The 850,338-nt window shown below is 42.1% G+C and overlaps 2 protein-coding genes, 1 non-coding gene and 1 pseudogene across 12 annotated transcripts; 2 read left to right on the top strand and 2 right to left on the bottom strand.

The window, feature by feature from the left end:
• Positions 1-60,390: 60,390 nt before the first annotated feature.
• Positions 60,391-823,692, bottom strand: SMYD3 (SET and MYND domain containing 3). Of its 8 annotated transcripts, none has more exon segments than NM_001265933.1 (12): positions 60,391-60,713; positions 81,428-81,536; positions 166,822-166,996; positions 172,390-172,477; positions 225,899-226,009; positions 238,314-238,416; positions 240,329-240,396; positions 640,561-640,697; positions 643,032-643,089; positions 648,997-649,104; positions 669,329-669,392; positions 823,452-823,692. In NM_001265933.1, coding segments are annotated over 12 exon segments (1,287 nt in total). In that variant the 5' UTR covers positions 823,616-823,692; the 3' UTR covers positions 60,391-60,611.
• On the top strand, positions 476,919-481,500 carry LOC144340155 (uncharacterized). Of its 2 annotated transcripts, none has more exons than XR_013415909.1 (2): positions 476,919-477,509; positions 481,298-481,500. XR_013415909.1 is itself a non-coding variant. In XM_077998029.1 (2 exons), exons 1-2 carry the CDS (start codon positions 478,753-478,755, stop codon positions 481,389-481,391), a joined length of 333 nt encoding a protein of 110 aa, XP_077854155.1. In that variant the 5' UTR covers positions 476,981-478,752; the 3' UTR covers positions 481,392-481,500. The 2 variants fall into 2 exon arrangements, 1 of the variants encoding a protein (XP_077854155.1); XM_077998029.1 differs by having other exon boundaries at positions 476,981-478,991.
• Positions 496,394-501,287, top strand: LOC106995256 (mitochondrial intermembrane space import and assembly protein 40 pseudogene; annotated as a pseudogene). Its single transcript, XR_013415908.1, has one exon. The product of XR_013415908.1 is annotated as a mitochondrial intermembrane space import and assembly protein 40 pseudogene (transcript).
• LOC114674879 (U6 spliceosomal RNA) lies at positions 506,906-507,012 on the bottom strand. Its single transcript, XR_003725964.1, has one exon. It is a non-coding gene; the product is annotated as a U6 spliceosomal RNA (small nuclear RNA).
• Positions 823,693-850,338: the final 26,646 nt, after the last annotated feature.

Here is an 850,338-nt window from a genome sequence, read left to right as displayed (position 1 = left end):
ACCTGGGTCCTCCCTGCTCCTGGGAGGTGGGCTGTGTGTTCTGTAGACAGTTTGCCCCCCTCAAGTCCTCACACACATATGGTTCCTTGACCCACAAATCCACAGTTTGCCTGGCCCTCAAAATTCGTATTCATTTTTATTCCAAAGACTTGAAGGAAAGCTGGAACCAGTTCACCAGAGCTGTATTTTCTAGTGTTGTGAATTGACTAAAGTAGGATTTACCCCAGCTGAGAGACCTCCTCAGGCTTAGTTCAGAGACTTCACCTGTATTGGATTAGAACAAGGGTTCTTGAGACGGTACATCTTGTCTGTTGTCCAGAGTCCAAGGATTTCAGCTCTCCTACATCCCAAAGCCTCTACGCCAAGAAGGGACGGGCTTGTCCTCTCAGTCTTTGCCCCTCTACCCAAAGGCAGAGCTTCCCTCCATAACTCCCACAACCCTGGATATCAGTCTTTGCCCCTACCCAAAGGCAGAGCTTCCCCTCCATAACTCCCACAACCCTGGAGAGGCAGAACATAGCTGAAGAGATGGATGTCCAGGTTTTGGCTCCCAATAACTCAGGACTTCAAATTTAGGTGTTCCTCCCTGTAACAATTCCCTTAGGAATTACACCCATTTTAGTGATTGATAGAATCCCCAGGTCCAGAGTGGTCAAGGGATTCGCCTGATCAAAGCTGTGGTGCTGATAGAACAGCCTGGAAGCCAGGAGTCCCTGCAGCCTTCACATCAAGGACAGTGCTTAGGCATTTGCAGAGTACGCTTCCCTTTTGCCCTCAAATGCAGCACATCTTCATGAGCCTGTTTCCAACTAGGCTGCCTTTATTAACCAACAACTCAGCCCCAGCCACTCCCCAAGGGGGGAAAAAAACGCTACATTTCTGGCTCAGTGTACCTCTGGACGCTGCAGCCCACACAGCTGGCTGAACTCGGTAAATGGGAACCAAAGTCTTGTGAGCTTCACATGATCTGCTCCTTTGTTATCAGAACAGGGTTCAGGTGGCCCTGTTGGCGGAAGCCAGCTCCTGGGTCACGAGTCTGGCTTTGCACCTTTCCTAAGAGTCTGCTTCTGTACAAACAGGAGACATGCCCACATCTGCCAGCTGAACAGGCTCAACTGCAGGGAGAGGCTGCTCTGGCATGGCTCAGTCTCCCTTCTATGCATCTCCCAAGTCTGATAAGTTTGTTGCCCTGGGAAGCAGGACCTCCCTAAGCTCCTGCGCCTTGACCCCATTCTGCAGGACAGTCGCGTGCTCTGGGCTCACCTCTGGCCCTCACAGCACTTGTGTAAGTGAGTTTGCTTAACAGTAATATCTTTGGAAGCGTCTGGACCCAAAGGGAAGCCAATCCTTCGAGTTTTCCGTCGGGCAATCTCTTTTGGTGGCTGGTTTTAAACGTGTAGTTCATGAAAAGTCTTTAATTGGAGATTTTCAAAGGTGAATATTCTGTTTTTGTTGGAAACAAACTCATCTGATGGGTCATCGGTGAGCTTGGTTTTCGCTGCTGCCACGTCCTCCCCTGAGGTTCCTTCCATGCTGTGCCTCCTTCCTTTAGCCAGTGACAGAGCCTGGTGCCCTTGCTGGACTGAAACCGATGGACTCCTTCCGAGGCGTGTGGCACTCGGCTTGCCTCCTGCCTGAATTTATCCATTTGTAGCAACTTTATGCTATAACAGAAGCTTGAATAAAACCAAGAGTTCTCTTACCAAGTCAGACTGGCTTCCCAAGATGCCCATCACAGGACACCTCGCAGGATCCCGCAGGCCGCGGTGAAGGAGAATGTTTTATGTTGATGTTGATGTTGTCTATTCTCTCTCTCTTCTGCTTTTTTTTTTTTTTGACCTAAATAAGCTGCAAACATGTTAATTTACCAATATTGATAAACCAGGTGAAGAAATCGGGCATTTTACATTATGATGTGCTTGTTCCTGTCTCTGCCTATAAACGGACGATGATGATGAAGGAGGGAGTTCTGGCTGACCGTTCTGAAGCAGTCCCGGGCACGGAGTGACCAGACGTGAGATAGTTCCAGGTCGCCTCTCGGTTTTGGTGACACAGAACCCGAGGAGGCACGGGGAAAATGTCAAAATGTCAAAGAACCTATTTCTATTTCATTACCCACAAACGAAAGGACTAGAAAAAAATATTTGAAATTCACATTTAGATGCATAGGTCTTAATTCCTTGTCTAAAACCTGTCCTCCTCACCCCCTGCTCCAAATATAGGAGGCGGAAGCATTAGCAGCAGAGCAAAACTAAGATCTGAAAACAGGCAATGGTGCTATTGTTTCCCTGGGAGTCCCTCCGTGTCGCACTGCAGGATGGTGCTGCCTGCTGCGAGGGCGTGAGCGTTTGCTTCATCACGGGCTTTCAGTTCCCACCCGCGAGTGCAAACTTTGATCTTATTGTCCTTGAATTCCCCTCTGCATCATGGGGAAGCTGTGTCTTTCATCTCTTCCGGGTTGGAAATCAGAGCACTCTCCTGTTGTTTATTCGCCAGTTGCCGTTCTTAACATGGGGGAGCATTAGGATGCAAATGCAGAGACGTGTCCGTCTTGACGAAGGTGGGAATCCCTGAGCCGGAGAAGGGGCTCCCGCATGAGAAGCTGCGATAAAAAGCCAGGCATCGCAGCGTGGGGAATTCGGCAGGCAGGAATCTGGTCTGGTTTGTCATAAATTAGCCTTAAACTTGAAGTCTACTATATTCTTAGAAGACGGCAGTGGCTTCAGTCCAGCCGCATCTACCATCCAGAGTGGAGGTTCAAAAAGTCTTATACGCACCTAGAAGTCTCACGCTTGCTGCTCAGATTTCTGACAAAATCTCAGAGTTCTGTTTGTATTGACAAAAAATGCAGTTGTGCTCACTTGGGTGTGTATCTCATGTCCTTGTAAACCAGCCACCTTCTCTGGATCGAAGGCAAGGCTGGCAAGTCTGCGGATTTGTTCAGTGCAAACACAGCCGCCTATATCATTGGCCACTGCTGATTATATTGAGTGTTTCTAGGTTTTTTAGGTTTCTTATTCCAAAAAGGCTTTTAGACTGTAAAATGACTAAAGATGAGTTAATTTCCAGACTGAAAACGAAGGAGTCCTGCCTTTACTCATTGTTCTTTCCTGCTAGACTAGTAACCCGTTCTTGGAGCACACACAGAGTCCCTCGCTTCTAAAGACAATACGTCTTAAACCCTGCAACCTTGCCAGTGAGAAAGAGGTTGAAAGTCCTGTTGGCTATTAGCTGAGGCTAAGCCGTCTGCTGCCGCCGTCCCTGGGGCCTCCATGCTGCCACCGGGGTGTGTGGCCCAGCTGTGCCCCCACTGGAGGACACTCGTCAGTGCCACCACATGGGAGTCTGGGCGGGGAGGAAAGGCACACAGCCCACTTTTCTCTGCACCAAATGAAACCAAGCTGGGTGTTCAGTGCCACTGATGCAAGTAAATGGGTCTCAGATTTTGGGGGGGCTGGGGGGCAGGCGGTAGACACAGTGTTTCTTTGGATTCTAATATCTCTTTTTCCACCTCCAGAAAGTATCTGTCAACATTGGTGGGTAACAGTTCATAAAGTGCATCGCTTAGCAATCTTCCTGACAAAATGACACGTTTTAAAATTACAGGCTGTTCATTATTTCCATCACAATGCAAGCATAATTCTAATCCAGGAGAAGCTATTGTCATTTAAGCTCATCTTCTGAGAAAAATGTTTTTCTGAAAATTCCTAGAAACTAATTTATCCCTCTCTAAACAAACACATTCTGCTTTTGGGTGGCCGGAAGCTGCAGCAACGTCCTAACACTGGACACAGTGGGGCTTGGGGCAGTATCCAGCCTTCATTGCACACAATTCTTATTCTCTAAACACAGCTGCTCCCAAGGTCCACACGTGTGGAGGCGAGTACTGAAGCACCACACTCACACATCTATTCCATGCATACATAGAAATTACCTTCAAAGAAGCTTCCTTCTTTCATTCCCTATCCTGCTAACAGCCCACACTGTCATAGTTGATTTATGAAGAAGTTAAAATTTATTTGTGAACTCAAGATGTTGTTTTACAGCGTTGCGTGTGTTCTCTCATTTACGTATGCGTCGCGGTTGGAAATGTTATCCACGTGCCGTGCATCGAGGTGGAGGTTTGCTGGATCTGTCTGTGGCTATTTTTTTTCCATGTTTTTCTCACTCAAGCAAAGTCTGTTAGTGGAGACATGCGCTGGGAGATGGGGGGAGGACAGATAAATCAAGAGGATAGGGATTAGGATCCAATCCTCAATGCACAGGGCTTAGTTCAAAATCTAAGCTGTTTGTGTAGTAAGTAGCCAAATGGGAAAGACCCCTTCATTTTGAATTTGATGAGAATGGGCTTGGAAATCCACGTCCACCGGCTTGCATGGAAGAGGATCCAGCCTCTTCCCACTCGTTCAACATTAAATTTCTGAGGAAAGTTCTGACATTTTTAGTTCCCTACATTCCCTAAGACTCCCATCCAGCCCCTGGTGCTACCGAGGGGAGTTTGGGAAAGCAGCCAAGAGTTCCTTAGCTTGGATATGTATAGTACCTGTTTTTCTTTTGGTTTTTTGTTTTTCCTCTGGAAAAACCAAAGCACTTTAGTGAGTCTTACAACCTTAAGGCATTTTGTCCCCTCACTGGATCCCCAAGAGGCAGGGAGGGGCTGGGTCAGTAATCTAATTTGAGAGGTAGCTAAACCTAGGAGCAAAGGCCTTGAGCTAGGAGCAAGGACACTGGGCCGCCAGCTTGGTTGTGTTACTAGCTATGCAACCTTGGGCGAGCCTCTTCACTTTGCTGGGCCTCAGGTTCCCGAGTGGAAGACCAGGGGTGAGAACAGCTGCCCTTCTGGGAGAGCATAAAGAGAAAGTGGTATAAGTGATGGGAAGTGCTTCGAAGACTTTAAAGCTCTGTGTAGGAGCTGGGGGTAATCATTTACCGATGAAGAAACTGAAGTCTAGTCATTGATTGGCCCGAGTTCACAGAGTGGTTTTATAGCAAAACGGGGACTTGAGTCCAGCTTGTTGGATTCTTCCCATTAGATCATATTGCACCAGGCATACGTGGACATGAACAGATATCATTCCTCTAAGGTGTGTGTACATACATGGATGTGTGTGTACAGGAGATACCTGATGTGGTGAAAAGGCCATAGGACAGCAAACCTGAGTTCTCATCCAGCTTTGCCAGTCATCCTGTCCGGGATATACTTCCTAACTCCTCTGGAACTCAGTTTTCTAACCTGTAAAAGGAAGACATTGTGCTGGATGACCTTTGTGGTTCCTTCAAGCTCTGGATCTCGAATTCCATGATTAGTAATGTATGTATGTATATATAAATATGCTTATCTGTAGAAACGGGCCCGTTTGAAACGTGGAGGCGAGGCCTGCCCAGGTGCATTTATCGTGCCAGAAACAGCGAATTCCTAAATAAGTTCATAAAATCTTATTTTACAATTCAATGGTAGTGCTTAATGTTATTGTCTGAAATCCACTGTTTAACCGGATGGAAGACTGGTGCCATTTAAAACATTATTAGTTCACAAGTGTGTGCTGTTAAAATTCTTTAATAAAACTCATTTGTTATAGTCAGAAATTCAACTCTTCTGTACTTGGGCAGGTCCCAGCAGCCCCTTGGCAGGCTGGTTTTGTGCATGGGCCTTTGCAAGCTATATAAACGTTAGGTGTTGGCTTGATTATGATAAATATGAGCAGGCTCCCTGGAGAACAGTCCAGAAAAAAGAGTTATAGTTCTCACAAACTGGTGACATGAGTCCATTAAGCTGTGTGGCATTTTCCAGTGTAAAGACATTGTTTGCTGGCTACAATCTCTGACTTTCTGTGGCATATGAGGTGTAAAATGTTGTCAAAAAAGAATCTGGTGTTAAAATCAAACTATGGTGGCATTAAATGTTCACTTCTATTCTACCCAGAGTCGTGAATTCCTCTATCCAGTTTCTCCTTCTGTACCTCGGGGGAAAGCAATTCAAGAGTTAGGTGCTCCTCACTGCAGCACCACCTTGGCCCAAGTCTAGCCCCCAGGCCTCTCAGGACCTCATGGGATGAGGCCTGTCTAGTCGCCCTGTGGAGCTGGCCCCCAACAAGTTCAGCAGCTCAGCCAGGAGTGAGTGGAGGTGTCAGCTAAGTCCCAGAGTCCCTGGACTTGTGCTGCACGCCTGAGGGTCGGACGCTGGGAAAAGCGTGGAGAAGCTTGTGTTGACCATGGGATATTTTGTGTTGGCCTCCCTCAGTCCAGTGTTTCTGGAGCTCACATAAAATAAGGGAATTTGCAGTCATTGTAGATTGCTTGGGCCTGGATGCATGGGCCGCTGCTACACTGGTGCTTGGTCTCAGTTGTAACTGGGCACATTCAGGCAAGAAAGTAAAAACAGATCAGAACTAGAAAAAGGTCTCCTAGGGTAGCCCCTTCCCTTGAGGACAGTCTCCCTCCACTGCAGACATTTCCCTCCGAACAGCAATGAGGGACTTTCCCAGATGCTGGTGCCACATTCATCCAATCAACTGAGTGCTCCACAGCCCCAAGAGATAGGGCAGGGTGGCCACTCAGAGCAAGTACGTTTCACTCCTGGCGAGATCCCTCTCTGAGTCCTTGCCTCCTCCTGTGCCACGCTTGCCTGGACACACCCATCTCCCAGGCTCCCTGCTTTTCTTCTCCCCAGATCCTAGACAAGACCTTCTTGGGCTCCCTTTGGGTCGACCGAGCAGAAGCCGCGAGGATTTTCTAAACACATAATAGCTTCAGCTAGAAGAGCAGGTGGAGGCGCTGCCAAACTGATCATCCCCTTGGAGAAGAGAACGGAAAGGCAGCATCTGTTACAGAATTGTTTCTAATGCCCTCATTCCTCCCAGTTGAAGACTCTCTCAGTGCTCTGCTGGCCTGTCACAGCCTATAATACATCTTGTCCCCAGTTCACATCAGAGCCTCTCATCTCTGGGAAGGATGTGCGTTGTGTGGTCATCAGAAGTAACTTCTCATTAGGGAAAAAACTATCCAAATATACAATTCTTAGGTATATCTGTCTCTCAAACCATTAAACTATCCAAATTGTTCTTTCTTTTATTCTTTCCATACTTTTTGATCCTGTTTCTGTCTCAGGGAGGACAGTGGCCATTCTGCCTACCTTGGCACCATGGTGCACTTGGTCAGACACCCCTGAGACTAGAAGGTCATAGAAAAACAAAACAAGGCAATGTCATTGTCCAGCAATGGCAGATCAGGCTATCCCTGCACCGGGCTGGAGAAAATGCCTCCGCATCGATGCAGAACCTTTGCAGTGTCCGACGCTCCCACTTATTTTTCCAGCCGAAGGTGGTGTTTCTGGAAACCCCTTATAAATCTATAGGGCACTTGGAGTGTAAATGCATTGACCCGACAGTGGCTGCAGGGCTCCTAACACCCAGGAATGTTTCTTGTTCTATAACCCCAGCAGCTAGAACAGAACCTGGAACATAGTGGGTGCTCAACCAATATTAGCTGAATGAATGAATCGATCAATCACATTTGGGAGAAGAGACAACAACAAAAACCTGGGCAGGGGTCTGCAACATTTCAGACTCCCTGACAAGAGGACCAAAGGTCTGCATTTGCAAACACCTGCTGGGATTAATCCCTAATTCCCAGTGGAGAAGGAGCACAAGGCCAGACCCATGCCCTGGGCCTATTACACACAACCGTGACCGCCACAGCCATGGCTCAGCCTTGGTTTTCAGGCCTCCTAAAGCACGTTTCTAAGAGATGAAAAAGAGTCATGTTCGAGCTCGTGGATTCCTTCTCAACATGTACAAAACAATCGCTGAACAAACCTCACTGAACAGCACTCGCACTGCCCCAGACACTGTGCTGGCTGCAGTGAATGAAACCGTTTCCAGGCTTCCAGGACTCCGTGAGGTTGGGGAGCCGGGGCGGCACACAGAAACGCTGCTGCAAACACACAAACGTGCTCCCCTCCATGCAGGGCGAACCCTCCTCAGGGGCCCCTTTTCCTAGAATTTGGGCCCTTAGCGAGGCCTCGCCTCCAGAAGAGTCCCCGTAAGAAGGAGGCTGAGAGGGCAGTAAGTCAGGGAGGGAACGGGGACAGCCAGTGTTGCTTGCAAGTCACTTTATTTCTCCTGTGGAAGTCCAGCCCTTCCTCACTCCCCTACACCCCCGAGGCTTCCAGCTTCTTCCCGCAGCAGGCTGTTCCACACGTGCATTTGCCAAGAGCTCAGGAAGGGCGCACTGTGAGCATCCAGCCAGCTGAGGAGGCTGAGGAGGAGGGGACTGTCCCCTGGGCAGCCACCCCGCTGCTACCTGAGGAAGCTACTTTGGGGTCCACCTGCATGCAGGATAAGCAGCATGTCCTTTGTTTTTCATTTTAAAATTATTACATTGCCCCCGCTCAGCCCATCCTCTGTGCTCTCCGCTCTCCAGCAGGTTCTGGGGTGCAGATGTATATTACACACCTTTCGTGTGCTCAGAAGAAAAACTCAGAATAAAGGCCTTTATAGACCACAAAGATCTACAAACCCGCAAAGTCCCTGAAGGCCCAGTGGGAGAAAGTCTGCTGCTTTTTAAACTGCACTTTGAAAATATGGGAATTGAAAATAAAAAATCACCTTCATCTCACTCCAGAGAGAACCACTATTATTTAATAGACACACACATACGCACACAGACACACACACACACACACACACAGGTGCATGCGCTTTTACAAATTTTGGATTATCCTGGATATGGTCCTTTTGGAACCCTTTTCCTCTTTAATAATCCTACCATGTATATTTATTTCCCCAATTGGCACATGTGCTCTGACAACATGACTTTTAACGTCTGCAGAATACTCCATCACGCAGACCGACCGACGCTCGTCTACGCACGGCTACTGTTCCCTGCTCTTGAACCAGTAAGACTGCTTCACTTTTTCACGATTATCAGTTACACTGTTGAACATAAATCAACACATATTGAATATAAATCTTTTTTTTTTTTAACCTCTCTGACAAGTCCGTAGGGATAAATTCCTGGAAGTAAAATAGCTATAACAAGAGGAATAAAAGATTACAAGGCATTTTACACACATGGAGAGTGGCTGTGCTTTAAACTGACCAATCTCAATGATGATTAGAAGCCTGCCTGATGGCCCCAGATAGAGTCATCTCTTCCTCTCTTAACTTTTATTTCATTGATTCACTTATTTATTCATTCTACAAATATACATTAAGAAGCTCTGGCTGGGCGCGGTGGCTCATGCCTGTAATCCCAGCACTTTGGGAGGCCGAGGCGGGGATCACTTGAGGTCAGGAGTTCTAGACCAGCCTGGCCAACATGGTGAAACCCCGTCTCTACAAAAAATACAAAAATTAGCTAGGTGTGATGGAGCATGCCTGTAATCCCATCCACTTGGGAGGCTGAGGCACAAGAATTGCTTGAACCCAGGAGGTGGATGTTGCACTGAGCCCAGATTGCACCATTACACTCCAGCCTGGGCAACAGAGCAAGACTTCGTCTCAAAAAAAAAAAAAAATTCTCCAACATGGGACAGTGTTCCTGTTGTAAGATGCACCAGGTTCTTAGTATATCCTTCATCATATTTTAATGTAGGATATGTTTATCTGTCCTTAAATATTAGGCACCAGGACTGGGCGCAGTGGCTCACACCTGTAATCCCAGCACTTTGGGAGGCCGAGGCAGGTGGATCATGAGGTCAGGAGATTGAGACCATCCTGGCTAACACGGTGAAACCCCGTCTCTACTAAAAATACAAAAAATTAACCCAGTGTGGTGGCGGGCGCCTGTAGTCCCAGCTACTCGGGAGGCTGAGGCAGGAGAATGGCGTGAACCTGGGAGGCAGAGCTTGCAGTGAGCCAAGATCGCGCCACTGCACTCCAGCCTGGGTGACAGAGCGAGACACTGTCTTTAAAAAAAAAAAAATATATATATATATATATATACACACACACACACACACACACATCTGTATATACACACATCTATATATATACACACATCTGTATACACACACATCTGTATAAATATATATTAGGCATCAGGAGGGTAGGAGCTCTTTTTATGGCTCTCTGTGGTTAACACAATGCTGGGCACAAAATCAAGTTAAGATTCAGGTTTCGACGGCCAAAGCTATCAAAGGGAGTGGCATTTTACACATAGGATAGATATCCCATATGCTGGAAACACTTTTCTGGAGATTCTCACATGCATCTCAGCCCTTGCTGAGAACTCTTAGCTGAGGGGTCATGAAACCTGGGTGCTTGTTTGAAACTGCAACTTGTAGTTGACTTTGAGGGAGTCTCAGTGCATCTCCGGGCTCCAAATCCTCATCTGTGTAAGAGAAGTGAAGCCCAGTCTGTCTTGCCTAGTTTCCCCTGGGCTTGTTCTGAGGATGAAAGAAGATGCTGTGTGTAGAACCAGGTCATAATCCGGTAAGTGCTCAACAGACATAAGGTGCTGGGATAACATACACTTGTTCTGATAATTAGAACAAGAGTCCTCAGGCAGCCTTTACTTCTTTCCTAGACTGTGCCTGCTGTACAGTTTCTTCATTCAGCACCTGCCTCATTCTCTCATGTTACTTTTTTTGGAGACAGGGACTTGCTCTGTTGCCCAGACTGGAGTGCAGTGGCACAATTATAGCTCACTGTAGTCTCAGACTCCTGGGCTCAAGCAATCCTCCTGCCTCAGCCTCCCAAGTAGCTGGGACTACAGGCATGAACCACCACACCTTGTTTTGTTTTTTTTTTTTGAGACGGAGTCTCGCTCTGTCGCCCAGGTTGGAGTGCAGTGGCCGGATCTCAGCTCACTGCAAGCTCCGCCTCCCGGGTTCTCCCCATTCTCCTGCCTCATCCTCCCGAGTAGCTGGGACTACAGGTGCCCACCACGGCCCGGCTAATTTTTTGTATTTTTAGTAGAGCTGGGTTTCAGTGTGTTAGCCAGGATGGTCTCGTTCTCCTAACCTCGTGATCCGCCCGCCTCGGCCTCCCAAAGTGCTGGAATTATAGGCATGAGCCACCGTGCCCGGCCTTTTGTTGTTGTTGTTGTTGTTAGACGGAGTCTTACTTTGCCACCCAGGCTGGAGTGCAGTGGCACAATCTCAGCTCACTGTAGCCTCTGCCTCCTGGATTCAAGAGATTCTTGTGCCTCAGCCTCCTGAGTAGCTGGGATTTCAGGCAACCACCACCATGCCCAGCTAATTTTTATATTTTTTGTAGAGATGGGGTTTCACAATGTTGGCCAGACTGGTCTTAAACTCCTGACCTCAGGTGATCCACCCACCTCCCAAAGTGCTGGGATACAGGTGTGAGCCACCATGCCTGGCCCCATTCTTTTAAAAATATCAGTGACTTCCATCTATTAGAAGTAGGTGGGGCTATACATCACACTATCCCTAAATCTTACTTTCATGTGGTTTAATAATTAATTCCCAATAAGTCTCAGCGGAGGGTTCTGCAATACGTATAAAACTATGGCAAGATGGCCGATTAGGAGCAGCTCCGGTCTGTAGCTCCCAGCGAGATCGACACAGAAGGTGGGTGATTTCTGCATTTCCGACAGAGGTACCCAGGTCATCACATTGGGACTGGTTGGACAGTGGGTGCAGCCCACGGAGGGCAACCAAAATCAGGGTGCGGCGTCACCTAACCTGGGAAGTGCAAGGGGTCAGGGAATTCTCTCCCCTAGCCAAAGGAAGCCATGAGGGGCTGTGCTGTGAGGAATGGTGCACTCTGGCCCAGACACTGCACTTCTCCCATAGTCTTTGCAACCTACAGACCAGGAGATTCCCTCCGGTACCTAGGCCAGCAGGGCCCTGGGTTTCAAGCACAAAACTGGGCGGCCATTTGGGCAGACACCGAGCTAGCTGCAGGAGTATTTTTTCCAGACCCCAGTGGCACCCGAAATGCTAGCAGGACAGAACTGTTCACTCCCCCAAAAAGGGGGCTGAAGTCAGGGAGCCCAGTGGTCCAGCTCAGCGGATCCCACCCCCACGGAGCCCAGCAAGCTCAGATCCACTGGCTTGAAATTCTCGCTGCCAGCACAGCAGTCTGAACTCGACCTGGGATGCTCGAGCTTGGTTGGAGAGGGAGTCCACCATTACTGAGGCTTGAGTAAGCAGTTTTCCCCTCGCAGTGTAAACAAAGCCGCCAGGAAGTTCAAACTGGGCAGAGCCCACCACAGCTCAGCAAGGCCGCTGTAGCCAGAATGCCTGTCCAGATTCCTCCTCTCTGGGCAGGGCATCTCTGAAAGAAAGGCAGCAGCCCCAGTCAGGGGCTGTTCCCCCAGCTCCCTGGAACAGAGCACCTGAGGAAGGGGCAGCTGTGGGAGCAGCTTCAGCAGACTTAAACATGTCTGCCTGACAGCCCTCCCAGCATGGGGTTCGAGCTCTGCTAAGGGTAGAACTATCTCCTCAAGTGGGTCCCTGACCCCTGTGCCTCCTGACTGGGAGACACCTCCTGGTAGGGGCCGTCAGACACCTCATACAGGAGAGCTCCAGCTGGCATCTGGCAGGTGCCCCTCTGGGACGAAGCTTCCAGAGGAAGGAACAGGCAGCAATCTTTGCTGTTCTGCAGCCTCCGCTGGTGATACCCAGGCAAACAGGGTCTGGAGTGGACTCCAGCAAACTCTAGCAGACCTGCAGCAGACGGGCCTGTTAGAAGGAAAACTAACAATCAGAAAGGGATAGCATCAACATCAACAAAAAGGACTTCCACACAAAATCCCCATCTGAAGGTCACCAACATCAAAAACCAAAGGTAGATAAATCAATGAATATGGGGAGAAACCAGTGCAAAAACGCTGAAAATTCCAAAAACCAGAACGCCTCTTCTTTTCCAAAGGATCACAACTCCTTGCGGCGAGGGAACAAAACTGGACAGAGAATGAGTTTGATAAATAGATAGAAGTAGGCTTCAGAGGGGAGTAATAACAAACTCCACTGAGTTAAAGGAGCATGTTCTAACCCAATGCAAGGAAACTAAGAACCTTGAAAAAAGGCTAGACGAATTGCTAACTTAAATAACCAATTTACAGAAGAACATAAATGACCTGATGGAGCTTGAAAAACACAGCACGAGAACTTCGTGAAGGATAAACAAGTATCAACAGCTGAATCAATCAAGCAGAGGAAAGGATATCAGAGATTGAAGATCAACTTAATGAAATAAAGTGAGAAGACAAGATTAGAGAAAAAAGAATGAAAAGGAATGAAGAAAGCCTCCAAAAAATATGGGACGATGTGGAAAGATCAAACCTATGTTTGATTAGTGTACCTGAGTGACGGGGAGAATGGTGGAACCAAGTTGGAAAACACTCTTCAGGATATTATCCAGGAGAACTTCCTCAGTCTAGCAAGACAGGTCAACATTGCATTCAGAAAATACAGAGAACACCACAAAGCTACTCCTTGAGAAGAGCAACCCCAAGACACATAATCGTCAGATTGACCAAGGTCAAAATGAAGGAAAAAATGTTAAGTGCAGCCAGGGACTAAGGTCGGGTTACCCACAAAGGGAAGCCCATCAGACTAACAGTGGATCTCTCTGCAGAAACCCTACAAGCCACAAGAGAGTGGGGCCAACATTCAACATTCTTAAAGAAAAGAATTTTCAACCCAGAATTTCATATCCAGCCAAACTAAACTTCATAAGCGAAGGAGAAATAAAATCCTTTACAGACAAGCAAATGCTGAGAGATTTTGTAACCACCAGGCCTGCCTTACAAAAGCTCCTCAAGGAAGCACTAAATATGGAAAGGAACAACTGCTACCAGCCACTGCAAAAACATGCCAAATTGTAAAGACCACCGACACTATGAAGAAATTGTATCAACTAATGGGCAAAATAACGACCTAGCATCATAATGACAGAATCAAATTCACACATAACAATATTAACCTTAAATGTAAATGGGCTAAATTCCCCAATTAAAAGACACAGACTGGCAAATTGGATAAAGAGTCAAGACCCCTCAGTGTGCTGTATTCAGGACACCCATCTCATGTGCAAAGACACACATAGTCTCAAAATAAAGGGATATTTACCAAGCAAAAGGAAAGCAAACAAAAACAAAAACAAAAAAACAGACTTTAAACCAACAAAGCTTAAAAGAGACAAAGAAGGGCATTACATAATGGTAAAGGGATCAATGCAACAAGAAGTGCTAACTATCCTAAATACATATGCACCCAATCCAGGAACACCCAGATTCATCAAGTAAGTTGTTAGAGACCTACAAAGAGACTTAGACTCCACACAGTAATTGTGGGAGACTTTAACACCTCACTATCAACATCACACAGATCAAAGAGACAGAAAATTAGCAAGGATATTCAGGACTTGAACTCAGCTCTGGACCAAGTGGACCTAATAGATATCTACAGAACTCTCCACCCCAAATCAACATAATATACATTCTTCTCAGCACGACATCACACCTATTCTAAAACTGACCACATAATTGGAAGTACAACACTCCTCAGAAAATGCAAAAGAATAGAAATCATAACAGTCTCTCAGACCACAGTGCAACCAAATTAGAACTCAGGATTAAGAAACTCACTCAAAACTTCACAACTACATGGAAGCTGAACAACCTGCTCCTGAATGACTACCGGGTAAGTAACAAAATTAACGCAGAAATAAAGATGTTCTTTGAAACCAATGAGAAAAAAGACACAATGTACAAGAATCTCTGGGGCACATTTAAAGCAGTGTGTAGAGGGAAATGTATAGCACTAAATGCCCACAAGAGAAAGTAGGAAGGATCTAAAATTGACACCCTAACATCACAGTTAAAAGAGCTAGAGAAGCAAGAGCAAATATATTCAAAAGCTACCAGAAGACACGAAATAACTAAGATCAGAGCAGAAGTGAAAGAGATAGAGAAACAAAAAACCCTTCAAAAAATCATTGAATCCAGGAGCAGGTTTTTTGAAAAGATTATCAAAATAGACCACTAGCCAGGCTAATAAAAGAAGAAAAGAGAGAAGAATCAAATAGACGCAATAAAAAATGATAAAGGGGACATCACCACCGACCCCACAGAAATACAAACTACTATCAGAGAATACTATAAACACCTCTACGCAAATAAACTAGAAAATCTAGAAGAAATGGATAAACTCCTGGACACATACACCCTCCCAAGTCTTAACCAGGAAGAAGTCAAATCCCTGAATAGACCAATAACAAATTCTGAAATTAAGGCAGTAATTAATAGCCTATCAACCAAAAATATCCAGGACCAGATGGATTCACAGCTGAATTCTACCAGAGGTACAAAGAGGAGCTGGTACCATTCCTTCTGAAACTATTTCAAGCAATAGAAAAAGAGGGAATCCTCCCTAACTCATTTTATGAAGCCAGCACCATCCTGATACCAAAACCTGACACAGACACAACAACAACAAAAAAGAAAATTTCAGGCAAATATCCCTGATGAGTATTGATGCAAAAATCCTCAATAAAATACTGGCAAACCGAATCCAGCAGCACATCAAAAAGCTTGTTCACCACAATCAAGTTGGCTTCATCCCTGGGATGCAAGGCTGGTTCAACATACACAAATCAATAAACGTAATCTAGCATATAAACAAAACCAAAGACAAAAGCCACATGATTATCTCAATAGATGCAGAAAAGGCCTTCAAGATAATTCAACACCCCTTCATGCTAAAAATTCTTGATAAACTAGGTATTGATGGAACATATCTCAAAATAATAAGAACTATTTATGACAAACCAGGAGCCAATATCAAACTGAATGGGCAAAAACTGGAAGCATTCTCTTTGAATGCCAGCACAAGACAAGGATGCCCTCTCCCACCACTCCTATTCAACATAGTGTTGGAAGTTCTGGCCAGGGCAATCAGGCAAGAGAAAGAAATAAAGGGTATCCAAATAGGAAAAGAGGAAGTCAAATTGTCTCTGTTTGCAGATGACATGATTCTATATTTAGAAAACCCCATTGTCTCAGCCCAAAATCTCCCAAGCTGATAAGCAACTTTAGCAAAGTCTCAGGATACAAAATCAATGTCAAAAATCACAAGCATCCCTACACACCAACAACAGACAAGCAGAGAGCCACATCATGAGTGAACTCCCATTCACAATTGCTACAAAGAGAATAAAATACCTAGGAATACAACATCCAAGGGATGTGAAGGACCTCTTCAAGGAGAACTACAAAACACTGCTCAAGGAAATAAGAGAGGATACAAATAAATGGAAAAACATTCCATGCTCATGGATAGGAAGAACCAATATCGTGAAAATGGCCATACTGCCCAAAGTAATTTATAGATTCAATGCTATCCCCATGAAGCTACCATTGACTTCCTTCACAGAATTGGGAAAAACTACTTTAAATTTCATATGGAACCAAAAAAGAGCCCACATAGCCAAGACAATCCTAAGCAAAAAGAACAAAGCTGGAGGCATCGTGCTACCTGACTTCAAACTATACTACAAGTCTACAATAATGAACACAGCATGGTTCTGGTACCAAAACAGATATATAAACCAATGGAACACAATAGAGGCCTCAGAAATAATACCACACATCTACAACTATCTGATCTTTGACAAACCTGACAAAAACAAGCAATGGGGAAAGGATTCCCTATTTAATAAATGGTGTTGGGAAAACTGGGTCGCCATATGCAGAAAACTGAAACTGGACCCCTTCCCTACACCTTATACAAAAATTAACTCAAGATGAATTAAAGACTTAAACGTAAGACCTAAAACCATAAAACCCCCAGAAAACCTAGGCAATACTGTTCAGGACATAGGCATGGGCAAGGACTTCATGTCTAAAACACCAAAACCAATGGCAACAAAAGCCAAAATTGACAAATGGAATCTAATTAAACTAAAGAGCTTCTGCACAGCAAAAGAAACTATCATCAGAGTGAACATGCAACCTACAGAACGAGAGAAAAATTTTGCAATCTATCCACCTGACAAAGGGTTAGTATCAAGAATCTACAAAGAACTTAAACAAAATTACAGAAAAACAAACAACCCTATCAAAAAGTAGGCAAAGGATATGAACAGACACTTCTCAAAAGAAGACATTTATGTGGCCAAGAAACATATGATAAAAAGCTCATCATCACTGGTCATGAGAGAAATGGAAATCAAAACCACAATGAGATACCATCTCACACCAGTTAGAATGGCGATCATTAAAAAGTCTGGAAACAACAGATGCTGGAGAGGATGTGGAGAAATAGGAATGCTTTTACACTGTTGGTGGGAGTGTAAATTAGTTCAACCATTGTGGAAGATACTGTCGTGATTCCTCAAGGATCTAGAACCAGAAATACCATTTGATCCAGCAATCCCATTACTGGGTGTATAGCCAAAGGATTATAAATCATTCTACTATAAAGACATATACATATGTATGTTTATTGTGGCATTGTTCACAATAACAAAGACTTGGAACCAACCCAAATACCCATCAATGATAGACTGGATAAAGAAAATATGGCACATATACACCATGGAATACTATGCAGCCATAAAAAAGGATGAGTTCATGTCCTTTGCAGGGACATGAATGAAGCTGGAAACCATCATTCTCAGCAAACTAACACAGGAACAGAAAACCAAACACCGCATGTTCTCACTCATAAGTGGGAGTTGAACAATGAGAACACAAGGACACAGGGAGGGCAACATCACACACCAGGGTCTGTCAGGGAGTGGGGGACTAGAGGAGGGAAAGCATTAGGAGAAATATCTAATGTAGATGATGGGTTGATGGGTGCAGTAAACCACCATGACATGTGTATACCTATGTAACAAACCTGCACATTCTGCACATGTGCGCCAGAACTTAAAATATAATAAAAAATAAAAATAAAAAAATGAGGAGAGTTGATTTCAAATTGGTCTCAAAGAAAGGCAAGAAAGATGGTGACACGCAAATTAGCTTTGGTCATTTTAAATGGTATACGTGTATCAAAACACCACATTGTACCCCATAAATGTAAAACAATTGATTCCTCAGTTAAACTTATATTAATTAAAAAGATAGTGTGGTGTAAGCATGAGGATCAACATACAGAAATAGACTATAGACTCTCATCTTTAAGGCCCATTGATTTTTGGCAAGGATGCCGAGACAATTACATGGGGAAAGAAGAGTCTTTTTAAAACATGGTGCTGGGACAATTGACTATCCACATGCAAAAGAAGTCTGGACCCAAACATCATTCCATATACAAAAATTAACCCAAAGTTCATCATAAGCCTAAATGTAAGATTTACAGAAGGTAGTATAAATATTCATTTTCATGACATTAGGCAATGGTTTCTTAAATACGACGCCAAAGTGCAAGTGAGGAAGCCAAACCTAAACATTGAGCTTCATCAAAATTTACAAAATTTATATCAGAAGATGCTATTCAAAGAGGGGAAGACAATCTGCAGACTGGGAAAATATTGGCAAATCATATATCTGATAAAGTACCAGTATCCAGAATACCGAAGGAACCCTTACAGATCCACACAGACAGAATTAGATTAGCAGTAGGAAGCTGTTTTGGCGACTGGGAGGTAGGAATGGTCCATGCCTGCTAATGGGCCAGGGTTAGTTTTGGGGATGGTGGAGATTTTTAAAATTAGATTGTCATGTTGTTTACACAACTCTGTGAATACATTTACAACTACTGAAGTGTTCATGTCAACTAGTTAATTATTAAGCAATCTAAAATTATGGTGGAAAGGGTTTGATCAGCAGGTCTGGTTTCCTCAAACCCAGCATACTCCTGAGAAAAAGGTTCTCTGCATGACTGACTTTTGCTTGATTGACGGTCCTTGAATACTCTGCTTGATGAGAAAGTTTGTCCATTCCTGAGTCTGTGGGCGACTCTGTACCAACTTGATGAGAAAATGTATGTTAATAATATGATTTATGGTGAACACCCTCCCCGCCCAAAATAAAAAAACAACTTTGTAAGCAAAGGAGCTCGAAGTGGTCCCACAGACAGTTCCCGTGTGCTGGGTGGAGGCCCCCTCTCCATCATCAGGCACTCACAGGAGCATCTGCATGAAGGGCTCTCCGAGACCAGCTCTGGTGGCAGGAGGAGCCAGGCCTGCAGCGTGCAGAGGGGACGCCTGGCCGAATGGAGCTCTAGACCTAGAACCTGGTTCCAAAAGGGACAGGTCCCTGGCATGCTGGATTCTTATACCCACCCATGAAAGGATGGTGGGCTTGTAAGATTTTTGAAGTCAACCACATATCCTTAACTCCACTTCTTTTACCAAAAAACTCCATTTCTAAATGGCCTATATGTTCATTCCTGAGCCTCCTGGTTAGATTTAGGTAATGATATTTAAAATGCTTACTACAGGGACCTCTGGAGTATCAATTCCTGAAAAGAGGCCCTCAGACGCTAACTAACCACTCCTGGATTGTGGATTCCAGATTATTACTGCAGAAGCTGACACACACACACACGCGCGCGCACACACACACACACAGACACACACACACGGTTTATACCAAGTCCTTTACTTTAAAATAAATTACTACTCAAATAATAGACCAGTATTCGGTATTCATTCTACAGCCACCACACCGGGGAGAGGCACCAGGCCCCATCAGCACACAGCTGTTCCTCATGCCCTGTGCGTCGGTGGGGGGTGGAAAAACCACAGAGGCCATTGCTCAGACCCTCTCCTGCAGCCACCATGTGGGTGTGGACCCAATTTGTCCATTTTCCACGCCAAAATGAAGCAGATAATAATACAGTTTTTGCCTAACACCGTGTCTCTGAGAAATTATGAATTATGGATTTAGGCAGCATTGTGCACTCACACATGCGTATCTGTCGGAAGTCAAGGCAGCCCTACCCTGGAGGGAAATGCGGCTCTCTGGAGAGGAACATGCGCATTGCACGCATGCCCAGCCTAGCCCTTCCGAGGCTGCTGAGGTGGGTGTCTCACAGGGCTTAGCTGTAGATGTTCCTGGGGTGAGCGAAGGTGAGGAGGGAGTGGGAGACATGATGAGAGCTCATGCCCCTGCTAGGAACCACTGCCCTACATCCAAACCAGCCACAAAAGGGGAGCACAGGCAGCCGGGTTACTGGAGCAGGTACACAGCTGTAACGAGCAAGGTGTTCCTAAAGGCGGGCTCAGAATTCTCTGGAATGCCCCCCTGCTCCTGACACCAAGGTTAACCAGCTCCTCTGGGAGTGCGGACCCAGCCGGGGAGAACCGTGGCCAGAGTGGTTTCAATGACGGGCTAAGGAGAAGTCGCCAGCCTAGAGGAGCTGCTGATTTATTTTTTACGTGTATTTTTTTGAGAGTGGGTGTTTTAATTCTAGAGGAAAAAGGAAAAGAATATCTAGCTGTAGAAGCTAGACCTGCCTTGAGTGGGTAGTAGGCAAGCTGAGGTCTGGGTTTCTAAGTGGTCGAGAGGAGGCGGGAGGCCAGCAGGGGTCAGACGCTGAGAGGAGACAGATTTAACCCTCATCACAATTTTGCTCAAGCCCTGGGGTTCCTGCCCTACAAGTTTCCTTTTCAGAAGCCTGAAAACATAAACCAGGTTTACCAACATCCTCAATTCCCACCGGCCCCTTCTCTCCTGTGGATGTGTTTGGGAAGACAGGCATAGAGAATATTGCCATTCATCTCCTCCTGCTCCTTTCCTTCTCCCGCTTCATTAGCATCGCATGAATGACAGGTGTGCTGCCAAAGCCGGAATAAGCAGTTTAGACGGTGAGTGCAGCAGCAGCTCAGAGAAGGGAGCGGCTGAAAAACCTCAGAGCTCGTGCACCACCTCTTGAGGCCAGTCAGCCTTGCCCCGTCTCCAGGTAGCTGTGCTCCTCAACCACGACAAATGACTAAGAAGTTTTCTGCTCAGGGGAGTCCTGGGGGAAGGAAGGTGCTCTTTCCCTGCAGGTGCATTTGACACCACTCAGGTGCGGGAGGCACCTCCCAGCAGCCTCCAGAAGTAGCCTCCAGAGCCTGGGTCAGTGATAGCCCATCTAGTATTCAAGCATGATTCAGCCGCCCTCCCTACTCCCGTGTAAATCTGTGGATGTGCACGGAATCCAGCTTCCTCTTTCTACACAACACACATCCTTTTGGCTGTTTCTCTGGAGGACCCTAACACAGGCCACCGCCCCTCCATCGCTGCGGGCTTCCTTTTTCTCCAGTAAGCACTCCCTTTGGAAGAGTCCAATAAGAACAAAGGAGAAAACCTCATTAGGCCCCTCCACATCAACACTGACTGCGTGAACCCTAATTACTGCACCTGAATTATTCTTTTCTAGTTGCAAAGAAGGAAATCTCTAAGGTCTTTATTAAAACCGACAAAACTTCTAAAGAATGGTGAAATGAGAAGGCTGGAGTCTTTTTTGCATTGGCAGGAGCATAAATAAGTCCTGAAGGCATCTGAACTCAACCAGGTCAGCCCAGCCCAGCCCAGCCCAGCTACCCCAACATCCGCCTTGCCAGGGAAGAGGAAGAGAATAGTAACTCAGGTTTACAGAGACTGTATTGTTGCCTTTGATCTTCAGCACCACCCCACTGAGGTAAGCATTAGCTCATACCTTTGGACAAGGGCAAGTCAGAATGTGAGAGGGAAAGTGAGACAGGCATTTGTAAAAAAACAGGGAGGAGGACTTGGTTGTTGTTTCATCCGTGTATTCATTGCACAAATATTTACTGGCTACCACAATGTGTCAGGTGTTGTGCTGGAAGTGGGGAGACAACAGCAAATGAGACAGACAAGGTCCAAACCCTTACCTTATAGAGCGTATAGTCCAGCAAACATTTCTTGAAGGCCTGCACCTAGCAAGGCACTGCTGGCAAAGCCCAAGTGTACAGCAATCCAGCTTAAAGGAAGGTGATCCAACTTTGAAAGCTGCCCCTTCTGTGAGCGCCCTCAACCCCTCAAGCTTATTCTGCCTCACTCGTGATTGCTCTCCCTTCCATGGTCTATTGTATCGTCTTTCTCTCCCTATTGGCCTGAGAGCTCTTCCAGGGCAGGACCACTCTCCACCCAGCCCAACACAATGTCTGGCACCTGGTTCTTCAGGCACATTGATCCAAGGATGACCTGCAATGAGCCAAGCATGGTATCGGCAGCTCAGGCGACAGAGAGGGAAGAAACCCAGGCCCCTTCCTCCAGGGATGTGGAATCCAGTTGGGGGAGAAAGATAAAGAAAGAAGCAATGACTTTGATGTGATACGTTTCCTGGGGAATGACTAAGTGCCAAGCTGTGCAGAAGAAGAAATGCTGGCTGGGACTGGTGACTCACACTTGTAATCCCAGCACTTTGGGAAGCCAAGGTGGGAGGACTAATTGAGGCCAGGAGTTTGAGATCAGCCTGAGCAACAGAGCAAGACTCCATCTCTACAAAAAATGTTAAAAATTAGCCAGGTGTGGTGGCGCACAACTGTAGTCCCAGCAACTTGGGAGGCTGATGTGGGAGGATGCATGAGCCCAGGAGTTCCTGGCTGCAGACTGCACCACTGCCCTCCAGCCCGGGCGACACAGTGAGACCTTGTCTCAAAAAAATAAAAATAAAAAAGCAAAAACGGAGAGAGGAGAGAGGAGGGAGAAGGAGGAGGAGGGAGGAGGAAGGGGAGGTCGAGGAAGGAGGAGGAGGAACATAGCTGTAACGGGAAAACAGGGAGGAAAATGGAGGACGGAAGACATGCTCAGATACATCTTCATGGCTAGACGGTAAGTTCCGACTGGGCAGAGACAATGTCTATTTCCTTAGTACCTAGCAAAGGGTCTTGCATTGGGTAGACATTCAATATATTTTCAGTGGGGAATCAATTCCCATAATGGGGAATCTTAAGTCCTTAAAGAAAACCAGAATAGCAAAGAACCAAATAATGTTTAATGTTTTATATTGATTAGAAATGCATACTCCACATATAGCAAGTACAGACTCCCAGAGTGAAATCCCAGAGAATGGTTTTTACACTTATTTGCAATATGATCAGTCAATGCTCCTGAAACCTAATATGAATCCAATAACCATTTAATGTTAGATGTATGGAGAAGCTACTTAAATCCTAGGGTCATGTTGCTTGTCATTTGAGAGAACACCATTTTCTTGTCTAACTCTTATTTTTATTCACAGTCGTGATCATACATGTATGTGCGGCCACACGAACACCAACATCAATATCTGGTTTTTGGAGTAGATTCTCAAAAGGTAGGAAACCTACCTGCCTTAAGAGCATCTTACAAAACTCAGCACATTACCACGCACAGATGCATTCAAATCATGAAATCTCTCAGAACGAAAAGTATTCTATGGGTGATGCTGTTCCCCCCCCCCGCCCACCAGGTTTTGCTTATTAATGACCCAGCCAGGCTTTCTCACACTGTCTTGTGCTAGAGGCATTGACTCCTCACATCTGAAAAGTAAAATGCCTAGAAATGCCTAAAGGAGAAATAAAACAATCAAAGTGGTCGATGCTTAGAAAAAAAAGTCGTCCAATTCCCTCACAGTGGGTCACGCTTCTTAACTCAGCCACAAGGAAATCCCAGTTCATGCAAAAATAATTCTGTCTTCATTATTCCACAATCCGGTGGGTGTCTATGATAATTTGAGTACTCCTTTCTTGAAAAGAGAAGATCAGCACATGTGTCTTTAATAATACATTCCTCTTGGTCTTGCTGAAATGCTACATTAGTAACTGCATTTGATTGCGCTGGAACCTGGCTCAGGCCCCCTACTGATGCTCTTACAGGCCATTATTAATGCGTACCCCTTCAGGGGCTGTAATTTGGGACTCAATTTGCCATAAAATTGTCCTAAGTGTCACCTTAGTAATCGGAGATCACATGACCCATGAAACACATTGAAATGAAAGATGGCACCTCTTGGAAATGAACGTCAAATTTTCCCCCATAGTAAAAAGGCACTAGCCATTGTATCTGAAGTGGATTTCACTGTGCCTTGAGGTGGGGAGGGGTTACAATGTTCCCTATGCACATTCCGTGAGCGGGGCCTACCAGGCCTCGTAGCCTTCACCTATCACATATCCCGAAGACTCAACACACAGACTCTGGTAATTCAGCCATCCCTCAGGTGGATTTTGATGGTGCTTATCTTTTTAACCAAAAATCCATATGTGGTCTAGCAGGAGTTTTATCCTAATTCCAGATACAAAAAGGAGGTTAGATGTCAAGTCTGGCAAAACAAAAGGTAGTTTGATTCATCATTACGGAAATGCCAATCAAAACCACAATGAGACACCATTTTACACCTATCAGGATGGCTATTTCCAAAAATGCAGAAAATTGCAACGGTTGCCAAGAATGTGGAGAAACTGGAAGCCGTGCCCGTTGCTAGTGGGAATGTAAAATGGGGCAGCTGGCATAGAAAACAGTGTGGTGGCTCCTCAAAAAAGCAAACACAGGATCACTATTAACAGGTGATCCAGCAATTCCACCCCTGAGTACACAATCCAAAGAATTGAAGGCAGGGACTTGGATGGATGCCTGTGTATCAGTGTTCATAGCAACATTATTCATCATAGCCAAATGACAGTAAAAATGATCTACATGTCTACTGGCAGATGAATGGATAAACAAAAGCGGATATAAGACATACGACAGAGTGGTACTGAGTCTTAGAAAGGAATGAAATTCTGACACATGCTGCACGTTTGCACATGGATGAACCCTGAAGACATGATGCTCAGTGAAATCAACCAGACAGAGAGAGACAAACAATGTGTGATTCCAGTTATACCAGATGCGTAGAGGAGTCAAATTCACAGAGACAGAAAGTGGAGCGGGGGTTGCCACAGCGGGGTGGGGGTCATTGTTTAACGGTATATAGCCTCAGTTTGGGAAGAGGAAAACATCGGAAAAATGGATGGTGGTGACGGCTGGAGAACAATGCGAATGTACCTAATGCCACCGAGCTTTCCATTTTAAAATGGTTAGAATGGTAAAGCAAACATTATGTACCTTTTACAACAAAATATTAGAATTTCACATGTAAATGGATGAAAGCCAAAGTGAATGCAATGTGGGAATACCCTGGACAACTCCAGGCATTTGGACGGCCACCTTGAAACTGTGCTGTGGATAAGGTAGGTCAAGACCAGGAAGCCTAGGGGAGAAGGTGGCAGGGATATTGAGCTGGAGAGAAGGGGAACTGTCTGCCTCTTCCTCTTTCCTTCAGAAAAGCCTGCAGTGGCAACTTGTTCACCTCCAGCCTCACTGCTCGGACTGCAGAGGACGCTGGCACTAGCACCTCTGTCTATCTCATGGGCTCTGTTGGAAACTGCAGTCAAATCAACTACCTTGCAGCCTTACTCTACAGTCGTTATTTTTGTTGTTCCTTCTGTTCCTGGTGAGTCTTGATTCTGAATTCAGTCTAGCAGAATGAGAGGGCCTGCACAGCGGCCCTGCTATAAGTTACCTTCACTCACAAAATGCAGGCATCTCCACCCTAGTTACAACACACGGGTAGCAACACGTCTTCAAATGTTCTAAAGCAGAGAAAAGAGCCGATGGAACCTATAAGCTAGAGCACCTGCAGTACTCTTAGATGATTCTACCATTTTTAAAAAAAAATCTCATGATTTATCTGGTCATCTAGAGGGGCCAAAGTGTGATTATGATGCTCTTATGAACTTCAGAGTACTCCTAGAGGCCACTTTTAATGAAGTACAATCCTCCTGACTGGAGATTAAGTCAATATCCTTTATCGCACTGTTGAAAGCACTGAATATTTTGGTATCGATTCTCACTACTCTGTCTATTTCAAAAGAGGCTGAAGAAGCCGAAAAGCTGAGCAGCACTTCTCAGTTTCAAGAAACTAGGAGGCAAAAACTGGAGTCTAGGGCTCAACAATGAGTGCCTAATAATTCCCTCTACTTGGAGGCTGAGATCTGAAAGAACTCTGCCCTAGGAGTAAGGGTGATGGAAGTTGACTAAAACTCAGCACAAATTATCTCAATTCTTGAAGTGGAATTCTTGAAGTGATCAAGATTGCTAGGCTGAGGGAGGGGTGGAGCAGACTAGAAGGCTCCACTGATCGTCCCCTCAGCAGGAATGCCAAATTCAACAACTATCCACATAAAGAAAGCATCTTTATGAAACCAACAATCAGGTGAGCACTCACGGTCCTAGTTTTAACTGTGTATCACTGAAAGAGGCCCCGAAGAAGGTCTCAAGAAGACTCCTGAATTACCAGTGCCGCCCTTCCTCCATCGCCCAACAGTGGCCATGTGGCACAGAGTAAGAACCTGCACACTCAGGAGAGAGAACACAGAGATTAGGAGACTTCACACTGAACTCAGTACCGCCCTGTCACAGTAGAAAGCAAAACCAGACTGAACTCAACTGATGACCACCCAGGGAGGGAGCATTCAGATGAGTCTGGAGGGGAACTGCCATCCGGGGTGGGAACTTGAGTTCCAGCAAGCCTCGCCACCACGGGCTAAAGTGCTCTGGGGCCATAAATAAATCTGAAAAGCAGTCTATGCCACAAGGACTGTAACTCTTAGGCAAGTCCTAGTGCTGAGCTGGGCTCGGAGCCAGTGGGCTTGGGGAGCATGCGACCTACTGAGACACCAGCCAATGCAGCTAAGGGAGTGTTTGCGCCAGTCCTTCCCCAGCCCCAGGCAGCACAGCTCTTGGCTCCAAAAGAGATCCCTCCATTCTGCTTGAGGAGAGGAGAGGGAAGAGTAAAGAGAACTTTGTCTTGCCTCTTGGGTACCAGCTCAGCCAAAGTTGGATAGGGCACTGGTCAGAGTTGTCAAGTCCCCATTTCAGGCCCTTCCTCCTGGATGACATTTCCAGACACACCCAGGGCCAGAAGGGAACCCACTGCTTTGAAAGGAAGGACCCAGTGCTGTCAGGATCCATCACCTGCTGGCTAAAGAGCTCCTGGGTCCTGAATAACCAACAGCGATATCCAGGTAATATCCAGGTGGTGGTAGCCATGGGCTGCCTGTGGAAAGGGGAGGAGAGAGTTGGAAGAGCTGTGACTCGTGGTTTGAGTGCCAGCTTAGCTGCAGTAGAAGAGACCACCAGGTATATTTCTAAGGTTTTTGGTTCCAGTACCTGGCTCCAGGACAGCACCTCTGGACCTGCCCAGGGCCTAGGGGAACCCAACGCCCTGAAGAGAACGACACAAGCCTGGCTGGCTTCACCATCTGCTTACTGTAGAGCCCCAGGGCCTTGACCAAATATAGGCCATAGTCAGGTAGTGGTTATAGCAGGCCTTGGGTGAAACTCACTACTGTGCTGGCTTCAGGTCTGACCAGTGCAGCCCCAGTGATAGCAGTCAGAGGGGAGCTTGTGTCACTTTACACCCAGCTCCAAGCAGCTCAGTACAGAGACAGAGAGAGAGACTATGTTTGTTTGGGGGAAAGGAAGGGAGGAAAACAAGAATCTTTGCCTGGTATCCAGAGAATTCTTGCAGATCTTATCCAAGACCACCAAGGCAGTACCTCTATGAGTCTGCAAGAACCACAGTGTTACTGGCCTTGGGGTGCCTTGTAATACAAACATGACTTAGATAACACACCCAAGTCCTTTCAAATACCTCAAAAGCCTTCCCCAGAAGAACAGGCACAAAAAGCCCGGATTGCAAAGACTGTGACAAGTACCGAACACGTCAATGCCCAGACACCAAAGAACATCCACAAGCATCAAAACCATTCAGGAAAACGAGGCCTCGCCAAATGAACTAAATCGGCCATCGGGGAACGATCCTGGAGAAACAGAGATGTGTGACCTTTCAGAGAATTCAAAACAGCCATTTTGAGGAAACTCTGAGAAATTCAAGATAACACAGAGATGGAATTCAGAATTCTATCACATAAACTGAACAAAGAGATTGAAATAATTAAAAAGAATCAAGCGGAAATTCTGGAGCTGAAATTGCAAATGACATACTGAAGGATGCATCCGTTATTGGCCTTAAAGAGGAGGTAGAGAAGGAGATAGGGATAGAAGGTTTATTCAAAGGGGAACAGAGAGCGCCTCAAACCCAGAAGAAGATATCAATATCTAAGTACAAGACGGCTACAGAACACCATGCAGATTTAACCCAAAGCAGTCTACCTCAAAGCATTTAAAAAATCAAACTCCCAAAGGTCAACAATATAGAAAAGATCCTAAAAGCAGCAAAATAAAAGAAACAAATAACACATTGGAGTTTCAATATAGCTAGTAGCCGACTTCTCAGTGGAGACCTGATAGTCCAAAAGAGCATATTTAAAGTGCTGAAGGAAAAAAACTTTTACCCTAGAATAGTGTATGTATCGAAAATATCCTTCATACATGAAGGAAGAATACATTCCCAGATAAACAAAGGCTGAGGGATTTCAACAAAGACTAGACCTGTCCTACAAGGAATGTTAAAGGAAGTATTTCAATCAGAAAGAAAGGGATTTTAATGAGCAATAAGAAATCATCTGAAAATACAAAACTCACTGGTAATAGTAAGTACACAGAAAAACACAGGATATTAAACATTGTAACTGTGGTGTGTAAACTACTCTTACCTTGAGTAGAAAGACTAAAAGATGAACTAATTAAAAAAACCCAAAACTACAACTATTCAAGACATAGACAATAAAACAATATATACATTTAAAAAGTTAAAAATATATAAATTTAATATATAAATTTAAAAAGTTAAAAAACAGGGGATGAAATTAAAGTATAGCTAACCTAACCATTATTAGGTTTTTTGCTTCTTTGTTTATGTGAGCAGTCTTAAAATAATGGGTAATAGATATTATTTGTAAGCCTAATGGTAACCTCAAATCAAAAAGCATACAATGGATATGCAAAAAATAAAAAGCAAGAAATTAAATCCTACCACCAGAGAAAATCACCTTCACTAAAATAAAGACAGGAAGGAAGGAAATAAGAAAGAGAAGATCACAAAATAACCATTGCATTGGGACTGCCTGGGTGGTCCATGCCCCCAGGAGAGTGAGGAAAGGCAGGGTGGGGCGACAGCTCACCTGTGAGTGGTGTGGAACCAGGTGAGCCTCACCCAAGCCAAGAAAGGCGGTGAGTGATCATATGACCCCACCCAGGAAACCATGCTTTTCCCATGGATCTTTGCAACCCGCAGATCAGGAGATCCCCTCATGTGCCCATCAAGGCCTTGGTGCCTAAGCACAGAGCGGTGTGAACTCTTGCAGCTGCTTGGCCATGCACAAAGACCAAGGAGTTTCTTGCATACTCCACCCCGGGAATTCCAGTGAGACAGGAGATCTTCCATGCATTCCCCTAGGAAGGGGGCTAAAGCCAGGACACTAAGCAGCTTCATCCTGCAGGCCCCACTCCCACGGCACCTCATGAGTTGAGACCCACTGACTTGGAATTCTAGCCAGCCCATGACAGCAGACTGGAGCTTGCTGGAGGCGACCCAGTTCCCAGGTGGAGGGGCAGCTGCCATCTACGTGGCTTAAGTCAGCCACTTTGGCCACCAGCTCCAGGAGTCTGTGAGGTCCAGACCAAAAGGAACTGGGCGCCATGACCCACAGTGAGCTGCTGCGGGAGATCGTGGCCGGGCTGCTGCTTTGAGTGGGACCTTGATCCACCCCTCCTCACTGGGGAGCTCCCTGTGGGAGTTTCAGAAACTCCAGCCAAGGTTTTATGGACAGAACTCTTATCTCTCCCTGGGATGGAGCCACTGTAGGGAGGGGTGGCCACCGTATCTGTGGTTCAGCCTGCTGGCTCTGGAAAGTCCAGGTGATCTGGAAAAGAGGGGTTCCTCCCAGCGCAGCACACCTGCTCTGCCACGGGGCAGCCAGACTGCTTCTTTAAGTGGCTCCATGATCCCATTCCTCCTGACGGGGTGAGACCTCCCGATAGGGGTCTCCAGACACCTCCTAGAGGAGCATTCAGGCCAGCATCAGGTCGGGGCCCCTGGGATGGAGCTCCCAGAGGAAGGAGCAGGCTGTCATATTTGCTGTTTTGCAGACTTCACTGGTGATATCTCTAGGTGCAGGAGGGTCCAAGACAACTAGGGTCTAGAGAGGACCTCCAGCAAACCACAGTAGCCCTACAAAAAGGGGCCCGTTAAAAGAAAAACAAAGAGAAAGCAAGAAAAACAACAACAACACAGACCCCATAAAAACCCCATTCAAAGGTCATTAAACTCAAAGATCAAAGGTAGGTAAGTCCACAAAGATGAGTCATAATCAACACAAAGATGTTAAAAACTCAAAAGCCACAGTGTTTCTTCTCCTTCAAATGATGGCAGCATCTGTCCCACAAGGACACAGAACTGGGCTGAGATTGAGATGGATAAATTGACAGAAGTCGGCTTCATAAGGTAGGTAATAATGAACTCTGAGCCAAAGGAGTATGTTCTAACCCAATGCAAAAAAGAGAAGAATGATGACAAAACATGACAGGAGCTGATAACCAGAATAACCAGTTTAGAGGAGAACATAAATGACCTGATGGAGCTGAAAAACACAGCACAAGAACTTCACAATGCAATCACAAGTATCAACAGCCAAACAGACCATGCAGGGGGAAGAATCTCAGAGCTTGAAAACTATCTTGCTGAATTAAGATAAACAAACAAGAATAGAGAAAAAAAAAAAAAAAAAAAAAGAAGGAACAAACAAAACCTCTGAGAAATAAGGGATTATGTAAAAAGACTGAACCTATGACTAATTGGGTACCTGAAAGAGATGAGGAAAATGAAACCAAGTTGCAAAACATACTTCAGGATATCATCCAGGAGAACTTCCCCATCCTAGCAAGACAGGCCAACATTCAAATTCAGTAAATGCAGAGAACCCCAGTAAGATACTCCATGAGAAAATCAACCCTAAGACACATAATCATCAGATTCTCCAAGGCCGAAATGAAAGACAAAATGTTAAGGGCAGCCAGAGAGAAAGGCCAGGTCACCTACAAATGGAAGCCCATCAGACTAATAGCAGACCTCTTAGTGGAAACCCCACAAGCCATAGGAGATTTGGGGCCAATATTCAACATTCTTAAAGAATTTCCAACCCAGAATTTCATAACTGGCCAAACTAAGCTTCATAACCAACGGAGAAATAAGATCCTTTCCAGATAAGCAAATGCTGAGAGAATTCATCACCACCAGGGTGCCCTGCAAGAGTTCCTGAAGAAAGCACTAAATATGGAAAGAAAGACCATTATCAGCCACTACAAAAATACACTAAAGTACACAGACCAGTGACACTATGAAGCAGATACATACACAAGTCTGCCAAATAACCAACTAGCATCATGATGACAGGATCAAATTCACACATAACAGTATTAACCTTAAATGTAAATGGGCTAAATGTCCCGATTTAAAAGACACAGAATGGCAAGCTGGATAAAGAGTCAAGACCCATTGGTGTGCTGTATTCAAGAGACCCATCTCATGTGCAAAGACACACACAGGCTCAAAATAAAGGGATGGAGGAAATTTTACCAAGCAAATGAAAAGCAGGAAAAAGCAGGAATTGCAATTCTAGTTCTGGCAAAACAGACTTCAAACCAACAAAAAATCAAAAAGGACAAGGCTGGGCATAGTGGCTCACGTCTGTAATCCCAGCAGTTTGGGAGGCTGATGCCAGTGGGTCACTTGAGATCAGGAGTTTGAGACCAGCCTGGACAACATGGCAAACGCCCATCTGTACTAAAAATACAAAAATTAGCTGGGCGTGGCAGTGCACACCTGTAATCCCAGCTACTTGGGGGGCTAAGGCACAAGAATCACTTGAACCCGGGAGGTGGAGGTTGCAGTGAGATGAGATTGCACCACTGCCCTCCAGCCCGGGTGACAAAGACTCTGACACAAAAAAACAAAAACAAAACAAAACAAACAAACAAAAAAAGGAAGTAGGGTATTACATTATGCTAAAGGGCTCAATTCACCAAGAAGAGCTAACTATCCTAAATACATACACACACACACACACACACACACACACACACACATATATATATGGTGCATATGTATATATATCTATATACAGATATATATATAGAGATAGATAGATAGATAGATAGATAGATAGATAGATAGATAGATATGCACCTAATACAAGGGCACCCAAATTCATAAAGCCAGTTCTTAGAGATCTCCCAAGAGACTTAGACTTCCACACAATAATAGTGGGAGACTTTAACACCCCACTGTCAATATTAGACAGATCAATGAGACAGAAAATTAACAAAGCTATTCAGGACCTGAACTCAGCTCTGGATCAAGTGGACCTGATAGATATCTACAGAACTCTCCACCCAAAAACAACAGAATATACATTCTTCTCATTGCCATGTGGCTCTTAGTCTAAAATCAATCACACAATTGGAAGTAAAACACTCCTTGGCAAATGCAAAATAAATGAAATCATAACAAACGGTCTCTCAGACCACAGGACAATCAAATTAGAACTCAAGATTAAGAAACTCACTCACAACCACACAAATACATGGAAATTGAACAACTTCCTCTTGAATGGCCCCTGGGTAAACAATGAAATTAAGGCAGAAATCAAGAAGTTCTTTGAAACTAATGAGAACAAAGAGACAACACACCAGAATATCTGAGATGCAGCTAAAGCAGTGCTAAGAGGGAAATTTATGGCACTAAATGCCCTCAAAAAGCTAGAAAGATTTCAAATACACAACCTAACATCACAACTAAAAGAACTTGAGAGCCAAGAGCAAACAAACCCCAAAGCAGGCATAAGACAAGAAATAACAAAGATCAGAGGGGAACTGAAGGATATAGGGACACACACACACACACAAAAATCAATGAATCTGAGTTGGTTTTTTGAAAAACTAAAATAGACCACTAGCTAGACTAATAAAGAAGAAAACAGAAATGAAGCAAATAGATACAGTCAGAAATTATAAGGGGGATATCACCACTGACCCCACAGAAATAAAAACAACCATCAGAGAATACTATAAATACCTCTATACACATAAACTAGAAAATCTAGAAGAAATGGATAAATTCCTGGACACATATACCCTCCGAAGACTGAACCAGAAAGAAATTGAATCCCTGAATAGACCAACAGTGAGTTCTCAAATTGAGGCAGTAATAAATAGCCTACCAACCAAAAATAGCCCAGGACCATATAGATTTACAGCTAAATTCTACCAGAGGTACAAAGAGGAGCTGGTACCATTTCTACTGAAGCTATTCCAAACAACTGAAAAGGAGGGACTCCTCCCTAACTCATTTTATGAGGCCAGCATCACCCTACTACCAAAACCTGGCAGAGGTACAACAAAAAAAAGAAAATTTCGGCCGGGTGCAGCGGCTCATGCCTGTAATCCCAGCACTTTGGGAGACTGAGGCAGGCGGATCACAAGGTCAGGAGATCGAGACCATCCTGGCTAACTCGGTGAAACCCTGTCTCTACTAAAAATACAAAAAATTAGCCGGGCGTGGTGGCGGGCGCCTGTAGTCCCAGCTACTCAGGAGGCTGAGGCAGGAGAATGGCGTGAATCCAGGAGGCGGAGCTTGCAGTTAGCTGAGATGGCGCCACTGCACTCCAACCTGGGAGACAAAGTGAGACTCCATTTCAAAAAAAAAAAAAAAAAAAAAGAAAATTTCAGGCTGGGCATGGTGGCTCATGCCTGTAATCCCAGCACTTTTGGGAGGCCGGGGTGGGTGGATCACCTGAGGTCAAGAGCTCGAGATCAGCCTGGCCAACATAGTGAAATCCCATCTCTACTAAAAATACAGAAAATTAGCTGGGCGTGGAGGCAGGTGCCTGTAATCCCAGCTGCTGGGTAGGCTGAGGCAAGAGAATCACTTGAACCCACGAGGCAGAGGTTGAAGTGAGCTGAGATTGTGCCATTGTACTCCAGCCTGGGCAACAAGAGTGAAAATGTCTCAAAAAAAAAAAAAAAAAAAAAGTAAAGAAAAGAAAAGAAAAAAGAAAACTTCAGGCCAATATCCCTGATGAACATCAATACAAAAATCCTCAATAAAATACTGGCAAACCAAATCCAGCAGCACATCAAAAAGTTTATCCATCACAATCAAGTAGGTTTCATCTCTGGAATGCAAGGTTGATTCAACACACACAAATCAATAAATGTAATTCATCACACAAACAGAACTAAAAACAAAAACCACATGATTATCTCAATAGATGCAGACAAGGCCTTTGATAAAAGTAAACATCCCTTTGTGTTAAAAACTCTCAATAAACTAAGTATTGAAGGAACATACTTCAAAATAGTAAGAGCCATATATGACAAAACCACAGCCAATGTCATGCTGAATGGGAAAAAGCTGGAAGCATTCTCCTTGAAAACTGGCACAAGACAAGGATGCCCTCTCTCACTACTCCTATTCAACATAGTATTGGAAGTTCTGGCCAGGGCAATCAGACAAGAGAAAAAAAAAAAAAAGGTACTCAAGTAGGAAGAGAGGAAGTCAAATAGTCTTTGTTTGCAGATGGCATGATCCTATATCTAGAAAACCCCATTGTCTCAGCCTAAAAGCTTCTCAAGTTGATAAGCAACTTCAGCAAATTCTCAGGATACAAAATCAATGTGCTTAAATTACTAGCACTCCTATACACCAACAACAGGCATGCAGAGAGCCAAATCATGAATGAACTTCCATTCACAATTGCTACAAAAAGAATAAGATGCCCAGTAATACAGTTAACAAGGGGGAGTGAAGGACCTCTTTAAGGAGAACTACAAACCACTGCTCAGGGAAATCAGAAACTACACAAATGGAAAAACATTCCATGCTCATGGATAGGAAGAACTGATATCGTGAAAATGGCCATACTGCCCAAAGTAATTTACAGGTTCAAGGCTATTCCCATTAAACTACCATTGACATTCTTCATAGAATTAGAAAACTATGTTAACATTCATATGGAACTAAAAATGAGCCTGTATAGCCAAGACAATCCTAAGCAAAAAGAACAAAGCTAGAGGCATCACACTACCCAACTTCAAACTATACTACAAGGCTACAATCATCAAAACAGCATGGTACTAGTACAAAAACAGACACATAGACCAATGAAACAGAATAGAGAATTCAGAAATAAGACTATATACCTACAACCATCTGATCTTTGATAAACCTGATAAAAATTAACTCAAGATGTATTGAAGACCTAAATGTAAAACCCCAAACAATAAAAATCCTAGAAGAATATCTAGGCAATATCATTCAGGAGATAGGCACAGGTAAAGATTTCATGACAAAAACACCAAAAGCAATTGCAACAAAAGCAAAAATTGACAAATGGGATCTAATTAAACTAAAGAGCTTCTGCACAGGGAAAGAAACTATCATCAGAGTGAATGGACAACTTACAGAATGGGAGAAAATTTTTGCAATCTAGCCATCTGACAAAGATCTACAAGGAACTTAAGAGTCTAAAAGGTCTTAAACAAGTCTTAAGAGTCTACAAGGAACTTAAAAAATTTACAAGAAAAAACCAAACAACCCCATTAAAAAGTGGGCAAAGGGTATGAACAGACACTTCTCAAAAGAAGATATTCATGCAGCCAACAAATATATGAAAAAAAGCTCAGCATCAGTGATCATCAGAGAAATGCAAATCAAAACAACAATAACATACCATTTCATGTCAGTCAGAATGGCAAGTATTAAAAAGTCAAGACACAACAGATGCTGGTAAGCATGTGAAGAAAAAGGAACAGTTTTACACTGTTGGTGGCAATGTAAATTAGTTTAACCATTGTGGAAAACAGTGTGGCAACTCCTCAGAGATCTAGAAGAAGAAATACCATTTCACCCAGCAATCCCATTACTGGGTATATGTCCAAAGCAATAGAAACCATTCTATCATAAAGATATATACACACATATGTTCACTGCAGCACTGTTCACAATAGTAAAGACATGGAATCAACCCAAATGCCCATCAATGACAGAACAGACAAAGAAAATATGGTACATATGTGCCATGGATAAAAAAGAATGAGATCATGTCCTTTGCAGGGCCATGGGTGGAGCTGGAAGCCATTATCCCTCAGCAAACTAACACAGGAATAGAAAAGCAAACATTGCATATTCTTACTTATAAGTGGGAGCTGAACAAAGAGAACACATGGACACATGGTGGGGGAGAACAACACACACTGGAACCTGTTGGGGGGCATGGGGGAGGGAGAGCATCAGGAAGAATAGCTAATGAATGCTGAGCTTAATACCTAGGTGATGGGTTGATCTGTGCAGCAAACCACCATGGCACACGTTTACCTATGTAACAAACCTGCACATACTGCACATGTACCTCAGAACTTAAGTTAAAAATCAACTTAAAAGTTGATTTTAAAAAAAAGGCAGAATGGCTGAATAGATTTACAAAAAGACCCAATGTCCTGTTGCCTACCAGAAACACACTTCACCGATAAAGACACATACAGACTGAAAATACAGGGATGGATAAAGATATTCTGAGCCAATGGAAAACAAAAAGGGGCATGAGTAGCTATACTTACGTCAGACAAAACAGATTTCAAGTCAAAAACTATAAAGAGAAATAAAGAAGGTCACTATATAATGATTAAAGGATCAATTTGGCAAGAGAATGATTGTAAATATGACATGCACCCAACATTGGGTAACACAGATATATAGAGCAAATATCACTACAGCTACAGGGAGAGAGATAGACCCTAATACAATAATAGATGGAGACTTCAATACCCCACTTTCAGCATTGGACAGATCTTCCTGACAGAAAATCAACAAAGAAATATCAGACTTAATCTGCACTATAGACCAAATGAACCTCATAGATATTTGAAGACTATTTCATCCAATGGCTGCAGGACACACATTCTTTTTCTCAGCACATGGATCATTCTTAAAGACAGACCATATGTTAGGTCACCAAGCCAGTCTTAAAACATTCAAAAAAGCTGAAATAATATGAAGTATCTTCTTTGACCACAATAGAATAAACTAGAAATCAATAATAAGAGGAATTTTGGAAACTACACAAACACATGAAAATAAAACGATATGGTCCTGAATGATCAGTAGGTCAATGAAGAAACTAAGAAGGAAATTGAAAAATTTCTTGAAACAAATGAAAATGGAAACACAACATACTAAAACCTATGGAATACAGTGAAAGCAGTACTAAGAGGGAAATTTATAGCTGTAAGTGCTTATGTCAAAAAGGAAGAAAAACTTCAAATAAACAACATAACAATGTATCTTCAATAACTTGAAAAGCAAGAGCAAACTAAAGCCAAAATTAGTAGGAAAAAAAAAGAAAGATTAGAGCAAAAATAAATGAAACTGAAATAAAGAAAATACAAAAGATCAGTGAAACAAAAAGCTGGGTTATTTGAAAAGATAAACAAAATGACAAACCTTTAGCCAGATTAAAGCAAAAAAGAAGACCCAAATAAATAAAATCAGACATGAAAATAGAGACATTACAACCAATACCACAGAAATTCAAAGGATAATTGGTGGCTACTATAAGCAACTATATGCAAATAAATTGGAAAATCTAGAAGAAATGAATGAATTCCTAGCCACATACAACCTACCAAGATTGAACTATGAAGAAATCTAAAACCTGAACAGACCAATAACAAGTAATGACATTGAAGCTGTAATAAAAAGTCTCCTGCAAAGAAAAGCCCAGGATCTAATGGCTGAATTGCTCAATTTTACCAAACATTTCAAGAACTAATATCAATCTTACTCAAGCTGATCTAAAAAAGCGGAGGAGAGAATACTTCCAAATTCATTCTACAAGGCCAATATTATCCTCATACTGAAACCAGACAAAGACACATCAAAAAAAGAAAACTACAGGCCAATATCACTGATGAATATTGATGTAAAAATTCTCAGCAAAATACTATCAAACCAAATTCAACAATACATTAAAAAGATCATTCATCATTAACAAGTGAGATTTATTCCCGGGATGCAAGGCTGGTTCAACACATGCAAATCAATCAATGTGATTCATCATATCAACAGAATGAAGCACCAAAACCATATGATTATTTCAATTGATAATCTGATAAAATTATCAATTGAAAAAGCATCTGATAAAATTCAATATCCCTTCATGATAAAAACCCTAAAAAATGGCTATAGAAGAAACATACCTTGACATAGTAAAAGCCATAAATGACAGACCCACAGCGAGTATCCTAACAAATGAGGAAAAACTGAAAGCCTTTCGTCTAAGATCTGGAACAAGACAAGGATGCCCACTTTCACCAGTGTTATTCAACATAGTACTGGAAGTCCTAGCTAGAGCAATCAGACAAGAGAAAGAAATAAAGGGCATCCAAATTGTAAAGGAAGAGGTCAATTTATCCTTGTTTGCAGATGACATGATCTTATTATATTTGGAAAAACCTAAAGACTCCACCAAAAAAACATTAGAACTGATAAATTCAGGAAAGTTTCAGGATACAAAATCAACATACAAAAATTAGTAGCATTTCTATATGCCAACAGTGAACAATCTGAAAAAGAAATCAAGAAAAAATTCCATTGACAAGAGCCATACACAAAATTAAATACCTAGAAATTAACTTAACTAAGGAAGTTAAAGATCTCCGCAATGAAATCTATAAAACGATGATGCAAGAAATTGAAGAGGAAACAAAAAGAGTGGAAAGATATTCCATATTCATGGATTGGAATAATCAATATTGTGAAAATGCCCATACTACTCAAGACAATCTGCAGATTTAATGCAATCCCTATCAAAATACCAATGACATTCTTCACAGAAATAGAAGAAACAACACTAAAATTTACAAGGAACTACAGAAGACCTAGAATTGCCAAAGTGATCCTAAGCAAAAAGAACAAAACTGGAGGAATCACATTCACCTGACTTCGAATTATACTACAGAGCTACAGTAACCAAACAGCACAGCACTGGCATAAAAACAGATACACAGAACAGTAGACAAGAATAGAAAAAATAGAAATAAATCCATACATTTGTAGTGAACTCATTTTGACAAAGGTGCCAAGAGCACATATTGGGGAAAGGACCATCTCTTCAATAAATAGTGCTGAGAAAACTGGATATCCATATGCAGAACAATGAAACTAGACCTCTTTCTCTTGCCATTTACAAAAATCAAATCAAAATGGATTAAACACTTAAACCTCAGACCTCAACCTATGAACTTCTACAAGAAAACATTGGGGAAACTCTCCAGGACATTGGACTGGACAAAGATTTCTTGAGGAACACTCTACCAGCATAGGCAACCAAAGCAAAACCGGACAAATGGGATGGCATCAAGTTAAAAGCTTTTGCACAGCAAAAGAAAAAATCAACTAAGCGAAGAGACAATGGGAGAAAATATTTGCAAACGATCCATCTGACAAAGGAATAATAACCAGAATATATAAGAAGCTCAAACAACTCTATAGGAAAAAAATTTAATAATCCAAGTAAAAAATGGGGAAAAAGATCTGAACAGACATTTCTCAAAGGAAGACATACAAATGGCAAATAGGTAAATGAAAAGGCACTCAACATTACTGATCTTCAGAGAAATGCAAATCAAAACCACAATGAGCTATCATTTTACCCCAGTTAAAACGGCTTTTATCCAAAAGACAGACAATAATAAATGCTGACAAGGATGTGGAGAAAAGGGTATTCTCATACAGTTGGTGGAAATATAAATTAATATAACCACTATGGAGAATAGTTTGAAGGTTCCTCAAGAAACTAAAAGTAGAGCTACCACATGATCCACCAATCCCTCTGCTGGGTATATATAGCCCCCCAAAATGAAATCACTCTCTTGAAGAGATATATACACTCCCATGGTGATTGCAGCACTATTCACAATAGCCAAGCTTTGGAAGCAACCTAAGTGCCATCAACAGACAAATGGATAAAGAAAATGTGTTAAATATATATACACAATGGGGTACTATTCAGCCATAAAAAAGAATGAGATCCTGTCATTTGCAACAACACAGATGGAGCTGGAGGTCATTATGTTAAGTGCAATAGGCACAGAAAGACAAACTGCCTGTTCTCACTTATTTGTAGGAGCTAAAATTTAAAACAATTGAACTGATAGAGAATAAAATGATGGTTTCCAAGGACCAAGAAGGGCAGTTGGGCAGTGGTAGCAGGCAAGTAGAGATAGCTAATGGGTACAGAAAAAGAGAGAATAAGACCTAGTATTTGCTAGCACAACAGTGTGATTATAGTAAAAAAGAATTTAATTTTATATTTTAAAATAACTAAAAGAATATACTTGAATCGTTTGTAATACAAGGAGAAATGCTTGAGGTGACAGACACCCCCATTTAACCGGATATGATTATTATGTATTGCATGCCTGTATCAAAATATCTCATGTAACCCATAATTATATATACCTACTATGTACCCACAAATTTAAACATAAAATTTTGTTTAAAGCATTGCTACTTTGACTAGACCCATACCAGAAACAAATATAAATCTTATCTGGAAGATGATAACATTTTTCTGTCTTAATTATCTCAGTGATTTTTTATATACAATGTTTAATGCTCAATTAAAACATAATCAAATATACAAAGAGACAAAAATAATATGAAGAAAACTTAAATGAAACACAATGTATGCTTGACAGTTACACAGAGGCCTAGATAATGAAATTACTAAATAGAGACTTTAAAATGGATATGCTTAATATATTCAAAAAGAAGAAAGACAAAATTGAGAATTTTCACAGAAACTAGGCTGTTTAAAAAACAAAAATAATTTCCATAAATGAAAAATAAAATAGCTGAAATTAAGAACTAAATGGTTAGGCCTAACAGCAGCTTAGACTCAGCTGAAGATAACACTAATAAACTAGAAGAAAATTCAGAAGAAAATATCTAGAATGAAGTTTTAAAGTCAAAAGAAAGAAAAAATAGAAGAGGGTAAGAGACAAGGGGGCAGAGAAAGAAAGTCTAATATACATGGAATTGGAATCTTTGAAGAAGCAAGAGAAGGGGGTCAGAAGCATTATTTGAATAAATATTTGCTAAGAATTTTCCATTACAGATGAAATAAATGAAACCACCACTATTCAAGGACCCCTACAAACTCTAAGTAAAATAAATGAAAAGAAGTCTCAAATTAAACATCACAATAAAACTGCTGAAAGAGGAGAAAACAGATTACTATGTAGGGTAACAAAACAGATTACTATCAAAGGAGCAACAAGGCCAGGTGCTGGGGTTCAGGCCTGTAATCCCAGCACTTTGGAAGGCAAAGGCGGGTAGATAGCTTGAGTTGAGGAGTTCAAGACCAGACTGGGCAACATGTGAAATTCTGTCTCTACAAAAAAAAAAAAATATTAGCTGGGTATGGTGGCACATGCCTGTGGTCCCAGCTACTGGGGAGGCTGAGGCACAAGAATCACTTGAGCCCGGGAGGCAGAGGTTGCAGAGAGCTGAGATTGCACCACTGAACTCCAGCCTGGGTGACAGAGTGAGACCCCGTTTCACACACACGTACAAAAAAAAAAAAAAAGAAAAAGAAAAAGAAAAAAGCAAAGAAAAAAAGAGGCAATAAAAGAATACCAATTGACTACTCAACCAAAACTATGAAAGTCAAAAAACAAAGGTTATGAGACTAGATTTTTTTTTAAAAAAGCCACGCTATGCTGTTTACAAGAGACATATCTGAATGATAAAAATATCAAAAGTTTAAAAGTAAAAGACTGGAAAATATAACTTTAACTTGACTAGAGATTGACAAACTGCTTGTCAAAGTGGTTGTATAAATTTTACTTCCTTGTATAGGAGATCTTGTTACTCTACATTCTGTTCAACATTTGCACTGTCAGATTTTTTTAACTTCCAGTTTGATGAATGTATAGTAATATCTTATTGTGGTTTAGATTTGCATTTCTCTGATTACTAATGTAGTTGAACACATGCTCATGTTTTTTTGACCATTTGGATTTCCTCTTTTGCCTGTTTAAATTTTCTGCCATTTGATATATTTACCTTTTTTCATCAAAGTGTAGTTTATTAAACACTCTAAATACTGGTCTTTTGTACCTTGATGGCTTGTATTTACATTTTTTAAAGTGTGTTTTTTTCACTATCCTGTCTTCTATGAGAGAATCACATACTGGTCACTGATTCCAAGTCCAAACAATAGCTATGAGAGCACAAAACATCCTGGGCTGGTCTCCAAGTTTGTGTTGTAATTGAAACTTAATTAGACCATACCATATTCTGTCAGCCTGGTTACTTCTGCATGATGGGGTGTGCGCATCCATACATATGCATATATATATGACCAGTGAATTCCATGGACTTGGTGGTTCTGGCAGAAACAATGTGGGGATAGAAGACTAATCTCCACACACACACACACACACACACACACAGGAATAGATATATTCTAATCTAGTAGAACAAATAATTTATCCTTTCAGAATGAAAACCATCCAACATAATTCACCTCAACCTGTTTCCAGATGGCAGCCTGGTTCCACTAGGGAATGGTGGACTTTTGGGGTTGGTCTCTGCTGTTGGCAAACTGGGTATTCTGCAGCGACAGCAGGTATATCACCCTTGGTAGGAGGAATCCACCTTATCAAATCCACAAATGGTCTCCATTCCTGTCTCCATGGTTACCTTATATATGACTTTATGGTGCTTATACATCATTACTATATATCATGTATATTAGATAGGAGTCTGTATGTATGTGTAACTTATATAAGTATATGGTACCTATATACTTTTTATATAAGTACATGCCTGGGAGGCTGCCATTCCCAAAATAAATAATCTTGTCCACCTGATGATTGAGAGACACCTCTATATCTTTTACAGGAAAAATAAATGGGACACAGATATCTGCATATTTTGTCCATTTCAAGAGGCACACCCACATATCTCTTTCCTGTAACTCTTTGTTGCCAATCTTATAATATTTCTTTCTGGAGATGTTTTTTGAGACAGGGTCTTGCTCTGTCACCCAGGCTGGAGTGCAGTGGCGTGATCTCAGTTGACTGCAACCTCTGCCTCCTGGGTTGAAGTAATTCTCCTGCCTCAGCCTCCCAAGTAGCTGGGACTACAGGCACACACCACCATGCTCAGCTAATGTTTGTATTTTTAGTAGAGATGGAGTATGTCCATGTTAGCCGGGCTGGTCTCAAACAATCTTATAATATTTATGAAGTATCTGAACATATGGTCTAATCATTAGCCACTCCCATGTGTTAGTATGGATCTGTACCTCGAGTTTTTTATCCAGATGAGGCAGAAAACCAGATGTACATCTTGACCTTCTGCCCATTGGGAGGATTTACTTTTATGGTCTTTCAGTAACACTCTTGATAGTATAATACAACATTGGTCCACTTCTTGCTGAGGACAGCATATCATAAAGGACAATCTGTAAATGAGCCCATTATTTTTCTTTCTCTGTCAACTTATCATAAAGAATTTTCTATGAGGGCAAAAGTGTAAATTAAAGGAGAGACAGCAGTGCAGCAAGAACGAGTCACCTTCTCATGCAACTTACTCATGCCTTCATGACTGATTCAAACCTGATCTCTATATATACCATTTCCATTTGGTGATGGATTGTTCATATTCCAAATGTTGGGTCTTGATGAATCAGTTAATACCCACTCATGTTAGACAACTCTGTTGCAAACCAGGTGCTATTTCTCAAAAGAATTATCTGCAGAAGAGGGAGTGCCTTTGCTCCCAAATTCTAGGGATCTTCCTATTGATAAATGCCACTCAGTAAATGGGTCAGAGTAGCATAGTCAAATGGGGTCTCCAACACCGAAAAATCCAAAGTCCACAAGTGCTATGTCACTTTCTAATTGGTATATTCCAAAGGTGCAATAACTCATCTTTCACTTTGAAGGGAATAACCTTAAATTCTCTACAGTATTGTAATTTAGAAACTTTACTTCTGTGATGGGATTTTGGCATATATGGTCTTAGTAGATTGGTGAAGGAATTTACCATTTACTGTTCACCAGGCCAATTCAGCATAATGTCATCGATGCAGTGAACCAAAGTAACGTTCTGTGGGATGACAGAATGATTTAGATCTGGGAAGACTAGATTTTGGGAACACTGACATAGTCTGAAGGCAAAATTGTGAAGGTGTACTGCTGGTCCTACCATGTAAAAGCAAAGTGCTTCTTTTCATCCTTGCAAATTGATAAAGAAAAAAATAATTGAAGTCAAACTCTGATTTCCACTTTGCCTATACTAATTATAATGACTGTTCCCACCTTGTCTTTGGAGGTTAAGTTTGTCTCTCTGAGATCTTATCATTCTCAGCGAAACTAAAGAGCCCATTTCAAGACTGGCATCTCTCACCATCCTTCCTGGGTTCTGAGCCACCACAGAGTTTTTCAAGGATGAAATGCTCCTCTCATTAAAGCATTTTTTTTTTTCTTTTTTTGAGATGGAGTCTCGCTCTATACCCCAGGCTGGAGTGCAGTGGCACGACCTCAGCTCACTGCAACCTATGCCTCCTGGGTCCCAGTTCAAGCAATTCTCCTGCCTCAGTCTCCCGAGTAGCTGGGATTACAGGCATGCGCCACCATGCCCAGCTAATTTTTGTATTTTTAGTAGAGACAAAGTTTCACCATGTTGACCAGGCTGGTCTTGAACTCCTGACCTCGTGATCCACCTGCCTTGGTCTCCCAAAGTGCTGGGATTACAGGAGTGAGTCATCACACCCACCCACTAAAGTATTTTTTAATGCATTAGTAAATGGAGTGTCCTCTGGGGTATATGATTGAGTGCTACCTTGGAGTTGGGGTGGTTGTGGGGATTTGATAGCCATGATAAAACATTCCAACATTTTAATATCTTTAACTCTTTGTGTTGCCTCCTCTTCAACACACCAGGAAGTTGTGACATCTCAATCTCATTTAATGAGACAAGTTAGTCTAGGTTTCAGTCAAGCAAGCAAGCAAATTGTTAAGAGTCAGTCTTAGCTGTCAGGCTACAACATTAAACCCACAATCTTTATTGATAAATTCAGTCTGATCCAGAATTATATTATATCTTCCTGGCTCTAATATCTTTAGACTTATTTCTTACACATATTCCCCAGGATAGACAAGCTATCTCTTCCTGAAGTAGTCTTCACGTGGTATGAGAAATATGACTGTAGTTATTCATCTGGAGGCAATGAAGGGTGGTAGAGGTGGGTCTTGAGAAGAATAAGGGTATCCCTTGTGAAGTTAATTGCTTCTGGTGACATTACTACAGAATCTTCAGTCAAGGGAAAGAAAGCAAGTGTCTTCAGATAGGGGAGGTGGAACTGCTTTCTTTTGTAAGGAAGGCTTGAGGGTATCTGGGAATTCAAGGTGGTCAGTTTGTCCAATTTCACACAAATATTCCTCTTTTAAACTTGTTCTTTCCCTATCAATACCATATCGTTTATGTTAGAGACTTGATGGGGCTCTGGATTCAACTTTCATGGAATTCTAGCCACAACTACAAGAAATAATCCTTTTAGGGCTACTTTAGAAGTTTTCTGCTTCCTGATTGTTTTTTGAGCAGAGAACACTAAGTGTCTAGAACACTAAGTTTATAATGTTTTTCCTTTGATCTCTCCAGCATGCTCACAAACAGTGATTCCACTCCACAGTCTTTAAGTCATCCTGACTATAGTGCCAGTGAAATGCACTGCAACTTCTTTTCCTAAAACCTTTCTTCAGTAGGTACTTTATCCCAGGCGGGCAAAGGGGATAATAAGTATTCATGATGCCACTGCTCTCCATAGATTAACAGTAACTATTTTCACCAGCAATTAGGTCTTCACTACATTCAGGCTCAAAGAAGTCAACAACAGATCCCATAATCACGAGTCTGTTTCCTGGGACCCCCACTCAAGCTATCAGCTATGTATGCTGAAGTACATTTTGGAAAAAAGAGGGACTTGATACTGGAAACGACTTATAAAAGTGTTTGGAAGGTGGTAGTCCAAAATTTAGTAAGAGCAGAAAGCGGGTACCATGCCTAAGCATGGAGGAACAAAATGTAGAAAGTAGTAATCGCCAGATCCCAGGAGCCTCTGCACAGCTTGGAATGCTAGTTGTCCATTTTCTTTCTTTTCCATTTCTTCTTGTAACACCAACCTTGTATCTGTGATTACTTTCCTTCCGCAAGATGTACAGACATTCTTAGCATTTTTTTTCCCAGTGTAGGTCTGTTAGTATTCAGCCTTCTCAGGTTTTGTTTTAAAATGTCTTCATTACAACCTCATTCTTGAAAGATACTATTTCAGAGTATACTATTCTATGGTAGAAGTTTTTTTTTTTTAATTTTTAATTTTGAAATAATTTCAGACATGAAAAACAGTTGCAAAAATAGTACAAAGATTTCCCATATGCCCTTCACCCAGTTTCTCCAAATGTGAACATCTTATATAATGATCAAAACCAAGACATTAACACTGATATGCAATACCATTAGCTAAACTACATATTTAGGTGAATTTTACCAATTGGCTCAGGATCCAATCTATAAATTCTCATGGCATATAGAGCTCATGTCTCCTTAGTCTTCTCCAGCACAGAGCAGTTCATCAGTCATTATTTTCTTTCACCAACTGAAAACACCATTCCATTGTTTCTGACACCCAGGGAGGCGAATGAGAAATCATCTGTGAATCTAACCGGCATTCTTTTGAAGGTAATCTGGTCTTTTACTCTGGTTGCTTTTTCTTCAGTTTTCTGTAAATTCACAATTGTATTTCTGTTATAGAATTTTTTTTTATCATGCTTAGGGGACACTGGACCTTAGAATCTATGAACTGGTGCTTTTATAAGTTTGGGGAAATTTTCAACAATGATATTCTCAAACCTGACCTCTGCATATTCTTATTTTTCTATCCTTATGGGTCTTACTTAGATCAAACGTATGGCAGACCTTATTACTATATCTTCCCTAGTACTTGTTTATGACATTTTTCATATTTTTCTCTCTCTGTGCTGCTTGATGGATAATCCCCTCTATCTGGAGTCTACTATTTTCCCTTCTCCTATGACTAATCTGCTGCCAAGGATATCCACTGCACTTTTTATTTCTATTATTGTATTTTTCATGTCTAGAATCTGTATGAGTCTTTTTCTAAGGTCACTTTTATTATTATTCTCTGTAGTTCAAAAAGCCTGTCATTTATTTAGTGAACTTAATTTTTTAACATACACATATATTATTTCCAGTTTTTGAAATGTGAGTAAGTTTGTTTCCATTGTCTGTTGCTTTCTTTGTACTCACTCATATTTTTTTTGTTCTTAAGTTTCTAATTATCATTGACCCATCATTTGCTGGTCTGGAAAAACAACTTGTGGGCTTTTCCAGAACCCAAGGTTAGGTATATTCTTCTCCGGTGAGGCTTTTCATTTGTTTCTTCCAGAGATGTGAAAACTTAACTAGTTGAGAAGCACCTTAAATCAGTTCAGAGACTGAGCTTCCTTGGTCATCCCAGGCTTTGCCTGTCTAGATTGCAAATTTACATTAGGTTTGGTCTTTAGGCATTAGTGTTATCGGGTCTTTTTTGGATCTCTCCTTTTATTAATAACTTATTGTACTTTTCAGCACCAAGATTTCCCTGAGCCATTTCTCCATACAGTGGGCGTTGAGTCATTTTGGGTCCCAGTTCAATATGGACAGGATCTCGTTTAAGTCTGACTACCTTATGGAGCTCATGAGTCTTAACTTCTGACCCTTTTTCCTCTAAAGTTTCTTAAGTTCAAGTACGTGGCACTGACAAATGCCTTTAGTGGACAAGCAGCTTTGGTGCTCTGCCATTGCATAGTTCACTAATCCCTCCGTTACAAGCTTTCATCCAAATATAAGCCTGAAATTTCTCTACTGGCTTTTAATCTCTCCAGTGTTTTACACGTTATTTTGTATTTGTCAGCATTTTTTGTCATTTTTGATGGAGAGTTGTACTAAAAAACTCAGCATTCTATAATCCGAATCCACAGAGTCTCCAATCAGTTTTATGGAATCTTACCGTAAATTATGAACAGAGAGCCAATGGTCACCAGATATCTGAGGAAAAAATATATTTATATATATATACACAAGAGATGAAGCCCAATGCAAACAAAATAGTGGCAATTTGATAGAAACAAGCTATGCAGTGAGGAAAAAAAAAAATCAACCTTTACTCCACTATCATTAGTATCCTTAGAGAAAATATTGAATCCATAAAACAAGAACAAGATGGTAATCTTTTTTAAAATTGAAAGATAAAATCTCTTGAAAGTTAAAAATAATGCTAGTGAAGGTGAAAAAGTCCTATAAAAAGTTGAAAGGTAAAATGGAGGGAATCCTTCATAAAGTAAAGGAAAAATACAAACAGAAGAGACAAGAAAATTAGAGAACTAAAATCATCAAGTACCTTCGTAAGAGATTATCCAGGGGAAGCAAAATTTGGGAGACTTACAGTCTTTATTCTACATTTACTTTCAAAATGCCAGGTTGGCATTTATCTTTACAATCCTAGGGTTGTAAATAATTTTCTCTTAGAATTTTAAAGGTTTTTATCCATTATATTCTAAATTTCATGACTGTTTTTGAGAAATCTGATAGCCTTCTCCTTGATCTTTTGTAAGGAACTCCCCTTCATTTCCTCTGTGGAAACTTGCAAGACTTTTTTTGTTTACTGTGTTCTGAAACTTCGTGATTATGTGTCTTCATGTGGATTTCATTTTATTCATGGTACTGGACAATCAAGGTCCATTTCAATTTGAAAAAATTACATCCTTTAGTTCTGTGATTTTTGTCTTGCAATTATCTTTATTTCCTTTCCTCCATTTCTCTATTCTCTTTGAAACTCCTATTATTCATAGGATGCTAACAATAGTAGAGTTATATTTTGCTTTGTGAAGATTGTAAGAAAGCATGCTCATGTTTGAGTTCTGAATGGAGGGAAAATAGTAGATATAATCTACTAATTTTTTATTCTTGCATTTAAATTTGTACTAGCATGTGCTGGAAGGATAGAAAGGCAAGAAAGATTAACATATATTCATCCCAGGCTGCTGAGAAAACGAGTCACACAATAGGAGGAAATGAAAAACTCTTGACATGTTTCTCAACCCACGTGACATTTTATACACATGGACACAAAACCAAGCACACTGAAAATAAATTCACAATCAAAATTACAAAGTATGCAAGGAAGCTGTCTACTACAAGCGAAATACAACAAACACGATAAGCAAGAAGATTACAACACTCCCAAACTTTTTCACAGAAGAAAATTAAAAAGAATTTAAAGTATACAACTATATGTAAGGAAAAAACCATAAGACCTTATGAAAAGTCAAAAAGAATGTTTAGAAACAAAAATTATAGAGTTGAAGTGAAAGGTTCAGTGAATAGGACAAAAGCAAGTTCAACATACGAAAATCTCACTAGTAAAGTGGAAAACAGAGCTGAAGAAATTAACCATAATGAAAGATAGAGAGGTAGAGATGAAAATTTGAAACACGAAATGACAATATTTAAAATTGAGTTAATGAATTCTAGAATGAGAGAACAGAAAAAAAGTGAGGCAAGGCATATATTTGAAGAGATGATTTTTGAGAAATGTCTAGAATTGATGAAAGACTTGAAGCTTCCAATTCAGAAAAATAAAACAAACCCAGAGGAGGTTGTAGTATTGCTCACAATATAGCTTTGGAGCAAGAAACTAAGTTCACAGCAGAAATGTGGCCACAGAATGCACTGGTCCTACTGGTATTCCTTCATCCAGAGGCAGCTGACCTGAAAGAATCGTGGAATGATAGGACCCACTTATGTCATTAGCTGAGATTTGCTTATGCTTTGAATCATCAAGTGACATACAAAGCTGTTTCTCTTACAGGTAAAATACATGTTCTAGGAACCAGGAGGGGGAAGGGGTTGAGAGTGGCCTCTCACAGCTACAAATGTATTTGAAGAATTTTTGTTTCCTTTCCCGGTAACCTTTGGGTCTGTTGGTTTAAATGTCTTCGTTCTAAGAGAGGAATGACTCCTCCAAGGAATACAACAATGGTTCCGTTACTATGGAAGTTGAGACTGTCACTTAACTGACACTAGCCACTTTGGGCTCTTCCAGCTTCGGAATCAACAGATAAACAAATTACTGTTCCGGCTGGGTTGATTTTTCCTGCTATTGAATTGCTGCTCTGCAATGGGATGAAGGAGAATCATGCCCGAACCCAGGGGTTCTCAAAAGTACATCTTAGTAATTGTATTAACTAGTTCAATGGAAAATGGAAGCAATCCAAAAAGGTGAGGACATTAAGGACACAGACAGTTCAGTAAAGAAAACTGAATCGCTTCTCCAGGTAAAAAACCTTAACCAAGCAAGGGGCTGGCTGAAGACTAAAAGGTCAAAGAATTGGTAGAAGAATTTTAAAATGTCAACTCAACTCATGAATATTTAAAAATCAAGGATCGTATGAGGAAAGTTGGTGATGGTTAACTTCACAACTGGATTTTTGTTTATCACACTTTTTTTTGAGACAGGGTCTGGCTCTGTGGCCCAAGTTGGAGTACAGTGGCATGATCTTGGCTCACTGCAACCTCTGCCTCCTGGGCTCAAGTGATCCTCCTGCCTCAGACTCCTGAGTAGCTGAGACTACAGGTGTGTGCCACCACACTTGGCTAATTTTTGTCTATTTTGTAGAGACAGAGTTTTCCCATGCTACCCAAGCTGGTCTTGAACTCCTGTGCTAAAGTGATCCTCCCAACGTGGCCTCCCAAAGGGCTGGGATTACAGGCATGAGGCACCATGCCTGGCCTAGAGTAGAGTTCTTAATGTTTTTGAAAATGCTATTCAAAGGAACTCAGGGCAAAAAATGAAAGCAAAGTCAAAAAATAAATGACAAACTGGGAGCCTAAATACCACAGATAAGGGAAATCTCCCTAATATACAAGAACTAAAGATCGAGGGGGGAAAAAAGAGCAAAAAACCCGAGAGAAAAATAGACAAAAGACATGTAAATATTGTTCACAAAAATACAGACACAAGGAAAAGAAACTGTCAACAGCGTAAACAGACAACCTACAGAATGGGAGAAAATACTGGCAAACTATGCATCTGAAAAGGTCTACTATCCAGCATCAGTAAGGAACTTAAAGTTATAAGAAAAAGAACGCCAGTAAAAAGTGGACAAAGGACATGAATAAACACTTTTCTAAAGAAGACATACATGTGGCCAATCATAGGAAAAAAACCCTCAACATCACTAATCATTAGAGAAATAGAAATCAAAACCACAATGAAATACATCTCTTACTTGTTAGAATGGCTATTACTAAAAAGTAAAAAAATAACAGATCCTGGAGAAATTGTAGAGAAAAAGGAATACTTATACACTGTTGGTGGGAATGTAAATTAGTTCAACCATTGTGGAAGACAGCATGGTGATTCCTCAAAGACTTAAAAACAGAAATACGATTTGACCCAGCAAATGTACCCAGTATATACTCAAAGGAATATAAATTGTTCTACCATAAAGACACAGGCACGCACATGTTGACCGCAGCACTATTCACAATAGCGAGGACATGGAATCAACCTAACTGCCTATCAGTAGTAGACTGGATAAAGAAAATATGGTACATCTACAACATGGAATACTATGCAGCCATAAAAAAGAATGGGATCATATCCTTTGCAGCAACATGGATGGAGCTGGGGGCTATTATCTTTAGCAAACTCATGCAGGAACAGAAAACCAAATACCATATGTTCTCACTTATAAGTGGGAGCTAAATGATGAGAACACACAGACACATAGAGGGGAAAAACACACATTCGGACTTCTCAGAGGGCGGAGGGTGGGAGGAGGGAGAGGATCAGGATAAATAACTAATGGGTATTAGGCTTACTATTAATACCTAAGTGATGACATAATCTGTACAACAATCCCCCATGACGCAAATTTACCTATATAACAAACCTGCACAAGTACCCCTGAACTTAAAAATTAAATTTTATACAGATAGACAGACAGACACACAGACACACACTCAGCAAAGTATGGTAGCTCATGCCTGTAATCCTAGCACTTTGGGAGGTTGAGGTAGGAGGATAGCTTGAGGCCAGGAGTTCAAGACCAGCCTGGTCAACAGAGGGAGACCCTCCCATCTCTATTTAAAAAATAAAAAAGATTAAAAAGAAAAAGACACTCAACTTCACTAACTATAAAGTGCAAATTAAAATTACACTGAGGGGCCAGACACAGTGGCTCACACTTGTAATCCCAGAACTTTGAGAGTCCAAAGTAGGAGGATTGCTTGAGGCAAGGAGTCTGAGACCAACCTGGGCAACACAGTGAGACACTATTTCTACCAAGAAAAAAAAAAATTAGCTGGGCATGGTCGCATGCACCTGTAGTCCCAGCTACTCAGGAGGCTGAGGTAGGAGGATAATTTGAGCCCAGGAGTTTGAGGCTGCAGTGAGTTATGATCACACCACTGCACTCCATCCTGGGTGACAGAGCGAGACCCTGTCTCCAAAAACAAACAAACAAAAAACCCCCAATAGTGGGCCAGGCATGGTGGCTCATGCCTGTAATCCAAGCACTTTGGGAGGCTGAGGGCAGGTGGATCACTTGAGATCACTAGTTCGAGACCAGCCTGGCCAACATGGTAAAACCCTGTCTCTACTAAAAATACAAAAAAAAAAAAAAAAAAAAGGAAAATTAGCCAGGTGTGGTGGCCCATGCCTGAAATCCCAGCTACTTGGGAGGCTGAGGTACTGGAATTGCTTGAGCCCCGGAGGTGGAGGTTGCAATGAGCTGAGATCATAGCGCTGCACTCCAGCCTGGGTGACAGAGCAAGACTGTCTCAACAAACAAACAAAATCAAAAAACTACCTTGAGATCCCATTTCTTACCCATTAGCTTAGCAAAAAATTCAGAAGCTGGACAACTCAATCTGTCAGTAAGGCTGAGAATAAACAGGCATGGTCACACGACTCCTCAGGAGGTGAATTTGACAATACCCTATGAAATGACATACGCATTTACCCTTTGACTCAGCAACTCTACTTGTAGCAAATTATCCTGAAGATGCATTTCCAGCAATGTGAAAAGACAGATGGCCGATATTATTCCTTATGGCATTATTTAAGATAACAAAATATATATCACACCTTTGTATTGACAGATATATGCCAATATAAATCAATAATGGGAAAACCCTAAAACTGAATTCAAAAAGAAACAAACTTAGATATTAAATTGAATATGTAATCATGCAGAAAGTAACAATTCAAGTAACTTTTAAACGTAGTATTCTGATTATAAAAGTTTTTGTCTAAGGAAAAAAACACTGGAAAGGAATCTCGAATTTCACTCAGGCTTGTGTTGGTCATGGTTGTAGTATAATAATTTCAAAACTATTTTGTATGTATAAGGGAAGCACAAATATAGAAGGAGAAAGACGAGGAACCACCCCAGGTATTGGATTTTCATTGGTGGATTCATGATCTTAAAAAGGCCCAGGTTACGAGCAACCAGACTAGGGTTTCTAAATACCACTCCTTACCAAAAGAAATGAGATCAGTGAGGAGGTCTTTGCAGTGGCTGAGAAATGAGGTGCTGGGGCCTGCTCAGGGGCTGGGAAACAAGGCTGAAATCCAAAAGAGCACTTTGGGGGATGAACAGATAGAACGTTTCCCTCAGGAAAGAAGAGAGAATCAGTAACTGAGTGTCTGTGATGAAGAGTGGAAGGGCCACGATGGCACTGAGCTACATATGAAAGGCAGAGAACTGGTTTTTAACATGTTTTGAATCAATTTTGAATATGTTGACTTTGAGCCAATAGCTTTCAGATGTCAGATGTTTACGAACCTCCAAAAGTGAAGGAGGTGTCCCAATTTGGGGGTGGTGTTTCTGGTCCTTCTCCTCAACCAGTTTGATCTCTTACTTCAGGGACAGAGAGCGCTCCAGCGGCTTCCTGGTGCTTCTGCCAACGATTGCCTGTCATGGGGGTTACACGATGCCCCACAGACAACGCCCAGAATCTTCTCCCTGCAGGATCCCAGTGGGCTACTCTTGAGTGAGCGAACATCAATTCCCGCTTGGGGCAGAAAAGCATTTTCAAGACCTCACTCAGGGACGGGCCCCCATGCACGGAATTTCTCTTTCATCCCTGCAGCGAAGCCTGACTTGGGGCCTCTGTGGTTTGTGGCGTCTGGCTTCATCGGGCTCTGGCTGCCTCCCTGCCTGTCCAGCGCTCCTGCTCGGCTACAGCATGTCCTCAGCATCCATTCCGAGCAGGCTTCCCGGGCAGCCTTCCTCCCCCGCACTCCTGGCATTCATGTGGCATGGCTATAAATTATGCCCAGCGTGTTCATTTTTAGTTTAAATGGGTTCTCATCCCAGAGGAGCAACTAATGGCATCAAGTTACTGATGTGAAAAAGGCCTGCCGCTACAATGACTATGGATTAATGAAACAGCAGTCGTGGAGGCTGGGGTGGCCATAAATTGTCAGCCACTGGTGACATGAATTTTAAATTATGTTCTCCATCCCTTGCCCCCTTCTCCAAAATTATTTTGCTGCAAAGTTGTTTGGTAAATGTTTACCTTTGCTTAGATGTTTGCTTTCTATTAAAAGTTGCTGCAGACAGGGCCCCTAGCTCTTAGAAAACTGGAAGTGGAATGAGAGGGATTTAAAAGCCTATCATGCTTTCTCTAGGAGGCGTGAAGGCAAATCTCTTAATCCAGGATCATCACTGACTGATAAATTTCATTCAGAAAATTTGGCAAATACAAGGTTCTTTCAGTGAACGCTGCTCATCTGGCATGTAAGTTACTATTCCTACCTTCTGTTATGACTTTTTTCCTAATCAGTTTACAATGAGGAACCAGTACAATTCCCACCAGTGTTTTTGAAAGGTAGCAAGTCTATTTCTCATTTGATGAAGGGCCCCAGGGCATCTACTCATGGGCCATAGGGAGTCTCAGAATCTGACCCTAAAAGCAAATTGTTCATATGTACAGTTGGTCATCTGTATCTGCAGGTCCCGCATCTGTGGATTCAACTAATATCGGATTGAAAATATTCAGAAAAAAACTGCATTTGTATGGAACAGGTACAAACTTTTTTCTTGTCATTATTCCTTAAATACGGTATAGCAACTATTTACACGGCATTTACTTTTAGTAAGTATTACAAGCAATCTACAGATGGTTTAAAATACGCGAGGATGTGCAAGGGTTATATGCAAATACTAAGCCATTTTATATCGGGGACTTGAGCACCCGTGGATTTTGGTACCCAGGATGTCCTGCAGCCTATCCCCCATGGATACCAAGGGAAAATTATGTTTTTCTAGAAGGAAGGTCTGCAGATTCATCAAGTTCACTAAATGTTCTGTAACACCAAAAAAAAAAGTGAGGCTGACAATGGTGGAATGCACTGACGGCTCCAGTTTCTTCCCCTCCAAGTGTCCATGCCCTTGCAATGGTGCTCTGCAGCTCCTCTTGAAGAGCTTGTATCCATCCCTTGGTTCTTGGTTCTGGGGTGGCCTTGAGATTGGCTGTGGTCCACGGGATACTAGCAAATGTGATACAAGCAGAGTTGAAAAAGTGTTTGTACACTGGGGCTTGCCTACTTACAGTGCCCAGAACTGCACAGCCACTTGAACAGGGCTGGGCGAACTGATGAGCTACATGGTCCACTCACCTCCGCTTCCCAGCAGACCTACCTTCTAGCAACCACATACGGTGAGTGAGCCCACCAAGACCAGCATGCCTAGGCCAAACCAGAAGGACTGTCCGGTTCAAATTGCTGACTTACAATAACCTAAAAAAAGGTTATTTTAAGCCACTAAGTTCTGGGGTCTTTTCTTATGCAGTAAAGCTAACTGACTTGCTAGGTTGGGGAAGTTGTCCTGGATAATATCCTGAAGAGTGTTGTCCGACTTGGTTCCATTCTCCCTGTCACTTTCAGGCACACCAATCAAACGTAGATGTGGTCTTTTCACATAGTCCCATATTTCTTGGAGGCTTTGTTCATTTCTTTTCATCATTCTTTTTTCTCTAATTTTGTCTTCTTACTTTATTTCATTAAGTTGATCTTCAATCTCTGATATCCTTTCTTCTGCTTAATCGATTTGGCTACTGATACTTGTGTATGCTTCATGAAGTTCTCATGAGTGTTTTTCAGCTCTGTCAGATCATTTGTTTTCCTCTAAACTGGTTATTCTAGTTAGCAATTCATCTAACCATTTTTCAATGTTTGTAGCTTCCTTGCATTGGGTTAGACATGCTCCTTTAGCTTGAAGGAGTTTGTTATTACCCACCTTCTGAAGCCTACTTCTGTCAATTTGTCAAACTCATTCTCCACCCAGTTTAGTTCCCTCGCTGGCAAGGAGTTGTGATCCTTTGGAGAAGAAGAGGCGTTCTGGTTTTTGGAATTTTCAGCCTTTTTTTTTTTTTTTTGCTGGTTTCTCCCCATCTTTGTGGATTTATCTACCTTTGGTCTCTAATGTTGGTGACCTTTGGCTGGGGTCTCTGAGGGGATGTCCTTTTTGTTGATGTTGACGGTATTCCTTTCTGTTTGCTTGTTTTCCTTCTAACAGGCCCCTCTGCTGCAGGTCTGCTGGAGTTTGCTGGAGGTCCACCCCAGACCCTATTTGCCTGGGTATCACCAGCAGAGGCTGCAGAATAGCAAAGATTGCTGCCTGTTCCTTCCTCTGGAAGGTTCATCCCAGAAGGGCACCTGCCAGATGCCACCAAGAGTTCTCCTGTATGAGGTGTCTGTCAGCCCCTACTGGGAGGTGTCTCCCAGTCAGGATACACAGGGGTCAGGGGCCCACTTGAGGAGGTAGTCTGACCCTTATCAGAGCTCAAATAGACAAAAATTTGAAGCATTCCCTTTGAAAACCGGCACAAGACAAGGATGCCCTCTCAGACCACTCCTACTCAACATAGTATTGGAAGTTCTGGCCAGGGCAATTGGGCAAGGGAGAGAAATAAAGCATATTCAAATAGGAAGAGAGGAAGTCAAATTGTCTGTTTGCAGATGACATGATTTTATATTTAGAAAACCCCATCATCTCAGCTCAAAATCTCCTTAAGCTGATAAGCATCTTCAGCAAAGTCTCAGGATATAAAATCAATGAGCAAAAATCACAAGCATTCCTATACACAAACAGAGAGCCAAATCATGAGTGAACTCCCATTCACAATTGCTACAAAGAGAATAAAATACCTAGGAATACAACTTCCAAGGGATGTGAAGGACCTCTTCAAGGAGAACTACAAACCACTGCTCAAGGAAATAAGAGAGGACACACACAAATGGAAAAACATTCCATGCTCATGGATAGGAAGAATCAATATCGTGAAAATGGCCATACTGCCCAAAGTAATCTATAGATTCAGTGCTATCCCCATCAAGCTACCATCAACTTTCTTCACAGAATTGGAAAAAAGTACTTTAAATAGCCCACACAGCCAAGACAATCCTAAGCAGAAAGAACAAAGCTGGAGGCATCACGCTACCTGACTTCAAACTATACTATAAGGCTACAGTAACCAAAACAGCATGATACTGGTACCAAAACAGACATACAGACCAACAGAACAGAACAGAGGCCTCAGAAATAACACCACACATCTATAACCATTGTTTTGACAAATCTGGCAAAAACAAGCAATGGGGAAAGGAATACCTATTTAATAAACTGTGTTGGGAAAACTGGCTAGCCATATGCAGAAAACTGAAACTGGACCCCTCCCTTAAACCTTATATAAAAATTAATTCAAGTTGGATTAAAGACTTAAACATAAGACCTAAAATCATAAAAATCCTAGCAGAAAACATAGGCAATACCATTAAGGACATAAGCACGGGCAAAGACTTCATGACTAAAACACCAAAAGCAATGGCAACAAAAGCCAAAATTGACACGTGGAATCTAATTAAACTACAGAGCTTCAGCACAGCAAAAGAAGCTATCATCAGAGTGAACAGGCAACCTACAGAATGAGAGAAAATTTTTGCAATCTATCCATCTGACACAAGGCTAATATCCAGAATCTACAAAGAACTTAAATTTACAAGAAAAAAACAAACAACCCCATCAAAAAGTGGGTGAAGTTTATGAACAGACACTTCTCAAAAGACGACATTTATGTGGCCAACAAACATATGAAAAATTGCTCATCCTCACTGGTCATTAGAGAAATGGAAATCAAAACCACGATGAGATACCATCTCACACCAGTTAGAATAGCCATCATTAAAAAGTCAGGAAACAACAGATGTTGGAGAGGATGTGGAGAAATAGGAATGCTTTTACACTGTTGGTGGGAGTGTAAATTAGTTCAACCATTGTGGAAGACAGTGTGGCAATTCCTCAAGGATCTAGAACCAGAAATACCATTGGGCCCAGCCATCCCATTACTGGGTATATACGCAAAGTATTATAAATCATGCTACTATGAAGACACATGCACACATATGTTTATTGAGGCACTATTCACAATAGCAAAGACTTGGAACCAATCCAAATGTCCATACATAATAGACTGGATTAAGAAAATGTGGCACATACATACCATGGAATACTATGCAGCTATAAAAAAGAATGAGTTCATGTTCTTTGCAGGGATATGGATGAAGCTGGAAACTGTCATTCTCAGCAAACTAACACAGGAACACAAAACCCAACACCACATGTTCTCATTCATAAGTGGGAGTTGAACAACGAGAACACACAGACACAGGGAAGGGAACATCACACAATGGGGCCTGTCGAGGGGGTGGGGGACTAGGGGAAGAATAGCATTACGAGAAATACCTAATGTAGATGACGGGTTGATGGGTGCAGCAAACCACCATGGCATGTGTATACCTATGTAACAAACCTGCACGTTCTGCACACATACCCCAGAACTTAAAGTATAATAATAATAAACCTCGAATGAGAGAGAGAGAAAAAAAAAGCTAACTGATACAAGTACCAGACCAGACAGTGTCCATTTTGAAGATGGGGATGTGTCTTATTCAGTCTTTGTATCTCCTTTCCCTAAAAACACTGTAATCATTCAATATGTATATGTGGAACTGGGTAGAAATGGCCCCTTGAAAAGGCTGCAATTAAACCCCTTTTTCTCAAGGCTACTCAGTCAATCAGGAGGGATTCCAGTGCACCCAGGATTCCACTTCCACATTTTTATAAAATGGGCTTCAAAATACCTACCTTGTCACGCTCTTGTGGTTGTTAAAGATACTGTGTGCTTTGCAGATGTCCCTGACACACAATAGATGGCAGCTCCAGCAGAAACCAGCTTATGGAAAGGCTTTAGAACTCATCAGCATGCAGGAGATTGTGCATTTTTTTTTATATCAAACTGGTCACGATGTGTTCAGCCTAAGAGGACTCCAGTTTCAAGTCTTCAGCTTTCTCTGTTGCAGAAGTAAGGTTGGTTCCTTCACGCTCCACCAGACATCCATGTGCCGTTCTAACAGTGCCTGGTCAGAGGACTCGCGGCGCCCTCCAGGAAAGATGGGGAGGGCTCCTGAGCGGGACTCAGGAATGTGGGTTTTGCTGCTCTGGATTCTGCCACCACCCATTTCCTTGCGTGTGAAATAAAGTGTGGATGACTGCATGCTCTGTAAGAATCCTTTCAGCTCTAGGAATCCAAGGGCTTCAGTTACCGCCAGAGTGTCACCTAAGCGTGAGGGGCTGCACTGCTCACAGGATCACTGAGCCATAAGAGAATTTACATGTCTAGGAGTGGAGAAAAAAAGGTTTTCTGTATTTGTCTAAAGCAGAAAGTCAGAAAAACAGGCCAAAGAATTAGGAAATAATAAAGAGGGAAAAGAAAGCAAGCAAGTCTGATTTGAGCTGGGATGCGAGAACCTTGCTTGCTGCAGGATAATGGAGCTTTATGCTCTGAAAACCACACTCACATGCTCACATGCTGAACCACACATTTGGGTAATTACAGACAAAATTTCAAGGAAAAAAAAGACATACACAAGGAGTTATAAAATGCTGTTGAGGAAGGTTTACACAAAGAGCTGTGAGACATTCGAAAAACTGGTTTTTGGCATTAAGACTTCCTATCCTTTTCTAATAATATCTAAAATGGCTTCCTCCTTTGTGTTGGAGATGCATTTGGAAGTAAATAACAAACACAAACATCATTTATCACAAAGAGCAAAAGACATCTCAAAATTCTGCTTCTTGCCAAAATGGACATGAAATTTTTGCTGGGAAGCAAATGTGAAAATAGTGACTTTTATCTAATTATCCCTACATGTATCCAAAAAGAAAGTTATAACTTATTTTGTCATGCTTGTAATAGGATTTTCTGTCTTGAATGTTGGTATTTTAAACATTAAAATCGCCAATGAGTAAGCAAATAAGACAATTACCAGATGGCATCCTCAACCAAATGTTTTGAATTTATTATAATCGTGCTTCACTACAACTAATGATTCTTGTGGTTTGCAAACAATGTCTGCCTTTATTTACCTACACAAACACAGAAGAGAATTTCCAATAGGAGAGGTTTACACAGCAAACAAAGTATAGAGTGTGTGACCTCAATAAGGCATTCAACGAAGACACACGCCATCCTTCCCTCTGACTGGGTTCCCTTAGGATGCCCTGATGTTGGCGTCGCATTCTTCTAAAAGTAGAATCAAATCTTCAATCAGGCTGTGTTCTCTGCCATGTGTCACTCTCATAATATCAAAAGCCTAAAGAGAAAGGACGGAAGACAGATTAGACCCCAAAATAGGTGAGCTCAGGCCATTCCCCACCTTTACCCCATGATGCCAGGGGCCTGGTGAATCCCATAGGTTTACAGGGTGAACAGTCTTTAATGGGCCCACAGCACTGTGGTTCTCCCAGCTAGAAAGTCACATGACAAGGGTGATTTCTGAATGTGGTGTTTGGAAAGTAGACTATTTGAGTCATGCTTGGGCCCAGTGACCATCGATCTTCAAAGACTGTCAGTGCACAGGTTTGGTGGGTAGTTACAAGGGTAAGAAGAGTTACCAAAACGATTGAGTCATATGGAAGACCATGCTGCTACCATCTGAAAATTTTTCTTTACTGCATACTCCATTCATTTCTCATCTATATGCACCGGGATTATTATATACATGTATTCTTGCATTTTTTTCATATTATACTATAGCACTGGCATTTTGACAGTCCTCTCCTTCACTCCCCATATTTAGTCCATTACTACATCTTGTCAACTCTATCTCCAAAATATTGCTGAAATCTGTGTGGGCCTAAAACTACTTCAATAATAGAGTACAATAGAAGTAAAGTGACTGACTTGTGAGACTAGGTCAAAAAGGCCTCTGTGTTGTTCACTGGTCAGTATGTTTGCTCCCAGAGCCAAGAGACTCCATGCTGTAAGGAAGCCCAAGCCACACAGAGGGAGGCCGTGTACAGGCACTCTGGCTGGCAGTCTTCGCCGAGCTCATCTTTCAAGGCATTCTAGACAAGGCACCAGACATGTACACAAATAAACCTTCAGACGATTCCAGCACCCAGCTGAAGACTGCCAGATCTGTCTTCCCAGATGGAACACCAGACGTTGTAGAAAAGAAGAAAGCCATTCTTATGCTGTATGCAAATTCCTGACCCACAGAATTTGTGCGATAATTTTGCTGTTGTTCACTCCATTAAGTTTTGGGATGGTTATGGAACAACAAACAACCAGAGTATCCTCAAAAATACTTTTGAAGGACAGGGTTCCAAAATGGCCGAATAGGAATAGCTCCAGTCTACAGCTCCCCGAGTGAGCAACACAGAAGACGGGTGATTTCTGCATTTCCAACTGAGGTACCAGACTCATCTCACTGGGGCTTGTCGGACAGTGGGTGCAGCCCACTGAGCATGAGCCAAAGCAGGACGAGGCATCGCCTCACCTGGAAAGTGCAAAGGGTCAGGGAATTCCCTTTCCTAGCCAAGGGAAGCTGTGACAGACGGCATCTGGAAAATTGGGTCACTCCCACCCTAATACTGTGCTTTTCCAACAGTCTTAGCAAATGGCACACCAGGAGATTATATCCCGCACCTGGCTTGGAGGGTCCCATGCCCACGGACCCTCACTCATTGCTAGCACAGCAGTCTGATAGAACTGCAAGGCAGCAGCGAGACTGGGGGATGGGCGCTTGCCATTGCTGAGGCTTGAGTAGGTAAACAAAGTGGCTGGGAAGCTTGAACTGGGTGGAGCCCACCACAGCTCAAGGAGGCCTGCCTGCCTCTGTAGACTCCACCTCTGGGGGCAGGGCATAGACAAACAAAAGGCAGCAGAAACCTCTGCAGACTTAAATGTCCCTGTCTGACAGCTTTGAAGAGAGTAGTGGTTCTCCCAGCATGGAGTTTGAGATCTGAGAACGGACGGACTACTTCCTCAAGTGGGAACCTGACCCCTGAGGAGCCTAACTGGGAGGCACTCCCCAGTAGGGGCAGACTGACACCTCACACGGCCGGGTACCCCTCTGAGACAAAGCTTCCAGAGGAATGATCAGGCAGCAAAATTTGCTGTTCAGCAATATTTGCTGTTCTGCAGCTTCCGTTGCTGATACCCAGGCAAACAGGCTCTGAAGTGGACCTTCAGCAAACTCCAACAGACCTGCAACTGACAGTCCTGACTGTTAGAAGGAAAACTAACAAACAGAAAGGACATCCACACCAAAACCCCATCTGTACCTTACCATCATCAAAGACCAAAGGTAGATAAAACCAAAAAGATAGGGAAAAAAAAAAGCAGAAAAGCTGAAAATTCTAAAATCAGACCACCTCTCCCCCTCCAAAGGAACACAGCTCCTCGCCAGCAATGGAACAAAGCTGGATGGAGAATGACTGTGACGAGCTGAGAGAAGGTTTCAGATGATCACACTTCTCCAAGCTAAAGGAGGAAGTTCGAATCCATCACAAAGAAGCTAAAAACCTTGAAAAAAGATTTGATAAATGGCTAACCAGAATAACCAGTGTAGAGAAGTCCTTAAATTACCTCATGGAGCTGAAAACTATGGCACAAGAGAACAACGTAATGAATGCACAAACTTCAAAGGCCAATTCGATCAACTGGAAGAAAGGGTATCAGTAACTGAAAATCAAATGAATGAAATGAAGCAAGAAGAGAAGTTTAAAGAAAAAAGAGTAAAAAGAAAAGAACAAAGCCTCCAAGAAATATGGGACTATGTGAAAAGACCAAATCTATGTCTGATTGGTGTACCTGAAAGTGACAGGGAGAATGGAACCAAGTTGGAAAACACTCTGCAGCATATTATCCAGGAGAACTTCACCAACCTAGCAAGACAGGCCAACATTCAAATTCAGGAAACAGAGAGAGCCCCACAAAGCTACTCCTTGAGAAGAGCAACTCCAAGACACATAATTGTCAGATTACCAAAGTTGAAATGAAGGAAAAAATGTTAAGGGGACCAGACAGAAAGGCTGGGTTACTCACAAAGGGAAGCCCATCAGACTAACAGTGGATCTCTCGGCAGAAACTCTATAAGCCAGAAGAAAGTGGGGGCCATTATTCAATATTCTTAAGGGAAAGAAGTTTCAACTCAGAATTTCAAATCCAGCCAAACTAAGTTTCGTAAGTGAAGGAGAAATAAAATCCTTTACAGACAAGCAAATGCTGACAGATTTTGTCACCACCAGGCCTGCCCTACAAGAGACCCTGAAGGAAGCACTAAACATGGAAAGGATCAACCGGTACCAGCCACTGAAAAACATGCCAAAACATAAAGACCATCAACGCTAGGAATAAACCACATCAACTAACGAGCAAAATAACCAGCTAACATCATAATGACAGAATCAAATTCACACATAACAATATTAACCTTAAATGTAAGTGGACTAAATGCTCCAACTGAAAGACACAGACTGGCAAATTGGATAAAGAGTCAAGTCCCATCAGTTTGCTGTATTCAGGAGACCCATCTCACACGCAGAGACACACAAAGGCTCAAAATAAAGGGATGAAAAAGATCTACCAAGCAAATGGAAAACAAAAAAAGGCAGGGGTTGCAATCCTAGTCTCTGATAAAACAGACTTTAAACCAACAAACATCAAAAGAGACAAAGAAGGCCGTTACATAATGGTAAAGAGATCAATTTAACAAGAAGAGCTAATTATACTAAATATATATGCACCCAATACAGGAGCACCCAGATTCATAAAGCAAGTCCTTAGAGATCTACAAAGAGACTTAGACTCTCACACAATAGTAATGGGAGACTTTAACACCCCACTGTCAACATTAGACAGATCAACGAGACAGAAAGTTAACAAGGATATCCAGGAATTGAACTCAGCTCTGCACCAAGTGAACCTAATAGACATCTACAGAACTCTCTACCCCAAATCAACAGAATATACATTCTTCTCAGCACCATATCACACTTATTCCAAAATTGACCACATAGTTGGAAGTAAAGCACTCCTCAGCAAATGTACAAGAACAGAAATTATAACAAACTGTCTCTCAGACCACAGTGCAATCAAACTAGAACTCAGGATTAAGAAACTCACTCAAAACCGCTCAACTACATGGAAACTGAACAACCTGCTTCTGAATGACTACTGGGTACATAACGAAATGAAGGCAGAAATAAAGATGTTCTTTGAAACCAATGAGAACAAAGACACAACATACCAGAATCTCTGGGACACATTTAAAGCAGTCTGTAGGGGGAAAAGTATAGCACTAAATGCCCACAAGAAAAAGCAGGAAAGATCTAAAATTGACACCCTAATGTCACAATTAAAAGAACTGGAGAAGCAAGAGCAAACACATTCAAAATCTAGCAGAAGGCAAGAAATAACTAAGATCAGAGCAGAACTGAATGAGATAGAGATACAAAAAAAACCCTTCAAAAAATCAGTGAATCCAGGAACTGGTTTTTTGAAAAGATCAACAAAACTGACAGACCGCTAGCAAGACTAATAAAGAAGAAAAGAGAGAAGAATCAAATAGACACAACAAAAAAATGTGTAAAGGGGATATCACCACCAATCCCACAGAAATATAAACTAGAATCAGAGAATACTATAAATACCTCTATGCAAATAAACTAGAAAATCTAGAAGAAATGGGTAAATTCCTGGACACATACACCCTCCCAAGACTAAACCAGGAAGAAGCTGAATCCCTGAATAGACCAATAACAGGCTCCAAATTGAGGCAATAATTAATAGCACACCAGCCAAAAAAAGTCCAGGACCAGACAAATTCACAGCTGAATTCTACCAGGGGTACAAGGTGGAGCTGGTACCATTCCTTCTGAAACTACTCCAAACAATAGCAAAAGAGGGAATCCTCCCTAACTCATTTTTTGAGGCCAGCATCATCCTGATACCAAAGCCTGGCAGAGACACAACAAAAAAAGGGAATTTTAAACCAATATCCCTGATGAACATCGATGCAAAAATCCTCAATAAAATACTGGCAAACTGAATTCAGCAGCACATCAAAAAGCTTATCCACCATGATCAAGTGGGCTTCATCTCTGGGATGCAAGGCTGGTTCAACATATGCAAATCAATAAACGTAATCCAGCATATAAACAGAACCAAAAACAAAAGCCACATGATTATCTCAATAGATGCAGAAAAGGCCTTTGACAAAATTCAACAGCCCTTCAGGCTAAAAACTCTCAATAAATTAGGTGTTGATGGAACATATCTCAAAATAATAAGAGCTATTTATGACAAACCCACAGCCAGTATTATAGTAAATGGACAAAAACTGGAAGCATTCCCTTTGAAAACTGGCACAAGACAGGGATGCCCTCTCTCACCACTCCTATTCAACATAGTGTTGGAAGTTCTGGCTAGGGCAATCAGGCAGGAGAAAGAAATCAAGGGTATTCACTTAGGAAAAGAGGAAGTCGAACTGTCCTTGTTTGCAGATGACATGATTGTATATTTAGAAAACCCCATTGTCTCAGCCCAAAATCTCCTTAAGCTGATAAGCAACTTCAGCAAAGTCTCAGGATACAAAATTAATGTGCAAAAATCACAAGCATTCTTATACACCAGTAACAGACAAACAGAGAGCCAAATCATGAATGAACTTCCATTCACAATTGCTTCAAAGAGAATAAAATACCTAGAAATACAACTTAAAAGGGATGTGAAGGACCTCTTCAAGAACTACAAACCACTACTCAATGAAATAAAAGAGGACACAAACAAATGGAAGAACATACCATGCTCATGGATAGGAAGAATCAACATTGTGAAAATGGCCATGCTGCCCAAGGTAATTTATACATTCAATGCTATTCCCATCAAGCTACCAATGAGTTTCTTCACAGAATTGGAAAAAACCATTTTAAAGTTCATATGGAACCAAAAAAGAGCCCACATTGCCAAGACAATCCTAAGCCAAAAGAATAAAGCTGGAGGCATCACGCTACCTGACTTCAAACTATACTACAAGGCTACAGTAACAAAAACAGCATGGTACTGGTACCAAAACAGAGATATAGACCAATGGAACAGAACAGAGCCGTCAGAAATAATACCACACATCTACAACCATCTGATCTCTGACAAACCTGACAAAAACAAGCAATGGGGAAAGGATTCCCTATTTAATAAATGGTGCTGGAAAACTGGGTAGCCATATGTAGAAGGCTGAAACTGGATTCCTTTCTTACACCTTATACAAAAATTAATTCAAGATAGATTAAAGACTTAAATGTTAGATGTAAAACCATAAAAACCCCAGAAGAAAACCTAGGCAATACCATTCAGGACATAGGCATGGGCAAGGACTTCATGTCTAAAACCCCAAAAGCAATGGCAGCAAAAGCCAAAATTGACAAATGGCATCTAATTAAACTAAAGAGCTTCTGCACAGCAAAAGAAACTACCATCAGAGTGAACAGGCAACCTACAGAATGGGAGAAAATTTTTGCAATCTACTCATCTGACAAAGGGCTAATATCCAGAACCTACAAACAACTCAAACAAATTTACAAGAAAAAATCAAACAACCCCATCAAAAAGTGGGCAAAGGATATGAACAGACACTTCTCAAAACTTCTTTATGCAGCCAACAGACACATGAAAAAATGCTCATCATCACTAGCCATCAGAGAAATGCAAATCAAAACCACCATGAGATACCATCTCACACCAGTTAGAATGGCAATCATTAAAAAGTCAGGAAACAAAAGGTGCTGGAGAGGATGTGGACAAACAGGAACACTTTTACACTGTTGGTGGGACTGTAAACTAGTTCAACCATTTTGGAAGACAGTGTGGTGATTCCTCAAGGATCTAGAACTAGAAATACCATTAGACCCAGCCATCCCATTACTGGGTATATACCCAAAGGATTATAAATCATGCTGCTATAAAGACACATGCACACGTATGTTTATTGCGGCACTATTCACAATAGCAAAGACTTGGAACCAACCCAAATATCCATTAATGATAGACTGCATTAAGAAAATGTGGCATATATACACCATGGAATACTATGCAGCCATAAAAAAGGATGAGTTCATGTCCTTTGCAGGGACATGGATGCAGCTGGAAACCATCATTCTCAGCAAACTATCGCAAGGACCGAAAACCAAACACCACATGTTCTCACTCATAGGTGGGAATTGAACAATGAGAACACTTGGACACAGGAAGGGGAACATCACACACCAGGGCCTATTGTGGGGAGAGGGGAGGTGGGAGGGATAGCATTAGGAGATATACCTAATGTAAATGACAAGTTGATGGGTGCAGCACACCAACATGGCACATGTATACATATGTAACAAACCTGCACGTTGTGCACATGTACCCTAGAACTTAAAGTGTAATAAAAAAAAAAGAAAAAAAATTTTTTGTAATAAGTAAGAGATAAGCAATATGATCCTGCCCTGCCCAAATGGAGGGCGGGGTGGACTTGGGAGAAGGAAGGGACAACAGAACCACGGCATTTGATGTAAACGTGCCCAGGAAACTTGTAAAGATATGACGCTGGTGGCTGTTAATGCACCCAAAGTACCTGCAAGTGGCACTGAGGCTCTCAGCCTTAGCTACCCAGTAGGATCAGCCAGGGAGCTTCAAAAGAGACACCCAGGCCCAGACCCTCCACATCGACAGCTGAAGCCCGCTCTCCAGGAAGGAGGCCTGGGCCCCAGGAGATTCCAACATGTCCTCAAAGTTGAAACCAACTGATACAGCAAACTCTCAACAAGTAACAGCAACTACTCATTATTCAATGTTAATTTATAGCCAGCATAATTACCATTTTAATGGTTGTATATAATGAATTCCATCATGTTTATAGACCATTATTTACTAAGCTGCTTCTGGAAATTTAGATCACTTTCAATTGTTTATTATGATATGATGCAGATCTGCCAGAATATATTCTTTGCCTTTCTTGGGTATTTGCTGAAGAGCAATTCGTAGGAGGTGGAATTCTTGAGCATGAACATCTTGAAAACCACAGAGATTTTAGACCTTGGTGGTGATGTAGTGAGACACCTGCATTTTACTATTAGGCATGCAGTAAAACTTTCAATTCCATATTGGAAAAAAGCTGAAGCTTCAAGAAACAAAGCATTTCAGGTGGAGGGTACTTTCAACCTCTGTTTCTGGCTGTTTTCACCTCTTTAATCTTCCCTTTAGGCTCAAAAGAAAACAGGCAGAGAGAGGGGGGCTAGATTTCCTGCAGAGAGAGAGAAAAAAGAGAGAGAGAGAGAAAGAAAGAGAAAGATGCTGGCGGTGGGAATTCACTTCCTACCCACGCGAGCAAGTCTGCTGGGTGGGTGCACAGCATCTGCCAGCAAATCCCCAGGCAGAGGGCTGTCCGGGAGTGCAGGGGAGGAGTTGGGACCAGCCCCCACCTTGCAAGCAGCCCAGCTCTAGGAGATTCCTCTGGGCAGAAGATTAAAAACAAATGTTTGATGCTATTCATGGAGCACATGCCTCATGTTTTATTCTCTTTTCTCCACACTGCCCTGGATCCTCCGCTGCTCTGGACATCTTAAGGTCTGAGGCAGAGACCTGTGTGACAGCACAATTGCGGAAAAAGAAGGTTTCTCCGATCAGAGAGGCTTCATGGGAAATTCTCTTTCTTGAAAGCACTCTTAGATGTCCTCTTCCCTTTTACTCAACAGAGAGCCAAAATGCTTGTGATCTGGCAAAGGAAGGTGAATGAGGCAGAATCACTGCCCAGAAAGATCTTTGCAGAGAGGGACATAACTCTCCATGCTGAAAAAGGCCAGGCCTAACCTGCTCAGCCTCACCTCCCTCCCTGCCCTCACAGACGCCCTCGGCTGGGTGAGGGCCTGGCCTTGTTGCTCAGAACTTCCAGACCAGCCTCTTTTTTGCCCCCTCCTGGTTACATTCCCCAGGTTGCCCATCTGAAGAATGATCTGTGCTTCTCTCTGACTTGACTCAGAGGCTGAATGACAAAGCCATCTTCTTACCACTTCGACAACGTAAGTTCATCGGCACGCTTCTGAACGCACTACAGACCCCAGTCTTCCTTCCTCGCTCTTTTCTTCCAGTTCCAGCGGTGAGTTTCACTTTCTCCTCTTTTGCAGCTTTAAGAATAAGGTCTACTCCTCAAGGGCCGAAGTTAACTGCCACTGATCCAGTATATTCCTGTTCATGGAAGGGGCAGACCTGCCCATCCCACAGTAGGGTAACTACTTCCAGTTCCTCAGTCATTCTGGAATTAGAGCCACAGCCAGGAAGTGGGAGTTGCCTGGCCTTCCCCCAGCTTCACATCCACTCGTCCCAGTCTGTTTCCTTGAGGAAAGATCAGAACGATCATCCAGTCCATAACAACACCCTCTTGTTATGGAAGGAAGTGCTTCCTGAGGTCACCTGACCCGAGAGTTAGGAGGAGGATGACCTCTGGGCTCTCAGGACTCAACCCAGTGTGTCCATTCCGTGACCACACAGGGGAGCCTCCCACTGTGAGCAGACTGCAGTGACCAGGGAGAGGCGCAAAGGCTGTCCTGGACACGGCTGCTGAGACACCCTGAGGGGACACAGGTGCCTTCCTCGTCAAGATGCTGCCGGTCGTGTTCTGCGTTCTCTTACTTAAAGGTGAATGCATCACCAGTAGCAAAGGGGAGCAGGGGCAACCCTGGGGAATGTGTGTGTAGTCTGAGATACTACGTTTAGAGGATCTTGTCCATACAGTGGCTAGAAACAGAGTGGGAATGGGTATGGGTAGGGGCAGAGAACTAGTCTGAAGCGACTGAAAACAAAAACAAAAACAAACTACTGAATATAGATTTAATTAACAAGCAAACATTGTACTTTGAGTGATGGGCAGATGTAGATGAGAAAGGGAGGGAAAAAAAGAGAAGAAAGAAGTAGGATTCAGTAATGAGCAAAATATGTTAGTGGCTGTGTGTGCGGGTGTGTGCGTGGATGAATGGCGTGACACGGGTCAGCAGGAAGCTGCAATTCAGACCTGGCGATGAGGACATCTGGTCCTTGTCTTGAACATCACCTGGGCCTATGGGTGAGCTGGGGCAGACAGTTCTCAGTGATGTAAGAAGAGGGCCCTGTGTGGCCCTAGGCATAGCCCTTCAGCACTGGGTGAGCTGGGGCAGACAGTCCTCAACCATGTACGAAGAGGGCCCTGTGTGGCCCGAGGCACAGCCCTTCAGCACAGCAGGAAGATGAGGAGGGCTTCCCCTCACATTACCATACCCCCAAAAAGTTACAATAAATTTCTGACAAACCAGAGCAATTGTTGCTAGTAGCTGTGTGTGTGTCTCCCTTCTCCTACTGCTCCCATCTGTCACACATGCGCATGTCAGAGAGGACAATTTTGGTTTAATTTCCTGCAGCAGCATATAAAACAGATTAAGGAAATATAAAATTGGAGCAGGCTGGTGTTGGGAAAAGCTTATCTCTTTCCATTAAATTTTATTTTTTTAATGGTAGCATTTAAAAAGAGCCTGCACATAATCTTCCACAGAGCACTCACTTGAAGCCTCCAAGGAGGGTGCCTGCTGCACCCACATCCAGACTCTAAATGTCACACGAGAAGAGCAGCATAGATTGTCTGCCACATGACAGGCATACAGTTAACTCAGTAATAGAGAGTCCCCAGACTTGATTTCAATTTCATCACATCTGCTTTTCTTTAAGTAATTTTAGAATTGTGGTCATATATTAAATAAAATGAATATCAAATCATAACATTGGAAACAATATACCTTTCCTATTAATTTTAATATGAATATATTAAGCTTATCAAGGATCTCAAACAGTTTCTACCGTGAGCTTGAGGAATCCAGTAAGTGACTTCCCAAGTATGATTTAAATATGGATATAAAATCAGAGAAAGAAATGTATGCATGATAAGAACCCCTAGAATCAAATCACAACAGGAAAAAATACAGCAGATTTCCTTATTCTGCCCATCTCAGAATGAAAGAAAAGCAGAGATGGCCAGATGCGGTGGCTCGCGCCTGTAATCCCAGCACTTTGGGAGGCCAAGACGGGCGGATCACGAGGTCAGGAGACTGAGACCATCCTGGTTAACACGGTGAAACCCTGTCTCTACTAAAAAAAAATACAAAAAACTAGCCAGGCGAGGTGACGGGCACCTGTAGTCCCAGCTACTTGGGAGGCTGAGGCTGGAGAATGGCATAAACCCGGGAGGTGGAGCTTGCAGTGAGCTGAGATCCGGCCACTGTACGCCAGCCTGGGCAACAGAGCGAGACTTCGTTTCAAAAAATAAAATAAAATAATAAAAATAATAATAATAAAAAGAAAAGCAGAGGGTGGGGCACAGGGAGGAGGAAGCTGGTCTGGGGCATTCAAAGGAGGAAATGCAAGAAGCAAGAGGTACAACACGTTAAGCAGCTCTGGAGGCACAAAAAGCCCTTTGCAAGGACAGCAGAGAATCCCAAAGACTTTGATGACCCACCTCAGCTCAGCAGCACCCCTGGAGACCCCACTCTACTCTACACCTTGGATAACCCTCCAAGTGTACATTCTGCTGGAGAAATCTGTCCTCTTGGGAGGCAGAATTTCCTTAGAGATAACATCTACCCATTCATTCACTCAATACTGTCTGAGCAGCTGTAATGAATAAAACGTGGCCCTTGCCCTGGGAGAAGCTCTGGCATAGTCAGAGGGACAGAAAGTAAATACCAGATCATTACAGTGGAACAGTGTGTGTTCAAGAGAGATGCAAAGTGCTGGGGCACCCAGAGGAGGGAGGAACCAGGTGGCCCACGGGACCCTCAGGAGGGGTTACAGATGTGGTGAGTTCAGGTCTGTGCTTTCCAGTGGTAGTAACCATTCAGAAGAAGCACTGCTGTTGTGCCACTGTTCAATCAATCAATCAATCAATCTTTATTAAGCCCTGAGAGACCCTGAAGAAGTTATGTTTCCTCAGCTAAATAAGACTGGACAAGATAAATTCTAAGAGCAACCCAAGTCCCAATGTGTTGTACAATGTGCTGTGCCAGACACAGAGCTAGAAGGTGTGGATTTGGTTTTGTTTACAAATATTGCTACTGATTTCTAATTTAATTCCATTGTGGTCAGATAATTTACTATGTATTAACTTGAATGTTTTTATGTTTATTGAGAATCTGTTTTATGGCATGAAAATGGTCTCTTTTTGTACTATAGTTACTTTAAAAATGTGCATTGTTATTGTTGGGTAAAGTGTTTTCTAAATGTCAGATCCCGCTGGTTGATGGTGTTACGGAATTATTTTGTATCCTTGCTGAATTTCTGTCTAGTCGTTCTACCAACTATTGACAGAGGAGGTTTGATGTTCCCAGCTGTGCTTATCTGTCCATTTCTCCTTTCAGTTCTATCAGTTTTTGTTTCTCATGTTTTGTAACTGTGTTATTTGGTGCATACATATTTAGTACTGCTATGTCTTTTGGTAGACTGGCCTTTTTTCCATTATACAATGTCCCTCTGTCTCTCATAACATTTTCTTTGCTCTGAAGTCTACTTTACTTAATATTGACATAGCTACTCCAGGTTTCTTGTGATTCTGTTTTTATAATATATTTTTTCCATCCTTTTGCTTTCAACCTATTTGTATAATTCTATTTAAAAAGAATTCTTACAGACAACATATGCTTGGGTCATGTGTTAAAAATCTTTTCTACTAATCTCTGTCTTTTAATTGGTGTATTTAGGCAATTTACACCTTTTACATAGACCACTTACATAATTTACAATGTTATTAATATAGTAGGGCTTAAATCTGCCATTTAATTTTTTGTTTTTCATTTGCCCTCTTTTTGTTTGTTTCTTTTTCCTGCATTCCTGTGGGTTAAACTTTTTTTAGAATTTCATTGCTTTTGAGTGTATTACTTTATATAGTTTTGTGGTTACTCCAGGTCTTATTATTTACATATATTATATATATATATACACACACACTATATATACACATAACTTGTATATAATATACCTACGTATGTATATATGTATATATACACATATATATGTATATACCTTATCATAGTTTACTAGTGTCATTTTACCAGTTGAACTCAAGTGTACAAACCTTACTTTCCTTTACATTTTACCCTCCCCCACTCCCCCATTTGGAATACAATTGCCCTAAATATTTCTACTACATACATTTAGAATCATATCAGATAGTGTATAATTTTTGCTTCAACTATCAAACAATCTAGAAAACTCAAAGGGAGAAGGAAAGATCATTTTACTTACCCACATTTTTGCTGACCATGTTCTTTCTTCTTTCCTGACGTTCCAAGAGCCTTCTTTTATCATTTTCTTTCTGTTTAGAGAATTTCTTTAGCCATTCTTTTACAGTAAGTCTGCTAGTGATAAGTTCTTTTAGTTTTCCTTCATCTGAAAATGTCTTGATTTCTTCTTCATTCCTGAAGGGTATTTTTGCTGGACAAGATAAATTCTAAGGGCAACCCAAGTTTTGGGTTATCAGCTCTTTTCTTTCAGTAGTTGAAAAAAATATGCTACCTTCATCTGGTTTCTGTGGTTTCTGATGAGAAAAATCACTGTCATTCAAATTGTTTTTCCTGTACAGGTAAGTTGTCATTTTTCTTTTGCTGCTTTTAGGACTTATTTTGTGTGTGTGTGTGTGTGTTTAGTTTTCAGAAGTTTGAGTATGATCCACAGTCTTGGTGTGAACTGCTTTTGGTTTATACTGTTTGGGGTTCACTTAGCTTCTTGAATCTACAGGTTTATGTCTCCTGCCAAATTTGGAGAGTTTTCCACTATTAATTCTTTTCTTAAAAAACAATGTAGCAAAGTACACAAAACACTAATAGTTATCATTTTAACTATTTTTAACTCTTGAGTAGCATTAAGTACATTCACATTATTGTGTAACCATTACTACTATCCATAACTTTTGCATCATGCTGTACCAAAACTGTGTACCCATTAAACAATAACTTCCCATCCCCTCCTCCCTTCGAACTCTGGTAACCACTGTTCTACTTCGGTCTCTAGGTATTTGACTGTTCTAGGTACCTCATATAAGTGGAATAATATGATATTTGTTCTTCTCTGTCAGGCTTATTTCACTTTGCATAATGCCTTCAAGGTTCATTTATGTGTAGCATGTGTCATAATTTTATTCCTTAAGGTTGAGTAATATTCCATTGTATGTATATATCCCATTCTATGGGTTGCTTTTTATTCTGTTGATGGTATCCTTTGATGCCCAAAAGTTTTTAATTTTACCAGTTTGGTGAAGTCCAATTTGTTTATATTTTCTTTTGTAGACTGTACCTTTGGTGCCATATCCAAGAAATCATTACTATGTCCAATGTCATGAGGCTTTTTCCTTAATGTGTTCTTCTAAGAGTCTAGTAGAAGCTTTTGATCTTACGTTTAGGTCTTTGATCCTTTATATGGTGTTAGGTAAGGGCCTAACTTTACTCTTTTGCATGTGGATATACAGTTTCCCCAACACTATTTGTTTTACTTTATATGGTGTTAGGTAAGGGCCTAACTTTACTCTTTTGCATGTGGATATACAGTTTCCCCAACACTATTTGTTGAAGACACTGTACTTTTTCCATTGAGTGGTCTTGGCATCCATGTTGAAAATCACTTGACCATATATGCGAGGGTTTATTTCTGGGCTCTCTATTTTATTCCATTGATCTATATGTCCATCTACGCCAGTATCACTCTGTTTTGACTACTGTAGCTTTCTCATAAATTTTAAAATCAAGAACGGTGAGTTCTCCATGTTTGTTCTTCTTTTTCAAGACTGCTTTTGGCTATTTGGAATTCCTTGAGGTTCCATATATATTTCAAGATGTATTTTTCTATTTCTTCCCCAAAAAAGCCATTGGGATTTTGATAGAGATTGCATTGAATCTGAAGATCATTTTGGGTAATATTGACATCTTAATAATACTAAGTCTTCCAACCTATGAACATGAGATGTAATTCTCCTTATTTATGCCTTCTTCATGGAGAATAATTGAGTATGTTACTCAGTTTTGTGTTATTGCAAATGGCATTATTCTCTTAATTTTGTTTTCGAATTGTTGATTTTTCATGTTTAGAAATATAACTGATTTTTGTGAGCCAAGATTGCACCACTGCACTCCAGCCTGGGTGACAGAGCGAGATTCTGTCTCAAAAAAAAAAAAAAAAAAAGAAAAGAAATACAACTGATTTTTGTGTGTTGATTTGTATCCTGCTACCTTGCTTAATTCACTTATTAGTTGTAACATTTTTGGGGGTGTGTGTGTAATCTATAGAGCTTTCTCCATATGAGATCATATTATCTGTATATAGAGATAATTTTATTTCATCCTTTCCAATTTGGATGCCTCCACCGTTATTTCTTCAAGAACTTTTTCCACCTCACCCTCTTTTACTTCTCTTTCTGGGACTTCAATGTTAGATCTTTTTGTTATTGATCCTCTGAGGCACCGTTCAATTTTACTTTTTCTTCAGTATTTTTTTCTGTTTTTCAGGTTGGGCAGTTTCAATTGTCTTATCTTCACATTCACCAATTCATTCCTCTGTTTCCTCCATTCTGTTGTGGAGCTCCCTTCTGTTTATTTTGATTATTATATTTATCAGCTCTTAAATTTCCATTTGTGTCTTCTTTATGGCTTCTACCTAACTGAGGTTTTCTACTTTTTCCATTTATTTTGAGGGTGTTTGTAATTCCTTGATGAAGCATTTTTATCACGGCTGCTTTAAAATCTGTCAGATTATTCTAACATCTCTGTTATCTTGGAATTGGCGTCTACTAATTGCTTTGATTTTCATTAAGATTGAGGTCTTCCTGGTTCTTGTCACAGTGAGTGATTTTTAACCGAAGCACAGATGTTTTGAGTATTCCGTTATGAGACTCTGAATTTTACCTCAACCTGCTTTAGTGGCTTTCTCTGACATCGCTCCAGCAAGAGAATGAGGTGATGACACCCTATTACTGCCAGGTGGAGGTACAAGTTCATGTTCCCCATCTGACTCCTTGTTGCTACTGAACTTATACTTCCTGGTAGGTAAATTTCTGCTTATTGCCCATAATACGGCTTAATCACTGTGTTTGCATTTTAGCCGTTATTTTCTTTTCTCTTTTTTGGTTCAAAAACACACTCTTGGAACTATTATTCTCCATTTGGAGGTCAGTAGGAACCATTCATAAATATCAGAGCTAGGGGCTTCCAAACAACTCTTTGAAGGTGTTAGTGACAACTATGGAACATCGTCTCTGTGTGCCTTCTTATTCTACCTCTTTCCCTCCCACCTCCCCACACGGTAAAGTATGATGTTAAGTATTTAGAGGAGGGCTTTTTAACCTAGACACCACGGACACTTAGTCCATGGAAGGGCTTCAGGGAGCCTCTGAAGCCGCCATCCACACCAAATATACAAAAGGTTGTGTATATTTAACCTTTCTCTGGTTAGTCAGTGGCCCTCATCAGATTCCTAAATAGGGATACGACCAAAGAGGTTAAGAATCACTGTAGCAGATTAAGGCATGGGACCAACAGAAGTGCATGCTCTAAATCAGCCATTGCTGGGGCTGGAAATCAGGGTGGCTGATGCAAGAATAAAAGAAGCAATCTCTAGGACTTGCGGCCTTGTGCTCTCTATTTAGATGCAAAAAAAGCTAAAAAAAATGCTCAAGATATAAAATACTTCAATAAAATTAAAAGAGAAGGGAAAAATTATGATACAAAAAGTTTAAATACAGATTTAAAAAAAATGGATACTGAGGGGAAAGAAGTCTAAGTTTTGGAGCCAGACTTGCTACAAAGCAACTCCACTAGGGCCGGGGTGCGGGAGCCTGCAGCATGCAGCGTTCACAGGAAAAAACCAGCTCTGATTAACAAGACAGCCCACATGGGCTGTCCTTGAGGTCCAAGAAGTCAAATTAGTAGTAAACAAAAGCCTTCTAAGAAATAAATGGAAAGAAATAAAAGTAGATTAGAGACAGGAGAGGGCAGGAGGGAAGCACTGGGAAGGGACCCCGGGACTGTCCCGTGGCAGCAATCAGAAGAATTTCAGCTGAGCCCAGTGGAAACGGAAGATGAAACCAAATCAGAGCTGGGCTAAGTGGATTCCTTTCCTGGAGGAGGCTGGAGCCTAACTGAATCTGTAATAAATCTCTGTGTCTGAAGCTCCTCTGATTTCTGTTCAAACTCAGTCTTCAAAAACCTTATTCAAGTGATTTCATTCCATTATTTCCAGGGTTTCTAAGACAAGAAAGAGCATCCCAGGGGTGCCTGTCTGAAGATGACATCAGTTTCAAAAGGCAAAGAGTATAGCCTCCCTTTTCCCTCTCCAGGTTACCCGAGTCCTGAGAAAGCTCAGGAAAGAAAGACTTTCTGCAGGAAGACACTGACCTGCTTCTAGACTCCCAGGTCATGTGAGTTTTCCTAGGGATGGATACATTCAGGCCATCCCTCCGCTAGCAAATGCTCAGCAAAGGTCATGAGAAGATCTGGTCCATTAACCATAAACAGCTAAACAGCAGGGTTGGGGGAGGCTTTTAAAGTCTTCCATCCATTACCAAAATCCATTCATTCAAGCATGTCTTTAACAGAGCTCGCTGTATTGGGGGCTTGTGTGTCTACGTTAGGTGGCACCAGAAGACACAAAAGGAATGTAAGGTCCCTTGAGGAATTCCCACTCACCTTGGGGAGCAGGCATAGAACATAACTGTTCACCAGAGGAACCACCGTGTACCCCAAACTACAAACACAAGTACTGAACAGACCCGCTAGTGGGAGAGTGATCAGAACAAGCGTTCCTGTAACAATACCCATCTTTAATCGTTTCAAAATGCTAGAGATTGGCCAGCACACTCTTGCGCATTGCCTCGTTTACTCCTCAAAACAACTCTGTGGGATAGCTATCAGCCTCCTTTTACAAATGAAATTATATTCAGAGATTAATGCAAATGGTAGGACTGGAACCTGGACGTACTGACTCTAAATCCTTGCACTCTTTCTACGACTCTGCCAGGAGTGCATGTTTGCTCCTTGGTTGATCATCAGACCTCGGCAAGAGACCCAATGACTTTTGTAGAGACACATAGCAAGTTTGGGTAAGGCCACCATTTAACCCCAGGCCTCATGACAGATAATCTGACGCTGCTCCCAGAATACCTTTCAACTGGCATCTATCGGGGTGCATGCCTGAGCTTTACCTTGGTACCAAGAGCAGGAAAAGCTAACATGATTACCAAGAGAAGCTTCTGAAAGAGGCGATGCAACCTCATCAGAAGAGTACGAGGGCAGCAGAACAGACCTGGGCATGAGGGATGGAAAGGGCAGTAAGAGGGTCATCAGAAGGGCTGGTGATGGTCAGTACCATCAGCCCAGGCCACATTATCCTGAAAACCCACAGCGAGATGTCTGTCTGGGTTGGTTCAGGCTTGTCCTCATAGCTGGGGGTTTTCGATGTCTCCTTCAAGAGTTCTGTACGCAATGGCAATGAACAAAGCTTCACGGAAAGAAAAGCAGCAATCTAAATCTTCTCTGATTTCTCTCCCTTATTTTCCCCAAGTTGGCAACAGGAGTTCGGCTAGAGCTTAAGGGATTTCTACACACTGATCTTACTAGACAGCCTCATCTATTTAACTGGACCAGTCTAGAGGGAAAGAACAGAGCCTTGGTTTCTGGCCTGGATTTAATGACTTGTACATGTTTATTTCCTCCATTAAATTGTACACTCCATACTGATTTTTTTTGTTTTTGTTTTTTTTTTTTTGAGACGGAGTCTCACACTGTCGCCCAGGCTGGAGTGCAATGGTGCAATCTCGGCTCACTGTAACCTCTGCCTCCTGGGTTCAAGTGATTCTCCCACCTCAGCCTCCGGAGCAGCTGGGATTTCAGGCACCCGTTATCATGCTTGGCTAGTTTTTGTATTTTTGTAGAGATGGGGTTTCATCATGTTGGCCAGACTGGTCTTGAACTCCTGACCTCAGGTGATCTGCCTGCCTCGGCCTCCCAAAGTGCTGGGATTATAGATGTGAGCCACTGCACCCAGCCTGGGTCTTATCCAAAGTAGCGGAAGTATTTGATCACCGTGTTGAATTAAATTGAACAAATGCACCTGGCTTTGCCTCGTGTGACTTTCGGGGAGCTCTTGCATGTCTCCCAACCTGAGCGCCTTCATTTTCAAATAGGAAGGAATTCCTGTTTGTCCCGCTGACCTCATACAGCTGTCACCTGTCATGAGGACTAAGTATGATCACGTATCATGTATGTACGAGCAGTATTCATAGTTTCTAGTCCCATAAAAACACAAAGGTCTAGTTTGATCACTTACAAACATTTGCTTGCAGGTGGCCCTGTGTTGAGTATATCATACATTAGGAAATTTCCTGTACATCATTTTTCTGTCAAGACTTTCACACAGTAAGCCCTTAATAAGGATCTTCTGTACCTCGCTGATTCGACTGGCTAAGTACCCCCAAGACCAGAAAAGGAAAGTTCTTCCTGAGGCTGCAACAGACAGTGTGCTGTTCTTCCCCCCGCCTGGGCAAACATGCCAGACATGATAAAAAGAACAGGAAGAGCTGAGTGCCTTCAGGAAATCCGAGTGTTACTCCTGTTGGCCACATGCTGACTTTATTTAAAGATCAAATAAAGGCACTCTGGTTAGCATTCAGCAAAAATGAGCACGGGGGAATCTTATTTTTAAGAATCCCTCAGGCATTTGTCATTTCTCTCAGGTCCATGTGGGCAGCTGCCAATGTTATGGGATCAGCCGGCCCCTGGACACGCCCTGAGCAACCCTGATGCCCAATCCTTGCACCGCCACTCTTCCGCACACAAGGGCATGGCGGCCCAGAGGGTCCTGTTAAAGTGTCAAGTGCTTCCTATGATACCCACACGCCAGGTCTCCATATGACCCACCGGTGCCTGGCTAGGTGGGCATGTGAGCTCTCCTTTGGAAGGGTCACGGACTGGAGGAGAGGAAGTTCTGCTGAGGTGGGAAAGCCAGACAGCAGAGAGCCCTGGGCTCCTCTGGGCAGAGGAGACTCCCTAAGCAGGTGAAACTAACCATTGTGTTTTAACAAGGTATTCCAACCCTAAACCAGTTCTCCCGTTTAGTTTCTTGACACTTACTACTAGAACCATATTCACTGACCTCCTTCCCTTCCTCCTTCCTCCTTCCCCCAATAATGAATACTTCCTAAGTTCCAGATCCCTTGCATGGCACTGAGCTGGTTACCAAGACAACCACGAAGCCCTCACGCTCTCCTGGGGGCAGGGGTAGGGGTGGCCATCAGGTATGCCTACTGCGATGTGAAAAGGGCTCTCCTGGCAAGGTGGGCAGAGAGCTGCAGGGGTAGGACGGCAAAGTAACACTGGAGTTAGGCCTTAAAGGATTACAGAGTTCTGTCAAGCCCAGGGGGTTGTGATGGGGAGGGCGTTTAAGGCAGAGGAAATAGCTGTGTGAAGATGGAGGAGTGAGAAGTTCAGGGTCACGCTGGGTCCTGGTGAGCAGCAGTGAGCACTGGGTGGGTGGAAAGGGAGACAGGAAGGGCGGGGAGAAGAGGCTGCAAAGCTGAACTGCCACAAAGATGGTCAAGGGCTTGCCGTGCAAGGGATATAGACTGTTCTGTGGGCAATGGGGAGGAGGCACAAACGAGTTGACCTTGTGGAGAGGGCACAGGAGCAGTGGTGTTCTGAGGCTGGTTTGCACCAGGGTGCAAGAGTAATTGTTAAGATTATTTTTACAAGAAGGTTGATTTCACATTTAAAATCAGCCATGGTTGGCATGCCTGCATCACAGAAATAGGCAAATGTCACAAAGCAGGTTTTTTTCCAGAGTGGTTGTTAAACATTTACCAGCACACATTGGGCATGCGTGTGTATGCATGCCCACATATGTAGAGCTGCTAACCAATAACAAAAGGGTTCAGCAACAGCAGAAAAAAAGGATGCCAGGCAGAACTACGTGAGATCTTGGCACACTCACCAGTCTGAGATTCTTCATTGCTTGGGGAAACATGCCTTGATGTAGCTGCAGTTTGCCAACTTTCATCACTTGAACCCCTCTGACGGGATGGCTTCCTGGGAAAAAAATCCTGGAAGAAACCACACAGCAAACAGTGTCAGCAGCTCTCACCTTTGCAGTCAGCATTTCATCAGGAGACTATGAAAGTAGGAGCAAACACCAGCTGTGAATGTCAATGAGGAAATTAGTTTTGCAATCCAGGAGAATGCAGTACTGAGGGGAATTAACACACAATCCACAATCGGTCTCCAGCTCCTCCACGTTTTGTGTTAGGGAAAAAAAATGATAGGACTAGAAGGTCCCCCTTATAAACACTAGAGAAGAGAAACAAAATTTGGAGCTCTGCGTTGATGTTTGGGAGGGATGCGCCGGGGAGTACAGGTGCTAATCTTCTCCTCCACGCTCCTCCATGAAGCGCTAGCACTAGCAGAGCCCTGGAACAGAAGATTGCCTCTCAATACATATTTGTTGAATAAATAAAGTTTTCATGATCCCCCAACTAGATACTACCACATCCCCCTTTTAACCGCAAAGCCCTTTGATTGAATCTCAGCTGTGGAGTCCATCATGGAACACCTTTCTTATAAGCACGTTTGTATTTATTTATCATCTCACTGGATTATAATGCTTTTTATCCAGGCACCCCATCTGCGTTCTCCATGACGTCTGACATGCAGGAGGAACTCCATCCATGCTGGACCCCTTTCACATAGAACAGAATAGAATACGGTGTTGTCGTGGACCAAAGAAAGGACTGCACACACCTCCAGCTACCGGGTGTTTCAGACCCTGTGATGAGCTGTATTACTTCAATTCAACAAGAATTTACCACCTTGAATTTAACCAAATATGAGCAGTTTGGCCTGTTCTGGCACCAATACTCCCTACCCCTACTCTTAGAGAATACTGAGCCCCTGCTGTATACGCACAATTGTCTCTGGGGGAAATGCCTACACACACACACACACACACACACACACACACACACACACACACAACCACAGTTTAAATGAGCTTTTCAGGCCAGGTGTGATGGCTCCCACCTGTAATCCCAGCACTTTGGAGGCTGAGGCAGGAGGATTGCTTGAGCTTAGGAGTTTGAGACTAGCCTGGGTAACATGGCAAAACCCTGTCTCTATAAAAAATACAAAAATGAGCCAGGTGTAGTGGAGCAAGCCTGTAGTCCCAGCTACCTAGGACGCTGAGGTGGGAGGATCACTCGAGCCCAGGAGGCTGAGGCTGCAGTTTCACACCACTGCACTCCACCCTGGGTGACAGAGTGAGACCCTGTCTCAAAAAAAGAAGTTTTTTCCTTAAGGCTGAATCATCCCATTAGACACAAGACACACATTCCTGCAGGAGTTAAAACAAGGTTACATGATGGAGCATGAGTCAGTGCCCAAGCAAGGCATAACTTAATGTACACTAGATGCTCAAGTTTGTTGAACTGAACTGAGAAAATGATACAAGTATTGTGAAGACAAAGAGGTGACTGACGGCTGGACCGGGGAAGGCTTCCTGGAGCAGGAAAACTGGACTTACACTGGCTCCCAAGGATTTGGAGAGGCTTGGCTGGGTAGGAGAAGGGAAGTGTATCCCAACCGTCAGAGAGAACGAGCAAGGGCTCACTCTAAATGCGGCTTCTCCAGGGACAGAGGTGCCTGCCCACAGACATCAATAAGATAATCCTAGAATCCATCAGTTATACAGGGCTTGCCATGTGCCAGGCACTGTTCCAACTGCTTTTCATCCATGAACCCAGAGAACCCCATCTAAGCTCCATGATGTAATAGTGATGAGGCAGATTTACCAGGAGAGACAGGTATGTTCTCTGACAAGTGCACACATATCTGCAAACCATTCCCTCTCGCTGAATCTTAACTCTTCCCCCACGAAATGTGATATGGAAACATTTGTTTTCATTCATGCTCTTAAAAAAGTAGAAAGCAGTACCTGGGAGGAAAGTATTTAAACCGACAGAAGATTGGGCATGCCTCTTAAAAAGCTGAAAAGGGCCTAGGCACAGTGGCTCACACCTGCAGTCCCAGCACTTTGGGAGGCCGAGGCGGGCAGATCACGAGGTCAGGAGTTTGAGACCAGCCTGGTCAATATGGTGAAACCCCGCGTCTACTAAAAATACAAAAATTAGCTGGGCATGGTGGCACGCGCCTGTAATCCCAGCTACTCGGGAGGCTGAGGCAGAACTGCTTGAACCTGGGAGGTGGAGGTGGAGGTTGCAGTGAGCTGAGATCGCGGCACTGCACTCCAGCCTGGGCAACAAGAGCAAGACTCCATCTTAAAAAAAAAAAAAAAAAAGCTGAAAAGGGAGCAGAAGGGGGAACAACAAAGGAGACACCTGGGTCCTGGATTTTTCTTCATCACGTTACCTCTCACCCCTTACAAAATGAACATCATTATCTATTTGTGTAGAAATAACTTCAAGATTCCCAGACAAAGGGTGTAAGTGCAGGACGCCATTATCAGAGGGTAAGTGCCCTGGTCACTTTCCTTGAAAAGCACACCTGGATTTGGGGGGTTATATTATTGCTATGAATGTGGCATCATTAAATTTAAAGGTCAAAAAGTGATTTTACACTAATAATCACTCACAAAGCGGATGTCTGTCATGTCAGTTAGAAGAAGCAAAGAAAATTTCAGTTCTACAACAGCAGAGAAAGCGGTGCGTCATTACGCCATGACAGGTACCTGCCCCGGTCACTCGGATATTTCAAAATGAAGTAGAGCTTACTAAGGAGAGCATGAGGAAGCGCTTGTAACGGGGGACTTCCAAATAAATATTTACAGGGCAGTCTCACAGCTCTGTGGGGCTGCCGATTGCGGGCCTGGTTTTGTTTCTGGAGGCCTCCCAGCTGCAATACAGAATAAAACTCGTGATTTCTTGCTGGAGTATAGCTCCAAGGAGAACTGGTCAAGCTCACTCCTGCTGGGAGATTCTCCAAGGGTGTGGCCTTCCATCCACTTTATGGTGTAGAGCAGGGATGGGGAGAGAAGAGGGCCTGGAGGTAGTAGTCTTGACAGGACAAAAAGACAGTCATCTTTTTGATAGGACTGTCAAAAATAAAGACCAGGATTACAGTCCAAAATGAAGCAGCAATCAGGTGTGTCCAAGGACTGTGAGGACTAAAGCAGGAGTCGGAGTGAGAAGGTGAGGGGAAGGTGCACCTATGAGATGCTGGATTCCGGGTCCGGCCCCGTAAGCTATCTGCAGAAGTCCAAAGTGAGTCCCTGCCCTTGGTTAGCATGTAGTTTGCAGGTGAAGCAAATGAAATCATGATACAGAAAGGCGTGTGACAGCCACCTGACCAGGGCACAGACAATGTGTGCTCTGGGAGCAGCCGGGACCACAGTGATCAGTGGAGTGGCAGAGTCTCAGCGGGTTTCCACTGGAGATGATGATGGGATCCTGGGACAAGGGAAGAGATGGATGCTTGCTCTGGTGATGGGATGGGAGGCTGAATGCCAAGGGGCAGTGAGCATGCTGGTCCGGCCAGCAGAGGAGGGGAGTGGGAAAGGAGGTGCACTGGAAGCCAGGCTGTGCAGAGGCACACGCGCAAAGCTAGAACTCTGGACTTCCCTTGCCAGCAGTGAGGCACTACCAAAGCGGGCTGAGGATATTTCATCAGAATAGAAAACCAAGAACATTGGAAAACAGACCCTAGAGGAAAAAGACTTGAGGTAGGATGGTGGCAATATCAACAGAAAAGAAGGACTTGGTAAAAGAAAGGTTATGTGGGTGATTTAACAGAATCTGGGGATCCAAGGGGGTGCAGTGGAGTCTGAGCTGACTCCGTGATTCAGAAATAGAAACACCTCCACAAAAACATACAAGCAAAGCATATAACGAAATCATTCAACAAGGCAGTTTGTTTGGGTGTTATAAATTTTCCTTTCATAGGTATAATGCTAGCAATCACATGTTCCAGAATGCTTGGCCTAGATTGGAAAAAAATGTTTTAGGTGTTTCTATGGTGAATAAGTGCATAAGAAGAAATGGGTTTAAACACGCAGAGAAAAGAAGGAAATGTGCACACCAGCTTTAACTCAGACCCATAAGCACCAAGATCTTACTGATATATTTCATAGGGAGGCTGAAGGTCAGGGAACTGGGATCTGAAGTCAAAAGGTCATGGAGAAGAAATATCTCAGAGATCCTGCCAGGCTGAGGTTGCTGATCTCTATTGGTTCTATGTGACGCAATTACCAATCGCATTATTCAGATAGCAGCTCTGGCATTTACAGGGTAGGAAAACGCCTTTGTTATTCAGGGCTACTGCTTTGGTTTGAATGTGTTCCCTCCAAAATGCAGATGCTGAAACTCAATGGCCACTGTGGCAGTGTTTGGAGGTTGGGCCTTTAAGAGGTGATTAGGTCACCAAGGCTCCTCCCCTTGCGAATGGGATCAAAGCCCTTATAAAACAGGTTTCACGCAGGGTTCAGCTTGTTTGCTTTCCACCGTGCAAGGACAGTGTCCTCCCCTCCAGAGGACGTAGCAACAAGACATCACCTTTGAAATGGAGAGCAGTCCTCACCAGACAACCTGCTGGCTTGGATTTTATGGCTTGAACTTCCCAACCTCCAGAACTGTGAGAAAAAAAAAAAAATTCTGTTCTTTGTGAATTACTGTCTATGGTATTTTGGTATAGCAGCACAAAGTTAAGACAATTATTTTTAAAAAACGGATCCAAAACATATTACTGAACCTGAAAGGAGAACTTAATCTGCCTGTTTAGATTGTATTTTAGAGCCGCTAAATAGCTCCAGTTGTATGAATTTTAGCTGATAAATGTGGAATGAGGATGGAATTAGAAAAATCATTTTGCAACTCCTGGAGAATTATTTGGCCAAGGGGAGAAAATATCACTTGATGAAACCATTAGATAAAAGGATAGTAAAGAATTGTATAGTGGATGGATTAATTTGTTACCACCTGAATCCACTGATCAATCTTAGCATCACCAAAGTAGGATAACTAGACGCTGAGTGCCATCGGATGCAGAAGGAATTATTTTTGACTACCTATCAACTATCCTTGTGAAACAAAACAAAACCCCACACACTCAAGCTGAATCTAATCAAGCCTGCAAAGTTAAATCCCATTTCATGCGGAAAAACAAGGGACAGAGGAACAAGTAAAGCAGTCAGCTGAATCTGGGGTATGGGAAATTCTACAAGCCTGGACCCAGGATCTTCAACAAGTCAATCATAGCAAAAGAAAAAGATGGTAGCAGAAAAATACTATAGATTAAAAGAGATGTAGGAGATGTAACAATCACATACGAGGTGCAGACCTCGTGTATCCATACTCAGCCAAGACAACTGTAAAAAGGTATTTCTGAGATAATCCAGGAAATCTGAGCGTGAAACGGCATTGTGGATGGAAGAAAAAATGTCCACAATTTTTAGGAATACAAAACTGAGGTGCACATGAATTAAATGACCTAAAACCTAATATCTGAGATTTCACTTAAATCTAGTCACTCCTCTGTATGCACAAGATGTTAGTTCCAGGATCCCCACAAATACCAAAGTCTGTGGATGTTTAAGTCTGTTACGGTCAGCCCATGGTATCCCCAGGTTATAAATCCCCGGGTTATAAATCCCCAGGTTCAGCATCTGCAGGTTCAACCAACTGCAGATCAAAAGCACCGTTGGCCCAGCATATCCACATGTTCTGCATCCAGTTCAATCAAGCACAGATCACTCAATGCAGAAGGCATGAATTTGGAGGGCCAACTGTATCTTCAGCAGATTTTCAGCTTCCAGCAATGGTGGCGTAGCTTATTTCAGACCAAGCAGCTTATCTGCTACTGAAAACAGGAAAACATGGACCAAAAAGTATTTTTAAGAATCTGTTTGAAGGTATCAAGGAGGCACTAAGGCAGCAAGACCTTGAAAAGTCAGGATCCCGGAAAGAATGGAAGGGGAACCTTGTATTCATTGGTGCTTTTCCCTTTGATGATCTTCTAGTAGACACAGGCTCACCAGCTGAGCAATGTTTTTGGCAGTCTCACAGAAAAGGAGACACAGAAACTGGAATTCAGGGATCAACAATGATAACAAGGAGCTCTAGTAAACATCCCTGGCTTTCGATTCTGACCACCAAAGGACTACAATCTATCTAGGCATAGTACAGTAACTTAGAAATAAAGCAGCCACTACAAAGAATGAATCACTTCAAATCCTGATTGGATTAAGGCATGATCTCTTTCTCTCCTGATTCCCAGAAGCAAAAGTAAACATCTCTGAAGGAGACAACTTCATCCCCAGCCTCAACTTACCTCACATTTTCTGTATAATGCTCTGCATTTGGTAACATTATAACCCGGCATACGAAAAGACAAGAACCCTCTGAAAACCAAGAGAAACAACACAGACAGTGAGACAGACCTGCAGGTACTGAAACAGTAAGGTTCTCATACACGGACTTTAACTCATAAATGTGTTTCAGAACTTAAATAATAGGTAAGAATTTTAGCAGAAAACCAGAAATTATGTAAAAAATAACCAGTGGAAGTTTTAGAACTGAAAAATAGAAAACTAAAATTAAGAATTTAACCGCTTAGCATTAGATTAGTCAGAGCTGAGGAAAGAATTAGTGAACTTCAAGGTAGGTCAAATGAGTATCTCCATGAAAAGACACAGAGACAATGGAATGGAAATAAACAGGGGCACAGGTCTCTTATGTGTCAACCGGAATCTCAAATGAGAGAAAGGAGAGAATGGGGCAGAAGCGATAGATAGATAGATAGCTGTAATGGTGGAACGTTTTCAAAACTAAAGACAGCAAGTCACAGATTCAAAAATGCTAAGAACTGCACAAAGACTAAAATAATTCAACAAAGGGAAAAAGAAGAAGGATGATGGATAAGGTAAGTGTGGCAAAATCTTGATAAGAATTACTGAAGCTGGATGATAGACATAAGAAAGGTCATATTACTCTATTTTTGTGAACAGTTGAAAATTTTCATAATCGGGGCACTGGATTTTACTTTTTCACTTTTAGAAATGATGGACTTTGGTAGATAGCCTCAAGTTTCAAAAGATTTGGAATTTTACTAAATTTTGAGCCTTCTGTAGAAATAAAATGATACATTCAATGAACAGTATACAACAGCCTTCCAATGTTGTTTCAAGACATTAGACATAGACCTGATAGCTAGAAAAATAGCAGAGGGAGCAACAGCCCACATTCAACATTAAAAGGCTTTGTTTTAGGTCTTAAAGTAAACGTAGAAACTCAGTGTTATGTCAGGAGTAAATGGGCAAAGAGGCAAGAGAGGCACATGGAGTCAGTCATCTGATGTTCCTCAGGCTCTGTTTAATTTAAAGCAGCAGTTTTATGGAAGTTATTTATGCCTTTGTGGTAGGATAACTTTATTTGTAATATGATACATTTTTGTTGCGGCCGGGGGGGTGGGGGGGAAGGTCCTAACATGAGGAAACAAAACCAAAGTGGGGGGAGGGGAAAGATGAGCCCTACTGTCAAGAAACCACCTCAGAACAAGGAGAACTATTTCTTACCATGACCTTAATTAACCCAGGCTGTTACTCTGGAGAGGTGCTGTTTCCCAAGTGGGTGATGATTCATTGCTTCTCCATCACCTCTACTGCTGTGCTCTGCTGGTGACAGGAGATCAGGGCCATGAATTCTTGTTTCCAAAAGAAAAAGAACTTGGGTTCCAGCCCAGACGGAACCCTTGGCTCTTATTTGGTCCATGATATGTGCTATTGGCTCCACCTCATTAAGAAAGATGGATCTGCACTCCCCCATCTCTACGTGAGTAACTGAAAGAAAATTCGCAGTGTCACACAGAATTGGACAATGTCACAGTGAGATTTTGTCTCACTGCAATGAAATTTTTATTGCATTTCTTTTACTCCATAAACTGAGATACATTCTACTTCTCTTAAAAACTTTCACCAAATAGGTCCTTCACTCAAAAGGTGGGGTTTAGGTCAGGCGCCATGGCTCACACCCTTAATCCCAGTGCTTTGGGAGGCCAAGGAGAGAAGACTGCTCCAGGCCAGGAGTTCAAGGGCAGCCTGGGTAACACAGTGAGATGCCATCTCTACAAAAGGAAAAAAAAATTTAATTAGTCAGCCATGCATGGTGTTGCATAGCTGTAGTCCCAGCTACTTGGGAGGCTGAAGTGGGAGGATCACTTGAGCTCAGGAGTTTGAGGCTGTAGTGAGCCATGACAGTGCTGCTACACTTCAGCCTGAGTGACAGACAAGACTATCTCTAAAAATAAATACATAATTTTTTAGAAGTAGGGTTTTCTTACTCTCATTATTTTGACAATTAAGAGTTACTTGCACATGATCCATTATTAGAATCTTTAATCAGATAATAAGAATAAAAGAGACTTTCAATTATCTGAAATGTCCATGTTATTCACACTTAGGAGCACAGAGGGTAGGAAAGCAGTAGATAAATTAGAATGAAGGAGATAACAAGATGTGGGCTGAAGACAGGGCTCTTCCAATTAGCTGAGTGACTATTCACAATTAATGTGATAAGTGATTGGAGAGCATCTGGAAATGTATACAATTCCATACAAACACAAACTAGTATTAAGTTTCCAGTGCTAGTAAATGTATGGTAATTAGTGGAATGCACTGTTACACCCACATGGAGATTACACGCTGGGGGAGGGGGGAATCACTAAAATAAAAAGCATGATAGCATCAAAATGGTTATTTTCCACAGCCAAAAACAAACAGACAAACAAAAAACCACTTGAACTACTTCTACATTTGCCTGTTTCTTTTAAAATACAAGTGGCATGGGCAGCAACACAGAGGAAAGCCTGGAGTAGTTGAGATGATTCTGGATGAGCGTCCTCATTAAGGGAAAGACCTCGGTTCTTATGTTGAGATGATACTGGATGAGCGTCCTCATTAAGGGAAAGATTTATGTTGCAGATAGGGCTAAGCATCCAATAATGAACCAAACTTGGGTTTTGGTCTTTCCTTCTAGAAAACACACTGAGAAACTACTGCCTATATTTGTAACTTTTATATTAAGCGTGTTCAATTATTTTCATTTCATTCTGGACTTAAAAGTTTCCTCACTCCCTTGCTCACAAGCAGGCTGGCTGGCAGAAGGGAAACCTCAGGGGCTGTGTGGCTGGCCCTCAGTGTGGCACAGGGGTGAGGACTGGCCAGCATCTTCCAGGCGGGCAGGACGGTCCTCCACTTCATGTAAACAGTTTCCTCTTGAAGACTCATAATAGTGATAATGGTGTCCTTTTGCCTGTCTCATATAAGACAGCACTATTTTTTTAGGGTATGAAACATTTGATGACATCTTGAAGGATTTCAGAAAGACTGGCTACCACGACTGAAGTATAAAATAACCATAATTTAGTTTAATACATCCTTGAGAAAAAAATGGTAATGAGATTTTCCCTACAGAAACTGCATTTATCCTGTAGTCTATCCTTATTATGTGGGCAATAAAAGATAAGGTTCTGAATGTATACACTAAAGCCCTCAAAAGATGGTCATATCATTGAGGTCATGCCTCAAGAAGAAACTTACAGCAGAAATTTTACAATTTTCATAAAAGTTTAAATTTATTTGAATGTTGTAGTTCGAGTTTATAAAAGCTGGTTTACATTCTACTCCTAGAAATGCAGCAGGCATGGTAGCTATACCGATTCAATGGAAACATACTGAAAACAATGTAAAATGCTTGATGAAATATTCTAAAAAGCAGTAAGATGCTGGCAAAATAGTAAGGCACTGTCAGGCCAAAATGTGAGTGAAGAAGGACTCCTGACAAGTAAGCAGAATGGCCCAACTGCTGGTCTGCCTGGAGCCTCTGTCCTGCCCTGCTCTGCGGGGCTTGGGGGACCAAAGAGCAAGTCCACTGTCTCCCCAGCAGGATGGGGTCTAGCAGGAAATCCTTCCTTTCGGCCAACTTATTTGGAATGGTGAGTAAGACATGACTGCAGATAACAGAAGGAAACAGATTATATTCAAAAGAGTCACAGAGAGCTGACAGGCGGCTGCAAGAGTGGAAGCTGAAAGCCGGTGGAACGACATCTGCCATGTGCCGGAGGAAAACAAACTCCTCCACTAGAATTCTGCATCCCAAAAGACATCTTTCAAGAATAAGGTTGAAGAGCTGAAGGGTGCAGGCTTCTGATGATGATGAAAATGTTCTAAAATTGACTGTAGTCATGGTTGCACATATATTTAAATATATTGAAAACCACTGAAGTATACACTTTAAACGGAGAAATTGTAAGCTGTATAAATTGTCTCTCAATCTCTTAAAAAGGATAAAGACGAAATAAAAATATCTTTAGACAAAGAAAAATTGAAAATGTGTCACCAGATCTTCACAAAAGGAATTTCTAACATTCTAGGTAGAAGGAAAGTTATCCCAGATGGATGGTGTAAGATACAAGAAAAAACGGACAAAGAGAATGCTTAATATGGGCAAATCTATGAATACTGACAAAATAATTTTTGTGGGTTAACAATATGGTAAAAAATTAAAATACACAATAATCGTAGCATATACATCAGTTGGAAAAACGGTAAAAAATTAAAATACACAATAATCGTACCATATACATCAGTTGGAGAAACAGATTCAAGCGTTCTAAAGCCTCTCCACATCCATAAAGCGCCTGAGAAAGTAACATACTTTCTTTACAATTCTTTAACAGTTCATCTGTGACTTACATATCCTTCACAGTATATGATTTATTTAATAATTTTAAACATCTGAAAAACTGATTTAATGTTCTAATTTCTTAGTATAAAGCCACTTTGCCGAGAGCAGTCAGGTTAACAGGTAATCTAGGGATTTAATGATCTCAGAGATTGAGTGTTAAATCAATAAGAAAGTAACACTGTGGTTCAAAAATACCTACCTACCCTTCCCTTGCTTGGAAAGAAAAGATGAGAGTTACAAAAATTAAACATGAATAAAAATCTGCACAATTTACTTTAAAATAGAAGATGAAATATAGTTTGGCATCAGTGAGCTCACCAAGCAGTATGTATCTGTATCTACAATGTTGTTTAACACTATCCTTACGCATTGTTGCTGACATATATAAATACAAACTTGTAACCAGTGTTACTGGAACTCTTACTGAAATCAATCACTACAGATGCCAAGTACTCAGAGCCCACAGACCTTGAAGACGTCACGGGATGGGTTTTCCCAGCACAGGTGTTGGGAGGTTCTGGGAAGCAGAGATGTTCTCCTCTTTGAAGATTTTCGAAGAAAAAATACAGCCTGTTGTGGCAGAGTAGCTAGCACTGCTGAGAGGCAGAATCATGAGAAAGTGAGGCGATAGCAGAGGTTGGTAAACTTCACCTCAAAGCCAAATCCCAGGAGCAACATGCTTTTGTAAATAAGGTTTTGTGAGGACACAGCCGTGTCCATTCATTTATATGCTGTCCACGGTTGCTTTCAAGCCACAAGAGCACAATTAAGTAGGTGGATGTATGGCTTGCAAAGCTGGAAATCTTTACTACCTGGCTCTTCACAGAATAGTTGCTGACGCTTGCTCTACAACAAAGGAGCTACTAAAAATAAGAGGCGAGGAAGAGGATCCCTTACAAAAATTATCCTGTAAAGGACAACCATGGGTATGTCTTGGAAGTGGGGCTGCCTAGTTGTCTGTGTCACTAGCAACAATAATGGTAATTATAGTAACAGCAGTTCACGCAGTTAGTGCCTTTGCTTCATGTCAGGCACTGTCCTAAGGACTTTTAGTTCAATTTATTCTTAAAAAAAAAAAAAAAAATCTTATTCAAGCAGACACTGGTAATGATGGTATAAAGTAATTAGTGATTCTTGTCCATAGAAAATGAGTACAAGACTAGTCAAAATTGCCAAAGGCAACCACTTCAGGGCATCAGAAATTGATCTAAGGTAGACAAAAAATTGAGAAGTGTTTGTTTTTTTAAAATAGCTATATTTTAGGGTAAGAAAATCAGGATTCTATGGTCTTCTTGCCTGAGGCTATTTCCATCTACCATTCACCCCCAAGTCAGCCTTAGAAGGAATGAGACCAGCTCTCCACATCACCTGGGTAACTGGGAAATTGCATGTACACAAGGGGGACCCAAAAGAACCTCGTCAAAAGTAAAAACCAGGGGAGATTTGAGGACCTTGGATGTATCTTCTCACGCACAAGTGACCAGCGGAGTGGAAGCCTTATAGGCTCAAGGTATTTCCTAGAGGTCCTCTGTGTCTTCTGCATAGCTTCGTGGTCTGCCCATATCACAAAAAAGAAGAAGAGTAAAACACTAAGCAAAGACAACACTGATGAGCTCCACTGCGCACTCCACACTCTGCAGCTGAAGTCCAAGCAAGTTACAAAACCATACACCACAAAATGCCCACCAACAACTCTCAGAACAAAACAGAATGCAGAGTTATAACACGTTATTTCAAATGTTCACTTCCCAACTCAAAACCAGGAGATATACTGTCTCTACACCCTGCCCCCGCCCCGCAAAAAAATAAAGACAGAGGGCAGGATAATGATACAAAGTGTCAAAAGAAAGTATCAGCCAAGATATCTGTACCCAGAGAAACTGCCATTTAAAAATGAAGATGAATGTAGTAAAGATGAGTCTTCCTAAATTAACTTAGTGAAAGTGTAATAAAAATCCAAGCTTGATATTTGTAGATATAGACAAACTGGTTCCAAAATTTCTATGGAAACACAAAGGAATCAGAATAGTCTGAGCAGTTCTTAAAAAGAATAAAACTGAAAGGCTCACACAATCCAATTTTAAGACTTACTAGAAAGCCACAGCACTCAAGACGGTGTGGCGTTGGCAAAGAGATAGACACGAAATGAATGGAACACAATAGAAATTCAAGAAATTGATTCACACAAATGTAGCCAATTATTATTTCTTCTTTTTTTTACAGCATAAGAACAACTCAATGGAGTAACCATGGCATTTTTAACCATCCTCAACAACACCTGTTATCTACCTTTTCTATTATATCCATCCCAGTGGGTGTGCAGTGCTCTCTCACTGTGGTTTTGATTTGCATTTCCCTCATGGTTAATCATGCTGAGCATCTTTTCATGTGTTTATCAGCCATTTGGATATCTTCTTTGGAAAATGTATAGTCCAGTCTAGGAAGGAAAACGAACTTCAACCTGAACTTCATAACTTGTATCAAGGTCAACTATGAGGCCATGAACTCAAATAGATCATTGATCTAAATACAAACTTGTAAAAATGTTAGAAGACATAGGAGAAAATCTTCATGACCTTGAGTTAGGCAAGAGTTCTTATATATGACACCAAAAACACGATTCATAAAAGAAAAAAAATGGAAAAATTAGATTTCATCAAAATTAAAAGCATTTACTCTGTAAAAGATACATTTAAAAGATGGAGGCCTGGCTTGGTGGCTCACACCTGTAATCCCAGCACTTTGGGAGGCCGAGGCGGGTGGATCACCTGAGGTCAGGAGTTCGAGACCAGTCTGGCCAACATGGTGAAACCTCGTCTCTACTAAAAACACAAAAATTAGCTGAGCATGGTGGCGGCGCCTGTAATCCCAGCTACTCAGAGGCTGAGGCAGGAGAATCACTTGAATCTGGGAGGCGGAGGTTATAGTGAGACAAGATTGTGCCACTGCACTCCAGACTGGGCGACAGAGTGAGACTATGCCTCGAAAAAAATTAATTAATTAAACTTTTTTAAAAAGAAACTATGTCTGATACCTATGTGTTCAGAGCTTTCTTTGCTCAGGCACCCTCTTCCTCTCACAGCCTCTGAAGGCCAGGTAAAAAGGCTAGTTCTTTACCCCCCCTCTAAACCAATTATGTGTCACTCCTTCTAGATTGTGGAAGTATATATGCATTTCCTTTACTTAATTATAGAACCAAATCCCTACTTAGAGGTCAAACCACTGTAGTTCCTTTAATCTTGTTCCCAGAGGAGACCCTGCAGCCATGAATAATCTTATTTCGTACTTATCAACTTGTAAGATTTTGACAGTTTTTGGTAATGCACAAACAGCCATAAATACTGCTCAAGCAGTATTTCTCCAAGGGAGGAAGAAAGGGAAAAAGATGAGGGAAGAGTAAACATTCATGAGAAGAAAGATTTCTCCCCTTTGGGAATCTGTTTATTTTGCCATCGTCAAAGTGAGTCAGGAATTCAAACACCTGACAGCACAGAAGTGGCAAAACCATTTGGGTTTGACTTGATGGTCCTGAGAAACTGCTGGCCATGCTTTTCAAATTCTACAAATATAATTAGTGGCTTGTTTGCTATTTTGGCAATTTAAAGCAGGGGGTAGGACTGCCTGTGACAAAATCAGTAATTGAATGATTAAACTAGATGCTCATAGTCAAAGTGGCATCTGGCAATGCACCTCTAATACAACATTCCCATTTTTAAAATACCTATTGAGATATAAAAACAGATTTAAATATAAAAAAATTAAATTCAACTTAAAACACTTTAAAACTAGGGCCAATGCCTGAGTCTAGAAAGAGACCACCTAATGCCAGAGTCTAAGAGGTCTTCTGAGCTACAATTTTGCTGAGGTCCATGCACAGTGAAATGCTATGAGGGTAAGACGGCCTGCTTGGAAAGAGTGACAAGGACCCTTCACACTGTCTGGATCATGGATCGGAAATCAAGTCTGCACCAAGCGAGAATCTGCACAACTGTCTGTGCACCATGTGGGGCTGGCTTCCACAGCCGACAGACTCACTCACTGCGGTCCCTCTCTCCTCAGCCAATTCAGACCTTTATTCCACAGACAGACTTTAACTCCTGGGAAAAAGCAGGGTAGAGAGTGGAGAGACTCACTCACTGTGGTCCCTCTCTCCTCAGCCAATTCAGACCTTTATTCCACAGACAGACTTTAACTCCTGGGAAAAAGCAGGGTAGAGAGTGGAGAGACTCACTCACTGTGGTCCCTCTCTCCTCAGCCAATTCAGACCTTTATTCCACAGACAGACTTTAACTCCTGGGAAAAAGCAGGGTAGAGAGTGGAGAGACTCACTCACTGTGGTCCCTCTCTCCTCAGCCAATTCAGACCTTTATTCCATAGACAGACTTTAACTCCTGGGAAAAAGCACGGTAGAGAGCAGAGAGAAGTGGTGGGAATGGCGTCACACTGAATACTGGCCTCAGCAGATCTCATACATAATGTGATAAGAGAAGGCTGAGATACGAGGAGCCTTGACAGAAGTACATTCTATAGTGTTTAGTTTTCAATGTACTTTGTTTCATGTGCCAGAAAAGCAAGATAAGAGAAGATGCCATTTCAGTCAACCAGTTCCCAATAGATAAAAACACCCTGGATTGTGAGAACGGGCTATAGGCTGAGCATCTCCATCTGCTGTCCAGTTACAGATCTGATGAGGGAATCCAAAGAGCACTGAGTCAAGGGCAACGTGTGTACTATTTCCACCAGCAAACATTAATACTGAATGTTTTCACACTAAAATGGGGGAAAAGGCAAGGATGTCTGCCATCCATACTCATATTCAATGTAATACTAGAAGTACTGGCCAGTGTCATAAGGCAAGAAAAAAAATAACAGGATATAGAACAGAAAGGAAAAAATAAGCTGCCCCTATTTACAGGTAACATGATTGCCTACGTAGAAAATCCCAAGGAATTTTCAAAAACATTTTTAGATCTAATAAGTGAATTAAGTAAAGCAGCAGGACAAACTCAACACACGAAAATTAATCATGCATCTACAGACTAGCAAGATATACATGAAAACCAAAATAAACACAGTAATACAAAATTACTTAGGTATGAATTTAAAATTGAATACTTAGGTACACATCTAAAAATACCATGGACAGTATCTGTATACTAAAAGTACAAAACACAGATGAAAGATCTAAATAAATAAAGAGCTATACTGTGTTCGTGCACTGGAAGACCCAACATAGTGAAGTTGTCGATTCTCTCCAAATTGATATATAGGCCAATTTCTATCAAAACTCCAGCAAGAGTTTTTGTAGATATAGACAAGAGTATTGTAAAATTAGCACGCAAAGGGAAAGGAACTAGAGAAGCTAACACAATTTTGGAAAAGGAGTAAAATTGGAGATTCATGTGATCTGATTTCAAGTGTTTCTACAGAAGTACACTACTCAAGACCAGAAGTAGCAAGCACTAGTTCCCTTGCTAATTCTGGGATGTTCACTTACCACACTGCTCCCCTGTTCCCAGTTTTCCACTGTACTTTGGAAAAGCTAGTTTGGAAGCATTGCAGGAGAGGTATCTAAGCATCTGTGTATGTCAAATGGTTGTTCTCGTCATCTACTGCTATGTAAGAAACCACCCCAAAATGGAGTGGTATAAAATAATAACCATTTTCTTTTTTTTTTTTTTTTTTTTTGAGATGGAGTCTCGCTCTGTCGCCCAGGCTGGAGTGCAGTGGCCGGATCTCGGCTCACTGCAAGCTCCGCCTCCCGGGTCTACGCCATTCTCCTGCCTCAGCCTCCCGAGTAGCTGGGACTACAGGCGCCCGCCACCTCACCCGGCTAGTTTTTTGTATTTTTTAGTAGAGACGGGGTTTCACTGTATTAGCCAGGCTGGTCTCGATCTCCTGACCTTGTGATCCGCCCGTCTCGGCCTCCCAAAGTGCTGGGATTACAGGCTTGAGCCACCACGCCCAGCCGACCATTTTCTTAAGGTCACATATTCTGTGGGTCAGAAACTCAGAAAGGGTACAGCAGGGATATCTCCCATCTGTTCTATTATATCTGGGCCTCAGTTAGGATGACTTAAATAGCCAAGGGTGTCTCAAAACAGCAGCAGCTCGAAGATCTATTTCCAAGATGACTTCTTCATTTTCACCTCTGGCCCCTGAGCTCAAGTGACCAAAAAATGAACTCGAGTAGGGACTATCGACAAGAGTACTTAAGTGGCCTCTCCTTTTAGGTTCTCAAAACATGGCAGCTTGGTTCTAAGAGGGAATGTCACAAGAAGGACCTTTCTGGAAAGCCGAGTTTTGCCAAGGACCAAGGCAGAAGCTGCAAGGGTTCATCTACCTTAGCCTTGGAAGTCACACTGATTCATTTCTGCTGCATTCTAGCAGTTACAAGAGCATCACTTAGGGAAAACGAGATTCAAGGGGAGAGAATTTAGACTGAATTTTTTTTTTTTTTTTTGAGATGGAGTCTCACTCTTGTTGCCCAGGCTGGAGTATAGTGGCACAATTTTGGCTCACTGCAACCTCCACCTCCTGGGTTCAAGGGATCCTCTGGCCTCAGTTTCCTGAGTAGCTGGGATTACAGGCATGCACCATTGTGCCTGGCTAATTGTTTTGGGTTCTTAGTAAGGATGGAGTTTCACCATGTTGGCCAGGCTGACCTCAAGGTTGGATCAGGTGGATCGTTTGAGGCTCGAACTCCTGACCTCAAGTGATCCATCCTCCTCGGCCTCCCAAAGTGCTGGAATTACAGGCATGATCCATCACGCCAGGCCAGACTCAATGTTTGATGGGGAAACGATAATCTTACGTTACAGAGAGTGTGGAAGTGGAAGAAGAGATATTGTAGCGGACATCTTTTGAAAATACAAATTGTCACAATGGTTACAGTAAAAAAATACAGAAGCATTTAAAAAAAATCCTCCACTAAAGTAATTTCCACTTTATCCAGGTATTATGTTATAACCTCAGAGCACCTCTAAGTCCTTTCAATCAACAGACTAAGTTTTTATCACTCACATGGAAGGTTCTATTATACTTGCAGACGCAATACTGTGCCTTTCACATGCTCCCTAACTAACAAAGTAGTATTAGTTTACACTCACTTCCCTGCTCCCACCTTTTGGGTGGGTGATTCCTCACCATGAGGATCCCTTTGCCCAACCGCTCCCCATCCCCTTGGTGTTTTCTTTCAAAGACAGGGCACCCCTCCCCCAGAGAGACAGCAAGCAAGTGAGAGAGACAGAGAGCGAGCGAGCGAGAGAGCGAGCGAGAGAGCGAGCCAGAGAGCGAGCCAGGGAGCGAGACAGAGGGAGTGAGAGAGAGAGAGAGCAAGGGAGCGGGGGGGGGGAGGGAGTGAGAGACAGAGTGAGGGAGTGAGAGAGTGTGAGAGCGAGAGAGAGCGAGAGAGAAAGAGAGTGAGGGAAAGAGACAGTGAGAAAGTGAGAGTGAGAAAGTGAGGGAGAGAGCAAGAGAGCGAGACAGCGAGAGCAAGAGAGAGAGTGAGAGCAAGAGAGACAGCGAGAGAGAGAAAGCAAGAGAGAGAAAGTGAGAGCGAGTGAGAGAGACAGCGAGAAAGAGAGCGAGAGTGAGAGAGCAAGTGAGAGCGAGTGAGAGACAGGCAGACAAGGTCTTGCTCTGCCACCAGCTGCAGTGCAGTGCTGTGACTATAGCTCGCTGTAACCTCAAAGTCCTTGGCTCAAGAGATCCTCCTGCCTCATCCTCCCAAGTAGCTAGGACTACAGGCGTATGCCACCATGCCTGGCTAATTTTATTATTTTTATTTTTTGTAGAAATGGGGTCTCGCTATATTGGCCAGGCTGGCCTCAAATTCCTGGCCTCAAGCAATCCTCCCATCTTGGGATTCCAAAGTACTGAGATTACAGGTATGAGCCATGATGCCCAGCCAGAATTTTCTAAAAGAGCCTTTTAGGATGCCGCTATACCACAGTTATATTTATTTTAACTTGTAGAAGTTTTTTTTTTTTTTTTTAAATCACTATTGGAGACACTAGATACTACATCTATTACCTAAAAACTTACCATGATAACTAGTTGAGAACAAAGCTTTGTAAGAATAAGCACTGAGCTGAGTTGGCATGTGGACAGGGGGATGGTGGCAACAGAATATTAAGAAGAGAAAGAAGGCTACAGAAACCTGGGTATGATATCAAAACAACAAAGATTATACCACCTAATAACTGTAAGTACAGTAAGTATGACACCTTTATACACCACAAGCCAAATTCACATCCACTGCTTCATTAATTAAAGCTGTACAGTGTATTATTATGTTGCTAACGCAATGTAGAACCCAAGGTTCCAAGAGGCTCGGTGATTTGGCCAAGGCTGCACAGCCACGGAAGGGCTGAGACCAGAACTCAGCCTGTGCTTCCTGAACCCAGGCTCTCTCCAGTCCACGTCGCTGCCTCCCTGAACCTCACCTAATGGTCGTGGACATGTTAACTTCTTATCATACAACTGAAATATTTCCAATCAATGCAAGAGCCCTAACACACTCTGAGACCACTGAGTATGAACATGCCAGCAGCCCAGCATCACCCACCCCACAGCGCCCACCAGGTTCCACCTAATGGTCATGTACATGTTAACTTATCATACAACTGAAATATTTCCAATCAATGCAAGAGCCCTGACATACTCTGAGACCACTGAGTATGAACATGCCAGCAGCCCAGCATCACCCACCCCACAGCGCCCACCAGGTTCACACGTGAAGCCAAATTCATCCCTTCAAACAAACAAACAAACAAACAAAGTGTTAGAAAAATGTGAAACCAGTGAATCTGCCAGCATGGTTGTTTCACATAGAAAACCTGGAATCCAACATCCAAATAAACAGCAGAATACTGTTGCTACCAGCTGTGATTCCATTTAAGACACCATTTGTGGAAAATATTTATTACAGTCTTCCATTTTCTCAGCACAAAATCAAAGAAAACTGAGAAATGTGAAATGACGTTGTCTTCAAAACTCCGGTCATAGAGTAACTCAGCTCTCGTGGCTATTCTCCGAAGACGCTATTGATGTTCTACCAGGTCGATGGAGTAATCTAATTCGCCAGCAGGAAAAAATGCTGGCAAACAGAATTGTGTTCATTAGAGCAGTATCTTTACAACGCCTTCTTCCCCTTTCATTACTTTTCAAGATCACACATCGTGCCACAGGGCCGACCCACAACCTTGCTATGCCCTGGATATTTCAGTATTTTTTACAGTTGGAAGCAGATTTTTAATGCTTTTGCAAATTACAGCTCTTTTTGCTAAAATGGGCTCGTTTACGCGGCTGGGGAAAGGCGGTCTCTCTGCCTCCCTCTCTCTGAAGGCGTATGAGGCAGCTCTTCACACGCAGCTCCCATTACTTCAGGCTCATGAGTTCCTGCGGGGGCAGAGTCTCTTCCACAATCAGTTCATCAGACCAGGTGCTGGACCAGTTCACATCAACGTTGTGAAGTAAGCATCATTCGTCTTCACTCCCTTTCCATTCCTCTTAGTTCCTGACAATTTTTCTCTTTCCCTTGGGCTGAAGGACTCACCAACGGCCTTCTTAGTGTGGCCTCACAAACGCTGCCTTCGCCACAGCAGCTTCCCCCAGAAGTTCCCTCTTTACCCAGTCAAACTTCCAAGCCTCCTTTGGAAAATCTGATCTCATCGGGGTGTTAAAAAAAAAAACCACCTTATTAGATGAAATTACAGGTGTTAATGATTAATAATTTCATAGATGAGTTTAGATTTTGAGGGAGAAATTTTTACTAACTGAAAACAATTTTTAATGGGTAAAATTTGAGACAACACAACTACGTGCTGCATTTTCATCTGTGGGAAGGAAAAAGATTTTGGGGCACAAGCGACTCCCAGATTCTTCAAAAGCAAACCACAGAGAGTGGAGATTCATGTGTGTGGCAGAGGTCCAAGCACACTGTGGGGAGTCGACTTTCCAACTGGGCAATGTACTGGCCACGCACTCAACCTCGCTGCTGAGTGTCCTTTAAATCATTAGTCCTGTGAAGCAAATGCAAGATGCATGGATGGGCTTGAACCACCTGACCAGACTGGCACAGGGAACAGGGCGAGGAGAACGGTGAGCACAGGGAACAGGGCGAGGAGATCGGTGGGCAGACTAGCACAGGGAACAGGGCGACGAGAACGGTGACCAGACTGGCACAGGGAGCAGGGCGAGGAGAACGGTGACCAGACTGGCACAGGGAGCAGGGCGAGGAGAACGGTGAGCACAGGGAGCAGGGCGAGGAGAATGGTGAGCACAGGGAGCAGGGCAAGGAGAACGGTGAGCACAGGGAGCAGGGCGAGGAGAATGGTGGGCACAGGGAACAGGGAGAGGAGAACAGTGTGCAGGGCACCTATGAAGCACTGCTTCTACTTTCTGAGCTGCTGGAATAGACCACAAGCTTTGTGGTCTGCATTCCTCTACTTCTACTCAGCATTCACATGACTCGGCAGGCCAGATGTTATTCCTGCCTCATGCCTACTAGGTTAAAGGAGGGGGGATGCTTTACTTCCAACTACTGAAATGAATCACAGATTGTTTAGAGCCAGAAGGAAGCAGAGATCACCTACTTCAACCCTGTTACCTTAAAGATGATGAAATAGCCTAAAACACCAAAAGCAATGGCAACAAAAGCCAAAATTGACAAATGGGACCTAATTAAACTAAAGAGCTTCTGCACAACAAAAGAAACTACCATCAGAGTGAACAGGCAACCTACAGAATGGAACCTACAGATTGCAGAAAATTTTTGCAATCTACTCATCTGACAAAGGGCTAATATCCAGAACCTACAAAGAACTCAAACTAATTTACAAGAAAAAAACAACCCCATCAAAAAGTGGGCAAAAGATATGAACAGACACTTCTCAAAAGAAGTTACAGACACATGAAAAAATGCTCATCCTCACTGGCCATCAGAGAAATGCAAATCAGAACCACAATGAGATACCATCTCACACCAGTTAGAATGGCGATCATTAAAAAGTCAGGAAACCACAGGTGCTGGAGAGGATGTGGAGAAATAGGAACACTTTTACACTGTTGGTGAGACTGTAAACTAGTTCAACCATTGTGGAAGACAGTGTGCCTATTCCTCAAGGATCTAGAACTAGAAATACCATTTGACCCAGCCATCCCATTACTGGGGATATACCCAAAGGATTATAAATCATGCTGCTATAAAGACACATGCACACATATGTTTATTGCGGCACTGTTCATAATAGCAAAGACTTGGAACCAACCCGAATGCCCATCAATGATAGACTACATTAAGAAAATGTGGCACATATACACCATGGAATACCATGCAGCCATAAAAAAGGATGAGTTCATGTCCTTTGTAGGGACATGGATACAGCTGGAAACCATCATTCTCAGCAAACTATCGCAAGAACAGAAAACCAAACACCGCATGTTCTCACTCATAGGTGGGAACTGAACAATAAGATCACTTGGACACAGGAAGGGGAACATCACACACTGGGGCCTGTTGTGGGGTGGGGGGAGGGATAGCATTAGGAGATACACCTAATGTAAATGACGAGTTAATGGGTGCAGCACACCAACATGGCACAAGTATACATATGTAACAAACCTGCACGTTGTGCACATGCACCCTAGAACTTAAAGTATAATAATAAATAAATAAATAGCCTAGAAAAGTTGCCGTAGGCCCATTAAGGCCATGCAGCAAGCTTTAAGCCCCTCAGATCTATCAACTTTGGTACATAAAAGGTGCTTAATAAGTGTTTGCTAACCTAGTGGCCGGATTCCTGACATCTGCTTCCTGGTTTCATGCTCCTTTCACTGTAACTCCCTCCCACACCCACCATCCCCACTCCCACATTCTTCGTTCCAGTCTCTGGTGGAAAATAATCACAGACCATGCCAGAGTCCAGCATAAGACCCCAAAGTGAGTTAGGGGACAGTCCACTTAGTTATTTATGACTCTAATTACATGCCAAGCAGTGTATCTTTTGTTCCTACCACAGGCTTCAGAAACTGGGCCAATTCTTTCTTCCTTCCAGGAGGAGGTATGGACCTAGGGGACTGAGGAGGTGGCTGTCAGGGAAGCATTCCTGAAGTTTCTCTATCACAGAGTGTCCTTTAAAGGTGATGTCAAGAACTCCTCTTGAAATACAGCACCAGGAGCTTTGGGAGTCCGGGATGCTTGCGGATGACGCCCCTTAATGAAATGTAGGCATGACAAGGTGTACCGTAGCACTAGATTCAGACCATGACAATGTGCCATCTTCAGGGACCTGAATTGCTATTATGATGTAAGTCCTTTCAGAGATATTTGTATAGGCAGCTCCCTAATGAGGCAAAGGTCTCCACCACCCCTCACGTATACATGTAAAATTGTTGCACAGAGGAACAGAGGCCTTTCTAACCAAACTAGCAGGGGCAGGAATGGCACCAGAACCCAGTATATTTTTGCACAGACTCAGGATTTTTAACAATCTGCAATATTGCAAGCTATAAGCAAGGAAAGATTCTAATAAAAAAATATAGACCAAGAAGCAAGCCATAGTCAATATTTGATGATAGAATTCAATGAATGATTGGGGTAATACAAACAGGGACGACCACAAATTCTTGATGTTGGCCTGAGCGTATCGTTTTTATTTATATTTAAGTACAATTGTGTGGTCTGCATTCTGGAAATTTCTTTGAAAGTAAATATTGGTGTCAGACAAATGAAGTCCAAAGAGAATTTTATAAGCCCTATATTTTACCTATTTCCACTATTTTCCAATTCGACTCAACGCAAATAGCTGACTTATTTCACTGCTCCCACATTGTTGGCACAAAGATGGTCTATGGGTTAATGGATTTCCCTGCCCAGGGTTTGTACTTTCTAGCCGGCAATTTTAACTCCTTACATACTATTGATTAAAGAAAAATCCCATCTCTGGTGGTGTATCCACCTTTGGAAAAGTGACACTAGAAATCATTGACCAGTTTATCCACGTATTTGTTCATTCATTCATTCACGCATTCACATTCCACATTCCACATTTACTGAGCACCCACTATGTGCCAGGCACTGCAGGGATACGCTGGGAAATCAGGGAGACCACAGTTCCTGTCCTCATGGATCTTACATCACTGTGGAAGGGCCAGACACTGGAAAGTATTAACAAGTCTGGTGAGTACTGGGCAGGCTTCAAAAGGGATCTATAGTAGTCAGAGCTACTCTAAACTACAGAGTCAGGAAAAACTTAGAAGAGACATTCTGTTTGGGGGCTGGTAGATGAGTCAAAATTAGACTGATGAAGAAATAGTAGGTGCAAAAATCCCTGAGGCACAAAAAAACTATACTGAGAATTCAATCAACTGATGGAAAGTCAAGAGTGTCCCAAGTATAGAAGGAGAGTTGCAGTGAAGAATGAATGAATGAATGAATGATCTACCCTATTTACCAGATTAGCGGAATCAATCCTGGTGATGAATGGGGCAACATGAGCAGGGCCCACTCTTACCTACCCACTGGGGCACTAGGGCCAAGTGAGGGGAGAGCCCCCAGAGTCAGGGTCAGCAAAGCTTTTCAAGGGCAGCGTCTGCATCTTGAGGGCAATTGTATTTTATACACTTGGCTCCAAACCAGGCACACAGTTAGCACCTAAAAAATGTGGATGCTTTTAGAAAAGACAGAGTCACAAGCACACAATTAGAGAAAGCCTCTTTTGGTCAGAGGGAGAGCCTCATTTCTGAAGGAGGAATTTTTGCCACAGATAAGCCACCATGGGGGATGAGCATACTCTTTGATTCTTTGGCTCAATCACTTACATGGACACTGCTAATTTTGCGAAAGATGACTGAACATCTTTACGGGTCAGTCCATATTTGAGACCTAGCTGTAAAGCCAAATTTGAATCCAAGACTGGATGACTCTGTTCCATCTACTCATCAGACTCATTCATTTCCACTATAAAATGATCTTTTTCTGCTTAATTTACTCTGCATTCCTTAGCAAACTGTACTTTTCAGTTGCAAAATATCACATCTACCTCAAAGCCCAGGGAGAATAAAGGTAGGTGATACAAACGACCTTTTTTTTTGTGATTGTGGATATGAATTTGTTCTCTCTCCTAAGAAACGACGCGCAGGAACTGGGGAGAAAGGAGGCGGCCATTAGTGAAGCTCCCCACCCAGGCTGCATGTCTTCAATAAGCCGCACCATGAAAAAGCTACGTCCCTCCCAGACAAGCAGTTCTTCCCCGGTATCTAAGGGCTCAGTGATTTTGTCAAGCTGGCCACTCTCTTCTTCATCCACAGGGGACACCTTTACTAAACTACTCTGGGCATCTTGTGGGGAATAAAATCAGTGGGGAAAAACAGAGCCTGTTATGTCACCTTGGAAAAGACATCTGGTAGGTAGGAGATGCTTTCCAAATTCCTCTCGGGCACGAAAGTACTACTTACGACACTTATTAATGTCACGGATCAGTTTATCCTGCTAACGCCATGAGGATAAATAGCAAAACAGCACATGGAAACGGCAGAAGTCCCAAACTCAGGGCATGGTGACAATGTGTCTCTGTCAGTAATCGAGGTTTACGTGCTCACTGTCTGTGTTGTCCTTGAACAGAGCTGTGGAGCAGGGATGGCCAGACAGATGATCATTTTCTGTAGGTAACAAGTTTATCTGTCTCTTAGGAAAGGAATGGGGGGAGAGGACGGGTGAGAGAGAGGGAGCCTGTGCATGCTCATGCGTACATCGGCGGGTATTTGTTCTGTAGAAATTCAATTTGTTCAACAAAAATTCTGGTCTCTTTAGCTTTCAGCCAGATTGCTGCTGATACCCAGGGGTCACATGTGTTTAGAAGCCACTGCAAACCGCCTCCTCTTGCCTTCTCCGATTTCTGTCTCTAGAATTATCGCTGCCTTTTTCTCCGAGCTACTCCCTTCCCCATTATCAGCTCTCCTCTTATGCTTTCTGGTAGTTCTCACTGTCAGGCCAGGGACAGACCATCTGATTAGACTGTTTTAAACATTCTAATTTTAAACATCTGTGTGTGTGCGCGCGCGTGCACGTAAGCGGTATATGTATTCCCAAAAGGTTGTTCGATCAAATTTGATTATGTCCTCTTTCTGGGCTTACTCTCAAATATATATGAAAGAGTGCTGACTGTGTACCCAGGGAGTTTACAACTGAGCTGACTCATTCATTCATTCATTCATTCATTCATTCATTCATTCATTCTCTTCAAGGAGTATTTACTGAGAACCCACTATCAGCCTCTTCAAGGACTATTTATTGAGAACCCACTATCAGCCAAGCACTCTTCCAGGTGCTAGATACTGCTTGAGATGAGTGTTACCTCAATTAATCCTCACAGCAAGGTAAACATTATTACTCCCAACTTACAGATGACAAAATTGCATCTCACAGAACTTAAATATAATAATGGGCCTAAGCCACATTACTAGTACACTGCAAAACTGGTCTGTATCTAACGTGTGATCTTTTTAAGATGCTCTCAACTGCTAGCAGACAGGGATTCTCTTTGTAATCAGATTTTGTAAATTACCATGCCTAATTCTTCATGCCACAGTAGACTCCAAAGACAGACTTATTAATGATGACAGACTATGAGCAAGATCCTGATCACTTTGAGAACAAGCCAAAAAAAAAAAGAGTTTTATTCCTCAACTTCTCAGTGAGCATGGAATTTTGACATTCTATTTGTTTATCCACTTTGGAGGTGCCAGGATAATGGGGAACGTTGTCTATCAACATATCTGTAAGCCAGGACTTCATTAATATTTGGTACATTGAACAGGTAAAATTGTCTATCGCTAACATACAGCTTCTTTACAAACAGTAGCTCTAATAAGAGGTAAGGGTGCAGGCATGATCTGCAGGGTTTGGGTGGAGGTAGGGAGAGGGTATGAGGGAAGAAGTCGAAGTTCAAAGACAATGAAGTCTTCTCGGGATTTCATGCTGGCTCAGCGGGGTCATCTCAGTGGCTGCTGCCATCCAGTACCATAATGATGACAAAACATGCTCTCCTAAGTTATAAAACACTGTGCTGAAAGTAAGAATTTCTGATAAAGCCTTGAGTTTCAGAAGAGTTGGCTCCTGTCCCTTACTGCATTTCTAGTTAGAAATATCTTCCATTTAGGCCAGGCACGGTGGCTCATGCCTGTAATCCCAGCACTTTGGGGGGCCGAGGAGGGCGGCTCACAAAGTCAGGAGATCAAGACCATCCTGGCTAACACGGTGAAACCCCGTCTCCACTAAAAATACAAAAAATGAGCCGGGCGTGGTGGTGGGCACCTGTAGTCCCAGCTACTCGGGAGGCCAAGGCAGGAGAATCGCTTGAACCCAGGAGGCGGAGGTTGCAGTGAGCTGAGATTGTGCCATTGTACTCCAACCTGGGCTAGACTCTGTCTCAAAAAAAAAAAAAAAAAAAAAAAAAGAAAAGAAATATCTTCCATTTGAAGTCTCACTTGCATGTTTTCCCCAGTGGCAGACGGTGCAACACTAATGTGACCATGCTTTCCAGAGCATGGCGGGGCAGGAATGAAAACAGTTGTAGGCACTTCCTCCCTACTGCCAAGGCTCCAGCTCCAGCTTGCTTCCTCCCTCAAATCTCCACCCTGTCACTCTGTAATGACTGCCGCCCAGAGGTCCACATCTCATTTTGCCCATGGGCAGCACATACTACAGTTTACCATCGCTTTCTTCAAAACAGGCCCTTCTTGGTCTCTCAATCTCTGTCCTCCCTTGCTCTGCCCAGTGCCCCCAACCTCTCACCTCTGTGCTGCCGGGTACCCGCCACACCTCTCAAACCCTGCCCTCCCATCCATATAGCTATCTTCTGCAGGGACTGCCCATCTAGCTTAGGCTCATATGCAACCCCTGACCATGGCCCACAGCCCCACATGACCTGGTTCATGCTTTCTTCTCTTTTATAAAGAGTTTTATCTCCACGAATGCTTTATCTGCCCTAAAGTTGACATTGTTTGATAATGATAGTTAACCCAGCTTTCCTCTGATTAATGTAGTCTTGATATATCTATTTCCATCCCATTATTTTTAACGCCTTGGTGCAGTTTTCTTCTTAAGCAGCATGCAACTGGGCTAAACAAAACAAAACAAACAAAAAAACCCCAAAAACCGAAAAGCTGTCTCTTAATATTTAAATTTAATCTTAATCATTTACATGTATGGTGATATATGTGGATTCATACTCTCCTTATCATTTTTACCTAGTATTTTAGTTTCATCTTTCGGTCTCAACACGGGGAAAGTCGTTACTTTCACATTCATTAGTAAATTCTATTTTCTGACATTTCAGCAGTTTGTATACTCAACACTGTTCTACATATTCTACAACTTCTGTCTGGGTTTACTTTTCTTGTTGTAATACACACTCTTAAAAAAGTATTTTAACAAGATTCTTTGTACCTCAAAAAAATGAAAATCTTTATTTCATTTTCACTTTTGAGAGAGAGTTTACAGACAGAATTCTTGACAATTCTTTGCTTCGGCACACTGAAGGCATTCCACGTGACCTGAGGCCACTGGCTGTTGAGATGTTCTCTCAGTCAAATTGAAATCAGGCTGTAAGATTCTCTGCCAGCGATGTTCTGAAGATTCGCCAGCGTGTGCATATTTACATTTCTTTATGTTGATACTACTCAGTACTTGGGGGTATGCTTTGAATTTGAGGGTTCATGCCTTTTAAAAACTCTGTCAAATTGAAAACTTGCTGGTCATTTGTTCTATTCTTTCTTAAATAATTTATTAAAAGCTTATTGGAGAGTCTCAAAATATCCCTCCTGCCTCAGCTGCTTTTGCATAATTTTTTTTTTTTATGTCTTTTTCCTCTGAACTGCATTCTGGGTAAATTCCTCACTACCATTTCTTAACCCAATATATCTTTGTGGCTTTTTTATTTCAATGACTAAGTTTTCATTTCTGAGATTTCTGGTTGGTTCTGCTCCTATTCTCCTATTCTTGTTTCATGTATGTTTGTCCCCAATCCCAGTGGATATTATCCATTGTTTTTTCTCTGTAAGGATTTGGAATATATTGAAAACTTTTATTCTATAATTTTATTTCCATATGGAGTGAATTTCTCTTCTGATTGTGAATCTCACTGGTTCTCTTTTTGATGCTGTATTTTTTATGTGTTTTGGAATTTAGGTGTGCATGTTCATTTCAGTGGCAGGTTCTCTCCATCTGTCTCTGTCCCTGTCTCCATTTGCACCTACCCCCACAAGTGTCTAGGCCCTCATTCTGAACATAATCTTAAATGCTAGCTGAAAGATCCTATCCCCAGTGATAGGGATATTGCAAATCCAGTCACTGAGCCAGCAGGTGGCTTGGCTCAGGCCCTGGTCAGGATCCTGTCTGGGGTCTTCTACCTCCATAGACTCATAAGCTTCATGTCAACCATCACTCCAGGCATAGGTCAGCAGTTACTTTTATCAGCTTCCTGTCGTAGTGAGGATGTCCTCTCTCATTTATAAACAGTCCTGGTTTTAAGTAGTGAGCCTGACTCTACTTCCCATTTCACAGAGTACATGTCTAGTCCCTGGTTACATTGCAGGAGCCAAATCCCCAGCCATTTTGCCTGCTTTATCCGAGAGCCAGGTAGCCAGTGGCTTCAGCTCCATCACTGCTTTGCATTTCTCTTCTTTTTCAGATTCACTTGCTTTGAGCCTAGCTATATCTTTTTAATTTCCTGTTGTCATATTTTGTCTCTTGTGGTTTAAAGCATGATCTAACCATGCCAGCTCACCAAGAAGTTCCCTGACTTCCTCCATAACCTCATCTCATGCCTCGGGTCCATGCACTCCAGTCACCTCCTTTGCTATCTCTTCAGTTCTCTGGTCAATCGAGATTTCCCGCACCTCAGGACCAGACACATGCCTGAAGAGAAAGAGCCAAGCACTGAACCCTCTTATCCCCCTCTCTCCTTAAATACTATTCTCAGCCTTTTAATTTCAGCTTAAAATATAGTCTCAGAAGGCACTTTTCTGATCGCTCTATCTTAGTAACCCTATCTCCTAATTGTTTAATTGGATCCAGTTAATTGTCTTCAGAGCAAAGTTGCAAACAGTCATAAGATCACCCAAACCACAGCTTACAGGCCACACTTCTTTTTGGTAAAATTTACCTACACCACTGACACTGACAGTGGTGCTATCTACAAATATAAAGGTCAAGAACATGGACAGGTATGGCCCAATGTGAAAGACCGCAGACTTCTTGGGCTAGGAAGTCTGATTTTCTTTTCAAGACTCAGATGATGAAATTACCTGGAACTTACTTAAGGTATATGTCCAATAATCAAATAGTCTTGTTTCAATATTTTATCAAAAATAAAATATAATAAAACCTTATTGGGATGAATTGGGATGATGAAACATCCAAATTAATGGAGATTTGAAATTCTAGATTTTTAAAAATAAAATGGAGACTGATTTCTTGTAAACCTGTACAATAGCACAGAGTAATGGCTTATAAGACACTGCCAAATAGAGACCCTGCCAGGACCTACTTTAATGAACAGTAAAGAACGGTCTATGATTAACTATCTTTTTTGGGGGATAGCATGCTGTAAAGGCAGTATGAATGGGCTAGCATTTCCCCCATAATTTCCTGCATATTTATCATTTTCATAGGAAACAATTTTTTTTCCATCTACAGATGCTGGAAATGTGAATAACAGAATAACAGCTCTCTTTCTACACTACTATAAATTCAAAATCAGTGAGGCCAGATCAATGAAATTTGATATGCACAAAACTCTTGCATATTTTGACGGGAGTGTGGAAGAGGGCAGAATGTCGTCAAGACTCCACTCCACAGACATAGTCTCTGTATCTGCAGTTAGCTCTTTGACTACAGCTAGATCACTGCTCCATTCTATTATCTCCAAACATGCTGCAACTACCTGTTGAAGCTGGGGAGGCTCCACATTTTTTTCTCTTTCTCCCACTGGCTCTGCAGAAGGCATCACTATTCCAATTAGTCTGTCAAAAACGAAAGGCCATGACTTAAGGTGCAAAACACCTATGAAATAATGATGAATTTGGAAGAACAGGAGGAGACGTATCTGTACGGGCTAGTGTACTCAAGAATTAGGCGACAGAGGAAATTGCTTCTTTGGTAGTATAAGTACAAAGTTTTCAAAAACAGTTACTACAAGGCACTTTCTATTCAAGTACCAAATTGTGAGATACAGAATATGAGGGGATTTGGTGAATGTTTTCCTTTGAACAAGGCTTTACTTCTGGTCCACATAGGAAATGGCCAACTCTAAAGAGGTTTCAGGGCAAACGCCCCCTACTGGCCAGTTTTCAAAGCTATGCCAAGACATTTCCTCTCAATTGCTTCCGGGTTCCAAAAACAGCTGGATCAAGACACCGGCGAGGCTCACCGCTCGTGGTCTGCTTCCCGTGTGTTCGAGGGAATTTTATTTTCAAAAGCTACAAAGCTTTTCACAATATGGGTTTAAGGATGCTCAGTACATGGGCATTTTGGGTTGAGGTACAGAAACCAGATAAAGCCTTGTTCATTTGCTCATTCGGCATCAAAGTGCAGCGTGTCCCAATGTAAATGAATCACAGTCTAGAAAGTAGAAACATTCCTTTTTTATAAAAAAAAAAAAAAAAAAAAAATGCAACTCTTGGCTGTTACTGGCTCTTTCAAATTCCAGGAAACCACAGAGGATTCTGCTGTGCGCTGCTGCAGGCCAGCTCACTCCTATCCAGCCCCTTAGCCTGGCCTGTGACATCACCCAGTAGTGCCTGTGTTGAACTTGTCTGCAGTCCCTGAGACCCCTCTCTGCCCTCAACCGAGGAAGCAATTTCCAGTGGGAGCCAGAGCGGCCTCAGCCCTTGGGGAAGGGCAGACTGAGAAGCCTTCTGAGTGAAGAATCTTGACCTTTCAACACACGCATGCATGCGCGCGCGCGCGCGCGCACACACACACACACACACACACACACACACACACACACACACACCCCTTGAGCCTTCCCCATGCTTAAGAGCCACCCAGCTTCTTAATCTGCCCACCCCAGAGCCAGGAAGAAAGAGGGAAATTTTAAGACCCTTGGACCCCGTTCTTTCTGATGCCCAGATGTGTTTTCTCGGGCTGGGCTTGTACTGGACGTGGCTGGACAGGAGGTGGGCAGCTACCCCTACGCTACCACTGTCATCTTTTCCTGTGCCTCCTGTTGCTCCCTTATTAGATGACCACTCAAAGCTTAATTCCTCTCTTATGTTGTTTGAATATCTTCAGATCACCCTTCCGGCCTTCACTACCTGTTTTCTTCTTCCTCCCACTTTCTCTCATTCTTTTTCCGCTAGAACACCATCAGCCCCTCAGCCCAGCCTTGCTCAGGCCCCCAAGACCATGCCTTAGTGTTCCCAGCAGGCCCTGCTTCCAACTGGACTCACTGCAGCCTGATGATGTCCTTGTTACTTTTTCACAAGGCAAATATCCATCCAACAGGTACTCTTCTCTTTTCACCCCTGTCTGCATCCTCGATACTCTTCACAGAACAAGCCCCAGCTCTCTCCATAGCAGAGAACCTGCCTACTCCTCTGAGAGACGATAAATGTTCCCAAGGAGGAATCAGATCTATAGATGACAGCTCCTTATTCCTATTAGGTGCAGAGAGGTTGAAGGGAGAGGGCTGGGCATCCAGCCTGCCCTGGTCCTGCTACACAGCTGTGCAAGGAGCACAGCGACAAAAGCCACGTCACAGAGAGAGAGGGGCAGAGGGGAGGAGTTGCAGCAGCTCAGCAGGAAGATCTGCCAAGTCCCACCATGTCTGATGCACTCAGTTCTCTAAGTTCTGATTCCTACACTCAGTCCTGCTCTCAACTGTGTAGGACCCCAAAAACTGGGTTCTCTAAAGGGTCTGAAAACAGCCAATCCACCACAATCACCAGCAAGTGCTGTTCTAGTCCCTCCTGCCTACCTCCTACTCTAAGAGTCCCTCTCCTCTCCTTTCCAATTAAATGAACACTAAATGGACTCGATTGCGTGAAGTCTGAGATATTATGACAAGAGGTAAACTTAGTTACTCTGAATCAAACTAAATGATGAGTGAGTTTATGCAAACAAACATTTTTATGTTTTATTATAAAGTATAACGAATGTTAACCATTGAGTAAACTGGGCACAGCACATTGTTCTCTTTGTATTTTGGCTGCTGACGCTGGTAGAGGTGGCATCTGTCTGCCCTGGATTAACTTCTCTGTGGTATCTGCTAATGAACCAGTGAGGCAGAGAAGCTTCCTACAGGATCTCCCGATCTGGGCAGCACCTACCCCCTGCCCGCCTCATGCCGCAGCGCTGGAATTCACACCAATGTGCAAGCAGTCGGCATCACCTTGCAGCCACCCCAAGGTGGCATCTGCACTTAATAACAAACACCCTGCAAAAACCGCTGTGCAGCCGTGGGCCTAAAGGTACATGCCCACTTCATCGGCCTCATTCTGGGCCACTTGTCCCATCCCGCTTCCTTCACCTCCCCATGCCTGTAACCACCCTAGCTGTTGTGCAGGTTCTTGAGTGTGGCACTCTCCCACCTGCTACAGGGTCAGGGCGAGCTCTTCTCTGAGGCTGGCCAGCCCCTCCACTAGTTCACTTTACTTTCGGAACTGGGCTCCCTTCCCATCACCACCTGTTTCTACCTAAGAGCAGGCCTTTCCATTGGAAGCTCTTCCAACAGTGTATCTTACCTTCCTAGCTCTTCATGCAGTTCATAACTATACACTGTATTTTGGTAATGATGTCATTATTGTCTCTCACACTAGAGTGTCAGCTGTCTAGTGATAGGGCTTATATATGCTGTTTTTTATTTTTAAAATAATGCTATATCTAATAGTGCTTGGCACACAGGAGGTACTCAATACATATTTAAATATCTGTGACATTAATGAGTGAATGGTAGTAAGGACACAGACCCAGAGACCTCAAGCAGAAAAAAGAACACGGCCCTATCATGCAGATGTCGCTATGTAAACAAGCCATTAACTTCTCTAGGTCAAACTGGTGGAGAGAAATGATATCTGTGGATAACAAATGATGAAAACTTTGTTCTTAAAGACTGTTTTGTACAAATGCACAAGAAAAGACTAAGATTTCTTTTTTCTAAAGCAAGTAGTGGACATCCCAACACCATCCGTGGGAAAATGAGAGGCATCCGTCACAGGGCCCCAGGAACTTGGGGAAGGATTCGGGCTGGCTGATAGTGACTCTTTTCTTGGCCAGTGTGGCTAAAGGGTAATACCACCTTCCCAATGAGAAAGAAACAGAAACTCCTAGCAGGGCATACTCCTGGTTAGCTGGACATGATTGTGTAGAATGAATTTTATGCAGTTTTCATTAAAGAATGTGGGGTGTAGTAATTCTCTACAAATGCTTTGTTCATTACATAAAATCCTGGGTTGAAAAAGCCCTCTAGATATTATGCAGGGATGCCAGAACTGACTGGGTCTTCTCTGACTTTTAAAGTCAAGTTTCTGGTGGACAAGCCAAATAAACAGCCCCACTTAAGAGAATTCGATCCTGAAGAAGTTTATTTTTGTCTGGGTGTGCTACATATTATACTAGAGCCAATTACAAATGTTTAAAATAGCTAAACTTTTAAAAATGTGTTTGATGCTTTTATATGTAAAGTGTTTTCAAAAACAATAATAGTGTCAATAAACAGAGTATCGGATTTGACAAGGTGGATTGCTAAGTGGTTGCAAACTGTTCCCACAAGACGCTGATGAGTGCATCCCTCTCGCCTGGAGGGCATGGAATCAGGCCATCATTTCTAGCCAGGGTAACTAAATTTACTTCTTGTCATAAATATCTCAGACTTCAGGCATTCAAGTCCAAGTCCATGATTTAGATGAAGATATTTAAGACATGTTTATCAAACCTGCAGCTGCTACGAAGCTCAGAGGAAGGGATAAGAGCCTTATAATCTTGGCCATGGTAGTTAATCCAGCAGACTCTCCATTTCCTCATCTATAAAGTGTAATAATGATTTCGATTTCATAGGGTTATTGTGAAGAATTAATGAGCCAAAGGTATATAAAGTGAACCAGTATAGTTCGTTAACTTCTTTTACACAAAGAAGAGCAGAATCAGGATTTGAAAAAAAATCACAAAAACTCAAGTTGGAAAAATGGGCTAAAGCTAATAATTCTATCAATAAAAAAGGGAAGTTCAGCATGTAGCTTTAAAACAAAACAAAACAAAACTCTACGGAAAGATCTACAAAAACAATGACACATGAATAAAACAAGTTGTTAAAAAAAAAAAAAAAACACCAAAACACCAAAAAAAAAAAAACCAAAAAAAAAAAACTTTGAGTAATGTCACCAAATCATGTTCTTCCAAAATATAATAATGCCATTTGCAGAATCTTAAGACTTGTTATATATAATCAATCAGTCCTATTGATTAAAGGAAGGTTGCATGTTTTACAACTTTAGTACAGAGATTCCTGCTGAACTCACTTCAGGAATGTGTAAACAACATTGTTCCCAATGTATGCCACTGTGTTCTAGTTTATAATTACTTATTTAAAATAATTTGAGTTGCTCTCAGAGGAGACCTGCATTTAAGCAAAAAAATTACTGAACACCCACAGAATGGGGAGATTTGACTTGGCAGTGTTCCTGGCACGGAGTTCTAGAAGTTTTCAGTGGCCACAAGCTCAGCAGAAGACAATCGCTAGGAAGCCATTGAAGTCTTCACCTCAACTAGCACTAGTCCTAGGGCCAGAGAGCCAAACGCTGATCTCCCCTTCTCCCCGAGTCATAAGGCTACTCTTCTTCCTTTACTACAAAATTATGAAACTAGCTACTTGATATTAAGGTCACAACTATTTTTATTTACTTAATCTCTTGAAAAATGATTGGTTGTTTAAAAAGATACATTTTGCATCGCATACCTCCCCAAAGCAGGAGTACTGCAGTACTAAAGATGGAATCAACTATGCTTCAGCTACCCCTGCTTAGTGGCTTCAGGCTATAGCCTAGGGCCTGGCTTTGGGCTCCAAAGCTTTCTGGCTAACAAGGTGGTTCCAGTTTCCAGTGTTCCCTCATGGTGCCTGTTCGTGGCCTAAAATTCTGTGATTTCTTTTAAAACAACAAAAGTCAAGTATGAAGAGAGTCAGGGATGAATCTGCCGGAAGGCCAGCATTGCTCTTCAAGATAATGGAATAAAAGGAAGACAGAACCAGACTGGGAACCTTGGGCCTTGTCTTAAGCTCTTATCTTGGGCAAATCTCTTAAGTCATTGAGACTTGATATTCTCATCTGTAAACTGAGGAGCTGCTGGTTAGATCACTTTAAAGTCTTCTCTAGTCCTGAAATTCTATCATCTGTCAACTCCCTTAGCACACAGGCAACACTGGCCTTTATGAATTTGTGGACACCGCCTGCCTCTCAAAACTGCCAGAAATGAGTTAAAAAGCACCAATGTTCAGGACTCACAGGGCGGGCAGAGAAGCTCGACAGTTTCTAAAAGCATTTCCTCTCTTTCTTCATTATCTGATTCACAGGACCTAATTTAATGGTGAGATTCCGGAATGGTGTGCCGAAACCTCTGACTGTGACATGAAAGATGGTCATCTTGCACCTGGGATTCAGTTATGAATGGCTTGCCAGATGCGCAAGCACTCTGTCATTTGCCTCCAGCTGTTTATTCATCGTATTGGGGCACAGGAGAGGTGCTAGGAGCAAACCAACAACAAAATAAAAATATTAATTTATGCAAAGCTTTCTAGACACAACTGCTGTTGCTGAGAAACAATGACCACTACAAACCTGGTGTTTCAGGTTGAACCGTATGAACTGGCCAATTTCACAGGTCAAAAATGGTTGACTACCAACAGTTTCATATGGTTAAATACACACAAAGCGCCCCCCAGTGGCTGGGGAAAGTGGTACTCTGTAGGTCTTTCTCGGAGCACAACGATGGTCGTAAGAAGAAGGACGACAGCTCAAATGCAAAGCCTGGCCACGTGGAAGCTAAAAAGTTCTTATATAACAAAAGGACATGATAGAAATGCCTTCTAGAAGTACTAGAATTAGGTGGGAATTCTTAAGGAAAGGAAAATTATTTTTTCTAGAGTTAACAAAGGCTGGAAGGAAAATGACAAACACACAAACCTATCAGCTTAAGAAAATTTCTAAAATTTGATGTGCCTTATTTTGAAGCCAACAGAAGAGGGAACAGAGAGATGGAGAGAAACAATGTCCCACTGGATCCTTTGAGCACTGGATCTAACCATGCTTGAGGCCAGATATCCCTGGACTTTCCAATTACGTAAGTCAGTATCTTTTTTTTTTTTTTTTTTTGAGATGGAGTATCATTCTGTCGCCAGGCTGGAGTGCAGTGGCACAATCTCAGCTCACTGCAACCTCCGCCTCCCGGGTTCAAGTGATTCTCCTGCCTCAGCCTCCCAAGTAGCTGGGACTACAGGTGCCTGCCACCACGCTCGGCTAATTTTTGTATTTTTAGTAGAGACGGGGTTTCACCATATTGGCCAGGCTGGTCTTGAACTCCTGTCCTTGTGATCTGCCCATCTCGGCCTCCCAAAGTGCTGGGATTACAGGCGTGAGCCACCGTGCTCGGCTAAGTCAGTATCTTTCTTATTAAAGCACATACTCATGCATACACACACAATAGCCCCCACTGCTGTGGTCTGAATGTCCCCCCAAATTAATGTGTTAAAACTTAATTCCCACTGTGGTGATAAGAGTGGGGCCTTTGGGAACTGATGAAGCCGTGAGGGCTCCACTCTTATAAATGAATTAGTACCTTATAAAAGAGCTCGAGGGAACTAACTTAGGCCCCTTTTCTGCCCTTCTGCCTTCTGCCATGTGAGGACACAGAGTTCATCCCCTCTGGAGGCCACAGCAACAAGGAACCGTCCTGTAGTTGGAGCGAGCAGCCCTCAGGAGGTGCCGAACCTGCCAGTGCCTCGATCTTGGTATCTCAGCCTCCACAGCTGTGATGAGTAAATTTCTGCTGTTTATAAATGACCCAGTCTGTGGTATTTTGTTGTGGCAGCACAAAGATACCCACCGCATACACAAAAGCTTATGATGCTGGACCAAAGCATCTCAAAATGTTGAACTGAATCACAACAAGCGAGACCCATTTCATATCGAAAATTCCAAAAAGCTTTGGCTTCTAGTCTGATTCACAAATACATGGGGGGTCAAGGCCCAACCAGTTAAAACCCTGCACAGATAAATTGTAAGAGCCTGGCTAAAAGAAAAAAGAATTTTCTGGTAAGTTAGAATGGAAAAAAAAAAAAAAGTTTCTCACATGTGTAGATTTAACCAGTATGTTACTAATGCAGAGAAGGGAAGAATCAGGCTATTTTATAATCAAATGTTGAGAATGTAAGAGACAGGCAGGTTCATTATGTCCTCATCAGAAGCAAGAAGCTGGACGTCAGGTACACTGTGAAAAACTGCACAAGCCAAGACTCAAGACTGGATTAAAATTATCAAATTGTTATTAGATGAAAATTACTAGAATATCATCATCTTATCCTAACCATAGAGTATTAGAACAGTACTCAGTGTTTCTCATCAGTTTTGTCTATGTTCTGAGCTGGTTAAACATTTGCTGATGTGCAATTTGTGAAGTCACAGCCATCTGTTCATTTGTGTTCTTAAGTCTTCCTGCATAAATTCTGCTCTTTTACCTGTTTTGGGCAAATAAAAGTTTATTTTAATTTACCGCCAAAATCTGTGGCACAGGCAAGGGGTAAGTTGAAACCAAAAACTATTTTGCTTTTTTACCATCTATTAGTCATCCTTTGAAAATCAATATTCAATGCTCACCCCATTTGTGGCTCCAGGCAATCAAAAGAAAATTGTGTACGGTCCCCATTCGGATGATGATGCATTGTGCCATTATCCTGTGAGCTAATACGAGATTCGGTATCTGCTGTCTTATCTGACAAATAAGCCTTCAGAATCCAGACTTGGGCACATTATTTGAAGAATCTGCAGCTTTAATATAATTTATATTCCCAAGTTCCTTCTACTGCGTCAGTATATGCAGCATATGACTTGAGATAGGAGGATAAAGAAACTAGAATGATTCTCTTCTTTCCTACCCCATCATCTGATCAATTCCAGACATTCCTTTCATCCCTGTGGCCATCTGTTACACGCTGTGTGCCTACTATGTGCCAGAGAACACGTTAGCTGCCGGGAAGACGGTTATGAAGGAGACAGGGTCTTTCTGGTTGTTCAACTTTTTTTGCCACTCATAAGGAAGATAAAAGAAAGAGAAAGAAGAGAAAGAATTCCAGTCTGGAGAGCTGTTAGGAAATATTCTAAAATTACTCCAAAGTGGGGATGCAGAATTAAAATATACCAGGAGAAAAAAAGAAAAACGCTGGTGTTCTATTTCATGATTAATAACAAAAACAGTAACAGCTTGTATTTGTTGAAGGCTTATTTTGTGCCATCCATATTGCTAGGATTTGTCTTATTTAATCCTTATTACAATCCTGTGAGGTAGATACTACAAATCAATCCATTTTAGAAATGGGAAAACTGAGGTTCAGGGAAGTTAAATTCCACGTCTACAGTAAAAGATCTCACAGCGATGGAGATGCCGCAGAAAGCTACCTGCCTGCGACACACGAACCCTTCCTTGCTACGCCGTATTGCAGGAACTTGGGCCTGAACTGACACTTGCCAACTTGGGATATGTGTTATTTCTGAAGATGAACTTTCAAAATGGGTTAAAAGAGGGGGGGAAAGGGGGAGACATATCTTCCTAAAAGTTAGAAATGAACAGAGAAATGAGTCAGGATTGAGGACAGGGTTGAAGGTGCTTTCTGTGGCCAGTCAAGAGTGGGGTGTGGTCAGCCTGCTGCTGCTCACACCTCCTCCCACGCAGCGCCCACGTGCTGCGTGATGCAACTGGGAGGCTTGCTGGAAAATGGCAAGTCCTGCTCAGGCAGACTGCAGTGGGCAGCCCTGACCTCCACTCCCGGCCGAACCGACCAGGACCACTCTCCTTACACAGAGGCCACGCTGCTGACCAGGTCTCTCTGGGGCCACCAGCCTCAGATCAGCAAAGGTCTTACAAAAGTGAAGAAACTGCTTATGATTATAGCTCTGCAATGCAAACGCGTTTTTACCAACAAAGAAAAAAAAAGTTGGAGAACAAGAAAAAGAGGAAAAAAAAAACATCTGGCCAAGGCCAGAAAGGGTCCACCCAAGTCAGCCTCCGAACTTCTGGGCCCAATGTTGACACCTTGTTCACTGGTGACAACTCAGGAATGTACCCCAAATTGCACAATGCTACTTGAGGGAAGCAGGCCTGGCAGCAGAGAAGTAATTACTGGCACACATTAGTGAGAGCAATCACAGCCAACTCGAAACCGCACTCAAAAACGGCCTTGCATTCATGGACTGGTAGTTATTTCCTGGTTTCTAAGAAACCAAATAAAATTAAAACTCACCATTAATAACAAAACAATACTTTACAATCCCCCTTCCCTTTCAGAGACCCATCAGTGACTGCACCTGATCAAAGCTGAATTATTAAATGTCTATAGATTAATCCTGTAACTCTCAAGAGCCCAGAGTTTGTAATTTCCCTGGAAAAAAAAAAAAAAAAAAAAAAAAAAAAAAACAGATGCACTCTACACCGTGAAAAATTTAATTGCACTTTAATTACCAGTGAAGCTGAATAGCATGAGATATGGGTGCCTTTAATTTTTAATAGTCATTATGATTCCAAGAGAATTTTGAAATAATTGAATCTCTTGGGAGTATTCTCCTCTTCTGCCAAAATCAAAATGAGAACAGAAAAAAACGTACAGGGTGATTCAAATTCTTCCAGATCATAACCCAGGACGGCCCCAGCAATAATAAACTGGCCGTTCCCAGGCAGCTGCAATGCACATTTTCATGATATGCTAATGCAGAAATGGGTTTCCTGCAGTTGAGTTCTGGTACATTAAGCAGATAAACGCTCTTGGCTGGGGTGTCACTTTTTTAAAATCAGATCTAAAGATGGCATACTTGTTTCTTTGTCTCTCAGAGCCTGGCATCAATATGGGCATGTATACCCCCACCTACGAAACACACACATGCACCTGGGCACCCGTACACACATACTCTTCCACACGCTGCCATGCTGCTTCAAAACATCCTTTCGAAAGGAAAAAGGGAAGAGGGTGACACAATCACATAAAGCTCCAACAAAAATGGAAATCAGCAGGTCTGAGAATTCGAAAGGAGGCAAGACACAGAAAACATCCTAGTGTGGGCACGATTGTGCCTGACCAGGACAAAAAGGGGACCATGAAAAGAGGATCCAGGCCAGGCCAGCACAGAGGCTGTTCCCAGGGCCACACTGCTCAGGGACAATTCCCTAGTGAGACGGAACTGCAGACTGTAGCCTTCACTTTCACTTCATCTGAGAACCAGCTGAGTCAGGCAGGAGCTGGCCTCTTGAGAGCTGGTGCAGGAGGGAGCCGCTGGACTAGGTGAAGCTGGCCATGTCCCTTTCTCAAGCGCATGCTGGCCTTCTCAACTTGCTGAGGCTCTTGTGGTTTGTCTCTTGTGCAGTGTCTCCATTGAGGCTGCAGTGTGCCTCAGCCTCTTCTTGGGGATGCTGTCCCACCCCAGGACAGTACTTTTTATTTGGAAAGAAATTAGGTTGTGATTTTTTTTTTTTTTACATTTTTCTTTTGAGACAGAGTCTCATTTTGTTGCCCAGGCTGGAATGCAATGGCACGATCTCAGCTCACTGCACTCCTGGGTTCAAGCGATTCTCATGCCTCAGCCTCCCGAACAGCTGGGATTACAGGCGCGTACCACCACACCTGGCTATGTTTGTATTTTCAGTACAGATGGGGTTTCACTGTGTTGGCCAGGCTGGTCTTGAACTCCTGACCTCCGCCAGCCTCGGCCTCCCAAAGTGTTGGGATTACAGGCGTGAGCCACTGCGCCTGGCCGGTTGTGATTTTAAGAAGTCAGCCCGGGCTCAAAAGGCTTTTCATGAGGTCTCCAAATAACTCAGGGCTCTGTACTGCCTCTGGCTCCTGCTGCTCACTACTATCAAACACAAAGCAAGTATGGGCCTTGTTATTAGCGATCATTTGGTAAATCAATTACAATTTCATCTGTCAGGCAAATAAGAGAAGAAAAAACCTGCAGAACCATCTGCCGCTTTTCTCTTCTCCAACTGTGCACCCATTTCCTTTCTCCAACCCTCGGTCGGAAACCTGCACTGACAGACAGTGCTCCACCGGGATTTCGGGGATTAGCCTGTCTCTCTCTCAGGACCAGTAGCACCCGCCTCTTTTGGGACCCACAGGGGAAGCAGCAGAAGTGCTTTCTTCCCAGCCCAGTGAGTTCACACGGAGGAAGGAGTAGAGTTCTTCTAACTTTGTGAACCAAAGAGGTGCCCCTCCCTGAGCACCCTGCTGCTGTTCCTGGGGATGGCAGTCTTAGTCACACACAGAAAAATACTCAGGGGAGAGAGAACGAGGAGAGCAACATCAGGAAGCCACTGTTTAGATTCCCAAGCAAAGACTGAAAGCTTGGCGTGGTTAGGAGGCAAGATGCAGACAACATCCTAGTGCGGCCACGATTGTGCCTGACCAGGACAAAAAAGGGACAATGAAAAGAGGATCCAGGCCGCACAGAGGCTGTTCCCAGGGCCACACTGCTCAGGGACAATTCCCTAGTGAGACGGAACTGCAGACTGGTGGCGGAAGATTCTCTGTATTATCCTTGACAACTTCTTGTTGTAAAGATTTGGAATTAGCTGTACTGAGTCTTCATCACAGATGACAGGTTCTCTGTCATTGTCATTTTCACAAAGTCCCAGGATAAGGAGACCCTGCAGGTAGCTGAAATGCGGGTGCCCAATTTACCACTGGAGCCAAGATTCTGGTTTCAGAGGGGACAAGCAAGGTAAGTAACACTCGCTGGGTACTATCCATTTCACCACCAGAAACCAATTTCACCAAGTCTAACAGTTCTTCCTGCTGCCTGGCAGGAGGCGGCCTTGTCTCTTTCCACAATACTCTGGGAGTCCACCACAAGTAGGCAGAGCCTTCGAGTTAGAGCAGCTCTTTGGTACAGACGTCGCCTCTCTTGCTAGGTGAGGCCTCTCACCCAACTGGCTGGGAAAGGCAGTCACAGAACTCAGAACTGAGAGCCTGCAGCTCATCCTGGAGCTCCTCACGTATGAGATGGGCTCGCTGTACAGCAATTTGCACTGGTGACCCCTCCCCTGGGGATGGTCCCCATGACTCTGGTGCCCTGAGGCAAGGCACCTGTTTCAGAATCCCCCACTAACCCTCCTTACTCCCTTCCCAGAACTCTAAGCATCCTTGTACAGATGGCATTGGTACTGGCAAGACTGTGATCTGTGAGTAGTCAGGAAGCCAGTCGACAGCACCTACTCTGTTATTCACCCAAAGCTTCTGTCTCCACTGCAGCCACTGAGTTGAAGGCTGGTGGGGGCAGGGTTGGGGGAGTGATTCAAGAACGGATCATCCCTCTGAACTGTGCTATGGACCTGAGCAGCAGTTTCAGGTGTGAAGAGCCTGGAAAAGGGAAAGCCTCTTAGAGCTTATGTGTCTAGCCTGGGTAAGTCCCAAGACCTGCATCAGAATTCTGTAATTTGAATGAGAGAACTGAGCTGAGAACTGCGGAGAAACACACACTTTTCAAAGCATTTCTCAACAGCAAATTGAAATATGGGAACGATGCTGCAAAGAGATGAGGCTGCCAAAGCCACGTGGCCTAGGAGACGGAGGGAGTGCAGTCGCCACATTGAGGCTGACTGAAAACATAAATAACTAGGGAAGATTTTTTCAGTAGCTAGTGAGGTTATCAGATTCTCTGGCCAAAATCCCCAGTGCCATTACACTTCTGATATGATTTTCTCACCTCTCTCCAGGCTCACTGGCGCATCTTCCAATTCAACATGGCTTCTTGCCTCTGGAAGGAGAGCTAGTCCCTCCTGGAATTTGTAAGTGTGAAGGCTGCGTTTCAGCTGTCACGTCTGGCATATCACTGATGCCTACTCCTGTGGCCTTTCCAGTTTCCCAGTGTGATGCAAATGAACACTGTGCGGCAGGTAAACAGAGCGCTGAAGTGCAAAGTACAGCTCTTATTTATAGATCAAACACCTGCCATCAATTTAAACAGTAGTTATCTCTAACTTGAAAGTTTAGCTAGATACTGAATGCCCCCTTGAAGCAAATAATTTTGAAGCAGTTCAGGTATACAGATGTGTTTAGAGCCTACTTAAGAATGCTATAATTATCATCAAAAAGACAGATTCCATTAAGTATCTGTTATGCTTTCTGTATCTGTACTCCCAGACAGATTTGAAATGTTGAAAGTCTTGGGTTTCTTAGCACTATACTTTTAACGTTATTTCTTTAAAGTACTGGGCTCATATCTTCTGAATTTGGAAAAACATCTGATCAGAAGCTTTTAGAACAGTTAATGATATAATGTGGCCGTTCTTGTCATTTTGCCTTTACAACCACAGACCTATTTCCAGCCTCTCTCTACCAGACACATAAAAATTTCATATTTGGAGAAAGCTATTCTCCTAAACACAGATCAGTGAAGAGTGAACACATCCCTAATCACAAACGGCCAATAACCACTATTTCTTGAAAGTTAAAAATCAGGTGATGTGCTCTACAGGCGCTCTGTGGATACTGTTCCATTAATACTTTTGATGAACTCTTGAAAGTTGTCTTCATTTTACAGATGATGTAAACTGAGGCTCTGAAAGGCTAAGTATGCTGCCTGAAATCACCCACCTATAAATGGAAGAGTTTACATTTGAACATGGGTCTGTGTCCACTCCAAAGCCCGTTCTTCCTACTGCATACAACACACTAGCTCAGTAGATGCTCCTCCTCCTTTGCTTAGATTGTTTCAGAACTGATTTTCCATTTTCAGGGATATAGGATGTCATTCTGGAAGGAGGTGATAATTATTTTCGGTGGCTTGAGATTGGCTTGATCTCTGGGATACGAGTCCCCTGGCCACATCGGCCAGTCACATGTGTGGGCAACTCACTTTACCTCGGTGGACCTTTTTTCTCATCCAGAAAATCATAAGGATGGATTGGAGGACTGAAGTCCAACAGTTGAAACTGTTAACTAGTTAAAACTGTTAACTAAGGATGGATTGGAGGACTCAAGTCCAAAGGTTAAAACTGTTCCTTTTAATTATACAATTCTGAGTGTACGAACTGCTTCACCTTCGCATTGAGGACAAGCTTGTGCTCAGGAGGGCCTGTATTATTTCAGATCCATGAATGTGCTGGCTCTCTTCGTGCTGGGGCTGCCCCCGGGGCTTGTAAACCTTCCCCCCACTACCAGGTACCACCAGCACTATCTGCTGGCCGCACAGAGGAATGAGTGGACACGGTCCGGAAGACACTGATCCTGGGCGTGCTCAACCACCACCGTCCTCTCAGCTTCCTCCACCGTGACCAACGCCACAACTGCTGCCCAACGCAACCCTAAGAGAGGGAGGGGTATTTCCTGGGAACACACACCTGGATGCAGGTCTAGGAAACCATCCCCTGGTCAGAGTAGCCCAAGAGAGAACAGGCCCGTGCCCAGTGCCTTGGTATGAATGAGAAACTCTTCCTTCTGGACAACAGTTCCAAAAAAAAAAAAAAAAGAGAGAGAGAAACTCACTCAGCAGCAGGCACTGAGAAGAAGGGGGCACTGGCTCACTCAGACTGGGCTGGGAGGGAAGGCTGCATCATTTATCAGGATATAGTCCTGAATACCTCTTTTTCTTCTTTGGAAAAATACAGACTACTGTGGGTGAGTGAATCTCATCCAGTGGGCAAGTCAGCGTTTGGTTTGAGCAAAGAACGGAGGGGTAGTTGAGGTGAGGAGGAGAGGAAGCCGCGGAGGTGTGGTCATGAGACAGCTTTTTTTGTTGTTGTTGTTGAGATGGAGTCTCGCTCTGTCACCCAGGCTGGAGTGTAGTGGCATGATCTCAGCTCACTGTAACCTCCGCCACCCGGGTTCAAGTGATTCTCCTGCCTCAGCCTCCCGAGTAGCTGGGACTACAGGCGCCCGCCACCATGTTCAGCTAATTTTTATATTTTTAGGAGAGACAAGGTTTCACTATGTTGGCCAGGCTGGTCTCAAACTCCTGACCTTATGATTCACCCGCCTGGGCCTCTCCAAGTGCTGGGATTACAGGCGTGAGCCACCGTGCCCGACCAAGACAATTCTTTCATTTGAAAATGTTCTCTTAGATAAAACGTGTAAGGGTCAACATGCAACACACAGGCAAACCTCCTTCCCCCAGGTGCAAGCCCAGTAGCTGGCCTGAAGATAAGAGTTAAATGAATCCGGTCCCCTGAAAGGAAGGTTGTCTACGCTACAGAATCAGGCAAGAAAGGAAGCCATTCCCTCGCCTAAGGGCATTGGGAAAGGTACATGAATAGTAATTATCTGAAAAGAGATAACCAACAAGGAGTTAGAAGGGCAAGCCCCTATCTCACTAATCTACTTGACCTTTACAGCAAAAGGCTAAAGACTAGGTGGGCAACAGCGCTGCCTGTCAACGGGTTTACTGTGATTTCACAAAGCTCCACAGAAGGCCTCCAAATGAAGACTGGCAGGCTGGGAAAGTCTCTGAAACCATGAAGAAAATGGACTAGTGGAGGAGCCGCCCTCAAGAGAAAGGCAAGATGTAGAGTTCAGATGGCATCAGGATATTAAGCACCCAAACTGCTCTGTCTTTTAGGTGAATTCATGGAACCTTATCTGTACACAGATGAATCACTGGCATGAAATCAGCTAAAATATTCACTGTAGTTGCCTTTAGGTGATTGTAGATTTCTTCATTGTTTGGCCTTTTCCGTGTATTTTTAAATGACAGCAAAATTTTATAATAAAGTTTTTATAATAAAGTTCTTTTTATAATAAAGAAAAATAAACAGAAGGCAAATTGCTATCCTCACGAATGTGGGAGCTACAAAAGGGATCCTCAGTGAAAGTGAGTGCCCTTCCTGTCTAGCCTGGGAGGAAAACATGACTATTAAATTAACTACTAAATATGATGGGAGCTGCAGTTCTGAGGACAAGGACCTGCATTTCTGGTATACTCCTGTTTTGAAGGTAAACAATTTAATAATTTCAGTGTATAGCTACCTCCAATTATCCAAACCACTGTCTTCATAGGAATATAAGAAAATTAAGGTAGATACCTGAAGCAGCACCAGGAATCAGGACAGATAGAGCTCAGCTTTTTAAAAGAAGATTCTTTCCTGGTCTTATTTAACTGGGGGCAAAAAAAAAAAAAAAAAAAAAAAAAAGCTATTTTTACACCACACACTTGTTTTAAAGTCTTGCCCTTCTAGTACTGACTACACACGGCCCCAGGGACCTGTGAAATGGATGCTACTGCAAGATTTTCTTTAAACAACATCTTGATCTTCTGTGCCGTGTGACTGGCATTGCAGAGAAGCTGCTCTTTCGAAAGGATTCAAGGTCACTTAAGCTTGAGCCGACTCTAAGAGCTCCGATGAGGAATCCACTTTAACATCTTCTACTAGACAGAATTTTGGAATTCCCAGCAGACACATTTCCCTTGGCTTCCAGATCCTCTGAAATGACTTTATCCCTTATCCTACACCACACGCATGTGTGTGTGCACACACACACACACACACTCTCTATCTTCACTGAAGGCTGCCAAGACATCTTCCTCACAAAACACACAAAACAAAGACAGCAGTCCATTGGCGCTCGAGATAAATGAAGGGTAAACTAAGCTCACAGACATCATGAGGTTAGGTGACATCAGAAAGCCAGAGCAGGACAGCGGTCTTGATCCATATGCTAAGTCTTTAGGTACAACCTCCAAGGAAAATGACTTTCAGTCAAGCCAGGCAACTATTGCTACCAACAATAAAACAGAAGATGCTTTTATACTCATGACCCCAGCATTGTTTCTCACAGCTACAAGAGGCCAAACATCCCAACCAGAAAAAACACCAACACAGGAAACAACTGTTAACAAATGGGACATGAATGATAGTGGCAGAGCCAAGAAGAGCTGGTGGGTAACTAACGTGGAGGATTCCTGGCCTCTCGTTCAAGGGCACACACATAGACATGACCCTGCCATGCTCTCCTTCCACCTCAATCTCCATGGTCACCTAGTCCAAGCTGTATGCTCTAATTTTTCTCAAAGTGGAGCTTATGGGTAACCTCCATCAGAATAGCTGGGGAGCTAACTACACACGAATCCCAGACCAACCAAGGGGATTTTTAGAGACATGGGGCCTAGGGATCTGTATTTCTAGTCCCCAAGTGACTCTGATGCATATTAAGACTTGAGCATCACAGGTCAAGAAGTACACAGATCCCAGTTATCAACGGCAGCCAGAGAGGTGGTGCGAGAAGCAGCCCTGTCCCTGTAGCACCTCTGTGTGTCCTGCTCAGAAGCATGAAAACATCATTCTCAGATAAGAACAGAGACAAAGGATATGTCTTTAACACTTTACAGTCTACAAAGTTTCCACAGCCACTGTCTCACTGAATCAACCCCTACGAGACACAGGTGAAAATCCCTATTTTTACACACTGAGAAATTATGGGCCTTCAGTGTTCCTTCACAGCCTGCTGCTAAGAAGCAGAGATCAGGCCTTGCACCTGGGTCTTGTGATCCCAAAGCCCATGATCCTTCCGATTCATCAAAGTTCCCCTCCAAGTGCCCACTGGGACTGCCTCGCAACACTCACCTTCTCTAGGTGAGCAGGTAAGTCGCGGCACGTCATTCCTTCAAAAGAACAGCGCACCTCTGTGAGAGAACACGGTATCTCAAGGATATTTTGGTCAAAGCCCTGGGGTGTGGGGCAGAAGTTAATGTATTCAATGAAGCTTATACAGAAAAGCATAATAAAGAAAGAAATTCTTTCCTGTAGTCAGCCTTCCTAAATATCCCAAGAAATCAAGACTTTTCTCCCAACGGATTACAACTGAGCATCTACTCAGAAGAGAAAATCAAGTGCGTTTCAGTTCAGACGGCAGCGGCAAACTCCCCACAGAGAGTACTCCTGGGGTGACTGCGGGGTGGACAGCACCCTTACTGTATCAATCAGGCCAAGGAGTGGGGCTCGCACGACCGTTTGCTAGAATGGAGCTCGGCTCTCAAACAGGATTCTCAGACACGTTTCAGAATAGCAAGACTGGAACAATGCGCTGCTCAGCTAAGCAACTGCAAAAGCCAGGTACAACCCATCTGCTCTGAGAGGTCCTCTTCATCTATGTAAAAATAACAAAAGCCACCACCAGCATGCCGCCAGCTGCTGCCTCCGTACAAGCTGCTCAGCTGTTTTACCACTGATACCATCTGGTGGTGTCCTCTGCACAGTGCTCACTTCCTCCACTGAGGATGACGCTTCACTCACCATTCTCTGCAGCGACCCCACCGACCTCCCATCCCGCGACTCTAGTGGGGCCCTTTCACTCGGCCCACGTTGTACTTGGCTCTCTCCATAGTTTCTCTACACTCTGTGATCAAAAGACATTTTTACACGTGTTATAAGCCTCTTTTAAAAAAATCTTCCTACAAAAGACTCTCTTCAAATCTCTACTAGAACAGGGCTGCATCCAAGTGACTCCTTAATAAATAGAATTGGATCATGGTAAGAAGACATGTCTCCTGCTCATGTTCTTGTCAGTTCAGAATGGGTGAGGCAAAGTGCTCAGACACTGTGCGAGCAAAGGGATTTTCAGTCTCTGCCTCCCTAATTATGACATTCTTTTTCTGCCATCCCACAGGCACAAGGGCCCTGATGGGGGAGTGCTCAGTTCTTTGGTGTGAAATATAGTGTGATAGAGGCCACTGGCTTCAGAGGAATAGAGTTGGACAAAAAAGTACAAAAGGAATGCAACCAGTAAAAGGAATGGCATTTAGGGAACCTGATTCATCTGTTCTACCTTGTTCAGGATGATTGCAAAATCCATTTCTCCTTCTCTGTCCCTGCTTCTCTGCCCTTCCCCTAAGCTTTCTTGCTCTCTCTCACAGGTGCGTGCTCGCTCTCGCTCTCTCTCTCTCTCTCTCTCTCTCTCTCTCTCTCTTTCTTAGGCTCTAGGCATCTGTCCCTGGAGAAGCACACCTTGGGAAGGCGATGAAACGAAAGAAGAGCACATCCTCCTTTAAACTCCAAACATCTAAAGTCAGTGCCGCACACTACTGCGATTTCCTGGGCCAACTGCTTTGTTCAGGCAAAGCTCCCATTCGTGTCAACAGTCTCAGCAGGATTTATCAAATTCAGCCATATGGACAATATTCACAGATACTCATTCAAGAAGCTCTCACAGTTCCAACTTCCACCTTGTTGACTCTCTCTCATCTGTTTTTCCCCCAAGTCGTTCAAATTCAGTTGTTGGGCAACCTTTCAGGGAAGCCTTTAAGATAGAGATTTCTCTTCTCTCATTGGGCAGAAGAGAGGACAGGCAAAATAGTGAGATTGCCAAATGAGGAAAGAAATTTGGAAGCACCTCTCTGATTTAGTACCCAACTGATCCAGGATAAAACTGCACTATACCAAAAGCTCTGGCAGGGCACCAGGTACTATGGGGTGGGCAAAGTTCCCAGGTTTTACTTCCAGAGCTGACTGCACCAGGGAGAGCCACGTGCTCCCGAAGGCACCGCATGCAGGGCATGGCATGGCTAGAATGACAGCAGACGTCAGCTCTGGACTCTTAAGGACCCAAAGGTCCAGGGTCACATTTGTTGTTTCATACCAGCTTCCTCCCCTACTCACGACTAGAGAGTTGTGGCTTCTGCCCCCTTCAATCACAGCCACTTGGGGGGTCTGAAAGCACGAGGGCCATGCCATCTAGCAATCTTCCCCAAAGTAGGGAAATGGCGGTACCCTGCACAAGCTTGGCATAGAGGTGTTCCCTCAAAATTATCTTTGCACAGAGTTGGAGGATGACCAAAATATAGGTTGCCATTTAGGCAAATGACATGAAAGAAGAGATGCTTCGTAGCTACGTATCTTTTCCATACTGGGTCCCCCTAAAGGTTAGCTGTACACATGAATGGATCGATGACTGGATGAAAGGACACATGAAAGGAAGGCACTGTTTCTCAACCAAGCCAAGCACTAAGTAATCTTTGAAAATGAAAACTCAGGCCGGGCAGGGTGGCTCACGCCTTTAATCCCAGCACTTTGGGAGGCCGAGGCAGGCGGATCACTTGAGGTCCGGAGTTCGAGACCAGCCTGACCAACATGGAGAAACCCCATCTCTACTAAAAATATAAAAATTAGCCAAGTGTGGTGGTGCATGCCTATAATCCCAGCTACTCGGGCAGCTGAGGCAGGAGGATTGCTTGAACCCAGGAGATGGAGGGTACAGTGCGCCTAGATCACACCATTGCACTCTAGCCTGGGCAACAAGAGCAAAACGCCGTCTCCAAAAAAAAAAAAAAGAAAAATATTAGCCGGGTGTGGTGGCATGTGCCTGCAATCCCAGCTACTCAGGAGGCTGAGGCAGGAAAATTGCTTGAACCCGAGAGGCAGAGGTTGCAGTCAGCCGAGATCAGCCTGGGCAACAGAGCAAGACTCCATCTCAAAAAAAAAAAAAGGAAAATGTAAACTCGTCTTTAATTCAGCTTCACTCGCAGAAGAGCTTTAATACAATGACAGCCACCACTGCCACCTGTTGAGCACTCACACTGTGCTAACTGAGCCTCTCACACAGTTTTCACAGACCCCTTGAGGGTTATTACTGTGATGTGCAGATGAGAAAGTTGAGGCCCAGGGAGATGAAACAGCACGTTCAAGGCCACGCTGCTTCAAAGTGCAGCAATCTGGACCTCTGACCTTCCCCAGCTCCCTCTGACTCTACGGCCTGCTGTCAGTCATTAATCTTTACTGCCTTCCAGTGAGCCTTAGAGATGATCAACATAACAGAGAGCGACACTGAGGCCCAGACACATGAGGTGACACCCGTGGCTGCACTGCCCATTAGCTACAGAGCTGGGGTGAAGCCCTGAACTCATGATGCCTGGCCCAGGGCTCTCTGCTCCATCCCTCTTGCCTCGGGCCCACGTGACCTCTCCCCCATTCCAAATCCCATGGCTTCCTCAGGACCCAGCTCAAAGCTCTCTTCTTCTAGACAGTAAAACCCTCCCAAACACGTTCCTGGTATTTCGCTCCTCCTCTGCTCTGCTGGCTGAATTCAGTTGGACACACGTTCTCATAGCAGCGTCATGTCCCACTCTGTGATCTTCCAAGGAGGGAAGTATGTTCCCCTTCCCATCCCGCCACCTAAGAGTGTCCTGGAATGTGGCAGGGTGCCTGATAAATGCTTTTTGAAGGTCTATGCCATCAATTTATGCAATCTAAGAGCTGGGTGGGGCCTGCCTTATCACTGTTATTTTCCAGGTGAGAAACTGAGACCCAGAGATGTGAGGTCACTCATCTGGTTACAGAGCTAATTAATGAGGAGCTGAGTCCAGAACCCAGTCTTCTAATCGGTCCTCTCCTGCTGCTGAGCCCATCTAACTAGGATTCTTTATCGTTTTGCAGCATCAGAGTTGTGCCCTAAAGCCTGAAGTGGGCAGACACAAAGAAAGAAAGGTTAAATTCTACATTTAGTAATTGTAAGGAGATATGAAAGTACTACCTTTTTATTTCCACAGGGAAAAAAAGATGAAAAGGAATACCGAACAGAAAGAAAGGAATACAAAGCAGTGCAGATTCCTAGTCTTTATCCACATATTAAATGGAGACTCTGTCCTTCTCCCTCTGTCCCCTCCCACCTCAATATTGCTTGCTCCTCAAGAAGGGCCAGGGAAAATGCAATTCTCTCCAGAGTGAAGTGTGGAAGACTGGAGAGGTGCATTAACATTTTATAACCTCAAAATTCTTCAATACATTAACATTATTAAAGGATTTCTGGTTCTTCGACATCTTGAAAATGAAATGACACCTTCTAGAAAATACAGATTCACCTCCATTTGCAGGTTTGCTGTATTGTTACAACCATCTACATATCTCTTTCCAATCAAAACAAAGGAAGTCACATACCTCTGAAACATTTTATAGTTCAAAAAACACGTGAACACATTATTTTTTTGATGATAGGTCATGATGTGCTTATTTTTTGACATTTTAAAAGTTTTCTTGTATGTTTAATAGACAAATAATAATTGCACAAATTTATAGGGTGTAGTATAACGTTTGGGTCCATGTGTCCATTTTTATCACAGTAAGATGTAAATCTTTAGAGAAAACCCGATGCAGACAGAAGAGGTATCTCACACATATTAGGACGTGGATGTTGGCTTTTCTGATTTATTTATTTATTTATTTGTTTGAGACAGGGTCTCGTGTCGCCCAGGCTGGAGTGCAGTGGCTCAATCTCGGCTCACTGCAACCTCCCTTCCCGGGTTCAAGCAATTCTTGTGCCTCAGCCTCCCAAGTAAGTGGGATTACAGGCATGTGCCCCCATGCCCAGCTAATCTTTGTATTTTTAGTAGAGACAGGGTTTCACCATATTGGCCAGGCTGGTCTTGAACTCCTGACCTCAGGTGATCTGCCTGCCTCGGCCTCCCAAAGTGCTGGGGTTAGAGGCGTGAGCCACCGCCCCGGCCAGTTTTTCTGATTCTACTCACTAGCTCACACTTACCCAAGAGTTAGTTGTCCTCTTCACCTTCTTAGCCTGTTTTTTTTTTTTTTTTTTAACCTCTGCACTACCCTCCAGAAGGAAGACACTTTTTTTTTTTTTTTTTAAGATAGGTCCACAGATTTTAACATGAGATAGTATGAAAAGTTTACTTATATGGTTTCAGAACACATTATAACTAACCTGTAAGAAGCTAACTTAATCCTGGGGATTAAATAATGGAAGTATTGAATATTTAATCAATCAGCAAGTGTTTATTGGGAGCCTACTATATGCTGGGCACTATTCTAGGCCCTAGGGATATAAGATTAAACACAGCAGGGGGAGTTTCCATTCTCCTGAGGTTTACACCACACTAGGGCCCTTTCACAGATGAGACAACAGGCACAGAGGCAGAGCATAGTTAGGAAAGGTCATGAGAACAGGGACAGTTAACATTTGTAAAGCACCTAGTGTGCCAGGCTCCACTGCACCCTGTACTTTACCTCTACTGTCTCATCTACTCCTCACAACAACCTCCGAAGGTAGACCCTGTACTTTACCTCTACGGTCTCATCTACTCCTCACAACAACCTCCTAAGGTAGATATCATCATCCCCTTTTGATAAATGAGGAAACAGAGACTCAGAGAAGCTCAGCAGCTTACGAGGGTTCCTATATGCTAGGAAGTGGGAGTTCCAAGACTCACTCCCAGGTTTATCTGACTCCACACTGCCATGTCCTTTATGCCAGACCTGCCTGGGCACGCTACATTGTGCTGAGTACTGAAAGATGGGTAGAATTTGGTGGCAAATAACTTGAAGAGGGGGCTGGCATCTCTAAGGGGTCAGCACTCAAACAGACCTGGGAGAATGGTTTGGAAGAATCACCAGTAGTGGACCGCTTAGCCTGACTGCTCAGGTGGGTAGGACAAGAGTATCTATGTTCTCCTAACACCTGTCCCTCAGTCGTCCCTTTTTAAAGGGAGCCTTTTCAACGCAGTCACTATGGGTGATGTTAGAACCACCACATAAGGTATAGTTATCCCAGTACTTCACTCCACACACACAAATTAACTCAAAGTGAATCAAGAGCCTAAACATAACAGTTAAAACAATAAAACCCTTAGAAGACAGAAGAAAAATCTCCATGGCCTTGTATTAAGACAATGTTTTCTTAGATATAACAAAAGCATAAGCAACAATAACAAAATAAGGTGAACATCATTAAAATGAAAAACTTTTGTGCTTCAAGGAAAGTGAAAACATAACCCACAGAAAGGAAGAAAGTATTTGCAAATCATACATGTGGTAAGAGACTTGTCATCAGAATATAAAAAGAACTACTACAACCCAATGATGTAAAGACAAGTAACCCAATTAAAATATGGATAAAGGATCGGAATAGACATTTCTCTAAAGAAATACTAATGGCCAATAAGCACATAGAAAGATGTTTGATATCATTAGCTAGCAGGGAAATTCAAACTGAAACCACAATGAGAAACTCCCGCCCATCCACTAAAATGGCTAAAATCAGAAGACATATAATAACAAGTGGTAGCAAAGATATGGAGAGGTAATCTCCATATTACTCTCATATATTACTGGTGGGAATGTAAAATTACACACCCACTTTGGAAAGCAGTTTGGCAGTTCCTCAAAATATTAAATGCACACTTACCATATGATCTGGTAATTCTACTCTAGATATACACTTGAAAAAATTTAAAATATATTTCTATATAAAAACTTGTGCACACATGTTCATCACAGCATAAATTCTTAATAGCTAAAAAGTAGAAAGAGCCCAAATGTCTATCACTTGATATATAAAATAAGTATGTAACATTCATAAAGTATTACTTGGCAAAAAAAGAAAGAAAATACTGATACATGCCACAACATGCATGAACCTTGAAAATATGCTAGATGAAATAAGTCAGCCACAAAAAAACAAACACTTTATTATTCTATTTACATAAACTGTCTAGAATAGGCAAATCTAGATAAATAGCAGATTAATGGTTGTCTAGGGATTCGGGGGCTGGGAAGATGGGGTGTGACTAATGAGTATGGGGTTTCTTTGGGGGTGATAAAAATGTTTTAAAATTGATTGTGGTAATGATTGCAGAACTCTGTAAATATGCTAAAAGTCACTGAGTGGCTTTAAATGAATAATTATATGTTATATGAATTACATGTCAAAAAAGATTGTATATAACCTAGTATGAAGATATACTGAGAACTAGTGAAAGATGATCTCAGCAGTTTGTTCTCGTGCTGCTAATAAAGACATACCCGAGACTGGGTAATTTTTAAAGGAAAGAAGTTGAACGGACTCAGTTCTATACGGCTGGGGAGGCCTCACAATCATGGCAAAAGGCAAAGGAGAAGCAAAGGCACATCCTACATGGCGGCAGGCAAGAGAGCTTGCTCAGGTGAACTCCCACTTACAAAACCATCAGATCTCTTGAAACTTATTCACTACCAGGAGACCAGTATGGGGGAAACTGCCTCCATGATTCACTCATCTCCACCTGGCCCTGCCCTTGACACGTGGGGATTATTACAATTCACTGTGAGATTTGGATAGGGACACAACCAAACCATATCAGTGAGTGGGTAGGCAACCGGCCTGGGCATCATGTTGCTGTTTTTCTCCTGTAACTCCATAGAGAATACCCCTCTGGGGAAGTTTCTGGACCAAAAAATTGGTGACAGATAGTAATCAACAGATACTGCCCAGACTACTGTAGAAAGTAGAAAGCTTAGTGATAACAGATTTTCCTGGCAACACCCACCCACCAATAAGATTAACAGTTTGCCAGAGTGGCACAAGCTGTATGAAGATTCACTAAAATCTCACTTGAGATAGGCAACACCTATCTCTAAACTAGAAGAGACAGGTATTTCTTTCTTCTTCCTCTCCTAATGTCACCTCCTAGCTCCACAGTACCCATGTTGAGTTTTAGAATTGGCATTTAGAGCAAGACATAGATTCCTGGTGGGTGGCCTCTTATCAGCTGGTCCTGCCCCCCCCTCCTCGCTACAGATCACAAGTGTTGGCCTGGTTTCAACAACCTCATCCAAATTTCACGTTTCTCTTTACCACACTAGAGCTAACCCCAAGTAAACAGCATTTGGACTTCAGAAATCTGGTTCCACGTTTGTGTGAACGACAGACTCCCCAATATTTTAGCAGAGGCTCACCCTCAGTTATTGTTTTCCATGATGACAGTTCTCTATCTTACTGAGACTAATAAATTACTGTCCTTCACAACAGAGGTACACAAAAGGCCTCAAATGATGAGCTGGCTAAAATAAAGCTGCTCTGTTCACAATGATGGAATGCTAGCCGTGACATATACACAGCAAGCAATTTTTCCTCATCTTCACCAGTGGGAAGGAGCTAGCATTTGGCGAAGACCTTTGATAAGTGCTATGGGTCCTCTCACACCCTTGGCCATGAATATTTCAGGGTAAACCAGGTGCCTGGGTAGCTTTCTCATGTGTTATTCTGCCACAGCAGGGGCAACGGCCCTTACAGTCTTGTCCCAGAAGAGCCATCAACAACTTGAAGTTTCCATCAGTGAAAAACGTACCTGCCTCCCAGACCACTTTCTAGCATCACGCACACAAAGGTTGTCGACGTTTGGACCAAGTTCGCCAGAGTATTTTTTCATGTGGTTGAAGTTGTTTTCAATGTTTTCCAGTGACTGGAGGTCAAGTCTGGAGCAGGGGCTTGTATTAATAGATCCTTTGTGAGGGGAGCTGCTGAAACGACACTTCAACTCGTCACTGACAAGGGAACAGAAAACACCGCCAGGCCAGGCTTTGTGGCCACCCCTCAAATTGGCCCTCAAAATGGCACTGATTCTGGAGATGGCCAGAAGATTTAAGTGTGCGTGCATGTGTGTGAGGGAGAATCTTGGCTCCTAATTCGGGCGTTTTGAATTGGAAACTTTGCCAGACATTGCCCAAACCAACGGTCAAAGAGTACAGTTTGTTTTTTCCCTGAGTAACAGAAATCCGTTTCCTGAAGCTCACTGCCTTTCTTGGAGGAGGGAGGGGAGGCCTTTGCCAACTTTGTCTGCCTCCCTGATTTTTGGGTTTACTTGCTAATGAATGGGCAGGTCTGGGGCATCTTTTACCACATTCAGTCCGGGAAGGATCTGTCTGTCTCATCTAACCTAAATCCTGGCTCAATAATGCCTGGTCAAGAGGCTGGGTCTCACCCTTCAGGGCTCGTTTATATAATGAGTACCTCTGGGTTCAGATGGTCTCAATAAAACACGCCTGCCTAGCACAGTCCTTCTGAAACTTAACGGCTGCAACCCTGACAGCCTTCAGGCTGGGAATTTACCCTACATTGAATGGACAGGCAGCAAACAGGATGCAGCAGTCTTTCCCAAAGTGTGTTCCATGGAACTCCAGGATTCCGTGGGCAGCTAAGTTTGGGACAATGAATCTTACTTCTGCGATTCTAAGACATCATCAGTTTTAAGCTCCTCATCGATTTAATGGTTTTTCTGGAGAGTTGGGGAGAAGAAGACACCTGATTATAAGTAGTTTTGTTTTTAACTACACAATGAGAGTCTATATTTATCTAGATGAATACTCGGGCTTTCTTCTTTCGTATCTCAGTTACAGTTTGTATCTAATCACTCTTTGCCTTCCGAGTCTAAGGGTTCCCTGAGTCACTTTTGACCATTAGAAGTTATATGGAATCTTAAAGGGACAAGCTGCTTTTCATAAACTTATGATCTTGGTCTCTTTTGTATCCTTAGACTAAACAACATAATGTTGAATCCTGTAAAGAAATATTCAAGTTTCATGTTCCTTTTCTTTTTTATAAGCTTATAGTTTCATATTTTCCTTAATTGAGTAACATGACTGAAAGGTACTGACTTTGTAAGCGTCAGCTGGAAGCGCCTGACAGATTCTTGGAGATGGAGTGATAGTTCTTCATAATGGGGGGATCAGCATTCCAAGAACTGTCAAACCACCTTCTTCTCACATTAAGCTTCCACTCGCCATTCCTAGAGATTTGGCAATCTCCGTTGCCTTTAATTACTGCCTGGAGTGTGGCAGAAAAAAAAAAAACCAACTTGCTTTTATAATGCTGATTCATAACAATGTTTTTAAAATGCACACTTTGGAATAACTTTAGATCTACAGAAAAGTTGCAAAGATAGTACAGAGTGTTCCTATACACCTTTTACCCAGTCCTCTGTTGCTAACATCTCACATTACCAAGGAATATTTGTCAAAACTAAGAAACAAATGTTGGTAAGTGACTATTAACTAAACCCCAGGCTTTACTTGGATTTCACCCGTGCATCTACCCAGGTCTCCTTTCTGTTCTGTCCTGATAACAATGCATTCAGCTGTCACGTAGCCTCAGTCTCCTCTGCTCTGTGGCAGTTTCTCAATCTTTCCTTGACAGTCTTGAAGCATCCTGGCCAAATATACTGTACAATGTACTGTGATCTGGGTTTCTCCCTTGCTTTTCTGAAGACTAAATGGAGGTATTTTTGTAAAAAACGCTGCAGAAGTGAAGTACCCTTCTCGTTACATCCTCTCACGGGCAGCCACACCGCATCATGTGTGATGCTAACCTGACCCCTCGGTTAAGGTAGTGTTTGCCAGGTTTTTCCATTGCAAGGTGCAGCAAGTGAAGGGATCTAAGTTAAAATTAGACTTTGGTGGACTCCCTATTTTAAGAACTCACTGGAGGTGCCCATCAAATGGGCAAGCATGTACAAAGACAAAGTTAAAATGTCCTTTAACTGCCAGGACTCATCTTGTGCCTGCATCTTGTACAGGCAGGGACAAGCTCAGCATCCTGGCCAGGGCCGAGAGCTCACTGGGGTGAGGAGGTGAAGAGCCAGACACACTTGCTCTCGGGGTCTCACCCGCATGAATCCTGCACCCCATGCACCTCATTTAACTTGCTCTATGCCCATCCCTGCTTCTGACACTGATTCCAAAGTTGACTCTAATTTTAGAAACACTGAAATATAAAACTATGGGCTCTTTACTTTAGAATCAAGTGTACTGTAAAGGCTCCGGGACATCCTGCAGTAACCTTATCTAACCTACAGTTTCCCGAACTAATTTGATCACAGAGTCTGCTTTTCACTTAAGGTCCCTTCTTTACCTGAACCTATGAACAGAGGGGAAGGAACAGGGCTGAGCCAGCTGAATCTGCTCTGAGTCCCAGCTGCCTGACTGTGACAAGCTTCCTCATAAAGGAATGCCCTTTGGAGCCTCTGACATCCTCAGTCACAACTCTGATGCGTTTAAATGGATTTCTTTGACCTCTCATCCACCCCGGGAAGGCTGCGCCTGCATGCCTGAGAGCTGTGCACCGATACACTGACGGTCCTATGGAAGTGGCTGACCTTTGTCACGATATCCGGGAGTAAAAATGGTCCAGGCAGGCAGGCAAGCATGCAAACACTGAGGTCCCCCCATCCCCGAAATCGTATCAGAGCTGCTCACTGCACCACTGTGAAGGAGGGTGGGCTCACCACAGCCCCCCACTAACCTTCGTGTCCTTTAACTGCCAGGACTCATACATGACTCTAATAGAATGAACTTCTGTTCTCTGATACTTTTAGTCCGCTGAGGAACACAGTACTGGCAGGCGGGTAAGCTGAAAATTTAGGAAGCAAATGACGACAGACATCCTAGCCAACCTCATTGCACAGCTCCGAGCAGCCCCAGCGGGGCAGTCTTCCTGCTGGGAGGATCACGGCAAAACAGGGAGTAATCACCATTTCGGCCCATATGTGGGAGGCCAAAAAGGGAGATCCTAGTGTCATTAGGCCTGGGCTCCACCTTGGCTATTGACAAGGTCTTTTAGGGTTTGGGGTTACATTTTTTTTCCTACTAAATGACAGCAGCATTTGGTGGGTAACATGCATACATGAGTGCATAGGGCCATCCATCAAATAAACAACTCATATAGTGAGTCTCCTGGGGAAGACATTCTCACATTATAGGAACATGGGCCTTTTCCATTATATGAGAAAGTGAACTTAGAGATACATAAGGGGAACTATTTCTTTTATTTTCAAAAATTTGTCACCTTTTACCAAAAGAAGAGTGGCACGGTAGAAAAGGCATGAGACTTGGAGTTGGATATGCTAGGGCTCAAATCCTGGATCCTGGCACAGGTTTTTTTTGTTTTTTTGTTTTTTTGTTTTTGAGAAAGAGTCTTGCTCTGTTGCCAAGCTGGAGTGCAACGGTGCAATCTTGGCTCACTGCAACTTCCACCTCCCAGGTTCAAGTGATTCTCCTGCCTCAGCCTCCCAAGTAGCAGGGATTACAGGCGTGCACCACCATGCCCAGCTCATTTTTGTAATTTTAGTAGAGATGGAGTTTCACCATGTTAGCCAAGATGGTCTGGATCTCTTGACCTTGTGATCTGCCCACCTCAGCCTCCCAAAGTGCTGGGATTATAGGTGTGAGCCACCGCGCCCAGCCCCTGGGCCAGGTTTCTTAATTTCTCTGAGCTTCAGTTTTCTCATGGGTAAAATGGAGATAAAAATACGTACTTGTCAAGGATACTGTAGGGCTCAAATGAGATCATCTGCCTAACTGTTTTTAGCCTCACACAGAAAATTAGTAACAAACATGGAATTTCCTTCCACTGCAAGCTCCCTTTACACTAGAGACTGTCCCCTGGTTGATACCAGATGGCCCGGTCTCGATTCTGCACGAGCTTGGTACTCCGACACCCCAGTTTTAGGAAGGCCTTGAGAACAATCCGCAGGGTCAGGGGACCTTTCTAACGATCCCATACACGCTCTGGATTGTATGGGATCATCAGGAAAACCAGGTATCAGTGCCCTGACGCAAGTCCTTCTGAACAATCCAGGATTTAGCAGGAGGCCAAGGTGTCTGATCCTCTCTGACATTATTCCTCCCGTCTGTTCTCTGTCCACGTGACTTGTTAGTGTTTCCGGTGCCTGTGGGCAGGAATGAAGAGGACAGAGAAAACTTGCTTTGCTAGTTAATGCTCTCTCTTTCCTCAGAGAGGGTCGAGAGACAACAAAGGCTCATTCCTGCCAGAACCAAGAACCCCCACCTTAGCTCCCACCTCCTGCCAACCCTGAGCCACCATCTGACCCTCACAGACATCTCCAAGATCGAAAAATATCCTTTGGCAAAACAGTCATTGGCAATCTGGTTATTTTAACTACTTCTGTGGCCAGGAGAGAAGGATGAGAGTTTCGGCTGGATATAAACAGAAGCAGGAGCTTGAAGAGGATGAGAGAACATGAAGCCAGTGCTATGATACAGTCCAGGACAGCCTGGTTTAAGTTTAGCTGAGGAGAAACTGAAGCTGATTTCCAACGAGGCTGAAGACCGGCATCCCTGTGCTCCCCTCCCATAGCCACTGGCCTCCCCATCCTCCGTATGGTCCAAAGCTGACCACGCACTCACTACAGCACCTTCAGGGCTGGCCACAGGGAGCCGTCGGCTTGCAAGACAAGTTCTTGAGAGAGGAGTCTGTGTTTATGAAGGTTAGTTCCAGGCTTAGCCAAAGGCCACCGAAGGCGCAAATGCTCCGAGTCGGCTGGGGTTTGTGAGTTCCATCTGCTGCTGGGTACCTCTCTAGGGTGCGTATTTCTAGTCGGTGGACTGTCCTCAACACGGGAAGCCACTGACAGATGCAAGCTGGCCTTGCTTGTGGCATCCATTCTTCAGGGCTTGTACATGCCCTTATAAGGAAGTAGAACTCAGAGAGCACTCGCTGGCAGCGGGGGACGGGTCCTACACTCACAGCAATGTCCTCACTTGGTCTCAGGGATGGCTCCAATGTCTCATTTTGTGTCTTTACTGTCACCAGTGTTGATGAAACCTTGACAAGGCAAAGCACATGTGAGCAGGGCCCCGGGAATTCAACCTCTAAGTGGATAACTTGGCTTCTGGTTTGCCAAGGAACCAGGGCATCAAACAGATGAAACAGCCTATTGTCCACTTCAACAGGCTTTTTTCAGGAGTGGGGATGATCTTTCAAAGTATCCACAACTTAATTAATATTTTAATAGTCAATTACCTAAGACATGGCATAGTCACTGACCAATCAGAAGAGATGTCAGCAGTTGGGCGTGGGGGGCTCACGCCTGTAATCCCAGCACTTTGGGAGGCTGAGGTGGGCAGATCACCTGAGGTCAGCAGTTTGAGATCAGCCTTGCCAACATGGTTAAACCCCATCTCTACTAAAAACAGAAAAATGAGCCAGGCGTGGTGGACGCCTGTAATCCCAGCTACTTGACAGGCAGAGGCAGGGCAATCACTTGAACCTGGGAGGCAGAGGTTGCAGTGAGTCGAGATCGAGCTACTGTACCCCAGCCTGGATGACAGAGTGAGCCTCCATCTCAAAAAAAAAAAAAAAAGAAAAGAAAAAAAAAGAGGAAGAAGAAAGAAGGAAGAAGGAAGAAGAGATGGTAGCCACAGCTGAGAGAAGGGTCCTAGAAATTCCCTGTAGGGATTCTAGGGCATCCTCCCTGTTTGGTTCTTGGATTCTGGGAAAGTCCTCAGAGACAAGCCTGAGAGGCTGGGCAAAGGGGCTAGAGCAGTGGCTATTTACCACCAGGGAAGAGGCCTTCAATGGCCTGAACAAGCAGCAGTCAGCACCAGGTCTGGGTGATTCTCCATTCTGTAGGGGTGGGAGACGAGGGCAGGTACACGAGGGAAGCAGAACTGAAAAGCAGGCTCTGTAACCTTTGCATTTTTTATCACACCATGTTAATACCCAAGAGAGTTTAGTCTTCCCAAATCTCACTGGATCAATAACTTCAGGAAAAAGAATTTCCAGGAGCCAATTTCCACATTAGTTTAGGTGTTGGCAGGTCTTTGGAAACTCAGCCCGAGACACCCGGAGACTTCTAGTCTACCCCCGGGGAATTCAGTTCAATCCTCCGAAACACTCAGACTATCTCCTCTAGGCACCGCCAGCTCAGGTTTCCACTCAGAACACATACATTTGTGTCTGGGGAAAGGCAAGCATGAAATATACTTCACTGAAAGGCTGAAAAGCATAGAGGGTAAGTTAATTTTCAAAGAAGAAAGGAAGTCAACAGCCGAACACAATGGAATGTGTGATTCACCCCTGCAGGGCAGACATTGATTTTCCCACCAGGGAGTATCATCGAATTAGTTGGCAGTTGAAATATGATCTCTGACTTTTTTTTTCATTCCCCTTAGGTCCTACATTTTATTTTAAGACCATGAAGCAACGTGAGATTAAAAGTGTCATCCAGAAACAGAGGTGGAAAAGACGCAGTATTTCTTTTGTTCAAAGAAAATACTTTCAAAGTTATTTCATAACTAAAATTGCAGTGGCAGGTGGGTGGGCGCGTGGGTGGGGTGCACGGGCTTCCCTCGCTTGGTTCATGTTGGCCAGAGAGGAAGCCTGTGAGCTTAGGGGCACAGACGCCTCCCATGAAGAGTCACCATCAGGGCTGCTCTGGGTGGAACCCCCGTCCTGCACTGTTTCCAGTGGCTGGTGTCCTGGGAACAGGCATCAGTGGGCGGCCACACCTTCACCCTGCGGGTGATGAGGAGGGCTAACAGTGGGAGAAATCACTCAGGTAAGAAAAGTTCTCCCGCCTCCTAGATATGTGGCCTTGGGCGAGGCACTCAACTCTCTGAGCCACAGCTTTCAGAGCTCTCAATGGGGGCTGATAATTTCCGCTATATCTAGAAACACAGGTCTAGGTTTAGGTGTTCTGATGCCTAACATTTTGTAAACCTTAAGAATGCAAAGTTGACAAATGCGGAAATGGGAACAGGGTTTTCAAAGGGGCTCCTGCAAGTAGAAGGCCCACAGTTTAAGCCTCGTCAGTGTCACGGTGAGTCTAACTTTGCACACCTGCCTATCTCAAATAAGAGGTACGTCTATAAATGTACATCTCAAACTGTAATTCTATAAATACATGATGTTGAATTACTCTATACATATGTAATACTTAATACGTGCTATGCGAGGTGCAGGAAATAACGCTGTGCCCGAGACAGGCAGTCCCACCCGTATGAAACCTATGATCCAGAGGTGCTGCATTGTCATCTATGGGAGGCACAGCATCCCTGAATCCTGAACTTGGAAGTGAAGCCGATCACAGTGGAATGGCTCGACTGCTCATCTGCAGCACTAGCCCCTCTCAGGGCTCTCTGAGGTCCTGACGCCACACCTGGCTTTCTGGGAGGTGAGCTCTGCTTGACCTGGTTCTCTGCCATCTCCTTGCCAATCACTGTCTTCTCACTGACTCTCATTTTGAAATCCTCAGAGCACTAGGCCAGCCTTTCTAACCTTTACTTTCAAACAGGAGTGGACAGTGGTTGCCTGGGAAGGCGGGGGTGGTAGTAAGAGAATGAGGGGGTGACAGCCAAGGAACACAGAGTTTTCTTGTGGGGGGGGAGGTCATTAAAATGTTCTGAAGTTGATTGTGATGATGGATACACAACTATGTGAACATACTAAAACCCAGTGATTTGTATACTTTCAATGCGTCAATTATGCAGTATATGAATGATAGCTCAATAAAGTTGTTAAAAATATGAATGGACAACCAAAAAGCATCTAAAATTCAGGAAAAGCTTGTAGCAAGAGAAAGCAGAATAAATAAACCAGGGGAAAAATGAAGAACACTCAGGTGATTCAGAAAAAAAAAAATTTTGTAAACGATTAATTATCCTTTGAGAGACTCAAGAAGATGCTGCATCCACAAAATAAGAATAGGGAGCTATGAAAAAGGAACTATCCAAGAACAAGAAAGAGTTCTTGTGAATTTTAAAAACAGTAAGTTTCCTAAGATATAAAATTTTGCTTAAATATCTGCACAATGAAGTCAAGGAAAATCCCTAGAGCATAAAGCAAAAGGCCCAGACACTAGAAAAAGAGAAATTTAACATATGACAACCAGCACTTTAAGAATGAAAGAACAGAAAAACAGAGGAAATGAAATTAAAAAGGAAAAAATAGAGAAAACTTTTCCCAGAGCTAAAGGAAGACAAGAATGTTTAAACTAAAAGGATCTAGTCTGAATGAAAAAGATACCCATGCCTAATAAACCAGTGTGAACTCTCAGAACACCAAAGGGCAGAGCCTAAAACCGTACAGAAAAGATCAAACGGGTGACTGACAAAGGATCCAGAAACCACGTGGCATCAGAAACAGCAGATCTTACAAGACCGTGTAATAGGCTTTTAAAATTTTCATTGAAAATTATTTTGAATGGAGAATTTTATATTGTAATTCTCCACCAAGAACAAGAGTACTAAATCTCAATCTAATAGTGGGAAATCAAGAGATACTGCCTGAAGTTCTTGATGGAACAAGAAACAGAAATTTCAATATACCGTTTGAGGTGTCACAGGTTGCCAATAAAAGAATTAAAGTACTATTACCTTCATGGAAAACGACATGTAGAATAGAGAAAAGAATATAAGAAAAGCTAGATCTTTATTTTTCATACCTAGGAATGGACCACTTCTTCAGTTGTAAGAAACTGAAGTCTAAAAATAGTACAGGAGAGGTAACAAATGTAACTCTGAGAAGTATTGAAAACAGACATGGTTTAAAAATAAAAAAGTTGCTGCGAAGGAGCAAGTGTGAAAGGAAAACGGAGGGATCCCAGCAGGAGAAGGAACCCACTGCCTTTCTTTCTTTTTTCTTTTTTTGAGACGGAGTCTCGCTCTGTCGCCCAGGCTGGAGTGCAGTGGCCAGATCTCAGCTCACTGCAAGCTCCGCCTCCCGGGTTCCCGCCATTCTCCTGCCTCAGCCTCCCGAGTAGCTGGGACTACAGGCACCTGCCACCGCGCCCGGCTAGTTTTTTGTATTTTTAGTAGAGACGGGGTTTCACCGTGTTAGCCAGGATGGTCTCCATCTCCTGACCTCGTGATCCACCCGCCTTGGCCTCCCAAAGTGCTGGGATAACAGGCGTGAGCCACCGCGCCCGGCCTGCTTTTTATTTTAGAAATGAGATACAAGGCCATACTTGTTTTTTTTTTTTAACTAATTAATGGGACTTTTAAATACAGAGCCTAGAAGCACTGCAGAGAGCCAAGCCTTGGCATCTGGGTAGCTGTGCACTTCCAAAGTATACTGCATCAAAGCGTTTCACAGATCGTGAGTTGTCCAATTACTTAAGTTTGGGAGATACTGTCATTCTTGATGTCACTTTTACAGATTCAAAACATATTTAGGTTATTAAAAGCTCTGAGAAGCTCTGTAGAAAAGAAACCATTTTGACTTCATTTAAATGCAGGTCAATTTGCTGAAAGACCAATTTTATGAACTGTTAATTTGCTGTTAGTAAATTTATCAACTTTTTTAAAATTAAGATTTAATACTTACAGTGGGATTGTTTTCAAAGTTTTGATAGGAATGTGCAAGTTGCAAAAGAAAATTAAATAGCCAAAAAGTGAGTAGAGTACACATTAATATAAACAGATAAGTTTTTACAAATGAGATTCTTTAGACTACTTCTGGTTTCTTTTGGACGTTTCTGGATATCATTTTTAACTTTGCTTAAAATTTTAAGCATTCTAAGGTTTATTTTCCCTAATTTCCTCCATGACCTACTAGCCTTTATTGCGTATTTCTAACAATTAAACATTTAAGTTAAATATAAATTCAAATGGATCTCAAGGACATCAGGATTTTAAATTAACTTAGATCTAATTCAAATTCTGAATGGACAAAAATACAAAATTAAGGTTCAACTATTTACAAATTGGTGAAAGAACATTAAAAATTCTTTACAAAATAGGATAACATTTTAAAGCACATAAAAGAAATAAAATGTAGTTGAAACAATCCTATCACATATGAAATGCCAAAACTTCAGGTAGAAAGGTTGTATTTCATATAGGAATTGCTCAAATGATGCCGAATTCTGTTGTCAGCCTTCCAGCATTTTAGAATTTTCTTTTCTACTGATGCCTCAGACAGGAAGCATCTTAATACTAGTTAATACACTCATGTGCCACATAACATTTCAATCTACCACGGACTGCATATGTGGTAATAGTGGTTCCACCAGATTATAATGGAGCTGCCCTGTACACCTATAACATTTTAAATTCTACGCCAAATTTTTGCCCTATCTTTTCTATGTTTAGATACACAAATACTTGCCACTACACTACAACTGGCTACAGCATCCAGTACAATAATGTGCTGTACAGGTGTGTAGGCGAGGAGCAACATACAGTCTAGATGTGTAGGAGGCTTTCGTATCGGGGACAAACCCCACCCCGATATTTATCTTGGGTTCTTTTCTATTTCCTAAGCGTCTTTATTTGAGAAATAAAGGGAAAGAGCACGAGAGAGAAATTTTAAAGCTGGGTGTCCGGGGGAGACATCACATGTCAGCAGGTTCCGTGATGCTCCCCGAGCCGTAAAACCAGCAAGTTTTTATTAGCAATTTTCACAAGGGGAGGGAGTGCACGAATAGGGTGTGGGTCACAGAGATCACATACTTCACAAGGTAATAAAATATCACAAAGCAAATGGAGGCAGGGGAGATCACAGGACCACTGGATGGGGCGAAATTAAAATTGCTAATGAAGTTTCGGGCATGCATTATCATTGATAACATCTTATCAGGAAACAGGGTTTGAGAGCAGACAACCTGTCTGACCAAAATTCATTAGGTGGGAATTTCCTTGTCCTAATAAGTCTGGGAGTGCTACAGGAGACCGGGGCTTATTTCATCCCTTCGGCTTCAAGCGTAAAAGGCGGCCACCTTAAGGGGCCCATCTACAGACCTACCCCTCAGGGCGCAATCTCTTTCTCAGGGATGTTCCTTGCTGAGAAAAATATTCAGCGATAGTTCTCCTATTTGCCTTCGAAAGAAGAGAAATAGGGCTCTGTTCTATCTGGCTCACCGACAGTCAGAAGTCTTACCTCTCTTGTTCCCTGAACATTGCTGTTATCATGTTTTTTCAAGGTGCCCAGATTTCATATTGTTCAAACACACATGCTCCACAAACAATTTGTGCAGTTAACGCAATCATTACAGGGTCCTGAGGCAACATATATCCTCCTTAGCTTACAAAGATGATGACGGGATTAAGAGATTAAAGACAGGCATAGGAAATCACAAGAATATTGATTGGAGAAGTGATAAGTGTCCATGAAATCTTCACAATTTATATTCAGAGACTGCAGTAAAGATAGGCGTAAGAAATTATAAAAGTATTAATTTGGAGAACTAATAAATGTCCATGAAATCTTCACAATTTATGTTCTTCTGCTGCGGCTTCAGCCGGTCCCTCCGTTCGGGGTCCCTGACTTCCCACAACAGTTTCACGATCTAGGTTTGTGTAAATACATTTCATGATACTTGCGTGACAACGAAATCACCTAATGACACATTTCTCAGAATGTATCCCCATTATTAAGAAATGCATGACTATATTCAGAAAAGCATCTTTCATTGTCAGCAATACTGGATCAAACACTTAGGAGACAGAGCTACGAAATCGCCATGGGTAAACGTGCGTATCTGAAAACTGGGCTTTTTGTGGACTTGGTCTACAGTGAGCTGGCTTTTGATGAGTTGGCTTTCCGTAACTGATTTTCAGCAAACTGACCTGAAGCCATTTTATTTAACCTAGCTTTTCCCAAATTCATTTGACCAGGATTCTCCTTTCATTTCAAGTCAATGGAACAATTATCCTGACAGAACACACTCCGGAAACCACTACTCAAGAGGAAGGAAGTCATATGCGTGTACTACAGGCCCCAGCGAACAGCAAGCCGACTTCGATAATAATAATTAGAAACTGCTAACAGGGACTTAATGAGAAAAGAAACTTAACTTGTAACCAGATGCCATCCTTCTATAAATCGGCAGACCATATAGTCTATTCATTCATCTCCACTGGTGAAAAGTTCCACATTTTATGTTAATTTTTATTTTACTTTTTTAAGAGATGGGGTCTTGTTGTGTTGCCCAGGCTGGAGTGCGGTGGTACAATCACAGCTAACTACAACCTTGAACTCCTGGGGTCAAAAGTGATGCTTCCACTTCAGCTTCCCGAGGAGTTGGGACTAAAGGTGTACACTACCATGCCCAGCTAATTCTGTAATTTTTTTGTAGAGACAGGGTCTCTACAAAATGCCTATGTTGCCCAGGTTGATCTCAAACTTCTTGCCTCAAGGGATCCTCCCACTTTGGCCTCCCAAAGCACTGGGATTACAAGTGTGAGCCACCACACCCAGCTTATATTCATGTCTTTAAAATAAAAACATTTTCATAGAAAACTCATGGGTGGGAATGAAGTGTTTGCTTTCCTTCTCTCTCATCTTCTTTGGGTCTGAGAAGGCCTTACACAGCATGCTCCCATGTGGTAATACTCTCCCACTCATGATGGCTGCTGTGAGAAGTGCCAACAGAGAGGGCTGGTAGGGAAGAAAGCAACATAGGCCAGGGATCACACACTTACAAGCCCACTGGGGTAGACAGGATATGGATGAGTAAAGCTAGCCTGGTGGGGAAGTAGAGGAGACTCTGGCAAACTGATGGAGCATACACCAGGTTTAAGAAGGCAGGTGCCACCCAGCACAGCTACAGCTGCTTTGAGGATGTGGAGCCAGTGTACCAATCTTCTGATTCCCCAGGCAAAACTAGAAATTTAGACCAAAAAAAAGAGAAAAAATCTTGCTTTTTAGAAGTTAGCAAATGTTTCATTTAAAAATCCACCATGTGGCTAATCAAAAATGTTTCATACATATGAACGTATATATATGTGTGTGTATATATGTGCATATACACATATGTAAAACAAAGTGGTATCACTTACATTACCTCAAACCACCAAGTCACACAAAAAAATCATAAGCAACCAAAGCTATACTAACTCATCAGGATGTTCTCTTGGAACCAGTCAAAGGAAGGAGACGGGTATGTGTGGTCCGTAATTTTATGGACCACGTAACTCATGACAAGAGAGGCAAGAGAATTGGAGCTGAGTTTGTTTTTGGACTTTATTTGTGTCTGGGACTACAGAAGTTTTGGAGGGTTTTGAAACTCAGAATCTCAAAGATAGAAGGGACATTAAAGCTCATGTGGGCAACCTCCTATTCAATAAAGGAATTATTTGGATACAATTTCAACAGGTGGTCAACTAGTTGGTACGTAAACACTTCCAACGATGGGGAATTCAACATTCTTCAAATGCTCCATTATTGGGTACCTGAGTTGTTACAAACTGTTCTTCCGAATTTGCTGGCATTAAATGTGTCTTCCCCTAATTCCAAGTAACAGGTCCTAGTTCCTCCTCCTCTGGCCATGAGGAAAATGCTGCTTCCTTCCTATAAGACAGCCTTTTAAAATGTTTGGAAATTTACAGCAGGTATCCCTCTCCTTCACAGTCTTTCAACCTTGTGATGAAATACCTCCAGTTCTCGTCAGCCATTTCTCATCATATGGCTACAGAATTCTCCTCATTGTGGTCACCCTCAGCTAGAAGCTGTCTAGACGGAGTGATGGATGCATGTACCCAATCCTTTGATGTTGATACTATACTTAAAATAATGCAGCCTAAGGTTGGATTAGCTTTACGGCACTGCACTGTTCTCTCTGGACCCCCCCCCCCAGATATATGTTATGATTTTTATGGTGTATGAACCAAGAAATCCAATTCAAATAGGCTGACAAAGTAAAAATAAAGTTCATCAGCCTAAGTGCTTATGCAACTCAACGGTACAGGAGTAAATGTGGTCTCAGGCAATGTTTAAACAATGTCATCAGGATCCCGTTTTTCTCTTTCCATCTCTCACCTCTACTTGATCAGTTTCTTTTTATTTTTCTTCTGATCTCTCTCTTTTAGTCCCAAGAAGCCTAACGGCCTGCAGCCCTAGGCCTCTGTGCTTCTTCAGTTGTGAGCAGTAGTTAAGGAGAAGTCTTCTTTCTTAATAGCTCAAATGAAAGGCCAAGAATGGATGACCATCACTGGCTGCAACATGAAGCCATCTGTCTAACATGGGTCACATGACCAAGGAAACATGATTTTTCTCACTTTAGCCAATCACAGACAGACTGCCTCTGGTCAATCACATACACACTACATGGCTAGGACCCATTTGAAGTCATAGTAAGAAAGAATGCAGAAATTAATGTTACTGGAACAACAAAAATATTCTACTACAAAACACTAGAAGAATTTCTCCAGCCTATTATTGAAGTTTATTTCCAAATGCAGACTTTTCCCTGTACCCCTACTCATTCTGTTGCCAAATGTTTCTGAGTAAGGAATTAATTTGAACTTTGGTTCAGCTCTCCAGAAGATTCTTCTCTACTTTGAATCCCTTCCGTATTTGATATCCATGACTTCTACGTATTCTTCTCACGAAGTCTTTGATGAAAATGCTGACTTAGGACCAAAAACCAACCTGAGCTTTGAGGCATATATCCCACTGCATATTTCCCCAAAGGGGTCTATCAATCTGTGAATGACTATGGTTCAGAAATAGCTATTTAAAAGGTTTAAATTAACCTCACTAGCTCATATGTTTCCATCTATAGGAAATGTACCAGGAGACACTATCGAATGCCTTGCTGATATCAAGGTGTACTCTTTTTGTAGCATTTCCAAAATCAACGCTACATTGTGTAGCATTCTGGCTGTATTACTTAATGCCTGTTGCCAGAAGGAGACAGCACACAGGGGAACTGGAGAACCTCCAGGGAGTATGTCACACACCGCCATCGGGTACATCAGGTCCTGACATAACTTCTCTGCTCCAGGTAGGACCTTAGCTGCCTTCTAGAGATCCATCTTTTCCTTTTCCAGCTCTCAGACTTCCTCCTAAACGGCTGGTTTGTGGTCTAGTCCAAGTGGGTCCTGGTGTTCCCTTGGAAATTCTAAGAACCTGCTCTTGCAAAGCTCCATCTGCATTATGTAACATAATGGCAGAGAGCTGCCGCTTCCTTCTTTCTCATGTATTAGAGTCTTTTTACTGGATTCTCTTTACCCTCTTTGAGTCTTTTTCTATCTGAAATTTTTATTAGACTATTTCTGAGTGGAACAGTACAGTGGACATCTATTCTTCTGGTTTGTCCAGAGCTCACCCACCCTCCTAGCTTTTCAAGAATGTCTGTCCCATTCCAAACCTGTCTTATTGGCAGGGCTGCCAGCACCTCATCTCCCCCGGTCCAGGCAGGGGTGGGCGTGAGACCTACTAAGGCCAAAGCCATCCATCCCAAATACATAGTCTTTAAATCTGCAGCTGGAGGGAACAGAACTTTTTCTTTTGTTACACGGCTAACAGAACATGAAAGGGGTGGGGGGAAGAAGCTGCTGGAAGCCATCTGTCTCACCACACTGTGGACAAGACTGTGAGGAAGAATGAGGACAGCATCTAGGAAGGGAAAGGAGGAGGGAGAGAAAAGACAGAATTCAAGAACAAGAAAGCAGACGAGCCGGACATCAGTCTGATGGCCCAGATTGCATCCCTGAATTCCGTCACGGTGATCTGTGGCTGGCTGTGCAGCTGTGTAGGCAGCAGATTCTACTCTGTGTGAAGTTACTCTCAGGTGAATTTCTGTTACTTGTATTAAAATGATCATCATAGAGTCACATGGTAGGAAAACAGAATGGGGTAGTGGAAAGACCACTGGAGCCCTCTGCAGTGTAGTCATAGTTTATACCTTTCTAACAAAGCCAATCTGGGTTCAGGCTGACTCAAATGCTTTTAAAAATTACAGCCAAAATAAAATAAACGAATCCATGGCCTGAGTTTGAACCTTGGCTCTGCCATGGAGTGGGCAAGTTACCAAGTCTCAGCCTCAGCCTCTGCCACAGAGGACAAGACAGGTTAACATCCTTCTTACTCTGGCTGTGAGGATTAGAAGGACAAGCAAGTTGATTGGTCCACAGTAGCCTCTTAATAACAGCAATTACTTTTCAGTTTAAAAAGTTGAAAGGTAGAGTCCTTAAAGTCCTTTCACCTACTCCCCTGGAAAGATGTTGCTAACCAACAGCTGGCAGATGCTTTTATGATTGTTGAATCCAGTTTATCTTACATTGGGAGGACATTATGGGGCCATTTCCAATTACAGGTGAGAGCAGATCTGTTCCTCTTTCATACTGAAGGGCAGCGTTAATGTGACTGGTGTCCTTCATGCGGCAAGAGCAATTTCCATTATCTGCTTCCCTCTTTGCAAAAGCAGGGCACTGTCTCCACTCCCCTCACTGCTCCCAAGCCCCTGCTCTCTCCCTGTTCAAAGGCTACGGCTGGCCACTCTTGCTACTTCAGTTCCCCAGAACCTGGCTGGGCCATTTCCCTTAATACATCTAACAATAAGAATAGTACACATTTTTCCATTCTATCTCACGAGCTCAAGAGCTCTATACTAACCAGCCCAGAAGATACTTTCCTTCCTCTAAATAACTATAATTTTGGGGGTCATTTATACCCCACCTTCTTATTTCTTTCAAGGACCTCTTACTGCTCATTATAAATGACATCACCATTCTCTACAAGCAATCAAATATTATGAGGTTTGACAAATTAGTTTTATTTTTGCAATGGAACTGAAGTCCCATCCATCTATCCTTAGGGAATTTCTGAAAACTCCATATGAACTTTACTGAAAATACACAGATAGCATGTAAGTGTGCTGAGCATATTTTTAGAACAAATTATGAAGTGTGTCCTTTATATAAAATTAAAATGGGTTTGAATGTGTTTGAGGCATTCAAAGTTTTATCCACCATTACCCATTTTTCAGGCCCACCTGATTTTCTTTTGGCTGCCTACAGGGGAAATTGGATTTTTTTTTTTCCTACTTTCTCCTCCACGAAGTGAGAAAAAGAAAAGACAGCAGCTTGGTAGCTGCAGGGGCAGCCAAGCAAGAGATTGATTCAACAGGAGAAATTCAATGCATCCCAAAAGATTCCCTAGGATTTGATATCCTGCTGCTTAGAGTACAATTTGTTGTAATAAGAAACTGAAGATTTTCTATCAGGAAAGTCAAAGTGCTCAGTGATGGCTTGTTCAAGTTTTTAAAAAAATTGAACTACAATGGAAAATGTTCTTATTCTGGAAATGCTTTCACAACGTAGGAAGCCTAAAGACAATTTCTCAGATCATACGTATTGCTCATACACACTGGTGAACACAAACAAATGTTCTCCTGTTCACGTGACCGAGCCCCAGGAGTACAGTGTGGCTTCCATCTTGTTCCAAAAGGAAGTTGTTTACACTGAAAGTCAGGCAAATGCAACAAAAAGTCTTTCTTTCTTTTTCTTTTCTTTTTCTTTTTTTTTTTTTGGAGACAGGGTCTCACGCTGTTGCTCAGGCTGGAATACAGTGGTATGAACATGGTTCACTATAGCCTCGACCTCCATGGGCTCAAGCGATCCTTCCACCTCAGCCTCTCAGAGTAGCTGGAACTATCGGCTTGAGCCATCACGCCTGGGTATTTTTTCTGTGTGTGTGTGTGTGTGTGTGTGTGTGTGTATTTTTTTTTTGGTAGAGATGGGGTTTCATAATGTTGCCCAGGCTGGTCCCAGTCCTGGGCTCAAGTGATCTGCCCACCTTGGCCTCCCAAAGTGCTAAGCCTACAGGCATGAGCCACCGTGACTGGCTTTTTTGTTATTGTTAAGAGACAGAGACTGACTCGTAACCCAAGTTGGAGCATGTGGTGGTTCCCTGCAGCCTTGAACTCCTGGGCTCAAGGGATCCTCCTGCCTCAGCCTCTCAAACAGCTGGGACTACAGGTGCCTACCACCACCATACCCATCTACCTTTTTCATGTTTAGTAGAGATGAAGTCTCGCTGTGTCACCCAGGTCTGTCTTGAACACCTGCGCTCAAGTTATCCTCCTACCTTAGCCTCCCAAAGTGCTGGGATTACAGGTGTGAGCCGATGTGCCAGGCCCACAAAAGGTATTTCTTATGTCCTGGCCTGGGTTGGTGGCTCAAGAGCCAAGCAAGGTAGACTGGGAATAAGTGGGGTTGGTCCACAGGTGGGGGATTTTGGAATAAAGGCAAACAGGTATCCTTGTTGCAAGTAGGGAGCAGCAGCAGAGGAGAATGTAGAACGTAGACAGTGAGCAGAGAGAAAGTATATAAGCCAGAATGAAAGCTCTCCAGGGAGGATAGGCCGGACAGAAAAACAAATGGATTCTGAAGACAGACCCTGGAATTAGCACCTAAAACATTAGAGTTCAGGAAGCCTTTTAGGACCATGAGCATCTGTGGGCCGAGTGAAAGCTACAGCTAGGAACTTCTGTTTTCCTTGGATACTGCTGCCAAGGAGGCACAGGACAGGGGTCCCTCCAGGTTGGAGAAAAACTTTCACTCGGAAGTTATCCAAAGGTACAAAGTAGATTCTAGTGGCTCCTTCGTGGTCTGAACTTTTCCCAGTAGACTAAGTGCAAGCTAGAATGACTCATGCTGTCACAGGAAGTCCAGCAGCTCTCCTTAGCTCATGGGAGCTTGAGTGTTAAAGGAGGGGATTGGATTATCAGAAAGAGCAGGATTTGGTGAAGGTCAAATGGAGGAAAGTGGCATTGGGAGGATATTTTACACAGTGCTTTAAAACTGGAGGTTTGAAGACCTCCAGTTACCTTGAGGGGGTTTGAGGGGGCAGATCTTCCAGCTTCCAGCAGAGATGAGTTCTGTGTTGTATGGACCAAAAGGGGAGTCAGGTGGCACTTAGGAAACTTCTCTAGAACCCAGTGCTGATCATTGTACTTCTTACCAGAACTTGGGCCTCTCTAAGGTGACAATAGTGCAGGATTATCACTCCTGATTTGAAATTAGGAGCTCTGCTATTTACCTTTTTTTTTTTTTTTTTTTTTGAGACAGGGTCTCACTCAGTCACCCAGGCTGGAGTGCAATGGTGTGATCATGGCTCACTGCAGCCTTGACCTCCCAGACTCAAGCGATCCTTTCACCTTATCCTCCCTGCTGGCTGGGACTACAGGTACCTGCCACCACTCCCAGCTAATCTTCACATTTTTAGCAGAGATGGGATTTCACCGTGTTGCCCAGGCTGGTCTTGAACTCCTGGACTCAAGCAATCTGCCTTCCTTGGCCTCCCAAAGTGCTGGGATCACAAGGGTGAGCCACTGTGCCCGGCCTATTCGCTGTCTTGATGATGACAGAGAAAAGGTATGGGTTTCCTGGGTCCTGGCATAGCCTGAGGGCTCAAGAGCCAGGGAAGAATGTAAAAATGGGTGGGAATTATGTATAACTTGGGGTTTGGGGGGAAAAAAGGAACTGATATCCTTGTCCCAGGTAAGGATGGGAGGCAAAGGAGGAGCAGAGATGAGAAATGCGAGTGGAATCATGCTGTCACAGGTCACCCTGGCCAGATGTAAAGCCACCTAACTTCATATTACAGGCCTTCTTGGCACCACCCCAGACAGTCCTGGGGCTCTCAGAAATGCCACTGCACAATTTTTGTTGATATTTAATCACTTGGTCAACGTACCTGGGTATAAAGAACCCGAGAGTGTTTTAGGCGGATCATCTCTCAGGGCAGAACCTCTATCTTACACATTATTTTACAGTAAAGGTAGGTGAGAGTTGAAGTTTGATTCTAAAGCTATCCCAGGCTGGGTTCAGTGGCTCACACCTATAATCCCAGCACTTTGGGAGGCCAAGGTGGGAGGATCACTTGGGCCCAGGAGTTCAAGACTAGCCTGGGCAATGTCACAAGATCCTGCCTCTACAAAAAAAAAAAATAATAAAAAATAAATTAAATTAGCTTGGTGTCAGGGTGTGTGCCTGTGGTTCCCCCCTCATCTACTCGAGAGGCTGGGGTGGGAGGAACGCTTGAGCCCAGGAGGTCAACACTGCAGTAAGCAGTGTTTGCACCACTACACTCCAGCCTGGACAACAGAGCAAGACCCTGTGTCTCAAAAAAATAAAATAAAAAGGAAATGAGGCTATCCTAAAATAGTGGCATAAACCAAATGATGATATTCCCCCGTCAGTGTCCCCTGGACTGCTGGCTTCCGGGAGAAGGCTTCCTCGGGTGGCCAACTAGCACCCACCAAGCTGGTCATGAGCACAGCCTCCAGCTTTACCCCAGTCACTCCAAAGCCTGAGCATGCTGGCCCTGGCTTCTGGGTACCCTTCCAGCTCAGAGGATGACAACGTGGAGCTAAAAGGGGGTTTCAGCTCCAAGAATGCATTAGGGAGGGCTTCGGGCTATCAGAGGAACCAACTTCTGTATATGAGGCTTTAAAGTAGTAGAATGATGAATGAAATCCTAAAAATCAATCAGGGACCCCCAAGAGAGATAAGTACTTGATCCACTGAAGGGCCTCCTACTCCAGCACTCTAAAAATCTTGTCTGTCACTGGCCAGGCCTGAGTTGGTCCAGCAATTCCTCCTCAGGGTCTCAAAGGCCTGGTTTTATGGAGCTGCTCACAGGTGCGCCTCAGCTGGCTGTTGAAGGCTCTCTGTAAGCTCCACCAAACGAGGACTTTGTATTGCCTGTTTTGTTTGCCACAGTGCATAGACGTAAGTAGGTCTCCATAAATATTTTTGTTGAAAAAAATGAGTAAGTGCCTGACCCAGGAACGTGAGATGTGCCCATTCAAATCCACCATGATCTATGCATCCAGGAGGCCAGGCGGTAAGCTGAGAATCAGGTAGAGAAGATGGGCAGGCTTCTGTAGTCCAAATGATATCTCCTGCTCTGTCTCCTACCGGACAAGGCATATCTAAAGGTCACATTCGACTTCTTGCACACAAATAAGATTGAGGTTCCTACAGATATCTGATTTCCCAAAGCCCCACACCTGCTAGCATTGATGTGGAAAGACACACACAGACCTGGGGCAGGACGACGGCTGCACACTGGAGCTCATAACGGGGACAGGGGAAGGGGGAAGGAACAAGCAGCTTCTCAATTCTCTTGTCTGAAAGTGGATGTGGACTACATCCAGCATGCTTGCTACAGGGAGAGTTACCAGAATAAAGCTCAGGAGTGGATTCTGGCAATGCCATCCAGAGTGAAACAGAAGATGGGGTCCTCTGAAAAATGGTTGAGTAGTGGCCTCTAGTAGCCAGAGTGACAAACACTACAGAGATGTATGGCCAGGAGGTGACGGAAAGCACAGGCTGTGTGCATGTTCTGCCATGCACTGCAGCATGCTGGAAGCAACGAGCAGGCCACCTCCCCTTCCCCAGTAGGGGCTCCACATACATCAGCAGCACCCAATCATTTTGTTTCATCCTTAAGACAGATGGGAAATAGGCAAGCTAGACGAAGGCGTGCTATATGAAGCTGCCAGATCACTTAAGCCTGTCTGCTGTCATCCAAAGCTCTGTCAGCACATGGAACACTTGTTCCAATGCCTGAGGTAACAGCGAGGGTCAGAAGAGCTGCTACATTCAGGAGTAGGAGAAGGCCCAAGGCATCCTGCCTCCTCTTTTCAGAGGTGTTGAAGGGCCAGAGCTGATGCCAGTTTCGTGCAGACTGTCCTAGATTTTTCTTCCAGAAGTAAGAGTACAAGGCTGGGCCATTCTCACACAACCAGGAGCCTCAGGGCTGGAACCACTCCACAAAGCTGGGCAATGAAGGTCTTTACCCAAATGTACAGGTGGCATCTCAGGCAAGGTGGTTAGGGTTAAAGGAAGTCAAGGTACTTTACAGGAGTAGATGGTTGAAGCAGAGATGGTCTCATTTCTCTTGTTCCAAGAAAAGAAGAGCCAGAGAAACTGGTCATAATGTTCTCCGTTATCCTCCTACCTAAACCCTCCTATTAGCTCTGGGTTATCCATAAAAGTAAAACACAAGTAATGAGGCCTAAGTGCAAGTCAGTGGTGTAATAAATATCTACTAGTCATTGTCATATCTTTTTTCCTTCTTCTTCATTTTCCCTCTTTCTCTATTTCCCTCTCCTTCACCTCCTTTCTCATTGTATTATTTTATGTCTAGATTCTGAATTAAGAAAGTCTTTCAGAATTAAATTTAAAAGGCTTATATTTAAAAGTTTTAAAAAATGCTTGGGTCTTGACGGCTCCTTCCCTCATTACTGTGCAGGTGATCACTGCCCCAGTGACCCAGTAAGAAATCAACCTTACAGAATGGACAGCAAACAGAAAGAGGCCCTGATTAGGCATGCCAGATAATTCAGTATTTCACACATATGAACACACACACATACAGAGCTCAAAATCGTGCATAGAGGGTCTTCCACTAAAGGTACTTTAACTGAAAACTAAAGCATGGAAAACACGATTAAGTGGCTAAAAGATCACTGTTTACATTAATAAGCAAAGAAGAAAACATTTATTCATCTATCGGGTGAAGTAATTCTATAAATCTCATCAGAGACAATGAAGGCAAACAACATCTGTGGAAAGAGTGTTGGATGAAGTTCAGATACTTATTTCCTCTTCCGGGGAGAGAACAGGCTCTGATTTGTTCTCTAGGTCCTACTCCATGAGCATGGTTTAGCAAAGTTCTAAACTAGATACAACAGCCAAGGACCCTGCCTGCGCTCTAGGAACGAGCTTTGTTGTCAGAGACAATGACACAAGCGTCCTCAGAGAGCAAGCTAACAACATCTGAGCAACACGGAGAGATACGGGATCCGGAGGGGCAGGCCCAAGCAAGGACTGGGCACGTGACTGCACCGAACGCGCGCTCAGGTCCTCCCACGGTGACACGCACACGCTCGCTTAGGTCCTCCCACGGTGACAAGCACCTGGGATGAGGGATCGCGAAGGGCAGGCCCAAGCAAGGGCTGGGCACATGACTGCACCGAAGGCGGGCTCAGGTCCTCCCCCTGTAACATGTACCCGATAAGCTCTGCAGGCTTCTGTACCAGAATGTCACATTGACAAAAACCCTTGAAAGAACAACTGGGTTCTTCAGAAAAGCCTGCTTGAAAACAGCAGTAGAAGGTACTGTTATGAGGAGATCTTACAGTTTATCAACCTATCTTGCAAAGCTTCTCAAAAAAAGAAAAAAAAAAATCCCCCGCAAAAGTAAAAACTGATGGGGCTGCTATGTAATTAACTGGCAATTTCTCAGTTGCAAACCCCTGATTTGTAACCATGGCAGGTACACAAACTACCGGCTGCATTATACTTCCACTGTCTCCACCTGCCCCCATTTTTTTCTGACAACACAGCACAGAAAACTATCTGAACTGAAATCCCACTCTTATCAGCTTTCTTCTCCTTGGAGATTTCATAGCCCACCCCCCCTTGCCTCTTTCTCCGATCACAACTTAAGTCTCTTCATCATTCTTGTTCTTTTGCCTTTTTCCCCAGGTACATCACAAAAATGTCATTCCCACCAGCACAAAAATACAATTTATGGACAACAAAATTAATACCAACAAATCTCACCCTATAATGTGGGCTTTGATGAAGGAATAGATGAAGGCCCTAATAGGTTTTAAAATGGCTTTAGAACAGATACACCGGAAATCAGTGTCATCTCTTCTCATATTTTCTTGAGGAAAGACTGACATTTTGGTGTGTGTGGTGGGGGAGGTACAATTTGGAAATGGTTATCCAAATTTAAAATAAATATAACTTTTATTTTAAGTTCAGGGGGACCTAAATTTGATGTAGCAAGTTACCATTTAGGAATTTCTCCTACGGATTTACCCTATGGATTCAATTAATCATGGCATTGTTTGACATGGTACACATAAATGGAAACAAGAGAGACTGATCTAAACATTATGGTATATCCATGAGATGAAATACTATGTATCTGTTAAAAAGAATAAGGTGGAGCTGATCTAGGGAGGAGAGAAGAGAAGCAGAGAAGAAAACATTTATTCATTTATCGGGTGAAACAATTCTATAAATCTCATCAGAGACAATAAATGGCAAACAACATACGTGGAAAGAGTGTTGGATGAAGTTCAGATACTTATTTCTGGAGCTGATCTAGAGCTGATCTAGACAGGTGTCTACACTCTCTTGTAAAGTGAAAGAAGTGACAGAACATGGGCTAGGGAGTTATCCTTTTTTTTTTTCTTCCTTCGTTTTCCCCCCACACTAAGGAGGACCTTTGGCTTGGCTTCCCTTCCCTTTTCTCTCTCTAATCTGCACTCCTCCATATGCCACCTTAACAGGCATATTTTAAAAACCTATTGGAGATGAGTCTTTCCCCAAGCAAGACAAGCAAGAAAAAGGCAGAAGTGCAGGAGAAAGTGGAAGAGCCCACGTGAACAGTTCTGAAGGGAAGAGAGTCAAGAATAACTTGGAAAGCAGAAGAAAAGGAATGGGGTGGGGGGAGCGGGAGCTTTAAGAAAACATTCTGTGTATTATGATGGAGCCACTGTTCATGTTTTCTGAGAGACCCTGGCGAAGGTTAGGATTACTGTTGATTTTCAATCCTCTGACACCACGCTAAGACTGAGGTCTATGTGGCTCTGGAATATATTCACACTGGCCACTCTCACACAGAACATTTCCAGAAAGAAACTTTCAGCCATGCCTGTCTTTAAGGAGTGGGCCAACAGTTTGAAGATGAGGCTGATTTTTACCTTTCTGTCCTCTTAAATGGTCCTTCCCTACAAGCATACGCCAATCTCGCAAAAGAAATGAACACAACATGTGTGAACGTCCTGAGAGTCCTCTTCAAAGCCGGAAAAACCCTCTGTATCTCCTTATCACTCTCCAGTTCCGGAAGAAAAGTCAAATTGAATTTGTATTTGACAACATTTTAAAACAATGCGTTCAATTTTGTATTTTTCTCTCCTTTTTTGGGGGCTGGGTGGGGGCGGATTTACAGCCCATACACTGGTGCTACCAAAGGCCGAGTAGACTTTCACGGGTTAGTCTGGGGAACTCACCATAATCTGTCACCATCTTTAACAGGAAAATGCATGCCAAGTTCTGAACTGGCTAATTAACATTAGACTAAGTTAAACTTTTCAATAAAATTTATCAAGTATTTTAAAATTATTTTCATTCTACTTAATGTTTGCAATGCTAAGGGACAGACGAGTTTGCATATACAGTCACATATATATGCCGATACTATCAGAAGACATGCTATGGGCTAATGCTAAATATTATACATTTCGTTGTATGTGATTTCTATCTTGTTTTATGAAACATGAAGGACCTAATGTTGAGCTGCATCATAAAAACTGAGTAAAATCTATTGAGTAAAAATAAATGACAGAGTAGCGAGAAGGGAGCTGAAGGCCATAATTTGGATAAAAATGGAATAGCAGCACTTTCTCCTCTAAGGTCAGCAATTAAAATTTAGCGAAGGTCAAGAGTGACAAAATCATCAAGAAAGACTTGACCTCCATCTAGTTGTTGCAAACAATATATTAACATTGTAAAACTGTTACAGCAGATGGCAATGCAATCATCCCTTGGTAACTCATGCCTAGCTAACCGTCTGTGACCTTGGCTAAAGGTCAGCAAAAGGCCCACCCCCAGCATCTGCAGGGAGCCGATGTGGAGGCCGAGAGCACCCAGTGTGAATTCCCTCGTGCACATGTGAAAGGTGAAAACCACCGCCAACTTCTTCATTCCTTCCTTTGTTCTAAAATTGCTAACAGCGTTGCAGGGTACCTGGCCTATTTGCATACATTCCTTATTTTTACCTCTGCCTGAGCTAAAGGGGAAAAAGGCAAAGTATGACAACATCTACCCTGCCCATTTCTCTTAACTTTGTTGGTTCGGGTTTATTTATGGCCTTTTCCTCAACTACAGCTTTAAAAGCAAATGATTCGTACCTCACTCATGTGAAGTGGATCAATGCAGATTGGATTTCTTGAAACACCACCAAAAAGCAGCTCCTCAACACCCTCCAGGGAAGAGAAGCCAAGGGAGGCTTGGAAATTTGTCACCCAGTGTAAGAACAGAGCACACATTGACAGAGAGACTGTGACCTGCCAAACACCACGTAAATATAACCAAACGTTTTCCAAACATAACGGACTGTATTCTGGTGGCGAGGACTTGGCCTCGCTTGCAAGAAAGGCCTCTTTGTTTCTTTAAAGTCAGTCAAACTGCCAGTTACTTAAGGGGTAAGTTAGTGCCTCAAAGAGGCCCTGGTGGATGTGGGGAAGAGAAGGTTGCAAAATACATGCAGAACAGACACCTCGTAGGTGTGTGGTCTTCTTTATGGATGTGGTGGACCCATTTAAAGTTTCTGTGCTTCAGAGGGGCCTGGGCAGGGCAGTGTGGGTGTCAAAAGGAAAGCGAAGATAAGGCAGAAGAGTCAGCGCAGCGCTAGCAGAGAGCCAGCGGCTGCTGATGGGGACCTGGAGAAGAAAGGGTGTTTTTCAGTCTACGTCTTTTGGATGGAGTCTGTCCGTTCACCCAGAGGCTGTGGTTTGGCTTTCTCATAGCAAGCTGTGGAGTTCAGAGAGGTAACGCCAACCATCTGACCTGCCTCTTTTTGCAACACTAAGGCTCAGAGATGAAGCCTTATCTCTTTGAATGCAATCCATATTTTCTGAGAACCCACAAGATTGATCACACTCAGCAGGCATTTCACTGCTCATGGGAAAGTCTACAGTCTCAGCCCTCAAGCCAATCCCTTATACGTTTGATTAAAGCTGACTCACAGTCTGGATTCCAGAGCCGTTCACCCACAGGCAGTGGAGGAAACCACCTACAGAAGTCCAGGAAACATGCTCAGGGTCAGGCTGGTGCCACTGGCTGGCCAGGGACCTCTGCCATCCACCTGGCTGGTGGAGCCTCTGCCGCCTTCGGGCTCTGCACCAGGCTCCTGGCTCACGCCTGGCTTCCTGACCAAGCACCTCATTTCTGGTTTCCTACCATTAGTCCGAACAAATATCCTAGACCTGGACTCACTTCTGTTCTTATGTTGACTCTGGGAACTTCCTCTCCCAGATGTCTCCTGAGAGTCTTCCTCTAGTGGGAACAGGAAGTACCCCGGGCTCTGACTTTTCCACCTGCCCCTCTTCACTTACAGCCTCTCCCTGCCCGTTGTCCTACGTTGCATAGGTCTGGTCCTGGATTCTCCCTCTGCTTCACCCCTTTGGACTGACACAGTATTTCCACAGTCTGCAAAGCTGGGAAATTAAAGATTTGCCCAGGATGGACCCCCTGTTCTCCAGGGACCGTCTCCCTCTGCCATCGCTCCCAGTCACAGGTGCTTTCAAGGTACCTTCCCATCAGCAACCTTGCTCTGTGCTAGAGACTGAGCCATTCCAACCTCAGATTATGGTCCGCTGTCTCTGTGCCCTTCCCCTTGGGCTGCTCTCAGTCTCACCTTCTAGAAGGCAAATCAGGGTGCAACATCCACCAGCACCTAACTCTCAGCAGTTCAACACTACCCTCCTCAAAGCTTCTCTGAGATAAAAACATCTCAGGGCAAAACACCTTCTGGTCTCAAGGAGCTGAGATCAGTCAAGAAGCAAAATCACCAATCGCTCCTTCACCTGACTCAAGGATAAGCTGAGGCAGGGCCATCTCCCTGCTGTCCTCCCTGGCTCACAAGGTAATTATGAAGACAAATGATTCAACTGAAAGCATAAATCCTGAGAAAGAGAAGGGACCAGGATTTACTGCCAGCCAAACCAAGGGCCCTGTATGGCCATCCTCCCCTGGACCAGCAGAGGCCAATGACACAGCCTCTCAAGCTAGGTCTGAGCCCGCGTTCCTCTCCAGCTCCCCCAGCACCCCGAGCCTGCCTTTGTCATTGCAAGCGCCACATCATATTGTAATCATCTGCTCCAGATCGAGACAGCATCTAATTAGTTTCTGTACACCCACGGTGCCTGACATGCAGAAGGAACTTTACAAATGATGAATGAATGCATAAGTGAATGAACAAGGGGGAATGAATAAAATAAGACTTGGTTTTTACACAGTGGTTGAGAAGCAGCTGGAAATCCTCCATGCAAAGCAGTAATCGGAGTGACTTCACGACATCGATCTTTGCCCAACGTGAAGACATCCCAGCCCTTGGGTTGCCCTCTCCCTGGGACTTGCCTGTACGGCTCCATGGTCCGAGTACCATAGAACAAGGCTTCCTCCAACAGGCCGAGGTTGATGCAGGCGTCCATGGCGCAGTCGAGCACCTTCAGCTGGTAGATGTTGATATCGGGAAGCCGCTCAGAATTGCTGCTGATGATCGCCTGGCACATGGCCAGAACCTGCTCCCACTCTGTTATTAACCTTAGTTAAGGATTCATTGTCTTCATCGAGAAAAAAACCAAAGTGAAATTAGATTCTCTAAAAGGCTGAAGAGCTCCCAAGCGCAGGAGGGAGGGAAGCACCCGTTACTTTTCACAGAGGAGCCGCCTGAAAACACACTTGAGAAGCAAAAACACACAAGTGGCATCTCAGTGAAGTAAATTCTGTTTACATCAACAGACTAGCGTGTAACCAGGCCTGCGCTTTGGAGTTTTAAAACTTTCAGGCCAGGCGCGGTGGCTCACACCTGCAATCCCAGCATTTTGGGAGGTTGAGGCAGGAGGATCACGAGGTCAGGAGATCGAGACCATCCTGGCTAACACGGTGAAACCCTGTCTGTACTAAAAATACAAAAAATTAGCCGGGCGTGGTGGCGGCGCCTGTAGTCCCAGCTACTCCAGAGGCTGAGGCAGGAGAATGGCGTGAACCCAGGAGGCGAAGCTTGCAGTGAGCCGAGATCACGCCACTGCACTCCAGTCTAGGCGACAGAGCAAGACTCTGTCTCAAAAACAAACAAACAAAAAAACCCAAAAACAAACAAACAAAAACTTCTAAAGACCTGTTCTTTCTTCATACTCCTAGATGTGTTCTCTTTAAATCTAGTCATAAATAAATGCAGTCCTTTATTAAATTGGACTAAAGATTAAGTTAATTCGGTTTTAAATTATTTACTCTGTTAGCTTCTGTTTAAAAACTGATTTGAAATTAAAGATGCTTTAGAGAGATTCCTTTTTCAAAAGGAAGAGCTCATGTTTGCTTCTGTGTTATCTGAGTTCTGGGCATACATGAACCCAAATACACACACAACCCACAGGCACACACTAGGTGGAGCAATGTGAAGAAATAGATTTCCACGGGATCTCATCTTTTTCGATTATAAAGCAAAAGTGACCCAAGCCTATACTTAACCAAATAATTAAAATCTGTGTTATTTTAAACCCCCAAAATAAGAGACAATATTAGGAACGTGGCTTATCACATAAATTGCTGGCAAGGGAAACGATGCTTTAAAAAGGATGGGGAGAAGACTCAATATCCACTTCTCAGTAACACTGACTTTCGATTAACTATGAGTCAATAACAATCTCATGTAGCCTTGGAGTGACTTCACTTTTTAAAACTGATATTCCCTGTCTTAGAGGGGCAGTCAGAGGACTGAGGACATGGTTTATGGAGCATGCTTTGAATCCCTCCCCAGTGAATTCTCTGGGAAACAGAGCGAAGGCGAGAGTGCAGGACCCTGGGACCTCATAGTTTCTTCACTGTGCACTGTTAGGCGAGTCGGAGACCAAGGAGGGTCCTGAGCTGGGACTTGCCCTACTCTCACTCCTGTCCCACCTTCACCCAGTGGAACTCCAAATTCCTCTGCTTTGTATGTTGTCATTCCAGTGGGAGAAAAGGTTTTGAAGATCGGAAATGGCAGCCTAGCCTTCGACTGTAGTAAAGCTAGATTCAGATCTAATCTAGTCCTGTCATTTATCAGACTTGAGGTTCTGAGGAAGTCAGAGTGCTTAATGATACACCAGAAATAAAAATGACTAATGTCAATGTAAGAATAATATACTGTATGTAAAATGACGCAATTTGTCATGTGTCCTCTCATGAGCCAGGTGGAGTGCTGGGTGTCACAGACACAGTGGGGAACATTTCGTGGCATGCACAAGGCACACTCGACACAAGCATTAGTGCCTTCCACCTTCCCTCTGTGACGTGACCTCTGAGCCTGACTGGGCTTAAAGAAAGTGGTTCAGTGGACTGACTTTAACTGAACTTCCCTTCATGCCCCCACACCCCTCCCACTCCCACATGACCTGGTCTCTTTACAATCCATGCTTTCTGTGCCATCCCCGGCCCCTAATTCAAAACCCTCTTCATGGAGGTCCTAACAGAGCATGCCCAGCCCTGAACAGCCAACCCACTGTGTATGCTCCCCTCTCTGTCCAGCAAAACCTTCGTCTTTGAGTGTCCATGCCCTTCTCAGAACATGGTTTTCCAAAACATTAGCAAATACTTCTAATAAACCAATCAAGCCATTCCTGACAGTGGAGACGAATACCTTTATGAACTTTCACAGGAAATATATTTTCTTTCCAGCAAAGGCTTCCCAGAGGCCCAATATCTTACTCCAAAAGATGAGTTCCTTGATGAGAATTTAAAGCACCACAATGCACAGCTGAGAGCATTTTCTGTCACACCCACTGCAATTTTAGGATGAGTCCTGTCTTGGAGGAATTGACCCTGATCCTAAAAAAGGTCCACTTCCTGAAGAAAAGTGAGTCCTTGATTTGCTCTGGCATTCATCTGACATGTATGTTCAAAGTTTGCTGAATGTATCCTCTAGAGGTTGGGGGAAGCAGTATCTTAGGCAATGCACTGATTTTGTAACAGATTGCTGGGCTAACCTCTGTGGCTTTTCATTCCAGGATTAGAGATTTGACGAACTATCAGGAGGAATGACTGTCTCTTACACAATGCTAGACATTTCTGTGGCAAGACTTGTACCTTATTTAAACATTGTGCTGTTTGACCTCCACGATTATTTGCCTGTTCATTTATGTATGTTCCCACTTATTCTAAAGAGGTTTGAGGTGACAGGCCTTAGAAGTAAAAGCCAGATGTGATGTTCTGCAGCCACTCATAGGAATGCATCTACTTTATCCCCCAGCAAGCTGGAAGGGACTACGTGCCAATTTTCCTTCGCAACACTGGCAACTGTCTCTTGGCAAACAAGGCAAAACCTTTCCTGCAAAGCACCCCAGTGAGCAAAAAAATGGAATAATTTTAACTAAGAGGCTTTTCCCCCAAGTTACTACTGACATGTATTTGCTCAAAGATTTAGTCCCTGGCATCTGTGTGGTGTTTATTACAAGTGACTCTGTTCCAGTAAGGAGCTGAGCTCTAGACCTAGCAGGGCTGGATAGCCTACCCAAAGAGAATAGATTCTTAATGGACAGAACAGATACCCTTTTTTCCTGAATACTTTTAAATGACCATAAGAGGATCAGGGGAAAAGAGAAAGAAGCACAGTAAATTCACTTGGGAATTACTCAACTCATTGAGATTCATACTGTCAGTCCACAGAGTCTGTATCCACTTGATCATATTACTCTACTGCTTAAAAAATCATTGCACGGCCCCCTCTCACCTATGAAGTCTAATCTGTGCATGGCAGTTAAGGCCGTGCCACCTTCCCCTCCTCTCATACTGCACAGTCGGCAGCTTCTCAGCAGCAGTGCATGTTCTGTGCATCTGAACACGTCATCCCTTGTGTTGGACGCCTCTTCTCTTGGTTGGCCTGGTGAACTCCCACTAATCCTCCCAGACGCAGCTCACTGGTCACCTCCTCTGTGAAATCTTTTAACTTCCCAGAGTTGACTATTGTGTCTTTGACGCCGCTGTAAGTCTAGATCTTTACCAAAATATGTATTAATGGACATTTTACTACCCCGCTATGCAGGAGAGTAGTGAATGCAGGGCTGTGTTTTCTAACTTCTGTCTGAACCATCAGGTGAATGATGACCGGCAAGGTACTCAGCATACAGTCCGTTTTCAGTAAAACCTTGTACGGTTGAAACTGAACTCTGGCTGGGTTATCCGGGGGCCCCAATACCATGGCCAGGGCCCAAACAGAACGAGTGTACTCCTCTGCGCATAAAAAGCTCTTTGAGCCCATCAACAGGGGCCTCCTGTTCCAGAGTGGACTGTTTTCCCAGTATCTTCTATCTCATCATAGACAGGGCTTCAAATCCCTCCTTAATTTCAGTTCCACCCCTCAAAACCAGTTGTTTTAATACTTCCTACCTCAAACTGAATAGAAAATTCTAGAAATAATCGGACCAATACTATCACCTTCTAATCAATATTAATGCAGCCCAAGATCACAGTAGTAAGATGATATTATACTCTTAAGTGTTGTTAAATTTTGCTGTTTACTAAAGCCCTAATTTATTTTCACATGTTCTTATGCGTATTTACATATTTGAACTTTTTGATCCAAATAGAAATTGTATATATGTTCTTGTTATATTTCATCTCTTTAAAACTTGGACACCATTTAAACATTTAGGGATCTTTTGAAGCCTTTTTTTTTCTTTTGAGATACAGATTCTATCATCCTCCCTCTATTATCCTCCCCATCTACGTCACTTTGGAGATTTCAGAAACCTGTCCTCAGTATCTTTGTTCAAGGTATGGAATTATGAATTAAAGAGGACCGAGATGGAACAACAACACTCCAGAATGACACTGAATCGTTTAACATCATTTTTTCAGTGTAGCTATTCAGTTAGTTTTGCTAACATCTAACATAAGTTTCTTGACTACTTTTTGTCAAATCCCTTTCTGAAGTCTCGATACAAACGTTACCACTCTCTCTGGATTCACTCGCTCTTGGAGAAACCCTGCAGCATCATGATGATCACTGCTTTCTTTTCCATTCCTTAGTAACCAGTCCGAGATTCTCTGCCAAGACTGCTAATCAGCTCAGAGGGCTATCAATTCAAAATTATGTCCTTCACCTTTACAACTGGAAGCCTCCCTCTACCTCCCTCTCTAGCTCTCTACAACTCTTTAAATAGCATTGTCAGCAAATTGGAAACGTTCTTAGTGCCTGGGATGTAATTTACCCCAAAGTCTCTGAATGACCTTTTGCAGTCTTTTCATCCACCTTGATCTCTTCCTTCGTGCCTGCTGTCTCCCTTCATCGCAGCTTTGCTCCAGTGAACTCCTCTACCAGCAGCGGCCTCCCTCTCAGCCTCGGCCTATCCAAATCCTGCCCCGACTCAGGCTATCTTTTGCACCGTAAAACATCCGTGGAGCCTTCCCCATTGACCTTTATCCTACGTGATCTCTCCTTACTCTGAACTTTGGCCCACCTGTGGTCATTACTATTCACGCCGAGAAAATGTGTCGTGCAGCAAATCCCCCCTGCCACTGTAGTCATGCCTGGTTTAATACGAAGCTTCTGGGTCTGAGGGTCAATGGCACTGAATGACAAGGATTCTGAGCTATTCTTTCCTGGAGATGTCAGTGGTTATGGGAGAAGATAATTGAGGAATTTGTCACCTTTTACACGTAAAGAGACTAATACTTACTTTCCTACTACTATTGGGCCATGAGTGTTGATTATTACCTAAAGGTAGTGAGTTATTATTCATGCTGATCTTGCCACGATCTTCCTTGTCATTACTCAAACCGCTGACCAGGGTTGAGGGTGCGGCCTGTGACCATGGAACAGAGTGAAAACCACTGGCTCATGGAGAGGTCAAACCCTGCCTTTGGCCTCATTACCACAGGGCTTCAAGGAAACAAGAAAACAAGAAAACAATCCCAACAGTCCAGCTCAACCCACAGGCGAAAGGATACTCCAGTGTGCCTTCAGTTCTTCAATTTTTTTCAGGGATTCTTGAACTTCCTTCCATACTTGCTCATCACCAGTTAGCATATCAGCATCCTGCTCAGGCCAGAAAAGGAAGACAAATAACCCAATTAGTAATAAGCAAAGGACCTGAATAGACCTTTCTCCCAGATATACAAAAGGCCTGCAAGGCCATGAAAAGATGCTTGACATCATTTATCATCAGGGAAATATAAAGCAAAGCCACAGTGAGATATTACTTGATACCCACTACCACAGCTATAGTCAAAAAGACAGGATAACGGCAAAGGCTGGTGAAGACGTGGAGAAACGGATACCCTCACACACTGCTCATGAGAATGCAAAATGGTAGCTTTGGAAAACACTCTGGAAGTTCCTCAAAGGGTTCAACGTAGAGTTTTCATATTACCAATTAGAGTTACCATATTAACAATCCTACTCCTGGGTGTCTACCCAAGAGAAATGAACACATATGTTCAACAAAACTTGTTCACAAATATTCACAGCAGCATTGTTTATAATAGGCAAAAAATGCAAACAACTCACAGGTCTATCAACTAACATGGTATATATCCAGACAATGGAATATGATTCTACAATCAAGTACCGACACATGCTACAACATGAACCTTTCCACAATGAAGTACTGACACATGCTACAACATGGATGAACCTTGACTACGTTACGCTAAGCGAGAAGCCAATCACAAAGACCACACGTATGACTCCATGGATATGACACGTCCAGAAGAGGCAAATCCACAGAGACAGACAGTCGGTCAGTGGTTGTCTAGGGCTGAGAGGACTGGAGGGAACTGGAGAGTGACTGCTAATGGGTAGGGGTTTCTCCGGGGGTGATAAAAATGCTCTAAGATGGACACCATGGTAGCTGCACAACACTAAAGAGACTGAAAACCACTGAACTGTACACTTTAACTGGGCGAATTTCATCACACGTCAATTATACCTCAATAAAGCTGATATTTTTAAAAAACAGAAGGGGAATAGGATAAATAGTTATTTGTTAGGAGACCTACAGCTAAAACTTTACTAAGAATAAAATACAGCTACACCCATGTGAAGCAATTCTGACTCTTCCACCTAAACACAAAACCCCCAACACTGAAAAAATGCAGAAGAACATAAAATTATGAGCTACCACGTACGAAATGTCTGCCCTCCTATTTAGTAAGCAGGTCTTCTGTTTTCCGTTGGCCAGTGTACCTCTGGCATCTAGCACAGTGCCTGGCACATAATAGTTGCTTAATCAGCACTTGTTGAATGAATGACTGAAAACCACATGTGCACACAATGCTGAAGGCTTTACTGATATTGTCTTATCTTCACACAGTTCTTTTATGTAAGATCATATCCTATGGGGTAACACAGGCAGGGAGTGGGAGAAGTCTACCCTGGGTCAGGCAATGACTATTGTCTACAGAATACTGAAAAATAATAATAAAACCAACAAAAAGTACGTCTGATGTTTACTACGTGCAACAACTCAGAGGTGAAATATTCTTCCCCCCAGGTCAGAGGGTGCCTAACATCTTTCTCCCTAATATATCACTGATCCTACCGAGTTTATAGATGGCAAAACTGAGACTCAGTTAAGTGATTTTCCTGAAAATCACCAGCTTGGAACCAAAATTTCAACCCAGGTCTGTCTGATTCCAAAAGGCTATCTTCTTGGCAAATGTTACTCTGTTTACCACAGATGCTGCTATGGTCTTTTCAGCATGCTCAGCAAGTCCTGCTTCTTTAAAGTTTCACTAATAGGTAGCCACCAGCCAGGTGTGGCTATTTCAATTTCAATTAATTAAAACAATAAAAAACTCAGTTCCTCAGCTGCAGCAGCCACATTCCAAGAAGCTAACAGCCACATGTGGCTTTGGCTACCACACTGAACAATCGAGATACAGAACAGTTCACTATGTCACTGCAGAAAGTCCTGTGGGACGTGCTGCTTTCAGGTGGCTCGTCAGAGGGTAAGCACTCTTATAAGACACTATTCAAAACTAGGTGTTCAATATCCATGAGACTTTCAACAGGTGTCAGGGACAAGAACCATCCTAGGAGGTTATATGAAAGCAGGGCCAGCGTGGGGGTGACATAAGGGTGAGGAAGGAGGGACTTTTTCATACTCTAGACATCTCCCTGGAGACTCTTACGTGCCCGTTGAAGGAGGCTTATACAACGACCCCATGAGAGCCACTGCCAGAGTCAGCCTGTGTTTCTGGGAAGAAGAAACATCACTTAAGTGCGCGGGGGCAGAAAAAAAGGCTGGAGGGCACTACGAGCCACGGAAAACAGATCCTGAGACTCTCCTTCGCAGGCTGAGGCAGTGGGTGTGTGGATGAGGAGAGGGGAGCACTTCTGTCTGTGTAATTCGGCTTTGCGGGCCTCTGTGTGTACGTGCTGTGCCTATGTGTGATATAGTAGAATGGTTTTTAAAAGGACACCATAGGTGCACTTTTTTTTTTTTTAAGGAAATTCTAAATACATCCCTAGGTTTCTGTACACAGAGGACGGAGGAGATAAAATGCTCTTAAGACGGTAAACAACAGGCTAGGTGTGGTGGCTCATGCCTGTAATCCCAGCACTTTGGGAGGCTGAGACAGGAGGATCACCTGAGGTCAGGTGTTTGAGACCAGCCTGGCCAACATGACAAAACCTCATCTCTACTAAAAATACAAAAACTAGCTGGGTCTGGTGGTACGTGCCTGTAATCCCAGCTACCTGGAAGGCTGAGGCAGGAGAATTGCTCAAACCTGGGAGGCGGAGGTTGCAGTGAGCCGAGACCATGCCACTGCACTCCAGCCTGGACAACAGAGCAAGACTCCGCCTCCAGAAAAAAAAAAGAAGAAGGTAAAACAACAGTCTCCCTCCGAATGCCTGCTCTAAGTCCATTGTCATCTCCTAAAAATCACCTCAGTCTCCTGTTCCAAAGCCTTCAGCAACTTCCCACAGCCTCCCAGATCAAGCTTACCCGTTAGATCTTGGCCGTCGTGGCCATTCCTGAGTGAATATTCCAGTTTTACATTTCACAACTGGCAGCTTAAACCCTAGACCTAAGCTTGCTAGTCTCTATGGTAAGCAGAATAATGGACCCCCAAAGATGTCCACGTCCTGCTCTCCAAAACCTCTGAATATGTTCGGTCACACTGCAAAGGGGAACTGAGTTGTAGACGGGATTAAGGTTGCTCATCAGCTGACCTTAAAATAGCTGAGAGTTCCCTGGACTTGCCCGGTGGGTCCAGTCTAATTACAAGGGTCCTTAGAAGTAGAAGAGGGAGGCAAACGAGGAGGTCGGGGGATGTGCTGTGTAACCAGAGGCTGGCAAAGGCAAGGAATCCAGTCCCCTGGAGCTTCCAGAAAGGACAACAGCTTTGCCCACACCTTGATTTTGGCCCACTGAGACTTGGGTCAGGCTTCCAGCCTACAGAACTCTAAAATAATCAATCGGAGCTGTTTTAAGATGCTGTATTTATGATCAATTGTTGCAGCAGCTATAGAAAATGTGGTCCCTGGCCGGGCGCGGTGGCTCAAACCTGTAATCCCAGCACTTTGGGAGGCCGAGACGGGCGGATCATGAGGTCAGGAGATCGAGACCATCCTGGCTAACACGGTGAAACCCGGTCTCTACTAAAAATACAAAAAATTAGCCGGGCAAGGTGGCGGGCGCCTGTAGTCCCAGCTACTCGGGAGGCTGAGGCAGGAGAATGGCGTGAACCAGGGAGGCGGAGCTTGCAGTGAGCTGAGATCCGGCCACTGCACTGCAGCCTGGGTGACAGAGCAAGACTGTCTCAAAAAAAAAAAAAAAAAAAGAAAATGTGGTCCCTAACATACCTTCCGCTCTTCTGGCCACTGGGGCTGTTTGTGCCTGGCCCTCTCTGTACCTGAAATTAGTCAGTCAGATCACTCATTTATTCCATTAACACTTACTGAGTACCTAACCAGGCAGTGTTCTAGGCAGTAGGGATAGAGCAGTACATAAATCAGATAATCATCATGTTCACACTGAAGAGGCAGGTGGAACACACAGTAAGAGAAGATACACACCTGCGCGCACACACACGCACACACACACATTTTGTTGGGGGAAAAACAGGGAAGAGGCATGGGGAATATTGGCACCAGGGAGTTCATTTTAAACAGGACGATTGGGGCAGGTCTCACTAAGATGGTATTTGAGTAAAGCTCTAAAGGAGGTGGAGGTGTAGGAGACAGGAGTTCCACGGAGCGGGGAGGGCAAGTGCAGAGGCAGAAGAATGCCTGAATATTCCAGGAACAATAGAGGCCAGTGTGGCCAGAGTTTGTGGACTGCAGTGTGTGTGCATGTCCTGTCTTCCCCACTTAATTGTCAACTCTTTAGAGCTGAATATAGGTCTTCTTCTTCTTTGATCCGGCCTCTCCCAAATATCCAGCACGTAACAAACGCTCTGCTGAATGTCTCTAGAATGGATCTGGAAGAAGTGAACTAACTTGGTAATGATTTGATGTCTCGGTGTTTATTTCAGTTATTCCTCACTACATCTTTGAAAGGCATCAATACCTGTAATTTACAAATGAGGTGCAAGATAGTCCTGAAGGTTACATAATTGGTCCAAATGTCCTTCTACCCCTGATTACCAGAGGTAGGATTCAAACCCAGGTCTGGCTGGCTCCAGTGCCCATTCTCTTTCTACTACCTTCATGCTTAAATTTTGTTTGTTTCTCTCCTGGACTTGCTTAAAAGGTGAAACTCACGTCTGAGTTAATACATTCAAAGTATCTTCACCCATGTTTCCTAAGCTCTTCCTAGTACTAGTACTTTAAAGAGGAGAGTAAAATCCTCCAACATAGAACCCACAGCAGATCTCGTATTCTTCTGTCAAGCAGGGTGAGACGGCAGCCCAGGGCAGAACAATTTCATATGGGAATTATAGTCTCAACTACATTTGCCACCAGTGAACATAATCTGATTAGCTGTTCTTTCAGGTTGACCCTAAGCCTTTATTTGCTTAACAGAAGAGCAAGCAGGCTTTGAAACTGCTCCTAAACATTTAGAAATGATACCTCTGAGAGCATTTTACCCTGGAGCTAGACAAAGTCACATTCACGAACAGCTATCACCTCCCTGCAGTGTTCCACTACGGTGACTGCCTCTCAGGTTCCAGCTTCCCCTGACCCTACCCATCCACTGTGGCTGCTACTCACAATTACGTCTACACTGGGTCTGTCTCATCTCCCCTCTCTCCACCCCGGGCCGGAGGAAAACGTTCAGTTGCACGGGTGTATCAATAGGGCATGTGTACAGAAACAGAAAAACTACTTAGGGAAGCATAATTTAAATCTTCTACTTTTCTGATTTGCAAATAGGAGAGTAAATTACTATGTTTTTTATCACAGTCTCTGAGGTATAAAATTAGTAAATTTATATCCTTATTTTCATTATTTCATATCCAAACGCAAGGACACTTGATATAATTCAGGACAAAGTTATTCAGGAAAACAAAAATCTCTTTGAATTTTACTTTTACCACGTAAAAGGAGCTTGAATGGGTGAGTCCTGACATTTTTTTTTAGGGGATAGAAATACTCATTTTACATTCATTTAAACATCAAATATACTATTGCTGAATTTTCTACAAATGCTAAAAAGAATTCAGCCTAGAAGCAGAAGGATTCCTAAGAAAGTTGGCTTTCCTGGGAAATGACTGAGAGAATTAAGAACCTGCTGGTTCCAGCACTGGTGGCATCTCTGCCCTGACCCACTGCATGACCCTGGACAAGCCTTCCTTTTCCCGGCCCTCAGCTTCCTCGCCTGAGAAGGAGCAGCTGGTCTAGGTGGCCGCTACGGAACCACTGTAGTGATCGCAGCAGTGCAGAGCCAGTCTAGCTCCACCTCCGGCGACCACTCTTGCACAGCCCCAGGGAAGTCCTTCAATTTAAACAGTACGATCGTGGAGATAGTTCATTTCAGGCAGAACTGTGCTGCTGTTCTCAGGTAAGAACGAGTCTCATTTCTCCATTCTCTCTCTGACCGCACAAGACCCTTGACACTGCCCTCCCAATTCACTCACCCCATTCTTTCCCCTCACAGCTCCACCCCAAAATCCTACCCACGCTTCCAGCTAAAATCGCCGTCCTGTGGCTTCTGTCAGGACTCGTAACGTGGTTTCCGCCGTTTCCTCGGCTCACCACTCCATTTAACTCTTTGGCTTTCTTCCCGTTTGTCCTTTGGGGACACAGCCCCTGAGGTCGTCTATCAGGAAACCTTCTCTGGTTCTGCCTTCTGGGTTAGCCTGGCCCTCCAGGCCCCTCTGCACACTCCCTAGCCCTGAGCTGACATGAATGATCTCCTGGGCTGCCTCTCAGGTATCCTGAGAAGGCCCTGAGGGGCCAGGACCTCATCATAGCTGTATTCCCAGTGCCCGCAAGGTAAATCACTCAGTAAATATTTGGTGATGGAGTGAATGAGAAGTGGTCTTCCACAACCCATGGGTGACAGTATCACAAGAATAAAATACCTCAACTCCACCACAACAAAGAGAATCCCAACCAAGACAACAGGTTGTTCTTTTCACAGCACGCGTCTACCTTGACTCTAATATTACCACACTAAGGTCAGATACGTTCCCACTGCAGCTGTGGGTATTTGTCAAATACTACAGCTGGCATTGGTCATCTTTTAGAGGCTAAGTGTGACACCCTCCCCCAGTGTAGGAAACCCCATGCTGACTCCGGACCCAGGCTTTCTGACAATCGCATCAAGGGTTATTTAGGGGAGTGGGCTCGGTTAACTCTCCTGGCTTCTACCTCAAACACCATCCTGAGTTTCTAACAGTGTTCTTGGCCCAGAGGTCCCTGGCTCCATCTATCCCTGGATGAATCAGTGAGGCCACCTACATTCCTTCATCCATAGCTGCTGAATCAATACCCTGGGATCATTTCCTTCACTGTAAAAATAGGTACCAGATGATATGAGATCATCTCACCACCACATAAAAGGGTATCACTCAACAAGGTTATATTCAATTGGCCAGACGCTTCCTTTGGGTTTCAGAGTAGGAAGTTTACGTGCCAGATACCAGTAGTCGCTGTCAATAACAAAGCTATGTTTCTTCCACAGGGAAAGTCTGAAGTCCAGCCAGTCTAGCTGAGTATAAACTCGGGAAAGTGGCCACTGGCTCTGTCGGGTTAAACATCACACAAATCCGCCCAGACCCACCTTGCAGCTCGAACACTCGAACAGATGTGTTCACTTAGCTTGCAAGCGTTTGATGTTGAAACTCTTATGCTGGGCCGATTTCAGATGGTTCTCATTTAAAAGAAGAGGAACAGGAGAAAGGTAATCTGCTTACCAGTACTTCCTGTTATCCAGGACTCACGCAAACTCTAATTAGGTTGAAAAGAGATGGCGTACAGGATGGAAAATAAAATTAATTAACACATAAACTTTTCCAGTAATTCAACAATTCGTGTCTTAAAAGGAAGAAAGGTTTTTAGTTTTTAAAGTAGAATGAGGTTCAAATACATTGTCTGCACTCAGGACAGAGATTGGAAAGTCCTGAAATTCAAAATTATGAGGTAATTTGCAGTGTCTTTGACTGAGGTAGTCTGATTGGGGCAATATACTTGGACTAGATTAATATCATTCAAAAACCTTTATGATTAACAGAAAACATCTTTGCTGGAACCAATTTCCACCTCCTTTGGCAAAAACAACTGCAAGCAGTTCAGATGTAACTGGAGGGCAAAAGTGTCTGTTTCATAAAGCGGAAAAATAGTGGCTAAAAATAGAGCATTCACTGTATCAACTACAGACCAGGCAGCGGGCATTATGGGCTGGGGAATAAGGAAAAGGAGGGAATGTTCTCAGGTGGAAGCACGATCAAACTGTAGTATGTTCTAATTAGCAATTAATCAGCAATGTACACAATGATTAACAGAACTTAGTGAAAAAGAATGCCAGGCTTGGAACCATGAGATGTGGAACGGAATCCCCACTGCATATCCCTGCTGCATGGCTGTGTAGTCTTGGCAAGTCCTTCAACTGTCCTGAGGCCGAATTTCTTCAGTGGCAACAATTTTCTAAGGAGATGCACCTTCTCATCCTTTCCTCTGCACCCTCTAGAGTTCCTTATATCCTAAATGTCACAGTGGCCCGAGTTTTCAATCCCCAGCCAACAGGAGGCTGACTAGAGTCAGCTGCGTTTGGTGGGAAGGAAAAAAACGGTGGAGGAGGGAGCACATTACGACGTAATCAAGAACCAGCTATGCTGTGGCCCCACATCTCTGCACATCCCAATCCCTTTGCCGGGAAGGCTCTTCCTCAGCATAGTCATCCAAGCAAACTTCTCTGATCCGACACAAACCACACCAGACAGCCTCTGACATCCACAGGCACAATCCCTGCGCACCTTCCACTGGCTTTCACGATGCGTGCTCTGCTGCCTCGCGGCAGTGAGTGTAACTGTGATGCAGACGAAAAGCATGTCCTCCAGATGCTGTCATCAGCCCACAGATGAAGTAAAATTGGCTTTGAAAGGTTATTTTTTCATCTGTTTCATGAAATTGTGGGATCTCAGTGCCTTTAACAGATGTCCACAAGCAGGACGTAGCAGGGCTTTGAATTCTGAGTCCAAGCAGCTGCTTGCATCCTCGCAAGAGCCCGAAGTTCCCGCCTCCTGCTGCTTCACCCACCTCCCTGAGCCGGCCTACCCCAGGGTGGATGTCCTCCTCTCAGATGAGACAGCCATCTCCCGTCGGGCAGCCCTGTCACTCCCTTGGATCCAACTGAGGAGCACTTGGGCAATCAGGGGCTGTGAACCCAGTCCAAACACAAATGCTCGTGGCGAGGAGAGAAACTCATGCAACAGCTGAAGCCACTGGCAGCTCTGTTCCGTTCCACTTTACATTCCCACCGTCGCTGCCACCATTTGCCAAATGCCCATTTAGCTTTAGATCTCAGGCAGAAACAGGGCTCTCCTGCAACTACACATTTCTACAAAGCCACACGTTCAAACCAACTGCAGTTTCAAGGTTCAGTCTCCAGCTACACAGAATTGCCAGAAGGAAGGGAATATTCCCTTTGTGGCTTCTGGGAAAGGGGCCACAGCCTTGAAGGCAGGAAGTCAGAACTTCTAGAACCACAAAAGGCCTTTTCCAGCTACAGCCTCAACACCTCCCCTCCCTCTGTGTGGGGTGTTCCCATCCCAGCGAATAAAACTGCTTCTCAGAGAAGTAAGCTCATGTGCTTACATAAAATCAAGTCAACCTGGAGAGAATAAAAACAGCATCTACACATTGAGGGCAGTTTGAAAGCCTACCTCTGTCAGTGGTGCTTGCTAAAAATGAGACTTTTGCAGAAAAGCCTTTTGTAGAAAACTAGCATGATGGGCTGATATACAAGGGCAGTTAAACACACATGAATACTTTTAGGAAGGAGACACTTGCTTGCACCCTCCCCCCATACTGGAAAGATATGTTCCTGATATGATAACATATAATGGGGATTCGATGACGCAGAGGGCTATGAGCTCCACTTGCAAGTGTATATTCGGACAAATTCTTTTCACATCTGTAGAGAGACTACCAAATGGACGGCTTAGGCTGCTGTAAGGCCATACTCACAACTCCTACCAAAGTCCTGCCAATACTGTTGTGTAAACACTACCAGGTGGGAGGTTTGAGATTCTAGGAAAAATCCAAAGATTTTGTGGGAAGACTGTTCTCCTGATAATAGCCATTAAGATAAAGTACATCTCCAAATTTCTGGGTGAGTTTTGTTGTAATGAAGACCAAAGCCGTAGCCCTCATCTCCTTTAATCTGCCAAATCTCCATCTTTTATATTTTCTTCTTTGGGGACAGATGCTCTCATTCTCCTCTGCAAACAGTTAAAAAGGCTTTAAGCTGCAGCAGAACAGATTCAAGTGAGGTTTAAGGGGCAGGGTCCTGATGGCAAAGGTTAGGATAACCTAGATGTGGTCACTCCAGAGACATTCAAACATAGCATGAATGATAGCTTGATTTGGGTTCTGTGCTGCTGGCATGTAAGACTGTGTGACAGGCAGCACTATGAACGTGGAACTAAGGAGGCCGGACCTGGTCCCAGCTCTGCCACTGGCCAGCTGTGAGGCCTGGAGTCTAACAGTGCCCCCTGGCTCTGCTTGCCCAGGTGAGAACTTGGTCAGGGTTAACATCGAGATGCAAATGAATCCTTCCACTCCATTAGTTGCCTATGTCTAAAGTATATGTTGTCCATGAAAAGAGACCTGAAATTCTGATAGAGTTACTGGGGTTTGTGATTGTGCAACAATTGTAAACCCCTTTGTTCTGATTTGTACCTCCTTCCATTTTAAACTGAGTTTTCTCATATATAAACAACCCCAGCCACAGCACAGAGAGTCTACAGGACCGAAGACAACACTCAACATGGTGCTACCTTCTGCCAAACCAAGAATTTGACAATGGTTATTTAGCTCACATATTCCCTCTAACATTTGTATGTATAATGATTACAGGCAATACTCCAAGCTTGGGTAAACATGGTATTTGCTTATCTGCTAAAGCAAGCACATCAGATTATTTCATCTGTGGTTCTGAATTAAAGGAATAGTTTAGCTGGGATCCACAATGACAGCTTCACATAACAAGTCCCTGGGACACAAGTCTAGACATAGTTTTTTAGGAGGTAATCTTAGGGGTCATCTAAAGAAATGATTTAATTTGACATTAGAACCTCTCTCTTAACATCAGTTAATGGAAGGTTCCAGAGCTTCCCCAAGTCTTCAGAGTTGGGCTGCAGAAATTACACAGTTTTACAAACACTTCATAAGTCAGCGCTAAATCCTCAGACCATGTGTCCAACAAGTCAGAAGTTCAAAAGAAACATGTCACTGAGGGAAAGAATTACTTGAATCTCTCAGCCTTTAAAAAAAAAATCTAGAATTGTATTTTGTACCTCAGTGGAAAAAAAGCCAGTGTTCCTTCAATTATTCTAAAACAAACAAAAAATTCCGTAGTCTGTGAATTAATCCATACAGAGATCTGTCCCTGGAAGCTGAAGGGGGGGTCACCCCAGAGGGCAATCACTTGGCCTAAAGGCCTGGTGAGGAGAACACTACTTTTGAAAGTTTGGGAGGAGACGGGGGTGACCAAATTCAATGGTACAGCTCTTTTGTGCCCCCCCCCATCCCATATACATGAGAGAGACTACACAAAATCACCAGGACTCAGATGCTCTTGCAAGCAACTTTGCGGCCCGTGGAAGTGAAGTGCTGGCTGACGGCACGGTGAGCCTCTTCCTGGCACGCCACCAACAGAAAGCACATGTCTGCGTTTTCGATTCCAGTAAACTCCAGGCTGGCCCTCAGCCAGAGGACCTCTTTGTAATGTCAAAGATAAAAGCACTGGCCGTGTTTGGCACCCTGCCTCCACCTCCATTCTCTTGTAACCCTCTCATAAACCAAGCATGCATTACTGTTAACAGAGTCTTCCAGACAAAGGTCTGATGGAGCTTCATAAACATTACCAGATGGCGATCAGTCAGGTCCCTACTTCACAGGAAGAAAATGAGGGACAGGGAGGGGTGAGGGATTCCACTCAGGACATGCTGGATATTATGGGGAAAGCTGGACACAGATACTCAGATATACACTCAGAGTACTCTCGCTACCAGAGAACTGCTCACTGAGCCACCCGAGTCGTGCACATCCTCCATTAGAACCTGGCATGTGGACATCAAACCTCAAATCTGTCCCCAACAGTATAGGTATCATCTTTGTATTATTATCTGATGAAGTTTCTAAATTTTGGATGTTCAAAATGGCTTTTTGGGTATACGAGATGATATAATTCTTTCTTCTCATACCCCTAATATTCTTCCTCTTGCCCAAGGGCATGCGATGATGCCAGTCACAGAAGATTTAGGAAATGATTACCTTTTGATCAGTTTTTGTTTTCATTTTGTGTCACATTCACTGTTGGCCAAAATTACACAGCCCCAGCTGTTTGCCTTTACCATTTCTGTTTTATCCTCCATTTAACTTTTTAGACTTCTCTGAAAGTAAGATTTTTAAGGTTTGTAAATGCTTACCAACTCAAGGATTTCTTTCCTGGAGGTAAACAAAATTAAAAATCCCTCTTGCTCTGTGCAAGAACAAGGGGTACCCAGACTTTCATTCAGAGGACTTAACATGTGAAAGTCTCAGTTCTTCATTGCCAGTGGAAGCTGGATTGCTCAGGATGCGCTTTTTAAAATATATTTCAGAGGCTTTAATTCACTCCAGAGGGCTGCAGAGGGCTGACTTCCTCCCCTGTGCTACCAAGAGTGCACACACACACAGATACCCACAGACATGCCCACATACACACACATCCCAGGCATATGCTTCAAGGGATACTGAGGGCTCCGACTTTCCCTCAAACTGCAGACCTGTTGTTCCTCCAGCTTTGGCTCTCCTCTTTGACGTCAGGGCCTAGTATGGTGGGTATATACTTAGAATCACCTGAAGAGCTGTTAAGAATACAGACCGGGTTCCATTGAGGCAAATGACATCAGCATCTCTTGGGCCAAGGACCATCAGCGTGGCCTTTGCTGCCTCGGCCGTCGCTCGGAATCTCTGCCATCGTGCTGCCACTTCTCGTGCCGACGTGGGTAAGACTTGCTGCAAGTACTGATGGTTTTGCTTCTCTTTTTTCTTGTCTGCTCAATCTACAGTTCTGTCTCCCATGTTCTCTGCTTTTGCACAAATAGTTTATTTACAATAGCCACAAAAGTGACCAAGTCCGTGGCACTATGGGGAATAAATCTCGCACCCTTCAGGTGGTCTTTAGCTCAATATATGACAACATCTCCCCAGTGCACCCCGGGCCAGGTATTGGATCTGAGAAGACACAGCTGAGATGTGGCCTCAGCTTACATTCCAGTGGTTGAAACGGCCAGATAAAAGTGTCATTTCTAAATACCGCACGTGTTAACAGAGAGGTAAGCCCTGGGGCTATGGGAGCAGAGACAGAGCCCTTTGCCCAGCCAGGATTCAGGGAAAATGTCCTGGAGAAGAGGATGAGTGAGTCCAGGCTTGGAGACTATGGAAGTATTAGATGAGGAAAGAAGAGCAGGAAGGCCAGTCCAGAGAGAGAAAGCAGAGAAAGAGGTCCATGGGGAGGCCACGCTGGTGGGTGCTTCTGGTCCACTCACACACCGCAGGGCGGTGCTGCGGAGACGCGGCAGCACCCTGGCCCTCTGCTGCCCCACTGGGTCTGCAGTTACTTGCTGTTCAGAGGCTGCTTTTCCTGAGTTAGAGGCTCTTTTCCCCCCTAAGCTGAAGGCCTTCTTCAGAATAATCCCACAGACCCAAAAACAGAAAGCTGAATTAAACGGTTCATCGGAGGAAAGGGGTGGAGATCAAAGTTTAGACATGAGGTAGAGAGGTAGGGAAGGGGCCAGAGCAAAGAACGAATTTGATCTCGTGTGGGCAACACGGAGACGTGGGGAGATTTTTAAATATAATCACTGTGGTTTTCAAATATTTACCTGGAAAATACCCTGGCAGGTGGGAGGGACTGAAGGCGGAAGGCGTTAGGTAAATGTTTCAACAATCCAGAAAGAGATGACATGAATCTGAATAAGGCGGTGGCCTTAGCAAGAGAGAGAGGAAGAGAGAGACTGAAGAGAAAAGGAACAATTCAAGAGAGTGTAACAAGATGATAACCTGGAAGTAAGTCTGTGGAGAGTAAAGGAGGATTCCAGGACAACTGCCACGCATCTGGCTTCAGTGACTGAGCGCATGGCGAAGCCTTGCGGTGAGATGGGGAATGTAGAAAGTGTTTAGCAAAGGGACGGTCGCTGTTAGACATGCTAATATAAGATGTCTGCAGAGAACCCAGGTTGAGTTGCCCCACAGGAAACGGGAAATATGAAACTAGACCCAGAAGACAAGCGAAAGTGAGAAATGGCGATTTGGAAGTCAATGCCACGCAGGTGGAATCTGAAGATACAGGATAGAGGAAATCACCCGATCCAACAGGGCCCAAGCATTTCAGGGGCAAAGTGGGAGAAGGAAAGGAGGGCACAGAAAGGAAAGCAGAGTCTTCCTAGGAGGAAGAAGGAAGGGACAGGGAGTGTGGAACTCAGCAATGGCATCAATGGGGAACAGACTCAGAGGAGGCCACCGGATTTGAAATCAGGGGCTCACCGAGGACATCAGAGAGCGCGCGATTCAGGGAATGATGGTGAAAGCCCATCCCTGGGAGTTAAGAGAAAACAAACAGGGTCATTAAGTGTGCGGGCGACTCAAGGGGTTTCACAAATTAAAGAGGAAACAATGGTTAGACGCAAACGCTGAGCTGGGAAACGAGTTTGTTTCTTGAAAGTGTGGGGAGGTTTATGCCACAGGGAAGGAGTCAGTGGACACGGAGAGGCAGACCCCAACAGATGTGGCAGCGAGGGGGGCGAGGTCCACCAGGAGGCAGGGGGTGGGGTCAAGAGCACAGGTGGTGGAAGCGGGTGGTGGGGACATGGCTTTGGCAAGGAGGTCCCCATTTCCTCTAAGAGGAAGAGAGAGAGTGGGTGCAGATAAGTTGCGTCTGGAAGTCAGCAGGGTGGGAAGCTGAGATGGGCTTTATGCCTGACGGACCCTACTTTTTCCCTATCTAGTGAAATCAAGAGACAACAGAGGCTTAGGAGGACGGAGCAGTGGTGAGGGTCTGGGAGTGCTATCGAGAACGGGTAAAGGGGCCAGCTGAGGACAACTTGGCCAGGAGGAAGCTCAGCTGAGGGAAGGCCAGGAGCAGCCCCAGCACCCGTCTGCAGGACCCTGTGATCCTCACAGCAGCACCGCATTACAGGGGCCTGAACCGCAGGAACACGCTGTTGATGTCATCAGCGGCTGGAGACGGACAAGGCAGGGATGGCAGGAAGAGGGAGTTGAGCTTGGGAGTGGAAACAAACATGGATTCCGACAGAAAAAGAGGGGAAGCTGCCTAGGCTAAGATTTTCAAAAGAGTAATGCCCTTTTTCTCCAACTACACTTTAGCCTGTGAAACCAATTTGTGTTTGTTTGTTGTTTGACCTCCAGGAAGAGCAGTGTTATTTCTGTAATCTAGGTTTCATGTTAACACATCTGAGAACTGCTTGCCCATCTCCCCATTTCCATTTTCAGTGTAGCTGTAATCTTGATAACGAGGGCACAGTAGTCGTTAAACTACTGGAAACTATGAGTCTGTCAAGTGCTTGACAGTTGCTTAGGTTCGCATTTGCTTTATTCATTTCTAGCCTGCACAAGGTTCACGTTCTAGAACAAAATCTGAGCACACTGCTGACAAACAGCTGTTACGCATTTCCCAATAGGACAAGATGACCTACCTCACAGGGTTGGCCTAAGGGCTAAATGAGATAATATGCACAGTGCTGTGCATAGCAACTGGCTCACAGTAACCGCTCAACTCACGTGAGCTGTCCTGTTACAGAAGAGACGGACAGCAGGCAGCAGAACAGTGCCCCGGAGATGAGGAGTGTAAGAGGACAATGCTGAGTAACTGAGGTGATGAAGAACGCTTCAGTGCTCCCTGAGCAAACGAGAAAGCATGGAAGAGACAGAGTGGCTGCTCCGAGCGTGCGGGAAACATCCAGAGATCACAGAAAGCTACTCAATTCTTAGGGTTTTTCCTTTCTCCCCAAAGAAACTATTCTTCATCGGGAGAAAACAGAATAGGAATTTTAGAAAAGCTCACGTGTTTAATTCCAGATGAACTATATTCCAGGATAGTGAAAGAACTTGGTAAATATGGTCATGAAACTATTCTTATTCCTCTCTGAAGAACTGAGAGAAAGGGAATGGCAGCAGAAGACCAGAGTGACAGCAAATATGGTCTCAAGAAAATAAAAACAAAACTCTGTAATGGAAGTCTTCAAGCAGATAAGTCACTGTCTATCTCTGACCAACGCTTACTGAGAATTTTAAAACATGGTATTTCCTAGAGACAGCACAGGTGCGTTGCTCTACACACTGGAGACAGCGCGGTTGCCGTATACACCTCTGCTCTCTCTAGTGAATGCCATTCTTGCGCCTGCAGCACCAAGAACAAATCCTGCCAATCTGAACTCATTTAATTCCATGGAGATTATATAAGTATATGGGGGGAATATTACCAACACCATATTGTTCAATTTCAACAAGGATTTGTTAATATCTTCATTATAATATTCTGGGGGTAAGATAATGCGATCTGGTTAGGATAAGAAAGTATATATACTCTTGTTCAGCCTGGCTGGCTGAACAACCAACCATATCTTAGGATTAACTGATGTCAGGCTTGAATCACTCCTTGGTAGGAATCATTTTCCTTATTTTATAGACATGGGTGAGTTTCAGAGATGGCTAACTGCAGGCCAGATAACAACATCATTTACTGAGGATTTATTGTGCTAATCACTTTAAACGCTGTTATCTTATTTAATCATTTCAACAAAGTATCAGGTAAAAACCAGTCCAGTCCTTACAGAAGACAAGACTCCAGCTGAGAAAGATAGGTTAGCCTCCGCAAGTTCAAATGGCTAGAAAGTGGCAGAGAAGGACTTGAACTCCCAATTGTATAATTCAGAAACCTGACTGTTCTCTGCTACACCACACTGCCTCAAGTATTCAAGTATTTGAAGACGGGTAGGTGGGATAAGAAACCTATTTCCTCTTTATTGCTCCATGGGGCAGAACTAAGATCCTGATGTAAGTGGAAAGAGGTAGCTTTTAGTTCATGAAATGAATTAACTTTACAATCACAGTTGCCCAAGAGTGGAACAATCTGCTCAAAAAGAATGTGGTGCGATCTCCACTAAAAATGTTCACAATGAGAATGGACACCCACCCAGGACAGACGGAGCACGGAGACCCACCCAGGACAGACGTCACGGAGCACGGAGACCCACCCAGGACAGACGTCACGGAGCACGGACACCCACCCAGGACAGACGTCACGGAGCACGGACACCCACCCAGGACAGACGTCATGGAGCACGGACAACCACCCAGGACAGACGTCACGGAGTACGGACACCCACCCAGGACAGATGGAGTACAGAGACCCACCCAGGACAGACGTTACGGAGCACGGACACCCACCCAGGACAGACGTCACGGAGTCTGGAGACCCACCCAGGACAGACGGAGCACGGAGACCCACCCAGGACAGACGTCACGGAGCACGGACACCCACCCAGGACAGACGTCACGGAGTCTGGAGACCCACCCAGGACAGACGGAGCACGGAGACCCACCCAGGACAGACGTCACGGAGCACGGAGACCCACCCAGGACAGACGTCACGGAGCACGGACACCCACCCAGGACAGACTCATCACGGAGCACGGTCACCCACCCAGGACAGATGGAGTACAGAGACCCACCCAGGACAGACGTCACGGAGCACGGACAGCCACCCAGGACAGACGTCATGGAGCACGGACAACCACCCAGGACAGACGTCACGGAGCACGGACACCCACCCAGGACAGATGGAGTACAGAGACCCACCCAGGACAGACGTCACGGAGCACGGACACCCACCCAGGACCGACGTCACGGAGCACGGACACCCACCCAGGACAGACGTCACGGAGCACGGACACCCACCCAGGACAGACGTCACGGAGCACGGACACCCACCCAGGACCGACGTCACGGAGCACGGACACCCACCCAGGACAGACGTCACGGAGCACGGACACCCACCCAGGACAGACTCATCACGGAGTATGGACACCCACCCAGGACCGACGTCACAGAGCACGGACACCCACCCAGGACAGACGTCACGGAGTATGAACACCCACCCAGGACCGACGTCACGGAGCACGGACACCCACCCAGGACAGACGTCACGGAGCACGGACACCCACCCAGGACCGACGTCACGGAGTATGGAGCCCACCCAGGACAGACGTCACGGAGCACGGACACCCACCCAGGACAGACGTCACGGAGCACGGAGACCCATCCAGGACAGACACTGTCGGGGAGATACTTGCCCTGGGTGGGTGGGGCCTCTAAGGGCCCTTCCAATCCTGGGCGTATAGACCCTTATGAAATGATTCTTCTAAGTTTGTTAATTATAAAAATATACAGATCTCCAACAGGATAATGGGGATATTCATCCGTTTGACCAGATTAGAAAACTCACATATCTAAGTATACTACCAAACCAACACTGTGTTACTCAAGTCTGGTTTCATCAGCTCTGGAATGTGTGCGTTCTTGGAAGAGGAAAGAACACTGGGACACGAACTGCATGCAGAAAGGAATCGATCATGATGGTAATGAGAATATATATCCTGTCTTTCCAGGGGGTGGTTTGGTTTACATGTGAATTTGCAGGTCTTGGTATGGGGAAATAAAATAGGCCCTACTCAGTATTACAAAGTGTTGGAGGAATAGAGGGCAAGAATATCCCTTCCTGACAGCCCATTGTTTAAACTACCATGAAACTGTTTTATGAGTAAAAAGTCATTTTGAAGCATCAGGTAATACAGATTTTTGGCATGTCCTATAGAGCTTAACTCAATGCTAGGCAAATAACAGTATTTATTCACATATTCACTCATGCAACACAAATTTATTAGGTACTGTATTAGGCACTGAGGACAAAATACAGAACAAGATTGATAGGGTCATTATTACTTTCCTAACAAGTAAGCAAATAAAAAAATGATACGTAACATTTGCTAGTGCAATAATGGAAATAAAGACATTGCAGAGAATAACGAGGAGGGCAGCATCTGATTTTCACAGGGTAGTCAAGGATCTCTCCCCAGGGAGGTAAGGTTGAAGCCGCAAGCTGAAGAACGATGATGAGCCAGGCAAGCACAAAGCTACAGAAGATGATTTTGGACAGAGGGAAGCCAAGTGCAAAGGGCCCAGGACAAGAAAGAGCACGGCATGTTCCAGCCGTGAGCCTGAGCTGAGACTGGGAAAGTGAACAGGAGCCGGGTCGCACAGGGGCCTGCTGGTCTGTTAGGGAGGCTGGATCTCCCCTCCTAAGAAAGTGGAAAGCTGCTCAAGAGCTACCTCCTGAAAACATTCTCTGGCTTTTGTGAGAAAACTAAATTCCAAGGTAACAGTGTGGAAACAGGCAGACCGCTTAGGGAGGCTCTTGCCGTAGTCCAGACCAGAGAGAACAGTGCTGAAGAAATACTCACAGGACTACACATGTTGCTGGAAGGGGAGAGAGGCAAGAAGTGACAACTGACCACTGTCAATCATGAGGTCTTGACGTAGCCTCATTCTGGCATGCTGCTTGGGAAACACTGGCTGGATTGATTAACCCAACTGTGGTTGCCACAAACAGCAGCTGCTAAACCTTCTTCTGGTTTTCAACAAAAGTCCCCCATATATCTTATGTATTCTCAGCTCCCTAAGTCATCAAACCTTCATCTCATCTGAAAAGAGAGCCTATCTGTGGCTTGAATCACTACAATGAGCCAAAAATCCATTTATAACGTCGGGTAACAGTTCTAAATCTATTTGCAATCATGTGGGGGTGAGGGGTGTTGAAAGGAAAAAGCGAATGAAGTCTGAGAAACTAGCAATGAAGTCTCTCAGTCAACAATTTAATGACTACAAAAGAAAGAGAGAAATGCACTAGTGGACCCTTGGGCCCCAGTTCTTATTCAGTCACACATCTGTTCTGCAGTAGAATGAGGGAGTTAATTACTTTTCTATGACATGTATGTATTTTGTGAGACACTACATTGCACCAGTTAATAATGATCTACCTTCTGTTGACACAAAACGTTTAAATTAATAATAAAAAAAAAAAACCTAAATGATATATCACATAGCAAAGCACACTTCACTGAAAGCCTGGATGGCAGGAGTAGTAATTTTCCTGCGTAGAAATAATTGAGATGAGCTTATGGTAGCATGAAAAGCTCAATCAATAAAGAGACTTATATGGGCAAACTGTTTTCAAGAGTCACACTTTTTAGAAAGGGTGGGCTGTGCTTCGCTAATAGCTAATAGAGCAGCACTGTGATTGTTAGAGAAAGAAACTGAGACCAATGCCCAGTAATTGCCCATAATTGACAATATTAGTAATTTTCCGTTTGAATCTGTCTGTTCAATCTTTAGGGTCAGAAAAGACAAATGTGAAAAGGGTATAAACAATCCCTTGAAGCTCTATTAATACTAAAAACATCCTTGTGCTCTTCACGGAGTGTACCCTTGTCACTAGATACTAAACCAATTGCATTATGGAAACAATTTTTTCCAAACTGTGTAAGCAATATTAGATGACCTTGGAAAAATCAAGATAATATGTAAAGCAGGCTCCCAGCACAAAGATGGAAGACATATTGTAAATAAACTTGACAAGAGTGTCTTGTTCAAGTCTCGAAACCGCCAAAAGAAAAGTCAAACCCACAACATCCGGTAATTATTTTGCTATTTTCCACTTATTTTGAGTTAAAGAACAAAAGTCTACCACTTTTCTTTCATTTTTAAATTTGTTCTCACTTCTTTCTTAAAAAACTAGGGGGAAAAACCCCAAAACATCAGGACTGGAGTAAAGAAGTTTATTTCCTGTATAATAATTTGTTTCTTTTGGGGGTGCCAACACTAAAAGACTTTATTACTTCTTTCTGACCATTCAGGCCCCTGCTCTTCACTGTCCTTCATAGTTGAAAGCAGCCTTTACCCATGCAGGCCCACGGAGCGTCATGAAAGGTCCATGGACCTGACACTGTAAGAATTGAAGTAGAACTCTAACAAGGTTAATCCTTTTCTAATTCTTGCCTGTTTTTGGCTTTTCAGGGAGCTTCAGATACTAGGGACTTCTAGGTTATTGAGTACGTAGTAGATATTTAGTAAATGCTGGTTGATTGTCATGGGAAGCAACCGATAAAGGTGAAAATGGCCAAAACTTAGAGTAGGTGATTTAAAAAAAAAAAAGGGCCAATTTTATAAAGTTTCATTATTTTTTTCCTTTAGTGGTAGGATGTCTAATATTTCTATTTAATCTCAAATATTAAATTTACACAGGGATATCCAGGTCAGAGGATTACAGAACTTGAGGACTAGGCAGCTTTTAAGGAACGCAGAGATCAGATGAAAAAGACTGTTCTTAGAAGACCCATACAAAACAAATGCCACTGTATCTTTTTACAAAAGCCCAGGTCAGTACATCGAATCCAAATACCTACAGCTGAAGTCTATTTCCCCTAATCTTAGTGAAGACTGAAAACTATAGATCTTCCTGACCATGATGCAGTGTGGTTGTCTGGGGTAAATACCCGAAGTTCACTGTCTCATGCCAGGGTAAATGAGGGTGCAGATACACAAAGTGATTTTTAGAACAGAGGTCTAATGGGCAAAAGAAAGAGAAAAGAGAATAAGGTCTCTCTTCTGCAGGGACAGAGGGGCACTGGAGTGGTCCTTCCGGTTTTGTGGTGAAATGCACCGGGGTTTTTATATACGACAAGCTTGAGGAGGCAGTATCTGATTTACATAGGGCCTGAGAGATTGGTTGGACTGGGTGTGATGTTTGCATAACACCTGAAGAAGCTGGCCATCCCACCATAATATTTTATTATGCAAGTCTTTATGTAGGAGGTAGCCATGTTGTCTGTTTCTTACCGTACACGTGATTGACAAAAGGGCAGATGGTGCCGCCTGAGAGGTGAAGCCAGCACGACTTCCTGGGTTCAGTGGGGACTCGGGAGAACTTTTCTGTCTAGCTAGAGCATTATAAATGCATCAATCAGCAATCTGTAAAAACGCACCAATCAGTGTTCTGTGTCTAGCTAAAGGATTGTAAACACACCAATCAGCACTCTGTAAAAACGCACCAATGAGCGCTCTGTGTCTAGCTAAAGGATTGTAAACACACCAATCAGCACTCTGTGTCTAGCTAAAGGATTGTAAATGCACCAATCAGGACTCTGTAAAATGGAACAATCAGCACTCTGTAAAATGGACCAATCAGCAGGATATGGGTGGGGCCAAATAAGGGAATAAAAGCTGGCTACCCGAGCCAGCAACGGCAACCCGCTTGAGTCCCCTTCCACACTGTGGAAGCTTTGTTCTTTCGCTCTTCATAATAAATCTTGCTGCTGCTCACTCTTTGGGTCCACACTACCTTTACGAGCTGTAACACTCAATGCGAAGGTCTGTGGCTTCACTCCTGAAATCAGCGCGACCAGGAACCCACTGGGAGGAACAAGTAACTCTGGACGTGCCACCTTTAAGAGCTGTAACACTCACTGCAGAGGTCTGCAGCTTAAGTCCTGAAGTCAGCAAGACCACGAATCTACCGGGAGGAACAAACAACTCCAGACACGACACCTTTAAGAGCTGTAACACTCACTGCGAAGGTCTGCGGCTTCACTCCTTAAGTCAGCGAGACCACGAACCCACCAGAAGGAAGAAACTCTGGACACATCTGAACATCTGAAGGAACAAACTCTGGACACACCACCTTTAAGAACGGTAACACTCACTGCGAGGGTCCGTGCCTTCATTCTTGAAGTCAGCGAGATCAAGAACCCACCGGAAGGAACCAATTCCAGACACACCGCCATGTTGAACATACCTGGTGCCCAAGCAGCCTTTTCTTATTGGCACAGCTGCCGGCATTCATCCCCGCAGGCCTCCAGCTTGCTTGTCTAGGTCTGCAGCTCAATTTTACAGGCTGCTGTTTGTTAGAAAAGAAGTGATTTGGGGACTGCTTTTCATTAAAGGGAAAACCTTACCGAGGACTTCCTGACCCTCATTATCTGCCCAACTAATTTCTTTTTAACTCCTATATCAACCAGATAAGGCCCTCCCTTTCTCCTGCAGGCTGAAGAGGTTGCACATCCTTTATCTTTCCTTAGAGTCTTATTTTTCTACAGTGTTTCTCTATTGAGGTTCTCTCTGTCCCTTTTTAAGTTATGGGGCCACTATATAGTTACGAGGCAGCTGCATAAAAAAGCTCATGGTCTTTTGTTGAGCTGAAAGGCAATGATATAAAATTAAGGAGGTTAGTATTCACAATTTTTACAGTGATTTTAACTGACCTTATTCATAACATGAAGTAGTTGTAAAAAGTAGATATTCATTTAATATGATGTCAAACTAAGGCAATTTTCCTCATCCTCTGAGGCGGCTTGTTACTCCCATTGGAGTATTCACCCATGCTGAATGCAACCTAATTGTTTAGAAATAATTAACATGTTTTCATTTCAGTTGTAGAAAACATAATTTATTAATTGGCTGCTACTTTATGTTTTCCATTTTAAAAAGCACAATAAATAAGAAATTAGCATAAGAAGGTATTGAAAAAATGCCAAGATCGACTAAATTCTGAGAAAAGCAAGATGATTCCAAATTAAGGATGAGTAAATTTATTACATAAAGGAGTTTAATGACAAATGTGGAGACAACTGTTTTATGGGCCGTTAGCTACAGCTTTCAAATTTTAAATGTTATAGACAGGAAAGCATTATCAATGCTTTAATAATTCCAGGATTCTAATTTACATATCAAAACAAGAGACAGAGAAAGCCCACATCTCTTCTTACTTGTTAGAGTTCTCAGGGTCTGAAAATGGCTTGTCAACAAAGGTTGAAAGAAGAGGAGGCAGAAGATATGCTGATGGCTGCAACTGAAGCAATACAGTATCCTAATTACCAGGAAGTACAGCTAGCTTAGAGACCATCACACCCTCGCCTCAGCAATTAATACCCAGTACAATTGGTAAACGTTCTAATCTTTAATTGAAGCACCCAGAAACAGCCTGTAAGCAGATGAGTGTTTGAAACAAACCATTTGCCATATCCCCGGGTATTAATCGAACCTAAAAGCATCTCATTCTTTGTGGGGGAGGAAGAACGCTGCCATCGCAGATATGCATAAGCAGTTCTCTACAAGTTCTTCTTCTGGGTGTAATGATGTGAGAACCACGCTAATTTCCTGGCCTGACATTTGAATTGTTTTTTTCTTCTTCATGCAACCATTTCTGACTTCTTGGTTCCACACACACTTACGTTTTTCTGGCTACTGCTGGTCGAAAGGCAGCCCTCACTGTTCTAACAATGGCTTCCCATCCCTCCATGATGAAAATACAAACCCTCTGCCCAGCATAGACCATCCCTCGCCCCCACTGCTGGCCTTTACCAGCCTTTATCCTCCAACAATACTAAACCATTAGCAGTTCCCTGATGCACTGTATTCTCTCAAGCCTCTGGGACATTTCACAGGGTGTGTCCCTGTCAGAAGCATGTGAACCAGAGCAACTCTGTCTCGAATAGGGGCCGGCTAAAATGAGGCTAAGACCTACTGGCGGCATTCCCAGACAGTTAAGGCATTCTAAGTAACGGGATGAGATAGGAAGTTACCACAAGTAACAGGTCATAAAGACCTTGCTGATAAAACAGCTTACAGAAAAGAAGCCGCCCAAATCTTACCAAAACCAAGATGGCGAGGAGAATGACCTCTGGTCGTCCTCACTGCTACACTCCCATCAGCACCATGACAGTTTACAAATGCCATGGCAACGTCAGGAAGTTACCCTACATGGTCTAAAAAGGGGAGGCATGAATAATCCACTGCTCGTTTAGCATATCATCAAGAAATAGCCATAAAAATGGGCAACCAGCAGCCCTCAGGCGGCTCTGTCTACGGAGTAGCCATTCTTTTATTCCTCTACTTTCCTAATAAATTAGCTTTCACTTTATGGACTCACCCTGAATTCTTTTTGTGTGAGATCCAAGAACCTTCTCTTGGGGTCTGGATTGGGACCCCTTTGCAGTAACATCCCCAGACTGAATCTCTTTGAAACTATCTCAATGAAAATTCCTACAGAACCTTTACATCTCAAGTCAGTGTCTCCTGTGAAGTCTTTCCAGACTCACCAGGGGTTTTCTTCTCTTTCGTTGCCACTATGCTTCAAACAGGCTTCCAGTAAAATAACTGTGTGTCTGGGTATGTATTTCCACTTTCGAATGGAGCCACCTACAGGAAGGGGACGTCTTTCAATCTCAGGATTCCCATGGTTGGCCTATGATATGTCTCATGTCATGAAATATTTGAGGAAGGAAGAAAGGGACCAAAGAAGAGAAACAGAGGGAGGGAGAGATTCAAGCAGGTTTGCTGAAAGACTGGAGATGAAAATAATAATTGTGGGTGAGTAATAAGCAAAAAAAGGAGACTTAAGTCTATTTAAGCCCTAAGCAATATAAGAAGCATTATTTCCAGAGAGTTAGTTTTCAAGCCATAAACAGAAAAGGCTTAATCCTAATTCTAGTCCTTGTTGGAGTGAGTCAGGGCTCCCTGGACTCTCCACAGTAGCTAATGCTTCAGTCTCTTCTTACGTGATGGACCTGTCATGGAGTCTCACCCAAGTGGGTTGTAAAAGCATTGGCCAATGTCAGTCTAGGGTCTTGAACGGACATTTAAATATAGTAAATTATTCAGTAGTAAAGCCAACACAAAGTATTTTTCCTGTTTACATTTCTAGAATTCTACCATCTAAAGGGCTTGAGAAATTGGATAAAGATAGTATGTTAAGTGTTTGAAAATGAGTAAATAAATGGAAGTGATTTCCCAAGAAAAATAAATAAGGGTAAATAAATAAATTGGTCTAAAAGTTCCCTCTGGACTTTATTTTACCTTTATTTACCTTTTAAACTTGCTTCCACAACCAAGGGCAGTACCCACAGTGCTCCATCAAAAGAGCACTGCCCCAGAATTATGACACTTGGATTTTCTGGGCCGAATTGTCCAGTGTCACTCAATTTGTGAGTGACACAAGTCATTTCTCCTCTCTGCAAAATGATGATATTGACCTAGACGCCTAATGTTTCTTCTAGCTATTCAAATTTAACTGACTCTTTCTGACAAACCACTTAGCTTCTGTGATATGTGATGGATCTAAGTACAAAGTATGCTCTCATGTCTACCTTTAAAGCTCTGAAGGTATGCAATCAATAACATGTAGAAAGAGCCCAATCTGAGTGTCATTTCCGCAGGTTTTGAAGAGAGAGTAAAGAAATGCATGTGTTCTCCATCAACCATGTTTACCTGAAGCCCAAAAGCAACTTTTCAGAGCAAAGGAAGAGAAAGTGGAACCGCATTTGGTCACCTACCATTCCTAATACACGGAGCTGCATTACATACTCCCTGTAACTTACCAATGCCAATGCCACCAATTGCCCAGCTTCATTCTTCCAAGGATGCAATGTCACTAGAGGGCGCAGTTAATGACTATATAAATAGTGAGCCCCAAGATAGTTATTGTGAAATTCAGCCTCTTTCCATATTCCAACAGTGAGCTATTAGTGGAACTTTGTGTGGCAGAGACCTATAGAATTCCAAAGTTGGGTGATGTCAAGCATGTCATGTTTTTTAAAGGCTTTCAGTATGTACTATGGACCAAAAGTAAAAGCCTTCAAGTTATTTTTGCATGGCACCATGTTCTCTTAATTTCTACAGAGAGTGAGATAACAGAAGTGACTAGAATACCTTTTCCTCCTTCTAAGACATCCTTCCCATTGACACTGGAGGGGCCAACTACAGGTTTTAATGAGAGCCCACAGCTGCCCACACCCACTGCAGAATGGGATACTCTCCACCAGTCCTGCAGCCTTGAAGTTGTTGTGACCATTGAAGACGCCTGTTTTCAGACTTAAAGTCAAAGTGGGGTGACCTCCAACACCTACTGTAATGAAGGAATAAATGGCAATAGAAGCATTGCCTGGTCTCTGTCCCATGGCATTTTATTATTTGTTTCATTGTGAGATTCCAAGTATGGTCTCACTCAGCAAAGAACAGTAATTATTACATGGCAAATTCTGAAATAGACATCAATGCAATCCCTATCAAAATACCAATGACATTCTTCACAGAAACAGAAAAACTAATTCCCAAATTTATATGGAACCACAAAAGATCCAGAATAGCCAAAGCCATTCTGAGCAAAAAGAACAAAACTGAAGGAATCACATTACCTGACTTCAAATTATACTACAGAGCTATAGTAACCAAAACAGTATGGTACTGGCATAAAAACAGACACACAGACCAATGTAAAGGAATAGGGAATCCAGAATTAAATCCATACATCTGCAATGAACTCATTTTTGACAAAGGTGCCAAGAACATACACTGGGGAAAGGATAGTCTTCAATAAATGATGCTGGGAAAACTGGATGTGCAGAAGAATGAAACTAGATCTCTATCTCTCACTATATACAACAATCAACCAAGATGGATTAATGACTTAAATTTAAGACCCTCAAGCTATGAAACTACTAAAAGAAACACTGGGGAAACTCTCCAGGACACTGGTGTGGGCAAAGATTTCTTGAGTAACATCCCCAAAGCACAGGCAACCAAAACGAAAATGGACAAATGGGATCACATCGAGTTAAAAGCTTTTACACAGCAAAGAAAACAAAGAAAGAGACAACCCACAGAATGGGTGAAAATATCTGCAAACTATCCATCTGACAAGGAATTAATAACTAGGATACGTATAAGGACTTCAAATAACTGAATAGGAAAAAAATCTAACAATCTAACAATCCAGACAAAAGATCTGAATAAACATTTCTCAAAAGACAACATACAAATGGCAAACGGGTATAAGAACATCCCGCATCATCAAAGAAATGCAAATCAAAATTACAATTAGATATCATCTCACCACAGTTAAAATGGCTTTGATCTAAAAGGTAGGGAGTAACATATGCTGACAAAGATGTGGAGAAAAGGGAACCCTCGTACACTATTGTTGGGAATGTAAATTAGTACATCTACTATGGGAAACAGTATGAAGGGTCCTCGCAAAACTAAAATAGAACTACCATTGGTCCAGTAATCTCACTGGTAGGAATATATGCAAATGAAAGGAAATCAGTATATCGAAGAGGTATCTGCACTCCCATGTTTATTGCACCACTATCCACAATAGTGAAGATTTGGAAGCAACCCAAGTGTCCATTGATAGATGAATAAAGAAAATGTGGTACATATACACAATGGAGTACTAATCAGCCATAAACAAGAATGAGATCCTACCACTTGCAACAGCAAGGATGGAATGGGAGGACATTGTGTTAAATTAAACTAGCCAGACACAGAAAGACCAACTTCACATGTTCTCATTCATTTGTAGGAGCTAAAAATTAAAATAATTTAAGTCATAGAGATAGAGAGTAGAATGATGGTTACTAGAAGCTGGGAAGGTAGTGGACAAGGGAGGGAATGGGGGATGGTTAAGGGGTACAAAAATATAGTTAGACAGAATGAATAACATCTACTATTTGATACAACAGGGTGACCAAAGTCTACAATAATTTACTGTACATTTAAAAATAAATGAAGAAATACAATTGGAATGTTTGTAACACAAAAGAAACGATAAATGTTTGAGGTAATGGATACCCCATTTATCCTGACGTGATTATTATACATTGTATGCCAGTATCAAAATACTTATCTCATGTACCCAGAAATATACATGCCTACTATGTAGTCATAAACATTCGAAATTTAAAAATACAAAAATAAATAATGTTTACAAAAGAGGTATTGGTCTCTTGGGAAATAAACTGCAGAGAGAGCCCAGGATGACATCCACTTTGTCCAGGAATCTGGGGGGAGGGGAGTGATGACCTGGATGTGACTCTGTGCAGTGCCACTCATGCTGTCTTCTTACTCAGCTGAACTTCCCTTCTTTCTACTATGCACACCCCCTCAGTGACAGCAATGTCAGGAACTGTAGGGGTGAGGAGGACAGCATGAGTAGTGACGAAGGACAGTGACATGTCCCCTAAGTCTGGACGAAGGTCAGCTTACTTCTCAGGAAGGAAAGCCCAGGTTAGGAAGTGCAGGGGAGCAAGCCAAGAAGAATACAAGAATGAAAAACGAGCTGAGCATGGTGGCTCACACCTATAATCCCAGCACTCTGGGAGGCTGAGGCAGGAGGACTGCTTGGTCCCAGAAGCTGAAGACTAGCCCGAGGAATACAGTGAGACTCCATCTCTACAAAAAAAATTTAAAAATTAGCAGGGCATGGTGGCACACGCCTGTAGCCCCAGCTAGGAGAAGGCTAACATGGGAGGATCGCTTGAGCCCAGGAGTGAGCCATGAACACACCACTGCACTTCAGCCTGGTGAAAAAGTGACACCCTGTCTCAAAACAGAAAAAAGAAAGAAAAAGACCAACCACCCCAGCACAGTGACCACTGGAACCAAACCAAACCAGAGTCACTAGGCACAAAAAATGGGGAGGAAGAAAGTAGAGACAACTAAAAATTGGAATAGGAGGAGTTAAAAAGCTGTTAAGAAAAGTATGTGAATAATTCAGAGACTCTGATCAGCATATGATGGGAAGTGAGGATGCTGTATTTCTTGGAACCTCCCAAATAGACTATTTCCCCCAGATCATTCAGTAATAATAATGGCTACCATTACCAAGCATCTCCCAATCTATACATATGTTATCTAATTATCTAATTGAACCCTTAAAGTAGCTTTGCCAGGTTTAGTTGACAAAAGAGAAAATTAAGACCATCATAGGGAAGGTAACTCGCTGATGTCAAAGGGTTGGTAAACAGCAGACACCAGAACCATCTATCTGCCAAGCACATGCTCTTTCCACTGTATCAAGCTGTCCTCTCATCCACCATTTGGATTTCATCTCTCTGGCCAGCTGCTGATACTCCAGAACTAGAACCCAACTTCTGCTAAATCTAACTCTGTACTCTTTCTATAATATCCTATGGCTTTAAATAAGATATTGACTCAGCAAATGGTACTGGAATCACTGGCTATCCAGATACAAAAAAGAACACTATGCATACAAATAAATCAACTCAAAATGGATCAAATACCTAAATGTAAAACCTAAAACTATAAAATCTAATATGAAACACAGAAGAAATATCTTTCTCCTCTTGAATTAGGTTAAGATTTTCAGCTATGACTTCAGAAGACTGATCCATGAAGGAAAAATACTGATAAACTAAACTATTTCAAAATTTAAAACTTCTGCTCATCAAAACTTCTGCTTTTCATTCTGTGAAAAGAATGAAAAGACCAGCTGCAAACTGAGGAAAAAAATATGTATAAAACATATGTCCAATAAAAGACCTGTGTACAGGATAAGAACTCTCAAAACTCAAGAAAACACCCATTTTTAAAAATAGGCAAAGTACAGATATATCAATTAAGATGTACATATGACACACAAACACGTGAATAAATACAGTACTGCAAATTAAAACCACAATGCAATGTCACTACACTAAATTTACTAGAATGATGAAAAACAAAAACAAAATCTGACAAAAACAAGTGCTGGCGAGGATTTGGAGTAACTGGAACTCTGATTCATTGCTGGTGGGAATTCAAAACAGTAGGGGCTACTTTGAAACACAGTGCAGCAATTTCTTATAAAGTTAAACATGTATTTACCATAGAGCCCAGAAATCCCACTCCTAGGTATTTCTCCAAATAAAATGAAAATTTATATTTGCACAATAACCTGTATGTGAATGCTCACAGTGGCTTTGCTGACAACCACTAAAACTAGAAAACAACTCAAATATCCTTCACTTAGAAAAACAAACTAGAAAATAGCCACATAATGGAATACTACTTGGCAATAAATATGAACCAACTATTGAGATTATATATTATAAATGTGTGTACAAATAACATGGCTGAATATCAAATGCTAAGCAAAAGAAGCCACAATGAAATGGCTGGTTAATGTATATGACATTCTGGAAAAGGTAAAATGGTAGTGACAGAAGATTGGGGTTAGCAGGTGCAGGGAGTCAGGGATAGAGATGGATACAAAGCAGTATGAAGGAATTTGGGAGTGGTGGTGATAGAACTCTTCTGTATCTTGATGGTGGTGGTGTTGGTTGTGGTCACAGACTATATTTATCCAAGTTTGTAGAACTGTACACTAAGAAGGGTGAATTTTACTGAATGCAAATTACACTCCAATTCTTTAAAAAGATAGGGAAGGTCTATCTGTTACTCTTATCATTATAGAAACAGCATAGAGAAGACGTTAGGGCTATACCCTTGAAAGCTCCAGTTGCCTCATCTGTAAAATGGCAGTAAGAGTAACCCTAACTTTGATATGGTTGTAGAGATAAATGAGATGAAGCATACAGAGAACTCTGCAGAGCACCTAGTGAGAGATGAAGCCAGCTGGACTTCCTGGGTCCAGTGGGGACTTGGAGAACTTTTCTATCTTACAAGGGGATTGTAAAATGCACCAACTGGTGCTCTGTAGCTAGCTAGAGGTTTGTAAAATGCACCAATCAGTGCTCTGTAAAAATGCACCAATCAGTGCTCTGTAGCTAGCTAGAGGTTTGTAAAATGGACCAATCAGCACTCTGTAAAATGAACCCATCAGTACTCTGTAAAAGGAACTAATCAGCAGGACATGGGTGGGGACAAATAAGGGAATAAAAGCTGGCCACCCCAGCCAGCAGTGACAACCCGCTCGCTCGGGTCCCCTTCCACACTGTGGGAGCTTTGTTTTTTTGCTCTTCACAATAAATTGTGCTGCTGCTCACTCTTTGGGGCTATGCCATCTTTAAGAGCTCTAACACTCATGGCAAAGGTCCGCGGCTCCATTCTTGAAGTCAGCAAGACCACGAACCCACCGGAAGGAGCCAACTCCGGGCATACTAGCACACAGTAAGTGCCCCCGAAGCTTTAGCAGGTATTCTAATTTCCAGTAGTAGCTGAAGAAGAGTCACTTCATTGTACAACACTTCCTGAACACTACTGTGTACCTGTGTACCATGTGTTGGGCTAGGGACGATTCTTGGTACACAAGAACACATACTCTGTATCACATTAGCTGCCATCCCTCAATCTATCCTCGGAGCTGGAGGCTTATGAAGCCCCAAAGACAGTAGAAAAGAATGTGTGTGCAAGAACTGGAAACGTGAGACAGAATTCAAGTCACCACAAACTGGAGAGACCGTCTTTTACCCGAGGTGGACTTCTGGACGTAACAGAGCCACATGAAGGAGCCTGGTGAGCACAGCTGCCTGTCCTCCGGGCGGAAGGCAGAGACGAAGCGCCACATCCTGTGATGTGGTGAACACCACAGTCCAAGGCAAACACAATAGCGACATTGTTTATTTCTCGGCCAGCTTTACAGCCCACTGTAGCATGCCCAGAAGCCGCTCCCGGTAGGTCAGAGCAACACTGCAGATGGGATTATGTGGTTATGAAGTCAGTAACTCCTTTCCTTGATGAAACATGAACTCAGACAGTCGTTCACTCTGGGGGAAACCCATTTTTCTCCTTGTCTGGAGAAGCAAGACACAGGCAACAGGTAGTAATGTTAGGTTTTGACTATTTAAAAATGGGAAAGAACACAGGCGCACACACTTCAATTCCCTGTCAAATCTTCCTGCAGACAACATAGTTTGGTTATGATGAAAACTTTAGAAACAGGAAACATTCTGCTTAGATTGTTAAAATTGAGAACAATGCAGAGCTGGTTGGGCTCATCATCCCACCAGGAGACAGTTCTGCTTACAATTAATCTAGCAAAATAGAGTCAGGCAGCAGCAAAAAAAAAAAAAAAAAAAAAAAATTCTTGATTTACTAGTGACCTTTAAGTAAGAGCTCACATTTCAAACAGACTCAGTCCCATAAAAACCTTCTTGGGCTGAGAACTTTTGTTTCCTTTGAATACAGCTTTAACGCTAACGTTCCTTCATCTCTTCTTCTTCAGACAATCATTGTTTCTTCCCTTCACTCAAACCTGCCTCCGTTCCCCGGTTTTCACGCTTTACCAGGCATAGCCCAGGTGATGTACAGCACACACGGGAACCGAGGCAGTGCCTGCACAGCACCAGCACGAAGTGCTTTCTTCGTAGAAGCTGGGCTGCCTCAGGGCTGCCTACCTCACAGGTGTGTGGAGGGTCTCAGAAGGACACGAGGGAAGGCAATTCTGTGTTGCAGAAAAAGAGTTTTTCTGAAAAGAAGCTGAAATAATTACCAGAGACAATAATTAGCATTGCTTTATATTTACAGAAGAAACTAAGAGGAAGTAGGCTTAGAATTGTAGCATCAGGGAATGAGAAGTTTATTAAGGCTTCTCGCCACTACGGAACCATTTATTAAACTGTTTCCAGAATGGATACATTTTCACAATGATCCTACTCAATCTCTCTTCATAGAAGGCTCACGCTAAAAGAAGATACAGATCCCCTGCTCCACAGATGGCTGACACTGGGTAAAAGATGCACACATACTTGGAAGCCCTCGGGAAAATTAGATCATTATCTTCTCGTTTTTTCTTTGCCTCCAAAGACTTAGATTCTTACCTATGTACTCGAAAAGCCAACTGCAGACTTCCAATCAAGATGCTGTAAGTTCAAACCTTGAAGTGCTCCCTTCTACTCCAAACCCATAGTAATGACAGGTAAAATATAAAAACAGCAACCAAAAATAGCTTTGCCAAGTCAAAAAAAAAAAAAAAGAGGCAATTATTTCCCTGGACCAAAAATAGAACAGAAATGCAAAGCAATAAACAAAGCTGAAGCTCCAGGGCCTGAGGTCTGGAAGTAGGTGGCAGTGGGTACGAGCTGAGTCCTGGTGGTTAACAGGGAATCCAAATGTTTCACATAAAAATGGTGAGTACAGTCAGCCTTGAAGCTTAAAGCCAGAGAATGGGGTGAGGCTACCCTGCTTCAAAAAAGAGGCCAGGAAAAACAAAACCAGGGCTGATGATCTGTTCACCTGTGCTAGATATTTACAGGAAGATGTGGGCCTGAAGGGCCGAACAGAGCCACGCTCTCATATCTAGGTACAGAGCCATGATACCCACCATCTAGGCAACCACTTCGCACTAGCCCCAGCATCACCAGGGCGCGAGAGGTCCAAATGCCATTAAGTTCTGGTTTTGAATTGGAGGCTGAGGGGCTTGGGGGAGTCAAAACTACCAGACAGAAGAGAAGAGCACAGAAGGAGAGAAAAGAACAAAATGAAAAACCTGTCCACTAAAAATGAGCCTGCCATACAAAATTCCAAAACACCGGGTGAAATGCAATGCTAAGGAAGATAACCAGCTGAAAACCATCAGAACATAAATTCCCTCCAGCAAAATAAACTTCATGGAACTAACACTTAAAAGAAGTATGATTAGAATACCCAAAGAGATAAATAATGTAGTAGCATGAAATAAAAAAGAAGTTATAAAACCAAAATAGGCAGAAATAAAACACAAACAGAGACATGAAAAATAACAAATTTGAAATCTTGGAAATAAAAATTGGTCTTTAAGCTGAACCAGTACGTACAAAGTATCCCTAGCACCTGACTTAAGGGAGCTCTACATTTAAAAACACGGACGAAATGCCAGAAGCTAAAATGGGTTCTCCCTGAGGAGTAGGTCGTGGGCAGGAGCAAGAGCGGAAAGGGGCCCCACTGTTTTTAACTGTGTTAGAGTACTTTAATTTTCCTATATATTACTATTATATTTTCCTACTGTATTACTATTAATAAAGTAACAGATACATGTATTACTTTAATAAAAAATCAAAATAAGAAATGTAAAAGCCCATTTGCAAGAAGTAACACTAGTGAAGGATTACCTGCAGGATCTGCATCATTGCTTTCCTCCATAGAGACTAAACTGTATTCTTGGAAAGAAACAAACCATCAGAGAAATATGACCTTAGATTACATAATTTTTCACCCTTCTAGTTACCTCTTTTATTAGGAAGTATTAATTTGGCTGGGCACAGTGGCTCACACCTGTAATCCCAGCACTTTGGGAGGCCAGGACGGGCGGATGACTTGAGGTCAGGAGTTCGAGACCAGCCTGGCCACCACGTTGAAACCCTAACGCTACCAAAAAAGTATAAAAAATTAGCCAGGTGTGGTGGTGTGCACCTGTAATCCCAGCTACTCAGGGGGCTGAGGCAGGAGAATCGTTTGAACCTGGGAGGCAGAGGGTGCAGTGAGCCAAGATCGTGCCACTGCACTCCAGCCTAGAAGACACAGTGAGACTGTCTCCAGAAAAAAAAAGAAAAAAAAGTATTGAGAGTATGTCATTCGGCTACATTGAAGAATATGATAAAAATCGGTGATTTCACTCATTGTGGAAGTCCAGTAAGAATGCTTTGCGAGGGCCTCAGGCCTCAGTGCAGGGAAAAACTGCTCTGGCTGTTTTCATTCTTAGGGCCACTAGGAATTTTGGAAGTAGTCCTTCAGGTTTGGCTGCTGATACATTAAGGGTAAATTCATCATTTATTTCTAGCTGTTATACATTGCTTCTTGGCCTTTTGGTTAAGCTCAAGTGTAGTACTTCTAGCTATTACTTAAAGGATCACATGGTATAAATTCTGGATACTAAACTGCTTTCATCTGATTCTTTGTCACTTTTATTTCTCAAATGAAAATAAAATGTATGGCTGTTGTATTACATATCCAAGTAGATACATATATACATGTGTATGTATTTCTGTGAATGTGTGTGTGTAAGCTACTTCAAAGTCTTTTGGGTGGAGGAAAGGGTATAATTAGATAAAGGAAACTGGTATTTTGCAACAGAAAAAGGCCACAAAAGTAGGTTGAATGTTAGGACCACAACTTTAGAAAGCAATGAATGGCGACTTATGACTATGAGGTTGATTCTGAGCAGTAAAGATAATGCTAAATGCTTGAGAATTTCTGAGCCAAGTAGAACAGTGGGCATAGTGGTATCTGAGAGAATTTACTTAAAACCGTGCGTGCCGTGGATGAAAAGAAAGACATTGAGAGCCAGGTGAATCATCAGAGGCTATTTCAATAATCTAGCAGTGAGGCAACAGAGCTTTGGATAGATTGACAGACACGGTGTTTTAAAAGAATTAACTCTAACAGGACTTAGGAAAGAAAAATTGACATGGCAAGTAATTACAGCTTGTTTGTTTTTTGCAACAAGGCATGTGACATCCAAAGCAGCATGCTACGTTCTAGCCACAGACTTATGGAAACAATCAATTCCATTTGGTCTGTTCAGCTTCTATTGCCTTGGATTCTGACCTGGGCAAGCCATGAGAACCCAAATCATTTGAAAACCTCCCTTAGAAGGTAAGTTTTTTTTCCCCCCCAGAAATTAAGCTGCAGCTGATTACAAATGACAACTCTATATATGCAAATTATACTTGCTATTAAAAGGGTTCCTGCCTTCCTGAAACAAAATACTGTGCAAGTCCAATAATATGCAGATGTTGGCCCATAATAAATATTGCTTGATGCAGAAAATGGATGAGATGAATTTTCCAGGTTCCAAGAAAAGCAGAAAAATAAGCTTGGAAACTTCAAATCTACGAACTGAAAATTAATTTTGATTGAACTAATATTGAATTTATGATCTTTTAGGAACGCACTAAGCTGAATTTACCTCTGTATTATTTTTTCAAGGCAAATGGACAGTACAGATATCTCAGAGGAGTGTTTACATCACTATACAGAACAAAATTCTCAGATAAATAGAAACTTAAAAATACAACTGAAAAATTAGTTGCAAACGAAGTTTATATTCTCATCTAAGTACATAATCTATTCTCTTCCACTAGAAAACATTTCACGGAAACATGGGAAAACAGGAGTGAGGAGGGGCCCTAAGGCTGTCTGGTGTAATTCTTTCATGTTACAGAGGATGGAACGAATCCAAAGAGGTTCAATGACTTGCCCAGGACCATTCGGTTTGTTAGATACAGCATGGACTATAACCCAGCAGAGAAATCAAGTACTGTTTTCATGACACCATTTGATCCATCTCAATATTTTAATGGTCAATGTTATATGTTAACTTGAGCGGGCCACAGGGTGCCTAGATATTTGGTCAAATATTATTCGTCGAGTGTCTGTGAGAGTACTTCTGTATGAGCTTGCCATTGGAATCCACAGACTCAGTAAAGGAGACTGCTCTCTCTGATGTAGGTGGCCCTCACCTAACCAGCTGAAGGCCTGAGTAGAACCAAAAGGCCAAGGTTCCCTCAAGTAAAAGCAAAAGGGAATTCCCTCCTGGCTTACTGCTTGAGTTGGATTTATCAGTTCTTCTTGGAACGTGGGCCTGCCAGCTTTTGGAATGGAACTGACACCACTGGCTCTCCTGGTTCTCAGGGATTCAGACTCGTCCTGAAACTATAGGCTCTTCTGGGTCTCCAGCTTGCCAGCTGCAGATCTTGAGCCTTCTCAACCTCCATAATCACATGAGACAATTCCTTAGAATAAATCTCTGTTTCCCCACCCCATCTTGTTGGTTCTGCCTCTCTGAAAAACCCTAAATTTTTTTTTTTTTTTTTTTTTTTTGAGACGGAGTCTGGCTCTGTCACCCAGGCTGGAGTGCAGTGGCGCGATCTCGGCTCACTGCAAGCTCCGCCTCCCGGGTTTACGCCATTCTCCTGCCTCAGCCTCCCGAGTAGCTGGGACTACAGGCGCCCGCCACCTCGCCCGGCTAGTTTTTTGTATTTTTTAGTAGAGACGGGGTTTCACCGTGTTAGCCAGGATGGTCTCGATCTCCTGACCTCGTGATCTGCCCGTCTCGGCCTCCCAAAGTGCTGGGATTACAGGCTTGAGCCACCGCGCCCGGCCCCCCTAACTTTAATATTAAATGAACCTTTAGCTCAATAGAGTAAAGAAAATGGTCTCAGTGGGTATGGTAGACATTGTGAACTAGCTACCCAAATCCATTTAACACGCCTCTTTTCTCTTGTCTTCCTCTTGTATAAAGGCTAAAAAGCTAAAATACAGTTCCTAGCCTCTTTTACAACTAAAGGTGGCCATATGACACCATTCTGAACAATAAAGTGAATGACATCATTTTGAGCAATAAAGTGTAGGTAGATATCCTTAGGAGGTGTTCCCTTTGCCTCTTATTACCCCATATTTTTTCTCCAGAGCTTAGACACACTGACTGGGATTTGGAGGCAGCAGTCATCTTCAGACCTTAAGGACAAAGCCACTTGCTAGGGATGACTAAGGAGGAAGACAGAAGGATTTCAGGTCCATGATGAGATCTATGAGTCACTGCTGTCATCTTGGATTACTTCTCCAAGAATTTTTAGAACATGCACCCCACCTACTAAAGCTCCTTTTAGTTGGGCTATCTGTTATTTATAGCCAAATCCTTTCCCAATATACTATTGCAGCCCAGATGTCACCTGTTACAATAAAACTAAAATGACTATGACCCCAATTTTAATAAAACAATCATTCATTCATTCAAGAATTTTCTGAAGATCCACCATACTCATGGCACCTACAAGGAACTAAATTCAGGAGCCTTGTCATTTCCAACCAAGGATGCTGGTGGAAAGCTAGCTTGCTAACATTCCAGATCACGGTCTGGGAAGAATCCCAGGCAGTTTCCCGTGATTTTTGGCATTCTTGCCTGCGGCAAAAGGCTAACAATAAAGTGGACTGAATCTTCAGGACCTATTAGATTCCACTTTTCCCACTTAATTCCCTTATTTCCAAAAGTTCTTCTTAAGGCGAAACGAATCATGTTCCCTGACTCCTGCAGCATTAGAATGAGCTCAAGGTCCTTACTCATGCAGTGAGAGCAGCTACCTCTCTCGATTCATGTTGCCGCTGGGAGTGACAGTGAGTTGTGGTATACTGGCAGGAGCATTAGATTTACACATGAGATCCGGGCGTCAGACTTGGTTTTGCCACTTTTTCCTTTAAGTCCCGGGGTAAGTCTTGGTTAGATAAGTCCCAGAGGCCTATCTCTGAACCTTTCTGAGTTTCATTTCCTCATTTACTTATAATTACTGAGACCAAGAAAGATAAGAATTACAAAAGAATTCTAACAATGTAAACATTCTTCAAAACTAAGATTTCTTTAGACAACCCGATTATGTGAAATATTTCATATATTGGACCTAAAAGTAAGTAGGTCCAACATGAAAAAAGTATATGAGTAACAGAAGAAAAGTCCATTCATTATCTTCATGGCATTTATTTTGTCTCTCCTTTCTCAGGGTAAAAGTTGTTAGACAAGTGATCTCAATCTCATAACGTGCTGCAGGGGAAAGCCTTGTGGGGCAAATGTTAAAGAAATAGAGACGTCATCAAGATGGCTGACTAGAGGCAGCTGGCACTCATCTCCTCCACCAAAAAAATCAAAAACAGTGAGCAGATAACCACAGGTTAAGCAGAGCATCTAAGAGGGAACAATGGAATTCAGCACAAAAGGGACAGCGACTCTCCAAGGCACAGAAAACGAGGGAAGGTAACCAGCAGTCTCAGCCAGGATTGGCTCAGAGCCAGGAAAGGCTCCCCCTCCCCATTGTAGAGAAAAGGTAAGCAAGAGTTCTCCAGCTGTCCACATTACCACCACAGATGCCCGCCATCCTAGCCACAGGAGAGCTGCTCATCTTCACAGGCCCTGAGCCCAGTATAGGGAGTTGGCTGGAGTCCATCGTGGAATTGTTCTCGAGGGCATTCATGCTGCATTCTAGTCACCCCTCAAGACCCAAGGTGCTATGACATGGTACCATTTTGAGAGCCCAGCAACCACCAGACTACATCCTGCCCTGGACCCCAGAAGCCCATTCCACATCCCTGGAATGCCACTGATATTCCCCCACATCCACTCAGAGGGCTGCAGTATCATGAGGCCAGCTGGACCAAGTGGTACGACCAAGTACAGGTACGGTGTCCTGTACTCTAACCCACATTGTGTCCTATACCCTGGGGACCAGGGTAACCAGTGCACCAGGATGCTGCCGCCAAGACAAATGGAGCTGAAGCACATATTTCTCAAAGCATGGGAACTGCCTGTCTGGGGTCACTGCCACCTACAGTGATGCCACCCTTCCAAGGACAAGGCCACCACACACCTGTGCATGCCTTCAGGGGGCTTGAGGACCAGCTCTCTGGGGCACAACGCCCAGAGGTCCCATCTGTACACTATCTGGGGGCTGGAAGATAGGCTAAGCCTGCACATGTCTGCACATGGCATCAAGGAAATTGAGGACAGGACTGGGTCAATCCATCTCCAGTTGTGCTATATGCACCATTACAATGCCTGTTGATAGACTCATGTCATTTAGACACTTAAGGACCAGAATGCCTGGCCCACTGCCACCATCACCAGTACCCACACATGCCACCCAGGGGCCCAAGAACCAGCACACCTGGTGTCTCCATCCCCAGCAAAGGTTGCCTAAGCCTCCACTAACAACCACAGCCTAAGCCACTAAGGAACTTGTGATCACTGCTGACACTGATTATGGATAAAGAAATATGGAGACCACACTACTGTGCCCACCCAGAATCAGAGCAAAAGAACTCTACCCAACAAATACCGTAAATATATCTACATGAAAAAGTCATTCTCAATGAAAGCCAATCCAAAAACTTAGAAGAAGCAATTATGACACCAGATATACAGATGTAAGGACACAAGAAATGTCAAAAAGAAAACATGACACCTACAAAGGAACACAATTCTTCAGTAAAAGATATCAAACAAAAGGAAATCTATGATATGCTTGAAAAGAAATGTGAAATAATGATCTCAAGGAAACTCAGTGATATACAAGAGAACAGACAGACAATATGAAAAACTCAGAAAAGCAGTTAATGATCTGAGTAAATTCAACAAAGAGATATCATAAAAAGAAGCAATAGAGAAATCCTAGAACTGAAGAATTCAATGAACAAAATTAAAAAATATAATCGAGAAGCTTCAACAATAGGCTAGATCACGAAGAAGGAATTTCTGAATTGAAGGCAGATCTTTTGAAATGACACAGTCAGTCCAAAAAAGGTGAAAATATAACAAGAAAGGACGAAGAAAGCCTAAGTGACATATGGGACATCATAAAGTAAAAAGTATTCAAATATTGAAATTTCCAACAGGAGAAGAAATTTTAAAAGTCAGAGAAAACAGAGGTGGAGCAAGATGCTGGAATAGAAAGCTCCACCGATTGCCCCCACCCCCACAAGGACACCAAGTTAACAACTATCCACACAGAAAAACCCCTTCATGAGAACCAAACGCCAGATGAGCATTCACAGAACTGGGTTTTCACTTCATACTGCGAAAAGGGGCACTGAAGAGAGAGAACAAGCTGTCCTGAATCGCCAATGTCACCTCTCCCTGACCCCCAGCAGTGGTGCGTGGTGATAAGAGTCTCTCTGGGTGCCAGGGAAGGGATGATAGAGTTTGGCTCTGTGTCCTTACCCAAATCTCAAATTGTAATTGGGACTTACATCCCCTGAAATAACAGCCTGAGCTGTACCTTGACCTCTTTTAGTCACAGCTGGAGCAGTTGGGATGCAGGGCCCCAAGTCTGCACACTGCAGGGGGGCTCTGGACCCTGCCCATAAAACCATTTTTTTTTCCTCCTAGGCCTCTGGGCCTGTGATGGGAGGGGCTGCTGTGAAAGTCTCTGAGATCCTCTAGAGACATTTTCCCCATTGTCTTGGTGATTAACATTAGGCTCCTTGTTACTTGTGCAAATTTCTATAGCCTGAATTTCTCCCCAGAATATGGGTTTTTCTTTTCTACCACATCATCAGGCTGCAAATATGACTCCATGTCTCACATCCAGGTCACATGGGGATTACGGGAATTACATCTTCAGTTTATCCCCATAATCCTCACAGGTCAAGGGAGGAATCTGGTGGGAAGTGACTGGATCATGGGGGCTGTTCTTGTGACAGTGAGTGAGTTCTCATGAGATTTGATGGTTTTATAAGGGGCTCTTCCCCTTCTGCTCTTCATTTTCTCTCTCATTTGCCACCACGTAAGACATGCCTCTTCCTCTTCACTATGATTCCCCTTCTGCTCTTCATTTTCTCTCTCATCTGCCACCATGTAAGACATGCCTCTTCCTCTTCACTATGATTCCCCTTCTGCTCTTCATTTTCTCTCTCATCTGCCACCATGTAAGACATGCCTCTTCCTCTTCACTATGATTATCAGATTCCTGAGGCCTCCCCAAGCATGTGGAACTGTGAGTCAATTAAAACTCTTTTCTTTGTAAATTACCCAGTCTCAGGTAACATCTTTATAGCAGTGTGAAAACAGACTCATCCAAGGAAGAATACAGCAATTGTGAGGCATTGAACTCAGTCCTGTCCTGTTAGAGGAGAAAGGAAAATCAAACCAAACTCATCTGATGTTGCCCACAGAGGGAGCACGTAAACTAGCCCTAGCCAGGGGGGAATCTCCTGTCCCAGAGGTCCGAACTTGAGTGCCCGCAAACCTCACCACCGAGGGCCAAAGTGCTCTTGGTCTCTAAGTAAACTTGAAAGGCAGTCTAGGCCACAACGACTGCAACTCGTAGGCAAGTCCTACAGCTGAACTAGGCCCAGGGACAGTGGACTTAGGGGGCATGCGACATACTGAGGCACCAGCTGGGGCAGCCAAGGGAGTGCTGGCATCACCCCTCCCCTAGCCCCAGGGTGCACAGCACCTGGCTCCAAGAGAGACCCCCTTCCTTCTGCTGGAGGAGAGGACGGGGAACAGTGGGGAGGACTTTGTCCTGCCTCTTGGATACCAGCTCAGCCACAGCCGGATAGGGCACCAGCAGAGTGATGAGGCCCCCATTCCAGGCCATAGCTCCCAGATGACATTTGCAGACATACCCTGGGCCGGAAGGGAAGCTGCTGCCTTGAAGGAAAGGACCCAGTCCTGCCAGCATTCATCACCTGCTAACCGCAGAGCCCTTGGGCCCTGAATAACCAGCAGTGACACCCAGGTATTACATCGAGGGCCTTGGGTGAGTCTCCGGGACTTGCTGGCTTCAGGTGAGACTCAGCACATAACCGGCTGTAGCTACAGGGCAAAACTCCTTCTGTTTGAGAAAAGCAGACAGAAAAGTAAAAGGGACTCAGGTACCAACATCTTAGGTACCAAGAACCCCAAGAGTGGGTTCCTGGGGTCCCTGATTCCAAGACTTGAGTCTTAGCATTTCTGGGCCTGCCTTGGACCATAGGGGAGCCCTCTTCCCTGAAGAGAGAGTCCCAAATCCCTACAGCGTTCACCACAAGCTGACTTAAGAGACCTTGGGCCTTAAGGGAATGTTGGGGGTAGTCTGGCAATACTCCATGTGGCCAGGAGTAAAGGTGGCTAGGGTGAGGTTCCTGTGCCTTTGGAAAAAGGAGGGAAGAGTGAGAAAGAGTGAGTCTTACAGTTTTCGTGCCAGCTCAGTCGTAATATAAAAGAATACCAGGTAGACTTCTAAGGTTTTTGACTCTAGTCCCTGATTCCCAGACAGCACTTCTGGACCCACCTGGGGCCTGGGGGACCTCATGGCCCTGAAGGGAAGGACATACGCCTTCCTGGCTTTGCCACCTGCTGATTGTAGAGCCCCAGACCCTTGAGCAAACACAGTCAGCAGCCAGGGAGTGGCTACAGCAGGTCTTGGGCAAGACCCAGCACTGTGCTGGCTTCAGGTCTACATAAAAGCAGAAACACAGAACAACGGAACAGACTAGAAAACCCCGAAGCAAATCTACGCACCTATAGTGAACTTATTTTTGATAAAACTGCCAAGAACATAGAAAAGACAGTCTCTTCAATAAATGGTGCTGGGAAAACTGGATAGCCATGTGAAAAACAATGAAACTACACCACTATCTCTCACCATATACAAAAATAAAATCGAACGGATTCAAGACTTCAATCTAAGACCTCAAACTATAAAACTACTACAAGAAAATATTAAGAAAAATCTCCAGGACACTGGTCTGGGCAAAGATATTCTGAGCAATACCCTATAAACACAGGCAACCAAAGAAAACATGGACAAATGGGATCACATCAGGTTAAGAAGCTTCTGCATAGCAGAGGAAACAATCAGCAAAGTGAAGAGACAACCGACAGAATGGGAGAGAATACTTGCAAGCTACCCATCTGACAAAGGGTTAATCACCAGAATATATAAAGAGCTCAAACAAATCTACAGAAAAAACAAATCTAATAATCTGTTCAAAAGATAGACAAAAGATTTGAATAGACATTGCTCAATAGACATACAAATGGCATACAGACATATGAAAAGGTGTTTAACATCACTGTCAGAGAAATGCAAATCAAAACCATAATGAGGTATCATCTCACCCAAGTTAAAAGGGCTTATAATAACAAAGACAAGCAATAACAAAAGCTGGTGAGGATGTGAAGAAAAGGGGACCCTTGTACACCGTTGATGGGAATGTAAATTAATACAACCACTATGGAGAACAGTTTGGAGGTTCCTCAGTAAACTAAAAATAGAACTACCATAGGATCCAGCAATCCTACTGCTGGGTATATACCCAAAACAAAGGAAATCAGTTTATCGAAGAGGTATCTGCACTCCTATGTTTGTTGCAGCACTGCTCACAATAGCTAAGATTTGGAAGCAAACTAAACGTCCATCAACAGATGAATGGATAAAGAAAATGTGGTACATATACACAATGGAGTACTATGCAGCCAGAAAAAAATGAGATCCAGTCATTTGTAACAACATGGATGGAAATGAAGGTTATTACATTAAGTGAGATGCCAGTCACAGAAAGACAAACATATGTTCTTACTTGTTTGTGGTATCTAAAAATCAAACCAATTGAACTCATGGACAGAGAGAGTAGAAGGAGGCTTCCCAGAGGCTGGGAATAGTAGATGGCTTACAGGGGAGGTGGGGATGGTTAATGCGTACAACAGAAATAGAAAGAATGGGTAAGGCCTACTATTTGATAGCACAATAGGGTGACTATAGTCAATGATAACCTAGTTGTATGTTTTAAGATAACTTAAAACATGTAATAGGATTGCTTGTAACTCAAAGGACAAATGCTTGAGGGGATGGATACCATATTTTCCTTAACATGCTTATTTCACATTGCATCCCTGTATCAAAACATCTCATGTACACCATAAATATATGCCCCAACTATGTACCCACCAAATTTTTTAAGTAAAAGAATTTAAAGTCAGAGAAAACCTATTTAATTAAATAACAGCCAAAACCAAAGGAATTCATCCCCACTAGACTAGCTCTAAAAAAAATTCTTAGGAGAGTCCTATTTCCAGCAGCAAAAGGACAATATTTACCATCATGAAAACACAAAAGTAGAGAACTCACTGATAGAACAGATACACAAACGGGAAAAAGAAGGGAATCAAATGTTATCACTACAGAAAACTACCAAACTGTAAAGGCAAACAATACAAGAGGAAGAGGAGAACAAAGGATTTACAAAACAGAAAACAATTTTTTAAATGTCAGGAATAAGTCCTCTCATATAAATAACCATAGAAGTAAATGGTTTAAATTCCCCCAATTAAAAGATTGACTGGATGGGTAGGAACAACAACAAGAATCCAACTATATGCTGCCTGCAAAAAATCTCACTTCAACTGTAAAGACAGATTAAAAGTGAAGGGATGGCCAGGCATGGTGGCTCATGCCTGTAATCCCAGCACTTTGGGAGGCCAAGGCGGGCAGATCATGAGGTCAGGAGATCGAGACCATCCTGGTCAATATGGTGAAACCCTGTCTCTATTAAAAATGTAACAATTAGCTGGGCATGGTGGCACATGCCCGTAGTCCCAGCTACTCAGGAAGCCGAGGTCATAGAATCCCTTGACCCAGGGAGTCGGAGGTTGTGGTGAGCTGAGATTGTGCCACTGCACTCCAGCATGGTGACAGAGTGAGACTCCATCTCAAAAAAGAAGTGAAGGGATGAAAAACAATACTCCATGCAAACAGAAGCCAAAGCTGAGCAGGAGTAGCTGTAGTGTATCACACAAAATAGACATTAAGTCAAAAAACAGAAAGACAAAAAAGGTCATTATATAATGATGAAAATATCAATTCAGCTAGAGGATATAACCATTGTGAACATATGCACCCAAACTGGAGCACCCAGATATACAAGGCAAATATTATTAGGGCCAAATAGAGAGACCCCAGTACAGTAATAGTTGGGGACTTCAGCATTGGACAGATCATCTAGACAGAAAATCTACAGAAAAATATCACAATCTGCACCACAAAACAAAAGAACCCAGCAGATGTTTACAAAAAATATATCCAACAGCTGTAGAATATACTTTTATCTCATCAGTAAATGGAACATTCTCCAAGATAAATGATACATTAGTCCTCTAAACAAGGCTCAACAAATTTTTAGAAATTGAAATCATATCGGGTATCTTTTCAGACTACAGTGAAATTATTGGGGGAACCCCACCCCTGATATTCAACGTGGGTTCTTTTCTATTTCCCTAAGCGTCGGCTGGTCTGAGAAGTAAAGGGAAAGAGTACAAAAGAGAGAAATGTTAAAGCTGGGTGTCCCGGGGAGACATCACATGTCGGCAGGTTCTCTGATGCTCTTTGAGCCATAAAACCAACAAGTTTTTATTAGCAATTTTCAAAAGGGGAGGGAGTGTACGAATAGGGTGTGGGTCACAGAGATCACATACTTCACAAGGTAATAAAATACCACAAAGCAAATGGAGGCAGGGTGAGGTCACAGGATCACAGGACGAAATTAAAAATTAAAATTAGTGAAATTAAAATTACTAATGAAGTTTTGGACACGCAGTGTCATTGATAACATCTTATCAGGAGACAGGGTTTGAGAGCAGACAACCAGTCTCACCAAAATTTATTAGGCGGGAATTTCCTCATCCTAATAAGCCTGGGAGCACTACCGGAGACTGGGGCTTATTTCATCCCTTCAGCTTCGACCATAAAAGACAGCCACCCCTAAAGTGGCCATTTCAGAGGCCTACCCTCAGGGCCCATTCTCTTTCTCAGGGATGTTCCTTGCTGAGTAAAAGAATTCAGTGATATTTTTCCTATTTGCTTTTGAAAGAAGAGAAATATGGCTCTGTTCCATCTGGCTCACCAGCAGTCAGAGTTTAAGGTTATCTCCCTTGTTCCCTGAACATCGCTGTCATCCTGTTCTTTTTTCAAGGTGCCCAGATTTCATATTGTTCAAACACACATGCTCTACAATGATCTGTGCAGTTAACACAATCATCACAGGGTCCTGGGGTGACATTTATCCTCCTCAGCTTACAAAGATGACAGGATTAAGAGATTAAAGACAGGCATAGGAAATCACAAGGGTATTGATTGGGGAAGTGATAAGTGTCCATGAAATCTTCACAATTTATGTTCAGAGAATGCAGTAAAGACAGGTGTAAGAAATTATAAAAGTATTAATTTGGGGAACTAATACATGTCCATGAAATCTTCACAATTTATGTTCTTCTGCCATGGCTTCAGCAGGTCCCTCCGTTCAGGGTCCCTGACTTCCCGCAACAGAAAAAAAACTAGAAATCAATAAAAGAAACTTTGGCTGTACAAATACATGAAAATTAAACACGCTGCTGAATGACTACTGGGTCAATGAAGAAATTAAGAAGATGATCAAAATCTTTCTTCAAACAAATGAAAATGGAAATACAACATATCAAAATGTATGGGTTACAGCAAAAGTAGTGTTAAGATGGACGTTTATAGCAATAAACACCTACATAAAAGAGGTAGGAAGATTTCAAGTTAAAAAGTCTAACAATGTATCTCAAGGAACTAGAAAAACAAGAATAAACCAAAACCAAAATTAGTAGAAGGTAATAAATAAAGATCCAAACAGATCTAAACAAAATAGAGATTAAAGAACAATACAAAAGATCAATGAAACAAAAAGTTGGTTTTTTGAAAAGATAAACAAAATTAATAAAGAACTTGCTAGACTAACCAAGAAAGAGAGAAGACTCAAGTAAAATCCGTGAGGAAAAAGGGGATGTTATACCAGATCCCCCAGAAGTTCAAAGCATGATTAGAGACTGTCCGGAACAACTGTATGCCAATAAATTGGAAAACCTAGAAGAAATGGATAAATTCCCAATCATACACAAACTACCAAGATTAAACCATGAAGAAAACAGAAAACGTTAACAGAACAATAGCAAGTAATGAGATAGAAACAGTAATAAACTCTCCCACCAAAGAAAAGCCTAGGACCTGATGGCTTCACTGCTGAATTCTACCAAACATTTAAAAAAGAATAAATACCAATTCTACTCACACTATTCCAAAAAACTTAGGCAGAGGAAATACTTCCAAACTCATTATATAAAGCCAGCATTACCCTGATACTAAAACTAGACAAAGCCACAACAACAAAAGACTAAAGGCCAATATCACTGATTAGCATAGATGCACTTTTTTTTTCAACAAAATACTGGCAAATCAAATTCAACATTAAAAAGATCATTCATCATAATCAAGTGGGATTCATCTCAGGGATGGAAGGATGGTTGAACATATGTAAATCAATAAAGGTGATACATCACATTAACAGAACCAATGACAAAACCATATGATCATTTCAACAGATGCTGAAAAAAATCTTTCAATAAAATTCAATGTGCCTTCGTGATAAGAAATCTTAACCAACTGGGTATGAGGGAAACACGCTTCAGAAACTAAGGGCCACATATGACAAACCCCAAGCTAGCATCACACTGAATTGGGAAAAACTGAAATCCCCTCCTTTACCACATGGAACAAGACAAGGATGTCCACTTTCACCACTCTTACTCAGCACAGTACTGGAATTCCTAGCCAGAGCGATTAGACAAGAGAAAAAGTTAAAGGGCATTCAAATTAGAAAGGACGAATTCAAGTTAGCCTTGTTCACAGACAACATGATCTTACATCTAGAACAACCAAAAGACTCCAACAAAAACAAACTGATAAATTCAGTCAAGTCACAGGATACAAAATCAACAGACAAAAACCAGTAGCACTTCTATACGCCAACAGCAAACATCTGAAAATAAATAAAGCAATCCCATTTGCAACAGCTACAATAAAATAGCATAAACACCTAGGACTAAACTTAATAAAAGTGAGATAGCTACAATAAAAACTATACAGTACTGATAAAAGTGAAGTTAACATAATTGGAAAGATAGCCCATGAGGATTGGAAGAATACTGTTAAAATGACTGTACTATCCAAAGCAATCAACATTTTCAATGTAATCCATATCAAAATATCAATGACATTCTGCACATGAAAAGAAAAAGGCAATCCTGAAATTTGTATGGAACAACAAAAGCAATCCTGAACAAAAGGAACAAAGCTGGAGGCATCACATTATCTGACTTCAAAATGCTCTATAAAATTACAATAACCAAAACAAACATGGTACTAGCATAAAAATGGACACACAGATCAATGGAACACATGAAAGAACATAGAATCCAATCCACACATTTAGTCAATGGAGTTTCAAGAAAGTCACCAAGAACATACATTGAGAAAGGAAAATCTGGATAGCCCATATGCAAAAGAATGAAACTAGACGCCTACCTCTCCCCATATACAAAAGTCGTATCAAAACAGCTTAAATATTTGAATATAAGACCTAAAACCATGAAACTACTGTAAGAAAACATTGGGGAAACACTTCAGGACATTGCGCTGGGCAACTATTTATTGAGCAAGACCTCAAAAGCACAGGCACCCAAAGCAAATATAGAAACATGAGATTATATCAATCTAGAAAGCTTCTGTACAGCAAAGAAAATAATCAATGAAGAAACAACCTATAGAATTGAAAAGAAATTTGCAAAGTATTCATCAGACAAGAGATTAATAACCACGATATATAGGAACTCAAACTCAATAGCAGGAAACAACCCAATTAAGAACAGGCAAAAGTCTGATGAATTCATACAAACGGCCAACAGATATATAAAAAAAAGTTCAACAATATTAATGGTCAGGGAAATGCAAATTAAAACCACAATGAGATCATCTGCCCAGTTAAAATGGCTACTATGAAAAAGTAAGAAAATAACAAATGCTGGCAAGGATGTGGAGAAAGGGGAAGGCTCACACATTGTTGGAGGAATGTAAATTAGTACAACCACTATGGAGAACAGTAAGGAGGTTCCTCAAGAAACTAAAAACGCAACTACCATATAACCAAACAATCCCAGCGTTGGATATAGATCCAAAAGAAAGGAAATCAGAATATCAAAGAGATATCTGCACTCCCATGTTTATTGCTGCACTATTCAAAATAGCCAAGGCATGGATCAACCTAAGTGTCCATCAATAAGTAAAAAAAAAATTCAATATGTATATATATATAAATATATACACACCCACAACTGAGTATTTTTCCTCCATAAAAAGTAATAAAATCTTGTCATTTGCAGCAACATGGATGGAACTGAAAGACATTACATTATGTGAAATATGCCAGGCACACAAAGACGTATCTCATGTTCTCACTCATACATGGGAACTAAAAATAAGCTGATTTCATAGAGATAGTGAATCCAATAGTGGTTTTGAGGCTGGAAAGAGTAGTAGGTAGAGGGATGAAGAGGGGTTGGCTAATGCATAAGAGATTGCAGCTCAATAGAAGGAGTAAGATCTAGTGTTTAGCTGCACAATAGGGCAACTATAGTTAACAATAGTTTAAAATAGCTAGAAGAGAAAATTTAGAATGTTCCCAACATAAATTTTTAAGGAGATGGATCTCCCAGTTACCCAGATTTGATCATTACACATTGTATGCTGGTATCAAAATCACATATACCACACAAATATGTACAACTATCATATATCAATAAAGATGTTTAAAAAGCAATAAAGGGCATTTAACTTGGAAGAAATCCGATTGTCCTCCCTTTGCAGACAACATGACCTTATATATAGAGAAACTAAAAGACTCCACCCAAAATACTCTTAGAACTGATAAATTCAGTAAAGCTGCAAGACACAAAATCAACATGCAAAAATCAGCAGTGTTTCTATACACCAATAATGAACTACCTGAAACAGAAATCAAGAAAGTAATCCCATTTACAATATCTACCCACCCCCCAAAAAAAGATACCTAGGAATAAATTTAACCAAAGAGGTGAAAGGCCTCTGCAATGAGAACTATAAAACATTGATAAAAGAAACTGAAGAGAACACAAATGGAAAGGCATACCATGCTCATTAATTGGAAGAATCAACATTGCTAAATGATGATACTATCCAAAGCAATCTACAGATTCAATGCAATCCCTATTAAAATACCAATGATATTCTTCAAGAAATAGAACAAATGATTCCAAAATTAATATGAAAACAAAAAAGACCCCAAACAGCCAAGGCAATACTGAGCAAAAAGAACAAAGCTGGAGGCATCACACTACCTAACTTCAAAATATTCTACCAGGTTATACTAACAAAAAAAACATGGAATTGGTCTAAAAACAGACACACAGACCAATGCAACAGAACAGAAAACCCATCATTAAATCCACGTATTTATAGGCAACTGATTGTCAACAAAGGCACCAAGAACATACAGTGGGGAAAGGACACCTCTTTAATTATTTGTCATCAGAAAGATGGATATCCATGTGCAGAAGAATGAAACTAAACCCTTATCTGTCACCACACAGAAAAATCAACCAAAATTAATTAACTATTGTGAGCCTGGAAACTATAATACTAAAAGAAAACATAGCAGAAACACTTCAGGACATTGGTCTAGGCAAAGATTTTATGGCTAAGACCACAAAAGCACAGGCAACAAAAACAAAAACAGACAAATGAGACTGTATTAAACCAAAATGCTTCTGCAGAGCAAAGGAAACACTCAACAGAGTGAAGAGACAACCTATAAAATGGCAGAAAGTATTTGCAAATTATGCATTCAAAAAGGAACTAATATCCAGAATATACAAGGAACTCAACAGCAAAAATATCACAAATATTCCAACTCAAAAGAGGGCAAAGGATCTAAATAGACATGTATCTAACACATATACAAAAGGCCAATAAAAATGCTTATCACCAACCATCAGGAAAATGCAAATCAAACCCAAAATGAGGTGTCATCTCACCCCAATTAGGATGACTATTACCAAAAACACACACACACAAAAAAAAAAAAAAAAAAATTAACAAATGCTGGCAAGGATGTGGAGAAAACGTACTCTCCTACTAGGCTGGTGCAAAAGTAGTTGTGGTTTTTGCCATTAAAAGTAATAGCTACCCGCTCCCCCAAAAAGACACCTAGGAATAAATTTAACTGAGGAAGTGAAAGGCCTCTACAATGAGGCCACTGCCATTACTTTTAATGGCAAAAACTGCAATTACTTTTGCACCCACCTAATAGTACAGTCATTATGGAAAACAGCATGAGGGGTTCTCAAAAAACTAAAAATAGAACTACCATACAATCTAGTCATTACAGTACTGGGTATTTATCCAAAGGATAGAAAATCAATATATCAAAGGGATACCTGCAGCCCCATGTTTACTATAGCAGCACTATTCACAAAAACTAAGATAGGAAATCAGCCTATGTGTCCATCAATGGAAAAATGGATAAAGAAAATGTGGCATATATACACAATGGAATATTATTCAGCCATGAAAAAGAATGACATTCTGTCATTCATGGCAACATGGATGGGCCTAGAGGACACTATGTTAAGCAAAATGAGTCAGAAGCAGAAAGATAAAATGCTCCGTGTTCTCACTTATATGTGGGAACAAAATAAATTGATCCTATGGAAGTAGAGAGCAGAACTGTGGGTACTAGAGGCTAAAAAGGTGGGGAGAGGTTGGTTAATGAACACAAACTTAGGAGGAACGAATCTGCTCATCTGCAGCATTGCAGGGGAGATATGGTTCACTTTAATTTATTGTATATTCTCCAAATGCTAAAAGAGGATTTTGAATGTTCACAACACAAAGAAATAATAAATATATGAGGTGACAGATATGCTAATCACCCTGATACGACACTACACATAGTATACACATAATTATCACTCTGTATCCCACAAATATGTGCAAGCATTATGTGTCAACTAAAAACAAAAGGAAAAAACTATAGGGATAAAAAACAGATCAGTGGTTATCAGGGGTTGGGGTAGGGGTGGTAGGGTTGACTATAAAGGGACACGAGGGCACTTTTTTGGGAAATGAAACCATTCTGTATCTTGATTTTGATGGCAGTTTCATGACTGCATTTGTTGAAATCATAGAACTGTCTCATTAAGTAGGGTAAATTTTTCACATGTAAATTGTACCTCAACAAACCTCATTTTATTTTAAAAAAACATTTTTAAAGAAATAAACTAGGTAAAACTTGGTGTATGTTGTTTACTGAGCAATAACTTGTCAATCATAATGTAATTCAACCTGCTTACTACATATGTTCTACTAGCACTCTGTCCTTCACCCATCCTTTTAATTACATGTTTAATGCCTACATTCCCACGTGACTCTAAACTCCATAGATCCTTGCCTTTGGTTAAATCTCAGCTTGGTGGGTGACAAAAGTTCCAGGAAACAAAATATATGCAGTTTGATGAGTTACTTTATGTATCTGTTTCCTACCATGTACTGAGGGTCATTACTTTTGGGTTTATGAAACCAAGGTGGGGTTCTCTGAAGATCATTGAGATTTTGCCATGGAAGTGTTTCAATCTGGTTCCATACTACATACCTTGTCCTGGGTTTGGCAACGGAAACAGTCACATTCAAAGCAGTACTGGTCCCTCAGCTGCTTCCGGCGCTCCTCGCTGGTCATCAGCATATCCAGGTAGCAGATGGTGAGCTGTGCAGGCCAGAGAGAGGGAAGCGTTGACACATCTGCTGTGCTCATTTCTTTAACAAATGGTTACTATTATTGCTAATTATTGGAGTAAAACTTGTTTTTATTATAAATCAGAAATGTAAGAGAGAAGTTACCACTCATAGTTTCTCTACCCAAATAATCACATGTAAATTTTTAATCTACTTCAGTCTTTGTTATGTGGTAAGTACATATGGATCATATATTTAAAGAATGGGGCTTATGATCTCTACCCACTTTTGTATGTTACTTTTTTTTTCACTACAGTAAAATATCAAAAGCTGCTGTATGTTTGGTATTACTAAGGTTTGCTAATAAATTCTATAACCATTAGCAATCAGAGAAGCCAAATTAATCCTGGCAACCAAAAGGGTGGCAGATGATACAGCCAGATTGCTCTTAAATTCTAACCAATTCTATAGCTGCCTCATGGAATTTAAGGTCATCCAAATTTGGTATCTTTGAAATGAGAAAACAGTTCTCTTACTTGTAACTAGGCTTAAAAAAAGGTAGAATAATTTCCAAATAGTGGAGAGTTTAACTTGAGAGTAGCACCGCTGATGGAAGCATTTAACTGACTGCCTTACTCCCTTTCGGAGAAGCATCCCCTGCCTCGGAGGGTGCGGGTTATGAATGAGAGGATGTATTTAAAGGACTCCTCAGACACGCTCTAACGCTGAGTCCCCTTTAAGTCACTGGTCTTTAGGCAACATTATAATGCTTAAAGCATTTTGCACTTGATTAGATCTCTTATGAAAGTCTAATTCAAAATCCGGAAGACAGAATGCTTGATCTTCCCGTCAACCTGTTCCATCTCGGCTGGAACATTCCCACTCTCAGTTGACAGGAACTCATCTTTTGTCTTATCCAAGTTGAAGCCTCAGAGTTATCCTTGACTTCGCTCTTTCCTTTACACCTACCATCCAATCCACCAGGAAATTCTGCGGCCTCTACCTTAAAAATCACCCAGAATCAACCACTTTTTACCTTTTCCAATGCTACCACCCTGGTCTGAGCCATCATTACCTCTTACCTGGAAAAGGTAACAGTCTCACAACTGTTCTCCCTGATTCTTTCTCTAGACCCCTGCACTCCACCCCCTAGCCAGAGTGGTTCACTTAAAATATGTCAGATGACATGTTCTGTTCTAAACATCACAACGCTTCCCCACTTTGCCTGAGTAAAGGTCAGGTCCTTCTAACTCCCCAAGTGCAACTCAAGTATGGGCCCTGCATTGGTGCTAGTGCACACTGTGGGTTACCAGTCCATGATGGAATGAGTAAAGAAACCAAGTCAATATTGAGAAATGTTTTTTACTAATTTGGTAAGGGTAATTTTAGGTGACTCTAACAACAAAACACTGGGCTTTTTTTCTTTTTTTTTTTTTTTATACGACAGGGTCTCACTCTGCCACCAAGGCAGGTATGCAGTGGCATGATCACAACTCACTGCAGCCTCAACCTCCTGGACTCGGGTGATCGCCCCCCTCAGCTTCCCAGGTAGCTGGGACTACAGGCGTGCACCACCACACTGGCTAATTTTCTGTCTTTCTTGTAGAGATGGAAGTTTCACCATGTTACCCAGGATGGTCTTGAACTCCTGGGCTCAAGCAATCCTCCCTCCTTGACTTCCCATGGGATTACAGGTATGAGCCACTGCACCCAGCCATTTTATTTTACGTTCTCTAAATTTTATTTTTCTAATATTTTCACTAGATTTTATAAAAACACTGGTCTGTAACAGACTAGGAAGGAAAAGAAACACTGGTCCTTCGTCGTAGGTGGTTAGAGAAGCAATGGCTTCACATAATCCCACCTGTTCCCTCTCATTTCCCACCTCCCTTGTTGCTGCTCCACCAGGCTGGCCTCCCGTCTGGCTCCACACACACTCCTACCTCAAGGCCCGTGCACTGGCTGTTCCCTCTGCCCTTCCACCCTGTCCACTGTGCCAACCTCATCGCCTTTGAGTTTCAGTCAAATCCCACTTTCTCATTCAGGTCTAACCTCAATGCCCTATTAAAGGTAACAACCCAATTCCCTTCCCTTCTCTAGTTTTTTCTTTTCCTGTATCATATATCAGTTTGTACCATACTGTATAAATTACTTCTTTGCTTTGAAAAGTAGAAAGTAGTCATGGGGGTATGTGTGGTGGGGGAAGAAGTGAAGACTTTAGGAGAGCAAGAAGGCAGGATTATCCACTGAAGGAGAAGCAAAAAACGCCCCAGAGCAAAAAACTCCATGTGGTTTTTCTTATACTTAAAGCATCTCATGTCTACAAAGCATGACCTTACTTGTTTGAAATCATGGTGGGGCAAAGGCGGCCATCCTCTTTGGCAGACAACGAAGCTTTGGGAAGGACTCTCTCAAGCTATCGGGGTGATGGTGGATGGCTGGGCTGGCCAGCCAGATCTGTGAAATCCACCATGGCCATCACCAAGGGGACAGCAGCCACAGGCTGGCTCTCCATAGATTCTTCACATTAGGCAACCACAACACGCTGCTCCATAAACAGAAATGAGAGTATCTGCCCCGAAGAGATGCAGATGATGATGTTACTGAGTATCTACTGTTCGTGGCGAGGCAGCATTGCACAGTAAAAACTAGCAAAGGTCTTGGGTTCAGGTACCACTGAAGGCTGCACCCAGATCTCTTGATTTCAGTCTGATGCTCTTTTTCCTTTAACATGGCTGCTTCTCATACTTGGCAGGGAGAGAGGGCTGTAGAAGAAGCTGGCGTCTCTTAAGGCATTTCCATAGCACCCTCAAACCTAAAATACTAACACCTGTGTTAGGGAATGTTCGGTGGCAACTGAGATCCTTCAGCTGAGACAACAGTCACTTTTTGATTTTCTCCATGTTTCTCTTGCTTCATGATCTGAAGCCAGGGTTGCCTCTGAGGCACAGAGGGTCACCACAGCGGGCAAGTTCCTCTCATTTCTAATGAATGCTATGTTTCAAATTCCAAATAACCTATTTCCAAGCACACTTTTTGAAACAGCCTATGAGTTAGTCTGGGACAGTAGATACATTCACCTTATCCTAGCAGGCTCTGTGGGTCCCAGTGTCCTTATAGGAGGTGAAGGAGCAAATGAGTCCATCCCTATGTCCCCTCTTGGGTTAACTCTAGGACGCTAATTCTGAACCCAGCCCAATGGCTCTTAGTCATCAACTCCCATTATCCAAGCAGGTAAATGGACAGTAGTTATTGGGTGATTACAGTATGTCCAGCATGAAGCCACTAACTCCAGGGCCTGTCACACCAGAAAAAAATGTGCTTGACTAACCTAAGACTTTATTACAAGGGCCAAAACTCATTAGTGATCTTTTCAGGCAGTGAATGGGCAACAGGAGACTAGTTAATTCATTTAACTCCAATAAACTGACTCTGAAAGCCTCCCTCGGCATACTGTAACTGCCTGAACTACTACCTGGACTATGCAATGGCTTTCTAACTGGCTTCCCCGCCGCCTTCAGTGTACCTTTCATGTTCTAAACTGCTTTGAGAGGGATCTTCCTAAAACCCCCATGTGATCACGTCATTTCTCTACATGAAAACTTTCGACGGTTTCTCACTGCCTATGAATAAAGGCACACAAGGCTTTCCCTCAGCTAATTTTCTGTCTGCCTTTCTAGTCTCCATGTCTCTCCCTGAACCCCAGCCTGTCACAGTTATGTACATTGCTAGACCTCTGAAACAATGAACACCATGCCAACACGTGTCTGGGCATCACTGCCTAAGCGAGCCTCTCCTCCACACTCAGATGCCAACATCGTGTGTCTGGGCATCACTGCCTAAGCGAGCCTCTCCTCCACACTCAGCTTACTGAGAGCCTCTCATCCTCCAGGCTTGGTTCAAATACACCTCCTTCCTATGGCGACTGCCCCGTTACCTCAGAGAAAGTGGCCCCTTTTTGTGCTTCTTATATGCCAATGAAGTCTGCAGAGTATCTGGTTATCAACTGTGAAGGGCTTAATGGCAAAAATATTTTATTCTTATTTTTGGGAAAAAACAGCCAGATTACTAACTGGTAATGACAGCTAAAAGCATGTTATTAGCCAAAGATAAAAACTTTTATTAAAGACTCATTGACTCACCAGTTGTAACGGAATATCTGCTCAGTAAATGCAGGGCTCATTTAGAGGGAATATATATATGAAACTTGGCCATTGATCAGTAGACACCTTAACGGCACTAAACAAAATTGTATTAAAATATTAATGCCACTGACCACTGCTTTGCCATTTTCGTGCAGCTCTTAGAGAAAATGCAGTAATTCATTTCTGTCATTAGAGTAATATAATGAAGGAGATTTTCTAGATCTTGAATACATAGTTTACATTAAAATCTCAAGACAAAATGAACTCCTTTTCCATGAAACCATCTTTTCATTGACTACAACTGAGTGGATAAGATAAGCAAGTTAAGGCCGGGCGCCATGGCTCACGCCTGTAATCCCAGCACTTCGGGAGGCCAAGTTGGGGGCATCACGAGGTCAGGAGATGGAGACCATCCTGGCTACTATGGTGAAACCCCGTCTCTACTAAAAATACAAAAAATTAGCCAGGCGTGGTGGCGGACGCCTGTAGTCCCAGCTACTCGGGAGGCTGGGGCAGAATGGCGTGAACCCGGGAGGTGGAGCTTGCAGTGAGCCGAGATTGCACCACTGCACTCCAGCCTGGGCGACAGAGCTAGACTCCATCTCCAAAAAGAAGAAGAAAAAAAAGACCAAGTTACAATTAGACCTTGTTTCATTTCTAGAATTCCGTGATCACAGTTAACAAATGTTTCTGCTAATACTGGCTCTGAACTGGAAAAAAGCCTGAAAAATATAACTTCTTTTTAAAGTCAAACCAGAGTATCATTGTGTCTCTTCTTGTTTCGCACATCCTGCTAATTTTACCTTCTAAACATTATATTCTTCAGATACCCTGTCACAAGCCACCACTGAGGTCCCCCTGACTTCGGGCTACCAATGTTATCTCTTCCCTGGATTATTACATCACCCTGACCCTCATTCTCCCAACCTTGCCTACACATAGAAAAGTGGTCATACAAAAATAGGCAGTGGGGAAAGGACATCCTATTGAATAAATGGTGCTGGGACGGCTGGCTAGCTATATGCAGAAGACACCTACCTTGTACCATATATAAAAAATTCAAAGATCAAAAATGTAAATTTAAGACCACAAACTTTATGAACCCTAGAAGAAAACCTAAGAAACACCATTCTGGACATCAGCTTTTGGAAAGAACGTATGACTAAGTCTTCGACAGCAATTGCAACAAAAACAAAAATTGACAAGTGGGACCTAAAGAGTTTCTGCACAGCAAGAGAAACTGTCAACACAGTAAACAAACAACCTACAGAATGGGAGAAAATACTCACAAACTGTGCATCTGACAAAGGTCTAATACCCAGAATCTATAAGGAACTTAAGCAATTCAACAAGCAAATAACCCGATTAAAAAGTGGGCCAAAGACATGAGCAGACACATTTCAGAAGACGACATACCAGCAGCCAACAAACATGTTTTTTAAATGCTCCACATCACTAATCAAGGAAATGCAAATCAAAACCACGCAATGAGATACCATCTTACACCAGTCAGAACGGCTATTACTAAAAAGTCCAAAAATAACAAGTGTTGGTGAGGCTGCGGAGAAAAGGGAACACTTACACACTACTGGCAGGAACGTAAATTAGTTAAGCCACTGTGGAAAGCAGTTTGGAGAGGAGCTTAGAACTACCATTTGAGCCAACAATCCCATTACTGGGTATATACCCAAAGAAAATAAGTCATTCTACCAAAAACATCCATGCACTCACGTATTCATCACAGTACTATTCACAATAGCAAAGAAAGAGAATCAACCTAAGTGCCCATCAACAGTGCACTAAAAAATGTGGTACATATTCACCATGGAATAGTATGCAGCCATGAAAAAGAATGACATCATGTCCTTTGTGGCAACATGAATGCAGGTAGAGGCCACTCTCCTAAGCCAATCAAGGCAGAAACAGAAAACCAAACACAGCAATTATAGATTTCTCATAAATTGTGGAAACAAATATTTAGAGAATCTATCAAACCACTCACCCAATGTTCTCACTTATAAGTGGGAACTAAACATTGGGTACTCATGGACATAAAGATGGCAGTGACAGACACTGGCACTACTAGAGAGGGAGGTAGGGTAAGGGGTGAAACACTGCTGGGTACTATGTTTACTACGGCGGTGAAGGATCCATCATACCCCAAAGCTCATGTCGTGCAATACACCCACACAGCACACCTGCACATGTGCCCCCAAATCTAAAATACAAGTTGAAATAATTTTTTTAAAAATCACAATTAGGTTACTAAAGCATTCTTTTGGTTTAATTCAAAAGGTAAATGAATAATTATATTTCTTTTACACTTATCCATTCTTAAGAATGGGACAGGGACTTTTATAATGAATTTAACGGTGAAATCACAATTCAGTAATTTATTGAATATAATAAAACCCTGTTAAAAGTAATTTTATCATCTTAAGCCAAAAACAAAAATCAAACTTTTATGGATTTATATTCAACAGCCTAAACCTGAAAGCACCTGCTCATTGCACACTTCAAGGTACCTTTATGTAAAGTGAAACTGGTCATAACACTTTCAGCTTCAATTTCAGAGGAGCATGTGTTAGAACAAAGACTGCTTATAGAAAATGTGAATTTAAGAATGGAAAGTCATCTGTGTGGATGTCATCATGGACCAACACTTCTACACACAAACCAAATGTTATTCAACAGATTTAGCGATCTTTCTTGCCAAGTCCAAACATCAGCCAGACCACCTCCGCCAAAGACCAATTCTTCTGCTTTGATACGTGAGATGAGATCTATTTACTATACTTTTTATAGATTCAGTAAATATTTGTTTCCACAATTTATGAGAAATCTATATTGTTATATAATTTTTTTGACACTCACCATCTGAGCTCTACTTTTCCCTTCAGGAAACTCTAATCATAAGTGGAAGAAGAAAATCACTATCTATTAAGTGTCATGTGCTGGGCACTGTCCTAGATAAATAATTTGTGACTTTGATCCTGAGAATGAAGCTTTAGTAACCCCCTGAACACTGCATAGTAGTAAGTGTAGCACTGAACAAGTAATTTCCCAGTTTAAACCTTATATTTTCTTCCATAAAATAAAAAAAATATGTAACATTATCTGAGTTTTCTAAGATTCCAAAGATGGTACAGACTACTTAGGTCTTATTCAATTTTGTAGTCCTTGAGTTTTGTTTTTTGTTTTTACCTATTAGGCATCATCTATTGCTTCCTAAATTGAATCGCCCTATAAACGTCCCCTATCATCATAGCCATGGTTGTATATACAAGAAGTGAATGAAAGGCGAAGGAAACATCACATTTCAATCATATAGGTTCAATGACTTGAGACAAACTCACACTACAGCAACAGTGACTGAGGTAAAATTGAATGTACACTGAGTAAAAGGTTTAATTTGTGATATCCCAAATCTAACTCAGCAGTTAGCAGAATTGTGTGGGGTTTTAAAAATTTTCTTTAAATGTTCTATGTACAGTACGTACAATAAAAAACAGTAACATTTGTAAACATGCAGGAAAAAAAAAAAGAGTATCTGGCCACACAGTTCCCTTGCTGAAACCCTTCAATAATATCCCATTGCCCATCCTTCTCCCTTCCACAAATATTTACTGGGCGCCTCCTATAAACCAGACAATGTTATGAAACCTTCAGCTAAACCAAGGTCTGTAATGAGGCCCCCAGGGGGTTTGTCAATCTGATCCCTACATATTCCCTCAACTTCAGGTCACATCTAAATTCTTCAGTCTATTGATGAGAACTGCTTCTTGCTCCTTGAACTTACCATTCTGTCCCTGTCTGTGTCTCTGTCTACAATGCCTTTTCCAGCCTCATCCAACTCTAACACCATGGATCCTTTCAGAGTCTAGGAGTCAGTCCTCTGGAAACATCCCTTAGCCACTCTCCACTCCCTCCCCTTACTAATCACTTGGGTGCCCTGGCTCTGAGCTTCTATAAGCCCTGTGCCCATTTACACCACTGTGCATCTTAATTCTATTATTGTTTATTTTATCAGTTTCCTCAACTATACCTTGAACTCTAGAAGGCAGGGCTGGGTCTTAATAATCTTTGTATTAGAGAAGGTTTCTAAAACTGCTACCCAACTCCTGACATCGAGTAAACATGCAGTGAATTTGTTTAATGGTTTAGCAAATAAGATGACTAAGAGAAGAAACAGACTGTCTTAATGCCAAAAGACATCAGATTAAGACTGACATTAGGGACACTAATGAGTTCACCTTCTTTCAATCACAGTTCTCCCAGTTGATATGGCTCCAGAGAATGCTGGCGCCAATGGCATTATTCATAACAGCCACAAGTTATTTTAACCACAACTCCCATAAGACTGCTTTGGACTACCCAGCTTTCCTCCCTGATTCATGTTTTATAAAACTATCAGACCAAATGAATTTCATATTTAAGATAATTTTGAAAAGGTAGCCAACAGCAATCCAGTCAAGTGAGCCATGACTTAAATGATATTACACATCTCTCTCTAGGAGGTGGCTGAATGGGGAGACAAAAATCCAAACTCAAAAAAAAAAAAAAAAGGCCCAATAACTCCGCATTACAATGGAGAGCCTTAAACAGCAAAGTATTATAATTGTTGCTGGATGCAAGGAAACTGTACAAAGAGGGTCCAAAGGATGGATTTACATAGAGAGAAACAAGGGGTAAGAAATTTCCATGGCAACTTCTGTTATCATAGACCTTGGGCAATTTTCCAGCTCTCCTTGTGTGAGGTTTGAAATGCTCCCACCTTAAACTGGCAGTAGACTGGCTTTCATATTCCCCTCCTTTCAGGAGCCATGGGACACCCCTGAGGACTGCCAGTCATTTACAGATGTCTGAGATTCTATTCCAGCTTTTTTTTTTTTTCTGAGACGGAGTTTCACTCTTGTTGCCCAGGCTAGAGTGCAATGGCGTGATCTTGGCTCACTGCAACGTCCGCTTCCCAGGTTCAAGCGATTCTCCTGCCTCAGCCTCCTGAGTAGCTGGGATTACAAGCGTGTGCCACCATGCCTGGATAATTTTTTATATTTTTAGTAGAGACAGGGTTTCACCATGTTGTCCAGGCTGAATGCAAACTCCTGACCTCAAGTGATCCACTTGCCTTGGCCTCCCAGAGTGCTGGGATTACAGGCATGAGCCACGGTGCCCAGCCCTATTCCAGCTCTTATTTTATCTTTAAGAAGTCTTGTTAATTTACTCAACAAATGTAGATTGAGGAACTTCTGCCTCAGTTGCTGTTGAGTCTTCCATTGTGAAGCCTATATTCTGACACACAGATCCCAAATAGCTCATATTAAAACTATGGGTGCCCTAATGAACACTAAAACCAAATGCAAAGTTCATGATACGAAATTATCAACATGTCTAAATTTTTTTCCCAAGGAATTTTAACTTTAAAAAAATTAATACATAATATTTATACATATTTATGGGGTCCAGGTACCATTTTGTTACATGCATAGGATGTGTAATGATCAAGTCATGGTATTTGGGTTATCCATTACCTCACGTATTCACCATTTTTGTGTGTTGGGAACACAAAATGTCTAGACTTACTCCTTCATTAATTTAAAGCTAATATTTGTACAATAAATAGGAATTACCCTCCTTAATCAATGCCTCAAAATGTCTCTTCTCATGGCTCTCCCTCCCCCTACCTCTGCTCCAAGGGGTCAGTGTGAAAGGCATAGGACATATTTTAGTTGTTAGGGGATGGCTACAGGCATTAGTTAAGCACAGGCCAAGGATGCCAAGTCTTCTCCAATGATGCAACAATCCCACACAATGAAGAACTGTCCCATTCAAAATGGCAATAGCGTCCCCACAAGAAATACCGCTGGTCATGAGAGTAAGCTCAATATAATAGAGAGTCAATTCAACAAAAAGTTTTCAAATGCCTCCTGGGTGCAAGGCAAAGTGCTAAGAGATACAGAAATAAGACACAATTGTCTATCCTCGTAAAGCTCATAAATAGAGAGGTCTCCAAAAGAGCCATAATAACGTGCCAAAGATGTATTAATAACCACTATAAGGGAGAACTTCCTTCTAACATGGGAAATCAGGGAAAGAGTCATAGACGAGACGGTGATTGAAAGGGTATCTTAGTCCATTTTCTGTTGTTTTAACAGAATACCACAGACTGGGTACTTTATAAATACATTTCTCAGTTCTGGAGGCCGGGAAGCATGATGCCAAGAGCATGGCACCGGCATCTGGGGAGGGCCTTCCTGCTGCCTGATCACATGAGGAGGTGGCAGGAGTGTTCTCTATCTTATAAAGCCACCAATCCCATCATGGGGTTCCCACCCTGATAACCTTATTTAATCCAAATTACTTCCCAAAGACTCCACCTCCACAAACCATTAACAAGAATTTGGGGATAAAGTTTTCAACAGATGGAATCTGGGGGACACATTTAAATTATAACAAAGGGTCTCAAAGGGTGCATAATAATAAGACAAATAGCTATAGTGGACAGAGAGGACGATGAATCAGGGGAAACATTGTTCGGCAAGACCTACAAAATGGAATGCAGAAATGTTTATTAACAAGCTGGTATATATGAAGGACTTGTGGGGAGAACCTTCTTTTTGTTGAGAAGATGTCTTGCTAAGTACCACAGGGGAAAATATCTGAGTCTGAAGGGCTTTACACTGAGTGGAAATGTCTTGTATTAGGCAAGAGGAAGGATTTGCTTGTTGCTCCAGAGATGGAAAGAGAAAGATGTGAAAACGTGAAAGCAGCACCAAAAGACAAAGTTTTATTCAACTAAGTGAAAAGCAACCATGGGAGAATGGCTGGCAGCCGAGCCTAGGAAAATATAAGAAACTTTCTTTGTTGTTTCTGAAAATTCCAACCAGTTCTAACTGCTTTTGTCAGGTTACTTGGTTTTTTAAATTTGCAAAAACATCATCATCATCGACAACAGCAACAGCCACTCTTCAGCCCCAAAATGAATATTGCTGAAAATAGTGGTTTCATCTCTTACCTGCCTTGAAGTCCTTTGTGGCCCCAGAAAAAAAAAAAAAAAAAGAAAAAACCAAATTCTCCATCTCACTGACATATATCCCAGTATACTTCATTCACTGGTCCTAAAATCTAGAAATTTAGCAAGTAGTTGTGTAAGAAGTGGTTTATTCCACTGAAAATCAGTTTGGGGAGAATCTGGTCAAAGCCAAATCCCTGTCTACATAAAATATGGTACCTCTGAGTTTAAGTTTTATTGGCTGAGTGCTACGTAAATGCAATAAAAGTTTTCGATACTGTTTTCCTTGCAATAAATATCCACTTTCGCAAATTGGAAAGGAGAAGGAAATGGGGTTCTGGAACGTGTAAATATCTGTAACTCAGAACTCAGCACGGGTAGTCATTGTGCAAACCCATGCAGCCTTAGGTCACAGCCCTGGAGCAGGCCGTTGCAGCTGCCTTGTGAGAAGGTTCTTCACCAGAGGAGGCTGGCAGCACAGTCTATCCAACTGGAGGGTCAAGGCCAGTTCACTGCTGGAGGTCATCCTCCCTGTCCTCCATCCCCTTTGCACCTTTGCTGGAATGATCACCCAGAGATGCCGGTTTGAAAAGTCCCAGTGTCAGCCTGAGACAGTATAAGCTGTTTGCTTGTTAACACAAAGTAAACATGCAGAATTACCTTCAAAATGTAACTAGTGGCCTTTTGGGTAAAGAAGTCCTGGGGGACCCCACTCACAAACTGGGATGCCCTCCCTGCCTACGGAAGGATATGAGAGGCTGCTCAGCTGTTGCCACTGAGGAGATTTAATGACTTCCCTGTGTGTGCATAAAACACACACCCTCTGTCACACACAGACACCTCTCTGTCACACACACAGGACAGGAACTGACTTCCTTGTGTGTGCATAAAACACACACCCTCTGTCACACACACAGACACCTCTCTGTCACACACAGGACAGGAACATTCATCATCCAGAAATACAGTGACTTCTCCCCTAAAAAGTTAGCCCATTTGTAATTTGGGAGAAGAAAGGATAGGCTGCTGGGGAGAGCTGACTGTACTCTGAGTACCCTCAGTGGCAGAAGGACAATGGAAAGCTGTCCCCTCAGGCACAATCGGTTTTAGGGACGGGCCGAGCTGAGACGGTCTTTGATAGGAAAGAAGACCAGGGTGGGAAGCATGCGTTTCCTTACCTCCTCTCCCACCTCAATGTCCCGGACAGCTCGCAGTAAGAGGTGGGGCCCATTGAACACAATGGAACAGTTGGGGTCACAGCTGTGATTGAGCAAAGAGATACTGGAAGAAAAAGGGGGAGACGGTCACAGCTCAGCAGGTAGAGTCGAACAACTCAATCTAACAAATGCAGTGAGTAAAAGAGACCTTCCTTTGTGGGGCAGGAGCAGGTAGGGTTGACGGGACACCAGGGACTCAGTATTTGTGGGGCAGGAGCAGGTGGGGTTGACGGGACACCAGGGACTCAGTATTCTGGGTACATTCACAGAAATGTCACTCGCACACTTCCTAGGAAGTGCAATTCTCCCCAAGATGCAGGCTAATTAGGGAATTCTATCATTTAATAATTAAAAAATTTTCTGAGTCCTTTTTGGGGACTGGGGCATAGTTGATTGATTAGATAACAGTCAATAAAGCAGCCAAACATGGTCAGAAAAAACCTGACTCACAAAGAAATACTTAGAGGGCTGGGTGCGGTGGCTCACGTCTGTAATCCCAGCACTTTGGGAAGCCGAGGTGGGTGCATCATTTGAGGTCAGCAGTTTGAGACCAGCCTGATTAAACATGGTGAAACCCTGTCCCTACTAAAAATACAAAAAATTAGCCAGGCGTGGTGGTACATGCCTGTAGTCCCAGTTACTCAGGAGGCTGAGGCAGAAGAATCACTTGAACCCGGGAGGTGGAGGTTGCAGTGAGCTGAGATGACACCATTGCACTCCAGCCTGGGTGACAGAGTGAGATTCCATCTCAAAAAAAAAAAAAAAAGAAGAAAAAGAAAAAGAAAAAAAATACTCTCAGACATAATGGGATGCAACAGCCAAGATACCACTGACCTTTCCCATAGGATCTCATTTGTTGAGCTCCTTTGGAGAAATGATGGCCTTTGCTAGAACATCCACATTGAAGAATAATTAGGAGTATTTGCTCCTAAATAGAGAGCTGATGTTATTTTGTCAACTACATCCTGATGCATCCTGGGCCACGGTCCAGTCGTTTTATTACCTTGGAGGTATATTTCTTACCGTCTGGGAAACACACTGGATTTAAACTGCTATGAGAAACTGACAATAACTAGAATGAGCACTTATATGTAGAAACACTTTCTTGCATTTGAGCATGTTCATCACATTTCATCCTCACAACGATCTTATGAGGATCATTTACCGGTAAAGAGGCTGCTGCACAGAAATTCAATGGCTTGCCCAAGGACATACAACTAGTAAGTGGCAATGGAATTTGGACCGGGGCCGGAACTCAGAGCCCACGCTTTGAATCATCCTATGCTACTGCCTTTTGAGAACCACCTACCAGTAGACCTGACCTACGGTTAATCACAATGGTGAGAAATAAGAAAAAAGGCTGAATTCTTAGGTTCACAATTATTAGAAAGTCTAAATTTGCATTTGGACTCTTATGGCATAAAAACAAAATGAAACTGGGCGTGACTATAGTGCTTGTGGGAAGACAGTTTCATAGCTCAGTGGGAAGGTTCAGCTCAGCAACAGCTGGAGAGCGCGTTCAGGGGCCAAAGCCTCAGAGTTTTCTTGCCCCCTTGAGTGAAGGGGCTCAGAGTACGCCAACGCGAAAGACAGAATGAACCCAACTGATGCGTACGGCAAATCCGGTGAAATAATCACGTGCTTCAGCTCAGGAAATCGGGGAATAACCAAAAATCAGCCTGATGGCTAATTAGCACTCACCGTCCTCAACTTCTTCACCCAAAGTCCCCCTGAGAATAAGAATTTAGTTCTGAGATCTGCCCCTTTGTTAATACCACAGCATATAATGTGGGATTATAAAATTGTTTTCCTTAAACTTAACATTTTCCATTTTATTTTTGGTAATTTATTGCTAAGTTTTAAGCTTGGCTCTTGAACAAGCCGCTGAAGCTGCCTGTGTAACTGCCTCTAAAGGGCTGGGGATTTGGTGGGAATGAAAGTGTGTCTTCCAGAAAATGAAGCACCATACACCATACCTAGGATACAGGCCAACACCAACTTCCTGCATCTCGGCATTACAGATGGTGAAAGAGTTGCAGATCACCTGTAAAAACAAGGGGGAAAACCATCAATATTACCAGAGTCACTTAAGAAACTTCGTAGCCAAGAGAATGAAACTTTTCAAAATCAAATGTAGGAGCATCTTAGTAGTTGTGTAAGAAAGATCCAAGCCAATCATGGATGCTCTTTGATTTACAACAGAATTTATCTGGGATATACTCCCCCTAACAACATGAGTTGGTTAAGTGCAGAAATACCAACTTCCTGGGGGGGGGGAAAAAACCAGACTTAAACCAACACGAAACCATTAATTTCAGTATCATTATCCACTACACCCAAAGTTACAGTTACATGAAATGTTCGAAATTCAGAATACAAATAAGCTATTTATTGAAAACCAGACTCCTACAGTATCATGATTTTTTCACTCAAACTGCATGCAGTTTCCAAATGCCACCGTGTATCTGTTGAGTAATGGCAACTTGTCTCTTACTCCCACAAAAAGCAAAGTATTGGCTGGGCGCGGTGGCTCACACCTGTAATCCCAACACTTTGGGAGGCCAAGGCGGGCGAATCACGAGGCCAGGAGATCAAGATCATCCTGGCTAACACGGTGAAACCCCGTCTCTACTAAAAATACAAAAAAGTAGCCGGGCGTGGTGGCGGGCGCCTGTGGTCCCAGCTACTCAGGAGACTGAGGCAGGAGAATGGCGTGAACCCAGGAGGCAGAGCTTGCAGTGAGCCAAGATCGTACCACTGCACTCCAGCCTGGGCGACAGAGTGAGACTCTGTCTCCAAAAAAAAAGCAAAGTATCCCGAGTGAGCCTGTAATGCGATACACGTTGATGAAGACCACAGGGAGCACCGGAGGTCATTTAGTCAAGCCATGGCATTTACTAGGAGTCCCATCACTAGGTATACGGCACAGTCCTATGTCTTACGCGGGGATGGAGCGAAAGCAGTAAAAGACACAATCACTGTGCTCAAGGAACTTAAAAACCTCGTTTGTGAAAGAAGGTTGATGTATGAGGTCACACAGAACCATGGAAAGAGCACTGGACCAGAATCAGGATATCTAGATCCTGGCTATAATCACCCCTTCAGACAGGTGCGAGGAAAAGAGCAGTGAAGAACAAAACCAAAGTCCCTGGCCCTGTGGAGCTCAAGTTCTAGTTGAATAGACAGATTTAAAAAAAAAAAAAAACCCAACGATAGAAAAATGTCACTTGTAGATAAATGCCAAGGAGAGAAACAAGGTCCTTGCAGAGAACAAAAGTTGTCAAGAAAGCTCTTTAGGATTAGTTGTCATTTAAGCAGTGACCTGAAGGGACTGCTGAAATGAACGTGTGTATTTATAGGCGATAAAGGTTCATATCAGGAGAAAGACCAAGCGTAAAGGCCCTAAGCTAGGAATGCCCGTGGTTACAGGGGAACAGCAAAGAGGCTAGTGCGACCAGGGCAGAGTGGGCAAGTAGAGGGGCAAAATACGAGCTCAAAGAGGGAGTGAGGTCATTTAGGGCCCTACCGCCACGGTTGGGTTTTGCTCTGAAGGAGACAGAAAGCCACTGGATTTTGAGCCAAGGCGTGAAGGCGTCTGACTTCTGCTTTCAAAGGATGGTTCTGGCTGTTGTGTAGAGAATGGGCCATACAAAGGTGAATGGAAGAGGAGAAAATGGTTAGGAAGGCACTGCCGGAGCCCAGGTGGTAGACAACGGTGGCTTGGAGGTCAGTGGTGGGAGAGGTGGGCGACACAGCCAACACGACTCACTGCAGGACGGCATATGGGTAATGAAAGAAGTCAGGATAATGCTTGAGTTTTGGGCCTGAACAAGTGGAAGATCATAGCTACCATTTATTAAGATGAGGAAGAATTTAACAGGAACAAGTTCAGTTACAAGGAATTGAGGGGAAGTCCAACAGTTGTGTTTTGGTTAGGTTACATTTGAAATCCAAGCAAAGACTAAGAACGAACAATTGGAGTTCACGAGAGGCCTTGCGCCTAGAGATATAAATTTAGGATGAAACATGACAAAGGTCATCAAAAAACAGAAAAAGGAGAAGAGGCTAAACATTTGAGATGAACCAGAGACTACAAATGGATGCTGACTTGTTATAAAATTTCTGTGGAGGAAAAAGTGATGACAAATTTCTCAAATCAGGTTTACATGATAGAACACGAAGCATGAAAACGCGTTGAGTCCTTTGAGACTCTTCCACTGCTCCAAACAGCTCTTACATGAAATCTGGTGCAACGTATCAAGATTTGGCTTTTTTTTCCTCTAAATATGTGATAAAATTGCAGTTTCAAATCAAGAGAAAAATTGTACATACATATTTGTAAACGAGTACTAAATTGCTTTAAGGACATCTATTTTGCATTAAGCAGCAACAGTATATTGTCTATATATACTTATGTATAAAAGAGATGGTAAAAATATAGGACAAAAACTCCTATGTTTAATTTTTGAAATTTTAAACATTTTCAAATGTGTATAATTTGGGGAGGGATATATGTTTTAACACATATTTTACAGTATAATGAGAACTTCAGTCGAAGTAATCCAACAACAACAAAGCCAGGTCAAACACATCTCATCTGTTAACTTCTGAATCAAACCAGCATGGTTTTTTCCTGAACTATGAAGCAAATTAATGTTTTTCAAAATAGGAAAAAATCTTTATCAGTTTTATTCCATTGGTTTATTCTGATGGATTCTGATGGAATGTTTAAGAAGGAAACGCTAACAAAGGCAAATGTCAGCTTGTCTGTCTTCCACTGGGAAACTTTTCCTGATTTCCTAAGATGACTTTCCTCGTTAGCAGCATTTATCATACTGGATCATTATTTGCCCATTTACTTGCCATCATACACAACTAGATCATAAAATGCTTGCAGGGCAGACATAGTGTTTCATTCATCACTCTAGTCCTGTACCTGGCACAAAGCCTGGCAAACAGAAGACACTAAAGAATGTATTTCTCTTTTTTAGAGACAAGGTCTCACTCTGTCATCCAGGCTGGAGTGCAGTGGTGCGATCATGGCTCACTGCAGCCTCGAACTCCTGAGCTCAAGCAATCCGCCCTCATAGCCTCTGGGGTGTAACTGGGACCACAGGCCAGCACCACCACCCCTGACTAATTTTTTAAAACTTTTTGTAGAGAGAGGAGTCTTGCTGTATTGCCCAGGCTGACCTTGAACTCCTGGCCTCAAATGGTCCTCCCGTCTCAGCCTCCAGTGGTCCTGCCGTCTCAGCCTCCCAAAATGCTGGGATTACAGGAGTGAGCCACAGCTCCTGGATTTCATCTATACTAGTCTGAGTGTTATGTGTTAGTCTTTCTCGGCTAGTATACAGAAGGTTTAGTGTTTTGCCTACTCTCACTTTTATTTAAAATGCTGGTTCCATCCAGTACTATCTCAATTAATAACCTGACAGGAAATATTTTTGACACACACAACTGAGAGCAACAGTGGATATGCGGAAGCTCTCAGGTTTTTTTTTTTTTTTTTTAAATGAAAGAGTAGGTAGATAATATGTCCATGTGTGCCCAGTAACTTGAAAGGAATTGCTCTTTATATCAATAATTAAAAGAATGGAAATAAAGCCCAGAAATAAAAGTTTAAACATTTTTCAAAGTATTCTCTTTGTGAAAACAGTTTTCTTAGGGAACTGCACAGGTTAAAACAGTAAATGAATGCATATGTCACAAAAAGATAATATTTAGAAAAGTATATTAATGGTACTATTTTAATAAAAATAAATGCAACTGGGTTAATGAATTCGTTCTAAAAATTAAGCTTGAGTATTACTTTAGAAATTTTTACCGTTTCTTAAAACTGTAAAACATATTTAAATTATTTTATTATTGCATGTAAAGTTATATTTACTTTTCATAATTTTTCCTTTAAACTAATTGAAAGCCTTCATATCCAACATTATAGTTTTTCTAGACAACAACTCTAGTGAGTTGTCATTGAGTCTCTGTGTTTTATAAAAACAACTACAGTGAAATTTAAAATGTTCTGTGAACCAAATTCTTATGTCATTTGGTTCAGAGTCTAGGTCCAGAATCTGACATTTGAGTTCTGAAGTTAACAATTCCCCTGCAGATTAGACACAAATAGCAAAATCAATACCAACACATAAAGTGAATACCTCAGAAACCTTATAAAATAAGTGTATTACCATGTATTCAAATTTCATATTTTTCTTGAAATTCTTAGGACTAAAGGCTTTGTATTGTAGCAGCAGTTAAACTGAGATATTTGCAACACAAGAGAAATCACTGGTATGCCACTATCTTGCAATGGTAAAAATCAGAACAGCCATAAGAAAACTCACCACCGGTCAGAGCTGAGTAATTCTACACCATAACTCAAGAACCCAGCCACTTCCCAGCCCCGTCCCCCAATTACTGAATTCTACACAGCCTACTTCAAATAATCCTTCCGATTTCCAAATATATGTATAAATTTTAAAGCATATTTAAAAAGAAGGGAATTCCGTTTCTGAACACAACTGTACAGTGGTTTCTTCCAAGACAATCTGCATCTCCTTTAAAACTTCTCTGTCTAAAATGTTCAGCATTTTTAAAGCATATTTAAAAAGAAGGGAATTCCGTTTCTGAACACAACCATACAGTGGTTTCTTCCAAGATAATCTGCATCTCCTTTAAAACTTCTCTGTCTAAAATGTTCAGCACAATGGTTGGCACACAAGACTTTAGGCACATCAAGTTTACTAATTAGAGGGACTAAATGTGAATTTTCAAAACGGAGTTTAATGCACTGAGTTTTATTAAACTCTGTGGACAGAAAGACTGGAAGGAGGAAGAGTTGACAGGTATGAAAACCAAAAGCAGAGGTTTTTACACGACATAATTGCCTCCGCTCCCCAGCCCCCCCACTCCTAGAACTAATATTTCTCTAACTTTAAAAGCATAATAAGTATTTTAATCAGGGTATATTTTTCTCTACCCATAGAATATGACAGGTTATTAAGTACAGATTTTTTCCAAAATCTTCTCATAAACCTTAAGAGATTAAAAATTTTACCTCCCAGTCCCTCCTATCTGTATGGCAAATATTTATCCATCTTTCAGGACTCAATTCAGGCCCTGCCTGTCCCATTCCCTCTTTTGGTCACATAGTTATAATTTTTGCTCGCCCTAAGGCTAAAGGGTTTGAAATCTCCAAACCAGAACAACAGCGGGAGAACCAGGCTGGCGAGGGAGGTCAGCTCAGGAGAGAGAACCAGGCTGGCGAGGGAGGTCAGCTCAGGAGAGAGAACCAGGCTGGCGAGGGAGGTCAGCTCAGGAGAGGAGAGGCTGTACTTCCCCAGTGATGATTTGCAAATCCCAGGATCCACAAAAGTGTTTCCAGAAGGTTTACGAGAGTGCAGGTGATTTCAGCAACGGTTCCAATTTCAATTAAAAACAATCGATAATGGAAACGAGGACCACAGTTACCAGGAAGTTGCTGGAGAGTCTCGTGTTTTACCAGTGAGTATGCTTTAAAGTTGTGGGGGCAAAGGCCCATGCTCACAGCTCAGTCACCAAGCTGCATCGTCACTACATTGCTCGTCTTGTCACAGTTTGACATTATAGAGTTTTCTATTGTTTCTTAGTCACGTTATTTCATTTGCAAACCCAATGGACCCCTGATTAAAGACAGAAACAAGTAGGAGATATGACCCCAAAAGCATAACGTAGACAAATGGGGTTGCATCAAACGAAAAAGCTTCTGCATAGCACAGGAAATGGTCAAGAAAGAGACAACCCACAGAGTGGGAGAAAATATTTGTAAACCATATAATGGATAAGAGGTTAATATCTAAAATATATAAGGAACTCAAACAACAGGAACAGTATCAAGAAAACAAATCAACCAATTTTAAAATGGGCAAAGGATTTGTGTAGACATTTCTCAAAAGAAGACATACAAATGGTCAAAAGATTCATGAGAAAATGCTCAATATCACCAAATGCTCAATCATTAGGAAAACATAAATAAAATCATAATGAGGTATCACCTCATACCTGTTTCATCAAAAAGACAGAAGATAAATGTTGGTGAGGATGTGGTTGGTGAGGATGTGGAGAAAAGGAAACTCATGCACACTGGTGGAGTCTACGTTAGTCCAGCCATTAGGAAAAACTGTACCGAAGTTACTTGAAAACTTCAAAATAGAACTGCCATATAATCAAGCAACCCCATTTCTGAATATACATCCAAAATAAGTAAAATAAGAGATATCTGCGCTCCCATTCTCACGTACATTGTGGTATTTTTCACATTAGCCAAGATATGGAATTAACCTAAGTGTCCAACAAATGGATAAAGAAAATGTAGAATAGATACACAAATGGAGTAATCATCAGCCCTAAAAAAGAAGGAAATTTGTCATTTGCAACAAGACGGATGAACCTGGAGGACATTATGTTAAGTGAACTAAGCCAGGTACAAAAAGACAAATAATCCATGATCTCACTTATATGTGGAATATTAAAAAGTCAAACTCATAGTAATAGAGTATAATGGTGGTTACCAGAGGCATGGGCTGGGGAGAGAAATGGGGAGACGTTGGTCAAAGCGTACAAAGTTTCACCTTCTTCACAGGAGGAATAAGTTCTTGAGACAAGCACAGCATGGTGACTACAGTTAATAAACTGTATATACATTTCAAAGTTTGAGAAAAAATTTCAAATGCCTCACCATAAAAAATGACATGAGGTAAGGGATATGCTAAATTAGCTTGATGTAATCATTCCACCTTGTATACATTTACCAAAAATTCACATTGTACTCTATAAATATATACAATTATTTGTCAATTAAAATTTAAATAATTTAATAAGACAGAAAGCCAAGATGTTGAACAACAAGGGAAAATACCTAAAATGATAATTCCATAAATTTGTCTCAAGATGTTTTATATCATGACTTATCGGGTTGAAATTCTTATAGAACATCTCAAGACATCTCTAACATTTCAAAAAATGTTAGAAAAAGAACATACTTTGAATACATCATCTTACATTTTGCAGATGGCATGAAGACTACGAAAGTCCCCAGTGTATTGTTTGAAATGTGCTTGCACTTTGCTACCTAAAACCTTTCTTGTCTTATAATCTAGAAAAACGACATAGAAATCATGAAACATAATCTAGCTGATTTATTAAAGAGTAAATTATAAGAATGTTAAGCATCAGCTCATGAAAGCAATATGCAACCTAAGGTCCAAAGCAAAAGTACTTCATTTAAAAATTTCTGTTGATGAAGGTCAAGCGCAGTGGCTCACTCCTGTAATCCCAGTACTTTGGGAGGCCAAGGCAAGTGGATTGCTTGAGCCCAGAAGTTTGAGACCAGCTTGGGCAACACGGCAAAACCCCGTCTCTATAAAAAATACAAAAATTAGCTGGGCATGGTGCCATGCACCTGTAGGTCCAGCTACTCAGGAGGCCGAGGCTGCGCTGAGCCATGATCATGCCACTGTACTCCAATGAGGCTGTCGCTCCCTGCAGCAAAACAAATTGTGTTAATGTTTCTACAAAACTAATTTACAGCAAGTTAAACCATGTAATCTCACGTGATAAATGAGAAAACTAAAAATTTGTCTTTATATACTATGATTATTATTAAAGATTTTACACATTTACTTTACAATACAAGCCAAGTAAAAAATATTACTTAAGATAAGTTCTTTATCCCATCACCTATGACAACATACTTGGGAATTTGTCTTTCTAGACTGTGGTACATTCAACTGTTTTCACAACTGCAATGGTGTCTGTCCCATTTCAGGTTCTGGCCACAAGTAAGTCTGCAGTTCACACGAGACATACAAAACACTCAACGATCACTTGTCAAGGCGAAAATCAATATCAAGACCAATATCACAAGGAATGGCAATCATAAAGTTGTGCTATTGTACGTCTCTCCCACAGTCAAACTGCCAAATGTTAGCAAATGAAGCCCCTTTAGATAACATGATTGCTTTCTAAAATCCACACAGATTTTCATTTTCTAAGAGCTTTACTCACAACAGAACTTATAAACAACTGTCCTTGATAAGAGAAAGCAAAATAGTCACAAATTTGTCCACTGCTCCTTCCCTGAGCTGTTACCTGGCATTTCACCTCCTTAAAGCCATCAGATGAAACAAGCACTTACTACCGACGTCTGTCAAATACGTATAGAAGCATAAAGCTCTGCAACATCAATACGTAGAGAAGTACAAAGCTCAGCAACACCATTTTCACTGTTCTGTTTTCCTCCCACATCCTGAGGTTCAGAAATACTATGAAATTCTTACATAATTTATTATAAGACATCGTTATAGATTTCTATAGCTCTGCAGTCACATTCTGTTCTGCTACCGATTTCATTTAGATGTGCTCCACTCCAAAAAATTTCACAATGAACTGAACTTTCTCCCATGTATCACACTTAAAGATTCCTTTGTTCAGCTTAAATCTTCAAAACATTCTCTTATATGATCCTGTAGTTTCATTATTCTCTTTCCAAGTAAGTGGTGTGGAAATCCACCCCCAGCAGTACCAGGACGCTTCACTGTAATCTCAGTCCCAGTACTCAATTCCTAAATCAAGTATGCTAGGTGCTGTAGAGCACCTGACTGAAGTTGAATTAGATATGGCAGCGTGTGGCTCAAATTATCTGTTTTTCCATCAAATTAATGGAGAAAAGAAAACTACAGAAAAATGTTACACGTGGAAGGTAAGACTGCACACTAATCAACTGCCTAATGTAATCCCCAAATGAAAGATACCGTGTGTGCTGAGGTTCCTTTCACTATGTAGAAATTAAGGTGAATATTCTCTCCAGGTGAACTTTTGGCAGGCAAGGGTTTGTCATACCGATGATGCCTGACATCTCAGGGAGTGAAATGCAGAAGCAGGTATTTCACATGACAGCAGGTGAAGCGTGCATGACTTGTGTACAAGCTGTGTGGGCTCACATGAAGGCATTTTGGGGACTAGTGCGTGGCTGTTTCTGGCAGCCAGTGGCAGCCTAGATGGGGAGCACCTCAGTGGGCCAATGCTTCCTTGGTTGCCCAAGCACGCCTGATCCCTGGATACTGCCCAATAACCTAGTGGGCAGGGGCCAGAGAACAAAAAACATGGATCAGATGAGAGAAAGTCACAACTTTAATGATGTGGTCCAGAGGCATCAAGAAATATGTCTCTGAGGTCAGACAGCCCCTCTTTTGATCTCTCCAGGTATGCTCCTTTATTTTTGGAAATATAAAAAGACATAAAAGAGGAAATTCATCATGGCTTCATTCCAACCCCTCCACTGTCCCTTTGTCTGGAGGTAGCTCATAATTCTTCCCTCTCCTCTTCCAGACACTTTTATAGATGGCCAGATACACAAATCACACTGGTGGGAGTTCAACGCGAGGACATCATCTGATCATTTGTCTTCTCTCCTGGTACCATGTTCAACTAGTCACTATCATGAATATATCAATAGTACTGTTCCCAGCCTCTTTCCTGACCAGATTCCTGAGCTGGCAAGTAGCTAAAACACCAGCATCCTGACCCTACACCGCTTCAGTGAGTCCCTGCAGCAATTTGCAAGGAAGGTTCCCCTTTCCTGACTCAAGAGTTCATCAGAATGTGAAGAAAAGAGAGGAGTTCAAGACCATCCTGGCCAACATGGTGAAACCCTGTCTCTACTAAAAATACAAAAATTAGCCAGGTGTGGTGGCCTGAGCCTATAGTCACAGCTACTCAGGAGGGTGAGGCAGAATCACCTGAACCCAGGAGGTGGAGGTTACAGTGAGCCGAGATCACACCACTGCACTCCAGCCTCAGGGACAGTGAGACTCCATCTCCAAAAAAAAAAAAAAAGAATGTGAACAAAAGAGGTAATTTAGAAAAGTAGATTAAACATTTTCTTTTGTGATGGACACTGCTGAAAATACAGTTTGACAAACTCTTCTTAGCTAGTTAGAGGGACCCTCTTGACTAAGAAAGCATTATAGAAGTATCAGTTTAAAAAAGATAAGACAGGCTGGGCATGGTGGCTCACACCTGTAACCCAACACTTTGGGAGGCCAAGGCGGGTGGATCACGAGACCAGCCAGGCCAATATGGTGAAACCTTGTCTCTACTAAAATACAAAAAATTAGCTAGGCATGGTGGTGGCGGGTGTCTGTAGTCCAAGCTACATGGGAAGCTGAGGCAGGGGAATCACCCGAACCCCAGGAGGCAGAGGTTGCAGTGAGCCGAGATCGCGCCACTGCACTCCAGCCTGGTGACAGAGGAAGACTCCATCTCAGGAAAAAAAAAAAAAAATAGCCAAACACTGGCCTAGAGGAGACGGGCTGACTGTTGGGTCCAGATCTAGGCCCCATCAACTTTTCTAGTCTCTTCCCTAGTGTCTGCCTTTTCATGTTTTCCTCTCAGTTTTCCTGTCTTCACATCTTCATGTCTCCGCCAGGTGGAACAGTCCCACTGCTTAGAATGTTCTCCCTTCCTTCCTCTAACTACTGAAATACCACTGGTCCCTTAAGACCAGGTTCAAAAGTCTTCTCCTGTGGGAGGCCTTCATGTCACTGAAAAAGAAGGAGAGAGGGACAGCGCAATCACCACGGCTCCAGTCGGTGCCGGGGAGAATGGGTGGTTGGACTGGGAGGGATTCTCCACAGTGGAGCATAGCAGCTATGGCAATTCATGGGCAGACTGTTTCTTTAGGTGGGTCGCAGATCCGTCCCTCCTCACCTTCCCCTCCAGGGATTTCAGCAATTCTAGCCAGGGGTTTACAGACAGAACTCTGATCTCCCTGGGACAGAGCCCTGCGGGCAGGGGCAGCTATGGTCTCTCTGTTCAGCTGACTTAGTCTTTCCTGCCTGCTGGCTCTGAAGAGTCCATGCAGTCTGGACAAGGGGAACTCCCCCCAGCACAGTGTAGCTGCTCTGCCAAGGGGCAGTCACACTGCTTCTTTAAACAGGTCCCTCATCCTGTGCCTCCTGACTGGGTGAGACCTCCGAACTGGGGTCACCAGATACCTCCTACAGGAGCATTCTAGCTGGCATTAGGTCAGTGCCTCTCTGGGAGCAAGCTCCCAGAGGAAGGGGCAGGCAGCAATCTTTGCTATTCCGCAGCTTCCACTGGTGATACCTCTAGGTACAGGAAGCACCCAGGTGAATACTGTCTGGAGTGGACCCCAGCAAACCACAGCAGCCCTATGGAAGAGGGTCTTGACTGTTAAACAAAAAACCAGAAAGCACCACTACCACCAACATCATCAACAAAAAAGACTCCACAAAAACCCCATCTAAAGGTCAGCAGCCTCAAAGACTGAAGGTAGATAAGCCCACAAAGATGAGAAATAATCAATGCAAAAATGCTGAAATCTCAAAAAGCCCGAGTGTCTCTTCTCCTTCAAATGACTGCAACATCTCTCCAGCAAGGGCACAAAACTAGGCAGAGTCTGAGTTTTGAAATGACAAAAATAGGTTTCAGAAGGTGGGCAAGTAATGAACTTCATTGAGTTAAAGGAGTTTGTTCTAACCCAATGCAAAGAAGCTAAGAACCATGATAAAACATTACAGGAGCTATTAAGCAGACTAACCAGTTGAGAGAGGAACATAAATGACCTGATGGAGCTGAAAAACATAACATGAGAACTTCACAATGCAACCACATGTAACAACAGCTGAGGAGACCAAGTGGAGGAAAGAATTCAGAGCTTGAAGACTATCTTGCTGAAATAAGGCAGACAAGATTAGAGAAAAAAAGAATGAAAAGGAATGAACGAAACCTCCAAGAACTATTGGTTTATATAAAAAGACCAAATCTACAACTAATTGTGGTACCGGAAAGGGCCGGGGAGAACAAAACCAAGTTGGAAAACATACCTCAGGGTATCATCCAGGAGAACTTGCCCAACCTACCAAGACAGGCCAACATTCAAACTCAAAAAATCCAGGGAACCCCAGTAAGATACTCCATGAGAAGAACAACACCAAGACTCATAATCATCAGATTCTCCAAGGTCAAAATGAAAGAAAAAAATGTTAAGGGCAGCCAGAGAAAAAGGCCAGGTCACATACAAAGGGAAGCCCATCAGACTAACAGCAGACCTCTCAGTGGAAACCCTACAAGGCGGAAGAGATTAGTGGTCAATATTCAATGTTTCTGTTTGTTTCTTTGTTTTGAGACAGAGTCTCACTCTGTCGCCCAGGTTGGAGAGCAGTGGAACAATCTTGGCTCACTGCAACCTCTGCCTCCCAGCTACAAGTGATTCTCCTGCCTCAGCCTCCTGAATAGCTGAGATTATAGGTGCCGCCACCATGCCCAGCTCATTTTTTTGTATTTTTAGTAGAGAGAGGTTTTCGCCACGTTGGCCAGGCTGGTCTCCAACTCCTGATCTCAAGTGATCTGCCTGCCTCAGCCTCCCAAAGCGCTGGGATTACAGGCGTGAACCACTGCACCCTGCCTCAATATTCTTAAAGAAAATAATTTCCAACCCAGAATTCCATAACTGGCCATACTAGGCTCCATAAGTGAAGGAGAAATAAAATCCTTTTCACACAAGCTAATGGTGAGGAAATGTGTTACCACCACGCCTACCTTGCAAGAGCTCCTGAAGGAAGCACTAAATATGGAAAGGAAAAACTGTTACCAGCCACTACAAAACCACACTGAAGTACACAGACCGATGACACTATGAAGCAGCTATATCAACAAGTCTGCAAAATAACCAGCTAGCATCATGATGACAGGATCAAATTCAAACAAAACAGTATTATATTTAAATATAAACGGGCTAAATGCCCCAATTAAAAGACACAGAATGGCAAGCTGGATAAAGAGTCAAGACCCATCAGTGTGCTATATTCAAGAGACCCATCTCATGTGCAAAGACACACACAAGCTCAAAATAAAGGGATACAGAAAAATTTACTAAGCAAATGGAAAGCAGAAAAAAAGCAGGCATTGCAATCCTAGTTTTTAACAAAACAGACTTTAAACCAGCAAACATCAAAAAAGACAAAGAAGGTATCACATAATGGTAAAGGGTTCAATTAAACAAGAAGAGCTAACTATCCTAACTATATATGCACCCAATACAGGAGCACCCAGATTCATAAAACAAGTTCTTAGAGACCTACAAAGAGATTTAGACTCCCATACAATAATAATGGGAGACTTTAACACCCCACTGTCAGAATTAGCCAGATCATCGAGACAGAAAATTAACAAAGCTATTCGGGATCTGAACTCAGCTCTGGATCAAGTGGACCTGATATATCTATAAAAATCTCTAACCCCCAAAAACAGAATATACATTCTTCTCTGTGCCACATGGCACTTACTCTAAAAATTTATCACTTCTAATTGTTTTACTAATTGGAAGTAAAACACTCCTCAGCAAGTGCAAAATAACTAAAATCATAACCGTCTCTCAGACCACAGCACAATCAAATTAGAACTCAAGATTAAGAAACTCACTCAAAACTACACAACTACATGGAAATTGAACAATGTGCTCCTGAGTGACCCCTGGGTAAGTAATGAAATTGAGGGAGAAATGAAGAAGTTCTTTGAAACTAATGAGAACAAAGAAACTATGTACCAGAATCTCTGGGATAGAGCTAAAGCAGTGTTAAGAGGGAAATTTATGGTACTAAAAGTCTATATCAAAAAGCTAGAAAGACCTCAAATTGACATCCTAACATCACAACTAAAAGAACTAGAGAACCACGAGCAAACAAACCCCAAAGCTAGCAGAAGACAACAAATAACCAAGATCAGAGAGGAACTGAGGACGGACACACACACACACACACACACACACACACACTTAAAAAAAAATCAATGAACACAGGGGCTGGGTTTTTTAGTTTTTTGGGGTTTTTTTGAAAAAATAAAATAGGCCACTGGCTAGACTTAAAAAGGGAGAAGAATCAAATAGACAATGAAAAATGATAAAGGGGATATCACCACTGACCCCACAGATATACAACCAATCATCAGAGACTACTATAAATACCTCTATGCACATAAACTAGAAAATCTAGAAGAAATGAATAAATTCCTGGACACATACACCCTCCCAAGACTCAAGCAGGAAGAAGTAGAATCCCTGAATAGATCAGTAACATGTTCCAAAGTTGAGGAAGTAATAAAGAGCCTACCAACCAAAAGTAGCCTAGGACCAGACATATTGACAGCAGAATTCTACAAGAGGTACAAAGAGGAATTGGTACCATTTCTTCTGAAACTATTCCAAACAATTGAAAAGGAGGGACTCCTCGTTAACTCATTTTATGAGGCCAGCATCATCCTGACACGAAAACCTGGCAGAGATACAACAAAAAAAGAAAACTTCAGGCCAACACTCCTGATGAACATCAATGTGAAAATCCTCAATAAAATACTGGCAAACCAAATCCAGCAGCACATCAAAAAACTTATCCCCCATGATCAAGTAGGCGCCATCCCAGGGATGCAAAGCTGGTTCAATATTTGCACATTGGTAAACATAATTCATCACAGAAACAGAACCAGTGACAAAAACCACAAGATTATCTCAATAGATGCAGATGCCTTTGTTAAAATTCAACACCCGTCATGTTAAAAACCCTTAATAGGCCGGGCGCGGTGGCTCAAGCCTGTAATCCCAGCACTTTGGGAGGCCGAGACGGGCGGATCACGACGTCAGGAGATCGAGACCATCCTGGCTAACCCGGTGAAACCCTGTCTATACTAAAAAATACAAAAAAACTAGCAGAGCGAGGTGGCGGGCGCCTGTAGTCCCAGCTACTTGGGAGGCTGAGGCAGGAGAATGGTGTGAACCCGGGAGGAGGAGCTTGCAGTGAGCTGAGATCCGGCCACTGCACTCCAGACTGGGTGACAGAGCGAGACTCCGTCTCAAAAAAAAACAACAACAACAACAACAAAAAAAAACCCTCAATAAACTGGATACTGAAGGAACATAACTCAAAATAATAAGAGCCATATATGACAAACCGACAGCCAATGTCATACTGAATGGACAAAAGCTGGAAGCATTCCTCTTGAAAACTGGCAAAAGACAAGGATGCCCTCTCTCACCACTCCTATTCACCACAGTATTGGAAGTTCTGACCAGGGCAATAAGGCAAGAGAAAGAAATAAAGGGTATTCAAATAGGAAGAGAGGAAGTCAAATTGTCTTTATTTGCAGACATGATCCTATACCTAGAAAACCCCATCGTCTAAGACCCAAAGCTTCTTAAGCTGATGAACAACTTCAGCAAAGTCTCAGGATTAAAAAAAAATCAATGTGCAAAAATCAAAAGCATTTCTATACACCAACAGACATGCAAAAAGCCAAATCATGAATGAACTCCCATTCATAATTGCTACAAAGAGAATAAAATACTTAGGAATACAACTAACAAGGAAAATGAAGAATCTCTTCAAGGAGAATGATAAACCACCATTCAAGGAAATCAGAGGACATAAATAAATGAAAAAATATTCCATGCTCATAGATAGAAGAAATCAATATTATGAAAATAGTCATACTGCCCAAAGTAATTTATAGATTCAATGCTATTCCCATTAAACTACCATTGACATTCTTCACAGAATTAGAAAAAACTTTTAAAATCCATACGGAACCAAAAGAGAGCCTGTAGAGCCAAGACAATCCTAAGCAAAAAGAACAAAGCTGGAGGCATCACGCTACCAAACTTAAAACTACACTACAAGGCTACCATAACTAAAACAGCATGGTACTGGTACAAAAACAGACACATAGACTAATGGAACAGAATAGAGAACTCAGAAATAAGACTGCACATCTACCACCATCTAATCTTCAATGAACCTGACAAAAGCAATGGAGAAAGGATTCCCTATTTAAAAAATGGTGCTCGGGGAACTGGCAGCCATATGCAGAAAACTGAAACTGGACCCCTTCCTTACACCTTATACAAAAATTAACTCAAGATGGATTAAAGACTTAAATGTAAAACCCAAAACTATAAAAAAAAAAAAAAAAAACCCAGAAGAAAATCTCGGCAATACCATTCAGGACATAGGCATAGGCAAAGATTTCATGAAGAAAACATCAAAAGCAATTGCAACAAAAGCAAAAATGGACCCATGGGATCTAATTAAAGAACTTTTGCACAGCAAAAGAAACTGTCATCAGAGCAAACAGCCTACAGAATGGAAGAAAATTTTTGCAATCTATCCATCTAACAATGGTCTAATGTCCAGAGTCTACAAGGAACTTAAACAAATTTAAAAGAATAAAACAAAAAGCTCCATTAAAAAATGGGCAAAGGACATGAACAGACACTTCTCAAAAGAAGACATTTATGTGGCCAACAAACATGAAAAAAAGCTCGACATCACTGATCAGAGAAATGCAAATCAAAGCCACAATGAGAATCTCACCCACTCAGAATGGTGATTAAAAAGTCAAGAAACAACAGATGCTGGCAAGGCTGCAAAGAAATAGGAATGCTTTTATATGGTTGGTGGGAATGTAAATTTCTTCAATCATTGTGCAAGAGTGTGGCGATTCCTCAAAGGCCTAGAACCAGAAATACCATTTGACCCAGCAATCTCATTACTGGGTGTATATACCCAAAGGAATATAAATTATTACACTATAAAGATACGTGCATGTCTATTTTCATTGCAGCACTATTCACAATAGCAAAGACAAGGAATTAACTCAAATGTCCATCAATAATAAACTGGATTAAAAAATCATGGTACATATATACCATGGAATACTATGCAGTCATAAAAAGGAACAAGAGCATGTTCTTTGCAGGGACATGGATGGAGCGGGAAGTCAATATCCTCAGCAAACTAATGCAGGAACAGAAACCCAAACACCACATGTTCTCACTTATAAGGGGGAGCTGAACATTGAGAACACATGGACACAGGGAGGGGAGCAACACACATTGGGGCCTGTCAGCGGATTGTGGGGTGGAAGAACATCAGCATAAATAGCTAATGCATGCTGGGATTAGATTAATACCTAGGTGACGGGGTGATAGCTGCAGCAAACCACCACAGCACACATTTACCTATGTAACAAACCTGAACATCCTGCACATGTACCCCAGCAGTTAAATTTTAAAAAGGAAACAGCACAGCAATATTAAAGATAGTACTGCCTAAAATACCACAATTAGGTTTTTTTTCTCTGAAGAGCCAGAAAGGAGATACAGGAAGAGCTGAATAGAAGCAACAGAGAATCTGAACAGGAGAGCAGAGATGGTCTCAGAGCTGTTCCAAACCTACTTGTCCTCAAAGCTCTCCTCCACCACATTCCTCCACCCCATGTGGAGGCCACCTGAAAAATCACTCAACACACTGTTTTCTATCAAACACAGGTCTTTACACTAAATCCCACATATGTTGTCCATGAGAGGAACATCTGACGTTCCCACGCCACTAACATCTCGAAGCACTTCACCTCACCTCTTCCAGTTCTCCAATCCCCTCACAAAGAAGCTGTGAGTACAGTAACTTCATGAAAGAAAGGATAAGAGAACTCAACAGACTCTTCTAAGGCTACATGGTCCTATGTTCTCACGCATCAACAAAATTTAGTTTGTCAAAACAACCTTAGCAGAAAACTCAGTTATGAAGGAAGTACGTACAGGCAGATTGGGGGAGGGGGCTAAGCTAAAGGTCAGGTCTGAAACACAGTGTTGGACCCTAGACCCTAGACCTAGATCTGTTCATTCATTAAGTGTCTACTATGTACCAAGCACAGCGCTAGGCACTAGGAAGAGGAAAAATTGTCCCTTTTAAATCATGTCGCTATTATTTCACTGCCCAAGTAAAACAAAAATGTAAAAAACTCCCCACTTCCCTCTAATTTTGACAAATTTTAGCCTTCCTCAGCCAAAGATTATTTTCCTGACTATTGGCCATATTTCTTTTTAAGTCACTCTGTCAAAACACAAGTTGCAATAACGCGGGGTAGCATCGAATCTGTCAGATCAATTTAGAAACAAATGAGTCTGCTGCTCTTCTGTGGCCCTGGGAGGCGGGCTGGTCTCCATGTACTCTCAGATCATCCACAGGAAGAATTGCTGGGGATTACTGAAGACCAGCGGGGAAGCATAAAGTAAAATGGATGGCCTTTGAATTTTCCACTCTCCCATTGTCTAACTACAGCCAGCCGCCATTCCCAAATTAATGCCACAGAGAGAGGGATATTCTCTCTTAATGCAGCCCACAAAGGTAAATCAGCTACAAAAGAGCAAGTAGCTAAAGGAAGAAAGAGAAAATGAAGCCTTGGCAGTCTGTCATGTGAATGCCACAGTATTTGCAGGAATTCAAACATGGTACAACCAGAGACAGAATAGAAAAGGAGGCTTCCATCCCACCCCGTTCTCCTCCATATCCCCCAAAATGAACTCAATTGTTTCCTGTTTCGTGAATGCCTTCTGCCATCCCATGTCACCGTATTTTAAAACATCAGGGATTCAGTTGCTTTATGTGGGGTAAAATGTGTTAAATGTGCCATTTCTAAACCATTTACTAATGAGATTTTATTAGGAAGAGCCCAAAAATAAAGTGCTAGAATTTACCAGAAAGCTGTAAAATGGAGGGACTGTGAGGATTAAATGAGAAAATACGTGTGGGCCTTGGAATGACTCAGGGCATATAGGAAGCTTAGTAAATGGTAGCAAGATCATAATTATTACCACAGTTTGGGTAACTGTAAGACCCACTCAATAAACAGTCCACACCATTATGTTACGTACCACTAAGAAAAAACACTAACAATTAAACTCTATCAGCCTGTATATTATAAATCAGATATCTTAGAATTAATGAAATGCAGTATCACTACGTATACCTCTAGGTTTCTGGAAGAATGTAAGTCATAGTGTAGGTAACCAGTGACAAAGATTCTAGACTTGGTCAAACTTTATTCATGCTTCTGAATCTCCTACGTCCATATGTGCAGTTCCTTGAAATTCAGTTTGGGCAAAAGAACCCTGCCTCGCCGGTTTAGCCAGAACCGTCGGTACTCAGCATCTTCAAGTTCCTCATTCTCCACCACCCTCGGCTGATGTCTGATCACCCTGGCCTGTCTTCAGCCAAGAATCCAGTTAGGTAAGAGGCGCCTCAAGATGACTGAGGAGACACATCTGGAACTTGCCTCCTCCACAAAAAAGAACCAAAACAGCAGGACAGAATCGTAACTGGAATAGATCATCTAAGAGAGAACAGTGGAATTCAACACAGAAGTGACAGGAGATGCCTAAGGCAAGAAAGGAGAGGGAAGCAAGGCAGCCTCTTTGGCTGGGACCCCGAAGAGGCCCCCGACTGTGTGGAGAGAGTAAGTGAGAGACGCCCAGCCGTCCACATTCCGACATGGACTCCTGCGATCTGAGCCACGGGACAGCCCCTTGTGGTCCCTGGACTAACAGAGTGCTGCCCGGAGACCACGCCGTGGCACGGCTCCAGGCATGGAGCTTGCGCTGGGCCCCACAAACTGCTGGCGTCCTCAGCAGCTACAGTACAGCACCATTCTGAGGGCCCAGCTTCCACAGGCAGTATCCTGCCCTAGGCCCCAACAGCCCTTGAATGTCCACGTTCCTGGAGCCCCCTTGATATCCTCCTCCAGTCACTGCCGGCTCCTGCTGCTCCCGGGACTGAAACACAAGCCACTGGCAGTGACCCTGTGGCCCCAGCAGCAAGGCCGCCATGCGTGTACAAGTATCCTAGGACAGGTTAACCCACCTGCAGCCACCACCTAGGACCAAAGCACACACTCCTCAGGACATCTGGCCCAGTTCTACCAACCCCAGCGCCCAAGCCATGCAAAGGCCTGGGGATCTCCCTACCCCATCCATCCACCACTGTGGGCAGCTGAGCAGTTCCCCTGCAAGCCTGAGGATGGGCCTACCCGACCTGCCACTACCACACCTAGCATCCACTGCATGTGCCAACTGCAGTCCTCAGCACTGGCCTGCCCAGCCCGGTGCAGCCAACACCAACACCGGCCACTTGGGAGCCAGAGGATCCTCCTGCCATTGCCTATGCCATGCCCACTGCCCAGACGCCCCAGGACCCTCCTACGCAGCACACTGATGCCACCACCAGCACCCAAGCAAGCCAGCCGGATGCCCAAGAACTGACCTGCCTAGACTTGCTAATGTGGGTGCCAGTGTCCACAGCTTTGAGGCCAAGGACAGGCACATCTGGCCCACCACTGCCACCATGGGGCCCAAGGACTGGTGCACCCCAGGTCCTTCTCCCCAGCAAAATTTCACTACAGCTTCTGCTAACAACCACATCACCCAGAGCCACTGAGGAAATTATAGACACCACGGATGCAATACAGCCAAAAAAAAAAAAAAAACATAGCGACTACACTACTGCTTGCACCCAGAACCAAAGCCAAAGTACCCAACCCGGGCTGGGTGTGGTGGCTCACGTCTGTCATCCCAGCACTTTGGCAGGCCAAGGCGGTGGATCACTTGAGGTCAGGAGTTCAAGACCAGCCTGGCCAACATGGTGAAATCCTGTCTTCACTAAAAATACAAAAATTAGCCGGGCATGGTGGTGCATGCCTATAGTCCCAGACACTTGGGAGGCTGAGGTGGGAGAATCACTTGAACCCAGGAGGCGCAGGTTGCAGTGAGCCAAGATTGTGCCACTGGACTCCAGCCTGGGCAACAGAGTGAGACCCTGTCTCCAAAAACAGACACACACACACCCCCAACCAACCAAGCAACAACAACAAATTTTGAAAAAACACAGTGCCCAACCCAAACACCACCATAGATCTGTCTTCAGGAAAAGTCCTCCCCTCTGAATGCAAATTTAAAAAACTGGAAGGAGCACAAGTCACTGTCTGTGGAAGAGAAAATAAAAAATAAGTAAAACAAAAATTAAAAATGAATAATTGGAAGAAGCAATTGTTAGACCAGAAGTGTAGCCATCAATGTAAGGACACAAGAAACATGACAAAAGCAAGGACGTATGACTAAGAAATATATTAATTCTCCAGCAACAGATTCCAAAGAAAAATATATTTAAAACTTTTTTTTAATTAAAAAAAGAATCCGGCCGGGCGCAATGGCTCACACCTGTCAGCCCAGCACTTTGGGAGGCCGAGGCAGGCAGATCACGAGGTCAGGAGATCGAGACCATCCTGGCTGACATGGTGAAATCCCATCTCTACTTAAAAAATACAAAAAAATTAGCCGGGTGTGGTGGCGGCACCTGTAATCCCAGCTTCTCAGGAGGCTGAGGCAGGAGAAAGGCATGAACCTGGGAGGCAGAGGTGGTAGTGATCTGAGATCGCGCCACTGCACTCCAGCTTTGGTGACAGAGCGAGACTCCATCTCAAAAAAATAAGAATCCTGACCTAATCCTGTTAGGTCAGGTTAGCCAGAATCCCCCTTACCCGGATATTTCCTCTTGGTAATTTTCCATCCACCGACCCTTACACTGCCCCTTGGCTGCCAATTCCCACGGGCCCACAATGTATTTGGAGCTGAGTCTAATCTTTCTACCCCAGTGCAAGACCTGGTTGCAGTGGTCCCTATACCTATTGCCATGGTCCTGAATAAAGTATCCCTTACTGTGCCTTCATAAATATGATTTTTTTTCTTTAACAGTAGGATCTGAATACAGGTTTTGTGAGTCACCACAGCCACACTAGGCCCTGAACGTCTGACCACCCCCTGTTCTTGGAACCTCACCCACTACACGGATCGGGGTGCTCTGGCCTTCTTGACTCTTAACATTGCCGGGAAGGATTCACCACCACTTTTAGCGTCATAGTTCTTTGCTTTCACCATTCCAAGTCAGTTGTCATAGAAGAGGTGATCGTAAGTCACTCAAAATCCAAAATATGGCGATACAAAGTTACATTGCTTCTGCCAAGTCAGTGGACTTGCCAAATGTAGCCATACTCTGGAGGTGACTTCGTGCAAGAATGTTCCCAGCACCTTCTATCCATGCTCAGTTAAGCAGTGCAATTTCCCTCGGCACAGAGTTTAGTTATTTTCAAACCTAAACTCCCATTTATTTTTCACCGATCACACCGTTCTCTCTAAATAACAGAGTAAAAACCCTTATGCAGATAGTTTGGGTAGGGAAACTGGGGATGGATTTCAGTCACTCATTAGCCTGACAAGTCTTTGAGCCAGGGATTGAATTCTCTGGAGTCGTAGTTGGCCGTTTGTTATTGAAAGCACCGGCTCTCAAGATCACTGGACATATAAGGTAAGTGATGAAGGATACACAACGGCATTTAGAGAAACTGCAGCAGAACTGAAGAAAAACAAGGAGGCACATTGTTTCTGCATCACTCTTTATTACCTGCAAACCAGGGGGTGGGTAATCTAAAATACCAGCCGAGTCCGGCAGCCAGCGGTCTGTTGCATTCCTTGCTTACAGAAAGATGTGGGAGTGAATTATCCACTCGACGGTTGCTTCACCATGATGCACATTACACGTCAAATCTCTTTTAAAAATATTTTTCATGATATAGGCAGTTCCTGCCTACTCCAAGTCTGATCGTGCTGCTTGTGATCTGACTGTGAGAACTCTCCACTTTTCCTCTGTGTTGTCCTTTTTCATAGTCGCTGCTTAGTAATCACTTCTACCAAGAAACATCTCAACTTTCTGATGTGTGAGGTTCCACCAGTCACCCTACTCTTCATTATTACAAACAAAAAGTTCTCCTTTTCTTGAGTTATAGACAGATTTAATTGGTTATTTTTAATAAAAACTAAAATGCAATGATCCTTTCTCTCCCTCTAGCTTTACTTTGCCCTAATGCTCTGTTTCCCCCCTACATCTAAATGCAAAACAGAATATATTCACTAAAGGAATCAGGGTTTGAAAATTACAGCAAACATAACTGAATTTGCATGTGAAGTTTCCAATTTTGAATTCAAAGACAATGAATAGCAAAATAATTTAAATTAGAATTAATCTGCTGTTTCTGGGGAAAAAAAAGTTACCAATGACAGGAAAAGAAATGTTGGTTTCAAAGAAAACAAAACAGAAATACCCCTAAATAAAGATTACTATATATCAATTACACCATGATAAAGCTGGGTGGGAGGGAGGTTATTACTGTAAAACCTATTTGAAGGGGGAAAAATTAATGAAAACATTATCAATAAACGACTAAAAAGCTGAAACGTAAGGATCACTTTGGGAAATGAAGCAAAACGGAACACCAGGAAACACGGCATGAAAAGAAAAGGATTAGGGGAACAAATGAGTTGATGACAAAAAAGTTACAAAGACCAGGAGGAAAAAGAAATATGAGAATTACCGATTGTAATAAAGAAAAAGACTGACAAGCACAGAAAAAAAAATGATGTTTTTATGGCTGCTTGATGATAGTTCAGTCCATTGTCAACCTAACTCGAATCAATCAGAAAGCCGATCCTCGGAAGCAAGTGAATGAAGAGGCCTCTAGGCAAAGGCTGAGAGTACTGGTTGATGGGCATCACTGTTCCCGTTGTTCTAATCTAACTTGAGAAGACTGTGATACTAGCTCCGCAAATGCTCCTGTTAATGGCATGCACCCTACTCTTAGCAGGTCTCACATTCTGTGCAAAAACGCGGAAAGTCAACATAGCATGTTTTATAGAGTAATGGAGACAGATCAGGTTTTTACTAAGCTAAAGGCAGTTACAGCACTGGCTACGCACTCCAGCAGAACGCTGCAAAACGCTTTACTAAAATGATGAGCCTGAACTCCCCAAATGCCCTCAAGTGCACACAGAGTTGTGTCTCCGCAAAAGCCTCTAAACTACCCCGCAAGGTTTCCTTCTGCAGGGCATGGTGTGTATCTAGATGCTGTATCAAGGTGAAGACCAAATATCTTTAGTTTTCATCAAATACTAGATTCCAAACAGAAAGGTAATTATCAGACAGAGTAGGTGGCAATTAGAGGCTGAGCGGGAGGCTCTAAGAATCTAAAAGGAATTTGTTGAGCATGTAATCATGAAATCCCCAAAACATCCCCGAAAGTGATAAAAACAAACACCTTTGGGTAAAGTGTTATTTTCCCCAAGAGGAATTCAAGCTAGTTAGATCTCTTTGGTCATAATACATACTATCAGTGTATCTGGACAAAGAAACAAAGCATGATTGCCTTTTTCTTCTTCTTCTTCCATAGTTTAGATTTACTACAATGGGAAACTTCACTGCACATTCATATATCAACTCCAACTAGACTAAAATCTTTTAATTAACTAAAAACATTTTTTAGGATGTAACTCTGAAAAAAATAAAAAGGAGGTGAGAAAAAGTAAATACAAAGTAAACTGGCTTAAAAGTAGGGTTCAGTTTTTTTGTTTTGTTTTTGAGACGGAGTTTCAGTCTGTCGCCCAGGCTGGAGTGCAATGGTATGATCTCGGTTCACTGCAACCTCCGCCTCCCAGGTTCAAGCAGTTCTCTGCCTCAGCGTCCCGAGTAGCTGGGATTACAGGCGCCCACCACCACACCTGGCTAATTTTTTGTATTTTTAGTACAGACAGGGTTTCACTATCTTGGCCAGGCTGATCTTGAACTCCTGCCCTCGTGATCCACCTGCCTCGGCCTCCCAGAGTGCTGGGATTATGGCATAAGTCACCGCGCCCGGCCAAGTAGGGTTCAGTTTTTAAAAATAAACAGCAGCAACAACAAAAACCCCACATGTACTTTCAAAATTATGTTCTGTGATTACTCTTGTGCCAGGTTCTTCAAACACACGACTTCTGACAAATGAAGCCTGTATGTTCAACGCTGAATAAGATTAAAATGTGGTTAGTTCATTGTACCTACAAAACACAACAGAACTTCAGCAAGATTTTCCACAATGATTATTGTAATTTTAAAAAGGATTTTCTGTGTAACTTTGTTTAAATCTGATAATCCTCTTTACTTCAAAAAATTAAAGAAAATGAAAGTAATACTTATAAGCGAAATGAAACTAACACGAAGTTTATCAGGCACTTTTACACATTAACTCACTGATGTAATTAAATTACAAATAAATGGTCAGCGTCCTAAGGGATCAACAGTGTAATTAGGACAAGTATATTGTCCTTATACCATTTGCCCTGGTATAAATGCTTGTAGTAGTCAAACATTGTTAATCTTTCTCAGACAAGTGTTTTAAAGATGCTAGTTAAAATGTAGTTGGTAGCTCCTTTCCTGAGTCAATATGGCAATTACACAAATCAAAATTGCAGCTCAAGATGAGCCAGAGGAGACAGTGAGGAACAGGCCAAGGAAAAAAAGGAAGAAAAAGGGAAGATAAAGAAAGTGGTAGACCAGGTGCAGTGGCTCACACCGGTAATCTTAGTACTTTGGGAGACTGAGACAGGCAGATTACTTCAGCCCAGATGTTCTAGACCAGCCTGGGCAACATGGTGCAACCCTGTCTCTACGAAAAATGCAAAAACATTAGCTGAGCGTGGTGGCGCGCACCAGCAGTCGCAGCTGCTCAGGAAGCTGAGGTGGAAGGCTCGCTTGGGTCCCCAGGAAGCAGGGGTTGCAGCGAGCCAAGACAGCACCACTGCAGTCACTGTCCAGCCTTGGCGACACGCCAAGACTGCCGCAAATTAAATTTGTAAAAACTGGTAGTTTATTCCAAATTCATTTACTAATCAGATCGTATCTCTGTGTCACTCTCACATTCAGCCCTTTCTTCCCATTTCTGCTGCAGGTATTTGTCTCATATATTCATCATCTCTTACTTGCAAATTTCCAAGTCAGTCTCTCTGGTCCCTGTCTTTTTCCAAACCATTCTTTAAACTGTCATCAGATAAATCTTTCTTAAAAACAGATTTGATTTTACAGAAGAGAAACAGGAGCTCTACCTAGTAGTTGCAGAATAAAGACAAATTCTCTCGTGTGACATCAAAGGCCCTCTATAATCTGCTCCCATCCTACCTTTCCCTGTACCCACACGTATTTTCAGTTATCCCAGCTTCTCTGTCATTCCCGAGTCAGGTTGTGTGTCCATGTGATGCTTTGTTTTTGTTTTTGAGACGGTGTCTCGCCCTGTCACCCAGGCTGGAGTGCAGTGGCTCGATCTCGGCTCACTGCAAGCTCTGCCTCCCGGGTTCACGCCGTTCTCCTGCCTCGGCCTGCCAAGTAGCTGGGACTACAGGTGCCCACCACCACGCCCGGCTAATTTTTGTATTTTCAGTAGAGTCAGGATTTCACCGTGTTAGCCAGATGGTCTCCATCTCCTGTCCTCGTGATCCGCCCGCCTCGGCCTCCCAAAGTGCTGGGATTACAGGCATGAGCCACCGTGCCCCATCACCCATGTGGTTTTATGTCTTTTTTTTTTTCTTTTTGGGGCATATGATCACCACTTTATTCATACCTTCCTCTTTTAAAAATACCTTTTTCGCTACTGTTATCGCTTGTAATTTTACTCATCCTTTAGGATCCAGCTTAAATGTCACCTCCTTCAAGAAACTTTCCTACATCCTATTAATTTTACCTGATACCTGAGTATTGATAGAACAGTACAACATTCTTTGTGCTCCATTCCATCTCATTCCTTTTCCACTTTCCAGAGGTCATCATTACCCTAATTGTACGTTCTGTACTCCTTGCTTTTATAATAGTCTCACCCATATGTATGTGTGGTTCTTATCCAGTTTCGCTTTCCAGTTTCAGTCACCTGCAGTCAACCTCAGCCCAAAAATAGGTAAGTATGGTGCAGTAAGATATGTTAAGAGCCACCACATTCACTTAACTTTTATTACAGTGTATTGTTATAATTGTTCTATTTTAGTATTATTGTTGTTAATCTACTGTGCCTAAGTCATAAATTAAACTTTATCATAGGTATGTATACAAAAGAAAAAACAGTATACATGAGGTTCAGCACTATCGATGGTGTCAGGCACCCTCTAGGGTATTGGAATGTATCCCCCATGGGTAAGGGGGGACTAAACAACATATTGTATGTTTAGCTTTGCACATTTTTAGCTACTTACAGATGGAATCATACCGCATTTATGATTTTACAACTTGTTTCAGGTTTTTTTTGGGGGGGCTCAACATTATAGTCCTAAGACTCATTTATGTTGATGCGTGTTGCTGTATTTCATAGCTGACAGACCTCTTGATGTGTGCTCCAGGAGGCGCTTATGAAAAGAATATACATAGTAACACTGTTTGTAAATGCAAAAAATTACAAATGACCCAATGTTCATTACTAGGTTATACACATAAATAACATTATTTTCTATTTTTTTTATTTTTCAGAGATGGGGTCTCATTTGTTGCCCAGGCTGGTCTCAAACTCCTGGGATCAAGAATCCTCCCGCCTGTCTCCGCAAGTACTGGGATTAGAGGCATGAGCCATTGTATTTAACCTCTTGGTATTTTCTATACTAGCACCTACTAAAGTATAGGGCACATAGTATACTCTCTACAATAAATGCTTTTTAAGATAAACAAATTTGAGAAGAAAGGTTATGTCTGATTGCTTGTGACTTCCTCACCCACAGAGGCCGGCACAGGCTCAGATGCTCAGTTAAGATCTCAGATATTCAACCACAAACCACGTTAAGGTTTTGTGGTTTTGTAACTTAAGGCTAGCAGTGGACAGGCAGGAAATAATCTGAGCTGATACAAGTGAGGGAACAAAACAAGAAGTGTGATGTGTTGGGTGCCTACCCCAAGCTAGGCAGGCAGAGCATTATTTTTTATGAGGTTAATTCCACCTGCTTACTTTTGAGTCCTACAAACCACTGTAGTTCACAAGAATTCCTTTCTTCCCTTGTGACTCACTGTCTCCCTATCCTCAACTAATTCCCTCTCCCTGTCTTCATCTCCCTCCTTCTACTTCTCCTCCTCCTGTACTTCCCCTACTCCCCTGGGTATGAGCCTGCTACGGTACTCTGGGAAGGATTTAGTGATGGTGGTAAAAATTGACTTCTTGATTTCCTTCCCTGCCTTCCCATCTAAAGTTCTGACTTCCAGCGAAGTCATCTTCCAGCAACTTCTTCCATTCTGTTAGAGCAATGATTTGTCTCTCACTATGCCATCCTTTGGTTTGAATATTGCATGCCCATCTTACAGCACTTGATCTACCCTGCTTATTGCCTTTTTGGCATATTTGATGCCAGCTCTTCAGCAGAACCAAACCCCTGGAAAACTGATCACCATCTCAACAAGTTATTAAACTAATTCTCATTTTGCTAAACTAGAAACTAATCCTCAGGCTAACACTGCCAGAGAAGACACAATGTAAGACAAATTACACCAAGCCACCAATAGGTGTGTATTTATCTGCAGCACCAGCCAACTACTCTCAAAATAACTGATACAGAAAATGAAAATATATTAAATCCAAAAGAAGATGACTGCCAACTAAAGTTTTCCCATGAAATTGAGTATTATTCACAGTTCATCTCACTCTATTTTATTATAGTTTAGACCTGACTAGCTAAAAAAAGACCATTGCTTTGACACACAATAGATGTAAGAATAAAGCTTACATGTCACCCTTTCCTTCATTCCTGTTTTCAATATTCAATCTTCCCCCTTTCCCTTTCGCATCACCCACTATACTCACTTCCTCTGTAGCATTTCTCTCTCCTCTCTTAGAAAAGATCCTCGGAGGAAATTAAAGTGTGGCCAGTCCTTACTCTTCAACCTCAACTTCTCTCAGCATGCATTTCTCTGAGCTATCGTTTCACTAAAATAACTCACCTCTTTCTGAATCTTTCCTAGCATTGCTGTATTTCTTACACCTGCTTGGATTAATGCCCACTTGCTGCTCAGGATATATTGTGTCTACACTTGAGTAGGCACAAAACCCTTTTTCAAACAAAAAGTATCTGTCATATCAATACTGTTTCCTCCATATATGTCAACGAAATCAAGTAGCATCCCTGACCTTTTGTCTACTTTCTTTCTCTTCGAGTATCCTCATCATCTAACTCTTAGCCTGGTAAAAGCAGGATATGTGAATAAGTCGTAATTCCTCATTATTTTCTCTATCAAGCCTTAATAAGTAATAAGGGAAACCTTTACTTCGGGCTTACCTTCACTCCAAAATGTAGAATTGTGTGGTTAGGTTTAAAAAATGACAGAATTCTCAAAAGAAAATGTTAATCTAATGTTAGAACTCATAGCAGACAAGGCAGGGACACTGAATGTAATTATTACAGAGTCTTTGAGAGGAAAAAAAAAAAAGGAGGGGGGGAAACAAGCAGGTTTTATATTTGCAGTGAGCCAGGCACGTTATAAGGTGCTTGTCTAGATTCTTTTTTTTTAACCACAAAACTTTGGAGAAGTTACTATCACCCTCATTTCACAAACGAGGCTTCTCAGGCTCAAAGAGGCTTAAGTGGTGCCAGATATTGAATCCAGATTTTTCTGATCCTCATGTTCCAAAGCAGGACGAGTTAAATCTGAAAGCATCTTAAGAGGAAGGAGCTATAAAACAACATTCTGACAATACAATCATACATGATGCAGACCGCTTCTCAACGAAGGCCCTTCACAATCTGGCTTCTGCATCCTTTCCTCACCCTTCCTCTCATCACTGGCCACGGATCTCCCTTTTTCCAGCCCTACAGAACACCACACACTGTTCTCTGAAGTGCTGTGCTGATGAATGTACTTTCCACAGGCTCTTCCATTCAGGTGACTGGCCTCTCTCTCTTGCTTAATCTGTCTCCTACTCCAGAACTTAGCTCAAGGGTTGCCTCCTTCAGGAAGCTTTTCCTCAATCTCCAGTATGATTTAGGTTCTCCTCTTCCATAGCAAAGTACATACCCCTACAACACCACTTACCCCACTGAACCATCATTGCTGATTTACTTGTCTGTTTCTTTTACTAGTAGGGTTATTCCTAGAAACAATGCGCAGTTAAGCCACGTGCATCAAGTCCCAAGGATGGCGGTTGATTCCACAGGAAAAGAGTGATTCACGTGGCTTTGTTATTATTGCCTCTTTGTTATGAAAGCAGACAATTTAGTCAAGCGACAACAATCTATTTTTCTGCCTGAAAATGACCCTGATATGAAAAACAGCGAATAGTTCCAGTGATAGAAATTGACCAGTCTGAAGAATGGGCATAGGGCCGGGCGCAGTGGCTCACACCTGTCATCCCAGCACTTTGGGAGGCTGAGGCAGGCAGGTCACTTGAGCTCAGGAATTTGAGGCCAGCCTGGGCAACATGGGAAAACCCCCATCTCTACAAAAAGAAGACACAAAAATTAGTTGGGTGTGGTAGTGTGTGCCTACGGTCCCAGCTACTGAGGAGGCTGAGGTGGGAGGATCACTTGAGCCTGGAAGGTGGAGGTTGCAGTGAGCTGAGACATGCCACTGCGTTCCAGCCTGAGCGACAGAAGCCAGACCCTGTCTCTAAATAAATAAATAAATGGCATAAGTTAGCTTTATAAATTACTTTAATCCTGAATTCATAGAATAATTACACATCTAGAGCAATTGCTTAACTTTTTCAGATAGACTTCACATTTTTCAGAGAGACAAAGAATTACATAGGCGTTTTCACATCTGGAAGTTCATTACTCTCATGGGACCTATTCCACAGGACGGCCGAAAGCTAAAGGTCTCTTGTGTATTATCTAGCTCCTTAAAATGGCAACATTAAAAAAAAAATCTAACCTCCTTCTCCCCCAAATCAACTCAGTTTGTTGAAATTCTTCCATAGGCCTTAAAACTACTGAGCGAAGGCAGAGTTAGACAAGGTTTAAATGTTTGTAGGCATCTGAGAAAGAACTGAAAACAATCAGAAAGTAGAGGTGGTGGTCTACTCTGAATTCTCCCTCAGGCACCACCATAGGCACTCCTCTGTGCCCATCAGCAGAGCCGCACATGCCCTCCCTTCTCACAGAAACGGGGTCAACTCTCATTTCTAGGAACACAATTTTCAACCACACAGTTCTCTTCCATTTTCTACTTTCCGGACATGGGTCTGCTAAGAGAAGACATCTGGGTGAGAACTCCAGTTTTAAGGGGAAAGAATCTTTGGAGAATGCACTTCATCTTGTCAGCACCTTGAATCTAAATTTCCTTCTCACCCTTTCACCCTAAAGTATCAGCTTGCATCAGACGCAAAGGAAGACGCACAGCTGCACGTGCTCAAGATGACTAAGGAAGGAAAAACAGACAAGTCGCTAATCACTCTCCAAACTGGACGCCCAAACAGAAGAACCACCCTTCTCTTCTACCTGTTGTTTCTGGAATAGTTTATGTCAGGAACGGAAAATTTAAACACTGTCATATAGTTTCATTTTTTTTTTTTCCACTCTAGTTCTTAAAAACATCCTAGATGTTAAGATGTGTAGCCTAGGACAGTGGTTTTCACACAATGCTCTAAGGGACCTTTGGAGCCAGAGACACAGAGGAGGTGTCAATAGGAGGGGTCTGACGCCTCTTCGACACATGTTACTATCATTAACATTTATTTTGAGAATGAGAATGTAAGCTCCATGAAAGCTGGGATTCCTGTTTCCTCACTGCCATCACCCTGTGCTTTCAACAGGGCCCAGAATACAGTCAGCTGCTGGATAAAAGTTTTTTGACTGAATAAATTGCATGTTTATTACAGCTGGGAACTGATTTAGCTGATTTTCACAATAACCCTATGAGGCATGTACAGTAGTTATCCTCACTTTGCAGATGAGGAAACTCAGGCCCAGGGGACCCTGGCAGCCTGGCTTCCGAGTCCCTCTTCTAAACATCATACCACAGGACGCAGTCTCCCCCGTGAGCCAGCAGATTTCATCTGTTTTACATATGAGGTTTCCCACCATTTGAAGAAAGGGTTGATGTTGGGGGTCGGGGGGAACCACCAACATTTAAAAATCACCAGCTTTATGGTGAAATCCAAAGTCTGCAAGTAATAAATCTCATTTCTTGCTCTGTTTTTACCGCCACCCTTGGGACTTGATGCAAGTGGCTTAACTGCTCATTGTTCCAGGTTCCTCATCTTATTTTATCACTTATCTTGCAAGATCACTATACATGAAATGATTAGAGGATCCTGATGTTGTCCAAAGTGTAATTTTGCGGATGTTGATCTCAGAATTGTGAAACAAGGACATGGTTGAGATGATCACTAAACTCTGTCTAAAGTTCAACGCCTCTGTCATTAAAGACCTTGCACAGTGCTGTCCACATGGTTATTTTATTCCTCAATGTCCCTGCCAACTAAACAAGCCTTGTGATTTTAGGTTTGGTGGCCAGACAGCCTGGCTAAGCTCCTATCAACATGTCAGCCAGATGAGGTGAAGAGATGGAGAAACAAACGTGCACATGGGTTGTGTCGAACAATAATGAGAAAACAGAGACCAAAAATCTTGTGCCAAGGTTTGACCTCAACAATTGCAAAACCAATCATTGCTGTGTTTCACTATGTTTCTAGAAACATCCATAGAGGAAACACCATAGTCGGCCTGAATGCATGATAATAGCTTTCATGGGCTTACTTATGGTATTTTAAATAGAGAAAAAAAAGAAAAACCAAGTTTCGGATCTTGCCAGAAATTGGGGTTTTACTTAACTATAAAACAGTCAAGGGGATTTCATCAGGTAAGACGTGAAGTCTTTCTTTATAAGTTCTTACAAGACTAGAGACCGCTGGATTGCCACGCCGTCACTGCTGCTGGCATTGTGCTCAGAAAATAAAAATGTTCAAAGTCCTGTTTGTAAAAACAGGATGAGACTTCTGGTTTCTGATCTGGTATGTAAGAAGCTTAGAAGTCACCATTCCATCCTAACAACAAGTAGAAAGCTAAACTAAAAAAAAAATCAACCCTTCTTCTTACACATTTGAGGTGCTAGATATATTAGCTTAATTATTACATATCGTATTAAAAATTCACAATACCACTTGTATCTTACAAATATACATAACTATAATTTGTCAATATACAGTGTTGAAAAAAATTCTTAGTTCTGCCAAAGAAATAAGGTCACAGGACAAGCTGCTGCCCCCAAGACTAGAGAGACTGAGGGGCACATACAGAGAATTACAACTTCCTGGAACAGAAACCTCCATGGTAATCAGTTCCGGGTGAAAACCCCAATTGTATCGACATACTGCTGGGGGTGTAGAATGAACAACTCTTCGTGAGTTTAAAACTCCAGAGGTGCCCATGATGGGGAGCAGGGAGGGATGTGCTTTTGGGAGTTCTTCCAGGAGCTCTAGCAGGGCCTCACAGTGAGTATCAGAGAAAAATCCCCTTATGCTTCCAACAGAAAAAGGAGGAAAAGAACCATTTTGAAAAGACACCAGAGATCAGTACCATAGGAAAAGGAAAAAATAAAAATAAAAAAAGAAGGCCGGGTGCAGTGGCTCACACCTGTCATCCCAGCACTTTGGGAGGCTGAGGAGGGAGGATCACGAGGTCAGGAGATCGAGACCATCCTGGCTAACATGGTGAAACTCCGTCTCTACTAAAAATACAAAAATTAGCCAGGCGAGGTGGCGGCGCCTGTAGTTCCAGCTACTCGGGAGGCTGAGGCAGGAGAATGGCGGGAACCCGGGAGGCGGAGCTTGCAGTGAGCCAAGATTGTGCCACTCACTCCAGCCTGGGCGACAGAGCGAGACTCTGTCTCAAGAAAAAAAACAAAACAAAACAGAATTATGTTCTTAACAAGGTTTGCCCTCCGGAGACACTAACCAGACCCTAACTTGCTGGGGCTTTAGCAGAGCCTAACGTACCTGGGGAAGGAAAATACCCAACTCCAGCCCACTCCAGTTATCCTGTCCCACAAGAAAACAAACAGAGAAGCACTGAGTGAGGTTCACAGTCCAGGGCCACGGGCTCTCTAGAAGACTCAGACCCACTCACAGGACTCCAGCAGAACAACTCCGTTCTCTCTGAGCGAGTCCACTTGGCATTACTATAAAGACGTAACCAATGCTGGGTAATTTTCGAAGAAAAGAGGTTAATTTGGCTCACGGTTCTGCAGGACATACACGAAGCAAAGTGTGGGCATCTGCTTCTGACGAGGGCCTCAGGAAGTTTACCATCATGGCAGAAGGCAAAGAGGAGCCAGCATGTCACATGGTGATGGAGGGAGCAAGAAAAGGGAAGGAGGTGCCAGACTCTGAACAACCGGCTCTTGTGTGAACTAACAGAGCAAGCACTCACTCATCACCAAGGGGAGGGCACCACGCCATGCATGAGGGATCCACCCCCATGACCCAAACCTCCCACCAGGTCCCACCTCCAACACCGGGGGTCCTATTTCAACATGAGCCGTGGAGAGGACAAAACGTCCCAACGTATCACTCCCCAGCCATTTAGCACGACGTCACTGAAGAGCCATTCACCACAGCTCTTTTCACCCAGAACATCCTGACATTCGTCTTTCAGCAAAAACTTACCTGACATGCTAAAAGGCAAAAAACACAGTGTGAAAAGATTGAACAAGCATCAGAATAAGAGTCAGATATGGCAGAAATATTGGAATTATTCGACAAGAGAATTTTTGAAAATGAATAAGCTAAAGGCTTTAATGAAAAAAGGACATGAAAGAATAGATAAATGTAAGCAGATGAAAATTCTAAGAAAGCAAAAGAAATGCTAGAGATCAAAAACATTATAACAGACTTGAATAGTCCTTTTGACCAACTTATTAGGAGAGTGAACACAACTGAGGAAAAATCTCAGCTTGAGGGTATGGCAACAAACTTCTGAAATGAAAAAGCAAAGAACAAAGATTGAGGAAAAAAAAAAAAAGAATATCCAAGAACTATAGGACAACTATGAAAGGTACAACACACATATAATGGGAATATTAGAAAGAGAATCAAGAGGGAAAGGAACAGAAGAAATAGTAGTATTCAAAACAATAATGACTGAGAATTTCCCCCAAATTAATGTCAAACACCAAACCACAGATCCATGAAGCTCAGAGAACACTAAGCAGGATGCCAGGAAAACTACCTCTGGGCATATCATATTTACACAATTAAGAAAATCAAAGATAAAGAAAAAAAATCTTTAAAAAAATACCCAGAGAGAGGAAAAAAAAAATACTTAAGCGGAGGTAAAAAAACTTTTGTTTTCTTATTCTTAATTGATCAAACACACAATATCTTCTTCAAATTAATAGCAAACATGTACTTAATTACATATGCATATATATGCTTATGTATAAGTGAAATAAATGAAAGTGTTGATTCCAAAGATGGGAGGAAGAATTGGGAATATTTTGTTATCGTAAGATATTTGCACTACTGATAAAGCAGTTTAATGTTATTTGAAAATGGACTTGGATTAGTTGTAAGTGTATATTGCAAACTCTATGGCAACCTTTATTTTATTTTATTTTATTATTTATTTTGAGACAGAGTCTCACTCTGTCGCCCAGGCTGGAGTGCAGTGGCGCAATCTCGGCTCTGCCTCCCGGGTTCACGCCATTCTCCTGCCTCAGCCTCCCGAGTAGCTGGGACTACAGGCGCCGCCACCACACCTGGCTGATTTTTTGTATTTTTAGTAGAGACGGGGTTTCACCGTGTTAGCCAGGAAGGTCTCCATCTCCTGACCTCGTGATCCGCCCTATGGCAACCATTTTAAAAAGTAAAAAGAAGTATAATTGATATGCCAAGAAAGGAGAGAAAACAGTAGCATACAAAATCCAGCTTTATTCATAATTTCCAAAACTTGGAAGCAACCAAGATGTCCTTCAGTAGGTGAACAGGTAAACTGTGGTACATCCAGACAACAGATTATTATCCATCAGTAAATAGAAATTAGTTATCAAGCCATGAAAGGACATGCTGGAACCTTAAATGCATATTACTAAATGTAAGAAGCCAATGTGAAACACTTTATACGGTATGATTTCGACTGTATGACATTATGGAAAAGGTGAAAGTATGAAGACAGTAAAAAGATCAATGGTGGCCAGGGATTAGAAGGGAGGGGAGATGAACAGGTGGAACACAGATCAATGGTGGCCAGGGATTAGAAGGGAGGGGAGATGAACAGGTGGAACACAGATCAATGGTGGCCAGGGATTAGAAGGGAGGGGGAGATGAACAGGTGGAACACAGATCAATGGTGGCCAGGGATTAGAAGGGAGGGGAGATGAACAGGTGGAACACAGATCAATGGTGGCCAGGGATTAGAAGGGAGGGGAGATGAACAGGTGGAACACAGATCAATGGTGGCCAGGGATTAGAAGGGAGGGGAGATGAACAGGTGGAACACAGATCAATGGTGGCCAGGGATTAGAAGGGAGGGGAGATGAACGGGTGGAACACGGAAGGCTTTTGGGGCAGTGAAAAGTCTGTATGACACTGTCACATTGAAGACATGCCACTCTACATTTGTGCAGACTCGCAGAATGTACAACACCAAGAGCAAACCCTAATGTCAACTTGGGAGTCTGAGAGATAATGTGTCAATGTAGGTTCATCAGCTTTAGCAAATGTACCAGTCTGGTTTGGGATGTTGATAATGGTGGGAGATATGGGTGGGGTGGGGAGTGGCCAAGGGTCATATGGGACATCTCTATGCCTAACTCTGCTGTGAACATAAAACGGCTCTCAAATAAAAAGTTTATTACTTTTTTTTAAAGGATTTTTACACAACTAAGCCTTGACATTTTCCTTCTTTCTTCTTCATAATTATTTTTCCGCATTATTTTGCTATTTTCTTTTTAAATGTTTGTTTATTTCAGAGACAGGGTCTCACTCTGTTGCCCAGGCTGAAGTCCGGGGTGCTATCACAGCCAACCGTAACCTTGAACTCCTAGGCTCAAGCAATTCTCCTACCTCAGCCTTCCCACTAGCTAGAACTACAGATGCCTGCCATTATGCCTGGCTAATGTTTTAGTTTCTTTGTAGACATGCGGTCTTACTATGTTTCCCAGGCTGGTCTTGAACTCCTGGCCTCAAGAAATCCTCCCACCTTGGCCTCACAAAGGGTTGGAATTACAGGCACATGTCACTATGCCGGACCCAATTTTGCTATTTTCTAGCATAACATAATATGCACACTTTAAACATGAAAAACAAAGGCAAAAAGAAAAATAAATGAACAAAAGTTCTCCAATCATGACTAAAATCATGGACTATTTCCTTCTCATCTTTTTTACAGGCAGATTTTTAAAAATATTAATTAATGGAGACTATCCACCAGAGTGCTCAAGATCTGGCCCTTGGGAAGCTAGGCTTTCAGATCATCTCAAGTCCTTCTTTCCTTCTTACCCCCAAACCCTCTGCTGTGCCTGGTGCTTAGAGCCTCTCTCCAGAAACTCACTCTGAAGATGAGGGGGCCACATTCAAGGCCATAGGGAGTACAGGGGAGGATCTGATGCAGTCTTTCAAACCCTCCTTTTAAGGTCCCCATATGAACCTATCCCTCCTCAGGACCTCACTTCATTAATTTCTGAGATTTTCTGGGCAGGAAATATGCTTGCTTCTCATGGATACCCAGCACTGTAAGCACTTAGATCTCACCTAGCTCCCCCCGTTAATTCAGTCATCAGAACTCCAACTACTTTTTGTCTTCATTATTGGGGATCAATGTGTTATAATGACATTCGGTTCCATCCAAAGTAGACTTTGTTTTTCCATTCCTCATTCTCCTTGCCATTCTATGGTGATGGATGATTTCTGAGAGAAGAAAGAGGCAGACATCTTTCTACTCCATCACAATTCTTATTCTTACATGGTATTGTAATACCATATTATCTTTAGTAATCTGGTTTATAATATATTTCACTGTCTGGTAGGAACATGGTTATTTCCAATTTGACTGAATGTTTCTGAAAAAGTCTTTTCTATTTGTCTTTAAAGTTATGGGCAAGTTACCAGATAAGTTGCAAAGAAGTTCAATATCCTAAACACCAATTTTCACCTGTAGACCTTCCTATCAATTCAGGCAATGCCGGGCACATACCTGATGATCAGGACCTGTGGAGTGATTGTGAACAAGCCACCCGGGAAAAGCCAAAGGCACAGGGGCGTTTGTGGAAGTGTGGCATTGGCCCTGAAAAGCTGTTGTACTGTGAACTTGTTTCAGTCTGAGAGGCAAGAAAGGTTGGCCTGTGATCACTTCCGCTGTCTACCCAGTGTGAAATGTGTTGAGAAGCATCTGGAACAGACTTAGTTCAACTGGAAGGTTCATGAGTGGGCTGCATCCTGGAACCCTCAGACCAGAGGGCAAACGTAACCCAACAATGCTTCTTAATTAAAGGAACAGAGACAAAAACCTACACAGGGATAACGGCAGAGCATTAAATCCAAATAATTCCATTTGTGACTAATTCACCCAAATAAAATAGCAGAAAGCAGCTTTCAGGGGAATGGTTAATTTAAGGCAACAGGCAGGAGAGTGGCACGAACTAATATTTTCCTATTTCCATTGCTCACTTATCACTTCCAGTGAATATTTAACTTCTGAGCATCCACTTTGTGGCCTAAGGATGTTCCTGAATTCCCCGAATTTCACATCCTTGACCAGTACACTACAGTATTTATTCACAACCCTGGGAAGGATCTGTGGGAAAGTGACTGTTCCCTGAATCAAACACATGAAAATCCAGATTTCTTTACTCCCTGACAGTTTATATAGATAATGCCACTTTCCCCTCAATTTATCTCTACTCTGTTTCAATCTACACGCTGCTGTCCGAACAGTATTAGACCACAGCTCCGAGCACCTTAAGCTCCCCGCTGAAAAATGGCCCCCCTCTGCTCACCAGCTCCATGCTGAGGCTTTCGCGTCCTTCTCATGATATAACCCCCATCTACTGAGACACTCAGTTACCCTCACATGAATCTACTCTCCACTCCATGACTAAGCTGCGGCGTTCTCACCTCAGTGCCTTTGCCTGGGCTGTGTCTTCCATCTGAGAGGCCCTTTACCAGACTACCAGAATGAGAACTCTCCTCCAAGGCCCAAGCGCCCCCATTTTACAACAATAATGGTTAGAACTTTTCATTTCAACAAAATGATGCAGAATTCACATTACATTGAAAAAAGGCAGGTAGTGAAGGAAATTCAATTTACAATGAACAATGCATCTCATCTAAACCACTGTGAGGTAAAGAAAATGTAAGGACTTTAAAGTCAGATATTCATGAATTTTGCTCCCTGGTCTGGCATCTTTTAATCTTACGACTCCGGACAAGTTATTCAAACCTTCTGGAACTGAGTTTTCTCCTCCATAAAATGGACATCATGGTACCTGTGTCACAAGTGTAGACTGTAGACAAACCACACGTTTCCCATATTCCATTTAATAATCCTGTGCTGCCCTCGTCTTTCCTGTGTTGTAAATTTGAGCCTTCTCAGGCCTGTGTCTTTCTCCTGTGCTGTTCACCAGTGGAGGCTTAGCTCCCAGTGCTGGTGGACGATGCCTCCGTACACTGTTGAGGAGACAAGGCTTTCTCTTCCTATCACTGATAATATTCTGCATCACAGGACTGAGACCTGCAGGCTTCAGAGATTACCACTGTGTCCTGTGAAGGCAGCCTCTGAAAAGTATGTCATTCTGATTTCCTTAGTTAATAATGTGTCACTCTGGTAACACTATTAAATGGGTCTCTATTTTCTCAACACATAAGTACTTGTGAGTTCTCTGTTAAGCCAGAAGGGGAGGCAAAAAAAAAAAATAATTTTGCTAGCTTTCTTATTTAAATTGAGAGCCTAGGATCAATTAAAATTAACATAGGTTCCCTGTGAGAATTAACCACAATAATTAATGACTATTCAGCGGCTAGAACATGCAAGATAGCCAGTGTTAATGAGAGCATCAACAATAATACAACTGCACAACTTCTAACAATAATGACGTGGATACTGCTCTGCCAGACCTTCCAATCCACAGGCCTTTGAGGCTATAGCCAAGACTTTTCTGTACTGGAGGGGTAAAAACCACTAAGCAAAGCCTCGCTTGTCTGAGTCAGCTGAGGCTCATAGCCAGGGTATTTGTCTGACCCTGTTTTCAGTGCTGAATTTGCCGTCCTGTTGCAAATCAGTCAGCACAAACTCAGAAACATACCCGTTCGTTTACTTAACAGCTCACAATCCTTCAAAGGGCAAAGTGGTTTGAGGAAATCCAAACTAACCAAGGGGGAAAAAGGCCAGGAATACGGATTCCTCTGCTGAAGATAAATGGTATCTATCAAATCTGCACACAAATTCCTGAATAAATACCAACAGCATTCCTTCATGCTCTTTTGAAATTCAAACCACTTTAAGAAAAGAGCAGGTGTCTTACTTTTTGACACACCAGTAAGTCTTCACTCCATCAGAATGCTATTAGCATTAGTGGGAGATTTTATTACCTCTCTCTAAGTGTGTGTAAAAACCAAATGTCTCTAAAAAGTATTATTTTTGTTGACATTTATCATAAAGACTATTAAAACAACATATAAAAATGTCAATGTTGACTTTCTTCATAGAAATAGAAAAAACTACTTTAAATTTCATATGGAACCCAAAAAAAGCCTATATAGCCAAGACAATCCTAAGCAAAAAGAACAAAGCTGGAGGCATCACGCCACCTGACTTCAAACTATGCTACAAGGCTACACTAACCAAAACAGCATGATAATGGTACCAAAACAGATACATAGACCAGTGGAAGAGAACAGTGGCCTCAGAAATACCACACATCTATAACCATCTGATCTTTGAAAAACCTGACAAAAACAAGCACTGGGGAGAGAATTCCATATTCAATAAATGATGTTGGGAAAACTGGCCAGCCATACATAGAAGACTGAAACTGGACCCCTTCCCTACAACTTCCACAAAAATTAACTCAAGATAAATTAAAGACTTAAACATAAGACCTAAAACCATAAAAACCCTAGAAGAAACCCTAGGCAATACCATTCAGGACACAGGTATGGGCAAAGACTTCATGACTAAAACACCAAAAGCAATGGCAACAGAAGCCAAAATGGACAAATGGGATCTAATTAAACTAAAGGGCTCTGAACAGCAAAAGAAAAGTATCAGAGTAAACAGGCAACCTACAGAATGGGAGAAAAACTTTGCCATCTATCCATCTGACAAAGGGCTAATATCCAGAATCTACAAGGAACTTAAATTTACAATAAAAAAACACCCTATCAGAAAGTGGGTGAAGGATATGAACACACACTTCTCAAAAGATGACACTCATGTGCTCAAAAAAATATGAAAAAACCTCATCATCACTGGTCAAAGGAATGCAAATCAAAACCACAATGAGATACCATCTCACACCAGTTAGAATGGCGATCATTAAAAAGTCAGGAACAGATGCAGGAGAGGCTGTGGAGAAGTAGGAACACTTTTACGCTGTTGGTGGGAGTATAAATTAGTTCAACCATTGTGGAAAACAATGTGGCAATCCCTCAAGGATCTAGAACTAGAATTACCATTTGACCCAGCAATCCCATTACTGGGTATATACCCAAAGGATTATAAATAAGTCTGCTATAAAGACACATGCACACATATGTTTATTGCAGCACTGTTCACAATAGCAAACACTTGCAACCAACGCAAATGCCCATTAGTGATAGAGCAGATACAGAAACTGTGGCACATATACACCACGGAATACTATGCAGCCATAAAAAAGGATGAGTTCATGTCCTTTGCAGGAACATGGATGAAGCTGGAAACCATCATTCTCAGTAAACTAACACAGGAACAGAAAACCAAACACCACATGTTCTCACTCATAAGTGGGAGGTGAACAATGAGAACACATGGACATAGGGAGGGGAACACCACACACCAAGGCCTGTTGGGAGGTGGGACAATGGGAGGGATAGCATTAGAAGAAATACCTAATGTAGATGACGGGTTGTTGGGTGCAGCAAACCACCATCACACGTGTATACCTATGTAACAAACCTGCACATTCTGCACACATATCCCAGAACTTTAAGTATATATTTTTTTAAAAAGTCAACATGTCATTTGAATAGCTCATTGCACCCAAACTGGCTATTGTACAATTTTAGTTTATACGATTAACAGAACACACACTCTCTAGTCTGATTAGAATGCATTATTCTTCCTGAGGGAAAAACTGAGCTTAGGTTGTTCTTCTCTCTGGGACATCCCCACTAGATGTCCCTTGAAGGCCAGCAGGGACTCCACCTTTTACCTCTAAATCTCTGGAGCCTACCTTGGTGCCTGGTGCATAGCAGTCACTCAATTCATGGTTGCTGGGTTTACTTTTTTTTAAAATAGCAGCTATTATTTAACAGCACGCTGGTTTGTGGGAGCCCCTTTGCTTATGTGATCACTAATACTTAAAACAACTCTGTGAAGATTAATCCTGCCTTACAGACAAGGTATCTCAGATTTAGGAAGATTCAGAAACTTGTCCACAGCTACATATGTGGGAAGTGAGTAAAAGATTCAAACTCCACGAACACTATGCTGTACAGAGTCTAGTCACCCGTAGTCACTGTTGATCTGGCCATTTCTTGGGCACCACTGGCGCCTCCTACAACTGTACCAAGTATGAAGCAGGCACTGATCTGAATGTATGCTGACCACAGACCATGCCCTAGAATGTGAGTCCCTGGTACAAGACTGTTTTCATCTTTCAAACTCCTTTCTCCTAACAGCAGGCAAGAAAACCAGTTTTTGATTGATTAGAACTGCACTCTATTTTCATTCTGACACCACGTCCTGAGACACCTTAGCGGGCTAGTAAGTCTGGTGGTGGGAGGCCTGTTCCTGGAGCCGCAAGTTAACATACATGAATTTCCTCTGTGAACCCACATGGCTCTATGACAACAGTGTTCAGTGGTATCACGCTGGTAGTTAACATACGTGAATTTCCTCTGTGAACCCACACGGCTCTATGACAACAGTGTTCAGTGGTATCACGCTGGTAGTTAACATACGTGAATTTCCTCTGTGAACCCACACGGCTCTATGACAACAGTGTTCGGTGGTATCACGCTGGTAGTTAACATACGTGAATTTCCTCTGTGAACCCACACGGCTCTATGACAACAGTGTTCGGTGGTATCACGCTGGTAGTTAACATACGTGAATTTCCTCTGTGAATCCACACGGCTCTATGACAACAGTGTTCGGTGGTATCACGCTGGTAGTTAACATACGTGAATTTCCTCTGTGAACCCACACGGCTCTATGACAACAGTGTTCGGTGGTATCACGCTGGTAGTTAACATACGTGAATTTCCTCTGCGAACCCCACACGGCTCTATGACAACAGTGTTCAGTGGTATCACGCTGGTGAAAAGAGCGCAGACTTTTTAATCAGATAGAACAGAATTAGAATCTGCACCTCCCCCTTACAACCTGACCATCTAGGGCACGTTGAGTTCATCAACCTCCCAAACTTCTAATTCCTCATCTGGAAAGTGTACAGAATAATCCCCACACTGCGGGATGTGGTGAATGTTGCTAGGTGTTCACCAGCATCTGTTCTCCCTTGCTCCCAGGGCACAGGCCTGAACTACGTTTCCAGGTTCCTCCCTCAACCCCCGGAATCAGGCACAGCTGCATGACTAAGTTCTCTCCAACCGAGTGGAAGTCAAAGTGCTGGGAACTGCTTCTGGAGCTAAGCCTTGAGACTGGGCGGGCCCTGCTGGGCTTTTTCCACTTCTTGTGAAGGCCTGAGGGGCGGTGGAGCAACACCATGGAAGGAATCCGGGCCGTGAATAACAGCATGGAGTGGAGTCACCCACCCACCTGGTACACACATTACACTATCAGTGAAAAAGAAACAAATGTCTATCTCCCTTGAAGATACTCAATTATCACACGTCTCTTTGTTATGAGAACCTGGCCTTACCTTTGCCGACAGTGTATTTCCACCTATTATAATGCCTGGCACAAATGAGGTACTCAGTAAACAAGTGATATCATTGCTGCTGCCGTTCCACTACTGCCACACCGACCATGCAGAGCAGTTCCTTTCTCACACACAGTGAAGACTCCCTGACCACAGACACCAACTGCTGCCCTTAGCTACAGAAAGGTAAGTTAATGAAATGAGGATGGCTCTGGAGGAAAACAAAATCAAAACTTTCAACTTTAGAAGAAATAGCTTAAAGCACATGCCCTATTGAAGGACACATCACTTAGCTAAAGCAGCCATAATCGTTGTTGCTTTTGTTAGGTATTATGTTTCTGAGGTTATAGCAGGAAAGCTTATAGACACAGCATGAGAAGGGATTTTAGGAAGTCATATAATCAGGGTGTCCATGTTATACACAGGGCGTTCACCCAATCTGCAAATATTTATTAAACTATTCACCAAATACTTGTGAAACCAACGAGGTACCAGGTATTTGCTAAATGATGGAGGTACAGATACTAGCCTCTCCCTCAGCTTTCACAAGAGTTTTATCCAAAAAAAATGAAATAAAAATAAGTAGCTCATTGAGTACATGCGAAAAGGGGAAAAGCAGAGGAACAGAAACTATCCATGTTGTGAGGGGCGGTGAGAGAGATGGCAAACATACCAAAGAATCTTGCTTTATTTCTCAGTGAAAAGAATTCTAGTCCACCCGTCAGTTGCTCATGTAACCAGACGCTGTCCAAGGAGCATGGGACCGTCCCAACTCAAGGACAAATGTCCCCACTAGCCATGGCTAAAGGACACTTCCCTTAATAATGTCCTTTGATTGGCACAAGGAAATCTACTTATGTGAGTACTTTTCGGGGGGTTCAGTGAGTCACTCACAGACCTATTTCTCACCAAGTCATTCAGAAACATAAATGCACGGGAAAAATAAATTTTAAATATGATAGGACTTTCTGGATGTTAAATTAACTCAATTTCAGAATATTTTCTCACATGAGAGTAATTCTGTAAAGTAGACTTTTGCGTCTTCACAAAATCATCATCAGTACCTGTGCTTCTAGGTGTAAACTGTTTCAATCAAGTCACAAACTAAATCAGGGCCGTCCTCCAGACGCTGACTTTTGCTAACCGGCGCCACTGTCTGTTCAGGCTCCCTCCTCTCCTCTTCCCACGTCTCTCAAAGCCGCTCCTGCTGTGAGTGTCCCCACTCTGACACTCGTGTACTGGAAGACTAGTTTTCAATGAGCAAAAAGCTCTCTTTAAATAACATTTTTCAAATTTAGTATGACTAACTTCTGCCCCCAAACCTACTTGTTAGATGGGAAGATTCATTCGCATCTAATCAAACCCAATGCTCCAGCCAGAAACATGAGATTTTAAAACCTTCCCCCTTTTCTCTCTAATCCACGTCATCCAATCTATCAGTCATGACAATTCTGACCCCAGAATGTATCTTGAATCTATTTCATTCTTCCCATTTCCTATGCCAACGGCCTAGGGGAAGGCCCGCCGTCCCCGGCCCAGGGAAGGCCCACTGTCTCTATCCTATGTTATTGTGACACTCTTAACCTCATCTCATGCTTGACCCCTCGAATCCATTCTCTATATACTTCTCTAGAAAGAATGAGAATCACCTTTTCACAAACATGAAGGATTCAGTCACACCCACATTTCACACATTTCAGTGGTTTTCCACTGCTTCGGAATAAAATTAAAACTTTTTCAAATGGTCTAAGGCGGCTCTGCTTGATCCAGCCTCTACTACACAACAGCCATCCCCACTCTTATAGCTTTGCTCCCTCATGGCATGGCTTTAAATGCCACCACTGGATGAAACCCATCCTTGATTACAAAACCGAAAGTAGGGGCTTGGGGCAGCGGCTCACGCCTGTAATCCCAGCACTTTGGGAGGCCGAGGCGGGTGGATCACTTGAGGCCAGGAGCTTGAGACCAGCCTGGGCAACATGGCAAAACCTCGTCTCTACTAGAAATACAAAAATTAGCCAGGTGTGGTGGTACGTGCCTGTAATGCCAGATACTCTGGAGGCTGAGGCAGGAGAATTGCTTGAACCCAGGAGGTGGAAGTTGCAGTAAGCCGAGATCGTGCCACTGCATTCCAGCCTGGGCGACAGAGTTAGACTCTGTCTCAGAAAACAAAACAAAAAACCCCAAAACTTAAAGATTCTCCCTTGCATGAGAATCTTACTTGCCCTCCACTTACCACCATTTGTAGTAATTCCCCTGTTTGCTTCCTGCCCTGTTATGAACACCTCTGAAGGTAAGCCCCAGGCAGGGAACATACTACTATTATAGCGCACGCAGCTGGCAAGCACTCCTTCTCCCTTTCTCTGTTTGTGTTTATGTATACACAGCGTGTCTGTGAGGGAGATACTAATAATATTCCCATTTTACAGATAAAGGAGATGGAAGCATAGGTGAAGCTCTTCCCTCCTTCAGGTCACAGAGGCAGGTGCAAGCCCAGACAGTCTCACCCCAGCATCCTGGCTCCTGTCACCTGTCACTTACCATCACTATACACCAGCACGCCTGGCTGTTTGTAGGAGCTCAATCAACACTGGCAGAAGGAATCATGAAGGAATCATAAACTCTTCCAAGTCACAACATCCAGAGACATTTGGTTCCCGTCTAGGTGCTCTTACCCTCCTGGCTCTACTATTTATGCTGGGATGTATCTTCTGCCCCTTACTAATTGTTAAGTTCGTCTAGAGCAAGAATCATGATTTATCCATCTTCACGCCTCTCATGATACCCAATAGCAGGCGCTCAAAAAACTTTTCCTAGTGTGTGCAGGTATTGAAAACGCAGTAGAAATTAACCACAACGGCAATAAAGTAAAATTCAACTAAGAGTTCCCATAAAAACTGAGTACAACAGTCACCATTCCAGTCATTTCTAGAGCTGATGTGAATCCAGAGCTACTCTGTGTCTCCAGAATTAACAAGCTGCTTTACAGATTGTGTCTTTCCACTTCATGAGTGGGTAGAAATCATCTTTATTAGAAAAAAAATAAGTGAGGCAGGGCGAGAGGCAGAGAGAACTATTTCAAAAGCTTTTCCCTGTCTGTCCTAAATGCTCCAGAGCAGGCAGGTACGCGTCGAGTCCAGCGTTTCAGAGTCTGGCCAGTCCATCACAGGCCTTTGCAATGAAAGGCAGAGTGGCCTCATCCAAGCCTTGTCTCCTGTCAGCAATGCTACCTGTGCGGCCTCTCCCCCTTACTTCCCAAACTCCTCTCCCATTTCTCATTTCTGCTCCCATTTCCCCTTGTTCCTTCCAACACTACGAAGGCAAATTACGGGGCTCAGTACTGAGAAGTCCTTTCCACCTTATTGATAATGAATTTCTTTCCTGGGAAACACCCGGGCTTTTCCCAGACTACAAATTCAGGACAGTACAGCCTAATTTGAGGTGTCCGTCCACTCTCGACAGGCATGCACTGTTAGAAGCACGTGACCACTGCCACACCTTGGAGAGCCCTCCTATGGAATGTGGCTCTCTGCTCCATGAGTGGGAGGAAATCACGTTTAGCGAAAAGAGTCTCAGCATCTTCATGAAAGAAACCTAGATAGGCGATGAGTCATTGAAGCCCTCTCTCTCTCTCATTACCATCACCACACAGAAATATCTTGAAGAAAGGACGAGTCAACTCAAATGCCCAAGGAGGGCAATGGCAACAGAGATTTGGGAATACCTTCCAGGGTAAAAACAACTAGGATGGGCTGGGGGTGAATAAGGAAGTTCCATCCTGTCTAGAGGTGTCTGTTACCGGGTGAATTATGTTCCCTCCAATAAGATTACGCCAAAGTCCTAACCCCCAGTACCCTAAAATGTGCCTTCCTCAGAAATAAGGTCACTGTAGATAGAATGGGTTAGGAAGAGATCACACTAGAGAGTAAGTAGGCCCCAAATCCAGCATGACTGGCATCCCAATAAGAAGGCGGCCACGTGCAGACGGACACAAGGAGAGTTCCACACGAAGACGGGGGCAGAGACTAGGGTGACGCAGGTACGAGCAGGGAACACCAAGGACAGCTGCTGCCGCCAGGAGCTATGGGAGAGAAACAGAACAGACTCTGCCTCAGACGGAATTCACCCTGACAACAGGCCCTGACTAGACCTCCAGCCTCCAGAATTGTGAAAAAAAAAATTGTTTGAAGCCACCCTGTTTGTGGTATGTCACCATGGCAGTTGTAAGAAACAAATACAGCATCCCAATTCAGACTTAAACACAAGACGACCAAACCCAGGCCCTGGCAGCCAGATGGTCTCTAATCCCAACGCTCACTATTCAGTGGGCAGTCACATTTCTGTCAAAAGCTAAAATGCATTACGAAACTTTTTCTGGTTAAACGATGCATTCTCCTGGATCTCACACATCAGCAGAATTATCTTCCAGATCCCAGGGCTGAGGAGCGAGGCTTCTGCAATCAGACGCCGGTCTACTGGGCGTCGCATGCCAGCCCTGCCACTCGCCAGCTGTGGGGCTTTGGGAGCTCTGTGCCTCAGTTCCCTCCACCTGTAAGGGGGGCTGATGGTGAAGTCTGCATCAGAGGTAAGGATGCAGGGCACACTGGGAAGCCTGCTGAATTGCAACGAGGGGGAGAACTCAGCAACCCACGCAGCGTGGTCTCCATCACAGGCCGCAGCACTGGATTTTGCTTTATTGTGCATGATCTCTCATTTGCTTTAGTGTGAACTCATCTAGGACAGGGTCCAGGCCTTGGTCACTTTTGCTTTCCTTGCACATGTGTGGCATGTAGTCAGACATGCCTCAGGAATGAAGGCAGGAATGGACTTCATCGATTCCACTCCTGTGACTGTGAGATCCCTGAGGGCAGGACCCAAGGCCTACATCAACCCTAGAGCCCAGCACCAGGTAAGTGGCCACACAGAGGGCAACGGAAGTCACCGTGTTGGAAGGACGTCTGTAGATGTGTTGCTAACTCCACCAAGCTAGGATGGGAGCAGGAATTAAATGCTTCATTCCAATTTCAAGGTCTGAGTTTGTCTGCTTCCTTTCTGCTTATCACACACATGACATGTAGAACAAATTAGGGTGATGCTTCCTCACTGAGGACTTTTGGGAAACCTATTAAACCCAAGGTAGAAAAAATAATTCAAGAACATGACAAATGCAGCTGTCAGTAATTCTGCAACAGGCAGCAAACGCTGAGAAATTCACTTATTCTCTATGGCTGCTGACGTTGACGGGAGAGCTGCTTTGCAGTCTGGGAAACAAATCCCTAACTCCAGACTGTATGATATGGATTCTATCCCACTGTATTGGCATTGTCTAGACTAGCAGTCAACACAGTCCATGGTACCACGGCCACTGTTTTTGTAAATAAAGTTTTGCTGGTACTCGTCCCTGCCTTTCCAGTTATGTACTGCTTATGGCTGCTTTTGAGCTATAAGACAGAGTAAAGTAGTTTAAGGTGGTATCACCCAGAAAGCCTAAATCATTCACTATCTGACCCTTTATAGGAAGGTCTGTTGATCCTAACTTGGAGCATCCCACTATGATTACACTTACAATTAAGCTTGAAGAGGACAGAAACCTTGTGGATCTGGGTCAGACCTAGCTAGACGACGACCTACCTGATTTACAGTAGGTGCTCAATACATCTGCAAAGAATAAACATGAGGCCAAATAAACATTGAGGTTTTATGACAGGTAGTGGCAACAGCACACAGTGCTAAGGGGATGCCCCCTGGGCTAGACCAGGGTCCTGAAGCTCTGGCCTTTTTGAGAGGATGAGGATGTGCCGCTGCTGGGTGTCCCTTGGTTAACTAGCTACCCGAGAGCCCTCTGGGAGCAGCGGGCTGCACAGACAACCAGGACATCTTCATTCTAAGAATTCAATAGCATTGAGCTGTCAGGACAGACTAAACCTAACTCAGAAGCACCTTTCAGAATCCTTTTTCTATGTATATACGTTTACATTAGAACTGTTTTAAGGGAATAAACACTTTGCAAAGCAGTTTAAATGTAAAGGTTCCCTTATACAGCTGAACCCAAAACAGCTGTCAGAAACCAAACATTTATCAATACAAATGTTCAAGGTACCGAGCGAAAAAAACAGATTTTTAGATCTAAAAGAAAAAGTCCAATCTATCCTGCCATAACAAAAGCAAAGGAGGAGACAGAAAAGCCAGACGTTTGTGAGGATGATGCTTTCATGTTAATACTGAAAGCATGTGTAAGTTCTGGCTCCAACCAAGTTGTTTACGGTTAAAGTAAGAAGAGGTCCTTTAACTTGGGAAACGATCACACAGACCTTGTTGCAGAAAGAAAGAGTTCCATACTATTTCTCTTTTTCTATTTTGTCCTCTCACAGAATTGTTGCTTCCATGCATCAGATCTTCAAACCAGGCTTGGGCAGGAAAGTCTCCCAGCCCTCCCTCCAGTCTGGCTCTGGCTGCAGACCCACGGTCACGGGGACCTTGAGCATGTGGGGTTTTCTTTTCGGAGGGTTTGTAGAACTGTAGCTCTTCACATAATCCAGAGATATTTTTCCTTTAAAATTTTTGGGTAATGCTGAATTCCATCTTTAAAGAGGTGGAAGTTTTAATAACACAGTTGTAATATAGTAACATTTCGATTTTTTGAGACAGGATCTTGTTCTGTCACCCAGGCTGGAGTGCGGTAGCACAACCACAGCTCATTGCAGCCTCCACCTTCTGGGCTTAAGTGATCCTCTGGTCTCAGCCTCTGGAGTAACTGGGACCAGAAGCATGTGCCACTGCAGCTGGCTAATCATTTTTTGTAGAGATGCGGTCTCCCTATGTTGCCCAGGCTGGTCTCAAACTCCTGGGTTCAAACAATTGTCCTACCTGGGCTTCCCAAAGTGCTGGGAATACAGATGTCAGTCACTACATCTGCCCCACATTTATATTTACATAGAAGTAGCATCCTATAGTCTCAATTTCTGATCAAATGTGAAACAATCAAAATGTCATCTGAGAGCTGATCTAATGTAATAGTAAAGACTCATTTACAGGTTAAATACTTCCATCAAAGAAATCTTAAAATAACATTTTCTAATTCAGGTTTTTAACTAGTCCCCTTCTAAACCCACTTAATTTGTATTTAATTCATATTCCCAATAATAAAATCAAGGTACTACAGAAACATTGCATATTCCACTAAACTGTGTTTACAATATCAACAAAATCTATTTACTCCATAGAATGAGCAAAAATTCAGACAAGAATTGACTCACTGGATTTGCTTTGAGAACTGTTATATTCCATTGAGAAGTAGGATTTCCTTATTTCTTTTGTAGCCACACCTTTGGAGATGTGGTCAAGCATTCTTTACACAAAACAAGAAGCACTTCCAAAGTGGTTCAAATTTAAAGGTTCCTGTATACAGTTGAACCCAAGACCGGTGTCCGAAACCAAACATTTATCTACACAAATGCTCAAGGTGCTGAGTGAAAAAAAGATTCTTGGATCTAAAAAGTCCGATCTACTCTTCCATAGCAAGGAGCCGGGGCTCTGCATGATGGTAGGTGACTTCCAGCATGATCCTTCCTCCCACGCTCCCAGCTGAGAACACCTCACACTGAAGGGCTTGCAGACCCTGGCCTTCTTTTGTGGCAGCTTTCGGGACACTGTTTCCAGTTATAACTTTTCAGACTTTCACCCCTCGGGGGTTGTGTTCTCATATCAGAATATAAATGCATTTTCATCAAAAGGAAAGAAAATAGAAAAAGAAAATGACTAGTTACAGCAAATTCATTATTTCCTCTAAAAACTAGACACATCAAAATGCTGCTGCTTTATCCAAATTCTTTACTATATTGAAATCATGAAAATGAAACGACAACCAGCTTTCATGACCAGCTAAGAAACGCATCTGATGAGATCAAAAGTCCAGCACATGGTCCCCTGGGACCCATGACCAGATGCCCACAGCAGATTTTTAAATTGACTTTTCTTCTTAAAAATCTACGTCCTGCTTTTTCTCTTGTTCATTTCAAACCTCCTGTGTGGGAGTGTTAATAAAATCTAACATCTGCAAATTCTCATATTGGTTTGATGAATCCTTGCTCAAATATTCTCCTTTATTCTGGCTGTAAATGATGTGATCTCAGCAATCTCCTGAAAGTATCCAACGATTTAAAAGCCCCGTTGAGTTCACAAACAAACAAAAAGCCCCCTAACACCTCAAGACTGAGTCTCCCAACACAGGCTATGATGGAATCATTTCGGTTTTAAGGAATCAGTAGCAAGAAGAACAGGTAGCTCCTGCTAAGAAAGGGTCAGGAGAAAGAGTGGAACGAGGGAGAGAATAAAGGTATGTTTCAGCTTAAAACTAATCATATTCTAGCTCAATTAGAATGCAGCATGTCCAAAACCTTAAATGGGTATTTCATTTGAGTAAACTCAATGAAGTCTAACTTTTTTTTTTTTTTTTTTTTAAGATGGAGTTTCATTCTTGTTGCCCAAGCTGGAGTGCAATGGCGCAGTCTCGGCTCACTGCAACTTCTGCCTCCTGGGTTCAAGCAATTCTCCTGCCTCAGCCTCCTGAGTAACTGGGATTACAGGCACCCGCCACCACACCCGGGTAATTTTTGTATTTTTAGAAATGGGGTTTCACTATGTTGCCCAGGCTGGTCTCAAACTCCTGACGTCAAGTGATCCGTCCACCTTGGCCTGCCCATGTGCTGCGATTACAGGCGTGAGCTACTGCACCTGGCCCAACCCAACTCTTATCTCAGCATTCAGTGGACAAAACTGCTACCTAGTTCAAAAAGAAAAATTATGTCATCAGGAGCAAACTCCATCAACTTCACACCATGCACCACAAATCCATTTGTACCTGCGCCTGCAGAAGCACCTCCCTGCCGTGCAAGGGCGTGTGCACTCAGCTGGGCCCTGGATGCCACCTCTCCTCTTCATCTCGGACAGGAGCTCTCCAGCTTGAGTGTTCGTGAGAATCACCTGGGAGGCTCATTAAAACGCAGGCTGCCGAGCTACAAACCCAGAGTTTGTAATTGAGTAATCTGAAGTAAGGGCTGGTAATTTACTTTTCTAACAATTTCCAGGTGATGTTTATACGATCCCAGAACACACCGAGAACTAATCTAAGACCTGCTACGCCGATCATCCTCTCCTCATCCCAGACTTTTGAGTCTCTCCTTTCATATTGCTTCTTTCCTTAAGCGTATAAACATGTTCAAATTTGTCATTTTAAAACATAAACAAAAGTCTCCCTGACCTCACTGGGAATGTAGTGTATTTCCCTTTCCTTCTGTACACACATAGGTTCTTGAGAATGTTCTCCACACACCACTTCCTTCCAACTTCTCCTTGCTCTGTCATCTATTTGCCCTCTCAGCTCTGCTGAATGTGCACATCTCATGACCCCACATGAACTTAACAGTTTCCAGGCCAATGGATCCTTCTGAAGTCCCTGCCTTACCCTCTGCCCTATCTGCCATCGCTCACCTGCCCACACAGCATTCCCTCCTCCCTTGGATCTTAGAACCTCTCCCTATCCTGGATCTCCTACCACCTCCTTCACTGCCTTCCTTTTGGTCTCCTTTCCTGTAGTATCTGCTTTTCACCATCCCCATAAGTGCTGGGGATCCCTTGGGACCTGTCCTCGGCTCTCATCTTCTCATGCCATACATTTCGCCGGAGAGTTCTCATCCACGCCTTTCACCTATAATCTATATCCTAATGGCTCTCAAATCTAGACTTCTCTCCTAAACTTCAACTATATAGAATGATCATCAATTAGACAATTCTGTGTCCAACAGGCCTCTCAAAGTTATCAATGCTTAAAAGTGAACCCATTAATTTCTACCTCGTTCCCGTTCCCCTTCCTTTATTTTTTTTACCCAAGAAAATGGCTCCTCCAACTACCCAGTCATGCAAACCACCTTTACGTCATTAAGGAAAAACGTATCCTTATGTCTCAAGCACAATCATATCCCAAGTGCCATCCAATCCACCTCTTAACTCTATCTCAAATCTGCTCCCTTATTCCCATCTCCAAGACTGTTGCTCCAATTTGGGTCAACATCATCTCATCTGGACCAATGTAATGCACCCCATTCAGGCCTCTTAAGTTCTCTACTCTGCTGACGTAATCTTTCAGTCTTACAGGATAATCCTCTCTGCAGAATTCTTCAATGGCCCCCCATGGCCACTGAAATAGTGTCAGCTCTTCGGCATGCCATTCAGCTTTTAACACTTGGTTCTTCCCTTTCTTATCAGCATTTCTAGTCACCTCCTTCTCCTATTTTAAGCTCCAATAATATAAAAAACTAGTTAATGATATCTTTGAATGTGGCATGCTCTCTTACAATGAAAACTTCTATATATTTTATTCCCTCTGGTTGGAAAACTATTGATTAAAATCCGTGCACCAACATGTTCTTCTTTCCAAAACCTTCCCCCAGTGTTCTTGACTTTGGACTCCTTTCTGGCTCTTATTCCACTTGAAACTCCACCTGTTTCCAAGCCTAACACTGCGCCATTCAAAGGTAAATCCTTGAATCCTTAGTGCCGATAATACCTATATCATCAAAATAGGAGCCCTGCTAAAAAGTACTTTTATATAACGTGTCAGTGATTCTGAACAAGGAAACACACTCCCCTGGCCGTGCAGTAAGCGAGTCTACCAAACAGTTTAGGATCATTTTTAGTGTTTCATTCTCCTCCTACAGAATTTTAGATGACCAACATCACATTTATTTCGTCTCAACTTTAACATGTTTAGTCTCTTGTTTACTTCATTTCTTCCAGGAAGAAATGGAGAGAGGACCCACTGAAATTCAGCTTGGGGATATGAGGAATCTGGTGAAAGATTTTCTGGAGTTTTCTCATTACAACAGTGTTTCTTTTCTAGTCATTAGAAGAATGAAGGGAGCCGAGGGAAGCTGATACTTGGGAGTTTTACATTTTCTATACCTCAGTTTGTTTTCTGCCATTTCAACAAAAGACAGCTACTCCCAAATACATTTTTGCTATATGCAACTCTGCTGTTATTCCTGTAGCCGGTCCAAGTTTTTTAGATTACTCACACAGCCCCCTAGTGAGCCCAGCTGCTTTTATACTATTATGATACCATAAACAAAATTATATAAAATTTTAAGGCCAGTAGTAAATGCCTCAATTAGCTGACTGGAACATGTAGCATTTGGGCATTTTCATGGTCTTCAGTGAAGGTTTTACTGCCCTGAAAAGCCCACCCTGTACATTATCTAAGAACAGAAAGTCTCCACATCTCCACTCTCGGTTGTTCCAGCATAAAGGTGACTCCCCCACGCCCACATGCAAGGCTGACAAGAACGGGTCACCATCAAAGAGAATATGCTAAGTGCATTGAAACAGGCTGTGTACGATCTTCATCAAGCTTCAGGTAGTTAAAGCCACGCCTTACAAGTATTTTTAAAGAGAACTGGTATAGGTAGATACAGCAAATGAACCTGTATTTCAGAATCAAGAGACAAATGTAAGTAGAACTTGATGAACATATTTGCTTTTTATGTAAATGTCAAGGTACACATTGTGGAACAACTGGGCTCTCTGCTGGAGAGCTTACCTCGTTTCACATGAGTCATCACCTGTGGGTGAACAGGAAACGCTGACAGATCTACACGAGATAAAACGGATCATAGCAGTCTTGGAATCAACACACTTTCATGATGAAACCAACTCATATTCATGCCTCCAGATACAGCTTCGGCATGAAACCAAGTTGAAGAACGTCCAAATATTCTTGAAGAATCCAGATGTTCCCGTAATCAGCCACTGATCAATTTCCCAAGAGAAAAGAACTTAAACAAGGACGGGAAATTCCAAGATGTTTAATATCCAGAGGATATGTGCATCCAGATAAACGTCACACTCAGACCACAGGAAGCTATAGCTCTACTGTTCACTGATGTAGTCAGATGTCTAGAACTTTATGCCAGTATCTACCCCCCACATACCATTACTGTTTTAGAGATAAATTAGCAAACACCAAAAATTAGAGGGAAAAAAGATCTAGAAAACAAACAATTGAAAAGAACTAAAGAAGCCAGAGCCAGGGAAGTTTAACAATCATTAGTAACAGGTGATAGCCATTGAAACTTTTCTACGTTCCTTTGGCTTCACGCTAAAACTTCGTTTTCTTAACTTATTCCTCACGACGATTTTTAATTTAAATTGATTATTCCCACTTTATAAATATGAAAACTAAGGCTTAGCAATATTAAGAGATTTACCCAAGGCATATGACTTGTCAACAGTGGAGACGGAATTTGAACTCAGCCTTTCTGATTCCAAAGCCCCATCACTTAAGCACCACACGAGAGCCTGGAGCAAAGGCTCATGGGTGACCCCAGTCTTCAATATCTGAGGGTTTGTAATATGGAAGGCAGAAGAGATTGGTTGTATTCTAAAGCAGGAGTTCTCCAAACCTGTTTGTACTGGAGAATCATCTCTGACACTCAAAAAGAAAAAAGAAAATCACAGCTTCTAAGGTCCTACTCACAGATTCTGCTTCAGTTGATCTGGCACAGAGGTCAGAAAACTGTATTTTTATAATGCTCTGCTGGGTTTGAGAATCACTGTTCTATACCTCAGAACTAGAATAAATGCAGAGGAATTACTAGGGGGCAGGTTTGGCTTTACATTATTAAACAGACAGACAAACCAACCAAACACACCCACACACACCCCGCCACCCACACACCAGTCCTAACCACAGGGCTACACAGGCCTCCCGCGCCCAGTCATAACCAACAGAGCTTCCCAAATGGAGCTGTAGCTGCCTCCTCCAGCACCACGATGTAATGGAGAGAACCACAGGGCTACACAGGCCTCCCCGCCCAGTCATAACCTACAGAGCGTCCCAAATGGAGCTGTAGCTGCCTCCTCCAGCGCCACGATGTAATGGAGAGAACCACAGGGCTACACAGGCCTCCCCGCCCAGTCATAACCTACAGAGCGTCCCAAATGGAGCTGTAGCTGCCTCCTCCAGCGCCACGATGTAATGGAGAGAACCCAGTCTCCAGAAACAGAGGCTGCCGCTTGCAGTTCCGATTCAGCCATTCTTAGAGCTTTGGTCAAGTTATTTTCTCTGAGTCTCGGTTTGCCCAACTGGAAATTATTGGAGAACACTTACCTCAAATAACTGTTAAGAATTAGAGACAATTAGGTAAAATTCAAAGAACCATGTCTGATGTGGCACCTGCCCACTTGAAATGTAACCATCTTCTTCTGTAGCTTCTGTAGCAAGCCTCTGTATGTGGACAGCATGGGCCGCCTCTGCAGCACCCCTTCCCCTTATTCCCACCGTTGTCCCACCCACTGACGTGGCCATGGCCGATTGGCTTCAAGCCCAGGTTTTAGCAATGGGCTCTGACTGGCCTAATCCAATCAGCCCACACCTGGCCCCCATGCTCTAGCCACAGGCTGTGACCAGAGCCCAGGCCAATCAGCAAATTGTGTTCCCCTGGCAGAGACCAGCTTGGGAGGAGGTGAGTGTGTGTCCAAAATCAGAATGAACTCAAAGACTTTTGTTTGACAGTAGGAGGAAAGGGAGTATGTCCTCTTCCAGAATGTAGGACATGTCAGCCTGAGGGCTGACACTCAGCAGCCATTCTGCCACCAAGAGCCTTTATCAAACTATGTCTGAAGCCCAGGCTATCTCCATATTTTTGAGATCTGTGAACCAATAAATTCCCCTTATCATATTATTTAAGCCTTGTGGTGGTTTTTCTATGACCAAGGTTGAACACCCTGTAACTTATCCAGAATCCCTTGGCTGGGACTGGTGAGATGTAACCACTTAGACCATTTCTAACTTTATGATTCCATGACTTCTTAGACTTTATACAATTAATACCTGTCTTCACATTGACCACACTTCTGATGACTGGTTTCTGCAGCCTGGAACATCCTGTTCCCCCTTCTCTTCCTAGGAAATCCTGCTCACCTTTTAGGGCCCAGCTGAAATGGGTCCACTGCTGCAAGATCCTTGAAGAAGAATCAGTTAATCCATCTTGCTGGGCACTCCCCCAGCACTTGACTGTTTCCTCTCTTAGCCTTAATTTCACTGGGTACTTTTTTCACTCCTATCTTCACCTACATTTAGGCTGTGTGCACCTTGAAGACAACATCCCCGTCCCCAGGCATTACTTGCTAGCAGGTCAACTGTGCAGCAAAGTAGCACAAATCCAGCTCGCTGCACATGTCCAACGCCTAAGACGAGGCTGGGCCTGCAGCAGGCTTGCAAGAAACAGCCACTCATTCATTCAGTGTCACACGAGCAGTTAACTGGATACAAAGGAGATGCTGCACATGTCCAACGCCTAAGACGAGGCTGGGCCTGCAGCAGGCTTGCAAGAAACAGCCACTCATTCATTCAGTGTCACACGAGCAGTTAACTGGATACAAAGGAGATGCTGCACATGTCCAACGCCTAAGACGAGGCTGGGCCTGCAGCAGGCTTGCAAGAAACAGCCACTCATTCATTCAGTGTCACACGAGCAGTTAGCTGGACACAAAGGAGAAGCACAGCGAAGGCTTCTGCCTTAGCCTTCCAGGTGTCTGACCTTGTACCTTGAAGGGATTAGACAGTAATACGTTCTCCATCTTGCACTGCTGATTTCCAGTGACAAGTGGGGTTCCCCCACTCCCACAGAGGATTACAGGTCAGCTTAGGTATGGTAGGGTTTGGGGACTGGAGGTGGTTTAGAGTTTTTTCCAACCTTATTAAACTTACTCAGAGCTTAGCATCTATTAATGAAATTATGTTTTCTATAATAAAAGTAGAGAACTCAAATCCTATAGATGCCCTGACCTTCAGATATCAAAATTCAATTTTAAAAAATATTACACATACCAAATACAATATATCTATTCTGTGACCTCTTCTCTGACACCAACAACTGTAAATTTAATATCATCCTATGTTACCTGAGGTAGTTGAAAGGTGTTTCTTCTACGTTTGTTGTATTTAGCTTTTTCCTCTTTAAATTTTATTATTTATTTTTGAGACAGGGCCTCAGTCTGTGGCCCAAGCTGCAGTGCAGTGGTGTGATCATGGCTCAATGCAACCTTGACCTCCTGGGCTAAAGGGATCCTCCCGGCTTATCCCCCCAAGTAGCTGGGACCACAGGGATGTGGCTGGGACTACAGGCGTGCACCACCACACCTGGACAATTTTTTTTTATTTTTTGTAAAGACAGGGTCTCACTATGTTGCCCAGGTTAGTCTCAAACTCCTGGGCTCAAGCAATCCTCCCGCCTGGGTATCCCAAAGTGCTGGGATTATAGGCACGAGCCACCATGCCTGGGCAGCTTTTCCTTTAAATGAGAAAAGTGGTGAGAGAGAACTGTCTCCTAGTCCTAATTCCATTTGGTCACACAGCTATCTAGACCTTGAATAAAATTTCTGCATCTGACATGGTTTCAGTGGCTGCAATGAGAAAGGAAGTATACAGAACAAGGTAGGAGTAGATTTGTTACTCACACTCCAACACCTGATTACTTTCTCAAAAACTAGGATATTTCCTGCAACCCAGATTGCTCATTGACAGGAATCATCTCCGTATGAAGGAAGGGATCAGGAGCCAAGAAATAAGAGTGGCCTCTAGAAGCTGGAAAAGGTGAGGAAGCAGATTCTCCCTAGGGCGTCCCGAAGGAACCAGCCCTGCCAACAGTCTTGAATTTCAGTCCAGTGGGACTCATGTTGGACTTCTGACCTACAGCGCTGTAAGATAACACAAGTGTGGTTTTTAAAGCCACTGAGTTTGTGGTAATTTGTTATGACAGAAACAGAAAGGGAGTGCACTGACTTTCCTGCACCAGTGGCCACTAACTGGCATCTACACTAGTCCCTTTTCAAACAGCAGGGCTGTTTAAAAAAATTGTTATGTTTATCAGACATGAAGCATAAGAAGAAGTCACAATCATAAGTTGAAGTCAATTAGAAAAAAGAAAATATTAAAATTTACCAGAGATCCAAATGAGAAAAATTCAGTATCAAACATTCCTCTTATATTCACAAAACAGACCTGAATACATACATACTTTAACTAAAATGATTTCTTTTCTATATGTGGAAAAAATGCACTTATTCATTAATTCAACACATAATTTACAGAGCCTCTCCCACCTGCCAGGCACTGTGAGGAACCCTGCGTGTTTCCTGCCTTCAAGATGCTCGCCATCTAGCTGAGCCAGGGCAGGTGTGGAAAACATTTTCACATTAGTTCATTAATGCTAAAATAGGAAATAGGAAGAGAGCCACTGCTTAAAAGTTACGTCATTACAGACAGAGCTACCAGCAGAGAACTAAGCCATGTGCATTTGTTACTGTTTCTGAGCAGCTGAAAGCAACCAGCTAAATTACTTCACACAGTTCTGAGGGTCAGGAATCCGGGAGTGTCTTAGCTGCATGGTTCTCTCTCAGGGTGTTTCAGGAGGTTGCAGACAAACTGCCAGCTGGAGCCACAGTCAGCTCAAAGACGGACAAAGGCTGGGGCATCTAAGCTCACTCCTGTGGTTGCTGGCAAACCTCAGTCACTGCCCGGCTGTTTGCCAGGGGCTTGGGTTACTTGCCAGGAGGGCTGCCCCTTAGAGCTGCTACAAGAAGGCAGGTGACTTCTTCCCCAGTGACCTGAGAGAGAGATTCTGACCAAAACAGAAGCCAATGTGTTTTACAACTGGATCTCAGAAATGGCCTGCCATCATTTCTATCACATTCTATTGGCCACACACACCAACTGTGATACAATGTGGGAGGGGAGTACCCAAGGGTGTGAACCTCAGCAGGCAGGAATCATTGGGATCAGGTTGAAGCCTGACTTCCACGCCATGCTATTCCAAAACATTTCAACAAAGGAGCCATGTAGTAAACCAAGCATGGTTCTAGAATGGCGGTCATGGGCTCTGGAGTAGTCGTGGATCGGCTACTCTCCAATGTATCAAGGCCTCAGTTTCCATAGCTGCAAAATGACAACAGAGTCCCAAGTGTTAATAAAACACTGGGAGGCAGGAGGGCCGCTGCTTCCACACTCAACCTTTACTGGGTGGTCATCATGTTCCAGACACTGTTTGAAGGTTACACCCTTATTAACTCACTTCCTTCTCATTATAACCCTCTGAGGTGCTTACAATGTTCACCGCTGTGTAAGAGCTGAGAAGACTGAAGCAAAGAGGGTTCATCCATTTGCCAAAGCCTCACCATTAATAAGAGGTAGTCAGGATTTGAACCTAAATGGTTTGGCATCTAAATCCCCATTATAAGCCACTGTACTCTCTAACAGAGGGTATGGAAATAATGCAAGTCAGTAAACTATTTACAAAATCAGCAGCAATACTAAACTTTAAAAGAAGAAACCACATTTAAAAATTTGGTTGAAAAATAGACAGGAGCCAAGCATGGCGGTGCTCACCTATAACTGCAGCTACTAGAGAGGCTGAGGTGGGAGGATCACTTGAGCCCACGCGTTCAAGACCAGGCTGGGCAACATAGCAAGACCTTGTCTCAAAAAAAAGATAGATAGATAGATAGATAGATAGATAGATAGATAGATAGATAGATAGACAGACAGACAGACAGACAGACAGACAGACATAGATTCCATTTACATGAGGGACCTAGAGTGGTCAAACTTATAAAGACAGAGGGATGGATGCTCGGGCTGGGGGAATAGGGAATGGGGAGTTAATATTTAATGGGTACAGAATTTTAGTTTGAGATATTGAAAAAGTTCTGGGGATGGATGGTGGTGATGGTTTCACAACAGTGTGAATGTATTTAATGTCATTGAACTATATACTTATTTAATTGGTTATATAATTTGATTTAAATGGTCAATTTCATGTTATGTATGTTTTACCACCATCAGAAGAAGACATTAAACTACAATATCTGATATTCCATCCAGGGGCTTCCTCAAAATGGAAAATCCCCATGGCTAATCATTTCAGATGCTTAGAAAATCGTTTCGTTCTAAGGTGCAGAAAGGAATCCAAAAGGACTTGTCTTTTCTGGTTGGTCCATCATCTTTCTCTCAACTTCTTTTCAATAAAACAATAAAATAAAATATGAGAAGAGCTTCCGTTACTCTTCTCTCTCCCAAGTCACATAAGTAGCAATTTTTAAGTGTGTTCCATTCCTAAAGCCAGAAAAATCTGCCCACACAGGGTGCTTCACAGCATAAACATCAGGAATTACTCTGTGGTTCTCATTATTTCTACCCTTCTCTGATGTGCCCTGTGTGTTTCAAGAGTCAACAAAATGAAAGTGAAGGCATCAGCTGAGAGGGACACTGGGCTTTCGGCAAAGGGACACACGATGAGGTTACTGTTGTCCACGTGTCGGACGGCTGGAGACGCTGTGAGAGTTACTCTCTCCGGAGGTCAGCACCTTGGATCTACGTCCTGGTCTGTCCGTGTGTTGGACTGCTGGAGACACGGTGGGAGTTACTCTCTCTGGAGGTCAGCACCTTGGATCTACGTCCTGGTCCTGCCCTCACCCTCTGAGATAAGCATTTTCTCCCAGGACATCAAGGAGCTGTGGAGCTCCAAGCATTTTCCTCACCACCCTGGCCATCTCCCACGTTTAGGAGGAAACTTATATTTCCATGGGGCCTTTGCTTGCCTCATTTCAGAACTGCGGGAGGGCCTACTCATAAAATGACGTTTTATGCCCTTAATTAAGAGCATATGTTGAATTTACCACTCTTATTATCCATCTATATGCAGATCACAGTACTAGGTGGTATGAAGTGAGGCTGAGAAAGTAAGAGATGAAGAAACTTAAAAAAAAAAAAAAAGAAAGAAAGCCGTAAAAAGGACACAGGTAAAATCTAACCTTCGGCTGGGCACCATGGCTCACGCCTGTAAACCCAGCACTTTCAGAAGCCGAGGCAGGCAGATCACAAGGTCAAGAGATTGAGACCATCCTGGCCAACATGGTAAAACCCTGTCTTTACTAAAAATACAAAAATTAGCTGGGGGTGGTAGCACATGCCTGTAGTCCAAGCTACTCGGGAGGCGGAGGTTGCAGTGAGCCGAGATCGCGCCACTGCACTCCAGCCTGGTGACAGAGCAAGACCCCGTCTCAAAAAAAAAAAAAGAAAAAGAAAATCTAACCTTTGAAAAATTGAATGATTAAGACGTGAATAAATAAAACATCACTCGCCTAGATGTTTCTAATGTCCACTAAACAAGTTGTCATGCTTGTTAAAGCTACAGACCACAGGTGGCTTCACAAACCTCAGGACAACCTGAGAAGCAGCCCGGTGCTACACGGAAGTCACTGGACTGGTGTAGAAACAAGAGGTCCAAACCCTGACTTTCGCATTAATTCATTTATTGTTTATGATGACGTCCACCCATATGACAAGTATTTAGCCTACGTCTGTTTATACACCTGAGAAATGGAGAACAGTAACAAATGCCTGAGGTTGCTCTGAGGATGAAACAGGTAATTTATGCCAACGTGTTTGGTAAATATTTACAGATGATACAATTATGAACTGTAGGGCTGGATGATATTTCAAGATACCAATTTGTGCTCTTCTCTTTGCATCGCCTCTTTCTTTTTCTCCCACAGATCAGACTCTGCTCGGTGCCTCGGGGAGGCATGTGGCAGTAGAGAAAGCAGAAACCATCTGCAAAATCTGGGATGCAGTAGCGGGTGGGGGAGAGACTAAAGCAGCCGGAAGGTCTGACGGAGCGGGGGCCTAGGCCCCAATTCTAAGCAGGGCTGCCACCCAGAAGCCCAACTTCCCCAGGAGGGGGATTTGGATGGACAGAGACACAAGCAACTCCCGAGTCCTGTGTGTGGTAAGGATGCATCCGAGAGCCACCAGACCTGCGCGGGGGAGCGGGCTAAGAGAGCCACGCCCCTAACAGCGTGGTCCTGGGGATAAGCCCAGAACGCTGAGTGGGGAGATTAAGTTTTCCACCACAGCAGTAGAAAGAGAATCAGCGCCAGAAATTGGGCAGATTTATACAAAAAGAAACGAAACGTTATTTTTGGCACATTAGAGTGCGGGGACTGAGTTTTATACCCATTATAATATTTAACTTCCCAACACCTAAAATCTTTCTGGCAGTTAACACTGAATTCCCAATGTAAGAAATGGTTCTTGTTTAACTTTATAAATACATATATGTAAGCCATCTTCTCTGACTAAAAAGACCACAGATTGTGCTTCTCTAATGAAATTGTGAAATGATTTTCTATATGTCACTAGCCACATAGAGGACGCTAAATGAAAAGCTGTTGGCCGATGGGTGACAAATTGTCCAGGGCAGCTCATAACTTCCCTAGACTCTTGCGATCAATGGCACACACCTGCCAACCAGTGGGCTGGGGTTAGGGGTATAGTGTGTTGTGATGAATGGAGCTTTTCTCCATGCAATGCTAATGGGTTTATATAGAACAGAATTCATGACACAGGTGTTATTTTAAACATTGTGCTCTAATAACCACTTGAAAATTGAACAAATACATACATACTCATTAGGCCAGGACCTTATCTATCAAGTTACCGTCTGCATTCCCAGAGCCTCGCAGAGTACTAGGCACAGAGTACAAATTCAGTAACTATCTGGTGAGTGTTAACTCACAGAAGACACAACACTGCCTCTCCCTTCACCTCTGAAATGCAAAGTAGAGGTGTAACTCCAACAAATAAAGCCAAGCCCAGTATGTAAAAGCCCAAAACAAATCAAGTGCACCACACAGAACAAGAGCTTTCCAGTGTCTGTCCAAACCGGGGACACCTACAGAAACTCAGAAAGTTCAAAGCCTATGGGAGGGGAATGCGGGAGAGGGAGAGGGACTGATGGACCAGCCCCGGCTTTACGCTTCCTCTAGCTCCTCCTCTTCTTTAGCAAGGTGCCTCTGTACTTTCCGTGAAGAAGTTGGCCCCAGAACACGACGTGCCTCTCAGGGAAGTTCTGATTTATGAACTGGCACCGAGGCGACGTCGCTGGTGTGGAACACCACGGCGTCTGTGTCTAGGGTACGTGCATATGCTGCGTTTTTCCGCAGGTGCCTCGCAGTCTGCTCTGGCTCTTAGGGCTTCCGAACTCAGTTCAGGACATGGATTTTAATTAACGAAATGAAACACTGGCCCTACACAATGAGACACTTAATGAATGTATTTAACGATGCCAAATATGGGGAGCCCCTTTAGGGAGAGAAGCAAAAGGAACAGGAGAAAAAGATCGATTTGTTAAAAGACACTCAAAGCGACTGCATGTTAATCTAAGACAGTGGGGACGTCATCTGGGGGGTGGTCCCCGGAAAATCAACTTCATTGTGAAATGAGAAGTATGAGCATCTTTCTTTTGACTGAAATTCATTGAGCGTCTATCGAGCTGCTACTTTAGCACGCTTGCTGCTGGGAGACACACAAGATCTCCTTCCTCCTCAAGACACATTTGATAGACATTATTTGATAGACCTCACTAAGAAAAACTGTTTTTTGGCTAGCAATGCACTTTCACCTCACATGATTTCACTTCCTCTGAGCTGTGAATCCGCAGTGGCAGGGATTCTCTCCCCTGAGGAAAACCAGGATGCGGGCTGGCTGGCTGGGTGGGGTGGTGGGAGGCAGCAATGTGCAGGAAAGGACTTCCTCAGGCCAGCAGGCTATGCAGTAGCACACAGGAGCAAGCTCCGCACCCACCGTCACGATTCCCAACCCTTCCCAGACCTCAGCACCTCCACCACCACCAGGGAAACAAGACACAGTCACAGCAGCTGAGAGCACTTTAGGACAAAGGGGGAAGGACAAAGGCAGGCGGTGAGGATGGTCAGGGAGTGATCAGAACTGCTGGGAGAAAGACCAGCCATTGCCAAGTGTGTCTTCAAGTCCTAAACTTCCCTGGAGAGATCACAGCTTCCTCTGGCAGATGCCCAGACAAGAGGTCACGGATAGGCACTATCCTGGCAATTCCCAGACAAACCAACCTCCCTCTGATTCCACTGAGAGGTCTGACAATAACACAGTTTTGTAGACAAGGAAACTCAATGCGTGGCGTTCCTCCAGGGAAAATGCTGTGCTGGACCAGGGCCAGGGCCTGCCAACACCTGCGAGCAGACGAATTCCAAAATGTACAGTCACAGGCTGGCTCCTCTGAGGCTGGGCTCGCAGCGTTTCATCAAAAGAAATAAAGATAAGGAAGTATCTTCCTGCTAAGTAGCTTCCTTCTTCGGTGGCACCCCACTCGTCTCTCACCCACCCTTGGGAAGGGAATGGAGATCATTAACCCTGGGTAAAAAGTACAATGAGACTTCATTTTCTGAGCTCCCAGAGGTTTTGGAACCTACGGAGACGTGATTCTTGCTGAATAAATAATTCTCAGTCAGTGACCTGACTAGGGACTCATGTCTGAAACACAGCTTGATCCTTCCATTTTCAAGCGTTCCTCCTTTTATTTACGAGCCAATATTTCCATGTGACAACCACATGCCCATCCCATTAGGAGGGCTATTACAAAAGAAATGAACAGTAAATCCTGGTGAGGACGCAGAGAAACTGCAATCCCCGGGCATTGCTGGTGGGGATGAAACTCCTGCAGCTGCTGTGGAAAGCAGTCTGGAGGCTCCTGAAAAAGTTAAACTCCCAAACGATCCAGCAATTCTGCTTCTAGGTATATGCCCAAAGGAAACGCAAACAGCGGCTCAGCAGATACTCTGTTCACAGAACGTTACTCAATTTCCAAAACATGGAAACGACCCAAGCATCCACCATCGGATGAACAGAAAAAATGTGGTGTAGACACAAAACCTTATTTTGCCATAAAAAGGAAAGGAATTCTAATAATGCTACGGCTGGAGGAACCTTGAAGAGATTATGTTAAGGGAAAGGAGCTGGACACAAAAGGACAAATACTGTGTGATTCCACTTATGCGAGGTTCCTCGAGTGGCCAAATTCACAGAGACACAAAACAGATTGGTGGTGTCAAGGGCTGAGGTGAAAGGGGAGTGGATGAGGATTGCTTAATGGGGTAGGAATTTCTCTGAGGTGATGAAAAACTTAGAAATAGATATGGTGCACAACCCTGTGAATGTAATTAATAGAATGTAATTAATATCACTGAATCATAGACTTAGAGATCATTCAAATCACAAGTTTTATGTTAAATATATTTTACCACCAAAAAAAGCCCACAAAAACAACCAAACATGAAACCAAACTGTAGAGAAGAAAGTGAGGTGGAAATAAAAAAATAAAAATAAAATAGAAAAAAAGAGCTTAAGAAATAAAAGGGGAAGATTGCAAAAAGCACACAGAATAATTACATTTAGCAATGCTGCTATATTAACTACATGTATGTAGTATTTATTCTGTGCCAGGAATTGTTTAGGGTGCTATACATATAACAACTTGTATAACCTTCAATGGGAACCCCTTGATGTAGGTTTTTATTATTATCCTCATTTTAAAGTTAATAATTCTGAAAAACAGCAAGGTTAAGTATCTTGCCCAAGATCACAGAGCAAGACAGTGGGGAAGCCTAGATTTAAACACAGAAAATCTTGACCCAGAATCTATGTTTTTAAACAACTAAGCTGGTTGCCAGTATAAAAGACCTAAGAGTGAGTCAAAAAAAGAAAAAAAGAAAGAAAGAAAGAAAAAGGAGTTTAAGAATAGGGATGTATCAACAATTACGTGTTACCTGAAGCAAGAGACAGACAGAGATAAAGACTAATGAAACGAACATGCTGCATTCTTATTTCAAAAGTGAAATACTACTTGCTCAATAAATAGTACAGAGCACTACTGATCTTTTAGGCTCACCCAAGTCTCTCCCAGAAAACAAACAATAAAGCAGAAAGAGCATGGAACTTGAGGTTATAAAATCTGGTTTTAAATCCTGGCTCAAAGACTTACTTTGCTTACTTCTTCATTTAGCAAGTGTGTAACGAGTACCAGCTAGGCACCAGGGAACGTGCTGGCTGGTTCACTCAAGGTTTTGAATCCTAGTTCCTCTTTTATAAAATTGAAATAATATGTCTACCTTACAGGGTTGTTAAGAAAGCTAAATGAGATAGGCTATGACTGTTTTGTCTCCTGGTTTACACTCAGTAATGGTTGACTGAAGATGTTTTCTCTTGCATAATTTCTCAGAATAAAAATTTGTGATGATGATAAGATACATAAATCATGCGGCTTGGGTTTTCAATGGAGGCATTGTGACTGCCAGGCTGTAGACAAATATACACAGCTATGTGGCTCCTTGTGCCCCACCCTCTTTCTTACCCTTAAGCTGGCGAGATGATGACACATGGCAGGACACCGATAAGTGTCAGGTTTTTTCCGTTCTTCCCAGAAGGGGTGGGAAGGGACAACACAAAGGAGAAAGGAAAAGGAGAGAGGAGAAAAAAGGAACATGGAAGGAAAAAAACCAGAATGTGAAGATGGAGATAGGATACTACTTCCTTCCCTTCTCTCCCAGTGGGGTAGAAAGGGCTGTGGACTGTAGGGGGCTCCCACCTTCCATTTCTCTCTAGAATGTCCCATAGCATCAACCATGTCCCTAAATCAAAATGACACAAACCTTCACCAGACTCTAAAAAGCCCCTTTGGACCACACAGGACTTGTCTCTGCCTCCCCCTCCCCTGGACACCACCATTCAGAGTTCAAGGACGACCTTTTATCTTGCATCATGGCCAAAACAGTTATTAAGGAGTTTCATTTCTAGGGTGCTCAGTAATCAAGATAACAGAGACTAAAATACAAGGCCTACAAGCCTTACAGTCATCACTGGTGATTCGCTGAGTTCATCTTGTCAAGTAAACTGTAAGATGCTGGAAGACAGAGAACATATCTAACAATATATCTATCAGTGAGCATTTGCTAAAGCCACATCTTGACTGACGACACACACAGTGTTTGGAAACAACAAGATCACATTTCTACCTTCCACATAGATCGAAATCTAGCTAACTTAGAGACTGCTTTACTTCATGCTAATAACGTTTTACTTATTTTCTAAAGTTCTGTGATGATAAGAAAAAGCTCAGGCCGGGCGTGGTGGCTCACGCCTGTAATCCCAGCACTTTGGGAGGCCGAGGTGGGCGGATCACAAGGTCAGGAGATCGAGACCATCCTGGCTAACACGGTGAAACCCCGTCTCTACTAAAAATACAAAAATTAGCCAGGCGAGGTGGCGGGCGCCTGTAGTCCCAGCTACTCAGGAGGCTGAGGCAGGAGAATGGCGGGAACCCGGGAGGCGGAGCTTGCAGTGAGCCGAGATCGCACCACTGTACTCCAGCCTGGACGACAGAGCGAGACTCCGTCTCAAAAAAACAGAAAAAAAAGAAAAAGCTCACCAATAAACAGCCCATTTACACTACTGCACTCAAGTCTGAGGAAATAAGGCCGGGGTCCTGCACCTCTGGTGAGGAGGGAAACTAGACTGATGCAAATGATGCTCTAAGGTCAACAGACAGAACCATATTTAGGATCCCATCAGGCTAGTTCCAAATGCTGCCTTCCCACCTATTCACCTGAAGTTCCTTGTAATTTGTTAGTGTGAATTAAATGACATCTCGGAAAGTGTTGCTTCTGACTAGTGAGAAAGTTTTATGTCAAGAGAAGATGAATTGCTCCAAGGAGAAAAATATGCCAGGCAAGTCCAAACACGTCTGCCTACCTACAAGTATGACTGCTACAGGCACCTCCTCCTCTTGCCAACCCATCTTCAACCTTACAGGGTGCAGATGTTTGCAAAAGTTTCTCCTTGCGCCAGGTACTATGGAAGAGACAGTGTCTGGCTTCATCCTGGAAACCATGGGATATGTGGCATCCACCATGTTTTGGAGATGGGCCGTTTTTACATTAGCCACCCTTGCCAAAATCTAAGAAGCATGGCTGCTTCTCATCATGTGGTCGCTGGCTCTGCAAGCTGTGGTTTGAAGACGGAAACAATAATAATCCTATACATAAATGACTAACATTTTACGGGGAAGACAGAAAATAGTTTAAATGTTTTCCATGATCCTCTTTTTGAACTTCAAATGATAGTCAAACAGGGGTCATTTCCCTGGCTGATAATTTTCAGAATTGCAGACCCTATACTAAATAACATTCACAGATGGTTCCTGTCTTTAAATGTCAGTGCTCTCCCTCTTGGGAGCTGGCAGCTACTCAGAAGAGAGCATTAAACTGGCCAGAAAGAGATCCCGGGATCCTGTGGATCTCTCTTTCCTTTGTTCAAAATAAGAGATTTTGACGGATTCTCTGGCCACTGTCTTCCAGCGCTGGTTTCCAGCTCTGGTTCTAGGCGATCCCCATGAGATCACAGATACTTTGTATACTTTCCACATCCACCACTGTAACTGCAGAGTCCCTATCTTCCTTATGATTGTATTTACTAGAACCAAACCCATCATTGTTGAGACATCGCCAAATTCACTGTAGGAACAAGTCATGAGTCCACTGAGAAGCGCATGCCAGCTGTGAGGAGACTCCAGCCTGACGGGCAAGATGACCACCTCCTTTTTTTTTTTCCTTTTTTTTTGAGACGGAGTCTCTGTCACCCGGGCTGGAGTGCAGTGGCACGATCTTGGCTCACGGCAACCTCCGCCTCCTGGGTTCACGCCATTCTCCTGCCTCAGCCTCCTGAGTAGCTGGGACTACAGGCGTCCGCCACCTCACCCGGCTAATTTTTTTGTATTTTTAGTAGAGACAGGGTTTCACCATGTCAGCCAGGATGGTCTCGATCTCCTGACCTCGTGATCTGCCCGCCTCAGCCTCCCAAAGTGCTGGGATGACAGGCGTGAGCCACCGCGCCCGGCCTATTATTATTTTTTAGAGGCGGGGTCCTGCTCTGTCACCCGGCCTGGAGTGCAGTGGTGCAACCATGGCTCACTGCAGCCTCAACCTCCTGGGCTCAGTGATCCTTCCTCCTCCATCTCCCAGAGTGCTGGGATGACAGGTGTGAGCCACCGCGCCCGGCCGATGACCACCTCCTTTTGAAGTAGTTCCCAACCCATCATTCGGCCTCGCTGCGTGGCTCACGTGGAAACATCTCAGTTTACCACCGCACGATGTAAGTGCGTCCTACACTCATCAAAGAGAAAAGAAGTCTGAAGGATAAGGCAGAGAAGAGAAAGGTTATAGGTAGGAGGACTGGTGGGCAGGTAAGAATAGGATGGAAGAGGTAGAGGGAAAGACGGTAAAGGGGCAAAGAAAAGCCAAGTGAAGATGTGCAGGCACACAGAAGAACTGAACCCAGAACGAGAAAGGTGAAAAACTCTCTTATTCCATGGTGCTCCAATTCACACTTCATTAGGCTTTGGAGGATCCCAGCAGAAGGTTCTCATCTGCTGCTCAAAACCTCCGGTGGGGCAGCAGGTGTATCTACGCGACCACAGCGCCATCTAGTGGACAGGGGGGACTTACCATGACCTAAGCGAACTCTCTTAGGACTAATTCCATATTGCAACAATTCCAGGCAATAAATACAGGTGACAGAATAGACTGAGGAATACGTACAACTGAAGTTCGCACATTTTTATGTCCTATGGATTATCTCCTCTCAGAACAAGTGTAGAGTAGCTTTACAGTCCACATACTGAAAGATTCCCTCCCCATTCCATTTTTTACTTCCCACCCTATTTTGAACAGCTCAGCTATCAAACAAATTTTCAATAAGAACTACATTGCCTTTAGGTGTACCTTTTTCAGCAATGAAAAACTACCTTACTTATTATTCTAATGATATCTATTTTCAGCATCTCTTTAAATTACATATAATCAATGTCATGAAGCATTAAATTTATTATAATATGTAAGATAAATATCTCACACATCTAGTCATTAAACACTGATATGTATTTTTGTTGCCTTTCTTTCTCCATGGTTTTCCTATGTAATTCTCTTAAGAACAACTATAATACAGTCGTGTAAATCTCAGTGATTTATTACACAAGTGATTATCCTAGGAAATATTGGGACCCATGACATGGGCTCCACAATGTTACTCTGTTACGTAAGCTCAAGTATGAGTTCTGGGAAGCCACAGAGCGTGGGAGCAAAACCACGTGCTTTGGCTCAGACCTCGACTGGAATTCGGGCACCACCACTTACTAAGTGACCTTCTCCAGCCTGTCTCCTATCTGTAAAACGGGAATGAGCCTACCGACTTCATAGGATTGCTGTGAGGATTAAATGGAAATAGGTATGCAAAATGGCCAGCACAGTGCTAACATTTAGAAGGTGCTCAGTATGTATTAACTATCTTTCTACTGCCCAGTCCCTAAGAGATCTACCAGAGAAATAATTCTCATTTTTAGTCAAGCTACCAAATAAGACTCCTCATTTCTGATTTATTTTATAAAAATGCAAAAAAGAGACAGAAGAAAAGCCTTCCAAGATTCTGATACCATTCGCCCCAGTTTTCACTTGAAAGTCAACCCATTAATGAGCACCAGGGTGAAGATGGAATTTTGCCAGCCACAGTACCTGCAAGAGCCCACAACACACTTGACTTCCATTCATGTGCACTACAATCCTGTGGGTTAAAGGGCCATAAAAGTTGTCCTGGTTTTTCTTATACTTCAAAGGAAGCAATTTAATGGCCATGAATTACAGCCTCCCGATTACACTGTAACTATGAAACACGACTGTTGTGGTATGATTTCCAGCCTGGCTCCCTCACCAAAGGAACTTCAAGGTAAGAATTTAAACAAAATAACCTTTCCAGGCTTTCATCCAGCTTCCTCATGCAAGAGACTCTATCCTTGGGAACCCAGAGAATGTATGAGCACACAAAGGGTTACGTAGGGTTGAGGCCAGAAAGAGGGTGGTCTAGAGCGTTGTGTTGGGGCAGGGCAACCCAGAAAATGCAGGGCACTGTTCCCTGGGGAGGCCGATAAGCTACAGACACCATAAGAAACACAAGAATGGGGATTATATATATATATATATATTTTTTTTTGTAGACAGGATCTCACTCTGTCACCCAGGCTGGAGAGCAGCGGTGCGATCACGACTCACTGCAGCCTCGACCTCCTCGGACTCAGGTATCCTCCCACCTCAGCCTCCTGAGTAGCTGGGACTACAGGCATGCACCAACATGACGGGCTAATTTTTTTGTATTTTTTTCTAGAGGTGGGGTTTCTCCATGTTTTCCAGGCTGGTCTCAAACTCCTGGGCTCAGACCATCTGCCCATCTCGGCCTCCGAAAGTGCTGGTATTATAGGCATGAGCCACTGGTACTGGCCTAATTTTAACATTTTAAGGGAGAAACATCACATTAAGAATGTTGGTTAAAAAGAAAAACCTCAAAAATGTGGGTTCTGCCTCTCTGACTGCCATTGCTTAATTAGCCAAATACAGCAGCCAAAACTATTTCCATTGCCCTATGACTCAGTAGACAAGTGTAAATCTTTCTCACAGCAGCAAAGCAAATGCTTACAGCCGGGAGGCAACCACGTATGGTGGAGCCAACACTGTACTCGGAACTGGATTTGACTTTCAGTCCTGGTTTCTCAATTAACTAGCTCTCTGACCCTGGGCAACTTCCCTGGACACTGGTTTGCTCATCTAAAATGGGGATAGTCACCTGTCTCTATAAAGGGCTACCATTAACTTGGACGATGTGAGGATAAGCAAATCAAAACTTTCGTGGTATGTTCTATTCCTCCTCTCAGCCGGAATACAGCAGGACCTAGGACACAGGTCCGGTTTTCTGCAGAGTCATATGGGCACAGTGTAAGCATGTACAGGGACATCCTTACAGTGATGTTATAAAAGCAAAACACAAGCGCCTGCTTCCTGCAGAATCCTCTCACAATAGAGAATCCCATGGAAACTGCAAAGGAGATAAAGAATGGAAACTGCAAAGGGAAACCAGGTCCCTCAAACCTCCCGTCAGGAGTCCCTCTCAATCATGACCAGACGTCGTCACTGAATGCAGCGCCCCGTCAGAACCAGCACACACATGGAGCCGCCGTTAGACGCCAGAACATTTAAAGACGTTCCTCTTCAGCTGGCCTCCATATGAGATGTGGAGTTTGAGAACCTAATTGTTCCCAAGCTCTGTGAATGGGTTTTATAGACTCCAAAGACAGCTAGATATTGAAAGGGTGAAAGGAAGGAGAAAAGGCAGGATCTTGACATTTGGGAATCAATTCTACCATGCTGTTTTAAGATTGGTTTTAAAAATTAAAGACGGTGATTTGATGTTTGTGTTAAAACCACAACCATGTCCTGATGGCTAAAAGAAATCTGACCTATATGTCATGGTCCCCCAAAGCCCCAAAGTGGATTTTAAAGTTGTTAAAGTAAAAATCTACTTTGTAGGAAGAGTCCACCTTTCTAGTCTATGTTAAAACTAATGAGCGAGTTGGAGGAGCTGGAGTGTCGGAGGGGATGGGGTGTCGGAGGGGCTGGAGTGTCGGAGGGGCTGGGGTGTCGGAGGGGCTGGGGTGTCGGAGGGGCTGGGGTGTCAGAGGAGGGCTGGAGTGTCGGAGGGGCTGGGGTGTCGGAGGGGCTGGGATGATGGAGGGGCTGGGGTGTCGGAGGGGCTGGGGTGTCAGAGGAGGGCTGGAGTGTCGGAGGGGCTGGGGTGTCAGAGGGGCTGGGGTGTCGGAGGGGCTGGGATGATGGAGGGGCTGGGGTGTCGGAGGGGCTGGGGTGTCAGAGGAGGGCTGGAGTGTCGGAGGGGCTGGGGTGTCGGAGGGGCTGGGGTATAGGAGGGGCTGGGGTGTCGGAGGGGCTGGGGTGTCGGAGGGGCTGGGGTGTCGGAGGGGCTGGGGTGTCGGAGGAGGGCTGGGGTGTCGGAGGGGCTGGGATGATGGAGGGGCTGGGGTGTTGGAGGAACTGGGGTGTCGGAGGGGCTGGGGTGTCGGAGGGGCTGGGGTGTTGGAGGGGCTGGGGTGTCGGAGGAGGGCTGGGGTGTCGGAGGGGCTGGGGTGTTGGAGGAACTGGGGTGTTGGAGGGGCTGGGGTATTGGAGGAACTGGGGTGTTGGAGGGGCTGGGGTGTTGGAGGGGTTGGGGTGTTGGAATGTCCGGGGTGGAACAGGGCAGACAGGGGTGATGAGGAACAGTCCAGGGATGTTCAGGCTGGACCCACCGAGGTTCCTCTTCCTACCAAAGGGGAACTGGGATGTGCTCCCCGTTTCCCAGATGGAACTCCTGGGTGATAATGTGAGAAGCCCTTACCGCACATCTGTCTTTCCTCATATATTTATAAAGTTTGGGGGAAAACTGGAAAGTGATACACAGCCCCTGTATAATTCCAACTTACTCTAAAAAAAATTTTTTTTAAAACTAAAAAATAAAAGGAAATCAGCTGCAGCCTTCCCGATGTGTGAACAAAGAGACAATTTAAAAGCCATCAAGTGCCAAATACTGACCTGTCTCACATAAAAAAATGCCCTGTCTCTCAGCCCACTGAGAACAGACGGACACACACCACAGGGAGGAGAGCTGTCTCGGAAAGAGCCCTCAAGGCAGACCCCACAGCTATATTAACTGTACTTCACGGAATCATGAACACACAATCGCAGGGCTATTGAAGACTCCATAACACACAAGATCAAGGAGCCCGGAGCCTCTAAAACATGAAAAACAATTAGCACTATGAAATCTAAGAGCGGACACAGCCAGAGCTTGAGAAAAGGCGTGGACAGGAGCTGGACTGCTCATTCCTGCTCATTCTCCCTTCCTTCCTGTTACACGGTTATGTTCTGAGGCGCTGCTGAGAGGGGCTTCCTCTCCTGGGCCAGAACTGACGCTAAGGCCCGAAGCTGAGGACAGAAAGTGATCAACTCCCCACATTCTAAAGAGGCTGTTGGAGAAGGGGCCACAACTAGGGCCTGACATCCTCCTCCAGGGATTATCAGGCAGCACTCTGCTGTCAATCCCACAGGACCGTAACTTGTCCTTCCCAGTCCATAGAAAGCAAGACTCTGAAGCAGGTGAGTTTGTCTTTGGCCTTGTGGGAGGTTTCCATTCAAGAGGAAAACTGATGCCATGCAGGATGGGATGAGGTGCTTTCTCTTCTCAGAAGGGAAAGATCTGGGTGCCTCACAAGAGAGTCCGACGTCAGCTCCCTGGTCGATGGTCTACTTGCAGAGCCAAATCTCTGATCTCACCTTAATAAATGAGATTCATTCATCTGGCGCTCTGGGTTTCATGTAGGTGGAGAGGTGGAAGAATTAGGGGAATAAAAGGAGATGAAAGAACTGAAGAAAAGGCAGAAGGAGGCCAGGCACGGCGGCTCACATCGGTAATCCCAGTATTTCGGGAGGTCTAGGTGGGCGGATCACTTGAGTCCAGGAGTTTGAGACCAACCTGGGCAACACGGTGAAACCCCATTCTACCAAAAATACAAAAAAACAAAATTAGCCAGGCATGGTGGCATATGTCTGTAGTCCCAGCTACTCCGGAGGCTGAGTTGGGAGGATCACGTGAGCCTGGGAGGTTGAGGCTGCAGTAAGCCCTGATCACACCCCTGCACTCCAGCCTGGGAAACAGAGCCAGACCCTGACCGAAAAAGAAAAGGCAGAAGGACACGACAAAAAATATACTGTGGGGCAACCTGTACTCAGATGTGGGACGCAGGATTAAATGCAATATACCGTGGGGCAACCTGTACTCAGACGTGGGACGCAGGATTAAATGCAATATACCGTGGGGCAACCTGTACTCAGACGTGGGACGCAGGATTAAATGCAATATACCGTGGGGCAACCTGTACTCAGACGTGGGACGCAGGATTAAATGCAATATACCGTGGGGCAACCTGTACTCAGACGTGGGACGCAGGATTAAATGCAATATACCGTGGGGCAACCTGTACTCAGATGTGGGACGCAGGATTAAATGCAATATACTGTGGGGCAATCTGTATTCAGACGTGGGACACAGGATTAAATGCATTAGAAAAGAACCAGCCAGAAATACATAAAAATGACAGTAATCAGTCAGTTAACAATCCATTCCCCGTGGATAATAAGGCTGTGATTTTTACACGGGAAAAAAAAAAAGTGTTTAAGTCATAGTCCCTACTACAGGAGCAACAGCGTGATGCCAAAGAAAGACTACTGTCCTAGGATGACGGCCATCTGGAGGAGGTCCTAATGGTGTCACAAGCTATGTGACAAAAATGAAGTCCCTTCATTTCTCTCAGCCTTTCCTCACCTGTAAACAGGCCAAGAATGGAAGGCTGAAATAGTCAGAGGTTCCAAACCTCAATGGTAATGAAGAAACGTGACCTGTGCATAGTATTCACAAAGACCTTAGAGAAATCGTGCCCTTATCCACAAACGCTCAGAGCCTGTGTTGGAGAAACATCAGTTACCACTTGCCTATGATGTCTAAGGGCCCTTGATACATCTTATAACTCTATGTAAATAAGAAATAAAAGTGGGCTTCACTGAAAGCAGTCCTCTCAGCAGAGGACTGGCTTAGCCTGAGTTTCTGGGAGGGGAGCTGCCCTCTGGGCTTCCCCTCCCTCAGCCCATTAACATTTCTGTACTTAGAAGTCGGCTAGGATCCTGGAGGGCGTAAGGGCTGTAAGAATGCCATGACTATTTTTAAAATTTTGAAAAACAAATACTAGAGGCTCTGGCAGCAACAGTGCTTGGGGAGTAGCCGTACCTCTGAAGTTTTCCTTTCCTTTCTTGAGCAACCCTGGGAGGGAGCTGTTTAATGAGGAGCCGCAACACCGGAGAACAAAGCAGTAGTGTTTGCACACAAAGTGTGGTGCTGGCAATTTTCTCGGTTTCGTTTTTTCATGCTGCCAAAGTCATTTGTTTTGAAAATAAGAGCCTCTCCTTTGCCCTCAGCATCCCTGTTGAGACACTAAACCACAAGATTAATTCTGTTTAGGCCTGCAGAGTGCGGTAAATCCTCTGAGACACCTCAGCACCTTCCTCAGGTGAGACATTAGAGTTCGGGGATGAAGAATTCGGCTCCGGAGTGAGAGACTCAAGTTCAAGTGGCAGCCGTACCACTTGCTAGCAGTGTGGCCTTGGGTAAGTCACTTGGCTTCAGTTTCCTTCCCTTAGCTGCAAAATATGAAAAACAGGCCTGCTGCGAAATGCCTGGCCCATAGTCAACACTCAGTACATGATAACTACATAAAATGATGGTGGTAAAACCAGCAATCAACAGGTGTGCATCGTTGGGCCATAATGTGAAACCACACTCAAAGCACGTGAATATAGCATCCTTCAGGGTGCTCACAGTGCTGCAGACTGTAGGAGCAAGGTTAGCAATACAGGTTGGAATTCATGTATTGGGGGCTAGACGAACATACACAAAGCAGAGGTGATTTGTCTAGGTTGTTTTTGATGCAAAATAGCCTGAAGCTAGAGGACATCACCTACTCTTATTTAAAGTGTCCCTTCTATTTCTAGGAAGAGTCTGCAATCCTAACTGTAATGCATTTTTGTCTAAACTAAGAGTCTTCACATTTTTTGAAGTCACAGAAATATTTGTGAATATATGTTTTTAACTGGAACATCATTACTCTGTAACATATATGTGTGTATATACACATACACACATGTACATAAGAGGGTAACAAAGCAAAAGATAATACTGGTTTGTGTATATATCATATAGTGGAAAGAATATTAGATTCCAAGTTAGATCACCTACTTCCAATACTGAAGATGGCCAGAGCCTTAAGGCAAGCCTCTCTAATTAGGTCTTAGTATTCTCATTATTTAAAAAAGGAGAAAGACACTAAAATACCTTCAAAATTATTGTTGTGACCACAGGCAGAATAACTGGAATGAAGTAGAAGAAGCTATCTGAATATGATGTCTCATGTAAGATCTTTTTTTTTTTTTTTTGAGATGGAGTCTTGCTCTGTTGCCCAGGATGAAGTTCATTGGTGCGATCTCGGCTCACTGCAACCTCCACCTCGTGGGTTCAAGCAAGTCTCCTGCCTCAGCCTCCTGAGTAGCTAGGATCACAGGTGTGTGCTACAACGCCCAGTTAATTTTTGTATTTTTAGTAGAGACGGGGTTTCACCATGTTGGCCAGGCTGGTATTGAACTCCTGACCTCATGATCCACCCACCTCGGACTCCCAAAGTGCTGGGATTACAGGTGTGAGCCACTGTGCCCTGCCAAGATCGTGTTTATTATAAAGTCTGTTATAAAGCTCTCCTGGTATTATTCCCAATAACAAAAACGCTAACAAATAAAAATAAAAAACAGTATTTTTGGCTGGGCACAGTGGCTCATGCCAATAATCCCAGCACTTTGGGAGGCCAAGGTGGGTGGATCATTTGAACTCAGGAGTTCAAGACCAGCCTAGGCAACATGGTGAAATCCATCTCTACTAAAAATACAAAAATTAGCCGGGCATGGTGGCACACGGCTGTAATCCCAGCTACGAGGGAGGCTGAGGCAGGAGAATCACTTGAACCCAGGGGGTGGAGGTTGCAGTGAGCCGAGATCACGCCACTGCACTCCAGCCTGTGAAACAGAGCAAGCCTCCATCTCAAAAAACAAACAAACAAACAAAAAAAAAAAACAAAAAAAAAAAACTATTTTTAAAACTAACAGCGGAAATCGTGTTTGTGAATGTCATAAGAAGTTTCTTTCCTTCTTATAGCTCTCTGTTGAGAAACAATACAGAATCATATGTTCTGTCTATTGGGGCAACAATTCAATCACAGCAGGATAAAAATGGACTTTTAAAAAGTGACCCCTGCTCTTGTTTTCTCCTCCCCTTCATCAGTTCACTACAAGCCCCGAGCGGAGACGGAGCTTCTCCGCGCAGAGAAAGACCTAAAGCTCTAGCATGATGTACTCATCGATAAGAGTTGATCAACACGTATCCAGAGCCCAGTGATGCCAGGAAGAAAGCCTAAACACAATGTAATCAACTCCCTCTCTCTTTTCTTCATTTCCTACAACTTTGGTTTACCCACAAATGAGTGCTTGCAGGAGAAATCTGAGTGCATTTTTGGCAAGCAGCTCACTGAATTATCTTTGCTTATTCATCAAATGAACAGTGTGATGGAGAAAGTCCAAATAGGAAAGACAAGGGGAAGCGGGAAAAAGTTAATTTCCCATCCCAAAATATTTCTTGGATTAAAAGGCAAACTCATCCAATCTTAAGGTTTAGAGGGCTGAAATAATTGTTCCATGATGTAGCTGTTAGAAGGCATTAGATTTTAACTATGGCATGGTGTCTGTGGATATCTGTGTCATCAATTTAGATATTATGTGCTGAATATCAAAAACATTAAGCTAAGGAAGGTTAAGGAAAGATGGTGTTTCCTCAAGGAAAGCTGTGTTTATCCTAGTTTGTCTCTCCCAGGAAAATTTGGATACTTCCTTTCATAGGAAGGACATATAACACGCTTCCAGAGTCACGAGGCTTGAAGACGGCCGAAGACGTCATCTCGTCTCCACATGCGGCCCAGGAAGAGTAAATTCTAGCACCACGTTGGGACTAGAAATCTACATTGTAAATCGTATTACCGATTTAGAGATCTAATGGCGTATGAGCAAGACAGGTTTCAAACGCATCGACAAAATAACAGGCAGAAGGAGCCTCAAAACTTTTCCAACCTGAATTCCCCATTTCACAGGTGGGGAAATCAAGGCCCTGAGAGCTGAAGAACTCGCCAAAGGTTGAAAAACACTCCTCAAACACCACCTTCCTCCTCTCTGGGACTTCATATTATTTCATTTTCTTTTACTATTCTGCCTGAGCTTTGACTTTCTTGAATTTTAAATACCAATATAGAAATCAACAGCTGGTGTCAATCCTCAATAAGATGACTGAAAGTTTATTCCTCATGGTTTAGCATGGTCAGAAAGTGAACACTACAGGTTTGGTCTATGTGCCTGTAAAATTTAGAAAAAGGATGTAAAAAGGAGGGAGAATTTAAAAACCACCTAGACCATTGCCAACGCTGTGAGTGGGAATTCCTCCTCACAAAGGGCCTGGTGCAAGCTCCCTCTTAGTTAGCTGCCTTCTGACCCTAGTTTTCAACAGAGTTCATTAACTCTGTTACAACCACTAAATTATGCCGTGGTAATTCACATAGGAGAAGGGCATAACTAATTAATATGGGTGGGGGGGCACAGGTTCTAGCATTAAAGTGGATTGATAACTCACTGAAATCCGCATGATCACACACAAACCCCTTATCTTGCTAAGTTTATGCTTGTTCCACTACACAAACTGAATACCAGCTCTTAGTACCCTCAATAGCTACCCTTTCCTCACTTCAGAAGAACTAAGCTTCTCATCCGACACCCAAATGAAACCGGTATTGGCTCTCAGTATCATTATCCACTGATATTGGCTACCAATTGCTTGCTCGGTGACTGAACATAAGCCACTGACGCTAGCCCCCAGTACTTTCCTACCTTTTCATCCACCATTAGCACAAGAAGAGAAATTCCTTTTTTGTCTTTTTGAAGGAAAAACTATACAAAATAGAAAGCCTTGGGCTCCATTATATAAAGCGTTGGAAACCACACACAATGACAATAAAGACCCAAGCATGTTTTCAGTAAGTTATTTTCCTCTTATTTCACACTGTGAAAACCCACATTGGATAGACTATTTTATAGCAAACGTAGCGGGCTATATCAATAAATAAGGAGCTAGAGTTTCCATGTGAGGAGAGAGGAGAAATCTACTCCCAGCATTTGCCCCCTTCACGGGTGCAACAGAACTCGGAGCAGTTCTCCGGTTTAAACAACAGGTGGCAGTGTCATTTCTACATTTTCCCTGGCAAGAAACCTTTGCAGTTTGTGATTCACCTTCCAGGAGGCATTAACAGTTTTGTAACCGCCTCTATGGATAGCGTGTGCATATGTTCCTATGTAGTAAATGCAAATGCATGCAGGCAAACATTGAGATTTGTGTAAATGCAGTTTTACCAAGTGCCACTCTCCCCATCCCCACGCCCCTCCCCCACAATAGTCGATGCACAGGCATCATTTCCCTGGAGGAAACAGCACAGCAGGGAAAAGGCAGAAGGAAAGTCGACTCCACCACATATGTTCTGATCCTCGATTATCATACACTTGTCTGTCACCCACCCGTTGCTGCCACACACACAACAGAAAGGATACGTTACAAGGTCCTGGGGCACACTTTAGGAAACTGACTGAGAACGCGAAGTTCTGAGAAACCTTAATTCACATCAGGAAAAAGCACTTTACTGACTATTTTTGGTAGGCGCTGCTTTCACTCTTCTGCTACAAAAGAGCCATGCTTAATAAGTGAAAGGAACCAACAGAAACGGGAAATATATTTCCACAAGGAAAACACAGAATTCAGGACAATTCTCACATGTGCTGAGAAAACAAGCCGCATTTCCTAGGGTTTTTGTGTGAGCTTCAAATAGGAGAAAAGTGCCATGTCAAGAATCCCTCGTTCAATACCTATAGCTCAGGTTTTAATGCACATGCATTATTTTATTTTAATATTATTTTTGAGATAGAGTCTCACTCTGTCATACCAGCTAGAGTGAAGTAGCACGATCTTGGCTCACTGCAACCTCCACCTCCTGGGTTCAAGTGATTCTAGTACCTCAGCCTCCCGAGTACCTGGGATTACAGGCACGTGTCACCATGTCCAGCTAATTTTTGTATTTTTAGTAGAGACCAGGCTTCACCATATTGTCCAGGCTGGTCTCAACCTCCCAACGTCAAGTGATCCATCTGCCTCAGCCTCCCAAAGTGCTGGGGCTACAGGCGTGAGCCACCGCGCCTGGCCACATAATTTTATTAGGTAGCAGCAGGTACTCTGTGATTTCTAGCCTATAATGCAACAGTTATTGGTTTGATATGTTACATTTATTTAATTTTGAGTCTGTGGAGTTTTTTTTAAGAGCAATTTAACGATGAAAATCTTGTCAATGCAGCAGGGATGAGATCAAACTGACTGATGGGTGAATCAGCAGCCTAAAGGGACATGCCAGGCATCAGACGGTCTGGCACGTGTAGCTGGAGAAGTACTCGACAATGTATTTTGTATAAAAGACGATGAGCAGATACGCAGAGAATTACACAGAAAATAATCAGCTGCACTAGAAAGAGGTGATGTGCGTTTTTTTGTCCTGTCCCTGTCACATAGCATCGAATGTCCACATTCCTGCTTTCTGGGAAGAGAGGGCTGGAAAAGTAGCTTCTGGTACAAGAAGAAGCAGCTTTCTGGTACATGGTACACGGAATCTTATTGTTTTATACATAGAAAAAGGAGGTTACAGAGGAAAAACTTAAAACACATCACCTGGAGTTCGGAGGCATTGGAGGGATTTGGCTTTCATCAGCAATTTTGCATTAAAAGCAAGTATCTGTCAGCCGGGCACGGCGGCTCACACCTGTAATCCCAGCACTTTGGGAGGCCAAGGCGGGCGGATCACGAGGTCGAGAGATGGAGACCATCCTGGCCAACATGGTGAAACCCCGTCTCTACTAAAAATACAAAACTTAGCTGGGCGTGGTGGCGCAGGCCTGTAGTCCCAGCTACTCAGAAGGCTGAGACAGGAGAATCACTTGAGCCCAGGAGGTGGAGGTTGCAGTGAGCTGAGATCATGCTCAAAAAAAAAAAAAAAAAAAAAAAAAGCCAAGTTCCTGTGGTAAGCAACACATGGTGAAGTGCAGCCCACATGATTTCCTGGTGACCAGGTAATGCTGCACTTGTGCTTTCTGTAGGAAGTGGGGTTTCATGAAATAGCATGAACTATGAACTATGAACTATGAACCAAGAGTCATGGACTTACCGCTGACTCTAGGACTTAGTAGTGTGGCTAATTAGAGTCGCAATATTAATCTCTCCAGGTCTCCGCAACATGGTGAATGATACCATAACAGATCTTTCTAAAGCTATTGTGGATATTTTTAAAGGATTATTTATTCATAGTAGGTGTCTGATAAGAGCTACTTTTAGACTTTTGGACTTACAGATAACTTCTTTTAATTTCCTATTAAAATACCCAGGAAAGTACAGAATCCAGTGTTGGGGCTCAGAAACCAATACCCTAAAATATGGCACTTTGACATCCTGAACTGAAGAAGCCTCCAGGTCTGTCTGACCTTCCCCTTTACCCATCGTCTCTCAATCTTCTCTCTCTCCCAAAGCAGAGGACGAACTTGTTGACTGGAGTTCCCTTATCTGCCCAAACTCCCAGACCTGCCACAGAAGAAAACAGTCACCTCTGGCTCTTTCCCTGAGTTTTCAGTAACTGAACTATCGCAGGAACACAATGAAACCTGTCAACACACATGAACCGACTCCTGTCTGCTTTGCGGGCCCAATAGAGGGCCCCAGGCCATGGTATGTTCTTCAAGCCCATTGAATTCCCTAAAAATCAGTTCCTACCCCGTTAAAATCATCCACCCATCCCCATCTCCCTTTCCCCTAAGAAGAAGGGTGTACATACCCTTCCCCCAGGGCGTGGTGTGACTCCTCACTGTGACTCTCCCTCATGCACATTAACAAACCTGTATGCTTTTTTATGCCTTTAGCAGCTGATTTTCAGCAAAACTTCAGAGGAAAAAGGGGACATTTTCCCCTGGCCACTCCACTAGCCACAGTCCTATAAGCTAAAGATAACAGAAGATCCCCTATCCAACAGTCTCAGGAAAATTTCCTTTCAGTTCAGTATTAATCACCGAATGTTCTACCGTCTAACAACTGTATGGCATTTTAAAAAATCTTTAACTGAGGTTAAATATACATAACATAAAATTTGCCATTTTAAGTATTTACTTCAGTGGCTACAAAGTACATTTATATTGTTGCACAACCACCACGACCATCCATCTCCAGAACGTTTTTCATCTTCCAAACCTGAAACTCTCGCCCATTAACAATAACTCTCCCTCAGGCCCCGGTGCCCACCATTCTGTCTCTATGAATGACACAACATTAGGTACCCCACAGACGTGGAATCATGCAGTATTTACCCTTCTGTAACTAACGTATTCCACTTAGCATGTCTTCAAGGTTCACTCATGTTATAGCATGTGTCAAAATTTCCTTTTTAAGGCTGAATTCCATTTTATATGTGTCACACATTTCGTACATTCGTACATCTGTTGACAGACATGTGGGTTGCTCCCACCAATTGTTTCAGTACCTGCTTCCAACTTTTTTTTTTGGTGAGGGGGCGGGTATATACCTAGAAAGAGAACTGCTGGATCATATAATTTATTTCTAACTTTCTAAGGAACTAGAGAGCATTTTGAAGTCTGAGATCGAGGCCTACACAGTCATCCTTGCTAATGGAATGCTGGAGTCCTGAGCTCGTCATGGCTAGGGTGATCCCGTCAGTGATGGATACAGACCAGAAACAGAAAAGCATTGACATGAGGTCTATAAAAAATACGTATAAGCCGGGCATTCTCGCTCACACCTGTAGTCCCAGCTACTTGGGAGGCTGAGGTGGGAGGATTGCTTGAGCCCAGGAGTTCAAGGCCAGCCTGGGCCACACAGTGAAACCCCATCTCTTAAAAAAAAAAAAATAGAATAGTAAAAGGGAAAGGAAAGATCATGCTAAAGAAACAGAACTGGCCAGGCACAGGGGCTCACACCTGTAATCCCAGTACTTTGGGAGGCCGAGGCAAGTGGATCACCTGAGGTCAGGAGTTCGGGACCAGCCTGGTCAATGGTGATGAAATCCCATCTCTATTAAAATACAAAAATTAGCCTGGCATGGTGGTGGGTGCCTGTAATCCCAGCAACTCGGGAGGCTGAGGCAGGAGAATCACTTGAAGCCGGAACGTAGAAGTTGCAATGAGCCGAGATCATGCCACTGCACTCCAGCCTGGGCAACAAGAGCAAAACTCAGTTTCAAAAGAGAAAAAGAAAAAAAAAGGAAAGAAAAAGAAACAGAACAACAGCACACCTGTGAAAATCTTTCAACAAAGCAAACACAAGAAATCTTGCCCTCGGTAGGACAAAGGAAGAGGGGCCAGGATGGGCTGAGATGAGGGCAGAATGAGGGAGCACAGCAAGCTAACTAAGGTCAAAGAAAAAGAAAATAAAGAAGCTGGAATTATGTTATTGAGAATAAAATAGACATTGGAAAGAAATAATGGAAAAACAGTTCAGCCAATGTGTGGCCATTCAGAACCATCCCGCCTTGTAGGTCTAACACTAAGATGATGGGAGAAGGGGCTTCCAATCTTTACTCTATGTTTTGTTTTTTTTTTTTACCTAGTTAAGAACCCATTGCATTTACAGTTATCAACAAAACTGTTCGGCTTAATACCATAATACAAGTGTCTTTCCAACGTTTTTTGTTCCCTGAGGACAGAATAACAAATGTCAGAACATGAACATTTTTAGGGCTTCTGATACATATTGTTGCAGAGTATCAGCAAGGTACGAGGCCATCAGCACTGCCACCATTAATTTCTATTCTTTTTCTTATTTTGAAAGAATCTTAAACTGAGAGAACAGTGCAAGAATAGAATAGTACAACTTATTTTTTCTTAGCTATTTGAAAGTTAGTTGCCAACACAACGGCCCATCACTTCCAAATTGTGTATTTCTTAAACACAATGACATTGTCCTACACCTATGAAAATCAGGAAGTTAACATGGATACGTTACTACCATCCAGTCCTAGGTTCACCAGTCATTCCACTATGATCCTTTTTCACAGCAAAAGGTTCTAGTTCAGAATCAAGGCTTCTGTTTGCTTGACTTTCATGAGCTTGACACTTCTGAAGATTAGAGGCCAGTTATTTTGTTGTATAAGGTGTCTCAGTTTGGGTTGCTTGATGGTTTTTCGTGAATAGATTCAGGTTCTGCATCTTCGGCAGGAACATCACAGTCATGGTGCAGAGTTCTCATATCCGATCATGTGGTACATAACTTCGGTCTGATTACTGATGCTATTAATCTTGATCACTTGGTTAATGTGTTATCTGCCAGACTTCTCCACTGTCAAGTTTCTCATTTTCCCTTTGTAATTCATAAAAATTGGGGAGTGGGAAGAGTTACTATGAGACAATGTACGTATGACATTCCTCATCAAACTTAGGACTTTAGGCACTGATTTACTCAGATCAATATGAACTCACAAATTCCTATTTTATTCAGTGAGTTATAACCTATTACTATCATTATTTTGATACTCAAATTGCCACTCCTATGTCCTTCTGCTATATCCTCATCTTTGAGCATTGCCTTACTTTATGAAACAAGAAGATATGCCAGATTCGTCTTCTACCTTCCTCTGTCCCAGCCCTGGAATCAGCCATTCTTCCAAAGAGCACATTTAAGTAGAGAACAGTATTTAGAAGCCAAAGTCTCAGACTAGGTGTGCACTAGGTGTGACAGCTCCCAGCCCTCTCAGTGGAGAGAGCCGGGAAATATATGTATGTGGAACACACAGACACAAAGATCTGCATCTATGTTTATTTTTACGCAGCTCGGGATCTCTGTGGAACACCAAGAGTTCACACCAATCTCGCTAATGAACAGAGTTTTATCCCAGTTCCTTCCCTTTCCGGAACAACAAGCCCTGTCTCTGCTGCCCTCTCCTGCCAGGCGCCAACGTTACCATGCGATACTCTCACGTCCCCTGAGTTCAGACACTCAGTTTCGGGCCAGTGTGGCTTCCCTCTCTTCCAGGACCCCACGCTCCACAATCAAGGCGCTCAACTTGCTCTGCCTCATCTCATGACTTTTGAACTGCGCTTTAGAGAAACAGTAAGAACAAGGCATTATCAATTGTATAGATGTGTCTGAATATTGCAAATGTTTGCCATCATATTTCTGTGTAAAAATTGTGCTTCATGTGCTTTGTCTATTTACCTATATAGACCTTACTGGTTTCGTTTTTCTTTCAACATTTTTTCTTTGTTTAGAGATAGGGTCTTGCTCTGTAATCTAGGCTGGACTACAGTGGCAAAATCGCAGCTGGCTGCAGCCTCAAATCCCAGGGCTCATGCAATCTCCCTGCCACAGCCTCCCAAGTAGCTGGGACTACAGGTGTGCACCACCACGCTGGCTTTTTTTTTTTTTTTCCTGTAGAGACGGATTTTGCTATTTTTCTCAGACTATTCTCAAACTGCTAGGCTCAAGCAATCTTCCTGCCTTGGCCTCCCAAAGCACTGAGATTACAGGCGTGAGCCACCATGCCCAGCAGATTTCTTCTTGATTAGTTTATGCTCTGTGTGTGTTACAGGTAGCAATACTTTGGCTTAAATGTTGCAGATGATTTCTTGATATCTTCTTGGGTTCTTCTTTTTTCTTAATAGAAAATTGTATGTTGTTGATTTAGACAGCCTGAACCCCTTGCTACTTTTCTATTTCCTCTGAGCCCCATTTTTCTCTGAGTTTTTTGCATTCCTGAATTTCTCCATTCCTCTACTCCAGTGATTCTCAGTCAGGGGTGATTTTGCTCCTCCCCCTGTAAGTCTGGCAATGTCTGGAGACATTTCTGATTCTGAAGACTGGGTAGGAAAGTATGACTAGCGTCTGGTGGGCAGAGGCCTGGGACACTGCTACACACCCTGCAATGCACAAGACGGCCCCGCGACAAAAGGTTACCCAGCCCAAAGTGTTGCTAGTGCCAAACCCTGCTCTGGAGTCTCTCTAATGCTTCACAGTTATTCTTTTGATTTCTTCCAAAACAAGACATTGAAAAGAAAGGCTAAAATAGGAATATTTTTAACGTAGGCAATGACTTTTTCTAAATCCTAGGTCTGAGTTACAAATATCGGTCATAGAACCTTTTAGAATCCAAAAACGTTGTCAAAAAGACCAACCAAGAAAACTCTATTTTTGTTATTTCCACAAAAGAAGGTCGTAGCTGTGTTCTTGACATAAAGAGACTCACCTAATCCATAAAGTTTTAAATCTGTGTTGCCATATGGTCAAGAATTCATATCTAGATGACCTAGGTCCATCTGTGCTATCTTAAATGCCAATGAAAGAAAAATGCAATTAATAATTTAATTTTTTCAAATCCTATAAGGCGAGTACCAAGGTACTAAATGTAAATATATACATACATATATATAAATGTACATATATAAAATACATATTTTAAAAATAAAGAATGGTATTAAAAATAAAATCATTGCTTTCTTGGAATTCAGGCCTTTGAAAGAAAATACATATATAGCAGCATGACATGAAGCAACTTAACAAGATATGTAAGATATATCAGAAAGAAAGGAGATTTTTCTCTTCACAAACACAATATATATTTTCTTGGTTACAGACGTGTTACTTGCCTGCCAGAAGAGTTTGCTGTCATTTTCACAAGTATTCAATTCTCAGAACCACGGGATTTCACAGCCTCCTCAACCCATCGAAGCAGTGTCTTATGGTGTCCGTCTGAACGTAATCCTATCCTACTGATGGATTTGACATCTATTTCTGCCACCATTGCACAAGAACACAGCAGACTGCTGAATGCAATAAGACTTATCTAGACACTAACAGCCAAGCAAAATCTATACTGACTTCCTTTTCTTCAGCACAATACCTTTTAAAAAGCACCATAAGTAAAACAGTGTTCTCTTGGACACAGGAAAGGGAACATCACACACTGGGGCCTGTTGTGGGGTGAGGGGAGGGGGGAGGGATATAGCATTAGGAGATATACCTAATGTAAATGACGAGTTAATGGGTGTAGCACACCAACATGGCACATGTATACATATGTAACAAACCTGCATGTTATGCACATGTACCCTAGAATGTAAAGTATAAAAAATAAATAAATAAACAAATAAATAAATAAATCAGTGTTCTCAAGACCTGTGATTTTCAATGAGAAATTGCTAAACGCATTAGGGAGGCTTCTTGCGGTCTTGATTTCCTAATGAGCTATGGGAACTTACATAATGAAGAGAATTCTTCTTGCCTACTTAGGTTTCAAAAGCCTACAAAGTCTGTAAATTCTGTTTCCTTTCCAACAAACTAAACCTAATGTGGTATTCGAGACTTTAACCTCTCCATTTCAAATGCTTTAGTTTCAGTCCTGACTCATTACAAGAAACGAGCCTGTTAGAATAGCAAAATAATAATGATGATGAAATTGTAGCAATCATGATAACAGTAGCTAACACTTACTGAACTAAGGCTTACTGTGTCTCAGATACTATTCTAAATGCTCTATCGGAGTAAACTCACATAATTCTATGATAAGCTACAGAGCAGATCCTCATCATAATAATCAATCCCATTTTATAGACAAGAAAACTGAAGCCCAGGACTGTGAATAGTTTTTTCTAGGTTAGAAGCAGAATTGAAATCAGAAAGCCTGATTGTAAAACTCACGGTCTTAACCACTTTTCTGCCTCTCTGATTACCATGCTCTCAGCTTTTAACGTGACTGAATCTGACACTCACCATTCATTACACCATCAGACCTACAGCTCCCTCTTCTTAAGGCCTATCTGCATGAGCATGTACCTGTTTATACAGCTCCCAGTACCAATGCGTAGAGGTTTGTCTAAGTAAACAGCAAATTTGACTGTAAAAATAAAAACGAAACAGAGTATCATTTGCTTTGTAAAGGTAACGATTAATTATTCTCAACGCAATACCAGAAACGTGACAATCACAAGGTAGTCACCAAGTTATCGGAGAGAAAGAAAGCACGAAGTAGATCTCTCCGTCTCTGACAGAAGTTCCTTTCTTCACCTCGGGTAAAGATCGGGAGTCCCCCTTCTACTGCCCTTGCTGCCACCAAACAGCAAAGTTCAAGGAAGATAGAGGAGATTTGAGGCCTGGTGACGTGCGTGCAGAATTCTACTATGTCTTTTCGTTTCAGTACAAAATATAACTCTACCCTGAAGAAAGACTTAGAGTTAATCTTCCCGTGGTACAGACGGTATGTTCTGATTCCTGATCACCCACACTGCCCCACAGAGCCCCTGAAACAGACTGCCTGTAGTCAGGTAATGGGAGGTGACGCAGTGGCCTCACAGAAGGACTGATGTCCATAGACTTGGGTTCGTACAGCCACAAAAATACCTGCCTGGCCAACGAGTCACCCAGTCTAGTATAAAGATTGGTCGTGCAGATGTGTGGAAAGACAGAAGTCCAGGAAATGCTTCTTGGAAGGCAGGATATTTATTTATTCATCATTATATTCTTGATCAGCCTCCATACACCCTGATGTAATTATCACTCCATTGATGAAAAGCTATCTCAATTCAATTCTATTGCTTTCTCAGCAACACAGGCAAAAATTTTACATATCAAGATTTTTGTTTGTATATTTTTATTCATTTTTCAGCAAATCAAAACCCATTCAAATGGAAAATGGAAAGATGGAAAAACGAAACTGCGCATTTCAATGTGGTATCGAGCATAGGATATCAGCAGCTCACTTTGTGAGCCCTATGTTGCTTCGACGTTCTATCTGTGACCTCTTGGAAGGTTTGACTGGTAGGAGCACAGCACTTCAAATGGTGACATAATCAGGGTTTCCTCTCCTGGGTTTAGAGGGACACTGCTAGCTGGAAACATGAACATCCACAGCAACTAAGAGTAAGCACTGCTGAACACAGCCACAGACTGTGGTCCTTGGTTAAAGAAATGGAAGTCTAAATCAAATGACAAGAGAATTCAAATTCATGATCATTATGAAGCAAACGCGTTGCTGTATTTAAGACATTAGTCCCTCTGAGAGGCTGTCACCTCTTTGCATACGTCAATATGGGCAAAAATTGTTTTCAAAAGCCAGGTTGGTTCTCAAACATAAAAATGCATCTATCAGAGAAAAATGCTTTCTCAAGCATCACTACACAAAGATGTTCATTACAGAAATATGTGTTATGGTGGAAAATGAGGGCCAATGTCTATCAATAGGAGATGGAGTATGAGAATTACAGTGCACAGTGAGGGGTAAGAACGTGGGCTCTGGAGCCACGCAGCCTTGCTTTAAATCCTGACTTTGACACACACTAACACTGTGACCTGAGGCAACTGACATAACCTCTGTAAATCTTGGTTTCCTCGTCTGTATATAAAGAGTTCAGTAAAACACCTGACATATACGAGCTCAATAAATGTTAGCAATTATTATTATGCTACGTTATTACGCTATGTATATGGACATTTGGAAAAGATAGGGCGGTATCTACTAGCGTAGAAAGATGACCTGGGTCATTGTTGAGTAGGAAAATGTTACCAGCAAATTGTAGATGGGTATAACTGATATAACTCTACATGTGCACATGTTGTGTGGATACACATGGAAAGTATTCGGGGATACACACCAAATTGTTCCAATAAATCCCCTTCAAAAGTTAGGAGTGGCTGGGGAGCGGGAGGCTTTCACTTCTGCACTTTCCAGGGTGCCAGAGTAATACCACCTCACAATAGTACACAGCAAAATAACAGCCTTCACTCTAGATTTTCTTATCTAAATTTGAATTCTGTGAAGAATTTTCCATTTCCCCTTTTCACATCAGGATAGAGAATGCAATTTAGAAAGAGTGAGATCACTTGTTAGACTGTACGATTTTTAAGCATCAATAAAGTATACCACTGAACTTCTCTACCAACCCATTCTCTGAACTTCCCAACCAGTGTCCCTCTCCATTTAGGACATAGGCAGGTTTTCGTTCCAACTCACAGTGTAACTGCCCCGCTTTCAGTATCCACGGTGAATGAGAACCGCTGAGACACAAGTGCGGGGAATTAAAGAAGCATCTACTTAAAAAGCAGGCTCTTCTAATCAGTGAGAAGAGTCTCGAGAGATGATACGCGGAAGGCACTGGGGGGAGCGGTGCTGGAATGTCGGCATAACTGTGGTCCTTCAACACCAGCAAGGAGAAAACAGAGATGAGATAATACAGCTAGCTCTAGCAGATGAATCAACTGTGTCTTGTTACTAGATTCGAGAATTTAAAGATATGATGGAGAATATTAAATGTCTGAAAAGGACCAAGTGAAGCTGCTTGAATCATTTTCCCTTCACAGTTTGCACTAGAAACGAGTTTTCTTTCCCGTTTTCCAAAATCATTACAATTTTAGCACTGTCAAGAAAAAAAAAAAAAAACAGGACTTATGTTTTGTACTTTTCACAGTGTAGAGGATGGTGGCGAGAATAAATTGTTTCACTTTGGGAATTATATTTACTAGAAAAATGAAGCTATGGCTTTCCACTTTAAGACAAAGAGAGGGACATACCACAAAAAGGACGGCACGCTCAGGGGCTATAGGGGTGTGAGTTCAAATCCTGGATTTCCGCTTCCTAGCCGGGTATCTTTGGTGAGTCATTTAACCTCAGAACCCACTTCACAGGATTATTACAAAACTGTGTGTGTGTGTGTGTGTTGCTGAAAAATATTACCTGGTACTTAGTACACACCTAGTAGTTGTTACTACTATTTCAGAGAGTTCTGTGGATGGCATATACTAATGATTTGGTTAAAAAACATAAAGAATAAAGACAGTTAATTCCTTCAAAATTATTATATGACTATCACTGTTAGGTGGGAGGGGATAAAATATGGAACTACAGAGATCACTGAATTTACAGCAAATGTCCTGGCCAGGTAACCTAGAGGTCAAACTGAGAGGAAAACCAGGTTGCTTCTATCATAGTACAATATTTTTTCATACTCCATCAGATTCTGCTTTTTGCAATATACTATGGAAGCGAGAAAATAAGAAATATTCCAGGATACAGTCACAGATGTACAATACAGCTTACATTTTATCTTTTCCCCAAAAAAGAAGAACCTCGTTCTGCCTGAACAACAAAAGGTTAAAGATATATTGGTGGACAGCATCTGGAAAGGAAAACACAGCCAATCTAATTCAGAAGAAACAGATTGCCCTGAACATGACAGTGCCCATCAGAAAGGGAGCTGTGCCCCCCAGCCAAACGTGTGCCAAACACAGACATCTCACATCCCTCTAAAAACCGAAAAGAGGCACCAGCACTGTGAGGGTCAATTTCTGGAATTCATTAATTGAATCATGAAGGGAATTAGGTCAAAATACTCATACCTCAGAAAAGGCTGGGTCCGATACACTAGGCTAGCCCACAGCAACCACGAAGAAAGCACGACAGACATTTCCAGGACTCGGTGTCTTTGGAAAGAGAGAGACTCCAGCCATAAGCTTAGCAATGCACCATCCGGACGAAGAAAGCGAGCATGGTCTCTCCCTTTGCCATCTGAGTGATGTGTGATTAAGCTGAATAGAGACACAGAGTCAGCGATGTTACTGGGAGGAAGCAACGGAACGTTCAGTGGCCTAAGGTACTATGCGTGAGAGTCCCAAGTGTTCCAAAGAAAAACCTGGCCCAGGACAGTGGCTCACACCTGTAATCCCAGCACTTTGGGAGGCCGAGGCAGGTGGATCACCTGAGGTCAGGAGTTTAAGACCACGCTGGCCAATACGGTAAAACACTGTCTCTGCTAAAAATACAAAACTTCGCCACACGTGGTGGCGGGAAGTCCCAGCTACTTGGGAGGCTGAGGCAAGAGAATCGCTTGCACCCGGGAGGCGGGCTGCAGTGAAGGCTGAGGGCGCAGTGAGCCCAGATGGTGCCGCTGCACTCCAGCCCGTGCGACAGAGTGAGACTTCATCTCAAAAAAGAAAGAAAAGAAAAGAAAATGAAAACCCACAACAGAAAAAAAGTTTCTCTTTCTTCAAAACAGTCCCTCTTCTGACCTTCCCTAGGTCTTACAGAAGAGAGCATAAAGAAGTCTTAGATCAAATACTCATTTATATCACAGACTTCTAAGTAATTACCTGCATCTATAGGATATACAGAGTTTAATCACATACCCTTGAAAGACACACTCCACTAAACAAAATTATAAGCACACCTCATTGTATGTGCTGGGTTTCACTCTGCTGATTTTGCGTTTACTACAAATTGAAGGTTTGTGAATCCTTTGTTGGGCAAGTCTATTAGCACCATTTGTCCAATAGCGTGTGTTCACTTCATGTGTCTGTTGTCGCATTTTGGTAATTATCATAATAATTCAAACTTTTTCACTGTTCTGTGTGGGATGGTTACCAGTGTTCTTTGACGTTACTGCTGTAATTGTTTGGGGGCACCATGAACGGTGCGCCTATGAGACAGTTAACTTCATCGATACATGTGTGCATTCTGACAGCTTCGCCAATTTCATTCCCGTCTCTCTCCCTCTCCTCAGGCCTCCATATCCCTGAGACACAGCAGCATTGAAATTAGCCCAGTCAGTAACCTCACAATGGCCCCTAAGTGTTCACGTGAAAGGAAGAGTTGCACGTCTCTCGCTGGGATCCAAGAGCTAGAAATGATGAAGCTCAGTGAGGAAGGCATGTCGAACACTAAGATCAACTGAAAGACACGCGTCCTGCACAAAACAGTCAGCCAAGTTGTGAATGCAAAAGAAACGTTCTTGCGGGAAATTAAAAGTGCTACTCCAGTGAACACACAAACAATAAGAAAGGGAGACAGACTTATCGCTGATACGGAGAAAGTTGGAGTGATCTGGACAGAAGATCAAATAAGCCACAACATTCCCTTAAGCCAAAGCCTAATCCAGAGGAAAGCCCTAACCTGCTTCAATTCTCTGAAGGCTGAGAGAGGTGAGAAAACGACAGAAGAAAAGGTGGAGAGTAGCAGAGGTTGGGTCATGAGGCTGAAGGAAAGAAGCCATCTCTGTAACATAAACTGCATGGTGAGGTGGCAGCAAGTTATCGAGAAGATCTAGCTAAGACGACTGATGAGGGTGGCGACCCTGAAAAGCAGACTTTCAACGTAGATGAAACCGCCTTGTGCCAGGAAGAGATACCATCGAAGACTTCCGTAACTAGAGAAGAGGTCAATGCTTGGTTTCAAAACTTCAAAAGACAGAATGACTCTCTCGTCAGGGGCTAATGCCAGCTGGTGACTTTAAGTAGAAGCGAATGTTCATTGACCATTTAAAAAATCCTACAGCCCTTAAGAACTGTGGTAAATCTGTACTGCCCATGCTTGTCCATGGTAATAACAAAGCCCGGGTGACAGCATATCTGTTTATAAGCATAGCTCACTGAAGAGCTGAAGTCCACTCTTGTGACCTACTGCTCAGGAAAAAGACTTCTTTGAGAATGTTACTGTTGATTGACAATGCACCTGGTCATCCAAGAGCTCTGATGGAGACGTATAAGAAGACGAATGCTGTTTTCTTGTCAACTAACACAAAATCCAGTCTGCAGCCCACGGGTCAAGGAGTAATTCAACTTTCAAGTCTTATTATTTAAGAAATACATTTTGTAAGACTATAGCTGCCATCAATATTGATTCTTCTGATGGATCTGGGGACAGTAAATTGAAACCCTCTTGGAAAGGATTCGCTACTCCAGACACCATTAGGAACATTCATGCTTCATGGAAGGAGACCAAAATACCAACATTAACGAGAGGTTGGAAGGTCGATTCCAATGCTCATGGATGACTTTGAGGTGGTCAAGTCTGCAGTGAAGAAAGTAATCAGAAATGAAAAACAAGACATTACAACTGATACCACAGAAATACAAAGGATCATTAGAGACTGTTACGAACAACAATATTGACAATGCTGACAAACTGAAAAACCTAAAGGAAATAAATTCCTGGACATACATAACCTACCAAAATTGAATTAGGAAGAAGGAGAAAACCTGAAAAAATCAATAATGAGTACTGGAAGTCTTAGCCAGAGCAACCAGGCAAGAGAAAGAAGTAAAGGGGATCCAAATAGGAAAAAAGGAAGTCAAATTGTCCCTCTTTGTGAATGACATGATCCTATATACAGAAAAACCTAAAGACTCCACCAAAAAAACTCTTTGAACTAATAAGTGAATTCAGTAAAGTTGAAAGATAAAAAATCAATATACAAAACTATACACCAATAACGAAGTAGTGAAAAAAGAAATTAAAAAAGCAATTCCACTTACAACAGCTACAAAAACCTAAATAAAATACCTATGAATAAATTCGTTGAAGGAGGAGCGAGAACTCTAGAAGGACAACTATGAAACACTGATGGTAGAAACTGAAGAGGATACAAATGGAGATGTCCCATGCTCATAAGTTGGAATAATTAATTTTGTTAAGATGACCATGTTACCCAAAGCAATCTACAGATTTAATATAATACCTGTCAAAATACCAAATCACACTCTTCACAGAAATATTCTTTTAAATCCTAAAATTTGTACGGAATTACAAAAGACCCTGAATAGCCAAAGCAATAATGAGCAAAAATAACGAAGCTGGAAGTATCACACTACACCTGACTTCAAAATATGCTACAAAGCTATAGTAGCCAAAATCACGTGTCACTGGTATAAAAACAAACACAGAGACCATTAGCACAGAACAGAGAACCTAGAAATAAACACACATATTTACAGCCAACCAATTGTAAAACATGTCAAGAAACCAGACTGAGGGAAGGACACCCTGCTCAATAAATGGTGTTGGGAAGATTGTACATCCAAAGCAGAAGAATGAAAGGAAACCATTATCACTATATACAAAAATAAACTCAAAATGAATTAAAGATTTGAACGTAAGACCCAAAACTATAAAACTACTAAAAGAAAACACTTCAGGACATTGGTCTAGGCAAATATTTTATGGCTAAGACCTCAAAAGTACAGCCAACAAAAATAGACAAATGGCACTATTTAAACTAAAAGGCTTTTGTACAGCAAAGAAAGCAATCAAGAGACTGAAGAGACAACCTGTAGAAGGAAATATTTGCAAATTATAAGTTCAGCAAGGAAATAATATCTGAAATATAATCCAATTAAAAAGTGGGCAAATGATACGAATAGAAATGTCTCAAAAGAAAATATACAGGCCGGGCACAGTGGCTCACGCCTGTAATCCCAGCACTTTGGGAGGCCAAGGCAGGTGGATCACCTGAGGTCAGGAGTTCGAGACCAACCTGGCCAACATGGTGAAACCCCATCTCTACTAAAAATACAAAAAATTAGCCAGGTGTGGTGACACATGCCTGTAATCCCAGCTACTTGGGAGGTTGAGGCAGGAGAATTGCTTGAGCCTGGGAGACGGAGGTTGCAGTGAGCTGAGATCACACCACTGCACTCCAGCCTGGCTGACAGAGTGAGACTCTGTCTCAAAAAAACAAACAAAAAAACAAAAAAAAGAAAGAAAAAGAAAATATGCAAACGGCCAGCAAAAATATGAAAAAATGGGGTTCCAAGATGGCCAAATAGAAACAGCTCCAGACTACAGCTCCCAGCATGAGCGACACAGAAGACGGGTGATTTCTGCATTTCCAACTGAGGTACTGGATTCTTCTCACTGGGGTATGTTGGACAGTGGGTGCAGCCCAGCAAGTGAGAGCCAAAGCAGGGTGAAGCATTGCCTCACCCAGGAAGTGCAAGGGGTCAGGGAATTCCCTTTTCTAGCCAAGGGAAACCGTGACACACAGCACCTGGAAAATCGGGTCACTCCCACCCTAATACTGCACTTTTCCAAGCATCTTAGCAAACGGCACACCAGGAGATTATATCCCGCGCCTGGCTCGGAGGGTCCCATGCCCACGAGGCCTCCCTCATTGCTAGCACAGCAGTCCGAGATCTAACTGCAAGGTGGCAGCGAGGTTGGGGGAGGGACATCCACCATTGCTGAGGCTTAAGTAGGTAAACAAAGCTGCTGGGAAGCTCGAACTGGGTGGAGCCCACCGCAGCTCACGGAGGCCTGCCTGCCTCTGCAGACTCCACCTCTGGGGACAGGGCATAGCCAAACAAAAGGCAGCAGAAACCTCTGCAGATTTAAATGTCCCTGTCTGACAGCTTTGAAGAGAGCAGTGGTTCTCTCAGCATGGAGTTTGAGATCTGAGAATGGACAGACTGCCTCCTCAAGTGGGTCCCTGACCCCCAAATAGCCTAACTGGGAGGCACCCCCTAGTAAGGGTAGACTCATACCTCACACAGCTGGGTACCCTCTGAGATGAAGCTTCCAGAGGAACAATCAGACAGCAACATTTGCTGTTCAGCAATATTCACTCTTCTGCAGCCTCCGCTGCTGATACCCAGGCAAATAGCGTCTGGAGTGGATCTCCAGCACAAACTCCAACAGACCTTCCGCTGAGGGTCCTGACTGTTAGAAGGAAAACTAACAAACAGAAAGGACATCCACAACAAAACCCCATCTGTACATCACCATCATCAAAGACCAAAGGTAGATAAAACCACAAAGATGGGGAAAAAACAGAGCAGAAAAGCTGAAAATTCTAAAATCAGACCACCTCTCCCCCTCCAAAGGAACACAGCTCCTCGCCAGCAACGGAACAAAGCTGGATGGAGAATGACTTTGATGAGTTGAGAGAAGAAGGTTTCAGATGATCAGACTTCTCCGAACTAAAGGAGGAAGTTCGAACCCATCACAAAGAGGCTAAAAACCTTCAAAACAGAGTAGACAAATGGCTAACCAGAATAATCAGTGTAGAGAAGTCCTTAAATGACCTGATAGAACTGAAAAACATGGCACGAGAACCACGTGACAAATGCACAAGCTTCGGTAACCAATTTGATCAATTGGAAGAAAGCGTATCAATGATTGAAGATCAAATGAATGAAATGAAGTGAGAGGAGAAGTTTAGAGAAAAAAGAGTAAAAAGAAACAAACAAAGTCTCCAACAAATATGGGACTATGTGAAAAGACCAAATCTACGTCTGATTGGTGTGCCTGAAAGTGACGGGGAGAATGGAACCATGCTGGAAAACACTCTGCAGGATATCATCCAGGAGAATTTCCCCAACCTAGTAGGGCAGGCCAACATTCAAATTTTGGAAATACAGAGAACACCACAAAGATACTCCTCAAGAAGAGCAACTCCAAGACACATATAATTGTCAGAATCACTAAAGCTGAAATGAAGAACGAAATGTTAAGGGCAGCCAGAGAGAAAGGTCGAGCTACCCACAAAGGGAAGCCCATGAGACTAACAGCAGATCTCCCGGCAGAACCTCTACAAGCCAGAAGAGAGTGGGGGCCAATATTCAACATTCTTAAAGGAAAGAATTTTCAATCCAGAATTTCATATCCAGCCAAACTAAGTTTCACAAGTGAAGGAGAAATAAAATCCTTTACAGACAAGCAAATGCTGACAGATTTTGTTACCGCCAGGCCTGCCCTACGAGAGCTCCTGAAGGAAGCACTAAACATGGAAAGGAACAACCTGTACCAGCCACTGCAAAAACATGCCAAAATGTAAAGACCATCGATGCTAGGAAGAAACCGCATCAACTAATGAGCAAAATTACCAGCTTACATCATAATGACAGGATCAAATTCACACATAACAATATTAACCTTAAATGTCAATGACTAAATGCTCCAGTTAAAAGACAGAGACTGGCAAATTGGATAAAGAGTCAAGACCCATCAGTGTGCTGTATTCAGGAGACCCATCTCACGTGCAGAGACACACATAGGCTCAAAATAGAGGGATGGAGGAAGATCTACCAAGCAAATGGAAAACAAAAAAAGGCAGGGGTTGCAATCCTAGTCTCTGATAAAACAGACTTTAAACCAACAAACATCAAAAGAGACAAAGAAGGCCATTACATAATGGTAAAGGGATCAATTCAACAAGAAGAGCTAACTATACTAAATATATATGCACCCAATACAGGAGCCCAATACAGGAGCACCCAGATTCATAAAGCAAGTCCTTAGAGACCTACAAAGAGACTTAGACTCCCATACAATAATAATGGGAGAATTTAACACCCCACTGTCAACATTAGACAGATCAACGAGACAGAAAGTTAAGAAGGATATCTAGGAATTGAACTCCGCTCTGCACCAAGCAGACCTAATAGACATCTACAGAAATCTCCACCCCAAATCAACAGAATATACATTCTTCTCAGCATCACATCACACTTATTCCAAAATTGACCACATAGTTGGAAGTAAAGCACTCCTCAGCAAATGTAAAAGAACAGAAATTATAACAAACTGTCTCTCAGACCACAGTGCAATCAAAGTAGAACTCAGGACTAAGAAACTCAATCAAAACCGCCCCATTACATGGAAACTGAACAACTTGCTCCTGAATGACTACTGGGTACATAATGAAATGAAGGCAGAAATAAAGATGTTCTTTGAAACCAATGAGAACAAAGATACAACATACCAGAATCTCTGGGACACATTTAAAGCAGTAAGTAGAGGGAAATGTATAGCATTAAATGCCCACAAGAGAAAGCAGGAAAGATCTAAAATTGACACCCTAACATCACAATGAAAAGAACTAGAGAAGCAAGAGCAAACACATTCAAAAGCTAGCAGAAGGCAAGAAATAACTAAGATCAGAGCAGAACTGAAGGAGATAGAGACACAAAAACCCTTCAAAAAATCAATGAATCCGGGAGCTGGTGTTTTGAAAAGATAAACAAAATTGATAGACCGCTAGCAAGACTAATAAAGAAGAAAAGAGAGAAGAATCAAATAGACGCAATAAAAAATGATAAAGGGGATATCACCACCGACTCCACAGAAATACAAACTACCAAACTACCATCAGAGAATACTATAAACACGTAAATTCCTGGACACATACATCCTCCCAAGACTAAACCAGGAAGAAGCTGAATCCCTGAACAGACCAATAACAGGCTCTAAATTGAGGCAATAATTAATAGCCTACCAACCAAAAAAAGTGCAGGACCAGACAGATTCACAGCCGAATTCTACCAGAGGTACAAGGAGGAGCTGGTATCATTCCTTCTGAAACTATTCTCATCAATAGAAAAAGAGGGAATGCTCCCTAACTTATTTTAGAAGGCCAACATCATCCTGATACCAAAGCCTGGCAGAGACACAACAAAAAACGAGAATTTTAGACCAATATCCCTGATGAACATCAATGCAAAAATCCTCAATAAAATACTGGCAACCCGAATCTAGCAGCACATCAAAAAGCTTATCCACCATGCTCAAGTGGGCTTCATCCCTGGGATGCAAGGCTGGTTCAACATACACAAATCAATAAACAGAATGTAATCCAGCATATAAACAGAACCAAAGACAAAAGCCACATGATTATCTCAATAGATGCAGAAATGTCCTTCGATAAAATTCAACAGCGCTTCATGCTAAAAACTCTCAATAAATTCAGTATTGATGGAACGTATCTCAAAGTAGCAAGAGCTATTTATGACAAACCCACAGCCAATATAATACTGAATGAACAAAAACTGGAAGCATTCCCTTTGAAAACCTGCACAAGACAGCGATGCCCTCTCTCACCACTACTATTCAACACAGTGTGGGAAGCTCTGGCCAGGGCAATCAAGCAGGAGAAAGAAATAAAGGGTATTGAATTAGGAAAAGAGGAAGTCAAAGTGTCCCTATTTGCAGATGACATGATTGTATATTTAGAAAACCCCATCATCTCAGCCCAAAATCTCCTTAAGCTGATAAGCAACTTCAGCAAAGTCTCAGGATACAAAATCAATGTGCAAAAATCACAAGCATTCTTATACACCAATAACAGACAAACAGAGAGCCAAAGCATGAGTGAACTCCCATTCACAATTGCTTCAAAGAGAGTAAAATACCTAGGAATCCAACGTACAAGGGATGTGAAGGACCTCTTCAAGGAGAACTACAAACCACTGCTCAACGAAATAAAAGAGGACACAAACAAATGGAGGAACATTCCATGCTCATGGATAGGAAGAATCAATATCATGAAAATGGCCATACTGCACAAGGTAATTTATAGATTCAATGTCATCCCCATCAAGCTACCAATGACTTTCTTCATAGAACTGGAAGAAACTACTTTAAAGTTCATATGGAACCAAAAAAGAGCCCACGTTGCCAAGACAATCCTAAGCCAAAAGAACAAAGCTGGAGGCATCACGCTACCTGACTTCAAACTATACTACAAGGCTACAGTAACCAAAACAGCATGGTACTGGTACCAAAACAGAGAGATAGACCAATGGAACAGAACAGAGCCCTCAGAAACAATACCACAAATCTACAACCATCTGATCTTTGACAAAAACAAGAAATGAGGAAAGGATTCCTTATTTAATAAATGATGCTGGGAAAACTGGCTAGCCATATGTAGAAAGCTGAAACTGGATCCCTTACTTACGCCTTATACAAAAACTAATTAAAGATGGATTAGAGACTTAAATATTAGACCTAAAACCATAAAAACCCTAGAAGAAAACCTAGGCAATACCATTCAGGACATAGGCATGGGCAAGGACTTCATGTCTAAAACACCAAAAGCAATGGCAACAAAAACCAGAGTTGACAAATGTATCTAATTGAACTAAAGAGCTTCTGCACAGCAAAAGAAACTACCATCAGAGTGAACAGGCAACCTACACAATGGAACCTACAGATTGCAGAAAATTTTTGCAATCTACTCATCTGACAAAGGGCTAATATCCAGAATCTACAAAGAACTCAAACACATTTACAAGAAAAAAACAACCCCACCAAAAAGTGGGCAAAAGGTATGAACAGACACTTCTCAAAAGAAGACATTTATGCAGCCAACAGACACATGAAAAAATGCTCATCATCACCGGCCATCAGAGAAATGCAAATCAAAACCACAATGAGATACCATCTCAAACCAGTTAGAATGGCGATCATTAAAAAGTCAGGAAACCACAGGTGCTGGAGAGGATGTGGAGAAATAGCAACACTTTTACACTGTTGGTAGGACTGTAAACTAGTTCAACCATTGTGGAAGACGGTGTGGCGATTCCTCAAGGATCCAGAACTAGAAATACCATTTGACTCAGCTATACCATTAATGGGTATACACACAAAGGATTATAAATCATGCTGCTATGAAGACACATGCACATATATGTTTATTGCGGCACTATTCACAATAGCAAAGACTTGGAACCAACCCAAACGTCCATCAATGACAGACTGGATTAAGAAAATGTGGCACATATATACCATGGAATACTATGCAGCCATAAAAAAGGATGAATTCATGTCCTTTGTAGGGACATGGATGCAGCTGGAAACCATCATTCTCAGCAAACTATCGCAAGAACAGAAAACCAAACACCACATGTTCTCACTCATAGCTGGAAATTCAACAATGAGATCACTTGGACACAGGAAGGAGAACATCACACACCTGTTGTGGGGTGGGGGGAGGGGGGAGGGATAGCATTAGGAGATACACTAATGTAAATGACGAGTTAATGGGTGCAGCACACCAACATGGCACATGTATACATATGTAACAAACCTGCACATTGTGCACATGTACCCTAGAACTTAAAGTATAATTTTAAAATATGAAAAAATCTTGGACATCACTAATCACCAGGGAAATACGAATCAAACTCATAATGAAATATCATCTTACCCAGTTCGGATGCTGGTGAAAATGCAGAGAAAAGGTGGGAACACTGTTGGTGGGAATGCAAACAGGTACAGCCACTATGGAAAACAGTATTGCATTTCCACAAAAAAACTAAAACAGAGCTACCATAGGATCCAGCAATCCCAGCACTGGGGTTTTTTTTTCCCCCCAAAAGAAAGGAAATCAAAGGGATACGTACACCCCAATGTGTATTGCAGCACTATTCACAATAGCTACGATACAGAATCAACCTAAATATCCATCAGTAGATATTTAACTCCATGAAACACATACAAGCAACACCACCCTACTTCCAGGCATGAAATATTAACAGACAGAGCAAATACAGTACACAGACACGATGGAATACTACTCAGCCACAGAAAAGAGTGGATCCTGTCATTTGCAGCAACAGGAATGAGCCTGAAGGACATTATGTTAAATGAAATATGTCAAGCACAGAAAAACAAGTATCACATGTTCTGGCTCTTATGTGGGAGCAAAAAAGATGTTTTGCGTGCTCATCAGAGTAGAGCTTGTGGGTATTGGAGGCTGGGAAGTGGAAGAATGGGAGGGAGGTTGTTTGATGGATACAAAATTGCAGTTACATAGAGAGGACTGAGTCTGCCTGTTCTGCGGCATCGTATGGTGAATATGCTCAACCGTATTACATTTTCCAAAAAGTTGGAGGAGAGTATTTTTTCATGTTCACAACACAAATAAACGATAAATATTTGAGGTGATGGATATAGTAATCACTCTGATTTGATCATTACACATTATATACACATATGAAAATATCACTCTGCTTACCATAAATGTGTACAATTATTAGGTGTCAACTAAAAAGGAAAAGAGGAGTTGCACCATTGCCACACCTGTCACACAGAAGATCATAAATACACACCTGCACACAAACTATGGAATTTACCATGTATCATTGATGTCAGAGCCCTAAAAAGCCTTATTATGCCTCTTGACTACAGTTTTCAAACTTTTTTTGCAGTGGAACACTTACATCAAACAATGTTACGTAAATCCCAAAATAGAATCCCCCAATAATAGTGATCTCATGAAATCAAGGCCAGGCATATGGACGCGTTTAGTGGGGGTGCACGAGCATGCCTGTGCTTGTAGGCAGAGGACAGGGCTCCTTCCCCAAAACATTGTTTGAAAAATCACCGATATACTACAAGCTTCTTTTTCCCAGACAAACTTAATATGGAATCACCTGGCAGGCAAGGAAGTTGCTTATACAGAAAGTGAGGGCTATAGACTAGGCCTTTTATGTGTATGTTTCTAGCAATGTCTTATGACACCACTATATAGGGTTTTCATAGGAAATCACATAAAGAAAGGACCATTGATACGATAATCATTATAATACATAATACTAAATGATCTTGGTAGCAAACTAGCTGTCAAGCAAAGAGGGATTATGGGCTTAACCAGACCAACTTCTGTAATCTTATTTACGTATTAAATATATATTAAATATCAAGATCAGAAACCAAATGAAGTATTAACTGGCAAATTCCATTATTACAATAGAAGTAACATTGATCCCTGGAATTAAAAATTATTTCAGATTAAAAAGAAGTTATGGGGCCGGGCACGGTGGCTCATGCCTGTAATCCCAGCACTTTGGGAGGCCGAGGCAGGTGGATCATGAGGTCAGGAGAGGAGACCATCCTGGCTAACACAGTGAAACCCCATCTCTACTAAAAATACAAAAATTAGCCGGGCATGGTGGCGGGCACCTGTAGTCCCAGCTACTTGGGAGGTGGAGGCAGGAGAATCACTTGAACCAGGGAGGTGGAGGATGCAGTGAGCAGAGATGGCACCACTGCACTCCAGCCTGGGCAACAGAACAAGACTCCATTTCAAAAAAAAAAAAAAGAAGTTACAGAAGAAGCTGACTTCAAAGGGTTTTACTGCTATGAAGATAAAATTAGGTTGGTTTCATTCTGGCTTTATTGTAGTCTACAGAGACTAAATTGAAATCAGCCATTTTAATTCAGAAACAATATTTAGGCTACAGAAAGCAGAGTGATACCCCCCCTGCCTTTGTTTAAAATCTCGGAAACAGAAGGGATATTACCTGTAGCAGCATAAATTACACAGACTCTAAAGTTACGTTGAAAAGACCCTTACACCCTTGCAGCAATGTGCAATTTTGTGGTTGTAATTTTCTCAAACTGCTTAATAAAACCTTCTCCTTTTTATTAGAAAAAAAAAAAAGGATACACAAAATACCAATAACTCCATAAAAGACAGACAAGTAAAATCACTCCACTTTCAGGTATGAAGTATTAATAATTAACTGTTGGTCAGGCAAACTGAGTTAGCACTCTTTTCCCACAGGACATCTTCCTGTCAAAATGTCACCCAGAAATAACCCTGCAGGTTACAGAAGGGGCTGCAATTCCCCACAGTGCATCTAATAACCATAAATGGCCTCAGAGTTTCAGTACCTGTCATGATCAGATCATCCAACACCTGGGAATCCCTCACTCTCCCCCGCCTCCATCCACATATTTGCCACTAACACACCAATAATTGATAGTATCTGCATTTCTGAGAATCGCCAGCCATGAGCAGCCAGCCCTAGCACTGAAGGAGAGACAGATGGCAACCAGACAGAACGGGATGGACAGCTCATATCAGAGTCCTGGATCTGCCCTTGATTCACTGCGCGACAACCTCCCATCAAAGATGGGATCATAAAGCTCAATGCCTTTGCATTCAAATGCAAGGAATCCTAATTTGATCATATCCACCATGAACTCCGGTGTCTCCTGTACTCATATTTTCTTTCTGCTCTTTTGAGGAAAAAAAATCATATACAATATTGTTACTATGAAATCATCTTCTCAGTTTTAGTGATTCAAGGTCAGGTGAAAACAGAACCTTCAGGTTCCATTCCAAACAGTGTTAACACGTAAAAGGTTATATACTTTGGCAGAGTCCTGATGGGAAAAGATGTAGTTTTGGAGAGTTCAGGCAGACATGGGATCAAGTGCTAGCTCCACTACTTAACTAGTTATGTAATTTTGGGCATGTGAACTACTCTGGGCTTTAATTTCCTCAAATGTATATAATAAGAAAGAAGAATGATAAGTATGTATGCATTAGGGATCGCTGCAAGTTGCAGGCTAAACATGCTAAATACGCAACTACCATACAGTCGAGTAATTTGCCTTCCTAAGCATTCATCCCAAAGACATGAAAAACGTATGTTCCCATAAAACCTGTGCATGGATGTTTACAGCAACTTTATTTATAATAACAAAAAACTAGAAGCAACACAGATGTCCTTCAGAGGGTGAAAGGTTAAACTCTGGTCCAGCCACACCATGGAATACTACTTGGCAATTAAAAAACTAACTAGGGATGGGGCTGGGCGCAGTGGCTCACGCCTGTAATCCCAGCACTCCGGGAGGCCAAGATGGGCAGATCACAAGATCGAGACCATCCTGGCTAACACGGTGAAACCTCGTCTCTACTAAAAATACAAAAATTAGCCGGGCGTGGCGGCGTCTGTAGTCCCAGCTACTGGGGAGGCTGAGGCAGGAGAATGGCGTGAACCCGGGAGGCGGAGGTTGCAGTGAGCCGAGATGGCACCACTGCACTGCAGCCTGGGGACAGAGCGAGACTCCATCTCAAAAAAAAAAAAAAAAAAAAAAAAAAACTAACTAGGGATAAGGGCAATGACCTGGATAAATCTCTAAATGAAAAAAAAAAAACCCAGAAAATACTGCATTTTCTATGTATATAACTTTCTTGAAATGGCAACATTAGAGAAAGGGAGTAGAGATCAGTGGCTCTACAGGTTAAAGAGCAGTTGGGATGGAAGGAAAGTGAGTGTATCTGGATGGAAGGAAAGTGAGTGCATCCGGATGGAAGGAAAGTGAATGTATCCGGATGGAAGGAAAGTGAATGTATCCGGATGGAAGGAAAGGGAGTGTATCCGGATGTGAGGAAAGTGAATGTATCCGGATGGAAGGAAAGGGAGTGTATCCGGATGGAAGGAAAGGGAGTGTATCCGGATGGAAGGAAAGGGAGTGTATCCGGATGTGAGGAAAGGGAGTGTATCCGGATGTGAGGAAAGTGAATGTATCCGGATGGGAGGAAAGGGAGTGTATCCGGATGTGAGGAAAGGGAGTGTATCCGGATGTGAGGAAAGTGAATGTATCCGGATGGAAGGAAAGGGAGTGTATCCGGATGTGAGGAAAGGGAGTGTATCCGGATGTGAGGAAAGTGAATGTATCCGGATGGAAGGAAAGGGAGTGTATCCGGATGGAAGGAAAGGGAGTGTATCCGGATGTGAGGAAAGTGAATGTATCCGGATGGAAGGAAAGGGAGTGTATCCGGATGGAAGGAAAGGGAGTGTATCCGGATGGAAGGAAAGGGAGTGTATCCGGATGGAAGGAAAGGGAGTGTATCCGGATGGAAGGAAAGGGAGTGTATCCGGATGGAAGGAAAGGGAGTGTATCCGGATGGAAGGAAAGGGAGTGTATCCGGATGGAAGGAAAGGGAGTGTATCCGGATGGAAGGAAAGGGAGTGTATCCGGATGGAAGGAAAGGGAGTGTATCCGGATGGAAGGAAAGGGAGTGTATCCGGATGGAAGGAAAGGGAGTGTATCCGGATGGAAGGAAAGGGAGTGTATCCGGATGGAAGGAAAGGGAGTGTATCCGGATGGAAGGAAAGGGAGTGTATCCGGATGGAAGGAAAGGGAGTGTATCCGGATGGAAGGAAAGGGAGTGTATCCGGATGGAAGGAAAGGGAGTGTATCCGGATGGAAGGAAAGGGAGTGTATCCGGATGGAAGGAAAGGGAGTGTATCCGGATGTGAGGAAAGGGAGTGTATCCGGATGTGAGGAAAGGGAGTGTATCCGGATGTGAGGAAAGGGAGTGTATCCGGATGGGAGGAAAGGGAGTGTATCCGGATGTGAGGAAAGGGAGTGTATCCGGATGTGAGGAAAGGGAGTGTATCCGGATGTGAGGAAAGGGAGTGTATCCGGATGGAAGGAAAGGGAGTGTATCCGGATGGAAGGAAAGGGAGTGTATCCGGATGGAAGGAAAGGGAGTGTATCCGGATGTGAGGAAAGGGAGTGTATCCGGATGTGAGGAAAGGGAGTGTATCCGGATGGAAGGAAAGGGAGTGTATCCGGATGGAAGGAAAGGGAGTGTATCCGGATGGAAGGAAAGGGAGTGTATCCGGATGGAAGGAAAGGGAGTGTATCCGGATGGAAGGAAAGGGAGTGTATCCGGATGTGAGGAAAGGGAGTGTATCCGGATGGAAGGAAAGGGAGTGTATCCGGATGTGAGGAAAGGGAGTGTATCCGGATGGAAGGAAAGGGAGTGTATCCGGATGGAAGGAAAGGGAGTGTATCCGGATGGAAGGAAAGTGAGTGTATCCGGATGGAAGGAAAGTGAGTGTATCCGGATGTGAGGAAAGGGAGTGTATCCGGATGGAAGGAAAGGGAGTGTATCCGGATGGAAGGAAAGTGAGTGTATCTGGATGGAAGGAAAGGGAGTGTATCTGGATGGAAGGAAAGTGAGTGTATCTGGATGTGAGGAAAGGGAGTGTATCTGGATGTGAGGAAAGGGAGTGTATCTGGATGGAAGGAAAGGGAGTGTATCTGGATGGAAGGAAAGGAAGTGTATCTGGATGGAAGGAAAGGGAGTGTATCTGGATGGAAGGAAAGGGAGTGTATCTGGATGGAAGGAAAGGGAGTGTATCTGGATGGAAGGAAAGTGAGTGTATCTGGATGTGAGGAAAGGGAGTGTATCTGGATGGAAGGAAAGGGAGTGTATCTGGATGGAAGGAAAGGGAGTGTATCTGGATGTGAGGAAAGGGAGTGTATCTGGATGGAAGGAAAGTGAGTGTATCTGGATGTGAGGAAAGGGAGTGTATCTGGATGGAAGGAAAGGGAGTGTATCTGGATGGAAGGAAAGGGAGTGTATCTGGATGGAAGGAAAGGGAGTGTATCTGGATGGAAGGAAAGTGAATGTATCTGGATGGAAGGAAAGGGAGTGTATCTGGATGGAAGGAAAGTGAATGTATCTGGATGGAAGGAAAGGGAGTGTATCTGGATGGAAGGAAAGGGAGTGTATCTGGATGGAAGGAAAGGGAGTGTATCTGGATGGAAGGAAAGTGAATGTATCTGGATGGAAGGAAAGTGAGTGTATCTGGATGGAAGGAAAGTGAATGTATCTGGATGGAAGGAAAGGGAGTGTATCCGGATGGAAGGAAAGGGAGTGTATCCGGATGGAAGGAAAGGGAGTGTATCTGGATGTGAGGAAAGGGAGTGTATCTGGATGGCAGGAAAGGGAGTGTATCTGGATGGAAGGAAAGGGAGTGCATCTGGATGGAAGGAAAGGGAGTGTATCTGGATGGAAGGAAAGTGAATGTATCTGGATGGAAGGAAAGGGAATGTATCTGGATGGAAGGAAAGGGAGTGTATCTGGATGTGAGGAAAGGGAATGTATCTGGATGTGAGGAAAGGGAATGTATCTGGATGTGAGGAAAGGGAATGTATCTATAAAAGGGCAACAGGAGGAATTCTTGTGATGATAGAAATGCCCCGTTTCTTGACCATATCAAATGTCAAAATGTCAATGTTCTGGCCAGGCGCAGGGGCTCACACCTGTAATCCCAGCACTTTGGGAGGCTGAGGCAGGCGGATCACTTGAGGTCAGGAGTTCAAGATCAGCCTGGCCAACCATGGTGAAACCCCGTCTCTATTAAAAATACAAAAATGAGCTGGGCACGGTGACGGGCACCTGTAATCCCACCTACTTGTGAGGCTGAGGCAGGAGAATCACTTGAACCCAGGAGGCGGAGCTTGCAGTGAGCCGAGATGGCACCACTGCATTCCAGTCTGCATGACAGAGCAAGATTCTGCCTCAAAAAAAAAAACTAATTAATTAATTTAAAAATAAATTTAAAAATTTTTAAATTTATTTTATGTTCTGGTTTTGATAGTTTTACAGTTTTGCAAGATGTTGCTACCTGAGGAAACTAGATAAAGATCGCAAAGTTCTCTCTGTATTCTATCTTACAACTGCATATGAATCTATATCTCAAAAATAAAAGGTTTACTTCAAAGAAATTAAAACAATCATATTTCAGAGTATCACTGCAAAGATTAAATATATGGAATGGAGCAATAATTTAAAAATTATTACATATATGAAAAATTGCCTAGCACAGACAGTTCTTGGCAATAACAGAATCTCATTAGATGTTCATTTCTTTCCTCTAAGAAGTTGTACATAGAATGCGTCCTAGTAGATTTTTATTCGTGGATCAAATGAAAACGTAGCTCCATGAAAAGGGTCTGATCATAATAGACACACTTTTTAGTACATTTAGCCTTTTTTTCCCTATGAATCTAAACTTTGGAGAAGTATTATTTCACACTAAATAACATCCACATTCCTACAGCAAAACTGTACAACTCAGATACCAACTAATTTCTTCCACCAAAAAATCTGAGTAGTGGAGCAGGTAGTAGGAGATTATGATTCAGCTGGTTAAGAGTCACAGTCAGAAGAGATGAATCAAGGCCAAAAATTAATTGGCATATGCTCTTTTACAGACAATGAAGAAAGACATGAAAAGAATAAAGCTTGGTTTCACGTGCTCGAGTTCACACCTAGTTAAGACAGGAAAAGTCTCATATATGAAGACTCAGAGAACAAGTGGAGAACAGACCATCAGTGCAAAAAGTCTGCAGAAGAGAGGGAGGTGGGCAAGGCTGGGGGCAAATGAGTGCAGAAGAGGGAGGTGGGCAAGGCTGGGGGCAAATGAGTGCAGAAGAGGGAGGTGGGCAAGGCTGGGGGCAAATGAGGGAATTGGGGGCTGCTGGCTCCACACAGTACCATCAGACTGTGTGAAGAACTGTTGGCAAATGCATGACCTTGGCCTTCTGAAAGGTTACGGCAAACCTTAGTACTTTGCCAGGGTTGCAATGTAATCCCACCTTTCCCAACCATCCCCTGCTGCCAGATCCCTGCCGCACAGATTTGCTTGTATCAAGCTCCTGGTTACTTGATAAGTGAGGGAAGACAAAATACAGACACACAGACACCTCCCTCCCCCAATATAGGCACACGGTATGAAGAATCATAGTGCTCTGGCCTCAAAAATAAAATTAGGAGCAAAGTCTGTGGCAGAACAAACGTCCCCCCAGCCTCCCACCCTCAGGAGACATAATCACCCGGGAGGCCCTGTTTAAACTCAATTCTAAGTTAAGGCCTGAAAGGATCCACACACTGTCCAACTCTTTTTCATGCCACAATGAATATAGTAAACATTTCTTTGTTTCAGCAATCAGAACCTGGCAATTTGCTATGTCAACCCCCATCCCACAGCCACATGTATGAAGAACATATGCTTTCAGAATGGCGTTTGTGATCTAAATGCCATCTTGTTACAAGCCTCCCAGCTAGGAGTGTTCCCTGTAAGCCGCTGTTTCTGCGTTGAAGTAAATGGAAAGGAAGGAGGGTCACAGCCCCGCAGCACATTTCCCAGGATGACTGCTGTGCCACTCACGAAATGAGCCTTTTGACGGACTCCCACAGCAGGACAGGACTGTCGTTTCACGAGGTGAGCTACCGGCAGACAGATGTATCCGAATGGCATTAATTGGAATGTCTTGTCACAGGATAGCAGAATTTCAATTTCTCTGTGGATACCTGCGCGCTACACATGGTATCTGGCAGGTGTAAGAACCTCATCTCTGATTGCCTATATTCCCAATCTCTTTTCTTTGCCTATTTTCATGCTGCAAAGCAATTATGGCTGAAAATCAGTCTGCAACATGCGCTCATCCATATTCAATTCTTTCCACTTCAGGCAAATCTTGCCCGGAAAAAAAATAATAATAATAAAAGAGACAGACTTAGAAATCCAGATTTGTCTTATATTTTGATCCTCTGATTGTCCAAATGTTTACTTGCTGACAATCCACAATTTTCTGCACATCAAAATAAATATTCAAAAGATGCAGCTCTAAACAACTAAAGCATGTACCTGTCTTAAGTGAAAAGGAGGGATGACACACCTACAAAACTTTCAATAAATCGAACCAACAGATGGGAGCAGCCAGAATTAGTTGAAAGTGCAAATGACAGAGCATTTAAAAAATATACAGTGTCATTGATTTTAAGTATGTTGAAGAAAAAAATTTAAGAAACAGTACCTGGGACTTATACCAACAGGCCACGGTTAAAACTGGGCTGAAGAGGAAACAGGGCTTCCTCATGGAAGCCATTCGAGTTACCACTTCACATCGGATTTGCCGATCAGCTTCGCAGATCTTATTCGATAGTTATTGAAAGCCACAGGCAGGGACTAGAATTTTGAGCTGTTTCCCAAATTTTCAGATGAAAGCTGTTTACCTGGCCCATAAGATGATTTTAAACTTATTTTAATCAGTATTCAAAAGACACAACAGGATGACCACGCCGCCATCCACCCCGGCAGTCTCCTTCCCCAGAGGCATCTGATTTCATCATTTCTTGGGATTTTATTTTACACATATACAAGAAAATGTTTTCTGTCTTCCTTTTCTTCATTTTTACACAAATAACCATATACTATACATCCTATTTTATTTTCTCTGTACTCTTTTTTTTTTCTTTATCATCATTTAGTTATAAAAGTCAAAATGGAGACAAATTCTCTGTACTCTTAATGGCGTAACTTAGTGCTGATTTCCTGAGGGGACACAAAGAGCTTCTTCATCCTTTTTTATGGCTTCAGAGTATTCCCTTGAATGGATGGAGCATAATTTATATAACCAGTTCCCTACAGATGGACATTTAGGTTCTCTCCATTCTATTCCTATTACAAATAAGGTTGCAATAAATAACCTTACACATAGGTCATTTCATGTATTAGCTAAAGTATCTGTGGGATAAATTCCTATAAATGTAATTGCTGAGTCAGAGATATATGCATTTATAATTTTGAAAGATATTACCTTCATATATACATTATCTGTATCTTTATAGTACCTGTTTCCCTATACCCTTGCCAATACAAGGTGTTAACATTCTGCTGTTTGCCAATCTGATAGGTTAAAAGTGACATTTCAGTATCATATTCATTTGCGCTGCTCTGATTATGAATGAGTTGAGGAGCTTTTCATCTGTGTCCTAGGAAGCTGACCCCTGAGGACAGCATTACCTGGACTTCCTCCTCTGATAACTTCTGGGAGGCACTAGCAGGAGGTTAGCAAGTGGAAGGAGAGAGATCTTTGCCATGTCCATCCTGCTTCAAGGACGTATTTCTCACAGCAGCCACATCCTCCATGACGACAGCCTTCTTCGGATGACCCATCTGCCCCGCTCCGGCAAGGCCGTTCTCTCTCTTTGTACCTGCCTTCATTCCCAGGGATAGTAATAGCTTTCCGCATCTGCTGGTCTCTGAGTGTCACACCATTCCTTGCTTGTCCCCAGAATCCTGCTGTCACCTCTGTAAGTTGCCCCATTTGTGGAGAAATCTGTTTGTTATTGCTTTGTTTTCCTGAGACACTAACAAGCATACCTCCTGCCATTTTTCTACCGGTTTGTTGGTCTTTTCATATTGATTTGTCATTGTAGCAACTCATTATTCACCAGAGCAAGAGTTGGCAAACTTTTCTGTGAAGTGCCAAATAATAAATACTGTTGGTTTTGTGGACCATAAGGTCCCTGTTGCAGCTACTCAATTCTGCCACCACAGGGTGAAAGCAGCCACAAACAATATGCAGAAATGAGTGTGGCTGTGTTCTAATAAAACTCGATTCATAAAAACAGGCAGCAGGCCAGATATGGGCCTTGGGCTGTAGTTTCCAACCCCAGCATTAGGGAAATTATCTTTTCTCTGAGATATAAGCTGCAACTATTTTTCTCCCAGCTTAGTTTTTTACTTGTCTCATAGTGGCTTTGCTATGCAGAGTCTTAAAGATCTTTTATTTAACATGGTGGAATTTATCTGTAATTTATGGCTTCTAGTTTTTATGTCAGATGGAAATCAAAGAGTTAGTAAAACCACAAGAAAGTCAAAGAAGAAAGACTGCACCTTAAGCTAGTCAGCCCGTGCTACCACCAAGAGTCTTCTCAATGAGACAACTACTCACCCTTCTAAGACAGAATTATCAAACACTCTTTCTTAAAAAGCAAATAAACAAATGAAAAGTTTCGATGGAAGGCTGAGACACAAAATGGAGTGAGCATCCTGGTAGAAGCCAGGAAGTACCGATCCACGAGGTGCCTCGGGTACCTCTCAGGCCACTGTATTCTAGACGTTATAAAACACTTCTCTACACAAATACGAATACTAGCCAAAGAAAATTAGAAAAGTGTTTTCTAGGTGATCGCCATATAAAAATTCAGCAAATCGTCCATTCTATCAGGCTTTGCCTAGCTCCAACATCTCTCCTATATCGGTGACACGGTGGCATCTGTTAGGGTCCTGATCACTGGGGCATCTCTCAGGGTTTCCACTTCATACCCGTACTTTTGTTCCTACATGGGTGTGCTCCAGGGTCTAAAGGCTCTTAGCCTTCGTTTGTAATGAATTTAGGTTTTACATTCTATAAATTAAAAAGAAATATCTTTATGGAATTTTTTTAAGTAGAAACAGGGAAAGTAAAATGTTGCCAATTAAAATACACATTATTTGCATAAACTAGGCAAGACTTTTAGGAAAAAACCACTGGGGAAAGGATGCGAAAAAGAACAAACAATAAACAAGAATTGGCCTTTCAAGTCTCTACCAGAGTTTAATATTTTAAAGTCACAATTGCCTTTCCTTGCTTTCTCCTACCATAGAGAAGCAGACACAGTTATAAGTGAAGCAACAAAACACAGACTGTGGCAATTTTGAGGTTTCAGCATGGATTTGCATCCTAAAAAATACAAATAGCCATGTGTAATAACAATTTAAAATCTCTCTTGTTGAATTATAAAAATTATCCTGGCAATTGTAGTTGGTTGATCTGTCCTGACCACAACAAAGTTATTCATCTGTATATGCTCTCATCCCCATATACGTGCATATTGAGACGTGTATTTTATTTATCTGTTCATCCAGAAGTAAACATAGGTATATGCAGATATACACCCACCACACTTCACTATACTGTCTACAACATGCATATTAGAAAATGTGTATTTTCCGAAACCAACATATAAAACCAAAGTGGCAAAGGCTTTGGGGAATAAGAAAGACATAGCTCGGTAATAAGTCTAACATCTATGAATGATCTGTAGCAGCCTTTGAAATGTGCTGTATCCCTCAAACTGATACTACAGACTGAGATTTCATGTCTCCATTTACACGAATTGATTCAATAAATTCTACTAAGCGCCAATGTGTAAGACTTATAGCATGTGAGATTAAAAGAGGAGGAGTAACGGACAACAGTTTAGTTGAGCCACAAGATGACAAACATGAGTTACATGGTAGTAAGGAGGGGAGAACCATCCAGAGAAAAGCTGTGGAGAGGAGTTTTCTCGATTGATTAGGTCATGCTGTAATGGAGGCAAGGTCGCAGGTTCAGTCCTCTCTTTGCCAATTACCTTAATTGTATTTCAAAGACACAGACCAGGCCCAACAGTTCTCAACATCTTGCCACTAGATGGAAAGGGATATGAGAAGAAGAGCGGCTGAGCCCAAGTTGATTTCAAGTACTAGAAAAGTAACAACATTAATCCAGCATGGATTAGTACCATTGTCTTAGCATAAGTTACGGTTTACGTCCAACATGATCTTTAATCATAATTTGTATTCCTAGATGAAACTACCAATAAAAATTGCTACTTGCATATTTCCTGGGCCGTCATGAGGTACTCCGAAACACTTTTTCTAACAGTCTCCACCACCACATTGGTTTTATTGCGTTCACTTCATAGTTGAGAAAATGACAGATTCAAAAAGATTCAGCGATTTCTTCAAGGTCTTGTGACTGCTAAGTCACATGTTGAGGATGGGACCCCAAGTCCACTTGATTTGAATGCCCCAAATCCTCTAACTGCAGAAAGCTTCAAGTTATCTGCGTGTTCCGGAATGCACAGCTACAAAGAAAAGCTAGTATTTCCCTCTAAATTCTATCTTTAAATAGCTCATCATTTGAATGTGTAACACTCCCCAGCGGTACAAACACTTCTAAGATGTTTCTCTGGATTCACAGATATATACTAAATATTTTAAGAATGGAGAAGAACTTAGATTGGAAACAAATTAATAATGACAAGAAAAAACCTGTGGAGGAAAATCCATGGGAACGTATCAGAATAGAACTGTAAGTCAAAAGCCACATACTCGGGATTTGTAAAAATTCCTAACTGCAGATTAAGCAATGAGGAGCTCGGTACCTTCAACAGGTTCACACTCCACGCCACGGTGCAGTCCGTGGCAGTGTCTGCTCTTCGCGAATACTGTTCAATTATCTACCTCCACGTAAGGACTTCACATTATTCGTGAACCGATTCTAACACAGGAACCTCGTATGATGTCTTAAGTTCGGAATATTTCTCCCCGATCACCCCACAAGAAATCAGAGCTGCATTCATCAATCATTCTCTTTTATGGTTTTCTTTGTATAGAACCACTTTGCACCCTTTTTGGTAAGTTATCTCCTTCTTGATCTTCAAGACTAAACCCAACACACACTTTGAAGGCTTCCTGAACCCATTCTAGTATGGCTGCCCTGTTTTGTCTTCCCCCAACCCCAGGAACCCTGTATTTACCTTCAACAAAGCTTTGACCGCACATTCTCTGCTATGTTTTTTACTGGAGATTAATTTTTTTACTAATTTCGTGGAGGCTATTTCCAGGGACTCTGAATAGTGCCTACTCTTAGTAAATACTTAATATACAGTTAGGCATAAACGAAAACTGGAACGGTCCGAGTGGCCTAACACGATTTCCAGAAAACACTGGGAAATGTTTCTGTCTCTTTTCTTCAGCCATTGTCACTGCTTCTTTATCCCCACCTCCATCCACACATAAATAAACACATGCGAGCACCTGCACATAAGTATGCACGTGTACACACACACATATCGTCGATTATTCCCTGGATTAACTCTGCTTCATCTACTACCTTTCATGTAAAAAAAAGACAAAGGAAGGAGTTTAAGAATTTGTGATATTCACAAAAAAATCACATAATCTGTCAAAGTCTCATCAAGCATTGCTTTTATTCAAACTAATATTTATTGAGCACATACTACTATGTAAAGCACTAGAAGCAAATCAATTCAAACGCTCATATATTCTGAACACAAAATGCTCGAACACCCACTACAGACGTTCAGAAAGATCCAAAAAAGCAAAATTAAGCGCTGCCCATATTTAAAATAGATCTTGAGATAGAACCAACACTACCAAAACAAGACGACTATTTTAAGATGAGGAAAAGCTGGGAACACAGGAAATAATCCCGTGGAATATGAGTGTGGCTCTCAGCCTTTGGACAGATCATGGGAAAAAAAAACAAACACACGTGGTCTCCTGCAGGGCACAGGTTCGTGGTGAAGAATCAGTGGTGACTTCGAGCGAGATACCAGATGATAATTTGATAAATGCAGTTTACCTTTAAAATCTGATTAAACAGCATTTATGATGAACATGCTTAGCCAGTGATGAATAATACGTGCAGTAAAGCACAATAGAAAGTAATTGTCTGAGGAGGTAGTTGTGCCCTGGCAGCTTCCCAAAGCTCTCACAGGGTGCCTTCCCCCTCCTCCCAAACACTGGAGTTAGAGGCAGAGCTCTGCCAGAGGCGAAAGCCTGGCTACAGACAGTGGACTGGATAATGATTCACACCAACACTTTCTGGGATCTCCAGGTAAAGGGAAGCCTGTGCGTACAATCACCTTTAGGAATATTCAGGACTAGCTCTAACTGCTGCAGAGTCCGCACGTGGTTCCTGGGGCAGTTTATTTTTCTCTCACACCTCAGTGAAGTTATTTCACAGCCTCTGTAGTCTAAGATTTCAATTTTTAAAATGGGGAGAAATCATTCCACAAAATATTATATATTCCAGTTTTCCTCTGATTCAACAGTTCTATAAATAAAGACCTAACCTGAACTGATGCACAGTGTATTTTTCTAAATTTAGAGGAGTTTTTTGTACCCAAAAAAAAAAAAAATTCATTACCTTGATTTAGTTCTCAGTGCAAATTACAGTGATGCCTGGTTCAATTTATAGAAAATAGTTTAAACAAGTCCATGTCCATACACACCAAAATAACATGTTCTGGGTAAGATCCACAGTTGTTCATACAGTAAACATGAGAACGCATGTAAAATGGAGATATTGTATGATGTCTATTTTACCTTCAGAGAAATGTGCACAGTGGTTAATAATGATGCCAGTATAAGAAATTGCACATAAATGGGTTGTTTGGGGAAGAAATTTTGTAGGTACATAAAACCAGAACTAATATACATCAGTCAGGCTCTGTCTCATGCTTGGCAGAGATCCTAGAGGTCACTGGTCACTGAGAAAAAAATAGTTACAAACTGATTTCCAGCCCAGTTAGCAGTTTTACCAGAACTCTTTATTTTGATCAAGGCTGCAGAAGAGAGGTAATGAGGTCCCATATGTATAGGTGTACAACAAATTAGGTCAATAAATAAGTCTATTAAAAATATTTAAATAGGAAAGGTAAAAATGACTTAAACATGATAAGAACAATTTAGCAAAATTCAATAGCAAACTTAATGCTAAGTGGTGAAGTATTAAAGCCATTTTTTATTAAAATGACAAACTGGACTAGGATAACTATTATTGACTCTTTTTAAAATATTGCTTTAAGAGAATAAAATACCTAGGAATCAAACTTACAAGGGATGTGAAGGACCTCTTCAAGGAGAACTACAAACCACTGCTCAACGAAATAAAAGAGGACACAAACAAATGAAAGATCATTCCAGATCATGGATAGGAAGAATCAATATCATGAAAATGGCCATACTGCCCAAGGTAATTCATAGATTCAATGCCACCCCCATTAAGCTACCAATGACTTTCTTCACAGAATTGGAAAAAACTACTTTAAAGTTCATATGGAACCAAAAAAGAGCCCGCCTTGCCAAGACAATCCTAAGCCAAAAGAACAAAGCTGGAGGCATATGTTACCTGACTTCAAACTATACTACGAGGCTACAGTAACCAAAACAGCATGGTACTGGTACCAAAACAGAGAGATAGACCAATGGAACAGAACAGAACCCTCAGAAATAATGCCACACATCTACAACCATCTGATCTTTGACAAACCTGACAAAAACAAGAAATGTGGAAAGGATTCCCTATTTAATAAATGGTGCTGGGAAAACTGGCTAGCCATACGTAGAAAGCTGAAACTGGATCCCTTCCTTACACCTTATACAAAAATTAAGTCAAGATAGATTAAAGATTTAAATGTTAGACCTAAAACCATAAAAACCCTAGAAGAAAACCTAGGCAATACCATTCAGGACATAGGCATGGGCAAGGACTTCATGTCTAAAATACCAAAAGCAATGGCAACAAAAACCAAAGTTGACAAATGTGATATAATTAAACTAAAAGGCTTCTGCACAGCAAAAGAAACTACCATCAGAGTGAACAGGCAACCTACAGAATGGGAGAAAATTTTTGCAATCTATTCATCTGACAAAGGGCTAATATCCAGAATCTACAAGGAACTTAAACAAATTTACAAGAAAAAATCAAACAACCCCATCAAAAAGTGGGTGAAGGATATGAACAGACACTTCTCAAAAGAAGACATTTATGCAGCCAACAGACACATGAAAAAACGCTCATCATCACTGGCCATCAGAGAAATGCAAATCAAAACCACAATGAGATACCATCTCACACCAGTTAGAATGGTGATCATTAAAAAGTCAGGAAACAACAGGTGCTGGAGAGGACGTGGAGAAATAGGAAGACTTTCACACTGTTGGTGGGACTGTAAATTAGTTCAACCATTGTGGAAAACAGTGTGGCGATTCCTCAAGGATCTAGAACTAGAAATACCATTTGACCTAGCCATCCCATTACTGGGTATATACCCAAAGGATTATAAACCATGCTGCTATAAAGACATAGGCGCACGTATGTTTATTGCAGCACTGTTCACAATAGCAAAGACTTGGAATCAACCCAAATGTCCATCAATGAGACTGGATTAAGAAAATGTGGCACATATACAACATGGAATACTATGCAGCCATAAAAAAGGATGAGTTCATGTCCTTTGGAGGGACATGGATGAAGCTGGAAATCATCATTCTGAGCAAACTATCGCAAGGACAGAAAACCAAACACCACATGTTCTCACTCATAGGTGGGAATTGAACAATGAGAACACCTGGACACAGGGTGGGGAATGTCACACATGGGGGCCTGTCGTGGGGTAGGGGGAGGGGGTAGCGATAGCATTGACCTAATGTAAATGACGAGTTAGTGGGTGCAGCATATCAAACAAACTTGCACGTTGTGCACATGTACCCTAGAATTTAAAGTATAATAAAAATATGTATATCTATATATTGCTTTCAATATTTTGGCTGGTGTAAGAAGAAATTTTATATACATATACGTAGAAAGTCATCTTTACTTACAGATAAGATTACACAGTTTGAAAATCCAACTTTAATAAAAAATCCAACTCTAATAAGAGAATGTACTTAGATACAAAGATGTAAGACAAATATACAAAGAAATCATTAGTTTTATCTGTACCAGAGATAAGTAGCTATAAAATCAAATGAAAAATATTTTATTAAAAGTAGCAACTTATATCAAATGCAACATAGGATAAATTTAACAACAAAATATATATAAACTCTATATAACAAATAGAAAATATTACTGAAAGATATAAAATATCATATGAACAAAAAGATAAACATATGTTCCTGAAGAGGAGGCTACTCTCTTAAAATGCCATGCTTTCTAAACTTAATACATACATTTAATTCCATATATTCCAATTAGAAGCCAGTGGTATCTTTTCTTCTTGAACTTGGTAAAGTAAGTTTAAAGTTCATTTGCAATAACGTCCATACAGAACAGTAAAGAAAAGTCTGCAAAAGAATAGTGGGAGAGGAATTGTCTTGCCAGATACCAAACTTACTACACACTATAGGGAAAAAGAAAAGAAAAGAGAATGATTCTGGAACAGGGACAGAAAAGTTGAACAACTAACCAGATAGCACAGAAAAAACCCAAGTGTATGACAACTTTAAACCAAGTGTTAAGTCATTCAATTGTGACTTCTCAATTGAGTGGGGAAAAGCATCATTTCTATAATAAAAAGGCATTGGCATAAGTGCATCTCCACCTGTGGAAGAAAGCAAGCTGGATTGTATTACTTCAAACCATACACAAAATAATTTCTAGATAGACTAAATGTTTCAATCTTAAAAATTATTCAACAGCCTGGGCACAGTGGCTCATGCCTGTAATCCCAGCACTTTGGGAGGCTGAGGTGAGTGGATCATTTGAGCCTATGAGTTCAAGATCAGCCTGGGCAACATGACAAAACTCCATCTCTACAAAAAACACAAAAAAATTAGCCAGGAATGGCAGTTTGAGCCTATAATTCTAACTACTCAGGAGCCTGAAATAGGAGGATTGCCTGAGTCCATGGAGGTCAAGGCTGCCGTAATCCATGGTCCTACCACTGTAGTCCAGCCTGGCAACAGAGTGAGACCCTGTCACGGAAGGAAAAAAAAAATGTGAAAATAATGTATAGCTTTGATACAAGCAAAGATACCCAAGCCAGGAAACCCACATGGCATTTTTTTTAAAAGAACCTACAGAGTCATATTCCAGTGTAAAAAATGTAAAATGTGTTAGTAACTAAAGTCAAGAGACAAGTGACATCCTAGCGAAAATATCCATAAAATGTTGAACAAAGTGTTGATGCCACAAAGAACACCTATAAATCGATAAGGAAAAGACCAAAAATTCAATACGAAAATGCAAAAATCAGTAGTACACGTGAATCACAAAAAAGGAATTGCAAATAATCAGTCAGTATATAAAATGGTCTTCAATCTCAAGAAAATGCAAACTCATATTAGTTAACACTATTTACCCAGTAAACTGGAAAAATATTTCATTTAAAGCATTTCATTGATAAGATACATTGCGGGTGAAATTATAATCCATTACAAACAATATTTCTTGGGGAAATCTGGCAACACCTTCTAGAATATAAAATTCACATGGCCTTGAAGAAAAGAAAATTCTACTTTGAAGAGTCTTTTCAATCAAAATAAAAGGGCCATTGTGCAAAGCTGTATACACTAGAATGTCTACTGCAGCCATATTTTAGTGACAAAAAAGTAAAAATACTGGGTCCATTAAAGGGGGCATGACTGAATATATCACATTACAGCCATTCTACAGAACATAATGTATACATTATGCAAAAACAAAACCGTATTTTCCTGCAATGAGCTGTAATATAGTATACAGTATTAAGGGCTCTAGAGGCTGGGAGCCAGACAGCCCATTCCAAGTGTGGGCTTCACCACTTCCCAACTTGTGAGCTTCAGCAGCCTCCTTAAGTTCTCTGGACCCCAGTTTCCTCAATAGCCAACAGGGATAATGATATGGACTTCACAAGGTTACTGCAAGGCTCAAATGAGATGAAGTATTTAAAGCAAAAAAAAAAAAAAAAATGTGTTCTTAAAATCAATTTCAGGAAAATTAAGTCACGAAGTAATGTCTGTTGTGGGATTCCTTTTTTGTCAAGATAACAGATCTTATCTCACTTACTATTGCCTGAACAAAACAAGACATTGCCCATCTGGGATGGTTTTTGTCCAAACGGGAGGCGATAGTTATTAATTAAGGAAGCGAGACTGGGTTTGGACTGTGGCAAACGATGAGGGGATTTGGCTAGTTCTTAGTAAAAGGAGACCATAGCAGGCATGCAACATCATGTACAGATGCCCTAAGAGACTGAGAAACAAGGAAAATAGGGTTGGAGGTATTTTGAGGGGAGGAGCAAGTGTGAGCATGAGCCCGACCCTGAGAACTTTCAAGAGCCCAGTTCTAGGTGCAGGCCACAAGTATCCTGACAACAAGCGACTCTGTGCTTCTTGGACTCTGCAAGCGGAAGATTTATTGAAGCCACCTCACAAAAAACAGAGTCGTTAAATACATACTATGTGTTTTAAACACAAAAAACATAGTATATATTTAACTCATGTCAACTGAGCTGTGCCAGTTCAGCTAGGCTAGGCTTCCGCCTGTAACTGAAAAACAAACTAGCATTTCAAGTAAAATGAGTGGAAAATATAAAAACACATTGTAAATTATCATTTTCTAATACTTCAGTCAGCTTATGAGATTCCTCCCACACCTACTCAGTGGTTCACAAGCCCTCGAAGGGAGTGCACACTGCATAACCCATCTGAATGTTTCGATCATTAGTTACCACTTAAACAGCCCACTAAGAAACAGTGGTTTCCACCAAGATAAAATATACACATTTTTCGATAGAAGTAGTAAATACTGAACAAAGGCAAACAGAAGTTGACTATAATATCAAAAAGTAGTACCATTTAGTATTAGTCTGAAAGCAAGTAGTGAATGCATTAATGTAACCAATGAACAGCCTTTCACAAAATGCATAGAGATTAGGGCCATAAACTACAAGCTAATGTTCTTTTCACTTTGAAATGAAAGATCAGAGGTTCCATATAGACTTTCATTAGATTCACAGTCTAGAATTTTTCTTTCTTTCTCTAATTAGGAGGATCATGCAAAAACCCTGAAGTAGTAGTCCCAAGATGATTCCAGCCAGGTAGCCCAGTGCAATACACACAAAAATAGTTCACAGAGATAATTTTACCCAATTATGAATTCAGAGAGACTCAATGTACAACATACTTCTTAAGACACAGCTACAAGATAGAGTAGGGCATCATCCATGAAAGGATGAGCAAAATATGAGGGTCTCAAAGTCAAGCCAAACTGGGTGGTTTTTCACCTAGAATAACATAAGGTAGTTTACTTAGAGGAACAATCTCAATCACTGTTGCGGAAGAAAGCAAAGGTATATAAAGGAAGAAGAGGTTCTACGTGTCAGGTCCAACATAAATGGTGAGGCCATAAAAAGTAAAAGGAATTTCTAGGCCAGACATGATGAAGATGAGAAACTAAGGGGTATGAAGATAACCAATTGGGTCTTTGTAAGCAGGTTAGAACTAAAATGGTGAACACTGAGACTGCCGGAAGATTTCTGTTGTGTTGTACCAGTTGTAGAGTGTGTTTGTCTGATTATGCAGGTGCACACACATATGTAAACAAGCTGGGAGGTGGTGAAACAGGTGTCCGTTTCATGGCTTAAAGGAGTCAGGCAAAACCAATGTTCCAACTAAATATTAACTATCAAATTACATTTTAATATTGTCCCTTACTGAGTAACAATTCAGGATTGCTTGGGACCAATGTTAAACTGATTGAAAACATTATCCAAGTGGGGATAAGCTGTGAATGTTATTAGGATCATATGATGAGAGGGAAAAGGATGGGCAAATTCAAGGCTACAGACACAACTTGATTCAGAAAATATGAAATTATGAAGATGAAGACACACCAAGTACTATTCTTTGGAAAGATGAGACGTTTGTTAAGCAGAGCTTGGTATTAACTTCTTTTTTTTCTTTTTCCTTTTTTTTTTTTTTGAGACAAGGTCTCACTCCGCCACCCAGGCTGGAGTATAATGGCGCAGTCACAGTTCACTGCAGCCTCGACCTCCCAGGCTCATCACCTCAACCTCCCGAGTAGCTGGGACCACAGGTGCCTATCACTATACCCAGTTAATTTTTGTATGTTTTGCAGAGACGGGGTTTCACCACATTGCACAGGACGGTCTCGAACTCCTGGGCTCAAGCAATCCACCAGCCTCGGCTTCTGAAAGTGCTGGGATTATTGACATGAGCCACCTCACCCGGCCAATACTAACTTATTTTTTAATACAACAGACTAGGGAGTAACACAGAAGTTGGTCCTCATATCTAAAACAGAGTAAAAATACTCCTGAATATTTACATTCAAATAATGTAACTAAGACTAACACGAGTCACTTTCTCTTTTCCGATCAATTTCTAGCTTAAATGCTTATTCCTGATACCAGAAAAAATCGGCAATTAAACTGTAGGCCATAAAATTAATTTCTTCTGCAGTACCAAAAAAAAAAAAAAACAAGAAAAATTTAATTTCATTTCTTTTTGACCTAGATTATGCCAATTGCATTAGATGTTTTATTTCCCATATGTATCAGAATGTTCAAATACTATCTAGGCTACTGAAAAGACTATGAATCATTCCCAAATGGTGCTCTCCCCAAACAACAAACTTCTCTTATTAATCATTCTGAAACTGTAGCTCACAAAAAAAAAAAGTGAGCAAAATTGGAAGCAAGAGCCTTCCAAAATTAAATGACCAACTAAATCAGATGGGCAGATTTGAATTTCTTTTTCATCAAGCACTGCTGGCATGATCACAACATTTAAAATACCCAAATGATTCTGCATAAATCTAACTCATCATCTTTCTTATAAAAAGTCCAGCTCTAATGAAGTCCATAATGATCTGGATAAAATACACTTAATTAGATTATAAACTGCAACATAAAACAGCTGCATCATCCCTTTTAACATTTTTCTCTCTGAAGATCAGAGGATTGAAAGGGGGTTATAAAACAGCCCATTCATGTTTCCCGTCTTTTAAAGGAAGGAAAAAACCATTAGGCAGAACTAAAGTTCCAGACAACTTTTAACAAGTGACATCCAAGTAGGCCACATTCTTAGACCTCCTCAGAGATGCAGGGAACAATGATGGAGTCAGGTGACCAACACATCAGTGGGATGGCATGCCATCAGACAACTCTGGGGAATGCTAATGATTTCCTGTGTGACGCTGATAGTACAAGATGTACTTCATGCTTGATGGTAGGTATCTAGATGAGACAGACAAGAGGAAAAAAAAAAAAAAAAAACCAAGGCTAATTAAAATGCATTTCAAAGATAATCCTAACATGATATTCTAACAGTAAGCAAGTCCGCTGTGAGTTTGAGACGGTGAATTAAAGACGAATCCATTCATCCACAAATACAGCTATCCACTCATATAATTTATATGTTTATCTTTGGTTGACGGAGACAGGAGGTGAGAAACAGGCATGCAACAATTGCTAAAAAATGTCTTCAAAATTTATCTACAGAATTCCCAAATGTGTTATCCTGACTACTAGAGACTAAGAGCATGGCCTTTGGATTGAGCAGATCTCCTTTGAATCCCAGCTCTGTAACTCTCAGGTGCGGTTATGACATCCGAACACAGTGAGAACAATCCATATTCAGGAAGTAATTATGGGGGATTAAGTGTAAGGCACTTTGTACCTTGCCTGTCCTAGAATAGGTGTTCCATACATTAAATCACAATCAAAACAGACAAGCACATTCGGGATAAACTAAATAAGATCTCTAAATAAATGAAAGGGTCGGGCTCAGTGGCTCACACCTATAATCTCAGTACTTTGTGAGGCTGAGGCAGGAGGATCGCTCGAGCCCAGGAGTTGAAGACCAGTCTGGGCAACATGGCAAGACCCCATCTCTAAATAATAAAAATAATAATAATTAGCTGGGCACGGTGGTATGCACCTATAGTCCCAGCTACTGGGGAGGCTGAGATGGGAGGATTGCTTGAGTCCTAGAGGCCAAAGCGAGACCTCGTCTTAAAAACAAAAATTAAAAAAAAATAAAGGAATATACCATGTTCATGACTCAATATTAAGATGTCAAATCTCCCATAAGTGATCTACATTTCATACCATTTCAATCAAAATAGGAGGCTTTTTAAAAAGCTAACAAGCTGATTATAAAATGTTTATGAAAAGGCAAGTGAAAATAGCCAAATTAATTTTAAAAAGAGAAAAAAAAGTTAGAGGGCATATACTACCTGATTTCAAGATTTACTAAAAAGCTATACTGATGAGAATGGTGTGGTACTGATGCAAGGATAGAATAGTGAGGCCAGAAACAGGCCTATACAAATATGGGCAATTGATCTCCAACAAAGATGAAAAGGCAATTTGATGGAGAAAGGAAAGTCTCTTCAAAAAAATGATGCAGGATCAACTGTACATTTGTGTGGAAAATCAAGTCAACTCTTATCTCCTAACATATTCAAAAGTTAAATAAAAATGGATTATAGTTGGGCATGGTGGCATATGCCTGTGTTCCTGCTACTCGAGAGGCTGAGACAGGAGGATGGCTTTAGCCTGGGCGTTTGAATCCAGCCTCTATAATGTAGTGAGATTCTATCTCTATGGGAAAAAAAAAAAAAAGATTATAAATTGAAATGTAAATGCTAAACTAGAAAACTCCTAGAGGAAAATGTTTGTGACTTTCCATTAGAAAAGATTTCTTAAATAAAAGAAGAAAACACAAACTATAAAAGTAAAACTTGATCAAATGAACTTTATTAAAATTAAAAACTTTGGCTCTTCAAAAGACGCCATTAAGAAAACAAAAAGACAAGTCACAAGTAAGGAGATAATATTTGCAATGCATATCTGACCAAGGACTTGTATCCATGTCATACAAAGAACTCTTACAACTCAACAACATGAAAACAACCCAAAATAATATAGGCAAAAGATTGAACAAATACTTCTCAAAAGAAAATATACAAATGGCAAAAAAAGCACATAAAAAGATGAGCAGTAGCATTAACTAATTAGAAATTGGAATTAAAAACACAATGAACTGCCACTGAGCTGAGCACGTATTAGAACGGCTGGAATTAAAAAGACTGACAATAGCAGGTTTTGGTGATGATGCCAAGCAACTGGAACTCTCATATACATGGGAACATGAAATGTTACGACTACTTCAGAAAGCAGTCTTGTAGTTTTTTATATAGTTAGACATAATGCTAACCGTATAACCTAGCCACTGTGACCATAGATATTTTCCTAAGAAAAACGTATGTCATACCAAGATTTGTACATGAATGTTCACAGTAAATGTCCATCAGGAGGTTAATGGATAAATAAAATGCGGTATGTCTATACAACATAACACTATTCACCAACAAAAAGGAATGAGTTACTGATAGGTCCAATGATATGAATACATCTCAACACCATTATGTGAAGCAAAAACAGTTGGATGTAAGGGTACATATCGATTTCACTTTATGTAAAATGCAAGTTGATGTACAGTGACAAAAAGGAGATCACTAATCAGCTGGGGCTCGGGGGTGAGGGATACACTGAAAAAGGGTCCAGGTACAAAGAAGATATATAGATGGCCATTTTTATGCACATAAAATGATGCTTAACATTAGTAATCATTAGGAAAATGCAAATTCAAAACCATGACAAAATACCACTTTAACACTCATTAGGATGGGTATTATTAAAAAAAAAGAACAAGCCGGGCGCGGTGGCTCAAGCCTGTAATCCCAGCACTTTGGGAGGCCAAGACGGGCGGATCACGAGGTCAGGAGATCGAGACCATCCTGGCTAACACGGTGAAACCCCGTCTCTACTAAAAAATACAAAAAATTAGCCAGGCGTGGTGGCGGCGCCTGTAGTCCCAGCTACTTGGGAGGCTGAGGCAGGAGAATGGCGTGAACCCGGGAGGTGGAGTTTGCAGTGAGCCGAGATCACGCCACTGCAGTCCAGCCTGGGAGACAGAGCGAGACTCCGTCCCCCCCCCCAAAAAAAAAGTGTTGGCAAGGATGTAGAGAAATTGGAAGCCTTGTGCATTACTGGTAGGAATGTAAAATGGTGCAGCTTTGTGGAAAACAGTCTGGCAGCTCCTTAAAAAACTAAATATAAGCTGGGTGCAGTGGCACATCTACAGTCCCGGCTACTCCTACTCTGCAGGCTGAGGTAGGAGAATCATTTGAGCCCAGGAGTTCAAAGCCAGCCTAGGCAACATAGCAAGACCTAGTCTTTAAAAATAAAAGAAGACAAGAAGAAATTTTAAAAGATAATTACTATGTGATCCAGCAATTCCACTTCTGGGTATATAACCTGAAGAACTGAAAGCACAGATTCAAAGAGGTATTGGCACACCTTTGCTTGCTACAGCACTGTTCGCAATGGCCAGAAGGTGGAAATAACCCAAATTTCCATCAACAGATGAATGGATAAATAAAATGTGGTATATACATACAATGCAGTATTATTCAGCCTTAAAAAGGGAATTCTGATCAATACTATAATACTGATGAACTTTGAAGACATTATGCTAAATTAAAGAAGTTAGACACAAAAGGACAAATATTGTATGATTCAACCTATAGAAGTACCTAGAACTGTCAAAATCAGAGAGACTGGAAGTAGAATGGTGGTTGCCAGAGGCTGGCGCAAAAGGGGAATTGGGGAGTTATCATTCAATGGGTTCAAAGTTTCGGTTTAGGATGAAAAAGAAAGTTCTGGAGATGGACAGTGGTAATGGTTGCAGAACAACGTAAATGCACTTAATGCTACTGGATTGTACACCTAAAAGTGGTCATAATGGAAAATTTCATGATATATATATTTTACTACAATAAGGAAATAGTAAAGAAAAAAGTGGCACAGAAATATTTTGGAAGTAATGGAAATGTCCTATATCTTGATTGTGACTGTGGTTTCATGGGTGTATAAAACTGTCAAAATTCATCCAATTAAATAGATTCATTTAACTGCATTAAATTATTGCTCAACAAAGTTGATGAGGGGAAAAAAAGACACTAGCAAATTAGCAAGAATATATTTTATGTCTCTCCTCCCTGCCTTTCCTCATTTCATCCTGCAATGCTACCCGTTTTCTATTTCACAGGAAGCAGGAGAAAAACAAAAAGACGGGGGCGGGGAAAAAATTCATTCAACAAATACTTAGATAACATCTGTTTCATATGTTACTCCAATAAGCCTGAGTATTACAGGTTTATGGATGAGGAAACTAGGCTTGGTATGAAGCCGTTTATCTAGGTCACACAGAGATTAAGTGGCAAAGCTCAGTTTGTAACCCCTGAGTTTCTAAGCCTTCACAAATGTGCATTGTAAAAATGTTCTCCCTACGTGTGATGTCGCCAGACCTACATACATGAGGGGAAATAACAAGAGGCGAAGCCATGAAAATTGTGCACTATCAACAAGATAAAATGTGTGGCAAAAATGATAAATGTTCAAGGTGATGGATATGCTAATTACCCTGATGTGATCATTATGCATTATATACATATATCGAAATATCCCTCTGTAGCCCATAAATATATGTAAACTAAAAAGAAAAAAGGACATAACATATATGGAAAAAGGTACTTCTGTTCACATTTAAGGACTGGTTGCAAAGAGTTCCTGAAACCTTTGTCTTTTGTAAGTTCTCCTTACTTAACAATTGAGCATACAGATTAAGAACACACACTCCACAGTCACACGTCCCAGGTCCTGTTCTACTGCTGTGACCTGACGTGATCTCCCTTGGCCTCAGTTTTCTCAACTGCAAAATGCAGATTGTAACTGTAACTATCCTGGGTGCAGTAGCACCTGCCTGTGGTCCCAGCTACTCTAGAAGCTGTGGTAGAAAGATCATTTGGCCCCGAGTTCAAGTCCATCCTGGGCAACACAGTGAGACACTGTCTATAAAACTAACAATAATAATAACTGCATCTACCTCAAAGGGCTTTTGTGATGATTAAACAATGGATGTGAAGGGCTTAACATAACGTTAGAGGCATACGAAATTCTCAACAAATAGTAGCCTCCTTCTTCCATATAGTCAACCTGTAACAGCTATGGTCTACCTGGAATAGCTAAGTACAGATAGAGTTACATGCAGAAATGAAAAAGAAAAAGCTAGTTTTACAGGTAGTGGTTTAAATTCATTAATGTCCTTCCTTCCTTCTTTCCTTCCTCCCACTCTCTCTCCCTTAAAATGCATTGCTGTTCCTCAAAGATAGTTTTTGCATTAAGAATGTATGATGGACACAGATGGCAAATACGTGTATGAAAAGATGCTCCACATCGCACGTCATCAGGGAAATGCGAATGAAAATAACAAGAAGATACCACTACACACGTATTAGAATGGCCAGATCCGGAACTCTGATAACACCGAATGCTGGCAAGGGTGTGGAATAACGGGAGCTCTCAGGCACCACTGACGGGAATGCAAAATGGTGCAGCCACTTCAGAAGACAGTTGGGCAATTTCTTACAGAACTAAACATACTCCTCACACAATCCAGAAATCTTGCTCCTTGTTATTTACCCAAAGGAGGTAAAAACTTACGTCCACACAAAAATCTGCATGTGGATACTGACAGCAGCTTTCCTCACAACTCCCCAAACTTGGAAGTAACCCAGATGGCCTTCAGAAGGTGAATGGATAATCAAATTGTTGCACATCCGGAATGGAATACTATTTAGCACTAAAAATAAGTGATGCTATCAAGCCATGAAAAGGCACAGAGGAATCTTAAATGCAAATGAAAGAAGTCAGTGTGAAAAGGCTGTATGATCCCAATTATACAGCATTCTGGAAAAGATAAAAATTATGGAAACAGTAAAAAGATCAGTGGTTGCCAGGGATCAGAGGAGAGAGAGAGAGATGAACAGGTGGGGCACAGAGCACCTCTGTATAATACCATAAAGGTAAATGCATATCAACATACATCTGTCCAAACACGAATGTACACCACCAAGACTGAACGCTGACATAAACTGAACTTCGGTGACAATGAAGAGTCCACCGAGGTTCATCAGCTGTCACAAATGTCCCACTCTGGTGGAGGATGCTGAGAATAAAGGAGGCTGTGTGTTGGAAGTGGGGGAGGAGGGCAGGAGGGATATGAGAAATCTCTGTACCTTCCTCTCAATTTTGCTGTGAACCTAAATTTGCTCTTTAAAAGTTATCTTTTTAAAAAACATGTATGGTAGAAACCATGAATGATGAAAGAAAACCCCATTCAGTAACCTGAAGCAGCACATTATCTTATGAAATAATAAATGATTCATTTATCTTTGGCAGAATTGGGTCATTTTCCTGCCTTTCCCTTTCTAGGGAAATAAAATTTTTACACTTTCTCAAAAATTTGGAAGATTGTCTTTCAAAAGCCAGTACAAGAAAGCTTGAAGAAAGCTTTTTATAGTCAGGTATAACAGCTGGCAGTCTAAAAGCCATATACAACATTTTGCTGTTCTACAGAAATTATAGCAGCTCACAAAAGCAAAACCATTTTTATTGAGGAAACAATAAAAATTGTTGGAAACTTTCAAAATTAAATAGTATAGAAGGACTTTTATTGTAATAAAAGTAATCTATAGATAATGTTTCCCATAGTTAACAAAGGCGCCCACTTACCTCCTCAAATCCACATTTCTAATGGACTGCAAATTCACTAGCGGTAAAAGTAAATGAGGAAGGCAATAGATCCTTTGGGTCTGATATTATAGCCAAGTCAAGTGGCAGGCCTTTGCTAGATTTTCTAAGCCAGCAGAGGCAGGGATAATAAAACACATTTACCTAGAGAAAAAAATAATCAAATTAAGATGACTGTCTGTATTCTATACTAACAGAAGAATGTAAAGTAGTTAAATCCATTGTTCTGAAAAACTGAACAGAGATTTGACCAGCTGGAGGTGTTTTTGTCTTCCGCGACTCCACTGACATTAGGACCTTTTTCTCATATTTTATCATCAAGCATGTTGCGCCAGCCGTTGCCATGCCAGAGTGTGCATATCTTGTGAGTCTAAACTGAAAACAATGTATCTCAGACGTTATCTTAGACTTGAGGCTGAGGAGTAGATGGATTTAAGAAAATAAACTATTCCTTTCCTTTCAAAGGGTCTTAAAAACTTTTGAGAAGCTTCAGGAAAAAGGTAAATAAGATACGATTATTTTGTGGCATAATAAGATTTCATTTTCTGAAACTCAATTAGGAGAACTAATGAAGAAGATATGTGCTCCTTGCTTGCAGAAGCCAGCTTAAACTGGTAAGAGCCTAATTACTCACAATATTTGTTAAGCGAAATCCATTTATGTTGGAACAGAAGGCATTTAAGCATTAATATAAAAGTTAAAATAGAGAAGACAGTACAGAATAGTTAAGTTACAATTTCAAATTTGACAGTGTTGACAGAGCTACTTCAGAGACCACTAAATATATTGCTTGAAAAAAAACAGGTTGCTGGGGCATAATGGCTCACACCTGTAATAATCCCAGCATATTGGGAGGCCGAGGTGGAAGGATCACTTGAGCTCAGGCTCAGGATAGACCAGCCTGGGCAATATTGCAAGACCTTGTGTCTACTTAAAAAAAAAAAAAAAAAACACTTAGCCAGGCATGGTGGCACATATCTGTAGTCTCAGCTACTTGGGAGGCTGAGATGGCAGGATGGCTTGAGCTCAAGAAGTTGAGGCTACAGTGAGCCACGATTGTACCACTGCACTCCAGCCTGGGCAACAGAGCAAGACTGTCTCCAAAAATAAAAATAAAGGTTGCCTTTAAAAAAAAATTATATATCTGACAAGATCTCCATATATAAATATTTCATTTTAAACAGCTAATTGAAAAGTTCTATACATTTACATGTGAGAACATTTCATAAGGTTTTACCTTATCCTAATCATAACTCTAAATATTCCATTTAACGACAAAAATGGCGTAACATTCCCAAAGCAGCAAAATGCCTTTCTTGATTTCTGAAGATAACAAAGGAAAAAAATAGAAAAAACAGAAAAGCAATAAACTGTTATTCATTTTAATAAATTTTTTATGATCCCTCAGTCATTACTAAATTGGAGCATATGATGATTTCTCCTTCGGTTATCATTTTTATTGACAAGTTTTTAGCTGTTTTTTCTTCATTTGCAAAATGAGTCCTAGATCTTAAGTCTGGTGTAATCACTCAGCTCCCATAAAGAAAGACATCCAGGACCCACTTTATCTTCATGTTACTTTTCTAAGCCAGCCCATCAAAAGTCTGACGAGACAGTCACTCTTACTGCTACTGAGAATACCAACTGGTTTAGTATACACTACTGGCTGACTACACAGCATGTATTCCTTCTTTTTCATTCCTAACAGAATCCTCACTTTATTCAAATATTCATTCTCATTACAAATAAATGTTTTAGGCCGGGCACAGTGGCTCACATCTCTAATCCCAGCACTTTGGGAGGCCGAGGTGGGCGGATCACGAGGTCAGGAGTTCGAGACCAGCCTGGCCAACATGGTGAAACCCCATCTCTACTAAAAGTACTAAAACTAGGCGGACGTGGTGGCGGGCACCTGTAGTCCCAGCTACTCAGGAGGCTGAGGCAGGAGAATGGTGTGAACCCGGGAGGTGGAGCTTGCAGTGAGCTGAGATCGTGCCACTGCACTCCAGCCTGGGCGACAGAGCCAGACTCCGTCTCAGAAAAGAAAAGAAAGGAGAAGGGAGGGGAGGGGAGGGGAGGGGTGAAGAGAAGAAAAGAAAAGAAAAGAAAAGAAAGAAAGAAAGAAAGAAAGAAAGAAAGAAAGAAAGAAAGAAAGAAAGAAAGAAAGAAAGAAAGAAAAGAAAAAGAAAGAAAAGAAAGAAAAAGAAAGAAATGTTTCAAGCACTTAAATTCTTGATGGTAAGAACGGGGAAAAATAACTGCAGAAAGACATATGAGTAAGGATCGGTAGGTACCATATGACTATTTCAGCAAACACATATCAACTGGAAAAAATGTGCTGATGCAGGTTCTTTAGGATCAAATGCGTGGTAGGGAAATCCACATCAAGTCCAATAAAATGGTAAAAGAAAAAAAGAAAAAGCCAGGCACAGAGGCTCATGCCTATAATCTCAGCACTTTGGGAGGTTGAGGTGGGAGAATCACTTGAACACAATTCAAGACCAGCCTGGGCAACACAGCAAAACTCCCTCTCTACAAAAAAAAAAAAAGAAAGAAAGAAAGAAAGAAAAATTAGCTCGGCATGGTAGTGCATGCCTGTAGTCCCAGCTACTCAGGAGGCTGAACTGGGAGAATCGCTTGAGCTAGGTTGAGGCTGCCCTGAGCCATGATCGCATTATTGCACCCAGCCTGGGCGACAGGGTGAGACCCTGTCTCAAAAATAATACTTTAAAAAGTTAAAGCTAATAAAACAGAAGCAAAAAGAACAAAACCCCAGAAAGCGTGATGTGAAAGAACCTTCTGATTCCTTTGTGACGAAAGGAGAGCTGACTTGAGAGACCCGTGCTGTTACAAAGACCTGCACTGCCTGAGCAAGACGTGGTGCTTCTCAGGGTTTCTAAGCCCAAGACTGAATCCTAATTTTTCTTCATGGAGGGAAAAAAGGCCACAACGTTACAATATAAAAATCTGAAAAAAGGGAAGTGAATTGATTTTTCATCTACTTAATAAAATGACTTATTTGGCTCATATTTCCTTAGGATCTCAACAACCTCAAGCCAAACTCTTCATAGATTTTCAGGGCAGCACAAATGAATCCCACAGGTTAAGTGAAGAGCTGCTCATGAGGACTGAAATCAGGAAAGAGCCTTAGTTCATCCCTGACTTAGTACAACATAAAGATCGTCACCATTCATTGTTCCTGAGTAGGGAGAAAAAATCCATAGAACATTTCCCTGAGATCATAAAGAGGTTAGTCACTGATTTGGGGATCTTTATAGTCTACCATTTGAGAATGACTTGGCCTTTCTGCAAGAAAAAATATCCATCAGGAGTACCACCGAAAATGTGCTGAACTTAAGGCACCTCTCCAAAGTGACTGCAATTACACAACTCCTAAGTCACTGAAAACACTCTGGGTTTTAAACATCTTGTGACACCAGAAGAAGACAAAAATTGCCCTAGTGATGATGAACCTAATAAGCGGTGTGTCTGTTTTGAATTACAATTTTCCCAATTACAAATGCTAGTCATTTTGACCACTAACCCAAGAATGCCTTGGTTAATTTCTCAAGGACAAAATGTTTACATATTGGTATATTTCAAACATTTCATTTTTGAAATGAATGCTGTTTTATTTTTCAAAGGCAGATGTCTTCCCTAGCCAGTGTATTTATAACCTCTTTGAACATTTGACCCATATTCCTAAGCATCCTTGTGGCATTTAAAATGCCTAACCAGTTCCAAGTGTTCAATAAGGTTTCAGCAAATGTTTGCTGAATGAATTAATTAATGAGTGAAGAAGGTATGTCGAAAACAACTAGATTTTCCTTGTAATTTTGAAATGGAAAACATATAGTAATCAATGCTAGCTCAAAATAACCCTAGTAAAGCCAACATAAGTGACTACCTTGGAAAACTTACAATAGAATGCATCACTGCTTCCACCCCCAAACCTGCTACCAGTTTTGCATTCTTTATCCAATGCGAGGTACCACTATTTCAACAGTTGACTGCATCAGAAAGAACCCAAGACTGCCTTCAATTTCAGTTATCTGCCAGGTGGACTGTCAGGGCTCGGCGCACAGTCGCACTCACAGCTGCAATTGATTACGGGGAAACAACGCCAAGCGGACTCAGCAAGCAGAAGGCCACGTGGGGAGAAGTCTGGGGAAACAGAGTGTGAGCTTCCAAAAGCCTTTCCCTAGTGAGTCACTGAGGGACTGAAGGGGCTGCTGTAGGTAGCCTCTGATTTTGGACTCCTGGAAGGAGAGCAGGTGATCAGCATAAACCATTATGTTTACACAAACAGTTTGGGCACTGTGGGCCACTCTTATCAGATCATGGGGAAACCCCTCCTGAAATCTGTTGCTAGATGTCAGCCAAGGGCCAAACTTGTGGGCCTTCCTTCCTTCCTTTCCTTCCTTCCCTCCCTCCACCACACCCCCCTCCCCTCCCCTCCCTTCCTTTTCCCTCCCCTTCTCTCTCTCTCTCTCTCTCTCTTTTTCAACACTGTCTTCCTCTGTTTCCCAGGCTGGAGTGCAGTGGTGCGGTATCAGCTCACCACAACCTCCGCCTCCCAGGTTCAAGCGATTCTCCTGCCTCAGTCTCCCGAGTAGCCGGGACTACAGGCACATGCCACCATGCCTGGCTAATTTTTGTATTTTTAGTACAGATGGAGTTTTGCCATGTTCCCTAGGCCAGTCTCAAACTCCTGACTTCAAGAGATCCACCCGCCTCAGCCTCCCAAAGTGGGGGATTAGAGGCATGAGCCACCACACCCAGCCCAGGTCTTTTCAAGGATAAGCAGTTTAGGCCTGCTACACTGACTCTTCTCTGCACAATGACTAGGCAAGAAACCAACGAATAATCCCAGTTCCTACTTCTTCTTCACTGTCCCTCATCTCTTCTAGGCCAAATCCTGTCAATTTTGCCCCCGAGTAACTTCCCTGTATTCCCTTTTTCCCGTCCTCACTATCAGGCTTTAATCGAGGCCTCCGTTCTCTCTTGCTCGAATCACTGGAGTTCTGTCTTGTCTCCTGCCTATCCTTCCATCTATTCTCCACAGGCTCTTGGCTGGGAAGGCTTCCCACTGCCCTCAACCTCCCGAGCACTGTGGAACAGGGCCTCTTCCTGATGTGCCCAAGTTTTCTGTCTAATTTCTCAACACTTTCTCCCTTCTGTACTCTCTGTTCTAGTCAAACTGAACTATTCAATGCAGTTCTCAGAAAGCATGGCACTTGCTTGCCCTTGCCACTTTGTTTAGGCTGCTTGTCCTCTACCCAGAATGCATTTCCACTTTGCCTGGGTTAAGAAGTACGTAGCCTTTAGAAGTCAGCTGAGGCATCAGCTCAAACCTTCCCCAGATATCCCCGTCTCCCAGTCTAATACCTCATGCCTACTCCCCTCCATGGAATTTATCCCACTGCACTGCAATTTTCAGTCTATTTTATTGATCTATCCCCTATACTAACAGTGTGTCCTTAAAGGTGGGATCTGTGCATCCCCAGTGTCTGGCATGGTCACTGACAAATTGTTCATGTTCAATAAATATTTCTTGATTGAATAAATGTCACAACTTCAGCAGAGTTCCCCTGAAGTCAGCTCCATTCTCCGGCCTTCTAGACCGGACTGAACTTAACACGATTTTGGCCCAGACACTGGGAACGGTGCATTGTTCACGTTATCCTCTTTGCATTGGCTTTGTTCAAAAGCTAACAGCCAAATATGGGGTGGTCTTCCTGTGAACGTGTAGGTCCACAGAGCCTGTCATTTGTATACTAATTACACTTTTGATTTCAGCTGACCTTCCCCAACCTCTTACTCTGATTACTTAACTTACACTTTATTTCTATCTTTGCATGTGTGCATGGTTTTTTCCAAAGCTTAAATTCCTTCTGGACTAAAGCAGGATATAAATAAATATGTATATAGTCCCAAAGAGATGAAAACACTATCCCATTGTTTAAAGGAGGTGAAACCTCAGTTTTTCTCAATATCCCATTCCTGGCTAAATCCAAAGTCTCCTAAAGCACAACTTACAAAAAGAGCTATTTTCCTCCTAGTTCTTCAGCTAAACTTCATACAATTAAGTTACTAATTAAAGCAATGCACACGTGCACCCATATTTTCTTCACAAGACTTAGGAGCAAGACTCAAAGAAGTGAGGCCAGATGTGCACCTACTTTATCCAGTCAATAAAAAAAGTGCTACTGAAAAACTGTGTAAAATGAGTTGTTTAAATAGAATCAAAATGTCAGTTTACTAGAGATGCTCACTATTTAAAGAAACACCACGGCAACTCCATGAAGTAATTATGGAGGAAGTAATCACCCTAAAACTTATCTGCCTTCCAATCCCAGATTTACATGCTGAGGCAATTTTCAAGTATGATTATTGGAAAACCCTCCTCAAGTTCTACTGCGTATAAACATGCTGTTCTCTTCATTTGTTTCTTCACCTATAAATGTAACTCAAGTTAATAACCAGCCAGAAATTCAAATTAATATTAAATACTGAAACACTGTCATCACCAAATTCACACCAGAAATTATTAGCACTTCAAACATGAGAATGTTCTCAAAGCCCTATGAATTCTCCTTTCTACCCCCACTGGACAAACATGCCTTGACAACCTCCTAAGTAAAACATTCCTTCCCTACCTGTCAATGGATTCCACAAAAGTAAGGCAAAGTCCTTGCGGTCAAAGAACTTATAGCCACTTAGAGTTCACTCTTTTTGTTCGTTTTCCTGTTTCTCATTGTTATATCTGTTACTAACATTAAACTTTTTTCTTCTTTAATCCAAATTTTCATTTTGTTTTTTTCTCCATCTGTTTTTGTTTTATAAACTGCCACTCAGGAGTTAACTTTCATTAAATTTACCTTATAAAATTTCTACCAAAACCAACTAAAAGGACAAGAGAACATAGGACAGTATACGCAGAGTTTAAAAAACCTTAAGGAAGATTAAAAGCTCATCACCATATAAATGCCTAGAGTTATGATTAGGCCCTACTAATTTGAACTTTGGGATGAAAACTCCTTATGAATTCATTACAGATTTGAATTTTTAAGGCAACTCAGTTCAACTCACCTCAAGTACAAATACAGTCATTCAAACTGAGCTAATAAAAGGCAGCTAAATGGACATCCTAAAAGGTTTACTGCTAATGAATGAACAGATTGGCAACTAGCTTCTCAACAGTTCAGATGTAAACAAGACATTTACAAAGCCGCTGAAAACTATTCCTTCATGTAGGTTAAGAACGAGTCTTCCAGTATTTTTTACATTACTATTCTTATTTTTCAAATAATGTTTTTACAAACAGTGAAAAGGAGTGTCTAAAATTCTCAACACTGCTGAATAAGTACAGACTGAAACTATCTTATAAATGAATTTGACAATGACCCGTGAACCTAGAGGCAAAAGCAGACAGCCCTGTTTAAGCTGCTCAATAAAATTTGAGCTAAACTCGAAATGTAGAAGCAAATACTTTCTAGACCATCTGATAGATCAATGTTTTAAAATCCTTGCTAATTGCTTAAAGTTTTCATCCTTTTGTAATCTGCTCCTCTTGTGTACTTAACCTACTCACAGGTATTGATGTTAATTCATTAGTTCCCTCGGGGTGGGCAGGGCAGACTAGTATCTGAAAGCATTGATGCGTAGCTTCCTGGGTCAGGGACACATAAATCTTTTCATATAATTGCATGTCGTTTTATGTGTTGCTGTCTTCCTGCTGGGAAAGATGTTAAAATATTTAAGGCTTACTATCTGGTGTGATTGTGACTGTATAATTAAAGTCTGGGATAGGAGGAGAGAACGGCAGAATTCAGTACTTTATCTCAGTAGGAACAGTCTTTCTTTGAAGTGGTAAACTTTTAGAGCGTCAATAAAAGCAAAAATTCTGGTGAATAAGAGCTGGTAGAGTCCTTTCGAAGTCGTGTGGCACCGTTTGGTGACAATCTAGTGTACTGACGACAGAGCTGAAAGAACAAGAAGGGCTGTGTGTGCCACAAAGAGCACGATTGTCTTCAGTGATAAAATCAAGTAAACATTCTCATCAAGCTAAAATATACCCAGCTCTAATACAGCAACTGTTTACCCATTTCCATATTTGTCTACATACCAGACAGCCAGTGGGGGAGAATGGTTTTATTTTGTTCTTAATTAGAACAGTATTTGGAGCTGGAACTATCTAATGGGCAAGTAAGCCAAACATTCTCTCATCCACTCACTCCCTTCAGCATTCTTCTCTTACCCCTATCTTCTGGACCAAAAAATAAAAAATCTCGTCGGTGGGGAGTGGGGAGTTGCGGGACAAGGTATGAGTTGGGGAGAGCATCTGGGTTTTATCACCGGGTGTGTCAGGATTTGCAGTGTCTTGAAATTCTAAATCTTCATGTTGCTGTGCAGACTTGTGCCTCCTGGTACAAATAATAGATGTGCCCCCACACACGAATGCCCTCCCACGGCCCACAGCCTTGGGGCACTCCAAGGAGAGTGAGTTCAATACCATAAGTAAGGGCGACTCGCTCCTGGACGTGAATCTAGCATGCAAGATCATTTTCAATAAACACATAATTGCACAGTGACTTGATTTAAATCTACTCTATTATTTTCTTTGAATGAGGAGCAGATGTGTAACAGCAACCTGGAACAGAAAGTGGAGCTTTCAGATGCATGCTGTTATACGTGCACCAAGCTCAGGAGAGGCTGACCTCCGTCAGCACCATGCGGCAGGAAAACCGCAAATACTCAGGAAGGCCACACTGTCCAGCACGGACTGAGCAGCTACTGAGGGAAGGGGGGGCAAATGGTCCTCAGCAAGGCCCTCCTCAGAAGGAATGAGAGACCGTGTGGAGGGTCCGTGAGAATGAATTTGTGGTTTGCAACTGGTTCGTCACGTCTCGCTCGAAATAAGGAAATCCAGTATGTGTGACTGTTTAGAAAAGCAATTAAGGACAGTTAAGTCTTTCTTGGTTAATTAAGTGATTTTCATCTGGAGGTATGTTTGGAGGAAGGAGCCTCCTGGAAAGTAGGATCAGAAAGAAGTGTTTAGTGTGAAAAAATCAGTTCCAGATGATTTTGTGTATATGCCTTGTGTTTAAACTCAGACTGTTAAGTCTAGACACTGGACATCAAACTACAGGTCAGCAAAAAAAGAACACCCAAGCAGCAAAAAGCTGTCATTTCACTGCCACCTTTATTAAAAGGGTACGAATATGCTTGCTTCAAATCTATGTTTTATAATTCTCTTCTTTATAACAAAAAGTCTTCTGACAACACAATCAAAAATGAACAGTCAGAAGTGATGATGATCTAAACCTAAACGGTTAAAGTCTTTGCTGATGGATACAGCTCGGGAGGAGGAGATGACCGGGAGGGAGCGGAACGGCTGAGGGAAGAACAAGAACGTAGAGACGAGCACAGGGTGCCCGCAACTTGCTTCCAAACCCCTACCACAGTTTCCTCATCTCTACAAAAAGTATAAACATGTACATGAGTTTATTGCTCATAATAATGAACTACAGGAGCATTTGTTATTGTTACACTAATGAAAACCACAATAAAAAATACTACTCCTATTAGTAACAAATCAAAGAATCTCCTTAATATGAAGTCAGTGTAAACAGCTCCTGGAGGGGGGCCAGTTCCGCAGGCTTAACAGCCATCCATGTGCAAAGTCATCAATCTGGAATTACCAGTCATATCTCCAACTCATGCCTTCCCTTATGCCTTATGTCTTACCTCACGCCTCTGCTGAAAAAGCAAATGAAAAGATGGTCTCCCTTTTCAAAAATGAAACCATCAAAAACCAACACGGGAAGGAGAAGAATCACTGACTAGGATATGTCTGCTCAGAAAACAAGGTGGCTGTCATCTGAAAACATAACATAATAAAGGCGGCCAATGACACAGAACATCGTTCAGATTCTCTCCGACTTAGGCCGCAGCCGAAGCACAGACGTAACTCCCCCCCAGTCAGGCAGCTCATCTGCGTCTAGACTCCGTATTCTTAGTCATGACCTTGGAGCTGCCTCATCATGTTCTACCAGGAAAATGAAAATTGTGAAACAGAAAAATCTTGATCAAAGTGTTTTAATTTGTAATAAAAGAAAACAAACTGAGAATTTGCAAAAGGTGTGAAAATTTTCTTCTGTGTGAGGAAAGCTTCATGCCAGATATCTTAAACTCAACATTAATATCCAATACATTTCACATAAAACGAAACAATACTGCCATGGGAATTATGCTCCTCAGTTAGATAAAAACCTCAAGAGCAGGCCTGTCTGCCGATGTTCATCACTAACCTACAGTGTACCGTGTATTTGTTTTTGCCAATAAACTATGCTGTTGACAGAGATTAAACATAAGTTCCTAAATGCATGTCTGATTGTAATTACTTAGTATTAATAAGCCGAACTGATAAACACAATCCCAAATGAAGAAACAAAGTCAATATAAAGCAGAAAGATGGCATTGTTAAATCCCAGAAGACGTCGCCTCGAGCTTTTCATCAGCCATTTGCAAGTTCATCCCTATCCAAACCCTTTGTGGCTTCCTCTGAAGAATCCCGAGGCCGAGGCCGCAGTCCGCTCACTCCTCCAGCTGCCTGCGAAGGCTGAATTTCATCTGGGGTTGGTGGTGGGCAGGACGAATGAGACTGTTCTCATTGTTCCCAGCAATGCTTAGACGGGCAGTGAGCTATTGCACCGCCTCAGATACCACAATCCCCCCAACATTCTCCCGTGTGGAGCCTTAGTTTGAGGGGAAAGTGAGTCTCAATGCCCGCTCCCCTCTCCCCATCAATGAGTCAGGCCTGTGGAGTGGGGGCCACTTCTTAGGCCTAAATCTGTGTTCAGAGGGTGGATCCATGCTTTCAGAGATGGTTGCCCCCCCTTCCTAGACCATCTTTAAGGGGGAGAGGTGCAGGAACTTAGAGAGTCAAAGACTACCAAGAGACACACTGAAAACTAGTGAGGTGGGAGCTGGCGATTTCCAACCCTATGGCGACAGCACTCCCTGGTCCCCCTTCTTTTCATTTCCCAGGACCGCCATCCTGAGGGCTGAACTGGTAACATTCATCTCACCTTTACAGATGATCAGGAAAATGCCACAAGTGAGTTTAATTCTCAAAGGAGAAAGAGAAAGTAGTATCTGATATTGATTAGGTCCAAATATACTCTCTAGGTGTTTCAGCCAGAAATACATCTGGGCATTTCCGTAGCAATCTGTCAGAGACTTTATCCATGTATCCATTTCAAAATAATGGGCTTTTAGGTGTTAGTTTTTATTCATTTCCATTTTGTCTTTTTAAAGTGACATCCAAAATGACGAAAAGCTTCAGGGCACTACAACATCATAAGACAATCTTCCTATATTCCCTTCCCCAAAGTACCCGGAGATCAGTCCTCCTCACGAAGAGGTGAAGCACTGACCCGAGGATCTGTCACAACCCCAATCAAAAAGCAACAGATCAAAGTGAATGGCAAGATAAAGTGGAGAGGGAGCCATTGTGTCTACATTCACATAAGCAAAGTCGTAATTAGTGACAAATCCGATTGGAGGATGGTTTTAATGGGATGCACCTTTTATGGCTTTCGAATGCTTAGAGTCAGCAGAACAAGCCACTACTTTGTTAGATAAAGAAACACAGATAAAAATGTATGTGTAATTGGTATGTTTTAAACTGGTACTTAAAAGCTATTTACCTCTTAGTTGGGACAAATATTCTTTTCAGTCATTAATTGGTAACCATAAATTTTCATTCTATTCTTGGCCTAATTATCACAGATTTCAACTAAGTAGGCTCCGAAACAATGAGGCTTTACTGGTTCAATCAGGAATACTTGTTGAAGGGTTTCCTAAGAAGATTACAATAGGATAAATTAACTCTATCAGTAGAAGCACTGGAATGTAGAATATCAAATAGAGTAAATCCATATGTAATAAACATAGATATCTAAGACATGTAAGTAAAAATAAGAATGTTGCAGATATATATACAATATGGTGCTGCTTATCAAAACTACACAAAACAATTTTGTGTCTGTGTGTAAAAACGAAATTGTGGGAGTGGGTATGTGTAATGCTAAAGGTGACGTGCCAAAATGCTAGCCATGGCTACTTATGGGAAGGAGGGTAGGACAGGTGGGAGAAAACAGAGATTAAGGACAATGATCAAGGGGATTTTTGCCTTTGTTATAAAATGTTTTAAATTACTTAAAATAAAGTTATTGTGTTTATACATTATTTGTGCAATTAAAATGTTTTAAAATTTCAGATTTCTTTATCCCCACTATAATCACAGTAGTGATTTCTGAGTACGGAAGAAGCCTAGTAGCTAGGGGTGGTGCCAGTTCTAACCCCAAAGGACACAATCCTGAATGCTATCATCCCTGAAAATATTGGTATACAGGTCTTTAAAACCAAAAAAAAGTCCTGAAAGTGAAAATTAGCCTAAAGTCTAAATCTCTGAAATCGAAAAATCCTGAAAATCATAATCCCCAAAAACTAAAACCCCAAGTGCTGCAATCCTGAAAGCCAGGTTCTGGGGAGGGGATTCAAGGGTTTTCATTGTGCTCGCTGTGGCTGCATCTGGGGAGGGGATTCGAGGGTTTTCCGTTGTGCTCACTGTCATTGCATCTGGGGAGGGGATTCGAGGGTTTTGCATTGTGCTCGCTGTCCTTGCATCGTGTTACTTCTGTCATGTTAGACAGGACTATTATCTTCTTGTTGTTGTCATCTGGAAATTAGGTATGGTTCACGGTGTGTACAGGTGCCAGATTCACAAGGGGTAGACTTGTAGACTTAATTTTCAGTGTCAGCTTGACTGGATTAAAGAGTATCTAGTAACTTGGTAAAGCATTATTCTGGATGTGTCTGTAAGGGTGTTTCCAGAGGAGATTCGTACATGACTCTGAACAGAGTAGGTGGAGATCTGCGCTAAATGTTGGCGGGCACCATGCAATCAGCCTTGGGCCCAGAGGAACACACACAGATGGTAAAAACCGCTTTCCCTCCGAGAGATGAGACAGACTCCTCTTCTGCCCTGGACGTAAGAAACATAACTCCAAGTACCCGCACTATCACAATGTTGCTTTGTGTGTAAGCATGGTGCTCGTACAAAAAAACACCGAAACTTCTTCAATACATGAAGAAATGTCTTTTTTCCGTGTCTCCTTTTGTGAAAGATAAAATTTCTTGAGACCTTGGCTCTTTGAGTGACTGTATTTGTGGCAGTGACTGGAGGTTTTTGACCCATCTTAGCAAAACCTGTATGTCAGGATATTTTTGATGACTGCAGTTACAACGAGGGATGCATACAGTTTCCAACCACAGTAATAAGCTTTCACACATTTCACTTTTTGACCTATTTCTTTTTGAATACAGTTTGTCTGTTCATAACTGTAATAACTGAGTGGCTTCCATTAGTATATCTGCATTTATGGATGGTATTGCTGCCTATTTTACTGTGTAAAGTGGCCTATAATGTGTTCAGTCATGTATTTAGATCTCTCTAAAATCTTCTTTTAACATTGTAATAAATGTATTTTAAGTATTTTTAAAACTTTATTCCACAATTATACTTTTGAAATTTTGGTCTCTGAGGATTATGATTTGGGTATTTTAGAATTTAGGGATTTTAGGCTGGAGCTAGTGAATCACACCTATAACCTCAGCACTTTGGGAGGCCGAGGTGGGCGGATCGCCTGAGCCCAGGAGTTCAAGACCAGCCTGGGCAACATGGTCAAACCCGAACTCTACAAAAAACACAAAAATTAGCCAGGCATGGTGGCTCATGCCTGTAGTCCCAGCTACTTGGGAGGCTGAGGTGGAAAGATTGCTGGAGACTGGGAGGCAGAGGTTGCAACAAGCCAAGATCACGCCACTGCACTCCAGCCTGGGTGACAGGGCAAGACTCTGTCTCAAACTAAATAAATACAAAAAAAACAAAACAAAAAAAAAAACAAAAACTAGACTTTAGGGATTGTAATCTTTCGAAATTTCAACATTTGGAATTATGGCCTTCAAGACAGCGTCTCTCAAGACTATGGTCCAAACCTCCCTAGAGGTTCTGGAAAGTACCTTGCCAGATACTACAGAAGTGCCATGATTCCATTCTGGTGCAACCATATGTCCATGTGTCAGGCACAATTTCCTAAGAAGAAATCAAGCGTAAGAGACGGCAAATTGATCCTGGCCTAGGTCAAACTCGTCCAACCTGTGGCCCAGCATGGCTTTGAATGTGGCCAAACACAAATTTGCAAACTTTCTTAAAACATGAGTTTTTTGTGTGTGATTTTTGTTCTTTTAGCTCCTCAGCTATCATTCATGTTCGTGTACTTTATGTGTGGCTCAAGACAATTTGTCTCCTTCCTGTGTGGCCTAGGGAAGCCAAAAGATTAGACACCCCTGGCCTAGGTCAGTAGCACCAGAAGGATATCTAGATAAGAGCAAACTAGATTAATAAGTGGTCTGCAGCTCCAAAGCATTGACTTTGACCAGAACTTTTGAGATCCTTAGACTAATTCCTAATAAAGCAAGTCTTGCAAATAAAAAAAATTATCTCCCTTTTTCATTGGTTTACCAAAAAATATATAAATAAATAAATTTTTAAAAAACTGTGAACATACACACTAGAAGCAACAGCCATAATAAAGCTTCCGGTAATAATGAGGCAGCTCCTCCCATATATAACATACCAAATATAACAACTATAAACTCTGGATTACACATTTAAAAAAACTAACTCAAGGTACCAGACAGCGGCCAAAAGCAGACAGAAACTGGAAGGGAGTTAACACTTGAAAATAAATGAAAAATACTAGACGAGTTTCTTGTTTATAAAGCTTTTTTAATTGAAGCCAGAGCTTTTCTGCCTGTGCCAGCTGGGGCAACTATAAGCTGGACAGAAATCTGCAGCTTCTTAAAGAAACAGAAGGAAAGTGACACAAAAAAAATCCCAGTGAGGGCCACACAGTCTACTGCATGCATTGCCTGAATCTCTGGGTGACCCCTAATATCCACATGCGTTGAGGAGAGGCCGAGCAGTCCAGAAAACGCTAAAAGAACTGAAAAGTGATTTCAGTTGCTGCCCTTCACAGGGGTAACAAAGTTGGAGCATATGTCTGCCAACATAATAGCATGCTAAAGCTATATATATATCTACACACACACACACACACACACACACACACTCTCTCTCTCTCTCTCTTCAGAGGATTATCACAGAATCCAGAAATCTATAACATATTTAAAATGTTCTGAATAAAACCCAAAATTACTAGACATATCAGGAAAGAGGACAGGGTGACTCATTCTCAAGAAAAAAAAAATTTAATCAATAAAAACCAACCCAAAATAGCCCTACTGCCTCAACAACCAGATAAGAATGTTTACAGTCAGCTTTCATCACTATGCCCAAGGAAGGACAGGAAAATATCCTTGTAAGGAATAAACAAGAAGCATCAACAGAGAATCTTAAAATAGTGATATGAATAAAATGTGAAACGAAAAATAATCCAATAAAACCGGAAGAGGAAGAGCGAGATGCAAACAAAAGAACCAGAGAGACGGCAGTGATAAGAACTCAGTCTTACATGATAAGAACTCAGCGTGACATTGCGGGCTGTGAAGACAGAAGGATGGAGCCATGAGTTACAAAATGCAGGCAGCTTCTCTCCCAGGTCCTCCACAAGGACGCCTTGATTTGGCCTGGTGGGACTAATTTTGGACTTTTGACTTCCAGAAATTACGATTAAAATTTTCTATTTTCTTATGCCACTAAGTTTGTGGTACTTTCTTACAACAGCAATATGAAACAGCAATGTGCTGACAGAGAAGGAGAAAAGAAACTGCCAATCTAGAATCTTCTATCCAGCAAAAAATAGTCTGCAAGAATAAAGGCAAAATAAAGACATTTTCATATAAAAGAAAACTAAAATAACGTATTGCCAGCAGACCTGTACTACCGGAGGTGCTAAACGAAGTCCTTCAGGCCGCAGGACAATGAGACTAGACAGAAGCCTGAAATTTCATGGAAGAGTGAAGGGTGCTGGAAATGGTAAACACGTAGGGAAGTATAAAATAAGACCCTTTCTCTGAATTTCTTTAAAATATATACAGCTACTTAAACAAAGAAGTAAAATGTTGTATTGAGGGAGCTTTAAAATATGCAAATATATATGACATCTGTAAGATTGAAGAGTTCATATTTTACATGAAATGGGACAATGTTAAATTTAGACTGTGAACATTGAATTATCTGTTTTATAATCCTAGAGAAACCATTGAAAAAGAACACAGGGACATATAGCAAGAAAAAAAAAAAAAGCCTAGCCAAAAGGACTTTGGCAAAATAACCAAAAGATAATATATAATAAATTTTTTTCATGGAAAATAGTTTTGGAAATGCTACTATGAAATCTCAGCCAGCAAATTCCATTTCTTGTCAATATATTCATCTGCATAAGAAATGGTATGGGATACATCTGTAGATTTAAACACGCACATAAACACACAAGTTCACAAAAATGGTCGGATTTTCTACTCATTCAATTAAAAGAGAAACTATATGAAGAAAACACCAAAAGACAAAATAACAAATCCGTCTCTAGTTCAGTTCTCTGCTCCGTTCACAATTCTCACCAAGGAAAGAAAAATTCAAAGAAAAGACAGAGCTGGCACTTCATTTGCTATAGATAGTTAGCCAGCAATTCTTCAGTGTTATCCGCACATTCGCCCACATCCAAGTGTACTGCCAACGGACCAACGCAGAGAAGTGCTGAGTCAGGTTCCAGTGTGTTTCTAATATATCCCATGTTATTCAAGACAGAATCAAATTTTGTTTCAATGTGACTCTTCTGGGTTTAAAAAAAAGTTCAAAATCTTAGACTTAACTATATAGTCAATTAACCAAGTACATAAACAAATGACTTTGGTACACTAATGCTGATAGCCAAAACAGTAAAAAATAAGTCAAAGGCATGTCACTTCCTTGCTCTTTCTGGCTCATTTATTTTAACTGCTCCCACTAGCATTCTGTCTGTTTTGTTTTATGTTTTTGTTGGTGGTGGTGGTGGTTTTTTGTTTTTTTTTTTTTTTTTTTTGCCAAAGTCAAGCTAGATTAATATAATTCTCTTCCCTTTGGAAGAGATAGAAAACAGAACAAAAAAAGAAAAAAATGCTTTGCTTCACAGTGAGTCAGTATTTATTGAATGTATTTATTGCAACACAGTGTTTATTGAAATACTATCATTTGCCAGGCACAGAAGAAAAGATACATAAGATGGCCCCTGATCCTCTAGCACTTAAGTAAAATACATAGGATATATATACATAATAGATAAAAAACAAAGCTGACTGTTTCGTGAAAGCAGAAAGGAGAGAGACAATCTTTTTAGTTGGAGAATCAGAAGGAGTTTGTCCTTGCAGGATGAGCTTTTCAGGGGTAAGCTGGAGGTGGGGAACCAGAAGCAGAAATCGGAGACCAGAGAAGTGTAGGACAATTCAGGGAAAGGTGATTGGCTGAGTGTGGCTGGAGCATACAGGCTAAACTGGTGGAAGCTGTGAGAGAAAACACGGCATGTGTAATTGTGGTGGCTCTTGAAGTCAAGCTAAAGGTCTTGAGCCTTGGTTGACAGGCAGTGAGGTTCACAGAAGATTTTTTTAAATTGTGGAGTAACATTTTTCATCATTTACCAATAAATAGCCTCTGGAGGCATTATGTGCCAAAACTATGCAAACAAGCAGGAGTACATCAATGAATCCCACAAAGCCCCACCTCAAGCAGACTGCAGTAGAGTAGGGAGTTAACTATGTAAAGAGAACAACAAGTTTCAAAGCCTTAGTGAGGATTATGTTATACTTCTGTCTAAGCAAACAGGGCAGGCCTGGGATTGCCTTACCAAATTCAAGCTCCCAGCCTACATATGATACATACATGAAGGAATAATTTAAACTTTAAAAAAAAAGAGAGAAGAGGAAACTTTTCTTTTTCTGTAATCAGAATGCCTGTCCTCCAGGAAAAGGTCAGAAAACGGTGCAAAAGAACACCACAGGATTAAAAAAAGATTTTTTTAATATGGCAATACAGGATTTCCTTTGCAAATTCTCCAGGGTTTTTCCCGCTCTGGCAAAGACGCCACGACTCTATGTGCCTGTAATGTCCTGATTCTTCCTCTCTATAATGACAGTTCTCATCCCACGGGATTCAAGTTACCTGTTTATGTATCTGACACCTCTGCTATTTTATCAACTCTCTAAGGGAAGGAATTGTGTTTTATGAATGACATTCTCATTTTTAAAAAGAAAACAGCAGTTTGTCAAATAAAAACAAAATCTACTATCTTCCTTTCTTTAAATTTTCAAAATTAGCTCAAATAAAAATATATTATTGTTGACATTCAGTAAAGTACATGTTGGAAGCCTCTTTCAAAGTGACTTTCATAAAACAAGCAGAAGATATACACACAGATACACACATAACACCTTTTAAAATTTGAAATAATATAAGTGTTCTTACTGTAAAACGTGGGACAACTTTTATCTGAAGCACTCAAAAATTTCTCCCCTGCCCCAAACACTCCTTATTGGGCTACTGTTATCCCAATTTCACTCTTAGAAGACTTAAGCAGAAAAAGCATTAAATAAAATTTATGGGAGGTCATTGATTTGGACTAAGCTCCTACACTAGGCCCCAAGACACGAAGGCAAAATGGAGTTACTCAGACTCAAGTTCCAAACTGAAACCAACTTGTTTAACCTGAGAAAGTAGGGGAGAGAAAATAGTCGAATTCCCAACCAGGCCACTTTTAGGCACCATGATACAGAAGGCTTCTTCTGTTTTAATCTTCTATGAAAAAGTAACTTTGAAATGACCAATGTTCTTATTCCACTTCTGCTTCTTCAGCCGTTTTCTGCCTACACAGACCATCTCCTCCCGCGAGGATGTGAAGTCCATCCATCTTTCAAGGTCAAGAAGTTCAGACTTTATTAGGAGGCAATGGAGAGTCAAAGGAGAGTAGTTCAATTCACTTGCTAGAGAAGTGGCTGAAGGCACTTCCACGACTGCAAGCACAGCAGCCATAAGAGGTTGATTCAGCGACCCATATAATGGTGGCCTGAATTAAGGGACTGGCAGTGGGGCTGAAGAAAAATGCCTAGTTAAAAGAGAATAGGAAGCAGAACTAACCAGATGTATTGACTGACTAAATGTAAAGATAAGGGAGAGGGAAAAGTCAACAATGACTTATAGGTTTCCTCTAAATAGTCATTAAACGATTATTTACTGAGCACCAAATATCTACCATGGTTCTAGGTACCAGAGATGCATCAATGGACAAAAGAATGTCTTGTTCTTATGAAGGTTATACTTTAGCAGAAGATAGACAGTAAACAAATAAGACCTCTACAAAACCTTCTCTGATCATTCTTTTTTTTTTTTTTTTTAAGTGAAAAGAAAGCAACTTTATTAAGAAAGTAAAGGAATAAACGGCTTCTCCACAGGCAGAGCAGCCGATCTGATCATTCTGGCTGATACTGGCTTCTTTCGTCTTAGGTGTGCCAGACTACACCACACATTTTGGAACTGATGGCACAGAGTAGATTCACATCATATACACAGCTTCACTGGGAGTCCTTCATCCTAATGAAGCTGATAAAGTCTGAAATAGGACATCCATGTTAAAAGAATGTCTGAATGATTCTAAGGATTTTTCTGGCTTCTGGCAAAAAAGTAAAATATTGTTTGTACTTCTGAACAATTTAAAGAATTTTGAAAAGAACTCTGACTACTTTTTTCACATCATGTAATGAAGCTTGATGTATTTATTACTTGGTGGTGTGATTTAGAAATGTGATAAAGTTAAAGTCTAACTTATTTCCCATCCAAACTTCCCAAGTAGACTGCACTGTATTTTTTGTTATTTTTCTCTGATTGTTGTACATGGGTAAGTAAAACTCGTTGTGTAAGTTTCCACAGAGTTTACACTTATGGGAAACAAAACCTGTGCCTCGCGTATCACCATCCCCCGACTGTCTGTCTGTCTGTCACTCGCAGAGTTCAAGGCACATACGAAGTGCTCAATAAACAAGAGCTGACTGCAGATCAATGAGGCTTAGTGCACAGCCTTATTGCAAACTGTGGTCTCCAATGCAAAAACAAAATAAAACAAAAATCCCACAACTAAAAACAAAGTAGGGGATGTTAACAATAGACCAAGGATATGAAATCTGTCTCATGAAAGAATAAAGATTTCACACAGAAATCACAAATGTTGGTATTAATTTTAAATGACATTTGTCAGCCACAGAAAGTAATCTCTAATGACTCATGATAGAGCCGTTTAACGCCCAAATAATTAAAAAAAGAACTGGAGAGGTAACCTAAGGGCAGGTAAGATTAAGTAAGGAAAATTTCAATCTGTGTGAAGAAGAGAAGGCTTTAACTTTTGAACCTTTTGGGACAATTTGGAACATCAGTCCTCCAAACCAAAATTCAACTTTATTTATCCTACATATATCCTTTATTTAGGATTCCTAAATTTAGTTCTTTCTTCATGAACTCTTAAATCAATCTCCTAGGGCAGGGGTGCCCAGGGGTGCCCAGGGCTGCGGACTGGTACTGGTCCATGGCCTGTTAGGAACTGGGTCACACAGCAGGAGGCGAGTAGCGGGTGAGCAGGCATTACCACTGGAGCTCAGAGCAGTGGCAGCATTCGATTCTCACAGCGGATGGGCAGACGTGACCACTGGAGCTCAGAGCAGTGGCAGCATTCGATTCTCATGGCGGGTGAGCAGGCATATCCACCAGAGCTCAGAGCAGTGGCAGCATTCGATTCTTACAGGTGCGTGAACCCTATTGTGAACTGGGCATGTGAGGGATCTAGGTTGTGTGCTCCTTATGAGAATCTAACTAATGCCTGATGATCTGAGGTGGAACAGTTTCATCCTAAAACCATCCATCCCTGTCTCATCGCCCCATCCATGAAAAACTGTCTTCCACGAAACTGGTTCCTGGTGCCAGAAAGGTTGGGGACCACTGTCCTAGAGCAACCTTTCTTGTGTGGGTAAGTTCTTTAAGAAAACAGGAGAATCTAGGAGAAAAAGAACGATTATTATTTAAAGAGAAAGACTACCAAGGACTCTTCTCTTACCGTACAGAGGAGGAAATCCTTACTATGCCTTAAACTTAGTGTCCAAGTTCAGTATACCTTTTTGATATAAAATATACAGAAAAGCTTAATATTTTATTTATCTTAGTGTATTATCTATCTCCTCCCTCTAGAATGTGAACTCTATAAAGGCAGAAATTTTTTATCTGTGTTGTTAACTGCTGTTTCCCCAATATCTACAACAACGGTTAACAACACTAGGTGGCCATCAGTAACTAAGAATGGACGAAAGAATCAAGGCTTGGATAACTAAACAGCTCGTTTATGGAATGCATGAATCCTTTCATAAGGATAATTAGTGTGTGTAATCAAAAGCAAAACCCTTCTGGAAGAAGTCCATCACCAACGTAGGTAAGTTACCACTTTGTGTGATTAGTATAAACTATCAAACAATGCAACCCACTGAAAGGAAAATGTGGGACAAATTGAACTCCTATGACCTTAGCTTTGATGAAGGAAAGATTTACAGAGCATCCATTGATTTCTCTCTGGGAGGAGTGTGGTTACCTTCAAACTCTAAATCCCTAAGTCAAAACCTAAAACCTAAGAGCTGACAGACTTCTCTGTATTTAAGCAGGCATCCTGTTTTCACTCTGTGGGTATCTAAATAGAAGCTTCAAAAGGAGACTCTGTGCATGTGTTTACAAACAATAAGAATGCTCAAATATAGAAATAGAAGACGTTTTGTTGTTTGTTTCTAGTTTTTATTTTTTATTTTTATTATTTATTATTATTTTTTTTTGAGACAGAGTCTCACTCTGTCACCCACACTGGAATGCAGTGGTGTGATCTCAGCTCATCGCAACCCCTGCCTCCCAAGCTCAAGTGATTCTCATGCCTCAGCCTCCCGAACAGCTGACACTACAGGCGTGCACCATGTCACCTGGCTAATTTGTTGCATTTTTAGTAGAGACAAGGTTTCGCCATGTTGGCCAGGCTGGTCTCGAACTCCTGTCCTCAAGTGACCTGCCTGCCTTGGCCTCTAAAAGTGCTGGGATTACAGGCATGAGCCACTGCACCCAGCCCCTAGCTTCTATTTTTTTTAATTACTAGTGTACCAGCACAGGATTGAATACATCTCTCCTTCTGCTAGAAAAAATTTAAAATAACCTGAGCATAGTAGCTCATACCTGTAATCCTGGCACTTTGGGATGCCAAAGGAGAATGATTGCTTGAGGCCAGGATTAACACTGCAAGACCTTATCTCTATATAAAAAAAATTTTTTTAAAGAAAGAATTTAAAATAGAAGTATTTATTTCTTTCAAGTTAGCCTAAAGGCCAAATTGACCTCCTGGATATTTGAGGAGTTCTGAAACCACCTTTGCCAAGATCATGACGGTGAGAGAAATCTGGCATGGCTAACTTTATCTTGCTTCTAGTCTCACAGGCTGGCTGCCCTTGCTCATTCCTAGGCACAGGCCAAGCTAACCATGGCAGGCAGCAAGGATGGTCCTAGTCCCTCCCTAAAACTAAACCCCTCTTTGCTCAGGGACCAGAGTCGATTTGTAAAACTAATGAAAGCCCATAAGATTAGCGTTATGGGAGAGACCTGAAATTTGTTAAAATGTAGGCATAGTTTCTATAATCCCTTACTACTCAGGAGTCATGTGGCCAGAGGTCAAAAGACTTGTGACTTCCTCAATTGCTCCTACAGATAACATTACTATTGCAGAACCTAAGACTGGTCTTTTGAGATGTTTCTCAGACATTAGCGAGCTGACAACCAACTGACCCGACCTGGACCTGTGACTTACGACTCAGTTGGTCCTGCGGCCCCCACCCAGAGGCACACTCAGCATAGCAGGACCGTTTCCTGCCCTCCTATGATTTTATCCACAACCAATCAGCAGCACACATTCCCTAGCCCCGTGCCTGCCAAACTGTCCATAAAAACCCTAGCCTCCGAGTCCTTGGTGAGACTGGTTTGAGTGATAGCTCCAGTCTTTCCACATGGCTAGCTCTGCATTAATTAAACTCTTTCTTTACTGCAATATCGTGGGCTCGGCGAATTGGTTTTGTCTGTGCAGCAGACAGGAAGAGCCAGTTGGGTGATTACAGTTCCCTTCACACAGGATAAAAGTTCCTAAACAATAACACAGCTAATCTCACCTACATTTCCGGTAAGCTAAAACTATGAGGCCTTTCCCTTATTGAGACCCAAGTCCCACTCTCTGGTCCAAACAAATAAACAAAAACCCACACAATACACACATAAAGGTCATAATTTGTATTTTCTCAAGAATCATATAACTCACTATAAACCAAAGCCAAACGAAACCAACCAAATTAAAGCCTTTATTAGTAAAAATTATGGAAAATTTGAAAATACGTCAAAAGATTACCTTTATATTCTTTTAACATCATATTGGACCACAGTCTAAATAGGCCCACACAAGCATTTTTTTTTAATACTGTAGTATTGTTTGACTTACTACTTATTATCAATCAGGATAAGGACTGCTAAATAACACATTAACTTGCAGATTTTTGCCCAAAAGGATGTAAATAATTTTTCTGTGATAGAAAGCTCCAAAGACAACAGTTGTATTGCCCTGGAAGACACTAACCAACTTACAATTCCTTTTTTTTTTCTCTTTTTTCTTTTCTGGAGACAGGATCTCACTCTGTCACCCAGTCTGAGGCTGGAGTACAGTGGCACAATCACAGCCCACTGCAGCCTCAACATTCCGGGTTCAAATGGTCCTTCCACCTCAGCCTCCCAAATAGCTGGGACTACAGGCATGCACCATCATGCCCAGCTATTTTTTGTATTTTTTGTAGAGATGGGGTTTTGACATGTTGCCCAGGCTGGTCTTGAACTCCTGGGCTCAAGTGATCCTCTTGCCTTGGCCTCTCAAACTGCTAGGGTTACAGGCATGAGCCACTGCACCCAACCCAGTTTACTAATCTTACAATCTTATTCTAGCATTCTGTCAGTGTCTGTATATAATTTATCTGTGGAATTTTCTGGGAATCAGCATCACCATTATGTTGATTCCCTCATTCATCAGGCAAATAAATTTATGACATGCACTTACTATGTATTTATGAGGATCACTGTTTTACCTCTTTGAAAAACATATTTTGATATCTTTAAGTTTTGGTATATTGTCTTCTTAGATGCCTACAGAATATAGGAAAGGTAAGCTGTTATTGGTCTATCATTGGCAACAAAAGAATGTAAATTGATTGCATTATTCATTCTTCAGCAGGCTGATTACTGATCCTATAGTAATACCATTGAATTATTTAGTAACAAAAAAAATTTAGCAAATAATTACAAATTAGCAGTGACTACCATATTCTTTAGAGCACATTATTTCACCCCTAAAGATGCACATTAATATTTTATGATTAGAGTACCCAGAAGACTACATAAAAGAGCACAAATGATCACTAAATGCTGCCTCTATCTGTGTTTTACTCTTTTTTTCTCTTTTTTCTTTTTTTTTTTTTTTTGAGACGAAGTCTCGCTCTGTTGCCCAGGCTGGAGTGCAGTGGCGCAATCTCGGCTCACAGCAAGCTCCGCCTCCCGGGTTCATGGCATTCTCCTGCCTCAGCCTCCTGAGTAGCTGGGATTACAGGCGCCCACCACCTCTCCCAGCTAATTTTTCTATTAGGGTTTCACCATGTTAGCCAGGATGGTCTCGATCTCCTGACCTTGTGATCCGCCCGCCTTGGCCTCCCAAGGTGCTGGGATTACAGGTGTGAGCCACCGCGCCCGGCCCTGTGTTTTACTCTTAATGCCGCTTTAAACCTGTACATCCTAAAGAATATCGCATTTTCTCTTTTAACAATGTTAAATTTTATCTCCAGGAAAGAACGTGTTACACTATATATATAGTAAATTTTAAATACTTCAATATAGAAGTATTTACAGTGTGATTTATGTGTATTTGGGTTAGTTTCCATTCACACCCTAATGGTATTAGTTAATATCTGAAGTACCCTAATGAGGAATTAATCCAGGGGTGGATCCTCTGACACACTGCAACCATCTGCCACAATTGTAGAGGTAGCTACCGATGGAGTCCAAGACATCCTACCCCAAAATGTGGTACTTTGACATGTTCGATATGTTAAGCGGAAGGATTTGAGAAAACAGACCTTCCCCTCGCCTTCTCCCCTGAAAAAGGTTATAAAATCTTTCCTAGGTTTTATGACCTTCCCCTGAAGCAGGTCAAAGGACCTTAATGTGTGAGGTTCCCTCCCTATATCCAGAAGAAAGGGGCGTCCTTATCTCCAAACACAGTGACATAGAGACCGGAACAAATAGGTCTTGCTGAGCGTCCTCCAGTTTATAACATTCAGCTCATCCCCCTGCTTTGTCCTATCATATTTCTCCAAGACTCGCCACTCTTCATCAAACCTGCTATGAAACAAGCTCACGTTTAACTGCTTCTTCCGGTCTTCATTTCCTTATGAAGTCTCCCGTGTCACATAAAACTTAAATAAATGTATAGGCTTTTCTCTTGTTGGTCTTTTATTATAGGGGGTCTCAGCTACCCAAAATGAGTAGCAGGAAAGATATTTTTCCTCCCCTTTGCTACAAAAAAATTTCAAATATCCTTGTTTCTGATCAACCTTAAAGGGTTTGATAATTTGCATTATAAATAGAAATTTTTTTCCTTGGTGAAACAAGGGGTGTTTAAGATATGTAGATAAAAATAGTAGAAAAAAAAAATAATTAGTTCATTTCCTTTTGCCTTTGCTTGAACAATGTACAAGAATCTAGCATGCCCAATGGCTAGAATAGCAATAGGTTGCAATTTGCCTGTTACAGTCCCAGTTTACATTTCTTATCCCAACATAATTATTAAGAATGTCCTCTTTGGTTCTCAAAGCATTCTGCTTTGCACCACAAATAACACGGACACTCCACCACAGCATGGATGGAGCCGGAAGTCACCATCCTCAGCATACCTTTCTTAAAGGCCCCCTAGGCTTAACACTAGGATGGAACCTGCATGGATGTTTGTCAGAGAACTGCTGCTAGGTTAGCTGAATTCTGAAGCTAACGTACTGTTTCCCCTGCTTCATGTGAATCTTTCTGTGATAAATTTACAGAACAAGTGGTGTGACAGTTTTTGCGCCTGCCCAGTAAATGTTTGTATCTGTGCATGAGTCATTCTGAGACTTGCTTTTATTATAACACACTGCCTGGGACTGTGCTTGCAGGTGAGAAGACCTTCAGTTTTCATTTGCTCCTATCTACTAGAGGCTACAGATACATTTTCTATTTTTTTTTTTTTTTACACATCACTCATTAGATTTATTTCTAAGTACTTGATGCCTTTTATTTTTATTTTTAGATTTCACTAAAATAGTTTAATCAAGTCACCAAACAAGCAAAAAACAGGGGGAAAAAAAGTGTCAGAGAGAGAGAAGGGAAATCAATATCTAGTTGCTACAATATGTTACCTAAAATGCCCAATTTTCTTTTTTAATTTTTTAAATTTTTATTTGTAAGTTCTGGGATACATGTGTGAGATGCGCAGGTTTGTTATATAGGTAAACGTGTGCCATGGTGGCTTGCTGTACCTATCAATCCATCACCTGGGTATGAAGTCCAACACACATTAGCAATTTTTCCTGATGCTCTCCCTCCCCTCGCCCTTCCGACAGGCCCAGTGTGTGTTGTTCCCTTCCTTGTGTCCATGTGTTCTCATTGTTCAGCTCCCACTTATGAGTGAGAACATGCGGTGTTTGGTTTTCTGTTTCTGCATTAGTTTGGTGAGGATGATGGTTTCCGGCTCCATCCATGTCCCTGCAAAGGGCATGATCCCATTCCTTTTTATGGCTGCATAGTATTCCATGGTGTATATGTGCCACTAAAGCTCCTCTATCTATCTTGCAGTTCCTTGCAGATGAAAGCCCTCCCATGATTCAGAACAATTACAGCTTTTGGCCAGAAGAGACCTCAAATTCTTGCCCTTATATCTACAAACCCATGAGCCTATTTCTAGATCCTTCCTGTTATTCTTATTATAGAGGGAATAAGCGTCTCTTGCTACTTTTTATCACTAGACCAACATCTTTCTTCCCTACTAGCTTATAAATTTCATGAAGCCAAGACCGTTGACTTCCTTAATCATCTCTAGAACCCTGGGTTCTAGCACATTTGGTACTCATCAGTTAGTCAATATCTGCTGAATGAGTAAATTTTAAAAAGTATTGATTTCTCCTCCAGACTTCATTGGTTGCTCTTCTCCTGTTCAAATAGTGGGAAAGCAAACGCAAGGAAAAAAAATCTCAGAGACTCGCACAAAAACAGCTACAAGGAAAAAAAAGTTGTTAGTTGTTTTCCATGGTATCTATGACACTTTTTTCTAAACAAATAATGTGTTCTGTCCAAAACACTTTAGTCTACCATATAGCAACTCTATGTGCAATAATGGCAGGACTGCACCTGATACTGCATCTTGATTTTAAGTTTCAACAAGTAAAACAAATGCAGTTTGCAAAGCAGAATTCCAACACTGCTGTCATTATGGCTTTAGAAAAAGTACCATTGACAAGGCTCACTCTAGATTCTACATGAAGACTTCAGTGGACTGAAACCCATTGCTCAGTACTCTAACTGTTAATCAAACCACCTCCCAATTCTAACCAACTACACTTATAGCAAGCAAATCTTTAAATGTAAACATAGAAAAATATTATTTTTATCTAGTCCCACAACGACTTTCTAACTAAGCTTTTACTGAAAAAACATCTCACCAATAGGGAAAAAAAAGAACCATCACTGGTTTAGAATAAATGAGATGCTCTTCTTCCTCTATGAGCCACTTTGACCCATGAATTGGTCTAATTTCCGAAACCTCCAGTGCAGACTGTCCCTATCTACAGCGAGCGCCCATGCACTTATGAGCAGGAAACACTCATCTGACAAAGCTCAGAACTGCCACGGAAAGGTAACCCAGGGAAAGCACACCAAAACACGGAAAGGTAACCCAGGGAAAGCACATCAAAACACGGAAAGGTAACCCAGGGAAAGCACATCAAAACACAGAAAGGTAACCCAGGGAAAGCACATCAAAACACGGAAAGGTAACCCAGGGAAAGCACATCAAAACAGGCACACACACACACACACACACACACACACACACACACTCTCTCTCTCTCTCTCCCCCTCTCCCCCCCCTTCCAAACCCCCCTTCCTTCTCTCTCTCTCTGTTCAGGAGTTCTCAATTTCCCATTTCTCCCAGCTTAAAATTTAAGAGTAATGAGGGAAATTCCATGAAGTAGTCCAACTAAAATTTTATTTTATCCTAGAGGTAAGTCTGAGGACACTATTGCTTATTTCTGTTTTCAGTACAATATCCCCAAAGTTTGAAACACTGGCTTTGTATAAGTCACAATACACTTCCTATATCACATCCCCTTCTGATAATTTCAGAAAGCTTATAACTTGTATGGGAGGATGGCAAATGTTTTTATTTTTGTGAAATATATGTGTGCACACACACATATATATTTTATATCCAAAAAAGTTTTAGCTACATTTTTAGTTGCAGAGGCTTTGAATTCATTGATTATTGTGTAGGTAATGACTTGAAATTATGTTTATTTAATTTGATCTTTATTTTTTTGAGGCAGGGTATTGCACTGTCATTCAGGCTGGAGTGCAGTGGCATAAACACGGCTCACTGCGGCCTCCTGGGTTTAAGAGATCCTCCTACCTCAGCCTCCCAAGTACCTGGGACCACAGGCATGCACTACCATGTCCAGCTAATTTTTGTACTTTTTTGTAGAGATGGGGTCCTGTTGCCCAGGCTGGTCTCAAACTCCTGGGCTCAAGTAATCCTCCCGCCTCAGCCTCCCAAAGTGCTGGGATTCATGTGTGCGCCACCAAGCCAGCCAATTGACCCTACTTTTAGAAAATTCAACACATAAAGATTACATTTCCCTGGAACATTCTTTCTCCTATCACCAAAACATTAGGCATCAGTTACATTTCCCATGCGCATGAGTAGCACTTTATGTTATTATATTTCCTAATAACTATTTTAACTATAAATTTTAGATCCAGTGAATTATTTTGGAAAAGATGCATATCCAACTTCTCCCTATTTCTAGCCAGAATACCTTAGATTCCTGAAATCCCTTCAGTTGTGCCTTTAAGACGGTGAGAAAGGAACATTTGAATCTTCACAAACCTTCACAGAAGCTTGTTGAAGATTTTGGTTTCTAAAAATATTTCTATTTCACTTGATCCTGATTTTCATGTTATATTTCTTTTGCACACCCAAGAAAACAAGTTTTCAACTACTCAACCAAAAGTCTCGGGTAGAAAACACCCAAGAAAACAAGTTTTCAACTACTCAACCAAAAGTCTTTATCTCCTGGTGGGATGAACAGGAGATGAGTAGACAAACTTTTAGACCTTTACCGGCTGCTCCTACCCCAAATGCCAGCCACTCACGTATGAAAGTTTCCTCACCCTCCAAACTGCTCAGTTTCCATGATGCTGCTTTTAAAACCTATGTCTGAAATTGGTGTTTTGCTCTTTTTTTTTTTTTTTTTTTTTTTTTTTTTTTTTGCTGGGGGAGGGGTGTTTTTACAAGGGATATTTGGGGGAAATGTGGGTATGGAGAGATTTTCTTTCCATTTTCCACTGGCTGACACTGGAAGAATGCAGTCAGTTTTCCTCTGTTCTTTTTCTCCCTCTGTCCTCTTGGTACCAAAGCAGTCGCCATCACAAATTCCATTTTTCATTCTATTAGTGGATATGGAATTATCTAGCATTATTAAGAATAAGGTGCACCGGGCACGGTGGCTCACGCCTGTCATCCCAGCACTTTGGGAGGCCGAGGCAGGCGGATCACAAGGTCAGGAGATCAAGATCATCCTGGCTAACACGGTGAAACCCCGTCTGTACTAAAAATACAAAAATTAGCCGGGTGTGGTGGCGGGCGCCTGTAGTCCCAGCTACTCAGAAGGCTGAGGCAGGAGAATGGTGTGAACCTGGGAGGTGGAGCTTGCAGTGAGCCGAGATCTTGCCACTGCACTCCAGCCTGGGCGACAGAGCCAGACTCTGTCTCAAAAAAAAAAAAAAAAGAAGAATAAGGTGAAACTGTCTCAAATGCAGGCTTAAATTGCAAAATGACAAAACATATTAAAATACTAAAGTACAAAAAATACAGAAAACTTCTACAAAGGTGTATATGAACAAACTGTCCAACATACATAATTCTTGCATAAGCACTATGTCCTAACCATACTGAGAAAAAAACCAGTTCCAGAAAAATTAAATCAAAATAATCACATATAAAAGCTTCTCTCCTGTAGCACTTCAGTGACAGCTGAAAGTTGGTCATCAAATGGGCATGGAAGAAACAGAGAATGCCATCTTCTTTTTGAACAAAATCCTGATATCCACCAAGAACTGAAATTGGGTCTTTTCCACTTGGAAGACCCCTCTCTCTATAGAGAAAGAGACAGCTGTTTTTCTTTCTCTTTTCTTTTTCTTTTTTTTTGGACAGAGTCTCGCTCTATCGCCCAGGCTGGAGTGCAGTGGCCGCTCTCTGTCCATCTCCTGTGCTGCAACCTCCATCTCCCAAATTCAAGTGATTCTCCTGCCTCAGCCTCCTGAGTAGCTGGGATTACAGGTGTGCACCACCACACACGGCTAATTTTTGTATTTTTAGTAGAGACGGGGTTCGCTATGTTGGCCAGGCTGGTCTTGAACTCCCGACCTCGGAATGTGCCCACCTCGGCCTCCCAAAGTGCTGGGATTACAGGCGTGAGCCACCGCGCCCGGCTCTTTCTCTTTTCTTTTGCCTCTTAACCCCGCTCCTAAACTCCTCATGTGTGTTCATGTCCTAAATATTCCTGACGTGAGATGACGAACCCTGGGCATGTACCCCAGACAACGCAGCCACTTCATACTGGGAACCTCGTCCAGGAAACCAAGGTACAGCATTCATCGAAACGGTGAGTAGAGGAACGGACTCCAACTCTGCCCTTTCATTTCAAGGCTCTCGGCCTCTGTGTTAGAACCAAATCAAGTCAATAATGGGCATCCGTCAGTCAGTTAGAAACGCAGTTAGCACAGCTGCTGTTCAAAGACTGGGATGCCAGGCGCACTGAGGAAAACATGCAGACTGTCCCAGCACCCACGGGTTGCTGGGCATGACGGCCATGTGTGAACAAGCTTCCTTTCACGAAGGACTTAGCCGTCGCGTGAAGCTGGAAGAGGTTCTGGAGCAACTGAGGGTTTCTGACTGGGGCTACAGCCCGGTATTATCCAAATCCTCCTGGACTGACCCCAGCCCTCGCACCGCTCGATGGGGTGTAGGCAACAGGATCCCAACTTTCCTATGTAGTTTCCGCCTTTCCCGTCTGCGGCCACCATATCTCCTATCTTTTCCACTCAGAAGACCCCTCTCTCTATAGAGAGAGCTGATTTTCTTTATTCTTCTGCCTATTAAACCTCAGCACAAAAGAAAAAAGAAAAAAAAAAGAACTGAAGTCGGTTCTGGACTCATCCATGGAAAATGTGCTTTAAATTTGGCTGTGGTGTTCTCCAATGGTCAAGGAGAATATGCTATTGATTTGTGCTCTGGCATTACCACTGCACACTGACGGGCAGTTCTTTTAAACACATACTTGAGTGGTTTAGACAATGTCTGTGTACGACTGAAGCTTCGCTTGAAATCCTAGTTCTTGGAAAAATATGAGCTCAATGAGCTAAATATAGTGCCGACAGGCATGAGTGATTAGCATGGTGCTAACTCTGCATCAGGAATATTAACTTTGTGTTTCAAATGCTACTTTCATCTTAAAACTCAAAGGTTTTTTATATAAACGTTTAACAATACTTGTAGCCTTTCTATTGGGCATGAATTCAAAACAGACAAGAAAACGGGTGTCTTAACCACGTTGTCACTGCTCATCACCAGCAAAACCATTAATAATCACAGACACAGAGATCTGGATACGTCCTCTAGTCATTTAACACAATTTTTTTTCATTTAAAGTATATGTAGCTTTTACTCATAAATATTATATAAGATTCTGTTATCCACTCAAATCTTACTTTAAGAAAAAGGTCAATTTAGACGAAAGGCCATGTATGTGGTATTATACATCGCTTTTGATAAAATCTGATTAATTATAAGGCATAATCTTACTTTTTCAGGCTGGGGGTCATTTTAAGTGCTTATTTTTTCCAAGGAAGTGAAGAAAAAATGCTGAAATTATTTCAAAATTCTTACATGCACATTTAAACTGCTGTTCGAAATTCCCCAAGACCTATCGGAAAAGAGAAAACCACAGGAGAACTAGAAATAAACCTATTTCCATTCTTGGAAAAACCACCTCGTACATTAAACAATTTCATGCTTCTCATAAAAGCAGGCAAACAGGCCAGTGGAATAGAATCGAGAACCCAAAAACAAATCTGCATATTTACAGTCAATCCATTGTTGAAAAGGCACCAACAAAATACACTGGGGTAAGGACACCCTCTTCAATAAATGGTGCTGAGAAAACTGGATATCCATATGTAGAAAAATGCAAGCAGACCTCACCTCTCACCATATACAAAAATCCAATCAAAATGGGTCAAGGATGAATGTACAAAGCTATGAAGCTACTAGAAGAAAATATTGGAGAAATGCTTCAGGACATTGGCCCGGCAAAGATGTTTTTTGGTAAGACCACAAAATCACAGGTAACAAAAACAAAAATAATTACATAAAGCTAAAAAGCTTCTGCATAGCAGACAAAACAATCAACCGAGTAAAGAGACAGAATGGGAAAAAATATTTGCAAACTCTCCATCTGCCAAGTGATTAATAATGAGACTATATAAGGAACTCAACTCAGTAGCAAAAACCCCACCAAAAGCAGGAAAAAAAATGGGCAAATTAACTGAATACACTGAACAGACATTTTTCAGAAGAAGACAAACGCCAAACACATACATGAAAAAATTCTCAACACCGTTAATCATTATGAAATGCAAATCAAAACCATAATGAGGTATCATCTCACCCCAGTTAAAACGGCCATTTAAAAAAAGACAAAAAAGAACAGATGCTTGCAAGGATGTAGAGAAAGGGGAACGCTCATATACTGTTGGTGAGAATGTAAATTAGCTGTTATGCAAAAGAAAACATTATGACTGTTCAGTGAAAAACTAAAAATAGAACTACCATGTGACCCAGCAATCTCACAGGTGGGTGTGCATCCAAAACATCCAAAAGAAAGGAAATGAGTGCATCAAAGAGACACCTGCACTGTCATGTTTATCACAGCACTATTCACAACAGTCAAGATACATAACCAACCTGTGCCCGTCAATAGATAAATGCATAAAGAAAATAAAATGTGTGTATATGTGTGTGTGTGTATATATATGTGTGTATGTGTGTGTATGTATATGTGTGTGTGTATATATATATATATATATGAATATATATGATGGAATATTACTCGGCCGTAAAAAAGAACAAAGTCCTGTCATTTGCAGCAACATGGGTAAGCCTGGAGGACATTATGTGAAGTGAAATAATCCAGGCACAGAAAGGCAAATGTCATAAGCTCACTCACACGCGGGAGCTACAACAATTTGAGGTAGAGGAGAGTGGCGGTCATCAGCAGCTGGGAAGAGTAGGCGGGATGAAGAGAGCTTACTTAATGGGTTCAAAAATACAATTATTACTTACAATTATTATGTATCAATAAAACTAATAAATTGAAAATGATTTAAGTTCCTAAAACTTGATAACAACACCTCACAGTAATACTTTTTCAGTTTATTTTTTAAACATTCCAACAGAAATTCTATTAGCATGAAGATAAAATTCTAAAATGGTATCAAAGGGTTCTGTGCATATTTGGATACATTTAATATATAAAAACAATCCCATTCATTGGCAGTCCCCTTCTTACCCACCAAATACTTTTTTAAAAACAGAACCACACAGTCTATACAAATTCCTGGTTTACTAAAATGGGTGTGGCGTGTGTGTCACTACCCGGCATGTATCCCCTATGCGGACAGGGGCAGAACTGTGTCAAACTCCCAAGACCCACTTGGCCATAAGGGAGGTGGGCCCAACATGTCCTAGGGGCAAAGCTGTATTCTCACCACAAGAACTACTCCAGCCGCTCTCATGGCGGAAGCTGACTGGGGGAGACCACCAAGATGATGCCGTGTTTGTGATATTCATGTGACTTCCAATCAAAGGAAAAAACACTACCATGAGGGCTGGTGATAATGTTATGCTGAAACTAACAAAGACAGGGGAAGGTACCTCACGTGCCAGGTCCTGTGCCTGGGACTTTAATCCACACACCAACTCCGTGTGGGAAACGCAGCAGTCTACCCAGCAGTCTACCATCCTAGGTGGGCTCTGATAGGTTAAGTTCTACGTGGGAAACACAGCAGTCTGCCCTCGGTGGGCTTTGACAGGTTAAGTAACTTTCTTAAACTTACAAGGTAAGAAACAACACGGTAAGGACTGAACCATAAGCCCAGTCCTTGTACTTCCCCTGCTGTGCAAGACTATAGCATTTACTGTGGTATCATTATGACTTAGTGTATCGGGACACTTGGGGCTCTCTCAGGCTCATCTTCTAGAGACACGTCCCCCGCCTCGCCACCACCACCAACCGTCCATAACCTTCCAGGCGTTTAAAGCCCTCTGGGATGTAATGAGGTCAAAGAATCGCCATTCGATGCCCAAGCAGATAAACAAAGGTCCAGAGTCATTGCTTTTTCTATAACACAACTTAAAGGATTGTATCTGGCTATCCCTCAGGACTTTAAAGTCACATATCACGCGAGCCATACTTCATTTCTTCAAGTCTAAATATCCCTCCAGAAATACCAGAAATCGGTATCATAACAAACCTAACACACATCACAGTTCCCATTTTTCATATCTAATCTGCATCTATACCTGCTGAGCATATCTCAGAGCCTCTCTCCAGTTTCCCTCCTCGCCATTCACCTCCCGGCCGTGGTGGACTTTCCCCTCCTGTGGCTCTGAGTGTTTGTCGCAAGTCCCGCGTTGGTATCTCTGTTAGACTCTCCGCCCCTCCCAGTGCCGTCTTGATCCTCTTCTGCTCAGGCGCCACCTTCTTCAAACAGCCTTCTCTGGTCCCCTCAGCCGAACTGCGTGCTCCTCCTCTGGGCTTCCAAAGGTGCCTGCACGTATCATCACATCCGTGATGCCCAGCATTGGAATGTGTTTGTCTGTCTCTTCCCACACCGTGGGCGCGCGGGTGGCTAGCACAAATACAACTTCATACATCTTTCCTTAACAGGAAGCAAAACAATTCGAAACAGGAGTTAGACTGTCCAGGAGAAATGGGAAGGAGCCTACAGCCATTTAGCATCTCTTTATAGCTACTCAATCATTAATTTCACAAATACTTATTGAACTTAGACTATATGCCAGATAATCTGCTAGGCACCCCAAGTGCAGAAGTGAGTGGACACAGGGGCAAACGACACAGCAGAGGGGTCAGCACGCAAACATAACTAGGCAGTGACAAGGTGCATACGAGGTTCTTTGGGAGCACAGATTAGGAAGACAAAGCACGTCTAAAGGATTCAAAGAAGACCGCACAAAACCTGGACGCCTGAGCTTCGAACTGATGCATCAGTGGGAGTTAACCAGTAAAAGACACAAGGAAAAGGCAGACTCTGACAGCAAAAACACCAGTCAAATCAATCAAGTCATTACCAGGCCTTAAACCCAGCTGCTTTCTTTTAAAGGAGAAAAGCAGCCTGAGCAACACAGTGAGACTCTGTTTGTACAACAAATCAAAACTAAGCCTAGCATGGTGGCACATGCCATAGTCCCAACTACTCAGGAAGCCAAGGCAGGAGAATCGCCTGAGCTCAGGAGCTTGAGGCTGCAGTGAGCCATGATTATGTCACTGCACCCCAGCCTAGGCAACAGGCAAGACCCTGTGTCAAAAAAATAAAAGGAAACAAATAAAGGAGAAATGGCCTGAAACATCAACTTCAATCCCATTTTTCATAGAGCAGGACCATTATTAAAACCCCCTTGAAATAGTCATACAAACACACTTTCCATCAAGCCATGATTATAGTATTTTCTTCAATATTTATTGGAAATTATATAAAATATTTCCCCCATGAACAGTAGACATGCAATTCTGTGAGGATTGAGTAAATAAAACCAATATATATCAAACAGTACCTTTTCTGCAGTTGAGAGGTAAGCAAAAGCATCCTCTGTTTAATAAACAAGAAAAAAAATGTTAAGGAAGAATGTAGAATAGGTTGCCACCAAGTATGCAAATGCATTCATGCTTAATACCTATTCTTAGCTCAAGTTTCTAGAGGTTGCTTTGTGTCTCGGGCATGAAATCTCAGAGCATGCAGAATAGATGATCTGAAATATTAAATCCTAAACGGCTCTTGCCAGCGGGCAACTGTGGGCTCAGCAGAACCTCTATGTAGACAGTCTGATTACCTAGTTGTTCAGGCCTCTTTGCTGGCAAAAAGTATAACTGAATAAACAGAAAGATCTGCAATGCCTCAGCGCTCAGAGAATTATGACAATGGGAAGAATGAAGCTCTGAGGTCAAAATCTTTTAAACAGCAATAATCCTTGCACTACATCAGACACCTGGCAATCTCAGTCCATTGTACTCATGGGAATGCTTTTTAGATGCTCTGATTCATACAGGTACTTGGGAGCCTGACCAAAAAGACCTAACTAGAATACATTGCAATTCTGAGTCTCAGACAATGTATATGAAAAAGACACCAGAAGTAACTTTTGTTGAACAAAAGGATTCGTGGCTCTCGCAACTGTTTATCATTGTAACTCTATTTCCAGATATGTTTATCATGTAACTCTGTTTCCAGTTACATGACAACAAGTACAGTTTATGGGAAGAGACACATGCAACAACCGCCAAATGACCTGTCCATCTTATCAAAGACAACGAAATGATGATTCCCTGCTAGTGTCTAGATATTATTTATCCAAGTCGTTGATTTGTAGGTGTTCATTCCATTTTCTCATACACAATCCAGTAATCCATAATCCAGTAAAAGACTCACAACATAGACATTCAATTTACAGTTGTTGCACAGGGTCTATTAAAAATTCTTTCATTACAAAGTATTTATTTCCTGGATTCTTAAATATTCGGAAAATGCATAAAACACATGAAAAATATAGTTGTTCAAACAAACAAACATCATTCTGATCTCATGTTTTCTTCCCAGGAACAGAATTCACAGCAATCCATTCCCTTTAAATTTATTGTTTTCTAAATTTGTGCCAAGCACTGAGGAGCTCAATGCTTGGCACCAATTAAGAAAACAATAACTAGGGAGTGGGTTATAAACTATGTTGAGTCCCTGTTCTATGCCTCACTCTGGGTGAATTCAACCGTCTGAAGGGATAGCAAAGTCAGAAGTACGTGGCAAGCAGCAGGCTGCCTAGAGGGCTGCAGCTCAGACAAGGTTTCAGGAGAGAGAGTCTCCCCATCTTTCCCAGGCCAAAATGTTTTCCATGTCATGAAGGTCACCAGTGGTTGCCAATATGCATATACAGACTGTATTGGCTTGGTCACAGTTAGCTGGAAGAGCTAACGCTCTGTAGTACTCCAGAGTTCTCAAATAGACCTGCCCAAAACCTCTCATTCCTCTGTTCCAACCTGTAATTCCAACCCCAAATCCCACCCCAGTTTCCAACCAGTGCTTCCACCGAGAGGGCTGTTCCACTCCCTGTGAAGTCCCACAACACCTTCTGCTTCGTGCCGAACTCAGACTCGGATATCTACCTCCTACCTATCACATCAATATGATGTAGAGGAATGTCTGGGGCCCTAGACCTAAATCACCTTGTCTGGCACCTGCATCAACCTTCCTTAGTGACAATCTTAAATCTAGTTGGTTTTCTTTGAGAATTTATTTCCTTCCCAAATATACTTCTGTGATTAAAATTATGTGGTGTCAGAAGTTTAGTTTCGATTGTATTTTACAGACACCCGTCTACGTTAAATTTACCTTCTTGCTTTTCCACCATCCTTAGTTTTGTTGTAGTGTTTTTGTTGCAACTCTGTGTTTCCTTCCTGTGTCTAGTTATTTATAAATTACCATTAAACTGATTTTTATATTTTATTTCCATCAAGATAAATAAGATACAAATACGTGCCCTCAAAAAAGTTAATGATCAATCGGAGAAAAGTGTATCTATACCCGCACCCAATAGACACCATAATCCAATGCACACATGCAAATTAAGAACAAGAAAGATGATGGAATTAGCTCCAAAACTGCTAACCTTCACATTAATCTGTCTCTTGCATGTCAACAGTTTATTTCAAATATTCAGTCACTGTCAGTCTAAGAAAGTCCTAAATCCAAAGCCCTGTGGGAATGACGTGAGTTTCCTGGTGTCCCGCACATGTTCGAAATCCTGCTGTGTTAAAATGATGTGAGTTTCCTGGTGTCCCACACGTTCGAAATCCTGCTGTGTTCAGAGGGTTCAGAGAGGCCAAAAGGCACCATCCATGGACTTTAGGAGAAAATATTTTGTATTTTGTGCATTTAGAAAAAGCCCACAATTTGAACGTTTCAGTATTTAAAGCCAATAAACAAGGAGCTATTATTTAATTTTAAAAATCTTTTTTCAAATTTCCCTGGAATATTTTATTTCATTTACAAAATAAATGTATGAAGATGACAAAATCTTAGAACTTTTTCAGGTTGAGTGACTTACTTTATACTGTTCTAAATTTTACATTAACAAAATTACGTTCATCACTTAGAATGTGACATTGTATTTAGAAAGTCAGCTTCCGTTGTCCTATTAAAATGGCATTTAGATTATAAGTATGACATTATACTCAACTTTTCCTTTTTTTTTTTTTTTTTTTTTTTTTTTTGAGACGGAGTCTGGCTCCGTCGCCCAGGCTGGAGTGCAGTGGCCGGATCTCAGCTCACTGCAAGCTCCGCCTCCCGGGTTCCCGCCATTCTCCTGCCTCAGCCTCCCGAGTAGCTGGGACTACAGGCGCCCGCCACCTCGCCCGGCTAGTTTTTTGTAGTTTTAGTAGAGACGGGGTTTCACTGTGTTAGCCAGGATGGTCTCGATCTCCTGACCTTGTGATCCGCCCGTCTAGGCCTCCCAAAGTGCTGGGATTACAGGCTTGAGCCACCGTGCCCGGCCTCAACTTTTCAAAAACATAATTGTTATATAAAGATATATATATACACTCACACACACATTTGTAATCCTTTCAGGCTTATGCATAAATACATGTTAAAATATTGAAAAGCAGTTCCAAAAATAACTAAAATGTCATTTGCCAAACTACTTTTAGGCTATCTCTGGGAATAGTAGAATTTGTGGTCATTAAAGGAACAAAATGTTTCCTATTTTGCTTTTCTCCCACCCTTTTCCAGCCAACCTCTTCTAACCAGTCTCCATCTTTAAATAATGCTAGAGACCTACAATAGTTTTCAACTATCAGATTTAAACTCTTTGGTTGTATCAGACTGGTAAGTTGAAAATAAACGGTAATAGGCAGTTTGTGTTGGGCCTATCAGGCAAGTTGTTTCTTCAGAATAATATTCAATTTGATACACATTTTGAAACAAACAATTACTTTGTTTCAAGGCTTGCCATGAATAAACAGTTCTCTTAAGTTGTTAGTGAAGGGACAGCAACAGTCGACCATTTTATCTACCCATCTGCTTCTCTGCGGCAACAAACTGATTTCCATGGGACACTTGAATAAAGCAAGGCTGTCTGTCCAAAAGAAGTAGAACTATGTCTTCAATAGGCAATGGAACAATGACTGACACTGAGTCCTAGTGCTATCACCAATATCCCGAACAATCCGGCTTTAATCCCAAAAAAGGTACAAATACAATTTAAGACTAGTTTGGGTTTGGTCCCAATGGGGCTAAGAGAAACGACTGATTGTTGAACACTGGATTCCCTGACAACTGGAGAGAAAAAATTAAAATTCCAACATGATGATGTTAATAATAATTTCATCTGCAGCACCATTCAGGAAGCTGATTAGATGATCCTAACGGGTGATTTAAAGTGAAAGAGAAAAACACCCTTGGCATAATTTAATAAGATCTTCAGACTGAAGCATATTCAAGGGTTTCACGAAAGACCTTCTCATGGCCTTTTAATAGCTCTTTCCAATTGCAATTAACTTGTTAAATGCCAATTCTCATTACCTCCTCAGAAATCCAAAGGCAGTCCTTTCTGATTAAATCATTAAATAACTGTTAACAGCACAATGACTAGTAGGTATTTATGGACAGCCCGGCACTGATATGCAGCTTTCAGTTCTCCATGCCAAGAGAAAAACTGGAGTGGGTGATTTCAAATCATAGTAAATTCTATTCATCTTCGGAATGTGCTAGGTTATATTTACCTAACATATTCACCCTTCTTAATTGTTTTACTGGCACTAGTATTTAGATTAGGAAGACAGGCATGGTGGCTCATGCTGCTAGTCCCAGCTACTTTACAGGCTGAGGTAAGAGGATCCCTTGAGCCCAGGAGTTCAAGGCTGCGGTGAGCTATGGCGGCACCATTGCACTCTAGCCTGGTGACACAGCAAGACCTCAACTCATTTAAAAAAAAAAAAAAAAGTTTATTTTAGATTAGTATAACCTTTTCATACTCTCAATAGACTGCAGAAATGACGATTAGAAGGGAATTCATTTTTGTGGAAAAGCCAGGTAGGTACTGGAGAAATGGGAACACATGTCAACTGTGACCTCCTCTGCCTGGCAGCATGATGAGTCCGATGGCCCCACTCAGGAGTCACTCAAAGGCCTGTGGACGTCTCCACCGGGCCATTACCACACCAACAGGCAATGGCTACGTCGACCCATACCAAAGCTCACTTTTTCCACAGATCTACCTGCAACCTTTGCTTCCCCTCCTCCCTGACTGCTTGCTGACCCCCAGGACTGGACAAACCTGGCTCAAGAGACCAGGGTTCTGGTTCAAAGTTCAAGCTTGTCACCATCCTCCCAAGACAGAAGACGTTCACCAAAGAGTTGGAAAAGGTCAGCTCTGCCACGTCCTCTTTCCTGTTGCACTTTTATTTCTTGTATTCCTGAGCATCCTGGGACAGCGCTCCTCTGAGAAAATGGATACAACTCTCGGAGGACAATCCACAGCAAACCCAAAGCCTCCTTTGCTTGCAAGTTATAGAAAGATCCCATGAATACTCTATTCTCTGTGCAACTTCTTGTCCATGCAGTCTTACCATGGAGGAGGGTATTATCATGGAGAAAAATAGACTTTGACTATTAAAAAAATAATAATAATAAAATAAAGCATAATCAACTAAAACTACCATTGAACTTACGCTGTAGGTCACTACAGCAAAGAAATGATCAAGTTTCAGTATCTTCCAGAAACTAGATAAGTTGTTATAGCTTGTTTAAATGAATATATCACTAATAATATGCATTTTGAGGGTTTTTTTTTTTAACAGATTAAGAAGCTTGTAATATGTGAAGTTCTGTCCACAGTTACCTGAGATGTTAGGGTTGATTGAGCTTAAAATACTTACTTCCAATTAGAAGCAGCCAAATACAATTTTTTATGTGAGAAAATAATTGCAATGCTAGCATGACCCTTTATTTTCCCAGGGCTAACATCAGAAAACAGAAACAAACGTAAAAGTATCACATTCATGTCAATGGCTTAGTGAAGACAGGACGTTATTCTTTAAATGCTGCTTAAAATGCATCCAGACTCTGCCCATTTATCTGCACCTCTTCCAGCAGAGCGTCTGGCACAAAGTGGGTGTTCCTTTAATCTCTGCCATCCCCATCCACACCTTTCACCTGGCAGGAACTTCCCTAACTAAATGCTACCTGCAGTATTTTTACTATACTCTCAATCATCATGGTACTGAAAAGCTTAGTTCATAACTGTCTTTTTATACCTTTAAAAATATGGCTTATGTAAATTTTATAAATATCATTTAATTGCACACTGAAAATGGTATTTTATGGCATGTAAATTATGTTCATATGTGGTTAGGTTCTTGTTCTCAAGTTATTTCATTTTGCTTCTTTTTCCTTAAAATTTATTCAACACAACAGTTCAAGGATGAAAAGATTCCCTCTTTTTCTTTAACATCTTTTCACTCTTCCCGCTAGGGAAGCACAAGATAAACATTAAGTGACACAGAAATGCCTTATTCTGTCTTTTGAGCTCAATGCCCTGAAAACAGCCCAACCTTCCACCTTTTATGTGTGTTGGTAAATTTGAACTGAGGAATTAAACAGGCTGCAGGTGTCTGAAATTCTCTTTGTTCGGCCTATGTAAATACCTCCATTATCCGTTTTAACAATCTATTCCGAAATGATGACTCCCAAAGTTCCATGCGGCTTTGATTTCGCCACAGACCTTTGCATCTGAGTACGTAACTGCCTGCTGAGGACCTCCAGGCACCTCGTATGGTTTCTAGACTGAACTCACCATCCTTCTTCCCAGCACGCACAGGCTCTCAGCGATGCTTCCAGTATGTACGGAGCTCAAGCTTGAACCTGCGTCACCTCGAACTCCTTGCCTCTCTCCTACTTTCTGGCTTGAATCCACCTCGATGTCCTACCAATCTTACCTTCTAACTATTTATTAACTTTTTAGTCTGTCCCCACTATGACTGCTCTAGTTCAGATTCCAAATATTTCTCACCCGGACCACTGCACTGCCTCTCAGGTGTCTCCCTCATTCTCTACATCTCAGATCCCCTTCTCCATAATGGCCAGTACAATCCCACTAAGCCTCCATTTGGTCGGTTAACTCCTGCACTTAAACCCTTCAGTGGCTCTTCCTCTCTTTCTCACTCAACCACAAATTCTCACATGTCATATAGAACCCAGCCTCTGGGAATCTGGCCTCACCCATCTCTTCATCTAAACCCTACAATCCCTTCTTGGAATGTCTCTCTTGTTTTCACAGGCTAGCACCTTCTCATCTCTTAACAGTATTCTAGGCCAGGCATGGTGACTCACACCTGTAATCCCAGTGCTTTGGGAGGCTGAGGCGGGAGGATTGCTTGAGGCCATGAGTTGCAGACTGGCTTGGCCAACAAAGTGAGACCTCATCTCTCAAAAAAAAAAAAAAAAATTAATCCTACTTCGGAGCCTGAGGTGGTATTAAACCCAAGTGTTTAAAGCTGCAGTGAGCTATGATCATACAAGTACACCCCAGCCTGGGTAACAGAAGGGGACCCTGGGTAACAGAACAAAACTATTCTCCTCCAGTGGCTTTCATGGCCTCACACTCTTAGCAAGATTTGCTAATTTTGCTACAGCTCCTGTAAGCCTACCTACCCTGACCACATTTCTGTATTTAAGTGCCCGGCCTCCACTTTAGCACGTGAGCTACCTGACGGCAGGATTTTCTATCCCCAGCTGATAATACAATGATTCACACACGGTAAGCTGTCAATAAATATTGAAGAATGAACAAATGAATATAGAGAGTTCAAACATGAGGACTAAAGGTCTGTATCAGAAAATTGTATCAAGATTCTAGCTGCTAAAATATAGAAGACTCTATCACATTCCCCAAGACCAATTTATATTTTTCCACTGTCCTTAACTGTAATTCTTACTCTCTCATTCCTGACATCATGTTGATTATTTTGAGAATATTAAGGCTATCGAGAGTGATGCTTCTCTCTCCTCTTGGATGCAAACATTATCTGTATCTTCATCCACAAGAAATATGTCCCTCCCTGTGATTCAGTTTGTCCATGTAAAAAAAAAAAAAAAAAAAAAAAAGCTCATGCTCGTCACCTGGCCTCTCTCTCTTCCCAAACCCCACTCATCTACTTTCACCTCTGAGACAGCCCTTAGATTTACTCCCTCCTCTAAATTCCCAGAGCCACTGCTATAGTTGAGGTCGTTATCATCTCTCATTTAGACTATTTTGACAACCTCTTAACTAACCTCTCCTCCTCTAGTCTCTCCCTTTAAGTAACCCACTTTTTATGCACCTGGGCTCTAACCAACACTGATCATGCCTTAAAATCTTCTCATGTGAGTAAGAAAAAGCTCAAAATTATTAGTGTGAAAATCAAAGCCTTATACTGTCTTGCTTCATTCTACCTTTCTAACCTCACCTCCCGGGGTGCATTCTAGAACCCGCCACTCTGCTGATCGCTTCTCCGCAGGCCGCCGTGTGCCATCTCTCTTCACTGGTGCTCATGCTTTTTTCCTTTGACTTCATCCCTCTTTCACCCCGAAAACTCCCTACTCATCCTTCAAGAAAACCTCGTTCAAGGCCGGGCGCGGTGGCTCAAGCCTGTAATCCCAGCACTTTGGGAGGCCGAGGCGGGCGGATCACGAGGTCAGGAGATCGAGACCATCCTGGCTAACACGGTGAAACCCCGTCTCTACTAAAAATGCAAAAAACTAGCCGGGCGAGGTGGCGGCGCCTGTAGTCCCAGCTACTCGGGAGGCTGAGGCAGGAGAATGGCGGGAACCCGGGAGGCGGAGCTTGCAGTGAGCTGAGATCCGGCCACTGCACTCCAGCCTGGGTGACTCCGTCTCAAAAAAAAAAAAAAAAAAAAAAAGCAAAGCGAGTAAAATAAGAAACTCCAGTGTACCAGAACCAATTTCCTCCTATCTACCTTCCATATTTGCTTGAGACCTTTCCTCTCCATAAAAAAAAAAAAAAAAAAAAAAAAAAAAAAAATTTATAGATTCAGTTGAAACCACCTCTATGTCCTTCCCCAGCCCTTGTGTCCCCTCCCGCTCCTGTATCATTTTTAAAAGAGGCTACGGTCAAAGGAAACGCACAGCTGGATAGTAAAGCGATAAAAATAGTTTTTAATCAGGACTTCAGCAACAGGGGGAAGAGATCTCCGTCAAGACCCCAGGATGAATTCCAAATCCAGCATGGGCAGGTGGGAATTTATAACCGAAGGGCAGGGTGGCAGTCGGTGCATAAAACATTACTAAGAGGCCAAATCACAGGCAAGGGGAGACGCTGGCTACAGCACCCTGACGGGATTCTTGCGAAGACAGACCAAGAGGACCAGGCATCTCCCGAGGGAGGATGAGGAACCCGACCAGACGCTGAGAGTGATCAGATATGAAGGACCGGGGTCCCGGCTGAACTGACTCAGCAGGGTTCTTGCTGAAATGAGATTCTCCAAGGAAGCACACAGACGGGCCCTGGTGGGGACAGAGTTCAGGAACCTGACTAAAGTTTAGAAAAGCAGAGAATCTTTGTCAGCACCAAATCCTGTTTAGGAGTATGAAATTTTCCCGTGGAGGATTAGGGTAATGTTTTCTTTCATGAAAAAACACTAAAACTGAACAATGATCAATGCTATTGTGCAGACTCTAGTCTGCTAAATATTAAGTAAAAAGGTGCTGTGCCCCCTTGTCTTTGACCCTTTCAGCCATAAGTCATACAACTCAACCCCTGAGCTCCAAGTTAAAGGCCCTCTGCTGCCCCACGCTGTGGAGGGAGAAACACCTTTACTAAAACGTCTGCAGGTTGGAAAGAAAGGCTAAAGAGCATGCTGCATGGCTGTAGAAAGAATAACACAGACAACGGATCTATTACTGATAAAACAGACTAAGAACAATGGGCTGATGAGACTTAACTAAAAAGATGCTTATTCCAATGTTAGAGGTTACCTCGGCGAAGACACACAGAGAAAAGAAATGCCCGAAACGCCAGGTGGCAAGTAATGGGCTTTCCATGATTAACCAAACGGGCACTGCAATGCCAACACGCCTCCTGAAACTCAAACCCTCGATTTTTGCATTGCTGCCAATTCGTTTCCAAAACATCCACTGCTAATCAAACTTGTTTGGCTGCCTCCTTATCGAAACTTTACAAAACTTTCATTTCAGCCTCATGAGCCCTGCAGCTGTAAATTAATTGAATAAAATTTACAAACATTAGGCAGTGAGATAAAGCACTTTCAAAGTCTTCGCCCTGTTCAGTTGACTTAGCTGCCTCGCACGCCAGTTTTGCTTGACATGAGTTCAGAGTCCCTGGAAACCTTCCTAATCCTACTCTCCAGGCCTTGTGCCTATTCATGGAAACATGTTAACCCATAGCCGGAAAATTAATAAACCTCAGATGGGTTTAAGCACTCAAAATACTCCTGATACTTCTTGCCATTCATCATATTGCAGACATCCTTTGCCGTAGGAGAATCCTCCTCAAAAGACCACAACAGCAGCAGATAAAATCCCTGAGGTTATAAGCATACAACAAAATGTCTCATTTAAGATTACTGCAGTCGGAGCCCAGGAATTAAATTTGCTGAAGGTGCAATCGCTTATGCCTTAGTTTATTTTTTTAGTTTTTTATTTTATTTATTTATTTATTTATTTATTTATTTATTTACTTATTTTTGAGACGGAGTCTCACTCTGTCGCCCAGGCTGGAGCGCAGTGGTGTGATCTCGGCTCACTACAAGCTCCGCCTCCCGGGTTCACGCCATTCTCCTGCCTCAGCCTCCTCAGTAGCTGGGACTACAGGCGCCCGCCACCGCGCCCGGATAATTTTTTGTATTTTTAGTAGAGATGCGGTTTCACCATGTTAGCCAGGATGGTCTCGATCTCCTGACCTCATGATCCGCCTGCCTCAGCCTCAAAACTGATTTCTGAACTTACCTATTTCTCAAAGACGGTGCAAAATTATCACGATTTTTAAACAGCAAGGTGAGTAAAACTGATTGCCTCTGTATCTGCCAACTGTACAGATGAGTCAGCTAATCAGTGGTTACATACACTGACAGAAAAGACAGAAAAGACCATTCACTTTCTGAAATGAGAAGTCCTAATATACCGAGGCGCATTACGTCACTTAGGATTTCCGTGGTTACGAAAGAAGAATTGAAACGTCTTCCCTCTGGTGGGTTTTCACAGCACAACTGCCACCGCTTCCAGCTGAGGTCTAGTCTCTTACCTTCCCTTCGCATCTATTTTATCAGCATCTGGAAGCCCTCTGGCCTCTGTGGAGCCATGGGGGCAATGGAGGCAGTTTCAAAGCTTCTGTCTTGTGTCAGAAAACCTGGGTCTAAAACCACCTCTGATATAAACTACTAAGGGACTTGTACAGATTCCTTAAACTCTGCAAAATACAGTTCTCAACAGCAAAGTGAGGGGAAAAACAGTTCTCAAGTGGGGTTGGTATGAATTGAAATAAGAGAAAGTAATACAAGGGTTGGGCACACAATAGGCTCTGAAAAAGAATTGTGAAATGGAAATGTATCTATTTTTCCTTTCTTTACAAAACAAACAGAAAATGGAACCAACATATCTCACTGCAGATTGCTCTTTAAATATGTGACCTTATACCAAAAGCATACAAGGTCACAAACAGATTATTTTTATAATTTAATCACAGAAAAGACTAGAATATCAGGTAGTTGGTGGCTACAGAAGGGACTGCTCCCCACTCAAGCCAGGAATGTATAGAATAAGTCCTTGAAATAAATGCTCAGGTCTTCCCTTAGTAATTCTGCACAGTGGGGAAATTAGCTCATTCAAACAAAGTTTATTAAATAAATAAAATCCCAGCACTTGCCTCTTTAGACAAACACCAGATGGAGACAATACAAAAGATTGCTAATGCTTTGGCAAATGAATCACTCTTCCAAATACCATTTACAAAAGCCCACCAGACCTCCAGCCGTGATGATGCCATCGGAACCCCTATGGTAATTATTAGTGTATTTAACTCAAGACCAGAAACATGAGTAATTCTTAAAGACCCCAAAACTTCCATATAAATAAATCTAGAAAGGAATTACTGTTTACACCACAGAGCCACAGGTTCAAATAGCCAAACTTAAAGAAGAAAAAACATACATGTACGTATCTACTTCATCGTGTAATCTCTGAACAGTAAGAACTTTATTGAGTTGTCACCAAGGAAAGAACAAAATCTAAGATGGGTAGTTTCTGGAAAATGAGAGCCCAGAGAAACTTGACCATAAAATGAAAATTATAACGGACTTACAGAGCTGGTCTTCTTTGGGTTAAGAAACTAACGTCTTCTTGTGCAAAAGAAGAATTCAAAAGAGGAATTCTTATGTAGATGACGGATGTATCCATGTCTAAACATCTAACATCTACCAAGCACCTACTACATAACCAAGCCCCGTGTCAGGTGCTGTGGAATAAGAAGAACCATTAAAACTTATCTCCAACCTGAAGAAGTTTCTAGTTCAGGGAAGTGACTGACAATCATAATACCGAGGCATAAGTGCTATGCCAAAGAGGGTCACGGGTTACGCTAAGAATACAGGTATCACATCAGAAAATTACCGTACTTACAATCTCAGCAAAGAGATTATACCCTCATACAGTTAATGTCATCAACATCCATCCAGTCTCTCAAGCTCACCCTCTTCAACAATCTTCGCTTTACTGAGTTCTGGGTGGACCACTTACATATCATATGACTTACATATCACACCAGTGGATTCTGACATCACAACCACTGCCTGCTCCCTAAAACTCGCCCTCCACCATCTATTCTAAATGCTTCCCAATCAGTGTCCCCATTCTTCATTCTACTCACCGCTTAGTTACTAGAAAATTTTTCTCAACCATGAATCTGACTTCACTCCCTTTGTTGAAAACCTCCTGCAGTTCCTGTTGGGTACAGGATAAAGATCAGACAACTTAGTATAGCCCAGCTCAGTCCAGCTAGCAAAGCAAATACCGGCTTTATTCCCTGCAAGCAACCTAAGACAAAGACAACCACGCTAAACTCAGTATTACCAGACCACTGTCCTCCCTGAGGCCTCCACTGCTTTGCACACACTCTTTCTCAGAAGGTCCTTTCCCCTCCTCCTGTTGGTGCAGCCAATTCTTTCTATTCCTTCTAATGCACCATCTTCTGTGTAGTCTTCTTTGACCCTAGGTAGGGTTACATCTTTGCGCAAGCAAGCTGAGCTGTGTCCTGGCTCCCCGCTGCAAGACAGACAGATCTGGGGCTCTCTCTCTTTCTTTGGGCACAAGCACGCCTGTACAGTGTCACCAGGGCAATTATACCTTTTATAGACAATAGTGGCGAAGAGCCAAGTGATGGCACTCCCATGTTATGGCTACATAGCTGTGTTTACTTTGTACATGGAGTTGTGCACCTGCGCTACAGATTCGCTGAGTCACCCGGGATGTTCACCGCAGCCTATGCTGTCTGGCTGCAGTACAGCCATGTTCCTTACACCTACTAATTCAAAAGTACTGTAATTCCATTTGAAGGGTTCTAAACCATGAACATTAATATAATTTAGGATTTTAGATATTTCTCATTTAAACTTAGGAGCAAACTCTGCATTAGGACATTTCTCCTTTCATTGTCCATAAGATAAATCACCAAATCCTTGCACAAAGAGAAACAGATATAAACTGCGTCAGAAATAACAGGTGAGCCTTACTAAGGACGCTGTCCCATGCCTAACATGTTAGTATAGCATATGCATATATATCAGAAACATGCCATGGGCTTTCATACCCTTACGATAGCTCATTGTAAGTTTCATCCCCCAAAGAAGGCAACTTACATACTTAGGTTTTTCTACATAGAATCCAGGTGTTTTCACCAGTGATGCTCTCCAAGGGATGCCATCATAGTAATCAGTCTTGCCAGTGCCAACTTCAGTTCTACTAAATTTAATGCCCTCTTATTTTGACTCAGGAATAAATTATCTCAATGGCTACTTACATGGTCCACTATAGCAGAAAAAGAAAGCCACACTGAGCAAGCAGTGGTCCCTTCCATGCTATACAAGCAAGAAATGCCTATGATGACAGACTTGAGTGCAGTCTAAAGAATCTTTTGCTTTGCCTTAACACTCTACTTTGGAATATCCTTGCTCAAAAAGAAGTCTACCCAAGGTGTGTATCTTTCCTTTTAATAAGCCCTTTGGCCTCAGGAGGACTGGTTTCATTCATGTGGTGACGTTTTTGCACAGCTTAAGACTCAACTGTATGATCCTTCCTTCTGGGCTCCTACAAGGGCACGCCAAAGTCCCCTCAAATCACCAACACAGCGCACATCCCCTTTGCATCCCACAGCGTTCTGCTAGTGTGTGTAACACCACAGTGACAGCTCTCTGGAGTGGAACAGTGAGAGCGCTTTTTCCCAGACTACTCCACCTGTGAGGTAAACGGTATCGGCAGCACTAGGTCCACTCAGTCTACGGCTCGTACAAGACCTTGCTTATGACAGACTTCAAGAGCTGCTTATGAGCCAGCTGTTAATTCATACAAAGTGCACAGAAATTCTTTCTGGAGCGATATTAGTTGTTTTACATTATCCTTAACCTTGAAAAGGTTAGTTTTTCAATGGGGGATGATTATCCTGGATAGACGCACACCCCCTACAAACGTGAAACTGGCAAATTCACTAAATATTTCTCAAGAGCCACCAAGCTAGCAAAAGTAGCAACTAAATAATATTATATACTCTGCCCTTCAGAGCAACCTTCTTAACGCTGAAGTGTTTAATTCATAGAATGACTGACTTATTTTCAATAGAGTGAGGCTGTATTGCATATTGTAACTCTCTCCAAATCTATACTTATCAGCTAATTCTTCAACAGGTAAGATCAATCACCACACAGAAAGAGAAGCATCCATTTTTCTTGACGCTGTCAAAGTTTGAGCTGTCTCCCCCAAGGTTTCCACTGACAGTTACGAAAAATTCAGTATCTGTCAATTTTGGAAGAAATTTAAAAGTAGTAACATGTTCTTATACATCTATATTAAATTTTCAGTATAATTATTGTATATTTGGATTACTTTATTTGCTTTCCTCCAAATCATTTATTTACTAAATTCTCCTAAATTAGCTTAATAATTAGGTTTCCTTCAGGAGAAATCCGTTGGTTATACACATAAATTGCTAACAAAAAAGGGATCAGAGCTAAATGGATCCACTTTTTCCTCTTTCATATACTATAATACAAGGCTACTGAAGAATTTACAGTGTGAATAATGTGTATTTTGAAATCCAAGCTTAGAATAGTAGTATTTTGTTTCACTATCAAAAGACAAAGCAAAAAAATAAAAAATAGGTTACACTAATGTACTTTTAAAAATATACCTGGAAAAGAAAGGAAACCATTTCATTTAATGCTGTCTTACAGAACAGAAATGCCAATGTATTTTTACAGAAATAATTCAGCATCTTGAAGTATAAGTAAAAACACTAATGAAGACCAGACTTTGTAGAGTTATTTTATACAAATAGAATAAATTTAGGTGGGGCACAGTGGTTCACGCCTGTAATCCTAGCACTTTGGGAGGCCATGGCAGGCGGATCATGAGGCCAGGAGTTCGAGATCAGTCTGACCAACATGGTAAAACCCCGTCTCTACTAAAAACACAAAAAAATTAGCCGGGTATGGTGGTGGGCACCTGTAATCCCAGCTACTAAGGAGGCTGAGGCAGGAGAATCACTTGAACCCAGGAGGCGGAGGTTGCAGTGAGCCAAGATGGTGCCACGCACTCTAGCCTAGACAACAGAGTGAGACTCCATCTCAAAAAAAAAAAAGAATAAATTTAATAAAAAGAGACTACCCCATTGTTTCCACTAAAATTGCTGCCAAGGGAAATATACATCTTAAGGATCAAGGCTTAGAATTGCTTTTCACCTGTTAGAATAAAATCTGTCAGTAATCTGAAGAAACACAAACAATCAGCGAATTCTAGTTAGATGACCACAAACTAGGTAAATCACTAAAACGTGTCACATGAGGATAAAGTTAGTCTTGGTAAGAAGAAATGTTTAAAATAATTTTTTCTCTTAGATGTTTGCTGACAGATAAAATGGAGAACTTCATTTTCACCAAGTAATCCAAAGTATAAAGAGGCATCAGTATAGTGCTGTATTGCTTTCGTTAAAATGGTACAGGGAGGAAAAGAGAATATCTTCTAAAATTCCTTAAATGGGAAAGTCATAGTTTATCACATCATATTACCACTTTCTAGTTACACAGTACTTGTTTCTCCCACAGACAATGAAGTTCCCGTGGACAGAAAGGTCTGCTTCCTGCTTATCCTGTGTCTCAGCATCTGAATGGTCCTGACTGGAACACAGGCCGACTCTACAAGCATGGCAATTTACAATCTCACACTCGAATCTTTTAGAAGAAGAGTCTGGATGACAATAAAAGTATCTGCTGAGAAATGACCACCTCACTCTACTCTTTTCAGGCTTCCCATTCTGCGCTGAGTCACCCTCAGTAGGCCTAAGTGTGGCCATCCTCTTAGCACTCCCTGGAAACCTATTTAAGAATCCACAAAAGAAGGAGAACACCACCAGGCAGATTGGTGATGATATTTCTTGGGGAGGCTGTGCAGTTTTTCATAGTGAAGCCTACAACTTAGATTTTCAGCACTAACAGAACTCCATTATCAGGAGGAGAGAAAAGTACTAATTTCAGATGGGGTCTGACCGGGGACAGTTGGAAGAATCTATACAGAGACATTTCAGTGACCAGCCAGGATGTAATAATGGAAATTGGATTTACCCCTCCATGCGTTAACACCAACATCCAGTTCATGATACTGAACAAGAACAGCAATCACTAAGAGACTGGGAAATAAACACAAGGACCGCTCCAATTTATTAAGAAAGTTTCCAGAACACAGTGAAGGTAGGTAGTGTGGAGTCCTGACAAGGTCTGTTAGCAACAACAAGGAAGAGGCCAGCCCCAGATCGGGGAGAACAACTGTTCTGAGAGACAGCTAATTACAAACAACCTGCTTGTATAACATCCTGTTCCCAAATACCTTGCTCTGCATATACCCTAGCAGTATAACCCTCTCTGCACATAACCCCTCCACATGGCCCTAGAAAACTTCCTTTCAGTCCCTGCCTCTGGGCAGACAGCCTCTTCTCTGCTGTGCTGGCCATTGCTTCCTTGCAACCTACTTTCCTGCTAATAAATTTGTTTTTGTTGTTGTTGTTGTTGTTGTTGTTGTTGTTGAGATGGAGTCTCACTCTGTCGCCAGGCTGGAGTGCAGTGGTGTGATCTCGGCTCACTGCAACCTCGGCCTACCAGGTTCAAGCGATTCTTGTGCCTCAGCTTCCCGAGTAGCTGGGATTACAGGTGTGTGCTACCATGCCCGGCTACCTTTTGTATTTTTAGTAGAGACAGGGTTTCACCGTGTTGGCCAGGCTGGTCTGGAACTCCTGACCTCATGATCCGCCCACCTTGGCCTCCCAAAGTGCTGGGATTACAGGCGTGAGCCACCGCACCTGGCCTAAACTTGGTTTTAACTCACATCTGTTTCAGTAAATTATTTTACTACCCGTGAAGCCAGCCTTAGCCGGTCACACTCACAACAGGCAGAAGCCAGGTGGAGCCTGAAGGAGCCCCTGAGTTAAGGTGACAAAGTTGAGAGTATAGGGAGACCAAAAAAGGCTAGAGTTTACAGGTCAGAATACCAGAGAGGAAAGAACTGCACAGGGAGAGAAATCAACAAATCTGCAGAAGGTTAACCTTAAATATTCCACAGAGTACTCATCAGCACACGCACAGGAAGACACTGCCTGAAGCTGGGACAGGACCAACTGAAACAGTTAGAGGTAACAGTAGCAGGTGCCAGGTATGGCCAAGAATAGTGCCTGCTCCTATCAACCAGAGTAGAAAACCTCAAGGTTCAAGGGGTATTGAATAGAAGACCCAAAGAGCCTTGCCACAGTGACTACACTAAATATTGCTCCAGTCCCACCTAAGAAAGGTTAAAAGCATGATCCCTTCCCCTACACACACTAAATAAAACTGTTTCCAAGTAACTTCACTGTGTTACAGGGGGAAAAAAAAAGCTCAAGAATAATTGCAGGGATACAAAAATAGCTAGTACCCAAAAAGATAAAATAACAACATCTGGCATTCAGTCAAAAGTTACAGCTTCAAGAGGGCAAATACATGTGCAGGGAAACAGCAGTATGGTTTCACCAGGCAGCAGTGCATTTTCACTGGACAGTTGTCCCTAGTATCATAGATGAGGTCACAGATGACAGGAAAAAAAATTGTTTCTTGAAGAAATCAGACCGATTACTTTTATACAACTGGCACTCATCCAATAACAACCACCATACAGAGAGAGAATGAGATGACTAGTATTGATTGGAAAGAGATAAGAATAGATAAGCCACTAAGTACTTTCAGTAAGAATTAACTGTAATCCTGGCCACGTGTGGTGGCTCACACCTGTAATCCCAGCACTTTGGGAGGCCGAGGCAGGCAGATCACCTGCGGTCAGGAGTTCGAGACCAGCCTGGCCAACATGGTGAAACCCTGTCTCTACTAAAAATACAAAAATTAGCTGGGTGTGGTAGCACATGCCTGTAATCCCAGCTACTCAGGAGGCTGAGGTACAAGAATCACTTGAGCCTCGGAGGCAGAGGTTGCAGTGAGCCGAGATCACGCCACTGCATTCCAGCCTGGGTGACAAGAGCGAAACTCTGTCTAAAAAAGAAAAAAGAAAAAAAGAATTAAGTGTAATCCTATACCTCAAGCACCCTGAGATGGACACACACACACACACACACACACATTTTCTGCTAATACTATGCCATGCTATAAATCCTTACCAGTAGAGTTAACGCTTCACTTCTCACTTTGTAAATCACATTGAGGAGGTTTCTTCCACAGCTCATCTTATAAAATGGGGCTATACCAAGTCAAAAGATTAAATTTATCAAAACATAAAACCCACATAATGGATTTGGAACAGAACTGCAGCTGTATCTTCACTGGCTGTCCTGCAGAGGAAGACACCATATAACTCAATGACTCCTTTTTTTACTTGTAAGTCAGTGGAAAGAGGCACTAGTTTCCTGTTAACCACTAAACATTGTCCATTATCTTAAACATCGAATACATCAAAATACCAGATGGGCTTTCAGTGAGAAGCCCTCAGTTATGCTATCTTACTATCCTTAATCACAGAAAAAGAAATACAGCATATTAATGAGAAATAGAACAGCTTTCATACATAGCAAATATAACTAGCTAGCCAGGCCCATCAACATGAGTTGGCCATCGTTTATAGAAAAATAGTACTGCTTTAATTAATCACCACATTTTCAAAGGTTAAGGGCATGAAACCAGTCAGTCAGCTTAGACCTTGTTCCTTTCAACAAATGGGAAAATAGTCGCAGGCAATACTTTAAAAATAAAACAAACAAAAAAAATTAGACCAGTAACTGACTCCAAAACCAAAATTCAGTCAAAAGGCATTAACTTCCCTTAATTCTAACAAGAAATGAAATGATTTTCCTTCAAAACTCTTACTCCAGTGGATAAACATATTAGAATGAACTGCAAAAACCCACTAGAGCATCTGCTTTTCTATAAACACATAGAATGTCTACTGGAAAACAAGCCCCACTGAAAGCTGTAGTGAATTACGAATAATCCACTCTACACTTGCTTGTCAGATCTTAGAACAAAACATACAAATATATCCACTTCGCAATATCTGTATAAGTGAACGAGTAGAAATCCGAATCGTGTTATCCGAAAATGTTTTACAATCATTTTTAGAATTTAATAAATAAAAGATATAACTTTCCACTTTCATTTCCTTGTAGTATATTACATTGCACAGCACCTTCCATGAGAAGGAACCAACACGGATGTGCGCTTTCTAGTTGGATTCTCTGCTGCCCCCTTCTGCTTCAACAAAACACAGCAGGCAGGCTACCCAGATGCCAAAACACCCCTCAGAGCCGGGTTTCACAGCAGAAACACATCCAGGATGCCTGACGATCTCATTTTTTAAAAGCATTTTCATATTACAATTGAAATTATTTCATGTGCTTTCTGAAATCTGACCCACGTGTCTAGTTATGCAAACTCGGTAATGACAAGGCAAGGCTTCCCTCCCACTCCTGATCCCCAATGCTCGCATTCTCTCTCTCTCTCTCTCTCTCTCTCTCTCTCTCTCTCAATCTCTCTCTCTCTCTCTCAAACTTAGAAACCCACTATGTCTTGCAGGTAGTCAGAAACTTCAAGAATCTTTTATTTTAAGTTCCGGGGTACATGTGCAGATGTGCAGGTTTGTCACACAGGAAAAAGTGTACCTAAAAATTTGGTTCTTTCATTTCTGAAAAACAGTAGAATAACATTATTTCTTTGCACGGGTCAAATTACATATTCCGTCCATGACATAATTTCTTTCTGCTAGGAACATAAGAGCTAATAGTTACAATATCATTATCATCACACATAGTACAAACAGTATAGGTCCCAGGAGGCGAAGACGAATAACTGTGTAATGCTGACAGTGAACTTTTAAAGGTAAGGGACTACACGAACAATACTGAGTCTGAAAATTCTCAGCAACGAGGTATATAAACCTGAAATGCTAAATAATTTCACAAATAATTATTTTAAATACACAACAAAGGATAAATTCAAGGTAAAAATAGTAGCTTTTAGTTTATTTTTCCAGAACTCAAATGTGAGGCCGAAAAAAGTCAAAGCAGAAAACATCATAAATGATAACTTTAAGGTTATTCAAAGGGTGGGAAATATTTTTAAAGCAGGTGAGATTTTTCCAAGCAGAAAGTGTACCAAATACTGAAATCACAGAAGATAGAACTCAACTCCATTCCTCATCTCAAATGCACTGAAGACCCATAGAGACTCCCGAGAAGCCTACATTAAATCCCATCAGGAAGTTACATGTGCAGGTACCATGTGCAATATGGGGCACCTGAATGATCCAAATGAATCAAGCTACAACCTTCACTTACCCTTACTCAAGAATGTCAGCGATGGGAAACATTAAGCACACAGACTGTGAAGTGCTCGTTTCTGCTGGTTTCATAGCCTTTCCAACAAATCCTCCATCCTCTGCCAGGGAAATCTTTATAAATCAACATCGAGGAGACACCTCCATGCGATGGAAAATGCCAGCTAGCCTGAAATACCCATTCTCCCTTCTTCCTTCAGACTCTCCATTTTTTTTAATGTGTGCTAAAGAGAAGTGTCGTGTGAAACTTCATCGGAACTTAAACTTAAAAGGTCTGAGGCATGTGCTCTTTTTGGCTCTTGCCTTTCTTTCTCAGTGCAGAGGTAACGGCTGGTGCTCCAGCAGCCACTTTGAACCATGCAGGACCTTAAGGGTGAAAGTCAGGTGCAGCACAAGCGAAAGCGTGATTGACATCTGAGGACCTTTTAAAGATCCTACTCCAGACCTGGAATACTTCCCTCTAGATGTCATTTATTTTTATTTTTAATTTTATTATTTTATTTTTCTAGAGACAAGGTCTCACTCTGTTGCCCAGGCTGGAGTGCAGTAGCACAATCATAGCTCACTGCAGCCTCAAAATCCTGGGCCAAAGCCATCCTCTCACCTCAGCTTTCCAAGGAGCTAAGACTACAAACGCATGCCACCACGCTTGGCTGAATTTTTTTTTTAATTTTTGGTAGAGACAGGGTCTCGCCATGTTGTTCAAGTTGGTCTCAAACTCCTGGCCTCAAGCTCTCCTTCCACCTTCGCCTCCTAAAGTGCTGTGATTACAAGCGTGAGCCACCATACCCAGCCTAGACATCTCTTGTATAAGAGCATAAACTGTTGTATCTTTCCGCCCCTGTAGTTGGGTCTCTGTCTTACAGCTAAGTCCAAGCTGTAACTAAAACACTAATTTTTTTTTTTTTTTTTTTTGAGATGGAATCTCACTCTGTCGCCCAGGCTGGAGTGTAGTAGCATGATCTCGGCTCACTGCAACCTCCACCTCCTGGGTTCAAGCGATTCTCCTGCCTCAGCCCCCTGAGTAGCTGGGATTACATGCATGCGCCATCACGCCTGGCTAATTTTTGTATTTTTAGTAGAAACAGGGTTTCACCATGTTGGCCAGGCTGATCTCGAACTCCTGTCCTCAGGTGGTCCATCCACCTCGGCCTCCCAAAGTGCTGGCATTACAGGCGTTGAGTCACCACAGCTGGCCTAAAACACTCAGTCTTGAACAACTCTCTATCACCCATCAGAAGTTCTAAGCCCTGCTTCCTTGCCAGTTTCCTCTCCTGCCATGCACAACATACACTATTTTTCTTAAGAATTCTATTATCTGTGTAGGAGAGGAAAATGTTTCTCTTCTTACCCATCAGTTCATGGCTGAGATCCCTATAACAAAAGACAGACTGACAAGAGAAAAGCATATACATTTATTTTAATGTAGGTTTTAAGTGATCCAGGAGCCTTTAGACATGAAGACCCAAAGAAGCAGGGAAACTGGTGTATTTTTATGCTTAGGTTTCGTGAAGACCAGACAGTTATGGGGAAGTGTGATTGGACAATGGGAATATGATCTAACGGTAATAAATTGGGGGAAACTTAGCAACGCCTGTTTGTTCACATTCTTCTTGGTATCTCTCTGTCTTTGAGGATAAGGATGTTCCCTTCTCCACGTATAGAGAGTGCCTCTGGAATGAAAGATTTACAACTTGCTTCAGGAGATAAGGAGGAGGAGGAGATAAGGAGGAGGAGAATATAAGAGCGACCTCCTTGCTTCTGCTGTTTGTTCTAATGCCGTATTTTGGGGTAGCATGTCCTGAACCCCATCACTTATCATGCTCCAAATTTTCATAGATGAGGGGTTTCACTGCCTGAGACCAGACCTTAATCCACCCTCTGCTGACCTACTAAATTCCTAGTCCCCCTTCCTCAACGCAGGGGTCCCTTCCTGTATAGTCTTTGCCGGGCCTCCCTCCCCAGGCCTCCTATGGCCCTCCTCTTCAGTCTTCCTCCTCCCTTCACAGCATCCCATTCACAGCTTCTACCTGTTGGATTCCTAAACATCTGTATATGTGTCTGTCTTCTACAAATCAATGGGCTCTTGAGTTTAGGGAGTATGCTGTGTCCAGTTCTAGATCTTCGGCCCTTGGCATACCACGATGCTCAGAACGACACTGGCTACATGGCCAATATTTAGGGAGTATGCTGTGTCCAGTTCTAGATCTTTAGCCCTTGGCATACTGCGAGGCTCAGAACGACACTGGCTACATGGCCAATATTTAGGGAGTATGCTGTGTCCAGTTCTAGATCTTTAGCCCTTGGCATACTGCGAGGCTCAGAACGACACTGGCTACATGGCCAATATTTAGGGAGCATGCTGTGTCCAGTTCTACATCTTCAGCCCTTGGCATACTGCGAGGCTCAGAACGACACTGGCTACATGGCCAATATTTAGGGAGTACGCTGTGTCCAGTTCTGTATCTTTAGCCCTTGGCATACTGCAAGGCTCAGAATGACACTGGCTACATGGCCAATATTTAGGGAGTATGCTGTGTCCAGTTCTAGATCTTTAGCCCTTGGCATACTGCGAGGCTCAGAACGACACTGGCTACATGGCCAATATTTAGGGAGTATGCTGTGTCCAGTTCTAGATCTTTAGCCCTTGGCATACTGCGAGGCTCAGAACGACACTGGCTACATGGCCAATATTTAGGGAGCATGCTGTGTCCAGTTCTACATCTTCAGCCCTTGGCATACTGCGAGGCTCAGAACGACACTGGCTACATGGCCAATATTTAGGGAGTATGCTGTGTCCAGTTCTAGATCTTCAGCCCTTGGCATACTGCGAAGCTCATAATGACATTGGCTACATAGCCAATATTTTGATTTACAAATAATGGGCCACAGGCCAGCCAAACTTGAATGTGATTTATTCTGTGAAATCATCTCCAACCCAACCATCCCTCCTGTGTGCTTCCAGACACTCTGTACAGACCACCGAATAATGTATTTGGGGTTAATTATGTACACATCTGTCTCTCCTGCTAGGCTGTGAGATCCAGAAGGGCAGGGACCACCTATCACACGAGCTGGTACCCTCACCTCTGAGCACCGTGCCCGGCTTACACCACCTGCTCAGTCAGTATTTTCTCGGTGTTGACAAAAATGACTACATGAAGGATGGCTTTCTTTAATCTCATGTTCATTCCACATTTCTACAGTGGGGATACAAAAACGAATAAAACACAGTTCTTGCTTTGAGAAAGATACATTCTAAGAATATTAGAAAACATGAATACAGCTTTTAAGACAGAACATCATGTAGTGTCTGCAATCTCTAGCCCCTATTATATACTACACTTTAAATATTTTGTGATATAAAGACAAAACAAAAGTAATATTTTACTAGGACATTAGTCTAATACATAATTTCTCTTGCTCTATGAGTATTTTTTAAAGCCACCTAGTAAATGTGTTGCAACAAAGAACCATTTGGAAATTATTCACGCTCTAGAAAACTGAGTCAGATCATGGCTAACTGATGGTCCTCTCTCGTGTTTCTTGGTCTGTCTTGCATTTAGGGTTATTTCTTTTTCTTTACTTTTCACCATTACTATGAATTTTGAAATTCCTTCCATTTTGGAGGAAAAAAAAAAAAAGCTTTCCTAATTATTGTTCATTATAACTGTAATCTTTTAAAAATGAAAGAGTCCAAAATTCAAATAAATGTCTGTTAAAATGAACAGAAGTTGACTTAAGATACAGTGTAGTTTTTAGTCTACCTATTTAATTTCAGTGTATTCTCAAAGAAGTAACAGTGTTGATTATCTCTCTTTCATGTCCTAAACTTAGTAGCAGCTCATACCGAACCCATCTAATGGAAGGATAAAGACTTGCCCCTCAGGGGAGTAACTACAAAATTACTGTTGCAGGAAGTAGGAAGAACACATGCTAGAAACTGGTTCTAAAATGAGTAATCAGTGATGTCATTACAGGGAAGAGAGTACAGTGTTAATGACAGAGACTGGGAATGTCATCCATGACAGGAGCATCACAATACAGCAAAGAGATTACTACAGAGTTCTCATCACATAAAATATCACAAGATAATTAAATTTTCCATGTTCAGAATGAAGCTTCAGTTAATACCACACCTACATCCTCTTTGATGATAACATATTCCATCTCCAAAGACCTGGAGTGGTATTCAAAAATAGTTCAATTTTAAAGGGAAAACTCTCATTCTCCAAAATCTCAAAAACATACATCCCTTGCAGAATGAATGGGAAGAAAAGACTAATTAAAAAGAAAAGAATTTCTAAGATTATTTTGAGATAAGTAGACACACTTATAAAGAATGTAGGGCCAGGAATGGTAGCTCCTGCCTGTAATCCTCGCACTTTGGGAGGCAGAGACAGGAGGATCTCTTGAGACCAGGAGTTCGAGACCAGCCTGAGCAACATGGCAGGATCCCATCTCTATGAAAATTTTAAAAAATTAGCCAGGAATGGTGATGAACACTTGCAGTCCCAGCTATTTGGGAGGCGGAGGCAGGAGGATCACCTGAGCCCAGGTGTTTGAGGCTGTAGTGTGCCAAGAGCCGAGATCACACCACTGCACTCCAGCCTAAGCAACAAAGTGAGTGCTGTTTCTCAAACACACAGAGTCACACACCCTTATGAAGGTGTATTCCTATATGACAAAACTAAGAATTCTGAAAACTACTGCTTGCTACCATATGACAAATTACCAAGACTCCAAACATCTGTCATGTATTTCAAAAATGATTCACTAAATATTAATCCTATTACATGTTAATGAAATATCCCTAGTTGCCAAGTAATTTTCAAAAGTGCACCAACTAATTAAAGACCAAATCACATACTTGACTAAAGGACACGTTTCATTTAACTCTTAGCTGAACCCTTTCATTGAACTCTGGATTGCTCAGTAACCAAATATAAGACGGCATTGTGTATGGTGACCGGGCCAAACTCAGCTGATGTCCTAACCAAGGACACCAAACAAACATGCCCCTGCTCTCCAGGACTAAGTTCACATCTGCACTGAAAAACACAGTGGCAGGTACAGCCATTATTAACTTCAGGCAAATCGCACGGCTCCCAAAAGAGGTCCATTTTAAATCAATGGTCACAGAACTTCTTCATAGGAAGTTTCTGTCAAGGGAAAACATACTTTGAGGTTTTTGGTTTTGCTTTGATTTCCATGAAACACTATCTCTATAATACCCAGTGGAGTGCAGTTAAAGGGAAAAATTAAGAGGCGATAACAGACTGTCCTTTACAATGAATTATCCTCTTTTACCCTGTTCTCTCACTGAAAATTGAATAACAATTACAAAGTTCAAAATCACAGAAATCTGAAATTTTAAAGTATCAGAACACCTTTCAGATAACTGGAGCTGAGTATGTTCAAAACAATCCAAAATTAAAGAGAACTTCAAGGTGCAAGTAGTCGATCATCTAAACACAAGAGCCATCTGATGCAACAGCCTACATCATTCTGCATTGGCCCTGCATGGTGGCTCACACCTGTAATGCCAGCACTCTGGGAGGCCGAGGCAGGAAGATCATGAGGTCAAGAGATCGAGACCATCCTGACCAACATGGTGAAACTCCATCTCTACTAAAAATACAAAAATTAGCCAGGCAACGTGGCCTGCGCCTGTAATGCCAGCTACTCGGGAGACTGAGGCAGGAGAACTGCTTGAACCTGGGAGGCGGAGGTTGCAGTGAGCTGAGATCACACCACTGCACTCCAGCCTGGGCAACAGAGTGAGACTCTATCTCAAAAACAAACAAACAAAATACACAAATCATTCTGCATTGACTTTCCTAATGGTGGCAGTCCTTGGGTTGCATCTTCATATTTTTGTCCCTAATAAAATTGAAGCTATTAAAATTGTATTACATGCTTGTATTGTTTTACATAAGGTAGTATGCTAAGTCCAAAATACCTAATTAAGACATTACAAAGGGATGCATGCACACTGTCCTTTTTGTTGTTGTTGTTGTTTTGTTTTTTCCTGAGAAATGCGCAGTTTTACAAAGGAACTATCAACGAAATGGCAGCCCTAGCACCAAAAGATGGGACTAGTTCTGCATCAGCTGCCATCAGCCTTTCTTCCTGTCAGTGCCTCCTACAGGTCATTTCTGTCATCCTTGTCACTGTATCTACGAATATACCACATTTTCTTTATTTTAAAATCTCTCCATTTAAGGTTCTTTCCACAAAAAAAAAAAAAGTTGTCTTTGTATTTACCTCACTGCCAATACTTAAACCATATTTTGTGTATAACAAAGTCTGTAAGTGTTGAATTAATGAATTATCCTATCACTATTATTGCAAAAGCAACAGTTTTAATAAGTGATAAACAGTCTCTTTAAAAAGTACCTTTAGCCTGTGTTCTAGTCTCAATATTGTCACTAATTGGCTGTGGATTTAAGGCAAGTCACTTAACCTCTCTAGTTTGTTTCCCCGTCTGTAAAATGTGGAGTTGGTCAAAGTGACTATTTAAAAAGTTCCAAATGAATGAATGAATGAATGAATGAATGAATGCATAAATAAATAAGTAAATAGAAAGAAAGAAAGAAAAAATGAAAAGTTACTCCAGCAATAAAGACTACAGTTCTATGAGGTTTTTTTAAAGGTTTTATCAATCAAATCACTAAGTCTTTGAAGGTAATTAAATTGCATAAAATCCAAAGATGCTGTCCACAAATAAGGTGAAGTTTGAATAGAGCCAATTTCCTGACTTGTATCCATCACCTATTAAGTGCAAAACACTGAGCCAGGCAATGTAAGTGCAAAAAAATGCATTAGACTATCCCTTGGTTTTTCCAACCTAATGAGGTAGATGAATGAGTAAAAGAGTAATTACAATGAAAGGCAGATGACATAGGGCTGGAGAGGGACACAAGCAGCATAATATAAGACAGAAAACAACCGGTGTGGTGTCTTCAGCTAGAATATATCCTGGTTGAGACTGTATCTGTGATCACACACAAAGACCTGGACAAGCCTCCCCCCAGGCCACCCATGACACTGTAACAGAGTGATCTACTTAAAACAAAATCTGGAATTTCCCTTATGGATTTATGATGCCTTAGTGATTATGGAACTTTGCTATCGTTAGTAAAGATGTTGATGGCAGCATATTTAAAACTTTGAATAATCTTCCTTTAGTACTTCAGTAGAATCTGCATCCAATGCTCTTCAAAAACCCCTGCATAATGAATACTATTTAAGTCAGTAGACTATAACTCTCATCATTTTTATTTTATCCGAAGAATATGCACTGGCTCTTTGTTGCCTGTTACGCCAAATTCAAATTCCTCAGACAAAATCCCACTGTAGCTATGTGGTAAATGGGGTAACCATACTATGTATGACAAGTTTCTATGACAAAAAAACTTGAGATTTCTAGAAACCAGGTCTTTCCGATACCTCTTCACTTTGATATAGATAGACCAAAGAGGAATGAACAAATAAAATTTAAATTTTTTAACCTATTTAATATTTTTAAAGTAATCTACTGAGTATAGAACAATTTTTAAAGTTCAGCCGAGGACCATGATTTGTGAGCTGGAAGGAAAGACATACTTTGATGGAATGGTAACATACAATAAAAGCCACTTTGGTAAAGCTAAGAAGAATAAAAGAAAGCATGGCAATGGCAAAAACAATAGTGATGTGATCAGGATCAGAAGTGGTGACAGGGATCCTGAATAACAGACAAATGTAGGTAATAGGGCTATGAACCTTAGATGATGACAGAAAGGAAAACAGCCAATCAAGGAATCAGCCCATCAACTTTATACCACCACCAACATAACATAATCTGCAATTAGAGGAGCAGTAAAAAGGAGTGGCAACTACCTATCCACTGTATCCGTTTTACACACAATAACCTTTGAGGAATCTGTAAGATTTATTGGAAGGAAGAGACTGGGGGTTAGAAACCATCGGAATAGCATTTCAGTATCCCCTGAAGCTATCAGCCAGCCATCTGGAAAGTGCTTCAAGCAGAATAATACCAGAGCGCTAAGAAGCGTTACTTATACATGGCGCAGAGCCGTGCCAAGCTAAATCATGGAGCGCCAGGGCACTGCAGCTTGGATGGGATCCCCATTTAGGCATGAGCACTGCAAAGGAGCTTTAGATCAGTGGTTCTCAGTGGGGGTCCTAGGGCCATTTTCAGTATTTTTCACGGTCACAATGGCACGTGGCACACTATAGCCAGGCCTCCTAGACAGGGCAGTCTTGGATAACAAATAATTACCCAGTATCCTGCAAGTCTTTCAAATGTTCCACCAGATTTGCTGGTAGGTGAGAAAATCCTGTTAATTCTTTGAATATAAAGCCTAACTGTATTTTACTTCCAGACACCAGTGTTTCTTGCACTGTTTAATAATCACTGAATTATCAAGGAATGCAACATCCTTAAATGTGAATTGAAGAGGAATTACACTTTGCGTTATTTGCAATTGTACTAAGAGTTGTTCATCATTATGAAAAATCATGTCAACAATTCATGGCATTTAAATTACCAACACAACACCCAGGCATCAATCTACACACATAGATGTTACATTTGTAGGACTCTATGTATGTTTATGTATATACTTATTTAGTTCTTATTTCAAAGCTTCCAACAGAAAGAAAAGGTTTTGCCAATACTCGGTTGAATGTTGTTTTACTCCTCTTTAATCCAAATATATTCATTGCAAGTAGGTTCAAATACCTGATGACATCATTTTATCTCAAGGAATAGTCAACAAGTAAGCATTTACATAATAAAATGCACTGAAAGCTTTCTCTTTTCTTTATATTAAAATTGTAACACTATTTTAATACTTACATTTATGTGCAGAGGTGGTTATATTATTAATACATTTCATTTCAGAAATAAAGGGGATATTCCAAAACATCTTACAAAGATGCAGCATTGAATCTAATAGGGTTAGATTGAATCTAACAGGGTTAGTAACCACTGCTTTGGATGCACAGAGAAACCCTAGGGAGTGGATTCCAATGGATCTACACAGGAAAGTAAAGCGCAAAAGTACCAAAAGGTGATGCTAGCTCTGAAAAGGAAAATATCATTTGCTCATGATTAGAAGACAGAAATACAGATTAATGCCATCTAGAACTCTGAAAGGGCAGCTTTTCCTGTTCTTTGAGGATGCTTGGTTATTGTAAGAGGTAACAGGGCACCAGTTCCCATGCCACCCTGAGTCAACTACAGCATCAAACCACAGACTGCACAAACACTTCAATGTTTCTCATTCACAGAAAAGGCGGGAGCTTTTTTTGTCAATAACTTCAACAAAGGGGAGTCCAAGTATTTTCAGAAATACTGGCGTTTCAGTGTGATGATACTGCATTGGAAAGTTGGATAAAGTAGACAAGATAGTTGAGAAGTCCTGAATCTGTAGAAGAATTCTGTATTTTGCTTTAGTATTTTCTTTTTAAGGAGCTAATTTCTTTTCTTTTTTTTTTTTTTTTTTTTTTTTTTTTTGAGATGGAGTCTTGCTCTGTCGCCCAGGCTGGAGTGCAGTGGCCGGATCTCAGCTCACTGCAAGCTCCGCCTCCCGGGTTTACGCCATTCTCCTGCCTCAGCCTCCCGAGTAGCTGGGACTACAGGCGCCCACCACCTCGCCCGGCTAGTTTTTTGTATTTTTTAGTAGAGACGGGGTTTCACCGGGTTAGCCAGGATGGTCTCGATCTCCTGACCTTGTGATCTGCCCGTCTCGGCCTCCCAAAGTGCTGGGATGACAGGCTTGAGCCACCGCGCCCGGCCTTAAGGAGCTAATTTCTAGTTTGTTTTCTTCAATTTCTGTTGTCTGTAAACAAAAAGAACTAATTTCCTTACTGGTCTGATCCCTAAACTCAGTGCAGTGGAATTGAGTGAAATATGGAAAGGAGGCCGGGTGTGGTGACTCACGCCTGTAATCCCAGCACTTTTGGGGGCTGAGGTGGGCGGATTACCTGAAGTCAGGAATTCAAGACCAGCCTGGCCAACATGGCGAAACCCCACCTCTACTAAAAATACAAAAAATAGCTGGGCATGATAGGGCACGCCTGTAATCTCAGCTACTCAGGAAGCTGAGGCAGGAGAATCACTTGAACCTGGGAGGCGGGGGTTGCAGTGAGCCAAGATCGCACCAGGGCATTCTAGCCTGGGCAACAGAGCAAGACTCTGTCTCAAAAAAAAAAAAAAAAAAAAGAAATACGAAAAGGAGATGAGATTATATAGCTAAAATTAGTGTAAACATAGATTATACTTTCTAGTATTAGTATTTTAATTATTAGTATTAAGTATGCATTTATTATTATTGTCAAGTTTTACAACATGCAGTAAGGGTAGAAATGTAAGCATAAAGCAAAGTCCTATTTGGTAGAACAAAGTCCTGTTTGGTAGTAACAATAACAATCAAATACCTCCAAGTCACTGTTGAAATGTTGTCTTCTCCATGAGGCCTAATGTGACTTTCTATGTAAAATTGCAAGTTGCCCCAATTCCTGCACTCCTCCTCCCAATCTCTATTATGACGTTCAGTTTTATTTCACAGCTGTTACCAATTTCTAGCATACAATGTAATTGGCTCCTTTATTAGGGTTATTGTTGTCTCCTACCTCTAGAATATATTCCTGTGAGGGGAGGAACTATTCACTATATAGTCCAGCATGCTGCAAAGTGTCTGGAACAGGGTAAGTTAACCAGTATGTATTTGTGGAAAGAATGAACAATAGCACATACCATTTACTGAGTGCTTTCTATGGGCCAGGCACCTTGATTAGTGCTTTACATAGAAATCTTATTTAATTTTTATTATAAAAGCCTGCAAGGTAAATATTATTAATCCCCACTTTATAGATGAACAAATTGGGATTTAGAGAGAGTGCGGCAGTCGTTCCACATGGTACAGCTAGTGAGCAGTGGGGCCGGCCCTCGAGCCCGGGCAGTCTGACTTGAAAGCCCATTCCATATTCGCCACAACAGAAACTCAGTACAGCTGAGATACTCTTTTTCTCCCTTTAGGGGGTGAAAGGAGTATCTGGATTAGTCAGCTCCATTGTGCGTGTGTGTGTGTGCGCGCGCTTGTACGTGTGTTGTGTTTTCTTGGTTTTGTTTTGATTTGTTTTGTTTTGAGATGGGGTCTCACTCTGCTGCCCAGGCTGGAGTGCAATGCTGCAATCACAGCTCACAGCAGCCTCAACCTTCCCCGGCTCAGGTGATCCTCCTACCTCAGCCTCCCAAGTAGCTGGAACTACAGGCGCACGCCACCACACCCTGCTGATTTTTTTGTATTTTTCGGGGTTTTGCCACATTGCTCAGGCTAGCTTCGAGCTCCAGGGCTCCAGCGATCTGTGCCCCTCAGCCTCCCAGTGTGCTGGGATTACAAGTGTGTGACCCGCCCCACTGCTGATCCCATTCTTGTTCATTGCAATCCTTCAAAAACCATGTGAGATGGAAGTCAATGTGCAGGCAGGGGATGGTGGGAAATCTTTGTGTTTTCAAAATCTTTCCATTTTGCTATGAAACTAAAACTGCTCTAACAAAATTAAGCCTTTAAAAATAGTATCTTCATGCACTTGTATTTCTGAATAGTTCAATTTGGGGGTCATGAAAGCTTTAACAGGTAATGTTGACTTCACACCTTTACAAACATGAAAGATTTACACCTAAACATTACATGAGGTAAAAGGAAATTTATTCATCAAATACAGTAAAAGTAAAAAAAAAAAAAAAGGGGGGGGGAATTAAGGATAGAGCAAAGCATGGTTGACCTCAGCTTTTTTGTGAGAGTTTCTATTTTCTTATTTGGTGAAACTATCTTTGAGGGACTGACTTTTCGACATTCAGCGCCGTTTCCCTTCGACTCCCGGCATCTTTGCTGCACATTCACTACCCAAAGTAGCCCAAAGGGAACCAAGACAGTCCACAGCTATTGTTCTGCCATTTAATCAAACCTGAATAAAGAGCCTGTACACATAAGGAAAGTAAAATGTGTCAAGGGCCTCACTAGAGTTTACATGCAAGAGGCTGCCATGGAGAGGACTCATCTGTTCACGTAACATGAATCATTTCCCCATCAAGTTGAGAAAGTTCTGAACACATTTCTTTCTCTTTTTTTTAAAGACTGAAAAATGGACATAAGCCCATAGTACTTGTTAGCTAGTCAAGAAAAGAGTGTACGCACTAAATTTGTGCATAGAAACAATTATGATCCCACAGCAAAAAATACTTCCTTACCATGCTCTTCAGAGTAGGCATTTTGAAAACTGAAAATTCTGGCAAGTCAAACATATAACTGTAGCTATGTCTACTTCTATTTAAAGGCAGAGAGAAGAGGAAACTAAGAATACTGATTCCATAATTTCAGAATGAGTTGCAAGTGCAATATTGGAAAGAATATCCTCAGAAAACAGGTTCCCCAGAGGCAGGTGACCACAGCAAGTCATCAGGAGAAAAATTTTTTATGTTCAATTTTTCTATCATCATAGAATTCATCCTATCATAAGTGGAGGGAACTCTTCACCTTGAGAGGCTACAATTTAGGATGAAAGCTTTAACGTTTAATATGTAGACAAAATTATCACTAAAAACATTTAGGCTTGTACAACTTTTCATGAAGTTTCCAGGCCTCCATATTTTCAGTGTTATAAACAGTGTTATGAGTAATTTCTTAATTGAGCTCCCACTTACAAGCACTGAATCCATTTTATGTCTCCTGAAAACCAAAATATTTACATTAAAATACAGGCAAGTCAGATTGCCTCCCACAGGAAGACCATTTATGCTAAAAAGTGCTGATTCTTATGGAGTGACTACCCTTTTAAAATTAAAAACTGCATCAGTGAAAGAAAATTACAACCCATATTTATTATGCAAAAAGAAGATAGAAACCTTAAGTAAAAACAGGGTATTTTTGTTTTCAAAAATCCAATTTTTATTCTCGTTACATAACAAAGAATTTTAATGTCTCCCTAATCACAAAAAGGAAATGCTGTTTGGATGAAAAGCAGCAGTTATATGCCACTCATTGCACTCCAGATAGTTCTGACCTTTTTGTGAGAGACCAGTTCTGTATTTTTCCATTTCTCCTGCCTGAACTATCGCACTGGCTTGAGAGTTGGGCTCCTTCCTTCCAGTCTTGACTCTCTAATCTATATTTCATGCCATTAACAAGAATTATCTTTCTAGATCGTCATAATCATTTCATTCTCCTGCTTGGAAACTTTAAACAGCTCTTTACTTAACAGAGAATAAGGTCCAACCTTCATTCTAGAGCACGGAAGAAATCCCATAATCAAACCTCATCTTTTTTTTTTTTTTTTTTTTTTTTTTTGAGACGGAGTCTCGCTCTGTCGCCCAGGCTAGAGTGCAGTGGCCGGATCTCAGCTCACTGCAAGCTCCGCCTCCCGGGTTCCCGCCATTCTCCTGCCTCAGCCTCCCGAGTAGCTGGGACTACAGGCGCCTGCCACCACGCCCGGCTAATTTTTTGTATTTTTAGTAGAGACGGGGTTTCACCGGGTTAGCCAGGATGGTCTCGATCTCCTGACCTCGTGATCCGCCCGTCTCGGCCTCCCAAAGTGCTGGGATGACAGGCTTGAGCCACCGCGCCCGGCCTCAAACCTCATCTTAACACTGCTAGTCCTGCACACTACACACGCTCTATGCTCCAAGGACTAGAAGCAGATAAAGTCCTTTCCATGGGCTCAGGAACCTTCCTTGTGTGGCTTCCTCATTCCCCCCACTTGGCTGCCACTGAAATTTGAAATCAGCACACGTTCTACTTTTCCCATGAAGACAGTTCCAGTCCTCACAGTCATAATGACTTATGTCTTCCGTTGCATTCCCAACACACATACATTTTATCTTTAAAACGACGTTTATTTTATCATGATTAGTAGTATCATAGGGTTTGCCTCCACTGCCCTATTTCCCTCTATTGTATGAGATCAAAGGTCTTAGCGTGTTTAATTCCAGATTATTATAACAAAACACTATGTACATGATGGTGGCTCAGGAAATGTTTGCTAAATGAAAGAATGAATGAATCATGTAAACATCCAATCAGTCAATCAGTAAGAAGGAATAAGGGTGAAACACTGAGTCAAAGACAGGACTTTGAGTGCCTGCACTTTCACTTAGAAGGACCTTAGGTTCTTATTCATAAGGCTGACCATGCCTGCTCTACCATGAGAATAACAATGAAAGTGAAGGGGTGGCCTGCCCCTCCACACCTGTGGGTATTTCTCGTCAGGTGGGACGAGAGACTGAACTGAGAAAAGAAATAAGACACAGAGACAAAGTACAGAGAAAGAACATTGGGCCCAGGGGACCGGCACTCAGCATACGGAGGACCTGCACCAGCACTGGTCTCTGAGTTCCCTCAGTATTTATTTACTGTTTTCACCATCTCAGCAAGAGGAATGCGTCAGGAGAGCAGGGCGGTAGCGGGAAGAAGGTCAGCAAGAAAACATGCGAGCAAAGGAAGCTGTGTCACAAATAAGTTCAAGGGAAGGTACTATGCCTGGATGGGTACATAGGCCAGATTTCTGCTTCTCTCCACCCAAACATCTCAGTGGAGTAAAGAATAACAAAGCAGCATTGCTGCCAACATGTCTCACCTCCTGCCATAGGGCGGTTTTTCTCCTATCTCCGCCCTATGGGAGGAACAAATGTACAATCGGGTTTTGAACCGAGACATTCAGTTCCCAGGGGCAGGCAGGAGACAGTGGCCTTCCTCTATCTCAGCTGCAAGAGGCCTTCCTCTTTTACTAATCCTCCTCAGCACAGACTCTTCATGGGTGTCGGGCTGGGGGACAGTCAGGTGTTTCCCACCCCATGAGGCCATATCTCAGACTATCACATGGGGAGAAATCTTGGACAACACCCGGCTTTCCAGGGCAGAGGTCCCCGAGGCTTTCCGCAGTGCAGTGTGCCCCTGGTTTATCGAGACTGGAGAATGGCGATGACTTTTACCAAGCATACTGCCTGTAAACATTTTGTTAACAAGTCACATCCTGCACAGCACTAGATCCCTTAAACCTTGATTCCATACAACACATGTTTTTCTGAGCTCAAGGTTGGGGCAAAGTTACATTAATTAACAGCATCTCAGGGCAAAGCAATTGCTCAGGGTACAGGTGAGAATGGAGTTTCTTATGTCTTCCCTTTCTACATAGACACAGTAACAGTCTGATCTCTCTTTCTTTTCCCTGCATGAAAGAATATATACTTCCGTTATTTCATAGTCAACCCAAAATGATCTGAGATGTATCATATATTCCCAACCCTGTGCTAAGCACTTTGAGAGACAGAACATAAATTTCAGCTATAACTCTTACTGATTGTTTTTTATCTATTGAAATATTCCCTTCCTGACTACACAAATTATTTCTTTAAAAAGGTAAGTTTGAACTACAATTTTATGATTTATGCAAGGATAATGATTAAGTCTAACATAAATAGAAGTCTAGAACTGGTTATTAAACAATGATGAACACATGTGAAGACAAGGACCAATTAAAAACAGAACATTTTCATTAAAACACTTTATATGAAACTAAATATTTTCCCTTTTTTTATATGGTTGTAAGGCTGAAGGTCAGAAAAAGACTATAATGTTTAAATGAGAAATTCTTCATGTCCTTCTGAGCACAATGAAGAACCACAGGGGCATGATATCAGTTATATTTCCAACATACCCAAAGAATATACACCAAAAAATGAATGTTGAAATTCAATTTTTAGCACTATCTCTAACGGGTTGTTATTAAGTCCTGGAGTTGGGACAATCCTACTGAACATGCCCATCAGCAACTTGGCTGAGATCAGGAAAGGTATGCCTACCACATATAGAGATGACATAAAATTGGGAGACATAGTGAATATATTAAATTTATATATTTTCAAAAGCTTTACAAGAAACTCATCAGATTAGAAGACAGGCCTAACCAAACAAGATTACATTCCCCCAGATTAAATTCCAGGTTCTGAATTTATGTTTTTAAAAAATTAATTGGGTTATGAAAAAACAATCCATGTACATGGATTAGAAAACTATATGGTTAAATAATTTTTAACAAGAGTCCTAAGACCATTCAATGGAGGAAAGGACAGTCTTTTTAACAAACGGTGTTGTTAAAACTGGATATCTACATGCAAAAGAATGAAGTTGGACACTTTCCTTACACCATATACAAAAATTAAAACACCTAAACAAAAGACCTAAAACTATAAAACTCTCAGGAGAAACATAAAGGAAGGATTCATGGCATTAGCTTGGGCAATGATTCCTCAGGTATGATACAAAACACAGGCAACAAAAGTAAAAGCAGATAAAGTGGGCTACGTCAAACTCAAAACTTACATGTATCAAAGAATACAATGAACATTGTGAAAAAGCAATCTACAAAATGGGAGAAAATACTGGCAAATCATTTATCTGGTCAGGGTATAATATCCAGAATATATGGAAAATTCCACAACTCAACAACAAAAAAGGAAAAAGCCAATTTTTAAAATGGGGAAAGGACTCAAACAGATATTTCCCCAAAGAAGAATTACAAATTGCAAACAATCACGTGAAATGATGTTCACCATCGTTAGTCATTAGGGAAATGCATACTGAAACCATAATGAGGTTGCCACTTCACATTCACTAGGATGGCTACTATTGAACAAACAGAAAGGAAGAAATGGCAGCAAGGATGTAGAGACACTGAACCCCTTGGGTACTGTTGGTAGAGATATAAAGGTGCTATAAGAACTACAAAAAAACAGTAGGGCATTTCTTAAAAAAAAAAAAAAACTAAAAATAATTACCATATTATCCAGTAATCCCATTTATGGGTATACATCCAAAAGAATTGAATAGTATCTAGGATAGTACCTAGAATATATAAAGAACTCTCAAAACTCAAGTTCGAACAACTGAACATTTGATTTAATGCAGAAAAGATGACTTTCCCAAAGCTTGTCATTTAAATCAACCCATGGCATGACTGAGGGAAAAGCAGAAATTTTTATGAGCATGTTATAGTTTTAAATAATGTGATCTTCTTGAACTGTAATATTGATGTAATTCTAAGTGACAGGAGCTGTTTTGAATTTCCAGCTCTTACTGCCTACTTCAGCACTAACCAAGGTACCAAACAGCAGCCCCTGCAGCATACATGCTAAGTTTATACATGCTAATCTTACATATCGTAAGATTCCATTCCCAGGCTCTTGGAGTTACTGAAAACATCTGTTGGTCCAATTCCCACCAAGTAGGGAAAGGATGAGAATGTTTCCCATAACAAATCTCCATACTTTACTAAATGAAAAACCTGAAAAAGTAAATAGATACTTCTAAAGACCTGAGCGTTGTTAAACTTATTATCTAATGATAATATCTCATTGTTCCTTCAGTTTTTAATGTAGTTTTCCTTAGTTGAGAATTTACATGAAAAGAAGGGCCAAAGGGGCCTGTCACAACCGCTTACCTCACCAGCAACTACCTTCTTGGTCCATGTCATCATGACTGGCTGATACTAATGGAACAAGGCTTTACTAAAGGGCATCAGGAGAAACATCTTCTTAAGGAAATTTCAGCTTTTACATTATTTTATAAAAAGAAGGAGAAAGAGGGAGAGCACATGTGTGAGCAAGCTGAATGAACACGCTCAATGAACTCAACTACTACTAAAAAAAAAGCTTGAAAACATTTCACTATTTTATAATAGCCACAGCTGAGCCAGCAAATGACACTGCTGTAGCTATTATTTATATAATTAAAATTATACCCTAACATTTCATTTTAAAACTCCATATTAAACCATTGCCATATTTACACTAAAAGCACTTCAAAAGAAATGTATTCTTGTTATGGTCAACTAATTAAAAGTGCATTATATTTGGACCAGAAGAACCTATTTCCATGCACAGGCTAAAGACAGCCCAGGGAAATGACTAGTGAACCTTCAGATAAGATGACATTTTAATTTTCCTTTATATATCACATCTCCTACACCTAGCTTCATAAGCATGTCAGCTCACTTTGTCGCCTGCAGTATTACATTAAGAAAATGTTTTTATTTTCCCACCTTTTCTTCTAGAAGTGGCATATGACTGACATTTCAGGAGGAATAGCCTTTACTTGGAAATATTCTCTTTTAGAAATAGTACTCCAAAAGTATACTCCAACCTAAGCTCCACTTAAACATAATTTAAAATGCAGCTTTTTATATAAGGCATTTATACATGTTTATTAAATGCCTTATAATAAACACTTATGTATTCAATTCAGCTAGATCATGTAGACAATTCGTAATCTAGATAATTTATAAATTTTATACACAAAATTTAAATTATATACCTGTGATTTTCATAACATAAATTAACACATACTATTTATATGCCCATAGCAGGTCCACTAATATGCTTCAGAACCCAGGAATCCATTGAGATAATACGCAAATTTTTTATCTGTACATATATGTGCACAGTTTCGCAAAAGAATCTGTGAATCAAAAGAAGTTAAGAACCACTGGTTTATTCCCCAATGGCCATAATATTATTTAAATATAAGCAGCATCTCTGAACAGGAGACATAGGACCCTCTGACTTATAGAGGGTTCAATAACCATGCAGCTTTCCATTTGCATCTACACCCATATGCAACTGAAATCCATGGACCACATTTTCTTCCCCCACCTTTTAATGACCCATTTTTAATTTCCACTTAAATGCTAAAAAATAGCTACTTTTAAAGGGTGCTTGTTTGCACAACACACCAACCTAAAAATTACGCTCCCAAGAAAACGTTCCCAGTCAAGCTAAAAAAAAAAAAAAAACTTAGCATATATGCTACAGGGGCCACTGTTCGGTACCTTGGTTAGTGCTGAAGTAGGCAGTAAGAACTGGAAATGTAAAACAGCTTCTCTCACTCAGAATTACATCAATATTACAGTTCAAGAAAATCACATTATTTAAAACTATAACATGCTCATAAAAATTCAAAAACTGGCTCTTTTTTCTGTCATAATATACTGAAGAACTACAATGATTCAGTCATCTACCTGAAAGCTTTTGTTTCACATCTTTTTTAATGGGTCTCGCTACTCCTCTGTAAATGGTTTAGAGTAGGAACTTTGGTCTCATTCATCCTTCTATATGGAGCATCAGACCCATTACCTGCGAACACAAATGGCAATTCAAAAAGTTTTTTATTAATTAATATTGTATGACCTAATTAAATCCTAAAAATTTAAACTTTTGGAAGCCATCCCAATGTGCACAGCTTAAGTATGTTCTAAAATGACACAGGGTCAAAAGTAAGCCATCTTAGGGACATGTGTCAAATTATTCCACACAACTATCACTTCCAGTAACATTCCTTGAGTCATCTCAAGACAAGTCCATGCTAGCAAATATAGAAGTCATTAGGCAAAGAATGTAAATTTGCTTAAGATGCAGAGGCAAACGTGATCCCAGTATCAATCACCTTAAAGTTTCATAATTAAAATGAGTTTGGCGATTGTCTCAGGCACACACATACACACACACACACGTATATATATATAATGTATACATATATGTATAATGTATACATATTATATAAGAACAGAGAAGACATATACAGCTAAAATTATTTTCATACACAAACCAAAATGAAATTTTAAATAAAAGAGAAGTATATAAGATCATACAAGTAGAAGGAACTGCTAAGAGTTATCTAGTTCAAACTCTGGCCCATGACCTTTCAAGCATTCAAGTAAGTTTTCTGTGTTTTTTAAAGGCCTCTAGGATTATATAATGTATATCAAGTATAAGGCTTTCCAAAATCATCCTTTATTCACTTATGCAAAATAAGAAAGAAAACAATGTGAGAAAAGCTGAGTATTCCCAAATCTGGCAGTGCCTGCTGATAACTTCTCACTGTTAGATCAGAGAGTTATTGGTACTGTTTGTCATTCATGTCCTGAAATCTTCAAGTACACCATGAACTGCACATGTTTCCAAACCAGCATTTCAACTTAGCACCAACAGACTGGAGTCAATAGCATATATAACACCTTCTGCAGAATGTAAAGCTCTCAGGCCAGCTCGAATAAAAAGGTAGCTGTGCCTTGATTTGTGGTTATCATCCTACAATAACATAAAATGAGCTATCCAGGTGAAGAGCAGCTCTCCAGTTTTTAGTTGGCTACCCAGCCCCAGTTCCAAAAGCATAGGTCCGTCACAGTCAGATTTTAAAGTTGAAAGAAAGGCAGACACCTCAGACACCTCATGGAGGAGCCCGGAGACAGTCCTGAATAACGCTGCCCATCTGAGATGGAACATTCTTTTGTCATGTATTGGGCACTTAAAGGAAAAAACGACTAATTCTGCAATGGCAAAAGAACGGTGCAAAAATAATGCAGGATAGAAGCAGGGCCTTGGGAATATATCCAGGAGTTGGAGGAAGAAGGTGGGAAGAAGGTTGAGACAATGTACAGCACAGGCTCTGCGGACTGGGCAGGGAGAACGTAACAACCAGTAGGCAACTTTAAGATAAGGAATACAGTTAAATGAATGAATGAGTGAGTAAATGAATGAACGAACCAACATAGGAACCAAGGAACATACAAATAAAATGAATGAATGAATAAGTGAATGAGTGGGCATATAAATGAATGAAGTTGATGAATGGTAGGGTGGAACTAAGATGCAGACAGTCCTAAATGTCAGGTAAGGAGTCTGAATTCATCTGAACAAGCAGGATGAGAAAGACATTTCTCAGACTTCTGCAGAGCACAGCCTGCCCAACCGTATGCACAGACCTAACTAAAAGCAATGAGAGTTGACGGAAAGTTTTTACCTCCATGAAATAAGTCACTGTGGAAGATCATTCAGGGAACAGTAGGCAAAGTATAAGAAACAGAAGTCTTAAAACAGGTACAAGGACTACGAGCTAAGCCACTGGGTTGTTGATTTTCTGATCATGCATATACTGAAATTTTGGATTTGGGTTTTTTTAATTGAAATATGTCATGTGCTGTAATATTCATGCTTTTAAACTATACAATTCAGTTGTTTCTCATATAGTTGCAAAATTGTACACTCATCACCACTATGTAATTCCAGAATATTTCACCACTCCGTAAGGAAACTCTGGACCTATTAGCGGTCACTCCCCATTTATCCTCCCCTGAGCCCATGGGATTAACATGTTTTAATCTTAATATGAATTTCTCCTTTATATATCTCCCCATAGTGCATATAAGGACAATATAAGGATATTTGCACAAAGCAGACTCTCAGTAAAAGGTACATGAGTATCTGCCAAAGAAATACTGTCAGAATTCAGGAATCATCAAGACAATTTTCTTTGCTACCCACCTGATGTGGCATTTTTACTCTCACAAGGTGGCAATTTTCAAGGTTCATTAAGTTTTTTAAAGTATCACTTGGTTTCCCAATTGCAAAAGTTTACATTGTTTTTCTCCCCATTGGATACCATAACAACCTAAATATAGTGGCCAGATCAAAAGACGGTAAAAGTAGATGGTGCACAACGAATAGCCCAATTCAGCAACCACAGCCTTAGATCACGATCGATTTTTTTCCTCCAACCAGCAGAGTGAAACAAGTTCTAAGAATGCACAGGTGTTTCTCTGCAAGTCCCTAGGTGGAAGTAGTGGGTTATAGGCTTAGCTGATTTTTTTTTTCCTATTTTAAAGTCATTTAAGAAGGTATTTCCATCACATTTGGTATAGAATTCTATTGAATTTTGGAACGGCTCTTTGGTTTCGCAGCACATTTAAAGAAAAGGAAATCTCCAAATTCCTCTCAGAGATTATTACCCTGAATTTTAGAAGAAATCTCATTTAGGCTTTGTATGTCATCCCCCATTACACACATAAACACATATTTTTTTATCTTATTTCTGTTAAAAATGTAAAATACCTTTAACTATAAAAAGATATTCCTTAAGATAACTAAATCCAGCTGAATAAAAATATAATATGTATGTCTTACTCGTTTTCCTCATTCTGCGAATAGGGCCAAGGGACTAAATTTACACACAGCACTGATGTTGCACACAGTCCTCCTCTGTCCCATCCTCACTCCGCCCGAGTGCAGCACTATAAGAATAATACATTCTCTTCATATATATTCGCTCGCTACTTATGAAAGATATTTGCATTAAAACAACTGTTTTCATAATACTAAGCTTCTAGGATTAAAAAAAAAATAAAGTTCCCCCCGCAAAAAAAAAAAAAAAAAAAAAACGAAAACCAAACCTGACTGCATTTTGGTCAGTTCACCTCTTCCTATAAAGTATTTCAAAACTTTATCTTTCTTTCTTTTTTTTTTTTTTTTTTTTTTTTTTTTTTTTTTTGAGGCGGAGTCTCGCTCTGTGGCCCAGGCTGGAGTGCAGTGGCCGGATCTCAGCTCACTGCAAGCTCCGCCTCCCGGGTTCACGCCATTCTCCTGCCTCAGCCTCCCGAGTAGCTGGGACTACAGGCGCCGCCAACACACCCGGCTAGTTTTTTTTGTATTTTTTAGTAGAGACGGGGTTTCACCGTGTTAGCCAGGATGGTCTCGATCTGCTGACCTCGTGATGCGCCCGTCTCGGCCTCCCAAAGTGCTGGGATTACAGGCGTGAGCCACCGCGCCTGGCCAACAATTTATTTTTAAAAAGAGTTTAAATACTTTGTACAGTACCTAAATGTCTTTGTATTGCTCTCTACAGACAAATCATGTGGAAAATATTTTCTAAATGCTCAGGTGTGTCAAGTTTGCTAGACACAATCTAATCCCTTTTGTATCTTCTCTCAGTAACTCAAGGCTCTGTGAAGCTGCGGGCAGTTAAGACAACAGGGACCCAAGGGACGCAGCCTTCGCCATCAGTCACAGCAGCCACCAAACCCCCGGCCTGAGCTACACAGAGGAAGGGGCTTTTATCTTCTTCCTACAGAATGCCTGAATACGCTCAAGGGATCCTCCATAAATAATTTAGTAGCAGCAAAAAGAATATGGTCTAATCAATGAGGAGTAATGGCGAAACTCACAGCAGGTTCAGGGGACTGACTGGGTGTTACATTAATGTCTGATTAAGCTTCCTGGGAAATTTTAATTGTTCATAGACCAAAGATCTAAAATTAACCTTTTAACCTTCTGTTACAAAGGGTCTTTCTCAATGGACCAAAAAATGTTTATAAAATATATCTAACGAAAACAGGAGGCTAACATGAGTATTTCAACACATAGATTTTCTCAAGATCACACAGGAAAACAGAGTTAGAACTTAGTTGACTTCATTCTACCCAAACCTTCCTAATTCAATCATATTGTCTAATAGTTAATGATCATTTTCCGGTGGGTGTTATAAGGGCTTTATAACACACTTTCATTTCTCGATGATCAATTCCCTATTTTCCAGGAAAGGAATTTGGAAAACTGTACTCTTTCTCTCTTTTTCTAGTAATTACCTTCATCAGTTCATAGCAAAACAAACTGCATGCCATAAGCATTCAAGAAGCTGAGTTTGAAACACATGTCTTCGTGAGCCGAGATCCGGCCACTGCGCTCCAGCCTGGGCGACAGAGCAAGACTCTGTCTCAAAAAAAAAAAAAAAAAAAAAGAAACACATGTCTTCAACAAAAATGATAAATTCTGATTTTATAATTATACATGCAGAATTTTAAATTAAAAATTGTTGATATGTGCTAATATTACACAGAAAATCCAAGATGGTTAACAATGGTGGGTTACAGAAGGCCTTAATGATAGACTTATTTCTCTAATTTTGCTTTGTTCAAGCTAATGTTAAAAGAATTGAATATTTCATCACACTCTGAGAAGACAGCAAAGAATCCTGCTGGCAAGTAAAGAGTAGCTGACCTAAGCTTTTCAATATGCCATGGACAATACTCACAAAGATAGGAATTACCTGTATTTCACTCTGCAGTGATGTAGCTCTCCCTTTCATTAAGATATTCTTTTCATCATGTATTGGTTGATCGAAGACAAAAGATAAGAAAGGACAAATCATTCTTTAGTTACATAAGAATCTTATCTAAAGCCAAGATCTCTTTCAAAGGATGAATGAAGAATGCACATATGTACAAAATGAGAAGACTTGCCAGCAATGGCCAACGAGGTACAAATGCCAGGTTTCTGCTGAAATGCTCGGTGAAACAGGTAAAAGGATGATGGGTTCTGGGCCTCAGGACCTTTCGCTTCAAATTCCAGCTCCACTGCTTTGGATGTGTATGATTTTGGCCCAGAAACTTTTCTCTAAGCCTATTTGCCCCTCTGGAAAATTATTAATAATATAAAATTATTAATTTTATATTAATATTAAAATATTAATATAAAATAATTAATATTGTACAAGTATTCATCTTGTACAATATTCTTTGGGACTAAGAAAAAATAAAAGACTTACATTTTCTAGCAAACAATATAAGCTCAACAAATGTTAGCTTTATTACTAGAACTAGTACCAGTAGTATTAGTACTACTAGCAGTTATTGCAACTGTGCAACAGAGAACTGAGAAGTGGTAACAGTAATGCTTCATGTATCCACCATCTTCATAGAATGAACTGCTCCACAGTGGATTATTTTCCTATTAAAGTTCATACTTTAAAGCATCAAACCTTTTTATCCTATGCATTTGGAAGGAAATGCTATTTATTTATTTATTATTTTTTAGAGATAGGGGTCTCACTCTGTCACCCTAGCTGGGGTGCAGTGGCACAATCACAGCTTACTGCAGCCTCAAACTCTTGTGTTAAAGTCATTCTCCTGCCTCAGCCTCCCAAGGAGTTGGGACTATAAGCACATGGCCATCATGCCCCGTTAGAGATGGAGTCTCACTATGTTGCCCAGGCTGCTCTTGAACTCCTGGCCTTAAGCCATCCTCCCCTCTCAGCCTCCTGAGTCGTTGGGATCATAGAATTGAGTCACCAAGCCCAGCTGGAAGGAAATGTATTTTAAATGCATATCATGGTCACTGGCTTAGCAGAGAGGAGTGTATCTTCCTTGGTAATTCAGGACCACCTTTAGGATCAACACTTACTGTCTTATGTAACTTATGACAGTAGAGGTATTGTCAGGGGCTACCCAAGTGGGCAGGCTTCATTCAGGTGACCTATCCATTCAACTGCTATGTTATTCTTGAAGCTGGTGACTCTGTCAGGAAAACTCACAACAATTCTCAGAAAGGTTCATAGGACACTAAATGTCTTAGGGTCCCATGGAGCTAATACATAAGGGAGCAGTCACTTGAACCCAAAAGTATCTGGCCTGGAAATCAACTCTCTCTAGCAACCCATACTGAACTCAGCAGTCACTATATACACGCAGCAGAACCGGAAACTCCGCAAAAGATCTAGCAGGATTTGAATTCCACATGATATGAGCAAATGTTGAACAGGATGACAGGATACAGCTATCAAAAAGCCTAATGGTAAAACAAAGACAAACAATTATTTCTCAAATTTTACAGTTTGTGTGGATATTCAAAGGAATTTTAACGTCTTAAGCACACCTTGACAGAGTGGTGCATTCCTGTGATTACTTACTTTCATTTTACTGTCCTAAATTCTCTCCTTCAGAGTTATGGTAGCTAACAAAAGCAACAGTAGCATAATGTCTATTAAACACGTACGGTGTGCTAGAAACTGTGGCAAGTCCTCTACAGAACCACAGCCTCCTGAATGTACTCAGAATTCTGAAGTAAATGACTAACATGCCAACGTAAACACATTTTTTGAGAAGTCTTCATTTAAATTTATTAAACAGTCCAGAATCCATAAACCAATGTAAAAACATTCAAGATTTTCACTAGTAAATACATCCCCTGGACTACAGCACTAGTTCCTGGTGAAACCCTGGTGATTGAGTTCTGCGTTCAGTGGCGAACGCAGAGTCGAGCTAGAAGCAATGAAAGACTTATTTTGAAACAAAGTTAAGTTTCCGATAAAGAAGAAAAATTATGCTTAGGTTCATTCTTTCTCTTTTTCAAAGTTTTCCTCTTCCTTATGCTCGCATTTAAGAAATTACCTTTCAGCAAAACGAACTTGCTCAGAAGATGATAGTCACTAACAACCAGGCGTCCCCAGCCTCGAACCTAAGTATACCACATTCTTTTTCCTTTCCTTCAGTACCAGAAGGATAGCTCTCTTCTCGATTCAGTAGTCCCCCTTATCCTGAGGAGACGCGTTTCAAGACCCTCAGTGGGTGCCTGAAACCACAGACAGTACTGCGCCCTCTATACTCCATGCTTTTTCTTACATATAGCCTGAAACCACAGACAGTACTGCACCCTCTACACTCTGCTTTTTCTTATATATACATACCTATCATAAAGCTTGCTCTATAAATCAGGCACACAGAGTAACAAAAATAACTAATAATAAAACAATTATAATAACAGACTCTTTACAACCTCACAGATAGACTCTTTCTTCCGGTAGATCTTAGCAACCTCAGCATGTGTTTTTTTTCTTTTCTTATTAAATCGGGAACTTTCACCTTTTCATTTAAGGAAGCGCTTTACAGCTTCTCTTTGGCATAGCCACATTGACAGCACTACCCTTGCACTTTCCCTTACTACGTCAAATAAGGGTTCCTTGAGCACAAGCACTGTGGGCTGTGAGACTGCAATACGCCATCTGATAACTGAGGGTGACTGCTAGGTGGCTAATGGGTAGGTCGTGTGTACGCGTGGAGATGCTTGATAACGGAATGATTCACGTCCCGGGGGATACGGGATTCCACCATGCTTCTCCGAACAGTGCATGACTGTAAACCTATGAACTGTTTATTTCTGGAATTTTCCATTTAATATCTTTAGACTGTAGTTGACCACAGGTAACTAAAAGCACAGAAAAAGTGAAACCTCAGATAAGGAGGGGACTGCTATACTTTCAGTAGAGAGTTCTTGTAAGTATATCGCTCTTTTCTGGACACCTACAAACACAAATTGGCCAGAATATCATGAAGAATGTTTAGTGTGAAGACAAGTAAGAAGGGCTTGGTGATCTTAGTTCCAACCTTTGGCAGTTTCTTCGTGGAGATAAACACGAGGGTAGGAAGTTCTGTGCAAGTCTGGTTGTGCAACCGGCCTCTCTTAATTGTGTAAGATCCACATGGAATGGTAAGAAATAAATGCCACCACAATGGACAACAAAATTTCACTAATGTGAATTAACAGGCAAAAAAGCTAACCTGGATTACATTACCCTTTTAAATGGAAATACAGTTGTAGTATATTTAATACACACACACACACACGCATCCTCCAATTAGACTAACAGTGTAGAGGGTCTTGGGACCTGCTTAAAGGATAGGGACTCTTACTGAATCATGCATTACTGCATGAAACACATTCTTCCCAAAGGCTTTATAACGGGTGCCTTTCTTTGTAAGTTCAAACAGTTTCCTTGCAGTCTTGGGTATACAATAGGATTCTAAGTGAGTTCTCTCCATAACACATTTTGAAAGAAAAAAAGTCAAAGCAGGACAGGCATGGTGGCTCACACCTGTAATCCCAGCACTTTGGGAGGCCAAGGTAGGTAGATAGCTTGTTCAAGACCAGCCTGGGCAACGTGGCAAAATCCCATCTCTACCAAAAATACAAAATAATCGGCTGGCTGTAGAGGCATGTGGCTATGGTCCCAGCTACTTAGGAGGCTGAGGTGGGAAGATCACTTGAGCCCAGGAGGTCAAGGCTGCAGTGATCCACGATGGTGCCACTGCATTCCAGCCTGGGCTACAGAGCAAGACCCTGTCTCAAATCAATCAATCAACCAACCAATTAATCAAGCAATCAAAGCAGCACTATGTGAATCATCATAAATGTCAAATTAGTAAGGTCTAAATTCTAGATTCTGCTTATTCATGCTTTGGGACCCCATAAGACATTCTCCCAGCCTCTATGCTTCTGGACCCTCCCATCTGTCAACACCATTTATCTACATGTCTAGACGAACGCTCTACTACATCACCCCACAGAAGGGCACAGGATCAAGATATAGAACATTTGATTTAATGCAGAAAAAGTAACTTTCCCAAAGCCTTGTGCTTTCCAGTCAGGCACTCGTTTCCTCACAGAACAGCAGCATGGTTAACAAACAGCTTCTAGAAGCGCCTGTAAAGACTGATAACTTTAGCTGGAGGAAAAGCTGGAGATTTTCTTCTCCATTCCCTGACTGTATTTATAAGCTACTTACTGCAGCCCAGCAAGGCTTTCCTTGCCTGGATGGCCAGCCTCCCGGTAGAGCTGACAAAAGCTGACGGATCCACCTGCCAGAGGATTACTAAAGATCGGGATGCTGCTACCGCCATGTCCCTGGCACTCTTCAGGGCAAGCCCGGGTACCTATGTCTTCTCTTATTCATGGCAAACTCTGATGTGGAACTAGCCTAAAAATTCTAACACAGCCCCTTCTCAGTTAAATTTATTGAATGTGTTTTTGGTATTCGAAGCTCATTTTTATGTTTCCAATAATGTCAGTATGACTGATCCATTATTATTAAACTACAGTTTTTAATGAAACTCCATTTCACCATAACATCTAAAATACTGCAGCTGAATTTGATTAATTATACCCTAGAAGAAAGTAATAACAGATTTCCCTATTTCAAATACAAAATGGAAAGCTCCTGTTTCATTCTTCTAATTATATGAGAATGGGCAAAGTAATATATCCTCCCTGTCAACAAATTTCAGAAACTTGCTTTTATCTTTTTATTTTTCCTCCAGTCAGAGTCCTTGTTAATGACAGGAGCATATCATAATTTAATTAGCTGACACTGACTGGCAGTCTACCCACTTCTTTTTAATTGGAATCATTTCATAGAACTATCCATAAAGGCCCGTTTTGCATAACTAATAACCTTCATAAACAAGACCTCTGGAAAACTGCTGACTTTAATGGAAAGAGATAAAACATTTGGACACAGGCACAGGTTCCTACTTCACGGAAGACTAGGGACACAGAATTTACTCTGCAATGCATATAACAGAGCTAATTCAGGAAGCGTGAATCAGGTTTCCCGGATCTGGATAGCAAAAAAAATTCCAGAAAGTCAACTTCCCCATCGCCTCACAAAAGCATCCTAATAGTTGTGTATAGTGGAAAGAACACAGGCTTGAAAATCTGAGTTTTTCTTTCTTTTTTCTTTAGACAGGGTCTCACTGTGTTGCTCAGGCTGGAGTACAGTGGCTATTCACAGACTCAGTCATAGTGAACTATAGCCTTGACCTCCGGGGTTCATGGGATCCTTCTGCTTTAGCCTCCTGAGTTGCTGAGACTACACATGCCTGGCTCAGATCCAGATTTTAATCTGAGCTACAATGTGACCTTGATCAAGTTCAGAAACTTCTCTGAGCTTCTGGTTCTTATTTGCAAAATGAAAGCGATATAACATCTAACTCAAAAGGCTGTCAGGAATATTAGTTATAACGTATGTAGTGTCAGCAGTGAGTAGTTCAATAAATAGCAGCTTTTATTCTCACAATTATTACATATTAAATTTGGCTAATAATACTGAATTGTTGGGATCATATTAGATAATTTTGTGCAAGTGCTTAGACAATTAAAAGGCAATACAGGCATCTGAGTTTCACTGGATTAAAGACAAGTTTTAAACTGCTGTTCTTACATTTTACTTGTTTTGATTCTTGATTAACTGCTATATACTCACCAAATGTTGCTGCCTTCAAGGAACCTGAGATCTTAAGAGCACAGGCTTGGGAATCAGGTGACCGAGTGTGAACTCAGCCCACTTTCTAGCTGTGTAACATTCAGTCAGTAGGTAAGCTGCTTAAATTGACTTTCTGACCTGAGAAAAGCAGCTAATGAAAACAGCATTCATCTCACAGACATCCTGAAGGTTAAATGAAACCATCCATGTAGACTGCTAAGCACAACGCCTGGCACAAACTAAGTGGTCAGTATGCGCTAGCAATTACTATTGAATTAGTGACAATCCTAGGCCGGGCGCGGTGGCTCAAGCCTGTAATCCCAGCACTTTGGGAGGCCGAGATGGGCGGATCACGAGGTCAGGAGATCGAGACCATCCTGGCTAACATGGTGAAACCCCGTCTCTACTAAGAAATACAAAAAAATAGCCGGGCGAGGTGGCGGGCGCCTGTAGTCCCAGCTACTCGGGAGGCTGAGGCAGGAGAATGGCGTGAACCCGGGAGGCGGAGCTTGCAGTGAGCTGAGATCCGGCCACTGCACTCCAGCCTGGGCTACAGAGCGAGACTCCGTCTCAAAAAAAAAAAAAAAAAAAAAGAATTAGTGACAATCCAAGGTCAAATTTGATACAGATTTGATTGTAAGATCCACATGGAATGGTAAGAAATAACTGCTACCACAATGGACAACAAAATTTCACTAATGTGAATTAACAGGCAAAAAAGCTAACCTGGATTACATTATCCTTTTTAATGGAAATACAGTTGTAGTATATTTAATACACACACACACACACACATCCTCCAATTAGACTAACAGTATAGAGGGTCTTGGGACCTGCTTAAAGGATAGGGACTCTTACTGAATCATGCATTACTGCATGAAATACATCTTCCCAAAGGCTTTATAACAGGTGCCTTTCTTTGTAAGTTCAAACAGTTTCCTTGCAGTCTTGGGTATACAATAGGAATCTAAGTGAGTTCTCTCCATAACACATTTTGAAAGAAAAAAAGTCAAAGCAGGACAGGCATGGTGGCTCACACCTGTAATCCCAGCACTTTGGGAGGCCAAGGCAGGTGGATAGCTTGTTCAAGACCAGCCTGGGCAGTGTGGCAAAACCCCATCTCTACCAAAAATACAAAAAATCAGCCCGGTGTAGAGGAGAGATGAGGAAGTGAGACTTAGAAAGGTCAAAGAGCCCTACCAATATTAAGGAGTAGAGGAAGGAATTTTATTCCAGGTCTGTCTGACTTCAAAACTCATATTCAACTCTAATGCTTTTAAATCACTCTTAAACCAGGCTCAGTCATTATTTTCTAATATACAGTTAATGAGTATTTACATGCTGATCAAAGTGCCAGTTGTTGAGGATATAATCGCAAGAAGGTAGACGTATCCCTGCCCTCAGGGAGCTTACCTATCTGGGAGAAATAGATAAAGGGCAAGACAAGAAAGCATGCCATGTTCTCTGATAAGGACAATACACCAGCCTAAACGTGCACCATGCAGGGAGAACAGGGAAGTGTATAAACATGAGCAGTTTAGAAGAATCCAGGTAATAAAACAGCTTATGTTACCTTACACTTTGACCTTTTCTTGAAACTAAAATTTCTAGGGATTCCCAGCAACCCAGGACATTTGTATATCAAAGAATCAAGCTAAAGAACTGTAAATGGACCAAAAAGAAGAAAATGCTTACGGCCTGACCTCAGTAGAGCACGTAACTGCACACGTGAGTTAATGGCAAGAGTCTGGGAAAGAGACCTCTGTCCAAACAAACCTCCTTCTCCGCCAAGTGCCAACACCCATCCTTCCTGCAGCAGTTAAAGAAGAGACAGTGAACACAAGTGGCTTTCTCAGAACGGACGGTATGCAGACCTGGTGCATGGTAAGGCATAAAAGACTAACAGAAGACCCTCCTGGGGGTGAGTTTTGAGGAAGACAGAACAAACTAGAAGTAAAGCGGAGTGTGGAGAACCAGTCTGGGAAGCAGAGAATAGAAAGGAGGCAAACTGCCCAAGAATCGAAATAATGGGGCCTACACACCCATGCTAGCCAGAGCCACATACTCTAATTCACCTAGAATTGGCACAACAGCACCAATTCTGAGGAGGAAGGGGATGAATGGGGGAAGAGAAGAAAGAAAGCAGCAGCTGAAAATTTCAAGAATTCTCTAAGCTGTTCCTCCCTTGGTGAAGGTGGACGGTGTTGTCTGTCTAATCACTGCAGCAAACTGACACAGGGGCCTGCAGACGGCTCGGTGTGGCTTTTGGAGTTGGAGACAGGCCGTTTTCTTGTTAATCGGCAGGCAGGCGTGATAGTTCTTGGCAGAGGACAATCTGCTCGAGAATAATTAGATTCCCCCTCACTTCTCGCATCGGTGGCAGAAGCACCCGGAGTATTTACAATACACCATTTTGCTTCCATCCGAGTCCATATGTTCGCAGGTCAGTTTAAAACTGAGGCTGCACGGCACGTTTTTCACCGTAAACAAACGCTGCCTCGGCAAACCCTAAGGGAAGGGCGGGGATCTTGCTCTCTTAATTTCCCAGTCCAAGGAAAGGCTCGCCTTCAGGAACAGCAGCCGCTTCCATGATTTATTGCTGAGAAAGGCCACACCTCTGAGGATTCATGTCAGGAGCCACAGGTACAGCCAACGGAGCAGCCCTCATTTGGTGTGAGACAGGGACAGAAGCTAGAAAACAGCCTCCATGAAGAATATGCCTTTATAACATGTTGAAAGTCACGTGAATCAGGACGTGCTCTGTGGTCATAATTCCATCTACCGATGGCAGCTGCTGCTGCTGCAACAGGGAGGCCGTCTGGGGCTGCACACGCCATGGAGGCGGTGGGAGCCTCGCCCCTTCTAAGCTGGGGAGGGGCTCCGGGGGTGCCACTGCAGCTGCCCAACCGTGGCTGCAGACCAGGCCTCCTGCTCTATGCAGGAGGCAGGAGTCCTGCCCTCCTGGGTGAGGCTACAGCTGCCCAAACTGCGGCTGGAAATCCGAGCTTCCCTGAGCTCCTGGTGGGGGCCGGGAGCAGACAGGACCTGCCGTCCCGGGTGGAGCTGCAGCCTCCCTGCTGCGGCTGCAGACCTGGGCTCCAGGCTCGGTGGAGCAGGCAGGAGCCAGGGACAAGCAGGAGCCCCGCCTTTTCTGAGCTGGTGGAGCATGAACTCCCCAGGGGCAGACAAGACATCTCTGCAGCCTGCACCCCGGAGGGCCCGGGAAGACCCGCCCCCCCTCATCCCTGCAGGCTCGGGGGTGTCTGTTCGCGCTGCCTGGTCCCCTCTCCTCTCCAGGTGCCTGCTCTGATCTCCGACCGGGGTTGGGGCCGAGCCTGGGGCAGCCGGAGGCAGACAGATTCTGGGTGGAAGGGGGTAGTCCCCGTAGGCCCCTCCTTCAGACCAGGGAGGGCCTGAAGGCTGCCGGCCAGGTGGCCAGTCCAGGACCGGAGTGGGGACTTGCGGTGCCTCCTCTGGGCGCTCATGGAGGACCACGGGCCTGTCGGCAGGAATTTCCTCCCCTCTGAGGTCCATAAAAGCCTCAGGTTCAGCCAGAGCAGGGCACCTAGAGACAATGGGCGAACCACCTACATGAGAGGAGCCACCCTGTCTGCTGAGAGCCTCAGAGGCCTGCAGAGATGTCTGAACGACCTGCTTGTGGAGAGAAGCCACCATCTCCAGGGCCTCCTCTCTGCTGACAGCTCAACACTCCACTGGATGACCTGCCTACAGAGAGGAGCTACCCACTGTGGGCTTCCTCTGAGCTGTTCCAACACTCAATAAAGCTCCTCTTCATCTTGTTCACCTTCCACTTCTCTGAGTACCTCGTTCTTCCTGGACACAGGACAAAAACTCAGGCAAAGGTGCCACCAGCCACAGAGGTTTCCGGCCAGAAAAGCAACACCCAGAAGATAACACAACACTACGATTTGGCAGCAAAGAATGGAGGAAAATGGAGGGAGGAAGAGAAGATGGAGAAAAATCTCTTAGGCATACATGCCTGCTGTTCACCAAGCACTGTGCGAGGCGAAGTACACAGGCCATCCCCAAGAAAAGGTGACGAAGTGACTTCTGGAATGAAAAGCACAACTGCCATCCTAACCCCTGCCCCACGTTTTCCAGGAAGCAACCCTTTACTTGTTAATAAGCAAGGAGACAATGCATCTGTTACAGCTGTGCCATCAGAGGACACCAGGGCAGAGTTCCCGCAGCACTTAACCAGCCTAGGGCACTTGAGGGCTTAGCCTGGTGTTCTCAGGTGAGTGGCAAGAAAACCCCACAACTCAGGGCGGGTCCCAGGACAAATGCGGCTGATGTCAGAAGACTGTGTTTGGCAATGCAATTAGAGACAAGGAGTAGATGCCTCATTTGAGAATCATTTCTCTAAAGAAAATTCTAGAAATGTGAGGGCAGCTGGAGGAAGATGTGGGGTCAGTAGAGGTGAAAAATACTCAAAGCCTGATTTTGAAAATACCTCTTGTTGCATTTGATTAAATGATTAAAAGTTAGCACTAAAAAGAGCCATGGAGATGTATATCAAAGCCCTTCTTTGCTCTGTGAAGAAACTGAGATGCAGAAAAGTTGAGTGACTTCTTGTCTGAGACACCCAGCTAATGAAGAGCCGGGCTGGGCTTAGAATTTAGGAGTCACATCCCCATCACGGGCCTCTGCTCCATCCACCACAATGACATGTTTCTCACTCTGCTGTCACTGATCTTCAGTTTTAGTTTTAGTTTGGTCTTTACTAATACGTTTCAAAATACCCTAAAGAGAAATGTATCAGATTAACTAGAAGAAGTGATAATTTTTTTTTCCTTTCAAAAGGAAAATTTTAACCACCTTCACCAACAAAGGGATTAAGTCTGCTCTGTGATGGAATTGCATTAAAAATAATGAGGCAGATAAAAAAAAGCTTTTATTATTTTAATGAATTCAAAAGCTGGAAGCATCGTTGAGATGAGCAGTGTGTTCACTGCCCTGATCCAATGTTACCATGTTTTAAAAATTATTCTGGGTAGAAACTTTTCTGCTACATCAGACAAAAACCCCAAAATATGCCAAGTAGACAGAATATTAAATTAACATCAACTCCTCATCCCTTTCAAAATAGAGATAACTGTTCTAAGGACCATTCTTGAAAGCCCTACCTATAAGACACAAAACTTGCTCATATGCAAAGATCATCCCTCTCTCTACAATGTAACCCAAAGATTCCTCTGCCTACCATTTAACCCATGTCCTAAGACATTTATGATTCTATACATTCTTTATCTGAATCAACCATTTACTTCTATAGGTATAAGCAAGTTCATTTAATCTCTCTGTTCTTTTGCATCCACAGCTATAGAAAAAGAAATTCCTTTTTTTTTTTTTAATTTTTTTTTTTTTTTTTTTTTGAGACAGAGTCTGGCTCTGCCGCCCAGGCTGGAGTGCAGTGGCCGGATCTCAGCTCACTGCAAGCTCCGCCTCCCGGGTTCACACCATTCTCCTGCCTCAGCCTCCCGAGTAGTTGGGACTACAGGCGCCCGCCACCGCGCCCGGCTAGTTTTTTGTATTTTTTAGTAGAGACGGGGTTTCACCGTGTTAGCCAGGATGGTCTCGATCTCCTGACCTCGTGATCCGCCCGTCTCGGCCTCCCAAAGTGCTGGGATTACAGGCTTGAGCCACCGCGCCCGGCCAGGAAATTCCATTTTTTAACTTACCTTACTGGGAGTGATTCTATAGAAGAAAACATCACAGTAACATTTAGCATAAACACAAATCTGACACTTTAATGTGATACTCTCTTAAGTCTCAGAAGAAAATAACAGAATCTTCTTTCCCAATTTCAATTCAATGTTCATAGAAATGTTACTCAAAGAAAGTATACTACAAACTACAATATTCCATTCTTTTTTTTTTTTTTTTTTTGAGACAGAGTCTCACTCTGTCACCCAGGTTGGAGTGCAGTGGTGCAATCTCGGCTCACTGCACGCTCTGCCTCCCAGGTTCAAGCAATTCTCCTGCCTCAGCCTCCCGAGTAGCTGGGACTACAGGCGCCCACCTCCACGCTCAGCTAATTTTTGTATTTTTAGTAGAGACGGGGTTTCACCATGTTGGTCAGGATGGTCTCGATCTCTTGACCTCGTGATCCACCCACCTCGATCTCCCAAAGTGCTGGGATTACAGGCTGAACCAAGTAACTTTAATTTCTTTGACCTTCAGTTTTCACATCTGTGAAATAAGGATAACAAACCTATGTTGAAAGACTACTGTAAGAAAGCAAAAATAAAATACTACTTGAAAAGGACCTAACCTATAGTCTCACATTCAGTATCTACTCAACAAACAGTCCTCACTCCACCAGTAGACAGATTCAAACATTACTTGATTAGATGAACAAATAATTTTCCTTAACTACCCAAGTATCGTGAAGGCCCGTTTCAACCCCAAAAGTAGACTCAATACCAGAGAGGTATTTTCAGAGCCTAGTTGTGCATTCCCAAGGACTGAGGCGTATCTAGGCCTGTGTGGCATTCTAGTAGACTTGCTCTCCAGTGACCTTCCTGTGGCAGAAGCCAAGATCTTCTGGAGAAAGTAATGGGAAGAAGTAAATGCTTACAGACTCGGTCAAAAGAAAATGGAGAAATAGAAGAAGGAAATTTCAAGTGGACAACTCCAACCCCCGGGTCAGAGGTCAGCACTATGGGATGTAGGGGCCAAAACAACAACAAATGAAGAACTGCTTCACTGAGAACGCGGTTTCTGGGAGTTCGAGGCAGAACTACTTCCTCTGGAGTCTGTGAAGCAAAATGGGATCCCCGGAAGTGAAGGGTTCAGCCCAACGGCTGCTGGAACAGAACACAAACAGGAAAGTGCCTGGGTGACAAAATCAGAGAGGATCCCGGCAGGCAGCCCACATCCAGAAGAGAGAAAAGGCACCTGGGACACCTGGCATCTGGAGGGCAGGGATGGCGACGTAGAGAAGCGGAGGGAAGAGAGTGTGTGTTAACACATCCTGGGGACAAAGGTGTAGTCCACAGATGGGCCGCACGGACCCTCAGAACTGACTTGGAGGAGCTGCCATTGGCTGTGTGAAGACAGAGCATGGAAGTACTGTGTTGGTGCTATTTTCATCCTAAACTATTATAAGCTGGTAAAGCACGTTATGTGCCTTGAGACTAATGCCACCTCAGTCTAGCTGCTCATTCAGAACAACGTGGAGAGGAAAGCAAGGGAACCAATATTCTCCATGCACTTACTATGTTTTAGGCACTGAGTGAAGATTTTTCTCATTGAATTCCGTAGTATTTCATTCTAAAGAGCAGACAAACAATTTCATTTGATTAGATACACTTCCTCAATAAAGGCTTTTGAACGAAAGCAAATTTCATTTTGCTGACCAGGCTATACTATGTGAGTGTGTCCTTATAGAAATCAATTAACCTGGAATTAACATTACGTATTTTGTTGTTGTTTTCAAACAAAAATCTGTCACCCAGATTTAACCTTTCTCAGTTACATCTGCAAAATGGGGATGGTAAAAATAGGTAATGACAGGAGCTATTTCACACTGTTTTGAGGACTGTGTTACTACACAGTAAGGTGCCTGGCACAAAGTAAGCACTCAATAAATGTTAGCTGCTTTTATGTTTTATAACGCGAGGCTGCTAAGCTCTGATGGAGGAAATTATGAAACAAATTCTGGTGAGTGTTTCGTCTACATATCTGATGTCCAATTTTCTCTCGTAGCTGCATGGCGCCCTGGAACCGTATCACATGGTCCGGAAGTTCTCTCAAACTTCCAGTTCTACTCAAGCACCAAGCCTCTGCGTGTGTGCATCTCCCTCAGATGATCTTGCTTCCAAATTCACAGAGAAAACAGAAGCCACAGCCCTGCTACCAACTTCCTACCCAACCCCCATAAACAGCATTATCCTTCTCCTTTAAACTCTCCCCACTTTTGAGAGGAACAGTCCTCCTACACAGACCATCCATTCTCCTGTGTTCCACATCCTATCTGTCTCCTACAATCATAACCTGGACTTCCTTATCTGCAGTCTCATTTACTTCCCATTCACCACTTCCCCTCAGCCTAAAACCCTGCTGGAGATAGGGAGGGAGGGAGAAAGAGAGGGAGGGAGGGAAACATATTTTATTTATATTTTGATTGACTGACTGACTTTCAGGGTTTCGCTCTGTCACTCAGGCTGGAGTGCAGTGGTATGATCATAGCTTACTACAGCCTTGAACTCCTGGGTTCAACAAATCCTCCTGCCTTAGCCTCCCCAGAAGCTGCACCACCATGCCTAGCTAATTTCTTTTTTGTTTTGTTTTGTTTGTTTTTTAATAGAGACAGGGTCTCAGTATGTTTCCCAAGCTGGTCTCAAACTCCTAGCCTCAAGCAATCCTCCTGCCTTGGGCTCCCAAAGCCTGGGATTACAAGTGTGAGCCACCTCTCCTGGCCTAAGTCTTATATTTTAACCAATCCCTCCTTTAACCTCATTCACCTCCAGCTACAACACTTTATTTATCCCTTAATAGCCAGGTTGCTAGAAAAAAACCTTTTACACTTGCTATCATCTCCATTTCCCCAAATTTCCAACCTCTCATAATATGTACTGTGACACCATTAAGCACTAAATCTACCCTGGCTTTGAGTTCCAGTGACCTCTTAAATACAAAGTGCACAAGACTTTAATCCTGTCTGCTTACTGCCCCATACATGAATGACTCCCACTTCTACATTACTGTGGCTTCATTACACTGCAGGTTTACTAAAGGCAATCCATCCATCAATCTGGCATAGCTCTGACTATAGCCAAGCATATCGTATTGCACCCAGCCTACATTCACTGAATGAATCAATGGAAATAATGAGGGCCTTGAAGACTCCAACGGCTTCAGTGTGCTATCCACTCTGGTTCTATCTCTACTAACCACGGAAAAAGTTAACATTTCTCTTACTAAGTGAATGATACCGGCAACGTAAGATATAAAAGGTGTAAGGTTCTAGCTGATCCTACTCCATACAGCTCCAGGTAAGTAATCTGCCCCAGTGAGAAACGTGTTTATACTGGCAAAGTGCTTCAGGGCTTAAGTCTTCAGAGTTTGACCCCTGCACAGAAGGATGCCCAGGAAACACCATAAGGCTATTCGAAATTGAAACCAATAGCCCTCCTAGTTTCTTTTAATAGACTTTCAGATGCAGTGTTTTCTGCTTTCCTTTAAAAACAGTAGAAGAGTAATTAACATTTTGTAATTTTCAAAGCAGTTGTGTAGGAAGATTTCCTGATCTATGAAAGCCCATAAATTTGACAACAAGAAGCATCACACCAGAGAAATAGATCTTGGTTTATTGTTCCCCACACTTAATTAATGTATTACAATGACAATGTAGGAAATAAATGAATTTACCATCAAAATGAACAGAGAGTGTGTGTGTGTGTGTGTGTGTGTGTGTGTGTGTATACATTTTTTGGGGGGGGGCGGAGTCTCGCTCTGTCGCCCAGGCTGGAGTGCGGTGGCGCGATCTCGGTTCACTGCAAGCTCCGCCTCCCGGGTTCATGCAATTCTCCTGCCTCAGTCTCATAAGCAGCTGGGATTACAGGCGCCCGCCACCAGGCCTGGCTAATTTTTTGTATTTTTAGTGGAGATGGGGTTCACCGTGTTATCCAGGATGGTCTCAATCTCTTGACCTCATGATCCACCCGCCTCAGCCTCCCAAAGTGCTGGGATTACAGGCGTGAGCCACCGTGCTGGGCATAAAACAAACAGTATATTAAACAAGAAAAATGAATTTAGGAATTGGCTTTCTTCCCTCCCAAACTCCCTTACTCTGCACAAGTCATTTCTGATGAAGAGATTGAAAGAAAACGAGAAATTTAATAATGAAAAACAGTAGTACTACTAATAACAATTCCAGCAATTATTCCGGTATTATTTTGAAAAGAAAAAAAGTATTGCTTAATCTTTAGCTTTTGCTTCACAGCAAATTCCAATCCTTTCAGGACACAACCAATAGTAAGCAGATAATGTTCGTCCCTTATTTCCAGACATTTCTTGTTTCAAAATAGCAACCCAAAAGGAAGACTCCACTGATTGTTTGTAGATATTCTGATTGAAGAAAAATATAAAATTTCAAGCCCATCAACCCGTTCTGCTCTATAATAATCAAAAACTGGCTTTACAATAAAAGGTTATCAAACCAAATAGTCTGATCACCACATAATTTCTCATGAAAGCTGAAAAGGAAATACAATCATTCTCTTATTGGTTCATCTTTCACCAAACACTTATTGTACTAAATGCTGGCGATACAGAAGCGAAGATTACTTCATGCCCTACAGATGCTCACAGTCACCACCAAAAACTACACATCTGGTCAGGTACGGTGGCTCACGCCTGTAATCCCCGCACTCTGGGAGGCCAAGGCAGGTGGATCACCTGAGATCAGGAGTTCGAGACCAGCCCGGCCAATATGGGAAAACCCCACCTCTACTAAAAATAGAAAATAAAAGAATTAGCCTAGTGTGGTGGCGGCACCTGTAGTCCTGGCTACTCAGAGGCCGAGGCAGGAGAATCGTGTGAACCCTGGAGGCTGAGGTCACAGTGAGCCAAGATCGTGCCACTGTACTCCAGCCTGGGTGACAAAGCCAGACTATGTCTTCAAAAAAAAAATCCACATCTAAGAATTAGGTTTATCTTGAGCTACGGAATTCGAAGGACAGAATTTTTTTCAATTAATGTTAAGGTCTGGAAGTTTTACTTTGTCTCTTAACCTTTGGCTCACATACCTAATTTGGTTACTATGTGTTTACTACATGCAAAAAGACTTTCTTGGGTCTATGAATCATTTCTAGTAAACGAAGCTAATAATAACTTTTCATCAGAAGGCTCTTTGTCCCATTTTTGCATCAGAAACGGGCAAGAAAAAAGTGAAACAAAATAAAACAACAACGTGAAGATTTTTTAAAATCCTGCCCCTGGGATGTTGATGAGGGCAGAGACAAGCAATTTACCTGCATGCAAAATTAAGTTTTTTAAATAATTTAGATTCTAAAGAAAGGAACTTTTAGAATGACATCTGCTGATACTCTAAAGCTTATAACTTTGAGTTATTGGGAAGGTAAGAACATATTTTCCCCATAAAAATAAGTTCTGTATCATGGTTATGATCCAGGATGAACTCACAAAAACCTACATTTTGGGTTCCTTCGATAAACATTAAAAGCCTGCTATTTGTGAGGCACCAACTGTTAGGGATATAAAACCACATAAGACTCAATCTCTGCCCACAGGAGCTTAACAGTCGAGTGGAGGAAACTAAATCAACGTTTGCAAGAAATGCTGTGTTTCCTAAAATAGCCACAAGGTGTTTTGGGGAGCAAAGAAAAGGCCCACCTTGATCAGACTACGAAAGGGAAAGTCACAGAATGCTTTCTCTTAAGAGGTCATGTTTGAGCTGAATTTGAAGGCTGATTAGGAATTACCCACACTAAAAAGGAAATCACAGGTAAAAAGGTCAAACAAACCGTATTTAGTGATTTGCTGAATCGTGGAGCTGGGTGACACAAAGGGGTCTAGAATGAGTCTCGAATGACTCAGGTGTCTGGTTTGGATGAACAGTTCAACGTAGGCACCATTCACAAAGAAAGGGATGCTAGGAGATACGAGGGCGAAGATGAAAAGGTCGTATGCAGACCGCAAAGCTTAAACCTTCACCTCACATCTGTTTGAAGAGCAGGGGCATTTTACTTAGTGCTTACCTCAGCGAACCCAATGAGTAGCGAAGCCTGGGGCGAGGGACAAGAGCTGCCCCTGGCATCACTGCCTGTTACCTGTCCCTTCGGGTGCCCCCCGCCTCCGCTGTTTGGCCTCTGTTTGTAGCTCGTGTTTTGGCCTTGCCAGCAAGTGTCCTTCAGGGAGGTCTGGCTACTCACAGTTTACAGACGAGAACACTGAGGCAGAGCGATCACTAACTCGACAAGAGAAAACAACCAGCAAATGGCCCTCTTGTCCCAGAGCCCACGTTCTTCCCCAGAACGCTGCCTGGCTTAAGAAACAGCAGCAATTCTGTTTCTTATGAACTCATGAGCTTCCCAAAGACAGACTCTCATCTGGTCAGCATTGTGGGTGGATCATAAGCAAACGGATGCCAGCAGACATCCCTCTCAAGCTATTCCTTTTAATTCTGTTCTTTGTCAGATGCAAAAGGCCTAATTCAATACTAGAATTCCTCTATATCCAGTATCAGGTCACCTGGATCGCTTGTCCTAAAGGAATATAGTTCCTCCTCGCCACAACAATAAGCTTTGTCTTCCCCCCGCCATTGGTCAGCTTCCTTCCTTTACATTCTGCTACAATCTGTTGTTGTGGTTAATTACACAAGAGACTAGCACAGTCGTATCAATCCCTAGTGGAAGTGCTTTGAGAATCTGCAAACCAGACCATATATTATGGGGCTTCCACATTTTCAAGTGTCACAGGATCGCAAGCGTCTGATCACGGCATTAAGGATCCAGACCTGTGGTTCACATGAAAGATGAGCTTCCTAAAGAAATACGTTGCCAGTGAGACCCCAATAGGTTGAAGATTGCGGGAAGCTGAGATGCTTAAATTATTCTAGTTAATGGGCTTATTCCCCACTGGTTGTGCAGACTGAACGGACAGTTGCAGGTGCAAACGGAGAGGTAGACAGACCTTTAAATAAGTAAAGAGCCAGGGAGCACTAGCTGTGGAAGCACAGGTTTCAGAATGAATTATTAAAGCCTGCACAGCTCCGCAGCTGAGGGTGTGACTGATTTCTAAGTGAAGACATCTTATCCTGAATGCGGCTACTTTCAGGCAAAACCAGACTCCTTCTTCCCCGGACTCTCTTTCTCCGTCGTTGGTGAAAAATGAAACAGCTCTGTTGGTTTGTAATTGATGTGTCTGACACCAAAATTCCATTCTATGTACTTCCATCCTCTGAGATACACAGTACGGGAAGAAGATCATCTTGACAGGCAGAATAGCAGGTTTTGACACAAAGTCATTGAGATATATGTGATGGAGAATTTTCTACTGAGACAAAACGCAGTTCTATTTGAAAGTTTACCACACATTTCAACTTTCACTTTGAAGAAACACTTTAAGATAAATAAATAAATAAATACACAATGGTTAAAAGAGGAAATTGGCTTTGTTTTTTTCAAGAACTACCCAGTAGAGTAGAGCATGCCTTTTTATATTTACTCTTTTTATAAAGCTATTTATTGAAAAATATGGAAAGGTAGAAGATGCTTAGAATGTCTAGCGTATAATAAGTGCTCAATTTATTGATGTGAATCATATTTACACACAAATATACAGACAAACCAGAATATGTAAATGTGAAGGGATATAATCACCCCAACACCATGAATTCCACCTTAATTTTCCTCTCCCTGACAAACTACTGATTAAATTGTAAAAATTGCTCTTTAATCTAGATAGCATGTTTCGCACGCATTTAAGAAACGTTTACTGAGCTCCTGCTTTATACCAGCCTAGTTCTCAGTACAGGTAGAGCAATGAACAAGATACATGAGGTCCTTATTCCAACGGAGCTTAATTCTACCCAGAGTGAGATACACAGTACCGAGAAGTAAATAAATAGGAAGATATTTTCAGATAATGTTCATGATGTGGTGATAAAAAAAACAGAATACCACAAGCGTGTGGAAGGCAGAACTACTTCAGAGGGAATGACCAAGGAAGGCGTCTTTGAGGCAGTCACATTGAACGGAGTCCTGAAGACGGAGAGAGCCAAGCATTAAAAAAGGTTTTCTAAAGTGCTGGGGGGAAAGCATGTGTATTAGCCAGAATTAAATTCCCTGCTTTCAACAGAACACCAAATAAAATGATTTACCCACAGAAAGGGTTCTTTTTCTCACCGGAGCCCCACGACGCCATTAGGCACCAAGCTCCTTATACCTTTGTCTTTGCCACCCCTGGTGTGCAGCTCACCAGAGGGCCGCTGTGCCGAGCAGTGACTCAGCCTTCCAGGGATGAAGAATGGGGAGGGCTGAAGGGCAGGTGCCCAGCCAGCCTGGTGTGCAGCTCACCAGAGGGCCGCTGTGCCGAGCAGTGACTCAGCCTTCCAGGGATGAAGAATGGGGAGGGCTGAAGGGCAGGTGCCCAGCCAGCCTGGTGTGCAGCTCACCAGAGGGCCGCTGTGCCGAGCAGTGACTCAGCCTTCCAGGGATGAAGAATGGGGAGGGCTGAAGGGCAGGTGCCCAGCCAGCCTGGTGTGCAGCTCACCAGAGGGCCGCTGTGCCGAGCAGTGACTCAGCCTTCCAGGGATGAAGAATGGGGAGGGCTGAAGGGCAGGTGCCCAGCCAGCCTGGTGTGCAGCTCACCAGAGGGCCGCTGTGCCGAGCAGTGACTCAGCCTTCCAGGGATGAAGAATGGGGAGGGCTGAAGGGCAGGTGCCCAGCCAGCCTGGTGTGCAGCTCACCAGAGGGCCGCTGTGCCGAGCAGTGACTCAGCCTTCCAGGGATGAAGAATGGGGAGGGCTGAAGGGCAGGTGCCCAGCCAGCCTGGTGTGCAGCTCACCAGAGGGCCGCTGTGCCGAGCAGTGACTCAGCCTTCCAGGGATGAAGAATGGGGAGGGCTGAAGGGCAGGTGCCCAGCCAGCCTGGTGTGCAGCTCACCAGAGGGCCGCTGTGCCGAGCAGTGACTCAGCCTTCCAGGGATGAAGAATGGGGAGGGCTGAAGGGCAGGTGCCCAGCCAGCCTGGTGTGCAGCTCACCAGAGGGCCGCTGTGCCGAGCAGTGACTCAGCCTTCCAGGGATGAAGAATGGGGAGGGCTGAAGGGCAGGTGCCCAGCCAGCCTGGTGTGCAGCTCACCAGAGGGCCGCTGTGCCGAGCAGTGACTCAGCCTTCCAGGGATGAAGAATGGGGAGGGCTGAAGGGCAGGTGCCCAGCCAGCCTGGTGTGCAGCTCACCAGAGGGCCACTGTGCTGAGCAGTGACTCAGCCTCCAGGGATGAAGAATGGGGAGGGCTGAAGGGCAGGTGCCCAGCCAGCCTGGTGTGCAGCTCACCAGAGGGCCGCTGTGCCGAGCAGTGACTCAGCCTTCCAGGGATGAAGAATGGGGAGGGCTGAAGGGCAGGTGCCCAGCCAGCCTGGTGTGCAGCTCACCAGAGGGCCGCTGTGCCGAGCAGTGACTCAGCCTTCCAGGGATGAAGAATGGGGAGGGCTGAAGGGCAGGTGCCCAGCCAGCCTGGTGTGCAGCTCACCAGAGGGCCGCTGTGCCGAGCAGTGACTCAGCCTTCCAGGGATGAAGAATGGGGAGGGCTGAAGGGCAGGTGCCCAGCCAGCCTGGTGTGCAGCTCACCAGAGGGCCGCTGTGCCGAGCAGTGACTCAGCCTTCCAGGGATGAAGAATGGGGAGGGCTGAAGGGCAGGTGCCCAGCCAGCCTGGTGTGCAGCTCACCAGAGGGCCGCTGTGCTGAGCAGTGACTCAGCCTTCCAGGGATGAAGAATGGGGAGGGCTGAAGGGCAGGTGCCCAGCCAGCCTGGTGTGCAGCTCACCAGAGGGCCGCTGTGCTGAGCAGTGACTCAGCCTTCCAGGGATGAAGAATGGGGAGGGCTGAAGGGCAGGTGCCCAGCCAGCCTGGTGTGCAGCTCACCAGAGGGCCGCTGTGCCGAGCAGTGACTCAGCCTTCCAGGGATGAAGAATGGGGAGGGCTGAAGGGCAGGTGCCCAGCCAGCCTGGTGTGCAGCTCACCAGAGGGCCGCTGTGCCGAGCAGTGACTCAGCCTTCCAGGGATGAAGAATGGGGAGGGCTGAAGGGCAGGTGCCCAGCCAGCCTGGTGTGCAGCTCACCAGAGGGCCGCTGTGCCGAGCAGTGACTCAGCCTTCCAGGGATGAAGAATGGGGAGGGCTGAAAGGCAGGTGCCCAGCCAGCCTGGTGTGCAGCTCACCAGAGGGCCGCTGTGCCGAGCAGTGACTCAGCCTTCCAGGGATGAAGAATGGGGAGGGCTGAAGGGCAGGTGCCCAGCCAGCCTGGTGTGCAGCTCACCAGAGGGCCGCTGTGCCGAGCAGTGACTCAGCCTTCCAGGGATGAAGAATGGGGAGGGCTGAAGGGCAGGTGCCCAGCCAGCCTGGTGTGCAGCTCACCAGAGGGCCGCTGTGCCGAGCAGTGACTCAGCCTTCCAGGGATGAAGAATGGGGAGGGCTGAAGGGCAGGTGCCCAGCCAGCCTGGTGTGCAGCTCACCAGAGGGCCGCTGTGCCGAGCAGTGACTCAGCCTTCCAGGGATGAAGAATGGGGAGGGCTGAAGGGCAGGTGCCCAGCCAGCCTGGTGTGCAGCTCACCAGAGGGCCGCTGTGCTGAGCAGTGACTCAGCCTTCCAGGGATGAAGAATGGGGAGGGCTGAAGGGCAGGTGCCCAGCCAGCCTGGTGTGCAGCTCACCAGAGGGCCGCTGTGCTGAGCAGTGACTCAGCCTTCCAGGGATGAAGAATGGGGAGGGCTGAAGGGCAGGTGCCCAGCCAGCCTGGTGTGCAGCTCACCAGAGGGCCGCTGTGCTGAGCAGTGACTCAGCCTTCCAGGGATGAAGAATGGGGAGGGCTGAAGGGCAGGTGCCCAGCCAGCCTGGTCGGTCCCTTCCTATCAGCAAACAGTAGCTTCCCCAGAAGCCCGGCCCATAAATGTTCACTTAATCGCCCTAAACTGTCCCACAGATACAGTGAAGCCAAGTAAGTGTCTTGCTTTCAACTGGCACGGATGGGCCTTTTGTGACTCAGAAAAAACAACAACAACAACAAGAAAAAATTGAAACTCTGTTAGCAGGAAGAAAGCAAGAATGGGCACTGGCCTGCGATAAGCCATGTCTGCTGAAGCATCCTAGGCGGGGCCATGGCAAGTGCAAAGTCCACTGTAGGATAATAGGTCCAGCTTGTAAAACAGAAGACCAGGGTGTAGGAGTGCAGGGAGCACGACTGGAGCACAGCCCAGGAAGACTGTGAGTGACATGGAGGGAACACGACTGGAGCACAGCCCAGGAAGACTGTGAGTGACATGGGAGCCAACGGCACTGAGGGCTTGCCAGGTCCTAGAGCGGGGGGAGTATGTTTTTTTTCTCCGCACCCCCTCCCCGCCCCGCCTCGCCTCCCAGATGTGGTCTTGCTATGCTGCCCAGGCTGCTCTCAAACTACTAAGCCAACAGATCTTCCTGCTTCAGCCTCCTGAGGAGCCGGGATTACAGGAATACACCACTTTACCTGGTGGTGTTACCTTGATTTTACAAATAATGAAGTAAACGCAGTAGGTTAAGTTGACTCAGCTAAATTCACAGATTAGGAATGAGAGGAGACACAATTATAACCCAGCGTGATCCGACTCCTCAATTCATGCCTGTAACCCCTGTACTCTGCCGCTGTCTTCGTATCCCTGCTTTAACAATATGCCTCTGAGTATGAGCTGACAGAATTCTTTCTTCCAAATCCATTCCGGTTATTAACTACTGTCCTATTCACTCACATTTATGAGAAGTGTTTATGTGTTCTAATATTTTCATTTATTTCAAAGTTTTAGACAGAACTCTGTTTTTCTCCCCCTACCTAATATGCATAGAAGAAAAAAATATTAAAACGGAAAATGACTACCTTCATCTGATGCTAAGCATTAGGGGTGAAAATTCTTATTAGTGGGAAAGGAAATCTCTATACTGCTCCTTCTCACTCTGAGATACCTGGGGAGGGAGAGAAGACAAGACTGAACTTTCAAAGCTCCTGCCAGTTCTTCAGTGCTGAAACATTAATGAGCCTCTGAATGCGCAAAGGTGGGCCCAGAGCCGAAGGATGTTTGAGAGTTAAATTGCTCTGCATAATGAAGGAAAGGAAATTGAGTTTCCTGAGGAATTAGAGAATCAAGAGGTCGAGGAGAAGTGAGAAAGGCAGGGAGCTATGAAGGTGGCCGCTCTCTGACCTCACAGGAAGTCTCTCACGATGTCCACATTACCAGCAACACTATTCCCAAATTCCTGCTACAGAACTGATACCAGCTCTCCCATGGGGGACAGCACTGAGTGAGGATTCTGTGGGTGGCTCCTGTCGGTAAGCATTGGGGAAATACTTTCAGATCACATCCAGGATAAACCATTACTTTCAAATCTGGGATGATTAAATAGAGATGGTGAATGTAAAAGAACCCCGTGAAGCCTGGCAGAGCTCCTCTGATATTCTCCAGAGCAGTAGCAGACAGAAGCTGGGGCTGCTTGCGTACTCCTCTCCCCCTGAACATTATTACTAGCATGTGTGCTGGGACTGTGAGACGATGCCATCGGACAAGCGAGACGATGCCATCGGACAAGCGAGACGATGCCATCGGACAAGCGAGACGATGCCGTCGGACAAGCGAGACGATGCCGTCGGACAAGCGAGACGATGCCGTCGGACAAGCGAGACGATGCCGTCGGACAAGCGAGACGATGCCGTCGGACAAGCGAGACGATGCCGTCGGACAAGGCAGGTGTTCCAGCGACCGCTCTAGGTAAGCCTCATTCTCTCTGTTCACTGGCAGCTCCACCCTGCGCCTCAAAGCAGAGTCCTCTACCAACGAACACGCAGCTTGCCTGGCACACCTGGCAGAGCTCACCTGCATGCCGCCAAGCATGACGGACTGCCTTCACTGTGGTTACAAAGGCCTATTTACCCAAGAGGTTTCTTCTCTGGGGCCCTGTGGCTTTCAGCGGGAATTTCAAACTCACCGAAGACTGAGTGACTTACAGTTTCTTCTGTGTGCTAGGCTGTTAGATTGCTTCCATGTCTACATAGGCTGCCCTCCATTTCGGGTGTCCTCTCTTCCAGGCTGAACCCGTTTTCACCAGACTATCTTTTATGAGTTCTTCAGAAATTCAGGCGTCATTTCTCCAGGAAGCTTCCTCTGGCCTCCCCTTTATTTTTCGATGGCCTCCTTCATGTTCCCCAGTCCCCTGTCTATGCCTCCACCTTGGTATATCGTGCTCTAATGTAATCATTGATTTACTTTTCTATCTCCGCGAATAGATGGACCCACAGAGCCTAGCAGTAAACCTGCAACAAAGTGGTTGTTTGATCATTCTTATCAAATGTATGGCTTAAAAGTATTTTACTTCTAAAATGCAAAAAGAGAATCAAATACAGGTCTGGCCAATGAGAGTATATTTCAAATGACAGGCAGGAATACGTCTTCCCAAATCCTGATTTTTCCTTTAATGCATAGCTCTGACTTACCTGGCCTCTATCCAGACCTTCATATTACTCTTCTCTAGTTAAGCCAATAGCAGTCTTCAAGCCAAAGCCTCCTAGAAGTAGGAGTTTGCCAGGCAGTAGTGCACGTGTATTGGTTGCAGGAGGGTGAAAAAAGTATTACAAAGATAACAGCCTGGGTGCAAGCTTGGAGAGTTTCAGGAACAGAAGAGGACAACGTGGCAGAGCTGTGGGTAGAGTAAGTGAGGTCAAAGCATGTTGATGTGTACCTGGCTGGCTAAGTGACAGTCATTTCTTGGTGAATCTATCAGAGAAGGACTACTATACAACCTGAATCGCTGGGAGCAAGGTATCTAATGTGAGAAAGAGTGAAGGAATGCTACACCGCAATGACCACTAACTGAAATGCCAACAACTCCAAGTTGGCTAAGTGAAGAGAGAGTCTTACCTTAATTACCCTAAAAGAACATTCTAGAACTAGGTTAAGCTAACAAGAATAATCATATGTGGGGGGTGTTTCTGGGAAAAGAAGTCTGTCAGAGACAGGCAGAAGTGTCAAATGGAATGTGTCTCAGAGACAACCTAAGTTGACACCATATAAAGTATTTCTGAAGATTGCAGCCAACTGATCTGAACTTCACGGCCACGTAAGGCATATTCATTATTTTTAAACTAACAGAATTGGTGTGCATGTTCTTGAATCACTTAAAATTCTTATCTCCTCTTTTTAAGAATCTGGAATTTCACAATGCTGAGGAGTCCATGGTTTTCAGGCATCATTACAAAATAACCAGCACTTCCTAACAGCTGGTGGCAGCAAAATCTGAAGCTTATGATCATACTTCTCAGTTACAATGCCTACTTAGGTATCACCGCAAACCTTTCAGCACAATACAATGTAAGGGTTATTCAGAGGTACAGAGATGAGTGGTAGGGTCAGGATTTCAACTATACCATATACCTGCATAACAAACAACTCAGACTTACCTCACTTGTTACTAAATACTTGCTTTATGGAAGGGAAAAGTACTTTCAGCTGAAATGGTAGAGCACAACCAGCTTAATATATATCCTAAGTGGCTTAGAGGTTAAGTACATAATCCCTTCAGCAGTAGCCTCAACTACATTTCTCTTACTGTAGCTAGCTCTTGCACATTTAATCACCTTCATCTGTGTTGTTAACTTGAAGTTTTAAATATGCATATTCCCAGAACACATCAACTAATTTTCATAATTCTTTCATTTGAAAATATCCTTGGAACATTAATGGTTGAAGAGATAAAGGATGCCATGTTCCTAACAGAATGTATTGTGACTCTTACACTCAGTGACTGGCTGTAACTGGGAAACTCAAAACCACAACTATATATGGCCATAAAATGACAACGAAAATAGTTCATTCTATAGTTGTAGGCTGCTTGACATTTTCCAGCTTGCCTTGATTTTATAAAAAGAAATGACCTTGAAAATAATTAAGCATATCAAAGGGTAAGGCTGTAGCTCACTGAAACACAGCAATATGTTCATGTCTTTATAACACTGCTAAGCATTCATGAAACAGAAAGAAGTTTTATTACTCTTTAACCAATTTCTACTTTAATTTTATAGGCTTATGCATATTCACTACGAGGCCATTCAAATCTTCATCTACCTGCATTCTTCTGAACGTGGAAATAAAGGCAATCAGGAATCTGCCTGCTAGACTCGGAACACATCAGATTTTGCAAGAGGCATCAGGGTCTGGTTGATTCTTTTTCTTTCCAGCCTGTGTTTAATGAGAGTGCTCTCAATAAAAACACAAATTCAGATTAGATTTCTGCACTCAATATTTATTAATTTAGATGCTCTTTAAAAGAGCATGTAAGCATCTTGATAAATAAATTTAGCTGCTGTCACTTTCTAAAAGGAACAAGTGCAATTAAAAAAGAAACAGGAAATCGGACATGAGATGGAAGGAAAATGCTTCTAAGACCTGAATGCTATCAGCCCTACTGCATACAACTGAGTGTGCTCCCTGCAGTGTTGCAGAGGGCTCAGAGAAGTCACAGCTGGCCACACGTTAGGACCTTGGGCAGAGGAATACTAATAGAGGAAAGTCAGAATGTCCAAGAATGGAAGACCAAATGCTCGGAGATCTGGAGACATCCTAATAAAAGGCATATTCAGGAGGGAAGGCGCCATTTTGAGTTAGTTCAAGTTCTCTGCTGGGTTTCCTCCTCTACCCCCACCCTAGCAGAGTCAACTCGGGCCACAACATTTAAATTAAAACACAAAATGTTTAGCTGGTTTCTCCCCACTTGAAAAAGGGCTGACCTGTGATCCCAGGTGAGAGAAAAAGAGGTGTATAAAAATAAGGCTTCTTAGGAGGCCAAGGCCAACTCCTGAGGCCAGGAGTTTGAGGCCACCCTGGCCAATATGGTGAAACCCTGTCTCTACTAAAAATACAAAAAAATTAGCCAGGCGTGGTGGCGGGTGCCTGTAATCCCAGCTACTTGGGAGGCTGAGGCAGGAGAATCATTTGAACCCAGGAGGCGGAGGTTGCAACAAGCTGAGATCATGCCACTGCACTCCAGTCTGGGCAACAGAGTGAGACTCCATCTCAAAAAAAAAAAAATAAATAGATAAAAATAAAAAATAAGGCTTCTCTCATGAGGTAATGGAATGCCTTCGAGATCTGCTATTTCCAAACCACCAGGACCAGCCCCAGTGAGCCAGATCCTTAATGTTTAAATCCTTCCTCTTCCTACAACACGTGGACGGTGGGAATGTAAGTAACCAAGGAAGCCAGGCCCAAAGAGAAACTTCCTGGTGCCAGGATCTTTCAGGTAAGCCATTCGTTTTTTGCTCGTACTGGATATGTGTGCCATGTGCCAGGCGCACAGTCCTGAACAAGACTGATAATGTGTCTGCTCTCATGGAGTTTATATTCTTGTGATGGGTGACAAGTAGTAATAATAAAGGATTTGGGGAAGAGTATCAGTCCTCGAAAACATCTATTTATCAGTCCATTCCTTTACTTAACATAGGCTACTGTTGTGCAACAGGTTCCATGCTGGCGCTAGAAGTACACAAAGGTCATTAAAATACAAGCTAACTTTGGGAGTCAGCCACACAGAGATGGTGAATGAAGCTACAGGAATCAGTAAGGTAACCTACAGAGAGTGTGTAGAGAACAAAGAAGGTGGGGAAAGAACTCCACTGACAGGGAAGACAGTAGTGCAGGAAGAAAACTAGGAGAGTGTGGAGTCACTGAAGGCCAGGGAAACGTGCTTCCGAACGGGAGTGGTCCACAGGACACATGGCAGTTAGAGTCTCCAGAGGACTGAGCAACATGGAGATTGCTGCTGATCGCAACTACAGCAGTTTCAGTTGAGTTAAGGACCTGAACGCCAGACTACAGTGGAGGCGACAAGAAGTAAAAAAGGAAGACTAAAAATGGAAATAATTTCAGCAGTGATTGTGAAAGGAGAGATGATTCAAAGATAAGTAGAGACAGAGGTGGAGCAAAGGCATTATTTCTTTTTTTTCCCCTCCCTCCTTTTCATCCTTCCTGAGACAGAAGACATTTAGCCACATTTAAAGGCTAAAAAAAGTGAAAATAATTGAGACTAGATGACTAGTAGAGTGAGGTCCATCAAATAATAAAAGAGTGAGCTCTAGAAAACAGGAGGAGACATCCTTTCCTTTGGGGATTTCGGCCAGAAAAAGAGAGGTTTGCTGATGCTTTGAGGGGTGAGGAGAGGTGAACGGTTAAAAGTTGAAAGAATCTTCCACCTTATAGCCTTAGGCCAGGAAAATTCCCAGGCAAGATTGTGTGCAAGTGAAGAGGCCACCATGTGTCAGTCACAGGTTTCCAAGGTGAGCTTAGTTGATGAATGGTAAAAGTGAATACAGGTCGGGGAGTGGAGAAGGTGGCTTGATTATTAAAGTTACTTACAGATATACATATATATATATATATATATGAAATTTTTACAATGAGACAATAAAGTAATATTTGAGTAACCATAATTCAGACATTTTTAAGTAAAAATGTCCACTTCTCACTGTAAGGTGGGGGAGAGGAGGCCCTGGCAATGCAGACATTGCTGAATCAGTAACTTCAATAACCTAAGAGGGCTGTCTAGAAGTAAATGCATCTACATGTGCACATCTGAATGGGAGAGATCAGGAATGTAGGTCAACAAGGGTCATCCGCAGTGACCCACACCCCCATCACCTACACCAGGCAAACTGCTATGCAGCACTGTGGCCTACGTTCCCCCCCAATCCCCGCTTTTTTTCTTTCTTTTTTTTTTAAGAAAAGTACTATCTGTTTTCTTGCAACTCCTCAAGGATTTAGTGCAGTGTATACGTAATGCTTCTGGGCAACTTGGAAAATAACCTGAGAACATCAAAAGTCTATATTGAATGTGAAAAATTCTTTGAGCACAGGCTGCACAAGGCCACACACTGCCACGTTCCCTTCACAGTCCTAAAGAAAAAAAAGGTACATATTTGTACAGGGTTCTTTCAGATGCATTTCTCTCACCGGAATCATTTCTCCAGTGTACGTGACTGAAACCTACCCTAATGAGGAGGATAAGATCACATGTAAGTCTGGTAACACCCTACTCACCGTGTGAAAAAGCATTTTATCTGTTGGTGTCACCAAAATGTAAGCCCTGTATTTGCTGAGTATCCTAAATCAACATACAGCTTTCATATTTTGTCTGTTCTCCTGTTAATTCTTAAAGGTTGTTGGTTCCTGGAGTCTGGGAACCAAGTCAGTCATTGTCCTTGCACACACGTAAAGTGCTCAAGATAATGTTTGCCTATGACGGTGTCTGTTTAACTTGCTGTTGGCCCAATAACATGCAAATATGTGCTCCATAAAAGCTGCAAATGACGGTAATACCTGAGAGCTAGGGGCCGCGGGATAACTTCGTCAATATAGTTTTTGTTTTTTGAGGTGAAACATAAAATTAACTATTTTAAAAAGAACAATTCAGTAACATTTAGTGCATTCACAGTGATAAACGACCACCAACCTATCCAGCTCCAAAACATCTGGATCACTCCAGAGAAAAACTCGGTACCCACTGAAGGCAGCTGCTCTCGGATGCCCCTTCCCACAAGCCTTGGCAACCACCCATCTGCACTCCGTCTCTATGGGTTTGTCTACTCTGAACATGTCGTACACATGGGATCATGGAGCACGTGACCTCTTGTGTCTGGCTCCCTTCATTAAGTATCATGTGTTCTGGGTCCATCCACGCTGGAGCACGTATGGGTACTTCGTTCATTTGACAGCTGAATGATATTCGACTGTGTGCATAGATCGCAACTGGTTTATTCAGTCACCCAACAACGAACATTTTGGCTGTTGCTACCTTTTCACTATTGTAAATACTAACACTATGTACAATATATATATGTGAATTTGTTGAAGTACCAGTTTTCCATCCTTTTGCGTGTGTACACGGCAGTGGAATTCCTGGGTCGTCATCAACTTTTTAAGGAAGTGGATTCCACAGTGGCTACAACACTGTAATTCCTATCAGCAATGCATAGAGTTCCAATGCCTTCACATCCTTACCATTTTCCATTTTACTGATCATGGCCATCCTACTACATTTCATCCTATCACATTTAATAGTAAATGTGAAGTGGCACCTCATTCGGTTTTTTTCTAATTTTTTTTGGAGACGGAGTTTCACTCTGCTGCCCAGGCTAGAGTGCAGTGGCATGATCTCAGCTCACTGCAACCTCCACCTCTTGGGTTCAAGTGATTCTCCTGCCTCAATCTCCTGAGTAGCTGGGAATACAAGTGCACCCCACCACGCCCAGTTAATTTTTGTATTTTTAGTAGAGACAGGGTTTCGCCGCGTTGGCCGGACTGGTCTCAAACTCCTGACCTCAGGTGATCCTTCCACCTCAGCCTCCCAAAGTGCCTGGCCTCATTGTGCTTTTGATTTGCATTTCCTTAGTGACTAATGATGTGGAACATTTTTTCATGTGCTTCTTGGCCATTCGTATGTCTTCTTTAGAGAAATGTCTATTCAACTCCTTTGCTCTTTCATAAACTGGGTTATCTGTCCTTTGGTCATTTTTAAGCAAGCCACTCCAATATTCTTCTCTAAGCATACTCCTTTAAGCAGACAAAATGCAAAACAGTGCAGTTGTTATGAAGCTATGCTATGAAACCAGACTGCTTGGGTTTGTCCTGCAACTTAGTCACTGTGGGGCCCTGACAAAATTATCTCTCTGAGCCAAAAAATCTTAAGAGTAAACCTCATGGATGTGTGGTAAATATTAATCAATGTAACACACATACCATGGCATGTGACACATAGAAAAGCTATAAAATGTTTCAACAGCCAATAAAAGTATGTGCAGATACCACCTTCCTGTAATTACCTGTGTACTTCCATAAGGATGGGAAAAGTGCATGAGCCTCTACCAGATTCAGCCATGTAAGGGTAGAAGGAACTTCAGGGAGGAAGTCACAGTTTTTTGCCTCCATGTTAAGACAAAAACAGCTCCCAAATAATGAAAGCACTGTGCAAAATATTAATTTTTAAATATATTTTTAACAACATACGAAAGGCATTCTTCCACTTTTGCAAAGGAGGCAGAACCAAAATCTGTGATGAAAATTTGGCTACACAGACACTCAACAGGAACCAAACCTTCTGCCATGTCACACATTCCTGGGAATTAAAAAGAATGGAGAATGTTTACAAGCTGCTGTACTTTATAACTGTTATTTCTTTGGAATGATTCTTACACTGTGAGAGGAAAATAAGCCACAGTATATTGCTGAGAAGTATTAAGACCCATTCCTTTCTGTACACACAAAACGATTCATTGCGCCCGGAGGAACCACGCCACGCAGTCCACCCGCTTGGGTCTAAAAGTCCTGTGTATTGCTCTGACAAGTCTACCTTGCTGCCATTACGCTTTTGCCGTCGTTAGAAAGGAGTGTTCAGTAAAACAAATGACGCCTATACAATGTCAATGTACAAAGGCCCCTGTGTTCCAATTCTATCCTACCCTTGACAAACAAAGGCTCTTTCAGGGTAGAGGGTTCAGTATCACCTGCCATATACTCTGGTCCAATTAAATTTCCAATTTGTAATATACAATTTTAGACCTAGAATTCTTTCTGTCCTTTGACATTGCTTTAATACGAAAAGAAGTCTCCGCTTCACTTGAATTCCTTAGAGAACTTGGCTTTTCTAAAAGCTTGTGTGTCTGTCCCTATATCCCTTCCAGCTACACCAAATTTAAACCTCGACAGACTAATTACATCGGATAGCAATCCAAGCACTCTGCCAAAGACAGATGCCAAGGCCCAGGAGTCACGGATAAGTTCATGTTTATTTTCCATAGTGCAAGGAACAGATAGGATGGAAGAGGTGGTCAGAAATCAGTAAACCAAGACGAAAAACGCCAGAGTTAATTTAACAAATAAGGAGAAGGAAAATTAGCAAAAGTCAGTTACAGGGCAAAAGACTTTCTTTCAAAAAAAAAAAAAAAAAAAAAAAAAACTTCTAACAATATTGTGAAAAGGGCAAGCTTAACAGCTGGACTATCTAAAAAACAAAATAACGTTCCTGGAGCAGCAAAGAGAAGTCCTAGATTTGTCACTAAAATGCTCTTGCTTGTCCCAGATCACAGGTTAAAAAAAAAAAAGATACTTCAGGGGCAGAATAACAATGGACAGCACTGCGAGTTTCAAGTTTGAGTTCCAGCTCTAAAGATACAGCAAGGCCGGGGGCAGTGGCTCAGGCCCGTAATCCCAGCACTTGGCCAAGGCAGGCTGATCACCTGAGGTCAGGACTTTGAGACCAGCCTGGCCAACATGGTGAAATCCCATCTCTACTAAAACTACAAAAATTAGCAGGCATTGTGGCACAAGCCTATAATCCCAGCTACTCGAGAAGCTGAGGCAGGAGAATCACTTGAACCCAGGAGGTGAAGGTTGCAGAGAGCCAAGATTGTGCCACTGCACTCCAGCTTAGGCAACAGAGCAAGACTGCCAAAAAAAAAAAAAAAAGATACAGCGAGAAATCTTTGGTCTAAAATGTACCTATAAACTAATTCACAGATTATGGAAATATTTTTGATTTTCAAGTTTTGATAACAAAACTAGAATGTGTTACAGTTTAATTCTGAGTCTGTATTGTTCTTGGTTTTTGATCATTATAGAAAATATAGAAACCACAGAATAAAAGAAAAGAGAATGTGATATAGTACAACTTAAGAAAAAATAATTTCAATGTTTGTCCTCACTATCAAAAACAATAACTAAATAATATATTTTTCATTAACCTAAAATGAAAAAACATCAGAATAGTGTGATATATTATGTATGTTATACAATCCAACTAATACTACAGCATGGTTAGTTTCCATATTACTAAATATGCCACATGGTTGCATTTAACTTCTCTTTACATTTATTTATAATTCATTTAACCACTCCCACACTGATTTTTTTTTTTTTTTTTTTTGCTATTAAAAAAAGTACAATTACTAGTTTCACCAAACAAGGATCACTATGGATAATTTTTTCTTAATTTTAACTTTTCTTTTTTTATTGGCCTACTTAGGAATTATACTATGAGTAATTTTTGACTCGATAAATATTTCTAAATTTGCTTGTCTCAAAATATAAATCAATTTGCACAAAAACGGAAGTAATACAAGACTGCCTGTTTTAAACTCTCCCTGAGATTTGGGCATTAACATTTCTTGTTAGTTTTTGTCAAATGGCATTTCACTATTTACCTTTCATTCTTCCAAAGGAACACTAAAAAATTACCTGGAAAAGTGCTTTCGAAAAACGTAGTTGAGAAAGACTGACATGTCATGATGCTCAGTTTTATCATCTGCAAACATACTGTGTTTTTCCAAGTAATCTTCTATATTTCTCACATTTCTTAAAGTTCGTAGACTTCTTTGTATTTTCCTGCAGTCCTTGTGGCCTCTAAATACTGTATTGCAAAACTTTTCAGTTTTTTTATATGCAAAATTCATGTTATTTTCCAAACGACCCTCTGATCTTTTTTTAAAAAACAACAGAAGATTATTTTCTATGGTTTCATAGTCTACAAATGACTATTTTCAGATTATCAATTTCTGAGTATACTTTGTTTCTTTCTGTACATGTTATGGTTCTCTGTTCTAGTTTTTTAAGTGGTTTTGATCTCTACTTTGGTCTACTAAAGTTTCTTTGTTCCCAAGCATTGACTGAGGTAGAACCAATGTTGTCTGTATACAATCAAGAATCAATTTTGGTAAACGTTTCAAAGATAATTGAAAAAAAGGTATATTTCTTTTATAAAAGATGTCAAGTTTATCCTATCAATTGTTTTTTATTTTACATTATTGTTATATGACATTAATATAATCCCTCCTTTCTTTCCATTTTAATTTCTCTGACTCACATTGGCATATCCTTTTGCTTTAAATCATAACATTTTAGACCACTCTTTTTTTCAGGGGGATGGAGGTAGGGGGTGCAGGTATCATCATCGGTAAAGAGCTTACACCTGAGAGTACTGGAGTCACGTGTTGTTAACAACAGAGACACCTGCCAAGAAATTCATTGTCAGGTGCTTTTGTCCTTGTGTCAGCATCACAGGGCACACTAATGCAAACCTAGATGTATGGACTACCACACATCTGGGCGATATGATATGGCCTATTGCTGCTAGGCTACAAACCTGAACAGTATGTTCTTGTACTGAAGACTGTAGGCAGCTGTAATACAATGGTAGGTATTTATGTATCTAAACATAGAAGAGGTACAATGAAAACACAGTGTAAGGTTGGGCATGGTGCCTCATGCCTGTAATTCCAGTGCTTTGGGAGGCCAAGGTGGGCGAGTTTCTTGAGGCCGGGAGTTTGAGACCAGACTGGACAACACACCAAAACCCCGACTCTAGAAAAACTTTAAAAATTATCCCAGCATGTTGGCACACATCTGTAATCATAGCTACTCAGCAGGCTGAGGCAAGAGAATTGTTTGAGCCCAGGAGTTCGAGGCCGCAGTGAGCCATGATCACATCACTGCATTCCAGCCTGGGTGACAGAGTATGACCTTATCTGTTGAAGAAAAAAAGGTATAAAAGATAAAAATGGTACACCTATGTAGGGCACTGACCATGAATGGAGCTTGCAGGACTAGAAGTTGCTCTCGGTGAATAAGCGAGTGGCAGGTGAATGTGAAGGCCTAGAACACTTGCTGTTCTCTCCTGTAGACATTATCAGCGCTGTACACTCAGGCTACACAGGCCTAGAACACTCACTGTGCTCTACTGTAGACTTTATCAACACCGCACACTCAGGCTACACAGGCCTAGAACACTCACTGTGCTCTACTGTAGACTTTATCAACACCACACACTCAGGCTACACAGGCCTAGAACATTCACTGTACTCTACTGTAGACTTTATCAACACTGTACACTCAGGCTACGCAGGCCTAGAACACTCACTGTGCTCTACTGTAGGCTTTATCAACACCACACACTCAGGCTACGCAGGCCTAGAACACTCACTGTGCTCTACTGTAGACTTTATCAACACCGCACACTCAGGCTACGCAGGCCTAGAACACTCACTGTGCTCTACTGTAGACTTTATCAACACCGCACACTCAGGCTACACAGGCCTAGAACACTCACTGTACTCTACTGTAGACTTTATCAACACCACACACTCAGGCTACACAGGCCTAGAACACTCACTGTGCTCTACTATAGGCTTTATCAATGCTGTACACTTAGGCTACACAGGCCTAGAACACTCACTGTGCTCTACTGTAGACTTTATCAACACCACACACTCAGGCTACACAGGCCTAGAACACTCACTGTGCTCTACTGTAGACTTTATCAACACCACACACTCAGGCTACACAGGCCTAGAACACTCACTGTGCTCTACTGTAGGCTTTATCAATGCTGTACACTTAGGCTACACTACATTTATTAAAAATCATTTTCTTTCTTCAGTAATAAATTAATCTTAGCTTACTGTAACTTTTTACTTTATAAACTTTTTTTAACCTTTTGACTCTTGTAATAATACTTACCTTAAGACACGAACACATTACACACATTGTTCAGCTGTACTAAAACATTTCCTTTTTTTATAACCTTATTCTACAAGCTTTGAACTATTTTTAAATTTTACTTTTTAAACTTATTGTTAAAAACGACGACACAAACACACACACGTCGATGCCTACACAGGGTGGGGATCACGAATAGCACTGTCTTTCACCCCATATCTGATCTCACTGGAAAGTATTCAGGGTGAATAAAGGCATGGGGCCGTCAGCTCTTATGACAACAACGCCTTCTCCGGAATACCTCATAAAGGACCTACCTAGGCTGTTTACAGCTAATTTTTTAATTTTTTTTTTTTTTTTTTTGATACAAGGTCTTGCTTTGTTGCCCTGGCTGAAGTGCAGTAGAGGGATCATAGCTCATATAAGCCTCAAACTCCTGGGTTCAAGCTATCCTCCCACCTCGGCCTCCTGAGTGGCCAGGACTACAGGTGCGTATCGCCACACCCGGCTATTTTTTGTTTTTATTTTTTGCAGAGACAGGGTCTCATTATGCTACTCAGATTGGTCTCGAACTCCGTGTGCCAAGTAATCCTCCCATCTCAGGCTCCCAAAGTGCTGGGGCTCCAGGCATGAGCCACTGCACCTGGCCAACTTTGTTTTTTTCAGTAAGTAGAAGGAGTGTGCTCTAAGGATAAAAGTATAATATCACATAATAAATACATAAACGAGCAACACGGTCACTTCTTATCACTATCAAGTATTATATACGGCACAGAATGACATGTGCTACACTTTTATAGACCTGGCAGTGCCGTGGGGTTTTTTAATACCAGCTTCACCACAAACACATGAGGAACGTGTGTTCGTGTTGTGCTGCGAAGTGATGACAGGTGGTGGAAATTTTTCCGCTCCAATATAATACTATGGGACCACCACTGTATACACAGTCCATCTTTAACCAAAACATCATTATGCTACCATGACAACATTTGTTTGGTTTCCTTGTTTGTTTGTTTTTAAGACAGTGTCTGGCCCTGTCGCCCAGATTGGAGTGCAGTGGCGCAATTACGGCCCACAGCAGCCTCTGCCTCCCCGGCTCAAGAAATTCTCCTACCTCAGCCTCTCAGGTAGCTAGGACTACGGGCACGTGTCACCATGCCTGACTACTTTTTGTATTTTTAGTAGAGATGAGGTTTCACCATGTTGGCCAGGCTGGTCTCAAACTCCTGAGTTCAGGTGATCCTCCCGCCTTGGCCTCCCAAAGTGCTGGGATTACAGGTATGCACCGCTGCACACCTACATTTGTTTCTTAACAGTGGATCTATTCCAGGAGAGTGGAGTCTCAACAATTACTAATTATTCGTTATAATATATCTGCCTTTCTTCTTCACACTTTCATCTGGTAAGCACCTGATAAATTGAAATAAGGTTTTCTCTGATCACCAGTCAATGAATCTCTGCTACTTTTAGAATTAGAAATACCTAAAATATTACAATACTTTCTAAGGTCATGAAAATCTGTTAGGTATTAATGAGAGTGTGGGTTACATGAATATGCATTTATCTATACTCAAATATAAAATTATATCCTTAAATATACACATTTTATCATTTATACAATATACCTCAAAGTTCAGAAAGTATTAGGGGGAAAAACTAAGTATAGCTCAGGAGTAACTGCGCCCGTGCCCTCTGCAGACAGCACACTGGTGATACAGACAAACATTAATCCACGTATAAAATCATATTTGAGTACAAAATATTGTGTCATCATATTTTGTAACATGGTAAATATCCCTTTATATTGCACCAAAAATTAGAGTTAGGCTTCAAGATTTTTACATACCTTATTATAATAAACTTAGTATTATCCAACTGATAGGAGATAAAACAAAAAGCACCCCGGGAGAAGTTTACCATTCACGTAAAATAAGCTTTGGTTTTTGAGATCTAGAGTAATAATTGTCTGCTTATTAAACAAAAAGGTTATCTTTTCCTATAACCTTTACAGTATAGAAGTACTCCAGACTTGAAAATCCCTCTACCAGCTGAGGATTAGAACACTTTAAATATTCAAATCTAACTACTTAAGTTTGAACTACACTTTCCATCGCAGATCTGGAAGCAGTCTATGAACTATCAAGGAAGACGGGTATTCACAGGGTGGTCATTCACTTAATTTGTGGAAACAGAATCTCTTCTAATCTCTTACGATTTTGCTGAATGACATTTGCTAGGGGAAAGTTTCAAACATTTATTGGAGATACTCCAGGAAAATAGAGGGCAATTTACCAGTATGTGTGATTGTCAAGTGGGAGAATATGTCAATCACCTAATTACCATTATTCATTAAGGAGGGCTTTCAAATACATTGTAAATGACATGTGCATAAAGTAGCCATGAATTTCAAGTATATTATACTGTGCACAACAGAGAATAAAAACTTTTTTCAAAATACGTAATTTACTTAAAGGAGTTTCCTTTTGAAACGCAATTTGTACTGACCCAAGTTACCACATCTTCCATGGTCCTTTGAGAAGAGATATTTATTCAAAAGCAGCACGATAATGGAAACCAAGTGTTTTACTCTAAGCTAATGTTACACAAAATCACTAAGATAATTTTTATTTCGTTCCAGCACTCTACTTTCCTTTCCACTGAGTCCTCCAGGCCTCAACCCAAACCCCCTCACCAGTAACCATAAAACAATAATTCTTTTTTATGTGATACTTAGTCTCAGAAACAAACTATGGAGTCCCAAAATCAGAGGTCAGCTGACAAAATTAGCCTTCCTCAACTACGCCCATAAGTACCAGTGGATCCAGGCCATTCCCACATCCATTCACCACTGTCCAGTTCTTAAGGACTATAGCTGGCTCTTCAGAGCCCTTGGCAGAAACGGATAAACATTAAAACGCAAAACAATATTTCGAACTGAACTGATACTGTAACAAAAAAGTAACATTTGATGCTTGAAAACATTGGAAAACACACGGTCTGACCCTCAGCAACAGGAAAACATATTCAAAGCAATGAGATTAGTGCTGATATAGGCGTTTGTTTGTTTTGAGACAAGGTCTTGCTGTCACCCAGACTGGAACGTAGTGGCACAAGACCACAGCTCACTGCAGCCTTGACCTCCCGGGCTCAGGCAAGTCTCCTACCACAGCCTCCTGAGCAGCTGGGCCTACAGGTGCGTGCCACCATGCCTGGCAAATTACTGTATTTTTTGCAGAGACAGGCTTTTGCCATGTTGTCCAGGCTGGTCTGAAACTCCTGAGCTCAAGCAACCTGCTCACCTTGGCCTCCCAAAGTGTTTGGATTACAGATGTGAGCCACCAACCACACCAGCCTGTATTGGCCTTTTGTTAATGGCACTGGTAATATTGGCTCTTCCCCTCAGAGGGTGAGGTTAGCCACTCCTGAGCTAAAAGAATGCATACATAACATACAAACATAATGTATGAATCCCCAAACTATAGACTTTAACCCAAATTGGTGAAATATAAAGCAAAAGGAAAAGAAACTTTAAATTTTTTTTTAGGCCTGCTATTTGGATATTACAGGAACCACTGTGATTTATATTTGGCCTTGAGGGTATAAAGATCTATGATTTTATTCACGACTTGGTTAAATCTTTTCAAAACACAAGAGTCATCTATTTATAATATTAAGAAATGAGGTGATGAAAACCTTAATACACTGCTAATATACTGTTCTCTTCAGTAGAAACATGTAGGCGTATGTTAGGGACAATCTCTCGATTATGAGCAAATTTACAACTTCAATGCTGTCTTCTTAAATTACATGCCATCAATTACAATCCAAACATCATTTAAGAATTTGTAAGTTTAAAAGGAGAACAAAACTGGCCGGGCGCAGTGGCTCACGCCTGTAATCCCAGCACTTTGGGAGGCCGAGGCAGGTGCATCACGAGGTCAGGAGATCAAGACCATCCTGGCTAATATGGCAAAACCCCGTCTCTACTAAAAATACAAAAAATTAGCCGGGCGTGGTGGCATGTGCCTGTAGTCCCAGCTACTCAGGAGGCTGAGGCTGGAGAATGGCATGAACCTGGGGGGTGGAGCTTGCAGTGAGCTGAGATTGCGCCACTGCACTCCAGCCTGGGGGACAGAGTGAGAGTCCGTGTCGAAGGAAAAAAAAAAAAAAAAAAAAAAAAGGAGAACAAAACAAAACCCCCAACAACTCATTATTATTTAAGCCAGAGTTGCACAGAGTTACCCTTTCAATTGTCTGAATAAATTCTAGACATGGCAGAGTCTACTGAATAAATAAAAGCTATTGATAATCCCACTCCACTCTACAGAAAAACAAAAAAGCACAAACATGAAATCAAGAGACCACACCGAAGTAACATCATGGAGAAGAATAAACATTTTCAGGACAGAAAATGTTGAAGAAGAGCAAAGAAGAACAAAGGTAGGTACATTGAATGAACAAGGAATGAGCATGGAACCGTTGAAATGTGGGGTCTAAAAAGGCTGTGGGCTGCTTTCTAAGTAAAGCCTAGTCCAAAAATGTACGTCTTGTGACCAGATCAATTTCCATTCCTTCTAGAAAGATGGAAGAGATAAGCAAAATACGTAGAGCTACGAGGACAGAGTGGTTAATGATTAGTACACAGAAAAGTTGCTACTTCGAAGGATTTAGGTATTAAGTAGAGCAATTAAAGAATTTCTCCAATGACATCAATCTCAACCAGACAGACGTTCTCAACATTTCGCCCAGCAACTCTCCCAGACCATCCTCACAGCAGGCTTAAGAAGGGGTACTCTCCTGCTTCCTCTTTCAAAAAGGGTGCTGCCTCCATTTAGTGATGTTTATAAAAATGGCAGCGGTTTCCTATTTGAATGTTAATTATTGTTGTGACACACAAGGTAATTTAACTTGCTTCGGTAATTTATTCATCCTTCTAATTAGATGTAGTTATTGGAAAATCTTCCAGAGTGTAACAACAGTTCCAAAGGTGAAATGGCAGGAGGAGGGAGCTTTCCCATAGGATCGCAGCTGTAAACCTGGGCTGGGTGTTCCACTGCCAGTCACTTGAATGAACAATGCCAGGGATCAGAGATGGTCCTTCCGGAATCAAGCAGGTGGCACCCGTCACCTTGAAGAATTGGACAATTCAAGAGGAAGGTAAAGTCCCAAAAGATGGTTGGAGCTACTCTGAAAAGAAGATGAAAGACTGAACTTGAATGAACCGAGGAACAATACCACACAACACCATTGTAAATCTCCTAGACCGGGAGTCATTTACATACAGTTAAGAAATGCTGTAGACAGAGTATAAGCCAAAAATACCACTGAAGTGGGAGAGGCTCCACTGCAGTTACTTGCTTTGTGGAAGTATTTTCGCGCTTGCCACATCATACCTGCTCAATCAGTATTTACTGAAATAAGCAAATGAATGAATGGACAAGTGCATGCATGGCTACAGAATATTAATAGGCAGATCCACTCCATCTCTCTCATTACAGCCTCCTCAGCAAGCAGACCTTTTTTTCTTAATTTGAAGATCCCAAAAGTGAGCGAGTTTCAATAAACAGAAATTTCTTTGTCTTTAATAAAACTGAGCTGCCACTGCTGCTTCTGTGAGGTCTAAGTGCCGGCCTGTAACCATGTTCTACTGCTAGCCAGAAGGGAAAGACTGAATCATATCTGTAACCAAAAAAAAAAAACCCATTAGACTCCAATCAATGCAGAGCTGGTGGCTGATGACTGCAGGATCCCTGTGAGGAGCACGGATTGATACTGCCAAATGGATACATTAACTGAAACTACTCAGGCCTTAGGGGAATGGCCAGAGGCCCCTGTAGGGAACAGTTCAAGTCAACCTTTTCCTGCTTCCATTGTAGGATGGAGGATTCAAGGGCTTAGACTATATAAACCAGTTCAAGGCCATGCAGGAACCTATGCAGAAATACTCAAACCTCTATTCCCAAGAGGAAGAGGAGGAGGAGAAGCAGCCCGCAGAACAAGTAGAAGAAACAGCTTGAGAGGTCAAGTGAACAAAAGCCACAAGGCACTAGGCTCCAGTCCTTCCACTCCAGAGTGATATGAACCTTCGCAAAAGGCCTTTCATTTGCCCTCCAAGAAACTGTCTTTCCTTCTGTTGTCCTCTTCACTGTAATGCACAAAATAACTTATTTTGGTGATGAGGGGTCTTGATCTCTTGACAAATCCACTGAAAAAATGGGGGTTGTATGTATGCGTGTCCTACATATAAATCTGTCAGCAAATGTTGCCACCACTGAATTCTATATTCTCAGATTGCCCTCAATTTTGCCACTCGTAAGTAACGTGCTGAATAATCTCAGCAACCAAAAATCATCATCCAGGAATGTTTCTTATGAGACAGCTGATTTATTCTGATTCATCAGATCTCTTTTAGTAGCTTTAATACCCCTTTGGGAAATGCAATAGAAAGAAAAACATCTTTTAAAAGTGCTGGAGTGAGGCCACTTCTCCTAGAAGATGGTCAGATACGCATCTCTCAAAACACATCTTAACCCTGAGAATATGAGGGGTTATACTACCTTTCATTCCTGATAAATTCTGGTTTCCATGTTGGCATTGAGCTCCGTGCTTTCCATGTGTGGAGAGTGGAGGTTTGGACCCTCCCATCCACAGTCTCTTTCTAAGTGAAGGGAAATATTAGTTTTTGCTGTTCCTTGTTATTCCAAAAGCTCTGGTCTGGGGCCCATGTTCACACTGGCCCTCCGTCTGGTCAGATGCAATGTTCTTCAAAGGTGGGGACCTACTACTTGGTATCAGAGTAGCAGCCAAAAGAGGAAAAGGCGTGAATTAAGTACTCAGTTAAAAGGAAACATGAGGCCAAGCATGGTGGCTCATGCCAATAACCCCAGTCTTTGGGAGGTCAAGGCGGGAGGATCACTTGAGCCAAAGAGTTCAAGACCAGCCTGGGCAACATAGCAAGATCCCATCTCCAAAAAAAAAAAAAAAATTAGCTGGGTGTGGTGGTGCATGCCTGTAGTCCTAGGTAGTCTGGAGGCTGAGGTGGGAGGATCACTTGATCCCTGGAGGTTGAGGTTGCAGTGAGTCGTGATTGTGTCACTGCACCCAGCCTGGGTGACCCTGTCTGAAAAAAACAAAAAACAAAAAACAAAGAAAACAGATTTCTAATATAGATATATTAGAAAATATGTATCTACATATAGTAGAAAAAATATATATGCACATATATTAGAAAACATATATACATATATGTATATTAGAAAACAATCTCTATATGTGTGTGTGTGTGTGTATATATATACGTACCCATACATACATGTATAAACTACTTATTCTATCTTATACCTTCCACTCAAGGTCATGAAGATTTGATTTTGGAGACTGATGCAAATGTTTGCCACCTGATTTTAAAACTCAGGACGGTTAGGCCAGGTGTGGTGGCTCATGCCTGTAATCCCAGCACTTTAGAGGCCGAGGCAGGTGGATCACGAGGTCAAGAGATCAAGACCATCCTGGCTAACATGGTGAAACCCCGTCTCTACTAAAAATACGAAAAAAAATTAGCCGGGCGAGGTGGCGGGCACCTGTAGTCCCAGCTACTCGAAAGGCTAAGGCAGGAGAATTGCTTGAACCTGGTAGGCAGAGCTTGCAGTGAGCCGAGATCGCGCCACCACACTCCAGCCTGGGCCACAGAGCGAGACTCCATCTCAAAAAAAAAAAAAAAAAAAAAAAAACCCACAAAAACTCAGGCGGGCAGAAGAGAATGGGTAATCACTATAACTAGTTTCCAGCAAGAGATGCCTCGCTTTATAAACATTCCCCAGAACTGACATTAACAGAGAATGAGACGTAACGAGCCATAAAGAGATGTGATGTGTTTTAAAAGCAACAAAATATCAGGCAAGGAATATATTCTGCTATAATATGTACATCATATGGGTTCTATTTGTTTCCTAGAGATAAAGTGATCACTTAACTACGAAAATTACTATCATCCATCTCGCCACATGCATTCCCATCCTTGGGAAGCGGTAGGAACCACGGGCCTCCATGATGTCTAAACAAGTGCCCTTGTGAACAGAGGTTTCATTCCACTGAGAGAAATGGCTATGCAAAGCAGTGTCTCAAGAGAGCAAGGCAAATCAATGTCTCACCTAGAGTATATTTTACAAATTTGTAATACAAATGATTGCACTGAGGGACAAAGGTTTTCCTGTACTCTCCCTCCATCCGACCTTCAAACAGATGCGCTAGTGTCAGCTCCAGTAGAAATAAGAGGTATCCTTGACATTATCCTCGGCTGTGATGTAAGGAATCTGTGTGCTTACAAAATTAACGCCAAGTATTTCAGGCTGTCAGCTGACATCCTCTCCACTCCCCAGAGCTGAGACTATTCAGTAATGGCAGTACATCTGACATCCTGTCTGACATCTACAGGACTCGAGAAATTCCAAGAAAATATTATAAATTCTATCATTTCATGATTCACACTTTGTGCAACTGAAGATCTCCTCTACACAAAAACACAGGACATGTCAGAACACCCCATAGGTATGTGATTTTTCTTAACTTGTATGGTTTTATTTATAAGAAAATTCAGTTACTGAATTATGAAACAGACACGTGGGGTCTGCTTTGGGGATCTAGTCCTTAAGATGAGTTCAAGAGGATGAATGATGTCCATCTCTGAGACATATTAGTGCTTCTACAACCCGTGTGCCAAGCACCAGTGGGCTAACAGATCCTCCAGATACACAGACACAACTTAAAGCAGAGGAGCCAAGTAGAGAGATTTGAAAAATGAATTCTAACACCAGCATACTAGATTCCCAAATAAATTGTTTAACCACACAGTGCCTTCATTTCCCCAACGATGAGGTAGAGATAATTACCTTTGCTTATTTCACAAGGGGGGCATTTTTAATAATAAAAAGAATTATTTGAAATCTTCAAAGAAAGAGCACTATTTTAACCTACTTACATAAGAAACAGAAAGAGAAAATTGAGTTAACCATCTTATATTCTGCCAAATTAATCTAATTTTTAAAAAGAGAGACTGAGTGAAAACTTATCGCTGTTGTTCTCATCACAACTGAAATCCAACACATTAAAGACAGAGTGAAAGAGATCAACTTTTAAAACTTTTAAAACTCCATTCCTGGTAGCCACAAACACTCTTATCAGTTCCCCACCAAAAAACCCTCCTCACCGTCTCCCTTCCTTCCCCTTTCTCCTATTACCTCAGCCTTCACTCCACTTACTCTTCACATCTCTCGGCTTGTCTCTCACCTCTTCCTCCCTGATAATTATAACCTCACTCCCACTGTCACACATAGAACTGATCCAGAGGGGACTTGAGAATTATTCTGACCAATCTCCCACACAGTAAAAAGGGAGAACTGAAGACTGAAGTGATACCGTAATAGGCTCAGGGTCAGGTAGCCACTTACATGCAAAGCTGGGTTCTCACCTAGACATATGACTCCCAGTCCAGTGCTCTTTCCAGTACCCCACATGACAGTCTACCTGGGCCTGTTCACCAGCCTGAGTCAAGAAATACATTTATGAAACAGTTACATGCACTTTGTTGTTCTCCCACCATATAAAGCGTGTTGAGTCACAATTAGAAAAATAAAACTGATGACAGCAATCAGAGGAGAATCCTGTATCTGGAAGACACCTTAAAACTTTCACCTTCATTACCCATAATCCATGTTATCTAGGAAGTGAGACTCAAGAGGTCATTCCCACAATGCCTTTCCTCCCCAGACACTCATTCCAGGGTTCAACATCTCTTCCATTGGTCAAGCCTAAATCCTTCCTAATGATGATACTGAAGCAAAATCACAACACCAGGTTTTCCAGATCTGGCTGAGAAGACACTAAGTGAGCCCCTAAGTACAAATGAGCACATACTTAATACAGAGAAGACACAGTTAGCACATTGCTAAATTTCTCTACACCCTTATGTTTAGCAGATTAAATAATTGTAGCTCCTTTAACTTTATCTTCTAAATGTATTTTTGGCTTTTATCTAAGGCCCCTTTAAATTGTCTATGTTGCTTTTTGAAAGCTAGAGTCCAGAACCAAGGACAGGTAGCTAAAGTGTTTCATATAAGAGAAACTCCATCAACAAAAGGATTGCAAAGTCTGTACAAGCCAACCCAGGGCAATCAATGACATCTGCATGTAAACGAGCCAGTTTTCCAGACAATACTTTTCAATTAGACTAACTTACAAACTTGAGGAATAAACAGTTTTCCAGACAATACTTTTCAATTAGACTAACTCACAAACTTGAGGAATAACTTGAGAAAACATCAACTGAGTCTTCAAAGCATTTTCAAGCACAAGCCCTAACACAGTTTACTGGATGCCATTTAATTGGGCAGCTCTAACCATGTAGCTAAATATAAGAAGGTTGGCATAAGAGATACAAAAACCCAACAATGTCCAAGCTAAATCCCTTAAACATTGTCAGAACGAGGCTAAGAAGAAGCAAGGTGAGAAATCGGGGAAAATGCAAATAGGAATTCCATTTCCTACAAGATGAAGAAAGATAATTAAATAAAAATCCTGACTAGCTAGGGGAGTATGTCCAGCAGCCAAAAAAAAAAAAAAAAAGTAATTATTTCATGTGTGCTCCTGGTATAAAGTCTTGAAAATAATAAGGCTGCTAAATTGTATACATCAGGGAAGTGAAGTAGTAGCTCAACAGATTATGAAAATTGAGATTTCCAAACTGAATTTGAAGAGGAAACAGGTAAAATGAGGTCAGGACATCACAGATGAGAAAGAAGCTTCTACTATGTGGCTGGCTGTTTTAAATTAATAACCTGGAACATTAGCAGGTTTAAAGTCCCATAAAAATGACATGGAGGGAGAAGTACATGCGGTAGAAACAGTGGTGTTTACACCTTCATCATAGAAAGGTATTATTAAAAGGATTTACAAGGTGCTAACGTGATACATATCAAAGTCAAAGCACTTTAATAAATGATGAGAAAAGGCATTAGGCATGGAAGTAAAGCCGAAGGACTTAAAATAACTCCACCTTTCCACGCACTAGATTGTATTAAACCAAGTAAGCCACTCCAAGATCCACAAAAGATCAGGTTTTATTTTTCCCTAAGAGGCAGTATTGCCAAGAGCACCAAACCAGTAAAGGCGGTTAGGCAGAAAAACCAAGAGTTAAAAGAACATAAAACACTAGTCCTTTCTGGGATATTGCTACACATGCTGACAGAATCTAAATGTATATATCATGACCCAAAGAGGTCCCAGGCTTAAAATCCAAAAAGAAAGAAAAGCAGGTATATTGCCCTTTTTTCCTACTGGGAAAACCTTGTAACCACTGAAAGATTAGAACAGATAAATAGTAATGGGTCAGTATACTTAGTATCTTCTAATTACAGAAGCACCCAGATTGGCACCAAACTCACCCACTCTTGGCTGTCTTCAACAACGACCAGGCCTCCTCTGGGGAGATTACCTCTTGCCATCCTCAATCTGTACCTCAGATATGTGGCTTCTTGCTTCTAACAGTATCACAGATTATGGACTAAATGTTTGTGTCCTCCCAAAATTCTTATGTTGCAGCCCTAACCCTCCGGATCTATTTGGACAAGGGGCTTCTCAGACAGTAATTAAGGTTAAACGAGGCCATAAGGGTGGGGACCTGATACAACAGGATTAGTGTCCTGAGAGGTAGAGACCAGAGAGCTCACTGACTTGCTCCCTTCCTCCCTGTGTGCTTGCATGAGGAAGGGCCACGTGAGGACTCAGCAAGGAGGCACCATCTGCCGGCCGGGAAGAAAGTCCTCACCAGAAACCTAGTGGGCCAGAACCTTGTCTTAGGTTTCTAGTCTCGAGAACTGTGAGAAAATAAATTTCTGTTTTTTAAGCCACCCAGTCTCCCAGTCTGCAGTGTTTTCTTATGGTAGCCTGGGGTCACTCAGACATACTACCATATTAATGCTTACTAGTGACTACCCAAACAACAGGGATAAAAGTTTCAATTTGTTTCTTACATTTCCTAATGCAATGCTCTGTAAGGCTGGATGTTTTAGAAATGCTTTTTGAACTTAATAATGGTTTTAAAAAGTCACAGACTTCAATAACAGCCATCATTTTCTATAAGCACTAATGGTGTTATATGCCAAGAATTTTTAAAGGCAAATAAATTTTTCTTCTTATCTAAAAAGTTGCCTGGAGAATGCTCACCCTTCTTTTACTTACTACTGAAAACCGTCAATAGCAATTCAAGCAATATAATTCCTTTTTTTTTTTTTGGAGACAGAGTCTCGCTCTATCCCCCAGGCTGGAGTGCAATGGCGCGATCTTGGCTCACTGCGATCTCCGCCTCTCGGGTTTAAGCGGTGCTCCTGCCTCATCCTCCTGAGTAGCTGGGATTACAGGAGCCTGTCACCAGGCCCAGCTAACTTTTGTACTTTCAGTAGAGACAGGGTTTTGCCACATTGGTAATTCCTTTTTAAGAATTACAAACACCAAAGTATCTTGTATAATAGTAATCTATGTGCACACGTGTGCTACATATACCAAAAAGAACTTTTTACATACATAAGATACTTTAGTTCCTTGATTTTATGTCATTTCACCTAAATATTAACAAACATAGGACCGTGGACCTTGGGCTTAGAGAATATTAAATTGTAGAATCATAGAATCATAAAACCATAGAATCACAGACTAGAGGTTTGTCTCGGTCAAACCTCACTATTTTTTATTTTATTATTATTATTTTTTTTTTTCTGAGACAGAGTCTCACTCTGTCACCCAGGCTGGAGTGCAGTGGTGCAATCTCAGTTCACTGCAACCTCTGCCTCCCGGGTTCAAGCGATTCTCCTGCCTCAGCCTCCTGAGTAGCTAGGATTACAGGAGTGTGCCACCACGCCCAGCTTATTTTTGTAATTTTTTTTTAGTAGAGACGGGGTTTCACCATGTTGGCCAGGATGGTCTCAATCTCTTGAACTCATGATCCACCCACCTCGGCCTCCCAAAGTGCTGGGATTACCGGCATGAGCCACTGCGCCCAGCCAAACCTCACTATTTTTTTTTAAATGAGGAAAACCAGAGCTCAGTACTTTGCTCAAAGTAACACAAATAATTCCCAGAATTCCCAGGATTGTAGGGTTTTTTTTACTGTATTGTTAAGAAATAATTTTCTGTAAAGTAAAATAATGATTCTCAAAATTAATAAACACATATGAAAGATTTAACTCACTAATTAGGGAACCAGTAAGATGCTAAGTCTGATTTTGAAAAGAATTCAAAGAAGAAACAAATAGATAAGCTTCAGAAATGCCAGCAAGATGTAAAATTTGCGAAACTAGTCAATACGCATAGGACCATAATCTATTGCATTCTCCAAACACAACTGGCATTGTACGGACCAGAACCAGGTGCTTTACGGTCTATTTTTTATAGCATGCACAATTCTAGTACAGCTCAGAGACAGTGAGAGGCAGAGCTAATGTGATGGTTGAGCTAGAGAGACAGAGTTTTTGTTTCGTGGTTTTTTTTTTTTAATCATTTCAAAGTCTCTCACAACCTGTCCTCACAGTCTCTTGCCACGTACAAGTACTCTGAAACTAGAGAACAGCATGGTGGGTGAGTTTAAAAAACAGAATTTAAAATTCTTAATTGCTAACTTTCTGAAAGCCTTCAGAAGAAGACCCAAGTTCATTTCATACCAGCCCCAAAACCAAGAGACAATGAAAACTCGGCCTGTGAGAGTCCAGCACCGTCCGTGTGGACAGCGCTTCTCCTCTCCAAACGACCCCTCTGAATACGTACCATAATCCCACCAGGGCAGGAAGTTCGCAACAGCGGCTCCTCAGCTGAGTGGTGGGAAAGGTCGTATGAAATTCCGGTCTTCTGCTTCCCAGTCTCACCCTCTCTCCACGTCACAGGCATGGTTACCTCACAGGAGAACGTTTCTAAAGCCCCTTAGAGTCATTATGCAAGAGGTCTCACGGAACTTCTCATTGTGACTGAAGAAACGTAAAATGAGGAAACACAGGAGAAGAAACGTCTGCTACACAAACATACAAAGTAGGTGTGACGCGCTAAATAGGTGGGTGATCGAGCTCAACTCCGACCCCAGTTCCACAGCTCCGGTCAAAAGATCTGCGTTGAAGAAAGGAGACACAAGGTGGCTCACGCCTGTCATCCCAGCACTTTGGGAGGCCGAGACGGGTGGATCACGAGGTCAGGAGATCGAGACCATCCTGGCTAACACGGTGAAACCCCGTCTCTACCAAAAATACAAAAAAGTAGCCGGACATGGTGGCAGGCACCTGTAGTCCCAGCTACTCGGGAGATTGAAGCAGGAGAATGACATGAACATGGGAGGTGGAGCGTGCAGTGAGCCAAGATCGTGCCACTGCACTCCCGCCTGGGCGACAGAGCAAGACTCCATCTCGAACAAAAAAAAAAAAGGAGAAACAAGTGGGAATGAAGAGTGGAAAAGGTATCAAATGAGGACTCAAAAGCACTCTGAGAAAACTGTGAGGTTCTTATGTGCTGTGTTCAGGTAAAGAAACACAAGACATAGACATGAAGAGAACAGAACACAAGGAATAATTTTTAAAACTAATTTGGCACAATTTTTTTCTTTTAAAATGCTCGAGAGGATCATTGCAGAAAACACAATGGTAAAGCAAAGTAGCTGAGGGATTTTTCAGTAGCTCCACTGTGAAAAAACAAGCACATCTTAAAACTACAAGCTTTGAAACTTTTACATTTCTTAATTAAAATATTTCCGGATTCAGTTCATTTCTAAGCAAGACTGAAGCCCTAAAGAGACCAGTAAATTTTTATTCATCTTTTTTGAAACGAATGTGATTGACAAGTCATTGTTTGAATAGGAAACTATGAATTAAACAAACAAGCAAACAACCAGCCCCACAGTAATGGAACCCATTCCTTGGAGATAATGACGACGCGAAGTACAAGAAACCCATTTCGAAGCACTCGTTTCATGTGAGCACTTGTTGATGGAAATATTACTAGCAAGTCCCCCTGAGAACAGCTCTCTTCATTGTGGTCTCAGGAGCCTTGGTGGTTCACATTCCTCACATGCACTGAGGGCGGTCTTGATAAAAAGTATCTAGTAGACCTCTTGGTGTCAAGTTGTAAGGCTTGAACTTGTTTGGGGATTTTTAAGAATGTATAATAAATATTGATTTATTAATTTACAATAAAAAAACGAATGGGTGAAAGGACCGGACACTGAGCCTCTGACCTTCATGTTTTCTCCCTGCATAGGAAGTCAAACTATAATCAGAATATTGTTGTGTCTGGCACCACAGCAAGAGCAACAAGTTGCATAAACCGTGAAGCACAACAGACTATTCATTCATCCAGCACGTCCTGGCCTAGAGCTAGAAATACAGCAGTGAACGTGAGCGATCAGAATCCAGACTGGCCTCTGAAAAGAGGATCTCCTCGCCACAGGATCTGTGCAGTATGGTCCTAGTTCTAGCTTTCTCTGGCCTAAATAATGCCTCATGGAGCCCTGTGAATATTCACTTTACTGACTTTTAAAAAAAATTCATATAACATAAAATTTTCACTTTAACCATTCTAAGTGTACACTTCAATGGCATTAAATTCAAAACGTTGTGTAACCACTACCACTATTTCCAAAAGATTTTTGTCATCCCAAACAGAAGCTTTGTAATAAGTTTGCTTTTTAGAAGTGCTACAAGTTACTAACATTTGTGGTTGACATTTTTTTTTTCAAATATCTATGTTAAGCGCTCGACGATAAGCCTGCCCATAATGTGTTTCTTTAAGAGGTCTGTGGCCAGGCGTGGTGGCTCATGCTTGTAATCCCAACACTTTGGGAGGCCGAGGTGGGTGGATGGCTTGAACTCAGGAGTTTGAGACCAGCCTGGGCAACATGCTGAGATCCCATCTCTACTAAAAACACAGAAAAGAGCCAGGCATGGTCGTGCACATTTGTGGTCCCAGCTACTCGGGAGGCTAGTGAGGAGGATCACTGGAGCCTGTGGGGCAAAAGCTGCAGTGAGCCAAGATTGCGCCACTGCACTCCAGCCTGGGTGACAGAGCGCGACCCTGTCTCAAAAAAAAAAAAAAAAGGTCTGTATGCTTCTTTAGCCATTTATGTTAAAAATATGAAGTGTTTCACAAATTTGCATGTCACCCTTGTACAGGAGCCATACTAATCTTCTCTGTCTCATTCTAATTTTTTAGTATACGTGCTGCTGAAGCACGAACTGGCCATGGGGTTTCGATTTTATAACCCCATGTTTTCCAGAAGGCAAACTTCTAAGTTCTTAAAGAGAAAGGCACCTCACTGCCACGTCCTCCCCCCCACCCCACTATGGTGTGGTTTCCTCTACAATGCACACTATTTCACCCAACTCATACAAATATCTAAAGAGACGCTATCATCAGCTTTTTAGAGATAAGGAAGCTGAGACTCACAGAAATGACATTTCTCAAAGCTACTCAGGGAGCAAGGGAGCAACGCAAGCGTGGGTAACGGCTATTCCACATTGGAGCATGACTGACTGGATGAACGTATGTGTGTTTTTGCTATACAGCTAACATTAACTGGTTCTAAGACTGAATACTGTATTAAATTTGTTATTAAAATACATACTCCTGTAACAAGAAGGGACATGTAAGACAAAACAGGAAAGATGAAAAGCTTTTAAAGACACAGGAGAGGCTAAAGAAGTGATTTTTAATGGATATACTCTGGGAGAAATTCTCAACTATCTCCCTCTAAATGGGTGATATTAGTCACTTAGGTGGCTGCCTTTTTTTCTGAAAGCTGTCAGACATCTCCATGGGCAAAATAAAGAAAGAGACACTCTACAGTTTATTGATGTATGTATCATGGTAGCACTCTGTGGTTTTAAGACAAATTGAAACTCCATCATATGCTGCTTTTAAAGCCCAAATAACTAAAATAAAAACTTCCAAGCACAGCAAAGGCAAAATACTGTCAGTTGTATGTGCTTAGGAGACACATGCGTCTCTAAAAGCAGCATGTAAATTTCTCTTTTCAAGCACATGTTTAAGGGAACTGGCACAGTAACAAACAAGGGGAAATACGGAGCCCAGTTTTAAAGTCAGGATTCTGTTTTTGTGGAGTCTAATTTATTTCAAGAAATCCAAATTATTAAATTCACCTCCTACCTGAGGAAGGATCTCGAAGGAAAGGTAATACAGGCTAGTCATCCCTAAATGCCAAAGTCCAAAAGACTAGTATTTAAGACCCAAGTCTATCACTTACTAAGTGTCAGACCTTGGCCATGTGACATAATCGCTCTCAATCTGTTTCCTCAAAATAACACCGCTTAACAAAGGATTAAGTAAAATAGTGCATATAAAGCACCACACACAGACCGTAGCGTATACTGAGAGTTTTATTTCAGCATTAGAAAGCATAGGAGGCCAGGCGCAGTGGCTCACACCTGTAATCCCAACATTCTGGGAGCCCAAGGAGGGCGGACCACAAGGTGAGGAGTTCAAGACCAATCTGGCCAATATGGTGAAACCCCATCTCTATTAAGAATACAAAAATTAGCCAGGCATGGTGGCAGGCACCTGTAGTCCCAGCTACTCGGGAGGCTGAGGCAGGAGAATCACTTGAACCCGGTAGGCGGAGGTTGCAGTGGGCTGAGATAATACCACTGTACTCCAGCCTGGTGACAGAGTGAGACTCTGTCTCAAAAAAAAAAAAAAGAAAGAAAGGAAGCATAGGAAGTGGGGGAGTCGCTGAAGCACACTGATTTAAATTACTACTCAATTAGACTAAATTTTTTAAAAATCATGATTTTATTTGTCCCCCTCCCCAGCTCACACACAAAAAGCCAACACTACTAAATAAGAGAAGATAGTCGAGGTCAAGACTTTTAACTTGTTCTCCAGCTATTATTTTTCCCTCCCTATTTCTATTTTGGATTAAGGTATTTTAGGAGCCCCAAAATCAAAGTAGAACAGAAGAAAGAAAGCAAGAGAAAATAAGAAGCAGGAACTAGAAAAGCCAGTATCAGAAAAGCATACAGCATTTCCTCACTATACTAGCAAAGCTTACCACGCAATATTCAACAGGAAAATCCTGATGGCTGGCTGACACTGGGTTCAAGACACTAGTCCACACGCTCCACATACTGAATACCCGAAGGTAATTCAGAGAGAAACTGAGGGGGGAGACGGAGAAAACGAACCTCGCGGTTCATTCTGTGTGTCACTGTCTTACACGCAGGAGTTTCAATGATTTGGTACCAACTAAAAACCAACTATCAGTTCTCCATGGAAGCAGCAAAATATAAAAACATCCTTGAAATCAGTACAGGGCCCTTCTGCTAGGGTCTGGTGATGTGGTTTTGAGATTATTTGTCTTGGATCATTCCTCATTTGTTGGACCCACAAATAATGGTCCTGCCTAGAACCATCACCACAAGCTAGAGTGAAAAATGCCAGAAGACTAGGCTAGTGGGTAAAAAACTCAACATTTTTCCTCATGATTAACCTTGGGTGGCCTTAACAAGTTATGTAAGGGTTTGTTTCTACAGAAAGACACTGCATTTTTAGAACATCTCTAGGCACAAAAATTAGTCACATAACTGAAAGACAAGAAAATTTTAAGCATATATTATAAATAAATGCGAATATTAGGGGTGTGTATCCAAACATATGAATAGCTCTGAAAAGAATAAGACAAAAAGATCAAACATACTTGAAATCAGAGAGATGTCGTTTGGGAACTGAACTCTCGCCATGAACAGGAGAAAACCAGAAAGGTCTTCATGAGTTCTGCTATCTGTTCAACCATTCATTCATGATGTGCTGCTGGAAAAAAATCACGAATGTCTTCAAGCCTCATTTTCCTTATCTGTATCTGCCCAAGATCTCACTGGGTTCTTGTAAGAATCAAATATGACAACACAGTCATTCCTGAAGTGCGACTGCAGACGAGCAGCATCAGAAAGCCGGGAACTTGTTCAAATGCAGTTGAGTCCCACCCAGCCTTAATAAATGAGTTATTCCGATGCACCCTGAAGTTTGAGAACCACCGCACAAAACAGATACAATCTGAAACATCTTACAACACTGGAGTGTTGTTACTATGGAAAAAATTTAAAATAATACATTGAAGATTTTAAGAACTTTCACTTACAATTGGATACAGAAGAGGCTATGTGTGGCTTTTGTTGTTGTTTTTGTTGTTGTTGAAACAAGGTGTCACTCTGTCACCCAGGCTGGAGTGCAGTGGTATTATTATAGCTCACTGTAGCCTTGAATTCCTGAGCTCAAACAATCCTCCTTCCTCAGCCTCTCAAGCAGGTGGAACCACAGGCATGTGCTATCATGCTCAGTTAATTTTTATTTTATTTATTTACTTTATTAATTTATAAGAAAAGAGGTTTAATTGAAGAAATTGGCAAAAAGAAAGGGGCTACAGAACTCATGCAACTTCAGAACCCAGCAGGGCAGCCATTAAATCTTACAGCTCCAAAATAACCTGGTTCATTTTTTATCCTTCTTTTGTAATGATGAAGTCTTGCTATGTTGCCCAGGCTGGTGTTGAACTCCTCAGCCTCCCAAAGTGCTGGAATTACAGGCATGAGCCTAACCTATGTGTGGCTTTTTTTAAAGCTAAGATTTGCAGTTAATGTAAATGCTACAATAAAATAAAATCCAAAATTATGGTATCTATCAATGTTAAAATGCACTATTATTTCCTTGTAACTTTAAAAGGATTGAGGGAAAATAAATAAAATTAGTAATGATGGTAATGATTACATATTCTTTAAAAGAGTAAATATGAGACTAAATGTATTTCAATCCAATTATTAATAAACAAAGAGTAAACTTGAGATTAGCTCTCTCCAGGGAAAAAGGAGAGCAATAAGTCCTCCTGGGATCTTCCCATTTTCTTGGCAAGAGTAATGCATTCATTGCTTTTAAGAAGGTAAAAGGTAAAGTCAAAAAACAATAATAAATGTAGTTACAAAAGATGCATTTCAATTGATAAACAAGGCTTTTAATGTAATGATTATAGGAAATCTTGGAGGAGTTCTAATAAGTAGAGCCAAATTAAGAACAAAATATGCTAAGAAAACAGAGAAGTCATATTAAGATTGTTTTTCATTCTATATTCTAGTTAAACCCAATAAAACAGGTTAAGACAAACAAAAGTATTCCTCATGAGAAATATCCTTAGGTCCCATTTATCGTCGTATCTCGTTTATTACATCCAGTTAAGAAAATACAGTACTACAGCCTCTGACACATTAGAGACAACCTGAGAGCCACACTGGTAGAAATATACATATCTGAAAACATTCTGGGGTGAAAGTAAGGAAGAAGACATTTGAAGAATAAATTAACATTTAAAACACAGTAATAGAAATAGAAATAGTTCAATGAAAAGACTTGTCCATAAAAAGCAAAATTACCAACTCTCTGGAGATTTAAATTAGACTGTACTGATGAATATATTCTTCAGAACATGTTTATTTGTATGATTTTTTTATGTACCCTTCAATAAAACTCTGGACTACGCAGGATACTAGACTAAGTACCTGTGGCAAAAGAGGCAGCCCCAGCTGTGGCCTTGTGGTTTGGCCTGATGTACAGAGACAGCAAGGCCCCTCACTAAGCCACCACTATCACACTGGCACCCCACGTTTCTCTCCAGGCTTCTTCCCCACAGTACAAATCCGATCCAAATTAGCTGATGTACAGAGACAGCAAGCCGCCACTCACTCAGCCACCACTATCACACTGGCACCCCACGTTTCTCTCCAGGCTTCTTCCCCACAGTACAAATCCGATCCAAATTAGCTGCTAGTCATAATCAGCAGAAGGGATGGAGAGGCCTTAGGGTTACATTAGACACAGCCCTAGTGGTCTTCTCTTACTTCCTCAGAGACGGCCTCCACCAGCAGCACGTTTCCTGCAAATCTACAATCAGGTCTTCCGAGCTGCAATCGGCTACTACGGTACTCGCAGCTCTCCAGGTACTCACGCTTCTTTTCCTCCCTCTTTAATTCTAGGCCTTCTTTCTTCCCTGACTTTGTGTCCCCTTTCAAACTTTCCCTTTTATTCAAACATACACCGAAATGGCAAAAGCAGCAAAACATCCTAAATCATGCTCACTTAAGCCACCGCTGGGGAACAAAATGGACACAAACTGATCATTATGTTCTCTCTCACGTGGGGGTGGCACACAATTAAGAGCGGTAAGAGCGGTGTGCTGTTTTTACGTACCTCTCTATAACTGCAGCTCTAAAGGTTCCTCATTCCATTATGAAACGTAAGAGGTACATGAGCAATGGCACTGTATTGGGAAAGTTAAAACAAAAGATTTATTAACCTCTGGGTGGTTGTTTTAAAAACGTATCATGTGGGTCTACACACTTCCTCAAGGGAAAAGTAAACATTTTTTTTGAACATTTTATATGTTACAGTTTTTGTGGGTTTTTGTTTGTTTGTTTTTTGAGATGGAGTCTCGCCCAGTCACCCAGGCTGGAATGCAGTGCAGTGATCTCGGCTCATCACAACCTCCACCTCCCGGGTTCAAGTGATTCTCCTGCCTCAGCCTCCCGAGTAGCTGGGACTACGGGCACACGCCATCATGCCTGGCTAATTTTTGTATTTTTAGTAGAGACGGGGGTTTCATTATGTTGGCCAGGCTGGTCTCGAACTCCTGACCTCGTGATCCTCCCGCTTCGGCCTCCCCAAGTGCTGGGATTACAGGCGTGAGCCACCGCGCCCAGCCGCATGCCACAGTTTTTCACAGACGTTATCTCACAAGTAGACATGCCAAACATAGCCATGCACAGCTGTGCTATCCAAAAGGTCATCACTAACCACATGTAGCTATTTAAATTTAAAACATAATTAAAATTAAATTTGAAATCCAATTCCTCAGTCACATTCAACGCATTTCAAGTCTCTGATACATGAAAACGGCTACTGACTGCCATAATGCATAACAAAGAGAGAAAACATTTACACTATCACAGAAATTCTATGGCACAACGATCTACGTCTTTCTCCTGCAGGAAGAGTTTCCACAGAAGTATCTGAAGAATTACACTGGGTCCCTCGGGTACAATGAAGATTAATTCTCTCACACTAACACCATAACTACAATCTCTCACACTAACACCGTAACTACAATCTCTCACACTAACACTGTAACTACAATCCGTATACTGTGCTCTCTTGTACCTGCAGGCAGCTTTTCACCACTGCCAGTTGCTACGCTACACTTGGCCTACTGAGAGCTCCAGTCTTTCACCAACTCTCACTACATCCTAACCTCTCTTGAATGTCTGGCAAAGGTTTGGATCAAAAAAGACATCACATTTTTGCACATGTGACATAATACTTATAGTTTCCTGGAAATTTATTGGCCCATATGAAGTGTGATCCCTGGGACAGTGACAAAACTAAGTTTATGCTACTGAGGTTTTGCTTGCCTGGGAAATATAAAAAACTTTTGTGACTGTGAAGTCACTAAATAACCTAACAGTTTTAATAATGAGGGCAAAAAATATTTTAATGGGTATAATGTCATGATGAAACCACAGAAAAAGCTATACCCGAAATAGAGTTCAATTTTGGTTAGATTTCCTTTACAGTCTCATAGGATTCATGTGGCACGGGGCCTCTGTGACAATAGATAAATTTTCATAAATGCTTACGCACATCTGGACTCTATTCCAGTGACCTACAAGGTAATACATCATTCTGTCAGTTTCAGAGGTACGTTCACATCCTCTTCTCCCAAACCAGAAATCGCCCAGGAATTCCTAGACCATATGACATGTTGCTGGAGGAAAATATATATACAGACACACAAATGCACACACACACACATACACACACACACACGTGCACTGAAATAATATTATAACCATTCACCTTTCTTCTAAATTTTATCTTCTGTGGTAAGTTTCCCTGTGTTGACAACGAATGCCTCTCACTAGACCGTGCAGGTCACTGTAACACAACATCACATACCTGGATTATTATGATGGGTGAAGGGTTCCTACATATACCTCAACAGGAGGTTAGGAAGCCCTATGAAAACTCAGATTTTTGCTTCATTTTTAACCAAAAGCGTTCAGAGCCTCTGTCAATACCAGCTGTTACAGTGGTCGGCTGCCTGCGATAACAGGCTGCCTCTCACCTGAAAGGATGAAGGGGTGTTTCTCAGAGTTATATCTTACCATACAGAGGAGGATACTGTCTTTCAAGCTAGTGAAAATCAATTTTACTGTCATTTCTTTATTTAAAAACACCTCCCTTTACAGAAATATCACTGAGATGTCATGTTTAAATTTTTTTCTACTTCATATTATTTATAAGCCAATATTTTAAAGATTTGTGGCAGTTCTTTAGGCCAGGGCAGGGGTGACATCTGCTCAGAATACATCTGATATAGTCTCCTGGTTGTCTCTAAATATCCTGTTTTGACTGATCAATGCTTGTACAGTGCTTGTTATTAACTACTAGACAATAACTCCTGGGTGCAGACACTGCTGCTTCTCTTTTTCCTTTGTGTAATTAAGACAGTAAGTGTCCAGCAAGAAGCAAGATTCCTAGGGGTAAATTCAATTACTGTCCCATTTGTATTTCTAATTCTAATCCAAATTAAATAAATGAAATATCCACTGTAAAAGAGAAGCACAAAAGGCAAAATGTTCACAATCATCATCCAGGGAATCACTGCTTTGTATAAAATCATTAAAAATTATTTTGAAAAAATAATAAAAGCAAGTTGACTGAGACAATTATACAATTCTAAGAAATGTTTTTAGAAATGTTCTTCTAAGTATTGTTCTTTTTAAATTTTATTTTTGGCAATTCTCGACTGTAACTACAATACAACATTCTTTCCCCAAAGAAAAACAAATTTAAAACAATTTATTTAATACCTTCGGTCACCAACATTTAACAGAAATAGTTGCTTAGTAGCAGCTCAAGCAGCTTAAAAAATTTAAAAGTTAAAACTTTTACATAGGGCCTAGAAGCAAAGAAAACTCATTAGCAATAAGCATAAGTAGTGCCTAAATCTTGTTTTCTAAAACTGTTCTCCAGTAAAAGAAAACAGGGCACATTGAAGAAATGGCTGCTTCTAGGATATGAGCAGGAAACATAAAAAATAAGCCTGAAGCATCTTGTGGTGCCAGAAAGTGAGAAGGTGCTAAAGGAAAAAAAAAAAAAAACTCCACAATGATAAGGATATGTCAAATGCACACAGAAATCAACTGAGAAAGTTCCCTGCAGCCAAAAGTTAGAATATTTTGGGCAAGAACATAAAGTAGTGTTGGCTTATAACTAGAGGTATAAAATAAATTTTGTATGAATACATACTAATATAAATAAAACACAAACCTCCCGTTCAGAGGAATTCCAAATAATTTCCATATTAAATACTCCTCCCTCAAGGAGGTGGAACGTGGCTCCCCACTCCTTAAGTGCGGGCGGAGCACGGTGACTTCCCTGTGAAGAGGACAGTGTGGAGGGAAAAAGAGCAGCTCTGCGGTGGCGAAGCCTGACAAACGCGAGCTCAGCCAGGTGATCGAGGCCAAAATCAACAAGTCAGGTTGACAGAGCATATTCCAGGTAGGATGTAAGGAAAATGACACTTTATCTCTGAGGTCTTCCTCCCCAAAATCCAGAACTCCACTCTAACCATGAAAAAAATTTCAGAGATTACCTGCTTTCCACGTGAGGTACGTTCTACAAAATACCCGACCAATATTCCTCAAAACGGTCAAGGATCATCAAAAACAAAGAACAAAACAAAAAACAAAAACAGAACAAAAAACAAAAACAAATGAAAAATTGTAACAGCCAAGAGAAGTCTAAAGCAACATGAGGAACAAAAATCATGTGGTATCCTGTGTGACATACGGATACAGACGCTGGGTAAAAACCAAGGGAATCTGAATAAAGTATGGACTTTGGTTAGTAACAGTATATCAGTATTGGTTCATTAATTGTAAAAATGCACTATACTAATATAAGGTGTCAATAGGGAAAACTGGGTACAGGATATATAGGGGAACACTTTGTACTATTTGCAATTTTGCTGGAAATCTATACTTTCTAAAATTTAAAGCCTATTTAAAAATTTAAACAATCTTTCCAACACTAAATCATACTGCATACACTTAAAAATATTTGTTTGTTTGCCATTGTAATTGTGGCTAAGAGTGTGAGCTAGGATGGAACTGCTTGGATCTGAATCCAGTTCTCCTTTCTAAGTTGATTTTTACTATTAAGAGTTATGTGCTTGACCTGTACATAGTATATAGCTAACACGGGCCCATTCTGACATCAGTTACGTTCAGCAGTCTTTGCTTTCCCAGGAAGAGAAAACAAGACAAATAAGGCCCAATCAGCCGAAAGCTTCTTATCACAGGGTAGCCATATCCAGTAAAGAACCAGGTAACATCTGCTGAGTATCACAGGCACTAAACTTGGGGCAAACTGGACCCCCATTCACAGTCAAGGCAGGTTCTCTTTCCCAAGAACAGATGTAACCAGCAATGTGATTAATGCCTCCGGGCAAAGTGCAGGACTGATTTTAAGAGCTGTCAGCAATTTCACGATATGAACTCTGTTTATTTCTAATATTCAAATGAGCTCAACTAATGAAATACTATTTTATGTTTACAAGCAAAAAGAGCAGTAAAATGAATTTGATGAAAATATCTGAAGACACATTCAATAAGAATGACCAGGGTATATAGTATGTTATTCATCTTTTTGGAAGTTTACATGTTAAAAGATTTACAACTTCTTTCCTACCATTGAATGCTTCTTAAATGAATATTCATACAGCAATTGCAGTGGCTTTTTTACTGTCTAAGATAGTCATTAAAGGCTTGTCATCCTGCCCCAAAAATGCCTCTGGTGCTTCTAAATTATTAGATCTTAGTCTACTGCTTTGAATGTTGTAATTGCAACATAAAAATGAGAAATAAATTACCAGTATGAACAATCAAAGGTCACGGTTTTCAGCAAAAGCTTAGAATGTTATAGTGGCACCTACTTTTTCATACAAACTGTTGAGAGTATTTTTCTTGACCAGACTGAGTCAATAAAAAGATGCGATTAATGAAACAAATGAAAAGTCTGAGAGCAACCAGCTATTCTTTAAACAGACTGTAAGTAACTAACGGGCATTAAAGGGCTTTTTAATTTAAATTTGTGCTCATTATTCGACATTTATTTTAGATTCAGGGGGCACATATACAGGCTCAAACACGGGTATATAGTGTAACGCTGAGGTTTGGGGTAGACATGACCCCATCATCCAGGGGGTGAGCCTAGCACCCAACAGGTAGTTTTTCAGCCCTTGCCCCCGTCCCCCCTTCCCCCTCTAGCAGTCCCAGTACCTACTGTTCCCATCTTTACATCCATAATTAACACTTTTAGAGTTAGATTAACTGTCACTATACCTAATACCAAATTTACTGTGGGATTGTGTCTCAGGCTATGCTCCACGTCTGCTACTACGCTCCCATCACATGCACTCTGAAGTCACTGAGCTGAGCACACCCCGAGATCAGGGAACCTGATATTTCTCTTCCACGAATGCACTCCAGCACCTCGCACTGGATACACAAAGAATAAAGGAATCACTAAATAGTTCCTGTCTTAAACAAAAGAATGAATCTGCTTGTGGAATTATTTCCAATTCAGTGTACCAAACAGGGAACTTTGGTATACAGCCAACCAGGTATTTTAAGTTTTGTTTTGTTTTGAAAACAGTATTTACTGCGAGGGGTTAGAGCAGTTACAGGCCTCTAAACAGAGATTACTGGATACTCCCTCCCTTCAGGACAATGTTTGACACATTTGCAGTATCTTGTCAGATACAAAATTAAGAAGTGCACACCCGACTTGCTGGCTTCAGCAGGGGTGGATGCTCAGCAGGAGATCTTGACTGACAATGACACCAAGTCTTTATCCAAAGGTGGATGTTACACACAGCAAGCACAGAGATGCTGTTCCCAAAGGAGAACCGCATAGACACTGACAAGAATGTGCACGAACGCCCGCTGTGATAGAGAAGATAGAGGAGAACAGCGTAGACGCTGAGTCAGAATGTACACAGACGAATGTGATAGAGAAGATAGAGGAGAACAGCGTAGACACTGAGCAGGAATGTACACAGACGCCCGCTGTGATAGAGAAGATAGAGGAGAACAGTGTAGACACTGAGCAGGAATGTGCACAGACCAATGTGATAGAGAAGATAGAGGAGAACAGCGTAGACGCTGAGTCAGAATGTACACAGACGCCCGCTGTGATAGAGAAGATAGAGGAGAACAGCGTAGACACTGAGCAGGAATGTACACAGACCAATGTGATAGAGAAGATAGAGGAGAACAGCGTAGACGTTGAGCAGGAATGTACACAGACCATTGTGATAGAGAAGATAGAGGAGAACAGCGTAGACACTGAGCAGGAATGTACACAGACGCCCGCTGTGATAGAGAAGATAGAGGAGAACAGTGTAGACACTGAGCAGGAATGTGCACAGACCAATGTGATAGAGAAGATAGAGGAGAACAGCATAGACGCTGAGTCAGAATGTACACAGACGCCCGCTGTGATAGAGAAGATAGAGGAGAACAGCGTAGACACTGAGCAGGAATGTACACAGACCAATGTGATAGAGAAGATAGAGGAGAACAGCGTAGACGTTGAGCAGGAATGTACACAGACCATTGTGATAGAGAAGATAGAGGAGAACAGCGCAGACACTGAGCAGGAATGTACACAGACCATTGTGATAGAGAAGATAGAGGAGAACAGCGTAGACGTTGAGCAGGAATGTACACAGACCATTGTGATAGAGAAGATAGAGGAGAACAGCGTAGACACTGAGTCAGAATGTACACAGACCGCTGTGATAGAGAAGATAGAACAGCGTAGACGTTGAGCAGGAATGTACACAGACCATTGTGATAGAGAAGATAGAGGAGAACAGCGTAGACGCTGAGCAGGAATGTACACAGATGCCCGCTGTGATAGAGAAGATAGAGGAGAACAGCGTAGACGCTGAGCAGGAATGTACACAGACGCCCGCTGTGATAGAGAAGATGCACGGGATGGGAATAACCAATGACTCCCCAGGAACTGCAGTAGGCATTCTGCTTTTCATATATATGATTTGATTCTCCAAACAACCCTATGAGGTGGGTATTATCAACCCCATCTTACTGGAGCTGAAAATGAAGTTCACCAAATTTAAGTTACTTAGCTGAAGTCATGAAATCAAACCTAGGTCTCTCTATTCTCTTCTACCTCCCAACCGAAAAAAAAGTTCCAAGTTTCGTATCAAAGCATCACGTGAAACGTTAAATCCATGAAGTCTCAGAAATGCAAGCATCTTTGAAAACAATGTTTCTTGACAACAAGGACTTCTTGCCCTCATATTATCAAGGTTTTCTCACCACATATATAGCAAATCTTTTTCATTCAATCAAAACGTGTTGTTTGCTTTTATATAAACCTCAGTCTCCATGGCTATGGACAGAAAATGGTGATACCAACGTGACAAGTACAATTCTTACAGACAAATTAATAAATCTGTTCATCTCTACAAGCTCAAGAATCCCCTCTAAGTAAGTCTATCTGTCCTTATATATGGCAGTGGTAACAAGAGATACCAGGTGAGAATACGGACACGTACACAAAAATCGCTAATCTCTAACGGCAGTCAACCTTATTAATAGGGGGTTAAAGTAGGAGCATTTTTTTATACCAGTGCAAGCCCAGCTCTTTTCTACCATGCAGAAAATGTGTGTTCATCTCTCTAGATCAGCTTACGCACACAAATGCTATTTTGTTTATTATTTGGGTCACTATATCTATAACCTAAGCAGATGGTATATGCATTTTATAAGAATTATTTAATTAGGCCATCAAAAATGTGGCAGTACCAGCTGTTACTGCCTGCTGACCTTGGTAAAGGAGGAAAAAGAGGATGACAGTGTTCAGATGAAACCCAGAAATGAAATGTTTATGAAAATCTCAGTTGCTCTAACTTACCACACTTCAAACCAAGAAATGTCAGTTGAAGTCTAGTAATCCAGCTCACATCAATCACCTACAGGTCCACTGGCTTTATTAAAAACTATTTTTAGGCCGGGCGCAGGGGCTCACGTCGGTAATCCCAGCACTTTGGGAGGTCGAGGTAAGTGGATCACTTGAAGTCAAGAGTTTCAGACCAGCCTGGGCAATTTGGAGAAACCCCGTCTCTATTAAAAATATAAAAATTAGCTGGGTGTGGTGACTTGTGCCTGTAATCCCAGCTACTCAGGAGACTGAGGCAGGAGAATCACTTGAACCCAGGAGGTGGAGGTTGCAGTGAGCTGAGATCGCGCCACTGCACTCCATCCTGAGTGACAGAGTGAGACTCTGTCTCAATTAAAAAACAAAACAAAACTATTTTTAAATGATTTATACTGATATATACATAGAAAAACTGGAAATATGTACTGCAAAATAGTAATTGTTATCTCTAGATGGTAAGCTAGTGGGTGATTTTTATTTAATACTTTTACTTAAAGATATTTTCTATAATGTACTTTTATGATTGGAAATATTTTTAATTTTTAAAAAAGTGACATATACATATCAGTCCTTTCATTTAGTACTGTAGTTCCTGAAACACTGTCTTAAAAATCCATTTTCCTCATAAACTTGATTCCTTCTCATTTATATATGACCATTTTTTCATTTTTCCTATCTCACCTCCCTATCATTGGCCTATGAAGCTTTCTAATCTTTTAGTGCCTAGTTCTTTTTCCAACCCAGTCAGAGCACTCCTGCTACTGCAAACTCCAGGCTGGGCCTCGACCCTGCCTGCAAGAGTTCAGCTGGAACCGAGTCACCTCCTTCCCCCTTTCCTCAGAGGCTTTTCCAGAGATTTCTCCCTTTCCTCAGTTCCCCTAACCCACCACCATCTCCCTCAAATCATCAAAATGTGATGTATTAAATCCACGCACAGTCTCAGAAATGCAATTCTTCCTTGAAAACAACAGTTCTTGACAACAAGGACTTCCTGGTATCACGCTAGCTAACAAAATATACTCCAAATCCTTTTCCATTCAATACATGCATGATACTTGCTTATGTATAAACCTAAAGCCTCCATGGCTAGTGAGACAATATGGTGATACCACAGTAACAAACCCAACCCAATCACTCCTCAACCTCCTCATACAGAAAACACATGGCTAGTGAGAGAATATGGTGACACCACAGTAGCAAATGCAACCCAATCACTCCTCAACCGCTTCACACAGAAAATAAAGGCTGGAGGCCGGGTGCAGTGGCTTACGCTTGTAATCCCACCACTTTGGGAGGCCAAAGCAAGCGGACTACCTGAGGTCAAGAGTTCGAGACCAGCCTGGCCAAGATGGCGAAACCCACCTCTACTAAAAATACAAAAATTAGCCAGGTGTGGTGGTGGCGCATGCCTATAATCCCAGCTACTCCGGAGGCTGAGACAGGAGAATCACTTGAACCTGGGAGGCAGAGGTTGCACTGAGCTGAGATTGCTGAGATCGCACCACTGCACTCCAGCCTGGGCGACGGAGCAAGACTCTGTCTCAAAAAAAAAAAGAAAAGAAAAAGAAAATAAAGGCTGGAGACTTAAGAACTTTCTCCAGTTTGCTTCCCTGGTCCACAGCAAATACCTCTGACCCCAGGCCTTTGTTTCCCTCTCACTGGTCCTTCAGTGAAACTAACTCAATAAATATCCATAAAGCTTTAATCCAGATGTGTGCAAGATACTGGGGGTTTGTTCAGCCACCATCAGACACAGTCTCTGCTCCATCAGTTCTCTCCCCGTTGTGGCCTCCAGCAGCTCCGCACGTTTGTTCGCTAGAGCTGCCATAACAGAATACTACAGACTGGTGGCTGAAACAACGGCAATTGATCTTCACAGTTCTGGAGGCTGGAAGTTCAAGATCAAAGTATCTGTAGGTCTGGTTTCCTCCGAGGCCTCTCTGTCTGGAGGGGCCGCTCTCCTGCTGCCTCCTGACACAGCAGTCCCTCTGCGCACGTGTGCCGCTGGTGTCTCCTCTTCCTACAAGGACACCAGTCATACTGGACGAGGGTCGACCCTAAAGGCCTCATGTTAAATCACCTCTTCAAAGACCTTCTCTCCAAATATGGTCACATTCTGAAGTACCGGTGGTTAGAACATAACATAGGAATTTGTGGGGACACAGTTCGGCCCAGAACATACTCTCCTTCTCCTGGGTTTCTCACTGGCTCCTGGCTCTTCTATCTCAGTCAATAACATCCTCAAATCTTTTTCATATTTAACACACCAACAACCCACTCCTAGTCCCGATCTTCCCCCTGTTCTATCTGGCTGCTTCCCATCACTGCCAGAATGTGAAAATACCCTAAACTAGAAGTCTCAAACTCAAATAGAGAGGAGCCAGGAGAATCCTAAACGGATGGAACGGAGAACAAAAGAGTACTCGTGCTGCTAAAGGTGGAGGTCACTGTCCATTGCCAGCTAACTGCAGTCAGCTGTGAAAACAGAGCCCATGGTACCTACTGTGTTTTGTAAGAGAATCCAGCAATATATTTATATGTAATTTTCCAAGTTTTATATGCTGATAACAAAAACAGAAACTCCCCCCAAAAACTGTGGGTGGGCCAAATAAAATAGGTTTATAATCTATTTTTCCCCTATTTTTTCCCTATAATCTCTTAAATTCACTTTCCCCATTTCCTGACCTGTCATTCATCCTCACATTAATGAAAACAGGCTTCTTTGCACCAATTCTTTTTCCCAGACCCCACTTAAACAGCGACTGCTGAAGCCGCCGTATCTTACCTGCCATGCTTCCCATCTCAAGTGTGAGCTCCTTGAGAGCAGATCCTATGTCTCTATGCTTCCAGTGCTGAGCACTGTGTCCAGCACAGAATGTGGGCTCAGTGAACGATTACTAAATAAACTGGCTTATCTCTTTCTCTAGAACAACCCAGTGCAATGGAGGAACGATAAATCAAAGAATCCTACCTACAATAATTTTGTCAAAGCTCATCACTTAATTTACCTATTTGCTTCACTGGTTTAGCAAGATTTTGGACCATCATGTCATATATATACTCTTACATGGCACGACAGCTTAAAATCTCCACTTGTCCTTCAAATGGCAAAATTTGGCTTCCAAAGAGACAAATGCTGATATTCTCTTGTTTACCCAAAAGGTCCATTTATCTGCGTGCTAAACATTTTAGAACACAGTCAATCATCAGAAGGTAAGAAAAAAATTCTATGAATTGTCAGAATAGGTGATTAATGCTCATTCATTAATTTCACTCATAAGCAAACTCTTCAGGCCTTGACTCAGAATCTCCTGGCTTTTAATTTTTAAACTATTCTAACATAACTTCATTTCCAGGAGAAATATATCAGGGCAGAACTATCTTTTCAATCTGTTAGCCTGACAGCCAGACCTAATTCCTGAGATACCAGTTTGCTGCTTTGCGGAGGGAGTTCTTTTGAACCCACTGTGAACTACACTGAATTTGGCCTGTTCTCATCAATCACTTTATTCATGAATGGTCAAAATTACTCCAGAAGGGTGGAGTCTATGAAGATGACGATAAAAGAAGTTTTTGTACTTAAAAGGAGGCAGTGATTAAAATCATGGAATTTAGACATAAGAAGACAGAAACCTTGAGTGGTCCTTACAAGGAGATATAGTTCAGCTATCACAATTAGCTCAACAAAATACTTGGGTGTCGTCTTTCTAACAAGGTTATTTTCTTTTTTTTTTTTTAATTTATTTATTATTATTATACTTTAAGTTGTAGGGTACATGTGCATAACGTGCAGGTTTGTTACATATGTATACTTGTGCCATGTTGGTGTGCTGCACCCATCAACTCATCATTTACATCAGGTATAACTCCCAATGCAATCCCTCCCCCCTCCCCCCTCCCCATGATAGGCCCCTGTGTGTGATGTTCCCCTTCCTGAGTCCAAGTGATCTCATTGTTCAGTTCCCACCTATGAGTGAGAACATGCGGTGTTTGGTTTTCTGTCCTTGTGATAGTTTGCTAAGAATGATGGTTTCCAGCTGCATCCATGTCCCTACAAAGGACGCAAACTCATCCTTTTTGATGGCTGCATAGTATTCCATGGTGTATATGTGCCACATTTTCTTAATCCAATCTGTCACTGATGGACATTTGGGTTGATTCCAAGTCTTTGCTATTGTGAATAGTGCTGCAATAAACATACGTGTGCATGTGTCTTTATAGCAGCATAATTTATAATCCTTTGGGTATATACCCAGTAATGGGATGGCTGGGTCATATGGTACATCTAGTTCTAGATCCTTGAGGAATCGCCATACTGTTTTCCATAATGGTTGAACTAGTTTACAATCCCACCAACAGTGTAAAAGTGTTCCTATTTCTCCACATCCTCTCCAGCACCTGTTGTTTCCTGACTTTTTAATGATCGCCATTCTAACTGGTGTGAGATGGTATCTCATTGTGGTTTTGATTTGCATTTCTCTGATGGCCAGTGATGATGAGCATTTTTTCATGTGTCTGTTGGCTGTATGAATGGCTTCTTTTGAGAAATGTCTGTTCATATCCTTTGCCCACTTTTTGATGGGGTTGTTTGTTTTTTTCTTGTAAATTTGTTTGAGTTCTTTGTAGGTTCTGGATATTAGCCCTTTGTCAGATGAGTAGATTGCAAAAATTTTCTCCCATTCTGTAGGTTGCCTGTTCACTCTGATGGTAGTTTCTTTTGCTGTGCAGAAGCTCTTTAATTTAATGAGATCCCATTTGTCAATTTTGGCTTTTGCTGCTGTTGCTTTTGGTGTTTTAGACATGAAGTCTTTGCCCATGCCTATGTCCTGAATGGTACTACCTAGGTTTTCCTCTAGGATTTTTATGGTATTAGGTCTAACATTTAAGTCTCTAATCCATCTTGAATTAATTTTCGTATAAGGAGTAAGGAAAGGATCCAGTTTCAGCTTTCTACTTATGGCTAGCCAATTTTCCCAGCACCATTTATTAAATAGGGAATCCTTTCCCCATTTCTTGTTTCTCTCAGGTTTGTCAAAGATCAGATGGCTGTAGATGTGTGGTATTATTTCTGAGGACTCTGTTCTGTTCCATTGGTCTATATCTCTGTTTTGGTACCAGTACCATGCTGTTTTGGTTACTGTAGCCTTGTAGTATAGTTTGAAGTCAGGTAGCGTGATGCCTCCAGCTTTGTTCTTTTGACTTAGGATTGTCTTGGAGATGCGGGCTCTTTTTTGGTTCCATATGAACTTTAAAGCAGTTTTTTCCAATTCTGTGAAGAAACTCATTGGTAGCTTGATGGGGATGGCATTGAATCTATAAATTGCCTTGGGCAGTATGGCCATTTTCACGATATTGATTCTTCCTATCCATGAGCATGGTATGTTCTTCCATTTGTTTGTGTCCTCTTTTATTTCACTGAGCAGTGGTTTGTAGTTCTCCTTGAAGAGGTCCTTTACATCCCTTGTAAGTTGGATTCCTAGGTATTTTATTCTCTTTGAAGCAATTGTGAATGGAAGTTCATTCCTGATTTGGCTCTCTGTTTGTCTGTTACTGGTGTATAAGAATGCTTGTGATTTTTGCACATTAATTTTGTATCCTGAGACTTTGCTGAAGTTGCTTATCAGCTTAAGGAGATTTTGGGCTGAGACAATGGGGTTTTCTAAATATACAATCATGTCATCTGCAAACAGGGACAGTTTGACTTCTTCTTTTCCTAACTGAATACCCTTGATTTCTTTCTCTTGCCTAATTGCCCTAGCCAGAACTTCCAACACTATGTTGAATAGGAGTGGGCAAAAACTGGAAAAATTCCCTTTGAAAACTGGCACAAGACAGGGATGCCCTCTCTCACCACTCCTATTCAACAAGGTTATTTTCTTGACCAGGAAGCTTCCAGTGTTCCAATGCAGTGCTCCAGACCCTCTTTTCTTTCACTATAAATGTGGGCACAGTCTCCCTCCTGGAGTCCTTTCCCATGACATATCCAGTACAGTCATGCCCAGCATAGCCACATCTCTCCAGAGGAAAAGCAGAATGTGAGGGATACTGTTCACTCTCATACATCTCTGTGTTTGTTCAATCCAGGCATAACAGGAATTAGACAGGACTAGATTAAAAGTTCCCAGTTCTGGCCGGGCGCGGTGGCTCACGCCAGCACTTTGGGAGGCCGAGGTGGGTAGATCATGAGGTCAGGAGTTCGAGACCGGCCTGGCCAAGATGGTGAAACCCCGTCTCTACTAAAAATACAAAAATTAGCTGGGTGTGGTGGTGAGCGTCTGCAGTCCCAGCTGCTCGGGAGGCTGAGGCAGGAGAATTGCTTGAACCCAGGAGGCGGAGGGTGCATTGAGCCGAGATCATGCCACTGCACTCCAGCCTGGGTGACAGAGCGAGATGTCATCATTTCCTCATCTGTAAAGTGGGGATCATAATATTAAAACCTACAAAAGGTTGAAAACATACTAAATTCAGTAGTATGATGAATTACCCATAATGCCATCTTCAGTTTCCACATCTCAGCTGAGGTTTTCCCTGATGTTGCACATGTGGCAAGGATCAGGCTTTCTATAGAAAATCTTGAATGAAGTAATATTCCTCTGCTATTTTTAGGACAACTTCAATTAGATGTGGAAATACTAGGGAAAAAAGGGTAGTCTGAAAATGTATTTTATAAAAATCTAGATACAATTTAAGCCTAAAATAAATTTAAAAAAAAAAGAAAAACAAATTAGGGAGGCTGAGGCAGGAGAATGGCGTGAACCCAGGAGGCGGAGCTTGCAGTGAGCCGAGATCACGCCACTGCACTCCAGCCTGGGCTACAGAGCAAAATTCCGTCTCAAAAAAGAAAAAAAAAGAAAAATTAATCCAGATGATATATAACTAAACATCAAAATGGGGAAGGAAAGAAGGAAGGAAGGGAAACCTACATTGAAATCTATTCTACCATAAACCAACATGAACATTTCTTAGAAGCGCCTAAGAGGAGTTCTGGGCTCTCTTAAGTAAAAGCAACACGAATCCCATGGGTAAAGAAACCTGTAGTAAAGAGGCATTTAGACTCAGTGAATCTCACAGAGATATGAGAAATACAGTTAGGGTCATATGGAATGTTCTAGTGGTACCAAAAGCCACACACAAATGACAGAAAAATTCTGCATAGAACTTGTATGCTTGAAAAAAAAAGTTACAATATTATTCTTCTCTTGCTACAAATGCAAAACAAACAAAATCAATAACCAATTCTATTTCTAGATTTTTATCCACTGTGCTGCATAAAGGCAATTTGGGGACTGTCTGAACAGAACTCCTAACTCAGCATCTTCTCAGACAAGTAAATTTGTCATTCTAACCAATACGTAACTAGTCATACTATGGCTAAGAGAGCATTTTATATTTAATGCTTTAATAAAACTCTGAAAAGGTTGGGGAAACTTTAAAACCTTAGCCACTTTAGAGTAATTATATGAAATTTTAATATAGTTCTATAAACTGCATAACAGCTAAGCTGATTAACAACTATAAAAAGTTAAATTCACAGAAAAATAATTCATATTAATTACTGAATTCACTTTTCAGAAGCAGTGATTCACCAAAAGTGCTGTCGGACTCAGAAGCTTTCTGAAGGAACACAGTTGAGTTCCCTCAACATTTCATTACTGGGCATTAGCAGGGAACGCAATTCCATGCCAAACATATAAGGCAGGTTTTAGGACTTCACCTTAAACGCACATAATAATGAGTAGTCACTTCTATAAAGATACTGGATATTGGATATAAAAACTAAATATGTGTTATTTGACACACCTAGTCTCTATGAATAGGCTGTACCACATACAAAACATCTGAATTCTTGTGTGTAGGTCATTCACATTTACTCCTCTCTTTTAAATTCATCTTTATCACCGTGAGATCCTCATGACTTATCGTCTGGATGCATGTTTCTCTTTTATTTACACTGGCTCTTCTTCCGTGTTCTCATCGTTATCAGTGGCCCATGTTAGCAGGTTAATCTCACTTTGTGAGCCTGAAGATCTCTTAGTGCTCCAAGATGGAACTAGTAAGGATGTGTCTTCTTATTTCCATCTACATACAGCATAAGCAGTGAAAAAGGTCAATGGACTGGGAGTTACTAAATAAAGGTGACGTGGAAAACAAATCATAACATAGGAGTATAAGCTAAAGGAAAGGGCCATGATGGTGATATCTATCAAGGACACTTACAAACAGGAAAAGACAAAAGGACATACAAAGAAACATTGTAGAACTTAGCTAAAGCAGAAAAGAAAAAAGGAAAGCTCCAAAGTCTACAAAATTATAACAACAATGGGATATGAATCATGTTTTTTCAATTCTAAGTGGAAGGAAGAACAATAAATGACATGTGCCTGCTAGGGGAGAATTTGCTTGAGAAAGTTTTCTCATTTTAGATGCACTTTTGGGGTAGATCAGACTTTTTCCCTATATCTATTCCTCAATCTCCAGTCTTCACAGGAATCGCATTAAGAAGAGACAGGGGCTGGACAATAAAGAATCTGGGGAGCAGTAAATTTGGGGGTTATTCTTTTGCATTAATTGGTCTAGTTAACCAAGATGTGCAAACTGCCAGAGCAGAAGTAAATCTACATTCTCAAAGTTTTTTAAAAAATGAAGAGTGACAGGGAAGTATATGCCTCATTCTAGCAAAGTCATATCTGAAGAGAGAGTTGGGAAAAAGGGTGAGATATGAAATTTGTGTCTATATGATGTAAGATAATTTTACAATGATGGTTATTATCTCATAGGCTAAATGAAAGCACAGCTGTCTCTCTGCAGGCACATTTTGATTCTGCGACGGAGCTCCTACAAGAGCCATCATAATGCCAGCAAATTAAACAAAGAGACTTTGAAAGGCCCAGTCGCTGTGAACAAGACTGAGGCTATTTCACTCACTTCACATGGTGAAGTGCATTACTAAGAGCCGATATGACTGTAAAACGTACCAAGACACTATTAAGCTGAAATGAATCTGAACATGTGGATAGTTACCTCCTCACTAATACTTCATTGATAATAGAGTTAAATATTCTGAATAGTTCATTTCTAAGGGATTACTACACTTCCCTAGTACTCAAAATCATTTATGCCTTTCAACTTATTTGAAAGGTTCAGTAATAACGCCTCAAATATTCATGGCTTGTCATATTCTAAATACTGAATTCTTAGATGCAAATACCCAGCCCCTATTAGGGCTAATGGAAGCGACACGTTTGTACCAAGGGAAAAACATACCCATCTAGAAACCTGTTCTCTGCTGCTCATAGGCAGTCATGTTGCATTTCCTCCCGTGGACAATATAAAAATGCATTACTATTTATGCAGAACCATTCAGGTGTTACAGGCACTTCTATAGCATCCAAGAATGCATTAGCCAAAACCAACTGAAGTCGTTTTTTGGCTCATGATCATTCAAGCTGAATCAATAATATTAAACAGCATGTGGGATGAGGGAAAACCAAGTGTAAAGCAACATTAAAACCCCTTTCTACTCAAGCATAATTCATTTTGATCTTTACTACTGGATTCAGCTAAAGGTCAAACCACATATGATGGTTTAGATTCAGAAAATATATTATTTCGCTGTTGACTATCGTCTGAAATGAGGGCAACTGATTTAAAAATGGAAGCAATTTTAAAAATTTAAATGGAATAAAAATGTCTCCATCACAGAATATACAAATTAAGTCCCACTATTGATTACTGCCAACATTTTAAGCCTCCCTATCATATTGGTAATGTCTTCAGTGCAACTTAATTTTCTTCATATTGTGTCATATACATTCAGTGAACATCATTCCAGTGAGGGACCAAGAAAGAGGTCAGAAATGGTTGTGATGATAAATTACAGACCTTAATAACTTCTGAACAATTTTAAATGTAAAAGTCATCTATAAGTCATTTAGCTTGATAGATGGATGGTTAATTAATTATACAGACTAATAAGAACCATTAATTATTAATCTGTACTACAATATGGCATAAGGCCAAGATCTTAAACATGGTCTGTATTAAGACCAAAACTCGGATTCAGAGTATATATAACAAGAGGGGGGAAAAAAGAGCTCTATTAGAAGACTGTATAAGCAAAAATCACTTAAGCTTTATAAGCTTAGAAGGTTTTATTAGAAGATTGGTCAGATTCATAATTGACAGGTCACTGAAATATTATCAGCATTGGGGTGAAAAAAAAAAGGTAACTGGTTGATTTGGATGTTTACTTGTTCTTTTGTTTTTTGTTTTCAACGAAAGGCAGTTTGAAATTTCAGTCTTAGTGGTTTGTACTGCAGAACACTGAGATCAAGACTTGGGTACTTTTGTATACTTGCATTTCTTGCTCTTGTGTGAGTCCCAAGCAGTGATGGGGGGCTATGCTTCCCCACTAAGGAATAATCACAGCCCAGTTTCTGGAAAGAACCCAAACTAGTCTAACTCCAGTGAATCAAGAGCAAGTCCAAAATGGAAACAGGAGAACCAACCTGGGAGGGAACACACTGAACCGGTAAAACCAGTCAGTGGTCTCCCTGTTCATGAATTACAACTGACGAATGACATCTAACCTGGTAACTCTGTCAAAATCTTCACTAATCCTTCGACTTCAGTATTTCTCAAGAATGACTCTTCTACTACCAATATCAGAATCACCTAGTGAGCTTGCTTAAAATGCATATTCCTAAGTTACTTTTCAGACCTCTAGTAACAGGACATATTCCAGAGGTCTGGAAATAGGTAACAGACCTCACCAAGTGTGGGGCTGAGAAATCTTTGAACAATCTGCCCAGGATATTCCAATGGGCCCTAAAGTTTGAGAGTCACAATCCTAAGAGGATGCTCTTCATTACACCACACTGCAGCAATGGTTCCTACCATCACACCTACAGTGCACATGTCAGCCGCGTAAGAGATGCCAAACTCTTAAGTGTAACAGGGTGCCTTGAATATTCCCTAAATATGTGAGGACATAGGCATGACTGGATGGATAAATGCATGAAAGAGAAAACTAATAGCACTTCTGATATAAAATAGGAATTCTGATTACTTTAGAATTGGCTCTACAGCACTTTGGGAGGCCGAGGGGGTGGTTCACCTGAGGTCAGGAGTTCAAGACCAGCGTGGCAAACATGGCGAAACCCCATCTCTACTAAAAATACAAAAATTAGCTGGGCATGGTTACGGGCACCTGTAATCCCAGCTACTCGGGAGGCTGAGGCAGGAGAATCGCTTGAACCCGGGAAGTGGAGGTTACAGTGAGCCGACATTGTGCCACTGCACTCCAGCCTGGTTGACAAGGGCGAAACTGGAAAAAAAAAAAAAAAAAAAAAAAAAAAAGGATTGGCTCTACAAATCCATTCGCAGCTCTCCAAAAATCCCCAAAGAGATCCAAATTTCTCACAGTCTACATATCTGACCGTGTGATCTTAACTTCTTAGGTCTTGACCAGAGAAAATTGAGAGGAAGGAGGAAGTGCAGGGCTTCAATTCTGATTTCCAGAAGCATGAGTGCAGCACTGGTTTCTACCCCGCACGGTGCGCTGGCAGACACCACCACTGTCCCAGGCTCATCTGCTGTGAAAATCGTTGCCTAGCAACAGCAATCAATGCTGTATTTCCTCTTCACCATTTTCCTGAAGATTGAGACACTGCTCCAAGGTATTATTTTCAAATACCTTCTGTTTCACGGACCAAACATGTTTGTTAATTTTTCTATTATAGGGAAAAAAAAATCATGAACCAAATGGGTCTAAGAATCCAGGAAAGAGGAGTGAGGGAAGGTCAGTATAACACCAGTGCTTTGGGACTTGTTTGATGAAGAAAAATTCTTTGACAGCTCATTGACTTTATTTGCTACACCCTTTCACTCTGCCATTTTAGAACTGATTTCTGCTACCTCATGGGATATGAAAGTCATTAGCATGAATTATCATTCTAAATGCAGATCCACAAGGTACTGCCATAAAACACAAAAAGCAAATGATTTTCAGAGACTGGTTGAATACACATCTCACATCTCTGTTAAAGCTCTTGTCTTGGTCGTATTCTTATTAACCAATAACAAAAAAATGTTAAAAATTTTAACATCTCTACACCGATACCACAATACATAATTCTTTTTTTTTTTTTTTTTTTTTTTTTTTTTTTGAGACGGAGTCTTGCTCTGTCACCCAGGCTGGAGTGCAGTGGCCGGATCTCAGCTCACTGCAAGCTCCGCCTCCCGGGTTTACGCCATTCTCCTGCCTCAGCCTCCCGAGTAGCTGGGACTACAGGCGCCCGCCACCTCGCCCGGCTAGTTTTTTTGTATTTTTTAGTAGAGACGGGGTTTCACCGTGTTAGCCGGGATCGTCTCTCGATCTCCTGGCCTCGTGATCCGCCCGTCTCGGCCTCCCAAAGTGCTGGGATTACAGGCTTGAGCCACCGTGCCCGGCCCATAATTCTTTCAGATGGGCAATGTTCCTTCTAAATTAATTGGTACCTGTGATGAAAGCATACAGACAATACCAATATTTACTTTAGGAAAAAGGTAGAAAAAGTACAGAAGAGGGAGTCAAAAGGGGGAAGAGGTAGTAATTTTTATCAATATGTCTTACCAAAAATGAGACTTAGGAACTTTACATGACATTTTTCAATAAAGAAACTTGATATTTGCTTGAAGTATATATGTGCAGATGTGTTAGTAAGTGGTGGAATCCAACAAGGTGGATATTGTGTGATATTTATTTTTCATGTTTATTGAACATCTACCATGTAAAAATTCTATGGGTAGCATAAAGATGAGTAAAATGTAATCCCTGTACAATCTTGTGGTAGAAAAAGTCACATAAATACAGAAGAATAGACATTACTTCAGATAACCACTCAAGTATTTAGTAACAACAAATGTTCCACTTAAGGTGGATTATATCTACCACAGACAAAATGAGTAAATTAGAATCAAAAGCTTTTATTTTTTTAAAACATTCAATACTGGTAAGGATGTAGTGACATAAAAATGTCATCATCTGCTACAGAAGACACTGGGCTGGTAAACTAAATCAACTTTTTTGAAGACAGCTAGTGATATGCAACAAAACTTTTAAATATGCAAATTTAAAATGCTGACACTGTAACTGTATATCTAGTAAATTATTTTAAGGAAATAAAGGTGCCAACAAAAGATATTTATTTCTGCTACATTTAGATAATAAATACTAAAATGCTGAATATGAGAAGAATGATTAAATGCATAATGGTAATAATTATATGATAAATGAGTACCATTAGGGTATTCAAGAATATTTTATGAAAGGAAAGAATTCCTATAATGTTAACAGGGAAAACAAAAAAGCAGCCATACATAAATGCATAGAAAAAATAGTGGAATAAATGAAAATGCTAATGATTGTTGGTGATTTTTACTTTCCTCTCTTTCTTTTTTTCTATGCCTTTCTAGGTTTTTTGTATTGACTATCTATGCATATTTGGTCACCAGAAAAATGTCTCAATAAATAAAATCTATCAGTCTCATTTGACTTCCTATTAACTGATCTGTTTTATTTCAACTCAGAACTTCAACTCTCACTGGTATCAAGTACTGCCAAGTTGAATGATAGTACTCCTAAGTTTCCCAAGCATTTTCAGACCAGCAGTTTTTCATTTCCATAAAGATCTAATAAATTTGGTTAATATTTTCCACAGAGAACAACTGTAATAAAAGCATAAAATTTAAGTTAATCTAAAAAACAAGTATGTACCAAGCACAAGGCATATGAATACAGACAGGACGTTCTTGGGTTATGAGGAATGGATTTCAGTAACTTGCTCTCCCTTCAGTATCCTTCCAGAAGATACGGGGCCTCCAGGTACAGCATTTCTCTGGTGTCAGAATGTACAATCTGTCTACAAAAGGAGCTCTAGTATCATCCAGGGCAGGGGATGACACTGTCTACAACTGCTAACCATCTACCATCAGATAAACTAAAGAGTGGAGGATGCAGAGAAATGAATAAAATTAAAAGAATTCTGTCAAGGGAAATTAGTATTCTTTCAACCTTCCTCTAAATCTCATATGATGTAGACACAGATACACATGACATTACATGCTCTTTTTGTCAGTTACCTGTGACTATGGATGCTGACAGAAGCACTTTTCTAAACCCAAGCACCGAGGGCCAGACTTTCCAATGCTTACACAGCAGCATATATGTTAATACCTGCATTATCAAAGGAGCAAACTGAAGATTTGGAATGGTGAAGTACGTTGGCCAGGGTCACCCAGCTCATCCGCAAGAAGACAAAACTCAAGTGAGTTTTGAGTCAGTTTATCTCCTAAGTCCATGTTTCTACCATTATAGCACAAGTGACATTTGAGAAAATGGATAGGAGAAAGGCACCCACTGCAAAGGAATCACATGAGCAAAACAGGGAAGCAGAAATCAACAGGAAATTCTCAGGCCCTGCACTCAAAGTCTGCTAGAACAAGGGCAGGGGAACACTCAGCTTCCTGGTTTGTTCACCCAACCTGCCCTGTCTACTGCACTTTCATGCCAGGATAGTGGCCCTGCTGGAAGGTCAAACCAGTCCCACTCTGACGCTCCCCTCCCTGGCTCCACTCACTCCAGCATGATGATCATCTCATGATCCCTGAGAAGATCTTAGCATCTGTAATGGCCACTGGCCAGTGAGTAAACCCCAGATTTAAACCTGTCTACAAATAAAGAACTAGTGTGCTTTTCTGTTGCTTTCTCTCGTTGAATACAGTTCTTTCTCTTCCTTCACGAAGAACCTTTCTGGAGCCCCCTGAATTTCCCAGTTCATCGTCTCTGTGAACTCCGGCTATCAAGAGCTCTGCAGAGCTGGTTTCCATAAACTGTCCTGTTTGGTGACTCTCCTATAACACCGAAAGCTCCCTTCTAACACCGAGAGGCAAAAGATGGTCATGGTGTAATCTTTTAGGTACTGTTCCAGAAGTAGTCAAACTGTGGTTCTTAATGTTTGTGTTTGTTTATAGAAATGGTGGTATTGGTCTAATGGAACACTGGAACTTGGTCTTTACAATGGCAAGTTGCGGATGATAAGGTTGAAAAAAACAAGAGAGGAGTCTAGAAATCCAGTCACAGATTAGATTTCACATCCTAGGTCACAAAACAGTTGGGAGATATTATATTTGTAAAAGCTTTATCTGGTAAAAGAATGCAAGATAACCAAAGAGGAGAGGAGACAAATGTCATAGCAATCTAGCTATGAGTTGTGTACTCTGTGCGAGAATGGTAAACCAAGCATGGCAAGATATCTCAAAGGAAAAATGAACAGAATTGTCAATTAACTGTATATGAGGTAAAACAAAGGAAAAAAAACAGAGATGAGTTTTGAAACCAATATATTGAAGTTCATAATATCAGCTCATTTACTTAAGTGAAATATATGAAGGAATTGTTTAAAATAAAAAGTAAGGAATTTTAAAATTAGCATGCCAAAGTAAGTAAATATGGAATCAATATGCCCCCAAGAAGTAAGGCTAAGAGAGAAACTGCTTTAGATCAGTTGTCTCTTTCAGGAAGAGAGAAGGTTCTGCCCTATCCAACATTTTCTATAAGGACAAGAGAAAACACTTTTTCAATCTTCCAAAGACAGCTACCAGAATATTTAGGAACAGTCCTAAAAATCAAGAAACAGAATCTTCTGAATATGGAGGAATGATCATTAAAACAAAGAGGAATGGAGAATAGTGAAGCCATTTTGCAGCTAAACTTGCTGAGCCCCCAAATTATCCGCTCATGTGTATGTTAGCAGTACCAGAAAAGCATATATATATATGTTCTATTATCAAATACATTTTTTCACTTTCTAGTAAGTAAAATTCAAGGAAAGACTTACTTTTCTTTATTGATATAGATTTTTACCTCCCCAGAAAATGCTGCCGCTGAGCTTTCTATTTTTGTTCATTCCAATTAAAATGCAGTGATTCATCAGTTATTATCACAATAGCCATACACATGTTGAAGAGAAGCTCATGATTATAATCTGCACAATTACTGACTGCTAGATAGTATGCCTAAAGAGTTTTTGAAAGAGCAGCTTCATTTCCGACGGAGATCAGGACAGTAATAAAACAGTTTTGCAATCTTTTCACTAAATACATCTTTGTTTGCATGGTCTATGTATATTGTCATGGGGCAGGTGCAGGAAAATATAAAATATAAATATTTAAAATCCTACTGAGCTGCTGTGAAGTCAGTGACAAAGAAAAACACACACAGGGGCTTTATACATGTAGTTAAATACATAAATAACTTTGAGATCATCAGAAAGAGTCAGCACACCCATGTTTCTTACTTGGCGCTCATTATTATTCAAAGACACCATATTTTTTTTACTGCTGAGCCATCTTAAAACTTTATCAGGCAACATTAAATTCATCAAGTCTTAAGCCCTAAAGAAAGTTACCAGGAATGAGCAGTAACATTAAGTTAGCTTTGCGTTTAAGAAAAAATATTTATCCATCTGTCTTCTCCCACAAAGTCATTTGCATCACTCTTAATCACCATCATTCTCTGTCCTATCTTCATGCAGCTGGGTTGAGCAGCAGCAGACCACAAAAAGGGGTCAGCGGAATTCAACTGTCCAAAGAAATGTCCAAACTGGTTCTGTTATGTAAAGCCAATGTCACTTTCTTTTTTTAAAGGAAGTCCTGGGGTGTAATCCTGCCTGAGATGAGTCCATTGACATGACAAAAATCTAAAATGTGTAACTATTTGGATGAAAGTCAGTGTGTATCTTCCACTTGAGAGGTACGATTCCTTAAAAGGGACATAAAAATATTTTTTCTATTGTATACCCTAACGGTCAATAACTCACAAGGAAATCGAAGAGAGAGCAAAAGATGGAGCACTCTGGACTAATATGAAAAACAAACTCAAGGCCGGGCACGGTGGCTCACACTTGTAATCCCAGCACTTTGGGAGGCCAACGGGGGCAGATCATGAGGTCAGGAGTTCAAGACCAGCCCAGCCAACATGGTGAAACCCCCGTCTCTACTAAAAATACAAAAATTAGCCAGGTGTGATGGTGCGCACCTGCAATCCCAGCTACTCAGGAGGCTGAGGCAGGAGAATCACCTGAACCCAGGAGGCACAGGTTGCAGTGAGCCGAGATTGCACCACGGCACTCCTGCCTGGGCAATAGAGTGAGACTCCATCTCAAAATTTAAAAAAAAGTCAAAAGTACACTTCAGAAAACACCAAACAATAAAGTACATTTCCATATCGGACAATATGGTGACCCAAACGACCCAAATAGACACACTGACAAATATCCTTTAAATGCATCACTACATTGTTTGTATCCTCATTTGGGGAAAAATATGCACAACATATTTAGGAACAAGTGGAAAAATCTAAATATGGATTAGATATTACAGAAAATATAAGCGAATTGTTATTAATTGTCTAAGATGTGCTAGGGCACTGTTAGAAAGGAGAATGTCTTTGTTTTGAGAATGCTAACAATTAATGAATCTAGGTGCTACATTTCTGGTTGTATTCCTTCACCTTTTCTGCATGATTAAAAATATTTATAATAAAAAAACGAAGAAAAATAAAGGCATATAAGAAGTTGTATTTAAAAAGAGAAAATTAAAATAAAATTCATTATTTAAGTGATAAGAAAGAAATGTCTTTAGAGTATTAAAGTCAAGTAACAAGATGCCAGGCCGGAAAGTAAACTCTGAAGCTAGCGTTCTAACTGGAAACATTGAGCTAACCTGAGGTCTGAAGTTTACTCTTGACAGAGACATGGGCACAAAGCACTTGAGGCTGTGTGTGGGCCTCACCCAGACTGGAAAGTCTAAACCTAAACTGGTGAATAGACCCAGGATTTTCCAAGGACTATATTCTGTGAGTTAGAATAATTGTAAAGTAGAATAAATTTATTCCATAGGAGGGAGAGCAAAGAAGTTGTCAATCTAGACCCTAAACACTGGATAGAGGGGGATAATTATTTGCCAGAGTCATAAACAGAAGTTGGCATCTAACCAAGCTTATAGCCTAAAGTTATATTATCTTTCTGGGAAAAGAAACCTCAAGCTCAGAAATTAACCTTAGAAGGATCCAAGGTTGTTAATGCCTTAGTTATCCATCAGAACAAAAGGCAAATTCACTCAGGGTGAATGTATCTTCAATCCAGGCCTCAAAGAATTTCTAAAGAGCACGAACTTACAGCTTAAAAAAAAAAAAAAATCACAAGCCAGGGTAACATAGGGAGACCCCATCTCTATGAAAAATTAACTGGGCGTGGTGACGTGTGCCTATGCTCCCAGCCACTTGGGAGGCTGAGATGGGAGGATCGCTTGGGCGCGGGAGGCAGAGGTTGCAGTGAGCCAAGATTGTATCACTGCGCTCCAGCATGGGCAACAGAGCAAGACCCTGCCTCAAAATATAAATAAATAAACTAACAAACACTCACAAAGAAAACAAAGAAACAAAGACCACTGAACGAGACTCAGCAGAAGTATTACATTGCTGAATCAACTCACAAAGAGCTTATAATTTGGCATTATCAGAATTTAAAGTAAATATGTTTCAGATATTTAAAGGAATAAGAGATTGAAAATATGAGGAAGGATAAAGAAATTTTTTTAATGTCGAGCTAGGAAAAAAATACCATCTAGAAATCATAAATATAATCGTAATTAAAAGTGCTAATATAAAAATTGGCAACAGTTTTTAAATCCCACAACGTCAAATGCTGGTGAAGATTTGGAACAATGGGAACTCTGATCACAGACGGTTCAGTACAAATGAAGTCAACTTTCAAAAACAATTTGACATTATCTAGTGAATAAGTATGCAATAAGCATACTCATGGCCCAAAAATTCCATTACAAGTTATATAGCCGAGAAAAACTCCTGTACATGTTCAACGAAGATAAATACATGAATGCTCATGGCAATGATGTGTGCAACAGTTAAAAACAGAAAATAAATAAACTATGGTCCATTCATAAAATAGATAATGATACAGCGATGAAGCTGAATGAGCCGCAGTTGCAAGCGCCATCACGAATAAATCTCAGAACACTGGGTCAAAAAAAGAAAGTAGACAAGAATACGCACACTCCGACATGAGTAAAATTAAAAACATATCGAATTATAACACATAAAAAATTGCTTTCAATACATACAAGAAAACCTGTAAAGAAAAACCAGTGAAAGAAACATAAGATTCAAGACAGTGATTATTTCGTGGGGTGGAGAAGGAGACAAGAGAGAGGAGGAGTTGTGCAGCTTTAAAAGTAGTGGCAACAGGCCGGGCGCGGGGGCTGACGCCTGTCATCCCAGCACTTCGGGAGGCTCAGGAGATCGAGACCATCCTGGCTAACCCAGTAAAACCCCATCTCTACTAAAAAATACAAAAAACTAGCCGGGCGAGGTGGCAGCGCCTGTGGTCCCAGCTGCTCGGGAGGCTGAGGCAGGAGAATGGCGTGAACCCGGGAGGCAGAGCTTGCAGTGAGCTGAGATCCGGCCACTGCACTCCAGCCTGGGCGACAGAGCGAGACTCCTCCATCTCCAAAAAAAAAGTAGTGGCAACATTGTCTTTCTCAGACTGGTTGACTGCTATGCAAGTTGTTTGTTTACTGTTACTTGTACCTTATATTTAAGATACTTTGCGTTCAATAAAAATTATTTAACAAAACAAAAAAGCAGTAATACTCATGGGTATCTTAGCTAAAAGCCTGAAGCTATACTAGTTCTGCACACAACAAACATGCTTTAGAGAAAGAGGAAACTAGTGACATTCAGGAAGATCAGAGCAAAACAATCACATGCTTCTGGAAAACACAGGATACTGCAGGAAGGAAATGACCAACGTTCTCAATTCTACCCCATTTCCAGGGATGTAGATCGCCATTTCACAGAGCACCAATAGCCTTATCTGTAAGCCTAGGAGTTGTCAAGCCTCTCTTTTACATAGGTTGGGCTTAAGTTAACTAAAACTCCGGATTTTTCCCTCCAACTATTGATAGGGGCAGGGGGCGGAGAAATTCTAGGCAGAAAATGGTGGTCCCCAACAAAACCCCACCTTCAAGCCTGAAACCACGGCCCAAAGTAGAACCTACAACCCTGTTTCCCTGCTTGAATGTTGCCTTTTCCAAAACCACCCATGGGCACATCCCACCCACCCGTGTGCCTATAAAAACCCCAGAACCAGCCAACAGAGAGAGGAGAAGCACCTGGACATCAAAGACTGAAGCTGGATGTCGGAGAGAAGCAGCTTGACTTCAGAGGGAGCCTAACGGGGTAACCCTGGAGAAGAATCTGGCCAGAGATGACCGGACTTCGCGGGCAGAATACCCTCCTGCCCCATCCCCTTTCCAGCTCACCTTGTCACTGAGAGCCACCTCCACCGGCAATAAACCTCCCCGCATTTACCATCCTTCACTTCATTCGTGTGACTTCATTTCTCCCACATGCCAGACAAGAGTTCGGGAACCACGAGTGTGAATACAAAAAAAGCTGTCACCGTGACCCTTTGCCCTCGTTAGCGGAAGGCATTGGCCTCACACGAAAAGGCAGAGGGTCCACTGAGCTGTGAACGCACAAGCCGCCCATGGAGGGCAGAGTAACACGCCCTGTGCCGCCCACGGTCCCGGTGCCGCCCATGGAGGGCAGAGTAACACGCCCCGTGCCGCCCACGGAGGGCAGAGTAACACGCCCCGTGCCGCCCACGGTCCCGGTGCCGCCCACGGAGGGCAGAGCCGTAACACTCCCTGTGGGGCTTCTGGGGGCGCAGGCACTCCCAGCCCCCAGATGTAGCTGCGGGGCCAGCACAGAGTTGGCTCCTGCCAGCGCCCAAAGACCACTCACCCAGGCTGCTACCCTCACTCACCTGCACGCCCCGTTTCGTGAGGGGTGGAAGGCGGCAGATTGGAGCGAGGGGGGTTCACTGCCGGTGCCGGAGCGGGGGGCGGACTCCACTTCCCACCCGGTTCACTCCCTCCTGTGAGGAGCTGAGAGCTGCGGGTCAGGAAACAGAACCCCCGGTGGCAGGTCCCACGCGGGTGTCAGGGAAATATACTGCTTCACCATTGCTGCTCATTCGATTCCAAACATAATGACATCTAAATGCAATCTTCTGGCATTTATGTTCCTCTAAGCCCAGCCTTAAATTTAGATGATGAAAATCTTAAATTGCCCCAAACGGATGCTACCTCCTTCCACATCTGTTGACCAGGATACTGATGGTGGTGGCCATTCCAGACGACCCACTGCTACCATCACACCAGCTTCAGCCAGGAGGACTGGCTGGGCCTCCACACTCCACAGAGCAGGGAGAAGACCCGCCCCTCGCACCGACCCACCTCCCCGACCCACCGGGCAGCCTCCCAAACCACTGCTGCAGACCCGGGCACCTGCAGCCTCCCAAACCACCGCTGCAGACCCGGGCCTCCCACTCCACGAAGCGGGTGGGAGCCCCACCTGCCCGGGCACGGCTGCGGCCGACCAAACCACAACTGTGGCCCCAGACATCCCTGCACTTTGGGACGCCCAGGAAGGCCCCCACTGCCCTCGCAGTCTCAGAAATGCCTGCTCCCCCTGCCTGGCTCCTCTCTGCTGTTGGTGCCCACTCCGACCTCAGAGCAAAGTCAGGGCTGAGTCCGGGCACCACGAACAGCAGCAGGAGGCGGACGGGTTCCCGGGCGGACGGGGCCGGGCCACCAGTGAGGCCCCATTGTCAGGTCAGGAAGGGCCTGAAGGCTGGGGGCCGGGCTGCCAGTTCTGGGGAATGGAGTGGGAACCTGTGGTGCCTTTTCTGAGCTCGCCCATGGCCGCCCATGGACCAATCAGTGTGAACTTGCTCCCCTCTGAGGCCCGTAAAGGCCCCAGGCTCAGTCAGAGCTGAGCAGACGTTGGGATGACCAGCTGCAGCGAGGACCTACCGGCTGCAGAAAGGATCTACCCACTCCAGGGTCTCCTCTCCAGACTGAAGCTGCGGAGATGGGACTCCCGGCTGCAGAGGGGGGCAATCCACTCCAGGGCCTCCTCTGCTGAGAGCACAGAGAGAGGATGGGATGACCAGCTGCAGAGAGGAGCTATCCTCTCCGCCTAGAACTGCAGATGACGGGACAACCTGCCTGCAGAGAACAGCGTCTTACTCTAGGGCCTCCTCTCCGCCGAGGGCTGCAGACAAGGGAACAACTAGCCAAAGAGACAAGCCACCCTCTCTGCTGAGAACTGAACAGTTGTTGGGATGACTACCAGCAGAGGGGGCAACCCTGTCTGCCAAGGAGCTGAACACTCGTCGGGACATCCTGGCTACGGAGAGGAGCTGCCCACTGCAGGTTTTCTCTGAGCTGTTCTATTGCTCAATAAAGCTCCTCTTCATCTTACTCACCCTCCACATTGCAAACCTCATTCTTCCTGGTCACAGGACAAGAACTCAGGACTCACCAAATGGTGAGGCTAAAAGAGCTGCTGTAACACAAACAGGGCTAAAGCATGCCCCTTGCTGGCCACACTGCAGGTGAAGAGAAGGAGAGAAGAGCTGCAACCCTTCAGGTAGCCCAGACCTGGCGCTCCCTGAGCCAGGGCTCTGAACCCCTCTTTGGGGCCCTGTGGTTCCTGACATCTCCACGTTTCCAGGATGTCACCACATTCCCCGGTGCCAGACAGGAAAGCTGCTTGCAGTGCACCTGGTCCAGCCACAGAGAGCTGGTGCTCATGAAGCACCTGGAGCTGCCCACACCACAGCAGCAGCTGCTGTGTCTGACTGCACAATGGGCGGACCCCACATTTGCTCACACGCACCCCTCACCACTCCACGCCTGACTTCAGACTCCCCCAGAAGCATGGGATCCAGGCTGGTAGCATGAGCTGAGCGCAGCCTGCCAGGGCGAGTGGGTGGAGCAAGCCCAGCAGGTCCCAGCAAAGTCAGGCAAGGGCATCGCCAGCCCCAGGTTTCCGACCGGAAAAGTGGCACCCCAAAGACCCCATGATAACATGACTTATGTCCTGTTATATTGCCTCATCACAATTCACGTAGGGTTGAATCTGCTATTTTGACTGTTTGTGATGTTTTGGCTAGCAGCTGAACAGATGGGCAGTTTTTCTTCAGTATGAATATTTGCCAACAATTGGAAGGGTGTAAAACTCGTTCTCAAAGAAACCCAAACATAACTACAAGGAGTCTATCAAACAAAATATCCACCCACTGCTGTATTCAGAAATCCTGTATAAAGTGACAGCGAATTAAAAGAACACTTTGGTAATGTGGCCAAATTAATGCTACTAATAATCATAAAAGAACCTGACATTTGTATAGGTATTGTGTTCATATTCATCTGATTCTCATAGCTCTAAGAAATAGATATGATAGGCATCATTACTGACTTTATTACAGATAAGGAATAAAGCACAGAGAGATCCATATTACAGAAAATAGACTGAATTCAGAAATGAGAACAGGATTTCAGCCAATCTGTGCCTCATTAGCTGTGTAATCTAAACAAGTAACTTAATTTCTCACAGCCTCCATCTCCTCATTTGAATACAAGCACAATAAGACCTAATTCACAAGGTCCTTCTGAGAATTATATAAAATATATAAAAGTTACCAGCAAGAGCACCTGTCATAGAGTAAGTTCTTAATGAATATATCCTTCCTTAATTTATGAAATCCCCCTTGACAAGAAGAAGTCAAAACTTTTATCATTACTCCTTTCACAAAGGAGTCAAAGGTGACTTCAATTTAGGGAAAAAGAAAAGTTTAGACCTAAAACATTAATATAAACTGAAGGATGCAAAGAACTCCATGTTCTACAATCACACTTCAGTGGCCTCTCATTGTCTCCTGAAGAAATCTACAGAATATAATGAGTGGGTCACCACGCAGTTTAGAAGGGGCAGAGTTATCCTACAGTAATAACCATGGTACATTTGATGCTAAATCGTATATGCGCTAATATTGTAATTTCACATCTAATACATGGATATCTTTCCAATGAAGTTAGTTTATTCCCTATAGCATGAAGACAGACGAAGTTAGTTTCCTATAGCATAAAGAGAGCCCTTGACAGGCATTGTCACAGATTTCCTGTTTCTGATATCAGTAATTTGTAGATTCCTTTCGGAAGCTTCCAGCAAAGAGCTTTTACCCATCTGCCCAACTCCTTTGATTCACGGCAGGGAGGGGAACAGAGGTCTGTCCAGGCAAGAGTCTCCTGTACCCAGGGCTGAGGAGAAAAGTGACCGTAAGGAAGACGTGGGGCTCCAGATGTATTACCACTCACAACTGTTTCCGTGAGCCAAGAAGACAGCAGTGTTGCCAGATAGTGAGGGTGTTCTCAGAATGCTAACAGGACTTGCTGATGAAGGGGATGGTGGTGGGGGATGATAGAAAGAATTAATCAAGGGTGATGCCTTGATTTTGGTCCTGAGCACCTGACTGGGGGTAACTATTGAACTGGAAGAGACAGAGGCAGCCAGAGTCTCCTGTAAAATTCAGACACCTTCCAAACTCCATAATTTTAGCTTCTTGTTCCTGGATCTCTTGCTTTGGGGAGGCATATAGCACCTTACAAAGTATTTACTCATTTTGTCATCTTATGTATAGACTGAAAATGGAGTCAGTGTCACCAGAAAGGTGACACTCGTTGCTTTTCTTATGGACCTACGACTACACTGTAGGTACTGAAGGTACACAAAGATTTGACCTAACCTTAGAGTCACTTTGTAGGACTATTACCCCTTCTCTGTTTTCCTCCTTCTTCATTAATTTTTCCCTTACCTGACAAGCACAGCTGACTGGAATTGTGTACACTAAATGGTCCTTTCCAATATGGAATACTTCAGTAATTACAATATGCTGGAATCGCTAAATTCTATAATTTCATTTGGATGAACTTAATCACATCATAGCACTCAGTCTGGCTTATTTTCATAATCAGCTTCAATTATAAACTAAAAAGAACTGAAGGATTCTTTTCATTTTAAAGACTTCTCATCTGTAAGAGGATTTAGATTCTTTTATTTACAAGCATGCTTCCGAGCATCTTTCATTCGACACATTTTCTCTGGGGGTTCTGTTTTTTCTTTCTTTGTACACTGCCTACCAGAGGGAACAAGACTGGCAAAAGGACCCTCTCCTCATAAAGCTGAGAGACAATGAACAGGTAAGCAAATAAGTGAACAAAAATACTTCAGATAATGCTAAATCCTCCAAGGAGAATATGATCTAGTAGATGTAAGGGGAAGCTCCTTTAGACTGAGTGGTCAAAGAGGACCTTTCTGGGGTGGGGGTGACATTTGAACTGTGACGTGCAGACCGAAGCAGTACAAGCACAGGAACTGGCAACTGCATGGGTTCTGTCTGAAAATGAACTTGATAGGTTAAAGGGACAGAAAGAAGGCCAGTGTGGCTGAGGTGTGGTGAAGGGGATGTATCCAAAGTATAACAATACATCAGACAGGAAACCCAGGGGCAGATATATTAGTACTGAAACTGGAAACCCAGGGGCAGATACATTAGTACTGAAATAGCATAAGGGATTCACACAGTATTCTAGGTGTAATGGAAGTCGATGGAAGGTTTTAAGGGAAGGTGCAGGGATTATCTAATTTATATTTTAAAAGGTCATTGTGAGCACTACTGAGAAAGATTATAGACAAGCAGGAAAGGAAGAAGAAGGAGGAAGGACAGAAAGAAGACCACTATGATTGCTCAGGCAAGATACGATGTTACGTTAGACTATACTGGTGGCAAAGAAAGCAGGGGAAACAGACTTTAGACACATTTTAAAGAAAATGTTAATAGGACTTGCTAATGAATTCAATGGTGATGGGGGTGACAGAAAAAAAATTAATCAAGAATAATGACTAGATTTTTGTACTGAGCACTTGACTGGGGGTAATTATTGAGGTGGGAAAAAAAAGAAGCAGGAAAAGGAAGATGGCAGAGGGAGCTGAGGAATCAAGAGTTCTGCTCTGGCTATGTTGAGTCTGAGATGCTTCTCAAATATCCAAGTGAGGATGGCCAGTAGACAGCTGGACATACGAATTAGAGCTCAGTATAGCAATCAGGGCAGGAGATACAATTTTTTTTAGTATATTGGCATCAAAGAGGGTATTTAAAGTCATAGAAATAAATTAGAATCCTTTAAGGAGAGCGTTTCTTTAATGAGAAAGAAAGGAGAAGAAAGCTCAGGACTGAGCCTTTCATAATCCCAGTATTTAAAGGTTAAACAGAGCATCAACAGCCATCAAAAGATGTTGAAAAGAAATGGCTAAACAGAGGGAAAAACGAGAAGAGTGTGGAGTAGTAGGAGCCACGATAGGGGTCAGTTATGTGGAAGACTGCTGAAAAGTTAAAAAAAAAAAAAAAAACCACCAGAAACAAAAAAACAGAAAAGACACCAGATTTGGCAAGACTAAAGGTCTTTGGTAAACCTTATTAGAACCATTTTAATGAAGCGTCAGAAAAGAAAGTCCCATTAGAATGGGCTGAAAAAAGAATGGAAGGTGAGGAAGAGGGGAGAAGGAAGAGACAATAACTATACAGCAGTCTTTTCAGAAGTTTTGCACGTGTGTGTGAGAGAGCTAGAGCACATGGGAGTGAGCCTGCACCCGCACGCACTTAAGACAGGTGACAACAGAAGTTACTGAAAGACAGTCTCTGGAGCATCTTTCATCATCTCCCTTCTCTGTTTTCCTCTTCGAGTCATTCTGCTGAAGTTCCTGAATAAACCATATGGATCTACAACACACATACATCTCAGACCCAGTATCTATCTCTTTTGTTCAATCTCTCCATCATATTTTTCTGTCAAATCTACCCAGAGGTTTTGGGGAGGGATTCGTATCAACTATATTCTTCATTTTTATAAATGTGTGCAAAATAGTAGCATTCGATAAATATTACAAGATTCCAAGCTAGACGTATCTCAAGGGACACAACACAAAAGACGTAAGATGCTCCTCTACCCGGAAATGGTAGAAACTTCATTATGAATTCGATTTCCAAACTATTTCCCATAATGAAGGCCAATGTAAGATCTAGTCACCTTTGACAAGATCGGTTTCCATAACATGTTTATTTGCTCTTTTTCACGCCGTCTCCCAAACTGTTCTCGGAATTTTCTTCTTGCCTAAAATAAACTTCCATACACCCGCCCTATAAACCCGAACTGAAAGTGTAGCAGTTTTATCTTCATAAATGTTTTGGACACTATGCTGACAGAAAAAGAAGAGGAACTAAATGACCTGTGAAAGCACCTGTTAGTTGCTTCATACTGATCCTGAATTTCTAAATGTATTATAAATGCATTTCACAGCATTCCATTAACTTGTCAGAGGACTTTCTTTTCCACTAAGCACACTTTGCATGAATTAAATATCATTCTTTTAAATTTACATAAAGACAAGTTAAAGACAAGGCTATATACTACAGACTTATTTAATCTACATGAGACCTAAGATATATTTTCATCAATGAATGGCTGTGATAGAATAATTATAAATTACAGAAAATAAAACATTCAGTTAATGGTATAGTTTGCCTAGAATTGATTTTTTGATGCTGATTATATGACTCATTAACCTACTAAAACTTTTTCACTCAAGTCACTGTAGCATCTGCCACCCTTTGTGTTAATGTTTACACATAAAGATCACACATTTTTGATGTGTCCACTTTCCTTCAAATATGGGTTAGAGTGGAACTGGGAAACAGAATCATTTCCAGTCTTTTTACACCTTTGTTATTTTGATTTTTAAATCTACATTTGGAATAAAGAGCAACTCTGCTCCAAGAATATCATACTAACCTCTGAATAAAGTGGAGATGTGCAAGTACTCCAAAAAGGCAACAGAATTAAATGTATTTTCTATGAAAGACATTAAAACCAAAAGTATTTAATAATTTTCATTATGAACTTTAAAGCTCAAGAAGACCTTATAAATCATCTAGTTCATCTTCCTTGGTTTCAAAATCTGCTCTTGAATTTATTTAGCATTATTAGAGTATTAGATGAAGTTATTTATTCTCCCTAATTTTAATATTGATAATTAATCTTTAGTAAATGCTTGTGATTTTTGACACATTAAACTCTATACCTCAATAATTCAAACAGTCTTCGATCATGAAGAATATTAACCTAGTCCAACTTCCCATATATTTCACAGTCAAATGGTAGACCCTGAGGTGAAGCGGGGAATAATTTCACGAGAACACATCACAATACATGGTTGGATGTAGTTTTCACTTTTTCTTCTACTAGAAAACTAAGTTTCTGTTTTGGGAAGTGCTGGCTGTGTGATCTACCTGTCTATGCTTTAATTTCAGCTCATGAACTGGGGGGCCCTCAGGAGGATTAAAGAAGACAACTTTGGCCAGGCGCGGTGGCTCACGCCTGTAATCCCAGCACTTTGGGAGGCCGAGGTAGGTGAATCAAGAGGTCAAGAGATCAAGACCATCCTGGAAAACATGGTGAAACCCTGTCTCTATTAAAAATACAAAAAATTAGCTGGGTGTAGTGGCGGGCGCCTGTAGTCCCAGCACTCAGCAGGCTGAGGCAGGAGAATCACTTGAACCCGGAAGGCGGAGCTTGCAGTGAGCTGAGATTGCACTCCAGCCTGGGCGACACAGCAAGACTCTGTCTCAAAAAAAAAAAAAAAAAAAAAAGACGAAGAAGAAGACAGCTTTGAGTGGTGGATGAAACTCCGTCCTAAGATTCTGGGTGGAGAACTGGGTCCCATTAGCATCTTATTAACAGTTTGAACTTGATCGGAATCACTAACCTCTCCAGCTACTCATACCTATATGCATAACATGAAAATAATACTAGTTTCTACATAATTATTCAAATAATTTCCTAAGGTCTCATCGATCTCTAAAAATCTGTGATAAATATTTTCATAAACTAGATTTGGCATCACAAGCTATGTTATTTACATGTACCTAACACCACATTTCCCTATTTTATTTTTATTCTTTATTTTTCTGAGACAAAGTCTCACTCCATCACCCAGGCTGGAGTACAGTGGCAGATCTCGGCTCACTGCAACCTCTATCTCCCGGGTTCAGGCAATTCTCCAGCCTCAGCCTCCCAAGTACCTGGGATTACAGACACAAGCCACTATGCCTGGTTAATTTTTGTATTTTTAGTAGAAATGGGGTTTCACCATGTTGACCAGGCTGGTCTCAAACTCCTGACCTTGAGTGATCCGCCTGCCTCAGCCTCCCAAAGTGCTGGGATTGCAGGCATGAGTCACCGCGCCCGGCCTCACATTTCCTTATTTTAACGTTTACTTCAGAAGGCTCTAAAGCAGGGCAATTTAACTGGCTTCCATGTTTAATTATCATTAAAAGTTTATCTTGTAGGACTCTCGGGATTGTGTCCTTTTTAAGACAACACAAAGTTTATAGAATAATGGACTGTGTGGTACTCCTACGCGAGGCTCCAACATTTTGAGGCATAAGAAAATCAAGTAACTGGTTCTGATTTCCACTCTCCTTTGTTGCCTTTTTTAGCAATAGTTGGTGGCACTGGCCCTGATCTCTTTCCTGGTCCATTGCCTATAGACCAAGCTGACAGCAGCATAAAACCCGAAACAGCCATAACTTTTTAATATCTATTAATAGATACATTTCATGGTAGCTGAAGTGACAATCTAGGATCCTTTGATTAAGAAGTTCAAACTCTTTATTCTACTGCTACTCCTTTCTGTAGCAGTTTCTCAGAGACAACAAGCTGCTGCCAGCAGCACCATCACTTTATTACAAAAAACCAAACCTCCATCATCTAAATACAATGTTTTTTCTAAAAAAAAAAAAAAAGCCTTCTTTTTTTTTTTTTTAGTAGGTATGTTATTTTTAGATACTTCCATTGCTTTAAGAAGTTCCCATCATCCTTGGGACAAAAATCAGAACATCTTTGGGATGACAAAACTAAAAATGAATAAATAGATAAAGTGGAATTTTTGAACCAACTTTTTTTACATTTTCATATAAATTTTGAAGCTACACTTCACTTCATTTAGACCATGAATAACAATGTAATGGGCTGTAACAATTTCTACAAATAAAGCTACACTACTTGTTTCACCATTCACTAAGGATGACTATTACTCTAAATGTTCGATTAGTTCTTCATTTATTTTAAAATTAAATTCATTATAAAAACAATGTTAGAATATCACCTAATAAATTTTCTTTGCTCACTTTCAAAAATTCTACACTATCGTTCTCTTGAGAAACTCTCCATTTGGTTTTTGTTCCTCATCTTATCATCCTGCAGTAATTCTTTGAAATCCGCTTGTCTTACTAATTTAAAAAAAAAAAAAGAGATTAGTGTCTATTTAAGTCAAATAATTAGTAATAACCTGTAGAATAAGTTTGTGATAGAAGGTGTTACAATGTTTCAGTCTACCTGCCACTGAACAAAATAATACCAATAATTTACTTAATCCTATTGAAATTAAAATTTTGAAACTCTCTTTATAGAAGGATAATGTTTACAATTGGCCTTTATTCATCTTATAGAGAAGATGCAAAGTTAAATAACACACTATCATAGTCTGTTTTTGCTGTTATAATAAAATACCTCAGACTGGGAAATTTATGATAAACAAATTGGCTCACAGTTCTGGAGGCTGGGAAGGTGCTGGTATCCAGCAAAGGGCTTCTGACTGTGTCATCTCGTGACAGAAGACAAGGGTCGAGATACAACAAGGGGGGCTGAATTCACCTTTTATATTGACACCAATCCCACCCATGAGGATGGAACTCTCACAGCCTCATCACTTCTTAAAGGTTCCACCTGTTAATGCTGATACAGTGGCAATTACATTTCAACATGCATTTTGGAGGGACAAACATTCAAATCACAGCACATGCCTTTCAAGTATTTTGAGGTGTTCAGAAAATGGCAAGATACTAGAAGTATTTTAACGTCTTCCTAAAACATTAAACCTAAAACAGACTTTTATCTACCTTCAGCTCTAAAAATCTGGGCCTTAAAGATTTTTCCAAGTGTTAAGCAGGTGGACCCCAAAAGTGAGGCACAAACTTCACATTATCCAATTACATGACAACTTTTAATATCACAGTATTTAAACGCTAATCTGATAAATGTGTGAAGATTTTCTAATCTGGTAATTCACCAAACTTTTAGGAACCATGACTTTTCCTAAAGCCGTGACCTGGTTTTCTTCTGAACTATGTGCTATTCTGTATATAATGCTCGACATTTTTACAATTGCTCCAAGTGATCAATTCATTAATTCTCAAACGACATCAATCTTTTTTTCACATGTAGGGAAACAAAGGCAGAAAGAGAAAGAATAGGCCATTTCCCTTTAATCCGCACTTGCCCACCAGAAAGATTTAGTTTGCATAAACACATTCAAGAAAATAAGTGAACATACATTTTAAAAGAAGTACATAGGAAATGACAACCTAAGGAAAATGGAAAAGGGAAGAGAGAACCAGGAGTTAGGCTAGAATGCTGCCCTATCTTGTGCACTGCTAAATTTGGAGAGATCCAGTAGTCAGTCCAAGGTACCACACAGGCTAGACTTGAACTTCTGGGCTCAAGCTATCCTGCTGCCTAAGCCTCCAAGTAACTAGGACTACAGTCGCACACCATCAGAACCTGCTTGTTGGACTTATTTTTATCAAAGAATAGTATCATAATCCTTGTGCCTCTCTTGATTGAGAAGAAATTCTCCCAGAGCAGAACTGTTCTATAGAACTTTCTGCAATAATAGAATCTTTTTTATCAGCACCATTTAATATGGTAGCCACTGGCCACACATGGCTGTTGAGCAGCTGAAATGTGTTTAGTGCAAGAGAAGGACTTAATTTTTAATTTGATTTTAATTATTTAAGCAGTCAAATGTGGCCACGGGTTATCGTATTTGATAGTGCAGTTCTAATACATACGTAGAGCAAATCAATTTCTCTCACGGTAGTATCTGTCTCCGTTACTCAGCTTCCTAACTTTGATAGAACTATTTATCATATGATGTACATTTTCAACTAAATACTTCCATTTAGATAAGTCTCCAATATATTCTATCCCAGAGAATTTTTCCAATTCCAGACTTAGTATACTCTTGGCCAGTGAGTTCTGTGGGTTTCTGCTAAGCATGGTATTTGATGTGCTCAGATTCTTGTCTTCATTCACTCCTGAGAGCAGTCTTTTATTCTCTAAAACTATCCATCATTCTTACTCTTCTCTCTCATCCCAGCCGACATGCCACTTTCAAAGAGGTACGTTTTCTCTTGTTTCCTGCTTTTTTGATTTAGCTGTGGACACATGGAGAGTGTAATAAACAGGTTGTCCAGAAAGGAGCTTCTGTAGTCACTGGGCAGTAGATATCAGCATCAGCAATAGATCCATATAATAAAATAAGGAAATAGATATCCCTACTATATGGAAGAGTGTAATACATAAAAGCATGTAATATAACAGATTTTATGCACCAATAATTTTTTACAGTATTCAGACAAGTTTCTACATAGTAACTATAAACGACATGTTAAAAATTACTTTCTGGTCATTGCTATAATGTACACACACATTCCAATGGATACACAGAAAAAAGAAATTTCTTTAAACTGCAAGGGAAAAATCAAAATAACATCACGAAATACTTCATAATATCCTAGAGATAACATCTCTTACATTTCAAAACTGCCTTAAGTCATCTGAGGCTCCAGTTGTTCACCAGAAACAGCACTTGACACAAAAAGCCATGGCGTGAATGCTAATCACTGCTTTGGGTACAAATCTGTACAGATTACATGCATGATCCAATATGAGCCAACTTCTCACAGCAAATCAATGTTTCAAAAGGAAGGGCACAACCAGTGTTGATTTTATGTTAAGGAGAGGAAATCAAACAAAAGGGGGAAAAGTGACATGAAAATCCTTATGCTCCAGTTTAGTTTTTCCTTGGGGGCACTGAAGAGATTTTAGGAAATGGAGCCTAATTTTGCTATGGTGACGGCTGGAACACTTGAGATCACAGTCCAGGAGAAGCACAGCATTCATTCTCTCATTGCAGCACTTTGATCCTTTCAGAGTCTAACTTAAAAGCCATAGTTTTTAATGCAAATGAGACTACATACATTGCAATTCGGGAATAATTAGAACATCTATATTTATAATAAATCCAATGCCTGATTCTTCCTTTGGAAGCTCTTTTGTGACATGAAGCTTACTCAGTGGTTAGGGGGTTAATGAATGAAATGGATCACTGGACTGAAAATAAAAATCACTATTTAAAAAGAAGGCGACACCAGGAGAATTAGGCACTACATAATACTGTAACCACTGAGAATTCTCAACAGTAAAATAAAGCCCTGTAGTCCCAGCATTTTCATTAGTTTTCCAGTAGTGCTGGATGCAGTGTGAATTTCAATGAGGTGGGAAGCAGTGGCTGCTCCCTTTAAAGAACATATACCACACACAGGAAAGAACATATACCATATACCACACCAAGGAAAGAACATATACCATATACCTCACAGAAGAAAGAACATATACCATATACCACACCCAGGAAAGAACATATACCATATACCACACACAGGAAAGAACATATACCATATACCACACAGAGGAAAGAACATATAGCATATACCATGTAGAGGAAAGAACATATACCATATACCACACCCAGGAAAGAACATATACCATATACCACACCCAGGAAAGAACATATACCATATACCACACACAGGAAAGAACATATACCATATACCTCACACAGGAAAGAACATATACCATATACCACACCCAGGAAAGAACATATACCATATACCACACAGAGGAAAGAATATATACCATATACCTCACAGAGGAAAGAACATACACCATATACCTCACAGAGGAAAGAACATATACCATATACCACACACAGGAAAGAACATATACCATATACCACGCAGAGGAAAGAACATATACCATACACCACACACAGGAAAGAACATATACCATATACCTCACAGAGGAAAGAACATATACCGTATACCTCACAGAGGAAAGAACATATACCATATACCACACACAGGAAAGAACATATACCACATACCTCACAGAGGAAAGAACATATACCATATACCTCACAGAGGAAAGAACATATACCATATACCACACAGAGGAAAGAACATACACCATATACCTCACAGAGGAAAGAACATATACCGTATACCTCACAGAGGAAAGAATATATACCATATACCTCACAGAGGAAAGAACATACACCATATACCTCACAGAGGAAAGAACATATACCGTATGCCTCACAGAGGAAAGAATATATACCATATACCTCACAGAGGAAAGAACATATACCATATACCACGCAGAGGAGAAGCACTCCTTCAGTTCACACTGTGATGGCTATTGGCCTATCCATGCCATTATGTATTTTACATTTGAGTATCTTAAAATATTTCATATAATAGAATATTGCATTTTACTTGCAAGAAATGCTAATCACCTAGCATAATAAACCATGCTACACTGTAAAGGTTAATTTAAAAATAATATATGCAAATCAGTTAAAGCTAGACAATAAACCTCTGTAACTACACAATTTGTAACTAGAATTATATATTGTATTTAAATATATCTATTTAAACCAATTCAAAAGCAACATAAGGAGTGACTAAAACCTGTACAAAGGAAGGAAAATCAGGTTATTACCCATGAGATTGCTTCAGTTCAAAAGGAGAAAGCAGGAGTGGGTGTGAAAATGCACAGATTACTGAAAAGTGGAATGTGGCGTTAAACCAAATCTTACAAAATGGACTCACGTTTTACTTTGCACTAGGTTCCTATTCTCCTAGTATCAAAACTAGTAGGTCTTTTGAGCTACTAACTTAGTAAAACTAAAAGTCAAACATTTCACTAATAGACCTGCCTCTAAGTATAAGGTTGAGGCAGAAGGCATACAATCATAGAAGAAAAAACATGAGTTAACAGAGCTTTCCCCATTGTAATTGGAAAGTGTCATAAATCCTATATTAGTTTCTGACCTAACCACCCTATATTTAGTCACTCCAGTTCCCCAAAATTGAAGAATTATTCTCAATTTCTACTGGAATATAAATAATACATCACCTTCTAGCCAGATAACTATATCCTTCCTAAATACATTGCAAAAGTGTTATCCATTGTGGAGATTATAAAATACAACCCCACTCTCTTACTTATAATCCGGTTAGGAACACATAACTATAAAGATAAACACAGTTGTGGGTCTCAGCTGGGCAACAGTAAGGCTCTGCAGGATGACTAGATAGACAGGTAGGTAGACAGACAGAGAGACATCCGGGTGAGCCATCTTCAGCTCGCAGGCAGTCTCAGACTCACAGCAGTACCACTTCAAAACAGAGCTTCCCTCCCCAGCATTCCATACGCCCCACGTTATGCTAGAACCTCTGTTTGAATTTTTCTTCTACAGCAAATTCCTAACCTCTCCTCTAGGAAGGGGAGGGCTGGGGAAACAGCCCGTGGGGTCTTTTCAAGAGGTTCACAGACCCTTACAAGCTCTCAGCTCTCTCTACAGCTGTGCTGTCTGTGGAAATCATGAGCCACTGAGTGGCTACTGGGCACCTGAAATATGGCTAGTGCAACTGAGAAACTGAATTTTTTATTTAATTTAATGAACTTAAACAGCCACATATGGCTAATGACTACAATACTAGAAACAAGATATGAAACATTTCCATCATCACAGAAAGCACTACTCCACAGAGGAAAGACTTATAATAATTGGATATACACATCCCTGAAAAACATGGTATATAAAATTTTAGAACATGAGGGCTCATAAGGCAGAACACTGAGACCCCATACAATATTATAACCAAATCCCTAAAAAAGTAATAATTTTTAAAACTAACACCATTTTTAAAAGACATTTAATTCTTAATAAAGAAATATTACGATAAATAACTATACATTTAATTATTTATTTATGGATAAATGAATGAATGAATGAATGAATGACAGGGTCTCACACTATCGTCCAGGCTGGCGTGCCCTGGGGCAGTAATAGCTCACTGCAGCCTCAACCTCCTGGGCTCAGGCAATCCTCCTGCCTCAGCCTCCCAGTAGCTGGGATTATAGGCACATCCCACCACACCTGGCTAATTTTTTAATGTTTTTATAGAGACGGCGTCTCCCTATGTTACCCAGGCTGGTCTCGAATTCCGGGTCTAGCGCAATCCACCCACCTCAGCCTCCTAAAGTGCTGGGATTACAGGTATGAGTCGCTATGCCCAGCCAACTATACGTTTAAAAGTTAAAGTAGCTTGAAAGAAGGCTGTAAGAAAGGCAACTAAATTCTGAAAACGCACAAAGACTGGGAATAACTATGACCAAACCAAACGAGAGATAAGGGGTCTCGGGCTCACTGTGTTCCTCCATGCCTCCACCTTGCTGGGCTGTGCTGGTGTTGACTGCACTTTGGATTTAGCTGCTACTACTTGATAAAGAAAACCATTAATACATCAAGAAAAATCACTCAATAAATCAAAGAGATGGTCACCTCAATAGCATCCCCCTATTTGTCAATTCTATATGAATTAATTCTTGTGACAGAAACATGAGTAGGAGCAGAAAAGACTTCATTTGGCATACATGTTCTCTATGTGTGTTCCCTCATACTCCCTGATATAGCTCGTCACAGCTCCACTCCCATCTCAGTCTATCAAAAAACTATGCCTGTTGCTCAAGGCTTTTCTCAGTAGATACCTTCCCCTTATTAAGCCTTTCTGGATCATCGCCCCCAAGCAAGATATGAGGAAGACAGACTTTTTTCCCCAAAGATATTTTTACTCATACTTCACATTTAAATTTAAATTTAAATTTAACATACTTATCATTACTGTTTTATTAGTTATTATTAGAGGTGGCTTAGGAGGGCTGCTGGAAATTCAAGGGGGAAAACTAAAACTTCCCAAGGCTTTGTAACATCTCTTCCGGCTGGATTTTAGTCCTAACTCTGCCATGAGCTTCCTGGTTAATCTCAGGTGAGTCACTCCCTCCCCGATTCTGGGCTTCAGTCTCATTTTTCAAAACATATTTATTATTGTAACTTTTAAATGACTTTTTAAAAGCCCCTGTAAACCTCCAGTACGTATAGAACTTTAAAAAGTTGAAGTGAGAATAGACTTCTAGACTTTTTGCCACATGAATATATACAAAAGCATTTTAAACTGAATTAGATCATGCCATCCATACTATACTGTGACTTAGTTTACTGTATTCACTTAAAACTTGATTTCAGTACACAAAGAAATCTCCTGCAGTTGTTTTACCTGCTGCAGTATTAGAAAAAAAAGTAATTTAACAATCCCCTACTGATTAAAGCACTATTTAAAAGTTTAAGCTTTTCTTAAAACTGGGAAAGTAATACATGCATTTTTTTTAAGTATTGAAAATTTTCCTTTTCCTAATACACTCTTTCCTGGGTGATAAAATTTTCTAAGAGTATCTTCTGTTTTTTCATTCTTCTGATAGACACCACTGGGGTTTCCTTCTCTGTTTTTAAGACAAGGTCTTGCTCTGTTGACCAGGATGAAGTGCAGTGGCATGATCTTGGCTCACTGCAGCCTCAACCTCCCAGGCTCAAGCAATCCTCACACCTCAGCCTCCTCAGTAGTTGTTTTTGTTGCTGTTGTTGAGATGGGTATCGTCGTGTTACCCAGGCTGGACTCAAACTCCTGAGCTCAAGCAATCTGCCCGCCTCAACCTCCAAAAGTGCTGCGATTATAGGAGTGTGCCACCACACCTGGCCAGGTTTCAACGATGCATTCCTATATTTATTTCTTGATTTTTGTTATAGCATTATTTTACACTGTCAGTGTTTATTTTTAAGCCATTAAATTCTATTCCATAACTAGATCCCAGTCCTCTGTGCTTTCTCAGCTGATTTTTGGAGACTGAGAATCAACAGGCAGCATTTACAATATTATAATTATATATCTATTACTCACTGCAGAACTAAGTATTGTGGAACAGCTCCACAGAGGAGGAAATGCAATCCTATGCCATTCAACTTCTCCTGTTTGAAAGAAAATATCCCAAGAGTCAAAGTCAAGTAGATTTCATTTTAATTTTTTTGCTTTTCTTCACTTTACCTGCAATTCTTACACCTCAGATTATCTTCTTTCTTGGATTCCTCTACCATTTCATTGGAGAAACTCCTCATATATATTTTTTCATATAAGAAGCCTAGATAATTATATAATAAATAGCTTATATTCATGCATATTTGAGTATCATTGCCTTCTTACTTAGCAAATAGCTTTGGCTACATGAGATTTTTGGTTCAAAGTTATTTTCTTTCAGAACTCTAAAAGTTCTGTTCCATGATCTTCTGGAATTAAATGCTGCTTATGAGAAATTTGATTTCAGTCCAGTTCCTGGATGTTTTGTCACTTATTTTTTTCCCTCTAGGGGAATATGTAGGCATATATATTTTTTTATTCCGTGGAGTCCTAAAATTTTACTAGGAATAATTGAGTTTTTTACTTTTTTAAATCATGTGATCCAATACATAGCGAGCCCTTTCAATCTGAAAAATTACAAGGTTTTTTTCAGCTTTGTGAAGAATGCTTTTATCATTTCATTGATTATTTCCACCCCTCTATCTTAACTATCACCTGCCTCTGGAAATCCTATTAGAAAGACATTGGTCTTCACAGATCTTAATCCCCAAATCTCTTATTTCCCAAATTATCCATTAATCAGTTATACTGTATATTCTACATATGAATATTTTGGGAGGTTCCCTGAAGTTTCCTTTCAAAAATCAGTCTTTGCCTAAATCTATTTTATTTGTTGGCCCATATATCAAATGTTTTATTATGCAATTGTTGTAATTCTTGGGAAGAGTTTTAATGATTTCAATATTGTTTTGAATCTCACTTTGAAAGGTTGATGTAGAAAGAATTCTTACTTGATGGACAAAGAACACAAGAGATTGAGAGTTAAAATCAGAAAGAAATTACATTGTAGAGGTTTTGTAAAAGCTGGGGTTTTTTTTCTTATTTTTAAAAAAATGAATAAAAGCCAACCAATCTTTGTTGGGCATGGTGGCAAATGTCTATAGTCCCAGCTACTTGGGAGGCTGAAGCAGGAGGATCGCCTGAGGCCAGGTGATTATATACACATACACACACACACACACACACACGAGTCCCATGTAAAAAATATTTTATTTCATGAATATCTCTTGCACATGGGAAACTGTCACAAAGCACTTTCTTCACCTTTTACTGCACTCTAAAAATAGACTATACATAAAAGAGGTTAGTTACAGTTCCCGAGTCCACTACTCATCACTCATTTCCTGTACCTAAAGGAATCCAAGGACAGTTACATGCAAATTCATTGTACTTTTCACCTTTTTGAGGGACCCCATTTTATAGGTATCTTGGGTCTATTTGCACATCAGAAATTTCCACTCTGAAATGCTGACTCATCTCACTAGAGAGAAGGATTCTACTTGTGAATGGGAAAAAAAAAAATCCTGACTTTTTAGATCATTTTCCCTATCCACTCTGGATAATACCACTGTATAAACAGAATTTGATGCATGCAAAGCAGCAATCTGAAAGGATTGGTAGTACACACTAGAAGTCCTTATTATAGTGTTTGTAAATGCCTTATTAACGGCAAAATAGCATTGAAACCATCATGGTATGTACCCCAGCTAACTCAGTTTGACAGCGAAAGATGCTACGTCAGTCTGTTATGGCAGATATAAAACACATACCATAAGAGTAGATCCTTGGCATATGTAATCAAAGTTACTTTTGCTTTGCATTTTCTAGTTGTATAAAAAGGGGACAAGAAGCACTCCTAACATTGTTTTCACTGGACTTTTTCACAGTGCCTTCTGTTGCCTACTATAAACAGTTAAATATATCCTCTTTTACTATCTAGCTACAACAGTTTTCTGTATATAAAAATTTTTCCACTCTATCATGAATTGGGTTTATATGGACTCCATCTAAACATTATTCATGAACTATTCTGAACACATACAAAATGATACCCCAATGATCTTCAAAATGCTGAAGTTTCAATTTTCGTTAATTCTGCTATCAGGCCAGGCAAAGCATTCATCTCAGTGAGGCAGCCTGCCTCTTAGGCATCATTAATGTTTTAGACTTTCATAAATTCTGCTACGGCTAAATAGACCAGGAACCTGAACTCCATAGAGTTCCTAAAAGAATTCAGCAGCTACTGCCTTTTTTTTTTTTAAGTTTTATTTCCAAGATGAAGTTTAAAAATAAGAATAAAAACTGGAAACAGGCCAGGCCTGGTGGCTGAGGCCAGCCGGTCACTTGAGCCCAGGAGTTACAGACCAACCTAGACAACATGGCAAAACCCTGTCTCTACTAAAAATACAAAAATTAGCTGGGTATGGTGGCACATGCCTGTAATCCCAGCTACTCGGGAGGCTGAGGCACAAGAATCTCTTGAACCTGAGAGGGAGGGGCTGCAGTCAGCCAAGATCGCACCACTGCACTCTAGCCTGGGTGACAGAACGAGACTCTGACTCCAAAAACAAAAAATAAAACAAAACAGAAATACTGGGAATAAAAGTATTTTTGAAATACATAGATCCTCTTTTATTAAGAGGCGGATATCACACACTTAGGAAATCTCAACCCTAAAAGAGAGAAATGAAATAGAAATTTTACACATCAAAACAAAAGTTAAAATACTTCAAAAATAAGAGATTTTTATCTAAGAAATTAAAATTTCAGATTTAACGTGGAAAATATCTGAAAAATATTGTGATTATGAATAAGCCTTATGACATTTCTGTATCCCTCTTGACTTATAGACCTATTTCCCTAAATTAATATTCATTCTACACCAATGAACCACTAAAGGCCTTGTTCATCAAGATTCCAGAGGTGATTTCTATCCATATTTTGCTATGAATACACCAAACTGTACGAAAAGTTAGTTTTTTTCCATTTCTGTAAACACAAGTTTAATAAAACACAACCACAGATAACACACGAGGCCAATGTCTCAGTCAATTACCAACTTAGCCATGCTTTCCTATCCAAGAAATTAATTTGGTTTTGGTGACAGTCGTGATGAAATAATTTATTTACTTATTTTTCAATTGGTTTTCATGAAATATTTGCTCCAGCTTGTTCCATGTAAGTTGTGAAAAAGATTACAGTATTTTGTTGTTCTTATAAACTAAGACATTGAGTTCTATCAGACAACTATCTTACTTTTATTCTAGCTGCCAGAAAAGTCGCAGCTAAAGTTTACATTCAATTATGGTGGCTTTCTTTAGTTAAAAAAATTAATAAAACTTTCTTCTCTTCCCTTTTACTACCTAACTTTTGCCTTTGTTCTAACGGTATGATCCTTGCTCTTACTGTATCTGTAGTATTTAAGTAAGAAGTGAGGACTCTGGACATTGCTCTAGTTATTCAAATGAGATTCTATGTGGAGCATAAAAACATATTTTTCTACTGGAAAGTGAGTCTATTTGAATAGTTAGGGCTTCTGTTGTAACAGAAAGGGTACCAGTCCCAAGTAATGAATTTCCGAAATGAAGTCATTATCAGAAGTGGAGTATATTATTTCAAGTGAGTAAAACTTATGAAGAGTGAATTGTTCATATTCTGCATTATGTAGGTATCTGTTATGGTCAAGGAAGCTTGAAGCTTCAAATTCATAAATAAATTACATCAAATGCAATAGGAATACCACCTACTGGACACGTTACAATATGCATTAATAGTGTATTTATGATTTTATTTAATTTCTAAAACGGCCCTATGAAGTTATTTTTAGCATTTTCATTTTACCTATGTGGAAACTGAGCCACAGAGAAGATGCCCAAATAACAGTATTTCTGCAAAAATCAAAACCCAATTTGCCTGACTCCAACATGTACACTGTTTAATGTAATTCTAGTCTCACAAAGGGATGAATTCAATTATTCAGATAATTAAAATGTTTTTTAAAAGAAAATAATATTTAGCACATTTCTTGGTTAGGTATATGTCAAAATACCAAGATACACATCAAACTACTAAATCAACTAAGACTCAATGCTCGTTTGTAAACAACTCCCTTATTAGATCTGAATGTTACAGAATTGGAAACTTCCTTTGGCACCTGATCTGAAGCCAGGTCGCTGCTCTGTAGTCAGCTGTGTTGTATGGCTTTGCACTGAGCCCCACAGGAACCACAATGAAAAATTAGCTGCTCAGCATAACAAATTGCCAGATGCTGGACTCGAGGAGGTAATGACATTTCAAAGTATGTGTGCAAGCGTAGAAGGAAATTCTGAGGTCCCAGATCTCAAACTTCATGTGTTATAAGCAAAACGCTAAAATCTCAAGTTCCCTTTTTAAAAATTAATTAAATATATAACATAACTTTTTGTTTGGCAAAATGCTTCCTAAAGTAAATAGAAACGACAGTTAACACTTTTTATTTTCTAGCTAAGAGTCACCTATTGCCTTCAAAAAAATAAATTCTCTTAGTAGATTACAAAATTTGCTTCGAAAAATTTTGGAAGACTTCTATCCTTAAAAAATCCAGGTGGTAAGAGAACCTGGATAAGTATGGCCTGGATTAGCGAGCTGTTATGAGAAAACACTATCTCAGCAGTAAGTTTTCATGAGTGACGAGAACATACCCTTTCCTGCTTCACTCTCCCCTACCACCAGAATCCCTCTTACCACCTTGCTGAAGCCAGCGGTTGCAGAGATTCATTCTGTTGATGCAAGGTTGGGTCTCAACTGAAATAGTTAACAGGGAGAGAGCATATCTCTTTTGAAATTGTATTTGGAGTAAAAGGTTCAGATACTGAGTCACTGATGAAGTGTTTGGGGGAAATTGTTTCATAAAACTGAAAAACAACCATAAGAAAATAAGGTTGGAGCCAATATGACAAGAACTGATGATTTAACGATTCTGCCCAGACTGTTCTGACCACGTAATCAAATCATGCCCTCTAACCAACACAAGACACACAAGGAAAGTCTGGTCACAAAACAGATGCTGGCCTCTAACACACTCATTTTTGAATTTTGAAGGGATTTCACAAGATTTCAAATCTGCCCAGATCATCTCAAAATTGTTTACTTCTAAACTTGAAATGTCTCCAAACAGAGACTTTTTGGAAAGTAATTTGGGCAGGTCATTTGTTCCCATTATCAATTACTGGTCAGTATTTACATAGTTCTCTTCCAATGTCAAAGCTGCCCCTGGCCTTCCTCTTGCTGATGCTCTAATTGTGTTATTAGTCAGGCTCCAAAGCCAGAGTGCAGCTCCATCTACCACATCCTCTGGGCCAGTTATGCAAGCTCTCTTTTTTATTCATTTATTTATTTATTTATTTATTTATTTTTTATTTTTTATTTTATTTTTTTATTTATTGAGACGGAGTCTCGCTCTGTCGCCCAGGCTGGAGTGCAGTGGCCGGATCTCCACTCAATGCAAGCTCTGCCTCCCGGGTTCCCGCCATTCTCCTGCCTCAGCCTCCCGAGTAGCTGGGACTACAGGCGCCCGCCACCACGCCCGGCTAATTTTTTGCATTTTTAGTAGAGATGGGGTTTCACCGTGTTAGCCAGGCTGGTCTCGATCTTCTGATCTCATGATCCGCCCGCCTCAGCCTCCCAAAGTGCTGGGATGACAGGCGTGAGCCACCACTCCTGGCCGCTCTCTGACTTCTTTTACGCAATTCACAGTGTTTCTTGGAGGGTCAAATAAGATCAAGAACAAGATGAGAAAACTACAAAGTGCATTAAAAAATAGGTGACTATTGGGATTTGTTTTTAGTATTTGATTTTTTTACAGTATGATAATTGCTTTTGGTTTGTTCGTTTTTGAGACACAGTCTCACTGTCACACAGGCTGGAGTAAAGTGGTGCGATCTCAGCTCATCGCCTCCCATGTTTAAGTGATTCTCCTGCCTCAGCCTTCCAAGTAGCTGGGATTACAGGCACGCTAATTACATGCCCGGCTAATTTTTGTATTTTTAGTAGAGACAAGGTTTCACCATGTTGGCCAGGCTGGTCTTGAACTCCTGACCTTAAGTGATCTGCCCGCCTCAGCCTCCCAAAGTGCTGGGATTACAGACATAAGCCACCACACCCAGCCTGATTATTGTTTGATACCCCACATAAAACACCAAAAATACAACATAAATATGGAAACTATTAAACAATTATTTCAGGTTTTAATTCACAAAAAAGTGCCCAGTATGGATCCTAGGTTTTGTTTTGTTTTGTTTTTGTAATTTCCTAAATGTACTGGAATAAAATATTTCTGAAAAAAAGCTCTATAAAAACTTTCAATTAAGGTCATATTTGATCATCATAGTAGTACAGCCAGACAAAACACTTTTACCTAAAGTAACATGAAAAATATAATTTCTCTTTCACCCTTAAAAAATGTGTGTTTGTATTTATGTACTTCTAAAACTTGTTTCTTATCAACTAATAAGATCAGGTCACATTAAGTCTATTGATCTCAACTTTCACTGTAATATCTGCTTTGGCAACTGTTCCTTAGGTACAATGTTCTCCGAACTCAAAAGTTATTTCCCCATTGGATAAGTAATTTCGTACTGTTTATATTAAACTTTATCTCTTTGCTTCTAAGAGCAGTTCCCCCAGGTAGTCAAGTCTGATCCATGTTAGCTTACTTTCAAATTAAGTTACCTTCTGGCCTGACACAATTATAGAGCACATTAATAACTGCAGGCACCTGCAGAATACATTCAAACGCATTCCTTTCCCTCCCTCTCTCTTGATATATACCTGCAAAACTGTCTAAAAATCCTATAAAATCTAAAATTCAAAAATGGTCTTCTCTATATTCCTACGTTCCTCCTTACTGATGTCAGGTTCTAACACTCTGTCTTCTAAAATCTGGCAACACTATCTAAGCCCTTCTCACCCTGTGATTACTGTGACTCTGCTGAAACCTCATTTTCATAGCCCAACATTCAAGTCTTCAACTGTTGCTTGACAAACTCAGTTGTCATGGGATATCCACCTAAAGCAAACAACTAAATTCAGTACACTATTTTCAGTGACTGCAAAACTGTAATACACAATACAGACATTTTTCACATAAACTAGGTGTAAAGATACAATGCTCACACTTCATATGAGAATATTTTATTTCTAGAAATAAATCTTCACCAGTCCAAACACGTAAGTTTACAGAAAGCCAGTAAGACATCATTACATTTATATAGCACCTTGAACACTACAAAAGCTGCTCACTGATAACATAAGAAATAATCAATAGCCTTATAACACTGCCAAAATGGTAGCAGAGTATTATGTGTCTATTGAGTCTGAAATTAAATTGCAATTTAAGGTCCATCTCTTAAAGCTATACTCATGTATTTAGAACTCTATCAAACAAAACCAGAAAAAAATTACTTTGACGTACAGCTTTTAAAGATGACTATGAAACTTTGGACAATAAATACAACTCTCCCGAATCAAACTTGTAAAGGGCAACCATCTTTTAATGATAGTTAATTGCTTTAAGAGAGCAATAAACTAAAATGTAAACCAAAAGCCCACTATCCTACGTTCTTTTAAAAATTACATACACCAGCAACATTTTGAGACTCAAAATTAATTTATTTCACTCAATCTTAGGTATAAGTTTGGCAATTTGTTTCAGATTATATTTTTTTCTTTAATTTTTTTGGGGTACATAGTAGGTGTATATATTTATGGGCTATAAAAGATGTTTTGATGCAGGCATGCAATGTGAAATAAGGATATCAACAAGAATGGGGTATCCATCCCCTAAAACATTTGTCCTTTGGGCTAAATATCATTTCTTAATGTCAAGAAAATGGACAGACAGAACCAACATCGATTTGATGAATTAGGTGAAAAAAGTCCATCTGAGTTGGGAGCAGGGGTTGTGCTCCTGGATTTGGGTTGTTGGAGCAGCATCAAAAGGCTTCACAGGGGAACATTCTTTTCTGATCAAGGAAAGTAGCGGGGGTGACTTCAAATGGCAGACTTTACTTGGAATATTTACAAGTAAGTTGCAAATATAAAACATCTTCCACAGAGTGTTACTTTGTAATCGGGGCTCATCTCAAGTGCAAGAACCTCCAGCCTACAGCTTTGGTAGATGCCTCAAACACTGTGCCCAGCCACTCTGAATGGCTTATATACAATGATAATAAAAGAGAACGTAGTGTTTGTTAAGTGCCAGGCACAACGACAGGCATAGTACCAGATGGAAACTATTATTATAACCATTTGACAGATAAAAACACTAAAGCACAGGGAGATTAGTAAATGTGCCCAAGGTCACATAGACAGTAAGCAGTATGGAGAAAACATATGTATAATTGCATTGACTCTAAAATATTATAAATGTATTCTGTTAAAGGTTTCTGCTTAAAAAAAATCCATGCGTTTATTAAAAATAGCTTTTTTCTCAGATTCACTTACAGCAAGACTTTATTACATATTAACTTATCACTGGGTACAAACCGCCCAGTTCTCAGGAGGTCTGTCCTGATTACTGTAAGGACTGTTGTATATGAGGTAGAGGCATCTCTTCATTATTTTTATTTCCCAGAACTTATAGGATTTGTGTATAGCAGTTGTAGACTATGCCTGAAATAGTTATATTCACATAACACTTAATAATGACATTTAAGTATTCACTAACAGAACAAAGCCTGTTACTATGGTAAATAAATACACACTGTTCTGTTACAGAGCACAGAAGTCATCAAGTGGATAATGACACTAAACTTGTGACCTGCCAACAGCATAAAATAATGTTTAATATTTAATGCCATGTGATGACAATATTCAACCAAACACGTATTTCAAATTACATGTTATTTGACATTTCAATTTCAGCACAAAAGTACTTCTAAAACGGCTGAAAATATGTGCCTGAAAGTGGTGGTTTAAATTTAATAAATTTTTCTGGGATTGTTTTGTTTTGAACTTTAATTTTAGAATCAAGGGGGTACATGCACAGGTTTGTTACTGGGGTATATTGCATGATGCCATGGTTTGGGGTACAAATGAGCCCGTCACCCAGGTAGTGAACACAGTACCCACCAGTTAGGTTTTCAACCCTTGCTCCCTCCCTCCATCCTCTAGTAGTACCCAGTTTCTGCTGTTACCATCTTTATGTCCATGATTACCCAATGTTTAGCTCCCACTTCTAAGTGAGAACATGCGGTATTGGTTTTTTGTTCCTGTGTTAATTCACTTAGAATAATGACCTCCAGCTGCATCCATGTTGCTGCAAAGGACATGATTTTGTCCTTTCTTAAGGCCACATTGTATTCTGCGGTGTATATGTACCACATTTTCTTTATCCAGTCTACCGTTGCTAGGCACCTAGGATGATTCCACGTGTCTGCTATTGTGAATAGCGCAGTGATGATTCTTCCAATTCATGAGCACGGCATGTCTTTCCACTTGTTTGTGTCGTTTCTCATTTCTTTCAGCAGTGTTTTCTAGTTCTTGTAAAAATGTTTTACTTCCTTGGCTGGATGTATTCCTAGGTGTTGTACGTGTGTATCTCTACTGCAAATGAGACTGGATTCATTATTTGGCTCTCCGTTTGAACATTATTGGTGTATAGAAACGCTACTGATTTCTGCACACAGCGATGAACATGCGAGTATTTGTCTTTTTGGTAAAATTATTTGTTTTTTATCTTTTGTTTTTTTTTTTTTTTTTTGAGATGGAGTCTCGCTCTGTCGCCCAGGCTGGAGCACAGTGGCGTGATCTCAGCTCACTGCAAGCTCCACCTCCCGGGTTCACGCCATTCTCCTGCCTCAGCCTCCCGAGTAGCTGGGACTACAGGTGCCCGCCACCACGCCCGGCTAGTTTTGTTTGTTTGTTTGTTTGTTTTTGTTTTTGTTTTTTGTTTTTTGGTTTTTTTTTTTTGTAGAGATGGGGTTTCACCGCGTTAGCCAGGATGGTCTCAAACTCCTGACCTCGTGATCTGCCCGCCTCGGCCTCCCAATAATTACTTGTTTCCTTTTGGATATGTATCCATTAATGGGATTGCTGGATCGAATGGTAGTTCTGCTTTAAGCTCTTTGAGAAACCTCCAACGACTTTCCACAGTGGCTGAACGAGGTTACATTCCCACCCACAACGTATAAGTATTCCCTTTTCTCTTTTTCTCTGCTGCCTCACCAAAATCTGTTGTTTTTTACTTCTTAATAATAGCCATTCTATTAAAAAAAAAACTTTTTCAGATGTGTAGTTTGCCAATATTTTCTCTCATTCTGTAGATTGTACACTCTGTTGATAGTTTCTTTTGATGTGCAGAAGTTCTTTCATTTAATTAGGTCCACTAGTCAATTTTTATTTTTGTTGCAACTGCTTTTGAGGACTTAGCCATAAATTTCCCAAAGTCAATGTCCAGAATGGTGTTTCCTAGCTTCTTATAGTTTCAGGTCTTAAATTTAAATCTTTTACCCATCTTGAGTTAATTTTTCTATAAGATGAAAGGTAAGGGTCCAGTTCCGTTCTTCTGCCTATGGCTGACAAGCTGTCCCAGCACCATTCATTGAACAGGGAGTCCTTTCCTCATTGCTTATTTTTGTCTGCTTTGTCAAAGATCAGATGGCTGTAGGTGTATGGCTTTATTTGGGGGTTCTCCACACTGTTCCACTGGTCAACGTGTCTGATTTTGTACCAGTACCATGCTGTTTTGGTTACTGTACCCTTATAGTATAGTTTGAAGTCAGGTAATGTGATGCCTCTGACTTTGGTCTTTTTGCTTAGGATTGCTTTGGCTACTTGGACTCTTGTTTGGTTCTATGTTAATTTTAGCATACTTCCAATTCTGTGAAAAATGACAGTGGTAGTTTCATAGGAATAGTGTTGGATCTCTAGACTGCTATGGGCAGTATGGCCATTTTAGTGATACTGATTCTTCCAATCCATGAGCATGGAATGTCTTTCCACTTGTTTGTGTCATTTCTGATTTCTTTCAGTAGTGTTTACTAATTCTTGTGAAAACGTTTACTTCCTTGGTTAGATGTATTCCTAGGTGTTGTATGTGTGTATCTCTACTGCAAATGAGACTGGATTCATTATTTGGTTCTCAGTTTGAACGTTATTGGTGTATAAAAACGCTACTGATTTCTGCACACTTATTTTGCATCTAAAACTTTACTGAAGTCATTGATCAGTTTCAGGAGCCTTTTGGCGGAGTCTTTGGGACTTTATAGGTATATAATCATATCATCTGCAAAGAGAAATGCCTTCACTTCTTCTTTTCCTAACTGGATGTCTTTTCTTTTTTTCTCTTGACTGACTGCTCTGGCTAGCGCTTCCAGGACTACGTTGAACAGGAGTGGTAAGAGTGGGCTTCCTTGCCTTGTTCCAGTTCTCAAGGACAATGCTTCCAGTTTTTGTCCATTCAGGATGATGTTGGCTATGGGTTTGTCATAGATGGATCGTATTATTTTGAGATACGTTCCTTCAATGCCTCGTTTCTTGAAGGTTTTTATCATGAGGGGATTTGGAGTTTTGTCAAAAGCTTTCCCCGCATCCACTGGGGATGATCATATGATCTTTATTTTTAATACTGTTTATGTGGTGAATCACACTTTTTGATTGGCATATATTGAACCATCTTTCCTCCCAGGAACGAAGCCTACTTGATCGTGGTGAATAAAGTTTTTGATGTGCTGTTGTACTTGGTTTACTAGTGTGTTGTTATAGATTTTTGTGTTTATGTTCATCAGGGATATGGCTTGTCATTTTCTTTTTTTGTTGTGTCTTTGCCAGGTTTGGTATGATGGTAACACTTGCTTGGTATAGTTTCAAAATTGGTAGCAGCTCCTATTTGTATAATACATCTGGCAGAATCTGGCAGGGAATCCATTTGTCTGGGGCTTTTTTTTTTTTTTTTTTTTTTGGTTGGTAGGTTTTTAATTACTGATTCAATGTCAGAACTCAATAATGTTCTCTTCAGGGTTTCAGTTTCTTCCTGACTCAATCTTAGGAGATGGTGTGTGTATTAGTCAGGGTTCTCTTAGAGGGACAGAACTAATAGGATGGATGGATGGATGGAGATAGGTAGGTAGGTAGGTAGATAGATAGATAGATAGATAGATAGATAGATAGATAGATAGATAGAAAGGGGAGTTTATTAAGTATTAAGTTACACGATTACAAGTCCCACAATAGGCTGCAAGCTGAGGAGCAAGGAGAGCCAGTCCAAGTGCCAAAACTGAAGAACTTGGAGTCTGATGTTTGAGGGCAGGAAGCATCCAGCACAGGAGAAAGATATAGGCTGGGAGGCTAGGCCCATCTCTCTTTTTCACGTTTTTCTGCCTGCTTTATATTCCCTGACAGCTGAATAGATGGTGCCCACCACCAGGTGCAGATGAGAAGAATGTATGTTCTGTGGTTGATGAGTGAAGTGTTCTGTAGATGTCTATTAAGTCCAATTGGTCAAGTGTTGGTTAAGTCCAGAATTTCTTTGTTCGTTTTCTGCCTCAGTGATCTAATACTGACAGTGAGGTGTTGAATTTCCCCACTATTACTGTGTGGCTGTCTAAGACTTTTCCTAGGTCTTGTTTTATGAATGTGGATACTCCAATATTGGGTACATATATATTTAGGACAATTAAATCTTCCTGTTGAATTGGATCCTCTGTCATTATGTAATGCGCTGCTTTTTTCTTTTTTACTGTTGTTGGTTTAAAGTTTGTTTTATCTGATGTAAGAATAGTAAGCCCTGCTCTTTTTTGTTATTCATTACTTTGAGCATATAGGTGTTGTTACCTGTGAGATGGGTAACTTGAAGACAGCAGATGACTGGGTCTTGTTGTTTTATCAAACTTGCCACTCTGTGCCCTTTAAGGAGACTGTTTAGACCATTTACAATCAAGGTTAATATTCATATGTAAGGTTTTGACCCTATCATGAAATGGTTAGCTGGTGGCTTTGTAGTTTCTATTACGCGGTGGCTTTATAGGGTCTGTGGGCTATGTGCTTAAGGGTGCTTTTGTGGCAGCAGCTGTTTCCATATTTAGAACTTGATACGGTTTGAATCTCTGTCCCCACAAAATCTCATTCCTGTTTTTCTAGTTTCTTTAGGTGTGGTATTAGATCATTAAATTGAGATCTTTCTAACTTTCTGCAGTAGGTATTTAACACTATAAAATTTGCTCTTAACACTACTTTTGCTGCATCCCAGAGATTTTGGTACCTGACCTCATGTTAAATTGTAATCTCCAGTGTTGGAGGTGGGACTGGGTGGGAGGGAGGTGTCACACCACTCCTCCCTCTCCTGCTTCTGCCTTGTAAGACGGCTGCCCCTCCTTTACCTCCTGCCATAAGTAAAAGTTCCTTGAGGCCTCCCCAAAAGTAGATGCTGCCATGCTTCCCGTACAGCTTGCAGAACCATGAGCCAACTGAACTTTTCTTATAAATTACCCAGTCTCGGGTATTTCTTTTTCTTTTCTTTTTTTAAGACAGAGTCTCACTTTGTCACCCAGGCTAGAGTGCAGTGGCGCGACCTTGGCCCACTGCAACCTCCACCTCCTGGGTTCAAGCGATTCTCCTGCCTCAGCCTCCTTAGTAGCTGGGATTATAGGTGTGCACCACCATGCCCGACTAATTTTTGTATTTTTAGTAGAGATGGGGTTTCACCATGTTGGTCAGGCTGGTCTCAAACTCTTGACCTCATGATCTGCCCACCTTGGCCTCCCAAAGTGCTGGGATTACAGGTGTGAGCCACTGTGCCCAGCCTCAGGTATTTCTTTACAGCAACGCAAGAACACACTAATATAGAACGCCTTTAAGGAACTCAAGTGAGGCTGGTCTAGCGGTAACAAATTCCCTTAGTGCTTGCTTGTCTGGAGAAAAGGTTTTATTTCTTCTTCATTTATGAAGTTTCATTTGACAGGACATGAAACTCTTGGTTGTAACTTCTTTTCTTTAAAAATGCTGAAAATAGGCCCCTCAACTCTCTTTGCTTGTAAAGTTTCTGCTGAGAAGTCTGCTGTTCGCCTGGTAGGGTTCCCATTGTACAAAATCTGACCCTCTTCTCTAGCTGCCTTTAAGAGATTTTTCTTTAACACTGACCTTAAACAGTTTGATGACTATATGACTTAGTGATGTTCATTTTGCATAGTATCTCACAGGTGTTCTCTGGATTTCTTCTGACTGGATGTCTACCTCTCTAGCAAGCTTAGGGAAATTTTCTTGAATTCCTCAAATTAGTTTCCCAGGTTGCTTATTTTTTTTCCTTCTCTCTCAGTAATGCCAATAATTTGTAGTTTTGGTCACTTTATACAATCCCATATTTCTCAAAGACTGTTTATTTTATTAAATTATTTTTTCTTCCTTTTTGTCTGACTGATCTTCAAGTTCTGAAATTCTTCCTTCTACTTGGTCCAAACGATTAATAAAGCTATTAATTGTATTTTTAATTTAATAAATTTTTAATTTTAATTTAATAAATTTTAGTAAAGATTTAATTGTATTTTAAAGCTTTCAATTGTATTTTTAAATTTCTTAAGTGAGTTTTTCAATTCCAGAACTAGTTGATTTCTTTTTAAGATATTTATCTCTTCCTTCATTCCCTGGATAGCTTTAGAAGCTTCTTTGTGATGATTTTCAATCTTGTCTTGGATCTCATTGAGCTTCCTTGCAGTTCATGCTTTGAATTCTTTATCTGTCATGTCTGAGTTTCCATTTTGGTTAGGAACCATTTTTAGAAAGCTTGTAGAATCCTTTGGTGATGTTACTACATTCAGATTTTCATTGGTGCCAGTAATCTTGCGCTGGTTCCTTCTCAGCTGAAGGTGCTAGCACTTCTAATTTTTGTAATTATTTTCACGTAGGTAGAATTTTTCTTTCTCCTTTCTTCCTCTATAATATTACTGGGTTTTTTTTTTCTTTCTCTTTCCCTTTCCTCCACTTCCTGCGGGTATGACTATAGATTATTTTGGATAGGATCTTTTGGTTTTACTTCTATCTTTGCTCTGTCTTTGGTTTTATTTCTACCACTTCTTTTGGTAGGTTTTGTATCAGTCTGTGCAGTTCAAATCTACATGCCAGTAGATGATGCTTATAGGTAAGAGCCAGTTGCAGCCAATGTAGCTGAATATACACTTGATCCTTGTTTACTGGCAGAAGTTCTCTGTTGCCTCAGACAATGGGCTGATTCATGGAATGCATAGTGGTCTGACTCCCTGCTCAGCGCCAAGGGCATGGGGCCAGACTGGTCAGGTCCACCTAAAGGTCCCCTGATACAGGCACAAGCACCAGGACTGACAGAGAATCCAGTGGGTGGCTACCAAGTACCCAGAGGTATGCCTAGGGATGGAGCTCCTCAGTACCTGCACAGGAATGGGAAACCTCTTCAGCATCAACTTCTCTGCACAGGAATGGGGGATACTCTAAACTCCAAATTCAGAAGAGCTCTGCCTGGGTATGGAGTATAGTGGGCTCCCCCTAAACCAAGATCTCTGCATAGAAGGGGTAGGGTGACTCGAGCTGCTGAACTAGGCAAGCAGGTGTTCTGAATACCCAGAGATCTGTCTGGGCATGAAGCAGAGAGAGTCCCCCTACATGAGGATCTCTGCACAGGAAGAATGGAGCAGCTTGGGCTGCTGATCTAAGTAAGCTTGTGCTCCAAATGCCTGAAGACCTGCCTGGGCATACAGCAGAGAGGGTCCCACTGTACCACAAGAAGAGGTGCATGGCTCAGGCTGCTGAACCAGAGAAGCAGGTGCTCCAAACGCCTGGAGATCTGCCTAGGTGTAAAGCAGAAAGGGCCTCCCTACACCAGAATCTTCTTTTTATCAACCAGACACTGTCACAGAGGCTGTTTGCCAGTGCTCTGCTCACCAGGATCTGGGTGTCCTTCGTGATTCCAGTGGATTCCCATTTTCCTTCTTTTTTTGTTTTTTGTTTTTTATTATTTGTTGGTTTGTTTTGTTTGTTTGTTTTTTGAGACACAGTCTTGCTCTGTCACCAGGCTGGAGTGCAACGGCACGATCTTGGCTCACTGCCACCTCTGCCTCCCGGGTTCAAGCGATTATCCTGCCTCAGCCTCCTGAGTAGCTGGGACTACAGAGCTAATTTTTGTATTTTTAGTAGAGATGGGGTTTCATCATGCTGGCCAGGATGGTCTCAATCTTTTGACCTCATGATCCACCTGCCTCAGCTTCCCAAAGTGCTGGGATTACAGGCGTAAGCCACAGCGCCCAGCCCTATTTTCCTTCTTGAAAAAAAGCTCATACAGTTTATCTTTATGCACTGTTTAGCTATTTCCAAGTGGCTGAGGCATGCTACAAGCCTCTTATCTGCCATCTTAGAGAAACAACCTGCACTTTATAAACGGACAGGTAAGTCTTCGTTGAGAGAGAAAAATAAAGGAAGCAGCTTGTAGAGTGACCCAAGTACCGTCCTGAAGTTGCTCTCAAGGAAAGTAAGAAAAGTAGCAGCCCAAAGCCTCCCCTTAGAAAGGCGACTTTTCCCACAGAGTCTTGCCTTCTGGCTGGAGGTCGTCTCTTTCTGGTTTTTTTAATGTTACCTTATAGTCACAGCATTTTATGCTTTAATGGTAATTCACATTTAATTTTAGAAAACTTTTATTTTCTTAAAGATATAATCGTTTATTATATTTACATATTGAATGTCTTCAATGACAATAAATATAGGAAGGTCATCAACATGACCCATAGAATTTAAACAATTACACATAAAATAATTGGTGTAGAAGTCAAAATTTTTTAAATGGTTAGCTCAGAAAATACAGAAAGTTCAAGACACATGAACTGACCTTAACAAAGAAAAACACTGCTTTGCTTCTATTATACTTCAAAAAAAAAAAACAGTAATAAGAACAACAACAACAAAAAATCAGTTCTCTGTTGCATGGAAGGAAAAATATATCATTTTCTCTTTCTGTGAGGAAAAGAGGAAAATCATATTTAAAGCGAATGACATTCTGTACAGATGGGCATAAACAGTACCCTCTGTCTCATGTACACCACATCCTTTTCTTATCACTCAGCTTTATTTCTGGCAATTCTCAAATAGGAGAAAAAAGTTACAATAAATCTGTTTGTAAGACCCATATTGTGTATAGGATTAAGTGAAAAATAAGCTGTTGAAATTCCAATACCTACTGATCTCTTTCTGTGGCCAAAGTTTCTCTAACAACATTCTGCTGCTTTTGTTTATTCTTCCACGTTCTCTTATTGTTAGAGAGGGCAACTGATTTTAAAAAGTATTTGATAGTATTAAAGCAATAACTTTATGCTGATTTTCTTTGTCACAGAACAGAATTAAATTTGAGGGCAGACGTGAGTAGATATAGAAGAGTGTATGATTTTTTTAATGTGTGTTTTCTTTGTAGAGTCCAAAAGCCCTGTGGATTGTTGGTGAAGTTCAGGCAGAATAAAGCAAATACAGGAACAACGACATGGTGGATAAGAATCCGATTTTAAATCTTGACATTGCTGGCGAATGAGAATAATGTGTTACTTATTTTTCACTCTATGACTAACAATTATTAAATATCTAATATGTACCAAACACAGTTCTGGACATATTCCCATATTCTAACTCGTTTAGTCTTGACAACAGTCCTTCTGAGGTAGGTTTTATTCCCCTTCATTTCAGATGACGAAATAAACTCGCAGACATTACTAATTTGGCTGATTTAGACAGACACAGTTTCAATTTTGTTCTTCCTTTCAATTAACATATATTTCTTATGTACTTTCTGCTTGTTCCAGGCACTATGCTTGGCACAGCGTTTACCATTTCTCTTTCTACTAAACCATATAACCAGTCTCTGACACCCAGCATGGTACCTTGGTCATAATAGGTTCTCAATGAAGGTTCACTGAATTATTTGGTTAATTTACTTGTCTCTATAAAATAAACATTTACATAGACATTTGGGTCCAGGTTTATATTATCTTAAAACATCTTGTAATTCAACACTAAAACATATATTTTAAAAATAATTTTAAAAAAGAGAAAATATTTCATTGATTATAGACATCTAGGAAACCCAAGTCAGGTGGCAAATACCGGCACTGAAAACTAACAGAACTATGGAAAGGAAGTGTGGCACAGCATGATGCACGTTCTCTCAACTTAGTATGTAAATAAATCATACATTCTTTAATTGTTTCAAGAATGTGTGATTTGAATACCTAATTCTATTACAGATACCACATGGGCATGGTCTTCCAATGTTTGTGCATGTACTCAAGGCATAGTGCATAGGGTTGACCAAAAAGCAAAACTTAACATAAAAAAGGTAAGTAATGCATGGATTACTTTGTAGTCAAACATGGAAAAGGGTGAATGTCAGCTCTGCCATTTACTGGCTACCTTATTTTGAGGGAAGTTATTTCACTTTTCTGAGCCTGTTTCTGTACTATAAAATACAGATAATTCTAACAGCATCTACTGTGCACTCAGAGATTACGGTGACGACTAAATGACAGGATGTATGTGAAATATTTGGCACATACCCAGGTCAGAGTTAGGGCTCATTAACAGTTAGCTGTATATTAAAACAGAAAAGTTAGGGAGGCTGGGAAATAAATTTTCTGGTAGGCATGAGGTGGAGCAGACTACATAATGATCGCCTTTGTTTTACTCTCTAACCTTTAAAGCTCCTTAGTATGCAGGAAAATGCCTGCTTCTGAGTGAGCTGATCTTCATACCATCTTATTTATCTTTCATAATTCAAAAATGCCCTCCTTAAAACACAAACCTACTTTTTCATACTGTCATTCAAAATAACTGCTTATGATATAACTTAATTGTAAAAATGGAAAAAGTATTGATTTCTTTTTGTATAATTCTATATACCTTCAACAAATTATGCCTTTTCATTTTCAAAGGATAATACCAATTCCTTCCAAAGGCACGATCAGACCTAAATAGTGGTTACTTTGAACATTTCTTTTAAGTCCCAGAAGAAGAAATTGTGTTAACCACTTCTTCATGTCTTAAGTGAAAAGTGTGTAAGACAGTAACTGTCTTAAATAATTACATTTCTGCTTATTAGGTATAATTAATATTTTATCCCCAAAATACTTTAAGCCAAAAGAATTCCTTAGATATAAGATGCCTACACAACCAACAAATCAAGCCTTTAATTTCTGAGTTCTAGCCAAAAGACCATATTGCCTAAGAAGAGCAGAAATAAATGTTTTTTGTTGCCTTTTTTAAAACTGTATAACCTATATACAGATAGAAGGAAACTCAGATTTTGAATACAGGCTTCTGAGGGAAATCAAATGAATACAAAATTTATTGTATGCTAAGCAGTAACTCTTGTTTATTCTACACTTGAGACTGTATATTCTTTTTAAATTCGTATATCCATTGTTCTGAATATAATCATTCAATACCCTCATCTTCCTAGGGGTCCAGTTTAAGCAGCATTCGAAGCAAGTAGTAGTAGAAAGGAACAAAGCATAAGCCACAGCAGTGCTAAAAATGTTGCAACTGATTTAAAAAAAAAAAAAAAAACAATTAGTTGGGTGCAATGGCTCATACCTATAATCCCAGCATTTTGGGAAGCCAAGGTAGGAGGATGGCTTCAGCCCAGAAGTTCAAGACCAGCCTGGGCAAGATGGTGAAACCCTGCATCTTGGGGCTGATGAAAGATGGTAACTTTTCTATATTTTTTCAATATGATTTTATTCTCACATACCAACAACATTCTAAGATGTCTTACAAAGAGTAGCTTTCATAATCCCATGGCCTCTAAAGCAATACAGTGTTTTATAAACATTCTATGGGAATTGCAGGTACTGTCTCCATAGCCCAAGAGTATGCAGTCTGAACCAAATCCTTTTCTGTCCACACCTTGAAGTGCTTCTTAAATTCCTAAGATCTAACTGGTTGCTTCTCTATTACCTGTTAGTGGCTCTGCTATAAAAGAAAAAGTGAAAGTAAATATCTACAAAGAAAGACAGTGGGGATAGGGACAATAATAATAATCACTATTTACTAAGTGCTATGTTCTAAACACTACATGGACTTTGTTACTTAGTTTTTGCAATTCTCTGATGCGTACAGAATCAGTCTTATTATGAGATGAACAAATTTAGTTTCCAACTGATAATTGTGAAGAAATAAAAAACTACAGGAGAGTTATTTTTAAATCAAAGGTGCATATGAAGAGAAGTATGCTAATGAAATAATCCTGCTAGTCTTTCTTTTTTGATTTTGTAAAATATTAATTGCTCTTGCACTGTTCTTTATTGACAATGGATCAGACTGAAGCTTCTGGTCAGTGTATCTTTGTTATTTTTTGAGACAGGGTCTTTCTCTGTTGACCAAGCTGGAGTACCAGGGTGCAAGCATAGTTCACTGTAACCTTGAACAGCTGGGTTCAATTGATGCCACCTCAGCCTCCCAAGTAGCTAGGATGTGGGAGTATGCCAACATACCCAGCTAATTTTTGTATTTTTTGTAATAGACAGGGGTCTCACTTTGTTGCCCAGGCTGGTCTTGAACTCCTGACCTCAAGCAAACCTCCTTCCTTGGCCTCTCAAAGTGCTAGGATTACAGGCATGAGCCACTATAGCCAGTTCTATTTTGGTTTTTGGTTTCTTTTCAAAGAAAAAATTCTCATTTTGTGAAGTGTGAGCCAGCAGAGAGAGACAAGAGGCTGACTCCAGAGAATCTGCAGTCTTCATTCTTGAAAAGCACATCTTTCAGGGATGATAGCTATTGGGATATTCACATGTCAGCAGCTCTCAATATAAATATAAAACAACAATAAAAAGTCAGCAAATCAGCAAGAGGAATAAACATGTCAGAAATATTGTGGGATCCAGTGACCATCACATATCTTAATAATGAGCTCATCATCCAGCCTGTATGAGCCTTCTCCTGTGGGAGCATCTTGATGAACCAAAGGATCAAGAGAAAATACTCCCTCAGTGCTTGCTTTTTAAAGTAGGATTATATGAAAGTAACTGAGAATTACTCCCATCCCCTTACATTGACAATCTTCCAGTTAATGAGAAGATGGATTTTCTCCCCAAGCTATTGGGTTTGAGAATCTTCTGTTCTGTGTTAGCTAATCTCTCATGAATGTTTTTAACACTGAAGGTCCTTGTATTTGCTATTACAAAAAAGCAGGTGCAACTGACTTACTTCCTTAGAATTTTGAGCTTGCAATAATCTGTTCAAGATTCCACTAATCTTTTTAGTTCTTGTTTGCTGAACACCTGATTTTAAAAAGGAATCACACAAATCCCCTTTAACCACTCTTCCATTTGAGTCCATTCTTCATAGTCATCTACTAAACTTTGTGTTTACAATGTATCAAAGGTTATGATTCCTAGGAAGTTCAACTTTCTTTTTTCTGGAAAAAACAGGGAAAGAACTCTATTTGGAATGTCATGCCCTGTCCATCCATCCCATCTTTTTTTAATCGGGCAACTTTATATTCCTCCTACCAGGACCAACTCTAATGTCCAAACCACCTAACAGAATTAATAGTTTCTTCCTCTGTATTCCTAAAGTATTTTGTTCACATTACTATGAGAGTATTAATATATTGAGTATAGAAATGTTTTTGTATGCAGATAATGAAGTCTTATTCATCTTTATATGTTCAAACTGTACCTGGTACTCAGTGAAAGTTTGTTGAATTATTTTATTAATGTGATTCCAAATCCCTAAGTGATAATCTTATTTAAGGAAAATACTATAACACTGAATAGTCTTTGAAACGGTAATGAGAAATACAAAAATTAGCTGGGCATGGTGGCGCACGCCTATAATCCCAGCTACTAGGGAGGCTGAGGCAGGAGAATTGCTTTAACTGGGACCCAGGAGGTGGAGGCTGCAGTGAGCTGAGATCGCACCAGTGCACTCCAGCCGAAAGAAAGAGAGAAAGAGAGAGAAAGAAAGACAGTAATGACAGAGAAAATACTTTTTCGATTAAAACCTCAGAAGACAGTATGATCCCAAGTTTTAAAAAAAAGTAAACTGCAGAAAATAATATTTGTTTTCCTTTTCTTATTCACTTTCCACAGCTTCTTAATTCTCTCCCATTAAATCTTATTGAGGTAATTTTATTTATGGATAGTTATATCTAGTTTTATGAGCCTAGTAAATACCCTGCCCCAAAGTTACAGAATATTTATCTAGTACTGGATAATGCAAAATTCACTTTGAAACTTTTTATTAGAATATTTGCTTGCCTGATTAAAGATGGAATAGAGCAATATTATAATAAATTTGCACAGCCTCAATACAAAGGAGCTAAGAGAGAACTGAATACATATATACTTGGCCAAAGAAGACAGACCATAATTATAAACATAGCCTAGATACATACAAAGCAAATAGTCATGTGTTAACGTATTGATTGAAGGTGATGAACTGAAGTTTTATCAATTAACAAAACACTGCAAGCCATATTCTGGGCCCAAGTCTAAAAATAGAAAAAAAGGTATTATTTTATGGTTTATTTTATTTATGGTTATTTTACGTTATTTGATTATTCCCAGTCCATAGGCACATCCTTAAAATTTCATATGAACACTTTGGGGAAACATTTTAAAATTTTCATTTAATCTTACTCCTTGCCCTCAAATGCCAGCAAACTGTTCCTGGTATATGGAAAACAGACCTTACCAAAGAATTCACCGTTTACATGTGAAAGCCTTTGCTTGGAATTCCTCCCCCTCTCCTGTCTCCCTGTTGAAATCCTGTCATTCTTTAAGGGTCGGACATTGTGCTTATATATTGTCGACCACATCTTCTGAGCCTGTCTTGCAGCCCCTTCCTGGATTATAACTCTAAGGCAGAGACTGCACCTTAGGTACCTGAGCATACTGTTGCACGCTCAACAATATTTGATGAATTGAAAGTAGGCTTTTATCAATTCATAAACATAATCAATTATTTTATCAATTCCAGCTCATTTCAACAGATTTCTATGCCCAAGGTCTAGGGTCCTTTGTCTTTGTTCTGTCAATCCCTAAAGAAGCAAGATAATTTCTGCCTTTTTCTATGAGCCTGAGAGAGGACAGGCCTCACTCATTCACCATTCCCAGGTATGCAGTAGTGTAAAATAACACACACTGAGTCCAAGGTATCACTTATCACCTGGGGACTGTATTGTCAGAGGTGAGTGAACCAGAACAGCTCCATCTTGAATAGGAGCTGGGTAAAATGAGGCTGAGGCCTACTGGGCTGCATTCCCAGACAGTTAAGGCATTCTAAGTCACAGGGTGAGATAAGAGGTCGGCACAAGATACAGGTCATAAAGATCTTACTGATAAAACAGGTTGCAGTCAAGAAGCCGGACAAATCAGACCAAAAGCAAGATGGCCACGAAAGTGACCTCTGGTTGTCCTCACTGCTACACTCCCGCCAGCGCCATGACAGTTTACAAATGCCATGGCAACATCAGGAAGTTACTCTATATGGTCTAAAAAGGGAGGCACGAATAATCCACCCCTTGTTAAGCATATTATCAAGAAATAACCAGCCGGGCGCAGTGGCTGACGCCTGTAATCCCAGCACTCTGGGAGGCCGAGGCAGGCAGATCACAAGTTCAGGAGATCAAGACCATCGTGGCCAACATGGTGAAACCCTGTCTCTACTAAAATACAAAACAAAATTAGCTGGGCATGATGGTGCGCACCTGTAGTCCCAGCTACTTGGGAGGCTGAGGCAGGCGAATAGCTTGAACCCAGGAGGCAGAGGTTTCAATCAGCCAAGACTACTGTACTCTAGCCTGGTGACAGAGTGTGATACAGAGAGAGAGAGAGAAAGAAAGAAAGAGAGAAAGAAAGAGAGAGAGAGAGAGAGAGAAAGAGAAAGAAAGAAAGAAAGAAAGAAAGAAAGAAAGAAAGAAAGAAAGAAAGAAAGAAAGAAAGAAAGAAAGAGAAAGAAAGAGACAGAAAGAGAGAAAGAGAAAGAAAGAGAGAAAGAAAGAGAAAGAAAGAACGAGAGAGAGAGAAAAAGAGAGAGAAAGCAAGAAAGAGAGAGAAAGAAAGAAAGAAAGAAAGAAAGAAAGAAAGAAAGAAAGAAAGAAAGAAAGAAAGAAAGAAAGAAGGAAAGAAAAAAAGAGAGAGAGAGAGAGAGGGAGGGAGGGAGTAAGGAAGGAAGTAAGGACCCAAAAAAAGGGGCAACCAGCAGACCCTAGGGCTGCTCTGTCTATGGAGTAGCCAATTCTTTTATTCCCTTACTTTCATAATAAACTTGCTTTCACTTTGCGCTCTGGACTCGCCCTGAATTCTTTCTTGCGCCAGATCCAAGAACCCTCTCTTGCGGTCTGGGTCGGGACCCCTTTCCTGTAACATATTTCTCTGTCCTGTAACAATGTCACTGTTAATAAAATGATCCAAACTTCATCACCACGAACCCAATTAACCTGAAGTAGCTGAAGAGTAAAAAGTTACAGGTTCTCATTACTAAATTAGAATCAGTAAAGAATAATAAGCATGTAACTAAATCTAATTAATAAAATCTCCCCCTTTTCCATCCCACTAAATGCCAGTAATCCCACTGTAATCCCACCATACCATCTAAAATATATGCTTCAAGGCCCAGGGTTAAGGCCCAACTTCATGAAGCCTCCCAGTTTCCTTTGTTTTCTCTGAAACTGACTGATACCACCCTTTCCAGATCTCCCACTTTAGTCAGTAGATCTACTAACAACATAGCAAGAGCCTGTGTTAGTAACTCAATAAATACTGAATTGAATGACTTCTATGTTATCACTTTATAAGAATGAATATAAAGATTAGCTGCTGGTGATAGAACCACAATTAGAATCCTTATCTGTCCAATTTATACTTTCATACTCTTTCCCCCACATTCCAGTATGACCCTGGAATTTATTCCGTCAAATATTATTGTTTTCTGTTTCTTTTTTTTTTTCTTTCTTTTTCTTCTTGTCTTGAGACAAGGTCTTGCTCTGTTGCCCAGGGTAGAGTGCAGTGGTGCAATCACAGCTCACTGCAACCTCACCCTCTCGAGCCCGAGCCATCCTCCCACCTCAGCCGTAAGTAGCCAGGACTACAGGCATATGCCATCATGCCTAGCTAATTCTTTTTTAATCTATTTTGTAGAGAAGGTGTCTTCCTATGCTGCCCAGGCTGGTCTCAAACTCCGGACTCAAGTGATATTCCTGCCTCAGCCTCCCCAAGTGCTGGGATTCCAGGCGTGAGCCACCACACCCAGCTGTCAAGTATTATTCTTGAGTGACTTTGTACATGAGGTTTACCTTCCCAAGAACCATGCAGGTTCCTGGAAAATGACCTCCAACACCAGAGACAGATTTTTCAAACTGAAATGGTACTCAAGTTGGTTAATTTCAACAGATTGTCTCTTTTGCTAGGTCATTCTCAATAAATGTTGGTTGAATACATTAATAACATTATGACAAACAAAGATTAACTTCAGACCCTGCCCTCTTAATCCCTGAAAGAACTGGACATTAGCCCTACCCACAGGAAGACAGTGATAGAATTTTCTTTAAAAATATATATAGCATATTATATGAATTAACATAATTATTTATTCTTGATGCCATGCATTTATATCAAACCATTCCTTTCTCAAGGCCTAGATGCATCCAAAATCCTCCTAGATTGAAACTCTGTTTTCATTTTTTATTGCAATAAAATATGCATTAAAAACTTACTATCTTAACCATAGTTAAGTATACACTTTAGTGTTACTAAATCCATTCATAATGTTGTACACCATCACCACCAACCATCTCTATAACTCTCTTCAACTTGCAAAACTGAAACTCTAAATTCATCACGCAGTAACTCCAGTTCCCACCTTCTTTCTAGCCTTTGGCAATCACCATTCTACTTTCTGACTCTAAGATTTTGACTACTCTAAGTATCTCATGTAGGTGGAATCATATAGTATTTGTCTTTAATGTGGCTGGTCTATTTCACTTAGCTCAATGTCCTCAAGGTTCGACCACGTTGTAGCCTATGTCTTAATTCCCCTCCCTCTTCATGCTGAATGATATTTTATGATATGTATGTATGTACCACATTTTGTTTTTAGATAAATGACATGAGGGTCGTGTCTACATTTCAGTCACTGTAAATAATGCTGCTATGAACACTGGCATACAAACGTCTCTTTGAGATCATGCTTTCAATTATTTTGGGTACATACACATAAATGGAATTGCTGGATCATATGGTAATTCTATTGTTAAATTTTTGAGTTCCCGCCATACTGTTTGCCACAGCGGCTATACAGTTATACACGCCCACGCAGTGCGCAAGGCTTCCAATTTCTCCACATCCTCTCCAACACTTATTTTCTGGGGTTTTTTAAATAGCAGTCATCCTAATTTGAGTGAAGTGGTATCTCACTGTAGTTTTGATTTGCATTTCCATCTTGATTGGTGATGCTGAGCATCTTTTCATGCGCTTATTGGCGTATCTTCTTTGGAAAAATATCTACTCAAGTCCTTTGCCCATTTTTGAATCGAGTTGCTTTTCCATTGTTGAGTTCTTAATTATATATTTTGATATTGATCCATTATCAGATATAAGGTTTGCAAATATCTTCTCCCATACTGTGGGTTACCTTTTAACTGCTGACATTGCCTTTTGATGCACCAAATTTTTTAAATTTTCATAAAGAACAATTTGTGTATTTTTTTCTTTAGTTGCCTGTTCCTTTGGTGTCATTCCCAAGATACCACTGACAAATCCAATGTCATAAAGCTTCTGCTCTATGTTTCCTAAGAGTTTTATAGTTTGGGGTCTTACATTTAGGTCTTTGATCCATTTTGAGTTGATTTTTGTTTAAAAAGTGACATAAAGGTCCAACTTCATTTTTTTGCATACGGATTCTGGGTTGTCCTGGCACCATTTGTTGAAATGACTGTGTTTTCTCCATTGAAAGGTCTTGGCACTCCCATTGAAAATCGTCCGACCATATAGGTGAGGTTTTACGTCTGGACTCTCCAGTCAATTCCATTGGTTTCCATGTCTGTCTTTATGCCAGTAACACACTGTTTTGGTCACAGTAGCTTAGTAAATTTTGAAATCAGCACATTGAGTCATCCAGCTTTGTTCTTTTTCAAGATAACTTTAGCTATTTGGAGTCCCTCAAGATTCCATATAAATTTAAGATTTTTTTTTTCTTTTTCTGCAAAAAAAAAAATCATTCAGATTTTGATAGGGAAAGCATTGAATCTGTAGATGCCTTTGGATAGGTAATGACATCTTAACAATATTAAATCTTCCGATTCATGAACATGGAATATGTTTCCACTTATTTATGTTGTCTTTAATTTCTTTCAGCAATGTTTTTCTGATTCTCATTGTATAAGTTTTTAACCTCTTTGTTAATTCCTAAATATTTTATTCTTTTGGATGGAATTGTTTTTGTAATTTCCTTTTCAGATTGTTCACTGTTTGCATACAAAAAAGCAACTGATTTTTGGGTATTGACTTTGTATCCCACTACTTCGTTTAATTCAATTATTAGCATTGATGGTTTTTTGTGGAATCTTTAGGATTTTCTATGTACAACATCATACCATCTATGAACAGAGATAATTTTACCTCTTCCTTTCCAATTGGTATGCCTTTTATTTCTTTTTCTTGCCTAATTGGTCTAGCTAGAACTTCAGTAGTATGTTGAATAGAAGTGGTGAAAAGCAGGCATCCTTATCTCATCCTCAATCTTAAAGGAAAAGCTTTCAGTCTTTCGCCACGAAGATGTTAGCCATGGGTTTTTCATATATGGCTTTTATTATGCTGAAGTAGTTTCTTTTTATTCCTTACGTGTTCAGTGATTTTATCATGAAAGGGTATTGAATTTTGTCAAATGATTTTTCTGCATCAATTCAGATGATCGTGTGGGGTTTTTCCCCCCTACAATCTGCTTATATGATATATTACACTGATTGATTTTCACATTTTGAACCATTCTTGCAGTCTGGGAATAAATGCCATTTGGTCATGGGGTATAATCCTTTTAATATGCTGCTAAATTTGGTTTGCTAGTATTCTGGTGAAAATTTTTACATCAGTGTTCATAAGGGATACTGGTTTGTAGTTTTCTTTTCTCATACTATCTTTGTCTGGCTTTGGTAACAGGGTAATGTTGGCCTCGTAATAAAAGCATTAGGAAGTATTTCTTCCTCTTCAATACTTTGGAAAAGTTTGAGAAAGTTAGTATCAGCTTTTCTATAAATGTTTGGTAGAATTTACCTGTGAAGCCCTCCAACTCAGGGCCTTTTCTCTGTTGGGAGATTACTGATTACTGATTCAATCTCCTAACTAGGTATAGGTCTATTCAGATTTTCATAATTTTGTCTTTGATGATTTTTTATTTCCAGATATGTGTCCCTTTCATCCAGGGTGTTCCATTTGTTGTTACACAACTGTTCCTAGTGCCCTCCTATAATCCTTTTTCTTTCTGTACAATTGATAATAATGTCTCTGCTTTCTTTTTTTTTTTTTTTTTTTTTTTTTTTTTGAGACAGAGTCTTGCTCTGTCTCCCAGGCTGGCGTGCAGAGGCACAATCTCAGCTCACTGCAGCCTCCGCCTCCTGGGTTCAAGTGATTTTCCTGCCTCAGCCTCCCGAGCAGCTGGGATGTACCACTACGCCCAGCTAATTTTTGTATTTTTAGTAGAGATGGGGTTTCACCATGTTGGTTGGCCAGGATGGTCTCGATCTCTTTACCTCGTGATCCACCTGCCTCGGCCTTCCCAAATGCTGGGATTACACACGTGAGCCACTGCACCTGGCCATCTTTTTTTTTTTTTTTTTTTTTTTTTTGAGACAGAGTCTTGCCCTTGTTGCCCAGGCTGGAGTGCAATGGTGCGATCTCAGCTCACTGCAACCTCCGCCTCCTGGGTTCAAGCAGTTCTCCTGCCTCAGTCTCCCGAGTAGCTGGAATTAACAGCACCCACTACCACACCCAGCTAAGTTTTGTATTTTTAGTAGAGACAGGGTTTCACCATGTTGGCCAGACTGGTCTCGAACTCCTGGCCTCATGATGCACCCGCCTCCTTAAGTGCTGGGAATACAGGCGTGAGCCACTGCACCTGACCACTAATCTTTCCTATTGTTTTTCTATTCTCTATTTCAGTTAGCTCTGTTCTAATGTTTACTATTTCCTTCCTTCTGCTAGCTTTGCATTTAGTTCTTCTTTATCTAGTTCTTTCACTTTAAAGTTAGGAAACTCACTACTTTTGGCATTAACTTCTTTATCAGATGTTTTAGAATTAGACCTATCAATCATGTCATACTTTCCTCAGATTCGTAATTGCATGATGTAATAATCCTGTGTATTCAAGTCAAAAGACACAGGGACTCTAAAGCAACTTCTTCATGCTCAGAAAGCGTATTATTCTTTCCTTTTGTCTCTATGTATCCTATAAGTCATTAGATACAAAACAGGGAGTTTCAAGGTTACTGTTAGAGAGCATATCGTGAATCTAATGGTTAATTACTTCCATATTATCTACGTTTTACAAACCTCTGATGTAGTCTTCCTTTGGTTTTATTGTTCTAAGCTTCACATCTGGGCTTCTTACAATGCCTGATTTTTATAGAAAGAACGCAGTCATATAATAAAAAACAGTGATGTGAGCACACAGACATTCAACCCAGTGTTTTATCTGGGGCTCTGCTCCAGGCCACTGCTGCTGAATGCTGTGGACTCCGTTCTCCAAGTGTGCATATTTGTTTTGTGCGTTAAAATAGCTAAATTATTACATATAATTAAAACACAGAACTTTTAAAAATTCTGTAACTCGGGATTTTCACTAATTCAGGTTGAGTCCCTCTATCCAGTCCAAACTGATCCAAATTTTCCTGACTAGCCCTTAAGAACCTGTGAAATAAAATGCCTCCTAACAGACACAGGCCGTCTGAAGGTCAGTCAAATCCCATGGGAATACGACATAAAGCATCTTTCTCTGACAACAGAGAGCCAGTAGCTAAGGTCTCAGCCTTGTTCTCCTCATCTCTGCTTGGATCAGAATTCGGTTTTTCAAATAATGTAAACGTTAAGCCAAAAACACAGGCAACGCTCTACGGGGTCAGTCCTGGGACGAAGAATACCACATTTTATGGAATCTGCCTTGACGATCGTATTTGTACGCAAAAACTCAATGACTGCTGTGGCTGGGACACCTCAGAGTTGTTCCTGCTACATTCATGTTCATCCTTTTGATTTTTGCATGAAGATTTGTTTGAGAATTTTTAAAAATTGTATATAAAGACATTTTTAGGAAATGTGAGCTGGTGTCCTCCTCTCATTCCTTAGAACCAGACAAGAAGGTAGCAACAGTGAAGACAAAACACAAAGGGCAAGAGCAGGGATGGGCAATTGTTTTCTACAAAGGGCAGGATTCACAGGCCAAACCATCTTTACCACAACTACTCAGCTCTGCTGCTGTAACGAGAGACAAGACGTGATACATACATGAATGGCATGGCTCATTCTGGCACCCAGGCTTGTCGCTTGCCTGCTCCTGGCCAACAACAAAGATACTGAGTCTGATGCCCAAGTTCGAATACTAACTGTTTTTTACTAGCTGTGTTAACATCGGCAAGTTATTTAATGTCTCTAGTGTAGTCTGATGCCCATGTTTGAATACTAAGTCTGTTTTTTCACTAGCCGTATTAACATTGGCAAGTTAGTTAATGTCTCTAGGTCTCAGTTTCCCAGCAAAATGGGGGTAATGAAAGTACTAATCTCATATGTCTAATACGGAGATTTGCATATAAGCCAATGTGTGTAAAGTGATTGGCACATGGTAAATATGTTTACTACATTAATATGTGAGCAAATATACATTAAACAGGTGTCATTTTGTGAACTTGTAAACAGTTGAAATAACGCATTCAGCTCAGGCAACTTTGTTTCAAAAAACAAAGTGCAAGGTTTCAGAAAAGAAGATATACAAATGACCAATAAGCCTATATAGAAAACACTCAACATCATTTATCAAGGAAATGCCAACTAAAACCACAGTATAATGTCCATGCACACGATTACAATGGCTAAAATTAAAAAGAGACCACATCCAATGTTGGTGAAGATGTGGAACAACTGTTGACTGGAATGCATAATCATTTTGGAAAATAGTTTGGCTGTATCTTATTTTAACATGGAAAAACAAACAAACATCACCAACAACAACAACGACAACAAAAACGCTCTTACATGACCCAGCAATTTCACTCCTGGTATTTATCCATGGGAAATCAACCATATGTCCACCCAAAGACTCATATGTGAATATTCACAGCAGCTTTATTCATAATACCTCATCAGTGGAGACAACACAGATGTTCATCAGCAGGTGAATGGATAAACAAATTGTGTTATCCCAATACAGACTACTTCTCAGTAATAAAGAGGAGCAAACTACCGACACAAACAACATGGATGAACCTCAGAATCATTATGAGAAGTGAAAAAAGTCAGACCAGAGTCTATAATGTACAGTTCCGTTTCTACGAAATTCAGAAACAGACAAAAGTCATCTATGATACAAAGCAGATCAGTGGTTGCTGCGGTCAGAAGTGTAGGAGGATTGACACCAAAGGGACATATGGCAACTTTTGGGATGATGGAAAGTTCTGCATCTTGATTGCCATGATAATGATCATATATTATATTCATGGTATACACATTTGTTAATACCCAAAGTATATACTTAAAGTTTATTTAAATAAAAAGGTATAAGGAAAACAGAAATGAGAAATGGAGTACAACTGCAAGCAGCCAACTTTAAATGTGAGTAAGGAGCTCAGCACAGACCAAACCAACAACTGGGATTTTCAAGGCCTCAGGTGGGCCTGGAGGCCCACAAATGCTGTGAATGTGAAACCCAGGAACAAATCTCCTGGGCTACTCTCATGTATGCTGACTTCCCTTTCCATTTCACCTCTGTGTAAGAGAAAAAAAAAAAAAAAGCTGGGAAGACAAACTTTAAGTTGGCCCCTCCCCAAGACACCCGCTACCCGCTTGGGCTGTTCATGCTTTTGGACCGTCCCCTCCCCACGCCCCTTCTGTATGGGCAGGATCTGTGACTTGCTTCTTTCTAACAATACGGCAAAGGTATGTGTCACTCCTGCCAGTTACATTTTATAAACTCCATCTTGCCAGCAGATCTGCACTAGAACCTCTTCTCGCTGCCTTAATAAAGTACATGGTCATGTGGGGAAAGCCTACACGGCAAGGAACTGTGAGTGGTCTCTAGGGACCGTGGGTGGTCTCTAGGAACCGTGGGTAGACTTCAGCCAAAAGCAAGCAAGAAGCCAGGGCCCTGAGTTCTACTGATGCAAGGAGATAAATTCTTTCAATGGCCCAAGTGGGCTGGGAAGTGGCTTCTTCCCCAGATTTCCATATGAGAACACAGCCCAGATGAAACCTTGACTAGAGTTTTATGAGACCCTACATGGAGGACCCAGCTGCGTGTGGACACTTGACCCACAGAAATCATAAGATTAAAAATTATATGCTGCTTGAGGTTACAACGTATGTGATAATTCATTATACAAAATAAAAAATATAGACAGAGGAGAAGATACCTAAATGGTTAAAAAGAAAAAACAATACAGCCAATAAAGTCGGCATTTGCAGAACACAACTGCTACGCAGAGTTGCCCGACTGTTGTCAGGATCATGCAGCAACTTCTTTAACAAGTAATGCTGCCCTGTGCTCCTTCCTGACACCGTGACAGGAGCAGCCACTCCAGTCCAGCATCCTCTAGGCCCGGACGTGCTACTACCCATGAATCACAGACTTCACCACAGTTCTAAGAGCAACGGAGAACAGCACCTACGGTCCTTTAAAGCCAGTGCCTTATTCCCTTCTGTGGAGACACACACCCCTTGGCTCTAAGTGGCCCCAGTGGACATGACACAACAATCCCAAAGAGCCACGTAAGCTACAATGTAAGACTGTTGAGACCAGCTGGGCACGATGGCTCACACCTGTAATCCCAGCACTCTGGGAGGCTGAGGCGAGTGGATCACCTGAGGTCAGGAGTTCAAGACCAGCCTGGTCAACATAGCGAAATCCCAACTCTACTAAAAATATAAAAATTAGCCAGGTGTGGTGGCATGCACCTGTAATCCCAGCTACTTGGGAGGCTGAGGCAGGAGAGTCACTTGAACCCAGGAGGCAGAGGTTGCAGTGGGCTGAGATGGCATCACCTCACTCCAGCCTGGGTGACAGAGCGAGACTCCATTTGAATAAAAAAATTAAAAATTTGCTGGGCATGGTGGCTCACACCTGTAATCCCAGCACTTTGGGAAGCTGAGGGGGGGGGTGGCTCATCTGAGGTCAGGAGTTCGAGAACAGCCTGGTCAATATGGCGAAACCCCGTCTCTACTAAAAGTACAAAAATAAGCCGGGCATGGTAGCGCGCTCCTGTAAGCTACTCAGGAGGCTGAGGCAGGAGAATGGCTTAAACCCGGGAGGCGGAGGTTGCAGTGAGCCGAGATCACGTCATCATCATTGCACTCTAGCCTGGCGACAGAGTGAGACTCCTTCTTAAAAAAAAAAAAAAAAAGAGAGAGAGAGATTGTTCAGACCAACGGTTACATGCATGGGGTTCTACTCTACAGCTAAAGAGGAAGTGGGATGCAAGACAAAGGCAGTTATTTAACCTCTATAACATATTTAGCAGGAAGCCCAAATACACAGGGAATGTTGAACAGGGAAGCACAGAGTAGGGAGAGAAAGGATGACAGTGTAGTACCATGGGGAAGAACAATCCAAGAAGTGTGAATTGCTCTGCCAAGGACAGCCCTGCCTGGGATGCATCACACAACTTCTCCATAAAACCAGGGTTTATGATCCTTAAGGCGTCTTCCAGGTCTAACAGTCTATCATTCCACATTATATAAAAATCTTTAGTTGAACAATTATAGTACCTTGGGGGGAAAAGTGTACTAAGGCACCAAGAAAACGATTTTATCTGCTAAGAGTACTTATTGGTGGTAAGGAAGATTAGCATGCAGAATTCTGAGTTTAGCACATAATATATTCTTAGGATTTGGGAGCCTAGTCTTATAAATGTGAACGCCATACATTAGATTGCAAAGAAAAGGCCATTCATATCCACTAAGGTAACAAAGGAATATATATAGTAGCATGAGGTGATTTAACTTGAAGTTTAATGTCTGCAAGTAATCATTTCATGTTGTTTCTTATACCTATAACTTGGAAAAATTGACATTTCATATGCAAGCTATAACTAAAACTAACTTTTCTTTATAACCAGCTAGGAAAAACATAGGCACAAAGCATTGTTTTATAAAGCCTACCAAGTAACTAAGATCAAAGAAATGCACATGATGCAGTCAGGCTTTTTCTAGCGCTTGTCAGTACAAACCAGTTAGTGGAGTCAATCAGTTTGGCTGAAAGTCCTATGCTGCCATGTGCCAGACAAGAGAGCTAAACTATCCACGGTCCATAGTTTATCTTGTCATTAATAATCTTCATCATCTACTTAAAAATCTTAGAGAAGCTGGGCACAGTAGCTGCTTGGGAAGCTGAAGCCGGAGGACTGCTTGAGCCCAGCAGTTCAAGTCCAGCCAGTGCAACACAGTGAAACCTCCACCTCTTTAAAAGAATGTTAAACATACCTACCTAAATTTTTGGCAATCTCCTACTGTAGCTTGAAATTTTAAAACTTACATTGAGACTGTACATTTCTGTTTCTATTATCATTCCACTTTACAGAGAATTAAAAAAATACTGTGCTTGCAACTTAAACTGGTATTAAACTGACCCCTGCTGGCCTCATCTTTTCTGTTTCTGCATTTATCAGATGCTGCAAGACCTAACTGCATTCTACAGTGAAACCTGTATTTGATCAGGCTGCCACCTCACAAAAAAATCGTGGGACAAAGATGGATTGTTGCACCAAATTCCAAATGGAAGGATGCCTTCCTCAGACCTTTGTCTATTTGCAAAAACCTAGCAATTAAAATCATACTAATATTCCAAACAAGTCTCTCCTACAGCCTATGAATTTATTCTAAAACCGAATGCACTCAATAGACATATACAGATTTCTCAAAGACTGCGGGTAAGCAAAGATTCTTCTAATCACAGCACCTGCCCTCCAGGTACTTACAGGCATTTACGAGTCATTGAAAAGATACATTTGAGAATTCAATTCCAGCATAAGTTTGGACACCACACAGGTGAGAAGGAAGTGGGGTCCCCATTGAGCCCGTAGTAGAGCCTGCCTCACTGGCACCAGGTCACTTGAGATTCATTATGAAATGGCCCAGGAAAATGTGTTCTCTTCCGTCTTTGTGAACTCACTGTGCTGTATGAATTATAATGGCTGCCATTTACTGGCAACCTACTATGTGCCAGAGACTACGGTAGGTGCTTTCCATACACTGTCACCTTTACCCTACTCAGGAACTCTGTGAGATAGCTGCTTTTATGCTCAAGCTTGTTTCATGGGTGAGAAAAGCTCTGTTAGAGCGTTTTCTTTTAAAGAGATGTTTCTCCTCTAAAAACCAGCAAACACCTTGAGCACAGGAAATTATGTTATTGTCATCTCTGTATCCTCAGAACCTTGTATAGCTCAGTAAAGGCACATAGTAGGTACTCAAAACACGTCTGCAAAACATACGAATGAAAATATTATTGAATGAATACAGCTACTAAATACATACTATGGGCATCATCTATGCTTAGGCACTGAGAAAACAGTGGAGGAAAAGAAAGAAGAGGGAAAGGCTTTGATTCCTGAGCACAAACACCCTTACGTGACTATGGAAAGAAAAGAAGAAGCTCCAAGACGTAAGTGAACAGAATGCTATGTAAATACAGCTCACACTACTAGTCAATTCAAAATCAAACAGAAAAAGGACTTCTAAATCAGAGGACAATGACACACTGGTGCTGGGCTATTGGAAATGAAACCTATTAAAGAGGAAGAAAGAGAGAGGAGGTAGAATGTCGTTAAATTCCATTCTGTTTTCATAACGTACCTACAAAACCAAATGATGTGAAAAGTACTTCTGCAAGACAGGGACTATGTGAATCCAGTTTTAAAGGTCCAGATATGTATACTTTATTTATGTAGATCATGGCACAGTAGGAAAGACAGATGATAAAAACAAATATAATGTAGAGGTCTAAAAATTCTGTTTCCTGGTCAGGTGCAATGGCTCATGCCTATAATCCTAGCACTCTGGGAGGCCAAGGTAGCAGGACTACTTGAACCCAGGAGTTTGAGACCAGCCTGGGCAACATGGCAAGACCCTCATCTCTACATAAAAAAGAAAAGAAATAAAATTAGCTGGGCCTGGTGGTGCCCACCTGTAGTCCCAGGTACTGGAAAGGCTGAGATGGGAGGATTGCTTCATCCCAGGAGGTCAAGACTGTGGTGACCTACGGACCAAGGTGGCATGGCTGTGCTCCAGCCTGGGCAATAGGGCAAGACCCCGTCTCAAAAAAAAATTTTTCAAAAAATAAAAGCTGCATGCATTTTTCTTTTGTTTTGCTTACCTATCATTATTTTTCAACATCTCTTTTCTTGGTACTTCAGACAGATGAAGATAAATGAAGTACAGCAGTTAACTTCTTTGTTTGGATACAAAAAATCTTTTGCATCAACAATATTGTTACGTAAGCACTTTCAATGTTGCTTCTAGCAGATGAGACTTCTGCGTCAACATATGTTATGGGGAAAAATGATAAAAATTTATTCATGACTAGAATAACTGAACAGTCAACAAAATCTGGCTAGAAAATGTAATAAATCAACCTGGTTTGTTGCAGTTGTTAATTATCTAAAGTAAACCGAAGATCCAATCTCCCACTCCAAACAAGAATAAATAATCCCAGATTCTCAGCATTGTCAATACTTTCTATATCATCCTACCACTGCTACAAACTTATTCCTTAAGAGTGATCAGAATTTAACTTCCTCTGCCTGCACCTTCCCTGAGACAGTAAAAGCTACATAAGAAATAAGGAGCTCTAAAGGCTCTTCTGCTCAACAATGGCACCTCAAAAATCTAAAATTTACTGAAGGAGCATGTAACCCCCCTAGAAAATAAAACAGTGGTCAAGCTTTTGGGATCTAGATTCAGGATTGCTTGGGTTCACACCACAGTTCTACAGATATAATCTTGGGCAAGTCATCTACTTTCCTAAACCAGAGATAATAAGATTACCAAGAGTGTAAAAGTGAGTGATCATATGTACAGAGCTTAGCATTTTACCTGGAACCTAAGTGTTTGATAAGCATGAGCTGTTACCATTACTACATCCCCTATGCTACATCCCTCCCAAAGTCCTACCATCGACTCGCAATCTGAACAAAGAGAAAGGACCTCGAAATCCTTACTCTAGCTAAACTGGGCTTTAAATGTGTTACATGTGTCCATCTTACTTTCCTTCTTCACCACGGCTGCCTGCCAATAATCACAGCCATGGGAAAGCTTCCCTTGCTCGTGCATAAATAAAGTTCTCATTCATGGCCGGGCGCGGTGGCTCAAGCCTGTAATCCCAGCACTTTGGGAGGCCGAGACGGGCGGATCACGAGGTCAGGAGATCGAGACCATCCTGGCTAACACAGTGAAACCCCGTCTCTACTAAAAATACAAAAAATTAGCCGGGCGTGGTGGCGGGTGCCTGTAGTCCCAGCTACTAGGGAGGCTGAGGCAGGAGAATGGCGTGAACCCGGGAGGCGGAGCTTGCAGTGAGCTGAGATCCGGCCACTGCACTCCAGCCTGGGAGAGCGAGACTCCGTCTCAAAAAAAAAAAAAAAAAAAAAAAAGTTCTCATTCATATATACCTGTGTATGTTTAATTACGGTAACTAGAGGTCTCAGATTAACTGATATGGTTCTAATTCCAAGTATTTGAAACTCTTAATGACACTTGCTTCTGTGAGACTAGAAAAAATATAATTGCCACAGCGATAACATCTAAAGCCCAAGATCATTTCTACCAGAACTTACAGCACTCACAGAAATGGACCAGGATCTGCTTGCAGTATCTTTTAGAATTTATATCTCCCACTGACACAGCCCAGTCATAAACAAAAACTGCAGCACATTCCAGGTTTCACACCCCATGACAATTGTGACTTATACACACAACCTTCAGGTACACCATTCATCCCAATCATTGATTTCAAAATAACAAAAGGAAGTCAAGCATTTAAATGTAGCACATTAATATTTGACTAAAATAGCAAATCAACCAGTAGAAAAATCAAACAAGGGTAAATTACTCATGAAAAAACAACTACATGAATTTCTCAGAAACGAAATCTTGCTGGAGAGGTACATGCCGTGTCACCTGCAACCGTAAGTGCTTCCTCAGAGCCAGTATCAAAAGCACTGGTGAATGTGCTGCAAAACAGCATAGCAGCCTGTCAGATGCTGCATTTCAGCTACTTGAGCAGTTAGATTAAGCTTTCCCAACAGGCAAGTGCTGCAGTACTTCTGCGTCTAGCATCTGGTAACGGTGCAAACGCAGAACAAAGAAAGCAGCAGGCTCCGAAATCTTTCAGCTGTCCTTTGACCGTCTGCAGCACTTAAACACTTCAGGGTTACCAGGTCAGCAACGTGATTTCTCTCAATACCATGAAACATGAGCAAAATCTCCATTCTCTGAGGTTTCTAAATCTTTTTTTTTGTTTTTTTTTGTTTTTTTTACTTTTTCTGATTGTATTGAGATAATCAGATGATTTTTCTCCTTAAGGGAGTATAGTAAATTGTATTAATAGGTTTCTAATGTGAAACCAACCTGACATTATTGGGAGAAAACACACTCTGGTCATGTTGTGCTGGCTTTTAAATTTAGTTGCTGGATTCAGGTTGCTAATATTTTATTTAGGATTTTAAACATTCATTTTTATTAGTGATATTGACTAGTCACTGCCTTTCCTTTTTTTTTTTTTTACACAGGTTTTGGGGGAATGGGTGGTATTTGGTTCCATGAGTAAGTTCTTTAGTGGTGATTTGGGAGATTTTGGTGCACCCATCACCCGAGCTGTATACACTGAACCGAATTTGTAGTCTTTTATTCCTCACCCGCCTCCCACCCTGTCCCCCAGGTCCCCAAAGTCCACGGTATCATTATTCCGCCTTTGCATCCTCAGAGCTTAGCTCTCACCTATGAGTGAGAACACACAATGTTTGGTTTTCCATTCCTCAGTTACTTCACTTAGAACAACAGTCTCCAGTTCCATCCAGATTGCTGTGAATGCCATGAATTCATTCCTTTTTATGGCTGAGTAATATTCCATCGTGTATACATACCACAATTTATCCACTGGTTGACTGATGGGCATTTGGGCTGGTTCCATATTTTTGCAATTGCAAACTGTGCTGGTACAAACATGCGATTGCAAGTCACGTGGAGGACAATGAACTGGATCTTCATCTCTCACCTTACACAAAAATCAACTCAAGATGGATTAAGGACTTAAATCTAAGACCTGAAACTATAAACATGCTAGAAAAAATAAATAAACGTTGGAAAAACTCTTCTAGACACTGACTTAGGCAAAGACTTCATGACCAAGAACCCAAAAGTAAATGCAACAAAACAAAGATAAACAGATGGCACTTAATTAAACTAAAGAGTTTTGGAGCGGCAAAAGGAACAATCAGCAGAGTAAACAGACAACCCACAGAATGGGAGAAAATCTTCACAATCCATACATCCGACAAAGGACTAATATCCAGAATCTACAAGAAACTCAAACAAATTAGCAAGAAAAAAACAATCTCACCAAACATTGGGCTAAAGATACAAATAGACAATTCTTGAAAGACGATACAAATGGCCAGCAAACATATGAAAAAATGCACAACCTCATTAATGATCAGGGAAATGAAAATCAAAAGCACAACACAATATCACCTTTCTCCCACAAGATTGGCCATAATCAAAAAAAAACTTTTTAAATAGAAGTTGGCGTGGATGCTGTGAAAAGGGAACGTTCTGCGCTGCAGGTGGGAATGTAAACTAGCACAACCACTATGGAAAACAGTGTGGAGGCTCCTTAAAGAACTAAAAGTAGAACCACCATCCAGCTATCCCACTACTGGGTATCTACCCAGAGGAAAAGAAGTCATTATATGAAAAAGACACTTAAGGTTTCTGATTCTAAAGTAAAGCCTCCATCCCACAAAAAGCTTAATAAAGGATAATAACAAAACCTTGCTTTGGCAGCACTTTTGTTCAGATTTTTGTTTTTAAGTTCCAGGATACAGGTGCAGGATGTACTGATTCGTTACACAGGCAAACACAATACGTTTTTTCTTTTTAATCTGACAATCACAAATCACCACACAGCTCCCATCAATGCCTCTTAAAAACAAATATTTTCCACTGTCTTAGGGAACTCCAAATTTCTTTAAAATTCATCATACAAATTATTTCCTCAAGTTTTCACTCAATGAAAACTCCTGAGTGTAACACAAGACTGACATTAATTCTGTACTCAAACCCTCAGAAAACTAGTGCTTGTTTTCTACAGACTCCCTGAAGGTCTTTTAAAAATTTTTAGAAATGTGTATGTGGTAATGACTTGCCAATATAAATGTGAATACAGAGACACTGATTTTGTTCATCTCTGTATATCCACCTAGTATAGGGCATGGCACATACCAGACACTCAATATTTATTAACGAAAGAGTAGGTAGATCTGCTGCCTCTCAAACGTTTGATAATCAGACTTTTGATTTCCAAATTTCAAGTGGAGAAATTTTCTCCATTGACCATCATTATAAAACTGTAGTGGTATATCTTGGGAAAATATATGACCTCAAGACATAATAAAATCTTTTTTTTTTTTTTTTGAGACAGAGTCTTGCTGGAGTGCAGTGATGGAATCTCAGCTACTGCAACCTCCGTCTCCCAGGTTCAAGCAATTCTCATGCCTGAGCCTCCCGAGTAGCTGGGATTACAGGTGTGCGCCACCATGACTGGCTAATTTTTTGTATTTTTAGTAAAGACCAGAGTTTCACCATGTTGGTCAGGCTGGTCTTGATCCCCTGGTGTCAAATGATCCACCTGCTTCGGCCTCTCAAAGTGCAAGGATTATAGGCATGAGCCACTGTGCCAGGCCAAAAATAACATTTTAAAAAGCAACAATCATTTTAGAATTTCGTGAATATCAATTGATGAGAAAACATTAGTGAAAGTCCAAAGTTGTTTTAAACTTGGAAAATATTTTCTAATATATACAGTTTTTGGAATAATAATTAGGTCGATAAGCTAACGATATCATTTTACAGTTTCATTACAAGTTTAAAAAGCTTTTGTAGTAAAAACCCATGAATATAATCACTATTTAATGGTTTATGTTTTCTAAAAATGTGTTTGGCATTCCATCTGTTAAGTTAGGACTCCAGAAGAACTGACCGCTATGTCCAAACAGGGTTGGAGAGAGACAAGCTGGGTTTAAATTGTGTTTCTTTCACTTGCTAGGTGACCTTGGGCCAGTCATACTAAACCTCTCTTTGCCTATTACCACATCTCTAAGATGGAGATAAAAATACTAAGTTTTGAGAATACCATTCTTGAAGTATATTAATTACATTTGGGGAGTTTTTGTGTGGTTCCTTACACCTGACCCTGTCTCTATTTGGCCAGGGGCATCCATCTGCCTATGGGATATTCAGGTTTATGGAAACAGGAATACAAAGAGAAAGATTCAATGTCCAATTATGACACCTGTAAATCAATATTTTCAGTCAACAAGCAAAATTTTTGACAGTCAAGCCTTGTCAAGAGAAAATGTGCTTCCTAAATTCCTAAAACACTACCTTTTAAAATTAAGACTGAAAAGGGCATGAGAAGCTCACCTTGCTTCCGTGAGCACAGCTGCAGGGTAGAACCACCTAGGAAGGCCTTTGAACATTACAAGGCCTGGGCCCCCTGCTCCCCAGACATTTAGATTGGTCCGGGCTCAGGAACTCAAGCATTGATAAGTTTTTGAAATGCCATCAGGTAATTCTTTTTTTTTTTTTTTTTTTGAGACAGAGTCTCACTCTTTCACCCAGGCTGGAGTGCAGTGGTGCAATCTCGGCTCACTGCAACCTCCACCTCCCGAGTTCAAGTGATTCTCCTGCCTCCGCCTCCTAAGAGTTAGAATTACAGGTGTGCACCACCACGCCCGGCTAATTTTTGTATTTTCAGTAGAGATGGGGTTTCACCACGTTGGTCAGGCTGGTCTCGAACTCCACCATCAGGTCATTCAAATGTGCAGCCTGGATTTAGAACTGCAGCTCCACAGAGAAGCTTCCAGTTTGGTTCAAAACTACGATCCATACACAACAGGAGGGAAAACCCAGACTAAGACTCCCCAGAGTAGAGAGACAGCAAGAATACAGGCTAAGGCTAGTGCAGGCACAAGACTAGATAACCAACCACCTGGGGCAGAAGTGAACCAGGGCCGTCTGCAGCCTTGCTCCCATTGTCATGGAAGGACAAGGAGGGGAAAAGGCAGAGTCGAGCATTTACCTGAAAAAAGACAAGCTACCCAAGGACTTTAAACTAGAAGAAGCAGAAGCACCATTAAGGGATAAGTCTGTCCTGGTCATGTACATTCCTTATGTAACCACTTCCCCAGCTGGGCTGAGGTAGAGAAAACGTACTTCAATTGTAAAGTATTAAAAAGCCTGGCCAGGGGCGGTGGCTCACGCCTGTAACCCCAGCACTTTGGCAGGCTGAGGCGTGTGGATCACCTGCAGGTCAGGAGCTTGAGACCAGCCTGGCCAACAAGGTGAAACTCTGTTTCTACTGAAAATATAAAAAAATTAGCCGGGTGTGGTGGCGCATGCCTGTAATCCCAGCTACTAGGGAGGCTGAGGCAGGAGAATCGCTTGAACCCAGGAGGCAGAGGTTGCAGCAAGCCAAGATTGCGCCATTGCATTCCAGCCTGGGCAACAAAAGCAAAACTTCATCTCAAAAGAAAATAATAATCTTAAAAAGCAATTGTTAATTAAAATTATCCAAAACGTGAAAAAAGAAAAAGACGAGGGAGCTGCGTGCCCTTCTCGTATTACTCTGGAGCACTGTTTAACAGCTTCACCCGAGGATTATTTAATTCCCCAGAAGAATGCCAAAGCATTTGACTTTGTTACTTGCTGTCAGAGCACAGACACTGTGAAACTACAATGTTAGCTTATAGATTTCTGTCCAGTAGCAAGGAAAACTCTAAAAACTGTGGTTTTATTGCTTGCAGAACATCACCAGTTCTGTCTCCAATCTAGCAATCCTATTCTAATGCCTAAAGATCAGTTCCTTCAATACTCTGGACCCACATTAACTCTACCTGGTTTCCTCATTAATAAGTTAATAAATCTTTGGCATTTTGTTTTATATTTCTATGAGAGTCAGGTTTTAACTTTTCAAAAAATGTACTCTGATACTATATTTTCTTTGCATGACTGGTAGGTAAATCTAGCACTCGCTGACTCTGATCTCAGGGGACATTTTATCAGATAACTCGAGGTCTTGCTGCAGGACACGGCACTTGGTAAATGCTCAGTAAACGTTACTGTTGCTAGTGGCTAGAGGAGATTTTACCTGCCTCTAACAGTCACCATGAACTCACCAACAGGGGTCCACAACCATAACCCAGGGCAACCCCAGGTAAGTGGACACACAGACTTCCTCAGTAGGAACCATTCCCATATGTCACAAATATAGGGAGCCACTCTGTTCAAAATAATTCCCAAACTGTCAACACAGATAGTAAGACTCACTTGTATATATGTATCACAATGAGTGTGTGGGCCTATGAGGAAAGAACTATCATAACTTAGCAAAATCTAAAAGTACACAGATCTAAAAGAAGCCACCTCCTTAGTGACCAAACGTATGCTCCTCCATACTTAAAGGAATATTCAAACGATGTTAAATTATATGATGACAGGAGAAACAGCAACACAGCAAAATAACTACATTAGCATATGAAGAGAGGACATTGGACGGGGAAAGACCTGAGAATTTTCCAGCAAAAGCTGGAGAAAAGGGAACTAAACCATCTACATTCCATAGTTCATCTTCAATCACTAATAGTCATTATTACCCATTAAACGATCTAAACTTTTGGCAAATTTCTACTGTCGTTTGAAATTTTAAAAGCTTCTTTTTGGACTGTGCATTTCAATTACTGTTCTCATTTCACTAGACAAGAGAAGATCTGAAAACCCTAGTAAAGTTATCAGGGAAGAGATATATGGCTAATTTCTTAAATTATGAACTCCTTAAGTATGACTTTTGTACAAAAAGTTTCTTCATCAATGAGGTGCACCTGTAAAAACAATTACTTGTCTAACCTCGGAATTGGCCTCTAGCTTCAAGGCTCAACTTTAGAGCGTGAGAGTTTCAGACACGTCAACGCACTTTCGAGGCCATAAACACTGGGTAATTTTTCATGACGCTGCTTTTCTTTCAAGTGTCTGGAGTTTCGTTTTCCTAATATCAATAAGCAATATCACAACTAGCAAGGCAAAAGGAATAAAAGCACCTCAACCTCACACAATGAACTGAAAAACCTTATATTCTCTCTTTTTTTTTTTTTTTTCCTTCACATCCCATCTCTTTTACCTTGCCCAGCCGGGGGAAAAAAAATCTAGCTTCCTTCTGAACTAAACACACATAATTAGATACACATAATCTTAATTTACCACACTGAGGTCTTCATCAGCAACTACCCTAGCATCATTTTCAAAGCAGCTGAAAGAAAAGTAATGATTTATAAGCCAGCTCCTGAGGTTATATCTATTTTAAAACACGCCAGTTTCAACAATATAAAATGCTTTCCCATGTTTAAAAAACAAGACTATTTGTTACCTTGTGACGGGACAATTAAACAAGCTTTTAAGCATGATAAAAAAAAAATGTAGGTTAATAAAGTGGTCTTAACAAAAACAAAACCAAGATTTGAAAACATTGGTATTTCCATATTCTACAGAATACTGATGACTAGATGGGCAGGATGAGCATCAGTTACAAATTACGTATACAGCTTGCTAACAAATGAGGGAAATGTTTCCCTTTGGTTTCTTTCCCGACTACTTGTAAAATAATATTCACATACAAATTTGCAATTCAAATTTGATGTCTTATGAGTACATTTTGCAGATCATGCTCTGAGAGGAAGACAGTGAGCTAAGAGTTGCATGGAAAGTGTAATTTGCTGCTGGCTTTTAGCCAGAAACACTAGACCAAATGTTTAGAGACCACCAGGCACCTAAGCAAGCCCAGTGCATCTGGACTTCTCAATACTAGTTATTGCTGTTTATTTATATGTTAACCTCCAAATAAAAGACCAAATAGAGTAATATCTACATTACACATTCATACATCTTAAAATGTATTTATTTTATTTACAGAGTACAGAAAAGGAAGTGATTTGCCATCACTTTGAGAACACTTGCAACAGTAACAACAAGAAAAACCAGTAATTTAAGCAACACTAATAACTGTGTGTCTGGACCTATGTTCAACTGTCATTGACACATTAAGTATAAGCTTTTATTTTCATACTTGAGAAAACATGCCAAGCATTCAGTATTTATAATCATACTTAACTTGCAGAATGAGGAAGCTAATTACAGTAGAAAGAAGAAAATATTAGCCTTGGGAAAAACACAAACGTGATTATCACACAGGTAGGTAGTAAAGGAGCCACTGCTACCTCCCATGACCAATCCAATACACCTGTATCTTAAACTCACTATAACTGTCACGTATTAAAGCAGATATGATCACGGTGTGGATAACTATCTTGCTAATAAAAAGCCACTCCAACACAGCCGTCACTCCAGCACAGCACAACATAAATTTTGTAGGGCTATGCTGCAGTAAACCCTGTGGCACAGTAAAAGGAATGACATGTTACAAGCTTCCGTCAGACAAAAGACCACGAACACGTACTGCCAACCTATTACCTGAGAGCATTCGGGGGCAAAAGAGTCATGCTGGACAGAAGCCTCTACACAAGAAAGGAACACAAAGGGCTGAGCAAACAACAGGAGGCTTAGGCAGGGAGCATGGGAGACGCTGAAAAAACATAAGGAAAGGGCCAACATATAGCCATGTTCAAGAACGTAATTTTAGTTAATGCTAAGTATTACGACTGAAACCTGAAACATGGGCTGGGAAAATCTGCGGATGAAATCCAGGAAGATCACAAAGAGCCGTTCCAAACCACCGCATTTGGTGGGTAAATGTATCTCTACTGTATAAACACGGTACCATAAAAAACAACAACTAGATCATGTATGATGCTATTCCATACATGCTGGTAATTATGGGGCCAATTTGCATCTCCTCACCAAGAAAGCACTGTGAATCCCCAAACTACATCATATCACCCCCTGAAATAAGGTACGGGTCCTTGACCTAGTGGATGATCTCTCCAGGATGCCCCAGCACTGACAGATATCTGCTGAACTGTGCTTGGTCATGTAGTCCGAACAACAAATCATTCACTTTTGTTACCTCGTCTACATGTAGTATGTACTTGAATGTTTTGCTGGCACCCTAGAGATCTGGAGCTTTTAGAAAGCTGCTTTACCATAGGGGTGGTAAGTGTGCTCAACATACACCTTTGATTAAACTGTAACTTATTTTAAGCCAGTATCAGAAGGCAAGCTAAAAAATTAGAGGACTGTAACTTCTAAGTAGTATAACACACACATTAGCATTCACCCACGTGCTTCCACTTTGGCAGACATGGAGCAAAAGCAGCCTTCCTACTAGTGAGACTACTCCAAGAAACCCCCACCCCACACAGTGGAAAAACCCACCAGAGTCTCCGAGGAAGAGTGTCTACCCAGGATTCAAGGTTAATTCCTTTGCTCTCACCTTCTCAGAAATATCACTTCATCATTAATAACCTTTTGCCCACTTACCTTTAAATCTTCATCTGTGCTGGCTCACACCTTCAAATCTCTGCAAAACAAGCAGAACCAAAAACTCCACACTCCTATTCAGTGCCCTATTCTTTTCTTCTATTCATCGTCAGTGTCTCAAAACGATCAAGCACTCATTACTCTAAGGTTCTCTAGCAAAGCTCACCGACGGATTCCCCATTATTGAATTCAATGAACCGTTTCAGTCCTCACGTTAACTGACGTCTCTGCAGCACGTGAAACTGTTGACCTCCATGAAGTGCTTTTTCTACCTTGGTGTCTACGATATCTTTCTCTCCAGGTTTCCCTCCCACTTTACTCCCTCTCAATCGCCTTTGCTGGCTTCTCCTTTCCAGCTTGCTTCTTAAATGTTCCTGTTCCAAAGTGTTCCATCCACACTGCTGCTATCTTCTTTACTACCTACCCTCTTCCTACATTCCTTCTACCTCCACGGCATTAGCCATCATCTATATACTCTAGAGAATGTCCTCCTCATTGCTAAATACCAGCGTCCCCAGCACAGAGCACTCACTCAGTAAGGTCAGATGAAAGCCTGATGAACGATAGACAATTACAGAAGCAACCAGGGCCTACTGTGTTTCAGAGTTAGCTTTAGCAATTTCTAATTCCATGACCAGATTAAATCTATCTACAAATGGTCAGTCTTAATGAGGGCCGACTACCATTGCCTGTAACTGTTCAGCTAACTGTTCATTTAGTCAACAAACATGCAGTGCCTACTATGTGCCGGCACAGTGCCTACTATGTGCCAGCTACATGACAGGCAAAAGAATTCGTGGAGAAAGCCCTGAAAATAGAAACAGACAACTCTTTCTGAGTCCATGTATACATCTGTGTGTGATCTGGGCAAACCAATTAAGCTTTTTATTTTTTTTTAAGACAGAGTCTCACTCTGTCATCCACGCCGGAGTGCAGAGGTGCGATCTCGGCTCACTGCAACCACCACCTCCCAGGTTCACATGACTCTCCTGCCTCAGCCTCCCAAGTAGCTGGAATTACAGGCACCCACCACCACGCCTGGCTAATTTTTGTATTTTTAGTAGAGACATGGTTTCACCTTGTTGGCCAAGTTGTTCTGGAACTCCTGACCTCAAGTGATCCGCCCACCTCAGCCTCCCAAAGTGTTGGGATTACAGGCATGAGCCATCATGCCCGGCCCAATTAGCCTTTCTGCCTACAAATGTCTTCATACATAAGGTGAGAATAATATATCTATTTTACAGGGTTACTGTGGAGATTAAATGAGATAATACATAAATCCAATATGTTGCATATTACTTATTTCTGTTATTCACTTTGAATAATATGCAATAATAAATATTTTATATACTACTTTGTTAAAACAAGCTTATCAGACAAGTTAAGACAGGAAATTAGTATTCCTACTTAGAATATGCATTCTATTAGTATTCTAATAGCAGCACCGGAACCTAAGCAATCTCCCCAAGACCACTCATGCAGTCCGTAGGTGGTAACCTTCTTTGGTGTCAGCTGGGATTCTCTTTACTGAGCATCTCTTACAGATCTCACTGCTGCCCAGCAGCGTAAAAGATCCTGCCCAGAAAAGGGTCTACAGTTGAGAAACCAAAGGTCCTAAGATAGTAGCTGAGGAGTTGATGAGCAAACCAAGTGTTTATTTTCTTAATAAAGAATAACAGTTTTCTGCTTGGACACAGTCTAATTCCAACTATAAGAGACAGCATAATGTTTTCAGTCAGGGAAAGGTCTCCAATATCATAAGTTTTGCTTTAACAAGAAAATTCTAATATTAAAAACTGTCAGGTTGCCATGGTAACAATCTATTTGCGATCAAGATGCTGGTGGTATTCTGTTATATTTCTCTCAAGGAAAAAGTAAACTAGATGTAGCCAAGGAATTTAATAAAAGTATCTGTTGGACCAAAACCAAGATATGACTGTTTTTAGGCAATATGACAGGATTTAAATATACAGCAGGAGACCCTCAGGTTACAATACCAGTTCCATCAATAAAATTAAAAGATTTTGACCTTGACACCAGTACAAGGTATAGCCATATGATCTGGAAAACTCAATCCTCTGAGCAAGAAAAATAAATCGTTAAACAACCGAGATGACAGGCATGGAACAAGAAAGTCAAAATTCATCAAAAGGAGAACAAAATCAATCCTCAAAGGAGGTATGAATTATAAAGACTAAATTTCTCACAGAAAACTCAAAGGTTTGGTTTGGGTGTTTTGTTCTGCTGTTGTATGTATGCATATATGTATGGAGAGGTAGGTTTTGCACTCTAGGACATTCTTGGATGTTTTTCACCTTCTACTTTCATCTAGAAAATGTTAGAAGGACATATTCAAAATGAACTGATTCTAAACAAGAGAGGAAGGAAGTTACCGTTATTAATTAGGCCGTTCTGAAGTCTGGCCATGCAGGCTATTTATGCAAACAGAGAAATTTTCTACACAACCACCAAAGCCTCAGTCACGCCTATGAAAATCACACGGATTTTCTCTCCAGTTAGACTTTTCAAGCACTTGTTTCTACAACTATTCAAGAAATGGTCACATTTGCCCCCACAACTTTAGCCATGAACAACTCATTTCGATTTGTTAATAATTTTACAGAACAGTATATGTATGCTGAATGTCTAGAATGACAACCAGAATAAAAATTGCAACTCCTCTGGCTTCAACAATAAATTGGCTTTACAAGAAAATACCTACATTCATGACAGAAGAAACTGGCTAACTCTTTCCTTAACCTATACAGTTAATGCATATTTATATATAAATAACATTATATGCTTTTTACAACCTATATTTTTATAAATGTATATTTATATATAAAATAACTAGATGATTTTCTGAAACAGCCTTGAACATTGTGTGTAATCTCATTTTCTCTAAGTCATTTTCCTTCTGCTTTCTCTATAAAATCGGGGCACTGTCCTCCAGCCCTCTGAAAAGACATCTGTTAAAATCACGGTGAAGATTCAGCATACCTTATTTTAAATTTTATGAAGTTCAGATAAAATTTTAATACAATATATTCCTATTTATTTAAATAAATTCCTATTTAAGTGGTTAATAAATCATTTATGTATTATGTATCTGTACTGTACAGAGTACAGATAACATATTTTTGTCGAGATATTGTTCTTAAGGATCACAGAGACGCTGGAAATGTTTCTAGGTTGAGGAACTTTGGTAGAGGAAGATAACATTAGATAAACACAATAAAAGAAACTCATGAGTGATACAGATTTGAAGAAAAGTGCTAGATAATCATCCAGACTTTAAATAGTTTGGGTAATGATTCAGGGACATAAATGGCCAGCAGTCAGAAATGGAGTTGGAACTCAGGAGGGTGGTCTGACGCTCAGGAGGGTGGTCTGATGCAGAGACAAAAATTCACTCATTCACAATTAAGTAACAGGTGAATCTATTTAGGAAAACAATGTGAAAGAGAAAGTAAGAAAGAGAAACGGGGACTATCTTTGAGGGACGCCAACATTTCAAGATCCACGGAGACGAAACAAACCCAGTGACAGAGGTATCTTCAAAGTCATAAAAGACGAGTTTAATAAAGGAAACAGGCAAAAATACACGCCTCAGATAAGTCAAATAGGACACAGGAAGAGAACAAAATACTATATTCAACATTTAGGATGTAACTAGTTACCTGAGTGAACTCACTTCAACACAGTAGTAGAGACGGCAGCTAACCTTCAAAAGGTTAATGAGTTAGCAGGGAAACAATGCATCCAAGAATTTGTCTTACGTTCTAAAATCAAGAACCCTCAACAAACAAAGGTGAGTGATTCAGGCTTACATAATAACCCTTCCTAAGTTAAAAGGACAACAGTATTTGTTCAATAAGGCCAGAACTTGAAAGTACTGGCTTTTAATGAAAATGTTTTTAACCCTAAACAAGAATAAATTTATTGACTAGAATATTTTCTGATGCATCAAATGTCAAATATTCAATTATTCTGATGTATAAATACCAGAGATTCACTGTATTGACCAGAGAATGCTGCGAATCTACCCAAGATTCACAATGCTTTTTAATTAAATTAAGCAATTTTTCCTTCTAAGACTTCCATCTCGGTTCTAAATATGTGTTATCTCCATTCATCCTTGTCTCACAGGACAATGATCTCCATATTTTAGAGGTAGACAGCTTTACTTTTTGGTTCCTGTTAACAGGACATCTTGGATTTAATTGCCAATGTTATTTATGAATTATAACTGTAAGGGTGCTTTTCAGGATGATGAATATTCCGTCATCTGTAATTTTTATGAGATGCTGAAAATGAAGGGGGATGGGACAGTCTAGCTGCTCTTTTCCTCTCTTGCTACACCCTCTTCTGGAAAGACAACAAACAACATAAGCTTTTTCCTTTGTCTACATAAACCTGCAGGTTCAGACAGTGCCACCTGCCAATGGCTAAAGAGACATAAGAAAAGAACTTCAGAGGGGGAAACCTTCATAAAGAGCAAGAACACACTTACTGAGGTAAAAAAAAATAATAATAAACAGAAGCTATTACAGCAGGAAAAAAAGAATAAAACCTAAGTGCGTACTAATATCAAGAACTACAGAGGTGGCAAATTGAAACAATCTAAATACTGAATATTAATTTTGTTTCTATGACCAAAGTCATATTGAAGCTTACAAACCCAACCTAATGCCTAATGAATTCATTTAAGTTCAAAGTACGTGAATGTAAAATAAAGCCGTATATAAGAGGCTACCTTGTGTTTTCAATACAATTTAAATGTCCTTGCAGGAGCTGCCGCATTTGTTCCCAAGTATTCCTTCATAAAATACCAGACACAAGATGGAGGTTTTGTACTAATAAAGTAAAAGGTATACTTCCACCAGGTAAAAACTTTCTAGACCTAATGACTTTAAAAATAAGATTGTACCAAAAGCTATCTTTATATAATGATGATGACTAGACCACCAAGAATATGTGACATTCCCTGTATATTATACTCCATCATATAAAAAGGAACACCTCTACTTTTAAAAGCCACAGAAAATGTCTAGGTCTGCCTAGAACTGTCATGGCCTTAAAAATTTCACAGGAAAAAAAAAAAGGGTCAAAGTCTCATGGTTTTATTATGCAAAACTTCATGATTTAAAACCCACCAGAATCAAATAACTAAAAAATGAAAATGAAAATTACAAAGAGTCATTACTTACATCACTTTTAAGATTGGCAAGGATAAAAAAGAGGAACAGTATCCCATACTAGCAAAGCTGTGAGCAAGCAGTGCTCTTGCACAGGGTTGGCGGAGTGTAAATACAATATATATTAGAGCACAATTTGGCAACATATATAAAAATGTAAAATCTGTTCCTATAACTTCATTTCTACTAATTTATCCTATGTAAAAAACAGTTTCATATGCAAAGATATATGTATACTGATGTTCCCTACAGTGGAAAAAAATGGAAATACTTCAGTAGCGTACTGGTTAATTAAATTTTAACATGTTACATGCAGCCAACAAGTGTATGAAGAAAAGCTCAACATCGCTGATCATTAGAGAAATGTAAAGCAAAACCACAAAGACATACCATCTCACACCAGTCAGAATGGCTACTGTTAAAAACTCAAAAAATAACAGAGGTTGGCGAGGTTGTAGAGAAAAAGGAACAGTTATACACTGTAGGTTGGTTAGTTCAACCATTGGGGAAAACAGTGTGGCGATTCGTCAAAGACCTACAAACAACCACTATTTGACCCAGCAATCCCATTACTGACACATACCCAAAGGAATATAAATCATTTAGTATGAGGACACATGCACATCTATGTTCATCGCAGCACTGTTCACAATAAAAAAAGCATGGACACCCTGAATGCCCATCAACGGTAGACTGGATTTTTAAAATGTGGTACATATGCACCAGGGAATACTATGCAGCCATAAAAAAGAAGGAGATTGTGTCCTTTGCAAGAACATGGATGGAACTGGAGGCCATCATCCTTAGCAAACTAACATAGGGCAGAAAACCAAATACCGCATGTTCTCACTTGTAAGGGAGAGCTAAATAATGAGAACACGTGGACACATAGAGAGGAACAACAGACACTAGGGCCTACTTGAGGGTGGAGGGTGGGAGGAGGGAGAGGATCAGGAAAAACGACTACTGGGTACTAGGCTGAAAAATGACTACTAGGGACTAGGCTTAATACCTGGTGACAAGATAATCTGTACAACAAACCCTCATGATACGAGTTTACCTATAAAACAATCCTGCACATGTACCCCTGAACTTAAAGTTTAAAAAAAACAAAAGTTAAAAAAAACTTAACATGTTCATACAGTGGAATAGTATACAACCATTAAAAAATTACATGTGGTATGATTGTAGCTGTGTATATACTAAACAAAGACATAAATCCGGACCCAACTGCTAACAGTGCTGCTCTCTGAGAAGTAAGGTTTCTAGGGTACTTGGATTTCTGATGTGTGCTTTTACTTACTTTAACTTTTCACGATGCACATAGTTTTTTTAGAGACCTCAATAAACATTTCAAATAAGGGATAAAATGTATTAGCACAGTTGAAAATTAGACAGTGGCTTTTGTTTGTGTTGAAGGATCAAGGGGATTTAGATGTATTAAAGGTAATGTGATGGCTGTTTATAGTCTGCTGTTGTTATTACCAAAGAGATTTCCAGAATACCCAAAATTGCCTTCTCAGGTGTATGGGTAAGGAGAGCAGCCAGCAGTGTTTAAAGTGGTACCTGAACAAGAATGCTATCGATCTTTGTGGTGGTGTGGGATGCCAAGGTATGAATCTGGAATTTTCAAATGCCTCTGTGCTTTCCAGGTACTAAAAGCAGGAACTCTAAAATTACAGACACCTAGGTTAAGGACCAGTTCTACCACTGACTAGCTATGTGGCTCTGGGCCACTTCCTTCATCTTCCTAAGCCTCAGTCCTGTCTCCTGGAATGGAGGGATAATAATAGTACATACCCCCATAGAACTGCTGTGAAGATTTAAAATATAATATATGCAAGCCACAGTGCCTGGAATACAGCCAGTATTCAATGTTGGCTCTTATCCTTCTCAAAGCACATCAAGTTTGCTTTTTCATTACTGATTACAAAGACCTCAGGAAATCAAAATCTGGATTTTATTGCAAACAAAATAGAAACAAGGGATATTAACCTCAGATTGGATAACAGAAAACACCCGGCCTGTCAGTGAAGTTCATTTTCTTTCTAGAATAATGATACTCATCCTAAGGGTAGTTCGGCTTTGTAGAGATGGAAGTCCTCACTGACTATCAATACCAACCCTGACTGTGTGACAAGTATTAAAATACTACCAGTACCAAATGTGCACATGGAAGACTAATGGAGAGCAAAACCCAAATCTGCCTGTTAAGCATCAATGAGAACTTAAGGGAAAATCTGAACAAAGTCTTATGAACCAGTAAAATATAAATAGACAATGAAAAAAAAATTGAAACTACTCCCTAGGATCAAAACACTAACACTTCCACCATTCGACAGATTCAAATCAGCAAACATTTATTAAGCATTTCACGGCTCTCAAGAATGTTCAATTCTCATGCAGGAGCCAAGATGAACCAACAAGTAACTGTGACAGAAGACAGGATGAGATGGGTGCTGGAAAAATTCCATAGGTGCCTGAAATGGAGGTAGTACACTTCCTGCAGGGACAAGGGAAGACAACAGAGCTACCGTGGGAATGGTTTTCAGGTATGAGTACAAACGAGACGGCCACGAATTGAGATTCATTCATCTAGCAAGTCTGAAGTAATGAGAAGATGTTTGAATAAGCTGCACGCACACATTTTATACTGCCTATTGAGAGTCTGTGTTATGAGAAATACTATGTCAGGTGCTCTAAGGGAACACAGTAACACTTCTGACATCTCCTACGCTTTACAATCCAGCAGGGGAGCGAATTGTGCGTATTGTATTGTGAATTCCCCAAGGCAACTGATGTGTCTTTTTTACCTTTCTATTCCCATCCTCTTGCACAGTTCCTGCAACATCACTGGCACTAAATAAATGTCTGGCAAATGAGTAAATAAATAAGTGACTATAATACAAAGCGGAGCATTATATGTGTCACTGATCATCCGTATTAGAGAAGTTTAAGAGAGGGACAGAAAGTAAGCAAGGAAGCTGCACGATTTCTGTCATCTCGCACTCACTCCCCATATTCCTCTGAAAATCATCCCTTCCTCATTATCTGTCTCTGTGTTCCCTGGGAATGAACTCCCAGGGAGGGCATGCAAGCTAAGGCAAGCACATAGACATTCTCCTGGTTACAGCAATTGGTTCAAGAGTGCATACCCGACCCAAGCCCCGCCAGTGAAATACAATCACTGCCAATCTTGGGGATTATGCTTAAGCAACAAAAAAATAAGTTACTTTTCCTGTTGAATTTGGAGCTGAGAGGATAAAAACCTAGAACTTTGGGCCGCTGTCTTGCCACCATAAGAAGAAAGGCTGTCAGAGAATTGAGGCAACTCACAGAACGAAAGCCTAGCAATGGGGGAGACCAGACCCTAATAACATCGTTTGAGCCCCTGGCCTTAGCAACGCTGAAAGGAGGCATTTTTCAGTCATAGCCAACAAACTCCTTTTGTGCTTCATTCAGTGTGGGCTGGATTTTTCTGTCTTGTGAAACTGTTTTCATGAAAAGACTGAATTAGATTTCATCAGTGAAAACCACGGTGGGTTTTTAAATAGAGAAGGAATTCAGGTGAAAAAAACTGTATAAACAATAAGTGAAGAAAGAAAACAGAAGACTACTTCTGTTATAATGTTATAATGATATATATAATACATATTATATATTATATCTGTACTATATATTATATATAATATATGTAATATATAATATACATTATACATATACAAATATATGTAATACATATTACATGTAATATATATTTGACATATTATATTATATTACATATATGTTATATATTGCATATATGATATATTACATATATAATATGTTATATATTATATATCTCAATTTTAAGTTCAGATTAAGACTGAATAGAACGGGTTAGGGTTAGCGAAGTAGGCTGAGTATAGCAATTGGACTGTTCACGCCTCACTAGAAGGAGTGGATGCTACCTAGCTCAAGCAAATTATTGCGATGTGGAAACTGACCCAGTACAGCCACAACTCCCAGTTTTCCAACAAGTGGAAATGGACCCAGTATAGCCACAACTCCCAGTTTTCCAACAAAAAGCTAAATCTAGACTTTACAAGTACCGGCCGGAGTTAACAGCAAAAGAATGAATTTATAGCAACATACAGAACAAATAAGGAAGTCTATGAGGCAGGATCCAGCAGTTAGGTTTGTGACTCAGAGGTTACTTAAACGGCCAAGAAAGTAAAATCAAATCCATATAAAAGGTACGTGGACCCAAGTAAAGGTTTCCCAAACAACACAAACATGTGGGTCTTCTAAGGAACACTATATGACAAGAGAAAGAAAAGAGAATTGCAGATATACAGAAAAAGCGATGGAACGAGTAGCTACAACGCTGAGCTCCTAACACAAAAATAGCTGAAGAGTAGACAGAGTCTATGCTCTCAAGTCAGGCTGCCTGAGTTCCTAGCCACGCTCTCCTACTTTGTTGTTCTGCGACTCCTTTGACCACGTGTCCTCAAGTATAAAATTCTGCTAACAATAGTGCCTGCTTCATAGAGTTGCTGTGAGGAGCACATGAGATGATACTTACTGTGGCTGGCAGAATTTTAAGATGGCCCCAAGATTCCTGTACCCCTGGAGTAGACACTCTGTACAATAAATGAGTGCTGTTTCAAGCCACTAAGATCATACATTCACCCCTCAGTATTGACTCGAGCACCCCTGTGGAGACCAAAATCCACAGGTGCTCAAGTCCCTTAGATTACGTGACATACTATGGGCATATAGCCTGTGCCTATCCTCCTGTATACTTTATAGATTTATAATACCTAATATAATGTAAACACTATATAAATTAGTTATGTTCTTTTTTAAATTTTCTATTATTCTTATTGTACTGTTATTTTTATTTCAAACATATTTTATTTGTGGTGATTCAACCTATGAAGAACGCAAAGATACAGATGGCCGACTATAGTAATTTATTATGCGGCAATAGAAAAATGTGTACAGTGATAAAGTACTTAGAACACAGCTTGACACACAGGAAGACCTCAATAAATACCAGCTCTGATTATTGGATTCCATTTAAGTCTATATTCTCGTACATTTAAGATAGCATTCTAATCACAAAAATTCAGTTTGTCCATATCATGTTTGCTGGCACAGAAGATGCACGAGCAGACAGACGCAGCCCAATGATACAAAGAACTAGGGCAAGCAATTCACTAAAAAATACTTTCTATAACATTTGCATTGAGAGTGACTTTAAAGTGATTTTGTAGAAAGAAACTAATTATTGTGTTCTTCTACTTTAGACTGGAATCCAGTTGGAAATAAGTTCAGGATATTCAGTGATATTCTATTAACCTAAAAACAAAATATAACATCACAAAGTTATTTGTAATGCATACACTGTCAACAAATACTTAGCTGAGAACAAAGCATAATAATTTCACTGGTAAATGAAATTATAGTTTTATGTATGTGATAGTATTAAATAAAGGTACTATGTATTTCAGATGCTAGTAACTAAGAAAACACGTCATAATACAAAATACATTTGGATGAACTCCTAAATAGCACATGCACAAAACAAATATTAGAAATCTACATAAAGCAGGCAGCAAAATATAATGAATTTGAAGACATTCCTATGGACATAGCCATAATACATATAGAAATTTATTTCAGTTCAAAAAACTAGTTCAAAGCACATAGCAAAAATAACAAACGTGAAAGACTTTCAATATAATGTGTACATAGGCCATAAAAGTACATATTTCTCTGAACATTAGTAAATGACCAACTGAAAATATGATAAAAATAGACTTCAATGAATACATAAGCACGAAAAAAAAAATAGAGAGGAAAAAAAATCATAAAGATTTTTATGTTTACCCTCAAAGCCAAGTAGAGCACAGTCCAGAGCCTGAAAACCCACCTACTAGCACTGCTAGAGTTGAGAGTTTTCTCCTTATCCCAAGCATTTATCCTATTAGCCACACAGTCACCATTATCTTTAAAACACCCCCCTGCAGCCTAATCGCTGTAGAAACCTTGACATTAAGTTTGAACTTAATGTTCTGTCACTGTCTCTGCTGCTTTTTGAGCCACCGGCTACAAATTAATAACTTTATATGTAAAGAGGAAAAGCCCCGTGATAAATCTCTGTGGGCTGCGGCTTGTTTGTTTTTAAAAACTGCCAATGAGACATGAGACTTTCATCTTTGTTGAGCTTTACATTCCTGGACTCCATCGTTAAGAGCAGCCTTGATTGCTACAGTCCACCAGGAACAACTGACATACACCTGCGTGTCTTACCTCCTACAACAGGCACAGAAGACGGAAGCTACTTCTCATACATTACTTGGAATAAGGAGCATGTGTTACTGTACAAAACAGTATGTATTGCCTAACGTAAGTCCCTCTTCCTGAGGTTGCCATAAGCTTCCGTGAGAAGGTGTCCTAAAACTCTCACAGTCATTGCTGAATCCAAAAGGGTTCAGAGCACTCGTTTTGATCGGCACAGACCTCATTCAGTGAAACAATGATTAACGATTCTGTTACACATTTTATTCTAAAATCTTACAAGACGATACAGAATCGCCTCCAGAAAAATGTTGAACTCCAACAACAATTTAATAGAATTATAGAAAATCTCATTTCAACACAAGCCTAAGCAGAAGAGCTTCCTTGTTATCTTCAATGTAACACAAATCATCGTTTTAACATAAAATATTAGGACTCATGCTAATTTCACAGCTTTGTTACATTAGAAAGGAATGTTAATGGTCACTTCAGGCTGCATCCATTTTATAATATACAGATAAGGGATATTTTCTCGTAAGTATGCTTAAAAATGAACATTAAAGAGGGATAATGTGAGACCGTGTCAAATAAATAAATAAACAAGGATGATAAAGGAAATAGAGCTATTTGAAGAAGATTATTTGAAATAACACATGGGCTTCCATAGTCATATTTACAGAAACATTCTAACTAAAGTCAGACTTTGTATTAATCACCACAGAATTCTTAATTACAAAATCTAACATGAAGGAATAAAAAACATTTTAAGGTTCCTTTCTTTAAAAAGTATACAAAGTTAGCTTGTCCTACAATTTTCAGTCGTTATCTTTTTTTTTTTTTTTTTTTTTTTGAGACGGAGTCTCGCTCTGTCGCCCAGGCTGGAGTGCAGTGGCCGGATCTCAGCTCACTGCAAGCTCCGCCTCCCGGGTTCACGCCATTCTCCGGCCTCAGCCTCCCGAGTAGCTGGGACTACAGGCGCCCGCCACCTCGCCCGGCTAGTTTTTTGTATTTCTTAGTAGAGACGGGGTTTCACCATGTTAGCCAGGATGGTCTTGAACTCCTGACGTCGTGATCCGCCCGTCTCGGCCTCCCAAAGTGCTGGGATTACAGGCTTGAGCCACCGCGCCCGGCCTTCAGTCGTTATCTTATCTTGATAAGTGAGTATGACTTTTACTCCTGTTTAATTTGCTCTCAATGTCTCATGGCAGCGTTTAACCATGACATCGCGAAATTACTGAAGTTCTCACCTCGAAGCTTAGGAAGAGCTACTGCTGGTAGGTGAGCCAGGAACTCACACAACTTACAGCCGATGTGCGGAAGCCTCTTGGTGGCACCACAAAAGGTATTTCCGCTCCTGTCTTCGTTACAAATTAAAACTGAAGGTTTATACACAAAATATATTTCCGCTCCTGTCTTCGTTACAAATCAAAACTGAAGGTTTATACACAAAATATATTTCCGCTCCTGTCTTCGTTACAAATTAAAATTGAAGGCTTACACAAATTGAAGCTAAATTTAAAATATTCAACAGGATTCCAGCACTTTGGGTGGTGGATCACTCGAGGTCAGGAGTTCAAGACCAGCCAGGACAACATACAGAAATCCTGTCTCTACTGAAAATACAAAAATTAGCTGGGCGTGGTGGCGCCTGCCTGTAGTCCCGGCTACTTGGGAGGCTGAGGCAAGAGAATCATTGGAACCAGGAGGCGGAGGGTGCGTGGGGCCAAGATTGCGCCACCGCACTCCAGCATGGGTGACAGAGCAAGACTCCGTCTCAAAAAAAAATTAAACAGAGTGCATCTTCAAACTTTGTGCCATTTTTTCCCCTTGAAATTAAAAAAAATTAGAAACTGGGACAGATACATTTTTCCTATTTGAGTGCTCATGAATAAAACTATATTTTATACTCTAAAATTAAAATACTTTAACAGCATGGTGGAACCACTAACAGATATGGCTTTCCAATAGACAGTCACTTTAGTGCTTTAGTGTAATACTTAAGAGATCACACAACATTCATAAAAATAAACCTATATCTCCAATTTATTATGGTATAAGTATTACCATACTTATTAAATTTGTACACCACTTTTAAGGTGTAATACTGTAAAACTCTGCACTACAAAGGATTAACTGAAGCAAACTCACTCAGATGAGATCATTTTGACCACTGTTCTTCTTCACGCTAGACATTTTCATTACAGAACAAAACAGTCACAAGTTTGCTAATCCTAAATGACTTGGCAAAGCCAATCCTAATGACAAGGATTTTGCCAAGTCATTTAGGATTTAGGTGACTTTGTGGTTCCTTGTGAGATACAATACTTCAAAACATACTGGCGGATCCTCAGACCAATGACCGGACATCAATTCAGATGGAAGGATCTTTGAGATTCAAACATAGGGGAGATGGATTTTTCTTAAGAATGAAAAAAACAATAATAATAACTCAGCTTTTCATTCAGAGCAATACATTCTGAGAAACAACTTATCATTTTGGTAAAAACAGCAAAAGCCTAATCACTCAGTTCTATTCTGGAGTATAAAACAGTTTTCACACTTTTAGTCCACATGAAAAATAGCTCCACTGAATTTCTAATTGCTAAATTTAGTGCTGAATTTGTCCTTTTATATATTGGCCACCTCCTTTTTGAAACTCTCTTCTTTCATGGATCTCAAACCACCAGAGACCCCGACCCCTGAGTCACCTCAGGGGTTCCTGAGAAGGCGGCTCCTTCTCTTCATGTCTTTCTAAAAATCCCTCTCGGTTTATTTTGAAAAACAGAAAACAAAAAGCAAAATGAAGAAAGGCCTACAGCCGCGTTTCCCATGTGAGGAACACTGCTCTCATACATTCGGGGACTCGTATCAGGGAGAGAAAGCGGCATGAGGAGGGCTCACAGGGGGAAGTGAGCCTCACTAGAGCAGCCCCAGGCGTAAACTGCGGGGGAAACCTGAAATCAACTGCTTCTAACCCAAAACAGGCGCATCCACCAAGCATGAACCAGCAGCAAGAAGCTCTTGGCATCCGGAGTCGCAGTGATCTCATCCTCAGCTCTAGGTACCGCGATAGCCTATTTGCAATGGTGGCTGTTAAATTCTAGGAAGTCAGCACTGACTCTTCCACCTAGAATATCTGCCATTAAAGGCCAAAATCAAGTGCTCTCCCCACCCCAAACCTCCACCTTAGGTCTACCTACCACCATTATTGCAGTCTGCTGGCGAATACTGTGAGCACCTCCAGTGTACGGAACACGGCAAGCAAGATTTATAAAACGAAGGCAACACAGTTTTGCTTTCAAAGAACCTTCAATGTAACTATTTATATATTTCTTTCATTTATCCTACCAGACAGGGCAGAAATGAAGTATTCATTATCCTTATTTTTCCACGTGGTGCTGTGAATACAATCAAAACAAACTTGTTGAACTGAAATTTATTAAGCTGGTTCTTTCTGACCTAAAAGAGCCAAGTAAGAATCCCACTGCTTTGTTTTGGCCCTATTTGTCCACTTTTTCAATATGCTACAGAAATAAAAGGAATGACAAGTCAAACCATTTTTCCTCCACTTCTTTACTGCGAACAAATAATTCTAAATATTATAATAATATAATACTAAGTATCACAGTGATATAAAGAACGAGAGAGAGTTTCGTCCCAGAAGAAGGCCCTCCTAGCCGACTGCAACAGCAATCTCTAGAAAACCCCCTACCAAACTGACAAATTCAAAACAGCAATACCATATGATACTTAAGAGGAAGAATGGTTCACATTTAAAATTTATGATAGCACAAAGGCACTCCAGAATTTTATGTTCAGTGTACTGAATAGAAAGCAGCTGTTAGGCAAAGAATGATTAAATGACTTCAATATGGGAGAATTAATCACATTTTCTTACACTCGGGATTCTGCTGTCACTTAAAAACAAAGATGGAAAGGACTGTAATGTCAGTATTTTTAAAAACAACATCTAAATTAGCATCTAAACTAGTATCCATCTAAAAAATGTAAAATTACTTACGTGCCTAAGATAATAAGATTTTATTATCAATCTAAAAAATATAAAATTACTTATGTGCCTAAGATAAGATTTTAAAAGCTTATTTACACTAAAAATTTTTAAGAAGCATCCATTCTATATTAATATAATTAGCAGAACATCAAAGGTGCCTCCAAAACCAATATATATTTTTTAATTGTTAAAAAAAAGTTTAATACTAGCAAGCATAAAGTCTTCTCATGGGCTTTTCATTTCACAGAATAGGCTAAAATTCTAGCAAAACAATGCATTTATCAAAATACATTATCACATTATGCCACAGATGGTAAAACAGAAATATAAAATACATGCAGACAAGAAAATAAAAGCAGACACTTGGATTATTATGCTCCTCCAGCCAAATGAAGGTATAGTGAACTGGAGAGTTTGCCACAAACGGGAATAGAATAAGCAAAAACTCCAATACGTCAAACACATCAGAAGTGAATAGCTGCCTGAAAATGAATGACCCTGAAAATACTATCCTTACTTCCTCTGTTTACCAGGTAGAAAGTTTCAGGATTCTATTTTGTTTCTCATACTCTGTGTCTACTGTGGTCAATCAAAAAAATCTACTGAAGTTACTGGGCTTTGAAATTACAATCAGAAAAAAGCAAGCTGGACTGTGGGATAGGTACTTATCAATGAAATGCTCCCAAGGACACTAACAAGGTTTTGGAAAAGAGGAAGCCACTTGCTGAGACATTGCCTTCATGGCCAAGAGTCTTTAACAGCCAATTCCATAGCACTCTTTCTGTGAATTATAATTTAGAAAGGCAGATCCCACCCCATTCTAGAAGTATAAGTGCAAAAAGGCCCTAAGAATCTGGTGAAAGCCATTAAAGAAGTGATTTGTCTCTGCAAAAGAAAAAAGAAAAAGATTGAACTGACTACGAATGTGCCTTACTTTATGGAATACCAGACACTACGTGAGGAAATCTAGGTTTTCAAGACAGAGCAATAAGCTTGCCAAAATAAATCTTCTTCCACAAAAAGATTCATAATAGAACCCTATTAAACTCTAAATTTTCCCAGTTCATATAACCTGGTATATTATTTATAAACATTATAAGCAATGTTTTCAGGAAAAAAATCTGCTGTACAATACCACACTTAATTCTATGTTTATCACTGTGCTATAAAGATAATTAGAAGTAATTAGTAACTTGGCAGCTCCAATGCACAAGATCTGCTTTTTTCAGAAACCATTAATCCTTTGATTCTTCACAGAGGACAAGAGCAATCAGAGGCAAGTCCACCCGAGAAGAGAGAATGACATGAATGGACTGGAAGAAAAGAGCTCCAAAATGTCTGGACGTGAGACACTGACATTCATTTTCAGCAGCCATTCAATCCTGATGGACTGGAGCTTTTAGTTCTTCCCATTAGTGATGACACGGCCGGCTTAAGATACTAGCACCTAACTGGAGGAGCAAAATAATGGAAATTCCTGCCCTTTCTCTTACCCGCTTATATTTTACACTTCTGCTTTCCCATTCCCGTCATCATGGGGCATGTCTAAGAGAGCTGTGAAAGGTTTCCTAGAAAAGGCATCATGTTTAAATGAAATTTGCCAGGCAGAACTGAAGAAACTGTATGAGCAAAGCTTGGAAGAAGAAAAGGAATCCTGAGTTTTAGGAGAAAGGACAAAGAGTAAGATTTTGTTTGTTTTGTTTTGTTTTGTTTCTGAGAGGGAGTCTCCCTCTGTCATCCAGGCTGGAGTACAGTGGTGTGATCTCGGCTCACTGCAACCTCCGCCTCCAAGGTTCAAGCAATTCTCCTGCCTTGGTCTCCTGAGTAGCTGGGATTACAGGGGTATGCCACCACGCCTGGCTGACTTTTGTATTTTTAGTAGAGACAGGGTTTCACCATGTTGGCCAGGTTAGTCTCGAACTCCTGACCTCGTGATCTGCCTGCCTCGGCCTCCCAAAGTGCTGGGATTACAGGCGTGAGCCACCGCACCTGGTCTAACTGTGAGGCTTTAAAGAGTCTACTCAATGGATACTGAAGACTGTGAGTAAATATGTGACCTACGGAATGATCACACTCACTGAGAGCTCTGTATTATTTTGTAATTGAAAACACAAGTTGTTTTCAAAAGAACTTTTAAATACCAAGATGATGGAAGTTAAACATTCCTTGTCATGGAGAAAATACCCTTCCACTCCAATAAACTAAAACATAACTTTTAACTACACAGAACATAATGTCTTGTTTCCACAAAATGCTACATACTTTGCAAGATTCTCCTTGCTGACTCTGAGGTGGCAGAAAGTGACAAATATCATCCCAACCTTACCGATATGAGGAAAATATTTTTAGCACCAAAAAAAATCTTTGTAGCATCATCATTGCTCTAAAGAAAAGCTAGAAGCCTACCATAATGATTAGCAAACTCATATACGTATCTAAAGGAAAGGATTTCCAAAATGTGATCACATCCTTGTAATCATCTAATTATCAAACTCAGCAGTGTCGACAAAGCAGAAGCCCATCAGCTACTGCTAATGATTCTTCTCCAAAGCTACATTTCTACCAAATCAGAACAACTTACAGGTAGAAGCTCATTAGCCTTAGGAACCAAAGGAACACAATGATTTCCACCCTTCTTTGCACACACACACACACACACACACGCACACACACATACACACACATGCACACGCACACTCCAGCCATAACTAGGCCTTACTGAATTGTCATTAGCTTTCATGGCCTCTCCTTCATGTATATCACACACACACGCACACACACGTACACACACATGCACACGCACACTCCAGCCATAACTAGGCCTTACTGAATTGTCATTAGCTTTCATGGCCTCTCCTTCATGTATATGAGCAGCTTTACGAACTGATTCAAAAATACCCAGCCTTTCAAACATAATTCCCTATCTAGAGAAACACCCTACCGACATCTATATCTAGAGAAATACCCTGTGGACATTTATTTGCTAATGTCATAGCAACAGTGCCGCAGATATCGTCAAGCTCTGGTGGCTTGAAGAAACACACTGACAGTGCAGCAAACGGAAGGAGCTAAAGCACAATGTCAGTGACAATGCAACGTGAAGGAATGGGGGCATAAAGGCAATGCAACAACGGGGGGACCAAAAGCATAACGCAAGCCATGGGGGGAAAGCAAACACTGACTGAATCTCTGCAATCTACTGGTCACTACGCCAGGTGCTAGGAAAACGGTGAGGACCCCCAAGCTGCTTACAGTCTATGCCAGCAGTCAGCCGGTGAGGACCCCAAGCTGCTTACAGTCTATGCCAGCAGTCAGCCGGTGAGGACCCCCAAGCTGCTTACAGTCTATGCCAGCAGTCAGCCGGTGAGGACCCCCAAGCTGCTTACAGTCTATGCCAGCAGTCAGCCGGTGAGGACCCCCAAGCTGCTTACAGTCTATGCCAGCAGTCAGCCGGTGAGGACCCCCAAGCTGCTTACAGTCTATGCCAGCAGTCAGCCGGTGAGGACCCCAAGCTGCTTACAGTCTATGCCAGCAGTCAGCCGGTGAGGACCCCCAAGCTGCTTACAGTCTATGCCAGCAGTCAGCCGGTGAGGACCCCCAAGCTGCTTACAGTCTATGCCAGCAGTCAGCCGGTGAGGACCCCAAGCTGCTTACAGTCTATGCCAGCAGTCAGCCGGTGAGGACCCCAAGCTGCTTACAGTCTATGCCAGCAGTCAGCCGGTGAGGACCTCAAGCTGCTTACAGTCTATGCCAGCAGTCAGCCAGCTCCAGGAATGCGGCAGGAAATGAAGGTTGCAGGGTCCTCAAAGAATCAACAGACATCTTTTCACAAGAGATTAAATGATCAAATCTGGGGTTTTTTTTAATTATCTCTAATGGCAGAATATAAAAATGAATTGAGATTCAGGGAAAGAGTGACAGGCAAGGACATGACTTAGAGGCCATGTAGGTGAGATCAGAAGGATCTTATTAATAACTGGGACAGTGACAAAACAATATAAAAATAAAATAATAGAGTCAAGAGATATTTAAAAGCAGCATAAGCAGGGCATACAGAAGGAGGGCAGGGAAGAATCAGATGCTCCTGGCAGGCTGGCTCAGGAGATTGCAATGTCGAGAGAAAAGACGGAAAAGGTGGAGAAGCAGTATGCTGTGCTGAAGCAAAGGCAGAGTTTAGGCATTGTACACGATGAATCTAAAGTTAAAACAGGTCACGTAGATGAAGATTTTTATTAATATATAGAAAATATGGAATGAGCTCAGAAACACAGGCAGGCAAGTAAAGCCAAGGCAGTAGAATATTGTCCTTCAACAGGTAACGAGAGACAAACCAGCAAATAACTTTTAAAACAAATTGGTGAGACAGGCAGAAGGAGAATGATGAGCAGGTTAAAAGATTTCCAAAGGTTAAGCAATATCACACCTCAAATCTGCATACCTTGAGATTTAAGTGGGTATTGTGGGTTTTGGTTTGTTTTTTGTTTTTTTGAGACTGAATCTCGCATTTTACCCAGGCTGCAGCGCAGTGGCACAATCTCGGCTCACTGCAACCTCCACCTCCCAGGCTCAAGCGATCCTCCCACCTCAGCCTCCCAAGTAGCTGGAACTACAGGAATAAGCCCACACAGTTTTTGTATTTTTTTGTAGACATGGGTTTCGTCATGTTGCCCAGGCTGGTCTCCAACTCCTGAGCTCAAGCGATCCGCCCACCTCAGCCTCCCAAAGGGCTGGGATTACATGCGTGAGCCACTGCACCTGAGCAAAGTGGGTATTGTTCTATAAAATCTTGGCCAAATGGGAAACAAGAAAACCCACAGTATAGTCACCTCTTATTACAAAAGACTTCTGAGGCCCCCAGACAATATATCTTACCAACTTCTGCTCTAATCTGAAAGACCGACAGCCACTGAATGGATGTGAAGGAAGAAAAACAGACCCTAGGACACGAACCAGCAAGTCACACCTGCCTCTGCAGATGCCGTATTGGCTGAAGAAAACGCTGCCACCCGTCGGGGGAGGAAAGGGAATTCTATTAAGGATATTTTTAATTCTGATCCTAATTCAGGTGATCCTAATTAAACAGCTCTGCATAAACAGTGTCTTGATAAATTTTTCCTGTAAGCATCAAAACGAAAACCAAATGTCGATTCAAGGTTGAAATAGCACCCACGACTGCCAAGTCTGGTCACATGCAGCTCCAATGCTTTTCTTTTACTTGACAAGTATTTCTTCCAAAATGACATTTTTAAATTATTTGCCTATGTCATTAATATCAAGGGTAAATGTTAAGGTCAAATAAACATCCCTAAAAGAAAAAGAGGCGTTAATAAGGCCAAAGAGTATTTTCTTATACACCGCATATATAGCTCATTGCATAGAAAATGTTTAAATCTATAAATACATGTATCTATAGAATCATAGGGAAAAACACACCCAATAATGGCTTGAAAACGATACAGACTCAAGCTGGAGGGCTCCTGAATAATTAATGTTTTAATATGCAGTACTACAAGATTGTAGAATGCAGATTTCAAAAGGTACCTTAACCCCATGCAAACTCCATGTCAATTATCTTTATTTTCACATCCAGTTGTGGCAACATCAGCACAGACTCATTTGATATGAATAATCCACCCTCCTCCCACTCAAACCACCAGCATTTATTTAGATTTTATTATATGAAGGACAGTGGTATGTAAGACATGATGTACTACCTGTATAAAAATAGCAGAAATCCTGATTAAATAATTTACAGCTTTGCCTAGAACAATACTTTAGTATAACAGAATATTATCAAATATTTTTTCTGTCACTCTGGATTTTGCTAAGGCTTGTAATAGTCCATAATGAGGGCTCTAACAGAGAATTAATACAACACAGAATGCAGCATGGTGGAATGCAGAAAATAAGAAATCTGGAATAAAGAGAGCCATGTTAAACATGTTAAAGCTCTGTCTCTTTTACTTAAAAATAGTGTGACCTTACACACCTTCTCATCTGGAAAGGCACAATACCCGTAACTCAGAGGGCTGTTACAGGAGATAACGTGAATATATACATTAAAGTACTTGGTAGAATAAAAAATTAAAACAAAGGAGTGCAGCACTAGGAAACCTGTGATCAATCCGTCAATCATCCCTTGATCTGTTGATGTAAGATGTGTACCAGTGTCTGATACTCCTTTGCTTCCTGGCAAGTATGGGCCAAAAAATGGGAAATACAAGACAAACCCACATACTCAAATATGTAATACAGCAGTTCTGTTTATAACTGAGTTACCTGAAGGGAAGGCAGACAGCTGGTTTGGGAAGCCACCATCATTTAAACACGGACATACAGAATCTCTGAGTTGAAACTCATCATTAGACAAGCTAATCTAGTTTCAAATGTCGAATAATACTATTCCGTAACTTACTTTTAATTTTCTGCCTTTACACAGATAGCCTTCAATATAAGAAACAGAAATTGCTGAAAGGTTGTCTGTAATTTAACTTGTTTGCTGTATCACGTTTTCACTTCAATTCAGCAGCTAAGTTCTGGAGCACCTGGGCATCAACTGACAGCAACGGCATCAGACTGAACGCAGAAGACCTCGGTTCCAGGTTTCTTCCTGTGCCTGGGTGACTACTTACCCTGCTCGAAGTCACACCTGATGTATTCTGTCCTGTGGCTGGGTGACTACTTACCCTGCTCGAAGTCACACCTGGTGTATTCTGTCCTGTGGCTGGGTGACTACCTACCCTGCTCGAAGTCACACCTGGTGTATTCTGGAGAAAGGGGGAGGAGAAAACGTGGGAGGGCTACGGAGTCAGAGAGATTCTGTGATCTCTTCAGCCCTAAAGTTGTATGATTTTATTTTGCTTAAGGAAGAAAATGGGGACACGTGACCTATTTTCACGACATGTATAATCTAAGTGGGAACCTAGGAAAAAAAGACAGACAACTTAAAAAGTAGGGGATATTCACAGTTGCCAAATGGTTGGCATAGAAAGTAACAGTGACGACCGATTCTACAAAAGGGAAAGCTCAATCCGAGCCAAACAGATTCCACCAAAGACCGGAGTGGAAACCTTCAGAATAAGCAGGACCTCCACAGAGAGGGTGAGGGAAGGTAAACCACACCCTCCCATGATGCACCAGAAGTATCACAAACTCACAAATTCAAAGAGCGCCTTCCATATCATCTAGGCCTACCTTCTAGAGATAACCCATCCTGATACGTAATTCCAATCCTCAGTGACACACTTCTAGGAAGAAGTAGCTGCCAACTGTACCACCGGGGCACCTTGATACCTTGTCGGAGCACTCTGATTAGAAAGCTCTTCCGGGCAATTAAACAGTGTTTCTGTCCTTTCTTCATCATGCTGTGTATACAAACATTTATTTGAATATGTCTCTTTAAACATGTAACATTAGGTACTAAACACAGAAACTGTAATGAAAGTCAACTTTTGAAGATAGAAGGAAGACTCTTTTCCCCTTTGATTAAGACGCTTTGAAAAAATCTGGTCTGGCGAAGCCATCCCCAAACTCACCTGCTTGCCCTTATAATATACCAAGTCACCTTATTTTCCACACCAAATGGCAATGTCTGATTTCGGCCCCTAAAAAAATCACTGTTTCTGCCTATTACAAAATTTAATAGAGTAGTTTATCACACTTTTTCATCACTATTAGTATCATATCTCTAACATGTTTGTTTTTTCCTCCCATGAAAGGTCCTTCTTATTTGTAATAGAAATGGCGAAATCACAATTTAAAGTTTGAGGGCAATAATCCACAATCTAAGAAAAATCAAACAAAAACTTTGAACCTGAGTTACATAACCAAAATATTTCTATTAGCAAATTTTATCTTTATGTTTCATTTCAAAACAAAATATAACACCTTTAATTAAAAACCAAAAACAAGTTGGGCATGATAGCACATGTCTGCAGTCTAGGCTACTCAGGAGACTGAGGCAGGAAGATTGCTTGAGCACAGGAGTTTTAGGTCAGCCTGGGCAACATAGCAAGACCCTGTCTTCTTTTTTTTTTTTTTTTTTTTTTTTTGAGCTGGAGATTCACTCTTGTTGCCCAGGCTGGAGTGCAGTGGTGCAATCTCAGCTCGCTGCAACCTCCCCATCCCAGGTTCAATAGATTCTCCTGCCTCAGCCTCCCAAGTAGCTGGGATTACAGGTGCCACCACCACACCAGGCTAATTTGTTTTTTGTATTTTTAGTAGAGACGGGGTTTCACCATGTTAGTCAGGCTGGTCTTGAACTCCTGACCTCAGATGATCCACCCACCTTGGCCTCCCAAAGTGCTGGGATTACAGGCATGAGCCACCACGTCTGTCCAAGACCTGGTCTTTTAAAAAATTTAAAATTGAAAAAAAAAAAAAAGAAACAGCCAAGAATGACAGTTTAAAGTATTAAGACAATAAAGTCCCCACAAAACAACCGGAGTGTCCTTACTGTACCATTGAGTTAAAACATTTTCAAAGTTATTGAATTAAATTGGCTTAGAGTAAAACAAAAATTAACTCAAAAAACAATTATTGTATACGTACTGTGCTCAGAAATGTGACTGGCAATGTAAACTGACAGAACCGATGGCTTTTTAGAAAATAACAAAGTATTTCCGAACCTTTGTTAACTAGAGAATTTTCTCCCAGCACATCCTATTTCCGAGTGTGTGCGGAAAAATCTTCTGGCTTACAAATGGTAATTCAGGGGTTAGCAAATAAAGGCCAGAGGCCAAAACGGGCCCACCACCTGCTTAGTCTGCAAGCTAACGATGTTTTCTTACATTTTTAATTGGTTGGAGGGAAATAGAGTATTTTTGAATACGTGAAAATTACATGAAAATCAAAGTTCAGTGTCAATGTTTCTTTGGTATACAGCACACCCATTCATTTATGTATTGTACAAGGGGCCTTTCAGGCTACAGTGGCAGAGCTGTTACCACGATAAGCACGTGAGGTAATGCATATGTTAATTTGCTCCGTTTAGCCACTCCACAATATATACGTATTTCAAAACATCACAGTGTACATGATAAATATATAATTTTTATTTGCCAATTTAAAATAATTTTTTTAAAGAAGCAGCTACCACAGAAACCATAAGTAGCATTCTACTACAAATTGTCATGAGGCCGTTGTAACTCACTTTTGTCTCCTGTCTGGAAAGCCTAAATATTCATCATGTGAGTTTTTAAAGAAAAATTTTCTTAAAACCTGGAATAATTCATATAGCTATTCATCATTCCTTGAAGAACTTGAAGAACTTAGTATAATGGCAGTCGCTATGAGTCAGAGCTATAAAGTAACTTACTAGATTTCTTGAATTCTATCATGATATTAGTGTTTCTTTTTGTCAAGTCTCATATATTTATATAATGTATTAATTTTAAAAAATATATATCTGGGCCAGCTGTAGTGGCTTTAGTCTGTCATCCTAGCCCTCTAGGAGGCCAAGGTAGGATCACTTGAGCCCAGGACTTCAAGACCAGCCTGGGCAACACAGCAAGACCCTGTCTCTACAAAAGAAAACAAAATATTAGCAAGGCATGGTGGTATGTACCTGTAGTCCGTCCCAGCTGGGCAGGAGAATCACTTAAGCCTAGGAGTTCAAGGCTACAGTGAGCTATGATCACACGACTGTACTCTAGCCTGGGTGACAGAGCAAGATCCTGTCTTTAAAAATAATTTTTTAATGAAATGAAATAAATAAAACATAAAAACATTTATCAAAGTGTGCTCCACAAAACGGAAAAGGGATGCTGTTTTCTCACATTCCTTCAATCAGTCAAAAATCAGAGACCTACTGCATGCGATGAAGGTTGCGAGGAATTCAAAATAAATAAGATGTAACTCCTAGCTCCATGTAATCGCATTCTAGTAGAGAGACACAGTACTCTAGTAGAGATTATTGCCACTAAAGGAAAAGCCAAAGCAATGACGGTAACCTTTGCTATTTCATAATGTCATACAGACACTTAAAAATATCACCTCTGTCTGCATTAACGGCAAGTTATACACTCAAATACATAAAGCAACAAGGCTTGACAAACACATTTATCCATCAATACTTTCAAGCAAAGCATCAGCCTTACATAGGCAATTAACCTCCATCAACACAGGTATAAATAAAAATGCTGATTAAGAACTTACTAATTATCCTTCCCAATGGCAGAAGTTTAGCTGGCATCTGGTTTTTAACTATGATAAATATACACCAACTCATCATAGGTTATTAACATATAAGTGAAAATAAATATTTAACCAAATGGCTATAAATGAAGAATAGGATAAATAAATATCATCATTAAAAATCCAAACAATGAGTTGCTTTGTTTGAAAGCCCGAGTGTCCTACAAACATCACTTTCTTTGAAGGTAAAGAAATATTTCTGAGAATAATTGTCTCCTTAATCAACTTCGAGATCAATCTGTTGTAATAAAGACAAAATATATAAATCATAGATGCATGACACCATTTCATAATTAGAATGCCAGGATCTGCCTGCAGTTAAGCATCTTAGCTGTTTGCCTGCTTCACTTAACACCAGAAGAGAAGTATAATCCCAACAGCTAAGTATTCTAGCAGCTGTTGTGAGCAAAGCAGAGAGACGTGGCATGTAGCAGTTACTGCCACACGTATAGACACGAGCACCCCGGTGATTGGAGGTTAGCAATCCTGGTGTGTCTGCTCGCTTTTAGTGTTAAATAATTTAATGGCATATTTTTCCTTAATGGAACCCAGGCACATCTGATCAGTCACTGGGATCATTTAGTAATGCAGTCAAAGTTATCATACCGCCATTTCACATCAACTTTGTAATTAGATAATCCATCACTTTATTAATTCAAAAGATTGCTTTCTTTACTACTTTATAGCAGGCTACAGTAGTGAAACCCAACAGAGCTCATCAACAAAAAAGGCTCTAAAATCGGGTCCTATGTGAACTTGAAACCCTCCAGTGACAAACATACACACACTCCTGACCTTTCAAAACAACAGAGGTGATACGCTTCCCACAAATTAGCCCACCAACAACAGTGAAGTAATAGAGCACCAGTGTATCCAGAATGGGATGGTTAACAGGACTGAAAATTTAAGATTAAAAACTGAATATAATATGATCAACTTTGTTCTCGCTTTTTATTGAGGTACACTGTTCACCAGAGGATGAAAAAGATACACGAAAAAGTTATTTAGTAATTTTTCCTCCATGCTGATTTATAATACTTCACTAAAATTATGAGGGAGGTTACAGCAGAATATCACATCCATTATTTATGATCACTCTAAATGTAAAGGCACATACCGGCCAAACACAAGCATGTAATCTGGAATATAATATCATGATTTTCTCTTGCCTTATTCCTAACATACCACAAAATATTAAATCACGATTTCTCATCATATTATGAATTAGTAAGATTCTTGTTTTAACACCTTCTCCACTGCTTCCCCAATTAAAAAAAAGATTCTCCAATGAAAAAGAATTTACTCAGAATGAAACTGTAAAATTTAAATATCATAGTACCAAAAATACCCTCTAAAATACTCACTTTCCAATCTATGCAACCAGTGCATATTGCAAAACCAGCTACAGCTAATATAATTAAAAATTAGATTTTGGAAAAGCAAGCTCTGGAGGTCACATACGTGCCCTAAAGAACAAAAATAACATGCTACCAGGAGAATTATTAATTTGTTTGAAAAGAAAGACGGAGGGAACCTCTTCTCAAACAGATGTGGAATTTCTAATAAAAAAATTCTGTGGCCGTTGCACAACATTATAAAGTTCAACAGTACTTTGCAGAGCTCCAGAAACACTAACAATGACATATGTTTTGTGGTCAGGAAGGTCACTTTTATTCTTGTTGCTGCCAATCTAATGTCTGTTTTTGAAACATTCTATGCAACTAGTCTATTTTCTATGTACCACATTTCTAATCAGCCTGTCAAATACATTTTTAGAAAAGAAAGTTATAAACCCAGAAAAAAAAAATGTATATATTTTTCTAGAACCCGGTACAATAATCCCTAAAGTCTTTTATGTGCATAAAACATAATCTCAAAACAAATTCTACTGAAATTGAGACTATCAATAACCATTGCCAATAATTATCAATGGGCATTTTAAGGGATAGAATAGAGAAATACAATACATTCCATGTCATTTCAATTAATTAAAACATGACAACTAAAGCACCCTTAACTCCATCCTTTTAAGACGCATGTGTGAGAAAGATTTTGGTCATCAAGGGAAGCCTACGTTTACCTTTCCTACATGAAATCCCAAGAAACTACTTCTATATTATGGAGTTGCTATGAACGTTGGCAACAGTAAACGATTTCTGTCCACAATGGCTATGACTGAAACCAAGCCAGTTACTCGGGAAAAGACATCACTGCCTGTTTGCAAAATTTCTTCTCAACAAAACAGGTAATTCTCAGTATCTCAAGAGACACCAGCACTGGGCACAACTGTGTACAACCATCTGAGACTCTGGTTTACAATCAGTTGCAGACTGTACTCTTGGCTAGATGACAGCACAGGGAGACATAAAACACTGAAGTTCTATAATCCAATAAACATAAAGCCGGGAGGTGGGAGCAACAGTAGTAGAAATGAATAATATGTGTCAGACACTACTAAGTACCTTATAGTTGATCCTCATTGAGATCTATGAAGTAGATATTAGTATTTCCATTTACAGAAAAGAAAATTGAGATGGAGAGCATTTCATTTACCTGACTGAGGAAAACGACCTAACCATCATATTATTCAGCCTCCCATTTAAATTTGGCCTCTCTCTAACTGTAATTTTTGTTTGTTTTGAGTTGGGGTCTCACTCTGTCACCCAAGCTGGAGTGCAGTAGAGCAATCATGGTTCTCTGCAGTCTCATCAAACTCCTGGGCTCAAGAAATCCTCCCATCTCAGCACACCGAGCAGCTGTCTAATTGTAATTTTCTGACTTTTAAAGCATATTATTTATGCTTAAGAGTATATACATTTTCTATATTCATAGCAAATGTTTAGGACCCAATCAGTACACTGAATCACAGCATTTGTCATGCCATGACAAATCTTTTTGAGACAGGGTCTCACTTCGTAGTCCAGGCTGGAGTGCAGTGGTGAGATCACAGCTCACCGCAGCCTCAACTTCCTAGGCTCAAGCAATCCTCCCACCTCAGCCTCCCAAGTAGCAGGAACTACGGTGTGTACCACCATGCGCTCAGCTAATTTGATGGCATCTCGCTATGTTGCCCAGGCTGGTCTCCAACTCCTGGGCTCAAATGATCCTCCCACCTCAGCATACCAAAGTGCTAGGATTATAGGAATGAGCCACTGCGCCTGAACAATAAATCCATTTCAAAACCTAACAGGTGCTGGGTGGGGTGGCTCACGCCAGTAATCCCAGCACTTTCAGAGGCCGAGGTGGGCAGATCACTTGAGGTCAGGAGTTTGAGATCAGCCTGGCCAACATGGCAAAATCCCCATCTCTGCTAAAAATACAAAAATTAGCCAGGCGTGGTGGTGCGCGCCTGTAATCCCAACTACTCAGGAGGCTGAGGCACATGAATCACTTGACAGCCAGGAGGCAGAGGTGCAGTGAGCCGAGATCACGCCACTACACTCCAGCCCAAGCAACAGGGTGAGACCCTATTCTCAAAAGGGGGAAAAAAAAAAAAACTCAAAGGAAATTTTGTTTGAAAATGGAAGTGGGGATTAAAAAAAAAAAACGTGTGCAGTAGAGAGAAGAAACGGCTCATAGAGATGGAGACATACACCTTCTCATCTCTAAACAATGTGAAAAAGAGTCAGCAGAAATGAAATTGGCCTTTATTTTTTATGAGCATATAAATAATCACATCTCCTGTGTTCATCTGTATAGCCCCGGTGCAATTCCTACCCTTTGAACACCTTCATTTACTGTGTGTGGAAATTATCACCACCGTTCAGTCACACACCCCCCAGCCACACACCCCCAGCCACACACCCCCCCACACCCCCCAGCCACACCCCCCAGCCACACTGCCCCCAGCCACACCCCCAAACACACACCCCAGCCACACACCCCCCAGCCACACCCCCAACCACATACCCCAGCCACACCCCCAACCACACAATCCCTGGACACATCCCCCAGCCACACACCCCCAGCCACACCCCCCAGGGAACATACAATCTAAGTTTTAAAAAAAAACTATGCAAATAAAGCTGCAAGTAATTTGCTCTAGCCTCTCCATCCACCAGATTATCACTCAGCATCCCCTCCTCTAGATAAACTCTGGGAGTATCCCTACCCTCACTTTCTATGACATTTAGTACAAAACAAACATTTTAAACATCAAGCTCTTATTCTAACTCTACTATAATTACTAAATATAACTGAAATCTGTATTCCACAGGTAACAACTTCCTTTGAAAACCTTCTCCAGAGGAGGTTAATATATTTCCCTCAGGAGGTTGGAGGAATCAACACCCCTCACTCCCCAGTGGCCTTTCTAGACCGCTGTATGTCACTGTTTCCCAACACCATCCTCGCTTTTGAAATGGATGTCAGTTTCTACTTCTGATATGAGGTTCCCCTTGATACCCACCCCTAGAAAAATTCCTCCTTCCTATGGCTCATGTGACTCAGTTTTTACAGCCAGGAAATGAATTCATAAGTGGACAGGATATATTTATACAGAAAACTCCACAATCAAACCCCAATTGCTATTAGGGTGCGTGTGTATTAACACTGGTGCTAAGAGTCAGAGTCAGACTAACACTGGTGCTAAGAAGTGCGGTGAAAAGGACGAATATCTGGGAAATGACCGGGAAAATGACTACAAAAGGTCTCAAGTAACAGAACAAATTTTCCAAGTAAAATTAAGGCTTACGCAGCAGATGCAGGTTCGGCATTGAGAACCTGGTCCGACAGGAAAGACACACCATTTTTCCGCCAGAAACTCCAGTGTTCAAAATGCAAGCTGCCAACTTTTCAGGCATTAATCATGAGTTTCCATTAGAAAAAGCCGTCAGCTCACCAGACAATGAAATACACTCTCAGGATTAAGAACGGTCTCATCCTCCCCGACTCCTTACCTTTCGGGGAAAGTGCAAGTTTGATAAAGATATGCATGTTCTTCAAGTAAGACTTTTGACCTGATGAAGTTTTCTGCCTTGACAATTTTGAGATTTAGAATTAGCCACATACTTCTACAACCCTGTATCAAGAGGACTTTGTACACACTAGACCTGCAAATAAACAAATAAAAGTCTGCTGAGTTTGCTAAGCAAATTCAAATCCAACTAACAAACACCTCTCAGTGGGGCGAGAGACTTGATAAGAAAAGACTAATTCTAATGAAGGTGTAAAACTCCAAACAAAGAGAAAGAACATCTGCGTGAACTGTAAGTATTTAAAATGACAGATATAGAATGAGTCTGAAAATTAGGGAAACCAGCTGATAGAGAAGATTCGGCCGGGCGCGGTGGCTCACGCCTGTAATCCCAGCACTTTGGGAGGCCGAGACGGGCGGATCACGAGGTCAGGAGATCGAGACCATCCTGGCTAACACGGTGAAACTCCGTCTCTACTAAACAAAATACAAAAAATTAGCTGGGAGTGGTGGTGGCGCCTGTAGTCCCAGCTACTCGGGAGGCTGAGGCAGGAGAATGGCGTGAACCCGGGAGGCGGAGCTTGCAGTGAGCTGAGATCGCGCCACTCACTCCAGCCTGGGCCACAGAGCGAGACAACGTCTCAAACAAAAAGAAAAAAGAAAAAGAAACATGAAGATTCATTCCACTAGTCCTTCTATTTGTGTGTGTGTTTGAAAACGTCCGTAATTTAAAAGTCAAAAAAATTAAGACATAAGCAAGTTTAGAAAAGCTCTCAGAGTTCCATATGCCTTCAATGACAATCAGAAGGGCTAAAACTGGCCGGGCGCAGCGGCTCATGCCTGTGAACCCAGCACATTGGGAGGCTGAGTCGGGCAGATCATCTGAGGTCAGGAGATAAATTTTGTATTTTGTAAAAATACAAAAAAAAAATTTTTTTTTACAAAATACAAAAATTAGCCGGCGTGGTGGCAGGCGCCTGTAATCCCAGCTCCTTGGGAAGCTGAGGCAGGAGAATCACTTGAACCCGGGAGGCGGAGGTTGCAGTGAGCCGATGTGCCATTGCACTCCAGCCTGGGCAACAAGAGTGAAAACTCCGTCTCAAAAAAAAAAAAAAAAAGATGGGCTAAAACATAAGCTTAGTACGTCTATTATCTGCACAGAACCTGAATGAATGTAAATGAGAGGAACCAAAAGAAAACCGTAAAACAAGATCTTGTTTATTGAGGCCAGGTAAAGCCAGGCTTGTTGACGGCATAAATTCAGAAGTCAGCAGCTTCCTCTGTATGTACAAACTGCCAGTCAGGGATAGTTGCAGGTTGACCCGCTTTCCACAGCCTAATGAACTGACTTTTGAATTTACGCTGTGAAGGCGGCTGACTTTACCTGGCCTCAATAAAGAAAACCCTGTTTGATCTTGTTTTTCTGTGGTGCCCATTTCTTCTCTTTGATTAATTAATTTTATATCAAAGTAAAATGAGGAGAGGAGCAGTAGACTGGGAGAAAAATCTCTGCCCAGGGATCTTGACCCAGTTCCCATGTGCTTGATGTGATTTGTACCATCACACACCGTCAACATTCTGATCTCAGTGACTCATCCCTGAAAGCTGCAGGATCCATTTAGGTTAATTTAGGATCTTTCATGAACAAGGAAGGAGAAGGAGTCAGGGGGCGGGAAGGAGGGAGAAGGAGTCAGGGGGCGGGAAGGAGGGAGAAGGAGTTGGGGGGGGAAGGAGGGAGAAGGAGTCGGGGGGCTGGAAGGAGGGAGAAGGAGTCGGGGGGTGGAAAGGAAGGAGAAGGAGTCAGGGGAGGGGGGAAGGAGGGAGAAGGAGTCGGGGGGCGGGAAGGAGGGAGAAGGAGTCGGGGGCGGGAAGGAGGGAGAAGGAGTCGGCGGGGAAGGAGGGAGAAGGAGTCGGGGGGCGGGCAGGAGAGAGAAGGAGTCCGGGGGGGAAGGAGGGAGAAGGAGTCGGGGGGCGGGAAGGAAGGAGAAGGAGTCGGGGGGCGGGCAGGAGGGAGAAGGAGTCGGGGGGCGGGCAGGAGGGAGAAGGAGTCGGGGGGGAAGGAAGGAGAAGGAGTCGGGGGGGAAGGAGGGAGAAGGAGTCGGGGGGGAAGGAAGGAGAAGGAGTCGGGGGGGAAGGAGGGAGAAGGAGTCGGGGGGTGGGAAGGAAGGAGAAGGAGTCAGGGGAGGGGGGAAGGAGGGAGAAGGAGTGGGGGGGGAAGGAGGGGAAGGAGTCGGGGGGCGGGAAGGAGGGAGAAGGAGTCGGGGGGCGGGAAGGAGGGAGAAGGAGTCGGGGGGCGGGAAGGAGGGAGAAGGAGTCGGGGGGCGGGAAGGAGGGAGAAGGAGTCGGGGGGTGGGAAGGAGGGAGAAGGAGTCGGGGGGCGGGCAGGAGGGAGAAGGAGTCCGGGGGGAAGGAGGGAGAAGGAGTTGGGGGGTGGGAAGGAAGGAGAAGGAGTCGGGGGAGGAAGGAGGGAGAAGGAGTTGGGGGGGAAGGAAGGAGAAGGAGTCGGGGGGCGGGCAGGAGGGAGAAGGAGTGGGGGGGGAAGGAGGGAGAAGGAGTCGGGGGGGAAGGAGGGAGAAGGAGTTGGGGGGTGGGCAGGAGGGAGAAGGAGTCGGGGGGGAAGGAAGGAGAAGGAGTCGGGGGGGAAGGAGGGAGGAGTCGGGGAGCGGGCAGGAGGGAGAAGGAGTGGGGGGGGCGGGCAGGAGGGAGAAAGAGTCGGGGGGGCGGGCAGGAGGGAGAAGGAGTCGGGGGGGCGGGCAGGAGGGAGAAGGAGTCGGGGGGCGGGCAGGAGGGAGAAGGAGTCGGGGGGCGGGCAGGAGGGAGAAGGAGTCGGGGGGGCGGGCAGGAGGGAGAAGGAGTCGGGGGGCGGGCAGGAGGGAGAAGGAGTCGGGGGGGCGGGCAGGAGGGAGAAGGAGTCGGGGGGGAAGGAGGGAGAAGGAGTTGGGGGGTGGGAAGGAAGGAGAAGGAGTTGGGGGGCGGGCAGGAGGGAGAAGGAGTTGGGGGGCGGACAGGAGGGAGAAGGGGGGGGAAGGAAGGAGAAGGAGTCGGGGGGGAAGGAAGGAGAAGGAGTCGGGGGGAAGGAGGGAGAAGGAGTTGTGGGGGTGGGCAGGAGGGAGAAGGAGTGGGGGGGGGAAGGAGGGAGAAGGAGTTGCGGGGCGAGAAGGAAGGAGAAGGGGGGGGAAGGAGGGAGAAGGAGTTGGGGGGGTGGGCAGGAGGGAGAAGGAGTTGGGGGGCGGGAAGGAGAGGAGTGATTTCTTCTAAGGACAAATTTATAAGCAGAAAAATACAAATTAAAAACATTAACAAAACTTTCACCAGGAAGTACAGAAGCCATAGGCTATTGGCTGCTTTCCTCTGATTACTAACCCATATTTTAATGCAGAAATCACACATCTAAGGCCAATGATGCCCCAAAATCTCAAAACTGCATATGTTTTACTTTTCTAGCAATAACAAATACTATGTGAGAAGGGTAAGCACAGTATTAAAAACTGGTCCACTTAATCACAGCAACAGAATTTCCCCCATACAACATGGAAAAAATTTCATTATAAAATACATGAGACTAAAATCTTTAGAAAGAAGAACTGGGATAGTAATTCACATTTTATATGTAGCAATAGAAAGTATTTTAAAATATTTCTCATGGATATTAATAACATCAGTAATTATCACTAGAACATTTTCCAACAATAGAAATAATTACCACAGAATAGCCACAAACTTAACACTAGCAATGAGGTAATAATCATCACAAGGTATATTTTTGTCTTTCAGTAGGTGATCATGTTTGTAGTGTTTAATAAGAAAAGAGCCTTGTGCACTGTACACGATACTCCTATAGGTTATAATTTTCAGAAGCATATGAAATACATGAGGAAGTTTTCAGATGCCCTGTAAGTAACCAATAAATTTTGAAATCAATTTTAAATTATAGATAAACCAGAATATAATGCTAAGATGACATTAATCAGAAAATCATAAAAATGTACCATACAGAATAAAAATACGTTTGAGAAAACCTAGAATCAATCTCCAGCAATCAAACCAATTACATTTAATTTTTCAGAAAACAGTAAATTTTAAAACATGCCTTAAAATATTAATGGCATAAATCTATCTTTAAATGTGTGCTTACAATAAGTGGCAAAATTGTCAAAAGTAAAGTTTTACTTGTTATTAAATTGTGATCAACATTAAAACAAATGCAAACACACGATATGAGAAAGCGAGGACAGCAGATCCATAGCAGTGAGGGGAGTGTTTCTGTCATCCCTATCCCAGGGTAAACATCAAGAATCAATCATTTCATACCTACGGGCTCGTGAAGAAAAGAAAAAAAAAAAAGAATCAATCATCGCGCTCTTCCTCCGTAGGCCAAGATAAACCCTCGGAATCATTTTTTAAAAAAAACTTCAGGAGGCCGGGCATGGTAGTTCACCCCTGTAATCCCAGGACTTTGGGAGGCCAAGGTGGGTGGATCACCTGAGGTCAGGAGTTCAAGACCAGCCTAGGCAACATGGTGAAACCTCATCTCTCCAAACAGAAAAAAAAATTAGCTGGGCGTGGTGGCTCACGCCTGTAATCCCGGCTACTCGGAATGCTGAGGCATGAGACTCGCTTGATTCTGGGAAGCAGAGATTGCAGTGAGCCGAGATCGTGCCACTACACTCAAGCCTGGGCGACAGAGCGAAACTCTGTCTTAAAACAAAAAAGAAAAGAAAAGAAATGGATTTCAATAAATTTTTCTTTTCAAAGACAGGCTCTATGCTTAAACCACCACCGTAAAGCTCAATGAATGCAATGCAATGGCAAACAAGTCCATTCACAAAAAATAATGGGATATGCTCTTCTGAGAAAAGAAAGCATGCTCTTTCTTCCAAGGGTACACTTTGAGAACTGACAATGAACATACTCAGGCAATAACAAGAATATTAATAAAACAGAAAACTTCATACCCTTTTCAATGCACACAATACATTCTCTCATTCTCTACTCACTATGATAAGGGAGTAATACAAGGCATTAAGGGTCTTGAACTTCCTGTCAAGATTCTCGACATTTTTGTAACCAACGACAAAATAAGGAGCGAATGGCTGATGTATGGAATTAGCAAAGAGAGCAAACTTAACACTTACTTTTGCAAAGGCTTCAAAAAGGTCAAAGGCAGGTGGCAGCTGAGAGGCATCCTGTATTTCTTCTCTCATGAAATGTTGAAATGTCATTACAAGTTGCCTGAGGCCCTCTTTCTTATCTTCAGTCAGTTTGTTAATATCTTTTTTAAAGAGAAAATAAATAGCACAATCTCAAAGTAAACTTTTAAAGGATAATTTTCAAGTGTTCAATGCTGGCTGTTAAACCAGATATTTCCTACCTTACATTGCATTCTGACAAAGAGCAAATACATATTGTTTTATCTTTTGCCAACTAAAAATGATGCATATGTTATCAATTAAATTCTGCCAAATTTTGTCTCCAGCGTAAGATCAAACACCTATCAAAACATAAGTGTGCATATATATGAAAAAGCATTAAAACCAAAATCAGTAAGCTTGTGTTACCAGATTTTCTATATCATTCTGTACACACATACAAACAATTATAAGTTCATATTAAGTCAGTAAAGTTAAGCAGACTTTTCTATGAAATAATTTACAACTAGGTCATGACTAAACTAATAAATAGCACCACCTCTAAGGTAAAAAGACAGAAAATGAGAACTAAAAAGTTCAGATAAAGTTCAAATAGGTTAAATTTGTCATGTGGTTAGTACAGCATGAATAGAACAGGGATCAAGCAAAGCAATTTCAACTTCAAGTTATCTGAGCTGAATAAACAAGATGAAGGAGCCCGGCACAGTGGCTCATGCCTGTAACCCCAGCACTTTGGGAGGCTGAGGCAGGCAGATCACTTGAGATCAGGAGTTCAAGACCAGTCTGGCCAACGTGGTGAAACCCCATCTCTACCAAAAATACAAAAATTAGCCGGGCGTGGTGGTACATGCCTATAATCCCAACTACTCAGGAGGCTGAGGCAGGAGAATCACTTGAACCCAGGAGGTGGAGGTTGCCGTGAGCCAACATTACACCACTGCACTCCAGCCTGGACAAAAAGAGAGGCTCCATGTCAAAAAAAAAAAGAAAACAAAGACAAAAAACAAGATATGGTGTGGCATCACTCCAAACAGAAGGAGATGATTCTAAAACAAAAGAAGAAAAAAAAAGTTCTAAAGCCAATACTACCCCCTTTAAATATCATTTTCAATTATACCACAAATGGGGTGTTAAGGCTAAAAGTATATAACAGGTCAATCACTAACGTTTGAGAGTATTTCACTTAAGGTCATGTGTATGACACTATTACTGAGAAGGGCTAATGTGAAGAGTAAAACCCACGGTAACAGATGTTAATTATCTAGCAGTAAAATATAACAGGAAAATTTGAATACTTTGCTGTCTTTTAAAACTTGAAAAGATACATCAAGTTGAACTATAGCATAACTCTGTTGCTTATGCCTATGCATATTCATTAGATTACTTATTTGACAGAATAATTAACCCAATGATTTCTTAAATAATAATTTATTATCATGGGAACTTAGGATCCCACAACCTTATATAAGTCTGTACTAGTTCATCTTCTTGTCTCCATCCAGAAGAATTGAACTGTGCAGCAAATTTACTCTATGTGCCCTGGCTAGTTTTGAGTTGAAATCACTTACAACCTCAATGAAAAGGATCTGTACCAATACAAAAGCAAAATGAAGCCTGCCTTTGCTTAACACTCAGATACGGGAAGCTTTTTAAGTCATCCCAAGAAGGTGGATAGCTACATGGTAGTTTCGGAGAAGAACGATGCTCAACACTGCCCTGGAGACTGAATCATCTGTACATTTTACCTTCCTTAATATCTAAAAGATCAGTAACCCTAAAAGCTCCGTGGAATCCCCCTGTTCACTAAATCACTCTTCTCTGACATCAAAAAGAAACCAGAACAGGAAATTAAGAGAGAGAAGAAGGGAAACAGGAAGGAAAAAAAAAACAAGAAAAATTATTTTGTTGGCCGGGTGTGGTGGCTCACGCCTGTAATCCCAGCACTTTGGGAGGCTGAGACGGGCAGATCACAAAGTCAGGAGATCAAGACCATCCTGGCTAACACGGTGAAACCCCGTCTCTACTAAAAATGCAAAAAAATTAGCCAGGTGTGGTGGTGGGCGCCTGTAGTCCCAGCTACTCAGGAGGCTGACGCAGGAGAATGGCGTGAACCTGGGAGGCAGAGCTTGCAGTGAGCTGAGATCACACCACCGCACTCCAGCCTGAGCTGGAGTCTCAAAAAAAAAAAAAAAAAGATTTCGTCAACTGGACTAACAGTTACACTACCCTATCTAACCTGAACATCTTTATGGCGCTTTACTAACCCCTATCAGGACAGAGCTACTCCATGATAAGTGGAATAAACCAGCATGACAGTTGTATATAAAAATAAATCTTGTCAGGTTTGCATCACATTATAAAGAAACAGAAAAACAAAGTTAAAAATAAATCCGTTCACCAAGTCAGCAAACAAATCATAGAAATTTTTTTTAAGATGCTGACAGATAATCACTTACTTGACTCCAGATCATAAAATGAGTAAAGCTTCTCTGATTCTGAAGGCGTTCCATCCATCTGTGAAGGAAAGGGGAAAAACGCCAATGACAATTTCAACTGTTCCAATATAAAATAAAAATCTAACTTGTATCTTCACTCAACAGTTTAATCTCCAAATGCAAAACTGTTGTACAAGAAGTTCCCATATTTTTATATTCGTAAAACTCTCTATAAAATTGTATACTGGCCAAGAGTCAGTAAACAATAGGAAAAGGTGGGGCATGGGAGCTCACACCTATAATTTTCCCCAGTACTTTGGGAGGCCAAGGCAGGCAGATTGCTTTAACCCAGAAGTCCAAGGCCAGCCTGGGCAACATGGCAAACCTATGCCTACAAAACATACAGAAATTATCCAGGCATGGTGGCATGCACCTGTAGTCCCAGCCACTCAGCAGGCTGAGGAGGGAGGATCACTTGAGCCCAGCAGTTCAAGCTTGCAATGAGCTGTGATTATGCTACTATACTCCAGCCTGGGTAACAGACCAAGTCCCTGTCTCAAAAAAGAAAAAAAAGGGAAGAACAAATTGGGAGCCTACAATAATTTGAGAAAGATATTCACGCTAAAGATGGGTAAAAAAATCTGAAAGGCTTCACCACAGCAGGATTTCACAGAGTTTACTATTTTGCCACTTATGTAAAAGGGCCGAAGAAATCACTTCAATGAATTCTAGGAAAAAAAAGATAAGTACTCTTCCAGTTCATACTAATTATCTATGCATGTCTTTCTTGAAGAGGCAAGTAGAAAATGACATACTTGCCCTGTGCATTAGTTCACAATAGACAAGTTATAACGGCAATGTAACAGAGATTACTGCCATCTCATATCACAAATACAGAACCTCCTCCATCTTTATTCCCACAAGACAGCAGGGCCTTCAGAGAGGCTGTGCATTTCTTCACTGCTACGGATTCCGTTATTAACAGGAAAAGAACAAATTTTTTTGTCTTAAGACATTCCCTGGAATAATCTACCTTCTACCTTAACATGGGGTTAATTTCAGACTTAAATAGGAATAACACAGGCATACCTCATTTTCTCATACTTCACTTTATCGTGCTTTTCAGACATTACACTGAAGATTTACATCATCGAGCAAGTCTATCGATGCCATTTTTCTAACATGTGCTCACTTTCTGTCTATGTGTGACATTTTGGAATTCTCACAGTATTTCAAACTTTTTCTTATTATTATATCTGTTACTGTGACCTGTGATCAGAGATCTTTGATGTTACTACTGTAATTGTTTTGGGGCACCACAAACCATCCCCATATAAGACCACAAACTTAATCAGTAAACGTTGTATGTGTTCTCACTGCTCTGCCGACCAGCTCTTCCCACTGTCTGGCTATTCCCCTATCTCTTCCCTCTCCTCAGGCCTCTGTATTCTCTGATACAACAATATTGAAATTAGGCCAGTTAATAACTTTACAATGACCTGTAAGTGAAAGGATGAGTCGCACATTTCTCATTTGAAATCAAAAGCTAGAAATGAGTAAGCTTAGTGAGAAAGAAATACTGAAAGCTGATAATAGACCGTAAGTCAGGCCTCTTGCACCAAACAGCCAAGTTGTCAATACAAGGGAGGGTTCTGAAAGAAAACAAAAAGAGCTACTCCCATGAACACATGAGTGATAGGAACCCACGACAGTCTTATTGCTGATCTAGAGAAAGTCTGAGTGGCCTGGATGGAAGATCAAAACAGCCACAATATTCCCATGAGCCAAAGCCTAATCCAGGGGAAAGCCCTAACTTGCTTCAATTCTAGGAAGGCTCAGAGAGGGGAGAAAATTGCAGAAGAAATTCTGGAAATTAGCAGAGGTTGGTTCATAAGGTTTAAGGAAAGAAGCCATCTCCATAACATAAAAGCACAAGGTGGCCAGGTGCGGTGGCTCACGCCCATAATCTCAGCACTTTGGGAGGCCAAGGCGGGCAGATCACCTGAGGTTAGGAGCTCGAGACCAGCCTGGCCAACATGGTAAAACCCTGTCTCTACTAAAAGTGCAAAAAAATTAGCCTGGCATGGTGGTGGGTGCCTTTAGTCCCAGCTACTCAGGAGGCTGAGGCAGAAGAATCACTTGAGCCTAAGAGGCAGAGGTTGCAGTGAGCCAAGATCACGCCACTGCACCCCAGCCTGGGTGACAGAGCAAGACTCCATCTCAAAACATACATACATACATGCATACATGCGTAATCTAAAAAAGTGCAAGGTGAAGCAGCAAGTGCTATATAGAAGCTGCAGCAAATGATCCAGGAGACCTGACAAAAATAACTGAATTTGGCTACACTAAACAACAGATTTTTAATGTAGATGAAACAGTCTTATATTGGAAGATGTCATTTAGGACTTTCATAGCTAGAGAGAATTCGATGCCTGGCTTCAAAGAACAAGTGGACTCTTTTTTATTGTTATCATACTTTAAGGTACATGTGCACAACTTATAGGTTTGTTACATATGTATACACGTGCCATGCTGGTATGCTGCACCCATTAACTCATCATTTACATTAGGTATATCTCCTAATGCTATTCCTCCCCCTCCCCCCCCAAAATAGGCCCTGCTGTGTGATGTTCCCCTTCCTGTGTCCAAGTGATCTCATTGTTCAATTCCCACCTATGAGTGAGAACATGCGGTGTTTGGTTTTTTGTCCTTGTGATAGTTTGCTGACAATGATGGTTTCCAGCTGCATCCATGTCCCTATGAAGGACATGAACTCATCCTTTTTATGGCTGCGTAGTATTCCATGGTGTATATGTGCCACATTTTCTTAATCCAGTCTGTCATTGATGGACATTTGGGTTGGTTCCAAGCTTTTGCTATTGTGGACAGTGCCACAATAAACATACGTGTGCATGTGTCTTTATAGCAGCATGATTTATAATCCTTTGGGTATATACCCAGTAATGGCAGGTGGACTTTTTTTAGGGACTAATGCAGCTGGGGACTTTAGGTTGAAGCCAGGGCTCATTTACCATTCCTAAAATGCAAGGGCCCTTACTATTTGTGGTAAATCTACTTCGCCTGTGCTCTACCAATGGAACAACAAAGCGTAGATGACAGCACATCTGTTACAGCGTGGTTTACTGAATATTTTAAGTCCACTGTTGAGACTTACTGCTCAGTAAAAAAGATTCCCTTTAAAATGTTACTGCTCATTGACAATGTATCTGGTCACCCAATAGCTCTAACAGAGATGTTTAAAAACTCAAATGTCGTTTTCATGCCTGCTAACACGACCGTCATGCTGCAGCCCATGAATCAAGGAATCATTTTGACTTTCAAGTCTTATTTTAAAACTGTATTCCATTAGGCTATAGCTGCCACAAATATTGATTCCTCTCATGGATCTGGACAAAGTAAATTTTAAAACCTTCTGTAAATGATTCACAATTCTAAATGCCATTAAGAATATTTGTAAATCATGGGACGTCAAACATCAACATGAACCAGAGTTCAGAAGAACTTGATTTCAACCTTCGTGGATAACACTGAGGGGTCAAGACTTCAGTAGAGGAAGTATTTGTAGATGTGATGGAAAGAACAAAGGAACTGGAATCAAGATGAAAACCTAAGAAATATCTTTCTATACATGAGTCCTGGGAAAGAATTTATGACTTAAGTCCTCAAAAGCAATTGCAACAAAAACAAAATTGACAAGTGGGACCTAATTAAACTAAAGAGCTCCCACACAGCAAAAAAAACTTGCAACAGATAAACAGACAACTTATAGAATCAAAGAAAATATTCACAAACTATGCAGCCAACAGAGGTCTAATATCCAGCATCTATAAGGAACTTAAGCAATTCACCAAGTAAAAAACAAACAACCTCATTAAAAAGTGGACAAAGGGCCACGACAGTGGCTCACACCTATATAATCCCAGCACTTTGGGAGGCCAAGGTGGGAGAATTTCTTGAGCCCAGGAGTTTAAGACTGGTCTGGGAAACATGATGAAATTTCGTCTTTCCAAAAAAAAAAAAAAAAAGGAAAAAACACAAAAACTAGTTGGGCGTGGTGGGAACCTGTGGTCCCAGCTACTCGGAAAGCTGAGGTAGGAGGATTGCTTCAGCCCCAGAGGTTGAGGCTGTAGTGAGCCATGATCACGCCACTGCACTCCAGCCTGGGGCAACAGAGTGAGACCCTGTCTCAAAAAGTAAAAATAAAAAGTGGGCAAAGGACAAGAACAGACACTTCTCAAAAGATGACATACGAGTGGCCAAAAAACATAGGAAATGTGCTCTCCGTTACTAATCATCAGAGAAGTGTAAATCAAAACCACAACGAGACACCATCTCATACCAGTTAGAGTGGCTATTATTGAATCAAAAAATAACACAGGGCCAGGTGCAGTGGTTCACGCCTGTAATCCCAGCGCTTTGGGAGGCCGAGACGGGTGGATCACAAGGTCAGGAGATCGAGACCATCCTGGCTCACACTGTGAAACCCCGTCTCTACTAAAAATACAAAAAACTAGCCGGGCGAGGTGCCGGGCGCCTGTAGTCCCAGCTACACGGGAGGCTGAGGCAGGAGAATGGCGTGAACCTGGGAGGCGGAGCTTGCAGTGAGTGGAGATCGCGCCACCGCACTCCAGCCTGGGTGACAGAGCAAGACTCCGTCTCAAAAAATAAATAAATAAATAAATAAATAACACAGGCTGGCGAGGCTGCAGAGAAAAGGGAACACTTGTCAACTGTCCGTGGGAATGTCATCTAATTCAGCTGCTGTGGAAAGCAGTTTGGAGATTTCTCAGAGAGTTACCATTCAACTCAGCAATCTCATTACTGGGTATATATCCAAAGGAAAATACGTCACTCTACCAAAAAGATGCATGTACTCATACGTTCATCACAGTGCTTTTCACAATAGCAAAGGCATGGAATCAATCTAGGTGCCCATTAACAGTAAAATGGATAAAGAAAATGTGATACATAAACACTATGAAATATTATGCAACCATTAAATAGAGTGAAGTCATGTCTTTTGGAGCAACATGAATGCAGTTGGAGGGCATTATCCTAAGTGAATTAACATAGAAACAGAAAACCAAATACCACAGGTTTTCACTTATAACTGAGAGCTAAATATTGGGTGGACATGGACACAAAGATGGGAATAACAGACACTGGGGGATGCAAGGGGCAGGTAAGGAGCAGGAAGTGGGCAAGGGATGAAAAGCTAGCTACTGGGTACCAAGCTCACTACCTCAGTGATGGCATCCATCATACCCCAAACCTCAGCATCATGCAATACACCCATGCAACAAATCTGCACATGTGCCCCTGAATCTAAAACAGAAGCTAAAACGTTTTGTAAAACAGAGAGAAGTAGAACCTGAAGAAGTAACTGATTTTCTGCAACCTCATGATAAAACTTGAAAAGATGAGGAGTTGCTTCTTATGAATGAACAAAGAAAGTGGTTTCTTGAGATGGAACCTACTCCGGGTGATGCTGCTGTGAGGCATCATATGTTACAGTCAAATCATTTGCAAAAGGAAGAGGCAATCAAGGCGGCAAATTCGACTGTTGTCTTATTTTAAGAAATTGCTACAGCCACCCCAAACTTCAGCAACCACCACCTGATCAGTCAGCAGCCATCAACATCCACCAGCGAAAAGATGATGATGCACTGAAGGCTTTAACGATCCTTAGCACTTTTAGAAATGTATTTTTTAATTAAGGTATGTACACTGTTTCTGTTGGCATAATGCTATTGCACACTTAATAGACTACAGTGTAATGTCCACATAACTTTTATATTTACTGGGAAGCCAAAAAATTTGTGAGACTCATTTTATTGCAATATTTGCTTTATTGTGGTGGTCTGAAACTGAACCTGCAACATCTCTGAGGTATACCTGAAAATGCAACTGCATATGCTCATTTAATCAAAACCCAGCTATGTTTCATGAGTTTTATACTCACAAGTTTGAAGACAACTCTGCCAAGAAGCCGAACGGAGTCTGGAGGGTATCTGGGTTTGCAGCTTTTAAGGCATTTGCATTCCCGTTTGTGGTCCGGCCAAGCTTTTTTCTATTAAGACAAGAGTGGGGAGAACATAGGTGACCTAAAATTTAACTTTCATTTATACTGCTTTTGAACATCGAGAGTCATGAACATTAAATTTTAATAGTCAAAATGTAACTGCACAATAGAAAATAAAAGCAATATTCTAAATCTGAAAATAATCCAGGATGAGTCTTTGCCAAGTATGCAATTACTATGCAAGGACATTAAAAGCTTCAGCTTCACCTCTGTGCTTTCATTTGTCCCCTGGTTATAACCTGGCTAGTGGAGCCCAAAGAAAGAGCCATTCTAGCTTACTTAATAATGTATAAGATGGTCTTTGAACTGATTACACAGGATTCAACAATAATCATTTTGAATACAAAAAGAAAATGTCACTCCAAATTAGAAAATAAAACACATGGTTCAGAAGACTCAAAACAGGGATGACAGCCTTCTGAATTTCTGTGCCGCTACAGAAATATCAGGAGGGCTAACATACCCCCAAATATAAAACCTCTTTGTTTTAAAAGCAACATAAAAAGAGCTGTTCGCTAAAATCATGACATGTCCAGTTTGTCCTGGATGTGTCTAGGTTTGTATCTATGTCCTGGCTTAAATATTAATAGTGCCCCTTTTCACTCTGAAAAGTTCTGGTTTTGATGACAAAAGATAGGGTCACCTAAGCCATGATCCTAGCCGTGTGCTGGTCTGGCTAAAGAGACCACTGAGTCAGTTGCCAGTGTACGGATGAACGGACTGATATCCCTGAGCTTTGGATCAGAAAGGCCATGGCTGTTTTCACACAGAATCACTTTCATATGGAAATAAAATCCAGGTCCTCTAATATGTAGCCCTGGTGAGAAGCAGCCTCAATCAAATGTCTCTCACGTTATATTCTGAAAACTGGAATTTCCATTACTGAAATGCCTGATACCCCTACTCATTCTTATTTCAAAAATTAGAAATCTGCTCCCCAATTTCTGGGTCTATAAAATCCTCCTTAAAGGGACTGCTGTCACTTCCACCTGCAGTAGAAACATACAGCACAACCAAAAGTTTCAAGAGCTGCAGCTACTTCAAAACTGTGACTCAGGTTCAATGTCAAGCCAGTGTTTTGCTCAGAACGACTATCCATGTCAACTTGCTGGGTAACAGCTTGGTCTGTCTTCTATTTCTTAGCAACCCAAATGGTGGAGACGTTGTTTCTAACAGGTGTGTCACTCCTTCCATCAATGCTACTCACGGTTGCCTCACTTCCTCTGTGACAACGCTCTCAATGTGCTGTTCGTAACTTTTGTTTTGGTATTTACACTTCACTCACTTCTAAACAAGACCGAGCTGAATCAAAGTGAAGATGTGTATGAACTAAGACTGCAAAACCAGAAACAGAAAATATTAAAATTATGGAAGGAGGAAAAAGGAAAGCACGCTAGCATCTACTTAGCATTCTACAAGGTACTAGACACATGACTAAGCAAGTAACAAAGCACGTTTCATTTGATTTTCATAATAATCTAAATGGTAGGTATTATCCCTCTATTAGAGATAAAGAAAGGCTCAAAAGCTGATATCTAACTATCAGACTGTCTAAATATAAAGAGAGTAAAAATTCTTAGCATGCTAAACATGAGAGCTGAATAATTTGTGCATTACATTTGAGTGTTTGTACATTTATTTGAGTTGCCTCACAAGCAAGGCAAAAAAGAAGGCATGATGGTTTATGTAATTCTCAACTGACAGAAAGTAAAAACAAATAGTTTCACCAAGATTCAATCACAGGAGGGATTTATTCCAAGAATGGTAATCAACACCCTGAACAATGTCCTTAACAACAGTTCACAACTATAACGGCCTTTCATATGACTCTTAATATCAGTACTCACTGAAAAGCATAATATTAAAAGACAACTCAGTGAAACAACAAGCTTCTGTTGATCAGGGGGCTAGTCCCAGACTAGCAATTAGCAACTACCAATATGTGTTAAGAGGCCTAAAATATATATGGTACAATTGTCAAGTAAGTTTTAAAAACACAATATCATGTTGACCCTATTTAGAGATTCAAAATATACTTAGCATCCTAAAAGTTCTAAATGCACTAAAGAAACATGTATAAATTATTTAACACAGTTTCCCATGCTTGTTATTGTCACTCTTTAGGAAGTTAGGTTGGTATTCACTGACTCAGATATACCTATATATATATATATATATACATTTTTTTTTTCACCCGGTCTTTGCATGTGAGTGGGTTAAGCTAACAAATTTACATTCATTTGCACTCACAAGAAACAAGAGTGTGGACTTTTTTGGTTTTTCACTGATAGAAGGGAGAATCATAAGTTTGGCCGAAGTTTTCCTTTGATTCTAGAAGCTGAGAAACCTGTCAGATGCTCTCCTGGACACAGTGTGTAGGCAGGAACAGATAACACAGTACCAATGGGTCTATCAGAAAGTACCTTAGGCTCTGTTCAAATGCCTCTGTCCAGCTGAACAGGGCTCGCACTCAGCAAAACAAGGCAGAGATAATTTGAGGCAAAAGAGCTTAAGAGCAGATTTTAATCAATGCTCATTTTAGCTACAAGAGATTAGCCATAACCCCTCTGTTAAAACCTAATTGAGCAGCTCAGCCTCCTGACAGCTTACCAGGGTGAAATAACTAAAAAATGTACACCAGATAAAAAACAACTCATCAGTTAGATGACAACATTTGGAATTAAACATCCAAATTTTGGGAAATTCCTGTTAAAACAACTTTAGGTCCTTAACATAATTGATATTGAGCTCTTATTTCTCAACAATAACTAGAAACTAGACAAAATGTTTCTTAAACTTATTCCTAGATCATTGCCTGAAAATATACTCATTTTCTCATTTGCTTCAGCAAAAATATGTTCATTATTTCCATCTAAAAGCCAAATCAGATCATTTAGGTATAAATAGAGAAAGCAATCATACCACTTAAAATTGGTCTGTAATATGGTACCACGTATCAGCCCATTCCTTTTCTTTTTATAACATTAACTGCTAAAATTTATCATTCAGCTTCACCTATCATATCTCACCATAAGGGCTACAAATAGAAGCATTCCACAGAAAAGGCTTACAGAGAACTCTTTGTATGCAGCCCCTTTCGACTTTGAAGCAAAACGTGACAATCATACAAAAATAAAAGGCATTGTCTTCACTCAACAAACCAACCTTGGTCAAGACCTCAATGACACATTTGTCATATATATTTGCCAATTTCTCAAAAGACAACCATCGTGATTTACATTTTTTCCTATTTTCTTACACTACTTCCAATACAGGATATAATTAAGATTTTGCTGATAACATTGGCTGTTGTATTTTCTGTTATCATAACTGAAAATTAACAATGATGTACAATAAGCATAAACTGGCTTGAGAGACAAAGGAAATTAAAATATTGCATTAAGAAGCAAAAACAAAAGGAGACAAGAGTTTTATGATAAAAAAAAGGAAATGACATCTATAACACAATTCTTTCAGTGCATGCATGACTCAAAAAACAACTTCAGAATGTATACATTTTCATAATGTATTTTATAGTATTTATAACAGTTCACAACATAAACTAATGAACCACATCAGTAGTTCTCAATGGGAGTGACGCCTATCTTGAGGGTTGTTTGAGAAATTTATGGGGGTATTTTTATTTGTCACAATGTTTACGGAAAATTACAGGCACTTAATGAGCAGGAACCAAAGGAGCCAGACGTTCTGTGTAGGACAGTCCTACAAAATTAAGAATTATCCAAATCCAATGCAACTTTTTTTTTTTAATTTTTATTTTTTTTTAGACGGAGTCTCGCTCTGTCGCCCAGGCTGGAGTGCAGTGGCCGGATCTCAGCTCAATGCAAGCTTCACCTCCCGGGTTCTTGCCATTCTCCTGCCTCAGTCTCCCGAGAAGCTGGGACTACAGGTGCCCACCACTGCCCCCGGCTAGTTTTTTTGGATTTTTAGTGGAGACAGGGTTTCACCGTGTTAGCCGGGATGGTCTCGATCTCCTGACCTGGTGATCCACCCGCCTCGGCCTCCCAAAGTGCTGGGATGACAGGCGTGAGCCACCGCGCCCAGCTCCAATGCAACTTTTAAGTGTCCTACCAAATTCTATGAAGGTGGAACACTCGTTTATAATTGTCTTAGCCTAGAACTAAATCTCCTTTTACATTTAAAAACAAAGAGCTTGTTTTTACATAATCCTAACAGCACTGAATTTTCTAGGTAAATCAAAGGAAGACTGTATTTTAAGAATTTTACCTAAATTACTCAATTAAAGTCATATCACTGAAGGCAACACCACTTAGAATATGTGAATTACCAATACAGCACGCCTTCAGACCCGCATCTCTACTTCCCTTCTCACAGTGACTCTATGTATAGGTGCAAATATGTGACTAATGATGTCTTCCAGTCTAATCATACCTCAGCATTTACATACTAAAATACATATTATTTTATCATAGGTTTTAATTTTCTTTTTCCTTATATTCCAATTTTGGCACTATATTAATGTTTTGAAAATATGTAACTAGATACATTGCATTACCTGTATAATTTCAAGACAGTAGAGAGGGCAATAAAAGTATTTCTCATACAAACGGGAGTTGGGTCTGAAAAGAGCCGAGAAGCCCAGATCTGGAACAATGCTACAGTTATACATGGCGCACACATACACAAGAACGTATTTTTAAATACAGAGCCTAAGACCCACCCTAGGGATTCTGACAGTACCCATGAGAGAGAATCAAGCGTCCCACTGCAGGGCTGCTATGGTTTCAACGTGTACCTCAAAGTTCATGTGCTGGAAACGTAATTCCCAGTGCAACATGTTGAGAGGTGGGGTCTTTCAGAACCTCAGCGCTCATGAACAGATTTAATGTCACTATTGCAACAGTGGGTTTGTTATAAAAGCCAGTCCGGCCCTTTCTTGTTCCCTCTCGGGAGCCTGCTCCTGTCACGTGATACCTTCCGCCATGTTAGGATGCCGCAAGAAGGTCCTTACAGATGTAATCCTTCCATCTTCGACTTCCCAGCCTCCAGAAACACTAGCCAAATAAACTTCTATTGTTTATAAATTACCCAGTCTTTGGGACTCTGTTAACAGCAGCACAAAAACAGATCAAGACAAGGGCATTCCATGAGTAGCTAAAGTTGAAAAACCACTGAGCTAAACTAAATCACAAAGGAGGTCATATATACTAAATAGATGAAACAAAATACAATTCTGTAATTACCATTGAACTATTGCTCTACAGAAATAAATATTTTATAATATTAAGGTGGAAAAAGTGTTTCTAAACAGAACACAAAATGTAAAAACCATAAAGGAAAAGAAATATATATTAAATTACATAACAATAAAGAATTTTTGTATAACGGGGGAAGAAAACCAGAAACAGTTTAAAGGTAATAAACCATGAAAAAAATCTAAAAAATATGTATATAGACATAGTGTTAAATGTCTCCAGTATACAAAAAGGTCTTACAAATAACTTTTGAATATTTCAAAAAATATAAATAAAGGTAAAGGAAATGAATAGGAAATTCATGACTGAAAAAAAGAAACCAATAGACAAGTAATACAAACCACACCAGTGCTCAAAGAAGTGATAATAAAAATTAGATAACATAGGTGTCCCAGTAACTGGGCAAAAATCAATATAACTGGCAGTATTTAGAAACATCTGGGATTTGGGGAAATAGGCATTTTCCAGCCTTGTTAGTAGAGTTGTGGGTTGCTCTGATCTTTCTGATGGGTATTTAGTAATGAATATCAAAATTTTAATGTGCATATTATTAATACAGAAATATTCATAAAGTAATTTATTTTAAAAAAATTTAAATAGTATAAATAAATAAATTTAAGAATGTTCCAGCAGAAGCAACATAGGGAAATCCAGTCTCTACAAAAAAAAAATTTTTTTTTAGTTAGACAGACATGATGGCATGCACCTGTATTAACGGCTACACCACAGGCTAAGATGGGAGGATCACTCCCAGCTACGCCAGAGGCTAAGATGGGAGGTCGAGACTACAGTGAGCCATGGTCACACCATTGCATTCCAGTCTGTGTGACAGAGCGAGACCCCAGGTCTCAGAGGAAAAAAAAGAATGCTCACGATAAAAGATGATTAAAATACTGAAAGTTAATTTTTCCAGCTTTTCCTAAAAGAAATTGCTATTTTTGTCTTTCTCTTTATAGCTTTCCATTACGATTTAAATTTTCTCCAAAGACCATGGAGTTTATGAATAAAAACAAATATAATTTTATGTCTAGTAACTGAGAATCAGGGAGAAGTACTTTTATATGAAAGGGACAGCAAAATTATGGTTTAATAGCTTAACTTTTTAATGTTTATTTTGGAAATCTGGTTGCAACTCAAAGCATGATTGAATGGGTTAATTTTTAAATGTTAAAAAAAAGCTTCAATGAATTGTTCTGTAATGCTGACGCAATCTTTTTTAATTCAGAGACTCAGTAAATTGTTTTATCAGTTTAGCTATATTCATGTCTGTTTTTCTTAAATGAGTATAGTACCAATTAAGTACACCTTACATGAAACAGGTGTTCAATACATATTTTATGATTTATTCTAAAGCCAGTACCATTAAGGAGGTAACATTTACTATATATTATCATTATTTGAAATTAAGGCCATACAAAGAGAAATGAAAGCAGACTCTTACAATTCTTTCTTTGACCAGTAAGAGATGGTCTTGATTACATGATTACAAAAGGAGTGTACTGATGAGATGCTACACTAATAAGAGAAAATCAATTTATTTCTTCTTTCTTACGCAAAATAACATTTGCACTATTATCATAATATTTCCCTCTCCTCTTTAGATACAAAGTCCCTATTGCTCACTCAAGAACCCATTTAAATGCTGTTAAACACTGAGCTTTGGTTGGAGTGGATATCCATTTCAGGGTAGGTCATCAGTGTTTGGGATAGAATGTAAGAAGGGTCATCCGTATTGAACCTTGGATTGGGTAAAATATATCCAATTCATGACATCAGCTCACCAGGTATTTATTCTATAAGAAGATTAGACTCCAAGATTTGTAAGGCAGTCTTCCAATGATAAAATTCTATGAGTCTGTAATATCCATTCCTAACAAACATCTGAATTATGTCAAAACAGGTTTGAAGCCTGCTTGAGTTAGGCTTACAATCATCGAAAATCTGCAACAGTATTTTCCTCAGATATTTGGTCATTAAAGATGAAGAAGCTGTCTTTAAAAATATTTAAAAAAAGAATTTTTTGAGCCCACTTACTCAACAGTTTCATATAACATTAACTAAACATTTTCTACGTGAAATATCACAATGATTTTTTTCCTACATATTCAGGACTCCCTCCATTCACAATCATCTACAGAGGTTTCCTATGGGCAAAACTTAGGATAGCTGAGCTGCCATGCAACTTGCAGGAAATAAAAGATACTCAACAGTTTTCCATTCACATCCAGTTTGCTTGATAGCAACTTGCAGGAAATAAAAGGTACTCAACAGTTTTCCATTCACATCCAGTTTGCTAGATAGCAAATAAATAATGCCTCCTTCTTTTCCTTGAAATGTAGTCCAATATTGAATTACAAATTGTCAGATGCAAGCAGATCTGAAAAGCTAGAATCTGGGAAAAGAAAAGCAGGTTGTCTCACAGCCACAGTTGACTGACAGGTATTGATGAAGATCTTGCAAAAAATCTCCTTAGAGCACACTAGAGATTAGTGATAGATATGAGACTTATCACTCTGAAAGTTTACTGAATGCTGTATCAAATGTAGAGCAAGAGCATCTTCTCACTAGTCTTAATCAAATTAGATAAACAGGGCCAAATATAAAGAAGGAATGTGGCATGAAAATGGTCTTAGGGCATAAGATTGACAAGAGGAAAAAAAAGAACAAGAATCAATGATTACTTCTTAGGCAAATGGGAATTACGGTCAATCATCATCTAGAGCAGGGTTCCGAAAATACATGGCCTACAGGTAAAATTCATTCTACATTCTTACATTTATGTAAAATTCAAATTCATGTACATTCTAATTCGTGCTACGTTTTCAATAAAAACAGGGATATAGCCACACTCATTAGTTACATTCATTCATTTCATGCTACATCAGGGTTGAACACGTATGACAAAAATCATATGGCCACAAAGCCTAAAATATTTACTATATAGTTCTTTACAGACAAAGTTAGCCAATGCTTGATCTAATGAGGGATCATATGAAGATGAAATGACTTAATGGATAGTTTGGCTGGAGAGCAAAATAAATCATGCACTTCCACAGACTTCCAAACTTATTTGGAAAAAATATCTATCCTAGATTAATCAAAATATCAACACCAGCTTCTAACTGAATACGGTAGGTGGCGCACATGTATTTTACTTCCACAGTACAAGTAATTATCAAATTTTTTACTCCCAAAGTGAACTGAAGCAGCCATCAATGGATGAGTGGCGGGGAGGGATGTGGTTAGCCTCATCTGAGAGTGAAAAAATGGTGGTAAGAGGACAGGCTGCAGAAGCAGGGTCAAAGAGGCTACCCATAGGGACAGTCCCATCTGAGAGGGAAGGTCAGCCTGACAAGCAGATTCTAAAAAGGATCTAGAATCAAAGACTGTATACTGGGAGAATGGAATTGAAAAATAGATAAGAAAGAGAAAATTAACCACAAGTCTGTATACCAAAGAGTCTCAAAACACCTCTTCTCTACTTTTGGCTTGATTGAGTAAGCAACAGAAGGTTAATGTACAGAATCTTGTTGAATTTGATGCTAAGATTATCTCTGATCCAGATTATTGCTATAGCCTCCTATTTGGTCTTCCTGCCCTGACTCTTACCCTTCTAGAATGGCTTCTTCAAACAATAGTCTAATTCTTTGAGTGGCTTAAAAATTGTGATCACTGTATTACAGAAAAAGAAATAAAATCAATGCACATTTAATGACTCTGTGGTGATCAATATGTTTCAAACTACTTACTTGAAATATAATTTACATTATTAAATTATATTTAGGTTGGTGCAAAAGTAATTACTTTTAATGGCAAAAACCATCATTATGTATATAAAATGTATCCATTTTAACAGTATAGTTTGATAAGTTTTTGTTTTTTTGAGATGGGGTCTTGCTATCTTGTCCAGGCTGGTCTCTAACTCATGAGTTCAAACAATGGAACTTAGCCTCCCAAAGTGCTGGGATTACATGCACATGCCACTACACCCAGCTTTGATAAGTTATGACATATATATCTCTCTCTCTCCATATAACCAACACCAAAATTAAGCTATAGATGTTAGTACTCCCCAAAAGTTCCCCTGTGCCCCTTACCTTCAAGTCCTCCATCCCAGGCAACTCAATGGTTTCGTCTCTATAATTATAAGATTAGTTTTGTCTAGTCTAGAACAGTATTACTTCTTTTCATCTGGCTTCATTCCCTCAACAGAATGTTTTGAGATTCACTAATGTTGTGGCATGCATCAGTAGTTTGTTGCTCTTAATGGACAAGTAATAGTACAGTATGCATCTCTTTATTCATTTACCTGTGGATGAATATTTCACTTGTTTCCAGGTTTGGAACATTGAACAATTATGTACAAGCTGTTTTTGTAGACATAAGTTTCATAACTCTTAGGTAAATAACTAGGAGTAGAACTGCTGGGTCACATGGTAATTACAAACCACTAAACTTTCCCAAAATGATGATAACGCTTTACATTCCCACCACCAGTGAACAAGAGTTCCAGTTGCTCCATCACCTTGCCAACACTTGACAAGGTCAGTCCTTTTAATTTTAGTCTTTCTAGTGGATGTGTAGTAATATCTCATTACGGTTTTAATTTTCATTTATCTGATGACCAGTGACAATGATTATCTTTTAATGTATATCTTCTTAAAGTGTCTCTTCAAATCTTTTACCTGTTTTACTGGGTTTTCTTACTACCAAATTATAAGTATTCTTTATACATTCTAGATACAACTTCTTGGTTGGAGGGAGAGAGAGAGAAGGAGGGAGAGAAAGAGAAAAGGAGGGAAAGAGGGGGAGAGAGATGTCTCAAATATTTTCTCCAAGTCTATAGTTTGTCTTTTCATTTTCTTAATGAAGTCAAGGAGCTGAAGGGTTTAATTTTTATGAAAATCAATTTATCAATTTTTCTTGGAGGCTTAGTGCTTTCTGTATTCTACATAGGAAATTTTATGTACCCCATATCCAAAGAGTTTCTCCTATGTTTTCTTGATTTTATAGTTTTAGCCGTTAAGTTTAACCTTATTAAACCTAAATCTTATTCAATCTAGTGAAGAATTGTTGTTACTTTTATCATTTATTTTCCATGTGCACATCAGCACAATTTGTTGAAAAGATCATCCTTTCATTATTGAATTATGTTGGCACCTTTGTTGAAAATCAACTGTGTGTAAGGCTATATTCTTTATATTTTTATTTCTGAATACAGGTTAAGTATCCCTTCTTCGAAATGCTTGGGACCAGAAGGGCTTCAGATTTTGGATTTCCTTGGATTTTGAAATGTTTGCATTATACTTACTGGCTGAACCATCCCAAATCTAAAAATCCAAAATCCAAAATACTCCCATGAGCATTTCCTTTGGGTGTCATGCTGGTGCTTAAAATATTTGGGATTTTGGAGCACTGCAGATTTTTTTATTTGGGATGCTCTACTTGTATTATGATGTGTTGACATTTTAAACACCTTTCTGACTACAGAGAAGACTGCTCCTGCTCCTCCCAGGGACAGCCAATTCTAAGAAATAACAAAGAGGGAGCCAAGGTGGGCGGATCATGAGGTCAGGAGATCCAGACCATCCTGGCTAACACGGTGAAACCCCATCTCTACTAAAAATACAAAAAATTAGCCGGGCGTGGTGGCGGCGCCTGTAGTCCCAGCTACTCAGGAGACTGAGGCAGGAGAATGGCGTGAACCCGGGAGGCGGAGCTTGCAGTGAGCCGAGATCACGCCACTGCACTCCAGCCCAGGCAACAGAGCCAGACTCCATCTCAAAAAAAAAAAAAAAAAAAAGAACGATAGAATAAGTCCTCTCGTCTTACATCTTGCCATCACACTACTAAAGGCCTATTTACAGTGGTTCCTTTTACATCATGTGTAGCTATAAAGAAAAAAGTATAAGACACACTGTATTAGTACATTCTCATGCTGCTATGAAAAAATACTCGAGACTGGGTAGTTTATAAAGGAAAGACGTTTAATTGACTCACAGTTCCACAGGGCTGTGGAGGAAACTTATAATCGTAGTGGAATGGGAAGCAAACACATCCTTCTTCATATGGCAGCAGGAAGGAGAAGTGCCCAGCAAAGCAGGAAGCCCCTTACAAAACCATCCCATCTTGTAAGAACTCACTCACTATCAAGAGAACAGGATGGGGGATACGGTCCCCATGGTCCTGGTCCCCACCGGGACACATGGGGATTATGGGAACTACGATTCAAGAGGAGATCTGGGTGGGGACACACCCAAACTACGTCACATACTAAAGGGCAAAAAACATAGTTTGAAGAGACAGAGCAAGCATTAGTACCAGACTCAGATATGGCAAGGATGTTGGAATTATCAGACTAGGAATTTTTGAGAACTATAATTAATATGCAAAGGATTCCAATGGAAAAGGAGACAGCATGCAGGAACAGACAGGAGATACAGGCATAGAAACAGAAATTCTAAGAACCAAGAAGAACTGCTAAATCAAAAACACCAACAGAAATAGAGAATGCCTCTGGTGTCTTATTGGTACACTGGACAGAGCTGGAGAGAAAAATCTCTGAGCTGAAACTATCTCAATACAGTAACCACCAACATTAAGAAGCAAAGAGAAAAAAGACTTTATAAAAAAACAGAACATCCGAGAACTGGAATGATTTTACAAAAAGGTACAAGATAGGTGTAATCGGTATGTCAGAAGAAGAATAAAGAGAGAATGGAACAGAAGAAATACGTGAAGTAACAATGACTGAGAAGTTCTCCCAGATTAACGCCAGGCACCAAACCACAGATCCAGGAAACTCACAGAAGACCAAGCAGGATAAAAGTCCAAAAATCTATACCAAGGCATGTCATTTTCAAACTACAGAAAATCAAAGGTTTTTTAAAACACGGAGAAGCCAGATTTTTATAGCTAAAGATAAGTATATGTCTGTTTTAGATATTCATAGATACTGAAATGGTTTCAGTAACATGTCATTTTCTAAAAATATCAAAATACTTGAAAGGTGTGTGCTATGGTTTGAAGGTCTGTACCCTCCAAAACTCATGTTGAAATTTAACTACCATTATGTCAGTGTTAAGAGATGGGACCATTAAGAGGTGATTTGGCCATGAAGGCTCTGTCCTCATGGGCAGGATTAATTCCATTATTTGATGCCTTCTTGTCTCTTGGCCCTTCCACCTTGTGATGCCTTCCACCATGTGTTGTCACAGCAAGAAGGCCCTCGCCATATGTAGCCATCTTAATATAGAACTTCTAAGCCTCCAGAAATGTGAGTCAACAAATTTCTGCTCTTCACTTATACGCTGACGGTAGGAATGTAAATTAGTTCAGCCACTGTGGAGATAGTCTGGAGACTTCCCAAAGAACTGAGACTTGAACTACCATGTGACCCAGCAATTCCATTACTGGGTATATACCCAAAGGAAGATAAGTCATTCTACCAGAAAGACACGTGTACCTGTATGTCTATCCCTGCACTGTTCACAATAGCAAAGACAAGGAATCAATCTAGGTGCCCATGATTAGTGGACTGAATAAAGAAATGTAATATATATATACCATGGAATACTATGAAGCCATAAAAAAGAATAAAATCATGTCCTTGGGCCGGGCACAGTGGCTCATGCCTGTAATCCCAGCACTTTGGGAGGCTGAGGCAGGTGGACTGCCTGAGGTCAGGAGTTCAAGACCAACCTGGCCAACATGGTGAAACCCTGTATCTACTAAAAATACAAAAATTAGCCAGACATGGTGGCAGGCGCCTTAATCCCAGCTACTCAGGAGGCTGAGGCACGAGAATTACTTGAGCATGGGAGGCAGAGGTTGTAGTGAGCCTAGATCGCACCACTGCACTCCAGCCTGGGTGCCAGAGTGAGACTCTGTCTCAGGAAAAAAAAAAAAAAAAATTATGTCTTTTGCAACAACATGGATGCAGCTGGAGGCCATTATCCTAAGCAAAGTAGCACAGAAACAGAAAATCAAATACAGTATGTTCTCACTTATAAGTGGGAGCTAAAACTGGGTATACAAGTATATAAATAAGAGAACAATATACATTGGAGAATATAAGGAAGGGGAAGGAGGGGGTGGTGCAAGGGTTGAAAAACTACCTTCTGAGTACTATGCTCACTTCTTGGGTGACAGGTTCAACATACTCCAAACCTCAGCATCACACAGTAGACCTCTGTAGAAAACCCACACATACACCCCCAGAATCTAAAATAAATGTTGAAAACAAATTAAATAAATTTGAAGAAATAAAAAGAAATTTGTGTTCTTTATAAATTACCCACTTTCAGTTATTCTGTTATAGCAGCACAAAACAGACTAAAATAAACACCTTACATATAGTGGAACAAAGAATCACAGCCAACTTCTCAGAAGCCATGTAAAAGAGAGTGGAATGAAATAAAGTACTGAGAGGAAAAAAAAACCTACTAATCTGGAATTCTGTACCCTGTGAAATTACCCGTCAAAGGTGAAGAAAAAATAAAGACTTTTTCAGGAAAACAAAAATTGAGGAAATGTATTGCCAGTAGACCTGCCCACATGAAATGTTAAAAGAAATTCTGTAGAGAGAAGGAAATGATAAAGGTTAGAAACTTAGATCTACATAAAGAATGAAAATCAAAGAAGGAATAGATGAAGGTAAAATAAAAACTTTCATTTTTCTTATTCTTAATTGATCTAACAGATAATAGTTTGTTCAAAAGACTACTAATAGTATCAATATATTTAATTATGTATGTTTATGTATAAGCTAAATAAATGACATAAGAGAGGGAGCAGGGGCCGGGCGCAGTGGCTCAGGCCTGTAATCCCAGCACTTTGGGAGGCCGAGGCAGGTGGACTGCCTGAGCTTAGGAGTTCAAGACCAGCCGGGGCAACATAGCGAAATCCCATCTCCACACAAAATACGAAAAGTAGCCAGGCATGGTGGTGCATGCCTGTAGTCCCAGCTATTTGAGGGGTGCTGAGGAAGGAGGATGACTTGAGCTGAGGAAGTCGACGCTGCAGTGAGGGGTGTTCAGGCCACTGCACTCCAGCCTGGGTGACAGAGCGAGATCTCATTTCTAAAACAATTTTCTTTTTAAAGAGAGGGAGCAGGAATTAAAAGTATTTTGTTATTCTAAGTTACTTACTCTACCTGTAAAGCAGCAGTGTTGAGAGTAAACTTGGGTTCGTTTTAAACATATACTGTAAACTCTGGGACAGTCATTAAAAAAGGAACTTAGGTTCATTTTAAATGTATATTGCAAACTCTGGGGCAATCACTAAAAAAGGAGATTATATATATCATATATACATCTGATATGCTAATGAAGAGAAATGAAATCATACAAAATGCTCAATTAAAACCACAAAAGGCAGAAAAATAGTGGAAGACAACAATGGGAACAAAGAACAAGGGCAACAAATAGAAAACTGATATGATAAACATTAACCCAACTATATCAATAATCACTCTGAATGTCAATGATCTAAATGCATCAATTAAAAGACAGGGATGGTCACAGTGGATCAAGACACAAAACCCAACCATATGTCATCCACAAGAAACCCATTTTACATATAAATAGATTAAATAAACACGGATAGAGAAAGATATACCATGCTAACACTAATTAAACGAAAAGCAGAAAGAGCTACATTAATTCTAGATTTCAGGTTAAATGTCACCTCTACAGGAAACCCTTCTGTATCCACCTACACACAGGTGAGTGTGTGCTCAGCCCAACCACAGTCAATCATATAATCATGGGCATCTGTCACTGTCTCTCTACTCCATAACAGAAGCTTTACCAAAGCCAGGATCTTATGTACTGGCTCACTGCCTATTACTCATCATACCAACCCCCAGGACTTAGAGCATAATAATCACTCTAACTCCTGTGTAGAAACTAAATTAGAAGTGGGAAAGAATCGTAGTAACCATGAAGCTAACCCAGAAAAGAGACCATGGTAACAGGTAGTACTAGAGAAGGAGACCATGGTAACAGGTAGCACTAGAGAAGGAGACCATGGTAACAGGTAGCACTAGAGAAGGAGACCATGGTAACAGGTAGCACTAGAGAAGGAGACCATGGTAACAGGTAGCACTAGAGAAGGAGACCATGGTAACAGGTAGCACTAGAGAAGGAGACCATGGTAACAGGTAGCACTAGAGAAGGAGACCATGGTAACAGGTAGCACTAGAGAAGGAGACCATGGTAACAGGTAGCACTAGAGAAGGAGACCATGGTAACAGGTAGCACTAGAGAAGGAGACCATGGTAACAGGTAGCACTAGAGAAGGAGACCATGGTAACAGGTAGCACTAGAGAAGGAGACCATGGTAACAGGTAGTACTAGAGAAGCTGGCGAGAAAGGAACCATTTCAGATCTTTAGGTAGTGAGATAGTAAAATCAGCACAACGTGATGATTAAACGGACGTGTGGCCAGGAAAGGATGAGAATCGGAGATGACACCTGGCAACTCAGACTGCTGGGTGGCTGGTGAAACTGTTCACTGAGGCTGGAAAACATGAAGGGAAGGGGGTCTAGGGGAAGATAATGTACTCAGACTTAGACATGTTACCCCAGAGACACCTGTGCAACAGCCAAGTGGAAATCAGGAGAAAGGAGGCTGGAGACGGAGTCCTGAGAAGGAATAATATACAGATGCCCCTTGAAGTAATGGGAGTAGATAAGATCACGCAGCAGCAAAGGTAAAGGGAGAAAAGAAAAACTTCCGGCTCCAGACACCTGTGGAGGTCAAACACTGAAATACGACCAAATCGACCAAATCGTTTTAAACTTTATGTAGCATTTCCTTTGTGTTTACAGGTAGATACAAAGCTGACTTATCTACAGTACATTCCATGCAAAGCCTATCAGTTTGAGGCCGAGCACAGAACATTTATGAAGTAAACAAAGCTTGACTTCCTTCCTTATCATGGCCTTGGGTATGGCAGTCTAGAAACCAACTTATTAAATCACTCTGCTAAGTGCTTACTAATGCGGGATTAATTTTCTACCCATCAAATAGGAATCAAATCAGTCTACAACTAAGCGTAAAATGTAAACCCAAAAATACGATTCACATTTTTAAAGAGGTCTGTAATTATCCATATAAAATAGAGCTTGTATCTGCTAAAACAGTGCTTTTGAAAAGTATATAAATTACCACTTCATGTAGTGCCTAACTGCTTATTTTGCTCAGCAATTAATTCATTCAACTAGAAATGTATATATTATAAATCAAATTAAATCCTGAAAAGGTAAAATAATACTTGGTGAATTACTTGAAATTGACTTACTTGCTATCACCATTGCTGCCATTTTTGTTTGGAAAATGCTTTTTTATAAGAAAATTTAGCCTGCTCCTCCTCTCCGATCTTGGAATCATGTGTGATGTTCTGTTTATGCCAATAGAGAAAAAAGACTGGACCTCCTTCTATTAAATTATATGATAGACACCTCATAACAAGGTAGAGACAGGAATATAAAGCCACTGATGACAAAAACATTTTGACCAGTAACAGAAACAGTACTGTACACAGAAGTAAATACATATGTCGATGTGTACACTATATATGATGCACAGACCAATAGTTTGGTATATATCCTCCATCCATAAAATAGACACATTTGGATTATCTCTGAAAAACAGAAGTAGAAGTGCGGGAAGGAAGCTGGAGAAAGACTTTTATGTTTTACTCTGTATGAGTCTATACGATGTTTTTATAGGAAAACATATCCTTGTATTGCTTATGTTTGAAAATGAAATGTGCACCGGATGTGGTGGGCTCATGCCTCTAATCCCAGCACTTTGGGAGGCCAAGGCTGGTAGATTGCCTGAGCTCAGGAGCTCGAGACCAGCCTGGTCAACATGGTGAAATCCCATCTCTACTAAAATACAAAAAAATTAGCTGGGCGTGGTGGCACACGCCTGTAGTCCCAGCTACTTGGGGAGGCTGAAGCACCAGAATTGCTTGAACCTGGGAGGTGGAGGTTGCAGGGAGTTGAGACGGCGCCACTGCACTCCAGCCTGGGCAAGAGTAAGACTCCGTCTCAAAAAAAAAAAAAAAAGAAAAACGAAAAAGAAAAAGAAAAAAGAAAGAAATGTGAATACCAATAGCACTGACACCATCCTGTGGGCACAAGGCACATGTTACACCCTGCAGTACCCCAATAGCCTCTCTCAGACAACTTGATGGCATGGTCCCACACATCAAATGCTAAGCTAGTGAACCAAAATCACGTCCCCCTGGGGAATACATATTATGGATTTTATACTACAGATTTACATCCTCTGTATCAATTTCCACTCCAAGTGCTTTTGCGTTCTGTTCATTACTGTTCACAGTTCAGTCTGTCATTTAATTTTGCACAGCTTTGTGGGTATCCACAATAATTACAATGTTTAATGCTGTATTTTAAGGTTGGGATAAACACAGCAGTTTAAATGCATATGTTCTGTCCAATCTTTAACTCCCCCTCCACACACATACAAATACATACTCTAGCTGTTATTATATATATCCTTCATCTTACTAGCTGTTTTCCCGTTACCTTCCACAGTATATCTGACAGTGACATTATTATTGATGCTCCAGTAAACAGCTAATATATGTAGTAAAAACACATGCACTACAATACATCAAAATGACATACCCACCCACCAAACTCCTGCTACTCATTCTAATCAGATAATGGCTTTTCTCCTCCTTGAGTGTACTACAAAAGGATGAAGTGGCACTAGAGGAAAAATACTCATAAAACAGGGGAAAAAAATGTTTTATTAAGTAAACTGTTTATTAAATGTTTTATTAATAAACTGTTTAGGTCATTGAGATTAGAAAGCAAGTTTGCCTAGATTTGTGTCAAATAATAGGATAATTTGTCGCTTCTCTACGTACTCTGTTTAATCTGAAGTTCCTAGAAACAAATAGCTGAGCTTCACATGAATAAAACAACCAGAACATCACCATAAAACAACTTTTCTGGAACGAACACTGTATAAAAAGCAGTATTAATGTTTCACTTTTTGCTTTTAGTTACTTCTTGTTGGTAACAATCTTACATAAATCAGGGATCTTTCTAGCTTCGACAAAACTTTTGTATAAAAAATTAGGTGGAAATAATACAGTCATTTTGAAATTTCTTATCCTATTTTAATTAGAAAGTATTATACTGGCTGGGCATGGTGACCGACACCTGTAATCCCAGCACTGTGGGAGGCCAAAGCAGGAGGATCACTAGAGCTCAGGAGTTTAACATCAGCCTGGGCAAATAGTGAGATCTCGTCCCCATTAAAAAACATTTTTTAATTAGCTGGCCATGGTGGCATGTACCTGTAGTCCCAGTTGCTCAGGAGACAGAGGCAGGGAGATCGCTTGAACCCAGGATTTCAAGACTGCAGTGAACTTGATAACACCACTGCACTCCAGTCCAAGAGACCAAGCAAGACTGTCTCCAAAAAAAAAAAAACCCAAAAGCCAAGAAACAAAAGAATAATACAATATATAATGGAAAACTAGACCTAATCATAATGTTGGAGCAAGAACAGAATTTAGGTTTAAAAGAGCAGTTAAAAGTCTGAATACCTGAGTTTCATTTCTGAAACTTCAGAGCCTACTAGTTATAGAATATTTGGCAAGTTGGCTGCCTCTTTGTCCTCATTTTCCTTATTAATAAAATGAACATAATAATAGTACCTAATTCTCACAAGAGTCTTGGAAAACCAAATGGAATAATACAGTGCCTGGCACACAGTAGATGCCTAATAAATATTAACTGTTATTGTCAGTACAGATTCAGAAACTGAGGCCCACACAGTTTGTATTTTCCCTGAGATAATTTAACCAGCAAATGCCAGAATTAGCATGAGAACCTGGAACCCCTGATATTTTTGTACATTTGATTTCTTTTCCATTAAGACCACTTTTTGTGTAGTCTCAAGAAATTACTTTCAAAGGAGAAAATGAGAGAGAAGAAAATCCCTGAGACAAGCATGGCCTCAATTTAAAAGAAGGAAAGAAGAAATTCTGGAGGTGTGCATATACAAAACACAAGAAACAAAAAGGATGAGTGGAGGGTGGCGGGGAGGAGGCAAGTGACACAGACATAAAACCTCTAATTAGACTTTTTAATAAGATGTAACTCATTAGGACATAATTACATTTCTTATTAAATGATTAATCATAAGGTTAGAAGAAAAGGTCATGTTGAATGTTAATTATACATCCTTTCAAGAATTTCAAAGATGTTAACAACAGTACTCGTGAATTAACTCAAACTCTTGGCAGGAAATTTGGCATTATCTTTAAAAATTCAAAAGGCATATATCCTTTCAACAATTGATACAATAAGAAGAATTTATCCTACTGTTAATTTGGGGAAGTGTGCAAAAATGTGCAAGACAGGATGTGAAGTGCATTACTGGCAATACCAAATATTATAAAAGTTCTAAGTATTCATCAGCAAAGAAATTGTTATTATGGTCAATTCATACAATGAAACATATGGGATACAAAATGTTCCTCAAAGTAGATTGATAAATGAAAAAAAAAAAATCAAAGTACACAAGAATACGTGTACTTTATATATACAAACGTATATTTGTTTTTTTAAACATAGGATATAGATATACAAACATGTCTGCACAAGCAAATGCTACAAAGACATATGAGAAACTTAACAGTGGAAATGAGAATTGAAGTCAGGGGGCAATAAGATAGGGAGGAATAGACATTTACTTTCACATAGTAGACATATACACACACACCCAATTTTTCATCATATATATTTAATATTAGTTTTAACATTTTAATGTCCCTGGCGACCTGTGTGACTCAGCAGGTGAATAACAAGTAAAAGTAAGTTAAAGGCTGTAAAGAAGTAGACACAGGCAACAGGTATAGTGAAGGACAAATTTAAGAGTAAATAATTTGAAAGCCTCACTTATATATGGCTGAAAAGTCTTACCTGACACTTAGCACTACAGTATTTGGCGACGCGGCACTGAGAGCATCGCATCAGCTTTTCCTTCCTGTGGGGAAAAAAAAATTCTGCGTTAAGAAATGAGTGGGAAACATACTACCTAGTTGAAGAAAGAAAACATAAGCCAACATACGGACACCAGTATGTTCTGTTTACTCCACTATGCTCAGTCCCTTAAGATTTGGATTTTCACACTGATGAGCCAGCCTCCTCTTGAACCTTCCATGTGAGACACTGACAGAAAACTAAGTCCTTTGGTCTCACAGAAGATGGCAGGGAAGAGGCAGGACTAGCTTGCGGCTCCCGATCACAGACTGAGCAGCGTGTGGGGACTCACACTGTGAATTTCTGATCCAAGAACCACCACAGCAACATACCAGGTAAACTAAGAGAATCCACAGACCCTTTGACGGAACTGTATCGCCACCGCAGGCTCCCTGAGACTCTGAAAAGATGTGAGCCGCTTGCTTGCTCAGCAGGGAGGCTGGTGGTCTGGGGCAAGTTCCCAGTCACAGTCACCAGCTGCCTGGAAACAGACTCCGTGCTGCTGTGGGGACACGGTGGGAGTGAGACCAGCCTTCAGGACTGCGGGCTGCATGGGAGCGGGATGAGGCCTGTGACTGCTGGCTTTCCCCCACTTTCCTGGCGTCCTGTGTGACCCAGCAGAAGCAGCCATAATCCCCCAGGGAACATAACTCCGTCAGACTGAAAACCACATCGCCGTCCCAACAGCAGCCACAGCAATCCCCGCCCAGGGAGAATCTGAGCTCAGACACCCTATCCCTGCCCCCGGTGGTCTTTCTCTACCAGCCCTGGCTGCCAAAGACAAAGGCCATGATCTCTTGGGAGCTCTATGGCCCTGCCCACCACCTAAGAAACCTGAATACGTAACCGGGCAACCTTAGGGCAAGTTTGCTTCCTCTCTACAGGACCACAGCTGATGTGTTCCTGAAGGCACCAACCCCCGGCTGGAGGCCAACCAACACAAAACCAGCCCACTGAACAAAAACACAACCAAGGACTCTGTAGAGTCCACTTCTCACCCCTGCGCCCTCCATTACATCCCAGGACTCTCAGCACTCACTTCTCGCTTCTGCGCCCTCCATTACATCCCAGGACTCTCAGCAGTCACTTCTCGCCCCTGCGCCCTCCATTAGATCCCAGGACTCTCAGCAGTCACTTCTCGCCCCTGCGCCCTCCATTACATCCCAGGACTCTCAGCAGTCACTTCTCGCCCCTGCGCCCTCCATTACATCCCAGGACTCTCAGCAGTCACTCCCCAGCACCAGCCCAGAGCCCAGCAGCTCCACTGGGTGGCTGGACCCAGAAGAGAAAAACAATCACTGCAGTTCGGCTCTTGGGAAGCTCCATCCCTAGGGGAGGAGGGAGAACACCACATCAAGGGAGAACCCCTTGAAACAAAGGTATCTGAACAGCAGCCCTTGAGTCCCAGATCTCTCCTCTGACATAGTCCACCCAAATGAAAAGGAACCAGAAAAACGATCTGGTAATATGACAAAACAAGGCTCTTTAACAACCCCCCAAAAGATCACACCAGCTCACCAGCAACGGATCCAAACCAAGATAAAATATCCGGATTGCCAGAAAAAGAATTCAGAAGGTTAATTATTAAGCTAATAAAGGAGGCACCAGAGAAAGGTGAACTCCAACTTAAAGAAATCAAAAACTTATACAGAATATGAAAGGAAAATTCTTCAGTGAAATAGCATAAATAAAAAACGATCACAACTTCTATAAACCAAAGAAACACTTACAGAAATGCAAAATGCACTGCAAAGTCTCAGCAATAGAATTGAAAAAGCAGAAGAAAGAACTTCAGAGCTTGAAGACTGGCTTTCGAGTGAACCCAATCCATCAAAGACAAAGAAAAAAGAATTTTTAAAAATGAGCAAAGCAAGAAGTTTGGGATGATGTTAAGCAAGCAAATCTAAGAATAATGGGTGTTCCCAAGGAAAAAAAAGAAACCTAAAAGTTTGGAAACACTATTTGAGGAAATAATCAAGGAAAACTTGTCTGGCCTTGCTAGAGATCTAGACATCCAAATACAAGAAGCTCAAATACCTGAGAAACTCATCACTTAGGCACACAGTCAAGAGGTTATCCAAAGCAAAGACAAAGGAAAGAATCTTAAGAGCTGTGAGGCAAAAGCATCAGGTAACCTATAACAGAAAACCTATCAGAGCAACAGCAGATTTCTGAGCAGAAACTGTCAGAGGCATGTGAACCAGGGCAACTCCATCTTGAAGTTCAAAAGGCATATGGTGGCACACAGTGAGTAAAATGAGGCTGAGGCTTACTGGGCTGCATTCCCAGACCGTTAAGGCATTCTAAGTCACAGGATGAGACTCAAGTTGGCACACGATACAGGTCATAAACACCTTGCTGATCAAACAGGTTGCAGTAAAGAAGCTAGCTAAAACTCACCAAAACCCAAAGTGACCAGAGGTCACTGGTCGTCCTCACTGCTATGCTCCCATGAGTGCCATGACAGTCTACAAATGCCATGGCAACATCAGGAAGTTACCCTATATGGTCTAAAAAGGGGAGGCATGAATAATACACCCCTTGTTTAGCATATCATCAAGAAATAACCATAAAAATGAGCAACCAGCAGTCCTCGGGGCTGCTCTGTCTATGGAGTAGCCATTCTTTTGTTCCTTTACTTTCCTAATAAACTTGCTTTCACTTTACTCTGTGGACTCACCCAGAATTATTTCTTGTGTGAGGTCTATGAACCCCCTCTGTAACAGAACCCTATAAGCTAGAAGGGATTGGGGTCCTATTTTTCACCTCCGTAAACAAAACAATTATCAGCCAAGAATTTTGTATCCAGCCAAACTAAGCTTCATAAATGAAGCAAGATACAGTCTTTTAAGACAAATACTGAGAGAATTCACCACTACCAAGCCAGCACTACAAGAACTGTCAAAAGGAGCTCTAAATCTTGAAACCAATCCTCGAAATACACCAAAATAGAACCTCCTTAAAGCAGAAATTTCACAGGACCTATATAACAATAACACAATAAAAAAAAAAAACATACAAGGTAGTCAGACAACAGACAGCACAATGAATAGAATAATACCTCACATCTCAGTACTAACGAACAGCACCATGAATAGAATAGTACCTCATGTCTCAGTACTAACGCTGAATGTAAATGACCTAAATACTCCACTTAAAAGATATGGAATGGCAGAATGGATAAGAATTCACCAACTAAATTTCTGCTGTCTTCAGGAGACTCACCTAACACATAAAGACTCACACATAAACTTAAAGTAAAGGGGTGGAAAATGACATTCCATGCAAATGGACACCAAAAGTGAGCAGGAGTAGCTATTCTTACAGACAAAACAGACTTTAAAGCAAGAGCAGTTAAACAAAACAAAGAGGGACATTATATAACAATAAAAGGACTAGTCCAACAGTAAAATATCACAATCCAAAATATATATACACCTAACACTGGAGCTCCCAAATTTATAAAACAATCACTAATAGACCTAAGAAATGAGATACATGGCAACACAATAATAGTGGGGAACTTCAATACTCCACTGACAGCACTAGACAGGTCATCAAGACAGAAAGTCAACAAAGAAACAATGGACTTAAACTATACCCTACGACAAATGGACTTCACAGATATTTACAGAACATTCTACTCAACAACTGCAGAATATACATTCTATTCATCAGCACATGGAAAATTCTCCAAGATGGAACATATGATAGGGCACAAAACAAGTCTCAGTAAATTTAAGAAAATCAAAATTATATCAAGTACTCTCTCAGACCACAGTGGAATAAAATTGGAAATTAACTCCAAAAGGAACCCTCAAAATCATGCAAATATATGGAAATTAAATAACCTGCTCCTGGATGATTGTTGGGTCAACAATTAAATCAAGATGGAAATTTAAAAAGTCTTTGAACTGAACAATAACAGTGACACAACTTATCAAAACCTCCGGGATATAGCAAAAGCTGTGCTAAGAGGAAAGTTCAGAACATTAAATGCCTACATTGAAAAGTCTGAAAAAGCACAAACAGACAATCTAAAGCCACACCTCACAAAACTGGAGAAACAAGAACAATCTAAACCCAAATGCAGCAGAAGAAAAGAAATAACAAAGATCAGAACAGAACTAAATGAAATTGAAACAGACAAAAAAAAAATGCAAAAGATAAATGAAACAAAAGGCTGGTTTTGAAAAGATAAATAAAACTGATAGACCATTAGCAAGATTAACCAAGAAAAGAAGAGAGAAGATCCAAATAAGCTCAATTAGAAATGAAATGGGAAATATTACTACTGATACCACAGAAATACAAAAGTTTATTCAAGGCTACTATGAACACCTTTACACGCCTAAACTAGAAAACCTAGAGGGGATGGATAAATTCCTGGAAATACACAACCCTCCTAAATTAAACCAGGAAGACATAGAAACTCCGAACAGACCAATAACAAGCAGCAAGACTGAAATGGTAATTATTTTTAAATTGCCCGTAAGTAAAAGTCTAGGACCGTAAGGATTCACAGCTGAATTCTGTCAGACATTCAAAGAGGAACCAGCACCAATCCTATTGACACTATTCCAGAGGACAGAGAAAAAGGGAATCCTCCTTAAATCATTCTATGACGCTAGTATCACCCTAGTACAAAAACCAGGAAAGGACCTAACAAAAAATTAAAACTACAGACCAATATTCCTGATGACACAGATGCAAAATTCCTCAACAAAATACTAGCTAACTGAATCCAGCATCACATCAAAAAGATAATTCATCATGATCAAGTGGGTTTCATACCAGGGATGCATGGATGGTTTAACATCCACAACTCAATAAATGTGATATGCCACATAAACAGAATTAAAACCAAGAATCACGTTATCATCTCAACAGATGCAGAAAAAGCATTTGACAAAATCCAGCATCGCTTTATGGTTAAAACCCTCAGCAAAATGGGCATAGAAGGGACACACCTTAAGGTAATGAAAGCTATCTATGACAAACCCACAGCCAACATTATACTGAACAGGGAAAAGCTGAAATCATTCCCCCTGAGAAATGAAATCAGACAAGGATGTCCACTTTCACCACTTCTATTCAACACAGTACTGGAAGTCCTAGCTAGAGCAATCAGACAAGAGAAAGAAATCAGAGGTATCCAAATCAGTAGAGGAAGTCGAACTGTGGCTGTTTGCTGATGATATGACTGTATACCTAGAAAACCCTAAAGACTCATCCAAAAAGCTCCTCGAACTGGCACATGAATTCAGCAAAGTTTCAGGATACAAAATGAATGTACACAAATCAGTAGCTCTGCTATACAGCAACAGCAACCAAGTAGAGAATCAAATCAAGAACCCAACCCCTTTTACAATAGCTGCAAAAAAATAAAGTAAAACAAAATACTTAGGAATACACCTAACTAGGGAGGCGAAGACCTCTTCAAGGAAAACTACAAAACACAGATGACACAAACAAATGGAAACATGTCCCATGCTCATGGATGGGAAGAATCAATATTGTGAAAATGACCATATTGCCAAAAGCAATCTACAAATTCCATACAATCCCCATCTAAACACCACCATCATTCTTCACAAAACTAGAAAAAAAAAATCCTAAAATTCATATGGAACAAAAAAAGAGACCACATAGCCAAAGCAAGACTATGCAAAAAGAACAAATCTGGAGGCATCACATTATCCAACTCCAAACTATACTACAAGGCCGCAGACACCAAAACAGCATAGTACTGGTATAAAGATAGGCACAGTGAAACAGAATAGAGAACCCAGAAATAAACCCAAATACTTAGAGCCAACTGATCTTCAATAAAGCAAACAAAAACATAAAGTGGGGAAAGGATACCCTATTCAACAAATAGTGCTGGGACAACTGGCAAGCCACATATAGAAGAATGAAACTGGATCCTCACCTCTCACCTTACACAAAAATCAACTCAAGATGAATCAAAAACTTAAATCTAAGACCTGAAACCATAAAAATTCTAGAACATCGGAAAAACCCTTCTAGACATTGGCTTAGGCAAAGACTTCATGACCAAGAACCCAAAAGCAAATGCAACAAAAGCAAAGATAAATAGATGGGGCTTAATTAAACTAAAAAGTTTCTGCACAGCAAAAGAAATAATCAGCAGAGTTAACAGACAAACCACAGAGTGGGAGAAAATCTTCACAATCTATACATCCGACAAAGGACTGATATCCAGAATCTACAAAGAACTCAAATCGGCAAGAACAAAACAATTCCATCAAAAAGTGGGCTAAAGACATGGACAGACAATTCGCAAAAGAAGATATACAAATGGCCAAGAAGCATACGGTAAAATGCTCAACATCACTAATTATCAGGGAAATGCAAATCAAAACCACAATGTGATACCACCTCACTCCTGCAAGAATGGCCATAATCAAAAAATCAAAAACATCGATTATTGATATAGATGTAGTTAAAAGGGAACACTTTTACACTGTTGGTGGGAATGTAAACCAGTACAACCACTACGGAAAACAGTGTGGAGATTCCTTAAAGAGCTAAAAGTAAATCTACCATTTGATTCAGCAATCCCACTACTGGGTATACCAAGTCATTATACAAAAAAGATACTTATACTTGCACGCATTTATAGCAGCACAATTTGCAATTGCAAAAATATGGAACCAGCCCAAATGCCCATCAATCAACAAAGAAAGAAAATGTGGTATACATATACCATGGAATACCACTCAGCCAAAATAAGGAACAAAATAATGGCACTTGCAGTCACCTAGATGGAATTGGAGACCATCAATCTAAGTAAAGTAACTCAGGAATGGAAAACCAAACATCATATGTTCTCACTCAGATGTGGGAGCTAAGCTATGAGGATGCAAAGGCATAGGAATGATACACTGGACTTTGGAGACTCAGGAGAAAGGTTGGGAGGGGAGTGAGGGATAAAAGACTATACAGTGGGTACAGTGTACACTGCTTGGGAGATGGATGCACCAAAAGCTCAAAAATCACCACTAAAGAACTTATTCATGCAACCAAACACCACCTGTTCCCTGCAAAAACCTATTGAAATTAAAAAAGAAAAAGAATCTCAAAGAAAAAATAATAAGGCACGGCCCTGGACCCATAGACCTCCATGTACTAAAGGAGAATGATATTGTACACACCCCCAGCCCCCGACCAAAAAAAAAAAAAAAAAAAAGTCCTTTTTTAAAACTTTGGTAGAATATACATAACATAAAATTCACTATTTTAACCATTTTAAGTGCACAGTTCAGTAGCACTAACCATATTCAGATTGTTGTGCAACTATCACCACCATTAATGTTCTTTTTAACATAAATTTAATTAAAATTTAGAGACATTTCCAATTAGATTAAAACACTTCATAAAGATACTGACTGATCTCTCCATATCAAATTCAAATCTAGTCCATAAACTGGTGAAAAGTATTCTATATCCTTCCAAAAAAAAATGTTGTCTTAAATTATCATACAGTTTAATTATGAATATACTCCTCCTGAGAAATGGTTTTAAAATTCCATTTAATTCAATTACTACTTTAGACATACTGAATTGAGATGCTTTAACGTTATCTCCCCCAAATCACCTGGGTAACAGAAAAGCAGATATTTTTAAAAATCTGTATTATAAAATAAAAATAATAAATCAGATGGTAAAATTAGCAGTGACAAGGATCAGACAGGACTGTGTCCAGTTTCAAGGTGGTCAAGGGCACTAAAAGTCAACCTGTAATACTAACATCAATGACAAAACAGAACAGCTCTTTCTAAGCACTTCTGATATGACAGGCACAGTATGAAGCTCTTTATATCTATTAACTCACACTAAATTTTAAACAGTTCTGTATAAGCTAAGCAGTCTTATTATGCCAACTTTAGAGATATTTCAATACATTTTCAAAAGATAAAAAATAGATGGAGTAGTACACACTGCTAAGGCATCATACCATAAAGTGAAAGTGGCAGATGATACTGAAAGGATAAAAACAGAATCCTGCAGAGAAGCAGAACTTGAATACATCAGGTACCTCACCCCCGAAAGAACAGAAGTGAGTTATGGGGCATAAAACAAGGGAAGTGGTTAAAAGTCTAAATAAAGCAACGTCAAAAAATTCCATCCACCCCCAAGTGCAGAACTCTAGCTTCTAGATATCAATACTCCAGGCAACAAACCAAACCCAAGCGATGGGCCCTAAAGTTCTTGCTTGTAACCACACACTATACTACCATTCTTAAATAAAACTGGATCAAATCACATAACATTTAGCTGTTCATGAGACACACTTCAAACCAAAGGACATGCAGTGGTGGCATGAAAAGGATATGTCAGGCAAATATTAACTGCAAAAAAGCCTGTGTAACTACATAAGTTTTGGAAAAAAAGAGACTTGAAGGTTAAATGCATTAATAGAGATAAAGCCAACACACGATGACAAAAGACTTCCATCACCAACTGTTACATACAAAGTAACCAATCTACCCAGTCTCACAATGTATAAAGTATACGTCACAGATCTCCAAGGAAAAACTGACCAATACACAGTAAGTTAAAGCAGGGCCTGGAATATAGCAGGTACCATATAAGAGTTAGATTATCGAGAGAAGCCGCTCCCGATGTTTAACGTGGGTTCTCTTCTATTTCCTAGGTGTCTCGGATGGTTTGAGAAATAAAGGGAAAGAGCACAAGAGAGAGAAATTTAAAGCTGGGTGTCCAGGGGAGACATCACATGTCAGCAGGATCCCTGATGTTCCCTGAGCCGTAAAACCAGCAAGTTTTTATTAACGATTTTCAAAAGGGGAGGGAGTGCACGAATAGGGTGTGGGTCACAGAGATCACATCCTTCACAAGGTAATAAAATATCACAAGGCAAATGGAGGCAGGGCGAGATCACAGGACCACCGGATGAGGCGAAATTAAAATTGCTAATGAAGTTTCGGGCACGCATTGTCATTGATAACACCTTATCAGGAAACAGGGTTTGAGAGCAGACAACCTTTCTGACCAAAATTCATTAGGTGGGAATTTCCTCATCCTAATAAGCCTGGGAGCACAACAGGAGACCGGGGCTTATTTCATCCCTTGGCTTTGACCATAAAAGACTGTACACCTTAAAGGGGCCGTCTATAAGCCTACCTTCAGGGACCATTCTCTTTCTCAGGGATGTTCCTTGCTGAGAAAAAGAATTCAGCGATATTTCTCCTATTTGCTTTTGAAAGAGGAGAAAAATAACTCTGTTCCATCTGGCTCACCAGCGGCCAGTTCAAAGTTACCTCTCTTGTTCCCTGCACATCGCTGTTAATCCTGTACTTTTTTAAGATGCCCAGATTTCATATTGTTCAAACACACATGCTCTACAAACAATTTGTGCAGCTGACACAATCATCACAGGGTCCTGAGGCGACATTCATCCTCCTCAGTTTACGAAGAAGATGACGGGATTAAGAGATTAAAGACAGGCATAGGAAATCGCAAGGATATTGATTGGGGAAGTGATAAGTGTCCATGAAATCTTCACAATTTATGTTCAGAGATTGCAATAAAGACAGGCGCAAGAAATTATAAAAGTATTAATTGGCCGGGCGTGGTGGCTCAAGCCTGTAATCCCAGCACTTTGGGAGGCCGAGACGGGCGGATCACGAGGTTAGGAGATTGAGACCATCCTGGCTAACATGGTGAAACCCCGTCTCTACTAAAAATACAAAAAACTAGCCGGGCGAGGTGGCGGGCGCCTGTAGTCCCAGCTACTGGGTAGGCTGAGGCAGGAGAATGGCGTGAACCCGGGAGGCGGACCTTGCAGTGAGCTGAGATCCGGCCACTGCACTCCAGCCTGGGTGACAGAGACAGACTCCGTCTCAAAAAAAAAAAAAAAAAAGTATTAATTTGGGGAACTAATAAATGTCCATGAAATCTTCACAATTTATGTTCTTCTGCCGCAGCTTCAGCCAGTCCCTCCATTTGGGGTCCCTGACTTCCTGCAATATTAGATATTATAAGTTCTCTTTCAGAAATTCATAGATCAAGAAGATAAAGAATAAGTAGATAAAGAAGATAAAGAATAACACCAGTCTGGGCAACATAGTGAGCCCTCATTTCTACAAAAAAAAAAAAAATTAAAACATTAGCCGGGCATGGTGGCACAAGCCCGTGGTCCCAGCTACTTGAGAGGCTGAGGTGGGAGGATCGCTTGAGCCCGAGAGATTGAGGCTACAGTGAGCTGTGATCACACCACTGCACTCCAGCCTGAGCAACAGAGTGAGACCCTGTCTCAAAAAAAAAAAAAAAAAAAAAAAAATTAGGAATCTAAGAATATTACTCAAGATTCAGTCAAGATTTGAAAACAAGAGAATTCTGGGGAAATGATGGCAGTGATGTAATTTTTTAATCTCCTTGACTCTCCCCATAAAAAAAACAGAGCAAATAGGACAGCAAAACCTAATCACTACTCCCCACCCTGGAAAACATCAATAACAAAACTCAAAATATGAGTGGGTGGAAAAAACTATGAGTGCTTCTGAGAGCAGAATTAAATCAGTATCTTTATTGTAGGAAACAAGGCAACTTAGCTTCCAACAGACATGTAAACAAGAGGCCCCACATTGCCAAAAGATGTCCAGCACAGAATGCCAGGCCAATCTGAGAACTGCAGCCAAAACCAGGAGAGGGTTTTCTTTAGGAAACCTCTTTAAGACGAAATCCACCGGCTGCCCTGAACCCTGCCTTCCTTAGACCTGGCTCCTCAGATTTTTTCACTTCCCTCTCTCTTGCTAAGTTAATCAGAGGCTATGTCTGATGGCGAAAAATAACAATCCACGAATACATACAAAATGTTTGTTCCTGGTTTTAAAAAATAATGAGCAGAATCAAGATACCTGAGAGGCTCAGGCGATGAACTGCTAGCAAATATCAATCCTTCATTTCCTCCTCCCCCCCATAGCTACCAAACAAAGGCTATAATAAATGTTGACATAGAAGTTTGGTAAACTAACAAGATAATTCAGAGTACTTGAATAATTTATCTGACATTTAATGTGTGATGATGAAAGGAATGAAAGAAATCAGGCACATTCCTCAGCCCCGGGCTCAACTTCCCGAGCCCAGTACAAACACATCCCCCCATATATCTCTCAACTTCCCGAGCCCAGTACAAACACATCCCCCCATATATCTCTCAACTTCCCGAGCCCAGTACAAACACATCCCCCCATGTATCACTCAACTTCCCGAGCCCAGTACAACCACCACCTGAAAAGTCTCCGATAAGGACACAGCCGTTCGTGGATTTACTGAAAGTGCGGGAACCAATAGAAAACTGCTAAATGTATAACTTAAAATGTTAACCAATTGTAGTGCTGTAACCAAAAGAATTCCTTTGTTCCTTTGTAACTTAACGTATCCTATTTACCTCGGGCTATAAAAGGCAAGCACTTGCATTGTTCGGGGCCCTCCTGTATGCGTTGGAACGGAGGGACCAAGTTCGAACTTGTAGTAAAAGATCCTTGCCGCTTGGCTTTGACTCTGGACTCTCTGGTGGTCTTCTTTGGGGAACAAACGGTCTGGGCATAACATCTGGGGGCTCGTCCGGGATTCCCCAAGCCTACCAGACCCGTGGTCAACGGATCTACCAGGATCGATCTACTGATAGGTGAGCCGGCTCGTCTCTGTTTGTCTGTCTGTGTCTGTTCTGAACCTGTATCTGTGACTCGCGAGGTCTGAAACTGAGGCTGACGCAGTCCTGGCGGACGCGCTATAGAACAACCAGCGGAGACCGGTGGGAGACGTCCCCTGGCTCTCGTCTGATGTAGATTTCTATCTGAACTGATTCTGACCCGGGTTCCCGGAGCGCGCCTGCGGCTGTCTGAACTGATTCTGACCCGGGCTTCCGGAGCACGCCTGCGGCTGTCTGAACTGATTCTGACCCGGGCTTCCGGAGCGCGCCTGCGGCTGTCTGAAGTGATTCTGACCCGGGCTTCCGGAGCGCGCCTGCGGCTGTCTGAACTGATTCTGACCCGGGCTTCCGGAGCGCGCCTGCGGCTGTCTGAACTGATTCTGACCCGGGCTTCCGGAGCGCGCTTGCGGCTGTCTGAACTGATTCTGACCCGGGCTTCCGGAGCGTGCTTGCGGCTAGATATTATTAATACGCCAGATTTCCTTTACAGGAATTCTAACCCATATTCTTTTGCAGAAAGAGACTACAAATTATTACAGGATGGGTAATACCCAGAGCACTCCCCTATCTCTCCTTACAAGTAATTTCAAGGATGTTAGAGCAAGGGGCCATGATCTTAGTATGGAAATCAGGAAGGGAAAGCTAATTACTCTGTGCCACTCTGAATGGCCTGCCTTTGATGTGGGGTGGCCACCCGAAGGGACGTTCCGACTTCCTGTCATCACTAGAGTACAGTCCAAGATTTTCCTACCTGGGCGTGCGGGCCACTTAGATCAAATCCCATATATCCTCATATAGCAGGACCTTGTTGAGAACCCGCCTCCCTGGCTGTCACCTTTCCAACCAGCCCCTGAACCTTGTAAGGCACTGGTTGCTCGGCTGCTAAAATCCAAGCAGCCGACTGCCCCCCCCCATCCTGTTCTACCTGATAGCGGGAACCCACTGTCCACAGAACACCCTCCGTACCCCTCTGGGACCCAGACCCGCCCCCCGGGCTGAGCCGCGGGAAGGAGCAGGCGGACGGGAGACGGCAGGCACACACGGACCTGCTGAAAGTGAAAGTAACTTTGAAGGGCCGGCGGGGCAGACGCGAGGGCGCACTTCGTGTGCTAGCTCCCCCCCCAGCCGCCTGACTCCACAGTGGCTCTACCGTTCGGGAAATAGGACCCCCAGATGACACGGGAATCCCCAGTCTCCAGTACTGGCCATTCTCTAGCAGTGATCTGTATAACTGGAAGACCCAGAGTGCTCGGTTTTCAAACAACCCCAAAGATTTAATGGCTTTACTGGATAGTGTCATGTTCACCCACCAGCCCACTTGGGATGATTGTCAGCAGCTCCTCCGAATCTTGTTCACAACAGAGGAGTGAGAGAGAATACAGGCCGGCGTGGGACTACAACACAGCAGAAGGTAGGGGACGGCTACACCTTTATCGCCAGACTCTGATGGCGGGTCTCCGGGCAGCTGCTCGCAAGCCCACTAATTTGGCTAAAGTATACTCTGTTCTGCAGGGGAAGACAGGGAGCCCAGCTACCTACTTAGAAAGATTAATGGAAGCTTTTAGACAGTACACCCCCATAGACCCAGAGGCTCCAGGAAGTCAGGCAGCTGTTGTAATGTCTCTTGTAAACCAGGCGGCCCCAGACATTAAAAGGCGGGACCTCCTTCAGATAGCCCAGCGGGTTTACAATAACAGAGCAAACACCCTGAAATAACCTTACTACAGTATGTTGATGACCTCCTGATTGCTGCTGAGACCCAAGAAGCTTGTATTCAAGGGACCAGGAGTCTCTTACAAGCTCTAAAGAATCTAGGCTACCGAGCCTCAGCAAAGAAAGCTCAAATCTGTAAACCAGAAGTAACATATCTGGGGTACCTGCTAAAAGGAGGGCAGCGCTGGTTAACAAACGCCCGGAAGCAGACTGTTCTGCAAATCCCCAGGCCACACTCCACCCGACAAGTAAGGGAATTCCTGGGGTCGGCAGGATTTTGTAGACTATGGATACCTGGGTTCACAGAGCTGGCTAAACCCTTGTATCAGGCAACACGGGGGCAGCAGCCATTTAATTGGACAGAAGAAGCCAAGTCGGCTTTCCAACAGATCAAAACCGCCCTACTCTCTGCGCCTGCACTGGGACTACCTGATGTCACCAAGCCCTTCCACTTATACATGGACGAGAGCAAGGGTGCCGCCAAAGCGGTAATAACTCAGAACTTAGGCTCCTGGCGGAGGCCGGTTGCCTACCTGTCAAAGAAATTAGACCCAGTGGCTGCCGGGTGACCCCCTTGTCTCCGAATAATTGCGGCCACGGCCCTGATGGTACAAGATGCTAAGAAACTTGTCATGGGTCAAGAATTACGGGTCGTTACCCCACATGCCATCGAGGGTGTACTCAAACAGCCACCTAATCGATGGATAAGTAACGCCCGGCTCACCCACTACCAAGGACTACTACTAAATCCCCTCAAGATAACTTTCCTGCCCCCAACAACCTTAAGCCCTGCCTCGCTGCTGCCCAACCCAGACCTGGACGCCCCGCTCCATGATTGCACCGAGATACTAGCTCAGGTGCACGGAGTTCGAGAGGACCTGCAGGACCGCCCACTTCCTGATGCTGACCTAGTCTGGTTCACTGACAGGAGCAGCTTCGTACACCAAGGCCAGAGTTACGCTGGAGCGGCAGTAACTTCAGAGACTGAGGTAATCTGGGCGGAACCCCTGCCCCCGGGGACATCGGCCCAGAAAGCCGAACTGATAGCGCTCACCCAAGCTCTTACCTTAGGGGCAGGGAAGAAACTGACAGTATACACAGACAGCCGATATGCTTTTGCTACGGCACACATACATGGGGTCATTTACAGGGAGCGAGGGTTACTAACGGCTGAAGGAAAAGAGATAAAAAAAACAAGCAAGAGATCCTAGCCCTGTTAACAGCCCTATGGAGGCCAGAAAAGTTAGCCATTGTGCATTGCCCAGGGCATCAGAAACCAACCACTCCAACTGCTCAAGGCAACTTTCTGGCAGACCAAACTGCAAGAAATGTGGCAAAGGCTCCCAGCCAACTCCTTGCACTCCAGCTCCCTGACCCGGGCCCCCGGGACTTGCCATATCTCCCTGATTATTCAGAACAAGATCTCCAGTGGATCGACAAACTTCCCCTGAAACAGATCCAGAATGGGTGGTGGACTGATACTAATGACCAAACCATCCTACCAGAACAATTAGGACAACAGGTGTTAGAACACATCCACCGAACCACCCACCTGGGTGCTCGGCGGATGGTAGACCTGATCAGACGCTCTAAGCTCAAATTCAGACATACAGCCGAGACGGCCAGCAGCATCGTGACAAGTTGCAAAGTCTGCCAGCTTAACAACGCCTACCCCCAATCCCAGGCTGCAACGGGAACAAGGCTTAAGGGAACCAGGCCCGGTATCTACTGGGAAGTAGATTTTACTGAGATAAAGCCAGGAAAATACGGGTATCGGTACTTACTTGTCTTTGTAGATACTTTTTCAGGGTGGACTGAAGCATTCCCAACCAAAAGGGAAACTGCTCAGGTTGTAGCAAAGAAAATTCTGGAAGATATCCTCCCCAGGTATGGCTTCCCCGTCCAGATAGGGTCAGATAACAGGCCGACCTTCGTCGCTAAGGTAAGTCAGGATTTGGCTTCCATCCTTGGGGCAAATTGGAAATTACATTGCACTTACAGGCCCCAGAGTTCAGGACAGGTAGAGAGGATGAATCGGACCTTAAAGGAGACCTTAACTAAATTGACTATGGAGACTGGCGCTAATTGGGTGGTCCTTCTCCCCTACGCTCTGTTCCGGGCCCGTAATACCCCTTACAGACTGGGCCTTACCCCTTACGAAATCATGTATGGCAGACCCCCACCCCTGGTTCCCAGCCTAAAAGATGATCTGCTCAAATCTGAAACAGAAAATGTCTCTGAACTCTTATTTTCCCTACAAGCCTTGCAGAAAATTCATCAAGAAATCTGGCCCAAGCTAAAGGAACTATATGAGACCGGTCCCCCACCGACACCCCATCCGTACCAGCCAGGAGACTGGGTCCTGGTTAAGCGACACCGACAAGAGACCCTAGAACCCAGGTGGAAAGGACCGCTCCAGGTACTCCTAACCAAACCCACCGCCCTGAAGGTAGAAGGCATCGGATCCACCCACGTCAAGCCAGTGGACCCAACCTCCGACCTTCTGGGGCCAATCACGGCGGCGGCTGAAGCACGGGCCACCTGAACTGTGGACAGAGCTAAGAACAACCCCTTAAAACTCACCCTGCGCCGGCAGCATAGCTCACTGCACACATGCAGTTAGGTAGTCTAACCCTAACGTTAGTCGCCCTAGTGGCCGCTGGAGAAATCACAAAACCAGCTCCTAATCCCTTTGTCTGAAGATTCTGGCTTTATGAAAACTGAACCCACCCTGGGCAACCTCATAAGCCCGGGAAATTACTGGCCAGTGCTGATTGCCCCTCCTCAGGGTGCAATAGCCCAATTCTACTAAATTTTACTGGTTTTCAAATAGCCAAACCTATGGCACCAATAATATGCTTTGAGTTTGATCAGACTAAATACAATTGTAAACACTATTGATGGCACCAAAATGCTGGCTGTCCTTATAACTATTGTAACATCCATAGATCCCGTTATTGGGGAGAGGAAAAACAGTTAGACCCTAAGTGGGCCTTCCATCGTAGATGGGATGGAGACTTTTCATATACATGGATAGTTAAAGACCCCTGGAACTCCCGCTGGACCATGCCTCAACATAGGGCTGTATACTACTCCCCCTCCTCCACATGGCCTAGCAGTCACCTCTACCTGTGGCGAGGTCTAGTGCAAGTACTGCCCCTGATCCATGGAAATATCCAACGATAAGAAAACAGACTAACACAAGACTTACGTCCTTTCTCCTGGTTAAAATTGTTACAAGAAGGATTAGAACTTGCTAACCTTACAGGACTTCACAACCTGTCTGGCTGCTTTCTGTGTGCCACTCTAAGGTGTCCACCGCTAACCGCTGTCCCTCTGCCATGGGGATCCTCTACCTCTGCCCAAGCTAACAACCTCCGAAACCTCTCATATGCCCCATCCTTAACGTGCCCCTATACCTAAACCCCAGTCAGGAGAAGTTTCCCTACTGCTTCTCAGGAACCAATTCCAGCCTCTGCAGCATCACTGCAATGCCCCCTAATATCACCCTGAGGGCTCCACCGGGCATATTCTTCTGGTGTAATGGAACATTATCTAAGAACCTATCTGGTCCCTCTGTTACCAACCTACTGTGTCTTCCTGTCACACTAGTTCCCCGGTTGACTCTACTAACTGCCGGCGAGTTCCTGGGGTACACCGGTAACTGGACTAGTACTGCTATTCACCCAGTCCCTAGACCGAGACCTGCACGAGCCATATTTCTCCCCCTCATTGCAGGAATCTCCCTCACCACATCCCTCATTGCGGCCGGACTGGCGGGGGGAGCCCTAGGTCACACCCTCATAGAAAGCAACAAGTTGTACCAACAATTTGCCATTGCTATGGAGGAGTCGGCTGAGTCCCTTGCCTCCCTTCAGCGGCAGCTCACGTCCCTAGCCCAGGTAACCTTGCAGAACCGGAGGGCCCTAGACCTACTCACTGCTGAAAAAGGTGGTACATGTGTGTTTCTAAAGGAAGACTCTTGTTTCTACATAAATGAATCAGGGCTTGTAGAGGACCGGGTCCAACAGTTACGCAAGTTAAGCACAGAAGTAAAAACACGGCAGTTTGCTTCAGCTGCAGACCAATGGTGGAATTCCTCTGTGTTTTCCCTGTTAGCCCCCTTCCTTGGACCCCTGCTAAGTCTACTATTTCTGTTTACCGTAGGACCTTGTGTTGTTAACAGAATTTTACAGTTTGTCAGGGAAAGGTTTGACACCATACAACTCATGGTCCTCAGAGCCCAATACCAACCTGTAAACGCTGAAACAGAATCAGACTTATAAGACCCAAGATTGGCTCTAAAGGTTCCTGAAGAAAGGGGGGGATGAAAGGAATGAAAGAAATCAGGCACATTTCTCAGCCCCGGGCTCAACTTCCCGAGCCCAGTACAAACACATCCCCCATATATCTCTCAACTTCCCGAGCCCAGTACAAACACATCCCCCCATATATCTCTCAACTTCCCAAGCCCAGTACAACCACCACCTGAAAAGTCTCCGATAAGGACACAGCCGTTCGTGGATTTACTGAAAGTGCGGGAACCAATAGTAAACTGCTAAATGTATAACTTAAAATGTTAACCAATTGTAGTGCTGTAACCAAAAGAATTCCTTTGTTCCTCTGTAACTTGATGTATCCTATTTACCTCGGGCTATAAAAGGCAAGCACTTGCATTGTTCGGGGCCCTCCTGTATGCAGTGGAACGGAGGGACCAAGTTCGAACTTGTAGTAAAAGATCCTTGCCGCTTGGCTTTGACTCTGGACTCTGGTGGTCTTCTTTGGGGAACAAACGGTCTGGGCATAACAATGGCAATTCCTTAACATGAGTTATTTAAATGTTTGGGATTGTTTTTACATATTAAATGACTAAACAAACAAATCTAAATTCTTAGTTTCAAAAAAAAAGGCAAGTTGAGTCCAAGAAAAAAGTTATGCGTGCTTGACTAAACCAACTACTGAAACTTTGATGCGTTACTGCTTTTCTCTTTGGGGCATGGTTCAGAGCAACAGCACCCTGGCAAGGCTCCCCTGCAGAGAAAAACTTGGGCAGCAGTGAGAGGGAACAGGAAGTTGGCAGAAACACGGCCACCAGATCGTACAAGAAAACCTTCTTTTTCTCTTTAAAAAAAAAAAAAAAAAGCAAGATGGTCACAACTGTAATTTCAACCTCGGTGACACGCCTGGGGAATACAGAATCGTCTCAAAAAACAAAACAAAAAATCGGCCAGGCACGGTAGCTTACTACGCCTGTAATCCCAGCACTCTGGGAAGCAGGCGGATCACGAGATCAGGAGTTTCAGCCCAGCCTGACCAACATGGTGAAACCCCGTCTCTATTAAAAATACAAAAATTAGCAAGGCGTGGTGGTGTGCGCCTGTTATCCCAGCTACTCAGGAGGCTGGGGCAGGAGAATCACTTGAACCCAGGAAGTGGAGGTTGCAGTGAGCCAAGATCGTGCCATTGCACTCCAGCCTGGGTGATAGAGCGAGACTCCATCTCAAAAAAATAAAAAATAAAAAATAAATCACCACACGTCATTTCAAATTGAACAACAAAGCCGTATTTTGTGGGGGGGGGGAAGAGAAATGCACATGTCAAATCAAAAACATAATTAATTAGCAGTTTATAGAAAAAGGACCACTTATTTTAGGGAGCTTCAGAGGCTAAAACAAGAAACAGTGAATGGAAGTTAGAGGAGAGCAGATTTTACCCAAATTATAATGATTTTTCTGGCAACAGCACCTGTTCAGAAGTTTAATGCAATGCCTTGAGAAGCGTGGGGTGCCCAGTGACTTGACATGTTTAAGGAGAATCTAGTAGTAAGTATTTTGCTAGACATGAGGTGAGGGAATTTCCAATACTGAAAAAGAGGAGTTAGAGAAGTTTTCTTCCAGCTCCAAAATTGTTTGGCTCTGTTTCTCTTGTGCAACCAATAAATATAAACTAAATTTGAAGATGACATAAGTTGTGCATTTTTTTTAATACTTTAAGTTCTAGGGTACATGTGCACAACGTGCGGGTTTGTTATGTATGTATACATGTGCCATGTTGGTGTGCTGCACCCATTAACTTGTCATTTACATTACGTATATGTCCTAATGCTATCCCTCCCCTCTATCCCCTCTCCACAATAGGACCCAGTGTGTGATGATCCCCTTCCTGTGTCCAAGTGATCTCATTGTTCAATTCCCACCTATGAGTGAGAACACGAGGTATTTGGTTTTCTGTTATTGCGATAGTTTGCTGAGAATGATGGTTTACGGCTTCATCCATGTCCCTACAAAGGACACAAACTCATCCTTTTTTATGGCTGCATAGTATTCCATGGTGTATATGTGCCACATTTTCTTAATCATTCAGTCTGTCACTGATGGACATTTGGGTTGGTTTCAAGTCTTTGCTATTGTGAATACTGCTGCAATAAACATACATGTGAATGTGTCTTTATAGCAGCATGACTTATAATCCTTTGGGTATATACCCAGTAATGAGATGGCAGGGTCAAATGGTATTTCTAGTTCCAGATCCTTGAGGAATCGCCACACTGTTTTCCACAATGGTTGAACTAGTTTACAGTCCCACCAACAGTGTAAAACTGTTCCTATTTCTCCACATCCTCTCCAGCACCTGTTGTTCCCTGACTTTTTAATGACTGCCATTCTAACTGGTGTGAGATGGTATCTCATTGTGGTTTTGATTTGCATTTCTCTGATGGCGAGTGATGATGAGCATTTTTTCATGTGTCTGTTGGCTGTATGAACGTCTTCTTTTGAGAAGTGTCTGTTCATATCCTTTGCCCACTTTTTGATGGGGTTGTTTTTTTCTTGTAAATTTGATTGAGTTCTTTATAGGTTCTGGATATTAGCCCGTTGTCAGATGAGTAGATTGCAAAAATTTTTTAGCAAAGTATAGTAGTCTCAGAAGAGTAGAGAACATGCTGTTTGCAAAGTGTTTGTCTAAAAAGTCCATCCAGAACTGAAGTTTCTGAATGAAAAACTGCAACCTCTGCCTCCCGGGTTGAAGCAATTCTTATGCCTCAGCCTCCTGAGTAGCTGGGATTACAGGTGCGCACAACCACGCCCAGCTAATCTTTGTATTTTTAGTAGAGATGGGGTTTCACCATGTTAGCCAGGCTGCTCTCAAACTCCTGACCTTAAGTATCTGCCCGCCTCAGCCTCCCAAAGTGCTGAGATTACAGGCGTGAGCCACCGTGCCTGGCCAAAAAATAATCTTAAAAAAGTAAGTTAGGAATGTATCCGTCACAGAAAAGTGATTTTTACCTTTTTCCCCTTCATTTCAAAGATGAATATAGTATTGCACCTCCAAATAAGATAAGATATTTATATTATTTTTTACCAAAATAAATGGGATCGTTAGCAACCCACCCTCTTCAAAAAAAAGCAAAAAGGAATCCCCTATCACTTGATCATACAAACCCTGACTCTAGAGAACGGAGTGTCATATCAAAGACAATTCTTAGGTAACGCAGTGCCTCAGACACAGTGGTTCATGGAGCACAAGTTATGTCCTCTCTTCTGGGTACAGGCTGGGCCATAATTAGTTTCTCCAACAGCTTAAGCTACTGAAATGTAAAAAGAAAAATAAAAACAGGGCAAAATTAATTGTTCTTCCAGTCTTCCAGTATACAAATTAAAAACTTAGATACGGGTATAGCAGGAACAACCATCTCTAAGAAATTTTTTTAAAGTGGGGAAGGAAATTAATTGGATCCTCAAATCTCAACTATAGGGATACTATTTTAGGGACCATCTCTCTATCCTTCTTGGGTGTCAAAGGTAAAGAGTCTCTCCATATTTAGAAACTCTGCCCTAAAATAATAAAACCAGTGACCAGACAGAAGGAAGGAAGTTTCCTGGAATGGATATAGAAAACAGAAAAGTCCTAGTGACTCCCAAACTCCCCCCAGCCCTGGGACGTGCAGAATCCACTTTAAACTTCTCATGGAGAAAAAAATTCATTGACAACACATTCCTATATAATAAACGCCTTATTCAGCGCTCCTTCCTAGTAACGTGTTTCCCTAAAAGTCTCTGGGATGGTTAATTACTGAGTGTCAACTTGATTGCATTGAAGGATGCAACATACTGTTCCTGGGTATGTCTGTGAGGGTGTTGCCAAAGGAGATAAACGTTTGAGTCGGTGGGCGGGGAAAGGCTGACCCACCCTCAACCTGCGTGGGCACCACCTAATCCGCTGCCAGCGCAGCTAGAATAAAAGAATAAAAGCAAGCAGAAGATCGTGAAAAGGCTAGACTGGGTTAGTCGTCCCACCTACACCTTTCCCCCGTGCTGGATGCTTCCTGCCCTCAAACACTGGACTCCAAGTTCTTCAGTTTTGGGACTCAGACTGGCTTCCTTGCTTCTCAGCCTGCAGAGGACCTATTGTGGGACCTTGTGATCATGTGAGTTAATACTTAATAAACTCATATATATAGATAGATAGATATTCCATTAGTTCTGTCCCTCTACAGAACCCTGACTAATACAACCATTTAGCAGTTGTGTAATACTAAGCAGTTTAACCTCTGGAAACCATTGAACTAAAATGAGAATCAATAATACTAATAACATTACATGGGTGCAATGAGATTTAAATAAAACTTAAAAACTTAATATCATGCTTGGTTCACAGAAGTGCAGTAACTATTACTCATTATCATCACAGTTTTATTATTATCATTTTAAGATTTTTAAATCGCCAACTTTCAAGATGTTTCTAGATGTCACCTGAAATATCTTAGTACTAACAGATTAAACAATATTAATATATTAACTAGTTTAGCCACTGTACAAATTCAGAATTTTATAAACCTTTGAATGTTTACAATCCTTGGAATATTTTTCCTAGTTATTTTTGGGAAAATTTCAGAATTTTTAAAAATTAAAGTGATTACACCCACCATCCACCTATCAAATGGCTGTTAATACACACCGGTAGATGTGGTCAAAATTGTACAGACTCATAGGAAAACAGAATTGATTTGGATTCATTTTTCTTTCTTTTTTATTTTTGAGGCGGGGTCTCGCTCTGTTACCCAGGCTGGAGCACAGGGGCGCAAACACAGCTCACGGAAGCCTCTACCTCCCAGTCTCAGGAGATCTTCCTCCCTCAGCCTCCCGAGTACCTGGGACCACAGGTGCATGTCACTACACTTGGCTAATTTTTAAATTATTTGTAGAGACAGGGTCTCCCTATGTTGCCCAGTCTAGTCTCAAACTTCTGGACTCAAGCAATCGTCCCACCTCAGCCTCCCAGAGTGCTAAGATTAGAGGAGTGATTAGATTAGAGCCACTGCACCCAGCCTTGGATTCCTTTGTCTACATTCCATTTCGTTTCACATTTCTAACACAAAGTATAAAACAAAAAAATGTAATGGTGAGTATTTCTAGGAAAATTAATCTATACTTCACTGGCACCATATACCTTCCTGGGAGACACACAAGCACCTTAAATCCAGCACTTTGGGAAAAGCACAGCAAAAGATGTGGACCCAATTAGAATCAGAGAGGCAGACCAGCTACTTGAGTACTCCCCTTCCACTGTCGTCAACCCTCTAAATTAAAGCTAATGTCCTCGTGGAGCCTGTGCCATCTGATAAACACAAACCCCAGGTATGAATTCAACAAGTGCTCAGCAACCGGCCACCGTGGGCATCACCGCGTAACGTCCCGGGTGGATGACAGCGGAGAGGGTAATGCAGTCACTGCTTCTTGGAGATGGCAATCAAGAAAGACAGATCAACACACATCACTTGCAGAATGAACCATAATACAAAACCACATCTTGAGAAATGACACAGACTATACAGGACCCCAGTTCAGGTGAAGGAAAAGTCATAACTTTTTTATTCATAACTTTCATAACTTTCATAACTTTCTGATGAATAAAGAGTGAGCGGCAGAGAATGGTGGGACTATTTTGGGGGACAAGGAAAGAAAATGTTTTAGCAGTTTCGGGTTCAAAACATGCAGTACTTACTAAGGGCGTACCCTTGTAACGTCTGGTAACCTCAATTTCCTCCTCTGCAAAGTGGGAATAAGTGACTTACGGGACTGCAAGGCAAACTATGAGGCGATCTACATGGAGCGCCTGCTAACACAGCACCGAGCAAAGCATTTAGTGCAGAGTTAACATGGAGGCTGCTGGGTGTATTCTGAAATCGCTCAGGATAATTTTTCCATCTCTATGCCCTATCAGAAAAGCTTCTTCTCTATCTCTTCCACGGTTGCCAAAAACCAAAGAAAGCTACATCTACCTGTGCCACAAATGCAGTCATCTCCACCCAGGTACACAGACCATTTATTAATACCACTTTCTGAAACCCACATGTACCCAGACTACTTGGCTCTAATTTCAAATTGTGACGAGTATCCTAAGTATTTGATAACTCAATCTACATTCACTGAAGTCATAATTTTTAATGTGATCAGAATAACTGACTTCAAAGTGGTCTAATTCAAGAAGCTCTAACTTTAAAGTTGTAAAAATGCTTTTTGAAGGTGGCATTTGTACAAAAAAATCTGAGAAGACTGTTAAATATTCAATAATATTAAAAGGCAATTGCAACTCCTAACGTTCTGTTTGCTCTAGGCAAGGAAATGTCCGTAACAAGGAACAAATTAAAACACCACGGTCCCTGTGTTTTAAAACAACATGGTTTTAAACTCTCCTCATCATACTAACAGTATTTAAAAGATTATACACTGCACGTTTTAAGTCACTCGGACAGCTAATAATTAGAAATAAGTGAATTAAGAATCAGTATTAAAGTACACTGGCTTGTTTTTCAGGTAGAGCACACCAAGTAGACTGGAGAAAGCTGTGACCAAGATGAACTGCAGAAAAGGAATTTTTTTCCTAGTAACAACACCCATCCCTATATAGGCAACCTCTTCAGTCTAGTCTAGTAACACAACCCTGATCATCTAAGAGATGTGTTCAATTTCCCTAAGTCTTCTTGAAATCTAAAATAATTTAAAAAAAAAAAAGAGTAAGAAAAAAGTCTGATTTTTCCCAAAGATTGAAATCAAACACCCTTTAAGTATATAACTATTGCTACTACAAATATCACAGTAAATACATTTTTTAAAAGTACCATGGATAAAATTTCAAATAAGGTATAAGAACATTTGATCAATATTTTCATAAATATACTATGACCTAAGCCTTCAAAATGGCAAAAGATGCCCACCTTGAGTTCAGTTCCAGAAAATATTTTGTCACTCTAGAAAAATTATCTCTTCTACTTCCTCCAATCAGAAAACAACACATCAGCTCCATTCTTCTCCTTCAGCTTTGGTGGTGGGAAAATTAAAAACCAAATTCACTAATTAGAGTTGTTTGTTCATTTCAGAGGCCTGAAGGCATCTTCTCCTTCTGCCTGCTTTAAATATTTGCTCTTCTATTTTACAATTAAGTATAATACTTTGTTTAACTTTTAACTATAAATTGCCTCAAGTCTCCTTGGAAGTAAGCAATGACAAAAATCTCAATTAATTCTCTCTTTTGGAAAATAAAATGATACTTTAAGCTTATAAAGAAAGACTAGCATGCTACCTAGTTCCTAAGTAAAGAAACCTTCAAAGAAGAGGCCTTAAGAGACGTGGAATTAAATGTTACAGCTGCAAGTGCACTATAATTACAAATTCTCATCGATTTTTATTAAGAGGTCAATCATCTGCTGATAGCCATGGAATGAGAGTTAACAGGGGTTGGTGCAAGGGTTTTGATGCCTGCTGGTCCTCCGCTAGTGAGCATGTTGTATGCCCAAGAGAAGGCTCTCCATGGCCCTAAAATACCACTCAGATATTTTTCTTATCAAACACCCATCTGAGTTTGAGAATATCTTTTTATTCTATTTTTTTGGCACACATCGGTGGTAGCAGCCAGAGAGTTTAAGAATACCTTGAGATGAAGTGCAGACATCCCTCTAAAAGGCTATGACTCCACATCATTTGCAGCTTAGTATGAATCACTTTATTCACATAATCTTATGTCCTTTTTCCACTTAGCGGAGATTTTAGGAATACAAATTTTGCATAGAGTAGGTAGAGAAAGGGGAGTTAACAGTGATGAACATTTTAAAAGCCTAGAAAGAAGAGAGGAGAAAATGCAGTATAACAGAAAGGGAGTTAGAATGTATGAGAACATTTCATTCCATAAAGTTTTGATTCAGGCCCAACATGCTCTCAAGTATGAAATACAGAAAGTACAGCAAGGAGGAAAATCTCCAAGAGAACTGAAGAGAACTGTACCTTAAGCCTGGCTGCTTCATTTATTGCTCTCCATCTACAGGCAATGAATAAATTTATCTACCCCAAAGGTATTCTAATCGTAATAATAAAAGCTACCTAGTATGTTGAATTTTCATATTACATGTACGTTGTAAAATTAAGTTTCTCCAATGTATAAAAAAGACTGAAAAGAAATAGACCAAAATATTGCATTTTTGCTTTAAGTGATATGAATTGGGGTGATTTCCCCCTCCTTTTATTTTTTCCCTTTTTCAGTTTTATATAACAAGATTATTTTACCTCCATGATCAAATAAACATAAACATTAATGAAAAGGAAATATATATTATTTAACAGCCTTAAATTGTGTCTGGTCTAACCCAGGGCATAGAGAAAAAGACAGACAGACAGACAGATAGGCATGTCAACTTTAATTACAATTTATTCCAATGTTTAGAATAGTAAACAGAAATATATACTTTATTCAAACATAATTTAAACTAAATATTCTCTATTAATTGAATTTATTTCTAACTGGCATTAGCTACAAAGGATGTTATCAAATGAAATATTTCTTAGTTTTTGATAACATGAGAAGCTGACAACTTACAATAATAAAATCAGTATCATATGTTAAATACAAAAATCTAACAGTTCTGGATTTAATATATTCCATAATATAAAAAGCAATCATTTCAGAAAAGAAACTGTTATTAAAAAGAAGAAAAGCTTTTGCCATGTGGAACTTGGGTTACTCTGCCTTTTTCTGAAAAGATGTCTCAGCTTCATCTGATGGTTCATATTTTATCATTTTCTTTGACTTATATGAACTTGAAGGTCACCCAGATAAAGTAAAACTTTATTCTTTTATATTAACTTTTATTTGATTTGGAGTTAGTCAATCAAAACATTACTTGTTTGAAAATACAGACATGGGCCGGGCGCGGTGGCTCAAGCCTGTAATCCCAGCACTTTGGGAGGCCGAGACGGGTGGATCACGAGGTCAGGAGATCGAGACCATCCTGGCTAACACGGTGAAACCCTGTCTCTACTAAAAAATACAAAAAACTAGCCGGGCGAGGTGGCGGGCGCCTGTAGTCCCAGCTACTCGGGAGGCTGAGCCAGGAGAATGGCGGGAACCCGGGAGGCGGAGCTTGCAGTGAGCTGAGATCCGGCCACTGCACTCCAGCCTGGGCGACAGAGCGAGACTCCGCCTCAAAAAAAAAAAAAAAAAAAAAGAAAATACAGACATGGAGAAATCTTTAACAAGAGATATGACAGAAATCAAAGGCTATTCCACAAAACAACCCTGCCGTTCATTCGCTGATTCATTCTTTCAACAAAAATATACTGACCGCCTTCCAAATGCCAAGCACTTAATTCGAAACACGGCGGGCGCGGTCCACTGTTTCCCCAGAAACCACCCCGCTCTTTCCTACCATGAGGAAATACTGTGATTTGCTGAGGTAGCAAACACAGAGCTCTCGATTTCAGGGAGAGGAGATTGCCAGAGCCAGGAGAATAAATTATGATTAATCTAAACTTTAAAAAAAAATGTATGCCTCATGGCCACTGGCCACTCTAAGAATAAGCCATGTGGCCCGGTTTTGGCTAATGACCTATAAACAGGTACACGCACTTCTCATTATTCATACATTCCATATTTGCAAATTCACTTATTCACTCATATTTATCTGTAACCCCGAAATCAACAGTCACAGCACGTCTGCAGTCAGTTGTGGACAGGAGAGCAAAGGCCAAAAATTTGTGTCGCCCAGTGTGTATGTTCCCAGCTCTCAGTCAAACAAGACACTGCCTTCCCGGCTCTCAGTCAGACAAGACACTGCCTTCTCAGCTCTCACAGTGTAAACGTCCTTTTCACAGTCACTTAGTGCTCTGTTTTTCTCATTTTTCTCGATTTGACTGTCTAATATGGCCCCTAAGCACAGTACCACAGTGCTGTCTCGCGTCCCTAAGCACAAGAAGGTTGTAACATGCCTCAGAGAGAAAATAACATGTGTCAGATAAGCTTCACTGAGGCATAAGTTATGGTGCTGCTGACCCTGAGTTCAACGCTAATGAACCAACGATATATATTACATAAGGTGGCCGGGCATAGTGGGTCACGCCTATAATCCCAGCAGGAGTGGGAGGCCAAGGCTGGTGGATCACTGGAGGTCAAGAGTTCGAGACTAGCCTGGCCAACATCTCTACTGGCCGGGTGCAGTGGCTCAGGCTCATGTCTGTTATCCCAGCAGTTTGGGGGGCCGAGGCGGGTGGATCACCTGAGGTCAGGAGTTCGATACCAGCCTGGCCAACATGGTGAAACCTCATCTCTACTAAAAATACAAAAATCAGCTGGGCGTGGTGCCTCGTGCCTGTAATTTCAGCTACTCGGGAGGCTGAGGCAAAAGAATTGCTTGAACCTAGAGGTGGAGCTTGCAGTGAGCCGAGATCACGCAGTTGCACTCCAGCCTAGGCGACAGAGCAAGACTCCATCTCGAAAATTAAAAAAAATAAAATAAGGTGTCTTTTAAAAGAAACACATAATAAAACAAGGTTATGTACTGATCAGGTGACAAATATGTTGTGACTAGAGGCGTTCAGGAACCTAATCCTGTATATCTGCTAGGAGCAAAGAATGGCTCAGTATTGACTAAGTCAGTTTTCACAGTGACTTTATAAAACATAACTACTGGAAATAATAAAAATGAACTGCACGTCTAATGAGAGACTTTTTACCAATTCTCAACCTTCTCAGCACAAGACACACCATGAGAATAAATGCCACCACTCTGTTACATCAAATAGCCAACTTTCAATTTTTGGATGAGAAAAATAAGTTAACTATTTGCTTAAGCCACCACAGCGGAAGTGTATTCACAAAGATATAGCAAAATGGTGCTTCCTCCTTTTCAATAAACAGTACAGTGGTCCTGAAAGACCACAGCAAAGACGTTCTACATTCTAGAATACCAAGTCTTACGTATGCTGCTTATTTTCTAGTCAAATAGAATAGCGCCTGTTAACACTTATATTTCTGCCCTTGAAGATTAAGGTCAAAAGATCGGCAATAATGTGAACTAAAATCTAATTTTATTTTCTTTTTTTTTTGAGACAGAGTCTTGCTCTGTCACTCAGGCTGGAGTGCAGTGGCATGATCTCGGCTCACTGCAACCTCCGCCCCCCGGGTTCAGGCAATTCTCCTGTCTCAGTGTCCTGAGTAGCTGGGATTATAGGCGCATGCCACCACGTCTGGCTAATTTTTGTATTTTTAGTGGAAACAGGGTTTCACCGTGTTGGCCAGGCTGGTCTCAAGCTCCTGACCTCCAGTGATCCACCAGCCTCAGCCTCCCAAAGTGCTGGGATTACAGGCGTCAGCCACCACACTCGGCCTTAAAAAATCTAATTCTTAATAAAGTTTTGCACTTTATTATTAACTTAGAAATATGCCTAGCTTCTCAAAAAATTCTATTTTATTTGACACATGATAAAGGAATGTCTGGAAAATAGATACGGTCTGATTAAAATATAAATATGATGGTATAAATATTACAATATTACATATATACACACACACAGAGCTCACAATGTGTCTTACCATTCCATATTGATAGAACTTATCTTTTTTTCTTTTTTTTTTTGAGACGGAGTCTCGCTCTGTCGCCCAGGCTGGAGTGCAGTGGCCGGATCTCAGCTCACTGCAAGCTCCGCCTCCCGGGTTCCCGCCATTCTCCTGCCTCAGCCTCCCGAGTAGCTGGGACCACAGGTGCCCGCCACCACGCCCGGCTAGTTTTTTGTATTTTTTAGTAGAGACGGGGTTTCACCGGGTTAGTCAGGATGGTCTCGATCTCCTGACCTCGTGATCCACCCGTCTCGGCCTCCCAAAGTGCTGGGATTACAGGCTTGAGCCACCGCGCCCAGCCGATAGAACTGATCTTATATTCATATTAATGGACATTAGTGTTGATAACAATGTTTTAAGCTATTATAAACAGATAGGGTGCAGTAGCTTTGGGAGGCCAAATCCCAGCACTTTGGGAGGCCGAGGTGAGCAGATCACTTGAGGTCAGGAGTTCGAGACCAGCCTGGCCGACATGGTGAAACCCCATATGTACTAAAAATACAAAAATTAGCCAGGCATGGTGACACACGCCTGTAATCCCAACTACTTGGGAGGCTGAGGCATGAAAATCACTTGAACCAAGGAGGGGAGGTTGCAGCGAGCCAAGATCATGCCACTACGCTCCAGCCTGGGTGACAATGCGAGACTCTGTCTCAAAAAAAAAAAAAAAAAAAAAACTAAAAATAAATAAACTATTATAAACAACATTACAATGAACACATACTTGAACTGTGCACTTACATAATTCTTTCCAAAACTTTTTGGTCTCAGTCCTGACTTAAAAATTACTTAAGGATCTTAAAGAGGCTTTACTTAGTTCGACTGTTTCGATCGATATTTAATGTATTACAGATTAAAATTAAGATGTTAAAAAAAATAATGTATTGGCTTGGAGTGGTGGCTTACGCCTGTAATCCCAGCACTTTGGGAGGCTGAGGCTGGTGGATCACCTGAGGTCAGGAGTTCGAGACCAGCCTGGTCAACATGGTGAAACCCCATTTCTACTAAAAATACAAAAATTAGCCAGGCATGGTGGCGTGCATCTGCAATCCCAGCTACTCAGGACATTGGGGCAGGAGAATCACTTGAATCCGAGAGGTGGAGGTTGCAGTGAGCCGAGATCGCGCCATTGCACTCCAGCCTGGGCAACAGAGGCTTGATCTCAAAATAATAATAATAATAATAATGTATTAATTCATTTAAAAATAAGAATCCTATTACATATCAACATATTTTAATTAAAGATAACTATATTTTTCAAAACAAAAATAAGTTAGTGAGGAGAGTGGTAATGTTTTACTTTTTTGATAATCCTTTTAATGTCTGGCTTAATAGAAAGCAGCTAGTTTTTTTTATGTTTCTTCATTCAATCTACTGCAGTGTAGCTTCTGGAAAATCCACAGTATACTCATGAGGTAATGAGAATTAAAAAGGGAAATAATTCTTCTTTTTTTTTTGAGATGGAGTTTCACTCTTGTTGCCCAGGCTGGAGTGCAGTGGCACGATCTCAGCTCACCGCAAACTCCACCTCCTGGGCTCAAGCAACTCTCCTGCCTCAGCCTCCGGAGTAGCTGGGAGTACAGGCACCCGCCACCACACCTGGCTAATTTTGTATTTTTAGTGGAGATGGGGTTTCTCCATGTTGGTCAGGCTAGTCTTGAACTCCCGACCTCAGGTGATCCACCTGTCTTGGCCTCCCAAAGTGCTGAGATTACAGGCATGAGCCACCATGCCCAGCCATAATTCTGAATTATCATGAAAATAGTTTTCACATAAATCCCTGAAAGGCCCACAGCTACTTCCAGAGGTCTCCGGACTCCACTCTCATTCCATTTCTTTAAAGTATGTATTCCTAGAAGTAAAACTGCTGAGTTGTAAGAAAGCACAACTTGAACAGTTTTGCATATTGACAAACAGGCCTCCAAGGCAGTTGGAGGAACTGACACTCCCACAGCCGCATAATGAGATCTACCTTAAATCTGTATCTTATCACGTCTTGACATTCTGCCGGTCTGATGGGTGTAAAATGTTATCTCAATGTGCTTTCCCTTGTTATTCACCATCCATGATTTCTCTTTTATCAACTGCCTGTTCATAGCATTTGCACACTTTTTACTGAGTTTTCTTAGTGCATTTAATCCTTTGCTGAGTACATGTTTTACAAACTCATTTCTCACAGACTGTGTCTGTATTTCACAACTAGGCACTATGAAAGAATATAATACTGTAATTAAATAACTTACACTAGTGCCACATGGCCCGGAATTAAAATTTAGTTGACCATTATGATAGTTAATAATGAATGTCAACTTGATTGGATTGAAGGACTGATCCTGGGTGTGTCTGTGAGGGTGTTGCCAAAGGAGATGAGCATTTGAGTCAGCGGGCTGGGAAAGGCAGACCCCCCTCAATCTGGGTGGGCACAATCTAATCAGCTGCCAGCGCAGCTACAATATAAGCAGGCAGAAAAATGGAAAAAGAGAGACTGGCCGAGCCTCCAGCCTACATCCTTCTCCCATGCAATGCGTCCTGCCCTTGAACATCAGACTCCAAGTTCTTCAGTTTTGCCACTCAGACTGGCTCTCTTTGTTCCTCAGCCTGCAGACGGCCTATTGTGGGACCTTGTGATTGTGAGTTAATACTTAATAGACTCCCCTTCATATATATATATAATATATACACTTAATAAACTCCCCTTTATATATAATATATATAAACTCTCCTTTATATATATTATATATATACTTAAACTCCCCTTTATATATATTGTATATAATATATAATATATATACTTAATAAACTCCCCTTTTTATTTTTTTTTATATATATATATATTCCATTACTTCTGTCCCTCTAGAGAACCCTAATACAACCATTTAGCAACTGTGTAATACTAAGCAATTTAATCTCTTGAAATCACTGAACTAAAATGATAATAAATAATAATACTAACATTACATGGGTGTAATAAGAACAAAACTTTTAAAAGCTTAGTATCGGCCGGGCGCGGTGGCTCACGGCTGTAATCCCAGCACTTTGGGAGGCCGAGACGGGCAGATCACAAGGTCAGGAGATCGAGACCATCCTGGCTAACTCGGTGAAACTCCGTCTCTACTAAAAGTACAAAAAACTAGCGGGACGAGGTGGTGGCGCCTGTAGTCCCAGCTACTCGGGAGGCTGAGGCAGGAGAATGGCGTAAACCCAGGAGGCGGAGCTTGTAGTGAGCTGAGTTAGCAACACTGCACTCCAGCCTGGGTGACAGAGCAAGACTCCGTCTCAAAAAAAAAAAAAAAAAAAGAAAAAAAAAGCTTAGTATCGTTCTTGGCTCAAAGGAGTGCTCAGTAACTATTACTCATTATCATCACAGTTTTATTATTAAGATTTTTACACTGCAAACTTTCAAAAGATGTTTCTAGATATCATTTGAAATATCTTAGTACTAACAGATTAAACAATATTTATATATTAAACAGTTTAGCCATTCTAGAAATTCAAAATTTTATAAAGCTTTGAATGTTTATAACCACTGGGATATTTTTCCTAGTTATTTTCAGGTCCTTCATATATCTAACAATGAAAAATTACTGAATCAAAGTAAAGTAACAGTTGAAGTAAAAGTTATTCACTGAAATAATCATGGGTATAGCAAATGGTAACTACTTCTTAGCCTGAAAGTAACCAAATATGAATATAACAACAATGAACCTAATGTTTCTGGAAAAATCATTAATCAACCTGACTTTTAAAAGTTTTGAAAAGGCCGGGTGTGGTGGCTCACACCTGTAATCCCAGCACTGTGGGGGGCCAAGGCAGGCGGATCACTTAAGGCCAGGGGTTCAAGACCAGCCTGGACGACATGGTGAAACCTCATCTCCACTGAAAATACAAAAATCAGTCAGGCGTGGTGACACACACCTGTAATCCCAGCTACTCAAGAGGCTGAGGCAGAAGAATCGCTTGAACCTGGGAGGTAGAGGTTGCAGTGAGTCAAGACCACACGACTGCACTCCAGCCTGGGCGACGGAGCAAGATTCTGTCGAAAGAAAGAAAGAAAGAAGGAAGGAAGGGAGGAAGGGAGGAAGGGAGGAAGGGAGGAAGGAAGGAAGGAAGGAAAAGAAAGAAAGAAAGGAAAGAAAGAAAGGAAAGAAAGAAAGAAAGAAAGAAAGAAAGAAAGAAAGAAAGAAAGAAAGAAAGAAAGAAAGAAAGAAAGAGAGAGAGAAAGAAAGAAGAAAATGAAAAGTTCTGAAAAGTCAACATCCATACCCAAATAGATGGAAAACTTCTATACATTTTTCTCTTATCTCAGAAAAAGATTCAGAGATAAAACAGTGCATTAAATACTTTTATTTTTCTATCTGGATGATAAGGAAGGCTGAGAAAATCTTACTGCATCAACTTCCTCCTCTCCTATACACATTAGGCTAATATTAAGAGTTTTCAATACAGGAGAAAAAACATAATTAACTCTTTTCAGGTAAAGTAACCCATTTCATTAAAAAGCAATCTCCCTGTTTATAGCTCATTTATAATAATCCTCAGACATGGAAATTTGTAACTGATCAACCTTGACTAAACTAAAATATTCCCAATGGCAATAAACTATAACATCTATTTCCCCCTAGAGAAAATGAGAACGAAAACAATTTTTGAAATGTCATTACTTGAATGCTTTTTAAAAATTGTGATATTTTAAATGGAAAATGTTAATTATCTTTTAAAGGCCTTCTTTTGGATGCCATATCCTTTCTATTGTTGCTGTTCTTTCATTACTGGTCCCATAAACACACTAAGAGTCTTCTTGTATCATGGCTCTGGTAGGTTCTGGATATACAAGGATCAATAAGACAGTTCCTGTTTTCAAGGACTGTTGATGCTACAACAGAAGCAGAATAGCAGGAGCAGCAATAATGCTGACCAAGCACCTATGATGTGATGTCAGGTTCTGTGTAGATACCGGTAACATGGTAGTTGTTGAGAAGTAGGAATCTTGAAATTGAGATATCTGAAGTAACAGTTACTGTCCTGGGGGATGGCTATGGGTCTAGCCATGGGTTCTTGTCCTAGGCTATGGCCGTGAGAAGAGGTAGCTAGGGTAAGGTAAAAGCAAAGAGAACTGGAAGTGGGGACAAGGAGCCCAGGTGTCAGGTGGATGCTCAATTCACTAAGAATGATGCTGTCACTAACGATAAAGAAAGAAAAAGTGGGCCATGAATGTTACGGAATAACTGGAAGGTGAGGTAATGGGAAGTAGAATGGCAAATGCTTCAGAGGAGCTGGCAATTTTGAGGAAGAGGAAAAATGGTGTAAAAGGATGAAGAGGAGCAAAACAGAAACTCCCTGACTCTCCAGGCCTCTAGTCGTAAAGGACTTACATCTCACTGGCCAGAACTCAGTCACATGGCCCCGTCTAGAAAGTTGGAACATTCAATTCTTTAGCTGGGCTTACTGCCACCTCAAATAAAACTGAAGTTCTTTTATTAAAGAAGAAGCGCCCAGCAAATACTTGCCAGATAACCAGCAGTTTCCCCATAAAAAAAGAAAACAGAACCTATTATTATACCTGACATTATTTTAACAGGTATAAATGATAACCTTGGGACGGCACTGAAGTGATTAAAGGCACTACCTGGTGAGAAACACAGGGGAACACAGACCAAGTTTATTAATGCTTTTGTGTAAAGTTGCATACATAACCTGCAATCTGAAGATGTTCTCATACCATGAAGGAAGACCAATGAACTCAGACTGACTGGTAAATGTACTGGAGGCAACAAGGACTTCCTCAGAGGAGTGAGCACCTCCAGTACCTCTTTATATCCCCATCCATGTCTCCCACAGTGCCCTGCATGTTTTATACAGTGAATAAATATTTGCAAAAGGAACAAATGTGTTTACATATGGATGTACTTTCAACCAGGCCTTCAAGACCAACAATTGTTGACACCTTCAGAAGAAAATCAAAGCAGCCCCTGCAGCCTCAGACCCCTCCAGGTGTCACCTATGAGATCCAGCCTCCAGGCCCACCACAGGTTCCAGGCCAGCTCCTGTAGCCCTAAGATTCAGATTGGAACCCACAGATTCCGCCTCCAGGCCCAGTCCAGCACCATGTCAGCCCCTACAACTCCAGGTTCCAGGCTCACTAGAATGCCAGGTCAGCCCTCACAGCCCTAGAGTCCAGGCCAGCACCCATGGACCCATGCTCCAGCAAACCCAGGACCCATGCCCACTCCACAGACTCAGAGTCCAGGCCTGCCTCAGTAAACTCAGCACCCACAGGCTTAGGCACCAGGCTAGCATCTGTGAACCCAGGCTCCAGACCAAGCCCCGTGGACCCAGGCTCACCGCAGCACCAGGCCAATCCTAGGCTCTAGGCTGGTCCCTGTGACCCCAGACTCTAAAAGACCCAGGATCCAAGCCCATTCCAGCAGACCCAGGGTCCAAGACCACCCTGGTCGATCCTAGTGCCAGGTTGCCCCACAGATCCCGGCCCTAGGATTGCCCCTATGGACCCAAGATCCAGACAGGTCCCCACAGGTCCAAGGCCCAGGTCTCTTCCTGCATACTCAAGCTCCAGGCTCACCCCAGCACCAGGCTAACCCCCATGGACTCAAACTCAAGGCCCATCCACATGGACCCAGGCACCCAGACAATCCTAGTGCCAGGCTGGCCCCCACAGACTCAGGCTCAAGGCCCACTCCAAGGCCAGGCTGGCCAGACTTCAGGCCAGCCCCTACAGACACCTGCTCCAGGCTCGCACCCATGAGTTCAGTCAACAGACTCACCCAGTGGACCTCACCACCAGGCTTCCCTCATGGACCTAGAGTCTCGTCCTTCCCCAGCAAACCCAAGATCCAGACCTGTCCCATTGGGCCCAGGATCCAGACCCACCCCCATGGACCCAGGTCCCAGGCCCACCCACCTATTCACCCAGGCACAAGGCTAGCCTGCCCAAGAAGGTGAGTTGGTCCTCCTCCCCTCAGGAGGCAGAAAGAAGGCAAATTACCTTACAGGCATGAGAGACACCAAAGGAATCATCAACTTGGCCTGCTTACACAGCAAGATCTACCAGCCGGGAGAGCATTTGAATGACCGTTGGGGATGGGTAGATCAGAGATCTCAATATTCACTAAAAAGAATCTTTCTGAGAACATTCTCCTCCCAAAAGGGCAGAAGGCCACAACTACTGAAACAAGAAGCCTGACTTCATTTCAGAGACTGACCCCACCCCAGACCAGTGAATCAGAATCTACATCTTAATCAAATGTCTAGGTGATTCATATTGCACTAAAGGTAGAAAAGCACTGGTCTAATATACAACAACAACAACAAAAAGCCATATCTGAAATGGAAGTATAGACAATTATTTTGGATAGGAAACCTCTTTGGTTTAAAAATATATTATCCTTTAAACTGTAGGCAGCAAGAGGTAATACATAAAAGTTGTTATGATGCTTTTTGGAAGATGATCAAAATATCAAGATGGGGTCAGGCACAGTGGCTCACGCCTGTAATCCCAGCACTTTGAGAGGCCAAGGTGGGTTGATCACTTGAGGTCAGGAGTTTGAGACCAGCCTGGCCAATATCGCAAAATCCCATCTCTACTAAAAATACAAAAATTAGCCAGGCATGGTGGCTTGAGCCTGCAGTCCCAGTCATTTGGGAGGCTGAGGCAGCAGAATCACTTGAACCTACAAGGCGGAGGTTGCAGTGAGCCAAGATCGCGCCACTACACTCCAGCCTGGGTGACAGAGTGAGACTCTGTCTCAAAAAAAAAAAAAAAAATCAAGATGGTTTACCCCTGCTCTATACACTCAGACACACACTCAGAATACACTCAGACACACACATACACACACACATATATAATATTATGTTTCATCAAACTGGGACAAAGAGAAACTAATCAAGAGAAGTACAGCATTGTAATCAGTCTAATTACTTAACAAGTTGAAAATTAAACATTGGTACTCATTTTTTTACATAAATTTTTTAAACCTGGAAAAAGAATGTCTAATTTATGTCACCAACATGAAACTTCAAATGTGAAATATATAAGGTTTTAGTAAATCATGCAATATAGAGTAATAATTATTGGTAAAGGATAGGAATATAGCCAAAGAATAGTAGGTATTAAAAATACTCAGACTAAAAGAGAAGTACGAATGTACTACCAGGTACGCAAGACAGATTCATGATCAGGGGAAAAGCAGGCAAGAATAAAGGCCAAAGTGAGTCACCAAGTTCTGAAAGTAGTACACAGTGCTCTCAGGACCACAGACAGCATATGCCAAACACTTATTATTTTCCTAATAACCTGTTACTCCTAAAAACTTTAAACTGTTTTTTTGTTGTTGTTGTTGTTGTTTTTTGTTTTTTGTTTTTTGAGACGGAGTCTCACGCTGTCGCCCAGGCTGGAGTGCAGTGGCGCGATCTCGGCTCACTGCAAGCTCCGCCTCCCGGGTTCCCGCCATTCTCCTGCCTCAGCCTCCTGAGTAGCTGGGACCACATGCGCCGCCACCTCGCCCGGCTAATTTTTTGTATTTTTAGTAGAGACGGGGTTTCACTGTGGTCTCGATCTCCTGACCTTGTGATCCGCCCGCCTCGGCCTCCCAAAGTGCTGGGATTACAGGCTTGAGCCACCGCGCCCGGCCTAAACTGGTTTTTAAGGTCACGTTTCCCCTCAGTGGAGCAATTTTGAAAGAAAGTGAGAAGTAAAAATAGTAAACGCTTTTAAAACATGTTTCATAGCGGATTTTCCAAAATACATCTGTCTTTCCCAAAAGACAGCTGCCAATACAGTCTGGCATCCCTGAATGTTTAAACTTACAGATAAACTATGTAAGTCACAATGGAGTCCTCCACTCACTAGGTGACTATTTCACCGTTCTATTTAGCGGTTTCCTCATGTGTTCTTTACGTAGCCCCCTTCAACTAAGGATGGGTCCATGTCTCTATCAGTACCTAGTACAGGAGCAAGCACATAACACATGCTCTACAAGTACGTAGTGAATGAATGAGGGATTCAGATAGCTCAATTTAATGGCAAGATTTGTAAGAAAGACCACATAGGTTCATACAAAAACTGCCATCCCCACAGCCAACCCTCATTTCACACTGAGTACTTTGCAAATGTTTTATCACTGATCATAGGAGAAAACGACTAAGAATAGTAGCAAAAACTTGAAGCTTAATATTATCATCTGAATATACAAAACAGCACTACCAAAAGGCATTTCGGGCTCATCAAAGGACAAACCATTCAACCGAATGGGTACAAAACAGATGACCTTTCAGTACAACCCCAGAAGGATCTCTGGACACACACCCCAGCTGTTGGTCCACAACTGCCAAGCGTAAGCATCTCGTTGTGCTTATCTTTCCTCTTGCCCTTTTGCCCATGCATTTGCTTGGTTAATCTACCAAAGTTAACAAATACCTACTTTCAGCAAAACGCTGCTCCTTTTTCTTAGGCCAGAATAAATGCCAACATGTTGGTTTCTCCTGCCATGTTACATACATTACAAGCTTGCTAGCTTTCACTCTATTATTGACAGCTTCAATACATGAAGAGGAAGTGCAAGATAAAGCAGAAACATTTATAGTCAAGGGAAACACAAAGGCATTACATCAAATTAAAAGAGATGGAATGGTGAGTCTGATTAGAGTCAGAGAGTAGACACCTGTGGGGGCTACAGACATTTAATAGGATAACCTGATAAAGAAGGTGGTGTCAAAAGATACAGGTTGTCGTAGACAAGACAAATATTTGAAAAAAAAAAAAAAAAAAAGAGGACGGAAAATGGAATGACTCACTTTCACTATATATGTATCTCAAATGAAGTATTTTCTTCTGGGTAAAGTAGAAAATAAAATGTATCTATTTTGGAGCAATATTATAATATGGAAGCTGAGAGATCATTATCCTTCAGATATCTTTTTCTGTCAGGCTAAATAATGTGTTTCTTCATCTTTCCCTAAAATCAGGTCTCATAAACCTTCAAAGTTTCCATTTCATGTATAGGTTGAGACTAAATTTAGAAAAATCAGGTCCCATAATGTTCTAAACAGAGACGGACACACACAAAAAAAGAAAATGTAACCATTGAACAAAATAAGATTATATTTAGAAACAGAATTTTTTTTTTTTTTTTTTTTTTTTTTTGAGACAGAGTCTCACTCTGTCGCCCAGGCTGGAGTGCAGTAGCACGATCTCGGCTCATTGCAAGCTCCACCTCCCGGGTTCAAGCGATTTTCCTGCCTCAGCCTCCCGAGAAGCTGGATTACAGGTGCGTGCCACCATGCCCAACTAACTTTTGTATTCTTAGTAGAGACTAGGTTTCACCATGTTGGCCAGGCTGGTCATACCTGCTGTGTGGTATGACCTGCCTCAAGTGATCTGCCCACCTCGGCCACCTAAAGTGCTGAGATTACAGGTGTGAGTCACTGCACCTGACCTAAAAATAGAAATTTTATGTATATATGTCAATAAAAGTATCACAACTACTGTCCTTAAAAAGCCTAGGTTTGGAATAGAAATTATAATGGAAAACATACTGTAACAGCTCAGTAAAAGATAACTAAGGTAGTTCATTGATTCTCCTATTTACTATCTGTCAAAAGACATTATTTGTAGTAGCTGAATTGAGCTGATTTTCTTCATACCTCAGAAATATTTCACCCATGGGACATTACATAATATTCTCTAGGACTTACACAGTGATAAATACCTGACAAAATTTATAATAAAGAAATCTTTCATTCATACATAAATAAAAAATGAAACAAATTAAAATCATGCAGGATAAAGCTTAGGTACTTTCTGCCTGAGAATTTTACTGGATAAAATCTTATAAAACTGGGTTTCTCCTATGTGCTCAAATATTGAAAATTTATCTTTTGTCTCCAGGATGTCCTTCACACTGAATTTAATTGGTAAATTATTTAAACTATGTGCATAACACAATACTTACTTGAAAATAGATCTGAGTTAATGATGGGCATGTAACATTTGAGACACAGAACTACATGTGAATTTTAAGTATTAGGAATAAATTGAAATACTTAGGATATGCCCATTTCCTAAGTATACTTAGGATACACACATTTCCTAAGTATTTCAATTTATTCCTAATACTTAAAATTCACATGGCACTAGGGGCTTTTAAAGTATTTTATAAACATTAAGAACTTAAAGACTTACTGCATTTCTGCTTCCACCTCAAATCTCTGTATAGTGCATTAAGTCATATTCCAAGGAGAGAAAGGACCCACCTTCTGTAACTTAAAATTAACACTAGAAACGTTTCCAGTAAAGGAAATAAAAAGAATTATCTGAGTGAAAGAATTCAGTGAAGAACCCTGTATAAATAGTACTGCCCTCCAAACTGTGCATCATATTGTCTATGAACAAGAAATAAAATGGACATGGACCATCAAAAGTGGGAATTGTGTAGAGCAGTGCTTTTCAAACAAATCACTTTGTGTAAAACAGACACAATCACTAAAAGTGCAGATTCTCACTCAGTAGGTCTGAAAGTGGGGCTTTTCCGCACTTGTAACAAGCTTCCAGGTGGTGCTGATGCCTCCTGTCCATGGGCCGTACTTTGAGTAGGAAGGCAGTAGAATACATCCATCTGTTTTCTTTTTTCCCCCACTCTGTCGCCCAGGCTGGAGTGAGTGGCGCGATCTCGGCTCACTGCAAACTACGCCTCCCGGGTTCACACCATTCTCCTGCCTCAGCCTCCCGAGTAGCTGGGACTACAGGCGCCCGCCACCATGCCCGGCTAATTTTTTGTATTTTTAGTAGAGACGGGGTTTCACCGTGTTAGCCAGGATGGTCTCGATCTCCTGACCTTGTGATCCACCCGTCTCGGCCTCCCAAAGTGCTGGGACTACAGGCGCCTGCCACCGCGCCCGGCTAATTTTTTGTATTTTTAGTATAGATGGGGTTTCACCATGTTAGCCAGGATGGTCTCGATCTCCTGACCTTGTGATCCGCCTGCCTCGACCTCCCTACGTGCTGGGATTACAGGCGTGAGCCCCCGCGCCCAGCCTAGAACACATACATCTTATCTGGAGGTGCGACAGCCCAGTGCCAAAAGACCACCAGTTAGGTTTATTGGCTTGCTACAGCAAAAGGAGAATGCGTACTCTAGGAAACTGGGCATTTTTGAAAAGGGGAGTTAAAATGAACTTGTTACAGAGTTTGTGTTTTCTGCTGGGTGATATGGGAGAAGGTAAAGAAAACAGAAGTCTGTTCTGAATTCAATGTTGTCAGGAACCAAAGATTACTAGTAGACTAAACATTTTAATAATTTTTATCCAGGGAGCAGGAGGAACAAAGAGAGGCTAGAGTTGATTAAAAAAAAAAAAGCAATTGTCAGCCAGGTGCAGTGGCTCATGCCTGTAATCCCAGCACTTTTGGGAGGCTGTGGCAGGAAGATTGCTTGAGGCCAGATGTTCCAGACCATCCTGGCCAATACAGTGAGATTTCACCTCTGTTATTTTTCAATTGTTAAAAAAAAAAAAAAGCAATTGTCAGTCACTCGTGTTACTGAGGAGCCGATATAAGAACTGAGACTGACCCAGGAACAGCAGACTATGTTTTACCTCTTGCTCTGTACGGGCAATATGACGATGAAAGAAAGGGTGGGAGAAACGGACCACTCATTACGTAGTTTACCCCTCCCGCCGTGTATGATGTGAATCCGTGTATGATGTGAATCCTATGTTATACATTATAGGATTGGTATACAATCCTGTTATACAATGTTATACTTTCTGATATCAAAAAAAAAACCTTTTTGTGCACAAAATATGAAAAAGGGACTACACAATAAACAAGAGTCTTCGAGGTATAGGCCAGTACATTAATATACTTTGGGGAACTACCTATGTTATATGACTCATGAAAAACCCACAAGAAAAGCAGATAGAGAGAATACAGCAAGCAGACTGCTTTGCACAGCGGTAAAGGGCAGTGCTCAGAAATACTATTAAGAAATAATATTACCATTTAGAAGCTTCCTTTAAATGAAAACAACTGTGAATAAATATCCCTTCTAACCACTGCATGAGGCAACGTACTTAGCATATGGTATACAGTATGGGCTTTAGACATGGACTGAGAATCTTGGCTTCACACTTAATATTTATAGGGCTGAGGACAACTTAGTTAACTTTTCTAGCTTCAGACTTCTCATCTCTAACATGGAGGCAACACTGTTAACTTTGTTTTAAGGAGTAAATAAAATAAAATATGCAAAGCATTTAATGTATTAAGTACCTCACAGTTGGCCCTCAATAGCATTTAAAGGGAACATGGTACCAAACCAGATTCAAAATGCCAGTTTAACATTTATTCATTCCACAGATATTTGTTACCATGTGCCAGGCATTGTGTTTAGAAAGAAATGTAATATTTTAAAAGCACCTGGCTTCCTGGAGTTTACAGTCTAGCATAAAGACAGTTAATCTGACAATAGAAAGCACAGGATGTCACCAGAACGCAGAGCAGAGAGACCTAAAGCAGAGCAGCAGTGTGAGGCCGGGAAGGCTCCTTGGAGGAAGAGAACCTGAAGGAAAAGACTTCTGAAGGACTTCTACTTACAGCTATGTGGAGAAGTCAGTAATTCGTTGCTATATAAAACAACTATAAAATTGGGAAAAAATTATATTAAAAATAACATTTCAGAGCACCGAAAATAGACCAAAGTGAGAACAAATTAAAAAGCATTCATTCTCGAAAATCACCTAGAGGTTGAAGTTAGTTTCTAGGGGACCTCCTTGCCTCAGGCTGCTTCTATCCTACACTCAGCTGTGGTGGTGAAAACTATAGTTTGACAAACTTGGGGCTGTCTGCAAAAGCCAGTATCTTTGCTACCAGAAGAGGCAGATCTGATGTAGGATGGGGGGCAAACTCCAGGTATTTACCAGCTAAAGTAGCATATGTGGTGGGAGACAAAAGGGGAAAACCATACCTTTGCTCCCTAATGCGATAGTCCAAGCTGGGGGCAAGCGGCAGGAGGAGCCCTTGAGCCCAGGAGTTCACAGCTGCAGTGAGCTATGATCATGTCACTGCACTCCAGCCTGGGTGACAGAGCAAGATTCTGTCTCCAAAAAAACAACCACAAAAAAAAAAAACCAAGCAAATTCTCTAAGAAGGAATACTGGAAATTGTTGATATGTAGGTAAATATAAAAGCCTGTACACTATATACTGTATTTTTAATTTCCTTATAAATCCTAAGATTGGCCTAAGATAAAAACCATTGTTCAGTGTATAACATATATAGATGGACAGTACGTGACAAAAATAGCACAGTGTAGGGTGCAGGGGGCAATGAAGCTATATGGGAACAAAGTTCCCAAACTTCACTAGATCAAGTAACTGTAAAACTTTCAGATTATGATATGTTCAAGATTCATCCTGTAATCCTTAAAGCAATGCTATCCAACAGAAATATGAGAACCATAAATATAAGTCACATATATAATTTTTAATTTTCTAGTAATATTTTATAGGTTTTTTAAACATGAAACTTTAATAATATATTTTATTTAATCCAATATATCCAAAGTATTATGACAACATATAATCAATATGAAGATTACGAATACTTTACATTCCCTATTAAGTCACTGAAATCTGATTTATATTTCACTTTAGTACACATAAATTCAGACTAGCCACATTTCAAGCGCACAACAGCCACATGTAGCTAGCGGCTACTGCAGTGGGCAGTACAGGACTACAGCAAACACTAAAAAAAAAAAAAGAAAAGAAAAAGGATGACTTTTTAAAAAATCAACAGATGAATTAAAATGGTACACTCCAAAAATATTTAACACAAATGTAATAGACGAACAGAGGAAAACAAAAAAGACATGAAATCTACAGAAAGCAAAAGTCAAAATGGCAGACATAAACCCAACCATATCAAAAATTATATTAAACATGAATGTACCAAACATTCACATCAAAAGGAAGAGACCATCAGACTGGAGTTTTAAAAGCAAGATTCAGCTGGGTGCAATGGCTCATGTCTATAATTTCAACACTTTGGGAGGTCAAAGTGAGAGGATCACTTGAGGCCAGGAGTTCAAGACCAGCCTGGGCAACTAAGCAAGACTCTAACTCTGAGAAAGAAAAAAAAAAGGGCACAGTGGCATGCACCTGGAGTCCTAGTTACATGGGAGGCTTAAGTAGGAGAATTGCTTGAGTCCAGGAGATAGGGGTTACAGTGAGCTCTGATTGCACCACTGCACTCCAACCTAAGAAACAAAGCAAGACCTTATCTTGAAGGAGGGGAAGGGAAGGGGAAGGGAGGGGAGGGGAGGAGAGGGGGAGAGAAGGAAGGAAGGAAGGAAGGAAGGAAGGAAGGAAGGAAGGAAGGAAGGAAGGAGAGAAGAAAAAAGAAAGAGCGAGAGAGGAAGAAAGAAGGAGAGGAGAGGAGAAGAAGAAAGGAGAGAGGGCGAGACAGAGGAAGGGAGAGAGGGAAAGAGGAGGGGGAAGGAAAAGAGAACAAAAAATGCAAGACTCGACTATATTCTGTCTATAGGAGATATATACTAAATTCAAAGATACAAACAAATTCAAAACAAAACAAACCAGTAACCATAAGAATGCTGCAGTGACAATATTAATATCAAACAAAAAATGCTTTAAGTCACAAATATTACTAGAGAAAAGGAGGGACATTTGATAATGGAAAGTAACACATTTCATAGTGAAAAGCTAAATATGTAAAAAGGAGAAGAATTTTCTGAGCGTTAAAGGCCCAGAAGTAAGAGAGGTGCTTTCCTATTTGGTACCGCCCTCTCCAGCTGTTCATATCATATTCCCAGCTCCTATCAGCACTAGGCATGGCAGCAGTCCTATAATTCTCATCTTACCCTGAACATTCAATGTCTTCAAATTCCTATGCCTTTGAACATACCCTTGCACTATCCATAACACTGACCTCAATATTTGCATCAGAAACTCCCACTCATCCTTCAGGTTTCAGCTTATCAACCAACCCTTCTCTGAATACTTCACCAAAGCCTGCAAATACCTACAATAAAGCACTCATTGCTCTCCAACTATCACTTGAATTTCCCTCCAGACTTTCATCCCTTTTTTTTTCCAGTTTGCAGTATCAGGTTCTATCACAAAACATGACACATAATAGGCATTCAGTAAATGCTTGCTAAATGAAGGATAAATGAACAAATGAACAATTGAACACATGTAGGATGGACCAAGGTTAGTGAAAATGGGAGCTGAAGATTTTTTTCACAACTCACATCAGAGGAATTAAAATAGAGTGACCAGGAAGCACTAAACACATGAAAGAATTACTTTAAGCGGTAACAACGATAATAATAACCAACATTAGAGGAATATTTACTGTGTGTCAGGTACTGTGCTAAGCTAAATATTTCACATATATTAATTATTTCAACCCCCATAATAACTCCATTATGAAGAGACTACTTTTGAGGGGTTTTCTAGACACAAGGTCTCACTCTCTTGCCCAGGCTGGAGTGTGGTAGCTCACTGCAGTCTCAATCTCCTATGCTCAAGCCATCCTCCCAGCTTCACCTCTCGAGCAGCTGGGACTACAAGAACACACCACCACATCCAGCTAATTTTTTACTTTCTGTAGAGATGCGGTCTCACTGTATTGCCCAGGTTGGCCTCGAACTCCAGGCCTCAAGTCATCCTCCCACCTTCACCTTCAAAAGCGCTGGGATTATAGGTGTGAGCCCACCACGTCTGGCCTTAAAGGCACCAGTATTTAGAGATGGGTCAACAGCAAAAGAAAAAAAAAAGTCAATTAGAATAAAGAAACATTTCACTCAAAGAAGATATACAAATAGTCAATAAGCATATAAAACAATGTTCAATGTCATTAATCATTATGGAAATACAAATCAAAACCACAAAGATAGGCGACTTCAAACACACTAGAAAGCTATAGTTAAAAAAAACAGAAAAACGAGTATTGGCAAAAATGAGAAGAAAGAACCCTCATACTTGCTGGTGGGAATGTAAAATGGTGTAGGAAACATTTTACATGGTTGTCCTACTAGTATCATTACTAGATGATGTAGTATCCTACATCATCGTGTAGGAAACATTTCACATAGAAAACAATTTGGTAGTCCCTTAAATACTGAGTAATTATATAATCCATATAATGAGAACAAGTTTTCTTTTAGGAAGAAGGAAAATGTTCTAAAATAGGTGATGGCTAAACAACTCTGAGACTACGTTAAAAAAGAAAAACACAGAGCTATACAATTTAAATGAGTGAAGTATATGAGATGTGAATTATATCTCAATGAAGTTCTTTTTTAAAAAAGCTAACTTAAAAAATTTTAAGCTTGACCATTATAATATAGTTACTCAGTGGCAAAACCAGAATTTGAACCGAGGCTGCCTGCTCCTGTGCTCAGGATTCCTACATACATCACAAAATTACTAAGAGAAGTATCATAATTAGCTCATCTTCAAAAGAGACTTCATCTATTTATCTCAACCAAAGCAATACATTTTAATATAAGCATTTTGTCTACTGACATAATATTTTTCAAAAAGTTAAACAGCATGATACATTTATAATATTAACTAAAATTACAGGCTAGGCATAGAATTGCCTAGTGGCTCATACCTATAATCTTGGCAGTTTGAGAGGCCAAAGTAGGAGGTCTGTTTGAACCCAGGAGTTTGGGACCAGCCTGAGCAACATAGTGTGACCCCCATCTCTTAAAAAAAAAAAATTTAATTAGCTAGGCATGGTGGCAGGCACCTGTTATCCCAGGCACTTGGGAGGCTGAGGTAGGAGGATTGCTTGACCCTGGGAGGTGAGGCTGCAGTGTGCCGAGATTGCACCACTGCACTCCAGCCTGTGCAAGAGAGCAAGACCCTGGCTTTAGGAAAAAATCTAAAAACAATTGTCTTATTTCTAGTTCTGAACTACTTTCTATGCTTTGGTGACATCTATGGTTAAAATTGAAAACTACTATGGCTAGAAAGAAGCAAAGGATTTTTCCATATGGATTCCATCTTTCTTAGCTTTGCTTTTATTTCACAGAAACATAAAGTAAGGAAAATCTAATCAGTTAAATTACTCCTCTCTGGTGTCACATCCTAATAAGTAACTGTTATCCTTATGTCCTTCAAGGAAGAAATGATACTAGTAGGACAACCATGTATGTTTTTTGATTACTCTTATCAGTACTTAAAATATTAGGCAAACTAACTCATATATAGCACAGCTATGTAGTATGTATAACTGATAAAACCCAAGATCTCTAACATGTTTGAATGTAAGTATCAATTTCCTTTAAGAATATAATTCAAACAGCTGTTTCTGACGAATATACACTGTGAGAGAACTCCTATGTACCTCCCTGCCATAATGAAAGGAAGTTTAACCCCACAGTACACAAACCTCACTGCACAGACAAGATCCTGATGTCAGAACACCAATACTGAGGGGCGTACAATGTAAACGTGCAGCAGTAATCTATGGCAGAGGCCAAACTTTAATCATTTCCACCAACCTTTAGAATTCTGCTTTGGATTTCACTGGAACACAGGCTTTTGACAGAGAAACCAGAATATTCCAAAACAACAAGTTACCAGTATCAGGCTCTTAAGAGTAATTCCTATTGTTGTAAAGAGACTGAACAACGAACATCGCAGCAGTCAACTCCCAAACTTAGCTCCGCTTTATTATATAAGAGAGGCTCCCGAACTCAGCTATGCTTTATTATGTAAGAGAGGCTCCCGCCGGGCGCGGTGGCTCAGGCCTGTCATCCCAGCACTTTGGGGGGCCGAGGCGGGCGGATCACGAGGTCAGGAGATCGAGACCATCCTGGCTAACACCGTGAAACCCCGTCTCTACCAAAAAAATACAAAAAAACTAGCCGGGCGAGGTGGCGGCGCCTGTAGTCCCAGCTACTCCGGAGGCTGAGGCCGGAGAATGGCGGGAACCCGGGAGGCGGAGCTTGCAGTGAGGTGAGATCCGGCCACTGCACTCCAGCCTGGGCGACAGAGCGAGACTCCGTCTCAAAAATAAAAATAAAAAAAGAGGCTCCCGAATTTAACTATGCTTTACTATATAAGAGAGGCTCCCGAACTCAGCAACGCTTTAAGAGAGGCAATTCGGTCACTTGTTGGGCAGAACCTCCTGGGACAAGCAGTCAACACCAAGAAAGCAATTCCTGCTCCCTCCATTTTAAAACAGAAGGCTGTATTTTTACCACTATCCCCAAGCAACCAATCCAGAACCAAATAGCATGGATCTTTTGGAATGAGGAAAGTTCTAAATATATTAATAATCGAATCCACGAATATAGCCAAAGTCCAAGAGTAGAACTATATCTTATCATTTTGCTCCATCTTTCAGATGTTTCCATGAAATGTTTCAATACTGTCTCAAGAGCAACCTCAATACCAACATCACTCATGCAGTCCAAGTGGAAATGTTCTGTTTCTTCTATTTTCCTTCAGCCTGAGACAAACTGATTCTTTTCAAAGAGTCATTTCAATCATCCTCAGGGGTTCTCTTAAAGTAGACAAGGCAAAACCACTGGCTGTCATAGGAACCCCCCGCGGCGGGACAGGGGAGAGGAACCCCCCGCGGTGGGACAGGGGAGAGGAACCCCCCGCAGTGGGACAGGGGGAGGAACCCCCCGCGGTTGGACAGGGGGAGGAACCCCCCGCGGTTGGACAGGGGAGAGGAACCCCCCGCGGTTGGACAGGGGAGAGGAACCCCCCGCGGTTGGACAGGGGGAGGAACCCCCCGCGGCCGGACAGGGGAGAGGAACCCCCCGTGGTGGGACAGGGGGAGGAACCCCCCTCCGTGGGACAGGGGAGAGGAACCTCCCGCAGTGGGAAAGGGGGAGGAACCCCCCGCGGAGGGACAGGGGGGAGGAACCCCCCGCGGCGGGACAGGGGAGAGGAACCCCCCGCGGTGGGACAGGGGAGAGGAACCCCCCGCAGTGGGACAGGGGGAGGAACCCCCCGCGGTGGGACAGGGGAGAGGAACCCCCCGCGGCGGGACGGGGGAGAGGAACCCAATCACTGCCTCTATGCTCTGCCACCACCTGGTGGATAAGAGAAAGAAAATCACATAGCAAGAGCCTGCAGACATCGTAACACCTATGTTAGGCACCTAAGAGGATAGGGTGGCTTTTAAAACCTGATTTTAAAATTACAAGGTTAAATATCTGAGGTAGTCAACCAGGAAAAAGAAAAATGTTTAGAGGAAGAACTTGGTCAAAAGCCTTTATGAGAGTGAGGGTTACTATATCTCATCATGTAAGGGGCCTTAGGAACACACCCCAAATTATTGGGCAGTCTAGAAAAATACTATTTACTTTAAGATTGGGATGGAAGTATGAGTTGCTCATATATAAACGATAGAAATAAATTAGGTTTTGCAAATTGGGCTTTATAGGTATACTTACATCAATATCCTACTGGTACATGTCTCTATTTTCCTTGATCCTATACTGTTTGGGAATTTTAGTGTTAACTTCTTAGCTAGCTGGTTATTCATTATTCAAAGTTTTTTTGTTCCCAGTGTCTCATTTACTAATTATATATCAAACCACAAAGCTCTCGAAGTTTCTGCTCCCTCCTTAGCACCCTATCTGGACCATCAGCTAGCTTCTGGATCAGAACTGGATATACATCATCAACCCACACTACACTAATTCAGGATAACTTTGATAAGACCAAAGAAAAAATTATCATGCAACATCGGTTTATTTTGATACTTAAGATAACCAGTGCTTTCCTATACTTAATGATATGGTTTGGCTCTGCATCCACACCCAAATTTCAAGTTGAATTATAACCCCCAGTGTTGAAGGAGGGGCCTGGTGGGGCATGACTGAATCACGGGGCACACTTCCCCCCTTGCTGTTCCTGTGATAGTAAGTTCTCATGAGATCTGGTTGTTCTCCTGCCAGCCGTGTGGAGATGTGCTTACTTTCCCTTTGCCTTTCACTATGACTGTATGTTTCCCGAGGAAGCAGAAGCCTGAATGGCCTACAGAACCATTAGCTGATGAAACCTCTTTTCTTTATAAATTACCCAGTCTCTCAGGTGTCTTTATAGCAGTGTGAGAACTAATATACTCAACAAGTACAAAAACTATAGCTTAACCACAGCAACAATATTTCTTTACCAAGTCTGGTTGAAGATACTAAAGGAGTGTGTCACTGTGATCTAAAATTTCTAGAGATTAGGAATCCTTAGAATGGATATGATCTTCGGAAAACTGTACCATCTATTTGCCTGTTCATGGATCACTACCAGTCTGTGGCCCATTAGAAACCTGGCTGCATGACAGGAGGTGAGTAGCGGGCAAGCAAGCATTAGTACCTGAGCTCCACCTCCTGCCTCCCAGGTTCAAGCGATTCTCCTGCCTCGGCCTCACAAGTGGCTGGGGCTACAGGCATGTGCCACCAAGCCCAGCTAATTTTTTTGCATTTTTAGTACAGCTAGGGTTTCACCATGTTGGCCAGGCTGGTCTTCAACTCCTGGACTCAAATGATCCACCTGCCTTGGCCTCCCAAAGTGCTGGGATTACAGGTGTGAGTCACCATGCCCAGCCCCATATTTTATTTTTATTTATTTATTTTTGAGGCACAATCTCACTCTGTCACCTGGGCTGGAGTGCAGTGGCATGATCGCTGTTCACTGCAGCCTCCACCTCCTGGGCTGAAGCAATTCTCCCACCTCCCAAGTGGCTGGGACTACAGACGTGTGCCACTATACCTAGCTAATTTTTGTATTTTTTTTATTTCTTTGTACTTTTGTGTTTTTCCACGTTGCCCAAACTGGTCTCAAACTCCTGGGCTCAAGCGATCTGTCCGCCTCAGTTTTCCAAAAGTGCTGGGACTACAAGCATGAGACACCACACCCAGCCTCTCATTTTTAATAGATACTATTGAAAAAAACTACTGTGAAAAAGAAATAAAAATGAAAAAGACACAGGCCTATCCTTAAGGACCTTATGTCCTACCAAACTATAAAGTAAGCCGTACCATCTATGGATTTGTAGCAACGTGTCATCCTGTCAACTTTATTCCTGAGGCGATAAGATGTATTAACATTGGCTTTCAAACTATTTGTATGAACAAACATAAAACTCAAGCACAGAAATTGAGTCTGATCTAAAAATCAGCAAATTATAATTATGAATTTATTACATTCTAACTGTATCCACATCCTCAAAACTCTGACATTAGCAAGCCATTAAACAAGACCGCTAAGATCACATTAATCTTATACTAAAGTTTTGTGCTAAACTTTTCATCTTTCTCTGTTTCATCTTTCTCCTTGTTTTCCCAAAAGAAAAAAAGATCAAAAGTTATATATTTCAGATATATAATCCTAAAAACTGCTCAATTGCTAGGTGACTAATTTTAAGACACTGTCATCAGTTTAAGAGGTTACTCGTTCATTTATTTATTCATCTAACATTTATTTACCCACATACTGTGATAGGCAGTGAGGAATAAGCACAGAACAGAAACAGCACCTGCCTTCACAAAGCTTAGTCTAGCAGGATAATAATTTAAGAAACTGAAACAGTATATTAAGTGCCTTTTACAAATATTCTTTGCAGCTACACCAGCTACCACTTGCATTTCAACATTTTATTTCAAAGCCATTATTTATTTGTTTGTATATTTGATATGGTATCTTGTTAGGTTGCCCAGACTGGTCTCAAACTCCTGGGCTCAAGCAGTCCTCCTGCCCCAGCCTCCCACGTAACTGCGATTACCAGCACATGCCACTGTGTCTGGCTCCAAAACCATTTTTTAAAATTACTTCAGTGTTAAGACAACTTTAAGAAACAATATCATGGTTGGTATCAGTCATTAATTGTGCTATTTTATGACTTCAATCTTTTGATGCAGTAGAGTTTCCTTGCCATTTCCAATAGAAAAATCCTTGCCCCTTTCAGGCTACTGCAGTTGAGATACAAGACTTGAGATATTTTTCTAAGAGAAAACAAAACAAACAAAGCAGCCAAGAGAAACAGTATCAGCCATGTAATAAAAGACCCAATGTACTTTATTCCATTGTCCCAGGCAAACAAAAAAAAAACCTATGAATTATACAGTATACAAATGTGTTTTCTTTGGAAAACACTGAAAAATAGGAAGATTCATGTGGAAAGAAATTACTTTATTCCTACCACTCTTTTTCAGACACACTCAAAATTCATAAAATTCACAAAATCTGAAGCTTATAAATCAAAAGAAACTGGTCATACATCATGAACACAATATTAACTTTTTAAAAAGTATTTGAGGCAGCTGAACATCATCACAGGATCTGAAGGCTCATTTCCTTAGATTAATTCAGTGATCATTTTCAAAGCAACGCTTTTTATGAAAGCTAAAATAAAATTTCTAGGTAACCAAGGAGAATCTTTCAAATGGAAAAAAGTTGACGATATTAAACTCTAACAAATAAGGTATGTAGGCGCAGGCATGGTGGCTCACACCTATAAATCTCAGCACTTTGGGAGGCCAAGGCAGGAGTATCTCTTGGGCCCATGAGTTCAAGACCAGCCTGGGCAACATAGTAAGACCTCATCTCTATTTAAACTCTTTTTTATTAAAAAAAAAAAAAAAAAAAACAGAGTCTTGCTCTGTGGCCCAGGCTGGAGTAGAGTGGTGCAATCTCGGCTCACTGCAACCTCTGCCTCCCAGATTTAAGATATTCTCCAGCCTCAGCTTCCCAAGTAGCTGAATTACAGGCATGTTGCACCACACCTGGCTGATTTTTGTATTGTTAGTAGAGATGGGGTTTCACCATGTTGGCAAGGCTAGTGTTGAACTCCTGACCTCATGGTCTGCCTACCTCAGCCTCCCAAAGTGCTAGGATTACAGGCATGAGCCACCACACCCAGACTTAAATTTTTAAAAATAAAAAATAGGGTATGTAATAATCATATAAAGTTCTAAAACACCCAGTAGCAATGTTTTTAAATCCCAGTAATTCCGGGGTTTTTTTTGTTTTTTTTTTTTTTTTTTGGAGACAGTTTCTCTCTTGTTGCCCAGGCTGGAATGCAGTGGGCACGATCTCGGCTCACCACAACCTCCACCTCCCGGGTTCAAGTGATTCTCCTGCCTCAGCCTCCCGAGTAGCTGGGATTACAGGCATGTGCCACTATGCCCGGCTAATTTTGTATTTTTAGTAGACACGGGGTTTCTCCATGTTGGTCAGGCTGGTCTCGAACTCCTGACCTCAGGTGATCCGCCTGTCCCAGCCTCCAAAGTGCTGGGATTACAGGCGTGAGCCACCATGCCTGGCCTCAAATACTATTTTAAGATTATTCATTCATAATACATTGTAGTCTGAAATAAGAATAACCTCTCTAAACAGTCCATATGACCTTCATCCTCTCTTTTTCCAATATAATGGCAAAAGACAGAGTTGTGATATTTTTACTGTAATCATAGAAACATCAATTCAACATATATAGGATTAGCATATCAAACATTTCAGCAAATATCAAAATACAGATGTTTCTTCATCCTGATGAACAAATTCATTATTAAACTTGCCAACTAGTTTCCAAATTTATAAAAAACCATAATAAAATGTGAGGCAAAACTGCTGAAACCAGTTAAAATGAGTCTCGATCGGCTAAAATGATTAACAACGCCATCTTAAAGATGATCCCATATCTGACCACATGATACCTCTGTGATTTCGGGGCACAAATCCCTCTATCCATCAAACTAAATAGAAGGGTCAGAGAGGTTAATGGAGACAGAGTGTCTGTAATAGACTTCTGCATTTCATTCTCCACTCAATATGCTCCAATCATCATTGAACTATTTGTTATGTTCTTATGAATCAATGCTCCCTTCACAGTCAACATAGAGGCTAGAAGCCACTGTGTGAAGTAATAAAGCTTCCCTTTGCAAATCCTCATCAAGCTGATCTGATGATTAAGTCTATGTGAGGCTTCATAAACAACTGAAGTGCAATCACAACTTTAATTAGAAGCTCAAATGGCACGGCTAAACACCTCAATAAAACGTGAGCAAGGACAACAGCCACCTGCAAGGAGCAATGCCAACTTCCAGCCTCCATTTACTATAAAGAGATTTTTCTCTATTCAGCTGCAATCACTTGGGCTATATGAGCTCTGGCCTAGCAACAGCAGTCAAACATTTAAAATCATGAAAATAAATTTTAAATCTATACTTAAGTTATATGATGCACTCACTGGTGGCAGTCAAAAATGTCACAGACTGAATAAAAATGAAGCTCACTCATTTGCTAGGCTGGTGCCCCATTCTACCCTAATTCTCCATTAAGATTCACCATTAAAAACAAACAAAACTCATATGGCAAACTGCTGATAAACCAGTTTACTCTATTTGTGGCTGATTAAGGGTGATCCCGGACTACATGGCTTTTTTAGTTCTTCCCTGACTAATAGAAAATTACTAGAAGAGCAAGGACTGGCCAGGCGCGGTGGCTCACGCCTGTCATCCCAGCACTTTGGGAGGCAGAGGTGGGCGGATCACGAGGTCAGGAGATGGAGACCATCCTGGCTAACACGGTGAAACCCCGTCTCTACTAAAAAATACAAAAACCTAGTTGCACGAGGTGGCGGGCGCCTGTAGTTCCAGCTACTTGGGAGGCTGAGGCAGGAGAATGGCATAAACCCAGGAGGCAGAGCTTGCAGGGAGCTGAGATCTGGCCACTGCACTCCAGCCTGGGCGACACAGTGAGACGCCGTCTCAAAAAAAAAAAAAAAACGAGTAAGGACTACACAGAGCTACCTGCATAAATTACAGTTGGCCAGGTGCAGTGGCTCAGCCTGTTATCCCAGCACTTCGGGAGGCTTTGGTAGGAGGACTGCTTTAGGTCAGGAGTTTGAGACCAGCCTGGGCAACATAGCAAGGCCCTGTGTCTTGTTAAAAAAAAAAAAAAAAATTTAATTAGCCAGGCATGATGGCACATGCCTATAGCCCCAAGCACTCGGGAAGCTCAGGCAGGAGGATTGCTTGAGCCCAGGAATTAAATGAGATGGCATTAGTGATGGTTGCATATACCAAGAAAAATACATCCCAGTTTCCTTCTTTACTCCCTCTTTTAAACATATATCCTGTCTTCCTAGTTCATCTCCTCTGGTCTCTCCTTCTATGAGATATGGATAATTTATTCCCTATCCTTGCTGCCTTCTAACAGTAATACAAGAGAAGGTATAATCAGTGGTAAGAACATTTAACTAGGAAATAACCCAGAAGTCCACTGACAGAAAAACTGATAAAGTGTGGTCTGTGCTATACCATAGAATATCATAAAGTGGTGAAAATTAATAACTAATGCTATGTGCAATAACACAGATACAAGCTGAAAATGTAATGCTGAGGATTTTTAAATTTCCTAAGACTACATTTGGCAATGACACCATGTATAGGGCTCAAAAACCAAGAAATATATAGCTGTGTTCAAGCACACGTACATGTGTGACAAGCACAGAAAACATCTCAGATACCCTGAATCGAAGTCAAGGGTCTCACAGAGATTTATGCAGGTTTGGACGCACACCTGACTTGGAATGCATGCTGCTCTGCACATGGACACATCCAACACAACCAACCTAGTGTCGCTCTAATGCTGTTAACTTTTAAAATGAATCCAGCCAGCCAGCGTGTCACCCTCCATTTACCTATCTGAAATTCAAGTCACGACGATAGCTGTAAGTGGACATTTTTTGCTTTTTGTTCTAAAAGCTCTAGCCATACCCTGGTGGCCACCGCTGCTGAGGCCACAGCACCACATGGGGCAGCTGTGAGAGGCCAGCAGTTTCGTTTTCGTGTGTCGAGGCCTTGGCTCAGGATCCCATCTGTGCTGACTTCAGACTGAAGGGAATGCATTTCCTCCAGCCTGAAAACTGAAACATATGCTGCAATAATGAGAGGTTCCTTGAGTCAGTTCAGCTGCACCCAGGATGGTGAGACTGTGCTGTGAGGACACTAGAAGACTTCACATGCGGCACCCACTTGCTAGACAAAGACAGACACGAAGACACGGCCACAAGGCCTCTATATCCAAAAAGACAGAAGTTGGTCCCATCATCTCTACGTATTATGTCTATATCTGCTTGCAGACTCTTGCTCCTGCTAAAAAGTAGAGTGAGGAGTTTGCGAGTTAAAGAGACAGAACTAAGTCAACAAAACTGCAGCATTTAGAAAGCCCCTGCAAGCATGTGATCTCTGCGTCCTCTTTGCTCGATGTCGACTCAGACTCTCCAGTACTGGCCACATTTGGCTATTTAATGTAAATTCAATAGAACTGAAAACCATCGTCCTCGGTCACACTAGCCACATTTCAAGGGATCGATAACCACATATGACTACTGGCCGATTACCGTTTCGGACAGAGCAAGTATCAAACCTTTCTATCATCACAGAAAGTACTTTGGGCAGTGCTGACTTACACACGAATCCACTTTTTTACTTTTATTATTTTGATTGACATATAATAATTGTAAACATTTATGAGGTACAGCATGACTTTTTTTTTCCAGACAGGGTCTTACTCTGTCACTCAGGCTGAAGTGCAATACTGCAATTGTGGCTCACTACGACCTCAACCTCCCAGACTCAAGTCTTCCTCCCACCTCCGCCTCCCAAGTAGCTGGGACTACAGCCTCCCAAGTAGCTGCACCACCACACCTGGCTAATTTTTATATTTTTTGCAGAGACGGGGTTTCAACATGTTGCCCAGGCTGGTCTCAAACTCCTGACTCCAGTGATCTGCTCACTTCAGCCTCCCAAAGTTCTGGGATTACAGGCATGAGCCACCATGCCTGGCCATACAGTATGATGTTTTTATACATATACACAATGTGTAATGATCAAATCAGAGTAAATTATCATATCCACCACCTCAAACATTTATCATTTATTTGTGTTGGTAACACTCAAAATCTGCCTTTCTAGCTACTGGAAAATATACAATAAGCTGTGGTTAACAGACACTAATCCACTTTTAAAACAAAACCAAAACCTCCACCAGCATGCTGAACATCAAAATCCCAGAGTTAGCCAGAAAATGTCAAGGATTAGTCACCCAGCACAATTAATCTGAGATGGTTCACAGGCTTGGATGGTTGAGGCTTCTCGTCTTTATTTCATTGTTTACTGTCTCACAGTGATTAAAAGAATGGACTCTGAGGCCGGGCGCGGTGGCTCAGGCCTGTAATCCCAGCACTTTGGGAGGCCGAGGCAGGCAGATCATGAGGTCAGGAGATCGAGACAATCCTGGCTAACATGATGAAATCCCATCTCTACTAAAAATACAACCGGGCGTGGTGGCGGGCGCCTGTAGTCCCAGCTACTCAGGAGGCTGAGGCAGGAGAATGGCGTGAACCTGGGAGGCAGAGCTTGCAGGGAGCCGAGATCGTGCCACCGCACTCCAGCCTGGGCAACAGAGCAAGACTCCATCTCAAAAAAAAAAAAAGAAAAAAGAATGGACTCTGAAATTAGACGGTTTGAGCCCGAATCTCTGCAATAGTCTATTAATTATTCAAATTCTCTCATTCTCTTATGTTAAAATGGGTTTTTTTTTTTAATAGAGACAGGGTTTTGCCATATTTCCCAGGAGCTCAAACTCCCAGGCTCAAGCAATCCATCTGCCTCAGTTTCCCAAAGCACTAGGACTACAGGTGTGAGCCACCGTGCCCAGCCAAAATGGGGATACTAATAGTATCTACCTCATAGATTTGTTTAAAAATTAAATGATACAATGTTTGTAAATCTATTAGTACCATGCTTGGCATAGAGTAAGAGCTCTATAATTGTTAGCTACTAACTATTATCCTTGCCAAAAGGAAGGAGAAGGAACACATGAGGCTGAATTTCTGAATTTTGTCCATTAAAAAATTTTGGGGCTCTGGTAACAATGTACTATGAGAGAAAATCAACACACATAATCTTTTTCATCTTCAGTATCGTAGTTTAATAATTTCCTTTCTCACCTTTAAAAAGCCTGTCCTTGCCTTTTCACTCGTCTCGTCTCCCTCCAGTGCACCATGTCCATAGTGCTGCGTGGTAGACGCTATTCAAAGCACGTGACGTGTACCAGCTTAATAAATTCTCACAACAATCCTACGACATAGATACTCAATGTGCCTATTTATTTTCAAGTGAAAAAACGGAGACACTTAGAGGGTAGGTAACTCGTGCACGATCACATAGCTAGTAAGTGGCAGTGCCACTGGATCCAAATGCAGGCAGTCTGGATGGAGAACCTCTGCTCCATCACAGCCATCGTGCAAAATTGCTTCGATACGCAGCAGTCCTCCCTTCAAAACAAACAAGCAAAACCTTTCCCAAGCTATCGACCTGGTAATGTTATTATAGTTTATTCAATTAGATTGGCATGACAGGCAAGGAGAAGTCTCTTGGGACTTGGATGTGACAGCAGCTTTCACTGTCCTGTCTTCTGACTAAATCCCCTGGGGGATGTGGATGGAATAAAATTCTGCTATTCGGAAGGATTGGCATTGCCCCCTGGGAGGTCTGGAAATTGGTGAGGATAGTTTGGTTTTCACAATAATTGTGGGGCACCGTCAGGATTCACTCTGAAGGAGACAAAGGTGCTTATGTCCCACAATATCTGTCACAATCACATACAACTTCCAAATGTCCAGTTCAGACATTTAGGTCTAGAATCTAACTGCTGATTACATATAAGAAGTAATTCTTGTATTGTTTTGGTGTATTTCATATATGCTGAATTTTTCTAAGATTGCAACCATCAGGTAAAATGAAAGAAACTGGTACTTTTGTCTTCAAAACCTTACCAGGAGTTGTTCACCATTTGAGACTGTAAGGTCATGCTATTGGAATCCCAAAGACAACAAAGCTGTATCAGTCTCCAATTAGAGCCGCACATTCACAGCACTGCTGTGCCCCCTAGTGCCTAAACATTTATATATGATGATGTCCTAGGCAGCTGAGGTTGCTATAACCGAATACCACAAATTGGGTGGCTTATATGCAACAAAAATCTATTTTTCGGCCAGACATGGTGGCTCGTGCCTGTAATCCCAGCACTTTGGGAGACTGAGGCAGGCAGATCACCTGAGGTCAGGAGTTCAAGACCAGCCTGGCCAACATGGTGAAACCTCGTCGCTACTAAAAATACAAAAATTAGCCAGGTGTGGTGGTGAGTGCCTGTAATCCCAACTACTCGGGAGGCTGAGGCAGGAGAATCACTTGAACCTGGGAGGCAGAGGTTGCAGTGAGCCAAGATCACGCCACTGCACTCCAGCCTGGGCGACTGAGTAAGACTTGGTCTCAAATATATACACACACACACACATATATAAATTTGAGTATATATATATATATTCACTATATAATATATATTATATATTCACTATATAATATATATTCACTATATATTACATATCCACTATATATTATATATTATATATCCACTGTATAATATATATTATATATACACTATATAATATATATTCACTATATATGTATATTTGAGAATATATATATATATTCACTGTTGTGGAGGCTGGGAAATCCAAAAATCGAGGTGTCTGCATATTCAGTGTCTGGCGAGGGCAGGTTTCCTCATTTACAGATGGTGTTGCTGTGTCCTCACATGGCAGAAGGGGAAGTCAGCTCCCTTGGGCCTCTTTTATAAGGGCACTAATCCCATTCATGAGGACTCTGCCTTCCTGAGCTAATTACCTCCCTGAAGCACCACCTCTTAATATTATCACCTAGCCGGGCACGGTGGCTCAAGCCTGTAATCCCAGCACTTTGGGAGGCTGAGACGGGCAGATCACAAGGTCAGGAGATCGAGACCATCCTGGCTAACACGGTGAAACCCCGTCTCTACTAAAAAATACAAAAAAAACTAGCCGGGCGAGGTGGCGGGCGCCTGTGGTCCCAGCTACTCCGGAGGCTGAGGCAGGAGAATGGCGTAAACCCGGGAGGCGGAGCTTGCAGTGAGCTGAGATCCGGCCACTGCACTCCAGCCTGGGCGACAGAGCCAGACTCAGTCTCAAAAAAAAAAAAAAAATTATCACCTTAGGGGTTAAGAACACACAGCATATAAATTTTGGAAGGACACAAACACTCTGACCATAACAGGTAACAGACACCATTTCATGATAAATAACTTTCCATTTATTTATTCTTTATATTTCCATTAGGGCATTATATTGCTATTTTGAAATTGTGTATATAAGTAGTTATATATTATCTAAGATTCTCTCTTCAGGATAGCATTTGTGTGTGTGTGTGTGTGTGCATGTGTGTGTTTTAAAATACATGTTTATAAAAAGGGGTTTTGTGCTTAATAGGGGTGATGTACTGTGCTCGGCATCTCTGGGAAAAAACTGGTCGTCTGCAGAATAAGCTGTTGCTGTTTCCTATCAATACTTTACTATACAGGAAAATCAGAGCTACATGTCCTTAACACCAGCTTTCTGACTGCCCAGAAGTACTGATAAAGAGAGAGAAAAATGAAATGTATGAGTTCTCCATAAAGTTCTGGCCTCTCCCCATCCTAATCCCTATCTCAGAAGCAAGTCTTTTTTTTTTAATTTTTTATTTTTTTTGAGATGGAGTCTCGCTCTCTCACCCAGGCTGGAGCATAGTGGTGCTATCTCAGCTCACTGCAAACTCTGCCTCCCGGGTTCATGCGATTCTCCTGTCTCGGCCTCCTGAATAGCTGGGATTACAAGTGCCTACCACCATGCCTGGCTAATTTTTGTATTTTTAGTAGAGACGGGGTTTCACCATGTTGGCCAGGTTGGTCTTGAACTCTGGACCTCAAATGATCCGCCCGCTTTGGTCTCCCAAAGTGTTGGGATTACAGGCGTGAGCCACCGCGCCCAGCCAAGTCTTTAAAGTATAAAACCTTAAGGTACAGAAGCCACTATCCTTATCTCTTCCCCCTTATCACCTCTCCCTGGCTGAGCCAACTTGCTTTGCATTAACTACCTTTCTCACACATCCCCAAGAGCCTACAGAAAAGGTCTATGATCTTGGCTTGTTACTATCAAATCATCTCAAACCTTTCAGCACCTTTACCTACTCAGTAAGTAAGGAAACTCACAATTCCTTAAGTAGTTCCTGTAGCCCTCTCCCAGCTTGAATGGCTCTTCCTAGTGTTGCTGATGCTAATCAAAGACTAAACACAGGACTGCTGTCTCTCTCATTTCTCTGACCTAGCTGGCCTATCTTTACTTTCTTCCCTCTTGGCTTCTAATGAAGACAAAACTGCATTGCCTAATTATCCTTTAGAAACAAAACCTTAACATTCTTTAATACTTGATCTCTTTTCAATGCCTTCTATTTGTTTCCTGTAATTCAGCTAAACATAGTTCAGCCATTGAAAAAAATTGATTCCAATAAAACATATTGAATGACAACTACTTAATGTGTTAAAAAGAATACTACCTGATTTTTTTAAAAATAAAAGGTTTCCTGAATTTGCAGCATTCTTAAATTGAATTAAGAAGTGTAAAGACACTTTGGGAGGCCAAGGCAGGTGGATCACCTGAGGTCAGGAGTTCAAGACCATCCTGGCCAACATGGTGAAACTCCAGCTCTACTAAAAATACAAAAAATTTGCTGGGTGTAGTGGCCAGCGCCTGTAATCCCAGCTACTCAGGAGGCCGAGGCAGGAGAATCGCTTGAACCCAGGAGGCGGAGGTTGCAGTGAGCCGTGATCGCACCATTGCACTCCAGCCTGAGCAACAAGAGTGAGGCTCCTTCTCAAAAAAAAAAAAAAGAAGTGGGAAGAAAGGGAGAAGAGATTAATATAGTAGCCATTTTAAAATTTTGGTATGTACCAGATCTTCCTAATTACCTGATAAGGAAGGTTACCCATAATTTATAGGTTGAAGAAATCAATGCAGAGAGGTTAAACAGTTTGCTCAAGGTCGTATACAGACACCTCCACCCTCACCCTCAACCAGTGCTAGGATTACAACCCACGTTTGTCTAATTCTATTACATCATGCTACCACTCTACAGTAATTACAATTAGTGCTAACTTCGTACCAAGAACTGTGCTAAGTATCTCATTGAGTCTTTATAATAACCCTATGACGCAGGTACCAAATTGAGCTTCATGTTACAAATGAGAAAACTGGGCACGGAAAGAAAGTTAGGTTGCCCAGAGTCACACAGTAAATAGTCCAACATATTCAAATCCAGGTACCTGACTCCAGAACCTATGCCTTTAATCATGAGGCTATACTCGCTGATAGAATTAAAATTCACTAGGCAAAAAAATGAGTAAAAGCTAATTTTTATCTGTAAAGATTACTGAGGAAATTACAACAGCTCTATTGCCAACAGAATGATTTAACAATAGCTATCTTCATGAGGATGCACGATATAGTTTGAACATACGTTCCCACCAAATCTCATGTTGAATTGTAATCCCTAGTGTTGGAGGTGGGGCCTGGAGGGAGGTGTCTGGGTCGTGGGGGAGGATCTCTCATGGCCCCGTGCTGTGCTCATGATAAGATATGCTCATTTCAGAGTGTGTGATGCTCCACCACCACACACTAGCTCCTGCTTCCTCCATGTGACATGCCAGCTCCGCTTTGCCTTCTACCATGATTGTAAGCTTCCTGAGACCTCATCGGAAACCAGGCAGATGCCAGGTGCCACACATGCTTCTTATACAGGCTGCAGAACTGTAAGCCAAGGAAAACTCTTATCTGTATAAATTGCCCAGCCTCAGGTACTTCTTTATAGCAACACAACCACAGCCTAATACAATGCACTAGCAAATCAAAGTGGGATTTTTGTTTAGTCCACAAGTGATTAAAACTCTTAAAAAGCAAAACCATTAACCTTACAAATTAAATACCTTCTTTTGATGTGCTAATGTAATATTCAACATGAAATGATTAGAAAGTAATTCCCCAAAATTCCTGTCTGTGGGTGGAAAGAGGGGTGGTATATAACAGCACCACACAGAAATGTATCCCTACATGTGCCTGGTTGAAAATTCATTTTCTCTTTGGAATCCAGGCTCCTCCTACCCCTAGAGCAGTCAGAGAAACAGCTACCAAATGCAAAACAGAATGCAGTCTTTAGAGAGAGACCACCAGCACATGGTTACTTACAAATAAAACCAGCAGTGAGAAATGGGACAGACATATTAGAGGAAATCAAGAGAGTCATTTTTCAATGTTAAAGATTTTTCTTGGAAAATATGAAAGGAAAAACTAAGAGCATTATCTGGTAAGTTAGCAAAGCCCTGAAGCCAGCATCAGACATCCCAAATCAGCGACGTGGCACACAGAGGAAGGTCCACATAGAACCAAAGCCTTTCTCTTCGCCACAAGGTTAGGGTTTGAGTTTCCTAGAGGAAGAAACAAGAGATTTAGAATGCATGGTGTCATGGAAATAGCTCTCGCTGTCATTATTTTTAAGGCTTTTATGTATATATTTTAACTGCATACTATATGTGTAAAATATATATTCATATACAAATAAACGTGCACACACACACACAAATATATGTAAAGATAAATGTACAACTGATTCAGGTAAATCATACCAGGAAGCTGAAGCCAGTTTTGTTTTTTTTGTTGGTTGTTTTTTTTTAGATGGAGTCTTGCTCTGTCACCCACGCTAGAGTGCAGTGGCGTGCTATTGGCTCACAGCAACCTCTGCCTCCTGGGTTCAAGTGATTCTCCTGCCTCAGCCTCTAAGTAGCTAGAATTACAGGCACACACCATCAGGCCCAGCTAAGTTTTGCATTTTTAGTAGAGACGAAGTTTCACCACGTTGGCCAGGCTGGTCTCGAATTCCTGACCTCAGGTGATCCACCCGCCTCGGCCTCACGAAGTCCTGGGATTACAGGTGTGAGCCACCACACCTGGCTGGAGCCAGGTTTTTGACGTCCGCATTGGGTCTGGTAAGCAGAACAGCGCCCATCACAAAATGCTGCCTTAATTTAAAGCGATTTCAGCTTAGGTCTGTTTCATATGACTGTAATGAAGATAATAGCCAAAAGATGATAATAAAACTAACAAACCCCTGGGACTGTTAACACAGATACACTGTCAACAATTTTTCTACAAAAACTGCCATGTCAGCTTGAGTGACTTCTTCCCGGAACTGGGATAGCAGTTACCTTCTCCAGGCTTAGGACTTGCAGATGTAAAGGGAAAGGAAAGTGTTGTGACTGGGATAGCATTTACCTTCTCCAGGCTTAGGACCTGCAGATGTAAAGGGAAAGGAAAGTGTTGTGGGCTCACCCCCCACTTCTAATATAACAGCAATAATAACAGATACAATGTGTACAGTACTTACCATGTCCCAGACTGTTTTCAAAGGCTTCAACTACTCCATTATTTTTAATCCTCACAACAATCCCATTAGTAGTCCATGTACTAATAAGGAAATTGACCCAGAGTTGAGGTAAATAGCCCCAGGTGATAAAGAACTAGATCTAGAACCCTGGCCTCCAGCACTAAAAATTAAATAAATAAATAATTTTTTCTCACTTCTTTTTTTAAAGATAGGAATCTCATTATGTTCAGCCCAGGCTAGACTCGAACTATTGGGCTCAAGTGATCCTCCTGCCTCAGCCTCCCAAATAGCCAGGACTATAGGCACACACCATCACGCCCGGCTTTCACCAGTTTTTCATACTTTGGGTTCAGTTTAAGATTTCATTTAGAGAAAAAAGGTTTTATACCTTTTAAAATAAAAACACTGAGCACCACTAGTCTATATAGTTTATTTATCTACTATCACTCAAACTCTGATATCGTTTTTATGGTGTCCGGTGCACTGTGTAATTCTGTTAGTTAACCTTCTGTATGTTATGTGGAGCTGCATGCGTGTACATATAAAGTCCCAAAGATAAGCACACGAGACTGGAAGTTCTTAGAGAACTTATATTTCTTTGTATTAGGTTGGTACAAAAGGAACTGTGGGTTTTGCCTTTAAAAGTAACTAATATCTCCTATGTTGCATATAGCGCAATGCATTCTCATACAAATTTTTTGAGAAATAAACTTGATTTAACTGTTCAAATACATTTTTATCCTGGGGAAAATAATTTTAGTTTAGTTTAAACTATGCTACTGATAATAATAAACAATCCTTAGGAACATCATATAGAAAGCAGTTCTGCCCAACCCACTCCCAATTTCTTATCCATGCGGTGTCACTAATCAATTTATAGGTTGGAACAAGAAAAAAGTTTTACGTTACAGAACTAATGAAGCATACTTTCCCTGCAGAGGGACCACCACTGTGACTTACAGGTTCTAATTAAGTTTTTTTCTTTGAAGCTTAGTATTCAAATCTGCATTCTTACTTGATTAGTATTCACCACCATTATTTTTATGCAGATCACATGAAAAATGAACCCTATGTGCCCGAATAACTTGCAAGAAATTACTATTCATCAGCATGAATCAACAAGCCCACAATTATAACAGTGTCCACTGGGAAAATTTAAAAAATTAAAATAAATTTTAAAAACCTTTCACTAAGGTCATATAAAATGAAAGTAAATGGGGAAGATGAAGAACTCATTTTTGCATTGAAAATCATACAAATGTTTTCTGCAGAAAATTACTATGACTATTATTGGGGCTCAGAAAATGATACCCCAAAGTATGGTGCTTTCATATGCTGGGCACTGTTGAATTTTAAAAAAACAGAAGAACTTAGAAGCTGCCTCAGAACCAAGGACTCTGTAACCTTCTCTTGTTTCTCTCCAACCCCCAAAGCCCAGAGAGGGGCTCTCTCTGGAATTTCCTTATCAGACTAAGGAAACTTTTTCCTTAAGAAATGCAATTCTCTTAAACCTCCTCCCTAGAAATCTCATTAAATTACCAGGAAAGATCAACCTGAGAAGGGAAGAAACTATAATAAGTCACTGCCAGGACCAGACAGACTTTTCATCTATTCTTCAGACGGCGGCTTTGAGACATTACCCGCGAGACTTTAACTGCATAATAGAACCTCCGTTCACCTGCAGTTCCTCCCTCAAATTCCCATAACTTGTGGGCCCCATTCAATTTCCAAAGAGAACCATTTACAAACTACTGTCTGCTCCTTGGATCCATTAAACTCTCCTAAAAGTCACTATCCCCCAAAATTGCCTACATTCTCCCTCTCCTTGTCCCCTAGAAACAGGGTGCCATTTCAGCTGTGGCTATCTGTCCTTTCTGTTACAGCCCGACAGGTTCTTCTTACCCGCTGCCCAGAAAAGCCAATGCACGGAGAACAGTAGAGGTGTTGCGGCAGAGAAGGAGTTTAATTACTGCAAGGCAGCTGAGCGGAAGGAGGGGAGGTATCTCTCCAATCCACCTCCTCGACAGCTTGAAGCCAGGGTTTTTAAGGATAATCTGGCAAGCTGAGGGCTAGGGAATGTATGCTACTGATTGGTTGGAGATGAAATCACTGGAATGTTGGAACTGTCTTCACGTGCTGAGTCAGTTTCTAGGTGGCGGTCACAGGACGAGTTGAGTCACTTCCTTGGGATGAGTCATGGTCCAGATGGCATCAGTTTAACCAGAATGCAAAGGTCTGAAAAATATCTCAAAAACCAATCTTAGGGTTTACAATGGTGATGTTATCTATAGGAACAACTAGGGAAGTTACAAATCTTGTGACCTCCAGCAGCAACCAAGCTGGGGAACAATGGCTAGTTCTCTCTTCTTCACTGTGCTTATAGCTTAGCAGAATTCAGGCCCTTATAATAATTCTAATCTTGTTGGCTTTCATTAGTTTTACAAAGGCAGTTTCAGTTTCCAAGCAAGGAGGGGACCAGTTTCAGGACGGGACTATTATTCTTGCTTTAAAGTTAAACTGTGAACTAAACTCCTTTTTAGTTAGCTTGACCTACACCCAGGAATGAGCAGTTAGCTTGTGGGGTCAGAACCAAGATAAGGTCAGTTGTGCGGGATTTCTCTCACCGTCATAACCTTTGCAAGGTGGCTTCAGTTCTCTGAGTCTCACATATTGTATGGCTCGGGTGCTTATGCACATTAATACATTTATATGCCTTTTCCCCTGTTCATCAGTCTAATGTCAGGTCATTTCAGCACATTCAAATCTTTAGAGGCACAGGGGCAGGAAAAATTATCTTCACCCCTATACTCTCCAAGACCAAAAACCAATAGATGGTCTGCCACATGCTACAAGAGGGATAAACCGACAAATATTACATGTTTCCACTGATATGAAATATAGAGAAAGGAGATTAAAGGTTCCCTTGTCCCCTCTGCAACAGGGGGAGTGGCTCGCTTCAATGCCCGGCTGCTCAAAACTCTAGGGGGAGCACACAGATGGGCAGGTTGTGGGGCTCGGACCCCATGGCAGTGTCTAGAGGTGAATGTTTACAGCTCCTGAAGCCCCAGTGGGTGTGAGTTACTGGGTGCTCTTTTAATTTAGCAGTCTGTAGGCAGCTTGTGTTAGTCAGCTCAATTAGACCCCCTTCCTTATCAAAGGACAAGGGATATCTGTATCCTGGGGTTTCTTGCCTTGGTGTACTGCAAGAATCAGATCACACGTGGGCTTGGAGAATAAGTGCAAGGTTTTATTGAGTAAAGTAGCTCTCGGCAGATGGGGGAGCCAGAAAGGAGAGGGTTTTCTCCTGGAGTCGGGCACTCAGTGACCCGGACTCTTCTACGACTGTCCCAGCCAAACTCTGCGTCATTCTGCTGGTCGATGGCCTCCCAGCATGCTGGCGTCTGCTGGTGTGCTCTTCTGCCTGTGTGCTCCCCTCTGTCAGGCCTCTGAGCCCAAGCTAAGCCATCATATCCCCTGTGACCTGCACATATACATCCGGATGGCCTGAAGCAACTGAAGAACCACCAAAGAAGTGAAAATAGCCAGTTCCTGCCTTAACGGATGACATTCCACCATTGTGACTCGTTCCTGCCCCACCCTAACTGATCAATTGACCTATGACAATACACCCTCCCCGCCCTCGTGATTATGGACTTTGTGATATTCCCCTGCCCTTGATAATGTACTTTGTAATATCCTCCCCACACCTGAGAATGTACTTTGTAAGATCCACCCCCTGCCCATGAAAATTGCTCCTAACTCCATCACCTATCCCAAACCTATAAGAACTGATGATAATCGCACCACCCTTTGCTGACTCCTTTTCAGACTCAGCCCGCCTGCACCCAGGTGATTAAAAAGCTTTATTGCTCACACAAAGCCTGTTTGGTGGTCTCTTCACACGGACACGTGTGACACCCTCCACGTCCTCTTGATGTCCAGTCACTTGCCTTCTTCCACCAATGTGTTCCTCTCACCCTCCAGCTGCTTCTGTCTGTGCCTTGCTAGGGTCTCAGGTTTTTATAGACCCAGGATGGGGACGTGGCAGACCAGGGAGGTCTTGGAAAATGCAACATTTGGGCGCAAAGGCAGAAGTGCCTGTCCTCACCTAAGTCTGTGGGGGTAGCACCCTAGCCAGGGAACATGCCCTCCTCTACCCAGCAATTCCCTTACCCACTTCCTTATCATTTAAAGGGACCACACTCTTCCCTTCCCAGCACTCCCATATCACAGTCAGTGGTAGCAGTGGATTCCCATAGGAGCACTAACCCTATTGTGAATTACACATGGCAGGGATCTAAGTTGCATGCTCCTTATGAGAATCTAATGCCTGATGATCCAAGGTGGAATAGTTTCATCCAGAAACCATCCACCCCCTCACGCTACTTCCCTGGAAGAACTATCTTCCGCAAAACCAGTCCCAGGTGCCAAAAAGGTTGGAGACCACTATTTTAAGCTAAAAAATTTGTCATGACTTGAGCGGTGGCTCATGCCTGTAATCCCAGAATTTTAGGAGGCTGAGGCAGGAGGATCACGAGGTCAGGATATCAAGACTTCTCCATCCTGGCTAACACGGTGAAACCCCATCTCTACTAAAAATACAAAAATTAGCTGGGTGTGGTCGCACATGCCTGTAGTCCCAGCTACTTGGGAGGGTGAGGCAGGAGAATCATTTGAACCCAGGAGGTGGAGGTTGCAGTGAGCTGAGATGGTGCCACTGCACCCCAGCCTGGGTGACAGAGCAAGACTCTGTCTCAAAAAAAATTAAAATTAAAAAGTAAAAAGTCTGTCATGACTTCATACAGCATCAATAAGAAGCTAATACATAAACAACTTGATAAGAAGTTTAGAAGATGAAGTTGAACTGAAAGTACAGCAAAAAGAAACTGACTCCATCATGCAAGAGACTGCTCCTACAGCTTGGGGTTGGAAGTAAATAAAATCATTAAAGGCATAGTGACTTCACAGCCATGCAATAAACATGTATGAAGCACCTACTTCCTAAAGCCCACTGCAGTCAATGATAATTCAGTCAACCTGAAATCATCATCATCCAAGGTTCACGTGTAAATAATTTAACAGGCTGGAGAGAATATGTGAAGAACACTAGTTTTATTTCCAAGAATTCCTGACCTTATCTAGAGAAAGTTTTATGAATGGACAGAGAAGATAGTCTCATACTTGGCATGATTTCCTATGCAGGTGAAAGATTCGGCTGCCCAAAAATATCTGATCTTTGGCTTCTTCTAATATAGCAAATGCCCACTAACAAAAAGCTTTCAGGATAAATATTCAAACAAGTATTAAAATGAAAATGTTAACAAGAAAGGTAGTGCCCACTAAAATTACAGCATAGGTTAGGGAAGAGAAATTGCCGTGGAGCACGGCAAAACATCATTAGCTGGAAAGATGACCAACCCGTTTGGAGGGATTGATGCAGTAATTGAGGAACTTTACCATTTTCTTTGTCTGGGTTCTGAAGTGTGACTATTTTTATAAGACATCTTTCCAGGCAGTCCAGTTACTATATGTCAACACATAGCCTCGTAAAAGTATAATATCCTACAAAGAAATAAACTCCAAACTCCTCAAACAGCCATTCTTCTCCAGTGTTTACACTGCATATTTATATCTGATAGGTAAGGGTCAACACTGTTTGCATCATTAACTGGCAAGGAAGACTCTAAATTGCTAATTACATTTAGCATGTCTCATATTGATGAAACAACAGATGTTTAAGGAAGAAGCTTCTTTAATATCTACTAACATTATATGTTTCACTGTGTTACACAAAACTACCAATGAGGCTAAAGCAGGTGTACCATTTTTATTTACCTTACAACAAAGAATAAATGGCTTGACAAGTTCCATTAAAAAAAAATAATAAAGTGCCATTACTAATTCTGTAAACTAGTAAAAGTTACCAAAATAATTTTAATAGAAAGATCTCAAGACCCCCCGCTGTATTTTTTAAAATACTAAAGGCAGTAAAATGCAACAAAATAATAAAATAGAAGAGGTGACCTTCAAATCCATGAAAGAAATAAGGGAAAAAACAAGATGACCTTAAAATGAAAGTTCTAATGTAATTTCATTATTTTATTGTAAGTCAGAGAGCCCCAGGGTCTATATTAAAGGCAATATTATAAGATTTAAAATACTTAAAAAAGAAAAAGACTAAAAACCATCTAAAATAATTTAGAGGTATTTGAAAATAATGCAAGGCAATTAAAAACAGTAAAATGGAAGAGATTTTTAAGTCTAAAAGGAGCTCAGAAAGGCCTACAGCTGAGCTGCTGTGCAGGGAGAGGGAAGCTGAGTGCAAAGCCCCAAACATCAAGGGCAGTGTGAGAACAGAACATACCCAAAAGCTGGGAGACTGAATCTGAGTCAGAAAGCCCCTGAACCAAGAGTGCCAAGAGCAGAAGACGGACGTGCCATCTCAAAAGGGAGAGAGCAAATTCACCTTTCCTCTGCCTTTTTGGTCTATTCGCACCCTCAACAGACTGATGAGGGTGATCTTTACTAGTTTGCAGATTCAAATGCTCATCTCTTCCCGGACCACTCTCACAGATACATCCAGAAGTAATATTTTCCCAGCTATCTAGACATCCCTTAGCCCAGTTAACCATCACAAGTAAGGAATGGTGACATGGAATAACGGAGACAGAATGGCATGACACTGTGAAGGCCCTTCGATAAGCCACAGATCAAAGAATACCAGGGAAAAGATTTTAGCCTAGGAAAATGACGTAATCTCTCCACTACATATTTAACCTGATTAAAATGGACTTTTGCACAGACAACTAAGGAAGAGGCCTTGTTAGGACCTTGTTTAGAATAAATAGATAAATGTATGTATTATAGTTGGATAGGACTTTAAACATTGCCTGATCCCATTCCTTCATTTATCAGACTCAGAAAGTATAATCTCCTCATGGTCAGCTGGAAAATTAGTAACAAAGACAACAGTGTTTGCCTCTTTTCTTTTTTTTTTTTTTTTTTTTTTTTTGAGACAGACTCTTATTCTGTCACCCAGGCTGGAGTGCGGTGGCACAATCTCAGTTCACTGCAACTTCCGCCTCCCTGGGTTCAAGGGATTCTCCCGCCTCAGCCTCCTGAGTAGCTGGGACTACCGGCGCCCACCACACCTGGCTAATTTTTGTATTTTTAGTAGAGACGGGGTTTCGCCACATTAGCCAGGCTGGTCTCGAACTCCTGACCTTAAGTGATCTGCCCGCCTGAGCCTCCCAAAATGCTGGGATTACAGGCATGAGCCACTGCATCTGGTTTACAATGTTTTCAAACAATGAACTCATAAGTACTCTTATATTTATTATGATTGTTTTTAAAGATAGCTCTTTCTATCTCCCAGAATTTCTACAACCACCTCCTTAATGAACTGAAGTCTTTCTTTCTTTCTTTCTGGTCACAAATATTTACTGAACCCCTACTACGTGCCAGGCACTGTTCTAGAGGATAATAACAAAATTAATTCCCTCTCTAGTTGGATCTAAAATTCCAAAGAAGGAAAAAAAACAATAAACAGATAAACACATACATCACACAGTGGTAAGTGTTAGGAAGAAAAATAGAGTCAGATGGCCCAGCGCAGTGGCTCAGGCCTGTAATCCCAATCACTTTGGGAGGTCGAGGCAGGCAGATCACAAGGTCAGGAGTTCGAGACCACTCTGACCAACATGGTCAAACCCTGTCTCTTCTAATAATACAAAAATTAGCCAGGCGTGGTGGCACACGCCTATAATCCTAGCTACTCAGGAGGCTGAGGCAGGAGAATCGCTTGAACCCGGGAAGCAGAGGTTGCAATGAGCCGAGATCATGCCACTGCACTCCAGCCTGGGCAATAGAGTGAGACTCCAACTCAAAAAAAGAAAAGAAAAGAAAAATAGAGTCCGAATGAAAACAAATGCAGAACAGAAGGTATCAGAAGTACACAGAGAGTAGCCACAGAATGTTTTCTCATAAGATGGTCTGCAATGAATCAGAAGCAGTGGCTTGTGCCTGTAATCCCACCTCCTAGAGGGGATGAGGTGGTGGGATCACTTGAGTCCAGGAGTTCAAGACAAGCCTGGGAAGCATAACAAGACCCTACCTCTAAAAAAATGTTTTAAAGTAGTCAGATGTGGAGGCGCACACCTGTAGCCCCAGCTTCCCAGGAGCCTGAGGCAGGAGGATGGCTGGAGGCCAGGAGTTTAAAACTAAGCTGGGCAATATATTTTATCTCAAAAAAAAAAAAAAATGATAGCCTGAACTATAAGAAATCCAGTAGAAGAGTGGTCCCCAAAGACTAGACAATAAATGAGAAAATAGGGAGCATTTCTTGAGCAGAGAAATGACATTATCAGAGAGGTTGGAGAAGAATCCCTAATGAGTTGTTTGCAGACACTGGGCTTACGGGGCTTGTGGGACATCTAGGGAGTTTTCACTGAAACTGCCAAGAAGCCACCCAGATATAAGTATGGAATCCACAGAAAGATCTAAGCTAAGAGTTTTTATCTGGGGGTCATCAAGATTAGATGATCACTGAAGTTATGAAATAAATGACATTTTCCTGGGAGGATCTGACATGCCAGAAAAACAAAGGAGCCCAGAGAAATTACCTGAGGAACATCAACATTAGTGGAATAAGCAGAAGAGAAGGAGCTTACAAAGAAAGAAAAAGCAGCAGAAACTACACAACAAGAGGAAGGAAAACCAGGAAAGTGGGAAAAGAGTATGTAAGAAAAGAGAGAAGTTAATACTGACCAGTTTCACAGCAAGATAGAATAAGAACTGAAACATAACCCCTGAGGTTTCGATTATTGATGAGCTGGCTGAAAGCAGTACACATGGAATAGCAAGGATGGGGTAGTACACACAGGGAGGTCAGAAAAGGATGCTTAGAAAAGATTGCTTTTGAGCTAAGAAATTAACCAGATAAACAGGAAAAATCACCAAGTGTAAGGAAAAAAAAAATTGTATCTACAAAGAATAGGCCGGATCCAATACAAAGATATGTATCCTAAACAAACAAAAAAAAAAAACTATAAACATGCACATAAGATTTTTAAATTCAACAAGCATAACTAATTTGTCGCCTCACACAAATTGATCTTTTGCTTTGATTACAACGCTAACTTTTTAAGAAAAAGAACCTGGTTAAAAATCCGGCAAATACACTGCTCAGCAAAATTTGATGAAAAGGCAAATAAGCCACACCTTTTGTGTGACGTCTTGCTAAAAGGAGCAACTTTAGCCCAGGCGCGGTGGCTCACACCTGTAGTCCCAGCACTTTGGGAGGCCAAGGAGGGCGGATGGCTTGAAGCCAGGAGTTCGAGACCAGCCTGACCAACATGGCGAAACCCTATCTCTACTAAAAATACAAAACCCAGCCAGGCATGGTGGTGTGTGCCTGTAGTCCCAGGTAGCGGGAGAGGCTGAGGCAGGAGAATCGCTTGAACCCGGAAGGCAGAAGTTGCAGTGAGCCGAGATGCCACCAATGCACTCCAGCCTGGGCAACAGAGTGAGATCCCATTTCAAAAAACAAATAAATAAAAGGAGCAACTTTACATATATCTGTTACATAAATTACTCTCCATTTCTGCAACAATCTGTTTAAAGTAACTCTAGGCAACAAGTTCAATCTCAAATTCCATTTTGATTCAATTCTTTTCTTAAAAAGGATTCCATATTTTATAATAGAAAGAGCCATGAAAAAACTCAAAATTTTATTTATCTTAAGAATTGGGAAAATCATTCCATTCCTAAAATCCCACATCTCTATATTCTGGGAGAAAGTATATAGTCTGGCAGCTCAATAGACATGCATTTTTTTAAAATCTCACTGAATAATTGCAGATAAGACAAACAAGAGTAATCTAACAATGATGCCAAGCTTAGACTGGACTATGTATATGAAAGTACTACCTCCTCTAGCACCTTCTCCAAGGAAACTATCAGAACCATTTATTTTCAACTGCATAACAGGAGAACTATGAGTTATGTGACATCCTATAAAAAGACAGACACAATTTCTAATTATATCCATTCTTTCACTTTAATTACTCTAGAGAGTGATTACGTATTTAACTTGGCTATCTCTAAAACATTAAGTTGCTTTAATGAAAGTATCTCAGATAGCTATACCACCATACATCAGTTAGAAAGTTAATCATTCTGCTTGTTCTCACAAAAAGATTTTAAAGGTGGAGAGGTGGTGTTTGGTGGTTTATAAAAAGTTAATTAGAGGGCACCCAGAAAGAGAGATCATCCAGGAAATAAAGTTTATCAAAAATCCAAAATATGTAATCTGCGCAGTGTCAAGAAACAGCAGGAGATTCTCTTTAATGAGTTTACTCATGTTCACTTTAAAAGAAAATCTTCAGTTCACTACGTGAGGCTGTTTCAAATATACTGTAAGACTTCACCGTGTAACAGACTGTAAGACTCCACTTGCTCGCTTGGTCCTGACTGCCTAACTGATGGCAGACTATTATCTAAATCATATTCCTACTCTAAAGGCAGCCTTCTATTTTACAGTGATCTTGCTGTATACTTCACAGTCACACTTATCATTACAAAACATTCTGAAATCTAAGTTTTCAGTGTTTGAATTATCATGATCACCCCCCAAATTAATTACTAATATGATAAGAAATAATCAAGCAAGGTTAAGTTGATACTTAATTTTTGGCCAAAACAGATTCAATGGATCTATCCTAGATCAATAGATAAGCTTAAGAATGCATTTCTGGAAGTCCTAGCCAGAGCAATCAGGCAAGAGGAAAAAATAAAAGGTATCCAAATAGGAAAAAAAGTCAAACTCTCTCTCTTTGCAGACAATATGATTCTATACCTATAAAACCCTAAATACTCTGCCAAAAGACTCCTGAAACTGATAAATGACTTCAGTAAAGTTTCAGGATACAAAATCAGTATATAAAAATCAGCAGCATTTATATTCCCCTATAATGTTCAAGCTGAGGGTCAAATTAAGATCACAATCTCACTTACAACAGACACATACCAATATCTAGGAATACATCTAATCAAAGAGGTGAAAGATCTCTACAAGGAAAACTACAAACACTGCTGAAAGAAATCAGAGACGTCACAAACAAGTGGAAAAACATTCCATGCTCATGAATTGGAAGAATCGATATCACTAAAATGGCCACACTCATGGTGTCTCACAAATGCAATCCCAGCACTTTGGGAGGCCAAGGTGGACGGATCACTTGAGGTCAGGAGTTTGAGACCAGCCTGGCCAACATGGTAAAACCCCATCTCTACTAAAAATACAAAAAGTAGCCAGGTATGCTGGCACGTGCCTGTAATCCCAGCTACTCAGGAGGTGGAGGCGGGAGAATTGCTTGAATTCAGGAGGCAGAGACGGCAGTGAGCCAAGATCGTGCCACTGCACTCCAGCCTGGGTGACAGAGCAAGACTCTGTTTCAAAAATAAAATAAAATAAAATAAAATAAATAGCCATACTGCCCAAAGCAATCTAGATTCAACACTATGCCTATCAAACTACTAATGTCATTTTTCACAGAATTAGAAAAAAACTATTCTAAAATATGGAACCCCAAAAGAGCCTAAAGGATTGCCAAAGCAAAAGGAACAAAGCCAGAGGCATCACATTGCCCAACTTCAAAGGATACTATAAGGCCAAGCAGTAACCAAAACAGCACAGTACTGGTACAAAACCAAACACATATACCAATGGAGTACAGAGAACCCAGAACTAAAGCTGCACACCTACAGGCATCCGATCTTTAACAAAGTCACCAAAAATAAGCAAGGGGAAAGGACCCCTTTACACAACAAACAGTGCTGGGATAGGCTACCTATAATGCCGAAGAATATACCCAGGCCTCTACCTTTCAAAAATTAAGTCAAGATGGAAGATTTAAATGTAAGACCACATTCCGTAAGAATCCCAGAAGAAAACCACTCTTCTAAAGGATTGGTTGAGGAAACACCATGCTGGACATCAGCTTTGGAAAAGAATGTGTGACTAAGTCTTCAAAAGCCATTGCAACAAAAACAAAAATTGACAAGTGGGACCTAATTAAACTAAAGAGCATCTGCATAGCAAAAGAAACTATCAACAGAGTAAACAGACAACCTACAAAATGGGAGAAAATATTCACAAATTGTGAATTTGTCTATTTGTCATCTGACAAAGGTCTAATATCCAAAATCTATAATGAACTTAATTCAACAAGCAAAAAACAAATGACCCCAAGAAAAAGTGGGCAAATATATGAACCAGACACTTCTCAAAGGAAGGCACACTGGCGGCAGACAAACATATGAAAAAATGTTCCACATCACTAATCATCAGAGAAATGCAAATCAAACCACAATGAGATACCATCTCACACCGGTCAGAAAGGCTTTTGTTAAAAAGTCAAAAAAGAACAGATGCCAGCGAGGCTGCAGAGAAAAGGGAACGTTTACCCAGTTAGTGGGAATGTAACCTAGCTCGGCCACTGTGGAAAGCAGTTTGGAGATTTCTCGAAGAACTTGAAACAGAGCTACCATTTGACCCAGCAACGCCAGTAGTAGGTATAGATCCAAAAGAAAAGAAATTGTTCTACCAAAGAGATGCATGCACCTGTATGTTTGCTGCAGCACTAGTCACAATAGCAAAAAACATGGAACTAACCTATGTGTCCAGCAACGGCAGACTGGATAAAGAAAACACGGGGTGTGTGTGGAATAGTATTCTGCTCCCCGTGGAATAGTTAACCATAAAAAAACAACAAAATCATGTCCTTTGCGGCAACATAGAAACATCTGGAGGCTATTCCCCGAAGCAAATTAACGTAAAAAAATAAAATCAAATAACATGTAGTTCACACTTATAAGTGGCAGCTAAACACTGGGTACCCCTGGACATAAAGACGGCAACAGTAGACACTGGTGACTATAAAAGGAGGGGAGGACAGGAGGGGCAAGGATTGAAAAATTATTGGGTACTATGCTCACTGCCTGGGTGACAGGATCATCCCCATCTGAAATGTCAGCATGACACAATATACCCACACCACAAACTGGCACATGTATTCCTTGAATCTACAATAAAAGTTGAAATTTTTTTAAAAGAATGTATTTCTGATTATCTGAAATTGCAAAATGTGTGTATATACATTTTTTTCCAAAGAGGTTTCACAAATTTCATAAGTTAACGGTTTTATTCTATGAAGAGACCATGGCATAAACAAAACAAAGCAGCAAAATTTTACGTGAAAACTTTATATTCAGACTCCAAAGCTTCTTTGGTAAGGGTAGTGTGTTGAGCTAAGAGGTATTCTGAGTAACTGTAATACTAGATAAGGAACAGTCAGGACAAAGCCACTGCTCTTCTCTATGTTAGGAAAACATCAGGAACTACTGAGAATTCCAAAACAGCTTGAATGAGGAAGACAGAATAAGGGAAGAGTAGTAGCACTGAGGTTCTAAATGATAGAAGAATTCCAAGCAGAAGATACAAGGAAACTGGACAAAACACGCTAAATGAAGCTACATTAATTAGAATGTCCCACATGACATTGAACTTCCCTCTATTACAGTTTTTGCTACACTGCCCTGCAAGTTTATCAAGGGCAGACACTGACCTTAATAGTCTTTGTATCACAGGTGCTAGCACAGTACTTGTCACACAGTTGTTACTCAACATTTCCTGGGTTAATAACGAAAACATGGGTTGGAAATAGGTGGCAGAAGGTCTTTTTAACTAATAAACCAGAAACTTTCAGTGGGTAGTAGTTACGTGTTCAAATTTCCTTCACCCACTTGAGAGAGAAAACATAAAGGTCCTGAAATGTTTCAGGAGAAAAACTATTTATGAATGATTCTTCCTTATTTAAAAAAAAAAAAAAAAACTATATAACAATAGAAGAAAGTTGAAAAAGAACCGAATCTTCCTTCATGGAAACATGGACTTAAAAACAAAAAAAGAACCTAATTTTCCTAAAGTGAACTAAACATTACGAATTTCAGTCCCCAATAATCGAAGGCAAGAACTTTGTTCCTACAGACTATCTCAGGTAGCAGTTTAAAAGGGGGGACTACAATGTCTTCCCTTTTAACTTTCGATTTTAAAATAATTTTACACTTTCATAAAAGTTGCAGTAATAGTATAGAGGATTCCCATCTACCCTTCACTCAGCTTCCCTTAATAATGATATGACCACAGTACTACATAGAAAGCATCTGGGTTCCTGCCTCCCTAGTCTCCTCCAATCTGTGATAATTCCTAAGTCTTTCCTTGTCTTTGACACTTGATACTTTTGAAGAGTAATGATCAGTTATTTAGGCAGGTGTCTTGCCTAATAATGTTCTTTTTCTGTTCCACAAGGTAAAGAATGTACTTAGATGCACTGCTTCCTTAGTCTCCTCCAATCTGACCCAACATGCCTCGCCCCCAAGGGCTGGTTTACGTCTATCTCTTTCCCCAGGTGTAAAGGGTTTTCACCAGAGCCCTAAAGGTAATGGTCCTTGTTTTGTCCTTTCCCTGCTTTCATTCAGTAGAAGGGAAAAGGACGATAGGGCAGAAAGGTCCTGCCAGAGTTTCTTGTTTTGGGGTGTGTGTGTGTTTGTGTTTTTTGTTTGTTTTTGTTTTTTTTGAGACAGAGTTTTTGCTGTTGTTACCCAGACTGGAGTGCAATGGCACAATCTCGGCTCACTGCAACCTCCGCCTCCCGGGTTCAAGTGATTCTCCTGCCTCAGCTTCCCAAGTAGCTGGGATTACAGGCGCCTGCCACCACGCCCGGCTAATTTTTTGTATTTAGTAGAGACAGGGTTTCACCACGTTGGTCAGATTGGTCTCGAACTCCTGACCTCGGGTGATCCACTCGCCTCAGCCTCCCAAAGTACTGGGATTACAGAGTTTCTTACTGTATCTGCAGCTCTTCTCCTAGAGACAAAGAATGCTTTCTCAGGAATCTCACCTGTCTTTTTGGGGAGCACCTGGTAGAGTTTTTGGAGAAAAAGCCTGCAGGTGGGTATGAACTCCCCTCATCCACAGTTCCCAGGGTCTTCACACTTTCTTGCCAGCCCACACGCAGCATCCATCAATTCGGCTAACGATTCTAGCTGAAGGCTTACCAGTGTCCAGCTGTGGGTGCCCCAGGTAAGCAAGTGCTCATGTTTTTCCCTGCATCTGTCTCTTCTTAGATGTCAAGCTAGCCGGTTGCCCTATATAACCTCAGCAATCTGACGGGTTGAAAAACAAAAGTCGTGAACTTGCTGTTGTCCAGATGTTTCTGTTTGTGTAGTCTTGCTTTTAAGATTAGAAGCCATGCTCTGTCTGTACATAATTTTGTTTTTATTAGTGCCTGAATTTGTTTGCTAAAAGATAACACTATGAAACAAATTTAAAGTTTATTGAAAAATCAACTTAAAAGCAGCATTCCAAATTCAAAATTAAAATATTCTAATACAATTTTTAATCTTAGAATCTAATTAGAGTTTTGACTGGTGATCAATGTGACTTTTTCCAACTGTTGTTATATCATCAAGAAAACTCTCGTTATTTCCATAACAATAAAATTCAAAACTGAAATGCAATAATGCATGTGGACATAAATTATACTGAGAATTCAACCTAATAAAAAACACATAACAGCTGACAATGATTTCTTAAAAGCATTTGCTTCAAGTTTGTCAGAATGCTGGGAGAATACCAATAATGTATTCATAGTCCTCGTAATTTTGTTTTACAAAATATTTTCTCAAATCTCTTGGGAGATTACTCTAGGGTTAAAAGTTGTTTTAAGATCAAAAATCAAAAGGAGGGGAAAAAAACCCTGCAATGCTCTACAGCAGGTCACTGATCTTTCCCATCCGCTATGCAAAAAAGGAGATGTATGTTAAGTTTGAAAAAAGAAAATCTTTGTGACTAGGAATGACAGCACACTGATTCTGGCAAACATTCAGAGGGAATTTTTATATACAAGATCCAACTCTCTTTTGCCAAAACATAAATGATGTCAACAATAGGAAAATAAAATCTAGTCAGTAGTCTCTTATTTATATATTTCTTCCTGCAAATATATCATATGATCGGATTTCTAATATAAAACACAAATAGTTAAATACATTTTCAATCATCAAGAGGACTCTATATGCACAGGCTTAGGGGTGAATGATAAGAGATAACTGGAGTAAGATACTGAAAAATGAAGTCAACTCAGGCCCGGGGAACTACTTTCCTGGTACTCATCCCTCCCTTGCATCCTCAAGGGACTGATTCCAGGACACCAACCCCCTCCCTGCCCACCAGCATGGACACCAAAATCCACGGATGCTCAAGTCCCTTTTATAAAATGGCACAGTATTTGCATGTAACCAATGAATATCCTCTTGTATACTTCTTATCCCTAGAATACGTATAACAGCCGTCCTCAACCTTTTTAGCACCAGGGACCAGTTTGGTGGAAGACAACTTTTCCACAGATGCCGGGGCGGGGGCCAGAGCGGGGATGGTTTGGGGATGAAACCATCAGATCATCCAATCATCAGGCATTACTTTGATTCTCATACTGTGAGATCTAGTGTGCAACCTAGATCCCTCACAGGCGTACTTCACGACAGGGTTCACGCTCCTGTGGGAATCTAACGCCGCCGCTGATCTCACAGGAGACGGGGCTCAGGCAATAATGCTCGTTCGCCGGCCACTCACTTCCTGCTGTGCGGCCTGGTTACTAACAGGCCGCTGAGTGGTACTGGTCCTCGGCTCGGGCACTGGGGACCCCAACTATGCTATGTAAATAGTTGTTATAATGTATTGGTTTTATTTTTATTATTTTTCTTGCCACATTGTTATTTTCAGGGGGGTTTTCCCCAAATTTTTTATTATAATTTATTTTTTTTAGAGACAAGGTCTTGCTATGTTGCTCTGGCTAGCCCCAAACTCCTGGGCTCAAGCAATCCTCCCATTTGAACCTCCCTAGGAGCTGGGACTACAGGCGAACACCACCATACCCAGTCAGTCCAAACCTGGCTGCATCCAGACATGAAACCATGGATTCAAAGGACTGACTGTGGAGTCCAACAGTTCAAGTTTCCCTGGACTTTATGGAAAAGCCTAGAAGCCTTCTCATGTATCTTCACCTTGGAAACAATAAAAAAGCTTCCCAGGAGGCAAATGACATGCCCCATTTTTCAGAACAGAAGCAGCACATTTTGTCCCCTGAGACAAATGCTCACAGGCACACCAACAATTATCATCTTGGGTAACCCTCAAAGTATTTGAGCATGGGGCCTGTTTCTTTCCTTAGTGTGCCTTTAGCTTCTCTCTCCTCTCATAATCACTGAATTCTACACTTAAAATGGGTGAGACTGACTCTTAAGAAAAAAAAGATGGTTGTATATTCTCACACTAGAAGCGTAACAAATGTGCTAGAAGTACTAAGTACTTTGGTAGGCGGAGGTGGGCGGATCACTTGAGCCCAGGAGTTCAAGACCAGCCTGTGCAACATAGCGAGACCACATCTCTACTAAAAAATAGAAAAATTAGCTGGGAGTGGTGGCGTGCCCCTACAGTCCCAGCTACCAGGAAGGATGAGATGGGAGGATCACTTGGCTTGGGAGGTCAAGGCCGCAGTGAGCCATGATCACACCACTGCACTCCAGCCTGGGTAACAGAGTGAGACCTTGTCTCAAAACAAAAAGTGTTTTAGTTCTTTATAAGTTTGATATTTCTGTGATCAGAAATATGTCATAGGAACTTAACTCTTATTTATATCCCTTGGCCTACGGTAAAATTGGTTTCATTAGAAGTCATTTTGCTTACAGTTGAAGTCTTCAACAATCATTGATGATGGAAGTGAGGACTTAACTCTACGTGAGAAATAAAAATAAGAAGAAAATAATCCCATCACCTAGAAAGACAACCACTATTAAACCAATAGACACACAAAATATATAGATATAGACAATTTTATTTTTCAAGACCTCAGACGCCATTTTGGAATCTATTTTTACCAATGTGATTATTTGCCCCATGTCACTGAATATCATAAAAAATTAACATTAGCGAAAGATACCCCTCACAAATGGAGAACTTATTATTTGCCAACCACTACATCAGCCCTTTGCAGAAGTTACTTCATCCTCACAAAAAGCCTGTCAGGAAGATACTATCACGTCCATTATACTGATAAGCAAACTACATATCAATATCTCATGATATTTAGGATCACAAACTAATCATGATAACATATATTCTTTAAATTATGAAGTCAAATTTACAGAAGTCTTTTCAGGCAGAAACTAGTGATGTAGGAACTCTCTCTCCAAATCTGTAGGTATATATCTATGAAAAAATATTTGGGGACACAAAAACTAAGTTAAAATAAATGTAGCAACATGCTGAAGATCTTTGATGTGACTACAAAGGAAAGCCTCATTTTTGACTATTAAATGGGAGTAGAAAAGGGTAATTAAAACACCAGCAGCAGCACCGTGAGCTTTCACAGAAAGATAAAACTTCACAAAATCCCTTTCATAATGACCAAGCGCCAAGGACTGGGGCTTTCTCATCTGTGACCATCTTTCTGAATGTACTGGTGTACCCCGTCTTTTGTATTTTCCTAAGAGAAAGAAATCCCTTCGTGAATGGAACAATAACCTCAGTGCCGTGTGTAAGACTCTGTCTGCCTACTGCTTGGTTTAAGGCCACAGGGAATTACACACACCTGGTAGTGGGGAGCAACATGGTCCTCCAATCTGGTCACACTATGCAGAAGTAAATTATAGCTGACCCTCAATCTCTGTTTTGTGCCTCTCCACTTGCCCTGCCATTCGTAAGTACACACACATTCCAGACACATGAAGAGGAGCTTTTCATCCAAGACTTTGAAAGAACTGACTAGGAGGTTTACAGGAAGATCTCTAATGAGTAATACTGGCAGGTAAAATTCACGCCGAGCCAGTTCTTTCTTGGTCGCCATTTGTGTAAGTTTCCTTACTAAAGTACCAAAATACCTTTGTTTCAAAGTCATTTCACCTATGGAGTAAATGCGTAATTTGTAACAACATTGCAAAATTTGTGCTTACACTGGCTCCAAGTTGTCTTATTTCATACTGAAAAGAACCCTGAAAGGAAAGTGCCATCATTCACTATATTGAGGAGGTAAATTTAAAACCAGGAAACTGATACTACCTATTACTGCCAGGTGACTCCTTTTCGGATTATCACTCGAGCTTTCAAATCTTCAAGAAACCAGAAAGCATTTTAGTGGCTCAACAAAGGCACTGAAACAAGGACCAAAAAAAAAAAAAGCCTCACTGACATTTTAGGGGCTAATGCCCGTATTTATTTTTCTTTTTCTTTTTCTTTTTCTTTTTCTTGAGATGGAGTCTCACTCTGTCATCCAGCCTGGAGTGCAGGGGCGCCATCTCAGCTCACTGCAACCTCCGCCTCCCGGGTTCAGGCGGTTCTCCTGCCTCAGCCTCCCAGGTAGCCGGGACTACAGGCATATGCCAGCAAGTCTGGCTAATTTTTGTATTTTTAGTAGAGACGAGGTGTCGCCATGTTGGCCAGGCTGGTCTGCAACTCCTGGCCTCAAGTGATCCTCCCGGCTCGGGCCCCCAGGGTGCTGGGACTACAGGTGTGAGCTTCCACTATCTTTGATGTTCACGTATCTATTCATCCAGTCAACAAGCATAAAATGCCTACCATGTGCAGGGCACTATGGAAGGCTCTGAAGAACCACACATAATAGAGACACTCTCAAGGCTTTTATAACTTAGCTGAGGAACCCAATGTATTCACCACCATGAACTATATTATATAATAAGTGCTACAATGTGTAAGTACTATGGGAGCACCATGGAGATAACTTAGCTGATGAACCCAATTTATTCACCACCTTGAACTACATCATATAATAAGTGCTACAATGTGTAAGTACTATGGGAACACCATGGAGGTATTACTTGAGTCATCCCATGAAGTACCTTTTCTTCAGGGAAGGAAGGGATGATGTGATAATCCATTAGAGGTATAGCACAGGCACAAAAATAATAAACCCTTATGGAAAAGTCTTCATTAAAAGACTATTGAGGCCAGGCATGGTGGCTCACGCCTGTAATCCCAGCACTTTGGGAGGCCGAGGCAGGCTGAGGTCAGGACCAGCCTGGCCAACCTGGTGAAATCCCGTCTCTACTAAAAATACAAAAATTAGCTGGGCGTGGTGACACACACCTGTAATCCCAGCTACTTGGGAGGCTGAGGCAGGAGAACTGCTTGAACCCGGGAGGCAGAGGTTGCAGTGAGCCAAGATCCCACCCCACTGCACTCCAGCCTGGGCTACAAGAGCGAAACTCCTTCTCCAAAAAAAAAAGACTACTGAAAAGAGAAAACAAAGTAAAAGTAGTCACACAGAAAATAAGAACATGAAAGAATCTAATGATAAAGAAATACACTGATGTGAAATTGGAGACCAGTTGGAGGTTAAGTTTAAATATATATATTTGAACAGGATATTGAAATAGGCCAGAGGTTTATGAATAAGTGAAGCAGACCCATTAAGGCAAACACTGGTACTACTTCCCCAAAGCTTTTGTGAAATGAAGGAAGGCAAAAAGGGAATGGATGGATGATCTTGGGAGCCAGACTCTGGTAGGAATCCATGCCCTGGGAAGGATGGTTAGTTTTTCCACACTGTGCACTAAACCTCAGGGTATCCTATCTACCTTCCAGAATTCTTGCCCACCAACTTCCCATACAATGCACCAGGCTCCCAACGTCAGATTTTTTTTTTTTTTTTTTTTTTTTTTTTTGAGATGGAGTCTCACGCTGTCGCCCAGGCTAGAGTGCAGTGGCGCGATCTCGGCTCACTGCAAGCTCCGCCTCCCGGGTTCCCGCCATTCTCCTGCCTCAGCCTCCTGAGTAGCTGGGACTACAGGCGCCCGCCACCGCGCCCGGCTAATTTTTTGTATTTTTAGTAGAGACGGGGTTTCACTGTGGTCTCGATCTCCTGACCTTGTGATCCGCCCGCCTCGGCCTCCCAAAGTGCTGGGATTACAGGCTTGAGCCACCGCGCCCGGCCCCAACGTCAGATTTTAAGCTCTACTGCATTTAAATTCTTCTTATTTAAATTGTAAAATGTACGGTAGCTCTTCCTATTTTGGCTTTTGTATATTCCTTCCAGTTGTTTTTGTTCTGTTTTTCTCTCTTATGTATTTGCATTAAGTAACATTTTGGTTCATATATATACATGCATAAGAAATTCTGCTCAACCTTCTCTTACCAATCAGTGACACTGGTTTCACCAAGAAGTAAGATTCTAATGTGTTAAACCCTTTTTAACAGCTTTCAGTTTGATCCTCAAACTGAACATTTGTCCATCTCCAAGTACAGCTTTACATTCACCAACTTACCTAATGGAATTTGATACATAGTTGGACATTAATGTAAATTAGCTGGATCTCAATTTATTTAGGAAGCGCTACAATGTAACTCCTCAAAAGGCAAGAGTCTCCTATGGAATCAGTACACATGTAACATCATTAAGAGGCAGCCTCTCAGAAAAGCGATTCAGCAATTGAGATTAATGTAATTACAGTGATTCAGGTAGAAAACAATCTAATTTTAAAACACTTGAAAGAAGTAAATCCTAACTCCTTTCCCATACAAACAGAGATGCTAGCCAGTCTGGGACAAGGGAGGGTTGGGCTGGTGTGGTGACAGGGAAGATGGACACAGAACCTAACAACAATTGTTTCACTTGCACACTTTCTAAAAATTTTGAAAAACCTTGTGCTCTTCTGACATTTTAAGTTGACATGTCAATTTAATGATGGCATGGCTATAGTTTCCAGTATGTATATACAACCTTAAACATTATTGTTGCAACCCTGGCAGCTGTAGATTTCATTCTTTTACTTAATGAAATATGTCCACCAAACAAGCTAATTGTTAAGCCTGTTCTTACTGTCAAATCAATAAATCAAATAAAACTTACTTTCTGTCAAAAAAATTCATATTTCAATTCAAATAAAAGTGCTAATCTGCCTTCCCTATAAATCCTCCCTCACCACCCATCACCACCACAGACAGACAACAATCAACTTGATTCTAAAAGAAAGAAATAAGGTATGGAGTCCTGCCATGGGTTTGTTACCTGGAGGAAACATCTATGATTTTGACCAAAGCAGTCATCACTTTGCTATCTTCAAATTCACACCCGGAACCTGAGATTTCTTTTTATTTATTTATTTTTGAGACAGAGTCTCGTTCTGTCACCCAGGCTAGAGTGCAGTGGCGTGATCTCAGCTCACTGAAACCTCTGCCTTCCAGGTTCAAGCAATGTTCTGCCTCAGCCTCCCAAGTACTTGGGATTACAGGCGTGTGCCACCACGCCTGGCTAATTTTTGTATTTTTAGTAGAGACGGGGTTTCACCATGTAGGCCAGACTGGTGAACTCCTGACCTCGTGATCCACCTGCCTCGGCCTCCCAAAGTGCTGGGATTACAGGCGTGAACCACCGTGCCTGGCCCCAGAACCTAAGAATTCTTTTTTTTTTTTTGAGACGGAGTCTAGCTCTGCTGCCCAGGCTGGAGTGCAGTGGCATGATCTCGGCTCACTGCAAGCTCCGCCTCCCGGGTTCCCGCCATTCTCCTGCCTCAGCCTCCCGAGTAGCTGGGACTACAGGCGCCGCCACCACACCCAGCTAATTTTTTTGTATTTTTAGTAGAGACGGGGTTTCACCGTGTTAGCCAGGATGGTCTCGATCTCCTGACCTCGTGATCCACCCGCCTCGGCCTCCCAAAGTGCTGGGATTACAGGCGTGAGCCACCGCACCCGGCCAGAGCCTAAGAATTCTTAAATGGTCCCTTTAGTGGGTGAACCAGAGGATTTATACTCCCTGAAGCAATCAAATATTGTAAGGCTCGTGCTGGGTCAGAAGCATGAGTGACTGCCTTTGTCAAGTGGGAAAAAAGCAATTTGTGAATGGAGAGGTAGGAAGGAAGATGCACTGTGCCACAGGTGCTCTCAGGCAACCATATTAGAAATAGCAAATGCAGACATTGAGCATCTAAATACCATTAAAATTGTCTTTGCATGCAAAATTCCTGAAAAGCCTCCATGAATCCCCAAATATATATATATACACACACCCACTTTAAAGATAACTAATCTAAAAAACAACTCCAGAGTGCGTAACTCAACACTGAAAGCCAGGCACACAAAACGCAAAAGTTGTCAGGCATAATGTTCTAAGAATAGAAGCACAATAAAGATAACAAGGCAATGTGGTAAAAGTTTTAGGATATGCAAATTCGACACAGGGGTGCAGAGCTTGGATTCTGGAATCAGAAAGTCTGGGGGTTGGATTCCAGCTCTACTACTTACTAGCCATGTGACTTTAAATACATGTCTTTATCTCCTTGGGGCTTGTTCCCTCCTCTTTAAGACAGAAGCACTACTGATGTTAATGATGGCCGTGATAATGTTTTAGGTATATCAGTACTTCACTGAATTGTTGTGAGGATTAGATGAAATAACACAAGGCACTTAGCACAAAACATAGCATGTAGTAAACATTCAATAAATGCTAACACAACATTAGGAGGGAGAGTTTCTTTTACTTAATGAAATACGTCCACCAAACAATCTAATTGCTAAGCCTGTCCTTACTGTCAAATTAATAAATCAAATAAAACAAATACAACTCTCTCCTCAGGGTAAATCACTGACCATTTTTTGCCAGCAGTTTAGACTATGAGTGAAAAGAAGGTTTTTATGAACACCAAACCAACTCAGACAAAATGGAGACATATTTTCAACTACAGGCCTGTCCTATGTCCCTAAAATTGCCTTCCATGAATGTAACCCCAATCAGAGTATAGTTTAAGGTAGAACGTAAGAATTTGTCCTTCTTACTATTGACCCAAGGGATAAACAGCACTAATAAAATCCTGCTTTTTTATAGCTACTCTCAAATCTGTATGTGAATTTCTAAATGCATTTAAGATGCCCAGAGTCTAAAAACATACAACACAGCTACCAACAAGAAAACAAACTTATGAGGGCTGAGTTAGAACACCCCTACGGCTGTGAAGACATAGTCTTTTGCAGACCAAGAGATTAGGAATTTCATTTGTGCAAGTATGGAGGGGACTTCCAGCCACTTGTCTGGCAGAGCTTAGTACAGATAAGAAATGAATGTGCCTAAATGACCTAGACTTAATTCTTATAAACACTCTCACTTCTGAAATGGGCCTGGAGCTTTGCCTTTGAGTGGACATCCAAAAAAAAAAACCACCTGGGAATAAGAGAATTAACTTAAAAACTCATAAAAAGCAAGGCATTACTATACATCTGATAAGACTGAAAACCGTATGAATGCATAACTAATGAATTTCCCACACATCAAGTTCATGCAAAATCGCACAGTTAATTCCATTTCATACTTTTAAAACTTCACTAGAAATGGTTGTTTTTTTAATCTTTACTTTCCCATCTACTAAGGTAAGTCAGAAGACCCCGGATGTAAACATATCAATGCCTCTAAAATAAAGACCAAGCACTGAAATAGTGAAGAGGATACTGCATTGTCTCCTAGTGCTTTTGAGGGAGCAGAGCCTAAAATCATGGCTCATTTGACTACTGGCCAAACTATGAGGCAGAATATGTCACTACGTGTAGCAAATAACAAGTGAGCAGACAATCGAAGACATCACAATGATACATCCATAAAAAGTGTTACCATATTTGTCCTAAACACAACTCTAGAAATAACTCTATTTATCTAGTAAGAAGAGGCATGACCACTGAGTATATATACACAACATAATCTTTCAAGTAATGTCAAAAATGAAAACACTTCATTATCCAATAAATTCTGTGACCTGGGAGAGAAAACCTACTAATCTCTAATAAATGGAACCTCCACATGAGAGACATTAGAGGTGCTGTTGCTCTAAACCCATTTAATGGAGCTCTTTGAGCTTGCAACAGGATCTCCGTGAGAGGTTTCATTTCTAGAATTCAATTAAAACTTGTCTACGATGTAGATAGGTACTATATGGGGATCAATGTTAGGAACCTCTGTAACTTGAGGCATCTGATGACACTGTTAAAAGGAGTTGTCTCTTAGTACAGGAACATGGTAATGTAGAAATGGCATCCTAGGCCTGGTGCAGTGGCTCATACCTGTAATCCCAGCACTTTGGGAGGCCGAGGGGGGCAGATCACAAGGTCAGGAGATCGAGACCATCCTGGCTAACACGGTGAAACCCCATCTCTACTAAAGATACAAACATTAGCCGGTTGTGCTGGCACATGCCTGTAATCCCAGCTACTCGGGAGGCTGAGGCAGGAGAATGGCTTGAACCTGGGAGGCAGAGGTTGCAGTGAGCTGAGATGGCGCCACTGCACTCCAGCCTGGGCGACAGAGCAAGTCTCCTTCTCAAAAAAAAAAAAAAAAAACGAATGTCATCCTATCTAATTTCATCACACCGTAACTTAGAGCAAGTTTTATATTTTAAACTATAGAGCTTTCAAGTAGCACTCCCAAATCCTATAAATGAAGACTGTACTAAAATGTTAAATGTATTATTGTAACATTTCCTTTGGAAACCAGATTTAATTATAGGATCATCTATAATGTCTTGCCTTTATCAGAGAAATTGGGGAGGTAATTAAGGAAGTAGAGTGTGTCACTTTACATTTCTGGTCTCATTAACTTTCTTAACATTGAGTAACAAAATGCACTATGAGAAAAGAATACTTGTAAAATTATTACTGTAATACAAATAATCAACTTCTTCAAGACGGAAAAATTCTTGGCTATAAAATTCAGAGGAAAATTCCAAACTTATGATAGGATGAAAATACTGAAATATATTTGATATTTGAAAACAAAATTTCCAGAAGTTTCTCTCACAAATACACGAGACAGAAACTGTGTGACTCAGAGACCACCACCTGAAGTTGCCTCACCAGGTCTTAAAAGATTATCTCAATACAAGAAATGATTGTCTTTCCAATATTTCTTTTTCAATCTTATAGTCTACAGAAGTATCCACATAAGGAGAGCTAGCAGGACACACACACCATAAATCACAGTGGACAGGTCAGCTCCATGCTTAGTCAGTTCTTCATTCTCCACCTTCTTCCAGTTAGAAGCATTCCCATCTCCTCTGGGGAGTTAATTGCCACGTATCATCACTTAGATTACTGAGCTCTACTGTTTCACTTTCAGCTTTTTAAGAGAACTGTTTTCGTCCCACTTTTTTTGAACAGAAGAGGTGAGAAGAAAAACATACAACAAGCACTAATATACCCTTTCCCAGATTCAACATTTGTTAACAATTTTCCATGTCTGCTTCCTCTCTACATGCATAGATCTGTACGTTCTTTTGCTCATCCATTTGAAAATAAGTTGCCTACATTTTAACTCATCCCTAAGAACTCTGGCATGTGATTCCTAATAAGAATAACATAATCAAATTAGCCAGGCGAGGTGGCGTGCACCTGTAATGCCAACTACTCGGGAGGCTGACGCAGGAGAATTGCTTGAACCCGGAAGGCAGAGGTGGCACTAAGCCAAGATCGCACCACTGCACTCCGGCCTGGGCAACAGAGCGAGACTCCGTCTCAGAAAAAATAATAACCTAATCTCTTACATGATCACAATACATAATATTATCTAATAAGCCGTCTATACTCAAATTTTCCAAACTAAAGGACTCACACTACCTCATGTCAAGACTTGCAATAAAGCTAATCAAGATAGTGTAATAATGGCATAAAGAAAGACATATATAGTAGATTAATGGTACAGAATAGGGTGTCCAGAAACAGACTCTTATATATTGCCAACTGATTTTCTACAAAGGTGCTGCAGTGGACTGATACTGTCCCTGAAAATTCATGTCCACCTGGAACCTCAGAATGTAACTCTTCAGAGAGTGCCCGTAGATGTAATTAGTTACCATAAGGTCATACTGGACAAAGGTGGACCCTAAATCCAATAACTAATGATCTTTTTAGAAGAGGAGAGGTCACACAGAAAGAAAGTCATGTGACAACTGAGGCCGAGATCGCAGTCATGTAGATCATGTAGCTACAAGGCAAGGAACTCCAAGGACTGCTAGGAGCCACTTGAAGCTTAGGACAGGCAAGGAAGGATTCTCCTCTAGATCCGGTAGACGGAGTGCAACCAACACCTTGATTTCAAACTTTTGGCCTACAGAATTATGAGTGAATACATTTCTGTTGCTTTAAGCCACCAGACTTGTGAAGCCAGCACTAGGAAACTAATGGCATTTTTTGTGTTGTTTGGTTGGTTGGTTTTTATTGAGGTAAAATTCACGTAACAGAAAATTCACCTGAGCATGGGTTTGTAGTCAGACTAGCCTGGGTTCCAATACTGCATCTATCACTTCCTGCACCTACCAGGGCAAAACGCCAAACCGAACCTCACTTTTGTTACCTATAAAATGGGGATATGGTCTAGCCTGAGTTGTGGTTATTAGGATTCCTCGATATAATGCAATGGCTCTCTACTTTTGCATGCACCAGAGTCACCTGCAAAGGCTTCTTACAACATTAATTGCTAAGCCCCACTTACAGTTTCTGATTCAGTGGTTCTGGGGTCAGGCCTGACAGTTTGCATTGGTCACAAGTTCCACATGATGCTGAAGCTGCTATTCTGGAGACCACGCTTTGAGAACCAATGCACGGAGACTAAGATAAAACTACTGTTCAATAAATGCTCTTCTCCCCATCCTCTACTCTTCCCTTTCCAAGAGTCAACTGTCATCATCCTATGAAAAGAGAACTTTGAATATATGTTATACAATCCATTTGTTGGCAGAGAATACCCATCCCCAACATATCTACTGAGAGACTGAATAAACAAATGGTCAAAGGCCAGATCATAGGTAACCACGACCCACGGCCTGCAGCTACAAGCCCAGGCAACCAACATATTATCTACAATAACCAGTCTAGGAAGTCAGACTGGTTACTGTCTAGCAACTAGCCCAGGAAGCCAAACAATAATGCCCTTAAGAATCTGTACAAAGCCACACTATCTGTGATTGTGCCTGGGGAACACAGCAAGATCCCATCTCTTTAAAAGAAAAAAAAAAAATCAGCACAAAATGGCCAGGAAATGATTTGTAAGTAACAGCTTCCCTAAATTCTGCTCCTGCTTCCAATGTAGGACCAACCAGAGAAAGCCAACAATGCACCCTTAACTAATCACACAGGTTGCTATGCTCTTAGTTGGCTCACCTACAGCTTCCCCACAGGAACAGCCTCCAATCAGGGCATACCTGAAGCCTTCCCTTTTTTCCACTCTAAAGTTTACCCTGCTGGGAACGGTGGCTCACACCTGGAATGCCAACACTTTGGGAGGACGAGGCAGATCACTTGAGGCCAGGACTTCGAGATGAGCCTGGGCAACATAGTGAGACCCAGTGTCTACAAAAAATGAAATTAAATTAGCTGGACATGGTAGCACATGCCTGTGGTCCCAGCTACTCAGTGGGACTGAGGTGGGAGAGTCGCTTGAGCCTGGCAGGTTAAGACTGCAGTGAGCCATGATCATGCCCCTGCACTCCACGTGGGCCACAGAGTAAGATCCTATCTCCAGGAAAAAAAATAACATTAAAAAAAGTGTTCCCATTCCTCTGTCTTCCTTGAATCTCCACCAAATCCAAGTGATGGTGGCAGATTCCCTTACTATATAAAGCAAGCTCTGAAGAAGTAACCATTGGTTGTACTCATTTGAGTAGTCCTCATTTATTTCCACAACCAGAATAAAATCAATTAGTTATTTTTCTGATGTGTTTGCTCTTTAACGTAGAATTCCTTCTTCTGAGACAGCATGGTATGGGGCAGGAGGGACCTGCTTTGGAGCCAGAAAGACCTGGGTTCCAAAATCTGACTTCCCCAGCTAATACATTAAGCAAGTTCTATAATCTCTTCGAACGTCCATTTCCTCATTGATGTTCTCCATGAAGGGAACAATAGGCACCTACTGCTTAGGGCTGCCCTAAGAAGAGAAAATAAACACAAAGGGACACGGTGCCTCACACAGAGCAAGCGTCAATGCAGTCAGGTGCTCTGACTGGGCTGTTTTTCCACTCTGAAACATTCAATCCTGTGAATAGGAGCCTGTTGCTGTTAGGTTTGGAAGGGTTTGTTTTGTTTTGTTTGTTTGTAAGTAATGTTATTGGGAGTACAGAGCCGAGTTCCACACTTTGGAAAGTGAGAGATGAGTGCTGCAGCTTTGGCATATTCTGTTTTGACGACTGTGACAGAAAATGACCCAAACCAGTTCATGTAAAATCTCATCAACAGGCCAGGTGTGGTGGCGCACACCTGTTACTGCAGCACTTTGGGAGGCCGAGGCAGGTGGATCACCTGAGGTCGGGAGTTCGAGACCAGCCTGACCAACATGGAGAAATCCCGTCTCTACTAAAAATACAAAATTGGCCAGGTGTGGTTGCGCACGCCTGTAATCTCAGCTACTCAGGAGGCTGAAGCAGGAGAATCGCTTGAACCCGGGAGGCGGAGGTTGCAGTGAGCCAAGACTGCACCATTGCACTCCAGCCTAGGCAACAAGAGCGAAACTCCATCTCAAAAAAAAAAAAAAAAAAAAAATCTCATCAACAGAAGTAAAGGACAACTAAGACTCCCAAAGGCTGACTTTCAACTAATAACTCAATAAATCAGGCTGCTCTCTCAGAAAATGCTTGATTTGATTACCTCCGTTCTCTCAACCTGGTTCTTTTGCTTACTTAGCCTGCACATGGCCCTTAAAAATGCCCACCCCAAGATGGTAGTGATCTATAACTTCATAAGGATGTGGGTTACACAGGTGTATGCATTTGTTGGAATTCGTCGAATGGTACACTTAAGACATAGGCATTCCACTGCACTTAATGGATCTGTTCTCATTTCCATCTCCCTCACTAAACTGTGACATCTCAAGGACAAAAAAGGAATCATATTTGACACTGAACCCTCCACACTAGCACATTCAGCATGTAGCTGAATCTCAGTAAATGTGTGATTATTAAACAAAGGAAGGAAACTGAAGAATTTGAGAAAGTCTACTGATTGGGATTTATTCTGAAAGATGTACTAAAAGTTCACATTTTAATTAATGATTACATTCCAGTGAATTAATATAAACATATTTAAATTTTAATCATTATAAAGTGAACTATATTTATAACCAAACAATTAGTGACTTAATTAAGGTGCCAGCTGTTCAGTGTACATGACTCTACCACCACCTAGTGTAAATAAATGCATATTACTACATTTGGAAAGTCCCCAAAGACAAAGAATCTCCCAATGAGTTGGTGGGTCACAGGCTAACATGCTTCAACCACATTCAGCAGGTGCCTGCCGGTCCTGGAAATTATGCCAGGCTCCAGAAGGACACACATAGCTCTTGTCTGTGTTGATCACTGCTGTCTCCTCAGGGTTTAGGAGAGTGGCAAAGCACTTGGCTGGCCTGTAATAAATATTTGTTAGCTCACTGACAAGATTCTGGGATTAAAAGGTGACTAAGTTATCTTCAGGAAAGACATTCAGTCATTCAAAATCAACAGCATTTTATAGACAATGAAATATTATTCCGCACTAAAAATAAATGAGCTATCAAGCTCTGAAAAGACATGGAGGAAACTGAAGTGAATATCACTAAGTGAAAGAATCCAACGGGAAAAGGCTCCACACACTGTAGGATTCCAACTGCATGACATTTAGGAAAAGGCCAAACCATAGAGACAGTAAAAGGATCAGTGATGACCAGGAGCTGGGGAGGGAAAGGATGAATATGTAGGGCACAGAGGATTCGGGGAGCAGGGAAATTACTCTGTATGACACAATGATGGTGGATCCATGTCATTATACATATGTTCAAACCCATAGGATTTACAACACCAAGGGTGAACGCTAATGTAAACTATTCACTTTGGGTGATAATGACGTTAGTGGAAGCTGATCAGTTGCAACAAACGTGCCACTCTGGTGGGGGATGTCCATTGCAGAGGAGGCTGTGCATGTGTACAGGAAGACGGTCAATGGGAACTCTGTACTTTGCACTCAATTTTGCTATGTAGTGAAAACTACTCTAAAAAGTAGGGTTTTTTTAAGTCAATAAAACTGTTTTACTCTAACTTTAGATATCAAACAAGCAAAACCCAAATCTAATAAGTACATCAAAAATATGATACTGTTTTTTAAATGCCTACATTAATGCTCAACAAATGTTATTTCCTCACCTCCATAGCACACCCACAACTCCTTACCCCTAAGTAGCTGACGTGAAGTGGCTGTAAAGAAGCCACTGTTTCTTCATCTGTGAATTAAGACAGCATGACTAAACCTCTCTTCCTTTTCTAATTTAATCTAAACTTTTCTAAAATATAGAACAAGGAGGGAAACTGTCAAATATTTACAGCATCACAGTGACACCAAAACCTGACAACAAACACATTAAAAATTACTGTCAAATCTCACTTGCGGGCCAGGGGCGGTGGCTCACACCTGTAATCCCAGCACTTTGGGAGGCCAAGGTGGGTGGATCACTTGAGGCTAGGAGTTCGAGACCAGCTTGGACAACATGGCAGAACCTTGTCTCTACTAGAAATACAAAAATTATGGGTGATGTTGTGCACCTGTAATTCCAGCTACCAGGGAGGCTGAGGCACAAGAATCGTTGGAACTCGTTTGGGAGGTGGAAGTTTCAGTGGACAGAGATCGCACCTCCAGCCTGGGACACAAACCAAGACTCTGTTTCAAAAAAGAAAAGGAAAAAAAAAAAACTCATTTATAAATATTAGTGCAAAAACTTTAAAAGTAATAGCAATGAGAACTCATAAATGCGCTAAATGAAGGACAGGCTACAGGCACAACTGTTTACTCCAGTGATTCCAGGATAGTTCAACTTAGGAGCTCTACTCATTCAAGCAACCATATAAATAGGTCAAGGACGGGCGCGGTGGCTCAAGCCTGTAATCCCAGCACTTTGGGAGGCCGAGACGGGCGGATCACGAGGTCAGGAGATCAAGACCATCCTGGCTAACACGGTGAAACCCCGTCTCTACTAAAAAAAAATACAAAAAATTAGCCGGGCGTGGTGGCGGGCGCCTGTAGTCCCAGCTACTCGGAGGCTGAGGCGGGAGAATGGCGGGAACCCGGGAGGCGGAGCTTGCAGTGAGCTGAGATCCGGCCACTGCACTCCAGCCTGGGAGACACAGCGAGACTCCGTCTCAAAAAAAAAAAAAAAAAAAAAAAAAAAAAAAAATATATATATATAAATAGGTCAAAAAAGAAAAGTTATATGACCATCTAAGTAGATGCCAAATAGACATGATGAAATGTTTAAGCCATTCCTGATTTTAACGCTTAGCAAAACAGCAATAGACGACTGTTTCCTTAACACAATGGAAAAATACATTTCATATCAGTCTATAACTTTCTAATGTTTTATTGGAAACATTACTGAAACACTAAAACAATGACACAAAGAAGCATTTCTGTTGAAGTCTGGGAGTGATAAAGAAAGCCCACCATTGGGCTTCTAGATTAATATTCATCTAAAAGTACCATACTAGCCAATGCAAGGGAAAAAAATCTTATGTGAGTTTTATGTATTTATCACACATTTTTACAGTACTTACTATGTATCAGATACTGTCCTGAACACTTTACAAATACCAAATCATTTAATTCATATAATCCTCATAATAATACTATAAGGCAATAACTATTATTATCTCATTTTACAGAGGGAGAGAGCGAGGCACAGAGAACATCAATAGCTTGCCCAAAGTCACACAGCTAGCAAGTTAGTCGAAACGGGTTTAACACACAAGCAGTCACAGTTCCAGAGCCCAGGCTTCTCACCACTATGCTATACGAAACACGATATTGGACTGAAGGAGGCAGAAGCATCCAGATATGCAGATGATATGACTACATTTGCAAAACTCAAGGAAAAAAAAGTTGAAACGTTGTTATAAGTGAGAATTTAGTACAGTGGTGGATTACAAAATCACGTAAAACTACAGTGTTTCTATATGTAAACAATAAAAACTTAGAAAATATACTATGAAAAGATGCTATTTTACACTACTGACCAAAAAAAGATAAAATAATTAGAAATAAAAATAAGTAGACAGTTTCTATTTGAATAAAAAATTACAACTCTGCTAGTTTATCCGTGAACATAAACTCCAAATTTACCAAAAGCGAGGTCTTCAAAAGGTATGAACTGACTTAAAACACTCCTCAGGCACCTAAGTAAAAGCCACAGGGCTGAAAGCAAACCAACCTTAAAATGGCCCACCGTTTCGCCACCTACCTGGATCGGTGAACGCAATACACTTGAGCTCGGTCAGCTAACCCAATTATGCCCGATCTTTTAGGCCAACCCTTAACCAATTTAATACCTTGTGTTACCAGCCCAAGAGCACCGTCATGATACAGAATCACTTTCCTGCAAACTCTTAGTAAATCTCTACTACACCTTACAACAGTCCACATTTTAACTACCAATAAACCACTGAAGTTGGGTGAGGATCTGATGAAACAAGTGGATCTTCTAGTGGGCTCCTATTCCACTTTAAGGGCTAAGGTTGAGCAGTTAATGCCCAGTCAAATCAGATTAGGTAACACATGAAGAAATTGTTCACAATGCAAAAGAAGAGAAATCCTGAATAAACATTCAGAGAAAGGTCCCCTAAAAAGTAAGGATCATTCAACTATAAATGAGTTAACATGGGAAACCGAGACTCTCTGTAGGAAATACTTTTATGGGATAGATGTGCATCCATAAAGAAACTGCTATGCATTGAGATGGGGAAAAATGCTTTAACCATCACCATTAGCACCATAATCAGTCAGTCAGTCAAGCAACTAGGCAACCATTATTTATGGAGTTGCTACTATGGGCACAACTCTGCAGCAGCTAAAATAAAATGCAAGGTATGATTCCATCAAGAGAAATATTTATTATACGCTTGGAGAAACAAACATGAAGAGAATACAAAGCAATACACGAAAAGAAATACATAAGGCAAACTAATAAGGGATGAATTTCTCTCTGAGTTCCTGTATTACAGGAATAAAAATCTAAGGAGCAATCAATCAGGATAGAATTTTATTTCTTTCAACTTTTAGAAGCTGAAAAGATTTGGAGGCCAGTAAAATGTACACAGGTAAATAATCCACGGCAGTGGTAATAACTGATCAGAGATTATTCAAAACACACTAAAGCCTCAGATCTCAGCAATGTGTATCATCCTATTTCATTAAAACATATTCACTAATTAATTTCATTAACCACAGTTAATTTAACAAGTCACTGTGCTAGGCTCTTACTGAATGAGTCAAAAGGAAACACATAAAAATACTCAAAGAATTCTTACATAAAGCAACAGGACTGGATGCAAGCTCTAAAGGCAGCTCTTTAACAATGAAAGAAACTGGGACTGAAATCACGTTTGTGACTGAAAATAGGCGCACACTGAGCTCTGCAGTCACCTCTATTTATAGCACTGTGATAAAAGCCACATATTGGGTTAAATCAACGTTCTCCCATCCCTTAGATAACCCACTTTACAATACAACAAATTTATAACTGAACATGTGGGGTGATAATTCACCTTAATTCAACAAGTATTTACTGAGTTATGATACTGTGCTCCGTGCCTGAAATGCTAAATTTAATAAAACATAGACCCAGAACGTTTTTTGTTTGTTTTTTAAATACAGACACAGTCAAGTCCAAGTCCCTGATCTGAAAGAGCTCATGTTATAGAGAAAGTATTCCTTTAAAAATAAGATTCCTTGAAACAATCCTGTTTTCCAATCATTAACTACCTAACCAAGAGGATAGAGAACTGGAAAACCACCACATTTGCTTGTAAGAACTGAATGAAATATGAATTGGAAATAAAAATTAAGTATCTCTAAAACTGTCATGCTATACTGGGTTGAAGGTACATCAAGAAATTGTACTTCCAGTCCTACATTGAGAAATTTTATTTACACAAAATCTATTACACAAAGCAAGACATAACCAGCTAATATTTCACTGAGCCATTACCAAATGTTAAGAGGTTTCCTAGAAAGAAATGAGTTCTATTAAAAGCTTTAGGGACACTGAGCCTCCAAATGCTATAGAAAAGCCAGATACTATAGAAAAGCCAGAAACTGCCTTGAGGCAAAAATCCTCGAAAGTGATAGAATGCTTTCTTTACAATTTGCAGCTAGGTTATTACCCATGATAAACTGATAACCATTCATTAACTTTGAGAGCAATAGACAACTGGCAGGCTATTTCATGCCTCAAAGAATTTATGGCAAAAATGACAGGTGACTTTGAATTCTGAAGAGGAGTCTTGGAAATTGTTGCTTTCATGCCTTCTTTTAAATAAATTTGGAGGCAGATATAGGTATTTGCCGCTGATATGAGTTAAAGGTCATGATTTTCTACATCAATGATAAAAGGATTAATGCTTATCATTGCATCAGTCTGTCAATCAACAACAGGTATGTGAATCAGGCCCTTAAAGTCTATCCCAATAGCTGACGTCCACTCTGAGTCACAGAAGGAAAAAACTATGCAAAAATACATCAATAACCTATACTAAAACAGTACAATGAAGAGTTAGGAATTATGTTTGCAGGTTCTTTGCTGGCCACCTCCTTGGTACCTACCACAATGTTGGTAATCCCAAAGGAATTTGTCTCTGGCCCAATTTTCTTCTCATTCTCCCTGTTTCTAAGCTGATCTATATCTAAGCCTTCAGCTATCTACCGATCTCTACCTTCTCCAGGAATATCTCTCTCTTGAGTTACACCGACTGTCAACCCTGGCTTCACATTAGCATTACCTCAGTCGATTTCAAGACATACCGAACTGTGTCTCCGTGTCACATAAATTAAACCGGTACCTCTATGAATAGGACCAAGGCATCAATTTGTTGTTTAGTTTCCCTAATAGGCACACGAGGTCGAGACCCACTGCTTTTCAGGATTCATCACTCCGGCCGCCTCCTGGTCTGGTCAGCTCCACCTGAGTATCTCACAGGCACCTCAAATTTCCCATGTAACATACCTACTCATCCACCAACACCAAGCTAAAGCATTTTCTCCTCTGCCCTAACTGACCCCAGGAGCATGAGGCAGTCCTTCCACCTAGCTTCCATAGTATTCTACGTCTCTGTGGAAACATCTAACACCATTTACTGTAACTTCTATTTTCCCCATACGACTGTTTCTTTGTCCTGCTTTGTTTGAGTATGCAAAGAAACCACAAATGAGTGGGACCAGAAGGTGAGTGATAGCCAAAATTCAAAAAAAGAAATCAAATATCTATAATCAGGTCTAAGGAGTCGCTGCAAGGTTGGAAAACTGGAGACATGGCTAAAGTATCATTAAGCGGGCAGACACAAGATCAGAGTTATGAAGGACGACACAAGGGGATGGGAATGTCATACCCAGGGCTTAGCTTTATTAACTTCCAGCTAGTACACTGAATGAACCAGACTAATCCAAATCTGGCTCTAGGTTAAAGCAAATGGTCCTGTAAAGTCTACTTCCCCAAAGAATATCAAATTTAAGTTCTCCTTTGAGCTCTCACTTCTTCAGCCTCATATGGAGCCTTCCATCTCTTGCGTAGACTTTTTTTTCCTTTTCTTGCATAGACTTTTATTTTTTTTTTCAATTTTTTTAATTATACTTTAAGTTCTAGGGTACATGTGCACAACGCGCAGGTTTGTTACATATGTATACATGTGCCATGTTGGTATGCTGCACCCATTAACTTGTCATTTACATTAGGTATATCTCCTAATGCTATCCCTCCCCACTCCTCTCACCCTACGACAGGCCCCGGTGTGGGATGTTCCTCGCCCTGTGTCCAAGTGTTCTCATTGTTCAATTCCCATCTGTGAGTGAGAATATACACTGTTTGGTTTTTTTGTCCTTAGGATAGTTTGCTGAGAATGATGGTTTCCAGCTTCATCTATGTCCCTACAAAGGACATGAACTCATCCTTTTTTATGGCTGCATAGTATTCCATGGTGTATATGTGCCACATTTTCTTTATCCAGTCTATCACTGATGGACATTTGGGTTGGTTCCAAGTCTTTGCTATTGTGAATAGAGCCACAATAAACATACATGTGCATGTGTCTTTGTAGCAGCATGATTTATAATCCTTTGGGTATATACCCAGTAATGGGATGGCTGGGTCAAATGGTATTTCTAGTTCTAGATCCTTGAGGAATCGCCACACTGTCCTCCACAATGGTTGAACTAGTTTACAGTCCCACCAACAGAGTAAAAGTGTTCCTATTTCTCCACATCCTCTCCAGCACCTGTTGTTTCCTGACTTCTTAATGATCGCCATTCTAACTGGTGTGAGATGGTATCTCATTGTGGTTTCAATTTGCATTTCTCTGATGGCCAGTGATGATAAGCATATTTTCATGTGTCTGCTGGCTGCATAAATGTCTTCTTTTGAGAAGTGTCTGTTCTTATCCTTCACCCACTTTTTCATGGGGTTGTTTTTTTCTTGTAAATTTGTTTAAGTTCTTTGTAGATTCTGGATATTAGCCCTTTGTCAGATGAGTAGATTGCAAAAATTTTCTCCCATTTTGTAGGCTGCCTGTTCACTCTGATGGTAGTTTCTTTTGCTGTGCAGAAGCTCTTTAGTTTAATTAGATCCCATTTGTCAATTTTGGATTTTGTTGCCATTGCTTTTGGTGTTTTAGACATGAAGTCTTTGCCCATGCCTATGTCCTGAATGGTATTGCTTAGGTTTTCTTCTAGGGTTTTTATGGTTTTAGGTCTCACATTTAAGTCTTTAATCCATCTTGAATTAATTTTTGCATAAGGTGTAAGGAAGGGATCCAGTTTCATCTTTGTACATATGGCTACCCAGTTTTCCCAGCACCATTTGTTAATAGGGAATCCCTTCCCCATTTCTTGTTTTTGTCAGGTTTTTCAAAGATCAGATAGTTGTAGACGTGTGGTATTATTTCTGAGGGCTCTGTTCTGTTCCGTTGGTCTATATCTGTTTTGGTACCAGTACCATGCTTTTTTTGTTACTGTAGCCTTGTAGTATAGTTTGAAGTCAGGTAGTGTGAGGCCTCCAGCTTTGTTCTTTTGGCTTAGGATGGTCTTGGCAATGCAGGCTCTTTTTTGGTTCCATATGAACTTTAAAGTAGTTTTTTACAATTCTGTGAAGAAATTCATTGGTAGCTTGATGGGGATGGCATTGAATCTATAAATTACCTTGGGCAGTATGGCCATTTTCACGATATTGATTCTTCCTATCCATGAGCATGGAATGTTCCTCCATTTGTTTGTGTCCTCTTTTATTTCACTGAGCAGTGGTTTGTAGTTCTCCTTGAAGAGGTCCTTCACATCCCTTGTAAGTTGGATTCCTAGGTATTTTATTCTCTTTGAAGCAATTGTGAATGAGAGTTCACTCATCATTTGGCTCTCTGTTTGTCTGTTATTGGTGTATAGGAATGCTTGTGATTTTTGCACATTGATTTTGTATCCTGAGACTTTGCTGAAGTTGCTTATCAGCTTAAGGAGATTTGCGGCTGAGATGATGGGGTTTTCTAAATACACAATCATGTCATCTGCAAACAGGGACAATTTGACTTCTTCTTTTCCTAACTGAATACCCTTTATTTCTTTCTCTTGCCTGATTGCCCTAGCCAGAACTTCCCACACTATGTTGAATAGGAGTGGTGAGAGAGAGCATCCCTGACTTGTGCCAGTTTTCAAAGGGAATACTTCCACTTTTTGCCCATTCAGTATGATATTGGCTGTGGGTTTGTCATAAATAGCTCTTATTATTTTGAGATACGTCCCATCAATACCTAATTTATTGAGAGTTTTTAGCACGAAGGGCTGCTGAATTTTGTCAAAGGCCTTTTCTGCATCTATTGAGATTATCGTGTAGTTTTTGTCTTAGGTTCTGTTTATATGCTGGATTACATTTATTAATTTACATTTGTTGAACCAGCCTTGTATCCCAGGGATGAAGCCCACTTGATCATGCTGGATAAGCTTTTTGATGTGCTGCTGGATTCAGTTTGCCAGTATTTTATTGAGGATTTTTGCATCGATGTTCATCAGGGATATTGGTCTAAAATTCTCTTTTTTTGTTGTGTCTCTGCCACGCTTTGGTATCAAGATGATACTGGTCTCATAAAATGAGTTAGGGAGGATTCCCTCTTTTTCTATTGCCTGGAATAGTTTCAGAAGGAATGGTACCAGCTCCTCCTCGTACCTCTGGTAGAATTCGGCTGTGAATCTGGTCCTGGACTTGTTTACAGTATTCTCTGATGGTAGTTCGGATCTCTCGGCAGAAACTCTACAAGCCAGAAGAGAGTGGGGGCCAATATTCATCATTCTTAAAGAAAAGAATTTTCAACGCAGAATTTCATATCCAGCCAAACTAAGGTTCATAAGTGAAGGAGAAATAAAATCCTTTACAGACAAGCAAATGCTGACAGATTTTGTTACCACCAGGCCTGCCCTAAGAGAGCTCCTGAAGGAAACACTAAACATGGAAAGGAACAACCGGTACCAGCCACTGCAAAAACATGCCAAATTGTAAAGACCATCAATGCTAGGAAGAAACTGTATCAACTAACGAGCAAAATAACCAGCTAACATCATAATGACAGGATCAAATTCACACATAACAATATTAACCTTAAATGTAAATGGGCTAAATGCTCCAATTAAAAGACACGGACTGGCAAATTAGATAAAGAGTCAAGACCCATCAGTGTGCTGTATTCAGGAGACCCATCTCACATGCAGAGACACACATAGGCTCAAAATAAAGGGATGGAGGAAGATCTACCAAGCAAATGGAAAACAAAAAAAAAAGCAGGGGTTGCAATCCTAGTCTCTGATAAAACAGATTTTAAACCAACAAAGATGAAAAGAGACAAAGAAGGCCATTACGTAATGGTAAAGGGGTCAATTCAACAAGAAGAGCTAACTATCCTAAATATATATGCACCCAATACAGAAGCACCCAGATTCATAAAATAAGTCCTTAGAGACCTACAAAGAGACGTAGACTCCCACACAATAATAATGGGAGACTTTAACACCCCACTGTCAACATTAGACAGATCAACGAGACAGAAGTTAACAAGGATATCCAGGAATTGAACTCAGCTCTGCACCAAGCGAACCTAATAGACATCTACAGAAATCTCCACCCCAAATCCACAGAATATACATTCTTATCAGCACCACATCGCGCTTATTCCAAAATTGACCACATAGTTGGAAGTAAAGCACTCCTCAGCAAATGTAAAGGAACAGAAATTATAACAAACTGTCTCTCAGACCACAGTGCAATCAAACTAGAACTCAGGACTAAGAAACTCAATCAAAACCGCTCAACTACATGGAAACTGAACAACCTGCTCCTGAATGACTACTGGGTACATAACGAAATGAAGGCAGAAATCAAGATGTTCTTTGAAACCAATGAGAACAAAGACACAACATACCAGAATCTCTGGGACACATTTAAAGCAGTGTGTAGAGGGAAATGTATAGCACTAAATGCCCACAAGAGAAAGCAGGAAAGATCTAAAATTGACACCCTAACATCACAAGTAAAAGAACTAGAGAAGCAAGAGCAAACACATTCAAAAGCTAGCAGAAGGCAAGAAATAACTAAGATCAGAGCAGAACTGAAGGAGATAGAGACACAAAAAACTCCAAAAAATCAGTGAATCCAGGAGGTGGTTTTTGAAAAGATCAACAAAATTGACAGACTACTAGCAAGACTAATAAAGAAGAAAAGAGAGAAGAATCAAATAGATGCAATAAAAAATGATAAAGGGGTATCACCACCAATCCCACAGAAATACAAACTATCATCAGAGCACAGACTTTTAAAACAGCATCTTAATTCATTTCCATACTGATCATCTCTGGTCACTTCAGGCTAACACTGACGACAGAGTTATATTTTAAAAGAATAAAACTTTGGATAGGTGAATGTTCAAGGGCAAGAATAGAGAAAAAATAATAACATAAAATAAAACAATAAATCTTCTCCCTCATCACTCCTCTATTGGAAACTCTCAGGTGACTCTTAGAAAATAAAGTCTATGAGGTCATGAGTTTGAGACCAGCCTGGCCAACATGGTGAAACCCCATTTCTACCAAAACTACAAAAATTAGCCAGCCATGATTGCAGGCACCTATAATCCCAGCTACTCGGGAGGCTGAGGCAGGAGAATCGCTTGAACCTGGGATGCAGAGGTTGCAGTGAGCCAAGATCATGCCACTGCACTCCAGCCTGGGCAACAGAGCGAGGCTCTGCCTCAAAAAAAAAAAAAAAAAAAAAAAAAAAAAGAAAGGAAAGAAAGAAAAAGAAAAAGAAAAGAAGGTCCAAATTCTCTACCATGGCCTATACAGCCTTTCTCAACTTGGATGCAACCAATACCTCCAACCATTCTCCCACATAATCAATACTACATTCACAATCAATGTTCTCCATCTGTTCACAACTTAGTGCTTTTATACAAGCTGTGCATACAGCAAAAGCTACCCAATCCACTGCCTACCTACTATCCAAAATGTACAGGTCCTGCAGAAATCAGCTCAAATGCTACCTCTTTAGTAAGGCTGTTTGTAACTACACTAGAATAAATGGACATCCCCATTCACTACTGACTCTTCCCAAAACTTTTCTGGAGGCCCTACTATGTGACAGTCACTGGCATAAACATTCCTATAGTATTTTGTTCAAACTAGAGTTATGACAGTTATAATGTTATATTAGAAACACAGGTGATTTTATCACCTGCATCTGTCTGTTCATTTCCTGAAGATAGCAAGCTTTATTTTCTGATTCAGCTTTCCTGTTTTTCTGATTTGGGTCCAAGAGGGGCTCAGGACTCCATGTTATGCCTAATAAAGACTTCCCTGATGGCAGGTCACAGCTGTGGGCACCCAGGGTCAAGCTACAAGGACAGATATTAAAATAATGACTGAGCCCAGATGTAAAATATAAATAGCCAAGAAAGTGAAGAAAGGTCAAAACGCAAAGTATTCAGGTCTTCCATCTCAGATGAGAAAAACAGAGGTAAAAGTGAGAAACAAAACAAGCAGAGTTGGAAAAACTAATATTGAACTAATATAATCAACATAGCTCATCCATGCATGGGAACAAGGCCATAACCTTCAAGTAGAAAAGTCATTCTTTTTTTTCTTTTTTTTTTTTTTTTTTTTTTTTTTTTGAGACAGAGTCTCGCTCTGTTGCCCAGGCTGGAGTGCAGTGACCTGATCTCGGCTCACTGCAGGCTCCGCCTCCTAGGTTCACACCATTCTCCTGCCTCAGCCTCCCAAGTAGCTGGGACTACAGGCGCCCGCCACCACGCCTGCCTAATTTTTTTTCTTTTTTCTTTTTTCTTTTTTTTTTTTTTTTTTGTATTTTTAGTAGAGACGGGGTTTCACTGTTAGCCAGGATGGTCTCAATCTCCTGACCTTGTGATCTGCCCGCCTCAGCCTCCCAAAGTGCTGGGATTACAGGCATGAGCCACCGCGCCCGCCAGAAAAAATCATTCTAAATATAGTGCAATTAGCCGGGCGAGGTGGCGGGCGCCTGTAGTCCCAGCTGCTCGGGAGGCTGAGGCAGGAGAATGGCGTGAACCCAGGAGACGGAGCTTGCAGTGAGCCGAGATCGCGCCACCGCACTCCAGCCTGGGCAACAGAGCGAGACCCTGTCTCCAAAAAAAAAAAATAATAATAAATAAATAAATATATATATATATATATATATATATATATATATATATATATATATAGTGCATTATATCCATCTTTGTAACTATTCTGAAGCCTAACCTAGTGCCAGGAACACGTGAAAGTGTGCTGAATTAACACTTTCGCAAGTAATGATTATAACATACACGCCTACATTCTATGTGTGTTCATCTGACCCAGTAGGCAAAACAAAGCCACTGGAAATACTGAATAGGACGTTGATATGGTTTAGTTCTGTGTCCCCACCCAAATCTCCCATCCAATTGTAATCCCTGTGTGTTGAAAGAGGGGCCTGATTGGGGGTGACTAAATCATGGCGGCGACTGAATCATGGGGGCAGACTTCTCCCTTCCTGCTCTCCTGATAGAGTTCTCGCAAGATCTTGTTGTTTGAAAGCGGGTAGGCCATTCCCCTTCACTCTCTCCTACTCTGCTGTTCTCTCGTAGAAAGAGTTCTCACAGATTTTGTTATTTGAAACTGTGTAGGACATTTCCCTTCACTCTCTCCTCTCTGTTGTCCTGTATAGTTCTCGCGAGATCTTGTTATTTGAAAGTGTTTGGCACGTCCCCCTTCACTCTCTCCTACTCTGCTGTTCTCGTGATAGGAGTTCTCACGAGATTTTATTATTTGAAACTGTGTAGGACGTTCCCCTTCACTCTCTCCTGCTCTGTTGTCCTGTAGAGTTCTCGCGAGATCGTGTTATTTGAAAGTGTTCGGCACGTCTCCTGCTCTGCTGGCCTCATGATAGAGTTCTCGCGAGATCACTTCCCCCTTAAGACTTTCCCTTCTCCTTCGCTTCCAGTTTCCTGAGACCTCTCAGCCATGCTTCCTGTACAGCCTACGGAACTGTGAGTAAATTAAACTTCTTTTCTTCATAAATTACCCAGTCTCGGGTAGTTTTTTACAGCAGTATGAGAACAGACTAATACAGATATCTCATCTAAAACCAGTGACTTGAAACTACTAACTCATGGCATACAGTAAATATCAAAAGACTAATTTATTCTCCCACCTATAAGTCACATACAGTATTAAAGCCTGGAATCAAAATGTAAAACACTCAGGAGCTTTGGAAATAAACTGTCACGTGGACTGAAGATTCTTCTGTCATTTGGCTGCAGAGGAAACCATTCTGCAGCCAAAAAAAAAAAAAAGCCACAAAGAGAAAAGCAGGGATGAAAAACCACAACACGCTTAGGCTCCTCAAAGCGTTCCAGTTTCTAGTTTCATTCCCTTCCCAAATCAGAAGATACACCCCTACCCTCGATTTCTGTGAGACACCCTGAATCCTTTTAATATATTCTTCTTTGCTTCAGCTAACACTGGTTTCTATTTCCTGCAAACAAAAAAATTTCATACCAAGCATAAGTACCAGAGTGCTTTACCTCCACTGCCTTTATTATATCCAAGAACTTCATTGTCAAAAACATCTATTCCTTTTACAACTCTGATTTCACTTCTTACTCCTCTTCTTAATTACCAATTTATTCAATTAATATCTACTGAGCATCTGCTCTAGCACAGTAACAGAAAGATGAATATGTCATGGTCTCTGCACTCAAGCACAGTCTAGTGCAGTTTTTTCAAACTATGGATCTTGATCGATGAGTAAAATCAATTTAGTGGTCCTGAGAGGAACTTTTTAATATTTGAAATATAAGAAAATTAAAATACTGCATCACAAGAAATTAAATATTATTTTCTACAGCTTTTGTTTCAGTAACGTGTGTTTTTACTGAATAGCAATATAGTATGTATATCTCACTGTGGGTCATGAAGAAATAATTTGAAAAATACCAATAGGTCCCTATTTCCTAATAATGTGAACAAATGCCAAGGAAGCAATCAGTCAAAAGCTGTGCCTTAGAAAATCCTTTAGTGCTTTAATAAAAAATAATTTCAAGTGGTGTATTCCTAGTTTACGGTGATTTTATAAGTACTTGAAAACAGTTGTTGGTTTGCCTCAAGTAGATTAAACATTCCATCTTGTTTATAGTTTTAATTAGCGAAACAAATCCTTTTCTCTTTGCTTTGAACATTACAAAGAAACTTCAAATCAGCATGTCAGAATTCTTATAAACTCCTAATTAGCTAAGTACAAATTTATTACATTCCTACCACACTTACAATGAATGCTGTCTGGGCTAAAATAAACCCCAGTCATCATAAGAGCATCTATCAGCTACAAGGCTACAAACCATAACAAGTTAGCCTAAGAAAAGACCATGAGGCAGAAGACAGCTGTGCTCAAATATTGTTAAAGGCATACAATGACTCTAAATTGTTTAGGGTAACTTCTGAAAAAGGTAAGTTAAAGAGAATGTAGGAATACATCAAATAAGCATTGGGCATCTTCTAGGGTTTCTTGTATTAAGAATCTGATTTTGTTTCTTGGAAAATTCAAGCATGTTTATTTTCTAGTTTAAAGGCTGTCCATCTTTATCAGATAGTGGAAATTATCTGAAATTAGTGGAAATTAGTGGAGAAAAAAGTGGAAATTAGTCAACAAGAATATTTCCTAAACACCTAGTACATGTAGCTCCAGGTATTATGCAGAACACTACATATAATATGGAAAGCCATAAAATACTTCCAAATTATATACATGTTAAATATATTAAAATCCATAGTAAAAACTTAGAACAATTTTAGTATCAAAAATAATCACATCATAAACATGTTTCTGTAGACAAAAAGAAATCATGTAAAGCACAACAATCTATTTCCATGTGTTTTCAAAAGCATACACTTGCTACCTATCTATTTGTTCTGCTAGACAGAATTAGGTAACTAAAGGCTAAGAAAAAATATGAAAATAATTAAAATTGAGGGGGCTGAGGCAGAAGAATGGCATGAACCCGGGAGGCAGAGGTTGCAGTGAGCTGAGATCGCGCCACTGCACTCCAGCCTGGGCAACAGAATGAGACTCCGTCTCAAATAAAAAAAAAATTGAAATTGAGAAAATGCATTCGCAAACTTTTTTTTCTCAGACACAGGAAAAGTACCACTATTAGTTGGTTTTCGCAGCGCCACACACTTCTGGCATACCTGTGTTCACGTATTCATTCTCATTTATTCTAAATTAATTGATTGTCTGCCTAATTCTAGAGACATAAAGATGAAGGCACTCACAGTTTAGAAAAGGAACAAACATATAAACCTAAATGTAATTTAATTTTCAAAGTGCAACACAGAGTAGGGTACCTAATCCAGTCTGGTGTGGTAGGGACGGCAAGGAAGGCTTCCACAAAAGAGGTGAAATCTCAAACAAAGGGTAGGAGGTATCCAGGTAAAGGTTTGGTTTCTGAACACCTTTACCTGAGTGGAGATGTGGAAAGCCTAGCATTGTGAGTACAGGTATGGCAAGAAGAATTCGCCTGCCGGGTACAGCGCCTCCTCCCGCGGAGCCTGGTGGGTACAGCGCCTCCTCCCGCGGAGCCTGGTGGGTACAGCGCCTCCTCCCGCGGAGCCTGGTGGGTACAGCGCCTCCTCCCGTGGAGCCTGCGGAGCCTGCCGGGTTCAGCGCCTCCTCCCGCGGAGCCTGCCGGGTACAGCGCCTCCTCCTGCGGAGCCTGCTGGGTATAGTGAATTCTCCCGCAGATGCTGCAGGACCCCATGCCTAGAGGCCTAGAGAACTGTGCTCCACAGTGATGAGTGGTACCCCCATCCTTGGACCTGCGTCTCCCACAACCCCATGGGGGCCTGGCCTCAAGTCATAGGACCCGTCTGTGCTACCGTGTCCACTGGGAATTGTACACCTGAGCAATGGAAGCAATGGGAATTGTACACAGACCCCACCACCCACAAAACTGCATCTCAGACCACCCCATCTTTGGGCGCGTCCCTTGACCCAGAGGCTTGGAGGGCAGGAGAATCATCTTCAGGCCATCTGGTATAGCTGAAACAAACTCAGCCTGGAGCTGAGAGAAGGGTCAGAACTGGAGAGCTACACAAACACACTAAGGATTTTGGATTTTATGTTGCAAGAAATCCGGGTTCAGAGAAATCTTTGGTAGCTCACTCTATGAGCTAACAAAAAACAGAGTAGTAAATAAGAAATGAGCATTAAGAAACATTTTAGGTCAAAATGAGATACATGCTATACAATTTGCTGGTAAACAAAGCAACAAAATACATTTTAATTGAGTAGAAAAAAGAAAGAAAAAAACGGTAGGGGATAGCAAAATCACATTTAAGAGGCTGTGGCAGGGATGACATCCAAGTGAGAAACGAGGGGCCTGAACTGTGTAGTAGGCATGGAAAGGAGAATGCAAGAAAAACTTGGTAATATAGGAAGGAAAATGAAATGAACTTGCTGAATGACTGCAATGAGAGTTGAGAAAAGGAAAAAGTCAAGGAGTGGTTCAAGATGAGGCAGGGAGGGACACATAGGCACGGTAACAATCTGAAGCCCTGAACCGAGAACAGTAGCTAGGAGGGTAGGAGGGGAACAAGAATGAATATCAAGTGATGATGAATCAGGAGACTAAGATAGAAATTTAGGCAAGAGATTATGATATGATGGTTTCAACTAGGATGATGACAGCAGAGATACAGGGATATACGTATATTTGAGAAACATTCTACTGCTGAAATCAACAGGATTGCAATTATCTCCCTAACAGGTCAGAGAAACAGTGGTACCAATTACTGAAATAAGGAAGGTGGGCGAGAAGCAAATTTAAGAATGAAGATTGAGAATACTGTTTTAAACATGTTGAATTTCCAGCTCCTTTGAGATATCCAAATTGAAATATCAAACAGACAGTTAAATACAAGAGTGTGGGGCCGGGCGCGGTGGCTCACGCCTATAATCCCAGTACTTTGGGAGGCCAAGGCTGGCAGATCACGAGGTCAGGAGATCAAGACCATCCTGGCTAACACAGTGAAACCCCGTCTCTACTAAAAATTAAAAAAATTAAAAAATAAAAATTTGCCAGTTGTTGTGGCAGGCGCCTGTAGACCCAGCTACTTGGGAGGCTGAAGCAGGAGAATGGCATGAACCCGGGAGGCATAGTTGGCAGTGAGCCGAGATTGTGGCCACTGCACTCCAGCCTGGGAGATAGAGCAAGACCCCATCTCAAAAAAAAAGGAAAAAAAATAAAAATAAAAAGAGTGTAGAATTAAAGGTCTGTTTAGACTGAAATATAACTTCAAGAATAACAATTATATAAGTAACTGCAACTCTGTATGACAACAGAGAAGGCACATGGACCGAAATGATGGCCCAGAAACAGGCCTAAAATCTAAACTTTGGATGCCAGGAAAGGATGAGCCTGCAAAGGAAGCTGGAGTCTTTGATTATAAACAAAGCTTTTGAGAAAGTTGGTTATGAAGAAGAGATGGTACAGTAGCCTTAAGAAGTGTAACGAAAACAGAGAGGGTGCTCTTTGTTTTCTTTTTGAGGAAAGACAATATAGCATGTTTAAGAGCTGATGGGAATGTGTCCGAAGAGGGAGAAAAAGGTTTAAAGATACACAAGAAAAGGCCTGGTGCAGTGGCTCACTCCTGTAGACCCAGCACTTTGGGAGGCCAAGGTGGGCGAATCACTTGAGCTCAGGAGTTCAAGACCAACCTAGGGAACATGGCAAAACCACATCTCTACTAAAAATTAAAAAAATTAGCCAGGAGTGGTGGCATGTGCCTGTGATCTCATCTACTCAGGAGGCTGAGGTGGGAGGCTCACTTCAGTCCAGGAGGCAGAGGTTGCAGTGAGCCATGACCGCTCCACTGCACTCCAGCCTGGGTGACAGAGACAGACCCTGTCTCCAAAAAAAGGTATACAAGAAAGAGAGAAAATATTCAATAGCATAAGTTTCCAAGAAGGCCAAAACATACAGGATGCAGGACCCATGTGAAGGGTTTAGCCCCTCCTCTCCAAGATGATGTCTACGTAAACTTGTGTGTCTGCAGGACAGTGGTTGAGGAAGCAGTCTTGGAGCCACACAGCATCCTCGAAATTCTCAGTTTTCTGGCTCACCGTGTTAAGATTAGTCTGGACTTATCATTAAATTGTTAGCCACTAAAGTACAACTGGTCCTGTGTAGTCTTTTTTCCCCCCATGGATCTGTTAATGTTTATTTATTAGTACTAGCATCTTCCTTTGTTCTCTATGTTAAAGCAAAGAAAGAAGAGGGTTTTGTCATATAATCTGATTTTAACTTAACTTGGGAAACTTGAGATTGTCATGTAATACAACTTCTTGCTTTAAGAAATAAATTCCTTGTGTTTACAATTAATTGATCACAACCAGCTATGGATTTGTTTCTTCGCCACTCCCACTGCTTCACTTGACAAGAAAAAAAGAAACAAAGAAATTCCTTGAAAATGAGGAATACAAACTGCAGGGATAAAATATAAATCAAACAAAAGCATCTCAGCTAAACCTCTTTTTTTGTTTTCCAGATGCTACTATCCTTCAAGATGGTAATTAAGAAAAGACAGAAAAATGCCTAAACACTAACTGATGTTTTGTCAAAATCTGTTTCATCAGACCCAATGGATATGGCAAGAGATAGTATTCTACAAAATAATTCGGATTCTCTTTCAAAAGACTTGAATTGTTTCAGGAAAAATAAACTAATTCACAAATCAGTAATAATGCACTTGTAGGAGTAACTATGAGCCGCCATCACTCTGTAAATGAACAAAACATAGCAGCATCTACTTCTAAAACTGTGCCAAATACACCACTAATAACTCCTGGATGATGCAGGAATCAATGCTGGTAATTAACATAAATTAATAAAGGAAGTTCAGAAGTTCAGAAGAAGTATTAAAGAACACCTATCAGGGCCGGGCACGATGGCTCATGCCTGTAATCCCAACGCTTTGGGAGGCTGAGGCAGGAACTGCTTGTGCCCGGGAATACCAGACCAGCACCAGCCTGGGGAACATAGTGAGACCTTATGTCTACAAAAAAATTAAAAATCATCTGGATTATTAAAAAGATAAAAAATTTAAAAAAAAAGGTGCTGGCAAGGTTGTGGAGAGAAGACTGAAACACTTGTTTTTTGTTTTTCATTTTTTTGAGACACAGTCTCACTCTGTTGCCCAAGCTGGAGTGCAGTGGCACGATCTCAGCTCACTGCAACCTTGCCTCCTGGATTCAGGCAATTCTCATGCCTCTGCCTACTGAGTAGCTGGGATTACAGGCAAGCACTACAACACCCAGCTAATTTTTGTATTTTTAGTAGAGATGGGGTTTTGCCACGTTAGCCAGGTTGGTCTCAAATTCCTGGCCTCATGTGATCCACCTGCCTTGGCCTCCCAAAGTGCTGGATTAGAGGCGTGAGCCACTGCTCCCAGCCACTTATACACTGTTGGTGGGAATGTTCAACCATTGTGGAAAACAGTGTGGTGATTCCTCAAAGACCTAAAAACATAACTACCATTCGACCCAGCAATCCCATTACTTGGTATATGCCCAAGAGAATATAAATCATTCTAACCTAAAGATGCACGTGTATGTTCACTGCAGCACTATTCACAATAGCAAAGACCTAAATACCCATCAATGGTAGAATGCATAAAGAAAATGTGGGACATATACACCATGGAATACTATGCAGACATAACAAGAACAAAATCATGTCCTCTGCAGGAACGTGGATGGAGTTGGAGGCCATCCTTAGCAAACTAACACAGGAACAGAAAACCAAATACTGCAGGTTCTTGCTTAAAAGGGGAAAAAAATGATGAGAATGCATGGACACAAAGAGGAACAAGAGACATTGGGGCCTCCTTGAGGGTGGAAGTTGGGAGAAGGGAGAGGATCAGAAAAAATAACTATTGGATACTAGACTTAATATGTGGGTGACAAAATAATCTATACAACAAACCCACATGACATGAGTTTACCTATATAAAAAACCTGCACACGTACCCCTGAACCTAAAATAAAAATTTTTTAAATAAAAATTAGCTGGGCATGGTGGCACATGCCTATAGCCCCAGCTACTCAGGAGGCTGATAGGGGAGGATCACTTGAGCCCGGGAAATCAAGGCTCCAGTGAGCCATGATCATGCCACTGCACTCCAGCCTGGGCAACAGAGTGAGGCCCTGTCTCAAAAATAATAATCATTTTTTAAAAATGAAAAAAAAAGGCTGGGCGCAGTGGCTCACGCCTGTAATCCCAGCACTTTGGGAAGCCGAGGTGGGTGGATCACTTGAGGTCAGGAGTTCGAGATCAGTCTGACCATCATGGCAAAACCTCATCTCTAGCAAAAATACAAAAAATTAGCCAGGTATGGGGGCATGTGCCTGTAATCCCAGCTACTTAGGAGGCTGAGGTAGGAGAATCACTTGAACCTAGGAGGTGGAGGTTGGAGTGAGCTGAGATCACATCACTGCACTCCAGCCTTGGCGACAGAGTGAGACTCCATCTCAAAATAAATAAATAAATAAAATTTAAAAATAAAATAAAGACACTTATCAGTAAAACAATGGCAAGTTGCTGTCACTCTATTACTTAGGACAGGAGAGACACATCATTTGACAGAATTAGATTTCACATACTTTAGGATGCTACCTGTTTTGCTTGAACTACCCAACATAAACATAAGGGAAATAATAAAAATATAAGAGCAGAAATAAATGAAATGGAGGCTAGAAAAAAAAAACAATACAAAATATCAATGAAACAGAGCTGGTTTTTTAAAAAACATAAAATTGACAAACCTTTAGCTAGACTAAGAAAAAAAGAGGGAAGACTCGAATAAATAAAATCAGAGATGAAAAAGGAGATATTACAATGGAAATACAAAGGATCGTAATGTTATGAACAACTATAGGTCAACGAACTCAATAACCTAGAAAAACGAGATAAATTCCTAGCACATACAATCCAAGATAAAAGTCTCCCCCTCAAAGCAAAGCCCAGGACCTGACAGCTTCACTGCTGAACTCTAAAAAACAATTAAAGAACTAGTGCTAATTCTTGTCGATCTATTCCAAAAAATGGAAGAAGAAGGAATACTTCCAAACTCATTCAACAAAGCCAGCATCACTCTGATAGCAAAACCAGACAGACACAACAAAAGAAGAAAATTACAGACCAATATCCCTGAATAACATAGAGGCAAAAATCCTCAACAGAATATTTGTAAACCAAATTCAACAGTGCATCAAAAAGATCATTCACCAGTATTTGCAGAGGCTAAGGTGGGCAGATCGCTTGAGTTCACGACCAGCCTGGGCAACATGGTGAAACCCCGTCTCTACTAAAATTACAAAAATTAGGCGGGCGTGGTGGCACATGCCTGTGGTCCCAACTACTCAGCAGGCTGGGTTGGGAGGATCACTTCAGCCCAGGAGGTGGAAGTTGCAGTGAGCCATGATTCCACCACTGCACTCCAGCCTGGGCAACAGAGCAAGACTCTGTCTAAAAAAAAAAAAGAAAAACAAGAAAAAAAGAAAAAAGATCATTCACCATGATGGAGTAGGATTCATCTCAGGGATGCAAAGATGATTTAACATAAGTAAATCAATAAACATGATACATCACATTAACAGAATGAAAGACAAAAAATATATGATAATTTCTATAGATGCAGAAAAAGGCATTTGACAAAATTCAATATGCCTTTTTAAAAAAATTTACAGTTCAGACGCAGTGGCTCACGTCTGTAATCCCAGCACTTTGGGAGATTGAGGCGGGCAAATCACTTGGGCCCAGGAGTTCAAGACCAGCCTGGGCAACATGGTGAAACCCCATCTCTACAAAATATACAAAAATTAGCCAGGCATGGTGGCACATGCCTGTAATCCCAGCTACTCGAGAGGCTGAGGCAGGAGAATCACTTGAACCCAGGAGACAGAGGTTGCAGTGAGCCAAGATCACACCACTACACTCCAGCCTGGGTGACACAGTAAGACTCTGTCTCCAAAAAAAGGAAAAAGATTAATAACAATAATAATAATTTTTAAAAATTAACAGGGCTGGGTGTGGTGGCCATGTCTGTAAATCAACATTTTGGGAGGCTGAGGTGGAAGGGTTGCTTGGGGTCAGGAGTTTGAGACCAGACTGGACAATAGAGTAAGACATTACCTCTGGAAAAACTTTAAAAATTAGCCGGGCATGGTGGTACATGGGAGGCTAAGGCAGAAGGATCACCTAAGTCGAGGAGTTGGAGGCTGCAGTGAACTATGATCAAACCACTATACTCCAGCCTGGCCAACAAGGCTATCCCTTCAGTCATTAAGCCTCTGTACATGGTAGGATTTTCACACTAACCCTAGGCTACTGCCTACCCACTGGCCCATTCAGTACCTCCACACTCCATCACTAGAGCAAAAGAGAACTTCTGGATCCCCAGCATGACACGCACATGTCATGAAGAACTAAGAGTTGCCGTATTTGGCCAATCTCCTTGGCCACTCACTGGAGAGGCCTCTCTGCTGTTAGCAAAGATCACCCTGCTTTCCACGATCACCCTCATCTATCTAACACACCTCCCAAACAGGGGAGGTCTCACCAACTACTTCTTCAATCTAGGTCTTCTTCCATTCCACAATTTTCCTTGGCCGAAAAACGCCCAAAATTGTTACAAATCTTACTACCTAGTAGTAAGGCATGGTGTTAATATGTCAACCAAAGCTAAAGCGATTTTTTAAATGGCTGAAACCAGGCTGAGAAGGCAAAGTACAACATAAGCCTGGAACGTTTTTGTCGGACTGGAACATTTTGTCATTCCAGAGAGTAAGAAAGTGTTCCAAAAAATTATGGAGGTAGATCAAATACAGGAGCCAGCTTACAGGGGCTCCCATGAGTCAAAGCAGTGACAATTTCAGCATCAAAAATGTAGAGGACTACGCGCTTGCAAACGAGATGTTCCGGATAAGTCCTGCTCTTGCAAACGAAGCAGGGCGTTGGGGGCTTGTTTATGTGTAAACATCTTGAAAATCCAGAAAGTCAGGGAAAGGTCAGAAAAACAACAAGGTGTCTTGTGACTTGGCAACATTCCACAAATGACTGTATAAAATAAAGCAGAGCGCGCCATTCGAGGCAGGCGCCATGTTTGTCTTGTCTTGTGTTGTCTTGTGTGTTCATTCCCTTGTTTAGGAAACACGCGAACCCCAACAAAAATAAATAAGAACAATAATAAATTGTAACCAATGGAACAAATAGGAACCCATTAGTCCATACTAACAATAAATAGATACCTAAATAAATAGAGGAGAAGGTAAGGCTCCTCCTTAGAAGAAAATAAAGACATAAATGTGGAGGGAACCATAAATAATGATTCAGGTGAGAACCAATCAAGAATAGATGTTAACTCTATGAAGGAAAAAAAATGATGAGGAATAGACATTTTCATGGTCTCAAAGTGCCTCCCCACAGACTGGCTCATTAGTTACAAGTGGAAAAATAGTAACTACCCACCCCCTAGGCTGTATCTTAACCAGGTGATTAAAACTTCACCAACCAGGAGCAGATGGACATTGTGTGCTTCCTGGTGTGATATCCTGAGGACGACACAATATCACACCTACACTACATAAATAATGTCTTACATAATACTCTCACTGGGGTTGAAAAATTCAGGTCTAATCATGAGGAAACATCAGACAAACCTAATTTTGGTTTTTTTATTCTATAAAATAACTGGCTTGCATTCTTCAAAAATATTAATATCATAAAAGATGAGAAAAGACTGAGGAACTACTCCAGATTAATAGAGACTAAAGAGACATGACAACTACATGTATTAACAATATATAATCCAGCCGGGCACGGTGGCTTACACCTGTAATCCTGGCACTTTGGGAGGTCGAGGAGTGAGGATCACCTGAGGTCAGGAGTTCGAGACTAGCCTGGCCATCATGGCAAAACCCTGTCTCTACTAAAAATACAAAAAATAATTAGCTAGGCGTGGTGGCACACACGTATAATCCCAGCTACTCAGGAGACAGAGGCAGGAGGATCGCCTGAACATGGAAGGTGGAGGGTGCAGTGAGCCGAGATCACATCACTGCATTCCAGCTTAGGAGACAGAGCAAGAATCAGTCTCAAAAAAAATAATAATTTTACATATATATACTGTGTATGTGTACACATACAGTGCACATGTGTATATATACATAGTGCATATGTATGTGCACATACATACATACACACACACACAATATCCTACACTGGATCTTAGGCTAAAGTAAAAAAATGCAACAAAGGACATTATTGCAACATTGACAAAATTGGAAACAATGAACTAGAGATCAAAAGTATTGTGTGAATGTTAAATATTTTGGATTTGACTAAATGTAGAATGGTTATATAAGAGAATATCCTTGTTCTTAGGAAATGTACACTAAAATGGTAAAGAGACATTAGGTATACAGCCTACTCTCAAACAGTTGCGAAAAATAAATAATACTTATGTATGTGTGCTGTGTGTCGGGGGTGGGTGGTGTGTATAGAGCGGAAATAAATAAATGTGATAAAGCCAATAGAGCAAATGTTAAAATCCATTGTACTTAGATAAAAGGCACGTAAGAGTTCTCTGTACTATTCTTCCAACTTTTCTGTAATTTTAAAATTATTCCAAAATAAAGCTTTTTAAAAGCAGTTTGACCAATTTTAAAAGATGTTTTAATTTTTTTAATTTTAATTTTTTTTTTTTTTTTTTAGAGATGGGGTCCTGCTGTCACCCAGGCTGAAGTGCGGTTGTGTGATCATGGTTCACTGCAGCCTCAAACTCCTGGGCTCCAGTGATCCTCCTGCCTAAGCCTCCTAAGTAGCTGGGACTACAGGCACATGCCACTACTCCCAGCTATTTCTGTTTTTTTTGTGGAGACAGGGTCTTGCCATGTTGCCCAGCCTGGTCTCAAAATCCTGGCCTCAACTGATTCCCCATCCTTGGCCTCCCAAAGTGCTGGGATTACAGGCGTGAGCCACCATGCCTGACCCCATATTTTAAAATAAGGCTGCATGTACCTGTCACCTTTAATTTCAACCATGTAAGCAAGGTAACAAAATAAACTTTCCAATGAAGAAGCTCTAAAAATTAATGTGATATAAAGCATAGATAAATACTTTATGAGAGGATTAAAACTTCAACTAGCATAGCAATTATGCGCTGGTGCTCTGCTTACTGTTCCACTTGGATTTCATTTTGGGCTCATCAGGGATCCCCTGAGTAAGATTAAAACACTTTATATCTTATCTATAAATAGATCATTACATTTGCATAGAAAGAAGTTTTATAAAAATGTAGAAAGACTACTTCTTAAGTTAACTAGGCTAAAAACTATGCAGGTACCAAATCTGGCTCCTAATCTCAGTGGCTTTTAAAAGCTAATTAGCAGGAAGCACAACTCAAATATAGAAAGTGAAGGACAATCAGTCCAATCTTGGGGAACAAAAACCTAAAGCAGGTGTTACTTGTGATGTATTATGCTCTGAATAAGTCTATTAAAAGCATGTAAGCATTCAACCAAAATATTTGATTTTAATTTTTCAATGATTCCAGATGTTCTTTACGTTGAAAAAAAACAAAAAGGAAGAATAAAAACCAAAGGTTAAATAGGCAACACTCTAGCACAAGCCACAAGGGGCCTCAGAAAAACATCCACACCACACTCGTACAAATCCACCTATCTAGTCCCCATACAGAAAGTGTCCTATGTAATTATGATAATCAGAGGCTTCTGATCTTGTGAGAGAAAAAAAAAAACAGAAAAGTGACAGGCAGCCCTTTTTGCAATTTAATGAGTGGAATATGCCTCTACAATAGCTGGAAGCACCTTTTATTATGTTGTTTTTTGTTGTCATTGTTTTTCGCTATACCTGCTAGATCAGAATTTTATTTTGTTTTTAAATTTTTAATAAAAGTAATATATACCATAGGGTTAAAATGTCAAATAGGCTGGGCATAGTGGCTCATGACTGTAGTCCCAGCATTTTGGGAGGCCAAGACAGGCAGATCACTTGAGCCCAGGAGTTTGAGACCAGCCCAGGCAACAGAGCGAGGCTCTGTCTCTACAGAAAACAGAAAACTTAGCTGGGCATGCCAGCATGCGCCTGTAGTCCCAGCTACTGGAGAGGCTGATATGAGAGGATCGCTTAAGCTCGGGAGGTCAAGGCTACAGTGAGTCGTGATCACACTACTGCACTCCAGCCTGGGTGACAGAGCAAGGCAATCATAACTAACCATTTCATTTCAGGGAGTCTCTGGCAGTTATTCTCAATTTTTTTTTTTTTTTTTTTTGTGAGAGAGTCTCACTCTGTCACCAAGGCTGGACTGCAGTGGGGCATTCTCGGCTCACTGAAACCTCTGCCTCCTGGGTTCAAGTGATTCTCCTGCCTCAGCCTCCTAAGTAGCTGGGATTACAGGCACGTGCTACCACACCCAGTTGATTTTTGTATTTTTAGTAGAGACTGGGTTTCACCATGTTGGCCAGGCTAGTCTTGAACTCCCGACTTCACATGACCCACCTGCCTCGATCTCCCAAAGTGCTGGGATTACAGGCGTGAGCCACTGCGCCCGGCCTGATGAATCTTTTTCATTCCCGCATTTGGTAGGTATTTTAATGTTTTAGTTTATCTTTGTACATGTTTTAGGTTCTGGCAATACGAGAAACTATTAAACTAAGTTAACTGGTTCTACATCTTGGAGATAAACAGTACTTCAGCAGTTTGAGTCCAGAATATATTTAGAGTAAACCTGATTTATTATGTTATTATTTATTTTATGTTATATATTTTAAAATTCAAAAAAATGCCTTGGTTCCTTATTTTGCTAAGTATTCTGCTCATCTCAGAGAAGAAAGTCTTTTTGGACTAGCTCTGTAAATTACCACTCTAGGCTTGTTTCAGAACCATTTTTCTAAAAACATTATTTTATAAGGTCAGTTGCTTCTAGCTAGGAATATTACTGATTTTCTAATAGGCCTTGCTGGATTTCAAAAATACTTTCTAATGTGCTAAACTTGCCCCCCACCACCATAGCAGACAGACAACTGTCCCAACCATGCACTGGTGATCTAAAAGACTGTTATTATTAAGACTGACTGTTACTAGAGTATAAGAGAAGAGGCGGAACACATATGCCTCAATCCCTTCAGAGTTTTTTGAGGGGAGGGGGTACAACTCCTCCATGACTTAAGTTTGAAAGAGGTACACTCTGCCCCTCGGGGAAAGCCTGCAGGTGTACTTGTCCAGCATTCCCACGAGACTGAATGAGGTTTGTATTTGTTGCCAAATTCTGCGGCAGCCGATTGTTGCCGTACACCCAAGCCACTTTTCAAATGCTCCATCACTAATAAAGCTGAAATTGTAATTTTCAAAAGATAATAAAAAACTCTGTTGGGCCATTTAAATTCACCATACATAATACCTACCAAAAGTTATTAACAATTTATTTTTAATCTAATCCTATAACATGCTTACTAATAGTTAACATCTAAATAAATTAATTGGAACAGAATTCAAAATGTTCTAATTCTACATCAGAGTGTTTTCAGCTTTTACCTAAACTTTGAAGTCTGTAGTCCTATCCCTTACAGATAAGACATGCATTCAGTCTTCAACAGTTCTTACAGAAATTCAGAAGTGGGCCAGGCGCTGTGGCTCATGCCTGTAATGCCAGCACTTTGGGAGGCCAAGGCGGGTGGATCACGAGGTCAGGAGATGGAGACCATCCTGGCTAACACAGTGAAACCCTGTCTCTACTAAAAATATAAAAAATTAGCCAGGCGTGGTGGCGGCACCTATAGTCCCAGCTACTCGGGAGGCTGAGGCAGGAGAATCGCAAGAACCCGGGAGGCAGAAGTTGCAGTGAGCCAAGATCACACCACTGCACTCCAGCCTGGTGACAGGGCAAGACTCCCTCTCAAAAAAAAAAAAAAAGAAATTCAGGAGTAATGAGGTTTGACTACTTGTTTTTAAGCTGACACTAAACAATTATTATATCAAATACATTATACGTATAGAAATACAAAATATAAGGATTGAGTTTTTAATCTCTACTATATATAAAGGACTCTAACAATTACTGCAGAGGTCAGCAACTCCAAGGTTTATGGAAGGAAAAGGGGAGACAGGAGACAGAGGGCGTGGTATTGTCTGCGGGTCATTCTCCAGCTTTCTTTCCACTATCTCCCTTTCCCCTTTCCTCGCACTTTCCAAGAAGTTGCTGCTGTATGAGGAAATTCTGTCAAGTAGCAGGAAGGGGAAGGCTTTGAGCCTTTCAGCCAGGACTGGTAAGAACTAAGAAAATTGGTCCTATCTGTGCTATCAGATTAATGACGGTGTCGCCTCTGGTACTTCTGGCAAAGATGGTCAAATCCCCAACTAGAACTTCACGGTGATTTGTGGTGCATTAAAAAGTTTGTGCTTGATCGGGCTCAGTGGCTCACATCTGTAATCCCAGCACTTTGAGACACTGAGGCGGATGGATCACCTGTGGCCGGGAGTTTGCGAACACCCTGACCAACATGACAAAACCCCGTCTCTATTAAACCCCCGTCTCTACTAAAATACAAAAAATTAGCCAGGCATGGTGGCAGGCGCCTGTAATCCCAGCTACTTGGGAGGCTGAGGGAGAACTGCTTGAATCCAGAAGGGGAGGTTGCACTGAGCCGAGATCCCGCCATTGCATTCCAGCCTGGGCGACACAGCCAGACTCTGTCTCCAAAAAAAAAAAAAAGTTTGTACTTTTTGGCCCGCAACTGTGGCTCACACCTGTAATCCCAGCACTTTGGGAGGCTGAGGTAGGTGGATCATTTGAGGTCAGGAGTTCGAGACCAGCCTGGCCAACATGGTGAAACACCACCTCTACTAAAATTACAAAAAAATTAGCCAGGCGTGGTGGCGGGTGCCTGTAGTCCCAGCTACTCAGGAAACTGAGGCAGGAGGATCGCTTCAACCAGGAAGGCAGAGGTTGCACTGAGTCGAGATCACACCACTGTACTCCAGCCTGAGTGACAGAGCAAGACTCATCCATTGTACTGCCCAGAGTGGAGACCAGTGGCACGATCTCGGCTCATTGCAACCTCTACCTCCTAGGCTCAAGCAATCCTCCTGCCTCAGCCTCCCGAGTAGCTGAGACTACAGGCATGCACCAGCACGCCAGGTTAATTTTCCATATTTTTGGTAGAGACAGAGTTTCACCATTAGCTCAGGCTGATCTCAAACTCCTGAGCTCAAGCAATTCGCCCACCCTGGCCACCAAAAGTGCTGGTATTACAGGCGTGAGCCACCACGCCCAGCCAAGTTTTTACTTTGAAGCAATAGCTAAAATAGATTTTATTCACACTCAAAACAAAGGTTATAAGCTATCTAGGTTTTGTTATTCTATGACAGGTAATACAGAAATATGGTTCAGAAAGATAATGGCAGTATATGATCCTAAAGCTATTTTTCTTTCATTTTACCAACAAATTGTAATATTCATTCTAATGAATATGGACATTTTATTTTATAATTACACATCAAAGTATACAGTGTACCCTATACTTTAAAAATATCTCGGCAGTTCTAATGGAGTACTTCCTACGAACTCCTCTGAACATTGCAAATGTACCATCATCATCCCTGTTTTACAGTTAAGGAAACTGAGATGCGGAGGTTAAATTACTTGCCCAATGTCACAAAGTTAGTAAGTCTCAGATTCAGGATTTAAACTGGGCTCCACAGGCCATGTCTAATCCATGCCTCTCGGACTTTAATATGCATGCAAACCACCTGGAGATCTTGTTAAAATGTAGATTCTGATTAAGTTGGTCTAAGACTGGGCCTGAGATTTTACATTTCCAAAATCATTTAGTTACACTGATGCTGCTCGTCCACAGACTGTATTTTAAGTAACAAGACTGTAAACCACTTTATTCTGCTACCCAACTAAGCATCAAGAAGGGGTGATATTTAACTCAGATCCTAACAACCTAAGCAAAGAGGCAATTATATCTGCAATTCAAATACTGAACCAAGGGGCTGCTTTCAACCCACATGAAGACTTTCAATTTACAATAAAATTCAAGACCCACCTAAAAAGAACTTGATTTGTTCAATGTCCTTATTTTTCTAGTCTAAGGACAAAAGCCTATTTCTTCCTGTCCCCATACAAATACACAGAAGAAAACAACTTTTTCTTTTTTGCAGACAAGCTTTTCAAGTTGGCATTTGACTAAAAATTACATGTAAAAACAAATACATCAAGTAAGACACAACACTCTTGACTATTCAATTATCAAATACGCCACAAAAACCTGTAAAAGACAGCTTGTCTCTGGAACACACTAGCTCAGCAACTTTTTAAAGGAGGGATTACAGAAAGAAATTGTTCCAACTAGTCATGCTTCTCTATTGAAAACAACATGATTCAGATCTTACATTTAAAGACACCTCTGATGTGAATTGAAACCAATTTTCTTCTTTGAATCTAGACCAAAATTAAAATATGTCTAATTCCTATTAAACTTAAACCTCATTTCTCTTTCTCAAATTCAAGCCATTTCTAAAAATTTTCTTGCACACTCCCTTTTAAGGACTATTCAGAGTTTTCTTTGGGTATGTATCCTATTTTCCCACCTTATACTTAGATGAATATAGAATATAGACGAATATACTTAGATCAGTAAGGAATTGGTTAGGTTTTAAAATTAACATTTAGTCTTATTGATACCTAATTACTATAATAGCTTTCTCCAACAGGTACCATGATGTTAGAAAAAAACACACATACATACTAAAATCATCTCTTAACACGACTATATTCTAACGCTATTTTTGAAAACCTAGAGAAACTACCTGAAGACAAGTTTAGAAGGGAAACATCATTCATGGCACACCTACCCGAAAGTAGGCGCAGGCTATGCAGTTAGGCAGACCTGGGTTTACATTCACCTTTAGTGACTGTGTGACCTATGGGGAGATTTATCTAAACTTACTATGTCATAGTCCTTGGTTTCACATGTAGTAAACTCAATTACATAGTTACAGTGATAGATATTATAGAACCATTTTTATAAAGGGGAAAATTAAAGCTCATGGAATGTATACAACTTATTGAAGATCACCTAGTAACTGGAAAAATCAGAATGTGAGTCCAGCTCTATCAGACTCCAATGCCCAGGACTTCTCCTGGGAGCCACATGCGGCCTGTGGAGTTACTGACGGCTTAACTGAGGTAACAAGTATTTCCCACACTCTCAGAATGAATCTGTAACTTAAAGAAGCCTATAACTCTACCACAGCACAAAAGCCACCTGCATCTACACTGCTGGTACTAAGACAACCAACTATTAATATCAACCAGCTAGGAAGTAAACACAAAAGTCAGTCTCAGCTAACCCAAGAAATACTAATACACATGTAGATAAGGACAAAGATGACTGAGAAAATTTGCTTCTAAGGTCCTCCCAGTTTTCATATTAACAAACATCTGCTGAAGACCTACTGAGAACATATGTGGCTACGTACCCAGTTATATTTTACCAAACATTATGACACGATCAAGACTAAAGACCAGAACAATTTTACAAAATTAATTAACCTAACCTAAACCACAATAAGGGTTTCTACAACTGATGCTTTAAATGATAGGAGATTTCACTGCATCTTTGGACAGTCACCTAAAAGTAGAAGTAAATACTAAGGATACTCTGTGTAACAGAGTCAGGAGGTGAAAAAGTACTGGTCTATGCATACGTAAGTGCTCATATATGCACACCTGTCCTCTGTCCTGGAGCTGGTATAAGATCATGGTTCATACTCCAGGAATGAGGGCTGGAAGACCTGGTTCCAGATCCAGCTCTGTCACTCACAGTTGTGTGACCTGGGTCAAGTAACCTCTTTAAGCCTCAGTCATCCTAATTGTCAAATGAGTATAAAAATAGCACTTAATTTACGAGGTTGTTCATTTAATACACTTTTGTTGAGATTACATCTTACCACTGGCATCATGCTAGGCATTGTGGATTAGGTGTTAAAATGCACGTGATGTGCTTGGCATGTGTCAAAAAGAGGGTTTTGTTTTGTTTTGTTTTTTGAGACAGGGTCTCGCTCTGCCACCCAGGCTGGAGTGCAGTGGCGCAATCTCAGCTCATTGCAACCTCTGCCTCCCAGACTCAAGTGATCCTCCCACCTCAGCCTCCCAAGTAGCTAGAACTACAGGTGTGTGCCACCACACTGCTAGTTTTTAAAATTTTTGTAAAGCCAAGGTCTCAATGTATTGCCCAGGCTGGTCGTGAACTCGTGGGCTCAAGCAATCCTCCCACCTCAGCCTCCCAAAGTGCTAGGATTACAGGCTTGAGTCATAGCACCCAGCCCAGAGCAGGGATTTTTGTCTGTTCTGGTTCTCTGCTGTATCTTCCGTAGCAACAACAGTGGCTGGCATGTGAAGTTTCACATTAAATATCACAACAAATATTGAAAAAATGGTTTAGCATCAGGTGGGTCAGAAACTACTTCCCTTGACCCTTGTTTGGATTCAGCCTGTGTATTTTTAGGTATACACAGAAGTATACCTAAAAAAAAGTTCAAGGATGTTTTTTTAATTTCTTTTTAGTTTTTATAGCAGTTTCATAGAGCTATAATTTGCAAACAATAAAAGTAACCCACTTAAAGTGTACAATGCAACGATTTTACATTCACAGAGTTGTGTCTGCCTTTTTTGTAAAGACAGGGTCTCACCATGTTGACCATGCTGGCCTCAAGTGATCCTCCTGCCTTGGCCTCCCAAAGTGTTGGGATTACAGGAGTGAGCCATCACACCCAGGCTCTTTCATTTTAAAAGGAGAAGTCGGGCTCCAGAGAATCCATGCATGAGTTTCTGTCACACGTATTTAAAGTACTTTTAATTGAACATTTTCTATAACAAAACACTGAAACATACAAAGAAGTAAAGCATAATGCACTCTCATGTACTCATCAACCAATTTCCATAATTATCAACACTTTTTTTACTATATTAAAATGTTTCAAATACCTTAGAAGGTGAGACTAACAAACACCTCTCTATTCAGACACATCTAGTTCCTATTCCAAGAGAAAGGGAAGAGATATAACTACATTATCTGATAGAACTGTGGCTCCTACATCCACTCCCTTACAAGATGTCACTACACAGCAAAAATAATTTTTACCAGCAGTGAGTATCCATAGAAAACATCAATCCCCCATTCCCTTCCACTATGCTATTTTGGGTCCTTCTGACAAAATGAAAGTAAATCTCAATGCAATTATCCAAGTTACCTTTTTTCAAAAGATCTTTTTTTTTTTTTTTTTTTGAGACAGAGTCTTGCTCTGTCGCCCAGGCTGAATGGAGTACAGTGGTGCAATCTCAGCTCACTGCAATCTCAGCCTCCCAAGTTCAAGTGATTCTCCTGCCTCAGCCTCTCAGGTAGCTGGGATTGCAGGTATACGCCACCCTGCCCAGCTAATTTTTTGTATGTTTAGTAGAGACAGAGTTCCACAATATTGGCCAGGCTGATCTCAAACTCCTGGCCTCAAGTGATCCGTCCACCTTGGCCTCCCAAAGTGCTGAAATTACAGCCACTGTGCCCGGCCAAAAGATCACTTTAGATCTCAAGTTTTAAAATAACTAACAGAGAAAGAGCAATACACATAGATTACAAATGTAATTAACCTGTTCCAAATACCTTCAAAATGCCATCTTCCTTTTGCAGATCTGTAACGGTTAATTTTACACGTAAGCATGACTGGACCACAAGATGCCCAGATATGTAGTTAAATACTATTTTTTGGCGTGTCTATGAGGGTTTTACTGGAAAAAAACAGCATTTGAATTGGTGAACTGAGGAAAGCAGATTGCCCTTTTAAATGTTAGCAGATATCATCCAACCTGTGAGGGCCCAATTAGAACAAAAGAATGGAGAAAGGGTGAATTCTCTCTCTCTCTCTGATTACCTGAGCTGAGACATCAGTCTTCTCTTGCTCTTGGACTGAGACTGAAACCATCGATCCTCCTGGTTCTCAGGCCATTGGAATCTACTTTCCTGGGTCTCTAACTTGCAGAGAACAGATCACAGGGCTTCTCAGGCTCCATGTAGATACACATAATCATACATGATCATATATATAATTATATACATAAACTAATATATATGAGTATATATGAGATCATATACGATTATGTGTATATATCTGATACATCTACATAGAAGATATATATAGAGAGAGAGATTGATCGATCAATCGATCAATACTCTACTGGTTTCTCTGGAGAACCTTAATACAGAAGTTCAAAAAAAATTCCATAACTTCTGGCTGGGTGTAATGGCTCACATTTGTAATCCCAGCACTTTTGGGAGGCCGAGGCAGGAGGATCACTTGAGTCCGGGAGTTCAAGACCAGCCTGAGCAACATAATGAGACCCTTTCTCTACTAAAAATAAACAAAAGTAGCCAGGAAGGTGCTGTACATCTGTAGTCCCAGCTACTTGGAAGGCTAAGGGAGGAGGATCATTTGAGCCCAGGAGGTCGAGGCTGCAGTGAGCCATGATCATGCCACTGTACACCAGCCTGGGTGACAGAGCAAGACCCTGTCTCAAAAGAAAAAAAAAAAATTCCGTAACTTCTAACATCAAAGTGATCCTCAGTTTGCCATGAGAGGTAAAATGGTGGGTCAGCCCGAGGCATATAATCTTCATACTAACGGTTATCACCTAAGGGCAACATGCAGAAAGCCACAGCAGTGCTCCTTAGTGATAGGATCCTCAATGTTGCAGATGGTGGGTACTTCTTACCCCACCCCCCGCCCCGCATAAATTGATTTATCATGTGTCTGTATCTATCACTTACATAAGCATCATGTGGTACAAAGTGGTATTACCCCAGATTTCTTTTTTCCACAGTTACAATGGTTGACAAAAGCCACTCTGTCCCCTTTCCTGGCCTACGTCAAGGCCAAGTTCAAACTCTCTCCCTAACTGCAGATTAGAAGTCATGGTGGGCTCTCGACAGCTCTCACTCAGAGGTGCCAGTACACATCCCTGCACATACAGAGGGATAAGCAGCTATACAATCTCAGTAAAGTGCTTTCTTCCAAAGAAGGGCCAGCCCCTGAACTAACTGACATATAATTTTGGCCAATAAAATTAAGGTAACAAGTTCCATAAGTTTTATAAACATAAGACACAATGAAAAACACAAAATGATCCAGTTTCAGATACAGGGAAATCAAGGCCATATACTTCTCAGTAGGGGAAACATCCAGCAAGATCCTGGGAAAACCAGCAGTCAGGGATAGAAAGGGGAACAGTGCTCCACAGACAAGGGCAGACCAAGGAGCCTCTGATTCCCCAGAGTCTATAGTTATACGCAGATCTCTCAAGGGGATGAAACTAGTTAACCCAAATGTCAGGTTTCTTCTGACTTAGACCGTATGTCCTTACAGCACCAGGTTGAGCTCACTGCCCCTCTCTTGAACCTAAACAAAGCCCAGCTGCAGACTTAGAAAGGATTTACTGTTCACAACAACAAAACTAATTTTCTACTGCACCCAATCTTCTCTAAAAATGTTCCTTAAGTGACCAAGTTAAAGGTAATCAAAGGATGATTTCCCCCTTGATGATATGTATATTTCAATTGATGTGCCTGAACATTAAACTAAGAGTTAAGCTGTTGATAAGTCCTTGAAACAGGCATTCTCATAAAACATTCACATCAATTCAAGCAAAACATTAAAGAGCATTACATAATGAGTCATACTAAAATGGCAATGAAAAGAACAACCATTAAGACACCCAGAGTATCAGTTTATCTCCAGTTATCATTTATAGCACGAAAACATGCTTGAGACTAACATCAAAACATTTACCTCAGCCCCCAGAAGTATCCTGTTCTTCCCCTTAAGTACACAACATTTACCAAAAGCACTGTTTTATGCAAATACAAAAGGCTTCTCTAAAAATGAAACTAAAAAAAAACTTATTTGGAAGAACATCCACTAACCTATCTCTATTGCTGATGTAAAGGCTTAAAGGACTATTTCAGGGAAAGGGAAGGCTGTGTAATTGTGTGCTAACGTTCTCTGATACAACTGTGGCTCTCACATCAGCCTTCTTACAAGAGAAGAGCTATGAACAATTAAGATGGCATAGCACGAAAAAAAAATGACCAGCAAAGAACATTCACATTCCCTCTCCTCTCTCATCCTCTCTGCTTTTTGGGACCTTTCCGATAAAAGGAAAGCAAATCTAAATACAATCCAAGTCATTTTGTGGTTAATTCCAAATAATTTTCCATATTTTAATAAATCTACCATTACATTTTCAGTTTTAACAGATGCCACTCCCAACAACTCCTTCGATGTGAAACATAAAAACACACAACTGCAACCAAAAATCTAAATTATTGTCCTCTTTACCCATTACCAGAGAGTGTTATCGATAAAATCTTGTCTGTACATTTTTCCAATTTCCAAGATAAATATGATCTTATTATGAACGTACAGCATCACAGAATGTATAATTACTGTTGACATCTGACAAGTTTCCAACAGGAATGAAAAGCCTAATTAATAATAAAGATCTAGCCAGATGCGGCGGCTCACGCTTATAGTCCCAACACTTTGGGAGGCTGATGCAAGAGGATCACTTGAGGCCAGGTGTTCAAGCCCAGCCTAGACAATACAGTGAGACCCCCATCTCTACAAAAAAAATTTGTAAATAACTAGGTGTGGTGGCTCGTGCCTGTAGTCCCAGCTACTTGGGCTGAGGTGGGAAGATTGCTTGAGCCCAGGAGTCCAAGGCTGAGTGAGCTAGGATCACACCACTGCATTCCAGCCTGGGCAACAGAGCAAGACTCTGTCCCAAAATAATAATAATAACAAAGTCATTTGCTCTTCACTAAAATCCTATGAGACAGATAGGAATTATAACCCTCATTTTGTAGATGAAGAAAATGAAAATCAAAGAGATTAAGTGATTTGCCCAAGGTCACAAATCTAGCAAATGGAAGCAGCGCTCAAACCGAAGACTTACTTCTCCAAGTACAGTCCTATTTTTCAGTATACCATGTAGACAAACAGATGAATAATACTAATTAAAAAGTGATCTTCAAAAAAAGTAATCTCACCACCCCCAAAAAAACTAATTCACTCATCTAACTCATTCTCATTGATGATCAAAGCAATGGTATAGTTCTCTAAAATACATTTAAAGAAAGGAGATAAGACTTAGAGGAGCATAACACTGTACAAAAAGGTAGGCCCATGGACATATAAGGAAAGCAAAAGATCCACTGGTCTCCAAGACAACAAAATAAATAAAATTATCCACCTATACTAATAGAAAATACAGTCTAGAACTATACTGAAGAATTTTGTTTAAATAAAAACAGTCAGAATGGGTAGATATTGATGGTACAAGACACAATACTTGCATCCAAGAGCTTCCAGAGGAGGTTAAAAAAAGTATTTAACAATTATTGGTTCAAATAGTTAAAATATGATTGGGCACGGTAGCTCACGCCTGTAATCCCAGCATGCTGGGAGGCCAAGGCAGGTGGATCACTTGAAGCCAGGAGTTTGAAACCAGCCTGGCCAATATAGCAAAATCCCATCTCTACTTAAAATACAAAAATTAGCCAGGTGTGGTGGTGCGCACCTGTAATCCCAGCTACTCGTCCCAGCTAGTCAGGAAGCTAAGGCATGAGAATCACTTGAACCCAGGAGGCAGTGGTTGCAGTGAGCCGAGATCGCACCACTGCACTCCAGCCTGGGCAACAGAGCAAGACTCTGTCTGGGAAGAAAAAAAAAAAAAAAAGTTAAAATACAAGGTGGTAAATGTGATAAAAGATACAATGCTCTGAATACATGAAAGAGTGAGCACCACCCTAAACAACCAGGAGATAATCAAAGAATCTGTTCATCTAGAGAAAGAAAATGGAAAAAAGAAAAAAACAGAAGTCTCAAAATACAAGAAAAATAGCTACAAGTGACGTCACCCTACTGCAGAAAACCGGGCCCGGTGTCTAACTCAGGCTCCACTTACCTCTTTTTTTTTTTTTTAAGACAGAGTTTTGCTCTTGTTGCCCAGGCCAGAGTGCAATGGCGCGATGTCGGCTCACCACAACCTCTGCCTCCCGGGTTCAGTGATTCTCCTGCCTCAGCCTCCTGAATAGCTGGGATTACAGGCATGCACCACCACACCGGGCTAATTTTGTATTTATAGTAGAGACGGGGTTTCTCCACGTTTGTCAGGCTGGTCTCGAACTCTCGACCTCAGGTGATCTACATGCCTTGGCCTCCCAAAGTACTGGGATTACAGGTGTGAGCCACCATGCCCAGCCCTCTCTTTTAGCATTTCCTGTGCATAGTGGCCACATGAATCATTTGACCTCGTAATAAATCGATGTTCCACAAGTGCCTCATTCATTAAATCTGCTCATTACAAGTTGGGCTCCAAACTACAATTAAATCCATGTATTTGATCTGTGACTGACAAATTATTATATTAAAGGTAGTTATTACATATGTAATTTCATTTAAAAGAAGTCCGGGCCGGCCGGGCGCGGTGGCTCAAGCCTGTAATCCCAGCACTTTGGGAGGCCGAGACGGGCGGATCACGAGGTCAGGAGATCGAGAGACGATCCCGGCTAACACGGTGAAACCCCGTCTCTACTAAAAAATACAAAAAAATAGCCGGGCGAGGTGGCGGGCGCCTGTAGTCCCAGCTACTCGGGAGGCTGAGGCAGGAGAATGGCGTAAACCCGGGAGGCGGAGCTTGCAGTGAGCTGAGATCCGGCCACTGCACTCCAGCCTGGGCGACAGAGCGAGACTCCGTCTCAAAAAAAAAAAAAAAAGAAGTCCGGGCATTTTAAAATAGACTTCTAGAATCATCTGCCAGCTTGACTTGTATATCTTGACTGAAACTAACAGAAGAAAGATATTACTATAGATCTCTGATATAGAGGCCGGGCGCGGTGGCTCAAGCCTGTAATCCCAGCACTTTGGGAGGCCGAGACGGGCGGATCACGAGGTCAGGAGATCAAGACCATCCTGGCTAACACGGTGAAACCCCGTCTCTACTAAAAAAATACAAAAAACTAGCCGGGCGCGGTGGCGGGCGCCTGTAGTCCCAGCTACTCGGGAGGCTGAGGCAGGAGAATGGCGGGAACCCGGGAGGCGGAGCTTGCAGTGAGCTGAGATCCGGCCACTGCACTCCAGCCTGGGCGGCAGAGCGAGACTCCGTCTCAAAAAAAAAAAAAAAAAAAAAAAAAAAAAAAAAAAAAAAAAAAAAAAGATCTCTGATATAGAAAGGTCAAGTTCAAGAAATTCAGTTAAAAAGCAAAAACAGAAGAAAGTGAAGGGTGCTCAGAAAAAGTCCAAGCTAAGCACAGACAAAAATAACAGAGATTTAGGCTGGGCATGGTGGCTCATGCCTGTAATCCCAATTTGGGAGGCCGAGGCAGGCAGATCACCTGAGGTCAGGAGTTCAAGACCAGCCTGGACAACCTGGTGAAACCCCATCTCCACTAAAAATACAAAATTAGCCGGGCATGGTGGCGCACACCTGTAGTCTCAGGTACTCGGGAGACTGAGGCAGGAGAATCGCTTGAACCCAGGAGGCAGAGGTTACAGTGCGCTGAGATCGCACCACTGCACTGCAGCTTGAGTCACACAGTGAGACTCCGTCTCAAAAGAAAAAAAAAATACAGATTTTAAGCAGGCTGTTACTTACAACGGCTGCAAATATTCATATAAAACTACTATTGATTTAGCCCTAGTGTTCTCAAACTTTAGTGCCAACAAGACCAATAAAGTAGACAGAAGACAGATTGCAAAAGGAATGCATCTGTGTCCTGTAGGTAAACAGGTTTCAAAATTTTATGAGTACCAGCATCACCCAGGGAGCTTGGCAAGAATGTAGATTCTGTGCCTTAAAATACTAGATATTCTCAGGAGAGGCACTGGGAGCCAGATTTTTAATAAGTCCCCTCTCTCCTTCTCCACCTCCCACTCCCCAGTAATTCTGAGGGAGGTGAATGGTAGATCACACTTTAAGAAGCAATGCAGGCCGGGCGCGGCGGCTCACCCCTGTCATCCCAGCACTTTGGGAGGCAGAGGCGGGCAGATCACGAAGTCAGGAGATCGAGACCATCCTGGCTAACACAGTGAAACCCCGTCTCTACTAAAAATACAGAAAATTAGCCGGGTGTGGTGGCAGCACCTGTGGTCCCAGCTACTGGGGAGCCTGAGGAGAATGGTGAGAACCTGGGAGGCAGAGGCGGAGGTTGCAGTGAGCCAAGATTGCACCACTGCACTCCAGCCTGGGTGACAGGGCAAGACTCCATCTCAAAAAATAATAATAAAAGAAAAAGAAGCAATGCAATATTTCAGGTACTATCCTAGTACTCTTGTGTGTGTTGTCTCATTTACTCCTCATGAAGATCACATGAGGTAGATATTTCCCTGTTTTATGAATGAGAAAACAGAAGCCCAGGGTTTAAGAGGCAGAAGGTTAAACAACTAAGGAGAAAGAAAAAGGACAGAAAGGAAATTTGCTCCATTGGACAGCGATTTCAAAGTATTGTAAATAAAGAAGCTGACATTCTAAAAAATCATTAAAAACAAAAGTATCAATAGATCAGAGAGTTTCAATATCTTGTGTCATTCAGAGAGATGTGGAAGGCCAATATTGAAAGTTATAAATAACTGTCCAAATATTTAAAATGCAACTCATCTCTGTTTGTAGTAGGCTGTACATAAGCCAAGGTAGAGGCCAAAAGTACACTGTATGAAGATATTTATGCTTAAAATTTGCATTATTTGAGCTTTAAGTCTTTTTTTTTTTTTTTTGAGACAGTCTGGCTGTGTCACCCAGTGGAGTGACAAAATCACAGCTCACAGCAGCCTCAACCCCCGAGGCTCAAGTGATCCTCCTGCCTCAGCCTCCCAACTACCTGGGACTAGAAGCATGCACCACTGCACCTTGCTAATTTTTTCCTTTTTTTTTTTTTTTTTGTTTTTGTCAGGACAGGATCTTGCTGTGTTGCCTGAGCTGGTCTGGAGCTTCTGGACTCAAGTGATCTTCTCACCTTGGCCTCCCAAACTGCTGGGAGGAAAGGCGCGAGCCACTGTGCCTGACTTAATTCATTTTCATAGGTGAATTAAATAATCACCTATAAACATTCACTTTGATATACCATTTCTGATGACTATACAGAATTATAGATTTGATACTAATAATTCAGCCAGTGATCCTAATCTTACTAGCTTCCCTAATCAGTAGTACCAATTGACTAAGAGTGGTAACAATAATGAAGAGAAGGAGACAGTTTCAAAAAATATTCAAAAAATGTCTCAGATGTTATCTGCAGACAGAGTGCTCTGATAATCCTGCAAATTTCAGTTATTGAGACATTTATTGAACATCCTTGTGTACTTAGCAATGAACTAGGCTCTTGGGATACACAGAAAAATAAGACAAGGTCTCTGTCCTCAAGAAGGCGAAGACCACACGGCAAATAACTAATAAAACCTAATAATAACCAAATTAAGACTTCAATTATAATAATACCTAAATTCCACCAATCAATCACTGAGGACTGGAGGCAATGGCTCACACCTGTAATCCCAGCACTTTGGGAGGCCAAGGGGAGAGGACTGCTTGAGCCCAGGAGATCAGCCTGGGCAACACAGTGAGACTCTGTTTCTACAAATAATTAAAAAATTAGCCAGGTATAGTGGCAGGCACCTGTGGTCCCAGCTATTCCGGAGGCTGAGGTGGGAGGATTGTTTGAGTCTGGGAAGTGAAGGCTGCAGTGAGTCATGATCATGCCACTGCACCCCAGCCTCAACAGAGTGAGACCCTGTCTCAAATTAAATAAATAAATGGCTTTTTAAAAAGATCAATCAATGAAAACTAAGTAGAGCAAGGAAAGAACACGTATTCAGTATAAGGACCTAATATACACAAAATACTTCCACATGTTTTATGTCTTTTAATTCTGAGAATAATCTGAAGAGGCAGGGTTCGAGATTAAGAAAACAAAGTTCAGAGCTGTTAAGTAGTTTGCCCCAACTCACATAACTCATAAAGAGGATAAGACAAGGGAAAGCGCCAAAGTGAGAGGAAGTATGACTGGTTCACAAGGCACTGAGACCAGTCAGACTAAAACACAGGATACACTGGGAAATAAAGCTGGCCAGAGTTGGGTCAGATTAGAAAGGACCACTAGTTATACTTGATGAAATAAGAATCTGTCAGCCGGGCATGGTGGCTCATGCCTGTAATCCCAGCCCTTTGGGATGCCGAGGCAGGCGTATTACCTAAGATCAGGAGTTCAAGACCAGCCTGGCCAACATGGCAAAACTCCGTCTCTACTAAAAATACAAAAAAAATTAGCGGGGCATGGTGGCAGGCGTCAGTAATCCCAGCTACCGGGGAGGCTGAAACAGGAGAATTGCTTGAACCCGGGAGGTGGAGGTTGCAGTCAGTCGAGATAGCACCATTGCACTCCAGCCTGGGCAACAAGAGCGAAACTTTGTCTCAAAAAACAAATAAAAATAAAAATAAGAATCAGTCATTAAAGGCACATTTAAGGAAGACTACTAATATGGCAACACTTCATAGAACAGATTGCAGTAGGGAGGATCTGTAAATAGATACAATCAACTAAGACACAGCTCTAGAGAGGAGCTGCCGCTGACATGCAGGAACTAACCGATACTATCAGGTAGGCAGGTGCTGCTCCAAGCTGGCCAGGCCCTCACAGGGAGGCAGTGGTGTCCTTCTGTTGAACATAAACAATTTCACAGAACATGGACCTCAGACAAGGCCACTCTGAGACCGTAATGGATCAAAACAAAAACAAGACCACTCTGCAATCGTGTCTGAACGCAACTCTGGTCAACTACAGATGTGCTCCTTGGCTGGAGGGCAGGAACCACAACTGCAGCCTATTCTAGGATGGTGGCAGTGGGAATAGGAGAAAGAAAGCAATATAAGTGACATTTCCAAGTAAGAATAAAAAGAACTGTTAATAGGCAATTCAAGAGAAAAAGTTGAGACTCGTACATCGCTTGAGAGAGTGGGTAGCATCCAACTGATATATTATAAATTTAAATTTTATCTATAATATTTTAAATCCATATTTTTATTTAATCTAGTTAAATTAGTCCATGTTTCTTAGATTGGATAAAAGATGATGACGGAAAATATTTAGTAGGTAATTAGAGATTAAAAAATAATGGCCGGGCGCGGTGGCTCACACCTGTAATCCCAGCACTTTGGGAGGCTGAGGTGGGTGGATCACGAGGTCAGCAGATTGAGACCATCCTGACTAACACGGTGAAACCCCGTCTCCACTGAAAATACGGAAAAAAAAAAAAAAAAATAGCCGGACGCGGTGGTGGCGCCTGTAGTCCCAGCTACTCAGAAGGCTGAGACAGGAGAATGGAGTGAACCTGGGAGGCGGAGCTTGCAAAGTGAGCTGAGATCGCGCCACCGCACTCCAGCCTGGGCGACAAAGCGAGCCTCTGTCTCAAAAGATAATAATAATAATAATAATAATGCCTGCATCCCACCTCCAAAGGCTCTGATTCGATGAGTATTGAGTGTAGCCCAGGCATCAGGATTTTTCAAAGCTCCCCAGGTGATTCCAGTGTGCAGCCAAGATAAGAACCGGTATCTTGGAGAATGCCGATGGCTCCTGACTAGGAGGAAAAAGGACAAACAATGGATAGGGTAGAAAGGGACCCAAGAAAGTACTGGGGCAAAAAGGTAAATAGAAAAAAATGGCTGAAAGACTAGACAGACGATTCCCAGACACAGCAAGAGTCATTTAAATGATGAAAGAGTCACTATGTAACAAAAGATAGAAACCAGACAAGAAGGCGAACGTAGGTTTAGATGACTAGGAAACATGACCAACAAGTAAGGACAATACTCTGCATTAGCAAAATCTTCAGCTAGGAGACTTTCAATCTATGATCCTCTGAGGATGCCTGGATAACAGCTACATGTGCTACTACAAACAGATGTAACTGTACAGCCTGTTTCTAAATACGGGGGGATTCCTCCAGCCCTCTTCCTTCCTAGTGTTCCCACACTGCCACCTCGTGGGTCAGCATTGCAAGGAGCCGGTTTGAAGTGGAAGGGAGTTCTAACTGGCCCTGCAAATTCACAAGGCAGGTACGTAGTAGAGCCTCAATTCAAGGGTTTAATCCTAATGTTTTCCTCTGTTTAATTACAGTGGAAGACAGCCTTAAGGTACATTGTTTCTTTTGTAGGTGATAAGAATTTTCTAAAGTTGATTATGGTGATGTTAGTATGTACTTAATGCCACTGAATGGTACACTTAAAAGGGTAAAGTTAATGTTACTTTATATCACTTTAAATAGGCGAATGGTATGGCATATGAGTTATATCTCAATAAAGCTGTTACAAAAAAAAGTAGGAGGTGGCCAGGCACGTTGGCCTGTAGTCCCAGCTACTGCGGGGGAGGAGAGGGGGGCTGAGGCAGGAGGATCACTTGAGGCCAGGAGTTTGAGGCCAGCCTGGGCAACATAGTGAGACCTTGTCTCTTTGAAAAAACAAATAAAAAGAAATGGAGTTGGAGGCAGCTGTAGCAAATACATAAATGGTTTCCTAAAACTGCAGAAAACTTTAAAAGGATGTCAGAAATCACTCAATACCTTCATTTCAAAAAGGTAAAAACTGAGACTCAGATTAAATCGCTTACCCTACTTACCCAGGTAGTAAAAACTAGGCCAAAAAGGGGCACTATTAACCCATTTACGGAGGTCTTCCACCTCCCAGTCCTGAGAAGCTTTTCTCTTAAGCTTGATCCTCGGCAATGCTATCTTTTGCTGCCTAACTTATTACCGGGAGATCACCCTCACACCAATGACTTCACATAGCAGTAGTATCACCACTATTCCAACAGTTCTAGCTCAAAACCCAGCACTCGCCCTTCGCTTACGCCCTGCCCTTTAATCGGTCAACAAAGTGGGTCAACTCCTCACCATGTTTGGTTCCAGGCCCTCTACCACTCCCCTAGCTCAGGCCCTCATCACTTCCCACTGAGAATAATGCACATTTTCTCCTAACTGGAGTCCTCATCTCCAGTCTTTCCACTTCTCTCCCTCATCACACAATTCACCCAAATCAAGATTCCCACACAAATCTTCCATGTGCACTTCACACCACAGCCCAAAAATCTTTATGGGCTCCTCAACAGTCGTACCTAGAAAATAAAGTTCAAAATCTCTTAGCCTCATCAAGGCCTTCTGTGTTACAGACTCTATCCCAACCTATAATCTATAATCTATACAAACGGCACGTCGCTGCAGTCATAATGGTCTACTATACAATGTCTGTGCATTTCCCAACTGGTTATTCCTCCAGAGTTGTTATCTATACCACTTATTTGACTGTATCATGACTTTTTTTTTTTTTTCCCTTTCTCAAAGGTTCTCACCTCCGGCTATGCATTACCATTACCTGTGAAGCTTTACACAATTACAGGATCCTTAAGGATGTTGCTCAGACATCTGGATATTTTTTAAATCCCACAGGCAAATTTGTAAAATACCAATGATTCATACATTTTAAGTAAGTCTTTTTGTAAGATGCTTAAGTTTTCACCCCCAAAACCGAACATCCAATATTAGAGTCAAAAACTCAAAAATTAAACTGCCCAGAGAAACGCTTACCTCATATCCAAGGTTTCTAGATCACTGGTACCACATAAATCTTTCCAATTAACTCTACTTTCTAACAAGAGGTAAACACAGCAGCTAAAAAAAGCTAACAAGGATGAAATTTTTATACATTCAAATTCATTTGTGAGAAACATCAACCACAACCATGCCAATTAAATATTCGACAGAATTCCTGTTTGTCCTACCTATGACAATTATTTACGTGGAAACAGAACATGCTAATGTCAATGTCCAGTTTTAAATTGAACATGCAGAATTATTTATAGATATTATAAGCAGTTGGACTAATCCCAGCTGTGGCAACTTCACCTTAGCCCTCGAATATAAAGACACAGAGAAGCAGGGAGTCAGTGAAGATGGAAAAGAAAGATGGCAGCTGTCAACCCAGACTGCTCCACAGTAACCTGGGGAGAATTAAAAATGTCGATGCTCAAGCCACACTCTAGACAAATTAAATCAGAATCTCTGAGGGCAGGACCCATGCATCAGCATTTTTTAAAGATCCCCAGGTGCTTTAAATGTGTAGCCAATGTTGAGAACCAAAGAGTCACAAGGGAATTTCTCAAAGGAAATCTGAAGATTAGAGCTATTCAAAGACAGACACAAAGAGGGAAAACAGTCCCAAGAATCAGTTAGTACACTTCAGAAGTAAGTTGCTTTCTCATATCAATTTATGAACAATTTTTATATATTACGAACATATACCTTTTGGCCATGCCAGCACTTTGGGAGGCCGAGGCAGGCGGATCACTTGAGCTCAGGAGTTCGAGACCAGCCTGGGTACTTGGCAAAACCCCATCTCTACCAAAAATACCAAAAAAAAAAAAAAAAAAAAATTAGCCAGGGGTGGTGGCACGCATCTGTAGTCCCAGCTACTCAGGGGGCTGAGGTAGGCGGCTTAGGTGGGAGAATCGCTTGAACCCAGGAGGCGGAGGCTATAGTGAGTTCAGATCATGCCACCACACTCCAGCCTGGGTGACAGAGTGAGACTTCACCTCAAAAAAAAAAAAGAATAATATTCCTTTTTATGTTGAAATATTTTCCTCAATTTCTTGATTGTTTATTGTTATTGTTATTGTTTTGAGACAGAGTCTTGCTCTGTCACCAGGCTGGAGTGCAGTGGCATGATCTCAGCTCCCTGCAACCTCCACCTCCCAGGTTCACGCGATTCTCCTGCCTCAGCCTCCCAGGTAGCTGGGACTACAGGCGTGCACCACCATGCCCAGCTTAGTTTTTGTATTTTCAGTAGAGACGGGATTTCACCATGTTGGCCAGGATGGTCTCAATCTCTTGACCTCGTGATCTGCCTGCCTCGGCCTCCCAAAGTGCTGGGATTACAGGCGTGAGTCACCGTGCCTGGCCAGTTTCTTGATTTTTTTCGTTATAAGATGGTTCTTTAACGTAAGGATGTTTTTAACTTGTATATATTCAAATCTGCCCAGTCTATCGATCTATCTTATCCCCCTGTGGTAAGTCTTATTTATTTTTGCTGCAAAGGCAATAAGAACAACAACAAAAAGAGGACTTCCTTACATTATAATTCTCAACCCAAGTAATGAATTTTAAAAATCAATATTGGCCAGATGCAGGTATCTCACACCTGTAGTCCCAGCACTTTGGGAGGCCGATGCAGGTGAACTGCTGGAGCCCAGGAGTTCAAGACCAGGCTGGGCAACATGGTGAAAGCCCATCTCTACAAAAAATATAAAAATTAGCCAGGCATGGTGGTGCATGCCTGTGTTCCCAGCTACTCAAGGCTGAGGTAGGAGGATGACTTCAGCCCAGGAGGTTGAGGCTGCAGTGAGCCGGGATCACACCACTGCATTCCAGCCTGGGTGACACAGTGAGACTCGGTCTCAAACAAACAAAAAGATCAATATTAGCCTACTGTTATAAATGCTTTTAAATGTTTAAAACTAAACATGAATAGGCCACGTGTAAAACAGTAAACTGACAACAAGTGAACTTTAAAAAAGAAACATTCTTGATTGTACTGTATTTAAACAACTAGTAATGGCTCTGTCCATTTTCACTTTTCAAATAGTAGAATGAGATATCAAGGTTATCCCGTAAGTGGCCTTTATTTTTTCTACTAACAAGTAACTATTATGTCAAAAACTAGGGGAAAAACTCATTTACAGAGAATCTTCTTGCAGTAATAAACTATAAGGAGATCACCAAGCACAATTTTCCCTCCAGATCATACCAACTCCAAGTAAAACTACTAGTTTCAAACACAGGTTTCAACTCTTATTGTGAAAAACATGGTCATCATTAATAAGCCACTAAACCATGTAAATCTGACCAGTGCTATTTCGTTAGTGAGTTTTATATAGATATTCATGACAAAATTTAACTTGTTTGCCCTTTTTTGGTCTAATTCAAAATAAGAGTTAATGGCAAATGTTAGAGGCTAAGAACAGTTTGGAAGGGGGGTTCATGAAGGAGACCACTCAGAGATAGTGTTTTAGTGGCTAAAAAATAAGTTGCCTTGGCCGGGCGCGGTGGCTCAAGCCTGTAATCCCAGCACTTTGGGAGGCCGAGACGGGCGGATCACGAGGTCAGGAGATCGAGACCATCCTGGCTAACACGGTGAAACCCCGTCTCTACTAAAAAGTACAAAAAACTAGCCGGGCGAGGTGGCGGGCGCCTGTAGTCCCAGCTACTCGGGAGGCTGAGGCAGGAGAATGGCGTGAACCCGGGAGGCGGAGCTTGCAGTGAGCCGAGATCCAGCCACTGCACTCCAGCCTGGGCGACAGAGCAAGACTCTGTCTCAAAAAAAAAAAAAAAAAAAAAAAAATAAGTTGCCTTATTGAAAAATGTTTGTATGCTTTTTACTCCGTTGTCCACCAGAGGGAGCATCACATCTGATTAAGAGATAATGGGGAACTCCCAGATAGAAATGGAAAATCATCTGCAACTTGATCTACAAGGTGCTACAGATGGTAGCATATACAGAGTTAAATGTAAAATCAAATCAGACAATCCCCAAAAGAATCTCAAAGTAAGTGGGAGGACAGCCTCCTAGGGAGATCTCATCTCTAAAAAAAAAATTTTTTTAATTAGCTCGGCATGATGTTGCACACCTGTGGTCTCAGCTGCTCAGAAAATTCTGGAGGTGGAGGAGGGAGGATCACTGGAGCCCAGGAATTCGAGGCTGCAGTGAGCTATGATCATACCACTGCACTACAGCCTGGGTAACACAGGGAGACCCCAGTCTCTAGAGAAAAAAAAAAAAAGAAAAAGGAAAAAACAAGAAAAATGAGCAAAAGATAAATACGGACAAATCCCAAAAAGATATAAATATGGCCTTTAAACACATGAAAAGATGTTTAGCTTCATCCATAATGCAATTTAAATGCAAATTAAAACTGTACTAAGATCCCACTTCTCACCCATCAGCTTAGCAAAACTTCAAAAGCTCAGGCTGCAAAGCTAAGGGAAACAAGAACTCACATACATCATTAATGGGAATGCAAAATGGTACAACCCTACATAGGTTTTACCCCTTGACCGAGAAATCCCACTTTGAGGAATCTACTGAGGATACACCAGCAACAATACAAAAACACACACATGCAAGGTTATTCATTAGAGCAATATGCACAACTGCAAAATACTGGAAATTGCCTAAATATCCACACATAGGAAATTAGAAAGAAGTGGCTACATAAAATTGAGTATTATGGAGCTATAAAGAATAAGAAAGATCTCCATGAACTGATAATACAGTGATTTCCAATAGACACTAAGTTAAAAAAGCAAGTGCAAAAATAAGAATGGAAAATAAGAACACACATATATACTTGCTTATCTTAAAAAGAAAAAAAAATAAGATGAACCAGATGCTATGGTCTGAATGCGTATGCCCCCCAAGCTGGAGTCCAGTGGCATGATCATGGCTTATTGCAGCCTTGACCTCCTAGGCTCAAGTGATCCTTCCACCTCAGCCCCCTAAGTAGCTGCGATTACAAGGGTGCACATCATCCCACCCAGATAATTTTTGTGTTTTTTTTTTTAACAAGATGAAGTTTCCCCATGTTGCCCAAGCTGATCGTGAGCTCCTGGCCTCAAAAGATCCTTCCACCTTGTCCTAACAAAGCACTGGGATTACAGGTGTAAGCCACCACACCCAGACCTAAGGGTCTTTGATTAAGCCAGATTTTAGAGAGACATGAAAAAAATGCAAAGCAATGCAATCCTCATTAAATTTTCGTTGTTTTTAAAAATACACACGGGCCTATAGTCCCAGCTACTCGGGGGGCTGAGGCAGGAGAATCGCTTGAACCTGGGAGGCAGAGGTTGCAGTGAGCTGAGATTGCACCATTGCACTCCAGCCTGGGCAACAAAGCGAGACTCTATCTCAATAAAAGAAAATATAGTTTGATTTCTCTAAAAATTGTTACAATGTAAAAATTTACATATATGTAACAATTTTTTAAGGAATCAAACAATCAAATGTATACACACACACATATATTTTGTCATTGTTGTTGTTGTTGGGTTTTTATTGGAGACAGGGTCTCACTGTGTTGCCCAGGCTGCAGCACAGTGGCGCAATCTCAGCTCACTGCAACCTCCACCTCCCAGATGCAAGCCATTCTCCTGCCTCAGCCTCCGAAGTAGCTGGATTACAGGCATGCACCACCACATCTGGCTAATTTTTGTATTTTTAGTAGAGACAGGGTTTTGCTCTGTTGGCCAGGATGGTCTCAAACTCCTGGGTTCATGTGATCTGCCTGCCTCGGCCTCCCAAAGTACTGGAATTACAGGCATGAGCCACCACACCCAGCCTTCAATTTATGTTTAAATAGGTATTTTCAAAACTTAGTTTTAATTTTTATGCAGTAAATATAAATAGATAAAACCCGCATAAACAAAACATCATCAGCACTCTCAATAATGTTTTTTAAATCCCTATCAAATCCATTTTGATAATTTGGAAAAGCATAAAGGGGTCTTGAGACTAAAAGATCTGAGAACCACTGGTCTGTAACACCAGCTGCCTGAAATGCCAGAGTATTAAGAGCAGGGGGTGGGGCTGGGGACTGTATCACTTCTGTTGCCTGATAATGCTGGATTCCACAGTACGTACCACCAGCACTACAGACACTGGGCCCTGCTGCTGCTGCTGCTCCTTGGGAAAATGGTTGTCGCTGGAGAGTTATTCTCTCAACCATTCTTCTTTGTGATACTTTTGTGAGGCTTTTATTCAAAGTCCTCAGAGAGTGTCTCAGATTGAACGAACTTAGGTCACTGCTGCACCCTAGCTGCAAGGGAGGCTGAGAAGGTATTTAGCCTTTTTGCCTTTTTTGATAGAAGGCAGACTTGCTCTACATCCCACCACTTAGTCATCCAATGAGGAAATCGGCAAACATAAACAGTCAAAACCACAAGCATTAGAGCCCATTGCTCCAATTCTTTCTGTGAAGGTCAGAGGCAACCTGTGGAGAATATTACAGCTCTATCGAAGATTCTCAGTGGATCTTAGAGATGGTATTACACGCAGGGAAGACAAATCCAAGTGCAGGAAAAAAACTGATATTCCAACTGACCCCCCCATGACAAAAAGTTCTACCATAAAAACCTGACACAAGGTGGCTGGCTGGTCCTGAAGACCATTTGGGGACCAGTGCTGCCATTTGGGGAATCAGGACCAGTTAGTACTGGCAGCAAACTGGGCACTCTGTACCAGCAGAAGCCACATGGCTATCATGAGGGGAAGGCTGCATTGCTGAGTTCCAGGCACCAGCCTCTATCCCTGTCCCCATGGCTGCCCTGTTCCTGAGCCCTTTGAGCAAGCTCCAGGCTGTCTGAAGAACAACTTACTGCTATCCACAAAGCAGGTCATCCTGTCTGATGAAGAACGCCCTCTGCTGTGGCATTCACATGGACCAAATGTCTTCACCAGGGCTCTGTCATAAAGCCCTTTCCCAAACCTCCTTGCAGAAGAAAAGGAAGCAGCAGAAGCAGCAGGAATTATGACTCCCACTTAAAAAGAAAAACGTAGTCACATCCATAAAGTCCTTTCCCAAACCACATTATTACCAATTCTTTCATCTTCTTTTATTCCAAGTCCGAGACCCATTAGCCACTGCCCAGGAAGTTGCAAATCCTACTTCAAGCCATTGTTCAAGGTTCTGCTCTTTGAAATGATTTTGCTGGTCGCGTGACCTTCAGGGCCTCCAAGGAAGAGTCTGTAACACTGCAGCAATTCACTTACGCCTGGTGCTAACCGTATTTCACAAAATCAGCTGTAAAACCAGTAATGTCTTTTTACATTATTTTCACAGAGGTAAGCGCTTCCCTGTCTCCACTAGCCTCTTCTACTCTACTGACCCTTAAACCTTGGGTTACTGTAGCAAATGTGAGAATTGTGCCTTTGCTGAAACTATTCATTCCAATGTCTAACATTCTTAGTAACTTCGTGTATTTAGATAATTCAACTAACACCTCAGCCTTTGGGATTCCTGACCAAAAATCTTTTCTTACTCCCTACCTTGGCCACGTTCTGCCACACCCCGAAACTTGCTGTATCAAGACGCACACTACTTCTAAGCATGGATATATCAAGTCAACCCATTATCTGATCACCATTTCTCTGACCACATGAGGACCTCTAATCCATTGATTCGGCCACATTTCACTGGCCATCACCTTCCTTATGACCCCATTCCCTACCTGAGAAACCATGATCCACAATTACACCCTCCCTTGCCTACAACTTCAACTTCCTGTCCCTTCTCTCCGTCCATCATACTAACCTAGTAATCCTGGGTAAATTCAGTTCTTGTAGCCAAGCAGCTGGCAATTGGGAGAGGAAGGAAACATGACCCAACTAACTGTTCCCACTTTAAATAAATGAACACAAGTTTTAAGTAGACCCTCAGCACTTCTCAACAATCCTACATTTCACAAGGCAATTTATGCTTCTCTCCTAGAAGACTATTTCCAATCTCTCCTAAGGCTGAGTCACTTAGCAACCACTTCCCTAGGTGTCCTTAAACTTTTCAATCACCACTGCTGTTGCCTTTTCTGGCACCTCTTCTTCTTACCCTCATATATGAAGACGCTCCCTCCCGTCTCCACCCCAGGTTCAGTCCTTGGCCAAGAGAGATTCCATCATCTCACCAAACGCAGTGAGTTACTACCCTTTATTGCCTGGTCACATTTACTCACACTGCAACTCAAATGCAGCTGCCTTTTTTTTTTCTTTTTTGAGACAGGGTCTCACTCTGTCACCCAGGCTGGAGTGCAGTGGCGTGATCTCCACTCACGGCAACCTCCACTTCCTGGGCTCAACTGATTCTCCCACCTCAGCCTTCTCAGTAGCTGGGACTACAGGCATGCACCCGGGTAATTACTTGTATTTTTAGTAGAGACAGGGTTTTGTCATGTTGCACAGGCTTATCTTGAACTTATGGGCTCAAGAGATTCACCTGCCTCAATCTCCCAAAGTGCTGGGACTACGGGCATGAGCCACCATGCCCAGCCTGCTTTATTTTCTATAACTGATCTAATCTGTCTCCTGAACATGTGCCGTTTTTTCTATAATTAATCTAATATTACTCATGAATATCTACTCTAATAAATGTCCAGGAAATTTAAAACTTGTCAAACAGTATCTCAATCTCTTCCAGTTAATACTCAGACTTGGTTGAACTCCTTACCTGGGCTGGTTTAAAACGGTATCTGAATCTCTTCTAGTTAATGCTCAGGCTGTGTTGAACTCCTTACCCGGGCTGGTTTAAAACAGTATCTCAATCTCTTCCAGTTAATACTCAGGCTGTGTTGAACTCCTTACCCGGGCTGGTTTAAAACGGTATCTGAATCTCTTCCATTTAATACTCAGACTGGGTTGAACTCCTTACCCGGGCTGGTTTAAATGGTTGCTTTTGGGTAGGTTTCCCTCCAAGGTCTTATAGGACATCCTAGAAGAAATAGTGGCAAGAAGACCTTGGATGTGGGTTGTTTCTCTGGATCCTCACTGGTCTCTGCTGCAAGGAGGTAATCAGGTCCTATGGCTGAACTGGTCCCATCTCATCTTTTAGGATGTCATGCTGGCTCTCATCCCTGGAGTCTGTGATCCTGACCTCCAGTCTATAGTCACACAGTTTTTTGTCATGATGCCAGCAGTTCCACCATGCCAATAAGCTCCTCCACCTCCTTCAAAGTGGTATGAGAGCATTTCAGAATCCCCTGCTACCACAAACTCAACTATCTAGCCACTTCCTTCCACCACTGCTGTGCTATAGGCCCATGTCGGCCTATCACTAACCTGCATAACATCTCCTCTCAAGATTCCACATAAGGAGCAGAGCAAAAGGCCTTCCACTGTTGACTGTCCCCTCAACCCATTTAACATCCCCACCCTAACCCTAGAACTTTAGCCAGCCAAGAAAGATCAGAACACATATTTCTCACAATCTGTTTTCCCTACCTCTGTCCCCCTGCTTCCCACAATCCACCAGGACTGAAAGGGATGACACGTCTACTTCGAAGTCATCCTCCTTCCTCCTGGGAGGCACTAAGCCTCATCTCAGCCTTAATGCAGGATGAGCTATTCTCTTTACCCTACCGGAGAAACTATCATTAGAGTTTGCCAGAAGTAACTCTTGATATGGAAGCTGCAGGCAACTTGGAACTTGAGAAAAACAAAAACAAACATACAGCTACTTAAAGTTCCCCAAAATATTAACCCTTGAATGATTAACATCTCCCATGTGCTAGGCCCTGGGGATATAAAGAAGATTAGACTTAGAGCACTACACTAGGGAGTGAGAAGGTTTACAAATAAAACCATAACAATGGAATTTTATGTGCTACACTGACCAAAGCAAACAGGAAATACACATAACCCATACTCAATTGTCAATCAACCTCTTCTATCTCCATCAAATTAAAAATGCATGCAATGGCAGAAGGACAATATAAGTGATTTCAGGCCAGGGACAGTGGCTCACGCGTGTAATCCCAGCACTTTGGGAGGCTGAGGCGGGTAGATCACTTGAGGTCAGGAGTTTGAGACCAGCCTGACTAATGTGGTGAAACCCCATCTCTACTAAAAATACAAAAACTTAGCCTGGCGTGGTGACACATGCCTGTAATCCCAGCTATTCAGGAGGCTGAGGCAGGAGAATCGCTTGAACCCGGGAAGCGGAGGTTGCAGTGAGCCAAGATCGCACCACTGCACTCCAGTCAGGGCAACAAGAGCAAAACTCCATCTTAAAAAAAAAAGTGATTTTAGGTTATAATTTCATTGCCATTTACTCTTTCTACAACTTACATACTTCATTTTCTTTTCCAGGCACAACATGAAAAACCAGAAGCCATTCCTTAATGAGAGGAAAAAGGTAAGATAAGCCTTGAAGCAGGTTCACCTTTCTCCATTAAGAAAAACAAGTATACAGAACTAAAGCTACTAATCAAAACAGCTCTAGACCAAAGGAACTCATGTAAAACTTGGTAACCATTATTTCTGGAGCCTAAGGAAGTAGAGTTGTACATCCCTTAAGGACATCATTAGGTGATTTCATTGTTGTGGGAACATCATGGCGTATCCTTGCATAAACCCAGAGTGTACAGCCTGCTACACACCTAGGCTAGCAGGTATTGTCTGTACTGCCTACTGCGCAGAGGCTATAAACCTGCACTGCATGTTACTGTACTGAATACTGTAGGTAACTGTAAGACAATGATAAGTATTTGTGTATCTAAACGTATCCAAACACAGAAAAGGTACAGTTAAAAAATGATATAATTGGCCGGGCGCGGTGGCTCAAGCCTATAATCCCAGCACTTTGGGAGGCCGAGACGGGCGGATCACGAGGTCAGGAGATCGAGACCATCCTGGCTAACACGGTGAAACCCCGTCTCTACTAAAAAAAAAAAAAGAAAAAAACTAGCCGGGCGAGGTGGCGGGCACCTATAGTCCCAGCTACTTGGGAGGCTGAGGCAGGAGAATGGCGTGAACCCAGGAGGCGGAGCTTGCAGTGAGCTGAGATCCGGCCACTGCACTCCAGCCTGGGTGACAGAGTGAGATTCCGTCTCAAAAAAAAAAAAAATGATATAACCATACAGGGCCGCTGTCATGTATGTGGTCTTTCGTTGACCAAAATGTCATTATGCAGTGCATGACTGTAGTTATCAATATCTGTCTTTTTAATTCTATTATGATTTTTCCTTTCCCATGTAACTGTTAATTGCTACAAACTAACATTTTCATTCCATACTTAATTCAGATGGAAGGTGGCAGAAGGACAGGGACAGTTAGGAGGAAAATTCTGCCACACATTCATACTAAAACTAAGGGCTTACTATGTTAGACACTGGAGCTACACAAATTGAAAGACACACTATTCTCAAAGACTTCACAATGGACAGTGAATAAAGAGAAACAAATTTTACTTACAAGATGATAAGTAATACAGAAACTTATCCCTTAAGGACAGGCATGCAACAGTGGCAGAAAACTACATCAAACAATGCACCAACATTTCCCTAACAGTATTTTCAGGTTGTAGTGATTCCCAACCAGGCTCTTCGGGACACTATAACCACTAAAATGGGAGTGTTTAAACAGAGCAACTAACTACCACAACACAAGTGAACTGTGTGTCCTGGCAATCCAAAATAAGTGCAAATATTTTGTGTCTGTGTAAAATACTAATAAGTATTTGTTAGTCATTATGAAGAATCTGTTTAGCTTGTTTTGTTTAGATGCTTAGCATTTACTTATATCCTTTTTTCTATGTTTATGTGTGCTGATTTCCCCACTGGATAACTATGGGTGGGAAGTAGAGCGAGCCTGCCTTCTATCTTAAAAGCCAAAAAGGCTAACTACCTTCTCAACCTCCCTTGCAGCTAGGGTGCAGGCAGTGACCTAAGTTTAGTCAATCCAAAACACTCACTGAGGACTTTGAATAAAAGCTAGTACCACAAAGAAGAATGGTTGAGAGATGAGAGAATAACTCTCCAGCAACAGCCAGATTCCCAAGGAGCAGCAGCAGCAGCAGCACCAGGGTTCAGTGTCCATGGTGTTCGCAGTGCATACTGCAGAATCCAATATTATCAGGCGACAGAAGTGATATACTCCCCAGACCCCAGTCCCAACTACTTTTGCAGTGCAATCCTGACTTGGTTCCGGCCCATGTCCAGTCAACTCTCGGCAGACTTTAAAGCAACACTGAGAACTCCCCCAGTACTCTTTCATGAAATTCCTTTTTTGCTTAAATCCCCACAGTTACTGCAAACAGGAAAAATTAATGAGACTAATGAAATAGTATAGTAAATTAACAAGCATCCCGCCCACAAAGGGTTTGTGTAGTTTATTTTGGAAATGCACAATTCCGTGTGTCACAGGACTCAAGTGCAGCTCTAATGATTGAATTGCCAATTTGTCACCATTTATTCATTCCAAAACTTTTCTGTTCCAAGAACTATCTTGAAAGGAATGAACTGTTTTCTTTTTTTTTTTTTTTTTTTTTTTGAGACGGAGTCTCGCGCTGTCACCCAGGCTGGAGTGCAGTGGCCGGATCTCAGCTCACTGCAAGCTCCGCCTCCCGGGTTCACGCCATTCTCCTGCCTCCACCTCCCGAGTAGCTGGGACTACAGGCGTCCGCCACCTCGGCTGGCTAGTTTTTTGTATTTTTTAGTAGAGACGGGGTTTCACCGTGTTAACCAGGATGGTCTCGATCTCCTGACCTCGTGATCCGCCCGTCTCGGCCTCCCAAAGTGCTGGGATTACAGGCTTGAGCCACCGCGCCCGGCCAGAATGAACTGTTTTCAACCACACAGTTTACAAAAACTTCAAGGTGCTGCTCTCTCTCCCAAACAGATGTTTTCGCTGTTATCATTACTTCAGAAAGCAACAGACAAAATTATTATTTGGTAGCTTTAAAATGCAAAGTCATATTCCTGAATTATGAATCAATAAGAACAAAGTAAGAACAACGGTCAAATTACAGATACGAGTTTTGCACTTACCGTCCCACCTCCACCCACCTAAATCTCAGACTGGCAGGTCTGAAAAGCGGCCATGCACAAAATCATTGTACTCGTCTCAAAACAGAACTCTTCTTCCTCGCACACAGAAGCTCAATAGTATTTGTTGACTGAATGCAATTCCCATGACTATGTATGTATGTTACACATTTCCATAAATTGCTTTCACATAGCACTTTACACCGGCACAGTGCGTCCAGGCTTCCAAAACACTTTCACGTGAATCCCTGCATCTAGAAAGGTGGTTAAGAGTTAGACACGCCTGCACAGCCATTAAACGGCACAGCACACGGGGGACCCGTGTCTGATGCTCCCACCGCACATTAATTGCCCCTCTATTTCAGCCCTTCTGGTACACTGCAATTATCTCTGTCACTTCATCTGCTCCTTAAGGAGGTCCCGTTCATCTTCGTATCCCCAGGCCTCCCAGAACCCAGACCACAGACGTGCACGGTAAACATCAAGACTCTTCCACCTCCTGCAAGCCTGACGCTTCACCGGCGGGGCCTCCGCAGGGGAGCCTGATGTATACACATCCCGGCTCCCACCCACCCCACGCCCGCCACTTGTGATTTCCACAGCCGCACCAAGGACGCTTGTCGCACAGGACGCCGACTTTTGGTTTCCCAGCAAAATTACCGGGCACAACGCTTCCCCCTTAAGTCTGCCCAACGGCTTTCCCATTTCCACCGCAGCCCAGGCTGGGGGGCAGTGGCTGAGCCCGGGCCCCCTCCCCAGCCCCGCTGCGGCAACCGAGGGGGGTGTCCGGGCGGGGCCTGTCAGCCGCGACCCGCCCCCGGGCACACGCGCGTCAGGGGCAGCCCCGCCAAGCTGCCGGTGCAGCCCCATCCAGCAGGAGTCCCGCGGCCGCCGCCCGCCCGACGCCCCCAGCAGCCCACACAGCACGCGACTCAGGTGGGCGAGGGCGCCCCATACGCACCCGAGGAGGCAGCGGTCGCAGACAACGCCACGACTCCCCTTGCACACCGTGTACGCCAAGGGATCCGAGCGGAAGAGCAGCTCTCCGGGGCGCAGCGCGGTCACGGCGCGCAGCCCGTTTCCCCTGTTGGCGGTGGCGAACTTTTCCACCTTCAGCGGCTCCATCCTCCCGCAGCTCCGGCACCTCAGACGGCTACCCGCGTCCAGCAGCTGGCGTCTCACGGGCTGCCGGGACCCGCGCGCCTGCGCCCTGCGCGCCCACGTACGCCCGAGGGGCGGGGCGGGCGCGATGGGGCATGAGCATGCGCAGATGGAGTCTGGAGGGACGGCTGGAGCGGCGTGTGTGGGACCGCAAGGGAGTCGTAAGGCTCCGCGTGCGGCTCGTGCCCACGGCGCCTGCGCAGAAGAAAGGCGGGTTTTTTCCCCCTCTAACATTGTATTATGATAATTTTAACGCATACGGAACAGTTGAAAACAGTGCAATGAACACCTGTATTCCTCCGCCTCAATCAGACAACCCAGCACTGTGCCATTTCTGCTGGTTGCTCTCTCCCCACCTGTAGCTATGTATGCATGTATTGTCGTTAAACTATTTCAAAGTTGCAGGCATCGTGACATCACAACTAGTACTTTACATCGTAACTTTTTTTGGTTCTGGGACGGAGCCTTGCTCTGTCGCTCAGGCTGGAGTGCAGTGGCGAGATCTCGACTCACTGCAACCTCCCACCTCCGGGTTCAAGCAATTCTCCTGCCTCAGCCTCCCTAGTAGCTGGGACAACAGGCATGTGTGTGCAATCCTCCCGCCTCGGCCTCCTGACTAGATGGGACTATAGGCACACGCCACCATGCCTGGCTAATTTTTTTTACTTTCCTCCAGAGACAGGGTCTATCTGTGTTGCTCAGGCGAATCACAATCTCCTGGCCTCAAGTGAACCTGAACCTCCTGCCTCGACCTCTCGAATTGCTGGGATTACAGGTGTGAGGCACCACACCCAGCCTAAATTTCTTTTTTGTTTTGTGGGTTGTGTTTTGTTTTGTTTTGTTTTGTTTTTTGAGACAGAGTCTCTGTCACCCAGGCTGGAGTGCAGTGGCATAATCTTGGCTCACTGCAACCTCTGCCTCCCGGGTTCAAGTGATTCTCCTGCCTCAGCCTCCCGAGTAGCTGGGACTACAGGCGCCCGCCACCACACTGGCTAATTTTTGTATTTTCAGTAGAGACGAGCCTTCACCGTGTTAACCAGGATGGTCTCAATCTATCCTCGTGATCCGCCCGCCTCGGCCTCCCAAAGTGCTGGGATTACAGGTGTGAGCCACCCCGCGTGGCCCACCCAACCTAAATTTCTTAGTTTGGACAAATGTGCCATGGTAATGCAAAATCTCGTTATTAAGGGCAGCTGGATGGAAAGTGTAGGAGTAACTATAGTACCTTTCAATTTTTCTGTGTATCTAAAATTATTTCAAAAGTAAACATTTATTTTAAAACATGAAAGTGGTTATGCTTCCATGAGTGTAAAGTACAAAAGGAAGGCTCATGGAGCGGTCAGAAGTCAGAACACTGGTTTCAGGGCTGGGGGTGCTGGGAGGGGCTGGGCGTGGTTGGCTTTGTGATCTAGGGGCTGGTGTGTGAATATCTTTTGAGCAGTGCACTTACCAGGGATGTAAGTCATATCTTAATAAATTTTCATAAGTTTGACAAAAAGTAAAATGAGGATGGGAAGCTTGTTTGGGTTGTGGGGCCTCGGGTGCTTATCCAACCATGAGCTCTGGCCCAGATGCTTCTAGAAGCCTGGAGGGAACTGAGAACATTCCAAGTAGAGGTGGCAGAGTTAAGGCCCCGAGGTGGGAACGCAGTGCTGCACATCCCCAGCTGGGAATGGGGTGTCCATAGCAAGTCCATGTCCACGTTGTGGCTCGGTGCAGTGAAAGCCAATCTCAGCCCCCTCCGCAGTGTGATTAACCTGCCAGCAGGTGGCCAGCTGGTCCTCCTGGGAAATGGTGCCAACCCCGGGATTGGCACGAGACCAAGTGTCTCGTTCACAGACGAGCGATGTTGTCAGCCTGGTGACCTCGGTAAGGGCACGTGCAGGATGCTGAGCCTCTTCCATTCCCATGCCTGTCTCAAGGCCACTTGCTCCGTGGGCCCATCCAGCAAGCATGGTGGCCGGTAAAGATGCCAGCTGCATCCACACAGCGTGCCGTTTTGCTCACCTCAGGACAAGAGCATCCTGCGTAGTAATTCTCTTTGGTGGGAGCACTGGAAACATGAACCACGGATACCTTCAGCGTCTGAGCCACCAAGGAGAGGGCTGCAGGGCACCCTGCTGTCAGGAAACCCTGCACTGGCAGCTGGAAGGCACATGGTGGTGGCGCCTGCTGTGGCTGCCACAGTTGCTGCGAGGCTTCGGGATCTCGCCGGCCTCTGCAAGGTGAATTGTGACAGTGCAGAGCTCCGCAGTGCCAGGGTCCCCTGCATGGCCATGCTGACTGCAGCTGGGAGCCCGCCACATCCCTGGTTACCCACTCTTTCCAGGGCTGGGGTCTAGACCAGGCCCCTCTTGGCCTAGAAATTGTGCCCTGGGAGGGGGACACTGTCCCACAGGTTGGGATCGAGGATCCAGGGCATGGTGCTGGCTGGCTGGGCTGCGGGGATGCCATGCTCACCTTTTTCTCTCATGGCCTTGACGGGACCAGCTTCCTCATTGAACAGCATTTTCCAAGGTGTCTGGGGCTGCAGGGCAGCTGTTGCGGTGCCACCCTGGTTCCTTCTAGGCAAGCCAGTCACTCGCCACCAAGGGGGCCAGATGCAGGTGCCCATGCTGCAGTGGGGGCATCTCCCAACTCCCCTCTTAGTCCTGATGGGCCTGGGCAGGGCCTGATATCGGGGTCCCCATGAGCTTCCCAGGCTAAGCCTGCCCCATGGTCCCGGGGCTGTCCAGGACACATTCAGAAAGGACATGAGCCCAGCAGCTCAGTTTGAAATTATAAAGGAACCAAGGGCCCTCCACATCCAAGTCCACTGGGAGTCGGAGCATGGAGTTCCGCTGCAGGTACCTCCAGGAACCCTGAGGTCCTCCCTGAGCCGAGGCCAGGCTGGGCACACCATAAATCCTGGGTGCCCCCAGAGAGTAGCCTGCTGCCCTGGGCTCCCCAGAAGCCCCCTCATGCCCCTGGGCCACATGGAAGCCCCACCAGGACAGGGTGTGACAGGACGAGGAACCCATGGCGGGAAAGTGGACCAAATGGGCCGCTGGAACCAGGCTGGTGGGCAGGGAGGGGCCTGCCCATCCCCCTCGCACAGGGCTTTCCTCTCATATGAAACCAGCACAGGCCTGAGTGCCGAGAACACTTGCTTGGGTTTGGCTGAAAGAAAAACATGTGGTCAGACAGCACCCACTGTGGGCCCAAAGAGTCCTTTCTGGGCCGGGCCCCACCTGCCTGGGTCTCTGGAGTCCGCAGGGTCTGTGTGCGGCCCCTGGGGTCTGACACTGAGGACACACCTGCAGGCTGCTGATTCCGGAGGGAGGGGTGTGTGTCGCCTGCGGTGGGGAAGCTGTCGGGACACAGCAGGTGGCTCCTGGGACCGCCCCCCAGGCTTCAGGCTGGCTGGGGGCTTCCTGCCCGATGCCCTCATCCCAGGGCTGTTGGGCCTGGGATACGATCCCCTGTCAGAACTCAGGTGGGAGGGGCCTTGGCTGTCACCCAGCCCCCTTGCCACCTCACGTGGGGACATGTCTCCACAGTGGGTAAGAGGGCCCAGATACGGGGCCCCCTCTGCCCTCCTGGGCTGCCCGGTCCATGCCAGGACAGACCATTCCCACACCTGAATGAACTCTTGGCTCTGGCTCTGGCCAGGGGTCCCACCTGTGCCCTTGCCCTGAATGCTCTGGGGGTCAGGGACACTGATTCCCTTGTCTCCCTGGCTCAAGGCTTGTTGTCCTGGCACCCTGGGAGGCGTGTTCAGGAGTGAGGGACCTATGCTGCTCTCTGAGGCTGTCAGTGCTTGCAGGGAGGGGCAGGGGGGTCCCACAAATGGGTCTGGCTCCTCCAGTGCCATTAAGGGCCCCGTGGGGGGTGGGGTGGGACACCGTGAAAAGTGGGAGGGGGCTTGTTGGAGAGGTCTTGCCCACATCCCCCTCCTGCCTGCACAGCATGTCCAGTGCACACGCACTGAGCTCCTGCCCTGAGGACCGGGGGGCCTATTGTACGTCCTTAGAGTCCAGGAGGAAGAGGAGGAAGAAAAGGCTCACGAGGAAGACCCAGGTAGTGGGCTTGGGGGTCCGGGGCACTCCCCCACTATTGACTCCCCAGAGGGTGACTCAGGAGGGGACCTGGTATGGAAGCCCACCTGGGGGTGGCAGGTCCCCATGCTTCCTTGTTAGTTTCCTCATAGAGGCCCGATGGTGCCTGAGAACTGCATCTTCACCCAGGGCCTAGGTATGGGAGAACCGGCCCCGAAAATGTGCCCATGGGCCAAACCTGGATGTCTTCATGAGGCCCTCTAGGGACAGGGTGGGTATCAGGCCAGGAGAGTTCCCTGGGAGGGGTCAGAGCCCATACCTCATTGCCACCTCAACCATCTCCCACTGGGCGGTGCCGGATCCTTTTATGGCCACCCCAGGGGTCCAGATGTGCATAGGAGGCTGTGGCTGGGGTTTGGCCTGGGCAGGGAAGTGCTCACCACACTCCCGACTTTCATCTGGAACATGTAGGAGGTGGGCTTGGTGTCACTGTGCCCTGCCCAGCCCACCTGGCCAGACGTCCCCCTGGGCCAGAGCAGAGGATCATGGGGACAGTGTGAGGAAGCTGCCTTCAGGCCAGTGAGAGTCTGACCGCAGCACTCCCCAGGTCCCACTGGACACACGTGGACTTACTCCTCTGAACCTTAAAGGCAGTGCATGCCATCGGCGTCAACACCTGTTCCCCTTCTAGCAAATACACGTCCCACAGGTGCAGGTTGAGCCTGAGAGATCTACGGGGACAGCAGGCACGGGAGGACCCGGCCCTTCAAGGCTGGGGGCTGGTGGCTTGAGCTGGGCCCACTGGGACTTCAATCCCCAGAGTCAGTGACGCTCCCCATGAGGGCCATCTGACCCCTCCAGGAGGCTTGGTCAGACAAGGTCTTGCAGCTCCTCATGGGGGGCACTCATTTCAGTGGGATGTGGCTTCTGGAGAGAGGGGCCTCCCCAGGGCTTGAGGCTTCCAAGCTCTCCCAGGCTGGGTGCTGCCCCAGCCTTCCCATGAGGCGGGGCCTGAGCCCCAGCCTCTGCCGTGGGATGACCCCTCTTGGGCAGGGGGCCTTGCTTGTGTGTCCTACAGGACCCCGTCTGTGCCCCCTGTGGGCTGGGGGTAAGCCGGACCCCTGGACTAGGGGAGTAGGGCACTGCAGGGCAAGGAAGTTCCCTGAACCAGGGTCTCCCCGGGCCTCCTTACCCCATCCATGAAGCTCTGGAGAAGCCAACCTACTGAGGAACCCTGCGCACATGGCCCTTCCTTGTCGCGATGGGAGGAACAGAAGTGCTCAGGGCCCCCTGGGCTAACCTAAAAACCAAACTTCCCTCTTCCAGGGTCCTCTGAAGACCCTTCCCCAAGTGCAGAACACAGGATGGTGTCCAGGGCTCCCCACAACACCTCCCCTTTCCACACCCCCGGTGGACATACTGCCCTTGGCCTTGCTCTGCAGGAGCTGGGCCCCAGTGCCTGTGCCTCTGTGTCCTCCAGGGCAGGGGAGGAAACCCAACTCCAAACGCATGGAGAACCCCCACATCCCAGGTCAGGGCCTGGCTGGGACTCAGCCTCTCATCAGCCCCACAGGAGTCTCCAGCCCCGCACTCTGCCAGCCCTATGGGATGCAGGGCCTCTGGGAAAGAGCCGAGGGGACCATAAACTCACAGGGTGCCTAGTGGTCTTGGGGTATGACTAGGGTACCACATGGTCCTGGTGGTCCTGGAGCCCCTGGGGCCTCGTGCTATTTGGGCTGTAGAATTTGAGAAGACCCCAGCCCATCATGAAATCAGAGCCTGCTCCCAAGATGTGGAGCTGTCGGCTGGAAGAACTGGGCAGCTGCAGAGGCCCCTGAGCCCCAAGGCCTCCCACCCTCCCATCTGGTGACCCCACCATGTGGCCTTGGCCCTGGGGAGGAGGGGTGGGAACATCCCCTGGAGCCTGGCTGGAGGTGCTCCAGGAGGCCTCCTGGGCCAGGATGCCGGGAGGGCAAGCCTGACTTTGAGGCCACGACAGAGAGCAGAAAGAAAGAACAGGGTGGGTGCTGGGCTTCCTGGTTGTCTCCTGGAAGTGGGGTCAGACCAGGGGACATGGGATGGGGAGATGCTGCCATCTGGGCTTTGTCAGCCCACCTGTGGAGACCAAGGGCAGCTGGAGCCCGGCCAGCTGGAGGGCAGGAGGACTCTCAGGGAGGGGAGAGTCAGCTGCATGGAATTAGAGCTGGAGAGTGTGGCTCCAGGACACAGAGATCAGCCACGGTGAAGATGAGATGCCCTCTGCTGACAGGGATGAAAGGCATCTGACTCAGGGTCTGGGGGTCCCTGTTCATCCCTGGGCTCCTGTGGGACCCTCAGCAGAGACATCCTAAATGCTCCCAACAAGCTGGCGACACAAGGAAGGTACCTTTGCTGAAAGTCGAGATAATCTGGCTAGGGTGGCCGTCCCCGGGTTTGGCTGCGTGTTCGGGGGGCAGCTGTTCACCTACCCTGCGGGGAGTGCCTCTCATCAGCCAACAGCTGGGCCGGTGCCCAGAATGCATCCTCCTCAGGCTGATAGAGGAGAAACAAGGCAGCAGCGTGGCTCAGGTCCCTGCAGTAGTCCACCTCCTGCAAGATCCAGAGTCACCATGGAAGGACATCTCCTGGAGGGCTGAGGTCACCTGGGAGGACTCATGTCATTGGAGAGGGCAGAGGTGACTGGGGAGGCTTCCTCTGAAGAAGAGGCTTCCTCCGGATGCAAATTTATTTCCTAACAAGAGCCATGTCCATCAGGCACTTCAGCAACTTGTCCAAAATGTTTCCTGAGAGCACCGTCCTGCATGTGACACTGCCAAGCTCCTGGGCTTCAGGACAGCCCCAGGAGGAGGGTGTCATTTCTTGTTATGAGAAGTGGTGGTCAGGCCCAGGTGACACTAGTAGTTGGGGCCCTGACTCCTCTGTCTCAGTTTGACCCCTTGAGACCACCTCCCTTGCTTGGAGATTTAAGCCAGCAGTGAGCTGGAGTCCTATCTACTATATCCTGGTGGGTCACAAATACTGACTTTGAAAGAAGCAACGATGCCCTTACCAGACACCCATGCCCATGAATATGGGAATATGGCCCAGAAATGTCACTGCCTGGGAATACTCATAGGGTTATATGCCAAATATGCCAGGAGGATGTAGAATAATTCCTGTTGCCTAGGAAAGAGATAAAGGGGGCTTTCATTTGTTTTGTGCAGACGCTTTTAGTTTCACTTTGTCTACAAACCCTAACAACAAATCCAATTTCAGGTTCAGATGATTCACCAGATAGGCTGTAAGCTCTTCAGGGCCTTGGTTGTTTAAGAAATGTTTCAGCAAAATCCATATCTGTGATATGCAAATATCCCAGTTGTACAGTGAGTTGACTGATCACACTCTGATTTTTATTTTTTCAGTTTGCACACCCTCCAGTTCAGTCTTTGGGGTGTACAGTTCCTCCATGGTTCTAAACCAATGTGCAGAGTCTCCTGGCCACCACTCCAGCCCCTCCTGGAGCAATTCCTTCATCCTCCAAGTCTCCAGGGTATCCCCTATGTCGCCAACCTCTTCCCAGTCCATCAGCCTTTGGCCATCCCAACCTGTTCTCCGTCCCTATGATTTGGCCTTTTCCAGAATGGCCTATGAATTGGAACCCTACAGCAGTAGCTTGTTGGGTCTGGTTTCTTTCCCTTAGCAAAATGCAACTAAGATCCACTGACGTTCATGTGGGCATCACTGGCTTGTTCACTTTTCTCACTGAGTCTTTTTCCCTTTGAAGGGAGGGCCACCCATCCTCTCCCCATCCCCGTGTTGAAGGTTGTCCCCATGGCCTCTCTGTGTGAGTGATGATGAATCAAGCAGTGAATGTGGCATGCAGGTTTCATGTATGTTATAAGCAAAATGTTTATTTAGAAACAGAATGCTTGTTCCTCAGTACCACAAAGAAACATCAGCATTTAGACAAAAAGTTTTCTCAGCAAGGCAATTTTACCTTCTGCAGAAAGAGCGCTCCTCGCAGATGGAACAATGGCAAGAGCACACCTGAATAAAGGAGGGAAGCAATTTTTATCCTTTATGCAACTTGTCCCTGCTACTGTGTCCTGTCTCCATTGGCTGGAGCCGGACCACACAATCTAAACTAAAGCTGACTGACTAATAATTTAAAATGTTTCTAAATAGGCAAAAGCAATGGAGAACAAAGGAAAAGAGGAAGTTGCTTATGAAAAGACTTAGAAAAGTAATCACATTCCCAAATAAGGAAGGGGCATAGGCTTCGAGCCGGGACCTGCCTGTGAGCATGTCCAGCACAGATAACCTTGATTAAAGCACAAAGACATATAATGTACTTATTCCTTTATATCTAACAGCTACATAGGATAGGGCTTTACAAAGAGTTATTAGCACAAAGCAAGGAGGCTTGAAGGAAGTTAGTCTTTAAAGAAAACTGTTATTTCAACACTTATGATCTATTATTTAACAAGAAGGGAAACTTTGAAGAGGAACTTTTTACTTTCTACAATGTGGATGTCCGTTTTCAAATCAGTTGGTTCAATGTCTGTGACATTTTGGGGACATGTGGTTCGAGTCCACTGAGCTTTGCGAGTGACTGTCCAGCTGGCTTCCAAAGTGGCTGTGTCATGTCACGTTTCCACCAGCTGTGGATGAGAGTTTCTGGGGCCCCGAATCCCCCTGCCCCCAGCATTTGGTACTGTCAGTGTTGCCAGGGGAGGCTCAGCAGCCCTCCATCCTGCTGCCCCCCACCATGGGTCCCTACCATGGCTCCCCATGGGTCAGGAAGAGCACCTTTCACCATTGTGCATGATTTTGTTTGCTGCCTTCTGTCTCCTCAGGATCGTCCTGGGTTCTGGCCCCACATATTTTAGCCTGGCCCAGGGCTTGGAACCTGGGAGGTGCTCAGTGCATGGTGCCGGCTGCTCCCTGGGCCAGGGGAGCCCTTGGCAGCTCTGTCATCCCTCCTGGGTGAACCTGGTTTTTGTTCCGGAGATGTCTCCATCCGTGTGGTTCACTTCATCTCCACTGGGACCCTGTGGCCCCCATAGGCTTACCTGATGCCATATCATTTCCTAAATATTATGTGATTCCTCAGTGTCCGGCTCACGTCCAGGTCGATCTGGTGGATGTGTTCAGAGGACCTCTTGCCCTTTTCCTTCATGTCCTGTAGGACAGGGCCAGGAGAAGGAAGCAGCCTCAGAACAGAAGGAAGGCCCCCTGCCCCAGATGGCAGTCAGCCCATAGTCAGCACTTCCGGAAGGAGGGAAAGAAGGAAGGTTTCCTTCTGCAGAAAGCTGCTTTTGGGCTTCTTTCTGAAGCCAGGGAGGGTCACCAGAGCTGAGCTCGTCTGTGGTGCCTGTGTCACCGTCTGTGCCCAGGATGTGCCTCTGACCACCCCAGCCCTCCCCATAAGCTGGGCTCGATGTTCCCTCCAGCTGAAGACCTGGGCTCCTGACAGAGCCTGGCCGGTTTGTTGTTCTCTGGCTGAGTATACCTTGTATTTCCCAGGTTCTCAGGCTTGGCTTCCTCAATGTTTAGCAGGACTGACCACACCCAGCCCCGGACCTTTGGTAGAATTCCTTTGTACACTCTGGCAGAGAACTGATCTGGTGACACAGGCCAAGGGGTGACCCCAGCAAGGACCAGGGCCCAAGGATTCTGGAAGTCTCTGGTTTTGGCCCCATGATTCCTCCATAGAGGTGAGGTGAAGCTGGGACAGGGCCTCTCCTCCCAGGGCTGAAAGAGTGGGTGAGCACTGATCTGCACCTGTTCCTTCACCAGGAGGCTTCCCTAGCCCTGATCTAGGGTGGCCCCAGCCCTGGCATCAGATTCCCTCCCAGCAAGGTGATGCTTGCACAAATAGGCAGCAAAGCTGGTGACCAGGCCTGCTGTCCTCTGAGTGAGGAGAGGGTGCTACCCGCTCTCTGAGACGCAGATGGTGCCAGGCCACAGCCATGGGTGCCCATCCCCCTGACTCTGCAGACAGTGGTTCTGGAAGCCTCTTCCTCCCCACGTTACCTTCTTGCTCTTCCTGTATTTCTGCCATTCTCCCAGCATCTTCAGCCACTTTTCCACGTGTCTCCTGTCCTGCCATGTTTGCTGTCAAATGAGGAATGTTGGAGTTAGTGGACCGCCACATTTCCCAGAGTGGCCCGTGGATGCCGGGTCCTGGGCTCTGGAGCCCTAGTGGGACCCAGCTGGAAGGAGCCAGAGAAGGGCAGACCCTGGGGGCTGAGACCCTCTGAGCAAATGGGCACCAGTGGGCTGGCCTTATGACCCTGGGACATGCCATCCTCAGGCCACAGACACACCAGTCTTAGGTTGGGTCCCAGGCTCTAGGTGGGGTCCCGACACAAGCGGGCAGCCACCCAAAGTCACAACTGTTGTTCTCACTTTGAAATTTCGGCAAATTGCCAGAGAAACAGAGACTTGGGGTCAGGTCCAGCAGGGACAGCTGCCTCTCCCAGTGATAGCACGCTGCTCCCACCCACCACCACCCAGGCCCGCTGCCTTCCTCTGCCTCACAGACCACCCGCTGAGTCCCCTGTCCCTGGACCAGCTCCCCAAGCATCAGGGACATGCTCTTACCTTCACCTCCAGGGCATTGACAGGGGGCAGCTCTGTCTCACTATAAGGCACCCCAGACAGAGCTGAGGACCTGCACAGGGCCTGGAGCCACCGGTCCGGGAGTCCACCCCCAGAAAGGACTGACTGTCCCCATCCACCCCAGGTCTCAGCTCGGGAGAAGCCACAAGGAAGGGAGGACAAGGGCCTTGTGGGACTGACTCCCAGGAGGGTCCATGACCTGGGAGAAGACAGAGTTCAGGGCCAGCCTGGCCGGGGCCACTAGGGGCCCTGGTGTGAGGGATGGTCAGGCTGTACAATGGGGCTGTCCCTCCTGGACTGGAGATGGTGCTTTCTGCTGGAGCTGAGAAATGTCAGCTCTGAGATGGGACGGTTTCTGCCCAGGGTGGGTGGCCGCGCCCGGACAGGAGTCCCTCAGGGAGTGACCACATCACCCTGCTGGGGTCTAGGGTGCCTGGCCTGAGACCTGCCCGGTGCACCCGGGGCCCATCCCACCCAACACTCCCAAGGTTCTCACAGGGTCTGACCTCCTGGCGTCCACCTGCCTCTCCCTGCACCTGAGCCACACACCCTGCTTGTTCCCCGATTTCCGCCATCCTGTCCAACCCGAAGACTGTGAACGTCTCTCCAGCCACCCAGGGCCTACTTGGACCCTGGTCCTGTCAGAACCCCTGAGCGAGACTCCCCAGATCTATTATCATGACTGCCTTGCCTGCTCTCTCACTGGGCTGCCGACAGCTGCTCGAGAGACGCCAGGGGCGGCGTGGGTGACCGAGGGCCCCACGGGCTGCCAGGACGGCCTCCTGGACCCACCTCCAGCCTCACTTGGCTATCGGAGCCGTTGGCTGTCAGCCCTCAGCCTCCTCCCAGACACGGCAGCAGCTGGAACTCGGACACCTGGCCGTCCTCCCCCACTGTCTTGCCTGCCCCAGGTCAGTCCCCCGATCACTGTCTGCCCACTGCGCTGTCCAAGCCGACTGGAAGCAGAGTCTCCGGAAAGCCACGCAGAGCCATGGGCACGGACTGACTCCCTCTGCTGAGCAGTCCCGGGTGAGCTGGTGTTTTCGGCCCCACCCCATCTCTTGTCCTCCCCAGACCATCGGTTCCACTGGGGAGCATTTCCGAGGTGGCACAGCCCATGGGCTTACTCCCGCCCCACCTCCCCCGGGGCCCATCCTGTGACCCCGGAGGGATGAGCTCCAGGCTGGGCTCCTCTTATCTGGCCCCAGATGCCATCCCAGCACCAGAACCAGGGCCTTTAGTCACAAGCTCTGCTGCCCCCCGGCCAGAATGCCTAGAATGGGGGACGCTGCCCATCTTCTCCCCCATTCCCGTAGGCCCACAGCCCTCACTGTCCCCATGGGGAAGGACATGGTCCATGAGGGAACCATGGCATGGTCTATGGGGAAGGGCATGGGGACAGTGAGGGCTGTGGCACTAGGGGAATGGGGAGAAGAAGGGCAGGTGGGCCCTCAGCGATCTGCTGGACAGCTGCCCCAAGGCTGGACCAGGTGCCCCCTGACCCTGTGGCCACAACCCTTGGATCTCACTAGGATAGTGTACAAGTGGACAGGGCCAGACCCTCAAGCTGTCCACCTCCTCTTGTGCTGACTTGGAGACAGAACTGCTGAGAGCCCAGGGCCCTGACCTAGCCCCCTCTCTATTGCCACCCGCTCCCTAGATGCATTCCCTGGATGCGCCGTACTCCCTAGATGGCCGTACTCCCTAGATGGCTCCACCCACTAGATGCGCCGCACTCCCTAGATGGCCACACTCCCCAGATGGGCCGCCCTCCCTAGATGGGCGGCACTCCCCAGATGGCCACACTGCCCAGATGACCGCACCCCCTAGATGGCCGCACTCCCCAGATGGCCACACTCCCTAGATGGCCGCACCCCCTAGATGGCCACACTCCCCAGATGGCCACACTCCCTAGATGGCCGCACCCCCTAGATGGCCGCACTCCCCAGATGGCCGCACCCCCCAGATGGGCTGCACCCCCTAGATGGCTGCACCCCCTAGATGGCCACACTCCCCAGATGGGCCGGCCTCCCTAGATGGGCTGCACTCCCCAGATGGCCACACTGCCCAGATGACCGCACCCCCTAGATGGGCCGCACTCCCTAGATGGGCCAGGCACCTCTGGCCTAACAACAATCATGGACTGAACCTGCAGGGGAGCCCGGGAGGAGCTCTACCCTGGAAAAGAGGTAGGCCCAAGCCGAGGAGACACATCCCGCCTCCAAAAGACCTTTCTAAAAGCAAAACCCATCCCTGAGCTGACATTTGTACTTTAGTGGTGAGAGAAGCACAGGAGACTCACTGCAGAATCCCGAGGCCATCCGTGATCTTGTACATGTTACCATGCCCAGGCTCTATGTCCGCTGGCGCCCAGTTCCACATCCCTGAAACCCAGAGGGAGCCAGGGTGAGGCATCCAAGGTAAAAGGTGCAAGGGCCTGGGGGTGTTGTCAACGTGTCGCCACCCTGTGCTCCTGGGAAGCCCAGGACGCTTTGACCAGGGAGCACTGGGAGGGGCCTCCATCCAGGGAGACCGACTGTACCTGCTCATGCTTGGTAATGACGTGCCCTCGCTCCTGTACCAGCAGGTGTCGCGTTCTCTCCCATGTCCATCCTGCGAGACAAAATCGTCCAAAGGTTACACTGTACCCGAGAGCTTCGGAGAACACCTGAGCCATTCCTGCCAGGCTCCCAGATGCTGGCAGCGCGTGGCCCCCATTCCACACCGCCTCCAGGTGAAAAGGAGCCAGACCCAGTGGCCCACACCTGCACTGGTCTCCGGAGTCTCAGGCCCAAGCAGGAGTGGGCTCCTCCTTCCCAATGACTTGAGAACAGTGGGACCTGGTCAGAGAATCCCGTTGTCCCCAAATGCCATGAAATGGGAACATATCCGCCCCAACAGGTTGAAAAGTGTCCACCTGCCGAGGGCAAAGGGCCTGTGATTCCAGGGATGTGGAGGCAGACTGGGGTCCAGGACCAGAGGTCTCCATATGATCAGCCTCCTGGCATCGCCCAGAAACCACAAAGTTGCCCAGTTTTCTATGCAGTACAAGGTATCTCCTGAGGTCTCCACTCTACTCCACTCACCACTTGGGCTGCCATGGCCCTTCAGTCTGCCCAGTGAAGCCGCTTTAGGAATAATGCCAGTTGAGCAGGAGGGTGTTTGGTTTAGGGGAAGAAAATGATCTATTGTCTCCAAAGCAGCCTCTGTGCTGGTGGAAACCATGACTCTGGGGGAGGGACGGTGGACTCCACAATTCTGAGCTATCCATGCGGGGCGTGGGGGCTTCATTTTCCCAGGTCACTGAGAAAGAACAGGAGAACTCTGGGTCCTTGGTCCTGGAGAACACCTGGATGAACAATTCCTCCTGGGATCACCTGGGGCAAAAGGGAGGAGAGGCCTCCAGAGGACCAGACCGAGAAAGAAATACTTGGAGAGAACCCCAGTGTCTGTACCCCTCTGAACAGGAGGGAAGATAGTCTCCATCCAGGCAGCCCTCCAGGGCTCCCTCATTTTCGACAAGTGCCCAAAGGCAGAAGGCTCCCCATCCTCTCCCGGACACGGAACTGTGTGTGTCCAGTGGGTCCCAGCTTAGGGCACAGACGTATTCTGAGGACCCTCCCCTCCACCCCACCCACAGTGGATCCATCCCAGGAGCTCTGCCAGGGCCAGGCTCTGCCCCACTGGGATCTGGAGCCCTGGATACATTTGGGATCTAGGGCAGGGAGGCCACAGGGTTCAGGCCTTAAGTCCAGCACGGCACAGGGCAGCGGTGACAGCGCAACCCAGGGTCACATCTGGATTCTTGGGGTTACCCAGTCACCACGTCTCTGACCCCAGATGTCTCACCTGTCGAATGGGCACATTTGGGAACAGCACCCAGCCTATGGAGCCACCATAGGACCAAGGAGGTGATCGTCTGCCTGGGCAGCACAGAACGGGCACCTGGTGAGTGCGCAGGGTTGACCCTCCTTGGCAGCTGCCCAGAGGCCAGCACTGCCCACCCCAGAGCCACTGTCCCCAAGTCAGCATGAAGGGAAGAGAGAATGTCCCACTCACCTGATTCTGATGAACCAGGGTTATACCTCTCCCATAGCAAACCCTCACGAACACAGAACGGCTCGCAGACAGCACTGTGTGTGTGCGGTTGCTGTGGAACACAGAAGCAGGCTGGAGGGCGAGCGGGTACTCAGCACCAGTGACATTCTGAGGTCACGGCACGCATCACAGTGGGGCCTTGCCCGGGTCATCAGGGCCCAGAGTCAGCGTCCTCCACTGCCTGAGGCGTCAACAAGCCTGCATGCAATGTGTGCACGTGTGCGCACACGTGTATGTGGTAAACGTGTCTGTGCACTTGTGTGTTGCTTCTCTGGCCAGGCCAGGCTGCCCCACTCGTGTCCGCACCCAGTTCCTCATCACTGTTACCCCCGAGGCCCAGGGCCAGCATCAGAGCATCCATGGGTGCTCCCTAACCTCAGCCCTCCCCAACCGGGGTGGTCTTGGGATACACATAGGGGTGGAGGGAAGTGACTGCTGCTGTTGAATATCAGAATAAAAATATTAATACTATTACCTAATGACCTTTTCAGTATCTGTAGGAACTCTTAATGGTATCCCTTCTTGTATTTCTGATATTTTAATGATGTGTTTCTCGCCATGACCCTGGGTTATTCTAGCTGGAGGATCCTGTGGGGAAAGGGCCTGGCACACTGTAGGGAATCACTCTTCCAGACATGTTATCTGAAATCCGGCTCACCTGTCCTTCCTGGAGCCTAGGGTATGCTGAGCTCCAGGGACCAGAAAGAGCTTGGGATAAAAAGAAGGTTCAAGGGTAGGGCTTTGACCTGGGCTGAGCCTGCCCGCGCCATCCAAACCTGCAGGCTGGAGTTCTGAGACACAGGCGGTCCAGATGCCCCAGTGCAGGGCCCTCCTGATTAACACCTGCTCCCCTGTACTCGTTAGTAACCTCACCCATCCTACTCTCAAAGCACAGCTGGCCCTGGTATCCGTGGGCTCTGCATGTGTGGATTCAGCCAACAGTGGGTAGAAAAGGGACTGGATGGCTATGTCTCCGCTGAACATGTACAGACGTTTTTCCTGTCACCATTCTCTAAACAATACAGTATGACAGCCATTTACATAGCATCTGCATTGTATTACATTTCATAAATCATCTAGAGATGGTCTAAGGTGTATGGGGGATGTGCATCGGTTCTATGTGAATGCTGGGCCATTTTATATCAGAGACTTGAGCATCCCTGGATTTTGGTATCCACAGTGGGGTGGGGCCCTAGAACAAATCTTCCATGGATACCAGGGAATGACTGGATATACTCACTCAGGAAGGCTTCTCCTTGGAGAAAGGCCCCAGTTCAGGACAGACAGGGACATCCCCTTTGGACTACTATCCATTCATCCATCCATCCATTCGCCCATTGGCCCACCTCTGGTACTGTCCCAATGACAGCCCTAGCAAGTGGAGACAATGAAAAAGACTGGCTCACGTTGTCCAGCTTTGAAACCTTGGAAGAAGTTGCCACCAGTATAGGGGTAGGGGGTCAATCTCCTCTAGGATCCAGGGAGCATCTCGGCCAGCCTCAGGGTCGGGAAAGGAGCCCTGCATCTCTACCAGCGAGACGGGGCTGCAGTAGGATGGGCTGGGGCTGGCCATGCAGATCACTTGGGCCTAATGAGGGGAAAGAAAGACCGTGAGGCAGAGGGAGCATGGGGGCGGCTGGTGGCCTAAGCAGAAGGAACTTCAGAGAAGGGGTTGGGGAGGCCTGCGCTAGTTCATTTTCACACCGCTGTAAAGACATGCCAGAGACTGGGTAATGTATAAAGGAAAGCGGTTGAATTGACTCGCAGTTCAGGAAACTTACAATCACGGCAGAAGGCGAAGGGGAAGCGGGCACCTTCTTCACGAGGCGGCAGGAGGGAGTGAGTGGAGAACGAGGACGCACCACACTTTAAAACCATCAGCTCTCCTGAGAACTCACTCACTATCAGGAGAATAGCATGGGAGAAACTGCCCCCAAATCCAATCCCCTCCCACCAGGTTCCTCCCTGGACACATGAGGATTACAACTCAGGATGAGATTTGGGTGGGGACACAGAGTCAAACCCATCAGAGGCTCACTCGGTCTTGCGGCTCCCCCAGGGCTCGGCCTGAGTGCAGATCTGATCTGCAGGCCCGCTCTCCAGCACGCTGGGGCTCCCTCCGCCTGTGTATCCCCGTCTGCTGCCTCCTGGCGTGGTTCCTCAAAAGGAGGGTGGATCTGCTCTCCTGGCCACGTCCTCCCAGGGTGAGGGCATGAAACTGGGCTCTTTGTCCTTCTTGCTGTTGGGTGACAAGCCTTGGTCATGCTAGGTCCTGTCACTGTCACTGCTTCTAAATGGAGAGCGTTTTGCCAAATCTTCCCGGGAGAGGCCGGGGGTCCGTCCTTGTTATTTGTTCTATCTTGGTTAGAACAAATTAAGGTTAAGTTATCTGGGCAGACAATAGAGTGGCACCGAGGAAGGGTGGGCGTGGGGTGCTGGCCTTTGGGTTGCCTGGACCGTGCTGGGAGGGGTGAAGGTTACCAGGAAGCAGGGCTGTCAGGGCTAAAGTCAGGAGGAGGTGGTTATGCTGACGGGGAGGTGTGTGGCTGGCTTGGGGCAGGACGTAAGTAAGAGCCAAGGTCTGTCAGCTCGCAGAGGGGGCCGCTGGCACCTGAGGTAGAGGCTGCGAAGCCCAGGGCTTGTCCTTAGTTCCTGGATCCAGGCAGACTTCTGGAGCCTGTGCCTGTGACTTTCTAGGGGTGGAGCTGGTGAGAGCATCAGGAAGGGTGAGAGAGGAGGCCTTGCATGCAGGGTGCAGGACAGGAAGCTGGCCAGGGACCGGTTTGCAGTGGCTGTTCCCGTCCCCACCCCCACCCCCAGGCACACCCCTACCCCCACCCTGGTGCAGGGCTGGGCCTGGGCATGTGTCCTTTGCTTTGGTCTCAGCAGATCACAAGATGGAAGCTGGCAGCCCAGTGGGCGTGCCACTCAAGCCAGTGGTGACCTGTGGCTCCTTCTTCCTGGATTGTGGGGTGCCCACCCAGGAGAGCACAGGCATGCCCCACACCCCTGACCTTGAGGGCGCTGGGAGGTGGGGGACCAAGGTGCTCTAGCCCTGTGTGTATGCCCTGAAAGGTGGCCTAGGAGTCCTGTGTGAGCCCTCCATGTGAGGTCCCAGAAGCTTCCACAGTGGCAGGGAGGGAGATGAGGAGGGAGAAAGACGTGCAGAAGAAGGAGAGAGACAGAGAGTTGGGGAGAAGAGAGTGAGATAGAAAGAGAGGAAGAGAGACGGGGGAAGAAACAGAGAAAGAGAGATGGGGAGAGAGACAGAGGAGGCTGAGAGGAAGAGGAGGGAGAGAGCGAGGGAGAGAGACATAAAAAGCAAAGAGAGAGACAGGGGGAGAGGCACATGAGCAGGAGGTTGGGTCATTCTTGATCCCAGTTCCAGGGCAAACTGTAGGTTGCCATCACCTACCCACACATGCAGTAAAGCCTTCTGCCTGCTGCTGACACCCTCAAGGACGCCTTCTCCTGGAGCCTAAAACCTCTGACGGCTGCCCTTCTGCACTGGATGTTCACTGTGTCTTCTGACGAACTGCAATGTCTCTTTGCAGGAGTGGTATCAATAAAGAGCCCGATTGAGGAGGAGAGTAGCGTGAGGCGTTCCAAACCATTTTCAGCTGAAAGGTCTTTAATTAAGGTTTCAAACTCAGCCAGGCACGGTGGCTCAAGCCTGTAATCCCAGCACTTTGGGAGGCCGAGGCGGGCGGATCACGAGGTCAGGAGATCGAGACCATCCTGGCTAACATGGTGAAACCCTGTCTCTACTAAAAAATACAAAAAAAAAAAACTAGCCGGGCGAGGTGGCGGGCGCCTGTAGTCCCAGGTACTCGGGAGGCGGAGGCAGGAGAATGGTGTAAACTCGGGAGGCGGAGCTTGCAGTGAGCTGAGATCCGGCCACTGCACTCCAGCCTGGGCAACAGAGCGAGACTGTCTCAAAAAAAAAAAAAAAAAGGTTTCAAACTCTTCAGTAGGTGGATTGCTGGCATCATCAGTGCTGGTGTCCCCCTTTTCTTTCTTTGATTCATTGTTTGAATCTGTTGAGGACTGAACAAGTGCGAAGTTGACCTGAACGGCACCTTCACGCCTGACACACATTCTTGGTAACTGGATTATGCCTGTCATAAAGGAGGCAGGTCAGAACCACAGTCCTTCAGCTGCAGTACCCCAGCCCTGGGAAAACAGGTGTGCAGAGAACGTGTGAATCCTTGGGATAAATGTGGTGCATCTTCCTCAAGAGACAACATTTTCATGTTGAGTAATTTATTATTTTTAATACATTAATTAACAAATAAAACTCAGGGGACAGGCTTGCCTGAGAGGACTTAGCAAGTCTCACAGTGTCCTCAGGGTGCCGGGAATGTTTGCTTTGTTTCAAACCTGTTTCCTCTCACAGAGAACCTATGGCCATCACTTGGGGCTGGAAGAGGTCCCGGGGTAACTGAGGGTTCCTGGCCAGGGCCACACCCTGGTGTTATCTGAAAGCTTCTGAACTAACCCCAGCCTCCAACAGCCCGATGGGTGATGGCAACTGGGCCTCCAAGCTTTTTCTATCGCAATTTTCCTCCTCTCCTGTCCGTGACCACCATGCCTCCTATCCACTCTCTGTATGCATTGCTGCGGGAATTTTTACAGTTCGGGGAGGTAATTCTGTCAGGCGAGGTCAGGAAAACGGATTGCTGTTTTCTTGATTTTCTAGAAACAGAGGGCCTCCCCAAGTGCCCCCAAAGCCCCACCCCACTGCAGTGAGCATCTCTCTTTACCCTTGGTCTGGAGAGCACATGGTATTTCCAGGTCGAAATCACCACCTGGTGGAGTGGGAATCCTCTCCGTGAGGCACATTGTCGGCCCTTTGCAGAAACTCTCGAGCTTCCCAATTCTCCCTTTTTGCACCCCTCTACCAGACGCCAGGCTTTCTGCCTCTTCTGTAAATGGGAAAACTCAGTGATGAGAAGGAAAATGTCCTCCGAAACCAAATTTTAGTCTTGATACTGTCCCATCAGCAGGAAAAACACCATTCAGTCCCATGTTGTTTTAAGGCACCTATTTGGCCTCCAATTAAAATGGTGCTTAAACTGGGCGCGGTGGCTCACGCCTGGAATCCCAGCACTTCGGGAGGCCAAAGCAGGCGGATCACCTGAGGTCAGGAGTTCAAGATCAGCCTGGCCAACGTCGTGGAACCCCATCTCTACTAAAACTACGAAAAATTAGCCGGGCATGGTGGTGTGTGCCTGTGCTCAGGAAGCTGAGACAGGAAATTTTTTTTTTTTTTTTGAGACGGAGACTCACTGTGTTGCCCAGGCTGGAGTGCAGTGGCGCGATATTGGCTCACTGCAACCTCTGACTCTCTGGTTCAAGCGATTCTCCTGCCTCAGTCTCCAGAGTAGCTGGGATTACAGGCATGCACCACCATGTCCAGCTATTTTTATTTTTTTTATTTTTTTGGTATTTTTAGTAGAGAGAGGATTTTACCATGTTGCCCAGAATGGTCTCGAACTCCTGACCTCATGATCCACCCACCTCAGCTTCTCAAAGTGCTGAGATTACAGGCGTGAGCCACCACGCCCAGTGAGGCAGGAAAATTTCTTGAGCCTGGGAGGCAGAGGTTGCAGTGAGCCAAGCTGGCACCACTGCACTCCAGCCTGGACAACAGAGTGAGACTCCATCTCAAAAAAAAAAAAAAAAAAAAATTAATAAGGAGATTTTATGCCCGGAAGTTAACGAGAGCCACTACCTAAGAATAAATACTTTAGTACAGGCCATAATAACAAACTGCAGAGCTCAAACCAGCACACTCCCTCCATTAAGGGGCCTTGCCCAAATGCAACCGTTACATAGTCCTCCCCAAGATCTATTGGGGAACCACACAGATCACACAAGTCTAAGAAGCCAAAGGGAAATCACCAGCAGAGGACTAGAGTCACAGGGATGAATGTGACTAATCCCAATGGCTTAGTTCCTCTGGTTCCATGGCTGAAGGTCACATCTGCATTCCTGGGCAGCACCTTTAACAGACGCCAGGGCTCAGGGAACCAAGGAAGGAAAAACAGCTGGGGGGATGACCCCACTGTCTTCCCCTCCACCCTGGGCCATGAAAGGAGACTGAAGAGATGCCTTTTTCTTGCTTCTCTTTCTAGATGGGCAAAGACCAACTTCAGCCTGTACTCCTCTGGAATGCATTGTGAATCACCGGGACTCCTTTGACCCCAAGGCTTTGAAGGAAAAGCAGCTCATTTTCTTTTGCACAAGGGCATGGCCTTCTTCTCATCTTGAACCAGCCTGGCCTGTGGAGGGGAGCCTTGATTTTAATACTGTCCAACAATTTGACCCTTTCTGCAGACAGGAGGCAAATGGTCCAAGGTTGCCTATGTACACACTCTCTTTGCTCTGCAAGACAACCCAGACCTTTGTAATTGCTGCACAATTGACTCAGCTTTTTTAGCAGAGTCATATCAGACGGTCCCAAAGGGAATGATTCCCCAAAACTAGAGAAGCAACTTCCAGGGCAACAATCTGAGGCAGCTATTGAGTGTCCAGGCCCTTGTTGTCCCCCTTATCTGGGGCCCCCTCCAACCATGCCATCAGCTCCTTCAGCCCCACCACCTCTGAAACTCCCCACTTCGCCCTACAGGAAATGCCCAGTGGAGGAGATGCCACTAGGGTTCCAGTGCCCTTCTAATTGCAGAACCTTAGGCAAATAAAGGGAGACTTAGGTCAATTTTCTGACGACCCTTATAGGTATATAGAAGCGTTCCACAATTTAACTCAGGTGTTTAGCGTCTCATGGAGGAATGTTATGCTGCTCCTAAACCAAACACTAACTACAGCTGAAAAACAGGCAGCTCTGAAGGCAGCAGAGAAATTCAGAGATAAGCAATATGTCTCCTACAGTAGGCCAGAAAAGAAAAGAGAAAATAGGGAAAGTGAAGAAAGGAAGAATGGAGAACCATCATTCCCAATAGGAAGAGAGGCAGTACCCCGTGACAACCCTGATTGGAACCCCAGTGACGCCACAGAAGAATGGAAAAGGAAAACTTTTTAATGTGCATATTGGAGGGCCTACAAAGAACTAGGGCCAAACACCTTAATTACTCTAAATTGTCCATGATGGGCCAAAAGCCAGATGAGAATCCTGCAGCCTTTACGGAAAGGCTTAGAGAGGCACTAATAAAACACACCTCCTTATCCCCTGATTCGGTCAAGGGACAGCTCATCCTAAAGGAGAAGTTTATTACACAAGCAGCTCCTGATATTAGAAGGAAACTGCAGAAGAAGGTACCAGATAGCACCTTGGAGAACCTGTTGAGGGTGGCCACCTTCGTTTTTTATAATAGGGATCAGGAGGAGGCACAAGAGAAAGGAAGGAGGCACAAGAGAAGGACAGAGGCTCTAGTAGCTGCTTTGCAGGCCTGCAAAGTCCAGGATCCCCGAGGTGCATATGCTAGTTGCTACTGATATGACAAGTCGAGGCACTTTAAGAAGGAGCACCCAAGCAGCTAGAGAAAAACATCTTGTCCCTGTCCAGCCTGTGGCAGGGACCTCTGGAGAATGGACTGCCCCCAGAGACAGAGGTCACCAGGTTCAGAACCAGTCTCATAGATGGTCCAACAGGACTGATGGGTCTTGGGGTTCAAACCCCCAGATCCAGTGGCTCAAACTGTCATTACAGCACAGGAACCCTGAGTGATTCTGGAAATTGAAGGAAGGAAGGAAGGTGGACCTCCTTCTCTGATCCAGGCTTCCCCTCTTCCCATAGCATAACTGTGAGGGAAGTCTCAGGAAAGGCTCTGACCTGATATTTTTCTCAACCCCTTAGTTGTAGTTGGGGGAATCTATTATTTATGCATGCCTTCTTAATCATACCTGAAAGTCCCACTTCTTTACTAGGCGGAGACATTCTAGCTCACATGGGGACCAGCATCCTTGTAGCCCCGGGACAAACTCTTTGTCTCCCCCTGGTGGAAGGTAATATTAATCCAGAATTGTGGGCAACTCAAGGAAGAATGGGTTGAGCTGTAACTGCTAGGCCAGTTCAGTTCCACCTTAAGGATCCCACTTCTTTTCCTAACCAGAGACAATATCCCCTAAAGCCAGAGTCTGGGAAAGGGCTAGAAGCCATTGTTAATAACCTGAAGATGAATGGCTTCCTCAAGCCCTCTAACAGCCCTTGCAATACCCCAATATTAGGATTGCAAAAACCCAATGGGGAATGGAGACTGGTTCTAGACCTCTGCTAATGAGGCCATAGTCCCAATTCAGCCAGTGGTCCCTAATCCCTATATCCTGCTGACTCAAATACCTGAAGGAACTAAATGGTTCTCAGTCCCACATTTAAAGGATGTCTTTTTCTGTATACCATTACATCCTGACTCGCGATACCTGTTTACCTTCAAAGATCCCTCCAGCCAAACTGCCCAGTTAACATGGATGGTGCTTCCTCAGGGATTTCGAGACAGTCCTCACTTGTTTGGACAGGCATTGTCAAAGGACCTTTCTGAGTTTTCCCATTCTCAGGTTAGGGTCTTGCAATATGTAGATGACATATTGCTCTGTACCTCAATTGAGGAAGCTTCTCAGGAAGGCGCTGAAGCTCTTCTGAATTTCACAACCAAGAGAGGGCATAAGGTTTCAAAACCCAAGGCCCAGCTTTGCCAAACCTCAGTGAAGTACCTGGGTTTGGTGTTGTCTGAAGGGACCAGAGCATTAGGGGAAGAAAGGATTAATCCCATTTTCTCCTCCCCAACCATCAGGCAACTAAGAGGATTTGGGGACATTAGAGTATTTTGCAGACTATGGATACCTGGGTACAGTGAGATAGCTCGCCCTTTATTTCACCTCATAAAAGAAACTCAAGTGGCTAAAGCTCATCTCCTAACCTGGGAACCTGAAGCTCAAAAGGCATTTAGCCAGCTAAATCAAGCCTTACTTAAGGCACCTGCCCTCAACCTTCCCACAGGGAGGGCCTTCAATCTTTATGTATCAGAAAGGAGGGGAATGGCGCTGGGAGTTTTAACGCAAGCCTAAGGACCAGCTCAATAGCTAGTGGACTACCTGAGTAAGGAACTTGATATCGTGGCTAAAGGATGGCCAGCATGCCTCTGAGGAGTTGCTGCCATGGCCCTACTAGTACCAGATGCCACCAAATTAACCCTGGGAAATGACTTAACTGTTTATACCCCCACATAATGTAGCAGGATTGCTGTCTTCTAGGGGAAGCCTTTGACTAACAGACAGCTGGCTCCTTAAATATCAGGCACTGCTGTTAGAAGGGTCTACAATCCGATTGAACACTTGTCCTCGCCTAAACCCAACCACTTTCCTCCCCGAGGAAACTGGAACCTGAACATGACTGTGAGCAAGTTGCGGTGCAGACCTCTGCAGCCAAGGAGGATCTCAGGGACACTCCCCTACGAAATCCAGGCTGGACCCTTTTCATGGACGGAAGTTCCTTTGCAGAGCGAGGAGTCCATAAGGCAGGATATGCAGCCATCACTCGGAATGCTGTTATTAAAGTGCATCCCCTTCTCCAGGCACAAGCACTCAACTAGCTGAAGTAATAGCTTTTAAAAGAGCAATTGAATTAAGGAAGGGAATGGCAGCTAATCTTTTTCTCGCTCTGTGGCCCAGGCTGGAGTGCAGTGGTGCGATCTCAGCTCACTGCAAGCTCCGCCTCCCGGGTTCACGCCATTCTCCTGCCTCAGCCTCCCGAGCAGCTGGGACTACAGGCGCTGCCACCTCGCCCGGCTAGTTTTTTGTATTTTTTAGTAGAGACGGGGTTTCACCGGGTTAGCCAGGATGGTCTCGATCTCCTGACCTCATGATCCGCCCGTCTCGGCCTCCCAAAGTGCTGGGATGACAGGCTTGAGCCACCGCGCCCGGCCATGGCAGCTAATCTTTACACTGCCTCCAAGAATGCTTTCTTAGTTCTCCATGCTTATGCTGCCATTTGGAAGGAAAAACACTTTCTTACTGGTAATGGATCTCCTATAAAATACCATCAGGAAATTAACAGGTTATTATCATCAGTTTTCCTTCCACAAGGGGTAGCAGGGATGCATTGTAAGGGACATCAGAAGGGAACAGATGAAGTAGCTGAAGGAAACATGTTAGCTGATCAGGCAGCCAAGTCAGTGGCAAGGAAGCCTCAGGGCACAACACACTTGAAGCCCCTCGAATCTGGGAAGGCTCCGTAAGAGAAATTAAGCCTCAGGACTCCCTTGCAGGGATAGAAAGGGCCGCCTCTTGAGGGTGCAATTTCCAGCCCTCAGGATGGTTGAAGTCAGAGGATGGCAAACTCCACTTGCCAGCCTTCAGCCAGTGGAAAGTCCTTAAAACCCTTCACCAAGCTGTTCACGTGGGAAAGGGTATAACTGATCAGTGCGCCCGGAGATTGTTTTCAGGAGCGAGCTTACTAAAAACAGTCACACAGGTTGTTAATGCTTGTGAAGTCTGTCTTAAAAATAATCTCCTTGGCCGGGCGCGGTGGCTCAAGCCTGTCATCCCAGCACTTCGGGAGGCCGAGACGGGCGGATCACAAGGTCAGGAGATCGAGACCATCCTGGCTAACACGGTGAAACCCCGTCTCTACTGAAAATACAAAAAATTAGCCGGGCGCAGTGGTGGGTGCCTGTAGTCCCAGTTACTTGGGAGGCTGAGGCGGGAGAATGGCGGGAACCCGGGAGACGGAGCTTGCAGTGAACTGAGATCGCACCACTGCACTCCAGCCTGGGCGACAGAGCGAGACTCGTCTCAAAAAAGGAAAATAATCTCCTCAACAGGCAGCTCCTTCCTTCTCAAACCCAAAGGATGCAAAGCTATCAAGGGGAGGCCTGGCAGATGGACCTCACCCATACACCAAAGATGAAGGGCATCCAATGCCTCCTAGTATGGGGAGAAACTGTCACTAACTGGGTGGAGGCATTTCCATGCCACACAGAAAAGGCTTCTGAGGTAATAAAAGTGTGAGTTAACGAAGTAACTCCTCACGCTGGTGTACTTGAGCACCTCTAAAGCGACAACGGCCCCTCATTTAAGGCAGCCATCACACAGGGGTTCTCAAAGGCACTAGGCAGACGGTATCATCTCCATTGTGCTTGGAGACCCCCGTCCTCAGGAAAGGTAGAGATGACCAACGATGTTATCGAGACACCTCAGAAAACCGTCCCAAGAAACTCAGCTTCCTTGGGTCACTCTTCTTCCCATGGCTTTACCGCGGGTAGGAAATACCCCTTCAAAATTAGGTCTGAGCCCTTTTGAAATGCTGTGTGGATGGCCCTTCCTTACCAGTGATTTCTTATTAGACCTGGAGACCTCTGAATCGGGTAAGGATGTAACCTCTCTAGCTCACTTTCAACAGCAATGAATGCAACTAGCAGAAGCCCAACCCTCAAACACAGGACCACGTTTATTTAACCCAGGGGATTTGGTATTGGTGAAAGCTCTCTCTTCGCTCTCTCCTCTCCAAGCCCAAGCTGGGAAGGGCCCCACACTGTTCTTCTTATTTTTATTTTTATTTTTGAGATGGAGTTTCTCTTTTGTTGCCCAGGCTGGAGTGCAATGGTGCAATCTCGGCTCACCACAACCTCCGCCTCCCAGGTTCAAGCGATTCTCCTGCCTCAGTGTCTTGAGTAGCTGGGATTACAGGCATGTACTACCACACCTGGCAAATTTTTGTATTTTTAGTAGAGACAGGATTTCTCCATGTTGATCAGGCCAGTCTCGAACTCCTGACCTCAGGTGATCCGCCTGCCTTAGCCTCCCAAAGTGCTGGGATTATAGGCATGAGCCACCGCACCTGGCCTCTACACTGTTCTTCTTTTAACCCCCTCAGGGGTAAAAGTTACAGGTATCGACTCCTGGATACATGACACTCAAGTCAAAGCCTGGAAAGCTAAGAGGGCAACCCCTGACAGCCCAGAGGAATGTCCTGAATATAAATGTGAAGAAATA

Source organism: Macaca mulatta, chromosome 1 (genome assembly GCF_049350105.2).
Source record: "Macaca mulatta isolate MMU2019108-1 chromosome 1, T2T-MMU8v2.0, whole genome shotgun sequence".
In the NCBI taxonomy this organism is placed as follows: domain Eukaryota; kingdom Metazoa; phylum Chordata; class Mammalia; order Primates; family Cercopithecidae; genus Macaca; species Macaca mulatta.
Note: the sequence above shows the minus strand (reverse complement) of the source record. Positions and strands in the feature narration are given on the sequence as shown.

Bases quoted from the DNA above. Each gene is read 5' to 3' on its own strand.
- LOC144340155 (XM_077998029.1), top strand. From the start codon at position 478,753: ATGTGTGCTGGGACTGTGAGACGATGCCATCGGACAAGCGAGACGATG. The intron at 478,992-481,297 runs GTAAGCCTCATT...TTAATTTTATAG, and splicing joins TGTTCCAGCGACCGCTCTAG to GCTTATGCATATTCACTACG.
- SMYD3 (XM_028839533.2), bottom strand. From the start codon at position 823,615: ATGGAGCCGCTGAAGGTGGAAAAGTTCGCCACCGCCAACAGGGGAAAC. The intron at 669,393-823,451 runs GTGCGTATGGGG...TTTTCCCCACAG, and splicing joins TGCGACCGCTGCCTCCTCGG to GAAGGAAAAGCTGATGCGAT. The intron at 81,537-166,821 runs GCAAGTCCCAGG...GGTTTCTTCCAG, and splicing joins CGGACCATGGAGCCGTACAG to GATTTTTTTCCCAGGAAGCC.